General features: G+C 43.2%; 21 protein-coding genes, 2 long non-coding RNA genes, 5 other non-coding genes and 2 pseudogenes across 113 annotated transcripts; 17 read left to right on the top strand and 13 right to left on the bottom strand.

The window, feature by feature from the left end:
- The first annotated feature begins 83,619 nt into the window (after window positions 1-83,619).
- Window positions 83,620-423,216, top strand: FRMD5 (FERM domain containing 5). 5 transcript variants are annotated; one of them, XM_054532727.1, is made up of 16 exons: window positions 83,620-85,148; window positions 369,603-369,707; window positions 374,094-374,136; window positions 374,366-374,444; window positions 383,898-383,995; window positions 387,907-388,030; window positions 391,614-391,701; window positions 401,830-401,918; window positions 405,026-405,089; window positions 405,632-405,723; window positions 408,142-408,216; window positions 409,112-409,180; window positions 410,100-410,206; window positions 419,497-419,840; window positions 420,743-420,794; window positions 421,142-423,216. In XM_054532727.1, exons 1-16 carry the CDS (start codon window positions 85,047-85,049, stop codon window positions 421,153-421,155), a joined length of 1,545 nt encoding a protein of 514 aa, XP_054388702.1. In that variant the 5' UTR covers window positions 83,620-85,046; the 3' UTR covers window positions 421,156-423,216. The 5 variants fall into 5 exon arrangements, with proteins under 5 accessions (XP_054388702.1, XP_054388701.1, XP_024088386.1 ...); XM_054532726.1 differs by having other exon boundaries at window positions 420,743-423,216; XM_024232618.2 differs by lacking the exon at window positions 421,142-423,216 and having other exon boundaries at window positions 420,020-420,794.
- Window positions 188,558-248,243, top strand: LOC129050481 (uncharacterized). Its single transcript, XR_008514119.2, has 3 exons — window positions 188,558-203,240; window positions 238,949-239,074; window positions 242,606-248,243. It is a non-coding gene; the product is annotated as an uncharacterized LOC129050481 (long non-coding RNA).
- Window positions 291,080-295,617, bottom strand: LOC129050482 (uncharacterized). The gene is made up of 4 exons (XR_008514120.2): window positions 295,499-295,617; window positions 293,315-293,462; window positions 292,912-293,026; window positions 291,080-291,428 (listed from the first exon to the last, which is right to left on the bottom strand). It is a non-coding gene; the product is annotated as an uncharacterized LOC129050482 (long non-coding RNA).
- On the top strand, window positions 297,579-304,058 carry LOC129050480 (actin, cytoplasmic 1-like; annotated as a pseudogene).
- On the top strand, window positions 417,742-418,156 carry LOC112129068 (peptidyl-prolyl cis-trans isomerase NIMA-interacting 4-like). The gene has a single exon (XM_054532735.1). The coding sequence runs from the start codon at window positions 417,742-417,744 to the stop codon at window positions 418,135-418,137; it is 396 nt and encodes a 131-aa protein (XP_054388710.1). The 3' UTR covers window positions 418,138-418,156.
- Window positions 423,217-426,961: 3,745 nt separating the features above from the next.
- WDR76 (WD repeat domain 76) lies at window positions 426,962-469,113 on the bottom strand. Of its 3 annotated transcripts, none has more exons than XM_024232939.3 (13): window positions 468,938-469,113; window positions 467,678-468,079; window positions 458,619-458,711; window positions 457,549-457,604; window positions 454,034-454,157; window positions 451,252-451,353; window positions 451,099-451,142; window positions 449,758-449,911; window positions 442,538-442,696; window positions 436,632-436,849; window positions 434,965-435,117; window positions 432,390-432,443; window positions 426,962-427,837 (listed from the first exon to the last, which is right to left on the bottom strand). In XM_024232939.3, the coding sequence occupies exons 1-13, from the start codon at window positions 468,995-468,997 to the stop codon at window positions 427,573-427,575; spliced, it is 1,884 nt and encodes a 627-aa protein (XP_024088707.1). In that variant the 5' UTR covers window positions 468,998-469,113; the 3' UTR covers window positions 426,962-427,572. The 3 variants fall into 3 exon arrangements, with proteins under 3 accessions (XP_024088707.1, XP_024088708.1, XP_054388700.1); XM_024232940.3 differs by having other exon boundaries at window positions 467,678-467,969; window positions 468,938-469,040; XM_054532725.2 differs by having other exon boundaries at window positions 468,913-469,032.
- Window positions 469,114-471,244: 2,131 nt separating this feature from the next.
- MFAP1 (microfibril associated protein 1) lies at window positions 471,245-491,444 on the top strand. Its single transcript, XM_002825391.6, has 9 exons — window positions 471,245-471,535; window positions 478,561-478,780; window positions 480,910-481,039; window positions 481,296-481,483; window positions 482,620-482,728; window positions 482,844-483,004; window positions 486,103-486,262; window positions 490,559-490,648; window positions 490,748-491,444. The coding sequence occupies exons 1-9, from the start codon at window positions 471,457-471,459 to the stop codon at window positions 490,928-490,930; spliced, it is 1,320 nt and encodes a 439-aa protein (XP_002825437.3). The 5' UTR covers window positions 471,245-471,456; the 3' UTR covers window positions 490,931-491,444.
- Window positions 491,445-494,134: 2,690 nt separating this feature from the next.
- Window positions 494,135-495,426, bottom strand: HYPK (huntingtin interacting protein K). The gene is made up of 4 exons (XM_009249784.4): window positions 495,227-495,426; window positions 494,824-494,879; window positions 494,442-494,493; window positions 494,135-494,303 (listed from the first exon to the last, which is right to left on the bottom strand). Exons 1-4 carry the CDS (start codon window positions 495,410-495,412, stop codon window positions 494,208-494,210), a joined length of 390 nt encoding a protein of 129 aa, XP_009248059.1. The 5' UTR covers window positions 495,413-495,426; the 3' UTR covers window positions 494,135-494,207.
- Window positions 495,427-495,507: 81 nt separating this feature from the next.
- On the top strand, window positions 495,508-501,200 carry SERINC4 (serine incorporator 4). Its single transcript, XM_002825393.6, has 12 exons — window positions 495,508-496,128; window positions 496,525-496,701; window positions 496,876-497,054; window positions 497,519-497,598; window positions 498,018-498,111; window positions 498,667-498,878; window positions 499,083-499,178; window positions 499,279-499,405; window positions 499,798-499,870; window positions 500,287-500,335; window positions 500,482-500,635; window positions 500,811-501,200. Exons 1-12 carry the CDS (start codon window positions 496,027-496,029, stop codon window positions 501,022-501,024), a joined length of 1,557 nt encoding a protein of 518 aa, XP_002825439.1. The 5' UTR covers window positions 495,508-496,026; the 3' UTR covers window positions 501,025-501,200.
- A 774-nt stretch (window positions 501,201-501,974) lies between these two features.
- On the bottom strand, window positions 501,975-518,601 carry SERF2 (small EDRK-rich factor 2). Of its 3 annotated transcripts, none has more exons than XM_063716038.1 (5): window positions 518,511-518,601; window positions 510,492-510,615; window positions 503,642-504,057; window positions 502,939-503,047; window positions 501,976-502,312 (listed from the first exon to the last, which is right to left on the bottom strand). In XM_063716038.1, the coding sequence occupies exons 3-5, from the start codon at window positions 503,646-503,648 to the stop codon at window positions 502,249-502,251; spliced, it is 180 nt and encodes a 59-aa protein (XP_063572108.1). In that variant the 5' UTR covers window positions 503,649-504,057; window positions 510,492-510,615; window positions 518,511-518,601; the 3' UTR covers window positions 501,976-502,248. The 3 variants fall into 3 exon arrangements, with proteins under 3 accessions (NP_001126373.1, XP_063572108.1, XP_009248057.2); XM_009249782.3 differs by having other exon boundaries at window positions 501,976-502,335; window positions 503,642-503,778; NM_001132901.2 differs by lacking the exons at window positions 510,492-510,615; window positions 518,511-518,601 and having other exon boundaries at window positions 501,975-502,312; window positions 503,642-503,698.
- A 413-nt stretch (window positions 518,602-519,014) lies between these two features.
- On the top strand, window positions 519,015-523,382 carry ELL3 (elongation factor for RNA polymerase II 3). The gene is given in 11 exon segments (NM_001132086.1): window positions 519,015-519,254; window positions 519,480-519,508; window positions 519,864-519,976; window positions 520,092-520,293; window positions 520,405-520,490; window positions 520,634-520,709; window positions 521,245-521,422; window positions 521,500-521,542; window positions 521,661-521,832; window positions 522,658-522,702; window positions 522,780-523,382. Coding segments are annotated over 4 exon segments (405 nt in total). The 5' UTR covers window positions 519,015-519,115; the 3' UTR covers window positions 520,216-520,293; window positions 520,405-520,490; window positions 520,634-520,709; window positions 521,245-521,422; window positions 521,500-521,542; window positions 521,661-521,832; window positions 522,658-522,702; window positions 522,780-523,382.
- Window positions 523,383-524,468: 1,086 nt separating this feature from the next.
- On the bottom strand, window positions 524,469-549,545 carry PDIA3 (protein disulfide isomerase family A member 3). The gene is given in 13 exon segments (NM_001133778.1): window positions 524,469-524,909; window positions 525,435-525,492; window positions 525,687-525,766; window positions 526,329-526,457; window positions 527,373-527,481; window positions 529,055-529,237; window positions 529,933-530,058; window positions 530,379-530,495; window positions 532,746-532,875; window positions 534,418-534,525; window positions 539,238-539,355; window positions 542,095-542,173; window positions 549,277-549,545. Coding segments are annotated over 13 exon segments (1,518 nt in total). The 5' UTR covers window positions 549,444-549,545; the 3' UTR covers window positions 524,469-524,795.
- A 941-nt stretch (window positions 549,546-550,486) lies between these two features.
- LOC100440025 (cation channel sperm-associated protein 2-like) lies at window positions 550,487-567,271 on the top strand. The gene is made up of 11 exons (XM_009249783.3): window positions 550,487-550,955; window positions 551,414-551,587; window positions 551,763-551,831; window positions 558,990-559,162; window positions 559,691-559,846; window positions 560,468-560,589; window positions 563,251-563,429; window positions 563,644-563,743; window positions 564,057-564,113; window positions 566,538-566,755; window positions 567,108-567,271. Exons 1-11 carry the CDS (start codon window positions 550,778-550,780, stop codon window positions 567,170-567,172), a joined length of 1,491 nt encoding a protein of 496 aa, XP_009248058.3. The 5' UTR covers window positions 550,487-550,777; the 3' UTR covers window positions 567,173-567,271.
- On the top strand, window positions 561,731-561,845 carry LOC112129137 (U6 spliceosomal RNA; annotated as a pseudogene).
- LOC100434832 (stereocilin-like) lies at window positions 567,084-596,432 on the top strand. Its single transcript, XM_063716632.1, is given in 33 exon segments — window positions 567,084-567,270; window positions 567,907-568,017; window positions 568,716-577,581; window positions 577,694-577,802; window positions 578,094-578,879; window positions 578,968-578,992; window positions 579,744-580,771; window positions 580,774-581,000; window positions 581,957-582,019; window positions 582,121-582,225; window positions 582,368-582,534; window positions 583,189-583,375; window positions 583,513-583,628; window positions 583,911-584,043; window positions 584,397-584,579; window positions 584,884-584,922; window positions 585,106-585,273; window positions 585,425-585,490; window positions 585,971-586,096; window positions 587,079-587,137; window positions 588,207-588,330; window positions 588,435-588,547; window positions 590,978-591,113; window positions 591,527-591,723; window positions 591,922-592,012; window positions 592,221-592,377; window positions 592,931-593,100; window positions 594,470-594,625; window positions 595,001-595,143; window positions 595,330-595,478; window positions 595,721-595,818; window positions 595,907-596,054; window positions 596,254-596,432. Coding segments are annotated over 30 exon segments (5,310 nt in total). The 5' UTR covers window positions 567,084-567,270; window positions 567,907-568,017; window positions 568,716-577,581; window positions 577,694-577,741; the 3' UTR covers window positions 596,343-596,432.
- LOC112129284 (small nucleolar RNA U13) lies at window positions 582,636-582,739 on the bottom strand. Its single transcript, XR_002911691.1, has one exon. It is a non-coding gene; the product is annotated as a small nucleolar RNA U13 (small nucleolar RNA).
- Window positions 593,372-593,477, bottom strand: LOC112129135 (U6 spliceosomal RNA). The gene has a single exon (XR_002911563.1). It is a non-coding gene; the product is annotated as a U6 spliceosomal RNA (small nuclear RNA).
- Window positions 596,263-603,139, bottom strand: LOC100435206 (creatine kinase U-type, mitochondrial). Of its 3 annotated transcripts, XM_054532732.2 has the most exons (10): window positions 602,743-603,139; window positions 601,643-601,827; window positions 600,840-601,038; window positions 600,541-600,636; window positions 599,935-600,156; window positions 599,720-599,805; window positions 599,482-599,605; window positions 597,700-597,834; window positions 597,085-597,210; window positions 596,263-596,878 (listed from the first exon to the last, which is right to left on the bottom strand). In XM_054532732.2, the coding sequence occupies exons 2-10, from the start codon at window positions 601,789-601,791 to the stop codon at window positions 596,762-596,764; spliced, it is 1,254 nt and encodes a 417-aa protein (XP_054388707.1). In that variant the 5' UTR covers window positions 601,792-601,827; window positions 602,743-603,139; the 3' UTR covers window positions 596,263-596,761. The 3 variants fall into 3 exon arrangements, with proteins under 3 accessions (XP_054388707.1, XP_002825430.1, XP_024088639.1); XM_002825384.6 differs by lacking the exon at window positions 602,743-603,139 and having other exon boundaries at window positions 601,643-602,099; XM_024232871.3 differs by lacking the exons at window positions 600,840-601,038; window positions 601,643-601,827; window positions 602,743-603,139 and having other exon boundaries at window positions 599,935-600,112.
- A 7,018-nt stretch (window positions 603,140-610,157) lies between these two features.
- Window positions 610,158-640,324, top strand: LOC100453713 (inositol hexakisphosphate and diphosphoinositol-pentakisphosphate kinase 1-like). Of its 2 annotated transcripts, none has more exons than XM_063716626.1 (25): window positions 610,158-611,192; window positions 611,459-611,633; window positions 612,155-613,122; window positions 613,335-613,420; window positions 613,735-613,889; window positions 614,029-614,130; window positions 614,599-614,760; window positions 614,864-614,985; window positions 616,743-616,844; window positions 617,707-617,793; window positions 617,912-617,987; window positions 618,132-618,241; window positions 618,328-618,410; window positions 618,623-618,754; window positions 618,913-619,034; window positions 619,308-619,490; window positions 621,493-621,634; window positions 621,824-622,047; window positions 622,372-622,499; window positions 622,696-622,822; window positions 622,993-623,100; window positions 624,037-624,153; window positions 624,301-624,465; window positions 627,310-627,399; window positions 640,212-640,324. In XM_063716626.1, exons 3-24 carry the CDS (start codon window positions 612,950-612,952, stop codon window positions 627,382-627,384), a joined length of 2,781 nt encoding a protein of 926 aa, XP_063572696.1. In that variant the 5' UTR covers window positions 610,158-611,192; window positions 611,459-611,633; window positions 612,155-612,949; the 3' UTR covers window positions 627,385-627,399; window positions 640,212-640,324. The 2 variants fall into 2 exon arrangements, with proteins under 2 accessions (XP_063572696.1, XP_063572697.1); XM_063716627.1 differs by lacking the exon at window positions 640,212-640,324 and adding an exon at window positions 630,890-630,993.
- Window positions 640,325-641,225: 901 nt separating this feature from the next.
- On the top strand, window positions 641,226-671,200 carry CATSPER2 (cation channel sperm associated 2). Of its 14 annotated transcripts, none has more exons than XR_008514112.1 (14): window positions 641,227-641,463; window positions 642,031-642,177; window positions 642,631-642,804; window positions 642,982-643,050; window positions 649,567-649,739; window positions 650,269-650,424; window positions 651,042-651,166; window positions 653,809-653,987; window positions 654,202-654,301; window positions 654,622-654,678; window positions 657,103-657,320; window positions 657,674-657,838; window positions 657,973-658,121; window positions 659,286-659,454. XR_008514112.1 is itself a non-coding variant. In XM_024232867.2 (13 exons), the coding sequence occupies exons 2-13, from the start codon at window positions 642,033-642,035 to the stop codon at window positions 659,315-659,317; spliced, it is 1,593 nt and encodes a 530-aa protein (XP_024088635.2). In that variant the 5' UTR covers window positions 641,227-641,463; window positions 642,031-642,032; the 3' UTR covers window positions 659,318-662,217. The 14 variants fall into 14 exon arrangements, 6 of the variants coding, with proteins under 6 accessions (XP_024088635.2, XP_063572698.1, XP_063572699.1 ...); XR_010137462.1 differs by adding an exon at window positions 658,473-658,581 and having other exon boundaries at window positions 641,240-642,177; window positions 659,286-659,335; XR_010137463.1 differs by adding an exon at window positions 658,473-658,581 and having other exon boundaries at window positions 641,240-642,177; window positions 659,291-659,306.
- Window positions 652,312-652,418, top strand: LOC112129315 (U6 spliceosomal RNA). The gene has a single exon (XR_002911717.1). It is a non-coding gene; the product is annotated as a U6 spliceosomal RNA (small nuclear RNA).
- STRC (stereocilin) lies at window positions 671,022-690,370 on the top strand. The gene is made up of 30 exons (XM_054532736.1): window positions 671,022-671,104; window positions 671,217-671,325; window positions 671,617-672,402; window positions 672,491-672,515; window positions 673,265-674,525; window positions 675,482-675,544; window positions 675,646-675,750; window positions 675,895-676,061; window positions 676,718-676,904; window positions 677,042-677,157; window positions 677,440-677,572; window positions 677,926-678,108; window positions 678,413-678,451; window positions 678,635-678,802; window positions 678,946-679,011; window positions 679,492-679,617; window positions 680,606-680,664; window positions 681,722-681,845; window positions 681,950-682,062; window positions 684,509-684,644; window positions 685,058-685,254; window positions 685,453-685,543; window positions 685,752-685,908; window positions 686,493-686,662; window positions 688,377-688,532; window positions 688,908-689,050; window positions 689,237-689,385; window positions 689,628-689,725; window positions 689,814-689,961; window positions 690,161-690,370. The coding sequence occupies exons 2-30, from the start codon at window positions 671,265-671,267 to the stop codon at window positions 690,247-690,249; spliced, it is 5,316 nt and encodes a 1,771-aa protein (XP_054388711.1). The 5' UTR covers window positions 671,022-671,104; window positions 671,217-671,264; the 3' UTR covers window positions 690,250-690,370.
- Window positions 676,163-676,266, bottom strand: LOC112129290 (small nucleolar RNA U13). Its single transcript, XR_002911697.1, has one exon. It is a non-coding gene; the product is annotated as a small nucleolar RNA U13 (small nucleolar RNA).
- LOC112129142 (U6 spliceosomal RNA) lies at window positions 687,267-687,372 on the bottom strand. Its single transcript, XR_002911567.1, has one exon. It is a non-coding gene; the product is annotated as a U6 spliceosomal RNA (small nuclear RNA).
- Window positions 690,371-690,535: 165 nt separating the features above from the next.
- Window positions 690,536-697,067, bottom strand: CKMT1B (creatine kinase, mitochondrial 1B). 5 transcript variants are annotated; one of them, XM_003778437.4, is made up of 10 exons: window positions 696,665-697,067; window positions 695,568-695,890; window positions 694,765-694,963; window positions 694,466-694,561; window positions 693,858-694,079; window positions 693,643-693,728; window positions 693,404-693,527; window positions 691,618-691,752; window positions 690,993-691,118; window positions 690,536-690,785 (listed from the first exon to the last, which is right to left on the bottom strand). In XM_003778437.4, the coding sequence occupies exons 2-10, from the start codon at window positions 695,714-695,716 to the stop codon at window positions 690,669-690,671; spliced, it is 1,254 nt and encodes a 417-aa protein (XP_003778485.1). In that variant the 5' UTR covers window positions 695,717-695,890; window positions 696,665-697,067; the 3' UTR covers window positions 690,536-690,668. The 5 variants fall into 5 exon arrangements, with proteins under 5 accessions (XP_003778485.1, XP_024088633.1, XP_054388708.1 ...); XM_054532733.2 differs by having other exon boundaries at window positions 690,541-690,785; window positions 695,568-695,827; window positions 696,665-697,052; XM_024232866.3 differs by having other exon boundaries at window positions 690,541-690,785; window positions 695,568-695,752; window positions 696,665-697,052.
- Window positions 697,068-699,633: 2,566 nt separating this feature from the next.
- Window positions 699,634-756,870, top strand: PPIP5K1 (diphosphoinositol pentakisphosphate kinase 1). Of its 35 annotated transcripts, XM_054532714.1 has the most exons (33): window positions 699,634-699,733; window positions 704,987-705,080; window positions 705,258-705,521; window positions 706,048-706,160; window positions 706,278-706,473; window positions 706,925-707,015; window positions 707,228-707,313; window positions 707,628-707,782; window positions 707,922-708,023; window positions 708,492-708,653; window positions 708,757-708,878; window positions 710,721-710,822; window positions 711,689-711,775; window positions 711,894-711,969; window positions 712,114-712,223; window positions 712,310-712,392; window positions 712,605-712,736; window positions 712,895-713,016; window positions 713,290-713,472; window positions 715,475-715,616; window positions 715,806-716,029; window positions 716,354-716,481; window positions 716,678-716,804; window positions 716,975-717,082; window positions 718,015-718,131; window positions 718,266-718,430; window positions 721,311-721,401; window positions 724,864-724,989; window positions 725,691-725,753; window positions 730,948-731,085; window positions 750,738-750,851; window positions 754,035-754,154; window positions 754,812-756,870. In XM_054532714.1, the coding sequence occupies exons 5-33, from the start codon at window positions 706,314-706,316 to the stop codon at window positions 755,612-755,614; spliced, it is 4,239 nt and encodes a 1,412-aa protein (XP_054388689.1). In that variant the 5' UTR covers window positions 699,634-699,733; window positions 704,987-705,080; window positions 705,258-705,521; window positions 706,048-706,160; window positions 706,278-706,313; the 3' UTR covers window positions 755,615-756,870. The 35 variants fall into 35 exon arrangements, with proteins under 35 accessions (XP_054388689.1, XP_054388681.1, XP_054388680.1 ...); XM_054532706.2 differs by lacking the exon at window positions 706,048-706,160 and having other exon boundaries at window positions 705,347-705,521; window positions 716,354-716,457; window positions 716,690-716,804; XM_054532705.2 differs by lacking the exon at window positions 706,048-706,160 and having other exon boundaries at window positions 705,347-705,521.
- A 1,867-nt stretch (window positions 756,871-758,737) lies between these two features.
- Window positions 758,738-779,422, bottom strand: MAP1A (microtubule associated protein 1A). 2 transcript variants are annotated; one of them, XM_002825374.6, is made up of 7 exons: window positions 779,099-779,422; window positions 778,034-778,135; window positions 769,626-769,708; window positions 769,231-769,371; window positions 760,841-769,019; window positions 760,479-760,699; window positions 758,738-760,280 (listed from the first exon to the last, which is right to left on the bottom strand). In XM_002825374.6, the coding sequence occupies exons 1-7, from the start codon at window positions 779,334-779,336 to the stop codon at window positions 760,125-760,127; spliced, it is 9,120 nt and encodes a 3,039-aa protein (XP_002825420.4). In that variant the 5' UTR covers window positions 779,337-779,422; the 3' UTR covers window positions 758,738-760,124. The 2 variants fall into 2 exon arrangements, with proteins under 2 accessions (XP_002825420.4, XP_024088302.2); XM_024232534.3 differs by lacking the exons at window positions 778,034-778,135; window positions 779,099-779,422 and adding an exon at window positions 772,635-772,736.
- Window positions 779,423-779,867: 445 nt separating this feature from the next.
- On the top strand, window positions 779,868-879,067 carry TP53BP1 (tumor protein p53 binding protein 1). Of its 18 annotated transcripts, none has more exons than XM_024232798.3 (29): window positions 779,868-779,955; window positions 797,017-797,201; window positions 797,392-797,485; window positions 797,734-797,818; window positions 801,202-801,246; window positions 808,431-808,558; window positions 809,438-809,596; window positions 809,934-810,063; window positions 811,688-811,854; window positions 813,784-813,913; window positions 814,705-814,799; window positions 819,182-819,390; window positions 828,904-830,230; window positions 837,688-837,807; window positions 838,583-838,786; window positions 843,553-843,610; window positions 846,686-846,778; window positions 852,433-852,916; window positions 856,868-857,020; window positions 862,912-863,183; window positions 863,863-864,012; window positions 864,291-864,721; window positions 868,594-868,785; window positions 869,202-869,417; window positions 871,680-871,895; window positions 875,270-875,364; window positions 875,914-876,113; window positions 876,918-877,063; window positions 877,426-877,782. In XM_024232798.3, exons 2-29 carry the CDS (start codon window positions 797,025-797,027, stop codon window positions 877,611-877,613), a joined length of 5,964 nt encoding a protein of 1,987 aa, XP_024088566.2. In that variant the 5' UTR covers window positions 779,868-779,955; window positions 797,017-797,024; the 3' UTR covers window positions 877,614-877,782. The 18 variants fall into 18 exon arrangements, 16 of the variants coding, with proteins under 16 accessions (XP_024088566.2, XP_063572670.1, XP_054388670.1 ...); XM_063716600.1 differs by lacking the exons at window positions 779,868-779,955; window positions 877,426-877,782 and adding exons at window positions 796,242-796,442; window positions 878,944-879,067; XM_054532695.2 differs by lacking the exon at window positions 779,868-779,955 and adding an exon at window positions 796,242-796,442.
- Window positions 875,236-914,484, bottom strand: TUBGCP4 (tubulin gamma complex component 4). 4 transcript variants are annotated; one of them, XM_009249771.4, is made up of 18 exons: window positions 914,148-914,484; window positions 909,352-909,480; window positions 908,920-909,042; window positions 908,478-908,531; window positions 907,631-907,687; window positions 905,369-905,448; window positions 902,041-902,242; window positions 899,635-899,800; window positions 899,261-899,385; window positions 890,562-890,612; window positions 890,031-890,136; window positions 888,401-888,508; window positions 887,537-887,675; window positions 884,740-884,917; window positions 883,140-883,274; window positions 881,198-881,314; window positions 880,443-880,582; window positions 875,236-879,780 (listed from the first exon to the last, which is right to left on the bottom strand). In XM_009249771.4, exons 1-18 carry the CDS (start codon window positions 914,223-914,225, stop codon window positions 879,768-879,770), a joined length of 2,001 nt encoding a protein of 666 aa, XP_009248046.1. In that variant the 5' UTR covers window positions 914,226-914,484; the 3' UTR covers window positions 875,236-879,767. The 4 variants fall into 4 exon arrangements, with proteins under 4 accessions (XP_009248046.1, XP_002825418.1, XP_009248047.1 ...); XM_002825372.6 differs by having other exon boundaries at window positions 887,537-887,678; window positions 914,148-914,473; XM_009249772.4 differs by lacking the exon at window positions 881,198-881,314 and having other exon boundaries at window positions 887,537-887,678; window positions 914,148-914,271.
- A 1,162-nt stretch (window positions 914,485-915,646) lies between these two features.
- ZSCAN29 (zinc finger and SCAN domain containing 29) lies at window positions 915,647-927,060 on the top strand. 3 transcript variants are annotated; one of them, XM_009249769.4, is made up of 5 exons: window positions 915,647-915,972; window positions 916,448-916,652; window positions 918,480-919,144; window positions 920,854-921,321; window positions 923,300-927,060. In XM_009249769.4, exons 1-5 carry the CDS (start codon window positions 915,897-915,899, stop codon window positions 924,166-924,168), a joined length of 2,283 nt encoding a protein of 760 aa, XP_009248044.2. In that variant the 5' UTR covers window positions 915,647-915,896; the 3' UTR covers window positions 924,169-927,060. The 3 variants fall into 3 exon arrangements, with proteins under 3 accessions (XP_009248044.2, XP_002825417.2, XP_009248045.2); XM_002825371.5 differs by having other exon boundaries at window positions 918,446-919,144; XM_009249770.4 differs by lacking the exon at window positions 916,448-916,652 and having other exon boundaries at window positions 918,446-919,144.
- The last annotated feature ends 779 nt before the right edge of the window (window positions 927,061-927,839 follow it).

Genomic DNA, 927,839 nt, shown 5'->3' with positions numbered 1-927,839 from the left:
TGCTAATGATGTGGAAAGAAAAAAACAAAAAGACCATAAGATAGCGATGCCCTAAACATAATGGAGAAAAGCGGGAGAAACCAAGCTTTAGAACTGAAAGGGGTGGTGCCAGTCTTGTTTCCAAGGTTACTGCTTTCACGAACCGAAAGAATTTCAGAATGTGGCGAGCTCCAGTTTTTAAGCGCACTGCTGCTTTTGCCTCAGCTGGACTTCCAAACAGAAAGTCCAGAAGCTGCCCTCGATGAATCGTAACTAATGCACTGTTACTGACAGCGAACATATTTTGGGTTAGAAATAATAGCTCTACCAAATTGTTTTGCGCGCCTAGTCTCATATTATCTTCTCAACAACGCAGTTTTACAGATGAAGAATCCAAGACACATAGATGTTTGGGAACTTTCTCTTGTTTGGTTTTAAATAGGCTTGAATCCAGATCATTGGACTCTAAACACCATTGCTGTCTGCATATAGCATGCTGTTTGTATGTTAAGTGTGAATTTCAGTACTGCAACAACAACAACAAAAAAAACCCGCCTCTTTTGTTTTTTCTGCATAATTCTTTTGTCCGTGCATAGAAAAATAAAAAGGTACTGGCTCTAACCTCTTTAAGGAGAGGATGGGGTTGCCTTATTTTTTAGACCTCAGGTTGAAGAACTTCCATGAGTATAAAACCTCAAGAACGGAAAAACCTTGGTATTTTTTATTCAAATCAGAGTGATATGATTTTGAGGCAGGAAGACTTGTCATCTTTGAATAATTATTCTGTGCTTCCTATCCTCAAAAATTATTTCCCTAAGTCCCGTAGTAGCGTAGAAGAATTATTGCATCTTCAAAGAACAATGATTACTCTCTCAGATGCAGTACAGAAAAACACCACCAAAATTATTAATACTTGGTTCACATCAGAAGTGAGCTCTGGCTTCATAAGATCTAAGAAATCCTCTCCACTCTCAGATGACAAGCAGACTTTGGCAAGAGGAAGCAAAGCAAAAATGGGAAATCATTAACTATAATGAGCCTTTCCATCTCTGCTTTCCTCAACTCATATTGGCCTTGCTCTGCTCAACGAGCAATAGAAAATTATTCTAGGCCGGGCGCGGTGGCTCACGCCTGTGGCCCCAGCTACTCGGGAGGCTGAGGCAGGAGAATCACTTGAATCGGTGAGGCAGAGGTTGCAGTGAGCCAAGATCATGCCATTGCACCCCATCTTGGGCAACAGAGTGAGACTCCGTCTGAAAAGAAAATTATTCTATACAGTGATGTTAACTACTTAAGATTTACTGTTCCCACAAGTGTTTTCATTTTTACATAGGCAAATCTAAAAGTATAAATATTGTACAAAACACATACACATACATTTTCTCAACAGATGTTTAATAGAACTATTGGGTACCATTATTCCATTTTACAGGTGCAGAGGTAACTTGCCGAAAGTCATTTATGTAGTAAATGGCAGAGATGACCAATCCTCTTTCCACTCTTCCCCAGAGGATTTTTTTTTTCCATTTTGATGGTTGTCTCATCAAGCTGTTCCTCCTACTGAATAGAAACCAAATATTAAGACAGTGTTTAAGTGCCCTCCCATATGTAGTTCTGAGTTAGGCATTAAACAAATTAAGGTAAAAGTCAATTCCTTAAACCAGGTAATCAAAGTTAACATCAACAGTGATGTCCTGTTGATAGTATGTATTGGTGATACAATATGATGATTGTAGCACTCTGTGTGGTCTTCTTCACAAAGACTCATAACCCTAGTCTACTCATGAGAAAAACATCAGACAAATCTCAGTTGAAGGACATTCTAAAAAATACTTGACCAGTATTCCTCAAACTTGTCAAGGTCATCAAAAACAAGGAAAATTGGAAAATCTTTCATGGCCAAAAGAAGCTTAAGGAGACGTGATGATTAAATGTATTGTATCCTGGATGGGATCCTGGAACACGAAAAGGACATTAGGTAAAAACTAAGGAAATCTGAATAAAGTATGGATGTTAGTTAATAATATATCAGTACTGATTCATTAATTGTGACAAATGCACCATACTAATGCAGGGGAAACGGTGTGGGATATATGGGAAGTCTACTATTTCCACAATTTTTCTGTAGATCTAAAGCTGCTAAAAAATTATTTTTAAAAAGTCCATTCTTGTCTTTTAGGATCTGTTATCCAGTATAGACATAAATATCATACAACTGTAAAGGCAGTGTAATTATAGATAAATAATGTTTCTTGTGGTTTGTTTGTTTTATTTTGTTTTTTAAAAGATGGGGTCTTGCTCTGTCACCCAGGCTGGAGTGCAGTGGCTCAATCTCGGATCTCAGCTCACTACAGTCTTGATCTCCCCAGCTCAAGTGATCCTCCTGCCTCGATCCCAGAAGTAGCTAGGACTACAGGTGCCTGCCACCACGCCCAGCTAATTTTTGTATTTTTTGTACAGACAGGGTTTTGCCATGTTGCCCAGGCTGCTTTTGAACTCCTGAGTTCAGGTGATCCTGCTGCCTGGGCCTCCCAAAGTGCTGGGATTAAGGCATGAGCCACCATGCCTGGCCAATCATAGACAAATAATGGGTTTTTTTTCCTCTCTTTTTTTTTGTGGGGGGGGGAGACAGAGTCTCACTCTCACCCAGGCTGGAGTGCAGTGGCGTGATCTCACCTCACTGCAACCTCCGCCTCCTGGGTTCAAGCAGTTTTCCTGCCTCAGCCTCCCAGGTAGCTGGGATTACAGGCACATGCCACCATGCCCGGCTAATTTTTTATTTTTTTTGTTTTTTTTTTTAGTAGAGATGGGGGTTTCACCATGCTAGCCAGGTTGGTCTCGAACTCCTGACCTCATGATCCATCTGCCTCGGCCTCCCAAAGTGCTGGGATTATAGGCATGAACCACCGCACCTGGCCAACATATAATGTTTTAAGGTTTAATTGGGAGGCCAGTTGTCCCAGCTACTCAGGAGGATGAGGTGGGAGGATCATTTGAGTCTGGGAGGTGGAGGTTGTGGTGAGCTGTGATCGCACCAGTGCACTCCAGCCTGGGTGATGGAGTGAGACCCTGTCTCAAGAATAAATACATTAATTAAATAATTATACAGATTTAGTTTGGGGATAAGCATCTGTTATAGGGTAGCAGGTGTAGGAATTTTGTGTTTGGATGAAGTCATCTTTAAAGGCAAAAATTGGCCGGGCGCAGTGGCTCACGCCTGTAATCCCAGCACTTTGGGAGGCCGAGGTGGGCGGATCACGAGGTCAAGAGATTGAGACCATCCTGGCCAACATGGTGAAACCCCATATTTACTAAAAATTCAAAAATTAGCTAGGCATAGGGGCATGCACCTGTAGTCCCAGCTACTCAGGAGGCTGAAGCAGGAGAATCACTTGAACCCAGGAGGTGGAGGTTGCAGTGAGCCGAGACCGCACCACTGCACTCCAGCCTGGTGACAAAGCGAGACTCCGTCTCAAAAATAAATAAAGGCAAAAATTATGTCATTTATTTCTCTTACATAATCCTTCTGACCCCCTTTCTTAAGCCCACAACACAATTTCACATATATTGTCTTCGGTATATTTTGACCCATAAAAAGTTTGACATGCTGGACTTGGGCAGAAAAGTGGATTATTTTATAGTTTATTCCTCAATATTTTGGACATTTGGTAGGACTAGGTTAGAGAAGGTGGCAGCTCATAGAAATAAGAAATACACAGATATGTAGGCAAGATTCCTTCTATTGCTAATGAAAAAACCTAACTTAAAACTAGCTTAAGAAAAAAAATTACGGCCGGGTGCGGTGGCTCATGTCTGTATTCCCAGCACTTTGGGAGGCTAAGGCAGGCGGATCACGAGGTCAGGAGCTTGAGACCAGCCTGGCCAACATGGTGAAATGCCATCTCTATTAAAAATACAAAAATTAGCCAGGTGTGGTGGCGTGCGTCTGTAATCCCAGCTACTCGGGAGGCTGAGGCAGGAGAATTGCTTGAACCCAGGAGGTAGAGGTTGCAGTGAGCCAAGATCGCACCACTGCACTCCACCCTGAGTGACAGCGAGACTCCCTCTCAAAAAAGAAAAAGAAAAAAATTATTAGAAGGATACTAGGATAGTTCGCAGTACTACTATTGGTGTAGCAGTAGGAACTGGAGTACCTACAGTAGATTTGATGCTTCCAGGACCTCTAACCCTTTCTGTTTCTCCCCTCTGCTTGGCTTTATTCACTACTTCAGATGGTCCTTTTCCTTGTAGGCAGCAAATATGGCCCCAGCATCCATAGAGTAATATCTTAACATTTCTCTGATCTGAGAAGAAAGGGAGGTTTGTCTTCTAGCTTTCAGTACAAAAATCCTCAGGGAACGATTTTGATTGTCCAAGCCTGGTCATGTGCCCACCCCTTGTACCCATTACTGTGTTCAGGGAGGTAAAATTTTATGATTGGCCCAGCATAGGACGCTCCTCTCTGGCCAGTGGGCAGTATGTTACTATGAAACAGTGTATTGGGTAGACCAAAATAAATAATGTTAATTACAACTGAGTTTTCTTTTTCTTGAGATGTATTAAGTACTTTCCTTCCAATTAGGAACAGTTAATGTGTGAATAAAGCCATGGTGTCGTGGGTTGGGTTATCCAGAAAACAGACTATGAGATGGAGATTAGTAATAGGAAGTTTTTTTAGGGAGTGTTCTTGGGATCACCACCTGCAGAAGGGAAGGGAAAGAAAGAGAGGAAAACAGGATGAGCAGAGGGTGAAGTTGGGCTGCTGGGAAGTTTCAGTGAAAGCTTCGGGCAACTCCACGTAGAACTCTGAAGCTGTGGTGACCCTTCAGAGTTGTCCTGGGTTGGAAGGGCTCGGCCTTTATACTCCCACACCAACCAGGTTTTAGATAATGAAGGGGAAAGGTCAAACTGCAATCCATTAGTAACAATGCCTGGGCTGGGCGTGATGGCTCACGCCTGTAATCCCAACACTTTGGGAGGCTGAAGTGAGTGGATCACAAGGTCAGGAGTTTGAGACCTGCCTTACCAACATGGTGAAACCCGGTCTCTACTATAAATACAAAAATCAGCTGTGCATGGTGGCAGGCGCCTGTTATCCCAGCTACTCAGGAGGCTGAGGCAGGAGAATCGCTTGAACCTGGGAGGCAGAGGTTTCAGTGAACCGAGATAGTGCCACTGCACTCCAACCTGGGCGACAGAGCAAGACTCCGTCTCAGAAACAAGCAAACAAACAAACAATGCCTGGATTGGTGCATTTAAAAAAGATTAGGAAAATATATCCAGACTTATTGATAAAGCAAACTATAGTCGATTTATAGTTCAGCCACAGGCACAGGAAGGGAGTATGATGTCATGCATGGGTAATGGATGCTGTGGTGTGCCACCCAGATCCCTGTCTTCAGGAATGAATGACATATTCCCCCAGCTGCTGGGAGTGCTGTCAGCAGACACCTCTCAGTGATCAGTCAGCCACCTTCAGAATTGCCTCAGCTAAATAGGGGTGCTTCATAAAGGGAATACCCCAGCCCCCAATCCAATACTGGTCAACAGAACACACGTGTTATTGCCCTATGACAAATCCATTTCCTATAGTTGTGTAGCATGAGGCAATATACTGTAAGAGTAAGGTGGGCTCTGGAGTAAGAATTCATAGGCTGAAAGTCATCTCTTCACTTTTACTAATTTTGTAACATCAGGCAAGGTACTTAACCTTAGTTTTCTCGTTTCCAAAATGGCAAATCAGTTAGGATTAAGTTTGGTGCCATGTAACAGGAAAATAAATAAATAAAAATAAACAAGATAGGATTTTCTTCTCTCACACATAAATCCAGAAGCAGGCCATGCAGGACTGACACGACAGGCTCCTTTGAGTTCACTGCTCAATCATCCCTACAGTATTGCCCTCATGTTCACTTCCAGCCATGACATTCTTGATGCAGGAAGCAGAAAGGGCCAGGCATGGTGTCTCATGCTTGGAATCCCAGCACTTTGGGAGGCCGAAGCAGGAGGATTGCTTGAGCTCAGTAGTTTGAGACCAGCCTGGGCAACATAGTAAGACCTTGTCTCTACAAAAAAATTTAAAAAGCAGGGGTGGTGGTACACACCTGTAGTTCAAGTTGTTTGGGAGACTGAGGGAGAAGGACTGCCCAGCCTGTGCCACAGAGCAAGATGCTGTCTCAAAAAACAAAAAAGGGCCAGGCACGGTGGCTTATGCCTGTAATCCCAGCACTTTGGGAGGCCGAGGCGGGCGGATCACAAGGTCAAGAGATGGAGACCATCCTGGCCAGCATGGTGAAACCCTGTCTGTACTAAAAATACAAAAATTGGCTGGGCGTGGTGGCACACGCCTGTAGTCCCAGCTGCTCGGAAGGCTGAGGCAAGAGAATCTCTTGAACCCAGGAGGCAGAGGTTGCAGTGAGCCAAGATCGAGCCACTGCACTCCAGCCTGGCGACAGAGAGAGACTATCTCAAAAAAAAAAAAAAGGAGGAAGGGTCCCCCCCCCAATTTTTAAGAAGACTTCTCCAAATACACATTTCTAGTCATTTTTCATTGACCTGAATTTAGTCTCAGAGTCATCTTAGACATTAAGGAGGCAAGGAAATACAGTGCTACAGCAGAACAGCAGTGTCTCCAGTTGAAAATTCAGATCTTTAGTAAAGGAAAAGAGAAGAAAGGTACAAAGAGACAACCCCAAACCAAAAAACAACTCTGAAATCTATGAGGATAATAATAAAGCCTATCTCACATGGTTGTTTTATTAATTAATAAGTGTACAGTGTTTAGAACTGGCACTTATCAAGTATTCAGTAAATGTTGCTACTGTGGCTGCTATTACAGCTGGTTCTCAATTTGTAGGAGGTCATAAATGTTCACTATATTTTCACTAACTTTTGTCCATGTACAGAAAAATTAATGTCTACGAAATCTCATTACTTTAAAAAGAGTTTGAAATTGTGTTGAATAAAATTTTACTTAACATTGAGCTGGTTATGGTGGCTCATGCCTGTGATAGCAGCATTTTGGTGCACCAAGGCAAGAGGATCACTTGAGGCCAGGAGTTCGAGACTGGTCTGGGCAACATAAGAAGACCCCATCTCTACCAACAAATTTTAAAAATTAGCCAGGTATGGTAGCACATGCCTATAGTCCCAGCTACTTGGGAGGCTGAGGTTGGTGGATCTCTTGAGTCCAGAAGTTCAAGGCTGCAGTAAACCTTGACCACACTACTGCACTCCAGCTTGGGTAACAGGGCAAGATCCTGTCTCAAAATAAATAGCAGGGCGAAGTGGCTCATGCCTGTAATCCCAACACTTTGGGAAGCCGAGTTGGGAGGAGCACTTAAGGCAGGGAGTTGGAGACCAGTCTAAGCAACATAGCAAGACCCCATCACTACAAAACAATTTAAAAATTAGTGGAGTGTGGTGGTGTATGCCTGTACTCCCAGTTACTTGGGAGGCTGAGTTGGGAGGATCCCTTGAGCCCAGGAGTTTGAGGCTGCAGTGAGCCATGATCAAGCCACTGCACTTTAGCATGAGATAGAGCAAGACCCTGTCTCTAAAAAAAAACTAAGTAAAATTACTAGTGAATCCACTTTAACCTTTTTCATTATGTATTTTTAAAATCAGTAGATACTGGCCAGGCGCGATGGCTCATGCCTGTAATCCCAGCACTTTGGAAGGCCTGAGGCAGGTGGACCACCTGAGGTCAAGTGTTCAAGACCAGCCTGGTCAACATGGTGAAACCCCGTCTCTACTAAAATACAAAATTTAGCCGGGTGTGGTGGCGGGCACCTTTAATCCCAGCTACTCGGGAGGCTGAGGCAGGAGAATTGCTTGAACCTGAGAGGCAGAGGTTGCAGTAAGCTGAGATTGTGCCATTGCGCTCCAGCCTGGGCAACAAGAGCAAACTTCGTCTCAAAAAAAAAAAAATCAATATATACTAAACTTATAATTACTATCACATGGTAATCTGTACAGTTTTTGACATTAAAAGAGAAGTTTGAGCTGGGTGCAGTGGCTCACGCCTGTAATCCCAGCACTTTGGGAGGCCGAGGCAGGTGGCTCACAAGGTCAAGAGATCAAGACCATCCTGGCTAACACTGTGAAACCCCGTCTCTACTCAAAATACAAAATTAGTTGGGTGTGGTAGCATGTGCCTGTAGTCCCAGCTACTCAGGAGGCTGAGGCAGGAGAATAGCTTGAACCCAGGAGGCTGAGGTTGCAGTGAGCTGAGATCATGCCACCGCACTCCGGCCTGGAGACAGAGCGAGACTCCATCTCAAAAAAAATAAAAGTTTGTAGAATCAAAAGATTAAGCCCAGAGCATTGTCACTGCCTGTAGTCCCAGCTACTTGGGAGCCCGAGGCAGAAGGATAGCCAGAGCTTAGGAGTTGAACACTGTAGTGCTCTATGATCCTCACTGTGATTAGCCACTGCACTCCAGCCTGGGCAACATAGTAAGACTCATCTCTAAAAAAATAAAAGGTTCCTGGAGGCCGGGTACAGTGACTCGTGTCTGTAATCCCAGTACCTTGGGAGGCCGAGGTGGGCGGATCACCTGAGGTCAGGAGTTCGAGACAAGCCTTAACAACATGGAGAAACCGCGTCTCTACTAAAATACAAAATTAGCGGCTGGGCACAGTGGCTGCTGCCTGTAATCCCAACACTTTGGGAGGCCGAGGTGGGAGGATCACGAGGTCAGGAGATCAAGACCATCCTGGCTAACACGGTGAAACCCGGTCTCTACTAAAAATATTTTAAAAAAATTAGCCGGGCATGGTGGCGGGCGCCTGTAGTCCCAGCTACTCGGGAGGCTGAGGCAGGAGAATGGCGTGAACTGGGAGGCAGAGCTTGTAGTGAGCCGAGATCGCGCCACTGCACTCCAGCCTGGGCGACAGAGCGAGACTCCGTCTCGGAAAAGAAAAACAAAAAAAAAATTAGCCAGGCATGGTGGTGCATGCCTGTAATCCCAGCTACTTGGGAGGCTGAGGCAGGAGAATTGCTTGAACCTGGGAGGCGGAGGTTGCCGTGAGCCGAGATCGCACCACTGCACTCCAGCCTGGGCAACAAGAGCGACACTCTGTCTCAAAAAAAAAAAAAGTTGGTAATCTCTGGCCTATAGGACCACTTTTTTTTTTTTTTTTTGAGACAGAGTCTCGCTCTGTTGCCCAGGCTGGAGTGCAGTGGTGCAGTCTCGGCTCACTGCAAGCCCCTCCTCCCGGGTTCATGCCATTCTCCTGCCTCAGCCTCCCGAGTAGCTGGGACTACAGGCGCCCGCCACCACGCCCGGCTAATTTTTTGTATTTTTAGTAGAGAGAGGGTTTCACCGTGTTAGCCAGGATGGTCTCGATCTTCTGACCTCGTGATCCGCCCGCTTCGGCCTGCAAAGTGCTGGGATTACAGGCGTGAGCCACTGCGCCCAGCCAGTACCACATTTTTTATAAGACTATAACCCCACCTCTACCAGCCTCCATAGCCTTATTTTTTCTTCTATCACTTATGCCCTAGCTCTAGGATAATCCTGTTTCCCAGGATATATTATGTCTCTGGCCCTTTGGAATGCTTCTCTAACTTTCTTCTTTCACTGTCAGTTATTCAAGAATTCACTCTTAATAAAAATGATACAAATTTCTCACATAGGTACACAATCAAAACTATTAATATAATATGAAGTTGTAACAGTAATTTTTTTGTTGGCTTTTTTTGAAACAGGGTCTCACTCTGTCACTCAGGCTGGACTGCAGTGGTGCAGTCATAGCTCACTTCAGCCTCGAACTCTTAGATTCAAGCGATCCTCCTGCCTCAGCCTCCCAAACTAATTAAAAAAAATATTTTTTTGTGAAGACAGGATCTCACTATATTGCCCAAGCTGGTCTTGAACTCCTGGCCGTAAGCAATCCTCCTGTCTCAGCCTACCAAAGGGCTGGGATTACAGATGTGAGCCACTGTGTCCAGCTGAGTAATACTTTTCAGTGAAATTTTTAAAATTTATCATCATGGCATTGTTATTGGAAGCCTGCTTTGTTCAAGGATTTACATCATGGTGCATGCATTAAGTAATTAACAAATTAATTAATTACTCAAATATTTACTGTGTGCCTGCCGTGTGACAATCTATAGTGTTGTAGGTGAGAGGAAGTGCGGGGGATACCGCAGAAACAGAAAGGTCCTCCTGAAGCTTCCAGTCTCTTCCTCCTTTATCAGTGCCCAACCAGGGGAACACTTGTATTCAGTTTCCTCCTTGAAAACATTTTTCAACACCTCCCATGCCCTGCTGCTCCTGTAATGGAAGTGACCACTATCTTACTGAGCCTGCATGATGTCCTCTAGTTTTCTATTGTAGCAGTTTATTTTGCTGACTCTACAGTAAACTTTTGGTAGATTTTTTTTTTTGAGATGGAGTCTCGCTCTGTTGCCCAGGCTGGAATGCAGTGGCACAATCTCGGCTCACTGCAACCTCCGCCTCCTGGGTTCAAGCGATTCTCCTGCCTTAGCCTCCTGAGTAGCTGGGACTACAGATGCGCACCACCACGCCCAACTAATTTTTTGTATTTTTAGTAGAGACGGGGTTTCACCATGTTGGCCATGATAGTCTTGATCTCCCAACCTCGTGATCCACCCGCCTTGGCCTCCCAAAGTTTTGGGATTACAGGCGTGAGCCACCGCACCCAGCTGGTAGATGTTTTACTGCAGGACCGCATTATAAGATAGTATGAGGTAGGCTGTGATTTTGTTTTGACACCACACCATTAGGCTTTTTTTTCCCCTTCTCCAATGTCTGCTCACTTCTTTCTTTTCCATTTATCTGAAACTTTTTTTTGAGACAGTGTCTCACTCTGTCACCCAGGCTGGAGATCAGTGACACAATCATGGCTCACGGCAGCCTCGACCTCCCTGGCTCAAGCAATACTCCCGCTTCAGCCTCCCAAGTAGGTGGGGACTACAGACACACACAACCACACCTGGCTAATTTTTAAATTTTTTGTAGAGACGGTGTCTTTCTATGTTGCCCGGGCTGGTCTAAAACTCCTGGGCTCAAGCAGTCCTCCGGCCTCGGCCTCCCAAAGCATTGGGATTTACAGGCGTGAGCCATCGTGCCCAGCCTAAAACATTTTTAAAATACTCTCTTATTCATTTCATTCTTTTTTTCTTTATATCCTTGAATTATGGAATTTTAGAACAGGAAGGGAATTTAGAGATTACCTAGTCTAAAACTCCTATTTAATAGATGAAGATAAAAATCCAGAGAAGTATTGTGATTTAAAATTATCCTATTTGGCCAGGCGTGGTGGCTCACGCCTGTAATCCCAGCACTTTGCAAGGCTGAGGCAGGTAGATCACGAGGTCAAGAGATCGAGACCATCCTGGCCAACATGGTGAAACCCTGTCTCTACTAAAAATACAAAAATTAGCTGGGCATGGTGGTGCGTGCCTGTAGTCCCACCTACTCGGGAGCCTGAAGCAGGAGAATCGCTTGAACCCAGGAGGCAGAGGTTGCAGTGGGCTGAGATTGTGCCACTGCACTCCAGCCTGGCGACAGAGCAAGACTCGCCAGAGTCTTGCTCAGCCTGGTGACAGAGCAAGAATTATTCTATTCTACCAGTCAAAGGCAGACATAGGATGAGAATACAAGCTTTCTTCAAGACCCAGCATAAATCCTCCCCCTCTGAGAGCTTCTTCCAAATTCCAGCTCAGCTCACATATTTTTCATCTGAATTTTGCAATTATTGTCTACATCATTGCATATATTATCTACATTTATTGTCTGCATCATTTTGGCAATAATCATAGAGTATAATACTGCCTTGCATTGCTACTCAAGTCTCTCACATTGGTTTGACTTGACTCTCCAGTTAGCTGTAAACTCTGGAAAGCACAGATTTGTCATTTTTATTTTCTCTGTTGGCAGTTAATGATATTAAGCAGATATGTATTGAGTGAATTAATGGGCACATAGTAGGGATTCAAATATTTTTTGACTGATTAGTCATCACTTCTCACCTATCTTTTCAAAATATAGTGGTTCTTGTTCCTTAACATTTGCTTCTATTTCCATTGAAATTTTTAAAAACCATACTTAGATTCTTGGCAAGCAATGAAAAGATGGTCATTCCTCTGCACAGTCTGCTGCAATGTATTTTTTCTACACTTGGCAGAAAACCCAAGGTTTCTGCCCTGTTTTTTGTTCTCTGCCCGGCAGTTCATCTAATCTTCTAGCTCATGGTGGCTTCCTGTGCTAGACATTGTTCTGAAGAGTGACCCAATTAAATATGGCCCCATTTGATGCAGTGGGACTTTATGTGTGGCTAGTTTGAGATGATCACCTTGTAATTTTCCGAACCTTTATTTATGTAGTTTTTTTTTTTCATTCCTCAGTACCTGCTGCAGATGCTAGTGTGGCATCACAATAAATCCTCCTGTGCTGACTTTCAGGCAGAAGACGCAGCTGTGAGCAGAGCTGGTCGTGTGTCATCTACTGCTCTTTAAGCAGATCCTCGTGTGTATCCATTGTCTGAGCTTTAAGTAGAAGCTAAAAGCTTTTTTTAACCTACGTAGTTTTTCACTGAATCTGTTAGTTTCAGCATGTTGTTTATGTTGTTTTCAGTAGTGCAATTCCTGATATCTATCAAGTAAACACCATGATGGATTGAGCTCACTTCATGCTCCTGTTCAGGTGCTATGTTTTGATTTGTCGGTATCCCAGAGAAGCAGCCCATTGCATCCAAGGCCAGAACAGAAGCCAGGGATTGCAAAACACCATATTTTGTAGCAGGGCGATGTAGTAACTTTGAAATACTGATCCTTATTAACATATTGGTGTGCACAATGCTTTCTTTTGGCATCTGAGCATTGACGGGATTATTTTAAATCCCTATTAAAAATTACTCCAAAGCAGCCATATTGCTTGAACCCAGGAGACCAGCCTGAGCAACACAGTAAAACTCATCTCTACAAAATACACAAAAATTAGCTGGACATGGTGGCCCATGCCTATGGTCCCAGCTACTTGGAAGGCTGAGGTGGGAGGATCATTTGAGCAAGAGGATGAGGCTGCAGTGAGCCATGATCACACCACTACACTCCAGCTTTGGTGATGGGAGTGAGACCATGTCTCACAAAATGAAAATAAAACAAATTACTGATATTTAACTGGGGACAGTGGTTCATGCCTGTAATGCCAACACTTTGGGAGGTTGAGGCGGGAGGACCACTTGAGGCCAGGAGTTCAAGACTAGCCTGGGCAACACAGTGAGACCCTATCTCTATTAAAAAAATTTTGTTTGGCCGGGCATGGTGGCTCATGCCTGTAATCCCAGCACTTTGGGAGGCCAAGGTGGGAGGATCACGAGTTCAGGAGATCGAGACCGTCTTGGCCAACATGGTGAAACACCATCTCTACTAAAATACAAAAAATTAGCCAGGCGTGTTGGTGTGTGCCTGTAATCCCAGCTACTTGGGAGACTGAGGAAGGGAAATCTCTTGAACCCCGGAGGCAGAGGTTGCAGTGAGCTGAGATGGCGCCACTGCACTCCAGTCTGGGGACAGAGCAAGACTCCATCTCAAAACAAAAACAAAAACAAAAACAAAAAACAACTTTGGGAAGCCAAGGCGGGTGGATCACCTGAGGTCAGGAGTTCAAGACCAGCCTGAACAATATGGTGAAACCCCGTCTCAAAATACAAAAAAAAATTAGCTGGGCGTGGTGGCGGGCGCCTATAATCCCAGCTACTCTGGAGGCTGAGGCAGGAGAATTGCTTGAACCCAGGAGGTGGAGGTTGCAGTGAGCTGAGATCGCACTGTTGCACTCCAGCCTTGGTGACGAGCAAAAAACTCATTACTGGTTTTTAATTAGCCAGGCATGGTGTCATGTGCCTGTAGTCCCAAGTACTCGGGAGGCTGAGGTGGGAGGATCACTTGAGCCCAGGAGGTCAAGGCTGCAGTGAGCTGTGATTACACCACTGCTCTCCAGCCCGGGCGACAGAGCAAGACCCTGTCTCAAAAAAACCCCAACCAAACAAACAAACTACGGATATTTTAAAGAAAATCTGTTAATTTCCATAGCCAGGTAACTTATTTCATATGATATGTAGCTAGACCACACTCAGTACATACTGTGCTATTTCATGCCTCCATGCCTTGAAACACTGTTTCTCTTTGCTAGAATGCACTCCCTTTTCATTCTCCTAAGTCTTTTAAGATACTATTTGAATGTCTCTTACAAAACAATTTCATCTTTGTGCCTCTACTACACCTCATTTACATGTTTGGTATTACACTTACTATAAGTGTATTACTGCTATTTAGTTTATACATATGTCACCTTGTTATAGATTGTGAGATCCCTAAAGATAAGGACTGTGTCCTTATCTTTCCACCATTTAGCACTGTGGCTGACATATATCATGTTTGATAAAGGAACATCATTTATTTCCTCCGGGTGATATTTGACTAATCCTTGGTCTTTCTGTCACATATAAAGAAAATCATAAAATAGATGAATTTTTCATGTTGAATTGTCTGAATTCATATGAATGTATGAATTTGGGGGTGTTTTTTAGAAGTGGAAATAATTTAATGTTTTGTAATGCTTATGAACATGCTCAGAGCAAAAAAATATATATATATCAGATAGTCAGAATGGGAAAACAAACAGTGAAAATCACCAACAGTTTCATCCACCAAAGTAAAACCACAGTTAACATTCTAGCATAGAGCTTTCCAGACTTTTTCCTCTTTCCTTTTTTTTTTTTGAGATAGAGTCTTGCTTTGTCACCCAGGCTGGAGTTCAGTGGCACAATCATAACTCACTGTAACTTCGGACTCCTGGGCTCAAGCCATCCTCAGTCTCCCAAGTAGCTGAGAATACAGGTGCATGCCATCATGCCCAGGTAATTTTTATTTTTGTAGAGATGGGGGTCTCACTATATTACCAAGGCTGATCTTGAACTTCTGGCATCAAGTGATCTTCCCTCTTCAGCCTCCCAAAGCGCTAGGATTACAGGTATGATCCACCACTCCCGGGCCCATCAATGCATTTTTAATGCATATCAAAAGTACCATGTGTATTGTTTTGTGACCTGCTTTTTCACTTAACAATATCTTGCAGACAACTTTCCATGTAATAAATTTATTGCTACATATCCGTTTTTGGTCAATGCATAGAACGATGTACTATATACTTTATTTAATGAATCTCCTATAGGTGATCACTAAGTATTTTAGGTAGCTTCTTATGGTCGCCCAGAACCAAGACATCCCTCAAGACCCTTTATTTTTATTTTATTATTATTATTTTTAGACAGAGTCTTACTCTGTCACCCAGGCTGGAGTGCAGTGGTGCAATCCTGGCTCACTGCAACTTCTACCTCCTGGGTTCAAACGATTTTCATGCTTCAGCCTCCCAAGTAGCTGGGATGCATGCCACAACACCCAGCTAATTTTTGTATTTTCAGTACAGATAGGGTTTCGCCATGTTGGCCAGGCTGGTTTCGAACTCCTGACCTCAGGTGATCCACCCACCTCGGCCTCCTAAAATGCTGGGATTATAGGCGTAAGCCACCATGCCCAGCTGGCAAGATACTTTAAAAATGTAGGAAAGACTCGTTCAGATTTCCTCAAGGAACAAGAGCACACATTAAAGGATGTTCAGTCCATAGATCAAAACTGGAACCAGAAGTCCATCTATCAGGACAAAGCTCTATAAACCAACTACTTTTTCTGACACTTCTTTTTTTTCCAGACTGAGTCTTGCTCTGTTGTCCAGGCTGGAATGCAGTGGTGTGATCTCAGCTCACTGCAACCTTCACCTCCCGGGTTCAAGCCATTTTCCTGCCTCAGCCTCCCCAGTAGCTGGGATTACAGGCACCTGCCACCATGCCCAGCTAATTTTTGTATTTTTAGTAGAGATGGGGTTTCAACACGTTGGTCAGGCTGGTCATGAACTCCTGACTTCAGGTGATCTGCCCGCCTCAGCCTTCCAAAGTGCTGGGATTATAGGCATCAGCCACTGCGCCCAGCCTCTTTCTGACACTTCTGTCTCTCCTCTTGTCTCCATGTCTCCCCAATTTTCTCTTCTTCTTCAGAGTTTTTGCTTCCTCTCAACTTCCACTTGTACAGAGCTTTGACTTGGCTTGCTCTTGTCTCCTATATGTGACATTCTTTTGGTTTCTGTCCCTTATTGTCAGTCAGTAGAAGTTCAGATATTTTTATCCTATACCCAGAGGATGATCTTGTACACTCCACTTGAGATCCCCGGTGTAGAAGTGAAAGAAGTAGCGAGAATGGAGGTGAAGAGATAAGTGGGAGCCAGATCGTAGAGAGCTCATATTAAACAGTCTGGCTTTTTACCCAAGAGTAAGAGAAAACCACTAAAAGGTTTTAGGAATATTTATGATTTAGAAAGACTTTTCTAGCTAAGTGTGATTGTGCCTGCAAGTCTGTAGATGGCAGGAAGGCTAGTTGAGAGACTGTTTCAACAATTCATATGAGAAACATTAGAGTCCAGGAAACATCCCAGAAACAGTTTTTAACTTGGACAGTTGTATCAGTGCTGGGGGCATTCCCTGAAAGAGGAACTCTGGAGAATTGATGAGCTTACAAGTCGTTTCTATAAGGCAGAAGATTTTCTAGTTGAACGAAAAATTACACATTACTTCACTAAGTCCTTGAAGATCTTCATCTGACAACCTCAGACCTTTTCTACTCTCAAATTATATTCAAGAGCTGTTTGGGGTTGTGGTTGTCTTAAGTCTTAAACCATGAAGCTAATTTTTACTCCTCTAGCTTTATCCTTTGTCATAATGAAATAAATTTTCTTGACTGAATAACATGTCATGCCTTTTACCTCCTCCTGCCAATGTATGACGGATATGTAAGAAAAAAATACTAAAACAATTTTTTTGATAATCCATTCACAAAGTGTGATCTTTCCCCGTGTTCCCCCCACCACCCCACTTTTTGTTACACTTTCTCTTTCTCCTCCTCCTCTTCCCTCTGGGAAGTCGTTTTGAAGGAACAGGCATCTGTCTAGACTGCTTTTTATTTCTAGAAAGTATTAGGTGTATGACTGATGCTTCAGAAAGATGGATTCCACAGAAAAAGTTAACAAGATTACTGGGGTTTAGTCAACTAGCTTTGCAACAAGACACAAACAATTCCCTTGGTCTAGTAGTAGAATGGTAGGTATGGGCCTGGAAATGTTCATTCATCATGCCTGATGTTCCTCACATCTGGACCTGCCTTTTATTCCTCAGGAAGAACTTATCCTAGCAAGAATGATGGCCAACTCTCCTCAGCATTCTCGAAGCTGAAGCAGGATACTTCTTTCCACTGTGTTTCCTCCTTTTCCTCTCCCACTCAAAGATAATTTTTGGGTGAGACCAAATTAAGTCTAGGAATTTACTAACTTGAAACATTACTTTTTAAAATATATGTCTTAGCTATAGTATTATTTATTTATAACTTTGGCTAAAGTAATAAGAGCTGATCCATCTCACTTAAATCCATTGAAATGTGTTCCCCCAAAACCCTATCAAAGGATTTACAACTTCTATCTCTTACTTAGGACTCCTTTAACTATAGTTTAGATATCTTAGAGTTTTTCTAAATGGATACATAGAAACACCATTTCCCTGGAACAGAGGCTCATAAAAATGATGGTATAGGCCAGGTGCAGTGGCTTATGCCTGTAATCCCAACAGTTTGGGAGGTCAAGGTAGGTGGATCACTGAGGCCAGGAGTTCAAGACCATTCTGGGCAATACAGCGAGACCCTGTCTCTACAAAAAATGTTTATTTATTTATTTATTTATTTTTATTTTTTTTGAGACAGAGTCTCGCTCTGTCGCCCAGACTAGAGTGCAGTGGCGCAATCTCAGCTCACTGCCAGCTCCGCCTCCCGGGTTCACGCCATTCTCCTGCCTCAGCCTCCCTAGTAACTGGGACTACAGGCACCCGCCAGCATGCCTGGCTAACGTTTTGTATTTTTTTTTTAGTAGACACGGGGTTTCACCGTGTTAGCCAGGATGGTTTCGATCTCCTGACCTTGTGACCCACCTGCCTTGGCCTCCCAAAGTGCTGGATTACAGGCATGAGCCACCACGCCTGGCCAAAAAGAGTTTATTTTTAGTTAGCTGGGCCTGGTGACACATGCCTATAGTCCTAGCTGTTGGGGAGGCAGAGGCAGGAGGATTCCTTGAGCCCAGGAGTTTGAGGCTGCAGTGACCCATGATTGTGCTGATGCACTCCAGCCTGGGCAACAGAGTGAGGACCTGACTCTAAAAAAAAAAAAAGAATTCTTTAATTAATTTTACAAAATTTATGGTATAGGGGAAGTTGGGTCCATCAGCAAATCATTTTGGGAAGCACTTCATTCTCTACTTTCCTCTTGAAGATTCACAAATTACATTAAGATATTAAAGGCTCTGACAAGTTTTGTAATAAAGAAACCTATTAACTTTTTAAACAGCTTTACTGAGGTATAATTTTTTTTTTTTTTTGAGACGGAGTCTCTCTCTGTCGCCCAGGCTAGAGTGCAGTGGCGCAATCTTGGCCACTGCAAGCTCTGCCTCCTGGGTTCAAGCCATTCTCCTGCCTCAGCCTCCGGAGTAGCTGGGACTACAGGAGCCCACCACCACACCCAGCTAATTTTTTTGTATTTTTAGTAGAGACGGGGGTTTCACCTTGTTAGCCAGGATGGTCTTGATCTCCTGACCTCGTGATCCACCCACCTGGCTTCCCAAAGTGCTGGGATTACAGGCGTGAGCCACCGCGCACGGCCACTGAGATATAATTTACATACCATAATGTTCACCCATTTAAAGTGTATAATTCAATGATTTTCGGTATAGTTACAGATCTGTGCAACCATTACTACTATCTAATTCCAGATTATTTCCATTATACCAAAAAGAAATCCATAAGCAGTCACTCTCCATTCTTCCTCCCCCTAGGTCTAGGCCTACTTTTTGACTCTATGGATTTACCGGTTCTGGACATTTCATATAAATGGTATCATACTATATGGGGTTTTTTGTGATCGGATTATTTCACTTAGCATAATGTGTTTGAGCTCCATCTATGTTTTTAGCATGTATCAATACTTCATTACTATTTTTTTTTTTTTTTTTTGAGACAGAGTCTTTCTCTGTCACCCAGGCTGGAGTGCAATGTCGTGATCTTGGCTCACTGCAACCTCCGCTTCCCCAGTTAAAGCAATTCTCCTGCCTCAGCCTCCTGAGTAGTTGGGATTACAGGCGCCCGCCACCACGCCTGGCTAATTCTTTTTTTTTTTTTGTATTTTTAGTAGAGATGGGGTTTCACTGTGTTTGCCAGGATGGTCTCAATCTCCTGACCTCATGATCCGCCAGCCTCGGCCTCCCAAAGTGCTGAGATTACAGACGTGAGCCACCATGCTTGGCCAATGCATGTCTTTTCAAAGAATTTATTACTCTTGACTTGTGCACAAGTCATGGCCTTTATTTTCTAGCTCTGCAAAGTACTGTTGTTAACCCAGCACTTATATACCTGCTTATCACTTTTATTATCCGTTTTAATAATAGAGATCACAGAAAAGTGAAATACAATGCAAAACAAATCCCAGCCCAGTTTGCAAACACCAAGCATGAGCAAGAGGCCAAGTGAGCTGCCAGCCTCTCATTCAACCTTATGTTCCTAGTGCAACAAACAGCAGCAGTTCTGTATCACAGTGATGTTATAGAACCTGTAGCCAGTCTAGGCCCTATAATTCATGTTCCCTACATATCTGATTGTATCTAGTTTGCAATGTGAAAATCCACTGTAGAAGAAATGTCTATAAGTGTAAGTTGCTATGGAAACATGGAGAAAGAAATACTTAATTCCTTCTTGGAGGTACCAGGGGGATTGAAGTTCAGGGAAGGTTGCCCATTTGATCTGAGTTTTGGGTAAGGAGAGAATGTGTTTGTAGGTATACAAGGGGGGACAGGCACATCCATGTGAGCATACATCATGAAGAAACAGGAAACATTGCTGTGGAAGCATTCCATTCTCTAAATGGAAATTTATCTGTTATGGCTGAAACAAGGTTTTTTGAAAGCCAATTTTCAAATAAGTTTTAAAATAATGTAAATGTATATCTATTCTGTTGTGTAGAACTAGTATATCTTATATCCTAAGAACAGGCGTTGCTGTTCCTCAATCACTTCTCAATGACTTATTTAGATAATTTTACTCACATTAATCTGCATTCATTTTCTTCCCATTAGCCATTTTTCTCTAAGAATTAATATAATTTACAAAAGGTACTGGCAGTCTCTGATAAAAATATATATCCGCGTACAGTCATTCACGTGGCTTGGGAGCTGAAAACTGAGCTCTGAGCAGGATATCTAGATGTTGGCATGTCCTTCAAGGAACTCCATGAACCTGGGCAAGTTGCTCAACTTATTTTGACCTCAACATTTTTTATGGGTAAAACAAGATGATCTCTAAGATCCCTTTGACTATAATGATCCTTTCAGATGATGAATTGTGAACTAAGCAGCCTAATGTCCTATCTGGCTAGGAGATTTGCCTTACATGCCTGGAACAAGACAGAAGTTAAAATATTTATGTCCTAAGAAAGAGGCTCCCAGGTAGAGACCCCTAGACAATGATGGGGCAAGGCAAATAACCTCACACTTAAGTAAGTGATAAACTGCTGCCCATGCTAATCTGTCATTAAAGTTTGGTTAAATTAGAATCAGAAGTTTGTAGACATGAGCAGTGTTATTTTGTCGTTGTTGTTGTTTTGAGGCAGGGTCTTCCTCTGTCGCCGAGGCTGGAGTGCAGTGGTGTGATCACAACTCACTGCAGCCTCAATCTCCTGGGCTCAAGTGATCCTCCCACCTCAGCCTCTGAAGTAGGTGGGACTACAGGTGTGCACCACCATGCCCAGTTAATGTTTTTTTAAAAAAAATTTAGAGATAGGGTCTCGGTAAGTTGCCCAGGCTAGTTTTGACCTCTTGGCCTCAAGTGATACTCCTGCCTTGGTCTCCCAAGGTATTGGGATTACAGGTATGAGCCACAATTGGCCACTGTGCTTTTTTAAAAATTGTAGTAAAAGGCCAGGCACGGTGGCTCACGCCTGTAATCCCAGCACTTTGGGATGCCGAGGTGGGCGGATCACTAGGTCAGGAGTTCAAGATCAGCCTGGCCAACATGGTGAAACCCTGCCTTTACTAAAAATACAAAAATTAGCTAGGTGTGGTGGTGTGCACCTGTAATCCCAGCTACTTGGGAGGCTGAGGCAGGAGAATCACTTGAACCCAGGAGGCGGAGGCTGCAGTAAGCCAAGACTGTAACACTGCACCCTAGCCTGGGCAACGGAGTGAGACTCAGTCTCAAAAAAGAAAAAATTGTAGTAAAATACACAGAACATGAAGTTTACCAATTTAACCATTTTTAGGTGTACAATTCAGTTGTATTATGTACATTCACAATATTGTGTAATCATCATCACTAACTATAAATGCTATGCTTTCGTGTTTTGTTTTTCCTCCCTTAGTTTCCTTAGATAATATTTTAAATAAATCTTCTCCCTCAGCTGAATGAAAAGAAAAGAAACTTTTTCGACTGGGCGTGGTGGCTGGCTGACACCTGTATTCCCAGCACTTTGGGAGGCCGAGGTGGGCAGATCACGAGGTCAGGAGATCGAGACCATCCTAACTAACACGGTGAAACCCCGTCTCTACTAAAAATACAAAAAATTAGCTGGGCATGGTGGCGGGCACCTGTAGTTCCAGCTACTTGGGAGGCTGAAGCAGGAGAATGGTGTGAACCCAGGAGGTGGAGCTTGCAGTGAGCCGAGATCGCACCACTGCACTCCAGCCTGGGCGACAGAGTGAGACTCTGTCTCAAAAAAAAAAAAAAAAAAAAAAAAAAAAAGAAAAGAAAAAAATCTTTTTCATATCGCCATTACAGTTTTTCTTTTTCTTTCTTTCTTTCTTTTTTTTTTTTTTAAGAAGCAGGGGTCTCACTATGTTGCTCAAGCTGGATTCAAACTCCTGGACCTACGCAATCCTCCAACCTGAGCCTCCAGAGTAGCTGGGACTATGGCATGTGCCACTGCATCAGGCTACAGTGGTTCTTAACTTGGAGATCCTTTTCCCCCTCAGGGGACATTTGGCAATGTCTGGATACTATTGACATCTAGTGGGTATAGGCTAGCAATGTTGCTAAACATCCTACAGTGTACAAAACAGTTGCCCCCTCGCCCCCTGCACAACAAAGAATTATCTAGTCCCAAATGTCATTAGTGTTGCTTTTGTGAATCCTTGCTCTTTCAGAATCAGTCTGGGGCTCTATGTCTCTCTCTCTCAGCAATGGAGAGGCATGGTGGGAATAAGATTGGAAAAGTTTTGAAACCCAAGGAAATACAGCAAGACCCAGGCAGATAAAGAGAAGAAACCAAATAAGGATGAACTGTGAACATTAACTCCTTTTCTCCTAGTGATCCCCTCATTGCGTTGCTCTCTAATTCTATGTTAGTGGTCATTTTATAACTGTTCCTGTAGTACAATATTTATCAACAGCATGACTACAATGGTAAAAGGACAGGACCAAGATGCAAGAGGCCCGAACAGTGAAAGGCAGTGTTTAATTACTTCTTCCTTTGGAATGAGTTATTTCTAAGAAGCAGTCTCCTCTTGAAATTTGACTTCTGTCGTACCTTGATCATTGGCATCTGACCCTCAATTTCCTGGATATGCTAGTAATATGTCTGGTCCTGATTGTGGATTGTTTGCAATCTTTTTCCAAGAGGAATATTAGTTTGGTTAGTAGTCTCAGTGGAACTCCCTAGCAGAAAAAAATAAGCAGTAATTCCTCTTCTAACTTCACTCTTGGCCAGGTGTGGTGGCTCACACCTGTAATCCCAGGACTTTGGGAGGCCAAGGTGGGAGGATCGCTTGATCTCAGGAGACCAGCCTGGGCAACATGGCAAAATCCTGTCTCTACTAAAAATACAAAAATTAGCTGGGCATGGTGGTGTATGCCTGTGGTCCCAGCTACTTGGGAGGCAGAGGTAGAAGGATCGCTTGAGCCCAGGGTGGAGTTTTTTGTTTGTTTTGGTAGTTTGTTTGTTTTTTAATTTTTATTTATTTATTTACTTTTATACACGTGAGCCACCACACCAGGCCAATTAGACCAGTTTTTAAATTTCAAGACTTTGACTACTCATTTTAAGATTATAAGTCATTTTGACCCAGACCTATGTTAGAAATGAGCTGAATTTTCCTAAGACCTAAATATGGGGAAATGGCCAGGTTGTTAAGTTCCATACTTAAACGTTTTATGAAGTCTCAAATGATTGCTGCTAAGAGAGGATCCTAACTTTTGATCCAATGAGAAATAATTTGCTCATGGAACGAGGAACAGAGATAACAGAGTGGGGAGGTTCCCGGGATGTGGCTTGCCTTTCCTCCCTCCCCGCCCGACAAAAGAACGGAGGTAACTATACCAGCACTTCCCAAATTGTGCTCCATGGGACAATAATGCCTAGAAAGTCAGCAAGTGTTAAGACAAAAATGGGGGGGGTGGGTTAAAACCAGGATGCAAACTAATTATTAGGTTCCCTAAGTGAAAATGTCAGTGCTCCAAGAAGCAGACATCAATTAGAATGCTTTTTCAACATAGTTTCCTTATTTTTCACTCAAGGTAACATTCAGTAATTACTGCATATTTCCTGCACTGGCTTATCAGCCATCTGCTCCTGGTAATCTTGCTCCTAGAATTTTGTCAAAGTTCCAACCAGAAACAGAGATTGACCCTGCCCGTCTCGGTAAGACCTGACCTGATTTCTGCTCCCTGCTCCCCAGGTTATCTGCCTTCTTCTTGTTTAATCAAGAAGATTGATAGGCCAGGCGTGGTGGCTCACACATGTAATCCCAGCACTTTGGGAGGCTGAGGCAGGCGAATTACTTGAGCTCACGAGTGAGACCAGACTGGGCAACGTCTATTAAAAATACAAAAACTTAGCCGGGCGTGGTGGCAGGTGCCTGTAGTCTCACCTACTCAGGTGGCAGAGGTGGGAGGATCACTTGAACCGGGAGGCAGAGGTTGCAGTGAGCTGAGATTGTGCTGCTGCACTGCAGCCTGGGCAACACAGCCAGACCCTATCTCAAAAAAAAAAAAAAAAAAAAAAAAAGATTGGTAGTGAAGACATCCAATTATAACTTTTTCCTTTTCATTTGGAGCACTAAAAGGTAAGCATCTTCTCGTCTCCACTAGAAATATTGTAAGGTGGTAAGCATTTTTGTAATATTGTAGTATATTTGATATGCTCTTTCCTTTCCTCTAATATAATTTATATGCTTTATTTTGTGGAAAAAGAAGAACTTAAGGTTGTTCTTAACCTAATACTTAATACATTATTTTCCCAGTGACTGCTTAGCTCTCCAAATGATGTTCAGGATGTTCACATATTCACAGGCATGTGGCCACAGACTCACGCTGCTATTCGACACCTACAAAGTTAATAGGTTTCCTTATACATGAATATTCATAGCAGCATTATTCGTAATAGCCAAAAGGTGGAAACAAATTAAATGTTTTCTAACTGAATATTTAACAAAACGTGGCATATCTATATACTGGAATATTATTTGGCAATAAAGAGCAGTGTGGTCTGGATTTCATATTATTAAAGTCAATGTTGGCCAGGCGCTCACGCCTGTAATCCCAGCACTTTGGGAGGCCAAGGCAGGTGGATCACAAGGTCAGGAGTTCGAGACCAGCCTGGCCAGCATAGTGAAACCCTGTATCTACTAAAAATACAAAAAAAAAAAAAAAAAAAAAAAATTAGCCAGGCTTGGTGGCAGGCTCTTGTAATCCCAGCTACTTGGGAGGCTGAGGCAGGAGAGTCACTTGAACTCGGGAAGCAGAGGTTGCAGTTAGCCGAGATCATGCCACTGCACTCCAGCCTGGGTGAGAGAGCAAGACTCCATCTCAAAATAAAATAAAATAAAATAAAATAAAATAAAATAAAGTCAATGTTAATAAGATTTTAAAAATTATTTTTTTTGGAATGTAAGCGCTTGGAAAACTTAAAGGCCAGAAATGATAACAGTAATGGGAAAGCTCCAGAGTGTGAAGTTAAAGGGCCATGAGAAGGGTTCAGGCTTGTTTTTGTTCATTTTGATCAACCAATCTGTTATTATTATTATTATCATTATTATTTGAGATGAAGTCTCACTCTGTCTCCCAGGCTGGAGTGCAGTGGTGCAATCTTGGCTCACTGCAACCTCTGCCTCCTGGGTTCAAGCGATTCTCCTACCTCAGCTTCCTGAGTAGCTGGGATTACAGGTGCATGCAACCATGCCCAGCTAATTTTTATATTTTTAGTAGAGATGGGGTTTCATCATCTGGCAAGGCTGGTCTCAAACTCCTGACCTTGTGATCCGCCCTCCTCAGCCTCCCAAAGTGCTGGGATTACAGGCATGACCCACCATGTCTGGCCCCAATCTGTTATTTTTATTATTATTATTTTTTGAGACGGAGTCTCGCTCTGTCACCCAGGCTGGAGTGCAGTGGTGCAATCTCGGCTCACTGCAAGCTCTGCCTCCTGGGTTCACGCCACTCTCCTGCCTCAGCCTCCCGAGTAGCTGGGACTACAGGCGCTTGCCACCACGCCCGGCTAATATTTTGTATTTTTAGTAGAGATGGGGTTTCACCATGTTAGCCAGGATAGTCTCGATCTCCTGATCTCCTGATCCGCCCGCCTCGGCCTCCCAGAGTGCTGGGATTATAGGGATGAGCCACCGTGCCTGGCCCCCAATCTGTTATTTTTAAGCCACAATAACAAAAACGTCTTTATTGCTGCCATTACTGAAAAAAAGAACTCTATTATTTTTTCTTATATCTCAATTCTTCCCGTTGAGACCATCAACTTTTAAATGCAATTTTTAGATAATGTGATTTTTTTTTTTTTTTTTTTGAGACAGAGTCTCACTCTGTCTTGCCCAGGCTGGAGTGCGGTAGTGTGATCTTGGCTCACTGCAACCTCTGCCACCCAAGTTCAAGTGATTCTCCTGCCTCAGCCTCCCTAGTAGCTGGGATTACAGGAGCCTGCTACCGCACCTGGCTAATTTTTGTAGTTTTAGTAGAGATGGGGTTTCACCATCTTGGCCAGGCTGGTCTTGAACTCCTGACCTTGTGATCTACCCACCTCAGCCTCCCAAAGTGCTGGGATTACAGGCATGAGCCACTGCACCCAGCTGATAATGTGATGTTTTAAACCCAAGTTGTGCAAATAACACAACAGTGCCTTTATTTGCTGCTTATTGAATTCTACCTTGTAATACTTCATCTCTCAGATTGTAAGCTTATTGAAGACAGTAATCATACCATTCATCTTTATATTTCATTCCTCCCTTGGTTTCAGAAAAAGACTACCATGCCTAACACATAGGCACTGAATTTCTCAGTGAAATTGAATGGGAATTTTAAAATTATGATCTTTTTTAAACCTTTTTTATTGTGAAATCAGAAAGGCGGAAAAGAACACAGTACAAAAATGTATAGCTCAACAAATTATCCACAAAGCAAACATCCGTGTAGCTATTACTCAGCTCAATAAAAACATTACCAGCAACCCTCTCTCAATCACTATCCCCTTTGTTCTCCCAAAGGTAACTATTATCTTGACTTTTGTAAACACATACTCTTAAACACTGTAGGTTAGTCTGGCCTGGTTTTTAAAACTTACTACAAATGGAATAACACTGAACAGGAAGAGAACACCTTGCAGTATTCAGAGCTGAAAATGATTAAGGTGAGTATTTTTTAGATGCCTGCCCCCCGCCACATTTTCTCTCCCTCCCTACCTGCCCCAGAAAAATGAAAACCTAATTCCTTAGTTCTCTAAACCTGCTTATCCAAGAGGCAGTTACCCTAGAGCGGCCGCCTGCTGGAGCATCCCGCCCAACACGCTGCCGTGTGAGGAGCTCCCCTACTGCTACTGACTCCGGATGACAGGGATCCATCAGGAAACTTCGTCCAAGGACACTAATTGTGCATGTGTTCTTTCGTATCTCAGATTCACCCATAATGAATCCATAATGTTGTAAATAGATTTATACCTAAAATTCATCCATAATCATCCATAATGTTGTATATAGATTTAGCCTGCTCATTTCCATTGCTGTATGTCATTCCATTGTATGAATACATCACACTACATATTTACTAATTCTTTTTTTTTTTTCCAGACGAGGTCTCGCTCTGTCGGCCCAGGCTGCAGTGCAGTGGCGTGATCTCGGCTCACTGCAAGCTTCACCTCCTGGGTTCATGCCATTCTCCTGCCTCAGCCTCTCAAGCTGCTGGGACTACAGGCGCCTGCCACCACACCTGGCTAAGTTTTTGTATTTTTAGTAGAGACGGGGTTTCACGGTGTTAGCCAGGATGGTCTCGATCTCCTGACCTCATGATCCTCCCGCCTCAGCCTCCCAAAGTGCTGGGATTACAGGCGTGAGCCACTGTCCCTGGCCTCATATTTATTCATTGTACTGTCGATGCCATATTTAGGTTATTTCCAGTTTGGAACGATTACAAATAATATCTCTATGAACATTTATATATATGTATCTTGATATATATGTGTTCACTTTTGTACTGGGTACCTGAGGGTGGAATTGCTGGAACTGCTGGATCACTGAGTATGCACCTTCAACCTTAGTAGAGAAAGTCAAGCTGTTGTTGTATCACTCCTGCCAGCAGTGTATGAGAGTTCCCAGTGCTTCACACTCTTGCCAACAGTTATTATTGTCAGTCTGTTTAATTTTAGCTTTTCTGGGGGATATACAGTATTATCCAATTGTGAGTTTTTGTTTGTTTATTTTGTTTTGTTTTTTAGAGACAGAGTCTTGCTCTGTTGCCCAGGCTGGGGTGCAGTAGCAGGATCACAGCTCACTGTAGCTTCAAACTCCTGGGCAGAATTGAGCCTCCGACGTCAGCCTCCCAAGTAACTGGCACTACAGGTACATGCCACCATACCTGGCTAATTTTTTTTTTTTTTTCGTAGAGACAGAGTCTGACTATGTTGCCCAGGCTGGTCTTTTTCTTTTCCTTTAATTTTTATTTATTTATTTATTTATTTTTAGAGATGGGTTTTCACCATGTTGCCCAGGCTGGTCTTGAACTCCTGGGCTGAAGTGACCCTTCAGCCTCGGCCTCCCACAGTGCTGGGATTACAGGCATGAGCCACTATGCTCAGCCCCAATTGTGGTTTTAATTTACATTTTCCTGATCACTAATGAGATTGGGCAATTTTCATATGTTTATTGGCTATTTGATATCCTCTTGTGAAATGCCTGTTCAAGTCTCTTGCCTGATTTCAATTGAGTTGTTCATCTTTTTGTTATTGATTTCCAGTAGTTCTTCATACAGTATACTCTGGATACAAGCCTTTTGTCAGTTGTATATGTCGTAAATTTCCTCTTCTTTTTGTGGCTTGTCTTTTCATTCTCTATATAGTCTTTTGAAGGAGAGAAATTCTTGATTATAACACAGTCAAATTCATCAACTTTTTAATATGTTCCCTGTTTTAGAATGCTTTCCCTACACCAAGATCATAAAGGTATTCTGTACTATCCTCTAGAAATTGTATTTTTTTTCCTTTCAAATTTAGATCTACAATCTACATTGGATTGTCTTTTATATATGATGTGAGTTAAAGGTTGTTTCTTTCTTTCTTCCCAAGATTCTTTTTCAAATATCATAGTGTCATTTATTGAAAAGACTGTTCTTTCTCCACTGCTCTGCAGCACCACCTTTGTTAAGAATCAAATGTTGATCAATGCATGAGCTATTTCATTCTATTTGTCTATCCTTGTACAAACATCACACTATCTTCATTGCTATAGCTTTATACCATGTCTTTATATCCAAGAGAACAAGTGCTACATTCCAGTTCTTCTTCAGTTGGGTCTTGGCTATTTGTTACTTTGCATTTCTGTATAATTTTTAGAATTAACATGTCAAGTGGAACTTTCATTTTTCTCTCCTAGTGCTGACTTTCAGCAGCTAAATTTCTGTGGGACTATAGTTATTTAGAACTTTAATGACAATAGCACTTTGAAAAGACATGATATAGTGGGAAAAACATGGGCCGTGCTATCAGACTTGAGTTTGAATTTATTCCTACCATTCTCTATTAGTGTGGGACATGAGAATGGTACAGGCTTGTTTTTATCTATTTTGATCAATTTTTAGGCCACAATAACAGAAACATCTTTATTACTGAAATTAGGGAAGAAAAATAACTTTGTTATTGCAAATATGAGACTATCTTCTTCCCATTGAGACAATCACTTTTATAAGCACAAGTTAATTAGCTTCCCTAAATTCAGGCTTATCAGTTGTAAAATGGGGATAAAAATAATTACTTTATGAGGAATGAACCTTTGTAAATGTGCTTAGCACAGAAAAGGAACTTGATAATGGTGGTCCTTATATCTGTTCTTTCTTGGCTTGTCTAGCATGTTTTCCTACACCCTTCTCAGTTGACTGGGAGCAATGGCAGATCTGAGATGCTAGAAGTTTTTGCATAATAAGAGCCTAACTTTCAGAAATTCATATTATCTAAACTGGGAGAGATTGGGGTACATTAGATACATATTATCTAAACTGGGAGAGATTGGGGTAAAAATTATGTATGTGAATACATTCTTTATAAATGTTTTATAAATTATGATGCATATTTTAAATTTCACCATTATTCTTCTCTTCCTCCTCCTTTAATATTAGTTATAAATCATACAGAGTATAGGTTTTGTTTCTATAATGCTCAGTGCAATAAAAAGTCAGGCTTTGACTGGATTGTTAAAATTCAGCACTGCACAGGTTTGTTGGCATCATGATAAATATTTCTTAGTCCAGTTCAGAAATGCGTCAAAGCTATCATGACATGTATCAGACATGTCATGATATGACATGACATGCAGCAGACAATGTATCAGTCAGCTGTGGGCATCCTTACCCACTTATCATAACTGTAACTTGTGCCTAATCTTTTTAACTTTAAACATTTGTACTCACCTAGAAACCAATTTAAAATGTTTTTCTTATTGTCTTCTTACCATCCCCCCAGAATATATTTATATATACACACACACATATATATGTATATATATACATATATATATATATTTTTTTTTTGAGACGGAGTTTGGCTCTTGTGGCCCAGGCTGGAGTGCAATGGCGTGATCTCGGCTCACTGCAATCTCCGTCTCCCAGGTTCAAGTGATTCTCCTGTCTCAGCTTCCTGAGTATCTGGGATTACAGGCGCCTGCCACCATGCCTGGCTGATTTTTGGTATTTTTAGTAGAGACAGGGTTGCACCATGTTGGCCAGACTGGTCTCAAACTCCTGACCTCAGGTGATCCGCACGCCTCGGCTTCCCAAAGTGCTGGGATTACAGGCATGAGCCACCAAGCCGGGCCCAGAATATATATTTTTTTAACTCACAAAATGCATATCGTATAATGTAAATCATGAAGTTATAATGAATACCCATGAATCTAACATCTGTCATCCAAACCATGTGCTCTTTCTCTATTCATGCTAACTGGCTTCTTATTTAAGCCTCTTTCAGAACTTGGCCTCTTTAATTTATATTATTGGCTTAATATTCACTTAAAATATCCTCAAATAGTACAGACAGCTGCGTACAGCTTCAATATGTGGTTATTTTGCAGCTCATTAATGCTATGAAATCTGTGAACATGTTTATTTAGTAAAATTGGCAAGCAGGGAGTTTTGTCTCCAATTCTATCTACACCTCTAAGTGTCTGTGTATAATGGTGGCTGCATATGGCCTCTTACACACATTCAGAAATGAATTCTTCTCTATGTATCTCTGTATCTCTTTCTTTCTCATTCTGTCTCTCACACACACACATACATATTCAAACACACACAGAAAGAAAAGGATATAGAAAAAGAAAACATGAAAACAGCTCCCAATCTGATCCATCTACCATCTGTATTTTCCTATCCATCACTCTGCAAACTTGGGCAAAATGCTCTCTTGTATTCATTTTGCTCCCTATTCCCTTATTCATGCTGGTTTGGAGACAAAGTGGGTGTGTAAAAAGGCAGTCCGCTATTTTCTGTGCCACGATTTCCCTTTTCAGTGACTCCATAGCTGCTGTAGAGATGCTCTTTTATGGATACAGGGGAACTCTGATTGAACACTTTGTGGAAGGTGCCCCACAGGGCAAGAGTGAATAGCCTGTCAGCCTATTCACTGTTTCTGCAATCCTGTCACCAGGTGGCAAAGGCAAATGGCCCAAAAGCTTATCAGGGAGGAAAAGAGTCAAGGATTTACAGCATCTGAGCTTACAGAACATACTCATTTAATTCATGAGATGTTTCATTTTTTGTATTTTGCTCTTCAATTTTACTAACACTTATGCCTTTATGGTTGCAATCTTTTGCTTCCCCCATCCTTTCTATAGATGCATATGTATATATCTGTGTGAATATGTATATATATAATATACATCTACATATCATAGTTCAGTTTAATAGGCATTTATTAAGTTATTATGTCCCATGCATCAAGGACACAAAGATGAATAAGATATGGATTCTGCTGGGCATGATGGCTCCTGCCTATAATCCCAGCTACTCAGGAGGCTGAGGTGGGAGAATCACTTGAGGCCAGGAGTTCAAGACCAGCCTAAGCAATAGCGCAAGGTCCCGTATCTGTTTTTAAAAATGTGGATTCTGCTCTTGAGGAGCTTACAGTTTACTGGTATTTATCTTTCCAAAGAGATGATTTTATACATAGGGACCATATTTCAGTTTTACTACACAACATATTAAAACCTAATAGGACTTTCCAGAAGTCACAGGTCAGCCATAGGAAGCAGACTTAATTTGTGTATCATTTACATACAATTTAAATTTGTTATGAATTTTTTTTTTGACAGGGTGTCGCTCTGTCACCCAGACTGGAGTACAGTGGCGCGATCTCAGCTCACTGCAACCTCTGCCTCCTGGGTTCAAGCAATTCTCCTTCTCAGCCTCCCAAGTAGCTGGGATTACAGGTGCCCACTACCATGCCCAGCTAATTTTTTGTATTTTTAGTAGAGATGGGGTTTTGCCATGTTGGCAAGACTGGTCTCGAACTCCTGACCTCAGGTGATCCACCCGCCTCAGCCTCCCAAAGTGCTGGGATTACAGGCGTGAGCCACCGCATCTGGCCGAACTTTTTAATTTCTGAAATAATTTTAGGCTTACAGAAGAGTTGCAAAGATAAAACAAAGAGTTCCCTTATACCCTTTATCTCAGATGTTAACATCTTACCGAACCATAGTACATTTATCAAAACTAGGAAATTAACATTGGTACAATACTATTAACTAAAAAATAGACTTTATTTGAATATCACCAATTTTCACTAACGCTCTTTTTCTGTTCCAGGATCTGATCTAGGATCTCACATTGCATTTAGTTGTCACGTCTCCCTAGTTTCCTTCAATTTCTGATGGTTCTTCGTTCTTTCCTTGTCTTTAACTACCTTGACACTTTTGAATAGTACCAATCAGGAATTTGCTAGAATTTTCCTCAATTTGGGCTGGTCTGGATGTTTTCTCATTATTAGATTAAGGTTATAAATTTGGGAGAAAAAATATCACAGAGGCAACATGCCCTTCTGAATGCATTCTATCAGGAGTACATGCTGTTGACATGTCTAATTACTGGTGTTATTAACTTCAATCATTTGGATAAGTTGGTATCTGCCAGGTTTCCCCACTGTAAGGTTACTATTTTTTCTTTGTAACTAACAAATATTTTTCAGAAGATATTTTGGGGCTATGCAAATATCTGGTTTCTCCTTAAAACTTTACACACTAGTTTTTTTTTATTTTTTAAACCAACTTTTCTTTTTCTTTCTTTTACTTTTTTTTTTTTTTTTTTTGAGATGGAGTCTTGCTCTGTCACCCAGGCTGGAGTGCAGTGGTGCAGTCTCAGCTCACTGCAACCTCTGCCTCCCAGGTTCAAGCGGTTCTCCTGCCTCAGCCTCCCAAGTAGCTGGGACTACAGGCGTATGCCACAACGCCCAGCTAATTTTTGCATTTTTAGTAGAGACAGGGTTTCACCATCTTGGCCAGGATGGTCTCGATTTCTTGACCTCGTGATCTGCACGCCTCAGCCTCCCAAAGTGCTGGGATTACAGGTGTGAGGCACCATGTCCAGCCTTTAAATGATCTTTTCGTTTCTTTTTTCATTGCTTTTCTTTTCTTTCTGTTAGAGACAGGGTCTTGCTATGTTACCCAATCTGGTCTTGAACTCCTGGGCTCAAGTGATTCTCCTGCCTCGGCCTCCCATAGTACTGGGATTACAGGTATGAGCCACCACACCCACCCTAATTAAACTTTTTGTTTGAGAATAGTTTTAGATTTAGAGAAAAGTTGGCCTGGCCTAAATAAACTTTTCATTTTAGAAGGGTTTTACATTTACAGAAAGGTTGCAAAAATAGCACATAGTAGCCATTTTCCCCTATTGTTAATATCTTCTGTGTACATTTGTCACAACTATTAAACCAACATTTATACATTATACTATAAACTCTGTACTTTATTTAGATTTCACTACATCCACTCATTTTAACATTCAATTGATCTTGCCTGTAGCAATTACTGTTGTGGTTTTCTGTTTTTTTTTGAGATGGAGTTTCGCTCTTGTTGCCCAGGCTGGAGTACAATGGTGCAACCTCAGCTCACTGCAACCTTCACCTCCTGGGTTCAAGCAATTCTCCTGTCTCAGCCGCATGAGTAGCTGGGATTACAGGCAGCCACCACCATGCCTGGCTGATTTTTGTATTTTTAGTAGAGATGGGGTTTCACCATTTTGGCCAGGCTGGTCTTGAACTCCTGACCTCAGGTGACCCACCTGCCTTGGCCTCCCAAAATGCTGGGATTACAGGCATTAGCCACTGCACCCAGCCACTATTGTGGTTTTCTAACTGTAATTTTCTGTTTCCCTCATTTTTTCTACACTGTTAACTGGAATTCTTCTGTAAGGAACAATTGTTCTTTTTCTCCTATTTATGTATTTAGTCCTCTATTTATATCTGTGTGGACTCCTGGATATTTATTATATTCTTTGGCTTATAATATAATTCTATCTATCTATCTATCTATCTATCTATCTATCTATCTATCTATCTATCTATCTTACGAAGAGTCTAGCTGTGTTGCCCAGGCTGGAGTGCAGTGGCACAATCTTGGCTTACTGCAACCTCTGCTTCCTGGGTTCAAGTGATTCTCACGTCTCAGCCTCCCGAGTAGCTGGAATTACAGGCATGCGCCACCATGCCTGGCTAATTTTTGTATTTTTTTTTTTCTAGTAGAGATGAGGTTTCTCCATGTTGGCCAGGCTGGTCTCAAACACCTGGCCTCAAGTGATTTGCCCACCTCAACCTCCCAAAGTGCTGGGATTATAGGCGTGAGCTGCCACCATGCCGAGCCCATTATATGGTTTTGTTGATCAAATTATTCCAGCTTTTGCTATTAGGAGCTTGTTCAGGTTAGCTTCTGTGTCCCTTCGACACACTTACATCTCTTTCTTTTCTTTTTAGATCATTTTTATAAATCTACATAGACACTGTCATCTAGGAAGCTGTTTATTAATTAAATTCTTTAAATTAATTAAAATTATAGTTTTATTTAATTTTCTTCCTCAGTTGACATTTTAATTTTTTTTCTTATTCTTATCATCCAAACATTATAATTGTTCCAAATTACACTGAAGGATCAAGGCATGACAAATTAACCAACAAGGGGGAAAGAATGGGACTTAGGTGGACAGGGCTTGTTTTTTGGCACAAGTTACCTGACCTCTCTAAGTCTCAGTTTAGTCATCTGTAAAATGGGTGATAATAGTAATAATAGTTATATCATGGAGTCACAAAGATTAGATGATTAAGGTGTCATAAGATGGAAAAGTACTTTGTTAACTATAAAGTTTTATATAAATATAATAGTGTTATCTTTGTATCATAGCACAAGGGCACTGTATCCTATCCCTTTAATTATTTGATAATGGTTGTTAAGAAAATGTTTTTGTGATTACACAGAGAGGCCTATTTAAGGAATAACAATGAACAATTGAAATTGTACTAGCCAAAACACCAAGCCTGGAACCAGATTAATGTATTTACTCAGATGCAGCCTCATTTCTATAACTCCGTTCATTCAGAAAACCCAAAGATTATACCAGTAATAAGCATGACCCCTCTGTCTTTCAGACATAAAATGAAAGCTTTGTCTCTATTAAAATAAAAATATGCCAGGATCAATTTTTTTTCTCCAAAGCCATGTAATGGTCCCTAAATCGACACAAACTATTATGTAGAAGCAATTCATATTGAAGAGTCTGCTGATTTGCTCAGTGTCATCCTCCTGTTCATCAGTCAGGAGATTCATGGAGTACCCATTACACACAAAGAATACACGCGGCAAGCTCTACCTGGGAAGTAACAGATTTAGTACCTGCTCTTGAGGAGAATGATACCTACCCTATCATTTATGGAACCCAGAGCTAAAGAAAAAAATAGTTTTAAAATGACTTTCTCAGGCTGGGCGCAGTGGCTCACGCCTGTGATCCCAACACTTTAGGAGGCAGAAGATAGAGGATCGCTTGAGCCCGAGGAGTTCAAGACTAGCCTGGGCACAAGGCAAAACCCTGTCTCTACAAAAAATACAAAAATTAGCCAGGCATGGTGCTGTGCACCTGTAGTCCCAATTACTTGGGAGGCTGAGGTGGGAGGATGGCTTGAGCCCAGAGGCGGAAGTTGCAGTAAGCAGAGACCACACTACTGCACTCCAGCCTGGGCAACAGAGTGAGATCCTATCTCAAAAAAAAAAAAAAAAAAAAAAAAGATTTTCTCGGCTGGGCGCGGTGGCTCACACCTGTAATCCCAGCACTTTGGGAGGCCGAGGCAGGTGGATCACAAGGTTAGGAGATGGAGACACAGTGAAACCTTGTCTCTGCTAAAAATACACACAAAAAATTAGCCGGGCTTGGTGGCACCTGCCTGTAGTCCCAGCTACTCGGGAGGCTGAGGCAGGAGAGTCGCTTGAATCCAGGAGGCGGAGGTTGCAGTGAACCAAGATCTCGCCACTGCACTCCAGCCTGGGTGACAGAGCGAGACTCTGTCTCAAAAAAAAAAAAAAGAAAAAAGAAAAAAAAAAAAGACTTTCTCAAATCAAACTGGAATCTAAAATTTAAGTGAGTATAATAATGTTTGGGAGGCCGAGGCGGGCGGATCACGAGGTCAGGAGATCGAGACCATCCTGGCTAACATGGTGAAACCCCGTCTCTACTAAAAATACAAAAAATTAGCCAGGCCTGGTGGCGGGCGCCTGTAGTCCCAGCTACCCGGGAGGCTGAGGCAGGAGAATGGCGTGAACCCGGGAGGTGGAACTTGCAGTGAGCCAAGATTGCACCACTGCACTCCAGCCTGGGCCACAGAGGGAGACTCTGTCTCAAAAAAATAAAAAATAAAAATAAATAAATAAATAATGTGAATACAAGGCTGGGCGTGGTGGCTCACGCCTGTAATCCCAGCACTTTGGGAGGCTGAGGCGAGTGGATCACGAGGTCAGGAGTTCAATACCAACCTGGCCAAGATGGTGAAACCCCGTCTCTACTGAAAACACAAAAAAATTAGCTGGGCATGGTGGCGGGCGCCTATATTCCCAGCTACTTAGGAGGCTGAGGCAGGGAATTGCTTGAACGCACGAGGCGGAGGTTACAGTGAGATAAGATCGCGCCACGGCACTACAGCCTGGGTGACAGAGTGAGACTCCATCTCAAAAAAAAAAAAAAAAAAAAAAGTGAATACAGAGATATTTATGTAGGAGCCAGGAAGGACAGAGTGAATTGAAAACCAAGATCAACAGAGAAGTGGTTTTCCTCTTTTTTGAATGGCCTGTTTCCTTATATCTCTTTCTCTTTTTGAGAGTCTGATGTCTCATTGTGTACTCAAACTTTAGTGTTTGACTTGACCCAATTCTTGATGGATAGAGAACAGCAATGGAGACCAAATGTGTTTTATGGTGCAATGTTTGAAAGAAATTCAACATAGTATATCATTAGTCCTTTAAAAAATGTTTATTAATGACAGACAGGGCCACTTCTATGGTTTAGCAAATTTAAACTAGCCCAATAATTTATCATCAAATTTTTTGTGTATAGTAAACTCAAAATTTGGGCTAACACAATTATACTACTTAAAACCTCCAACTTCTGATTCTAGCCTCTCTCTGGGCCCTCTTCCCTCCTCCATACAGTCTTGCAGTGGCGTTAGGACAGTTGATTTTAAAAGGATCTGTAATACTATCTAGAAAGCAAAGAATACAGAACAGGAACTCAAACTGATTTATCAGAAAGGGCCAGAGCTTCTCCTCTCTCTCTTGACTCAGTTCTGTTCTCATAGGCCTTGCTCCTAGTTTTTATTTTCAGCACAAACACTATAGGATTTGATCTTCAACTTCTCAGATTGTCTGTAATTGTCACATATCTGTCTTAGAAAAGTGACCTGTAGGCTGGGTGTAGTGGCTCATGCCTATAATTCCAGCACTTTGGGAGGCTGAGGTGAGAGGATCTCTTGAGGCCAAGAGTTCAAGATCAGCCTGGGTAACATAGCAAGATTCCATCTCTACAAAAAATACAAAACTTAGCTGGGTGTAGTGACACACGCCTGTAGTCCTATCTACTTGGGAAGCTAAGACGGGAGGATCACTTAAGCCCAGGAGTTCAGGGCTGCCACTGCACTCCAGCCTGGGCAATAGAGTGAGATCCTATCTCTAAAAATAATTTTTAAAAAAGTGACTTATAGTTCACCCTTTCCTTAATTTCTATGGTTATAGAACAGTAACTGGGCTGCACTATGACATTTCAGCACTAAGTGGAGCCAGACGCCCAACTGCCTTAAAATTTACAAATCAGCAGAAGAGTACAGCCTAGTTACCTGGAAAACCTGACTTGGCCATTGTGTTTACAGATGGACAGAGCTGGAGTTCTATGGTACATCACATATATTTGAATGCCCAAGACTCAGGGAATAGATACCATGGAAATAATTATTTTAGCTAATCTCACATGGTTAAAGAAAACATATCAAATAAACACAAACTAACCAAATTGGGTTTTTTTTTGGGGGGGGGGTTGTTTGTTTGTTTGTTTTTGAGACAGAGTCTCTCTCTGTTGTCCAGGCTGGAGTGCAATGATGCAATCTCGGCTCACTGCAACCTCCACCTGTGGGCTCAAGCAATCCTCCCACCTCAGCCTCCGGAGTAGCTGGGACCACAGGTGCACACCACTATACCCAGCTAATTTTTGTATTTTTTGTAGAGACAAGGTTTCACTATGTTACCCAGTCTAGTCTCAAACTCTTGAACTCAAGTGGTCTGCTTGCCTCAGCCTCCTAAAGTGCTGGGATTACAGGTGTGAGCCACTGTGCCTGGCCCCAAATTATTTTATATATCATGATTCCCAACCCCTCTGCCCTTTGTTGCAAGCTTCTATAAGAAAGACATGTAGCCTCTGGTGGTTCGGATTCTGATCTGCAGATGAGAATGAGCCAATTTGGGAAAGAGCCCAGCCTAACAGAGGATTTGTGATAGCATTTGGGTGATGTTTTTGCAAGCAAATATGTGTTTGGCAAAGTGACAGTTTTGCCCCAGGCAGAGTATTGAATTCTGAGAATAGGAGCCAGTTATGGGGTATGTATGTGTAGGAGGCCGATGGAGGGTTAATAGAGTCACAGATCATGGCAGTGGGGTAGAGAATGAGAAATTACTTAATGTTCAGGATCTATACCCTAGGGAAAAATAAAAAGAAATTACTTAATGGGTACAATATACATTATTTGGATGGTGAATACCCTGAAAATCCTGACCATTACAAAGTCTATGCATGTACTGAAATTACACTTATACCCCATAAACTTATATAAATAAATTTTTTCTTTTTTTTTTTTTTTTTTTTTGAGACAGAGTCTCATTCTGTTGCCCAGGCTGGAATGCAGTGGCTTGATCTCGCCTCACTGCAACCTCCACCTCCCAGGTTCAAGCAATTTCCTGCCTCGGCCTCCTGATTAGCCGGGATTACAGGCACCTGCCACCACGCCCGGCTAATTTTTGTATTTTTAGTAGAGACTGGGTTTCACCATCTTGGCCAGGCTGGTCTTGAACTCCTGACCTCGTGATCCACCCACCTCGGCCTCCCAAAGTGCTGGGATTACAGGCATGAGCCACAGCACCTGGCCATAAATAAATAAATTTTTTCAAAACAAACAAACAAAAAAACAACCAAAGAGTCAGATCATTCTTACCTAGAAACTCAGCACAGACTGAGCAAATCATTCAACTCTTGGGAGACCCTGAGATCCTAAGTATAAGAGATGAGCTTCTGGCCACGCGCGGTGGCTCACGCCTGTAATCCCAGCACTTTGGGAGGTCGAGGCGGGCGGATCATGAGGTCAGGAGATCGAGACCATCCTGGCTAACACGGTAAAACCCTGTCTCTACTAAAAATACAAAAATTTAGCCGGGCGTGGTGGCGGGCGCCTGTAGTCCCAACTACTCGGGAGGCTGAGGCAGGAGAATGGCCTGAACCCGGGAGGCGGAGCTTGCAGTGAGCCGAGATCGCGCCACTGCACTCCAGCCGGGGAGAAAAAGCGAGACTCTGTCTCAAAAAAAAAAAAAAAAGAAAAAAAAAGTTAGCCGGGCGTGGTGGCCGGCACCTGTAGTCCCAGCTGCTCGGGAGGCTGAGGCAGGAGAATGGGGTGGACCCAGGAGGCGGAGCTTGCAGTGAGCGGAGATTGCGCCTCTGCATTCCAGCCTGGGCAACAAAGCGAGACTCTGTCTCAAAAAAAAAAAAAAAAAAAGAGAAATGAGCTTCTGGCCCAGCACGGTGGCTCATGCCTGTAATACCAGCACTTTGGGAGGCCGAGGCAGGTGGATCACCTGAGATCAGGAGTTCAAGACCAGCCTGGCCAACATGGTGAAGCCCCGTCTCTACTAAAAGTAGAAACATTAGCCGGGCATGGTGGCATGCGCTTGTACTCCCAGTTACTGACGAGACTTGGGCAGGAGAATTGCTCGAACCGGGGAGACGGAGGTTGCAGTGAGCTGAAATCGCGCCATTGCACTCCAGAATGTGCAAGAGAGCAACTGTGTCTCAAAAAAAAAAAAAAAAAAAAGAGAGATGAGCTTCTTACAATTATTCCACTGCTTTCTGACTTATTTCCTTATCTGTGAAAAGTGATAAAAATGCTAATTTCTACTTCCACTTCTCTTTCACAGGCATATGTTGAAAGGGGGTTACAAAGTTTAAAATCGCTATTTTAAAGACTAACAAAACTTTATCTTACGGGTAAGGAACTTGTTGTGATATGCCACCTTAAAGTCAAGTGCTATTGGAAGCCCAGTTCTGAGCTTGTTCTTATAGGATGACAGATGAACTGAATGGATAAAGTACAGCTTGATGCCTTATAATCCTTTCTTTTATTTACTTCTTTATTCAATAAACATTTACAGGTGCTTACTCTATGTCAGGCACTGTGTTTGGCATTGGGAAGCCAGCAATGAAAGCCCTGCTCTCTTCCCACAAGAGCACGTGGTCCATGTGAGGAAAATGATAAAAATGCTAGCGATTATAGGAGAGTGCAGTAGGTGCTATGATAGGGTGGGAGCGAGGTTTGTGGGGACACAGAGCAGAGTCTCAGACTGGGGCCAGAGAAGGCCTCAAAAGAGGTTGCATTTGAATGGAAACTTGGAGAATATGAAGAGATAAACAAGTGGAAAAGCTCAGACGCATGAAACAGCATACTTGTAGCACTATCTTGTAATAAACTACAACTTGCAACAATACATAAAGAAAGACAGCTGGTGCCGGGCGCAGTAGCTCACACCTGTAATCCCAGCACTTTGGGAGGCCGCAGCAGGCAGATCTCGAGGTCAGGAGTTCAAGACCAGCCTGACCAACATGGTGAAAATCCATCTCTACTAAAAATACAAAAATTTGCCGGGTGTGGTGGCGTGCACCTGTAATCCCAGCTACCCAGGAGGCTGAGGCAGGAGAATCGCTTGAACCCAGGAGGCGGAGGTTGCAGAGCTGAGATCGTGCCATTGCACTCCAGCCTGGGTGATAAAGCAAGACTCCGTCTCAAGAAAAAAAAAAAAAAAGGACAGCTGGACATGGTGGCTCGTGCCTATAATCCCAGTGTTTTGGGAGACTAAGGGAGGAAGATTGCTTGAGGCCAAGAGTTCAAGACCAGCCTGGGCAACATAGTGAGGGCCCATCGCTACAAAAAAAAAAAACAAAAAAAAACAAAAAAAAAACTTAGCTGGGTGTGATGGCACATGTATACTCCCAGCTACTCAGGAGGCTGAGAAGGGAGGATCAGTTGAGCCCAGAAGTTCAAAGCTGCAGTGAGCTGCGATTGCACCACTGCACAACTCCAGCTTCTGTTCATCCACCTAAAAGGAGAGACTTCTCTGGGACCCTGGGGTTCAAATTATGGAGGGAAGGTGTGGAATATCTTTCTATGTCCAAGTCCCTGAGGGCAGGAAGGAGAACTGAGAGACTGGCCTTATTGGACCTTGATGACACTGTTAGCTCACGTCCTTTCTCTCTCTCCTTTCACCGTCAATCTCCTAAAATGTGTGGTTCACACTCACTGTGCCCACATCTTCTCCCATTCTCTTCTTAACATCTTGAGCTTTGACTTCCATCCCTAAGACTGCTCTCTCCAAGATAACCAATATTCTTTCAGTCAGTTTTATTGAGTTCATATTTTCTTCTTAGCAATATTTGTTCTGCTGATGGAAGAATCTCTCTGTAGTGCCTTTTGGTGGCTCACCGCTACATTTCCTTTGCCAACATTTCTTCTCTCTTTTTTTTTTTTGAGACAGGGTTGCCTGGGCAGTAGTGCAGTGGCATGATCTCTGCTCACTGCAACCCCTGCCTCCCAGGTTCAAGCGATTCTCCTGCCTCAGCCTCCCAAGTAGCTGGGATTACACGCATGCATCACCACACCCAGCTAATTTTTGTATTTTTAATAGACACAGGTTTCACCATGTTGGCCAGGCTGGTCTCGAACTCCTGACCTCAGGTGATCTGCCTGCCTCGACCTCCCAAAGTGCTGAGATTACAGGCGTGAGCCACCACACCTGGCCTCTCCCCTCTTTTATACCCAATTGTGTGTGCCCCTAAAGCTGGGTCTTTGGCCTGGCTTTGTCTCATTCATTCTCTTCCTCATTTTAATACCTTCCTATTTCTCTATACATATTCCTCTCCTAAGACTTAACTTTTGGCCGGGCACAGTGGCTCACGCCTGTAGTTCCAGCATTTTGGGAGGCCAAGGTGGGCAGATCTCGAGGTCAGGAAATCGAGACCATCCAGGCTAACACAGTGAAACCCCGTCTCTACTAAAAAAAATACAAAAAATTAGCTGGGCGTGGTGGTGGGTGCCCGTAGTCCCAGCTACTCGGGAGGCTGAGGCAGGAGAATGGCGTGAACCCAGGAGGTGGAGCTTGCAGTGAGCCAAGATTGTGCCACTGTACTCCAGATTAGGGGACAGAGCGAGACTCCATCTCAAAAAAAAAAAAAGGTAAAATGATATACAGCTTAAGAGCATGGATTGTGGTGTCAGAATGCCTAAGTTCAAATCTCGGCTCTGCCACTTAGTAGTACTGTCACCTAATTTCCCCATCTGTAAAATCGGGATAATAATAGTACTTACTTGGTTGGACTGTTGGAGAATTTAATATATTTATGTAAAATGCATGGAATAATGCCTACTACGTGGTAACTCTATGTCAGTATTAACTATTATTTTTATTAGGCTCTAGATTATTTTATTTTATTTTATATTATTTTATTTTATTTATTTATTTATTTTGAGACGGAGTCTCACTCTGTCGCCCAGGCTGGAGTGCAGTGGCATGATCTCAGCTCACTGCAAGCTCCGCCTCCTGGGTTCACGCCATGCTCCTGCCTCAGCCTCCGGAGTAGCTGAGACTACAGGCTCCTGCCACCATGCTTGGCTAATTTTTTGTATTTTTCATAGAGACAGGGTTTCACTGTGTTAGCCAGGATGGTCTCAATCTCCTGACCTCGTGATCCACCCGCCTCTGCCTCCCAAAGTGCTGGGATTACAGGCATGAGCCACCGCGCCCGGCCTAGATTAGTTTTTAAATCTGCTTTTAATATATCTCCACTTGCATGCCCTTTGAATTTATTCCTTACTTTCAATTCCTATAACGTCTCGTACCTTCCTGTATAGAAGCTATTAAAAGTATGGTCTTTTGAGTCAAACCTGGGTTGGTATTTCAGTTCTATTTCTTCCCAACCACATAACTTTGTGTAACACATTTCATCTCTCCAAGCCTTCATCTCCTCTTCTGTATCTATATCATTTGTGAGGATTAAAGGAAGTAAGTATGTGATGAGATGATATAAGCACAAGGTAAACAGTTAAGAAATAGTAGTGATTCCATTGTTGTTACCCCTTATCTTCTATATTCAGCACAAGTACTATATCTTTTATAAAAATTCCTCAGACTGCTCCTACCACAGTGCCTCCTTCCTGAGCTTCTCTTGCACTTGTTATCTGTACCACTCATTTGACAGTAAGCCTGTCACTGTGTATAGTCATTTACCATTTTATTAATATTTCTTCTTTCCCTGGTGTAAATGTCAGCTCTTTGAAGGTAGGGACCTTGTCTTACACCTCCTTGTAGCTTCAGCATCTAGCCTAGTGTTTGACAAATAAATGCTTTCTCCTCAAATATCAAATATACAAATTGGATCTTTCCCCAAGAAGCATACTTCTCAACTCTCTTGGATCTCTCTGTTAAGATGCCACCTTTACTTGGAAGTTAATCTGATGAAGCTATTTCTAATCTCTTTGTTCAGAAATCTTTGACATCTTATGTACTGAGTTCTATCAATTCATGTGCCTGGCTCAGTGCCTAGGACATAACAGTTGCTGAATAAATGTTAAATGAGAAACAAATCAGAATATAAATAACTAGATTCTTATTTTAAAATGTTTCAGATTTGCCTCTTTTCTTTATCCCTATTTCCACCAACATAGTCCAGACGCTCACGGCTTCGTATTTAGAATATTGAAATAGCTTTCTATCTGGCTCCCTCATTTTCTTCTTTCATTTTAATCTATCTTGCCTGTTACTGTTAGACACATATTCTGAAAATTACATTTCAATTCACATATGATATGGTTTGGGTGTGTCCCCACCCAAATCTCTTCTTGAATTCCCACATGTGGGAGGGACCTGGTGGGAGGTAATTGAATCACGGGGGCAGGTCCTTCCCATGCTCTTCTCATGACAGTGAATAAGTCTCATGAGATTTGACAGTTTTGTATGAGGGGTTTCCCTGCACAAACTCTCTGTCTTTGCCTGCTGCCATCCACGTTAAGATGTGACTTGCTCCTCCTTGCCTTCTACCATGATTGTGATGCCTCCCCAGCCATGTGGAACTGTAAGTCCATTAAGCCTCTTTCTCTTGTAAATTGCCCAGTCTTGGGTATGTCTTTATCAGCAGCATGGAAACGGACGAATACAACATAACATGACCCTTTTTAACCCTCACAGCAACTCTATGAGAATTATCTCTCTACTGCTTAAACAATTAGCTAATCTTCTGAGGCTAGTTGTTAAGGTCTTACACAGTTTGGTTTCATTCCATTTACCCAGTATTTCCTCTCGTCAGTACCTCTCACAATTTCCATGCCTACCCAAGGTGGTCCCACTAGTCCTACACATTTTCCTTCACACCCAGTCCTGACATCATCCTAACTCATGCTTTAATCATGTTCTCAATCATGGAGATCTTGCTTTATTTCACTATCTTTATTTCACTTCAAAGTGAAAAGTTCTTAGAGTAGTGTAACCTGCTATTTTCTTTACATAACTTTATGTAATTCCCTTTACATATAAAATCTTTATGGTTCTATTTAGCATGTATTGATTCCAACTTATTATGTCTACTTATTTCACATGGGTTAGTTAGTATAGCCTCTCTCCCTACTTGTATCACAAATCAATTAAGAGATGAGTCTATGATTTATCACTCTTTGTATGCTATTCAGTATCTAAGTGAGCTGAGTCCATAGGAGAAGCTCAGAAATGATTGATTGATGGCCGGGCGCAGTGGCTCACACCTGTAATCCCAGCACTTTGGGAGGCCGAGGCTGGCAGATTACCTGAGGTCAGGAGTTCAAGACTAGCCTGGCCAACATGGTGAAACCCCGTCTCTACTAAAAATACAAAAATTAGCCAGGGATGGTGGCACACAACTGTAATCCCAGCTATTCAGGAGGCCGAGGCAGGAGAATTGCTTGAGCCAGGGAGGTGGAGGTTGCAGAGAGCCGAGATCATGCCACTGCACTCCAGCCTGGCCAACAGAGTGAGACTGTCTCAAAAAAAAAAAAAAAAAAAAAAGAAATGATTGATTGATATAGTGGAAATTACTACGATGAAGGTGATGTTTTGGGAAACAGAGTTTTCTCAAATTTCAATCCAAGATAAGATCTGTGATATTCCAGATAATTTGACTGAATATCATATTATGCTGTCTGTCTTATATTGAATAGAAGGTAAATGTTACTCTACCATTTACTTTAATAAAAACAAAAAGTTTGCCATTGATGAAAGCTAACTCCCAGATTTATCTTTTTTATCTGAATTTGATCCATAAAAACTGTTTCATAAAAAGGAATAAAAATTATGAAAATCAAACCCCATCTAAAGTTTCTGCTTGGGCCAGAATGGCTTACACTTGTAATCCCAACACTTTGGGAGGCCGAGGCAGGTGGATCACCTGAGGTCAGGAGTTCAAGACCAGCCTGAGCAATATGGTGAAACCCCATCGCTACTAAAAATACAAAAATTAGCTGAGCATGGTGGTGCACTCCTGTAATTCCAGCTACTCAGGAGGCTGGGGCAGGAGAATCACTTGAGCCCAGGAGGCGGAGACTGTGGTGAGCCAAGATTGTGCCAAGGTACTCTAGCCTGGGTGACAGAGTGGGACTTTGTCTAAAATAATAATAATAATAATAATAATAATAATAATAGTAATAATACAGTTTCTGTTTGCTCTTAAACGTGAGCTCAACAAGTAAAACTTATTCATTTCAGTCCTTCCAACATTAATACCATGGATAGCTCATAGCTTTCCTGTCACAAGACAATTCCAATTTCTGGACATGCCAAGACCTTAGAATTTAGGGCAATCTGTTGAGTCCAATTGCAGGGCTAGCTGGTTGTAGTTGTTGGAAGCTAAGAAGTACAGTGTGACATGAAAAAAGGGATATAGATATGTTTTCCTTTAAAATACTGCTACGAATATAAGATTCTATGGTGTTCTATTTCACATAGTATGCTACATCTTTTTATTCAGTTCTGCCTCAGGGAAATAGGTATATATATGTGTGTGGAGGCATAGGAAGCTTTAGATGCCATTCTCTTTCAGGCTATCCCCTATTGTCCTTTGGGTATGTGGAAAATTAACTAGACAAGGGCTCCTATGCTTCAGTAATCTTTGTCTTTACTTTCATGGTTTTTGCCAAATATTTTTCTTTAAATTAACTATTTTTATTTGTATACATTTATTTTTAAAAAGTATATTTGTATCACTGTCATAAATTAAAAAAAAATTCTGTTATCATAAGCAGAATGTAACCATGAAATGAAATACAACAAAAATAAAACTTTTTCATCGAATTCCATCTAGATATTCTTGGACTCTCAGCCCAAGGCTGGACTCACTCACTGTTATAAAGGAAGATTGGTAGACGTTAGAAAGATGTTAAGACATATTAGCATTAAAGTGAAACTTTCTTCTTGACATAATCAGTGTTATTAAAAGAAAATTAAAAGGAAAATATTATATTTGTTGCCCAAGTTAATTGATGTTGTGCCTATCACCTAAAATTATTTCCTGTATCTTAGTGGTATGTGTGCCCCACTTTGGGATACAGTAAACCAAGAGAAAAAGGGATTGAATTATTTTTTAAAAACTGAGGGAAAATTCCAAAAAGGAGAAATCTTTATGCCACCAAAGATTATCATACTCTTGTATTTTCATATCTATAAAGCACAATTTTGTTAGTGTTCATTTTCATTCTAAGATCCTTTATTATAAAGGCTCAAGCGGGCCGGGCGTGGTGGCTCACACCTGTAATCCCAGCACTTTGGGAGGCCGAAGCGGGCGGATCACCTTAGGTCAGGAGTTTGAGACCAGCCTGGCCAACACGGTGAAATGCTGTCTGTACTGAAAATACAAAAAATTAGCCAGGCATGGTGGTGTGTGCCTGTAGTCCCAGCTACTTGAGAGGCTGAGGGAGGAGAATCGCTTGAACCTGGGAGGCGGAAGTTGCAGTCAGCCGAGATCGTGCCATTGCACTCCAGCCTGGGTGACAGAGCAACACTCAGTCTCAAATAAATAAATAAATAAATAAATAAATAAATAAATAAAGGCTCAAGCTAATAAAAGAAAGCCTGTCAATGCACCTGTATCACCTTATCTGATGCATTATTTATTCACTCAAATAAAATTCATGGAGACCATCTACCTATTTAGAGCTTAACAAATATAGTTCTAAATAAAATATATGTTTTATAGCATTCAGCTATAAAACAAAAACCTTGGCATATAAATCTGCAATAAACTAAGGCAAACAAGTCAACAGAGGTACAAGGGAAAAACATTTTAGGATTTCAATAGAAAAACTATAAACTTGAAAAAGATAAGAAGGAGAAAAGAGGTACATTAAGAAATCCAGATAGGTTCAAGTAAGTTTTCTACGCTTTTTTGAAAGAAATTTTCAAAGTAGGATGATCAACCATCCTGGTTTTCCTGGGACGGAGGAATTTCCTAGGATACAGAACTTTTTTAACAAATTGAGAAAGTCCTGGCAAAGCAGGGCCAGTTGGTCACCCTAATTCAAAAGCTTCCTTCAGGCCGGGTACAGTGGCTCACCCCTGTAATCCCAGCACTTTGGGAGGCTGAGGCAAGTGGATTACCAGAGGTTAGGAGTTCAAGACCAGCCTGGTCAACATGGTGAAACACTGTCTCTACTAAAAATACAAAAATTAGCCAGGTGTGGTGGCGCACACCTGTAATTCCAGCTACTTGGGAGGCTGAGGCAGGAGAATCACTTGAACCTGGGAGGTGGAGGTTGCAGTAAGCCAAGACTGTGCCATTGCACTTCAGCCTGGGCAACAGAGCAAGACTCAGTCTCAAAAAAAAAAAAAAAAAGTGAAAGAAAGCTGCCTTCAAACATACATATTAAGCAGTACAGAAGTAGAACTTTTCCTCCTGTAGGGTGTTGGAGGGTGTATGAAGTTATGTCTACAGAGCATCTGATAAACTTTGCCATGCCTAGAAATCACTTTGGGGATACTATTAAGTGTCAAAGCTTTTTCCTAAAATTGCAATTAAATTTTATTGACTAATTACCTGAAATGGAATAAGGACAAGCATCAAGCATCTTTTTCCAACATCCCTTCTACTTGCCCTTTTTTTTTTTTTTTTTTTGAGACGGAGTCTTGCTCTGTCACCAGGCTGGAGTGCAGTGGTGCAATCTCAGCTCACTGCAACCTCCGCCTCCCAGGTTCAAGCGATTCCCCTGCCTCAGCCTCCTGAGTAGCTGGGACCACAGACGTGCGCCACCACGCCCAGCTAATTTTTTGTATTTTAGTAGAGATGGGGTTTCACCATGTTGGCCAGGATGGTCTCAATCTCCTGACCTCATGATCTGCCTGCTTCGGCCTCTGAAAGTGCTGGGATTACAGGCATGAGCCACCACGCCCAGCCTCTGCTTGCTATTGACCATCTAAGTGCTCAGTGACACTCACATAGTAATACTTCTAGGGATGCTGGGGCATTATCTGTAAATGGTTGAAGATATTAAGTAACCAAAGGCATTTGAATATGAAAATTCTCCAGTTCAGCATGCCAGTGTTTTTTTTTTATAGGTCATCTACTTGTCTCTTCCATCCCTACCACTTGATTTATAAGATAATATAATTAAATTCAATAATCAGTCTCTGAAATGCCTTCTCTATACAAGACACTTTTTGCTAATTTAATTCTAAGCTCCTCTTACAAATCATGTATAAAATTATACACTTCTAAAATTATATACTTCTACCTTATCGAAAATCAAGATTTGGGATTTTTCCAAACATGCACCTTGAAGATTTCAATTTTCTATAAGGGAAACCATTACTATGAAATGTTTAATTGTGCATATTCCTAGTACTCCTCACTTAAGTCTCTAACAGCACTTTCAAGGTGTAAAATACAACACAGGGCTGGGCGTGGTGGCTCACACCTGTAATCCCAACACTTTGGGAGGCCGAGGCAGGCAGATCACGAGGTCAGGAGTTTGAGACCAGCCTGGCCAACATAGTGAAACCCCGTCTCTACTAAAAATACAAAAATTAGCTGGGCATGGTGGCATGTGCCTGTAGTCCCAGCTACTCGAGAGAGTGAGGCAGGAGAATCACTTGGACCCGGGAGGTGGAGGTTGTGGTGAGCCAAGATCACGCTACTGCACTCCAGCCTGGGCAATAGAGCGAGGCTCAATCTCAAAAATGAAAAAAAAAGAAAAAAATCACAGTACACACAAAAATAAAATAAAATCAACAAAAAAACAAATAAAATAACAAAACCCCCACAGTACTAGTATCTCACAATTTACTATATAGTAACATCATTTATTCTTTTTTTTTTTTTTTTTGAGATGGAGTCTCCCTCTGTCACCCAGGCTAGAGTGCAGTGGTGTTATCTTGGCTCACTGCAACCTCCACTTCCCGGGTTCCAGCAATTCTCCTGCTTCAGCCTCCCAAATAGCTGGGAGCACAGGCACATGCCGCCATGCCTGGCTAATTTTTTGTATTTTAGTAGAGGCAGGGTTTCACCATGTTGCCCAGGCTGGTTGCAAACTCCTGGGCTCAGACAATCCGCCTGCCTAGGCCTCCCAAAGTGCTGGGATTATAGGCATGAGCCACCACTCCCAGCCACATCATTTCTTCTTAATGCATTCTTCTCATTTATGTATTGCATTATTCAAAACAATTATTGTTCCAATTTTAGTATATGTGTTGCCTAAGCAAGCTCTATTCAAAAAATTATTGAGTACTTTCTTTGGACTGCACACTCTGCTAGGAACTGGGGATTCAGGAATAAGACAGACAATGTCCCTACCTACATAGGGCTCACATTCTGGTTGGTGCCTTTGAGACATTTAAAATGAATGTCAAATAGAAAAAAAAGTCTCCAAGGCATGAAGCTCTGACTACTTGGGAGAAAAAGATTAGCTAGCCAAGCAGATCTTGTCTATCTTTAGTTTTCAGACTTTGGGGATCAAATAAAAGGAAAGCAGAATAGTTTAGAACAAGAAATGAGTCATACTGGAATACAACCAGAATAAGAAAAAAACAAAAAGCTATAATCTCTGTTTGTCTTCCTTGGAGCAGAGTTCCGCAAAAGAAATCTTTTGATATAGATGTGGGTTTACTTCCTCCTTTCCCTGAATCCTTATTAAAGCTTTTGGTAAACAGCTTTGGTTAATATAATCCTGTTTCTTTTAATGACATTGGTTCACTCTTTAGCTATTACACACTTTCTGACTTTACTTTCATGGATAAGTTGCCATGCCCATGAAATTCTTCGGAATGCAAAAATTTAGCCCAAGAATCCAACTGGACCAGATTTTTCAAGCAAAATCTTTGTTTGTTTTCTTTCTTTTTTTTTTTGAGACAGAGTCTTACTCTGTCACCCAGGCTGTAGTGCAGTGGCGCGATCTCAGCTCACTGCAACCTCTGTCGCCCAGATTCAAGCAATTCTCCTGCCCCAGGCTTCCAAGTACCTGGGATTACAGGCGCCTGCCATCGTGCCCAGCTAATTTTTGTATTTTTAGTAGAGACGGGGTTTCACCGTGTTAGGCAGGACTCGATGTCCTGACCTTGTGATCCACTGGCCTTGGCCTCCCAAAGTGCTGGGATTACAGGCGTGAGCCACTGTGCCGGGCCCAATCTTTGTTTTCTTTCTATTGGTATAGAGTCCCCTGAATAAAAAAGAAAAGGAAACTATAGGTAATTTTAGAATTCTTTTGGCAAGAAAAGCAATCAATATTATAAACAATACTGCCAGGCTGGGCGGATCTCCTGAGCTCAGGAGTTGGAGATCACCCTGGGCAACATGGTGAAACCCCATCTCTACTAAAATACAAAAAATTAGCTGGGCATGGTGGTGCGCACCTGTAGTTCCAGCTACTTGGGAGGCTGAGCCACAAGAATTGATTGAGCCCCAGAGGGAGAGGCTGCAGTGAGCCAAGATCACACCACTGCACTTCAGCCTGGGCAACAGAGTGAGACTCTGTCTCAAAACAAAACAAAACAAAAACAATACTGCTACTATTAAAATAATAGGCCAGGTGCAGTGGCTCATGCCTGTAATGCCAACACTTTGGGAGGCCGAGGCAGGTGGATTACTTGAGTCCAGGAGTTTGAGACAAGCCTGGACAACATGATAAAATCCTGTTTCTACAAAATCTAAAAATAAGAAAATTATTTGAGCATAGTGGCATTTGCCTGTAGTCCCAGTTACTTGGGAAGCTGAGGTGGGAGAATCACCTGAGCTCATGAGGTCAAGGCTGCAGTGAGCTGTGTCTGGACCACTGCACTCCAGCCTGCGTGACAGAGTAAGACTCTGTCTCAAAAAAAAAAAAAAAAAAAAAAAAAAAAAAAAAAAAAAATTGCAGACATTTATTGAGCATCAGTTAAGTGAAGGAAATTAGAGAATAGATAAGGCCATAGTCCTTGGCCTTAAAAAAAATGATCATTTCATATGTCAGGTGCTAGGTGCTAGCAGAGATGCAAAAGAAGTATTCAAGAGGGTTCTGGGCTGGGCGCGGTGGCTCACACCTGTAATCCCAGCACTTTGAGAGGCTGAGGCGGGCGGATCACTTGAGGTCAGGAGACCAGCCTGGCCAACATGGCGAAACACGATCTCTACAAAAAACTACAAAAATTAGCCAGGCGTGGTGGCAGGCACCTGTAGTCCCAGCTACTGGGGAGGCTGAGGCAGGAGAATCGCTTGAACCTGGGAAGTGGAGGTTGCAGTGAGCCAAGATTGAGCCACTGTACTCCAGCCTGGGTGACAGAGCAAGACTCCATCTCAAAAAAAAACAAAAACAAAAACAAAAACAAAAAAACCCCTCCTTTCCATTGTCATGTAATTGACTTAAGAGACATGTGAACCAATTCTGACCAACAAGTCATAGGAGGTTTGCTGGAAGCCTCTGGGAAAGGAACTTCATTGATCTTGCTGGGTGTTAAGGGGTAGAATGTAGCCTATATAGCCTGATAGTTACTGAGGATCATCTTGAGATTATGGCAGAGGAGGCTTATAATTAAGCCTATATTACAGAAGGCAGAGCAGAGAGATGGAAAAAACTGAGGGTTTTTTTTGTTTTTTGTTTTTGAGAAAAAAGGTATCATTCTGTCACCCAGGCTGGGGTGCAAGTGGTGCAATCACGGCTCAATGCAGCCTTGACTTCCCAGGCTCAGGCAATCCTCCTGCTTCAGCTTCCTGAGTAGCTGTGACTACACATATGTGTCACCACGCTGGGCTCTGAGTTCTTGATCATGTAATTTTTCTTCTGAGTTAACTAACGCTGAAGCTTTTGTGAGTCAATAAACTTTTGATTTAGGACAGTTTGAATCAGTATTGATGTTATTTGCAGAGAGCATCCTACCTGAAGCTAGGTTCCAACTTTCAAAGACACAATCTAGTTGGGGAGGCAGGATCACCATATTTCACTGGCTCTCTGATGTACTTCCTTTTCTCCATATTTTTTTGAAGGGATGGCCTGCCCCTCCACACCTGTGGGTATTTCTAGTCAGGTGGGACAAGAGACTGAGAAAAGAAATAAGACACAGAGACAAAGTATAGAGAAACAACAGTGGGCCCAGGGGACCTGCTGTCAGCATATCAAGGACCTGCACTGGCACCGGTCTCTGAGTTCCCTCAGTTTTTATTGATTATTATCTTCATTATTTCAGCAAAAAGGAATGTAGTAGGAGGGCAGGGTGATAATAAGGAGAAGGTCAGCAACAAACATGTGAGCAATAGAATCTACGTCATAATTAAGTTCAAGGGAAGGTACTATGACTGGACGTGCACGTAAGCCAGATTTATGTTTCTCTCCACCCAAACATCTCAGTGGAGTAAAGAATAACAAGGCAGCATTGCTGTAAACATGTCTTGCTTCCCACCATAGGGCGGTTTTTCTCTTGTCACAGAATTGAACAAATGTACAAATGGGTTTTATACCGAGACATTCAGTTCCCAGGGGCAGGCAGGAGACAGTGGCCTTCCTGTATCTCAACTGCAAGAGGCTTTCCTCTTTTATTAATCCACCTCAGCACAGACCCTTTACAAGTGTCGGGCTGGGGGACGGTCAGGTCTTTCTCGTTCCATGAGGCCATATTTCAGACTATCACATGGGGAGAAACCTTGGACAATACCACACTTTCAAGGGCAGAGGTCCCTGCAGCTTTCCGCAGTGCATTGTGCCCCTGGTTTATTGAGACTAGAGAATGGCGATGACTTTTACCAAGTATACTACTTGTCAACATTTTGTTAACATGTCCTGCACAGCCCCAGATCCCTTAAATCTTTATTTCATACAACACACGTTTTTGTGAGCTCCAGGTTGGGTCAAAGTGGTTGAGGCAAAGCTACAAATTAACAACATCTCAGCAAAGCAATTATTTAAAGTACAGGTCTTTTTCAAAATGGAGTCTCTTATGTCTTTCCTTTCTACATAGACACAGTAACAGTCTGATCTCTCTTTCTTTTCCTACATTTTTTAGCATCTCTGAGATGAGGGTGTGTTTCTGAAATCAGAGTATAAGATCATAAAATTATTCTTACTCCTTACTCAAGCAGCAGCCTTTCTTTTTTTTCTTTCTTTCTTTTTTTTTTTTTTTTTTGGAGATGGAGCCTCACTCTGTCTCCCAGGCCTCAACCTCCCAAGTAGCTGGGATTACAAGCGCCCGACACCACGCCTGGCTAATTTTTGTATGTTTAGTAGAGATGGAGTTTCACCATGTTGGCCAGGCTGGTCTCGAACTCCCGACCTCAGGTGATATGCCTGCCTCGGCCTCCCAAAGTGCCGGGATTACAGGCATGAGCCACCATGTCCCAAGCAGCAGCCTTTTCATAGTTGTCAGTGCCTATGCATGTGTGCATGACCTTGGTCATACTATTCAGTTGATATTGTTTTAAATTATAGGCACTGTTTGAAATACAGGAATTAAGCTTAATCACCATTTAAAATTAATCATGATTGCATCATGATTCAGAATTGAAATGAAAGTTTATTCTGTCTTCAGAAAAGCACAGAACAGCAGCGAAACATACATTGATATAAGTGTAGGAAATATTCATCCTTGGAGGAATTACCACAATTCCATACTTTCTTGCAAATACTTTATGCAGGAACTAGGAAAAGAAGACACCCACAAGTATATGGAACTGTGTTATATTCTGTTACTGAGATGCATGCAGAAGGAATGCCATTCACACACCAAACAATGCACCTGAAAGCAATAAAAAAAATGCCAAATCCCTCAGAATACATGTAAGAAATTTCAAGGTCATGATAGGTTTGTGTTATTGCATCACACAGGACTGTCATTAAAGCATTGTGCCATAGAAAATGGAAACATTATCAGATGCCTTTTGCTTATAGGAAACTAATTGCCAAATTGGTCTTTTAGGTAGATGTGGTCACACCAGTTGTCTATGAGAATTTATTTTCCTGAACTAGAAGAAGAGTTTTAAATAATTTGATCTTATTGATTTTATTTTTGAAGGACAGATCAACTTCTTTTCTTTGAATAATTGAGGCATTTTGCTTTTTTAAAAATTATTATACTCTAAGTTCTAGGGTACATGTGCACAACATGCAGGTTTGATACATAGGTATACATGTGTCATGTTGGTTTGCTGCCCCTATCAACTCATCATTTACATTAGGTATTTCTCCTAATGCTATCCCTCTCCCAGCTCCCCACCCCCCAACAGGCCCCAGTGTGTGATGTTCCCTGCCCTGTGTCCAAGTGATCTCATTGTTCAATTCCCACCTATAAGTGAGAACATGCGGTGTTTGGTTTTCTGTCCTTGTAATAGTTTGCTCAGAATGATGGTTTCCAGCTTCATCCATGTCCCTGCAAAGGACATGAACTCATCCTTTTTTATGGCTGCATAGTATTCCATGGTGTATATGTGCCACATTTTCTTAATCCAGTCTATCATTGATGGACATTTGGGTTGGTTCCAAGTCTTTGCTATTGTGAATAGTGCTGCAATAAACATACGTGTGCATGTGTCTTTATAGTAGCACGATTTATGATCCTTTGAGTATATACCCAGTAATGGGATGGCTGGGTCAAATGGTAATTCTAGTTCTAGATCCTTGAGGAGTCACCACACTGTCTTCCACAATGGTTGAACTAATTTACACTCCCACCAAGAGTGTAAAAGCGTTCCTATTTCTCCACATCCTCTCCAGCATCTGTTGTTTCCTGACTTTTTAATGATTGCCATTCTAACTGGCATGAGATGGTATCTCATTGTGGTTTTGATTTGCATTTCTCTGATGACCAGTGATGAGCATTTTTTCATGTGCCTGTTAGCTGCATAGATGTCTTTTTTAGAGAAGTGTCTGTTCATATCCTTTGCCCACTTTTTGATGGGGTTGTTTGTTTGTTTCTTGTAAATTTGATTGAGTTCTTTGTAGATTCTGGATATTAGCCCTTTGTCAGATGAGTATATTGCAAAAATTTTCTCCCATTCTGTAGGTTGCCCGTTCACTCTGATGGTAGTTTCTTTTGCTGTGCAGAAGCTCTTTAATTTAATTAGATCCCATTTGTCAATTTTGGCTTTTGTTGCCATTGCTTTTGGTGTTTCAGTCATGAAGTCCTTGCCCATGCCTATGTCCTGAACGGTATTGCCTAGGTTTTCTTCTAGGGTTTTTATGGTTTTAGATCTAGCATTTAAGTCTTTAATCCATCTTGAATTAATTTTTGTATAAGGTGTAAGGAAGGGATCCAGGTTCAGCTTTCTACATATGGCCAGCCAGTTTTTCCAGCACCCTTTATTACATAGGGAATCCTTTCCCCATTTCTTGTTTTTGTCAGGTTTGTCAAAGATCAGATGGTTGTAGATGTGTGGTGTTATTTCTGAGGCCTCTGTTCTGTTCCATTTGTCTATATATCTGTTTTGATACCAGTACGATGCTGTTTTGGTTACTGTAGGCTTGTAGTATAGTATGAAGTCAGGTAGCATGATGCCTCCAGCTTTGTTCTTTTGGCTTAGGATTGTCTTGGCAATGTGGGCTCTTTTTTAGTTCCACATGAACTTTAAAGTAGTTTTTTCCAAAGGCATTTTGCTCTTTAAGTGAAATTACCAGCACTGTTATTGGAGATACTATTATTTAGCCCTGGTAAAAACCTGTTTCAAAAAGATAACCACTCCAGCCATGTGTAATGGTGCATACCTGTAATCCCAGCTACTTGGGAGGATAAGACAGGAGGGTTGCTTGAGCCCAGAAGTTTGAGGCTGTAGTACATAATGATAGTGCTTGTGAATAGCCACTGCACTCCAGCTTGGGCAACATAGTGAGATCCCATCTCTCAAACAAAGAAAAAAGAAAGAAGAAAAGGCCTCTAACTTTGGAACTTGCACCTTTGGAATAAACTTAGCTGGATGGATCCTATATTCTTCTGCAATTAGCATCTGTAATATCCATAGCATAATCCACATTTTTTTCTGGAAATTCTTGCATGCAGCAGGATAGAAGTTTCTTAATCTCTTGTGTGTTTTAAATGTTTATAGACATATTTAGAGCATAGAGAGACTGCTGTCTGTAAATAGATCTGCTTCTCTAAATAGTCCCTAAATGATCTCTCTGTCTCTTTCCTTGTCTTCCACTTAATTCTGTACGATGCAAAATGTCCTTTCTAAAGCCTGATTTGGTTCTACTGCCTGAAGAATAGCATGCAGACTCCTCAGTCTGATATTCAGTTTGATAATGTCAGCCTAATTTTATTTTGTACCATCCTCTTTCACATATTCTATACCTCAATCGCATTAGAGGGTTTGCCTTTGCCCAAACCTACTTACAGTCTCTTATCTCCATATCTTTCTTTATGCTAGTTTCTCCTTGTGAAATCCTTTCCCATCATCTATCTCTTCCTTTTGGAGTCCTTCCCATCTTTCGTGGCCCAGCTCAAGTAGTGCTATTTTACATCTCCTTATCGAGGGTTAATGCCTCTCTCTCTTATTTTCCTATTATTTTCATTGCATATTGTGCCACTACTACATTTGGTTTATCTTGTATTCAAATTAAGAGTGATTTATAAATATGTTTGCTCTACTGGACTTGGTCTCCTAAGAGCAGTGACCAAATTTTTCACAATTTTAGTCATTCGATAATGAATGGGGTTAGTCACTGTGTTAAATACTCTCATGAAGCTTGTAGTCAACAAGGAAAGCCAGACATTAACAAATAATTATAAGTGTGTTGAATACGATGACAGAAAGGTAAGTTTTAATAGGAGCATATTAGAAGGGAACATAATTTAGTCTGAGTAGTTGGGGAAAGCTTCCTGGAAAAAGTAACATTTAAACTGAGATTTAAAGGATAGTACCAGCCTGGTGCTTTGGCTCATGCCTGTAATCCCAGCATTTTGGGAGGCTGGGGTGGGAGAACTACCTGAGCTCAGGAGTTCGAGAACAGACTGGGCAACATAGCAAAACCTTGTCTTTACTAAAAAAATTAAAAAATAATAAAAAAATTAGTTGGGCATGGTGGTGTATGCCTATAGTCCCAGCTACCAGGCAGGTTGAGGTGGAAGGATTGCTTGAGCCTGGAAGATGGAGGCTGCAGTGAGCCATTATTGCACCACTGCAGTCCCACCTGGGCTACAGAGCAAGACCCTGTCTCAAAAACAAACACACAAACAAATAAACAAAAAAAAAGTAGGAAACAGCAAGATGAAAATGGGAAGGGAATTGAAAGAGGACAGGAACAGTATCTAAGAAATATAAGACTTTAGAAATAATGACATGTTCTTAGTACTGAAAAAAGTCAAGGTTGTGGGAATTTAATAAATGAGGAGGAAAGTGGCACCATGTGAGCCTGTAGAAGCAGACAGAGGCTGAATCACGCTGTCCTAAGAATTTATGATTTTATCCTAGGGGCAATAGGAAGTAATTGGAGGTTTCAATAAGAGAAATGAGGAGGTCAGAATTATGTTTGTAAAAGCACATGTTGGCTGGGCGCGGTGGCTCCAGCCTGTAATCCCAGCACTTTTGGAGGCCGAGGTGGGTGGATCACGGATCAAGAGATAGAGACCATCCTGGCCAACAGAATAGGCAGGAGAATCACTTGAACCCGGGATGTGAAGGTTGCAGTGAGCTGAGATGGCGCCACTGCACTCCAGCCTGGGCGACAGCGCGAGACTCTGTCTCAAAAAAATAAAAATAAAATTAAAATAAAAAAATAAAAGCACATGTTTGCTGCAATATGAATAGATCTGAGACACAAGAGTTTGTTATTTGTTTGTTTTGGTGGGAGGTGGTTTTATTTGTCATTTGCAATTATTCAGGCAAGAGACAGTGGTCACTTAGACCCTTAGATATTTGCATCCCCTACAAGGTCGAGTACAAGTGTTTGTTTCCAGTTTCATTAATAAATGTTTTTTGAACTGAAGTAAATTAATTGGCTCATTATGTATAAACTCCAAGACACTACAGTCATCAGGAACAAACATTTTTATTTTTATTTTTTGAGGTGGAGTCTTGCTCTGTCACCCAGGCTGGAATGCAGTGGTGTGATCTTAGCTCACTACAAACTCCGCCTCCCGGATTCAAGCGATTCAATCCCGAGTAGCTGGGATTACAGGCACATGCCACCACGCCCGGCTAATTTTTCTTTTCTTTTCTTTTTTTTTTTTTGAGACAGAGTTTCCCTCTTTTGCCCAGGCTGGAGTGCAATGGCGCCATCCCGGCTCACTGCAACCTCCGCCTCCCAGGTTCAAGAGATTCTCCTGCCTCACCCTCACTAGTAGCTGGGATTAGAGGTGTGTGCTACCATGCCCAGCTAATTTTGTATTTTTTTAGTAGGGTTTCTCCATGTTGACCAGGCTGGTTTCGAACTCCCGACCTCAGGTGATCCGCCCACCTTGGCCTCCCAAAGTGCTGGGATTACAGGCGTGAGCCACCGCGCCCGGCCTAATTTTTGTATTTTTAGTAGAGACAGAGTTTTGCCATCTTGGCCAGGCTGGTCTCAAACTCCTGATCTCAGGTTATCCACCCGCCTCAGCCTCCCAAAGTGCTGGGATTACAGGCGTGAGCCACCGTGCCTGGCCATGGATGAAACACTTTTCTTTTTTTGAGACGGAGTCTCGCTCTGTTGCCCAGGCTGGAGTGCAGTGGCGTGATCTCAGCTCACTGCAACCTTCGCCTCCCAGGTTCAAGCGATTCTCCTGCCCCAGCCTCCTGAGTAGCAGGGGGAACAAACACTTTTAAATACCTGGGGATTCTTCTCCAAGTGACCTCAGGTCTGTGATTCCAGGTTTCACTAAGTCCAGAGCAAATAATAATTTCTTCTCTAGTGGTCCCTGAAGATCCTGTATCAGGAAGAAAACACTGTAACTAAAACTACTGCCAGTCTCATTTTACAAGAAACTTCTCTATAAACGTCACTTATTAAGTACTGGTGGAAATGACATTCCTTTCAGTTCAAGAAAGGAAGCTCATTCTTTCTCATTAGTTGCCTCCTGCTTTGGTTGCTAATGTTTCAATGTATGCAAATAAAATCTTTCCCTTAGTTTACTTCATAAAAACAACAGGTTATGCTTTTAATTTTTTGTTAGGTTAGAAAATCAGTCTAGGTGTAATATTTGGTAATCTTGTGTCAGATTATTTTTATGCTTAGTAATTTTTAACATTTTCAGGATAGCCATTTATCATCAAAATAGGAAGTATGTGCGGGTATGAATAAGCACGATTAAAGAAAACAGGCCATGGCCGGGTGCAATGGCTCATGCCTGTAATAGCACTTTGGGAGGCCGAGGTAGGTGGATCACTTGAGGCCAGGATTTCGAGACTAGCCTGGCCAACATGGTGAAACCCTGTATCTACTAAAAAAATATAAAACATTAGCCAGGCATGGTGGCGCATGCTTGTAGTCCCAGCTACTCAGGAGGCTGAGGCAGGAGAATCGCTTGAACCCAGGAGATGGAGGTTGCAGTGAGCCAAGATCGTGCCATTGCACTCCAGCCTGGGCAACAAGAGTAAAACTCCATCTCAAAAAAGAAAAGGAAAGAACAGATGAGCAGATATTTAAGGAAAATAGCTAGTTATGAGGCATAATTATTCAGGACAGCTGTGAGATACACATGTGCGCGCACACACACACACACCTCTTCTTTCAGATACCAAATAGAGACATGATTAAGTTTCTTTTCAGTGTGACAAAGCAAAGTTGATCCCATTTCCTTCAAACCTACTCAGTTTTCTTACCTATAAAATGGAGATAATACTATTTACTTCATGAAGCTGTAAGGATTAAATATATTATATAAAATAAGTAAGTACAGTAAATGTTTAATCAATTAAACAATACATAGAAAAAATTACTAAGATACTCTACATGTCTAGACGCCTTCTCCACACAACCTTAAAGACTTGATATTATTAGGAATGTTTACATTATGAATTGGACTAAGGGACATTTTTAGACAAACTTGAAGTAGTTGCAATTAGTCTTTGGTTCACCTTCCTGCCGCTTTCTGTTCAGGTTCATCCTTTTCTGTATTCACATTCCTGGTGTCCACATGATGGTTTCTAATTTCTTGTTGCTTTCCTTTTTGCAGTCTATTCAGAACTTATTTCTCTGAAAGTATTTCATGATACAGTGTACTCCAAAATGAAGTGTCTTTTTTTCCAACTCTGTTTTTTGTTTTTTTAGGCAGAGTTTTGCTCTTGTTGCCCAGGCTGGAGTGCAATGGCATGACCTTGGCTCACTGCAACCTCCACCTCCCGGGTTCAAGCAATTATCCTTCCTCAGACTCCTCAGTAGCTGGGACTACAGGTGCACATCACCACATCTGGCTAATTTTTTTGTATTTTTGGTAGATACAGGGTTTCACCATGTTGGCCAGGCTTGTCTCAAACTCCTGACCTTAAGTGATTCGCCCACCTTGGCCTCCCAAAGTGCTGGAATTACAGATATGAGCCACCACACTCAGCCATTTCTAACTCTGTTTAAACTTTCAACCTCTTCAAGAGGCTCAACTTAGCTAGGCATTAGGAAGCAAGTGCTCTTACTAAGCTAATTTGAATCAAAGCATTTGGCTAATTTAATCTTTACGCATATTTACAGTTGAGAAAAGGACAGTCATTAACCCAAGTGACAATGATTTTGTAGTGGAATTTTAGGCTCTGTAAAGGAGATGTTTTTTAGGTCAGGCAACAATTTAACTGGCAGTAATTCTCAATCTTAGTTGCACTTTGGAATCATTTGAGAAGCTTCTAAAAGATGCCTATTGCCGAGACCCACCCCCAGAGAGTCTAATATAATTGGTCTGGGGTGAGGATCAGAAAGTGGAATTTTTAAAGCTCCCCAGATGGATTCTAATGTGCAGCTATGTTTAAGAACCATCAGGTTAGAATGACCTTATTTTGATTTAACCTCATTACTAAAAGGTTTTCATTTTTCTATTATGTGAGTTACATACACATTGATTACTATACCTGATAAAAGAATGTTGGGAAAAGTTTAATGGGACAATACAGAGCATTAATTGTAATTTAAGTGTCATCAAATTCACCTCCCACATTTTACTAATGAAGAAAAAAATTCAAATGGTTAAACTTACAGAGATAGTTAGAGGTGGAGCCAGGGCAAACTTTAAATGACTTAAACAATAGAATATTTTTTAGGATATATTAAAATATCCTAGTTTTTTTCACTTTTTGAAATTTAATTTAATTAATTTTCTAATGGGCTAAATTTATTTTAAAATAAGAGTCATTCATGCAAATGGCAAAATTCAAACAATTCAAAAAAGTACAAAGTAGAAAAGCACAGGTTAAGGCCGGGGCGGTGGCTCACGCCTGTAATCCCAGCACTTTGGGAGGCCGACGCGGGTGGATCACCGGAGGTCAGGAGTTCGAGACCAGCCTGGCCAACATGGTGAAACCCCGTCTCTACTAAAAATACAAAAATTAGCTGGGCGTGGTGGCAGTTGCCTGTAATCCTAGCTACTCGGGAGGCTGAGGCAGGAGAATTGCTTGAACCTGGGAGGTAGAGGTTGCAGTGAGTCGAGATAGTGCCATTGCACTCCAGCCTGGGGCACAAGAGCGAGACTGCCTCTCCAAAAAAAAAAAAAAAAAAAAAAAGCAGACGTTACTTTTCTTTGTTTCCATTTCTGCCACAAAGAATATAACTATTGTCTTCCACAAGGCGGCAGTATTGCTTACTCTTCAACAATCTCTCCATGGCCAGACAGTGATTGCCAGAGTCGACTATGAATATTCAAGTCATTCTCCCAGTGACTGAATCAGTCCCTGGTACTGAAATGCCAGGTCAAAGCCAGATTCCTGATTCATGAGAAAAACCAAAAGTGAACAAAGAACTGCACCAGATAGAGCGGTAACTGTGTGGATAAACAGTAGGAAATAGTTTAGGGACGGAGAGAATCAAAGGAAGCACAGGGCAGTGGGTTGCTGCGCAGAAAACTTCTATCAATTTCCTATCTCCATGGAGGAACTGCAACAGCTAGGGTCAGTTTTGAGAAAGCGTGCATCCAATTGTGTCATGCACAGAATCTTCTCTTTACAATAAACCAGACCCAGTCAATTCAAGGATTTCCATAGTATCCCTCATGGCTCCAGAAATCTCTAGGCTACAAGAAAAGACCTGGATCTTTCAATAGTGCCCTTCCCCAAAAAGAGTTGGGGAGATCATGTTTGAGTTTCCCAACCTTGTAGATTTCCAGCAGGAACAGGTGATAAAAAGCACAGATGCTCGTGTTTTGGTCATTAAATTCTAGCGACATATGGTGAGGAGAATGCTTTTTAGACTTTCTATGTGGGATCACATATCTACTGGAATAAAACATTTGTTACTGGTGACATCTTTAGGATCCTGAGAGAATGACCCTTCTCTGTGACATTCAGGAATATGCTTCTCCATGACCTAGGAGAGGACAGAACTGAAGAAAGTAGTAAGTGATGGAAGTGTAGAAAGGAAAACTCTTAGTCTCCTCAAATCCTTGAGATCATTGCAGCAGGGATAGGGGCAGGGGCAGAAGCAGAGGCAAGGAACGGACTATGACAGAAAAGGTTTGTGTGAGGGACAGTTACTAAGAGTGAAGCTTCGTTCCCAAGGTAAACCCAGACAAACCACAGAGAAAGAAGTACGTGGGAAACACATTATGGAATTTGCAAGATACATCTCTAATTATTATGGATCTATTGTGATGTGAGCTACTGTTTGGGGTCCTTCAAAGTAATGGGTATAGAGCCTAGAACACAGGACCAAGGACCAGCTTTTTTTTTTTTTTTTTTTTCTAATCAAGAGACTTTCTAAAAGCTGCCGAGGTCTTAGACCAACTTTGTAGTTTAGACAGTCTTTTGGTAACTAATGGGAATTGTACCTAATTCAACAATTGAGAGAAATATCATATTAAATACTTTGAGTCATAATGTCAATCAGTTTAAGTTAAATCTTTACTTTCCACAAGCATTATTTCTTTTTTTTTGAGATGGAGTCTCGCTCTGTCCCCCAGGCTGGAGTGCAGTGGTGCGATCTCAGCTCACTGCAAGCTCCGCCTTCCGGGTTCACACCATTCTCCTGCCTCAGCCTCCTGAGTAGCTGGGACTACAGGCGCCTGCCACCATGCCCGGCTACTTTTTTGTATTTTTAGTAGAGATGGGGTTTCACCGTGTTAGCCAGGATGGTCTCGATCTCTTGACCTCGTGATTCGCCCGACTCAGCCTCCCAAAGTGCTGGGATTACAAGCGTGAGCCACTGCTCCCGTCCTAGCATTATTTCTCTTAGTGACCCCTGGCTACTTCTAAATGATGTGCCTGATTTCAACTATGAATTTCCACTTTATTTTTCCATGCTGTATCCAAACTTCATTCTAGATTACAGTACTTGGCAATATGTTCAATGATCATGGTTTGTAATGGGAAAAATCCTGACTATTGCCTTCATAAGGCTTAGACATCTTATATAGTCCTGGCAGAACTTTTATTGATAAACAAAAACAACAACAAAAACCCAGGATGTTGACCTGCATTTTCTAGGTTTGAAGCTAAAACAAATTTTGCACAGGCTATATAATTTAGTCAATGGGCACTCCCAAACCTGAGACTGGAAATATGAAACCCAGTTAAAAGCCAATAAAGAAAACCTGATGTGATCCCAGAGATATTTAGGAGACTCTACTAAAAGCATTCTTGTTAATAACGCAAGTGCTGGGCTCATTGTCACAGTGTTAGAAGAACTGTAACTGTGTTCTCTCTCTCTCTCTCTTTTTTTTTTTTTTTTGAGATGGAGTCTGGCTCTGTTGCCCAGGCTGGAGTGCAGTGGTGCGATCTCGGCTCACTGAAAGCTCCGCCTCCCTGGTTCATGCCATTCTCCCGCCTCAGCCTCTCGAGTAGCTGGGACTACAGGTACCCACCACCACGCTCGGCTAATTTTGTTTTTGTATTTTTAATGGAGACAGGGTTTCACCGTGTTAGCCAGGATGGTCTCGATCTCCTGACCTCATGATCTGCCTGCCTCGGCCTCCCAAAGTGCTGGGGTTACAGACATGAGCCACCACACCCAGCCACTGTGTTCTGTTAATTCCATCTCAATTTTAAGTAAAAGATGGGCATAAAAATCAGAAGGAAATAGCATTGCCAGTGCCATGTTATGCCCTACCTTGGTCTGGAGCCAGGTGCACGATAACCAGAAGATCAGCTCTTACTGGCCAATGGGAGTGTTTATGTCTCTTAATCACAGTGGACATGTCTGAGAGACTGCCCCATGTGAGTTGCTTTGGCCATTGAAATATGAGTGGAAGCTCTGGGGGATCCTCTGGCAGAAGTTTTAAGAGCCAGAGCATGCTTTTTCATGGTCTGCTTTTCCTCTGCCACGGTTACCAATAACATTCCAGACAGAAGTTGCTCTGGCAGTCTGGGTGCCAAAGTGAAAACAATGATGGAGAGAGCAGAGCAACTTTGCTGACCTCCAATGCACATGTGGTGCGAATGAGATGTAAGCTTTTGCTTTTTTAAGGTTGTTTGTCACTGTAGCACAGCCCTACATCATACATTCTCAATGGGAGAGGTATCACCCCATGGAAGGCAAAAATTGTTCTTTTTTTTTTTTTGAGACGGAGTTTTGTTCTTGTTGCCCAGACTGGAGTGCAATGGCGTGGTCTTGGCTCACTGCAACCTCCACCTCCTGAGTTCAAGCAATTCTTCTGCCTCAGCCTCCCAAGAAGCTGGGATTACAGGTGCCCGCCACCATGTCAGCTGATTTTTTTTTTTTTTTTTGTATTTTTAGTAGAGATGGGGTTTCACCATGTTGGCCAGGCTGGTCTCGAACTCCTGACCTCAAATGATCCACCCACCTTGGCCTCCCAAAGTGCTGGGATTACAGGCGTGAGCCACCGTGCCTGGCCTTTTTATTTTATTTTTTAATGTTATAAAACTCAGATGTGCTGGGTGTGGTGGCTCATGCAACATAGTGAGCCCTAATCCCTTAACAAAAAAATAAGACAATTAGCCATGTGTAGTGGCCTGCACCTGCAATCCCAGCTACTTGAGAGACTGAGACAGGAGGATTTTTGAGCCCCCAAATAAAAAAAACAAAAACAAAACACACAGATGTTATTGTATATATAGTACACAAATAGATATACTATATATTAAATATTTATAGGGGGATGATTAGGAAAAAAGTCTAAAAAGGCTCCTTGAGAGGTGATAATGAAATAAAGGTTGAGTAACATTGGTCTATAATGGTCAGATTATCTTCATCAAATCTAATTTAGGGGGTTCTCAGCTCTAGTGGCACATTTAAATCTTTTGGAGAGCTTTTTAAAAACACTGATATCCAAGTCTAGTTCCCAGAAATTCTGATTTAATTGGCGGAATTAACATATATATATATATTTTTTTAACAGTTCCCAGGTAATTCTAATTTGCAGACAGGGTTAAGAACCACTGGACCAAACATTCTCAAAGACAAAGCCGCATTGCTTCCCCCAGGGAGAAGTCACACAAATAGCAGAGAAATAGCACAGAGCACAGGAAGTGGCTGGCATGGAGTACAACTCACTCCTGTTTTAGACGGGCTATTCTGGCCTCATACCAGGTAACAAAAAGCCGCATTCATCAAGAAGAGACAGCAATGTCCACTTTCTGTGTTTTATCATTCCCGTTTCATGACACACTATTTGAATGCAGAAAGTCCTTTACGAGTCATTTGGAAAACACAAGAAGGCCAAAAAATGGCTGTGGTTATTCCTGGACTAGTACCCATAATCAGCGTTTTCTGCACAGATGCATTTGGAAATCATCTCTAGCTCAGCTCCTAAAATTCTAAGTTCTTATTGAGTGAGTTAAAAAAGCCATTCAGCATGAGATCTTTATCTCCTATACCTAGGAAACTCTAGATGCCAGAAGGGAACTTTCATATAGCATGTAAAAGTTAAAAATTAAAGAAAATTAAAAACAATTAGGAGGGCACTTTCTCTGTCTTTGCATAGAAAGAGGCTTAGGCTAAATTACAGTGACATGGGATTATCGTGACTGAATTTGGTCATTAGATGGATCACCACTTATTCTTCCCTGAAATGTGACTTGGAATTGACAATGGTGTGGCTATATATATATATATATATATATATATATATATATATATATATATATATATACATATATATGTATTTTTTTTTTTTTTAGATGGAGTTTTGCTCTTGTCGCCTAGGCTGGAGTGCAATGGCACAATCTCGGCTCACTGCAACCTCTGGTTATGGCTATATTTTAATGAAGTGGCTCATTTTCAGGTTGGAAGTCAAAATTATAATGTGTTAATTAATAAGGATATCACCTTGATTTTTCCCTTTACACATTTGCACACTCAGATGGTATTTACATTGGTCTCATTTGTTTGGAGGTTAAAATGAAAAGACGTGGACTGGCTTTCCTGATGTTAATTTTGGTCACTGAGCACCTAGCTCAAGGGAAGGTGGAGATATTTGCAGGCATTACTTGTGAAATTTCTTGAAGCATAAACATAAAATTTCCAGGAAATTCTCCACAAGGAGAGTCAGCATCAGTTGTACAAGTTGACAAATGTTCACAACTATCTTGTCAACACTTGGTTGGTGATTTGGGCAGATACAGAAATAAAAAAAAATCAAGTGTTGCAGTTATTAGTAGAGGCCAGAATGGATTTGAAATGTGAAGATGGACAAAACATGGATCCTAAAGGGCTTAAACACTAAGTATCTGCAATTCATTGTCTCTAACTTTTTAAATTTCTTTTCAATTTTTTAAATTGAGAAAAATGTTATATATCAGCCGAATGTAGAGATAAATGCCTTTAGTCCCACCTACTTGGGAGGCTGAGGTGGGAGGACCTTTGAGTCCAAAAGTTCAAGGTCAGCCTGGGCAACAGAGAGACCCCCATCTCAGAAACAAAACAAAATTATATATAAAATTGTATATAATAAATATATATAATTATATATAAAATATATAAATATATATATTTATTATATACAACATGGTGTTTTGAAATATTATGGAATGGCCCAATTGATCTAATTAACATATGCATTACCTCCTTATCTCTCATTTCAAAGAATGGCAACAATGTGTTGTGAATCCTTTTTAGAATGCTGGCTAACCGCAATTCCTCATGTGGAGAAAGCAACACAGTGACTGTATGATGTTGCTTGTCTACCCACAGCTGATTGAATAAGAGGTAGACACCTGACTTAAGTTAATTACATTCTTTCTCCTGGGAATTTGGAATGGGGATGAAGAGTCTTTGGTTTGTTTATACTGGGCACTGGAACTGTTAGATAATGAAGAGCTGGGGCTGCCATTTTCTACCAAGGAGATGCTGAAGCAGAGAAAGCCAATCTTCGAAGAAAGGAGAGAAGACATTATGGAGCCTAGAGGAGATGAAAATAATGTCTTCAGTTTGTGACTTTCAAGTTCCACGTCAAATCCCTTGTGAAACCTGACTGTCCTAACAGTTTTGGTTTTATAAGTTATGTGTGTATCTTTTCAATAAACATCATCCCCTTGTACTTGAACTAATTTGAGTGGGATTCAGTGCCCTACAATTATTGCTGTCTTAAGAAATATGTCTATGTCTCTATACATAGAATGGCTAAAATCTATGAAGAACATACGCCACATCTACTGCAGGTATTTGGCTTCTGAAAATTTTGCTTAAAATATTAAGATTAGCCTTCCAGTAGATGAACTGGCTGTTTAGTATGACAGATGTGGCAAGCTCTGTGAGCAAATTGGTCACAAAGAAATGCTGACTGGCACGAAATCTTTTGCAGCAATGGGCACATGTTTTACCATACATGTTCTAAACCAAAAAGTATAGATCTAAGCATGCAAAACCTATGGTTAAATTAGCTTTCTTTAACTTAATTAAACCCCGTTAATATAGAGAGACAAAGGAGCTATGCACAGCAATTTAATGTCTCCATTATAAAAGACTTGAAAAGATTCTAAGATGGATGGAATAATAAGCTCTATCAGCTCCATCAATTTCTAGCCCCCTTTTGCCTCTGCTTTAGACCCCCGACGCCAATTATGTAAATTCGACCCCACAGCATCTGATTGCTTTTGCATTATAATTTAAATGTAGGTGTCTTATGAAGACAAAAGGAAATGCATTCTTTTCAGAATTAAGAATTTGAACTGATACACTGATTTTGTTCCTGTTGAATTACCAGGCAGCTGGAGAAACAGCTGGACCAGTTTCTGAAGATCAAAAAAAGAAACCTCAAGTCCGAATTACAACAGGGATTTCATCAGAATTTTATAGTATTGTTTTAAAAATACAAAACAGCTGAGTGCGGTGGCACATGCCTGTAATCCCAGCACTTTGGAAGGCCAAGGTGGACAGATCACCCAAGGTCAGGAGTTCGAGACCAGCCTGGCCAATATGGTGAAACCCCCGTCTCTACTAAAAATACAAAAATCAGCCGGGTGTGGTGGCAGACGCCTGTCATCTCAGCTACTAGGGAGGCTGAGGCAGAAGAATAGTTTGAACCCAGTAGGCAGAGGTTGCAATGAGCTGATCTCATGCCTTTGCACTCCAGCCTGGGTGACAAGAGCAAAACTCCATCTCAAAATAATAATAATAATAATAAATACAAAACACTTTACTGGTAATTGGTTGCTTTCCTGTTTACATTAGCAAATGTATTATGAAGACAGTGCCAAATGCACTAGGAGTTTCGTGATTCACTGAGAGTAATCAGTTTGAACTTTATTTTAAGGACTACAAAATCCAGTTTGAAGGAGGATGTAAAGATCAGAAGCAGTATAGCATAGTAGTCCTCTAGGATTGCTTGGGTTCAACACCCAGTTCTTCTAACTGTATGATCTTTGGTAAATTACTTAAGCTCTCTGTGCTTTAATTTAAGCATTAAAAAAAAATTATTGTTATTATTTTTTCGTCCGGGCCTGGTGGCTCACGCCTGTAATCCCAGTACTTTGGGATGCCAAGGCAGATGGATCACCTGAGGTCAGGAGTTTGAGACCAGCCTGGCCAACATGGTGAAACCTTCTCTGTACTAAAAATATAAAAATTAGCTGAGCATGGTGACAGGCGCCTGTAATCCCAGCTACTGGGGAGGCTGAGACTGGAGAATTGTTTGAGCCCGGGAGGCGGAAGTTGCATTGAGCTGAGTTTGTGCCATTGCATTCCAGCCTAGGCGACAGGGCGAGACTCTGCCTCAAATTTTAAAAGAAAATTGTTATTATTTTTTTAGAGATGAGGCCTCGCTATGTTTCCCAGGCTGGTCTTGAACTCTTGGCCTCAAGTGATCCTCCTGCCTCAGCCTCTCAAAGTCCTAGAACTACAGGCGTGAGCCACCATACCCAGCCTCTGTGCTTCAATTTTCTGATTTGTGAAATGGGGATAATAATAGTACCTACTTCACTGGATAGTTATGAGGATTAAATGAGCTAGTTTATATGAAGCATTTAAAACAGAGCCTAGCTTATAGTAAGTTGCATTAGTCATTATTATACCCCATATGCAAAACCTTGTATTTTCTTGAAATCTCTGCCAAAGGAACTAATTATTTTATTAGTGCAATATCCTTTCAAATCCAGTCAGTGACTCAAAAGTAGGGAAATAGACATATGTCTGGCTTTCCACAAGCAGATATCAATGTGGGTAAGGAACGGTATGGTGTGTATATGGGTTATGTGTATATATGTGTATAAGAGCTATGTATGTACAAGTAGCCTTGATCTCAAAATTCAGACCTCCTACTTCCTTATGAGAATTACATTCTGCCCAGTAGGTTGGTTGAATGACTGTCTGTCTTAGGACAGGGCCAGCATGTTCTCATTAACTATAGGTGGACAAAGTACACTGGGTCAAGACAAGTATAAGATGAAACCAGCTGCAGGTTCTAGAAGGAAGTCCAGCCTCAGTGGTACACATCAGAAGGGAGGGTAGCCTGGGAAGTTGTTGACAAGAAGGAGGAATAACTTGGAGCTAGAGAATTTTTCTAAACTGGATAGCACAATGATGGGTAACCCAGAAGAAAGAATATTCAGAGATCCAGATAAACAGCCTGCTATTTGAGTAAGGGATGTTGCAAATAGCAGCATCTGCAGTGGGAGAGTAGTAGGAGCATATTGGATTCCATCTCTGAGGGACTATGATTTCATGGTGTATTAAGACAAGGGAGCCAATGAAAGGAATCAAAAAGGAGCTCAGAAACTAGAAGTAGGGGCCAGATCTCAGAAATCTGAACTCTGTTGAAACTGTAGCATAAGACCAGAACCAGAGCCGGAATGGCAAGTTTACACTGGGTGTTGGGATAAAGACTGGTCAGGATGGTCCTAGGGATGGGTTGGGTGGAAACTTCAGGTCCAAAGGGCTCAGCTGTATGGATAAGAAGGATAAAAGAGGCTGGGAGGGGGCGGGAGAAAAGAACAACTGGATGTCTATAAAGGACAGTGAGGCAGTTCTTCAAGCATTCTTTTGTCTTTTAAACTTTGATTCACACAAAGTACCATTTAACTAACTCTGGGTACTCTCTCAGTGAAGGAATGGTAGTCCTTAAGAATGCCTCATGGTCCTTAAGAATGCCTCAGCCCAGGCTGGGCTCGGTGGCTCACACCTGTAATCCCAGCACTTTGGGAGGCCGAGGCGGGTGGATCACAAGTTAAGGAGTTCGAGACCAGCCTGGCCAATATCGTGAAACCCCGTTTCTCCTAAAAATACAAAAATTAGCTGGGCATGGTAGCGCACGTCTGTAGTCCTAGCTACTCAGGAGGCTGAGGCAGGAGAATCACTTGAACCCAGGAGGTGGAGGTTGCAGTGAGCCGAGATCGCAGCACTGCACTCCAGCCTGGTGACAGAGCAAGACTCTGCCTCAAAAAAAAAAGAAGAATGCCTCAGCCATGGCTACATCTCTGAGTGATGGGTAGAAAAAACAACAACAGCAACAACAAAAATAACTATATTCTGGCTGGATGTGGTGGCTCACGCTTGTAATCCCAGCACTTTGGGAGGCCGAGGCGAGTGGATCGCTTGAGCCCAGGAGTTTGAGACCAGCGTGGACAACATGGTGAAACCCCGTCTCTATTAAAAATACAAAAATTAGCTGGGCGTGATGGCATGTGCTTGTAATCCTAGCTACTCAGGAGGCTGAAGCAGGAGAATCGCTTGAACCCGGAAGGCGGAGGTTGCAGTGAGCCAAGGTCTCATCACTGCACTCCAGCCTGGGTGACAGAGCAAGACTCAGTCTCGAAACAAACAAACAAAAAAACAAAAAAAAAAAAACTTGCTCCCTAGAATTCAAGGAAGAACCAGGCATATTTAGAATAACATAAAAACTTAATTCAAAAAATAACATTTTGTGATTACCAGATTAGGGAAATGGAATGGTGTTTGGAAGGAGAATTGCACTAGTTATAGAGGAAAATGACCTTCTGTGAGAGTTGGATGCCCTGTGGTTGCTCTTAGATTAATTTGCCTCCTTACTTGTCACTGATCACACCTACTTCTTGTTGCAGAAAAACTGTTCCTTTCCATAGCTATAGTCTTAACCTGTTGTCTAAATAATGTAGCTAAATCAGCTGAGCACATGGGAATCAGAGACTAAAAGAAACACATTAGGCATTCAATAAATATTTGCTGAATGAATGAAATGCTCAGTAAGCATTAAAAGATGATGACAATGACAATGGTTAGGATGAAGAAGGAAAAGGAAAGGAAAAGGGACAGAGGAAGGCACGAATAGCTGTAGCTCTTAGGCAACTGGCTCACCAATTACACTGCTGAAGCGTAACATAACAATCACAGTTTTCAGATACTCAGATGCTGGTTCTCCAGTTTGTGTATCATCTTAGATTTTTGGTTTAGATTTTCCCTTAAACTGACCCCCATTTAGTCCTCCATTTAATGTCTATTAATCCACAGAGAAGATGAAGGAACAAGAGATTAATAGTAGCTAAAACTTTCCAATGTTTTCTTTGTGCAAAGGCTTATCTCATTTTACTCTCACAGTCTCTCATAGAGAGGGAATATTATTATACCTGTTTCACAAATAAGGAAACTGAGCCTTCGCAGCATTCTCAAGGTCACATAGCTGGTATATAGCAGAGCTAGAGTGTAAACTGGGATTATTGGAACCTAGAGCCCATACTCTTATCCATGTTCTCTTGCTTCCATGCTACCGAGTCTTCTAACTTGTTCCTCGTGTTTTAGAGTTAAGTCCTTTCAAACTCTCTCTTCTTTTCCTTTTTCTTCTTCTTTTTTTTCCTGGTGTGTAAATGTGTGTTGTATTGATTTATCAAATTGTTTCTTTTGAATCTCTCAAATTCTTCTTTTCCTTTTTCTTATTCTTTTTTTTCCTGGTGTGTAAATGTGTGTTGTATTGATTTATCAAATTGTTTCTTTTGTATCTTTCAAATTCGTAAGCCTCAAGGTGCCTCTGTGCTGGAATGTTTGTTTGTTTTAATCAAAACTAGGTATGTACATAGTTTAGGAGTCAAATAGCTCTACAAGGCCTATTACAAAAAAAGAAAAAATCAGGGCTGGGCATGGTGGCTCATGCCTATAATCCCAGTTACTTGGGAGGCTGAGGTGGGAAGATCACTTAATTCTGGGAAGCAGAGGTTCCAATGAGCTGGGATTGGGTCACTGCACTCTAGCCTGGGCAACAGAGTGAAACCCTGCCTTAAAACAAAACAAAACAAAACAAAACAAAACAAGACAAAACAAAAAAAATCAATTCCCTAGGCCTCAATTTCTGCCTCCTCTACCCCCACCTCCACCCCCATAATAACTTTTAGCTATTTCAGCTATTTCTTTTGTATTTGTCTCAATACTTCTCAATAATATGCTTTTACTGTTATTTCTCTTTTTTGTTTTTTTTTGAGACAGGGTCTCACTCTGTAGCCCAGGCTGGAGTGTAGAGACATGATCATGGCTCACTGCTGCCTCGACCTCCCAGGCTTAGGTGATTCTCCTACCTCAACCTCCCAGGTACCTGGGACTACAGGTACACACCACCACACCTGTCTAATTTATTTTTATTTTTATTTTTAATAGAGACAAGGTCTTGCTATGTTGCCCAGGCTGGTCTTGAACTCCTGAGCTCAAGCAATCCTTCTGCCTTGGCCTCCCAAAGTGCTGGGATTACAGACATGAGCCATTGTGCCTGGCACATACTGTTATTTCTTGATTTTTTAAAATGTAGGTGTTATCTATGAAAGATGTATTATTTCTTTCAACTACTCCAACCCCCAGCATACCCCAATCACACATACTTTTCTATCCATTATCCCAATATAGTTATGTCAGTTAAATTAGTAATAAGTATATTATTATGATTATATAAATTCTTATACATGTGCTATGATTACTTTTCCTTTCTTATACAACTTTTTGTTTTTCCTAAAGTTAATACAAGCTTTGTTTTTATTTTTCTCTTACTTTGTTTTAATATAATTATCACTAACTTATAACCAAATTCTCCCCTAAAAGTGTATTTTTTCTCATTACTACATAGTCGGGCATATTAGGTAGTCTATCAATTTCGTCTTCTTGGTAACACCTGGGAGCCATCTGATTGTCTCCCTTCTGACCTTGATTATTTTCTAGACTAGCTTCACAACGGTTATTCTGGGATCAAACCTCACAATTATTCTGAGAATTTACATTACCTCTTTCTGTATTAGATCCTGTTTCTAGGATGCTATGTGTATTAGTCAGCTTTTGATACTTTTTTTTTCAGGAATGACTCCAAAATATGAGTAGCTTACAACAAAAAAGATTTATTTCTCAGTTTCATTAGACATCCTCTGTGGGTTGGCTGCGTCGTCTACTCTGTGTTGGCTTCTTCCCAGGACCCAGGAGCAAGCTCCATCTGGGCCATGCCAGTCTTTTGGGAAAGAAAAGGTCAATAATACACATGTTTTCACTTACATTCTATTGTTCAAACCAAATCAGTGGTCAAGTTTAATGTCAGTAGGATAGGTAGAAATAGAGACGACAGTGAATATTTGAAGACATAACACAATCTTTTATTTTATTTTTGTGAGACAGAGTCTCACTCTATCCCCTAGGGTAGAGTACAGTGGCGTGATCTTGGCTCACTGCAGCCTTGAGCTCCCCAGCTCAAGTGATCCTTCCCCTTCAGCCTCCCGAGTAGCTGGGACTACAGGTGTGCACCACACCACACCCAGATAATTTTTGTATTTTTTGTAGAGATGGGTTTTTGCCATATTGCCTCGGCTGGTCTCGAACTCTCGAGCTCAAGTGATCCTCCCACTTTGTCCTCCCAAAGTGTTGGGATTACAGGCGACATAATACATAATCTACCATGTATTCTTTTTTTTTTTTTTTTTTTTTGAGACGGAGTCTCACTGTCGTCCAGGCTGGAGTGCAGTGGCGCGATCTCAGCTCACTGCAAGCTCCACCTCCCGGGTTCACGCCATTCTCCTGCCTCAGCCTCCGGAGTAGCTGGGACTACTCCTGCCACCACGCCTGGCTAATTTTTTGTATTTTTAGTAGAGACGGGGTTTCACAGTGTTAGCCAGGATGGTCTCGATCTCCTGACCTCGTGATCTGCCCGCCTCAGCCTCCCAAAGTGCTGGGATTACAGGCATGAGCCACAGCGCCCGGCTCTTATTTCTTATATCTTTGTTTGCTCTGACATTTTTGGGGAGCCCATCCCTCAAAAGCTTCCTGAAGAAGGGTATGTACGAGTATAAGATATTAGATATTGAGTTCATACATGTCTAAAAGTGTCTTTTTACTCAAGAGTAGTGTATTTGGGTATAGAATTCTATATTGGAAATAATTTTCCTCAGAATCTGTAAATTATTTAGTCTCATTGCCCTGAAAGTTCCTCATCTATAAAATGCGGATGATAACAATAGCACAATCTAACCACACTATTATGAGAATTCAATTAGATAATATATGTAAAGTACTCACCATAGTCTCTGGCATATAGTGAATGCTCCCTTATTACTATAATGGAAAAAGTGAAATGATAAGGTGTAATCATGATTTGCAATTTTAATTAATTGAACTATGTCCAGAGAACCTTTGAAATTAATTCTGCAGACATCTACTGAATAATTAGCATGTGCATTGTGGAATGTTTATTCTTCCTTTCTCTTCTGTTTGAACCTCTTTATGAAAATATCTTTGATTTGCAACTGCTTCAAGCCCAGTTGAGCTCAGCTAAGTAACTTCTGAGTAAGGATAGAAGAATTAGATAAAGTCATAGATTTTTCTGTGCACCAGTAGCTAATGAAATGAACAACAAAAATACATTGATAAAGTTCAAACAGCAGCTACAACAAGGTAAAGGGGAAAACCTTACATATAAGTGAAATGTTAAAAAAAAAAAAAAAAAAGCCAGGGTGGCTCATGCCTGTAATTCCAACACTTTGGGAGGCCTAAGCAGGTAGATTACATGAGGCCATGAGTTCGAGACCAGCCTGGCCAACATGGTGAAACCCTATCTCTATTAAAAATACAAAAAGTAGCTAAGTGTGGTGGCTCATGCCTGTAATCTCAGCTACCAGGGAGGCTGAGGCATGAGACTCGCTTGAGCCCGGGAGGCGGAGGTTGCAGTGAGCCAAGACTGCTACTGTACTCCAGCCTGGATGACGGAGTAAGACTCTGTCTCAACAAAAAAGGTGGGGAGACAATAAAAGAAACAGAATATTCTGGTGCAGTAAGGTATGGCTCCTCACCTTGCCTCTATTCTTTAGAAGCCTGTAGTCCTTGCTACTCGGGAGGCTGAGGTAAGAGGGTTGCTTGAGGCCCAGAGTTCAAGAGCAGCCTGGGTCAACAAAATGAGACCCCCCGCCTCTACCAAAAAAAAAAAAAAATTAAAAAATTAGCTGAGCGTGGTGACATGCACTGTAGTCCCAGCTACTTGGGAGGCTGAGGTGGGAGGATCACTTGAGCCCAGGAGGTTGAGGCTGCAGTGAGCCATGCTTGCACCACTGCACTCCAGCCTGGGCAACAGAACAAGACCCTGTCTCAAAAAACAACAAACAATAGCAGCAACAGCAACAAAAACCCCAAAAAACTATGCGTTGATTTCAAAACTTTCTTGAAAGAAAATAAACTTATAATAACTTTTATAACATGTTGAACAGGATCTAGTTTGAAGCACTAAAAAGGATAAGACATCAGTTTGAAAAAAGCTCCTATCAGAGCAACATTAATTCTGCTAAAATTGAACTAAGAACAAACATCAAACTTATGGCGGAACCTTGAGTGGAGGAATGGTGAAATCACTGATGCTTTATGAAAAGTTTATGGGGAAAATGCCCCAAAGAAATCAGCAATTTGCAAATGGATAACTCATTTTAAGAAGGGACAAGATGATGTTGACAATGGAGCCCACAGAGGCAGGCCATCCACATCAATTTGTGAGGAAAAAAATTAATCTTGTTCATGCCCTAATTGAAGAGGACTAATGATTAACAGCAGAAACAATGGCCAACACCACAAACCTCTCAACTCATTCAGTTTATACAATTCTGACTGAAAAATTAAACTTGAGCAAACTCTCCACTTGAGGGGTCCCAAAACCATTGCATCCAGATCAACTGAAGACAAGAGCAGAGTTTTCAAAGGAAATTTTAAATAAGTGGGATCAAGATCCTGAAGCATTTCTTCAAAGAATTGTATCAGAAGATGAAACATGGCTCTACCAGTTTACCATGGCTTTACCAGATTGTGCTGAAGACAAAAACACAATCAAAGCAATGGCTACCAAGAGGTGGAAACGGTTCAGTCCAGCAAAAGTGGACCAGTCAAGAGCAGAGGTCATGGCAACAGTTTTTTTGGGATTCTCAAGGCATTTTGCTTGTTGATTTTCTGAAGGGCCAAAGAACCATAACATCTACTTGTTATGAGAATGTTTTGAGAAAGTTAGCCAAAGCTTTAGCGAAAAAAAAAAAAAAAAAGCCTGGGAAAGCTTCACCAGAGATTCCTCCTCCACCATGACATATTCCTGCTGCTCATTCCTCTCATCAGACAAGGGCAATTTTGTGAGAGTTTTGATGGGAAATCACTAGGCATCCACCTTACCATCCTTCTAACTTCTTTTTGTTTCCTAATATTAAAAAATCTTTAAAAGGCACACATTTTAATGTAAAAGACTGCATTGATATGGTTAAATTCCCAAGATACTCAGTTCTTTAGGGATGGACTAAATGGCTGATATCATCACTTACAAAAGTGTCTTGAACTCGATGGAGCTTATATTGAGAAAGTTTGTATTTTTATGTTTATCTTTTAATTCCCTTTTGTCATAAATTTTTTGAAGTCCCCTTGTATGACTGACAAAAGCTATAAATTATAAACCCTGACAAAATAGAAATAATAGAAACCACAAGATTGGGAGTTGGAATACGGAGGTAGGAGGAAGTATACGAATACTAAATATCTTATTTCACAGAGCAAGTGGTCAACTGGCACTATTTTCTGTTTTTTTTTCGTTTTTTTTTTGTTTTGTTTTTCAGATGGGGTCTCACTCTCTCACCTATGCTGGAGTGCAGTGGCATGATTTCGGCTCACTGCAACTTCCACCTTCCAGGTTCAAGTGATTCTCCTGCCTCAGCCTCCCAAGTAGCTGGGATTACAGGTGCGCACCATCACGCCTAGCTAATTCTTGTATTTTGAGTAGAGATGGGGTTTTGCTGTGTTGGCCAGGCTCGTCTTGAACTCCTGGTCTCAAGCAGTCCACCGGCCTCAGCCTCCCAAAGTGCTGAGATTACAAGTGTGAGCCATGGCGCCTGGCCAAGAAATATGGGCTATTCTGATTTCTTCTTTATATATTTTCTTTGCTCACATTTTTTTGGGCTATTTCTCATATATTTCCTGCCTTTACCCTTTATATCTTTTTTTAACCAATGTATATTGAATATCAATCTACATAAACTGATGATTTAATAAATGTTGAAGTAATTTTTCCAGTTGCATAAGACTGTAAGTTCTATGAGGATTGGAGATATGTTTTATTCATCTTGGAATTCTGTCAGCACATGGCATAGGGACTTGCACATAGTAGACCACCAATACTTTTTTTGAATAAATGAATTAATTTGCTTTGTTTCATTTATGTTTGTTGCTAGAATAATGGCTGAAAACTAGCTGGGAATATAAGAAAAATGAGCCGTAATTGGAGAATATAATAAAGCCTGTCACCCAAATCTGAGAGACCTGTTATAAATGCTTCTGATGCTTCATTAAAGATATTCTATTGTTTTCAGCATCCATTTTCCCGCAGCAAATAATTTCTTTGTACTCTAATTTAATTCTTTACACTGCTATCAAAATTATCATTTTTAAACACAGATCTGATCTTGTCACTTCTCTATTTAAAAACCTCCAATGACTGCCTATTGACTATGCAACAGAGGTCAAACTCCTAAGCATGGCAATGAAGGTCCTACATGACCTGGCTTCAGTCCATCTCTTTCTGGCCAAGGCACCTTACAGGCTATCCATTCAGGGATACTTGCAGTTTCTAGAGCATGCTATACTCATGCTTATTTGGACCTCTCCGTCTTTGCTTATACAATTTCCTCTACTTAAATGTCACTCCTCATCCCATATCCATCTTTTCTGCCTTCTTCACAATCAAGACCCTACTCTAGTCCTCAAGGCCCAACATAAATACTTTCTCTGTAAGGCTTCACTGTCTCTCCTAATTAAGCCTACATAATTGTACCAATTGTTGTGCTCTTGTAGTACTTTGCTCATGCTCCATGTATTGTATTATAGCTAATTTACATACATCTAACACTCTCTCTTACATTGTGCAGAATTTTTTTCTTTATACACTTCTTGACTTATTTCCTTTTCTCATATCTGGGCTATGTCTTACATATTCTAGAACATTGTCACTGTGCCTAACACATATGCTCAATAAATGTTTGTAGTTTGGAATTTTAAAAACATGTGTACTGCTTATATTTCCATATAAAAAAAAAAACCTCTTCTAAGTGTAATGGGGGCTAACCAAAAATCTAAAAGTTAGGTAGAAAAACTATCTCTTAAACTGTATGTGGTTTTCTGTCTTGATAAATGGGAAAACTAGAACATTTCTTCAAGAGAAGACTACTCTGGGAAAACTACATGAATTGTTTAGTTACTCATATTCAAACAAGTAGACATGTATTACTCTTAGAAAACTATAAAGCAACAATTAACCTGTATATAAATGCTTTAGACTGAGAAGCAGAGTGATTCATTTGAATATGCAAATCTTTGTGTGTGGAGCAGAAGTACTGCTTCTGCAGATATTGATGTAGAAGAGAAGAACAGAAAATCTGTTTCTTTCCTCTGTGCAGATTTAGAGCATATATGTGTCAATGCATTACTATTTCTGTGGAGATGTGAATGTCCTTTTGAGCCCCTGCTCTTTAGAGAGCAGAAGCTGAGACCTAATGAATATAGGAAAGCAAGGACAGGCATGATTTTCAGTGCTCTACTGGAGGAATAATTATGCAAAGGGACAGGACTGGCTTTGACAAGGCTTTACCTTGACCCACGTGTAAAGACTGAATAATTCAACCTTTGTGAGAAACATGCTGATGTTGACTATTGTGTTCTGATATGACAGCCCTGTTGAATCAGAGGTCAAGGTCATACCCTTGGGCATGCAGGGTGGGGTTTCCTCCAGAAGAGTAGATATTTCCATGGTTAGTCATTCTAGAAAGAGGTAGCACCTGGGACAGAAAATGGGACTTGGAAAGTGGACCCTAACCTGGGTAATGAGAGTTGTTTTCTTCACAGTGATTGGGAGTAAATGCCTAAGACATAGTCAGGGGAACTCTTGCTGGAGAGGGGAAGCTATCTTCAGCCACATGAACCAGAATGGAAGCCTGACAGTAAGGCCAGGCCTGTATCTAATCCATAGTCCATGAGGCTTTGAGAGTAGCTATATCATACTTCCAAGTTACACTTTGGATTATTCTTTTTTTTCTAAATATTGTTAGGAGTTACAGCTTGGTCTTAGCTGTGTTGGGGGAAACTTTGATGGGAAGGGCCTGTGTTTGTCATGTCCTGGTGAAGACAGGGCAGTTCTCCTTCCTGCCAAAATCTAAAGCAATGGTGAAGGTTGCATTGGCTAAAGAGAGAGACCAGTGTCCCAGAACAGCAGGGTATAGAATATCTGAAGCAGAGACACGAAATGCTTTGTTTAGTTATTTCAGGCATATGTGGGGGATAGTATCTCCCCCGGGGACTCCCTCATTGTAGAGAAGGAAAAGAAATTCAAAAGAGGGCTGATATTCTGATAATTTGGAAGGTGGGGGTTCAGAGCCATTATAATTTGGATTCTTATTTTTAAATGTGGACTCCTTTATACTTAAAGACACATGAAAGCTATGGCACTCTGGTTCTCAAGGGCAAATAAGGCCTTTTATTAAATAAGCCCTTTCCATTCTGGGCATCCTGGTTAATAGATTTGAGGAAAACAAAGATAAACAAAATATTTCTGTTTGGTTTTACTTTTTATTTTATTTAGAGACAAGGTCTTGCTCTGTTATCCAGGCTGGAGTGCAGTGGTGCAGTCATAGCTCCTGGCTCGATTGATTCTTCTGCCCAGTCTCCCAAAATTCAGTTGGTTTTATATGAGCCCTTCCTTTCTAGTTCTCCTTATGCTTCTTCTCATGAGCTTTGTTGTGGAGGCATACATCTAGATTCTTGCTTTTCTTCCATTATTTTTTCATTCTCTGTATTCCTCACAAAGTGTTTTGTATCAGAGAAGAAGGGAGAGTTTGAAGTTCTCTCTGGATATTACACCTAAGCATGAATGAATATCTAACTGGTCTTTCAGTGAGGTGAGCATCTAAGCAGATGTAATTTTTTTTAATTACTTTTTTTTTTTTTGAGACAGGATCTGGCTCTGTTGCCCAGGCTGGAGTGCAGTGGTGTGATCTTGGCTCACAGCAACCTTCCCCTCCCCCTAGGCTCAAGCAATCCTCCCACCTCAGCCTCCCCAGCAGCTGGGACTACAGGTGTGTGCCACCACACCCAGCTAATCTTTGTATTATTATTATTATTATTATTATTATTATTATTATTGTAGCTATGGGGTTTCACCATGTTGCCTAGGTGGGTCTTGAACTCCTGAGCTCAAGCGATCTGCCTGCCTTGGCTTCCCAAATGTTGGGATTATCGGCATGAGCCACTGCACCCAGCCTCAGACATGATTTTCTCAGACTGAGCAAGGATGCTACTTAACACATTGACATAGGAAATACAATCTTACCTCTGTTGATTGCAACTGTGGCCATACTTCGAAAAAAGACTGCATTCAGTTCCTTAGAGCTTTTCTGGATTCATAGTGCTTTGCCTTTTCATTCTAACCACTGCTTATTTGGATAACCTGTTAAAAACACTTTCCTACCATCACACTAATGGACTTCCTCTAGCTTGGACATTTTTTCTTGCTCTTGTTGATTCTAAAACAGTAACTTTTGCCTTCAACAAAAGCTCTTTCAGTTTGAATTTTTTTTCTTTCTTTTTTTTTTTTTTTTTCAGATGGAGTCTCGCTGTCTCCCAGGCTGGAGTGCAGTGGCCCAATCTCGGCTCACTGCAACCTTCACCTCCCAGGTTCAAGCAAATCTCCTGCCTCAGCCTCCTAAGTAGCTGAGACTACAGACACACGCCACCATGCCCGGCTCATTTTTGTATTTTTAGTAGAGACAGGGTTTCACCATGATGGCCAGGCTGGTCTTGAACTCCTGACCTCGTGATCCACCCACCTCAGCCTCCTAAAGTACTGGGATTACAGGTGTGAGCCACCGCACCCAGCCTGAAATATTTCATTATCTTCTTCCAGCTACATAACAAAGCTGAGCTTTGTAGAATATCACTTTGGCATATTAATAATTTTACTTGTCTCCAAGATCTTCCTGAAATTTTGAGTTTCTTCACAGGTCTTCCTCTGGGATTTAAGTGCTGTAGAATACCTGTCAATTCCATTTACTTCAATTCAACAATTTTTTTTTTTTTAGACCGAGTCTCGCTCTGTCGCCCAGGCTGGAGTGCAGTGGCACAATCTCGGCTCACTGCAATCTCTACCTCCTGGGTTCCAGTGATTCTCCTGCCTCAGCCTCCCCAGTAGCTGGGACTATGGGCGCACACCACCACACCCGGCTAATTTTTGTATTCAGTTCAACACTTATTGAATACCTATTATGTTTCAGGCATCAGACTACCTGCTGAAGCTACAAAGTAGTGGAGCTCATGCCTGGTTTTATGCCTGGAACACTTGACTTACTAGTTCTAGACTCATAACTAACTCCATCTGAGTTGCACTGAAAAGAGAAACCTGCTCCTATGGCTATTAAATGCCACAAAGGAGAATGCAACCAATAAGAGCAGTCCAGGTTACTAAGGTGATAGAGAGAAAGAGGGGGAGGGAGAGGGGGAGGAAGAGATAGAGAGAGAGAGAGAGAGAGAGAGAGAATGAATGAGAATGAATCTCCCCATGCAAAAAAAAAAAAAAAAATTGGGAAAAATATTGGAATCCAAAGACACTAGGGAAGAAGCACACTTTGAAGGCGGGATAGTTCTCTAGGCTAATGTAGAGTTTCATTTTTGTTACACGTTATACCTATAAACAAGAACAGTGTAAATGAAAATAATAGGAAATTATGCCTATTTCATTATTTTAAATTAATATATTTATTACAGCATTAACGTTCTATGTTGACACGATTATTTATTTTTTTGAGACGGAGGCTTGCTCTTGTCCCCCAGGCTGGAGTGCAATGGCCATGATCTTTCAGGAGGCAACTTCTGCCTCCTGGGTTCAAGCGATTCTCCTGCCTCAGCCTCCCGAGTAGCTGGGATTACAGGTGCGTGCTACCATGCCCGGCTAATTTTTTTGTATTTTTAGTAGAGACGGGGTTTCACCATGTTGGTCAGGCTGGTCTCGAACTCCTGACCTCAGGTGATCCGCCCACCTAGGCCTCCCAACGTGCTGGGATTACAGGCGTGAGCCACTGCGCCCAGCCGACATAATTATTTTATAACATTTCCTCCCATCAAAAATCTTTGAGGGAGAATATCTCTTACTGAGGTTTTGGTAAAAAACCTTGAAGTCTGTAAATTTGGGGTGACAAAGAGGAGACAATTCTTTGTGATGTATACCCCCTGACATACTATGTTGTTCTATTGAGAAAGTCTGAAGACATAATTTCCAGTTCTAAAAGTGCAAGGAGAAGATTCATTGCTTCCTCTGCTCCCTACCAGCTGAAGGAGCAATCTCCTTTTGTCTTCTGAAATAAAAAGGAGGCAAAGGGTGTTAGAGTGGAGGGTTTTTTAGGGGATTAAACCCGGGTACTTCAGAACCTCTGAGGTCCCTTTAGCTTTTATTTAAGTAGCTCCTGTTTCTCAAAATAAGAGGGCTGGAGCACAGAGGTCAGACGGGCCAACTTAGGGTACAGCACAGGTCGGGGGCAGTCGCCTGATCTGGATCGAGAGGAACCCGCATTCTGCAGGTGCAGGGACTGTGATCCAGCACCCTGCCGCCTCGCCGCTCCGGCTCCCAAGAGGGCGGGAACCGCGGTGTTGCAGGGTGCGGGGCTTGGCTTCGGAAAGGCAGATCAAGTGTATTTCAGGCGGCAGACATCAATCCAGTTGGGTGCTCACACCTGGCCCGGGGGAGGGGAAACAGCATCCATAGGAACCACGGGGCGGAGAGGAACCCCTAGTTTGGGACGCTAGAGGGCTGCTCCGGCTTGACTAGGTCCGACTGCTTTTCTGTGATTGCTTCTTTATCCCGCCCATCATCCCAGTGCTCTATCTCGATTGGCTTTTCGGTCTGCCACTCGGTTCCGCCGCGCTGACCCCCATTGGCCCCCTCCAGTTGAGGCCCCGCCCCCCGAGCTGGGCACGGGCACTGGGGCGCCGAGGAGACAGAGCCCGGCGCTTGATCTGGGCTGGGGGGAGGCGGTGGCGGCTGAGGGAAGGAGGAGGATAAGGAGGAGGAACGAGGCCAGCAGGAGGCAACGGCAGCGACGGGGCCGGGGTGATGGTGCAGGTGCCTGGGGTCGGTGCGGAGCTGCCAGGCTGAGGGACGCCTGGTCCAGGGTCCGCAGCGCCGCCGCGTCGCTCCGGGGCGGGCGGGCGGGAAGATGCTGAGCAGGTTGATGAGCGGCAGCAGCAGGAGCCTGGAGCGCGAGTACAGCTGCACCGTGCGGCTGCTGGACGACAGCGAGTACACCTGCACCATCCAGGTCAGCGCCGCGCCGCCCCACCCCGCCCGCGGGACCCCCTCGTCCCCCAAGTCTGGTCAACTTGGCCGGCGGCGGCCGCCGCCCAGGGGTCGCCCCAGTCCCAGCGCCGTGCTTTGTCCGTTCCTGGTTGCGGCGGACCGCCCTGGTGCAGGGCGCCTTCACCGGAGCCCCTGCCGGAGCCCTGGCACCCGGTGTGTCACCGCCGCCGCGGGGCGAGTCTCCGCGTCCCACACCCCTAAGTCCTCCCCTGCTCTCCCTGGGTGAGGGCGCCCCGTCCTGGTTCCTCGAGCCCGCCCGGGTAAGGTGCACCTTTCCGGGGCGCCCGGAGGGAGGAGGGTAGGGCGGTAGGCTCCTAGCCCGGCCGCCCCGTCGGGGGCGCAGGCTTTGGCTCTCTGGCCGGGCAAGGACGTATGGCTGGCTTTTCTTATCTCTCTTGGGTTGGAAGGATAATGGTTTATGTCATAATTCCTCCCCCCCTCCCCATTTGTGAGTCAGAGCTTTCAGAAGGTAGAACTGAACGCGCAGCCCATGCGGAGTGGCCTATTGAAGGAAGCCCAGTTCTCTGGGTTTTAGAGATTCAGGCCCCCTCCCGCCTTTCGATCCCCAAATCTTATTGTGTGGGCGGTTCTGGGGGACGTGAGGTAAAGATTTAGCAACAAGTCCTAGCGATTTGGGGCTTGGCAGTGGCCAGGAAGAATCGGCGACTTACGAAAAACGCCAACAATACGGTAATGCTCAACAGCATTTCTTTCAGAACCTGGTATTTTTGAAGGGATTTTTACAACCTCTTGCTCATGTTCCTTCACTACTGCTGTGTGCACGTCAGGAGTAGTAGTCTTTCCCGGGAATGCAGTCACAGCCCTCTCTCCTCCCTCATGAAAAAGTCAGAGATTGAAAACATTGACAATGCTCCCGTGTTTAGTTCATCAGCCAGGAGGATCCTGCGCTCATCGCCGGAAGCTGCTCTTTGTGGAGAAGCAAATTGAGCTGGACCCGGAGGGGTCTCACCTGATCCTTTGCCTTTGCAGCAGGAAAACAGAGGAGGAGGCTTCTGGCTCAGATGTGACAGACAAAAAGTGTCGGCCTGGGTCCTACCCTCAGTGTCTTCTTGTCCCCCGCCTCCTTATTTATTTATTTTTGCTGACAGTGCTCAATAGCGGAAAATAGCGGTGTGTGAGAAAGACACTGGGTAGTGTATGAGAGCAGCTGCTCTCTGCTGACTCCGTGCTCAATTCAGCCTTCTCCTCACTTTCCCTTTTCTCCCTCCCCTCGAAACCAGCTCTGGGCATAAGTGCTGACTGCTGCCAAAGATCCATGAGGGTAGAGAAAGAGTACAAAATCTCTTTTTAAGGCCACTTAAATACAGACTAAGCAGTCATAAAGATGCTAGCCATCAAGTGAAAGGATTTTTGTAGTTGAATATGGTAGAGAGATGCTCTGTATTATTTCCTTGCTGAATGAGTGGAATACTACTTTTTGTTCCTATTGTATCATTGTGCCATGTCCAATTTTTTTTTGTTTTTTGTTTTGTTTTGCTGGGGTATGAGAATACATTGAGTTGATATCTTCACCATTTGAGTATATTGTCTAAAGCTTTTTAAAAGTCTTTATCCTTTTGTTTTAAAATTTAAAGCATTTATCCAATAGCATATCAAGGGGAGTGTGAGATTTAGACTTTATAAGTCCTAAGAATACTTTTGGGGTATGTGAAATAATTTCCGAGGCAGGTCATTAACTTTTGCCAAGGTGTAGAATACAAATAAAACACAATTTACATCACCTTTTCGCTAGAAATGATTGTTAACCTTGTGGTTTTAAAGTATTGCAATGAGGCAAATCGTTATTTTTTTCCCAGTTAGTGGAATCTTTGAGGTTGCTTGATTGGTATTATAATTGTGGGTAGTTTTTATTACCATTTAGAAAAAATATTTTTGAGTTAAATAGGACTTATTGGATTTGTGCTTGCTATATCCTACTATGGCTGTACTTATTTTCCTACTGCTCTCATTTTACATTATTACAATTTAATTTTATAAAATATCTAGGCCACCTAAAAAATTAAACTTTGTTTAATATGGCCACACTGTAGTAAGTGTCCACTGTCTAGACATGTTAATGATTGTGCATTGTTATTTTTGCATGGAATCTAAAAAACACAGGGATTGTTAAGTATATGTAATGTTGTCATTCTTTGGCACCACTTTTGTGAATTGCTTTTGTTTTTACCCATGTGATGAAATGTAGCAAAAGGACAGTATCTTATATGAAATTAACATTTTCTGCATGTAGCTTTTTTGAACATTTAGAAATTGAGCTTTTCTTATCAACTTTTCCCCTCGTACATTTCTGTAGTGAGTGTGTGTGTATATGTGCATGTGCTTATTTGTTAAATACTGGGCATAGGATCTTTTAAATCAGTATGGAAAGGTTCTGTGAACTTCTTATTAGGTTAAGCAATATTCCCAACATTTTAGGCATTGTAGCACTGTGTATTTTAATTTTTATGGTGATAATTTAAACTCATTTTCCTTAAAGTGTTGTATGCCATGTTTTTGTTTAAATAAAGTATCTATTTTAGAATGATTTTACTGCCTTAGCATAATCAGAGACTACTTAGGATATTACAGAATCAGAAATGTATCACTGGGTTGGAGTCATGATAGTTACATTTGGTAAATTTCAGTTGTAGGAAATTCTGTCAAAGTATTTGTCTCTCCTTTCATAATGCAGCATTTATTCTGATCTGGCATTTAGGATGTAATTATTAAGGTAATGAAAATGCCTTATATCTTTTCAATGAAGGTTGCCACCGTTACCAGACTATTCTTTCACTCTTTCTGATATGCAAATGTATTTGTAGACCATGAGAAATGAAAGTATACATAGGAGGGTTGTAGTATAATTGCTCCCCTGTGAAGAACATTGTTAACAGCTCCCTGCCAGTTTTGAAGGTCATTGCCTCGTAAATGCAGATCTGGTCTACTCACCTGTTTTTCACTCATCTGTTTCATTTATGGAGATTTTATATATATATATATATATATATACACACCACATTTATCACCTTACTTTGTTATTTGGAAGAAAATAGGGAAAATTAAAAAATGAAAAGATAACTAATATCTTTGAACTCAGTATACCGAAGGAGTCATTTACATGCTTAGGCATGTAATATCCTAAGGAATAGATTTTTATGTTTTTAAGAAACGGGATCTTGCTATGTTGCCCAAGCTGGACTTGAATTCCTGGGCTGAAGTGATTCTCTCGCCTCAGCCTCCCAAGTAGTTGGGACTACAGAAGTGCACCACCATGCCCTGCTTATAAGGAATAGATTATTTTATTATTATTATTATTATTTTTGAGATGGAGTCTCGCTCTGTTGTCCAGGCTGAAGTGCAATGGTGCAATCTCAGCTCACTGCAACCTCTGCCTCCCGGTTTCAAGCGATTCTCCTGCTTCAGCCTCCCGAGTAGCTGGTATTACAGGCACCCACCACCATGCCTGGCCAATTTTTGTATTTTTAGTAGAGACGAGGTTTCACCATGTTGGCCAGGATGGTCTCTATCTCTTGACCTCATGATCCACCCGCCTTGTCTCCCAAAGTGCTGGGATTACAGGCATGAGCCACTGCACCCGGCCAGGAATAGATTTTTAACTATCTTTCAGCTTATAATAGTTTATAAATTATAAGAATATATATTGCAACATTTCTAGTAGAAATATGTGTTGAAAAAGTACCTATTTTCAAGTCAGAAATGTTAATCAGTTTTTTGTGATTACTGAAATTTGAGCTACTCAAGAAATGAATTTGATTTTACTGAGAGACATATTAAAATAATGGATTAAGCAGCCAGGTTAAATTGTGCACTTGAATAAGATACTACCATAAATAGAATGTGTGTGCAGGGGCATTTCCATAGTATAACCAATATTTGGATTTGATTGTGGCTCAACCACTTAGTAGCTGTGGTAGCTAGGGTGAGAGAGGGAGGGAGAGAACAAATGTATTGAGCCCTGTGCTTGCCAGGCACTCTAGAATTTATAATAGATTAAGAGAAAGCTATAAATCATAAACCCTAAGAATTATCACATCTAGTTCGATGCCTTACATAGTTTTAATTCAATAAATATTTGTTCTAATTTGTTTGTGCTACATGATTGCTATGTTCACTTCAAATTTTCTTATTCCTGAAAACAATAAACAGTTCTAACAACTGTATAACTCTTTATAGTTTTAATCCATTCCATTACAAACCATTTTGCTGTGTGATCCGTCTCCCAGGTGAGAAGTACAGTATGTTAGTGTGGTATTTATGAGGTATTTGAGGTATTTATGAAGTCAATTTCTGCAATTATCCTTTGTTGAATTAGTGGAGTGCCAGTTGGTATAGCTCCTATGACTTTTTGGTTTGTCTTTTAGGATTTCAAAACTTTCAGGTCCCCCTGCCTCCATCTCTGCAAGTTTAGAGGGCTTAGATCAAATGAATACTGTGTGATGCAGTACTTCATGGAGTGTTAGAGTTCTGCCAGAATTAGGATTTTGAGTGTAGGGATCACCATAGCTACAGAAGTTTCCTTCACACTTTTCCCCTTAGTACCCCATAAAAGAGGAGACAGACTCCTCACAGCCTCATTTTCTCACCTCTTGCTCCAAGAAGAAGTGGACTATGCTTCCCATCCTGTTTCTAGTTATATCTATTTTAAGCTGAATTCACCTTTGATAGCCTCATCTATAACATCCTGTCTGACTCTGCAGACCCTGTTTCATGGAGTAGCCTACTGTGAGTTGCTCGTCTCTCAAATGTGTCTAGTTAGGGCTTGTACTAAAGAAGTGAATATCATGAAGGATTGGCAGCAACCTTATAGCTTCTGTTTCTCACTTCTGTAGTGCCCAGGAAGGACAGTGCTGCTTTCCTGGAGGCCAGGTGATGGTTGTTGCCCCTCTGTTTTTGGGGCTTAGGCCAACCACCTCAGTGGTTTTCTTATGCAGCTGGGAAATTTGAAGGGTACTAAAGCATCTCCATTCCCATGTTGCAGGGAGAATGGTGTTTCCCCTAAGACAGCAAATCGCCAATTCATATGTCTATCCTAGCAATTGAAGCAGGTCTTCCATTCCTTTTAAGACCCTAGACCCTGGTGACCAATACAACTCTTTGGACTTTTGGCTAGACATGGTGGCTCATGCCTGTAATCCTGGCAATTTGGTAAGCTGAGGTGGGAGGATCACTTGAGATCAGGAGTTTGAGACCAGCCTGGTCAACATGGTAAAACCCCCGTCTCTACTAAACATACAAAAATTAGCCAGGTGTGTGCTGTTACATGCCTGTAATCCCAGCTGCTCGGGAGGCTGAGGCAGGAGAATTGCTTGAACCCGGGAGGCGGAGCTTGCAGTGAGCCGAGATAGCACCATTGCACTCCAGCCTGGGTGGCAGAGCAAGACTCTGTCCCCCCCCAAAAAAAAAGGTCTCGACTTTTACAAGCACTTTAAATACAGGTAGAGCCAAAGATAAACCAAGGGGAACAGAGGGTCTAAGTTCACATACTCCCAACCTCCAGTTTCTCCATCAGGCTAAAACTGTCTCAGAGAAATTTAAATTATGGACCTTTTGCCTCCAAAGGTCAACATGTGATCTTCATTATTGTTGTCAACATTTTGACCAAGATAGGCCCCTATATTGGTCTTTCAACAGTTGTAATTGTTGTATTATTTCTAAAGATTATGTTTTACTTTTGTGATCTTACCAACTTTCTAGTATCATATCCTAGATTTGGGAGGCAGGAACTTGTAAAGACTCTTAGGTTCAAATTCCCCAGGCTTTTGCCTGCTACCGTTAGACTAAACACAAACTTGTGTGAATCAAGTTCTCTAAAGAGATCCTTCCGTGCCATGCTCATGAAGGCAAAATAATTGGGCCACATGCTTGGCAACCACTGAGTTTGTGTACAATAGCTCCATTCACTTGTCTACAGAAAACACCCCTTTGACAGTGATTATAGCTTTCAACCCCCCACCCTTCCACTTCTGACTCCCTGAATTACCATGACCTCATCTGCTGCTTCGTATTTAGAGGTGCTCTGGACCACTCCAGAAGTGCCTAGAACTCATTCCTGTGTGTTAAAGATCAGTTCAAAGCCTCAGACAACCACTGCCCACCAAGAAAAACCATTCAAAATCAGGACCAAATCTAGCTATTCTTATGCCTCATTTGAATCATTTTACTATGTCACAATTCAGGGGCCCTTTTCCTTCAGTAGAAATTGTGAGGCCTCTCAAAAGCATGGAAAATGAAATAAGGGATTGGATAAAGCAGTGGTTCTCAAAGTATGGCCCCTAGATAGGCATTATCCATATCACCTGGGTACTTGTTAGAAATGCAAATTCTTGACCCCATCCCAGACCTAGTGAATCAAAAACTCTGGGGATGGAGTTCGGCAGTCTGTTTAACAAGTCTTCCAGGTGATTCTTAGGCTTGCTGAGGTTTGAGAATCACTACTACTGGGTTACAGAGATATTTAGTAGGTAAAATGGACAAGTGTTGATTGACTGGATGTAAAATGTGAGGGAGAGGGAGAGGCGAAGAAGGAATCTCACATTTCTAACTTTTGATTTATTCCTGAATTGTCTTAATAGATTCTCTTCCCTTGCAAGGTAAATGCTAGGTTGTCTACAGATATGCATACCTATTTTCAAGTGGGTAGGAGTCTAAAGATTCTGCAGTGCGTCATTATACCAGTTTGATGCTGTTGTATTTATTGGTTAGTATTTTTTGTCTCTCCTGACCTAAAAACAGTAGATTATTGTATGTTTGTATATTGTTTTTTTAAATAAATTTTGTTCACAACTTGACACACTGGGGGAAAGGAAGAGTCAAGGCCCCTGTTGTTGAAAGGCTTACAACTTAGGGATTGCAAACACATACATAACAAACTATAAAGCATCATAGAATTTGGAGCTAAGACAAGGGGATATGTTGTGGCAATGCAAATTTGGGTTGGAGTTTGGGAGATGGGGAGGGATTCCAAAATTAATCATTGTTTTTCAAAGGAGATGAAATTTGAACCAGGTTATGAAAAATTGCCAAAAGCAGGGCCAGGCACTGTGGTTTATGCCTATAATCTCAGTGCTTTGGGGGACCAAGGCAGGAGGATCCCTTGAGGCCAGGAGTTTGAGTCTATCCGGGGCAACATAGCAAGACCTTGTCTCTACAAAAAATTTAAAATTTAGGCTGGCATGTTGGTGTATGCCTGTAGTCGTAGCTACATGAGGAGGCTGAGGTGGGAGGATTTCGTAAGCCCAGGAGTTTGAGGTTACAGTGAGCTATGATTGTGCCATTGTACTCCAGCCTGGGCTACAGATGGAAACCCTGTCTCCTAAAAAAAAAAAAAAAAATTGCCAAAAGCATGAAATGGCATGGGGACACGTAAAGAGCATTCGAGGCTGAGTTAACAGCAGACTACTTCTAAGTGGAAAAGTTAAAAATGTAAAGTCTTCAGTTTTTTTCTTTAGTATGTTTATATGACTTACTCTGGTACAGTTGAGTCAAACAACAGAAATCTGCTTGGGGAAAATTCCTGTCAGTAAATTTCAATCATACTTGACATGCAGAGAGGAATCAATCTAAACTAATAATGCATAAAGCTAGTGTTGAATTAAATCTAATTCTAAAACTGTATAACACAAATTAAGATTCTTCACAAAGCAATGGCATTATGTCAAGAAAAGGTGGATTCAGATTTCAATCTTCATTCTGTGGATGCAGTAACTACATATGAATTTTATTTCCAAGAGGACTCTTCTCTTCAGGATCAGTTTAATCATCTGACAAAAAAGAGGGTATCAAATTGCAACATTTAGCCGATGTTTGAAAATCCTTTGATGAATACAGTGCAGCCCCAATTGTGCATTAACAGTTAAGAAATGTGACCCATGGAGTCCTAAAAGGCACATTTCAGCATCTCTGTTCCTAAACCTAAGCGGCCACCAAAAATAGCTTCTCTTGAGGACCGAGGATTGCGTCTCTGAATTCCCCAGTGAACCCCTGACAGCTTCGAAGTTCCCAGCCCTATACAGGGTGTACTTTTAGCACTCAACACAATGCCAGGCTAGAGCTTTGGGGATGGGAACCTCCAAGAAAGCACTGTTCGGCATTTGGGCAATCAGTGTTCGGCAGAATGCCAATGCTAATAGGTTATTTTGCTCTGGAAAAGGAGAAAAAGAAGGGATAGTCTAAAGACTGATGAATAGGGATGACTGACAATACGGACACTCCACTTTATTGGAGAGATTAAGGGGGCTTGCTGTGAAGTGGTATTGTGGGAGCCAGAAAAATTAGCAAAGGCCCACAGGCCCAAGACCTGAAATAAATAGTGGTACATCAAACCCGCATGCCCTAGGGCACATTCAAATGTCTGGCCACTTTCAGTGAACTTGTAGTAGGAAAAAGCCAAATCATTAGGAACCCTCATAGTCTGGCACTCCATCCAGGCACTCCTTAGTCAGGCAAATTATCCTTCACCTCCAGACAGGTGCAGAGCCTTTTTTCTCTAAACCCTGACTTAACCCAAGGGCCTGTAGTCTGGGCCTCAGTCTAATTTTGAGGGTACTGAGTAGAAAAGTTGGCTTCAGGATTTCCAAAGAATTCCAAATACTCTAGGCAGGAGGTGCCACTAAGATTCTTGTTTTGTTAGACTTGAACCAAGCAGGTAAGAACATTGATCAGAACACAAGAAAGGCTGGGCGCGGTGGCTCACGCCTGTAATCCCAGCACTTTGGGAGGCCAAGGTGGGTGGATCCCCTGAGGTCTGGAGTTTGAGACCAGCCTGACCAACATGGAGAAACCCTGTCTCTACTAAAAATAAAAAATTAGCTGGGTGTGGTGGCGCATGCCTGTAATCCCAGCTACTCTGGAGGCTGAGGCAGGAGAATCGCTTGAACTGGGGAGGCGAAGGTTGCGGGTGAGCCGAAATCACGCCATTGCACTCCAGCCTGGGCAACAAGAGAGAAACTCCGTCTCAAAACAGACAAACAAACAACACAAGAAAGCGGAATTAGTGAATTCACATAAGGATCTCATGTACTTCCAGAGGTAATTTAAGATGGAGAAAGCATCTAGCCTGCCCTCTTTTAGATTTTTTGCCTCTAGAGCATTTTTTTTTTTTTTTTTTAGAAGTCTCACTCTGTAGCCCAAGCTGGAGTTCAGTGGTATGATGTCGGCTCATTGCAACCTCTGCCTCCTGGGTTCAAGCAATTCTTGCGTCTCAGCCTCCTGAGTAGCTGGGATTACAGGCATGCACCACCACGCTCCGCTAATTTTTGTATTTTTAGTACAGAAGGGGTTTCACCACGTTGGCCAGGCTGGTTTCTAAACTCCTGACCTTAAGCAATCCACCCGCCTCAGCCTCACAAAGTGCTAGGATTACAAGTGTGAGCCACCATGCCTGACCTTGCCTCTAGAAGACCCTAAAAGCTCCAAAGTTATTATGGAATTGGAGGTTTGTAGGTCAGAAGGACTCCATGGATTGGCAATGATGCCTGGAATGTTATAAGGCATATTAAGCCTGCAATTTCTCAGTATACACTTATCTGTCTAACAGAATAGACCCTCACCTCTTTGGGAGGCCATTTGGAAGTTATACTATCAAAAGAAATTTGGCTGTTGAGCAGTGAAACTCTGATAAAAACATAAGGAAGTCCCAGTACTGGAATGCAACTTCTTCAAACTATGCCCAGCTTCAGATTCTAGTACATGTGAAATAGGTTTTAAAAAAACTAGGAGAGGAATTTGCTTGGTGTAGCTACAGGACATAAAATACTGAACCAACTAAGCAGCACAGCTAATCTGAAAACTTAATACTTTCTTTGCTTACTTTTAAATTTATCTTACATAATTTAAAAAAGTTTGTTTAAATGAACAGCCACATTACAGACTGTACATCTATGAACTGTTTTCTAATTTTATGGTAAGGAGATATTACCCATATTCTAATTTGTAATATTGGGTATACTAGTCAGTCTGATTATTTTTAAAGAGACAGATATAATGATATACTATCTTACTGCAAATGAGATCTTTCAGTGTGTCATTATAAAATATTGTGGACTATTTTTACTAATGATTTATCTCACATAAGCTACTTTCTGGCTGAAAGACAATGACAAAAGAAGTGGAAGAATTTTACTTTTTCTTCACTTTCTGAATTCCACAATTTTATTTCTTGCCATTTTTCCTGAACAAGATAGCTCTTCTGTTCGTCTCTTAGTCTCCTTTGCTTTATGCTAATTTATACTATTAGCCTCTCATTTAATAGAGTCTTTTATCACCATTTCTAATTGCCATCGCTGCTTAGTTATACCTTTGCTGGTAAGATTCTTTGTGTGATGGTCACACCTTCTCTTGGTAGTGAGAGGTATTAAATAGGTGCATTCATAGTGTATGTAAATGTACACTAAGGCATAATGTGATATGTGTACTTTAAGTTCATTTTTAAACATAAGAGTTTTGTGTATTTAGTTAATTGAGGCAGTACAAACAAATGGAAATCTGTATTGTATAAAATGACATCATGGAACTCCAACCTAAAGATTCCTGAAAGCCTTGGGCTTTAGCTGGATTGGTATTATATGTTAAGAGTTTTCTATTAACTTTTTTTGGTAATAATTTCTTAATGGATTAATAGAACCAATGTGACTCTGTGTCTACTATGTCTTCAGGTCTGGTGCTTCAGGAATGGGTAGACATGATGGCAGGAGGTGGACTTTCCATGGCCAGTAAAGCCTTACTTTAGACAGCCGAAGTTAGAGTGGAGGGAGAATTAACATAATTGACTAAATGGAGAAACAAAATATCAAAACCAGAGAAACAGAGGGGTTGGAGTGAGAGCCTTAAGTGAGAGCTTAAGTGGAGCCTTAAGCAGAAATACCTGGACAGAATCTGGAGAGAGAATCTGGAGAAGCAGGTTGAGGATAATGAAAGAACATTGGAGATCTTTTTTTTTTTTTTTTTTTTTTAAGACGGAGACTTGCTCTGTTGCCCAGGCTGCAGTGGCACAATCTTGACTCACTGCAACCTCCGCATCCTGGGTTCAAGCGATTCTCCTGACTCAGCCTCCCTAGTAGCTGGGACTGTAGGCTCAAGTCACCACACCTGGCTAATTTTTGTATTTTTAGTAGAGACAGGGTTTCGCCATGTTGGCCAGGCTGATCTCGAACTCCTGACCTAAGGTGATCCACCTGCCTCAGCTTCCCAAAGTACTGGGATTACAGGCCTGAGCCACCGCACCGGCTGAGATCTATTTTTTGTTGTTGTAGCTGTGTGTGATGGTAGAGGCTTAATGGTTTAAAGGAGCCCTCTGGGCCTGGCCTCCATGTGGGGGTGACATTAAAATGTTCAACCATCAATGAGTCATAGTGAACACCTCACTGCACAATACTCTGCCACAGTGCACTGGTGCTGGGTATAGAACCCTCTACTGGATGGGCCACTAACTATTTAGTGCTGACCACGTTCTATTCTCTGGCTTCCCATTTGCCCTTGCCAGATGTGGGGACCAAATTGTGTAGGTTTTACCTTTCTGTGGAGTGGTGGGCCCATTCACATCTTTCACATGTTTCCCAAGTGCACCTCTAATTATTTTATCTTTTAAAAATCCTACATGGTTTTCCCATTGCCTACAGGATAACAGGAGCCTTTTAGCATGGCACAGAAGGCCTTCCATAATCTCTCTGCTACCCCCCTTTCCAACATTGTCTTGTCTCATCTTCCGTATGCACCTTTTCTCACTGCATGGATCACCAGCCTTCTTGTTCCAGGGTAGACTCCCTCCCCATTGTTGCTGGGCAGTGCCTTGGGGGACTTACAGCACTTACCATATTGAAATGTGAATATTTTTGCCAGAACAGTGGCCAACACCTGTAATCCTAGCACTTTGGGAGGCCGAGGTGGGCGGATCACGAGGTCAGGAGATTGAGACCATCCTGGCTAACATGGTGAAATCCCGTCTCTACTAAAAAAAAAAACAAAAAGTTTAGCCTGGCGTGGTGGCAGGCGCCTGTAGTCCCAGCTACTGGGGAAACTGAGGCAGGAGAATGACGTGAACCCAGGAGGCGGAACTTGCGGTGAGCCGAGATCATGCCACTGCACTCCAGCCTGGGCGACAGAGCGAGACTCCGTCTCAAAAAATGAAATATAAATATTTTCTCACATGTCTGTCTCTCAGTGTACTGTGAACTGTTTGAAGGGCAGAGGTATCTTTGTACAGCTAGTAACTAAGGTGTCACCGAGGGGCTTAATATATGTTGATTGTAGATGTGTATGAATAAAGGTGTTAGCTCTGAAAAAATGATTATTAAATAATGCAAATGGGTCTGATGCGGTGGCTCACACCTATAATTCCAGCACTTTGGGAGGCCAAGGCGGGTGGATCACGAGGTCAGATCGAGACCATCCTGGCTAACATGATGAAACCCCGTCTCTACTAAAAATACAAAAAATTAGCCGAGCATGGTGGCACGTGCCTGTAGTCCCACCTACTTGGGAGGCTGAGGCAGGAGATTTGCTTGAACCTGTGAGGTGGGAGTTGCAGTGAGCCGAGACCGCACCACTGCACTCCAGCCTGGGCGACAGAGTGAGACTCTGTCTCAAAAAAAAAAAAAAAAAAAAAAAATGCAAATGTAGGGCCAGGTGTGGTGGCTCACGCCTGTAATCCCAGCAGTTTGGGAGGCCAAGGCGGGCAGATCACATGAGGTCAGGCATTCAAGACCAGCCTGGCCAACAAGATGAAACCCTGTCTTTACTAAAAATATAAAATTTAGCCAGGCATGGTGGCGCACGCCTGTAATCCCAGCTACTCGGGAGGCTGAGGCAGGAAAATTGCTTGAACCTGGGAGATGGAGGTTGCAGTGAGCCGAGATCACGCCACTGCACTTCAGCCTGGGCGTCAGAGTGAGACTCCATTTCAAAAAAAAAAAAAAAAGCAAATGTAAAGTTACCTATAGCTTGAGCTAAATAGGTGAAAAGATGAACCCATCATGTTTTCTATTTTTGAGAGTTATGATATGGTGATATTATTTGTTTCATTTTGTTTTGAGACAGGATCTTGCCCTGTTGCTGAGGCTGGAGTGCAGTGGCATGATCTTGGTCCGCTTTACCCTCGAACTCCTGGGCTCAAGCAATCCTCCTGTCTCAGCTTCCCCAGTATCTGGGACTACAGGTGCATGCCACCAAGCCCAGCTAATTTTTAAAATTTTCTTTTGTGGAGACAGAGTCCTGCTATGTTGACCAGGCTGGTTTCAAACTCCTGGACTCAAGTAATCCTCCCACGTCAACATCCCAAAGTGCTGGGATTATGAGTGTGAGCCACTGTGCCCAGTCTATGATGACTTTAAAAGCTGGTTAGTTAGTGATGAGGGTTGCACAACTCTGGGAACATACTAAAAACCACTTAATTGTATACCATAAAATGGTGAATTTTATGGTATGTGAATTAAATTTCAGTGCCAATGTAAATTTCCTGGTTTTGATAACATACTATAGTTATGTAAGATTTTACCACTGGGGGAAGGTGGGTGAAGGGCACATGGGACATCTCCTTACTATTTTTTGCAATTTTGTGTATCTATAACTATTGCATAATAAAAAAATGTAAAAAGGTTAGGATGGGCACAGTAGCTCATGCCTCCAACACTTTGGGAGGCTGAGGCGGGAAGATTGCTTGAGTCCAAGAGTTTGAGACCAGCCTGGGCAACATAGTGAGACTGCTGTCTCTACAAAAAATAATAAAAAAAAAATTAGGCATGGTGGCATGCTGCTGTAGTTCCAGCTACTTGGGAGGCTAAGGTGGAAAAATTGCTCGAGCCCCAGAGTTGGAGGCTGCAGTGAGTTGTCATCAGACCACTGTACTCTAGCCTGGGCAACAGACCAAGATCTGGTCTTAAAAATAAAAAAAGTGATTAAATTAGTTTTTCTAACCAAATGTGTTTATTATTAAGTTTGGGTTTATGGTTTAGAATTGCTATAGAATGTTTTCTCACTTGATTAGAGATCCAGTTACTTTTTAAAATTTTATGTCAATATTTTATTCTCAAGTATCATATGTCAAAACCTATCTACTTATAAATAATCCTATATAATTATCAATTATAATCTAATAAAAAGATAAACATTAAGGATTTAGAAATGGTATCTTGGCAGTATTTTTCTTTTTTTGAGATGGAGTCTCACTCTGTCATCCAGGCTGGAGTGCGGTAGCAGGATCTCAGCTCACTGCAACTTCTGCCTCCCAGGTTCAAGCGATTCTCCTGCCTCAGCCTCCTGAGTAGCTGGGATTACAGGAGCCCACCACCATGCTTGGCTAATTTTTGTATTTTTAGTGGAGACAGGGGTTCACCATGTTGGCCAGGCTGGTCTCGAACTCCTGACCTCAAGTGATCTGCCCGCGTTGGTCTCCCAAAGTGCTGGGAATACAGGTGTGAGCCACCGCGCCTGGCCAGTATTCTTTTTTTACATCCTTTCTCTGTAATTCTTTGTTCCTTTAAAAATAATATTTCTGACATAATTACAATTAAATGAAGGTACTGATAAGTTATGAATATTATGACATGGTGCCATTTTTGTGTCTTAGAGAGTTATTTGCTATAAAGTCCATATTACATATCTTTAATTTGTAATATATGTTAATTGATTCAAAAATTATTGAGTTCTTTGTCCCAGGCTCTGTGCTAAGTGCTTTATATGCATTCTTTCATTTAATCTTATCTATAAGATAAAAAATGATATTGTCTCTAATTACAGATGAGTACAATGAGGCTTAGACAAGTGAAATAACTTAATGTCCCAGGAGTAGTAAGTCGGGGAGCTGGGATTTGAACTTAGGTCTGTGTGACTACAGAGTTGTTTTCTTTTTTTTGCGTTTTTTTTTTTTTTTTTTTAAGAGATGGAGTCTCACTGTCTTGCCCAGGCTGGAATGCAGTGGCTATTCACAGGTGTGGAGCACAGTGCACTGCAGCCTTGAACTCCTGGCCTCAAATGATCCTCCCACTCCAGCTTCCCAAGTGGCTGGGATTATAGGCACACACCACTGTGCCTAGCTACAGTTGTTTTACTTCTCTCTGATGATAACTTGGAGTGAATTGGGAGAACTGTGTTAAATGCCTGGCACTGATTATCTTTGAGACCTTGGTCAGGTAACTTAATCTCTAAAATTGCAATGTAACCCTCTTATCTGCTAAATGAGGAGGCACAAATAGATGATCCCTCCAGCCCCTTTTAGCACAGATGTTCTGTAGTTCAAGAAATTTATCCTTGGCTCTATAAGTTGTTTGTTTAATGTGTGTGTGTTCCCTCTGTGAAGGATATTCTTTATAAATACAGATGTTCCTTTTAAAGAAAGAGATGTCAAAGGAAGAGCTTGGTGACTGCTTCCATCTATGATCTGGTCTTTGATTTTGCGGAACACAAAATACAGCTTTATATGCTCATTCAACTGATTTCAGGTTCTCGGGGATTGATTCATGCTAACTAAAATCGTAAGAGCTTTTGTTTTTCATGTATAATCCAGAATCTTAGTTTGTCAATTATAATGGGATAGTGAATACTGGTTTCTGCCATTGTAGGCACTTCTTTTAGGATCAGAGACTTTGGAAAACCAGATTAGAAACTATTTGGAAGGCAAAGGGAATCAAGTGGGTTTGAGGGATATTTTTCAGGTTCAAAGTCTTATAAATGATCTCTGTTCTGTAGTAGAGTTCTAGTAATTATATATCTACCAGAATCAGTTTTCTTTCTCCTTTAAGTAGTAGTTACTACTGGCTGGTAGTCTTCTCTTTTTCTCCTACTTCATGCAGATTATTGTACCTATGCTAATATGACTTTTTTTCAGATAGGTTAATTTTTCCTTTTCTTATTTTTTTTAAAGGTACATCCCAGTCTACATGATACTGTTTACTTTGATTAGACTTGGGTATTTATTTATTTATTTATTTATTTTGAGACAGAGTTTCACTCTTGTTGCCTAGGCTGGAGTACAGTGGTGCAATCTTGGCTCACTGCAACCTCTGCCTTCTGGGTTCAAGCGATTCTCCTCCCTCAGCCGCCCAAGTAGCTGGGACTATAGGCGCGTGCTACCACACCTGGCTAATTTTGTATTTTTAGTAGAGATAGAGTTTTACCATGTTGGTCAGGCTGGTCTCGAACTCCTGGCCTCAGGTGATCCACCCGCCTTGGCCTCCCAGTGCTGGAATTACAGGTGTGAGCCACCGTGCCCGGCCTAGACTTGGGTATTTCTTAAGACTCAAATCTAAATGTCATTTCTCCTCTGAGTTAGATGACTTGGCCAGACAACTTTAATTTTATGTTGACTTTAACTAGTTCGCCTTTCAGAGGGAGGACTTTTTCTAATATTGATCCCGAATTCCAAGGGGAATTCTGCCATGGTCCATATGTTTTTGACTATATTGTCATTCTGTCATCGGCAATATATAAACTTGATGGTATACGTAGGAGGCATGCTCCTCCTAGTTATAGAACACAGTAAGGGTGAGTTCTGGTATATTTCAAAGGTTTCCACTATTCTTTTGATCTCAAGTTTCCAAATATAGTTTTCTGTATCTCCTCAACTTGCCTTGTAATTTTTTTATTTTATTTATTTTTGAGATGGAGTCTCACCCTGTAACCCAGGCTGGAGTGCAGTGGTGTGATCTCTGCTCACTGCAACTTCCGCCTCCCAGGTTCAAGAGATTCTCCTTGCCTCAGCCTCCCAAGTAGCTGGAATTACAGGCACCCACCACCATGCCTGGCAAATTTTTGTGTGTTTTTAGTAGAGACAGAGTTTCATTATGTTGGCCAGGCTGGTCTCGAGCTCTTGACCTCGTGATCTGCCCGCCTCAGCCTCCCAAAGTGGATTACAGGCATGAGCCACAGTGCCCGGCAAAACTTGCCTTTTATAAGTCAGATTTATTGGGATATAATTTACATAGATTAAAATTAACTTTTTTAGCTGTACAGTTCTATGAATTTTGACAAATATATGCAAGTTGTGTAACTACCTTGTATGGAATATTTTCAGCACCCTGTAAATTTCTCTTATGCCCCTTTATGATCAGTCCTCTCCTCTTTCTCCAGCTTCTGGCAGCCACAAACCTGATTTCTGTCCTTACAGTTTTGCCTTTTCCACAGTGTTATAAATGGAATCATACAATATGTAATCTTTTGAGTCTGGCTTCTTTCACTTAGCATAATGCTTTTTTGAGATAGAATTTACATACCATAAAGTTCATCTGTTTAAGGTGTACATTTCAACAGTTTTTAGTATCTTTTCAGAGTTGTGCAACCATCAAGATATCTAATTTTAAAACATTTTTATCACCCCAAAATAAACGTTGTACTCATTAGCAGTTATTCCCCAATTCTGACTTCCCCCCCCATAGCTCCCTATACTAGGCAAACACCTACTTTTCATCTCTCCAGATTTGCCTATTCTAGATATATTAATTAATGGTATCATACAACGTGGTCTTTTGTAACTTCTTTCACTTAGTATGATGTTTTTTCAGGTTCATTCATGTAGTAACATGAATGAATACTTTATTTCTTTAATTGCCAAGTAATTTCCTGTTGTATAGGTCATAGCTATACCACATTTTGTTTATTCGTCAGTTGATGGGCATTTCAACTTTTTGGCTATTATGAATAATGCTATGAACATTTATGTACAGGTTTTTGTGTGGACATGTTTTCCTTTCTCTTGAATATGTTATGAACATTTTTGTACAAGTTTTTGTGTGGAAGTATGTTTTTATTTCTTTTGGATGGATACCTAAAAGTAGAATTGCTGGATTGTGTGGTAACTCTGTGTTACCACACGAGCCAGCAAACTGCCAAACCCTTTTTCAAACCCTTTTCCACAGTGCTCAAACCCTTTGGAACTGTCAAACCCTTTTCCACAGTGGCTCAAGAGTTCCAGTTTCTCCTGGCCAATCCTCACTATTGTCTGCCTTTTTTTTTTTTTTTTTTTTACATATTTTATTTTATGAACTTTTTTTATTATTATACTTTAAGTTTTAGGGTACATGTGCACAACGTGCAGGTTAGTTACATATGTATACATGTGCCTTTTTTATTACAGCCATTCTAATGGGTGTGAAGGAGTATCTTATTGTGGCTTTGATTTGCATTTACCAAATGACTAAATATGTTGAGCATCTTTTCGTGTGTTTATTGGCCATTTGTGTATCTTTTTGGAAGAAATGTCTATTCAAGTCTTTGGCCATTTAAAAATTGGGTTATTTGTCTTTTTGTTGAGTTATAAGAGTTTATTACATATTCTGGATACAAGTCCTTTATCAGATAGATGATTTACAAGTATTTTCTCCTAGTCTGTGAGTTGTCTTTTCATTTTCTTGATAGTATCTTTTGAAGCACAAAAGGTTTTAATTTTGATGGAGTCCAGTTTAATAATCTTATTTTTTATTGCTTGTGCTTTTGGTGGCATATCTAAGAAATCATTGCCTAACCCAATGTCAAGAAGATTTATACCTGTATTTTCTTCTAGGAGTTGTATAGTGTTAGCTCATACATTTAGGTCTATGATCCACTTTGAGTTAATTTTTGTGTATGGTGTGAGATAGGCGTCCAAAGTTTTGCTATTACGTGTGGATATCCAGTTGTCTAGCGCAATCAGTTGAAAAGGCTATTCTTTTCCTCATTAAATTGTCTTAGCCCTTTTGTTGAAGATGAATAGACCATAAATATATGGGTTTATTTCTGGACTCTAAATTATATTCCATTGATCTACCTATTTACCTTTATTCCACTACCACAGTATCTTGATTAATAGCTTTGTAGTAGGTTTTGAAGTTGGGAAGTATGAGTTCACCAACTTCATTCTTTTTCAAGATTATTTTGGCTATTCTTGGTTTATTGCATTGCCATATGAATTTTAGAATCAGCTTGTCAATTTCTGTAAAAATTCCAGGTGGAATTTTGTTAGGAAGTGTATTGAATCTGTTGATCAATTCAGCAATTCAGGGAGTGTTGCCATCTCAACAGTATTAAGTCTTCTGATTCATGAATGTAGGATGTATTTCCATTTATTTTGATCTTTAATTTTTTAAAAAATGCTTTGTGGTTTTCAGTGTAAGCGTAATGCTTTTGAGATTCATTCATATTAGTGCATATATTAGCAGTTTTTTCATTTCATTGCTGAGTACTATTCTATTTTATGGGTGTATCACAATTTGTTCATCTATTAACCCACCGAGGGACATTGGAGTTTTCATTTTTTGGCAGTTATGAATAAGGCTGCAAAAAGACATTCACATACAGGTTTTTATATAAATATAGGTTTTCATTTTACTTAGGTATATACCTAGAAGTAGAGTTACTAGTTATATATGTGTGTCTGTTTACCTTTATAAGAAACTGCCAAACTGTTTTCCAAAGTGGCTATATCATTTTGCATTCCCACCAGCAATATATGAGAATTTTAGATGCTTTGTGTCCTTACCAGCACTTGGTGTTATTAACATTTTTTTTAAAAGTTATTTTGATAGGTATATAGTGATATTTCATTGAGGTTTTAATTTACATTTCCCTAATGGCTAATGATATGGAGTGTAAAATAATGAAATCCTAGACTTTTAGAGCTGGAAGAGACTTGAAAGAGTTCATTCCTGGTTTTTATATTCTGTTCCTCAGACATATTTCATGGGGTGTCTGAGGTGGGGATTTGGGGACTGAGGAGCATGCTGAGTGCTGAGTGGGTGGGATCTGAGCAACCTGCCCAGAAGGGCTCTACTTTTTATCAGTTTTAAAAATATTGAATTTCCAGGTGATAAATTGTTAGAAAAAAGGTGCCTCTGTTAAACAAAAATGAAAGCTACTGAACTGAATTTTTTTTTAATTTTATTTTACTTTAAGTTCTGGGATACATGTGCAGAATGTGCAGGTTTGTTTCATAGGTATACATGTGCCATGGTGGTTTGCTGCACCTATCAACCTGTCATCTAGGTTTTAAGCCCCGCATGCATTAGGTATTTGTTCTAATGCTCTCCCTCTCCTTCCTCCCAAACCCCCAACAGGCCCCGGTGTGTGATGTTCCCTCCCTGTGTCCATGTGTTCTCATTTGAACTGAATTTTTTTAAAGGGCAAAACTGAGACCCAGAGAGGTAAATTGACTTACCCAAGATTCTGTAGTCTGAAATGGATTCATACAATAGGGCTCTTTATTCTGCAGTGCACTATCTTGTCATAACTTTCAGATTCTACTGTTTGTTGACTCAAGAATTATGATAAAAAATCTACTGACCAAGATTTGTTGAAGTCATAAATATTTTAAAAATTTTCTTTTATATTGAAAAGTAGTATATGGAAACTAAGTCATTTTTCATGAGTTAGCTGTACTGACTAAAAAATGAGGTTATCTTTTCTTCAGGAATCCAATTTCTAGTACAAAACCTTCCAAAATTACTGTGCTTGGTTTCTGTGTAATGTGGGAAATGTGGCACAACTGTCAGAGGTTATAAATGACAATACATTATAGAAATAGGTGAGGGAACAAGCAGGGATTTGCCATTGGGAAACAGACATTATATTTTGTTATCAGTTTTGATGAACACTGACAGCGGTTCATCAATATTGAAAGAGTAAAATTGAATTCATTAGATGCAATCATAATGGTTAGAGTAAGTTTTTTTTTTAATAAGAAAGATTCAGTTCTGAAATCTTTCCTTTATTGAGGTTTTTCTAGAAATTACCAGAGTGTGAAAGCAGTTCTATACAGTGTTGGCAATTCTGAGATTGGCTTTAGGACTGATGAGTGAGCAATGCATGGTTACATTGAGCAGAATTTTATTAGAATGCCTTTGGTGGATTTGAGTAGGAATTTTATTTAATAATGGTATAGTGAAAGGAGTATAGTGTTTGAACTCAGGAAACTTGAGGTCAAACCTTGGCTCTGCTTCATACTACCTATGTGACCTTGAATGAGTCACCTAACTTCTGTGATCAGCCTATTCCCAAGAGTTGTCTGAAGATGAGAAAAAAAAATAGAGAAAATGTATCTGAAAGTACTTTATACATTTTAGTGCTATTTAGCTATAGTTTTATTACTAATAATCGTCTTTGAACTTGCAACATATAGGATTTTAAAAAAATGATTTTTCAGCCAGATGCGGCGGCTCATGCCTGTAATCCCAGCACTTTGGGAGGCCGAGATGGGAGGATCGCTTGAGCTCAGGAGTTCGAGACCAGCCTGGGCAACATGGTGAAACCCTGTCTCTACTACAGATACAAAAAAAATTAGCCAGGCATGGTGGCACATGCCTGTAGTCCCAGCTACTTGGGAGGCTGAAGTGGGAGAATCACTTGAACCTGGAGGTTACAGTGAGCCTAGACTGTGCCACTGCACTCCAGCCTGGGTGACAGAGGGGGACTCTGTTTCAAGAAAAAAAAATATATTTTTTTCTTCCTTATATTTGGCTATAATTTACTTGTATTCTTTTAGCCTCTGTCCTATGTCTTTCATTTTTGGAGTTTTTGGAAACTTTGCTCTGTCCTTAGTCCCCCTCCTCCTCTTTCAAATAGATGACATTTTCTCACTTTTGTCTATTAGGAGAACTAGCTGTATTAGTTTTTTCCTATGGAAAAAAAGAAATAGTTTTTATTTTCTACATATATTTAACCTAACAACCCTGGCTAAAGTATCAAACCTATAAGCTGCATGTAGGTTTTCTTATTTGGCGTTGAATTTCCCTTCCTTGTGGTTAAGTTCCTTGTACTTCTGCCTGCCTTTCCTCTGGGATTTCTGTTTCCTTTAGATGTGTTTGAAACCTAATATGCCTTTACCTTGGTCAAGCCCATTTGTTGGTCTGTAATAGAGTTACAATACTTTATCATGATATATTTTGTAGACATGAACGGTGGGGTCATATATTTCAACTGCTCCAATAATGATGACAAGAGATTTCATGTGTTGATTTGACTCCTCTGTCTTAGATGGAGTTAAAAGTTATTTGCCAGTCCTCAGTAACTGTAGACACAGGAGACAATGCTGGAAATAATGTTGGTGAAATGGAAGTATCTTCCCTTGTGATAGCTGAAGCTGTTAAGGTTGTCAATTTTAGTGTTATTTCCTTTTCTTCCTGGTTAAGAGAAGGAAAACTTTTTCCTGAGGGTTTTTATTTTCAGTGGTTACTATCTAATCAGCTTATTTTTATTTAAATTAACTAAAAAATAAAATTGTATATTTTAAGTAGTTCTGAGATGAATGGGTATTCTGGAGAACAATCACATCTGCATCAAATACTGTTTCATTCTTGAGAGTTTCATATGCTTGCTAGATCTACTTTCATCATTTGGAGTAATATTTTTAAAATAATAGCATGTCCCATTTCTGAAACTAGAGGCTAGTTTTCAAAAAGTCACTGAATTCTAAATTAAATCAAAGGAAATAGCAATACTGATTGATGTGTTTATAATTTGCCTAGAATTACCTCTGGGTTATTTATACTTTGTATTTCAGAAACCACACTCTTAATGTATGTTTTCTGAAATAAAAATGGGCTGGGTATGGTGGCTCACAGCTGAACCCCCAGCACATTGGTTGGGAGGCCAAGGCAGGAGGATGGCTTGAGTCCAGGAGTTTGAGACCAGCCTGGGCAACATGGCAAGACCCTGTCCCTCAGAAATTTAAAATAATTTCTGTCCCTCAGAAATTAAAAAAAAAAAAAAAAGAAAAAAGAAAAAAAGAAAGCCACTACGGTGGTGTACACCTGTGGTCCCAGCTACTCAGGAGGCTGAGGTGGGAAGATCACTTGAGCCCAGGAGGTCGAGGCTGCCATGAGCCATGATTGTGCCACTGCACTCCAGTCTAGGTGACAGAGCAAGGCCCTGCCTCAAAAAAAAAAAAAAAAAAAAAAGTGTAGTGATATTGTGTTAAAAGCCAGCAGAGGCTGGGTATGGTGGCTCATGCCTGTAATCCCAGCACTTTGGGAGGCTGAGGTAGGTGGATCACTTGAGGTCAGGAGTTTGAGACCAGCCTGGCCAACATGGTGAAACCATGTCTCTACTAAAAATATAAAAATTAGCTGGGGCGTGGTGGCGCACACCTGTAGCCCAGCTACTCATGAGACTGAGGCACCAGAATCATTTGAACCCGGGAGACAGTTACAGTGAGCCGAGATCACGCCACTGCGCTCCAGCCTGAGTGACAGAGCGAGACTCTGTCTCAAAAACCAGCAGATACTGACCAAAGGCGTACTCTCTCTAATAATGACATTCTAGGGTCATTTTGTTCACAGCAATCATTCATGGAGGGGTAGAAAGACAGAGGCTGGAATGGGGTAGGTGAAGTATCAATGCCAGTTGAGTTCAATTCCCAACCTCATTGGAAATTCAGAGGTTGTCATATACTTTAATCATTCATATTTTGGGAAAATCATACCTTAACCCAGAAAAAAACAATTTCTAAAGATACTACACGAGCAGCATTCTCAGTGTGTATTATTATATACTTCAAAGTATATTAAAAACAAAACCCCAAACAAAAATACTGGATTCCTTCTACAGCCTTGAAATTATAACTAAAAGCTTGTAGTGTTGAATACTCAGTAGATGAGAAAGACTCATAACTAGCAAATTGGGCAGTTTGAACAAGTTGATCAATGAACTGGCTGGAAATAGAATGACTGCTTTAAAATATCACTTAGACATAGTTATGGTAACAATTATAATTTAGCTTTCATATTTTTAAGCAATATATACATCAAGACATTCTAAAATGGTCACTATTCTGTGATAACTTAGTATATTTTGTATTCAGATACTATGCAAAAAATGTGCACTAACACATACTTTAAGAAAAGCAGGTTCTTTTACTTAAATTTTAGGGTATCTCTGTGGCCTCTTAAGATGACTGCTTATAGGCATATATCTTGTCACCAAGCTATGAATATTTTAGATTTTAATGGTTATGTGTGTGTTTTTAAAAAACATAGCAATATGAAGAGATTACATCAATTAAAGCTTTATGCAGTAGAGCAACATAGGTATATCTTGTCATGGAATGGCTTTCTAAAATATTATAAATGGAAGTATTTTAAAATAAACTGTAAAAATCGATAGTAAGTCTCTTTGTTAAGTGAAAAATCATGTATAAATTAAAGTAATATATAACTCAATTTAGAGTTTTCACTGTTATAGGTGTTGTAGTATAACCAACTGGGTAAGGTAACGCCTTGTGGAGTAGCAGACAAAAGCCAGTGGCTTATCTAAGGGCAAAAACTCCATCAAAAGTGGCTGGCGGGGTTCATAGACTCAGCTTGCTTTCTTTGCAAAAGGCCCTGGGCCTAGGAACACTGTTGGGGCCAAAAAGAGAGTGAGTATAGGATCATAACTCTACAGAATGGGAAAAATTATGGGGAAACGGGGATTTCTTTCCATGTACAAAAAGGTATCTGAAAACATATTTAAAGTGTTGTTGTTGTTGTTGTTGTTTTTTTGATATGGAGTCTTACTCTGTTGCCCAGGCTGGAGAGCAGTGGTGTGATCTCGGCTTACTGCAACTTCCGCCTCCTAGGTTCAAGTGATTCTCTCACCTCAGCTTCCCGTGTAGCTGGGATTAGAGATGCGTGCTACCACGCTCAGCTAACTTTTGTATTTTTAGTAGAGACATGGTTTCACCATGTTGGCCAGGCTGGTCTCGAACTCCCGACCTCAGGTGATCTGCCTGCCTTGGCCTCCCAGTGCTGGTATTACAGGGGTGAGCTACCATGTCTGGCCTAATTAAAGTTTTTTTTTTTTTTTTTTTTTTTTTGAGACGGAATCTCGCTTTGTCACCCAGGCTGGAGTGCAGTGGCGTGATCTCGGCTCACTGCAAGCTCTGCCTCCTGGGTTCATGACATTCTCCTGCCTCAGCCTCCCGAGTAGCTGGGACTACAGGTGCCCGCCACCATGCCTGGCTAATTTTTTGTATTTTTAGTAGAGATGGGATTTCACCGTGTTAGCCAGGATGGTGTTGATCTCCTGACCTCGTTCGTGATCCACCTGCCTCGGCCTCCCAAAGTGCTGGGATTACAGGCGTGAGCCACCATGCCCGGCCTAAAGTATTTTTAATAAGCAACCAGCTGGGCTTGATGGTGTACTCCTGTAGTCCCAGCCACTCGAGAAGATGAGATGGAAGGATCACTTCAGCTCAGGAGTTTGTGGCCAGCCTGGCCAACATAGTGAGACCCTGTCACTTAAAAAAAAAAGCAACCACATGGCAAAAGTAGGTTTTGGGAAATCTGTATTTGAGAAGAAAACTTTAAAAAATAATATTTAAAAATAAGAAGGAGCAATTATTTATTTATTTATTTTTTTTTATTATTATACTTTAGGTTTTAGGGTACATGTGCGCAATGTGCAGGTTAGTTACATATGTATACATGTGCCATGCTGGTGCGCTGCACCCACTAACTCGTCATCTAGCATTAGGTATATCTCCCAATGCTATCCCTCCCCCCTCCCCCCACCCCACAACAGTCTCCAGAGTGTGATGTTCCCCTTCCTGTGTCCATGTGTTCTCATTGTTCAATTCCCACCTATGAGTGAGAACATGCAGTGTTTGGTTTTTTGTCCTTGCGATAGTTTACTGAGAATGATGATTTCCAATTTCATCCATGTCCCTACAAAGGACATGAACTCATCATTTTTTATGGCTGCATAGTATTCCATGGTGTATATGTGCCACATTTTCTTAATCCAGTCTATCGTTGTTGGACATTTGAGTTGGTTCCAAGTCTTTGCTATTGTGAATAATGCCGCAATAAACATACGTGTGCATGTGTCTTTATAGCAGCATGATTTATAGTCCTTTGGGTATATACCCAGTAATGGGATGGCTGGGTCAAATGGAATTTCTAGTTCTAGATCCCTGAGGAATCGCCACACTGACTTCCACAATGGTTGAACTAGTTTACAGTCCCACCAACAGTATAAAAGTGTTCCTATTTCTCCACATCCTCTCCAGCACCTGTTGTTTCCTGACTTTTTAATGATCGCCATTCTAACTGATGTGAGATGGTATCTCATTGTGGTTTTGATTTGCATTTCTCTGATGGCCAGTGATGGTGAGTATTTTTTCATGTGTTTTTTGGCTGCATAAATGTCTTCTTTTGAGAAGTGTCTGTTCATGTCCTTCGCCCACTTTTTGATGGGGTTGTTTGTTTTTTTCTTGTAAATTTGTTTGAGTTCTTTGTAGATTCTGGATATTAGCCCTTTGTCAGATGAGTAGGTTGCGAAAATTTTCTCCCATTTTGTAGGTTGCCTGTTCACTCTGATGGTAGTTTCTTTTGCTGTGCAGAAGCTCTTTAGTATAATTAGATCCCATTTGTCAATTTTGACTTTTGTTGCCATTGCTTTTGGTGTTTTAGACATGAAGTCCTTGCCCATGCCTATGTCCTGAATGGTAATGCCTAGGTTTTCTTCTAGGGTTTTTATGGTTTTAGGTCTAACGTTTAAGTCTTTAATCCATCTTGAATTGATTTTTGTATAAGGTGTAAGGAAGGGATCCAGTTTCAGCTTTCTGGAAACTGGCTAGCCAGTTTTCCCAGCACCATTTATTAAATAGGGAATCCTTTCCCCATTGCTTGTTTTTCTCAGGTTTGTCAAAGATCAGATAGTTGTAGATGTGCGGCATTATTTCTGATGGCTCTGTTCTGTTCCATTGATCTATATCTCTGTTTTGGTACCAGTACCATGCTGTTTTGGTTACTGTAGCCTTGTAGTATAGTTTGAAGTCAGGTAGTGTGATGCCTCCAGCTTTGTTCTTTTGGCTTAGGATTGACTTGGTGATGCAGGCTCTTTTTTGGTTCCATATGAACTTTAAAGTAGTTTTTTCCAATTCTGTGAAGAAAGTCATTGGTAGCTTGATGGGGATGGCATTGATTCTATAAATTACCTTGGGCCGTATGGCCATTTTCACGATATTGATTCTTCCTACCCATGAGCATGGAATGTTCTTCCATTTGTTTGTATCTTCAGCAAAGTCTCAGGATACAAAATCAATGTACAAAAATCACAAGCATTCTTATACACCAATAACAGACAAACAGAGAGCCAAATCATGAGTGAACTCCCATTCACAATTGCTTCAAAGAGAATAAAATACCTAGGAATCCAACTTACAAGGGATGTGAAGGACCTCTTCAAGGAGAACTACAAACCACTGCTCAAGGAAATAAAAGAGAAGGAGCAATTTATATGTTGATACTATCTCTTCTCCAGGAACAAAAGAGTATGTAGTAGTTCCATACACAGGCAATAAGTGAAAGGCTGAATATTATATTCACCTCTGAATATGTTTCAGTAATAATTACATATATTTTTCTATAACACATGGAAAGGAGTTTCAGTAGTATTATACCTAAGTATGGAAATAGTTATAGTTACCATATTTTTAAAAAGTATGTTCAGGTAGTCTAACTGAATTTTATATTCTCAGAAATGATATATAAATAGCTATCATTTGGGGCTAAAAACTTCCTTGTTTTGTTATTGTATCATATTGGAGCTCACATATTTTGATGAGAGGTGATAAAGCAAGGATCCCCAGAAATCTGCTGTTGTCAAGGAAACCCATATAAAACCTGACCCCACATCTTCTGGGATTTCCTGGAAATCCACTGACATTTCCTGGAAAGAGAGATGTGCCTGAATATTTTCAGGATAACTCTGTTCTCATAAGCTTCCTGCCTGTTCTCTCTCCTTTCAACTCTGGTTTCTTAGGAGCTTCACTTCTCTCTACTCCCTTTCCACCTGGTGATCTTAGGTCTCAGAGGTTTTTTTTAAAATAACTATCTTCTCTTAATTTTTTTTTTTATGGAGGGATTCTAATTTCAAAGGAATCATTTGGTTAAAGGTCACCTTCATGTAAGGTCTGGAGGAATGGAGGAGAATCTAGGGGACTGTTTTACATTTTCCTTATGGAAGATAGGGTATAGCATACCCTGAAGAATTACATGCAAGGTGAGAAGAAAAGGCAACAGGAATAATTGGGGAGGTGAATAGAGTAAATCTGAGTATAATACAGAAGCCAAAAGTAGTATCTTATTAGATGCATAATTTTTATATTTACCAGCTTCTACTGAATAAAATTGAAGTTGGTTCATCAGGGCCTGTGACCAATGATTGCACATGAGCACAGGAGAGAATAAATAGAGCAATCTGAAGTAATAAGCGATGGGGAGGAGTAGCCTAGGCGGTCTTGAAATGATATTGATCAAGGAACAACAGGGAGAGAATAAACATTTGAAGTAAAGGAGGCTTGTAGCAGCAGGTGGGTGTTAGGATGAAATAGCGTTTAGTCAGCTTGGCAGAAGAGGAATCTAGCGCGTTAAGATCAGCACCTAGGAGAGAATCAGAAGAGAAAGATTGGGTAGAAATGAAATAAACAAAATCTGGACAATCAAAAATGAAGTACGTTGGGGATATTGGCGAATTATTTGAATTGTCCTAGCCCGTAAATATAGATGTACCTACAGTTTTAACGCTAACATACATTTAAGTTGATTCCTGAACTCTGATTGGACAATAAAGATACGGTTTATTATTTTCACTTTCAGAAAGTGGAGTTGTTAAAAAAAAGTTTTTACATCAAGTAATTGTTCTTGTCATTACTAATATAGTTACAGTTGTGTTCGCCACCCAAAATAACATTGGCTATGATACACAAGAATTAAAGACAGGAATCTTAAAATTCACTTAAATTTGGCACTGAGCAAGTCTATATGCATGATTCTTCCACTAATCCTTATGAGAACTTAATCAAATAGATGATCTATATGTGAAAGGATCCTAAATTCATAAAGGCCCTTAGTCACAGTCTAGTCTGACTTTAAGAGCAATTTTTAAAATGCCAGTATTTACTGCATTATAACATTATTCCCTCTTGCTTGGGAAGTCACTCAAAGATCACGAGACTTGTGTTTAAACAGCTACATAAACTATGCGATGGTCCATTCTGTTTGGTGTATTCACTCTTGCCATAAGAGGTGTGTTTTTTCAATGCAAACAATTTGATTTATTCTAATGGTTGTCCTAACAGTTAAATAAATTATTCCCCCTATTTAATGAAGGATTGGTTATCCATTTATTGATTGACTGGTAATGGAGTTTCTACTCACTTTACCTAGTTTGAAGATCGTTTGTAGTGTTATATTAGTATCAGTGTATCTTAGAACAGAATAAATAGGAGCAATGTTCTGCTTTGTTGAATATGGACTTTGTCTCAGTGACTCTGTAACAAATTTGAAGTTAAATTGTAATGACTGGGCACCGTGGCTCATGCCTGTAATCCCAGCACTCTGGGAGGCCAAGGCGGGTGGATCACATAAGGTCAGGAGTTCGAGACCAGCCTGGCCAACATAGCGAAACCCCGTCCCTACTAAAAAATACAAAAATTAGCCGGGCATCATGGCGCATGCCTGTAATCCCAGCTACTTGGGAGGCTGAGGCCGGAGAATCACTTCAACCTGGGAGGCGGAGGTTGCAGTGAGTCAAGATTGTGCTATTGCACTCCAGCCTGGGCAACAGAGCAAGACTCTGTCTCAAAAAAAAAAAATTGTGATAATGAAATGCCTCACTAAAGTGTTTAGGATGCCTCAGAGAGAGGTCCTTGGATTGGACATCATTTGGTCACTCAAAAGGTAGTAGGCCAAATATAGAAGATAAAGAATAAAGTCCTCCAGGATCCAGGTGTCTAGGGCAGAGAGAGTATTTGTTACTGCGCTCTCCTTCCTGAACCACAATCAGTAATGTTCTCTGCTGAACACTTTTGTTTGTTTGTTTTTTTTTTTGAGACAGGCAGGGTTTCACTCTGTTGCCCAGGCTGGTGTGCAGTGATGCGATCTTGGCTCACTGCAACCTCCACTTCCCAGGCTCACATGATCCTCTCACTTCAGCCTCCTGAGTAGCTGGGACTACAGGGATGTCCTACCATGCTTGGCTAATTTTAAATTTTTTTTATGGAGACGAGGTCGCAGTACATTGCCCAGGCTTGAATATTTTTCTTAATCCAGCGCTCTGGGCAGCCAATACCAACCAGTTGCTTGGAGGTGAAACTGTTGGCTCTTCCATCTAGTGTTATTTTTATATGGAAAAGTCTAATTGGTAGAAATAGAAGTCTTAGAAAAAAATTGCTAATTAAGGAGTTAGTTGAATTGAAAGATGCTAAATCTATTTTCATTTCCTTTAGTTGGAATGATTCAATGATTCACTGACTTTCAGACATACTGACTAGATAAAAACAAACTCAGTAAACTTGATTTCTCACTTTGGATAGACCTTAATAAGCAGTATTCGGAGTTACTGGGAGAAAATAGAAGTGAGTATTTTTTAATCTTTGCACAAGAACTTTCTTCTTCTTCTTCTTTTTTTTTTTTTTTTTTGAGATAGGGTCTCACTTTGTCACCCAGGCTAGAGTGCAGTGGTGTGATCTTGGCTCACTGCAACCTCTACCTCCCGGGTTTAAACCATTCTCCTGCCTCAGCCTCCTGAGTAGTTGGGATTACAGCTGCTCACCACCACGCCCAGCTAATTTTTGTATTTTTAGTAGAGATGGGGTTTTGCCACATTGACCAGGCTGGTCTTGAATTCCTGACCTCAAGTGATCCAGCATCCTCAGCTTTCCAAACTGCTAGGATTACAGGCATGAGCCATCGCACCTGGCGTACATGAGAATTTTCTAAGTGTAAAGATAATGAGAGAAATAAAAAAGAAAAAGATCCAAAGATATACCACATAAAAATTAAAAATTTCTGTGTGTCAGAAACATCAAAGCCAATAGCTAGATAGTGAGTAAAAATTTAGGAGAAAAATTTGCAGCCAATATGCCAAAGGGTTACTATCCTTAATAATAATAATAATCACCACCACCATCATCATCATCCATTATATAAACACTAAAAAGAACTCTAGCTTGATGGAGAGAATGCCACAAAGTGGACAATTAATACAATGAGGAATTACAATTAGCTAATAAACATGTGAAAAATGTTTATTTCAACCTCACTAGTAAGCAAAAACTGTAAATAAGTTCCAAATTTATTATGTAAATTAGCAGGAACTAAAAAATAATGATAAGAATATACTGAGTACAAGTTTAAGTCAGTACAGTCTTTATTAAAAGATGTGCAAGTTAACTCCTAGGAATCTCCCCTAAGGAAATGATTTAAAATACAAGAAAATAATTTTTATACCAAGATGTTCATTAGAAAACTATTTATAATAGTGAAAAAATTTCTTTTACATATTGAAACATGTATGTTAATTATACCTCTTTTAATACTCAGAGGCTGAGTGGGAAATATTAACTTGATAGATTTATTTTATTTTTATTTTTTTGAGACAGGGTCTCACTCTGTCGCCCAGGCTGGAGTACAGTGGCATATGGCTCACTGCAGCCTCAGCCTCCCCAGCTCAAGCGATCCTTTCACCTCGGCCTCCCAAGTACCTGGGACTACAGGCACACGCCACCCACCTGGCTAATTTTTGTATTTTTTGTAGAGATGGGGTTTCACCATGTTGCCCAGGCTGGTTTCAAACTCCTGAGCTCAAGAGATCCGCCCACCTTGGCCTCCCAAAGTGCTGGGACTGCAGGTATGAGCCACCATGCCCAGATGCCAATTTGATAGATTTAGATTAATTTAATATCTGCTACCTGCTAGTTACTGTTTTATTGTGTTGGAGTTCTTAGTTGCAAGCAATAGCAACCAACTTTGGTTGATTTTATTGATTGATTGATTGATTGATTGAGATGGAGTCTCACTCTGTCGCCTAGGCTGGAGTGCAGTGGCATGATCTCAGCTCACTTCAACCTCCACCTCCCAGTTTCAAGCAATCCTCCTGCGTCAGCCTCCCCAGTAGCTGGGGTTACAGGCGTGCGCCACCACCACATCCAGCTAATTTTTGTATTTTTAGTAGAGACAGGGTTTCGCCATGTTGGCCAGGCTGGTCTCGAACTCCTGACCTCAGGTGATCTGCCTGCCTTGGCCTCCCAAAGTGCTGGAATTACAGGTGTGAGATACCACTCCTGGCCGACTTTGGTTGATTTTAACAGAAGGGGACTTTATTGCAAGGACATTGGGTAGCTCAGAAATTTTATAAGCAGGGTGCAGGCAGAAATGGGCTTAGAAAGTGGACAACAAAAAGGGAGGCTAGGGAGCACCCAGGACCCAGAATACTACTGCAGAGCCAGTCTGAGAGGACACTGCTGCCTCCACCTCCAAACATGTATCTGGATGCTCCAGCTTGCTCTACTGTCATCTGGGACACTGAACACTAGGCACCGGTGCCACAGTGCTACCACATCTGCCCCTGTGCACTTCATACTGGTGGTGCAGCTGTCTTAGCTGCTTCTGCTGACCACCAAAATGTATTCTCCATGGTTTCTGCTTCTTCATTGTGACAGTTTCATTGTCAAAGACCAAGGTAGGAGTGTCTGAGGAGCCAAGCCCAAGTCATGTACTCTATCCTAGCTGTAGGAGAGGCTGGGAAAGTAGGTATCTGGTATTTTCAGTTTCTAAAGTGTCTCCCATTAAGACTTGTATAGAAAGTAGTTCACATGTTGAGCAGGAAAAAATCCATTATATTTATGTTATTTCATCAAATTATGAACAAAGTTTTAAAATTTACTGTCTGTTGCCTCTTATCTTGCTAATGAATAGGCTAACATCATTAATTTATGTTATTGTATGGTGCTATTTATGAGTATGTCACAATCTATCTTCTATGTGGTCCCTGATCCTTAGGCTGATTTTAATTTGCAGAATAGTGCATCTGCAAAAAAAAAATGACCAATAATGTGTGCTGTGAACATGGTAAGTAGTCAGTGTTGTTAAGTGAATCCATAAAAATTGGAAATAGTATATTTTTCTTATAATGCAAAAAAAAGTGCTTACAAAAATAGTACACTACTAGAATGTACCATGATCAAGTAGGGGGAATTTCAGGTTAAGCTATCATTAAGTAAGTAAGGGCTTTCAGGGAAACCAAAGAAAACATGACAGGGGATAGACATTGTCTGGAAGGGAGTGGGGCTGCAGAAATGAAAGGTGGGGAGGACAGTGAGAAGCAGGAAAGAACAGATGAGGATTGAAGGAGAGAAGCATTTTGTTTGCATTCTTAGGAACTGGTGCGGAGGTTAAGGAGTAGCATAAAATGGATTTCTGGTTTGAAAGACTTCCCCTTGCTGGAAGCAAGGCAGAGACAGAGAATGTAAAGTTAAAGATGGATGATGATGTCTGTCAACATTTAATTTGGCCTATACAGAATGAAGTGGAGGGACTTGACTAGGCAACATTCAGGGCCTCTAATCAGCTGCACACTCTCCCCATGTAGCAAGAGAAGTGGCCTTATTAAAAATCTTAGAGAGAAGAGAGGGAGATAGCAGTTTTTACCTTTGCCTGAGACCCTGCAGAAGTTGTTATTCATTAGACGTTCACTTTATTCCCTTTTAAGTCTGGTAAAGAATGAATACTTGGACGTTTTGTTTCATGCAGATTTAGTTAGCAAGTCGATTATCAAATGGTAGAATATCTGTATGCACTGAAGCCAAATTCTCAGTAACTCAGCTTTTGTTAGTCATATGAGGATGATGAATAACAGGACTCCAGAGCAGTTAACAAATTGATACAAGTGGTAGGAAAGTTTGATATGAAGTTATCAAAACAATGTAATGAATCTGTTAAAGCTAAAGAAGTGTACCATTACCACATTCATTATTTATCCACTCAATCATTCAAAAAGTATTAGAATGCCCAACCCCTCTATTCCAGGCACTAGTTATGTACACGGGGATACAGCAGAGAAGGCAGACAGACCTATTCTCTGCCCTCGAAGAGTTCACAGTCCACTGAAGAAGTAGACACATTGAGTATAATCAAGAAGTGTTACGAGGATGTTTAACACTTCCTTACAATCCTGAGAGAGTCAAACATAATATAAGCGCTGAAAGATGCGGATTTGGGGGAGACATAGGGTTTTTTTTGTTTTGTTTTGTTTTTTTGAGACGGAGTCTCGCTCTGTCACCCAGGCTGGAGTGCAGTGGCGCAATCTCGGCTCACTGCAAGCTCCGCCTCCCGGGTTCACGCCATTCTGCTGCCTCAGCCTCCCGAGTAGCTGGGACTACAGGCGCCCGCCACCACGCCGACTAATTTTTTTGTATTTTTAGTAGAGATGGGGTTTCACTGTGTTAGCCAGGATGGTCTCGATCTCCTGACCTTGTGATCTGACCGTCTCGGCCTCCCAAAGTGCTGGGATTACAGGCGTGAGCCACCGCGCCCAGCCTTGTTTTTTTTTTTTTTAGACGGAGTTTCGCTCTCGTTGCCCACGCTGGAGTACAATGGCGCGATCTCCGCTCACCGCAACCTCTGCCTCCCAGGTTCAAGCAATTCTCCTGCCTCAGCTTCCCAAGTAGCTGGTATTACAGGTATGCGCCACCACGCCTGGCTAATTTTGTATTTTTAGTAGAGTCGGAGTTTCTCCATGTTGGTCAGGCTGGTCTCAAACTCCTGACCTCAGGTGATCTGTCTGCCTTGGCCTCTCAAAGTGCTGGGATCACAGGCGTGAGTCACCGCGCCCGGCCGACATGGGAGTTTTAAGACAAAGAGAACAATAAATTTTCAGCCTGGAGGCAGGAAAAAACATGACTTTAGAGCCAATAGAAATACAAAATTGGCAAATTATAATGAAAGAAAGATAGCAAAGGGAGGAAATGCAGTGTTAGGCAAAGTAATGTAAATATTAATATAAAGATAAAGAGTTAAATAAGCCAGGTGTGGTGGCATGGACCTGTAATCCCATCCACTGGGGAAACCGATGTGGGATAATTGCTTGAGCTTAGGAGTTTGAGACCAGCCTGGGCAAAATAGTGAGACCTGATCTGTCTTAAAAAAAAAAAAAAAAAAATGGCCTGGCACGGTGGCTCACGCCTGTAATCCCAGCACTTTGGGACGCTGAGGCGAGTAGATCACAAGGTCAGGAGTTTGAAACCAGCCTGACCAACATGGTGAAACCCCATCTGTACTAAAAATACAAAAATTAGCTGAGTGTGGTGACACGCGCCTGTAATCCCAGCTTCTCAGGAGGCTGAGGCAGGAGAATCGCTTGAACCTGGGAGGTGGAGGTTGCAGTGAGCCAAGATTGTGCCGTTGTACTCCAGCCTGGGCAACGGAGCGAGACTCCATCTCAAACAAACAAACAAAAAAAAGGCACTAGGAGAGACAAGGAAAAGACAAGGAAAAGACAAGGAAAAGAAGGAAGTCTGAGGTTCTTATAACCTTTCAAGGAAATACCTCTACCTAAAAATCCCAAGAAGGGATGACAGAACATAAGGCTCATAAAGATGGCAGTTCAGTACAAAAGTAGAGATAAAAGTCTCAGCTGAATTCAATTTCCTGTGAAAATAGTCATTTTAGTGGAGAGTTTGTGGAAGGAGAGGAAGATATGGTATAGTAAGGGGCTGTTTTGGAACTTGGAACATTTAGAAAGATGTAGAACAGAGGTAGATGAGGTCAGCTGCATATCTGTGGGAGGGAGAAGTTGGTCACCATATGCCGTCCCACTACATTCCTGAAAACTACCAATGGTAGTAATTTATACAAATCATGTTTAAATACCATGCATCACAACAATGATTACACATTGAGCATGTGTCAAATTATTGTATTTTATTGGAAAATTATACATAAACTTAATAGTTAAGCATGTTGCCCAGTTGCTTGCAGATATTAATATTACAGGTGAAGAAGGCAGGTAAAACTTTGTGGAACTCTTTGAATCACAGCATTCCTTCTCAGGAATTATTTAATGAAGCTATGAGGTATCCTAAAGAGGCTTATGATTTGGTGGGTGAATATAAAATTACCATTTTAGTAAACTATATTTTATACTCAGAGGTACAGGCAGGACACTTTGGGACCACTTGACTCAAGATGAGCATGGTTAGAGAAGACTTTCTGGAGGAAGCAGCAGTTTAACTTTTTTGAATGATAAGTAGGAGTTGGTTGGGAATAGAAATTGAGGGAGCTGTGGGACATGGGTGGAAAGAACAACATGAGCACAGATGGAGGCACCTCTGTCTACATTTATTGTTAACTCAAGGAGGGACCAATAAGCGTCCATGGGATGGGAAAGGAGATATAAAATAATATGCTGATCCTGCTGACAGAGAGCACATGGTTCACTTATTGGAGATGTATTTACTCTTTTGTGCCACGAGGGTGCTATTTAGTGAATTACCTGCCTCCTCTCTTGTACAATATGGTACACTAGTGGCTTGATAAAATTAATGCATCCCCAACAAGTGAGCAATTTACTTCCTTCTTATGAAAGGGCTAGTAAGTTGCTATGCATTCTTTTAGCTGGTTATATAGGTTTTAAAAATGATCTAAACAAAAATCTAAAGGGAATTTTATAGACAAGGAATCTTCAAATAAAATACTAAGATATTGCTAGATGTCACCATAAAAATGGAATTAAGATTACTTAGAATGATGGGCTTAATTTTTAAAATTAGCTTGAAAAGCTTTCTTCAAACTTAAGCATCCAACAATAGGTGGTTGAATAAATCATGATATATAATCAGATACTATTTAGTTTTAAACATGAAGTTATAGAAGAATGTTATGATACAGGAAGATGCTCACCATATTGTTAATTATGATAAAGCAGTATACAAACAGTATGAACAAGGTTTTGCTTTTGCTAAAATGTTTATAAACTGGTAAGCTGTAGGCTTTAGTAATCTGGAATAATACAAGAGGTTCCATTTGCATTTCAAAATGATTACAACTTATCCGTCCCTCTCCTCCCCACCTTTCAGGTTCTGTTCTATCCTGCAAAACTTTCCCAGTTATTTATTTATTTATTTTTTGAGATGGAGTCTCACTCTGTTGCCCAGGCTGGGTGCAGTGGCGCCATCTCGGCTCACTGCAACCTGTGCTTCCCGGGTTCAAGTGATTCTCCTGCCTCAGCCTCCTGAGTAGCTGGGACTACAGGTGCAAGTGGCACCACCTCCAGCTAATTTTTGTATTTTTAGTAGAGACAGGGTTTCACCATGTTGGCCAGGCTGGCCTCAAACTCCTGACCTCAAGTGATCTGCCCACCTCAGCCTCCCAAAGTGCTGGGATAATGGGTGTGAGCCACTGTGCCTGGCACTTCCCCAGTTATTTCTATGAGAACTAAATGTCAGCAGTGGCTACCATGAAGGGTCAGCCATGCTACTTATTCATCTTTGGCTCACCCTTGATGATAGATGCTGCCCCTTGAGGAGCCTCGCTGAAGGTACTACTGAGAACCTCAGGACCTTGCCAGAGAAGCTACCCCCTGAGCCTGTCAAAGCCCCTGATTGTCTGGGTGATAGTGCTGGATTCTATTTAAAGGTATGAAAAATGGCTTCCTCCTTAAATCTCAGCTGCTATTTGTTGCCTGGGCCTTGAAGCAGCACAAAGTCCACAGATCCACTTGAGAAATGAAGCAACTCCTCTAACTGCTAATCTTTATCCTTTGTCCACAAGCTTTCAAACTTGGCAGATCAAAGCAAAAATTATCAATGCTTCCTGATCCAACCTGATGCTTCTCCTATTTTCATTCTCTAGGTGACTTGGCAGTGTCATCTGCTTGATTGCTCAAGCACAAAACCTGAGAGGCATCTTAAACTCCTCTTGTTCCTTAACTTTAGGCTCCAAGATCCCTTCATTCTTCTTTCTTGCTGTCTTAGAAGTCAATTCATTCTTTTTGTCTCACTGCCTCTCAGAATTTAGACCTTAATTTCTCATCTGGAGATATCAGTAGCCTCCTAATCATTCCTGCCCCTTCCAGTCTTTCTTCCACCCTGGTTTAGCCTCCATAATCCTTTACCATGGAATACAAAGCCCTTTATGGTCTAGCCCTGTTGCATCTCAGTCCTTTCTCTTGCCACTCAGTCTCCTCCACAGATACCTTATGTGGTGTTTCTACCCTCCCAAACATGTGTGTATGGTAAAATACACATAAAATTTATCATTTTAAGTGTGTAATTCAGTGACATTAGGTACACCAATAGAGATTGGTGTAACAAACACCACTCTCTAATTCCAGTAAGTTTTCATCATCCCAAACAGAACATGTGTGTCTTTTTCCTCTGAATAGAATACCCTGTTCCTCTGCTCCCATCCCTTTTCCTCCTAAGGATCTCTCTGGACTTGGTTCTAGTGCTACATTGTCTGAGAAGATTTTCCCAGTCTTTTCAGACTTGAGTTAGGTGCTCATTTTTTTGTCCTCCTATGCCATGCTGGGCATACTCCTGCCATGACACTTGCCCATGATATTGTGATTGTCGGTATGTGTGGCTCTTTCTTCCACTGGACTTTGAGGTCTTTGCATGAAGAGACTGACTGAGTCTTTTATCTCTGCATCCTTAGCTTCTAGCACTATGCCTGCTGTGAATAAATGATTGGACTCAGCTTCCTATCAGCTATGCAAATTAGCTCTTGATCACATGCTAGCATTGAATGGAAATCAGGTAGCAGGTCTAAAAGAAATTTCGTAAATGTAGGCTCTTTCTTCTTTACATTAGGTATTCATGGAAATTTGTTTTTGAGGGCTGCTTTGAGTATGTAATTTCTCAGCAGTTGCACATAGTCTTCTATGTTTATAATTTTAGTAATGGGTTGGGTCATGAGTATACAGTAACTAGGATAAGGTGACAAATATTAGGAAGAGTAAAAATTTTACAAAAAGCTGAAAATATATGTGGTCTTAAATATCCAGAACAGTTTCCAAGACTGTTTTATTTGTCAGGTTATGAGGTACAAAAGAAAGAAGGAAATGGAAGTCTTATTATTTTGGTGCTATTGGATAGAAAATCAGTGAAAAGACATTGGAATGAGTCAAGGTACTAGGCAGGGCTTAAGGTCACAACAATTTTTTTCTCCCTTCTGTTCTATTTTTTCCCCTTTCTTTAGAACAGAAAATAGATGGGAACAATTCTTAAAAGTAGAACTGTTACTAAGTTCTCACAGTAGTAGTTTAATGTTTCACTTCTGGTTATACCTCATCCTGGTGTGAGATGCTGAATTTGTCAAAGAGGGTGAGACAGAGGCTCTAAAATTCCTAGAATTAAAATTAGATTTATGGATCTATTATCCATGGACTTTTATGTCACTTCTTTTGCCTTAAATCAAGTGAAGTAAAATCCTAAGCATACTATTTAAAATCCAGTTCCGCCAGATGCTCAACTAGAAAGGTCAATCTTTATCACTCCATTTACACTGAACAAACATATTTGTGGCAGCAAGAGATTGAATCAAGGGGAAAAAATGTAGTCCAGTAATGTGATTCAATTGTCTCTTCAGGCATATGACTTGAACATAATTTGAAGGGTCCTTGAAGTTTCTTTTTTTTTAAGTTTGAAATCAGAAATTTGCAATTGACACAACATGAGTCATGTAGATCTGATTGAATTTCCTGGATTTTCCTTTTCTTTCAACTCCTGAATTGTACTCTTTCATTTTCTCATTTGGAGTCTAGTGAAGAAAGGAAGTGAGACAAACTTAAAGTGAAATCAGATTGTACAATTGCATACCATAGAGCTAGTGGTATTTTTAATTTACAGTTTATGATATAAATGACTTAGCAGTAGTTGTTTTTCACACAACACATTTAGAAATTTCTGTTTTAGCACATTGAACAATTAATTGCTTGATAGTGTGATTTACCTGCTTAGGACTTTTTAAGTCGTCATTATAAATTATATGAAGCATTATGTGAATACTACTACCTGCAGGATACTACAGTGGTACTAATAATTTAGACATCTATTAGGCTTTTCATATAATCACATGACCCAAAGTTATTTAAAGAGGAGTCTGAAGGCCCAGCTCCTAATGTGAGAGGACCTCACAGGTAGATTACAAATATAGAATATTGCCTGCATTGATACTGATTGATTACTCTTGAACATTTGGACATTGGAGAAAATTTTTGAAGATAAGTGTTCATTGACATAAAGTATGCTTTACTTTTCATGAAGAAAGGAGGCTTCATCTAGAGAAGTAGGAATTAAACATCTGAAGGTGTCTGGATTTTAGCTCTCATAAAATAATACAGGTAAAAATTATTGTATGTATTTAATATGATATGTAGCTTGTAATCATAATGCCTTTTTTATTTGAGAAGGTTGACCTATTTTTAATGACAGAGAGAAAGGATGTAGTATGAAAAATTGATCTTTGTCTCATCCCTGACCTCCAATTCCCAGCTTGCCTGTTCAGAAAAACTACTGTTAACTAGTTTCTTATGTATCTAGAAGGGGCAGTTTATTTTTGTATTTTTATATATATATATTTTGAGACAAAATCTCTCTATGTTGCTCAGGCTGGTCATGAACTCTTGAGCTGGAGCAGTCCTCCTGCCTCAGTTTCCCAAGTAGTTGGTACTAGAGTAGAAGAGACAATTAAAAATATACATTCCTGATGTTTATTACAGCGCCAAACATATAGTGGGTGTAAGTCAAGATGCATATCAAATCCTATTTTCATACTTCCAAATGACAGGGTAGAGATGAGATTTAGGTTCATAAGCAACAGAAGCCTATCTGGGTCTAATAGGTATTCCTCAACTTTCTTAGATCATATATATGTTCCTGGAAACACATAAAAAAGTCAAATGTGTGAACCTCAAACATTGGACTCACATGTTTTAAGGGATGTTTAGAGTACTAAAAGCTACTAAAAAATCCTCAACTTTGCCTTACTTTTTAAAGCACAATCTTTGACCTCTATTTACAGTTAAAATTATTTATACGGGCTGGGCGAGGTGGCTCACACCTGTAATCCCAGCACTTTGGGAGGCCAAGGTGGGTGGATCACTTGAGATCAGGAGTTTGAGGCCAGCCTGGCCAACATGGTGAAACCCCGTCCCTACTAAAAATACAACAATTAGTTGGGCATGGTGGTGCCTGCTTGTAGTCCCAGCTACTAGGGAGGCTGAGGCAGGAGAATCACCTGAACCTGGGAAGCAGAGGTTACAGTGAGCTGAGATCATGCCACTGCACTCCTGTCTGGGTGACAGCGAGACTCTGTGTCAAAAAAATAATTATATGTCATTTTTTATTTTTCACTATTGGGCAAGTAGTTGACTGAGCTCAGTTCACTGAGACTAAATATTAGTCTTTTTCAGTACACTTAAGGCTTTGAACCTTGCCTCAGTGGTTCAACTTTTGTGACACTGTGCTGTTTTTCATGACTATCAGCTCTTTTTTTCCTGCTTTCCTCTGTAGAACTTCTTGCATATTTCATTACATTCCTTATTGCACTTAGTCAGTGGTCACTCAAAAAATATGTTTGGGGAGGAGCCAGGCGTGTTGGCTCACACCTGTAATCCCAGCACTTTGGAAGGCTGAGGCAGGCGGATCACTTGAGGTCAGGAGTTCAAGACCAGCCTGGCCAACACGGTGAAATCCCGTCTCTATTAAAAATACAAAAATTAGACAGGCGGGTGGTGGTGGGTGCCTGTATTCCCAGCTACTCGGGAGGCTGAGGCAGGAGAATCGCTTGAACCTGGGAGACGGAGGTTGCAGTGAGCCGAGATGGTGCCATTGCATTCCAGCCTAGGTGACAGAGCGAGACTTTGTCTCGAAAAAAAATGTATATATATATTTGGGGAGGAATTAAATTAGTGAATAAAAGAATTCAACCCTTTTTTTGATAAAGGAATGGAGTTTCTACATCATACGGTATGCTTATATTCAGCTTTAATAGATACTAACAAATAAGTTTCCAGAGTGACTATACAGCTTTTCTTCTTTTTTGCTTTTTTGAGACAGAGTCTCACTCTGTCACCAGGCTGGAATGCGTGGTGTGATCTCAGCCCACTGCAACCTCTTCCTCCTGGGTTCAAGCGATTCTTGTGCCTCAGCCTCCTGAGTAGCTGGGACTACAGGCACGTGCCACCATGCCCAGCTAATTTTTGTATTTTTAGTAGAGATGGGGTTTCACCATGTTGGCCAGGATGGTCTTGATCTCCCGACCTTGGGATCTGCTCGCCTTGGCCTCCCAAAGTGTTGGGATTACAGTGTGAGCTACTGCGCCTGGCCAGCTTTTCTTTTTATCAACAGTGTATGTATGCTGTACTGTCTCCTCAACAACACATGTTATTATCCATCTTTTATATTTTAGCTGATAGATGTATGATGGTATCTCACTTTGGTGCTAATCTGATGCCTAATGATATTGAGTATCTCTTCATATTTTTATTAGTTTTTTTTAGTGAAGTACCTATTTTTCTTTTTCTTTTAAAAATAACTTTCTTGAGACATAATTCACATATCCTACAATTCACCCATTTAAAGTGTACAATTAAGTGGCTTTTAAGGTATTCAGAGTTGTACATCTATCACCACAATTTTTGGAGAATTTTTATTATACCAAAATGAAACCCTGCACCCCTGAGCTGTCACTATGTAACCTCTTCCTTTCAGCCCTTCCACATGACTAATCTACTTTTTGTGTCTATAGACTTGCCTATTCTGGATATTTTATATAAATGGAATCCTACAACATGAAGTGCTTTGTGACTGTCCAGATATAATGGTTGCAATAAAGGTTTTACACATAAAGTGTTGTCCGCTTTGCAGGGAAAACAGTTCACTAAAGCTTGATTAAAAGTATCTACCAAGCAGTTTCCACTCTAAGCATCTTCTAAGTATGCACTGATTATAAATCATAAATAACTCTTTTATACTGTTGCATAGGATTAAAAACCAAATTAATCCCAAAGTAAAAGCTTTGGTGCCCTCAATAACTAAGTATGTAAGCCAATAAAGAAAGTTAACATGGTGATTAGGAAAAACTAAAAACTTGTGTACTCTATTGGTCTATTTTTTTTTTTAAGTTTTTTCCCAAGGTTTTTTTTCTTTGTTTTTGTTTTTGTTTTTTGCGACTCACTCTCACCCAGGCTGGAATGAAGTGCAATCATGGCTCACTGCAGCCTCAACGCCCCCAGGCTCAATTGATCCTCCCACCTCAGCCTCCTGAATAGCTGAGATGACAAGCATGCACCACCAAACCCAGCTAATTTTTGTATTTTTTATAGAGATGGGGTAATTGCCGTGTTGCCCAGTCTGGACTCCAACTCCTGGGCTTAAGTGATTTGTCGACCTTGGCCTCCGAAAGTGCTAGGACTACGGGTGTGAGCCATTGCACCCGTCAACATTTTTTCCCAAGTTTTAATTGTACTTAAAATTCATATAACGTAAAATTTACCATCTTAGTCATTTTTTTTTTTTTTTAAGACTTGCCCTGTCACCTAGGCTGGAGTGCAGTGGCGCCATCTTGGCTCACTGCAACCTCTACCTCCTGGGTTCAAGCAATTCTCCTGCCTCAGCCTCCTGAGTAGCTGGGATAGCAGGCACCTGCCATCATGCCCGGCTAATTTCTGAATTTTTGTAGAGACAGGGTTTCACCATGTTGGCCAGGCTGGTCTTGAACTCCTGACATCAGGTGATTCACCCGCCTCGGCCTCCCAAAGTGCTGGGATTATGGGCGTGAGCCACCATGCCCGGCTTTAACCATTTTAAAATGTACAGTCTGGTCAAATGAAATACATTCATAATGTGCAACCATTACCACCATCCACCTCCACAGTCTTTTTCAACTGTAAAACTGAAACTCTATACCCTTTAAACAATAACTTCCCATTTCCCTATCCCCTCAACCCCTGGTAACCACCATTCTAGTATTTGTCTATACCTCATATAAATGGAATCATATAGTATTTGTCTTTTTGTGACTGGCTTATTTCACTTAGCATAGTTTTTTCAAGGTTTATTTGTGTTAAAGCTTACGTCCGAGTTTCCTTCCTTTTAAAGTCTGAATAATCCTTCATTATATGTATATACCACATTTTGCTTATTCATTCATCTGTCGATGGACTTTTAGGTTGCCTCTACATTTTAGCTATTGTGAATAATGCTGCTGTGAAAGTGGATATACAAGTATCTCTTTGAGACCTTGTGTTCAGTTATTTTGAGTATATACCCACCCAGAGGTAGAATTGCTGGACCATATGGTAATTATAGTTTGAATTTTTTGAGGAAGTGCCATACTATTTTCTATAGTGGCTGTACCATTTTATAGTCCCACCAATCGTGCATAAGAGTTCCAGTTTCTCCACATCCTGTCCAGCATTTGTCTTCTCTTTTCTTGATGATAGTCATCTTAATGGTGTGAGGAGGTATCTCACTGTGATTTTGATTTGCATTTCCTCAGTGATCAGTGATGTTGAGCATCTTTTCATGTGCTTATTGGCCATTTGTATATCTTTGAAATGTCTATTCAAGATCTTTGCCCATTTACTTTTTTTTTTTTTTTTAGAAAATATTTGCGGTATAGTTTAATAAAGAATTCAGATCCACAATATATAAACAACTCCTGCAAATCAATAAGAAAAAGATAAACAGCCAATTTTAACAGGCAAAATATGTCATCAAGCACTTCACGAAAGAATATCTCCAGAGGGTCAGTAAATGTATGTTCCATTATTGTTCATCAGGGAAATGCAAGTAAAAATTGATGTGCAATATTAGTAGGCATCCACCAGAGTGGTTAAAGTTAAAAAAAATTAAGGCCAAGTGTTAGCAGAGATTAGAGCAACTTAGCTCACAATCAAATCTGGTGGAGCTTTTTCCCATTTCCTGAGGTAACTCAAGAAAGCTGTTTGGTGGTTTCTAATAAAATTAAACATACACCTATTCTGCAAGGCTTGTACGAGAATGTTTGTAGCAACTTTATAATTGTCCCAAACTGGAACAAACCAAATGTTCAGTAGGATTATGAATAAACAAATTATGGCTTATTTATATATTTGCATATTGGAGTAATACTACACAATAAGGTTAAAGAATGAAGTATTGATACGTACAACAACCTAGATTTATCTTTAAAAATTGAGCAAAAGGAGGGAGGCACAAAAGATGTACAATAGTGTTTACTGCTGCAGGTTTTTGACTGGAAAAGGGGAAAATATAATTTTGTTTTGTTTTGTTTTGTTCTTTTGGGACAGTCTCCCTCTATCACCCAGGCTGGAGTACAGTGGCGCAACCTCAGCTCACTGCACCTGTGCCTCCCAGGTTCAAGCAATTCTCATGCCTCAGCCTCCTGAGTAGCTGGGACTACAGGCATGTGCCAGGACGCCTGGCTAATTTTTGTATTTTTAGTAGAGAGGGGATTTTACCATGTTGGCCAGGCTGGTCTCAAACTCCTGACCTCAAGTGACCTGCCCGCCACGGCCTCCCAAAGTGCTGAGATTACAGTCGTGATCCACCACGCCTGGCCTGGCCTTTGCCCATTTACTAATTGGGATTTTTGTTTGTTTGTTTTAGGAGTTTACTGTATATTCCGGACATTAATCCCTTATCAGATATGTGATTTATAAAGTTTTTCTCCCATTCTGTGGGTTACCTTTTTACTCTGTTGATTTTGATGCACAAAATTTTTATAATTTTCATGAAGTCCAAACTTTTTTTTCTTTCCTTGCTTGTGCCTTTAGTCTCATATCCAGAAAATCATTGCCAAATCCAGTGTTGTGAAGCTTCTGCTTGTTCTAAGAGTTTTATAGTTTTAGGTTTTACATCTAGGTCTTTTAGCACTGCTCTTTAATTTCTTTTAGCACTGTTTTGTAGTTTTCATCCAATGAATCTTTTACCTCCTTGGTTAATTCCTATGTATTTTATTCTTTTTGATGCAATTATATATTGAATTGTTTTTGTACTTTTCTTTTTGGATTATTATTTGTTAGTATATAGTACCCACCTGATTTTTGTATGTTAATTCTTTTTTCTTTCTTTCTTTCTTTTTTTTTTGTTTTGAGACGGAGTCTCACTCTGTCACCTAGGCTGGAGTGCAGTGGCACGATCTTGGCTCACTGCAAGCTCTGCCTCCTGGGTTCACACCATTCTCCAGCCTCAGCCTCCCGAGTAGCTGGGACTACAGGCTCCCACCACCATGCTTGGCTAATTTTTTGTATTTTTAGTAGAGACGGGGTTTCATCATGGTAGCCAGGATGGTCTCAATCTCCTGATCTCATGATCCGCCCGCCTTGGCCTCCCAAAGTGCTGGGATTACAGGCATAAGCCACCACGCCCGGCCCTTTTTTTGTTTGTTTGTTTGTTTGTTTTGTTTTTTGAGACAGAGTCGTGCTCTTTCTCCCAGGCAAGAGTACAGTGGTGCCATCTTGGCTCACTGCAGCCTCTGCTTCTCAAGTTGAAGCAATTCTCCTGCCTCAGCCTCCCAAGTAGCTGAGACTACAGGTGCATACCACCAAGCCCGGCTAATTTTTGTATTTTTAGTAGAGATGGGGTTTTGCCATGTTGGCCAGGCTGGTCTCGAACTCCTGATCTCAATTGATCCACCTGCCTTGGCCTCCCAAAATGCTGGGATTATAGACGTGGGCCACGGCACCTGGCCTCTTTATTTATTTATTTTCTGAGACAGGGTCTGCTCTGTTGCCCAGGCTGAAGTACAGTGGTGTGATCATGGCTCACTGCAGCCTTGAGTTCCTGGACTCAAGCAATCCTGCTTCAGCTTCCTGACTAGCTGGGACTACAGGCATATAGCACCACTTCTGGCTAATTGAAAAAAAAAAAAAGAATTTTGTAGAGACAGGGTCTCTCACTGTGTTGCCCAGTGTGGTCTCAAAGTCTTGGGCTTAAACAGTCTTCCTGCTTCGGCCTCTCAAAGCACTGAGATTACAGGAGTGAGCCATCACACCCAGCCTGTGTGTTGACTTTATATCCTGAGACTTTGATGAATTCATTTATTAGTTGTAACAGGTTTGTTTTTTTTTCTTTTTGAGGGGGGTGGAATCTTTGGGATTTTTCTACACATAATATATCGTCGGCAAACAAACAATTTTATATCTTCCCTTCTGACTTCTATGACTTATTTCTTATTCTTGCATAATCTCTTTGCTAAGAACTTCCAATTCTATATTAAATAGCAGTGGTGAGAGTAGGCATCCTTGCCTTGTTCCTGATCTTAAAGGAAAAGCTTTCAGTCTTTCACTATTGAGTATGATGTTTGCTGTGGATTTTTCATATATGACTTTTCTTATATTGGTAATTTCTTCTATTCCTAGTTTGTTGAATGTTTTTATCACGAAAAGCTGTTGATTTTTGTCAAATAGTTTTATGCATCATTTGAAATGATTATTTTTTCCTTCCTCCATTCTGTTAATGTGATATATTGCATTGATTGATTTTCATATGTTGAACCATCCTTGCATTGCAGGAAAAAAATCTAACTTGGTTATGTTGTATAATCCTTTTGCTATGCTGCTGAATTTGGTTAGTATTTTGTTGAGGATTTTTGCATCAATGTTCATATGCGGTATTGTTCTGTAATTTTTTTGTACTGTCTTTGCTTTGCTATTAGGGTAGTGCTGCCCTCCTAGAATGAGAATGAGAACTGTCTCTACCTCTTTTCATTTCTTTCAGTTTTTGCTTTATATATTTTGATGATCTGTTATTAGATGCATAAATGTAATTGTTACATCTTCTTGCTGTATTGAATCTTTAATATATATTGCCCTTTGTCTCTTGTTAACTTTTTTGATTTAAAGTCTGTTTAGTCTGATATTAATATTGCCACTCCTGCTCTCTTATGGAGACTATATATTTTTACATCCTTTCGCTTTCAACCTACTTGTGTCTTTGGATCTAAAGTGAGTCTTCTATAGATAGCATGTAGTTGGATCATGTGTTTTTTATTGATTCTGCTAATCTGTCTTTTGATTGGAGCATTTAACCCATTTATATTTAAAGTAATTATTGATGAGGAAGCACTTTTGTCATTCTGTTGTTTGTTTTCTATATATATAATAGTTTTAAAAATCTCTCATTTCTGTATTACTATCTTCTTTTGTGTTTAGTTGACTTTGTAGTGAATTGTTTACATTCCTTTCTTATTTCCTTTTGTGTGTTTTCTATAGGTATTTTCTCTGTGGTTACCATAGGGATTACATTTAACATTCTAAGGTTATACGCTTTAATTTGAATTTTTACAAGTTCAACTTTAATCACATAAAAACTATGCTTCTTTATGGCTCTGTCCCCATTCCTTCTGGTTGTTGATATAACAAAATTACATCCTTATACATTGTGTGTGCCAAAACATAAACTAATAATTCTTTTTAATACATGAGTCTCTTAAATTATGTAGAAAACAAAATGTGGAGTCACAAACCAAAGTTATAATAATATTAGTTTTTAGACTAATAATTTTTTAAATGTATAAGTCTTTTAAATCATGGAGAAAACAAAAACTGGAGTTACAAATCATTGTTACAATAATACTAGCTTTTATAATTGCCCAGGTATTTACAGGTACACCTTTGAGATATTGTGGATTTGGTTCTAAACCACTGAAATAAAGCAAATATTGGAATAAAGTGAGTGACAATTTTTTTGGTATCCCAGTGCATAAAAGAGTTATGTTTATGCTATACTATAGTTTACTAAGTGTGCGATAGCATTATGTCTTTTAAAATGTACATACTGTAATTAAAATATTTTATTGCTAAAACTGCTTACACAGAGACACAAAGTACAGCTGCTGGAAAAATGGCACTGATGGACTTGCTTGACACAGGGTTGCCACAGACCTTAAATTTGTTTTAAAAAAAATATATATAGGTTGGGCACAGTGGCTCATGCCTGTAATCCCAGCACTTTGGGAGGCCAAGGCGGGCAGATCACGAGGTCAGGAGATAGAGACCATCCTGGCTAACACGGTGAAACCCCGTCTCAACTAAAAATACAAAAAATTAGCCGGGCATTGTGGCGGGCGCCTGTAGTTCCAGCTATTCGGGAGGCTGAGGCAGGCGAATGACGTGAACCCGGGAGGCAGAGATTGCAGTAAGCCGAGATTGCACCACTGCACTCCAACCTGGGGGACAGAGCGAGACTCCGTCTCAAAAAAAAAAAAAAAAAAAAAAAAAAAATCTGTGAAGCACAATAAAGCAAAGCATAGTAAAACAAGGTATGCCTATATCTTCATTTATTTACTTATTTTATTATTTTTACTTTTAATATCTTAGTCTTTATTATCCAACTTCCAAACGGGGAAAAAGAAAAATTAAGGGAGGGAAACAAAAAGGATATGGGCGCATTAAGTACTCTGGAAGTCATTTCAGCTGGTGAAGAAATGCTGGATTAAAGAAATGCTAGATTTTAAGTGGTTAGGTGTTAATGGGAACACTAAATTGATAATGTCATAACAGATATTGTGGTCAGAAGCAGCAATCAGCAGTGAAAGCACAGATCACTGATATTTGGAGGACAAAGTCTTTTTTTGCCCACCCTGGCTCCTGCAAGCTATGTGCAAGCTGCTCCAGGAGTAGGTGCACAGCTGTCTGCCACAGGGCTGGGGGTGGGGAATGGGCAGCTGCTAATGTGCTAACAGCTGAAATTTATTTTTTTATTTTTTTATTTATTTATTTTTTTTTTTTCTTTTCTTTATTATTATTATTATTATTATTATTATACTTTAGGTTTTATGGTACATGTGCGCAATGTGCAGGTAAGTTACATATGTATACATGTGCCATGCTAGTGCGCTGCACCCACCAACTTATCATCTAGCATTAGGTATATCTCTCAATGCTATCCCTCCCCCCTCCCCCCACCCCACAACAGTCCCCGAAGTGTGATGTTCCCCTTCCTGTGTCCATGTGTTCTCATTGTTCAATTCCCACCTATGAGTGAGAATATGCGGTGTTTGGTTTTTTGTTCTTGCGATAGTTTACTGAGAATGATGATTTCCAATTTCATCCATGTCCCTACAAAGGACATGAACTCATCATTTTTTATGGCTGCATAGTATTCCATGGTATATATGTGCCACATTTTCTTAATCCAGTCTATCATTGTTGGACATTTGGGTTGGTTCCAAGTCTTTGCTATTGTGAATAATGCGGCAATAAACATACGTGTGCATGTGTCTTTATAGCAGCATGATTTATAGTCCTTTGGGTATATACCCAGTAATGGGATGGCTGGGTCAAATGGAATTTCTAGTTCTAGATCCCTGAGGAATCGCCACACTGACTTCCACAAGGGTTGAACTAGTTTACAATCCCACCAACAGTATAAAAGTGTTCCTATTTCTCCACATCCTCTCCAGCACCTGTTGTTTCCTGACTTTTTAATGATTGCCATTCTAACTGGTGTGAGATGGTATCTCATTGTGGTTTTGATTTGCATTTCTCTGATGGCCAGTGACGGTGAGCATTTTTTCATGTGTTTTTTGGCTGCATAAATGTCTTCTTTTGAGAAGTGTCTGTTCATGTCCTTCGCCCACTTTTTGATGGGGTTGTTTGTTTTTTTCTTGTAAATTTGTTGGAGTTCATTGTAGATTCTGGATATTAGCCCTTTGTCAGATGAGTAGGTTGCGAAAATTTTCTCCCATTTTGTAGGTTGCCTGTTCACTCTGATGGTAGTTTCTTTTGCTGTGCAGAAGCTCTTGAGTTTAATTAGATCCCATTTGTCAATTTTGGCTTTTGTTGCCATTGCTTTTGGTGTTTTAGACATGAAGTCCTTGCCCATGCCTATGTCCTGAATGGTAATGCCTAGGTTTTCTTCTAGGGTTTTTATGGTTTCAGGTCTAACATTTAAGTCTTTAATCCATCTTGAATTGATTTTTGTATAAGGTGTAAGGAAGGGATCCAGTTTCAGCTTTCTACATATGGCTAGCCAGTTTTCCCAGCACCATTTATTAAATAGGGAATCCTTTCCCCATTTCTTGTTCTTCTCAAGTTTGTCAAAGATCAGATAGTTGTAGATATGTGGCATTATTTCTGACGGCTCTGTTCTGTTCCATTGATCTATATCTCTGTTTTGGTACCAGTACCATGCTGTTTTGGTTACTGTAGCCTTGTAGTATAGTTTGAAGTCAGGTAGTGTGATGCCTCCAGCTTTGTTCTTTTGGCTTAGGATTGACTTGGCGATGCGGGCTCTTTTTTGGTTCCATATGAACTTTAAAGTAGTTTTTTCCAATTCTGTGAAGAAAGTCATTGGTAGCTTGATGGGGATGGCATTGAATCTGTAAATTACCTTGGGAAGGATGGCCATTTTCACGATATTGATTCTTCCTACCCATGAGCATGGAATGTTCTTCCATTTGTTTGTATCCTCTTTTATTTCTTTGAGCAGTGGTTTGTAGTTCTCCTTGAAGAGGTCTTTCACATCCCTTGTAAGTTGGATTCCTAGGTATTTTATTCTCTTTGAAGCAATTGTGAATGGGAGTTCACTCATGATTTGGCTCTCTGTCTGTCTGTTATTGATGTATAAGAATGCTTGTGATTTTTGCACATTGATTTTGTATCCTGAGACTTTGCTGAAGTTGCTTATCAGCTTAAGGAGATTTTGGGCTGAGACAATGGGGTTTTCTAGATATACTATCATGTCATCTGCAAACAGGGACAATTTGACTTCCTCTTTTCCTAATTGAATACCCTTGATTTCCTTCTCCTGCCTAATTGCCCTGGCCAGAACTTCCAACACTATGTTGAATAGAAGTGGTGAGAGAGGGCATCCCTGTCTTGTGCCAGTTTTCAAAGGGAATGCTTCCAGTTTTTGCCCATTCAGTATGATATTGGCTGTGGGTTTGTCATAAATAGCTCTTATTATTTTGAGATACGTCCCATCAATTCCTAATTTATTGAGAGTTTTTAGCATGAAGGGTTGTTGAATTTTGTCAAAGGCCTTTTCTGCGTCTATTGAGATAATCATGTGGTTTTTGTCTTTGGTTCTGTTTATATGCTGGATTACATTTATTGATTTGCGTATATTGAACCAGCCTTGCATCCCAGGGATGAAGCCCACTTGATCATGGTGGATAAGCTTTTTGATGTGCTGCTGGATTCTGTTTGCCAGTATTTTATCGAGGATTTTTGCATCAATGTTCATCAAGGATATTGGTCTAAAATTCTCTTTTTTTGTTGTGTCTCTGCCAGGCTTTGGTATCAGGATGATGCTGGCCTCATAAAATGAGTTAGGGAGGATTCCCTCTTTTTCTATTGATTGGAATAGTTTCAGAAGGAATGGTACCAGCTCCTCCTTGTACCTCTGGTAGAATTCGGCTGTGAACCCATCTGGTCCTGGACTTTTTTTGGTTGGTAAGCTATTGATTATTGCCACAATTTCAGCTCCTGTTATTGGTCTATTCAGAGATTCAACTTCTTCCTGGTTTAGTCTTGGGAGGGTGTATGTGTTGAGGAATTTATCCATTTCTTCTAGATTTTCTAGCTTATTTGCATAGAGGTGTTTGTAATATTCTCTGATGGTAGTTTGTATTTCTGTGGGATCGGTGGTGATATCCCCTTTATCATTTTTTATTGCATCTATTTGATTCTTCTCTCTTTTTTTCTTTATTAATCTTGCTAGCAGTCTATCAATTTTGTTGATCCTTTCAAAAAACCAGCTCCTGGATTCATTGATTTTTTGAAGGGTTTTTTGTGTCTCTATTTCCTTCAGTTCTGCTCTGATTTTAGTTATTTCTTGCCTTCTGCTAGCTTTTGAATGTGTTTGCTCTTGCTTTTCTAGTTCTTTTAATTGTGATGTTAGGGTGTCAATTTTGGATCTTTCCTGCTTTCTTTTGTGGGCATTTAGTGCTATAAATTTCCCTCTACACACTGCTTTGAATGCATCCCAGAGATTCTGGTATGTTGTGTCTTGGTTCTCGTTGGTTTCAAAGAACATCTTTATTTCTGCCTTCATTTCGTTATGTACCCAGTAGTCATTCAGGAGCAGGTTGTTCAGTTTCCACCTAGTTGAGCGGTTTTGAGTGAGATTCTTAATCCTGAGTTCTAGCTTGATTGCACTGTGATCTGAGAGACAGTTTGTTACAATTTCTGTTCTTTTACATTTATTGAGGAGAGCTTTACTTCCAACTATGTGGTCAATTTTGGAATAGGTGTGGTGTGGTGCTGAAAAAAATGTATATTCTGTTGATTTGGGGTGGAGAGTTCTGTAGATGTCTATTAGGTCAGCTTGGTGCAGAGCTGAGTTCAATTCCTGGGTATCTTTGTTGACTTTCTGTCTCGTTGATCTGTCTAATGTTGACAGTGGGGTGTTAAAGTCTCCCATTATTAATGTGTGGGAGTCTAAGTCTCTTTGTAGGTCACTCAGGACTTGCTTTATGAATCTGGGTGCTCCTGTATTGGGTGCATATATATTTAGGATAGTTAGCTGTTCTTGTTGAATTAATCCCTTTACCATTATGTAATGGCCTTCTTTGTCTCTTTTGATCTTTGTTGGTTTAAAGTCTGTTTTATCAGAGACTAGGATTGCAACCCCTGCCTTTTTTTGTTTTCCATTTGCTTGGTAGATCTTCCTCCATCCTTTTATTTTGAGCCTATGTGTGTCTCTGCACGTGAGATGGGTTTCCTGAATACAGCACACTGATGGGTCTTGAGTCTTTATCCAATTTGCCAGTCTGTGTCTTTTAATTGGAGCATTTAGTCCATTTACATTTAAAGTTAATATTGTTATGTGTGAATTTGATCCTGTCATTATGATGTTAGCTGGATATTTTGCTCGTCAGTCGATGCAGTCTCTTCCTAGTCTCGATGGTCTTTACATTTCGGTATGATTTTGCAGTGGCTGGTACCGGTTGTGCCTTTCCATGTTTAGCACTTCCTTCAGGAGCTCTTTTAGGGCAGGCCTGGTGGTGACAAAATCTCTCAGCATTTGCTTGTCCATAAAGTATTTTATTTCTCCTTCACTTATGAAGCTTAGTTTGGCAGGATATGAAATTCTGGGTTGAAAATTCTTTTCTTTAAGAATGTTGAATATTGGCCCCCACTCTCTTCTGGCTTGTAGGGTTTCTGCCGAGAGATCTGCTGTTAGTCTGATGGGCTTCCCTTTGATGGTAACCCGACCTTTCTCTCTGGCTGCCCTTAACATTTTTTCCTTCATTTCAACTTTGGTGAATCTGACAATTATGTGTCTTGGAGTTGCTCTTCTCGAGGAGTATCTTTGTGGCGTTCTCTGTATTTCCTGAATCTGAATGTTGGCCTGCCTTGCTAGATTGGGGAAGTTCTCCTGGATAATATCCTGCAGAGTGTTTTCCAACTTGTTTCCATTCTCCCCGTCACTTTCAGGTACACCAATCAGACGTAGATTTGGTCTTTTCACATAGTCCCACATTTCTTGGAGGCTTTGCTCGTTTCTTTTTATTCTTTTTTCTCTAAACTTCCCTTCTCGCTTCATTTCATTCATTTCATCTTCCAGGGCTGATACCCTTTCTTCCATTTGATCGCATCGGCTCCTGAGGCTTCTGCATTCTTCACGTAGTTCTCGAGCCTTGGTTTTCAGCTCCATCAGCTCCTTTAAGCACTTCTCTGTATTGGTTATTCTAGTTATACATTCTTCTAAATTTTTTTCAAAGTTTTCAACTTCTTTGCCTTTGGTTTGAATATCCTCCCGTAGCTCGGAGTAATTTGATCGTCTGAAGCCTTCTTCTCTCAGCTCGTCAAAGTCATTCTCCGTCCAGCTTTGTTCCATTGCTGGTGAGGAACTGCGTTCCTTTGGAGGAGGAGAGGTACTCTGGTTTTTAGAGTTTCCAGTTTTTCTGCTCTGTTTTTTCCCCATCTTTGTGGTTTTATCTACTTTTGGTCTTTGATGATGGTGATGTACAGATGGGTTTTTGGTGTGGATGTCCTTTCTGTTAGTTTTCCTTCTAACAGACAGGACCCTCAGCTGCAGGTCTGTTGGAGTACCTGGCCGGCCGTGTGAAGTGTCAGTCTGCCCCTGCTGGGGGGTGCCTCCCAGTTAGGCTGCTCGGGGGTCAGGGGTCAGGGACCCACTTGAGGAGGCAGTCTGCCCGTTCTCAGATCTCCAGCTGCGTGCTGGGAGAACCACTGCTCTCCTCACAGCTGTCAGACAGGGACATTTAAGTCTGCAGAGGTTACTGCTGTCTTTTTGTTTGTCTGTGCCCTGCCCCCAGAGGAGGAGCCTACAGAGGCAGGCAGGCCTCCTTGAGCTGTGGTGGGCTCCACCCAGTTCAAGCTTCCAGGCTGCTTTGTTTACCTAAGCGAGCCTGGGCAATGGCGGGCGCCCCTCCCCCAGCCTCGCTGCCGACTTGCTGTTTGATCCAGACTGCTGTGCTAGCAATCAGCGAGACTCCGTGGGCGTAGGACCCTCTGAGCCAGGTGCGGGCTATACTCTCCTGGGGCACCGTTTCCTAAGCCCGTCGGAAAAGCACAGTATTCGGGTGGGAGTGGCCCGATTTTCCAGGTGCCGTCTGTCACCCCTGGAAAGGGAACTCCCTGACCCCTTGCGCTTCCCGAGTGAGGCAATGCCTCGCCCCTGCTTCGGCTGGCGCACGGTGCGCTCATCCACTGACCTGCGCCCACTGTCTGGCACTCCCTAGTGAGATGAACACGGTACCTCAGATGGAAATGCAGAAATCACCCGTCTTCTGCGTCGCTCGCGCTGGGAGCTGTTGACCGGAGCTGTTCCTATTCGGCCATCTTGGCTCCTCCCCCCTGAAATTTATAAAAATTAACCACACTTTACCATCCAAGCCTTCCTCTGGAAGTTGGAAGCCTTCAATAGATTCCAGAGTTCCAAAATAGTTACATCAGACAGATTTGTTGTCTAGGTGGGGCAACAGATTCCTGCTACTTCTTACTCTGCCATCTTACCAAAATCCTTTCCTGTACTCGTCTAACACCTGTTTTCTAAGTCATGTTAAAAGACAAAATGCTTTCAATTTAATGGCCATACTGCCCAAAGTCATTTACAGACTCAATGATATTCCCATTAAACTACCATTGACATTCCTCACAGAATTAGAAAAAACTACTTTAAAATTCATATGAAACCAAAAAAGAGCCCCTATAGCCAAAAACATCCTAAGCAAAAAGAACAAAGCTGGAGGCATCACGCTACCCGACTTCAAACTATACTGCAAGGCATGGTACTGTTATGAAAACAGACATGTATACCAATGGAACAGAATAGAGATCTCAGAAATAAGACTGCACATCATCCACAACCATCTGATCTTTGACAAGCCTGGCAAAAACAAGCAACAGAGAAAAGATTCCCTATTTAATAAATGGTGCTGGGAAAACTGGCTAGCCATATGCAGAAAATCGAAACCGGACCCTGACCTTACACCTTATACAAAAATTAACTCAAGATTAATTAAAGATTTAAATGTAAAACTCAAAACTATAAAAACCCTAGAAGAAAATCTAGGCAATACCATTTAGGACATAAACTCAGGCAAAGATTTCGTGACAAAAATATCAAAAGCAATTGCAACAAAAGCAAAAATTGACAAATGGGATCTAATTAAACTAAAGAGCTTCTGCACAGCAAAAGAAACTATCCATCAGAGTGAATGGGCAACCTACAGAGTGGGAGAAAGTTTTTGCAATCTGACAAAGGTCTAATATCCAGAATCTACAAGGAACTTAAACAAATGTACAAGAAAAATCAAACAACCCCATTAAAATGTGGCCAAAGGACATGAACAGATACTTCTTAAAAGAAGACATTTATGCACCCAACAAACATATGAAAAAAATCTCAACATCACTGATCATTAGAGAAATGCAAATAAAAACCACAATGAGATACCATCTCACACCATTCAGAATGGCAATTATTAAAAGGTCAAGAAACAACAGATGCTGGCAAGGCTGTGGAGAAATAGGAATGCTTTTATACTGTTGGTGGGAATGTAAATTAGTTCAACCATTGTGGAAGACAGTGTGGCGATTCCTCAAAGACCTAGAGCCAGAAATACCATTTGACCCAGCAATCCCATTACTGGGTATATACCCAATGAATATAAATCATTCTGTTATAAAGATATATGCACACATATGTTCACTGCAGCACTAGTCACAATAGCAAAGACATGGAATCAACCCAAATGCCCATCAATGATATACTGAATAAAATGTGGTACATATACATTGTGGAATACTAGGTAGCCATAAAAAGGAATGAGATCATGTCCTTTGCAGGGACCTGGATGGAGCGGGAAACCATTATCCTCAGCAAACTAACACAGGAACAGAAAACCAAACACCACATGTTCTCACTTATAAATGAGAGCCAAACAATGAGAACACATGGACACGGAAGGGGAACAACACACACTGGGGCCTGTTGGGGGATGGCAAGGGAAGGGAGAGCATCAGGATGAACAGCTAATGCACATGGGGCTTAATACCTAGGTGATGGGTTGATGGGTGCAGCAAACCACCATGGCACATGTTTACCTATGTAACAAACCTGCATGTCCTGCACATGTATCCTGGAACTAAAAAGTTTAAAGTGAAAGTTCAATTCCATTCTCACTATGCAAAAATGTAATGTATTAAATTTCTGCATGTTAATACAGCATACAAGTTTAAGTTGCCATTTCCATATGGTAAGCTCCCTTAGTATGATGTGTTTTTCTTCTAATAAGGATGACTAAAATGAAAGACAAAGGGTCAGTTATATTTTATTAGTGGCTGAATAATGCCAACTAAATTACTTGTGTTAAATCTTAAACTTTCATTCAGTTCGGCAGAATTATCCTTGGTAGCCATGTGTTCCTGCTGCTTATCAAACAAAATTGGACTGCTAGTGTGTAATCAGAATTGTAACTGTGAGTAATATGCTAGCAAATTCCAGACTCTGAAAGCAACTTCTAAGATTAGGTTTCTTAGAGTTGGAGTCCTGTTTAAAATGAGTTTTACACCAAAATGGATTTTACTTCCAAATTTTGTGTTTTGAAATGTATGTTTAACCTAAGTTTGCATTTAATTTTTCCTGTCAAACCGTAGTTTAGAACCCCAAATCCTCTTCCTCTAAACTTTCTTAGTGATACCAGCAATTAATCCCTGTCAATTTCACTGGTACAAGAACACTGCGTTTATGAAACAACTGTTCAAATAAATATAATAGTAAAAAGTAATACTTTACTTGAAATAGTGAGTTTTTAAAGAAATGCAGAATTTTAACTGGGTGTGTTAACAGGCACACTAAGTTGATGGTGTCATAAAAGACATTTTCCATTCCCATTTTGGACTGAAATGAGTAGCTGGTGCATTCAGTTCTGTGCAGTTTTGCTATCTGCCAGCTCCCTGATGGCCTGGAGCACTGGGACCTCAGGACAAATGTTTGCAGGAGGCCTTTATAGGTAGGGCTGTCAACCAGCATCAGGAGCAAAAACAGAGAAATAGGCTGCTGTAGTTTATATATCCCCCTGGGATTCTACTTCAGTGTAAAATTTTAATTTTAAATTTTAGTAAACTGAAAAGGATAAGAGCGTTCTGCTTCTAGAACACTTTATCAGGACAAATTCATTAGTAACTCTACGATACTGGGCACTGGCCAGGTTTCAGTCAGGACCCTTTCTTCTCCCATCCTGCATACCAACCCTGCGCTTAGGACCAGCTTTCTTTACAGCCTGCTACAGAAAGGGAACAAGCACAGGTTTCCTCAGTCTTCTCACATTTTAAAATGCTTGGAAGGACTTGACTCACTCTGTTGCAGTTTCCCCCTTCTGGAAGAATTTTGTTTTTGAGAAAATGAATGGAAAGTCTTAAGTATAACAATGACATTTATGAATTATGCAAGTGTTCGAACATCAGTTTATTATGGGAAGATGTGTTTTAAATAGATACAATATTCTAAATGGTGATGAGGTTTTCAAGCTAGTTCACAGAAACCATTTAGCTCAGGGTGCCCCTGGAAAAAGAAGTTGTATATTCTAGGATCCTTTGGGGACCCTGAACCACAAAGTCCTCTGAGCCCAAGACCCTCTATAGCTTAAACTCTTGTATCACATGGAGTCCTGTGAATGAAATAGGTGGAAACTCCTGAGCACACTCCTTTTTCTACTCACTGATTTACTGTGTCCTTGGCTCTACGCACTATCCATGCCTAGCTGTCACCCAGTGGATAAGAGATAAGAGGGAACATTCAGACCACAAGCTGATACAGAATTGGAGGCTGAGTTGGACTTATTTACTTACAAGTTCCTTTTCCAGATGAGCCTTTAACTGAAAAGATGAAGAAATATTTATAAAAATAATACCTACTTTATAGATATCCTCAACTTACAAAGCTTTCGTTTTTAAGCAGAAGCTATGCTAGAAAAAAAGAAGAAAGAGAAGGAAATCCTATAATGAAGTATGAAGAACATTGGGAGATGGAGCAGATAAAATTTAAAAATTACCGAATGCCACTTTTTTGGACACTGAAAGGTTCTCAGGGACTTCATAGTTATGCAGGGTATCTGGCATTGTTTTTAGCTTTTGAGTGTTGTATATTTACGTTTCTCTTTTACAGTCAAGAAATAGAGCTTCAGGGAAAGATAATTTTCTTTTTTTTTCCTTTTTTTTTTTTGTGACAGAGTCTCACTCTGTCGCCCAGGCTGGCGTGCAGTGGCATGATCTTGGCTCACTGCAACCTCCGCCTCCTGAGTTCAAGCGATTTCCTGCCTCAGCCTCCCGAGTAGCTGGGACAACAGGCGCGTGCCACCACGCCCAGCTAATTTTTTGTATTTTTAGTAGAGACGGGGTTTCACTGCATTAGCCACGATGGTCTCAATCTCCTGACCTCGTGATCAGCCTGCCTGGGCCTCCCAAAGTGCTGGGATTACAGGCGTGAGCCATCGCACCCAGCCGAAAGATAATACTTTCTACCATCTAGTAATGCGTTCTGATACCTCTATTATAGTTTGTTGGGAGATGTAAAAGAATGGGTTTTTGCAATTAAATACTCATAATATCTTATTAATGGAACCCTTGGAAAGATGCCTTAAGTAGCAAAATATTTATTCCATATCATAGTTCTTCATGGCCAGTGAAAATTTTTGGCTATATGCCCATCTCCTTATACACAATGTCTTTGTAGATAGCTGGTTTCTTAGTCCCCAAGTGAAAAGTTTGTGTCTGAGGAACACTGAGAGAACCAGATAGAAGTAAGTCTCTTAGGTCCTCATGTGTGAATTCACCAGGAAGATCAAATGAGGAACAGTTTCAAAGCAGGCTACATGAAGGTAGCAGAATATTTTCTACTCTCTAGTTTCAGTGTTCAGGATGTACTGTGTCTGATACATCCTTTGTGATTAGGTGGGGTAGGTGCCCCATGTTTTCTTGGGAGCCAACTTTTATAACTTATCTGGATTTTGAACACGTTTATTCTTTTTCTTTCTTTCTTTTTTCTTTTTTTTTTTGAGACGGAATCTCGCTGTGTCACCCAGGCTGTAGTGCAGTGGCACAGTCTCGACTCACTGCAACCTCTGCCTCACAGGTTCCAGCGATTCTCCTGCCTCAGCCTCCTGAGTAGCTGGGACTGCAGGCCCGTGCCACCACCCCCAGCTAACTTTTGTATATTTTAGTAGAGATGGGGTTTCACCATGTTGGCCAGACTGGTCTCGAACTCCTGACCTCATGATCCACCCGCCTTGGCCTCCCAAAGTGCTGGGATTACAGGTGTGAGCCACTGTGGCCGGCCTACATTTACTCTTCCTTTGTGAGGAAGTACAGCATTTGCCCAGTTGTATACCTGTCTGCCTTCTCTTAATTTAAACTATCAAAGTAATGTTTTTGAACTCTATTATCCTTTTACATTTATCACTCTCCCCATATTCCTCGCCACCCCAAGGGGCTCCATGTCTTAGAGTTATCAGTTCTTTTTCTGTGAATGATAGATTTTAAAGAAATTTTCTGGCCCGCATATTGTGGACATGTTTTTTCAATAGTTATATATTTCCCATAGAGACTATAATAATAATTATGTTATGAATGTGTGGAGTCTCTATAATTTGGTCTCTTCTGTAATTTGTGCTAATTTTTCAGAATTTACTTAAAATTTTTTGAGTGGTTTGTGAGCATCTGAGAGAAGATGTAGAAGTTGTTTGATGCTAGCATGTGTTCACTAAAATCAAGTGATGTCAGACTATCTCACTTCTATCTCACTTCTTTGAAAAGCTTAGTAGATTGGTAGATCATGGAAATGCAACAAGCAAAGCTAAACCAAAACTGAGCAGGACATTTTACCTTGTCTTATAAGTATTTTGATGGCCAGATAGAAAAATATGGACTGATTGCTAATATAATTAAGTGGATTAGTATTAATTAAGAGGAAATTTTCTGTTATGTCTCTAGGGTTCTCTATGTAAAACTTCTTGACCAACATTTTAAATCAGTTCTTTGGATGAAGCTTTCTATAAAAGGCAGGATTATTGATTTTGTGAATGACATAGTGCAGGATGGGATAATGAATACATTTGATGACATAAAGAGATTATGGAAAAGGCCACAGACAAGGACAACAAGCCTAATTTAATGACAGCAATAAGTAGATGTAAGAATAAGGCCTTACACTTGGAGGAGACAAAAAACCCTATACAAATGAGCCCAGGATGTGAGAGGTTAGGTAGCTGTTAACTTAGCTGTTAAATAGATGGCAAGTGCAGTGTTCATCATTCTAATTTTGTAGTGAATAAGTAAAGCTGGTGTGGTCTGAGGTAGGTTGTGTCACCAGAAGTCTAATAACAGCACTTGGAAAGTGATGCTCACACTCTAACTCTGCAGCTTCCGAATTACAAGGAGAATTCAGTTCTGGGTATAGAGTGCCCTTCAGGAGAACAAGTAGGATAGTTTAGAGCCTAGAAATTGTATCAAGTAAGAAAGTCAAAGGAACCACAATGTTATAATTCCTTTGGAATGTCCTGCAGTTTTGCTTTTCACATTTAGGGTTCTTTTCTCTTCCATCACTTTTATTTTGTTATATGGTAGTGATCTAATTTGCCTTGTGCATAGCTAATCCTAGCTCCTTTTATTGAGTGGTCTAATTTCCCCCTTGATTTGTAGTGCCACCATTGTCTAGAACCAAATTTCTGTGTATGTACTTGACTGTTTCTGAATTATCTGTCCTGTCCATTGATCTGTTTGTCTACCCCTGGGCTAGTATCACACTCTTTTAATTATTTTGTCCTTTTCTTTCAAATTGTCTTGGCTATTTATTCTTCTATGTCAACTTTAGAATGAACTTGTCAAATTCTGTAAAATTTCCTTGTAGAATGTTGATTCTTTTATGGCATAATTTGAAGAGAATTGATGTGGTTATTCCATCAGGTATTCATATTTGTGAACATAATATATTTCTCCATTCATGTTATTTTTGGAGGTTTTTAATATAATTGTGTACTTTCATCTGACAGAGTTTTACACATTTTGTAGGATTTTTTCCACAGTTACCCTCTAGTGTTTATTGCTATTGTAATTTTTTTTTTAATTACATTTTCTAAGTTGGTTATTACTGGTATATAAGAGAACACTCTCAGTTTTTACAAGTTGATCTTATATCCAGCAACCTTGCTGAATCCTCTTTATTTTAATTGTAAATTCTTTTGGATTTTTTTTTTTTTTTTTTTTTTTTTTTGAGACAGAGTCTCACTCTGTCACCCAGGCTAGAGTGCAGTGATGTGATCTTGGATCATTGCAGCCTCGACCTCCTGGGCCCAAGCGACCCTCCCACCTCAGCCTCTTGAGTAGCTGGGACCACAGGCACGTGCCACCGTACCCAGCTAAATATTTTTTGTATTTTTTGTAGAGTTGGGGTTTCGCCATGTTGCCCAGACTGGTCTCCAACTCTTGAGCTCAAGTGGTCCACCTGCCTCGGCCTCCTAAAGTGCTGGGATTACAGGAATGAGTCACTGTGCCTGGCCTTTCTTGGATTTTTTATGAGAGCAATGATAGCATGCAAATAATGACATTTTTGATATTTCTTTTTTTAATTCTTGTGCCTTGTATTTTTCTTCTTGCTTTATTGTATTGTCTGGGACCTCCAAAACAATGTTGTTTAGAAGTGGTGATAACGGATATCTTTATTATCTTCTTGACTACCCCTCTTTACACGTTTAGTTGTATTTTTACAAAGTTTTTTATATGGTAATTTCATTGTTGTTCAGTTTTAGTATTTCATAATATCTATTTAGATTTCCTCCCTATGAGTTTTTTTAGTACGTTATTTTCTCTATATATGATTATTTCTGTTTACTTTTTATTATTGATTTCTAATTTGCATTGTGCATAATGTGATTAGTATATTATTCGTAGAAATTAGTTGATACTACCTTTGAGACAATAGTAAAGTTTTATAAATGCCTTACGTGCTTAAAGCCACTGTATATTCTTTTTCTGTTTAGCACAGTTTTATATCTATATGTGTGTATATATATATAAACATATATGTATGTGGATATATACATAGACACAGACATGTATGGCATATGTATATATATTTATGTGTATATATGTATATGTATAAGATCAGACTTACTGTTGTGTTCAGATTTGCTATATCCTTGGGGAATTTTTGTCCATTTAGTCTGTGAGTTTCTGGTAACACAGTATTAAAGTCTCCCATCATGAGTAGTTTTGTCAGTCTCTCCTTATTAATTGTATCTGCCATTGCTTCATATGCATTTGAGAGCTTATATTATTAATTGTATACATTCATTCATTATAGCTTCTTTGAAGAGTATTTGTTTTTATTATTATGTCATCTCTTTTTTTTTTTTTTGTAGAGACTGGGTCTCACTTTATTGCCCAGGCTGGTCTCCAAGTCCTGGGCTTAAGTGATCTTCCCCACTCAGCCTCCCAAAGTGCTGGAATTACAGCATGAGCCACCATGCCTGGCCTGTAATATCTTTTTTTATTCCAAATTTGTTTTTTATCTTAAGTTCTATTTTTTCTGTTAATGTTGTTATACCAGCTTTCTTTTGCACCTTCCTGATATATTTTTCACTGTCTATTTTCAAACTTTCTGCATCATTTTGGCTTAGACATGTCTCATAAGCAGTGTGTAGTTGGATTAAAAAATTATTTTTATGATTTTTTTTCTTTCTCTGTTCTGGCTTCTCAATAAGATTTTTTTTAACCTAGTCTCACAGACTCTGTTAGTAGATGAAAGAAAGTGTGTGTGTGTGTGTGTGTGTGTGTGTGTGTATGTGTATGTGTGTGTGTGTGTAGAGAGAGGGGGAGCTGTAGATGGTGTTTCTGTTCTTGTAATGGTTATTTCTAAGTTTTTAACATTCATAAATAATTATAAAAATTTCTATCAAAATTTAAAAGGATCTTAGTATATTTGAACATCCCCTTTTCCTTTCTAGTTCCACTTTACAACACTTTCGTCCCCCTTAAAAGAAATCCTGTGCTCACCAACAGTGCTGGCCTACTCTCCACTCTCTTCTCTGTTGCCCCAGTCATAGGCAGCCAGTAATCTACTTTCTGTCTCTTTAGATTTGTCTATTCCGAACATTTTATGTAAATGGAATTATATAATGTGTGGTTTTGTTCCTGGATTCTTTCACTTAGCATAATGTTTTCAAGGTTCATCCATGTTGCCGCTTTTCTTTTCATCATAATCACTTTTAATCATAATTTATTTATAATCTGTAATTGGCTGCATTTGATAATAAATTTTATCAATTTCTGTGACCACCAACCTGTCTTGCTTCCTTCTTTGGGCTCTTCTTTCTGAAGTATATTCTATGATATATCAGTTCTTTACTGAGAGTCTGTTAGTGTAACATAGTCATTGTAGGTTTTAAAATGTTTTTATTTTGCCTTCTTTATGATGGCTTAGCTGGGCATGGAATCCTAGCTTGACAGTTCTTTTCTCCTAACATTTTAAACTTATAACTCCATTAGCTTCAAGGCATCCATTATTGCTGATGAAGTGTTTGCTGTCAGTCTAATTGTTGTTTTTTTGGTAGGTGATATTTCTTTATGGCACTTTGATGTTATGCAGTTTCACTATAATATGTCTAGGTGTGATTTATTTATATTTATCCTGATTGATTCTGAGATTGCACTTTGAATCTCTATGTTTTATGGCTGTTTTTCCTTTATATCTTTGAGGATTCTAAATACTTATTTTAAGGTCATTTTCAGATTGTTTTATTATTTTCATTTTGTCTTGAGTGAATTCATCTACCAAATAGTTGATTTTATTGGTAATCGTGGTGTTAATTTTTTTCATGTATTTGGAATTTTGGTTTGAAAGCTTAACTCGAATGACAGTTGTTAACCAATATCATCATATCCTACCCAGCCTATCAGTTTTGTGGTTGCCTCCATCTGGTTCCTGTAGGTAACTCAAATTTCTGATCATTGTGATAATGGTAAATAGTACATATCTAGCCATTGAGCTAGCAAGTGGCTGGCTTAGATTTTGGTGCCTCCTGCCTGTTTTATTGTACAGTATGACATAACTGCTTTTTCCAGTGTCATTTCTGGAGTGCTTCCCACTTCCTGGCTTTAAGCAATGTGCCTGGCCTCAGTCCCCTGCCTTAAGTGAGACACCTTAAATTCTCATTAACCTACAGAAGTTGAACTCCTGACCATCTTTGCTTGCTTTCAGATATGGAACCCATTAGGCTTCACTGACTGCTTTCTGTTTCTGTTCCATTTATAGACCTTGGAAATATTTATTCTAAATAATTACTATCATATAATCATAAATTTATTGTCATTTTGATGGATATGGCATGTATGGTAGATGGACTAATTTAGCATCTGTTTTAACCTCCTTCTGGTATGCCTTCCTGTGCTACAGGGACTGGAAAGTAACAAGTACTAGTTAGGCCTCCTTACATCTAGAGTTCCTGATGTGATTCCGATTCCATTAATCATATTTACTTGCACGAGATTTGAATTCAGAATTGAGTCAGTGGGGAAAGGGTGGTAGGGCACAGAGCATTCATTTTGCTGATGCGGAACCAGTGGTTTGGCATTTACAGTGTTTCTAATCCCCAAATTGCAGCCATGGGCTGTGTTCCTCAGAGCCAACAATTCTGTTGGGAGCTTATTGATCTAACTGAAGCTAAGGCAGTATGTTCTTGGAGACAGCAATCACACTGGTGGCTACCGAATTCCTGGACTGTAGCTAAGGAGGTGTGATCCTGTAGCCAGCACTTGGCACAGGAGTGCCTTGCTTCCTCAGCTTTCCGATGGTGGCAGAGGTGGCAGTCCCTTTGGCAGGCAAGTTCTGTGTGGATTCTGAGTTACATTCCTTAAGGTCTAGCTTATAACCTCCTCCTCCAACTCTTACATTTATTTTATTAGCATCTAAGTGTTAGCACCTAAATATTAAATCTGATCCTGTTTAAAATATTAGAGTTTTTTTTATACCTGCAATTGAACTCTAACTAATATGGCAGCTATAATTTTCCTTTTTTAATAAATTTATTTTTTATTTTTTATCTATTACTGTCGTGTGAAGGGTGCAAGAGTTTGTATGTGTTGGGGTGTGTGACCTCAAAGTATGAACCTACACAACCATTTTAACAAGAATTATCTGTTACTTATATTGTTTTTCAATTTCAAATGATTTCTTTTTGTTCCTTGGTATGTAAAACCATTATTGATTGCAAGGTTGTCTCAACCCTAACATTACAAAACTGAAATATAATGGCATGTATTACCCTAGAAGAGGAGAAAGGAGGCAGTGTTTATTTAGGATTTTAATGCAAGGTGATTGGCCTAAGGACATTTGGAAGACGTAACACATTTTTCTACCACTGCAAGGTAATAAAGTGTTGTGTTCCTTGACTATGATGAATTAATATGATCAAAAGTAGAAAATATCAGCTAGCTACAAATAAATCTTACTCTCCCTCTTTAGTTTCTACTTTTATATTTTATCATAGCCAGTTTGTGACTTATGTGCCTAGAGAAAGTCCTTCTCCAAATTTATAGAATAAAAAATATTAACTCTAGCCATCTTTGTGAAAGGGTTCTGGGATTTCTGACATTCCATTTTTATTAAAATGTTATTCGCACCTGATAAGAAAAGTTTTATTTCAGGCCAGGCACCGTGGCTCATGCCTGTAATCTCAGCACTTTGGGAGGCTGAGGTGGGTGGATTGCTTAAGCCCAGGAGTTTGAGACCACCCTGGGCAACATGGTGAAACCCCGTCTCTACCAAAAAAACAAAACAAAACAAGAAATAGCCAGGTGTGGTGGCGCGCCTCTGTAGTCCCAGCTACTCGGGAGACGGTGGTGGGAAGATTTGGGAGGTGAAGGTTGCAGTGAGCCAAGATGGCACCACTGTACTCCAGCCTGGGTGGCAGAGCCAGACCTTGTCTCAAGAAAAAAGAAAAGAAAAAAAGGGAAATGTTCTATTTTGTAATTTTCCTGGCATTACTTACTGCGACCCAAAACTTAACTGGTGTCAGATTTGTATTTTAAATAATATTATGAATATAGTTCAGGAAATAAGCAAAAATATCCTGAAAATTTTATGCATCTACTAACTTGTCTCCTTGTTGCCTTTGATTTGTAGTGTTTTTTTTTTTTTTTTTGAGACGGAGTCTCACTCTGTCTCCCAGGCTGGAGTCAGTAACGTGATCTTGGCTCACTGCAACCTTTACCTTCCAGGTTCAAGCAATTCTCCTGCCTCAGCCTCCCGAGTAGCTGGGACTACAGGTGTGCACCACCATGCCTGGCTAATTTTTGTACTTTTAGTAGAGATGGGGTTTCACCATTGGGCAGGCTGGTCTGGAATTCCTGACCTTGTGATCCCCCCCGCCTTGGCCTCCCAAAGTGCTGGAATTACAGGCGTGAGCCACCGTGCCTGACCCAATTTGTAGTTATTTAAAAACTGATGTCGGAGTCGCAACACAGAGAAATGTCTGTAATATAGTAAAATCTATAATAATTAGGCAATAAAACGTGTCTATGTTATAACTGTAACTGAAAAATCAGGTATGTGTAGGAATAGGGACTGTAAGGAAATATGAAAAAATTGGAAACAGCTGATGCTTTCTTAGAGGAAATAAAGCCAGTGGGGCTTGTTTTGTTCATAGTAGGCTTGTTTTGACTCCTAGTTTCTGAAATCTGCCTTTCCTTTTCTCCATTTGTGAAAACTTAGAAAAACATTTAACTCCAGGCTTCTGGCACCACTCTTGTTTTTTGTAAGTTGTAAAAAATTATTGAGGGTGGTTGTATGAACCACACATCTTTACATTTTTTCAGTACTTTGAGGTATAGTTTGTATAGATTTGGGGATTCAAACTTTTTTAGAAATGAGAGTTCATTCCTGTCCTGAACTTGTAGCCTCCTAGCAGGTCCGTCTCCTTTCATGCTTATCCCTCAATAGTCTCTTTTCTACAGTAGCCAGAGTAACACTTTCAAAGTATGAGTCAGATCTTTCCACCTATTTCTTGTTGCTCTTTTCTCGTTCCCTCCATTCTAGCCCTAATCTTCTTGCTGTTTCTCACATAGGCATCTTGCCAACTCAGGGCCTTTGCATTTGCTATCGCCTCGGCTTGCAGGGTCTTTCTCCCATGGGTTGCACCCTCATTTAATTCAGGTCTGCATTCAAATGCCACTTTCTCAGAAGGGCTATCACTGACTAGCTAAAGTATACCTCTCGGGGCCGGGCGCGTTGGCTTGTGCCTGTAATCCCAGCACTTTGAGAGGCTGAGGAGGGTGGATCATTTGAGGTCGGGAGTACAAGACCAGCCTGGCCAACATGGTGAAACCCTGTCTGTACTAAAAATACAAAAATTAGCCAGACAGTAGTGGCGCGAGCATGTAATCCCAGCTACTCGGGAGGTTGAGGCAGGAGAATCTCTTGAGCCTGGGAGGCGGAGGTTGCAGTGAGCCGAGATCATGCCACTGCACTCCAGTCTGGGTGACAGAGCGAGACCCTGTCTCAAAAGAATAAAAGTAAAATATACCTCTCCATCCTCTTAACTAGCTTTATTTTTTAAAGAATTACCACACCCTTATTCTCCTTACTTTCTATGCCTCTAAGAAGAGCTGTTACTATTGCCCTCCATATTTTTCATGAGCCTTAGCTCATTTTGGGCCTTCACCTTCCAGATATTCTTTTGTAAGTATTTGTAAAGCTGGACATGGTGGTGCACACCTGTAGTTCTAGCTGTTCAGGAGGCTGAGGCAGGAGGATAGTTTGAGCCCAGGAGTTCCAGCTATGACTGTGCCACTGCACTCTCCAGCCTGGGCAACAGAGTGAGACCCTGTCTCAAAAAAAAAACAAAGAAAGTATTTGCCAGTCTTTTGCATGTTTTGCTTTGGCCATCTGATTATTTTCCATCTATCTTTTGAGCACATCTTTTCAAGTTTGGGTGCTTCAGAGAGTTCCTTGACCATCCATATTGGCTTATTTAGAGTTATCTCCCTTTTATTCCTTTTCTTTTAGTTTTATTTTTTCAGCCTTCTAGGGCTTAAATTATTATTATTATTTACAATCTCTGGACATTGGCTTATATCTGGTTTTTCTGTGAACTTTTGTAATCTGTTATTAAAAACTTTAAAACTCTTGAACTTTAATATGTATGCCTGATATGACCAGTGTTAATTTTTTGTGTGTGATTAAATACTTGAATTTTATATAGGCTTCTTCTTCTTCTTCCTAGATTTTTGTTATCTTTACAACACCAACTTATTCTTTCTGGTTTGTCAGAATTAGGTTCTATTTAGCATCTTTTCTTTCTTTATTTTTTCTTTCTAAATAAGTAGTTTTAAAGATTCCTCACAGAGATAGTAAAGAATTCTATCTTTTTTCAGGTGTTTTTTTTTTTTTTTTTGAGACGGAGTCTCAGTCTGTTGCCCAGGCTTGGAGTGCAGTGGTGCCATCTCAGCTCACTGCAAGCTCTGCCTCCCAGGTTCATGCCATTCTCCTGCCTCAGCCTCCCAAGTAGCTGGGACTACAGGCACCTGCCACCACGCCTGGCTAATTTTTTGTATTTTTAGTAGACACGGGGTTTCACCGTGTTAGCAAGGATGGTCTCTATCTCCTGACCTCGTGATCTGCCTGCCTTGGCCTCCCAAAGTGCTGGGATTACAGGTGTGAGCCACCGTACCTGGCCTTTTCAGTTTTTTATAGTACTAAAATACATATAAAATTTGCCATTTTAATCATTTTTTTGTTTTGTTTTGATTTTTTTTTTGAGACGGAGTCTCGCGGTGTCGCCAGGCTGGAGTGCAGTGGCGCGATCTCAGCTCACTGCAACCTCCGACTACCTGGTTCAAGGGATTCTCCTGCCTAATCATTTTTAAGTGTCATCATTTTTAAGTTCAGTGGTATTAAATACATTCATGTGGCTGGGCATGGTGGCTCATGCCTGTAATCCCAGCACTTTGGGAGGCCAAGGTGGGCAGATCACAAGGTCAGGAGTTTGAGACCATCCCAGCTAACATGGTGAAACCCCATCTCTACAAAAAGTACAAAAATTAGCCGGGCATGGTGGCAGGTGCTTGTAGTCCCAGCTACTCGGGAGGCGAGGCTGAGGCAGGAGAATCGCTTGAACCCGGGAGACGGAGGTTGCAGTGAGCCAAGACTGCGTCACTGTACTCCAGCCTGGGCAACAGGGCGAGACTCTGTCTCAAAAAAAACATATAATAAATAAATAAATAAATAAATAAATACATTCATGATGTCCAGGCATGATGGTTCATGCCTGTAAGTCCAGCACTTTGGGAGGCTGAGGCGGGAGGATCGCTTGAGTCCAGCAGTTCGAGACCAGCCTGGGAAATGTGGCAAAACCCTGTCTCTAAGAAAAATAGAAAAATTAGCTGGTCATGATAGCACATGTCTGTAGTCCCAACTACTTGGGAGACTGAGGTGGGAAGATCACTTGAGTCCAGGAAGTCAAGGATGCAGTGAGCAGAGATCATGCCACTGCACCCCAGCCTGGATGATAGAGTGAGTTTCTTTCTCTAAATAAATACATACATACACACACACACACACACACACATTCATAATGTACTACCATCATCACTATCTGTCTCCAGTAACTCTTCTCATCTTGTAAAACTGAATCTCTATACCCATTACATCAGAGGTCTCCCAACCCACGGGCCATGGACTGGTGCTGATCTATGGCCTGTTAGGAACCAGGCCACACAGCAAGAGGTGAGCGGTGGACGAGCACGTGAAGCTTCATCTGTGTTTACAGCCACTCTCCATCGTTCACATTACCGCCTGAGCTCTGCCTCCTGTCAGATCAGCGGTGGCATTAGATTCTCATAGGAGCGTGAACCCTTTTGTGAACTGCCCATGCAAGGGATCTAGGCTGTGCACTCCTTATGAGAATGTAATGCCTGATGATCTGTCACTGTCTCCCATTACCCCCAGATGGGACCATCTAGTTGTATGAAAACAACCTCAGGGCTCCTACTGCTTCTACATATGGTGAGTTGTGTAATTATTTCATTATATATTACAATGTAATAATAATAGAAATAAAGTGCACAATCAATGTAAAGCACTTGAGTCATCCCAAAACCATCTCCCACCCACCCGTGGAAAAATTGACTTCCATGAAACCAGTCCCTGGTGCCAAAAATGTTGGGGACCGCTGCATTATACAATACTTCTCCATTTTATTCTCCCACCACACTCTGGCAACCACCATTCTACTGTCTGTCTCTATGATTTTAACTACTGTAAGTACCTTATATAGGTGGATTTATTCAGTATTTCTCTTTGTGACTGGCTTATTTAACTTACCCTAATGTTTTCAAGGTTCATCTATATTACAGCATATGTCAGAATTTCCTTCCTTTTAAAGGCTGAATAATATTCCATTGTATGTATATCCCACACTTTGCATATTCATTCATCTGTTGATAGACATGGGTTGCTTTCATGTTTTAGCTGTTGTGTATAATGCTGCTTATGAACATGGGTATACAGATATCTCTCTGAGACCCAGTTGTTTTGAGTATACACCCAGAGTAGAATCTTTGGATCATATAGTAATTATATTTTGATTTTTTAAATTATTATTATACTTTAAGTTTTAGGGTACATGTGCACAATGTGCAGGTTAGTTACATATGTATACATGTGCCATGCTGGTGTGCTGCACCCATTAACTCGCCATTTAGCATTAGGTATATCTCCTAATGCTATCCCTCCCCCCTCCCCCCACCCCACAACAGTCCCCAGAGTGTGATGTTCCCCTTCCTGTGTCCATGTGTTCTCATTGTTCAATTCCCATCTATGAGTGAGAACGTGCGGTGTTTGGTTTTTTGTCCTTGCGATAGTTTACTGAGAATGATGATTTCCAATTTCATTCATGTCCCTACAAAGGACATGAACTCATCATTTTTTATGGCTGCATAGTATTCCATGGTGTATATGTGCCACATTTTCTTAATCCAGTCTATCATTGTTGGACATTTGGGTTGGTTCCAAGTCTTTGCTATTGTGAATAATGCTGCAATAAACATACGAGTGCATGTGTCTTTATAGCAGCATGATTTATAGTCCTTTGGGTATATACCCAGTAATGGGATGGCTGGGTCAAATGGTATTTCTAGTTCTAGATCCCTGAGGAATCGCCACACTGACTTCCACAATGGTTGAACTAGTTTACAGTCCCACCAACAGTGTAAAAGTGTTCCTATTTCTCCACATCCTCTCCAGCACCTGTTGTTTCCTGACTTTTTAATGATCGCCATTCTAACTGGTGTGAGATGGTATCTCATTGTGGTTTTGATTTGCATTTCTCTGATGGCCAGTGATGATGAGCATTTTTTCATGTGTCTTTTGGCTGCATAAATGTCTTCTTTTGAGAAGTGTCTGTTCATATCCTTCACCCACTTTTTGATGGGGTTGTTTGTTTTTTTCTTGTAAATTTGTTGGAGTTCATTGTAGGTTCTGGATATTAGCCCTTTGTCAGATGAGTAGGTTTTTTTTTTTTTTTTAGGAATTTCCGTATTTTCCACAGTGGCTGTATCATTTTACATTCCTACCATTTATAGGGGTTCCATTTTCTCCATATCCTCACCAACACTTGTTATTTTTTGTTTTTTTGATAATAGACATCTTAGTGGGTGTGAGGTAGTATTTCATTGTATTTTTTATTTGCATTTTCCTAATGATTAGTAATGTTGAGCATATTTTCATGTGCTTATTGGCTATTTGTAGATCTTCTTTGGAGAAATGTTTAAAGAATTACTTTTTTGATACTCATTTGAATGAAAGTGGATAGCACTAACCTTGGCAGCACAGTAAGATTTGGAGATTTTATAAATGCAATTGAAGGATTAAAAACTGTTAGCCTAGATAGCCTTTGAGATAAAGTTTGAATAACTATAAGGCTAAATCCTGGCTTGGATTCATCCTTTGGTCAGTAGAGGTCATCTGTGTCAAAGAAAACAAATTATTTATTTATGTATTTATTTTTGCTACTGCTATTACTGTGAAATTACTAGTATATACATAATAATTTCTTTTAATGTAAACACCAACTAGTTTATGCTAAGCTGGTTTCTGCTTGCCAGAGTCAGGGTTGTAAGTAAATCTGTAAATCTATGCATTTTGTGCTTTGAAGTGCTAATGAATGAAAGTTCCACAAGAGATGCTGTGCTTTCTCTCTCTTACTTATTTCCATTTGGTCCATACAACTGTAAACAGGTGCTGCCCTGTAATTTGTAGCTATTCAAGTTTGGAAGAAATATGTACCTTCTGAAGTGCTAAGCATACAAATTCTTTAACAGGTTTTATAGTTCTAGTAGATAATAACATATTATGGAAAGACTTGCTCCAGAGTCATTTTTTAGAACTTTGAAGAAGGTTCACTTTGCCTGGACTGCAATAGATTTATCCTTTTTCTTGTTCATTATTCAGGGTCACCTAAAACTAAGCTTTACTAGTGAGCCAGGTGTCTCACTTGGAAGTTCCCTGGAATAGTAGAACTGAAGTGTAATCTTTGGAAAAAGAGTTGGAAAGGAATGCCATCAGGATCCTGGGGAAGGAATCTAAAACACATTGCCGCTGTGGGGAAAAAGGCCATGAAAGCGAGGCAGAGCTGTCCCAGACTAGTGGGCGAATCCTCTTGCCTCCAAGGATTGGCGGGGATGTCAGTCTCTCATGGTCCTCACCTTGCACAGGGTAATAGATGTGATAATGGTGACGAGTGTTAGCAACCTGCTGAAGCATGATGGGTTTAGAGGGGAGAGGGTGGTTATAGTATTAGTGCAGCCCACCTGGAGGGAGCACCATTGACTACAGGAATCACCAAGCAAGGTGCAAACCATCCCAGCATCTTTTAAGAGAAGGAAGGGGACACTGAGTTAGGGAGAGCTGACGTTGTAAATGTGGACATTGAGGTCCTTGGTTGGCCTTCCCCAAGCTGATGTTCTCTGGGGAACAGTGGTTATAAAAGTTTGCTGACCCATGTGCTTTGCCTGGGGCTCATTTGTTCCTTGCCAGAAGTCAATCATGGGAAGGGTCCTAGTTACTAACCTGAGGAACTGCTGCAAGTGAAAGCATCTAGAATGACTTTTCTGTTGGAAGAAACAAAATGACTCTGAAAATTGGAGAGGAAAAGGCTCTTCCTTCTGTTTTGGGCTCTAGTTAGGTCATTTTTGTGATGCGGACTGCTGTTAGAAGCTTCACTTTAAAAGCTTATCCTACAGTATCTCTTGATGCCCTTGGAAATGACTTTAAGCTGTCTTTCCCGCTTTGGAGTTAATGGGATATTGAAGCAGAAACTGAGTTCTAATATCTGGGGACTGCAGAGAATCTCTAAGGATTACTTTAACTTTTTGTTTATTTTAAATTTAAAAAAAAGTGCCTCTGAGTTATAGATGACAGGATAAAGACATAATCAGAGGAATTGCCGTCACTCCTCACTGGATTCTTCAGAAACAGAACAAAGTTGTTATAGTTCCATAGCCCTGGGATAAAGTCTGTGATTCCTTTGCTTATTACATTTTTGGGACAATGCTTCTTGCAATTCTAGAATCTGACTTATAATCAAAATGGTCAGGTTTCAGGTTTATGAAATGTTTACTAAGTATACAAAAGTTGGGTTTTGGCTTTAGAGACAAAATTATTTTTTACTAGATGGAGTTTCTTGAATTGACTTTAAAAAATAGCATGTAAGCAAGGGATTTTTTTTTTTCATTTTAGATTGGGGAATCATAAGAGCTTTCTGTACATTTTTCCAATATAATTGACATTGATCCTTAAGGGCTATTTGGATTAAGGTTAGCCTGTAGTCTCAGTTTTTGTATTATCTCTTTCAAAGTAGGACTTGCCTGAGATTTTATAATGTGGAAATGTTTTATGCCCAGTGCTGTTGACTGTGTAAAGAGCTTCAGACTTCCACTAATGTTGTACTCCTAGCTGCTGTTTGGTTAACACTGCCTACCTTCTCCAAAAGTAACTCATTATATATGCCTTCTCTCCCCACTCATGCTTAGGGACTTCGTACCACATCATTCTGTGTTGTTTTTTTTTTCTTTTTCTTTTTTTTAGCTCCTTTAATTTCCCTATTTCTATCCTTGTTCAAATCTTAAAAATTCAGTCTTAATTCCATCTGATTCCTATCATCTTCAGTTTAAAGGAAGAATGATGTTGAGGGGATGGTAGAAGAGCTCCTGAAAGTAGTCATATTATTTATTGTATGACTATTTTATTTTTGAATAATGGTACCAGTTTGCTTAGGTAAGCACATATCTAGGAATACCCTAACCTACTCAATGATGAATGCCAATATTGAAATCTTAGTGATTTATGCCTACCATATATCTTAATCAGCTTCATAATACCATTTCTTTCTCAATGATACTACTTTCTGAAACTTAATTTCTTTTTATTTATTTATTTTTTTGAGATGGAATTTTGCTCTTGTCACCCAGGCTGGAGTGCAATGGTATGATCTCGACTCACTGCAACCTCTGCCTCCCAGGTTGAAGTGATTCTGCCTCAGTCTCCCCAGCAGCTGGGATTACAGGCCTGCGCCACCACGCCCAGCTAATTTTTGTATTTTTGGTAGAGACAGGGTTTCGCCATGTTGGCCAGGGTGGTCTTGAACTCCTGACCTCATGTGATCCACCCGCCTCGGCCTCCCAAAGAGCTGAGATTTACAGGCCTGAGCCCCTGCGCCCAGTGAAACTTAATTTCTTAACTCATGAGTGCTAAATAGTATGGATATAAAAATAGTTGCTCTTTTGGGCATTTTTTGAAGATTGCTTTTTTTCTCAGAAGCTTCATTGAAATGTAACTGCCATGATTCTATCTGTACGGTGGGGGCAAAATTTTACCTTCCTCTTTCTTGACATAGCTGCTAAATAAGTTAAATAATTAAAAATGGAAGCATAAGCAAAAAAATGGGAAAATGTGGAAAAGCCAGATTGCTACAGCTGCCTCCTTCACATTACTAAAAGTTTGTTATCTTAGAATGTTATCGACATCTGCTGGGTTATTTATTTATTTATTTTGGAGACAGAGTCTCATTTTATTGCCCAGGTTGGAGTGTGGTGGTGAGATCACAACTCCCTGCAGCCTCAACCTCCCAGGCTCAAGTGGGCCTCCCACCTCAGCCTTCCAAGTAGCTGGGACTACAGGTGTGCCCCATGCCCTGGGGCTAATTTTTGTGTTTGTTTTTGTAGAGATGAGGTTTCACCATGTTGCCCTGGCTGATTTCAAACTCCTGAGCTCAAGTGATCCTCTCGCTTCAGTTTCCCAAAGTGCTGGCATTACAGGTTGTGAGCCACTGCTCCCGGCCTGGTTATTTTTATTAATAAATATCATTGAGGGAAAGGAAAGCCAAGAGCAATGAAGTTGAGATTGTACAGTAGTCATGGAAATGGGGAGTGGTGATGGATAGTCATTGCTTTTCAGTTTCTGAAATGAACACTGAAGACTCCGGATTGAGATCTGGGTATAAGTCTCTTACTACCTTCACAATAAAAAAGCATTTATTAGGCTGGGTGTGGTGGCTTATGCCTGTAATCACAGCACTTTGGGACATCAAGGCGGGCAGATCACTTGAGGTCAGGAGTCTGAGACCAGGCTGGCCAACATGGCGAAACCCTGTCTCCACCAAAAATACAAAAATTAGTCAGCGTGGTGGTGAACGTCTGTAATCTCAGCTGCTTGGGAGGCTGAGGCATGAGAATTGCGTGAACCTCCTTGAGCCTGGGAGGTGGAGGCTGCAGTGAGCCGATATTGCACCACTGCACTGAAGCCTGGGCAACAGAGCGAGACTCCATTTCAAAAGAATGTTTATTAAATGACTATATGAAACATGTTCTGTTCTATAGAATACAGAAAGATTGTTCCTCTCTAGGTGTTTATTATTTAAAGTGACCAATTGCAGAATGAACATTCATTAGGATCAAAGTACTTTAAAAAGTATTTATAGTTCATGAATGTAGCAGTGCCCAGTGATTGGTATGAAGGAAGTACATTAGTTTAATTAACTTAACGTTCTCTTGACTGGACTATTCCCCTTTCTTCTAGTTACTTGGGAAAGTTTTTATGAAGGAGACTAATTTCCAAAGTTATTTAGGCAATGACGGGTTGGAAGGTTGGTCAGCTGAGAGTGGGAGGGACATAACGTATGAGAGCCAAAAGGAAGGGTGGAACAATGGGCTGGTAAAGAGAATGAGGACTAGATAAATTCTAATGAGGGAAGAGTCTAGGGCCTATGTGGGAGAGTATGAAGAGTAGAGGGTCCTTGGAGTGTGGCAATAAGAATGTGAAACTCAGATTGGAATTGGCTCCTGGTAAAGAGGATGGTGTGATGTTTCTGCAAAGGTTTATGGCGGGATCATGTCATTGTGGATGGAAGAGAAACTCAGTGTTTTTTAGATGCTCACATTTTATTAGGAACTGCATGATACTCATAGTCTCTAAAACTGGCATAACACAGATCACGTACAAACTTAGATTATTTTAAAGATTTATTGTATTACTTCATGCATTTTAGCTTTTTCTAAAAATGAAGTTTGATCTAAAGTAATTACTGTGGCAAAGAAGAAGGTTAAATCTGTGGAAAGTAGCACCTGTTATAGGGAAATGCCATTATCTCAAACACTTTGAAGTGCCTGGATTTCAAAGCTGTCAGTTGGAGCCATATTTCTTGAATCTTTTTTTACTCACCGAGCTGGATTGTGTCATTTTAATGTAGTAACATATATAAGAGAAAAGGAGAAAATGATCCTGGTACTGATTATCTCTTGGGAGGAGGTTCAGAGAGGTGAATTTTTAATGAGACTTTGGTGTTTGTCCAGCAGAATCATTACAGTAGCTGACTTCACTTATATTGGTTTTTTTTGATACTATCTCATCATAACTCTGTGAGAATTTCTTCAAGTGAAAGGTAATTTTTAGAATTTACCGATAAGACTACTTACATTTTCAAAAGCTTTTTATTGCTTTTACATAGACTTGGAAAAGGCTAAGATGTCCTGGGCTTCCCTGTTAATGTGCTTCCCTGAAGTCAGTGGTGGCAGGGTAGCAGAGTCAATTCTACATGACAGTAAAAGGAGGACTACTGTGGCAAGATTGGTGATGAGTGCTGTATTCAGTGATCATTGATACATTAAAAATGCCACAAGAGGTCATAAAAATGATGTTGGAATTTGGAAGACCGATGAGAAAAACTGATTTTTATTATCTTCTTAGTCCTCTTTTCTTCTTCAGAAATAAGAGTTTTATTTTGTCTGAATGTCAAATCACAGTAGTTAGTATTCATCAGGCCACCCTTCTCATGTCTAAGAATTTCATGATCTCAGAAATTGTAGCTGAGGCTTTAGCCTCAATTCCATAGGCCCTGAGGTAAAGCAAAGGAATTTTAAAATCAGCTTTAACCTCAGCATTTAGAAAGAAACTGGAATAAATCATCTAACATTTAGCTTGGTATTATGTGTAAGAGCACAAGGTATTATGGTAATCAAAATGACTCTGAAAATCAGTCATGTCAGATCTGTTTCCTGTTCTTCTCTGATAGAATGAAAGACCCATAGATGAGGATGAAATAGTAAATTATTATTATTATTATTAAGAGATGGGGGTCTCACCCTGTTGCCCAGGCTGGAGTGCAGTGGCATGATCCTAGCTCACTACAGTCTCGAATGCCAGGGCTCAAGCAATCTTCCCGCCTCAGTGTCCTGAGTAGCTGGGATTATCGGCATGATCCACAATGCCCAGCTAGTTATTCTTTCCTAATTTTAGGAAGGTTTTGATTTTGACTTGCACAACATTCTTATTGACAACCTAAGAAAACACCCTTTTCATGAACTTAAGTAACTTCAAAGAAAAAAGGACTACAATACAATAAAAAAAAAACTTTATTTACATTTTTTCCAAATTAATTGTTCTTATTTGTCACTGGATTTTTGTTGTTGTTTGAGATGAGATCTCATTATATTGCCCAGGCTGGTCTGGAACTCCTGGGCTCAAGTGATCTCCCCGTCCTCTTCTCAATCCACCATGCCTGGCTTCTGGATATGTTCTTAATTGTTGTTTTGAAGTCTGTCTTATTCGTATATCCTAATTTTTATAACCATTCTCTTTCTGAGGGATACTTGGATGATTTCTAGTTTTTCACTGTTTTAAATGGCATGTCTAAGAACGTCTTTTAAAAATTATTATTATTGTTTTTTTTGAGATGAAGTCTCCCTCTGTCACCCAAGCTGGAGTGCAGTGGGATGATCTCGGCTCACTGCAACCTCTGCCTCCCAGGTTCAAGTGATTCTCCTGCCTCAGCCTCCCAAGTAGCTGGGACTACAGGCACGTGCCACCATGCCTGGCTAATTTTTTGTATTTTTAGTAGAGACAGGGTTTCACCATGTTAGCCAGGATGGTTTTAATCTCCTGTCTTCATGATCCGCCTGCCTTGGCCTCCCAAAGTGCTGGGATTACAGGTGTGAGCCATCGGCCACAAGAACATCTTTATTTTTCTCCTTCCTTCTTCCTTCCTACCTCTTTTTTACCTTCCTTCTTTTATTTTGAGGGTACTGAATATTTCCTTACATTCCTTGTAATACCAGGTGGAATTATTGGGTCAAAAGATATGAACAGCTGGGCATGGTGGCTCACGCTTGTAATCCCAGCACTTTGGGAGGCCGAGGCGGGCAGATCACCTGAGGTCAGGAGTTTGGGAACAGCCTGGCCAACATGGTGAAACTCTGTCTCTACTAAAAACACAAAAAAGAGCCAGGCATGGTGGTGAGTGCTTGCAATCCCAGCTACTTGGGAGGCTGAGGCAGGTGAATTGCTAGAACCCAGGAGGCAGAGGTTGCAGTGAGCCAAGGTCGTGCCACTGCACTCCAGCCTGGGTGACAAGAGCAAAACTCTGTCTCAAAAAACAAAAAAACAAACAAAAGATATGAACAATTTTATAGTACTTATTACATAATCTTGATTATTTTTCAGGAAGAATATATCAAATAATAATGTCACTAAGTAGAAATATAGCCCAGTCAACCTCAGATTTTGCAATTTACATCTTGCTAGTTAAGCGGTAGTACTTTAAAGCTATTTTAATTAGCATTTCTTTAATTTCTAACATTGTATTTTCTCAGATGATTCCCATTTGTATTTTCTTTTTCAAAATTTATCTTTTTCTCTTTTTGACCACTTATGAGTGAATTTTAGGTGTCGCCCTTATATAATTGCATGTTTGTTTTCTTTTACATTTTTGGACAAGAAACTTTTGTCAGTTTTCTCGATGTGTTGCGTTGCTTTTCATAAAAGATGATTTTCTGGTTTCTTTATTTTTTAAAAAATATTTAATCTTACAGATACATAGGTATATGAAGCAAGATATAAATAAATTTTCTGTATTAATAGTTATCCCAACAATTCCCAAGTGGTGATTCCTTTACCCAACGTTGAGTTGCTATTGATTTCCAGCTTGTTTATATACTAAAATAGGACCAAATAAACTTGTCTATCATATTCCTTGAGGGTCACTATTCTTTAACCCTATGCTATATCACTTTTTTTTTTGAGATGGAGTTTCACTCTTGTCACCTGGCTGGAGTGCAATGGCGCGATCTCAGCTCACCGCAACCTGTGCCTCCCGAGTTCAAGTGATCCTCCTGTCTCAGCCTCCAGAGTAGCTGGGATTATTGGTGCCTGCCACCATGCCTGGCTAATTTTTGTATTTTTAGTAGAGATGGGGTTTCACCATGTTGACCAGGCTGGTCTCAAACTCGTGACCTCAGGTGATCCACCCGCCTCGGCTTCCCAAAGTGCTGAGATTACAGACGTGAGCCACCGTGCCCGGCCTGCCATATCATTTTGATTAATGTTCACATTATGATGGCCATAAAATGATTCTTGCCATGTTATTTTCTGTATTTATCAGGCTTGTAATCACTGAAAATATGAAAGGCTTTTAATTGGTATTGAATTAAACTTATTAAATTAGAGGTTTTATCTTTTTTTTTTAATTTTTTTCGAGACAGAGTCTCGCTCTGTTGTCCAGGCTGGAGTGCAGTGGCGTGATCTCAGCTCACTGCAAGCTCTGCCTCCCGGGTTCACGCCATTCTCCCGAGTAGCTGGGACTACAGGTGCCCGCCACCATGCCTGGCTAATTTTGTTTTTGTATTTTTAGTAGAGACGGGGTTTCACCGTGTTAGCCAGGATGATCTCCATCTCCTGACCTCATGATCTGCCCGCCTCAGCCTGGATTCGGCCCCTCGGCCTCCCAAAGTGCTGGAATTACAGGTGTGAGCACCATGCCCAGCCATTATCTTTTGTTTTAGTTTTGTTTTGTTTTGTTTGAGGCAGGGTCTCACTTTGTTGCTCAGGCTGGTGCGGTCTCTGCTTACTGCAACCTCTGCCTCTCAGGCTCAAGCGATCCTCCTGCCTCAGACCGCACAGTACAGCCCAAGTGTGCCTGGGACTATAGGCACGCACCACCATGCCGGCTAATTTTTTTTGTATTTTTCGTAGAGACAAGGTTTTGCCACGTTGCCCAGGCTGGTCTTGAACTCCTGACCTCAAGTGATCTGCCTGCCTCGGCCTCCCAAAGTGCTGGGATTACAGATGTGAGCCACCATGCCCAGCCTATTATCTTTTCAATACTTGGTCTTATCTACTTGAATTATAACTTTTAATTTATTTATGCCTTCTTTTACCATTAACAGTTTGTCTCTTTCCTTAAGTAAATACCTTACATTTGGTTAAAATAATGTCTGAGTATTTCAAGGTTTTTTACATTTTGTTAATGAAATTTTTATTTTTTACTAAAGCTTCTACTTAGATGTCACTATAATTTAGGAATGTGATTTGAATAAATATATTTTATGTGTTACAGTGAAAAGTATACTATTTCTTTTCCTTTTTTTTTTTTTTGAGTCTCCCTTTGTCACCCAGGCTGGAGTGCAGTGGTGCAATCTTGGCTCACTGCAACCTCCACCCCTCAGGTTCAAGCGATTCTCCTGTCTCACCCTCCCAAGTAGCTGGGACTACAGGCACACGCTACCATGCCCGGCTAATTTTTGTATTTTAGTTAGAGACAGGGTTTCGCCACATTGGCCAGGCTGGTCTCGAACTCTTGACCTCACATGATCCATTTGCCTCAGCCTCCCAAAGTGCTGAGATTAAATGTGTGAGCCACTGCCCCGGCCTGAATAGACTATTTCAACTGTCACATAAGGAGTTTTTTTTTTTTTTTTTGTAAGTTTCTCCTTTAAAGCCTGGAGATACCCATGAAAGATCTAGAAAACTAGAGAGAAAGGGTCAAGCTTGAGAGAAACCTCGAGCTTGAGAGATTTGGTGATTAGACTCTGTCTACTCATTGGGGACTACAGATCTTAAATCTTGCTACAGTTAGACCAGTGATCATTGGATTGAAGACTGAAAGCAGATCAAGATTTCAGTGCTAATAAGGCAATATTTTTTTAATAGCCTTTCCCATTTATAAAAATCCTTTAATTCTATTCTCCCTCTTCTCTTCCATAGCCAATCTCCTTGAGGGATATCTTGCTGTTTTCATCTCCTTGGCTTTTATTCCCTTCACATCCACTGAAAGCTGACTCCCCCTCCCACCCCCTGCCCCAAATGTCCTAGTTAATGTCCTTAGTGATACTTCATCAGCCCTTATACTAATTGAGCTTTTTGCAATATTCGACATTGTTAAACACTTCTTTTTGATAGTTTCCTCCAAATCAACATAATTACTACTCTTTTCCCCTTCATTCTTTTCCTGCGTCTTTGAATTCTTTGCAGCTTCTTTTTTCCTTCCTTCAGGGGATTAGACTTGAACTTCTCATTTCTCACTCTGTGTCTTCTTTCTGATTGATTTTACCTGTGGCCTCAATTTCCACTACCACTTAAACACTGATGACTACTAAATTTATAAGTTGACTGAGTTCAGGCTGTGTTCCTAAACACAAGATATGTATACCCAATTTCCTGCTACATGTCTCTACTTGGGTTCAATCCAGCACCTCTAACTCAGCATGTTCATCATCTCATCTTCAAAATCAACTCTTTCCAGCTGTGCACGGTGGCTCACGCCTGTAGTCCCAGCACTTTGGGAGGCCGAGACGGGCGGATCATGAGGTCAGGAGATCAAGACCATCCTGGCTAACACGGTGAAACCCCGTCTCTACTTAAAAAAAAAAAAAAATTAGCTGGGCGTGGTGGCAGGCGCCTGTAGTCCCAGCTACTCAGCAGGCTGAGGCAGGAGAATGGCATGAACCCGGGAGGCGGAGCTTGCAGTGAGCCGAGATTGCACCTCTGCACTCCAGCCTGGGCAACAGAGCGAGACTCCGTCTCAAAAAAAAAAAAAAAAAAAAAAAAAAAATTCCACTCTTCCCAATAATCCCTACTTTTCGGGAATTCTTCCTTATCCTTCTAGTTACCCAAGCCAAATCTAGTACTTATTCTATAATTCTTCTTCTATCCCACCTATACATTAATCTCTTATCATGTTTTGTCAGTTCTGTCTTCGAAATCTCTCTTATATCTGGCCCTTCTCCATTTCCTCTGCCTCTGTCTTATTTCAGGCCCTCATTATTTTTGCCTGAGCTCCAGTGGCCTCTTACCTAATCTTCCTGCCTCTAGACAGTTCTTTCCTATTCGTTCCTGTTTCTGGCAAAGTGATTCCAGAGAGATCTTCCTAAAACTCAGTATGCCCCTGCCATTCTTCTTGGGATCCTTTAATGTTCCATTATTGTCAGCATAAAGCCCAAACTCCTTAGTATGGTTTGTAGGCCCCCCTATGAACTTTCTCCTCTGTACCTGTTCAGAATTATATGTCTTGACATTCCCTGACAGGTGTTCTATGCTCCAGTCATATTGAACTATCTGTACATCTCTGGGACCGTGCTGTTTATTGCTTATTATGCTTTTGCACATTCTGTTCCCTTGAAATATATTCTGTCTTCTTTAGTTGGTTACTTCCTCTGAGATGCTCAGTCATTTATTCAGTAAGTATTTTTTACCACTTACTATATGTTAGGTACTGTTCTAGGTGCTGAAGATAGTAATGAATAAAACAGGCAAAGATCCCTGTGCTCATGGAGCTTTGTGTTCTGGCAGAACCCAGGACTGGGTTAGGTGCTTTTGTCTTCACACAGTGCCTTAAACTTAAAAAAAAAAAAATGAAGTAGACAGTGTCTATGATTTCAGCTTTTCTATCATGTGCCCTTCTGAATCCTTCCTAGGAGATGGAACCATTGCTAATGCATAAACTGCCTTCTCCCCTTTATTATCAGAACCTGCTCTGATGAAAGAATCTGAAATTTATTCATGGGAAATAAAAATAAGGGTTTAAAATATCCCTCCCAGGGATATTTTATTCCAAAAGGCCAGAGAAACTTTAAGCTTGGGGAATTTTAAGCACCAGATTGCCTAAAATAAAGTTTAAACTTTGGAAACAAGAAAGAAAAAAACAACCTAGAATGGAACCAGTGAAGTTATGGTGGGTAGTGTCACTGTACGTCTCGAAGTCAGTAGCCTTGCTTACCTCCCTTTACATGGATCTTGGGAAGATTGGTAAGCCATTTTAGAGGAAAGGTGCTGTTTTCTTATAAATGGTGATAAATTAATGAGTGTGATTTAAAAAATATTCTTAGTGGCCAGGTGCAGTGGCTCACACCTGTAATTCCATTACTTTGGAAGGCCGAGGTGGGAGGATTGCCTGAGCCCAGCAGGAGTTTGACACCAGCTTGGACAGCATGGTAAGACCCTGTCTCTACAAAAAATAAAAAAAATTAACTGGGTGTGGTGGTGCATACCTGTAGTCCCAGCTACTCAGGAGGCTGAGGATTGCTTGAGCCCACGAGGTCGAGGCTGCAGTGATCTGTGATCACGCCATTGCACTCTAGTCTGGGTGACAGAGCAAGACCCTGTCTAAAAAATAAAAGTTAAATTTAATAAAATAAAAAGTTTAAAAAATTTAGCATGGTGGGATGAACCTGTAGTCCCAGTTACTCAGGAGGCTGAGGTGGGTGGATCATTTGAGCACAGGAGGTCGAGGCTGCAGTGAGCAGTGATTGCGCCACTGCACTCCAGCCTGGGTGATAGAGCAAGACCCTGCCTTTAAAAAAAAAAAAAAAAAAAAGGAAAATCTTAGAGAACAGATTCCATACAAAGCTCTGTATTATACCTTTTGAATCCCATCGGGGGATCTGGTTGAATCTGAGATTTTGACTGCCTAGTTTATGAAGATTTCGACTGCCTAGTTTATGAAGATTTCCTGCTTTAGGCTTGAGTTTGAATTGGAATTTTAAAAAGAGAAGTAAATGCTGTGATAAATTGAGGTAATATTCGGTACAGTGAAATGGTAGGATAGGAAATGAAGACAGTTTCATAGAAAAGTGAGTATAGGGGCCAAGAAAGTGATTGAATATAGAGGCAAAATGATGTAGAAGTGGTAAATGGGAAATCTATGCTAAAATAATACAGAGTATTAACTAAAGTTGGCCCTGTAGTGGTCAGAGGAGGAGACCACAAATATGTTCTGGATTTTTAGAGCCCCAGAAAGACCCTTAAAATCTGCCTTAAAATGTGTTTTCCATTTACTAATGAAGGCTGAACATTCTTTTAAAGATGTCTTTGTCCTTGTACAATACAATATACCCAGAAGGGAAAACACTTTATAGCCCTTATGGACTAACTTGGTCTGCTTTGAAATTTGGCTCAGGTAGGCCTTGCCATGGAGTTACCTGGTAGCTATTAAAGAAGTTTAAGTACAGAAGTTTTTGTAATTACTTCCTTAATTTCTTCCTCATAGTTTGATTTTAAATTAGAAGAGAATTACTGGAATACATGTATCCTCCTCAATCACTACCCCTAGCAAGCTTCATTAGTCTTTGAAATGTTTCTCCCTGTAAAGAACAGTGGCAAAAAAAAAAAAAAAAAAAAAAGAAAGAAAGAAATGGAATCCAGATTAACTGACTAGTTTTTAGTCCTTGCTCTAATTCCTCAAAGCAAACCTTTAAAGGCTGTGTGGTTTTGAGAGCGAGGGAAGAAGATTTATTAGTGATTGAAAACTGCTGTTTTATTTAGAAATTCATTTTAATTTTAATTTAGGTTATAAGTATCTTGGACAAAAGAAGTACACCCAGCTACTAGGTGCCCTGATTGTATTTATATCACTTTCCCTTCAACCTCCTCTGGCACCTCTAAGGCCTTAGCCTTCATAAATGCTAAGGCCCAGATGGGCCATCTCTGCAGAATTGCATACAAAGAAGCACAGTCCAGCATCCAGAAGGAATTTAAAAGGAATCTCAGTCTTGATGTGCTTTTCTCAAACATTGTTAAATAACATCTAAGTTGTAACCCATAGCAATGCTTCTCACAATCTTTTTATCCTCCCTCCAATTCTTTCATTGTAGCACTGCTCAGAAACTCCAAAAATGCTCAGCCTGAGGTCTTTCTGCTACCCCAATCTGATTTTTTTCTCTTTCATCTTATCCTCCCCAACTCTTTATTAGATGGGCAGACTTAGTCTTTTTGGCATATTCTCTCATTTTTGTCGATTCCTTGCCCATTACTCAGATTCTCTACAAAGGTGAGTTCAGAAACTGAGCAAGCAGGAATCTTTTCTTTCTTCTCAGCTCTTCAGTCCTGCCTTTGTCTACCACTCATTCTCTTGATTCTGAATCACAGTAAGTCCTGGGAAACTGGACAGTCCAAAGAGAACTTTCATTAGAGGGCAGTGAAGGCAAATTAACTGGGTGAAGACAAAATACATTTTAGCTATCTCTTCCTCCTGGATGGGTGCATTCACGCTTTTTTTTTTTTTTTTTAAGACAAGAGTCTTGTTCTGTCTCTCAGGCTGGAGTGCAGTGGTGCGATCTCAGCTCACTGCAACCTCTGCCTCCCGGGTTCAAGTGATTCTCCTGCCTCAGCCCCCGCCCACCCCTCCCCTCACCCCTTGAGTAGCTGGGATTACAGGCCCACGCCACCATACTCGGTTCATTTTTGTATTTTTAGTAGAGGCAGGGTTTTACCATGTTGCCCAGGCTGGTCTCGAACTCCTGACCTCAGGTAATCTGCCCGCCTCAGCCTCCCTAAGTGCTGGGATTAAAAGTGTGAGCCACTGCACCCAGCCTCTGCATTCACACTTTAATAAATTTTGTAAGGTTACATGAAGTTGCTTTGAGGACCCAAGAATTCTGTTTTCTGAGCCCAAGGGAGGAATGATGCAGACAGAAAAGATTGGTAACCAACGCTGGGGAGGGAGGGGCATAAAGGAGATAGTGCTGACCCTTCTCCCTCTCTCCTAACCCTAACCTGTTGCAGGCAACCGGTTCCTTCTTTAACCCTTTAGCCAGTTAATGAAAGTGTATTATGCTGGCAACAACATGTCTACTTGACATCTTCAGATGCTTTTGTGACAGTTTTCAAAATGTACCCTTTCTCTGGCTGTTGTAGCCCTGTAGTCAGGACACAGGCTCTGCCAGTTGTTAAAGCCAAAGAAATATATTTGGAGCTGGGTGTGGTGGCGTCCTTAGTCCCAGGTGCCCCAGAGGCTGAGGTAGGGGGATCGCTTGAGCCCAGGATTTCAAAGTTACAGTGAGCTATGATTGTATCACTGCCCTCCAGCCTGGGCAAAGAGTAAAACAGCCAGACCCTGTCTCTTTAAACAAAACAAAACAAAACTCTCACACTCTTTCCCTCTCTCCCTCTCTCTCTCTTTCTCTCTCTCTCTCTCTCTATATATAGTTGTATATAGATATATTCTGAAACATTATTCCATCTCTCCTAATAAATCATCTTTCCTCCTCTTCCTTATCGCACTCCTTCCCCTGGTTAGCATTCATCTGAGCAACTGTCATTTTGAGGAAGGCTGGCAATCAAATAGGGGTGACAGGACAGGTCCTGAATTATTAACAAGCAATAGGTTGGACTCCAGTGCTCACATTAGTTGCTTTGATCACTCAGCTGCTTATTAGCATAATCCAGAGAAAGAAAGGACCTGCCTTGTTGTACTCCGGATGCTTTCTTATCCTGATGATTGCCTCAGAATTTGCATCTGCTCCTTATTCAATTGACTCTAAGTTTGCAGCTGCCTGAAACTGCACCTACCTTTGTAGCAGTTTTTTCCTACACATGTTTAGAACTCAGATTTCCTCTGATCTTGTTTCTCTGATCTGATTCCACATGCTTTCTTTCCTCTGAGAAATCCTCAAAATCTGTGATCTGCTCAGCACTCTTCCTTGCTTTCACTGAAATTTTGAATTTATTCTTTTAAGTATTTCATTTTACTGGATTTAGGATGGAAAGGGGTTCAGTTATGTGCATAAAGTCTATCATCTCAACCCAGTCTTAGTTTTTATTATTTTACATATATATGTATCTGTAGTTTCATATAATATCACCCCTATGTATGATTGACTCAAAATGTTATTAAAGATCTGAACATTATTTCTAGTTTTCTTTATTGGAAAGAAACACATTTCCCGCTCAAGTATATTTAAAACTATAGGATATGTTAAGTTTATTTTGCAAGTTGATCCAAGATTAAAAGAATAAAATGCAATGTGACATATATGTTTGAGTAGTGCAGAAAACTACTGTTTTTATGGAGATAAAAGTTGATGTTGATAACAGAATTTATTACTGGCTTATTACATGTGTTACATGTAATGCATGTAGATAGTTTTTATGTATCTGTTTATGAGAAGAGTATGTTGTGTTTATATAATTTGACTTATGTTCCAATATTTCGTGTTTTTATATAACATAAGCATTTTTCAGAGTTGCAGAACAGAATTCAAACTGTTGGACTCCAGGCCAGATCAGGCTATAGAAATGTTTTGTTTGGTCTTCATAATATTAGCTTACTCAGTTTTTTTAAAAAAGTGAATTAATTGCCAATGTTTGAAAGTAAAGCTATTTCAGAAAGAGTTCCTGACTTGTAGCTTCTCTTGAAAAATCAGAAGATTTAACAACTTTGGGTCCACATTCCTCTGTGGCAGTAAATGACCAGTGCTGAGTAGTGGCTGCCCTTGTTAGCTAGTAGTTGGCCACAGTCTTCGTCGTTCTTTATTATCTCTTAAGCCAGTCTACTTTTCTCTTTATTGCTTCTTTCCTGATCCTGTAGGTGTTTGAGTTTGTGACCCCTACTATACAAATCATTATTTTAAAGTATTATGAAATATTCATGGAGTAAGGGTACTACAATTATCAGATTTCTTTCTTTTTTAAAGTGTATATAATTCTGTGATTTTCAACTTTGTAAACATATTCTTTCACGTTGGCATTATAACCTGGAAGCAGAAGTATAGAGTCAAAAAAATGAGAACAGTTAAGTTACATGGCTCTTGATAAATATGCAAAGTGCCTTCACAATAAAAATAACTAATGTTGAAGCTAGAAAGAGGAGTCAATAGAGAAGTCAGAAGAAATGCTGGCCTTCTACCTGCCGAGCCTCATAGTGTCCTTGTGGAGATCATATCAATTTAGGTCTGGTTTTTATTCTTGCTGATCCAGTTAGTAATCAAAAAGTGGCTTGGTGAACACAGACTCAGAATAAAGGAAGCAGTAGTTTTGAAGGAGATTTCATTATACCTTAGTGAGGACTTATGTATTAAGTTTTCTTTATAGTACAAAACATTTGTCTCTCAAAATCATAATGCCTGCTGAGTCAGTATCCATTTTCCTTGGACAGTGTTGGGTGAATACTGCCAAATTCTTCTTGCAACCCCCGCCTTCTTTCTAAAAACTCCATTTATACTACTGTCTTCTGTTAATACATTCTTTATATGAATTTCAGCATCATTAGGTTACATCTTTATATATGTCTTTTTTTTTTCTGAAATACCTAATTACCTTATTGGACTTGGGCTAGAGGAACTCAAATGGTCTTTTTATGGTGGATGACTGTTATAGATAGAGATGCCATCCATTATATGTTTACCCTTTCTAGATTCATGTTTAGTTTTGTCTTCTAAATTCTGAGTATACTTTTGTTCTCATATGTTGATTAATCTGGTGTTTGTTTAATATTTCATAGTTACGCAAATAAAGTTCACATATATCATGTTGTTTTATCCAATTCAGACCCTGTGTCAGTTATCTGCGAGGGTATCATGATTCCCATTTTTAAAAACAAAGAAACTGATGATCAGAGAATATAAGTGACTTATTCAAGGTCAAAAAGCTAGTAAGATGATTACTAGAGGCTGGGAAAGGTAAAAGTGGGGAGGAGGGGAAGCGGGAATGGTTAATGAGCACAAAAAGTTGTTAGAAAGAATGAATAAGACCTAGTATTTGATAGCACAACAGAGTGGCTACAGTCAATAATAATTTAATTGTACATTTAAAAATAACTAAAGGAGTATATAATTGGATTGTTTGTAACACAAAGGATAAATGCCAGAGGGGGTGAATACCCCATTTACCATAATATGATTATTACACATTGCATGCTTGTATCATGTACCTCATGAGAGATATCAAGTGTCTCATATACCCCATAAATATATACACCTACTGTGTACCCACAAAAATTAAAAATTGAAAATAAAGCTAGTAAGTAACAGGGTTGGGAATTAAAGTGAGATTTTCTGACTTCAAAGTCCATGTTTCCAAGATAAGCAGTAGAATCAGGCAGTGGACTTAGTGATGCGAAATGAGAAGGGAGCATAACCCTACAATGCAGATTGTTTCTTTTGAAATTTCTTTTTTTGCTCCTACCGGAAAAGCAGGGTCACCCTATTTGGTATAAGTGGCATTGAGCTTGTCAAGAGGTGTTCTGGGGGATATAGTCATACCCTGTTTGTGAGGGAGAATCCTGCAAGTTTGGTACCTTTTGATCTTCTCTGGCACAGCTGCAGATAGAAGGGCAAAAGTTAAAGAGGTGTTACGTAGAACCATTCCTATAAGACCCCCTTCTCATCTGGCTAAATACAAAGGTATTCACTAATGAAGCTTAACTTATCTCTGAAACATTTTCATTTTAATAGAAGACTTATAAATAGAAATATGAAAGGGAAAAATCAGTGAAGGTGGCCGAGTGCGGCGGCTCATGCCTGTAGTCCCAGCACTTTGGGAGGCCGAGGTGGGTGGATCACAAGGTCAGGAGTTTGAGACCAGCCTGACCAATATGATGAAACCCCATCTCTACTAAAAATACAGGCGAGACGCGGTGGCTCATGCCTGTAATCCTAGCACTTTGGGAAGCTGAGGTGGGTGGATCATGAGGTCTCGATGAGATCGAGACCATCCTGGATAACATGGTGAAACCCCATCTCTACTAAAAATACAAAAAATTAGCAGGGCGTGGTGGCGGGCGCCTGTAGTCCCAGCTACTCAGCAGGCTGAGGCAGGAGAATAGCGTGAACCCGGGAGGCGGAGCTTGCAGTGAGCCGAGATCGTGCCACTGCACTCCAGCCTGGGCAACAGAGTGAGACTCCATCTCAAAAAAAAAAAAAAAAAAAAATCAGTGAAGGTGCAGTAGCAGATAAGGGATTCCCTTTTTATTACATTTTTGTTTCAGTATTTTTTAAAAATTAGAAAGATTGAATTATGAGTTTTAAAATAGTACACAAATAATATAAGGAGTTCTTAACAGTCCCTTCAGGCTTTTATTCTCTTAAAATGATTTCTAAAACCATATAACAGGAATTTTTAAATAGAACTTCTAGTATAAGTTCATTATAATTCCTGTGCACTTAAGCATTATAGCACAACTTTGAAATACAAAAATAAGATATACTTCTATCTCCAGGGACTTCTGACATTTTTATATGAAAAGAGAGAAGTATTTGGCCAGGCGCTGTGGCTCACGCCTGTAATCTCAGCACTTTGGGAGGCCGAGGTGGGCGGATCACAAGGTCAGGAGATCGAGACCATCCTGGCTAACACGGTGAAACCCCGTCTCTACTAAAAATACAAAAAATTAGCCAGATGTGGTGGTGGACACCTGTAGTCCCACCTACTCAGGAGGCTGAGGCAGGAGAATGGCGTGAACCCGGGAGGCGGAGCTTGTCGAGGTGGTGCCACTGCATTCCAGCCTGGGTGACAGCACGAGAATCTGTCTCAGAAAAAAAAAAAAAAGGAAAAGAGAGAAGTATTCAACAAATCAGTTTTGGCGTATGGGTTTCCTCGTGTTGACTTTTGAAATATTGATTGGTGACTATCACCAGCCAATATTCCCTAGCTCCTTCGTGCACCTCAAATGACTAAGAATGGAGAGAGTACTAGCAGTAGCATCTATTTCTTTTGTAGAGATTAGAAACAAGATGCTTCTTGCTCCACTTCTTCAAAGGGTTCCGATTGGGTGATTAAGAACAACTTTAAATATTTTGGAGTTGAGAGAAAGTTATGAGTCCTTTTTCAGCCTGAGACTTACTGTTATGAAGGAATGCATACCCAGTCAGCCTTCCAAGGATACTGCTAGCAGTTGCATTAAAATATTCTTAGGGACGTTGTTTTATAGACAAGTCCCTTGAACCTGATGATCAAGAGAAATAAATTGATCGGGCCCTTGCAGGAGCAGTTTATCACCCTGGAATACTTTTGACAATTGCTGAAAATGCATGCTGGCAGGAAGTTTTTTAATTACCAAAACCATCAGATCATTTGCTTGGTTCTTTCAGAGTCAGTGAAATATATGAGTGAGTAATGGAGTCTGTTCAAGAAAGAATTAGCTAAGCATTGTATCTGGCACTGTCCCTCCTGCAGATGGAAGGCCAGATGTGCAGGAGCAGTCACGAATCATCAGGTTCATATATATAGAAGCACACACATATATGTATGTTACATATATATGTATACATGAGAGTTAAATTAAGAAAGGAAAGATTTTGTAGTTCATAGGAGAACCTCATATTTACAGCAGGTTGAATTTCTGGAAAAGGCATTTTAATTAAATGGAAGTGGTTTTCTTAAGTTTAATTTGGTTTTCCTTTGGAAGTAGCATTATAATAGAGTTATACGCTTAACTGGGGGAGAGATATCCGAGTCTTTATAAAATTGGTTATAAATGTAATATTTAATCAGCTATTAGTGATGGAAAAGGGCAATAATAGGCAAGCACTTTTCAAAGATAATACCTTTTCTCATTTAATTTCTCACACTATTATCTTCATTTTGCAAATGAGGAAACAAGTTTAGGGAGATTCAGGAATCTGAGGAAGATCATAGGGCAAGGAAGTGCTAGAGCATGGCTTCATTAAAGGGATTAGAAAATGCTAACCCTTGAGAGTTTCAGGGTTAGCAGTAGCTAGAACGATGAAAAAATATTGAGCTAGAGATGGATTATAATGGAAAAGTAGAGATGGTCCACACTTTTTCTGTGTTAAGAGAGGTAATGGAAAGTAGTTGCCAGAGGATTGTATCAGTGATTTACTGTGTTGAATGATAGTAAATTGAGGACTGTCTGTACTGCATTTGTGAAATATATGAAGTCCTACAAAAAGTAGACTTCTCAGAAACCTTGCAAGGAGTTTCTTACAAACCTGAAGATACTCCTACTATATAATCTAGCAATCACACTCCTTGGTATTTACCCAAATGAACTGAAAACTTACATCCACACAAAAGCCTGCACGTAGCTGGGCATGGTGATGTGGGCCTGCAGTCCCAGCTACTCAGGAGGCTGAGGCAGAGGGATTGCTTGAGCCCAGGAGTTTGAGGCTGTAGTATGCTATAAATGCCTGTGAATAGCTACTGTGCTCCAGCCTGGGCAACATAGCAAGACCCTGTCTCTAAAAAAACAAAAACTGCATGTGGATGTTTATAACAGCTTTATCCATAATTGTCAAAACTTGGAAGCAACCAAAATGTTCTTCAGAAGAAAGGAGGTTATTTTACAAGAAGGTGAATAAATACAAAAAATTACATACAAAAAATCTACAGTAAATATAAAAAGTTACAAGAAGGTGAATAAATAAATAAACCATGGTACACTTAGCACTAAAAAGAACTGCGTTATCAAGCCATGAAAAGACGTGGAGGAAACTTAAAGGCATTTTACAAAGTGAAAGAAACCAATCAGGTTATATACTATATGATTTCAACTATATGACATTCTGGAAAAGGAAAAACTATTGAGACAGTAATGATCAGTGGTTTCCAGGGGTTAGGAAAGAAGGAGGGAACTTAGGTAGAGCAAAGAGGATTTTTAGGGCAGTAAAACTCTTCTATATCATATGACAGTGATAGATATACGTCATTGTACACTTTTCAAAACCCAGAGAAAGTACACTACCAAGAGTGAACCCTAATGTGAACTATGGACTTTGGGTGATAATGATATGTCAATGTAGGTTCATAATCAATGTATTGATTATAACAAATGTACCACCATAGGGTGGGATGTCAATAGTTGGGGGATAGGTTTCATGTAGGGGGTAGGGGAGTATATGGGAACTCTGTACTTTCTGCTCAATTCTGCTGTGAACCCCAAACTGCTCTTAAAAAAAAACAAAATTTATTAACTAAAAAGAAATAAAAAAGGAAGCAAAGAAAGAAGGAAAGAAGAGAAAGAAACCTTGCAAACCAGAAGATAATAGGTGACATATTTAAATGGGAAAATATTCTGTCAACCCAGAATTCTATAACAAGTGGAAATGTCTTTCAAAAATGAAGGAGAAAAATGGTAAATTTTATGTTATATGTATTTTACCACAGTAAAAGAAAGGAGAGATCAAAGATATATAAGAAAAAGCTGGATGGAAAGAATGCAAAGAGCAAACAGTGGCACTGATACTTCATAGTTAATGTGATGAGACCAATTTTAGAAATTAAAAAATTATTCAAGGAACATAACCATTAATGATAATAGAAGACAGCAATAATATCACAATAGTATCTAACATTTTATTGAGTACATATTATGGGCCGGGCACTAAGCTGAAATGCTTTATATCTGGCAGTGGCAGTGGCAAACTTTTATTTTATTTTATTTTATTTTATTTTTATTTAGAGAGAAGTCTCACTCTGTTGCTCAGGCTGGAGTGCAGTGGTGCCATCATGTTTCACTGTGGCCTTGAATTCCTGGGCTCAAGGGATCCACCCACCTTAGGCTCCCAAGTAGCTGGGACTACAGGCTTGTGCCACCATGCCCGGCTAATTTTTAAATTACTGGTAGAGGTGTCTCATGTGTTGGTCAGGCTGGTCTCCAACCCCTAGCTTCAGAGATCCTCCTGTCTTGGCCACCACCCAAAGTGTTGGGATTACAGGCGTGAGCCACTGTGCCGAGAGGTTTTTTGTTTTTTTGTTTTTTTGTTTTTTGTTGTTGTTATTGTTGTTTTTGAGGCAGAGTTTCGCTCTTGTTGCCCAGGCCGGAGTGCAATGGCGCGATCTCAGCTCACCGCAAACTCTGCCTCCAGAGTTCAAGCGATTCTCCTGCCTCAGCCTCTTGAGTAGTTGGGGTTCCAGGCATGTACCACCACGCTCGGCTAATTTTGTATTTTTAGTAGAGATGGGGTTTCTCTATGTTGGTCAGGCTGGTCTCGAGCTCCAGACCTCAGGTGATCCGCCTGCCTTGGCCTCCCAAAGTGCTGGGATTACAGGCATGACCCACTGCGCCTGGCCTTGTTTTTTTGTTTTTTTTGTTTTTTTTAAAAGAGATCTCAGAGTCTCTGGCTTTGGACTCTGGGGCTCAGGTGATCCTCTGATCCTTCCACCTCAGCCTCTCCAGTAGTTGTGACTACAGGTGTGCACCACTGCACCTGGCAAGGGAGACTGTTAAAAATAAAAGTCCAGACAGTAAGTATTTTCAGTTTAGCAGACTATTTACAATTTCTTTTGTCTATTATTCTTTTTTTATTTTGTTTTGTTTTTATACCTTTTAAAAATGTAAGAAACCATTCTTAGCTGAGGGCTATACAAAAACTGTATGAGGGCTTAGTTTGGTTTAGTCTATAATTCGTTTACCCCTGGTCTAGACTTTAAGCTTTTGACCTCAGTGCACATGACTACTTAACAAAATCCAAACCAATTGCACATCCCTGAAAAGTCTGTAGAAAGGACCAAAGGCATATGGAAATTGAGAATTAATTGTCATATTTCCGTGGCTTTTGTTGCTGTAGGAACAATGATATAACAAAATTAAAGAAGTAATTTAAATCATCTATAATTCTACCACCCTAGCACAATAGCCAAATCCAAATTACTTTCCAATCCTGGCCTTTATGCAGCATATTTTAAGAACAGTAATTTTTAATGTATTTTCAGCATGTAAAAATAACTTCAGCATTTCTAATTTTAAAATCTCATTAACATTTTTTATATTTTAATGGAAGTTAAAAAATTTATCAGTTGAATTCCAATCATGCAGCTTCATGAGAGCTGTTGCTTTCCCCCCTCTAATCATATAACCTTTGAGCAGCATTTTTTGGCTGATAACTACAAATTAAGAAAGAATAGATATCCAAAAGAGGGAGAAGAGGTGTGTAATAAAGAGCATATGAGTATTGAGAAAGATAAAAAGATGGGACTAGTGTGGAATAGAATTGTTAAAGTGGTACATTTCCTACCCAAAAGATCAATTTTTACTTAAGGTTTCGTTCAGACTTTTGTCCTTCTGTGTCATTCCTGTTTTTGGTTTTGTTGGTGTAGAATTACTTTTAGCTTCTTTATTATTTTTCCTAAGACTGGTGATGTTTATACTTTATTACCACTCTTCCTTAGGTTTGCCTCCCTGTCCTCAGCTATTTTCTCTAGCTATGGTTAAGGTTGTATCCCCCTTCTCTTCCTTTATATCTTTTCATTTGCCTGTCAACCTTCTCAAATATTTCGTTTGTGAATGAAAATACATTTTGTAATTTATGAAACAAGCAACCCACAATACCATTGTGCTGGGGCCCTGGGTGGTCCCTGACACCCTTTCAGAGAGTCCTTGGAGTCACAGATATTTTCAAAAAATGCTAAGGGTTATTTATTAACTTTTCTTTTCTTGAATTGCTGCATATTTTAAAAATTTCTCAGTTTAAACTTCTAAAATGGTAAAAATATACCATATATCATCTACATAAACAAAAGCTCATTGATGTTCTCAATCATTTTTAGCAGTGTAAAGGGGTCCTGAGACCAAAAAGTTTAATAATGGCTAATGTATTTCATCAGCAAACTAAAAACATTTATTAAGCAGCTTTGTATTTTCAGTCCCAGTACTAGTGTAGAATCAGTGGCAGAACTTTCCCTCACAGTTTAGAGGTGAAGACATACTTCTCAAAGGATAAGTACAGTTGGAGTCAGTAAGTGCAGAGATCTTACACATCACGGGAGTCCAGAGGGAAGTATACTTAACTTGTGATTATGTTACTGGTGATAGAGGAGGGGTCAGTGAGAGGCTGGAACCACATTTATTAAGCCTTCCTAGAGGAGGTGACCACTGAACCAATTATTTTAAAAATCAGATGAGGCAGGTGAAGGATTGTTGTAGGAGGCCTTCTAGACGAAGCAGCAGGAGCAAAGACAGGGAAGCAAAGAGTGCAGTATGTACAGGCAAACACAAGCAGGCCTCTGTTACTGCATGCAGGGTAGGTTTAAAGAGTAGTGGCGATGAGGCTGGAGATACGGCAGGGAACAGTTCTTAGAGAGCCAATTTTAGCCTTTTAGGAGTTTAGACTCTATCCTTAAAGGGAAACCCCACCTTTATTTATTTATTTATTTTTGAGCACATATGTGGTATTAGTTCGTCTTTCTATACATGAAGAATTTGGCTTATTAAAATAATTTTAATTATTGGGTATCAGACCCATTTGTAAACAGAAAAATACAGTTAAGTGTTTTCTTAGGAAACAGAATGTAACCGTACTTTTTAAAACATCGTACAGCCATGGATTCAACCAACTGTGGATGGAAAATGTTTAGGAAAAAAACAAGAAAAAATAATAAAAAACCAATACAGTTAAACAACCACTTACATACATTTACATTGTATTAGGTATTATAAGTAACCCAGAAAGATAAAGTATATAGGAGGATGTGCTAACTTATATGCAAATACTACTCTATTTTATATAAGCGACTTGAGCATTTGGATTGTGGTATCTGTGGGGTTTCCTGGAGTCAGTCCCCAAGGGACAACTGTAGTAGGCTTAATAAGAAGAAATTGTGTGGTAAATATTCACCATCCATTTAGTTCTAATGGGCAGTAGTAATTATGGGTTTTCTTTTTGAAGCTAATGAAGGTAAAAAATAGGTCCATTTTTTTAAAGACTAAGTTGAGAACTACTAGAGCTAAAAGCAGTACAGGCATGAAAGGAAAAATGACAAGCTACAAATAAATAGTAAAGCGAACTCTAAACCTTTAAATTCTCAACTCAGTATAAATGACAAAACATGTTACCAAATCTGCATCATTTTTATTGCCACCATTTAAATCTAACTGATGGTTTCTTACAACTAGCACACTAAAAAAAAAAGAAAGAAAGAACAGAAATATATTTCCCACAGTCTGGGAAGTTCAAGATCAGTAAGTTAGCGCCTTGGTCACTCTGCTTCTAGGATGGCACCTTGAATAGCACAGGTGTTTTAAAGAAATTTTGCCTTTCACACCTTTGAAATAATTTGAGCTGGGCACAGTGGCTCACACTTGTAATCTCAGCACTTTGGGAGGCTGAGGCAGGTGTATTACTTGAGCCCATGAGTTAGACACCAGCCTAGGCAACATGGCGAAACCCTGTTTCTACAAAAAATACAAAAATTAGCTGGGCGAGGTGTGCGCGCTTGTGGTCCCAGCTACTCAAGAGGCTGAGGTGAGAAGATCACTTGAGCCTGGGACATCGAGGCTGCAGTGAGTTGTAACTGTGCCACTGCACTCCAGCCTGGGTGCGACCCTGTCTCAAAAAAAAAAAAAAAAAAAAAAAGAATTTGAGTGATATAGGCTCTTTACTACTATGTATGGTACTACTATGAAAGTTTTATCAGCATTATTCACAATAGCCAAAAAGTGGAAGTAACCCAAATATCTGTCAGCTGAGAAATGAATAAAGTGTGGTATATCCATATAATGCAATATTGCCAATAAAAAGAAATATATGTTTTCTACATGGATGAGCCTCGAAAACATTATGTGAAATGAAAGAAACCAATCAAGAAGACTACATATTGTATGATTCCAGTTACAGTCATGTGTCATTACTTAACAACAGGGTATGTTCTGAGAAAAGGGTGATTTTGTTGTGTGAACATCATAGAGTGTACACAACCCTAGATGGCATAGCCTACTATATATACTACCCAGGTTGTGTGGTATAGCCTATTGCTCTTAGGCTACAAACCTGTATAGCATGTTACCGTACTGAATGCTATAGGCAGTTGGGACACAATGGTAAGTATTTGAGTATCTAAACATAAAAAAGTACAGTAAAACATCAAACATCTTTAATGTGTGAAACATTAAAAATGGTACACCTATATGGGACACTTACCATGAATAGAGCTTTCAGGACTAGAAGTTGCTCTGGATGAATCAGTGAATGAGTGGTGAATGAATATGAAGGTCTCGGACATTAATGTACACTACTATGGATTTAATAAACACTGTACACTTAAGCTACACTAAATTTACTTAAAAATTTTTTTCTTCAATAACAAATTAAGCTCAGCTTACTGTAACTTCGTGAACTTTTAGAATTTTTAAACTTTTTGATTCTTTTGTAATAACACCTAACTTATAAACACATTGTACAGTTGTACAAAAACATTTAAAAATATTCTATAAGCTTTTTGCTATTTAAAATTTATTTTTACTTTTTAAACTTTGTTAAAAACTAAGGCAAACACACATTAACCTAGGCGTACACAAGGTCAGGATCATCATTATCACTGTCTTCAATCTCCATATCTTTTCCCACTGGAAGGTCTTCAGGGGAAATAACACACATGGTTAATGATAAAAAGTATAGTATAATAATACATAAAACAGTAACAGTCATTACTATTATCAAGTGTTATTTACTGTACATAATTGTATATGCTATGCTTTTATATGACTGGCATTGCAGTAGGTTTGTTTACACCAGCATCATCACAGACATATGAGTAACGCATTACATTATGATGGCTATGACACCACTAGGCAATAGGAATTTTCAGCTTCATTATAGTCTTATGGGCCCACTATCATATATGAGATCCATTGTTGACCAAAATGTTGTATGAACTGCATAACTGCGTAGGCAAATCCATGGAGACAGAAAGTAGATTAATGGTTTTCCAAGACTGGGGAAGAAGGAAGTTGGGGAAATGGGGAATGATTGCTTGCTAATGGATATGGGAGGATTTCTTTTTGGGGTGATGAAAATGTTCTAAAGTTGATTGTGGCAAAGATTGCACAGCCTTATGTATGTACCAAAAACCACTGAATTGTACACTTTAAATAGATGAATTGTATGGCATATGAGTTATTCCTCTATAAAGCTGTTTGATCTATCTGTATTTCAACAGTTAGAGTGATAACTTGAATGTTGAAAAGTCTGAAAATACATGGAAGGTAAAATGCCAAAGACTACATTTTACCAGTATATGTCTAATCAAAACTATTCCATAAAACTCCTTCCTAATTTGAATAGAATGATTTTTTTCCTTTGAAGGTGAAAATCCTCTATATCTTTTACCATTTTATTAATATTTAATTCCTGCTTCTTTCTTTCTGGAGAAACTTTGGATTCTGACAGAGCTCATTCTATATTGACCTGACAAGGTCTCAGAGACTAGTACTGTTGCAGCTAATGAGTCAAGTGGACACTCATGCTGGCTGTGTTCCCAAGACTATTCTTACATTAGGGCAAATGGCATGAGGACAATGCATCCAATGTATCAGGCACAAAGAGGTTTTTCTTCCTAATTGACCATGTGTGTCCTCCTTTCTTTGAATAATAGGAGGAAAATCTCCCAACCATGACTTTTGGAATTCCTTCCTTTCCCTCTCCTAGTACCCAAGGTTATGAGTGTAGGCAAGGCTTTTGTTCCAAAGCTGTCATCTCCTTTTATCAATTTCCCTTTTTCATTCCTGTTAGGTCTCCAAGCCTCAGAGCAGAAGGTTGTGACTAGTGAGCCTTTCTGATTTGTTTACTCATTCAGGCACACACAGTGAACAGCTGGGAGTCCAGCCAGTTTTGTTATATTGTTGCTTGTCTAAGTGATTCCCAAGTGAGTCAGTGAGACCTTAGGTCCAACTCTGACCATCCATTTGGTTAGTGGTTTGGGTAGGCTGTGGACTGGGAGGCTTTTTGAACTCTTACATAGTAGCTTTTGAACCCTTACCCTTTTGTTCTGCAGGGCAGAATGAAAGTCTGCTTGGGAACTCCTGAAAAGCCTCCCATCTTCAAACACTATATTTAATTCCAAGCTAGGACAATTTCTTTCTTTCCTTTTCCTATGGAAGAGTAGTCTGTTTGTGAGATCTTCATTTCCATACCCTGATTTCTCCACAGCCCTGTTTCAACTAGCTTTTATTTCCATTGATTTGTCAGATCCGTTTGCCAGAAGTACATTCTAAGATTGAGGACCTCCTTCATGCCAAAACCTTCTGTCCTCTTTTGACTTAACTTTATGTGATAATATTCTTGACAACTCCTTCCTTCTCAGAACTCAATCTTTCCTTGAGTGGAACTCAACTGATGCTTGTTGGATTTGACTACATTTTTCACAGTGTAGCATCCAGGCTTCTTACCTTTCAGCTGATTCATCTTTGTTTCTTGCATTTAACTGCACATTCCTTACATTCTCCAATCAGAGTATTCTCTGAAGGTTCTACATGCCCATGCATGATCAACTGCATCTGGTTTGCATTTAGACCTTGTGGTCCAGGGGAGTGGATATGTCCAAGAGGTTAAAGGTATGCAAAGAATGGATAATGGTGCCAAGTGGACTGCTTCTGCCATTGAGTGTGATATAGCAATCACCATAAGAATAAATTACATGGCTTTCAACTAGTCAGTAGTCCAAAGCTTTTCAACCCTGCAGTACCTTAAGCCGGAGTTTCTAGACTTTAGAGAGCTCAGAATCACTAAGGGTAGCGGTTTAAAATAGATTTCTGGAACCTCTCCAAATCTGTGATTTAAACTGTCTTAAAGTTGGGCCCAGGAATCTGTGTTTTTGAAAGGCACCCAAGTGTTTCTGATAGAGTTGGTTCATGTATCATTCTCGGAGGAAACAATGTCATAACCACCTTTCCTTTAGTAATAGGCTCCATCCCTAGAGATTTAGAAAGAACTAAGAGTTATTTGCAAAATATAGTATAAGTTGCCTAGGACCTGGAATATATCTACTTGTGAAGTAACAACAATACTCATCATCTTATGTTTGTTCATCCACACCTTGGGAACAAGTACTTTCATTGTCATTTATAGAAAAGATCCAAAAGAGACACATGAAAAAATGCTCATCATCACTGGCCATCAGAGAAATGCAAATCAAAACCACAATGAGATACCATCTCACACCAGTTAGAATGGCGATCATTAAAAAGTCAGGAAACAACAGGTGCTGGAGAGGATGTGGAGAAATAGGAACACTTTTACACTGTTGGTGGGACTGTAAACTAGTTCAACCATTGTGGAAGTCAGTGTGGCGATTCCTCAGGGATCTAGAACTAGAAATACCATTTGACCCAGCCATCCCATTACTGGGTATATACCCAAAGGACTATAAATCATGCTGCTATAGAGACACACGCACTCGTATGTTTATTGTGGCACTATTCACAATAGGAAAGACTTGGAACCAACCCAAATGTCCAACAATGATAGACTGGATTATGAAAATGTGGCACATATACACCATGGAATACTATGCAGCCATAAAAAATGATGAGTTCATGTCCTTTGTAGGGACGTGGATGAAATTGGAAATCATCATTCTCAGTAAACTATCGCAAGGATAAAAAACCAAACACCGCGTGTTCTCACTCATAGATGGGAATTGAACAATGAGAACACATGGACACAGGAAGGGGAACATCACACTCTGGGGACTGTTGTGGGGTGGGGGGAGGGGGGAGGGAGAGCATTAGAAGATATACCTAATACTAAATGACTAGTTAATGGGTGCAGCACACCAGCATGGCACATGTATACATATGTAACTAACCTGCACATTGTGCACATGTACCCTAAAACTTAAAGTATAATAATAATAAAAAATAAAAAATAAAAAAAATTAAAAAAATAATTATTTGATAGAAAAAAATAAATGACTGTTACTGAAAAAAAAAAAAAAAGATCCAAAAGAAGCAGGCATACCAGCTTTCATGATAAGTCTATTTTCACCTTCATAGGAGTTTCAGAATCATCTGTAAGAGGCCTGGAATCCAGAGGCACCCAAGGGAATTAGCAACAAGAAATACATAGTAAGTAGGTTAGTTAATGAGGCTATGGAGTTAGTATTGTTTTACGTTAAGATACTCTACTATGCCTACATTTTGGGAAAAATGTGTATCTTGTGACATTTGTACTTGATTTGGTTTGATTTCATACCCTGCCTGCTGTCCACGAGCTTGCTTTATATTCTTTCTGGGGGAAAGCCCCTCAGAGTCATGTGAATAGCTGCCAGGCCACAAAGCTGACTTCTCCACCTTGGCATCACAGAATGGGAAAGACTCGTTTATTTCCTTCTTTTCTTTTCTTTTTTTTGAGACGGAGTATCACTCAGTTGCCCAGGCTGGAGTGCAGTGGCGCGATCTCAGCTCACTGCAACCTCCGCCTCCTGAATTCAAGGGATTCTCCTGCGTCAGCCTCCCGAGTGGCTAGGACTACAGGCATGCACCACCACACCCGGCTAATTTTTGTATTTTTAGTAGAGACAGGGTTTCACCATGTTGGCCAGGATGGTCTCGATCTCTTGACCTCGTGATCCACCTGCCTTGGCCTCCCAAAGTGCTGGGATTACAGGCGTGAGCCACTGCGCCTGGCCCCAAGACTAGTTTATTTCTAGCTGCAGGAACTAGTTCTCTTGTTTAGGCCATTTAGTCTAATGAGTAAAAAGAATTCAGAAAAACCAGGTTTCTTTCCATAGAGCAACTTCTTTGGGAGGTAAAGAAAAAGAATCTTAGTCTCAGAAGTCAAGCTATCTGTGGTTCACATCTGCCTTGGGAGATAGCACCTCCTTGCACTGTGTCTCATTGATGGTTGTCACTTTCTGTTGTTACAAGAGAGCTTGGGTCCCATGTGAGGTCACTAATATTAATAATGTAGAAGTGGTTTTTAGTTCAGAGGAGCCGCTTGTCAACAGCTTGTATTTTTAAATATTGTACTAGGAGGAAGTATACTGTATTCATAGGGTATGTGCTTCTTTATTAGTAATCTTAATGCATTTATGAGCAGTTTGACATACCCTAATTATTTATAGTGCTGTGGATTCCATTTGCTGCTAGGTGACAATGTGGAGAGTTGGGATGCAAAACTGTGATTAAGAAGCTATTAGTTGGCGCGGCACGATGGCTCACGCCTGTAATCCCAGCACTTCGGGAGGCCAAGGCGGGTGGATCACCTGAGGTCAGGAGTTCGGGACCAGCCTAGACAACATGGTGAAACCCCCTCTCCTTAAAAAAAAAAAAAAAAAGCCGGATGTGGTGGCATATGCTTGTAGTCCCAGCTACTTGAGAGGGTGAGACAGGAGAATCACTTGAACCCGGGAGGTGGAAGCTGCAGTGAGCCGAGATCACGCCACCGCACTCCAGCCTGGGCAAGACAAGAGCGAAACTCCATCTTAAAAAAAAAAAAAGAAACTATTAGATAGAGTCAGGATGACTGGATTTCAGCTTTTGTGTGGCTAGACTCAGAGTGTAGGGGGGCTTTCAGAGTGCTTGTTAAATGCTCTAGGTTAAATCAGGAAGAAGGAAAGCTAGCAAAAATTGCTTAATCAGAATAGTTTGTTTGAACTCATACAAGCTTATCTTTTTAGATATTGTGGAATTCTTTGCAACTCTGTAATTAATTCCAGATTGTTCAGATGTATTTCTAATGCTAGAGATAGTGTTGTGGCTGCCTCCATAGCAAGCCTGAAAGTACCCCAGAGCTGGCCTCTTTATGGTACTTGCAAGTAGAGGATAAAAGATGTATCTTTTTGTATCTTGGATACTGGTGACCCTTGGCAACAAACAATCTCCATCTCTCTTGAGGGAGTCAGGATGCCAAGCAAATTTTGAGGAACAGATAATAGAATAATGATATGAATCAAAATAGGGGCCAAGAATCCCAAATTCGCTTCTTCCATTCTCCAGAACCGAGGATTGCAGTTTCCACATTTTTTTTTTTTTTTAGTTTTAACAGCGTCTCCTTTTTCATAATCATATGATGGGAATTCATGTGTGACAAAGAGATTACTTGGGCGTTACCACCTCCAAGAGAGGCCATGGTAGATGGTCTTACTGTTGAAAATGTGGTCCATGGATCAGCAGAAGCAGCAGCAGCATTACCTGGGAGTTTGTTAGGATTTCATAATCTCAGGCCCCACTCTAGACCTACTGAATCAGAATCTGTATTTTAACAAGATCCTCAGGTGATTTTCATGCATGTTAAAGTTTGAGGTGCATTGGTAGAGGGAACTGTGGCTATTTATTTTATTGGTCATGTGCACACTAATTTCCCGACCTCTCTTGATTATTAAAATGACTGTGAACTTACTAGAACTGCAACATATTGATGTGAGGGAGGTGTTTATATGTGAAGGTGATTGGCTTCCATGCAGAAACGATGTAACACCCAGCCTGAACAGTTTCTGATGAGGTTGCCCTTAACCTAGGAAACTGAAAGATAATGTTGTCGTGTTTTTGATATTTGACTACTGTCCTGCTCAACTTTATAAACATGTCCAGGAGGTGGGGAGCAGTTTACTAGTCTTCATTTGCAAATCAAGTATCTTTATATAAGTAGCAAATAGTTTATTTTAAAAGCTCAAAAGATAATTTTTAAATGAGGATTTGCTTTGCATGAAGTGTGTAGATGTTGGAAAAAGGTGACTTTGTCTAATTATTCTAATATATGAAGTTTAAAGGAATTAAGAGAATGTAAAAAAATGGAGGCAGTAAAACATAGAGTCTTTTTTAAGTCACAACTGTGACAGGGTCTCTTCAAGAGGCATCAGAAGTGTCAAATGACCATTGGTGAGGAAATGGTACATTTGCAGTTCGGGTTCATAGTTTTCTAACTCTGTGGATAAAGAAAGACTGAAGACTCTGACAGAAACTATCTGCTTGTGTCTCTCTTTTGTTTGTTGTTGTTGAGACAGAGTCTTGCTCTGTCGCCAGGCTGGAGTGCAGTGACATGATCTCGGCTCACTGCAATCTCTGCCTTCTGAGTTCAAGTGATTCTCCTGCCTCAGCCTCCCAAGTAGCTGGGACTACAGGCATGCACCACCACACCCAGTTAATTTTTGTATTTTTAGTAGAGACAGGTTTCACCATGTTGGCTAGGATGGTCTCAATCTCTTGACCTCGTGATCTGCCTGCCTTGGCCTCCCAAAGTGCTGGGATTACAGGCGTGAGCCACCGCACCCGGCCTTGTATCCCTTTTTGTAGAGAGTATGCTTCCTGTTCATTGAAGAGTCAGGTGACAGAGAGTAACATAAGCATTGAAGCTTGGACTTTTTATTTAGTTTTTTGTTGTTGTTGTTTAGTTGTTTTTTTGTTTGTTTGTTTGTTTGTTTGTTTGTTTTTGGTCACTCTGAACTTTCGGAAGTATGGCATAACTTTCTGGCTGCTTTAGGCATTTGGCTCTTGCTGATGCACATAATACAGGGTCAGGCCAGGTTCATGCTGCTGCAGGTCCTTTGTCCCAGACTTTAAGAAGATGACATTTTACGTTAGGATGCAGTACACATGTCATTCAAAGGCCATTCTGCAGCTCCTGGAGCACAAAGACTTGCTGAGTTTGCCATGATTACATGCAAATTTTTGAAAAGTCAAATGCATATATAAAACAGTTTGTCAGGCTGCTATTGGAGGAAAACAAGAACAAGTTGAAACCAATTGTTTGGGAAGAATATTTTGGCATGGTTTCTCAGAAGTTGAGTAAACATAATTTGTCCTATGTACCCATCTGGGCACATAGTAGCAGTCCTTCTGCCCATGGAAGGAGTTTGCACACGTTAGACAAGTTACTAGTCTGAATCTCCAAGACACAGATAGACGGTTCTGTGTGTGTATATATTTGTGTTTATACACTGTAACATATTATTCTATATACAGTGTTAAAGGCAGAGCCCTCCCCAAGGTACACTGCTTTCTTCAGAGAGCTTCCCTGTAGTCTGCTCTGGTAGCACCTTCTACTTCTTTTAAGGTTAGTACAGGAGCCCCTCTTCTTGTCTGGTTGACCTGGACACTTTCATAGCCATGTCATTCTAAGGGTTCAAGTCTGACCCAGATAAGCCCTAAGGCCCAGACTGCTTGTCTGAAGTCTCCCAAGAGCACAGTTTTGCAGAGGCAAAATGAGGCTTTGCTAAAGGCACTTCAGAATTTTTCTACAAAGCTTGCTGTTCCTACAGTTGAGGGTAGCTGTTTTTTTCTCCCCTTAGTTTTACTTTACTCTCACTCATCAACTCTGGTAAAGTGGATTTAACCATCAGATGTATTCTTTATTTCTGAGAACAAAGTGGTTTTATTGGACTTCTTGTTCTCTCACTAGCTTTTGTGAAGAAAAAAAAATCCTGCATGTTCCATACTAAAATGATAGCATTATAATTTTGCATCATTACATTATTTGATTAACTGTTATCAGTAAATCTATGAATAAACTCTTCTAGACATCCATTCTCTACTTTTGTCTGTTGATTCATTATCATGCTTTTTGTACTTTCCAAAGCAGACCCCACATTTTTTGTATGAAGCATCAGTAAGGGTGAGATATGGCAAGGGTCACTCACCATCATCCCTGCTTCTCACTGTCTCCTTTCTTGCTCCTGACATTTTTCAGTGAGTAGTACCCCTGTGTGACAGCTGGAATACAGAGTGTTGACTGCACATTGACCTTAAGAACACATTTGTGGTTGTGAAATGGGCTGGCTAAGGACTGCCCTCCTGCAAATTCCCTTCTACAAAATTTATTTTAAAGATACACACTACTAGGCTGGGTGTGGTGACCTCGCTTACAAAGTGCTGTAATCCCAGCACTTTGGGAAGCTGAGGCGGGTGGATCGCTTGAGGTCAGGAGTAAAAGACCAGCCTGGCCAACACGGTGAAACCTCGTCTCTACTAAAAATATAAAAATTAGCTGAGTGTGGTGGCTCGTGCCTATAGTCCCAGCTACCCAGGAGGCTGAGGCAGGAGAATTGCTTGAACCCAGGAGGCGGAGGTTGCAGTGAACCAAGATCACACCATTGTACTCTAGCCTGGGCACCAGAGCAAGACTCTGTCTAAAAAAAAAAAAAAAAAGATACACCGTACTAGATTGATTCTTCAGTAATACAATGGAGCATTTGTTTTAGGTTGTTAAATGAGTGGGCTTATGCTACTACAATTGCTTTAGTGTTTATATAGCAAAAGTGTGGCGTTTGTGATTAAATGGATCACCCTGAGTTGGAATGATGGACAAAATTTAATTTACTCTTTTTTTTTGAGATGGAGTTTCACTCATGTTGCCCAGGCTGGAGTGCAATGGCGTGATATTGGCTCACCACAACCTCTGCCTCCCGGGTTCAAGCGATTCTCCTGCCTCAGCCTCCCGAGTAGCTGAGATTACAGGCATGCACCACCACGCCCGGCTAATTTGTATTTTTAGGAGAGATGAGGTTTCTCCATGTTGGTCAAGCTGGTCTCAATCTCCCGACCTCAAGTGATCCACCCACCTCAGCCTCCCAAAGTATTGGGATTATAGGCGTGAGCCACTGCATCCGGCCAATTTACTCTTATGTAGTAAGAGTAGGTCAGTCTTCCTGGAGTCTGTTTAGGATGGAAGTAGGCTTTCAAGGCCAGGTCATATCCAGTCAGGCATGCCTTTGAGTGCAGCATACAGTTGGAAGCACTAGGGCAAGAATGGGGAGAAGGTATAGGAGCAGTTCCTTTATCTTAGTGGGTTTCCAGTTGGCCATGCCAGGGGGGAATAAAGTAACTGAACTCTGGAAAAGCTACAGAATCCTCCTGCAGGGGGTACATTTGAGGAGAAGCCAGAAAATTAAATGAAGGTAAGAAAATGCAAGAAAGAAGAAGCAACACAGGTGAATCAGAGCTCCTTCAGCAACATCTGACAGGGGCTCCCTTTTGGGCATGAAGCTCAGGGTTCGTTTTTAAAGTCATGCTAAACAGAAACTGTTAATTCAAGCCAGGCGAGTTGGCTCACACCTGTAATCCCATTACTTTGGGAGGCCAAGGTGGGAGGATTGCTGTAACCCAGGAGTTTGAGACCACCCTGGATAACATAGCAAGACCCTAACTCTACAAAAAATTTAAAAAAATTAGCCAAGTGTCATGGTGCATGTCTGTGGTCCCAGCTACTCAGGAGACTGAGGCAGGAGGATTTCTTGAGCCCAGGAGATTGAGGGTGTAGTGAACCACAGTTGTACCACTGCACTCCAGCCTGGGCAACAGAGCAAGACCCTGACTCAAAAAAAAAATTGTGAATCCCCTGGAGGTGCTTGTTAGATGAATGGAGTCCAAGTCCTGTCTCATAGAGACTCTGATCAGGTCTCAGATGGACTCGTGGAATCTGTATGTTTTCAAATGCTCTAGATGAGTCTTATGCTTAGGTAATTTTGAGAAATACTCTGCTTCTAGATTATATTAATCCTGTTGGGTGGGACTCTAGGTTGGCTGGCTCCCTAGGGGTCCAGTGAGTAATGCACCGTGAATCACTGGATCATGGTCATGTTATATCTATGGATATAATAATTTTGTCAAAGCTTTCTAGAGAGGCCATTTCAATGTGTCCCTCAATGAATTTTCCTAAAACTATTTATCAGCACAATTGAAATTTGTGGATGAACTTGGTCTGATTAAAGAGATGAAAAATCGCTTTTGAACTCATTGCCCCTTTATCTCCCAAAGTGTCTTTCAGAATATTGATATTCATATATTAGTAACAGGAATCATAGGCTTTGGGTTTACATTATGACACAAAAGTTTTAAGTGCGTGTGACCTAAAATAATTTGTGCTACAATCAAAAGAAAATGTTAAATAAAATGGAAAATAAAACTCTTAGATTTCTGTACACTGGTGATGAATAACTTGAGCATGGTAGGAGCTTGATAAATACTAGAGGAATTCCAACACACTGTTTAGTGGGAGTTTGGTGGCTCAATAAAACGTTTATGTCCTAGTTAGGTAGGACTAATGGGTTATAGGTGTCTGAGAAGAACTCGAGCTAGCCTTAGCAGAAAGAGGGGTTTATTATAAGGATGTAGAGGTTGCCAGACCTAAGAATGGGAGCAACTGGGCCTCAGAGAGAGACTGGAATTAGGGAACAAATGGAAAGCCAGCTCGGACCTAGAAGGTGGCCATGCTCCCTCTCCCTCTGCTTTTGTTTGCATATCTGCCTCTTATCTATATACAGACAAGATTTCTTTGTTCCACAGTCTACTTGGTAGAAAAATCACCAAGCTGCAGTACCTGAGTAACTCACGAAGACACTACCTTGATTTGTTCTCATGGTTCCAATTCCAAACTCCCAGGAGAAGAAATCTGACTGGCCTGGCTTGAGTCAGTTTGTATCCTGGGTTCATGGTAAGCACATATGCCAGAGTCCATATGTTTCTGGAGATATGGAATGCAATGTGGAGGTATGGTCTTTGAGAAAGAGAGTTCTTGCAAGCTGATTCATTCACCCCAAAAATGCAACTATTATGATATATAATGGTGAAGACTTTTATTATTATTTTTTTCAATGGGGCTGGGTTGTATTGCTCCATTAAGATATTAGGGGCCGGGCATGGTGGCTCACGCCTGTAATCCCAGCACTTTGGGAGGCCGAGACGGGCGGATCACGACGTCAGGAGATCGAGACCATCCTGGCTAACACGGTGAAACCCCGTCTCTACTAAAAATACAAAAAATTAGCCGGGTGTGGTGGAGGGCACCTGTAGTCCCAGCTACTCTGGAGGCTGAGGCAGGAGAATGGTGTGAACCTGGGAGGCGGAGCTTGCAGTGAGCTGAGATGGCGCCACTGCACTCCAGCCTGGGTGACAGAGTGAGACTCCGTCTCAAAAAAAAAAAAAAAAAAAAAGATAGCATGGTTGCAGTGTTTTGTCAACAAAGTATTGTCTCTCATCCATGCTTTTGCATAATCTAATGGATGTAGTCATTTCTACCCTTCTTCACCTGACTAGCCTCATTCAAGTTCAAGTTTCAGATTAAATAACTCTTCAGGAGAAGTGCTCATCAGCCAGTCTTCCTTGTTGCTTCATGCCCTTCCCTTTCCCTACCCCTGATAAGATCAAGTTTTTTTTTTTTTTTTTTTGTCCTGAAGGAAGGAATGGAAGAGAGTTTAGAAAATATGTACATTCCTAAATATACTCCGTATCTAATGTATACAAGTTTCTGTGCCAATTTTTATAAGTAATAAAAAGGGAGTAATGGCCGGGTGCGGTGGCTCATGCCTGTAATACCAGCACTTTGGGAGGTTGAGGCGGGTGGATCACGAGGTTAAGAGATCGAGACCATCCTGACCAACATGGTGAAACCCCGTCTCTACTAAAAACAGAAAAATTAGCTGGGTGTGGTGGTGCACGCCTGTAGTCCCAGCTACTCGGGAAGCTGAGGCAGGAGAATCACTTGAACCTGGGAGGCAGAGATTGCAGTGAGCCGAGATTGTGCCACTGCACTCCAGCCTGGCGACAGAGTGAGACTCCATCTCAAAAAAAAAAAAAAAAAAAAAAAAAAGACAGAGGATAGAACAAATACACAATTACTATAATGCAAAGTAAGATAAAAGTTTCCGAGGACAGTATAGGGAGAGAAACATTAGGATGTGGGGTCAGCGAAAGACTTTATGAAGGACATTTCACTTTAGACAGGCCTTGAAATTTAGATTAAGTTTCTAGAAGCTGATGTGGAGAGAGGAGGGAGAGGATTCTGGGTGCAGAAGTCAGAAAAAAATAGGAGCATGGTTGTAGCAGAATTCTAGATGAGCAAAACCCATTTCACTAGAACAGAGGGCAAGGGTGCAGTAGGAGATAAATCTGGAAAGGATCACTTAGCTCATATCCTATGATGAACACAGTGAGGAAATTACACTTAATTCCATTGGCAGTGGGTTGATGAATTTTGCACAGAGTATATCATTAGAATGTAAGCTTCATGAGATAAAATGACAACAACAACTGTGTGTCTTTTTTTCTGACTCTTTAGAGTCTAGCACAGTGTCTGGCATAGAGAGTGTGTGCTTAAGAAATATTTGTGACTTCGTGAATCACAGCTGTATCTTAGCAACGTTAATTTGGCAGCACCAAATAGAATGAGTTATAGGGGAAGACTGGGAGCTGTGAGACCAATTTGGAGGTGAATATGGTAGCTTGGCTGAGAATTAATGAAAATCTTTGAGCTGAGCTAGAACAGAAAGGATGGAGGCTGACTTGTAGAACATTGTGGAAGTGGAATCTGAAAGACCAGACATACAGGAGAGGGAAGACACCCTTTCAATCAAGGGACTAGATTCCCAAAACAGAGGGACTAGATTCCCAAAAGAGACTGACGACCAAAAGAAAGAAACCTATACATTACTGTTTTATGAGAGAAAAATATGAAGCAGTTATTCCCCTTGCTTTTTAAATTAAAAATTGGGAACATTAAACTTAAATACTTCAAAGTCTGCTTCTCTTGGATCCCATGTCATCATACAGTGAGGTGCTCTGTTTATATTTCATGTAGGATGTCAGGCCTCAGCTCTATCCTAAATTCATACATAGGCACTATGTATTTTTCCTTCCTCTCTTGACTGAGGGGAAGCAGGGAGAGAGGAGAGTAGAGGCTCAGGCATCACACAATTCTAGAGAAAAAGCAAAACCTATCAGTTAAAAAAAAATTCCCATGGGTGGAAGAAAATTAAGATAAGAGTTAGCACTGGCCTAGAGTTTCTTTTCTCAATAAAAAAAAGTTTGTGGAAAAAAGATGAGTATTTAATGAACCAGACACCATATATATAAGGGTATTTCTTATATACCTCCTTCTGGAACTTAGCACTGTAAGATTTATTCAGTTACTGATTCCCATTTTTCCCATCACAAAATCTTGTTCACATTAATGTGCTGTGATTTATCTTCTTCCAAAGTCTCTTGTGCTTAGAAAAGAGAAGCTAAATTTAGTTAGGAAAGCATTCATTAAGGACTGGATCATGGGCATTCCACTAAGCACTGGTGATAAGGAGACTTATAAGTTATGTTTTATGTTCTTAAGGAATTTATTAACCTGGTTGAAGAAACAGGATACATATGTGTGTGTGTGTGTGCGCGCATGTGTGTGTGTGTGCATATATATCTATATATATCAGGCTATATATGTAAAATGTAAATAATATCATAAACATATGCCAAGTGCTAAATAAGCTTGATTTCATAATGTTTGTTTCACAAACAGGTTAAAAACCACCAGTCAGGTATACTGTACCACTTAGGTGGATTTAACATTTTCTTCTCCTGAAGAAAAATACTTAAGTATTTCCTAAAGATTTCATTGAGAGAGAAAATTGTATTTGACAAATTAAATAGAATACCATTATTAATAGCTTACAGTTGCTATAAATTGATCTCAAATGCTTGGTACTTGAATAATGGAACAGGTTCTGTGATTTATAGTGTAACTTCATTGACAGGTGTTTCCATAGTTACAGTGCTCTTTGTGCAGGGTCCCCAAGCTGGTTGTGTTAGGTTGTCTCAAATTGCCCATTTTCTCAGATTGGGTATTTACAGCCTTTAGTAATGGAAAGAATTTAGTTGTCATGGTAAGGATTTATAGTAGTCTTTTAAAAAAATTCAAAACATGGGACGTAGAGTGATTAAAATACAGCACTTTCTTTGGAAATAAGTACTATAAGACTTAATTTAAACATGCACATTGTCAGAAGAAAATTGCAGTTATTCGCCTAGGCACAGTGGCTCACGCCTATAATCCCAGCACTTTGGGAGGGTGAGGCAGGTGGATCACCTGAGGTCAGCAGTTTGAGACCAGCCTGGCCAACATGGTAAAACCCCATCTCTACTAAAAATATAAAAATTAGCCAGGTGTGGTGATGGGCACCTGTAATCCCAGCTAGTCAAAAGGCTGAGGTGGGAGAATCACTTGAACCCAGAAGGTAGAGGTTGTAGTGAGCCGAGATCGCGCCATTGCTCTTCTCCAGCCTGGACAAGAGTAAAACTATCTCAAAAAAAAAAAAAAAAAAAGCAGTTATTCATCTCTTTGGTAATTTAGACAGGGCTTCCATAACATTTTATCTTTAATTTTAAAATATTGAGCTAGCTATTGTGGCTAAATATTGTATACGCTGATATAGTTACAAGTCAAATGGGACATCTAAAGAGAGCAGTACTTACTAGGGATTTTATTTACATCATCTCAGTAATTTTATGGGCAAGCATTCTGAGGATCTAGGAGATTAAATAACTTGCTTATGACCTTGCAGCTTATAAATGGGATCTAAAATTGTACCCTGGTGTGTCTAACATTCACCTATACCACAGATTTTCAGATTCTTGGTCTCAACTTCAGGATAGACAAGTTTAAAATGGGAATTCAAGCAGGAGCTCCCTAAACACAGATTAAGTTCAAGTGAAGTGAGGGATGGAGGTGAGCATGCATGCACGTGTGTGTGCATGCAGGGTGTACACTGCTGAGAGATAGTGTGATGGAGGTCTTTGCTGTGTTCTTTCTTTATGATAAAGAGTGAGAGAGGTGGAAGACAAAATTTCATTAGGCACTTAGGCCTAATCAGCCACTTTCTCTTTGTTCCTGCTTTATAATAGGCACTTCTGATATCTTGACTTACCTGGCTACATGCACTACAGACATCTTCCACTGAAATTCTTTCTATTCTTTATGTCCCAGTTCCTTTGCTTCTGCTTGCTCTGACTGCAGAAAACCACCCAAATAAAATGCCTTCTATTAGGAAGTGACCAACTTTTTTTTTTGATGTAGGATCTGGCTCTGTTGCCCAGACTGGAGTGTAGTGGCACGACTTTGGCTCACTGCAAGCTACGCATCCTGGGCTCAAGTCATCCTCCCACCTCAGCCTCCCAAATACCTGGGACTACAGGTGCATGCCACTATGCCCAGCCACTTTTTGTATCTTTTGTAGAGACAGGGTTTTGCCATGCTAACCAGGCTGGTCTCGAACTCTTGAGCTCAAGTGATTCTCCCATTTGGACTCCAAAGTGCTGGGATTACAGACGGGGACCACCATGCCCAGCCCTGAAAAACTTTTTAAAGGACAAGCAGACATGCCTGTTTATCTCCTGGAAACTCTGGTACTGACAAGGAGTGGTCAGTTCCACATTACACATATACTTAAAACCATTGTTAATAGTTTTATGTGGTATTTCTTTTCTTGTTCTATATATAAAAATGGACTCACAAAGAAAGATTTAAAAGCATGTCTGAGGTTATAAAGTGCATTCATGCTGTAGAATGGGAAAAGGGAGGGCAAACAAATGTGAGAAACATGGATAGATCTGGAGACACAGTCACCATCTTTCTGTCCCCTCCTGTGCTGATAAATTATTTCTATTATATCAGTCTGCTAGCCAACTTTTATTTTCTCTTGAAACCTGAGTTTTTAATATAAATCTGTAAAATACAGAATAAATATGAAAGTTTATCAGCAATATTAAGAATCCATTTATATTATACATTAAGGAGTTCCTTGAAGAATAAGCCACTTTGACTGGGTCAGGAGAAAACCACTACTGAGTGAAAGAGCTTAACAGTTTAGGGGCTTAGGGTCTTATGGCTTTGTAGTCAGACTGAACAGGGTTCAGATCCCATCTCTGGCATCACTGGCTGTATGCCTTTGGGCAAGCTAGTTAACCTTTCTAAACCTCAGCTTCCTCCTTTGTAAAATGAAGATACTAGTAGTTTTTGTCTCCCAGAGTTATTGTGACAATTAAAGGAGGGCTCGTATATAAAGTATATCATAGTGCCTGGCATATGGTATGGAATGAATAACTGATAGCCTCCAGTATTGTTTTCTCTCCTCTTAACTTCAGTCCTGAGTACCTCTCTGGACACCCAAGGTTTTGGGGGAAGGAGGAAGAGAAAACGTGAGGAGGGATAACCTGAAACAGTTGATATCTGTCAGAGGTGCACACATGGAATCAAAACATGTGGAACAAGAATCAGGGCATCATTTCTCTTTTCTAAGTCCTGATATTACTTAAATACTTAAATAAATCTAATTATCGTGGAGTAGTCTTAAAGTTGTTGGATTTTTACCATATATTTATGATTCTGTTTATATTAAATGTTCAGAATAGGCAAATCTATAGAGACACAAAGTAGATTGGGGTTGCTTAGAGCTGGTGGGGAGAGAGTTAATGGAAAGTGAGGAGTGACTGCTAATGGGCACAGAGTTTCTTTTGGGAATGGTGAAAATGCTTTAAAACTGATTGTGATGATGGTTGCATAACTGAATACACTAAAAACCATTGAATTGTATATGTTAAATGGGTGGGATTGTGAATTATATCTCAATAAAGATGTTTAAAATTGGGGGAGTTTTTGCCTATCTCAACTAGAATGTAATTTTCTTGGAGAACAGGACCTATATCTTTCCTCTCTAAACACTCAGCCTAGCATAAAAACTAGCACATGGTAGATGTTCACGAAATGTTGAATAATGAATTACTCCTTGAGTAAGTCTGGGACAGAATTCTCAGACAGTGTGACTCACCATACAGGAATTACTTCAGCTAGAGTAGTTTCACTTCAACTCAGTGTAACTATTGGGCTTTCAATTTTGATTTTATTTGCATTCCCCAAAAAATTTGAACATTGCTGGGCTGGAACACCAAATTTTATTCCTAAATGCAATTTACTCCTTCTTCAATGCCTGGGATGATGATGATGATGATGATGATGATGATAGTAGCTGATATTTACTGAGCACTTTCTATGCTTCAGACACTATTCTAAGCATTTAAAATAAATGAATAAATAAATATGTGTATGTATATCTCATTTAATCCTTACAACAATTTTGGGATGGGTTCTATTATTATTCTCATGTTTCAGGTAAGGACACTGAGGAAAAGTAACTTGCACAGGTTCAGGCAGGTAGTATGTGGTGGAGCCAAAGTTCAATATTGCACCAAAACCGATACTTTAAACTGCTGCACTAGAATGTGCCGTAATGTTTTGGTTCATATATTTCAAAGGAACCTGCCTTGACTACTTTCTCCTCTGAATTCATTGCCTATGTTGACTGCATTACTCTCAAGTTTGTATATTATTACGTGTTATATTGTAGTGCTTTTTGTGAGTCCTACTTACTCTATTTTAAAACTTGGGTGGGCGCGGTTGCTCATGCCTGTAATTCCAACACTTAGGGAGGCTGCGGTGGGGTGGATTACCTGAAGCCATGAGTTTGAGGTCAGCCTGGCCAACATGCTGAAACCCCATTTCTACTAAAAAATACAAAAGTTAGCCAGGTGTGTTACCACACACCTGTAATCCCAGCTACTTGGAAGGCTGAGGCATGAGAATCGCTTGAACCTGGGAGACGAAGGTTGCGGTGAGCCAAGATTCCGCCACTGCACTCTAGCCTGGGTGATAGAATGAACAAACAAAAAAACACTGGTAAGGGCAGAGACTACCTCTTTATCTGTTTCTAACAGATAAAGCCATTGTTGTCCTGTGTTGCCCTTTGTATTATCAAGACCATGAATGATGATGATTTTTACAGTGAACGGAAATCCTCTCCATAGTACTGCTTTATTTTAAGGTCAGTATCCCTTTTATAATACAGATGTTTCATAAAAGCCATGATTATTGCTTTTTAATGACAGACTAATCTTTGTCCCTCACCCCTATCAGTCCTACCCTTTAAATATCTCCGTCCATGGAAGTACTCTATCAATAGGCCAATATTCACCTTTTAAAAATTGTGGTAAATACACATAATATAAAATTTACCAATGTAACTATTTTTAGTGTATCATTCAGTGGCATTAAGTACATTTACAATGTTATGTAACCTCATCACTCACTAGTTCCAGAATACTTTCATCACCCCAAAAGGAAACCCACTTAGCAGTCACTCCTATTTCTCTCCTACCTGCAGCCTCTGGCAACCACTAATCTGCTTTCTGTCTCTGTAGATTTGCCTATTCTGAATGCTTTACATAAATAGAATTATCTAATATGTGGCCTTTGGCATCTTTCACTTAACATACTGCATTTTCAAGGTTCATCCGTGTTGTATCAAGTATTAATACTTTATTCCTTTTTACAACTGAATAATATTTCATTGCATGAATATACCACATTTTGTTTATCCATTCATCTGTTGATGGATGTTTGGGTTGTTTCCATCTTTTGGGTGTTATGAATAGAGCTGCTATAACCATTCATATGTAAGTATTCGAACACCTGCTTTTAATTCTTTTGAGTAGCTTCCTAGAAGTGGAATTGCTATGTCATATGGTAGTTCTATGTTTAGCTTATTGAGGAAACTCTAATATCCCTTGTATAATTTTATAGATATTGTGTAACACATATGGATATTATTGCTTGTATCATTATTAAACGCCTCTCTTTCTTTCATTCCTGGAGTCTTCAGGCCCTCTTGGTTCTACCTTTTAAAATTATCTCCTGAATATGACAGGAGATAATTAAAAAGCTTCCATTTCCATTCAAACCATCAGACTGTTAGTATATTTTACCTAACCAGTTGCTAACTGACTTGGGCAAATTATTTAATGTCTTCAAGTCTCCATTTCATTATTGATAAGATAGAGGATAATGTATATATGGGGTTGTCATAATTGAGATAATATGTATAAAGCTCTTAGCCTTCTGATGGCATAATAGGGCTCGATAAATGTTTGTGATTATTAATAATCTTTTAACCTGTCTCTCTTCCTCAGGTTTGGTTACCTCGAAATTCATTAGCCATACTGCTGGTAGGGTAATTTTTCTAAAATGCAAAATTAACCATTGCTTCCCTATTTTATATTTTCTTACAACTCTCTATGCCTATAAGATAATGCCCAGACTTTTTAGCTTGATTTGAGATACCCCTCTTTGGCTTCTCTTGCCCTATGTGGCTCCTTATCAAGACCAGTGTCTACATCCTAACCACCCACAGGGCTGCCATAGTATCAGGTCATTTGCTTTCTCTTCTGTTTTCTTACTTAATTTTTCTACTTTGACCTCTGAGTCGTTTCCTTATCTTCTTGAAAACTTAGCCATGTATTTAAAAAAAATGTTTGCTATATTTTATTCTGAAGTTTCTTTGAGTTTTGTTGGCGGAGGCTTTTTAGGTTATCTGGTCTACCCTATTGACAGAAATAAGTCTTTTTTATATTTCTTGTCTAATCTCCTGTCTTTCCACTTTGCTTCTCAAATAGGACTTAGGGCTAGAAGTGGGTTCAATGTATCTTTATATTCCTAGGCTCTAGAACATAGTGCTTATATAATATCTATCTAATGAATATTCTCCAAACCACATTGTTTATTTGGAATACCGGTTCACCTTTTAAAATTCACAACAAACTGATTGTTGCAATTGCCAAATAAGAATCTATAGAAATGACAGCTGCTGAGTGAAGTTTGTACGTAGGGGAACATTTCCTGGTAGCCATATTAGATTTCCATAGGTAAATCTCTTGGTGCTCAGATCACAGTCATTTATGTGTAATGATATCTGGATGTGGTTTATACCACATCCCCAGATTGCTTCCCCAGATTGTATATCAAAGTCACGATCTTTTGGCAGAATTATAATTGCCCATGGGGAATGGTGGCCTCTGAGTTTCATAGCTCAGGGATGTATTGTTGGAGCTGCTGTCAGTTTTTCACTAGAGATATAACAATTGAAGTGTCTTACATTTCTATAGTTCTTTTTAAAAAACAAATTTGAGATATAACACGTACCATTTAAAGTGTACAATTTAAATTTAAAGTGTACAATTCAATGGAATAAAAGCTAAAGGATTATTAGCCTGGAGAAGAGAGAAAACTTATAAGAATGTGACAGCTTCCTCCAGTATTAGAAGGTCTATCATGTGGATCATATAGAAAAAAGGTTTAAGTCTGTGCTGTGTTGCCCCAGAGGTAAGAACCAGGAAGTTGCAAGGAGATAGATTTATATCAACATTTATATCTGAATTCATATCAGAAGAATTTCTGACAGTTGGCATTAGTTGAAAATAAAGTGGGCTGCCTCGAGAGTTCATAAAACTCTCCATCAATAATAGTATCCAAACAGGAGCAAGATGACTGGTAGTGGGGAATTCTGTAATGGTGATTCAGGCATCCCGTGGGTTGTATTAGGTGATTTCTGTGGTCTCTTTCTACCATGAGAGATTGATTCTTTGAAGGCTAGAGAAAACAAAGGGAGAAGAAGTTTACAGCTTGCAAAACAGGGGGTATGTGTAATGTAAAGATAGGTGTGTTATCATCTTCTTGAAATTTGGTAGTCCAAACATAAAATTTGAGATTAGCCGCCTCATTTTATAGGCGGGACATTCAGATACAGAGGTTATTAAATGTTGCCCAAGGTCAAATAGCCAGTCAGTGGCAGAGTTGGAACTAGATTCCCTATTGTTTTAAGACAAATAATGGGATTATTCTTTTTAATAATTAAGATAAAAATAATTTACTGGATGGAAAAACTGACAGGTCCAAGACTAGGTTATGACCACATCCTTAATGTATTATTAATGAAAGGTAGGTATGTTCAGGATACCTTTCAAACCTTTTGAGGATAAGATCAAACAGTATGAATGACAAGCTTTACTACAAAACTTACCCTGGTGCTGCTGACAGAAAGAAGATATTGAACTGAATGAACCACTGATTTAACACACAATGGCTTTTGAACTGTGTGTGTCTTTATGTTTTTTCTCTGTTTGCTTTTATCATTGTTTTTCAATGTTTTATTATTTCCGTAGTTTGATCCCATGTATCCTGTTTTATTCCAAGTCCACTTTTATCTCAGCGTCTTGAATGTTTAACACAAACAACAAATGCATTAAACAGCAAGGCATTGTAACTTCTAACATCAATAACAGTAAAAGCAGTAAGAAATTCAAGAACAATGAAATAAAAGCAGTGGGGAAAAAAATCCTGGGTTCAGTTGAAGCTCGGCTAGGAGTATATCAGCCAGTAGTGAAGCTTGAGCAGGATCACTGAGGTTAGAAACAATTGTGCCAGACTATGAATGGACAGCAATTCTGTCCTCCAAATTTAAACACATAGCATTAAAATATTACAATTAGTAACTATGCAAGACTGGCATGAGAAAATGAAATCTAATCCTGATCCTTGTTTTAAATATTTTAAGAGGAGTTTGTCAAATAAATTTTCTTGCTTTAGTGGATGCATTTGGAAGAAATGGGACCATATAGATTTGCCCTGTGAGATTACATGTCTTCGTCTTCTTCCTAGCATACCAAAGAGAGTAGGATATTTGCATATTTCCAGTTCTCTTTCCACTTTTTAAAAATCACATGAAATATCCTGTGATATTTATATATGACCACTGAGGTCCAAAGGTAAAAGAAGGGCATTTTAATCTGTCTTTTAAGGCATATAATCAGAAAGTGTTTGAGAAGCTTGTCATGAATTATGAGCACTTTTAGTGAATCACTTACAGAGTATTTTCAGCACAAAATCCTGTGAAATTTAGGTTCATAATTGCATCACACTCCTTTGGTACCATTGTTGGAGTCAGAATTCACTTGGGAAAACACTGACTTATTTGGCAAACTTTATCTCTTCTTCCTTCAGTACACCAGCAAAGTGCTTATCATAATAGGAATTATGCTTGTTCCAAGGAGAAGCTATCCTTGTGAATTAGCCAATTAGCTAGTGTTTCATATCTTATCTTTCATTCCCAAGCCTATGATTTTTTTCCTTTAAGTACCAACACTTATTTGTGAGCTTGCAAATTGAAATGTATGTATTCCTTTGCTTGACATCTCATCACTGTGTAATATGACCTTCGGCTACGCTTTTAGGAAATGATTATGTATGTCTGAGTTAAAAAAATATCTTCAGACTGTTTGTGGAAACTGATTTTTTAAAACAAATTTTAAAGGAACTTCCTGTCTCATAGAATTTCTTGGCATATAAAACAAGGGAGTCTTCAATAGAAATGAAAGAATACTGAATGCGATTTGTACAAAACAGCATATTTGGCTGTCAATTATGGACAGAATCACCAGAAATCAAACACCTGGTCTCTCCAGGGAGGAGGACTGATTGTCACATAGCAAGAATACTGGCTGAACTAGCATAGTTCAATATATGGGGTGGAGAGTATCTCACCACCAGAAAAGTCATGTGAGAATACATTTAAAAATATATTAGTTTGGTTTTGCCAGTGCAGACTTATTCTCGATTAGCAGATAGAGTGTTTTTGAAGGAGATTTGCTGCAACCTTTAAACTCAACTTTTCCCCTTTGTGTTCCGGTATGAGCTAGTGGCGTATGGGGACCCTTACTTTTGTTTTGTAGAGTTAATGTGAGCAAGAAAGAATTTGTGTGAAATTTTGAACAGTCATAAGAATTTTGATATTTATAAAAATAAAAAAAATTCAATTTATTTTTTAAAATAAATTGTTCTACTGTCTCCAAAGTACCAAGAAAATGAAAGAATTTTTGGGAAAAGCAGGTTTCAGAATAATTTCACAGCCAATTGCCATTTCTTGGATCATGAAAGGCCTTAGGATATTGGTGTTGACGTTTTGGATTCACTTTTCTTCTTCATTGTCCTCTGAGGCTGTCTATATGTAGCAGATGGACCAGATTGTGGCAAGCTGACCTGTTAATTTTCACTATTTCCATTATTAGAAACTTTCACTGGTTATGTCGCAATTTACATTAGCCACAAAAATGGCCAAAATGGATAGATTTTTAAATTACCTTGTAAGCTATTCATTTATGGCCCCAAAACACAGACAAAATGTCAGTTCAGAATTTTATTTGAGGATTATATAAATCAGTTTGAACAATAATTTTAAATACATGTTAATAATTCTTTTTATTAATCCTCTGAGTTCCAAAGCACAGAGAAAGAATCCCATAGGATCTCAGTAAACGTGAAATATAAGTAAACGACTGGACCATAGTTCATTTTTGTGTGTGAAAGAATATAACTTGTGTCTTCCTGGTGTTTATTATTTCTGGCTTGTTACTGGATTCCACCTAAAAGTTTCTGTTTCCTGAAATAGTTGATCCCAGATCTCTTTGTGAATCACAATGCTGATTTGCTTTTCTTTCTGTATATATAACAGAGAACTTTGTGGTAACACATAGACTTTCCCAAGTTCATAGTTGAGGATTTTAAGCAGTCAGTAAATACAGAAAATTAAATTAGAGAAAATCCAGAACAAGCTGTTCAAAACTAATCAGTAGGAAATTATGTAAACTTAATTAACTAGGGCATCAAGGGAAGGGCTATGGAGTGTAATGACATTTTTTTAGAAATGAGGCAAAGCAGCCAAACTAAAATAGGGTTAGTTGAAGTGTTCCCAAAAGGGAAGGAGGGAATATCCTTCCTGCATAAGGAGCCTTGCTTGACCTCCTGCCTTATTTTTGGCTGTGAATCTCTATGCCATGATCCTCATTGGGGTAGGTATACAAGGAGAGTATGGTGCCAAATGAACCAAAAAAAAAAATAGATCTCATTTGTATTATTTATTGAATGTTTCTCATATAGTAAAATGGAGACTGAAATATAGGCATTATGGCCTAGCCACAAACCTCTGACCTTCCATTTGCAAATGAACCAAAATGATTAGCCAAGATTTAGAGGAAATTCATAAATTTCACATCTAGGTAGACCAGCTGGAGAAAGACTTGAGGGTTCTCTGTCTAGGACTCAATTCAGTTCAATTTTTAAAAAATTTATTGAACACCTACCTGTTCTGTAAAAAATGATGTGCTAATGCTGCATGGAACAAATAGCTGAGTGAGGCATTTCATTGCCTTTTAAGAGTGTATAATCTATTATGGAGAAAGAGACAAGTAAACAAACAATAAGCATACCAGGAAGTGGTACAAAATAATACTCCTATGTATGAAGACTCCTAAACGTCTTTTCCTAGTCTCATTTTCTCTTGTAAGCCCCAGATCTGAGTAGTCAACTGCCTTTTGGACCTCTCCCATCAACTTTTGAGTAGAGAAATGTAAACTTTCCATTTCTGATTACTTCAAAGGTAGATTTAGAAATGTAGATACACATACAAAAATGGAGTGTTTTCTCAAAGCTATCATTTATTTGGGTTGCAAATGTAGAATTCAGGTGTTTTAGGCACACATGAGAACTGATAATTGTTATATATACATAATCCCATATACCTACAAACCCTTTATGACAAGGACAGATTGTAAAACACAGTACTGTCAAATTTTGGAAGACAAAGAATGCATATATGAACTCTTAATTTAAAATTGGGTTTGGAAATTCAAACAAAATTAACTAAAGGAGATAAAAAGTTTTATTTTGTTATTCCTTTATAGCCTCAGTCACATGCTTTACATTTTTTTAGTTGTGGTAAAAAATATATATAACATAAGCATTTTAACCATTTTTAGGTATAAAGTACAGTGGCATTAACAACATTCACATTGTTGTGCTAACATCACTGCCATTCATCCCCAGCACTTTTAAATCTTCCCAGACTAAAACTCTGTATCCATTAAATAGTGGCTCCCCATTCTATTTTCTGTCTCTCTGAATTTATTCTAGATACCTCATATAAGTGTAATCATACAATATTTGTCCTTTTGTGTCTGGCTTATTCCACCAAGAATAGTGTTGTCAAGGTCCATCCATCTTATAGCATGAGTTAGAATTGCCTTCCTTTTTAAGACTGAATAATATTCCGTTTCCTTTCAAGGCTGAGCAATATTCCATTTTGTGTATATACCACATTTTGTTTATCCATCCATCCCACTATTTGCCTATTGTGAATAATACTGCTATGAACATGGGTGTACAAATATCCATTGAAGTCCCTGCTTTCAGTTCTTTTGGGTATATACCCAGAAGTGCAATTGCTGGATCATATGGTTATAGTTATCATATGGGTATACTTACCCAGATGGGCTTTGTTTTATTGTTTAAGAGACAAGTTCAATGTTGCCCAGGGTGGCCTTGAACTCCTTGGCTCCAATGGACCATCTTGCTTCAGCCTTCCACTTAGTTGGGACTACAGGCCAGGTAGGCCAGCACCCAGCTCAGTTGCTGGATCATATGATAATTTTATGTTTACTTTTTTGAGGAGCCACTATACTATTTTCCACAGTGGCTGCACCATTTTACATTCCCACGAGGAAAGTGCAGGCATTCTAATTTCTCCATATCCTTGACAACATTTGTTACTTTGTTTTGGGTTTTTTTTTTTTTATAATAGTCATCCAAATAGGTGTGAAGTGGTATCTCATTGTAATTTTGATTTGCATTTTCCTAGTGGATTAGTGATTTTGAATATCTTTTCATGTGCTTATTGGCCATCTGTTTATCTTTGATGGAGAAATATCTATTCAAGTCCTTTACCTATTTTTTAATTGGGATGTTTTTTGTTATTGGGTTATAGGAGTTCTCTATATATCTGAATATCAATTGCTTATTAGATATGTGATTTGCAAATATTTTCTCCCATTCTGTGGATTGCCTTTTACTCTGTTGATTATGTCCTTTGGCACACTTTGATAGTGCCCTTTGTTAATTTTGATGAAGTCCAATTTATCTGTTTTTGCTTTGGTGGTCTAAGAAATTTCCAAATCTAATGGCATGAAATTTTTTCCCTATGTTTTCTTCTAAGAGTTTTATAGTTTGGGCTCCTATATGTAGATCTTTGATGCACTTTGAATTAATTTTTGTACATTGTGTAACATAAGGATCCAAGTTTATTCTTTTGCATGTGGATATCCCAAAGCCATTTGTTGAAAAGACTTCCTTTAACCATTAAATGGTCTTGGCATTCTTGTTGAAAAATAATTTGGCCATTGGCTTATTTCACAAAGCATAATGTTTTATTTCTGGGCTCTATTTTATTCCTTTGGTCTATATGTCTGTTCTTATGCAGTACAGTACACACTATTTTGATTATGGTAGCTTCGTAGTAAGTTTTGAAATCAGGAAATGTGAGACATCAATTTGCTCTTTTATAAGATTGTTTTGACTCTGGGATTCTTGAGATTCTATGTGAATTATAGGACAGTAACATACTTTTACTTGTGGTCTTTGAAGTATTTTATAGGAAGTCCTCTATGACATTTTTATATAAAAACTCCTTTGAAGTAATCCTGTCTAGTTTATCTAAATTTAGGATAAATGGGAGGGTCTGATAATTTAAGCCAGTATAGGGCTACATGGTATTATTTAAACGCTTAGGGGGAGTAAAAGATTACAGGATAAAGGATTTGAAAAGATATTTTCTTTGCAGAGAAAAAGGAGGAAACCACATTTGAAAAAACAGTTATCATGCCTTTTGAATTTTTTAAAAGTTTGATTGGAAAGCATTCAGCTATTCAGCATTTGCCTTTAGCAAAGGTTTTAGATTGACTCCCCTCCCACCCATTCTCAATAATCTTATTTTTTGCTTTGTAAATGAATAAGCTTCGAGGATTTTATTCTGCAATGTATAAGATATGTATGTAATATAGACATAAAAATATACATAGTTTAACCACTTTAACAAGCTGTAAAAATCCAAATCTTCATGGGCTACCTTTTGTTATTTAAGGATGTATAAATCATTATAGCTTTTAGATAAGTCCTTCTCATCTTCATGAGCTTCATGTAATCTAGCACAGTTACTTTCTGTAGCAGATGTTTGATAATTGTTTTTTATTGAAATTTTAATAGGAATTTTATGTCTGTTTTTTCCTGTTCAATAATAGGTAGTATTTGAAGGAACTTTTCTGGCTTAGTTACTTCATACATCCAGTCACTTCGTTTCCTCCCCTATCTGTTTGAAGGAAAGGTGCTTACTAAATTTGTTAGTGATCACATTTTTTTGAATTTTCTAGACTCACTCATTTTTATTAAAAGGTAAAAAGTTAGTATTTTCCCATCAATATTTGTATTTATTTGAATTATCAAATTTCTTTTGCTTTGAACTTAAGCATGCTGCAGTCATTGTTGTCTTCTTTTTTAATTTTGCAGTTATTTATAATTTCTTTTTGTAATCTCTTACAGTTTTGATTTAGTTTTTTGATAATGCAATTGAATATATTCTGCCTGTATTTAAGAACATTTTAAATAAGTGCCCATTTCTTTGTAATGATTTTTCTCAGAAACACAAATCCTCAAGCTACTCTAGTAATATTCCTACTCCAGAGTAGTACACCATAGCTCTTGAGAAGAAAAGGAAAAATAATAGTTTCTGTGTGTTTTAAGTGGAAAGTAGTTTCTTTGATTTACATGAACATTAAGCCATGATAGGTAATGACAGTTTATTCCTAAAATGTATTCAGTTACCCACTGACATGGATATGTCATAACCTGCTATCCTTGACTTATAGATCTCCCCAGGGAAAATGTTCCAAGAGAGTGAGCAAAAGAAATGTTTTCTGGGGAAAGTATCAAGGCGAGAGTGTTGTTATTTCAGACATCACAACATTTCCCTATAGCAGTCTATATCCAAGAATAAATCTGTGCTAGCCAAGCAGATGAATCTGGCATTTCTGAGAATACATGTGATGGTTGAATTGAGATTTTTGGTAACAACTCTGGGTTACTCTAAGATACCCATTTCTGGACATCTCAGACTGAGAGATGACTATAAGAGGTATCATTTTAAGTCTGGAGACCAGAAAGCCTCTATACTTGTTCATAGAACTTTTCATTTATCTGAGTGTTTTCCTCTGCTTGTCGAGACTTGTGCTTTCATGAGCTCCTGCTCCCATATCAGAGGAGTGAATAATTGAATTTGGATAGTTTTTTGGTTTTTGAGTTGGAACACTCCTTTTCCTATGGAACGTCTATAGAAAAAATGAGTCAAACAGAGAACATGCAGGGGAGGCAACTCTGAATGCTTCCATGGCTACATACATATCTGTTTTCTTTGATTTGCTAAACCCTAAGTTAAAAGGAAAGTACTGTCTAAAATAGGGAGAAATTCCCTATATTTATACCATCATCTGAGTATTTACAATGGAGTGTTTTGTATTATCAATGTCAAAAGGTTGAGATAGGACTCACTTAAATTAAGAGGGGAAACTCTTTTTAATGATGGAAATAGGGGCTTAATAAACTAACATCTCCTTAACTCCTTTAATATTTGTAATAAACTATGACTGTTCAAGAGTTGAGCAGTCTCTTGTTTGAAGAAATTTATTCATTTTCCTTCAAAATTGGCACCACTTTAGAATTTCCAGTTGAGATCTATTTGGCTAAGACCTCATTTCCCATTCAATTCATTAAAATTGTTGATGTTCAAGCCAGGGAGAGGATATTTTCTGGGTCTACTTATGATGGCTCTGTATCAAACCAGCCATGTTTAGAAACCCTCCAAGGCCTATGTGATTTTTTAAAAAGAAATTTATTATGTGGAATGAAGAAGCAAACATGTTCTATTTTATACTATTCAGAGCCAAGTAATCAGCCATTTCTCTCAGGAGTCACTTGTGCTAAGAGCTGGCCTGGACAGGGAAAGGCACTGTAATGGCTGCTCATCACCCAGAGCTGCCCAAGCATTAGCTTCACCTTATAGCTCAGAGGGACCCCAATGGTCTTTTCCTTAGTGCTTAGGATATTAGTACTAGACCTCTGAAATGCAGACCTAAGAAATGCCTGGTGATGGCACTAAAGCTGACATCACTACGAAAAGCAGGGAGGAGGTATTGCACCCCTCGTGAGGAAGTTTAAAAGTTTCTTATAGCAACTAACTTCCCCATTAACAAATAAATAGACTTTCCATAGCAGCTAGAAGGTACCTCATCCCCTTTATTGAACTGTGGCCATGGACTCCTCAGTGGTATCCCGGTATCTTTCACCCTAAGACCTAGTGAAAAACCTGGTACAGGAAAAAGTATACAGTAAACATTAGATGAAAGAATAGGCAGGAGAATCACTTGAACCCGGGGGGTGGGGTGCGGAGGTTGCAGTGAGCTGAGATGGTGCCACTGCACTCCAGCCTGGGCGACAGAGCAAGACTCCGTCTCAAGAAAAAAAAAAAAAAAAAATTCAGCTCTGTGATTTCCATTTTTTCTCCTGCCAAAGATCATGTTAATTATTTCTGTTTCTCATGGCCTCCATATTTTGAAATATTTATTATTCTGCATTGATTAAATAATAATTCATTTGTTTCCTAATTTTACTGACCAAAGCCAACTAGGACTTCTGGTCGATATGAGAAAATTACGGTTGGTTAGTACCATAATTTCAGCTCAGGAAAAAAAAAAAAAAGATATTTTATTTGTGTAACAAATAAGCTTTTTGAAATAAAAATAACTTCGAGGCCCAATTATTACTTTTGGGGGGCTTCTATGATTCTGAACATGCAGACTAAACATCAATAATATTGTCTAAACTACTCATTTTATAGATAAACATGATAATGCTTAAGGAGTTAGGTAGAAATGACTTACCTGCAAAGCCAAACTAATTGATTCCCAGTTCCCAGTTCGGAGTCTAATTAGTATGGATATATAGGATAGGGCTTGGAGAGGGTATTCTAGAATGAGGCCTTAAGTTCCTGGCTCCTTTTTAAGAATAGATGGTGTCGGATTATTGTTAACATAAATTTGGACAGAATTTATGGATAGAATCCCATTTAACAAATACTGTATTATATCTAGTTATATATAATGTCATTACATATCCCCGTGATCTAACTCACAGTTCATACCAATGTTTTATTGTTGTAAGCTGCAAAATTCTATTAGATTTAAAAAATTTCATATGAATAGGTGTTGTAGAGGACTTGTTTTTGTCTGGGAAGGATGTGGGAACACCCTCCTTATGGCCCCAGGAGAGGGAATGGCTTGAGAGTGCATGTTATTGAGATCAGGACTAGGCATCCATTAGAGAGTGACCCTTGTGGGCAGTGGGATCAGCCTTTGTGAGGCCTATAAAGAAAACCAAGGATGAAACTATGCAGTCAGGGCAAGGTCAAGGATTTGAAGTGGATCAAGATTCCTATGTCCATGATGTTTTGCATTTCTGCTATTATTGACATGTCAGAATATAATAGGTAGTCAATATAATTTGATTGTTCCAAAAAAAAATTAATTACAAGTCCTTATCCATTTAGCAGGCAGTCTTCAAATTAATATATTAATCCATTTGCTACAGCATTTATGGACAATAATTATATGCAAACACCTCCATCATTATAAATATTAGTAATAAACTTTAAGGTGTTTGGGCTGAATATTAAGTTTGCTCTTATACCCGTATGTTTTTGTGTGCAGAGTGTCTGGAAGGGTCAAGAAAAGGAATTTGAAACTCTGGAACAGGCAAATATACAGGAAATCATGCAATAGGGAGAGGAATACGTAAGATTTACCTGAAATATGGACTTTTACTATTTTTTGTCTTAAAATTTTTAGTTTTGTTTCTTTAGAGACAGTTTTGCTTTGTTACCCAGGCTGGAGTGCAGTGGCATGACCAATAGCTCACTCTGACCTTTAACTCCCAGGCTCTGGCAACCCTCCTGCCTCAGCCTCCCAAGTAGCAGGAACTTCCAGTGTGTGCCACCATGCCCGACTATTAGAAACACTTTTTTTAAATTGAGATGGGGTCTTACTATGTTGCCCAGGTTGGTCTTGAACTCCTGACCTCGAGAAATTCTCTCACCTTGGCTTCCCAAAGTGCTGGCATTATAGGTGTGAGCCACTGTGTCCAGCCTTGATCTTTTATTTTATTCAGGTATAAAACATAGATAATGAAAAACACAGTTGTTGTTTTTTTTTGCTAGCGCAAATTTGGGACAATTTTATCTTTGAAAGGGATAATATCTGCCATCTAGAATCATAATCCAATTAGTTGAATGAGTTTCTTTCAATCTGAACACAGTCTTCATATGAATATTAGTATGACATAAAGGAGTACAGCATGGTATGTTCTGGTGTCCTACAAAAGCAAAAACATCCAGAACTTTCCACTGGAAGGCTTTATAACGGAGGTAAGCAGTAACAGTTCTAAAGCGTTTTAAAGCTGGTTAAATTGTCTGTAACAGCAAATTTTTATAATAATCTTTTTTTTCCACCTTGAGAGGGCAAGGTCGTCTAGCTGTGTTTCAAAATCTCTTACTGTATTAACAAGGGAGAATCATTTACTGTTATAACAAGTAGCAAAAAGGTACAAACATTTATATGGTAGTGTGGAGTGGGTTCTTTTCTATCAGGCAGTCCCAACACACTGAGAGGCATACCCTGTTCCTTATTTTGACTGTTGTATGTCATACTTAGAACTGTTAAGTTTTAGAATCTTTAAAAAAGAACTTACGAGGTCATTAGGTCTAAAGCATGTTTTGTCTGTTTGTACAATCAGAACGCTTAAGAAGATTTTTAAAGTTTTAAGAACTCAGCTGGGTGCGGTGGCTCACACCTGTAATCCCAGCACTTTGGGAGGCCAAGGTGGGTGGATCACGTGAGGTCAAGAGTTCGAGACCAGCCTGGCCAACATGGTGAAACCCCGTCTCTACTAAAAATACAAAAATTAGCCAGGCATAGTGATGGGCTCCTGTAATCCCAGCTATTCAAGAGGCTGAGGCAGGAGAATCACTTGAACCCAGGAGGCAGAGGTTGCAGTGAGCCAAGATTGCACCACTCCACTTCAGCCTGGGTGACAGAGCAAGATTCCGTCTCAGCATCAATAGTAAGGAAACATTTTTTGTATACAAGCACTTGTGTATATAGTGGAATATTAAACGGTTTTAAAAATATCTTAATTATCAAGAATATAGTCAATGTACTTTGACTAATGCAATGAATAACACAAGAGTCCAATGTAGCTTCATAGGCTGAAATGATGGAACAGATGGAAAAGAGTACATTAACCATAAATAAACATAAAATCATGAACTTAGATTCCAAAAATCAACTCTGGACCCATGATAGAGAACACAGCATGTTATGGGAAGAGACCCCAAGTTTATAATTAGCTGTAAGCTCACCATAAAGCAAGGTGGTAAAATGTTAGTCCCAAATGCTTAAACTAAATTGTATTAAGTAGGGAGGAGAGAGTTTTATAGTACACTTGACTATTGTTGCCAGAACTTTAGTTTGTTTTGTTTTGTTTTGTTTAGACAGGGTCTTGCTTTGTCACCCAGGCTGGAGTGCGGTGGCACGATCATGGCTCACTGCATCCTTGACCTCCTGGGATCCGATGATCTTCCTCCTCAGCCTCCCTGAGTGCTGGGATTACAGGTGTGAGAACTTTAGTTTTGTGTTGTATTCTGGGCATCAAATTTTAAGAAAGATGCTAACTAGCTAGGGTGTACTCAGAGGAAGGCACCAAGTGGATGTGGGGACTGAAAACTGACCTGGGAGGATGGATCAGAATAACTGGGCAAAGACATAAGTAAAAGTACAGCTCTTGCTTCTAGGGGAAGAAAGCCTGAGAGTTTATTTGATCTGAAATCCTGACTTTCAAGTTGAGGAAACAGGCTCAGAGAGATGTGTCTTGGGTCACATGATGAGAGAGGAGCAGACTACAGACTAGTTTCCAAACATGCCAGGCAATGGGATAGCAGGTGCCGAACATGTAATATGCTGTGCAGAAGAGGGGCCAGACCTTTTTTGGCAGCTTAAAAAGGCAGAACCAAGACTAACGTTTGAAAGTTACAGAGATGATTTGGGACAAAAATCGAAGGAACAACTTTCTAGCTATTGTAGCTGCCTAACATTGGAATGGATTGCCTTGAAAAGCAATGAATTACCTATCGCTAGCTATGTTCAGGTAAAAGTTGGATAGGATGTTAGGAATGTTGTTGAGTGATTCCTTTCGTGCAGGAAAGGTTGGACTACATAAGTTAATTATTATAGCCCCTTTTGATTATTAATAATAGCAAACATTTATTGAGCTTATGGAGCTACCATGTCAAGTGTGGCGTATATATCATCTCTTTGATTCTTATAATGGTCACACAGTATTGGTGAGGTGAAATTCAAATCCGGAGGTAGTTTTGCTAACTTATGTGCTATAGCTGCAGATCTCTAATTCACATAACTATTAGTAACTCCATTCTTTTGTAATCTGTTCTTTAAGCTTTTGTTCAAGCATTATTTGTTCAAGCATTCTGGAACAGAAGCAGACTCTCAATGAGAGGGCCTAGCTTGCATTAGGGGATCTGCTTTTTTTTTTTTTCTTATTTTTATTTTAGAAATAAGGTTTTGGTCTGTCACCCAGGCTAGCCTTGAACTCCTAGACTCAAGCAGTCTTCCCACCTTGGCCTCCTAAAGAGCTAGGATTACAAGCATGAGCCACTGCACCCAGCCCTGGTTTCCTATGGGTTTCAAGTATCATTAATTTACCCTTTGAGGCACTTATGCCATCACAGTCCCTTGAGAATAAATCCTCTGGAAATGGTTAGCCATTTGTAGTTCCTAAGCCATTTCAATAATGGTAGAAGTAATATTAAATTACCATTTGTCATTAAGAGACCTTGTGTTCCCAAATCTCCTTACTTTGTATACATTTTAAAAATTTCCTTAGTAGTTACTATAATCCTCATATTAGGAATATGAAAACTGCATATCAGATTTTGATTTGTCTTGCCTCCCCCTTAACCTGAGCTATTTTTAAAAAATTAAACTTTTTGAGATAATTGTAGATTTACATGCAGTTGTAAGAAATAATACAAAGAGGAGAGCCTATGTATCTTTTACCCAGTTTTTCCCTGTGGTAACATCTTGCAAAACTGCAGCACAATATCATAGTCAAGATACTGACATTGATGCAGTCAGGATATAGAACATTTCCGTCACCACGAGGATCCCTCCTATTGCCCTTTTATAGATACCTCTCACCCTCCCATCCTTGACACTTGGCAACCACTAATCCTTTCCCCATTTCTATAATTTAGTCATCTCAAGAATGTCATATAAATTGAATCATACCATTTATAACCTTTTGGGATTTTTTTTCACTCCACATAATTTCCTGAAGATTAGTGTAGGTTGTTGAGTGTATCAACAGTTTGTTTCTTTTTATTGCTGAGTAGTAGTCCATGGTATAACAGTTTGTTTAACCTTTACCTGTTAAAGTACATCTGGATTGCTTCCAGTTTTCAGCTATTATGAATAAAGCTGTTATGAACATTTGTGTAAAGGTTTTTGTGTGAGCATAAGTTTTCATTTCTTTGGGATAAATGCATAGGAATGTAATGCTAGGTTATATGGTAGTTTCATGTTTAGATTTATAAGAAACTGCCAAACTGTTTCCCAGAGTGGCTGTACCATTTTACATTCCCACTGACAATGTGTGAATAATTCAGTTTCTTTGCATCCTTGCCAGCATTTGGTGTTGTCACTATTTTTTATTGTAGCCAACCTGATAGGTGTGTAGTGATATTTCATGGTTTTAAGTTGCCTTTCCCTAATGCTAATGTTATTGAACATCTTTTCATGTACTTATTTGCCATCTGTATATCCTCTTTGGTAAAATGTCTGTGTATGTCTTTTGCCTATTTTCTAATTGGATTGTTTGTGTTTTTATTATTGGGTTTTGAAAGAGCCTGGGCTTTATAGATATCAATTTCAGCAATGTGCTGTTCATTCCTTGACTCTGCCTTCCTGCCTTCCCAATACCTTATTCACAGTAACCCTCACATCTGACTTCTATGATGTATTGTAGCCTGAGAAAATCATGATTCCATTCTGAACAGATCTAGAACAAAATACAGGTCATCTAAACTTGCTAGCAATCTTTTCAACAGAAGATTCGCATGTCATAAAATTCACCTGTTTAAAGTATACAAATCAGTGGGTTTTAGTATTCATAAAGTTGTACAAACATCACCAGTATGTAATTTCAGAACATTTTTATCACTGCAAAAAAGGAATCTCATACCCATTAGCAGTCACTCTGCACTCTCCCATTTTCCCATTCCCTCAGCCCCTGGAAACCACTAATCTGCTTTCTTTCTCTATCAAATTGCCTATTCTGGACATTTCATATAAACGGAATTCTGCACTAAGTGGCCTTTTGTGTCTGGCTTCTTTCACTTAGCATAATGTTTTAAAGATTCATCCATACTGTAGCATGTATTAATATTAGTACTTCATTTTTATGTCAAATAATATTCCATTATATGGATATCCCACATTTTGTTTACTCATTCGTCAAGTGATAGACATTTAAGTTGCTTCCACTTTTTGGCTATCATGTATAGTGCTGCTATGAACATTTGTGCGCGAGTTTTTGTGTGGCTATATGTTTTCATTTCTCTTGGGTATATAGGAATGAAATTAATTGCTGGGTTATATGGTAACTCTATATTTAACTGTTTGAGAAACTGCCAAACTGTTTCCCAAAATGGCTGAACCATTTTATATTACCACCAGCAATATGTGAGAGTTCCAGTTTCTTTGCACCCTTAGCAACACTTGTTATTTTTTATTACGTCCATTTGTGTTTTTTACTATGACCATCCTGGTAGGTAAGGAATAGTTCACTGTGGTTTTGATTTGCATTTCTTTAATGATAAATGATGTTGAGCATCTTTACATGTGCTTATTGGCCATTTGTATTTACTTGAAGAAATATCTGTTTCAATTTTTGCCTATTTTTAAATTGCATTATTTGGTTTTTCATTGCTGAGTTTTAAGAGTTCTTTGTGTATTCTGGGTGCCAGATGATTATCAGATATCAAATTTGCAAATATTTTCTCTCATTTTGTGGGTTGTGTTTTCACTTTTTTGGTAGTGTCTGCTATGGTCTGAATGTTGATATTTCCCTCAAATTTATATATTGGAAATAATCCCCAATGCTATAGTATTAAGAGTTGGGGCCTTTAGGGGGTGATTAGGTCATGAGGGCTCCACCATCATGAATGGGATTAGTATGCTTATAAAAGAGGCTCAAGGGGCTTGTCTCTGCCCTCCACCCTCTGAGGATGCAGCAACACGGCATGATCCATGAGGAACAGGCCCTCACCAGACATCAAATCTGCTGGTGCCTTGATCTTAGACTTCTAGCTTCCAGAACTGTAAGCAATAAATTATACTGTTTATAAACTACTCAGTCTGTGGTATTTTGTTATAGCAGCCTAACACTGATTAAGTCAGTGCCCTTTGAAGCACAAAAGTCTTTACATTTTGAATATGACCATTTTAACTATTTTTAATTTGGTTGCATTTACTTCGGTCTAAGCAATATTTTAACCAGTACTTTTTTGCTCATGATTATATCCCTCTCAATGTCTTTTCTAAGTACACCTAATTCATGGCACATACCCAGTCTCTCCCCAGTTCTCCATGCAAATGAGCTTGGCTCCTATTCTCTGAGAAAGTTGAGATTATTTGCCATAAATTCTTCAACTTCCTCTGTCTCAACTTAATAAGTTTCCATGTATTTTAACTCTTTTCCCTTTTATACTCTCTCTCTTTTGAAGTACAGGAATTTTCCTTTTCAAAATGAATGCCTCCACTTGGTCCATTCCATCCCTCTTCTTCTTGGACTTTAATTCAGTGATTGATCTTTTTCTCCCCACTAGCATCAATAATATTTTGTTCTCTACTAATCTTTGTTTTCTGCCTTCATACAGTCTCAGGTCTTTGTTGACCCTTTAAGGAAAAGAACCGAGGGGGAGCTTTGCCCAATTTTATTTTTCTTTTAAGCTACCAACCTCTTTGACTCCTTCCCTTTACTTTTAATCTTGAAAGAGCACTTTCACTTCGTCTAAAATATTGTAGTAACCCTCTCAGTGGCCTCCAACTCCAAAGTCTCCCCTTGGACTCCTCTTACACACTTTCCATCTGATGAATCTTCCCAAAGTAAAGTTCTTATCACCTAACTCTCCTGCCTAAAAACTTTGATGACTCATTTAATATCGAGTTATCTATAGGACTTCCCAGCCTAATATTCAAAGCCCTTCATAACATGTTCTCTGAACTCTGATAGATCTGAACAACTCATTTTTCCCTGAACACCCCCTTGCCACTAGTGTCCTGCGTAATGCCTGTTCCCCAGAATGCCTGTCTTCCTTCAGTTCTTCCTATGGAAATTCTGTGTAAAATTTAAATACCTTGAAGTCTCTGTTGATCATCTCTTCCCCTTCCACCAGAGGGCACTCTCCAATCTTTGAATCCCTATCACATCGTAAACGACTATGTGTCCCTTACTATTTGACCTCGTATTATAGCTTTTGAAAGTAGATTGTGAATTCTGTGAAGGCAGAGACTTACCTATCTGTGGACCTCTCCAGCAGCCATCCAGAGCTGGTAGAGCTTGTAGGTATTTCTTGAATTGATTTATTGAATTGAGTATTTCTTGAATTATTTTGATTTAAATTGAAAACAAGAACCTGGACACCTACATCTGTGGAGAAAAATCTTGAAAAGATAAAGCAGAAGACATGGGGTAGACAGTAGGAGGTGAAACTGAGAAGGTAATTTATGCTTTAGCTTTACAGCAAATCAGAGCACCTGGAGTTCAAAACCTCATTTTTCTGAATGTCAGTTTTGTTTTTGAAAAACAATCAGTGCGTAGCATATTTACTCTTTAATCTCAAAACATTAAGAGTAAAAAAAAAAAAAAAAGTGGAACTGGTTGAGTAAAATGATATAAAGTCACCTTATCTGACAAACTGTATCATCTGTTTTGAATGAAGGCCCTAGAATTGTTTTGAAGGATGTCATGTTCATCTCCCAATTATGGAGATAAAAAGTAATGAGTTGCAGGAACTTTGTAAACTCTAAAGCACTGCATATAAGTTGACTTTTAAAGTTAAAAATATTTCTTACAAAATGTAGGTCAGTCTATATGCTTATTGTCTACTGTTAGCTGGTTGGTAGGTGGTTAGCAGTCTCTCGGCTGGCTCTTTAAGGATGAGTGGGTCATGAAATCAATATCATGACCAAAATCAATAATTCTCCAGGATAAACCCAGTCCCAAACTTTTATATTAAACAGTTTAAGTCAACGTGTGTACTAGATTGTACTCAACCTCCATCATATGCGTAGTGTTATTAACTCTGTTGGGTATTCAAATGACACTAAATCGATTAAATATCTACCTGTTTGAGTTGGGTGACTTAAAGTGATTTTGTTGTATTAACTTTCAGGTCTTAATAGGAAAATGATACTCTTCATTATTTTATCCTTCCTTTTGGGCTCTTTGAATTGATTTCTAAATTGTAAGTTCTTGAAAGCTGAGAAACTGTGCCATATATTTTTGTAAACCCTAGTCCTACCAGGACCTCTTTAGCATTATAATTATTCAGTAGTACCAATAGTGATAAACCTTAATATTTATTGAGTGCTTACTAAGGTATAGACACTATACTAAGTACTGTATATTCATTATTTCGTTTAATTCTCATAGCAACTTTGTGAGTTATTTCAAAGGAAGAAATGAGACTTAAATAATTTGCCCAAGGTCACACATTGCATAGGTGGCTGAGCCAAGATTGGAACCCAGGTGGTCTGACTCCAGAGCCTGTGCTCTTAACCGTTACACCATCTTCTTTAATAAATGTCTATTCTCAGTGATGCTAATTAGAACCAAGCTGTGTGCATGGCATATGTGCAGTGACATCCTGTCTATGTTTTTATTGTGTAATATACCCAGGATACTGTGAGCCTACAGCTGGTGTCCATTAATGATAATGGTGTGGGAATTCAAAAATAATTTCCAGAGCATCTTGAGTACAAGACATTACATAATTTTCATTTTTCAGTGATCTTTAAATTCTGGGGCTTAAAAGGGACTTGTTATTTGGTTACCCAAAATAGTTTTCTTCTTTTTCTGAAAGTTGGATTTGAAATGGAGGTAATATAAGACTACAATGTGCTTTCTGATATTATTTCAGTAGGATTTTTTCACTTTTATTTTTTCTAAGCTTCTCTAAAGGGGGAGGTAGAGGCAACGTGGTTTTTTTGTTGTTGTTTTTTGTTTGTTTGTTTGTTTTTTGTTCTGAGACAGAGTTCGCTCTTGTCACCCAGGCTGGAGTGCAATGGCGAGATCTCGGCTCACCACACCCTCCGCATCCCGAGTTCAAGCGATTCTCCTGCCTCAGCCTCCGGAGTACCTGGATTACAGGCATGCGCCACCACACCCAGCTAATTTTGTATTTTTAGTAGAGACGGGGGTTTCTCCATGTTGGTCAGGCAGGTCTTGAACTCCTGACCTCAACTGATCCACCCACCTCATCTTCCCAAAGTGCTAGAATTACAGGCATGAGTTTTACTGCACCTAGCCTGTTTCACTACCTCCTTGATGTCATTATATTTGGCAAGTTTCTCTAGACAGCAGATCAGATCCATGACTGACACAGTGGTGGTGGGGGACATGGAAGATCATGCCAGTGACCTTCCTGTTCAGCTCAGGGATGACCTTACCCACAGCCTTGTCAGTGCCAGTAGATGCAAGGATGATGTTCTGGAAAATTCCACAGCCATTGTGCCATAGTTTCCCAGAGGGGCCATCCACGGTCTTCTGGGTGTCAGTGATGGCATGGACTGTGGTCATGAATTCTTCCATGATGCCAGAATTGTCATGGATGACCTTGGCTGGGGGAACTAAGCAATTGGTGGTACAGGAGGCATTACTGACAATCTTGAGGCCATTTTTGTACTTCTCATAGTTCACACCCATTACAAACATGGGGATGTCGGCAGAGGGGGCAGAGATAATGACCTTTTTGGCTCCCCCATCTAAATGAGTCCCAGCCTTCTTCGTGGTAGTGAAGACACCAGTGGACTCCACAATGTAATTAGTGCCAGCATCACCCCTTTGATTTTGGTGGGATCTCTCTCTTGGAAGATGGTGATGGGATTTCCATTGATGACAAGTTTCCCATTCTCAGGCTTGATGATGCTGTGGAACTTGCTATGGGTGGAATCATACTAGAACATGTAGACCATGTAGTTGAGGTCAACAAACGGATGATTGATGGCAACAATATCCACTTTGCCAGAGTTAAAAGCAGCCCTGGTGACCAGGTGCCCTGTACAACTAAATTCATTTACCCTGGCCTTCACCTTCACCATGGTGTCCCAGGGGTGCAGCTGGCCCTGCACAAGAAGATTCTGTTGTCAAATGGGAGGAGCAGAAAGCCTAATTTTCAAAATATTTACTTGAAAAATTGTTTTATACATTGGTGGGCTTTAGACTGTTTTATATTAAAATACATAAATACATGAATAAATTTATGCCAATAAATTTGACAACTGAAATGATATTTCTTGAGAGACATAAACAACCAAAGCTCACCCAGGAAGAAAAAGATAACTGGAGTAGCCCTATGTCTTTTAAAGAAATTTAATTAATGGTTTAAAATCTCAAAACCAAAAATAAAACTGTATTCCTAGATAGATTTACTTATACATTTTACTAGTTCTATACAAACTCTTCCTAGCTGGCTTTTTTAAAAAAGAAGCTGACAAACTGAAATCATGTGGAAATGGAAAGAACATAGAATAGCCAAAACAATTTTGAAAAAGAAAAGGCTGGAGATTTCACTCTCATTGATTTTAAATATAAAGCACCAGTAATCAAAATTATATGGTTTAGGCTTAAGGATAGATATACTCATCAGTGAAACAGAATGGAGAGTCCAGAAATGGACCCACATATATACAGTCAATTGATTTTTTTTAACAAAGGTACCAAGGAAAAATTGGATATCCATGTACAATAACCTCAACCTTTGTCATACTCCTTATACAAAAAAAATTACAGTAGTCCCTCTGTATCTGGGGGGGGCTTGGTTCCAGGACCCATTGAGGATACCAAAATCCCTTATATAAATGGTATAGTATGTGCATGTAACCTGTATACATTCTCCCATATACTTTTTTTTTTTTTTTTTTTTTTTTTTTTTTTTTTTTTTTGAGACAAAGTCTCACTCTGTTGCCCAGGCTGGGGTACAGTGGCGTGATCTTAGCTCACTGCAACCTCTGACTCCCAGGTTCAAGCAGTTCTCTGCCTCAGCCTCCCGAGTAGCTGAGATTATAGCACCCACCACCATGCCTTGCCTGGCTAATTTTTGTATTTTTAGTAGAGACGGGGTTTCACCATGTTGGCCAGGCTGGTTTCGAACTCTTGGTCTCAAGTGATCCGCCTGCCTCGGTCTCCCAAAGTGCTGGGATTACAGGCATAAGCCACAGCGCCCAGCCTGTAGCTACTAACTTTTGAAGTAATGCTGATACTTCTTCAGAAAGACCGTGTCTTCTAGTTTTAATATTGGAAGTAACATCTCTGTGGTCCCTATGGTGGATACAGTATTTTGTGTGGTATACATATTCATAATCAACTTACTTGAGAAGGAAATTTGGGACTTAAATTTTTATAAACATGAACTTTTTAAAGTTTATTGCTGCCAAAAATGTTTATTGCAAAGTAAAAAAAGCATCACCAAACAAGAAAATAAAGTCTTTATTTACATCAGGAAAATAAATGACAAAATCACTGTGAAAGAGCATACAGACTACTATCTAAATATGTTGCAGCAAGGCTGTTCAGATTGTATTTCCTGCACTTGTATCTAACCTACGATTTCTCACATTTCCCACTGACCTCACTATCTGGCAGCCTAGCAGCTTTGTACATCTCACAAAAGACATGGTCTGGAAGAATGAACTGTCCCTAGCCACTCGTGTACCTGTACACTTCATTTGTTCAGCAAGCATGTGCATGCCATCTTTGAAAGAGAAGTATTACGTCCGGTATCAGAAAATGGTGGGGGAAAGTGATTGCTGGCCGTATTTCAGATTTAACACCATATGGGAAATGTTAATGCATCTCACCATTAGATAAGACCATGACAAAGCCTGGAAATTTAAAGCAAAGATCCTGCAACATTCATAACCACCCACCCCAGCTTATTTTAATGCAACGAGTAATAATAGTTTTTGAAAAGTTAACATTCTGATTCAAATGTCAAATGTCAAACTTTATGGACTTCCCTGACAGCAGCAGGTAAATTGGACAGGCATGACAGACTGGGATGAGTAGTTACACGTTTATGGCCTATATCAGAAGCTCTAAACAATTCAAAGTATAAAGGGTAATGATAACAGTCCAGCCAAAGGGCCAGACTAATAGCGAGAGACCACTGGCCGCCCTTTACTGCTAAAAAGCAGTAATCTTGGTGAAGCCTGGGAGAACCCCACACTTTTCTTTAGGACTGAGGCTGTGAGAGCATCCATGGACATTACAGTTTGTCTACTTTAAGCCCAGACTGAAACCATAATCTCTCCCAAATGCATTGAGACTTGTCCCTGAAATCTGCCCCTAGATTTTGACTGTGAAGGAGTCAGAGTTAAGTAACTATGATACTGAGAAAAGCTGGAATGTCTAGGTTGTGGGAAGTGAGAGAAAAGAGAATATAATGATAAAATTGCATCTGTAAATCACATGGAGTAGGGAGTCAGGAAGGACATAGGATTTCCCCATTGATGTATCTTTGTGTCAAGAGCTGAAAAATGTAGGAGGGTACTGCCTTACCCTTCTGAGCTAATCAAAAGCAGCAGCAAGTACTAAGTGAAATAAGATTTAGTTGTTAAGTGTCAGGGAAGAGTGTTACAGTTTGAAAGTTTATGTTGTATACTAGACATTATGTCTAAGTACTGTGGAGGATAGAGAGACAAATATGAAACAGTTTTTTCCTGTTCACTGAGCCTATATATTTTTAAGGGATATAAAATGTTTGCACACAGGGGCCTGTCTCAGTTCCTCTCTTAGAGCTCAAGCCCTTAATCCAAGTATTCTCAGATTCAGATGTGAAGAATAAGTTAGTGTGCCAGGGATTTTTTTCCTTTTTCATTATTTTATGTAATTAAGTGGCTTCTCACCTTTTCTTTTTTTAGGCAGTCCTCATAGAATTATCATTTCTGCCCTCTTGTTCCATTATGGAATGAAATTTCTGTTGTCCTAGGTCATCAGTGCCTAAGCCATTTGGGGACTAAAAAAATAAGTGTGCTGTATAGTTGAGGATTTTATTATTTCTGCCCCAAATATTTTGACTTTAATTTTGAAGGGAATATTTCTAAGATGTACCTTTTTAAACAGAGAATGTTTATCTTATTTTAATCTATTCTTGATTCAAGGTCATGTTTAGGAATGTCAGTGTTCTGTGTTGTAGATATATATGGTGCAGGGCATGAAGCTGAATGATTTAATTTGTCACTGTAGAGCTCAGCACTGTCACAGCCCCTTCTCCCCTGGGCCCTTGAACTGCCTTGGTTTTCAGGCTTCTGGGTATCCACCTAGCGTGGATACTAAGGAGCATGTCCTTAGGCACTCTTTGCATGCTGTCTTCCCTCGCTGCCTTCAAGGGCTGCTTATGAGCTGGTAACTCTTTGTCGGATTAGGCTGTAGAATGAGTTTCTTTTCTCCCTCTTTTGTAACTGGCTTTCTTATGTGCCAGTGTCTGCTACTTGCAACCTTGCTGCCTACTCTGTCATCATTTCCAACCTCTGCTTCTGCTTCTAGTCTCTGTTCTGTCTGACAGCTCTCTCCACTTACCTTCTTGTCTTCTTCTGCTTTGTGTCGTAGACATTGTCAGCAAATTGGAAGAAGGCTTTTCCTACAAATAGCCAGTGCAGCTCTTTAGCACTTTTGTCTGTTTTTGTTGCCAGGTGTTCAGGGACTTGATCTGAAACTTAAATACTATTTTTTTAAAGGTGTTTCTGAATTTGAAACCAGGGATTTGTCCAGAAACCTGTCTCTATATAAATGAAGTTTTACTTTACCTCATAAAATATAGTGACCCTAGCTGGATGCAGTTGCTCACGCCTGTAATCCCAGCACTTTGGGAGGCCGAGGCAGGTGGATCACGAGGTCAGGAGATCGAGACCATTCTGGCTAACATTGTGAAACCCTGTCTCTACTAAAAATACAAAAAAAAAAAAAAAAATTAGCTGGGCATGGTGGTGTGCAGCTGTAGTCCCAGCTAGTGAGGATGCTGAGGCAGGAGAATCGTTTGAACCCAGGAGGCAGAGGTTGCAATGAGCCAAGTTCGTGCCACTGCACTCCAGTCTGGGTAAAAGAGCGAGACTCCATCTCAAAAAAGAAACAAAGAAAGAAAGATAGTGACCCATACTAAGACTATCACGTTTTAAATAAGAGTAGAATAATTTAGTTTTCGTATTTATTATCCAGCATATTGGCTTGGTATTCTCAGATGTTTAAGGCCCAGAGAAAATTCCAGTTCTTCTATGAAGGCTTTCTTTACCCTTCTAGAACCTATGCAGACTCTATCACAGCATTTATTCACCTGGCCTTGAAATGTGCATGTTCTCTCCCTTAAAGGCTCTTTGAAATCGAGGAGGGGGTGGGAATCTATTTATATCATCTTTATATTTCCCTCTTTACTACAGATCTTAAGATAATACCTTGTATATCATAGCTTTCTCCAAATTGTTCTGTTGAGTTGAATAATCCGCTCACTCCCAGGTCCCTTCTGTAGTTTGTGATTGATGCTAGTTGAGGGTTCTTCCCACCAAATGTGTCATCTTGCATTTGCTCACATTAAAACTTCTCTGCCAATTGCACAGGTTTCTAAGTTTTTCCTGTTGTTTGTCCCCAAAGATCCTGGCTCTTTGTTGCTTGGGGAAATTTAGTGTCAAACAGAAATAAATAAAGTTACTGTATGCTTCCCCTTCCAGAGCCATTTAAAAGATAAAATCTTTAAAAATGCTCTGTTCTTACAGAAAAATGCCTATTTGTTCCTCACACGTTTTTGCTTCTGAGCCAGTTCATTCCCCACAATAAAACAGCGCTATTTCTTTTTTTTTTTTTGAGACAGAGTCTCGCTCTGTCGCCCAGGCTGGAGTGCAGTGGCGCAATCTCGGCTCACTGCAAGCTCCGCTTCCCGGGTTCACGCCATTCTCCTGCCTCAGCCTCCTGAGTAGCTGGGACTACAGGCGCCCGCCACCACGCCCGGCTAATTTTTTGTATTTTTAGTAGAGACAGGGTTTCACTGTGTTAGCCAGGATGGTCTCGATCTCCTGATGTCGTGATCCGCCCGCCTCGGCCTCCCAAAGCCCATTACTTTTAAAAAGAGCTTTACTGAGATATAATTTACACATCATACAATTTATCTATTTAAAGTACATAATTCAGTGGCTTTAAGTTTATTCACGGAGTTGTGCAAGCATCACCACAATATAATTTTAGAACATTTTCATGACCACCAAAAGAAACCTCATGCCCCTTAGCAGTCACTCCACAGTTTCCCAGCTTCCGGTCTGAGGCAAACCACAAATCTGCTTTCTGTCTCTATAGATTTGCCAATGCTGGACATTTCATATAAACAAAATTATACCTACCATGTGTGGTCTTTTGTGACTGGCTTCCTTCACTTGATACTGCTTGATATTCGGTTTTTTTAAATATTCTTGTATTTATAACTTCTCCTCAGAACAGATGTGGTCTTGTAATTCTCATAAGTCCTTCTGTGGCCTGGTTTTATTGGATTTGTGAGATTTGGTTAAGTTGCAGAATATACTGTTACACATCAAATAACATTGGCTGCTGATGATAATGAAAATGGCCCTGTTTCAGAGCTGAGATTAGGTTATAGATGTATTTCATAAAGCCGATCCAAACTATGGATGTGGTCAAATGAATTGGGATATATAGGACTCCATGGTTTTCACACTGACCCATTTTCTAATGGGTTATTTGAGGCTTTGAGGTTTTTAATTCCTGAGGATCATAAAGCGCTGGAACTGGAAGGGACCCAGCAGTCATGAAGCTTTGTCCCTCTTCTCTAACTCCTATCCCATTTTACAGAATTCAGAATGTTCATTGTTCAAGATCAAATAATTAATAACAGAACCAATTATAGCAAGATTAGAACTAATGTGTGTCGATTCCTAATCCAAGGTTCTTCTTTTTGGATTTTGTTGCTATTGTATCCTGGGTTCTCTAGAAACAAGAGCCTGACTGGAAATTAAGTGAAGCTTTATTTGGTGGTACAATTTCAGAAGAGTAAGAGTGAAGGAAAAGAGATGAGAAGTGAGAAGCTTTGAGAAGCAAAGCAAGGCGATTAGATTACCATGTTAGCAATTGTGTCATGATGATCCTCAAAGAGACACAGCTGGTTATTCAGCAAGTACATATGCTTGACCATGTGCAATATCTCCAGATAGGATAGATAGAACAGTTCAGCCAGGCGTGTAATCCCAGCACTTTGGGAGGCCGAGGCGGGTGGATCACTTGAGGTCAGGAGTTCAAGACCAGCCTGGCCAACATGGTGAAACCCCGTCTCTACTAAAAATACAAAAATTAGCTAGGCGTGGTGGCTACTGGGGAGGCTGAGGCAGGAGAATCGCTTGAACCCGGGAGTCAGAGGTTGCAGTGAGCCGAGATCGTGTCACTGCACTCCAGCCTGGGCAACAGAGTGAGACTCTGTCTCAAAAAAAAAAAAAAAAAAAAAAAGATAGAACAGTTCATAAGAGCAAAGAGGGAGAGGGAATTTATCTGCCCATCTCCTCTCTGGCTGCTGTTTCCCATTATCAAAGGTCAGTCATGGAGAGTGAACTCACAGTTCTGAGTGGTGTCATGCTGCCCTTCCACTTGGAAAGCCAGATTCCACGCCCTGGTGAAGGATTTCATCCAAGTTTGGAAGTGGCAGGAGAATCCAGAAGCTCTGGGTATATAGTTAATTTGTAGTCAATAGGGAGGATTTCCTCCTCCCTCCTACAATGTCCCTGGTTGTCCTCAGGGATGATGAGACAATGGTGTGGAGGGAAACTGAGGAGGTGTTTAAGGGACAGTGAGATAATGGTGTGGAGGAGAACTGAGGAGAGGTGTCTGATACGTTTGCCAAGAGAGTGCCCTTCCTAGCCTAGGTTTCTGAAGTCATCCTTTATGAGCATGATGACCCCTTTAGCTAGAGTATTTGAAGGAATTACTTAAATTGACAGTCATGTTCTTTTTTCTAATGAGACATTTTTTCACACTGCTATGGCTGACACTCTTTAGAGTATTGAAACATGTAACTAAAACTGTCATTAGGAAACTTGTTCTCTTGGCCATCTCTCTTTTCTAGAAAACAGAAAACACCTGGAAAGGCTTTTCAGAATTATAATTGCTTGGTACCTGGGTTTCTGTGTAGGTTGCCTCACATGCAGAGATTTCCTCAGTCAATTCAATTCTTATTCTTCTTTCCAGATGAACTGACTAGCCTATATTGAGATTTCTCCTGCTCTGACTATTTAGAGTTTATTTTCACTATATTTGCCCTACTCTCTTTCATTTAAACATTACTTCAGATTTTTTCTATCCTGGTTTGATTATATGCTAGTTTTCCTCCTGGATATCTTTAATTTTTGGGAATCCCCCCACTACCTTGAATTTTAAATGCTTGTTGACTACCTAAATATAAGCTGGAGTATTTGTTCTAGGCCAAGTTGTCAGAAAGAATTTGGACAGTGGACAAAGAAGTAATTAAAGCTTTAAGTTCTTCAGTGAATAACTGCAAATGAAAATGTTAAAGTTAGTTGCTTGGTTTAATTAGATCCCATTTGTCAATTTTGGCTTTTGTTGCCATTGATGTTGATTAATGAATAAGGGAGGAGGTTATTTCAATTTGGGGACAAATGGGAAGAAATACCAGGATAAGGAGATAAAATGGTGGGTAGAAAATACCTGGTATAGAAAGTGAAGAAGATCACGCAAAGGAAAGGAGATTTATAATCATGACATTTATAGAATTAGAGAATCGTCAGTGCTGGAGGAGGCCTTAGAAATAATTTAGTTTAATCCGGTTAATGTATAGGTGAAGAAACGGAGGCTGAAAGAGGTTAAGTGACTTAAGGTCACACAATAGTTAAGATCAGAGGCCAAGATTTGAACTGAGGCCTTTGGATTGCAGATGGTTGTGCCACATCTACCTTGTACCACAGAGTACCACAGCTACTTTAAGAATATTTCATATTTCCTCTCCTGAAGAATTGTTTTTACTATTCGGTGGCTTTTTCATAGCAATAATTGGTAAAATTTAAAGGACTTGATTTTTAATTTATTTTCAGTGTCTTAAAATGCATTGCATAGTAAAGCTTGTAGTGTGCATAGTGACTTTATGTTGACAGTATAGTGTCAGTTACAGGGCTTCAACAAGCAAATGAGATCCTCTTAGTAGCTGAGGATAGTGCTAATCATTTAATAAAAGCCCTTTAGTAGTTGCTTTTGTCGTAAAAACATAGACCACTATCTAAACCCAAATCAAGTTATAAAAGACTCCAGTGTTTTTCTGGAGTCCAAATAATTGTTCTTGTGATTGCTCCTTCTACAGTGCTTCTACTAGTCTATAAGGTGCCAGAGTCATTAATCCTGGGCCAAGTAAAAAAATAAAATAAGACACAAACAACTTCCACCCCAGCTACCCACCCTAGCTCCTGGTCACAAAGCTTTGTGAGAGAAGCAGGGCTACATTTCAGATCCCATAGCCAGGTGCCTTTGAGCAGTGCACAAACTGTGCAATCTTAGGAAACAGCTCTACTCTTTTTTTTCTTTTTTTTTTTTTTTTTGAGATAGAGTCTTGCTCTGTCACCCAGGCTGGAGTACAATGGTGCCATCTCAGCTCACTGCAACCTCCATATCCAGGGTTCAAGCGATTCTCCTGCCTCAGCCTCCTGAGTAGCTGGGATTACAGGCGTGTGCCACCACACCCAGGTAATTTTTCTATTTTTATTAGAGACGGGATTTCACCATGTTGGTCAGGCTGGTTTTGAACTCCTGACCTCGTGATGTGCCCACCTCGGCCCCGCAAAGTGCTGGGATTACAGGTGTGAGCCACTGCGCCCGGCCAGCTCCACTCTTTTGGAAGCAGATCCTTGTGTACCTTTCATCCTTGTGATTCTGGTATTACCTTTTTGAAAATTGACATATCACTCACAGTTTTATCCTAAAGAGTTTACATATGATTAAAATATGGGTAGAATCTAATTAGAGGATTATTAATATATTCTCCAAAGAATAGAATTAGCTATAATTCTATAGAATTATTATAGCTAGAATAATTCTATTCTTTGGCAGACAACCCCTACGAAAATAGCATTCAGTTGATGATTACAATCTGTTAAACAATTCTTTGTATTAGATGTTTTTGTATTCACTCAAGAGTCAGTTTCTATAATCAAGATGTTATTTGTCGTGGAATTAGTTAATGTGTATTTGAAGAGACTCTAGTAAAATCTGGCAGGTTTGGGATTTTTATGGTTGTAAACAGTTGTTCCAAATGGCTCTGGAGAGCAGACGATTGCGGGGAAGATAATAGGATAGAGGTTGGGATAAAAGCTGCTCCCACACCCCGATGCTTTCTTCCCTCAATGCCTCATTTTCATCTGTGGGCCAATGATTAGGAAAATGAAATAACATTAAAACAACACTTTTTCATGTTATTAGTAGCTGTTAATCCTTTACTATAACTGCCAGAGATTTTGTGTTTTAAAAGACATAAGTGATCATATATACATTACATAAAGCGGTTGAACATGAGAAGGCACACAACCATAGATATATTCCATGGGAGTGTTTTTTATAAAATGCACAATTTTAATGCTTTAAAGGTTGGGTGCTTACAGTTTGCTATTTGCTTTCACACATGTGATGACGTTTAATCCTGACTATAATTCTATGAAATGGAAATTATTCATCTCATTTTGTGAATAACTTGACTTGCTCAGTGCCCCTTCTTTTCATATTCTGAATTCTTTCCTAAACTATCTTATCTGTGCTTATGGCTTCAGTTATCATCTATAAAATTAGTAACTATATCAAATTTATATTTCTCACCCTGAGCTTCAGATTTTTATATCTAATTATCTTTTTAGCCTCTCCATTTAGATATCTCAGAACAAACTGAGCTCGTGGACTTCCCTATCAAACCTGGTTCTCTCCCAGTGTTTTCTTTATTAATGAATGACATCATACATCATCCATCTGATTGTGCAAAACTAGAAACCTAGGTCTTGCCTTAAGCCATCCTTATTCTTGTCTCATATCCAATATGTCACAGAGTCTTCTCAATTTTGCTTCCTACATAACTCAAATCTGTCTGCTTTTCTCCATCTCTACTGCCACCGCTCCCATCCAAGCTCTCTAGCCTCATCTTTTTCTGCTCTTCCAGTAAAAATACTAGTATTTGGGCTTTTCACCCACTCATATTCATTCTCCACATAGCAACCAGAATGATCCTTGCAAAACACTAATTTCAAGATGTCACTACCCATCCCACCCTCCTTAAAACTCTAATGAACTTTACTTCAAGAACTTCCCATTGCTCTTAAAATAAAGACTAAATCTTTACCATGACTGGCAAGGACTACGGTGGTTGCTTTCCTTCCATGTTCATCTTTTGCCAGTATCCCCCTAACTCTCTGAGCTTTTTAATGTACCACATTCTCTCCTGCTACAAACTTTTGCCTTCCCCTTGTTTGAAGTTTTTTTCCTGCTCTAAGCTAGTTACCTCCTATTCCATCTGATTTTAGCTTCCTCTGGGAAGCCTTCCCTGACTCCTAATCCACAACAGATCAAGTCTCCCTGCAGTATTCTCTCATAATATCATCTACCTCTTCTTTGTAACACTTATCACAATTACACTGTTGTAATTATTTGTGTGATATTTTAAAAATAGCATGCATCTCTCTTACCAGACCATGAACTCCCTCATGACAGGGAGTGTGTCTCATTTTGTGTCCTGTTATATCCCCATCACGTAGGATACTACCCAGCACATACTAGACCCTCAATATACATTTGTGAATGAGTGAACAAATGAATTCAATATTCTCTAAGGCCCTTTCTGGCTCTAACATTCTATGATTCTATAAGGGACAGAGAAGTATACCACTGGATAAGTATTAAATGGAGTGTAATTGTTCACTGTGTTTAAGAAATGGTCATGGTGTCTTTTGTTGGGACTAAAACTGATATATTAGAGTGGGGCTTCCTAAAATCAGAGTGAAAGGACTTCTGGTCTCTAATATTGTTCCTAGGCACTATCTCAGGGTATCCTGAGCAATATTTTGATTCTGGAAATGGAAACAAATGTTATGTAAAAAGAAGTGGCTGTGGAAGCAATAGTACCCAACTAGTAACAAGTACACCTTGCACTTGGCTCTTAGATTCGAATACCATTCTCAGGTAAAGGAATGAAGGATCCTTAGAGAAATGGCTGATTCTAGGATGGGGACAGGAAATATACAATATAGGCCTGAAGCATCTTATAGTGCCAGACAGTAAGTGCTCAAAAGAAACACAATGGTTGCGTATGTTAAAGGGACACAGGATCCAACTGAAAGAGCTCCCAATGGTCAATGCTAGAAAAATTTGAGCAACAAAATAAAGTAGTATTGCATTGTAACCCAAAGTATAAAATTGATATGCGTAAGTCCATACTGATATAAATAAAAGTTTGAATAAATTGGAGAGACTAGAAAAAGCTATAATAATTGGGAGAACAGGCAAATCTCCCATGAAGAAAAATTCAAAATAATATATGTAACTACTTTGTTCTCAAGGAGGTGGAGCACAGCTCCTCACTCCTTTAGTATGGGCTGTACATAGTGACTTACTTCCAAAGAATAGAGCACATAAAGAGGAAAAAAAAAAGAGTTAACTTTACAGTGGAAAATTCTGACAGACACTGCCTTAGCCAGGCAATGGAGATCAGCATTAACAGTGATAAATGTTCATAGTATTACCCTTGATATGATGTGATAAAAATGGCACTTTATCTCTGTAGTTCTTCCTCCCTATAAGTTCTTCCTCCTTATAAAAACCTATAAGCTTAGTTAATCATGAGGAAAACATCAGACAAATCCCCACTGAGAGACATTCTACAAAATACTTGAGTAATACTCCTCGAAACTGTCAAGATCATAAAAAAACAAGGAAAATCTAAAAAACAGTAACAGCCAAGAGGAGCCTAAAGAGACATGACTACAGAATATATTGAGATCCTAGAATAGAAAAAGAGCATTAGGTTAGAACTAGAAATGTGAATAAAGTATGGATTTTATTTTAAAATAATAATATTGGTTATTGTGACAGATGTGCTGTACTAATGTAAGATGTTAATAATAGGAAAGGAAACTGGCTATCAGATATATTGGAAGTCTGTACTATGTTTACAACGGTCAGTCTTTAAAACTGTAATATCTTTAAAACTGTTCTTAAGTAAAAATTATTTAAATGTTTTTTAAAAATGTGACTGGGCTGGGTGCTGTGGCTCATGCCTATAATCCTAGCACTTTGGGAGACCAAGGTGAGCAGATCACCTAAGGTCAGGAGTTGAGACCAGCCTGGCCAACATGGCAAAACCCCGTCTCTACTAAAAATACAAAAATTAGCCAGGCGTGGTGGCGGGTGCCTGTAATCCCAGCTACTCGGGAGGCTGAGGCAGGAGAATTGCTTGAATCCAGGAGGCAGAGGCTGCAGTGAGCAGAGATCGCATCACTGCACTCCAGCCTGGGTGACAGAGCAAGACTCTGTCTCAAAAAAAAAAAAAAAAAGTGACTGAATATATACACTAATTAGGAGATGAAAGATGGAAAGAGTTTAACAGGGCTCTAGAATTTCAGGACCAGTGAGAAATAGTCAATTTAGGATTTAATTATTTGCTTTGTAGGTTTATGTATTGCCCATTTGGGGTAGATTTAGGAAAATATTTTCTAAATTCAAGAAAAAAAGGCCAGGCTGGGCACGGTGACTCACGCCTGTAATCTCAGCACTTTGGGAGGCTGAGGCGGGCAGATCGCTTGGGGTCAGGAGTTGGAGACCAGCCTGGCCAGCATGGTGAAACCCCGTCTCTACTAAAAATACAAAAGTTAGCTGAGTGTTGTGGTGCGCACCTGTAATCCCAGCTACCAGGGTGGTGGAGGCTGGAGAATCACTTAAATCTGTGAGGCAGAGGTTGCAGTGAGCTGAGATTATACCACTGCACTCCAGCCTGGGCGACAGAGCGAGACTGTATCTCAAAAAAGAAAAAAAAAGGCCAGTGTGCCTCACACCTGTAATTTGGGAGGCTGAAGCATGAGGATCACTTGAACCCAGGAGTTCAAAACCAGCTGGACAACATAGCAAGACCACATCTCTACCAAAAAAAAAAAAAAAAAAAGGAGCCAGGCATGGTGGCATGTGCCTGCAGTCCCCAGCTACTCGGGAGGCTGAGGTAGGAGGACAGCTTGAGCTCAGGAGGTTGAGGCTGCAGTGAGCCATGGTCACACCACTGCACTCCAGCCTGGCCGGCAGAGTGAGACTCTGTCTCAAAAGAAAAAAGAAAAAGAAAAATACTCTTTAGTTATCAGATACTCCTCAAGTATAACTTCTCTATCATTTTTTTCTTTCTAGTGTTTTGAATTTTATTACTTGAGCTGAAATATTCTAAAGATGTAACCACTCTGTTTTTTGCACGCTGCTTAAGATGAGAAGAAATCATTTACATGGAAACTAGAATAGCTGATATTCCAGACTAAGGTAATAAGCTTCTGCATTAATAATTCATAGATGTAATTTTTATGAAAGATGTGGTTTATATTAATCTTCTGGTGTTCCTAAATTTGATTTTTTTTTAAAGTTTATTCACTAAACTAAAATTTATTGTGGTCATATACAGGGTGATATAGGGGTCAGGAAGGTTACTTGTACACAGATCCTGCCCACAAGAAGATTATTGTTTAGTGCTGGAGACAAGACATGTTTATGAGCAACTAAATCATAAAGTAGAGGGTTATAACTTTCCAATAAAGATGTTGATAAAATACTATCCAAAATCAGTAATGGAAAAGATCATTCCCAATTGGAGAACTCTGGGAAGATTTCATAGAGGAATTAGTAGGTTGACCTAGACTTGAATAATTTCAGATTCCTCTAAGTCAGGAGTTATATATTATTGATATATGTATTTCCAGCACATAGTAGGTATTAAATAACATTTGTTGACTGACTGAAGGATTTTAAATGCAAATGGAGATGACAGAAAGGACAAGGAAAGATATTCTAGTTCTACCTATTGCTTCTAACAATGTTGTATGAAACAAATATCTATTCTATCTTTTTATCTTATTGATTCCTCATTTGATAAATGACTTAATTTGATTATGTCACTTTCCATTTTTACATCTCAACAAATATATTATTTATAAATAAATTGTTTGCAAAGGCTTTTTATAGTGACTTTTTGATGGCTGGAATATGGAATGGAGGAGCAAAGCCAGCCCTTTATTCACTAGGGTTACTCTGTTTTTTAAGGAGCCCACTGTCCAGCTTAAGGTTTATTTGGGTTACTTATACTCTTGTGTACCTTATTTCTTTAAGCTACTTTGAAGCTTTTGGAAGTATCTGTCAGATGGTGGTACAGATTCCAGGAGAAGTAAAACTCAGTCAAATGAGTAGTCTACTTCTTAACAACTCTGGTTAGAGGTCTGGTTTGGGAGCCAACTCTGGTTAGAGGTCTGGTTTGGGAGCTTAAAACTATGTTTGAAATAAAGAATCCATATCATCTGTGGATTTCAGTTGTATGGGCTATCTCCCTCATTTCTATGAATAATTAAGACATGGCTGGTAGCACATCCCAGCCATTTTTAGCAGGGTTTCCCTGTTGGTTGCACTATTGCAATTTGTTTTTAAATTGACCCAACTTGTAAATCTGTAGGCAATAGCAATAATGCATGCTGCCTTTCCCCCAAGAACTACAAAGTGGCTTAGCAGTGGATTTCTAGGTATATGATTACATTCAAAATTAGTATAGGTATGAGATCAAAATCATAATGAGGCTGGGCATGGTGGCTTACGCCTGTAATTCCAGCACTTTGGGAGGCTGAGGCAGCAGATTTCTTGAGCCTAGGAGTTCAAGACCAGCCTGGCTAACATGGCAAAACCCTGTCTCTACTAAAAATACAAAAATCAGCCAGGCATGGTAGTGAGCACCTGTAATCCCAGCTGCTTGGGAGGTTGAGGCACAAGAATCGCTTGAACCTGGGAGATGGAGGTTGCCGTGAGGCGAGATCACACCACTGCACTCCAGCCTGGGCAACAGAATGAAACTCTATCTCAGAAAAAAACCAAAATAGATAAATTGGACTTTATCAAAATAAAAAACTTTGTGCTGCAGATGTCACCAAGAAAGTAAAAAGACAACCCACAAAATGGGGAAAATATTTGCAAATCATGTAACTGATAAGGGACTCATATCCAGAATATATGAAGAACTCTTACAACTCAATAATGAAAAGATAGCCCAATAACAAAAGGGCAAAGGATTTGAAGAGACATTTCTCCAAACAAGACACAAAAATGGCCAATAAGCACATGAAAAGATGCTCCACATCATTAGTCATAGGGAAAATTAAAATCAAAATGACAGTGAAATACCATCTCATGCCCATTAGGATGGCTATAATTAAATGGATAGACAAGCCTTGCTTGTGAGGATGTGGAGAAACTAGAACCCTCCTATACTGCTGGTAGGAATAGAAAATGGTATAGCCACTTTGGAAAACAGTTTGGCAGTTCCTCAATGAGTTAAACTCTTATGTTTATAGAGTTACCATGTGACCCAGCAATACCACTCCTAAGATGACAACCGAGAGAATTGAAAGTCAATGTCCACACAAAAATTTGTTAATGAATGTTCATAGCAACATTTTTCATAATAGTTTAAAAGTGGAAACAACCCAAATGTCTATACACTGAGAAAAGGATAAACAAAATGTGGTATATCCATGTAATAGAATATGATTTTGCAATAAAAAGAAAGTATTGATACATACTACAACGTAGATGAAACTTGAAAAAGTTATGGTAAAACCCAAAGGGCCACAAGTCGTATGATTCCCTTTTTATAAAATGTCCAGAATAGGCAAACCATTACAGACAAAAAATAGATTAGTGGTTGCCAGGTGCTGGTAGGGATTAGGAAAGGTGTTGGCAGGAATGAGAATTAGCTAATGGATACGGGGTTTCTTTTAGGAGGGACAAAAATATTCTAAAATTAGATTGTTGTAAACATATCAAAAATCACTGAATTGTGCGCTTTAAATGGTGAATTTTATGATAGGTAAAGTATATCTCAATAAATCCATTTTTGAAAAAGAATTGTTTCTCATAGATGTTTGTATTATAAAATTTATTGATCTTTATGGTAGGGAAAGGGTCACCCTACCAACACATAACATTTAAAACTTTCCACAGGCCGAGGAACAATAAGCTAAAGGACAAATCAGACAGCAGGCCAGAGGGCACCCATGTCTGGCCTAGTAATTGGCCAGGGGAAGTTTAAACAGTTTTTTCTTTTTCCTTCTCCCCTCCTTTCCCCTCCCCTCCCCTCCCCTCTTTTTTGAGACGGAGTCTTGCTCTGTCACCCAGGCTGGAGTGCAGTGGCGCGATCTCGGCTCACTGCAACCTCTGCCTCCTTGGTTTAAGCGATTCTCCTGCCTCAGCCTCCCGCATAGCTGGGATTACAGGCACCCACCACCATGCCCGATTAATTTTTTTGTATTTTTAGTAAAGACGGGGTTTCACCACGTTGGCCAGAGTGGTTTTGAACTCCTGACTTCAAGTGATCCGCCCGCCTCAGCCTCCCGAAGTGCTAGGATTACAGGCATGAGCCACTGCGCCTGGCCTTAGTTTTTTCATTGACTAATAGTTGGATTATTTCCTAAGACAACGTCCTCACAGTAAAGATGATACTGGCATGCTAGACCTCTATAGCAAAATCTGAATTAATATCTTCTAAGAATGGTTCCAGTTGGTATTTAGCATAGAAAAGTTATAGGGTAATCTTTTCTTAGGCTATGTGGATGTCTAGTTTTTGATATTTTCAGATTAAGGGAAGTTGAACTTGGCTATCCTTATATAACTTCCAAATGTATTACATTATGTACTGTGGTGTTTCCAAGAATTTGCAAACACTAAAATGTGAAAAGGTTAGGAACTGCTTAGAAAAATTATAGTGACCATTGCTATTCTTGGAAAAGTAATTATACCAACATTGTATTTTAATTCCAGAGCCAAAAAAATGTGTGTCAGAGTCAGCTAGCAAACACCAGGAAAGTGGCTATGAAGGAAGATTGGAAATTTAAATTCATATTAGCCTCTTGAGCCAGTATTTTTGTGCATGGCCCGTTGTACTTTTCTGTTTGCCTTGAGTTGGCACTGGACATTGAATAAACCTTAAAGACATAAATGAAAATGTATATGGGTATGGAAATGTGTAAGGATATGGAAGTGTCCTTGGTGCAATAAAGTGCATAATGCATTTTTTGTCATTTGTCATCAAAATTATTTTTTCACTATGTGTGGCTTGTCTACTTCCATTCTTGCTGTGAGGTATTAGCACATTTGTAGCTATTTATTAGCACATTTATAGCTATTTATTAATTCCCCTTTTTATTTTCTCTTGAGTTCTCTCCTACTTATTCCTTATTCAGGGTTAAATTTAAAATGTTCACATCTTTTTCTTTGGGGAATATTTAAGAAAGGAAGACTATGACATCACTCTGTCTTCTTCAATGAAAGGAGAACTTCATTCATTCATTCAGGAATTATTTGCTGAGTATGTACTCTGTCCAGGGTATTATGCTAGGTGTTGGGTGTTTCTAAATTAATCAAGGAGATGACTGCAGAGCTGAGTTCTAAGGTACTATTTAAAGTAACATTTCAGTGCTATGCGTAATGATAGCAGCAAAGAGACTATACAGTTGTAGGTCAGAAGAAACAATAATTCCACTGAACTATCTGTGACAGAGTGACAAATGACAACAGATCTTGTTCAAGCCCTGATCATGAGCTGAAGGAATAACTGCATTTCCTATTAGTCAGATAGTGCTTTGACCTGATATTAAAGTCAACTGCTCTCATATTTAGGGTACAGCATTGTATTCACTTAAAAGAGAATGGGCGACAAATACTACATTTCTCCTTTCTACTCTTCTCCTTCTGCCCCTTTCTTACACTCTGAATGCCCATTCTAACCATTCCTATCATTTTGTTTCTCCTCCTCCTATATTACTGTACTGTCTATTGAAGAATAGTCTTTATTACTAGTTTTATTGTCAACTGATATTTCTTAATAAATCATCTGATCTTCCATGTTGAATTTATACATGCATATACAAGTATGTACATAGGCATAGTAAACTTTTCCACTTTCCCCTGTTTTTGCCTTTTTAAATTGATTATTGTTGATGTGGGTTGATCAGCCTTTTGGTATGAATCATTTAAGTGTAGTCAAGATACTCCAGAGAGGGGAAGTGAATGTCAGAACTTACAGCTATTTCTCTTTCGTTAGAAAAGAGACAGCATAACAGGAAAATGAGTCCTTGCCATAAATGCCATGTTCAAAAATCTAAGGTTAAATTGGAAAATATCTAGGACAAATGATGGAATTTGCTAATTATTTACTTCCTGGACACATCTGACTGTCTGGGTAATTCAAGATAGACTGAAATTGACCTAATTGAATTTTGTAAATTATTGAATAAGACTACACTTTACACTGAACTGAACATTTAGTTATTTTTTTCCCACTAACTCATGAGTGTAGGAAGGAGAGTCAGATTAGTTCTAAATGAAATGAAGAAATTTTATTTTTCTCTCCACATCTGAGTTATAGTGTGAGTTATGTGTCACAGTTTTATTTATGGGGAACTCAGAAGATGTATAGTCTTTAAAGCAGTCTGGGACAGAAAGCTTAGAAAGGAAATGAACATAGAACATGTCATATTAGGGAAACAAAGGGAATGAGAATTTTTTTTTAATACTTTAAGTTCTGGGGCACATATGTAGAACGTGGAGGTTTGTTACATAGGTATACATGTGCCATGGTGGTTTGTTGCACCCATCAACCAGTCATCTACATTAGGTATTTCCCTAATGCTATCTCTCCCCTAGCCCCCCACCCCCTGACAGGCCCCGGTGTGTGATGTTCCCCTCCCTGTGTCCATGTGTTCTCATTGTTCAGCACCCACTTATGAGTGAGAACATGCAGTGTTTGATTTTCTGTTCTTGTGTTAGTTTGCTGAGAATGATGGTTTCCAGCTTTATCCATGTCCCTGCAAAGGACATGAACTCATCCTTTTTATGGCCGCATAGTATTCCATCGTGTATATATGCCACATATTCTTTATCCAGTCTATCATTGATGGGCATCTGGGTTGGTTCCAAGTCTTTGCTATTGTGAATAGTGCCGCAATGAACATACATGTGCATGTGTCTTCGTACTAAAATGATCCTTTGAGTATATACCAGTAATGGGATTGCTGGCTCAAATGGTATTTCTAGTTCTAGATCCCAGAGGAATCATCACACTGTGTTCCACAATGGTTGAACTAATTTACAGTCCCACCAACAGTGTAAAAGTGTTCCTATTTCTCCACATCCTCTCCAGCATCTGTTGTTTCCTGACTTTTTAATGATCGCCATTCTAACTGGCATGAGATGGTATCTCATTGTGGTTTTGATTTGCATTTCTCTAATGACCAGTGATGATGAGCTTTTTTCATGTTTGTTGGCGGCATAAATGTCTTCTTTTGAGAAGTGTCTGTTCATATCCTTCACCCACTTTTTGATGGGGTTGTTTTTTTTATTGTAAATTTGTATAAGTTCCTTGTAGATTCTGGATATTAGCCCTTTGTCAGATGGGTAGATTGCAAAATTTTTCTCCCATTCTGTAGGTCGCCTGTTCACTCTGATGATAGTTTCTTTTGTTGTGCAGCAGCCCTTTAGTTTAATTAGATCCCATTTGTCAATTTTAACTTCTGTTGCCATTGCTTTTGGTGTTTTAATCATGAAGTCTTTGCCCACTCCTATGTCCTGAATGGTATTGCCTGGGTTTTCTTCTAGGGTTTTTATGGTTTTAGGTCTTACATTTAAGTCTTTAATCCATCTTGAGTTAATTTTTATATAAGGTGTAAGGAAGGGATCCAGTTTCAGCTTTCTGCATATGGCTAGCCAGTTTTCCCAACAGCATTTATTAAATAGGGAATCTTTTCCCTGTTGCTTGTTTTTGTCAGGTTTGTCAATGATCAGATGGTTGTGGACATGTGGTGTTATTTCTGAGGCCTCTGTTCTGTTCCATTGGTCTATATATCTGTTTTGGTACCAGTACCATGCTGTTTTTGTTACTGTAGCCTTGTAGTATAGTTTGATGTCAGGTAGCGTGATGCCTCCAGCTTTGTTCTTTTTTCTTAGGATTGTCTTGGCTATGCAGGCTCTTTTTTGGTTCCATATGAAAGTTAAAGTAGTTTTTTCCAATTCTGTGAAGCAAGTCAGTGGTAGCTTCATGTGGATAGCATTCAATCTGTAAATTACTTTGGGCAGTATGGCCATTTTCATGATATTGATTCTTCCTATCCATGAGCATGGAATGTTTTTCCATTTGTTTGTGTCCTCTCTTATTTCCTTGAGCAGTGGTTTGTAGTTCTCCTTGAAGAGGTCCTTCATGTCCCTTGTAAGTTGTATTCCTAGATATTTTATTCTCTTTGTAGCAATAGTGAATGGGAGTTCACTCATGATTTGGCTGGCTGTCTGTTATTGGTGTATAGGAATGGTTGTGATTATTGCACATTGATTTTGTATCCTGAGACTTTGCTGAAGTTGCTTATCAGCTTAAGGAGATTTTGGGCTGAGACGAGGGACGATGGGGTTTTCTAAATATGCAATCATGTCATCTGCAAACAGGGACAATTTGACTTCCTCTTTTCCTGATTGAATACCCCTTATTTCTTTCTCTTGCCTGATTGCCCTGGCCAGAACTTCCAATACTATGTTGAATAGGAATGGTGAGAGAGGCTATCCTTGTCTTGTGCCAGTTTTCAAAGGGAATGCTTCCAGTTTTTGCCCATGCAGTATTATATTGGCTGTGGCCTTGCCAGAAATAGCACTTATTATTTTGAGATATGTTCCATCAGTAGCTAATTTATTGAGAGTTTTTAGCATGAAGGCTGTTGAATTTCATGAAATGCCTTTTCTGCATCTATTGAGATAATCATGTGCTTTTTGTTATTGGTTCTGTTTATGTGATAGATTACGTTTATTGATTTGCGTATGTTGAACCAGCCTTGTATCCGAGGGATGAAGCCGACTTGATCATGGTGGATAAGCTTTTTGATGTGCTGCTGGATTCAGTTTGCCAGTATATTATTGAGGATTTTTGCACTGATGTTCATCAGGGATATTGGCCTAAAATTTTCTTTTTTGATTGTGTCTCTGCCAGGTTTTGGTATCAGGATGATGCTGGCCTCATAAATGAGTTAGGAAGGATTTCCTCTTTTTCTATTGTTTGGAATCATTTCAGAAGGAATGGTACCAGCTCCACTTTGTACCTCTGGTAGAATTTGGGTGTGAATCCACCTGGTCCTGGACTTTTTTTGATTGGTAGGCTATTACTGCCCCAATTTCAGAACTTGTTGTTGGTCTATTCAGGGATTTGACTTCTTCCTGGTTTAGTCTTAGGAGGGTGTATGTGTCCAGGAATTTATCCATTTCTTCTAGATTTTCTAGTTTATTTGCTTAGAGGTGTTTATAGTATCCTCTGATGGTAGTTTGTATTTCTTTGGGATCAGTGGTGATATCCCGTTTATCATTTTTTATTGCATCTATTTGTTTCTTCTCTCTTTTCTTCGTTATTAGTCTGGCTAGCAGTTTATCTACTTTGTTGATCTTTTCAGAAAACCAGCTTCTGGATTCACTGATTTTTTTGAAGGGTTTTTCATGTCTCTATCTCCCTCAGTTCTGCCGTGATCTTAGTTATTTCTTGTCTTCTGCTAGCTTTTGAATTTGTTTGCTCTTGCTTCTCTAGTTCTTTTAATTGTGATGGTAGGGTGTCGATTTTAGATCTTTCCTACTTTCTCTTGTGGGCATCTAGTCCTATAAATTTCCCTCTACACACTGCTTTAAATGTGTCCCAGAGATTCTGGTACGTTGTGTCTTTGTTCTCATTCGTTTCAAAGAACATCTTTATTTCTGCCTTCATTTCATTATGTACCCAGTAGTCATTCAGGAGCAGGTTGTTCAGTTTCCATGTAATTGTGCAATTTTGCATGAGTTTCTTAATCCTGAGTTCTAATTTGATTGCACTGTAGTCTGAGAGACTGTTATGATTTCCGTTCTTTTGCATTTGCTGAGGAGTGTTTTACTTCCAATTATGTGGTCAATTTTAGAATAAGTGTGATGTGGTGCTGAGAAGAATGTATATTCTGTTGATTTGGGGTGGAGAGTTCTGTAGATGTGTATTATGTGGTCAATTTTAGAATAAGCGCGATGTGGTGCTGAGCAGAATATATATTCTGTTGATTTGGGGTGGAGAGTTCTGTAGATGTCTGCTTGGTCCAGAGCTGAGTTCAAGTCCTGGATATCCTTGTTAATTTTCTGTCTCGTTGATCTGTCTGTGTTGACAGTGGGTGTTAAAGTCTCCCAGTATCATTGTGTGGGAGTCTAAGTCTCTTTGTAGGTCTTTAAGAACTTGCTTTATGAACCTGGGTGCTCCTGTATTGGGTACATATATATTTAGGATAGCTAGCTCTTCTTGCTGAATTGATCCCTTTACCCTTATGTAATGCCCTTCTTTGTCACTTTTGGTCTTTGTTGGTTTAAAGTCTGTTTTATCAGAGACTAGAATTGCAACCCCTGCTTTTTTTTTTTTTTTTTTTTTTTTTTTTGCTTTCCATTTCCTTGGTAAATATTCCTCCATCCCTTTATTTTGAGCCTATGTGTGTCTTTGCACATGAGATGGGTCTCCTGAATACAGCACACTGATAGGTCTTGACTCTTTATCCAATTTGCCAGTCTGTGTCTTTTAATTGGGGCATTTAGCCCATTTACATTTAAGGTTAATATTGTTATGTGTGAATTTGATCTTGTCATTATGATGCTAGCTGGTTATTTTGCCCGTTAGTTGATGCAGTTTCTTCATAGTGTCGATGGTCTTTACAATTTGGTATGTTTTTGCAGTGGCTGGTACTGGTTGTTCCTTTCCATGTTTAGTGTTTCCTACAGGAGCTCTTGTAAGGCAGGCCTGGTGGTGACAAAATCTCTCAGCATTTGCTTGTCTGTAAAATATTTTATTTCTCCTTTGCTTATGAAGCTTAATTTGTCTGGATATGAAATTCCGGGTTGAAAATTTTTTTCTTTAACGTTGAATATTGGCCCCCACTCTCTTCTGGCTTGTAGAGTTTCTGTCAAGAGATCTGCTGTTAGTCTGATGGGTTTCCCTTTGTGGGTAACCTGACCTTTCTCTCTGGCCTCCCTTAACATTTTTTCCATCATTTCAACCTTGGTGAATCTGACGATTATGTGTCTTGGGGTTGCTCTTCTCGAGGAGTATCTTTGTGGTGGTCTCTGTATTTCCTGAATTTGAATGTTGGCCTGCCTTGTTAGGTTGGGGAAGTTCTTCTGAATAATATCCTGAAGTGTTTTCCAACTTGGTTCCATTCTCCCTGTCACTTTCAGGTACATCAATCAAATGTAGATTTGGTCTTCTCACATAGTCCCATATTTCTTGGGGGCTTTCTTTTCACTCTTTTTTCTCTAATCTTATCTTTTGCTTTATTTCATTGAGTTCATCTTCAATCTCTGATATCCTTTCTTCTGCTTGATCGATTCAGCTATTGATACTTGTATATGCTTCATGCACTACTTGTGCTGTTTTTCAGCTCCATCAAGTCATTTATGTTCTTCTCTAAAGTGGTTATTCTAGTTAGCAATTCATCTAACCTTTTTTCAAGGTTCTTAGCTTCCTTGCATTGGGTTAGAACATGATCCTTTAGTTCAGAGGAGTTTGTTATTATCCGCCTTCTGAAGCCTCTTCTGTCAGTTCGTCAAACTCATTCTCCGTCCAGTTTTGTTTCCTTGCTGGCGAGGAGTTGTGATCCTCTGGAGGAGAAGAGGCATTCTGGTTTTTGGAATTTTCAGCCTTTTTGCAGTGGTTTCTCCCCATCCTTGTGGATTTATCTACCTTTGGTCTTTGAAGTCGGTGCCCTTCGGATGGGGTCTCTGAGTGGACATCCTTTTTGTTGATGTTGCTACTATTCCTTTCTGTTTGTTAGTTCTCCTTCTAACAGTCAGACCCCTCTTCTGCAGGCCTGCTGGAGTTTGCTGGAGGTCCAGTCCAGACCCTATTTGCCTGAGTATTACCAATGGAGGCTGCAGAACAGCAAAGATTGCTGCCTGTTTTTTCCTCTGGAAGCTTTGTCCCAGAGTGGCACCTGCCAGTTGCCAGCGAGAGCTCTCCTATATGAGGTGTCTTTTGGCCCCTACTGGGAGGTGTCTTCCGGTCAGGATACACAGGGGTCAGGGACCCACTTGAGGAGGCAGCCTGTCCCTTATCAGAGCTCGAATGCTGTGCTGGGAGATCTGCTGCTCTCTTAAGAGCTGTCAGGCAGGGATGTTTAAGTCTGCTAAAGCTGCACCTGCAGCTGCCCCTTCCCCCGGGTGCTCTGTCCCAGGGAGATGGGGGTTTTCTCTGTAAGTTCCTGACTGAGGCTGTTGCCTTTTTTTCAGAGATGCCCTGCCTAGAGAGGCAGTCTGGCCACAGAGGCCTTGCTGAGCTGTGGTGGGCTCTGCCCAGTTCAGACTTATGAGAGGCTTTGTTTACACTGTGAGGGCAAAACCAACTACTCCATCCTTAGCAATGGTGGACACCCCTCCCCCTACAAAGCTTGAGCATTCTAGGTCAACCTCAGACTGCTGTGCTAGCAGCAAGAATTTCAAGCCAGTGGATCTTAACTTGCTGGGCTCTGTGGGGGTGGGACCTGCCGAGCCAGGCACTGGAGGGAATTTCCTGGTCTGCCGGTTATGAAGACCATGGGAAAAGTGCAATATCTGGACCGCAGTGCACTGTTCCTCCCGGTACAGTCTCTCAAGGCTACCCTTGGCTAGGAATGGGAAATCCCTTGACCCCTTGCACTTCCCGGGTGAGGCAACGCCCCACCCTGCTTTGGCTCACCCTCTGTGGGCTGCACCCACTGTCAAACCAGTCCCAATGAGATGAACTGGGTACCTCAGTTGGAAATGCAGAAATCACCTGCCTTCTGCATTGATCTTGCTGGGAGCTGCAGACTGGAGCTGTTCCTATTCAGCCATCTTGACAGCCACTGAGAATTGTTAAAAAAAAAAAAAAAAAAAAAAAGCTCTGGCTAACCATATGCAGAAAGCTGAAACTGGACCCCTTGCTTACCCCTTATACAAAAATTAACCCAAGATGGATTAAAGACTTAAATGTAAGACCTAAAACCATAAAAATCCTAGAAGAAAACCTAGGCAATACCATTCAGGACATAAGCATGAGCAAAGACTTCATGACTAAAACACCAAAAGCAATGGCAACAAAAGCTAAAATTGACAAATGGGATCTAATTAAACTAAAGAGCTTCTGCATAGCAAAAGAAACTATCATCAGAGTGAACAGGCAACCTACAGAATGGGAGAACATTTTTGCAATCTATCCATCTGACAAAGGGCTAATATCCAGAATCTACAAAGAACTTAAATTTACAATTAAAAAAAAAACCATCAAAAAGTGGATGAAGGATGTGAACAGATACTTCTCAAAAGAAGACATTTATGCGGCCAACAAACATATGAAAAAAAGCTCATCATCACTTGTCATTAGAGAAATGCAAATCAAAACCTCAATGAGATACCATCTCACGCCAGTTAGAATGGCGATCACTAAAAAGTCAGGAAACAACAGATGCTGGAGTGGATGTGGAGAAATAGGAATGCTTTTACACTGTTGGTGGGAGTGTAAATTAGTTCAACCATTGTGGAAGACCGTGTGGTGATTCCTCAAGGATCTAGAACCAGAAATACCATTTGACCCACCAATCTCATTACTAGGTATATAACCAAAGGATTATAAATCATTCTACTATAGACACATGTTGCTGGGCACAGTGGCTCACACCTGTAATCCCAACACTTTAGGAGGCCAAAGCAGGTGGATCATGAGGTCAAGAGATCAAGACCATTTCCTGGCCAAAATGGTGAAACCCCAACTCTACTAAAACTATAAAAAAAAAAAAAAATAGCTGGGTGTGGCGGCATGCACCTGTAGTCTCAGCTACTTGGGAGGCTGAGGCAGGAGAATTGCTCGAACCTGGGAGGCAGAGGTTGCAGTGAGCTGAGATTGCACCACTGCACTCCAGCCTGGTGACAGAGTGAGACTCTGTATCAAAAAAAAAAAAAATAGAAAGAAAGAGAAAAGACACATGCATACGTATGTATATTGAGGCACTATTCACAATAGCAAAGACTTGGAACCAACTCAGATGCCCATCAGTGATAGACTGGATAAAGCAAATGTGGCACATATGTACCATGGAATACTAGGCAGCCATAAAAAAGGATAAGTTCATGTCCTTTGCAGGGATATGGATGAAGCTGGAAACCATCATTCTAAGCAAACTATCACAGGAACAGAAAACCAAACACCGTATGTTCTCACTCATAAGTGGGAGGTGGACAATGAGAACACATGAACACAGGGAGGGAAATATCACACACCAGGGTCTGTCGGGGGTTAGGGGACTAGGGGAAGGATAGCATTAGGAGAAATACCTAATGTAGATGACAGGTTGATGGGTACAGCAAACCACCATGGCTGGTGGTAACAAACATGCACATTCTGCACATGTATCCCAGAACTTAAAGTATTAAAAAAAAAAACCTGTAGTTGTAATGTTGAATGCTGCCTAACAGTCAGGCAAAATAATGATTGAAAAGTATCTGTTGGATTTAACAACAAGAATTTCATTAGAGTCCTTTGCCAGAACCTTTTAGTGACCGAGTAGGGAAGAAGACCCAAAAGAAACGGCAGAGTCAGCAATATGATCAGGATGCTCACCAGCACTGCTTCTTTACCACTGTACTGAAAGCCCATGCACAAAACAAAAAAGTATAAGGATTAGAAAGAAACAAAAGTGTCATTACTTATAGATGATATGCTATTTTGTATTAGAAAAATCCAAGAGAATCTACAAGCTAGTGAGTTCAAGAATATGTAAAACTCAGTTTGATTTTTGTTCTAAGTGCTTGACACATAAGATTTTATTTAATCCTCTTAATAACTGTGATCAACTACAGTTTTCAGCCCCATTTTATTGATGAGGAAATTGTGGTGCAGAAGGGTTAAGTAACTTGTGCAGTCACACAGCCATGCGAGTAGCAGTATAAGAATTTGAGCCCAATCGGCTGCAAGGGCCCAGCTGCCGGGGCCTATACTCTCTAAACAACTTCTCTCCTCTATTTTCAAAGACAGAGACAGAAATAGTAATTAGAAGGGACCCAGGAGGGTTTTTTTTTTTTTAAATTTGAAGATAAGAGAATGTTGAGCAGGTGCGTGAGTGAGGGTGAAGAGGGACTAATTGAAGGAACTTAGTTCTAGAAGAGATTGAAAAAAAAAAAAAAAGAACTCGAGAGAAGTTCAGCCTTGGTCAGGAGAAATGTGCCCTTATCCTCTGACACTAGCTTAAGGGTTGTTATGTCTGAAACAAACCACAGAGTTTGGAGTAGGCATTTCTGGTCTTGTTTTGATCCTGTTGACAAGTGCCCTCTCAGTACATATTATAGGCAATGCTGCATTAGGATTTGTTCCTTTAATTTTTGTGACATGTGACGCAGTTTCTCTGGCCAGAGGCTTCTCTTAGGTCAGCATACATTTCTCACTTAGTTCATCCAAGCGGTGCCTTCAGAGAGAGTTTACTACGAGGAAGATCTGTCAGGAGCACATGTATAACATTTTTTAGTCATTCTAGTTAGTTGGCTTTAGGACAAAATAAAAACCTCCCAGCTGATGACTAAAAAGTACGTGATGTCACCTTCTTAAATGCCTCAAAGTAGCATGGGGCTACTTAAGTTTTATGGTACATAAACATAAAATATAAAACATAGATTTTTAAAAATGGGATCAACACTGCTCAGGTGGCAGTTGGTCCAAAGAAAAATAATCAGGTACCAACCTCTAATAAGAAACATTTGCATAATGGCACATCCCTGACAGATCCAAAAGGGTCTCCGAATTTTATTACTTCTGTTTTACCCTAACAACACTCGTAAGTACATCATAACAGGCATTTTTTGGACAAGAAAAATCAAATACTCTTTGGGAGGTAAAACGGATTTTGATGCCTTCGAATGAATGCCGGAGGAATTTGGCAAAAGACATTCTAGCAAATGCCAAAATAGCAGTCATCCAGGATACTGTGTGTTTGACTCACAGCCAGTCAGGCACAGGCAAAGTCTGACGGGTTGCTTCTTTACACCACCAGAGTAACACTGAGGAGAATATTCCAGATGTGTAAATTCTTCAAAACTTGAGCTCAGACCAGACCTAAGTGGTATACAACCTGTTCAAGGTTGATTTAATTGCTAGCAATTGTATATTCCTTAAGGTCTTTATGGCCTTTTGTCAGCATGGCACGGCAAGACAACAAAAATTTTAAAACCACTGGTTATGTAGAGTGTTTTTTGGGTATGGATATCATATCTTGTGACTTAGCCCCAGTAGAGTAACCTGTGACACCATGATTGCAGGCTCTTTGGGGCTTGGACTGAAGTCTGGAAACTGCTGCATATGCTACATCAGAAATTTTAAATATAGTACCAGGTCTTAAGCAAATATGGAAAGTGAAAACAGCAGAATTCTAACAAGAATTAAATGTTCTGATAGGCCAGTGGAAATGGGGAGCAAGCAACATTCGCTGTTTCAGGGAACCAGCTTTAGGGCCTGAGGTATCAAAAAGAAGGGATTAGATATACAAGTGGACAGGGTGGAGAGATCTCTAACCTGGGTAGAGGGAGAATGGTTACAAGCACCCAGTTGTTAGGTTAGGGCTAGACTGAGCCTGATATAGAACTCATCAGTATTTGACTAGGGCTTCTTAACTCCTCTCTTCCCCCTCAGCTCCCAAGTTTCAGACTGCCCAAAGCCTGGAAAAAGAGCTAAATCTAAAATTAGCTGAAGTTGCTGAGGATGCAACTTGGAGGCTGGGGCACAGACTTAGGCAAGCCTTACGTCTTCCTGCGCCAGACGGTGCTAAGTAAGGGGGAAATACTTTCCTAAGATAGATGGGCACATAACCCCATTAACTCCCAAAGGAGTATGAAAGGGAAAATGTGCTTATTTCACAATAATCTTTTATTGCAAAATTTACTGATGCAGAAACAGAAACTAATGCTGGTGGCAAGTGAGACGAATGTAACTTTGTTTCCCAGCATTTAGAAGTCTGTGAACCCAAGTGTAGACCAAGTGAACCTTTAAAGACGACACATGGGTATTACTTGGTCAGGGTAACAGACCATATAGGTAGGTAGTCAAATAATTCTAACTAGAAAACCTGAAAAAATAAATTGCTGAAAAAGGAGGTTGAATGAACAGTAATCATTCCTGTGTGATTAGTAAACTTTTAAGACCCTGCTGTGGTGAATTATATCACTGTACTTTTCAAGTAGACAACATTCAATTAGACACCTGCCTAAGGAGCATATTTTTCATTGACTTTTGATTATCAAAAATTGAGATCTTTCTCATGCCCAGACTGTTGCCAAGGAAACAAGAGTAACAGTTTCCACTCAGCAGCCTGGCTAAATTCCATAACCCCATGTGACCGGGCAGACTCCTGGAGTCTTTCTGATGACCAATATCAGAGATGCCTTGTCTGTGGCCTATTGTGTTTTCCTGTATAAATGCTTCATGGGAAAATTTATACTCTAGATCAAATAAATAAGACTGAATCCTAATCACCTTTTATTGAACACTTAATAAATACCAGACAATGTGCCAAGCCTCAAACATAAATGATCTTATTTAATTCTTACGAATCTTTAGGGACAAACTCTTTTCACCCATGTTATAGAGGAAGCTAGCCTAAAAGAGTTCAAACAACTTACCCCAACTCACCCAGTTACTAAGTTTCAGAACCAGAATTTGAACTCAAGGAGTTTGATGTTTATGCCCATGATTTTAATCATTATATTCTACTGCCTTTTCTCTTCTCATTTTTGAAATTAGCTCAGAACTAAAACCATTTTTGAAATATTAGAATTATTTACTGGTGTAATTCTCTGTACAAAAATCTTACAAAGCAAGTGTAAACAATGGAATAAATGAAAGCTTCAATTGAATATATACAATGAAAATTATATATGAAAATATTAAGTTCATTTATGCTATATCAAAAAAGAGGCTTGAACAAAAACTATTATTTGGGATATTTATTGAAACTCCTCTTAAAAGAGAATTTGCCTCTTATCAATTTGAAAAACTTTCTTTTCTTTTTTTTTTTTAACTTTTAGGTTTGGAGGCACATGTGAAGGTTTTTTACATATGTAAACATGTGTTACAGGGGTTTGTTGTAGATATTATTTCATCACCCAGATATTAAGCCCAGTACGCAATAGTTATCTTTTCTGCTCCTCTCTCTCCTCCCATCCTCCCCCTTCCAGTAGACCCCAGTGTCTGTTATTTCCTTCTTTGTGTTTATAGGTTCTTATAATTTAGTTATAATTAGCGAAATTATATTTTATCATTTAGCTACCACTTATAAGTGAGAACATGTGGTATTTGGTTTTCTGTAACTGTGTTAGTTTTCTAAGAATAATAGCCTCCAGCTCCATCCATGTTCCTGCGAAAGACATGATCTTGTTCTTTTTTATGGCTGCATAGTATTCCATGGTGTATATGTACCATATTTTCTTTATGCAATCTGTCATTGATGGGCATTTAGGTTGATTCCTTGTCTTTGCTGTTGTGAATAATGCTGCAGTAAACATCCACATGCATGTGTCTTTATGGCAAAGTGATTTATCTTCCTCTGGGTATATACTCAGTAATGGGATTGCTGGGTCCAATGGTAATTCTGCCGTTTAGCTCTTTGTAGCAAGGAATTGCCATACTGCTTTCCACAATGGTTGAACTAATTTACACTCCCACTAACAGTGTATAAGTGTTCCTTTTTCTCCACAACCTCACAAGCATCTGTTATATTTTGACTTTTTAATAATAGCCTTTCTGACTGGTGTGAAATGGTATCTCCTTGTGGTTCTGATTTGCATTTCTCTAATGATCAGTGATATTGAGCTTTTTTTCCATATGCTTGTTGGCTGCATGTATGTCTTCTTTTGAGAAGTGTCTGTTTGTTTCCTTTGACCATTTTTTAATGGGGTTGTTTGTTTTTTCTTGTAAATTTAAGTTCCTTATGGAAGCTGGATATTACGCCTTTGTCAGATGCATAGTTTGAAAATATTTTCTCCATGCTGTAGGTTGTCTGTTTGCTCTGTGGACAGTTTCTTTTGCTGTGTCTGCAGAAGTTCTTAAGTTTAATTAGATCCCACTTGTCAATTTTTGCTTTCATAGCAATTGCTTTTGGCATCTTTGTCATGAAATCTTTGCTTGTTCCTATGTCCAGGATGGTATTGCCTAGGTTGTCTTCCAGGGTTTTCATAGTTTTGGGTTTTACAGTTAAGTCTTTATCCATCTTGAGTTGATTTTTATGTATAATGTAAGGAAGAGGTCCAGTTTCTATCTTCTGCATATGGATAGCCAGTTTTCCCACTACCATTTATTGAATAGAGAGCCTTTTCCCCATTGCTTGTTTTTGTCAGCTTTGTTGAAGATCAGATGGTCATAGATGTGCAGCCTTATTCCTGGGCTCTCTATTCTGTTCCATTGGTCTATGTGCCTGTTTTAGTACCAGTACTGTGCTGTTTTGGGTACTGTAGACTTGCATAATTATTTTCTAGCCTGCTTGAATTTTAAAATAGCTCTCAAGGGACCTGATCCATAAAGATTTGCATCTATAATCTGTAGAGTTGGAGCAGAATAATCATTTGATAAAAATGAAAGATGTCCCCATTTTTAGTTTCTTTAATGTTCAAGTAATCTTAAAGTTACGGCAGATGTAAGGATAAGATGATTGGGGAATATCATGAAAATAGCCACCAAATACTGGAGTACATGAAATAGGACCAAAAGAGGTTAACATTGCCATGGACTGAACATGTATGTCCCCTGCAAAATTCATATGTTGAAACCTAATCCCCAGTGTGATGGTATTAGAAGATGGGGCCTTCGGGAGGTGGTTAGGTCATGAGGATAGAGCACTCATGATTGGGATTAATGACCTTATAAGGGGTTGAAGATACCAGATTTCTCTCCTTCCACCATGTGAGGACATATTAAGAAGGCAACATCTATGAACCAACAAGAGGGCCCTTACCAGACACCATGAATGGCTGGCACCTTAATCTTAGATTCTCAGCCTCCAGAACTATGAGAAATAAATTTCTGTTGTTTATAAGCCACCCAGGTTATGGTATTTTGTTATAGAAGCCCAAATGGACTAAGACAAACATTAATTTTGTTTTTATATTTTCATAGAGAAATGATGGGATAACTGTAATATCCAGTTGTGTGTGGCTTTTTTTTCTCCCCTGTGGAAGATGGGCCCTGGGCAAAACTTTATATTCTTGCACTTTTCAAGGACTTTAACCTTCATCTACACCACCTATTCTAATTATTTTTATCACCCAAGCAGGTAGCTGAGTGTGCAGCACCCATCCATCCAGGCAGGTGGGAGCCCAGAGTACTCCTCACTAGGGTTGTAGAGCATGTGAGTGTCTAGTCACTTGGCCAGAACTTTTGACTAGGAGACCCAGTCAGACTGACTGACACTCCTCCTGCATCACTTTAGGGCTTCTTTTTTTTTTTTTTTTCTTTTTCTGGTCTCTTTTGGAAAACCTGCTTTGGCAAATTCTTACTGTTTTAATAGAGAATAGATTTCTTCTGCCTATTTAGTTCAGACCATTATTCTCTCTCCTACCTTTTTCAGACTTTGCACTCTTAAGTGTCTCTCATCCAGCACTTCCCTCTTCCTCCTTTCCATGTAACTTCAAGTGTGAGGGTGACAGAAAGACTGCAGATTTTGTGGAGACAGAGTCAAACCATGCCAAACTTCCATCTTCCTCCTCCTTCACCTTCTCTTTTTTGGGGATTGTAATGGGATCCATGGTATCACTGAGCTTTGCTACAAGGTGGAGTTGCCATTGTTTATAGTGTTTAACTAGGGAGACTCAGAAAGGGAAACATACTTGCTTTTTCCTAGCATAGGGTTTTGTTTCCATTAAGCTTGAGAATGAATGAAGTTTATAGGAAGCTAGAAGTTTCACTGAGTCAATCCCTATTCCCTTTATTCATCCAGGGCTTTGAAGTCATTAACACCTAAAGCAGTGCTGAATTATAAATCTTGTCAGTAACACTAACTATTTTCAGTTGTACATTATACTGTTGCTCAAGGAGAAGTAAATATAAAAATAAACAAACAGTAGAGGGCAGAATCAGGATTTATAAATGGAGTGGCTTTGTGATTCAGCTCTTCATACTCTGACTCAGTATGGGATTTTGATACGTAAGTCTTATTAGAGCACAAATTTCCCCTCCTTCCCCCACCTCTCACCCCAGTTCAACAAAAATTAATTTTGTAAAAAAAAAATCAGTGTTGTAATGATCACACATGTTCATTCTCATTTAGTCTGTCTAAAGTTATGCCAGGAATTCTATTAAGGAAGTACAGATTTACAACATCAGCTGTCAACTTTTTTGTTTCCCATGTTCCAGTCTCTTTGAGAGCATCAGGCTACCAAGGCAGAGAATTCGTGATTTGTTTGTTCACTTATTCATTAATTACAAGAAACATTGGAGGCTAGAGTACAAAAATGAATAAAACATAGTCCATACTCAAAAAATGTATAATCCAAAGAGGCTTTTCATTCATAAGTTCTTTCAGTGTTTACTGATGATGTTCTTCAGGTGTTCTCACTTGCAGACTGCTGTGGCCATGCATCAGAATCACCTGAGACGTTACTAAAAATTAGCATTGTGTATGCTCCACCCCAGACCTACTGAATCGGAATCTCTAAGCATCTGTTCTGTTTTAAAGCCTGACAGGTAATTTTAATGTTACTGCTAGAGTGTTGAGAAACAAATTTACTGTGAAAAGTATGGTGATTGAATATGTCTGCACCTCAATCCTATATAGCCTTGTGTTTTAGTTACCATGTCAGCATACGTCAGCCTGTGTCTCCACCTCAATCCTGTATAACCTTGTATTTTAGTTACCATATTTTCTCTGTACTGTTCCCTGTTATATTCTGTTTACTAATCCTAGCCACTAGAATACCTATAGGTTTAACAGCTTTAACACTGAAATTATCCTGGGGCAGGTAAAATAAAGGTGCTGCTAAACACCAGTTAGTTTATTGGTTCAGACATCACACATTCTGGTTCCTATTGCTGCTTTCTTATTGTGACTGCAAGGTCGAAATCCTGCACAGCTATTCGTGGTTCTGTTTTGTTTTTTTTTTCCTTGAAGCAAAAGAATGCAGCACTGTTATCCAAAGGGCTTTAAACAGTGAACCAAATGTAAGTTAAATATGGTGGCAGGAGCCATTCCATAAAGGTTACATACTTGTTTTAGGAGTGAAGTGGGGACTTTTTTGAGTTGGTGCCAAAATGGAACTGGCATTGTTTTTTCAATTCAGCCTGCCTAGTATTTCTATCATAGCTTTGCTAGTTGATCAGTTTCCTCTCACTATGGCCTCTTATTCCTTCCTGCATTCAGCAAATATTTGTTGAATACCTACTTATGTCAGGCACTGTTAAAGCAGTGGATGTAGTGGTAAATAAAATAGAAGTGGTTTAGTCTATTTCTTTGAGTCTTCCTCAGAGAAAATGTCACTTCTTTGTCAGTGTCTTTACAGCCTTTATCTTGAGCCCAGGAGAGAAAAATTACCTAAATATCCAGTCTGGTTTAAAGCTTAAACTGATCCAATAATTCAGACAGTCCCTTGGGGTAGTGTCATAAATGATGGCCATAGGTGTCTCCTGGTCTCAGGGGCAAGGTCCCTCATCCACTTGAGTGCTGCTTGTTCTGCCATCATTTAGGGCTGAAATATGTGGCTGTAGGCTGCTTGCTCGGAACCCAGTAGCACTCTGGCTACCTGGGCCTCCCCTGACTTCTGGTTGCACCCCCCTGAGCCTCTGGTGTGTCTGCCATCCAGTTCACCCCCTTATAATCTCTCAGTGTCTGTGCCTTGTGGGAACTATGGGAGCTCAGGAAACCTGAACCTCAAACGCTTCTCTACCAGACCTGCTACAACTCTGAGTCACTGTTTCTGTGCACCATGTTGTGGTGGAGGCTGCCTGAGAGTTGATCTTCTCTAGACTCCCAAACATGGAGAAGGAGTGGGCACTTGGCCTTTGGTTTTATCCTCACTTATTTAACAAACTGAATTATCTCCAGGCTGAGGAAGTCAGTGTTGCTTTGCTGCACTTCCATCTCGCATAGTCTGAAAGTCTGGAAGGACTTTTTCCTACATTATATCCTTCTCTTGCCATAGACCTAGCATGGCAGTTATAGTTGGATGGAATATCTTCTCTACACTCCCTTTTGTATGGACATGTTGGTTGATATAGAAAAGGTAGAAAAAGTATTTTGGAAAAATCTTTAAGATGACTTTTTGCTTATAAACTACTGTCTTCCTGCATGTCATAGATTATATTTTTCTCTGCTTGTTCATTCTCCCTTCCTTTTCCATGTGATATGCAACACCTCCTATGAGAGGAGTACACATCCTTGCCCCATTGATGTTAGGCTTTGGCCAATGACATGTGAACAGATATGATATAGACCACATCTGGGCAGAAGTTTTGAAAGTCAGCACAGGGCTGGGCGCGGTGGCTCATGCCTGTAATCCCAGCACTTTGGGAGGCCGAGAAGGGCGGATCATGAGGTCAGGAGATCGAGACCATTCTGGCTAACACGGTGAAACCCTGTCTCTACTAAAAATACGAAAAATTAGCTGGATGTGTTGGCACGCACCCGTAGTCCCAGCTACTCGGGAGGCTGAGGCAAGAGAATCGCTCAGGAGGCAGAGCTTGCAGTGAGCTGAGATGGCACCACTGCACTCCAGCCTGGGCAACAGAGCGAGACTCTGTCTCGAAAAAAAAAAAAAAAAAAAAAAACAACAACTAGAAAACAAAGTCAGCACAGGTTTCCACCAGCCCTCTTACTTTATTCCTTCTGCCGTGAAAGTAGCATGACCAAAGTAAGGGCTGTTGCTTCTGCAAGGGTCACAGAATGAGAGTCATGTAACAGAAACCAAGCTGCCCCTGACCTAAATCCAAACTGCACTGTAGTGAGAAAATTTTGTCCTTATATAAACATGAAGATTTGGGGTTGTTACTGCAGCAAAGCTGACTTAATTCTTTCCAAATATTCCATGTTACATAACAAGAGGAACTAAATATGGAAAATATTCTAACCTCTAGTTTTTTGTTTTTTTTGGTTGTTGTTGTGTTTGTTTTTTGCTCTGAAGAAAGAAGTGACCATCATTATGGAAATAAATGCTATGCATACAGCATATCCAGGTGAAAATTAGTAATTAAAGGATAGAAAGTGTTATTTTAAGATTGTGACATTGTTATAGAAATGTAATATAGAGAAGAAGGCATTAACCCTATTCAGTGACGGGTTAATTCTGGGTTGTGATCCCAGGGTCATGGTCCACAGTTTGTGAACAACCATGAGATCCTTTCTGTCTTTATTTGTGTGGATGCAAGCAATATAGCTCAGATTCCAACAAACACCACAGATTCTTCTTGCTATTTTTTGTTCCATTGTATTTTAGGAATTTGTAAACATGTAAGATTTATTTAGTAGTGAATACACCTGCTGTTTATTTACTTATGCCAGAGGCAAGCAAAAGAACTGGTAGACAATGAAGAAGGAACTGTTGATCCCACAGTGATCATTTTAGCTAATCTGTGCACACATGGTAATCACCATGAGCAGAATAAATTTTGGAAAAAGAAAAACATAGTAGCTTTTTACTTTAGAAATGCTTAGGATTCCTCTGGATATGAGTGGTTGGAATTTCCCTGCTGATATAGTTCATTTCTGGTTTATGTATAGAACTGCCCACCATTTTCTGTTTGAGAAAAATCATTTCGTCACCCTCAAACCTTGGGTTTGCTAAGAAAAAATAATAGTCCTAACTTCGGATACTTTATTGTGATAGACAGGGCTTGCAACTGAATCTGATAACAGATTCGTAGTTCAGTTCTCTTGAGTAAATAAATAATAAGCTGTTAAGAAAAGCAACAATGTAAGGCCAAATCATTTTTAAAGTAATTGTTCATGTGCTATAAATGTGGAAAGGGAAAAAAACTAGATAGAACATGAGAAATACAGTAATAGATAATCTAGTATATTTTAATACAGTCAAATGCTATTTCAAATCGTAGAATAGGTATGACAGAAGCAGGTAATAAGTGGAACTTTTTGCTTAAGACAAAACATACTGAATGAAATTTGTTTCTATCAAGAAAGAGAGAGGCCAGACGTGGGGGGTCATGCCTGCAATCCCAGCACTTTGGGAGGCCAAGGTGGGTGGATCACTTGAGGTCAGGAGTTTGAGACCAGCCTGGCCAACATGGCGAAACCCTGTCTCTACTAAAAATACAAAAACAATGAGCCAGGCTTGGTGGTACGTGCCTGTAGTCCCAGCTACTCAGGAGGCTGAGACACGAGAATCACTTGAACCCAGGAGGCAGAGGTTGCAGAGAGCTGAGATGGAGCCACTGCACTCTAGCCTGGGTGACAGAGTGAGACTCTGCTCCACCCTGCCCCACCAAAAAAAGGAATTAAGGAGGGAGGAAGGAAATTAGGCTGACCATAATTGCCAGAGCCTGTATAAGTAAAGTGAATGAGAAAAGGTGTGATTTTCCTGGATCAGGTTTCAGAACTTATCCTGTTTAACAAAGAAAATCATGTGTTGCTGATTCCCAGAAAGGCAGTAAGTGAGAGCCACTAAGCCTGGCTCTCAAAAGTGGTAGGCTCCTCACCTGTCATTCATTGGACATCCATATCTGTTTGCTTTCTTTATACTAGTCATATTTAATACCCCCTATTTTCTTAACACTCCCAGCTCTAATTCTTCCACAGATCCTACTATACCAAATTTTATTCCAAAGCCAACAGCATTTCACATTTATACTTAGAATACTAATTAAATTATGAGTTACCATTTAATGCATAGAGTACCCTAATAACCTGAAAAATGAAGACTTGCTTCTGATTTTGACTTACTCAGTAGTTCCTATACTTTGGCAGACTGCATAGATGTATAAGATATTAGATATAATACATATAATTACATATATTTGTGTGTGTATATATATATGTGTGTGTGTGTATATTCTCCCATGCATCTCTTTTGTTTGCTAGAATGTCCTTCTTCTCAATATCTAACTTCCTTTAATGTCCATTTAAATGGCATTTCCTCTATGAAGCCTCCATTCACTCTCTCTTAGCCCCTAGCTAGACGTTACCTCTTCTCATGTCTACATTCCAATAGCATTTAATTATTTTTTTCTTAGGGAGTTTTAATGATATTTTGTTCTATATTATAGTTATTTGTATATATGTGTATCCCCCCTAATAATGGTGATGGTGATAGCAGCTACCATCTGTTGAGAACTTTCTGTTGGCCAGCCATTGGACTAAACTCTATTCCTCACAATACCACTGTGAGTTAAGTATTACTACCCCATGTCTACGAATGAGGAAGTTGAGGCTGAAAGAGCTTGAGATGGTGGGCCAAATTCATACAGCTAGTTTGGTAAAGTTGAGATTTAAAAGCAAATCTGTTACTCTCCAGATCTCATACCTATAAACCATTCCCCTATTACTCACTTATGAATTGACTAAGGATGTAGGTTGAGGGCAAATGGAGGAAACTCACTTTTACTGAATGTATAATCTGTGCCTGACACTTGACTAGGAGCTTTCAGGTATTTTATCATATGAAGTAGATGTTTTTATTTACATTTTATGGATGAGAAAACCCATGCTTACTATAAACAAAGATAAAAATAACAGACTTTGAGAAGATATTCGTATTTTATTTTACTGGCAAAGAATTCAGAACCAGAATGTTTTTAAAATTCCACAAATCAATTTTTAAAAAATGAACCAATTCCCCAATTTAAGAAATGATCAAAAGAAATGAACAGGAAGTTTACTTAAGGGTAACCTGTAATAGGAAAAAACATATGAAATGATAACTTTATTAGCAATTAGGGAAATATAAGTTAAAAGATTAGATACCATTTCAAACCTGTAATATTGGCAAAAATTAAAATGCCTGACATCTAGTTTTGGTAAATGAGAATGCACCTAAAATGCACAATGCTAGTTACAAAAGAAAATGGTATGCCACTCTGGAGAACACTCTGGTGATGTGAAGGTTATCATACCCTGTGACTCAGCAATTCTACTTCTTAATATATATCTTACAGAAATTCTCCCAGGAGACATGTTTAGTGCCAATATTATGAGGGGGAGGGACAAATTGTGATATTTTCATACAGTCGAAAATCATAGGGAGTTAAAACAAATGATCTGCCACACATCTGGTGTTTATTTTCTGTACTTTTCTCTATGATTAAAATATTAATAATGTAAAACAAAAGATGAAACAAACCTAGATTCCAACTGTACATTGTAACACTTAACAAATGTTTATTGAATGAAAATTTCATTTATGTTCACAATGATAATAGCAGTCACAATTTACTGAGTGCTTATTTATTGCTAGGTGCTACATATACTTCATATCCTTCACGTCCAACAACCTTGCAAGGCAGGTCTTGTTAGGCCAGCCACTAGATATGGAAAACGAGACCCAGGAAGGTAAAGAAAGTGTATCTTCTTTCTTGATATCATGCTGATTCTCAGAAATTCATAAAGTATTGCCCTTGTGTCCTGAAAGCATTAATGTTCCATAATTTATAATCAGTTAATAACCTGAGCTTTAAAATGATCCATTTTAATATAGTAAAAAGTGACATTCAAATACTGTAAATTTTATATTACTGAAGACTTTCATGTTTGCCAATTCTTGTAATTTTATTTTTAGACTACTGGAGGGATCACTGGTGGGAATGTGTATGGACTGCAGACAAGTCCAATTTACTTTAAAAGAGGCTTTAAAAATATATTCTACAGTTTTTAAGTCTAGACGTTTAAGTTGAGAGGAGCTTATTTCTTTAAAAGAAATAAATGAAAAGGTTTTGTACTAAAACAGGCTCTTTCCCACAAAGAAAGTACCGTATTATAAAGCTCAAGGTGCTTTGTAATGTTCTGCCTGTTGCCACCTCCCTGTTTTCTGTCCACAGCCCCTTGGCTTACTTGTCTGGCCTCTGAGCCTTTGTACATGTCATTTCCTCTGAGTAAAATGTTATTTCAACATTATAGCTTAGGACTCCTATGTCAGGCTATAACTCTCACTGCCTCATTTGCAAGCAATTCCTGTGACAACCTCCAGATGGGGAGATACTGGGGGACCTGGGGAAATTTAGGGGAGATGGGAGTGTCTTCAGGTATCATCTAGATGGTAACTACATTTAGGGGGCAAGAACGTCTCTTGTAGACCCCTGACCTCAACCCAGGAGTGTACATAATTGGTGCGGCCCAAAGACTGGGGCTTTTTGTGTCCCCTTGCCCCTATTTTTGCATAAATGCATATGTAACAGATAAGCTACTGGACCTCTGAGCTCCTCTCACTCCTCTCCCCAACATTTCTTCTCCTTCAAATTTGCCCCATTGCTTTTTTCCAAACCACCATGTTCATGAAGCTTAACCTCCAGGGTCATTTTTCTGATCTCCCTGAAGCCATTCTGTAACAAATGGATATATAACCCAAAACTTTGTAACATTAATCTGATAGTTACTTGACTATATGAAAAATGGTATGCAGCTGTGGAAATAGTGCTAGACCACTCAGATGATCTAGAGTCAGGGCTGGCTCTTCCATTTCACATGTGTCCCTGAGCAAGTCTCTTTCTTCCTCTCCATTAGAAGGAAAGTAAGGTCATTGGAATCCTGGAACCAGCCTATCCTGACCCGCAAAATATGATTGTTAAATTTTTGGCAATCTCATGAGCTTTTTTTCTTTTAAAATTATTCAAGCATAAGAATATTCATGATTACCTGCCCTCTTTTTTTTTTTTTTTTTTTTTTTTTTTTTTTTTTTTTTTTTTGTGGAGTGGGGGAAGAGTCTTCTTCTGTTGCCCAGGCTGGAGTACAGTGGTGCGATCTCAGCTCACTGCAACCTCTGCCTCTGAGGTTCAAGTGATTCTCCTGTCTCAGCCTCCCGAGTAGCTGAGATTACAGGTACATGCCACCATGCCCAACTAATTTTTGTATGTTTTTTTTTAGTAGAGACAGTGTTTCACCATGTTGGCCAGGCTGGTCTCAAACTCCTGGCCTCAAGTGATCCCCCAATCTCATCCTGCCAAAGTGCTGGATTACAGGCATGAGCGACTGCGCCCAGCCGCCTGCCCTCTTTTGTATTATGTTAAAATATACATAACATAAACTTTATAATTTTAGCTATTTTAAAGTACATACACATGGTCATGAAGCCATCACTATTATCCATTTTCAGAGCTTTTTAATCATCCCAAACAGAAACTATTACTCCCGCCTCACAGACCCAAGTAACCACTCTTCTACTTTCTGTCCCTATGAATTTACTGAGTGTACCTCATGTAAGTAGATATTATTCATTATTTTTCCTTTTGTGTCTGGCTTATTTCACTTAGCATAATGTTTTCAAGGTTCATCTATCTTGTAGCATGTACCAGAATTTTATTCCTTTTAAGGCTAAATACTATTCCATTGTATGTACATACTACATTTTGTTTATTTGTTGATGGATATTTGGGTTGTTTCCACCTTTTGGCTATTGTGAAGAATGCTTCTATGAACAGTGGTGTACAAATACCTGTTTGAATCTTGGTTTTCAATTCTTTTGAATATATACCGAGAAGTGGAATTGCTGGATTGTATGGTAATTCCATGTTTAATTTTTGAGGAGCGACCATAACATTTTACATAGCAGCTGTATCATTTTACATATGTAAGAGTTCTAGTTTCTCCACATCTTCAGCAACATTTGTTATTCTTTTTCTTTTTTTAGTAATAGCCATCCTAGTAGATGCAAAGTAGTACTTTATTGTGGTTTTGCTTTGCATTTCCCTAATGATTGGTAATGTTGATCATCTTTTCATGTGCTCACTGGCTGGCAATTTGTATATCTTCTTTGGGAAAATGTTCAAGCCCTTTGCCTATTTTTAAAATAAAATTGTTTGGCTTTTTGGGTTGTTGAGTTGTAGGTGTTCCTTATATGTTATATATATTAATCCCTTATCAGATATATGCATTGCAAATATTTCCTCCCATGCTATGAGTTAGTTACCTTTTATGAACTGGTTTTAAGGCACAGAAATTATTAAAAATTAAACTATATAAACTAAAAACTTATATATATGTATATTTGAGACGGGGTCTTGCCCAGGCTGGTGTGCAGTGTTGTAATCTCAGCTCACTGCAACATCTGCCTCCCAGGCTCAGGCAATCCTCCCATCTCAGCCTCCTGAGTAGATGGGACCACAGATGCGCACCATCACACCTGGCTAATTTTTGTATTTTCTTGTAGAGACTGGGTTTAGCCATGTTGCTCAGGCTGGTCTCAAACTCTTGGACTCAAATGAGTTGCCTGCCTTGGCCTCCTAAAGTGCTGGGATTATAGGTGTGAGCCACTGCACCAGGCCAAGTTATATTAAAAACAAAATAAATACTCAAAGCTAATCATTTTATGGTTATCTGTTCTCTTGAGATATTTGTATCTATTATATCTAAATGATGGAAATATTATGTAATGGTGTATCACTGCATTTCTTCGCCAACTCTGAGTTCAGTGATTTCATGTTGATAGCTTGAAATTAACTGTGATAGAAGTACTTACACCACTGAAATCAACAAACACTACAAATCAGGGCTTGATTTATTGTTTTGTTGATTGTCTAGACTCAAGAAAGTGATGAAGAAAATGTTAGTAATTCATTCTCTATAGCTATTACTTGTGAATAGCATGAAAGATTGAGAAATATTCTTCCAGTATGGGAAAGTTATTCATTGATTTAGCAAAGAAGTCACTCATATGACTGATAAATTAATAAAGCTCTAACGTACAGCTTTTTGCTTTACTTTTGTCTTAGTTGTTAAAAAAAATACTAATTCATACATTCATGGTGACCCACATTTGAGGAGCTAGTTTTTAAAAATTTACAAACACACTACTGAGTAAGCATCCTAGGAGCAGGAACTCTGTCTTGTTCATCACTGTAAATCTGGCACCTAGAAAAGTGCCTAGCTGTTGAACAAATGAAGATATATAACTTCTCAGTGTCTCAATTTCTCTTCTGTAAATTGAGGACAACAGACCTATGCTGCTACAATACTGGGGTGAGGGAAGAGCAAACGTGATAACAACGCTGAAACCACTTTATGAACAAGCAGCATTAAGCAGATGTAAGGTGGTCTTATTAAGATAAATTATGATATGGTGAGCCAAGATTGCACCACTGCACTCCAGCCTGGGCAGCAGAGCAAAACCCTGTCTCAGAAAAAGAAAAAAAAAGATATGATATGATATCATACCATATACTGAATGTATTTACCTCATATGTTGGTTGGTTAAAGGACTCTAACAGAGATAAGGATTCGTATGTAGATAATTTGTTTCATTCAAAGAAAACATATATTTATTTTATTTCTTTATAAATAAATATTTTGCAGTCTCATATGCCTGGTTCAGTGCTAGGTGTTCTGGAAAATACTACAGAAATAGATTTCTTGCACTCAAAATATGCATATCTGCTCATAATGATAACAAATACAACATTTAGAGAACAGAAAAATTAAGTGGGAAATGTTTGGTATTAGACACCGTGCCAAGGATTTTAGTGCTTGTTCTTTTTTCTTTCTTTCTTTTTTCTTTTCTTTTCTTTCTTTTTTTCTTTTTTTTTTTTTTTTTTTTTTTTGAGACAGACTCTTGCTCTCGTTGCCCAGGCTGGAATGCAATGGGTCAATCTCAGCTCACTGCAACCTCCGTTTCCCGGGTTCAGGCAATTGTCCTGCCTCAGCCTCCCAAATAGCTGGGATTACAGGTGCCCACCACCACACCCAGCTAATTTTTTGTATTTTTAGTAGAGATGGGGTTTCACCATGTTGGCCAGGCTGGTCTCAAACTCCTGATAACAGGTGATCCACCAGCCTCAGCCTTGCAAAGTGTTGAGGTTACAGGCGTGAGGCACTGTGCCTGGCCCTTTCTTTTTTTCTTAATAGGATGCCAAAGATATTTTGAATAGCCTTTCTGATTATTAAAAATCCTTCTTTGATATTATTTTCCAGGACATCTTGGATGATGGTGTTAGATCATCATCATTAAGCATTTAATAGATGGTCACTGTATGTACTAGCTGTACTAATAAAAATATAAACTCTAGGATTTACAAAATTGGGTGAAATATGGTCTGTGGAAAACAGATGGGCAATCATAAATGCATTAGAAATATATGCCCACATCAGCCAGGCATGATGGCTCACACCTGTAATCCCAGAACTTTTGGAGGCCGAAGTGGGTGGATCACCGAGGTCAGGAGTTCGAGACCAGTCTGGCTAACATGGCAAAACTTCATCTCTACTAAAAATACAAAAATTAGCCGAGTGTAGTGGTGTATGCCTATAGTCCCAGCTACTTGGGAGGCTAGGGCAGGAGAATCGCTTGAACCCAGGAGGCAGAGGTTTCAGTGAACCGAGATCAGCCACTGCATTCCAGCCTAGGTGACAGAGTGAGACTCCATCTCGAAAAAAAAAAAAAAGAAAAGAAAAGAAATGTATACCCACATCAACTGTTAGTCATCTCTCTCCCTCTTAGCTATTTTAATATGCCAAAAATTATTTCTCTGGAAATAAACTGCCTATGTCAGTAAGACCAAAACATGGAGGACAAGGAGACAGTGCTGGCTTGGGATTTACAGGGCAAAAGTCTCTATTTGACCAGATGATAAAGAAGAATGGAAAAAGAAAGGATTAGGGCTATGGAAGCCAGGGCTTTCTCCTCCTGCCCTGTACACTTTGTCTCACTCCTTGAGTCAGACTAGAATTCTTAGGGGTGCAGCCACAGACCTGTGCCTGTGGACTGAGTATTAAACAAGTGAATAGATTGAGAACTTAGTGACAGGACATTTTTAATGATTATGCCCCCAAAGTGATATTTTTTTCAGTGTTCTATTTGCAAAGGCCTCTATCAGATTTCCTTGCTGAGAATTAATTACTCACATGCCCAAACTTAATCAAATTTTTCTCATCACTTTATGCAGACAGCCATTAAGAGTAGCTCCACACTTTACTAAAGGAGTTACCCCTCCCTTTTTAGAATACCTAAATCCCACTGAGGCATGAAACAAACAGATTGGTGTATACTGCTTAACTCTTCCTTTGAGGAAAAATGATATTTTATGTTTATGTATTCCATTTATATTAACTTTTGTCAAAAGTGCTTTTTGAAGTTTATTTGCATTAAGTCACAGTCTAATCCCTTGATCTAAACCATATTAAATATTTTGATGCCAGCCTGTGCTTTGAACAAATATTTCAAGTAGATAACATTAACTTAAATAATCCTGCTGCCTAACATATTCTCAGATAAAATATTGATTTAAATGCTAATATAGATGTGCAGAGTTCCACTTTCTCTTTCCTTATAAGCAAAAATGGATAAACATTTAGACTTTCCTAGGCAGTGGGACTTAGGCTAATACAAAAAATTAGCTCTTGTGCAGTGGGACTGCAGCAGGGTTTGAAAGCCATGTTTGATCAGGTGCGGTGGCTCACACCTGTAATCCCAGCACTTTGGGAGGATGAGGCGGGCGGATCACGAGATTAGGAGATCGAGACCATCCTGGCTAACATGGTGAAACCCTGTCTCTACTAAAAATACAAAAAAAAATTTAGCTGGGCATGGTGGCGGGCGCCTGTAGTCCCAGCTACTTGGGAGGCTGAGGCAGGAGAATGGCATGAACCCGGGAGACGGAGCTTGCAGTGAGCCGAGATCACGCCACTGCACTCCAGGCTGGGCCACAGAGCCAGTCTCAAAAGAAAAAAAAAAAAAGAAAAAAAGAAATCTTTGGGGATTAATGCTATTAGATCAATGACTTGCCCAAAATCAGCTCAATATATGGCAACTGATTTATCAGTGTACACAGTGTACTGTGTTTAAAATCCATAGTGACTAATGTACTAAATAAATAGTTAAATGTAATCACCATAATAAAAAATAAAATTTGAAAGGCCTTAACCGTTTACAAAATACTGGCAGATACATGATCTCATTTGATCTCAAAAATTCTATCAGATGCCAGGTGCCATGGTTCATGCTTTTTTTTTTTTTTTTTTTTTCTGAAACAGAGTCTTGCTCTTTCGCCCAGGCCGGACTGCAGTGGCGCTATCTTGGCTCACTACAACCTCCACCTCCCGGGTTCACACCATTCTCCTGCCTCAGCCTCCCCAGTAGCTGAGACTACAGGCGCCCACCACCGGGCCCGGCTAATTTTTTGTATTTTTAGTAGAGACGGGGTTTCACCGTGTTAGCCAGGATGGTCTTGATCTCCTAACCTTGGATCCGCCTGCCTCGGCCTCCCAAAGTGCTAGGATTACAGGCGTGAGCCACTGCACCCGGCCGGTTCATGCTTTTAATCTCAGCACTTTGGGAGGCTGAGGTGGGCAGATCACTTGAGCCCAGGAGTTCAAGACAAGCCTGCAACATGGTAGAAACCTGTTTCTACAAAAAATTAGCCCAGTGTGGTGGCAAGCACCTATAGTCCTAGCTACTCGGGAGGCTTATCACTGCATTCCAACCTGCAAAACAGAGTGAGACCCTGTCTCAAAAAGAAAAAAAATTACGTGAACTACAACAGTTATTATTATTATCTCTTATTATCAAAGGCCACTCTATTTATAAAATTGTAGTAGCTAGACTCGAACCCAAGTCTTCACTTTTTTTGTTTTGTTTTTGAGATGGAGTCTCACTATTTTGCCCAGGCTGGAGTGCAGTGGTGTAATCTCGGCTCACTGCAGCCTCCACCTCCTGGGTTCAAGCAATTCTCCTGCCTTGGGCTCCCAAGTAGCTGGGACTACATATGCATGCCAACATGCCTGGCTAATTTTTTGTATTTTTAGTAGAGACAGGGTTTCGCCATGTTGGCCAGGCTGGTCTCGAACTGCTGACCTCAGGTGATCCACCTGCCTTGGCCCCCCAAAGCGCTGGGATTACAGGTGTGAGCCACCGCGCCTGATCTCCAAGTCTTCATTTGCCAGAAACTGTAGTTTCCACAATGCCGTTGCTGCATCCATCCCTATGGCCTGTTTCAGGATATAATGAAGAAATACATTATTTGTATGTACAAATATTAACTACCTTATAAGGATTCTGATGGTTTCTTAGTAAAACACTTCAGTGGTATAATTCCCACTAGATTGCTCAGTTCTCTTGGTCAAATATTATGGGTAGTTTTGGTAGGTTTTTCCCTTTCTGACCAGATCTGCCACATTTTGTCAGCATTCTGGGTTTGCAGATGTTGCTGTTTAATTAGATTGCTCTGTAGAGGATGAGAGAACCAGGAGGTTCATTTGCATAACTGATAAGTGGCTGGGTTTTGAAGCAAGAGATAATCTTCTTTGGGTCCTATGAACTGGTGGGAAGGCAAGGTGTTAGTCTTTTTCTATTAGAGATTATCTGTAAACCGGGAACTTCTCCACATCTAGGCACTCCCTGTATCTGAATATTGTATTCTGAACCTTACTCTGTACTCTAGCAAGATGATAAGTGTAATGCAGATATAAATCAACCTTTCATTTACTTAAAATAATAATTCTGCAGTAAAGGAAAAAACGACAGCTACTCTGATCCTTGAATACTGGGCAAAGGCAAGCCATCTGTAAGTGCATAGTCCTTCAGTATGATGTAACCTTTCTCATTTAATGAACATTTTCCCCTAGTAACTCTTTGTGCTGGCAAACCATGAAAGAAAGCATGTGGACTTGGCAGCCCAACCCTGAAGTTTTTGTCTCAAAAATTATTGCAATTTCTGTACCAAGGGTCCAAATGACATTTGTTTGGACAAAGACTTTTCTGAAATTAAAAAGAATGACCTTATTTCACTTAGTGAAATGAGTTGTACTCTTAAATAGAGTCCATTTTGAGTAGTTTTTCTTAGAGCAACACTGTCAAAAAAGAAGATGTATTTTATATTCTTCTCATTATCAGAAGAAAATACACTATTAAAATACTTTGAGGGCCAGGCACGGTTGCCCACCCCTATAATTCCAGCACTTTGGGAGGCCAAGACAGAAGAGTTACTTGAGACCAGGAGTCTGAGACCCATCTGGGCAACATAATGAGACCCCAGCTCTACAAAAAGCAAAAGGTAAAAATTTAGCCAGGCATGGTGGTGCTTGCCTGTAGTCCTAGCTACTCAAGAAGCTGAGGCAGGAGGATCACTTGAGCCCAGGAATTCAAGGCTGCAGTAAGTTATGATCACACTGTTATACTCCAGCCTAGGCAACAGAGTGAGAGCCTGTCTTGAAAAAAAAAAAAAAAAAAAAAGTTTCAGTAAGGCTTGCTTGGGTCTCATGATACCATTTAAAAATTCCTAGTCCTAAGTGGTGATTTGGCACAAGGTTAGGCATAGTTTTTTTCTTTTCCTTTTGGGGTGAAAAACAGAGATCACATATGATTGAAGATAGTACTATGGTTTTTACTGATATTTAATAAACCATACCCACCTTAATTTCCTCTTGTGCTTTCATCCCTAGGAAACTTGTAGTTTTAAAACTTAACCAAGTTTATAATTGACGTAACATGTAATCAGCAACTTACACATGCCTGATGTGCTCGTTTAGTTAATGCTTATATAGCTTTCAGGGTATCTCAGATACTGTAAATTATTTAATCCTCCTAACAACTCTTGAGGTAGGTATTCTTTTTTTTTCTTTTTTCTTTTTTTTTTTTTTTGAGACGAAGTCTCGCTCTTGTCACCCAGGCTGGAGTGCATTGGTGCAATCTTGGCTCACAGCAACCTCCATCTCCCGGGTTCAAGCGATTCTCCTGCCTCAGCCTCCTGAGTAGCTAGGATTACAGGCGCCTGCCACCACACCCGGCTAATTTTTGTATTTTTAGTTGAGATGGGATTTCACTATGTTGGCCAGGCTGGTCTCGAACTCCTGACCTCAGGCGATCTGCCCGCCTCGGCCTCCCAAAATGTTGGGATTACAGGCGTGAGCCACCGCACCCGGCCGAGGTAGGTATTCTTATTATACCCATTTTAATGGGATATAGAGAGGTTAAGTACCTAGTCTGACATCTCATAGCTAAAAAGTAGGGGGGCTGAGACTTGAACCCAGAAAGTTTGGCCCGAGTCCTTACACTTAACCTCTCTACTATACTACTTTTGTTTGGATGAATACCAGCCTTAGATAAGCTTGCACAGAAAGACTCCTTTCCTCAGACTGCTTTTCCCCCCATCACAGCTGCAGAGTCTTTTGTGACCTAGACCCCCTCTCATGCCAGTCTCTGTCCTCACCTTGTTCCAGTTAGGCTAATGTTGAACAAGTGATGACAGGATTGGTTCAACCAGCCATGATGAGTGTCTGCGTTGAAAGTATCTCCAGAGATCGAGATCAGCCTGGCTAACACAGTGAAACCCCATCTCTACTAAAAATACAAAAAATTAGCCAGGAGTGGTGGCAGGCACCTGTAGTCCCAGCTACTCAGGAGGCTGAGGCAGGAGCATGGAGTGAACCCAGGAGGTGGAGCTTGCAGTGAGCTGAGATCGCAGCAGTACACTCCAGCCTGGGCGACAGAGTGAGACTCCGTCTCAAAAAAAAAAAAAAAAAAAAAAAGAAGATGTCTCCAGATACTTGCATCACTCCTCCTCATCATCATGTATTTCCTTTCATTCCTCTAGCTTTCCTTATAGGGCCTCCCCAATGGAAGTAAGAAAATGTCGAGGGTAACTGAAACTTAATATGAAATTAATGTCATAGCTGGGAAAGAAGTCCTCATTCAACCACCAAAATTAGAGAATGAACCATAGGAGAGATTGTTCTTTACAACCAAGCTGGAATTCAGAACATATTTTTCAAAGGAAACATTTTTATATTCATAGTTTGTATTACTTTCAGAATAGTATAGGCCTACCCTTTATTCATTGACTCATTCAATCATTTGTTCAGCAACTTTTTAGAACACCACGTGCAAGGTATTATACCAGTCTCTAGGGATACAAATCACCACCATGGTTAAGTCCATGGTTTGACCTAACCATTATTAATATCATTGAATCAGTGAGAAAATACTCATGAATTTCTAAGTACCTAAGTTACTGAAGAACTTTGGAAATATTTCTTTTTTGTAACTTAGGAACTTAACCTCAAACTCCTGGGCTCAAGTGAGCCTCTCACCTTAGCCTCCCATGTAGCTGAGATGACAGGGGCATGCCACCACACCCAGCTAATTTTTTCAAAATGTTTTTGTAGAGATAGGGTCTTGCTGTGTTGCCCAGGCTGGTCTTAAACTCCTCGCCTCAAGCAGTCATCCTGCCTCAGCTTCTCAAAGTAATGGGACAAAATAATTGACTTTTAGAAATCAATGTGTGCTTTTCATAATGAGAATCTACTTTTTAAGGTACAATAGGCAGGAGGCAATGGCTCACACCTGTAATCCCAGCACTTTGGGAGGCCGAGGAGGGCGGATCACCTGAGGTCAGGAGTTCGAGACCAGCCTGACCAACATGGTGAAACCCCACCTCTACTAAAAATACAAAATTAGCTGGGCATGGTGGCGCATGCCTGTAATCCCAGCTACTTGGGAGGCTGAGGCAGGAGAATCACTTGAACCGGGGAGGCAGAGGTTGCAGTGAGCCGAGATTGTGCCATTGCACTCCAGCCTGGGCAACAAGAGCGAAACTCCATCTCAAAAAAAAACAAAAAACAAAAAACATACAATAACTTGCCAGTAACCAATAATGTTTTAGGTGAACCCAAAAGATTATGTTAAACCCAGATTATACTTATGTACCGTGCAAGTGTACCCCCGTTAATTGAGATTGGTGCATAACATTAGTAGTCATATCCTGTACTTTTGTGCCACCCACAACACTTCTCAATATCTATCTGTTCGGTGAAGATGTTTGGGAAGTTAGTGACCGGTTTTGAAAGAGGCATACCAAAATTTGTTATGTTTTTCTTTCATCTATGAATAGAACAGTTACCCTTATTTAATTTGGTAGGGGAACTTTATCATTTAATGCCTTATTCTACTATAGACTTGAAATGGCTAAATAAACTTAAGTTCTAAGAAAGCTTCTTACTAAATGTGATTAGGTATATAGTTTTGCAAAGCCTAGAGGTGTCAAAAGAATATCTGCAGAGTGTTTAGAAAAGTTTAGAGTCTCCGTGATAGTCAGGAAGACTTTGGAAGTGTCATTTATTCAGTGGTGCACTTACAGTCAGCCCTCTCTATCCGCAGGCCATTTCACTTGTCTTTGGGATATCTTTGCTTGGGAAACAAAATGTGAACAAGCAGTGACCCTTTTAGGGATCTAGGATTTCTTAGAGAGATTTATTAAGTCAATATTTGTCAGTATCTGTTGAATCCTTAAAATGAAGAGTCTTTAGAAATTTGCACATAGCAGTGAAAGTGAACAGATGGTGAGTTCAGAAAGGAAAAAGAAGAGTCAAGCAGTAAAGACAGATGGACACCAACAAATATGAATTGAATAGCCCATTTGTTCCCTCTTTAACCGTTGCACTTGAAACCTCTGATTTCTGATCCCACCAAAAGTCTAGTGAAAAATGCTCCTCGATGTCTCGCTGGCATTTTTCTCAAGCCCCATCCTTTTTGACCTCTGGGTAGCGTTTTCTATTGTTACCTCCTGCACCCTCTTGAGCCTCTTTCTTGCTTTGTGACAGTCTGCTGATTCTCAGATTACTGCTCTGATGATTCCTTCTTTGGTAGCGTCATCAGGGTCTTTTTCTTATCCTAAATGCAAGTATTCCCTAAGGTTCTGCCCTTTACCCTTCTCTTTCCTCCTCCTTTGCTGTCTCCCTTGATGATCTCATCCACTTTCATGGCATCAGCTCATTTTGTATGCAGAATAGTCTCACATCTATAGCTTCAGCAATCCAGACCTCTCCTCAGGGCTTCAGTCACACATTTCCAACAGCCTGTCAGGTGGCTTCACTAACACTTCAGTGTGTCCAGAACCACACATCATCTGTCCGACCTTCTTCTATTTATCTCCTGGGCACCTGTTCTTGAATGACATCAGCATTCTCCAAGTCACCTTTGACTCTTCCCTCTTAGTGATCCCCACAACAGTTAGTTGCCTGGACCTGTTGATTTATATCCTAAACATCTGTTGGCTCTGTCTCTCAATTCCCATTGCTACAAACTTCACTACTACTGTATTAATTTCTCCAGAGAGCAGTTCTTATCATCTTCAGTTCTCTACTTAAAACTTTTAAGGATGTAAAGTATTAGGAAGGAAGAAAGGGAGGGAGGGAGGAAGAAAAGAAGGAAGGGAAAATTAAAGAAAAAGAAAAGAAGCCTACTTAGCTGAGCATCCAAGGCCCTAACCTTCTTTCCTTAATCCATCAAGCAGAAGCAACAAGACCCCACTGCCACTAGCCAAATGTTCTGTCTCTTCTAAATTATCTGTATCTCTTTTTCACCTGCATTCCAGTTATTAGTGTTCATATTTTATCTCTAGTATTAGAGATCATGGACTCTTCTCATCTTGTTCACCCTAGTTCTCTCATCGTGCCCAGCGCTATGCTTTAACACATGGTAGGTACCCACTGAAGCATTTTTTTTAACGTTGAGTAATGAAGTTTGAACAACTTCTGCCCACAGTTAGAGCTCTTTTGTCCAGCATAAAAGCTATATGGAAGAGTTCCCTGTTGTATTCATGTTTGTTTAACTTCCCTTCTGTTTTCTGTGCTTCAAATAATCCATTCCATTGTCAAGAATATCATTTGTAGGTCTGGTTTAGAGAAGAGGTTCTTGAGGCCAGGCATGGTAGCTCACACCTATAATCCCAGCACTTTGGGAGGCCAAGACAGCTGGATCACTTGAGGTCAGGAGTTTGATACCAGCCTGGCCAACATGGTGAAACCCTGTCTCTACTAAAAATACAAAAATTAGCCAGTTATTAATTAGCCAGCTACTCAGGAGGCTGAGGCAGGAAAATGGCTTGAACTCAGGAGATGGTGATTGCAGTTAGCTGAGATCATGCCACTGCACTCCAGCTTGGGTGATAGAGCGAGACTCTGTCTAAAAAAAAAAAAGAAAGAAAAGGGAAAAAAAATTGAGAAGAGGTTCTTGGAAGGCTTCATCTCTGAGGTTAGTCATCACTGTAATCCTAGAGTCTTTCTGGTAACTGATTGTTTCTGGGTAACTCACTGTATTCCATAACCACTTGGGTTTTCTGCTGTGTGTAAAGCAGAGACAGAAGGCAACTTGCTGTCCTCTTGAGTATTTCTGGTAATTCATTGCCAAGCCATCCATGGCAGAAAGTTCCCTCAGCAGAATAGATGCAGCCATTCCAGAGATGGAATCTGTCCTCAACAATAGCCTGATCAATCTTAGTGGATAATTCCCTTATAAATAGAAATGATTCTTTATGGCCAGCGTAATGCAGAAATTGGATAATAAAAATTTTTAAATCCCTTTGAAGGTCAGGGTATGATGTTAGGGAAGAGTAGCCTCTGTGCTCTGTCTAATATACTCAGGTTCCAAAAAGATGCAGTGGAGATCCACAGTGTTTACTCCTGGGCAGAATTCTTATTTGAATTTCTGTCTCCATTCTTACTTTTATAAGCTGAGTTGGACAGCCAAACAGGGAACTTTAAGGGTAATAAATACTACCTTCTCCCCTTAAGCCTGGGACCTGGAGCAAGCTCTTAGCAGCTTGTACTCTGGGCCTTTCCTCTTAGTACCTAGAAGTACACAGCACCCCAAATCCCCCAGGAAACCTATGCCTCAAAAAACTCTATAAAAGTGGATTTTTTTTTTTTTTCAAACACAGTCTCACTCTGTCACTTAGGCTAGAGGGCAGTGGCACAATCACGGCTCACCGCAGCCTGGACTTCCCAGGCTCAAGCAATTCTCTCACCTCAGCCAGCTGAGTAGCTGGGACTACAGGTGTGTGCCACCATGCCTAGCTAATTTTTTGTATTTTGAAGAGGCAGAGTCTCTCCATGTTGCCCATGCTGGTCTCAAACTCCTGGGATCAAGCAATCCTCCTGCCTCAGCCTCCCAAAGTGCTGGGATTAGAGGCATGAGCCACCGCACCCAGCCACATGTTACTTTTAAAATGTACAGAAAGACAAATGTCTTTTGCATCTTTAAGATTTCTTTTTCACTCCTACAAAGGTTCCCTCCAGCCAAGTTTAGTGATAACTGCATTGAGCAAGTCTTATTCCCTCTCTGACTCATTATCAGTCATATGAGCTACTGTGACCCAACCCTTAGAAAGCTGGGCAAAGAAGAGATAGTGTGAGCTGAGGCAGTAAATTAGTGATTTGTTCACCTATTCTTTATTCATTTCCTTGTTTTTATTTGTTCAACATTTATTATTTACTACTTGGTAGGAACTAAGATTTGATGATGGGACAGACATGGTTCCTGTCCTCGGGAAGCTAATTTTTTTTGTTGTTGTTTTGTTGTTGACGGAGTCTCCTCTGTTGCCCAGGCTAGAGTGCAGTGGTGCGATCTCGGCTCACTGCAAGCTCCGCCTCCCGGGTTCACGCCATTCTCCTGCCTCAGCCTCCCCAGTCGCTGAGACTATAGGCACCTGCCACCACGCCTGGCATATTTTTTGTATTTTTAGTAGAGACAGGGTTTCACCGTGTTAGCCAGGATGGTGTCGATCTCCTGACCTCGTGATCTGCCTGCCTCAGCCTCCGAAAGTGCTGGGATTACAGGCATGAGCCACCGCGCCTGGCCTGGGAAGCTAATTTTTAATGGAGGAACTCTACAAGTTTAATGCTGTGATTCTTAACTTATTTTAGGTCAGAGACTCCTTTGAAAATCTGATGCAAGTATTAGCTTCCACAGTGAAAATACATTTATACAAAATTCTACATACAAAAATCTTTGGTGCACCACATGTTAAAAATATCAAGCCTGTGGCCGGGCACGGTGGTTCATGCCTGTAATCCCAGCACTTTGAGATGCTGAGGCAGGCAGATCACTTGAGGTCAGGAGTTCAAGACCAGCCTGGCCATCATGAGGAAACCACGTCTCTACTAAAAATACAAAAAAAATTAGCCAGGTGTGATGGCTCACGACTATAGTCCCAGCTACTTGGGAGGCTGAGGCACAAGAATCTCCTGAACCCAGGAGGCAGAGATTGCAGTGAGCTGAGATGGTGCCACTATACCCCAGCCTGGGCGACAGAGCAAGACTCTGTCTCAAAAAAATAATAAAATAAAGCCTTCCAAATAAAATTAAGGCTTCCAGAAATAAAGCCTTACAGGCTCATGCCTGTAATCCCAGCACTTCAGAAAAATGAGGCAGGAGTGTCGCCTGAGTCCAGGAGTTTGAGACCAGCCTGGGCAACATAGGGAGACCTCATCTCTACAAAAAAAAAAAAAAAAAAAAAAAATTGGCCGATTGTCCCCAGCTACTCAGTAGACTGAAGTGAGAGAATCACTAGAGCCCAGGATGTCAAGGCTGCAGTGAGCCATGATCATCCCACTGCACTCTAGCCAGAGCAACAGAGCAAGACCCCATCTCTTTAAAAAAAATTAGCAGCTAGGCGCAGTGGCTCACACCTGTAATCCCAGTACTTTGGGAGGCCAAGGCGGGTGGATCACCTGAGGTCAGGAGTTCAAGACCAGCCTGACCAACATGGAGAAACCCTGTCTCTACTAAAAATACAAAATTAGCCGGGGTGGTGGCACATGCCTATAATCCCAGCTACTTGGGAGGCTGAGGCAGGAGAATCGCTTGAACCCAGGAGATGGAGGTTGCGATGAGCCAAGATCACGCCATTGCACTCCAGCCTGGGCAACAAGAGCGAAATTCTGCCTCAAAAAAAAAAATTAATTAATTTAAAAAATTAGATTTTAAAAATTCAAAAAATTAAAAGATAAAAATATCTGGCCTTGTAGATACTAGGAAAATGCAAAGTATGTTAGGATGTTAATGTCCATTTTGATCAGCAGAGAACTTGAGGGCTTAAAAACATTGTTCTCAAAACAGTCAAGTTTGTCAAATATGTACATTAACTCCAAATGAAATTCTAGGCCCTCACAGTATCATTAAAAGCAGAAGTTTATATATATATAGGCACACCTTGGAGATATTGCAGAATCAGTTCCAGACCACTGCAATAAAGTGGATAGTGCAATAAAGCAAGTCACAGATTTTTTGGTTTCCCAGTGCGTATAAAAGTTATGTTTCACTATACTGTAGTCTGTTAAGTGTGCAATAGAATTATGTCTGGAAAAAAACATTCATATATTTTAATTTAAAAATGCTTTTTTGCTAAAAAATGCTAACAATTACCTGAGCCTTCAGCAAGTTAAAATCTTTTGGCTGGTGGAAGGTCCTGCCTTGATGTTGACAGCTGCTGACTGGTCAGGGTGGTGGCTGCTGAAGGTGGCTATGACAATTTCTTATAATAATATAACCATGAAGTTTGTCACATCAATGGACTCTTCCTTTTATGAAAGATTTCTCTGTAGCATGCAATGCTGTTTAACTGCATTTTACCCACAGTAGAACTTCTTTCAAAATTGGAGTCAATCTTCTCCAATCCTGCCACTGTTTTATCAACTAAGTTTATGGGATATTCTAAATCTTTTGTTGTCATTTCAACAATGTTCACAGCATCTTCACCAGGAGTAGTTTCCATCTCAAGAAACCACTTTCTCTGCTCATCCATAAGAAGCAACTTCACATCCCTTCAAGTTTGATCTTGAGATTGCGGCAATTCAGTCACATCTTCAGGTTCAACTTCTAATTCTAGTTTTCTTGCTATTTCTACCACATCTACAGTTACTTCCTCCACTGACACCTTGAAATCATAAGGGTTGGAATCAACTTTTTCCAAACTCCTGTTAATGTTGATAATTTGACTTCCCCCCATGAGCCACAGATGTTCTTAATGGCATCTAGAATGATGGCATTCAGTTTTTCAATTTACTTTGCCTAGATCCATCAGAGGAATCACTATTCATGCAGCTATAGTCTTATGAAATGTATTTCTTAAAATAACACTTGAAAGTCCAAATTACTCCTTGATCCATGGGCTACCAACTGGATGTTAGCAAGTGTGAAAACAACATTAATCTCCTGTACATCTCCATCAGATCTCTTTGGCAATCAGGTAGATTGTCAGTGAGCAGTAATATTTTGAAAGAAATTTTTTTTTCTTTTTGAGCAGCAGGTCTCAACAATGAACTGAAAATATTTTGTAAACCATGCCGTAAACAGATGTACTATCGCCCATGCTTTGTTGTTTCATTTATAGAGCACAGGCACAATATATTTAGCATAATTCTTAAAGATCCTGGGATTTTCAGAATGGTAAATGAGCATTGGGCCTCAATTTAAAGTCACCAGCTGCATTATCCTTTAATCTGAGTCAGCCTATCCTTTGAAGCTTTGAAGCCAGACGTTGACTTTACTCCATCTATGAAAGTCCTAGATGGCATCTTCTTCCAGTGGAAGGCTGTTTAATCTACAATGAAAATCTGTTGTTGTAGCCACCTTCATAAGTGATCTCAGTTAGATCTTCTGGGTAACTTGCTGCAGCTTCTGTATCAGCACTTACTACTTCATCTTGCACTTTTATGTTATGGAGATGTTGATATGGTTTGAATCTGTGTCCCTGCCCAGATCTCCTGTTGAAAGATAATCCCCAATGCTGGAGGTAGGGCCTGGTGGGAGGTGATTGGACATGGGGGTGGCTTCTCATGAATGGTTTAGCATCATCCCCTTAGTGCTGTTCTTGTGGTAGAGTTATCACGAGATCTGTTTTTTTTTTTTATTATACTTTAAGTTTTAGGGTACATGTGCACAATGTGCAGGTTAGTTACATATGTATACATGTGCCATGCTGGTGTGCTGCACCCATTAACTCGTCATTTAGCATTAGGTGTATCTCCTAATGCTATCCCTCCCCCCTCCCCCCACCCCACAACAGTCCCCAGAGTGTGATGTTCCCCTTCCTGTGTCCATGTGTTCTCATTGTTCAATTCCCATCTATGAGTGAGGACATGCAGTGTTTGGTTTTTTGTCCTTGCGATAGTTTACTGAGAATGATGATTTCCAATTTCATCCATGTCCCTACAAAGGACATGAACTCATCATTTTTTATGGCTGCATAGTATTCCATGGTAGATATGTGCCACATTTTCTTAATCCAGTCTATCATTGTTGGACATTTGGGTTGGTTCCAAGTCTTCGCTATTGTGAATAGTGCCGCAATAAACATACATGTGCATGTGTCTTTATAGCAGCATGATTTATAGTCCTTTGGGTATATACCCAGTAATGGGATGGCTGGGTCAAATGGTATTTCTAGTTCTAGATCCCTGAGGAATCGCCACACTGACTTCCACAATGGTTGAACTAGTTTACAGTCCCACCAACAGTGTAAAAGTGTTCCTATTTCTCCACATCCTCTCCAGCACCTGTTGTTTCCTGACTTTTTAATGATTGTCATTCTAACTGGTGTGAGATGGTATCTCATTGTGGTTTTGATTTGCATTTCTCTGATGACCAGTGATGATGAGCATTTTTTCATGTGTCTTTTGGCTGCATAAATGTCTTCTTTTGAGAAGTGTCTGTTCATATCCTTCACCCACTTTTTGATGGGGTTGTTTGCTTTTTTCTTGTAAATTTGTTTGAGTTCATTGTAGATTCTGGATATTAGCCCTTTGTCAGATGAGTAGGTTGCGAAAATTTTCTCCCATTTTGTAGGTTGCCTGTTCACTCTGATGGTAGTTTCTTTTGCTGTGCAGAAGCTCTTTAGTTTAATTCGATCCCATTTGTCAATTTTGGCTTTTGTTGCCATTGCTTTTGGTGTTTTAGACATGAAGTCCTTGCCCATGCCTATGTCCTGAGTGGTAATGCCTAGGTTATAAAAACCCTAGAAGAGATCTGGTTGTTTAAAAGTGTGTAGCACCTTCCCCTCACTTTTTTCCTCCTGCTCCGGCCATGTGAGATGCCTTGCTTCCCGTTTGCCTTCCACCATGATTGTAAGTTTCCTGAGGCCTCCCAAGAAATAGAAGCCGCTATATTTCCTTTATAGCCTGCAGAACTGTGAGTCAATTAAACCTCTTTTCTTTGTAAATTACCCAGTCTCAGATATTTCTTTTTTCTTTTTCTTTTCTTTCTTTTTTTTTTTCTTTTTCTTTTTCTTTTCTTTTTTTTTTTCTTTTTCTTTTTCTTTTCTTTTTTTTTTTTTTTTTTTTTTGAGATGGAGTTTCACTCTTTTTGCCCAGGCTGGAGTGCAATGGTGCGATCTCAGCTCACTGCAACCTCCACCTACCGGGTTCAAGTGATTCTCCTGCCTCAGCATCCCGAGTAGCTGGGATTACAGGCACACACCACCATGCCTGGCTGATTTTGTATTTTTAGTAGAGACGGGGTTTCACCATGTTGGCCAGGCTGGTCTCAAACTCCTGACTTCAGATGATCTGCCTGCCTTGGCCTCGCAAAGTGCTGGATTACAGGCATGAGCCACCACACCCAGCCTCAGGTATTTCTTTATAGCAGTATGAGAGTGGACTTAATACAGATGGCTTCTTTCCTTAAACCTCATGAACCAACCTCTGCCAGCTTCAGACTTGTCTTGTGCAGCTTTCTTATCTCTCTCAGCCTTCACAGAATTGAGGAGAGGTAAGGCCTTGCTCTGGATTTGGCTTTGATTAAAGGGAATGCTGTGTCTTGTGTGATCTTCTATCCAGACCACTAAAACTTTCTGCGTATCAGCATGAAGACTGTTTTACTTTCCTGTTATTCATGTGATCACTGGAGTAGCACTTTAAATTTCCTTCAAGAACTCTTCCTTTGCATTTACAAATTTGGCTCACTATTTGGCTCAAGAAGCCTAGCTTTCAGCCTATCTCAGCTTTCAACCTGCTTTTCTCACTAAGCATAATCATTTTTAGCTTTTGATTTAAAGTTAAAGACATGTGACTTTTCCTCTTACTTGAACACTTACAGGCCATTGAAAGGTTATTAATTGGCTAATTTCAATATTGTTGTGTCTCAGGGTATAGGGAGGCCCAAAGAGAGGGACTGAGTTGGGGGAACAGCTGGTTGATGGAGCTGTGAGGACACATAAAACATTTGTTAAGTTCGCCATCTTCTATGGGCATGGCTTATGGTGCCCCAAAGCGAGTATAGTAGTAACATTAAGGATCACAGATCACCATAAGAAAAAATAATAATAATAGAAAACTTTGAAATATTGCAAGATTTAACAAAATGTGACACAGAGACATGAAGTGTGCATGTGCTATTAGAAAAATGGTGCTAGTAGACTTGCTGGATGCCAGGTTGCCACAAACCTTCAATTTATTTAAAAAAAAAAACAACAACAAAAAAATAGTATCTGTGAGTCACAATAAAGTGAAGCACAATAAAATGAGATATGCTTGTACTGATATGTACACACATAGGTATACATACATGTTAAATAAAAACTATGGCATTTTCTCTGGAAGTTTGATTTAACATTCATTTGAAGTACCTTGGCTCACTGGTGTGGGTGTGTTACTAAATTTCTTGTAAGGACAGATTCCTCTTTGAGAGAATGCTGGTTTGAAAAATAAATATGAGAGCTATTGGTCCAAATTGCTATTATAGATTAAAAATCAAATTGTTTTACAGAAAATTTTTAGTCAAACCATGCTGCCAAAATAGGGGGTGAAACAATTCATAATGCTGGGTTCCTAATAATTTATTCATTCAACATCAGCAAATATTTGTTGAGTGTCTACAGCTTGCTGGACACTGTTCTAGGCCCCTTTGTTCTTCAGTGAACAAAAGAGACAAAAATTCATGTCCTCATAAATTTTAGCAGTGATGCAGGGGTGGAGAATAAGCAATGAATAATAAACATAAAAAATCAGTAAATGATATAATATATGGTATATTAGAAAGTGATAAGTGCTGTAGAATACAAAAACATAGGGTAGGGTAAGGAAAATGGGGACTGCTATAGTTGGGAGGGTGGTTGTAATATCGAGTATACATATCAAATACAGTAGTCAGTGTGGGCCTTGTTGAAGTAAGATTGAACACTTGAAGGAAGTAAAATAATCGTTTCTGGCAAAGGAATCATAGCCAAGGGCATAAATAAGATTATAGCTGTAGAGTGTGACAAATAGCTAGAAGGCTATTGTGTTTGGAGTAAAGTAGGATGATGAAGGGAGTAATAGGAGGTGAGGCCAGAAAGTTATAGGGACATTTTTAGGACTCTGGGTTTTACTCTTGAGTGAAATAGGGAACCATTGCAGGGTTTTAACAACGTACATCTGAGTCTTTTGTGATCATTGGAATGTTAAGAGGAGTGATTGAAAGTGACTTACATTTTTAAAAGCACTACCCTGATGTTGATGACAGACTGATTAAGGGGCAAGGGTAGAGGCAGGAAGACTAGCTGGGTGCAATCTAGGCCCAAGACGATGGTGGTGGCTTGGACCAGGGTGATTGATAGCGGTGGAGGTGGTAAGATGTGGTTAGATTCTGAAGACATTTTGAAGGTAGAACTGATAGGATTTTCTGACAGATTAGATAGATGTGTAGTATGAAAGAAAGAGTAAAGACTCCAGGATGATGCCAGGGTTTTTTATCTGAGCAACTAGAAGGATGGAGTTGCCATCAACTGAAATGGGAAAGGCTGTGGGTGGACCCCATTTGGAACAAAAGATCAAGAGTTCAGTCTTCTGCTGTGGTATGACTTGGGAATTCTGAAACTACTTTCCTTGTATCCTGGGACTGAGCACATAAGTAAAGTGAGGATAATAGGAGGTAGGTCTCTCATTGTTAGAAAACGGAGTTACAAGTATGGAAAGGGGGGAGACTAGAATTAAGGGAAGAGACCACCCCTCATATTGTCTTATGCCCAATTTCTGCCTCCAAAGAAAGAAGAAGTAAAAACGAGAAGGCAAAAATGAAATCCACAGGCAGACAGCCCAGCGCCGCACCCTGGGCCTGGTAGTTAAAGATCGACCCCTGACCTAACCGGTTATGTTATCTATAGATTCCAGACATAGTATAAAAAAGCACTGTGAAAATCCCTGTCCTGTTCTGTTCCATTCCAATTACCGGTGCATGCAGCCCCCAGTCACATACCCCCTGCTTGCTCAATCGATTGTGAGCCTCTCACACGGACCCCCTTAGAGTTGTAAGACCTTAAAAGGGACAAGAATTACTCACTCAGGGAGATTGGTTTTTGGAGACGTGAGTCCGCCAATGCTCCCAGCTGAGTAAAGCCCTTTCTTTCCACAACTCAGTGTCTGAGGGGTTCTTGTCTGCGGCTCATCCTGCTACAGAATGAACCCTTTGAAATTGGAATAGAATTAGAGATATTAGTGTAAACCCATGGTTTTTAACATTGAGATACAGAAATGGATATAAATATACACCCTCAAACATACTTTCTTAACTTCATTACTGAGAAGGCCTGCGACGAATGACCCTCCAATAACAGTGATCACACAACACCCAGATGTAAGTTTTTAAATGCCACTCTCCACTAAAAAAATCAGGTGCCTTTGAGAACTAGCTGATTCTGGGCCAGGGCAGAGAAAGGGTAAGATGAGCCTGGGACATCTTATTGTGCTAGAAACTTTAAAAGTGCTCAAGTAATGATGACATGTCAAAAGGACAGGAAACAACTTGAAGGGGCTCACTGTGGCCAAACCTAGGAGTCTTTTGGCATCAAAATAAAGAATGAACTGGGTGCAGTGGCTTGCCAGGCATGGTGGCTTATGCCTGTAATCCCAGCACTTTGGGAGGCTGAGGCAGGTGGATCACTTGAGGCCAGGAATTTGAGATCAGCCTGGCCAACATGGTGAAACCCCGTGTCTACTAAAATTACAAAAATTATCCGGGTGCTAATTAGCCAGCTACTCAGGAGGCTGAGGCAGGAGGATCCCTTGAGCTCAGGGGTTCAAGACAACGTTTTGAAACCCCATTTTTACAAAAAATACAAAAAAATTAGCTGGGCGTGGTGACATGTGCCTGTAGTCCCAGCTACTTGGGGGGCTGAGGCAGGAGGATCACTTGAGTGTGGGAAGCGGAGGCTGCAGTGAGCTGTGTTCATGCCACAGGACTCCAGCCTGAATGACAAAGTGATTTTTGTCTCAAAAAAAAAATAAATAAATAAAATTGGATCTTTGTCTTATGCCATATACAAAAATAAACTCAAAATGGATTAAAGATTTAAACATAAGACCTGAAACCATAAAAATCCTAGAAGAAAATATAGGGGGAAAGCTCCATGACATCAGTCTTGGCAATACTTTTTTAAATATGACACTAAAAACACAGGCAACAAAAGCAAAAACAACAAGCAGGGCTACATCAAATTAAAAAGTTCCTGCACAGCAGAGGGAACCATCAACAAAATGAAAAAGTGTCCCACAGAATGGGAGAAAATATTTATAATCCATATGTCTGTCTAATAAGGGATTAAATCCAAAATATATGAAACTCATACAACTCAATGACAGAAAAACAAATAACCTGATTTAAAAATGGGCATAGGAGCTGAATAGACGTTTTTCCAAGGAAGATATAAAAATGGTCAACAAGTATATGAAAAGGTGTTCAACATCACTGATCATTAGGGAAATACAAATCAAAACCACAATGAGATAGCACTTCAAACACGTTAGAATGACTATTATAAGAAAGACAAAAGATAACAAGTATTGGTGAGAATACTTGTTATTGGTGAGAAAAGGGAACCCTTGTACACTATTAATGGGAATGTAAATTAGTGTAGCCATTTTGAGGCTGGGCATGGTGGCTCGCACCTATGGTTCCAGCTACTTGGGTGGCTGAGGTGGGAGGATTGCTTGAGCCCAGGAGGTTGAGGCTGAACTGAGCTGTGTTCACACCACTTCACTCCAGCCTGGGCAACAGAGCGAGACCCTATCTCCAAATACTAAAAAAGTATAGCCATTTGGAAAATCAGTATGGAGGTTCCTCAAAAATTTTAAAATAGAACTACCACAGGGTACAGTGGGTCACACCTGTAATCCCAGCACTTTGGGAGGCCAAGGTGGGTGGATCACCCGAGATCAGGAGTTCAAGAACAGCTTGGCCAACATGGCAAAACCCCGTCTCTACTAAAAATACAAAAATTAGCTGGGTGTGGTGGCGCTTGCCTATAATCCCAGCTACTTGGGAGGCTGAAGCATGAGAATCGCTTGAACCCGGGAGGCAGAGGTTGCAGTGAGCCGAGATTGTGACACTGCGCTCCAGCCTGGGGGATACAGTGAGACTCTGTCTCAAGAAAAAAAAAAATAGAACTACCATGTGATCCAGCAATCCCACTTCTGGGCATATATCCAAAGGAAATGAGTTGAAGAGATTTCTGCACTCTCATGTTCATTGCAGCGTTATTCACAATAGCCAAGAAATGGAAACAATCTTTTAAGTGTTCATTCACAAAAGAATGGACAAAGAAATTGTGGTAGGGCGAAGTGCAGTGGCTCACACCTGTAATCTCAGCATTTTGGGAGACTGAGCAGGAGGATAACTTGAGCTCAGGAATTCAAGACCACCCTGGGCAATATAGTAAGACCCTGTCTCTACAAAAAAATAAAAAATAGCTGGGCATGGGGCATGCCTATAGTCCTAGCTACTAGGGAAGCTGAGGCAGGAGCATGGCTTGAGCCCAAGGAGTTTGGGGCTGCAATGAGCACTCCAGCCAGGGTGGCAGAGTGAAATGCTGTCTCCAAAAAAACAAAAATAAATCATGGCATATGTATATATATACACACACACACAAATATAAAATGGTATATCATGTATGTGTGTGTATCTGTATATCACACATATATCTGTGATATAGATATTCCATTGTATATGTGTGTGTATATTCACATATATAGATACACACACATGCGTATACAATGAAATACTACCCAGCCTGTAAAAAGGTGGAAGTCTTGCCATTTGTGACAACATGAATGCAACTGGAGGGCATTATTCTGAGTGAAATAAGTCAGAGACAAATACTGCATGATCTCACATATGTGGAATCTAAGAAAGTCAAACTCATAAAAAGAGTAAAAAAGTAGTTACCAGGAGTCAGGTGTGGGGGTAGGGAAATGGGAAGATGTTGGTAAGAGGGAACAAACTTGCAGTCATAAGTAAATTGTGGAGACCTGATGTACAGCATGGTGACTATAATAATAATGAATTGCATACTAGGAAAAAAGTTTTTAAATGAGTGTAGAGTTTTAATTTTGCTAGATGAAGAGTTCTGGAGATTGGTCGCACAACAGTGTGAATGTACTTGACACAACTGAACTGCACACTTATAATTAAAGGCTGGGTGCGGTGGCTCATGCCTGTAATCCTAGCACTTTAGAAGGCCAAGGCAGGCAGATCACTTGAGGTCAGGAGTTCGAGACCAGCCTGGCCAGTATGTCAAAACCTTGTCTCTACTAAAATTACAAAAATTAGCCAGGCGTGGTGGCACACACCTGTAATCCCAGCTACTCAGGAAGCTGAGGCAGGAGAATCGCTTGAACCTGGGAGGTGGAGGTTGCAGTGAGCCGAGATCACACCACCGCACTCCAGCCTAAGCAATAGATGGAGACTCCGTCTGAAAAAAAAATAAAAATGAAAGCAACTTGTGAAGAGAGAAGAAACAGTGTTAACAGCTGAGGAATGAAATTATCATCTGTTTGTTTCCTATCCCTAGCATTTGATGATTACAGCTTATTTTCTTTTTTCAGAAGTTTTGGTGCTTGCTTGCCAGCAGGTTGTTCCCAGAGATTGTCTGTGTTCTAGAAAGTGATGTCATTTTGCATGGTAGAGAGCAGCTGGATAGAAATAGGCCTGCCTATCTCATGGCAGGGCGGAGTCTTGGAATGCAGAGTCTTTCATTCAAATCATACTGAACTTCCTGATGTGAAATCAGCCATCATCTCACAAGCTCATCTCATCAATTTCCTGGTAGAAGCAGCTGTGCTGCCAGGGATAGAATCCTCTGGCCAGCCATTATTAGATCTGAAAAAGCACCCCTTGTTTTCCCTTTAGTGCTCAAGCCTTAGTGTCTGCCAGTTTGAATGGCAGTGGAGTTTAGGGATTTGTATGTACTTAAACTGAATGAGGTAGAGAGCCTAATGGTCATGACAGAATTGACAGACACCCTCTCCATGGAGTGTTGGATCACATATGCATTGCCTCTGATCAGTCTGCTTGTTTGAAACTAATGTCAAAGGCAATGTCTAGTGTTGCCTCTTACCTTTAATAGGAAACTAGAAATAGAACCCTTGTTCACCTGTGCAGAGATTTGCCATCAGAGAACTTCATCTGTCCTTTAATACTTTTGCTGTGTCCTGGAAATGATTTCTTTACTTGTCTTCCAGGATATGTCACTCATTCCTACCAACTAATAATAAGCATATCTAAATCTTGTAGACCACTTTGCAATTTACAAAGTTATGTATCTATTATCTCATTTAATCTTGATAGCAGAACTAAAAAGGCGATAGTCTTATTCCCATTTTGTGGAGAAGGAATCATAGCTCCAGATCATATACCACCTGTAAACAGCTATGATCGTTATATCCCTGATGACAATACCTTAGTTCCACATTGAACCAGTTGAAGAAATGTAGCTTTGTTAATTATATTATCTAACAAAGTCTCTTTAGTGTGATGTAGGAAATGCCTCACACAAAGGACCATTTTACTATATATAGTATAACATCATGTTATATACCTTAAATATATATAATAACATTTTTTTAAGACAGGAAAAAGAGGCCTTTAAGAGGCTTACTGGAAGTAGATGGGAGATCTCAATGTCGTGAATGTTGAAGAACATATCTTTTTGTTTTCATTATGGTTTTGTCGTGGTTGTTTGGAAACAACACAAGTCATATGGACTGAAACTGTTGTTTCTTGTGGCGTGCATGATCATTCTGATTTTTCTATAAAGAGTAGAGATAGATAGACATGTTTCCTTTTCATCATTTGCAAGCATTGTCTAGATTATGGGGAGGCAACTGCCACTGTTAGATTTCAATAATATAAAAACTTAACAACAGAAATCAGGCCCAGGGGAAAAATCCACTCACTTTGGCAGCAGAACTATATCAAGAAAGCTCAGGGGCAAGGAGACAGTTTCTCCTATGGAGACACACTAGGTTCTATCAGCAATTCTGGTATCCTGTGTCGTTGCCAGCAGGCACCCTGAAGGGAATGAGATGAACCACAAGAGAATGTGTTGGTAAGAACATATCCTTTGCAACCTTACTGCAGAATGGGGAATTTCTTTTGAGCTTGATCCATTTTTGTTCCCTAGAGTCAAAAATTATGTTTTCTTGAGGAATCTCAAGAGTAGAATCTTTGGGTGTGGATTGGGGAGAGGAGTGGGCAGAGAACAGGACAACAATGAAGGCTGGTTTTAAAGAGGTAGAGCAAAGATGCCGTAAACAAGCATAGCAGTTAGAGTATTGTGAAATGAAATTTGGGAGTTACCCTTCAGGCCTTTATCATCGTAAGAGTCATTTTCTTTCTGGTGCTAGCAGCATTCTTCTGTTAAGGTAGGTCCCCTGTGTCTCTCTTCTTGAAAGTAGGAGTTCAAACTTTCTCTCTTTTCCTTCTTCTCATCATGACTAGAGTATACCTGAGCAGATATTTGTGTTTGTACATTCTAGTTCAGTGATATTCATGTTTTAATCATTGGAAAGCTTTAAAGAAATATCAATGCATGTATCATTTTTTTAAAAGCCCCCCACATGATTCTAATATATAGCCAAGGTTGACACTGTTCAAGAGCAGTGTTTATCAAACTTTAATTTGTAAATGAATCATCTGGGGATCTCTTTAAAAGATGGTTTCTGCTTTCAGTAGATCCAGGATAGAGCCTAAAATTCTGCATTTTCAACATGAAAAACACTTTGAGCAGCAAATTCCAGAACAATGGTTCTCAAACTGGTATACAAAAAAAAAAAAAAAAATCAGCTGAGGAGCTTAAAAAAAAAGGCAGTCCCTACTCAGATCAGTTCAGTAAGAATCTATAGGAGAGAAACTGAGGGTTTGAACATCAGCTAGATGGTGAAATTGAACTTTATAGCGCTCATCACCTCACAGAAATATCAATGTAAACAACTATCCATGCCTGAAAATACCTTCACAAGAAATAGGGAAATCAGATGAGAGATTATAGCAATGAGGTATCATGTAGAAATAAGAAAAGATACATTGAAGAGGGCAGGAAAGACAGTTTTACGTTACCCTCGTCACACTTACCCAAACCTCAGATAGCACAGCATGGAGAAAGATACCCTCTGTGTGAGGGAAGGAGAGTGAGTACCGGACATTGCCTCATTCCTCAACACTGGGCCTGTCCCAGTAAAACCCATCACTGGGTAGGCCCCCATGGTCCCTGACTCCAGGCCCGTACCTACAGACTAGGCTTCCAAGTCCACCACAGTGCCAAGCTAGATCCTGCAGCCCCAGGCTCCAGGCCTGCTCAGTGGACCCTGCCTCCAGGCCAGCCCCTGCAGACCTAGTCTCCAGGCCCACCCCAGGTTCCAGAACAGCCCAGAGGCAGGTCAGCCCACACAACCCCAGGCTTTAAGCCTGCCCCAGTGCCAAGGCAGCACCCTAGGCCTCAGACACCAAGCCATCACCTTCAGACACGGGCTCCAGGCCAGGCTGATCCTCGTGACCCCACCCTATAGGGGAGCCTCTGCAGCCCTACACTCCAGCAGCTCCGGGGTTCAGCCCTGTTCTAGCAGATCCAGGGTCCAGGCTCATCCCAGTAGACCCCAGCACTGGGCTGGAAACCATGGACACAGGCTCTAGGAACATCCATGTCGACCCAGGTTCCAGGCTGGCTCTCATGGCTCCAGGACCTACGTTAGCCCTCAAAAACCTAGCCTCCAGACCTAACCTCCAGGCACATCCCCATGGACCCAGTCTTCAGGCCAGTCCCCAGGGTTCCAGGTACCATGCCAGTACCCATGATCCCAGGCTCCAGACTAGCCCCTATAGATCCAAGCTTCATTCCTGCCCTAACACCAGGCTGGCCCCAGGCTCCAGGCCAGTCCCCATAGACCCAACCTCCAGTGGACCCAGAATCCAAACCTGCTCCAGCAGACCCAGGGTCCAGACCTACCCCTGTAGACACCAGTGCCAGGACAGTCTCCATGAACCATGTCTCCAGGACCACTCCTGGTGACCCATGCTCCAGGCCAGCTCCTGTGGACCCAGGACCCAGCCTGCCCCCACAAACTCAGGCTCCAGGCACACCCCAGCACCAGGCCAGCCTCTTTGAAATCAGGCTTCAGCCCTTTGTAGCTGCAGGGTCTTCATCCATGGATTTAACCAATCACGGATCACAAATGTAGTTAAGCCTACATTGGTTACATCTGTACTAAACAGGTGCAGACTTTTTTCTTGTCATTATTCCCTGAACAATACAGTATAACAGCTATTTACATAGCATTTACTTTGTATTAGGTACTACTAGTAATCTAGATATTTAAAATGTGTGGGAGGATATGCATATGTTGTTATATGCAAATACTGCATTGTTTTATATAAGGGACTTGAGCATCTGTGGATTTTGGTATTCTCAAAGGGTCCTGGAACCAATTCCCCACAGATGCTGAGGGATGACTATATTCAAAGTGCTAAAGGAGAAAACAAGAATACCTGGAAGCTGTCCTTCAGAAATGGAGAGAGAAAGGCTTTCTCAGATAAGCAAAAGCTGAGGGAGTTCATCACCACCAAACTTGTCTTATGAAAAAGGCTGAACGGAGTTCTTCAAGCTGAAAGAAGAGGATGCTAATTAGTAAACATTAAAACATATAAACTCACTGGTAAAAGTAAGTACACAGTCAAATTCAGAATAATACTGTAATGGCGGTGTGTAAGTTACTTATATCTTTAGCATGAAGGTTAGGCAAAACTATTTAAAAATACTAATAGTGCTGGGTGCAGTGGCTCACACCTGTAATCCTAGCACTTTGGAAGGCTGAGGTTGGTAGATCACTTGAGGTCAGGAGTTCGAGACCAGCCTGGCCAACATGGTAAAACCCCATCTCTACCAAAAAATAAAAAAATTAGCTGGGTGTGGTGGCATGTGCCTGTAGTCCCAGCTACGCAGGAGGCTGAGGTAGGAGAATCACTTGAACCTGGGAGGCCAGTATTGCGCCATTGAACTCCAGGCTGGGCAACAGAATGAGACCTTCTCTCAGAAAAATAAAATAAAATAAAAATAATAATAGCTATAATAATTGCTTAATGAATACACAATATAAAAAGATGTAAATGTTGATAGTAAAAGCATAAAATATGAGGGGCAGGTAGAGTAAAAGTATTGAGTTTTTTTATGCACTCAAAGTTGTTATCAGTTTAAAATGGCCTGTTATAACTATAAGATGTTCTGTGTAAGCCTCATGGTAACCACAAAGCAAAAGCCTATAGTAGAGTCACAAAAAATAAAAAGTAAGGAATCAAAGCCTAACACTAGAGAAAATAAATCACAAAGGAAGATAGCAAGAGAAGAAGGAAAAAAGGATCCACAAAACAATCAGAAAACAACTAATAAAATGGCAGTAGTAAGTCCCTACCTATCAATGATTACTTTGAATGGAAATGGATTAAATTCTCTAATCAGAAGGCATAGAATGGTTGAATGAATTTAAAAAACAAGACCCAACTATATATATGCTGCCTACAAGACACTCATTTCACCATTAAGGACACACATAGATTGAAAGTAAAAGGATGGCAAAACATATTCCATGCAAATAGAAATCAAAAGAAAGCAGGGGTAACTATTCTTATGTCAGATAAAATAGACTTTAAGTCAAAAGCTGTAAAATGAGACAAGGTCATTATATAAAGATAAGGAGGTCAGTTCATCAAGAGACTATAACAATTATACATATAGATGCACCAACAATGGAGCACCTAAGTATATTAAACAAATATTAAAGGACCTGAAGGGAGAGACAGATTGCAACACAATAATAGTAGGGGACTTTGATACCCAACTTTAAGCAATGGACGTTTCATCCAGACAAAAAAAATCAATAAGGAAGCATTGGACTTAAACTGTATTTTACATCAAATGGACCTAACAGACATATACAGAACATTGCATCCAGCAGCAACATCATATACATTCTTCTCTAGCACACATGAAACATTCTCCAGGGTAAATCATATGTTAGGGCCAGATGCAGTGGCTCACGCCTGTAATTCCAGCACTTTGGGAGGCCAAGGCAGGAGGATCACGAGGTCAAGAGATCAAGACCAACCTGGCCAACAAGGTGAAACCTTGTCTCTACTAAAAATACAAAAAAATTAGCCGAGCGTGGTGGCACGCACCTGTAGTCCCAGCTACTCGGGAGGCTGAGGCAGGAGAATTGCTTGAACCTGGGAGTTGGAGGTTGCAGTGAGCCGAGATCGTGCCACTGCATTCCAGCCTGGCAACAGAATGAGACTCCATCATAATAATAATAAAAGAAAAAAAAAATAAATAAATAAATAAATAAATAAATAAATGTTTGGTAGATTCCACCAAAAAAAAAAAAAAAAAAAAAAAAAAAAAAAAAATAAAAATAAAGTGTTTCCCCATTGTTTTATTCTAGTAGTTTCATAGTTTCAGGTGTTATATTTAAGTTTTTAATCCATTTGTATTTGACTTTTGTATATGATAAGAGAGAGGGATCTAGTTTTATTCTTCCTCATATGGGTACCCCAGCACAATTCATTAAAGAGACTTTTTCCCAAAAAAAAAAAAAAAAAAAAAAAAAAAAAAAAAAAAAAAAAAAAAAAAAAAAAAAAGAGAAAAAAAAAAAACCCATTATGTTAGAGCACAAAACAAGTCTAAACAAATTTAAATGAGTTTAAGATTGAAATCATATCAAATATATTTTTGCTCACCAAAGTGTGAAACTAGAAGTTAAGAACTGGAGGAATTTTAGAAAATTTCCAAATATATGGAAATTAAACAACATGCTTCTAAACAACAAATAGGTCAAGAAGTTAAAAGGGAACTTTTAAAATATCTTGAGACAAAAATAGAATACAACATACCAAAACTTATGGAATGCACCAAAAGCAGTGCTAAGGGGTGAGTTTGTAGCAATAAACATCCATCAAAAAAAGAAAAAGGGCCCATTGTCTCATGCCTGTAATCCCAGTGCTTTGGGAGGCTGAGACAGGAGGACCACTTGAGCCTGAGTTTGAAGTTACAATGAGTTATGATCATGCCATTGTACTCCAGCCTGGGCAGAGGAATACCCCATCTCTAAAAATAAAATAAGAATTGGAGACTGATTTGAGTAATAATAAAACTCCAGTCCAGCCGGGTGCAGCGGCTCACACTTGTAATCCCAGTGTTTTGGGCGGCCAAGGCAGGTGGATCACCTGAGATCAGGAGTTTGAGACCAGCCTGGCCAATGTGGTGAAACCCTGTCTCTACTAAAAATACAAAAATTAGCTGGGCATAGTTGCATGCACCTGTAGTCCCAGCTACTCAGGAGGCTGAGGCAGGAGAATTGTTTGAACCCAGAGGCAGAGGTTGCAGTGAGCTGATATCGCACCACTGCTCTCCAGCCTGGGCAACAGAGTAAGACTCCATCTCAAAATAAATAAATAAATAAATAATAAAACTCCAGTCCCTTGCAAAAAAAAAAAAAAAAAGAATTTACAACCTTCTCATCAGTAAATATTTGGACATATTCAGGAATGCCCAACCACCAACCAATACTGGACATTTTTGCTGTAGAGACAATTCTCAAGTCTAAAACTCCACGTCAGATTAAAACAAAACAAAAACAAACTCAGAACGATCTCCAACTGGAAATTTGATTAAAGAACAAATTTCATTTCTGCTGTGAGACTCATTAGTGGAGAATATTTGTAGTCCCTATTTCTAAAGCCAACTTTATTATTTTCAAAGCCAGAATTATAGTAGAAAGCAAATATTCCTAGTAGTATTTTTTTAATAGAAGATACCTTATCCTCAAATAACTTATAGTTTAAAGAGTTTCTGTTTCTCTCATACTTCATCTTGTTGGGAGCTATCAGCATTCAGGGTTTGGATTTTTTCTGACACATGGTTTCCTTCTGGAAAGCTACTAATTAGAAAAAGGATGCAGGGCTAGAACACTGCGCTGTGTTAGAGATTTTATTATTGAGCCATCTCCAAAGAATGTTGGACCAAGATTCAAGTTTAGCAGAGCTAATACATAAATGGAGTTGAGAAAACAGGAGAATGGAGAATACATCAGTGCCCTCTTTGAAAACATCAATCCCTTACCTGGTAGGCCTGATGATTTTTAATGGAGACGAGATTGTGGATTTTTTGTGGCAAGAACCGTCTAGTTTAATGTTCAAGAATTATCAGCACCGAAGACAGATCAAAAGGTCAATATTTGTCCTCCCTGTAAATGCCTTGTCCTGGGAGGGTGTTAATATGCCCAATTTGGCAATGAATTTATGGATTTTTATAATGAATATCCATATTTCAAACCCAGGCAGGTGCTCTGGAGCAGTACTGTCTGAGGGCACAGAATGCAGCAGCAGCAGTAGCAGCAGCAGCAAAGACCTGTCCCAGGCATTCAGGGCTCATTTGTATGGATGCACCGATGCTGTGGGAGCTGCATACATCAAAGCCACTGCAGTCCCCATCACAGAGCCTCACTGAAAAAAGGATTGTTCTGCAGCTTTCCTTTCCCATCAGAGTTCCACTCCGTAATCTAATGCCCTTTAGCTGGAGAGGATCTGGGAGAAAGGGAGCTGAATGTGCAAAGCAAAGAACAATTTAAGTAGAGGGCTCAAAAATAATTGGCAGCTTTGGGTAAAATAAAGTTCTACAATGATAAAAATCACAGCATCTTAACTCTGGCAGAGACCTGTACAGGTCATACAGTCCATCTTCCCTTGCCTGTTTTCAAAACTTAAACCATTCCAATTGGATAAGAACTAATTTTTCATTTTAGGACTTGCAGAAAGAAAATTACAGAGCTCTCTTTGAAATCTGTTCTAATATATAGTACCTCTTTCACTGTAAGTTCATTTTTAAGTCAACCCAAATCCATCATGTTCCAGTTAAAATTGGTTTTTGTTTGTTCAGTCATCTATAGAGATGTATAATGACTAGTCAGTATCCCTTATGTAAAAGTCATTGAAGATCAGCCATAGTTAAATTACCACTTCAACTGTCTTCTCAGTGGCTAAAATCTATCAAGTTCCTTAAACAGTTTTTCTATGGCCAGTTTTTTTAGTCTCTTACCTGTTATTATTATCTTCTCTTCATTTTCCATGCCAATCTTTGGTTGTAAAGCTTAAACTGGACCCAGTTGCTGTAGAAATATCTGATGATGAGTACTCAGTACAATGAAAAACTCACCTCGTGTTTCCTAAATACTTGTAGTTTTTGCTTTGCACACTAATGTGAGAACAAAACTTACCATGCTGGCTGACTCTATATGATCTTAATAATCAATGAGAAAATTTATGATACATAAATGTGTCAAAACATTTGAAACTCTATTTCTATTGGTTATAAATGTATAGAGAAATGAAAAAACATAGTGAAACTAATGTTAGTAAGCTGTAATTTAAAACATTATAAATAATGAGAAAAGAAATTTTATTTATAGGCATACCGCAGAGATATTGCAGGTTTGATTCCAGACCATTGCAAAAAGCAAATATCACAAAAAAGCAAAGTCAGACAAATATTTTGGTTTCCCAGTGCATATAAAACTTATGTTTCTGCTGAGACCGTGTCCACCCTGCAAGCACAGAGCCTTGCCCTCGCCTCTCTGCCACCCATCCACACCCGCCGCCAGCTCACCATGGATGATGATATCACCATGCTTGTCGTCGACAATGGCTCCGGCATATGCAAGGCCAGCTTTGCGGGTGACAATGCCCACCCCGGGCCATCTTCTCCTTCATTGTGGGGCGCCCCAGGCACCAGGGCATGACAGTGGGCATGAGTCAGAAGGACTCCTATGTGGGCGACAAGGCCCAGAGCAAGAGAGGCATCCTGACCCTGAAGTACCGCATCGAGCAAGACATTGTCACCACCTGGGACGACATGGGGAAGATCTGGCACCACACCTTCTACAACGAGCTGTGTGTGGCTGCCAAGGAGCACCCCATGCTGCTGACCAAGGTCCCCCTGAGCCCCAAGGCCAACCACAAGATTACCCAGATCATGTTTGAGATCTTCGACAGGCCAGCCATGTACGTGGCCATCCAGGCCGTGCTGCCCTGTACATCTCTGGCCGTACCACTGGCATCGTGATGGACTACGGTGACGGAGTCACCCACACTGTGCCCATCTGTGAGGAGTATGCCCTCCCCCACACCATCCTGCATGTGGACCTGGCTGGTCAGGACCTGACTGACTACCTCATGAAGATCCTCACCTAGTGCAGCTACATCTTCACCGCCACAGCCAAGCAGGAAATTGTACATGACATCAAGGAGAAGCTGTGCTATGTCACCCTGGACTTGGAGCAGGAGATAGCCATGGTGGCCTCCAGCTCCTCCCTGGAGATAGCTACAAGCTGCCCGACAGCCAGATCATCACCATCAGCAAAAGCAGTTCTGCTGCCCTGAGGCGCTCTTCCAGCCTTCCTTCCTGGGCATGGAATCCTGCGGCATCCATGAAACTACCTTCAACTCCATCATGAAGTGTGATGTGGACATCCTCAAAGACCTGTATGCCAACACAGCGCTGTCTGGCGGCACCACCACGTACCCTGGCATCGCCAATAGGATGCAGAAGATCACCACCCTGGCACCCAGCACAATGAAGATCAAGATCATTGCTCCTACCAAGCGCAAGTACTCCATGTGGATCGGCAGCTCCATCCTGGCCCGGCTGTCCACTGTCCAGCAGATGTGGATCAGCAAGCAGGAGTATGATGAGTCAGGCACCTCCATCATCCACCGCAGATGCTTCTAGGCAGACTGTGACTTAGTTGCGTTACACCCTTTCTTGACAAAACCTAACTTGCACAGAAAACAAGATGAGACTGGCATGACTTTGTTTTTTTATTTTGTTTTGTTTTGTTTGGCTTGACTCAGGATTTAAAAACTAGAATGGTGAAGGTGACAGCAGTTGGTTGGAGTGAGCATCCCCCAAAGTTCTACAGTGTGGCGAGGGACTTTGATTGTACATTGTTCTTTTTTTAATAGTCATTCCAAATATCGTGAGATGCGTTGTTACAGGAAGTCCCTTGCCCTCCTAAAAGCTACCCCACTTCTCTCTAAGGAGAATGGCCCAGTCCTCTCCTGTGTCCACACAGGGGACGTGATAGCGTTGCTTTCATGTAAGTTATGTAATGCAACTTTTTTTTAATCTTTGCCTTAATACTTCTTTATTTTGTTTTATTTTGAATGATCAGCTTTCGTGGCCCCCCTTTTTTGTCCCCCAACTTGAGATGTATGAAGGCTTTTGGTCTCCCTGGGAGTGGGTGGAGGTAGCCAGGGCATACCCGTACACTGACTTCAGACCAGTTGAATAAAAGTGCATGCCTTATAGAAAAAACACTTGTGTTTCCACTGTATTGTAGTCTAGTCATTGTGCAGTAGCATATGTCTAAAAAAACAATGCACATACCTTCCTTAAAAAACACTTCGTTGCTAAAAAAAAAAAAAAAAGCTAATGACCATCTGAGCCTTCAGTGAGTAGTAATCTTTTTGCTGCAAAAGGGTCTTGCCTCAATGCTGGGGGACCTTGCTCTGTATTAGGTTTTGGCTTAAGGGAATGTTGTGGCTAGTTCGATCTTCTGTCCAGGGTCCTCAACCCCCAGGCCACAGACCAGGCCACACAGCAGGAGGTGAGTGGTGGGGGGGCAAGAGAAGCTTCATCTGTATTTACAGCTGCTCCCCATCACTTGTATTACTATCTGAATTCTGCCTCCTGTCAGATCAGCAGCAGCATTAGATTCTCATAGGAGTGCGAACCCCATTGTGAACTGTGCATGTGAGGGATCTAGATTGCATGCTCCTTATGAGAATCTAATTCTTGATGATCTGTCACTGTCTCCCATGACCCCCAGATGGGACTATGTAATTGCAGGAAAACAAGCTCAGGGCTCCCACTGATTCTACATTATGGTGAATTTATAATTATTTCATTATATATTACAATGTAATAATAGGTTGGGCATGGTGGTTCACACCTGTAATCCCAGCACGTTGGGAGGCCGAGGCAGGTGGGATTGCTTGAGGTCAGGAGTTTGAAACTAGCCTTGCCAACATAGTGAAACCCCGTCTCTACTAAAAATACAAAAATTAGCCGGGCATGGTGGTGCATGCCTATAGTCCCAGCTACTTGGGAGGGTGAGGCAGGAGAATTGCTTGAAACCGGGAGGCTGGGGTTACAGTGAGCCGAGATCGCACCACTGCACTCTAGCTTGGGCAACAGAGCAAGACTCCGTCTCAAAAAAAAAAAAAAAAAAAAAAAGTAATAATAGAAATAAAGTGCCCAATAACTGTAATGCGCTGGAATCATCCTGAAACCCCCTGAAACCCCCTGCAACCTGGTCCGTGGAAAAGTTGTCCTCCACAAAACTGGTCCCTGGTGCCAAAAAGGTTGAGGACTGCTGTTCTATGTAGACCATTAAAACTTTCTCCATATCAGCAAGAAGGCTCTTTCACTTTACCATTCATGTGTTCACTGGAGTAGCACTTTGAATATCCATCAAGATCTTTTTCTTTGCATTCACAACTTGGCTAACTGGCACAAGATGCCTAGCTTTTGGCCTTTCAACATGTTTTTCTCATTAAGCTTAATCATTTCTAGGTTTTGATTTAGAGACATGTGACTCTTCCTTTCACTTGAACACTTAGAGGCCATTGTAGGGTTATTAATTGGCTTAATTTCCTCATATTGTGGTGTCTGGGGGAATAGGAAAGCCTGAAGAGAGGGAGGAAAATGGAGGAATACCCTGTCAATGGAGCAGTTAGGACACACACATTTATTGGTTATGTTCACTGTCTTCTATGCGTGTGGTTCATGGCACCCCAAAATAATTGCAATAGTAACATCAAAGATCACTGATCACAGATTAACATAACAGATATAATAATGAAAAAGTTTGAAATATTGCGAGAATTAACAAAATGCAACAGAGACACAAAATGAGTACATGCTGTTGGAAAAATGGTGCTGAAAGACTTGCTCAATGCAGGCTTGCTACAAACCTTCAGTTTATTAAAAAAAAAAAAAACCCACAATATTTACAAAGCACAATAAAGTGAAGCACAATAAAACCAGCTATGTCAGTATTTATTAAAAAAATCCCAAGTACTTTAACAGTACTTGCCTCCTTTTTGTCATATAGTTTATGATACTGAGAAAACATTTTTTCTGTGCCTTGGTGAATTGTCATCATACTCCCTCCTAAGTTTGGATGAGCTTCCAATATTTTACACTTTGTGCTTTCAGTGTCATGAAATATCTGCAAGAGTTTCTTTAATGTGAAGTTTTTGCCAGCATCACTTCCTCTGGGACATCTTCATACTTTTTGTCACAACCACTTTCCTCATTTACATTGATTAGTTTGCCTTCACTAAGTTCCTCTGGTGCATATCTAGAGTCCCTTAAATAGCATCAATGTTAATAATCTCACAGTTAGCTATTTCTTCTATAACCCTATTACATTCCTGTTACCACTTTTTGTTACTTTGCTGCATTTTCATCTTCGTTAGCCAGTTCCCTCTTTCAGTTATCGTTTTTGGGTTTCATCATTGGAAGACAAGGAGGCAACCCCACTGCACACTTTGTTGTTTGTGCATTAACTGAATAACAGATGCACAGTGACTAGTCACCGACAGACTGTGAAAGAAGTGATGTGATTTGTCACTGATCGTGATACACATCTGTTATTTATGTTGTGAAATGAAGAGCTAGCAATCAAGTTTGTACTTCATGTAATTACTCACAGTTAATAAACCATGGCAACTGAAATTTCAACCCTGTTGTTTGGGGACTGACGTTCTTTCATCTAAGAACCATGCAAAGTGAGGACAACCTCAGTCAATTCCTACATTCCTTCAGGCCAACTGCTAATTTTCTGATTCCTGGTCAGTTATCTACTCTGACATTCAGATCTTTTTTTGATATATATGCCTTACTAACTTCATCTTAGTGAAGTTTCTCTTTCTTCTCCAGGGGCAATACATTTGATCTTTCCTCTCTGACATTTATGCTCTTGGCTTCTGACCATTCCTTCAATCTCTAAGTTTGTTTGAAATACTGATTTGCCCCGCTAGCTTGTGATCATTTGCAAATTAAATAGACATTTCTCCATTCATTAATGTGAATACTTATTCCCACAGAATGTCAGTTCCTGAATACCAGCACAGGTTCACCCAGCCAGCTCATCCTTATCCTTTGGTCATACGGTCCAGTCAGTTGTGTAAGGGACTCTGTAAAGGTCCTGGGTGGGGCCTCAGAATCTATATATTTAAATGTTCTCCATATTATAGCTAAGTTTGATTTATAATATAAACCACGCTTTCCTGGCTCTTAGTAATCTTACTATAGACTAGTAGAAGTTTAGATCTGACAGATATACTAGAGATTGTCTTGTCAAACCTACTCATTTTATAAGTGAGAGAACTAAGGTCCAGAGTTGCCAGATGACTTGCCCATGGCTTCCCAGTTACAAGCAGAGTAGGAACTAGAACTGATGGTTCCAAACGCCCAATCTTTCTTTTTTTTTGAGATGGAGTCTCACTCTGTCGCCCAGGCTGAAATGCAGTGGCCCAATCTCGGCTCACTGCAAGCTCCGCCTCCCAGGTTCACGCCATTCTTCTGCCTCAGCCTCCCGAGTAGCTGGGACTACAGGCACCTGCCACCACACCAGGATAATTTTTTGTATTTTTAATAGAGATGGGGTTTCACCATGTTAGCCGGGATGGTCTCGATCTCCTGACCTCGTGATCCGCCTGCCTCGGCCTCCCAAAGTGCTGAGATTACAGGCGTGAGCCACCGTGCCCGGACTTTTTTTTTTCTAGACAGAGTTGCTCTGTCACCCAGTTTGGGGTGCAATGGCGCAATCTCGGCTCACTGCAACCTCCGTCTCCCAGGTTCAAGCGATTCTCCCACCTCAGCCTCCTGAGTAGCTGGGATTACAGGTGTATGCCACCACGCCCGGCTAATTTTTGTATTTTTGGTAGAGACAAGATTTCACCATGTTGGTCGGGCTAGTCTTGAACTCCTGACCTCAAGTGATCCACCCACCTTAGCCTCCCAAGGCGTTGGGATTACAGGCGTGAGTCACTGCGCCCACCCCAAACTCCCAGTCTTTCAACCTAATTTCCATCCTGTGGGATACAGTGAAAGTCGTTCATCATCATCTTTTTCAAACTCTCCTGTGGTGATTTTCTTTTTCTATGTGAATCTGTGGAATAATATCTGAAGAGAGATGCTCAAGTAAGTGTCTCTGTAGTGAATGGGAACGCAGTTGTGGCAAGGATTGTTGAGGTAGTAGGAGCTATGGAGGCCTGGAGCAGCTCTGGAGGCCTTAATCCAGTCCTGCTCCAGTGCTTACCCTCTGCCTGCTCTGTGCCTGCCCACTGGTGCCTAAGCTGCTGTCCACTGGGGGCTTAGGTATCTGTTTGACTTGTGCACACAGTGCTTGTTTCCGGAGGCAGTGTGTAGAGGAGAAGATGGGGATGCGGGATTGGGTAGAGGTTGAATATTCTGTAAAGCTTTTTCTATTTCCATAAGATATTCTCACAACTGAAGACTCTGGCCTTCAGGTTTGCTGACAGAGTGAAATGAGTCTGTCTGTAATTCTCAGAGACGCACTAAGGAGTAGAGCATCATCCCTTTGATATGTTGTGTAAGTTCATGAAAAATGAATGGGGAATGTTGAATAGTATGTATAATAGCAACGTTAATGCTTACATATCCATTCTGGCTTGAAGAAAAACAAAAACAGAATTTTGCTACTTCCTAATCTCCCTGAGTTCACCTGTCACAGGCAACAGCAGTGTTTGAAATGCTAATGTGTCTTGTAGCCATTTTAAAGACTGAAGAGCTGCATAGTTCAGGGAAACTGAGATCAAGGGACTTCTTTATAAATTGTCCTTACCTTTTCTCTAGCACTTGCTGCCTGGGACCCTGGCCTCTCACTAGGCCCCGGAAGATGAAAGATAGCATTTCACAGCAACATGACATTTTAGAGCCAGAGGTGGAGATGGTGGATGGGGGGAGGACCTTAGTACTCTTCTGCTTCGATTCCGATTCCAAAATTTTTGTTTTCTCTACTGAGACCCCAAGTGGTCAACGAACTTAGCTACAGTTGCACAGTTTGTTTAGGGCTAGATTTAGACTAAAGCTCAGGTTTCCTGATTCCCAGGTAAATGTGGTTTTGGCTGTATCATATTGTGCATAAAAACATTGTCAGACTTCTTAAATGAAATACAAAATCCTGGGTGATTTGGCAGTTGTGAATCTTGCTGGCTATAACAGACTTTTGGAGGAGATAGGACTGTATTTTTATAGCTGAGGAAACCAGATCAAGGAAACTAGTGTAAATAATGGTCCAAGGGCTGAAAAAAAAAATCCTCACAGCCTCCCCATTATAACTTTTCAACTTAGGGTGCCAGAAAAGTCTCCATTAATGATTTAAGTTAAGGTTTACATCGAAGGCTGGGACAAAAATGTATATAAAGCACCTAGTTTGCTTATGTATAGATACATTAGATCTCAGAGTAAAGAGAAGGGAAAGAGTATCTTTAAAAATTAGAAGACTGGGGCCAGGCATGGTGGCTGACACCTGTAATCCCAATACTTTGGGAAGCTGAGGCTGGTGGATCACTTGAGGTCAGGAGTTTGAGACCAGTCTGACGAACACAGTGAAACCCTATCTCTACTAAAAATACAAAAATTAGCCAGGTGTGGTGGCACATGCCTGTAATCCCAGCTACTTAGGAGGCTGAGGCAGGAGAATCACTTGACCCCGGGAAGTGGAGGTTGCAGTGAGCGGAGATCACACCACTGCACTCCAGCCTGGGTGACAGAGTGAGATTCCATCGCAAAAAAAGATTGGAAAAAAGATACCTGGGGAAATTTAGTTTGCAAGTGACTACCTAGTTTTTTCTTTCCAACTGAAGGTTCACATTAGCATCAATAAATGTTTTACAGCAAGTCTCATACCCTGATTTAAAAAAAAATACCTTTTGTTCTTTGGAAACCATATCAGAGGTCTATTTTTAGGTAATTATTTTCATTTTCTATCTTCAGAAAAAAACTTTAAAAATACAGTTTATGAAGACCCAATATGTTCTTTAAAAACTCCTTCGTAGGACTGCTAAAGTTCCATTTCTCCCCTAATGAAGTATAAAAATTGAATTCTTAATGCAGATGAAAGTGTCCTATTCTGGGGGGAAAAATGCCACAAAGGACACTTCTTAGTAAGGAAGTGAGCACCAAGATTTAAGGCAGGAAAGGATAAGCTAACTCTACTGTTTTGTACAAATGCAGTTGAGTTTATGATCAGGACTGCCTTTATCTGTATAGCTGCTAACCCTCAAGCGTTAAAGTGAAAAAAAACACCAGCTGCCAGGCTTTGGGTTGTACAAAAAGAGGACCTGGACAACAAGAATCCTTTTACTGGATTGATTCCATTGATGTTTTGTCCTTGATGTCAAGAAGCACCTTGCTAGTAAAGGACTGCCTTTTAAAGTTCTTCTGATATCAGACAATGCCCCTGGCCACCCAGAACCCCATGAGTTCAACATCAAAGACATCGAAGTGGTTACTTGCCCCGAAACACAACATCTCTAATTCAGCCTCTAGGTCAGGGAATCATAAGGACCTTTAAGGCTCATTTCACACAGAACTGTATGGAAGGATGTCAACCCTATGGACGAGAACCCCAATAGAGAGAACATCAAGAAAGTCTGGAAGGATTACAGCATTGGAGATGCCATCATTATAGAAAAAGTCAGGAGAGCCATCAAGCTCAAAATAATAAATTCCTGCTGGAGAAAACTGTATCCAGATGTTGTACATGACTTCATAGGATTTATGACAGAGCTAATCAAATAAATCATGAAAGAGATTGTAGATATGGCAGAAAAGTGGGGGAGAGGGGAGAGGTTTAAAGGTTTAAAATATGGATCCTGGAGAACTGCAAGAGTTAACAGACACCACACCTGAGAAATTCACAGAAGACAACTCGATGGAGATGAGTGCTTCTGAATCAGTGCTAGACAATGAGGAAGAAGATGTAGAAGAAGCAGTGCCAGAAAGCAAATTGACATAAGACCATCTAGCAGAAGGTTTCTAATTATTCAAGAGTGCTTTTGACTTCTTTTATGACATGGATCCTTCTATGATATGGGCACTGAAACTAAAGCAAAAGGTGGAAGAAGAATTGGTACCATATAGAAACATTTTTAGAGAAATGAAAAAGCAAAAAAATCAGAAATTACAATGTATTTCCATAAAGTTACACCAAGTGTGTTGGCTTCTCCTGCCTCTCCTTCCACCTCCTCTACCTCTTCCACCTCTGCTACTCCCAAGACAGTAAGACCAACCCCTTTTCCTCCTCCTCTTCAGCCTACTCAACATGAAGACAAGGATGAAGACCTTTATGATAATCCACTTACACTAAATGAATAGTAAATATATTTCCTCTTCCTTGTGGTTTTCTTAATTTTTTTTCTGTAATTTATTGTAAGAATACAGGATGTCACACATATAACATACAAAATATGTGTTAAGGTGAGGTGGTTCACACCTGTAATCCCAGCACTTTGGGAGGCCAAGGTGGATGGATCACTTGAGGCCAGGAGGTTGAGACCAGCTTGGCTAACATGGTGAAAACCCAGCTACTTGGGAGGCTGAGGCATGAAGATCACTTGAACCCGGGAGACAGAGGCTGCAGTGAGTGACGATCACATCACTGCACTCCAGCCTGGGCAACAGAGTGAAATTCTGTCTCAAAATGTGTATGTGTGTGTGTTTGTGTGTGTGTGTTAAATTGACTATGTTATCAGTAAGCCTTCTGGTCCACAGTAAGCTGTTAGTAGTTAAGTTTTAGGGGAGTCACAATTTTATAGGTAGATTTTTTACTGTACCTGGTGGGAGGGGGTCAGTACCCTAACTCCTGCATTGTTCAAGGGTCAATTGTATAATGAATACACGAAAATGAGCAGCACCCACAACCCACTGTGTCTGGCCAAAATAAGCCCAGCTTTAACTTTACTGAAATAGTCTCATTCATTAAATAACATGTATTTTTGGTCTCCTAGGCTACCTCCAACTGGGACCAGCTTTAAGATAAAAAAAATCAGATTTCAGATGTGTGGTTTGGGTGTTTACATTTTCAGTGATACTCAGTTTCATATCTTTCAATTGAGGGAAAATTGTCAAGAGACAAGAATGGTGTCAAGAGTAGAAAGATCTAGCACCACAAGCCAGGGAGTATTGAAAGAGAACCAGGGGCCAGCTTCTCATTAAAATCAGAGGCAAGAAAGCATCTAAAGATCAAATGACTTAAATGGTAGCAGAAAAGACTTTAGGAGGTAAATAAGGAAATGTTTGTTTGAAGGCTTAATGGGGGATATTGTGTTAGAAATGCTGAGTTATTTTCCCTAGTACTAATTTTATAATAGCAATGATGTTAAGGATATCTCCCACACCCCACCAGCATTCTCAGTTACTGAAGGACTTCTGCAGGAGTGGGACAGTCCCCTATTAGAAAAGCTGGCATAGTTGAGGTTCTACCTATATTTAAGCAGAGGTAGATTTCACTAGAGAAGCACTTAAGTGTAGCTTTTGATTTTTTTGGAAGCATACTTTATAGGGCCTGAATACCTTATTAAAAGCAACACAATACTACATTAAATGAGTAAACAAGCATCTAGGGAAATCACACTTACAATCAATTAGATTTATAGACTAGTATTTCAAAGCAAAAACAGGAGGAATTCAAATGGAACATCTAGGATTGTGAGCAGCACATTGGTCTTGGAATTCAGCTACAATCTAATATGTCTTGGTTCCTTTACCCTAAATACTCTGTTCTCCAATTAGAGTTGGTTTTGTTCTTCAAGTCTTTATTTTCGCAGCATTGCCCAACTTCTATGTTGCTTCTTCTTTAATTTTTTTTTTTAAGTAAGAAACATTCTGCTTTATCTCATTATTTAACCATTCTGGGACACTTCCCAGGCTTTTCTATCATTTGTGAAGAACAGTGGGTAAAAGTAAAGTACAATCACTCTGGAAATTCTTTATGAGACAGAAAATATATAAAAATATTCAGAGTATCTTCACTAATGCCTGATGACACTTCATTTGGACTTTTGAACTGGAGAGAAAGAAATCATCCGATAGTTTTGTGTATTGCTATCTATGTTTCTTTTTGGTCAGTAATGTATGTGTTATTTCCAAATGGCCTTCCTCCACGACCCTCATCTAATTCATAAGGAATAACATATTTTGAATCTCAGAAAAGACTGCCACTTTTAAGCCTTATAAGACCGAGTTCAACTCCCAGTCCCTTGCCTCAACAATGGACTCTAGTGGCCTTTCCTTGCATCTGAATAACCATGGATCAATATCTGCCTATAAGAGTGTGGAGGTATAGGAGCTGGACGAACATGCTGTGGGAAGCAAATTGAACCCTATTTTTTTTTTTTTTTTGAGACAGAGTTTCACTCTTATAGCCCAGGCTGGAGTGCAATGGCGTGATCTCAGCTCACTGTAACCTCCACCTCCCAGGTTCAAGCAATTCTCCTGCCTCAGCCTCCCGAGTAGCTAGGATACAGGCACCTGCCATGACGCTTGGCTAATTTTGTATTTTTTTAGTAGAGACAGGGTTTTGCCATGTTGGCCAGGCTGGTCTTGAACTGCTGACCTCAGGTGATCTGCCCGCCTCGGCCTCCCAAAGTGCTGGGATTAAAGGCGTGAGCCACTGTGCCCAGCCACAAATTGAACCCTTTCTATAAGCATTTCCTACATTGCCAAAAATAGTGTTGTCCTCAAAAATACAAGCTTACTTACTGGAGATTTAGGAGACAGTATTTTGCCAGTAGAATTCCATCTTCCTTTAAGCAAACTTAACATGCAAAAATCTATATTTATCCAACCGAGTAAAGGCTAAAGAACTTTTTGTTTTAAAAGAAAACTTGGCCGGGTGTGATGGTTCATGTCTGTCATCCCAGCACTTTGGGAGGCCAAGGTGGGTGGATCACCTGAGGTCAGGAGTTCGAGACCAGCCTGGCCAACATGGTGAAACCCCATCTCTACTAAAAATACAAAAACTAGCTGGATGTGGTGGTGGGTACCTGTAATCCCAGCTACTTGGGAGGCTGAGGCAGGAGAATCACTTGAACCCGGGAGGTGAAGGTTGCAGTGAGCCAATATTGCGCCACTGCACTCCAGCCTGGGTGAACCTTTTTGATTACAAAAACACATGGAGATTCAGAAAATCATGTTAACCAAACGTACGTCTTAATCATTATAAAGTGAACATCACCTCAATCATGAAATAGAATGTTGCCACCTACTCTAGAAGCCCTGCCCATGTACCCCAACTCAATCGCAGTCCCTTCTTTCCCTGATTAGTAACCATTATTATGATGTTTACATTCTCACCAGCAACGTATGAGAGTTCTAGTACCTGCACATATGCTTGCCAACACTTGGTAGGGTCATTTTCATTTTAGCCATTCCAGTAGCTGTATCTCTTTTGTGTTTGTAATGGTATGTATTTGTGGTGGTATCTCATTTGTATTTTGCTAATGACTAATGATATTGAGCTGCTTCTCATCTGCTTATTTGCCATCTGTTAGGAAGATTTTTTAAAGGAAGGAAGTGAGAGAGAAGGCAACTCAACGGCCAAACAGGTTTATTTACAAGAATAAGCCTGCAAGCGGTCCCAGTCAGGAATCTGGCTGAGACCCTGATCGCTTATAAGCTGAGGTTTTTATAATAAAGTTTCTATAGGGAGGGATTGGGAATGTGCTGGCAGGTTGGAACTGTAGGGGGCAGGGGAAGGATGTGGTAAAGGCCAGTCAGTCTTTGTTGTAGTCAGGGTTGTTACTGTCTGTTAAAGGTATGGGCGAGGTTGACGTTTGCTGACCAGATAAACTCCCTAGCAACAGTTAGTACTCCAAAATCGCAGGGGACTAGGTATCCTCACTGTAGAAATGGGAGGCCTATGTCTCTTCCTGCAAGAAAATGCTGTTTCTTTACAAATAAATCTAGATTGGTAAAAGAAGGAATATCCAAACAGAAAAATTGCGGAACGCCTGCCCAAACAACCTGCTGACTTTTTCAGTTCTTTCCTCCATTGGGCACTCCCTTTAATTGGTCCTTTCATTGTCATCTGCTTAATATTAATGTTTTTACCCTGCTTGATGAAATTGTTTTCAAAAGTTTATTTTAGAAAGAGTAACCTCAGTTGCTCAGACCACCATAACAGAACACATCAAGGAGGCATTCCTGCTACAGCAACAATGAATTGACCTCATCACCAGAGGAAGGCCACCTCCCCCATGCACCACCCCCAGTGAGCAGGAAGTAGTCAAAGAGAACCTGCATCCCTATTCCTAAATAATAATAATACAAAGAGGTGGGAATGTGAGAATTAACAATAGTGATGCCATTTTTCCACCTTGGTGACTGTGTTTCCTACCTTGGTGACAGTGTTTACAAAAACAAAGCAAAGGTCAACCTCACCCATACCTTAACAGAGAGTAACAACCCTGACCACAACAAAGCCTGGCCCTTACCACATCCTTCCCCAGCCCCCTGCAGTTCCAACCTGCTAGTACTTCCCCAACCCCTCCCCTATACAAACTTTAGTATAAGGCCGGGCACAGTGGCTCACGCCTGTAATCCCAGCACTTTGGGAGGCCGAGGCAGCGCATAGCCTGAGGTCAGGAGTTCAAGACCAGACTGGCTAACATGGTGAAACCCTGTTTCTACTAAAAATACAAAAAAAATTAGCTGGGTGTGGTGGCGTGCACCTGTAATCCCAGCTACTCAGGAGGCTGAGGCAGGAGAATCACTTGAACCCAGGAGGCAGAGATTGCAGTGAGCTGAGATCACACTACTGCACTCCAGCCTGGCGACAGAGCAAGATTCTGTCTCAAAAGAAAAAAAAAAGTTGGTCATGGTGGTACACGCCTGTAATCCCAGCTACTCGGGAGGCTGAGGCAGGAGAATCACTTGACCCAGAAGCCAGAGGTTGCAGTGAGCCAAGATCGCACCATTGCACTCCAACTTGGGCGACAAGAGCAAAACTCCGTCTCAAAAATAAAAAAAACAAACTTTAGTATAAAAATGTCAGCTTGTAAGCAATCACGGTCTCAGCCAGATTCCTGACTGGGACCCCTCACAGGTTTATTCTTGTAAATAAAACCTGTGAGTTTGGCCGTTGAGTTGCCTTCTGTCTCACTTTCTTCCTTTTAAAACTCTTCCTAACACCATCCATATATATCTTTGGTAAAGTGTCTCTTCAAATCTTTTGCCTTTTTAAAAAAAATTGCATTGCTTGTTTTTTTATGGAATTTTAAGGGTTCTTTTTATTCTACATGCAAGTCCTTCATCAGATAAATGCCTTGCAAAGATCCTCTCCTAGTTCTTGGCATGTCATGTCGTTCTCTCAACAGTTTCTTTTGAAAAGCAGTTTTAAATTTTGATAAAGACCAATATATCCATTTATTTTATGAGTACATTTATTTGTTTTTTATGGGTTGTGTTTTTGGTGTTATATTTAAGAAGTATTTGCCTAATCCAAGGTTACCAATGTTTTCTTCTATAAATTTTATTGTTTTATGTTGTGCATTTTGGTATATGATCCACTTTAAGTTTTTTTTTTTTTTTAATATATGGAACAAGGTATGAATTGAAGTCTCCCTCTCCCTTTTTTTTTTTTTTTAGCACATAGATATCCCGCTGTTCCAGCATCACTTCTTTAAAAGGCTTTTCTTTCTCTACTGAATTCCCTTTTACACCTTGTTGAAAATGAACATGTGTGGGTCTATTTATAGGCTCTTTATTCTGTTCCGTTGATCTATTTGTCTTTCTTTGTGTCAGTACCACACTGTCTTGGTTATTGTAGCTTTATAATATCTTGAATCTAGATCATATTAGTCCTCCAAATTTGTTCTTCTTTTGCAAAGTTGTTTTGCATATTCTGGATCCTTTTATTGCCACATGAATTTTAGAATTCATTTGCTAGTTCCTACAAAAAAGCCTCCTGAGATTTTAGTTGAGATTGCATTGACTCTGTAGACCAATTTGGGGAGAATTGACATGTTAACAATTTTGAATCTTGAAACCTATAAACATGATATATCCCTCTGTTTGTTTAGGTTTCCTTTCATTTCTCTCAGCAACTTCTTATGTTTTCCTTGAGTTGTTAGAGTTTTAAACATTTGCTAATTACTTGTGTGTAAAGTGGTGTCTCATTGTGGTTTCACTGCTGACGACCAGTGAAATCCAGCATCTTTCAAGTGTTTATTAGCCCTTCAGGTTTCCTCTTCTCTATTGCTTTTATATTGGCCCGGCATTTTATTTGCCAAGAATATCTCTGCTGGGTGATCTTATGGTCTCTTGTTTTTCATCTATTTTGTGTTTGTTTGTTTTATTGATAGTGGAGATGTTTCTCTTTTTTGGCTCTTGAATTCTGAAATAGTAATTTAGATATTGGGGCAAATACCTCTTTACATCTTTCATTCCTTGTTAGTTTTATCTCTCCTACTTTCTGCCAGTAGGAAGCTCTGGTATTCCCTGGCATATTCTAGCTTAGATGACTTTTGAGAACTCTGATTTCAGAGCAAAGCATGAGGTCACCTCACTTGTCAGTGTCCCTTGGGAGATGCCTAGTTTATCTTTTTGCTAAGCTAATCTGCTCTCATTCCTCATGGTTCACTGCTCTGGACATTCTGCAATTTTGTTCCAGCTGAGCACATTAGAAGAGAGAGACAATTCTGCATCACTGGGCAGAGCTTAGGTAGCCTGGGGTTCTCACCTTTGGGCCAGCAGGCAACTTGGCAGATTGCTCAACAACTCTGGGAGCTGATTGTCAGAAGGCACAAGAGCCCCAGTCATTGTTCTGTGAACTTGCTTTGAACAATTAAAAGGATCTGCATGTAACAAATTCTCAAAAAATTTTTGTTTCATTTTTGTTAAAAAGGAAGCCTTTGATTTCTGTTGGCTACAAAGTAGGCTTCCTGTGATGTCTAAGTCAGAGAGCTACATGAATCTGGTTGTATCTTGCGGAATATTGTTTATGCATATTAGAATTTGTGAATAGTTATTTTGCTTTTCAACACTTTAAACATTTGTCAAATACCTATGGTGTGCCAAGCACTGTGTCAGGAACCAGAATCACCAAAATGGGTAAGGCATGGCCCTCTCTTAGAAAAGCTTACAGAAGCCAGAGTATAGGTAGGAGTTAACTAACTCCAATGCTTTCTCAAAGAAAGAAAAGGGAAGGTAGATGCAGGAATGGGACCATCCTAAGGCATAAAAAGCAAGCAGCCTTAACCTATAGAAACTTGTCCAGGAAGAGTATAAGTAGAAAATTAAATGAGAACCTGCAGCATATAATTTCTGGACAACTGGATAGGAGTCCAAAAAGGGAAAGACACTAAAAGATGATGGCATTCAGAGATTTCTGTAATCCCAAATCTTTGCTCATGCTGTTCTCCTCCTAGATTGCTTTCCGTGACCCTTTTCATTTGGCAAACTCTCATTCACCCTTAAGAAGTCACCTGAGATTTTTATTCTCATGGGAAAGTTTTCTTCCTTGCCTCTCACTTTCACTAGAGGACCATCGTATGTGCTTTCATAGCACCCTACTGCTGATTCCAACTGTTCCACTTAGTACTCTGCATTGAAAGTGCCTCTTTGTCTCCACCCAGTAGAGTAACTTCAAGATGAAGCTGATCCCTGTTGGAGTAACCTCAAAAAAAAAAAAAAAAAAAGAAGTTAATTTAATATGTTCAGTGTGATCCTAACATACTGAAACAGTGGGCTAAAGTCAACAAGAAGAAATTTACTAGGCCTAAATCCTGCATCTAGTTCCATCAGTTAAACTGTACAAGTAGAAGATTGAGGAGGCCTGACTTAGTAGGAGAATGTTTGAAATGGGGTTCTAGATATCCACAAATTGGATATAAGCCAATGGTATATAAGTTTCTCTGAAACCAAATAGAGGTTTGGGTTATATTAAGGAAAATATAGCATTTAGATTAAGATTTAATAGCTGTATTATATTATAATGCTACAGTATATTTGGAGTATCATGCTCAATATGATCTTCTGACTTAAAGAACATTAGCGACCAGGCGTGGTGGCTCACACCTGTAATCCCAACACTTTGGGAGGCCAAGGCGGGTGGATCACCTGAGGTCAGGAGTTCGAGACCAGCCTTACCAACATGGTGAAACCCCATCTCTACTAAAAAATACAAAACTTAGCCGGGCATGGTGGTGGGCACCTGTAATCCCAGCTACTCAGGAGCCTGAAGCAGGAGAATCACTTGAACCTGGGAGGCGGAGGTTCCAGTGAGCCAAGATATCGTGCCGTTGCACTCCAGCCTGTGAGATAGAGCAAGACTCTGTCTCAAAAAAAAAAAAAAAAAGAACATTAGCATTAGCAAACAAGAGAATAACATAGGATATTAACCAAAATCGGCCAGGCACAGTGGCTCACACCTGTAATCCCAGCACTTTGGGAGGCCAAGGCAGGCGGATCACAAGGTCAGGAGATCGAGACCATCCTGGCTAACACTGTGAAACCCCGTCTCTACTAAAAAAACAAAAAATTAGCCAGGCGTGGTGGCGGGCATCTGTAGTCCCAGCTACTCGGGAGGCTGAGGCAGGAGAATGGCGTGAACCCGGGAGGCAGCGCTTGCCGTGAGCCGAGATCATGCCACTGCACTCCAGCCTGGAGGACAGAGTGAGACTCTGTCTCCAAAAAAAAAAAAAAAAAAAAAAAAAAGGATATTAACTAAAATCTATAAAGAAGTCATATGATGATCCAGTCGTAAGAATTAGATATTCGGCCTGGGGAAGGGAAGACTTGGAAGACATGGGATAGGATAGTATCAAATATCTGAAAAGCAATCATGTAGAAGCCTGGGTGGAGTTGATCTCTTATCCTTTGGAAAGCAGAGCTAGAGTCAGTGGGTAGAAGTTGCACACTGGAAGTTACCTAGAAGACCTTTCTTATTATTAAGAACTTGCCACAAAACTGTTCAAAGGTGAATGGGACTACCTGTATGAGGTGGTGAGCTCTCTGTCATGCACGTGGAGGCTGGAAAACCATAGCCCTGAGATTAGGACTGTACAGTTGTATAGGTTAGTTATTGTACAAGGGCACCTGGCCAAGGGGGCAACTAGGGCTGAAATCCAGCCAGTGCTGCAGTAACTACATCATGTATCCTGGCATTGGTTACCCAGAGGAAGAGGTACCTTTTTATAGTTCACCCAAAGATGCCCCAGGTCTACTAGATATAGAAAGGTTTTCTTATCAGATGAGAGATCAGATTAGTAACCGCTAACCCCCTGCCACATCTTATTGTCCATTAGTCTATGGTCACAGCTATATTTAATTAAACTCAGTAAAGTAAGGTGAAGAAAATCCAAGCAAACAAATTCCATTTAACCCAAAGGAGAATAACTTATATATGCTTTTTAATATATTGATGCATTTAAAGGCCTCCCTAACCCCATCCCACATGATGTTGTGTGATGTGCTGCAGGAGGGGATGAGAGAGAGATGGAGTTGGTTGGTCTTCCATGCTCTATGAACTCTCTTAATAACAAGGTGTGAGCTCTGCTACATCTGAGGCATATTCAGTGCCTGTCATATCTTTCTTTGGAGATTAAGCATCATTAAAATGTTTTCTACTGAAAATCTTTATATGTATATATATATATATATATATATATATATATATATTTTTTTTTTTTTTTTTTTTAATAGAGATGAGGTCTTGCTATGTTGGCCAGGATGGTCTCAAACTCCTGACCTCAGGCAAAGTGCTGGGATTATAGGCATGATCCACCATGCCTGGACTGAAAAATCCTTATATTTAAATGTGAAGTTTTAAACCCTGTCTCTACTAAAAATACAAAAAATTAGCCAGGCGTGGTGGCGGATGCCTGTAATCCCAGCTACTCAGGAGGCTGAGGCAGGAGAATCACTTGAACCTGGGATACAGAGGTTGCAGTGAGTTGAGGTTGTGCCATTGCACTCCAGCCTGGGCAACAAGAGTGAAACTCAAAAAAAGAAGAAAAAATGAAGTTTTAAAAACAGTATATAAAATTATGCATATAATGTCATTTCAACCCTATTGCATAGAAACTTTTTTTTTTTTTTTAGATGGAGTCTTGCTCTGTCACCCAGGCTGGAGTGCAGTGGCATGATCTCAGCTCAGTGCAACCTCCACCTCCTGGGTTCAAGTGATTCTCCTGCATCAGCCTCCTGAGTAGCTGGGATTACAGATGCGTGTCACCATGCCTGGCTAATTTTTGTATTTTTAGTAGAGACGGGATTTCACCATGTTGGTCAGGCTGGTCTTGAACTCCTCACCTCGTGATCCGCCTGTTCGGCCTCTCAAAATGCTGGGATTACAGGCGTGAGCCACCGTACCTGGCAGAAATTTTTTTGAACAAAAGAAAAAATAGTAACAGATGTACTCTCTGAGGGGCAGGTTTATGGATAGTGTTACTTTTATAACAGAAAACAAATATTTTAAAGTGATCTTCTCTTCACCTTGAAAATTTTGTTTGTTTGTTTGTTTGTTTTTGAGGTGGAGTCACACTCTGTCACCAGGCTGGAGTGCAGTGGCGTGATCTCAGCTCACTTCAACCTCCACCTCCCGGGTTCAAGTGATTCTCCTGCCTCAGCCTGCCGAGTAGCTGGGTTTACAGTCCTGCCACCACGCCCAGGTTTTTTTTTTTTTGTTTTTTTTTTTGTTTTTTTTTTAAGTAGAGACGAGGTTTCACCATGTTGGCCAGGCTGGTCTCAAACTCCTGACCTCAGGTGATTCGCCCGCCTCGGCCTCCCAAAGCGTTGGGATTACAGGTGTGAACCACCACACCCGGCAAGAATTCAGATTTCTAAAGGGCCTGAATTTTATCCTCCCACCTTGTCATCAGCTTACTCACCAATGAAATTTTCATCTTTTACATTCTCATTTCTTTTATCATATTACTATAATATGCTACCCAAACAGAGTGCAATTAAAATCTGCTGGGGAAAAAGACACCTCATTTACCTAAGAAATGCTCTTGGAAATGAACTTCAGAAATAGATGGGGTATGGCGGGTATGGTGGCTCATGCCTATAATCCCGGCACTTTGGGAGGCCAAGGCATATCACTCGAGGCCAGGACTTTGAGACCAGCCTGGCCAACATGGCAAAACCCTGCCTCTACTAAAAATACAAAAGAATTAGCGAAGTGTGGTGTCTGTCACACACCTGTAATCCCAGCTCCTCAGGAGGCTGAGGCAGGAGGCAGAGGTTGCAGTGAGCCAAGATCGTATCACTGCACTCCAGCCTGGGTGACAGAGCGAGACTCTGTCTCAACAACGACAACAACAACAAAGAAATAGTGGGGTAAAATGCTACATCCAAGAAGAGTATGTTACCCTAGATACCATATATGTTGAAGCGAGAGAGGGCATAAGCTAAAAAACATTTGATGCAGTGCTTTCAACTTCTAAGCCTTTTCTGCCTCCAATCCAAAGAATGCTGGGAGAGGAATATTTCAAAGACAAAGAATAGAAGCACAGAGCAGTTAACAAGAGTAAATTGTCAAGAAATGCTGGCAGTAGCTAGGCCATGAGTGTCAGGCCAGCAGCCTGGGTTGTCTTCTGATGTTTCTGAGAATAGAGATTTATCTTAAAAGAAATTTCCACCTGGTTCTAGTTTTAATTTTAGAACTCTATCTAGTTCATCAATCACATTACAATATAGTAGTCGCAGAAAATTAAGCACAAAATCCAATTCCCACTTTTTCTTCTATCCTCCCTTTTGTGATTTGCATTTTGTCAAATGCAGTTTGTGTCTCAGCCAGGACACTCTCGTGGCTGACTTTCTGTGTGGCCAGTTGGCAGGTTTCATAATGAAAGGCAGGGTGCTGAGGGAAGAGGATGCTTATATTAGAACACAGAAGAAATAAAATTCTGTAACTCCAATAAAAGTATATTTATAACCAGTATAGTTCTTACCTCCAGAAAATCTTAGGACAGAGGAATAGTATCATTCATCTCTTCTTAACAAGGAAACTATCCAGTTAACTAGTATAGGCCCTCAAAGGCATATGTTCTATCTGGCAAGTCTTATGGATTTGGTTATAGGAAATGTACAGTCCTCTCAGGGCTGTTATTTATTGGCTAAGATGTTTAAAAGGAGTCCTTTATAAGAACTTCCAGTCTTTTTGAGTGTATGTGACAATTTTTGGGAACCAAAAGATGGCAATATTTATATATAGAAATTCCACTAATTTATATGAAGAAGTTCCACCCATGGGAGAGGGACCATATCTCTCTTATTTATTATTATATCCTCAGAAGCACACATAGAACTGGGCATGGTAGGTGTTGAGTAAATATTTGTTAAATAAATGACCGAATGAATGAATGAATGTGCATGGCTGTAAAATTCTCAATGATTGAAGAATAAAGGCGGCTGGACCATAGTGGCTCATGCCTGTAATCCCAGCAAAACTTTGGGAGGCTGAGGTGGGGGGATCGCTTGAGCCCAGGAGTGTGAGACAAGCTGGGGCCACATAGTAAGACCCCATCCCTACAAAAAATTTAAAAATTAGATGGATGTGGCGGTATACGCCTGTAGTCCCAGCTACTTGGGAGATTGAGGCAGGAGTTGAGCCCAGGAGTTGGAGGCTGCAGTGAGCCATGATTGTGCCACTGCATTCCAGCCTGGATGACAGAGCAAGATCCTGTCTCAAAAAAAAAAAAAAAAAAAAAAAGAATGAAGGCAATTTAAACCTTGTTTTGGGATGCCAGTAACAAACTATTTTCTTACCTCTAAATCAGTATTAAGGCCTCTAGATATAATCAGTCTACACTCACCCACAGTCCTGTCTAACTCTAGGAAACATATTCTATGAATTAGGCAGAAATTCAGAATAAAATAACAACATAGGATTTTTGTGAAAATAAAGATTTTTTTCAGTGTCTTTCCGTTACTAACTTTAAAATTCTAGGTATATATTTTTTCCTAAGCAATGTGAGAATAAATGATTGTGAAATGATAGTGTCCTTAGCAAAAGCAGTCATTTTGCAATGAAGGAAAAGCTTGTTAAACATAGGAATGTGTTTTGCCTTCAAATTACAGAAAGAAAAACAATTTCCTTTAGACTAGCCAATAAAACACCTGGCATATATTCCATGCACGTTCATACGTAGTAGAATAAAGTAGGTAGATACAAGGCATTCTATTTAAACCACCTTTAGGAAAGCTACAAGCACCTTATGTACAATTAATGACTGTCATCTTTCCAGCTTGGAAAAAAGAAACACAGAATAGGAGTCAGGAGAACAAAAGAAATATATTTCACTTTTCATTTCAGAGGTAGCTTGAAAAAAATGAAATTCCCAGGAAATTCTTCTGAGAAAAAGGGTCAATTATTTTGCTCCTCACCTTCTCACATCTTGGTAAGAATAGGAATGCTCTGCAGGACAGCATACATCTACCTCAGCTTTTCCATTGAAGCTAAAGATAGGAAATACTCCATTGGCAAGGAATACAAATGATTTTGAATTATTCTTAAAAATATCACCTAGGCCTTCTGTTTAAAAGGATTATGACATGATTTAGGGGATTTGCATCAAGTAATTGGGGGTGGTTGGGGTACAGATGAGGTAAAGATAAGATTGGTTGTGAGTTTATCATTGTTGAAGCTGGATGATAGGTGTGTGGGAGTTCATACACTTTTGTGTATGTTTAAAATATTCCATGAAAAAAACTAAAAATGATGATTTCCTAAAATGGAAAAAAATCTTCCTTTTTTTGTTTTTTTTTTTTAAGATTAGTGTGGTAAATAGGAAATGTATTGTTCTCACTCATAAGTGGGAGATGAACAATGAGAACACATGGACACAGGGAGGGGAACATCACACACCAGGGCCTGTTGAGGGGTTGGGGGCAAGAGGAGGGAGAGCATTAAGACAAATACCTAATACATGTGGGGCTTAAAATCTAGATGACGGGTTGATAGGTGCAGCAAACCACCATGACACATGTATACCTATATAACCTGCACATTCTGCACATGTATTCCGGAACTTAAAGTAAAATTAAAAAAAAAAATTAAAGATATTACTCAGACCAAAAAAAAAAAATAGGAAATAGGAAACGCATGAAATGTAGAATCAGAAGCCCATTATATACAGGTCTCAATCTTAAAATGTACTAACAGTGCAGCCTCGTGTTAGTTACCACAGGTCTTTAAACCTCAGTTTCAACATTTGAAAAACGGAAATAATGCCAAACTTTACCTTATAGGATGTTATGCAGATAAATGAATTAATATTTCTAAAAGTGGGCTGGTTGCAGTGGCTCACGCCTATAATCCCAGCACTTTGGGAGGTCGAGGTGGGCAGATCACGAGATCAGGATTTCGAGACCAGCCTGGCCAGTCTGGTGAAACCCTGTCTTTACTAAAAATACAAAAATTAGCCGGGCATGGTGGCACATGCCTGTAGTCCCAGCTACTCGGGAGGCTGAGGCAGAAGAATTGCTTGAACCCAGGAGGTGGAGGTTGTAGCGAGCTGAGATCGTGCCACTGTACTCCAGCCTGGGAGACAGAGCGCAGCTCCATCTCAAATATATCTATCTATCTATCTATCTATATATCTATATATCTATATCTGAAAGTGCTGTATAATCTGTAAAATGACACAAAACTATAAATCCAAATAATTTTTAATTGAACTATGCATCTATCCAAAGTTATTTGTGCTTTATTTTCCAAATTTACATTTAATTAAACCAGCTCCAGCCAGAAGCAAGTCCATGTCTTTCTAAATCTATAGCATCAGAATGAAACTGAAATATCTTCCTTTTCTTTCTCTCTGCTTCTGTTTCTCTGTTTTTGGGATGCTCCTATAGGCAACTCCTAACTGTTCTTCCTGCCCTTCTGCAAACTTTCTGCAACCTACTGCTGGAGAAATCATCCTAGAACACCACTTGGATCATGTGACTCCCTTGCTCAGAAACATTTCTGAATCACCATTGCCCATGGAATTAAATCTAATTTACTTAACCTACCCTTCAAAGTCTCCAGTGCTTGGTCTCTAACTTGCCTTTCCAGCTACCTCACAACCACTCATGTTCTAAACCTTTGGCTCTAAGCAAAAGGCTTTCTTTCTGGTGTTTTTGTTCCCCATTTCTCCTCTTGGAATCCAGTACTACTTTTCTCGCTGTCTAGATTCTATCGATCCCTGAAAATCAGCCTCATCCCTCCTCCTCTATGGAGTCTTCCTAAACCCTTCCAGACCATGTAATCTCTCCCTTTTCTTAGTCTTAAATATGATTGGTTTGGCAATTAATCATGTATTCCTTTGTGATATTATGTTTATTCTTGTTTTAAGCAGTTAATTATCCCTATTGTTACTTTTTTCCTATCCTGCCCAGTTAGATGATAAACTTTGTTTGTTTGCTTTGTTTTTTTAGAGACAGGGTCTCACTCTGTCTCCCACGCTGGAGTGCAATGGCATGAGATCTCCGCTCACTGCAACCTTCGCCTCCCGGGTTCAAGTGATTCTCCCACCTCAGCCTCCCAAGTAGCTGGGACTATAGGCACCTGCCACCACGCCAAGCTAATTTTTCTATTTTTAGTAGAGACGGGGTTTCACCATGTTGGCCAGGCTGGTCTCAAACTCCTGACAAGTGATCTGCCCACCTCGGCCTCCCAAAGTGCTGGGGTGACAGGCGTGAGTCACCGCACCCAGCTCAGATGATAAACTCTTAAAAGGCAAGAACTGTGACTTTTATATCTTCCTGCCTCAAGGCCCAGTGCTTTGCATGCAGCAGGCACTTTCATTAACATTTGTGGAAAAATATTACCTAAACTGAGCTGGGATTATATAGTTCCTGATAGCCATACTTAGCATATTGATACTACCCTCATTTGTGCTTCTTTGGATCTTTTTTTTTCCTCTTTTTATTTATTTTTTTTTAAATTTAATTTTATTTATTTTTTATTATTATTATACTTTAAGTTTTAGGGTACATGTGCACAATGTGCAGGTTAGTTACATATGTATACATGTGCCATGGTGGTGTGCTGCACCCATTAACTCGCCATTTAACATTAGGTATATCTCCTAATGCTATCCCTCCCCCCTCCCCCCACCCCACAACAGTCCCCAGAGTGTGATGTTCCCCTTCCTGTGTCCATGTGTTCTCATTGTTCAATTCCCATCTATGAGTGAGAACATGTGGTGTTTGGTTTTTTGTCCTTGCGATAGTTTGCTGAGAATGATGGTTTCCAGCTTCATCCATGTCCCTACAAAGGACATGAACTTAAATGACTTTTAGTTTAAAATGACTTTTTAGGCCAGGTGCAGTGGCTCACGCCTGTAATCCCAGCACTTTGGGAGGCCAAGGTGGGCGGATCACCTGAGGTCAGGAGTTCGAGACCAGCCTGACAACATGGAGAAAACTCGTCTCTACTAAAAATACAAAATTAGCTGGGTGTGGTGGTGCATGCCTGTAATCCCAGCTACTCGGGAGGCCGAGGCAGGAGAATCACTTGAACCTGGGAGGCAGAGGTTGTGGTGAGCCGAGATTGTGCCATTGCACTCCAGCCTGGGCAACAAGAGTGAAACTCTGTCTCCAAAAAAAAAAAAAAAAAAAAAAGACTTTTTAAAAAATTTATTTTGCATGGCATCTTTTAGAGGGGGGCATGGTGGGAAATTAGGTGCAGTCTTATTTGTTACACATACCTGGATTCAAATCCCAACCTAGACACATTAGCTATGTGAAATCCTGGTAATTTACTTGACCTCTTTATTTCTTAGCTTCTTCAATCATAAACTGGAAATACAGTAATAAGACTTGTTTTGCACAATTAGGCTCAGTGTATGTACAGTCCCTGACATGTCATCAGTAAAAGGCAGATACCATTATCATAGTGCACATCAGATGGTTTTGACAGGTCATCAAAGTGAATGATCATGGTTGTTTTTAACTCTCAGGAGATAGAATGCAGTAAATATAGAGAAGAATCAGGAAAAGTCTCTGCCTATTCCTCCAAGCCCTGCCTCTGTACTCTGTATTTGCTTTTGTGCATCTTTCATCAATAAGGGTTATAAGCTAAATATAGCTGGAATCTCTGTCAATTTAAAAAGTACTGAGTCCCCAGGCCATGCTCTATCCGTTTCCATACTAGGTGAGTTCCCTCAGTATACTTTTTTGGAGACTTCCCCTCCATCCAAACCATAGCTCAGTCATATCCTCTTTCTTTGCTTGCCCTTTATTTCACAGCAACCCTAATTGTACTTAGTTCTCCTGCAGGCTTCTGCCTACAGTCATGGTAAGTTTGCCAGCTCTGAGTCTTCTGAATTGTGGGCTATAAGTCATTGTGTTTTCATTTATTCAGTAATCCAAGGTTGCCTCTTCTAGACAAGACCCAAAGCAATGGTATAGAAGGACTTCAGTCATAAAGCACAATGTTGTCAATACTTGAGAATATAAGACTAGGCAGAATGCAAGGTCACAAGAAAATTGTCATCATCTGGAATTGGCTTTTAGGTAATATCTTTTCTCCATTGAGGGCAGGATTCTGAATATGTGCTTGCTTACACATAAGAAAAAGCATTAGCATGTGAAAGAAGCCAAAATCTAATATGCCAAAATTAAAAAAAAAAAAACCTTGTTATATCAGGACTCTGTCATTATGAGCACTCATTTATCTTTTTCTTTTTTTTTGTTTGTTTTTTTGAAACAGGGTCTCACTCTGTTGCCCAGGCTGGAGTGTAGTGGCACAATCATGTTGCTCAAAGGGCTGGGATTACAGGCATGACCCACTGTGCCTGGCCTCACTTATTTCAATATTTAATGCTATGTTGTTTTCATGCTTGAAAAAAGAAAAAAAGTTCTGGAAAATAGCCACAAAAGGATTAGTTATCACAGAAATGAACATGGAAAAAGGAATCACTGGATTATTGTATTTATAAGGACTTTTGATTGAGTCTGACCCACTAGTGTGCCATTTCTTAGATCCCTTGTGATTGATCTTTTTAAAATTGATCTACACCCAGTGAATCATCACCTTAATCTATGATTATAACAAAAGTTGCATTCACAAATGCTTTTATTTTATTTTATTTTATTTCTAGTGATATTCTTTTTATTATTATTATTATTATACTTTAAGTTTTAGGGTACGTGTGCAGAACGTGCAGGTTTTTTACATATGTATATATGTGCCATGTTGGTGTGCTGCACCCATTAACTCGTCATTTAGCATTAGGTATATCACCTAATGCTATCCCTCCCCCCTCCCCCCACCCCACAACAGTCCCCATTGTGTGATGTTCCCCTTCCTGTGTCCATGTGTTCTCATTGTTCAGTTCCCACCTGTGAGTGAGAACATGTGGTGTTTGGTTTTTTGTCCTTGCGATAGTTTGCTGAGAATGATGGTTTCCAGCTTCATCCATGTCCCTACAAAAGATATGAACTCATCATTTTTTATGGCTGCATAGTATTCCATGGTGTATATGTGCCACATTTTCTTAATCCAGTCTATCATTGTTGGACATTTGGGTTGGTTCTGAGTCTTTGCTATTGTGAATAGTGCCACAATAAACATACGTGTGCATGTGTCTTTATAGCAGCATGATTTATAATCCTTTGGGTATATACCCAGTAATGGGATGGCTGGGTCAAATGGTATTTCTAGTTCTAGATCCCTGAGGAATCGCCACACTGACTTCCACAATGGTTGAACTAGTTTACAGTCCCACCAACAGTGTAAAAGTGTTCCTATTTCTCCACATCCTCTCCAGCACCTGTTGTTTCCTGACTTTTTAATGATTGCCATTCTAACTGGTGTGAGATGGTATCTCATTGTGGTTTTGATTTGCATTTCTCTGATGACCAGTGATGATGAGCATTTTTTCATGTGTTTTTTGGCTGCATAAATGTCTTCTTTTGAGAAGTGTCTGTTCATATCCTTTGCCCACTTTTTGATGGGGTTGTTTGTTTTTTTTCTTTTAAATTTGTTTGAGTTCATTGTAGATTCTGGATATTAGCCCTTTGTCAGATGAGTAGGTTGCAAAAATTTTCTCCCATTCTGTAGATTGCCTGTTGACTCTGATGGTGGTTTCTTTTGCTGTGCAGAAGCTCTTTAGTTTAATTCGATCCCATTTGTCAATTTTGGCTTTTGTTGCCATTGCTTTTGGTGTTTTAGACATGAAGTCCTTGCCCATGCCTGTGTCCTGAATGGTATTGCCTAGGTTTTCTTCTAGGGTTTTTATGGTTTTAGGTCTAACATGTAAGTCTTTAATCCATCTTAAATTAATTTTTGTATAAGGTGTAAGGAAGGGATCCAGTTTCAGCTTTCTGCATATGGCTAGCCAGTTTTCCCAGCACCATTTATTAAATAGGGAATCCTTTCCCCACTGCTTGTTTTTGTCAGGTTTGTCAAAGATCAGATAGTTGTAGACATGCGACATTATTTCTGAGGGCTCTGTTCTGTTCCATTGGTCTATATCTCTGTATTGGTACCAGTACCATGCTGTTTTTGTTACTGTAGCCTTGTAATATAGTTTGAAGTCAGGTAGCGTGATGCCTCCAACTTTGTTCTTTTGGCTTAGGATTGACTTGGCAATGCGGGCTCTTTTTTGGTTCCATATGAACTTTAAAGTAGTTTTTTCTAATTCTGTGAAGAAAGTCATTGGTAGCTTGATGGGGATGGCATTGAATCTATAAATTACTTTGGGCAGTATGGCCATTTTCACGATATTGATTCTTCCTACCCATGAGCATGGAATGTTCTTCCATTTGTTTGTGTCCTCTTTTATTTCATTGAGCAGTGGTTTGTAGTTCTCCTTGAAGAGGCCCTTCACATCCCTTGTAAGTTGGATTCCTAGGTATTTTATTCTCTTTGAAGCAATTGTGAATGGGAGTTCACTCATGATTTGGCTCTCTGTTTGTCTCTTATTGGTGTATAAGAATGCTTGTGATTTTTGCACATTGATTTTGTATCCTGAGACTTTGCTGAAGTTGCTTCTCAGCTTAAGGAGATTTTGGGCTGAGACGATGGGGTTTTCTAGATATACAAACATGTCATCTGCAAACAGGGACAATTTGACTTCCTCTTTTCCTAACTGAATGCTCTTTATTTCCTTCTGCTGCCTGACTGCCCTGGCCAGAACTTCCAACACTATGTTAAATAGGAGTGGTAAGAGAGGGCATCCCTGTCTTGTGCCAGTTTTCAAAGGGAATGCTTCCAGTTTTTGTCCATTCAGTATGATATTGGCTGTGGGTTTGTCATAGATAGCTCTTATTATTTTGAGATACATCCCATCAATACCTACTTTATTGAGAGTTTTTAGCATGAAGGGTTGTTGAATTTTGTCAAAGGCCTTTTCTGCCTCTATTGAGATAATCATGTGGTTTTTGTCTTTGGTTCTGTTTATATGCTGGATTACGTTTATTGATTTTCATATGTTGAACCAGCCTTGCATCCCAGGGATGAAGCCCACTTGATCATGGTGGATAAGCTTTTTGCTGTGCTGCTGGATTTGGTTTGCCAGTATTTTATTGAGGATTTTTGCATCAATGTTCATCAAGATTATTGGTCTAAAATTCTCTTTTTTTGTTGTGTCTCTGCCAGGCTTTGGTATCAGGGTGATGCTGGCCTCATAAAATGAGTTAGGGAGGATTCCCTCTTTTTCTATTGATTGGAATAGTTTCAGAAGGAATGGTACCAGCTCTTCCTTGTACCTCTGGTAGAATTCGGCTGTGAATCCATCTGGTCCTGGACTTTTTTTGGTTGGTAAGCTATTGATTATTGCCTCAATTTCAGAGCCTGTTATTGGTCTATTCAGAGATTCAACTTCTTCCTGGTTTATAGTCTTAGGAGGGTGTATGTGTCGAGGAATTTATCCATTTCTTCTAGATTTTCTAGTTTATTTGCGTAGAGGTGTTTATAGTATTCTCTGATGGTAGTTTGTATTTCTGTGGGATCGGTGGTGATATCCCCTTTGTCATTTTTTATTGTGTCTGTTTGATTCTTCTCTCTTCTTTATTAGTCTTGCCAGCGGTCTATCAATTTTGTTGATCATTTCAAAAAACCACCGCCTGGATTCATTGATTTTTTGAAGGGTTTTTTGTGTCTCTATCTCCCTTAGTTCTGCTCTGATCTTAGTTATTTCTTGCCTTCTGCTAGCTTTTGAATTTGTTTGCTCTTGCTTCTCTAGTTCTTTTAATTGTGATGTTAGGGTGTCAGTTTTAGATCTTTCCTGCTTTCTCTTCACAAATGCTTTTAAAGCCACAATTCTATGTAGTTTAGGTTTTTTTCAAATACAAGATTAGACTTCAATTTGTCTGCTTTTGCTACTCAGCTTTAAGCCATAAAATGGGACTCAGATTTTAAATTACATTTGTTTTTCTACTGCTCATTATTGCTGAGCTATTTCTTATTTATCTTTTACTGTTTGCAAAACAGACCTAAGGAGAAATGTTGGTTTTCATTATATGGATCTCATTTTTAAAAAATAATTATTTTAGACCAGGCGTGGTGGCTCACGCCTATAATCCCAGCACTTTGGGAGGCTGAGGCGGGCGGATCACCTGAGGTCGGGAGTTTGAGAACAGCCTGACCAACATGGAGAAACCCTGTCTCTACTGAAAACACAAAATTAGGCCAGGCACTGTGTCTCACGCCTGTAATCCCAGCACTTTGGGAGGCCGAGGCGGGCAGATCATGAGGTCGGGAGATCGAGACCATCCTGACTAACACAGTGAAACCCCGTCTCTACTAAATATACAGAAAATTAGCCTGGCGTGGTGGCAGGCACCTGTAGTCCCAGCTACTCGGGAGGCTGAGGCAGGAGAATGGCGTGAACCCGGGAGGCAGAGCTTGCAGTGAGCTGAGATCGCGCCACTGCACTCCCGCCTGGGCAACAGAGTGAGACTTAAATAAATAAAAAATAAATTAGCCGGGCGTGGTGGCGGGCGCCTGTAGTCCCAGCTACTCGAGAGGCTGAGGCAGGAGAATCGCTTGAACCCAGGAGGTGGAGGTTGCGTTGAGCCGAGATCGCGCCATTGCACTCCAGCCTGGGCAGCAAGAGCGAAACTCCGCCTCAAAAAATTATCATCATCATCATCATTTTACTGAGAAAATTTAGTGTGTGGATGCAAATAACTTGCCCTTTCAGTAGTATCAATGAGCAATAGGCCCGTTAAAAGGGAAAAGAAATATTGACTAAATTCACTCATTGAATTTGCTAGTCTTTTAACAAGCAAAAATGTCTAGGAAAAAAAAATCTCAGATGTCAGTAATCTTAACACAAAAAATATTGTCAGTGGAGTCCTCTTTGAATCCAAAAGGTAGGCATGTGTCTAAATCATATATTCACAGAGTGATGGAGTATTAGCCCTGGAAGGGACTTTGGTAATCATCTGGTCTGGGGACATAAAGTAGTTGGTGTCCCAGCTAGAGTCAGAGTTCTTGTGTCTCATCTCCCAGTCAGTTCATTGTGCTCACCTGACTTCTATAGTTGCAGCTATTAAAATCTAAATCAACTATTAAAATATTCATATCAACTATTAAAATCTAAATTATGATTATTTTCAGGCTCATAATGTCAGCTTTGCTAACACTACCTCAGATCCATTTGATTTCTTGGGAACTACCAGGACTGTATTTGGTTTATTTTTAAAGCCAAGCAGCTTTATAAACCTTAAAATATTTCGTTTTCGAAACCTAAAAGGCTCTTTATTTAGTCCATGATGAATATTTGAGTAGTGTTAAATTTATCATTCTGGCAGTACTCACATTGTACTTGTCATTAATTGTGACTCATCAAAGAATGTTTTGATGTTGAGTCCTTGGCTAACAGATGGCTCTGTTTAGAGGAATTGAGGCAGTGAGCTATGAGGTCCAAGGAGAGAGACTTCTTAAATAATTATTCACTAGAGGTTGTTTGAATTTGTAAGAAAGCACAGTAATCTGTGGGGGAGGGAAGGTTAGCCTTTCTGTTAAGGCTTGAGAAGGCTTTTTTTCAGCTCCCTTCAGAGGATGCATAAGAGAGTTGATGTCAGTGTTGTTTGTATGCCAGGTGTGAGCTGGAATGACACAAATGGCCAGCAGAGACGCACACAGTTGAATACTTGTTCGTTTCTGTTTCTAAGGAGTCTGCCACCATCTTAGTGACATAGCCATAGATACCACCACACAGGAAAGAACAGGAGCTCAAGCAATAGGAGTACTAGTAAGAACTCGAATATAGAATGTAAAGCAATGAATCTTACTTTTAAAAAGCATTTACCAGCTGGGCAGGGTGGCTCACGCCTGTAACCCCAGGACTTTGAGAGGCCAAGGTCTCCCAGAGGAGGTGAGCAGATCGCTTGAGTCCAGGAGTTCAAGACCAACTTGAACAACATGGCAAAACCCTGTCTCGAAAAAAATTACAAAAAATTAGCCAGACATGGTGACACACACCTGTAGTCCCAGTTACTCAGGAGGCTGAGGTGGGCAGATCACCTGAGCCCCAGAGGTAGAGGCTGCATTGAGCCATGATCGTGATTGTGATGTCGCCACTGCACTCCTGGGCGACAGAGTGAGACCTTGTTTCAAAAACAAAAAAACAAAAATTTACTTCAGAGGCTACAGAACCATCTCCCCCTTCTTTCTCCTCTGTCTTTTGCCTTTTTCATATTTTTTTCTTTCTAGATTGTTTTTTCTTATATTTTCAGTCCATCAATGGTACTCTAAGGCATGGTCCTCAAAGGCATGAGCAGCTCTCAGTACATTATTCAGCACCTGTGTGCTGACCACTGTGTTAGCCATGAAACTACATGGGCAGCTTATCTTATATTCTGGGTCCTAGTGTATGCACAAATGAGTCATTATTTGGAATGACATTTAGTGCTTCTTTAATTAAGGAAAGGGGAATATACACTGTATCATAAATAAGACCAAGAAAAACCTGAAAGACAAAATTCAGATTCTCTTAGATATATTCAAAAAAATAATAGGTTACACACACTTGACCTTTCTGAGCCTCGGGTTGTTCATTTGCAAAATAGGTTAATGATAAATGCCTTGTGGAGTTATGTGAAAATGAAATAAGCATAGTGTCTCACCCACAGTAAAGACTCAGTAAGTGGTCTCTGTGTTAAGGAGGAAGAGTAAATTAAGTAAGTATGCAAGGATGCTGACTTGCTTGCTAGCAACAAGGAAACACAGGAAAAAGGATTAAGAATAAAAGCAGACTGGTAGTTGAATTAATAATCAATGAAAGAGGCTCTTTTAAAAGACTGTCAAAAGCACAACATTCAAAATAAAAGTGATAATGCTTTCACTGCACATTACTGGAGTGTTACTTTAGTTTGGGGCTGCATGGCTTAAAAGCACTGAGAAAAACTAAATCAAGTAATACAAATGACTGAATACCTTCTGAGAGGCTAATAAAGAACAGTGGAGAGAACCAAAGATTAGAAATTGAAAGCCTGGGCTTGAGCCCCTGGCTCAACATTTTCTAGCCATCTAACTAACTAGAAATTATAAGAGGCTGCGCTTGGTGGCTCACACCCATAATCCCAGCACTTTGGGAGACCAAAAGCAAGTGGATCACTTGAGGTCAGGAGTTCGACACCAGCCTGGCCAACATGGTGAAATCCTGTCTCTACTAAAAATACAAAAAATAAAATACAAGAAAAAAAACCAAAAAATAAAAATACAAAAAATTAGCCAGGCGTGGTGGTGGGCACCTGTAATCCCAGTTACTCGGGAGGCTAAGGCAGGAGAATTGTTTGAATTTGGGAGGTAGAGGTTGCAAGGAGCCAAGATCTCACCACCGTACTCCAGCCTGGGTGACAGAGCCAGACTCCAACTCAAAAAGAAAAAGAAAGAAAGAAAGAAATTATCACAAATATTTTAATAGGTGACACATGACCTCACTCAGTTCTCACATCTGTAAACAAGGTTAAGAATAATTTTTAAATTTCTGAGGATTTTCGTGAATATGTACTTTGCAAATTATAAAACGTTATATAAATCAGTTTTTTAAAGGAATGATAGGGGAAGATACTCCCTTTAAAAAGGCTGACTTAACTGCCTGTAGATATTATCTATAAAAGAATAAATAAAAGGTAGATGATGGTAAATCTTCATTTTCATAGATGATAGAATTGGAAGAAATGGGATTGCAGTACAGTCAACTTTGTAGAGACAAATGAGAAAAGGCCCAATCATTAAGTTGTCTAAACAATGGCCAGTTATTAATGAACATCAGTAATCCCCTCCTTGCTTTACTTCTTCTGAAATTCATGAACTCATCATTTCCAGCCTTTCTGGATGGACACACGTACATATGAGCAGCTTTAACAAGTAAAATGATTTTAAAATTCATTTTGTTTAATGCCTTGGAGTGTTGCAAAGTTGATTAAGAAACACTAATATAGGCAATTACATTTTAGAGATGCTTTAGTTAACCCGTGACCCAAGAGCAGGGTCATAGACTGAATGACTTTTTGAGATTTCTCCATTCAATCTATTTTTCTTAATTGAGCAGATGTTTCTAATTAAGATGCTGAACACTAGAGCAAAAAAAAAGTCATCTCACATCATGTGTATTTTAATCAATTTGATTTTATTTATTTTTATATCTTCCCTCAAAGTAGTTGAATTTAAAAGAACTAAATGGGGAAGAAAATTCCGATTATTTCCCTTCTGAAGAGCTGTTTGTATGAGAGCTGATTTAGTACCTTCAATACTTGAGGAGACTTAGGGAAAAAAAGCTGTGTCTGGATTAAAACATTAAAAATAGAAACATAATTCCAAGATTAAGTTCCTTGACTTACTTGACATTTGAAGTAATTTCCGCAAAGTAATTTCTTTTGTAAAGGTTTATAAATTTATGAGAGAAAATACCTTATCCTGCCTAAAGATTATTGTGTCAATTAAGAATAAACAAGATTAGAGAAAACCAAGCATTAGGCTGGAAATGAATCTACTCTAAGTGTGATGGAATCATATTCAAATTATTAGTTGAAATAGTGAGTATGAGCCTTCACTTTTTATCCAGGGCTTGAATAAGTACAGCTATGAGTGATTTTATAAGTGGTCCTTGTTTGCATGTACTAGTTACTTAGCCTTATGTTTTTGTCTTACCTGTGGTAAACTTCCACCAAAAAACCAGAACCCCAAATGGATCCTCAATTATCATCTGAAACTCTGAAAACATGTTGATTCTCTTGTATAGCCAAGGACCATGCCCTAAAAAAAAAAAAAAAAATCTCTGAAGTTGGTGCCTTTTACTTGATTATAACCAGAATAGAGACAGTTCATTGGAAAACATGGAACATATAGAAGAATAATTTGTTCCTTTATTGGAGGCTAATGTTCTTCACTCACAGGTTGATTGATTATGAAATGTATTAAGAAATTGTGTGCTTAACAAAAACAAACTTATTCAGGTTTGATGGTTTGCTGATCTACACACACACACACACACACACACACACACACAAAATGGCCCTTTTCACAAAGCAGTTGCCTTTCATCAACTTCTCCATAATGCCATACATGCATACAAATCACACTTTCAGTTATTCACTGTAGAAATCTCATCAATAAGAAATCCCTCATGATAACTGGGCCTTCATTGGCTTTCTTTTATTGGCCAAATGCTGAGTATTTTTGGATTGAAATGATAACTTTATTTTAAGCCTGAGAGAGCAGTTGACTTGCCCTTGGTCTAATGATACTAAGCAGCTGCCACAGCCTGTTTCACATCCACTGGAGAAGACTGTCCCTGGAGAGGGAGCACATAACTGTGCATGTCTCTTTCAAGATGTCTCTTTGGGTACCATGTTGGGAAGTGACTTTCCGAGGGTGTGGAGTGCCCTGTGTTTAGCTTTTTGATTACATCCCTGCGCACAAAGGAGAGACAGTGTTAAAGAGTTGAGACTTTGAGAAAATTCTTGTTAATTTATATGCATTTACGGTGTACCTAAGGCTGAAGACAAATTTTGTTTTAGCAAGATACATCAAAGGCAAATAAATTTACTCGCATAAACAGTAAAATGACATTTTTTTCTCCTGTGTTCCACAATCAAAAGGAGCTTGATTTGCAATGGGAGCATGTAGGAACAGGAGGCATACTCCCTTTAGATAATAATTATTATAATAGCTTCTATTTTCTGATTATTTGCTATGTAAAATGCTCAGCATATCATCTAGCACATACAAGAAATAGCTGTTAAATGAAGAGTGCTAGGTGCTGTACTAAGCACTGTAGAACTTTATATCACTTATCTCATGTAAGGTAGATTTCATCTGAGGCTTTGCAGGATGATAGGGACAGTCTTATTAAAGGGCATGGATTATTCCCTCTGATGAAGAAACTGAAACTTAGAAAGATTAAATAACTTGTTTAATGTCACACAGCTAGTAACCATGGCAGACAAGATTCCATACTAATTTAATTCCAATGTCTATATTTAATATATCACTTCCACCCCCCCACCCAACACACACACACACACACACACACAGAGTTTCTTTGAGTTCACTATCTCTTCAGATTGTCATTTGTTTTAGACTGTCTCATTGCCCTTACTGGACTGTCCTTGCTCTTCTTGTCAGATTTACTCAACAATATATCCATTTGATTTCATTTCAAGACATTTCCTAAACCTAACCTTATAACAGAGATACCGTACTTTATCTAGGAAGTGTTCTTCCCACTATTCATAGAGCATCTTAAATCAAATCATGCCCAGAAAGCCTCCTCGGAATATTTGGTATTTTCCTGGGGCCTACAATATACCCAACTCCCTTTTCATTTTTTTTCATTATTTCGGTATTTATTATTTTCCCTCCAAATTTACTAACTTCTTATTTTCATTTAGTCAAAAATTTAGAATTAGAGTTGTAGAACTAGAAGAAACCTCAGCAATCTGACCTCCCAGCCAGTTTGTCCAACTTTCCTTATACCACATCCCTGAGAGATGAAGGCTGTACCTCTCCATCAAGATGGGCACACACTGTGATCAAGACTTCCTAGAATAATACTGGGGAGTACTGCGAAAGCCCCTGACCCAGGGTGTAGGAAGAAAATAACTCATGTCTGATTAACTAGTATTTATGGAGCACTCACTACAGTGAGGACATTATTGCCAGGGATTGGGGTGGGTAAACAATGAGTGAGACACAGTCCCTGCTCCCAAGGAACAAAATCTAAAAGGCTGTGAGGGATTGGGTAGACTGCGCAAATGTACAAAAAACAACACAAGTGTAGATATGAATTCTTGGGACATTTAAAGGAAGGAAATATCATAGCTAGTTGGAAGGAATCAGAAAATACTTCATGAAGAATGGTAGATTTCATCTGAGGCTTTGCAGGATGATAGGGACAGTCTTATTAAAGGGCATGGATTGCCCTCTGATCCCCTGTTAAACAAGGGTATTTCATCAGGCCAAGAGAAGGTGGATGTGGCAAGTGCCAAGCTCTGTAGAAAGAGATGCTATGAAAATGCTAAGTAAAATGTCATAGTTGTTGTTCAGATATGGCAAACCAGGATGAGTCAACCCCTTTCCCCTCGCACACATTATCACCTACACATTTTGGGATGGTGTTGGGTGAGAGTCATCCTTATGCCTGCCCTTCACTATTACTCATCTTACTTTGGCCACCCAGCTCTCACTTTGTCCTGTCACTCATCCCCTGCATTTGAAGTAGGGAAGCATATACAGGCAACTGAATAATTTGGGGTCTGTAAATATAACCTTTGAGTCACTATCACATGGTGCCCTTGTGGGCCAGGACAGTACCCAGTGCAGTGATGAGCTTGCCCATCTGCTTTGGGTCTCAGCCCTCCAGCAGGCCTTTGTCTCTTGGGTAAGCAAACAGGCAGAAGCATCTCTGGCCCAGAAGAACGTCCTGAATCACAGTCTGTGCAGTTCTGTGCCAGCCCCCAGGGACAGCGTGAGAGCAGAAGAGATGAGAAGTGCACAAACTGAATAGCCCTTTCCTGATGATATTTAATTGAATCTGGGCATCGACAGGGCTTGGCCAAGTATCTTGCTTTCCCTCGCGTGCAGCTCAGCTCTGCCAGATTTCTCTTGTAATGATCATTCTACCCAGGTAGCACAGAACTTTTTCATAGAATGAGGACTTGGGTAAGGATCAAGAAACCTGGGAACCAGTTTAAACTGTGCCATAAATTTTAGGCAAGTCATTTAACATCTGCGAGTTATTTTTTCTTCATTTATAAAGTAGGAAGAATACCCATCCTACTGGTCTCCATGAATTTTGTGTCTAAGGCTGTAAAGTCACATCATAGCTGAGAATACCTTTTGAAGGTTATTTTTATTACTAGAGTCTTAACTATTAACACAATTAAGTGCAAATAATACCACCCATGGAGGTAACAGATGACAAGTACCTTGTGGAAACCTGTTATCACTCTTTCTGTCGGCACAGGAGTGTAAATTATAGCTAAGGTGTGAGGTTTTTATTGTTGTGAGGGAAGTGGTTGTGAGGGATAGCTGTGATAAAGATCAAAGAGGGATCTACCGTAGTTCTCCTAGTTCTGCAACAAGGCTTAGTGAGCAATATGGTCTGACTGTAAAGAACTATGTCTACAATGTAGACCATAAGAGTAGTGATTCTTCATTTATGTTTTCCTGTTGCTATCTGACCAAGCCTTCTTCTCATTGCTGATTTTCTTTTGGTTGTGGAGTAGGAGTGATGCTTCCTTCCTAATTCTGCTCCCTCTCCCACCCATCTCCACCACCAAGGATTGAGCCATGCTTGAGGGATGGGGATGCTACCAGAGAAAATCCCAGAAAGCAGCCAGCAAGGACTTTGTGATGCAGTGGTCCTGTCCTTCCTCCATGTTCTACCTTGCAGAATCTGTGCAGTTTTGCTCCCCTGGGAAAGCCCTGAGAACTCTTTAGCAGATACCAAGACTGTGCTGCTAAGTCCTCCTGATTGAATTCCTTCACTGGACATTGGGGTAGTGGGGAAGTCCCTGTGCTGTGCTCTTGGATTTCATAGCCCCTGGGGCAGCTCCAGGCTCCTCTCACATCTAAAGCAGAATTGCCAGTAGAGAAAAAGTCATTCTTAGGACCACAGGACAAAGCCTTAGTGGAACTGCTCGAGGTCTAGCCCCTGGCTTCTGGGGTTCTTCAGCAGTGGATGGCAGAGGCTATCTTCGTAATTTAGATAATTTCTCAGGACCAGATTAGCCTCTTTCTCAGCTGCACTTTTTTTCTTAATTCTGCTTTCTGCTGACTTACAGTTTTCCTCAAGGAGCCAAACAAATAATTTTTCATCTCCATCTGCCTCTTCTCCTATTCACTTCCCTTCCTGGGTGGATTATTCCAGAGTTCCAGCAAAGCTGCCTTCAGCAGCCTCTGACAAAAGCTGCATGCTGACCGCATGGCTGCATACTGGCCACACATGCCCCTTTGACCATCCCAGTTGAAGAGGACCCAGCTCAGAAGCTGCAGGCTCGCTTTCTTTTCATATGTTTTCTTGGGAAATCTCAAGAAAGTGCAGTGTTCATTCCTGGAAGCGAGTCTGCAGTGCTGAAGCCTTGGTCACCCAAGTGTTCCCTCTGCATGATGGCTGTGCTCCCAGACTATCCAAAATGCAGCAGCGCATGGAAAGAGACAGGCTGCTGAGGTGTTATTGGTTTGCAATACCCTGATAAGGAGATTTCATTCCCTCCTAGCTGGCAGAGTTATATAGAGTAATTACATAAGTACTGCTGTGACACTGGGCGGAATCTCATTAAAAACTGTATAAAGAACAATTGGGTTGTGCTAGAGAATATTCATTTTATTTCAGTTGAGTATAATCCATATAATAGAACATTAGCCTGAGCATAAATACTGGTGTTGCTCCAGCTCCCTGATAGAATGTATTTGGGATGTATATTTAGTGCAGCATTTGCTTATGTGGGGCATGACAGAAAGTCATTATGAGGCAGGTCCAGATTTTCCCACCTGGTGAGGAAGTTGCTCGCTGTGCTGAGCAGATTGTTGTTTGTTTTTTACCCCTCCTGGGAGAGCTACTTGTTCAGCTTGGATGGGACACTCTATGGCAGTTTGACCACATGGCAACTCTGAAACATACACACACACACACGCATGCACGCACGCACGCACACACACACACACACGCACATACAGACTCAGGCCCAAAAGAATGTGTCCCCTTAGCAGGTTTAGCCTTCCACCCAAGATGTAAGAGAGGCCTGGTCAGGGGAGAATTTGTCCTGTGTTGTTGTTCCTTTATTTTCAGAAAAGTAGCGGGCAAGTCCTTGTTTAATATAAGGATGTTTTTGGTTGATGGCATGTGAATTGTCCCTTCAGCCTTACTGAGCATCACTCATCACAACAAACAAGAGCTATCCTAAGTAGTTTGCTAATACAGCAGTTTAAGGCTCAAAAGCATTAAAGGACAATAACATCTAATACAGTTATACCACTGTACTGTGCATGACTTACTTTCACACATATTATCTGGTGTGTGGGGAATTCAGTAATCCATTCTTAATTATCCAGAGCATTATCTGTTTGGTATTTGAAGTCTAAGAGCACCATGAATTATTTTCTTTATAAAATATTTTTCATTATAGTTCTAGTGTTCTATAGCATTATAGGGCAACTACCATCAACAGCAATTTATTATATATTTTCTTTTTTTTTTTTTTTTTTTGAGATGGAGTCTCACTCTGTCACCCAGGCTGGAGTGCAGTGGCACGATCTTGGCTTACTGCAAGCACCGCCTCCTGGGTTCACGCCACTCTCCTGCCTCGGCCTCCCGAGTAGCTGGGACTACAGGCGCCCACCACCATGCCTGGGTAATTTTTTTTGTATTTTCAGTAGAGACAGGGTTTCACCGTGTTAGCCAGAATGGTCTCGATCTCCTGACCTTGTGATCTGCCCACCTTGGCCTCCCAAAGTGCTGGGATTACAGGTGTGAGCCACCACACCCGGCGCTATTTATTGTATATTTTCTAATGGTAGAAGAACAGATTTTATGTTCTCAAAACAAAGAAATGATAAATGTCTGAGGTGATGCATATGCTGATTACCTGATTTGATCATTTCCTCTGTGGATCTTCTGACTGGCCTACCTGAATTTTGTTATCTGGTCTCACACCAGATAACAAAATGTGAGGATGAATGTGGTCCTCACATTTTGAGGAAAGAAAACAAGATTAATCATCCTCCATTGATATAGGGGGCATTATATTGAAGACTATATATCCCTGTTGTTAAAAGTCAGTGTCACTTTGCCTGTAATCAAAGTACCAAAATGATGGCAAGGGAAGCATTCAACTGTTAAACAGCCAGCCTCTCCGGTTATTAAAATAGCGCTGAGCAAGGCAGCTGGAGTAAACCATTTTAGAATCTGGGGTTTGCTGTTGCTGGTAAGGATGTCCCAGCTGTGCCTTATTGTCAAAATTCTCTTCATCATCTCAGGATGCCAGGTCCCAAGCTGAGCTCACTCTGGGGACTCAGATCCATTGAATGGGAATGCTTGGCCTCTGCCCATGTTATTTAGGAGCTGCAAGTGTAACTGAGGTTAAGAGAGGCTCAGTCGGTGTCTCTCTTAATGCATCCCTGCCCACAGGAATGGGTGTGAATGCAAATGTATTTCCAAGTATGCCTGAGGTAGCTGAAGAGAGACTATAGAATCATCATCCCCAAGGACTTGTCATCAGCTTTCAGTCTATCGTAGTTTAAGCATGGCTGTTTGTCTATGTCAATGCGTGTTTTAAAGCATGAAGCCAATTTTCCTCCCCAGACAATGGCCTGCTCCCCTTTTTATTGAGGAAAATAGGATTGAATTTAGGATCTCATTAAAGGAGGCACATGTCCCTCCTTGGTCACACCCTACTCCTTCCTTCACCCATCCACCTTCCCGATTGTACAGAAGCACATCTAATACACATGGCCTCTAGGGCAGAGATCTGAATGGGTTTCTTCAGAGGCTGCACCATTCCACCAGTACCTCAGCTAGGAGGGCTGAGACCACTGAGCCAATGGGCTTGAATTTGTAACCAGAGCCTGCCTAGATGCAGTGTAGGACAACCCCTAGCTTTCCTGCACACCAAGAAGGAAGAAGGAAGCAGTTCAAGAAACTGAGGCATAATTATGATGACCAATGCAAGTTCCAGAGCTCCTGGCTGCCTGACACATGTGCCCTTCCCAAGCCATGGAATCTCCATGCAGCATGCAAATGTCTTCTTCTTTCATCCTTTTTTTTTTAAGTTAGCAGAACTCCCTGAAGTGCACTTACTCTCCAAATATGTACGCAGCACAACTTGAGAGATCACTTCTCTCTGTAATGGATGCCTTGTGTCCAGAGTATTTTCCTGGGTATTGTGTTACTCAATTTAGGACTCCTAATGCATGATTAATGTGTATTTGAACAGTCATTGCCTAATCGGACTGCTTCACCTGTAGGACACTGGGGAGTACACAAAGCCGACTTAGAAAAAACACCATTGGCTATGTGGAATGATGCAACAACTCTAGTGTCATACAAGGAATGAACATTTTGAGGCTCATATGGTGCCCATCTCATCCTATAGTTTCTACCAAGCAGGACTTTCAGAGACTGGCTTCTAGGACCATTTGTTTAGTTCAGTGTTTTTTTGAGCATCTATCAGGCAAGACTCCATGAGTTCCAGAAAGGGGAACTGGATGTAGGTTCTACCTGAAGGGAGCTTACAGTTTAGTAGGAAGTAGAATATGTTTGTGAATAATTATATCACTGGGTGGAAAGTTATGAGGCCCCTAAGACAGATTTTTAAAAGGGATGGAAAGCCCATCCCATTGTGAAGGGGAACCCATGTGGACAGTGAGCATAGATGGTAGTGGATGGGACTGAGGGGAAGGGAAGGAGTAAGAAGCTCACAGTTACTGCTAGGGATATCAGGGAACCTTGCGGGGGCTTTGCAGGGCCTTTCCCAGTCATCCACACAGGCCACCAAAGTGGTAAGTTTGGGTGCCTGAGGTGTCCCCATTGGTGACCCTTGCTGAGCTCTTTCCCTGCAGGCTTTGCCTAGTAACCATGGAGCCCTGCAGCCTGCTTAGTGCTTCTTTTGGCCTGTATGTCTGTGAAGCAGGAGAAGTGTCCCATGAAGAGGTCCCCAAATTCTAGATTCTTACTCATAAAAATATGATTTGAACTTAATGAGCTGTGGACAGATGGCAAATAGGAAAGAGAAACTAAGGTGGTTGACTCTGAACATTTTGGTCACTTTCATTTTCATCTCATTTGCAACCCATCAAGGTTCTTAGAAGATTTGCATGTGACTCATCACAGAATCTGAACCCTCAAAGTGGGTCATGCCTGAAAAATGGATGAGGCGTTTTCCTCTGACAGATGTTAGTTAGGGGACAGTACAGGCCTGTCCTTTTCAGAGAATTCTTAGAACTGGTTGCATATAAATAGAACCTGAAAAATGGGAACTTGGCTTTAAGGTATCTTATATAGAGTGAGGTAGTATTGGTATGTGTGTGTATTTATACATACTTTGGAAAAAAATATGCCCTCCTTATGGAAACTGTTTCATAAGTTAGGCTTGTAATTGCTACATGATTCAACCACCGAATTACCGAAATGTTCCCCACAAGCAGGATTTGACATTTAATAGAAATTTTAATATAATGGAACGAATATGGCAAAAATCCAAACAGATTTTTAATTCTTTAACTTATTCAAATTTGAATTTAGAAGAAAGGATGGTTTCAGGTAGGTTTTTTTCTTCCCCCTTGCTTACAAGTAAGGGTGGGTGGCAGAAATGTACACTGAAGAGGACTCTGGACTTCTACCACTATATCCTAACAGTTTCCCAGGCAGCAGCCATATATTAGAGTACAATACACTTTCAATCCCTCTTATCCTGTCAACTTGGTTATTTTTTGTTATTTTGGAAAATGCCATATGGCACAATGATTATATATTCAGGTTCTATAATTAAACTGCTTGGGTTCAATTCCCAGCTCAGTCACTTACTAAGCAAGTTTGCCTGCTTTCTCTGTACTTTGATTTTCCCTTTTTTAAGTGGGCGGGATTGTGGTACCTACCTCATAAGGTTGTTGTGATGATTAAAGAATACATGCACAATGCTTAACACAGAACCTGACACAGAGTTAGCACTCAGCCAACATCAGCTTTCTTTATCCTTCTCTCCTTACCCCTCTTATTCAGGATCTACACCTGTGGGAGAATAAGCCCAAGGATAGTTACTAAAAATTGCCAGCTTGGCTAATTGTTAGCTTTTACTAACATCTGGGATAAAAGGTTTAAGTACTGGAGGGGTTTGAAATGTAGTAGGGTTTGAGTTACCAGTTAATCTTCCTGTATCCCAGCTGCCTCTGCTTCAGCAATAAGGGAGATTGAATTTATGAAACTAAAGCTTTCCCAGGCCTCTACACACTCTGTCTGATATAAAGTGCACCTGTGCTGTCTCCCTGGGTGTGGCATTCCTCCCTGCCTTTCTGATGGTCGTCACCTCGGTCCATGATGCAACCATTCATTCCCTTGCCCTCTCCATCTTTCTTTCTTTCTTCATTCTTTTTGTTTCTCATGTCTTTCCATTCCTTAAAACCAGGGATTATAAAAACCATCATTTTGAAATTAAATTTAGAATTTCAAATGGATTTTCTTTTGTAAATTGCTTTTTATAAAGCCATACCCAAACACTATAGGAAGATAGTTTTAACTGTCAACTTTTGCCAAACTCAAAGTTATCAGAATGAAATTGAGAGATGATAGCTTTTAAATATATGGAGTTTGGAAAACAGAATAAATGGAAATTGTATAGCCATGCACAGCTTTTTGTAATCTACCGAGAAGTCTATTTCCTAGCTAATATTCTTCACATATACTCTCACACTCAAGGTAAATATCTAGCAGCCACCGCTGTGTAATGCTGGCTAAAAGTGAACCATCCAAGACATTTATGCCAGGAAATTTAGATTTTAAAGGATATTATACAATGAAACAGAAGTTGCTTAAGCACCAGTATTCATAAAATTCTACTCAAGTGATAACTTTAAAAGTAGACATTTCTATAGGTTCCTTTTTCTTTTGAACCAGTTCACTTCAAATTGACAAGGTGTATGGGAATTTAAAAGCTTGTACTTTTCCAGCTTATGAGTAAACTGAGAGAAGTAGTTTAATGCTAGAAATGGTGTTACCTCGTGTTCTGAAGACTGAAATTGCCTACCAGACTTCCAAAGTATCTGCTTTAACTAACACTAGCAAATAAATTAACCAGGTCATCATTCAGAATGTGTCTGTCTTTTAAAATGAGCTTGAAGTGTTTGAGGAGCACAGAGGAGGCCATGTGACCACCATGTAGGGAGCAGGGGGACGGAAGAGGGCAAAGTGAAGGTGGAAACCCCCTTCCATCCCGGGAACCCACTGCCCCATCTAGCAGAACTCTTTCATTAAACTTCTTCCCTCAACCACCCAGATCCCAAACCTCTCCTGAACACAAGACAACCCAATCCTCTACTTCCTTTCCCTCCCCTAAGACTCCCAGACATATCTTTCATGTTTTCTAATGCATTTTACATTATTATGTTAGAGATACCCCAGAGGCTGTGTGTTGGAGTGGAAAGAGAATGAACAGTAGCTCTGAGGCTGAATTTTCTCATCTGAAAAATAAAATTAGAAATAATGTGTGTAAATAAAGTGCATGGCACATAGTTAGTGCTCAGACTCTGCCAGCCTGAATGACATCCCTTTCCGGCCTATGTTATTTCCTCATGTACATGCATATTTAAATATAACAGGAGAAAACTATTAACTTATAAGTATTTACAGTCATGCTATACACGCACACACATACACACTGAGGAAGAAGAATCCTGTAGTTGCATAGCTAACCATGCTGCCTTTGCTGTGATAAGCAGAGAAATAGATACAGCTGCAGATTTAGAACAGTCAAGAACTTTGCCTTTAAAAGAAGAGAGAGATAAGAGAGCAAGGTACCTGGATAGGACTGGAAGAGGGAAGCCAAGAGGAGGAGAGATTTGGGTGCTGTCAGAGGAAGTGAGACTTTGGGGAATTTTTTTTTTTTTTTTTTTTTTTGAGACAGAGTCTCGCTCTGTTGCCCAGGCTGGAGTGCAATGGTGTGATCTCGGCTCACTACAACCTCCGCCTCCCGGGTTTAAGCAGTTCTCTGTCTCAGCCTCCCAAGTAGCTGGGATTACAGGCACGTGCCACCATGCCCAGCTAATTCTTGTATTTTTAGTAGAGACAGGGTTTCACCACCTTGGACAGGCTGGCCTTGAACTCCTGACCTCGTGATCCACCTGCCTTGGCCTCCCAAAGTGCTGGGATTACAGGTGAGCCACCGCCTGGGGAAGATATTTTTAAAAGATCTAGGGGGCAGGGGGCAGAGTTTTGCTTTCTATGGTGCAATGTGCCCTCCCGTCCATATGCCTAAGAAATCTTCACAAAGGTTATATTTCACTTCAGTACATTTACAGTGGGATGCATGCAGTTGTGTGTCCAAGTTCCATGTGGTGTTTTTGTATGAGTGTCCTATGTTGGCATAGGATGAGGGCATGGCAATCATATAAAAGGCTCAGGTACCCAGGACCCACTTCATTCATAATGATATTCCACTGTAACAAGTAAAAGTAATTTCATATTTAAAAAAAATAAATTGAAATGTCCTCAGTAGTAATTTAAATCAGTTCTCCTCTGTCTACAACTGACCATGACTTTGGCTTTTTTTTAGTATTCTTTCTAGTTCTTTGGGTTCAGGAAAATTTTTTATTTAAAAAAAATGACATTTTAAATGAAGGGAGTCTTTACTTCCTATAATGACCAAGCACTCCCTATTGAACCAACTCTCCCACAGATAAGTGTAAATGTTGAATAAAATATAAAAAGCAACCACCTAATGCCACTGGAGTATAATAAAAAGTAGGCAGGGTAGTGTAGGGCCTACCCTTGGAAGAAGGAAATGGCAGTGGGTAAGTTTCTCATTTTTTAATGGCTTTTAGATTAAGGGGATGTCCTATCTGGTGTCATATAAACGCATAGAAACCTGCTGGGCGCTATGGCACCTGCCTGTAATCCCAGCACTTTGGAAGGCCAAGGTGGGCGGATCACTCGAACTCAGGAGGAGACCAGCCTGGGCAGCATGGTGAAACCCCTCCTCTATCAAAAAAAAAAGATAAGTAAATAAATAAACTTATAGAAACCCACAGTTTCTATCAAACCTACAGAGGCCACTGCTTGGGATAACCACAGCATCTGGAAAATGAGGAGGAAAATTCCAGAAAGGAGAGAGGCAAATGGGAAGCCCCAAATTCTGTGCATAAATCCTGCCCAAATATCTGGCTGACCCTTTAACTGTGTATGCGTGGGACAGACTCCAAGGAACCCAGCCAAGCCTAAAAGAACCGTGACTTCTGAATAGCAGTTCTTTTTTTTTCCTTTTTCTTTTTTCTTTTTTTTATTAAGACACAGAGCCTTACTCTGTTGCCCAGGATGGAGTACAGTGGTGCAATTGTACTTCACCGTAAACTTGAACTCCTAAGCTCAAGCGACCTTCCTACCTCAGACTCCTGAGCAGCTGGAACTACAGGTATGTCCCAGCACACCTGGCTAATTTTTTTTTTATTTTGTAGAGACAAGGTCTCACTATGTTGTCCAGGCTGGTCGGGAACTCCTGGCCTACAGGCAAGAACCGCTGCTCCTGGCTGCATCTCATTTTTTAAATGATGAAAATTAATTTTTGGTTTATTGAGCATTTAGTTTGGAAAAATATTATTTTCGTAAGTACCTGGGACTTTAGAATTTGTCAGCCAAGAGCCCTCAAGAACTCCAATCTTTGAGGGTACCATTTCAGAGCTAGTTTGTTGAATGACTTCTTGGTGCCCAGCTGTGTATGCTGGGGAATTTAAATATCTTTAGGAGGTTAACACATACACATATGAAATTAAATAACACAGTGTCAAAAGACCTCTATACATTGTTCATGCGATAGGAATTAAGAAAAATCAGCTGTATGCTTGTGGACTACTAAGATATATAAGATAGCCCTTGTGCTTAAGGAGTTTGTGGAGCCTAGTTTATATAGCAACACAGTAACAGAATATTATGAATGATGAAATAATACACAAATAAAGGAAAAATTACTTCTGGTGGAAAATAGAAGACTTTTTCAAGGACTCAGTACCATGTGGTCTAAGTGTGGAAGGCTGGCTAGAATTTTGACAGATAGAGACAAAAGAGAATATTTTAAGCAGAGGAAACAGCATGACCAAAGGCACAGAGGTGGGAAATAAAGAGATTGGTTGGGGAATCTTATGTAGCCAGATTTGCCCAAAACAGTGAGTGTGTGGCAGCTTGGAAATGGGGAGGTAAGTTATATGTTTGAATATTTGTCCCCTCCAAAACTCATGTTGAAATTTAGTACTGAGCCAGATGTGGTGGCTCATGCCTATAATCCCAGCACTTTGGGAGGCTGAGGCAGGAGGATCACTTGAGCCCAGGAGTTCAAGATCAGCCTGGGCGACACAGCAAGACGCAACTCTACAAAAAATTTAAAAATTAGCTAGGTGTGGTGGCACAACCCTGTAATCCCAGCTACTTAGGAAACGGAAGCTGGAAGCTCTCTTGAGCCCAGGAGCTCGAGGCTACAATGAGCTGTGATCACACCACTGCAACTCTAGCTTGGGTTACAGAGCGAGACCCTCTCTTTAAAAAAAAAAAAAAAATTTCAATGTAGTCCCAAATGCGGCATTATTGAGAGGTGGCAGCTGGGCATGGTGGCCGAGATGGGAGACACTTTGGGAGGATGGGATGGGAGGATCGCTTGAGCCCAGGAGTTTGAGACCAGCCTGAGCAACATAGTGAGAACTTGTCTCTACTAACAATAAAAATATATAGTTAAAAAAGAGGTGAGGTGGGCGCAGTGGTTCACACCTGTAACCCCAGCACTTTAGGAGGCCAAGGTGGGTGGATCACCTGAGGTCAGGAGTTCGAGACCAGCCTGACCAACATGGTGAAACTTTGTCTCTACCAAAAATACAAAACTTAGCCAGGCGTGGTAGCGGGTGCCTGTAGTCCCAGCTACTTGGGAGGCTGAGGCAGGAGAATCGCTTCAACCCAGGAGGTGGAAGTTGCAGTGAGCCGAGATCATGCTACCGCACTCCAGCCTAGGCAACACAGTGAGACTCCATCTCGAAAAAAAAATTAGCTGGTCGTGGTGGCTCACACCTGTAATCTCAGCTACTCAGGAAGCTGAGGCAAGAGAATCACTTGAACCTGGGAGGCGGAGGTTGCAGTGAGCAGAGATTGCGCCACTGCACTCAGCCTGGGCAACAAGAGCGAAAACTCCGTCTCAAAAAAAAAAGAAGTTGGGCCTTTTAAGTGGTGATGGGATTTGTAAGGGCTCTGCCCTCCTGAATGGCTTAATGCATTAATAGATTAAAGGGTTAATGGATTAATGGGTTATCATGGGAATGGAACTGGTGGCTTTCTTAGAAGAGGAAGACAGATCTGAGCCGAGCACATTAGCACACTGCCCCATGATCATGTGATGCCCTGTGGCACTTCAGGACTCTATAGAGTCCCCACCAGCAAGAAGGCTCTTGCCAGATGCAGTGCCTTAACCTTGGACTTCTCAGCCTCCATAACTGTAAGAAATAAATTTCCTTTCTTTATAAATTACCCAGTTTCAGGTATTCTGTTATAAGCAACAGAAAAGGACTAAGGCAGTGGCCGATGGGATACGGCACTGAAAAGATAAGTAAATGATCAATCATGGAGAGCCCCAAGTGCAAAATAAAGTCTGTGCTTTGCTGTAAGTAGAAAGAGGGGTCACAATGGCCAGATTTGGTAAGGAAAGACTTCATGGACAGTGTGGAACTTTTGCCCTGAAGGAGAGGTTGTATTCATTTTCTAGGGCTGCCATAGCAATCACAAACTGGCTTGAAACAACAAATTTATTCTGTCACAGTTCTGGAAACTAGAAGTTTGAAATCAAAGTGTCAGCAGAGACATTCTCCCTCTGGAGACTCTAGGGAAGAATTCTTCCTTGCTTCTTCCCAGCTGCTAGTGGTTGCTGGCAATCCTTGCCATTCCTTGCTTGTTACTACATCATTCTGACCTCTGCCTCTGTCTTCCCTCTGTGTGTGTCTATGTCTCTTCATGGTCTTCTTATAGGGAACCAATAATTGGATTTAGGTCTACCCTAATCCAGTATGGCCTCATCTTAACTAATTACATCTGCAAAGACTTTATTTCCAAATAAGGTCACATTCTAAGGTTCTGTGTGAACATGAATTTTGGGGGACACTATTCTACCCGGTACAGAGGTGAGTTAAAAGTATCATGAAATATCCAAGGTCTTACAGTTCTGGGCCTACTTAATCCTTAATATTAAAGTACTCTCTTACGGCCAGGAGCAATGGCTCTTGCCCGTAATCCCAACACTTTAGGAGACCAAGGCAGGAGGATCACTTGAGTCTGGGAGTTTGAGACCAGTCTGGGCAACATGGCAAAACCCTGTCTCTTTTTTCTTTTCTTTTTTTTGAGATACAGTTTCACTGTTGTTGCCCAGGCTGGAGTGCAATGGCGCAATCTCAGCTCACTGCAACCACCACCTCCCGGGTTCAAGCAATTCTCTCTGCCTCAGCCTCCGGAGTAGCTGGGATTACAGGTGTGCGCCACTACACCCAGCTAATTTTGTATTTTTGGTAGAGACAGAGTTTCTTCATATTGGTCAGGCTGGTCTTGAACTCCCGACCTCAGGTGATTTGCCCACCTCGGCCTCCCAAAGTGCTGGGATTACAGGATTGAGCCACCGCGCCCAGCCGGCAAAACCCCATCTCTACAAAAAATACAATAATTAGCTGGGCCTGGTGGCACACGCCTGAAGTCCCAGTTACTTGGGGGGCTGAGATAGGAGGCTCTCTTGAGCCCGGGAGGTGGAGATTGCAGTGAGCCAAGGTGGTACCACTGCACTGCAGCCTAGGTGACAGAGCGAGACCCTGTCTCAAAAAAAAATATTCTCTTTTATGGAACATTAGTATTCATGACAGTATATTATGTGTTATGATTAATACCTAATTATTCATGACTCATTTATATTTTGACTCTTATATGTTGTCATTGGTAGTAACAAGAATTTCATTTCACTGTAAACATTTAAAATTATCACTAAATACTAATCCCAGCCTTCTCCCTGTCTTTTGCTCCCTTCCATTGTTCCAGATGAGTAAGGTTAAATGCATTTTTTGGGAGAAGAGGGTTATAAAACCCTCCACAAAATCTGTTTTCTAAAGCAAAGCCATTCCATTAAGCAAACCTAAGTTTGGATTGTCAAAGTCCCATAGACTCTGAAAAGCAAGTTGTTAAAACTATAATGAGTTTTGGTGTTGCTGCATTTGGAAATGCTTGCATCTCAGCAGCAGCCCTTGTACTAGACTGCTGGAGGAGAGGGAGGGGGCAGATGTCTGAGGGACTCTTGTCTTTGAGGCCATCATTTCAGACATTAGTTGAAATTCCATATTCTTGACCTTCATACATTCTTTAATTATGAATTCCTAGCAGTCATAATTTGTAAAAAGCATATGGACAAATCCCCTAATGACAGATCAGAGATGATTAACTTAAAATATTTAATTCAACTCAGAAGAACCAAAGATGAAATATCTTCTTCCTTCCTCTCCCTCTACCCCTATACCAGCAAGCCTGGCTTTTTCTAACAATATCCTTAAGTTAGAGAAAATGCAAATGAAGCTTTGGGGATTCAACTTAAAATGAAAATATTTTGCAGCTGTTATGGCTAATTTGACAATAAATATGAACATCAGTAATTATCTTAATATATTTCTTGAATAAGAATCTTAGAGGTAAGAAAATATTGCCTCCAAAGGCTCCTGCTGATGGGCTACGTCTTCAGGTGTATTTCATGTCTGGAATTGACCCACTTTCTTATGAAAATGATCACCAGTATACAACTCGAAGTTAGTGTTTAGGTGCAGCTGAGCTCCCTGGAGCACCCCCCCGCCACTTAGTTTTCTGTGCAGAATTAGTTTCAGTTCTGCTGGCCAGTCTGAAAAAAGCACTTAGAATGGTATTTGTTAGACATAATTTACTACTTTTATTTTTACAGCTTTTATGCTGTCAAGATTTATTTTTTAAGTGCCCGCCATATTTCAAGAAGTGGGCATACTAGAAGGAGTAAGACAAAGTCCCTATTCCACCCACCCAGCTCTCCATGACAACTTATAGATAATTACAACATATTGAGAAGCAGATACAACATATTGACAGGGTTATGTCCAGAATGCTATGGAAGCTCAGAAAAGAGCATCTAAAACTTGCTTTAAAGAAATGTACAAGTAGCCAGGAATGGTGGCACACACCCACCTGTAGTGCTAGCTACTCAAGAGGCTGAGTGGCAGGATCACATGAACCCAGGAGTTTGTGGCTGCAGTAAGCTATGATCAGTCACTACACCCCAACGTGGGCAACACAGCGATCCTCCCACCTCAGCCTCCTGGGTAGCTGGGACTACAGGCACACGTTACCACACCTGGCTAATTTTTTGTATTTTTTATAGAGATGGGGTTTCACCGTGTTGCTCAGGCTGGTCTCCAACTGCTGGGCTCAAGCATCCACTTCTTGGCCTCCCAAAGTGCTGAGATTACAGGTGTGAGCCACTCTGCCTGGCCCAAACATGATTTCTATGCTTTGATAATTGACTTCAACCTTGGTACCTACAAGAAGATAATGTATTCTAGCAAACATTTTTTTAAAACATAGGGTTTGCCAAAACAGTGTGCTCTAAAAAGAAATCAATGCAATGGCTGATCTAAGAAATCTTAATTATTTCCTTAATTAATTCAGTAGTCAGAGCCCTGAAAGAATTAATGACCCATTCACCGAAGTCATTGTGATAATACTCGATTTAAAGATAGCTTTTCAACCTGTTCTCCCAGCCTCCTTGCTGAACGGAAATTGTCCTCCATTCCTAATTCTCATTCATGCCCCTCTTCAAATTGTTCACTTAAATACTATTTATTCTGCCACCTAAATATTGATTTAATTTTTATCCTCACTGCCCTTATCTTATTGCCTGTTATAGCTCACCTGTATTGTTACAGTGATTTCCCGGCTAGTTCTTAGCATGGTATACACAGCCCTTCACCATCTGGCCTTTGTTTACCTCTCCATATTGATCTGCAACCGACGTCCTTGTACCAGGGCAGTTACTTGAAATTCCTAGAACATGCTCTAGACATGATGGTCTCACTCCCACCAAACTACCCCTGTACCTTGTACATACCTCTGTTATAACAGCTATCATCCCATTGTAATTTGGGAGATAATCTCCCCTTCCCAAAAATAAGGTTCACTTTCTAATTAATGGATAGTCAAGGGAATCATTCTATCATTTCTCACCTCTAGAGTCTCCCTGGGCGGGAAGAATGGGTACAAGAAATAGGGCCCCATTACTTTCTTGGAGTGCAGGGATGACTTTGAATGCACTGAGGAGGCTGCCCCAGAAACTGTTCATTGACTGCATCTTGCAGTCTGATGCCACGCGCTTTTTTAAGCATCTTTTTTTGTTGTTGTTTTTTGCACTCTGGAGTGCAGTGGCTCGATCTGGGCTCACCGCAACCTCCGCCTCCCAGGTTCAAGCGATTGTCCTGCCGCAGCCCCACGGGTGGCTGGGATTACAGGCACCCGCTACCACACCTGGCTAATTTTTGTATTTTTAGTAGACACAGGGTTTCACCCTGTTGGCCAGGCTGGTCTCAAACTCCTGACCTAAGGTGATCCACCTGTCTTGCCTCCCAAAGTGCTGGGAGCACGTGAACCACCGCACCTGGTGCTTTTCTAAGCATCTTTGACAAATGAAAAAGAGCACCCCAGCCTGGCACAGTGGCTCACACCTGTAATCCCAGCACTTTGGGAGGCTGAGGTAAGTGGATCACTTGCACCCAGGAGTTTGAGACCAGCCTAGGCAACATGCTGAAAACCCGTCTCTACGAAAAAACAAACCAACATTAGCTGGGCCTGGTGGCACATACCTGTAGTCACAGCTACCCAGGGGGCTGAGGTAGGAGGATCAATTGAGCTCAGGAGTTCAACGCTACAGGGAGCCATGATTGTGCCACCACACTCCAGCCTGGGTGACAGAGTGAGAACCTATCTCAAAAAGATAAAAATAAATATATACATTAATTAATAAAAAAGAGCACCCCAGAGAACAACTATAAGACACTCTACCTGGGGAGAAAATCCCACAGAGCCAAATGAACTTGTCAATGGTGCATCTTTTTACTGAGGCAGCAGCTTTTCTTGTCTTGAACTGATGACTTCTTTTGGCACATGCATGTCATGCTGAAGATTAGGGAGATCTGGAGTGTGGAAAGGAAGAACAAGATTAATAACAGCCTTTGGGGAATATAGAGAGGGTGTATATAACCTTTCATGTTATCCCTGGCACCTGCCTCATCAGCTCCCCCATCTGGGGGATTTGGGATTGGTTATCCACTGATATTTAATCTCCAGGATATAGAAATTCAGAAATGTTCTGATCAAAAACTAAATCTATTGGCTGGGCGCAGTGGCTCACACACCTGTAATCCTAGCACTTTGGGAGGCCGAGGCAGGCGGATCACCTGAGGTCAGGGGTTTGAGACCTGCCAGGCCAACATGGGGAAACTCCGTCTCTACTAAAAATACAAAAAAAAAAAAAAAATTCGCCAGATGTGGTGGTGCATGCTTGTAATCCCAGCTACTCGGGAGGCTGAGGTTGGAGAATTCCTTCAACCTAGGAGGCGGAGGTTGCACTGAGTCAAGATCGTGCTACTGCACTCCAGCCTGGGTGACAGGGTGAGACTCTTCTCCAAAAATAAAATAAATTAATTAATCTATTAAGGATGAGTGTGGTGTCATTAAGAAAAAAAAAATCTAAAAAGAAATCTGGCTTTAAATGCTGCTCATTTTTTGCTTCATAATCTTCAAATATTGTTGGCTAAGTTACTAGTTTCTGTTAAATTTTGAGGCTTTCCCTCTTTGTGTACCTTCTTGGAGAAGCCCAGCCTCTATACTGTTTTCAACAGGAGTGGTGTTCTGGTTGAAGCAGGCCAATAGTGCCCAGGTCTAAGGAATCCAAAGAGTTCAGAAAAGAATTCAAGCAATGGGCTGTATATATGTGCATAGCTACCAATTTATAAATATAGTCAGAGGACTATAAAGGTAACCCAAAGCTGCATAGAAGGATGGAGCTGTAGGTTGCTTCTGCAGCAGCTATATGAGAAAATAAAAAAAGAGTCTAGCGTTTGGAAAGAATGTGAGCTTTGGAGCAAGGCAGCATGGATTTGAGTCCCATGTACTAGTTGTGTTGTCTTAGGCATGTCATTTAACCTCACTAAGCCTTTGTTTCTCTTTATAAAATGGGGTTAATAGAAACTTAACTTGTGAGATTGTTGTTAGCATTAGAGATAATGTTTGTAGAATGCTTTGCACATGGTAGGCTTTTTTTTTTTTTTTTTTTTGAGATGGAGTCTCACTCTTTCGCCCAGGCCAGACTGCCAGTGGCGCTATCTTGGCTCACTGCAAGCTCTGCCTCCTGGGTTCACGCCATTCTCCTGCCTCAGCCTCCCGAGTTGCTGGGACTACAGGCACCCACCACCGCACCTGGCTAATTTTTTGTATTTTTAGTGGAGACAGAGTTTCACGTGTTAGCCAGGATGGCCTCCCAAACTGCTGGGATTACAGGTGTGAGCCACCATGCCCAGCCTGCACATGGTAGTCTCTTAAGAAATGGTAGTTATGATTTGGAGTTTCTGTCAAGAGTGGTGTGATGGATGCTAATACTCCACCCAGGTCCCCACTAGGGGTCCTGTTGGCAGTGGTCAACATTCAGTTACTGCTTGAGACAAGCTTATAAAAGACTTGGCTATCTTGGCTTAACTTGAAACAACTCTAAAGGGCCGTTCTGGCTCCAGATCTCCCCATGGTCCAACCAAGTCAACACTAGGCCCACATGGCAGCTTAGCTTCTCCCTCTGCTCACTCCAGCTTTCTCCTCCTCTTTTCCATGGATGTTGTTCCCAAGAGCACTTTTTTTTTTTTTTTTTTTTGTGACAGTGTCTCACTCCGTCACCCAGGCTGGAGTGCAGAGTGCAGTGGCGCGATCTTGGCTCACTGCAACCTCAGCCTCCCAAGTTCAAGCGATTCTTCTTCCTCAGCCTCCCTAGTAGCTGGAATTACAGGCACATGCCATCACGCCCAGCTAATTTTTGTATTTTTAGTAGAGACAGGGTTTTGCCATGTTGGCCAGGCTGGTCTTGAACTCCTGGCTTTAAGTGATCCACCTCCCAAAGTGCTGGGATTACAGGCATGAGCCTCCATGCCTGGCCGAAGAGCACTTCTTAATAAACATCCTTCATGCTAAACTCTGTCCCAGAGTTTATTTCCTAAGGAATCTGACCTGTGACAAATGATAAGGCCGGTAGCCAATTCTATGTTATCATTTATCACCCATTGATCTGAAGCCCAATGATCCTATGCCATCTTGGCTAGGTGTCAGGATGTATTTTAGAAAGACAGGCAAAACATCAGAAAAACTGTAAAGAGAAAAATCTTAGAAATGTAGCACTTTCCTATAGAAAGGCATTTGATAATTTCCAAAAGTTAAAAACATCGTAAATCCTGCTCCACATGACCCCAAGAGCATGGAAGTATTTTTTAGCATCAATTTCCTAAAAATAACTTGGCTATGAGGTTCACATCAATATAATTAAGCAAATGTAATTATTAGTTTTTTCCAGTGTTGAGCTTTTAATTCCCTTTCCAATGGCAAGGACCCAGTTAGCAATCATCCTGGAAGCAAAGCCATTTTACTGCCCGTGACTGTGTTGGTTGTATAAGAAGTTACTTTAGAACCAGGCTGTATTGTCGGCATCTTTCTGGAGTTGAGGCTGGGAGCCCCTTGTCTCACTCAGCTTCTTCCCCTTCCCTCCCTTCCCAAGTACAGCCTATGTAGTTAGAATCAGCAAACTAGATAAAAGGCAGTACCCAGCAGACCAATTCTGAAGTGAATGTCTAGAGTTAAGCTAGACTCGGATTTGGACAGGGATACCCTTACCCCAATTTGATCCTCTGTTCTTTCCTACACTGATCTCACTGGGTATTAAGAGTTGAAGACTCAGGAAGGAGGAGCTCATCAGGTAATTAGCCTGGTCATAGTCATTTAGTAATTAATCAGCAAATACTTCTTGCCCAGGCGTGGTGGCTCATGGCTGTAATCCCAGCACATTGGGAGGCCAAGGCAGAAGGACCCCTTGAGCCCAGGAGTTCAAGACCAGCCTGGGCAACATAGGGAGACCACCCCCCTTCAGAAACTTTAAAAATTAACTGGGTGTGGTGGCGCATGCCTGTGGTTCCAGCTATTCAGAGGCTGAGGTAGGAGGATCGCTTGAGCCCAGGAGGCCAAGGCTACAGTGAGCAGTGATTGTGCCACTGTACTCCAGCCTGAGCCTCAGCAACAGAGCAAGACCCTGTCTCAAAACAGAAACAAAAACCCACAAATACTTCTTGAGGATCATGTACAGGGCACTGGGCTGTGAACCATGAATGCAAACACTGGACACCATGCTTCTGTGTTTCCCAGTAATGGAGAGGAGAGTGGACTTAAACATGGGAAGGTTAGCATTAGGACAGCTAAGCGGTACAGGCAGTGAATACCATGAGATCAGAGAAAAGATGGCTTTTCCCAAGTCACTTTTTCAGGTATCTCTAAACCGCGTGTCTTTGCAGCCTTGAGATAGCTCAGGTAGTGCCTTGCTCAGATTAGACCCTCAGTAGATACACATTGAATTGAGTGTTTTTCCCAATGGTTTTCCATCCACTTTTTGGCCTTCGAATAACACAATATTCAGTTGGCAGCAGATGTTAAGATTTTTTTCAGCAGTAATATCCCAACCAGTGTTGCTGTGCAGCCCTCAGCAGACTCTAGGTCTCATGTTTGTAACCTTGCTGTGCAGAGGCACAGAAGATGACAGGGATGCGCCAGAGGCCTCAGGGAGCCGCTGGGCTCAAGGTTCCTGCCTCCCCTCCACTCACTCCTACTCTTCTTGACCAAAAACTGAAGAAGGAGCAGTCACACACTTCCAGAAAACTTGCCTCCTCTGTTTGCTCTCTCCATCACACTGCAAAGCCTGGACCATGGTTCTTCCTGATGCTCTGGGGACCTGGTCATTCCCACCCTACCCCCAGTGCACATTAAGACATACATTTCCAAGCCCAAGAATTATTTATTTGTTTATTATTTATTTGAGACAGAGTTTCGCTCTTGCTGCCCAGGCTGCAGTTGCAGTGGCACGATCTCGGCTCACTGCAACCTCTGCCTCTTGGGTTCAAGCAGTTCTCCTGCCTCAGCCTCCCAAGTAGCTGGGATCACAGGCACCCACCACCACACCCGGCTAATTTGTTTTTGTATTTTTAGTAGAGATGGGGTTTCACCATTTTGGCCAGGCTAGTCTCAAACTCCTGACCACAGATAATCCGCTCTCCTTGGCCCCCAAAAGGGCTGGGATTACAGGCGGGAGCCACCACGCCTGGCCCCAAGAATTATTTATAGACCAAAAGACATCTGTTGCTGCTCAGCCACTGAAATACCACATCTGGGAGAACCTTCAGGAAACTAACAAGTTGAGGGACCCAATGGTAGTTGTCTCAAAGCACATCCACAGCTTCTGCCTCAGCCAAGTTTCAGAGGCTCTGCCTCTGGTTAAGTGAGATGAGGTTGCAAGGGACACTTTATCAGCCCCTTTCCACCTCTGTCAGTTCCTATCCCTTCTTTATCTGGACAGTTGAAGAGTTCTCAATCTTATATACAAGATCATACGAATAAATCTTTATTCCCCACCCTCACCCCAGCCAGACTGTCACCCCTAAAGCCCTCGCATATAGAAATCCAGCAGCCCCACTGCTGCCTGGGTTATAGTCCAGGAAATAGTGGGCCTGGGAAGGACAGAGGCTGGTATTAGCCTGAGGATCCACTCTGAGAAGATCTTGCAACGATCATCATTTTATGAGGCTGGAGGCGTGCATTAGATGATCTAATGGGACTTTTCCATCGCTCACAGTGGAATGTAAAATGACCAGACTCGTAGCAGGATAATAGTTTCACATAATGGTGTTCACTGTGTCAGGCCTGCTAGAGGCACTTTCTAAAACTGAATGGATTCTGTTTAGTTACTCTTTCCATTTACTTTGAGCAATGGCCCTGAGTTTTTTAGATTAATTACACTAGCGATAAACGTCTACCTTGTTAAAGCTACCCGATTACCCTTTTTAAAGAAAAAAAAAAAACTTTTTAAAATCCTTGTTTAGGAGAAGATGGACCTGGGATGTTATTACTTTGATTGACTAATAACAGAATCAGAGGATTTTGAGCACATAAGGGGACATGAGATTATTTGCGGATACAGAAACTGAGGCACAGAAAGGGAAAATGACCTGCCCAAGAGATCACAATCAGAATGTGCCTTTTCTTACTCCCATCGCTTCCCTCCTGCATGGGGAACATGGAGGACTTGCCTCCTTGGCATGGAACTACAAGCTCAGAGCATATTTCCTATACCCGCCCCAACCCTCCATGGAGGGGCAGCTGGATCCTCTCTCAGGAAAAGGAGAGAAAGGAGAAGGCTGGTCTTGACAGCCAAGACAGAATTCTGACTAAGGAGCCTTGAGGAGCGTAGATGTAGGGAGGGGACAGCAGATTGAGGTACTGGGGCACCTTCCAGCCCCACCTCCTAGACAAGAGAGCCCAAAGGCCAGGATAGGACATGTTCTGGAACAGACTCCCTGTCACTGACAGCAGATCTGGGGTGAGAAGGGGAGTTCTTTCCCTGGATTGAGTTTGATGATAACTACTGGCTTTATTTTCTGATGATCTAGTTCATAGCAAAAGTGCAGTGAGTTTTGAGCTAGTTAGCCATTGAAAATAAATGCTAATTGGAGACTCGAACTTGCAAGCCAGAGTTGGGTAGCTGCCCACTGTCATGAAAGGCAGAATTTAAAAACCTGGCAGGAAAGAGCAGTGTTTCTCTGTAATATTTAACTCACAGCCTAATGCTCTGAAGTTGGTACTCTTGGTATTTGAAAACGTGGAAGGTTAATGAAAGTGGGGTTTGTGCTAACAGAGTTGGATTGTGACAGAAGTCAAATATCTGCTTCTTTTTCCCTTATCCCTGTAGTCTTGGCTTCAAGAGCTGCAAGACCATCAGATGCCAGTAATCCCCAGACCAGCAACAGTAGCATCACCTGGGAACTTGTTAGAAATGCAAATTCCCAGGCCCCACAGCAGACCTATGAACTAGAAACCCAAGGGGCGGGGCCCAGCAATCTGTATTTTAACAAGCCCTCCAGGTGATTCTGAGGTGGACTCAGGTGTGAGAACCAATGGTCCGGAATATGGTATGCTTCCTAATTTGCTGTTTATTAAGGAAAGTCAGCCTTCTGAGTGAGCTAGCTGTCTGCCTCCTATCTTGCCTCCTTCTCCTCTTCTCCTCCACCACTGGGACAACCACTATTGGAAGATTTGGGGTTTGTCCTACGGCTTTCCTAGGCCTCAGTATTTGTACAGGAAACTGTCTCTCCACCCATCTGTCTGGCTCCAGGCCCCAGCTGTCTCACTCCTCTCCTGGGACTCTCACTGTTGTTCCAGTGAGGTTGTTTCTACTTAGTGCTGGGAAGGGAGGCATAAACCTGGCTTTTGTTCCTCTAGTGGGACCACAGATCAAGGCAGACCATGGAACTCTTCTTCAGAGTTCTGCTTGCTGTGACAAGGGGCTTTCAAGGGAGGCCCTGGCTGTCCTTCTCAGGAGAAGCAGTGAAAATGACTTGTCTGGTCCTGGGATAGGATGCCAGCAGCTGTGTGTGACCGGGCATGCTCTGGGGAAGTTGGGGCTTCAGACAGAGAGCTGTGGGCCCTACTTGCCCATCCCTCTTTCATTTATCTGTCAATATCCTGTTGTGCAGTGCCCTGGGGAATCCCAGGGGGAAGAGTCGAATGCTGCCGGTAGCTCCCATAGGTTTAACTACAGAGGGAACCTGTTCTGTTTTTTGAGGGAGATCAGGGCACTGGGTTAATTTCTTGAAATGTATTTTGCCAAATGCTTTTTTTCTTTTTATTCTAATTAAAGCTAAGGCATTAAAAGGTATAGTGTCTATTGGAATTGTGTCATATCTTATTCCCCTTACTCAGCTCCTCCTTTCTAGGGAGCATGTCAGGAGCCTGTCACAGAAGCTCTGCCTTTGTCTCTGTGGCACTGACTAGAAGCTGCCAGGCTTCTGAGGGGATTTGGTTTGATTACATATATTTGATATTTTCTACTCTTCTGATCTGATCAGGAAAAAAATAGCCTTGGGTAAGAAGACGACGAAGATTTGTACTTTAAGAGCCACTTCGGGCATATTTCCAAAATGGTAGCCACTCCCAGATCTTGGGACACTACAAGGTGGACATGTAGCCAAGATCTGTTCATGCATTCTTGTCCAGGGAGGACAGGCTTCTGTTCTTGAGTGCATTGACTCATTGCTGAGGCCTTGTGCATTCAAGTCCATCCATCCTGGAGGAAGAAGAGGTCATAAGAGGCTGAGGAAGTTGGCACGAAAACTCACAGGGTTTTTATGTATATTTTGTGTCTTGATTTGAGCCCCACAGTCATCCTTAGATGTAAGATTAACTCTGTTTTATAGATAAGGAAGTACTTGAAGCTCGAGTACATTAAGGGATGGGTCTGAGATCACAAGCTGAGAAGTGGCAGACCAGGGCCTTGACTCTAAGTCTACTTAGTGCTCGTTCTCAAAGCCTTTGCCTTCCCAGAGCTCTTCCCCTTTCTGCTCCCTGTGCCTCAACTTCTAAGGCACATGAGTAACCTGATAGGAGAGTTGAAAAGGAAACTGCACCCAGACTGCATTCAGGTCTCAAAGATCCTGACCTGTTTACTAATGAAATGTGTCTACCTCAGGATCTATCACATATGTTGGCACTAGCCAGTAAACAATTTTTTTGTGAAGAGGAGGGAAATAATCAAAGAGTTATGAGGACCAGTGAGTTTATCATATTTCTCCTGACCTTGGCCACCCAGGATACTCCCTAAAACCCCAGAAATTCCCAATTTTGCCAAACATGCATTTGTCCTTTGGAAAAAAAAAAAAAAAAGAAAAAAAGAAAAAAGCAGCAATAAAATGAGTTGTCAAACTGTCCTTAGGGTTGGAGCAAGGGGAAGTCAATCTTTCCCCAAATTCTAGATTTTCTCTACAAGTTATTTGAAGCAGCGTTGTATGAGAAGTGCAGCTGTATTAGAGAATGTGTGTGTGTGTTGGGGGTGGGGAGCGGGGGGTGTAAGTGTGAGAGATAGAGAAAGAGAAGAGAGAGAGAGACAGAGAATAGAGAAAGAGAATATGAGCTTCACAAATACAAAGGAATGAGTTTTTTCCTAACAAGCCTGGCTGAGTTTCCAGTAGTTCTGCAGCTGTGACATGACTAGTCCACTGAGATATTCAGCACTGGTTGGAAAAATACAACTAAAATTTATTCAATCAATAGCAAGATGCAGTGATGCTTTTAAGAGTCACCTTACTTGTAAAAGTGGCTTCACCAAAGATAGGAAAGATGAACGAGTTGTCTGCTTTTCTTCAGACCTGGCTCTGTTTTTCTTTTTCTTTCTAGACACTTCACAGAGTACAAAGATTTCATGTAGAAATGAAACACCTTGTCTCTTGAAGCATCACCATTGATATCTCAATAAGACTAGCCCTCTTCTTAGCCCTGCTCTTACAAGCTGTACAACAGCAGGTTTGAAGTTCTGCTCAGAGGGTCTTAATTGCCCTTGTTGAGTCTGCTTTGGGCCATCTGTGCCGACAGAACACTTAGTCCTCCCTCCCATGACATTTCCTTGCGCACGGTGACCTCCATGTTCCAGACTGAATGTGATTTCCCCGCCCCACGTGCATGTCCTGCGTGTCACACCATGTGGCAATGAGCAAAGCCAGTTCTCTGACCCAAGTGAGGACTGCCAACAGGGCTCCCTGCAGCACTGCACCTGGCATCTGAACCTAGAGATATCTGTGTGGCTTGAAAATCCACAATCATGAAATCACCCCAACTCTCAATTTGCATGTAGAAGGGGGTTGTTGGGGCAAAGAAGTTGCTGTATTTAAGGATTTGAAAATCCTTAAATAAAAGAAGTTGCTGTATTTAAGGATTTGGTGAGAACAGTGGCTAAGAAGCACTGATCCTCTCTCCTTCTGAGCTCTGATTTCCCTCCACTTTGGGGCCTCGCCACTCCTCCAGGAGCCACATGGTTACCTGGCCCCACAGCAGCCTCCTGGCACTGTAGTCTAGATACCAAGAGCCTGCTTGGGCCCCATTCTTCCCAGTCTGATGGCTGAGTTCTGACAGTAGGAAACAGAAGGGAGTACCTGGGTAGGAGTGAGCTATGGCCCTGCCACATTTGTGGTGACCTGCTACTCAAGAGAGTATTGCTTGCAGATGGACGTCTCTGCATTTCCCCCTGGAATGAGCTTCTTAATCTTCTCCCAGAGTGAGCTGGCTGCTCTTCTAGCTGCAGCCTTAGCAGTTCCTGGACAGATTTCGTTGGTTTACGACTAAGCAGGAAAAGTGAGCTCCTGGGCCAAGAGCTCAGCAGGGGTTCCCTTCCTTCAAAGAAAGTGTAAAGAAGGTGCTGAAGTTAGGGAATCTGGGGCTCTGCTGTTAGCACTTGTGCCCCACACCCTCCCTCTGCCTCAGAAAGCTGGGCTGGGTGTAGCATGTGACCACAGAGGCAGCGACTGCACCCCAAAAATTAATTCACACTTTTCTGCTCAGCTCACTAATGCCATGGCCCTGAGAAGATGACCTACTGTGGCTGTTCCTCTGTAACATTAAAGTGCTTTTACACAGCATCTGCTCTGGAACCTGGCAGACATCGGCATGCCACTCATGCCCTCACACCACTGATAAGGAAAGCAAGGAAGTCTTTGGCCTACAAGAAATTTAAATATAAAGTTAAGCTAGAATGCAGGCTGAGATGCCATCCCATCCCTGGTGCCTGTTTCTTCCCTGGCAGGCCTCCAAGGACAACTCGTTCGACTGTTGCCCTTCCTCCAGGGTGCCTAGTCTCAGTGTGGCTTTCTTCCACCTCTGGACTCTTGTACTTTGGGCTACAGGTGCTCACTTTCTGTAATCCCTCCATTTTACCTCTGCCTTCTCTAAGGGCCCGTGAAACCAAGACCAGCTACCCTTTAACAGATTGTGAACCAAGATCATAGCATGTAGCCAGGAGGAAGTTGGAATCACTCTTACCCTCTGCTAGACTCAACTTCGTTTGCACTTGCTTGTGAGGTGCTTATGTGCCTCACAAGTAAGCAGGATTGAATAAAGTGGAGCCTAATGAGTGGGGCTTTCTGCATCTTGGCTTCTCTCATCAGGGTGCTGCATGCCAGAGAGCCTGGGATTAACCTCATCCATGATGGGTTAAAATAAAGCTCCTCTCCTGCCCATGGATATCGACGATGAGACAGAAAATGCAATTAACCTTGAATAGTTTAGGTCACTGGCCCAAGCTTGCTTACTGCTTGCTGCCTCAGTCCCTTCCCTAAAGAATAGGCAAACCATAGAGAACCAGAACCAGGCGTTCCAGGGAGGAGCAAAAATAGGAATTATCTCACCCTCAGAGCTGCACAGTGATTCCAAGAGGCTCGTGAATCATTCTGTGCACCATATAGAGAGAATAAATGGGTTGTACCTATATGCACTAGTATTTTCAAGTATGTATAGGCACTGTTGTGGTTCATAAAATATAAATTTATTTTTTAAACGAGTGCTTAATAAGTTATTTTGATCCAATAATGTCTTTGGGAAGAGAATAACCTCAGAAGTAGCTGCAGGGTGAGGATTTGGGTGCTGTGCCTCAGCTCACTTGTCCTGAAGATAAATGTCCTCAGGCTTGGAGCTCTGACTTTGTGACTAAACAGTAATCACCTGTCAGCGCAAGTGCCTGTTTCTCCAGTATAATCAATGGCACAGCATTCAACGCACAGTTTAGCCACAGTGCCAGGGCACCTGCAGGCAAAGGGAAGGGAAGACGGCTTTGCCATCTCATCAAAAGAAAAGACTGTCACAGAATATTCCAGAAAACCCTGGACTTAGGACTGGGAGACCATGGAGAGGGTATCCCAGGACACAGCTGGCATCAGAAAGTGCAAGGGGCCCCACAAGCCCAGGAAGTTGTAAAATTCCTAAAATCTTGCCCCTGCCATTGGCTTGTAGGGAGCCCATCATGATGGTTCAGCTGCATGTGATTTCACCCAGTGCTGCCTCAGGCCACTCCACCAGCCACAGGTGTGAGTACCTCAAAGGAAGGGCTTTGTCGCAACCCTCTGTGAAAGGTGCCTCTGCAGCAGAGCTCTAAGTTGATTCTACCTTTGCATACCTGCTGGGGATTTAAATTTCATGGAATTCTGTGTCTACCTCTTTCCTCATTCCCCTCACCCCCACCCCAGCCTTGGAGAAAGAGCAAAGGAAGATGCTTCTCTTCATTAGTCTATGCAAGAGCCCTGCAGCTCAAAACAATGTATCTAACACTGGTAACTGGTAAATGGGAACTTGAGGGAACTATGTCTTCACGGCGGGGGAGCAGGGGGATTCACCAGGTGCCGAAAAGTAACCAGAAAAAGGTCTTTTTTATGTAGCTCTAGGGAATGGGTAATGGGATATGTCCTTATTTCCTAACTACTCCAAGAGAAAAGCCATGCTTCCTTTTTCTTCCTGTGAAGTGGAAGAAATCTGAAGTTGGATCTACTAAGTTCAGGGTTCTTACCAGCTAAGAGCCTTACAAGTGCATCTGAGCTCGCAGCCCATGAGAATGAGTTGTTTTATGGAAGGCAGGATTCTTATTAAAAGTCCATATGATTTCCATCACAGAAGCATGTTTTCCCTATAGCTATCTCTATCCCATTGCTAATCTGGTTGTTGTATGTACGGAAGCAAACTTCCTCAGCCCGTAAAACTCACATCATACTGTAGTAGTGTTTGTGAAAAATTTTTTCATAAAAAAAAAAAAAAAAAAAAAAACCAGCTGATCACAGTGTAATAGCCAGCTTGGTGCAAAGTAAAATTTGTAGAGAAAAACAATGAAAATATGCTACTGTCTCTCACTGTTCCATTTCAGTTGCTCTGAGAGAGATAATAGTATAGGATATGCTGCATGGGATAGAGTTGAACATGTTTCCTGTGCTCCCAGAGAACCTGAAATACCTCTTTAAGCTCTTCTCACTCTCCTGGCATCAGTGAAGAAGTAGTTAATAGGCCCTGCACAAAGAAAGTTCTGACGGAGTCCTTTGAAAGACCTGGTTTGTGGCCCACCATCCAGAAGTCCCAGCATGATTCATAATGAGTCTCTGTCCTGAGAGTCACTCCTTCCTGTGGGGAACCAAAGACAGGGGGAATAGTGCATGCGAGTTCAGGCTTATGTTGTGAAAGGGAGTGTGAGGCTAGCAGAAGTGATACCGGTGGGCTGGGGGAGGTCCCCAAATGCCAGTGAGACCTCCACCCCAGCTGGTGTCCAGGCTCTTGACACCATTGAGAAGATAAGAATTCTTTCAAGGAATTCGGGGAAGAGTCAGAAAATAGTAAAAGTACAGAGATTTATTGAGATTTATTGCAAAGGGCAAAGTACACATTCAAGAAAAGGGAGCGCGTAGGCGTCCTTGAGAGAGTCGCTCAGTGGGGTTTGGGGTTTCTGTCTTTATGGGTTTCTTTAACCAAGGGTTGCAATATTAATGAAAATTCTTGGGAAAAGGTAGAGATTTCTCATAATTGCAGTGGCACCTATTTTTACAGCAAATATGGGTGGTCTTGGAACAGTCCTGGCGCTGGTAGGTATGTGATCTAGTATGTTAATGAGTTTATAGTGAGGTCCTAGGAGAAACCTAGGTCAAATCCAGCCACACATTGGGTTCAGTGGGTCTTCGCTAGCTTGGTCCATGCCCTGTTTTTCAGGGTCTTATCAGCCCATAGCCTCTAGTCATGTGAAACTGCTGTCTGGAATTTTTATTCTCCTGTGACCACCCTGTATTATTCCTGTCTCAGAAGAGGAGGGGTGTTGCCCACATGTTGCCTCCTTCTGTAGTTGAGCTGTCTACTCTCCTATTCTTCCAGCTCCTGCAAGGACAAACTTCTTAACATAACTGCCTCGAGATTAGCATCCTGCCCTAGTTCTCCTTGGATAGTATGGGGTGAGCTAGCAGAAGGGGAAGAGGTGAGGTGTAAACCTTTTGTGAAGGTCTTAAAAATATGCTCATTCTTGGGGCAGGGCCAGGCCCTTCTGTAATTACCCATGGCCTTGGGCCTTGGCACAGGAGAGATCTTTGGATCTTATCTTACAACCTCAATTTGTGAGGCAAACGTGATAACCACTACACTACAGAAATTCCTCATACAACCTCAATTTGCATGCAAAATTAGACATAGACCCGCCAGAGATGATCATCTGAACTGAGCTGCAGAGACCACTGGGGACAGGCCAGCGATGGATGCTGTGCAGGCTCCAGATGTTTTGACAGTTTCCTGCAAGTCATTCTCCTCCCACTTCACCCCGGCATCCGGGCAGGTCTCTGAAGTAGAAGGTTGTGGGTTATAAACAGCCTAGCTTTTCACCGTTTTGTGAAATCTTTTAGCCAACCTTTTCCCTTCTATTCATTCGGTAATTTATTCAACAAATAATTATTGAGGACCTGCCTGCCATGCATCAGGCCCTGTGCTAAGTTCTGGGGGAAGGCTTCTGACCTCATGAAAATTACAGTCTAGAAAGGAAGCAGATAGTAAATTAATAACTAAACAAATCAACAAGATAATTACAGATGGGTATAAGTGCTATGAAGGACATAAATGGCAAAATGAGATGGAAAGTAACTGGGAAGGGCTATACTATAGGGAAAGGCCTCTCTGAAGAGGGGACATTAGAGCTGAGTCCCCAAAAAATAGGAGTGGCTGCAGAGAGCAGCAGGAAGAACATTCCCGGCAGAGGGAACGCAAAGACAGTGGCAGAAAAGCCCTGGGGAGTTCAAAACGGAAAGGCCATGGCTGAAGTATAATGAGAAAAATGATTTTGGGTGAGTGCAGAGAGAAGTCAGGAGCCAGGCTATATAGGGCCTGGGACGCCATGATCAGAGTTTTCATTTTATTCTGAGAGCAAAAAGTATTAAGAAAAGTGAGTAACATAAAGATCATTGTATGTTCACTGCCACATTGTTTGTAATAGCAAATTAGAAACAAATGTCATCAATATGGAACTGGGTAAATAATTTTAGATTCATTGCAGTGATATGCAGCAGTTAAAAACTGTGAGGCATATCTATATATATTGCCATAGAAGGATTTGCAAGATACCCTAAGTGGGAGAAAAGAGCTTAAAAATATGTTACAAAATGTATTTTTAAAAGAGGAGATGTATATGTATGTAGGTTTGCCTGTGTATAAAACATCACACAAAGGATATACAAGAGGGCTGGGCATGGTGGCTCACACCTATAATCCTAGCACTTTGGGAGGCCGAGGCAGGCAGATCACCTAAGGTCAGAAGTTAGAGACCAGTCTGACCAACATGGTGAAACTCCTTGTCTACTAAAAATACAAAAATTAGCTGGACGTGGTGGCACATGCCTGTAATCCCAGCTACTTGGGAGGCTGAGACAGGAGAATCGCTTGAACCTAGGAAGCAGAGGTTGCAGTGAGCCGAAACTGCACCACTGCACTCCAGGCTGGGAGACAGAATGAGACTCCATCTCAAAAAAAAAAAAAAGGATATACAAGAAGCTGATAACAGTTGCTTCTGGGGAGAGGAACTGGGGCACAGGGTGGCCAGGATGGAAGGGAGACTTACTGTTCCTTTTGTATGTTTAAATATCCTACAATGTGCCTGATCACTTATTCAGCAAGAAAGAGGTGATGTCTAAATTGTGGACACCCTCATTGCTGTACGGAGAATGGACTGAAGAGGGCAAGAGCAAAGGCAGAAGATCAGTTAGAAGGCTCTGGCAGTGGTCCTGTTGAGGGATGGTGGTGGCTTGACCTATGGTGTTGGTAACAGAGAGGAAGAGAAGTGAATGGATTCAAGATTTACTTTAAAGGCTCAGTCAGCTGGGCCTGGTGTAATTATTGCTGTATTCCACACTGACATTCCCTACACCCACAGTTTAAGAAAGCTCTCTGCATTTGAGATGGGAACTGGGCTTACCTGACTCTATCCTGACTTCTCTGACATCTTTGTGGTGGGAAGGGTTCTTGGGCTCCTTCCAGGTGCTAAAAGCCTCTGGATTCCAGACAGTGAGTGATGTATCACAATGTGGAGGACATAGTTATGGACACTCACCCCTTTCATAGACACGTGCAACAGTTACAAACAACTTTTAATGGCTGTAAAAAAAAAACAAAGTTATACTGAAGAAGCCCACTCATTTCTCAATGGAGCTTTCTTTCTTTGCAGAGAGATGCCAAAGGCCAGTACCTGTTTGACCTTCTTTGCCACCATCTGAACCTACTTGAGAAAGACTATTTTGGTATCCGCTTTGTAGACCCAGATAAGCAGCGGGTAAGTCAATATTCAAAGCACAAAAGGAGGAAAGGGCTAGTCAATAAGCCTGAGGTTTTGAACTGTCATTCATATTCAAAGTCAAGCTTCAGGAATCAGGGACCAACCAGACCCTGCAATTGGATGTCATCTCTTCAAATCATACCATTAGACCTGGAAGGCACCTTGGCTAGAGCTCACCTGGAGAAGCTTGTCATTTTACAGTTGCTGAAATGGCAGGCTAGGGAGCTTAAATGATTTGCACAAAGTTGGAGGCAGAGCAGCTGGGCTGGAGTTGTGGTCTCGGAGCCCAGGTCACAGGGTGAGCCTGTCCTGCCCACTTTCTAGTAAGCGGGCTGAAGCACATTGTACTGGTTAGGAAAGGCCTCACCAAAGGTGCCATACCAACCCAATCTAGACGGTACAGAGACAGAGCTAAACCAGCGCGGGCCTTTCAGCACCTTGCAGATCTTGCAGTTCGTGTTCTGCTCTACACAGCGTAGGCAGCTCTGCAGACACAGGGCATTCTGATAGACAAGGGTGCTGATATTCCAGACAGATTCAGGAACAAGTCCATTATCTCAGGCCCCTGCCTATTTCTCCAGCTTCATCTCTCCAACCTGCTGTGGTCCCGCCAGACAGTAATATTTTTGCTCTCCAGATACATCATACCTTCTTTCTTTACAGAACCTTCACCTATAGAGTTCTCCTGCCTAGAATCTTCTTTTCCTCACCATTCCACACTCCACACCCTTCTTCCAGCTAACTCCTTTTCACACTTAAGGTCTTAGCTTAGACTTTTACTTCCTCTGGGAAGTCTCCCCTAACCCCACTCTGTATTAGGGATCCTCCTGTGGGTCCCCATGTGCCCTCTGCTACCCTATTATAGCACTTATCACATCATTCTGTGATTACCTGTGTTCCCTGCAAAAATGTAAGTTCCATGAGGGCCTGGACTTTGTCTCATTCATCACTATCTCCCATCTAGCTAGCACAGGCCTACAATGTAGTTGGTGTTCAATAAATATTTTCTGAAGAAATGAATGCATGAGTGAGTTAATGACTTATAGTGTTATATTTCTTACATCCATTTGCCCAGCCTCCCAGCTTGCAGACACCTGCAGTTTCTATAACTTCCCTTCATCTACCCTTTGCTCTTTGTGGAGATGTACTCTCTGGCATCCCCACTAAAGTAGAGAGGTAATGATGGTGTTTCTTTGTTTGGTCCAAACTTTTATCCTTAAAAAGGAAGGCTGGCTATGTGCACTGGCTCATGCCTGTAATCCCAGCACTTTGGGAGGCTAAGGCAGGCGGATTGTTTCAGCCCAGGAGTTCATGACCAGCCTGGGCAACATGGCAAAACCCCGTCTCCACTAAAAATACAAAAATTAGCAGAAATCGTGGCATGTGCCTGTAGTCCCAGCTACTTGGGAGGCTGAGACATGAGAATCACTCGAACCCGGGAGGTGGAGGTTGCAGTGAGCCAAGATCACACCACTGCACTCCAGCCTGGGAGACAGAGCAAGACTCTTGTCTTAAAAAAAAAAAGGAGGGCCGGTTACTCCAAGATCTCTTCATCCCCTAGAGTGGTGGTATATGAAGAAAAAAAGGCAAATTGTATCCTGTTCATTGGTTTTTTAGTTAGGTCAGAATGTGCTTGAGGAGAATAAGAGAATATGTGGATGTGGTCAAGGTTAAAATGAGAAGGAGCTAGAGAGAGATAAGAACATGGGAAAGAGGAAAAGTAAACATTTATGGAGTTCCTACTACCTGCCAGGCTCTGCGCTGCACACAAACCTCATTCTTCCAGCTGATGTATACTGCTCACTGAGTCGTGCCAGGCACTAAGCTAAGAGCTTCACGTATGTTATTCCATCTCATCCTTAACAAAATGAGATGAGTATCCCTAATGATAATATCTGTTATCCAGATGAGTAAATAAAGTCTCAGACAAGTTAAGTAACTTGCCCCAGGTCAGTGGCAAAGCCAGCCTCGAGCTCAGACCTGTTTGATTCCAGGGCCAGTGTGGTTTCTGAGATTCCATGCTGAATGTATAACTGATAGCCTCTGAAAGTTGTGTAAATCTGTGCCTTGCGGGAGGGGTTAAGGAGAGCAGAGAGGCTTGAGAGAGTATCTGAGGATTGTAGGGAAATGGGGACCTGTAAAGAGTTGTCATTAGTCCACTGATTCATGGTAGGGATGGAGGAGCTGAGCTCCCCTGCTCCCTCAGGGCGTAAGGGCCTAAAATAAACCTCCTTCCCTGGGTCTCAAGACAGTCTAAACCCAGCACTCACATCCATCCGATGTCAGTGATTGCTCTGCAGGAGCCTCCATGCATCTGGAAGCTCTCCTGGTCTCTCCTGGAGGAGCTGCCCTCACTCTCCTTCCCCAGGATGCCTGACTCAGGCCCAGGGCCTCCACCTTCTCTTGGCCTCTGCTTTGTACCCTTTCAAGCCCCTAGAGTCTGAAGATTGTGCCACATTGGCCCATTCACTCAGATAGAGGAGGAAACCCTCCTCTCTGAATCTTCTTTTCCTCTTCTTTTAATCCCTCCTCCCTAAGCTAAGCCCATGTTGTCTGTTTGCTAGTGAATCTGGGACCGATTTGGTCAGGCATTTGCAAAAAGCCACTCTGGCCATCACCATATTCTTGGGTTCCTCTCAAGATTTCTCTGCCAGACTCCAAATCCCATGGACCAGCTGTGACAGCTTTCCAGTCCCTTCTCACGCCTTGCTACTTTCCTCCAGCCTCAGTCCTTTCTTGAGCTCTCACTACAATAAAACTAAAATCTTCTTTCTAGCTATTGTCAAGGGGAATAGCCTTTTGTCATTCAGCTTTATCTGCCCTCTGCTGATAATGCATCTCACAGTCATTAATTTCTACCTTCCTTTATTTCTTTTAATCTATCAGTCTAATGTCTAGAAGTATTGGTGTTCTGTGTACTGAGTCCTTGGCACTGACTATGTTCTCCTCACTGTCCACAATTCCAGTGTGCTCTGAACAGATAGGCCTCCTCCGTCTTCACAGGCATACCCTGGAACCCCAGTTGTTTCTGAGCAATTTCATCTCTTGCCTTTGCCTCCCTGTGAAGCTGAGCCGTGGTGGGCCGTGTAATGTGAGAAGGGCCTCATAACCACATTGAGTGGCTATAATGAGTTGCCAGCCTCGTGGGAACTCAGATCAGTGGAAGCAGGAGAGCAGAATGTCAGTCCAGATTATCCATGTGGAGCTGACGGAAGAACTGGCTCTTAGTGGCTCCATTAACTGCATGACCCATGGCCCAGCCCAGAAGGTGATCACTGGGAATTAAGGGAGGCCAGGATGCTGACTGCAGCACCCTGGCTGCTCTCCTGCCAGAGGGAGGACTCTGCCAAGACATTACACTAAATGGAAGTAGCCAGAAAAGAAGGAAGTATGGGCCCAGTCCCTTTGCCATTCAGCAGCTACCTATTGAACACTGTGCTAGGCACTGGTGATACAGTGGTAAACAAGACTGACAGTTCTGGGCCTTCATGGAGCTTACATCTGGCAATGTTAAGCTACCTCTGGATAATCAAACCCCAATTAATAGCAGTCCTACCTAATCCTGATGAGCAAAAAGCAACAAATATCAATAATAAAATTTATAAAGGACCCATGTAGAATTAAGAAACACATATAGAATGGTTTCATTGCTTCCCCCAAACGTAAGTACCATGGGAAAATGTATTTTGCCTCTATGTCCTGCCTCCTTGAAAATCCAAGGGGAAGAGGGTACTATCCTACACGTTGGTTGTGGTTAGTTATCATTTGAGATTTAGATTTTAAAACATCGCTGGATGCCAAGGAATCCTGAGTATGTTTTCTAACACAAGGGTTGGCAATTTATGTTACTCAAAGAAAGATGGAATATATACCAGCCATCCCTGACTTAGGAAATTTCCACTTCTCACTACTTTCTAGAGTTGCTACCAGTATCTTCTATCCCCACTCCCCTGCCAAAAAAAAGAAGAAAAAAAAAAAGCTGGTGCATAACAGAAACACACACCACCCATTAAAGTCAGTATTTCCCAACTCAACCCAGGTGGGGCTCTGTCCCCGCCACACATACATGCAGTCGCTTGTGCCTTAATCGCATGCCAAAAACATTGCTCAGAACTTTGGCACCCTGCTTTAGAAGACAGCATTTCCAGGGAAGCCCAGAAATGGCATCTGAAGCTGGAACTATTTCCCCCTTCACAGCTGGCTCCATGGGAGCTCATTTCAGAAAATCATATCACTCTTTACTCTCCAAACTTATCTTTCATAAGCTTTTGGGCTGCTTTCACCCTAGGCTACAATCTGTCTAGATTCTTAAGCTGGAGAAAACAAGTTATATTTTACAGCCCTTCTCATTAGGGTTTTCATGTTCTGTGTTCTCTGTTTCAGCATTGGCTGGAATTTACAAAGTCTGTGGTGAAACAATTGAGATGTAAGTATTCTCCATGAAAAGACTCAAGCCACACCCCGGGGAGGGTGGGATGAAACCTCCCACTTATCGCCAAGTTTTGATATACAGATATAATTTTCCACTGTTCTGAGTATAAGTTGGCCCTAAATATATGAGGGTTCTCTTCTGATGCTTCATGCTAGTGGGCAATAGAGCTCTGTCCTCTTCTGGGTGAGGGTCTTCCCTGATGAGCACCTCTTTTTCTCTGCAGCCCAGCCTCCATTCACCATGTGCTTCCGTGTGAAGTTTTATCCTGCAGACCCTGCTGCTCTGAAAGAAGAAATAACCAGGTGAGGTGAACATGCTTCCCACAGCCATTAGGACCTGTTGGAGAGCATAGGAAAGGGGGATGGTGACCTCTTAGAGCCTCTCATTTGGAGGCTAACTCTTAGAGGCAAGGAACTCTTCCTAAATATAATGACTTCTGTATTTCATTTCTACATGCTTTCTTTGCATAACCCTCAGTGCAGTCACAACAGAGTGGACTTCTTTCCTTTAAGAAGTGTGAATACTACCTCTTGAACTGGTCAGTCTCAAAGGGCTCTGGAGTAACTAATCAGAAGCATCTTTTCTTTTACCTATGATGTGGCCACTGTGGACATTTTTGGAGAGAGCTATATTGCTGCTTATTTTGGGGGTTGAAAATAGATTCCAGTGGTCTAACGGATATACTTGGAAAATGCCAAAGGCATGACACTGAAAGATAAGCTGGGAGATACTGAAGATTTAAAATCAAAATGGATAAACTCCGGTGTGCTGTTGGATCAGGTTCGTGATAAACTACTGTGGGGATCATGTTCTGTGGCAGGCAGACAGCTGCATGGAATGCATCCTGTCTCATCCAGCGCCACTTGAGGATGAGAAAGAACTTCTGTGCCCACAGCCATCCTAAAAGAGGGTCAGTGAGTGAGAGCTTCAAAGCTTCCCCAGGATTTTGTGTATCTGAGCCAAATTTACTCTGAAAGTCTCACCTCAGAGATTCAAGAACTCTACAACAGGGATGCCTAATTTTTATATTAGAAAGACCTAATTTTGACATAAGCAAAACCTTGATGTTACTTTGTAGAAGGCAGGACCATAGGTGAGGATGTGATGCCAGGGAATCCTAGAGCTGAGGAAGAGATAGCACTGTCAGCTCTAACCCCTTCCCTAAGACCTTGGAGACAGCAAAGGTGGGAATGACGATATTGCCAGCCATATAGACGGTTTATCCTGTAAGGCTTTGAGAGCCACTCCTAGATCCTTAACTGCTTGGGAAAATTCCAAAGACAGAAAAGGAGGAGGGAAGAAGGAGGAAAGAATATGGAATTCTTTTCTTATTTGAGACGGAGTTTCGCTCTTGTTGCCCAGGCTGGAGTGCAGTGGCGCGATCTCAGCTCACTGCAACCTTCGCCTTCTGGTTTCAAGCGATTCTCCTGCCTCAGCCTCCTGACTAACTAGGATTACAGGCGCCTGCCACCACGGCTGGCTAATTTTTGTATTTTTAGTAGAGACGGGGTTTCACCGTGTTAACCAGGCTGGTCTCGAACTCCTGATCTCGTGACCCGCCTGCCTCGGCCTCCCAAAGTGCTGGGATTACAGGCATGAGCCACCGCGCCCGGCCAGAATTATTTTCATTTCCTGATCTAAAGAGCACGCCAGGTGAAAGGAGCAAAAGTTTCTCTAAAAGGGGAAATCAGGAAATGGGGAGAGGAGGGGGCAAGCAGCAGGAATTAGTAGTACAAAGGCAACAAGGAAGTGGGACAGGGGAGAAAAGTGGCTTCTTCGCATGGGCCCTTCACATGGGAGTTGAGGGAAATCCTCTTCAGGAAGGCTTGTTTCCTGCAGATGCATAGGGCAGCGTGTGCCCACCTACTCTGAAGCACTGAAGACAGTGAAGAGTGTAGCTAGAACCAAGTCTCATGTCTCTTACTAGGCATAGAAGCTCCAGGCTCTGCTCATCTATGTGGAAGTGGAGGTGGCTCTTGCTTTGCTTCAGAAAACCAAATCCATCCAAATCATAGACACCCTAAGGCTTTAGGTAGGTGAGTAAGGGTAGAACCACTATGTTTAAAATTTCAGGCCAGGTGTGGTGGCTCACACCTGTAATCCCAGAACTTTGGGAGGCTGAGGCGGGCGGATCGCCTGAAGTCAGGAGTTCGAGACCAGTGTCGCCAACTTGGTGAAGCCCCATCTCTACTAAAAATACAAAAATTAGCTGGGCCATCACGTCTGTAATCCCAGCTACTCGGGAGGCTGAGGCAGGAGAATCACTTGAACCCGTGAGGTGGAGGTTGCAGTGAGCCAAGATCGTGGCATTGCACTCCAGCCTGGGTGACACAGCGAGACTCTGTCTCAAAAAAAAAATTTTCAGGAGTTTTGTTAAAATATCACTAGCCTGCCCCACTTATGATCTCCAGAGTGTTTGCCTTAGCTCTGAACTTCTCTCTGTCTCTGCTAAAAGAGGTACTGGTGCCAGGGCAGACCCCAAAGTTTGTACTCCTGTCTACATATTGGAGCAAACCTAACACGTCTTTGTTGTCCACCTCACTGGACCAACAGTGGGGATGAGAAGGAGCAGCCAGTGAGAGCACCACAGACACATGGCTTTCCAGTTTGATTAAAGGACTGGAAATGTATGGTTATGTTGGCCCTTAGGAAGAGCTCTTAATAATACAATTTTCCACCAGGCGCTGTGGCTCACGCCTGTAATCCCAGCACTTTTGGAGGGCGAGGTGGGTGGATCATCTGAGGTCAGGAGTTTGAGACTAGCCTGACCAACATGGTGAAACCCCGTCTCTACTAAAAAGACAAAAAATTAGCCAGGTGTGGTGGCGCATACCTTTAATCCCTGCTTCTCGGGAAGCTGAGACAGGAGAATCGCTGGAACCCAGGAGGTGGAGGTTGCAGTGAGCCAAGATCATGCCATTGCACTGCAGCCTGGGCAACAAGGGTGAAACTCTGTCTCAAAAAAAAAAAAAAAAAAAAAAAAATTTTCTAAATCCAGTGTCACTATCTTATATGAGTGGACAGACCTTCCTACCTAAGAAGCAGCATAGACCTGGGAGCTCAGATCTTACTTATGTCACTTGTTGGCTGTATACAGCCAAATAAGATACTTAACTTGGAAATAAGATACTTAACCTCTCTAACCTTAGATTACTCATCTATAAAATGGGGATAGTAATATCTACCTCATAGAATTGTTGGGAGATTAACCACTATCCCGGCCTCTTACACTTCTTAATACACCCACAGTGAGCCTTGCACTGAGCAAAGGCTCAATATTTCGTTGCCAGATTCATTACACAGTCCGTAGGCCCCAGGGGCTCTGCATCATGCACAAGTACAGTTAGTACTGGCTTTTCTCCCTTGTTTATGTGAAAGGTACTTCTTTTCTAATAATCTCCACTCCTCCTCTGTCCCCTTTCCCTACCAGCTAGAATCCTAAAACTTAAGCAGCTAACTTCTGTGTCCTGAGAGAGAAAGCTATCCCAGGTAATCATCCAAGTCCTGGTAAGCACAGCATTAGGACCATGGCCAGGCCTCTCACCAAGTCAGCAGACTTCAAGGACACTGGCAAGAGAATGAGCTCCTCTCCATCTGCATGCATTTGTGCTAACCATCTTGGGCAATTTTCCCCTCTCTCTCAACCTCACCAGCGTTCTTTACCTAGTATGCAGTTTTCCAGCATTGTCAGGAGTGTGAACCACCGGTGCCTGGGCCTGATTTGCAGTCTTTGTGCCTCCCTCTCCCTGGGGCATTCTGTGAGGCTGTGGAATTAGGTGCATTTTTCTCTCATTCACATCCCTGCTGATCTTAAGAGAGGAGATACTGGGCCCAGCCTCACTCAACATCCGTAATTCATCCCTGGCTTAGAGCCCTCCATCCCACCTTGGTGCCAAACTAATTTAGCTGTCAGTGTGTTTTTTCCAGGCAATATTGGTCCTAAATTTCACTGCTGTCTCAGCCATTCCCATAAAGCCAGGCTGAGAGAAGGGGATGAAGTAGGGAGTACAGAACTTGCTTCAGTTTATCTCTTGGCTTCTTCCCAGATGATAAATTTAGTTGCCAGATCCTGATTAGTTTCTTTTGTCATTTGTAAAGTAATATACAGATTTTCTTGTCTAGGCTAGAGACAAGGCAAAGAGAATGGGAAATTCAGGTACCAGATTTGGCTTTTAACATGGATTGCAGGTGTGTGAACTCTTTGGAAAGATCAAGTAAGAGAAGGAAACTGACTGCAAATGGGGCCCCACCGTCCAGGGAAGCAAAATGTCTGACACACAACAGGTGCTCCAAAAAATGTTAATAGAATGAATCAATACATACATGAATGAATGGAGTCATCAGGTCACTTATGCCTTCAATGAACATCACTTGAGCCTAGCTTAGGCTAACATGGATTGGCAAACTTTTTCTGTAAAGGGCCAAATAGTAAGTATTTTTGGCTTGTCGGGCCATATGGTCTCTGTCGCAACTACTCAATTCTGTCATTGTAGTGTGAAAGCAGCCATAGACGATACATAAATGAATGAGCAAGGCTATGTTCCAGTAAAATTTTATTTCATTGGAAACTATGGCAGTGGGCTGTAGTTTGCCAACCCCTGGGCTAAGAAATCAGAAAGAACTGGCTTCAAATCCCAGGTTGTTCTTTAACTAGCTCTGTGACAAGACAAGAACAGTATCTTTAAGCACTCAGTCTCTTCATCCATTAAACAAGGATTAAAATGGTAGTCACAGGCTGGGCACAGTGGCTCACGCCTGTAATCCCAGCACTTTGGGAGGCCGAGGTGGGTGGATCACCTGAGGTCAGGAGTTTGAGACCAGCCTGGCCAACATGGTGAAACCCTGTCTCTACTAAAACTATAAAAAATTGGCCGGGCGTGGTGGCACGTGCCTGTAATCCCTGCTACTCAGGAAGCTGAGGCAGGAGAATCACTTGAACCCGGGAGGTGGAGGTTGTGGTGAGCCGAGATTGCACTACTGCATTCCAGCCTGGCAACACAGCAAGACTCAGTCTCAAAAAAAAAAAAAAAAAAATGGTAGTCACCTCATAGAGTTGCTGGGAGGACCGAATGAAACAGGGCACACAGCACACACTCAGTAAATGTGAGTCTTTATTGTTATTTTGTTTGTTATTATTTTGTCATCTCCCCCATTGGAATGTAAGCTCCATTAACAGGACTCCAGGTTGTTCCCTACTGCATTCCCAGCACCTGTGACAGTGCCTGGCACATATAGTAAGTGTCAGAACTGGATGGACGGATGATGGATGGATGGATAAGCTAGGCACAGGATGTTTAGGCTCTGTAGAAGAATATTAAAAGTAAATAAAACATAGTCTCTGACTTCAAGGAGGTTACAGTCTAGTATTGGGGAGGAAAATGTACTAAACATAATTATAGTCAGGAAAAAGGAAATAGTAAATAGAGGAAGCCAGTGGCAAAGAATCTATTTGAAGGGAAGGTAAGGCCAAAGGATCTTCTGGAAAAAACTCTCCAGGAGCCTCCAGTGCTTTCCAGAGTTCACAGCCTTAAACTCTGGAAATGCCTGTGGACTCATCCCCACCCTCTGATATCAGAAAGCATTATGCCAAATCCAATACCCTGGAGAGAAGTTCGCATTACACAAAAGCTCAGGTTTTCCCTGGCATCTTTCAGGCTCTTGCTCATTGTGTCCTGATTCACACTCCAATCAATGTAGGACAACACTAGCATTCAAACAAAAATTGAGGTGAGGTAAAGCCCCTTTGAGGCCAGAAAGAGATCAGCAGAGTTTAAAAAACAAAAAACCAGTTTCCTCAGAAGCAAGCGTGTTCTCCTAAATCCGGTCTAGAGCTCATTTCTCCTTTGGTCTCAGTAAGAATATCTCTCTGATAACAAAGGGTTCTCCTGACTTGGATTAGGACTAACCTGATAACTAAGTGAATTACCATGGGCCGAGTCAGAAGGCCTGGATTCTGATTGCTGTGTTACCTCCGATAAGTCACTCTCCATCTCTGGACTTCTATTTCCTTGGCTATGAAATGTTCTGAGGTTCAGAGATTCAGGAGGGTTGCACTAGGCCAGTCCCAGAAGACTGATCCCTTGCCTGGCAACACACAGTGGCCCTGGAGATAGTGCTTCAGGCAACAAGATAGTCTTAGGCCCTTGTGTGGCAGGGGAGAACATGCCAGGGTCTCTTGTGAATAGGTCTAAGGATGCTATGAGTCATGTGGAATATATTTCCACCAACAACACTGAGTCACTGGTTATCTCCTTAAATGAACCAAACACAAAGCTCGATGGAAGCCACTGTGGCAGAAAGGGGAGGAGGAGCCCTGGTGCAGCTCGTTATCTCTCTTGAAGCTGTCAGTTGATTCTTTCATGAGCTCATCTCCTCTTGTCCTCAATTATGGTTTGTTTCTTTAGGATACTGGTGTACCCTTTTCCCTCTTCCCATCTAGTTCTATAACATTGCCTGAGAATGCCCTGTGGCCTTGCCTTTAACCTCCCTGCAGCTGTTTTATCACCAGAAATCAAAAGGAACCCTGCCCAGCAGTAGAAAGCCTTGTTTCCATTCCAGTTCACCTGAGGCCATTACCTGCCATCAATAATGATGCCTTGGAAATACAGTGGTTCTCAGTGTGAGCACGATCATGTTCCCTTGGGTGGGAGGAGAAGGGGAGCAAATCAGAAACTTTAAAGGGGCCTTTTCTTTTTTTCTTTTTTTTTTTTTTTTTTGAGATGGAGTTTTGCTCTTGTCAGCCAGGCTGAAGGGCAGAGGCGCGATCTCGGCGCACTGCCACCTCTGCCTCCCGGGTTCAAGCGATTCTCCTGCCTCAGCCTCTCCCAAGTAATTGGGATTACAGGCCTACATCACCATGCCTGGCTAATTTTTTTTTTTTTTTTGTATTTTTAGTAGAGATGGGGTTTCACCATGTTGGCCACGGTGGTCTCGAACTCTTGACCTCAGGTGATCCACCCACCTCGACCTCCCAAAGTGCTGGGATTACAGGCGTGAGCCACCGCGCCCAGCCCAAAGGGGCCTTTTCAAACCACAGGAGCACCCCCGACATACGGATTCTGATGGGCTCCCCCTGGAAAATGTTCCCCTCTTTGCCACATTGAGAATCACTGCCCTGAGCCATGTTATCCCTTTGCAATATCTCCTTTAGTCCAATATGTACAGTCCCTGAATTTTGGACACAAACAAGCAGAGAAACATGGAAGACGTGATGCATGAATCCAGGCCCAGGGAGTGATCAGTGAGTAAGGGGCAAAAGGTTTGCATCCACATCCTGCTGAAGCCTGTGGAAGGTGGGAGTTGGAACAGTGAGAGGCAGAGAAGTGCTCACTCACTCTCTCCCACACACCGTGTGGCATTTCGCTGTGGGAAGCAGAGTGAAGACGAGCTTGATTTGGTAGATCCATCTTAATTATTCACTCGACATGATGTCTTTTTTCCTTTTGCTTTTCTTGGCAAACATTTGGGCAGAGTAGGGTTGGTGGGAGTGAGGGGATGGGTTCTTATTAACTTCCAGAATAAGACTCACCTTCCCTTTGGTCTGAGGAAGGCAGTCCATCCTGCTGTGGTTAGAAGATGGCTTTTGAATTTTCTTAGGACAGCTTCTTAAATTTTTATCTATACACAAATCACCTGGGGATCTTGTTAAAAGGTGTAGGTGAAAGTGTAGGATGGGCCTATATTCTTTATCTCCAATAAGCTCTCAAGTGATGCTGATACCCCTGATATGTGGGCTACACTTTGAGTAGCAAGCGCTGAGGAGAGAAGAAGGCTTGGTTGCTCCCTCATTTCTGTTTGTTAATTGCTTGAATCTTCAAGCCCAAGCCTCTCAGAGTTACCTGCTAGGACCCTTCCCTACCACCTCCTAGAAGTTGCACTGTCAACAGCCCTCTTCCTCTTGAGCATTTTTACCTGATCAAGTGAACATGGAATCCTCTGTTTTATTCTTCAGCCTGAAAACAGAAACAATGGAAACCTCTAACTGTCCAGGGAGGGGTCAATTTCTTTTTGGTTCAGACTGTTAGAATTTAAAGGAATTTTACTACATTTTCATTACTCCCCTAGGGATGCTGCACCATAAAAGTTAACTTAAAATAACAAGCGTTTAATTGTCTCAGAGTGTCTATGGGTCAGGAATTCAAGAGCAGCTTAGCTGGGTGGTTCTGGCTCAGGGTCAATCACGAGGTTGCAGTCAGGAGGTTGGCTGGGGATGCAGTGATCCACAGGCTTGACTGGAGGTGGGGACTTCATTTCCATGACGGGTCATTCAAATGGCTGTTGGCCGAAAGCCTCAATTCCTTGCTGGCTGTTGGCAAAGGCCCCAGTTCCTCACCACATGGACCTTTCTATAGGACTGCTGAAGCAACCTCAAGAAGAATGAGTGATCCAAGGGCAAGAGAACAAGGAGGAAGCTGCAATGACTTTATGACCTCCGAAGTCAGACACTCACTCATGCTTTATTCTATTGATAGAAGTGAGTCACCAAGTCTAAGCCATACTCAGAGAAGGAATTAAGCTCTACCTCATGAAATTAGGGGTATCAAAGAATCTGTGGAAATATTTTTAAATCACCAGAGATGCTCCCTGGCCAAGGAGCCACCATGGTAGGTGACCCACTCAAGGGACTGATGCTCCTCATAATCTTACAGGTCTTCTAAGAAGAGCAATAAAGACCACACTCCTTGTGACGACATTTCAAAATGGAAAGTCATCAATTCCATTCCACGGTGACAGGGTCCATCCAACTAGTGAAACTGCAATGCATTTATAGTGCAAGGAGGACAGAATATCATAGTGATGAAGAGCCAAATTCAGGGGTCTCTCAGTGCTGAAGTTGAATCCTGGCTCTTCCACTTAGTTGTATGTCCATGAGAAAATTACTAAAGCCTCAGCTTCTCTATCTGGAATAATGGGGATAATAACAGTACCTATCTCAAAGTGTTATGTGAGAATTAAATAAGATATTGCAGGTAAAGTGTGTAACACCTAGACTGGCAGATAGTAAGTGCTCAATACATGTCAGCTACTATTTGCTCTTGTTTTTGATATCCTGCTTCCACCTGAGGCAACAGCTTTCTGTATTTAAAGAGGTGCTGGCCCCAGGTTTCTGCGTCATTTGTGTGCTTCTTTCACCAGTGCCTCTTGTTGCATTTTTTTTTTTTTTGAGACAGGGTATCTCTCTGATTGCCCAGGCTAGAGTGTAGTAGCACAATCTCGGCTCACTCTTCTTACACTTTATTCCATTTCAAAGGTCTGGTTGACCTCGGTAACTGCAGGCTGTTTCCACATATGGACAGATTCTCTTGGCAAGTTGAGGCTGAACTCTTCCTGGGCTAGTTCCTTCACCCACCATTCTACTTAAGAAGGAACATCAGCCGGCATCCAAGGCGGAGAGAAGCCCAGTTTGCCAGTCTCTGATGGCATAGTTTTCTTTTTCGGCACCAGATTGACTGGGGCTGGCTCCTTCCACAGCCCAGCACTATGGGGTGATGCTTTTACCAGGAAACAGCCATTTCCAACTTGAGCTACAGGAGGAAACTGACATATTTTGAACTGAACCTCAAGTCAGTTCAGGGCAAAGTACCTGAAAGAGTTTCCAGGGAAATGGAGAACGTATTTGTTCTACATTATGTCTTAAGATTTTTTTTAATGTAGTAAGTGTCCTGACAAAGATTTTGATAGGCTTACATTACATATTTCTATCTTTAAAGCAATCAAAGAAATCCTTTATAGTTCATTCTCTGTTTTCTCTCCAGGTATTTAGTCTTCCTACAGATCAAAAGGGATCTCTACCATGGCCGACTCCTCTGTAAAACATCGGATGCTGCCTTGTTAGCAGCTTACATCCTTCAAGGTAATGACTTTTGACAGGATAAGTTTGCTTTTCATGCCAAGTACTGATTACATTATTTTCAGTTACCGCTGATGACTCCTTCTTGAATCTAAACATTATCTAGGCCAGGTGCTGTGGCTCACGCTTGTAGTCCTAGCACTTTGGGAGGCCGAGGTGGGCAGATCACCTGAGGTTAGGAGTTCGAGACCAGCCTGGCCAACATGGTGAAACCCCGTCTCTACTAAAAATATGAAAGTTAGCCGGTGTGGTGGCACACACCTGTAGCCCCGGCTACTCAGGAGACCGCGGTGCAAGAATTGCTTGAACCCAGGAGGTGGCAGTTGCAGTGAGCCAAGATCGCACCACTGCACTCTAGCCTGGGCAACAGACCAAGACTCCATCTCCAAATAAATAAATACATAAACAAACAAACAAACAGTATCTAACTTGAAGCAGAGTTCAAGTTAGAGAGTTTTTTTTTTTTGGAGACGGAGTCTTGCTCTGTTGCCTAGTCTGGAGTGCAGTGGAGCGATCTCGGCTTACTGCAACCTCTGCCCCCCAGGTTCAAGCTATTCTCCTGTCTCAGCCTCCTGAGTAGCTGGGACTGCAGGCGCCCGCCACCATGCCCGGCTAAATTTTTTTGTGTGTTTTTAGTAGAGATGGAGTTTCACCATGTTGGCCAGGCTGGTCTCGAACCCCTGACCTCAGGTGATCCACCTGCCTCAGCCTCCCGAAGTGCTGGTATTACAGGTGTGAGCCACCATACCCAGCCAAGTTAGAGGATTTTGCTTGGATTTCCTAGAGCCAGAAAACACTGAACACTCAACCCTAAACTGTGCCTAAGATCTTACTACCAGCCCCTTAAAGTCATTCTGACTCTTTTAGGGATTTGCCCTGGGCCCCTGGTTAATAAAGTCCCTGAGACTCTGGAGCGTAATCAGACTTGATTTTTTTCCCCATCCTCTCAGGCAAATCTCCAAGATATGAAGCATCTTAGAATTCTAGTATCTGTTTCAGAGACCTTTTAGTTCAGTGTGCTCAAAGTTGAAAGTGTTTCCAAGTAACAAGCACATTTCCTAACAGGCTAATAAGTAAGAGTTGAGGCTTACCCAGCTGAGGCCCAGATTGGCTTTTTTTGCAAAACAGTGGGAGAGATATGCACTCTTCACACACGTCCCCTTCTCCTGAGATGCAGAGACACTTAAGTGCCGCTTCCTAGATTCCTCTTAGTCCCTAGGCCTGAAACTGCCATTACTACTGGATCATTTTGGACCACAGCACTAAAATCATGAAGTTTCCCCAAAAGAATTTGAACTCTTAGTTGGAAATCCTGGAAGCAACTTTGTGAAGTGAACCTGGAAACTGCTTGCCAATAAGAAACTAAAGTCCTTCTGGCAATAGAAATACCACGGCTGGCTGCCTGTGTTAAGAATGTAAAATTCAGCCCATTGCCACTTTGACTTCTGAGACTCCTGTTTTTAAAATCACCTACATGGGGAGTCCATGGGGAGATACCCAAAGATGCCCCTTTGATTTTTTTTTTTTTTTTTTTTTTTTTTGAGGCAGGATCTGGCTCTGTCCGCTAGGCCAGAGTGCAGTGGTGTGATCTCGGCTCACTGCAACCTCCACCTCCTGGGTTCAAGTGATCCTCCCACCTCAGCCTCCCAAGTAGCTGGAACCACAAGTGTGCACCATCACACCCAACTAAATTTTTTATTTTTTTGTAGAGATGGGGTTTCGCCACATTGCCCAGGCTGATCTCGAACTCCTGAGTGCCTCTTTTATTTTTAAAGAGAAAGCCTGGCCTGACCTAAGTCGAGTCTTAAACTCTAGTCTTTTCTACGGTTTTACCTAATCATTCATTTTCCTTCAAAAAAGTACTTGACGTCCAACATTGATGTTTTCCATTTGGAACTTTCTAAATAAAATCAATATAAATGACTGGGCCAGGCACAGTGGCTCACAACTGTTATCCCAGCACTTTGGAAGGCCAAGGTGGGAAGATCACTTGAGCCCAGGAGTTTGAGACCAGCCTGGGCAACAGAGTGAAACCCCATCTCTACAAAAAATTTAAAAATTAGGCCTGGCACAGTGGCTCGCGCCGGTAACCCCGGAACTTTGGGAGGCCGAGGCAGGCAGGTCATGAGGTCAAGAGATCAAAACCATCCTGGCCAACATGGTGAAACCCCATCTCTCCTAAAAATACAAAAATTAGCTGGGCATGGCGGCACATGCCTGTAGTCCCAGCTACTCGGGAAGCTTCAACCTGGGAGGCGGAGTTTGCAGTGAGCTGAGATCGCGCTACTGCACTCCAGCCTGGTGACAGAGGGAGACTCTGTCTCAAAAAAAAAAAAAAAGCTAGACCTGGGGTGTGCACCTGTAGTCTCAGCTATAGGCTGAGGTGGGTGGATCACTTCAGCCCAGGAGGTTGAGGCTGCAGTGAGCTATGATCATGCCACTGCACTCCAGCCTGGATGACAGTGAGACCCTGTCTCAAAAGAAAAAAGACTGCAAGGCTCAAGGTCACCCCAGACTTCAGACTTGGGTCTCTTGCTAACAGTAGAAGTTCCCAAGTAATTTGGAAGACACAGTGAGTAGGTTTGTAGTGAAAAAGTACAAGCCCCAAGTACAATATTCGGCCATGGGAGGAGGGCACGTTTTCCTCTTAATATTTCTCCTCCCTCAAGACTTCACATCTGAAGTGGTTGTGGCTCTCACCTGGGAAGGAAAAAGGGCACCCACAGAGTAGCTGGCCCCTCCTCTTTCTTTTGTCATACCCACCATCCTCCCTGTGGAGAGCTTCACATGGAAAAAGCTGGATTCTGACCTGGGTGTGGAAAGTACTGTGGGTCTTCTGCCCTCCTAAAGTTTACTGCTCTGAGATCTTACCAGGTTTAGAGATAAACTCTCTCTGTGAATAGCTGGAGGAGAAAGGCTCACACCTGGCAGGGACTTGAGAAATGAGCCTTAGAACTTGATGCTTCTGGGCCGGGCGCGGTGGCTCACACCTGTAATCCCAGCACTTTGGGAGGCGGAGGTGGGCGGATCACGAGGTCAGGAGATCAAGACCATACTGGCTAACATGGTGAAACCCCATCTCTACTAAAAATACAAAAAATTAGCCAGGCGTGGTGGTGGGCGCCTGTAGTCCCAGCTACTCGGGAGGCTGAGGCAGGAGAATGGCGTGAACCCAGGAGGCAGAGCTTGCAGTGAGCCAAGATTGCACCACTGCACTCCAGCCTGGGCTACAGAGTGAGACTGTCTAAAAACAAACAAATGAAAAAAAGAACTTGATGCTTCTGAACTCAACGATACTTTCTGGTTACAGCCAGGCTTCCCACTCTGTGGGCCTCTCAAAGGAACCTGGCACCTGGTCAGCCCTTAATGAATATTTATTCAAATTTATTAATTTGATTTGATTTGAACTGAGGGTTGAGTTCTGAATTTGGATCGCAGCTCATTCATCAATTTACTGTGTCCCTGCTAACATCCTCAAACTAGGATTTAGACTTCTGATCTGGCTGAGGCCCAAGAGGATCTCCCTTTCTGATCAAGCTCACCACTTCCTGTGCTGCCACAAAGACCATTGCTCCCAGACCATCTTCTCATGGCGGAATGGATGAGGACCATAGTGCAGGCCTCTGCTCTTTCATTGTAAATTTACTTGTGGTGACCTCAGAACACAAGGTCAGCTCTCTGTCTCTCTGCATAGACTTGAATGCCAACCTAATGTGTGCACCTGGAAAAACAAAGGTGGACATGCTCCTGAAGGGCCTGCCCTCTGCCCAGCCCACAGCCGTGCTCAGAATCCACTGTTTCTTATAAATCTGATGTGTATTTTGGCTTTTGCTCTGTGTGCTAATCTCTTGTTGCTTTGTCAATGATGATTTACCTGTCTCCACAATTGTTTTCTTCCACCTTCCTTTTGAAAGCGGAGATTGGGGATTATGACTCAGGGAAACACCCTGAAGGCTACAGCTCCAAGTTCCAGTTTTTCCCTAAACATTCAGAGAAGCTGGAAAGGAAAATTGCCGAGATTCACAAGACAGAACTCAGGTACGTGGCACTTAGTCAGGCCCAGAACACTGTGGGTTCTCCACAGCCTGAGCACGCAGGCTCCATGCCGTGTCCTCTGTTCTCGCAGACTGTTTACTGACACAGAGTGACGCTCCCCAGCCTTCCTGACCGCAGATGTACCATTGTCAGTGATAAACTGACAGCACAAGTCACAGCCACAAGCCCTGTAGGCTCCCTCTCCAAGAAGAGCGATTTAGCCTGAAGCTTAAAGACAAGGGAGAAATTATGTTATAGGGGAAACAGAGAGGGATTGGCCTTTGAAAGGCATCTGCCTCACTATGATATTTAATGAAGATACAGAGGAAAGCATAAACTGGGGAAAAGGAAAAGATAAACACAAAGGAAATTGCATAAGATAAGATGAAAGAAAAAGGCCAGGCGCGGTGGCTCATGGCTGTAATCCCAGCACTTTGGGAGGTCGAGGCAGGTGGATCACCTGAGGCCAGGAGTTCAAGATCAGCCTGGCCAACATGGTGAAAACCCATCTCTACTAAAAATACAAAAATTAGCCAGGCATGATGGCAGGTGCCTGTAATCCCAACTACTCTGGAGGCTGAGGCGGGAGAATCGCTTGAACCCGGGAGGCAGAGGTTGCAGTGAGCTGAGGTTGCACCATTGCACTCTAGCCTGGGTGACAGAGCGAGACTCCATCTCAAAAAAAAGAAGAAAAAAAAAAAGAAAAAGGAGAGGTTGAGTGAGGATGTAAAAAAGGGCAGGCCTCTGCTCTTAGTCTGTGACAGTGTGACAGGTGGCTTCTCAGTGGAGGATGGAGTGCGCAGGGCTGATTCATAAATGCTGAGGGTGCCTTGGGAGCACTCTGGTTCAGAAGTATGTCCTCAGCCCCGCCTAACTCAGGCCCCCCATACCCTACCTGGAGTCCCCGACTTTGCACAGAGGGAAGTGGAGGAGACGTGGCTTCAAGTGTGGAGCCTCATCTTTCTCAGCTTCTCTCACTTTGCCCAGAATAAGCTGAATAGCATAAAACAGCATTAATGCAGCCTTTCACCCACATGAAGTAGGATTTTCTACAAAGCCTGATTTTAAAAAGCAACAATAGGGTGTTTGGGCTCCATTTAGTTACAGCACAGATTCCCCAAGCTGACAAACTATGAGGAAAAAAGGATATAGAATGCAGTGTTGGCCAAGCACAGTGGCTCACACCTGTAATTCCAGCACTTTGGGAGGCAGAGGAGGGCAGATCACCTGAGGCCAGAAGTTTGAGACCAGCCTGGGCAACATGGCGAAAACCCTGTCTCTACTAAAAATGAAAGTAAATAAATAAAAAAGCCAGATGTGGTGGCATGCGCTTGTAATCCCAGCTACTCAGGAGTCTGAGGCATGAGAATCACTTGAACCCGGGAGGTAGAGGTTGCAGTGAGCTGGAATTGCACCACTGTATGCCAGCCTGGGCCACAGAGCGAGACCCTGTCTCAAAAAAATAAAAATAAAAAAATGTTATGTTGTCATTATAATGCATTACAGCTTTAAAAAAATATTTTAAAAGGTTTGTGTATCTACTGTTCCGAGGAAAGACTATGCCTGGCTACAGGGAGAAGAGCCGGATATTTCTAATGCTAATACTAAGCTTCAACTTGTTCATTCCCCGACCACAGGCCCCCAGAAACCCTTCACTCAATGATTTTACCAACAAATATAACCCAAAGCCTCCTTAGCCTTTGTAAACAGACCCCTCTGCCCATGCTTTGTGGCAGGAGGGGTTCCTGACCCTCCCAGCGGAATGGCGATGCCGAACAAATGGAATCTTGGATGCTTCCCGCCTCTCTCTCCCTGGGTGTGCCTTCCCAGATGCAGGACCCCATGGCTCCTCGAGTCACTCTGTTAGGGAATAGCGACCCCTTGTGGTAAAAATCAGAGTAAACACGGGCCTGTGGTGTTGGGGGCAGGGTCCTCATGGTTCCTTCAAAGAGATCAGGGATGTGCTGGAACTGCCTAGAGGGCTTTAGGAGACATCAGAATAGTAGGGACAGCCCTCCAGAAACCTAGTTCAAAGCAGGGGATCCCCCAGGAAATGATGCCCGCTTTGAGGACCCTGGAGGTTTGGGCCAACTCCAAGGGTAAATGGAGCCCAAAGGGCCCACTCCCCCTGCAGACAGAGGACAGTCCCTGGAAAGGGAAGCTCTGCTCTAGCCAGCCCTTTGCTTGCCACACAAATATTTTCCTAACTTACCTTCCCTGTGCCTCAGGTACACTAGTGGATGTAGAAGTCTTTATTCACAGTAATACTCCCTTCCACAGGTACTTTTTCCACAGGTCCTGCCTCGTCTTCATAATGTAAAAATACGTCCATGCTTCCTTTATGCAACTGTGATATGGGCTCTTGAGAGCACAGACTGTATAGTGTTTCTTCATATATTTTCCAGCAAGTAGCACAGAGGCTGGCACATAAAGGTGCTGCCTGACTAATGCCTTTCCAGAGGGACACTAGCAGGAATCTGGCCTGGGGTCAGCTTATCTTCCTGCCTGGCCATATCACCTGAGGCAAATGATAAGCTTAGAAATGAGCAACGTGCAGTCCTGTCCACCAGCCATCAGAGATGTTGACTTCACAAGCTGCCCACCCCTCCTCACTGAAGCCAACCCTGTATCTGTAGAAGTATATCTGCTTTGCAGGTCTCTGGACCCAGGCAAGAGCCTGATGGTTATTCTGCCACTGGGTCTGCAATGAGCCCATCAACACACCTGCTAAAGAGGCAGTGGGAAGGGGTGATGCCAAAGGCCCCTTCAGATGGCCTGGAGCCGGAGCTGATCTCTGCCTTTTTCAGCATCTTTCCTTTTCATGGTCATCACCCTAGGGACAGACAGCTGTTGTGGAGCATGGGAGCTCAGCACTGTCTCCTGCCTCTCCTCACCCTAATTTTCTGTTTCCTTTTGGCAAAGGAAGAGGGCTGGGTGGCACCAGCCAGCTATATGAGCCCCTTCTTTATATTTCAGTCTAGAACAGATCACATATGAGAAGCCTATGACCTGCCTCCAGCCTATAGATGTATTTTGTTTTACCCCATAGTATTTTAAATTGTGAAATACCACATAAAAATCAGTATCTCTGACTTTTCTTTTAAAATCACAATATCTAGCTGAGCCTTGCATTCTTTTTTTTTTTTTTTTTTTTTTTTAAGACAGGGTCTCATTCTGTCACTCAGGGTGAAGTGTAGGGCTGTGACCATAGTTCACTGAAACCTTGCACTCCTGGGCTCAAGCAATCCTCCCACCTCCCACCTCAGCCTCCCAAGTATTGGGCCCTGCATTCTCAGTGATGGGAATCTCAGAGCTAAGGTGGCGCTGCCACAGTCCCCACCACTCCCCATTGTTTACACTCAGCCCAAGTAATTCATTATGTAGCCTGCCTCACTCTGAAAACGTTTGAAGACAGTCAGAGACTCTAGCAGGAGTCTCTGAAGTTGGTCCTAGAACCAAGGAGGGAGCACACCCTAGACAAACTGAGATGTGTGGCTCACCCTGAGCACGTCTTCATAGAGAGTTTACCTCAGGGGAACCTGTGGGAACAAGACACCTTGAAATCATCTCATTTTCTTTATTCCAGTGGTCAAACACCAGCAACATCAGAGCTGAACTTCTTAAGAAAAGCACAGACATTGGAAACATATGGAGTGGATCCTCACCCATGTAAGGTAAGACCCCCTGGTTGGAGACTGCATGACCTTTCCTCCTCTAGAAGGCGTCAGGAGCAAGCGCCCCCATGCCTGCGCTCAGAGGTCCCCTTCAACGTTTACATGGCCGGCACTTTCAGTGAGATATCAGAGAAAATGCCTCCTTTGAAAACTCCTCTGGATCCCATGCTGCATAATTTCGTGGTACCACATCAATGTCAGAGGAACCGAGTCAAAGTCAATCTAAATAACAAATCCAAAGCTAGGGCCTCGCAGTGGGTAATTTGGTAGAAATGAAGAGAGGAGGGATGTGGAAGGCCCCCCCACAGGGAACGATCAGAGGCGGCTCAGCGACTGCCCACCCTTTCCTGACCTGTAATCTAGTTTCTTTCCGAGAGTGGGTTTTATTGACTGCAGTGGCATAAGTCACTGCACGGAACTGCAGTGGAGTCACATTTAATTCCATTATGCGCCTGTGAGGGATAGATGAGAACCAGCCGGGGAGGCTGCCCAGAGAAAACCTCTAATTACTCACGCACATCTGGCATTTTGGAGATGAGCGGGGGCAGCCAGTCACTGCCGAGGCCTGTGCAGACCCATGGCCCTTTCCGGTCTCTCTCTGCGGCTGTGGCCCTTCACGTCGCCTCCTGTCCCTGTTGCTTTGACACTGCTGGTCTCTACCTCAGTTTCTCCACATTTCTGCCTCTCTCTTTCCATTACTGGAGAGGGTCCAGTATCACCAGTAAAACCAACTGTCAAGCTGATCTGAAGGAAACAGTATCAGCCAGGAACAGGAAGACATCAACCTTTTCTTCCTGAGAGGGGATACTAAGCTTCAGGCAAAAATTAAAAGAATAGTATATTAGTTTCTAGGGTTTCTGTAACAAGTATCACAGACTGGGTGGCTTAAAGAACAGAAGTTTATTGTCTCGCAGTTCTGGAGGCTGGAGATCTGAGATAAGGTGTCAGCAGGGTTGGTTCCTCCTGTGGGCTTTGAGAGAAGGATCCTTTCCAGGCCCCTCTCCTTGGCCTGTGGATGTTTGTCATCTGCCTGTGTCTTCACGCTTTCTTCCCCTCTGTACACGTCGCTGTCCAGATTTCTCCAAAGACACCAGTCATATTGGATTAGGGCCCATCCTAATGACCTCAGTTTAACTTAATTACCTCTGTAAAGATCCTGTCTTCAAAGAAGGTCACATTCTGAGGTACTGGGGGTTACGATGTCAACATATGAATTTTTGAGGACACAGTGTATAGCTCATAACAAATAGGAATGCTGGGCGCAGTGGCTCACACCTGTAATCCCAGCACTTTGGGAGGCCAAGGTGGGCGGATCACAAGGTCAGGAGTTCAAGACCAGCCTGGACAACATGGTGAAACCCTGTCTCTACTAAAAATATAAAAAGGTAGCCAGGCATGGTGACACATGACTGTAATCCCACCTACTCAAGAGGCTGAGGCAGGAGAATCGCATGAACTCAGGAAGTGGAGGTTGCAGTGAGCTGAGATCACGCCATTGCACTCCAGCCTGGGTGACAGAGCGAGACTCTGTCTCAAAAAAAAAAAAAAAAAAAAAACAACAACAACAACAAAAAAAAACAGGAATGCATGAGCACAGTGACATAGGGGCAAATCAGTGTCCTTTGGTCCCTTGGTGAGAAGATGGTGATTTATTCTTGCCTAGGAGTTATGAACCTTGAGGACATCCTGACATTCAGAAACCCTGGTCATCTTCCCTACCCCACAGGTCCCTATCCACTAGTATAGCCTGCTGCAAAGTAACCCCTGTGTTCTTGGGGCCACACTGTCAGAAAACACATTGATGCCTGTTATACCAGAGAATAGACATTTGGATATTTACACATTAGCAAAACTTCCTAAACAGTGCCCTCTGTGTAACAGATGCAGTTTAAACCCCTCCATAAATTGCTCCAATACTGTTAGCAGGGCACCCACACAGGAGTGAAGAGAGCTTTGGATAAGCTGGCCCTGGGCTCTGGTTCCCATCCCCTGTTTACTGGAGCCTTTGGGAGCTTCTCTGAACCTCACTTGAAAGTACACAGTCTGTGTTCAATAACTGCTCCCTGAACTGCTGAGTCACTCTAGGATCTTAAAGACGGCTGCCTGAAGATATGTTCATCAGAAGGGGCCAGGTTACCTCTGCATTTGACCCCAAACCTGCCCAGTCCCCTTGAGGCCACACATAGCACCCATCTCTTCAGAGACGGGTCCCTGAGCAGAGTTGAAAAGACACAGAGATGGGCAGACAGCGAGCCCGAGCACTACACTGACTAGAGCGGGGAAAGGGATTCTCCACCGTTGCCCACGGGAGTCTGGAAGCTATAGTGGCAGCCAGCCTGGTTTCCAACCCAAATACACATGCACCCCAGGACTGTGAGGCTCCTGTCTCACCCTTGTCTTTGGTGAGTTTGTCCATCATTGGATGCAGAGAGGCTGAAGAGGCTGCGGGGAGGAACCAGCATTCATACCAGGCACTGTTGCGGCCCCGTCACTTATGTCATGCCATCTCAATCCCATAGCATCAACTCCTGGAAGGAAAGAGGGAGGGAGGGAAGAAGAGATGTTTGTGGTATGCCTCCCATGGTGGCCTCAGTGGAGTCTTTTCACATTATGTTCTCATTTAATCCTCACACCAGCCCTGGGAGGTAGATGTTATTCTCCCTGTTTTATAGATAAGAAGACTGGCTTTCCAGGAGGCCAAAGTTCACAAGCCCTGAGCGGTAGAGCAAGAATTTGAACTCAAGTCACTACCCATTGTTATGTACCCTATGGAAGAACAGAAACCCCCCAGGAGACTTCTGTTGGGGGAGTGCTCAGGTCCCTTGTTCCTGAGCCCTGTGCCTCTTCCTCACCCAGGGCCATGTCAGGGCCCTATTGCAGACCCCACACATAGCCCCTCAGCTCCTCTCATTACGCTCTGGCCATGATTCCTCAGCTCTCCCAGCAAAGAGAACAGTTTAGGGGACTTTACTCTTGTTATTAAGTAGAGTCACTTTAGTGATATGCTATCAAGTGCTCGCCTTAATGCTGCTACAAGAAGAGCTGAAATAAGCTGGCACACTTGGTGTAATAAATACTGATGATTTCTATTAACAGAGAGGCAATTACTGGGCCCAGGGAATCTGGGGCATGCAGCCCTAGGGAGGACAGAAGAGGAATCATTTTGATAATTAAATGAGAGCAGAACAACTCTCTAGCTTAGGCTCTGTCCCCTGGACTGATTAAGAAGCTGCTGTTCTTCCTATGCACACTGATGGTTTCTTTCTGCCCAGAATGTCCTTGTCTAGCCCTGGGACCAGGAAGAGGAGATTCTACAAATGCTGGATGGGACAGCCAGAGAGCTCTATTAGCTAATACCCAAATTCCAAAAGTGCAGGACAAGGCTGTCCTCCATTCTCTGCCTTGACCCTCAGCCCTCAACTCCTGGCAAGAGCCCCAGCAGCCCAAGCCTACAGCTGCTGGAGGAGGAGAATGAAGCAAACCACTGGCAGGCCATTGCTACATCTGTTCCCTGGCCCTGACAGCACTCCAACTTCAGGAGCCACCATCTTGCTCCATCCAGGTAGCCCTGAGACTGGTGGTTTGGCCTGGGTCTCCTGCAGCACTGTACTTTGGCCTCCTGGGCCCAACTTATGGAGATGTCCTGTTACAGTTCATGGAGTAGTTAGGCCTGTTACAGATACCCAGCCTTGTTGTTAAAGAGTCTTGAAGGTACCATTTATTGAGAGTCTGTCTGTGCCAGGCTTGTACATTATCTCATTGAATCTTTACAACATCACTGCTAAGAAGATATTTTTGTCCTCATTTTAAGATAAGAATATTGAGCCTCTGAAGATGCAGACAAGAAGGGATATGAGGGAGATAAGTCCCCTCTAAGGAACCAACTAACATGCCCAAAGGTACTGGGTAACACAGTAATGCACAAAGGTACTGGGTAACACAGTAATGCCCAAAGGTACTGTGGCTCGAACCCAGGGTTATCTGAGTCTCAGTGCTGTGCTTTTTCAATTATTATTCATGGTCCTCCTTCTGGAGAGATGGAATTTAGGAACTAAGCACAACTCATTGCCAATTCTGACACAGAAAGGACACTGACCTACAAGATTATTGATATCATCTGTCTTAGTCCGTTTTCACACTGCTATAAAGAACTACCTGAGACTGAGTAATTCATAAAGAAAAGAGGTTTAATTGACTCATAGTTCTGCATGGCTAGGGAGGCCTCAGGAAACTTATAATCATAGTGGAAGGAGAAGCAAGGCATGTCTTACATGGCAGCAGGAAAGAGAGAACGAGGGGGGAGATGCCACACTTTTAAACCATCAGATCTTGTGAGAACTCCCTCACTATCATGAGAACAGCATGGGGAAACTGCCCCCATGGTCCAATCACCTCCCACCAGGTCCCTCCCCTGTCACGTGGGGATTAAAATTCCACATCAGATTTGGGTGGGGACACAGAGCCAAACCATATCATCATCCCACAAAAATTTAATGTAAGTTCACCAGTGTCTTTATGTCTGCTTTGTATAGACCAGGATAAAATTGATTTCAACAGGATCTAGGTTAGATCAACCACAAAAATAAAATTATACTGTCCCTCTGCCCTTAAAATGGAATCATTACGTTCATAATCCAGCCACCTAGCCAGCTCTCTAAAGAAGAACCCCTTCCCCCATCTTGACGAGTTATCCCTCACTTTTTTTTTTTTTTTTTTTGAGATGGAGTGTCACTCTTGTTGCCCAGACTGGAGTGCAATGGTGTAATCTCGGCTCACTGCAACCTCTGCCTCCCGGGTTCAAGTGATTCTTCTGCCTCAGCCTCCGAAGTAGCTGAGATTACAGGTGCACGCTACCACACCCAGCTAATTTTGTATTTTTAGTAGAGATGGGATTTCACCATGTTGGTCAGGCTTGTCTCAAACTCCTGACCTCAGGTGATCTGCCTGCCTCGGCCTCCCAAAGTGCTGGGATTACAGGTGTGAGCCACCATGCCCAGCACTCCTCAATTCTGAGAAACAGAAAAAGAAGGATCACTGATGGCTCTCCCACCCTTGGGTGGGCCCCTCTTGGCTGTGTGGCAGGTAGGGTGTTAGATTTACTGCTGAAATGAAGAACTTCACCAAAGCCACCTGGTGCAGTTTCCACCAGGAATTCCTTTCTGAGCTGTCATGGAGTAATACCAAATGTCTTACAGGGTACCTCCTCCTCCTTCTCCTCTTCATTTCCATTCTAGTTTATTGTGGCCAAGTTTAAGTGTAGTATATTCAGACTGGGTGATTTTCATGACTGACTTCAGCGTCCCAACTGTGAACTCTTTCAGAAATGGGTGTAAGTATCTGGTACAGCATGTGGAATCATCTTCCAAAGGGTTTTATAAGAAATAGTGGCTTCATTCATCAAAATTGAATTAATTTGAGGCATGCCCCAGAGAGGGGACAGGATGACCCTAGAGGCCTAACAACCAAGAATGCTGTGTTGCCTACTCAGTCACACCCAGTGTGTCCTCTAGGGTGGCAGGAGACAGAAGGCTACTTTGAATCTGGAAGTGGAACTGGTGGGGACTAGAAATGGTGGCCAGATGTTCCTGCTTCTGAACCAGTCTGTGCTTTGATTTCCAAGAATCCTTTCCTGGGCAGAGTGATCATCTTAGGGTGAACTTTGCTGGTGTTGACTGACACAGGTCAAGTTTGATGGCAAGGGCCATGTAAACACATGAATGACAAGGAATGCATGTTCATCCCCTCTCCAAGGAGAATACCGTTGGCCACGTCCTAGCAGTAAGATATTTGGTCTATCTCCGTAAAATCAGATGGAAGTAGTATTTCTCCAGGTATATATTATTGTCCTCATTTAGCAAATGAGGAAACCGAGTTTTGGAGACGTGAAGTCACAGAGGAAAGGAGGAGGAGAGCTGGGGTCCTAAACTGAGACAGAAGCTCTTTTCACAAGGATGAGAAATTGAAAACAATTTTTTAACCTCACAACTGAAGAAGTGAACTAGATTATTTCGACTGTTACCTGCTGCAGAGTATAGCTGGCGATATCCACGGCATAGCTATCAGGACCCTAGTTTGTATTCCACCTCCCGGCTCAGTCCTGTGGGCACTGATTTCATAAGGATGGGAAGGGGACAGAGAAGAAAGAGAGTCCAGCTTGATAAAATGGGAGATCTGAAGAACAGGCGACTGTTGACTCTTCACTTCTCACCTTGTCCTCATTCCCCCCTCTTATTGTCATGCAACTTGTTATTTTGCACACAAACTCCAACGGCATGCTCACAACAAGAATGACAAGTCAGATAGAAGAAACTGGAGAAGTTCCAGGAAAGATGTCAGTGTGGCTGCCTGCTTGTATTTTCATGCCAGTACAGATGTGAGATTTCTCACTGTAATTCGAGTCCCTTCCACACTGATTGCTGAGCCTCATGTGCCAGAGGCAAGTTGCAAATATCTCAGCTGTCACCTGCCCCTGCGGACACCGGGTGTCAGGGTCTTACGGTGACCTTCATCTGCATCTATTGCATTTGAAGCAGTTTGGAGAACTGCTGTCTTCATATGAGATTGGGAACAATTGGGATTGTTCAAGGTGCTATTACTGCTTATGAAATGATGTGGCATCTCATTGTCATTGGGGTTTATTCCCAGCTCTCTGCTCTAAAGCAGCCAGTCTGGTTAGGAGAGGCTGTGCTCCTCTAACTCTAACACCTGCCTTCACTCAGAGGCCAGCTCTGAGGTATCTGCAGGATGCAGGGCAACCTGGCCAGCACCACCCATCTTGTGGGACCACGTATTCCCTTTGCTCTGCAGAGGGACACAGGTCACTGAGAGGACTCTGGCAGATCTCTGATTGTGTCATGGCCTCTGTTCCCTTCCCATTCTCACTTCAGATTCATGGATCACCCCACTCCTCCATGGTCCCCTAACAGTGAATTACTTCTCCTTTTTTCATTCTAACTTCCCACATTTTCGTTTCCTAACTAGCAAAATTTAAATCTGTCAACATCAGGAAAAATAGTAAAATGTTAAATTTCTTTTAAAAAAGGATTTGTATTAAGTTCAACAAACTCAGCTAACTAGTAGCAGCTATAATAATATTAATAACAAACACAGGCCGGGCGTGGTGGCTCATGTCTGTAATGCCAGCACTTTGGGAGGCTGAAGTGGGTAGATCACTTGAGCCCAGGAGTTCAAGACCCACCTTGGCCACACAGTGAGGCCTTGTCTCTAAAACAAACAAAAAACATGGCCACTAGCATTTGTGGGGTGCCTCCTAAACATAACCTATGAGGTAGGTAATACGATCAACCCTCGTTCTAAGACAAGGAGTCTGACCATGGAGAAATTAGGGACCTGGCCACCGCCACACAGTGAGTGGCAGAGCTGGACCTGGACCCGAGCGGTTTGACCCAGAGCCCGCACCACTGTGGTTCTAGTGGGGGTGCTCTTCTGCCTGTCACTGCCCATATGAGCCAGAGTGGAAGAAGCAGAGGGGGGCCCTCCGCTGCCTCCCTCCCCTGCCTTCCCTCCCACCTCACTTCCCTACTTCTTTCCCTGTTATTTCAAGCTGTCCAGTAGCCTCCTGCAGGCCCAAGGCTTCATTTCCATCCCTCCACCTCTCCTTCCTAGGCCTTTCCTTTAGCTCAGCGAGCATTATGACCCCTTCCATGCCTCTGCCCCACCTCTGCGTCCCCTCTCATTTTTACGCACATTCGGACGTTCCCCACTGCAGCCAGACTGGCCCCTCTGACCCACCCCACTGTCTTACACCTTCATCTGCTCAACATTTTCTGCAGACCCTTTCTACACCACCATTCACACAATAAGGTCTCCACTCCCAGTCTCTCTCTTTCTAAGCCTGCAGTTGTAGGACTTCCCCGGGTCCTGCTTGCACAGTGAGCAGAAGAGGCAGAACAGGCAGGCTGCTTTCCTCCCCCACCTCTCCCAGTCATTCTTCCCTCAAGGCCACCCTTCCCTGACCCATACCTCTGCCACGCCTGCCAGGTTAGCCCTGGTGCCTCCTGGCAGGAACAGTGTTTGTGTGCAGTGCCTGGTACTCAGATATTAATAACCACCACCACGCACTGATGACAAGCAGGAGGAAATCCAGCCCTGTGGCTTCATAGTGTCTGCATTCCAGTTATTTTTAAACAGCTTTTTGTTGTGCCCATGACATTGTGCTTGTAGCCAAGTGTCTGGATCATGAAATACCCTGAGGAAAGGATAATTAACAACAATACATTAATTGCAAATGTTTGCCAAACATACACTTAGTTTATTCCCTGGACCCAGATGCTCATACTTGTAACCCTGACTCTGAGAGATAGTTTTAAGGCAAAACTGGACTGCTTCTTGAGGCAGGACTCATGAGGCCCTGAAGAGGCCCCACTGTTCTTGGGATGAATCAGGCTGAGAATCTGTGCCAGGGAGGTGAGCCCTGAAAGCGGAGAGGCCAGGAGAGCCAAACCTCAGGCCGACCTGGCCCGGCAGCCTCAGCCCCCACACCCATGCCTCACACCCGGTATCTGGCCCTAACTCCATGGCACCACCTGAGCTGTGGCCCAGAAGACTCTCCTGCAGGCATATTTGACCAGCATCACAGCATAAGTTTCTGGTCACCTCAACACACTTACACCCTCTCCATCACCATTCATGCAGCCTGACGGTGCCAAATCTCACCTGACGCCCCTGTCACAAAGGAAGCCCCTCTGGGAGGGCAAAATCCTCCACCCAGCCTAGTCCTCACGGAGCTCACTTTCCCACGTGAGGAAGCGAGACCTGCAGCTTCTGCTCCGCCCGCTCCCCACTATGTTCAACAGAGCCTCTAGCCTGGTGTTTACTGACTGATGGTGCCAGTGGCCAGGAGGCCCTCTCTGTTGGTTCAGGCACCTCAGGGCTGATGGCAACTGTTCTATTTTGCCAGTTGCTTCTTGTTTTTTTCTTCAGCTAAACTTTCCTGAGGGGCCCAGTGTTATAGGACTATTATGAAAGTGGATAACGACTCCCCCACTCTTTAATAACAGCCTTTTAAGATATAATTCACATATCATAAAACGTTTCTGTTTTTTGTTTTTTCGTTTGTTTGTTTTGTTTTTTTGAGATGGAGTCTCACTCTGTCACCCAGGCTGGAGTGTGGTGGTACAATCTTGGCTCACTGCAACCTCTACCTCCTGGGTTCAAGCAATTCTCCTGTCTCAGCCTCCTGAGTAGCTGGGATTACAGGCACGCACCACCACGCCTGGCTAATTTTTGTCTTTTTAGTAGAGATGCGGTTTCACCATGTTGGCCAGGCTGGTCTCGAACTCCTGAGCTCAGATGATCCACCTGCCTCGGCCTCCCAAAGTGCTGGGATTATAGGCATGAGCCACTGCTCCCAGCCAAATGTGCTCTTTTAAAGTGTACAATTCAGTGGTTTTTAGTGTATTCAGAGTTAAAAGATCACAACCTGATTTTTTGTGACTGGTTTCTTTCACTTGGCATAATGTTTTCAAGGTTCGCCAGTGTTGTAGCGTCTATCAGTCCTTCATTCCTTTTTACTGGTGAATAAGATTCTACTGTATCATGATATACTACTTGTTTATTCATTTATCAGTTAATGGAAACTTTACACTGGAAAATGGATTGGGTTGTTTCTACTGTTTAGCTCTTAACACATACTGCTGCTATTAACATACATGTACCAGTTTCTGTGTGGACATGCATTTTTAAATCTCTGAGCACACACTGAGGAGTGGAATTGCTGGGTCATATGGTAACTCTATTTTTAACCATTTAAATGACTTTCAAACTCTTTCTCAAAGTGACTGTACCATTTTACAACCCCATCAGCAATGCATGAGGTGTTGCCATTCTCTTTGGATGTTCACAGCAACCTTCTAAGGTTGGTATCATTATAACCTACAACTTACAGATCAGGACACTGAGGCTCAGCAAGTAACTTGCCTGTAGTCATGCGGTTGGCAAGTGGCAAGGCTGAGACTCACACTATGGTCTTGTGATTCCAGATGACATGCTTTTCCCTCTGTGACCTACTGCCAAGTATTAACCCTGCATCACCTATGAACAGCTGTGTTTCTTACCCTTTCACCTCTGTGCCTGCATCACCCGATGAGAAGTCTTTCTGTGTTGCAGGACGTGTCAGGAAATGCTGCATTTCTGGCCTTCACTCCTTTTGGGTTTGTTGTTCTTCAAGGAAACAAGAGGGTCCACTTCATTAAATGGTGAGCATCTTCATTTCCAAAATAGGCTGTTTATATCTCACCAACTGGGGAGGGGCGACGGTTCCCATGTCCTTTGTCTGTGATTGGGCAGTTCTGGTTCAGAGCCCTCTCCAAAGCCTTGCGTTGATAGTGGTAACTGACAAAGGGAGTGGTCTCTTCCTAGGGATCCTGTTCTTCTAAAGGGGTGTCCCTGAGAGCCGACAGCCTCTCCAGAAAGGAAAAGGGATACAGAGGTTTGATTTCTGGGGAGGGTGAGAGGCCTGGGGCTGGAGCCAGTGTTAGCGGAGCAAAGTTCCTGTGAGAACTGAATCCTTGGGGCCGTCACCCACTGAGGGTCATAGTCAGCCCTGTTGAGCCGGCTGTTCTGGAGCATCTGTGTGGATGGCTTAGTGCCCTTACCTGCTCTACTAACAAGGGAGGGGCTCACAGACAGTGACCTCTGGGGCAGATATAAGTCCCCTGTTACTTTGGCAAAACACCCTCCTCAGACCAGCCCTCACTGTGGGCATCGTGTCTGCAAAAGCTCAGTTGCTGCTGTCTCACTCCTATCCCTCTTGGGCATTTAAGTGTCCTCAGCCTCCAGGAGTCACATTCCCACTCTTTCTTCCTTCCCTCCCCTCTCCACTCCCATCTAACAGGAAAGAGCCACTGCCTCAGCTGCAGCTACTCTGAGCTGCTTCCTCTCCTGCCCCTCTCTGTTTTATTTGGGGTCTGTTCTGCTGCATGCCTCTGGGCAGACTCTGGTTTGTTGATTGACATTTGGCTCTCCTGGAGACCCTTTAGCTGGCCAGCCCATACAAACATCTGTCAGCGTCATCAAAACATTTTGCATATTCTACTAAGCTCTTGTGATTTCTGTGCCTTCCTGGGCCTCAGACTGCCAAGTCTAAGCTGGCTAGCCCCTCCTGGGGGCTTAGATAAGTGGCTTCCCTTGGTCCAGCAGAGCTCAGTGGGGGGAAGTCTGTTTGGTTTTTGTCTTCTCCAGGAGAGCTCATGAGGAATCTTGAGTACAGTTGCTTCCCAGTCAGCGTTCTGCTGGGGACACTGCAGGCCATCTATCCCGCTGTGCCCTCTTCAGCTCCCCCACTGAGTTTGAGCTTGAGGACAGATACCGCCTTTCCAGCCCACCTTGATTTTGTGAAGGAGGGCATTACAATCGTCAGCCAGAGTGCTGGTGAAACTGCTCCTCACACATGCAGGGGGGCCTTGACTCCCCAGGACAACAGCCATGCCACAAGGCAGCTGCTGCCCTGGAGTTACCAGAATACACTCCAACATACCTGTTTCCTAGGCATCCTGAAGTCAGCCCACTTCACTGTGCTGTCTGGGTGAAGATGTGAGGATTTGCCATCTCCTGTCCAACAAAATGCTTTTCAGAAAAAGACAATGAGCAGGATCAGGCCTCAGCCCTCCTAGTGTGGGGTCTCTGCTGCCTGGATACCTCTGGGCTATTTGATGTTCCTTAGAGGGCCCAGATCCACATTCCAACCAGAGTAGCTGTTGGGTGAGGTCCCTGTCAGGGGGAATGTTTGGCTAGAAACAAGTAGGACACACCTGTCACAGACACCTGCAGTCCTTAAATTATCCCCACCCCTCCAGAAACCACAATGGCTCTTGGTTCTTACAGACGCTTTTCTTTCCATGGCTTCTCTCATGCACCACTTCTTCTGGAAGTCTCCTCTTCACCATGTGTCAACTCTGTAATAATAGATGTAAACCCAATCTCACTCTCAAAATAAAACTCCTTAGTTTCCTAGCTTGCTTGTTGGAACCTAGGTGATCTGTGTGCTTGTCTATATATTAACCAATTGGCATTATTGTATTGTGTGTGTATGAGATTGATGGTTGATTGAGAGGGAGTTTGAGAGGGAATCAAACAGGGAAGGAATACCATGTGACTTGTGTTAGCTCAGAACTGGTGGTCAGAAGTTGTGAAATCTCATCCTGACCCAGCCATGATTTTCAGAAGCATGGAGAACAAGTGATTTTCCTGTCCCCTGAACTTCTTCCAGCAGTAAGTTGGGTACATGATTCTCACTACCTTTCTACTATTTCCTAGGAGATGAAGGAAATCTCCTTAGAAATTACAAAAAAGCAGCAGCCAAGTGGAGGTGAATGTGCATGACAAGACTGCCTTGGGGGTTCCAGTTGGGTAGAAAAATGGGGCCTCCAGTGACATGGAGAGGGCTGAGAGGCTCCAGAGGGCAGCTATGTTGGGCAGATAGAAGGGAAGTGAGGAGCAACCAGTGCTGAAGCCTAGTTCCATGGCTCTCAGGGACATTCACCTAAGACCCAGTAGTTTTTCCATTTTGCAAATGTAACCAAGGCTGAGAGCAGGAGGTGGATGTGGAGGTGAGGTCTAGGCCGTGCCATGTACAGTAACCATGTCACTTCTTCTGATTTGTGTCTGTCCCACGGGTGATGTACCCCAGTATCCTGTTTGCCTCTTTTACTGCAGCCATTCACTGGGCTGGTGGCTTCAAGGATTTTTCTACAATAACCCCTAAGCCCCTTTCCTGGTCAGTACGCTGCATGACTGTTCCATGTAATCTGTTCTCTCTCTTTGGTATGTTGCCCTGCCCCGCTCCCTGAGATTGTTTGATATTTGTCTGCATTAAACTGCATTTTCCATCCAGTGGCACAGTCACCTGAAAGACTCAACTCCCTCAGAACCTGGTTGCATTGTTTCTCATTATTTGCTGTATCTTGAACTTTGGCCTCATCAGCTACCTGTGGCATCTTACGTTTGACAGTCCCATCCAGATAATGCACCTGTGTTATGAACCCAATCCTGAAATGACCCCAGATACTCTACCTAGACTCACTTTCCATGCAAATGTTTCCCTTTTACAGCCACTGTTGATAAGCCCGAAATCCTCCTGTCACCCTATTACTATAGTGTGATTGACCAGAAAACTGTGGATTGAACTGTTTCAACAACATTCTCTAAGGCCACTGCGCTGCTGTCTTGTTTCAGTTCTGATTTTGGCTAAAATTGTGTCTGTGCCTGGAGCCCCTTCCAGTTGGGGTGGGCTGTGCATCTACAAGATTTAGCTGTGAACAAGCAGCCCACAATGAGGTGACAGGCACTATCTTTGTGCTTCTAGGAATGAGGTGACCAAGCTGAAATTTGAAGGAAAGACTTTCTATTTATACGTAAGTCAGAAAGAGGTGAGTGCTGGCTTCCTTCTCTTCAGGGAGGGCTGGGGTGATGGGATGCTTCCTGGTGGCCAGAGCCAAGCTTGAGGGACCCCAGTAGAGCCAAGCCACCCACATGCTAAGCCAAGACCAAGGTCAGGACCTGGAGGTACAATATGAAGGAGCGGGAAGGCCCTGGAGCACAGAACTTCCTCAGGGATGCTATTGACACCCAGAGCTTCCACTCAAGAGATCTTTACCTCCAGGAAATGCAATGGAAGGCTCTTTTTCTTTCATGTATATGGGAATTCCAGAGGCAAGGGCCACTTTCTCACCAAGAGCTCTCCTGGTTCAATTTGTGCCACTTTTGTGCCAGCTGAGACTTACCCTGATTGGACTTGCCAAGCATGATGTGATGCACTGAACTGAGCTCTGCCTCAGTGGGTCCCATGGGCCCTCCCCTCTAACTAGCCAGCTGCCAGGGCCTTTAACAGCTCTGGGGTCAGGGTCCTCGCCTACTTCAACCTTTGCTTCTCCATCCACACTCAGCCATATCAATGTGGAATTTTTTGCAGGAAAAGAAAATTATTCTTACATATTTTGCTCCAACTCCTGAAGCGTGTAAGCACCTCTGGAAATGTGGAATCGAGAACCAAGCCTTCTACAAGTGAGTGGACACATGTGATGGGGACTGTCTTTCTTAGAGCCAGAGTCACAGAGAGTCGGTGACAGGAGGCCAAGTGCCCAGGAACCTGGGGCGGGGTAGCTGGAAGTGGGCAAGAGCTTGACAGTTACTGAGAAGCCAGGTTGAGGCCAAAGGCAAGAGCTTTCCTACCAAAGGGATTTTTTAAAGAATGTGGGGCTTTTGTGTTGTTTTCTTTGATTAAGAAAGTGGTTATAAAAGCATTAGGTAGTGAAGAAATGGCCCATTGAGGGGGTGATGCCAGGTAAAATATGTCTCACTAAACCCCTTGGTCTTGTTTTAAAAATATACCGTAATGATTTATGCTTTACTAAGATGTATCTGAATGAGATCAAGGCAAGACAGAGTGTGGTATATTCTACCTGGGGTGAGCCCTGCTATCACCAAATGCCCTTGATTGGCCAGTTCCCAGTTCCAGTAACCTGAAGGATCCTGGAGAGATGAGAACTGCTCTGGGATGAGTGGCACCATACTCCTCTCCAGGGAAGATTCTCCTGCCTGCTGGCTGCTATGGGATGCTGGCTGGCAGAACTGGGTCCTCCCAGTTGCCAGGGCCACAGCCCCAGAGGCTGTTTCTTAGACAGGCATTCTGAATTACTTAATTCCCATTATGTGTTTATACCAGAATCAAGGATTCACCGAATCGGCAGCCTTTCTTCTGAATACACTCAGGGGAGACTTTGGCATGGTCACACTTCCCTCCTGTTCAGTCCCTACTGTCCATAGAAAGTCAAGAAAACATTTATTTTCTTTTGCTACCACCCTCCCTTTGCCTGTGAGGATGAATCCAGGTTTGGCCAGTTACCTGAACCTAGAGAGAAGCAACTTGAGATGTAAGCTCCTGCTTGTGGGACTGAGGAGCAGCCCAGGAAGAACTGGGGTCCCACGGGTCTCCGCAGCAGAGACAAGAAGGCACTAGCAGACAGGGGCCTGCTCCACACTGAACTATCCCTGCCCTGGGAATGGCATATGTGGAAACTTTCCCTTTCTCTCTGCCAAAGGGTCTAATGCAAACAAGCAATCTCCTTGCCTCTTGTCTTTTCATGCCTTCAGCACCATTTCTTAAGGGCTTGGTTTTCCCATCTGTGTCATGGAAACAGAAGTGTGCTTCTGAACCTGTGACCACACTCAGTTTCTGAGTCTTCCCACGAGTAGATCTCCATACCCACCCAGCCATGCCTGCACCCACACTGGAAACAGAGGTCATTTTTCAGTTTTCCATTGCCTCCTTAATGTTCTCGTCAAATGGTAAAAGCCTGGGTGAGATCCCCAGGTATGTCAAGTCTCTGGCAGCAGCGCTTTGGCCTTGCCCTCAGTGTCTCTCACATACAGATCCCTAGTCCTGCTTTTGGCCTAGTGCCATGGCAGGAGCCCCGTCAGATGCAAGAACATGCCCAGGCTCCAGTAAGCAGCTCGGATGTCCTGGAGCCCTGAGACGGGCAGGGATGCTGTCTCCCAAGAGCTGTTCATGGATTGTGGAAACAGCTCCTACTCACTGCTCATAGCACAGGTTTCAGACCCACATAGGTTCCTGGTTGGATCAGTACCATAGGCACCTGGGCGAGTTACAGGTGGATCCCATCTTAGGAGGCTTCTCTCTGAGCTGCTGTGCCCAAGCTGAGAGAGCTAATGGGCTCAGTGAAGTCACCCAGGAGAAAGTATTACAGAGCTCCATATCAGCTGTCTGCAGCTTCAAACGAGGTATTAAATAGACATCCTGGGGGAGGGAGAAAGTCTCCAAATTCAAATACACGACGGAACTTTTATTAAAGTTAAGCTAGTTTCTTCATCGCAGGATTTCTCAGTCTTTACTGTGGTCATGTATTTTAGGACCCTCCAAAAGGGAGATGGAACAGGAAAGACAGCCACCACCCTCTTCTCTACCCACAATTACCCAGACATACACACAAAATCAAATACTGGGACTGGAAAGGAGACCCCTAAGGTCCAGTAGTCCCAGCTCTATCATTTTATAAAAAGGGTGAGGCTAAGAGAGAAGGAAATTTGCCCGAGGTCACACTGCTAATAAGTGACATGGCTGAGATTAGATGGGCATTCTATTATTCCCCGACACTATCCACCCGAGCATGTATTCTCTCAGTTCCCCTGATAAAACCTACGAAGCATTTTGGGGGAGCCTTCACTCTCCTGACACTAAAATGGGTTTCCATGTGACAGTCCTGGGCACTGAGGCAGGAGGGCAGCTAGCTGTGAGCACAGCCCCCAGATCCTAAATGAGAGTCAGAGACAAGTGTGGACTATGAAGGACTTTTTTCCTGAAGTTTCAAGTAGCCTTTGGAAGAAGCTGGGGATGTGCTGCCTTAACCTGTGTGAGGCAGTTCAGGCTGTCTGTCTATCACACTGGACTTTGCCTTGCTACAGGCTGGAGAAGTCAAGCCAAGTCCGCACAGTGTCCAGCAGCAATTTATTCTTTAAAGGGAGCCGGTTCCGATACAGGTAAATAGTGACAGTAAGTAACCATTATGGATCTATTTTCAGACCCTTCTCTGGAGAACACTCAGTGGTCCTTATCCTTTAGAACAGAGAAACCAGGGAGGACTCAGAAAAGTCTGAGGTCTCCATCTAATTCTCCCGTCTTATGACCCTTGTACTATTTCCTTCCTTCCGTACAGCAGTTTGTCTGTAGGGTTTTAAATGTATATTGGCCAGCCATAGTGGCTCACGCCTATAATCCCAGCACTCTGGGAGGCTGAGGCAGGTGGATCACTTGAGGCCAGGAGTTTGAAATGAGCCTGGGCAACATGATGAAACTCCATCTCTACTAAAAATTAAAAAAAAAATTAGCTGGGTGTGGTGGCACACACCTGTAGTCCCAGCTACTTGGGAGGCTGAGGTGAGAGAATTGCTTGAGCTCAGGAGGTCGAGGCTGCAGTAAGCCATGATTGCACCACTGCACTCCAGCCCAGGAGACAGAGCAAGACCCTGTCTCCAAGAAAATGAAAAATAAATGTGTATCTTCTCTTTCCCTTACAATAGCAGCAAAATAAGAACGATAACAGTGATTCTTTTCATGTCTCACTGTCTAAAGGTTGTTCTTATGTGTTTTTTTGTGATGTAATTGGAACATGCTGGAAAATGAGGAATTATTCCTAAATGAGAATGGAAGATCCTAAAGACTCTAGAGATGGAGAGAGTTCTCTCAGATAGGCTGTCATGACACTTTAGAACTCTCTACCCCACCAAGCAAGCCTTTCTCCGTGACCAAAACATCGGGGAAAGGGTGAGCCACAGATGCCATTTCCTGATTCAGGGAAAGCACCTGAGATCTTGGAGAGGAGCTGTCCTAGAACACAGTCTCATTTCTTGCTGCTTGTTTTTATTATACTTACAGTGGCCGAGTTGCAAAGGAAGTCATGGAGTCAAGTGCTAAGATCAAACGGGAGCCACCGGAAATACACAGGTAGGCTGCCAGGGGCTTCCCCTCAAAACAGTTCTAGCTCAGATCCCAGAATCTCAATCCAGCAGTTTGAGTACTGTGAAGCCCCTGGCTCCAGTGGCTACCAAAAAGTCCAAAATGGAGCAGAAGGCTGAAGAAACTCTCAGAAGGGATGGGGAGAAGTCTTTGACCCTTAATAAGAGAGCGGGGGAGGGAGGAAGGGCTACTGCAGATAGTACATCAGATCCAGGTGCCACTTCACTTGGCAATTCTCTTCTGCCCTCCCAAGTCTTGACATTGATCATGGATGTGTCACACAATTTCAGTGGTTCTGGAACCAGTCGATCATATGAAGCCAAGGATAGTCCCACAGCCCTGCCACACTGGCTCTAAAATAATTTCAGGATCCATGCTTCATGTAGATCCACAAATTGTGTTTCCAGAAGCCTATCTCCTAGAATCTAAGATCCAGAAAGAATATGACTGACCAAGAAGGGTAGGATTTGCCAACCAGCCTTTGCCTCTGGGAAGGGGAGCATTACTGCCTGCCCCTTCACATGGAGCCCCGTCATCAGCAGCCTCTATTGGAAGTCAGGGGAGGCTGCCAGTATGGGTCCAGGCATATTTTCAGGAGTACTGCTCATCCTGGGACTCTACTCTCTGACAGTCTTGCCCCCACCCCTGAGACCAATGGCACTGCTGCCACACTAAAAAAAAAGGTTCAGATGAGTCTAGGGTTACAAGGAGGTGGAGGAGTTTGAAGCACTATCTCTGACTGGAATCCAGAGACCAAAGGCAAAGAGAAGGTATTAAAGATTTTTAAAAAGAGAGAGGCCAAAACTTAATACAGCCAGGCAATTCTAGTAGCCAGTACTCAATTCTTAAGTGCCTACCAAATGTGTCCATGCACTGAATTAACAAGGTTCTTTTTCTTTAACCTCAGAGCAGGGATGGCTCCCAGCCGGAGCTGTCCCTCCATAACCCATGGCCCAAGGCTGAGCAGCGTCCCCAGGACCCGCAGAAGAGCTGTTCACATCTCCATCATGGAAGGTGAGCATGAGCTTCTTGAGGTGACCACTGGGGTCCTCCAAGTTGTGATCTGGGACCTTGAAAAGAGGCTAATTTGCATTAGTGACAGCAGCATGTGTCTTGGGGAAAATGGCCTCCAGTGGCAAGTAGGAGGTTTTATCCAGTGGATGGGAATACTAGCTGGGTACAGGGTGAAGGGGTGTGGGTATCTAGGCAGGCGGGTTGTGGATTTGAGGGTGCTGGGTTAGCCCTTTGGGGGACTTGCATATCTGGGATCTTTAGATTCCCTGCAGTTCTGAAATTGCTTTCCATCAAGAGGCTTTTCACACCCGGCATGGTGGCTCACACCTGTAATCTCAATACTTTGGGAGGCCTAGATGGGTGGATCACTTGAGGTCAGGAGTTCAAGACCAGCCCGGCCAAAATGGTGAAACCCTGTCTCTACTAAAAATAAAAAAACTAGCTGGGCGTGGTGGCACAAGACTGTAATCCCAGCTACTTGGGGGGCTGAGGTAGGAGACTCGCTTGAGCCTGGGACGCAGAGGTTGCAGTGAGCTGAGTTCGCGCCACTGCTCTCCAGCCTGGGTAAAGGAGACTGTCCAAAGAAAAAAAAAAATTTTTTTTTTAAAAAGGGGCTGGTGCAGTGGCTCACGCCTGTAATCCCAGCACTTTGGGAGGCTCACTTCAGGTCAGGAGTTTGAGAGCAGCCTGGCCAACATGGTGAAACCTCTTCTCTACTAAAAATACAAAAAATTAGCAGGGCATGGTGGTGGGAGCCTGTAATCCCACCTACTAGAGAGGCTGAGGTGGGAGAATTGCTTGAACCCGGAAGGCAGAGGTGGAGGCTGCAGTGAGCCCGGATTGCACCACTACACTCCAGCCTGGGTGACAGAGACTACATCTCAAGAAAAAAAAAGAGGGTTTCACTTGTTTGCTAAATCTGACCAATCTCCCCAGCTTAAATGGGTGACAGAGACTACATCTCAAGAAAAAAAAAGAGGGTTTCACTTGTTTGCTAAATCTGACCAATCTCCCCAGCTTAAATTATCAGGATGGCTGATACTGTTAACCAAGAAGTGAAAATTCTTGGTTCTGAAGCATTTCTAGTAGCTGCCACCATGTTTTGCTTCAGCTATAGAAATCTGTCCTGTTGGCTGGGCACAGTGGCTCACGCCTGTAGTCCCAGCACTCTGGGAGGCTGAGGTGGGTGGATCACCTAAGGTCAGTAGTTTGAGACCAGCCTGGCCAACATGGTGAAACCCCATCTCTACTAAAAATACAAAAATTAGCCAGGTGTGGTGATGCACGCCTGTAATCCCAGCTACTTGGGAGGTTGAGGCAAGAGGACTGCTTGAACCCAGGAGGCGGAGGTTGCAGTGAGCTGAGATCGTGCCACTGCACTCCAGCCTGGGCAACAGAGTGACTCCGTCTCAAAAAAAAAAAAAAAAAAAAAAATTTGTCCTGTTGTTATCTGCATATCTTACCACTGTCTCAGGAAATTCAGTATGACCCATGTCCCTCCATACTCTCTTCCTTTGGAGCAGGCCGAGGTGGGAAGAGAGAGAAATTCTACGTATCTCCACTGAACTAGATACCCCAATAGCTGAGGCCAACAATCTATTCTCTGGGTAGTTAATGCTGTTAGGAGGCGCTCTTGGAATACTGCCTTCTAGCTGTTGTCACTGGCCCAGGTCACCTGCAGGCTGGATACAGGTGTAAAGTTGAGTGCTTTCATTCCCGAAGATGGTGTTTTTTTAGGACCTCAGAAGATCTCACACAGCAGGAGACAGCAGAATTGGTTCATACCTGTCTCTCTCCTGGGATTAATGGTGTGGAAGCTGGCAGGGACAGCCCTTTGTCCTTTCTGTAAGAATGCTGCTTGGGAATGAAAATGAATTGCTCAGGTTAGGAAGGATATCACTCTGCTGTTTCCCTGAGATCTAATTTGTATTTAGGATTTTAGGATGTGTCACTGTGAGTGTGAGATTCCATGTTACCTAAGTCTGGTATGTAACTCCCTGTGCTCTAGAGGTTGAGAACCCCAGCTAGACAAATACCATCAAGTTACTTGAGTATCTTCATTACTCCATTTGTAAAACAGGGACATCTTCCTTGCCAACCCCATTGGTTGCAGGGAAGCTAATGTGTGCAGAAGTGCTTTCAAGAGACTGAAGCATTTACAGGCCGGCAGCAAGCACAGTGCAGAGTTCTGATCCGGAAGCCAACGTCTGACTAGGAGCTCTGCCATGCACTTTCTGGAACAGGTTGTTTTATCTCTGAGCCTAGTTCCCCCACTGCAGAACAGAGCTGGGTGTGGGAGAGTGCCTGTGGACTACCAAGTAGAATCGTTATGCAAAGAACGGAATTATGGATATATGACCATCATGAGACACAGCCTCCTGGTGTTTCCTCCCATCTTAGGCTGACCCGGAGAATTGAGCTTGGCTCTCACTGTCCCTCTTTTGGGGTGTCTATCTCAGGAAGTAGAATGAACTTCTCTGAAGAAACATAACTTTCTCCCCTCTGTGGCCTTTCTTTCCATCCGTCTGAGGCTGAAGCTAGAGGGTCCATCCCCATCTTCCACAGAGAGCTGGGACAGCTGTCCTCTCAAACAAAAGGCTCACCTAGGGAAGCTAGCACCATGCAGGATGTAAAATAGGAGAGGAGCCTTGTGCATGCCTACTTCCCAGAACAGGGAAGAATGTCCAGGAAACCAGCATTCCCAAAAGAGGGAGGGCTGAGGCTCTCTTGTGTAGAGACAAAACTCACTGAGAGTTGCTGCCAAGTAGGGTGGGTTAGCAGAACAACTCAGAGGCGGGGAAAACAGTCCTTGTGATCCTGAGACATGCTGAGGCTGACTCAGGTCCCCATTCAGCTCTGGCTTTACCTCCAGCCTCCTCCTCCCATTGCAGCAGCAGGTTCCTTGTCCAAACTATTCCCCCTTGCTGCCAAATGCAGAGAGGTACAGTGGGGAGAGGCTGCTGAGGAGTATAGGCCCCCTAGGGCCGGGGCACTTCCTCAAAACCGGCCTCATAGAATAGCACACTTGGTAGGTTATAGCTCAGCAGACTTCCAGGTGCTTCTCACACCCTGTGCCCAAGGCTGCAAGTGGACAAACACAGCCTGTGGCCCTGGTCATGGCCCCCAGCCCAGGACCCATTAGATGCAGGACAGGGCAGGTAAAACTGACCTGGCCCAAATGAACCTCACAGGCTCAGGGTGAGGAGAGGGAGATGGACATCAGGTTTGGATGTGGAAATAAATAAAAGATTGTAGCAATTAAATGGCTTTATCAGTACAGGGGCTACCAAGCCTGTGGAAGTAAAAAATGGATTAGTTTCCAGGAGGTGAGAGTTCAGGTGCAACATCTTTCAAGAGGAGGGCTTGCCTTTAAAGGTCCTGACAGGCACGGCTGACCCTAACTGCCCACCCCAACCAGGGAGGGAGGGGCTGCGAGGGATGCGATGAGGGCCTCAGAAGAAGGGCACAACCAACAAAAACCCCAAGGAATTTAGGGGCATTTGAAATTGGTTCATGCTCCACCAAAGACTGTCTTTTCTATAGTCCATTCGGCCCATTTAGTATCAGAGACCACCTCCTCCCACTTCAGAGCCACCCAGCCCCAAAGCTAGGCTGACCATGCAACTTGGCTGGCACCAGGGCAGGCCTGGACTATATATGGCCTGGATAAAGGCCAATGGCGTTGTAACTTTACATCCTGGATTTTCTGGGACAGTCTTGATTCCCCTTACCCTCTAGAATTGTTCTCTGCCCCCTCTGTCCCTTGCCCTCTGAGAGGTTGGAGCCCTTATCCAGGCCTCAGGGAAAGAGCTGCAGGCCAAGGAAGCATTACTTTTTATGGCTCTAAGTGCTTCTGACTAAATCCAGTCCCCTGATAACGGTGGCCTCTCAGAGCTGCTCCTTCCCTGCAGTTCAGCCTGATGTGAAGCTTGGGGAGGTGACCTTCTCCCTGCAACACACGAGGCACTGCTAAGGGGCTGCTATGATATGGGATCTGTAGAAATCCTTTGTTCCTAGTTGGCTTTCCATCTTTTCCTCTCTGTATCTTTCCCTGCCTGGCTGGTTTCTCTGAAGAGATCAGCTGGTTTCCACTGAAGAAGTATTTGCCTTCCTGGGCCACCATGGGGAAGAGTCTGATTAAGATTCACACCAGAGTCCGGGTCCAGCTCCGGCTGACTAATCACTGCTTTCGGCCCCTAAGTGTGCGCATCCTGAGGATGGGGCCCCGGCTCCAGGGTAGGGTCCTGACTGCTGTGACCCCCGGGCAAGGGAATCAGCTGGAGTACTTCCAAGGTAAAAAAGACTCTCCTGTTTTGCTGTGCCACTTAGCGCAGATCCTTCCCACGGCACCCATCCCATCTATCCCAAAATAACAGATTCGATGAAATGGCAGGACAGGTGGTGGCTTTTACAGCAGTGAAAACAGTTTGTAATATAGGACTAACCTGATGTGGGAGGGTCACCTTACAGGTGAGATCTTCTATTAAGGGAGGAGACCGACTGATATTTACTGAGCAACTGTATTTGTCAGGCATTCTACTAGAAATGCATATCTAATTGGATGTGGTGGCTCATGCCTGTAATCCCAGCACTTTCGGAGGCTGAGGTGGGCAGATCACTTGAGGTCAGGAGATCAGACCAGCCTGGCCAACATGGCGAAACCCCATCTCTACTAAAAATACAAAAATTAGCCGGGCATGGTGGCGGGTGCCTGTAATCCCAGCTACTCACAGGGCTGAGGTGGGAGAATCACTTGAACCCGGGGGTCGGAGGCTGCAGTGAGCTGAGATTGCACCATTGCACTCCAGCTGGGCAGTGGAGTGAGATTCCATCTCAAAAAAAAAAAAGAAATGCCTATCTATCCATTATCTTGTTTACTGAGAGCACCAACAGCTCCCAGTATGATGTGGCTCCAGGTGGTCCTCTGACTTTTTCTCTTCTGATGTCACAGCATCTGCCTCTCCTTCCCCACAAGCTGAGGGGTGTAATCGTAGGTTAAGCTAAGCTTTTCATACTTTGAAAGATCCTGCAGTCAGAGCTGTCCTCGTGAAGGGGCAGGCCTTTGAAAGGGTGGCAGGTGCCCTGTGCAATGGGGCTGAGGACTGCCTGGGAAAGGAGCCAAGCAAGCAATATGCTGCAACCAGGGCCTTAAGGTTTCTGCTTTATCAGTGACCCATAACCTGTTCCAAGGTACATATTCCTCAAGCTGCATGTGCAAATGGGGACATCAGGGAGAAATACTGGGTAAGAGAAAGATCAGAGGAACAGCAAGAGCTCTAGAACAAGGGACAGAGGCTGTTAATTTCAGGTTATTTCAAAACACTTTCTCGGGCAATTAAGACCTAAATCTAAGGTAGATGCTGGCTGTTGATTTAATCCGTCCTGGCTCATGGTTCCATTCCATGGAATCCGACTACAGTTAAGTCGTCACTTAGCATTGACAGGGTCTTAGAAACTGCAACTTTAAGCAAAACGATGTACAATTAAACTTTTTTTTTTTCTCATCAACATTATAACAAAATGGGGCTTGGCGTGGTGGCTCACATCTGTAATCCCAGCACAAAAACCTGTCTCTACAAAAAATACAAAAATTAGCTAGGCGTGGTGGCACACGCCTGTAGTCCCAGCTACTCAGGAGGCTGAGGTGGGAAGATCACCTGAGCCTGGGAGGTCGAGGCTGCAGTGAGCCGTGATTGTACCACTGCACTCCAGTCTAGGCAATGGAGTAAGACTGTCTCAAAAAACTAAAAAACTTTTTAAAAATTATAACAAAATGATGCTGAAGAAAACATTGGAGGACCTGCTGTAACATCATTTGGCTTAAAGTCATGGTTTCCAGGAACCTGTTGACAACGTGAGGACTTAATAGATATGATCAGCAGGATCATGAACTAGAAAGCGGCTTGGATTCTATGCTTGGTTTTGCCATTAACTACCAACCACATGACTTCAGATAACCTCTTGCCCTCACTACCTTGTGGAGTTACTGAAAGATAAAATGAAAGTGCTTTAAAAAGTTGAAAGCATTATACAAATTTAAGATTTTAGCACAGGGACAAAAAATACAGCTAAGACTATGAGGAGCTTCTGAAAGCAGAGATTGAGAGCTGTGGCAAATGTATGAGCCGTGAGGCAATGGGGAGTGTAACTAGATGGCAGGTGCCCTGCCTTTGCCCCCACCCTCTCTCCCCATTGTCCTACTCATTCATAACCCAGATTCCAGGGCTCATTCCTCTGGAGAATCCTTAACTGTGCCTGTGCCAAGATAGGCTCCACCAGGCTGGTCAGGCAGGCTGCCTGGGTGCAAATGGCCAAGCCATGAAGGAGCCAAGGAAGATGGGACACACTGCTTCTGAAAGGTTACTAACACCTTTTTAAGAGACACCTTTGGACTGCTTCATGTCCTGGGAGAAGGGGAAAAAAGAGACCCTTTGGGCTTCTGGAGCTAGCCCTGAACCAAAAAACTCCCTAATCAACCTGACTTAGGTAAAACCTTTACTGAGCTGGGAATCTGGTTCAGTCTGGGATTGTCAGGGGCTATTTCAGGGCAACAGAAGGGGACTGGCTTTTCTTGTCATAGGTCACAAAGGCAGAGAGAACCACACCAGCATCACCAAGATGGCCAGGAGTGGAAAATGCAGACATTGAGCCTAAAACAAGAAGCCATTTCCTTGGGAGCACTGTGATGTGGGCCATGCTCACTCACTATATGCCCAAAGCCTCTGGCCTGGCTGGCTGCTGTTCAGTTGAGGGTGTAACCAGCTCCTGTTTTCCCTGCCAGGGCTTGAGTCCTGTGAGAACCTTGGAAAGAGAGAAGAGATAATGGGTAGTTTTAGGGGATAGAATACCCCTTTCTCCTACCAAATGTAAGAGACATCCACCCCCCTACCCCCCACCGACCCAACAAGATCTTCTCAAACTGTTTTGTGCTCTGAAGTATCTAAAGATAGGGGAGCTTTTCAGCCTATTCTAGACCCAGCTCCTTCTCAGGGGAAAAGAGAGGGAGCTGGCCAGGGACGACTCCCATGCCCCCTCAAGAAAAGCAGAGAGAGTTTCTACCCCATCATTCCACAAGGTCAGAACAGCTAGAACGGAGGCTGAAGAGACTGAGAGCAGCTGCAGAAATCCAAAAATATTGACCTTATAGGCTCAAGATGCTGTATGCTGGGTTTTTACAAGGATACTCGGTATTTGATGAAACCCAGTTAGGCAAGACATGCTCTCCTTCTCCCCATTCCTACCTCTCTTTTATTAAAAATTTTATAGTTACAGTGTCTCACTATGTTGCCCAGCCTGGTCTTGAACCCTTTGGCTCAAGTGATCCACCCGCCTTGGCCTCCCAAAGTGCTGGGATTACAGATGGGAGCCATCACGTCTGGCCTATTCCTGCCTCTCAAAGCCCTCCACCCAACAGGCAGACTTGAGACTCAAACCATGGTCCCAGCTCTGCATCAGGGGTAGTTTGGAATTCAGATTCTTTCAAACTGGGGTAAAAACCAGGCCCAGAGTTCAGAGTTCAACAACAAGCTTCCAAGATGCCGCCCAAAGGAAAAAGTGGTTCTGGAAAAGCGGGGAAAGAGGGAACAGCCTCTGGGAGTGACAGTGCTGACAAGAAGGCTCAAGGTCCCAAAGGTGGTGGCAATGCAGTAAAGGTCAGACACATTCTATGTGAAAAACATGGCAAAATCATGGAAGCCATGGAAAAGTTAAAGTCTGGGATGAGATTCAATGAAGTGGCCACACAGTATAGTGAATATAAAGCCAGGCAAGGGGGCGACTTGGGTTGGATGACCAGAGGGTCCATGGTGGGACCATTTCAAGAAGCAGCATTTACCTTGCCTATAAGTGGGATGGATAAGCCTGTGTTTACAGACCCACCAGTTAAGACAAAATTTGGATATCATATTATTATGGTTGAAGGAAGAAAATAAAATCATATAAAGACTGAAAAAAAAAAAAAAAAAAAACAGGCCCAGGACACCAAAGGCAAGAAAGGCAGAATCTTTAACAAGGGGCTGGGTGCAGTGGCTCACGCCTATAATCCCAGCACTTTGGGAGGCCAGGAGTTCTAGACCAGCCTGGCCAAAATGGCAAAACCCCGTCTCTACTCAAAATAAAAAAAACCAGCCGGGTGTGGTGGCAGACACCTGTATTCCCAGCTACTCAGAAGGCTGAGACACAAGAATCGCTGGAACCCGGGAAGCAGAGGTTGTAGTGAGTTGAGATTGCACCACTGCATTCCAACCTGGGCGACAGAGTAAGACTCCATCTCAGAACACACACAAATTACGCCAAAACCATAAGCAAAAAGCAAAGAAAAACTCTTCTAAAATGGCCACTGTGATTTCTGTGGCTTCTCTTGTTTCATATATATATATATATTTTTTTTTTTTTTTTTTTTTGAGATAGTCTTGCTCTATTGCTCAGGCTGGAATGCAGTGGTGTGATCTTGGTTTACTGCAGCTTTGACCTCCCAGGCTCAAGCAATCTGCCCACCTACAAAGTAGCTGGGACAACAGGCATGCACTACCACACCTGGCTTCCTCCTCGCCCCGAGGCAGAGTCTTGCTCTGTCACCCAAGCTGGAGTGCAGTGGTGAGATCTCTGCTCACTGCAACCTCCGTCTCCCAAGTTCAAGCAGTTCTCCTGCCTCAGCCTCCTGAGTAGCTGGGATTACAGGCGCCCGCCACCACACGCAGCTAATTTTTGTATTTTTAGTACAGACGGGGTTTCACCACATTGGCCAGGCTGGTCTCGAACTCCTTACCTCATGATCCGCCCGCCTTGGCCTCCCAAAGTGCTGGGATTACAGGCCTGAGCCACCGCGCCCAGCCTTTTTTTTTTTTTTTAAGATGGAATCTCACTCACTCTGTTGCCGAGGATGGAGTGTAATAGTGCGATCTCAGCTCACTGCAACCTCCGCCTCCCGGGTTCCAGCGATTCCCCTGCCTCAGCCCCCCAAGTAGCTAGGATTACAGGCATGTGCCACCAGGCCCGGCTAATTTTTGTATTTTTAGTTGAGATGGGGTTTCACCACGTTGGCCAGGCTGGTCTGGAACTCCTGACCTCAAGCGATCCACCCATCTCGGCCTCTCAAAGTGCTGAGATTACAGGTGTAAGCCACCACGCCCGGCCTGTTGTCTTCTCAATATATCAAAATAGAGTGCAGTGGCTACTGCTGCTGGTCATGTGGATGTGTAAAATGGTACCTAATAAAACACAATGGGTGCTACTGGAAAGCAAAGGGTGCATTGGGACACAGCCTACTCATGTTCCTTTTGCCTTTCTAGGCCTAGAGTCCCTACGGGACAGTGCCCATTCCACGCCAGTGCGTTCCACTTCCCATGGGGACACCTTCCTGCCTCACGTGAGAAGCAGCCGGACAGATAGCAATGAGCGAGTAGCTGTGATTGCAGACGAGGCCTACAGCCCTGCAGACAGCGTGCTGCCCACCCCTGTGGCTGAGCACAGCCTGGAGCTGATGTTGCTTTCCCGGCAGATCAATGGAGCCACCTGCAGCATTGAGGAGGAGAAGGAATCTGAAGCCAGCACCCCAACTGCTACAGAGGTGGAGGCCCTTGGGGGAGAGCTGAGGGCCCTGTGTCAGGGGCACAGCGGGCCCGAGGAGGAACAGGTGAATAAGTTTGTTCTAAGTGTCCTCCGTTTGCTCCTTGTGACCATGGGACTCCTCTTTGTTTTGCTTCTCCTCCTGATCATCCTTACCGAGTCTGACCTTGACATTGCCTTTTTCCGCGATATCCGCCAGACCCCTGAGTTTGAACAATTCCACTATCAATACTTTTGTCCCCTCAGGCGATGGTTTGCCTGCAAAATCCGCTCAGTGGTGAGCCTGCTCATTGACACCTGAGAAGGCATGACTCCTCCCAAAAACTAGCCAGGTGGACCGAGGAGCCCGGCTACTCATTCCCAGCAATGGGACCCATCGTGGAACCATCTGCACATATACCAAGTCCTCCTCTCATGACTCAAAGTCCACTGCAGCCTAGGAGGGTGTTTCCCAGAAGAAGAAAGGGATAGGCTCACGCCCTGTCTAAACAAACTGGGAAAACTCATTTTCTTCAGAAGTTATTTCAAGAAAGGCTCAGCGACTCTGTTTCTCATCTTTCTAATTTGCAGGATAATTTTTGGTTTTGAATTTTGATTTTTCATAGATGTGTATTATTTTGAAGTATCAAATAAAAATAATTTATTTTACTATTACTGATTATTGCAGTAGTGTCACCTAGCAGAGGGGACACTAGCTGAAAACTAGAGAGCTGCTGTCCTCTATTCTGCAGGAGCTTTTCCTGCTGGTGCCACTGGGTTCCAGTAGACTTATCACTGCAGCCTCAGCAGGGCAGGCCAGGGATCTGGACAATGGGGACTGTTTGTTTAGTTTTTTTTTTTTTTTTTTTTTTTGCCAGCCAGGACTTTTAAAAAAGTAAACATCCATGTAGAATGATTAAATGGAAAGTTGCTTCTTATGATGGTCTGAGTTGGATTTTCTTTTCCTTTTGTTTTTTCAAATCTGAGCAGAGTGGGCATCTGAAGGGACCACCGCTACAGCAGCAGCAGCAGCAGGGGTGGGGTAAGTCTGTCCCCTTAGTCTAGAGCCTAGTGGGCATCACCATAGTTTTGTATAATGAAACTAGACTTAACGTGATTTTTTTTTTTCTGAAGAACCTCAAGACTTTTATAGTGATCCAGGGGCGTTAAACGAATTCAGCGGTACCAGAGATAGTTCTGTCAGAAATGTTGGACAAAGTGTAGTTAAGACAAAGCAGAGTTAAGTTACCTGAAAGACTGTTGAGATTTGGAGAGCAGTGCTTATTTTATATACACCCCCTTGACCCAAAGACTATTTCAATTTATATTTTAACAACAAAATGTTATTTTCTTAACAATTCATATTTTGTTTTTACTTTATGGATTAAGAAAATAGAGCCTGATGAACTAAAAGATGCAAGAAAGAAACTGACCCTGAGAATGAAAAGCTTCAGAAAATAGAATTCCAAGATCAACAGCCTTAGAAGGGACCAGGAAAAGAATCTTTTAAAATAGATTTCTAAGAGATGCCCACAAAACACAGAATGTGACCGTGGCAGAGACCAACACTTTTAGATATAGAAATGCTGCCCCCTAGGGTCATCCTCTGCATAAGTTCTAGGAAAGCATCACCATCCTTGCAGAGGGAAGTCCTGGAAGCACGTGGAAGCACACAGAAGCACAGGCATATGAAGGGCGAGTGTGGGGTCCTAGGCCCAAGCTCTTCAACTCTAAAACCAATCACACACAAGATCCTGTTTTCATCTCAGGGAGAGATTTCTAAGTCATCTGGGGCTTGAGGGCTTATTTAAGGGTGGTCAATGGACATATTCCTGGACCCACACAAAAGTAGAGTAGCTGCTGATACCCTAATTGGACAGCCCCAAACACAGAACAGAACGAGTCACTTGTAGACTTGACCTCCCCTATTTTGTCCCCTGAGATGGTAGAACCATGTCCATGTTTACAATATGACAACTGTGGAATAATTGGGGTTGTTAGGGAGAGATTTGCATAATTTTAAAGACATCCTTTCATCTGGACCAGAGGTCAATAAACTTATGTAAAGTGCTACACAGTAAATATTTTGGTTTAGCACGCCATACTCTGTCACAACTGCTCAATTCTGCCATCACAGCACAAAAACAGCCATAGATAATTTGTAAATGAAGGAACATGGCTGCGTTCCAATAAAACTTTATGAAAACAGTGAGCTGAATTTGGCCTACAGGCCATAATACACCAATCCTGCTCTAGACAATAAAACTGATCCTACCAGTATGTTAGCAGAAGAGGGTCAGTCAGCTCTGTTTCCATGCCTGACATGTATCAAAGATCTGGGACCTCTTCCCAGTGGAGGCACCAGGGTTGCTTGTTTAAAGGGTGCTTGAACAACTAACCAGCAAAGAGATGTCTGATGCCAAATGGGCAAGATCAAATACTGGAATGCTAAAACACAGCTGGAATATAAGAAGAGAAGAGGGCTTCTCTGACCATTTTCATACCAGCAACAATTTAGGCAGAATTATAAACATCTATTTATCGAGTGACAATACAAACCGAAGGAGATCCTAGTAGAGATTAGGGGTCAGTTAAAATCAACTAGCCACTGCCATTTGTCATCTACATAGCAAAGGCTTTATTTAGCACAGGACTAACGTGAAAAGTAGACCCAGAGATGAAAAGGCTGTCAGGAGACAGGGGGCTGGTGTCCACCTGGATATCTACTGTCTTATGCAACATAGAAGATTACCTTTTAGTGTAGTGCTCCTACCTCAGTTTGTAGAATCTGGTGTTTCTATGCAGTGAGTGATAGCCTCAACTCTGACCTTTCATATTCACATTAGAGACAGATGCAGTATTCCATATCCTAGTATGTTCCTTGTGTCTAGAGTTCTAACAGTACAGTAGTCTATGCCATTTCTAACAGCTAAATTTTGCTCTCTAAACAGAAACTTTAGGGTTGTTTTTTTCCAGGGCTCATCCCAGAAAAATATGGATAGAGAAGTTTCCTTCAGTTTGCTTTTCAAATAGTGCTTGAATAATAAACCTCCTTTGATTGGTGACTAGTCTTTTTTGGTATATCTCCACCATTAAAAATTGTTCAAGTTTTTAACCTGGTTATATTGTGTTCTAACATGTCTCTCATTTTCTCTCAAAATTATTTTATCTCATTGTAGAAAAAGCAATGGTTTTCATAGCTTCATCTATCAGAGGAAATAAAACTCTTACTAAAGAATAGCATACTGCATCTTTAAGCAGTAGAGGGTAAACTACCTGCAAATGTGAATTTCTTAGATTCATTTAAAAATATATAGTTGTTAACCTTCTGTGTGCCAAAAACTCTTAAGTTACATTTTCCTTCAAAGCAATGTACTTTTTTCTACATATGCATTATGTAGTTAGCATAAAATCATTGGTGCCATGAAGATTATTTTTAAACTTAAATAAATATTTAAATATCATGGAAGAGTGGGCTCTTTCTTTAATAATAGCCTGTCTTACTTTTCCTCCCTTAAAGTTACTAACACATAGATAAAAGGATACCGGTGGGATTTACACAGCTGACTACTATTCACTTGGATCATATAACATAATTAGTTTGCTTGTATGTACCTATTATCCTGTCCTTACCCCCAAATAAATACTGTTAGAAACTGAGAAGCGGCCAGGCGCAGTGGCTCACGCCTGTAATCCCAGCATTTTGGGAGGCCAAGTTGGGAGGATCATGAGGTCAGGAGTTCAAGACCAGCCTGACCAACGTGGTGAAACCCGTCTCTACTAAAAATACAAAAATTAGCCAGGTGTGGTGGCGGGCGCCTGTAATCCCAGCTACTCAGGAGGCTGAGGCAGGAGAATCGCTTGAACCTGGGAGGCAGAGGTTGCAGTGAGCTGAGATCACACCACTACACTCCAGCCTGGGTGACAGAGCAAGACTCCATCTCAAAAAAAAAAAAAAAAAAAACTGAGAAGCTATAAATGTAATAATTTTAAAGTGAATTGGACATTTTTCTGATGAGGAAAACCAAGAAAGCTAAGTGAGTTTCCCAAGATTACATAGTGGTAGAGTCCAAACTAGAACCCAGATGGTCCACCTTCTGGTCTGGTGTTCTTACTCAAGCCTGGAGTAAGTGGGAGCACAGAAAATACTTTCTAAGAAGGAACTACAATGATACCACCACCACATATTTACAAAATATGTCCCTATAGCATTATCTCATCTGATTATGTAACCATCACTCTGTGGCTACAGAATTGGAAATGGTCTTCTAAATTCCATGAGGATAAGAGGTGACAATGGGGGCTTGGTCCACTGTGCTAGCTTTTTACCTAATCTTTGTCTTCTCAATTCTGCCTGCCCTCCACTCTCCCATTTCTGTTGCCAGATCATCTTCCTAAACACCAATCAGGCTATGTTACCTCCAAATTTCAGAGGTACCCACTACCTATAAAATGCTATCCAGCACCCTATCCCCAGCGGAAGTTTTTGTATGTTTTTATGACATAAGATTTTGCTTGAAGTGATCCAAAGAGTAAAAAGCACAAGAAACACTGGACCTGGGTGGCTTCCCATGGCCCTGCCGATTCACAGCAGCCTCCCTTCTGCTGACAGCTTATCAAGAACTGCCTGTGCACACACCCCTGTAGGACTCTAGTCCCTACTCCCTCTGCTTTGGGTTCCTCTAGCACAATCTAGCTCCTCTGCACCTGAACACACTTTTGGTTTTAGCTCATGAACAGGTTTCCTCTTCAGACCCCTACGACCTGCTGATGGAATTGAAGTAAAACAAGCAAAGCACACTTTTAATAAATTTCCTCTTGCCCAGTTTCCATTTTGGGGAAAATGTATCATAAAATGTTTTGTTCTTCAGCCCTGTGTAATTGTACTAAATGTTATCTTCCTCATAAATTCTACCTTTTCATTTGAAAATCCAAATATTTACAGCCAAATGAGTCAAAATACAATCTGCTGTCTTGGTATTTCTAGCCATCAACACCCTACTAAAAAGCAGGGGGAAATGTACTAAGTCAGAAAGGACCGCCCAATAGGACATCGAAGTTTTTGGAATCTGAAGTTAGAGGGCATGTATTTCCTCTTCTCAGATTGATTCAGAAGGCATGTGTGTCTTCTCCCCCACTCTACCCCATGTACTGTACATTGGCTGAAAGGATTTATATCCTTGTATCCATAGCCCTAAGGCTCCCTGTTTTCCTGGAGAACTCCCCTTGCAAAATCTTGGTGGAAAGGAAGCTCAAAGACCAGAATACTAAAATAGGACTTAAGCAACTCAGATTCTATTAATTCCTAATCATTTGTGGTCTCTCCTAGTCTGACCAAGTCTCTGACAACCGAAAATGAGAATTGTCTGCTCCTTCCTTAAAAGTTACATAGCAAAAGGCTGGGTATCTTTAAAAAAAAAAAAAAAAAACTCAAACGGAATTCAGAGCTTAAGAGATATCATAAAGGCCAAACTTAGAGAAAAGGCTTATCCCGAAGGAGGCAATCATAATACACACATAATTACAGAAGCCACACAGCTGTAGGCAAGTCTATGGGAGAAGTACCTTTCACTACAGATTACAGTGTAAGAATGTCCCAAGGGAGACAATTTTCTTTTATGTGCTGTCTAGATTTAAACAATTACTCCATTAGAAAGCTTATCACCAACAACAACAACAACAAAAGTCCCTACTCATTCTCCTTCCTTCCTGCATTGCCTGAAGATATAACTCTATTAAGTGTAATTGAATATAAATAGCACTGTTTATGAAGCTACAATGGCAAAAGAAACCACAAAAGTGAGAAACATCAAGAATTTGCTAACATTTATTGAAGAGCCCAGACAATTACTGCCAAGTATTCAAAGCTTAAATGATGGTACTAATTTGATTGAGAGTAGTTTTCAGCATCTTTAAAAACAAAAACAAAAACAATTCCCATAGAACTAACCACTCTAGAACCCATGAGATTAATTGGTATAGAAATGAAAAAGGGAGCCTAAGCCTTTACAATGTTTCCTGAACAGTTTAATTATAACTCAACCTCACCTAGCTTTTCTTTCCCTTTATAAATTAACATTTCCATCTCACTTGTCAATTCTTCTACTTATATCAACTAGAAAATAGAGAACTATTGCTTATAAACACCTAAACCTATTTAAAAACTAAACCTTTTTACACTTAGATTACAGAGAAGAAAATTATTTAGAAATTGGTTTTCAAGGAAATTGTGTATCACTGTATTTCTCTGATGTACAATTATGGGAAAATAATCCTCTTAGAATTCAAACATATAGCCAAAGCCATTTTACAAGTCTTTCAGTATTTGGCAATGAAGAATAATGAAAAAAGTTGGATAGATGTCACACAGTAATATGAGTAACTGATTTGGCAGCTCCCCTCCCAACAACAAACACATTGAAATTACCATAACTTCTGAAAAGAAAACATTTTGATAAGATACCAAAAGTGGTGAGTATTTCATAGTATTCCCCCAAATTTGAGTAAGAATGAAGGTATTCACTTAACAGGCTATTGAATTTCCTTTGGACAGTTTAAAGATCGGGACAGGTAAGCCTAGGGCCTTCTTCATTCTAAGGAGTAGCTTTAACTTCTTTATCCATTACCCATGCTACTACAGTAATAAAATGTATATATATATTTTACATCAGAATATAAATAAACATATATACCTACAAATATATATGCATATGTAACTAAGTTTTACCAAACAATACTTACTCAGATATATTTTCTGTTCTTTACAAATTCTTTCCTTTTCATTTTTTTCAACACCAGTCATTGTCATTCAACTGATTTCATGTGAAGAGCAAAAACCCAGTCTGAAAAACACAGGTCTGAGGCAATCTTATACTGGAATGCCGGGACCAGGACAGATCCCAACCCTGTGCTTGGGAGTCCTGCCTGTGTCTCAGGAGCCATCTAGAGGAAAGGGAAAATACAGACAGACCCAGACCCAGACCCCACCCTGGGTAAACCAAAGCTGTTCAGCAATTATCTTGGCATTTCACATAAGACTTAACCTACAGGCAGGGGGCAAAAAAAGTTCTCAGTTAAAAAAATCAAGTTTCAAAATCACTGAGTTAGATTACCTTTCCGGGTCCCCTTCCAGTGTGTGAGTCTAGAAATAAGTATTCATTCCAAACTATAAAATAAGCCACAAATCACTATAGAATCAAAACTGTATCATTAGATCACAAAAACTTTAATAGTCAAAGCTTTGTAATTTATAATGTTAGAATTTCTCAACATACTGTCTTGATTACAAGTTCTGATGGCCAGGCACGGTGGCTCACGCCTGTAATTCCAGCACTTTTGGAGGCTGAGGCGGGCAGATCACCTGAGGTCAGGAGTTCGAGACCAGCCTGGCCAACATGGTGAAACTCCATCTCTACTAAAAATACAAAAAATAGCCATGCGTGGTGGCAGATGCCTGTAATCCCAGCTACTTAGGAGTCTGAGGCAGGAGAATCGCTTGAACCTGGGAGGCGGAGGTTGCGGCGAGCCAAGATCGCGCTATTGCACTCCAGCCTGGGCAACAAGAGCAAAACTCCATCTCAAAAAAAAAAGTCCTGAAGGCACCTCAGCCTCCCCCTCAAATTCCCTCCCCGTCCTGCAGAAGCAACCCTCCAAGACTTCTCCCTTACTAAAAGTACACTCTTCTTATAGTCTTATTAATAAAACAATGTTATATTTGCTAAAGGTAACACATTACCAAATAAACACACTAAGGCACGCCAATTACTAGGCTCCTTAGACAATGGTCAATTTGAACAAATTGATGTTCCTAAACCAAAAACTCAGCAGCTTTTTTCATTCATAAAAACATGTATCTTCCCGCTGGAATTACCTCCAGCCAAAATATACCGAGTTGGGTGCATGGCATTGATGGAACACACAGAGACAAGGCATTCTCCACCAAACGAATGCACCCTCTTTCCTGTCTCATGGAAGATTTCTACCCGTCGTGGATGGGCCATGCTGCCAACTACGACACAGTCTTCTTGTTTAGGATCCCACATGGCTTGGAACCTGGTCAGCCATCGCCCAGTGAAAGTGTTGTGCCTAGTGAGAAAAACAATATATTTTTTAAATGAAGTAAGGTTAAATAAGGTAGCATTGGGCAGAGTGTAAAGACGGCATTGCTTTTCTCTGCCAAGTTTCTTCTCATTAAGTTACTGAGTTACCACCAACCTTATCTCATCCTTACAGGACTGAACCTTTGGACAGAGACGATATCCTCCTCATCTAAAAATCTCCCAAAATAAAACATATGGAGCCCTTTATAGTTCCCAAAAGCAAAAACAGAAGTACTTCCCTTTTAGTCTTTTTGCCTTAATATCACTAACAATCCTTTTTCATTAAAGTATGGACTATGGAGAAACACATTTCCCACTGCCACTTAAATGACCCTATCGTTAATGAAAATTCTTACCCCCTAGAATAGTCACCCTACATACATTTTTTAAAAATATACATAATATGGCCGGGCACAGTGGCCCAAGCCTGTCATCCCAGCACATTGGGAGGCCAAGGCAGGTGGATCACCTGAGGTCAGGAGTTCGAGACCAGCCTGTCCAACACGGTGAAACCCAGTCTACTAAAAACACAAAAATTGGCCAGGTACAGTGGCTCACACCTGTAATCTCAGCACTTTGGGAGGCCAAGAGGGTGGATCATTCAAGGTCAGGAGTTCGAGACAGTCTGGCCAACATGGTGAAACCCCATCTCTACTAAAAATAGGAAAATTAGCTGGCCATGGTGGTGGGTGCCTGTAATCCCAGCTCCTAGGGAGGCTGAGGCCGGAGAATCACTTGAACCCAGGAGATGGAAGCTACAGTGAGCCGAGATTGCACCACTGCATTCCAACCTGGGCAACAGAGTGAGACTCTGTCTCAAAAAAAAATAAAAAATAAAAATACAAAAATTAGCCAGGCATGGTGGCGCTTGCCTGTAATCCCAGCTACTGGGGAGGCTGAGGCAGAAGAATTGCTTGAACCCGGGAGGTGGAGGTTGCAGCAAGCTGAGATCGCACCACTGCACTCCAGCCTCGGTGTCAGAGGGAGACTCCATTTCAAAAAATAAAAATTAAAAATTAAAAAATTAAATAAATATACATAATACTGGCTGGGCGCAGTGGCTCACGCCTATAATCCCAGCACTTTGCAGGGCTGAGGCAGGTGGATCATCTGAGGTCAGGAGTTCGAGACCAGCCTGACCACATAGTGAAATCCCATCTCCACTAAAAACAGGAAAGTTAGCCAGGCATTGTGGCTCATGCCTGTAATCCAGCTACTCAGGAGGCTGAGGCACGAGAACTGCTTGCACCCAGGAGGCGGAGGTTGCAGTGAGCCCAGATCATGCCACTGCACTCCAGCTTGGGCAACAAGAGCAAGACTCCGTTTAAAAAAAAAAGAAAACAAATAATTTAAAAATGGGCAAAGGATCTGAATACACACTTCTCAAAAGACGACAAATGGCCAATTATATGAAAATACGTTCAATATCACTAATCATCAGTGAAATGCAAGTTAAAACCACAATGAGATATCATCTTACATCTAGTAGAATGGCCATTATGAAAACAACGAAAGACAGCAAGTATTGGTAAAGATGTGGAGACGAAGGACCCCTTGTACATTGTTGGTGGAAATGTAAATTGGTGCACCCATAATGGAAAACAGTATAGAGGTTCCTCAAAAAAGTAACAATGGAACTACCATATGATCCAGCAATCCCACTACTGGGAATATATCCAAAGGAAATGAACTATGAGATACCTGTACTCCCACATTCACTGTCACATCTAAGATATGGAATCAACCAATCAATGGATAAATGAATAAAGAAAACGTAGTATATACACATAACGGAATACTATTCCACTTAAAACAAGAAAATCCTGTCATGGATGAACCTGGAGACATTATGTTAAGTAAAATAAGCCAGGTAGAGAAAGACAAATACCACATGACCTCACTCATATGGGGAATATTAAAAAGCTGAGGCTGGTTCGAAGGTAGTGACTTATCTTAATTGATTGTTCACAGTCAGTTACAGATAAAACTCTCTGTTCTACTCTTTCCCACCTTCTCACTACTACACTTGACTAGTCTAAAAAATAATAATAAATAAAAAATAACAAAGTTGTAAGGCCGGGCACGATGGCTCATGCCTATAATGCCAACACTTCGGGAGGCCCACATGGGAGGATCAGTTGAGGCCAGGAGTTCCAGACCAGCTTGGGCAACAGCAAGTCCTCATCTCTACAAATAATTTTTTTAACTAGCGGGGCATGGTTCTGTGTGTCTGAAGTCCCATCTACTTGGGAGGCTGAGGCAAGAGGACTGCTCAAGTCCAGGAGATTGAGGCTGAAGTGAGCCATGATCATGCCACCACACTCCATACTGGGCAAGAAAGCGAGACCCTGTTTCTTTTAAAAAAAAAAAAAAAAAGAGAGAGAGTAGTTAAACTGCTGGGCAGAGAGGGAAAGGGTTGGGGAGATGTTGGTCAAAAACTATGAAATTTCAGTTAATAGGAGAAATACATTCAAGAGGTCTATTGTACATCAGGATGACTGGATGACTATAGTCAATATATTATACTCTTGAAGATTGCTGACAGATTTTAAGTGTTCTCACCACAAAAAAATGGTAAGTACATGAGGTAATACATATGTTAATTAGCTTGATTTAGCCATTCCACAATGTATATATTTCAAAACATGTTGTACATGATAAATACATACAATTTTATTAGTCAATTAAAAAATAAGACTGGATGCAGTGGCTCATGCCTGTAATCTCAGCACTTTAGGAGGCCAAGGCAGGCGGATCACTTGAGGCCAGAAGTTCAAAACCAGCCTGGCCAACATGGGAAACCCTGTCTCTACTAAAAAAAATACAAAAATTAGCTGGGCATAGTGGTGCATGCCTGTAGTCCCAGCTACTCAAGAGGTTGAGGCAGGAGAATCGCCTGAACCCAGGAGGCAGAGGCTGCAGTGAGCTGAGATCATGCCAATGCACTCCAGCCTGGGCAACAGAGCGAGACTCTGTCTCTAAATAAAATAAAATATAAAATAAAATAGGCTGGGCACAGTGGCTCACACTTGTAATCCCAGCACTTTGGGAGGCCAAGGTGGGTGGCCGCTTGAGGTCAAAAGTTAGAGACCAGCCTAACCAACGTGGAGAAACCTCATCTCTATTAAAAATACAGAAATTAGGCTGGGTGTGGTGGCTCACGCCTGTAATCCCAGCACTTTGGGAGGCCGAGGCAGGCGGGTCACGAGGTCAGGAGATGGAGACCATCCTGGCTAACACAGTGAAACCCCGTCTCTACTAAAAATACAAAAAATTCGCCAGGCATGGTGGCAGGCGCCTGTAGTCCCAGCTACTCGGGAGGCTGAGGCAGGAGAATGGCGTGAACCAGGGAGGTGGAGCTTGTAGTGAGCCGAGATCGTGAGCCTGCACTCCAGCCTGGACAACAGAGTGAGACTCTGTCTCAAAAAAAAAAAAAAAACAGAAATTAGCCAGGCAGGGTGGCATGCACCTGTAATCCCAGCTTCTTGGGAGGCTGAGGCAGGAGAATTGCTTGAACCCAGGAGGCGGAGGCTGCAGTGAGCCAAGATCATGCCATTGCACACCAGCCTGGGCTACAAAGTGAGACTCTATCTTTAAAAAAATTTTTTTAAAAATAAAAATTGTGGACCTGAAAAAAAAAAAAAAGAAACTGATAAAATGGAACAAAATGTATGAAGCAACAATCAATATATATGACACACTCTATTCCCAACTTCATAAATACTGACAAAGAGGAATATCAAGGAGAAGGTATTGAGTAAAGTTTGATGTAAAATACACACATACAAGGCCAGGAGCCGTGGCTTACGCCTGTAATCCCAACACTTTGGGAGGCCGAGGTGGGTGGATCACAAGGTCAGGAGTTCGAGACCAGCCTGACCAACATGATGAAACCCTGTCGCTACTGAAAACACAAAAAATTTGCTGGGCATAGTGGTGCATGCCTGTAATCCCAGCTACTCAGGAGGCTGAGGCAGGAGAATAGCTTGAACCTAAGAGGTGAAGATCGCAGTGAGCAGAGATCACGCCACTGCACTCCAGCCTAGGCAACAGAGTGACACTCCGTCTCAAAAAAAAAAAAAAAAAAAAAAAAACACAAATACATTCAAAGTGGTTGATGCAAGAGTATAATCAAAGAAATGAAGTGGGAAGATGAGGAAGCCCTCTAGGCCCAGAATAAACAGACGTAAATAAACAGACCTTCAGACAGCCTCATCAGCAAGTGAGTAGTTACAGTCTTCTTTAATAAGATAATGTGAGTAATTCAGTTCAGAATAAAGTCATTAACCTTAACCAAAAATAACCTCCCACCTGCAGAGAACAGCTACTGACTACAAGAGACTGAACCTCTACAGACACAGGGAACCTGGAAGCAAGAACCCTTCTGGATAGGAACTAGCAAACTGGGACACTTATAATTTTTGTATTCAAAAATCAGGACTATTACATCTCTTTGACAATCAGATGTCTAATGTATGCACTGCAACAAATAGTTCATAGTAATCCACATCTACATTATTTGGCATATAGAAGCCTACCTGATGGTGGTGAGGAGCGGAATCTTAGAAGATATACAGCTGCTGTCAAAAATTCTGCAAAATAAAGAGAGTAAGACATTCTTTTGTTACTTAAAAACTTTCTGAAATAAATATCAGTGTATTTAACAAGCTTCTTATTAATTCATGGTATGAAATATATAACTGTCACTTAAAAATATGTAGGATCAGGCCGGGTTTAGAGGCCCATGCCTGTAATCCACAGGAGGATCATCTGAGGCCAAGAGTTTGAGACCAGCCTGGGCAATACAGTGAGACCCATCTGTACAAAAAATTTAAAAATTAGCTGGGCGTGGAGCACATGCCTGTAGTCCGAGCTACTCAGGAGGCTGAGGTGAGAAGATGACTTGAGCCCAGGAGTTTGAGATTACACTAAGCTATGATTACACTACTGCACTCCAGCCTGAGCAATAGAGCGAGAACCTTGTCTACAAAAAAAAAAAAAAAAAAAAAAAAAAAAAGAGTAAGATCAGGTGCTAACAAATCTTGGCCAAGATACTAAACAAAAGTTACAAGACATTTTATAAAATAAGTTAGTGCTTATAGTTTAGCGTAGAAATCATTTGGCTGGGTGTTGTGGCTCATGCCTGTAATCTCAGCACTTTGAGGCCAAGGTGGGAGGATCACTTGAAGCCAGGAGTTTGAGACCAGCCTGGGCAATATATTGAGACCCTATATCAACAAAAAATAAAAAATAAAAAAATAAAAATAGCTAGGTATGGTGGCACATGCCTCTAGTCCCAGCTACTTGGGAAGCTGAGGCAGTAAGGTTGCTAGAGCCCGTAAGTTGGCTGGAGCCCAGCACGTCAGGGTTGTAGTGAGCCATGATCATGCCACTGCACTCCAGCCTGGGCAACAAAGAGATCCTGTCTCTAAAAACAAAATTAATAACGATAAATGAATAGAAATAAAACACCCATTCTAAAGTGATCATCTGAACTGTAAAACTATACTCAAAATTCACAAAAATATGGGACATAAAGGATGTGGCCTGAAAATGTACAAATCACCTAAAAGTACATCTGTGTATCAAGAGCAGTTTCCCTGAGACTCATCAGTTGAAGGCCTGATAGTGCCATTTCCAGACTAAGACCAACCAGCAACCAAGGAGAGGAGTTGTGTTTTGGTTTTTCAAGAGACAAGGTCTCATTCTGATGCCCAGGCTGAAGTGCAACGGCACTGTCACGGCTCACTGAAGCCTCAACCTCCTAGGCTCAAGTGATCCTCCCGCCTCAGCCTCACAAGTAACTGGGACTATAAGCACACACTACCATGTCTGGCTAATTTTTTCTGTAGAGACAGGGTCTCTCCTTGTTGCCCAGGCTGGTCTCGAACTCCTGGGCTCAAGTGATCCTCCCACCTCAGCCTCCCGAAATGCTGGGATCATAGGCATAAGCCACTGCACCTGGCCAAAGAGAGGAGTTTTTATACAGCAGTTGGAGAGGAGTCTAGAAGCCTCCACTGAGCACTTCAGCAGAAGGAAACTAACAGCATCACCACCTCCTTCTCTTCTCCTTGTGCCTAGCTTTTCTGGTGTGGTTTGTTGGCACTAGAGTTTATTGCCTAAATAGATTAGTAGAAAGCCAAACCACTAATAGTTAATTTAACAAGAGTAAACTGCAGTGTAAATGAACAGAAACAGAACAAGTAGCTTTTGAGACAAAGGAAACTGCATGAGTGGAAATGGGATCCTGGCCTACCATTCCCTGGTGACTCTCTTCCTACACCACCTGGTTAGTACTCACAGACTTTGCTAGAAACTAAGTGGACACCTGTCACACACTGCAGACCACGCTCTTCCCATCAGGTGGGTTGAAACAGAAACTGGGTGCCATTCTGGAGCCTGGTGAACAGTATACATTCAACTGAATAATATATGAATTCCAAAATCACTTAAGGTAAAACTCTCAGAAACTGAAAACTGCTTGCAATTTTAAGCAAAATCAGGGATTCTAAAAGAGAACAAAATAATTTTCCTTTGTGATTACACTAATGTTCCCGACATCTTTACTGACACTGTTTTCTGTTTTTTGTTCGATTGGTTTATATTACACTTTAAATCAATTTTTAGGAAGTAGCTACAGAAAGGTACTAAAGCTAAAACCCTAGAACTATAAAACCATATCCAATAGCTTGTATAGAATCCCAGTTTTTGCCCTTTTCTGTCTGCCCATGGTCTGGGGCTCTGCAATTTCCATTCAGCACTTCACTTGCAGAATAGATCCCACTGACCCCAAAGTATGCTAAAATTATCTCCTTTTCAGGATACTACACAGCCTGGTTTCTGGGATTCTTCAGTGCTTAAAGGGAAGCCAGACCATAAACCCCCCAGGATAGCTACAGACCTTTGCCAGTCTCAAGGAAATTTCCAGGACCCAAAAACCGCTGAAAAGCCATTAAATACAGGTCACCAGTCTTTGGGAACCTAGATATGACTACTAAACAATAACACTAGCAATTTAATAGGGAACGGCAGTAAACAAAGCTTTTGGTTTACTGACACAGTAGCTATAGGCTCTTTAGATTCCTTAAAAACATTTCTGCCTTCCCAATTTACCTCAGATTACAATCGGCACATGTAGTCACCACTCTGTTACCAGTAAGAGGTGAAAAATAGGCAGAAGCAATGCTCTTTGTATGTTCAGTCAAAGAAATCAAAGGCTGACTTCTCCTGGAATTCAATCGCCTTGCATCATAAATATGAGTATCCCTGTAATGGGAGAAACAAAGATCAATGTTGCCATAGTACATGTAATGAACCTCTACAACAGGGCTAAACATAAGTTAGACACTCACATATTTGCTATACTGAGGAATATTTAAGATAGAACTCTCAGCCAGGTGCGGTGGCTCAAGTCTGTAATCCCAGCACTTTGGGAGGCCGAGGCAGGTGGATCATCTGAGGTCAGGAGTTCGAAACCAGCCTCAACATGGAGAAACCCCATCTCTACTAAAAATACAAAATTAATGTGGTGGTGCATGCCTGTAATCCCAGCTACTCGGGAGGCTGAGGCAGGAGAATTGCTTGAACCCGGGAGGCGGAGGTTGCAGTGAGCCGAGATCGCGCCATTGCACTCCAGCCTGGGCAACAAGAGCAAAACTCCGTCTCAAAAAAAAAAAAAAGACAGAACTCTCTAAGGCCAGGCGCGGTGGCTCACGCCTGTAATCCCAGCACTTTGGGAGGCCAAGGCAGGTGGATCATAGGGTCAGGAGTTCAAGACCAGCCTGGCCAAGATGGTAAGACCCTGTCTCTACTAAAAATACAAACATTAGCTGCATTGGTAGTGCACGCCTATAATCCCAGGTACTCAGGAGGCTGAGGCAGAAGAATCGCTTGAACCTGGGAGGCGGAGGTTGCAGTGAGCTGAGATCACGCCACTGCACTCCAACCTGGGTGAAAGAGCAAGACTCCATCTCAAAAAAAAAAAAAGACAGAACCCTCTAATACTCTATTAATTTTCCCAAAACTGGTATAGATAACAAGTACAATAGTAGACACATCTCAAAACTATAGCAGATACATGGATCCAGTGTGTACAGAAAGACTTTTTTTTTTTTTTTTTTAGACAGAGTCTCGCTCTGTCATCCAGGCTGGAGTGCAGTGGTGCAGTCTTGGCTCACTGCAACTTCCGCCTCCTGTGTTCAAGTGATTCTCCTGCCTCAGCCTCCCAAGTACGTGGGATTACAGGTGCATGCCACCACACCTGGCTAGTTTTTGTATTTTTAGTAGAGACAGGGTCTCACCATATTGGCCAGGCTGGTCTTGAACTCCTGACCTCAAGTGATCTGCCTGCCTCAGCCTCCCAAAGTGCTGGAATTACAGGCATGAGCCACCACGCCCAGCTGTCAAGTTTCTAGTTGGTTTTTCAATCCTTCCAAGAAAAAAGGTAACACAGACCAACAAGTTATAGGTCACATATAACTTTTTTTTCTGTGAAATTTAAATTTTCTTCTCATAACATTAGAGGCGAATGCATATAATGCCAAGGAAAACAAAAAATTCTTTCAGCTTTTTCACTATTTATTAAATCTAAAAGAATTTCTCATTTTCAAAAAAAATCACTCAAGTCTCAATCAGTATAGAAAGGAAAATTACTTGGCCTTTGGGTATTACAAAAGTAATACCTTTTGTAATATTGTATTACAATATCTTTGACAACCAAACTAAACCATGTAATTGTGACATTAAAAGGTCTAAGTCACAAAGTCTTATAAAGATCATACCTCAATCCGGCAGTGATAAAATACTGTCTATGCACTGGGTGGACATGAACAGTTCTTATTTTTCCCATAGAAGAACTGGTAAGTTTCTCATAAGAAGTTCCAGGTGTCCGTCTATCCACCAGTGACATATTTCCATCCCAGTGTCCTACTATTAAAGTGGAGGCATCTTCTGCCAAGAAGTCAAAGGAGGAAAAGCTACTTCTTTCATTTCTATACACCTAAGAATATAAGTAACAATCAGCTTATATCACACTCTTCTTGTAAAGAAAGCCAAAGCATAAATTCTTTGGTAAAAGGGTTATAAAACACTTTACCCAAATAACCTCATTTATCCTCTCATCATCCCCATCAGATGCACAGGACATAATGGAAACATAGTCAGGGTATTTGGGGTGTCCATTACCTTCAATATTCATCATTTCTATGTGCTGGGAACATTTCAAGTCCTCTCTTCTGGCTATTTTAAAATATACAATACACTGTTGTTAACTATAGTTACCCTATTCTGCTACTGAACATTAGAACTTATTCCTTCTAACTGAAAATTTAAAAAAAAAGAAAGAAACAAAGGCACTGATCAGCTGTGTCTACAATTAAATGGCCCATCTACCCATGTCAGGGCTACATCCCAAATCTCTCAATCCAATAAACCTCAGTTTCAGATCTACCCTGTGAAACATAACAGAAAAGAACTGAATCTGAATTCTACCCAATTGAAATTATATTTTAATATGCAAAGTAACTTTGCCAACCAAGTCCAAGACACACAGCTGAATGCTCACCTACTCTCAGTAGAAGAGTAAATATATACATTTTTTGACAGTTAATCAGGCTACATCTATCAAAATGTTTAATGCTTATACTTTTTGACCCAGTAATTTCACTAAGAGATCTATAACAATGTCTGCTGCAAGATTGCTTATAATAGCAATAAGAAGCAACATAAATATCCACCAAGAGAGATCTGGTTAAATAAATGATGGTCCACCTCTACTTTGAAATACCATGCCATGCTAAAAAGAATAAGGCAGTTTTATAGTATTAACTGTCCAAGATATACTATTAAGTGAAAAGAGTTGCAAAAGGCTATGTATATTAGTATGAAGCCATTAGTATAAAGAAGAGGCGAAAAAAATGTATAACTATATGCTTGTAAGCATAGATGTACTTTGTGGAAGCATACTCAAGATATGCAACAACGGTTACTTGTGGATAATGGGAATGAAGAACAGGCAGATTTACTTTCATATCTGATTTACTGTAAATATTTTATCATCAGCGTGTTGTTTTATTTTTTGTTTTTTTTTTTTGAGACAGAGTCTCACTCTGTTGCCCAGGCTGGAGTACAGTGGCACAATCTCGGCTCAATGCAATCTCTGCCTCCTGGCTTCAAGTGATTCTCCTGCCTCAGCCTCCCAAGTAGCTAAGATTACAGGTGCGCGCCACCACGCCCAGCTGTATCATGAGCATGTTATTAAGTTTTTAATCACATGTAATCTACAATGCAATCAATTTGGGTTTAGGACTCATGCACATAAAGAATAAAAAATAAATCTTCCTGTCAACTAAGAGGGGATGACCACAATTCTTATTGTTGAATCATGAACTGCTGATTTTTAGTTTGAAGAACAAGTATTATAAGCTAAGAATAAATTAATATGCTAAAGGCTTCACAACCTTCATACCCCACAAAAAGACCAATATATACAAATGAAAACTTGGCATACTCAATATATTTAAATGGTTAAGAGCAGGGGCTTTGGAGTCACACAAATTCTGGTGTAAATTCTTGTTCTGCCATCTATGTCCTTGAGCAACCTCATAAACCTCTCTGCCTCAGTTTTTTCACCTGTTAAATGCAATAACATTACTCATTTTCTAGGGTGTTATAAGGCTTAATGATGTATATAAAGCACACTCAAGATAGTGCCTAGTATAAGGTACCTGTTTAGTCAGTAGTATCTGAAACAAATTACGAATATATGCAATAGCATGAATGAATCTTAAAAGTGTTACTCTAGGTAAAAGCCAGAAACAAAAGGCTACAAATCATATAATTCCAACTGCTTGACATTCAGGAAAAGGCAAAATTATAGGGACAGTAATCACATCAGTAGTTGCCAGGGATTGCAGGCAGTGGGAGGAGAAAGACTACAAAAGGTCATGACGTAATTTTGAAGGAAATGGAAAATTTCTATCTTTTTTTTTTGAGATGGAGTCTCACTCTGTCACACAGACTGGAGTACAATGGCGCAATCTTGGCTCACTGCAACCTCCGCCTCCTGGGTTCAAGCGATTCTCCCTGGCCTAGCCTCCTGAGTAGCTGGGATTACATGCGTGAGCCACCATGCCCGTCTAATTTTTTGTGTTTTTAGTAGAGATGGGGTTTCACTATGTTGGCCAGGCTGGTCTCGAACTCCTCACCTCAAGTGATCCACCTGCCTCGGCCTCCCAAAGTGCTGGGATTACAGGCGTGAGCCACTGCGCCCAGCTCTATATCTTGATTATGATAGTTACACATGTGTACACAATTCACCAAAACTCACAGAATTATACACCTAAAGTGGTAAATTGTACCATATGTAACTTTTTTTTTTTTTTTTTTTTGGAGAGTCTCCCTCTGTCACCCAGACTGGAGCGCAGTGATGCAATCTCAGCTTACTGCAGCCTTAGCCTCCCAGGTTCAAGTGATTCTCATGCCTCAGGCCTCCCGAGTAGCTGGGACCACAGGTGCACGCTACCACGCCCAGCTAATTTTTGTATTCTTAGTAGAGGTGCGGTTTCACTATGTTGGCCAGGCTGGTCTTGAACTCCTGAGCTCAAGTGATCCGGCCTCCGTAAATGCTGAGATTATAGGTGTGAGCTACCGTGCCCGGCCTATTCTTTGTATTATTGCAAATAATGCTGGTATGAACATTCCTGTACAAGTTTTTGTGTGGACATGTGCTTTCATTTCTCTTGGGTGTATACCTAGGAGGGATATTGCTAGGTCATGTGGTAACTCTGTTTAACATTTAAGGAACTGTCAAACTTTCCCCAACCAACTTTACCATTTCACATACCAATTCTCAAAATATGAGGGTTTCAATTTTTCCACATCATTGCCAACACTTTTTATTACTGGCAAGTATAGTTATCCTAGTGAGTGTAAAGTGGTATCTCATTGTGATTTGCATTTCCCTAATGAAAAATGATGCTTAGAATCTTTTCATGTGCTTATCTGCCATTTGTGGTTTTTTTTTTTTTTTTTGAGACAGAGTCTCGCTCTGTCGCCCAGGCTGGAGTGCAGTGGTGCGATCTCAGCTCACTGCAAACTCCACCTCCCGGGTTCAAGCGATTCTCCTGCCTCAGCCTCCCAAGTAGCTGGGACTACAGGTGCCTGCCACCACGGCTGGCTAATTTTTGTATTTTTAGTAGAGATGGGGTTTCACCATGTTGGCCAGGCTGGTCTCAAACTCCTGACCTCAGGTGATCCACCCGCCTCAGCCTCCCAAAGTGCTGGGATTACAGGGGTGAGCCACCGCACCCAGTGCCATTTGTGTTTCTTTAAAGAAATGTTTATTCAGATCCTTTGCCCATTTTTTAATTGGGTTAGCTTTTTTAATTAAGCTATAGGAGTTCTCCACCTATTGTTTTAAAGTCAGGCTTATTGAAATATAAGTTACAGCCGGGTACGGTGGCTCATGCCTGTAATACCAGCACTTTGGAAGGCCAAGGTGGGCAGATCACTTGAGCTCAGGAGTTTGAGACCAGCCTGGGCAACATGGCAAAACACCGTCTCTACTAAAAATACAAAAATTAGCCAAGCATGGTGACACATGCCTAAAGTTCCAGCTACTCAGGAGGCTTAGGTGGGAGGATCACTTGAGCCCAGGAGGCAGAGGCTGCAGTGAGCCGAGATCAAGCCACTTCACTCCAGCTGGAGTGACAGAGTGAGACCCCCATCTCAAAAAATAAAAATAAGTAAGGCCAGGCACGGTGGCTCACACCTGTAATCCCAAGACTTTGGGAGGCCAAGGTGGTTGGAACACCTGAGGTCAGGAGTTCAAGACCAGCCTGGCCAACATGGTGAAACCCTGTCTCTACTAAAAATACAAAAATTAGCCAGGCGTGGTGGCACATGCCTGTAATCCCAGCTACTCAGGAGGATGAGGCAGGAGAATTGCTTGAACCCGGGAGGTGGAGGTTGCAGTGAGCCGAGATTGCACTGCTGCATGGCAGCCTGGGCAACAAGAGCGAGACTCTGTTTCAAAAATAAATATATAAAGAAAGAATAGAAACACAAATGTTCATCAACCGATGAATAGATGAATAAAATGTGGAATACCCATACAATGGCATATTATGCAGCCATAAAAAGGAATGAAGTACTGATACATGGCTACAACATGGATGAACTTTGAATACATTTTGTTAAAGAAACCAGTCACAAAAGACCACAAATTGTATGATTTCATTTATATGAAATGTCCAGAATAAGCAAATCTGACCACGCACGGTGGCTCACGCTGTAATCCCAGCACTTTGGGAGGCTGAGGCAGGTGGATTACAAGGTCAGGAGTTCAAGACCAGCCTGGCCAACATGGTGAAACCCCATCTCTACTAAAAACACAAAAATTAGCTTGGCGTGGTGGCTTGCGCCTGTAATCCCAGCTACTCAGGAGGCTGAGGCAGGAGAATTGCTTGAACCTGGGAGGCGGAGGTTGCAGTGAGCCAAGATCGCGCCACCGCATTCCAGCCTGGGCGACAGAGTGAGACTCCATCTCTACAAAAACAACAACAACAACAACAAATTACTCGGGCGTGGTGATGGGTGCCTGTAATCCCTGCTACTCAGGAGGCTGAGGCAGAAGAATTGCTTAAACCGGGGAGGCAGAAGTTGCAGTGAGCCGAGATCGCGCCACTGCACTCCAGCCTGGGTGACGAGAGTGAAACTCCATCTCAAAAAAAATAAAATAAAAAAGTTCAACTTATAAGACTTATCTTATTGAGGCAATCTGATACAGTTAAGCAAATCTGAAAGTTCATCTCAAATGATATGTTTGTTTTAAACATTAAGTAGAAGATGTCTTATTTTGAGAGAGGGTCTCACTCTGTCGCCCAGGCTGAAGTGCAATGATGTATGTGATTGATCACGGCTTTACTACAGCCTCAATCTCCTGGGCTCAAGCAATCCTCACACCTCAGCCTCCTGAGTAGCTGTGACCATAGGCACATGCCACCACACCAAGCTAATTTTTTTTGAGACAAGGTCTTACTACGTTGCCCAGGCTGATCCTGAACTCCTGGGCTCAAGTGATCCTCCCACCTCAGCCTCCTGAGTAGCTGAGACTACAGGCACACACCACCAAGCTCAGCTAATATTTTTTATTTTTTGTAGAGACAAGGTCTCGCCATGTTGCCCAGGCTGGTCTGGAACTCCTGGCCTAAAGTGAGCCTCCCACCTTGGCTTCCCAAAGTGCTGAGATTACAAGCATGAGCCACCACACCCAGCTAAATACAAGTCTTATGCCTAAAAATAGAACAGTAAGTTATTTTATTTAAAAGCTTTGGGAGAGAAAAAAAAAAAAAGAAATTTAACAAGCGCAAACACATACTATGTGCCAGGCTCTGTTATAAGTATTTTATCTGCATAAACTCATTAAATTCTCATGACAACCCTGTAAGGTCAGTCCTGTTAAATCCCATTTCACAGCTAAGGAAAGTGAGGCACAACAAGGTTAAGCAACTTGTCAAGGTCACACAACTAGTAACAGATGATCTGGGATTTGAACTTAGGCAGCATAGTTCTCAAAGTCCTTCTGCTATACTACTTCTCCCAATTGGTATAATAATTATTCATGTGGCATTTCATAAAGAATCTAGAATATCATCTGAAGTCAGCATGTAAACACATTAACATTTACCTCTTCAAAAATAGCCCTGGAAAAATCCCCACAGCGTAACGTGCCATCATAGCTCAGTGACAGTATGTGGGCCGGATTGGCGGGTGAGAAGTAAAGACAGCTAACTGGCTGACTATGGGGATGAAAAACATAAACTCCATCTTCTTTAGGTTGCTGGGTCTGGAAGAGAGTTGGGGGTGAGGGGAGAGAAAAAAAAACTAGTGAAAAGTAGTGATTTTTGCTATGCTATTATGTCATTAAAGAATTTACACTGGATTATATTCAGTCTTTTCTTAGTCTATAATTGTAACCACTCTCCCCGTCACAAAGTCAGAACGAGAAACTTTATCTTGTCATTAACTTTTTCCTAGTTTTCAATCCAACAATACCAAGTCACATTAATTTTAACAGTGACCAGCTTTCTGTAACTAACAAAATAGTTTATATATTACTGTCAGTTTATAAAATCCTCAGGAAATGAGAAATCTACTCTATTTCACACATGGTATAATTACTAACTAAAACAGTATCAGTACCTTACCACTTTGCTTCTGCAGCAGGCTTCTTCTGTATAATATTAACTTACTCATTTTCAGCGTAATTTTCATAAGGTATTTGGTCCTGGGACAAAGATAATAGTTTTAAACATACTTTGTCCTCTAAATGCACCATAAAAATGGCCGGGCACAGCGGCTCACGCCTGTAATCCTAGCACTTTGGGAGGCCAAGGCAGGCGAATCACGAGGTCAGGAGATCGAGACCATCCTGGCTAACATGGTGAAACTCCATCTCTACTAAAAATACAAAAAATTAGCTGGGCGTGGTGGCTGGCACCTGTAGTCCCAGCTACTCGGGAGGCTGAGGCAGGAGAATGGCGTGAACCCGGGAGGTGGAGCTTGCAATGAGCCGACATCTCACCACTGCACTCCAGCCTGGGTGACAGAGTGAGACTCCGTCTCAAAAAAAATAAATAAATTAAATAAAATAAAAAAATAACACCATAAAAATGCATGTATTTGAATTTCCATATTAATATACCTACTCCTAAGAACTATCCTTTCCACAACTGGATTGCCAACTCCTGAGAAGTCACTTTTCAGAACAAGTTATGTTTCTATGCCATATGGCATATTATGAACCAGACAAAGAATCACCTCTAAATCTGGCTTACTCTACTCTGAAATGGTCAAGCATTTTTGTTTTCTTTTTAATTTTAAATTTTAAAATGGAGAGAAGTATTCTTTAAAAGAAAGAGAAAAAATTATAATCACACATCCTCTTCCTGTTACCAGAGTTAGAAACTACTGACATATTTGTTTATAGCATTTGTTTTCTAGAAAAATAAAATTTTCTCTTGTTATAAAGAGTTCAAACAATGCAGAAATGTACAAAGATGAAAGTTTTAAAAAAATCACTCCAGGCCAGGCATGGTGGCTCACCTGTAATCCCAGCACTTTGGGAGGCTGAGGTGGGTGGATCATGAGGTCAGGAATTCAAGACCAGCCTGGCCAAGATGGTGAAACCCCGTCTCTACTAAAAATATAAAAATTAGCCGGGCGTGGTGGCAGACGCCTGTAATTCCAGCTACTCAGGAAGCTGAGGCAGAGAACTGCTTGAACCAGGGAGGCAGAGGTTGCAGTGAGCCAAGATCGCACCACTGAACTCCAGCCTGGACGACAAAGTGAGACTCCGTCTCAAAAAAAAAAAAAAAAAAAAAAAAAAAAATTCCAAATCTAAAATTAACCAAAATTATCATTGAAATACTGAGATTATAGACATCTTTATAGTTAAATTTAATGTGATTTAAAACAGCATATACAGCATGGTCCTTTTTTAAAATTTCTTCTCTATCATTCTATCTGTATAGGTACACATAAATCTGTCAAAATAATATAAGAAAATGAAGCTAAAGGAATTTTTGAATTTCAAGTATTTACAGAGACATTATCTTCTACAATGGCAAAAGTATAAAACAAAAAGCAATTGTAGTCATTATGCTTTTTATTTTTTAAACTGTTAATTTTAGATAATTTATATTGATTTGAGAATATTATTCTAACCCTTCCTCCAACAGTCTTTTTTTTTTTTTTTTTTTTTTTTTTGAGATGGAGTCTCACTCTGTCACCCAGGCTTGAGTGCAGCGGCAAGATCTCAGCTCACTGTAACCTCCACCTGCCAGGTTCAAGCGATTCTCCTGTCTCAGCCTCCTGAGTTGCTGGGATTACAGGCACCCACCACCATGCTTGGCTAATTTTTGTATTTTTAGCGGAGACGGGATTTCACCATGTTGAGACAGCAGGTAATCTGAAATGCAGTTTTTTTGTCTCAAAAAAACAAACAAACAAACAAGAAAACAGTCTCAACTCTGTCGCCCAGGCTAGAGACAGGCTAGAGTGCAGTGGTGCAATGCCGGCTCACTGCAACCTTTGCCTCCCGGGTTCAAGCAATTCTCCTGCCTTAGTTTCCCAAGTGGCTGGGATTACAGGTGTGCATCACCATACCCAGCTAATTTTGTATTTTTAGTACAGACAGGGTTTCACCATGTTAGTTAGCCAGGCTGATCTTGAACTCCTGACCTCAGGTGATTCACCTGCCTCAGGGTCCCAAAGTGTTGGGCGCGTGAGCCACTGCGCCTGGCCTTGTTCATTATTTTATACCAGGATTCATACCACCTACTTGTATGGCGGTGGAGGGTCTTACCACTCCCGTGGGCCAAGAAAACTTCCTTTGAAGACAATCAGTTCTACTATTCACTGTCCCTACTTCTTCTATTTTTCCTGATTTTCCCCCAGCAACCACTTCCCCATTCCTCATTCAAAAGAGGGAAAATCGGAATACCCAATGTGCTTCTCTCTACTTTTGATAATACAGAAAATTCTCAGGATTTGGTCAATTTACCAGTATAGATTCTGCACACAGGGCAGGGCAGAAGCTAAATTATGCTGTCTCCTAGCTCTGCTACAGGATTTGTTTTTCTCCTTGGTAGCTAGTTTTTAAAGTATACTACATTAGGTTCTGCTTCTTTCTTATTGCAGTAAGTGAATTTTTTTTTCTTTTTTTGAGATAGGGTCTCACTCTGTCAATCCAGCCTGGAGTACAGTGGCACAATCATGGCTCACTGCAGCCTCAACCTCCTTGGGCTCAGGTGATCTTCCCAGCTCAACTTCCTGAGTAGCTGGGACTAATGGCACACACCACTACATCCAGCCTTTTTTTTTTTTTTTTTTTTTTTTAAGAGACAGGCATCTCACTATGTCACCTAGGCAGGTCTCGAATTAGTGGGCTTAAGCGATCCTCCTGCCTCGACTTCCCAAAGTGCTGGAATTACAGGCATGAGCCACTGCACCCAGCCAGCATGAGGGATCTTACAGGGATGATGAAAATGTTCTAAAACCAGACTATGATAATTAAACAACTGAGTAAACTTATTAAAAACCACTGAGGCCAGGCACAGTGGCTCACGCCTGTAATCCCAGCTCTGGGAGGCCGAGGCAGGTGAATCACTTGAGGTCAGGAGTTCCAGATCAGCCTGGCCAACATGGAGAAGCCTCATCTCTACAAAAAATACAAAAATTAGGCTGGGCACGGTGACTCATGCCTGTAAACCCAGCACTTTGGGAGGCCGAGGCGGGTGGATTACAAGGTCAGGAGTTCAAGACCAGCCTGGCCAAGATGGTGAAACCCCATCTCTACTAAAAAAACAAAAAAATTAGCCGGGCGTGGTAGTGGATGCCTGTAATCCCAGCCACTTGGGAGGCTGAGGCAGAGAACTGCTTGAACCCAGGAGGCGGAGGTTGCAGTGAGCTGAGATCACGCCACTGCACGCCAGCCTGGGCGACAGAGCAAGACTCATCTCAAAAAAAAAAAAAAAAAATTAGCCAGGTGTGGCAGCGAGCGCCTGTAATCCCAGCTACTCAGGAGGCTGAGGCACGAGAATCACCTGAACCCAGGAGGCAGAGATTGCAGTGAGCCGGGATCACACCACGGCATTCCAGCCTGGGTGACAGAGCAAGACTCCCATCTCAAAAAAAAAAGAAAAAAAAAAAAGCATTGAATTTTACATTTTTTAAATAGGATTTTATGATACGTAAATTATTACCTCAATGAAGCCATTTTTTAAAAAAACTGAGGAAACTGTGAGCACAGGATAGACAAGATAATATTGCTTTTAGACTTGCTAAATCTGTTAATGAGATTGCCAAATATCCTGGAAAATTAGGTTGATGGAGATACTGGACTACAGAGACCTAGTAATATAGATTTTTTTTTTTTTTTTGAGGTGGCGTTTTGCTCGTTTCCCAGGCTGGAGTGCAATGGCGCCATCTCGGCTCACTGCAACCTCCGTCTCCTGTGTTCAAGCAAATCTCCTGCCTCAGCCTCCCAAGTAGCTGGGATTACAGGCACGTGCCACCGTGCCCGGCTAATTTTGTATCTTTAGTAGAGATGGGATTTCATCATGTTGGTCAGGCTGGTCTCGAACTCCAGACCTCAGGCGATCTGCCAAACCTTGGCATCCCAAAGTGCTGGGATTACAGGGGTGAGCCACCACGTCCAGCCGTAATACAGATTTTTGGAGTCATCAGGAAAGATATGAAAAAAGGATTTTTATGTATGTCTTAAATTATATACAGATCAACCCATCCAAAAAAATCTTCATTTAATCATGCTAATTTTCAATTTTTCCTTTCCAAAATTCTTCAAAAAGTAGTCTCAGATGGGTGTGGTGGCTCACACCTGTAATCCCAGCACTTTGGGAGCCTGAAGCAGGTGTAGTGCTTGAGCTCAGGGGTTTGCGATGAGCCTAGGCAACATAGTGAGACCCCTGTCTCTACAAAAAATAAAAAACTTAGCCAGGTGTGGTGGCACATGACCATAGTCCCAGCTACTCAGGAAGCTGAGGTGGAGAATTGCTTGAGCCTGGGAAGTTGAGGCTGCAGTGAGCTATGATCATGCCACTGCACTCCAGCCTGGGCAACAGAGTGGGACCGTATCTCAGGGGCAGGAAAAAAAAAAAAAAAAAAGTAGTCTCTATCCAATGCTTCTCCAGTTCTTTCATTACCCCTATACTTCCTTAATCTCCTAAAGCCTTTGTTCCTTACTTACCTCATTGTCAAAGCTATTCTCTCAACTCACTAATGGTACCCTATTTTCAAAATCAATGGCCTTTTCTCCATTCTTTTAACTTCTGTGCAAAAGGCTCTGCCAACCTCCCATCCTTGAAACTCATCTCTTGGCTTCTAAAACATACTATTCTGATCTTCTTCCCACTTTTTTGCTTCAGTTTTCTTTGCTAAATCCTATCACCTCCTATCCCCACTCACATCTTATCAAAATAAGGGAGAATCTATGATCCCAAAATAAGAACTTGGTTTCTGTCTTCAGACTTGCAAATTTTGTTTATAAACCCCAACCAACTTCAAGTCACCACTATTTCTTCATCTTCATTAATTGTCCTTATGGCATTTTTCATGTCTTTGGTCTTCTTCCCCAATAAGAAAATAAATTCAGAGAACATTAACTTGACTTTTCTCAATTTTGTAACAACAGACAGCATTTCATGCAGAATTATATGCACAATGAATGGAATTCAGTATCTATTTCTGACTCATCAAAGATGACTAAAATCATTCCAAAGCAGGTCCCTGGGAAGATATTTTGATACAGCTTAGAAACTGTTTCTTAGTCCATTTGGGATGCTAAAACAACATACCATAAACTGAGTGGCTTATCAACAGCAGCATTTCTCACAGTCCTGGCGACTAGGAAGACCAAGATCAAGGTTCCAGTTCATTCAGTGTCTGGTAAGGGCCTACTTTCTGGTTCATAGTTGGTGCCTTCTAGCTGTGTCCTCACATGGTAGAAGGGACAGTGGTCTCTCTTGGGTTTCTTTTATAAGGGCACTAATCTTATTCATGACCTAATCACCTCCCAAAGGTCCTACCTCCTAATACCATAGGGATTAGCATTTCAACATATGAATTTTGGGGGAGACAAAAACATTCAGACCATAGCAGACCACATTTTAAACACAACTAGAAAACTAAACTTCGGGCTGGGTGCGGTGGCTCACGCCTGTAATCCCAGCACTTTGGGAGGCCAAGGCAGGCAGATCACGAGGTCAGGAGATCAAGACCATGGTGAAACCCCATCTCTACTAAAAATAGAAAAAATTAGCTGGGCGTGGTGGCAGGCGCCTGTAGTCCCAGCTACTCGGGAGGTCGAGGCACGAGAATGGCATGAACCCGGGAGGCAGAGCTTGCAGTGAGCCGAGATCACACCACTGCACTCCAGCCTGGGCGACAGAGCAAGACTCCCTCTCCAAAAAAAAGAAAACTAAACTTTGATCTTTTTTTTTTTTTTCTACAGAGTCTCGCTCTGTCACCCAGGCTGGAGTGTAGTGGCACGATCTTGGCTCACTGCAAGCTCCCCCTCCCAGGTTCATGCCATTCTCCTGCCTCAGCCTCCCGAGTAGCTGGGACTACAGGAGCCTGCCACCACGCCCGGCTAATTTTTTGTATTTTTAGTAGAGACGGGGTTTTTCAGTAGAGACAGGGTTTCACTGTGTTAGCCAGGATGGTCTCGATCTCCTGACCTCGTGATCCACCCGCCTCGGCCTCCCAAAGTGCTGGGATTACAGGCGTGAGCCACCACTCCCAGCCCTTTCTTTTTTTTTTTTTTTTTTTGAGACGAAGTCTTACTCTATCACCCAGGCTGGATGGCACAGTGTCGACTCACTCCTATCTCCGTCTCCTGGGTTCAGGCAATTCTCCTGCCTCAGCCTGCTGAGTAGCTGGGATTACAGGCACCTACCACCACGCCCAGCTAATTTTTGTATTTTTTAGTAGAGACGGGGTTTCACCATGTTGGCCAGGCTGGTCTCGAACTCCTGACCTCAGGTGATCTGACTGCCTCAGCCTCCCAAAGTGCTGGCATTACAGGCGTGACCCACTGCGCCCGGCCACTTTAAATGTGTATGTGAAAAGATCACACAAAGTGTAACAAAGTTTTCTGGCAGTTAATTTATGACCAGATGGTTAATGATATTCAAGCTAAAAATATTAAAGTTCTATAAAGCAAATTTAAATTCCTCCAGATTTCTAAAATTTGGAATCATAAAGCATCATAAAGCCCAAAACTGTAAGTCTCACGCAACATTTATAAACACATGGCTCTAGCCTATTCTCTTCCACACTATTTGCTTTAGTCAAACTATAATATATTCAAGAAATTTAATAACTTACCAAATCACAAAGTCCAACTTGCCCAAATTTGGCCCCAACTGCTACCAAAGTTCTAGTTTCTGATGGGTGGAGAGCCATAGAGAATATTGGGCCTGTGGTAACTTTGTAAACAGTATCTTCACTAATGACCATGCCATTTAAATTGGCTTTGTAGCTAAGAAAATTACAAAGTTAAATTTTGTAAGTAAAACCAATCTCAATAGTCAAAATAAGTAAAAGATTATTCAAAAAGAAAAATCACAATTAGCAAATAAATATGGGAACTATTCAATCTCCTGGTAACCAACGAAATCAAATTAAGCAATACTCTTTCACTTTTTAAATTACCCTTGATAATTTTAATAACACCAAAAACTGGTAGGCTGCAGTTAAATACACATACTCACACATATTGCTAATGGAAGAGTAAGTTCATATAAAATGTTCAGAAGAAAAAAAAAGACCTTTGAGCAACAATTCGGCAATGTGTACTAAAAGCCATAAAAATGTTCACAATATTTGACGCATTAATCTCACTTCTGGAAATCTAACCTAAAGAAATAATCCATATACTTCAACAAACACATACACAAACACACAAAGCTAAATAGAAAACAACCACAAATACCAACCAGATAGGAGGAGAAGTGAACTCCTTCTACTCAATGGAATATTTTATAATTATTCAATAATTTTAAAGACTCTAGTAACATGCAACCACAAATGAAAAAAACAACGCAGGCCAGACACACTGGCTCACACCTGTAATCCCAGCACTTTGGGAGTCCAAGGCAGACAGCTCACTTGAGCCCAGGTGTTCAAGACCAACCTGGGCAACACAGCAAAATCTCATCTCTACAAATACAAAAATTAGTGAGATGTGATGGTGCACGCCTGTAGTCCAACCTACTTGGGAGGCTGAGGTGGGAGGATCATTTGAGCCCAGGAAGCGGAGGTTGCAGTGAGCCAAGATAGTGCCACTGCACTGCAGCCTAAGTGATAGAGGGAGACTTTGTCTCAAAAAACAAAAAAAAAAAAAGAAAAAGAAAAAAGTGTAATGCAAAATTGTATATACATTACAACATATAGTAAAAATGTATGTGGATTCACTCATTTATTCAACATTGAACATATATTATGTGCCAGGCACTGTTCTGGTTATTGAAATAGAATTCTTGCCCTCATGAAGCTTATATCCTAGTGGTATTGTATATGGCAACACTTGAGAGGAAATACACAAAAACAACAGTTGTTAGGGTGGAAACATTTCATCTCACTTTCAAAATTCCCTAAAATGGTGTATAGTCTTTAAACTCAAACATCTCAAAAAATATAAAAGAAACACAAGGAATTTCAACTTACCTTTTAATGCTAGATAATCCCTTCTCAGTGTTCTTACTACTTGGCTGAAACATTAGGAGAGATCAAAGAACTAAGTTAATATGTATATATTTTTACATATATATATTTCCTTAACAGATGATTCTAAAGGCTATTAGCCTTCCCAAGTGATACCTTGCTCATTCCTGCCCATGTCTGCAGAAATCCTTTAAATCGTTCACTGCTGTCTTCTTGATTTTCAGAAGTCATTTCTAAAGGCCCAGGAGGTAACAAAGGCTGTTATAAAAAATAAAAAGTTATTTGTTGGGCTCCCTGCCCTAGAATGTAAACACAAAGAGGGCAAGGGTATTTGTCTGTTTTCCCCACAACTTCACTTTCAACATCAACAGTAATTGTGGCATATCATGGACATTCAAAATAATTGTTCAATAAATGAATGCCAGGTACCCTATAAAGTAATAATAACATGTATTATCTCATTTAATCCTCTCAACAACCTAGCAAATGAGGTATCACATTTTAAAGACAGTGGATTGAAACTTAGAGACTGTAATCCCAGCACTTTGGCAGGCCGAGGCAGGTGGATCATGAGGTCAGGAGTTCGAGACCAGCCTGGCCAATATGGTGAAATCCCATCTCTACTAAAAATACAAAAATTTGCTGGGCGTGGTGGCAGGCACCTGTAATCCCAGCAACTCAGGAGGCTGAGGCAGGAGAATCGTGTGAACCCAGGTGGTGGAGGTTGCAGTGAGCCGAGATTGTGCTATTGCACTCCAGCCTGGGCAACAGGGCGAGACTCCATCTCAAAAAAAACAAAAAAAAAAAAACCAGAAACTTAAGAGGAGTTAACTTGCCCAAAGTCACACAGCCAATAACTGGAGAAGCTGAGAATTGACTCAGATTATCTTAACTCATTACTCAGTATTATACCTACATTAGTATTTTTTTAAACAGTTTGTAACCAATTAATGGGTGAGAAATCATGTTAATATGTCACAACTAGCAATTTGTTTTAGCGAATGAGAACAAAATAGAAATACCAGGCCAGGTACATGGCTCACACCTGTGATCCCAGCACTTTGGGAGGCCGAGGCAGGCAAATAGCTTGAGGCCAGAAGTTCTAGACCAGCCTGGCCAACATGGCGAAACCCCATTTCTACTAAAAATACAAAAATTAGCCATGCATGGGCCAGGCGCGGTGGCTCACGCCTGTAATCCTAGCACTTTGGGAGGCCGAGGCGGGTGGATCATGAGGTCAGATCAAGACCATCCTGGCTAACGCGGTGAAACCCCGTCTCTACTAAAAATACAAAAAAATTAGCCAGGCGCGGTGACAGGTGCCTATAGTCCCAGCTACTCGGGAGGCTGAGCCAGGAGAATGGCATGAACCTGGGATGCAGAGCTTGCAGTGAGCCGAGATGACGCCACCGCACTCCAGCCTGGGCAACAGAGCAAGACTCTGTCTCAAAAAAAAAAAAAAAAAATTAGCCAGGCGTGGTGGCACACAACTATAGTCCCAGCTACTCTGGAGGCTGAGGCATGAGAATCACTTGAACCCGGGAGGCGGAGGTTGCAGTGAACTGAGATTGTGCCACTGCACTCCAGGCTGGGTGACAGAGGGAGACTGTCTCAAAAAGAAAAAAAAAAAGAAATACCAAAGTGCACCACACGTAGTAAGTGTCATTTGACAAACTGTGGTTTCAGTTGCATATATGTGTGATGCTTACAATGTAAATATATATATATATATTTTTTTTTTTAATTAATGTCTCAAGTGATGCTCCCACCTCAGCCTCCTGAGGAGCTGGGACTACAGGCACATGCGACCACACCCAGCTAATTTTTGTATTTTTTTTGTAAGAACAGGGTTTCTTGATGTTGCCTGGGCTGGTCTCAAACTTCTAGGTTCAAGCGATCCTCCTGCCTCAGCCTCCCAAAGTGCTGGGATTACAGGCATGGACCACTACACCTGGCCATAAATATATTTCTTGTGGGCTGAGGCTTCAAAAATATTTGAAGATATTCTTGTATGCTGCTTCCCATAACACCTAGATTTGCAATTTGCTCCCAAAGCACCAGCCTAATTAGTGCTATCTTCCTATTTACAATTAAACACTTACATATAAAGTATTAAAAATAGGTGTTCTTGAATAAAAAATATTTAGAAAATGTTTGCTAAATAAAACTCTACTCACTAAAATTAAACTACACATTATCACGTATTATTTATTAACATTAATAACTATATTCTATTGATTACTAAGCCCTTAATATGTGAGAAACTTTATAGATATGATTTCATTTATCTTAACAGTAGCTCTTTGAGGTTTTTTTTTAAACTGACGTAAAATTGTACGTATTTACTGAGGGTTCTATTATTGCTGACATTTTTTTAATGGGGAAACAATCAGAAAGGTTAATTAACTCACCCACAATCCTACAGCAGGTAAGTCCTGCAGAAATACAGAATCCAATCCAGTCTTTACGACTTCAAAATCTTACTCATTAAACCATACAAACGGGCCGGGCACAGTGGCTCACACCTGTAATCCCAGCACTTTGGGAGGCCGAGGCAGGCAGACCACTTCAGGTCAGGAGTTCAAGACCAGCCTGGCCAGCATGGTGAAACCCCATCTCTACCAAAAATATAAAAAATCAGCCAGGTATGGTGGCATGTGCCTGTAATACCAGCTATTCAGGAGGCTGAGGCAGGAGAATCACTTGAACACGGGAGGAAGGGGTTGCAGTGAGGCAAGATCATGCCACTGCACTCCAGCCTGGGCGACAGAGTGAGACTCCATCTCAAGAAAACAAAACAAAACAAAACCATACAACATTCAAGTATTAATGAAATATAAAATTAAACATAATTTAATGAACTTTTAGTCTAGTTTCAACACTTCAAATTTTTCAGTATTTTATTACATTAAAATATTATATTTGCACATTTTCTTACAGTTTCATCTGCTACTAATGTCGGCGGTGTTGGAGCTGCTGGTAATGAAACTCCCGAAGGATCAACTTTTAGTAATCTCATTGACCTTCTACATCCAATCCCATTTTCTCTCTTAGGCTTCTTTCTAAAGGAGTGGGGAAAAACTCATGTTACACTCACAAAACAATAAAATGTATTTACTAATATTAAAGAGATAACTTCTAGGAATATATCCCACAGATATATTTATAAATTACATAGATATATATATACATGGCCACAATTATTTTAATAAGAAGTATGGAAAAAACAAACCTAAATGTTCATCAAAAGGAGATGAGGTCTGTTAAATTATGGTATACATAGTTAATAGAATAATATGCAGCCATAAAAAGAATGATATAGATCTTTATGCACTGCTGAAAGGAACCCTCGGTTATAAAAAGCAAAAACAAAGACCAGTACGTGTTTAAAAAAAGGTTACATATACACATACATTTGTACATGCTGAGGTTACCTATGGAGGAATACACATAAAACTACTACTTCTAGGGAAAAGGCCTGGAAAACTAAGGTCTAAAATAGGAAGGAAACTTAAAACATTTCACTGCATTCCCTTCCATACACTGTAGTTTACTTTTTAAATAATATACATTCTCTATTTTTTTATGCACTATTTTTTCATTTTAAAAAAAGTAATTCATTTTAAAATGTTGGGGAAAGAGAAGCCTCTGAAATTATTTCCAAAAATTCACATAAAAAATTATCAGTTATAGTCCACATTACTTCGAGAATTAGTAAAACCTATTATTGATTGAAAGTACACTATATACTAAAAACTGTAGTCAACATTCCATCTCATATTTAATCCTCAAAAAAGACACCTGAGTATATGGAATATGGGCTGTCACACAATCCTAGAAATCTACTCCTAGAGAAACTCCCATACATAGGCACTAAGAGACTTAAGAATGTTTAGAGCAGCACTTTTCATAATAAAAATAACAACTCAATTGTTCATCAACAGTGGAATAAAATGTAGTACATTCATACAGTGGAATATCATATAGCAGAAAAAAATAATGAAATAAAGCTGTGCATATCAACATGGGTAAATTGAAAAGCATAAATATGTAAAGATGAGCAAAATAAGAAAATCTCAGAATATAAAAAAGGCATATTGTATGTGAACACCAAAAAAAGACAAAGCTAAACAATATAGTGTTTAAGGATACACTCATTGGTAGTAAAACTATAAATCAATAGCCAGGCACAGTGGCTCACACCTGTAATCCCAGCACTTTGGGAGGCTGAGGTGGGTGGATCACTTGAGGTCCAGAGTTCCAGACCAGCCTTGCCAACATGGCGAAACCCCGTATCTACTAAAAATACAAAATTTAGCCAAGCATGGTCATGAGCACCTGTAATCCCAGCTACTCAGAAGGCTGAGGCATGAGAATTGCTTGAACCTGGGAGGCAGAGGCTGCAGTGAGCCAAGATCATACCACTGTACTCCAGCCTGGGCAACAGAGCGAGACTGTCTCAAAAAAATAAATAAATAAAAATGAAACTATAGGCTGGGCACGGTGGCTCACGCCTGTAATCCCAGCATTTTGGGAGGCCGGGGCAGGCGGATGACGAGGTCAGGAGATCGAGACCATCCTGGCTAACACGGTGAAACCCCGCCTCTACTAAAAATCCAAAAAATTAGCCGGGCGTGGTGGTGGACGCCTATAGTCCCAGTTACTCGGAAGGCTGAGGCAGGAGAATGGCATGAACCTGGGAGGTGGAGGTTGCAGTGAGCCGAGATTGCGCCACTGCACTCCAGACTGGGCAACAGAGCAAGACTCCATCTCAAAAAAAAAAAAAAAAAAGCAATAAATAAATGCAAGGAAATATTACCACAAAATTCAGCAAAGTGGTTGTATCAGGAGGGACGGGTATATATGGGCCTTCAGGGGTACTCGAAATTTCTATTAACCTGGATGGCAGGTACATGGATGGGACCTGTATAATTTTTCAGCTACACAAATACATTATATGTACCTTTTTATATGTATATTTAATAATTTTCAAAAAATTTAAATCCTTCTAGATTAGCATAATGCCAGCTTTACAGAAAAGGAAAGAAAAAGTATATAAAGTATCCAAGGTTACTATCATAGCTGTAAGTGACTGAATCAAAACTTGAACCCAAATTTGCTAAATCTCAAAGGCTACACTCTCTCCTGTACATTATACAGCTTCCATGCTATCAACTTGCTACTACCTATACAACTATTAAGGGCTAGAATTTTGTGATTTAGGAAGAAATCACCAATCTTGGCTAATAAAAAACATGCAAATGTAAAGCTACTAATCAGCTGGCAACAGGACCAGTGCTACTGTTTTTCCAGTGTTAATGATGTTCCTCTTATAGTAACTTTTCACACTTGAAAATACTGGGCCATGATTAAAGGTCTAGCTTTTCTCAAGCTAATTGTCCTGTAACAGAATCAAACCAAGTAAATGAAGCTACATTTCATTAGGAACTGGCACTAAACAAATGAGCTAATGATACCAAGATTTTAGTTTCTTCATTTATATGTAAGCACTGCTAAAATGCAATGGAGATAATTCAAAATTTAAAAACCCTGGAGTTCAAATCCTAAAGCTATCACTTATAAGCTGTTTTGACTTTCAGCAAATAGTTGTTTTGTTTTTTTTTTTGAGATGGAGTCTCACTCTTATTGCCCAGGCTGGAGTGCAATGGTGCAATCTTGGCTCACCATGACCTCCGCCTCCCGGGTTCAAGCGATTCTCCTGCCTTAGCCTCTTGAGTAGCTGGGATTCAGACATGTGCCACCATACCCAGCTAATTTTTAATTTTTTTTTTTTTTAGTAGCAATGGGGTTTCTCCATGTTGGTCAGGCCAGTCTTGAACTCCCGACCTTAGGTGATCCCCCTGCCTCAACCTCCCAAAGTGCTGGGATTATAGGCATGAGCCACCGCACCCAGCCAACAATTTTATCTTTTGAGCCTGATTTCTAACTCACAAAATGAATATATTACCTACCACATACAGTGGTTGTCAGAGTTAAATGAGATAATATAGGACAAAATTGCTAGATCACTGCAGTATGTTTCATAGATATTCAATAAATGTTAACTCCTTTCCTTTATTCTAGGACTAAGAAAACAAAAACAAATTGAGATGCAAAAAGATAGCTAGAAAAATTAAAAGTAAGTAGAAGAATCTTTAAGAATAATAGTTTTCTAAGTGACAATTTAGTGGAAATAAAGATTTCCCTCCATTAGTAGCAACAATAAATATAAACAAAATTCAGCTCTCAATTTCATTTGCTTCATATTCCTTTGATGAAGATGAGAATTGTAAAGTTATTAAAGGGTAGCATTCCCTCAGAGATCCTAGAGGGACTGAGATTAAATAGCACTTTATGATCTGTTAAGCTTACTATGCCAAACCATTTTTTTTCAAATTATAAAACAGTTGAGCAATGTATCATGGTTCAGGCATTGCAAACTAGATATTTTACCTTTTGGATTTAGGAGGCTGTCTCTTCTCTATCATTTCACGGAGTCTTGCAGCAGACTGTTAAGTATAAAAATCATGTAAAAATGTTATAACTACATATCTTACCTTTTAAAATATTAAGCATCTGCTACTATACCCACACTAAACTAACGTCTATTCAGGAACTAAAGATCCTTAAGATAGGCCATGAGTCAGGATCAGCACCACTGTACTCCAGCCTGGGCAACGCAGCGAGACCCTGTCTCAAAAAAAAGACAGGCCGGGCATGGTGGATCACAACTGTAATCCCAGCACTTTGGGAGGCCAAGGCAAGTAGATCACCCGAGGTCAGCAGTTCGAGACCAGCCTTACCAACATGGTGAAACCCCATCCCTACTAAAAATACAAAAATTACAGGCGTGGTAGCGGGCGCCTGTAATCCCAGCTACTCAGGAAGGTAAGGCAGGAGAATCACTTGAACCCGGGAGGCAGAGGCAGAGGTTGCAGTGAGCCAAGATCGTGCCATTGCACTCCAGCCTGGGCGACAAGAGCAAAACTCAGTCTCAAAAAAAAAAAAAAAAAAAAAAGACAAAAAAATAATGGCTTAGAATCAACGGAATACAGTAACCTCTTCCTATTAAGCACAAAACCTGCTCCTATTTTACCCTCCCTCATCTGACACTATGAAACCTGGTATGTTATTGATCTGGGGGGAGTTATGACATCTTGGGTTTTATGGCTCTTGTTGTTGCTGTTTTGAGACAGGGTCTTGCTCTGTTGCCCAAGCTGGAATGCAGTGGCACGATCATAGTTCATGGCAGCCTTGACTTTCCAAACTCAAGCCATCCTTCCACTTCAGCCACCCCAGTAGCTAGGACTCCAGGCATGCATCACTATGCTCAACTAATTTACTTTTTATAGAGATTGGCGGGGGCGGGGGTGCGGCGGGTCTCCATATGTTACCCAGGCTGATATCAAACTCCTGGCCTCAAGCGATTCTCCCACCTCAGCCTCCCAAAGTGACAGGATTACAGGCGCTACCCACTGTTCCCGGCCCTGCGTCTTGGTTTTAAATACAGACTCCACACAAACCTCAGACAACTGAAGAGAAGCAAAAAAGTCTGCGTTTTCTGATATGTTCTTCAGTCTCTTCCTTTCGTAGGGTGACAATCCTGAAAAATCATCCTATAAAATTACACCAAAAAGATTCCATTACTTTATATAATCTATAGGAAAAGCACTTCACAAAACTACGTTTCATTTTGTACATGAATACTTTACTTCAAATTGTACTTCTCTATTCATTTCATGCCATCTTACAAAAACAGACATTTGCTGGATTGGATATTGCAGTAAGTCTGGATTTGGGATATCCCCAGAATATCTGTATGGCTTGCCAGTTAAGAAGTGATCTGATATTAGAAATCAAGTAGTATAATCTAGTAGCAAATTATTTCCTAGTGGCAGTTAATTGTACTATGACACAAAAGTTATTTTTGGCCAGGGGCGGTGGCTCACGCCTGTAATCCCATCAATTTGGGAGGCTGAAGTAGATGGATCACCTGAAGTCAGGAGTTCAAGACCAACCTGGCCAAAATGGTGAAACCCCATCTCTACTAAAAATATAAAAATTGGTCAGACGTGGTGGCTCACACCTGTAATCCCAGCACTTTGGGAGGCCGAAGTGGGCAGATCACCTGAAGTCAGGAGTTCGAGACCAGCCTGGCCAACATGGTGAAATCCTGTCTCTACTAAAAACACACACACAAAAAAAAAAAAAAAATTAGCTGGGTATAGCGGCAGGCACCTGTAATCCCAGCTACTCGGGAGGCAGGTGCAGGAGAATCGCTTGAACCTGGGAGGTGGGGGTTGCAGCAAGCCGAGATCGCACCACTGCACTCTAGCCTGGACAACAAGAGCGAAACTCCGTCTCAAAAAGAAAAAAAAAAAAAAAGTTATTTTTTTCCAACAAAAAAAGTCCTTTAAATGCAGTAGAGTGAATAAGTACATGTCTCTACTTTCTCCTAAAAAGCCACTAATGTAACAGTAAGCTAATTTTTTAAAACCCTGAGATACAAGACAGTATATTCAGGAAATAGCAAAATACTGTAAGAAAATTCAAAAAATAATAACTCGCCCCTCCTCCTCTCCCTCTCCCTCTCCCTCCTTCGGTCTCCCTCTCCTTCTTTTTTCGGTCTCCCTCTGTTGCGGAAGCTGGACTGTACTGCGGTGATCTCGGCTGGCTGCAACCTCCCTGCCTCGGGCTCCTGTGATTCTCCTGCCTCGGCCTGCCGAGTGCCTGGGATTGCAGGCGCGCGCCGCCACGCCTGACTGGTTTTTGTGTTTTTGGTGGAGACGGGGTTTCGCCCTGTTGACCTGGCTGGTCTCCAGCTCCTGGCCTCGAGTGATCTGCCCGCCTCGGCCTCCCGAGGTGCTGGGATTGCAGACGGAGTCTGGCTCACTCAGTGCTCAATGTTGCTCAGGCTGGAGGGCAGTGGCGTGATCTCGGCTCGCTACAACCTCCACCTCCCAACCGCCTGCCTTGGCCTCCTAAAGTGCTAAGATTACAGCCTCTGCCCGGCCATCCCGTATAGGAAGTGAGGAGCATCTCCGCTGGGCCGCCCCCGTCTGGGAAGTGAGGAGCGCCTCTGCCTGGTCGCTCCGTCTGGGAGGCGAGGAGCACCTCTGCCCAGCCACCCCGTCTGGGAGGAAGTGTGGAGCGCTTCTGCCCGGCCGCCACCGCATCTGGGAGGAAGTGAGGAGCGCCTCTGCCCGGCAGCCCCCTCTGGGAAGTGAGGAGCGCCTCTGCCCGGCCGCCCCCTCTGGGAAGTGAGGAGCGCCTCTACCTGGCCGCCCCGTCTGGAAAGTGAGGAGCGCCTCTGCCCGGCCGCCCCGTCTGGGAGATGAGGAGCGCCTCTGCCCGGCCGCCCGGTCTGGGAGATGAGGAGCGCCTCTGCCCGGCCGCCCAACGTCTGGAAAGTGAGGAGCGCCTCTGCCCGGCCGCCCTGTCTGGGAGGTGAGGAGTGCCTCTGCCCGGCCGCCACCCTGTCTGGGAGGAAGTGAGGAGCGCCTCTGCCTGGCCGCCCCCTCTGGGAGATGAGGAGCACCTCTGCCCCGCCGCCCCGTCTGGGAGGTGAGGAGCGCCTCTGCCTGGCCGCCACCCCATCTGGGAGGAAGTGAGGAGCGCCTCTGCCCGGCCGCCCCGTCTGCGAAGTGAGGAGCGCCTCTACCTGGCAGCCCCGTCTGGGAGGTGAGGAGCGCCTCTGCCCGGCCGCCACCCCGTCTGGGAAGCGAGGAGCGCCTCTGCCCGGCTGTCCCGTCTGGGAAGTGAGGAGCGCCTCTGCCCAGCCGCCCTGTCTGGGAGGTGAGGAGCACCTCTGCCCGGCCGCCCCGTCTGGGAGGTGAGGAGCGCCTCTACCCGGCCGCCCCGTCTGGGAAGTGAGGAGCGCCTCTACCCGGCTGCCCCCTCTGGGAAGTGAGGAGTGTCTCTGCCCGGCCACCCCGTCTGGGAAGTGAGGAGCGCCTCTGCCTGGCCGCCCATCGTCTGGGAGGTGAGGAGCGCCTCTGCCCGGCTGCCACCCCATCTGGGAGGAAGTGAGGAGCGCCTCTGCCCGGCCGCCCCGTCTGGGAGGTGAGGAGCGCCTCTGCCCGGCCGCCCCATCTGGGAAGTGAGGAGCGCCTCTGCCCGGCCGCCCCGTCTGGGAAGTGAGGAGCACCTCTGCCCGGCCGCCCCGTCTGGAAGATGAGGAGCGCCTCTACCCGGCCGCCCATTGTCTGGGATGTGAGGAGCGCCTCTGCCCGCCCGCCCCATCTGGGAAGTGAGGAGCGCCTCTGCCCAGCCGCCCTGTCTGGGAGGTGAGGAGCGCCTCTGCCCGGCTGCCCTGTCTGGGAGGTGTACCCAACAGCTCCGAAGAGACAGCGACCATCGGGAGTGGGCCATGAGGATGATGGCGGTTTTGTTGAAAAGAAGGGGGGGAAGTGTGGGAAAAAGAAAGGAGAGATCAGATTGTTGCTGTGTCTGTGCAGAAAGAGGTGGGCATAGGAGACTCCATTTTGTTCTGACTAGGATAAATTCTTCTGCCTTGGGATGCTGTTGATCTATGGCCTTTCCCCCAGCCCTGTGCTCTCTGAAACTCAGGGTGAAATGGATTAAGGGCGGTGCAAGATGTGCTTTGTTAAACAGATGCTTGAAGGCAGCATGCTCTTTAAGAGTCATCACCACTCCCTAATCTCAAGTACCCAGGGACACAAACACTGCAGAAGGCCGCAGGGACCTCTGCCTAGGAAAACCAGAGACCTTTGTTCATGTGTTCATCTCTCCACTATCATCCTATGACCCTGCCATATCCCCCTCTCTGAGAAACACCCAAGAATGATCAATAAATACTTAATAAAAAAAAAAAAGAACTCAATAACTAGTTTTTAAATCCATTAAAAGGCTTAAATTTAGAAAGTAGAACAAAAAGATAAACACACGGACAGAAAAGACAAAAAAATAGAGACTCAGTCTTAGAGGTCCAATATCCAATTCATTGTTCGAGAAACTGCAGAGAAATTGGAAGAGAATCAATTATTAAAAAATAATATAAATGGGAGGCCGGGTGTGGTGGCTCACGCTTGTAATCCTAGCACTTTGAGAGGCCGAGGTGGGCAGATCACCAGGTCAGGAGATCAGGACCATCCTGGCCAGCATGGCAAAACCCCGTCTCTACTACAAATACAAAAATTAGCCGGGCGTGATGACACGAACCTGTAGTCCCAGCTACTTGGGAGGCTGAGGACTCCCGAGAGAATTAACAGGAGAATTGCTTGAACCCGGGAGATGGAGGTTGCAGCGAACCCAGATCATGCCACTGCACTCCATCCAGCCTGGGCCACAGAGCAAGACTCCGTCTCAAAAAACAAACAAACAAACAAAAAAAGAAAAGAAAAGAAAAGAAAGGGCTGGGAACGGTGGCTCACGCCTGTAATCCCAGCACTTTGGGAGGCAGAGGCGGGCAAATCACAAGGTCAGGAGATCAAGACCATCCTAGCTAACACAGTGAAAGCCCATCTCTACTAAAGAATACAAAAAATTAGCCGGGCATGGTGGTAGGCGCCTGTAGTCCCAGCTACACAGGAGGCTGAGGCAGTAGAATGGCATGAACCCGGGAGGCGGAGCTTGCAGTGAGCGGAGATGGCGCCACTGCACTCCACCCTGGGCAACAGAGCCAGACTCCATCTCAAAAAAAAAAAAGAAAAGAAAAGAAAAGAAAGAAAAATAACGTTAAGTGGGAGACCGAAGCAGGAGGATCACTGGAGCCCAGAAGTTCAAGGTTGTAGTAAGCTATGATGACACCACTGTGTTCTAGCCTGGGCAACAGAGTGAGACCCCATCTCTAAAAAATAATAGTTTGAAAACAAATATTATTTTAAAGTTTCTCAAAACTAAAGACATGAGCTTCCAGATTAAAAAGGCCCAATGAGTATGCAGCACAATGAATGAAAAAGGACCCAGGCAAGCAAGCACAGTGGCTCATGCATGTAATCCCAGCACTTTGGGAGGCCAGCAGGCAGATCACTAGAGGCCAGGAACTTGAGACCAGCCTGGCCAACGTGGCGAAACCCCATCTCTACTAAAAATACAAAAAAACTAGCTGGGCGTGGTAGTGCACACCTGTAACCCCAGCTACTTGGGAGGCTGAGGCACGAGAGTTGCTTGAACCTGGGAGGCAGTGGTTCAGTGAGCCGAGATCACACCATTGCATTCTAGCTGCCAGGGCAAGAGCAAGACTGTCTCAAAAAAAAAAAAAAAAGCAGGCCGGGTGCGATGGCTCATGCCTGTAATCCCAGCACTTTGGGTGGGCGGATCACCTGAGATCAGGAGCTCCAGACCAGCCTAGCCACCATGGTGAAACCTAATCTCTACTAAAAATACAAAAATTAGCCGGGCATGGTGGCGCGTGCCTGTAGTCCTAGCTACTCAGGAAGCTGAGACAGGAGAATCGCTTGAACCTAGAAGGCAGAGGCTGCAGTGAGGCAAGACTGCCACTGCACTCCAGCCTGGGCGACAGGGTAAGACCCCATCTCAAGAAAACAAAAAAACAAAAAAACAAAGACGAACCCAGGCCTCAGCATGTTATCACAATTTTTTTTTTAAAGAGATAGCGCCTCACTCTGTCACCCAGGCTGAAGTGCATTGGCTTGATTATAACTTACTGCAGCCTTGAACTCCTGGGCTCCAGCCTTAGCCTCCCAAGTAGCTGAAACTACAGGCCTGCCTTACCACACCCAGCCAGAAAAGATCTTAAAAGCATGCATCGGGAAAAAAAAGATCATAAAGAATCCAGAATCAGAATGGCACAAACTTTCAACATTGAAGGAAGCTGGAAGACAATGGAACAATGCATTAAAAATTCTAAGGAAAGATTAAATTATTTTCAACTTACAATTCTAAATCCAATTAGGTCATCAATCAAATATAAAGCTAAAGACTTTTTCCAGGCCAGGTGCAGTGGCTCACGCCTATAATCCTAGCACTTTGGGAAACTGAAGCGGGCAGATCACGAGGTCAGGAGTTCGAGACCAGCCTGGCCAATATGGTGAAACCCCATTTCTATTAAAAAAAACAAAAAGTTACAGTGACCTGAGATCGCACCAATACATTCCAGCCTGGGCGACAGCGTGAGACTCCGTCTCAAAAAAAAAAAAAAAAAGACTTTTTCTGATATGCAAAGTATTGGCCTCGTATACACTTTTTCTCAGAAAGCTGTACTTCACCAAAATGAAAGAATAAACCAAGAAAGAAAGACATGGCATGCGCGGTGGCTCACGCCTGTAATCCCAGCACTGTGAGAGGCTGAGGCAGGCAGATCACTTGAGGTCAGGAGTTCAAAACCAGCCTGGCCAACATGGAGAAACCCCTTCTCCACTAAAAATACAAAAAATTAGCCAGGCATGGTGGCACACGCCTGTAATCCCAGCTACTCAGGACGCTGAGATGGGAGAATCGCTTGAACCTGGGAGGTGAAGGTTGCAGTGAGCTGAGATCGTGCCTCTGCACTCCATCCTGGGTGACAGAGTGAGACCCTGTCTCAAAAAAAAAAGTATCTTGGCTGGGCTCAGTGGCTCACACCTGTAATCCCAGCACTTTGGGAGGCAGAGGTGGGCAGCCTGCTTGAGCCCAGGAGTTTTAGACTAGCCTGGGCAATAAACATGGCACACCCACATCTCTACAAAATAAAAAGTCAAAATTAGCCGGGCAAGGTGGCACATGCCTGTAGTCCCAGCTATTTGGGAGGCTTTATTATTTACTTTTTTAAAACAAGAGTCTTGCTCTGTCACCCAGGCTGGAGTGCAGTGGCCTGATCTCGGCCCACTGTAAACTCCACCACCTAGGTTCAAGCGATTCTCCCATCTCAGCCTCCCGAGTAGCTCAGATTACAGGTACCTGCCACGATGCCTGGATAATTTTTATATTCTCTTTTTTTTTGGTGGGGGAAGTGGGGACAGAGTCTCGCTCTGTCGCCCAGGCTGGAGTGCAGTGGCGTGATCTCGGCTCACTGAAACCTCCACCTCCTCAGTTCAAGCAATTATCCTGACTCAGCCTCCTGAGTAGCTGGGACTACAGGTGCCCACCACCATGCCTGGCTAATATTTGTTATATTTAGGAGAGACGGGGTTTCACCATGTTGGCCAGGCTGGTCTCCAACTCCTGACCTCAAGTGATCCACCCACCTCGGCCTCCCAAAGTGCCAGGAGTACAGGCATGAACCACCATGCCCGGCCTAATTTTTGTATTTTTAGTAGAAATGGGGTTTCACCATTTGGGGCAGGCTGGTCTGGAACTCCTGATCTCAGGTGATCTGTCCACCTCTTTTTTTTTATTTTTATTTTTTCTTTAGGAGCAACTCTATTAACGGACCTATTTCATTACATCAAACTAAAATCTGCTTTATATTTACCCCGTATTCTTCAGAATCTTTTTTTTTTTTTTTTTTTTTTGAGACGGAGTTTCACTCTTGTTGCCCAGGCTGAAGTGCAATGGCACGATCTCGGCTCACCGCAACCTCCACCTCCCAGGTTCAAGCGATTCTTCTGCCTCAGCCTCCCTAGTAGCTGGGATTACAGGCCTGTGCCACCACACCCGGCTAATTTTGTATTTTCAGTAGAGACGGGGTTTCTCCATGTTGGTCAGGCTGGTCTCCAACTCCCCACCTCAGGTGATCCGCTTGCTTCAGCCTCCCAAAGTGCTGGGATTACAGGCGTGAGCCACTGATCCCGGCTTCTTCAGAATCTTACAGTCTAAGAGGCCAAAGGGATAACCTAATCCAGTGGTTCTCAAAGTGCAGTCCTCGACTAACAACATCAGCGTCTCTAGGAAACTGTTAAATATGAAAATTGGGCTGGGTGTGGTGGCTCAAGCCTATAATCCTAGCACTTTGGGAGTCTGAGGTGGGAGGACTGGTTGAGCTCAGGAACTCAAGACCAGCCTGGGCAACACCTCCCACCCTCCACCCCACCAACATCCCAACATCTCCATTAAAAAAAAAAAAAAAAGAAAGAAAAAGAAAAAAGATATGCAAATTGTATGCCCCAACTTCTGAATCAGAAACTGTTGGTGGGGCCCTGCAATGGAGTTTTAACAAACTCTCCAGGTAATTTTGATATAGCCTAAAGTTTGAGAACCACAGATTTTATCCAATCCCCTAAGGTGATTTGCTTAAAGGAACAAGGTTTCTTAGAAGTGGCCGTGCTAGGCCAGGCGCGGTGCTCATGCCTGTAATTCCAGCACTTTAGGAGGCCGAAGCGGGCAGATCACGAGGTCAGGAAATCGAGACCACCCTGGCGAACACGGCGGAACCCTGTCTCTACTGAAAATATAAAAAATTAGCCGGGCATGGTGGCGGGCGCCTGTAATCCCAGCTACTCAGGAGGCTGAGGCAGGAGAATGGTGTGAACCCAGGAGGAGGAGCTTGCAGTAAGCCGAGATCATGCCACTGCGCTCCATCCTGGGCGACATAACAAGACTCCGTCTCAAAAAAAAAAGAAGTGGCCGTGCTAGGCTCTCAACCCCAAATCCAATTCATTTACCCCATGCTGTCCCACTATGAGTCCTGGTTCTTAACTCTGGGATGAGAAAGCATAAAGCAAACTTCTATTTCATAACAATAAGCCTTCAATTATAGTATCTCCCTTTCCCTACTATCATTTTCTGTTCTATGAGTTCCAGCAACATTGTGTCATGTGCTATGTATGTTTTATCTTGTCCAGTTAAAATTTGTCACTTTGAATGGAGCACAGCCCTCCTGGTAGGCAGTAGAAGCCAAAAGAATTACAGACCAGGCTGGGCACAGTGGCTCACCCCTGTAATCCCAGCACTTTGGGAGGCTGAGGCGGGTGGATCACAAGGTCAGGAGTTAGAGACCAGCCTGACAAACATGGTGAAATCCCATCTCTACTAAAAACACAAAATTAGCCAGGTGTGGTGGCACGCGCCTGTAATCCCAGCTACTCAGGAGGCTGAAGCAGGAGAATCTATTAAACCCGGGAGGCCGAGGTTGCAGTGAGCCGAGATAGCGTCACTGCACTTTAGCCTGGGCGACAGAGCGAGACTCCGTCTCCAAAAAAAAAAAAAAAAAATTACACACCAAATTCCTTAAATTGATTGGAATTACATAGAACAAATGTGTTTCTCATGTATCTTATCTACTCTGTCATTTGTCTCCTTTTGCATTTAAAGGAAATATTATTCAACACATCCATAGAATCAATTTGTTTCCCTACCCTGATTATCAAAGGTCAGTCAATACCATGTCCCACAAACTGATGACTTCTGATATGCTGTACATAAACATGTAAAAGTGAGCAAGACACCATAAAGTATGACTAAACCCAAAAATATATGCAGTTAGTTTAGAGAAAGAAAAAGGGAAGCAGAGTAAACATTAAGTCAATCCTTTCATTGACACATCAATAGCAAGAGCAAAAATAACCCAAGGAAGTTATTTGTTAAACCTTAAAAATAATAAAAATTTATTATTACATTTATACTTACATTAGATGATGAAATAATTTGTTTGTACCAGAGAGATCCTTGAAAAACTTCGATTTATCAGAACTTCAAATTTCAAAAAAGAGAAACTAGAACAAGCTACTAATTAAGTGCTTACCAGGCCTGGTGTGGTATCTTCATCACTGTCTCCATCCTGACTACTTTCCACATCAACACTGAGATTCATCGCATCTGCCGTTCTCTTGGGTTGTAACTTGTTACTTTCAGTATGAACAGCTGAGGATGAATTTTGCAGCGTGGATTCTGCCTTGGAAGATGTGTTTTTCATCTTTGGAGGTATAATCCTTCTGCAAGTTTTCTTTATTTTAGTCTTCTTACATGCCACTTCATTGTTAGAATTCTCTTCTGATAGGGATTTGGGGCACGTAAGCTGGTCTAGCTGGTAATTACTGAGTGAAAAGGGGGCAAGATAGACCTTAGCTGTTTTTATTAAAACTGTAGTCTGTACTGGTCTCAGAGACACATAAGCGATGTTTTGATTTTCTTTATATTCATTTACCTATTCAGATCAACAAAAGAAAACAGAATATTAGAATTCCAAGTCCTGTGCCTTTTCTTACAGGATCCCCAACAGATCTAATAATTCCCATTTCCCAATGACAATATAAATCCAAATTGAGGCCAGGTGCAGTGGCTCACGCCTGTAATCCCAGCACTTTGGGAGGCCCAGTCGGGCGGATCACGAGGTCAGGAGATCGAGACCATCCTGGCTAACATGATGAAACTCCCGTCTCTGCTAAAAATACAAAACTTAGCTGGGCATAGTGGCACACGCCTGTAGTCCCAGCTACTCAGGAGGCTGAGGCAGAAGAATCGCTTGAACCCGGGAGACGGAGGTTGAAGTGAGCCGAGATCACACCACTGCCCTCCAGCCTGGGAAACAGAGTGAGGCTTAGGCTCAAAAAAATAAATCCGAATTGACACCCTGTAAGAAAACTTATTTTCCCCTCCAAAATCTAGATATATAATTCACTAACCTTAACCTCAATAGAATTCACTTAGTGGGCACATTTGTCCATAAGAGTTTTCCAGACCAATAATGATAATGACTAGCATTTGTGACTGGGGCAAATACCCCAACTGTCAGCTGCGGATTGTCTGGAATTATTTAGAGTGTGATCATAACTGTGGCAGAAGAAAACGAAGAAGGTTGAAGAAAGGGAATCCCAGATGTGACTCTCCCACTATTTCTAGGGTTATTGATAAGAACCTTTCATCAAAGCTGAAGGCCTCAGGGCAGGGATTCCCCCGCCTACCCCCGGTGCCAGGTGCCCTCGACCTCCCGGGCCTGTGTCCCGCATAACCCTCACAAAAACCGAGGCAGGAGCACACCTGGAAGCACCAGTCCGTTTCTCACCTTCATCTGGGGTCGCTGTCTGGAGTCCGCCTTCTCAGCCGCCGCGCCCGACCTGGACATCTTTCGGCTTCTTAGCGGCCGGCGCCTTCCCGCCAAGATTGCGGCGGGGAGGCCGGGAGGGGCGGGGCCGAGGCGAGGCGGAGCCCACTCAGATCCCCAGCGGCCGCAGCGCCAGAGCGGGAAGTTGGGGTTTTAGGCGCGCTTCTTAAGAAGGCCGCCTTGGCCGGGCGCGGTGGCTCCCGCCAGTAATCCCAAGCACTTTGGGAGGCTGAGGCGGGCGGATCACCTGAGGTCAGGAGTTTGAGACCAGCCTTGCCAACATGACGAAACCCCGTCTCTACTAAAATTACAAAAATTAGCCAGGCGTGGTGGCGCGTGTCTGTAATCCCAGTTACTCAGGAGGCTGAAGCAGAATTGCTTGAACCCAGGGGGCAGAGGTTGCCTGTGATCGCGCCATTGCACTCCAGTCTGGGCAACAAGAGTGAGACTCCGTCTCAAAAAAAAAAAAAAAAAATGCTGTCTTAAAGCCCTAGACTCAAATTCTTTAGGGATATCCTGGGGCTGAACTGACATTTTTACGTTTGACTGGTGATTTTGATTCTGGTGGTACTGGGATGTCGCTTTGAAAAACACTAGCAGGCCGGGAGCGGTGGCTAACGCCTGTAATCCCAACACTTTGAGAGGCCAAGAGGAGTGGATCACGTGGGCCCAAGAGTTCCAAACCAGCCTGGGCAACATAGTGAGACCCCATCTCTACAAAAAATACAAAATTTAGCCCGGCGTGGTGTTGTACGTCTGTAGTCCCAGCTACTCGGAAGGCAGGGGTGGGAAAATGGTTTGAACCTAGAAGGATGAGGCCACAGTGAGCCGTGATTGCGCGGAACTCCAGCCTGAGCGACAGAGCAAGACCCTCTTTTATAAATAATAAGATTCTGGCTATTCTCTTTAAGGTTCCTTCTAGCCCAAAACTGTTTCCTTGGTTGCTTAGTTGGGTCCCACACTGTTCCTTGCCTGAGATTTGTCCAGTTTCATTTCTTCTCCCACTCAAGGCCCAATTGTAGAACACAGGTGAAGTAATTTGGGTTAATCATATTAACAGCAACTTCAAGGCCCCTCATGACTCAAAAATTACTGATAAAACCAAACTTTTCATGGTGTCCTGTATAAAACATACTGTTTGTAGACTTCAAGACTTTGTTCCTACTGTCCCTTGTCTCCCCCGCAGTTATAAAGTCCTTTCTACTGTGAAATGTGTCCTGACTTTCCAATTAGCCAATGTATATATATATATTTTTTAACACGACTCAGCTTGTAAACTGGAGCTGCTTCTGTTATTACCCTGTAAGTCCTTAAAGGGTTCTTAAATAGGCCGGGTGCGGTGGCTCACATCTGTAATCCCAGCACTTTGGGGAGGCCAAGGTAGGTGGATCATCTGAGGTCAGGAGTTCAAGACCAGCCTGGGCAACATGGCGAAACCCTGCCTCTATTAAAAATACAAAAATTAGCCGGGAGTGGTGGCGCACGCCAACATTCAGCACTGTGGGAGGCCGGAGTGGGCGGATCCCTTAAGCCTGGCCAACACGGTGAAACCTCGTCTCTACTAAAAATACAAAAATCAGCAGGGTGTGGTGGCAGGCGCCTGTAATCCCAGCTAATCAGAAGGCTGAGGCACGAGAATTGCTTAAACCCGGGAGGTGGAGACTGCAGTGAGCTGAGATCGAGCCACTGCACTCCAGCCTGGGTGACAGAAGAAGACCGTCTCAAAAGAATAATAATTACTTAGATATTTAAATACAAACATTTTCCAGCCAGGAATGTATTTTAATAGTTAGTTTCCAGAAACTGGAAAAACCTGAAAGCCTAAAAAAGTGGAGTTTTGGGATTTCAGGCAGGCAATGTCCCAGGCTCCTCGGGAGATTTTTCTTTTTTTTTTTTGGTCACTGGCCTAAATCAGCACCACCTGCCCTGTGACACCAAATACCGCACCACAGCCCACCCTGGCCTTACGAACTAAGCTAATCGGATACTACTGGCAAGATTTTTATTCCATCAAACTCTACTTATTCTGAGCCTTTAACAACCCAAACAGTAACTCACTGTCGCCTGAGTTTCTTATTCACTACACCGTTCTTGGCTTCAAACCAAGCTAACACGTAAAATCTTTCATTCGAACCTTCCTCACCGCAGGGTCCTAACAGCAAAGCCCAAAGGAAGCAAAATTTCCCGCCAAAAGCGGCTTCCAAATTTTGCGACGTAGAAGACATGCGGGCAGCCAATGAGCATGCGCAGAAACCGACTCAACTTCCTAGCTGTGGTCGCCTAAACGTCCTCCACCATCCCACAATCCTCTCGTTACGTATTTCCGGTTTATCTAGTTCAGCCGTAAGTAGTTTCTCTTATCAGTCGCACAGCTGTGTTCGTGGACTTAAGTGGAAGGAATTTCTTCTCTTCGTTGACGTTGTTGGTGTTCACTGTTTGGAATTAGTCAAGTTTCGGGAATCACCGTCGCTGCCATCAACATGTCGGTCCCAAGCGCTCTCATGAAGCAACCGCCCATTCAGTCTACGGCTGGGGCCGTCCCGGTTCGCAATGAGAAAGGTACGCTGCTAACACCCTCTTCCCAGTCGAATTTTAACTCCTTCCGGTCCCAGCAACCTCCAGACCTCTCCCGGACAGACCACTCCAACCCCGCCAGCTCTTGAGAGCTGGCTGCCAGATTCTTCGATCTTTCCACCCCCACCCACTTGCATCCGATCTTGTTCCTGTGGCCTGCTCTAGTATTCAGCAAGCACCTCTCTTCTGTTAGCCTCCACAGATTCCTTAGACTAATGTTACATATGTATGATATATATTACATATATAAAAATATTAGTTACTTAGGAACTTAAGTATATATCAGAATATATATGTCTAATACATATATGCTAGAATATATGTATTAGTTTAATATATATTATGATTAGAATATCACTAATTACATATAATTACTAGAATTTATTATTAGTGAATTACTTAGGAACTTAAGTATATTATTAATCTAATAATTAGGACTTAAGTATATATCAATATGTATATAATATCAGGCTAGATAGATAGATAGATAGAGAATGCCTGTTGGCAGGGCATTGTGCGGGATACAGTCCCTCTTTTGTTGTCCATAGAAGTCTGCTTATGCTGCCCAGGCTGGACTCGAACTCCTGGGGCTCAGACTGTCCTCCTGCCTCAGCCTCCCAAGTAGATGCCGCCGTGTCTAGTCTCAACATGGCTTTTGAGAATTATCTTTGGCTCCCTATACATCTAATTCATTCATCTTAACAGCTTATGAATTCCATTGTATAAAATAAACTGTAATCCACCGTTTATTCCCTACTGAGAGGCAGGTGGTTGTCCCGTTGTTTAAAAAAGTACTGCGGCCAGGCACGGTGTCTCATGCCCATAAACCCAGCACTTGGGGAGGCTGAGGCGGGCTGAACACCTGAGGTCAGGAGTTCGAGACAGCCTGACCAACATGGCGAAACCCCGTCTCTACTAAAAATACAAAAAATTAGCCACGCATGGTGGTGGGTGCCTGTAGTCCCAGCTACTTGGGAATCTGAGGCAGAATTGCTTGAACCCGGGAGGTGGAGGTCGCAGTGAGCAGAGATCGCACCATTGCACTCCAGCCTGGGCCACAGTGTGAGATTCTCTCAAAAAAAGAAAAAAAAGAAAGTTCTGCAATTGTCATTCTGTAGCCAATACTAGCTTTATTTAGTACCTGTTGCCAATTGCTCCCCAAAGTAAGTTGTAAGAACATAAGAATTTGTGGAGCACAGTGGCTCACACCTGTAATCTCAGCACTTCGGGAGGCTGAGGCAGGAGGATCGCTTGAGGCCAGGAGTTCAAGACCAGTTTGGGCAACATAGCGAGACCCCCCCCATCTCTGCAAAAATAAAAATAAAAATTAGGGCCCAGTGCGGTGGCTCATGCCTGTAATCCCAGCACTTTGGGAGGCCGAGGCGGGTGGATCACCTGAGGTCAAGAGTTCGAGGCCAACCTGGCCAACATGGTGAAACTGTCTCTACTAAAAATACAAAAATTAGCCAGGCGTGGTGGCAGGCGCCTGTAGTCCCAGCTACTCGGTAGGCTGAGGCAGGAGAATCACTTGAACTCGGGGGGCGGAGGTTGCAATGAGCCGAGATCGCACCATTGCACTCCAGCCTGGGGGACAAGAGTAAGACTTCGTCTCAAAAATAATAATAATAATAATTAAGAATTAGCGGGATGTAGTGATGTGCTCCTGCTACTTGGGGCAAGCCAAAGCAGGAGGATCACTTATGCTCGAAAGTTCAAAGCTGCAATGAGGTATGACTGTGCCATTACACTCCAGCCTGAGCAACAGATCAAGACCCTGTCTCTTAAAAGAAAGGCTGGGCACGATGCCTCCGGCCTGTAATCCCAGCACTTTGGGAGGCCGAGATGGGTGGATCACCTGAGGTCAGGAGTTCGAGACCAGCCTGGCCAACATGGTGAAACCCCGTCTCTACTAAAAATACAAAAATTAGCCGGATGTGATGGTGCACGCCTGTAATCCCAGCTGTTTGGAAGGCTGAGGCAGGAGAATCGCTTGAACCCAGGAGCAGAGGTTTCGTGGAACCAAGATCACGCCACTGCACTCCAGCCTGGCCAACAGAGCAAGACTCCATCTCAAAAAAAAAAAAGAAAACAAACTTCAAGAACCTAAGAGCTTTATTTCCCATATATTCATCATCTACACACTTGGTTGTATCAGATTTTTACATTTTTTGCCCAATCTAACAGGTGTGAAATGGTATTTCATTATTCTAATTTGCATTCCCCTGATTACTAGTGATGCTGGGCTTTTTTTTTTTTTTTTTTTTTTTTTTTTTTTTGAGAAAGAGTTTCACTCTTGTTGCCCAAGCTGGAGTGCAATGGCTCCATCTCGGCTCACCGTAGAGCTACTGCGTCCAGCCGATGCTGGGCATCTTGTTCATGTGTCTCATAAGCTCTCTAGGTTTTCTTTTCCGTGAATTACCTGTTTCTGTCAGTTACCCACTTTCTGTTTGCTTTGTTTTTATATATTCCAAATCTATAGTATACTTTTCCCCATTTTTTGGCTTGTCTTTTAATTATGGAGTCTTCTCTTACACAGATATTTCTAGTTTTAGTGTTATCAGATTTATCAACTTTATCTTTTATGGTTTTAGCTTTTTTTTGTATATCGTTTAAGAAATAATCCTTCCCTGCACTGAGATCACAGATACTCATATTGTAAAGGTTTTCTATCTTCTGAGTGTTTGTATATATTAAATTGAGTTGAATACACACTTATACCAGACAGATTATAAGTTAGAGAGCTTACAGTCCAGTAGGGAAGGTAAATATTTAAGATAAGTTTTTCATAGTTGGGTCTTTAATCCATCTGGAATTTTTGTGTCTGTGGTGGAAGTTAGAGGTCTAATTTTACTATATGGTTGGCCAATTGTCCCTTCTCACCCCATCCATTCTCTACTGATTTTTAATGCCATCCCTATAATATACTCAAGTTCTCATATAAGTTTGTTTTTCATCTCTCTGTTCCATTGATCTCTGTGTACTTCCTGGGTCACTGACATATCTGGTAAACTATGCCCCACCCCTTCTTCCCCACCCCCGTCAGCTTTATTCTTCTTCAGCATTGTCTTGGCATTTTGGGGCCTCCTATTCTTCCATATGATTTTGGAATAAGCCTGGAGACAACTTTTAATGGAATTGCATTAAAATGATAGATTATACATTTATAGGTTAATTCAGGTGCAGTTGCCATCTTCTCATCCTTGAACATGAAATATTTCTCTGTTTATTTACATCTTTTTTATCTTTCAATAAAATTATATATTTTTCCTCCTAAAAGCCTTGTACATTGTTTGTTGGATTTATTCCACAGTATCTTATAGATTACTTGTGACCGTTAGTGGTATTTTAAAACTGTATTTTCTCCAGCCTAGGCAACATAGCGAGACCCCAAAAAATACAATGCTCTACAAAAAAATAAAATTACCTGGGCGGTACCTGTCTGTAGTCCCAGCTACTGAGAGGCTGAAGAGGGAGGCTCACTTAAGCCCAGGAGGTTGAGACTGCAGTGAGCTGTGATCATACCAATGCACACCAGCCTGGGTAACAGAGTGAGACCCATTCTCAAAAAGTAGAAAATATGCCGGGCATGGTGGCTCACGCCTGTAATCCCAGCACTTTGGGAGGCCCTAGGCAAGAGGATCACTTGAGTCCAGGAGTTCAAGACCAGCCTGGGCAGCATAGTGAGACCTTGTCTGTACAAAAAAATTTTAAAAATTAAACCGGCATGGTGTTGCACACCTGTAGTCCCAGCTACTTGGGAGGCTGAGGCAGGAGAATGGTTTGAGCCTAGGAGGTTGAGGCTGCGGTGAGCCATGATTGCGCCACCGCACTCCACCCTAGGCAACAGAGTGAGACCCTCTCTCAAGAAAATAAATAAATAAAAATAAAATTGTACTTTCTAATTATATGTAGCTAATGTACAGGTATGCTTATTTTTGTTTTTTATCTAGCATTTTTTCTGAACTCTTTTATCTATTATCTTGTGTTTTCTACAGACAACCATATAATCTGCAAATTATGGCAGTTTCTTCCTTTTAAATCCTTATAACTTTTCCTTATTGCCCAAATTAGAACCGTAATACAGTGTTGACTAGAAGGTGTGATAGGGACAACATTAGGATGCCCACTGGTTTTTTTGTTGTTGTTGTTGTTTGTTTTTTTTTTGAGATGGAGTCTCGCCCTGTCGCCCAGGCTGGAGTGCAGTAGCGCGATCTCGGCTGACTGCAAACTCCGCCCCCGGGTTCACACCATTCTCCTGCCTCAGCCTCCTGAGTAGCTGGGACTACAGGTGCATGCCACCACACCCGGCTAATTTTTTGGTTTTTTGTTTTTTTGAGACGGAGTCTTGCTCTGTTGCCCAGGCTGGAGTGCAGTGGCGCTATCTCGCTCACTGCAAGCTCCGCGTCCCAAGTTCACGCCATTCTCCTGCCTCAGCCTCTCAAGTAGCTGGGACTACAGGCACTCGCCACCATGCCTGGCTAATTTTTTTGTATTTTTAGTGGAGATGGGGTTTCACTGTGTTAGCCAGGATGTTCTCGATTTCCTGACCTTATGATCCCTCGGCCTTGGCCTCCCAGAGTGCTGGGATTACAGGCGTGAGTCACCATGCCTGGCTGGATGCCCACTGATTTTTAAAGAGAATGCTTCTGGCCAGTCACGGTGGCTCACACCTGTAATCCCAGCACTTTATGATACTGAGGCCGGCGGATCACCTGAGGCCAGGAGTTCAAGACCAGCCTGGCCTACATGGTGAAACCCTGTCTTTACTAAAAAATACACAAATTAGCCAGGCATGGTTGTGGGCACCTGTAATCCCAGCTACTCAGGAGCCTGAGGCAGGGAGAATTGCTTGAACCCAGGGGACAGACGTTGCAGTGAGCCGAGATCATGCCACTGCACTGCAGCCTGGGCAACAGAGCGAGACTCCATCTCAAATAAATAAATAAATAAATAAATAGATGGTTCTATTGTTTTATCATTAAGTATAAAGTCTGCTGTTATCTATTATTTTTTAAAAATGTGACTTTAAAAAATAGTAGGCTAGGAGAGATGGCTCACACTTGTAATCCTAGCAGTTTGGGAGACTGAGGCTGGAGTATCACTTGAGGCCAGGAGTCCAAGGCCAGCTTGGGCAACACAGCAAGACCCTTTCTCTACCTTTTAAAAAATAACAAAAATAAAATTTAAAAAAGTAAAAATAGTATATTGCTTCCCTCCCATTGTTTATCTATCTATCTACATACATTTTTTTTTGGAATTTTGTTTTGTTTTGTTTTTAAAGACAGAGTCTTACTGTGTTGCCCAGGCTGGAGTGCAGTAGCACGATCTCAGCTCACTGCAACCTCCACCTTCCAGGTTCAAGTGATTCTCCTGCCTCAGCCACCTGAGTAGCTCGGATTAACAAGTCTGTGCCACCACACCTGGCTAATTTTTGTATTTTTAGTAGAGACGGGGTTTTGCCATGTTGGCCAGGCTGGTCTCGAACTCCTAGCCTCAACTGATCTGCCCACCTTGGCTTTCCAAAGTGCTGGGATTACAGACATGAGCCACTGTGCCCAGCTATATATATTTTTGTGTTTGACATAGGGTCTCACTCTATCACTCAGGCTGAAGTGAGTGCCTTGGTGTGGTCATGGCTTGCCACAGCCTCAACCTCCTGGGCTCCAGTGATTCTCCCACCTCAGCCTCCCATGTAGCTTGGGACCACAGGCATATACCACCATGCCCGGGTAATTTTTTTTATTTTTAGTAGAGATAAGGTCTAAACCCAGGCTGGTCTCGAACTCCTGGGTTTAAGCAATCCTCCTGCCGCAACCTTCCAAGATGCTGGGATTACAGGCTTCAGCCACCACACCTGGCCCCCTCATTAATTTTCTAAGGTCAAACTATCCTTCTAGTCTTGGGCTAAATTCTGATAAGTTGTGCTGGCTTAGGGGTTTTTTTTTTTCGGTAGTTTTTATATTGCTGGGATAAATTTGCTCTTACGTTATTTAGTATTTTTGTATTTGTGTGTGTAAGTGAAATCCACCTAAAGTTTTCCTTTGAACTGTCCAATTTGGTTATCAAGGTTATACTCATAAAATAAGTTGGTTAGTTTTCACTGTCTCTCTTTGTTCACTAGAATTGTTTGTATTTGTAGGCTGGGTGCTGTGGCTTACGCCTGTAATCCCAGCACTTTGGGAGGCCAAGGTGGGCGGATCATGAGGTCAGGAGATCAAGACCATCATGGCTAATACGGTGAAACCCCATCTCTACTAAAAATACAAAAAATTAGCTGGGCGTGGTGGCACGCGTTGGTAGTCCCAGCTACTCAGGAGGCTGAGGCAGAAGAATCACTTGAACCCGGAGGCGGAGGTTGCAGTGAGCCGAGATCACGCCACTGCACTCCAGCCTGGGCGACAGAGTGAGACTCCGTCTCAAAAAAAAAAAAAAAAAAAGGTATTTGTAAGAGATTACATACTCTTGCATGTTTGATAACACATAAGGTAAAGGAAAAGAAGGTAGAAATAGGTAAGATTAGAATATTGAGTCATGTGGCAATATGTTATAAAGGCTGCCATAGAAATTCCAGAGGGAACTACAAGAATGCCTGAGCAGCATTTTAGTTTTATGTTCCTGCAGAAATTACCCTTACTATGTGCTGGGCAGTGTTACAAATAATTTGTTTAAGGGTATAGTTGAGGTGGGATACCATGAATTTGTGATGGATGCAGTCTGCCTTTTTGGGGGGGACTTTTTTCTACTGTTTCACTGCCTACCTTCCTCTACTTCATTGTACTCAAGGTAAGCCTCATTATCATCAGTGTTGGCTTTCACAAGGATGCAGTCTCATGACTTGGCCTTTGTAGGAAAACACCATTAGATGAATAGATGGTTGGGTAGCGGCTCTCTTCTTCTCCTGCTTAGACTCTTGTCTACTATGAATAAAGGGCTCTATTTGCAAAGGCCATGATGGGTTGAAGCACATTGAGAAAGAGGCTACTGAAACATAAGTTACCTTTCTCGCCCAGGTGAGATTTCAATGGAAAAAGTGAAGGTAAAGCGTTATGTGTCCGGAAAAAGGCCAGACTATGCCCCTATGGAGTCCTCAGATGAGGAGGATGAAGAATTTCAGTTCATTAAGAAAGCCAAAGAACAAGAAGCAGAGCCTGAGGAACAGGAGGAGGATTCATCCAGTGACCCCCGGCTACGGCGTTTACAGAACCGTATTAGTGAAGATGTGGAAGAGAGGTAATGTCTATGATTGTGTTTTTACTTGAACATGAACCTCTACAGCTTAATAATAATAATAATAGCTAATATTTGAATAGTACTATCAAGTAGATTACATTTGCTAATTCTTGTAATCCATACAATAACTTTATGAAATAGGTGCTATTATCCCCATTTCACAAAAGGAGGAAACTAGGAGCACAAACGGGCTAAGAAAGTTACATGACCAAAGTTACAAAGGTGGCAGCTTCAGACAACAGCAGGTTACTTCTGGCCTAAAGGACCTACTCAACTCCTTATGGGAATAGAAAACACAGACCATTTGTTGGCTGTTGAGGGGAGTCTTTTTAGCACAAAGATGTTTTATAAACTTTGGTAAATTGATTTTATACATCTACTTACTCTAAATGCTAATAAGGGGAAATGACACTGAAGTAGGAGAAAAGACCTCATAAAGGTCTCATGGTAGAAAGAGAGCCTCCCAGTGAGGGATTTTGTATGTTATATATTGATTGAGACATTGCTTTATAGAGTAGGCCAGGGGTCCTGAACTTTCACTGTTCATAATTATCCCAGGAGTTTTTTCACAGAGCTCCTGGGCCAAAACAGTTCTGTTTATTTTAGTTATTAAGTAGTTAGAGCCAAGTAACTTAGTAAGTATTTATGTCCTAATAACTTTGCCACTTGAAAATTACAGTGCCCATGGCCAGGCATGGTGGCTCACGCCTGTAATCCTAGCCCTTTGGGAGGCCGAGGCGGGTGGATCACGAGGTCAGGAGTTCAAGACCAGCCTGGCCAACTTGGTAAAACCCCATCTCTACTAAAAATACAAAAAAATTAGCCAGGCATGGTGGCGGGCACCTGTAATCCCAGCTACTTGGGAGGCTGAGGCAGAGAATTGCTTGAACCTGGAAGGCGGAGACTGCAGTGAGCCGAGATCATGCCACTGCACTCCAGCCTGGGTGACAGAGCGAGACTCCATCTCAAAAAAAAAAAGAAAATTACAGTGCCCATGGGGAAAAAAACACTTTTATTCATTCTCACATAACCATAGTTACTAGTGGAATTTGTTTGCCTGTTGGACACTGACAGCCTTTTAAACCTTGGAATCAGCACTGTCACTTTTTCATGTCTTGTTTTATATTGATTTTCACACTATACTTTCTTTTACCTTTTATCACAGCAGCCACCAAAACCCAGTTTCACAAAGATACGATATTCTCGAAAGGAGTGTAGTGTGACTTAATGTTGAAACTGAATTATCTTGAGCTATTAAAAATATCCCAGTGCAGGCCGGGCTCGGTGACTCACGCCTGTAATCCCAGCACTTTGGGAGGCCTAGGCAGGCGGATCACCTGAGGTCAGGAGTTCAAGACTAGCCTGGCCAACATGCCGAAACCCCATCTCTACTAAAAATAAAAAAATTAGCTGAGTGTGATGGCGCCGTGCCTGTAATCCCAGCTACTCAGGAGGCTGAGGCAGGGATTATCACTTGAACCTGAGAGACGGAGGTTGTGGTGAACCAAGATCATGCCATTGCACTTCAGCCTGGGTGACAGAGTGAGATTCTGTCTCAAAAAAATCCCAATGCATCCCTATGAGTTTGCTGGCTTGCTGTGGTGCCCCAGGATGCCTCAGCATACGTTTAGTATTTCAGGCCCAACTTGACTATTCGCTCTGACATCCCAGTTTAGTTTCTTTAATCTGCACCTCAGTTTCCCCCCACCTCAATACTTTAATACTGGATGGACATGGTGGCTCACACCTGTAATCCCAGCACTTTGAGAGGCTGAGGCAGGCAGATTGCCTAAGTCCAGGAGTTCAAGACCAGCCTGGGCAACATGGTAAAACCCCATCTCTACAAAAAATACAAATATTAGCCAGGTGTGGTGGCATGCCTATAGTCCCAGCTACTCAGGAGGCTGAGGTGGGAGGATCACGTGAGTCTGGGAGGCAGAGGTGGCAGTGAGCCAAGATCGCACCACTGCACTGCTGCCTGGGTGACAGAGCAAGACCCTGCCTCAAAAAAAAAAAAAACTTAAGTATTAATGAAGGCAAACATAATGTGCTCTGTGGCTATGGAAATGCGGTTGATGCTACTTCATTTTTATGACATTGGTGTTAAATTTGGAGATACTGTTTTTCAGATTGGCTCGACATCGAAAAATAGTGGAACCTGAAGTGGTAGGAGAGAGTGACTCAGAAGTAGAAGGAGATGCTTGGCGCATGGAACGAGAAGACAGCAGTGAAGAAGAGGAGGAGGAAATTGATGATGAGGTATGATAAAGGAACATGGGAAGTTTTTTTCTGGATATAAGAAAAAGTTGATGCCAGTGCTCATTTGTTGAAGCCTTAAATACATGAGATCACTGCTTTGGCAGGACTCTGATTATGTTCCTTGTTTGTGGGGATAGGATTAAAAATAGAATGATACTAAGTTTTATTTTTTTACATTTGAATTTGTTGTGTTTGATGAGACGAACAAAAAGCCATAGGCCATTTGACTGACTGGCTTATATATATGACTTGATAGGAAATAGAGCGGCGGCGTGGCATGATGCGTCAGCGAGCACAGGAGAGGAAAAATGAAGAGATGGAAGTCATGGAAGTGGAAGATGAGGGTCGGTCTGGAGAGGAGTCAGAATCAGAGTCTGAGTATGAAGAGTACACAGACAGTGAAGATGAGATGGAGCCTCGCCTTAAGCCAGTCTTCATTCGAAAGTAAGTATCTAACAAGCCAGATCTGAATCCACTTAATTACCACTTTCCAGGCGTGGAGACAAAAGTCTGCTTTCTGTCGTGCTATTCTGAAATCTAAACACTGAGTGAAAGTGCTTTTGCTAGTGCTCTACCCTTGGCAGACTAGCTGCTGAGGAATATCTTGGTGTTAGCAGAGAACCTGAGTTTGTTTTCACATCTCTTTTTTCAGTTATAGAGCATATATCTGTCAAGGCCTTTTTTTGTTTGTTTGAGACAGAGTTTTGCTCTTGTTGCCCAGGCTGGAGTGCAATGGCATGATCTCGGCTCACCACAACCTCCACCTCCCGGTTTCAAGCAATTCTCCTGCCTCTGTCTCCCAAGTAGCTGGGATTACAGGCATGCGCCACCACGCCTGGCTAATTTTGCATTTTTAGTAGAGAGGGGGTTTTTCCATGTTGGTCAGGCTGGTCTCGAACTCCCGACCTCAGGTGATCCGTCCTCCTCAGCCTCCCAAAGTGCTGGGATTACAGGCAGGAGCCACCGCGCCAAGCCAAGGCCATATATTTTTAAGCACAAAATTAAACTCAACGAGCAAATTCCTATTCCTTTCCTGATGGCTAGAAATCCTACTACTTACAGGCCAACAGGTTCTTTGCTGTCCAGGCAGTTCTCAAAGAAACATGATTTTAGTCCTCTAAAGACCTGGGATGATGGCTGGGCACGGTGGCTCACGCCTGTAATCCCAGCACTTTCGGAGGCTGAGGCAGGTGGATCAGGAGGTCAAGAGTTCAAGACCAGCCTGGCCAAGATGGTGAAACCCCATCTCTACTAAAAATACAAAGAAATTAACCAGGTGTGGTGGCAGACTCCTGTAATCCCAGCTACTCGGGAGGCTGAGGCAGAGAATTACTTGAACCCAGGAGGCGGAGGTTGCAGTGAGCCGAGATCACACCACTGCACTGCAGCCTAGGCGACAAGTGAGACTCCGTCTCAAAAAAAAAAAAAAGACCTGGGATGACTCAATGTTTTTTGCTCTTTGAAAATAACAGAGCCAAAGATTATTTGGTTTTTACCTGATTTGGATGGGACTAGGTCTAGGGGAACAAAGCACTCCACTCTAAGGACTTTGGGCAATTAACAGGATCTCTGTGATGCAGGAAGGACCGAGTGACAGTTCAAGAACGTGAAGCCGAAGCATTGAAACAGAAGGAGCTGGAGCAGGAAGCAAAACGCATGGCTGAGGAAAGGCGCAAGTACACACTCAAGGTACTGGGGAGTGGTTGCAAGGATGGAGTACAAGAAATAGTGTAATCAGGTTTGTCTGAGGAGAGTAAGGAAGTCCAAGCTGAATTGTTCAAGCTGAATTGTTCTCCCTATCCAGATTGTCGAAGAGGAAACCAAAAAAGAGCTGGAAGAGAACAAGCGATCCCTGGCTGCATTGGATGCACTCAATACTGATGATGAAAATGATGAGGAGGAATATGAGGCATGGAAAGTTCGAGAGCTAAAAAGAATCAAAAGGGACAGAGAAGATCGAGAAGCGTGAGTAAAAAGATGAGCCTAGAGTTAATGCTGCTGATGGAACAGGTTTCTAGCAGGATAGTTCTGAGACTCATTACCTACTGTGAGTTCCATTCTAGCCACCTGCAGAGTTCTTGCTGCTGGGTGAGTTTCCTATAATTGGAATATGAGTTTCACTTGTTACAGTGAAATTAGGGAAGAGAAACACACTTTGTCGATGTGTGTCCATAATAGAGTGCCAGCCAGTGCTCCCTTTAGTTTCCTAGTAGACACAAAAATTAGTAACTGTTAGTAGTTATCTCTTCTTGTGTACAACCCAACCCACAATTGAGTGACTTGAAACAACAATTTATTACTTTTCACAATTTTGGAGGTTGGCCGAACAGTTCCTCTACTGATTTTACCTGGGCTTACTTATGTAGTTGCATCCAGCTGGAAGGTTGACTGGGCTAGAAACTTAAAAGGGCTTCACTCACATGTCTAGTAAGTAGTAGGTGGTGGCTATCAGTTAGGATGCCTCACTTATCCTTCACTGGATTAGACTGGCTTCCTTACATGGCAGCCTCAGGGCACCATTCTAAGAGGGTGAGGTCTTCTGACACATCGGTTCCAGAACTCATACATCGATCTTGCCACATATTGGTCAAAGCAAGTCACAAGGCCAACCTAACTTTAAGCAGGTGGAGAAACAGACTCCACCTTTGGAGAGGAGGAGGAGCAAAGTCATACTTTTTGAAAAGGGGCATACATACTGTGAGGGGAAAAATTTGTGGCACTTAAATAATCTACACTATGTTAGAGCACAATCTTTTTTTTTTTTTTTTTTTTTTTGACATGAAGTTTCACTTTTCACCCAGGCTGGAGTGAAGTGTCACAATCTCAGCTCACTGCAGCCTCCGCCTACCAGGTTCAAGTGATTTTCCTGCCTCAGCCTCCCAAGTAGCTGGGATTACAGGCATGCGCCACCATGCCTGGCTAATTTTTGTATTTTTAGTACAGACAGGGTTTCATCATATTGGTCAGGCTGGTCTCGAACTCATGACCTCAGGTTATCCATCCACCTCGGCCTCCCAAAGTGCTGGGATTATGGCGTGAGCCATCACGCCTGACCCCAGCAGAATCATTTCTGAGCTGCATCACTCATTCCTGTAAATTACTAGGTATGCGAGGGTAATCCCAGATTACAAAGGAAACCATCAATAGATAACTCTAGGCTGGGTGTAGTGGCTCACACCCATAATCCCAGCACTTTGGGTGGCTGAGGCAGGTGAATCACTTCAGGTTGGAGTTCAAGACCAGCTTGGCCAACGTGATGAAAACCTATCTCTACTAAAATACAAAAATTAGCTGGGTGTGGTGGTGTGTGCCTGTTATTCCCAGCTACTCGGGAGGCGGAGGCAAGAGAATTGCTTGAACCCGGGAGGCAGAGGTTGCCATGAGCTGAGATCATGCCACTGCACTCCAGCCTAGGTGACAGAGTGAGACTCTATCTGGAAAAAGAAAAAAAGAAAACTTGCCTGAATATGAACTACACACAATAGATAACTTCATCCTCAGCCTGTAGTTTTTTGGTTTGGGGGTTTTTTTTTTGTTTTTTTGTGGTTTTTTTTGAGATGCAATCTCACTCTGTCGCCCAGGCTGGAGTGCAGTGGCGCAATCTTGGCTCACTACAACCTCCACCCCCTGGGAGTCAAGCAGTTCTGCCTCAGCCTCCTGAGTAGCTGGGACTACAGGCATATGCCACCACGCCCAGCTAATTTTTGTATTTTTAGTAGAGGTAGGTTTTCACCATGTCGGCCAGGCTGGCCTTGAACCCCTGACCTCAGGTGATCCACCCACCTCGGCCTCCCAAAGTACTGGGATTACAGGCATGAGCCACCATGCCTGGCCCTCAGCCTGTAGTTTCTAAGATTTTTATCCTGGACCTGAAGGAGTAGGAGTCTAAGTGCCCTTTAAAATTGTACACAAGGCCGGGCGTGGTGGCTCACGCCTGTAATCCCAACAATTTGGGAAGCGGAGGTGGGCGGATCACAAGGTCAGGAGTTTGACACTAGCGTGTCCAACATGGTGAAACCCTGTCTGTACTAAAAATACAAAAATTAGTCAGGCATGGTGGCACACACCTGTAATCCCAGCTACTCAGGAGGCTGAAGCAGGAGAATAGCTTGAACCTGGGAGGCAAAGGTTGCAGTGAGCCAAGATCGCGCCACTGCACTCCAGCCTGGGCAACAGAGTGAGATTCCATCTCAAAAAAATAAAATAAAATTGTACACAAAATTGTGTGTATATATGCATTTTTTTTTTTTGAGAAAAGGGATATCACCTCCTCTTTCCCCAACACTGGCTAAAAAGTTACTGCAATCTGGCCAGGCGCAGTGGCTCAGGCCTGTAATCCCAGCACTTTGGAAGGCCGAGGCAGGCGGATCACGAGGTCAGGAGATTGAGACCATCCTGGCTAACACAGTGAAACCCCGTCTCTACTAAAAATACAAAAAGATTAGCCGGGCATGGTGGCGGGCACCTGTAGTCCCAGCTAATCGGGAGGCTGAGGCAGGAGAATGGCATGAGCCCAGGAGGCAGAGCTTGCAGCGAGCCAAGATTGCACCACTGCACTCCAGTCTGGGCGACAGAGCAAGACTCCGTCTCGCAAAAAAAAAAAAAAAAAAAAAAAGTTACTACAATCTAATTAATGATGGTAATCTTTGGTTTATGGCATGCAAGCACCTATATGATTATGATACACTTACATAAAGGAATACCAGCAAAGCCTCAGACAGTTATTTTAAATTCACTGATTTTTTTTTTTTTTTTTTAAAGCTAAGAAGACCTTTTAGGGAAAGAGAATTTGTAATGTTGCAAAACCCAGCAGTAATAGTATGTCTGAACGTCAGAAGGGCTAGAATCAACTTTTGGAAGTTGGCAATACCTAGTCTAGCAAACATAATGAAGACTAACTCACCCGTTTGTTTATTGAGCTCCTGATCTTGATTCCTAATAGGCAATGACTAGAATTAAAGAAGGTGACTAATACTTGAAATGACATGGGACTGTTATTTTCAGATAATTTGGTCTTTCTGAAGCTGTAACAGTACCAATAAATTGTTTTGCTCCCTGGACAGGCTTGAGAAGGAGAAAGCAGAAATTGAACGCATGCGAAACCTGACTGAGGAGGAGAGGAGAGCTGAACTTCGGGCAAATGGCAAAGTCATTACCAACAAAGCTGTTAAGGGCAAATACAAGTTCTTACAGAAGTATTATCACCGGGGTGCCTTCTTCATGGTAAGAAGTGAAAAGAGAGTCAGAAAATTGGGCAGTAGGAATAACTCAGAAACTTTGAATTATTTTTCTCTTCAGGAATATTCTGGAATGTTATTTCCACTTGCCAGTGGTCAGCTTTCTCATTTGCTTTTTCCTTCTGAACAATATAAACTCAGAGAACAGCATCAGCAATTGGATTATAGAAGTAGCATCAACTGTTCTCTCTTTTGGCCCCAACTCTCAAAAAGAGGAAATGATGTAATAGACTTTTTTTTTTTTTTTTTTTTAAGAGACGGAGTCTCGCTGTCACCCAGGCTGGGGTACAGTGGTGCGATTATAGTTCACTGCAGCCTTGACCTCCTGGGCTTAAGGGATACACCTGCTTCAGCCTCCAGAGTAGCTGGGACTACAGGCATGCAACAACCATGCCTGGCTTTTTTTTTTTAATTTTTCATAAAGGTCAGGTTTCACTATGTTGCCCAGGCTGGTGTTGACCTTCTGGCCTCAAGCAATCCTCCCACCTCAGCCTCCAAAAGTATTAGGAATACAGGCATGAGCCATCGTCCCCAGCCTTAGATAAACTGAGGAAATGAAATACAGAAGTGATCTAGATAGTGGACTAATTAGGTCCTCCACATAACATAGTTGTCATTTTTTCATATCTGAATGAGAAGTTTTGGTTATGTGAAAGCCAAACTCTGCAGATAGCTTTACATTAATTCACTTTTGGGTGGCAGAAAGTTAGTTCACTTCATTCTGAACTGACAGTACCCAAGAGTAACTAACCAAAAGAATGGTTTATTACCTAACCATTAGATGGAGTGCCATCATCTTTGTTATTCATATAAAGACTAAGATCAAAATAGCAATCTGTTAACCCTGTATGGTTTATTTCCTAATGTTAAAGCAGTTTGCACCAAAAACTAGACTAGTTTTTTCAAGTGCCGTGTGGCAAATTCTAAATATCCCCACTGCAACTAAATTCCTGCCTTTCACTGCAGATGCTATTAAAACTTCAGTGGCGGCTTCCCTGCCACCCTCCAAAATCAGTTTCAGGTCTATCTGATTAGCAGGAAGTGTGTACTTAGGTAGTTTTCCAGCAGATGTAGCTTACTATTCAGTGGAGATTATGAATTACTTGTACTGCTTCTGTCATAAAGTTTCTTTGCTTAAGCAGTTCACAGCTTTAATAATCAAGCTTCTTAGAGAAGCAGTGCATTGCTAGTTAAGATACATAAGAAAAGTGTATGTGAAAGTCCTTTGGTGGGCCGGGTACATTGGCTAATGCCTGTAATCTTAACATTTTGGGAGGCCAAGGCCAGCAGATCACTTGAGCCCAGGAGTTCAGCCTGGGCAACATGGTAAAACCCCATCTCTACAAAAAATACAAAAATTAGGTGTGGCGGTCCATGCCTGTAGTGTCACCTATCAAGGGGCTGAGGTGGAAGGATTGCTTCAGCCCAGGAGGTTGAGGCTGCAGTCAGCCGTGATCGTGCCACTGCACTGCAGCCTGGGTGGCTGACCAAGACTCTCTCAAAATAAGTTTTTTTTTAAAAAGTCCTTCTTAAACAAGATAGTGCTGTTTTTTATTCCATCAGCATATGTGTTTATAAATCTGTATCACAGCATTGTAATATTACTGTCACTCAGGCTAGAGTGCAGTGGTGCAATCATGGCTCACTGCTGCCTCATTCTCCTGGGCGCAAGCAATCCTGCCTCAGCCTCCTGAGTAGTTGGGACTACAGGTGTGTGCCACCACACCTAATTTTTATTTTGTAAAGATGGGTTTTGCTATGTAGCCCAGGCTGGTCTCAAACTCCTGGGCTCAAACTCTCCTCCCACCTTGGCCTCCCAAAGTGCTAGGATTACAGGCAAGCGCAACTGCATCCAGCCTTACTAATGTTGTTTATTTCATTGAGTAAGTAACCTTTAGTGCATGTACTATGCAAAGGTCACTGTTTAGCACTGTTAGCGAGAATACATAATCACTATAACATAAGTAAGAGTAAAGTACTGTAGGGGTTCTGACGGGAGAGATGTTATATTTGGTAGAAGATTGAAAGGGTTGACAAAAAGGTTGTAACATTTAAGCATTTAAGATGTATAATTTTGGGCCAGGCGCGGTGGCTCACGCCTGTAATCCCAGCACTTTGGGAGGCCAAGGCAGGCAGATCATGAGGTCAGGAGATCGAGACCATCCTGGCTAACATGGTGAAACCCCGTCTCTACTAAAAATACAAAAAAATTAGCTAGGCGTGGTGGTGGGCGCCTGTAGTCCCAGCTACTCGGGAAGCTGAGGCAGGAGAATGTCGTGAACTTGGGAGGCGGAGCTTGCAGTGAGCTGAGATCATACCACTGCACTCTAACCTGGGCGACAGAGCGAGACTCTGTATCAAAAAATAAATAAATAAAAAATATATAATTTTTTTTTTTTTTGTCGCCTAGGCTTGAGTGCAGTGGCGCAATCTTGGCTCTCTGCAACCTCCGCCTCCCGGGTTCAAGCAATTCTCTTGCCTCAGTCCCCCAAGTAGCTGGGAATACAGGCATGTACCACCATGCCCAGCTAGTTTTTGTATTTTTAGTAGAGACGGGGTTTCTCCATGTTGGCCAGGCTGATCTTGAACTCCTGACCTTAGGCGATGTGCCCACCTCAGTATCCCAAAGTGCTGGGATTACAGGCGTGAGCTACTGTGCCCGGCCAAGATATATAGACTTTTTGACATTGAGTGGTGGGAAGACATTCCAGGTGGAGACCAGCAGGAGTGGAGGCAGAAAGCATCAGCTGTGAAGGGAAGTGGCAAAGAGAACTGAAAAGGTGGATTAAGGCTGTATAATATTTGGCCTTGATTACTACACAGAGGAGTTGTATTCATTTATTTATTTATTTATTTATTTATTTATTTTTGAGATGGAATCTCGCTCTGTCGCCCAGGCTGGAGTGCAGTGGTACGATCTCAGCTCACTGCAACCTCCACCTCCCGGGTTCAAGCGATTCTCCTGCGTTGGCCTCCTGTGTAGCTGAGATTACAGGTGCGCGCCACCAGGCCTAGTGTTTTTTGTATTTTTAGTAGAGACAGAGTTTCACCATGTTGGTCAGGCTGGTCTTGAACTCGTGACCTCGTGATCTGCCCGCCTTGGCCTCCCAAAGTGCTGGGATTACAGGCATGAGCCACTGCGCCCAGCCTAGGTGTTGTATTCATTTAATAGAGAACCATTGAAGTTTTTGAGCAAGGCAAAGATTATAATGAGTTACAGTCTAGAAACATCAATGCAATGACAGTATGTAAGACTGATAGTAGAGGAAAACTAATAACCCAGGTGGTAACAGTTTGTAAGATGTGGCAACTGATTGAATGCACACAGAGGTTACTCAGTTTTGAATCTAGGTAATCGAAGAGTATGCTGGTCCTACTAACAGAAAAGTTAAAGGGAAGAGGTTGATATGGAAAGGTTAGGTATTAATAAATGGTTTTCACTTTAGACGTGAGTTTCAAGTCCCAATAAAATATCCAACTTATGATATATGAAAGCCAGTAAAAAATCCAGGATTGGAGATTTGAGAGGCCTATGCAGAGTTGAAGTCACGTGAGTAAACAAACACATTGAGTGCAGAGAGAATAAGCCAACCTTCAAGACACGTCTACACTCAAGGAGAAAATTAGGCATAGTTGCATACACCTGTAGTCCCAGCTGTAGTCCTACCTCAGGAGGCTGAGGTGAGAGCATTGCTTGATCCTGGGAGATCAAGGCTGCAGTGAGCAGTAATGACCCCACTGCACTCCAGCCTGGACATCAGGACATCAGAATAAGACCCTGTCTCAGGCGGAAAAAAAAAAAGGAGAAATACAACAAAGGAAAAAGAATATCATCTCGGCCGGGCGCAGTGGTTCAAACCTGTAATCCCAGCACTTTGGGAGGCCAAGGTGGGCAGATTGCAAGGTCGGGATATTGAGACCATCTGGGCTAACACAGTGAAACTCCGTCTCTACTAAAAATACAAAAAATTAGCTGAGTGTGGTGGCATGCGCCTGTAGCCTCAGCTACTCGGGAGGCTGAGGCAGGAGAATTGCTTGAACCCGGGAGGCAGAGGTTGCAGTGAGCCAAGATCGCGCCAGTGCACTCCAGCCTGGGCAACAGAGCGAGATTCCGTCTCAGAAAAAAAAAAAAGAATGTCATCTCTTCAACTAGATGTAAGCTCTTGAAGAAAGACTCAATACCCTCTGCTTTCTCTGTATCCCTCATTGTAGAGTTTAATAAATTTGTGGTTTGAATATATAGGAAATAAAGCCACAAGATTGATAAGATTTTTTAATACAGGATGAGGATGAAGAAGTATACAAGAGAGATTTCAGCGCTCCTACCCTGGAGGATCATTTCAATAAAACCATTCTTCCTAAAGTCATGCAGGTATGGGGAACCTTAATAACATGACAGAGAAAAGTGATGTATTGATAGCTGAGGCATGGTTTCTTTGGTGGTATAACTCATCATCCATCCTTCCCTCAGGTCAAGAACTTTGGACGCTCAGGTCGCACCAAATACACTCACCTTGTGGATCAAGATACCACCTCCTTTGACTCAGCTTGGGGCCAAGAGAGTGCCCAGAACACAAAGTTCTTCAAACAAAAGGCAGCTGGGGTACGAGACGTATTTGAGCGGCCATCTGCCAAGAAGCGGAAAACTACCTAGGGTCCAACTGCTTATTCTTCCAACTGTGGAACACAAGGGGAAGTCTCATCATGTGGTCCTTGATTTGGTTTTTTCATTGTTTCCTTGGCCCCTGTATCCAGCTATTGGACCTACTGCTATACTTGTGATACTGGGTAGCCCAAACTTTGAAGGTGCTTTGTGAGGTTTGGACTCATGCTGAGAAACCCACAGGAAAGCACTGTCCAGGTAGGATTAGAGGCTTCCCACTTAAAACTATTTCTGAGAAATCTTAGGTTTTATCACTGCTATGGTTTCCCATATTTACTTGGGACTGTTCTGAGTTTCTTTTTCCAGCCCTTAGCTTGGGTTAGAAAAGTGGGCATGTAAGTGAACAATGCATTACTTCTACCTTAGGTTTAGGAGTAATATACCAGGAAATCTAAGCTCATGGAAACATGTTTTCCATTTTTGCTTGGAGTCCATTTTTCTAGTTGTACATACTTTTTGATCCATATATGTGTGCATGTCAAGAAATAAAAGAATCACACAACAAGGAGATTTTTAGCATGATACTGGAAATAAAATGTCCAGGCTGACAAGTATTAATTGCCTATTAAAGATAACAGAATTGTCAGGCAGAAGGTGTTTCACATTTTGATAATTCCCTTTGATCTCAGAAACAAGCTCAGGTACCAGCTTGGCTTTAGGTAGCATCTGGATTTATTCGATGAGCAAATACAGATGTGTTTGAGAAGACCAAGGTCTTCTCACATCCTTTAAATGTCCCACTGGAAGAATCAAATAGTTTAGTGTCATACGATAAAAATGAATGCAAATAATTACTATGAGGTGGTAAATACATAAAGATGAACATAGGTACAAGTCACTGTTGTGTGGGATACAATCTAAGAATTATCCTAGAGTCAGAATGAGGGTAAGGCCTTGAAACTCTTGGAGAAATGTCTGTAACTGCCATTTGAGTGTCCATACAGCAGACTCAGGCCGTTGCAGGGTTATTTTTGTTTTTATTTAAGAGATGGCTCTGTCGCCCAGGCTAGAGTGCTTCAGCCTCCTGAGTAGCTGGGACTACAGGCGCCTGCCACCACACCTGGCTAATTTTTGTATTTTTAGTAGAGACGGGGGTTTCACCGTGTTAGCCAGGATGGTCTTGATCTCTTGACTTCGTGATCCGCCCACCTCGGCCTCCCAAAGTGCTGAGATTACAGGCGTTGAGCCACCGTGGCTGGCCCGGGCCGTCACAGTTTTATAGTTGAGGAAACTAGTTCAACAAGTGTGACTTGGTCCAAGCTGATTAACTTTTTTTTTTTTTTTTTGAGGTGGAGTTTCACTCTTGTTGCCCAGTCTGGAGTGCAGTGGCGCAATCTCTGCTCACTGCAACCTCCTGGGTTCAAGAGATTCTCCTGCCGCAGCCTCCTGAGCAGCTGGAATTACAGGCGTCCACCACCACACCCGGCTAATTTTTTTTTTGTATTTTTAGTAGAGATGGGGTTTTACCGTTTTGGCCAGGCTGGTCTCAAACTCCTGACCTCAGGTGATCCACCCGCCTTGGCCTCCCAGAGTGCTGGGATTATAGGCGCGTGCCACCACGCCCGGCCCTGATTAACCTTTAAAGTAAAATTATCTTCTCTCTAGGATAGGAAATAGCATGTAGAATGTATTATGGCTTAGAATTTGAATACCAATCAAAACCTTTCATAGGTTTTTTTTTTTGTTTTGAGACAGTCTTGCTCTGTCGCCAAGGCTGGAGTGCAGCAGCACAATCTCAGCTCACTGCAGCCTCAACCTCCCAGGCTCAAGCGAATCCATCTCAGCCTCCAGAGTATCTGGGACCATAGGCGGGCACATGCCACCATGCCTGGCTTTTTTTTTTTGTAATTTTAGTAGAGACAAGGTCATGCTGTGTTGCCCAGGCTGGCCTGGAAATCCTGACCTCACACAGTCCTCCCAGCCCAGCCTCCCCAAAGTGCTGGGGTTATAGGCATGAGTCACCACACCTGGCCCAACCTTTGATATCTAGTCTTACCATGTTCTAACCCTCAGGTACCTAAATTCTTTTTCTGGTGGAGAGTGGGGGAACGCGGTAGAGACAAAATCTCACTGTGTTGCCCAAGCTGGTCTCAAACTGCTGGGCTCAAGTGATGTCTTGCCTCAGCTTCCCAAGGTGTTGGGATTACAGGCATGAGCCACCATGCCTGGCCCCTAAATTCTTTTTTGTTGTTTTTGAGACTGAGTCTCACTGCCACCCAGGCTGGAGTACAGTGGCACAATCTTGGCTCACTGCAACCTCTGCCTCCCTGGTTCAAGCAATTCTTCTGCTTCACCCTCCTGAGTAGCTGGGAATACAGGCATGTACCCCCACGCCTGGCTTTTTTTTTTTTTTTTTTTTTTGTATTTTTAGTAGAGACAGGGTTTCACCATGTTGGCCTAGCTTGTCTTCAACTCCTGACCTCATGATCCGCCTGCCTCGGCCTCCCAAAATGCTGGGATTATAGGTGTGAGCCACCGCACCCGAATTTTTTTTTTTTTTTTTTTTTTGAGATGGAGTTTCACTCTTTCCTCCAGGCTGGAGTACAGTAGTACAGTAGTGTGATCTCAGCTCACTGCAACCTCTGCTTTCTGGTTTCAAGCGATTCCTGCCTCAGCCTCCAGAGTAGCTGGGATTACAGGCGCCCACCACCATGCCCAGCTAATTTTTCTATTTTTAGTAGAGACGGGGTTTCACATGTGGCCAGGCTGGTCTTGAATTCCTGACCTCGTGATCTACCCGCCTCGACCTCCCAAAGTGCTGGGATTAGAGGCGTGAGCCACGGCGCCCAAATTATTTTTTTTTAATCACTCAAAATCAAGCATGTTGTAGGTAACAAAATTCTAACTCAAGGTGGCCTGTGAACTGGGTTCATAACTTACATCTATCTATATATATATAGTGGCTCCTAGGCAGGGAGCTGGCCTTTTAGATATTCATAAGCTGTCTTGGAGACACATGCCATTTGAGTACAGTAACTCTGCTGAGCCTCCAGATGTACATTGAATCCTGTTGAGAGCTAGTCAGATGAATGAGACTGGCCTGCCACCTAGCATCTGCACATGAGGTATTCTTCTACACTGATTTTTGATACAGGTGTGCTAGATTTTAATGGGTCACTTAAATTCAGTTATTCTCCAACATATAAATTCCCCACAACATAGAATATAGTATATATTCTACTTGACCCAAGATGATAAAACTGAAAAAGACAAAAAAAAATTTTATTGCCATAAATTAATCCAGTAGGTATATTTGAGAAAGCACGCATCAGTTGGTTAGGGCAATAAGCGCCTCTACCACGTTGCCCATGTGTTCCCGCAAACTGCGTTCTGCTGCTGCTCGAGATATCTCCATCTCGGTCATCTGCAGAAAAAAATGTTACATAGGTTCCCAGGCATTAATGAGCCACCAAATATACTGACTCCGCTTGTTTCAGGAAACAACCCAAATTAAGCAGAATAGCCTCCCCCCCGCATACACTAGTTAGGCACTACCACTCACTATCAGCTCCAGATCTTCCTTCTTGATAGTGACTTTTGCCAGTTCTTTCTCCCTGCAAAAATATTTAAATAAATATGTTAGTCCTCATTCTCAACCAACACCATAAACTCCCAGGAAGGGTCATTCCCAGATGTGCCCTGTAAATAAATCTTGATAAACCCTTGACTGAAAATAAAGACTCCCACTAATACTCCTTTCCCCTGGAGTCTTAGCAGCAGGTGTTGCCAGGAGGCCTTCTGCTAACAAGAGTAAAGTTGTGGCGCCTGGATCTGCAGGATTGGTGATAAAGCTGAAGAACTGTATAAAGGCTTAATAATGGTTTTTATTTTTGTCTGGGGACCGGGGAAGGAAGAATTAAAGTTGGCTGCCCCTGAAGACTTACCGCTCCTGTTTGGCTTTCTGCTCCCGGGACCTTCTGTCTCCAATCACAGACATGGCCTATGGTAAAGGCAGGTCTAGTTACTGCACCGCTACCCACAATTCCCAATAATCTAAAAGGCCAACAAAACAAGCGGTTCATGTATGGATTCACGATGACAAGTGTTACCAGGTAGCAAGGACTATGTTTAATTCCATTCTATGCACCTGAGGTCCCCTTAAGCCCACTATCAAGCTCCTTTAGGCAAGCGGCGCGCTCCGGTGACCGCTGTTTCGCCCGGCTCTACCCTATTGCCTCCTCCTGCCATCGGGATCAGAACCCCGTCTTGGAGCGCTGGCTTCCAGCTACAGCCTCAGAGCCCCCCTCTGCTCTCAGCCCGCCCCGACATGCTCTTGGCCAACCTTACCGTCTCCAGATTGGAACTCTGGATCTCCTTCTCCTCTGCATAGTCGGTGACCCGCTCCAAGTCCGCCGCACCGCTGTCATGTTTCCGTGGCTTCTCGGGAGGCCGCTCTGGTCCACTGGTCTCAGTCTCTAACTCTAGCTCCACATCCCCCTCAGTCGCCATATCTGTTTCACCACGCCGCCGCATAAGCCCCACCTCACGCCGACTTCCGGCAACTGACACACAGCTTCCGCCCGGGGAGGAGGCGGGGCTGGCCCTGGGCCACACCCTCTTTCTGCTCCAGTTCTAGAAGCTTCAGCGAGGAAGGCGGTTCGTGTCTCAGACTTCCTTTCGGGTTTGTACAGTGTTTTGTGCGAAGCCTTCTCTCAGACCTAACCCGTCACCGCTCCAGCCCACCCCACCGACATCCTTTATTTACCACCTCATAAACTAGGAATAGTCCCCTCAACACATAGACACGCACCCACCTCAGGGAACTCCGTTCAACCTGAATGACGTCTAATCCTAAACCAATAAAGAATGCTAATCCACAGGGGGCCAGATAGACAAACTGCCCCCTAATCTGGAGAGAACAGCCTGAGTGGCCGCAGTGTTGAGGCCCTGAAGACAAACCTCCTTCACAGGGCATTTGCATTTACCACAACCTGGAGGTCAGTGTTCTCTTCCGGACGTCCCCATTCTGCCCGGGACAGGGTGCTCAGCCCCAACACAGTGGCAGTCCAATGGGCTGAGGACAGAAGCAACTGCTGCTCTCATCTGCCTTCCATCTGGTGGACCTAACCCTAATCCCTGGGACAAGGATGGTGGGTGCCAAGGCCGGCCCCAGCCCCGGCACCTCCCTGGGCCTGGCACAACAGCACAGCGGAGGCAGCAGTGTCCTAGTGAAAAGTCCCTTCCGTCAGGTGAGAGGGTGCGAAGGGGAGAGTGGCTGAAGCTGGGGAGGAAGACGTGCAGAAGCCAATAAAAACGACAGGCCTCTTTTCTCCTCTAATGTCGTTATGGTTCGTTGCCCCCGGTAATCTGTAAATCTCTCCCGCCATGTTTCCAGCCCCAGGTGTTTAGGTCTAGAGAAAGGTCAGATATCTCAAGCTTGCTTATAATGAAAGCCCTACTAAGTTGTCAGTGGAAGGCAATCCCAAATGGCTGGAATCAGCTTGAAACAGAACCTGAGTAAAAGGAAGAAAGGGGAAGGGGAAATTTTGGAATTCAACCTCCTGGGTTAACCTCACACATACATTAAGGTATGCCTTTCCTCAGCAAGTCTCCACCTCGCTGCCTTGCATCTGCTCTACTCCCAGGTGTGCTGCTGTGGGCCTGCTCCTTGTGCCAGCTGCTGCCACTCTAGGTGGCCCTCTCTCACCGCATCCACTTGCAGCCGCCTGTTCTACATCCTCCTCCATGTGGGGGCCTCAGCAATCTGCTGCCTCCTGCTGTCAAGGACAGTAGTGGAAAGGGTGTGGGGCAAGACACACAGGGTAAGTGAGAGGGGGTCAGGTTGTCAGGTGGGAAAAAATAAAAGGAAAAACCCTAAGATAGAAAAGAGATTTCGGTTGGGGGCAGGAGACAAATGAGTGGTCATACCCATGACAAGTAGGTACCTTTCCATGCATTATGACTTGTCCTGCCATTTCTCACACATACACTCCCAGATCCAGATGCCCTCGGGATTGTGTGCCCACCTGTTTGGCCTCTCTGACTGTCCAGTGCTCAGTGGCTCTGGGGCTGTGTACCGAGTATGTGCAGGAACCGCCACCTTCCACCTGCTGCAGGCTGTGTTGCTGGTCCACCTCCACTCCCCCACCAGCCCACGGGCACAGCTGCATAATAGGTTTGTGTGTACTTTCTGGGTGGGGAAGGAACAGAGGAGGGAAAGTAGACACAAGCTGGGTAAAGGAAATTCCGGGATGAAGTAATAGCACTGTAAAAAGACAGAAAACAGGTTTAAGTCCCTGCTTCTCGTGTACTTGCTGTGTAACCTTGAGCCAGACACTTATCCTCTTTGTGCTTCTAGCATCTACAATGGAGATAACAGTGGGGTTATCTTGGTAACATAATCCTTTATAAACTGTAAAACATTGCCCAGATGCTATTATTTAAGTATCTTTGAGTTAGAATTTGGAATAAGGTGCAGTAGGCCTGTCCCAACCCTCTCTCATTTGGGATTGGTTCCTCCTTAGTTGTCTTGTCTGTCCTCTTTCCTATATTTTTGGTTTCTCTTTTGGCTTTCCCCATAGGCACTCTTCACTGTCCTTTTTTCTCCTGAGTCTGTTTTTCTTTCTCCCTCCTAACCAGCTTCTGGCTCCTCAAGCTGCTGTTCCTGTTAGGTCTCTATGCTCTTGCCTTCTGCATTCCTGATGAGCATCTCTTCCCAGGTACTCTCCCTCCCACACTCTTGGCAGGAGTAGGCTAAGTTTTCTAAGATAACAAGTGGGTAAGAAGAGGAGTAACGGCCGGGTGCGGTGGCTCACGCCTGTAATCCCAGCACTTTGGGAGGCTGAGGCGGGCGGATCATGAGGTCAGGAGATCAAGACAATCCTGGCTAACATAGTGAAACCCCATCTCTACTAAAAATACAAAATATTAGCCGGGCGTGGTGGTACGCGCCTGTAATCCCAGCTACTTGGGAGGTGGAGGCAGGAGAATCACTTGAACCCAGGAGGCAGAGGTTGCAGTGAGCTGAGATCACACCACTGCACTCTAGCCTGGGTGACAGAGCAAGACTCCGTCACAAAAAAAAAAAAAAAAAAAGTAACAATTTGACCACATTTTTCCACTGGTGCCCATCTTGCAGCATGGCATTACATTGGCATCTGTGGAGGCTTTGCATTCATCCTACTGCAGTTGGTGCTTATTACAGCTTTTGCCCATTCCTGGAACAAGAACTGGTAAGGGGCACATAACCCTAAAGGCTTTTCCTGGGGAGGTTTCCTACATGGAAAGGGCTGGGCAAAAGGCACGGCAGAGCACTGGTCCCACAGCTTCCAACTGAGCAGTATCAAAAAAGCTTACGAATGTGATGACTGCTTGGGCCAAGTAGGATGGATAGTCACACCAGTCTTCTGAAAGCAGGGGAGTAGTTGGTAATGGGTAAAAGAGTTGGAGCTCCAGCTGGGCACAGTGGCTCATGCCTGTAATCCCAGCACTTTGGGAGGCTGAGGTGGGTGGATCATGAGGTCAGGAGTTTGAGACCAGCCTGGCCAACATGGTGAAACCCATCTCTAGTAAAAATATATAAGTTAGCTGGACATGGTGATAGGTGCCTGTAATCCAAGCTACTCAGGAGGCTGAGGTAGGAGAATCACTTGAACCCAGGAGGCGGAGGTTGCAGTGAGCTGAGACCACACCATTGCACTCCAGCCTGGGCGACAGAGCAAGACTCCCATCTCAAAAAAAAAAAAAAATGCTGGAGCTCCAAGCCACTGCCCACTTTCCACCCTTAGGCAGACAGGTGCAGCTCAAGACTGCAGCTGGTTCCTGGCTGTCCTGCTGGCCACCCTAGGATTCTACAGCATGGCAGGTGTGGGAGCTGTGCTCCTATTCCGCTACTATACACACCCAGCTGGCTGCCTGCTTAACAAGATGCTCCTCAGTCTGCACCTTTGCTTCTGTGGCCTCATCTCCTTCCTCTCCATCGCTCCTTGCATCCGCCTCAGTGGGTACATGCCCTACAACGTTCCAGGTTTTGGGGGCCTTAAAAGCATAGCAAGTTTCATTACCTCCCTAATCTCAATTATTTGATTAAAAAATCTCTGCTTCCCTACCCCCACCAAAGGATGGGGAGACAGAAGTACAAGTGGGGGTAGAAATGGAGGAAATTACCAGCCTGTAGACTAAAGCAATGATACTCACTCCCCAGAGCAACCCCGCTCTGGCCTTCTACAAGCTTCTGTCATCAGCTGCTATATCATGTATCTGACTTTCTCTGCGCTGTCCAGCCGTCCTCCAGAGAGAGGTAAGGGACAGGACCTGGATTCTCCATGCTAAGACCTTTTTTTGCCCATCAAATACCTAGCTAATTGTTAATACCCGTCTCTTCTGTTGTCCCTTCCCAGTAATCCTTCAAGGACAGAATCACACCCTGTGCCTGCCTGGCCTGAGTAAAATGGAACCCCAAACACCAGATCTCTCTCTAGCAATGCTGAGTGCTAGCATCATGTATGCTTGTGTGCTTTTTGCTTGGTGCGTAAAGGTGTCAAGGGTGGAGGTATGAAAGGAGGGTGCCCAAGACAGGGAAGGATGGTCAGGACAATGTCTGGGACCATAGTTTATTTAAAGTTTAGAGCAAGACTAGAGTGAGAAAAGCTCCCCACAAATAGGGAAGAATTCTAAGAATAGTACTTTGTCAGATGATCTGTATGAGATGAAGGGGGTGGGGGGAATGATTTGAGAATTTAAAATATGTCCAAAGATCTTAGGGCTCTCACATGAATAGAATTCTAAATCTTTGGTGGAAAAGGGCACAGGGAGTGTGGTACCCTTTTGAGGATTACCAATATGGACCAATTGGTAGCAAATGCCCCCAGATAATCCCTATTTAACTAAACCAGCTTAAGAACTCTATTCTTTCTCAGCAATGAGGCCTCCTACCTGGCTGAGGTATTTGGACCCTTGTGGATTGTCAAGGTTTACAGCTATGAGTTTCAGGTGAGGATAAAGAGCTCAATATCCCCAACACCCTCCCTCCCCCACACAAAGACACACACACATCCTACCAACCTGTACCCAGAATGCTCAGATTATAGCTGCTATTGCCTTTTATTGAGTACCCACAATGTGCTAGGCAACTGTGCTAGATACTTTTACATAATCTCATTTAATTTAACCCTCACAACAACCCTGTGAGGTAGGTATTTGCTCCATTTTACAAATGGAGAAATCGAGGCACAAAAGATTAAACATCTTACCAAAGTCCGCACAGCCAGTTATATGCTGGAGCTAGAATTTGAACCCAGGTGTGCCTCCACTTTTTAATACTAGACCAATCTTTTCACAGGGTAAGTTTCCTAGATTAACACCCTCACATCTTTTAAGACCATTCCAAAACCTGTGTTGTTTTGCAGAAGCCCTCACTGTGTTTCTGCTGCCCTGCAACAGTGGAGGCAGACGAAGGTGAGTGCCAAGTGAGGAACCATAAGAAGTGGTAGATCTCTGTGGAGTGCCATAAGAACCCTCAAGAGCCTTAACAAAGGTAGTTGGGGGAGAGGGGAAGAGGTGTTTCAGCAGCACTGCTCCCAGCAGCCATTTCATCTCTCCAGGGCAACGGGGTGGGGCTGCTAGGCCAGCTGACCAAGAGACCCCTCCAGCTCCTCCAGTCCAAGTCCAGCATCTTTCCTACAACTATTCTGCCTTCCACTTCGTCTTCTTCCTTGCCTCACTCTATGTCATGGTTACCCTTACCAACTGGTTCAGGTAAGATGGAGGTGGGCCTTAGATACTCTCCTGAAGAGCTAGCTATTTTAAGGAAAGAGCAATTCAAGGCCATTCCAGACACACATGGGTCTGCCATTGTATTTAGTGAGGAGGTAGAACAGGTCTAAAAGCTAAGGCCCTTCATATTCTCTAACCAGAGCCTTTGGTTACACAGCTATGAGGGAGCAGAACTGGAAAAGACCTTCATCAAGGGTAGCTGGGCCACCTTCTGGGTCAAGGTTGCCTCATGCTGGGCCTGCGTACTCCTCTATCTGGGGCTGTTACTGGCACCACTCTGTCGGCCCCCCACCCAGAAACCCCAGCCCCTTATCTTGAGGCGCCGCCGCCACCGCATCATATCCCCAGATAACAAATATCCTCCAGTCTAAGTCCTTTTCACAAACTGGGGTTCCCCTGACATTGTACTCCTAGAGTTGGCTCAAGGGGAGCTGTCCAGCCCAGCTCAATACCTCAAGGACACATGGGGAGTTATCTCCATTTGGGCTGAAGTCAATACTATGAACTGGATGAAGTGGTTAAACACAGTCTAATGCGCTGGGCAGAGTGTCTGACTCACTGGAGCTACTGTTACATCTGCCTCCCAGCTCAAGAGCCTAACACCCAAATCAGCAGCTCAAGAACCACCGCTGATCCCAGCAGACAGTGTGGCACCAGCCCTTTCCTGGCTCTTGGGCTGAAAGTGGGGGTGGGGAAAGACCAACAGGGACTGAAGACTCGGCTCTGCCCTTGGAGAAAGGAAAATAAGCAGTTCAGCCCTGGGCACACGGATATAAGAAGCCCAGAACCACAGAACAAACCAGGGCATAGAAGAAAGGAGTACAGAGGCTACCCCAGGTTTTAATCCTGATCTTGAGGTCAAGGGAAGCGGGAAGACAAAACCACCCTCATTCCATGAAGAATGACAGAAGAGAATGTGAACACTTGACAGCAGCTGACCACGGGAAGTCGGTGAGCAGCAGGATTTTTTGGCCAACTTTCAAGCAGACGAACAAACTGAGGAAGAATGAGGAAAAGAGGCATAAACACAGATCTTGCAGCATTCACTCTTGGGCCAACTCCATCCTAGAGATGGTGTTCAAGGGTGGGGAACAAAAATCACAGAAAAGAAGTCTCTATGGTTCTTAGAGGATTCCTCTACCGCATATCCGGAGTACTTGTTTGGTTGTCATGGTATAATAAAGGCTGCTTCTGTGATGTTTCACTTATTAAGTCTACATATCCACAATCTGAATCTAAAGAGTTCTCCCTTTTTGGTGGGAAAGGGCAGTCATTCCTCCAACCCCATCCCCCCAAGTCCCCAGTCAAACCAGGCGCTCAAGGAATTACAAAGCTACTTTTAATACTTTGGGGTGAGCCCCACAGGAATAAAAAACACTGGGAAGGGGTAACCCCCTCACCCCCGGGAGTGGCCCAGGGGGAGAGAGGCTACCTGAGGGGAAGGAAGCACAAAAGGGACCCGCTGCAGACTCAGGGCAAAGGGAATGCCATCGGTGCTGGGACCTGTGAGCACTACAGGAGGAAACGCGAGCGTGGTGGGACTGGCTCCAGGCACACAGGCGAAGGGCAAGAGGGTTGGACACGAAGCCACAAAGCTACTTGGGTTCCTCCTTCTTCTCGTTTGCCTTTTTCTGCTTCTGCTGCATGATCTCCGAGTCCCTAGGGGTAGAGATGATGGGGCACTGGGAGGTACCAGAGGGCAAAAAGGACAAGATGCAGGGGGATGAGGGGCACAAAGGATAAGATGGAAGTGGATGGGACTAAGTTCAGCGTTTGGCTGCTGTACTCCCACCCTAGGAGAACAAGAGGAAGAGAGCTGAGGCTCAAAAGGCGACCAGTCTCCATCTGGCTGTTGCCCAAGGGGTCAGAAGTCTGGCGACACAGGCCCAAGGCTCTCTATTCTGTGTTGAGTACCACACCCAGCAACACCAGTGAGGAGGTTGGGAGAAGGGAGGAGAACCGAACAGCAAGGAGGGCCAAAAGTACTGGGCTGCCATAACCACAACTGTATTTGAAATGTGAAGCTCCCTGCCCTTGCCCTTAAGGTCAGACCCAGGGACGCTCAGAAATCAGACTGAGGGCAGGCGCCCGCCCCCGTCCTTTCCTGTAAAGCTGTGAGCTAACAATTTGGAGGGTGGGGAGGAAATAAAACCCTAGAGGAAGCAATGCACTCTCCTCCTCACGACTAGTCCACATTCAAGCCCTGAGGTAGCTCTCTTTCCTGCTATAACCCTTGGTCTAACCCAGGTCTCCACCGTCCCTTTCCCTCCCCTCCCTGGGGCTACCTCTGCTTGCGGGCGGCAGCAGAAAGCCCGTCATCTCGGCGCTTTCCCTTAACCGAGTCGCTCTGCTTTTTCATATTTTTCTGGCGGGCGAGCTCACGCTGGTTACCGCCTAAGGAAAGAAGATTAAAGATGAGACGCGGGGGCCGCTCTGCCCACACACCGGCGACCCTTCCACCCCAGCGCGGCCAGCAGCAGGATCCAATACCACTTCAATCCCCGGGACCCGACAACGGCCCACTTCGAGGCCCAGGCTGCTTGGGGTAGGGGGGAGTGGCGAATCTGCCATGGGCCAGGTCAAAATACGGACTGGAGAAGGGAAGTCCCAAGGGGCCAGATGGAGGCGTGTTTTGGGGCGGCGTGGGGCCCAAACAGCTGGCGGGGTGTGTGTGGACGGTTTGGGTCTCCGTGGGGGATGGGCTGGCTTGTGGAGTAGGGGGCTCTGGGCCTATCACAGGGGCGCTGGCCTTCTCCTCACACCGCGGAAGAGCCGGGAGGGCCTATGCCTAACGCGGGAGGGTGGTCCCGTGAAGTAGCCGCGGGCAAAGGGCTCGATTTCCGGGCACCGAGTGTGAGTGTGGCTACAGAGCGCGCCCAGAGAAACGCCTCGCTCGGGAAGCTACGGAAGGTCAAAGCCGGCGCCTCGCCGGTGGTGTTGAGGGTGAACGGAAATAAAAGGGCAAGGAGAAGGGGGCTCGGTGCTCACGGGTCATGGCGACGGCAGCGGCTCCGACCTGCCTCCGTTACGTCCCCTCGTTCTGTCGGACGTTGCAGGTCCCGCCCCTTCTCGCAACGTAGAGCAGTCGTTCCTTTCTTCCCCGCCCCTTCGCGCCCGGGAGCCGGCTCCCATTGGACAAGAAAAAGCACGTGGGTCCACGGGTCGTGCTTGAGCCGGGGTGGGTAAGTGGCGGAGGGTCGCAGGCGGAGCGCTCAGCGTGGGGCGGGGCTTTCCGAGTGAGACGTAGGGACGGGCCTGGAGAAACTAGGCCGGGTCACGTGGGCAGGGTGGGGGTGGAGGGGTGGAGGGGTGCGGCTGGCGATGTGGCGCTCCCGCGGGCTCGAGCACGTGACCGTGCAGAGTGACCTCATGCGGGGACAGTTTGGGGTACTGACAAAGTCACCCTGAAAGAACGCCCGGAGACGGAGGGCGGGGTTTCAGCCAGTTCTGTATTACGAGTACTCTGAGACTAAACTTGTTCGTTCTTAGGACCACCTCTCAGCCACTTATTTGGACACGAGTTGTTCACAGCTCGCTTAAAATCAAGTACAAACACAACTTCAGAAACCCGCTTCTACTCCCATTGTCCCCTTCCATGGCCCTTCACTGTAGAAAATCGCAGCAACATCTGGTATTTCCTAAAACTCTACCCTGTTCGTTTTCCCCCAGAAATTTTAAATGTGAAGATGCAGCTTGGAAGTATTGGAGGACTCCGAAAGTCACAGACTATGGAGTTGGATCAGTGGCTGAGATTAGATAATGCACATATTCGCTTTTCCCCTCTGGAGCTTTCCTTACTGTACCATCGCCACCAGCCACACCCGGTTTTGTATTAAGACCCTGGAGGGCCGGGCGCGGTGGCTCAAGCCTGTAATCCCAGCACTGTGGGAGGCCGAGGCGGGCAGATCAGGAGGTCAGGAGTTCGAGACCAGCAGCCTGACCAACAATGGTGAAACCCCGTCTCTACTAAAAATACAAAAAATTAGCCGGGCGTGGTGGCGCGCCTGTAATCCCAGCTACTTGGGAGGCTGAGGCAGGAGAACCCGGGAGGCGGAGGTTGCAGTGAGCCGAGATCGCGCCATTGCACTCCAGCCCAGGCAACAGTGCGAGATCCCGTCTAAAAAAAAAAGAGTTAAAAAGAATTAGCCGGGCGTGGTGGCGGGCGCCTGTAGTCCCAGCTACTCAGGAGGCTGAGGCAGGAGAATGGCGTGAACCCGGGAGATGGAGCTTGCAGTGAGCCGAGATCGCACCACTGCACTCTAGCCTGGGCAACAGAGCGAGACTGTGTCTCAAAAAAAAAAGAGTTAATAAGAAAGGCTGGGCAAGGTGGCTCACGCCTGTAATCCCAGCACTTTGGGAGTCAGAGGCGGGAGGATCACGAGGTCAGGACATGAGACTATCCTGGCTAACACGGTGAAACCCCGTCTCTACTAAAAATACAAAAAAAAAAAAAAAAAAAAAAAAAGCTGGGTGTGGTGGCGGGCACCTGTAGTCCCAGCTACTTGAGAGGCTGAGGCCGGAGAACCGTGTGAACCCAGAAGGAGGAGCTTGCAGTGAACCGAGATCACGCCACTGCACTCCAGCCTGGGCGACAGAGCCAGACTCCATCTCAAAAAAGAAAAAAAAAAGTTAATAAGAGACACCCAAGCTGGAGTGCAATGGCGTGATCTCGGCTCACTGCAACCTCTGCTTCCTGTGTTCAAGCTATTCTCCCACCTCAGCCTCCCGAGTAGCTGCAATTACAGGCACCCGCCATCATGCCCGGCTAATTTTTGTATTTTTGTTTTTCTGGAGATGGGGTTCCATCATGTTGGCTAGGCTGGTCTGGAACTCCTGACCTCAGGTGATCCACCCGCCTCGGCCTCCCAAAGTGCTAGGACTACAGGTGTGAGCCACGGTGCACAGCCAGCATTGGGTATATCTTGATGAGCAGAGCATAGTCCTATAATCATGAAAGATACAAAGAGAAAAAAACTCACACTTTCTCTCCCTCTCCCTGTCTGCCTCTCTCTCTCTAATATCCATATATGTATTTATATATCTGTGTGTCTATATATATGAATTTTTGTTTTTTTTTTTGAGACAGAGTCTTACTCTGTCACCCAGGCTGGAGTGCAGTGGCATGCTCTCGGCTCACTGCAACCTCCACCCTCTTGGATTCAAGTGATTCTCCTTTCTCAGCCTCCCGAGTAGCTGGGATTACAGGCACCCCCCACCACGCCCGGATAATTTTTTTTTTTGACATGGAGTCTCGCTCTGTCGCCCAGGTTGGAGTACAGTGGCGCGATTTCGGCTCACTGCAACCTCCACCTCCCAGATTCAAGTAATTCTCCTGCCTCAGCTTCCTGAGTAGCTGGGCCTACAGGTGCGTGCCACCACGCCCGGCTGATTTTTGTATTTTTTAGTAGAGACGGGCTTTCACCATGTTGGTCAGGCTGGTCTCAAACTCCTGACCTCAGGTGATCCACCTGCCTCGGCCTCCCACAGTGCTGGGATAACAGGCGCAAGCCACTGTGCCTGGACTGTATTTTTTTTTAGTAGAGACAGGGTTTCACCATGTTGGCCAGGCTGGTCTCGAACTCCTGACCTCAAGTGATCCACCCACCCTAGCCTCCCAAAGTGCTGGGATTACAGGCTTGAGCCACCACGCCCAGCCTATATATGAAAACTAATTATGATAATAGCTTTAAAGGAAAATAACAGATTCCACGCAAGGATGATATTCAAAATGTTTCGCAGTGCACACAGCTTAAGCACTGACCCATAAAAACAGATGTCAGTGTAATTTGAATGAAGACTGTGAACAATTCCACCTGGTATGAAGTAACTAAATAGTACTGCTGGTGCTATGAAGGGAGTACACCTGTGGACTCTGCAGACTTTAATTTTGATTAGGGAGGTGAAGTAAGTGATATTTGAGCTAAAGCAAAAAGATGAGAAATCAGCCAAGCCCAGGAGGGAAGGGTAGGGAGAACACTTCAGGAGGGAACAGCACGTGTGAAGGCCCTAAGGCCCTCCTCCCTCAGGTCATCCCATCAAGAGCCACAGGATTATTGTGTAGGTAAAGGGCAAGTCACTAATGCCTAATGAGCAGGGTGGTGTGAAACTAGGTCAGATAGGGAGGTAGGGTTGTGACAAGATCCAAGTTACTACTGCTAATATAACTACTAGCTAACATCAGATGGGTTTTTATTTGGTACATTTAGTGTACTTTTCTTTGTTTTTTTTAGACGGAGTCTCACTCTGTCACCCAGGCTGGAGTGCAGTGGCGCCATCTCGGCTCACTGCAAGCTCTGCCTCCCGGGTTCACGCCATTCTCCTGCCTCAGCCTCCCAAGTAGCTGTGACTACAGGCGCCCACCACCACGCCCGGCTAATTTTTTGTATTTTTAGTAGAGACAGGGTTTCACCGTGTTAGCCAGGATGGTCTGGATCTCCTGACCTCGTGATCTGCCTACCTTGGCCTCCCAAAGTGCTGGGATTACAGGTGTGAGCCACCGCGCCCGGCCCTACTTTTCCTATTTGATCCTTATGATGACCTTTTGAAGTGTCATTATCCCCCTCCTACCGATTTAGAAACATCGGCCCTGGCAGGTTAAATAACTTTCTCAACGAAACAGAGATAATAAGGGGTGGAGCTGAGAGTCTAACCCAGCCTGTGCTCTTCATTAGCAGAGTGTAAGTTTTGAAAAGATCACTTTACCAGTAGAGAATGGATTACAGCAGATGAATAGAAATGAGGAGACCAGTCAGGAGACTATCACAGGCAACAGGCTCTAGGTCTCAGTTTAAATGTTACCTCATGGAGGGTGCAGTGAGCTATGATCACGCCACTGCACTCCAGCCTGGGTGACAGAATGAGACCCTGTCTCAAAAAACAAACAAATAAATAAATATTACCTCAGAAGTGGTTCTCTACAAGCAAGGCACTAAAAAGCTGGTTGAAGGCTGGGCGCAGTGGCTCATGCCTGTAATCCCAGCACTTTGGGAGGCCGAGGTGGGCGGATCACGAGGTTAGGAGATCAAGACCATCCTGGATAACCCAGTGAAACCCTGTCTCCAGGTCGGGCACGGTGGCTCATGCCTGTAATCTCGGCACTTTGGGAAACCGACGGGGAGGATCCCTTGAGGCCAAGAGTCTGAGACAAGCTTGGGCAATATAGTGAGACTCTGTCTCTACAAAAAATTTAAAAATTAGGCTGAACTTGGTGGCTTATGCCTGTAATCCCAGCACTTTGGGAGGCCTAGGCAGGCAGATCACTTGAGGTCAGAAGTTCAAGACCAGCCTGGCCAATATGGTGAAAACCCATCTCTACTAAAAATACAAAAATTAGCCAGGCATGGTGCACATACCTGTAATCCCAGCTACTCGAGAGGCTGAGGCTAGAGAATTGCTTGCACCTGGGAGGAGGAGGTTGTAGTGAGCCACAATTGCACCACTGCACTCCAGCCTGGGTGATAGAGTGAGATACCATCTCAAAAAAAAAAAAAAACAAAACACTAAAAATCTAGCCAGGTGTGGTGGTGTGTGCCTATAGTCCTAGCTACTCGAGGATGTGAGGTGGGAGGATGGCTTGAGCTCAGGAGGTTGACGCTGCAGTGAGCTGTCATCATACCACCGCACTCCAGCCTGGGCAACAGAGCAAGACCCTGTCTCAAAAAAAAAAAAAATTCTGGCTGGGCAAGGTGGCTCATGCCTGTAATCTCAGCATTTTGGGAGGCCGAGGTGGGCAGACCACCTGAGGTCAGGGGTTCAAGACCAGCCTGACCAACATGGTAAAACCCCTGTCTCTACTAAAAATACAAAATTAGCCGGGCATGGTGGCACATGCCCGTAATCCCAGCTACTCGGGAGTCTGAGGCAGGAGAATCACTTGAACCCGGGAGGCAGAGGTTGCAGTGAGCGGAGATCGTGCCATGGCATTCCAGCCTGGGCAGCAAGAGTGAAACTCTGTCTCAAAAAAAAAAGAAGACATTCTTCCCCTCCAGCCTATACTCCAAGGGTGGTACTGAATGGCTAAGTCAATCAAAGTAATCCCTTTTAATATTGATTGGTTTAAGAACCCAGGCCTGGCCGGGCGTGGTGGCTCACGCCTGTAATCCCAGCACTTTGGGAGGCCGAGGCGGGCTGATCATGAGGTCAGGAGATCAAGACCATGCTGGCTAACACGGTGAAACCCCGTCTCTACTAAAAATACAAAAAATTAGCCAAGTGTGGTGGCGGGCGCCTGTAGACCCAGCTACTTGGGAGGCTGAGGCAGGAGAATGACATGAACCCAGGAGGCAGAGGTTGCAGTAAGCCGAGTGGAGTGCCACTGCACTCCAGCCTGGGCCACAGAGCAGACTCCGTCTCAAAAAAAAAAAAAGAACCCAGGCCTAAGCAGAGTATTTTGTGGTATTCACCTGGTAACAGTTATTGGTTCAGGAGTGAGCATGTGGCCTAAATTAGCCTGATCAGACCAAAGAGAAGGACTATTTTTCCGTTGCTAGGGTGGTGACAATGCTGTTTCCCGTTGACATGAATGAGGAAACACATAGCCCATACTGCTTCTAGCAACTCTAGTCTATCACCTAGAAGAGAGCCAGCCTTAGGTTAAAGCAAATGAGTAGCAGAAAGAATCTTGGTACTTGGTCATGCTGTTGGACCACTGGATACCTCAACTGTAACATTTGTTCTACATTGAGTTTCCTGGTGTGGGAACTACCATATTGTTTTGTTGGTTTAAGCTACCTTGAGTCAGATTTGTGTTACTTCAGCCAAATACTTTTAATCAAACACAGACAAGAGAAACAGCGTATACCAAGGCCCTGAGAGGGGGATAAGCTTGGATAATTAGATGAACTTAGGCCTTACGTAATGAAATGGTCCAGTCAGATTACCTTAAAGTGCAGCCAGCTCTTTCCATGCGTACCAAACGTCAACCAGCTTTTTTTTTTTTTTTTTTTTGAGACAGAGTTTCGCTCTGTGGTCCAGGCTGGAGTGCAGTGGCATAATCTCAGCTCATTGCAAGCTCCGCCTCCTGAGCTCATGCCATTCTCCTCCCTCAGCCTCCCGAGTAGCTGGGACTACAGGTGCCCGCCACCATGCCTGGCTAATTTTTTGTATTTTTAGTAGAGACGGGGTTTCACCGTGTTAGTCAGGATGGTCTCGACCTCCTCACCTCATGATCTGCCTGCCTTGGCCTCCCAAAGTGCTGGGATTACAGGCGTGAGCCACTGTGCCCAGCCTTCAACCAGCTTTTTAGTGCCTTGCTTGTAGAGATGAATATAGAGCCAAGGATCACCAAGCATTGGAGAAAACAGTCCTAACATAAAAATAGACCCCAAAAAAACACAAGCAGAAAATTCAGTCTCATGGCTGGGCATGGTGGCTCATGCCTGTAATACCAGCACTTTGGGAGGCCGAGACGGGCAGATCACTTGAGGTCAGGAGTACAAGACCAGCCTGGCCAACATGGTGAAACCCAGTCCCTACTAAAAATACAAAAATTAGTGGGGCGTGGTGGTGTGCACCTGTAATTCCAGCTACTTGGGAGGCTGAGGCGCAAGAATTGCTTGAACCCAGGAGGTGGAGGTTGCAGTGAGCTGAGATCAAGCCACTGAACTCCAGCCTGGGTGACAGAGCAAGAATCTGTCTCAAAAAAAAAAAAAAAAAAAAGAAAAGAAAGAAAAAGAAAATTCAGTCCCAGAGGATACAGAAACAATTCAGTTGCAAGACCACAAGAAAATCGGAGACACAGGACTATAAATAGTATTCTTTGAGAGAGAGGGTATTGAACAACAATAGGGAGTTTATAAAAACAGATATTCAAAAAACAGCCAGGAGTGGTGGTACGCACCTGTAGTCCTAGCTACTCAGGAGGCTGAGATGGGAGGATTGCTTCAACCCAGGAATTCAAAGTTGCAGTGAGTCGTGATCTCCCCACCTTACTCCAGCATGGGTAACAGAGCAAGACTATGTCTCTAAAAAAAAGGGAAAAATGAAAGAAAGAAACATTCAGGCGGGGCGCAGTGGATCACGCCTGTAATCCCAGCACTTTGGGAGGCCTAGGTGGGTGGATCATTTGAGGCCAGGAGTTGGCGACCCACCTGGCCAACATGGTGAAACCTCATCTCTGCTAAAAATACAAAAATTAGCCGGGTGTGGTGGCAGGCACCTGTAATCCCAACTACTTGGGAGGCTGAGGCAGGAGAATAGCTTGAACCTAGGAGACGGAGGTTTCAGTGAGCCGAGATTGCTCCACTGCACTCCAGCCTGGGCAGCAGAGTGAGACTCTGTCTCAAAAAAAAATAATAATAATAATAATAATAAATAAATAAACAAGGGCTGAGCACGGTGGCTCACGCCTGTAATCCCAGCACTTTAGGAGGCTGATGTGGGCGGATCACCTGAGGTCATGAGTTCAAGACCAGCCTGGCCAACATGGCAAAACCTTGTCTCTACTAAAAATACAAAAATTAGCCAAGCGTGATGGTGCGCGCCTATAGTCCCAGCTACTTGGGAGGCTGAGGCGGGAGAATCACTTGAACCTGGTAGGTGGAGGTTGCAGTGAGCCAAGATCGCGTCATTGCACTCCAACTTGGGCGACAGAGTGAGACTCCATCTCAAAAAAATTAATTAGGGCCGGGCACGGTGGCTTACGCCTATAATCCCAGCACTTTGGGAGGCTGAGGCGGGCAGATCACGAGGTCAGGAGATCGAGACCATGGTGAAACCCTGTCTCTACTAAAAATACAAAAAATTAGCTGGGCGCAGTGACGGGCGCCTGTAGTCCCAGCTATTCGGGAGGCTGAGGCAGGAGAATGGCGTGAACCCAGAAGGCGGAGCTTGCAGTGAGCCGAGATGGTGCCACTGCACTCCAGCCTGGGCGACAGAGTGAGACTCCGTCTCAAAAACAAACAAACAAACAAACAAATTAATTAATTAAAAAAAAAAAACAAAAATGGAGGTCACAGAGTTCCCAGCCCAAGAAATGAGAAAAGCTCTACATCACCACACATCAGAGTATCAGAATTAAAAAGATCCTAATGGCTTCTGAGATACAAAATAGTTCATATACAAAGGATGAAGAATCAGAATGGCTACAGACTTGTCAGCAGCAGCACTGGAAACGAGAAGACAATGGGGCAATGTTATCAAATACCTGAAGAAATAATTGACCTAGAATTTTTCACTCAGCCAAGCTATCAATTAAGTATGAGAATAGGCTGGACTCAGTTGTTTATGCCTGAAATCCTAACACTTTGAGAGGCCAAGTCAAGAGAATCACTTGAGACCAAGACTTTGAGACCAGCTTGGGCAACATAGGGAGACCTATCTCTACAAAACTTTTAAAAATTAGCCAGATGTGGCCAGGGGCGGTGGCTCACACCTGTAATCGCAGCACTTTGGGAGGCCGAGGTGGGCGGATCACAAGGTCAGGAATTTGAGACCAGCCTGGCCAACATGATGAAACCTCGTCTCTACTAAAAAAAAAAAAAAAAAAAAAAAAAAAAAAAAAATAGCTGGGCATGGTGGCACGCGCTTATAGTCCCAGCTACTCCAGAAGGCTGAGGCAGGAGAATCACGTGAACCTAGGAGGTGGAGGTTTCAGTGAGCCAAGATCACGTCACCACACTCCAGCCTGGGTGACAGAGGAAGATTCCATTTCAAAAAAAAAAAAAATTAGCCAGATGTGGTGGTGTGTGCCTATAGTCCCAGCTACTTGGGAGGCTGAGGTGGGAGGATTGCTTGAGCCAAGGAGGTTGAGGCTGCAGTGAGCTATGATTGTGTCACTGCACTCCAGCCTGGGTAACAGGGCAAAATTCTGTCTCTTAAAAAAAATTATGAAGCCAGGCATGGTGGCTCATGCCTGTAATCCCAGCACTTTGGGAGGCCAAGGCCAGTGGATCACTTGAGGCCAGGAGTTCGAGACCACCCTAGCCAACATAATGAAGCCCCATCTCTACTAAAAGAATATACAAAAATTAGCCAGGAATGGTGGCACATGCCTGTAGTCCCAGCTACTCAAGAGGCTGAGGTAGAAGAATTGCTTGAACCCAGAAGGCAGAGGTTGCAGTGAGCCAAGATCGTGCCACTGCACTCCAGCCTGGGCAACAGAGTGAGACTGTCTCAAAAAAAAAAAAAAAAAAAAAAAAAGTTGGCCGGGTGTGGTGGCTCATGCCTGTAATCCCAGCACTTTGGGATGCCAAGGTGGGTGGATCATGAGGTCAGGAGATTGAGACCATCCTGGCCAACGTGGTGAAACCCTGTCTCTACTAAAAATACAAAAATTGGCTGAGTGTGGTGGCATGTGCCTGTAATCCCAGCTACTCGGGAAGCTGAGGCAGGAGAGTGGCTTGAACCCGGGAGGCGGAGATTGCAGTGAGCTGAAATTGTGCCACTGCACTACAGCCTGGTGACAGAGTGAGACTACGTCTCAAAAAAAAAAAAAAAAAAAAAAAAAAAAAAACAAAAGCCAGGTGTGGTGGTACGTGCCTGTAATCCCAGCTACTCAGGAGGCTGAGGCACGAGAATTGCTTGAACCCAGGAGGCAGAGGTTGCAGTGAGCCGAGATCACGCCACTGCACTCCAGCCTGGTGACAGAGCGAAGACTCCATCTCAAAAAAAAAGAAAAAAAAAGTTATGAGAATAAAATAAAGATATGCAAAGTCTCAAAGGATTTGTCCAAACGCTTCCTGAAAAGAATGCATGGTGGATAAATCCTTTGAGGCTTTGCACCAAAATGAGGGAGTAAGCCAAGAAAAAAGTTACAGGATCCAGGAAAAAGTGTATCTGACACAGGAGGTAAGTGAAGAAAATCCTCCAGCTGAGATTGAAGAGAGATCCCAGGATAATAGCTTTGCAGCCGACCTAGAGAACAATCATTTCAAATTGGAGCAGGAGTATGGAGGGCTCTGGAGCCATATATCTAAGAAAAAATGGAAACTGATAAAATTGATAAATTATCTGATTGTATTTGGTTATACTAAGAGGAGAGTTATACTCCTAGAAGAGGGTATAAGAATGAATTGGTAATAAGTACATAGGTAACTAAGCAAACAAAAATGCATAATTATTAATTGGTGTAGAGGAACATACAAGAAAGAAAATGTGAGCATAATACGATAAGTGTCACAGCTTGCAAATAACATTTACATACTCCTGATAATAGAAACATTCAATATTGATATAACAAAAATAACATTACTACATTAGGAGGATGGAGAGAGAAAGTACATGCATATTTTGGGGGCAGATGAGAGTTAAATCCTCATTTTAAAAATAGAAGTAGGGCCAGGCGTGGTGGCTCACGCTTGTAATCCTAGCACTATGGGAGGCTGAGGCGGACGGATCGCCTGAGGTCAGGAGTTCAAGACCAGCCTGGACAACTTGGTGAAACCCCGTCTCTACTAAAAATACAAAAATTCGCAGGGCACAGTGGCGTGTGCCTGTAATCCCAGGTACTCGGTTGGCTGAGGCACCAGAATTGCTTGAACCCGGGAGGCAGAGGTTGCAGTGAGCTGAGATCGCACCACTGCACTCCAGCCTGGGTGACAAAGCAAACTGTGTCTCAAAAAAAAAAAAAAAAAAGAAGAAGTAGGACCAGGTGCGGTGGCTCACGCCTGTAATCACAGCACTTGGAGAGGCCGAGGCAGGTGGATCACTTGAGTCCAGGAGTTCGAGACCAGCCTGGGCAACATGGCGAAACCTCATCTCTATTGAAAATACAAAAATCAGCCAGGCATGGTGGCATGCCTGTAGTCCCAGGAGGCTGAGGCAGGAGAATCGCTTGAACTCAGTAGGCAGAGGTTTCAGTGAGCCGGGATTGTACCACTGCACTCCAGCTTGGGTAACATAGTGAGACCTTGTCTCAAAAAAAAAAAAAGGAAAAATGCAGACATAAACAATAAGTTTTTCTTTTGTTGTTTGTTTGTTTTTTGTTTTTGAGACAGAACCTTGCTCGATCTCGGCTCACTGAAACCTCTGCCTCCTGGGTTGAAGTGATTCTCCTGTCTCATCCTCCCGAGTAGCTGGGACTAAAATTAGTCATGGCACCCGGCTAATTTTTGTGTTTTTAGTAGACATGGGATTTCACTATGTTGGCCAGGCTGGTCTCGAACTCCTGACCTCAAATGATGCACCTGCCTCGGCCTCCCAAAGTGCTGGGATCACAGGCGTGAGCCACCGTGGCTGGCCAACAACTCAGGAGCTTTTAAATTGAGTGCTGTTCTGAATAGTGTGATAAAATCTTGTGTCCTCCCTCTCCATCCCACCCAGGATGGCAATCATCCCTTTGTCCAGTGTATCCACACTGTAGGCAACACCCACCCACTAATCACTTAGTAGCCATCTCAGTTATCAGAGCGTATCACAGTGTTTATATGCAAGCAACCCTTATTTTACTTAATAATGAGCCCAAAATGCAAGAGTAGTGGTGCTGCCAATTTGGCTTTGCCAAAGAGAAGCCATCAAGTGCTTCCTTTAAGTGAAAAGGTGGAAGTTCTCAATAACGAAAAAAAGATCTTATGCTGAGGTTGCTAAGATTTAAGGTAAGAACAAATCTCCCCTATTCGTGAAGTTGTGAAAAAAAGAGAAAAAAACTTATGCCAGTTTTGCTGTTGCACCTCAAACTGCAAAAGTTATGGCCACAGTGCATCATAAGTGCTTAATTAAGACAGAAAAGGCATTACATTTGTGGATGGGAGACATGAACAGAAACATGTTCTGATTGTCAGCATTCGGGTTCAGTATTATCTGCAGTTTCAGGCATCCACTGAGGGCCTTGGAACTTCCCTGAAGATAAGGGTAGACTACTGTATGAGGTATCTACAGTAGTCAAATTCACAGAAACAGAAGGCAGAAGGGTGGTTGTTGCTAGGGGCTGGGAGGAGGGGGAAATGGGGAATTGTTAAATGGATATAGAGTTTCAATTTTCCACGATAAAAAGCTCTGGAGATTGGCTGTAGGGCGATAGGAATGTACTTAACACTACTGAACCATACACTTAAAAACAGTTAAGATCGCAGGGCGCGGTGGCTGACGCCTGTAATCCCAGCACTTTGGGAGGCCAAGGTGGGCAGATCACGAGGTCAGGATATTGAGACCATCCTGGCTAACACGGCGAAAACCCGTCTCTACTAAAAAAAATACAAAAAATTAGCCGGGCGTGGTGGCGGGCGCCTGTAGTCTCAGCTACTCGGGAGGCTGAGGCAGGAGAATGGCATGAACCTGGGAGGCTGAGGCAGGAGAATGGCATGAACCTGGGAGGCAGAGCTTGCAGTGAGCCAAGATCGCACCGTTGCACTCCAGCATGGTTGACAAGAGCCAAACTCTGGCCTCCAAAAAAAGAAAATAAATAAACATTTTTTAAATTTTCAAAAATCACATGGGTTCATAAAGAAAAACTATCAATTATAATTACAAAGTGTGCTGAATGCAAACAATATTTAGATGTATCTTCAACACTTGTAATGTAAAATGAAAATATCTGTTATTTCTATTAGTAAGAACATTGCAATTACTGCCAGTACCAGTGATTTGTTGCCTACATTCATAATTAAAGGAGATGCTAAATTTCTGTTAAAAGTTAGTGAAAATACAGATGTAATTTTGGCTAAGCATGGTGACTCATGCCTGTAAATCTCAGCACTTTGGGAGGCTGAGGTGGGAGGATCACTTGAGGCCAGGAGTTTGAGACCAGCCTGGGCAACATGGCAAGATCCTGTCTCTACAAAAAATTTTAAAAATTGCTAGGTATGGTGGCATGCTCCTGTAGTTACAGCTATGAAGGAGGCTGAGGTGGGTGGACTGCTTGACCCCAGGAGTTCAAGGCTGCAGTGAACTATGATTGTGCCACTGCACTCCAGCCTGGGCAACAGAGGGACACCTGCCTCAAAAATAAATAAATAAATAAATAAATATGTAATTTTTTTTCCCTTCCAAGTTCACAGATTCCCTGAATTGTATGATCTGTAGGCCCAGGTTTAGAATCTCTGCTTCTCTAAGCCTCAGATTTATCATCAGTCCTTAGTGTTTGACACATTCCTAACTTATTCACTCTCTCACACTTACAGGCAACTGTTTCACACTATTTTCACGCCTCAACCCCAATCACTCCTCCCTCATCCTATCTCTCAGTTGCTTCCTACTTCACTGAGAAAAATGGAAGCAATCAGAAAAAAATTTTCAGACTCCCACCACATCTACCTAACCTCTACACTTACACCCACCTTCTCTGCCTGTGGCCTGTTACCATAAACGAACTGCCAAACTCCTACCTTTAGGCTTTAGCCAATCCTGAATAGATCTTATGACCTCAAACCTATTCAAGGGCACTACTGAAGTAAATCTCCTACACCATCAAAATTTTGGAGATGTTCTAAAAATTATTTCTGTCAACATGGAACATGCTATTTCTCCCATCTTAAAACTTTTTCTTGATCCTATTTCCTCCACCATGACTCCTATTTCTCTGTCCCCATATTGAGCAAAACTCAGGTTTCTTTTTTTTTTTTTTTTTTTTTGAGATGGAGTCTCACTCCAGCCTAAGCTGGAGTGGAGTGGCGTGATCTCAGCTCACTGCAACATTCGCCTCTGGGGCTCAAGCGATTCTCCTGCCTCAGCCTCTCAAGTAGCTGGAACTACAGGTGTGCACCACCACACCCGGTTAATTTTTTTGTAATTTTAGTAGAGACAGGGTTTCACCATGTTGCCCTGGGTGGTCTCGAACTCCTGAGCTCAGGTAATCCACTTGCCTCGGCCTCCCAAAATGCTGGGATTACAGGCATGAGCCACCACACCCAGCCTCTTTTTTTTTTTTTTTTTTTTTTTCTTTTTTTGAGACAGGGTCTCTCTCTGTCGCTCAGGCTGAAGTGGAGTGGTGAAAACATGGCTCACTGCAGCCTGATTCATGGATTCAAGCTATCCTCCTGCTTCAGCCTCCTGAGTAGCTGGGACTACAGGCATGCACTGCCATGTCCAGCTAAGAGAACAGCTTTATCCATTACCACAACTGTTTATCCAATTAGGATATTGCCACAGAGAAACAGAAATAGCACAGATTTTAAAGATCAACTTTATTGAAGTATAATTTACATACAAATTTTATGTGTATTAGCCGGGCGCGGTGGCTCACGCCTGTAATCCCAGCACTTTGGGAGGCCGAGGCGGGTGGATCACGAGGTCAGGAGATCAAAACCATCCTGGCTAACACGGTGAAACACCCGTCTCTGCTAAAAATACAAAACATTAGCCAGGCGTGGTGGTGGGTGCCCGTAGTCCCAGCTACTAGGGAGGCTGAGGCAGGAGAATGGCGTGAACCCAGGAGGCGGAGCTTGCAGTGAGCCGAGATCGTGCCACTGCACTCCAGCCTGGGCGACAGAGCGAGACTTCGTCTCAAAAAAAAAAAAAAAAAAAATGTATTTTTTTAATGAGTTTTGACAAATGTATAGGTTATTTTATTTGTAGTAGAGGACATTAAGGTTCCCGGGGATTGTGCAGGTCCAGGGATTTAACAGAGGGATCCTGTTTAGGAAACAGGACAACATCAGGGCTCTTGGGAAACATAATCAAACAGGAACAAGTGGAGACACCAAGGGCTGGCCAGAGGTTGGTGCTGGGGTCTCAGTGCACCAGGATCTGGCCCTCTGGAATGCCTGGCGACTTCATGGCAGCTCCTGGCCCTCCTCAGGGAGCGGTCTCACCACTCTGACGCGTGTTTAGGCCACGAGGTGAGACCTAGGACTGGGTTCTGGCTCTCTGCCCTGCAACTTTCCTGCCACTACCCGCGCCCGTATCCCTGCCCACCAACTGGGGGCGCTCCAGTCGGTGACAGCCAACTTTCACTGCTGCCACTACAACCGCACGGCCCAATTACCTCTCTGTTAGAAATCGGTTTCAGAGCAGTGGAACCGCGGGCGGGAAAAAGCCCAGGTGCTGTCTCGGGTGCCCCTTCGGGTCAGCCATCCTCTGGTCTCTCGGGTCTCCGAAGCTCGAGGCTAACTGGGCGCGAACCGCTGAGCCCGCCTACCAACCAGGCCCTTTCTCCCGCCCCTCTGCGGCTGAAACCCTCAAGGGGTTGCAGGTTCAGCTTTCACTTAGAGACAGCAACTCCAAATTCAGGGTCGCTGGGGAGACTGAGGCAGGACTGGGAACTCTGAGTGAGAGGTCAGACGCTGGTCGCGGACTCTTTCTCCCGAGAACTGGGGATAGCTCTTGCGATAGCCCAAAGCGATTCATGCCGATCCTAGAAGAAAGCGCCGAGGTCCGGGTGGTTGGCCTGGGAGAGCGAAGCGCCGCCCACGCGGCTGGGAAACCTTGGGGTGGCGCTGGCGGGAGGTGGGGCCGGGGGCGGGTTCCTTCCTGGCGGAGGGTGGAGCAGACGTGGGTTACCGGGTGTGCCAACCAAACCCTGAACAGGGGAGGTGGCGGTGGTGGCCCTCGCCTGTGGCCCCCGTGCAACTTGCACTCGAACTCGTCGCCATGGAGGAGCTCCAGGAGCCCCTGAGAGGACAGCTCCGGCTCTGCTTCACGCCAGCTGCCCGGACTAGCCTCTTACTGCTCAGGCTCAACGACGCTGCGCTGCGGGCGCTGCAAGAGTGTCAGCGGCAACAGGTACGGCCGGCCCCCTTCTTCCCTAGTCCCTGCCCCTAGGGACCCTGGGCCTCAGCCGGCGACCCTGGAGAAGGTGCAGGGGAGAGGGAGCGGCTTCCGCAAGCTCTGGCCTCCCCACCTCTCCAAGTGAAGCCCGCTAGGCAGGTGATCCCGGGCTCCGGACGCCGGATCCAGGGGACACCGCTTCACCTGCGCTCAACGGTCACATCTTCGCTCTCCCCGCAGGTACGGCCGGTGATTGCTTTCCAAGGCCACCGAGGGGTAAGTGCGAGCTCAGGGTGTGTGAGCGAGGTGAGGGCGAGGGAGCATAAACGTGGGCTGGAGGTGGAAGATGCGGTCGGGGCCGGAGGCTGCGAATGGTCACGGTCTGAGGTAGTTCCGAGAACTGAACTCCAAGTGGGGCGAGGAGGCTGCTGGGGTTGTCCCAGGGGGCTGTGGTTTGAGGGGACTGTGCTGTTTCAGCCTCCTGGGGAACTCAGGCCCAGCTGCACCTGGTGTGCTAACGAGCCCTGTGGGACGCGTCTTAGTCTTACTTAGACTGGCTCCCGGACGAGTGGCGGCGGTAGGAGGGGGAGGGGCTGACTTCATGGGGCTTACCGTATCCTTCCACCCCCAGTATCTGAGACTCCCAGGCCCTGGTTGGTCCTGCCTCTTCTCCTTCATAGTGTCCCAGTGTTGCCAGGAGGGCGCTGGTGGTAGCTTGGACCTTGTGTGCCAACACTTCCTCAGGTAAGGGGGAACAGGTAGCAGGCAAGAAAGGGTTTGTGGAAAGTGGGGGAGGGAAATGTGGAGAGGTGCTTAAGAGCTCTCCACCTTCCTATTTTTTTCCACCATCCCTTTCCAGGTCTGGGCCTAACCGCCTCCACTGCCTGGGCTCACTCAGGGAGCGCCTCATTATTTGGGCAGCCATGGATTCTATCCCAGCCCCATCATCAGTTCAGGGACACAACCTGACTGAAGATGCCAGACATCCTGAGAGTTGGCAGAACACAGGAGACTATTCTGAAGGAGATGCAGTATCACAGCCACAGATGGCACTAGAGGAGGTGGGTGAGGCCAGAAACTGCAGGGAGTTGTGATAAGGTGGGGCAAACCCTGAAGTCCAAAGTATCCCAGTACTCCAGGGAACCAAGTGCTCCTGCCACTTTCCCCACCAGGTGTCAGTGTCAGATCCACTGGCAAGCGACCAAGGACAGTCACTCCCAGGATCCTCAAGGGAGCACATGGCACAGTGGGAAGTGAGGTACTTTGGATGGGGTGGGACTAACATGGGAAGCTTTGGCATTGTCTTCCTTTCTAATCTCCACTCTTAAATGTTGTAATAAAAGATCCAGTTCCACCTCCTACCCTGGTCTTCATCTGTCCCATTCCCTTAAAATATCCTAGAAACCAGACCCATGTTCCAAACAGAGAACCTGTTCAGGCACTGCCTTCCTCTGCCAGCCGGAAACGTCTGGACAAGGTAAGTTAGAATGGCAAGGGCTTTTTTTTTTGTAACATTAATATAATTAAACAGTGGCAAAGACTATTTTGAAAAGCACTTTTAGTCAAGCTAAAATTTAGAAATTGGAAGCTCGTTATATGGGAGGAATTTTTTTAGAGACAAGGTCTCTCTGTTCCCCAGGCTGGAGACTCCTCGGCTCAAGCCATCCTTTTTTTTTTTCTTCTTATTCTCACTCAGTCACCCAGGCTGGAGTGTTGTGGTATGATCACAGCTCACCACAGCCTTGAACTCCTGGGCTCGATTCTCCCTCCTCAGCTGGTGTGTGCCACTGCACCAGGCTCATTTTATGATTTTTTTGTAGAGATAGGGTCTCACTATGTTACCCAGACTAGTCTTGAAATCTTGGGCTCAAGCGATCCCCCCACCTGAGCCTCTGAAACGGTCGGGATTACAGGTATGAGCCACTGTGCCCAGCCTAGGAGGAATTCTTGAGAGAAGAACATATTTAGGAAGCTCTTGGCTGTTTATGTCACACAGATATTTTCCTCAACAGAAACGTTCAGTGCCTGTAGCCACTGTAGAACGAGAAGAAAAGAGGTTCAGAACTCTGCCTTTAGCGCCAAGCCCCCTACAAGGCCTGACCAATCAGGATTTACAAGAGGGAGAAGATTGGGAGCAAGACGATGAGGACATGGACCCCAGATTAGAACACAGTTCCTCAGTTCAAGAAGGTGAGTTAATGAGAGGAGGGTAAAAATGCCAGTGGAAAAGACGTATAATCACTTGTGTTTTCTTGCTTCCTTCCTAGATTCTGAATCCCCAAATCCTGAAGATGTACCAGACTACATCCTGTGAGTTCCCTTTTTCCAATTTCATCAAGCCTTGTGCATATATTAAGATACACTTCCTGGAAGCTGGGGGCTTCTCAGGGCAATGAAATTGAAGGTGACAACTCTCTGCTCCTGGCAGGCAATACAGGGCCATCCACAGTGCAGAACAGCAACATGCCTATGAGCAGGACTTTGAGACAGATTATGCTGAATACCGCATCCTGCATGCCCGTGTTGGGACTGCAAGCCAAAGGTTCATAGAGCTGGGAGCAGAGATTAAAAGAGTTCAGCAAGGAACTCCGGAATACAAGGTAAGGACAGGACCCAGCCTGGCTTTCCAGCTCTACTGGCCATTAAACCCCTGCTAACCATCCATACGCCTGTGTTTATAAAGTGACTAAGCAAAGGGACAAAGAAACCTGTTTGAAGGGAAAAGTTAGTCTGTATCATTGTATCATTTGGTAGAATGAGAAGGGAAGTTACTTCCCTTCTTTTTTTTTTGAGACAGTCTAGCTCTGTCTCTCAAGCTGGAGTGCAGTGGCGCAATCCTGGCTCACTGCAACCTCCACCTCTTAGGCTAAAGCGATTCTCATGCCTCAGCTTTCCGAATAGCTGGGATTATAGGTATGTGCCACCATGCCCAGCTAATTTTTGTATTTTTAGGAGACAGGGTTTTACCATGTTGGCCAGGCTGGTCTTGAACTCCTGACTTCAAGTGATTCACCCACCTTCAGCCTGCCAAAGTGCTGGGATTACAGGTGTGAGCCACTGTGCCTGGCCCCTCTCTCTTTTTTTTCTTTTTGAGACAGTCTCACTCGGTTGCCCAGGCTGGAGTGCAGTAGCGTGATCTCGGCTCACTGCGAGCTCCGCTTCCCGGGTTCACACCATTCTCATGCCTCGGCCTCCCGAGCAGTTGAGACTACAAGTGCCTGCCACCATGCCCAGCTAATTTTTTTGTATTTTTTTAGTAGAGACGGGTTTCACTGTGTTAGCCAGGATGGTCTCAATCTCCTGACCTCGTGATCTGCCTGCCTCAGCCGCCCAAAGTGCTGGGATTACAGGCATGAGCTACCGTGCCTGGCCGCCCCTCTCTTATTTCTTAATGTTGAACTCAGTGCTAGTATTTTCTGTTTCAGGTGCTGGAAGACAAGATAGTCCAGGAATATAAAAAGTTCAGGAAGGTAAGACAAGGTCTGAGAACGGAAGCAAGGTAGAATGAGAATTTTAACTTTTTGACATGGATGCTTTTTCTCTGCAGCGGTACCCAGGTTACAGAGAAGAAAAGCGTCGCTGTGAGTACCTTCACCAGAAATTGTCCCACATTAAAGGTCTCATCCTGGAGTTTGAGGAAAAGAACAGAGGCAGCTGAAGTTATCAAGGGAGTTCTTGAGCCTCTGCTTAGTGAAACACAAAGGAACAAAGCAGCTATAAACTAAATAGAATGCAACTATCTGCTTTTCTTCTGCTGACCACTGGAGTCCATGGTGGCAAGTAGAGAGTTGCTCTAGGTTCTTGAGGTTTGGTTTTCATTGTTAATTTTTAGGGTATGGGCACTGTACAAAGACTCCATAGCTGTGCCTAGGAGTCTAGGAAAAGTGACAGAGGCTTGGCTTTTTTACCTTTAGTTCAGCCAAGTCATTTTCAAGTCCTGAGAAACGACATCATCTTCAGGATAAGATAATGAGGACATTAGACAAACCAAACTAAGTGAATTTTAGCCTGGTAGCCTCCCTAAGGAAACAGTAATAATAACTTCTGATAAGAGTTAAAAGAAATTGTAGCATACCTGGATATAATGGGAAAGGGCCTGGGTGTTACCCATGTACTGAAAATGAACTTTTACCAACATGGCTAAAAAATTAAAACTGCTTCTGTGTCCTTTGTACAAGTTTATATGTTTTCCTTAAATCTTCCAAGGCAGGTGGTTCTTAACCCTGGCTTTACATCTGAGCCACTTTTGGGGCTCTCTAAACAATTAGATCCCTGGGCCCCAGCCCAGATGTTATGAGTTAGAATCTTCAAGATTATGGTTTAGACATCTTTTACTTTTTCCAAGCTTTGTGTGTGACCAAGATACATACTTTGCTATAAGGCTCTACCAAATTCATCTTAAAATTGACAGCTAAATACTGTAACTATATAGTAGGAAGAAAATTCTTTTCTGAACATAGGAGTTCCTAGGATCACCTAAAGTAGGGCTCCTACCTGGAATTATCCAGTGACTGAAAACTATAACTGGGCAGGATTTGAATTTACCTACAAAAGGAGATAAATGGTTTAGTTGGACAAAAGATCACGCTTCAGTCCTATCCTTTCTGTTCCTCATTGTTACAAAAGAAAGTGGATGCTTCACTCGTAACTAGGAATGATACTGCCTTTCCCAGTTCTACTGGAGGGGAAGTTAAAGGGCCACACTCTAGGCTTTGGGGGATAGAACTGCACCCAGCAGTGTCAGCAATTCCTGAAACAACCTGGATGAAACCGTGTGATGCCGCACCCTTGACAGGGCATTTCTGGGCAGAGAACAGTCCTTGGGAGGTATAAACATGCAGTAAGCTCAGCTGCGTGGCAAGGATAAACAGGAACCCATCCTTAAGGCATGGACAGCCTAACAAGAAAGGCCCTTCAGCTGTTCTAATCACCAGGGTAGGCCTGGGCAATAAACATGTAAGGAGAGAAAGAGATAATAAATTTTGAAAGAATTTTGAGGTGATGAACTATGGACCCAGTCAGTCAGTCTACAGCTGCAGTGACCAGTATGGTAGCAACTGTATGGCTATTTAAATTAATGAAAACTAAAAATGTAGTTTCTAGCCATATTTCAGATGCTCCATAGCCACCTGTACTGAACAGTGTAGATTACAGAGCATTTCCATTACTGAAGAAAGCTCTATTGAACAATGATAGTGTGTAGAGAACATCTGGTTCTCAATCTTGTGGAAAATAAGACAGTTTAAAGGGGTCTCATTTATTGTCACTGTTCCAAATGTACAAAAAAAATTAGAAAATACCCCCAACTCAACCCCACCCCCACGACATTTCCCCCAACACAAATAATTTTTCCCAAAACCACAAACATAAACTGGTCCTGGTATTTCCATAAACAGTGCAGCTAAGAAACAGTTTAGAGAAAATTTAACAGGATTCAGATTATATCCATTCTGTCCTCTCGGCCCTGAGAGGTAATAATTCCCATATGGGTCCTAGTCCTCCCCAATGGTTTTCCCATCTCTGGTGGAAGAGTCCTTTTACAAAGTGGTGTTTGGCTACTGCTTTAGAGATCCTCCTGTGCCTTCTTCTTCTTCTTGGGTTTTTCTTCTTGAATTACAGGGGGGTTTGTAGCTTCTCGTTGTAGATAGCTAATAAAATCACTTAATTCACGGCCACCCTGAAAACAGAAAGATTACCTTAAACATGTAACTTTTTAAAGAACCCTGATCTGCCCCACCCAAACAGGAAGACTTCTGAATTTGTAAAAGCATATTAGCAGCCACATATACTGCCCATGAGAGTTTAAAGAGTTTTTAGTTAAATAAACCCAATTAGCCTGGCACGGTGGCTCACGCCTGTAATCCCAGCACTTTGGGAGGCCAAGGCAGGCGGATCACCTGAGGTCAGGAGTTCAAGACCAGCCTGACCAACATGGAGAAACCCCATCTCTACTAAAAATACAAAATTAGCTGGGGTGGTGGCGCATGCCTGTAATCCCAGCTACTCGGGAGGCTGAGGCAGGAGAATCACTTGAACGGTGAGCCGAGATCACGCCACTGCACTCCAGCCCAGGCAACAAGAGTGAAACTCCGTCTCAAAAAAATAAATAAATAAATAAATAAACCCAATTAAAGAACTATGTTTAAGGGTGTGTATTTATGTCTGTGTATATATTTGTGGGGATATGGGACAATTCACTTACTTCATATTTCTTTGGATTTAGCTTCTTGTTGGCTGGAGAGAAGTATATGGTAGGAAAACTGGGGAAAGAAACATTTATTAATTTTAAGCAGTTATGTGGGCCCATGCTGCAGAACTCTTAAGCCAAGAAGGAATCAGTGGTTCTGCCTTCAACTGGAATATGAAAACTATGTCTAGTAATGATTTCCTGGTGGTTACAAGCTTTATTCCTATCTATTGCCTAGACACTTTTGTTAATTTTTAACCCACTTACCCTCTGACTTCATATGGAGAAGGCACATCATTGGCTGTGGCATCCATCTTGGCTATGACGATATTTGGGTCTTTGCTGAGCTGTTAATAAAACAGGTTAAATGTTTACATTTCAAGTTTTCAGTGACAGAGGGACACTTAGTCAATTGAAGACTTAAAACAATCTCATTCTTCAAACACTAAAAATACAAAAATTAGCCGGGTGTGGTGGTGCGCACCTGTAATTCCAGCAAATAAACTGCTGTTCAGGTGGGAAGAGTGGTTTGCAGATGGTAGTACCTCACTTTCCACAAGCTTCCCTTTTTTCTCTTGTATTAAGACTCTACATATTGCCACCTTCAAATTTAACTGGTCTAAATAAGACATTACAGGGGCTAAGCCAAATGTTATAAGACGAAGGACCATATGGATTCATGTAAGCCATTACCAAAATTCAGAAGTCCTTAGATATTTTTAACCATTATCTAGATTGAGCACAGGCTGGAGCACTAGGGGGCAGTCAAGAGAAAGTGAGTAAACAGCAAGTAATTGGGAAAAAAATCTATCAGTACTTAGGAACCAAGCAAATTAGCCAATGCTGAATACATACATAAACTTACTGCTCCCGCTCAAATGTTATCCTCAGAATAGGGTTCACACTTACCTTCTCGCCAAGTTCTTTATACTTGGGCTCCAGGTTCTTACAGTGACCACACCAAGGGGCATAAAATTCAATCAGCACATCTTTATTTTCATTATTCACTATTTCATCAAAATTCTCTGCTACCACTACCTGGAAAACACAGAAGAATCTCTAGTTGGTAACATAAAAAAATAAATTCACAACTGTATTTGTTCCTAGACCCAATCCCTCTCTAATTTGATGTGTTACCACGGAAAATAAGTCATGGAAACCCAAATCACATTTACAGATTGTATTAAAGATGTTGTCATTCACTAGATACCAACTTGTTCCTATGTCTGTCACCTGTGAAACTATGTTCAGGAAGTTACAGGACACAGAAGTGCTACCCAACCGTTCCTTAAAATAATTTCAAGCCAAGCTTGGTGGCACATGCCTACAGTCCAAGCTACTTAGAAGACTGAGGCAACAGAGTAAGACCACATCTCTGTAAAAAAATTCAAAGCAACACACTGTTCTTAGGGGTTGCTTTATCCTCAAGAGTAGCTTAGCCCAATATAAATTTCATCAGAAAATTCTACGCAGGCTTTATACTCTTGCCCCTACCAAGCATTATGAGCCCTGCCAACGCTTTTTGTTTTTGAGATGGAGTTTCGCTCTTGTCGCCCAGGCTGGAGTGCAGTGGCATAATCTTGACTCACTGCAACCTCTGCTTCCTGGGTTCAAGCGATTCTCCTGCCTCAGCCTCCCGAGTAACTGGGCTTACAGGCGCCCGCCACCATGCCCAGCTGATTTTTTTGTATTTTTAGTAGATACGGGGTTTCATCATGTTGGGCAGGCTGGTCTCAAACTCTTGACCTTGTGATGTGCCTGCCTTTGCCTCATGCTGGGATTACAGGCATGAGCTACCGCTCGGCCTGCCAATGCTTATTTTATGACTCGGGAGTAAGGAAGAAAAAAAAAAAGAGATGGCCAACAAAGTCTTCATTTAGACCCCACAGTTTTGGAACAAAGAAATGAGGAGAGGCAACTGCTCATAGCTTGATGAGGCTGTGAGCACCTCACCTTCACAGGCCCATCATTGCTCTCTGGGATAGGTTCAGACTTCAGGTATCTCTTCAGATTGCCATCAAAGTAATCCTGCAGGAACCTCTCCAGAGCCTTCCCATCACGCCTACAATTGGAAAACAAGGGTAAGGCTTGTTAATCTATTCCCACCACTGAGAAAATTACAGCAATTTCTTTGAAGAGTTACTACGTATTTTAGCTTTTCAAGGCTAAAAAAGGGGGACTCTTATCTCTCAATATGCAGAACTACTGACTGAAGAAACAAACCGTTCCTTTTATTTCTAGTGTGTTCTTTGTGGATTAGAAAGTTCAGAGAAAGGAGAATCATTGGTCTTCTGGAGATTCATTTTTGTAAAAGAACCAGGTCTTATTGCTCTGGAGCATAGTGTGTGTTTACAGTATTTTGTTTTATTGACTGGCTCACAAGGAAGATTTTCTCTTGTCTCAATCTCCCAAAATCTCAGAAAGTGAGGGTAAAAATTGTTTCTGGGGTCTTCAGATCTTCCCGATTCTGAGTTTACTTTAGACCCATATGGTATTTCAAAAAGAAAATACATTCTGTAGGGATGAGGGGGGGAATGGTTTGGTTTGAAATTACATCAGTATCAAGGAGACTGTTCAATCTTTTTTTGGATTTTTAAATTTTTTGGAGACGGGGTCTTGCTATGTTGCCCAGGCTGGCTTCAAACTCATGGGCTCAAATGATCTTCCTGCCTCAGCCTCCCAAAGTGCTGGGATTATAGGTGTGAGCCACCACATCTGGCCCAAAGGAGGCTGTCCAATCTTATCTCTTTTTTTTTTTTTTTTTTTTTTGAGACAGAGTCTTGCTCTGTCACCCAGGCTGGAGAACAGTGGCATGATCTCGGCTCACGGCAACCTCTGCCTCCCGGGTTCAAGTGATTCTGGTGCCTCAGCCTCCCCAGTAGCTGGAATTACAGATGTGCACCGTCATACCCGGCTAATTTTTGTATTTTTAGCAGAGACAGGGTTTCACTATGTGGGCCAGCTGGTCTTTAACTCCTGCCTTCAAGTGATCCACATGCCTTGGCCTCCCAAAGTGCTGGGATTACAAGTGTGAGCCACTGCGCTCAGCCTTTATCTGCTATTTCTAATGACCAAGTGGAATCATGTAAGAATTCCAACCTGCCATCCTTTCATTAGTTTTCGGAATTCATTAAGGATCATAATCCTTAAAGTACCTATATGTATTTATTTATTTTTATTTATTTATTTTTTTGAGACAGAGTTTCACTCTTGTTGTACAGGCCGGAGTGCAATGGCGCGATCTTGGCTCACCGCAACCTCTGCCTCCCAGGTTCAAGCGATTCTCCTGCCTCAGCCTCCTGAGTAGCTGGGATTACAGGCATGCACCACCGTGCCTGGCTAATTTTTTTGCATTTTTAGTAGAGACAGGGTTTCTCTATGTTGGTCAGGCTGGTCTCGAACTCCCAACCTTAGGCGATCCACCTGCCTTGGGCTCCCAAAGTGCTGGGATTACAGGCGTGAGCCACCACGCCTGGCCTAAAATACCTATATTTAAATTGAGAAAAATGACAGTCATAGGTCTTGATTAAAAGACCTATCTTCACATTCCAGGGTTATTGTTCTTTAGAAATCCTTTGTAGTATAAAAGGCTTTAATAATTGCCTTGGAGAATCAAAGCCCAACTAGCAACTCACGAGAACTCCTCCTGCATGACAAACTTCTCTCCTTTAGCAGTTCTGATAGCAACAACAGGAATCTCTCCAGCAGTGCTCTCCAAGCCAAAATCAGAAAGTTCATGGCTAAAGGTTTTGCGGCTAGCTACAGCAAAGTTGAGTTTGTGCCCAGCATCCAGGAATTTCTTTGCCACCATCATTACCCTGTGGGAAACAAGAGACATTTGTGCCAAGACTATACAGGGTGGTCAAGCACTTTTGAAACTAAGAAGCAAGTGATTAGAAAGCAAAGACTAAGTTCTATAGTTCTAGCCTTCTGAAATCAGTCTGAACAGTCTGAGCTCTTGGGCACTGACACACAGGGTTATGATATACTTCAATGCCTTACTGAACTTCACTGGCAAATTGGTGATACCCAATCAACTGGTGCATTCCTGCTAAATCTTGCTGTAATATATAACTGAAATCTATTATAGGCATAATGACTGATCTGAAAAGAAAATCTGTAAGGGTAAAATGCACTGAGAGTCTCAATGTGCAAGTAAGCACAATGTTTTAAGTGCATTTTATATCAAATTTCCACCTTCTACTTGGAGTCACTGTGTCACAAAGCAAAGGAACACCTACGAAATACACGCCCAACAGATTGTGAAAACAGTTTATTTGTCCTTATGGCTTCAAATGTAGTATTTGGAAGCCAAATGTTCCCATTCTTTCCTGCTCTTATACCACACATGGTAACAGGATAGTTACTTTAATTTTTTTTTTTTTTTTTTTACATCTTCTTAAGGAACCATTTATTGTTTTACAGATTCTTAAGGAACCAACAAGATAGTTAGAAGGGACTGTTTATACATTGGGTAAACTTGTTCATGAGGGAAAAACATAATTCTTATTACCTGTTTCTCCAGTAGTTGGAACCTTTAGCATTCTTTTCATAGTCCACATCATAGTAAGCAATAAGTAAGTCCTTGCCCTGTATCAAATCTTTATTGTCTTCTGTCATGTGAGGGCAGATACCAAAACTGAAATGAAATAATCTATTATCAACTGGCTTGGCAAGTTTTTAGCTATATCATAAAGTTGCCACAAAATAACTGATAGCATTCATGAAGGAAAGAGATTTTAAACATTTAGGACAAGTACTGAGCAATATATACCTTACAGGATGACAATAGGAGTTCTGACACCCATACATTACTGCTTTAATATAAACTCAAACTATTATTATTACAATCCCCCCGAATAGACTGTTTAAACCAAAATATAGCTCTGCTTAATAACTGAGGTAAACAAACTAAAATCAAGCAAATAAATCCCAGACAAGATACAAAGAAGTACTCACATGTTTTCCTGGATAAACTTTTTAATTTTGCCACTGGTCATTTTTTGCTCTGTATATACCACAGTCTTGTCCTCAAACTTGTTAGTGAGATGTGAAGGACGAAATAAGATGATACCCCTTAAAAAAAAGAGAAAAGTCTCAGTAGGCAGATAGCAGAAGAACTGTCTCCCATCTTTTTTTTTTTTTTTTTTTTTTTTTGAGATAGGATTTCACTCTGTTGCTCAGGCTGGAGTGCAGTGGTGTGATCACAGTTCACTGTAGCCTTGAACTCCTAGGCTCAAGTGATCCTCCTGCCTTAGCTGCCCAAATAGCTGAGAACACAGGTGTGCACCACCATGCACAACTAATTTATTTTTTAAATTTTTGTAGAGATGGGGGTCTCACCATGTTCCCAAGGGTGGTCTTGAACTCCCAGGCTCAAATGATCCATCTCAGCCTCCAAAAATGCTGGGATTACAGGTGGAGCTCCCATGTTTCATGTAAAGCTCAGACTATCTACTTTTGCTGCCACTTTTAACTAGCAACATCTAAGCACATAAGGACTCTTTTCTAGTACCACAGACTCAGCAACATGACCTTCTCATTAACACTAAGATGCTAACCACCTTAATCTTAAGTGCAATAATTGGGTATAGGGTTTACTAAATGTTGGGTTAGAAAATTAAGAGAACGTGGTTCTAATCATAGTTCCCCCAACTAATTCCAAACACGTTGGACCAGGTCTCAATTTAATCCTTCTGGGCTTCAGCTTTTTCATTATCTCAAAAGGGGGTTAGAGTAGATTTTCAAACCTTTAGAAACAATAGCAGGCCGGGTGTGGTGGCTCACACCTGTAATCCCAACACTTTGGAAGCCCGAGGCAGACAGATCACCTCAGGTCAGGAGTTTGAGACCAGACTGGCCAATATGATGAAACCCTGTCTCTACAAAAAATACAAAAAACTAGCCAGGTGTGGTGGTGCACACCTGTAATCCTAGCTACTCAGGAGGCTGAGGCAGGAGAATCACTTGAACCCAGGAGGCGGAGGTTGTCGTGAGCTGAGATCGCGCCACTGCACTCCAGCCTGGGCAACAAGGGCCAGACTCTGTCTGAAAAAAATTTTAAAAAACCTCAAACTTACTCTGATTCTTCTTTTCACACACGGTTAGTGACTATTGTTTACATTTTTTATACTCACCCCTTCCTATCCATTGCCACTAATGCTGTTGACCGAGTTTAGACTCTCACATGTCATCCTCAGTTTAGATTCTCCTTATAATCCTTAGAATTCTCCTTTGAATCCTTAGAATGCCTTGCACCACTCCCCCTTCAAACCATTATCATGTGGTTGACAGTGACTTATTCACAAATTTAACCCATTTACGCGGGAGGCTGCAAATTGTTTTTGTGAAAGATCAGACCTTGGCAATGACCTTGAGTAGGAGGATATAAATAACTCCCACAAGCTTAGTATTCCAGTAATGGAACACTAGGCATTACTCCCCAGCCCAAAGTCTTTCAATGGCTCTCAAATGTCTAAAAGATAAAATCAAAGCTCTTTTGTATGGCACTTAAAATTTATAATTTGGTCTCTGCTTAATACTCCAATCTTGTCTTTCATTATGATCTCAATCACAAACAATACTCCAGCAGTACTATGGGCCCCAACATGCCTAGGCTATCTTACATCTCAAGGCCTTCACTCCTGGTGCTCTATCTGGAATAATTTTTATTTCAAAGGCCATAACCTTCCAGAGAAAACTGATCCTTCAAGAGTCACCCCCTCTATGAATTTTTCTGATATTACCCCCCACCCCAAAAGAAGAAAAAAACACTCCCTCTTTTGTACTTCCAACCACTCTGTATATAGTTCTACATACACTTACACTTTCATTTTTATATATGTTCATGCATACAATCTCCCTCTACTAGATAGAGGGATGTTCCTTGAAGGCAGCAATAGTTTCTGGGCATGTAGCATAATGCCTTGAAAGTACTCAATAAACGCTTGGGAAAAATTAGGTATAAAAATGACCAATTCAGCTGGGTGCGGTGGCTCATGCCTGTAATCTCAGCACTTTGGGAGGCCAAGGTGGGTGGAACACTTGAGGCCAGGAATTTGAGACCAGCCTGGGCAACATGGTGAAACCCTGTCTCTACTAAAAATACAAAAATTAGCAGGGTGTGGTGGCGCATGCCTGTACTCCCAGCTACTCAAGAGGTTGAGGCGCGAGAATCGTTTGAACCTGGGAGGCGGAGGTTGCAGTGAGCAGAGATCGCACCACTGCACTCCAGCCTGGGTGACAGAGTGAAACCTTGTCCCAATCAATCAGTATCACCAGTTCACACAATAATACTTGGTCAGGAGATTCAACTCAGTCACTTACTCTCCATTATCATCATACTCGTTCACCAGAGACTCAACATTCGTATGTGCAAATCGGTAGTTATCTCTCAAGTTGCTGGCTGCTTTTAGGAACTCGGAGTGAGCTTCACTGAATGAATCATCGAAAAAACCTATACAGAAAATATTAAACACAAGGAAGAAGCAATAAGTGCTGACAGATAGACATTCCAAACCATAAACGTCTATTTTTTAAGGGTTTCATTCTATTTTGAGGACTGGGTCTGCTTTGCCATGACTACCTCAGACAGGCACAATATTTAGGATGAGAATTTTCCCTCTACCCTTTACAGAAACATTTCTTGAGAGAACCAGGGAGAAAATTTGTTCAGTGTTCAAGTCTTCATTCTACTTTCTCATAATTGAACAAATTTGGGCAAATTGCTTAACTTAGGAGTTTCAGGGACTATTTCAGGTATCAGAAGGATTAAATTAAGATGATATGTCAAAATAAACTGTAAACCACTTCACGCAATTTTTTTCCTTCTATTTGTCTTCAGAACTACTCATTTAGAAAAGTGACTAAAACATAAATGTTTAATAAATACATGCTAACTCCTTGTAAAATATAAAGAATCAGTAAAATCTAGATGATAAAAAGTGGCTTTTAGCCAAATTTAAACAGTAAACCATATTCTGCTGCCAGAAAGTCACTTTTTTTTTTTTTTTTTGCGACAGAGTTTTGTTATTGTTGCCCAGGCTGGAGTACAATGGCACGATCTTAGCTCACCCCAACCTCTGCCTCCCGGGTTCAAGCGTTTCTCCTGCCTCAGCCTTCCAAGTAGCTGAGATTACAGGCATGTGCCACCATGCTCAGCTAATTTTGTATTTTTAGTAGAGACGGGGTTTCTCCATGTTGGTCAGGTTGGTCTCAAACTCCCGACCTCAGGTGATCCGCCTGCTTCAGCCTCCCAAAGTGCTGGGATTACAGGCGTGAGCCACTGAGCCAGGCGAAAGTCAGTTTTATTACAGTAATTAGGCGACTAAGAGAAGCACAAACATAGCTTTTATGTTTAAATTTATTTTTTAGTCAAATTTATCATATATCACATTTAAAAAACAAAACAATGAACATCTAAGATGCAGAAAGTGTTTAACTGGCTCATGTCATTTAAAAATGAGATACTACAACACATGAGAAAGCAATGAATGCTGCAAAAACAAGACAAATCCTAGCGATCTGATTTTAAATTTTAAGTTCCCTAATTTTTGTGAAAATAGCAGAGGTTTATTATTTACTTGTATCTTCCTACCTTAAAACCTTATTTTCAGTCATAACTACCCTATTGTGAGTCAAATCTCAGAGTTTAAGAAGCATTAGAAAATGCTGAAGATATTCCTACCCTAGTCCTTTATTTTTTTCCCCCACACCCACCCCTCCTAGTCCTTTAATTGAAATTAAACCTTTATATCTATGAGAACACAAACCCACTCAAATAAAACACCAATTGCCCCCCACATTATAATTACATTATATAGTAATTATATAATGTACTATAGTACATTATAGTAATTGCTGACCCAATTCTGTCAGTTGCCTTTTCAACTGCCCCAAGGTTTCCTTAACTGCTTTAATTCTGTGGCTTTCCCAGACATGGAGGGTTTTGGAAACCAAACTGACAATTCTGTGGCACGGTTTAATATTTGCTACTTACCTACTATAGAGGCATCTTTATCACTAATGAATTTCTTAAATTCTTCCTCAGTCCTGAGAGGCACTGAAGCTGGTCCTGCCTGCTTCTTCAGGTGGCTGACAATTCCATCTTAGAAGTCAAAATAAAAGTTATAACAACACAACTTATTTATAATTTTTGAGAAGGCAATTATTCATGACTCACAATTCAGAAGGTACAAAACAGTGTAAGATGAAATCTTCTTGCCACCCTTGTCCCTAGTCACCCAGTTTTCTCCTTAAAAGATTTCAGTTTTTTTTTGTTTTTTTTTTGTTTTTGAGACAGAGTCTTGCTCTGTCACCCAGGCTGGAGTGCAGTGGCACAATCTCAGCTCACTGCAAGCTCTGCCTCCCGTGTTCACGCCATTCTCCTACCTCAGCCTCCCAAGTAGCTGGGACTACAGGTGCCCGCCACCATGCCCAGCTACTTTTTTTTATATTTTTTTAGTAGAGACGGGGTTTCACTGTGTTAGACAGGATGGTCTCGATCTCCTGACCTCGTGATCCACCTACCTTGGCCTCCCAAAGTGCTGGGATTACAGGTGTGAGCCACCACACCCAGCCAAGATTTCAGTTTCTTGTATATCCTTCCAGACATTTTCTGCATAAACAGGCAATTATATATACATAGCTACCTCAACCTTTTATTACAGTGGCATAGCGTTTTTTATTATTATTGTTTTAAAAAGTTTTTTCGGCCGGGCACGGTGGCTCACGCCTGTAATCACAGCACTTTGGGAGGCCGAGGCGGGCAGATCACAAGGTCAGGAGATTGAGACCATCCTGGCTAACACGGTGAAACCCGTCTCCACTAAAAATAACAAAAAAATTAGCCGGGCATGGTGGCGGGTGCCTGTGGTCCCCAGCTACTCGGGAGGCTGAGGCAGGAGAGTGGCGTGAACCCGGGAGGCAGAGCTTGCAGTGAGCTGAGGTCGTGCCACTGCACTCCAGCCTGGGTGACAGTGCGAGACTCCGTCTCAAAAAAAAAAAAAAGTTTTTTTTTTTTAACAGAAACATTGTTTACAATGCATAGTGTTTCACTATAAATGTGCCATAGTTTATTTAACCAGACACAATTGCAAAACTGATGGACATTTGTTTCCAATCTTTTTTTTTTGAGACAGGGTCTCCTTCTGTCACCCAGGCTGGAGTCCAGTGGCATGATCATTGCTCACTGCAGCCTTAACCTCCCAGTGTCAATCAGACCTCTCGCCTCAGTCTCCTGAGTAGCTGGGTCTACAGGCATGCACCATCCCGCCTGGCTAGTTTTTTGTATTTTTATAAAGACGGGGTCTCACTATGTTGCCCAGGATGGCCTCCAACTCCTAGGCTCAAGCAAACCACCTGCCTCAACTTCCCAAAGTGCTGGGATTTCAGGCCATGAGCCTTGTTAAACCATTTTTTTGTTTGATTGTTTGAGATGGAGTTTCACTCTTGTCACCCAGGCTGGAGTGCAATGGCGTGATTGCAACATTGGCTCACTGCAACATCCACCTCCTGGGTTCAAGCAATTCTCCTGCCTCAGCCTCCCGAGTAGCTGGAATTACAGGCTCCTGCCACCATGCCCGGCTTATTTTTTGTATTTTTAGTACAGATGGGGTTTCACTATGTTGGCTGGCCAGGCTGGTCTTGAACTCCTGACCTCATGATCTGCCCACCTTGACCTCCCAAAGTGCTGGGATTACAGGCGTGAGCCACCATGCCCGGCCCTTGTTAACCATTTTTAAACATACAATTTTGTATACTATTTGTGCTACCTCATGTAAGTGGAATCATATAGCAGCATGTAGTCAGAATTTTCTTCTTTAAGGCTGAATAATCTTCCACTGGATGCATATACCATATTTTGTTTACTATTCATTCACTGATAGATACTTGGGTTACTTCTACCTTTTGGCTACTATGAATAATGCTGCTGTGGATGTAGGTGTACAACTATCTTCTTTTGGGTATACAATAAGTCCTCACTTAATATTATTCATATGTTCTCAGAGGCTGCAACTTCAAGAGAAAGAATGCATAGCAAGTCCTAGAATAACACTGTTTCCTATAACATTGATGAGGAAAAAAAAAAAAAACAAGTTTTGTTATAGGTTGTTTCACTTAAAAGTCACAGCTTCCAAGAATCTATAGACAACATTAAGTGAGAATTTAATGTATATTCAGAAGTGGGTATACAGAAGCTGGATCATATATATGGTAAATTTTATTTATTTATTTATTTATTTATTTACTTACTTATTTTTGAGACAGAGTCTCGCTCTTTCGCCCAGGCCAGACTGCAGTGGCGCTATCTCGGCTTACTGCAAGCTCCGCCTCCCGGGTTCACGCCATTCTCCTGCCTCAGCCTCCCGAGTAGCTGGAACTACAGGCAGCCGCCACTGCACCCGGCTAATTTTTTGTATTTTTAGTAGAGACGGGGTTTCAATGTGTTAGCCAGGATGGTCTCGCTCTCCTGACCTTGCGATCCGCCCGCCTCAGCCTCCCAAAGTGCTGGGATTACAGACGTGAGCCACCGTACCTGGCCTGGTAATTTTATTTTCATTTTTATTTTTTTTTGAGACAGGGTCTCACTCTGTCACCCAGGCTGGAGTGCAGTGGTGTAATCTCAGCTCACTGCAACCTCCACCTTCCAGGTTCAAGCGATTCTCCTGCCTTAGCCTCTCAAGTAGCTAGGACTACACGTGTGCACCACGCCCAGCTAATTTTTGTATTTTTTGGTGGAGACAGGGTTTCACCATGTTGGCCAGGCTGGTCTCGAACTCCTGACCTCAAGTGATCTACCTACCTTGGCCTCCCAAAGAGCTGGGATTACAGTCATGAGCTACCATGCCTGGCCTTCCAATTTTTTTTATCTTTTTTTTTTTTTTTTTTTTTTTTGAGACAGAGTCTTGCTTTGTTCCCCAGGCTGGAGTGCAGTGGCCCGATCTCGACTCACTACAACCTCCGCCTCCCGGGCTCAAGCTATCCTCCTGCCTCAGCCTCCCAGGTAGCTGGGATTACAGGTATGCGCCATCATACCCAGCTAATTTTTGTATTTTTAGTAGAGAGAGGGTTTCACCATGTTGTCCCAGCTGGCCTCAAACTCCTGATCTCAAATGATCCGCCTGCCTTGGCCTCCCAAAGTGCTGGGATTATAGGCATGAGCCACCAGGCCCAGCCCTATTTTTAATTTTTAAAGGAACCACCATACTGTGTTTTCCATAGTGGTTGTCTCATTTTACATCCCTAATAGTGCACAAAGTTTCCAATTTCTCTACATCCACGCTAACATTGGCTATTTTGTTGTTGTTGTTGTTTTGAGACGGAGTTTCCTTCTTGTTGCCCAGGCTGGAGTACAATGGCACGATCTTGGCTCACCGCAACCCCGCCTCCCAGGTTCAAGCGATTCTCCTGCCTCAGCCTCCCGAGTAGCTGGGATTACAGGCATGCACCATCACTCCTGGCTAATTTTGTGTTTTTAGTAGTGACAGGGTTTTCCCATGTTGGTCAAGCTGGTCTCGAACTCCCGACCTCAGGTGATCTGCCAGCCTCAGCCTCCCAAAGTGCTAGGATTACAGGCGTGAGCCACCGCGCCCGGCCTATTTTGTTTTTTTTTTTTTTAAATAGTAGCCATCCTAATGGGTATGAGATGGTTATCCACATATACAGGAGATAACACACATACCTTTTTTTTTTTTTTTTTTTTTTTTTTTTGTGGAGATGGAGTCTCGCTCTGTCGCTCAGGCTGGAGTGCTGTGACACAATCTTGGCTCACTGCAACCTCCGCCTCCTGGGTTCAAGCGATTCTCCTGCCTCAGCCTTCTGAGTAGCTGGGATTACAGGCATGTGCCACCACGCCCAGTGCTAATTTTTTCTATTTTTAGTAGAAATGGGGTTTCACAATGCTGGCCAGGCTGGTCTCAAATTCCTGACCTCGTGATCTGCCCACCTCAGCTTCCCAAAGTGCTGGGATTATAGATGTGAGCCACTGTGCCCGGACCACACTTTTTTTTTTTTTTTTTTTGAGACGTAGTCTCGCTCTGTCACCCATGCTGGAGTGCAGTGGCGTGATCTCGGCTCACTGCAAGCTCCGCCTCCCGGGTTCACCCCATTCTCCTGCCTCAGCCTCCCAAGCAGCTAGGACTACAGGCGCCCGCCACCATGCCCGGCTAATTTTTTGTATTTTTAGTAGAGATGGGGTTTTGCTGTGTTAGCCAGGACGGTCTCGATCTCCTGACCTCGTGATCCACCTGCCTCGGCCTCCCAAAGTGCTGGGATTACAGGCGTGAGCCACCGATCCCGGCCCCGGCCCCGGCCCAAACTTTTTATTGGAGATGGGGACTAACTTATATTGCCCAGGCTGCGCTCAAGAGAGTCTCTCACCTCAGCCTCTCGAATAGCTAAAACTATAGGTACGTGCCACTGCACCCAGCTCATCTATATTTTTAAAACTTGTTTGTTGCCTTCTCCCCCTCATCCCCCAGAATGTTAGCTTCACAAGAGTAGGGACCTTGTCTGTTTTATCAATAAATGCCAACGACCTAGTATATTTAGAATATCTGGCACACAGTAATTACTCAATAAATATTTGTAAAATGAAAAAATGTCGAGCTGACCTTATAAATCAAGTTTGTGTATTTTCTATATTACTTATATAATCTGTTCATTTAGAGAGGTCTTTTGTTACCACTGAACTGACCTCTTAGATGAGGAATTTTTAAGACTGAAAGTATACTGTGTAGAAAAACACATTTTTATATTTCCACTACAAAGAATAAGGTACTTAACATCAGTTTCCAGAATGTAGTTCAGGATCCTTACCAGCAGTCCTAGGTCCATCATAAGCACCTGCTTCTTCACCATCTCTAAATATCTTCAGGGTTGGATATCCACTGACTCCATATTTATTACAGGTGTTAGTGTTGGCAGTGCAATCAACCTAAAGATCAAAATACACAAACTATTTTCTTATCCAAGTTTCTGCTGCAGATTCTTCCTATAGTCTCAAAATACTAGGATTGGTCAAATCCTAAGGGGATCAAGGAATTCTTGGCATACATGCCACAGAACATTAGATTTTAAAGGCAGACTGGAGCTTGCCTAACTACATCAGAACTGCCTAAGGAATTCTTTAAAATTGAGATTCCTAGGCCTCACATAAAATGCCAAGTTACTGTTTAAATTCTGCCCTTGTAGTCTCTATTAGCTAAAGCAGTGGTCTTCGTCTTTTTTCTGCCTCAGAACACATGAGGGATAAATCACTTAAATTATTAACAGTGGCTTACTTTGATTACAACTATCACCAAGGGGATATATCCATGGGGGTACATATCCTTTAGGTGGAATGTAATTTGATTTTGCAAATCATCTAGAGCAATTATCAAAGGTACCAATACTTGTACACGTACCCTGAGCTAGTTTAAATCTGGGCTATACCATAACATAACCGATCTAGTGAGACCTATCAGGAAGAAGGAAAATAATTTCCTGGAACTAGCCACTTACTCCAACCCAGGCACAAGTACTTTGCATATATTATCTCATTTAATCTCCACAAGATTATGAAGTATGATCCTTATGCTCTAAGATGGGTAAACTAAGATCCAGAAAATTAATGTGTCTATAGTCACACAGGTAGGAATTGTGATTGAATTTTCTTCTTTTTTTTTTGAGACGGAGTTTCACTCTTGTTGCCCAGGCTGGAGTGCAATGGCGTGAATTCGGCTCACTGCAACCTCCACCCCATGGGTTCAAGCCATTCTCCTGCCTTAGCCTCCCGAGTAGCTGGGATTACAGGCACCGGCCACCATGCTTGACTAATTTTTGTATTTTTAGTAGAGACGGGGTTTCACCATGTTGGCCAGGCTGGTCTTGAACTCCAGACCTCAGGAGATCCACCCACCTTGGCCTTCCAAAGTGCTGGGATTACAGGTGTGAGCCACAGCGCCTGGCTGTGATTGAATTTTTTTTCCTATGGCAAGCTGCTTGATAGGATTAAAAGTAATTTCCAAAAATAGCCTTATATATGAACTATTTGTGGCTGGCAGAGGTATGAGCTTTTAGACTAGAACAACTACGGGTTTACTACAGAATGGCAAAATTCTGGAAGCATTACTTTAATTGTAAAAACAAATACCAAGTTTACAGTTGACCATTTTCATCAATATCCTCATATCATTTTCGTATTCCCATCATTGTGATTATCATATGGCAGTTTAGGGAACTCATTTACTCATAGATTATTATTATTTTTTGAGATGGAGTCTTGCTCTGTCGCCCAGGCTGGAGTACAGTGGCATGATCTCAGCTCACTGCAACCTCCGCCCCCCTGGGTTCAAGTGATTGTCCTGTCTCAGCCTTCCAAGTAGCTGGGATTACAGGCACCTGCCACCACACATGGCTAATTTTTATATTTTTTAGTAGAGACGGGGTTTCACCATGTTGGCCAGGCGGGTCTCGAACTCCTGACCTCAGGTGATCCGCCCTCCTCAGCCTGTCAAAGTGCTGGGATTACAGGCGTGAGCCACCGTGCCCAGCCGCAATGATTATTTTAACCTTTATAGCTGTACTTCTGCTTTCCATCTTTAATTCTTATTTACCATATACTTTACTACTTTTTTTTTTTTGAGATAGGGTTTCGCTCTATTGCCCAGGCTAGAGTGCAATGGCTCAATCACAGCTCACTGCAGCCTCAACCTCTCTGGCTTAAGCAATCCTTCCACCTCAGCCTCTGAGTAGCTGGGACTATGGAAGCCCGCCTGTATCTTTAGTAGAGATGGAATTTTGCCATGTTGCCCAGGCTGGTCTCAAGTGATCTACTTGCCTTGGCTTCCCAAAGTACTGGGATTACACTTTTTTTTTTTTTTTTTTTAAGAGACAGGGTCTTACTCTGTCACCTAGGCTGGAGTCTAGTAATGTGGTCATAGTTCACTGCAGCCTCAAGCAATCCTCCTGCTTCAGCCTTTTGAGAAGCTGGGACTACAGGTGTGAGCCAACACACCCAGCTTTTTAAATTTTTTGTAGAGATGAGGTCTTACTTTGTTGCCCAGGCAACAAACTCCTGGCCTCAAGTGATCATCCCAAAGTGCTGGAATTACAGCTGTGAGGCACCATACCTGGTCTATTTTACTTCTTATGCCAGTAATTTCCTTAGTCTCACTACTTTAAAATTTTTTGTTTGTTTGTTTTTGAGACGGAGTCTCGCTCTGTCACCAGGCTGGAGTGCAGTGGCCCGATCTTGGCTCACTGCAACCTTCATCTCCTGGGTTCAAGCAATTCTCCTGCCTCAGTCTCCTGAGTAGCTGGGACTACAGGCACGTGCCATCACACCCAGCTAATTTTTCTATTTTTAGTTGAGACAGGGTTTCACCATGTTGGCTAGGATGGTCTCAATCTCTTGACTTCGTGATCCACCCACCTCGGCCTCCCAAAGTGTTGGGATAACAGGCATGAGCCATCGTGCCCAGCCACTACTTTTAATCTTTTGAAACTATAAGTCAGTTGTGTATTTGCCCAGAAACTAGTATTCACTCTTCTTAGCAGAATAAGAGTAGAGAAAATGAATGTTAATCCTACAAACTATTTATTACTGTTTTTTTTTCCATGTAACAAAGCTGAGACAACAAATTACTTTTTAAAATACTTCATGTCCTTTAGTGAAGAATCCACCTGTACTTACCTTTGCTAATGGGACTATTCCTTTTAATCTGGTAGCTGCAGCTTCATACTCAGGAGCAAGTCTCTTGCAGTGTCCACACCTATATACATATTAAAAAAGCCAAATTCTCAGTTTAATCCTATGAATTTGTTAACGTTGTCTCACTAGGAAGAATCTCAAACTATAATACTACTTTTGAGCTAGTAGACACTTCCAAAAGCAAAATCATCACATGAACAACATTCATTATTGTTAAAGTAAACCAGAACTCTGAGAAGGCAAAGGTCCTACCCCTAGACTGAGGTTGACTCCATAATACTGGCTCAGCACAGGGCAGCTCTATTTTCTCAATACAAAGTATAACTAAGTTGTGAAAGCTGTAGTCAAAAGTGTATGCCACATTATTAAAGAGGGTTGAATGGGTTAATGCCCTTTTGACCAATTAATGAGGCTGAAGGAAGGACAAAATAGAAATAATCCCATTTCTGATAGAATTCCCCAGAGGAAAATACAATTCCCCAGGGAAACCAGCATTGTGGTTGTTAAAAATTGTGACTGAAGCTCACACCTGTAATCCCAGCACTTTGGGAGGCCAAGGCGAGTAGATCACTTGAGGTCAGGAGTTCAAGACCAGCCTGGCCAACATAGTGAAACCCCATCTCTACTAACAATACAAAAATTACCCAGGCGTGGTAGTGGGCACCTGTAAACCCAGCTAATCGGGAGGCTGAGGCAGGAGAATTGCTTGAACCCGGGAGGTGGAGGTTGCAGTGAGCTGACATCATGCCACTGCACTCCAGCCTGGGTGACAGAGCAAGGCTCTGTCTCGGGGGGGGAGGGGGGACACAAAATTGTGACTGAAACCCTGTAATGTCTCAAGTATGATATTAAGTCTTTTAGATGGCAGGCCTGATTTTTACAGCTACACAGTTCACCTGGCCATGAGAAGTGATAACAAAACATGTAAACTAGAATACCTTTCCCAGAGGGCCACCAGAAGCACTGGCTTCTCTGCCCAGAAAGTCCTAATCAGTGTATATACAGCTAGCACCAGCTGTCATCACCTCTTCAAAAGCCAATGGGTTGCAGAGGGATCACGTTGAGAAGGTGAGTTCTGTAACCTCCCCGTAGACAGCAAAAATAGAAATATAATATAATAGAGAAGAAACTTGAGCAGATGTATTTCAATAGTCAATGGTGTAATTTTATTAAGTGATGGATAACTTGGAAATATTGTACACCTAAAACTTGTTTAAAATAAAGGATTATAACAGCTTATTGTCCAAGGTCTTCAGGGGGCCTATTAAAGTATAAAAGAACCAAATGATAAATACCAAATTCAGGATAAAGGAGTGTATAAGATGGTAAAGGGGCACATAGGGGACTTCAAATGTACTGGCTATGTTTTTCAGACTGAGTGCAAACCAATGGTATTCCTTATGCTGTATTTCACAGATTCATTGTTTTTTCCTGAAATTAAGATGTATTTTGCAGTCATGTTATAGTTTCAATGGTAGTATTTCTTTCTCAGTGAGACACAAGATAGTTCCTCTCACAATCAGTGATATCTTATGTGTATGAAATAGGGTCTTATTCATTATATCCTCTGTATTCCTTTAATACTGCATAGTAAATGGATTTTAAAGGGAGTAACAATTGAATCTGCGTCTTTAAGGATTTAACGCTTCAGAGAGAAGAGGGCAGGGTATTTAAGATGAGGGAGATAGGAGAGCAAACGTAAAAGAATACCAGTAAGCATGATGCATTCAGAGAACTGTAAAGGGCTTTTTTGAGATAATAAATGTGCGTGCACATGTACTAAGACTACATCAATCAGCAATGTCAAAGACTGACAGAAAGGGAGAAAACAGAGAAAAGAGTAAAGCCATCTAGAAGATAATATATTTCACATGGCAGACAATAAAAGCTTGGACCAGAATGGCAGCAATGAGAATAAAGAAGAGACAAACGAGAGATTTCTGTTGAATATATAGTAGTTGTCAAGGCTGAGGCAACAGATTTATGAGTTAATCGTTTCAACTATCTTCAAACATTTTAAGAGAAAAAAATCACATACAATAGTTACTAGGTCAAGCCAGTAGGTGTCAACTCTAGATGCTTATCAAAAATACCCAGGAGCATTAAAACAAAAAAAGTATGCATGGCTTACTGAATGACAATCTCCAGAAATCTGGGGAGCAACGAGGTGTGTGTGTAAGCTGCAAGGCTGGGACTAAAATCCAATGCCTTAAACTTTGGCAATATCCATAAGGTCATCAAATCCACAAAAAGAGTTTCAATGAGGCTAGAGGAGACTCTCCTCTTCAAATCCACCAGGAATGGAACTCAGGTGGTATTTAAGGGAAATCAGGGTCAGTTAACATAGATCTTCAAGATTAACCACTACTTCTTTCACCCACCCCTAGAAAATATTAAAACACAATTAATTCTATCTATCCTCAGGGATGGCACCTGACAGTTGATAATGAATTCCAACATATATTCACCCAATAATCATCACTTCATCATGTGTGCCATGCGTCAAGTGCTTTTTGATAAGTGCCTTATCAAGTGTCTTTGATAAGAAAATTGATATAGTCCTTTCCTTATAGGAACACCAGTATGGCAGGGGTGACAGAGTATTATTAGATGCCAATAGAGAGGCAGGATCAACCAGTTAGTTGTCCAGGGAAGGAAAAAAAATTTGAGCTAAACGTTGATGTTGAAAAGATCAACTCGGGGTGGGGATTACAAGTAAAGAAATTAGCACATATATTATTATTATTTTTTTTTTCGAGATGGAGTCTTGCTCTGTCACTCAGGCTGGAGTCCAGTGGCATGATCTCAGCTCACTGCAACCTGCACCTCCCAGGTTCAAGCAATTCTCCTGCCTCAGCCTCCTGAGTAGCTGGGATTACAGGGTCCTGCCACCGTGCCTGGCCAATTTTTGTATTTTTAGTAGAGACAAGGTTTCCCCATGTTGGCCAGGCTGGTCTCGAACTCCTGAACCTCGTGATCTGCCCACCTCGGCCTCCCAAAGTGCTGGGATTACAGGCGTGAGCCTTCGCACCCAGCCATTATTTATTACTACTGCCCTAGAGGGTAGCATACACATCTATAGCATAAATAGATGTTGAGGACTTTTTTTTTTTTTGAGAAGGAGTCTCACTGTCGCCCAGGCTGGAGTGCAGTAGCGTGATCTTGGCTTACTGCAAGCTCCGCCTCCCGGGTTCACACCACTCTCCTGCCTCAGCCTCCCGAGTAGCTGGGACTACAGGCACCTGCTACCATGCCCGGCTAACTTTTTGTATTTTTAGTAGAGACGGGGTTTCACCATGTTGGCCAGGATGGTCTCCATCTCTTGACATCGTGATCCACCCGCCTCAGCCTCCCAAAGTGCTGGGATTACAGGTGTGAGCCACCGCGCCCGGCCAAGGACTTAATATTAAATATTAACACTAATCAATAAATTTTCGGACATTTCCAAACATTTAAATAGTGTTATTTCCCCAGAGAAATTCAGATACTCTTATCCTTAAAAATATATAGCAGATTAACTCCATAATGGAAATATTAGTCTACAAAATCAACTGCAAAGAAAGCTTTCACTAGGCCAGGCACGGTGGCTCACGCCTGAAATCCCAGCACTTTGGGAGTCCGACACAGGTGATTCAGGTGAAGCCAGGAGTTCAAGACCAGCCTGGCCAACATGGTGAAACCTGGTCTCTACTTAAAAAAAAAAAAAAAAAAAAAAATTAGCCAGACAGGGGAGGCGGAGATTGCAGAGCCGAGATCTCGCCACTGCACTCCAGCCTGGGCAACAGAGAGAGGCTGTCTCAAAAAAATAAGCAAGCAAGCAAGCTTTCACCTTTCACTTTCACTTGAAACATGAAAGCAGAAATAGAATTTGCTTAAATAGGTTTATTTTGTGATGAGAATAAGGTAAAAAAAAAAAAAAAAAGTCCATTTTACTTTCTTTTTTGACACGGTCTCACACTGTCGTTTAGGCTGGAGTGCAGTGGTGCAATCTCAGCTTCCTGCAACCTCCACCTCCCAGGCTCAAGTGATCTTCTCCTCCCACCTCAGCCTCCTGAGTAGCGAGGACTACAGGCGTGTGCTACCATGCCCGGTTAATTTTTGTCCTTTTTTGGTAGAGATGGGGTCTGGCCATGCTGCCCAGGCTGGTCTCTTACCTCGCCACTGCCTCCCGGGTTCAAGTGATTTTCCCGACTCAGCCTCCCAAGTAGCTGGGATTACAGATGTGCGCCACCACGCCCAGCTAATTTTTGTATTTTTAGTAGAGATGGGGTTTCGCCATGTTGGCCAGGCTGGTCTGAATTCCTGATCTCAAGTGATCTGCCTGCCTTGGCCTCTCAAACTGCTGGGATTACAGGAATGCACAACAGGACCAAATCCCATTTTACTCTTACTAAGGATTCTTTAACTGTTTCTTGTAAGATAATACTACTGAACTGTACAAAGGAATATAGCAGTCAGAAAACATTTCCAGCTGAAATGTTAATAAATAAAAATACAGAGGCCAGGCTAGGTAGCGCACGCCTGTAATCCCAGCACTTTGGGAGGCCAAGGAGGGTGGATCTCCTGAGGTCAGGAGTTCACCACCAGGCTAACATGGTGAAACCCCGTCTCTACTAAAATACAAAAATTAGCCAGGCTTGGTGGTGCGTGCCTGTAATCCCAGCTACTCAGGAGGCTGAGGCAGGAGAATCACTTGAACACGGGAGGCGGAGGTTGCAGTGAGCCCAGATCATGCCACTGCACTCCAGCCTGGGTAACAGAGCGAGACTCTGTCTCAAAAAAAAAAAAAAAAAAAAAAAAGGCTGGGCTGGGCGCAGTGGCTCACACCTGTAATCCCAGCATTTTGGGAGGCCGAGGTGGGCAGATCACCTGAACTCAGGAGTTCGAGACCAGCCTGGCCAACATGGTGAAACCCCATCTCTATTAAAAATACAAAAAAATTAGCTGGGCATTGTGGCAGGCACCTGTAATTCCAGCTACTCGGGAGGCTGAGGCAGGAGAATTACTTGAATCCAAGAGGCAGAGGTTGCAGCGAGTCGAGATAGTGCCATGGCACCCTAACCTGGGCAACAAAGCGAGACTCCATCTCAAAAAAAAACAAAAAACAAAAAACAAAAAAAAAAACTGTAGTGGAATGTGAAGAAATAAAGACATCAACAGGAGACTTCTTTAACTCCAAATTGCTCATTCAGAAAACTCATCTTCCTTGCTGACATTGTGGAGGATGACTTTTTCTTTTAAACCAATTAAAAGCAGACACCACAGCAGAGATCCACCCAATTCTTGGGACAGTCAGTGCCTGATGGGATATGTAGTTTTTAGGGTGGCACGTGTAATAACTTAAAGTAGGAAACAGCCCCTTCAATTCAAATAAAAAATTCTGTTTTTTTTTTGAGACGGAGTTTCGCTCTTGTTGCCCAGGCTGGAGTGCAATGGCAGGATCGTGGCTCACTGCAGCCTCTGCTTCCTGGGTTCAAGCTATTCTCCTGCCTCAGCTTCCTGAGTAACTGGGATTACAGGCATGTGCCACTATGCCCGGCTAATTTTGTATTTTTAGTAGAGACGGGGTTTCTCCATGATGGTCAGACTGGTCTTGAACTCCCTACCTCAGGTGATCCGCCCACCTCGGCCTCCCAAAGTGCTGGGATTACAGGCGGGAGCCACCACGCCCAGCCCCAAAATTCCTTTTTTAAACTAATATTCTAGTGGTCCACTATTCTCCAACAATTCATACTTTAAATTGTTGCATGACCCCTGTAGTAAAAAGCATCACTCAGATCTCACAAACTTAGTGACACCCCCAGTTTTTACAAATTATTGACACTCCCTCAAAGCTAACAGCATGATTATATAATTGGGAAGAGTTGTTCCTAAGAGAGAACATGAGTTCCAGAGATGTATAAGAACTATCTATATGTGTAATCTGTACTGCCAGTTAGCCCCAGAAATGCCCTGGACACAAAATCTGTCCAAGCTGAAAACAAAATTTGCCATCTCTAGCACATCATTCTGATTCAGGTGGTCTTTACTACAGGACATTTTTCGTGTAACCCTTAACAAGTTGGTTGAGGCTAAGAAGTGAAGACCTGAGTCTGAAGCAAATAAAAGTTATATACAACTTTTACTGACATTTTTGAACACGGATAGTTTTAAACCAAGGGTCACTGTGCCAGGAGGGGAAAAATTAAGTACTGTAATTATATATATTGAATTATATATACAGAGCTATCCCCAGGATAAAGGAATCACTGTTTACTCTGGTAATGATCTGGAGGTTTAAAAAAAAAAACACACACAAATAAAAAAAAAACAAGTTGACTGGGCCAGAAGTCTTATTTGCTCTTCCTTCTCCCCAACAGTTTTTTATTTCGAGTTAGTTCTATCTAAGGAATTTACACCCTTGATCACTTAAGTCACCCTAAAGTGGAGTATTTACTCAATATTGGTTATTTTCTCATTGGAGTCTTTTTTGACATTTTAAAGAAATGCTATTTAAAACGGACAATATGGACACATTCCGATGGAATTATTCTTGTTCACGTACTCTTTTCGTTTGGACAGAGCTATCTGCCGGTACTGAGATGTAAGTGATCAGCAGAAGGGAGAAACTGTACACCATGTGACGGACAAATTACCTGCCTCAAGAAAGCGCTTACGACCATTCTGCAGCCACTCAGTGACCTTGGCTAGAAACCAATGGCTGTGCGGCGTGAGGTAAGATGAAAGGAAATACCCTAGGGATCCAGGACTTCTGTATTTGGTGAAACGCCCGCTTCCACTACAAGGCTTTGGGATGCCTAGTCTGTAGACTGGAGGAACATTAATACTGACTCACGCAGAAAGGATATAGCTACATATTGAACTGGGGGAAGGGGTGGCAAAACCCTCTGCAAATAGGAAGTGCCGCAAGAGCACCGAGATAAGGATGAGGCCCTGCGTGAGCGCAGCCTTCGGGTTTTCGTTGGGCCGATCAGCACCGACTCCCCGGCTCTCGGCGAGGCGCCTCCAGCTCCCGGGAATGAGAAATGTGCCCGCCGCAGCAGGGGCCCACAGGAATGAAGGGCGCCGGCGCCGCGTAGGCCCAACAGTTCCCCGCGCTCTCGCCCCCGGCCCAGCCCGGCCCAACCCGGCCTTTCTTCCCCCGCCTCGGCAGAGTGGACTCACCAGGGGGCGAAGAACTCGACGAGCATAAGGCCCGCAGAGCCCGTGTCGGAGATGCGACTCTCGAAGTTGTCGTCTGTGAGTTCTAGCACGTCGGAGGCAGCCGCGAGGCGGGCCGCAGCGAGAAGCAGCGCCACGCCCGGGAACAGCGCTAGGCGGCGGAGGCGCATGGCGGCGAGGTGGGGTGGGGACGGCCGGTAGGGTCGCGGCTCGGCTGGGACTGCGGAGGTCGGGCGCGCGACCACAAACCGGCTGCCTGCGCTCGCGGGTCTGGCCCAGGCGGACCTGCAGCCGGAGGTCCCAACCCCCAAGCCCGGCTCGGGCCGCTGTGTGGCAGCCGCTGATTGGCTGCGCGGCGCCTTCGTCGGGCGGGCGGGACCAGCTGGTTACCGCCGAGTGGCCGGAGCGCGGGGCGGGGCCGAGGCGGCGAGTGGCTGGGCGAGCGTGGCTGGGCGAGCGTGGCTGGGCCCAGTCCTGGGCTGGGGGCAAGGGCTAGGGCCGGGTCCCGGGGTGAGCCGAAATCTGGGGGTCAGGCGGGGCGGGGAATGGGGCGCAGTGAGGCTGGGAGCCGGCCCTGAGCTCGTCCTGCGTAGGGGTAGCCGGGCTCAGGGGGCCCCTGAGCTGGAGGCGGAAGCGTGAAGTCAGGACTGAGTGGGCGAAGAGAACCTGGGCTGAGGTGAGGCCCAGAAGCGAGAATGGAGGAGAGAAGGAGCTAGCCTCCGAAGGAGTGTTGGAGTGGACACACTTGGGACGGGACCCATTTTCAAAATGTCAGGCTTAGGCATTTTGTCCAATTTCTCTTCACTCGGTTTCTCTTTCGTGGGCAGGCCAAGCCCCAACTCCACCTCATTGCCCGATTCTCTCAGGCCCAGGTGGGACCCAGGTTCTTCTTTGTCCAGCCCCGGGCCCCTGCCCTTGTGGCTGCTCCTTTTTTATTGAGTTTTTTGTTTTGTTTTGTTTTGTTTGAGATGGTGTCTTGGTCTGTCGCCCACGCTGGAGTGCAGTGGCGCGATCTCCGCTCACTGCAAGCTCTGTCTCCCGGGTTCATGCCATTCTCCTGCCTCAGCCTCCCGAGTAGCTGGGCGTACAGGCACCCGCCACCACGCCCGGCTAATTTTTTGTAGTTTTAGTAGAGACGGGGTTTCACCGTGTTAGCCAGGATGGTCTCGATCTCCTGACCTCGTGATCCGCCCGCCTCGGCCTTCCAAAGTGCTGGAATTACAAGCGTGAGCCACCACGCCCGGACTTTTTTTTTTTTTTAATGAGCTTTTAATTAGTAGTGCCGTCACAAAGTGAAGCTGCCTGGCCACTTGGTCGACTGCGCAATGTCTTTACCACTCTTAGCCCCTTTTGTTTCAGAAAACCCTGAGTCTTAGTACAATGTTTGTTCTTCCCAACTGCTCCTAGTTCGCAGATGTGGGTACATTAAGGAATCTTAAGGGCAAAGAGGGTGGGGAGGAGGGGACAGAAAACCTGTAATCCTTGGTGCAGCTCCAAGAATGAAATGACACTTGATGCTTACATTTTCTTAGCAGACATGGCCGCTTACCACCAAGAAGGGCAGATGCAGCTGCCCCGAGCTGATGCCATTCGTTCACGTCTCATCGATACTTTCTCTCTCATCGAGCATTTGCAAGGCTTGAGCCAAGCTGTGCCGCAGCACACTATCAGGGAGTTACTTGGTCAGCAGCCTATTTCTTCACTAATTTAAATTTAAGACTCCTATCCACATCCTCTACATTTAAGAGTGGAAAATTTTGGGGAGGTTGGTTTAGTTGCTGGTTTACCAAACCTGATAAATCAAGGGCTTGTAAATAAAACTGAAGAGATAGAATCCACGTCTTTCACTTTTAGGCCTAGGATAGCCACTAGCCATGGATGATTAGGAAGAGTTTCTGTCAAAGACTCTTAAAACTTTGGGAGTGAACGTGCTGCTTTTGTGGGAATGGACAGTGTTGGTCATAAGCAATACATTTGCTCTCACTCCAAAGAGAATTCTTAGTTGCTGTGAGAAGAGAAGGACAGGACCAGCAGTAAGGCATTAGGGGGACCCATTATCTGACCAGTATCCCTGCCCTCAACCCTACCTGCTCTATTTTCTTTGTATTTATCCACTATCCCTTTTTAATTTTTGTTGTAGATCCTTCCCGCCAGAAGAAACTTATATTGAGGGATCAACACCAGCTAGTGCGTTTCTCTATAAAGCCTCAACGTATAGGACAGATTTCACATGCCGAGAGGCTGTTAAGCAGGCTTCATGTGCGCTGCAGTCAGAGGCCACCCCTTTCTTTGTGGGCCGAATGGGTCCTTGAGTGTATCCTTTCATGTCACTCATTTTTATCCTGGCTGTTGATCATCTGACTAATGACTTATTTTTTGCTCCCCATACTCCATTGTCGCATTTTCACTGCTTATGTTATTGCTCTTATTATTTCAGCTGCATAAATCAGAAAGAACTCCACTCTGTACGTTTCCTTAAGAGACAACAGGTCCTCTCTTCAAAAACTTCATCATCTTCCTGGTCTTTTTGAATACGATCGTATTGATGGTTGAAATAGGTGAGAACTGACATTGTATGAAAGAGGAAGTGAGGCCGGGGGCGCCGGCTCACACGTGTAATCCCAGCACTTTGGGAGGCCGGGGCGGGCGGATTGCCAGAGCTCAGGAGTTCAAGACCAGCCTGGGCAACATGGTGAAACCCCGTCTCTACTAAAAAATACAAAAAATTAGCCAGGCGTGGTGGCATGGCCTGTAGTCCCAGCTACTTGGGAGGCTGAGGCAGGAGAATCGCTTGAACCCAGGAGGCATAGGTTTCAGTGAGCTGAGATTGTGCCACTGCATTTCAGCCTGGGCGACAGAGTACAACTCTGTCTCAAAAAAAAAAAAAAAAAAAAGAAAAGAAAAATAAAAATAAAAAAAGAGGAAGTGGGTAGGAGTAATTTTTTTTTTCTAAATTGATCATTTTACATTTTTGAATGTCATTTGAATTGTGACATTTATATTAAGGACAATTATATTAAGCCTCCTGGAGTAGGATTTATGCAACTGCTAAAATCTAGAAATATTGGCTGGGAATGGTAGCTCATGCCTGTAATCTCAGCACTTTGGGAGGCCGAGGTGGTTGGATCACTTGAGGTCAGGAGTTCAAGAGCAGCCTAGCCAACATGGCGAAACCCCATCTCTACTAAAAATACAAAAAATTAGCTGCGCGTGGTGGTGGGCACCTGTAATCCCAGCTACTCAGGAGGCTGTGGCAGAAGAAGGCTGTGGCTTGATCCTGGGAGGCGGAGGTTGCAGTGAGCTGAAATCACGCCACTGCACCTGATCTCAAAAAAAAAAAGAAATATTAATATTTGGAGGGCTCTCAAGAGTATACTAGATACAGAACATCTAGACACATAAAACTAAGTGTAATATGTAGCAGTGTAACAAATCCACAAGGAATTGAACTTGGGAAGACCAGTTTTATTTCTGTTGTCAGCTTAGCCTGACAATTGTTTGCATTAACCTTTTCTGTTAAAGATATTGGTGCCTATCAGTGAACGATCTAACATTTACATTTTTTTTTTTTTTTTTTTTGAGATGGAGTTTCACTCTGTTGCCCAGGCTGGAGTGCAGTGGCACGATCTCGGCTCACCACAAGCTCAGCCTCCTAGGTTCACGCCATTCTCCTGCCTCAGCCTCCGGAGTAGCTGGGACTACAGGCGCCTGCCACCACGCCCAGCTAATTTTTTGTATTTTTTAGTAGAGACGGGGTTTCACCGTGTTAGCCAGGATGGTCTCAATCTCCTGACCTCGTGATCCATCCGCCTCGGCCTCCCAGAGTGCTGGGATTACAGGGGTGATCCACTGCACCCAGCCTAACATTTACATTTTTACAATTATATTTAGAAATATTATTCAAGTACAAACAAGAAAGTTCCCAAGTATGGAAAGGTAGGTACCACTAAGATATTAGCTGAGCCAAAAAAATTACTTAAAAGGAAATGATTCTTAAACCAATAATAAATTATATGAAACATATTCAAAACATAAGGATGTCTGCAAAATCAGTGAGCTCATTTGTTGATAATCTCAAACTACTCAGAAATGATGAAAGGACAGTAGAACTACTCACTTGTTTCATTCTCACTGTTGTATGGAAGTCTCCCACTTTATTTTTTAGCGACAGAGTCTCACTTTGTTACTTAGGTTGGAGTACAGTGGTGTGATCATGGCTCATTGCAGCCTCAACCTCCAGGGCTCTATTGATCCTCCCACCTCAGCCTCCTGAGTAGCTTGGACTACAGGTGCATGCCACTATACCCAGCTAATTATGTTGATTTTGTTTTTGTAGAGACAGGGTCTCACTATGTTGTCCAGGCTGGTCTTGAACTCCTGGGCTCAAGTGATCCTCATGCCTCAGCCTCCCAAAGTGCTGGGATTACATGCATGAGTTACCACGTCCAGCCTAGGAGGAATTTTTAAGAGAAGGGCATAGTTATGAAGCTCTTGGCTGTTTATGTCACACAGATACTTTCCTCAACAGAAATGTCCAGTGCCTGTAGCCAGTTCAGGACTCTGCCTCTAGCTCCAAGTCCCCTGCAAGCTTATCTCTGGGGGCCAGGCATGGTGGCTCATGCCTGTAATCCCAGCACTTTGGGAGGCTGAGGCGGGAGGATCGCTTGAGCTCAGGAGTTTGAGACCAGCCTGGCCAATGTGGAGAAACCTCATCTCTACAAAAAATACAAAAATTAGCTAGGTGTGGTGGCACATGGCTGTAGTCCCAGCTACTCAGCAGGCTGAGGTGGGAGGATCGCTTGAGCCTGGGAGGTGGAGGTTGCAGTGAGCCATCGTGCAACTGAACTCCAGCCTAGGTGACAAAGTGAGACCCTGTCTAAAAAAAAATAGTCCTTTAGTGCAGTCAGGTCAAATATATTTAAATATACAACAATAATTGATGTCATGGACCCACTACAGTATACTATATACTTTGAGGTGTTTTATGTCCTCCTCGTAATGGTGAAGATTTTGAACTAAGTTACTTATAATTCCCTTTTATTGTATGATTGCTGCCATGTATTTGCCTTGCATGGCTAGGATTATAGTCCTAAGCCTTGGAATGAAGTAAATAATAGTAACTATACAGGATTTCCTAGATCAGTGGTCCCCAGCCTTTTTGGCATCAGGGACTGGTTTCTTGGAAGACAGTTTTTCCATGGGTGGGGTACGAAGGAGGTTTCAGGATGAAGCTGTTCCACCTCAGATCATCAGGCATTAGATTCTCCTAAGGGTCACGCACACGCAGTTCACAATAGGGCTCGCCCACCTATGAGAGTCTAATGCCGCAGCTGATCTGACAGGAGGTGGAGCTCAGGCGGTAATGCTCACTCACCCACCACTCACTTCCTGCTGCATGGCCGGGCTCCTAACAGATCATGGACTGGTACCAGTCCATAGCCTGGGACTTGGGACTCCTGCCCTAGATCTAATAGACAAATCAAAATAGAATAGCACTAACTATTCTATTTGGTAAAACAGTTAACTGAATATGAAACATGATCACTGTGCCAGAGGATAAGTAGATTGCCAGACTAGAAATTATTTGGCAAGCTCATGGAAATTTTGTCTTATTAAGCTTATTCTTGTGGTAGAAAGGGAGGAGGGATTTTGCAAAGGGAAATTATTTGTGATTAACAGATTTCTTTGAACAGACTAATTCATATGATAAACATTAAGAATTTTTTTAGGCTTAAAATTTTTTTTCCAGATCACAAAGCGATCTAAACTGTTAGGGCTTTAAAAAATCTACTTCCACAACTGGATATTGGTAATTCTGTTTTGCACTTTATTTTTATTATTTTATTATTTTATTTTTTTGAGACGGGGTCTTGCTCTGTCGCCTAGGCTGGAGTGCAGTGGCACCATCTCAGGTCACTGCAAGCTCCGCCTCCCAGGTTCATGCCATTCTCCTGCCTCAGCCTCCCAAGTAGCTGGAACTACAGGCCCCTGCCATCACACCTGGCTAATTTTTTGTATTTTTAGTAGTGACGGGGTTTCACTGTGTTAGCCAGGATGGTCTCGATCTCCTGACCTCGTGATCCGCCCACCTCGGCATCCCAAAATGCTGGGATTACAGGCATGAGCCACTACGCCTGGCCTCTGTTTTGCACTTTAAACATCAATTGGCTTATTTTAAAAATCTCATATTTTGTTTCTAAATAATGAGAAAGAAAAAATGATTTGACTCATTTGCAAGCCTTTGTCAGAAAATAACACATTGCAAGTGTAGACAATCCTTACTTAAAATTAAAAACTGAGTATATTGGGAGGCTGAGGTGGGAGGATCACTTGAGCCCAGGGGATTGAGGCAGTAGTGAGCTATGATCTCACCAGTGCACTGTCTCAAAAATAAAATAAAACCTAAGTATAATATCATTACAATTTTTTCCCAAAGGTGGGCATATTCCTGAAGATTACAATTTTTTACATTGACTTTTAAAGTCCTAGGGAGGGTTTGATGTGCTATATAAAGTTTTTGGTCAAATGAATGGAATTTATAGAATCTGATGAAGATCATCTTGAGATTAAACTTGCAGAATTATCTTTTTTTTTTTTTTTTGAGACAGAGTCTTGCTCTGTCTCCCAGGCTGGAGTGCAGTGACGCGATATCGGCTCACTGCAAGCTCCACCCCCCCGGGTTCACGCCATTTTCCTGCCTCAGCCTCCCGAGTAGCTAGGACTACAGGCGCCCGCCACCACGCCTGGCTAATTTCTTGTATTTTTAGTAGAGACGGGGTTTCACTATGTTAGCCAGGATCGTCTCGAACTTCTGACATCATGATCCGCCCGCCTCGGCCTCCCAAAGTGCTGGAATTACAGGCATGAGCCACGGTGCCCAGCCAGAATTATCACTCTTAATGCTCTTCATGAAATTGTATTTCTGGCTGGGCATGTGGCTCACGCCTGTAATCCCAGCAATTTGGGAGGCCTAGTCCTGCGGATCACTTGAGGTCAGGAGTTCAAGACCAACCTGGCCAACATGGTGAAACCCCGTCTCTACTAAAAATACAAGAATCAATGGGTATGGTGATGTGCACCTATCATTCCAGTTTCTCAGGAGGCTGAGGCAGAAGAATCGCTTGAACCCGGGAGGCGGAGTTTGTAGTGAGCTGAGATGGCAGCTGGGCAACAGAGTGAGTGAGAATCCATTTCAAAAAAAAAAAGAAAGAAATTATGTTTCAACATCAGTGTTCCTTGGTTCATGATGGATATAACTAGCCAAAACATTACTAAAAATATTAAAACTGTGTAAATGTGAAAATCTACATATCAGTTTATTGTTACAGTGTACTATTCTCCTCACCTATAGTATTGGACTCCTTGAAACCAATGTGAATTTACCTGGTATTCTGTGAGGTGACCTACTGTTGTTTTTCTAGAATAAGGAGTAGCAATAGATGACTGTTCATGGTGAACTCTACCTTGTAAAACAGAATTACATATTTGCCTGACTTGCTTGATCAAATGGCTCTTGTCTGTCACCCTGAGAAAAATATTGAAGCATAGATGTTCACTGTTACTTCACTTCACTGGCTAAGATTCCTGGGTAGACTTCACTGGGCTCCTGGTCTCTATTTCCATTAAGACTCCTTTGCCTTGCTATAGCAGCCTGAAAAATTCCAAGAATTTTAAAAAGTTATTTTTCATCTTCAGAGAGGACACATTACTTGATGTAGAGTGGAGGCAGTCACTTTTGCACATTCCGTGCTGCTGAGGCAATTTCTGCTATTCGTTCCTCTGAACTTCCTTGGGTTTGTTTAGCTTCTATAAAATTATTCTTTTTTCCAGAGAGTAAAAGTGCTACTGCTTCTGTAATTTGGACTTCCCTACTTAAACTATTTTAAACTACTCAAAACTATATTCTGCTTTACAAGAGCCTTATTTTACTTCATTGTTCTCTTTGGGTTCCTGTTTTGCAAGGGCAAAAACTGAATAAAAATGATAGCATTCTATTTTCCAGCCACAAATGTGGTCCTCAGCTCTTTCTAATTATATAATCGCATGCTCCTGAGAGCTAGAATTTGTTAAGTGAAAAAATTTTGTATTTTATTGAATCTAAGCTGTCATCAATGGTGAAATTCACTGTTTACCAATAAGTAATAAAAATCATGCTCAATTAAACTGGGACACATCGCTGATTGTAAAATGCATCCTCACTTTGGGAGGCCGAGGTGGGCAGATCACGAGGTCTAGAGATGGAGACCATCCTGGCCAACATGGTGAAACCCCGTCTCTACCAAAAATACAAAAATTAGCTAGGCATGGTGGCGCACACCTGTAGTCCCAGCTACTTGGGAGGCTGAGGCAGGAGAATTGCTTGAACTTGGGAGGCAGAGGTTGCAGTAAGCTGAGATTGCACTACTGCACTCCAGCTTGGCAACAGAGCGAGATACCATCTCAAAAAATAAAAAAAAAAAAGCATCCTAATTTCATGGATGTTAAAATGTGAAATATTGTCCATCTTAGAGAAATGTGTATGAAAGAAAAACTTACAGAAGAAGTACAGAGCCTAAATAAGCATAGCAGTGCTGGGTGCAGTGGCTCATGCCTATAACCCCAGCACTTTGGGAGACCAAGGCGGGAGGATCGCTTCAGCCCAGGAGTTTAAGGCCAACCTGGGCAGCATAGGGAGACCCCATCTCTACAAGTAATTTAAAGAAAAAATTAGCTGGGCATGGTGACATGTGCCTGTGGTCCCAGTTACCCAGAGGCTCTTGAGCCCGGAAGATCCAGGCTTCCGTGAACCATGATTATGCCACTGCACTCCTCCAGCCTGGGTGACTGAGTGAGACTCTGTCTCAAAACAAGCATAGGAATAAGTATAGCGTAACTCCATTGGTTTTTAGAAGGGGCCAACCTCTGTAAAATTCTAGGGATGATTGAAGTATGGTTCTGTTCTTTTTGTCGGGATCCAGTTCAGCATCAGGATGAATTTAAAGCCAGAGCACCACAATGTTGATTTCTATTTAGCTCTTAAGCCATTTTAATTTCCGTGTTTTTTTTTTCTAGAGCATGACATACATCCACTAATTGTATGAAAGAGATGAAGAAGGTTGAAAGAGAAAGGCAATTAATTAAGGAATAGCAATTAGTAAATAATAAGGTTCTAGAGAGGAAGTATGCATTCAATTTGCTTTGCAGAACAAAACCAATTTTAGGCAAAGAAGAAAGGAAAAGTTTTAAAAGAAAGCTAACAGAACCAAGTGATTTATTGTTATAATTCGATATATCCTAATGATTCTGGCTTGTTTCTACATTCGTTATAAAGTACTTCAGATATCATGGCCTTATATTTTCATTCTGTTCTCAAGACCCATTGCTTTCTTGTGAACTTTGGGACTGAGATAACAGTACAGTAGATGGGGGTGGGGGGTTGGAGGTAGGGGTAATTAAAGAGAGTAGTCTCTTAGTAGCTGTGTGACCCCCAGAGTGGATCGCAAGTGACTTGTAGCTGAGCAGACATAACTATATCAACAGATTGGTTGTGGCTATGTTTTATGGTCAATTGTGTCCTTCCCTGTATTTCACAGGTTGAAGCAAGAGTATTAAGAAGAGAAACTCAAAGAAAAATGGAACAGTACTGGGCAAAACTGTGGTTTATAAGTGTGTTCATTCTCCATCATTCAGTTTCCAGCTTCCTTAACTTTTATTCCTCCTTTGCTCTATCCTCACAGAATTGCTGGAATCCACAAATACCAAACTATGGCCATTGAAGCTGACCTTGGAGGTGGCAGCTTGGTTTATCTTGCTTATTTTCATCCTGGAGATCCTCCTTAAGTGGCTATCCAACTTTTCCATTTTCTGGAAGAGTGCCTGGAATGTCTTTGACTTTGTTGTTACCATGTTGGTAAGGATAGAGATCCTGAGGGTTCGTTTAGTGGGATGAAGAATGTGCCTAGGTGAATCGAAAGAACAAGACAAGTTAACATGATAATAGGAAGAAACAAAAATTTACTTAACTTCCTTCTTTTGATTTTTTTTCCTAAAACTAAACATCAGTCACTGAGGAGTTGTTGGTACTAGGAGCAAGGTAGACTAACTACAACATCAACGCCAACAAGAGCATCTGCCGGTTACTGAGCACTTACTAAGTGCCAAGCACTATTTTAAGTGTTTTCGTTACATTATCTCATTTATGCTCCACAAAAACCCAATTAAATAACCATGAATTTTATCCCCTTTTTTATATCTAAACTAGTTGAAGTACAGTGTTTAAGCAACTTAATATAGAAAGGCTGAATAGTAAGCAATTCTCAGAGAATGCTATTCAAGGGATAATGCCCAGGGAACAATGAAGAGGATGAGATGAAGAAGGTACAACTCTGCCTGGGTGCCTTGGGGTGTATTTTACTTATAATCTGTGTGTTTTCCACAGTCCCTGCTTCCCGAGGTTGTGGTATTGGTAGGAGTAACAGGCCAATCGGAGTGGCTTCAGCTTCTAAGGATCTGCCGGGTGCTGAGGTCTCTCAAACTCCTTGCACAATTCCATCAAATTCGAGTTATTATTTTGGTCCTGGTCAGGGCCCTCAAGGTGATTTGACTGTTGCAAGCTAAAGCAGGGGGCAAGGTAGATAAATATGAGGGCTTAACATAGAATATGAAACAAATCGGCCGGGCGTGGTGGCTGACGCCTGTAATCCCAGCACTTTGGGAGGCCGAGGCGGGCGGATCACGAGGTCAGGAGTTCGAGACCAGCCTGACCAACATGGTGAAACCCCGTCTCTACTAAAAATAAAAAAAAATAATAAATAATTAAAAAAATTAGCCAGATGTGGTGGTGTGTGCCTGTAATCCCAGCTACTCAGGAGGCTGAGGCAGGAGAATCACTTGAACCTGGGAGGCGGAAGTTGCAGTGAGCCAAGACTGCACCACTGAACTCCAGCCTAGGCGACAGTGAGACTCCGTCTCAAAAAGAAAAAAAAAAAAAAAAAAGAATATGAAACAAATCTGGGTGGGTCAAAGAAGGCAATGAAACGTCCTGTGAAATGTTATTGGATGAGAAGGGGCTGGGGACAGGTGCCATGGTTCAGAGATGACTGGGTTCAGCAGTGCAAGAGAGGGTTTGGTTAGGGATTGCCAGGTGGGCTTGACTGGGCTGTTGGTGGAGATCAGCCTAGTCTGGCCCATGCCTGACTTGAGGTATGGCCTCTAGAGCATGACCTTCCTCTTGATGTTGCTGTTCATCTTCTACATTTTTGTTGTGACTGGTGTCTACATCTTCTCAGAGTACACCCATTCACCTCATCAGGACCTGGAGTACCATGTGTTCTTCTCGTAAGCAGAGCTGGGGAACAGCTGAGTGAGGGGAGAAAATTTGGCTAAGAGACCAGGAAGCTTGTCCAAAGTATAGTAATATAAAAAGTATAGTCTATTCCAAGAAACTGAAATAGAACACAATAGGGAGAGGGAAAGAGAAAGCAAAAGAACAGTGAATGGTATTAGCTCTGATCTTGAGGTTAGGGCAGCTAGTTCCATGTTTATTCTGGGTTTTGCAAATTCAAACCACACTGTCATCAGGCATCTTTAAATAGCAGTACACTCCAGTGGTTAAGCTTGGTTTCTGTGTCTCCGTTACCTCTTTTGAAAAATTGGGGCCAGGCGCAGTGGCTCACCCCTGAAGTCCCAGCACTTTGGGAGGCCGAGGCAGGTGGATCATGAGGTCAAGGGATTCAGACCATCATGGCCAACATGGTGAAAACCCGTCTCTACCAAAAATACAAAAATTAGCCAGGCGTGGTGGCATGCACCTGTAGTCCCAGCTACTCGGGAGGCTGAGGCAGGTGAATTGCTTGAATCCGGGAGGCAAAGATTGCAGTGAGCCGAGTTCATGCCACTGCACTCCAGCCTGGCAACAGAGTGAGACTCCATCTCAAAAAAAAAGAAAAGAAAAGAAAAGAAAAATGGGAATAAGCTGGGCATGGTGGCTCACGCCTGTAATCCCAGCACTTTGAGAAGCCAAGGTGGGTGGATCACCTGAGGTCAGGAGTTCGAGACCAGCCTGGCCAACATGGTGAAACCCTGTCTCTACTAAAAATACAAAATTAGCCAGGCATGGTGGTGGGTGCCTGTAATCCCAGCTACTCGGGAGGCTGAGACAGGAGAATTGCTTGAACTTGGGAGGTGGAGATTGCAGTGAGCTGAGATTGAGCCACTGCACTCCAGCCTGGGCCACAAAGAGTGAAATTCTGTCTCAAAAAAAAAAGAAAGGTGGGGGGAATAATAGCAGTGCTACTTCATAAGAGTGTGGGGTTAAAGGTGGTAATGCATTTAAGCACTTAGCACAGTATGTAACACATTATAAGTGATCAATGAATGTTACTATGATTCTCAAATATGATCACTGGTTTTATCCCAATCTCTACATATTACACATGCACACGCCTATTCCTAATCTCTGTCTAGAAAACGCTAATCAGTGCTCACTTCGGCAGCACATGTACTAAAATTCTCTATATCTAACAATATAGAGAAGATTAGCATCGCCCTTGTGCAAGGATGAAATACAAATTTATGAAGTGTTACATATTTTTTAAATATTAACAAAACTGCACTAATCAGTGTTTTCTAGAAGAAAATCAGCTTGAATTTAGAGTAGATAATCCTGTTTATGAATTATAATTCAATCTCGTCAGCGCCTCTCAGGACTCTGTTAGACCCTAACAGATAGTTTTGTAAAAGTATTGAGTTAGGAAAGTCCCAGAATTTATCCTATACAAGCTCTGATGTTTTCAATAAATTATGTATGGGGAACTGAAAAGAAAGGTAGGAAAATTTAGATACCTTCCTGGAAACTTTTTACTTTTTTAGTAATTTTTAAATATTAATTTTATAATTTGTATATGTTCATTATTTAGGATCACATATGTTTATGTAACATACCCATTTACTTGCATATCATTTCATACCAGCAAACTAATAGGAATAATTTTCTGAATGATCTTCTATTTTGCTAAATTTGCTAATTTTGCTAAATTTTGCTAAATTTGCGAGTGATCTTCTATTAAGTGGAGTCCGTAGAGCAGTAGAGAATAAATTTAGAAAAAACAGCCAGGCATGGTGGCTCACACCTGTAATCCCAGCACTTTAGGAGGCTGAGGCAGGCAGATCACTTGAGGTCAGGAGTTCAAGACCAGCCTGGCCAACATGGTGAAACCCTGTCTGTACTAAAAATATGAAAATTAGCTGGGCATGGTGGCGCAGGCCTGTAATCCCAACTACTCGGGAGGCTGAGGCGAGAGAATTGCTTGAGCCTGGAGGGCAGAGGTTGAAGTGAGCTGAGATCACTGAACTCCAGCCTGGATGATAGAGTGAGACTCTGTCTCAAAAAAGGAAAAACTATCTAGTTGGTGATTCATTCATCTTTTAAAAATTCAGTCAATACCTATTTATTATTTATTATACCCAAGGACTAATGGAATAGTGAGAGTTAGTCATAGATTATTCATGATAAAGGAAAATTTAGGCTGGGTGCGGTGGCTCACACCTGTAATCCTAGCACTTTGGGAGGCTGAGATGGGCAGATCACCTTAGGTCAGGAGTTCGAGACCAGCCTGGCCAACATGGCAAAACCCCATCTCTACTAAAAATACACAAATTAGCTGGGCGTGGTAGTCCATGCCTATAATCCCAGCTACTCGGGAGGCTGAGGCAGGAGAATCTCTTGAACCCAGGAGGTGGAGGTTGCAGTGAGCCTAGATCGTGCCACTGTACTCCAGCCTGGGCAACAGAGTGAGACTCCATCTAATAAAAACAACAACAACAAGAAAAAACTTCAAACTGTAGAATGATTAGCTAAAAACTGAGTGTGGTAGAAAAGGAGCCAAAATCAGAACAAACTACAAAGAAATGCTTTATGTTTCTTTAAAAGTAAGAATGGTACCATTTTTGAAAGGTTTAGGTCTCTGCTTCTGTCTATTCACATGCCTTTTTCTTTAGGGACCTCCCGAATTCCCTGGTAACAGTGTTCATTCTCTTCACCTTGGATCATTGGTATGTGCTTCTTCAGGACATCTGGAAGGTGCCTGAAGTCAGTAGCATCTTCAGCAGCATCTATTTCATCCTTTGGTTGTTGCTTGGCTCCATTATCTTTCGAAGTATCATAGTAGCCATGATGGGTAAGCATAGAGGAGGTGAAACTTGTTTGGGAAGAGTGGTTGGGAAAAACTTAGTCTGAAAGCTGGGATTGGTGGCTTATGGGTATAAAGAACCTAGTGTAGCAGAAAGGCTTGGGTTCTGGATTGGATATTTCACTTGGATTCTCTCCACCCAAGCCCTCTTCCCAGGTGTAGTCATTACCATCTCCCAACTCCTAATGGCCCTTTGGGGCAGTTACTAACTTTCAGAATATCAGGAAAGAGCTGAATGAGGAGATGGCACGTCGGGAGGTTCAGCTCAAAGCTGACATGTTCAAGCGGCAGATCATCCGGAGGTCTGCTTCTCCCTTTTCAACCCCAACTTTCCTTCTCAAGGGTTTCCTGAGCTCATTTCTTGTTTCTACTCCTTGACCCCACTTTTCCCTTTGTGACAGTAGATTTGCCCCCAAGGATAAGAATTCTCTAGCTCTAGAATACTGCCTGATTCTTCATCCACTGTGGGGAGTCCTCCATTTTTTTTTCACTCCTTGACTACAATTTGTTCTCCCCAATTAGTTTTCTTCACTTTCTGATATGAACTCTTTTTTCTTACCACACTTTTGCTTGAATATAACTGTCTTCGCTCTTTTTTTTTTTTTTGCTCTGCAGGAGAAAAAACGTGTCACGTGAAGCACTGACGTCAAGCCATAGCAAAATAGATGACAGGTTAGGAGTATGTATGTGAACTGGGATAGAAACACATGAAGGAGGAGAGGGTGGAAAACTGAAGATGAAGATTAGCTTTGAGAGATAATTCATTCATTTAATAACTGCATATTGTAGTAGGTTGACTAGTGGCACCCGAAATAATATGTTCATGTTCTTACTCCCTGGAACCTGTGAATGTGACCTTATTTGGAAAAAAAAAGATCCTAAGTTAAGGATCTTGAGATGAGATCATCCTAGATTATGCTGATAGGTCCTAAATCCAATGGCAAGCATACTTATAAGAGATGAAAGAAGAGAAGACACAGAGAATAGGAGAAGGCGATGTAAAGACAGAGATAGAGGTTGGGGCTAATGCCGCCACAAGCCAGGGGAAGCTGAGAAATGCCAGGCAGCTGCCAGAAGGTAGAAGAGGCAAGGAACTTCTCCCCTAAAGCCTCCAGAGGGAATATGGCCCTGCCAACACCTTCATTTCAGACTCTAGCCTCTAGAATTGTGACGGAATATATTTCTGTCATTTTAAGCTACCAAGTTGATAGTAATTTGTTATGACAGCCACAGGACACTAATACAAATACCTTCAATGAAACAGATATGATTCTAGACCCCAAGTGTTTATCAGTGAACAAAAAAAGCAGAAGCAGAAGTAAACTCATTCACTCATTAACAAATAATTACTGGCTAGATGTGGTGGCTTATACTTGTAATCCCAACACTTTGAGAGGTCAAGGCAAGAGGATTGCTTGAAGTTCAAGCCAGAAGTTCAAGGCTGCATTGAGACTTGACTGCACCACTGTTCTCCAGCCTGGGCAACAGAGCAAGATCCCATCTCAGAAATTTAGCGGGGTGGGTATGGTGACTCATGCCTGTAATACCAGCATTTTGGAAAACAGGTGGGCAGATGACTTGAGCTCAGGAGTTCAAGACTAAACTAGGCAATATGGCAAAATCCTGTCTCTACGAACAAAAATTAGCTGGATGTGGTGGTGTGCTCCTGTGGTCCCAGCTACTTAGGAGGCTGAGGTGGGAGGATTGCTTGAGCTGGGAGGTTGAGGCTGTGGTGCGCCATGATTGTGCCACTGCTCTGCAGCCTGGGTGACAGAGTAGGACCCTGTCTCAAAAAAACAAAAAACAATAAAGAACAAAGAATTATTGAATACTTAGTAGGTGCTTGGGATGTATCAGTGAACAAAATAGACAATAATGCCTGCTTCATGGAACTTACGTATTAGTAGTGGTAAAGAGATAATAAGCAGTGAATACATTAAGTAAATTAATCTGTTAAAATATGATAAGCATTATGGGAAAATTAAAAGTAGAACAGGTTAAGGGAGATTGGGAGTAGAAGGTGGAATTGCAGATGGGTTGTAGTTTTGTTTTTTGTTTTTTTTTTTTTTTTGAGGCACAGTCTCGCTCTATCGCCAGGCTGGAGTGCAGTGGCATGATATCGCTCACTACAACCTCCGCCTCCTGGGTTCAAGCGATTCTCCTGCCTCAGCCTCCCAAGTAGCTGGGACTACAGGTGCCCGCCACCATGCCTGGCTAATTTATTTATTTATTTTTTTGTATTTTAGTAGAGACGAGGTTTCACCATGTTGCCCAGGCTGGTCTCAAACTCCTGAGCTCAGGCACTCCATCCGCCTCAGCCTCCCAAAGTGTTAGGATTACAGGCGTGAGCCATCGTGCCCAGCCGCAGATGGGCTGTAGTTTTAAACAGGGTAGTCACGGTGACCTCATTGAAAAGGTAATGTGAGCAAAGACTTGAAGGAGGTAAGGGGATCACCATGTGGATATCTGTAAGAAGAGTGTTAATAGGCAGATGAAACAGCTAGTGCAAAGGTCCTAAGCTGGAAGCATGCTTGGTGTGTTTGAGAAACAGCAAAGAGGCCATTGTGACTGTAGTAGAGTGAGCAAGGGGAAGAGTGCTGGGAAATGAAGTCAGAGAGATAATGGTGACCTGATCCTGTAGCGTTATGGGTGCCATTGTAGGGACTTTGAAATGGCAAGCAGAACAGAGGAGTGACATGAAATGACTTACATTTAAGAAGGATTACTCTGGTTGCTGTGTCGATAGAAGAACAAGGGAAGGAGCAGAGAGATCAGTTGGGAGGCTATGCTGCTGCCCAGGCAAGAAATGATGACAGCTTAGGCCGGAGTGGTGGCAGTGAGTTAGTGAGAAAGATATATTTTGAAGGTAGAGTCAGCAGGATTTCTTGATGGACTGGATATGGGAGGGAAGAGAAGAGTTAAGGATGACACATGAATGATTGAAGTTGGAAGTGCCTGAGTTTAGAGTTTGGGAGTAATTTGGCCCTCATTGTCTTATGCCCCAGCTTTAGGGGGTGGCCAGGGGCAGAACCAGAATAATGAGTGGACTAGTCATATGTTGTAAATGTTTGTGAAGCCATAAATTTCTTCTTTCAGTTCAAGAGGAGCTAGTCAACAAAGGGAAAGTTTGGAGTTATCAGAAGTGTCTGAAATAGAGTCTAATTATGGTGCCACTGAAGAGGATTTCATAACATCTGCATCAGAAACAGAAGAGACCTTGTCAAAAAAGAGAGAGTACCAGTCTTCCTCCTGTGTCTCCTCCACATCCTCTTCCTATTCTTCCTCTTCTGAATCCAGATTTTCTGAATCTGTTGGTGAGCCGAAGAACTATACTAATGAGTTTTTTCCATTTGAATTCAGACTCCTCTATAAGACATCTTAGTCTTAACAGGAGCTCTCCTACTATATCTCCTTTCCAATTTTCTGGTCTTAATTACTTTCTTTTTGCTTCTTAATTTCCCCTGTACTACTTCTTCACTTTGGGTAAGTGTGGCCGTGGCCTCTTTGCTCATTTTAAAAAGTGGTTTCTTGCTGATGAACCCTTTCCCCCCTTGCTTTCTGTTACCTCTTTCAACTCCACCTTTCCACCCACACCATAGGATTTACCAGCTCTTACCCAACTTTTACAAGTCTAGACATGCTTTTCTGAAGCATTCCTCCCTACAGTTCACTTGGACTGGGAAACTTGTGCACGAAAATCTGCCCGGGCTAATGGAATTGGATCAGGATGACTGTGTTTCGCCCAGAGACTCACTCTTCTGATATTTTGAGTTGCTAGAAAAGCTTCAGTATAACCTAGAGGAGCGTAAGAAGTTACAGGAGTTTGCAGGTATGGAGTTAGGGCAGTCATGGGGACAATGGGAATATATATATATAGCGTTTATAGCTGTCCACTATTCTGGCATCTCAGCTTCTCAATTTCTGCCTACACCTAAAATAGGCAAATTCTTGGTTTGGTATGTCACATTCTGGGAATGTGTCCCAGTTTTCTCTAACTGAGAGAGAACCTAGAAACTCTGCTTCTGTAGCAGGGGATGCCCAAATCCTATGAGGTATGAGAGCTTATTTCCCAAGAAGAGAAAGTCGAATCCCAGTTGTTGGGAATTAGGACAAGGTAGGCTCTTGCTTGATTTGGGCAGCCCACCAGTTTCTGCACGTTTGTTCTCTCTGAAGATTACATTTCAGACTTGAGCAGCAGGGCCTAAGCCTCAAGCTGGAGAGCTATGGGGGATCAGACAATGAGCAGGAGGCCCACAGGTGTTCACTGTCCTAACTCCCTAAAGAGGTTTATGAATTCTAAACTTCTGTTTGTATCTGCCCCTTCTAGTGTCAGCCTCTATAAAGATAAATATGTGATTTAAATAGTAGAGTTTGATGTAAACTGAGAACTATCTATTCAAAGTTATTTTTCCTAAATTTCATTACTCTATGACTAATTTGGATTAATACAATTTCCCTCTAAAAGGAAAAAAAAAAAGGCTGGGCATGGTGGCTGACGCCTGTAATCCCAGCACTTTGGGAGGCCGAGGCGGGCAGATCACGAGGTCAGAAGATCAGGATCATCCTGGCCAACATGGTGAGACCCTGTCTCTACTAAAATACAAAAAATCAGCCGGGCGTGGTGGCACATGCCTGTAGTCCCAGCTACTCGGGAGGCTGAGGCAGGAGAATTGCTTGAACCTGGGAGGCAGAGGTTGCAGTTAGCGGAGATCACGCCACTGAACTCCAGCCTCGCAACAGAACAAGACTCCGTCTCAAAACAAAGCAAAAACAGAAAAGTTAAGGGCAGATTTTTACAATTTAATATGTGTTATCTGGGGTTTCCCCCTCATATCTAGTTGAAATCAACTCAGTTTGAAAATAAGAAATTAGAGAGGAGGACTGTGTATTTGTGTGTGGTGGGCACAGGTGGGCAACAAGAGGAATTTATAACATTGGAACACAGAATTTAGGGCAAGATGTGAAAGACAGGCTTCGCTTACTTCACAATGTTGCCTAAATTTAATCCTATTCCTTCTAGTCATTCTTAGCCCTGCCTTCCCACTTATTCTCTAGGGAGGACAGGGTGAAAAGGAGGAAAATGCAGCAAGGTAGTTTCTTTAATCCTGATAAACTTGTCTATGGCAAAGAGTACACAGAATCATAAAGCTTAATTAAAAGATTAATAAAGACTTTTGTGGAAACCTAGAACACAGAAAAGCAAGGTCTTCACCAAACATTTATATATGTAGAATATTCTTAGCTCTCCAGCCTCACAATCTGTTTCCTTTGCAGTGCAGGCACTGATGAACTTGGAAGACAAGTAAAGCAATGGATGGCTTCAATATCCTTGGGCCCAGCAAAAGATAATGAAGGGAATTGTTGGAAATAGAGAATTGAAAATATAAATGTCTGTTCAGATAGAACAATGTCTATTCATTAAAATTAAAAAGTATAAGTGTCTAGGCCGGGCGCGGTGGTTCACGCCTGGCCGCACTTTGGCACACCGAGGCAGATAGATCACCTGAGGTCGGGAGTTCAAGACCAGCCTGGCTAACATGGTGAAAGCCTGTCTCTACTAAAAAATACAAAAAAAAAAAAAAAAAATTTAGCTGGGTGTGGTGGCAGATGCCTATAATCCCAGCTACTCGGGAGCCTGAGGCGGAAGAATCACTTGAACCTGGGAGGCAGAGGTTGCAGTGAGCCAAGATCGCGCCACTGCACTCCAGCCTAGGCAACAGAGTGAGACTCTGTCTCAAAAAAAAATATATATATATGTGTGTGTGTGTGTGTGTGTGTGTGTCTAATAGATACTCCTAGTAGCTGCTCAGTAGTCTGCCTCTGAGATAAGGGATATTGAAAGGGATAATGTCAAGCAAAAGAGTTAGTTCAAGCTGAGTGTGGTGATGTATGCCTCTAGTCCCAGCTATGAGCTGAGGCAGGATTGTTTGAGGCAGGGAGTTCGAGGCTGCAGCAAGCTAGGATCATACCACTGCATTCCAGCCTGGGCAACATAGCAAGACCCTATCTCTAAAAAAGAACAAAACAAGTTAGCTCAGATGCCAGTGGAGTCTGTGCTCCTTAGCTTTCTACCCTTTCCACAGCTCCTGAATCTGACTCATTTCTTGACTTTATCATTATAGCTTCCACCCTTCCTGCAACCTCTACTGCCTGATTAGAGTCCTAATTTTACCCTCTCCCTCCATGATGCATAGGTAAAGGCCTCTCTGTGGAGTAAGGAGATCTTCAGAGCTGTTAGTGTAACTAATTGAGAAGTATTGTTTCCATTGCGTGTTCTACTCATATTGCTTCTCTTGTGAACCATTAACTTTAATTGGATATTATTTTTACCTGTTTCTGGACCGAAAGTCTCTTTATTTCATTTTGCCATTGCTCAGGGCAGTGTTCAAATCAGTAAGTGTTGTACAGGTTTTTAGTGTTAGAAGGGATTTCAGAGTTAATCTATCTCCCATCAAAGCAGGAACACCTTTTAGAACATCACTGAAAGGAGGATTATCCAGGTAATGCTTAATGTTTCTAGTTATTTGGGATTTATTATCTAGAAGGGATCCCATTCCATCATTAGAAGACTTAAGTCTTTAGACATGTTTATTATTAAAAATTATATCACTTATTGAGTGTTTAACATATATGAGGATATTTATATATTTAGTATATATATACTGTATATAGAGTATGCATATTTCATAAAATAATCATATATGGAAGATAACTTCACATTTTTAGAGATCAGAAAACTAAGGCCTAAAGAAATTAAGTAAGTTAAGTAGCTTGCCCAAGAGCATATACCAAGTAAGAGGTAGAGCTAAGGTTCTAACTCGGGTTAAAAATTCTGAGTTGAGAAACAAATCAGTTGAAGCCATTTAAACAATAAAATAGCTTACTGGAGACTGGAAAGTTCAAAGGTAGTATAGCTTCAGGATTGATTTAATGTAAAAATTCACTGTTGTTAGATCTGTGGTTTTGTTTCTCTGGAATTTTCCTATCTGCACTCTCCTCCACGTGTTCTTGTTATTCTCAGACTGGCTTCACTTGGGTAGCCAGATAATTTTCTGAAGCGCCTAGGCTTGCATACCTATTTACCCATATGCAGGGGAAGAGAGCCAGTGACTCCTTTCTCAGTCAATGAACAAAATTTTTGAGCTTTGGGTCACAGTAATGGTTATTCTTGGAGTGAAGGTACTGATGGGGAGGAAGCATGAAGCATCTGGAGTGCTATAGATATGTTCCATATCTTGATCTGCATGGTGGTTACACAGGTATATATAGATGTAAAAATTCAACGACATGTTCACTTAAAATTTGGGCATTAACTGTATGTGAGTCAACCTCCATTCCTCTAAAGATATCCTGACCACCACTCTGATTGGACCAAGAAGTTAGGTCATATGCTTACGTCTGAACAAATTGTTGAGGTAAGGTGGTGGATGTGATGAAATCACTAATTAAGGCTTTCTCCTGAACTGGAGGTAAGGTCAGTAACACCCAACCTTAAGTAAGGGCTGCTACCCAAATGGGGCAGAGATGAAAGGGGGCGATAAGGTGGTAATTATAAAGTCCTCACCTAAGAGTATGTCTGGCAAAAAGGCCAAGATGGGGAAAAGGCAAATGAATTGAATGTCCAGAATAAACAAATCTATGAAGACAGAAAGTAGATTAGTGGTTTCTTGGGGGTTGGGGCGGGAGGAATTGAGACTGACAGATGATAGGTATAGGGTTTCTTTGGCAGGTGATGGAAATGTTCTGGAATTAGATAGCCTTGAATAGTTCAACAATATAATATATTTAATAACACTGAATTGGGCCAGGTGTGGTGACTCATGCTTGTAATCCCAGCAGTTTGGGAGACCGAGGCGGGCGGATCACCTTAGGTCAGGAGTTCGAGACCAGCCTGGCCAACATGGTGAAACCCCATCTCTACTAAAAATACAAAATTAGCTGGGTGTGGGGGAGCGGGTGCCTGTAATCCCAGCTCCTTGGGAGGCTGAGGCAGGAGAATTGCTTGAACCCGGGAGGTGGAGGTTGCAGTGAGCCGAGAGTGCACCACTGCACTCCAGCCTGGTCAATAAGAGTGAAACTCCGTCTCAAAAAAAAAAAAAAAAAAAAAAAAGAGCTGGACTGGAGCATCATCCATTGAACTTGTCAATCAGAATACAATAAACATCATAAAACAGAATAAGGAAGCATTATTTCGTAAATCTTACATATATTATCCACAAAGGAGATGCTCTTGAATAGTTTTGCTCAAAGTGTGGCCTGAAGATGAGCAGAATTGGTTTCATCTGGTCATTTGTTAGAAGTGTAGAATCTCTCACTAGCACAAGACTAAAAAATAATTTAAAAAATAAGTATAGAGGCCGGGCGTGGTGGCTCACGCCTGTAATCCCAGCAGTTTGGGAGGCAGAGGTGGGTGGATCACGAGGTCAGGAGTTCCAGACCAGCCTGACCAACATGGTGAAACCCTGTCTCTACTAAAAATACAAAAATCAGCCGGGCGTGGTGGCACACACCTGTAATCCCAGCTACTCAGGAGGCTGAGGCAGGAGTATCGCTTGAACCCGGGAGGTGGAGGTTGCAGTGAGCTGAGATCACACCACTGCATTCCAACCAAAAAAAAGGAAAAAGAATCTCAGGCCCCATCCCCCAGGCCTATTGAATCAGGTGATGTAGCTGCACATAAAAGATTCAGAATGGCCAGGTGTGGTGGCTCACGCCTGTAATCCCAGCACTTTGGGAGGCCGAGGCAGATGAATCATGAGGTCAGGAGTTCAAGACCAGCCTGGCCAACATGGTCAAACCCTGTCTCTAGTAAAACTACAAAAATTAGCTGGGGGCGGTGTAAGGCGCCTATAATCCCAGCTACTCAGGAGGCTGAGGCAGGAAAATAGCTTGAACCTGGCTGGCAGAGGTTGCAAAAAAAAAAAAAAGATTCATAAGGCACTGCTTCATAGGTATTTGATGAATATTCCCTCCTTCCCTTTTTCCCCCCAACACTACACAGATATACGCTCTTGACTTTCTTTTTCTTTTCTTCCCTTTTTTTCTTTTCTTCCTTTTTTCCCTCCCTCCCTCCCTTCCTTCCTTCCTTCCTTCTTTCCTTCCTTCCTTCCTTCCTTCCTTCCTTCCTTCCTTCCTTCCTTCCTTCCTTCCTCCCTTCCTTCCTTCCCTCTCCCTCTCTTCCCTGCCCCTTCTCTCTTTCTTTCTTTTTCCCACACAGAGCTGGCTGTGCAGGAGACCGGAGTTTTACTATTATTACTCAAATTAGTCTCTTCTGACATTTTTGAGATGGAGTATCACTCTGTCACCCAAGTTGCAGTGCAGTGGCACAATCTCTGCTCATTGCAACCTCCACCTCCTGGGTTTAAGTGATTCTCGTGCCTCAGCCTCCCAAGTAACTGGGACTACAGTCTCATGCCACCACACCTGGCTAATTTTTGTATTTTTAATAGAGATGGGTTTTTTGCCATGTTGGCCAGGCTGGTCTTAAACTCCTGGCCTCAAGTAATCCGCCCCTCCTTTGCCTCCCGAAGTGCTGTGATTACAGGCGTGAGCCACTGCGCCTGGCCTGAATGAAGTTTTCTAGCATACATTTTCTCTATAAGGCACATTACAACCTTCTTGCTCTTAAGAACACCACACAACTCTTTGGCATTAAGCTTAAGAGCCATTTTAAACGGTGAAATCACCAACAAACAGCCCCAAAACACAAAAAGTGTATCACTAGATAGACCTCAAAAAAGACACTGGCCAGGCACGGTGGCTCACGCCTGTAATCCCAGCACTTTGGGAGGCCGAGGCGGGCGGATCACGAGGTCAGGAGATTGAGACCATCCTGGCCAACATGGTAAAACCCCGTCTCTACTAAAAATACAAAAAATAGCGGGGGGTGGTGGCACATGCCTGTAATCCCAGCTACTCGGTAGGCTGAGGGAGGAGAATCACTTGAACCAGGGGGTCGGAGGTTGCAGTGAGCTGAGATCGCCACTGCACTCCAGTCTGGTGACACAGCAAGACTCCGTCTCAAAAAAAAAAAAAAAAAAGACACTAATATTTACACCATGAGAGCTGCAACAAGAAGGCAGAGCACTGCCTTGTTCCACCTCAGCTGGGAACGTGTTTATCAGGTGACTCCAACTTGTCAGCTCTCAATATAAGTCTGTGAATGACCATTTCAATAGCACTGTAAGTATTGATTTTGGGTTACAAACATTTAGTGACTAGGCAAATCCACAAATACAGAACTCACAAATGACAAAGACTGACTGTAAATGCTGTGGTAATTTGGAGCCTCAGGCTATTTTGACCTTGTGACACTGCCATCTCAACATGTAGTTTCTAGGTTGCCTCAACAGGGAAGAGATTGTTGGAGGCTCATTTGCTAGCTCTTAAATTATTTGATCAACCACAGTCCATTGAACAGAACTAATCACCTGAGCCCAGCTAACTGCAAGAGATCTGGGAAATGTGAGAAACACCTAGATATCTAGTAAGCAATAAATATTTCAGTTACCAAAACCAAACCAAAAAAAGAGAAAAATAATTGTACTTTACAAAGGGAGGCATCTGGCTGGGCATGGTGGCTCACGCCTGTAATCCTAGCACTTGGGAGGCCGAAGTAAGTGAATTGCCTGAGCCCAGGAGTTTGAGACCAGCCTGGGCAACATGGCGAAACCCTGTCTCTACGAAAAATACAAAAAATCAGCTGGGCGTGGTGGCGCACACCTATAATCCCAGCTACTCAGGAGGCTGAAGCATGAGAATTGCTTGAACCCAGGAGGTGGAGGTTGCAGTGAGCTGAGATCACACCACTGCACTGCAGCCTGGGCGACAGAGTGAGACTCAGTTTCAAAAAAAAAAAGGAGGCATCTGTTCTTTTTTGTTTGTTTTTTTTGAGATAGAGTTTCACTCCTGTTGCCCAGGCTGGAGTGCAGTGGTGCAATCTCGGCTCAGTGCAACCTCTGCCTTCCGGTTTCAAGCGATTCTTCTGCCTCAGCCTCCTGAGTAGCTGGGACTACAGGCACATGCCACCACGCCCAGCTAATTTTTTGTATTTTTTAGTAGAGACAGGGTTTCACCATGTTGGCCAGGATGGTCTCAATCTCTTGACCTCATGATCTGCCCGCCTCAGCCTCCCAAAGTGCTGGGATTAGAGACATGAGCCACCGCGACTGCCTAGGGAGGTATCTGTTCTTGTCAGGCAGAGAGTGTCCTGTGGGAGTTTTGGGGAGTCAGGATGTTTCCCAGTTCTCAACTCCTGTGGCTCTTCCCAGGTATACTCATTCTAACTGGCAGATCACAGAGTGTTCCAGTTATCACCAGTCTTATCCATTTCATTTTAGCAGGACATATGATTAATTTCTTGTTCTGGAGCTTTGTAATTTAAATTTGCTGGTTGTTCTGTTTGCATTTGGTCATCTGTAGGTTGGAACTTGTCTCACTCTTGTTGAACTTTATCAAATTATAAGCAATAACCAATACACTCAAATAGCCTGGTATATGTGCCATAAACCCTAAGCACTTCGCCCTCAGTTTGCACATAGTCTGAATCCTTAGCAGCAAGAGAATTGCTTAATCAATGGCTTACAACAGCAGAACGTGGACTGCCAGGAAAATTTCCATCCTGAGTTAAGGGAATCCTCATTGTTTCCCTCTCTGGTTGACTCAACTAGTTCCATATCTGTTCTGAAGGTCTTTCACTCAAGATACAACTTCCAGGTAATCATTTATGTATTCATTAGAACTCCTTTAGTTTCGAGTAGAGAAAATCATCTTGAGCTATTCTAATAATAGTAATAGTAACATTGAGTGAATGTTTATTCTGTACCAGTGTCTGGGCCATAATAAGTGTTTAATCTTTGTTGAATGAATGCTAGACATTGCACTAAGTACTTTAAATGCATTATCTAATTCTCACAAAAACTCTACACTGGGATTTTTGCTTTTTACAGTAAAAACAACAACAGCAACAACAACCACAACAACAAAAAACCAAAAACAGATTTAGAAACTGCCCCAGGACACACAGCTAGTAAATGTTGGAACCAGGGTTTGAACCTAGAGCGTCTCATTTTTTGCTACCCTATGAGGAAAGAAGGATAATTTATTATAAGAGGGTTGTTACAGAATGAAGGGCAGAAATTCGGAAGGATTACAGGATGGGCTGGAACCACAAAGCTGTTGGGAACTCAGGTCGTATTCTCCCTTGGATTCATCTGTCTGCTTTTTAGACTAGATGTGGTATCCTTGATGGGCAAAGGGAATATTGGTAAAATTACACAACAGATCATTTCACTGATCTCAACTTTTGATTTGCCTTGGAAAATCTCATCATTGCTCCCAGCTGTCTTTGTGACCTGGGTTGAGTCATTCCATTTCTTTGGGCTTCAATTCCCCTGTCTATAAAATGAGAAGTTCTTACCAGAGGCTTTCTCAGGTCTCTTCTGTGATCCTGGGAGGCCGAGGCAGGAGGATTGCTTGAGTCCAGGAGTTCGAGGGTGCAGTGAGCTAGGATCATACCACAGTATTCCAGCCTGGGCCACGGACCAAGACCCTGTCTCTAAGTAAATAAATACACAAAAATAAAACTCTGTGATCCTAAGTGAATCTTCTAGGTCAGAAGCACATTAATAATGAAGTTCCATGTGTGGATTTGAGGGAGAGAATGGGGAAGGGTTCTAGGGAAAGAAGGACAGAATACAAGTTTGGGTATAGCTTCAGTGTTGAATTGCTATTTAGAGTTGGTGTAAAGTGAAGGCCTTTGGGGAGATATAGATGGAGCATGGAAAAGACTTCTAACCCTGGCCTGGGGTGGTGGCTCAAGCCTGTAATGTCAGCACTTTGGGAGGCAGAGGTGGATGAATCACTTGAGGTCAGGAGTTCAAGACCAGCATGGGCAACATGGTGAAACCCCATCTCCACAAAAAATACAAAAATCAGCCGTGCGTGGTGGTGCATGCCTGTAGTCCTCAGCTACTTGGGAGGCTGAAGCAGGATAATCGCTTGAACCAAGGAGGCAGAAATTGCAGTGAGCCAAGATAGTGCCAGTGCACTCCAGCCTGCGTAACAGAGTGAGACTCCATCTCAAAAAAAAAAAAAAAAAAAAAAACGCGCAGTGGCTCACGCCTGTAACCCCAGCACTTTGGGAGGCTGAGGTGAGTAGATCACTTGAGGTCAGGAGTTCAAGACCAGCCTAGCCAACATGGTGAAACCCCATCTCTACCAAAAATACAAAAATTAGCCAGGTGTGGTGGCACGTGCCTGTAATCCCAGCTACTTGGGAGGCGGAGGCAGGAAAATTGCTTGAACCCCGAAGGCAGAGGTTGTGGTGGTGAGCTAGCCCCACTGCACTCCAGCCTGGGTGACAGAGAGAGATTCCGTCTCAAAACCTCCCCCCCAAAAAACAAAAAACAAAAACAACAACAAAAACGACTTCTAACCCTGACCCAGACCAGATTATTTTGAATGACATCTCTTTCTCTCTCTGTTCCATGAGCAGTTCTGTGTGTAGGGAGATCAGTCCCTGTGCATAGTGATTTAATCTGGTTTCTGTCTTCTCAGCTCAGAGTTTTTGATAGGGCTTTCACCTACTAGGCCACAGAGAAAGAACCAAATGATAGGGGATCCCAGTGGGGAAGGAAAGACCCAAACATTTGAATGGCCTAATGAGCAAATCACATTTCTCTGGGTCTGTTTCCTTATCTATAAGTGAAAAAGTTTGGTGTATGTGATCTCTGGGGTACTGCTCAGCTCTTGACACTCTGTGGTTCTGGGTAGTAGTCGAAAGCAGCTCTCCTCTGCCTGAATTCTCCATCCTTGGACTGGGCCTCTCATCTGTTTATACCTTGCTGCCCAGTTTCTTTCTCCTGGGCATCCTTTCTTCCTCAATTTCCTCAACTCCTACTTGCTTCTTAGCTCCTTCATATCCTCTTTGTTTTCTATGTTTCTGCAGAACCCCAGACTACACCCCTGATCTCCAGTTCTCCATCTCCATGTCTGCCTATTCCTTTCTGCATCACTGGCTCCTAACTCAAGCAATCTCCTTGGGTTCCTCTGAGGGGCCCCTGGGATCCCCTATCATTGGTCCCTCTCACAGAAGTGTACCCTTCTCCAGAGCCAAAGGATCAGATATTCAGCGGCTCAGGTAACAAACCTGCTGTCAGGTTACAGATTGTTTCCTGAAAGACCACACTACAGTGTCAGTGGAGCCTCAGGCTTCCTGCAGTGCCCTGCCCTCACCTGGCTATCCCACACAGGTGAGAATAACCAGAACTCACCTCCGATACCAGTGTTCACCTGGAAACATGGCTCTGAGCCTCTGGCCCCTGCTGCTGCTGCTGCTGCTGCTGTCGCTGTCCTTTGCAGGTGAGAAGAACAGTGAGCAGAACTGGGGATGAGGAGGAGGGTGGCTGGAAAAAGACTTTAAGAATGTGGAGGTGAACCTGTTAGATAGAAGGACAAAGGAGAGAGGCAGAGACTTGTGCAAAAGGAAAAAATGAGGGTTAAGAAAAGCAGGCCCAGACTTACTGTAGGGGTTCAGCTTACTATCCCCTCATCTCATCTTTAGATCCAGGTAGGGAACTGTGCTCAGGGGCAGGGTTGAGTTTGGGTTCTGTGTTCCTCTCCTTCAGTGACCTTTGGTTTCTTTCCTTACAGTGACTGTGGCCCCTACTGGGCCTCATTCCCTGGACCCTGGTCTCTCCTTCCTGAAGTCATTGCTCTCCACTCTGGACCAGGCTCCGCAGGGCTCCCTGAGCCGCTCACGGTTCTCTACATTCCTGGCCAACATTTCTTCTTCCTTTGAGCCTGGGAGAATGGGGGAAGGACCAGTAGGAGAGCCCCCACCTCTCCAGCCGCCTGCTCTCCGGCTCCATGATTTTCTAGTGACACTGAGAGGCAGCCCCGACTGGGAGCCAATGCTAGGCCTGCTAGGGGATATGCTGGCACTGCTGGGACAGGAGCAGACTCCCCGAGATTTCCTGGTGCACCAGGCAGGGGTGCTGGGTGGACTTGTGGAGGTGCTGCTGGGCGCCTTAGTTCCTGGGGGCCCCCCTACCCCAACTCGGCCCCCGTGCACCCGTGATGGGCCCTCTGACTGTGTCCTGGCTGCTGACTGGTTGCCTTCTCTGCTGCTGTTGTTAGAGGGCACACGCTGGCAAGCTCTGGTGCAGGTGCAGCCCAGTGTGGACCCCACCAATGCCACAGGCCTCGATGGGAGGGAGGCAGCTCCTCACTTTTTGCAGGGTCTGTTGGGTTTGCTTACCCCAACAGGGGAGCTAGGCTCCGAGGAGGCTCTTTGGGGCGGTCTGCTACGCACAGTGGGGGCCCCCCTCTATGCTGCCTTTCAGGAGAGGCTGCGCCGTGTCACTCACTCCCTGCAGGATGAGGTCTTTTCCATTCTGGGGCAGCCAGAGCCTGATGCCAATGGGCAGTGCCGGGGAGGTGAGTGTGGCCAGGGCTGGGACTGGGATGTGGCAGGGCAAGGAAAGTGAAATTGGGGTAGTTTTCGTCCTTACTCTTTCCCTCCTAGGTAACCTTCAACAGCTGCTCTTATGGTAAGTAATAGGAGACCAGTTCTGAGGGATTGGGCCTGGAAAATCTGGAGGTGGAGAGCTGAAGACCTCAGCCTCTAGAGAGGAAAACTGATGGGAGGAGTGTAGTTTAGTGGTTTTGGGGTGTGACTGTCTGGGTTGGTGTCCCAGCTCCACCTCTTCCTAGCCGTATGACCTTGAGCAGGTTACATAGTCTTTCTATACCTCAGTTTCCCCATTTATAAAATGAGAATGATAATATTAGTTACCACAGAGTTGTTGCACCCTATTAAATGAGTTGATACTGTGTATGCAAACGACTTAAAACAGTGCTGGCACATAGTGCTTAATAATGTTAGCTAGTAAAGATGAGATTTGGAAAATAAGGACACAGCTGGATTCCTCTACCCCCTTACTACTTCAGTACAACAATGCCAGATGATAGTTAGCCATATTGAGTTGCTGAGCAGATTTCCTAACATGAGGCCCGCTGAGGGTTGTGTTTAAGCTATCTAAAAGCATACGAAGAAAGGAGACAGAAGGGGGCCAGGTGGACAGAAGGAATTCCAACTGGGGCTTCTCCTATAGGTGATTTTGGACCTTGGCAGGGCAGCTCTCTCTTTTTTGCCCCGTTGCAGCATTTCAACCAGTAACGCCTAAACTCTCAGGGACCTTGCTTGTAGAAAAGCCTATGCTTGCCATGCCCCTTGAGGGCTCTGGGTCAGGGTCAAATGTGAACTGACCAGATCCTGCCTGCTCCTCCCTCTGCACCCAGGGGCGTCCGGCACAACCTTTCCTGGGATGTCCAGGCGCTGGGCTTTCTGTCTGGATCACCACCCCCACCCCCTGCCCTCCTTCACTGCCTGAGCACGGGCGTGCCTCTGCCCAGAGCTTCTCAGCCCTCAGCCCACATCAGCCCACGCCAACGGCGAGCCATCACTATGGAGGCCCTCTGTGAGAACCACTCAGGCCCAGCACCACCCTACAGCATTTCCAACTTCTCCATCCACTTGCTCTGCCAGCACACCAAGCCTGCCACTCCACAGCCCCCTCCCAGCACCACTGCCATCTGCCAGACAGCTGTGTGGTATGCAGTGTCCTGGGCACCAGGTGCCCAAGGCTGGCTACAGGCCTGCCATGACCAGTTTCCTGATGAGTTTTTGGATGCGATCTGCAGTAACCTCTCCTTTTCAGCCCTGTCTGGCTCCAACCGCCGCCTGGTGAAGCGGCTCTGTGCTGGCCTGCTCCCACCCCCTACCAGCTGCCCTGAAGGCCTGCCCCCTGTTCCCGTCACCCCAGGCATCTTTTGGGGCTGCTTCTTGGAGAATGAGACTCTGTGGGCTGAGCGACTGTGTGGGGAGGCAAGTCTACAGGCTGTGCCCCCCAGCAACCAGACTTGGGTCCAGCATGTGTGCCAGGGTCCCACCCCAGATGTCACTGCCTCCCCACCGTGCCACATTGGACTCTGTGGGGAACGCTGCCCAGATGGGAACAGCTTCCTGGTGATGGTCTGTGCCAATGACACCATGTATGAGGTCCTGGTGCCCTTCTGGCCTTGGCTAGCAGGCCAATGCAGGATAAGTCATGGGGGCAATGACACTTGCTTCCTAGAAGGGCTGCTGGGCCCCCTTCTGCCGTCTCTGCCACCACTGGAACCATCCCCACTCTGTCTGACCCCTGGCCCCTTCCTCCTTGGCATGCTATCCCAGTTGCCACGCTGTTGGTCCTCTGTCCCAGCGCTTGCTCACCACACACGCCTACACTATCTCCTCCATCTGCTGACCTTCCTCTTGGGTCCAGGGGCTGGGGCGCTGAGGCCCAGGGGATGCTGGGTCGGGCCCTACTGCTCTCCAGTCTCCCAGACAACTGCTCCTTCTGGGATGCCTTTCGCCCAGAGGGCCGGCACAGTGTGCTACGCACGATTGGGGAATACCTGGAACAAGAGGAGGAGCAGCCAACCCCATCAGGCTTTGAACCCACTGTCAACCCCAGCTCTGGTATAAGCAAGATGGAGCTGCTGGCCTGCTTTAGTGTGAGTGCTCTGCCAGAGGGAAGGCTCCTAGAACAGTGAGAAGGCCCTCCAGGGGAATTCCTCGAATACTCAGAGGCAGTAGTGTGGGGTAGTAGTTGAAGCACACAGCTCTAGAGTCAGACAGGCTTGGATTCATATCTTGGTTCTGTGACCGGCCTTGAATGAGTTATTTAACTTCTCTGAGCAATATTTTTCTCGTCTCATTTATAAACTAGGGATGATAATGGTATATGAGATAATACATGCTGTGGGCTTTGCACAGTGCATGATACACAAACGTGCAATAAATATTACCTTGTTATTCTTTTGGGCTCTTTGACTCTCTCGCTTTCTGCACCAGAAAGAAAAAGGATCAAGTTAGAGGACTCTTAATTTTTCCCCTAGAGAGTGAGAATTGGAGGCTGGCAGAATACAGGAAGATAAGGCAGGAATGAGAAAGCTTCAGGGACACTACCAATCAGAAGACTTTGGTTCTGGGTTCAACTGTGCCACAAATTAGTGTGATCTTAGGCAAGCAATTTCATTTAGTTTTTCTGTGCTTCAGTTTTTAGTCTGTAGAATGGAGGGGTGAGAATATGTTAAACACCATAATTAATTCACTGAGTGCCTATTATATGCAAGGCACTTTGCTAGGTCCTGTAGGATATATAAAGATTCCTTACTCCATGTTGGGGCCACCTTTTTCAAGCCCTGAGCCCAGTAAAATGGAATTAGATAGTCTCATAATATTTGGTTCAGGTCTACAAGTATTAATTGAGCCATCTATGGACCTGGCATGGGAGAGGGTACAGGAGAAATTAGAGATATGATCCCGGACCTAAAAGAGCTTAATATCTGAAGAATCACACTTGAGATGATGGACAAGCATCCCAGCAAGTGGAGTTGGAATGCCTGGGGGAGCTGCAGAAGAGACAGAGAAGACAGCTCTGTTGGCATATTGTCTTTCTTCCCACCAGCCTGTGCTGTGGGATCTGCTCCAGAGGGAGAAGAGTATTTGGGCCCTGTAGATTCTAGTGCAGGTAACAGGTGGAGGGCACATAGGTGGGCTTGGTGACAGCCATGGCTGGAGGTCCCTGCCCCGTGAGGTGAGGCCATACCCACCATGACCTCCTATTCGCAGGCGTACCTGCATATGCCCCCAGAAAACCTCCAGCAGCTGGTGCTTTCAGCAGAGAGGGAGGCTGCACAGGGCTTCCTGACACTTATGCTGCAGGGTAAGCTGCAGGTGAGCATATAGAAAGGGGAGCGAGGGCACTTGGAGCCTAGTGTTCAGAGGGCTTGCTTTAGTGGGAGCAGGAACTCCAGAGAGGAAATGGCAGGGATACTGAGCATCTCCAGAGGCAGAATCCATTCATGTGCCCCCACAGGTACCACCATCCGAGGAGCAGACCCTGGGTCGCCTGACAGCCCTGCTGCTCCAGCGGTACCCACACCTCACCTCCCAGCTCTTCATTGACCTGTCATCACTCATCCCTTTCTTGGCTGTCTCTTACCTGATGTGCTTCCCACCATCCCTGATAGCCATCGACAGTGTGTAAGGTTCTTGCCCTACTCCTCCTGCTCCTGTCACGGTCAGGCCAACCCCATCCACCTGGAGCAGCCCCTTCTGGAGCTCCTCTCTGTTTTTTTCTTTCATGCCAGATAGGTAATGTGCCATCATCGTAACAAGGTTTGAGAGAGGCACATCTCACACCTAAGTGTGAAAACCCAATCATCATGCTAATGAACTACAAAAGGATCAGAGAGTTCCTCTCTATTAAAACCAGGGAGAGGCCGGGCGTGGTGGCTCACGCCTGTAATCCCAGCACTGTGGGAGCCCGAGGCAGGTGGATCACAAGGTCAGGAGTTCGAGAACAGCCTGGCCAATATGGTGAACCCCGTCTCTACTAAAATACAAAAATTAGCCAGGCATGGTGGTGGGTGCCTGTAGTCCCAACTACTTGGGGACTAAGGCAGGAGGATAGCTTGAATCTGGGAGGCAGAGGTTGCAGTGAGCCAAGATTGCGCCACTGTACTCCAGCCTGGGCGATGGTGCAACACTCTGTCTCAAAAAAAAAAAAAAAAAAACACACACACAGAACCAAAAAACAGGGAGAGTCTCCTTCCTATCTAGACAGCAGGGCTACAGAGGGTCAGGGAAAAACATTTTGGAAGAAGACAAGGTGTTAAGACCCATGACTCCTCGCAGCCTGGCTGCCATCCGGGATTACAGCCCAGGAATGAGGCCTGAACAGAAGGAAGCTCTGGCAAAGTGACTGCTGGCCCCCGAACTGTTTGGGGAAGTTCCTGCCTGACCCCAGGAGCTGCTGTGGGCAGTGCTGCCCCTGCTTCCCCACCTCCCTCTGGAGAACTTTCTGCAGCTCAGCCCTCACCGGGTATGAGAATCACCTTCTTTACTTGACTGGCCCATCTTCTGCTAGTGGGGATGAGAGTCAACGGCATGTCTCTCAGTGGCCCCTCCCTGCAAGAACCCTACAGTGACCCCAGTGCGAGCTAACCTTCCCCATCTCAGATCCAGGCCCTGGAGGATAGCTGGCCAGCAGCAGGTCCGGGGCCAGGGCATGTCTGCCATGTGCTGCGCAGCCTGGCAAACCAGAGTGTCCAGGATGGTGAGGAGCAGGTACGCAGGTGAGTTGTTGTGGGATCAGTAACCAAGGCAAGAGTGGAAGAGGTAGAGAGAGGAAGGTACAACTGTCATGCTGGGTCGGTGTTCTAGGAAGGAAGGGGCAAGAGAGTGGGCAGTGGCCCCAGGCAGCATAGAGTTCCACGAGAGTGGTCTATAGATGGTGCCCCTGTGTAGTGGTGTAGTGGTCAGAGTGCCCAGTGTATGTACCCATGCCGTCTGCCGCCAGGCCTGCCTTAGTGTGAGTCTCAGGGACCACACAAAGGTCAGCTTCATGCCCTCCTCAGTCTTGGCCCCCTCGCCTGTTTCCTGAGCCCTGAGGAGCTGCAGAGCCTAGTGCGCCTGAGTGATCCAACGGAGCCGGTAGAACGGGAGTTGCTGGAATGTGCAGCCAACGGGACCCTCAGCCCAGAAGGACGGGTGAGCCCCTCAGCACAAGCCTACAAGACTCTAGGCTTCCCCTGGGTCTGTGTGGATGGCTTTCCCATTGTGTCAACTTGAGCACAGTGGTGCCAGCCTCCCATCCCACTTTTGCAACCTCCATTCCTTACTCCATGGCCATTCTTACCTGTTACCACCTCTTCTTGGCCCTTCTCTATCTGGTCTGTGGCACCCCAAACATACCCTTTGCCATTTTGAACCTAATCTACTCCAGCCCAATTCCTAGTTCCAAACCCTAGCCCAGGCCCTGGGAAATTCAGATGTGGGATTAGAGAGGAAGTTCAAGGTTCATCTGTCTTTTCTCTCCAGTCCTAAACCTTCTTTGGTTACAGGTGGCATATGAACTTCTGGGTGTGTTGTGCTCATCTGGAGGAGTAGTGCTGAGCCCCCGGGAGCTGCGGGTCTGGGCCCCTCTCTTCCCTCAGCTGGGCCTCCACTTCCTGCAGGAGCTGTCAGAGCCCCAGCTTAGAGCCATGCTTCCTGTCCTGCAGGGAACTAGTGTTACACCTGCTCAGGTTTACCTGTCTCACTCCCTGGCATGTACCCTCCATCTCCGCTTGAGCCCCAGTCAAGAGAATCCCATTTAGGGCTAAAACCAGCCCCTCCTTTCCCTGGGTGAACAGTAGAGGTAAACTCTGTCTGCAGGAGGACGCCTTCATTCCCTTTCCTCAGATCAAGAAGGGACCTGAGTCACTGAGGATGGTTACTGGGGATGGTTAAGAGGGAGCAGGAAGTTTTGAAGGGTTTGCCTTAGGAACCCACTTAGGACCTGGCTGCTGGGTCCTAAGAGCTGTTGTTTTCGGTCCCATCCCAACTCAGGCCGTCCTACTGCTTAGAAGCCTCCTTCCTAGGCACGATGTGAGTAGCAGCAACTTCTCAGTCTCCCGCCAGAGGTCTCTATCCTCTTTTAACCTGGCTCCTGCATCTGCCCCTCCTCTCTCTCTGCTCCCCTCATACTTACTGCCTTGCTGCATTGTGATTGTTGTCTTCCCCACCACCCTTCCCTTCTTCTTCAGGCCTCTTGTCTCTCTTGCTTTTTAGCTATCCCTGGAGGAACTCTGCTCCTTGCACCTTCTGCTACCAGGCCTCAGCCCCCAGACACTCCAGGCCATCCCTAGGCGAGTCCTGGTCGGGGCTTGTTCCTGCCTGGCCCCTGAACTGTCACGCCTCTCAGCCTGCCAGACCGCAGCACTGCTGCAGACCTTTCGGGTATGAGAGTGGCAAGGAGGATGAGATAATCAGGGATACCGGCTCTTTCTGGTTGGGAGGAAGGCATCTTCCCTGAGGCCAGGGAAGGCCTTTCATACCTCCCCACTTACACACACACACACACACACACACACAACCAATTCTCATGCAGGTTAAAGATGGTGTTAAAAATATGGATACAACAGGTGCTGGTCCAGCTGTGTGTATCCCTGGTCAGGTAAGTGTGAGATCTCCCAACTGAGCTCCTCTCCCCATTCTGGGCAGTTTCATATGGCTGGTCCTAACTCCCACACTACCCTGCAGTGGCCCTGAGAGTTCTGGTTAGCTCTGTGCCTATTAGCAGCCCTCCCCAGTGCCAGATACAGGACAGCATGATCCACTCACATTGTCCTAGACTAATGTCAAAGCTGGAAGGGCCTGAGAAATCTTCCAGGCCACCCACCCTGCTTTCAGATGAAAAGACCAAGGCTGAGAGAAGCTAAGGGACTTTGTTTGCCTGGTGCCTAACTAGCAGCAACACTTGACCACAGCAGCCTGCAGTGTGAGGCTTTTAGGCGTTTATTGCTACAATGGCAAATGCCATTCCACTTCTGTCCTAGCTTTGGTCCCTTTCCACCCCCATGATTCCTTTTCTCTGAGTGCTAAATCCAGACTCTCTCACCTATCACTACACTGCTATACCCATCGCCGCCAGCAGCCTATTCCCACCACCTGGCCAGACTGCCTGCTTCCCCTGCTCCCATTAAAGCTGTTACAACTGGATTCCTCGGCTCTTCTGGCAAATCGAAGACGCTACTGGGAGCTGCCCTGGTCTGAGCAGCAGGTAATCCTCCCCACTTAATTTCAGAACTTCCTCCCTCAATGTAGTCTACCTTCTTTACCTATCCCTCAGCCCTATTTGGCCAGCTTATCCCTAGTATCCTTTATTTGATTGACTGAGATAGAGTCTCACACTGTTGCCCAGGCTGGAGTGCAGTGGCATGATCAGAGTTTGCTGTAACCTCAAACTCCTGAGTTCAGGCAATCTTTCTGCCTCAGCCTCCTGAATAGCTAGGACTACAGGTGGTCACCACCATGCCTGGCTAATTTTTAAATTTTTTTTTTTTGTTTTTTGAGATGAAGTCTTGCTCTGTTGCCCAGGCTGGAGTACAGTGGCACAATCTTGGCTCACTGCAACCTCCATCTCCCGAGTTCAAGCGATTCTCCTGCCTCAGCCTCCTGAGTAGCTGGGACTACAGGCACCCCCCACCATGCCCGGCTAATTTTTTTTTTTTTTTTTAGTAGAGATAGGGTTTCACCATATTGGCCAGGCTGGTCTTGAACTGCTGACCTTGTGATCTGTCTGCCTCTGCCGCCCAAAGTGCTGGGATTACATGTGTGAGCCACCACGCCTGGCCAATTTTTAAAATTTTTGTAGAGACAGACAATACAAAAGTGTGGACACTATATGGAGACAATATGTTGAGGTACTATGCTGTCCAGATTGGTCTTGAACTCCTGGCCTCAAGCATTCCTCCTGCCTTGGCCTCCCAAAGTGCTGGGATTACAGGCCTGAGTCACTGCACCCAGCACCCTAGTATCCCTTATAATGTGACTTGCTTTTCTTTTTCTTTCTCCTTCCCTTTTCTTTCATTTCTTTCTCACTCTCTGAGAGAAGAGTGGGCATCTGGGAGAGTGGGAGGCTGGTGAGTCCCACAGAGTGAAGAGGCAGGACTGGGTCCAAGGCAGTCCTGCCTCTCCACTCTAGGGGTTATCCTTGGACAGTGTCTCTTCTGGGAAGTGGCTCGTCTTTCTTTCTCTTGTAGGCACAGTTTCTCTGGAAGAAGATGCAAGTACCCACCAACCTGACCCTCAGGAATCTGCAGTAAGTAACTTGAGTTGAGCAGTGCTCTGAATTCGACCAACATTTTTTTGAGTGCTTACTATGTGCCAGGCACCATGTGATATGGAATAGGGGATATAGGGATGAATGATGTATAGTCCCTGCCTCGTGGACGTTCTCCTAGCACCTCCCTTTTCCCTCCTGTCCTTCCACAGTGCCATGCCTATCCTGACTAGAGCCAAAGGACTCAGAAAACCTGGATTCAGGTTCCAGTCCTGTCATCTACTTGTCCTCTTGGGCAAGTCATTTAACCTCCGTGTGTCAGTTTTCCCTTCTTTAAATGAGAATTACAATGGCACCAGCCTCATAGGTAGTTATTGTGAAGATTAAATGAGGTAAGTCATGTAAGATATTTAACACAGTGCTTAGTCCATTGTAAAGTCCCAGTAGTCATTTGCTACTATTAGTTTACTTCAGGGTGACTTCAGAGGCACTGGCCAAGCAAGAATAAATAGGAATAAGAAGGTATCACTTTACTTACACCCACAGTAAAAGAACAACGGGCTTCAGAATCTTTTTTTTTTTTTCGAGACAGGGTCTTGCTCTGTTGCCCAGGCTGGAGTGCAGTGGCGCAATTTTGGCTCACTGCAACCTCTGCCTCCCAGGTTCAAGTGATTCTCCTGTCTCAGCCTCTGGAGTAGCTGGGATTACAGGGGTGTGCCACCATACCCAGCTAATTTTTGTATTTTTAGTAGAGATGGGGTTTCACCATATTGGCCAGGCTGGTCTCAAACTCCTGACCTCAGGTGATCCACCCACCTCAGCCTCCCAAGGGCTTCAGAATCTAAGACATGGCTCTAGTTTCAGTTTACCACATTTCTAGTAGGATGATGTTGGGAATGTCATCTGACCTCCATAAATCCTTATTTTCTTCTCTGATAAACAGCAGTGATGTTATGGGGAGCTGATGAGAATATCTATGTAAAGACATTTCTCAAACCGTAAATTGCCATGAATGAACATCTGTACTTGTGTTGAGAGTACTGATATCAAGGAGCAAACAGGCTGTTGTATGTGTTGAATGAGCATCTCCCCAGGCACACACCCAAAGGGCTCTGGGCACCCTGGCAGGAGGCATGTCCTGTGAGTTTCTGCAGCAGATCAACTCCATGGTAGACTTCCTTGAAGTGGTGCACATGATCTATCAACTGCCCACCAGAGTTCGAGGGAGCCTGGTGAGAGGGGGTGCCTGGACATTAGCGGGAGCAGGGAGGCTGGGACCCTAGGTGTAGAAACCAGCTCCTGTGTTCTGCTCTGGCCTCACCCTGCTTCCCTACAGAGGGCCTGTATCTGGGCAGAGCTACAGCGGAGGATGGCAATGCCAGAACCAGAATGGACAACTCTAGGGCCAGAACTGAATGGGCTGGATAGCAAGCTACTCCTGGACTTACCGTAAGTACTGCAGCTAGAGATATTGGCTCCTCAGAAAGCTCAATCTGGGGTGAAGATCTGCCCTTAGGGAATGCCCTAGAGGAAGCGGTTTTTCTGTCTGGTAGTTCCCTGACATCACTTATAGCCCAAAGCAGAGGATTTTATTCAAAGTTGCTCTATGTATTGACTGGTTCCCAGAATATGCTCCAGCATGGGGCAGCTGAGGGTGGCAACACTGTATTGAAGCCTGCCAAGTAATCTTACAATAACCTAGTCCACATTAATTGAGATTGAGATAGAGTGTCTGAAGTGAGGGAGGCAATGCTCCAATTCTGCCCCAGAGGATTGTAGTTTGCTCAGGGCACTGTGTTCTTGGTGTGTTCAGAGGAGTAGATCGAGAGAAAAATACATGAAAAATGTGATAAATGCCTTCAAATACCTGAGGGGCTATCAAGTAGAAATTAGACTGTCATATTTATGAGTGGCCCCATTAGGCAAGACTAAGAGTAGTTAACGGAGATCAGATTTTTACATAGTATAAGAAAAACTAAGGTAGTGAGTTCCTGGTCCTTGGAGCTGTTCGAGCCTAAGCCAGATGGCCCCATGGCAGGAATGTTGTAGAGCACGTTCATATACAGGTTGTGGGAAGAAAAGGCTATAGGAACCCAAGGCTCCTCCCTTACCCGTAGAGAAATTTATTAGTATCTTACTCATATGCTGCTTTTCTCATTTTACCCCTACCACCACCCCATTGCCATCTGTACTGTAAGTCAGAATAGGAAAATGCTGGTGTTACAGTCTTCCTGGGGAATATGGAGCTGAAGTGGAGTAAAAGCAGTTGACTTCGTTCTTACTTTTTTCTTTTTCTTTTTTGAGACAGAGTTTCGCTGTGTCACCAAGGCTGGAGTGCAGTGACGTCATCTCGGCTCACTGCAACCTCCATCTTCCAGGTTCAAGCAATTCTCCTGCCTCAGTCTCCTGAGTAGCTGGGACTGTAGATGTGCACCACCACGCCAGACTAATTTTTGTATTTTTTGTAGGGACGAGCTTTCACCATGTTGGCCAGGCTGGTCTTGAACTCCTGGCTTCAAGTGATCTGCCCACCTCGGCTTCGCAACATTCTTACATTTTTATAGGCCTTTCCACAGATTTCAGCTCTTGTATGACTTAGCCCAGTTCCAGAACTGGTAATCCTAGGTAGGGTACAGGTTATCACCTCTGATTTCTGGGCAAAAGGGATTTATTTATTTATTTATATTTTTGAGACAGAGTCTCGCTCTGTCACCCAGGCTGGAGTGCAATGGTGCCATCTTGGCTCACTGCAACCTCCACCTCCGGGGTTCAAGCAATTCTCCTGCCTCAGCCTCCTGAGTAGCTGGGATTACAGGCGCGTGCCACCACGCCTGGCTAATTTTTGCATTTTTAGTAGAGACAGGGTTTCACCATGTTGCTTAGGCTGGTCTGGAATTTCTGACCTCGTGATCTGCTTGCCTCGGCCTCCCAAAGTGCTGGGATTACAGGCATGAGCCACTGCATCCGGCCAGTTTTTACTTTTTTTAATGTCATTCAGATCTGTTTAAATATGTGGGTTCTGTGAGATAATTTAGAATCCCAAGGTTACAGATGAGGTGAAAGATCCTAGACCATGCATCAAAAACTTGAGTTCCTCATTTGTGAAAGAAGGATAAGAGAAACACCTATTTTGTCTGGGTGCAGTGGCTCACACCTATAATCCCAGCATTTTGGGAGGCCAAAGTGGGTGGATCACGGAGGTCAGGGGTTCAAGACCAGACTGGCCAACATGGCAAAACACCATCTCTACTAAAAATACAAAAGTTGGCTGGGCGTGGTGGCGCGTAATTCCAGCTATTCAGGAGACTGAGGCACGAGAATTGCTTGAACCTGGGAGGTGCAGGTTGCAGTGAGCTGAGATCACAGCACCACTGTGCTCCGGCCTGAGTGATGGAGTGAGGCCAGGTCTTGTTGTAGGATCAAATGAAATAACACCTGAAAGAACTTTGTAAATTTTATAGCACATACAAACAAGAAGGGACCTCTTCACAAGCAGAGGAAGGGTGGTCCTGTAGAAAAAAACGGGAATTGGGAGTGAGAGACCTCAACATTTGATCTCTGTGAACCTCAGTTTTTTAATCTATAAAATGGGGAAGTGTGAATGGTACTTAATATTTGGAGCTTTTGAGTCCATCAGATCAGGTAGGATTGTTTGTTATTTTTTTTTAGGAAGACTAGAAATATGTTGCTCCCTTTTTCTCCCCCATTCAAGCTTGATGGTGGGAATTGGCCCTGGAGCTGTTTACTATCAGTTCCTGTCGAGCTTCACTAAGTTCGGTCTGGGGTCACATCTTAGCTGGTGACTGTGGGGTTCTGTGGTCCCTTCTCAACTTGGCCCAGTTCCACCTGAATGCTATTGTTGTCACATTGCTATAATAGAATCCAGTTGATGGACAGACTATCCAATGAATCCATTATGTTGGTGGTGGAGCTGGTGCACAGAGCTCCAGAGCAGCTGCTGGCACTGACCCCACTCCACCAGGCAGCCCTGGCAGAGAGGGCACTACAAAACCTGGTAAGAGTCCACCCTACCAGACTCAGATTTGCTGCCCTGGGCAATTCTTGCTCCTCAGACTATGCTCTCTGTCCCCCAACCCTCTACTTCTTGCTTTCTTGCTGCCAAACAGGTTCCTGTCTACAAGGCCTGGCCCCTGTTTTGCCTCTGGGTTCTGTTCCTTGATAATATGCTTCATGTTACTTGTCCATACCTCTTAGAGTCTGAGAAATCTCTTGGAGTCCACCTCTCAGTCTTTCTGCCTGCTCCTATGTGGGCTAATTGCTTAAGAAAGAGAACAAAGGTAGTGAGCATCATAGGGTGCTGAGTTGGGAGCAGGAGGGAGGGAAGGTCAAAGGGCTTGGTGTCTTGATCAAGGTGTCTGGTATTCTGAGTCAGAAGTGCATTGTCCAAGTTCTGATGCTCTTCTCCAGGCTCCAAAGGAGACTCCAGTCTCAGGGGAAGTGCTGGAGACCTTAGGCCCTTTGGTTGGATTCCTGGGGATAGAGAGCACACGACAGATCCCCCTACAGATCCTGCTGTCCCATCTCAGTCAGCTGCAAGGCTTCTGCCTAGGAGAGACATTTGCCACAGAGCTGGGGTGGCTGCTATTGTAGGAGTCTGTTCTTGGGTATGGACCTTCAAGAACCTCAGATTCTAACTCATTCTATACCCAGTCCCTCAACCACCATCATCAGTGGCAGTCTGTTCCATATTCCTAAGGGCCCTTGGAGCCCTGTGTCCGAAATCCTAGCATGTCCTCTTTTCCCCTTCCTTTTCCTCACAGTTCCCTCAGCTCCCCAGCCCCCGATTTTCTTCCTGTCCCCAGGAAACCAGAGTTGTGGAGCCAGGATGAAGTAGAGCAAGCTGGACGCCTAGTATTCACTCTGTCTACTGAGGCAATTTCCTTGATCCCCAGGGTGAGATGAAGGAAGAAGGGAAGGGAGTAAATGCATAGAGGGGACTGGTGAGTTGGTTATGGGGACCTGTGGCCAAAGAGGGCAAAGGATATGAAGCCTATATCTGGAGGGAGACTGCAAAACAGAGACAGGACTTTGGACTTATAGCTATAGCAGCAGGCCCTGATCTGTCCAGATCTCCCCACTCTCCTTCTGCCTTCTCATGCAGGAGGCCTTGGGTCCAGAGACCCTGGAGCGGCTTCTAGAAAAGCAGCAGAGCTGGGAGCAGAGCAGAGTTGGACAGCTGTGTAGGGGGCCACAGCTTGCTGCCAAGAAAGCAGCCCTGGTAGCAGGGGTGGTGCGACCAGCTGCTGAGGATCTTCCAGGTGAAACTACCCAAATACTTACATGTCCAGCAGGATGTACAGGAAGTATCAAACGGTCTGGGTTCTACATATGCTCTTCTCTGGAGCTGGGTTTTCTAATTTATAAAGCAAAGAGTTTAGAGGGATGATCTTCAAGTCTCTTCTAGTTCTAGAATTCTATAGCTCTGGGAGTGTGTAAACTATTAAGTTTTCTTTTATCCCAGAACTTCCATTTTCCTGCTGTCTTGTCTCTTTAAACAGCTGACTCAGCTCTAGCTCAGCTAAGTGTGGAGCTCTCTGCTGGGGAGAGCCCTAGAAGGAGACATTGTGAGGCTAGAGAACTGGTTTCAAATTCAGCTCTGCCATGAAACCCCTGACCAACATCCTTAGTCTTGTATCTATAAAACGAGGGACTTGGCATCTCCAATCACTTCTTGTTCTATTAACTTCTAAGCCCTATACATCTTACCCTGTAATACTCCCTCGATCCCTACTTCCCACAGTGCTCCATGCTCCAAAGGTTGGAAAGTCATTCCATCTACAGATACCTCCTGGCCCTGCCTTCCCCCTTCAGAACCTGTGCCAAGTTGTGCAGATGTATGAGGGACATTCCCAGCAGCCTGGTCTGCAACCCAGATTGCAGAGATGGAGCTCTCAGACTTTGAGGACTGTCTGACACTATTTGCAGGAGACCCAGGACTGGGGCCTGAGGAACTGCGGGCAGCCATGGGCAAAGCAAAACAGGTTAGGGATGGAGAGCCAACTGGGGTTGGCCATGAGGAAGCTGTTTGGGTGTGATGTAGGACACGAAGAGAATGGAGAGTTGGATGAGAGGTGGGGGAAGCAGGAGATAAAAGAGTTAGAAGATTTGGGTCACAAGTAGAAGGTGAGGAGAGATAAATATTGAGGAAAGAGAGCTAGTATAATGAATAGAGGGACTAAAGCAGTGGTTACCAAATTTTAATGCATATCACAATCATCAAGGGAACAGATTTTTTTCTTTTTTCTTTCTTAAAAAATAATGGCATACTTCATGAATTTGTGTGTTATCCTTGCACAGGCGCCATGCTAATCTCTGTATCATTCCAATTTTTTTGTATATGTGCTGCTGAACCGAGCACGGGAACAGTGCCAATGCCAGATTACCATGCTAGACTGACTTAATAAAACCTTTTGCGGAAGCTGCACGCAGTGGCTCGTGCTTGTAATCACAACACTTTGGGAGGCAGAGGCAGGTGGATTGCTTGAGCCCAGGAGTTTGAGACCAGACTGGGCAACATGGTGAAACCCTGTCTCTACTAAAAATAGAAAAAAAATTAGCTGGGTGTGGCGGCGCATGCCTGTAATCCCAGCTACTCGGGAGGCTGGGGTAGGAGAATCCCCTGAGTGCAGGAGGTGGAGGGTGCAATGAGCCAAGATCGCACCACTGCACTCCAGCCTGGGAGTCAGAGCAAGACCCTGTCTCATAAATTAAAAAATAAGCCTCTGGGAGAAAGAGTCCAGACATCTGCATCTGCTTTTTTTTTTTTTTTGAGACAGAGTCTCACTCTGTCACCCAGCATCCAGGCTAGAGTGCAGTGGTGTGATCTTGGCTCACTGTAACCTCTACATCCTGGGCTCAAATGATCCTCCTGCCTCAGCCTCTTGAGAAGCTGGGACTACACGTGCACGCCACCACACCTGGCTAATTTTTGTATCTTTGGTAGAGATGAGGTTTCGCTGTGTTGCCTAGGATGGTCTTGAACTCCTAGGCTCAAGCATTCCTCCCACCTCAGCCTCCCAAAGTGCTGGGATGACAGCTGTGAGCCACTGTGCTAGGCCCCAGGCATCTGCGTTTTAATAAGTGTCTGTGTGTCTGATGCACATAAAAGTGTGGAACTCATGGACTAGAGTTAGTTTTCTCTTCTTTTCCACTGACCGTAATGTCTTTCAAAACACCTTAGTCAGAGGAACTGTAAGGCAACGGTTTCATTTTATAGTGGAGGAAACTAAAGAAAAGGCAAGTGACTTGCCTAGAGTTATACAGCTAAGGGCAGGGGCAAGACTTAAAACCCAGCAGTCTGACTCCCAATCCACTGCTTTTCCACTCACATTGTTCCTGTCTTTCTCCTAGTTGTGGGGTCCCCCCCGGGGATTTCGTCTTGAGCAGATCCTGCAGCTCGGTAGGCTCTTAATAGGTCTAGGAGATCGGGAACTACAGGAGCTGATCCTAGTGGACTGGGGAGTGCTGAGCACCCTGGGGCAGATAGATGGCTGGAGCTCCACTCAGGTAACACTTTTCCTCCTCCCTACCGCTTCCCAAACACCCATCCCACAGACCCAGCCCTATAGATCATCTAAAGCCCAAGGAATTTTTTCCTGTGACCGTACCTGGTCATTCTTTCTATCTTTTGTTAATACCCCATACTAGTGACCTTCAGGACTCCGATTTATTCACTCTGAGGCCCTGGACACATAATACTGTCTCCTACCTCTTTTCCTGGAGGCTTCCTCTTTTTCTATCCTTTTCTGAGTCCTCAGCCTTCCGCATGACTCCTTAGGTCTTAATAGTAACAGAATATAACCCAGTAACACCTATCACTTCCCTGTCCATTAATTCTCCATAACTTTTCTCCTTCCCCTGTGCTCCCAACCCCCACCCCAGCTCCGCATTGTGGTCTCCAGTTTCCTACGGCAGAGTGGTCGGCATGTGAGCCACCTGGACTTCATTCATCTGACAGCGCTGGGTTATACTCTCTGTGGACTGCGGCCAGAGGAGCTCCAACACATCAGCAGTTGGGAGTTTAGGTCACTTGTGAAGGGGCTGAGGGTGGTGGTGCTGAGGTAAAGGTGGACTTACTGGGGAAAGAAGGATCATGAAGGTCTGGTCCCATGGAGGAAGGGAACTCTTTTGAAACCATCTCTTCCTTTGTCTCATGACCACAGCCCCTTTCGCTGAAGCTGAATTCTTCCTTTCTTCCCACTGTTCTACAGCCAAGCAGCTCTCTTCCTGGGCACCCTGCATCTCCAGTGCTCTGAGGAACAACTGGAGGTTCTGGCCCACCTCCTTGTACTGCCTGGTGGGTTTGGCCCAGTCAGTAACTGGGGGCCTGAGATCTTCACTGAAATTGGCACCATAGCAGGTGGGGAGCTGGGCCACTGCTGGTGCAAGTTGGTTTGGTTTCTATACCATGGGTGGACTGGATGGAAGACTGCCCAGCAATTCTTAAGGTGGGGGCCTGAGAGGGTGTTTAAATAAGGGGCTAGAGATATATTGGGGAAGGTCTATGATAGGGCACTTTGGGAGTAGTTAGAGAAGGTCTATGGGTTTGAAGAGAAGGAAGGTCAGTCTAAGACAATGTTTGGATGCCACTTGCTTCAACAGCTGGGATCCCAGACCTGGCTCTTTCAGCACTGCTGCAGGGACAGATCCAGGATGTTACTCCTCTTGCCATTTCTGTCATCCCTCCTCCTAATTTTGCTGTAAGTATTAATGGACTGGGGTGACCACAGGAGAGCCAAGGCCCAACGGGGACTACATGCATGCACTGATTCCTACCCCCGCCCCCAGGTGGTGTTTAGTCCCACCCAACTATCTAGTCTCACCAATGCTCAGGCTGTGGCTGTCACTCCTGAGCAAATGGCCTTTCTGAGTCCTGAGCAGCGACGAGCAGTTGCATGGGCCCAACATGAGGGGAAGGAGAGCCCAGAACAGCAAGGTGAGTTCCCAGCTGCACAGCTTGATCCTCCATCTCCTGACCCAGAATCAAACCCCTAATTTGGTGCTGTCTGGCTCTTAGAGTGCACCCAGGGAGATCCCTGGAGTGAAGGAGTCTACAGGCAGAGCGCTAATTTCCAAGTATCAATGTTCCTGGAGAGCTGAGTTGTGATATTACTCCAATTCCCTGTCTATTATAGGTCGAAGTACAGCCTGGGGCCTCCAGGACTGGTCACGACCTTCCTGGTCCCTGGTATTGACTATCAGCTTCCTTGGCCACCTGCTATGAGCCTGTCTCTACAGTAGAAGGAGATTGTGGGGAGAGAAATCTTAAGTCATAATGAATCAAGTGCAAACAGAAGTGCATAATGAATAAAGTGCAAACAGAAGTGATTATTTTCAGAAGCTGATGAGGAATATGGGTAAAATGTTAATGCTTTCCACCCACCTGAGAATCAGTGTTCCCGGGATGCCATATCTGGAGTCTCTTTCCATCATAAATAATACCACTGCCTCTTTTCATTTCCTGAAGGCTGCTCCCTCCTCACCCCACTATTAGAAATAACACAGACAGCTGCAGCATAGCAAGGAGTCTTTACTAGGATGGAGGCAAGGGATGCGGGGGCAGGTCCAGAGCAAGTAGAATGGGCCATCATTAGAATGAGCAGAACTCCTGGGACTCTTGAGTCATCAGCTGGCGATGGGGAGTTAATGCTTGGTGTGGATGACAGGTGTGGGGATGCGGATATCCTGGCCTCTCTCCAGACGCCGTTCACAATCAATCAAATAGTTTACTCCATCGATGACCAGTTGCACCAGCTCCACCTGAAGGACAGTAATCTTTGATCTCTGCTTCCTATAATCTGAGTTTTTCTTTAGTACTGACTGACTTGCCTGCTCATTTCCAATTGCCTCCCCACTCAACCTGAATTTCATTTCAGATTATGTTACATCCCGGAGGCTCACTCACTGCCATATTTCAGCCCCTGCAGACCTATACCTCTCCTCATCCTAATCCCTTAGGATCTCACCTCTGATTTGCCTAGTCGGTCCAAATTAGAAATATCAAAGATACCGCCTGTGGCAGCAGTGTCCACTCCTCCAGTACCACGCTTTTGGAGTCTTAGGTTCTCCAGGATCTTTGGGAAGCGGCTATCCTAGGGAGGAGATAGGGATTGGGAGCAGGGTCAATAGAGGCAGAGACTAGTCCTACCTGAAAGAGCCCTGAACCTGCTCAGAGCTCTGTCTCCTGAGCTTTCTTTTTTCTTTTTTCTTTTTTTTTTTTTAGACAGGGTCTCTCTCTGTCACCCAGGCTGGAGTGATCACAGCTCACTGAAGCCTCGACTTCCCAGGCTTAAGTGATCCTCTCACCTCACCCTCCACTACACCCAGCTAACTTTTGTATTTGTAGTAGAGATGGGGTTTTGCCAGGTTGCCCAGGCTGGTCTTGAACTCCTGGGCTCAAGTAATCTGCCTGCCTTGGCCTCCCAAGTGTTGGGATTAGAGGCATGAGCCACTGCGACTGGCCTGTCTCCTGACCCTTTAGCCACAACATGTTTGGCTCCTTTCCAAAGGGTCCACTCCCTCCCCATCCACAACCCACCCTTCCTTACTCACACCCCTCTGTAACCCCACAACTCCTTTACTTTGCTTAGCAGGGGCAGTTTGATGTGAACTCCTGCCCGAAGTCCAGTGCCCAGGTTAGATGGACAGGTCAAGATGTATCCCAAACGCTCATTCCACATGAACTCCCAGCCACGTTCTTGGATAAGTCTCTCCACCTGAGTCCACAAAGGTTTTGTTAATGAAAAATCAGGGATATTTCATTAACCCTGGACCCTCCCTTAGCTAGACCCACAAGAACACTAGAAATATGTCTAGAACAGAAACTTGGCTGTGAATGAATGACATTGATCTTTTTTTAAATGAAAAAGGTTTGTTATTGTTTTCATGCATGCATGATGCAAAATTATGATGTGCATAATAATGAGATTGTGAAAAAATATCTCATGTGGAAGAAGAAAACTTGAAGGAGTGGTGTATTAAGGATGATCTAGGGAAATGAACAGAGGTGGTAAACTGAACTAAGAGAGGACTGATTATTCAATGAGTTCTGCATGCATCGATTATCTTTGCTTTGCTAATGAGCCTAGAGCTTGGAAGGGTCCTTTCAGACAGAAGATGAAGGTGTAAACTTTGCCAGGAAGAGGTGAGATAACGTTCTGTTAGCTGTGAACGGAGCACCTGTTTGAATGCAGAGAAAGAGGAAAACAGAGCAGGAAAGCCAGATTCATAGGAATAGGGGGTGGAGGGAAGGCTTTTTGCTTCCATTAACCATGTAGTCATGAAGATGACTATTAGAGTTCAAGAGACAAGGGATCTACCAGAGTGATGGTTACAAAGACCACTACCCAACATGAGTAAAGGGATCCTGTTTATAGTTCAGAAGGAACCATGGCATAGGGGATATCTTACATGCTGAACATGGGGGGAAACCCTTCCATCTAGAATAATAATGCAGCTAACACTTTAACACTTATTAAGCACTTACTGTGGACCAAGTACTTTACCTGTATTTCACTTAATCCCCACAACAACCTAAAATGTAGAAAATCTCATTATCCCAATTTTACAGATGAAGAAACTGAGGCATATAATTTAAAGGTACTTCCCTACCCACTCATAGTCAGCATATGTTATCTATTACCTGCCAAAAATAGTAGAAACTTCTCAGAATCTAAAAGAGGAGCTCTTTTTCTTTGCAAACCTAAAATAGAACTGTATGTTTGAGAACATACAGTAAGAATTGAATTGAGTTTGTGGGGATTTCTAATGTAGACTTGAATACGGAGACCCAATCCATGTAAGATTGATGATTCAGTTCAACCTCTCATCTAGAGCCACATATTCTAGAACTCGAACCATTCTATCCTCCACCTTCCCCAGTCTCCCTCCGAACCCTCAACTTAAAGCCTAGACCCGATACTTTAACAAGAATGATAGAATCCAGAGTCAAGGCCTACCCTGGCTCACAACTGGGTGGTTATATTAGAGTCATGAATACAGCAACCTCTCCCCACCAACATCAATCTAAGCTCGAATGTTTTCCTTATCTACACACCTCACCATCCCACTGCACACATCCCAGGCACTGACGTGCCATCTCAGTTATTCCATCTTTGCATTACCTGCCTTATTCACTTCCTAAGGTTCCTGACACTCTTTTCCTTATCTTAGGGTGACCACATGTCCTGGTTTTCCCAGTATGGTCCCAGCTGGTTTATACCTTTAGTCCTAGAGTCCTAGATAGTCCTTTTTACTATCAGACATGTCTTGGGTTGGTTGATAAATTACATAAATCTATTTATGCTAGTCTTTGGTTTTCCTTATGTCCTCCCACCTAGCTCCCCTACACAATATTCTCTAACCTCTTTGAGGCCTCGGCAGAATCTTTCAAACACTCTCTTCATGTTGCCACCCTTCTCCATGGAGATCACCCGTGTATGATCCTCCTCATTCACCCAGATCAGGAAGCTCTTCTCATTGTTGTGCCTGAGGGCCGGAGAGGGACAGTGATCAAGAGGCAAGGCAAGAATTGGGAGAGATGGAGGGAAAAAAACATTTTTGAGGGCATGAAGACAAAAGAGGTAAGGAGCAGCTTCATACCAAATTCCACGAGCATCTGGCCAGTCTCGAGCCATTCCTGCTGCAGTCAGCAATGGGGACACAGGCTTATCAAACAGAAAGTGGTCCTGGGAAGAGTAATGGGACTTGGGTTAAGAATCTTCATGGTGGCCCCTGGGCCTCTCAGAGCCCAAGTCTCATCTGGCCCAGCCTTCCCCATCTGCTCCCACCAACCAGCGCCCTCTTAAGGCCCTCACATCAATAAGCTGCTGCTGTTCAGCCTCTGTCATCTCACTGAGCCTATAGTAACGTCCAGCCAGGTCACCCTTCAGGCCACTCAGTGCATCCACCACAACACGTTCCACCTCTCGTCGCTCTGCTCGAGTGCAAGCTGGAGGCAGACTGAGTCCTCGGATGCTTCGGCCAGTTCTGACTCTAGAGGACAATACATACCTCTCATCAAAGTAGCCAGAACGGATCTGGGAGATAAGGGAAATGAATATAAGTCACAGAAACATGGTGGGAACTGAGGGCCCCTGGGAAAGGAGAGACCTTCCTTAGGCATTAAAGGACTCTGTGCATTCTTCCTGCGTGCATTGGAAGAAGAGGCCCTTTGGGAAAGCACTTGAATTGAAGGGGGCATTGCAGACCCTTCCCCAAACCACCCACCTTGGGCCATGGTCATTCTTATCTATCCTTCCATCTCCATATATGCTGCCCCTTAAGATATGATTCTTTCCTTACATTAAGGTTAAAAGCTCAGTAGTATAATGACCATGAGTCAGGAAATAAGGTGAAGGGGTTGGAGATACAGAGTGTTGTACACAGGCAGTGTAAATCAGAAGTGGGATATTTGAACTCACTTTACTGGCATCCAGATCTGTGGTGTGCTTCATTGTCCGGGGGTCATATCCATTGTGTCGCTCTTGGATCACAGGGTCAAACAGGTCAGCAAATACCTAAGGGGAGTTAAGAGGGAGAGATGGTTAAGGAGAGGGAATCCCTCCCTAGACTTCAATTGTGCATTGATTTCACCGGGTCAGAAAACTTAAATATGGGGGGCTCAGAGTCTTGGGGAAAAGTGAGAGGTCTTTAGGGGAAAGGAGCTGGGATTACTGGGAAGATGAGTTGGATCATCAGGGAGACTCTGGGGACCCCCTACCTCATAGGTCTCCTCATCTCCAGCCACCATGCCCACAGTCTTGATGAAGGGGTGGCCAGGGTTGTCCACGCCAGTCTGGATACACTGATCTAGCGTCCAACCAGTGGGTGTGGTCTTGTCGCAGAGCCGTGCATAGACTGCTGGGGTCAGGTGACTGGCCATGCAGTTGTTGTGCTTTCGGAGGTCTGGGTACTCAGCGCTGGGGAGGGGGTACCCAGTAACCATGGAGGGAGGGCACAGACGCCTAGACCTAGTGCAGTTACCTGGGAGCTGTCCAGTTGGCCATGTCTGGCTTTGCTCCGTGGGAGGAGGGGGAATTAGAAAGAGGCTAAACCTTGGTAATCTCTTTAGGGACTTTCAGAGTCTATGCTTTCCCAATAGTTCTAGTTGTCTCTGGCTGGCCAGCTCAGTTTCTTCAGATCTGCTCAGTTCTTTCCTCCCATGACACACCACTAGGGATGGAGGAGGGGAAAAGCCCAAGGAGAGGAATTGAGGAAATGAGGGAAGGAGATGGAGGGGAGCGAAAAGGATAGTTCCTGGCTTTACAATTAGGGATTTGGGCAGCGAGTGCAGCTAGAACTCGTAGGGCCAGAGCTGGTCTTGGCAGGTCCCCAGGAATGTTCTTGCTTTATGGTTTTGGCCCCCACCCCCACCCCACTGAGGTCTGCAGACTGCACAGCCCTCCAGCTCCAGGGCCTTCGTGATTATAGCCCTTCTCTGTTGCTCGGATTCTCATTTCTACCCGCACCTTCGTTCCCATCACCACCTGCCCCCGCCTCCTCCCGCGCCTTAGGCACTGTTACCTCGGGGGATACAGCCTCCGTCGTTCACTGGCCGCTCGTACAGGTTCCGGTCGGAGCACAAACCCAGCGGCTAGAGACCCCGCTCCGGCCAAAGCCAGGAGCCTGAGTCCTGGGCGGGCGGACAACAGACGGGAGAAGGGACCAGCCATGGCTTGAGGTCTGGCTACGGGATCCTGGAGTAGGCGCTGGCGCAAGATAAGATCCAGAACAGGGAGGGAGGATGCAACCGGATAGACCGAGGGCCGGAGCTAGGTCCGAGGCTGCAGCCGAAATGGGGGTCGGATTGGAGGCTGGAGCCGGAATGGGAGCCGGTGCCAACCAGACTGCAGGAGAGGCGCAATGAGCTAGTGGCAGGCGGGCGGGCGGAGGAGAGGGAGGCCCCAGCTGCAGTCTCAGGGGGGAGGGGGGCTCCCCCAGGCCCCGCCTTCCCGCCTGCCACCGCGCTAGGTGCGCTGGGGCAGGGGTGGGCAGCACCCGCCAGGTAATTAGCGGGACTTGAGACTCGCGCGTCTAAAGCCGGGGATGTAGCCCCCACCCGCCCCCGGGATGTGGCCGCCCAGATTTCAGCACCAAGTGGAGGACAGCACCCACGTGGACTAGCTGAACCCCAACACCCTTCCCCCAAACCCCTCGGTTTAAGCCAAAACTCGATCCGTCTACTCTGTGGGTGTGCAAGGGTGACATTGCCCAACCTTTCCTCTGCTTTCGGCCTGCCCCAGCCACCTCTTCCATCTCCCGGGGGCGGCTGCGGGGAAACCGCGGAATAAACACAGATCCCGGAGGAGGATATGGAGAAAGCACAGGGTTAGAGGCAGGCACTGGGAAAGACACCCACCGGCTCAAGGTCACCTTTTCCTTAGAACCAGGAAGAGGAGCAAGGTGCTTCCTTGCCACCTCTGTGCACGCCTTACAAGGTTGAGAAAGGACTCCCTGGGAGGAACCAGGGAAATATTAATTCTTACACCATCTGTGCTGTGTCCTCCACCTCCACTCTGCACCCAAGTCTGAAGCCCTGTTATTTCCTGCCTCTGCTTCTTATGATCCCCCACTTTTTGTTTTCCTTTTGTCTCTCCCACTTTCCTCCCCGTCCCCTACCTCACCTTTGATCTTTTACTTCTCTGCGTCTTTTCCAGGCTCAGATGTGTTTGCTGCTCACAGGATGCCCTCTGCGTTTTCTCGGCAAGCTTGCCCACCTGTTGGTGGTGCTGGGTGTGGGGCTGGGGTTGGGCAGGGAATCGTTAGTTTCCTCTTCCTCCTCTCCCTTGGCTTCTCTCTCCGTAGTTCCTAGTTCCTGTGCTGGAGGAGAAGGTAAAGTGAGGTGAAGGGTGTGGTGAGATGACTGGGTGTGGGATTGGAACAGGCAGGCACAGGTCTCCAGACACCACATGTGTTTCCTCTCTTGGCTCCAGAGAGTAAAGGCGAGTGGTGTACAAGGGCATGAGGTCGTCAGGGAATCTCTGCCTTCCTCGTGGTCCCCTCTCCTGCTCTCTCTCCTCGTAAAATGCATATTCAGATTTGAGAGGGCTTTGTTTCCCAGCTCCAGGTATGACTTGACCTTTGTCCTTGTAGCAAGGAGAATGAATGCTAGAGTTGGAATAGAGATGAGGGGCTTCAGCATGGAGGGTCAGTTAAGGTGGAGTAGCACGGTGGCATTAGTCCCTTCCCTCTGCTATCCTGGTGTACCCACAAGACAGATACTTGGAAATCTTAAGAGAGAATATTTGGGAAAGAGAATTCCCTTCACATCGAGAATTCCCCCATACTACTCTCATTCCCTTAATTCTCCTTAGGCCTTCCTTGTGTCCTTTTATTCTACCTTCCTCATTTGTGGGTATTCTTAGAAGCATCCACCTCTCTCTTGGGTCCATCCCTTCTTCTTCTGGTAAGACATCAATTATTAGAGAACAGAGTTATGCAGCTGCAGTGTGGAAAATGTTATCTGTGCTGTGGGGCCTCTTCACCTAGGTTAAAAAGTAGCCATGAGTAAATAAATATAATTTCTTAGAATAGTGTGTATTTATCCAGATAAATAGGGAGATAATCTTCCAGAGCAGTAGGGTTGCTATTTGATTGAGAGGATATTACTAAGATTAAGGAATAGGGAGTGGGAAGAGATAATTACCGAAGGAGAAATAAGACAGCCAGAGGAGTAATTACCCAAGTTTAGAGAGTAGCTTCCCAAATGTGAACAATAATTCCACTGAGAAAACACATGTACTTGTGCGCTTTTCTTTTCTTTTTCTTTTTCTTTTTTTGAGACAGAGTCTCGCTCTGTTGCTTAGGCTGGAGTGCAGTGGCGCGATCTGGGCTCACTGCAAGCTCTGCCTCCCAGATTCACGCCATTCTCTTGCCTCAGCCTCCCGAGTAGCTGGCACTACAGGCACCCGTCACCATGCCCGGCTAATTGTTTTTCATATTTTTAGTAGAAATGGAGTTTCACCGTGTTAGCCAGGATGGTCTCAATCTCCTGACCTCATGATCTGCCCACCTTGGCCTCCCAAAGTGCTGGGATTACAGGTGTGAGCCACCGCGCCTGGTCACTTGTACACTTTTCTTATCCCTCACGTGCCTTTGAGAGGCAGAGAATATATTAATGTTCATTTAAATCATTATTTTACTGCCTATGGAAGTAATATATGATGTTGATATATGGTATTTCATTTATTTAATAAGAATTATTGTTGTAAATAGTATTTAATATTTTTAAAGCACTTTACAATTACAAGGAACTTTTATATGTATTATTTCATTGAGTTGAATTGGATTGTTCCAATGATGACTAGGGACAGAGTCTACATTTTCATGGGGATAGTAAGGGGAGTTAAATACCTGGAAGATGCTGTAATAGCTAGTTTGAAGGTCTAGAGTGGTGGAGGGGGTATGAGCCTGAGCATGAACTAGGGAGGCATCTATTCCTCTTAGAATAACCTATTCAGGCCCTTACAATCATTTCTATGTCCATTCAGGAGGCCTTGTAGGGTCAGTACAATGAGGCACGACTGGAAAAGTGGTAAGACCCCTAATGTTGCAGAGAAGAAAGAGGGAACAACTGTCTTGACCAAGGAAACCCAAGTGAGGATGCAAGGATAATAAGAGCAATAACATATACAATACAAAATTCTTTCATATTATCAGTACTCTTTAAGTGAGGTGTTTTGTTGTTGTTGTTTTTTGAGACAGGGTCTCGCTCTGTCACCAAGGTTGGAATGTAGTGAGGTGACCTTGGCTCACTGCAAACTCCATCTCCCAGGCTCAAGTGATCCTCCCACCTCAGCCTCATAAGAAGCTGGGAGCACAGGCATACACCACCACACCTGGCTAGCTTTTGCATTTCTTGTAGAGACAGGGTTTCATCATGTTGACCAGGCTGGTCTTGAACTCCTTGCACTCCAGCAATCTGCCCGCCTCGCCTTCCCAACATACTGGGATGGTAGGGCTGAGCCACCACAATCGGCCTTAATTAGGTGTTTTTTTTTTTTTTTTGATACGGAGTCTGGATTTCTCGCCAGGCTGGGGTGTAGTGGCACCATTTCAGCTCACTGCAATCTCCACCTCCTGGGTTCAAACGATTTTCCTGCCTCAGCCTCCCGAGTAGCTGGGATTACAGGTGCGCACCACCACATCCGGCTAATTTCTGTATTTTTAGTACAGACGGGGTTTCGCCATGTTGGCCAGGATGGTCTCAACCTCCTGACTTCCTTATCAGCCCGACTCGGCCTCCCAAAGAGCTGGGATTACAGGCGTAAGCCACCGAGCCCAGCCCTAGGTTTTTAATCCCATTTTTATGGATGAGAAAAATAAAGGCTCAGAGAAGTTAAGTGAGTCGCTCAAGGCTGCACAGCTATTAAGGGTAAGGCCAGGATTCAAACCCAGCTTTGTCTGAAGCGTGGAGAAAAAGCAGGCTGTGGAGATAGGAATCAATTTGTCTGGAGTTCCAGGTCCATCCATTTTCTTGCCTCCTCTGTAAATGTCTCTCTGTTCCTTCCCTCAACTTTCTTATCTGCTTCTCTCTTTGTCTCTTTTTTGTCTCCAGTCTCCCTGTCACTCCTCTTTATATCTGTTAATATTTTCAACCTTTATTTATTGGATCTATACATATATGAGACCCCGTTTTGTCTCATAAGACAAACAGAAGACCTGGTTTTGCTCTGAAGGAGCAGCAATGGCACAAATTCTGCCTCTTCCTCTTTCTCAGCATCAGGCTTCCCACCCACCCCGTCGTCTCATGGAACGTCTCTGTCTAGACCACGCATCTGGACTTTGGCGACACAGTAAGAAATCAAAGGAAGGGAGCATCAAATTGCATTCCCTCCCAGAGCCACTAGGGGTCACGCTTCTCCGCGCAGAAGCGCCGGCCAACGCAGCCGTGCCTGTGCGCGCCCTTCGCTGATTGGTCGTACCGCAAAGAAGTCGCACTTTGATTGGGCCGCTGTCGGGTGTCGCTGCCGGCAGGTTCGGCGGCGCGAGCGGAGGGAGGCGGGTGAGTGAAGGCCGGTGGCGGTGGGGGAGTGGCTGGGGCTGGGGGCGGTATCGGAGGGGGTGGGCGCGGTAGAGTGGGCTTGGTGGGTTCCCAGGGCTGGGGTTCTTTCCGGGTGGGCTCCGCTTTGGGAAGGGGCCCAGCGGAGGGGCCTTAGTGTCAGCGTAGGGAGAGTGAGGCGGCGAAGGCGGGGGCGGGCAAAGGCTAGTGGAGTCGAGATGGGGAGGGCTGTATTCGTGACCCGGAGCTGTGCGAGGAGAGTACCGAGGAGGGGGTCGGCGGGAGAGGAGATTGGTATGTGGGGGTCTGCGTGAGGAACAGGGGGTCCTGTGGGAGGATGGAGGAGCGGAGTCGTACAGAGGAGAGGATCAAGGTGGAAGGGATCTGCGCTAGGAGGGGTGGGGCTGGAGTCCAGGGGGAAGGGGGTAGCTTGAGGAATGGGTTGTGGCGGAGAGAAGACAGCCTGGAGGGAGGGGTGGTGTGAGGAAAGAATGGATGGCAGGCCTTCATTGTGAGAGGTCACTGAGGGGTCAATATAAAGATGTTACCAAGTATGGTGACTCGTGCGAGGGGGTGAAGGAGTTTAATACTGGGGAATCAGTGAGTGCGAGGATTAGTTGGATTAATGGAATTAGTTGACCAATGATGCGGGGCGGGATGGGGAGGCTGCAGTCAGTATTGGGGCAAGAGTCGTAGCAAGTTGGGGAAAGAAGGCGGAACGAAGCAGCTGATACTGAGAACAGGGAGAGGAGCACAGTTGATCAGAGTCGGAATGAGGAGTGTGTCTGAAGAATTAAAAATTGCATTAAGAAGGAAGTGAGGCGTCCACTGTTCAAGGTGGGCAGAAAATAGTGTTGGTGGCCTGAGGAGTTTTTCTGTGTTGGAAGTATTCCTGCCTGGAATTTGTATTGATATTTCCTCTTCACTACCAATGGAGTCCACCATCAAGTGCATAGTGATTTAGGAAATTAGATGACTATGCAAGGAGCCCTAAATTCTAAGGGATAAAGAAGTTACACCGTTTACCCTCCCTTCTACCCCTTCTCCAGATCTGATTTAACATAGGTGTTCCTGAGAAGATTGCCTGCCTGCCCCTCCCTCGTTACCTCACTCGCCTATCTCCTTGCTTCTTTCCTTCCATTCACATTGATTCCTGTCAGAGTAAGACTGCCCTTCAGCCCAGTGTGGAGTGTGAAGTTTTCTTTTCTTTCGCAACAAAGTTTGGGGGAGAGGCGGATGGGGAGAAGAGCACGGAAAACGGAAGCGGCTCTGGGAACACCACATTAAAGCCCAGCTTCTCCCAGAGGTGCATCTAAATAAATCCTGGCTTATTTCATAGCTATTTCTGTCAGGCTTCTATTTTTGCTTTGTTAACTGGGAATTTAGACCTTTCGTCTCTCTTCAGCCACATATTTGTAAACAGTCTCGTCCCTATCCTATTACTTACCACGCCCCGTTATGTAGTTGCAGTAGAATTTCAAGAACATGAGTGTACATTCAGTAGAAAACGAGGAAGGACTCAATGGAAGAAAGGGCAAAGGGTTAGGAATCTTAGACTTGAGAGAAAGTCCCTGCTTCAGAGCGAGGATAAAGAATGCAACAAAATTCTACTTGCTCAAACTATACAGGGACCTTGGGAATGTCCCAAGTCAGGGAAATTGGGTCAGGTCACTGAAAAGGAATTCAAAAAATAGCGTTTTTATCACAGGGAAGAGTGTGTGTATGAGACCTGCAGTGCACAACTAGAAATACTAAGCCTAAGGAGAATGTCGCATCCCCGTGGCAGTTGAGAAGTAAAGACAGCAGATGATGAAAACTGGAAAGGTCGAGAGGTCGAGGTCTATATAAAGGTCCGCTAGAACTTTCTTTCTTTTTATTTATTTATTTTTTTTTTGAGACAGGATTTTCTCTCTTGTCGCCCAGGCTGGAATGCAGTGGCATGATCTCGGCTCATTGCAACCTCCGCCTCCTGGGTTCAAGCGATTCTCCAGCTCCAGCCTCCTGAGTACCTGGAATTACAGGCGTGCGCCACCCCACCCGGCTAATTTTTTGTGTTTTTAGTAGAGGCGGGGTTTCACCATGTTGGCCAGGCTGTTCTTGAACTCCTGACCTCAGGTGATCTGCCTGCCTTGGCCTCCCAAAGTGCTGAGATTACAGGTGTGAGCCACCGTGCCCGGTGGTCAGCTAGAACTTTCTAAATTGCAAAATTGCAAACCCCACTTGTAATGAAAGAGTTTAAAATAAAGATAGAGAAAATAATTATTCAAGACTATTTTCAAAATCTATGAGACTAATTACATATATAAGATATTATTTCTGTAAGACAAGTTCATTTACTTAAGGAGTTTGTGGCTTTCACTAGAGTCATTGGTCAGTATTTCTGAGAACTTTTGGAGACCACGGAAAATTGCTGATGTGTGACTCAATTTTTATTTTTGGAAAATAATAACAGATACTCATATCCTTACAATTCTTAGGAACAAATGTTAACCTTTTGTGTATTTGCTTCAGATCTTTTTTACAATTGAAATAAACATTGTAGATAAGGTTGTGGAGTACCATTTGAATCCTCAGTTCCATTCTTCCTTCTCCTCAAAGGTAACCATTATCATGAATTTGATATCTTTCTTTCCAGTCCCTGTTTTTATACTTCTACTAATTATATATGCAGTCATAAACCATATGTAACATTTGTATTTATACAATAGCGTTGTGCTGCAGGTATATTTCTGCAGTTTGGAAACTGTCCATTTATTACATATAGCTTTTATTTTTACATTGCTATTAGTCTATCATTTCTATATATGACATTATATTTATGGATTCTACTTGTAATCTCTGAACGGTTTTCAGTTTTTCTCATTACCAGCAGAGAGATGAAGAAGATTAAGAAGTTCCTCACAAAAGTCTTACGTAGGAGAATTTCTCTACAGCAGGGTTTCTCCACCTCAGCACTACTGAGATTTAAGGCTGGATAATTCTTGGTTGTGAGGAGATATCTTATGCATTTTAGAATGTTTAGCAGTATCCCTGGCCTCCACTCACTAGACGCCAATAGTACCTTTCTAATTGTGACAACCAAAAATGTCTCCTGCCAAACGTCCCCTGTGCAGCAAAATCACAGCTGATTGAGAACAACTACATTACTTGTGTGTACACAGAAGTGGAACTGCTGGTTCAAGTTAAAGTCTTAAGATATTCTTACTGGTACAGTTTTAGGCAGGATTTTTTTTTTTTTCACTACAGCTCCTGGTGTGAGGGACCTTGGCCTAGACTAGCACTGGTTCTATAGTACCAGGGGACATTAGAGAGAACATTGAGATTTCAGTTTGAGAATGGGTTGGAGACTGCTGTATGGATGCCTGTATTCTCAACCTCCCAACCACACTAGACCTCTTTCCCTGAACAGATTTTCTGAACTTGGGCATTTGTCTTCTATTATTATTATTATTATTATTATTATTATTATTATCATCATCATTATTTGAGGCAGGGTCTTGCTCTCACCCAGGCTGGAGTGCAGTGGCACGATCACAGCTCACTGCAGCCTTGACCTCTTGGGCTTAAACAGTCCTTCCACCTCAGTCTATTGAGTACCTGGGACCACAGGCTTGTACCACTCACTATGCCTGGCTAATTTTTAAAAACTTTTTGGCCGGGTATGGTGGTTCCCACCTGTAATCCCAGCACTTTGGGAGCTGAGGCAGGTGGATCATGAGTTCAGGAGTTCGAGACCAGCCTGGACAGCATGGTGAAACCCCATCTCTACTAAAAAAAAAATACAAAAATTGGCCAGGCATGGTGGGATGTGCCTGTGGTCTCAGCTACTCGGGAGGCTGAGGCAGAATTGCTTGAACCCGGGAGGTAGAGGTCGCAGTGAGCTGAGGTCACGCCACTGCACTCCAGCCTGGGCGACAGAGCGAGACTCCGTCTCAAGAAAAGAAAAAAATTTTTTTTTCTTTTGAAACAGGGTATTTTTGTGTCACCCAGGCTGGAGTGCAGTGGTACAATCACGGCTCACTGCAGTCCCGACCTCTTGGGCTTAAACAATCCTCCCAGCTTAGCCTCCCAAGTAACTGGGACCACAGGCTCGTGCCACCATGCATGGCTAATTTAAGAAAAAGCTGTTGTAAAGTCCAGGTCTCCCTATATTGCCCAGGCTGGTCTCGAACTCTGAGGCTCAGGCAGTCATCCTGGTTCAGCCTCTGAAAGTGCTGGGATTACAGGCATGAACCACTGCACCCAGCCTTAAAATTTTTTTGTAGAGATGAGGTCTTGCTATGTTGCCCTGGCTGGTCTCAAACCCCTAAGCCCAAACGATCCTCTTGCCTCAGCCTCCCAAAATGCTGGAATTATAGGGATGAACCATGGTATCTGGCTGTGCAACTGTCTTTTAAGGTGGAGTAGATGAAGGAGAGAGAGAGCATGGGGGTTTTATTATTTTTTTAATTTTTGGTTTGAGAGAGGGTCTCACTCTGTCACCCAGGCTGGAGTGCAATGGCGTGATCTCAGCTCACTACAACGTCCGCATCCAGGGCTCAAATGATCCTCTTGCCTCAGCCTCCCAAGTAGCTGGGACTACAGATATGCACCACCATGCCTGCCTAATTTTTGTATGTTTTTGTAGAAACTGGGTTTCGACATGTTGCCCTGGCTGGTCTCGATCTCCTGGACTCAAGTGATCCACCCTCCTCAGCCTCCCAAAGTGCTGAGATTATAGGTGTAAGCCAGTGTGCCTGGCCTTAATATTCTGATATAATGCTTAGAATGTAGGGTGCCCTCAATAAATATTTTTTGATTTAATCTTTGGGAAGAATGAAGATGATGTTTAAGGGGAAAGGCAGATGAGCTCTCTTATTCCTCTGCCTTTGCATTAAATTACTGAATTAAACACTACTGTGAGGAGGTGGAAAAGGGCTAGGAACATTGTGAAATGAGTCCAAAGTTTGAAATGTCACTCTAACCTTCTCTTCTGGTAGGACTCAACAGTAGCCTTCCTTGAGGACCTGCGTTTCCCATTTGCTGCCTGAAGTTAATGTTTCTTGCTGGCCAAATCAGGGACATGCCGGCATTGTAAGGGCTGATTATCTGATCCTCTTACTAATTTATTGGTTGGGGTGGGGTGAGCAGGGAGGAAAAGGGATACCTTGCTTTTCTTTTATGGCTCTTTTAGCATCTCAAGTCATAGCCCATATGCCTCCTTTCTTGTTGATCCTTCTTCCTATAGCTTTGTTTTGTTTCCCCTTATAGTTCCCTCTTATGCTTTTCATCTCCATCCCCATCCCCACCCACTACCAGGGGGCTTGGGTTCTGAGCGGATGGGGTACCCCCCTCTGCAGAGCGGGATGAGTGGGTGTTCCGGCAGGGATGTGGTCATTGACGGCCAGTGAAGGCGAGAGTACCACGGCCCACTTCTTCCTTGGAGCTTGAGATGAGGGGCTGGGCACCCGAGGAATAGGCATGAGGCCAGAAGAGAGTGACAGCGAGCTCCTTGAGGATGAGGAGGATGAAGTGGTAAAAATGGGGAAAATGATGTAACTTGGGGTTGAAGCCTCTGTCCTAAAGAGTTAAGATTCTATTGGTTAGAGATACCTCTCTGTTCTTTCTGAATGCCTAGACTCCCTGTCATAAACAGGCCCTATCCTGGTTTAGGGGAGGGGCAGTAGAGATTGGTTAGATTGCCTCTCTTACAAACCCCTGCACTGGCCGGGCGTGGGTAATCCCAGCACTTTGGGAGGCCAAGGCAGCTGGATCATTTGAGGTCAGGAGTTCGAAACTAGCCTGTCCAACATGGTGAAACCCTATCTCTACTAAAAATACAAAAATTAGCTGGGTATGGTGGGCGCCTGTAATCCCAGCTACTCAGGAGGCCTAGGCAGGAGAATCGCTTGAGCCCAGGAGTTGGAGGTTGCAGTGAGCAGAAATCATGCCACTGCACTCCAGCCTAGGCGACAGAGGGAGACTCCATTTCCAAAAAAAAAAGAAACCCCTGCCCTTAGGATCTTCCTGTTGTCTCATGGTTGTTGGTTCTCTAGGTCTCCTGCTTGAGCACATATTTCCTACTGTGGAAAGGCTCCTATTCTGTAGGCAGTTGGAATCCCTAGCTGTGCCCCAACCTCGATCAAAGTTAGGAGGCACCCTTTATCCCATAGGTCCAGAGTCCTGGCAAGAAACTCTGTGCCATAAGAAGATAAGACAGTATTCTCAGAAGGGGGTGATATTGGTGGGAAGTTCTTGAGTTTCTGATAGCACTTCCTCTTTGTAGCCTCCTGAACCTCAGATCATTGTTGGCATCTGTGCCATGACCAAGAAATCCAAATCCAAGCCCATGACTCAAATCCTAGAGCGACTCTGCAGATTTGACTACCTGATTGTTATCATTCTGGGAGAAGATGTAATCCTTAATGAACCCGTGGAAAACTGGCCATCCTGCCACTGCCTCATCTCTTTCCACTCCAAAGGCTGGGGCCTGTGAAGGAAAATGGGAAGGAATGGTGGTGGGGATACTGGTTTGGGAAATGAGGTTCTTATTGTCTTATTTCCTTAGTAAAGAGCCATCAGCTACTTGTGACACACTAGAGAATGGTGCCAAGGAGTTTGCTTTCCCTACATCTTGGAAGAGTTGCCGGGGGTTTAAAGCCTATAGTCTAACCTCAGGACAACTCTAAGTCTCTTAGGATCAATGAAAGAATTGGGTCTCTGGAAGGACTGTAAAAATAATTTCTGTTTTACTTTTTCTTGATAAATATCCTAGACTTGGGGAGCTGGGCAGAAGAATAAGTGATGGGTTGAATGGGTAGAGGAGCTCAGTGGCAGCTAATAGCTTTAATATGTATTTGTATCTCTCTTGCTCTTTTCTCGTTCTCTTTCTCTCCCTTCCTTTGGTCTCTTTATTTCCTGTCTCCATTCCAGGCTTTCCTCTGGACAAAGCTGTGGCTTACTCCAAGCTTCGAAACCCCTTTCTTATCAATGATCTGGCCATGCAGTATTACATCCAAGATAGGTATAACTTCCTGTTGACCAGTGAGATGGGTGGCTTTGGGATCATGCATGTTCAGGGAACCCACTCTGAGAGGGGCAGAGTCAAACCAACATGCCTAATTTTTGTACCATAATTTTGTGCCCTGGTGTCTTTTAATCCTGTGCAGATGAAATCCCCAGCCCCTGCCCTTAGTTACTCCCACCTCTCCCAGCTATTTTATTTGGGGGTGACAGGAGGGAGGTGTACCGGATCCTGCAGGAAGAGGGTATTGATCTGCCTCGATATGCTGTGCTCAACCGTGATCCTGCCCGGCCTGAGGGTGAGTACCTGGCCTGAGGGAGAGTTAGTCCTGCTTTTCTTTGCTTTCTGTGACTTAGCCACGTTTCCATCTTCTAGACATCTCCTATATACCACCTATCTGTGTGGGGTTTTGGTTATTGGATTATGGGTGGGGTTAGAGCCATGAGTCTTCGGACAGAGGCTTGGACCTGTTATATAGAGATTTTACCTCATCTATTACAAAGATATAGTCATAAAAATTTGAGGGTTATAGAGATGAAAACCTGGGGAAATGAGAATTAGTAATATTCCACAACCTTAGGCCATAGGAATGACTACACATCCACCTTTCAGAATGCAACCTGATAGAAGGTGAAGACCAAGTAGAGGTCAATGGAGCTGTCTTTCCCAAGCCCTTTGTGGAAAAGCCAGTGAGTGCAGAAGACCACAATGTTTACATCTACTACCCCAGCTCAGCTGGAGGAGGAAGCCAGCGTCTCTTTCGTAAGGTAGGGGGGATATTTGAGCATCTGGGGAGTCAGAGAGGTAAAAGGGCAAGATGAGGTTGTGGGGAAGGAAGATGGAGCATTTGGGGACAGAACAGAGAGTTGAGGCAACATTGTTTTTTCTTCTTTTTTTCTCTTGAAGATTGGCAGCCGAAGCAGTGTTTACTCTCCTGAGAGCAGCGTCCGAAAGACGGGGTCGTACATCTATGAGGAGTTTATGCCAACAGATGGCACAGATGTCAAGGTTATGGTGGATATAGGGATTTAAGAGGTTACAAATGTGTGGGTGGGGATGGGGTACTTGGGAAGCAGGTGGAAGTATATGGGGAGGAGGTCCTAGAAAATAACATGATGTGAATGTGATTGGCTTTCATATTCAGGTGAAGATAATGAGTGGAGGATACAGACATTCACATTTTCACTATCAGAGCAAAGGCAAGGCTGACTTAGAAAAATGGTATAATGTTGGTAAATTATTTTTTAATAAAGGCTACCTGAGAGTAGTGGAGTCCTGAGGAGAAATTCATAATGATACTTCAGTAGGGCTCAGTAGGAAAAATGTTGGTCAGTCTCCTTAATGCTCAAGATTTGTTTGTTTTGTTTTTGTTGTTGTTGTTTTACTCTGAAACTAGTCTACAGACCTAGTGCTCATATTGTCTTCTCATATACAGGGTGAGCTGTGGGCATACTCAGTGATGCTATGTACCTGCAGGTGTATACAGTGGGGCCAGATTATGCCCATGCTGAAGCTAGAAAATCTCCAGCTTTGGATGGGAAGGTTGAACGAGACAGTGAGGGGAAAGAGATTCGATATCCAGTCATGCTGACTGCCATGGAAAAGCTGGTGGCCAGGAAAGTCTGCGTAGCTTTCAAGGTAGAGGAGGGCCCAGGGAGGTTGTGAAATGAGGGAGAAAGGAAGGAACAGGGGTCCGGGAAGGGTAACTGTCTTGTTCTCATCTTTCTTGTTTTCCTTGCAGCAAACAGTTTGTGGATTTGACCTTCTTCGTGCCAATGGTCATTCCTTTGTGTGTGATGTCAATGGCTTTAGTTTTGTCAAGAACTCGATGAAATACTACGATGACTGTGCCAAGATTCTGGGGTACGAGACATAGTGGTCTGTGCTGGGGAGAATGGGCTTACAGAAGAATATTTGAAAGTTTTTTCTTTATTTTAAATATCATAAATATGATTTAAAAGTGAAAAAGCAGGCCAGGCGCGGTGGCTCATGCCTATAAACTCAGCACTTTGAGAGGCTGAGGCGGGTGGGTCACCTGAGGTCAGGAGTTAGAGACCAGCCTGGCCAACATGGTGAAACCGTGTTTCTACTAAAGATACAACATTAGCCAGGCATGGTGGCGCATGCCTGTAATCCCAGCTACTAGGGAGGCTGCGGCAGGAGAATCGCTTGAACGCAGGAGGTGAAGGTTGCAGTGAGCTGAGATCGTGCCATTGCACTCCAGCCTGGGTGACAAGAGCGAAACTCCATCCCAATCAATCAATCAATCAATCAATCAATTAAATTAAAAAAATAAAAAGAAAGAAAGGGCTCCTCAGGCTCCTTGCCTTTCTAACACTGCCCCTCCCAGAGACCATTGTTGTTAACAGTTTTAGACATAACAATTTATCTTTTTCTACCATATCCAAACTGTATTTATTTTACTAAATGTGGTCATACTATAATACTGCTCTGCAGCTTGACTTTCCAAGAAATTTGTCACGTAATGTATAAACCATTCAGAAATATATGAGGAATGATGACCATAGTGAGCATCTATGTATTCACCACCCAGCTTAAGAAATAAAATATTAGGAATATAGGTCGGGTGTGGTGGCTCATGCATGTAATCCTGGCACTTTGGGAGGCCGAGGCGGGTAGATCACCTGAGGTCACGAGTTTGAGACCAGCCTGACCAACATGGTAAAACCTTGTTTCTACTACAAATACAAAAAATTGGCCAGGCTCGGTGGCTTCCGCCTGTAATCCCAGCACTTTGGGAGGCCGGGGTGCATGGATCACCTGAGGTCAGGACTTCGAGACCAGCCTGGCCAACATGGTGAAACCCCATCTCTACTAAAAATACAAAAAAAAAAAAATGAGCCAGGCATATTGGTGGGCGCCTGTAATCCCAGCTACTTGGAAGGCTGAGACAGGAGAATCACTTGAACCTGGGAGGCGGAGATTGCAGTGAGCCGAGATCATGCCACTGTACTCCATCCTGGGTGACAAGAGTGAGACTGCATCTCAAAAAAAAAAAAAACCAAAAAACCAAAAAAAACCAAAAAATTAGTCAACCGTAGTGGTGGGCCCCTATAATCTCAGCTGCTCAGGAGGCTGAGGCAGTAGAATCACTTGATCCCAGGAGGTGGAGGTTTCAGTGAGCTGAGATCATGCCATTGTACTCCAGCCTGGGCAACAAGAGCAAAACTCTATCTCAAAAAAAAAAAAAAAAAAGAAAAATATATATATACACACACACACATATATGTACACATATATGTATATATGTGTATATATGCATACATGTGTGTATATACACAAACTATGTGTACACATACGTGTGTGTACACATGCATGTGTGTGTGTGTGTATATATATAATTGAAGCCCCTATGTACTCCTCCTTAGTAACATCCCCTCCCCATCCCCAGAGGGAACCACAATCCATAATTTGGTGTTTGTCATTCCCGTGTATTTATTTATATTTTTACTATATATATATGGGTATTTGTTTGTATGTTTTTAGACTTTATATTAATGTATTCTTCTGCCTGCAGCCTGCTTGTTTTTGTGAGCTTCATTCCTCTGAGTAGTTCTGGTTTATTCATTTTTACATAGCTTCTTTGTTTCTCTTTCTAGGAACACCATAATGCGGGAGCTTGCCCCACAGTTCCAGATTCCATGGTCCATCCCCACGGAGGCTGAGGACATTCCCATTGTTCCCACCACATCTGGCACTATGTAAGCAAAAGCAAAAAATCTGGAGTAACCTACTTAAGACCCATGGGATTCCTTAAGCCAGACTAATGGTTACTTCCTGACCCCACACTACCTGACTAACGGAGCCTAGGCCTCTTATACATAGTCTTCTTAACTCCACTTATACTCCACCGCCGTTTTTTTGTTTTTTTGTTTTTTTTTTTTGACACAGAGTCTAGCCCTCTTGCCCAGGCTGGAGTGCAGTGACACGATCTCGGCCCACAGCAACCTCCACCTCCTGGGTTCAGGTGAGCACATCTGGCTAATTTTTGTGTTTTTAGTAGAGACGGGGTTTCACCATGTGACCAGGCTGATCTTGAACTCCTGACCTCAAGTGATCCACCCGCCTCGGCCTGCCAAAGAGCTGGGATTACAGGCATGAGCCACCATGCCCAGCCTCCATTTATATTCCTAATCTCAGTTCTGTTTTCTTTTTCTTTCTTTCTTTCTTTTTTTTTTTTTTTTTGCGACAGGATCTGGCTCTGTCTCCCAAGCTGGAGTGCAGTGGTGCACTCATGGTTCACTGCAGCCTCTACCTCCTGGGATCAAGTGATCCTCCCACCTCAGCCTCCCAAATAGCTGGGACCACAGGCATGTGGCACCATGGCTGGATAATTTTTTTTCTTTTAACTTTTTTTATAGAGACAGACTCACCCTATGTTGCTCATGCTCACCCTATGTTTCTCCTGGGCCTAAGTGATCCTCCCACCTCAGCCTCCCGAAGTGCTGAGATCACAGGCCTAAGACCTGCTCAGCCCTTCTGTTTTTTGACATGTCAAGTAATGTGATGACAGCAGGTGGGATGGGGATGTGGGAGAGGCTCTGATAACATTTATGATCTTAGGATGGAACTTCGTTGTGTCATTGCAATTATTCGTCATGGGGATCGTACTCCCAAGCAGAAGATGAAGATGGAAGTGAAACACCCAAGGTCGGAAGAGTGTCCTAATTTACACAAATAGGTTTTCGTGAGGAAGACTGCATGGGGGGCAAGTCCTGGAGGCTTTGACTGTCTCATCCCACACTGAAGCTTCTCATTACTTCTTCAGGTTTTTTGCTCTGTTTGAAAAACATGGTGGCTACAAGACAGGGAAATTAAAACTCAAGCGACCTGAGCAGCTCCAGGTAAGGTAGTGAATCTGGCCAGGAGGAGCAGTGCTGTGAGAGAGTTAGAGGATGTGGCATTGGGAGTCTTGATAAAAGACTGGGATGGAAAGGTAACTGTCTAGGACTTGGCCTTCTGCATGGATACCTTATTATTTCCTCTAGGAGGTGCTGGATATCACAAGGCTGTTGTTGGCTGAACTGGAGAAAGAACCAGGTGGTGAGATCGAGGAGAAGACTGGAAAACTAGAGCAGCTGAAGTCTGTATTGGAGATGTGAGAAAGGGGATAGCAAAAGGGAGCCAATAACAGTGAGAATTGGGGTGCTGGAACAGAAAATAAACTGTGACTTTATCCTGCAGGTATGGTCACTTCTCAGGTATAAACCAGAAGGTACAATTGACTTACTACCCTCATGGAGTAAAAGCTTCTAATGAGGGGCAAGGTAAGATGTAGTCCTCCTTACCACTACCTCTCAGATCTTGTGTTCTTTTTATTTTTTTGTCCATCTTCTTTCCCCACCAGATCTCTTTTACTTGAGCCTATAGATGACCTTTACCCCAAATTACCTCTCTGGTCTCCTCAGAAGACCTAACATTTAGATGTTCCCACTATTTTTCTTAGATCTAGACCATTCACTGCCCCTTATTCCTTCAGATCCACAGAGGGAAACTCTGGCCCCATCTCTGTTGCTGGTACTGAAGTGGGGTGGAGAACTGACTCCTGCTGGCCGTGTTCAGGCTGAGGAGCTGGGGCGAGCTTTTCGCTGCATGTACCCTGGAGGACAGGGTGAATGTTTTGGGGAGTGAACACATAGCAGAGCCAGGATAAAATGATTAGAGAGTAAGTTGGGGAAAATGAAGGGACAGAGACAGTGGGGAAATGAATATTTTTTCTTCCATGAGTATTTATAGCAGTCCATTCCTGGTCCCCCCCTTTGTCCCCAGGTGACTATGCTGGCTTCCCTGGTTGTGGGCTGCTTCGTCTCCATAGCACTTTCCGCCACGATCTCAAGATCTATGCCTCTGATGAGGGTCGTGTTCAGATGACTGCTGCTGCCTTCGCCAAGGTGCATACTACAGTTCTGTAGTCCCAGTTTCCATTAGGTAGAGAAGCAGAGAGTTTGGAGAACCAGTTGGAGCATCTCAGGGTGCTTGTAGGCCAACTCAGAGAAGTTTCTGCATGTATCGGACCCATTCTGTACTACCGAGAATGAGCTGAGAATAATTAGTGAGGGTAGGCCCCATCTCTTCAACCAGCTCCCATTCGATCCCTGGGACCATCTAGGCCTAGGGATGCTAACCTGCAAGGGAAACAAATAGACCTTGTGCTTTCTCTTTAGGGCCTTCTGGCTCTAGAAGGGGAGCTGACACCCATTTTGGTGCAAATGGTGAAGAGTGCCAACATGAATGGGCTACTGGACAGCGATGGGGATTCCTTGAGCAGCTGCCAGCACCGGGTGAAGGCTCGGCTGCACCATATTCTACAGCAGGATGCGCCCTTTGGCCCTGAGGACTACGATGAGGTCAGGCTCTAAAATAGCCTGGATCCCCAATTCCTAGAATTGTAAATAGTAGGGATCAATAATAACAGTATTTACTGCATGCCAGGCACTGTTTTAGTTGTTTTACACATATATTATTTAATCCTTACAGCGACCCTTTGAGATAAGTACAGGTCCACAATCTCTTATGCATAATTTTGAAAATTAAAAAGATTTTTTTCTTGACATTGAGATTCATTTGGCAGCTAAACCTGACACGAACTGTCATTAAGACTTTTATAATCCTTAGTTTTCCCACTTAGTGTAAATAGTCATGCATTTTGTGGCAGAAATATTAATGTGTTTGGTTATGCCATGGGCCCTGATGGAGGTATTATATACATATGGCATATGTGCTGTATTAACTTCTAAAGTCCCACAGATTCTCAATTCCTAAGCACAGCTCTGATCCCAAGGATCCTGAACAAAAGAACGTTTCAGTTATCCATTGTTGCATCATAAACTACCCCAAAACGTAGTAACCTAAAACAACAATCATTTTATTATCTCTCACAGTTCTGGGCTCATCTGATCTTGCTTGGAGTCTCTCCTGAAATTGCAGTCAGATATTGACTGGAGCTGGAACCATCTGGAAGTTCAGCTGGGATTGTGGGATGGCTGGCTCTCTCCCTCTTCATGCTCTCCCTGTAATCTCAGTGCCTCTTTTCTCCACATGGTTCTTCATATGGTTTCTGTAGTGTGATAGCTGGACGTATTAAATGGTAGCTTTAGGGATATTCAAAAGCAGAAGCTTAGAGGCTTTCTTAAAGTGTAGGCCCAGAATTAGCACAACATAACTTTGTTATTTTTTATTGGTTAAACAGTTACAGGACCAGCCAGATTTAAGGGAAGGGAAGGAAGACAAAGAATTGATGGTCATCTTTAAAGCACTGCAAGGACTGCAGACCACAAGGACTTTCCTCCCATTTTACACATGAGGAAACCTAGGCTCAGAAGAATCTAAGCAATTTTCCTCATGTCATCCAGCTAATACAAACCCAAAGGGTCTAACTCCAACACCCAGGCTGTTACATTGCTTTATAGTATTAATCCCACTATATGCCATTACCCAATATGGTCATTGTTTTTCCTGCATATCTAGGCCACAATTGACCAGGCAGTGGTTTTCTACTCTTCCCACTCCTCATTTCTGATATGTTCTTTTAAAAAACTGTTTAAAACTTTAAAATTATGGTACCATTTTAACCATTTTGAAGTTTACAGTTCAGTAGCATTACATGTATTTACATTGTTGTGTAACATTTCTGATTGGTTCTTAAATGAGTTAAGTAGCTAAGCACTTTGCTATGAGCCCATAGGATTTTCTGTGTTCTCTGAGTAGGACTTGATAAGGAACAGGAACTTGCTCCTTTATTTCCTAATCCATTGCTCACTGTGAAACTCAAAAAAGCTAAGGCAGCTTTCCTTTTCTGCCTTGCCTTCTTTTGCGAGCAAGAATGAAACTTGTGAGGACCTAAATAGAATTGTGCGTTTTCAGCCAGAATCTTGATTCCCCCTCCCCATTTTTCATTGACTGTTACTGTCCTACAAGCCTGAGTCGGAACCCAGTTTTGAGGCAGCATTTCTACTCTAGGCTCAGGCTAGCATCTTGTTTAGAGGAAGAAGATAATGTTATCTGTAATCTCTACTCATGAAAACATTCTGTGGAGATTTTGAGGGATTTTGGTTTAATCTTTATTCTCCAGTATTTTCCATGTGTATTCTAGAGCCCTCAAGAAAAGAACTTAGGTCTTTTATTTTCTCTGGACTCTTAAAATCAATCCCTCTCAGATGACTATATGCTAGAGCAGTGCCCTTACCTGAAGGCCTAGAACTGCTAGTATGCCCAGTAACCTAAGAATGCTCACTGGAGTGAACCAACATACAGATCTGTATTGTGGGTAGTCTCTGTGTAATAAACTCACAGGAATCTGGGCAATTAGTGCTGAGCCTATCTTGCTTTTCTTCTCTCTATTCTTCATAGCTGGCTCCCACCAGAAGTACTTCCCTGCTCAACTCCATGACTGTCATCCAGAATCCTGTGAAGGTCTGTGATCAGGTATTTGCCCTGATCGAAAACCTCACCCACCAGATCCGGGAACGAATGCAGGACCCCAGGTCTGTAGGTGGGTATGAATACTACTATCTTCCCTTCAAGGTCTCAGGTATGGATGGGTTTCTCAGGCATTCTGGTGTCATCTCCTAAATGTCAGAGACCAGGCCTCCTCCTCCCTCTGGCTGTACTTCAGAGTCGTCGGGGTCTTTTGTTGGAGGTAAAATCTTTGATTCTTATCTGATTTCTGCCTTTCTTCCAGACCTGCAGCTCTACCACAGTGAGACACTAGAGCTAATGCTACAGCGTTGGAGCAAGCTGGAGCGTGACTTTCGACAGAAGAGTGGGCGCTATGATATCAGTAAGATCCCTGACATCTATGACTGTGTCAAGTATGATGTGCAGCACAATGGGAGTCTGGGACTTCAAGGCACAGCAGAGTTGCTCCGTCTCTCTAAGGCACTGGCTGATGTGGTCATTCCCCAGGTGTGTCTTGTATAAGGGACCTAGCCTGGGGAGGAGGGTGTTGGGAAGGAAAGAGAGAAAAGGTGGAAAGGAAGGGTGATTTGGGACTAGAGGAAAGCAACTTAGAGAAGGAATAAGTTGAGTTGCTACATTTCTCAGGGTCCACTCTGGCTCTTGGTAAGTACAGGAGGCTAATTCAGGAGACACCTGGAAGAGGGGGAATGTAGTGGATATGAAAGAAGCCCTAGACGTGAGGTGAAGACAGGCATGATCTTGGTCCTGGGAATATGAGGCATGAGAAAACAAGATTTATTGAGGTATTTATTCCTGGCCTGTGGCCCCTAGGAGTACGGGATCAGTCGGGAGGAGAAACTGGAAATTGCTGTGGGCTTCTGTCTTCCACTGTTGCGGAAGATACTACTTGACCTGCAGAGAACCCACGAGGATGAGTCTGTCAACAAGCTGCATCCCCTGTGAGGGAGGGCTGGGAGGGGTGTTGGATGGAGGGAGGGGCATGTCAGGGAGCCTTGGGGGAATCAAAGCTGGGACAGCCTGGGGAACCAAGAATAAACAAGATTTTGGGATGGAAAGGAGAGAAGTCTTTGAGGTGGGAGGAGGGAGTTTGCAGAAGGGTGGGAACAGGGTTAACTGATTGTGTGAGTGATTTAGCTGTTATCTCAGGTACTCCCGAGGCGTGCTCTCCCCAGGTCGCCACGTTCGAACGCGTCTCTATTTCACCAGTGAAAGCCACGTCCACTCCCTGCTCAGTGTCTTCCGTTATGGAGGACTTCTTGATGTAAGGATTTCTCTTTCTTCTTTAGCCTGTGAACAGCTTTTTCCCAGCATTCTTTTACTCTTCTCCTCATGCTTTTTAAATGAAAGCTTTCTCCATTCTCATTGGCTCCCTGCTCATTCTCTGACTCCTGTTTCCTTAAGCAATGGCTTACCTCTTTTTGCATTTGGTAGGAGACCCAGGATGCACAATGGCAGCGAGCTTTGGATTATCTTAGTGCCATCTCAGAGCTTAACTACATGACCCAGATTGTCATCATGCTTTATGAGGACAACACACAGGTGAGGAACTAGCAGGTGGGGGATGAGAGGAAGGCCCCTTCTTTTGACTTCTATTAAAAAAAAAACAAACTTGCTTATCCTTATAATTTGGAGAATCCAGCCAGGTGTGGCACTTAGGCACAGCATGACACAGAGCATCCAGGAGGTTCCTACTGGAACGGAAAACATGTTCTGGGATGTTGTTGAGCCAGAGAGATAACCTAGAACACAGCTCTGGCATTAGGAAGAGTATGGAATTTGGGACAATGTTATGAGTCTTATTTCCTCAAACATGGTTATACATATACCTTCTGCATACGGCTCCACAATTATACTTTTTTTTTTTTTTTTTTTGAGACAAGGTCTCACTCTGTCACCCAGGCTGGAGTGCGGTGCTACAATCTGAGCTCACTGAAGCCTCGCAACCTCTGCCTCCTGGGCTCAAGTGATCCTCTCACATCAGCCTCCAGAGTAGCTGGGATGACAGACATGTGCCACCATGCCCGGCTAATTTTTTGTATTTTTTTGTAGAGATAGGGTCTCAACATGTTGCCCAGGCTGGTCTTGAACTCCTAGACTCAAGTTACCTGCCTACCCCAGCCTCCCAAAGTGCTAGGATTACAGGTGTGAGCCACTGCTCCCGGCCCACAAGATATCTTTAAATGTTCTGCTATGTGCACCATAGCCAAGCTGAGTTATTGTGGAAGGTGATGGGAAGGGTTGTAAAGCTGGAAGTTCAAAAGTCATGTGCAATGGTGAAATCACAAATGGTAGAGATGAGGGAATGAGGATCCTGTAAGAGACAATATATAGTTGAAAGGAAGCTATAACAGGTCAGCCCCGGAGTGGGACAAGACCCTGAATTCCTGGGAGGATGAATCCTCTCCAGTTCCTCTCTACTTCCACCACAATATCCAGCTTCTGCCAACTTCCCCCTCTTGTGGTTATGCTCCATAGGATCCCTTATCCGAGGAACGGTTCCATGTGGAGCTACACTTCAGCCCTGGAGTGAAAGGTGTTGAGGAAGAAGGCAGTGCCCCAGCTGGCTGTGGATTCCGTCCAGCCTCTTCTGAGGTGGGTCAGAGTGCTGGGATTTGGGACTGAAGGACTTAGGAACCAAGTGGTGGGAAATAGTACAGGGAGAAGTAAAAGGGCTGGGTAGTCTGGGATTAGGATTTTGGAGGCCATTAACACCTCTCTTATCTGCCTTTTATTGTATAGAATGAGGAGATGAAAACCAGCGAAAGCAGTATGGAGAACCTGTGTCCAGGAAAGGCATCAGATGAGCCAGACCGGGCATTGCAGACTTCACCCCAGCCTCTTGAGGGCCCTGGCCTCCCGAGGAGATCACCCCTCATTCGTAACCGAAAAGCTGGTTCCACGGAGGTAATGAGAGGGCCTTGGGAAAAAAATGAAGGGGTGGCAGTGCTCATAGGACTATATCCACAGATCCACTAGATCCCCTTGGGGGGTCTCTTGGGACTTGAAGCAGAGTCCTCCTGCTCTGATTGATATGTTTTACTTAATCTCTCTTTCACAGCTGGTCTCCCAATACAGCTTCTTTAACCTGGTTGCTACTTCTCAGATTAAAGAGTTGCCATTGAGGGATGCCTGAGAGATAAGGGTTTAAAGGGATAAGATTAAGGAGGAGGCCTCTGTATGAATTTGAAAAGGTAGTTCTTTAAAAGGAAATCTAGTAGAAACAGCTTGAACTCTGGGCCAAAATCCCAGTCTAATACTTGGAAGCTGTGTGACTTTGGCTGGGTAACTTCTCTACATTTCTCTGGCCTTAACTTCTCTAAGCCTCAATTTTTTTTTCACCTCTAAAATGTGAGTAGTATCCACTTTATAGATGCTCAACAAGCAGTAATATAATAACAATACAATTGATATTAAAGGTCTAGCCCTCTCTAGCTCTTGGTCACCTTGGGTAAAAATTATAGCTCAGATAGGAGCAAATATCTGGCACTTTATCTGTACTGTCGTTCCAGAAAGTGGGTCAGTCAAGAGCTCTGTCTGTCTTCCTCTTGTTCTGATGAGGATCTTTATCAGCATGGGCCTATATTCTGCTATTCTTGGAGTTTGTCTCTAGTTCTGGTTCTAGCTCTCTAGTCTAAAGGCAGTAAGTGTTATTAATCTCATATTGTGTCCAGCTAACCATCTGAGGTTTTTGTTTTGGTTTTTTCCTGGAAAAACTGTTTCTGTCTTTGGCCCAATTATATCCTTTTTTTTTTTCTCTCCTATCTAGCTCCTTCTGTATCACTTACATTCATTTTGACGCCACAATTTATCCCTGTCTCAGAGACTTTGACTGTCTGATTTAGATTCTGCTCTGTCCTAATGACTCTGTTCACCCTGGCTCAGTGCCAGGTCTCTATCTTAGAGGAATTGGTTTTTCCATTTTAGAAGATGGAAGATGGATTCTTCTCCATATCGGAAGAATCTATAACGAGCTGACCTAGGTTCAGCAAAAGGTGTGCAATTCAGATTTTGGAGAAAGCTGAGAAGACGAACTGCAGTCTCTTCTTTTGATTCATCCTTTACTTCCTGATTATTTTAAGGTGAAATTGACACTGGTAATATGCAGAGTTTCTTTAGGTAGGATATACATTATTTTCTCTTTGAAGTGTAAGTGTAGGTTGGTATCCGTAGTACTCTATTACCCTTTATACTCACATGCAATCGATTACATGGATAGAATGATACATAATCTTCCATCAATAAACTGCTCCTCCAAATGTCTTTCCTATTCACATGGTCTGCTAGTCTCTCCTGGTGCTGTTCTGCTTGAACTGTGCCCCCCACCCCCCCACCATTTTTTTCAGGTTTATGCAGTCATAACACCTGTAATCCCAACACTTTGGGAGGCCTAAGTGGGAGAATCATTTGAGGCCAGGAGTTCAAAACCAGCCTGGGCAACATGGCAAGATCCTGTCTCTACAAAAAATTTTTAAAAATTAAAAACCTAAAAAAAACAAGGCACAGGCAAAGGAAAGCTCTCTGTATACCATCTCTCAGACTTGATAAGATTGACTTCTTTCTTTCAGGCCTATATTAAGCTTCCTATTGTGATCACATTCCTTCTTTTCAATTACTAGTGCTGCTTAGACCCTGGCTTATCCAGGGTGATGGTTGTCCAGGTTATTTTCCTCAGTTTTGCGAGAAAATCATCTCTCTGCTCCTTCGTCACAAAGCCCTATAATACTAATATTAATGTTTATCTTCCTTGCTCTATAAATATAGGCATACAACTTATCCTTCCCTCCATCCCTTCTTCTCCTCTTGTCATCTCATACTTTTTAACTATTTTAGATTATAAAACTTATGACCTTTATAGCAGCTCCGCCCTAGCTGGTCATCCTCTCTAGCCCTGTAACTAGCTCTGCCCTGTGGGCACTGGGGCTTTTAGAAGCCTGGGGTTTAAAGGAGCCATGACCGGCTTTCCACCCGGTCTGATTGCAGGTCATGAACATGCAGTGCACAGGGAACCTGGACCTCATCCCCTTGCGGGGACGGCGCCGCAGGAGGTCGGGAGACCTCCCCCGGCATTCCCTAGCCACCGACCTACAGCCCCGGGCTGTGTCCACCACTCACCTGGCATCCTGCACACAGGTGTCCCTCCCTACCTCACCTTCCTGTTTCGCCTTCTGTCTTTGCTTTTTGGGATCTAGGGGCTCAGACACTATCTGGGTGGGATGGGTTGTGTGATTGGGCCCTTGCGGGCATTGTAAGAATTCTGTTTCATGTTTCTAGGGGTGAGACAGTTGGAGGGGAGGGCTTCTTGGTTCAAACAAGAAATGTAGTATGGTTGCAGTAGCCACAGCTCTCCCATGGAAAGAAGAGAGGGTGGCCAGACTCTTATTTGTGGCTGAGCCATTGTGATTGGCTTTCTGAGTCTGGTGGGGGGATAGACACAATTAGGAAACTGCTCTGCTGAGAACTAGGAATGGGTTGAATAATGATTTCTCAAACTCAGATTGGGAATGGGAGGGCTGTGGGGAAAGGCATCTTGAAAATAGAAGTGCCTTCTAGTATAAAAAATGCCCCGGACAGTTCCCTCCATAAAGTACATTCTCTGTTCCCTTTTCATCCCTCTTCCCCTATAAATCCTTTGGTTCTTCCAAACTTTCTAACATTGCTTGGCTTTGTGGGGACAGGAATCCAGGACCTGGGTTTTATACTTTTGGGTTGAGGTGGCAAAATGATTAATATAGAGTCCTTTTTCTGCAGGTACTTTCTGAGACTTCATCCTCGAGGCCTGGTGGCACCGGCTCTTTTCGTCTTCACGGCCACCCACAGAAATGAAGCAGAGTGGCCTAGGTATGGTTTTGCCAGCATTTCTCACCTATTGTTGGAAAAGTTGTCTGTCTGTTCTCCAGAGTTTTATTGTGGGAAACCTTAGTCATGGGATTTGGGACCGTCCAATCAGTGGAATATCATCAGGTGGAGATAGGGAAGATGAAGTGGGAGAAGCCATAGTTAGATGTGAACTTGGATCTCAGATGATTTTTCCATCCCAGGAAGGTGTTTATCTCTTGGTTTTCTATACCAACCACATTTCCCTGGCCAAAGGGCGTTTTTCTGGCTTTCCCTCTCGTTCTTTATCTGTCCCTCCAGTCTAGCCCAGACGTTAAGGGGCCATGGAGACTCTGAACCTTCAGAGTTATCAGAGACAGAGCTATAAATAGAGGTACTTACAACCCTCATAAATGTCGTATTCCTCATTGAAGAAATGTGCCATGTCTTCCCCTGAAACCTGTGTTTTTCACATCCCCGCTCTTGCCCTTCCTACCACCTTGCCCTTTCCTCCATCATCTCCTAATCCTGTAACTTTTTCCCCTTCCTTCTGGAAAATTGACAAGTCTGAGACTGGTGTAGTGGCAGAGGCATCTCTCAGGACTTTGAGGAAATGTCTCTTGATTTTTGGATCCCTGGAAAGGTGTAAAGAACATCATTCAGCTTTTTCTAAGAGCACAGACGGCAGGAAGGACCAAGCCTCAGAGAGTATTGTATTCTTTGGGTGTGGGGCAGTCCTTGGGAGGAACTATCTCTGAGCACAGTGCCCTGTGAGCCAGTAATTAGAACTGGAGGTCAAACATGATTGTGTGGGGTCTGGACTTGGTCCCCTGGCTGTTTCTATCTTGTCCTATTATTTTTCTCTATTTAGCGCCTCTAATTTTTCTGTTGCCTTTGTCCTTGGTACCTATTTTCTTGGCCCCAAAATGGTCAGCTTTTGGACCAGCAAGGGGGAGAAAGGTTTTGGTAACTTTCCAGGCTAATTTTATAAGAATAAGTTGCCTTCTAGATTCCTGAAATGAGGAAGATGGTATGGGGCATGAGAAATAAATGACAAGTGTGTAGATCTGGCCAGGTGCAGTGGCTCATGCCTATAATCCCAGCACTTTGGGAGGCTGAGGAAGACAGAACACTTGAGGTCAAGAGTTCTGAGACTAGCCTGGCCAACATAGTGAAACCCCATCTCTAATAAAAATACAAAAATTAGCTGAGCATGGTGACGCATGCCTGTAATCCCAGCTACTTGGGAGGTTGAGACACGAGAATTGCTTGAACCCAGAAGATGGAGGTTGCAGTGAGCTGAGACTGCATCACTGTACTCCAACCTGGGTGACAGAGTGAGACTTCGTCTCAAAACAACAACAACAACAACAACAAAAACAACAAAAAAACCCCGAAACAACAATAGTGTAGATCTAAGACATGGACCTTTCTTCCCAGAAGTCCCAGTAAAGAATAGGTTTCAGACAGACTAGAAAAGAGGATAGGTGTGTCTGTCCCAGTTAAGTGGGCCATGGGAATGGTTTCAAGAGCAACGCAGAAGTATGGACGTGGAACTGGTTGGCAGATGGTGGTGGTAAGGTAGAGACCACCCTCTGAGATGATCTGAGGACTGGGCAGAGCAGAGTTGGCCTGACTGCACCAGAAAAGTATTCAGTGGAGGAAGTGTATGTAGGACAAAGCTTGGGGTGGTCTGGGAAAGAGCCAGCTAGTTTTAGCTTCTCTGAAGAAAAGCAGTCATATTTAGCAACTGTTATTACTCTCTGGAATCTCATTCCAGAGCCTGTTTGAACATGAAAGGTGGAGGAAGTTGCTGTATAGGGGAGAGGTCCTGAATTCCAGGGTGGGAATCATCAGGCATCTGAACTTCCTGATTGCTCTGGTGACCCCAAAATCCTGGGACCCCTGAAACCATGATCCCTTCTTGGTGGCCTCAAGGAAATTGAACTCCTTTCCACTCCATCCATTTGCCCTGTGAATGTTAAGTCCCAAGCCAAACCCAGGGTCTTGGCTAAGATGGTTTTGGAAGTAGAGAGGCAAATCCTGAGAACTTGGGTGTCAGTCTTGTTTCCTCTTGACCACTCTGTCCTTATAGGCTATAGTAGGAGAAGGGACCGTGGAGGCCTAACCCTCCTCTAGATCAGCTGTTGGGGACAGTGACTGGTCTGATTTATTTCACACTTTAGAGATTATTCAAATTTTATTTAATCCTCTCATTGGCAATGGAGTTCTCTTTGCTTTCTTTGAATTTATATGTGTGGGCAACTGGCTTTGAGCATAGGCTTACAAGATAATACACTTCTGAGAGCAGAAAAAACATGTCTTTTTGTTGTTATTTCCTGTATTCCTTCTTAGTAGGGTGCTCCTCACATAATAGGCATGCTCTACATATAATCAACTGATTCTTCACATGCCCTTCAATTTGTGTCCATCTTGACTGCAGAAACTGTGCTGGTTCCTAAAAAATAGTTATTTATTTTCTAACAATACAGTTGGTCCTCAGAGTCAGGAGACCTGGATTCTAGTCCAGCTTAGCTTCTAAAAAAGTATGTGACCTTGAGCAAAGGAGGTCCCTTTTGGATCTCAGTTTCTTCATCTCTAAAATAAGAAAGTTGGACTGGATGATCCCTGAGTCCCTTCTAGCTTAAAAAGTTCAATGAGGCAGGGGGCTGTGGCTCACACCTATAATCCCAGCACTATGGGAGGCTAAGGTGGGAGGATCACCTGAGCTCAGCAGTTAGAGACCAACCTGGGCAACATAGTGAGACCCCGTTTCTACTAAAAATAAAAAAATTGTCCAGGCATGATGGTATGTGCTTGCAATCCCAGCTACTTGGGAAGCTAAGATGGGAGGATCACTTGAGCTTGGGAGACCAAGGCTGCAGTGAGCTATGATTGTGCCACTGCACTGCAGCCTGGGCAACAGAGTGAGACCCTGTCTTAAAAAAAAAATTGTGAACCTCATACTTTCATTCTTGGGAAAGGTCAAAAGGCCTGAAGGGAGGGGATGTTGGATGAAAAACTTAGGAAGGATTGGTAGGGTGCCAGCTGAGTGTTCAGAATACAGTCTCTAGCTTCAGTCAAAGCCTTTTCCTTTCAAATATACAAGGACTAGATTTCTGGGTTTCTCAAGCTATATATCCAGGGTAAGGGGTGCTGAATTAAATCTGGGGGGCATCTAGAGGGACCTACCTGTTATTTGAGCATTTCTGAGAGCCACCTGAAGAGCACAGTCTATCCCTTTCAGTAGCTTTGAATCCCCTAATATGACTAACCCTGCATGTGTAGTGGCGTGTTGTCTCTGCCATGTAGCTCTTCAGAAGAATCCCCCTTTTGCTTGCTCACTGTGACTATGGAGAAGTGTAAAGCCATTTGTGGTTATGTGGAATGGCCACGTGGTGGTGGCTCTGAATGGCTGTGTGTGTGTGTCTTGATGTTATCATGTGAAGTTGTGTATAGTTCTGTGTGACAGCTGTGGCTTTACGTGGCTACTAACGCACTCCCGGCCTTGCAGGCTCACAGTGCACAGGGCTGTTCAGCACCACAGTGCTGGGTGGCTCCTCCAGTGCCCCGAATCTTCAGGACCTTGCCCGCCGCCATGGTAAAAAGCTACCACCTGCCAGTCTGAAGCACCGAGATGGTATGTGGGTGGGTTTTGGGGGATAACTCCTTTTTTCACTTGTCTCTCAGCAAGGACATAGCTCAAGAACTATTCATGCTTAAGATGACACTGGCCTGCCGGGTGCAGTGGCTCACGCCTGTAATCCCAGCACTTTGGGAGGCCAAGGCGGGCAGATCACTAGGTCAGGAGTTTAAGACCAGCCTGGCCAACATGGTGAAACCCCGTCTCTACTAAAAATACAAAAATTAGCTGGGCATGCTGGTGTGCACCTGTAATCCCAGCTACTTGGGAGGCTGAGGCTGCAGAATCGCTGAATCGCTTGAACCCAGGAGGCAGAGGCTGCAGTGAGCTGAGATTGTGCCACTGCACTGTCCAGCCTGGGTGACAGAGCAAGACTCAGTCTCAAAAAAAAAAAAAAAAAAAAAAAGAAGGATGACACTGGCCTTATAACAAGTTTTCTTCATCAGTAATAGATGGGAGAAGGAACTAGGCCCCCTTTCACCCCTCCATTTGCATTCCCTCTTGCCATAAAAATACTATGTATTTATGCTTATCCCTTCATAATCTCCCACATACAGTCCTGCTGCATCAGTTTGTACTTTTTCCTGGATTCTGGCCTGTAGGGGTAAGGACCAAGGAGGATGATGCATGGTTAGGAAGAATGTAGTGGAACCTCAATTAAAATCCAGCAAATTGGGTTTAGGGAAGAGAATGTTACTTAGCTAAGGCAGAAAAGATAATATGGAAAGAGACTGGGGGAAGGGATGAATATTTCTGTGAAGATTTTATTTCCAAATGACCAGACAGAGGACATAGTGGTAAAATTAGAGTTGTTTGTAGGGGTGCATTGTGGTAGAGATGACACATTGATTCCTAAGAGATTTACCAAAGGAAAAGAGATCCACATGTTAGTTAGAAATCCAAGGGATGCGGAGGAGAGCAGGTCAGATAACTAACTTTAAAGAACAGAATATCTGGCCAGGCGCGGTGGCTGACGCCTGTAATCCCAGCACTTTGGTAGGCCAAGGTGGACGAATCACAAGGTCAGGAGATCGACACCATTCTGGCTAACACGGTGAAACCCCGTCTCTACTAAAACCACAAAAAATTAGCCAGGCGTGGTGGCGGGCACCTGTAGTCCCAGCTCCTCGGGAGGCTTAGGCAGGAGAATGGTGTGAACCCGGGAGGTGGAGCTTGCAGTCCGTGAACCCGGGAGGTGGAGCTTGCAGTGAGCTGAGATCGTGCCACTGCACTCCAGCCTGGGCGACAGAGCGACACTCTGTCTCAAAAAAAAATTAAATAAATAAATAAAAAATAAAAGAACAGACTATCTTGTAGGCAAACTCCAGAGCACAGGGTGGGGACAAGGGTGGGTATAATCCCCATGATGTCTTTTCTCCCCAGAGCTCGTGTTTGTCCCGGCCGTAAAATGATTTTCTGTGTCATTTGCAAAGCATCCAACTAACGGTACGTTTGCTTCTGACTCAATGTCATTCCTTCTCACCATGTCACCTCTAGACACTTAACTCTGAGTTTCGACACTGACTTTTCCTCTCCTTCCACTGTGTTGACACCCTGCTGTCTCTGAATGAGCCACTCACTAAGTGTCCCTCCTGGGATGGTTTCCTTGTGACAGCCTTAATCTTGGCTGCAGCCTGGCTGCCCCATCCCTGTGGCAACTCAGGGTCTTACTTCTATAATCACCATCATCACCATTATGTCACTTTTGTCAGCATCACCACCAAAACATTGATTAAACCTCTCCCTTTCCTATCACATGACTGCCAGGCTGTGTACAGATATGATGGTTCCCCTTCTTACGATGGGAATAGTGTTTCCTAGATTGATTCCATTTCTTCTCTTCCCCCATACCCCCAATTCCTCAGCTTATATAACTTTGATCTTTCTGTGTTTACTCCAACTCTTTTGTTGGGGTGGATGTGGATGACTAGTTTGTTCCTCTTTCGGAGCAATGCTGCAGTTCCCAGCTCCTAAGCTTACTTATATGGGTGTTAGTCTTGAGTATATAGTTTCCCATCTCCATATTTCTTTCTCCTGCCACTATGTGTATTTTATGTGGCTCTTGTGCTCCTGACATTTGCTTTATGTTACTACTAACCTAGTGCCTGGGCCTAGAAAACAAGAGCCCAGGTTGCTTTGGGATAAAAATTAAGAGAAAGGAGTAGGAGGTAGTAGGTAAAAGAAAAAGGACCGTACCTTGAGTTTTTAAGTGTAGTTTCCATGTGGCACCAGCCTACCTATGGTAAAGCTATTGCAGAGAAGTTTGAAGAGTGGAGATGTCTGCTGGGGATTCTGGGGGAGCTTAGGAAGGAATAATATTTTAAGAACATTGAAGAACCAGGTCTGCCCACACTAAGGTGGGAGAGCTTGGAGATCTCTGTAAACCATAAATTGAAGGGTATGGTCTCTTTGTAGGGTATAGCAGGAGAACCCAGGCTCACTCTCTTTCAAAGTTTTATCCTTGGTATCCTTATTTGTCTCTCTGTATTATATTTTGTCTTCAAGGTAAATCTAGGCTTTTTAGGTATGATTTTCTTCTATTCAAGAGTTAAGACTCTCTGAGGGAAATAAAACTACGCTGGCTTCCTGACTAGGAAACCTCTACGTGCTAATCTCCTATTGCCTAGCAAGTGACAGCTGCTAGATTTTAGCCCAGTCAGGTTGTACATCTTCACAAGGCACTGCTGAAATCTTTCCCTAGGTTGACCAGCCTATGCTGGCTCAGTTTATCCCTGCCCCCAGGCTCCCAGTTGTGCCTGTGGCAGGAGTTCCCATTCAGAGCCTTATGGGTGTGCCCGCTCATTTAGCTTCAAGCTCTTCTGGCCTTCATGTGCCACAGCCATCTCCAGAATAGAACCTGATGCATCAATAGCATAGCCTGGGACTTGGACTTAGGGTCCACAATATAGTACAAGGAACATGGACTCCTGAAATCAGAGCTAAATCTCATATCTCCTAGTTCTTAAGTGCCAAGCCCATGAAACAGACCCTCAGACCTATGTACCTCCAGTTCCCCGAAGCCCTGTTTAGCAGCCTCACCCGTTGAAGAAGATTTAATTCTGCTAAAAGGAGTTGAGGAAAAAAGAGCTGGAAAATGCAGGTGTTGTGCAGGAAAACAAATTTAAGATCTCCAGTACCCTGCATACTTCCTCAGGGGTCTTGTGGCCTCCTTTGTTTTTCTTGTGCTGGAGCTTGGAGGCTAACATGCTTAAGAAGCCAGAATCTGGGTTCTACCTGTTGACAATAGGAGAAATTTGGAGCTGTATGTCACTTGCTGAGGAAGATTATCTAGATTCAATTTGACCCTCAAGAAATATGAAGTCTCTTCTCCATGGCCAAGATCTTGCTTGACTGACCAGCAATTACAAAGTGGATGTTTTGTCTGTAGTTGCAGGTAAGTCACAGCAGCTCTGTCATCACCATCTCCTTGCCATGATATCTGGCTTTGAAATAGCAGCTGGAAATACTGGACCTGGCTTTGGAAAAGAGGCAAGGCAGTGTGTCTTTATACTTTGATGGGAGAGCAGCCCTCAGCCTATCCCTGCCTCTGTTCCTAATAAGCTGCTCTTATATCCTGTAACTATATCCAGCACACAAGTATAGCTTGTTACTAAGCTGCACACTGAATTCACCAAAGTAAATTAATAAAGTGGGAAAGACTGTGGCTCACGCTCATCCTGAATGTCAGGGTGTGACCACTGGATTTGTCAAGCCCGTTATCTTCTAGGGACCCATATAACTATGTGACCATTGGTATATACAGTTATTGCTCACAAGACTAGTCTAGGTAGGGCTGAAATCTGTCCTGACATCCAAGCTAAGGTCTCTGAAGACCACAGTCTCATGGAATCACCTTGTGGAGCCAGTTCTGGTCTGGGAGTTTTGAGCAGTCATCCTCAGCTGCCTTGTTTCTACCTTCTCTATACCAACATCCTGTACTCAAGTTCTTGTCCATCCTCACATCAAGTCTTAAGATCCCATACCTTTTCTCTAAGATCTTTTCACTATTGTTCCTCTTACACCCCTCTCCACATGCCTTTGACTGCCTTCAACCTTTTGTAGCTGAATTACATCATCCACAAAGTTTGCCAAGTAGCGAAAATGAGGGGTTCAGAATCAAAGCTTTTCCACTCACCGGCTGAAAAAAGTGCAGTTAGACTCACCAGCAGTGGGAAGAAAATATAAAATTATCTAACTTTCAGCTTGTGTAATGGATACAGTATCTCTAAGTCCTGAGTTTTAGTGTACTTTTTTTTTTAACTGATTGTTTAAACAACAGTAAGGTAAAGGATGGTTAGTCAATATTGGTATTTTCACATACTGATTCCATTTTCCACACATACCGTTTTAAAGGAGTTCTACACCTGGTTTCCTGCCAGTCTCCTGTGCCAGCTGCCTAATACCATCCCTGTCTTCGGCTATCTTAGAGTGTGGTCCAGAAGGCCTGCCCTAAAAAAGAGCCTTTTTAGCTTGACTGTCTTGATACCCAATACCATCACTTTTTCATTTTTATCCCTACTTCATAAATCCATTCACCTGAGAATGCAGGCCCTAAGTAGGGTTCATCCAATGATGAGGGATCCTGAAGCTGTAGTCAAGACTCCCAGCCACAAAACTGCCAGCTCACCCCTGTTCACAATGATGTGACTGCTGTCTACAAGCACTGACTGAATTACGCTCAAGGAGAAAGGGGAGGGCATTGCTGTATGATGAGGTCTCACTTATCCCTTCTTTCAGACTCATTGTATGATGACACCACTGTTCTTCCCTGCAAGAGATGCCCAGTGGCTCTGACCATCTCTGCTTCTCTCTTAGCTCACCTTGGATCTGAGTGCCCCCATCTCCCAGTAATGCTTGTGCTAGACAGTGCCCCCACCTCCCAGTAATGCTTGTGCTAGACAGTGCCCCCACCTCCCAGTAATGCTTGTGCTAGACAGTGCCCCCACCTCCCAGTAATGCTTGTGCTAGTCAGTGCCCCCCTCATTGTCTCTCCCTCTTCTCTTTCTCTATCTTTGTGCTTCCTGCCGTGGTCCCCTCACCCCCTCCAGAGCTGCTGGATGACCAGCACCCTGTGGTCCGGTTGCTGCGCAGTTTTTCCTCTGACTGTACAGGGGGCCGGCCAGTCTCCTTGGATGCCACGCTGGCGCATCACCTGCACCAGTGCTCCTACCACCTGCGCCTCTTCCGGAACTGGCTGCGCTCAGGCCAGGATGACCCCGAGTGCCTCTACGGTACCCCCTGCCACCAAGCTGGCTGCTGCCATTACCCTGGCTGGGACTGACTGCTTTGCTTATTGCACTTCTGGCAGGAGAGCCCACCTATTTGTTTCTCCTATTTGCCCTAAGGTTATGTAACTTGCATTTAGTAGCTTGGATGGGACTGGGGCCAGACTGCCTGGTAGCTGTAGCATTGGCTGCTCATCCCTTTCCTATTCTCCTTTCTCACCGCCCCCTAATGTTACTCATTCCCCAGTTCTGTTCAATACAGGAGTAATCTCTTGCCTTGGAATCTGTTCTTATCACTCTAACCCTCTACTACCACCATCTTCAAATCCAAATGTTTTTCTAGCCACTCTGAGGAGCTAGAGACAGTAACTTTCCTGCCCTCCTGCCACTAGATCACGGGGGAAATTGAGGCACAGAAGCCTCAATTGTATCCTTGGGGCAAACAAAGTCCAGAGCTTCGAAGATGGTCAGGTTATAATCCTTTTGAGTTATGGGCTTTAGTCACTGGTGAGCAGGAAGCTGTCTTGCATAGACTTTGTTGTCCCGTGTATCCTTAGTCCCTTTAAAGAGATGTTGAGGAGGCATAGGAAAGATTGGGGACTGAGATAGTGGTTTGGATGTGTTTTTCTTGATCCTCCAATGGGGACATTTTTTCCATCACCAGTCCCTAGTATTTGGGTTACATGTTTATGTTTACCCTTGACCCTACCCAGACTGATAGACCTACATTGGAATTCTTGGGTTTAGAGCAGAGAATCAGTACTTTTTCTTTTTTCTAGGGCATTTGCCTCATTTTTCTGATGAAGTAGAAAGATCCTAGCAAGTCTGGGGTTTTCCAGTAGATCAGAAGGGTGATGCTTTTATGTGATGGAAATTACCAAGAAAGAACTTCCATCCCCATCCTGATCATGCATGTGGTTTTCCTGGGCTGAGCTTCATGTGTATTGCATGCCCTCCACTTTGCATCGGAGTATTCTAGCCTTTCTACTGATATCCTAAATTTGCATGAACCCCTTCTCAGATTCCATGTTCTTCTTAATCTGGTTCTCTTATTCATGATACCCGAAATCTGCTGTTTCTTCCCAGCTCCCTGACCTCCCTATCTCATGTTAGATCTGCAGTTTCACCCCTTACCTCTGGATCCTTGTTTTATTCCCCTAGAAAGTGAGAGCAACGTTGGTGCTTACTCTACTGGGATTCTGTTTATTTTTCCATGGGACATTGCAAGCTCTCCATAGGTAGCATGAGAGGTGATTTGATTTACCTTGAGGCCTTAGCAGGTAGATGTTTTAGGAAATCTGAAGGTGAGAAAAACAGACTTCCTAGGGGCTCTAAAGAGTTCCCTCTCCTAAGAGTCTTGGATACCCCACACTCCAAAAGCCACGGACTCTCCTGATGGCTCTCAGGGACTCTCCATGCTTCCTTGGCCAGTTGGGGTATATCTGGCAGGAATAACATTGACTTTGCCCATCTCCTTGCATGCATCACAGGGCCAGACCCCATTTTACTGTGTTTTTTTGTTTTTTGAGATGGAGTCTCACTCTGTTGCCCAGGCTGGAGTGCAGTGGCCCGATCTTGGCTCACTGCTCTTGGCTCACTGCAACTCTGCCTCCTGGGTTCACGCCATTCTCCTGCCTCAGCCTCCCGCGTAGCTGGGACTATAGGCGCCCGCCACCACACCCAACTAATTTTTTATATTTTTAGTAGAGACAGGGTTTCACTGTGTTAGCCAGGATGGTCTCGATCTCCTGACCTCGTGATCCACCCGACTCGGCCTCCCAAAGTGTTGGGATTACAGGTGTGAGCCACTGAGCCCAGCCCATTTTACTCTTACTAAGGATTCTTTAACTGTTTCTTGTAAGATAGTACTCCTGAACTGTACAAAGGAATACAGCAGTCAGAAAACATTTCCAGCTGAAATGTTAATAAATAAAAATACCGAGGCCGGGCTAGGTGGCGCACGCCTGTAATCCCAGCACTTTGGGAGGCCGAGGAGGGTGGATCACCTGAGGTCAGGGGTTCGCCACCAGCCTAACATGGTGAAACCCCGTCTCTACTAAAATGCAAAAATTAGCCGGGCTTGGTGGTGTGTGCCTGTAATCCCAGCTACTCAGGAGGCTGAGGTAGGAGAATCGCTTGAACCTGGGAGGCGGAGGTTGCAGTGAGCCCAGATCATGCCACTGCACTCCAGCCTGGGTAACAGAGCGAGACTCTGTCTTAAACAAAATTTAAAAAAATAGGCTGGGCGTGGTGGCTCACGCCTGTAATCCCAGCACTTTGGGAGGACAAGGTGGGTGGATTACCTGAGGTCAGGAGTTCAAGACAAGCCTGGCCCAAATGGTGAAACCCATCTCTACTAAAAATACAAAAAAATTAGCTGGGCATTTTGGCGGGCCTGTAATCTCAGCTACTTGGGAGGCTGAGGCAGGAGAATCACTTGAACCCAAGAGGCAGAGGTTGTAGTGGGTCGAGATCGTGCCATTGCACTCTAGCCTGGGCAACAAAGCAAGACTCCATCTCAAAAAAAAAAAAAAAAAAAAACTGTAGTGGAATGTGAAGAAATAAAGACATCAACAGGAGACTTCTTTAACTCCAAATTGCTCATTCAGAAAACTCATCTTGCTGACATTGTGGAGGGTGACCTTTTTCTTTTAAACAAATTCAAAGCAGACACACAGCAGAGATCCACCCAATTGTTGGGATAGTCAGTGCCTGATGGGATATGTAGTTGTTAGGGTAGCACGTGTAACAACTTAAAGTAGGAAAGACCCCCTTCAATTCAAACAAAAAATTCTTTTTTTTTTTTTTGACAGAATTTCGCTCTTATTGCCTAGGCTGGCGTGCAATGGTATGATCTTGGCTCACTGCAGCCTCTGCTTCCTGGGTTCAAGCTATTCTCCTGTCTCAGCCTCCTGAGTAGCTGAGATTACAGGCATGTGCCACTATGCCCAGCTAATTTTATATTTTTAGTAGAGACGGGGTTTCTCCATCATGGTCAGGCAGATCTCGAACTCCCAACCTCAGGTGATCCACCCACCTCGGCCTCCCAAAGTGCTGGGATTACAGGTGGGAGCCACCGCGCCTGGCCCCAAAATTCCTTTTTTAAACCAATATTCTAGTGGCCCACTATTCTCCAACAATTCCTACATTAAATTGTTGCATGACCCCTGTAGTAAAAACCATCACTCAGATCTAACAACTCAGTGACACCCCCAGTTTTTACAAATTTAGTGACACCCCCTCAAAGCTAACACCATGATTATATAATTGGGAAGAGTTGTTCCTAAGAGATAATATGAGTTGCAAAGATGTATAAGAACTATCTATATGTGTAATCTGTACTGCCAGTTAGCCCCAGAAATGCCCTGGACACAAAATCTGTCCAAGCTGAAAACAAAATTTGCCATCTCTAGCACATCATTCTGATTCAGGTGGTCTTTACTACAGGACTTTTTTCGTGTAACCCTTAGCAAGTTGGTTGAGGCTAAGAAGTGAAGACCTGAGTCTGAAGCAAATAAAAGTTATATACAACTTTTACTGACATTTTTGAACACGGATAGTATTAAACCAAGGGTCACTGTGCCAGGAGGGGAAAAATTAAGTACTGTAATTATATATATTGAATATATTGAGCTATCCCAAGGATAAAGGAATCACTGTTTACTATGATAATGATCTGGAGGTTTAAAAAACAAAAAACAGAAACACAAAACAAAGAAAACCACGCAAATTGACTGGGCCAGAAATCTTATTTGCTTTTCCTTCTCCCCAACAGATTATTTCGTTAGTTCTATCTAAGGAATTTACAACCTTGTTCATTTAAGTCACCCTAAAGTGGAGTATTTACTGAATATTGGTTATTTTCTCATTGGAGTATTGACATTTTAAAGAAATCCTAATTAAAACGGACAATATGGACACATTCCGATGGAATTATTCTTGTTCACGTACTCTTTTCGTTTGGACAGAGCTATCTGCCGGTACTGAGATGTAAGTGATCAGCAGAAGGGAGAAACTGTACACCATGTGACGGACAAATTACCTGCCTCAAGAAAGCGCTTACGACCATTCTGCAGCCACTCAGTGACCTTGGCTAGAAACCAATGGCTGTGCGGCGTGAGGTAAGATGAAAGGAAATACCCTAGGGATCCAGGACTTCTGTATTTGGTGAAACGCCCGCTTCCACTACAAGGCTTTGGGATGCCTAGTCTGTAGACTGGAGGAACATTAATACTGACTCACGCAGAAAGGATATAGCTACATATTGAACTGGGGGAAGGGGTGGCAAAACCCTCTGCAAATAGGAAGTGCCGCAAGAGCACCGAGATAAGGATGAGGCCCTGCGTGAGCGCAGCCTTCGGGTTTTCGTTGGGCCGATCAGCACCGACTCCCCGGCTCTCGGCGAGGCGCCTCCAGCTCCCGGGAATGAGAAATGTGCCCGCCGCAGCAGGGGCCCACAGGAATGAAGGGCGCCGGCGCTGCGTAGGCCCAACAGTTCCCCGCGCTCTCGCCCCCGGCCCAGCCCGGCCCTTCTTCCCCCGCCTTGGCAGAGTGGCGTCATCAGGGGGCGAGGAACTCGACGAGCATGAGGCCCGCAGAGCCCGTGTCGGAGATGCGACTCTCGAAGTTGTCGTCTGTGAGTTCTAGCACGTCGGAGGCAGCCGCGAGGCGGGCCGCAGCGAGAAGCAGCGCCACGCCCGGGAACAGCGCTAGGCGGCGGAGGCGCATGGCGGCGAGGTGGGGTGGCGACGGCCGGTAGGGTCGCGGCTTGGCTGGGGCTGCGGAGGTCGGGCGCGCGACCACAAACCGGCTGCCTGCGCTCGCGGGTCTGGCCCAGGCGGACCTGCAGCCGGAGGTCCCAACCCCCAAGCCCGGCTCGGGCCGCTGTGTGGCAGCCGCTGATTGGCTGCGCGGCGCCTTCGTCGGGCGGGCGGGACCAGCTGGTTACCGCCGAGTGGCCGGAGCGCGGGGCGGGGCCGAGGCGGCGAGTGGCTGGGCGAGCGTGGCTGGGCTCGGTCCTGGGCTGGGGGCAGGGGTTAGGGCCGGGTACCTGGGTGAGCCGAAACCGGGGGGTCGGGCGGGGCGGGGAATGGGGCGCAGTGAGGTTGGGAACCGGCCCTGAACTCGTCCTGCGTAGGGGTAGCCGGGCTCAGGGGGCGCCTGAGCTGGAGGCGGAAGCGTGAAGTCAGGACTGAGTGAGCGAAGAGAACCTGGGCTGAGGTGAGGCCCAGAAGCGAGAATGGAGGAGAGAAGGAGCTAGCCTCCGAAGGAGTGTTGGAGTGGACACACTTGGGACGGGACCCATTTTCAAAATGTCAGGCTTTGGCATTTTGTCCAATTTCTCTTCACTTGGTTTCTCTTTCGTGGGCAGGCCAAGCCCTCCCCCAGCTCCACCTCATTGCCTGATTCTCTCAGGCCCAGGTGGGACCCAGATTCTTTGTCCAGCCCCGGGCCCCTGCCCTTGTGGCTGCTCCTTTTTCTTGAGGTGTTTTTGTTTGTTTTGTTTTGTTTTTAATGAGTTTTAATTAGTAGTGCCGTCACAAAGTGAAGATGCCTGGCCACTTGGTCGACTGCGCAATGTCTTTACCACTCTTAGCCCCTTTTGTTTCAAAAAACCCTGAGTCTTAGTACAATGTTTGTTCTTCCCAACTGCTCCTAGTTCGCAGATGTGGGTACATTAAGGAATCTTAAGGGCAAAGAGGGTGGGGAGGAGGGGACAGAAAACCTGTAATCCTTGGTGCAGCTCCAAGAATGAAATGACACTTGATGCTTACATTTTCTTAGCAGACATGGCCGCTTACCACCAAGAAGGGCAGATGCAGCTGCCCCGAGCTGATGCCATTCGTTCACGTCTCATCGATACTTTCTCTCTCATCGAGCATTTGCAAGGCTTGAGCCAAGCTGTGCCGCGGCACACTATCAGGGAGTTACTTGGTCAGCAGCCTATTTCTTCACTAATTTAAATTTAAGACTCCTATCCACATCCTCTACATTTAAGAGTGGAAAATTTTGGGGAGGTTGGTTTAGTTGCTGGTTTACCAAACTTGATAAATCAAGGGCTTGTAAATAAAACTGAAGAGATAGAATCCACGTCTTTCACTTTTAGGCCTAGGATAGCCACTAGCCATGGATGATTGGGAAGAGTTTCTGTCAAAGACTCTTAAAACTTTGGGAGTGAACGTGCTGCTTTTGTGGGAATGGACAGTGTTGGTCATAAGCAATACATTTGCTGTCACTCCAAACAGAATTCTTAGTTGCTGTGAGAAGAGAAGGACCAGCAGTAAGGCATTAGGGGGACCCATTATCTGACCAGTATCCCTGCCCCCAACCCTACTTGCTCTATTTTCTTTGTATTTATCCACTATCCCTTTTTAATTTTCGTTGTAGATCCTTCCCGCCAGAAGAAACTTATATTGGGGGATCAACAACAGCTAGTGCGTTTCTCTATAAAGCCTCAACGTATAGGACAGATTTCACATGCCGAGAGGCTGTTGAGCAGGCTTCATGTGCGCTGCAGTCAGAGGCCACCTCTTTCTTTGTGGGCCGGATGGGTCCTTGAGTGTATCCTTTCATGTCACTCATTTTTATCCTGGCTGTTGATCATCTGACTAATGACTTATTTTTTGCTCCCCATACTCCATTGTCGCATTTTCCCTGCTTATGTTATTGCTCTTATTATTTCAGCTGCATAAATTGAAATATGCACTCCACTGTGTACGTTTCCTTAAGAGACAACAGGTCCTCTCTTCAAAAACTTCATCATCTTCCTGGTCTTTTTGAATACGATCGTATTGATGGTTGAAATAGGTGAGAACTGACATTGTATGAAAGAGGAAGTGAGGCCGGGCGCGCCAGCTCACACGTGTAATCCTAGCACTTTGGGAGGCCGGGGCGGGCGGATTGCCAGAGCTCAGGAGTTGGAGACCAGCCTGGGCAACATGGTGAAACCCCGTCTCTACTAAAAAATACAAAAAATTAGCCAGGTGTGGTAGCACGCGCTTGTAGTCCCAGCTACTTGGGAGGCTGAGGCAGGAGAATCGCTTAAACCCAGGAGGCGTAGGTTTCAGTGAGCTGAGATTGTGCCACTGCATTTCAGCCTGGGTGACAGAGTACAACTCTGTCTCAAAAAAAAAAATAAAAAAATAAATTGGGTAGGAGTAATTTTTTTTTCTAAATTGATCAGTTTACATTTTTGAATGTCATTTGAATTGTGATAGGGACAATTATGTTAAGCCTCCTGGAGTAGGATTTATGCAACTGCTAAAATCTAGAAATATTGGCTGGGAATGGTAGCTCATGCCTGTAATCTCAGCACTTTGGGAGGCCGAGGTGGTTGGATCACTTGAGGTCAGGAGTTCAAGACCAGCCTGGCCAACATGTTGAAACCCCATCTCTACTAAAAATAGAAAAAATTAGCTGCTCGTGGTGGCGGGCACCTGTAATCCCAGCTACTTAGTAGGCTGAGGCAGGAGGACGCTTCATCGTGGGAAGCGGAGGTTGCAGTGAGCTGAAATCACGCCACTGCACCCCATTTCAAAAAAAAAAGAAATATTAATATTTGGAGGACTCTCAAGAGTATACTAGATACAGAGCATCTAGACACATAAAACTAGGTGTAATATGTAGCAATATAACAAATCCACAAGGAACTGAACTTGGGAAGACCAGTTTTATTTCTGTTGTCAGTTTAGCCTGACATTTGTTTGAATTAACCTTTTCTGTTAAAGATATTGGTGCCTATCAGTGAACGATCTAACATTTACATTTTTACAAGTATATTTAGAAAGATTAAGTATAAATAAGAAAGCTCACAAAGTATGGAAAGGTAGGTACAACTAAGATATTAGCTGAGCCAAAAAAATTACTCAAAAAGGAAATGATTCTGAAACCAGTAATAAATTATATGAAATATATTCAAAACATAAGGATGTCTGCAAAATCAGTGAGCTCATTTGTTGATAATCTCAAACTTCTCAGAAATGATGAAAGGACAGTAGAACTACTCACTTGTTTCATTCTCACTGTTGTGGGGATGTCTCCCACTTTATTTTTTAGAGACAGAGTCTCACTTTGTTGCTTAGGTTGGAGTGCAGTGGTGTGATCATGGCTCGTTGCAGCCTCGACGTCCAGGGCTCAATTGATCCTCCCACCTCGGCCTTCTGAGTAGCTTGGACTACAGGTGCATGCCACTACACCAGGCTAATTATGTTGATTTTTTTTTTTTTTTTTTTGTAGAGACAGGGTCTCACTATGTTGCCCAGGCTAGTCTTGAACTCCTGGGCTCAAAAGATCATCATGCCTCAGCCTCCCAAAGTGCTGGGATTACAGGCATGAGCCACCACATCCAGTCTAGGAGGAATTTTTAAGAGAAGGGCATAGTTATGAAGCTCTTGGCTGTTTATGTCACACAGATATTTTCCTCAACAGAAATGTCCAGTGCCTGTAGCCAGTTCAGGACTCTGTCTCTAGTTCCAAGTCCCCTACAAGCTTATCTCTGGGGCCCAGGCATGGTGGCTCATGCCTGTAATCCCAGCACTTTGGGAGGCTGAGGCGGGAGGATCGCTTGCGCTCAGGAGTTTGAGACCAGCCTGGCCAATGTGGAGAAACCTCATCTCTACAAAAAATACAAAAATTAGCTAGGCGTGGTGGCACATGCCTGTAGTCCCAGCTAAGCAGGCCGAGGTGGGAGGATCGCTTGAAGCCTGCGAGGTGGAGGTTGCAGTGAGCCATTGTGCAACTGAACTCCAGCCTAGGTGACAAAGTGAGACCCTGTCTAAAAAAAAATAGTCCTTTAGTGCAGTCAGGTCAAAGATATTTAAATATACAACAATAATTGATGTCACTGACCCACTACAGTATACTATATACTTCGAGGTGTTTTATTTCCTCCTCGTAATGGTGAAGATTTTGAACTAAGTTACTTATAATTCCCTTTTATTGTATGATTGCTGCCCTGTATTTGCCTTGTATGGCTAGAATTATAGTCCTAAGCCTTGGAATGAAGTAAATAATAGTAACTATACAGGATTTCCTAGATCAGTGGTCCCCAGCCTTTTTGGCATCAGGGACTAGTTTCTTGGAAGACAGTTTTTCCATGGATGGGGTAGGAGGGAGGTTTCAGGATGAAGCTGTTCCACCTCAGATCATCAGGCATTAGATTCTCCTAAGGGTCACGCACATGCAGTTCACCATAGGGCTCGCCCTCCTATGAGAATCTAATGCCGCAGCTGATCTGACAGGAGGTGGAGCTCAGGCAGTAATGCTCACTCACCCACCACTCACTTCCTGCTGCATGGCCGGGTTCCTAACAGACCATGGACTGGTACCAGTCCAAGGCTGGGGCTTGGGACCCCTGCCCTAGATCTAATAGACAAATCAAAATAGAATAGCACTAACTATTCTATTTGGTAAAACAGTTAACTGAATATGAAACATGATCACTGTGCCAGAGGATAAGTAGATTGCCAGACTAGAAATTACCTGGCAAGCTCATGGAAATTTTATCTTATTAAGCTTATTCTTGTGGTAGAAAGGGAGGAGGGATTTTACAAAGGGAAATTATTTGTGATTAACAGATTTCTTTGAACAGACTAATTCATATGATAAACATTAAGACTTTTTTTAGGCTTAAAAATTTTTTTTTTCCAATCACAAAGTGATCTAAACTGTTAGAGCTTTAAAAAATCTGCTTCCACAACTGGATATGGGTAATTCTCTTTTGCACTTTAAACATCAATTGGCTTCTTTTTAAAATCTCATATTTTGTTTCTAAATAATGAGAAAGAAAAAAAGATTTGACTCATTTGCAAGCATTTGTCAGAAAATAATGCAATGCAAGTGTAGATAATCCTTAAAATTAAAAACAGTATATTGGGAGGCTGAAGTGGCGGGATCACTTGAGGCCAGGAGATTGAGGCTGCAGTGAGCTGTGATCTCAGCAGTGCACTGCAGCCTGGGTGACAGAGCAAGACCCTGTCTCAAAAATAAAATAAAATAAAACCTAAGTATAATATCATTACAATTTTTTCCTGAAGGTGGGCATATTCCTGAAGATTACAATTTTTTACATTGACTTTTAAAGTCCTAGAGAGGGTTTGATGTGCTATATAAAGTTTTTGGTCAAATGAATGGAATTTATAGAATCTGATGAAGATCATCTTGAGATTATACTTGCAGAATTATTCTTAATGCTCTTCATGAAATTGTATTTTTGGCTGGGCATGTGGCTCACGCCTGTAATCCCAGCAATTTGGGAGGCCTAGTCCTGCGGATCACTTGAGGTCAGGAGTTCAAGACCAACCTGGCCAACATGGTGAAACCCTGTCTCTACTAAAAATACAAGAATCAGTGGGTATGGTGATGCGCATCTATGGTCCCAGTTTCTCAGGAGGCTGAGGCAGGAGAATTGCTTGAACCCGAGAGGCGGAGTTTGTAGTGAGCCAAGATGGCAGCTGGGCGACAGAGTGAGTGGGAATCCATCTCAAAAAAAAAAGAAAGAAATTATGTTTCAACATCAGTGTTCCTTGTTTCATGATGGATATAACTAGCCAAAACATTACTAAAAATATTAAAACTGTGTAAATGTGAAAATCTACATATCAGTTTATTGTTACAGTGTTCTATTCTCCTCACCTATAATATTGGGCTCCTTGAAACCAATGTGAATTTACCTGGTATTCTGTGAGGTGACCTACTGTTGTTTTTCTAGAATAGGGAGTAGCAATAGATGACTGTTCATGGTGAACTCTACCCTGTAAAACAGAATTATATATTTGCCTGACTTGCTTGATCAAATGGCTGTTGTCAGTCACCCTGAGAAGAATATTGAAGCATAGATGTTCACTGCTACTTCACTTCACTGGCTAAGATTCCTGGGTAGACTTCACTGGGCTCCTGGTCTCTATTTCCATTAAGACTCTTTTGCCTTGCTATAGCAGCCTGAAAAATTCCAAGAATTTTAAAAAGTTATTTTTCATCTTCAGAGAGGACACATTACTTGATGTAGAGTGGAGGCAGTCACTTTTGCACATTCCGTGCTGCTGAGGCAATTTCTGCTATTCGTTCCTCTGAACTTCCTTGGGTTTGTTTAGCTTCTGTAAAATTATTCATTTTTCCAGAGAGTAAAAGTGCTACTGCTTCTATAATTTGGACTTCCCTACTTAAACTATTTTAAACTACTCAAAACTATATTCTGCTTTACAAGAGCCTTATTTTACTTCATTGCTCTCTTTGGGTTCCTGTTTTGCAAGGGCAAAAACTGAATAAAAATGATAGCATTCTATTTTCCAGCCACAAATGTGGTCCTCAGCTCTTTCTAATTATATAATCCCATGCTCCTGAGAGCTAGAATTTATCGTTAAGTGAAAAAAGTTTGTATTTTATTGAATCTAAGCTGTCATCAATGGTGAAATTCACTATTTACCAATAAGAAATAAAAATGCTCAGTTAAACTGGGACACATCGCTGATTGTAAAATGCATCCTCACTTTGGGAGGCCGAGGTGGACAGATCACGAGGTCCAGAGATGCAGACCATCCTGGCCAACATGGTGAAACCCCGTCTCTACCAAAAATACAAAAATTAGCTGGGCATGGTGGCGCACGTCTGTAGTCCCAGCTACTTGGAGGCTGAGGCAGGAGAATCACTTCAACCCAGGAGGCGGAGGTTGCAGTGAGCTGAGATTGGGCCACTGCACTCCAGCTTGGCAACAGAGCGAGACTCCGTCTCAAAGAAAAAAAGAAAAAGCATCCTAATTTCATGGATGTTAAAATGTGAAAAATTGTCCGTCTTAGAGAAACGTGCGTGAAAGAAAAACTTACAGAAGTACAGAGCCTAAATAAGCATAGGAGTGCTGGGTGCAGTGGCTCATGCCTATAACCCCAGCACTTTGGGAGACCAAGGCGGGAGGATCGCTTCAGCCCAGGAATTTAAGGCCAACCTGGGCAGCATAGGGAGACCCCATCTCTACAAGTAATTTAAAGAAAAAATTAGCTGGGCATGGTGACATGTGCCTGTGGTCCCAGTTACCCAGAGGCTCTTGAGCCCGGAAGATCCAGGCTTCCGCGAACCATGATTATGCCACTGCACTCCTCCAGCCTGGGTGACAGAGTGAGACTCTGTCTCAAAACAAGCATAGGAGTGAGTATAGCATAACTCCATTGGTTTTTAGAAGGGGCCAACCTCTGCAAAATTCTAGGGATGATTGAAGTATGGTTCTGTTCTTTTTGTCTGGATTCAGTTCAGCATCAGGATGACTTTAAAGCCAGAGCACCACAATGTTGATTTCTGTTTAGCTCTTAAGGCTATTATAATCTGAGTGTTTTTTTCCCCAAGAGTATGGCATACATCCATTCATTGTGTAAAAGAGATGAAGAAGGTTGAAAGAGAAAGGCAATGAATTAAGGAATAGCAATTAGTAAATAATAGGTTTCGGCCGGGCACGGTGGCTCACGCCTGTAATCCCAGCACTTTGGCAGGCTGAGGCGGGCGGATCACCTGAGGTCAGGAGTTCGAGACCGGCCTCAACATGGAGAAAGCCCGTTTCTACTAAAAATACAAAATTAGCCGGGTGTGGTGGTGCATGCCTGTAATCCCAGCTACTCGGGGAGCTGAGGCAGGAGAATTGCTTGAACCCAGGAGGCGGAGGTTGCGGTAAGACGAGATTGCACCATTGCACTCTAGCCTGGGCAACAAGAGCGAAACTCCATCTCAAAAAAAAACAAAAAACAAAACAAAACAAAAGTAAATAATAGGTATCTAGAGACGAAGTGCACATTCAATTTGCTTTGCAGAGCAAAACCAATTTTAGGCAGGGAAGAAAGGAAAAGTTTTAAAAGAAAGCTAACAGAACCAAGTGATTTATTGTTATAAATCGATATACCCTAATGATTCTGGCTTGTTTCTACATTCGTTATAAAGTACTTCAGATATCATGGCCCTATATTTTCATTCTGTTGTGAAGACCCATTGCTTTCTTGTGAACTTTGGGACTGAGATAACAGTACAGTAGATGGGGGTGGGGGATTGGAGGTAGGGGTAATTAAAGAGAGTAGTCTCTTAGTAGCTGTGTGACCCCAGATTGGATCGCAAGTGACTTGTAGCTGGGCAGACATAACTATATCAACAGATTGGTTGTGGCTATGTTTTATGGTCAATTGTGTCCTTCCCTGTATTTCACAGGTTGAAGCAACAGTGTTAAGAAGAGAAACTCAAAGAAAAATGGAACAGTACTGGGCAAAACTGTGGTTTATAAGTGTGTTCATTCTCCATCATTCAGTTTCCAGCTTCCTTAACTTTTATTCCTCCTTTGCTCTATCCTCACAGAATTGCTGGAATCCACAAATACCAAACTATGGCCATTGAAGCTGACCTTGGAGGTGGCAGCTTGGTTTATCTTGCTTATTTTCATCCTGGAGATCCTTCTTAAGTGGCTATCCAACTTTTCCATTTTCTGGAAGAGTGCCTGGAATGTCTTTGACTTTGTTGTTACCATGTTGGTAAGGATAGAGATCCTGAGGGTTCGTTTAGTGGGATGAAGGATGTGCCTAGGTGAATCAAAAGAACAAGACAAGTTAACATGATAATAGGAAGAAACAAAAATTTACTTAACTTCCTTCTTTTGATTTTTTTTCCTAAAACTAAACATCAGTCATTGCAGGAGTTGTTAGTATTAGGAGCAAGGTAGGCTAACTACAACATCAACACCAACAAGAGCATCTGCCGGTTACTGAGCACTTACTAAGTGCCAAGCACTATTTTAAGTGTTTTCCTTGCATTATCTCATTTATGCTCCACAACAACCCAATTAAATAACCACGAATTTTATCCCCCTTTTTATATGTGAGCAAGTTGAAGTACAATGTTTAAGCAACTTAATATAGAAAGGCTGAATAGTAAGTAATTCTCAGAGAATGCTATTCAAGGAATAATGCCCAGGGAACAATGAAGAGGATGAGATGAAGAAGGTGCAACTCTGCCTGGGTGCCTTGGGGTATATTTTACTTATAATCTTTGTGTTTTCCACAGTCCCTGCTTCCCGAAGTTGTGGTATTGGTAGGGGTAACAGGCCAATCAGTGTGGCTTCAGCTTCTGAGGATCTGCCGGGTACTGAGGTCTCTCAAACTCCTTGCACAATTCCGTCAAATTCGAGTTATTATTTTGGTCCTGGTCAGGGCCCTCAAGGTGATTTGACTGTTGCAAGCTAAAGCAGGGGGCAAGGTAGATAAATGTGAGGGCTTAACATAGAATATGAAACAAATTTGCCAGGTGCGGTGGCTCACGCCTGTAATCCCAGCACTTTGGGAGGCCGAGGGGGACGGGTCTTGAGGTCAGGAATTCGAGACCAGCCTGACCAACATGATGAAACCCTGTCTCTACTAAAAATACCAAAAAAAAATAATAATAATAATTAAAAAAAAGCCAGGCTTGGTGGTGTGTGCCTGTAATCCCAGCTACTCAGATGGCTGAGGCAGAAGAATCATTTGAACCCAGGAGGCGGAAGTTGCAGTGAGCCGAGACCGCGCCACTGCACTCCAGCCTAGGCGATAGAGTGAAACTCCATCTGAAAAAAAAAAAAGAATATGAAACAAATCTGGGTGGGTCAAAGAAGGCAATGAAACGTCCTGTGAAATGTTATTGGATAAGAAGGGGCTGGGGACAGGTGCCATGGTTCAGAGATGACTGGGTTCAGCAGTGCAAGAGAGGGTTTGGTGGGAGATTGCCAGGTGGGCTTGACTGGGCTGTTGGTGGAGATCAGCCTAGTTTGGCCTACGTCTGACATGAGAGTTAATGGTCTCTAGAGCATGACCTTCCTCTTGATGTTGCTGCTCATCTTCTTCTACATTTTTGCTGTGACTGGTGTCTACGTCTTCTCAGAGTACACCCGTTCACCTCGTCAGGACCTGGAGTACCATGTTTTCTTCTCGTAAGCAGAGCTGGGGACAGCTGGGTGAGGGGAGAAAATTTGGCTAAGAGACCGGGAAGCTTGTCCAAAGTATAGTAATATAAAAAATACAGTCTATTCCAAGAAACTGAAATAGAACACAATAGGGAGAGGGAAAGAGAAAGCAAAAGAATAGTGAATGGTATTAGCTCTGATGTTGAGGGTAGGGCAGCTAGTTCCATGTTTATTCTGGGTTTTGCAAATTCAAACCACACTGTCGTCAGGCATCTTTAAATAGCAGTATACTCCAGTGGTTAAGCTTGGTTTCTGTGACTCAGTTACCTCTTTTGAAAAATGGGGGCGGGGCGCGGTGGCTCACCCCTGAAATCCCAGCACTTTGGGAGGCCAAGGTGGGTGGATCATGAGGTCAAGAGATCGAGACCATCCTAGCCAACATGGTGAAACCCTTTCTCTACCAAAAATACAAAAATTAGCCAGCCGTGGTGGCAGGCGCCTGTAGTCCCAGCTACTCAGGAGGCTGAGGCAGGAGAATTGCTTGAATCTGGGAGGCAGAGATTGCAGTGAGCCGAGATAGTGCCACTGCACTCCAGCCTGGCAACAGAGCAAGACTCCATCTCAAAAAGAAAAAAAAAAGAAAGAAAAAGAAAAGAAAAATGGGAATAGGCTGGGCACGGTGGCTCACGCCTGTAATCCCAGCAGTTTCAGAAGCCAAGACAGGTGGATCACCTGAGGTCAGGAGTTTGAGACCAGCCTGCCCAACATGGTGAAACGCTGTCTCTACTAAAAATACAAAAATTAGCCAGGTGTGGTGGGCGCCTGTAATCCCAGCTACTCCGGAGGCTGAGACAGGAGAATCACTTGAACTTGGGAGGCAGAGATTGCAGTGAGCTGAGATTGAGCCACTGCACTCCAGCCTGGGCAACAAAGAGTGAAACTCCATCTCCATCTCAAAAAACAAAAAAAAAGAATAATAGCAGTGCTACTTCATAAGAGTGTGGGGTTAAATGTGGTAATGCATTTAAGCACTTAGCACAGTATGTGACACATTATAAGTGATCAATGAATGTTACTATGATTCTCAAATATGATCACTGGTTTTATCCCAATCTCTACATATTACACATGCACACGCCTATTCCTGATCTCTGTCTAGAAAACACTAATCAGTGCTCACTTCGGCAGCACATGTACTAAAATTGGAACGATATAGAGAAGATTAGCATGGCCCTTGTGCAAGGATGAAACACAAATTTGTGAAGTGTTACATATTTTTTTAAATATTAAACCACTAATCAGTGTTTTCTAGAACAAAATCAACTTGAATATCGAGTAGATAATCCTGTTTATGAATTAGAATTCAATCTTGTCAGCACCTCTCAGGACTCTGTTAGACTCTAACAGATAGTTTTGTAAGAATATTGAGTTAGGAAAGTCCCAGATTTTATCCTATACAAGCTCTGATGTTTTCAACAAATTGTATATGGGGGACTAAAAAGAAAGGTAGGAAAATTTAGATACCTTCCTGGAAACTTTTTACTTTTTTAGTAATTTTTAAATATTAATTTTATAATTTGTATATGTTCATTATTTAGGATCACAGATGTTTATGTAACATACCCATTTACTTGTATATCATTTCATACCAGCAAACTAATAGGAATAATTTTGTGAATGATCTTCTATTTTGCTAAATTTGCTAATTTTGCTAAATTTGCGAGTGATCTTCTATTAAGTGGAGTCCGTAGAGCAGTAGAGAATAAAATTAGAAAAAACGGCCAGGCATGGTGGCTCACACCTGTAATCCCAGCACTTTAGGAGGCTGAGGCAGGCAGATCACTTGAGGTCAGGAGTTCAAGACCAGCCTGGCCAACATGGTGAAACCCTGTCTCTACTAAAAATATGAAAATTAGCTGGGCATGGTGGCGCAGGCCTGTAATCCCAACTACTTGGGAGGCTGAGGCGAGAGAATTGCTTGAGCCTGGAGGGCAGAGGTTGAAGTGAGCTGAGATCACTGAACTCCAGCCTGGATGATAGAGTGAGACTCTGTCTCAAAAAAGGAAAAACTATCTAGTTGGTGATTCATTCATCTTTTAAAAATTCAGTCAATACCTATTTATTATTTATTATACCCAAGGACTAATGGAATAGTGAGAGTTAGTCATAGATTATTCATGATAAAGGAAAATTTAGGCTGGGTGCGGTGGCTCACACCTGTAATCCTAGCACTTTGGGAGGCTGAGATGGGCAGATCACCTTAGGTCAGGAGTTCGAGACCAGCCTGGCCAACATGGCAAAACCCCATCTCTACTAAAAATACACAAATTAGCTGGGCGTGGTAGTGCATGCCTATAATCCCAGCTACTCGGGAGGCTGAGGCAGGAGAATCTCTTGAACCCAGGAGGTGGAGGTTGCAGTGAGCCTAGATCGTGCCACTGTACTCCAGCCTGGGCAACAGAGTGAGACTCCATCTAATAAAAACAACAACAACAAGAAAAAACTTCAAACTGTAGAATGATTAGCTAAAAACTGAGTATGGTAGAAAAGGAGCCAAAATCAGAACAAACTACAAAGAAATGCTTTATGTTTCTTTAAAAGTAAGAATGGTACCATTTTTGAAAGGTTTAGGTCTCTGCTTCTGTCTATTCACATGCCTTTTTCTTTAGGGACCTCCCGAATTCCCTGGTAACAGTGTTCATTCTCTTCACCTTGGATCATTGGTATGCACTGCTTCAGGACATCTGGAAGGTGCCTGAAGTCAGTCGCATCTTCAGCAGCATCTATTTCATCCTTTGGTTGTTGCTTGGCTCCATTATCTTTCGAAGTATCATAGTAGCCATGATGGGTAAGCATAGAGGAGGTGAAACTTGTTTGGGAAGAGTGGTTGGGAAAAAATTAGTCTGAAAGCTGGGATTGGTGGCTTATGGGTATAAAGAACCTAGTGTAGCAGAAAGGCTTGGGTTCTGGATTGGATATTTCACTTGGATTCTCCCCACCCAAGCCCTCTTCCCAGGTGTAGTCATTACCATCTCCCAACTCCTAATGGCCCTTTGGGGCAGTTACTAACTTTCAGAATATCAGGAAAGAGCTGAATGAGGAGATGGCACGTCGGGAGGTTCAGCTCAAAGCTGACATGTTCAAGCGGCAGATCATCCGGAGGTCTGCTTCTCCCTTTTCAACCCCAACTTTCCTTCTCAAGGGTTTCCTGAGCTCATTTCTTGTTTCTACTCCTTGACCCCACTTTTCCCTTTGTGACAGTAGATTTGCCTCCAAGGATAAGAATTCTCTAGCTCTAGAATATTGCCTGATTCTTCATCCACTGTGGGAGTCCTCCATTTTTTTTCACTCCTTGACTACAATTTGTTCTCCCCAATTAGTTTTCTTCACTTTCTGATATGAACTCTTTTTTCTTACCACACTTTTGCTTGAATATAACTGTCTTCGCTCTTTTTTTTTTTTTTTTTTTTTTTGCTCTGCAGGAGAAAAAACGTGTCACGTGAAGCGCTGACGTCAAGCCATAGCAAAATAGATGACAGGTTAGGAGTATGTATGTGAACTGGGATAGAAACACATGAAGGAGGAGAGGGTGGAAAACTAAAGATGAAGATTAGCTTTGAGAGATAATTCATTCATTTAATAACTGCATATTGTAGTAGGTTGACTAGTGGCACCCGAAATAATATGTTCATGTTCTTACTCCCTGGAACCTGTGAATGTGACCTTATTTGGAAAAAAAAAGATCCTAAGTTAAGGATCTTGAGATGAGATCATCCTAGATTATGCTGATAGGTCCTAAATCCAATGGCAAGCATACTTATAAGAGATGAAAGAGGAGAAGACACAGAGAATAGGAGAAGGCGATGTAAAGACAGAGACAGAGGTTGGGGCTAATGCCGCCACAAGCCAGGGGAAGCTGAGAAATGCCAGGCAGCTGCCAGAAGGTAGAAGAGGCAAGGAACTTCTCCCCTAAAGCCTCCAGAGGGAATATGGCCCTGCCAACACCTTCATTTCAGACTCTAGCCTCTAGAATTGTGACGGAATATATTTCTGTCATTTTAAGCTACCAAGTTGATAGTAATTTGTTATGACAGCCACAGGACACTAATACAAATACCTACAATGAAACAGATATGATTCTAGACCCCAAGTGTTTATCAGTGAACAAAAAAAGCAGAAGCAGAAGTAAACTCATTCACTCATTAACAAATAATTACTGGCTAGATGTGGTGGCTTATACTTGTAATCCCAACACTTTGAGAGGTCAAGGCAAGAGGATTGCTTGAAGTTCAAGCCAGAAGTTCAAGGCTGCATTGAGACGTGACTTCACCACTGTTCTCCAGCCTGGGCAACAGAGCAAGATCCCATCTCAGAAATTTAGCGGGGTGGGTATGGTGACTCATGCCTGTAATACCAGCATTTTGGAAAACAGGTGGGCAGATGACTTGAGCTCAGGAGTTCAAGACTAAACTAGGCAATATGGCAAAATCCTGTCTCTACGAACAAAAATTAGCTGGGTGTGGTGGTGTGCTCCTGTGGTCCCAGCTACTTAGGAGGCTGAGGTGGGAGGATTGCTTGAGCTGGGAGGTTGAGGCTGTGGTGCGCCGTGATTGTGCCACTGCTCTGCAGCCTGGGTGACAGAGTAGGACCCTGTCTCAAAAAAACAAAAAACAATAAAGAACAAAGAATTATTGAATACTTAGTAGGTGCTTGGGATGTATCAGTGAACAAAATAGACAATAATGCCTGCTTCATGGAACTTACGTATTAGTAGTGGTAAAGAGATAATAAGCAGTGAATATATTAAGTAAATTAATCTGTTAAAATATGATAAGCATTATGGGAAAATTAAAAGTAGAACAGGTTAAGGGAGATTGGGAGTAGAAGGTGGGATTGCAGATGGGTTGTAGTTGTTTTTTTTTTTTTTTTTTTTTTTTTGAGGCAGAGTCTCGCTCTGTCACCAGGCTGGAGTGCAGTGGCATGATATCGCTCACTACAACCTCCGCCTCCTGGGTTCAAGCGATTCTTCTGCCTCAGCCTCCCAAGTAGCTGGGACTACAGGTGCCCGCCACCATGCCTGGCTAATTTGTTTATTTTTCTTTTGTATTTTAGTAGAGACGAGGTTTCACCATGTTGCCCAGGCTGGTCTCAAACTCCTGAGCTCAGGCACTCCACCCGCCTCAGCCTCCCAAAGTGTTAGGATTACAGGCGTGAGCCATCGTGCCCAGCCGCAGATGGGCTATAGTTTTAAACAGGGTAGTCACGGTGACCTCATTGAAAAGGTAATGTGAGCAAAGACTTGAAGGAGGTAAGGGGATCACCATGTGGATATCTGTAAGAAGAGTGTTAATAGGCAGATGAAACAGCTAGTGCAAAGGTCCTAAGCTGGAAGCATGCTTGGTGTGTTTGAGAAACAGCAAAGAGGCCATTGTGACTGTAGTAGAGTGAGCAGGGGGAAGAGTGCTGGGAAATGAAGTCAGAGAGATAATGGTGACCTGATCCTGTAGCGTTATGGGTGCCATTGTAGGGACTTTGAAATGGCAAGCAGAACAGAGGAGTGACATGAAGTGACTTACATTTAAGAAGGATTACTCTGGTTGCTGTGTCGATGGAAGAACAAGGGAAGGAGCAGAGAGATCAGTTGGGAGGCTATGCTGCTGCCCAGGCAAGAAATGATGACAGCTTAGGCCAGAGTGGTGGCAGTGAGTTAGTGAGAAAAGATATATTTCGAAGGTAGAGTCAGCAGGATTTCTTGATGGACTGGATATGGGAGGGAAGAGAAGAGTTAAGGATGACACATGAATGATTGAGGTTGGAAGTGCCTGAGTTTAGAGTTTGGGAGTAATTTGGCCCTCATTGTCTTATGCCCCAGCTTTAGGGGGTGGCCAGGGGCAGAACCAGAATAATGAGTGGACTAGTCATATGTTGTAAATGTTTGTGAAGCCATAAATTTCTTCTTTCAGTTCAAGAGGAGCTAGTCAACAAAGGGAAAGTTTGGACTTATCAGAAGTGTCTGAAGTAGAGTCTAATTATGGTGTCACTGAAGAGGATTTAATGACATCTGCATCAAAAACAGAAGAGACCTTGTCAAAAAAGAGAGAGTACCAGTCTTCCTCCTGTGTCTCCTCCACATCCTCTTCCTATTCTTCCTCTTCTGAATCCAGATTTTCTGAATCTATTGGTGAGCCGAAGAACTATACTAATGAGTTTTTTCCATTTGAATTCAGACTCCTCTTTAAGACATCTTAGTCTTAACAGGAGCTCTCCTACTATATCTCCTTTCCAATTTTCTGGTCTTAATTACTTTCTTTTTGCTTCTTAATTTCCCCTGTACTACTTCTTCACTTTGGGTAAGTGTGGCTGTGGCCCTCTTTGCTCATTGTAAAAAGTTGTTTCTTACTGATGAACCCTTTCCCTCCTTGCTTCCTGTTACCTCTTTCCACCCCACCTTTCCACCCACACCATAGGATTTACCAGCTCTTACCCAACTTTTACAAATCTAGACGTGCTTTTCTGAAGCATTCCTCCCTGCAGGTCGTTTGGACTGGGAGACTCTTGTGCACGAAAATCTGCCCGGGCTAATGGAAATGGATCAGGATGACCGTGTTTGGCCCAGAGATTCACTCTTCCGATATTTTGAGTTGCTAGAAAAGCTTCAGTATAACCTAGAGGAGCGTAAGAAGTTACAAGAGTTTGCAGGTATGGAGTTAGGGCAGTCATGGGGACCATGGGAATATATATATAGCGTTTATAGCTGTCCACTATTCTGGCATCTCAGCTTCTCAATTTCTGCCTACAACTAAAATAGGCAAATTCTTGGTTTTGTATGTCAGATTCTGGGAATGTGTCCCACTTTTCCCTAACTGAGAGAGAACCTAGAAACTCTGCTTCTGTAGCAGGGGACGCCTGAATCCTATGAGGTATGAGAGCTTATTTCCCAAGAAGAGAAAGTCGAATCCCAGTTGTTGGGAATTAGGACAAGGTAGGCTCTTGCTTGATTTGGGCAGCCCACCAGTTTCTGCACGTTTGTTCCCTCTGAAGATTGCATTTCAGACTTGAGCAGCAGGGCCTAAGCCTCAAGCTGGAGAGCTATGGGGGATCAGACAATGAGCAGGAGGCCCACAAGTGCTCACTGTCCTAACTCCCTAAAGAGGTTTATGAATTCTAAACTTCTGTTTGTATCTGCCCCTTCTAGTGTCAGCCTCTATAAAGATAAATATGTGATTTAAATAGTAGAGTTTGATGTAAACTGAGAACTATCTATTCAAAGTTATTTTTCCTAAATTTCATTACTTCATGACTCATTTGGATTAATACAATTTCCCTCTAAAAGGAAAAAAAAAGGCCGGGCACGGTGGCTCACGCCTGTAATCCCAGCACTTTGGGAGGCCGAGGAGGGCGGATCATGAGGTCAGGAGATCAGGATCATCCTGGCCAACATGGTGAGACCCCATCTCTACTAAAATACAAAAAATCAGCCGGGCGTGGTGGCACATGCCTGTAGTCCCAGCTACTCGGGAGGCGGAGGCTGAGGCATGAGAATTGCTTGAACCTGGAAGGCAGAGGTTGCAGTTAGCGGAGATCACGCCACTGAACTCCAGCCTGGCAAAAGAACGATGCTCCGTCTCAAAACAAAGCAAAAACAGAAGAGTTACGGGCGGATTTTTATAATTTAATATGTGTTATCTGGGTTTTTCCCCTCATACCTAGTTGAAATCAACTCAGTTTGAATATAAGAAATTAGAGAGGAGGACTGTGTATTTGTGTGTGGTGGGCACAGGTGGGAAACGAGGAATTTATAACATTGGAACATGGAATTTAGGGCAAGATGTGAAAGACAGGCTTTGCTTACTTCACAATTGTTGCCTAAATTTAATCCTATTCCTTCTAGTCATTCTTAGCCCTGCCTTCCCACTTATTCTCTAGGGAGGACAGGGTGAAAAGGAGGAAAATGCAGGAAGGTAGTTTCTTTAATCTTGATAAAACTTGTCTATGGCAAAGAGTACACAGAATCATATGGCTTAATTTAAAGATTAGTAAAGACTAGTGAGGGAGCCTAGAACCCAGAAAAGCAAGGTCTTCACCAAACATTTATATATGTAGAATATTCTTAGCTCTCCAGCCTCACAATCTGTTTCCTTTGCAGTGCAGGCACTGATGAACTTGGAAGACAAGTAAAGCAATGGATGGCTTCAATATACCTTGGGCCCAGCAAAAGATGATGAAGGGAATTGTTGGAAATAGAGAATTGAAAATATAAATGTCTGTTCAGATAGAACAATGTCTGTTCATTAAAATTAAAAAGTATAAGTGTCTAGGCCAGGCGCAGTGAAATCCCGTCTCTACTAAAAACACAAAAAAATTAGCTGGGTGTGGTGGCAGATGCCTGTAATCCCAGCTACTCGGGAGCCTGAGGCAGAAGAATCACTTGAACCTGGGAGGCAGAGGTTGCAGTGAGCCAAGATCGCTCACTGCACTCCAGCCTGGGCAACAGAGTGAGACTCCATCTCAAAAAACAAACAAACAAACAAACAAAAAAAAGTATGTGTCTAATAAATACTCTTGATAGCTGCTCAGTAGTCTGACTCTGAGATAAGGTATATTGAAAGGCATAATGTCAAGCAAAAGAGTTAGTTCAAGCTGAGTGTGGTGGTGTATGCCTCTAGTCCCAGCTATGAGCTGAGGCAGGATTGTTTGAGGCAGGGAGTTCGAGGCTGCAGCAAGCTAGGATCATACCACTGCATTCCAGCCTGGGCAACATAGCAAGACCCTATCTCTAAAAAAGAACAAAACAAGTTAGCTCAGATGCCAGTGGAGTCTGTGCTCCTTAGCTTTCTACCCTTTCCACAGCTCCTGAATCTGACTCATTTCTTGACTTTATCATTATAGCTTCCACCCTTCCTGCAACCTCTACTGCCTGATTAGAGTCCTAATTTTACCCTCTCCCTCCATGATGCATAGGTAAAGGCCTCTCTGTGGAGTAAGGAGATCTTCAGAGCTGTTAGTGTAACTAATTGAGAAGTATTGTTTCCATTGCGTGTTCTACTCATATTGCTTCTCTTGTGAACCATTAACTTTAATTGGATATTATTTTTACCTGTTTCTGGACCGAAAGTCTCTTTATTTCATTTTGCCATTGCTCAGGGCAGTGTTCAAATCAGTAAGTGTTGTACAGGTTTTTAGTGTTAGAAGGGATTTCAGAGTTAATCTATCTCCCATCGAAGCAGGAACACCTTTTAGAACATCACTGAAAGGAGGATTATCCAGGTAATGCTTAATGTTTCTAGTTATTTGGGATTTATTGTCTAGAAGGGATCCCATTCCATCATTAGAAGACTTAAGTCTTTAGACATGTTTATTATTAAAAATTATATCACTTATTGAGTGTTTAACATGTATGAGGATATTTATATATTTAGTATATATATATACTGTATATAGAGTATGCATATTTCATAAAATAATCATATATGGAAGATAGCTTCACATTTTTAGAGATCAGAAAACTAAGGCCTAAAGAAATTAAGTAAGTTAAGTAGCTTGCCCAAGAGCATATACCAAGTAAGAGATAGAGCTAAGGTTCTAACTCGGGTTAAAAATTCTGAGTTGAGAAACAAATCAGTTGAAGCCATTTAAACAATAAAATAGCTTACTGGAGACTGGAAAGTTCAAAGGTAGTATAGCTTCAGGATTGATTTAATGTAAAAATTCACTGTTGTTAGATCTGTGGTTTTGTTTCTCTGGAATTTTCCTATCTGCGCTCTCCTCCATGTGTTCTTGTTATTCTCAGACTGGCTTCACTTGGGTAGCCAGATAATTTTCTGAAGCGCCTAGGCTTGCATACCTATTTACCCATATGCAGGGGAAGAGAGCCAGTGACTCCTTTCTCAGTCAATGAACAAAATTTTTGAGCTTTGGGTCACAATAATGGTTATTCTTGGAGTGAAGATACTGATGGGGAGGAAGCATGAAGCATCTGGAGTGCTGTAGATATGTTCCATATCTTGATCTGCATGGTGGTTACACAGGTATGTATAGATGTAAAAATTCAACAAAATGTACACTTAAAATTTGGGCATTAACTGTATGTGAGTCAACCTCCATTCCTCTAAAGACATCCTGACCACCACTCTGATTGGACCAAGAAGTTAGGTCATATGCTTACGTCTGAACAAATTGTTGAGGTAAGGTGGTGGATGTGATGGAATCACTAATTAAGGCTTTCTCCTGAACTGGAGGTAAGGTCAGTAACACCCAACCTTAAGTAAGGGCTGCTACCCAAATGGGGAAGAGATGAAAGGGGGCGATAAGGTGGCAATTATAAAGTCCTCACCTTAGAGTATGTCTGGCAAAAAGGCCAAGATGGGGAAAAGGCAAATGAATTGAATGTCCAGAATAAACAAATCTATGAAGACAAAGTAGATTAGTGGTTTCTTGGGGGTTGGGGAGGGAGGAATTGAGACTGACAGATGATAGGTATAGGGTTTCTTTGGCAGGTGATGGAAATGTTCTGGAATTGGGTAGTCTTGAATAGTTCAACAATATAATATATTTAAAAACACTGAATTGGGCCATGTGCGGTGGCTCACTCTTGTAATCCCAGAGTTTGGGAGGCCGAGGTGGGCGGATCACCTTAGGTCAGGAGTTCAAGACCAGCCTGGCCAACATGGTGAAACCCCATCTCTACTAAAAATACAAAATTAGCTGGGTGTGGGGGGGCGGGTGCCTGTAATCCCAGCTACTTTGGAGGCTGAGGCAGGAGAATTGCTTGAACCCGGGAGATAGAGTTTGCAGTGAGCCAGGACTGCGCCATTGCACTCCAGCCTGGGCAACAACAGCGAAACTCCATCTCAAAATTAAATAAATGAAATAAAAACACTGAATTGTACACATTAAAATTGTGAATTTGGCTGGGTGCAGTGGCTCATACCTGTAATCACAGCACTTTGGGAAGCCAGGGTGGGTGAATCACTTGAGCTCAGGAGTTTGAGACCAGTCTGGGCAACATGGTAAAATCCCATCTCTACAAAAAAAAAAAAAAAAAGAAAGCAAAAAATTAGCCAGGTGTGGAGAACACCTGTAGTCCCAGCTACCTGGTAGGCTGATCTTAGGAGGTGGAGGTCGCAGTGAGGCAAGATCATGCCACTCTACTCCAGCCTGGGTGGCAACAGCGAGACCCTGTCTCAAAACACACACACACACACGCACACAAAATGGTGAATTTCATATGAATTATATCTGAATTTTAAAAATGAAGTAAAGATTATCTAAAACCAAGAATCAATATTAACATTTCAATGAAAATCATTTCAGTCATTCCTCATAAAATGAGGAAGAAAACAAAAATGTTTTAAAAATAAACTGCAATATATAACATTGATTAGAAATCCTCATAAGAAATATGGCATAAATATTTGGAAATAACTAAAAATGTGATATTTAGACATGATTTTATATCTAGAAATTTCAGAGGAATCAACTAGAATTAGAGATAACAATGGTCAGATGTAACATTTAATACTATTACGGCCAGATGCAGTGGCTCACACCTGTAATCCCAACATTTTGGAAGGCTGAGGCAAGAGGATCACTTAAGGCCAGGTGTTCAAGACCACCCTGGGCAAACATAGTGAGCTATGTCTCTACAAAACAATTTTTTTTTAAAGGCTGGATGTGGTGGCCTCATGCCTGTGATTCCAGCTCCTCAGGAGGCTGAGGCAGGAGGATTGCTGGAGCCCAGGAGTTCAAGATCAGCCTGGGCAACATAGTGAGACCCCATCACTACCAAAAAAAAAAAAAAAGGAATATTAGCTGGGTGTGGTGGCATGTGTCTGTGGTCCCAGCTACTCAGGAGGCTGAGGTGGGAGGATGGCTTGAACCTGGAAAGTCAAGGCTGCAGTGAGCTGTGAATGAGCTACCACACTCCAGCCTCCTAATAATCCAAACAAATTATTAGAAGAAAAGAAGGCTGGAGACAGAAACCTGAGAAACAGAAACGTTTAAAGGATAGAAAGAGAAGGCCGGGCGTTGTGGCTCACGCTTGTAATCCCAGCACTTTTGGGAGGCCAAGGTGGGCGGATCACGAGGTCGGGAGATCCAGACCACGGTGAAACCCCATCTCTACTAAAAACACAAAAAAATTAGCCGGGTGTGGTGGCGGGTGCCTGCCAGATACTCGGAGAGGCTGAGGTAGGAGAATGGCGTGAACCCGGGAGGCGGAGCTTTCAGTGAGCCAAGATCGCGCCACTGCACTCCAGCCTGGGTGACAGAGAGAGACTCCGTCTCAAAAAAAATAAATAAAAATAAGTATAGAGGCCAGGCGCAGTGGCTCATGCGTGCAATTCCAGCACTTTGGGAGGCTGAGGTGGGCAGATCACGAGGTCAGGAGTTCGAGACCAGCCTGACCAACATGGTGAAACCCCGTCTCTACTAAAAATACAAAAATCAGCTGGGCATGGTGGCACACACCTGTAATCCCAGCTACGCAGGAGGCTGAGGCAGGAGAATTGCTTGAACCCGGGAGACGGAGTTTGCAGTGAGCCAAGATCGTGCCACTGCACTCCAGCCTGGGCGACAGAGTGAGACTCCGTCTCAAAAAAAATATATATAATCTCAGGCCCCATCACCCAGGCTTATTGAATCAGGTGATGTAGCTGCACATAAAAGATTCAGAAGTGGCCGGGCGTGGTGGCTCACGCCTGTAATCCCAGCACTTTGGGAGGCCGAGGCAGGTGAATCATGAGGCCAGGAGTTCAAGAGATGGTGAAACCCTGTCTAATAAAACTTAAAAAATTAGCTGGGCGTGGTGGCAGACACCTGTAATCCCAGCTACTCAGGAGGCTGAGGCAGGAGAATCGCTTGAACCTGGGTGGCAGAGGTTGCAAAAAAAAAAAAAAAAAAAGATTCAAAGGCACTGCTTTATAGGTATTTGATGAATATTCCCTCTTTCCCCTTTTTTCCCCCAACACTACACAGATGTGCCCTTCTGACTTTCTTTTGTTTTGTTTTCTTCCCTTTTTCCCTCCCTACCTCCCTTCCTTTCTCTCTCTCTCTCCCTCTCTCCCCTGCCCCCCCTTTTTTTCTTTCTTTTTCCCACACAGAGCTGGCTGTGCAGGAAACTGGAGTTTTCTTATTATTACTCAAATTAGTCTGTTCTGACATTTTCGAGATGGAGTATCACTCTGTCGCCCAAGCTGGAGTGCAGTGGCACAATCTCTGCTCATTGCAACCTCCGCCTCCTGGGTTTAAGCGATTCTCGTGCCTCAGCCTCCCAAGTAACTGGGACTACAGTCACACGCCACCACGCCTGGCTAATTTTTGTATTTTTAGTAGAGACGGGTTTTTGCCATGTTGGCCAGGCTGGTCTTGAACTCCTGGCCTCAAGTAATCTGCCCCTCCTTAGCCTCCCAAAGTGCTGGGATTACAGGTGTGAGCTACTGTGCCTGGCCCCCTCCTGACTTTCTGTGGCTGTTCTGTGGTCTGTGCATTCTGCATTTTATTCTTTAACTCTTTCCTCAGTGAAAACAATCTGGCTTTAATTCTACAGGAATGGAAGTTTATTCAACAAATTTGTTGAGTCTGTATGTTCCGAACATTGTTCTAGACACTTGGGATATATCTGTGAATGAACAAAACAGAAATCCCTGTGCATCCTAACTAGTTCCTCATATGATCAAATAGTAAAACTTCCATGAAGATAGTAATTTTATCTCCTCCCCTGTTTTGTGGTTGTTGTTTGTTTGGTTTGGTTTGGTTTCTGAGACAGGGTCTTGCTCTTTCACCCAGGCTGGAGTGCAGTGGTGCAATCATAGCTCACTGCAGCTTTGATCTTCCGGGCTCAAGTGACCCTCCTGCCTCAGGCTCTCAAGTAGTTGGGACTACAGGTGCATACCACCACACCTGGCTAAATTTTTAAATTTTTTGTAGAGTCAGGGGTCTCACTGTGTTGTAATATGTCCAAAACTGAACTTATTACCACTTCTTCAAACCTGTTCTTCCTATTCTAATCTCAAGAACTGCCAAACAATTTCTATGGGCTGGGGGAGTCCTCAAAGATCTCCTTGCTGCTTAACTTTTTCTGTATTTTGTCTGAAGGTCTTTCACTTAAGATGCTATTTCTTGTACCAATTTTTGTATTAAGATTCTTTAAGTTGGCAAGGCGCAGTGGCTCACACCTGTAATCCCAGGACTTTGGGAGGCCAAGGTGGGCAGATCACCTGAGGTCAGGAGTTTGAGAGCAGTCTGGCCAACATGGCGAAACCCGGTCTCTACTGAAAAGTACAAAAAACATCTGAGCATGGTGGCCTGCACCTGTAATCCCAGCTACTGAGGCTGAGGCAGGAGAATCACTTGAACCTGGGAGGCGGAGGTTGCAGTGAGCCGAGATTGTGCCATTGCACTCCAGCCTGGGCATCAACAGCGAAACTCCATCTCTAAGAAAAGATTCTTTTTTTTTTTTTGAGTTGGAGTCTTGCTCTATCTCCCAGGCTGGAGTGCAGTGGCACAATCTCGGCTCACTGCAAGCTTCTCCTCCTGGGTTCATGCCATTCTTCTGCCTCAGCCTCACAAGTAGCTGGGACTATAGGCGCCCACCACCGCGACCAGCTAATTTTTTGTATTTTTAGTAGAGATGGGGTTTCACCATGTTAGCCAGGATGGTCTCTATCTCCTGACCTCGTGACCTGCCCGCCTCGGCCTCCCAAAGTGCTGGGATTACAGGCGTGAGCCACTCACCCGGCCAAAAAGATTGGGTTGCAGAAGAAGAATTCATCCTGAGCTAGTCTAATCATAGCGGTGGTAAGATTTAGTGGATCTGTTCCAGTACCTGGCACATCAAGACACTTTATAATACAAGTGAATGAGCAAAATTGGATGAGTGAGTAATAGTATCTCCATTTTACAGATGAGTGAATTATAGAAACTTCTTGGGGTCACCAGACTAATAAATATGGAATGAAGACCTAGAATTCAGAGATCTGATATCAAAATGCAAACATAATTTAACTTTCTTAATCAGAAGAGTCAAAGGCTCTGCTGCAAGAATAAATTAACCCCTAAATCTCAGTGGTTTAGTATGAGAAAGACATATTACTCACTCATGAAGATTTCAATACTGGTTGGGTAACTGTTCAAGGCAGCCACATTAAATTTTTATTATTTGTGATAATTATGTTTTATAAAGGTGCAGCAAACAACTGAGTTAGTGACTACTGAACCACTGCTCCCAGGGGAAATACAGGGTTAGGTTCCTGTGGGCCTCTGGTGACATTTTCATCAACTGATCAAATATATAACCTTGGTTTTCTTTGTGTTTCTGTTTATAGACACCTTATTTAATATATGTTGTTGATTGATTAACATTGAACTCATGGCCAACAGCACTGTGACTCATGCTTGAATGAAGCTTATCTTTTTTGTTTTTTTTGAGACAGAGTCTCGCTCTGTCACCTAGGCTGGAGTGCAATGGCACGATCTCGGCTCACTGCAACATCTGCCTCCCGGGTTCAAGTGATTCTCCTGCCTCAGCCTCCTGAGTAGCTGGGATTACAGGTGCCTGCTACCACGCCCAGCTAATTTTTGTGTTTTTAGTAGAGACAGAGTTTCACCAGGTTGGCCAGGCTGGTCTCGAACTCCTGACCTCAGGTGATCCACCTGCCTCAGCCTCCCAAAGTGCTGGGATTACAGGCATGAGCCACGGCGCCCAGCAGTGAATGAAGCTTTTCTAGCATAATTTTCTCTATAAGGCACATTATAGCCTTCTTGCTCTTAAGAACACCACACAACACTTTGGCATTAAGCTTAAGGGCCATTTTAAACAGTGAAATCACCAACAAATAGCCCCAAAATGCAAAAAGTGCATCACTAAATAGAACACAAAAAAGACACTTACTGGCTGGTGTGGTGGTCATGGCTGTAATCCCAGCACTTTGGGAGGCCGAGGCGGGCGGATCACGAGGTCAGGAGATCGAGACCATCCTGGCCGACATGGTGAAACCCCATCTCTACTAAAAATACAAAAAATAGCTGGGGGTGGTGGCAAGTGCCTGTAATCCCAGCTACTCGGGAGGCTGAGGGAGGAGAATCACTTGAACCAGGGGGTCGGAGGTTGCGCTGAGCTGAGATCGCCACTGCACTCCAGTCTGGTGACACAGCAAGACTCCGTCTCAAAAAAAAAAAGACACTAATATTTACACCATGAGAGCTGCAACAAGAAGGCAGAGCACTGCCTTGTTCCACCTCAGCTGGGAACGTGTGTATCAGGTGACTCCAACTTGTCACCTCTCAATACAAGTCTGTGAATGACCTCAATAGCACTGTAAGTATTGATTTTGGGTTACAAACATTTAGTGACTAGGCAAATCCACAAATACAGAACTCACAAATGACAAAGACTGACTGTAAATGCTGTGGTAATTTGGAGCCTTGGGCTATTTTGACCTTGTGACACTGCCATCTCAACATGTAGTTTCTAGGTTGCCTCAACAGGGAAGAGATTGTTGGAGGCTCATTTGCTAGCTCTTAAATTATTTGGTCAACTACAGTCCATTGAACAGAACTAATCACCTGAGCCCAGCTAACTGCAAGAGATCTGGGAAATGTGAGAAACACCTAGATATCTAGTAAGCAATAAATATTTCAGTTACCAAAGCCAAACCAAAAAAAGAGAAAAATAATTGTACTTTACAAAGGGAGGCATCTGGCTGAGCATGGTGGCTCACGCCTGTAATCCTAGCACTTGGGAGGCCGAGGCAGGCGAATTACCTGAGCTCAGGAGTTTGAGACCAGCCTGGGCAACATGGCAAAACCCTGTCTCTAAGAAAAATACAAAAAATCAGCTGGGCATGGTGGCGCACACCTATAATCCCAGCTACTCAGGAGGCTGAAGCATGAGAATTGCTTGAACCCAGGAGGTGGAGGTTGCAGTGAGCTGAGATCACACCACTGCACTGTAGCCTGGGCGACAGAGTGAGACTGAGTTTCAATTTTAAAAAAAAGGGAGGCATCTCTTCTTGTCTGTCAGGCAGAGAGTGTCCTGTGGGAGTTTTGGGGAGTCAGGATGTTTCAGAGTTCTCAACTCTGGTGACTCTTCCCAGGTATATCCATTCTAACTGGCCAATCACAGAGTGTTTCGGTTATCACCAGTCTTATCCATTTCATTTTAGCAGGACATATGATTAATTTCTTGTTCTGGAGCTTTGTAATTTAAATTTGCTGGTTGTTCTCTGTTTCCATTTGGTCATCTGTAGGTTGGAACTTGTCTCGCTCTTGTTGAACTTTATCAAATTATAAGCAATAACCAATACACTCAAATAGCCTGGTATATGTGTCATAAACCCTAAGCACTTCGCCCTCAGTTTGCACATAGTCTGAATCCTTAGCAGCAAAAGAATTGCTTAATCAACGGCTTACAACAGCAGAACGTGGACTGCCAGGAAAATTTCCATCCTGAGTTAAGGGAATCCTCATTGTTTCCCTCTCTGGTTGACTCAACTAGTTCCATATTTGTTCTGAAGGTCTTTCACTCAAGATACAAATTCCAGATAATCATTTATGTATTTATTAGAACTCCTTTAGTTTCAAGTAGAAAAATTCATCTTGAGCTATTCTAATAATAGTAATAGTAACATTGAGTGAATGTTTATTCTGTACCAGTGTCTGGCCCATAATAAGTGCTTAATCTTTGTTGAATGAATGCTAGACATTGCACTAAGTACTTTAAATGCATTATCTAATTCTCACAAAAACTCTACACTGGGATTTTTTCCTTTTTACAGTAAAAATAACAACAGCAACAACAACCACAACAACAAAAAACCAAAAACAGATTTAGAAACTGCCCCAGGACACACAGCTAGTAAATGTTGGAACCAGGGTTTGAACCTAGAGCGTCTCATTTTTTGCTACCCTATGAGGAAAGAAGGATAATTTATTATAAGAGGGTTGTTACAGAATGAAGGGCAGAAATTCGGAAGGATTACAGGATGGGCTGGAACCACAAAGCTGTTGGGAACTCAGGTCGTATTCTCCCTTGGATCCATCTGTCTGTTTTTTAGACTAGATGTGGTATCCTTGATGGGCAAAGGGAATATTGGTAAAATTACACAACAGATCATTTCACTGATCTCAACTTTTGATTTGCCTTGGAAAATCTCATCATTGCTCCCAGCTGTCTTTGTGACCTGGGTTAAGTCATTCCATTTCTTTGGGCTTCAATTCCCCTGTCTATAAAATGAGAAGTTCTTACCAGAGGATTCCTCAGGTCTATTCTGTGATCCTGGGAGGCCGAGGCAGGAGGATTGCTTGAGTCCACGAGTTTGAGGGTGCAGTGAGCTAGGATCATACCACAGTATTCCAGCCTGGGCCACAGACCAAGACCCTGTCTCTAAGTAAATAAATACACAAAAATAAAACTGTGATCCTAAGTGAATCTTCTAGGTCAGAAGCATATTAATAATGAAGTTCCATGTGTGGATTTGAGGAAGAGAATGGGGAAGGGTTCTAGGGAAAGAAGGACAGAATAAAAGTTTGGGTATAGCTTCAGTGTTGCATTACTATTTAGAGTTGGTGTAAAGTGAAGGCCTTTGGGGAGATATAGATGGAGAATGCAAAAGACTTCTAATCCTGGCCTGGGGCAGTGGCTCAAGCCTGTAATCTCAGCACTTTAGGAGACTGAGGTGGATAAATCACTTGAGGTCAGGAGTTCAAGACCAGCTTGGGCAACATAGTGAAACCCCATCTCCACCAAAAAATAGAAAAATTAGCCGTGCGTGGTGGTGCATGCCTGTAGTCCTCAGCTACTTGGGAGGCTGAGGCAAGATAATTGCTTGAACCAAGGAGGCAGAAATTGCAGTGAGCCAAGATAGTGCCAGTGCACTCCAGCCTGCGTAACAGAGTGAGACTCCATCTCAAAAAAAAAAAAAAAAAAAAAAACGCGCAGTGGTTCACGCCTGTAACCCCAGCACTTTGGGAGGCTGAGGTGGGTAGATCACTTGAGGTCAGGAGTTCAAGACCAGCCTAGCCAACATGGTGAAACCCCATCTCTACTAAAAATACGAAAATTAGCCAGGTGTGGTGGCACGTGCCTGTAATCCCAGCTACTTGGGAGGCGGAGGCAGGAAAATTGCTTGAACCCGGAAGGCAGAGGTTGTGGTGGTGAGCTAGCCCCACTGCACTCCAGCCTGGGCGACAGAGAGAGATTCTGTCTCAAAACCTCCCCCCCAAAAAACAAAAAACAAAAACAACAACAAAAACGACTTCTAACCCTGACCCAGACCAGATTATTTTGAATGACATCTCTTTCTCTCTCTGTTCCATGAGCAGTTCTGTGTGTAGGGAGATCAGTCCCTGTGCATAGTGATTTAATCTGGTTTCTGTCTTCTCAGCTCAGAGTTTTTGATAGGGCTTTCACCTACTAGGCCACAGAGAAAGAACCAAATGATAGGGGATCCCAGTGGGGAAGGAAAGACCCAAACATTTGAATGGCCTAATGAGCAAATCACATTTCTCTGGGTCTGTTTCCTTATCTATAAGTGAAAAAGTTTGGTGTATGTGATCTCTGGGGTACTGCTCAGCTCTTGACACTCTGTGGTTCTGGGTAGTAGTCGAAAGCAGCTCTCCTCTGCCTGAATTCTCCATCCTTGGACTGGGCCTCTCATCTGTTTATACCTTGCTGCCCAGTTTCTTTCTCCTGGGCATCCTTTCTTCCTCAATTTCCTCAACTCCTACTTGCTTCTTAGCTCCTTCATATCCTCTTTGTTTTCTATGTTTCTGCAGAACCCCAGATTACACCCCTGATCTCCAGTTCTCCATCTCCATGTCTGCCTATTCCTTTCTGCATCACTGGCTCCTAACTCAAGCAATCTCCTTGGGTTCCTCTGAGGGGCCCCTGGGATCCCCTATCATTGGTCCCTCTCACAGAAGTGTACCCTTCTCCAGAGCCAAAGGATCAGATATTCAGCGGCTCAGGTAACAAACCTGCTGTCAGGTTACAGATTGTTTCCTGAAAGACCACACTACAGTGTCAGTGGAGCCTCAGGCTTCCTGCAGTGCCCTGCCCTCACCTGGCTATCCCACACAGGTGAGAATAACCAGAACTCACCTCCGATACCAGTGTTCACCTGGAAACATGGCTCTGAGCCTCTGGCCCCTGCTGCTGCTGCTGCTGCTGCTGTCGCTGTCCTTTGCAGGTGAGAAGAACAGTGAGCAGAACTGGGGATGAGGAGGAGGGTGGCTGGAAAAAGACTTTAAGAATGTGGAGGTGAACCTGTTAGATAGAAGGACAAAGGAGAGAGGCAGAGACTTGTGCAAAAGGAAAAAATGAGGGTTAAGAAAAGCAGGCCAAGACTTACTGTAGGGGTTCAGCTTACCATCCCCTCATCTCATCTTTAGATCCAGGTAGGGAACTGTGCTCAGGGGCAGGGTTGAGTTTGGGCTCTGTGTTCCTCTCCTTCAGTGACCTTTGGTTTCTTTCCTTACAGTGACTGTGGCCCCTACTGGGCCTCATTCCCTGGACCCTGGTCTCTCCTTCCTGAAGTCATTGCTCTCCACTCTGGACCAGGCTCCGCAGGGCTCCCTGAGCCGCTCACGGTTCTCTACATTCCTGGCCAACATTTCTTCTTCCTTTGAGCCTGGGAGAATGGGGGAAGGACCAGTAGGAGAGCCCCCACCTCTCCAGCCGCCTGCTCTCCGGCTCCATGATTTTCTAGTGACACTGAGAGGCAGCCCCGACTGGGAGCCAATGCTAGGCCTGCTAGGGGATATGCTGGCACTGCTGGGACAGGAGCAGACTCCCCGAGATTTCCTGGTGCACCAGGCAGGGGTGCTGGGTGGACTTGTGGAGGTGCTGCTGGGCGCCTTAGTTCCTGGGGGCCCCCCTACCCCAACTCGGCCCCCGTGCACCCGTGATGGGCCCTCTGACTGTGTCCTGGCTGCTGACTGGTTGCCTTCTCTGCTGCTGTTGTTAGAGGGCACACGCTGGCAAGCTCTGGTGCAGGTGCAGCCCAGTGTGGACCCCACCAATGCCACAGGCCTCGATGGGAGGGAGGCAGCTCCTCACTTTTTGCAGGGTCTGTTGGGTTTGCTTACCCCAACAGGGGAGCTAGGCTCCGAGGAGGCTCTTTGGGGCGGTCTGCTACGCACAGTGGGGGCCCCCCTCTATGCTGCCTTTCAGGAGAGGCTGCGCCGTGTCACTCACTCCCTGCAGGATGAGGTCTTTTCCGTTCTGGGGCAGCCAGAGCCTGATGCCAATGGGCAGTGCCAGGGAGGTGAGTGTGGCCAGGGCTGGGACTGGGATGTGGCAGGGCAAAGAAAGTGAAATTGGGGTAGTTTTCGTCCTTACTCTTTCCCTCCTAGGTAACCTTCAACAGCTGCTCTTATGGTAAGTAATAGGAGACCAGTTCTGAGGGATTGGGCCTGGAAAATCTGGAGGTGGAGAGCTGAAGACCTCAGCCTCTAGAGAGGAAAACTGATGGGAGGAGTGTAGTTTAGTGGTTTTGGGGTGTGACTGTCTGGGTTGGTGTCCCAGCTCCACCTCTTCCTAGCCGTATGACCTTGAGTAGGTTACATAGTCTTTCTATACCTCAGTTTCCCCATTTATAAAATGAGAATGATAATATTAGTTACCACAGAGTTGTTGCACCCTATTAAATGAGTTGATACTGTGTATGCAAACGACTTAAAACAGTGCTGGCACATAGTGCTTAATAATGTTAGCTAGTAAAGATGGGATTTGGAAAATAAGGACACAGCTGGATTCCTCTACCCCCTTACTACTTCAGTACAACAATGCCAGACGATAGTTAGCCATATTGAGTTGCTGAGCAGATTTCCTAACATGAGGCCCGCTGAGGGTTGTGTTTAAGCTATCTAAAAGCATACGAAGAAAGGAGACAGAAGGGGGCCAGGTGGACAGAAGGAATTCCAACTGGGGCTTCTCCTAGGTGATTTTGGACCTTGGCAGGGCAGCTCTCTCTTTTTTGCCCCGTTGCAGCATTTCAACCAGTAATGCCTAAACTCTCAGGGACCTTGCTTGTAGAAAAGCCTATGCTTGCCATGCCCCTTGAGGGCTCTGGGTCAGGGTCAAATGTGAACTGACCAGATCCTGCCTGCTCCTCCCTCTGCACCCAGGGGCGTCCGGCACAACCTTTCCTGGGATGTCCAGGCGCTGGGCTTTCTGTCTGGATCACCACCCCCACCCCCTGCCCTCCTTCACTGCCTGAGCACGGGTGTGCCTCTGCCCAGAGCTTCTCAGCCCTCAGCCCACATCAGCCCACGCCAACGGCGAGCCATCACTGTGGAGGCCCTCTGTGAGAACCACTCAGGCCCAGCACCACCCTACAGCATTTCCAACTTCTCCATCCACTTGCTCTGCCAGCACACCAAGCCTGCCACTCCACAGCCCCCTCCCAGCACCACTGCCATCTGCCAGACAGCTGTGTGGTATGCAGTGTCCTGGGCACCAGGTGCCCAAGGCTGGCTACAGGCCTGCCATGACCAGTTTCCTGATGAGTTTTTGGATGCGATCTGCAGTAACCTCTCCTTTTCAGCCCTGTCTGGCTCCAACCACCGCCTGGTGAAGCGGCTCTGTGCTGGCCTGCTCCCACCCCCTACCAGCTGCCCTGAAGGCCTGCCCCCTGTTCCCGTCACCCCAGACATCTTTTGGGGCTGCTTCTTGGAGAATGAGACTCTGTGGACTGAGCGACTGTGTGGGGAGGCAAGTCTACAGGCTGTGCCCCCCAGCAACCAGGCTTGGGTCCAGCATGTGTGCCAGGGTCCCACCCCAGATGTCACTGCCTCCCCACCGTGCCACATTGGACCCTGTGGGGAACGCTGCCCAGATGGGGGCAGTTTCCTGGTGATGGTCTGTGCCAATGACACCATGTATGAGGTCCTGGTGCCCTTCTGGCCTTGGCTAGCAGGCCAATGCAGGATAAGTCGTGGGGGCAATGACACTTGCTTCCTAGAAGGGCTGCTGGGCCCCCTTCTGCCCTCTCTGCCACCACTGGAACCATCCCCACTCTGTCTGACCCCTGGCCCCTTCCTCCTTGGCATGCTATCCCAGTTGCCACGCTGTCGGTCCTCTGTCCCAGCGCTTGCTCACCACACACGCCTACACTATCTCCTCCGCCTGCTGACCTTCCTCTTGGGTCCAGGGGCTGGGGGCGCTGAGGCCCAGGGGATGCTGGGTCGGGCCCTACTGCTCTCCAGTCTCCCAGACAACTGCTCCTTCTGGGATGCCTTTCGCCCGGAGGGCCGGCGCAGTGTGCTACGCACGATTGGGGAATACCTGCAGCAAGAGGAGGAGCAGCCAACCCCATCAGGCTTTGAACCCACTGTCAACCCCAGCTCTGGTATTATAAGCAAGATGGAGCTGCTGGCCTGCTTTAGTGTGAGTGCTCTGCCAGAGGGAAGGCTCCTAGAACAGTGAGAAGGCCCTCCAGGGGAATTCCTCGAATACTCAGAGGCAGTAGTGTGGGGTAGTAGTTGAAGCACACAGCTCTAGAGTCAGACAGGCTTGGATTCATATCTTGGTTCTGTGACCAGCCTTGAATGAGTTATTTAACTTCTCTGAGCAATATTTTTCTCGTCTCACTTATAAACTAGGGATGATAATGGTATATGAGATAATACATGCTGTGGGCTTTGCACAGTGCATGATACACAAACGTGCAATAAATATTACCTTGTTATTCTTTTGGGCTCTTTGACTCTCTCGCTTTCTGCACCAGAAAGAAAAAGGATCAAGTTAGAGGACTCTTAATTTTTCCCCTAGAGAGTGAGAATTGGAGGCTGGCAGAATACAGGAAGATAAGGCAGGAATGAGAAAGCTTCAGGGACACTACCAATCAGAAGACTTTGGTTCTGGGTTCAACTGTGCCACAAATTAGTGTGATCTTAGGCAAGCAATTTCATTTAGTTTTTCTGTGCTTCAGTTTTTAGTCTGTAGAATGGAGGGGTGAGAATATGTTAAACACCATAATTAATTCACTGAGTGCCTATTATATGCAAGGCACTTTGCTAGGTTCTGTAGGATATATAAAGATTCCTTACTCCATGTTGGGGCCACCGTTTTCAAACCTGGGGCCCAGTAAAATGGAATTAGATAGTCTCATAGTATTTGGTTCAGGTCTACAAGTATTAATTGAGCCATCTATGGACCTGGCATGGGAGAGGGTACAAGAGAAATTAGAGATATGATCCCGGACCTAAAAGAGCTTAATATCTGAAGAATCGCACTTGAGATGAAGGACAAGCATCCCAGCAAGTGGAGTTGGAATGCCTGGGGGAGCTGCAGAAGAGACAGAGAAGACAGCTCTGTTGACATATTGTCTTTCTTCCCACCAGCCTGTGCTGTGGGATCTGCTCCAGAGGGAAAAGAGTATTTGGGCCCTGCAGATTCTAGTGCAGGTAACAGGTGGAGGGCACATAGGTGGGCTTGGTGACAGCCATGGCTGGAGGTCCCTGCCCCGTGAGGTGAGGCCATACCCACCATGACCTCCTATTCGCAGGCATACCTGCATATGCCCCCAGAAAACCTCCAGCAGCTGGTGCTTTCAGCAGAGAGGGAGGCTGCACAGGGCTTCCTGACACTCATGCTGCAGGGTAAGCTGCAGGTAAGCATAGAGAAAGAAGGGAGCGAGGGCACCTGGAGCCTAGTGTTCAGAGGGCTTCCCTTAGTGGGAGGAGGAACTCCAGAGAGGAAATGGCAGGGATACTGAGCATCTCCGGAGGCAGAATCCATTCTTGTGACCCCACAGGTACCACCATCCGAGGAGCAGGCCCTGGGTCGCCTGACAGCCCTGCTGCTCCAGCGGTACCCACACCTCACCTCCCAGCTCTTCATTGACCTGTCGCCACTCATCCCTTTCTTGGCTGTCTCTGACTTGATGCGCTTCCCACCATCCCTGTTAGCCAACGACAGTGTGTAAGGTTCTTGCACTACTCCTCCTGCTCCTGTCACGGTCAGGCCAACCCCATCCACCTGGAGCAGCCCCTTCCGGAGCTCCTCTCTGTTTTTTTCTTTCATGCCAGATAGGTAATGTGCCAACATCGTAACAAGGTTTGAGAGAGGTACATCTCATGCCTGAGTGTGAAAACCCAATCATCATGCTAATGAACTACAAAAGGACCAGAGAGCTCTTCTCTATTAAAACCAGGGAGAGACTGGGCGCGGTAGCTCACGCCTGTAATCCCAGCACTTTGGGAGCCCGAGGCAGGCGGATCACTAGGTCAGGAGTTTGAGACCAGCCTGGCCAATATGGTGAAACCCCATCTCTGTTAAACTACAAAAATTAGCCAGGCATGGTGGTGGGCGCCTGTAGTCTCAATTACTCCAGAGGCTGAGGCAGGAGGATAGCTTGAACCTGGGAGGCAGAGGTTGCAGTGAGCCAAGATCGTGCCACTGCACTCCAGCCTGGGTGACAGAGCGAGACTCCGTCTTAAAAAAAAAAACAAAAAACAAAACAAAACAAAACAAAAAACAGTGAGAGTCTCCTTCCTATGTAGACAGCAGGGCTACAGAGGGTCTGGGGAAAACAGTTTGGAGGAAGACAAAGGGTTAAGACCCATGACTCCTCGCAGCCTGGCTGCCATCCGGGATTACAGCCCAGGAATGAGGCCTGAACAGAAGGAGGCTCTGGCAAAGCGACTGCTGGCCCCTGAACTGTTTGGGGAAGTGCCTGCCTGGCCCCAGGAGCTGCTGTGGGCAGTGCTGCCCCTGCTCCCCCACCTCCCTCTGGAGAACTTTCTGCAGCTCAGCCCTCACCAGGTATGAGAATCATCTTCTTTACTTGACTGGCCCATCTTCTGCTAGTGGGGATGAGAGTCAATGGCATGTCTCTCAGTGGCCCCTCCCTGCAAGAACCCTACAGTGACCCCAGTGCGAGCTAACCTTCCCCATCTCAGATCCAGGCCCTGGAGGATAGCTGGCCAGCAGTAGGTCTGGGGCCAGGGCATGCCCGCCATGTGCTGCGCAGCCTGGTAAACCAGAGTGTCCAGGATGGTGAGGAGCAGGTACGCAGGTGAGTTGTTGTGGGATCAGTAACCGAGGCAAGAGTGGAAGAGGTAGAGAGAGGAAGGTACAACTGTCATGCTGGGTCGGTGTTCTAGGAAGGAAGGGGCAAGAGAGTGGGCAGTGGCCCCAGGCAGCATAGAGTTCCACGAGAGTAGTCTATAGATTGTGCCCCTGTGTAGTGGTGTAGTGGTCAGAGTGCCCAGTGTATGTACCCATGCCATCTGCTGCCAGGCCTGCCTTAGTGCTAGTCTTGGGGACCACACAAAGGTCAGCCTCATGCCCTCCTCAGGCTTGGGCCCCTCGCCTGTTTCCTGAGCCCTGAGGAGCTGCAGAGCCTAGTGCCCCTGAGTGATCCAACGGGGCCGGTAGAACGGGGGTTGCTGGAATGTGCAGCCAACGGGACCCTCAGCCCAGAAGGACGGGTGAGCCCCTCAGCACAAGCCTACAAGACTCTAGGCTTCCCCTGGGTCTGTGTGGATGGCTTTCCCATTGTGTCAACTTGAGCACAGTGGTGCCAGCCTCCCATCCCACTTTTGCAACCTCCATTCCTTACTCCATGGCCATTCTTACCTGTTACCACCTCTTCTTGGCCCTTCTCTATCTGGTCTGTGGCACCCCAAACATACCCTTTGCCATTTTGAACCTAATCTACTCCAGCCCAATTCCTAGTTCCAAACCCTAGCCCAGGCCCTGGGAAATTCAGATGTGGGATTAGAGAGGAAGTTCAAGGTTCGTCTGTCTTTTCTCTCCAGTCCTAAACCTTCTTTGGTTACAGGTGGCATATGAACTTCTGGGTGTGTTGCGCTCATCTGGAGGAGCAGTGCTGAGCCCCCGGGAGCTGCGGGTCTGGGCCCCTCTCTTCCCTCAGCTGGGCCTCCACTTCCTGCAGGAGCTGTCAGAGCCCCAGCTTAGAGCCATGCTTCCTGTCCTGCAGGGAACTAGTGTTACACCTGCTCAGGTTTGCGTGTCTCCCTCCCTGGCATGTACCCTCCATCCCCGCTTGAGCCCCAGTCAAGAGAATCCCATTCAGGGCTAAAACCAGCCCCTCCTTTCCCTGGGTGAACAGTAGAGGTAAACTCTGTCTGCAGGAGGACGCCTTCATTCCCTTTCCTCAGATCGAGAAGGGACCTGAGTCACTGAGGATGGTTACTGGGGATGGTTAAGAGGGAGCGGGAAGTTTTGGAGGGTTTGCCTTAGGAACCCACTTAGGACCTGGCTGCTGGGTCCTGAGAGCTGTTGTTTTCGGTCCCATCCCAACACAGGCTGTCCTGCTGCTTGGACGGCTCCTTCCTAGGCACGATGTGAGTAGCAGCAACTTCTCAGCCTCCCGCCAGAGGTCTCTATCCCCTTTTTCCCTGACTCCTGCATCTGCCCCTCCTCTCTCTCTGCTCCCCTGGTCCTTACTGCCTTGCTGCATTGTGATTGTTGTCTTCCCCACCACCCTTCCCTTCTTCTTCAGGCCTCTTGTCTCTCTTGCTCTTTAGCTATCCCTGGAGGAACTCTGCTCCTTGCACCTTCTGCTACCAGGCCTCAGCCCCCAGACACTCCAGGCCATCCCTAGGCGAGTCCTGGTCGGGGCTTGTTCCTGCCTGGCCCCTGAACTGTCACGCCTCTCAGCCTGCCAGACCGCAGCACTGCTGCAGACCTTTCGGGTATGAGAGTGGCAAGGAGGATGAGATAATCAGGGATACCGGCTCTTTCTGGTTGGGAGGAGGGCATCTTCCCTGAGGCCAGGGAAGGCCTTTCATACCTCCCCACTTACACACACACACACACACAACCAATTTTCATGCAGGTTAAAGATGGTGTTAAAAATATGGGTACAACAGGTGCTGGTCCAGCTGTGTGTATCCCTGGTCAGGTAAGTGTGAGATCTCCCAACTGAGCTCCTCTCCCCATTCTGGGCAGTTTCATATGGCTGGTGCTAACTCCCACACTACCCTGCAGTGGCCCTGAGAGTTCCGGTTAGCTCTGTGCCTATTAGCAGCCCTCCCCAGTGCCAGATACAGGACAGCATGATCCACTCACATTGTCCTAAACTAATGTCAAAGCTGGAAGGGCCTGAGAAATCTTCCAGGCCACCCACCCTGCTTTCAGATGAAAAGACCAAGGCTGAGAGAAGCTAAGGGACTTTGTTCGCCTGGTGCCTAACTAGCAGCAACACTTGACCACAGCAGCCTGCAGTGTGAGGCTTTTAGGCGTTTATTGCTACAGTGGCAAATGCCATTCCACTTCTGTCCTAGCTTTGGTCCCTTTCCACCCCCATGATTCCTTTTCTCTGAGTGCTAAGTCCAGACTCTTTCACCTATCACTACACTGCTATACCCATCGCCGCCAGCAGCCTATTCCCACCACCTGGCCAGACTGCCTGCTTCCCCTGCTCCCATTAAAGCTGTTACAACTGGATTCCTCGGCTCTTCTGGCAAATCGAAGACGCTACTGGGAGCTGCCCTGGTCTGAGCAGCAGGTAATCCTCCCCACTTAATTTCAGAACTTCCTCCCTCAATGTAGTCTACCTTCTTTACCTATCCCTCAGCCCTATTTGGCCAGCTTATCCCTAGTATCCTTTATTTGATTGATTGAGATAGAGTCTCACACTGTTGCCCAGGCTGGAGTGCAGTGGCATGATCAGAATTTGTTGTAACCTCAAACTCCTGAGTTCAGGCAATCTTTCTGCCTCAGCCTCCTGAATAGCTAGGACTACAGGTGGTTACCACCATGCCTGGCTAATTTTTAATTTTTTTTTTTTTGTTTTTTGAGATGAAGTCTTGCTCTGTCGCCCAGGCTAGAGTACAGTGGCGCGATCTTGGCTCACTGCAACCTCCATCTCCCGGGTTCAAGCGATTCTCCTGCCTCAGCCTCCTGAGTAGCTGGGACTACAGGCACCCCCCACAATGCCGGGCTAATTTTTTTTTTTTTTTTTTTTTTTAGTAGAGATGGGGTTTCACCATATTGGCCAGGCTGGTCTCAAACTCCTGACCTTGTGATCTGCCTGCCTCTTCCTCTCAAAGTGCTGGGATTACATGTGTGAGCCACCACGCCTGGCCAATTTTTAAGTTTTTTGTAGAGACAGACAACACAAAAATGTGGACACTATGTGGAGACACTATGTTGAGGTACTATGCTGTCCAGATTGGTCTTGAACTCCTGGCCTCAAGCAATCCTCCTGCCTTGGCCTCCCAAAGTGATGGGATTACAGGCCTGAGTCACTGCACCCAGCACCCTAGTATCCCTTATAATGTGACTTGCTTTTCTTTTTCTTTCTCCTTCCCTTTTCTTTCATTTCTTTCTCACGCTCTGAGAGAAGAGTGGGCATCTAGGAGAGTGGGAGGCTGCTGGGTCCCACAGAGTGAAGAGGCAGGACTGGGTCCAAGGCAGTCCTGCCTCTCCACTCTAGGGGGTATCCTTGGACAGTGTCTCTTCTGGGAAGTGGCTCGTCTTTCTTTCTCTTGTAGGCACAGTTTCTCTGGAAGAAGATGCAAGTACCCACCAACCTGACCCTCAGGAATCTGCAGTAAGTAACTTGAGTTGAGCAGTGCTCTGAATTCGACCAACATTTTTTTGAGTGCTTACTATGTGCCAGGCACCATGTGATATGGAATGGGGGATATAGGGATGAATGATGTATAGTCCCTGCCTCGTGGACGTTCTCCTAGCACCTCCCTTTTCCCTCCTGTCCTTCCACAGTGCCATGCCTATCCTGACTAGAGCCAAAGGACTCAGAAAACCTGGATTCAGGTTCCAGTCCTGTCACCTACTTGTCCTCTTGGGCAAGTCATTTAACCTCCCTGTGTCAGTTTTCCCTTCTTTAAATGAGAATTACAATGGCACCAGCCTCATAGGTAGTTATTATGAAGATTAAATGAGGTAAGTCATGTAAGATATTTAACACAGTGCTTAGTCCATTGTAAAGTCCCAGTAGTCATTTGCTACTATTAGTTTACTTCAGGGTGACTTCAGAGGCACTGGCCAAGCAAGAATAAATAGGAATAAGAAGGTATCACTTTACTTACACCCACATTAAAAGAACAACGGGCTTCAGAATCTTTTTTTTTTTTTTTTTCGAGACAGGGTCTTGCTCTGTTGCCCAGGCTGGAGTGCAGTGGCGCAATTTTGGTTCATTGCAACCTCTGCCTCCCAGGTTCAAGCGATTCTCCTGTCTCAGCCTCTGGAGTAGCTGGGATTACAGGCCTGTGCCACCATACCCAGCTAATTTTTGTATTTTCAGTAGAGATGGGGTTTCACCATTTTGGCCAGGCTGGTCTCAAACTCCTGACCTCAGGTGATCCACCCACCTCAGCCTCCCAAGGGCTTCAGAATCTAAGACATGGCTCTAGTTTCAGTAGGATGATGTTGGGAATGTCACCTGATCTCCATAAATCCTTATTTTCTTCTCTGATAAACAGCAGTGATGTTATGGGGAGCTGATGAGAATATCTATGTAAAAACATTTCTCAAACCATAAATTGCCGTGAATGAACATCTGTACTTGTGTTGAGAGTACTGATATCAAGGAGCAAACAGGCTGTTGTATGTGTTGAATGAGCATCTCCCCACTCACACACCCGCAGGGCTCTGGGCACCCTGGCAGGAGGCATGTCCTGTGAGTTTCTGCAGCAGATCAACTCCATGGTAGACTTCCTTGAAGTGGTGCACATGATCTATCAACTGCCCACCAGAGTTCGAGGGAGCCTGGTGAGAGGGGGTGCCTGGACATTAGCGGGAGCAGGGAGGCTGGGACCCTAGGTGTAGAAACCAGCTCCTGTGTTCTGCTCTGGCCTTACCCTGCTTCCCTACAGAGGGCCTGTATCTGGGCAGAGCTACAGCGTAGGATGGCAATGCCAGAACCAGAATGGACAACTCTAGGGCCAGAACTGAATGGGCTGGATAGCAAGCTACTCCTGGACTTACCGTAAGTACTGCAGCTAGAGATACTGGCCCCTTAGAAAGCTCAATCTGGGGTGAAGATCTGCCCTTAGGGAATGCCCTAGAGGAAGCGGTTTTTCTGTCTGGTAGTTCCCTGACATCATTTATAGCCCAAAGCAGAGGATTTTATTCAAAGTTGCTCTATGTATTGACTGGTTCCCAGAATATCCTCCAGCATGGGGCAGCTGAGGGTGGCAACACTGTATTGAAGCCTGCCAAGTAATCCTACAATAACCTAGTCCACATTAATTGAGATTGAGATAGAGTGTCTGAAGTGAGGGAGGCAATGCTCCAATTCTGCCCCAGAGGATTGTAGTTTGCTCAGGGCACTGTGTTCTTGGTGTGTTCAAAGGAGTAGATCGAGAGAAAAATACATGAAAAATGTGATAAATGCCTTGAAATACCTGAGGACCTATCAAGTAGAAATTAGATTGTCATATTTATGAGTGGCCCCATTAGGCAAGACTAAGAGTAGTTAACGGAGATCAGATTTTTACATAGTATAAGAAAAACTAAGGTAGTGAGTTCCTGGTCCTTGGAGCTGTTCGAGCCTAAGCCAGATGGCCCCATGGCAGGAATGTTGTAGAGCACGTTCATATACAGGTTGTGGGAAGAAAAGGCTATAGGAACCCAGGACTCCTCCCTACCCATAGAGAAATTTATTAGTATCTTACTCATATGCTGCTTTTCTCATTTTACCCGTACCACCACCCTATTGCCATCTGCACTGTAAGTCAGAATAGGAAAATGCTGGTGTTACAGTCTTCCTGGGGAATATGGAGATGAAATGGAGTAAAAGCAGTTGACTTCATTCTTACTTTTTTTTTTTTTTTTTGAGACAGAGTTTCGCTGTGTCACCAAGGCTGGAGTGCAGTGACGTGATCTCGGCTCACTGCAACCTCCATCTTCCAGGTTCAAGCAATTCTCCTGCCTCAGTCTCCCGAGTAGCTGGGACTGTAGGTGTGCACCACCACGCCAGGCTAATTTTTGTATTTTTTGTAGGGACGAGCTTTCACCATGTTGGCCAGGCTGGTCTTGAACTCCTGGCTTCAAGTGATCTGCCTACCTCGGCTTCCCAACATTCTTACGTTTTTATAGGCCTTTCCACAGATTTCAGCTCTTGTATGATTTAGCCCAGTTCCAGAACTGGTAATCCTAGGTAGGGTACAGGTTATCACCTCTGATTTCTGGGCAAAAGGGATTGATTGATTGATTGATTGATTGATTGATTGATATTTTTGAGACGGAGTCTCGCCCTGTCACCCAGGCTGGAGTGCAATGGTGCCATCTCGGCTCACTGCAACCTCCACCTCCAGGGTTCAAGCAATTCTCCTGCCTCAGCCTCCTGAGTAGCTGGGATTACAGGCGAATGCCACCACACCCGGCTAATTTTTGCATTTTTAGTAAAGATGGGGTTTCACCATGTTGCTCAGGCTGATCTCGAATTTCTGACCTTGTGATTTGCCTGTCTTGGCCTCCCAAAGTGCTGGGATTACAGGCATGAGCCACCGCTTCCGGCCTGTTTTTATTTTTTTTAATGCCATTCAGATCTGTTTAAATATATGGGTTCTGTGAGATAATTTAGAATCCCAAGGTTACAGATGAGGTGAAAGATCCTAGACCATGCATCAAAAAACTTGAGTTCCTCATTTGTGAAAGAAGGATAAGAGAAACGCCTATTTTGTTTGGGTGCAGTGGCTTACACCTATAATCCCAGCATTTTGGGAGGCCAAGGTGGGTGGATCACTGAGGTCAGGGGTTCAAGACCAGACTGGCCAACATGGCAAAACACCATCTCTACTAAAAATACAAAAGTTAGCTGGGCGTGATGGCGCGTAATTCCAGCTATTCAGGAGGCTGAGGCACGAGAATTGCTTGAACCTGGGAGGTGCAGGTTGCAGTGAGCTGAGATCACAGCACCACTGTGCTCCGGCCTGAGTGATGGAGTGAGGCCAGGTCTTGTTGTAGGATCAAATGAAATAACACCTGAAAGAACTTTGTAAATTGTATAGCACGTACAAACAAGAAGGGACCTCTTCACAAGCAGAGGAAGGGTGGTCCTGTGGGAAAAAAACGGGAATTGGGAGTGAGAGACCTCAACATTTGATCTCTCTGAACCTCAGTTTTTTAATCTATAAAATGGGGAAATGTGAATGGTACTTAATATTTGGAGCTTTTGAATCCATTAGATCAGGTAGGATTGTTTGTTATTTTTTTTTTAGGAAGACTAGAAATATGTTGCTCCCTTTTTCTCCCCCATTCAAGCTTGATGGTTGGAATTGGCCCTGGAGCTGTTTACTATCAGTTCCTGTCGAGCTTCACTAAGTTTGTTCTGGGGTCACATCTTAGCTGGGGACTGTGGAGTTCTGTGGTCCCTTCTCGACTTGGCCCAGCTCCACCTGAACACTGTTGTTGTCAAATTGCTGTAATAGGATCCAGTTGATGGACAGACTATCCAATGAATCCATTATGTTGGTGGTGGAGCTGGTGCACAGAGCTCCAGAGCAGCTGCTGGCACTGACCCCACTCCACCAGGCAGCCCTGGCAGAGAGGGCACTACAAAACCTGGTAAGAGTCCACCCTACTAGACTCAGATTTGCTGCCCTGGGCAATTCTTGCTCCTCAGACTATGCTCTCTGTCCCCCAATCCTCTACTTCTTGCTTTCTTGCTGCCAAACAGGTTCCTGTCTACAAGGCCTGGCCCCTGTTTTGCCTCTGGGTTCTGTTCCTTGATAATATGCTTCATGTTACTTGTCCATACCTCTCGGAGTCCGAGAAATCTCTTGGAGTCCACCTCTCAGTCTTTCTGCCTGCTCCTATGTGGGCTAATTGCTTAAGAAAGTGAACAAAGGTAGTGAGCATCATAGGGTGCTGAGTTGGGAGCAGGAGGGAGGGAAGGTCAAAGGGCTTGGTGTCTTGATCAAGGTGTCTGGTATTCTGAGTCAGAAGTGCATTGTCCAAGTTCTGATGCTCTTCTCCAGGCTCCAAAGGAGACTCCAGTCTCAGGGGAAGTGCTGGAGACCTTAGGCCCTTTGGTTGGATTCCTGGGGATAGAGAGCACACGACAGATCCCCCTACAGATCCTGCTGTCCCATCTCAGTCAGCTGCAAGGCTTCTGCCTAGGAGAGACATTTACCACAGAGCTGGGATGGCTGCTATTGCAGGAGTCTGTTCTTGGGTATGGACCTTCAAGAACTTCAGATTCTAACTCATTCTATACCCAGTCCCTCAACCACCATCATCAGTGGCAGCCTGTTCCATATTCTTAAGGTCCTCTGGAGCCCTGTGTCTGAAATCCTAGCATGTCCTCTTTTCCCCTTCCTTTTCCTCACAGTTCCCTCAGCTCCCCAGCCCCTGATTTTCTTCCTGTCCCCAGGAAACCAGAGTTGTGGAGCCAGGATGAAGTAGAGCAAGCTGGACGCCTAGTATTCACTCTGTCTACTGAGGCAATTTCCTTGATCCCCAGGGTGAGATGAAGGAAGAAGGGAAGGGAGTAAATGCATAGACGGGACTGGTGAGCTGGTTATGGGGACCCGTGGCCAAAGAGGGCAAAGGATATGAAGCCTAGATCTGGAGGGAGACTGCAAAACAGAGACAGGACTTTGGACTTATAGCTATAGCAGTAGGCCCTGATCTGTCCAGATCTCCCCACTCTCCTTCTACCTTCTCATGCAGGAGGCCTTGGGTCCAGAGACCCTGGAGCGGCTTCTAGAAAAGCAGCAGAGCTGGGAGCAGAGCAGAGTTGGACAGCTGTGTAGGGGGCCACAGCTTGCTGCCAAGAAAGCAGCCCTGGTAGCAGGGGTGGTGCGACCAGCTGCTGAGGATCTTCCAGGTGAAACTACCCAAATACTTACATGTCCAGCAGGATGTACAGGGAGTATCAAACGGTCTGGTTTCTACATGTGCTCTTCTCTGGGACTGGGTTTTCTAATTTATAAAGCAAAGAGTTTAGAGGGATGATCTTCAAGTCTCTTCTAGTTCTAGAATTCTGTAGCTCTGGGAGTGTGTAAACTATTGAGTTTTCTTTTAGCCCAGAACTTCTATTTTTCTGCCCTCTTGTGTCTGCTCTAGACTCAGCTCTAGCTCGGCTAAGTGTGGAGCTCTCTGCTGGGGAGATCCCTAGAAGCTTTGAAGGAGACATTGTGAGGCTAGAGAACTGGGTTCAAATTCAGCTCTACCATTAAATCCCTGACCAACATCCTCAGTCTTCCATCTATAAAAGTCTTGGCATCTCCAATCACTTCTTGTTCTATTATCTTCTAAGCCCTATACATCTTACCCTGTAATACTCCTTTGATCCCTGTTTCTCACAGTGCTGCATCCTCCAAAGATTGGAAGAGTCGTACTATCTACAGATATCTCTCTGGGCATATTTTATCACTACACTGACCTCCTGGCCCTGCCTTCCCCCTTCAGAACCTGTACCAAATTGTGCAGATGTACGAGGGACATTCCCAGCAGCCTGGTCTGCAACCCAGATTGCAGAGATGGAGCTCTCAGACTTTGAGGACTGCCTGACATTATTTGCAGGAGACCCAGGACTCGGGCCTGAGGAACTGCGGGCAGCCATGGGCAAAGCAAAACAGGTTAGGGATGGAGAGCCAACTGGGGTTGGCCATGAGGAAGCTGTTTGGGTGTGATGTAGGACACGAAGAGAATGGAGAGTTGGATGAGAGGTGGGGGAAGCAGGAGATAGAAGAGTTAGAAGATTTGGGTCACAAGTAGGAGGTGAGGGGAGATAAATATTGAGGAAAGAGAGCTAGTATAATGAATAGAGGGACTAAAGCAGTGTTTACCAAATTTTAATGCATATCACAATCATCAAGGGAACAGATTTTTTTTCTTTATTCTTTTTTTTCTTTCTTAAAAAAATAATGGCACGCTTCAGCTGGGCGCAGTGGCTCACGCCTGTAATCCCAGAACTTTGGTAGGCCGAGGCAGGCAGATCACAAGGTCAGGAGATCAATACCATCCTGTCTAATACGGTGAAACACGGTCTCTACTAAAAATGCAAAAAAGTTAGCCGGGCGTGGTGGTGCGCGCCTGTTGTCCCAGCTACTTGGGAGGCTGAGGCAGGAGAATGGCGTGAACCTGGGAAGCGGAGCTTGCAGTGAGCCGAGGTCAAGCCAATGCACTCCATCCTGGGCAACAGAGCGAGACTCCATCTCAAAAAAAAAAAAAAAAAAAAAAAAAAAAAAACCATGCTTCATGAATTTGCATGTTATCCTTGCGCAGGCGCCATGCAAATCTCTGTATCATTCCAATTTTTTTGGGTATGTGCTGCTGAACTGAGCACGGGAACAGTGCCAGTGCCAGATTATCATGCTTCACTGACTTAATAAAAACTTTTGGGGAGGCTGGGCGCAGTGACTCATGCCTGTAATCACAGCACTTTGGGACGCGGAGGCAGGTGGATTGCTTGAGCCCAGGAGTTTGAGACCAGACTGGGCAACATGGTGAAACCCTGTCTCTACTAAAAATAGAAAAAACATTAGCTGGGTGTGGCGGCGCATGCCTGTAATCCCAGCTACTCGGGAGGCTGGGGTAGGAGAATTCCCTGAGCGCAGGAGGTGGAGGGTGCAATGAGCCGAGATTGCTCCACTGCACTCCAGCCTGGGAGTCAGAGCAAGACCCTGTCTCATAAATTAAAAAATAAGCCTCTGGGAGAAAGAGTCCAGACATCTGCATCTGCTTTTTTTTTTTTTTTTTTTTTTTTTTTGAGACAGAGTCTCACTCTGTCACCCAGCATCCAGGCTGGAGTGCAGTGGTGTGATCTTGGCTCACTGTAACCTCTACATCCTGGGCTCAAATGATCCTCCTGCCTCAGCCTCTTGAGAAGCTGGGACTACACGTGCACGCCACCACACCTGGCTAATTTTTGTATCTTTGGTAGAGATGAGGTTTCGCTGTGTTGCCTAGGATGGTCTTGAACTCCTAGGCTCAAGCATTCCTCCCACCTCAGCCTCCCAAAGTGCTGGGATGACAGCTGTGAGCCACTGTGCTAGGCCCCAGGCATCTGCGTTTTAATAAGTGTCTGTGTGTCTGATGCACATAAAAGTGTGGAACTCATGGACTAGAGTTAGTTTTCTCTTCTTTTCCACTGACCGTAATGTCTTTCAAAACACCTTAGTCAGAGGAACTGTGAGGTAACGGTTTCATTTTATAGTGGAGGAAACTAAAGAAAAGGCAAGTGACTTGCCTAGAGTTATACAGCTAAGGGCAGGGGCAAGACTTAAAACCCAGCAGTCTGACTCCCAATCCACTGCTTTTCCACTCACATTGTTCCTGTCTTTCTCCTAGTTGTGGGGTCCCCCCCGGGGATTTCGTCTTGAGCAGATCCTGCAGCTCGGTAGGCTCTTAATAGGTCTAGGAGATCGGGAACTACAGGAGCTGATCCTAGTGGACTGGGGAGTGCTGAGCACCCTGGGGCAGATAGATGGCTGGAGCTCCACTCAGGTAACACTTTTCCTCCTCCCTACCGCTTCCCAAACACCCATCCCACAGACCCAGCCCTATAGATCATCTAAAGCCCAAGGAATTTTTTCCTGTGACCGTACCTGGTCATTCTTTCTATCTTTTGTTAATACCCCATACTAGTGACCTTCAGGACTCCGATTTATTCACTCTGAGGCCCTGGACACATAATACTGTCTCCTACCTCTTTTCCTGGAGGCTTCCTCTTTTTCTATCCTTTTCTGAGTCCTCAGCCTTCCGCATGACTCCTTAGGTCTTAATAGTAACAGAATATAACCCAGTAACACCTATCACTTCCCTGTCCATTAATTCTCCATAACTTTTCTCCTTCCCCTGTGCTCCCAACCCCCACCCCAGCTCCGCATTGTGGTCTCCAGTTTCCTACGGCAGAGTGGTCGGCATGTGAGCCACCTGGACTTCATTCATCTGACAGCGCTGGGTTATACTCTCTGTGGACTGCGGCCAGAGGAGCTCCAACACATCAGCAGTTGGGAGTTTAGGTCACTTGTGAAGGGGCTGAGGGTGGTGGTGCTGAGGTAAAGGTGGACTTACTGGGGAAAGAAGGATCATGAAGGTCTGGTCCCATGGAGGAAGGGAACTCTTTTGAAACCATCTCTTCCTTTGTCTCATGACCACAGCCCCTTTCGCTGAAGCTGAATTCTTCCTTTCTTCCCACTGTTCTACAGCCAAGCAGCTCTCTTCCTGGGCACCCTGCATCTCCAGTGCTCTGAGGAACAACTGGAGGTTCTGGCCCACCTCCTTGTACTGCCTGGTGGGTTTGGCCCAGTCAGTAACTGGGGGCCTGAGATCTTCACTGAAATTGGCACCATAGCAGGTGGGGAGCTGGGCCACTGCTGGTGCAAGTTGGTTTGGTTTCTATACCATGGGTGGACTGGATGGAAGACTGCCCAGCAATTCTTAAGGTGGGGGCCTGAGAGGGTGTTTAAATAAGGGGCTAGAGACATATTGGGGAAGGTCTATGATAGGGCACTTTGGGAGTAGTTAGAGAAGGTCTATAGGTTTGAAGAGAAGGAAGGTCAGTCTAAGACAATGTTTGGATGCCACTTGCTTCAACAGCTGGGATCCCAGACCTGGCTCTTTCAGCACTGCTGCGGGGACAGATCCAGGGCATTACTCCTCTTGCCATTTCTGTCATCCCTCCTCCTAAATTTGCTGTAAGTATTAATGGACTGGGGTGACCACAGGAGAGCCAGGGCCCAACGGGGACTACATGCATGCACTGATTCCTACCCCCGCCCCCAGGTGGTGTTTAGTCCCACCCAACTATCTAGTCTCACCAGTGCTCAGGCTGTGGCTGTCACTCCTGAGCAAATGGCCTTTCTGAGTCCTGAGCAGCGACGAGCAGTTGCATGGGCCCAACATGAGGGGAAGGAGAGCCCAGAACAGCAAGGTGAGTTCCCAGCTGCACAGCTTGATCCTCCATCTCCTGACCCAGAATCAAACCCCTAATTTGGTGCTGTCTGGCTCTTAGAGTGCACCCAGGGAGATCCCTGGAGTGAAGGAGTCTACAGGCAGAGCGCTAATTTCCAAGTATCAATGTTCCTGGAGAGCTGAGTTGTGATATTACTCCCACTCCCTGTCTATTATAGGTCGAAGTACAGCCTGGGGCCTCCAGGACTGGTCACGACCTTCCTGGTCCCTGGTATTGACTATCAGCTTCCTTGGCCACCTGCTATGAGCCTGTCTCTACAGTAGAAGGAGATTGTGGGGAGAGAAATCTTAAGTCATAATGAATCAAGTGCAAACAGAAGTGCATAATGAATAAAGTGCAAACAGAAGTGATTATTTTCAGAAGCTGATGAGGAATATGGGTAAAATGTTAATGCTTTCCACCCACCTGAGAATCAGTGTTCCCGGGATGCCATATCTGGAGTCTCTTTCCATCATAAATAATACCACTGCCTCTTTTCATTTCCTGAAGGCTGCTCCCTCCTCACCCCACCATTAGAAATAACACAGACAGCTGCAGCATAGCAAGGAGTCTTTACTAGGATGGAGGCAGGGGATGCGGGGGCAGGTCCAGAGCAAGTAGAATGGGCCATCATTAGAATGAGCAGAACTCCTGGGAATCTTGAGTCATCAGCTGGCGATGGGGAGTTAATGCTTGGTGTGGATGACAGGTGTGGGGATGCGGATATCCTGGCCTCTCTCCAGACGCCGTTCACAATCAATCAAATAGTTTACTCCATCGATGACCAGTTGCACCAGCTCCACCTGAAGGACAGTAATCTTTGATCTCTGCTTCCTATAATCTGAGTTTTTCTTTAGTACTGACTGACTTGCCTGCTCATTTCCAATTGCCTCCCCACTCAAACCTGAATTTCATTTCAGATTATGTTACATCCCGGAGGCTCACTCACTGCCATATTTCAGCCCCCGCAGACCTATACCTCTCCTCATCCTAATCCCTTAGGATCTCACCTCTGATTTGCCTAGTCGGTCCAAATTAGAAATATCAAAGACACCGCCTGTGGCAGCAGTGTCCACTCCTCCAGTACCACGCTTTTGGAGTCTTAGGTTCTCCAGGATCTTTGGGAAGCGGCTATCCTAGGGAGGAGATAGGGATTGGGAGCAGGGTCAATAGAGGCAGAGACTAGTCCTACCTGAAAGAGCCCTGAACTTGCTCAGAGCTCTGTCTCCTGAGCTTTCTTTTTTCTTTTTTTTTCTTTCTTTTTTTTTTTTTTTTAGACAGGGTCTCTCTCTGTCACCCAGGCTGGAGTGATCACAGCTCACTGAAGCCTCGACTTCCCAGGCTTAAGTGATCCTCTCACCTCAGCCTCCACTACACCCAGCTAACTTTTGTATTTGTAGTAGAGATGGGGTTTCGCCAGGTTGCCCAGGCTGGTCTTGAACTCCTGGGCTCAAGTAATCTGCCTGCCTTGGCCTCCCAAGTGTTGGGATTAGAGGCATGAGCCACTGCGCCTGGCCTGTCTCCTGACCCTTTAGCCACAACATGTTTGGCTCCTTTCCAAAGGGTCCACTCCCTCCCCATCCACAACCCACCCTTCCTTACTCACACCCCTCTGTAACCCCACAACTCCTTTACTTTGCTTAGCAGGGGCAGTTTGATGTGCACTCCTGCCCGAAGTCCAGTGCCCAGGTTAGATGGACAGGTCAAGATGTATCCCAAACGCTCATTCCACATGAACTCCCAGCCACGTTCTTGGATAAGTCTCTCCACCTGAGTCCACAAAGGTTTTGTTAATGAAAAATCAGGGATATTTCATTAACCCTGGACCCTCCCTTAGCTAGACCCACAAGAACACTAGAAATATGTCTAGAACAGAAACTTGGCTGTGAATGAATGACATTGATCTTTTTTTAAATGAAAAAGGTTTGTTATTGTTTTCATGCATGCATGATGCAAAATTATGATGTGCATAATAATGAGATTGTGAAAAAATATCTCATGTGGAAGAAGAAAACTTGAAGGAGTGGTGTATTAAGGATGATCTAGGGAAATGAACAGAGGTGGTAAACTGAACTGAGAGAGGACTGATTATTCAATGAGTTCTGCATGCATCGATTATCTTTGCTTTGCTAATGAGCCTAGAGCTTGGAAGGGTCCTTTCAGACAGAAGATGAAGGTGTAAGCTTTGCCAGGAAGAGGTGAGATAACGTTCTGTTAGCTGTGAACGGAGCACCTGCATGAATGCAGAGAAAGAGGAAAACAGAGCAGGAAAGCCAGATTCATAGGAATAGGGGGCGAGGGGAAGGCGTTTTGCTTCCATTAACCATGTAGTCATGAAGATGACTATTAGAGTTCAAGAGACAAGGGATCTACCAGAGTGATGGTCACAAAGACCACTACCCAACATGAGTAAAGGGATCCTGTTTATAGTTCAGAAGGAACCATGGCATAGGGGATATCTTACATGCTGAACATGGGGGGAAACCCTTCCATCTAGAATAATAATGCAGCTAACACTTTAACACTTATTAAGCACTTACTGTGGACCAAGTACTTTACCTGTATTTCACTTAATCCCCACAACAACCTAAAATGTAGAAAATCTCATTATCCCAATTTTACAGATGAAGAAACTGAGGCATATAATTTAAAGGTACTTCCCTACCCACTCATAGTCAGCATATGTTATCTATTACTTGCCAAAAATAGTAGAAACTTCTCAGAATCTAAAAGAGGAGCTCTTTTTCTTTGCAAACCTAAAATAGAACTGTATGTTTGAGAACATACAGTAAGAATTGAATTGAGTTTGTGGGGATTTCTAATGTAGACTTGAATACGGAGACCCAATCCATGTAGGATTGATGATTCAGTTCAACCTCTCATCTAGAGCCACATATTCTAGAACTCGAACCATTCTATCCTCCACCTTCCCCAGTCTCCCTCCGAACCCTCAACTTAAAGCCTAGACCCGATACTTTAACAAGAATGATAGAATCCAGAGTCAAGGCCTACCTTGGCTCACAACTGGGTGGTTATATTAGAGTCATGAATACAGCAACCTCTCCCCGCCAACATCAATCTAAGCTCGAATGTTTTCCTTATCTACACACCTCACCATCCCACTGCACACATCCCAGGCACTGACGTGCCATCTCAGTTATTCCGTCTTTGCATTACCTGCCTTATTCACTTCCTAAGGTTCCTGACACTCTTTTCCTCATCTTAGGGTGACCACATGTCCTGGTTTTCCCAGTATGGTCCCAGCTGGTTTATACCTTTAGTCCTAGAGTGAGTCCTAGATAGTCCTTTTTACTATCAGACATGTCTTGGGTTGGTTGATAAATTACATAAATCTATTTATGCTAGTCTTTGGTTTTCCTTATGTCCTCCCACCTAGCTCCCCTACACAATATTCTCTAACCTCTTTAAGGCCTCGGCAGAATCTTTCAAACACTCTCTTCATGTTGCCACCCTTCTCCATGGAGATCACCCGTGTATGATCCTCCTCATTCACCCAGATCAGGAAGCTCTTCTCATTGTTGTGCCTGAGGGCCGGAGAGGGACAGTGATCAAGAGGCAAGGCAAGAATTAGGAGAGATGGAGGTAAAAAAGGCATTTATGTGGCCATGAAGACAAAAGAGATAAGGAGCAGCTTCATACCAAATTCCACGAGCATCTGGCCAGTCTCGAGCCATTCCTGCTGCAGTCAGCAATGGGGACACAGGCTTATCAAACAGAAAGTGGTCCTGGGAAGAGTAATGGGACTTGGGTTAAGAATCTTCATGGTGGCCCCTGGGCCTCTCAGAGCCCAAGTCTCATCTGGCCCAGCCTTCCCCATCTGCTCCCACCAACCAGCGCCCTCTTAAGGCCCTCACATCAATAAGCTGCTGCTGTTCAGCCTCTGTCATCTCACTGAGCCTATAGTAACGTCCAGCCAGGTCACCCTTCAGGCCACTCAGTGCATCCACCACAACACGTTCCACCTCTCGTCGCTCTGCTCGAGTGCAAGCTGGAGGCAGACTGAGTCCTCGGATGCTTCGGCCAGTTCTGACTCTAGAGGACAATACATACCTCTCATCAAAGTAGCCAGAACGGATCTGGGAGATAAGGGAAATGAATATAAGTCACAGAAACACGGTGGGAACTGAGGGACCCTGGGAAAAGAGAGACCTCCCTTAGGCATTAGAGGAATCTTTGTGCATTCTTCCTGCGTGCATTGGAAGAAGAGGCCCTTTGGGAAAGCACTTGAATTGAAGGGGGCATTGCAGACCCTTCCCCAAACCACCCACCTTGGGCCATGGTCATTCTTTTCTATCCTTCCATCTCCATATATGCTGCCCCTTAAGATATGAGTCTTTCCTTACATTAAGGTTAAAAGCTCAGTAGTATAATGACCATGAGTCAGGAAATAAGGTGAAGGGGTTGGAGATACAGAGTGTTGTACACAGGCAGTGTAAATCAGAAGTGGGATATTTGAACTCACTTTACTGGCATCCAGATCCGTGGTGTGCTTCATTGTCCGGGGGTCATATCCATTGTGTCGCTCTTGGATCACAGGGTCAAACAGGTCAGCAAATACCTAAGGGGAGTTAAGAGGGAGAGATGGTTAAGGAGAGGGAATCCCTCCCCAGACTTCAATTGTGCATTGATTTCACCGGGTCAGAAAACTTAAGTATAGGGGTCTCAGAGTCTTGGGGGAAAGTGAGAGGTCTTTAGGGGAAAGGAGCTGGGATTACTGGGAAGATGAGTTGGATCATCAGGGAGACTCTGGGGACCCCCTACCTCATAGGTCTCCTCATCTCCAGCCACCATGCCCACAGTCTTGATGAAGGGGTGGCCAGGGTTGTCCACGCCAGTCTGGATACACTGATCTAGCGTCCAACCAGTGGGTGTGGTCTTGTCGCAGAGCCGTGCATAGACTGCTGGGGTCAGGTGACTGGCCATGCAGTTGTTGTGCTTTCGGAGGTCTGGGTACTCAGCGCTGGGGAGGGGGTACCCAGTAACCATGGAGGGAGGGCACAGACGCCTAGACCTAGTGCAGTTACCTGGGAGCTGTCCAGTTGGCCATGTCTGGCTTTGCTCCGTGGGAGGAGGGGGAATTAGAAAGAGGCTAAACCTCGGTAATCTCTTTAGGGACTTTCAGAGTCTATGCTTTCCCAATAGTTCTAGTTGCCTCTGGCTGGCCAGCTCAGTTTCTTCAGATCTGCTCAGTTCTTTCCTCCCATGACACAACACTAGGGATGGAGGAGGGGAAAAGCCCAAGGAGAGGAATTGAGGAAATGAGGGAAGGAGATGGAGGGGAGCGAAAAGGATAGTTCCTGGCTTTACAATTAGGGATTTGGGCAGCGAGTGCAGCTAGAACTCGTAGGGCCAGAGCTGGTCTTGGCAGGTCCCCAGGAATGTTCTTGCTTTATGGTTTTGGCCCCCACCCCCACCCCACTGAGGTCTGCAGACTGCACAGCCCTCCAGCTCCAGGGCCTTTGTGATTATAGCCCTTCTCTGTTGCTCGGATTCTCATTTCTACCTGCACCTTCGTTCCCATCACCACCTGCCCCCGCCTCCTCCCGCACCTCAGGCACTGTTACCTCGGGGGATACAGCCTCCGTCGTTCACTGGCCGCTCGTACAGGTTCCGGTCGGAGCACAAACCCAGCGGCTAGAGACCCCGCTCCGGCCAAAGCCAGGAGCCTGAGTCCCGGGCCGGCGGACAACAGACGGGAGAAGGGACCAGCCATGGCTTGAGGTCTGGCTACGGGATCCTGGAGTAGGCGCTGGCGCAAGATAAGATCCAGAACAGGGAGGGAGGATGCAACCGGATAGACCGAGGGCCGGAGCTAGGTCCGAGGCTGCAGCCGAAATGGGGGTCGGATTGGAGGCTGGAGCCGGAATGGGAGCCGGTGCCAACCAGACTGCAGGAGAGGCGCAATGAGCTAGTGGCAGGCGGGCGGGCGGAGGAGAGGGAGGCCCCAGCCGCAGTCTCCAGGGGTGGGGCTCCCCCAGGCCCCGCCTTCCCGCCTGCCACCGCGCTAGGTGCGCTGGGGCAGGGGTGGGCAGCACCCGCCAGGTAATTAGCGGGACTTGAGACTCGCGCGTCTAAAGCCGGGGATGTAGCCCCCACCCGCCCCCGGGATGTGGCCGCCCAGATTTCAGCACTAAGTGGAGGACAGCACCCACGTGGACTAGCTAAACCCCAACACCCTTCCCCCAAACCCCTCGGTTTAAGCCGAAACTCGATCCGTCTACCCTGTGGGTGTGCAAGGGTGACATTGCCCAACCTTTCCTCTGCTTTCGGCCTGCCCCAGCCACCTCTTCCATCTCCTGGGGGCAGCCGCGGGGAAACCGCGGAATAAACACAGGTACCGGAGGAGGATATGGAGAAAGCACAGGGTTAGAGGCAGGCACTGGGAAAGACACCCACCGGCTCAAGGTCACCTTTTCCTTAGAACCAGGAAGAGGAGCAAGGTGCTTCCTTGCCACCTCTGTGCACGCCTTACAAGGTTGAGAAAGGACTCCCTGGGAGGAACCAGGGAAATATTAATTCTTACACCATCTGTGCTGTGTCCTCCACCTCCACTCTGCACCCAAGTCTGAAGCCCTGTTATTTCCTGCCTCTGCTTCTCATGATCCCCCACTTTTTGTTTTCCTTTTGTCTCTCCCACTTTCCTCCCCGTCCCCTACCTCACCTTTGATCTTTTACTTCTCTGCGTCTTTTCCAGGCTCAGATGTGTTTGCTGCTCACAGGATGCCCTCTGCGTTTTCTCGGCAAGCTTGCCCACCTGTTGGTGGTGCTGGGTGTGGGGCTGGGGTTGGGCAGGGAATCGTTAGTTTCCTCTTCCTCCTCTCCCTTGGCTTCTCTCTCCGTAGTTCCTAGTTCCTGTGCTGGAGGAGAAGGTAAAGTGAGGTGAAGGGTGTGGTGAGATGACTGGGTGTGGGATTGGAACAGGCAGGCACAGGTCTCCAGACACCACATGTGTTTCCTCTCTTGGCTCCAGAGAGTAAAGGCGAGTGGTGTACAAGGGCATGAGGTCGTCAGGGAATCTCTGCCTTCCTCGTGGTCCCCTCTCCTGCTCTCTCTCCTCGTAAAATGCATATTCAGATTTGAGAGGGCTTTGTTTCCCAGCTCCAGGTATGACTTGACCTTTGTCCTGGCAGCAAGGAGAATGAATGCTAGAGTTGGAATAGAGATGAGGGGCTTCAGCATGGAGGGTCAGTTAAGGTGGAGTAGCACGGTGGCATTAGTCCCTTCTCTCTGCTATCCTGGTGTACCCACAAGACAGATACTTGGAAATCTTAAGAGAGAGTATTTGGGAAAGAGAATTCCCTTCACATCGAGAATTCCCCCATACTACTCTAATTCCCTTAATTCTCCTTAGGCCTTCCTTGTGTCCTTTTATTCTGCCTTCCTCATTTGTGGGTATTCTTAGAAGTGTCCACCTCTCTCTTGGGTCCATCCCTTCTTCTTCTGGTAAGACATCAATTATTAGAGAACAGAGTTATGCAGCTGCAGTGTGGAAAATGTTATCTGTGCTGTGGGGCCTCTTCACCTAGGTTAAAAAGTAGCCATGAGTAAATAAATATAATTTCTTAGAATAGTGTGTATTTATCCAGATAAATAGGGAGATAATCTTCCAGAGCAGTAGGGTTGCTATTTGATTGGGAGAGTGTTACTAAGATTAAGGAATAGGAAGTGGGAAGAGATAGTTACTGAAGGAGAAATAAGACAGCCAGAGGAGTAGAGGAATTACCCAAGTTTAGAGAGTAGCTTCCCAAATGTGAACAATAATTCCACTGAGAAAACACATGTACTTGTGCACTTTTCTTATCTGTCGTGTGCCTTTGACAGGCACATAATATATTAATGCTCATTTAAAGAATTATTTTACAGCATATGGAAGTAATCAATATATGGTATTGATATATGGTATTTCATTTATTTAATAAGAATTATTGTTGTCAATAGTATTTAATATTTTTAAAGCACTTTACAATTACATGGAACTTTTATACGTATTATTTCATTGAGTTGAATTGGATTGTTCCAATGATGACTAGGGACAGAGTCTACATTTTCATGGGGATAGTAAGGGGAGTTAAATACCTGGAAGATGCTGTAATAGCTTGTTTGAAGGGCTAGAGTGGTGGAGGGGGTATGAGCCTGAGCATGAACTAGGGAGGCATCCATTCCTCTTAGAATAATCTATTCAAGCCCTTAGAATCAATTCTATGTCCATTCAGGAGGGCTTGTAGGGTCAGTACAATGAGGCACGACTGGAAAAGTGGTAAGACCCCTAATATTGCAGAGAAGAAAGAGGGAACAACTGTCTTGACCAGGGAAACCCAAGTGAAGATGCGAGGATAAGAGCAATAACATATACAATACAAAATGCTTTCATATTATCAGTACCCTTTAAGTGAGGTGTTTTGTTGTTGTTGTTTTTTGAGACAGGGTCTCGCTCTGTCACCAAGGTTGGAATGTAGTGAGGTGATCTTGGCTCACTGCAAACTCCATCTCCCAGGCTCAAGTGATCCTCCCACCTCAGCCTCATAAGTAGCTGGGAGCACAGGCATACGCCACCACACCTGGCTAGCTTTTGCATTTCTTGTAGAGACAGGGTTTCATCATGTTGACCAGGCTGGTCTTGAACTCCTTGCACTCCAGCAATCTGCCCGCCTCGGCCTCCCAACGTACTGGGACTGTAGGTGTGAGCCACTACAATTGGCCTTAATTAGGTTTTTCTTTTTTTTTTTTCTTTTGAGACGGAGTCTGGCTTTCTCACCACGCTGGGGTGCAATGGCGCCATTTCGGCTCACTGCAATCTCCACCTCCCAGGTTCAAACGATTCTCCTGCCTTAGCCTCCCGAGTAGCTGGGATTACAGGTGCGCACCACCACGCTAATTTCTGTATATTCAGTAGAGACGGGGTTTCACCATGTTGGCCAGGATGGTCTCGACCTCCTGACCTAGTGATCCGCCTGACTTGGCCTCCGAAAGTGCTGGGATTACAGGTGCGAGCCACTGAGCCTGGCCCTAGGTTTTTAATCCCATTTTTATGGATGAGAAAAATAAAGGCTCAGAGAAGTTAAGTGAGTCGGTCAAGGCGGCACAGCTATTAAAGGTAAGGCCAGGATTCAAATCCAGGTTTGTCTGGAGCATAGAGAAAAAGCAGGCTGTGGAGATAGGAAAGAATTTGTCTAGAGTTCCAGGTCCATCCATTTTCTTGCCTCCTCTGTAAATGTCTCTCTGTTCCTTCCCTCAACTTTCTTATCTGCTTCTCTCCTTGTCTCTTTTTTGTCTCCAGTCTCCCTATCACTCCTCTTTACATCTGTTAATATTTTCAACTTTATTTATTGGATCTATACATATGTGAGACCCCGTTTTGTCTCATAAGACAAACGGAAGACCTGGTTTTGCTCTGAAGGAACAGCAATGGCACAAACTCTGCCTCTTCCTCTTTCTCAGCATCAGGCTTCCCACCCACCCCGTCGTCTCATGGAACGTCTCTGTCTAGACCACGCATCTGGACTTTGGCGACACAGTAAGAAATCAAAGGAAGGGAGCATCAAATTGCATTCCCTCCCAGAGCCACTAGGGGTCACGCTTCTCCGCGCAGAAGCGCCGGCCAACGCAGCCTGACTCTGTGCCGGTGCGCGCCCTTCGCTGATTGGTGGCACCGCAAAGAAGTCGCGCTTTGATTGGGCCGCTGTCAGGTGTCGCTGCCGGCAGGTTCGGCTGCGCGAGCCGAGGGAGGCGGGTGAGTGAAGGCCGGTGGCGGTGGGGGAGTGGCTGGGGCTGGGGCTGGGGGCGGTATCGGAGGGGGTGGGCGCGGTAGAGTGGGCTTGGTGGGTTCCCAGGGCTGGGGTTCTTTCCGGGTGGGCTCCGCTTTGGGAAGAGGCCCAGCGGAGGGGCCTTAGTGTCAGCGTAGGGAGAGTGAGGCGGCGAAGGCGGGGGCGGGCAAAGGCTAGTGGAGTCGGGATGCGAGGGCGGTATTCGTGACCCGGAGCTGTGCGAGGAGAGTACCGAGGAGGGGGTCGGCGGGAGAGGAGATTGGTATGTGGGGGTCTGCGTGAGGAACAGGGGGTCCTGTGGGAGGATGGAGGAGCGGAGTCGTACAGAGGAGAGGATCAAGGTGGAAGGGATCTGCGCTAGGAGGGGTGGGGCTGGAGTCCAGGGGGAAGGGGGTAGCTTGAGGAATGGGTTGTGGCGGAGAGAAGACAGCCTGGAGGGAGGAGTGGTGTGAGGAAAGAACGGATGGCAGGCCGTCTTTGTGGGGGGGGAGGGTGTCACTGAGGGGTCAATATACAGATGTTACCAAGTATGGTGACTCGTGCGAGGGGGTGAAGGAGTTTAATACTGGGGAATCAGTGAGTGCGAGGATTAGTTGGATTAATGGAATTAGCTGACCAATGATGCGGGGCGGGATGGGGAGGTTGCAGTCAGTATTGGGGCAAGAGTCGTAGCAAGTTGGGGAAAGAAGGCGGAACGAAGCAGCTGATACTGAGAACAGGGAGAGGAGCACAGTTGATCAGAGTCGGAATGAGGAGTGTGTCTGAAGAATTAAAAATTGCATTAAGAAGGAAGTGAGGCGTCCACTGTTCAAGGTGGGCAGAAAATAGTGTTGGTGGCCTGAGGAGTTTTTCTGTGTTGGAAGTATTCCTGCCTGGAATTTGTATTGATATTTCCTCTTCACTACCAATGGAGTCCACCATCAAGTGCATAGTGATTTAGGAAATTAGATGACTATGCAAGGAGCCCTAAATTCTAAGGGATAAAGAAGTTACACCGTTTACCCTCCCTTCTACCCCTTCTCCAGATCTGATTTAACATAGGTGTTCCTGAGAAGATTGCCTGCCTGCCCCTCCCTCGTTACCTCACTCGCCTATCTCCTTGCTTCTTTCCTTCCATTCACATTGATTCCTGTCAGAGTAAGACTGCCCTTCAGCCCAGTGTGGAGTGTGAAGTTTTCTTTTCTTTCGCAACAAAGTTTGGGGGAGAGGCGGATGGGGAGAAGAGCATGGAAAACAGGGAAGCGGCTCTGGGAACACCACATTAAAGCCCAGCTTCTCCCAGAGGTGCATCTAAATAAATCCTGGCTTATTTCATAGCTATTTCTGTCAGGCTTCTATTTTTGCTTTGTTAACTGGGAATTTAGACCTTTCGTCTCTCTTCAGCCACATATTTGTAAACAGTCTCGTCCCTATCCTATTACTTACAACGCCCCGTTATGTAGTTGCAGTAGAATTTCAAGAACATGAGTGTACATTCAGTAGAAAACGAGGAAGGACTCAATGGAAGAAAGGGCAAAGGGTTAGGAATCTTAGACTTGAGAGAAAGTCCCTGCTTCAGAGCGAGGATAAAGAATGCAACAAAATTCTACTTGCTCAAACTATACAGGGACCTTGGGAATGTCCCAAGTCAGGGAAATTGGGTCAGGTCACTGAAAAGGAATTCAAAAAAATAGCGTTTTTATCACAGGGAAGAGTGTGTGTATGAGACCTGCAGTGCACAATTAGAAATATTAAGCCTAAGGAGAATGTCGCATCCCCGTGGCAGTTGAGAAGTAAAGACAGCAGATGATGAAAACTGGAAAGGTCGAGAGGTCGAGGTCTATATAAAGGTCCGCTAGAACTTTCTTTTTATTTTTTATTTTTGAGACAGGATTTTCACTCTTGTCGCCCAGGCTGGAGTGCAGTGGCATGATCTCGGCTCATTGCAACCTCCGCCTCCTGGGTTCAAGCGTTTCTCCAGCCCCAGCCTCCTGAGTAGCTGGAATTACAGGCGTGCGCCACCCCACCTGGCTAATTTTTTGTGTTTTTAGTAGAGGCGGGGTTTCGCCATGTTGGCCAGGCTGTTCTTGAACTCCTGACCTCAGGTGATCTGCCTGCCTTGGCCTCCCAAAGTGCTGAGATTACAGGTGTGAGCCACCATGCCTGGTGGTCAGCTAGAACTTTCTGGTCAAAATTGCAAACCCCAGTTGTAAGAAAGAGTTTAAAATAAAGATAGAGAAAATAATTATTCAAGACTGTTTTCAAAATCTGTGAGACTAATTACATATGTAAGATATTATTTCTGTAAGACAAGTTCATTTACTTAAGGAGTTTGTGGCTTTCACTAGAGTCATTGGTCAGTATTTCTGAGAACTTTTGGAGACCACGGAAAATTGCTGATGTGTGACTCAATTTTTATTTTTGGAAAATAATAACATATTCATATCCTTACAATTCATAGGAACAAATGTTAACCTTTTGTGTATTTGCTTCAGATCTTTTTTACAATTGAAATAAACATTGTAGATAAGGTTGTGGAGTACCATTTGAATCCTCAGTTCCATTCTTCCTTCTCCTCAAAGGTAACCATTATCATGAATTTGATATCTTTCTTTCCAGTCCCTGTTTTTATACTTCTACTAATTATATATGCAGTCATAAACCATATGTAACATTTGTATTTATACAATAGCGTTGTGCTGCAGGTATATTTCTGCAGTTTGGAAACTGTCCATTTATTACATATAGCTTTTATTTTTACATTGCTATTAGTCTATCATTTCTATATATGACATTATATTTATGGATTCTACTTGTAACCTCTGAACTGTTTTCAGTTTTTCTCATTACCAGCAGAGAGATGAAGAAGATTAAGAAGTTCCTCACAAAAGTCTTACGTAGGAGAATTTCTCTACAGCAGGGTTTCTCCACCTCAGCACTACTGAGATTTAAGGCTGGATAATTCTTGGTTGTGAGGAGATATCTTATGCATTTTAGAATGTTTAGCAGTATCCCTGGCCTCCACTCACTAGACGCCAATAGTACCTTTCTAATTGTGACAACCAAAAATGTCTCCTGCCAAACGTCCCCGTGCAGCAAAATCACAGCTGGTTGAGAACAACTACATTACTTGTGTGTACACAGAAGTGGAACTGCTGGTTCAAGTTAAAGTCTAAAGATATTCTTACTGGTACAGTTTTAGGCAGGATTTTTTTTTTTTCACTGCAGCTCCTGGTGTGAGGGACCTTGGCCTAGACTAGCACTGGTTCTATAGTACCAGGGGACATTAGAGAGAACATTGAGATTTCAGTTTGAGAATGGGTTGGAGACTGCTGTATGGATGCCTGTATTCTCAACCTCCCAACCACACTAGACCTCTTTCCCTGAACAGATTTTCTGAACTTGGGCACTTGTCTTCTATTATTATTATTATCATTATTTGAGGCAGGGTCTTGCTCTCACCCAGGCTGGAGTGCAGTGGCACGATCACAGCTCACTGCAGCCTTGACCTCTTGGGCTTAAACAGTCCTTCCACTTCAGTCTATTGAGTACCTGGGACCACAGGCTTGTACCACTCACTATGCCTGGCTAATTTTTAAAAACTTTTTGGCCGGGTATGGTGGTTCATGCCTGTAATCTCAGCACTTTGGGAGGCCGGGGCAGGCGGATCACGAGGTCCGGAGTTCGAGACCAGCCTGGTCAGCATGGTGAAACCTCGTCTCTACTAAAAAAAAAATACAAAAAATTGTCCGGGCATGGTGGGGTGTACCTGTGGTCCCAGCTACTCGGGAGGCTGAGGCAGAATTGCTTGAACCCGGAGGTGGAGGTTGCAGTGAGCTGAGGTCACGCCACCGCACTCCAGCCTGGGCGAGAGAGCGAGACTCCGTTTCAAGAAAAAAAAAATTTTTTTTTTCTTTTGAAACGATATTTTTTTTTTTTTTTTGAGATGGAGTCTCACTCTTTCGCCCAGGCTGGAGTGCAGTGGCGCGATCTCTGCTTACTGCAAGCTCCGCCTCTCGGGTTCACTCCATTCTCCTGCCTCAGCCTCTGGAGTTGCTGGGAATACAGGCGCCTGTGACCACGCCCAGCTAATTTGTTTTTGTATTTTTAGTAGAGACGGGGTTTCACCATGTTAGCCAGGATGGTCTCGATCTCCTGACCTCGTGATCCACCCGCCTCGGCCTCCCAAAGTGCTGGGATTACAGGCGTGAGCCACCGTGCCCGGCCGAAACGGTATTTTTGTGCACCCAGGAAGGAGTGCAGTGGTACAATCACAGCTCACTGCAGTCCCGACCTCTTGGGCTTAAACAATCCTCCCAGCTTAGCCTCCCAAGTAGCTGGGACCACAGGCTCGTTCCACCATGCATGGCTAATTTAAGAAAAAGCTGTTGTAAAGGCCAGGTCTCCCTATATTGCTCAGGCTGGTCTCGAACTCTGAGGCTCAAGCAGTCATCCTGGTTCAGCCTCCGAAAGTGGTGGAATTACAGGCATGAACCACTGCACCCAGCCTTAAAATTTTTTTGTAGAGATGAGGTCTTGCTATGTTGCCCTGGGTGGTCTCAAACCCCTAAACCCAAGCGATCCTCTTGCCTCAGCCTCCCAAAATGCTGGTATTATAGGGATGAACCATGGTATCTGGCTGTGCAACTGTTTTTTAAGGTGGAGTAGATGAAGGAGAGAGAGAGCATGGGGGTTTTATTATGTTTTTAATTTTTGGTTTGAGAGAGGGTCTCACTCTGTCACCCAGGCTGGAGTGCAATGGCATGATCTCGGCTCACTACAACGTCCACATCCTGGGCTCAAATGATCCTCTTGCCTCAGCCTCCCAAGTAGCTGGGACTACAGGCATGCACCACCATGCCTGCCTAATTTTTGTATGTTTTTGTAGAAACTGGGTTTCGACATGTTGCCCTGGCTGGTCTCGATCTCCTGGACTCAAGTGATCCACCCTCCTCAGCCTCCCAAAGTGCTGAGATTATAGGTGTAAGCCAGTGTGCCTGGCCTTAATGTTCTGATATAATGCTTAGAATGTAGGGTGCCCTCAATAAATATTTTTTGATTTAATCTTTGGGAAGAATGAAGATGAGGTTTAAGGGGAAAGGCAGATGAGCTCTCTCATTCCTCTGCCTTTGAATTAAGTTACTGAATTAAACACTACTGTGAGGAGGTGGAAAAGGGCTAGGAACATTGTGAAATGAGTCCAAAGTTTGAAATGTCACTCTAACCTTCTCTTCTGGTAGGACTCAACAGTAGCCTTCCTTGAGGACCTGCGTTTCCCATTTGCTGCCTGAAGTTAATGTTTCTTGCTGGCCAAATCAGGGACATGCCGGCATTGTAAGGGCTGATTATCTGATCCTCTTACTAATTTATTGGTTGGGGTGGGGTGAGCAGGGAGGAAAAGGGATACCTTGCTTTTCTTTTATGGCTCTTTTAGCATCTCAAGTCATAGCCCATATGCCTCCTTTCTTGTTGATCCTTCTTCCTATAGCTTTGTTTTGTTTCCCCTTATAGTTCCCTCTTATGCTTTTCATCTCCATCCCCATCCCCACCCACTACCAGGGGGCTTGGGTTCTGAGCTGATGGGGTACCCCCCTCTGCAGAGCGGGATGAGTGGGTGTTCCGGCAGGGATGTGGTCATTGACGGCCAGTGAAGGTGAGAGTACCACGGCCCACTTCTTCCTTGGAGCTGGAGATGAGGGGCTGGGCACCCGTGGAATAGGCATGAGGCCAGAAGAGAGTGACAGCGAGCTCCTTGAGGATGAGGAGGATGAAGTGGTAAGAATGGGGAAAATGATGTAACTTGGGGTTGGCGCCTTTGTCCTAGAGAGTTAAGATTCTATTGGTTAGAGATACCTCTCTGTTCTTTCTGAATGCATAGACTCCCTGTCATAAACAGGCCCTATCCTGGTTTAGGGGAGGGGCAGTAGAGATTGGTTAGGTTGCCTCTCTTAGAAATCCCTGCCCTGGCCAGGTGTGGGTAGTCCCAGCACTTTGGGAGGCCAAGGCGGCCAGATCATTTGAGGTCAGGAGTTCAAAACCAGCCTGTCCAACATGGGGAAACCCTGTCTCTACTAAAAATACAAAAATTAGCTGGGTGTGGTGGTGGGCGCCTGTAATCCCAGCTACTCGGGAGGCCTAGGCAGGAGAATCGCTTGAGCCCAGGAGTTGGAGGTTGCAGTGAGCAGAAATCGTGCCACTGCACTCCAGCCTGGGTGACAGAGGGAGACTCCATCTCCAAAAAAAAAAAAGAAACCCCTGCCCTTAGGATCTTCCTGTTGTCTCATGGTTGTTGGTTCTCTAGGTCTCCTGCTTGAGCACATATTTCCTACTGTGGAAAGGCTCCTATTCTGTAGGCAGTTGGAATCCCTAGCTGTGCCCCAACCTCGATCAAAGTTAGGAGGCACCCTTTATCCCGTAAGTCCAGAGTCCTGGCAAGAAACTCTGTGCCATAAGTAGATAAGACAGTGTTCCCAGAAGGGGATGATATTGGTGGGAAGTTCTTGAGTTTCTGATAGCACTTCCTCTCTGTAGCCTCCTGAACCTCAGATCATTGTTGGCATCTGTGCCATGACCAAGAAATCCAAGTCCAAGCCAATGACTCAAATCCTAGAGCGACTCTGCAGATTTGACTACCTGACTGTTATCATTCTGGGAGAAGATGTAATCCTTAATGAACCCGTGGAAAACTGGCCATCCTGCCACTGCCTCATCTCTTTCCACTCCAAAGGTTGGGGCCTGTGAAGGAAAATGGGAAGGAATGGTGGTGGGGATACTGGTTTGGGAAATGAGGTTCTTATTGTCTTATTTCCTTAGTAAAGAGCCATCAGCTACTTGTGACACACTAGAGAATGGTGCCAAGGAGTTTGCTTTCCCTACATCTTGGAGGAGTTGCCGGGGGTTTAAAGCCTATAGTCTAACCTCAGGACAACTCTAAGTCTCTTAGGATCAATGAAAGAATTGGGTCTCTGGAAGGACTGTAAAAATAATTTCTGTTTTACTTTTTCTTGATAAATATCCTAGACTTGGGGAGCTGGGCAGAAGAATAAGTGATGGGTTGAATGGGTAGAGGAGCTCAGTGGCAGCTAATAGCTTTAATATGTCTTTGTATCTCTCTCGCTCTTTTCTCGTTCTCTTTCTCTCCCTTCCTTTGGTCTCTTTATTTCCTGTCTCCATTCCAGGCTTTCCTCTGGACAAAGCTGTGGCTTACTCCAAGCTTCGAAACCCCTTTCTTATCAATGATCTGGCCATGCAGTATTACATCCAAGATAGGTATAACTTCCTGTTGACCAGTGAGATGGGTGGCTTTGGGATCATGCATGTTCAGGGAACCCACTCTGAGAGGGGCAGAGTCAAACCAACATGCCTAATTTTTGTACCATAATTTTGTGCCCTGGTGTCTTTTAATCCTGTGCAAATGAAATCCCCAGCCCCTGCCCTTAGTTACTCCCACCTCTCCCAGCTATTTTATTTGGGGGTGACAGGAGGGAGGTGTACCGGATCCTGCAGGAAGAGGGTATTGATCTGCCTCGATATGCTGTGCTCAACCGTGATCCTGCCCGGCCTGAGGGTGAGTACCTGGCCTGAGGGAGGGTTAGTCCTGCTTTTCTTTGCTTTCTGTGACTTAGCCACGTTTCCATCTTCTAGACATCTCCTATATACCACCTATCTGTGTGGGGTTTTGGTTATTGGATTATGGGTGGGGTTAGAGCCATGAGTCTTCGGACAGAGGCTTGGACCTGTTATATAGAGATTTTACCTCATCTATTACAAAGATATAGTCATAAAAATTTGAGGGTTATAGAGATGAAAACCTGGGGAAATGAGAATTAGTAATATTCCACAACCTTAGGCCATAGGAATGACTACACATCCACCTTTCAGAATGCAACCTGATAGAAGGTGAAGACCAAGTAGAGGTCAATGGAGCTGTCTTTCCCAAGCCCTTTGTGGAAAAGCCAGTGAGTGCAGAAGACCACAATGTTTACATCTACTACCCCAGCTCAGCTGGAGGAGGAAGCCAGCGTCTCTTTCGTAAGGTAGGGGGGATATTTGAGCATCTGGGGAGTCAGAGAGGTAAAAGGGCAAGATGAGGTTGTGGGGAAGGAAGATGGAGCATTTGGGGACAGAACAGAGAGTTGAGGCAACATTGTTTTTTCTTCTTTTTTTCTCTTGAAGATTGGCAGCCGAAGCAGTGTTTACTCTCCTGAGAGCAGTGTCCGAAAGACGGGGTCGTACATCTATGAGGAGTTTATGCCAACAGATGGCACAGATGTCAAGGTTATGGTGGATATAGGGATATAAGAGGTTACAAATGTGTGGGTGGGGATGGGGTACTTGGGAAGCAGGTGGAAGTATATGGGGAGGAGGTCCTAGAAAATAACATGATGTGAATGTGATTGGCTTTCATATTCAGGTGAAGATAATGAGTGGAGGATACAGACATTCACATTTTCACTATCAGAGCAAAGGCAAGGCTGACTTAGAAAAATGGTATAATGTTGGTAAATTATTTTTTAATAAGGACTACCTGAGAGTAGTGGAGTCCTGAGGAGAAATTCATAATGATACTTCAGTAGGGCTCAGTCGGAAAAATGTTGGTCAGTCTCCTTAATGCTCAGGATTTGTTTGTTTTGTTTTTGTTGTTGTTGTTTTACTCTGAAACTAGTCTACAGACCTAGTGCTCATATTGTCTTCTCATATACAGGGTGAGCTGTGGGCATACTCAGTGATGCTATGTACCTGCAGGTGTATACAGTGGGGCCAGATTATGCCCATGCTGAAGCTAGAAAATCTCCAGCTTTGGATGGGAAGGTTGAACGAGACAGTGAGGGGAAAGAGATTCGATATCCAGTCATGCTGACTGCCATGGAAAAGCTGGTGGCCAGGAAAGTCTGCGTAGCTTTCAAGGTAGAGGAGGGCCCAGGGAGGTTGTGAAATGAGGGAGAAAGGAAGGAACAGGGGTCCGGGAAGGGTAACTGTCTTGTTCTCATCTTTCTTGTTTTCCTTGCAGCAAACAGTTTGTGGATTTGACCTTCTTCGTGCCAATGGTCATTCCTTTGTGTGTGATGTCAATGGCTTTAGTTTTGTCAAGAACTCGATGAAATACTACGATGACTGTGCCAAGATTCTGGGGTACGAGACATAGTGGTCTGTGCTGGGGAGAATGGGCTTACAGAAGAATATTTGAAAGTTTTTTCTTTATTTTAAATATCATAAATGTGATTTAAAAGTGAAAAAGCAGGCCAGGCGCGGTGGCTCATGCCTATAAACTCAGCACTTTGAGAGGCTGAGGCGGGTGGGTCACCTGAGGTCAGGAGTTAGAGACCAGCCTGGCCAACATGGTGAAACCGTGTTTCTACTAAAGATACAACATTAGCCAGGCATGGTGGCGCATGCCTGTAATCCCAGCTACTAGGGAGGCTGCGGCAGGAGAATCGCTTGAACGCAGGAGGTGAAGGTTGCAGTGAGCTGAGATCGTGCCATTGCACTCCAGCCTGGGTGACAAGAGCGAAACTCCATCCCAATCAATCAATCAATCAATCAATTAAATTAAAAAAATAAAAATAAGAAAGAAAGGGCTCCTCAGGCTCCTTGCCTTTCTAACACTGCCCCTCCCAGAGACCATTGTTGTTAACAGTTTTAGACATAGCAATTTATCTTTTTCTACCATATCCAAACTGTATTTATTTTACTAAATGTGGTCATACTATAATACTGCTCTGCAGCTTGACTTTCCAAGAAATTTGTCACGTAATGTATAAACCATTCAGAAATATATGAGGAATGATGACCATAGTGAGCATCTATGTATTCACCACCCAGCTTAAGAAATAAAATATTAGGAATATAGGTCGGGTGTGGTGGCTCATGCATGTAATCCTGGCACTTTGGGAGGCCGAGGCGGGTAGATCACCTGAGGTCACGAGTTTGAGACCAGCCTGACCAACATGGTAAAACTTTGTTTCTACTACAAATACAAAAAATTGGCCAGGCTCGGTGGCTTCCGCCTGTAATCCCAGCACTTTGGGAGGCCGGGGTGCATGGATCACCTGAGGTCAGGACTTCGAGACCAGCCTGGCCAACATGGTGAAACCCCATCTCTACTAAAAATACAAAAAAAAAAAAAAAATGAGCCAGGCATATTGGTGGGCGCCTGTAATCCCAGCTACTTGGAAGGCTGAGACAGGAGAATCACTTGAACCTGGGAGGCGGAGATTGCAGTGAGCCGAGATCATGCCACTGTACTCCATCCTGGGTGACAAGAGTGAGACTGCATCTCAAAAAAAAAAAAACCAAAAAACCAAAAAAAAACAAAAAATTAGTCAACCGTAGTGGTGGGCCCCTATAATCTCAGCTGCTCAGGAGGCTGAGGCAGTAGAATCACTTGATCCCAGGAGGTGGAGGTTTCAGTGAGCTGAGATCATGCCATTGTACTCCAGCCTGGGCAACAAGAGCGAAACTCTATCTCAAAAAATAATATATATATTTTATACACACACACACACACACACACACACATACATATATACACACACACATATATGTACACATATACGTATATATGTGTATATATGTACGTATATATGTACATATACACATACATATGTGTATCTATATACGCATATGTGTATCTATATACGCATACATATGTGTATATACACAAACTGTACACATGTGTGTGTGTGTGTGTGTGTGTGCAAATATATATATATATAATCGAAGCCCCTATGTACTCCTCCCTAGTAACATCCCCTCCCCATCCCTAGAGGGAACCACAATCCATAATTTGGTGTTTGTCATTCCCGTGTATTTATTTATATTTTTACTACATATTTATGGGTATTTGTTTGTATGTTTTTAGACTTTTTATTAATGTATTCTTCTGCCTGCAGCCTGCTTGTTTTTGTGAGCTTCATTCCTCTGAGTAGTTCTGGTTTATTCATTTTTACATAGCTTCTTTGTTTCTCTTTCTAGGAACACCATAATGCGGGAGCTTGCCCCACAGTTCCAGATTCCATGGTCCATCCCCACGGAGGCTGAGGACATTCCCATTGTTCCCACCACATCTGGCACTATGTAAGCAAAAGCAAAAAATCTGGAGTAACCTACTTAAGACCCATGGGATTCCTTAAGCCAGACTAATGGTTACTTCCTGACCCCACACTATCTGACTAACGGAGCCCAGGCCTCTTATACACAGTCTACTTAACTCCACTTATACTTCACCGCCATTTTTTTGTTTGTTTGTTTGTTTTTGAGACAGAGTCTAGCTCTGTTGCCCAGGCTGGAGTGCAGTGACACGATCTCGGCCCACAGCAACCTCCACCTCCTGGGTTCAGGTGAGCACATCTGGCTAATTTTTGTGTTTTTAGTAGAGACGGGGTTTCACCATGTGACCAGGCTGATCTTGAACTCCTGACCTCAAGTGATCCACCCGCCTCGGCCTGCCAAAGAGCTGGGATTACAGGCATGAGCCACCATGCCCAGCCTCCATTTATATTCCTAATCTCAGTTCTGTTTTCTTTTTCTTTCTTTCTTTTTTTTTTTTTTTTTTTTTTTTTTTTGCGACAGGATCTGGCTCTGTCTCCCAAGCTGGAGTGCAGTGGTGCACTCATGGTTCACTGCAGCCTCTACCTCCTGGGATCAAGTGATCCTCCCACCTCAGCCTCCCAAATAGCTGGGACCACAGGTGTGTGGCACCATGGCTGGATAATTTTTTTTCTTTTAACTTTTTTTATAGAGACAGACTCACCCTATATTGCTCATGCTCACCCTATGTTTCTCCTGGGCCTAAGTGATCCTCCCACCTCAGCCTCCCGAAGTGCTGAGATCACAGGCCTGAGCCCTGCTCAGCCCCTCTGTTTTTTGACATGTCAAGTAATGTGATGACAGCAGGTGGGATGGGGATGTGGGAGAGGCTCTGATAACATTTATGATCTTAGGATGGAACTTCGTTGTGTCATTGCAATTATTCGTCATGGGGATCGTACTCCCAAGCAGAAGATGAAGATGGAAGTGAAACACCCAAGGTCGGAAGAGTGTCCTAATTTACACAAATAGGTTTTCGTGAGGAAGACTGCATGGGGGGCAAGTCCTGGAGGCTTTGACTGTCTCATCCCACACTGAAGCTTCTCATTACTTCTTCAGGTTTTTTGCTCTGTTTGAAAAACATGGTGGCTACAAGACAGGGAAATTAAAACTCAAGCGACCTGAGCAGCTCCAGGTAAGGTAGTGAATCTGGCCAGGAGGAGCAGTGCTGTGAGAGAGTTAGAGGATATGGCATTGGGAGTCTTGATAAAAGACTGGGATGGAAAGGTAACTGTCTAGGACTTGGCCTTCTGCATGGATACCTTATTATTTCCTCTAGGAGGTGCTGGATATCACAAGGCTGTTGTTGGCTGAACTGGAGAAAGAACCAGGTGGTGAGATCGAGGAGAAGACTGGAAAACTAGAGCAGCTGAAGTCTGTATTGGAGATGTGAGAAAGGGGATAGCAAAAGGGAGCCAATAACAGTGAGAATTGGGGTGCTGGAACAGAAAATAAACTGTGACTTTATCCTGCAGGTATGGTCACTTCTCAGGTATAAACCGGAAGGTACAATTGACTTACTACCCTCATGGAGTAAAAGCTTCTAATGAGGGGCAAGGTAAGATGTAGTCCTCCTTACCACTACCTCTCAGATCTTGTGTTCTTTTTATTTTTTTGTCCATCTTCTTTCCCCACCAGATCTCTTTTACTTGAGCCTATAGATGACCTTTACCCCAAATTACCTCTCTGGTCTCCTCAGAAGACCTAACATTTAGATGTTCCCACTATTTTTCTTAGATCTAGACCATTCACTGCCCCTTATTCCTTCAGATCCACAGAGGGAAACTCTGGCCCCATCTCTGTTGCTGGTACTGAAGTGGGGTGGAGAACTGACTCCTGCTGGCCGTGTTCAGGCTGAGGAGCTGGGGCGAGCTTTTCGCTGCATGTACCCTGGAGGACAGGGTGAGTGTTTTGGGGAGTGAACACATAGCAGAGCCAGGATAAAATGATTAGAGAGTAAGTTGGGGAAAATGAAGGGACAGAGACAGTGGGGAAATGAATATTTTTTCTTCCATGAGTATTTATAGCAGTCCATTCCTGGTCCCCCCCTTTGTCCCCAGGTGACTATGCTGGCTTCCCTGGTTGTGGGCTGCTTCGTCTCCATAGCACTTTCCGCCACGATCTCAAGATCTATGCCTCTGATGAGGGTCGTGTTCAGATGACTGCTGCTGCCTTCGCCAAGGTGCATACTACAGTTCTGTAGTCCCAGTTTCCATTAGGTAGAGAAGCAGAGAGTTTGGAGAACCAGTTGGAGCATCTCAGGGTGCTTGTAGGCCAACTCAGAGAAGTTTCTGCATGTATCGGACCCATTCTGTACTACCGAGAATGAGCTGAGAATAATTAGTGAGGGTAGGCCCCATCTCTTCAACCAGCTCCCATTCGATCCCTGGGACCATCTAGGCCTAGGGATGCTAACCTGCAAGGGAAACAAATAGACCTTGTGCTTTCTCTTTAGGGCCTTCTGGCTCTAGAAGGGGAGCTGACACCCATTTTGGTGCAAATGGTGAAGAGTGCCAACATGAATGGGCTACTGGACAGCGATGGGGATTCCTTGAGCAGCTGCCAGCACCGGGTGAAGGCTCGGCTGCACCATATTCTACAGCAGGATGCGCCCTTTGGCCCTGAGGACTACGATGAGGTCAGGCTCTAAAATAGCCTGGATCCCCAATTCCTAGAATTGTAAATAGTAGGGATCAATAATAACAGTATTTACTGCATGCCAGGCACTGTTTTAGTTGTTTTACACATATATTATTTAATCCTTACAGCGACCCTTTGAGATAAGTACAGGTCCACAATCTCTTATGCATAATTTTGAAAATTAAAAAGATTTTTTTCTTGACATTGAGATTCGTTTGGCAGCTAAACCTGACACGAACTGTCATTAAGACTTTTATAATCCTTAGTTTTCCCACTTAGTGTAAATAGTCATGCATTTTGTGGCAGAAATATTAATGTGTTTGGTTATGCCATGGGCCCTGATGGAGGTATTATATACATATGGCATATGTGCTGTATTAACTTCTAAAGTCCCACAGATTCTCAATTCCTAAGCACAGCTCTGATCCCAAGGATCCTGAACAAAAGAACGTTTCAGTTATCCATTGTTGCATCATAAACTACCCCAAAACGTAGTAACCTAAAACAACAATCATTTTATTATCTCTCACAGTTCTGGGCTCATCTGATCTTGCTTGGAGTCTCTCCTGAAATTGCAGTCAGATATTGACTGGAGCTGGAACCATCTGGAAGTTCAGCTGGGATTGTGGGATGGCTGGCTCTCTCCCTGTTCATGCTCTCCCTGTAATCTCAGTGCCTCTTTTCTCCACATGGTTCTTCATATGGTTTCTGTAGTGTGATAGCTGGATGTATTAAATGGTAGCTTTAGGGATATTCAAAAGCAGAAGCTTAGAGGCTTTCTTAAAGTGTAGGCCCAGAATTAGCACAACATAACTTTGTTATTTTTTATTGGTTAAACAGTTACAGGACCAGCCAGATTTAAGGGAAGGGAAGGAAGACAAAGAATTGATGGTCATCTTTAAAGCACTGCAAGGACTGCAGACCACAAGGACTTTCCTCCCATTTTACAGATGAGGAAACCTAGGCTCAGAAGAATCTAAGCAATTTTCCTCATGTCATCCAGCTAATACAAACCCAAAGGGTCTAACTCCAACACCCAGGCTGTTACATTGCTTTATAGTATTAATCCCACTATATGCCATTACCCAATATGGTCATTGTTTTTCCTGCATATCTAGGCCACAATTGACCAGGCAGTGGTTTTCTACTCTTCCCACTCCTCATTTCTGATATGTTCTTTTAAAAAACTGTTTAAAACTTTAAAATTGTGGTACCATTTTAACCATTTTGAAGTTTACAGTTCAGTAGCATTACATGTATTTACATTGTTGTGTAACATTTCTGATTGGTTCTTAAATGAGTTAAGTAGCTAAGCACTTTGCTATGAGCCCATAGGATTTTCTGTGTTCTCTGAGTAGGACTTGATAAGGAACAGGAACTTGCTCCTTTATTTCCTAATCCATTGCTCACTGTGAAACTCAAAAAAGCTAAGGCAGCTTTCCTTTTCTGCCTTGCCTTCTTTTGCGAGCAAGAATGAAACTTGTGAGGACCTAAATAGAATTGTGCGTTTTCAGCCAGAATCTTGATTCCCCCTCCCCATTTTTCATTGACTGTTACTGTCCTACAAGCCTGAGTCGGAACCCAGTTTTGAGGCAGCATTTCTACTCTAGGCTCAGGCTAGCATCTTGTTTAGAGGAAGAAGATAATGTTATCTGTAATCTCTACTCATGAAAACATTCTGTGGAGATTTTGAGGGATTTTGGTTTAATCTTTATTCTCCAGTATTTTCCATGTGTATTCTAGAGCCCTCAAGAAAAGAACTTAGGTCTTTTATTTTCTCTGGACTCTTAAAATCAATCCCTCTCAGATGACTATATGCTAGAGCAGTGCCCTTACCTGAAGGCCTAGAACTGCTAGTATGCCCAGTAACCTAAGAATGCTCACTGGAGTGAACCAACATACAGATCTGTATTGTGGGTAGTCTCTGTGTAATAAACTCACAGGAATCTGGGCAATTAGTGCTGAGCCTATCTTGCTTTTCTTCTCTCTATTCTTCATAGCTGGCTCCCACCAGAAGTACTTCCCTGCTCAACTCCATGACTGTCATCCAGAATCCTGTGAAGGTCTGTGATCAGGTATTTGCCCTGATCGAAAACCTCACCCACCAGATCCGGGAACGAATGCAGGACCCCAGGTCTGTAGGTGGGTATGAATACTACTATCTTCCCTTCAAGGTCTCAGGTATGGATGGGTTTCTCAGGCATTCTGGTGTCATCTCCTAAATGTCAGAGACCAGGCCTCCTCCTCCCTCTGGCTGTACTTCAGAGTCGTCGGGGTCTTTTGTTGGAGGTAAAATCTTTGATTCTTATCTGATTTCTGCCTTTCTTCCAGACCTGCAGCTCTACCACAGTGAGACACTAGAGCTAATGCTACAGCGTTGGAGCAAGCTGGAGCGTGACTTTCGACAGAAGAGTGGGCGCTATGATATCAGTAAGATCCCTGACATCTATGACTGTGTCAAGTATGATGTGCAGCACAATGGGAGTCTGGGACTTCAAGGCACAGCAGAGTTGCTCCGTCTCTCTAAGGCACTGGCTGATGTGGTCATTCCCCAGGTGTGTCTTGTATAAGGGACCTAGCCTGGGGAGGAGGGTGTTGGGAAGGAAAGAGAGAAAAGGTGGAAAGGAAGGGTGATTTGGGACTAGAGGAAAGCAACTTAGAGAAGGAATAAGTTGAGTTGCTACATTTCTCAGGGTCCACTCTGGCTCTTGGTAAGTACAGGAGGCTAATTCAGGAGACACCTGGAAGAGGGGGAATGTAGTGGATATGAAAGAAGCCCTAGACGTGAGGTGAAGACAGGCATGATCTTGGTCCTGGGAATATGAGGCATGAGAAAACAAGATTTATTGAGGTATTTATTCCTGGCCTGTGGCCCCTAGGAGTACGGGATCAGTCGGGAGGAGAAACTGGAAATTGCTGTGGGCTTCTGTCTTCCACTGTTGCGGAAGATACTACTTGACCTGCAGAGAACCCACGAGGATGAGTCTGTCAACAAGCTGCATCCCCTGTGAGGGAGGGCTGGGAGGGGTGTTGGATGGAGGGAGGGGCATGTCAGGGAGCCTTGGGGGAATCAAAGCTGGGACAGCCTGGGGAACCAAGAATAAACAAGATTTTGGGATGGAAAGGAGAGAAGTCTTTGAGGTGGGAGGAGGGAGTTTGCAGAAGGGTGGGAACAGGGTTAACTGATTGTGTGAGTGATTTAGCTGTTATCTCAGGTACTCCCGAGGCGTGCTCTCCCCAGGTCGCCACGTTCGAACGCGTCTCTATTTCACCAGTGAAAGCCACGTCCACTCCCTGCTCAGTGTCTTCCGTTATGGAGGACTTCTTGATGTAAGGATTTCTCCTTCTTCTTTAGCCTGTGAACAGCTTTTTCCCAGCATTCTTTTACTCTTCTCCTCATGCTTTTTAAATGAAAGCTTTCTCCATTCTCATTGGCTCCCTGCTCATTCTCTGACTCCTGTTTCCTTAAGCAATGGCTTACCTCTTTTTGCATTTGGTAGGAGACCCAGGATGCACAATGGCAGCGAGCTTTGGATTATCTTAGTGCCATCTCAGAGCTTAACTACATGACCCAGATTGTCATCATGCTTTATGAGGACAACACGCAGGTGAGGAACTAGCAGGTGGGGGATGAGAGGAAGGCCCCTTCTTTTGACTTCTATTAAAAAAAAACAAACTTGCTTATCCTTATAATTTGGAGAATCCAGCTAGGTGTGGCACTTAGGCACAGCATGACACAGAGTATCCAGGAGGTTCCTACTGGAATGGAAAACGTGTTCTGGGATGTTGTTGAGCCAGAGAGGTAACCTAGAACACAGCTCTGGCATTAGGAAGAGTATGGAATTTGGGACAAAGTTATAAGTCTTATTTCCTCAAACATGGTTATACATATACCTTCTGCATACGGCTCCACAATTACACTTTTTTTTTTTTTTTTTTTTTTTTTTGAGACAAGCTCTCACTCTGTCACCCAGGCTGGAGTGCAGTGCTACAATCTGAGCTCACTGAAGCCTCGCGACCTCTGCCTCCTGGGCTCAAGTGATCCTCTCACGTCAGCCTCCTGAGTAGCTGGGATGACAGACATGTGCCACCATGCCCGGCTAATTGTTTGTAGAGATAGGGTCTCAACATGTTGCCCAGGGTGGTGTCGAACTCCTGGACTCAAGTGATCTGCCTGCCCCAGCCTCCCAAGGTGCTAGGATTACAGGTGTGAGCCACTGCTCCTGGCCCACAAGATATCTTTAAATGTTCTGCTATGTGCACCATAGCCAAGCTGAGTTATTGTGGAAGGTGATGGGAAGGGTTGTAAAGCTGGAAGTTCAAAAGTCATGTGCAATGGTGAAATCACAAATGGTAGAGATGAGGGAATGAGGATCCTGTAAGAGATAATATATAGTTGAAAGGAAGCTATAACAGGTCAGCCCCGGAGTGGGACAAAACCCTGAATTCCTGGGAGGATGAATCCTCTCCAGTTCCTCTCTACTTCCACCACAATATCCAGCTTCTCCCAACTTCCCCCTCTTGTGGTTATGCTCCGTAGGATCCCTTATCAGAGGAACGGTTCCATGTGGAGCTACACTTCAGCCCTGGAGTGAAAGGTGTTGAGGAAGAAGGCAGTGCCCCAGCTGGCTGTGGATTCCGTCCAGCCTCTTCTGAGGTGGGTCAGAGTGCTGGGATTTGGGACTGAAGGACTTAGGAACCAAGTGGTGGGAAACAGTACAGGGAGAAGTAAAAGGGCTAGGATTTTGGAGGCCATTAAAAGGCCTCCCTTATCTGCCTTTCATTGTATAGAATGAGGAGATGAAAACCAACGAAGGCAGTATGGAGAACCTGTGTCCAGGAAAGGCATCAGATGAGCCAGACCGGGCCTTGCAGACTTCACCCCAGCCTCCTGAGGGCCCTGGCCTCCCGAGGAGATCACCCCTCATTCGTAACCGAAAAGCTGGTTCCATGGAGGTAATGAGAGGGCCTTGGGAAAAAAATGAAGGGGTGGCAGTGCTCATAGGACTATATCCACAGATCCACTAGATCCCTTTGGGGGGTCTCTTGGGACTTGAAGCAGAGTCCTTCTGCTCTGATTGATATGTTTTACTTAATCTCTCTTTCACAGCTGGTCTCCCAATAGAGCTTCTTTAACCTTGTTGCTACTTCTCAGATTAAAGAGTTGCCATTGAGGGATGCCTGAGAGATAAGGGTTTAAAGAGATAAGATTAAGGAGGAGGCCTCTGTATGAATTTGAAAAGGTAGTTCTTTAAAAGGAAATCTAGTAGAAACAGCTTGAACTCTGGGCCAAAATCCCAGTCTAATACTTGGAAGCTGTGTGACTTTGGCTGGGTAACTTCTCTACATTTCTCTGGCCTTAACTTCTCTAAGCCTCAATTTTTTTTTTCACCTCTAAAATGTGAGTAGTATCCACTTTATAGATGCTCAACAAGCAGTAATATAATAACAATACAATTGATATTAAAGGTCTAGCCCTCTCTAGCTCTTGGTCACCTTGGGTAAAAATTATAGCTCAGATAGGAGCAAATATCTGGCACTTTATCTGTACTGTCGTTCCAGAAAGTGGGTCAGTCAAGAGCTCTGTCTGTCTTCCTCTTGTTCTGATGAGGATCTTTATCAGCATGGGCCTATATTCTGCTGTTCTTGGAGTTTGTCTCTAGTTCTGGTTCTAGCTCTCTAGTCTAAAGGCAGTAAGTGTTATTAATTTTATATTGTGTCCAGCTAACCATCTGAGGTTTTTGTTTTGGTTTTTTCCTGGAAAAACTGTTTCTGTCTTTGGCCCAATTATATCCTTTTTTTTTTTTTTTCTCTCCTATCTAGCTCCTTCTGTATCACTTACATTCATTTTGACGCCACAGTTTATCCCTGTCTCAGAGACTTTGACTGTCTGATTTAGATTCTGCTCTGTCCTAATGACTCTGTTCACCCTGGCTCAGTGCCAGGTCTCTATCTTAGAGGAATTGGTTTTTCCATTTTAGAAGATGGAAGATGGATTCTTCTCCATATCGGAAGAATCTATAACGAGCTGACCTAGGTTCAGCAAAAGGTTTGCAATTCAGATTTTGGAGAAAGCTGAGAAGACGAACTGCAGTCTCTTCTTTTGATTCATCCTTTACTTCCTGATTATTTTAAGGTGAAATTGACATTGGTAATATGCAGAGTTTCTTTAGGTAGGATATACATTATTTTCTCTTTGAGATGTAGGTGTAGGTTGGTATCCGTAGTACTCTATTACCCTTTATACTCACATGCAATAGATCACATGGATAGAATGATACATAATCTTCCGTCAATAAACTGCTCCTCCAAATGTCTTTCCTATTCACATGGTCTGCTAGTCTCTCCTGGTGCTGCTGTGCTTGAACCACGTCCGCCACCCCCAACCATTTTTTTCTGGTTTATGCATTCATAAGACATAGGCAGCTGGGTGTGGTGGATCACTCCTGTAATCCAAACACTTTGGGAGGCCTAAGTGGGAGAATCATTTGAGGCCAGGAGTTCAAAACCAGCCTGGGCAACATGGCAAGATCCTGTCTCTACAAAAAATTTTAAAAATTAAAACATTAAAAAAAACAAGGCACAGGTAAAGGAAAGCTCTCTGTGTATCATCTCTATCCTCTCTCAGACTTAATAAGATTGACTTCTTTCAGGCCTATATTAAGCTTCCTATTGTAGTCACAGTCCTTCTTTTCAATTACTAGTGCTGCGTAGACCCTGGCTTATCCAGGGTGATGGTTGTCCAGGATATTTTCCTCAGCTTTGCAAGAAAATCATCTCTCTGCTCCTTGGTCGCAAAGCCTTATGATACTAATGTTAATGTTTATCTTCCTTGCTCTATAAATATAGGCATACAACTTATCCTTCCCTCCATCCCTTCTTCTCCTCTTGTCATCTCATACTTTCTAACTATTTTAGATTATAAAACTTATGACCTTTATAGCAGCTATGCCCTAGCTGGTCATCCTCTCTAACCCTGGAACTAGCTCTGCCCTGTGGGCACTGGGGCTTTTGGGAGCCTGGGGTTTAAAGGAGCCATGACCGGCTTTCTACCCGGTCTGATTGCAGGTCATGAACATGCAGTGCACAGGGAACCTGGACCTCATCCCCTTGCGGGGACGGCGCCGCAGGAGGTCGGGAGACCTCCCCCGGCCTTCCCTAGCCATCAACCTACAGCCCCGGGCTGTGTCCACCACTCACCTGGCATCCTGCACACAGGTGTCCCTCCCTACCTCACCTTCCTGTTTCGCCTTCTGTCTTTGCTTTTTGGGATCTAGGGGCTCAGACACTATCTGGGTGGGATGGGTTGTGTGATTGGGCCCTTGCGGGCATTGTAAGAATTCTGTTTCATGTTTCTAGGGGTGAGACAGTTGGAGAGGAGGGCTTCTTGGTTCAAACAAGAAATGTAGTATGGTTGCAGTAGCCACAGCTCTCGCATGGAAAGAAGAGAGGGTGGCCAGACTCTTATTTGTGGCTGAGCCATTGTGATTGGCTTTCTGAGTCTGGTGGGGGCATAGACACAATTAGGAAACTGCTCTGCTGAGAACTAGGAATGGGTTGAATAATGATTTCTCAAACTCAGATTGGGAATGGGAGGGCTGTGGGGAAAGGCATCTTGAAAATAGAAGTGCCTTCTAGTATAAAAAATGCCCCGGACAGTTCCCTCCATAAAGTACATTCTCTGTTCCCTTTTCATCCCTCTTCCCCTATAAATCCTTTGGTTCTTCCAAACTTTCTAACATTGCTTGGCTTTGTACGGACAGGCATCCAGGACCTGGGTTTTATACTTTTGGGTTGAGGTGGCAAAATGATTAATATAGAGTCCTTTTTCTGCAGGTACTTTCTGAGACTTCATCCTCAAGGCCTGGTGGCTACCGGCTCTTTTCATCTTCACGGCCACCCACAGAAATGAAGCAGAGTGGCCTAGGTATGGTTTTGCCAACATTTCTCACCCATTGTTGGAAAAGTTGTCTGTCTGTTCTCCAGAGTTTTATTGTGGGAAACCTTAGTCATGGGATTTGGGACCATCCAATCAGTGGAATATCATCAGGTGGAGATAGGGAGGATGAAGTGGGAGAAGCCATAGTTAGATGTGAACTTGGATCTCAGATGATTTTTCCATCCCAGGAAGGTGTTTATCTCTTGGTTTTCTATACCAACCACATTTCCCTGGCCAAAGGGCGTTTTTCTGGCTTTCCCTCTCATTCCTTATCTGTCCCTCCAGTCTAGCCCAGACGTTAAGGGGCCATGGAGACTCTGAACCTTCAGAGTTATCAGAGACAGAGCTATAAATAGAGGTACTTGCAGCCCTCATAAATGTCATATTCCTCATTTGAAGAAATGTGCCATGTCTTCCCCTGAAACCTGTGTTTTTCACATCCCCGCTCTTGCCCTTCCTACCACCTTGCCCTTTCCTCCATCATCTCCTAATCCTGTAACTTTTTCCCCTTCCTTCTGGAAAATTGACAAGTCTGAGACTGGTGTAGTGGCAGAGGCATCTCTCAGGACTTTGAGGAAATGTCTCTTGATTTTTGGATCCCTGGAAAGGTGTAAAGAACATCATTCAGCTTTTTCTAAGAGCACAGACGGCAGGAAGGACCAAGCCTCAGAGAGTATTGTATTCTTTGGGTGTGGGGCAGTCCTTGGGAGGAACTATCTCTGAGCACAGTGCCCTGTGAGCCAGTAATTAGAACTGGAGGTCAAACATGATTGTGTGGGGTCTGGACTTGGTCCCCTGGCTGTTTCTATCTTGTCCTATTATTCTCTCTATTTAGCACCTCTAATTTTTCTGTTGCCTTTGTCCTTGGTACCTATTTTCTTGGCTCCAAAATGGTCAGCTTTTGGACCAGCAAAGGGGAGAAAGGTTTCGGTAACTTTCCAGGCTAATTTTATAAGAATAAGTTGCCTTCTAGATTCCTGAAATGAGGAAGATGGTTTGGGGCATGAGAAATAAATGACAAGTGTGTAGATCTGGCCAGGCGCAGTGGCTCATGCTTATAATCCCAGCACTTTGGGAGGCCAAGGAAGTCAGATCACTTGAGGTCAGGAGTTCCGAGACTAGCCTGGCCAACATAGTGAAACCCCATCTCTAATAAAAATACAAAAATTAGCTGAGCATGGTGACGCATGCCTGTAATCCCAGCTACTTGGGAGGTTGAGACACGAGAATTGCTTGAACCCAGAAGATGGAGGTTGTAGTGAGCTGAGATTGCACCACTATACTCCAGCCTGGGTGACAGAGTGAGACTCCAACTAAAAAAAAAAAAAAACAAACTGAAACAACAATAGTGTAGATCTAAGACATGGACCTCTCTTTCCAGAAGTCCCGGTAAAGAATAGGTTTCAGACAGACTAGAAAAGAGGATAGGTGTGTCTGTCCCAGTTAAGTGGGCCATGGGAATGCCTTCAAGAGCAAGGCAGAAGTATGGACGTGGAACTGGTTGGCAGATGGTGGTGATAAGGTAGAGACCACCCTCTGAGATGATCTGAGGACTGGGCAGAACAGAGTTGGCATGACTGCACCAGAAAAGTATTCAGTGGAGGAAGTATATGTAGGACAAAGCTTGGGGTGGTCTGGGAAAGAGCCAGCTAGTTTTAGCTTCTCTGAAGAAAAGCAGTCATATTTAGCAACTGTTATTACTCTCTGGAATCTCATTCCAGAGCCTGTTTGAACATGAAAGGTGGAGGAAGTTGCTGTATAGGGGAGAGGTCCTGAATTCCAGGGTGGGAATCATCAGGCATCTGAACTTCCTGATTGCTCTGGTGACCCCAAAATCCTGGGACCCCTGAAACCATGGTCCCTTCTTGGTGGCCTCAAGGAAATTGAACTCCTTTCCACTCCATCCATTTGCCCTGTGAATGTTAAGTCCCAAGCCAAACCCAGGGTCTTGGCTAAGATGGTTTTGGAAGTAGAGAGGCAAATCCTGAGAACTTGGGTGTCAGTCTTGTTTCCTCTTGACCACTCTGTCCTTATAGGCTATAGTAGGAGAAGGGACCGTGGAGGCCTAACCCTCCTCTAGATCAGCTGTTGGGGACAGTGACTGGTCTGATTTATTTCACACTTTAGAGATTATTCAAATTTTATTTAATCCTCTCATTGGCAATGGAGTTCTCTTTGCTTTCTTTGAATTTATATGTGTGGGCAACTGGCTTTGAGCATAGGCTTACAAGATAATACACTTCTGAGAGCAGAAAAAACATGTCTTTTTGTTGTTATTTCCTGTATTCCTTCTTAGTAGGGTGCTCCTCACATAATAGGCATGCTCTACATATAATCAACTGATTCTTCACATGCCCTTCAATTTGTGTCCATCTTGACTGCAGAAACTGTGCTGGTTCCTAAAAAATAGTTATTTATTTTCTAACAATACAGTTGGTCCTCAGAGTCAGGAGACCTGGATTCTAGTCCAGCTTAGCTTCTAAAAAAGTATGTGACCTTGAGCAAAGGAGGTCCCTTTTGGATCTCAGTTTCTTCATCTCTAAAATAAGAAAGTTGGACTGGATGATCCCTGAGTCCCTTCTAGCTTAAAAAGTTCAATAAGGCAGGGGGCTGTGGCTCACACCTATAATCCCAGCACTATGGGAGGCTAAGGTGGGAGGATCACCTGAGCTCAGCAGTTAGAGACCAACCTGGGCAACATAGTGAGACCTCGTTTCTACTAAAAATAAAAAAATTGTCCAGGCATGATGGTGTGTGCTTGCAATCCCAGCTACTTGGGAAGCTAAGATGGGAGGATCACTTGAGCCTGGGAAACCAAGGCTACAGTGAGCTATGATTGTGCCACTGCACTGCAGCCTGGGCAACAGAGTGAGACCCTGTCTTAAAAAGTATGTGAACCTCATACTTTCATTCTTCGGAAAGGTCAAAAGGCCTGAAGGGAGGGGATGTTGGATGAAAAACTTAGGAAGGATTGGAAGGGTGCCAGCTGAGTGTTCAGAATATAGTCTCTAGCTTCAGTCAAAGCCTTTTCTTTTCAAATATACAAGGACTAGATTTCTGGGTTTCTCAAGCTATATATCCAGGGTAAGGGGTGCCGAACTAAATCTGGGGGTAATCTAGAGGGACTTACCTGTTATTTGAGCATTTCTGAGAGCCACCTGAAGAGCACAGTCTATCCCTTTCAGTAGCTTTGAATCCCCTAATATGACTAACCCTGCATTTGTAGTGGCCCGTTGTCTCTGCCATGTAGCTCTTCAGAAGAATCCCCCTTTTGCTTGCCTGCTGTGACTATGGAGAAGTGTAAAGCCATTTGTGGTTATGTGGAATGGCCACGTGGTGGTGGCTCTGAATGGCTGTGTGTGTGTCTTGATGTTATCATGTGAAGTTGTGTATAGTTCTGTGTGATAGCTGTGGCTTTACGTGGCTACTAACGCACTCCCGGCCTTGCAGGCTCACAGTGCACAGGGCTGTTCAGCACAACAGTGCTGGGTGGCTCCTCCAGCGCCCCGAATCTTCAGGACTACGCCCGCAGCCATGGCAAAAAGCTACCACCTGCCAGTCTGAAGCACCGAGATGGTATGTGGGTGGGTTTTGGGGGATAACTCCTTTTTTCACTTGTCTCTCAGCAAGGACATAGCTCAAGAACTATTCATGCTTAAGATGACACTGGCCTTATAACAAGTTTTCTTCATCAGTAATAGATGGGAGAAGGAACCAGGACCCCTTTCACCCCTCCATTTGCATTCCCTCTTGCCATAAAAATACTACTTATTTATGCTTATCCCTTCATAATCTCCCACATACAGTCCTGCTGCATCAGTTTGTACTCTTTCCTGGATTCTGGCCTGTAGGGGTAAGGACCAAGGAGGATGATGCATGGTTGGGAAGAATGTGGTGGAACCTCGATTAAAATCCAGCAAATTTGGTTTAGGGAAGAGAATGTTACTCAGCTAAGGCAGAAAAGATAATATGGAAAGAAACTAGGGGAAGGGATGAATATTTCTGTGAAGATTTTATTTCCAAATGACCAGAAAGAAGACACAGTGGTAAAATTAGGGTTGTTTGTAGGGGTGTATTGTGGTAGAGATGACACATTGATTCCTAAGAGATTTACCAAAGGAAAAGAGATTGACGTGTGTTCGTTAGAAATCCAAGGGATGGGGAGGGGAGCAGGTCAGATAACTAACTTTAAAGAACAGACTATCTTGCGGGCAAACTCCAGAGCACAGGGTGGGGACAAGGATGGGTATAATCCCCATGATGTCTTTTCTCCCCAGAGCTCTTGTTTGTCCCGGCCGTAAAACGATTTTCTGTGTCGTTTGCAAAGCATCCGACTAACGGTACGTTTGCTTCTGACTCAATGTCATTCCTCCTCACCATGTCACCTCTAGACACTTAACTCTGAGTTTCAACACTGACTTTGCCTCTCCTTCCACTGTGTTGACACCCTGCTGTCTCTGAATGAGCCACTCACTAAGTGTCCCTCCTGGGATGGTTTCCTTGTGACAGCCTTAGTCTTGGCTGCAGCCTGGCTGCCCCATCCCTGTAGCAACTCAAGGTCTTACTTCCATAATCATCATCATCACCATTATGTCACTTTGTCAGCATCACCACCAAAACACTGATTAAACCTCTCCCTTTCCTATCACATGACTGCCAGGCTGTGTACAGATATGATGGTTCCCCTTCTTAGGATGGGAATAGTGTTTCCTAGATTGATTCTATTTCTTCTCTTCCCCCATACCCCCAATTCCTCAGCTTATATAACTTTGATCTTTCTGTGTTTTCTCCAACTCTTTTGTTGGGGTGGATGTGGATGACTAGTTTGTTTCTCTTTCAGAGCAATGCTGCAGTTCCCACCTCCTAAGCTTACTTATATGGGTGTTAGTCTTGAGTATATAGTTTCCCATCTCCATATTTCTTTCTCCTGCCATTATGTGTATTTTGTGTGGCTCTTGTGCTCCTGACATTTGCTTTATGTTACTACTAACCTAGTGCCTGGGCCTAGAAAACAAGAGCCCAGGTTGCTTTGGGATAAAAATTAAAAGAAAGGAGTAGGAGGTAGTAGGTAAAAGAAAAAGGACCGTACCTTGAGTTTTTAAGTGTAGTTTCCATGTGGCACCAGCCTACCTATGGTAAAGCTATTGCAGAGAAGTTTGAAGAGTGGAGATGTCTGCTGGGGATTCTGGGAGAGCTTAGGAAGGAATAATATTTTAAGAACATTGAAGAACTGGGTCTGCCCACACTAAGGTGGGAGAGCTTGGAGATCTCTGTAAACCATAAATTGAAGGGTATGGTCTCTTTGTAGGGTATAGCAGGAGAACCCAGGCTCACTCTCTTTCAAAGTTTTATCCTTGGTATCCTTATTTGTCTCTCTGTATTATATTTTGTCTTCAAGGTAAATCTAGGCTTTTTAGGTATGATTTTCTTCTATTCAAGAGTTAAGACTCTCTGAGGGAAATAAAACTACGCTGGCTTCCTGACTAGAAAACCTCTACGTGCTAATCTCCTATTGCCTAGCAAGTGACAGCTGCTAGATTTTAGCCCAGTCAGGTTGTACATCTTCACAAGGCACTGCTGAAATCTCTCCCTAGGTTGACCAGCTTATGCTGGCTCAGTTTATCCCTGCCCCCAGGCTCCCAGTTGTGCCTGTGGCAGGAGTTCCCATTCAGAGCCTCATGGGTGTGCCCGCTCATTTAGCTTCAAGCTCTTCTGGCCTTCATGTGCCACAGCCATCTCCAGAATAGAACCTGATACATCAATAGCACAGCCTGGGACTTGGACTTAGGGTCCACAATATAGTACAAGGAACATGGGCTCCTGAAATCAGAGCTAAATCACATATCTCCTAGTTCTTAGGTGCCATAAGAAAAGACCCAAGTCCATGAAACAGACCCTCAGACCTATGTACCTCCAGTTCCCCGAAGTACTGTTCAGCAGCCTCACCCGTTGAAGAAGATTTAATTCTGCCAAAAAGAGGTGAGGAAAAAAGAGCTGGAAAATGCAGGTGTTGTGCAGGAAAACAAATTTAAGATCTCCAATACCCTGCATACTTCCTCAGGGGTCTTGTGGCCTCCTTTGTTTTTCTTGTGCTGGAGTTTGGAGGCTAACATGCTTAAGAAGCCAGAATCTGGGCTCTACCTGTTGACAACAGGAGAAATTTGGAGCTGTATGTCACTTGCTGAGGAAGATTATCTAGATTCAATTTGACCCTCAAGAAATATGAAGGCTCTTCTCCATGGCCAAGATCTTGCTTGACTGACCTGCAATTACAAAGTGGATGTTTTGTCTGTAGTTGCAGATAAGTCACAGCAGCTCCGTCATCACCATCTCTTTGCCATGATATCTGGCTTTGAAATAGCAGCTGGAAATACTGGACCTGGCTTTGGAAAAGAGGCAAGGCAGTGTGTCTTCACACTTTGATGGGAGAGCAGCCCTCAGCCTTTCTCTGCCTCTGTTCCTAATAAGCTGCTCTTATATCCTGTAACTATATCCAGCACACAAGTATAGCCTGTTACTAAGCTGCACACTGAATTCACCAAAGTAAATTAATAAAGTGGGAAAGACTATGGCTCATGCTTAACCAGAATGTCAGGGTGTGACCACTGGATTTGTCAAGCCCGTTATCTTCTAGGGACCCATATAACTATGTGACCATTGGTACATAGTGCTCACAAGACTAGCCTAGGTAGAGCTGAAATCTGTCCTGACATCCAAGCTAAGGTCTCTGAAGACCACAGTCTCATGGGATCACCTTGTGGAGCCAGTTCTGGTCTGCTAGTTTTGAGCAGTCATCCTCAGCTGCCTTGTTTCTACCTTCTCTATACCAACATCCTGTACTCAAGTTCTTGTCCATCCTCACATCATGTCTTAAGATCCCATACCTTTTCTCTAAGATCTTTTCACTATTGTTCCTCTTACACCCCTCTCCACATGCCTTTGACTGCCTTCAACCTTTTGTAGCTGAATTACATCATCCACAAAGTTTGCCAAGTAGCGAAAATGAGGGGTTCAGAATCAAAGCTTTTCCACTCATCAGCTGAAAAAAATGCAGTTAGACTCACCAGCAGTGGGAAGAAAATATAAAATTATCCAACTTTCAGCTTGTGTAATGGATACAGTATCTCTAAGTCCTGAGTTTTAGTGTACTTTTTTTTTTAACTGATTGTTTAAATAACAGTAAGGTAAAGGATGGTTAGTCAATACTGGTATTTTCACATACTGATTCCATTTTCCACACATACCATTTTAAAGGAGTTCTACACCTGGTTTCCTGCCAGTCTCCTGTGCCAGCTGCCTAATACCGTCCCTGTCTTTGGCTATCTTCAAGTGTGGTCCAGAAGTCCTGCCCTAAAAAAGAGCCTTTTTAGCTTGACTATCTTGATACCCAGTACCATCCTTGACACTCTGAGTGACTTTGAACTTTTCAATTTTTATCTCTACTTCATAAATCCATTCACCTGAGAATGCAGGCCCTAAGTAGGGTTCATCCAATGATGAGGGATCCTGAAGCTGTAGTCAAGACTCCCAGCCACAAAACTGCCAGCTCACCCCTGTTCACAATGATGTGACTGCTGTCTACAAGCACTGACTGAATTATGCTCAAGGAGAAAGGGAAAGGCATTGCTGTATGACGAGGGCTCACTTATCCCTTTTTTGAGACTCATTGTATGATGACACCACTGTTCTTCCCTGCAAGAGATGCCCAGTGGCTCTGACCATCTCTGCTTCTCTCTTAGCTCACCTTGGATCTGAGTGCCCCCACCTCCCAGTAATGCTTGTGCTAGTCAGTGCCCCCCTCATTGTCTCTCCCTCTTCTCTTTCTCTATCTTTGTGCTTCCTGCCGTGGTCCCCTCACCCCCTCCAGAGCTGCTGGATGACCAGCACCCTGTGGTCCGGTTGCTGCGCAGTTTTTCCTCTGACTGTACAGGGGGCCGGCCAGTCTCCTTGGATGCCACGCTGGCGCATCACCTGCACCAGTGCTCCTACCACCTGCGCCTCTTCCGGAACTGGCTGCGCTCAGGCCAGGATGACCCCGAGTGCCTCTACGGTACCCCCTGCCACCAAGCTGGCTGCTGCCACTACCCTGGCTGGGACTGACTGCTTTGCTTATTGCACTTCTGGCAGGAGAGCCCACCTATTTGTTTCTCCTATTTGCCCTAAGGTTATGTAACTTGCATTTAGTCGCTTGGATGGGATTGGGGCCAGACTGCCTGGTAGCTGTAGCATTGGCTGCTCATCCCTTTCCTATTCTCCTTTCTCACCGCCCCCTAATGTTACTCATTCCCCAGTTCTGTTCAATACAGGAGTAATCTCTTGCCTTGGAATCTGTTCTTATCACTCTAACCCTCTACTACCACCATCTTCAAATCCAAATGTTTTTCTAGCCACTCTGAGGAGCTAGAGACAGTAACTTTCCTGCCCTCCTGCCACTAGATCACGGGGGAAATTGAGGCACAGAAGCCTCAATTGTATCCTTGGGGCAAACAAAGTCCAGAGCTTCGAAGATGGTCAGGTTATAATCCTTTTGAGTTATGGGCTTTAGTCACTGGTGAGCAGGAAGCTGTCTTGCATAGACTTTGTTGTCCCGTGTATCCTTAGTCCCTTTAAAGAGATGTTGAGGAGGCATAGGAAAGATTGGGGACTGAGATAGTGGTTTGGATGTGTTTTTCTTGATCCTCCAATGGGGACATTTTTTCCATCACCAGTCCCTAGTATTTGGGTTACATGTTTATGTTTACCATTGACCCTACCCAGACTGATAGACCTACATTGGAATTCTTGGGTTTAGAGCAGAGAATCAGTACTTTTTCTTTTTTCTAGGGCATTTGCCTCATTTTTCTGATGAAGTAGAAAGATCCTAGCAAGTCTGGGGTTTTCCAGTAGATCAGAAGGGTGAAGCTTTGATGTGATGGAAATTACCAAGAAAGAACTTCCATCCCCATCCTGTTCATGCATGTGATTTTCCTGGGCTGAGCTTCATGTGTATTGCATGCCCTCCAGTTTGCATCCAAGTATTCTAGCCTTTCTGCCGACATCCTAAATTTGCATGAACCCCTTCTCAGATTCCATGTCCTTCTCCTTAATCTGGTTCTCTTATTCATGATACCCGAAATCTGCTGTTTCTTCCCAGCTCCCTGACCTCCCTATCTCATGTTAGATCTGCAGTTTCACCCCTTACCTCTGGATCCTTGTTTTATTCCCCTAGAAAGTGTGAGAGCAACGTTGGTGCTTACCCTACTGGGATTCTGTTTATTTTTCCATGAGACATTGCAAGCTCTCCACAGGTAGCATGAGAGGTGATTTGATTCACCTTGAGGCCTTAGCAGGTAGATGTTTTAGGAAATCTGAAGGTGAGAAAAACAGACTCCCTAGGGGCTCCAAAGAGTTCCCTCTCCTAAGAGTCTTGGATACCCCACACTCCAAAAGCCACGGACTCTCCTGATGGCTCTCAGGGACTCTCCATGCTTCCTTGGCCAGTTGAGGTGTATCTGGCAGGAGTAACATTGACTTTGCCCATCTCTTTTCAAACAGGGTTTGAAGGGTGTTCCATGGTGCCTACCATCTACCCTCTGGAAACACTGCATAATGCCCTTTCCCTACATCAAGTGAGTGAATTCTTGAGTAGAGTCTGCCAGCGCCACACTGATGCCCAGGCACAGGCATCTGCAGGTATGGATACTCTTATTTTTTTAGCCTTCCCTCTGCCCCCATGCCCATGCTTCCTAGAATATAAGAAAGTAGTAAATTAGAAAGCTAGTTAGGCAATCCACAAAGACACAAAAGTACACTTAAAAATGTATAATTGCTGGCTGGGCGCAGTGGTTCACGTCTGTTATCCCAGCACTTTGGGAGGCTGAGGCAGGTGGATCACCTGAGGTCAGGAGTTTGAAACAAGCCTGGCCAAGATGGCGATACCTGTCTCTACTGAAAAAAAAAATAAGGCCGGGCGCGGTGGCTCATGCCTGTAATCCCAGCACTTTGGGAGGGCTAGGCGGGTGGATCACGAGGTCAAGTGATGGAGACCATCCTGGCCAACATGGTGAAACCCTGCCTCTACTAAAAATACCAAAATTAGCTGGGCGCCGTGGTGTGTGCCTGCAGTCCCAGCTACCCAGGAGGCTGAGGCAGGAGAATCGCTTGAACCCGGGAGGCAGAGGTTGCAGGGAGCTGAGATCACACCACTACACTCCAGCCTGGCAACAGAGTGAGACTCCATCTCAAAAAAAAAAAAATAATACAAACATTAGCTGAGCATGGTGGTGTGTGCCTGTAGTCCCAGCTACTTGGGAGGCTAAGGCTGGAGAATTGCTTGAACCCAGGAGGCGGAGGTTGCTACGAGCCAAGATTGCACCACTGCAGTCCAGCCTGGGTGACAGAGTGAGACTCCATCTAAAAAAAATAAAAAGTATAATTGCATAGGCCAACTAAACATCATAGAAATATCACTCCTGAATTCTGAAGTTTTCATTGAAAAATAAGCAAGAACAGTGAAGAATGAGCGGGGTGCAGTGGCTCACGTTTGTAATCCCAGCAACTCTAGAGGCTGAGGCAGGAGGATTGTTGAGGCCAGGAGTTCAAGACTAGCCTGTGCAACATAGTGAGACCCCCATCTCTCCAGAAAAAAAAAAAAAAAAAAAAAAGCTATGCATGGTAGTGTGTGCCTGTAGTCTCATCTACTTGGGATGTTGAAACGGGAGGATCACTTGAACCCAGGAGTTCAAGGCTGCAGTGAGCTATGATCACGCCACTGCACCTCAGCCTGGGTGGACAAAGCAAGATTCTACCACAAAAGAGAGAGAGAAAGAGAGAGAGAGAGAAAGAGAAGAGAGAGAGAAAACCCTGAAAAGAAGAGCAGTGAGCAAATACTAGCCCTACCACATTTTAAATCATTCTATAAAATGTCATTTTAGTTTTGATTTTTGTAATCGCAGCTCACTGCAGCCTAGAACTCCTGGGCTCAAATGATCCTCCTGCCTTGGCCTCTCAAAGCACTGGCATTACAGGTGTGACAGAAAGACTTTTTTTGAGACAGAGTCTCACTCTGTCACCCAGGCTGGAGTGCAGTGGCAGGATCTCAGCTGACTGCAACCTCCGTCTCCTGGGTTCAAGCAGTTCTCCCTGCCTCAGCCTCCTGAGTAGCTGGGATTACAGGCACAAGACACCATGCCTGGCTAATTTTTGTATTTTTAGTAGAGATGGGGTTTTGCCATGTTGCCCAGGCTGGTCTTGAACTCCTGACCTCAGGTGATCCACCCCCCTCGGCCTCCCACAGTGCTGGGATTACAGGTGTGAGCCACCACACCCAGCCAGAAAGACTTTTCAGTAAATAGACAGGGGGGTAATTGAATAGCCGTTTGACAAAAATTGAAATTGAACCGACACTCTATACCAGGATAAACTCCATATAGATCGGAAATCTAAACGTAAAAATTAAATCATGTGTTAGGTAGGTAGCTCCAAGGGCTTGTTCATCCACAGAAACACCAAAAAGTAAGAAAAAACTGCTAGAACCAACATTGTGAGAACTCTGGAGAATAGTAAAAGATTTGCAGTAACCAGGAAAATGCTGAATCCAGAAAGAGGCAACCTAAAAATGGCAGAAAAGCTTTGCAGCATTTTTACTCACTCTTGCCCCACCCCGCCTCCCTGGCTTGGTTGTGCTCTTGAAGATGACAGCCCATGTTCTCAATGTAGGACCCTGGTTCCTGGTTCCAGAGGGAGCAGAGATGACCTTATTCTCAAAGAATTTTGTCTGTTCTAATTTGTTGGTTGGCTACTTGAAAGATTGACACAAAGTGCCTACCTTTGTTTTGCCTAACTCTAACTTACTCAGGGCAGAAAAGTGGCTGTGCAGAGAGCATTCCTTAAAAACATTGTAAGGCAAATGAACAACCTGTGCCTGGCCTCAGAATGCACTTTTTTTTTTTTTTTTTGGGGGTGGAGTTTCACTCTGTTACCCAGGCTGGAGTGCCACCATGCCCGGCTAATTTTTGAATTTTTAGTAGAGACAGGATTTCGCCATGTTGGCCAGGCTGGTCTCGGACTCCTGACCTCAGGTGATCCACCCACCTCGGCCTCCCAAAGGTGCTAGGGTTACAGGTGTGAGCCACAACACCTGGCCAGAATGCACTTTTTTTTTTTCTTTTTTTCTGTTTTTTGAGATGGAGTCTCACTCTGTTGCCAGGCTGGAGTGCAGTGGCACGATTTTGGCTTACTGCAACCTCTGCCTCCCAGGTTTAAGTGATTCTTCTGCCTCAGCCTCCCGAATAGCTGGGACTACAGGTGTGCACCACCACACACAGCTAATTTTTGTATTTTTTTAGTAGAGACAGAGTTTCACCACGTTGGCCAGGATGGTCTTACTCTCTTGACCTCGTGATCTGCCTGACTTGGCCTCCCAAAGTGCTGGGATTACAGGCATGAGTCACCGCACCCGGCCCAGAATGCATTTTTTAAAGTGTCCACAAGAGACTCTATTTATTTATTTAACGTTGAATTGGTTTATTTTCTAATTTGCAGTTCTTAAATATTTTTATAGAAAATGGAATATTACTTACAGTAAAAATTTTAAGGCCAGGCACAGTGGCTCACGCCTGTAATCCTAACACTTTGAGAGGCCAAGGAGGGTGGATTGCCCGAGCTCAGAAGTTCGAGACCAGCCTGGGTGATACGGTGAAACCTTGTCTCTACTAAAATACAAAAAATTAGCCGGGCATGGTGGCATGCACCTGTAGTCCCAGCTACTTGGGAGGCTGAGGCAGGAGAATTGCTAGAACTGGGGAGGCAGAAGTTGCAGTGAGCTGAGATCGTGCCACTGTACTCCAGCCTGGGCAACGCAGCGAGACTCCATCTCTAAAAAATAATAATAATAAAAACAAACAAACAAAAATTCAGCCAGGCATGGTGGCTCACACCTGTAATCCCAGCTCTTTGGGAGGCTGAGGCTGGCTGATCACTTGAGTTCAAGAGTTCAAGATCAGCCTGGGCAACATGGCAAAACCATATCTCTACAAAAATAAAATAAAATAAAATTAGCCAGGTGTGGTGGCATGCACCTGGGGTCCCAGGTATTTGGGAGGTTGAGGTGGGAGGATCACCTGAACCTGGGAGGTGAAGGTTGCAGTGAGCCGAGATTGTGCCACCGCACTCCAGCCTGGGTGATAGACTGAGACCGTGTCTCAAAAAAAAAAAAAATAAATAAAAATAGAAAACTCCAACAGTTTTCTAATTGAAAGACTATTATAATAAGGTGAGCAGAAGAAAAGCAATCAAGATTTAGGAAAATATAATAGTGTTTTGTGTTTTTAATTTATTAATTTATAGTTTATACTTTTAACGCCCAGGCATGGTGGCTCACGCCTATAATCCCAGCACTTTGGGAGGCCGAGGAGGGTGGACCACTTGAGGTCAGGAGTTCAAGACCAGCCTGGCCAACATGGTGAAACCTTGTCTCTACTAAAAAATACACAAATCAGCCAGGCATGGTGGTGGGCACCTATAATCCCAGCTACTCAGGAGGCTGAGTCAGGAGAATCGCTTGAACTTGGGAGGCGGAGGTTGTAGTGAGCCAAGATCGCGCTACTGGTCTCCAGCCTAGATGGCAAGAGCAAAACTCCATCTCAAAAAAAAAAAATTATTATTTACTCTAATAATGTCAATATTTAATTATAATTATAATATCAATTATAATTATAAACAAATGAAAAGTCTAATAAGACAGACTTCCAACTTATACCTTTAACTGTAATTTTAGTAATATTCTCTCATGTTGTTTTGTTTTCTAACAGATTCCACCTTTCCTTGTGCGTGCCTGCGTGTGTGTGTGTGTGTGTGTGCGTGTGTGTGTATGCCAGGTGTCTTATATTTGAGAAGAGTCTCACATTAGGTCCAAAGACACAAATAGGTTGAAAGTAAAAGGATAGAAAAATTTATTTTATGCAAATAGTAACCAAAAGAGAGCTGAAGTAGCTATACCAGTATTAGACAAAATAGTCTTTAAGTAAAAAAATTGTTACAAGAGGAGCTGGGTCCAGAGGTGCATACCTGCAGTCTTAGTTACTTGGGAGGCTGAAGTGGGAGGATTGCTTGAGCCCAGGAGTACTCCAACTGGGAACATAGCAAGACTCTGTCTCTTTAAAAAAAGTTGTTACAAGTAAGAGAAAGTCATATATTGATAAAGAGGTCAATTTATTGGAAGATAAAACAATTATAAACACATACCAAATAACGGAGCCCCAAAATACATGACACGAACATTGACAGAATTGAAGGAAGAATTCTACAATAGTAGTTGGCGACTTCAATACCTACTTTTATTTATTTTATTTTTAGAGACAGAGTCTTGCTCTGTTGCCCAGGCTGGAGTGGTGTGATCATAGTTCACTGCAGCCTTGACCTCCTAGATTTAAGTGATCCTCCTGCCTCAGCCAAAACGCTGTTGTTGCAGGCATAAGCCACTGTGCCCAGCCAATACTCACTTTTAATAAGTGAGTATTATTACTCACTTATTAGTGAGAATATTAGTAAGGATATTGTCAGAATATTAGTCAGGAAATGACCGGGCGAGGTGGCTCACACCTGTAATCTCAGCACTTTGGGAGGCCGAGGCAGGTGGATCACAAGGTCAGGAGATTGAGACCATCCTGGCTAACATGGTGAAACCCCATCTCTACTAAAAATACAAAAAAATTAGCCGGGCGTGGTGGCGGGCGCCTGTAGTCCCAGCTACTCGGGAGGCTGAGGCAGGAGAATGGCGTGAACCCGGGAGGTGGAGCTTGCAATAAGCCGAGATCGTGCCACTGCACTCAAGCCTGGACAACAGAGCGAGACTCTGTCTAAAAAAAAAAAAAAAAAAAAAAAAAACACACACACACAGAAAATTAGTAAGAAAATCCCAGCACTTTGGGAGGACAAGAAAGGATAAGCAGGAGTGTCGCTTAAGCCCAGGAATCTGAGACCAGCCTGGGTAACATAGTGAGACCCTGTCTCTACAAAAAATTAAAAAATTAATTGGGCATGGTGGCACATGCCTGTAGTCCCAGCTCTCCGAGGGGCTAAGGTGAGAGGACTCCTTGAGCCCAGGAAGTCAAGGCTATTGTAGTGTGTTGTGATTGTGCCACTGTACTCCAGCCTGGGTGACAGAGTGAGATCCTGTCTCTATTAAAAAAAAAAAAAGAGAACAAAATTAGTAAGGAAATAGAACATTACAAACCAACTCGACCTAACAGACATATATAGACCATTCCATCCAACAACTGCAGAATGCAGATGCTTCTCACATGTACGTGAAATATCCTCCAGGACAGACCATATTTTAGGCCATAAAACAAGTCTCCATAAATTTTAAAAAGTTGAAGTCATACAAAAGATCTTCTCCAACCACAATGGAATGATGCTGGAATTAATAACAGAAGAGAAAACTGGAAAATTCACAAATAGAGAAATTAAACAACATATTCTTTTTCTTTTTTATTTTTTTGAAACAGATTCTCACTCTGTCATCCAGGCTGGAGTGCAGTGGCATGATCTCAGCTCACTGCAACCTCCTGCATTCAAGTGATTCTCCCACCTCAGCCTCCTGAGTAGCTGGGACTACAGGCACATGCCACCATGCCCAACTAATTTTTGTATTTTTAGTAGCGACGAGGTTTCACCATGTTGGTCAGGCTGGTCTCAAACTCCTGACCTCAGGTGATCCACCTGCCTTGGCCTCCCAAAGTTCTAGGATTATAGGTGTGAGCCACCATGCCTGACCTCCTTTTTTATTTTTAATTTTTGTGGGTGAAACAACATACTTTTGTTTGTTTGTTTGTTTGTTTGTTTGAGACAGGGTCTCACTCTGTCACCCAGGCTAGAGTGCAGTGGTATGATCATGGCTCCGTGCAACCTCGACCTCCAGCTACTCACCCCCTGAGTAGTTGGACTACAGGCACACACCACCACACCCAGCTAATTTTTGCTTTTTTTTTTTTTTTTTTGGTAGAGACAGAGTTTCACCATGTTGCCCAGGCTGAGCTCAAGAGATCTGCTGGCCTCGGTCTCCCAAAGTGCTAGGATTACAGGCATGAGCCACTGCGCCCAGCCAACAACATACTCTTAAATGACGAATGAGTCGAAGAAGAAATCACAAGGGAAATTAGATTATACTTTGAGATGAATGAAAATGAAAACATGCCAGATGGTATGGGGTGCAGCAAAATTAGTGCTCAGAGAGAACTTTATAGCTGTAAATATTTAAATTAAAAAAAAGAAGGGTCAGGTGTAGTGGCTCACATTTGTAATCCCAACACTTTGGGGAGGCCAAAGTGGGAGGATCGCTTGAGCCCAAGAGTTCAATACCAGTCTGGGCAATATAGTGAGACTTCATCTCTACAGAAAAACTCTAAAATTAGCCAAGTGTGGTGGTGCAGACCTGTAATCCCAGGTGCTTGGGAGGCTGAGGTGGGAGGAGAGCTTATGCCTGAAAGGGAGAGGTTGCAGTGAGCTGAGATTGTACCATTGCATTCCAGCCTGTCTCAAAAAAAAAAAAAAAAATGTGAAATCAATAATCTGATTTATACCTTATGGCACTAGAAAAAGAAGAGTAAACTAAACTCAAAAAGCAAATGGAGCCGGGCGTGGTGGCTCACGCCTGTAATCCCAGCACTTTGGGAGGTCGAGACGGGCGGATCATGAGGTCAGGAGTTCGAGACCAGCCTGGCCAACATGGTGAAACTCCGTCTCTGCTAAAGATACAAAAAAAAAAAAAAAAAAAAAAAAATTAGCCTGGCGTGGTGGCATGAGCCTGTAGTCCCAGCTACTCAGGAGGCTGAGGCAGGAGAATTGCTTGAACCTGGGAGGCGGAAGTTGCAGTGAGCCGATATCACACCATCGCACTGCAGCCTGGGTGACAGAGAGAGACTCCGTCTCAAAAAAAAAAAAAAAAAGAAAATAAAGGAAGGATATAAAGATTAGAGTGAAGATAAAGAAAAAGAAAAGAAAAACAATAGAAGAATCAATGAAACTAAAAGTTGGTTTTTTGAAAAGATCAACAAAATTGTCAAAACGTTAGCTAGATTGAGAAGAAGAGAGAGAAGACTCAAATAACTAAAATCAGGGATAAAAGTGGGGACATTGCTATTGATTTTAAAGACATAAAAAGGATTATAAGAGAGTACCATGAACAATTGTATGCCAACAAATTGGATAACCTAGTTGAAATGGATGAATTCCTAGAAACACGCAAAGCTACAAAAACTGAATCAAGAAGTAGAAAGTCTAAACGTACCTATAACAAGGAAAAAATTAAATTATTATTATTGTGGGTTTTTTTTTTTTTGAGACAGAGTCTTGCTCTGTTGCCTAGGCTGGAGTGCAATGGCATCATCTCAGCTCACTGCAATCTCTGCCTCCTACATTCAAACGATTCTCCTGCCTCAGCCTCCCAAGTAGCTGGGATTACAGGCACCGGCCACCACACCCAGCTAATTTTTGTATTTTTAGTAGAGACGGAGTTTCGCCATGTTGGTCAGGCTAGTCTTGAACTCCTGGCCTCAAGTGATTCACCCGCCTTGGCCTCCCAAAGTGCTGGGATTACAGGTGTGAGCCACTGCGTCCAGCCAAAAAAGATTAGTAACAAAAACCTCCAAAAAACAAAAAGTCTAAAACCAGGTGGCTTCACTGGTGAACTCTACCACATATTTAAAGAATTAACTCAGTCTACTCACGCTCTTCCAAAAAAATTGAAGAGAAGGAAACATTTTCTTGAGGTCAGATAACACATTTCAGATGACACCATAGGAGGAGAAACCAATATCCCTTAATTAAAGAGGCAAAAGTCCTGAACAAAATGCTAGCAAACCAAATCCTACAGCACAATAAAAGAATTATACACCAGGGCTAGTGAGATTTATCTCAGGAATGCAAGAGTGATTCAATACAAGAAAACTGGTCATTGTAATACACTACATTATTAGAAAGAGAGAAAAAAACACAATTATCTAAGTTGACACAGAAAAACATTTGACAAAATCCAACACCCTTTCATGATAAAAAAACACTCAGCAAACTAGGAATAGAAGGGAACTTAATGAACATGATAAAGGGCATTTAAGAAAGCCAAAGCACACATCATACTCAGTAGTGTAACACTGAAGACTTTCCCTCTAAGATTTGGAACAAGACAAGGATGCCGGCTTCAACCACTGCTATTCAACATTCGTACCAGGAGTTTTAGGCGAGGAAAAAAAAATATCCAAATTGGAAAAGAAGAAATAAAAGTATTTCTGTTCACAGAGGACATGGTCCCAAATATAAAATCACAGAGAAGTCTCAAAAGAAAACAACAATAACAAAGCAGCTATTAAAGCTAACGAACAAATTTAGCAGAGTTGCAGGTTACAGGATGAACTCAGACTGGGCGCCGTGGCTCACGCCTATGTTCCCAGCATTTTGGGAAGCTGAGGTGGCAGGATCACTTGAGCCCTGGAGTTTGAGACAAGCCTGGACAACATAGGGAGATACTCTCTCTACAAAAAAAAAAAAAAAAAAAATTAAAAAATTAGCCAGGCATGTTGGTGAGCACCTGTAGTCCCAGCTAATTGGGAGGCTGAGGGAGGAGGATGGCTTGAGCATAGGAGCTCAAGGTTGCAGTGACTGGTGATCGCATCACTGTACTTTAGCCTGGGTGATAGAGCAACACCCTGTCTTAAAAAAAAAAAAAGAAAGAAAAAAGAAAGATCAGCTCACAAAAATCTTGCGGGCCGGGCTCAGTGGCTTCTACCTGTAATCCTGGCACTTTGAGAGGCTAAGGCAGGAGGATCACTTGAGGCCAGGAGTTCGAGACCAGTGTGGTCAACATAGCAAGACCTCGTCTCTATAAAGTAATTTTTTGCTGAGATAGGGTCTTATTCTGTCACCCAGGCTTGAGTGCAGTTGTGCCATCATGGCTCACTGCAGCCTTGACCTCCTGTGCTGGAGCAATCCTTCCACCGCAGCCTCCCAAGTAGCTGGGGCTATAGGCATATACCACCACATCCAGCTAATTTTTGTATTTTTTGTAGAGATGGGGTTTTGCCATGTTGCCCAGGCTGGTCTCGAATTCCTGGGCTCAAGTGATCCTCCCACCTCAGCCTCCCAAAGTGCTGGGGTTATAGGCATGAGCCACTGTGCCCAGGCTTATAAAATAAATTTTTAAAAATTTGTATAAAGATTTTTTTTTAAGACAGGTTGTTGCTCTGTTGCCCAGGCTGGAGTGCACTGGCATGATCTCAGCTCACTGAAACCTCTGCCTCCCAGGCTCAAGTGATCCTCCCACCTGAGCCTCCCAAGTAGGTAGGACCACAGGCATGTGCCACTACGCCTGGCTAATTTTTTGTAGAGATGTGGTATGGCCATATTGCCTAGCCTGTTCTTGAACTCCTGGCTTCAAGTGATCCTGCCACCTCGGCTTCCAAAGTGCTGGGATTACAGGCATGAGCCACGGTATCTGGCCCAATTGTGTTTATATACACCAGCAATGAACAACTGAAAAAGGAAATAATAAAAACAATTCTATTTTCCATAGCATTCAAAAGAATAAAATGCCTGGAAACAAATTTAACCAAGAAGTTGAAAGATTTGTACACCAAAAACTACAAAACATTGCTGAAAGAAATTAAGGAAGGCCAGGTGCAGTGGTTCATGCCTGTAATTCCAGCACTTTGAGAGGCCGAGGCAGAAGGATTGCTTGAGCCAAGAAGTTCAAGACCAGCCTAGGCAACATAGGGCCCTGTCTCTACAAATTAGATAGATAGATAGATAGATAGATAGATTTTTTTTTTTTTTGAGATGGAGTCTCACTCTGTCACCCAGGCTGGGGTGCAGTGGCACAGTCTCCACTCACTGGAACCTCTGCCTTCCAGGTTCAAGCAATTCTCCTGCCTCATCCTCCCGAGTAGCTGGGATTACAGGTGCTTGCCATCATGCCCAGCTAATTTTTTTCTAATTTTAGTAGAGACAGTGTTTCACCATGTTGGCCAGGCTTCTCTCGAACTCTTGACCTCAGGTGATCCACCGCCTTGGCATCCCAAAGTGTTGGGATTACAGGCGTGAGCCACCGCACCCGGGGTCTACAAATAATTTTTAAGAAAACTTAACTGGGTGTGGTCGCATGCGCCTCTTATTCCTAGCTACTTGGGAGGCTGAGGCAGGAGGATCACCTGAACCTGGAAGGTCAAGACTACAGTGAGCAATGATTGCATCACTGTACTCCAGCCTGGGCAACAGAGTGAAACCCTGTCTTGCTTAAAAAAAACAAAAAAACAAAACAAAAAAACAAGGCAGGGTGCGGTGGCTCACACCTGTAATCCCAACACTTCAGGAGGCCGAGGCAGGCAGATTGCTTAAGCTCACGAGTTCAAGACCAGCCATCAGCATGGAGAAACCCTGTCTCTACAAAAAATTAAAAGAAAAAAAAAAAGGCTGGGTGTGGTGGCTCACGCCTGTAATCCCAACACTTTGGGAGGCTGAAGCAGGCAGATCATAAGGTCAGGAGTTCGAGACCAGCTTGGCCAACACGATGAAACCCTGTCTCTACTAAAAAATAATAATAATAAAAAAATAGCCAGGCACAGTGGCGGGTGCCTGTAGTCCCAGCTACTCGGGAGGCTGAGGCAGGAGAATTGCTTAAACCCGGGAGGCGGAGGTTGCAGTGAGCCGAGATTGCGCCAGTGCACTCCAGCCTGGGTGACAGAGCAAGACTTCATCTTGAAAAAAAAATTAGCTGGGTGTGGTGATGCGTGCCTGTAGCCCAGCTACCAGCACTCTAGCCTGGGTGACAAAGTGAGACCCTATCTCAAAAAAGAAAAAATTAAAGAGGACCTATATAAATGGAAAGGCATTTCATGTTCATGTTGAAGACATGATATTGTTAAGATGGCAGTATTCCCCAAAGTGATCTATGGATTTAATGCAATCCCTATCAGAATTTTAATGGCTTTTCTTCAGAAATGGAAAAGCTGACCCCTCTAATTCATAGGGAACTGTAAGAGGGCCTGAACAGCCAAAAGAATCTTGAAAAAGCAAAACAAAACTGGAGGATTCAAACTTACTAATTTCCAAATGTATTGCAAAGCTATAGTAATCAAAACAGTGTGGTATTGCTGTAAGTATAAATATATAGACCACTAGAATAGAATCAAGAGTCCAGAATTAAACATCTATGGCCAGTTGATTTTCAACAAGGATGTCAAAACTATTCAATGGAGAAAGAATAGTCTCTTCAATAAGCGGTGCTGAAACCACTAGGTATTCACATTGCAAAAGAACCCATTCATCCCTACCTCATACCATATGAAAATATTAACTCAAAATGGATCAGTGACCTAAGTATAAGAGTTAAAATTATAAATCTCTTAGAAGAAGTCATAGAGTAAATCTTAATGACCTTAAATTTGGCAGTGGATTTGTAGAACAAAAGCATAAGCAACAAAATAAAAAATAATTAGACTTCACCAAAACTAAAAATATTTGTGCATCAAAGGATATTATCAAAAAGTAAAATAACAACTACAGAAAGGGAGAAAATATTTACAAATGATATATCTAATGAGTACAGATGATAACAACAACAAAAAGACAACACAGTTTAAAAAGGAGCAAAGGACTTGAATTGACATTCTCCAAAGAAGACATGTAAATAGCTAGGAAGCACATGAAAAGATGCTAACTCTCATTAGTTTAGGGATATAGAAATCTAAACCACGGTGAGATACCACTTCACACCCACCAGATAGCCATTAAAAAATAAAGAAAAAGTGTTAGTTAGGATGTGGACAAACTGGAACTCTCATACAGTGCTAATGGAAGTATAAAATAGTACAGCTACTGTGGAAAACAGTTTGTTCCTCAAAAAATTAAACATAGGCTGGGCACAGTGGCTCACACCTGTAATCCCAGCTCTTTGGGAGGCCAAGGTGGGTGGATCACTTGAGCCCAGGAGTGAAACCTTACGCAACATGGTGAAACCTTGTCTCCACAAAAAAATACAGAAAATTACCTGGGCATGGTGGTGCACACCTGTAGTCCCAGCTACTCAGGAGACTGAGGTGGAAGAATCACCTGAGCCCCAGAGGTTGAGACTGTAATAAGCCAAGTTCATGCCACTGCACTCCAGCCTGGGTGTCAGAATGAGACCCTGTCTCAAAAAAAAAAAAAAAAAAAAAAAAAAAAAAAAAAATTGAAAACAGGTACTCAAACAAATACACACAGATGTTCATGGCAACACTATTCACAATAATCAAAGCTGAGGGTGATGGCTCACACCTGTAATCCCAGCTCTTTGTTAGGCCAAGGCAGGAGGATTGCTTAAGACCAGGAGTTCAAGACCAGCCTGGACAACATATCTCTACAAAATAGGAAATAAAAAAATTAGCCAGTCACGGTGGTGTGCACCTGTAGTCTTAGCTACTCTGGAGGCTGAGGCAGGAGGATTACTTGAACCCAGGAATTCAAGGTTACAGTGAGCTATGATCACACCACTGCACTTCAGCCTTGATGACAGAGCAAGACCCTTTCTCAAAAAGTCAAAAGGTAGAAACAACTGAAATGTCAATGAATAGATAAAATATAGTATGTACATACAATGGAATATTACTGAGCTATAAAAAGGAATGAAGTACCAATACATATTAAAATGTGGATGAACCTTAAAAACATTATGCCAAATGAAAGAAACCAAACACAAAAAGTCACATATTGTATGATTTTATTTATATGAAATATCCAGAATAAGTAAATCCATAGAGACGGAAAGCAGATTGGTGGTTTCCAGGGTTTGGGAGTAGTATAGAATGGGGATTGACTTCTTTTTTTTTTTTTCCCATAAAGTGAAAGCAAGTTTATTAAGAAAGTAAAGGAATAAAAGAATGGCTACTCCATAGGCAGAGCAGCCAGGATTGACTTCTTAATGGATATGGGGTTTCTTCTGGGGTGACGAAAATGTCTTGGAACTAGATAGAGGTGGGGGTTGCACAACACTGTGGGTGTACTAAATGCCACAGAATTATACAATTTAAGATGGCTAACTTTTATGTTATGTGGATTTCACCTCAATAAAAAAAAAATTAAACCATGCAAGTACTAAAAGTAAGCAGGGTGTTAGTGGTAAATTCCTTTATCATCTGAAAGTAAGGAAAGCCTAATTCTGACTCAAAGTCAAACTTGTGAAGCAAAAAAAAGATTGATAAGTTAGGCCAGGTGCAGTGACTCATGCTTATAATAGCAGCACTTTGGGAGGCCGAGGCAGAAGGATCTCTGGAGCCCAGGAGTTCGAGGATGGAGTGAGCTATGATTGTGCTACTACACAATCAGCTACTACTACCTGAACAACCCCATCACTAAAAGAAAAAAAAAAGAAGTGTACAGAGAAAGAAATGCAGATAGCCATTGTACATATGAAATTATGCTTAACCTTCTATAAGAGGTATGCAAATTAAAACTACACTGAGATATTATTTCTCACCTGTTATATTGGAAGAAATCCAAAAGTTTGACAATACATTCTCTTGGCAAGTCTGGTGAAACTAGAAATCCTGTGCATTGTTGGTGGGGGTACAAAATGGTACAATCTCTATGGAGGTACATTTTGTAGTATCTCACAATTATAGTTAACCTCTGATCCAATAATCCCCTTTTTTTTTTTTTTTTTCTTTTTGTGAGACGGAGTCTTGCTCTGTCGCCCAGGCTAGAGTGCAGTAGTGCCATCTTGGCTCACAGTAAACTCTGCCTCCCAGGTTCACATCATTCTCCTGCCTCAGCCTCCCGAGTAGCTGGGACTACAGGCGCCCACCACTACACCCGGCTAATTATTTGTATTTTTAGTAGGGACGGGGTTTCACTGTGTTAGCCACGATGGTCTCGATCTCCTGACCTCGTGATCTGCCTGCCTCTGCCTCCCAAAGTGCTGGAATTACAGGTGTGAGCCACCACGCCCGGCCCCAATAATCCACTTTTAAGAATCTATTCTGAAGCCATTTCTATGCAAAGTTGAAATAACATTTGCTTATTTATGTATTTTTTTAGAGACAGGGTCTTTCTCTGTCACCTAGGCTGGAGTACTGTGATATGATCATGCCTGGAGAACAGTGGCATGATCACTGAAGGCTGGAATCCTATGTTCAAGTGATCCTCCTGCCTCAGCCTCCCAAATAGCTGGGACTACAGGCATGTGCCACCATGCCCAGCTAATTTTTAAAATTTTTGTAGAGACAGAGTCTCACTTTATTGCCCAGGCTGGTCTTGAACTCCTGGCCTCAATGACTCTCCCACTTAAGCCTCCCAAAGTGCTGGGATTATAGATGTAAGCCACTGCTCCCAGCCTGAAATAACATTTATATACAGTTATTCATTGTGACATTATTTAAAGTGGCAAAATATTGGAAATGACTCAAGTTCTTTAGTGCAAGAGTGGTTGAAAAAGCTGCGATATGTCCACTCAATTGAATACTATGCATCTGTTAAAACTAATGAGGAAGCTCTATATGATCTAATATGAAATAATCACCAGGATATATTATTAAGTGAAAAAAACAAGATGTAGAACAGTATTAATAGTATGTTACCTATATTGTAAGTAGAGAGGGGAAATAAAGAAAAAATACATATGTATTTACAAAAAATACTTACTAGAAGTATAAACCAGAAACAAAATTTATTACCTCAGATTTAACAATAGGGAGTGGGGCTGAAGGGCATGAAGGAAACGCAGTTTCTCTGAGTGTGCCTTTTTGTATAGCTTTGACTTGTGAGCCTGTACATGTTTTTCAAAATATAAAGTTAAAAAAGAAAAGAAACAAAACCTAAAATTGCAAAAAAAGAAAGAAATGACCCTAACTGTATATCAAAATAGTAACATAACCACACAGGTAAAATAATTTTTCAAATAACTTTAGAATACTTTATCAGTTCTTTGGTGGGACAAAAAGAACTATAATTGTAATCCTTATTCAGTAGTTTAATTGTTAATAGTGGTATTGATACTACAGTGATATTGATACTATGTATATAGTGTGTGAATATATATTATATAAGTGTGTGTATATATATATATATATATATATATATATATATATATATGCATTATAGAGTAGCAAATAAGGAATTATGTTCCTGTTATTAGGAACCAGGATTTTCAAAGTAAGATAAATTAGATAGAAGTATAAATTCAAAAGACTTTTAAAATATTGTAATGATAAATATGAATTGGAAATACGAATATGAATTCTGGTTTTTAAGTGCTTTTTCTAGTACTATGCATTGGCAAATGTAGCATGAGCTCCTTTAGCAACTAGATTTTGGTCTCTATGTACCATTATCCACTAAAAGTAACCAGGATTCCATGGGGAAATAACTTGATTTTTGGTCTAGAGCAGGGTTTTTTTAAAGCTTTGTAGAAATTACTCTCCATCCCAGGAGTTTTTTTTTATTTATTTATTTTATTTTATTTTATTATTATTATACTTTAAGTTTTAGGGTACATGTGCACAACATGCAAGTTTGTTACATATGTATACATGTGCCATGTTGGTGTGCTGCACCCATTAACTCGTCATTTAGCATTAGGTATATCTCCTAATGCTATCCCTCCCCCCTCCCCCCACCCAACCAGGAGTTTTTTTTAGAATTTTTTTCCCTAATTACCTCCTACCACATGTAATTTTAACACCACAGATATATCATGTATCTGTTTATGTGTTGTGGCCATTTGGTGGACCATAAGCCATTGGAATAGCTAAGATTTTGTTACCCCCACCAAGAACCAATTTTGTTTAGAATGCATGGTTGAGGGCAAAGAAAGCCCAGGATGATCTTGCAGCATGTTGTAAAGGAAAGCAAGGAAGCAATCAAGCCCAAAGAGGCTCCCAGTGACAAAAATTGGGACAATTTTAGCATTAAAAAGAATAATTATGTAGTTGATTGAAGTACACTGAATGTAGCTACTCAGGAGGCTGAAGTGGGAGTATCGCTTGAGCCTAGGAATTTAGACCAGCCTGGGCAACATAGCTAGATCTTATCTCTAAGAAAATTAAAAAATTAGCCAGGCATGGTGGCATACATCTATAGTCCTAGTTACTCAGTGGGCTGATGTTGGAGGATTGCTTGAGCCCAGGAGTTTGAGGCTGCAGTGAACTATGCTAGCATCACTGCATTCCAGCCACTGACAGAGTAAGACCCTGTCTCTAAACACACACACACACACACACACACACACACACACACACACACACACACACACACACACACACACACACACTGAATATATATAATAAAAATCCACAAGCTCATAATGAATGAAAACAAGAGCTGGGTGCTGGGTGAGGTAGCTCATGCACCTGTAATCCCAGCACTTTGGAAGGCCGAGGCAGGGGAATCACTTGAGTTCAGGAGTTCGAGACTAGCCCGGGCAACATGGTGAAACCCCATCTCTACAAAAATACAGAAATGAGCTAGGCATTGTGCTATGCGCCTGTAGTCCGAGCTACTCAGGAAGCTGAGGTTGGAGGATTGCTTGAACCTGGGAGTTTGAGGCTGCAGTGAGCTGTGATCGTACCACAGCACTCTAGCATGGGTGACAGAGAAAGACTCTGTCCCCCCCCCAAAATTAAGTAAATAACACAAATTAATACTCATCCACCGCTATTGGAGAATATTTTTCACTAACTCTCTACTCTGAAAACCAATTAAAGGGAAATAAACATTCTGCCTTTTCAGTGAGAACTGTAGTTCAGTATAATCAAATAGTCCCATTTGCAGAAAGAAAGCTCTTCTTTACAGAAAATATGCCAGTTGATGGTGGAGAACTAGACATTCCTCAAAGGATCACCCCTAATCAGAAGGGGAAAGCTTCACAATGAGATCTTGTTGGTGCCACCTTAACCTAGTCAGTAAACTTAGCCTTACTTATAATGGGACAATGAGACAATATGCCTCCAGTATGATGCAATATACAGTACATGGGATCACCTCTTAAAGTATTCTTAACAAAATTATTTAACATAAATCAGTTAAGTTAGATCAATTTCCAGTTAATAGGAAATACAAGGGATAGTGAAATAAGTTAAATGATTCTATGTGGAAACAATCAGACAAGTCCAGAATGTGGGACATGACCTTCTGCAAAAACAACTGGCCTGTTCTTTTCTCTTTTCTCTCTCTTTTTTTTTTTTTTTTGAGATGGAGTCTTGCTTTGTTGCCCAGGCTGGAGTGCAGTGGCATGATCTTGGCTCACTGCAACCTCTGCCTCCCGGGTTCAAGGTTCAAGTGATTCTCCTGCTTCAGCCTCCCAAGTAGCTGAGATTACAGGCGCCCACCACCACGCCTGGCTAATTTTTGTATTTTTTGTAGAAATGGGGTTTCTCCATATTGGCCAGGCTGGTCTTGAATTCCTGACCTCAGGTGATCTACCTGCCTCGGCCTCCCAAAGTGCTGGGATTACAGGCATGAGCCACCGTGCCTGACCTTCTTTTCAAAAAGTTACTATGGGCTGGGGATGGTGGCTCACGCCTGTAATCCTAACACTTTGGAAGGCTGAGGCAGGCAGATTACTTGAGCCCAGGAGTTCAAGATCAGCCTAGGCAACATGGTAAAAGCCCATCTCTACTAAAATACAAAAAATTAGCCAGGAGTGGTGATATGTGCCTGTAGTCCCAGCTACTCAAGGGGCTGAGGTGTGATGATCGCTTGAGCTAGGAGGTCAAGACTGCAGTGAGCTGTGATCACACCACTGCACTCCAGCCTGGGTGACAGCGAGACCCTGTCTCAAAAAAGTTACTATGAAAAAAGGAGAGGCTGCACTATTCTAGATTAAAAGACGCTTCAAAGACATAACAAGATGCAGTGCATGGTTCATGTTTGGATGCTTTTATAAAAGACATTTGGGGGAATAATTGGGAAAATTTGAATATGGACTGGGTATTGAATGATACTAGGCAACAATTTTTAATTTTGTTTAGCTTGTTAATGGTGTTTGGCTATGTTGGAAAAATTTCTTTATATATATCTTTTCTCTTCTTTTTATTTTTTTGAGACAGAGTCTCTCTCTGTCGCCCATGGTAGAGTGCAGTGGCACAATCTCTGCTCACTGTGCAACCTCTGCCTCCTGAGCTCAAGTGATTCTCATGCCTCAGCCTCCCAAATAGCTGGGATTACAGTCATGTACCACCACACCCAGCTAATTTTTTTTTTTTTTTTTGAGACAGAATCTTGCTCTATTGCCCAGGCGGGAGTGCAGTGGTGCGATCTCGGCTCACTGCAACCTCTGCTTCCCGGGTTCAAGCAATTCTCCTGCCTCAGCCTCCTAAATAGCTGGAATTACAGGCATGTGCCACCACACCCGGCTAATTTTTGTATTTTTAGTAGAGACGGGGTTTCACCATGTTGGTCAGCCTGGTCTTGAACTCCTGACCTTGTGATCTGCCTGCCCCGGCCTCCTAAAGTGCTGGGATTACAGACGTGAGCCACTGTGCCCGGCCTTAATTTTTACATTTTTAGTAGAGACGGGGTTTCTCCATGTTGACCGGGCTTGTCTTGAACTCCTGGCCTCAAGTGATCCACCCACCTTGGCCTCCCAAAGTACTGGTTTACAGGCATGAGCCACCACATCCAGCCGGAAAAATTTCTTGTATTTTATTATTATTATTGAGACAGAGTTTCACTCTGCCGCCAGGCTGGAGTGCAGTGGTGCGATCTCAGCTCACTGCAACCTCTGCCTCCCAAGTTGAAGCGATTCTCAAGCCCCAGCCTTCCGAATAGCTGGGATTACAGGCATGTGCCACCATGCTGGCTTATTTTTGTATTTTTAGTAGAAATGGGGTTTTGCTGTGTTGGCCAGGCTGGTCTTGAACTCCTGGCCTCAAGTATCCACCTGCCTCGACCTCCTAAAGTGTTAGGATTACCGGCATGAGCCACTGCACCCAGCCATTTCTTATATTTTATAGATGCATATTGAAGTATTTAGAGGTGACATGTTTCATAATGTCTGTCATTTATTTTAAAACACTTTAGCATGCAGAAATAGATGAAACAAGTATGGCAAAAATGTCAATGTGTTAAATCTAGGAGACGGGTATATGGGCATTGACTGCACCAGTCTTTCAACTACTTTTTAAAAATATATGTTTGAAAATGTCCATAATATAAAGTTTAAAAAATTGAAAATGGTTTGGTTGAAGGGTCCCCAGGAAATACTACTTCTCAGCCAAGGAAGGGTAAGTTGGCTTTGACTTATGTTGAGAACCTGTGGCTCCTGGATTCTTCCTCATATGTCTTTTTTTCTTCCCTCTCCCTTCACCCTACCTCCTTTCCAGCCCTCTTTGATTCCATGCACAGCAGCCAGGCCTCAGATAATCCATTTTCTCCACCACGTACTCTTCATTCACCTCCCCTGCAACTCCAGCAGCGCTCTGAGAAGCCTCCTTGGTGTAAGTAATCCTTTTGGAACTGCCTAGACAAAAGTCACGAAGACTGGAGTAATTGGTGAATGAGGGGCCTGTTGCATGAGGTCAAAGAAGGTGAGGGTTGAAAGACCAGGAATATCCATTCTGGGAAGCAGTCTCATCTGCCATTTCTAAGGTGAAAGGAGAATCTGTTTATTCTCTCTCTTTACCTCTTTACCTCTGTTCTCCATGTTCCTTCTATTTCATTGGAGAGAAGCTTTTCTGCAGTATTAGAAATATATATATATATTTTTTGAGAGACAGAATTTCGCTCTTGTTGCCCAGGCACGATCTTGGCTCACTGCAACCTCTGCCTCCCGGGTTCAAGCGATTCTCCTGCCTCAGCCTCCCAAGTAGCTGGGATTACAGGCATGTACCACCACACCCAGCTAAATTTTGTATGTTTAGTAGAGACGGGGTTTCTCCATATTAGTCAGGCTGGTCTCAAACTCCCGACCTCAGGTGACCCACCTGCCTCAGAGGAATAATTTTTAATTTGGAGAGAAGTTCTTCCTCAAAGGGCTCTTTGGGGAAGAAAGAATGGAGACTTGATTCTCCTTTGATCCCTATTTATCTCTACAGTTTTCTCCAGTAAAGATGACTAGCAGACAACCTAGATATTTAGAAAAGCTGGGAGCAGGAGGCCGAGCGCGATGGCTCACGCCTGTAATCCCAGCACTTTGGGAGGCCGAGGCGGGCAGATCACGAGGTCAGGAGATCGAGACCATCCTGGCTAACACGGTGAAACCCCCGTCTCTACTAAAAATACAAAAAATTAGCCAGGCGTGGTGGCGGGTGCCTGTAGTCCCAGCTACTCGGAAGGCTGAGGCAGGAGAATGGCAGAGCTTGCAGTGAGCCGAGATGGCACCACTGCACTCCAGCCTGGGCGACAGAGTGAGACTCCGTCTCAAAAACAAACAAACAAAAAAAGCTGGGAGCAGGAGGGACTAGAATCTGCTACTTATTTTTACATGACCCTCTCTCTGTTGTCTGTTTTCAGTTTTCAGTTTAAGTTGAGGTGCTGCTTTTTCCCATCTCGTTTATCATCTCTAATCTATCACTAGTTATTTTTGGTAACAATGTGAACAGTGGAGCCACACAGAGTTGTTAGAGTGACTATAGAAAGGAGGAGCTACTGGTGGTAATTGGAGGTGGGGATATGGGCCAGAGGCACTGGTGAAGTATCATCCTGCCTCCGGGGAATAACTGAAATCAAATATGCCTTTCATTATTTTATTTGGATAGGACCAAAGTAAAGATTCTTACTTCATTCAGCATTGGACTTAACAGTTGTAGAATTTTGCCCTTTTTCTGGCATCCTGTTTGAGGAAGAAACTTTCCTCTCTGATACCAAGAATTCCTCCCCTGAATTTCAGATTATCCTACATTCTTTATAGGGCCATTGCCCTTTTTACCTGTTTCCTGGAGTGTTTATGATTTCTGTGCCCCTGGAAATCTTACCCTTCTCCCTCTTCTGTTTCTGTTTGACCTTTTTGATTTGCCTGAATCAGACCACTAGCAGGATATTAAGGCTACTTCTTTACTTGGGTAAAGCTCAGCTTACATCTTTTCTTTTTCTTTTTTTCCATCTAGTATCAGATTTTTGACTCAGTATCAGGTGTGTAGCATCACTGGTAAACATCTTCTTTAGGGTCTGTATGTCTGCATCAGAAATAGGCTCCACATTTCTTAAAGCCTTGTTGGTTCAAAACCATGATCTTCTCTCTCTCTCTTTTTTTTTTTTTTTTTTTGAGACGGAGTCTTGCTCCGTCACCCAGTCACCCAGGCTGGAGTACAGTAGCGCAATCTCGGCTCACTGCAACCTCCACATCCCAGGCTCAAGCGATTCTCCTACCTCAGCCTCCCAAGTAACTGGGATTACAGGCACGTGCCACCACACCTGGCTAATTTTTGTATTTTTAGTAGAGACGGGGTTTTGCCATGTTAGCCAGGCTGGTTTTGAACTCCTGATCTCAAGTGATCCACCCACCTCGGCCTCCCAAAGTGTTGGGATTACAGGCATGAGCCACTGTGTCTGGCTTCTTTTTCTGCTTGAAGCATGCCTCCTTTGATTCTTTTTTTTTTTTTTTGAGATGGAGTCTTGCTCTGTCATCCAGGCTGGAGTGCAATGGTGCGATCTCGGCTCACTGCAACCTCCGCCTCCTGGGTTCAAGTGATTCTTCTGCCTCAGCCTCCTGAGTAGCTGGGATTACAGGCATGCGCCACCATGCCCGGCTAATTTTTTTTTTTATTTTTAGTAGAGAAGGAGTTTCACTATGTTGGTCAGGCTGGTCTCGAACTCCTGACCTTGTGATCTGCCCACCTCGGCCTCCCAAAGTGCTGGGATTACAGGTATGAGCCACCGCGCCCGGCCCCTCCTTTGATTCTTTACAGAAGAGAGATAACTAGCATACCTTCAACTCAATGATGGATTGAGCCTTCGTAGGCTCAGGTTTACCAACTTTTCAAGGTTTTCTTCAATGGCAATATGTTCTGATGTTCCCTTTTCCCAGAATCTGTCATTACTGATACCATAGTGCTTTAATATATCGTTATAATATTATCAACAAAAATGATATTTACCAAGGGAAAAGTAGGTTAGTCCCGTACTAGAGGTCAGTGAAACAGTAGAGGATGGAGTAGGAATCATCCCACAGTGTAATTGAAGACTCTGAGGTCTTTATTACACTACTGTCAGGATGTAGGAAATCAGTTTTTTAATGTTTTCTGTGCATATAATATGCACAAGCCTGTAACACTGTATGTCCCAAGACTTACAAGCGTCTTAACTCTGGATCCATAGATGTGGTTTCAGGGTAGAGTCTATGAGCTTCAGGAATCACATGTAAAGATTAGTGTGAATATTCTTATATACATTTTTCCTGGAAGATATGACTTAGTACCTCAAAGGGGCCACTGACCCCTAGAAAGGTTAAGAACTGCCATGTAGAAATTCCATGGCCATCTTCCATTTTTGGGTAAACCATTTTCTTTTTTTTTTCCTGAGACGGAGTCTTGCTTTGTTCCCCAGGCTGGAGTACAGTGGCATGATTTCGGCTCACTGCAACCTCCACCTCTGGGGTTCAAGTGATTCACCTGCCTCAGCCTCCTGAGTAGCTGGGATTACAGACAGCCGCCACTATGCCTGGCTAATTTTTGTATTTTTAGTAGAGACAAGGTTTCGTCATGTTGGCCAGGCTGGTTTAGAGTTCCTGACCTCAAGTGATCTGCCTGCCTCAGCCTCCCAAAGTGCTGGGATTACAGGCGTGAGCCACCACACCCAGCCAGGTAAACCATTTTCTTTCCTATTGTTCTGATTTACATGGTTTTTCTACATTCTTCTGCCAACTTATCACTTGGGCTATAAATAATGATTACCTCTGCCCCAGAAATACATTGGTTGCTTTAAAGAATGATTCTTAACAGAAGGTGTACATCAGATTCAATTGGGAGTGTTCCAACAAAATTATATTGCCTTCTTCCTCCTCCCTCCTCCAAGCTACACCTTTACACTAAACCTATAGAATTAGAATCTCTGGAGTTGAAAACTGGAAATTAGTATTTAAAAAATTTTTTTTCATGATTTATTTATGAACCACTGGGCTAAAGTCTTCATATGCTTCCAAAGTAGGAATGAGAGGCCTTGGAACTTGGAATTGGGATGGGAGTGTATTTGTGAAAGAACCAGATGAAGTGGGTCTTAGCACTCTCTCCTGAAGTCTTAGATGTACCTTATTGTTACTCTCAAAGTATACATTAGGCCAGGGTGACAATTCTTGAGGTAAGCAAACTTAGGAGTCTCTGCTTAACTTAGGAAGAATTCAGACACTCTTCCCTCAAGACATAAGTAGCATAGGCCAACAATTCTAGCATTTGAACTATCTGCACAGGGTAGAGCCTACTCTTCCAGCTTCTCTGACTTGATCTCTTGACTTTGCTTTACAGACAGCAGTGGCCCTTCTAGCACTGTGTCCAGTGCTGGTCCTTCTTCCCCTACTACAGTAGATGGTAACTCCCAATTTGGCTTCAGTGATCAACCCTCCCTAAATTCACACGTGGCTGAAGAACATCAAGGCCTTGGGCTGCTCCTGGAGACCCCTGGGAGTGGAGCACAAGAGCTCTCCATAGAAGGGGAGCAAGAGCTTTTTGAACCAAATCAGTCCCCACAGGTGCCACCTGTGGAAACCAGCCAGCCATACGAGGAGGTCAGCCAGCCATGTCAGGAGGTCCCTGACATCAGCCAGCCATGCCAGGACATTTCTGAGGCGCTCAGCCAGCCATGTCAGGAGGTCCCTGACATCAGCCAGCAATGCCAGGAGAACCATGACAATGGTAACCACACATGCCAGGAGGTCCCTCACATCAGCCAGCCATGCCAGAAGTCCAGCCAACTGTGCCAGAAAGTCTCTGAGGAAGTTTGCCAGCTATGTCTGGAGAACTCCGAGGAGGTCAGCCAGCCATGCCAGGGGGTCTCTGTGGAGGTTGGCAAGCTGGTCCATAAGTTCCATGTAGGGGTTGGTAGCTTGGTCCAGGAAACCCTTGTAGAAGTTGGCAGCCCAGCTGAAGAGATCCCTGAGGAGGTCATCCAGCCATACCAGGGGTTCTCTGTGGAGGTTGGCAGGCTGGCCCAGGAGGCTTCTGCGATCAATCTGTTATCTCAGGGCATCCCTGAGATTGATAAACCATCCCAAGAGTTCCCTGAGGAGATTGATCTGCAGGCCCAGGAGGTCCCTGAGGAGATAAATTAGAAGTCCTGGGTGGTCCCTGAAGTGATTGATCAGCTGCCTGGAGAGGGTATTCCTCAAGCCCAGCATCCATCTGGTGATCCAAACCCTCAGAGCCAGTCTCTAGCCCATGACCAGCACTCACCCCTTCCACCAGCAACATGTGATTAATTTTCTCATTAGTGGTATCACACTATACCAGCCATTTGAGCCAGCAACCTTTTCTGTTGGCTAACTCACTGGCCAGCTCTCACCAGCAGTGTCTGGGGAAGTAGTTCTCTTGGTATGAGGCATACCTGTGCCAGAGCTGTGCTTGAGGAGGAGCCAGTTTTAGGTTCAAAGAAGCCATTGGCTCCTCACTTAGCCATTAGACTTGAATAGGATTTCCTTGGGGTGGGTTGGTCTGTCGTTACCCAGCCTTCTCTGAGCATCCTAGGAAATCACAGATTGTTAAAGGAAATGCCGCTTCACTGCTGAAAACACCATCTGGGGACAGCAAATGCAAAAGAGGGGACTCTAGGGTCTTCACTTTTCTGGGGAAATATTCACGACTTCTCAAGGTACGCTTAGACCATATGTGCATTCAGAGGACTCTTGTCTTTGCCAGCACTCCTCAGGTGAGCCCGGGATGGCTATCTGAAATGTCTGGAAAATAGAGTCCCCTCCCCAAACATCTGACATGGCCACTAAATCTTTAGACTTGCCTTATAGATCCTTCCATATCATCCCCAAGTGCCCCTTCTGCCTCAGTCCTGTTCCTCCGGGCAATAGCTCTAGGGAAAAGTAGGTATTAGACTGCTGTGCAAAATTCAGAGCAACTACTTAAAATGCTCTAGAGGATTCTTAGCCAGTCTGTGAAAGTGGGCCTCCCTCTGTGGTGGGGCTGTTTGGCTTAGGAGATGCTGTAGTAGTAGAGATAATCAGGTTCTATTTTAAGCAATCAGCAGAGATCAATATTGTACAGATACAAGCAAAGGTTTAATAAATAAATATAAATATGTATATACACATACATATGTGTGTGTGTGTGTGTGTGTGTGTATATATATATATTTATTTATTTCTGTAGTTGTGCCAGGGACAGACTGGCCAAAGACCAAACACTGCAGGATCCCCAAGAAATTTGTCCTTATATCATTGTGTCTGAGGGCCAGATATGATTATGAAGCTTTTTCCAAAGATCCAGGGATGGGAATGGGAGTGGGTAGGAGGGGTAATGCTGTCATTGGAGTTGGGGGCCGGAACATTATAAGTGCTCAATAAATATAAACTAATGAGAATGGTGGTGATGGATGATGGTGATGTCCTTGTGAATTCAAGAATGAATATGGGCTGGGCATGGTGGCTTACACCTGTAATCCCAGCACTTTGGGAGGCCAAGGCGGGCAGATCATTTGAGGTCAGGAGTTGGAGACCAACCTGGCCAACATGGTGAAACCTTGTCTCTACTAAAAACACAAAAATTAGCCAGGCATGGTGGTGGACACCTGTAATCCCAGCTATTCAGGAGGCTGAGGCAGGAGAATCACTTTAACCCTGGAGGCGGAGGTTGCAGTGAGCCAAAATCATGCCACTGCACTCCAGCCTGGGCAAAAAAGCAAAACTGTCTCAAAAAAAAAAAAAAAAAAAGGAATACGACTGTGAATCAATTGTGTCTGTAACTGATTAATCTGAATCAGTCAAAAGCCATTATAGTTGAGCAGGAATGGGCTGTAAAAATACAGAGATCAGGTATCCAAAAATAGACTATAAAAATATAGAGATCAGCTGGGCGTGGTGGCTCATGTCTGTAATCCTAGCACTTTGGGAGGCCGAGGTGGGTGGATCACGAGGTCAAGAGATTGAGACTATCCTGGCCAACATGGTGAAACCCCGTCTCTACTAAAAATATAAAAATTAGCTGGGCATGGTGGCACATGCCTGTAATCCCAGCTACTCGGGAGGCTGAAGCAGGAGAATTGCTTGAATCCAGGAGTTGGAGGTTGCAGTGAGCCAAGACTGTGCTACTGCACTCCAGCCTGGTGACAGAGTGAGACTCTGTCTCAAAAAAAAAAAAAAAAAAAAAAAAAGTAGAGATCAGGCATCCCAAGAGGAGCCTATAGCAGTTAACCCACTATCTCAAAAGGTATTTATTTATTTATTTAGAGACAGAGTCTCGCTCTGTCACCCAGGCTAGAGTGCAGTGGCGCGATCTCAGCTCACTGCAACTGCCGCCTCCTGGGTTCAAGCGATTCTCCTGCCTTAGCCTCCTGAGTAGCTGGGATTACAGATGCCCGTCACCACACCCAGCTAATTTTTTTGTATTTTTAGTAGAGACGGGGTTTCGCCATGTTGGCCAGGCTGGTCTCGAACTCCTGACCTCAGGTGATCTGCCCGCCTTGGCCTCCCAAAGTGCTGGGGTTACAGGTGTGAGCCACCACGCCCGGTCCCCAAAAGGTCTTTATTGAGTAAGTAGAGTGTTGGATGAGGGACTGGAAAGAGGTTCCCTCTCTGTGAAGCACCAGAGGGTACATGCCTTCTCACCAAGTTCTTGGAATCATCCTGTTAATTTTTCACTCTGATTGAGTGTCAGGAGGAGCTTATATAAAGGGGCTATGCCCTTTCTCTGCTCCCTTGACATCTTTACCATGAGAGAGCCCAGAACAGTGGGAGGGCTAGGATATGCCCCTCCCCAAATATACACATTCATAACCTGGCCACTTCTGACATACTTAGGACTATAAAGGGTTTCCATGGAGGAGGAAAGTCGACCGTTTTACTCCATGGAAATCCTGACTGCACAAGGAGAGTTGTTTCCAACCTCATTAGGCTCTGGATCTCTTAGGGTCCTTCAGCTTTTTACCTCTTTAGCCCAAGAGGCTGTCCAGGGTATCTGATCCTGGTTATTTGGTCCTCAACTCTTGACCCCACGGAATGCATATCCCCTCCCCAGGAGGCCCCCTGCCCCTCTTCCTTCCCCCAGACCAGACGTATGTATCCACCCTAGGTTCCTATTCTTCATACTCAGGCACAAGTGTTTCCAGTAATCAAAAGCATTGGAGTCTTCCAAGATAAATTCAATACTGGTTGAAGCAGAGAGGTAGAAGCCAGGGCCCAGTAACTAAGCATGTATGGAGTCAGAAAAAGCCTAAACAGCACTACACCATCTGCAATGAACTTGGTTTATTGTTAGAGTTGGAGGTGGCTCCGTTACAGCAGCTGGGAACTTTAGCAGGGAAGTGTGGGGAGGAGCAGAGCACAGCAGCACGGGGAGGGTGGAGCTAGGAAGAACACAAGGTGGGCTCATTTTGATTTCCCAATCGTTTGGCAGAGAAGGCAAGCCTACATGACTACCAGCTTCTGGGTTTCTCAGTTTGGCAGTAGTCTGGCAGGGCTGCTCACTGGCTTGCTGGGGCGAGGTCCTCTCCTGGGGTGGTATTTTCAGCCCGTTTTCATTTCACTCTGTAGGAGTTAAGCTATGGCTCAGCTTCTCCCTTTTTCCTTCCTCCATCTCATTTTCCCCAAGTCCTCTGGCCTGGCCTCCACCTCCCAGATCCTCTGTCCAAGAGCAGGTTTGGAGAGGCAGCCAGTGTTCCCATTTCAGCTGCAGGATGGCACAGTGGAATGTTGGGGGAGTCACACATTGCTGGGGTGTCAAATGTTGGGATGTCAGGCAGCGGCTTATTTTTAACCCATTACACACCAGGCCACAGCAGATGACCACATGCAGAGAAGCCAAGCAGGGAATGAGAAGGGATCAGGATAATTGAAATGGGGTGAGTAAAAACTTCAAAGAGTCAGGGAGTTTGGAAGAATTCTGGCATTGGGGCTTGGGCTCTCCTTGCCCTTTTGTGCTGTCTGGACACAGCCCTGGGATGTGAATGGTATAAAGCAGGGTCTGGGGGATAAGCTCCTTTCTCCTCTCACCAGTCTGTTGGTCTAAAGAGCTTCAAGTTTTAAATTGAGACATTCAGATACTGAGGGAAGCAGTAGAACAGTGTAGCAGTGGGATACCCCCAGGCCCCTGCTAGAACTCAGACCCTGGTGTTTGAGGAGATGGGGGATGGGAAATGGAGGAACAGGTGCAGCTCTGGGCACCTCACTGACAGTATCCTGCCCCCAGGTCACATAAATTACTATTGGAAATCCTTCCCGGGATGCCAAATAAATAGATTGAGATAAAGAGGTCCCTGGAGTTGGGGATATAATCTCCCTCTACGAGGGAGGAGGTTGCTCTCTGAGACCCATCCTCAGTCCCCATTCAATACCAGCATTTAACAGTGCTAGGAGAGGGTTCTCAGGCATCAGATGCTATCCTATTCTAATTTGTCCCCTCCCGCATCCTCTCCCTGTTAACTTTGGTTTGAGACCCCTCACAGGAATGGATGATGGGGAAGGACAACCCCTCCCATTTAGCCCAGCCCAAGTCTCCACAACAAGACATCTCCCTCCCCTCCCCCAAGCTCCCATCTCCCTCAACCCCAAAGGACTCAGCAGTAGCCATTCTCTAAAGGAGCTGGGGGAGTGGATCCTTGGGGAAGGGAGGGCGGCTCTTTCAGAACTCAATCTTGCAGGCAGGGAAGGACTCATCCTGCATGACGACGGTGCTGCTGCTAGCCAGGACCAGGACGTTCAGTTGCTGCTGCTGCTCATGAGTTTGTTGGTACCACTCACGAGTCACCTCCGTGTCATGAGTAGGGATCAGAGTCACCTAGAAGGGAGATAAGATATGTCTAATGTGAGAACATGAAGGGAAGGTAGGTGAGGGGGAAGGGGCACCTCATGGTCTCAGAAGCAGCTCTGCTGCCCTTAGAAAAGGCCCATCCTTTAATAAATAGAGACTGTGTTCCACTACTGCCTCTGAGTGAGCGTTGACCAGACTACTTCCTTGGTGTCCTTTGCTACTCACCTGAAGATTCTCCCCCCACTGGGCCTTGCCCTCCAGCAGGGCATCCAGCACAGCCCGGCTTGGCTCGCCATTGGCAGGGTCATTCCCACTGACCACATAGTAGGATGCACGCACTCGACGGAAGAAGTCAAGGTCAGCAGTCTTGCCACTGCAATGATTCGGGATGTAGGCGAGATCCACATATACAGGGGCACCAGAGCTGCCCTTGGAACTCAAGGCCACTGTAGAGACAAGCCAGGATTCATTGTAGAGGAAAAGTAGAACCCTTTTGGCAACCTTCCCCTCTGTCCCACTCCTGGAGTCTGACCAGCCCACACCCAGCCCTAACCCACACTCTCTGCCAGGTTTCATGATATACTTACTCGGTCCTGCCTTGAGTCCATTGACTAGGCCTTTGGACATAGGGCTATGTCCATCCTTTTCCTCTGCTGGGGTGACCTGGCTTGTAGTGCTGCGTGGTCGAGGTGGGGCCCGGGATGCTCGATCTGCAGGCCCTTTACCAGGGGTGGGTGAGCGTTTTCCCCGAAGATCCAGACGCCGTGCAGGGGACGCTGGCTTGGCCTTGCCTGGGGCCCTGCGCCCTACTCGCCCCTGAACCTTCTCCTTCTCCCGTAGCCTCTCTACTCTCCCAGACTCTGAGCTGAGCCCCTCGGGGTCAGCCATGCACACATCAGGGCGGGGAGGGGATGGGCGGGGGTCTGGCTGTGGGAGAGGGGGTGGGTCGTGGCCAGGCCTGGGGTGGTGAGTACCACTGACACCCCCAGCTTTGTCCACAGGCAGGAAGTCTCCATCTTCATCTGAGTCGAGGGCTGCCTCAGCTGTGATGGACGGACACTCCTCAGTTTCTGGCGGGACATCAGAATCTGACTGTGAGGAGCCTGAGTCACTGGCTGATGTAGGGGGTGTCTCATCAGTCCCAGGGCATGGGCCCCCAGTGGTCCCTGGCCCCCCTGCTCGGCGCCGCCCCCCTCTTTCTACTAGCTGAACTTCCTCAGTTGAGAGGTCGCTATCATCTGTGGATGGGGGCAGAGGTGGGTTCAGGAAGGATGGGGAGAGCTCCCCACGATGGGGCCGAGGCTCAGTGGCACATCCCTGGGGCCCAGCTTCGACCTCAGGAGAGGCACTGCTGGGTGGGCCCCCGGAGCCCCCTGCAGGACACACTGGCTGCTCAGGGGAGAGCGATGTGTCAGGCCGGGAGCTCCTCTCAGCTCCTTCAGGCCAGGCCCCACGTTCCCAGGCAGGACAAGCCGCGGCCTCTTCATTTTCAGCCTTGGCTGGGGCAGGGCCTGGGGGGTTAGGGCTGGTTTCAGTTGGGCCATTGGCTGCACAATCCTCAGAGGGACCCTGGAAGGGGCTTGGCTTCTCCGTGGCTGCCTCTGAGCACTCCAGGTGGCACGGCAGGATGCCATCACCCATGTCTCCAGGCAGGCTTGGAGCCGGAGCTAGGGCCAAGTCCAGTGAAGCTGGGGGTGCTGGGCTCAGAGGAGTGAGGTCCCAGAGGCTGTGGGCAGCTGGTTCCATTCCTGGGTCCAGCTCTCCAGACTCCTGTTCTGTAGCCTCAAGGCCTGGAGAGAAGCGCTCTGCCACACTTGAAATCACAGGTGTGGTAGCCTCAGAGGAGGAGCCGTCAGACAGGGCTGGTGAGGCAGGTCGTGGCAGATTGGAGAGGAGAGGGGCCCCAGGAGAGCTGGGTGATGGGAGCTGGGGCAGTGAGGAATCCAGGCTGGGGGCCTTGGTCACTTCCAGGTATTCATCATGCCGGGTTCTGGTGGGGGGTCCTGGAGCCAGAGCCAGAGCTCGATCCCCAGAGAAGGCAAGGGAGCCACAGGGTGCTGAGCGGGGTTCAGCTGGAGAGGGCAGCTGTGGGGGAGCTGGCTGCAATGAGGAGAAGCCAAAGGCTGAAGCAGGGAAGTCCAGACTGGGTCGGGCAGGCCCCAGGTGTGAGTCCAAGGGAAGGCTAACATGTGCCTCAGTTTCTGGCCATAATGTGGGGGACCCCATAGGAATGGGGTGAGGAGGACTTGGGGATTGGGCTTTTTCTGGCTGTTCCCGAGCCCCCTTCTCCAGTTCTGAGTCACTAGTGCTGTCATCCCAGTGACTCCGGCCTGATTCCTTGGGGGATGGGGACCTCCTATCTGGGCTGCAGCTCAGGATGTTACCATTAAGAGGGGGGCTTGGGCCTTTGCTCAGGATAGGAGCACGGGGGGGAACTGCAGGTGGGGTGAGGCTGGGCTCCACACTTGGCCCTGGCTCTGGCCTTGGGGGTTCAGTGGGTCCTGCCAGGGCTGCATAGCTGAAGGTTGGAGTGTCAGATTGGAGGCTCTTGGGTGAGATAGGAGATGAAAGCTCCTTCTCTGCAGATGTGTTTCGGCCGGCAGCCTCCTCCTTGGTTGAGAGGCATGGGGGCCAATCCCCAGCTGCTCCAAGTGGAGGCTCTCTAGTGGGGCATGCAGGGCCAAGCCCAGTAAGCATCATCTGCTCATAGATGTCTGCATACTGAAAGCTTCTCTCGTCAGGATAGGGTGTGGGCTCTCTCTGCTCCGGCTCAGTCTGCTCAGGCTCCGTGGTGGCATGGGTTTTGCTGGCCTCTGGTACCTTTGAGCTGTGTGAGCTTTTGTCAGGAGCCTCAGCCCTACCTTCTTCTTCCCTTTCCCCTTCAGCCTTGCGGTAGTCCTTCCCCAGGGGGGAGTATGGCCCACCTTCCAACTCAGCTGCCCCCTCCTGCACTGCAGCCACCACACTGTCATACTCGACTGTGCCCCAAGAGAAGGGTGCAGGAGTATGGGATTCTGGGGCAGGTGTGGGGGGACCAGGAGCTGGGGAGAGGGGTGCAGGGGGGAGGGGTCTGTCCTTGGGCACCCAGGGTGGGATATCAGCCAGCCATGAGGGGGTAGTGGGTTCATTCTTCATGGGTGGCATGAGCTTAGGGTCTGGGATAGGACTGTCTTGTCCTGGGGCTGAAGGAACCCTTTGTCCAACCATCTCAGGTGGGGAAGCCGGAGGGGAGATGATCTCAAAGGGAGAGCGGGTCAGTTTGTCCTCTTCCTCTGGTGGCAACCCAACTGGTGATTCAGCAAGCCAGCGCTCCACCTCCAGCCCCTTCTGTGGTGAGGATTCCTGGAAATCCTTGAAGTCTGAGGCCCAGGGGCTCCGGGTTGCATGTTCCCGCGGGGGCACTTCTTGCTCATCATCTGGGCCCTCATCTAGGAAAGTGCTTTCCCGTTCCTCAGTGTAGCGTGGGCGGGCCCCCTGGCCATCCAGCTCGTGAGGGAACCAGACCTTCCGCTCACAGCTTAGCTCCCTCCAGTATGTGTCCTGTTCCAAGGCCACATCCTCTCTGCCCCTCCAATACCTACTGTCCTGCTCAGGAGATGTGTCTTCCCATGCCGGGGCAAGCTCTTTCTGTTCTCCAGCCGGCTCCTCTCTGGTAGATGTTTCTTGCCACTCCTGGACCACCTCCTGCCCCCTCCAGTACTTCTCTTCCTGCTCTCTGGCCTTGCCCTCCTGCACTAGGCTCTCTTCCAGGCCCAGAGCTTTGGTCTTCTCCAGAAGAGCTTCTAACTTCTCTTCCATGGCCTTGACCTTTTCTGGGGATTTTTCCTCTAGCATCTTTGGTTTCCTGGTTTTATCCTCCTGCACTAGGCTCTCCTGCTCCTGAGTTTGGTCGTTCTCTTCCAGAGCCTGAATGTTTTGTTCCAGGGCTTCATCCTTCTGTCCCAAAGCCCAGTATTTTTGTTCTAAGGCCTGATCCTTCTTTTCTGAGACTTTATCCTTTTGTTCCTGGGCCTGGTGTTTCTGTTCAGGGGCTTTGTCTGTCTGTTCTAGGTCTCTGCCCTTCATTTCAGCGACCGTGTCCTCCGCAGCCTTATGTTCAACACTTCTGACTTTTTGATCTAAGGCTTTGTCTTTCTCTTCTGGGATCTTATCCTTCTGTTCCAGGACCCTGTCCTTTTGTTCTAAGTCTTTATCTTTTGGTTCCAGGGCCTTGTCCTTCTGTTCCAAGGCTGTATCCTTTTGTTCTAAGGCTTTGTCTTTCTCTTCTGGGATCTTATCCTTCTGTTCCAGGGCCTTGTCTTTTTCTTCTAAGTCTTTGTCTTTTGGTTCCAGGGCCTTGTCCTTCTGTTCTAGGGCTGTGTCTTTTTGCTCTAAGTCTCTGCTCTTTTGTTCTAAAGCCTTATCCTGCTGTTTCACAGCCTCGTTCTTTACATCCGGAGCCTCATCTTTCTGATAGATGGCTGTATCCTTCGGCTCTACCACCTCCTTGTGCTCCAGAGTTTTGTCTTTCTGCTGTAAAACTTCATCCTTTGGCTCAGGTTCCTTCTTCTGTTCTGAGGTTCTGTCTTTCAACCCTGGAACTTTATCTTCCCACTCTATGGCAATGTCCTCCAAGGCAGGGCCTGGCAAAGACTCAGGACTCTTGGAGAAGGAGCTATCAGGTGTCAGAATGTGTTCATCAGGGCTTGTGATCGCCCCAGGTAAGTACTTCCCATTTCCTGAAGGTGTAGAGTGAGAGAATGAGCTGGCAGGTGATTTCCTGTCAAGGCTCTCATCTGTGATGTCTGTCTGTGCAGAGTATCGAGTCGTCCCATCTGTGGGAGATGATGCTGTGGCTGCATGGGGCTCTGGAACAGACATGGGAGCTACGTGGTAAGAGGTGTCCTCGGCCTGCATCAGATGCCCCATTTCTTCCTTCCCAAGGTTTAGTTCCCCAAACTGGAGGGTGCCAAGGCTTTCTGGAGAGAGCTGCTTAGAAGAGACATCCAGGGAGGTCTCCTTGCTGGGACTCTCTTCTGACAGAGAAAGTGACTGGGTGTCTTCTGGAGATACCTCTGGCCAACGGTCTTTGTGTAGGTACTGCTCTGTCAGGCCACAGGGAGACTTGGGGGTAGGCTCTTGGTTGGCAGTGTCTGGGGAGGCCACGCTGAGGACAGAGAGGGATTCTGCATCTTCAGGAGAGAGGCTTCGGTCAGGATATCTGAGCACCTCATCTTTCTGAGGTTTGCCAGGTTCTTGGGGTAAAGTCCTCAAACCTCCGGGAAGGGCTTCTGCTCCCAGAATTGGGCCTGTGGGCTCTCCTGCCTCCATAGTCTCAAAGACTATTGCTTTATCCTGCTCTGGCAACAGCTGAATGGTACAGCCTGTAAGTACCTCATCAATGCTGACAGGTGTTTCCTGGGCCTGGGGGCTCCTGGGAGGAGGAATTTTCTCTTCCTTCTCTAGTGTGCCCTCTTCAGGCCCTGGCTTGACCGTCTCCTCAGCAGCATCTTCTTTGCCCACACCTGGTGTGCGCTTAGTGTCTCCCCAGGAGTCTGCCTCCTGAAAGTCTTGGGGCTCAGACTTTTCTTCCACTGGGGACTGATGAAAGGGTGTGTGGGTGGCACTGGGTGGGCCAGATGGTGGAGGAGAAGCCATCTTCACTGTGCTGTCATCTGGGCTAAGGCACCGCTCCTCTGCTTCTCCAAGGGCTGGTTCTCCTGGATGTAGGGCATGCCCAGGGGCACTAAACACTGGAGTTCCATATTGACTGTAAAGTTTCTCAGACATCTCTACGTTCGCTGTCTCCTCCTCTTCCTCTTCCACAGCTCTCTCTCCAGACAAGCCTTTCCCTATGACCTCTCCTCTCTTCTCTGACTCCCCAGTCACAGAGAAGTCCTCACAGGGTGGTGATTTGAAGCCCTTGTCTTCTTCCAGTGAGGAGGTGGGTGAGATGGTACCAGCCGATGGCACATAGTCCAATCCCTGCGTAGCTTCAGTACGGGAGGAAGGGATGCTTGTGACTGTGTCAAGCAGCAGGGAGCTCTTGCCTGTCTCCTCTGTCTGGGGAGCTGTAAGTGAGGCCACAGATTGGTCCTCAGCCACTGATGTGGCAAAGGAAGAAAGTTTGTCACACTCAGTGATTGAAGTGGCCGAGGACACATGTTCCTCTTCAGCTAAAGGGGCAGCCACTATGTTAGTGGGGTAGGTGAGTTCAGTCTCTGGCGTTCCATAGACTTTGCCAGAGGTTGCAGGAACAGCACTATCGGCAGGTTGGCTGGCTTCGAATGGGCCAGTACCTTCAGGCCCGGGCAGGTCATATGTACTTGTATGAAATCTGGGTGGAGCTGGGCGCTCCTCCGGCTCATCATGGATCTCCTCATCTGAGATGGTCTGCTCAGTCTCTGAGTAGCCAGGGATTGTCTCATCCTGGATGTAAGAGACATGCTCAGTGGCTCCTGCAGGTGTGGTCAGGCTGCTTAGGAATGACGAGGTCTCCTTCTCAGGGGCCTTGCCCTGGAGTCCCAATTCCCGACCCCCAAAAGCCTCCTGGCTCCTTGGAGTTACCTTCAAGGCTTCCTGCATATGTTTTTGGTAAAAACCCTCAGCTTTTGTCGCGTCCTCTTCCTCCTCATCTGAAGGGTGTACCTCCTCCATTTCTTCTAACTCAGCCTTTTCTATCACATCCTCCTTTACTTCAGATTCACTTTCCTCTCTGGCTTCTGTTCTGTCTGGGAGCCTCTCTGCTTCCCTCTGCTTCTTTTCCTCCCAGGTATCTTTCTCTTCCTCTGTTTCAGCCCCAGAGTCTAGGCCTCTGTCCTTGCTGCCTTGTTCCTCAGGGACCTCTGGGACAACCTCTTTCTCCTTCATCACATGTTCTTCTTGTCCCAGCCCTGGAACAGAGGGTGGTGTTCCCTGGATAGCTGTACTTGGGGGTCCCTCCTCTGCAGTGTCTAGAGGGAACGGCTTATCTCCTAGTCCCATGTCCCTTTGTTCAGCCAGCAAAGCCCTCTCCTCACGCTTCATCTCCTCAAAGTCCTGTGTGAGGTCCTCTGGTGAGGATAGGACCAGCTCCCTGTGCCCACTGATGGTTGGGAGTGGTACAGCTCCCTTCTGGGCTGGGGGTGTCTGGGGCTCAGAAGACAGCTCCTTCTCCCCACGGACAGCACGGCTCCTGTCTATTTTGACTCTTCCAGGGCCCTTGGCTTTATAGAGGGTCTTACGTACCTCAGGAGTAAAGGGCTTTAGGTCTGGCTTGGAAATCTTCTTGAGCTCAGGTTTGGTATCTTTCCTCTTCTCCTCCTTCTTGGCATCCTTCTTCTCCTCCTTCCTTCCTTCATCCTTCTTGAGCTCTTTCCTCTCCTTTTTGATCTCTTTTTTCTCCTTGTCTTTTTTTTCTTCCAGCTTTGATATCTTTTCTTTAAGGTGCTTTTTCCCTACCTTGTCTTTGATCAGCTTTCGCTTCTCTGCCTTCAGTGCCTCACTTGACTCTGTCTTCACCCTCTCAGGCTTGGCAGGCTTCTCTGGGGGCTTCTCAGATGACTCTTTTGCCTTCTTCTCTGTCTTGGCTAACTCCTTGGCCAGCTCTGAGCGTGCCTCCTTGGCTCCCTCTTCCACCACCTCTTCCCGTTTGGCCAACTTGCTCACGGCCGTCTTGGTAGTGGCTTTGAGGCTCTCCTTGCTATCAGCCCGCTGTTTGATTTTGCTGGGCTTGAGGTTGGTAGTCACAGCCCCAGAAGCCAGGTCCTTCTGCGTGGCCACAGGGTAACGCAGGAAGTCCAGATGCCGAAGCTTTTCCAGGCCCTCCAAGATCTTGTTTTGGGGAGCATTTCCTGGAAAAAGCACACGCACAATCTTCTCAGTGGGATTGGCTGGTAGCCAGACCACCAGAGCAGTGATAGAGGTAAGGTAGGGCACGGAGATCTCAGCCTCCTTCCCATTGGGCAGCACGATGCCTGTCTTGGCTTTACTATTGCCTGCCCACTTTTGCATGAGGAACTGCATCTCCTTGCTGTCCTTGACAGGGTTGAGGACATACATGTCCAGCCGGCCCACACCCATTTTGTGGAAGAGGGTCAGTGGCTCAATGGTATTGCTGACCACACGATATAGAGGCTCAGCCTGGATGCCCAGGCGGTTTAAGTGCTGCAGAGTGAGGCAGGCCTCCTCAATGCTGCGCTTGGCTTTCCGGGAGGCATCAGGAAGCCGCAGCTTCTCAGGCACATTGAAAAAGACAACTCCAAGCTCAGGAGAGATAAGGTTCTTCACCCAGTCGCTGTAACTGCTAGAGCCCTGGGACTGCTCCTCCTCTAGCTCTGCCACTTTGCGCTGCAGTAGTCCATTGATGCCTGGCAGGTTGTCTGCCCCAATGTGTGTGAGTAGCACCGAGTCAATGCGGTCCAGGTGCCGTACCAGCTTCCAAAAGCAGGACTTGCGATCAGAGCCACCATCCACCAGGATGTTGAAACCATTAACAGCAAAGAGGGCAGAGTCCCCACGACCACCTGGGAAGATGTAGCAACAAGGCTTGGAGAGCTTGAGGAAGCCCCCTGAGGTGGGGGGCTCTAGTAGATCAAATGGGGATGGCACGTCCACAGTCTCAGAGACATACTCGGAGAACTCAGCCACGCCGTCCATGGTGGGCAGTGTGGGCTCAGGGTTTAGCCGGAGGTGCAGGGTCTCTTGGGAACTGGATAATCCCAGGTGGCTCCAATCACCTTCCCCTAAGCAGGACACGGTAAGGAAGGCCTGGATCCCAGGGTCTCTATTGCTGAGCAATTGGGAAATCTAGAAGAATAGGAGATAGAAACCTGATCAGGTCACTAGAGTTGTTTTGGTCTGACTTAGATTCAGTACCCTAATCTTCACCTCTCTCCAAGGTGAACTCTTACCTTTCTGCCAGGGCCCCCCATGGTCAAGCAATATGAGACTTTCCCTTAGATCCTTCCCACAGCTCTAGTGCTACCCTTTCTCCCAGACACTCTGGCATGGAACTTACCTCGGGGTTGTGAAGGACCTGGGCAAAGTTTTCATACGAGTAGGTGCCACTCTGTAGGATGAGGTCTCCCCCAGGCTCTAAACTTTGCCCACTCAAGATTAGTAGTTTATGAGCTGATGAGCTGCTAAGAAGATGGTGAACCTGGAATGGAAGAAGGGGAGTGGTCACAGATATGGGAAAGGCAATGAATGGCCCCTCAGTACCTCGGCCCCTCAGTACCTCAAGAACATGCTCCCAACTTGTGTCCCTCATAACACCTCCAGAGTGGGCTGGAGACAATACATCAGCTTAGATGGCAGAGAGAGGAATTCTTGGCCTAATAGTGGTAGCACTGGCAAGGGTGGGTATAGCACTTGCACCAGGCCTGCTTGCCAAGGCACAGGCCCTGGCCTTACCTCAGAGCTGATGCTGTCTGCACTGGGATTTACCAGGATGATGGTCTCTAGGATCTCACTCTGGTGGCAAAGGGTCCTCTGGCCTGAGGAAGAGATGTAGGAATTTATATTGAGAATAGGTATAGAAATTGTGGTGCAGGAGAGGAAAGAATGTGGGGCTTAGACGAAAGAGAAGGTATCCTTAGGCCCTGCCACCTTGGATACTGCTGAGTAAGGTCTAGGAACTGGCTCATCCAGCCCTTCCCTTAGAGGGTTTCCACCTCCCCTCTCCCACACTGGCTGTCCTCTCCTTCCCTTCATCTACCACACCCTCTGCTGCCTGTGCCCCCACCCCTCTGCCTGGAACTATAGCCTCAGACTGCCCTATTGACAAGAAGCTTTTGTCCTTCTCGAGCACTAAGCTCCTGGTGCTGCCTGGGGATGGGGGGCTCAGCTGGAGAGAGGGCCCCTGGGATGATGGTCCTCACTTCCTTTTCTCTTTCCTGGCTTGCCTGTGCCCTGGGCTTTCCTGCCCGCAGAGTGTCTAGAAATAAGAAAATAGGAGCTTCTGTGTGGTACAGACTCCCCACCCTTCTTGCCATCCAAGGCCAGAATTCCTGTTCCAGAAGACCCGGAGAAGCCTGTGCTATCTAAATTTTGGGGTTTTATGATTTAAAGAATGGACATAGGACTATAACTTCCTTTTCTGTCCTCTGGTTCCTCAGAGGCCAAGCCTGCACTAATATACATGCACATAATCATATTGTTCCCGCTCGGAAGTTTTCACAGCACCCTCTCCTACCTGATCTTCATGTCCCAAAGTTTCAGAGAGGCCAGATTCACTATCCCACAACCTATTCCTTGTGAACAGTTTCTTCTATCATCTTTGCCCCCCTCCTAGGGGCCTCTACCATGGACATGGGGAGTGAAAGGTTCTTGAACAGGAAACACATTAATAAGGAAGGAGAGATTCAGGGTGTTCCCCAGGCCATGGAGAAAGATAAGGCATCCCCAAATCCCCTATTTCCCTTCTCCAGCCTCACATGAAACACCAAACAATTCAGCAAAGAAAGAAAGTGGCAAATCAGACAGAAGATGCTGAAGAAGAATGCTGCCATCCCCTGTACCCGCCCTTCCTCACCCAATCCCCTTTCCAATTGCAGTACATAGTGGCATTAACCTCACAGCCCATCCAACAGATGGCAGTGGGCTGTCTGGAGGATACTGGTGGGAGAGTCCATAATTTGTCCCTTAGACCCTCTTCTGTGACCCAGCTCTCTCTTCTTTCTGGTGCTTGGACAAGAGAAGCCTGGGGCCAGGGCCTTTGTTAAGAGGCAGAGCCATGGTGCCAGGATCAGGCAGATCTGGCAGCACAGGGCTGCAGATGCAGCTGTGGGGGAAATGAACGATGGTGTCAGAAGACCAAACCCCATACAGGGTGGGTTGGGCCGAAGGGGAATTCACAGGTTCCCTTCTATTCACTTGACAATTGAGGGAACATTTGAGATAAATTCAGAGGACAAGAGCCACCTCAGACGTAGGCAAGGGCAGGGCTTGGGGCAGGTGAGGGATATCAAGGTTCGGGAAGCTGCCAGCCTTAAGTAGTTCAGATTTAGAAAGACAAGAGCTCCCTCCACACAAATAAGGTCATAAATTTGAGGTAGGAGGGTCAGAAAGACAAATATCTATAGCACACCCTGATTCGCTTTCTATCTACCCCTCCCTGCCCCCAACCATTCCTCACGGTCCCCATTTATCACCACAAGACTTCTATGATCCCAGTTCCTGTCCTGGCATAAGGTCCTGTTCCTCACTCTATCCCTGGGAGTGGTTCTGACTTGAAATTGCATGGTTTATATCCTGTGCCTCTCTTTTTCAGGCCTGGGAGAAAGCCGTTTCTTCTGCTCCCCTGGCTCTCTCACTGAAGGGAACTGACTCGTTTTTTCCTTTTTCTTTAGAGAGGACCATCTTGTGAGGCAGGGACACACAGTGCTCAGCCAGTGCTGGAGTGGGGGGTGGGCTGCGGTGCGGAGGCTGAGCAGGCAGGAGGGCAGGTGTCTCCGCAGTGAGGCAGAAGGGGAGGGGGGCCGTTTGGGCAGCTGCAGTTTGCCGCAGTGTGTGAGTGTGCGCGCTGAGCTCTGGCTCCAGCTCCGCCCCCACCCCCCACCCCAGCATGACAAGTCATTTTCTTGGCTGCTTCTGCATGGGGGGTGGGGATGGGGGGGGATGCAGAGAGAGAGAAGAAACTGGCTCCTCTGTTCAAGAGCCCCCATCTTGGGAAGAGAAGCAGAGATGAGGTGGGGGTAGGGCTGAGACTGGGAACCTGTGGGGTTGACACGACTGGAAATGCAGGGCAGCCGCTGGGGAGAGAGTTCTCCGTCTCCAGAGTGGCCTCAGCAGGGCCAGAAAGGGGGGTTTAGAGTCCCATTCTAAAGCTAGCCGCAGGGAATAGGGTAAGGGGAGCCCATTGCAAACCGGTTGGTCTGTAAGGAGGCGCGTGCCACGTCTTAGTGACCCTTTCCTCCCTTCTTTTCCATAGTGTCCCCCACCTTCCCTTACTTGGCAAAAACTCACTGCCCTGCTCACCCCCAGCATAGGAGCAGCTGAGCAATCCAGCAGCTGACACCCAGGGGCCCTCCCATTAGGCACATTCCCATAACATCCCCCTTTCTCTCAGATTCTTCTGCCTCTGACCAGAAACATAGCCCCCCCCAAACTCCTCCAGCACCCTGGGCTGCCAGGCAGAGCCAGTGGCACCACCCTCTGCTGCTGTCCCAGGCTGATGTCTCCCACCCCCGCCCAGCTGAAGAGGTGGACTGTCACAGCCCCTGGTGGCCTCTGGTTCTGGGTCCAGGCTGGGCCCACAGCCAGTAACGTTCATCTTCTCTCTCCATTTCCCCAGCCTGCCTACTGCCACTGGGCTAGTTCTAGAGGCACCAGATTAGGTACCAGCACCCTTTCCATGACCCCCATCCCACCTCCCTATCACAGTGTACCCCCACATGCCAAGCCCTTTGGTTCAGTTCTTACCCTGGGGTGTAGGAGGAAGCCTCTCATGGAGGCGGCAGCTCCGGCCTCAGCCGGCAGCTTCAGGGAAGAGTCTGCAGCACTTGGGGTGGGAGTGGGGCGGGCGGTGGGGGGGAGGGGGGTGCTTGATGAGGAGGGCGGCGCCAGGGCGGGGAAGAGGGGCTGGTCTGTGACGAGGCACTGGAGACTTAACTGTTTCTTTGCCTTCACGACGTCTGAGCTCCAGTGCTTTTGCTTGGCTCCGTGGAACTGAGGGATTGTCTAGCAGCTCAAGGAGCCTCTGCAATGTCCTATGGCCCATAGGACCTTTCTCTCCCAACCCTGCTTAGTTAGGAAATACTCTTTTAGCATCAGCCAAAAGACCAAAGCCCCATGCTAGGGCACAGAGCGAGGCTATAGGAGGCATGGGCTGCGTGGGCTCTCCCCCTTCTCTTAGAAACCATCTGCTGCCTCTCTCCTCAGATGGATCCAGGGAGTGACCTTCAGTCCCTGGAGGAGCAGGAGACAAAGGCTGGGGGCCCAAAAGCATGGGGTAGGGGTGGGGAACTGCTTAAGAGAAAGGTTGGGGAAGCGGAGATGTGCTGCCTTCTTCTGAACCTCAGCACTACAAAAACCAAGGAGGGCAGAAATAAGTCTTATTTTAGGGTTAGAGGGTAGTTTGAAATTCCGGAGTGGACTAGCCTGTTGGGGTGGGGCACAGGGACCCTGAGAGCTACATGAAGTTCCATGGGAATGCAGCATAACACAGTAACCACACAGGCACTGATCTTGGGATTCTTGAGTCATTGGATATGAAGAGACAAGTCCCTGAAGGGACAGGGAGCTTTCTGCCTTACAGTGAAGGAGTTAACAAGGACCAAGAAGGATCACCAGGGCCTCCGGCCCAAGCAAGGTTGTAGGCCAATTATTAAATGTAACAGAAGTACTCTTTAGATTAAAAAAACCCTATAATGACTTTGTAGGGTGGTTGGGTTCCTGCTCTCTCTTTGTCTCTTTGCTGTTTCTATATTATATTATTTGGATCTTTCTAATGTTGATCCTGTTTCCCTTAGTCTTTACCTCCATCTCAGATTTAGTAAAGCACTCTAGGACTCAAAGGAAGGATCTGGCGAGTGGTAGCACTTCCTTCCAACCCGAGGATGCTCATGCTCTTACATAGTCCTTCCCTGCCCTCTTCCCATCCACCCTCCCCAGTCTGGCCAGCTCCTAAGGCCTTCCTCACAATCACAGCCACCCACTCACACCCCAACACTAGCCCCACCCTTGCCCCAGGCTGCCAAGAGCTACTTTTGAAGGTCAGAGAAGCCAAAATAGTCTGTGCTCTCAGCATCCCCCATCCCCCCTTAATTGCGGCCAGAGGAGAGGAGGAGCTGAGTCACTAGTACTCTTGGGGGTTGAGGGGACAAAAGGGGAGCAATCCTTTCTCAGATCCGGGGATGCAAATCCGCAAACAGGCAACAACCCTGTTTGGGTAGAAGTGGCCATCTGCAGAGATACACAAGGAAAACCAGGCTGAGTTCCGAGCATCACAAAAGGGAAATACCCCTCTTCTGCAACTCCATCATTCTTATTTCCTCCCACCTCAAGCCTTCTATCTCCTCCCTGCTTTCTAGGGCTTTCTGGAGTGTGTTAGGAGGGAAACTTGAGTAGACATTTAGTTTACGAACAAAATAACATTTCCCAGACCAATACAGAGCCCACCCATATTCTCAGCTGCCACCCCCAAGGGCCACACCCTGGGCATGGTGCCAACTCACAGTGGAGTTTTCCTTCAGCCTTCACCCTCTGAACAGCTACCCACCACAACCAACTCTCCACCTGCTGTATTCCTAGGCTCTGCTGCAATGAAATGGTGAGATGCCAAAGAAGAAAGAGAGGCTTGAGCTGAGATACAAAGATATGAAACCCTGGATTTGAGACTTGATCCACCATTTTACTAATCATGCTGCTAAACAAGAGACTTAACCTCTCTCAGAGCCTGCTTCATAAACTATGAAATGAGTATAATATTATTACCATCCTCCGATAATGCTGTGAGGTTTGAATTGTATAAAAGATGAAAAAAATGATTCTTCATTCCTAGACTTCCAAATCTGCAATGTACAAATGCCACTAGAAGTCTTTCTCCTATTGTGGAAGATTTCTGAGAGGTCATCTAGGTGATCAAGGAAATCGTAAATCAGGATCTCAGACCAGATCAGCTCTGGAGTACTCTTAGCTCCCAGGTAAACCCAGAACTAAAGATGCCTGCAGTATAAGATTTGAAGTCCTATTCATGTCCTTGCTTTCCCATTTCAGACAGCAAGGCAGACCCCGGTTCCAGGGGTTAATGAGCTGCTGTATTAATTCAGGATAACTGTTGTATTGCTAGAAGTAATAGAGCTATCACTTTCTAAGTCCGTCAGTAGAAATGGAGAGTCAGACCGAAGGCCTCCAGACTGGTCCCTCAGCCTGTATTTTTATTTATTTATTTATTGAGACGCAGTCTAGCTCTGTCGCCCAGGCTGGAGTGCAATGTCATGATCTCGGCTCACTGCAACCTCTGTCTCCTGGGTTCAAGCAATTCTCTTGCCTCCCGAGTAGCTGGGATTACAGGTGTGCACCACCACCCTCGGCTAATTTTTGTATTTTTAGTAGAAGAGGGTTTCAACATGTTGGCCAGGCTGGTCTCAAACTCCTAACCTCAAGTGATCCACCCACCTCAGCCTCCCAAAGTGCTGGGATTACAGGCATAAGCCACCATGCCCGGCCCTGTGTTTTTTAGAGTCTTAGAATATTAGTTATGAATTATGAGACCCCTTATATTTCCTATAGGTATCCAATGGTAAAAGAATCAGAGAGTTATTGAAAGTCAGTTTTCCACTGTCCTAATTGTTTCTGAATTTGTATTAGAATGCTCGGAAGATCCAGATTTTTTGTAGGGGTTAGAAAGTCACCACTGGAGAGACTACCTGGTGCAAAAATCACCTTTGAAAGCTTTTACCAGACTTGACCACTAGAAGGAGCTGGGCCACTGACTCTTTATCAGAGGGTCCCTTCTTTTCTATGTGTGGGTATGTCAATGTGGAGGGGGCAGTGCCTAGGAACAATTGCACTCTCCTTGTCACTGTAGGATATATTTTTGTCTGTTTTCCCAGCATTTTGGCCCAGGGCTTGAGGATAGGTGATAGGAATGGTGGCCCAGCCTGTGGGGTAGTCAAGCCATAAGGCACTAGCATATCCCCTTGAGCTCATCCCAGCTGCCTGGTCCCCTTTGCGTCCTTACTAACAGAAGGCTGGAGGGAGGGGCAGTGTCTGCAGCTGCTCTGGGCTGACTGTTGTTTGTGGGGACAGCTGAAAGAGGAGCCAGCAGGGGTGGGGCTGTGGCTGTCTTGAGCTGTGTGGGTTTTTCCAGGAAATTCTCTACTGTTCTCCTGTGACATAGACAGACCATGATAAAAATGTCCAAACGTAAAAATATGCAGTATGCCAAAGTGAGCTCTGATCTAGGGTACATGGCCCTAAGCTCCTTGAGGACACCACAGACAAACTCTTTGATGGAAAGGGCCTAGTAGGTGTTTATATATCAGTGCCCGTTTCTAAGAAGTGCCTGAGAATAACTATGTATCTCCCTGTAAGTGTCTTCCCAAGTATCCCTGCATCTTAATCTGAAGAATGGCTAAGTACTTTGGTTTAACTTCTTTTCATTTCTTACATTATTCCAGAAAGCAGCCTACTCTCAAGTCTCTGTAGCCAAAAGGACAAGGTTAGAGCATTCAGTGTGAATTATTAACATCAGCAGATAATCCCCAAACTTCTGTTCAGTCATTAATTTCATCCTCTGTCATCCCTGTATCTGGCCTTGCACCAAAGCTCCTAGGAGTACTAAGTGGTAAAACTGCCGATTTTCATCATCAGGGATAAATGGAGGAAGCCATGACATGAGTAATTCTAAACAGAAACATTCTAAAAAGAGTGAGTAGCCTGCTTTACAGGAAGCCAGTCACATCAGGAAGATGTCAGCCTCACATATATTAATATAAAATTGCTGTATATATTCCTAAGCTAATGGCGCTTTAGTCATATTAGCCTTATTTTCTCCAACTTCCTAGCAGCATCTATAAGCATCAGTGATCAGGAAGTGATCAAAGATTTGGCAGTTAGGAGCAGTGGAAAAGGAGGAGAGATAATTAAGGAAAGGTGACTACTATACTGAGTAATTGAGAATTATCTGTATAAGATATGAATTCAATCATTCAGTTGCAGTGGCTGTTGACCTGGATGGATTTTATATTCCATTAAGCTGCATGGATTGGTGTGTCAACATTTTCCAATAACATGACTAGATGCCTAGCTCCTTTTTTTTTTTTTTTTTTCCTGAGATGGAGTTTCACTCTTGTTGCCCAGGCTGGAGTGTAATGGCACGATCTTGGCTCACTGCAACCTTTGCCTCCTGGGTTCAAGCAATTCTCCTGCCTCAGCCTCCTGAGTAGCTGGGATTACAGGCATGCACCACCACACCCAGCTAATTTTCTATTTTTTAGTAGAGGCGGGGTTTCTCCATTGGTCAGGCTGGCCTCGAACTCCTGACCTCAGGTGATCCCCCCGCCTCAGCCTCCCAAAGTGTTGGGATTATAGGCGTGAGCACTGCGCCCGGCCTTAGTTCTTTTATAATAGCATGTAGAGCTTTCCATAGTCACCTCACAGACATCTGTCATGGAATGGTAGTTCCTAACATCTTATTTTCTCAAATCTCTAACCCACCGATTGCTCCCACCCAGCAGAATGGGAAACTGCATTATGTGAGCTTTGATCTGGGCCAAATCTCAGAGTACAACTTGATCTTGTAGCAGTAAATTCAGGAGGCCCTCCTTCCACTCTGGATTTGATGGTGCCCGTCATCATGTAAGTACCAAGATTCTGCCCTGCCCTGGAGATCTGTTGGCTAAGCCAAAGCAGGAACCAGAAACCCTGAAACCTGTGCAGCCTAAATAAAAATGCTAAACAAGGGTCAAGGAAGATGAATGGGGGATTCTGGGGTGTCTGTAAACGGAAGCAGGGAGACCCGGGGTATGCAGAAAGGGGAACACAAATGAAGAGAGTGAATTTTTGCGTGAGAGATGATTGATCCCTAAGAGGAGTCCCTCATTTCTTCAGTGCATGTCAACAGCTATCCACAAACAACCCTCTTCTCAAGGAGAAGTTATGTTCTCCAGTCTCCCTCCACTATCAAACCATGTCTGCAAAGTATATTTGGTATGTGGGGACAGCTATGGAATTCCATGACTTTCCTCCTCTATAAAGTTCCTCCCTTCTCCTCCACTCAAACCTCCTGCAAGGCCACTTCTCCCAGGGAGACTGGACCTCTGCTCTTCTGTGACCAGCTCTTACCCAAAGGACTGAAATAAAACATTAGTCCTAACCTTTGACCTCCGAGGAGAAGTGAGCTAGATGCCGGGTAATGAAGAGTCTCAACTGTTGGTTCAAGTCAAAGGATGACAGGTCAATGTTCCAGGAGAGAATGCCTGTGGGAGAAAAACAAAGAAGGTTCTGCATAAGGTTGCAGGTTGTAGGGTGGCGAGACTGCAGGAACACTTTCAAGTTCACAGAACAGGTAAGGAGAGGGAGGGTATATGGATAGCTGCCATGATCAGCCTCAGTGATGTCTCAAAGAAAGGTGGCTAGTAGTGGTATCTTTCTCCCAGTTTACAGCTTTTCTAGGCTTTGCCTGAGCCAGAGGGTGAAGGACAGAGTTTAGACTAAACTCGGTCATTAATGAGTTTATAGGTAGGAATTTTCTTGTAAGGTTCCCCAGTTGTGGTGGAAGTGACACCTAAGGGCCTATTCCCAGATACTGAGGGCTACCTTCCCCACATTTACAGCTAAGTAGGATTTTAGGTTCGCCTTCTGTGCTCCCTTCCTTGTCTCCAGTCCTCCACAGCTTGCTTCCACCCGCAGGTGGCTCCGCAGCACTGCACCACAGCCACAGGCACAGCACTGGGGAAGGAGGTGAGGACTTAGGAGCTGGTAGCCACGAAGGTCACTTCGTGGTTGGCTGCTGGCATTCAGAGACTTGAGATTTGTACGGGGCGTTCAGAAAGCTCCCGTGCTGGTTCAGGGACCATAAAGAAGATACAGCAAGATAAGGACGTGGATTCTCCAGGGGATGGTGAGGAGTTTCAGGACACCTGGTCCAAAACACTGCGGTGGAGGGTGTGACCAGAGGGGCCCCAGGGGCTGCATAGAGCTCCGCTGCCTCAGGGAGACTGCGGAACGCCACGGAGTGTGCAGGAAGGATGGGCAAGCGAGATGTTAGTAGAGCGAGAGGATGCGGACACATGGCATGGAAGATGCAGGTGACAAGGGCGCAGATCTCAGGAAGTGCACACTAGGGATGGAGATGCAGACGTATGCATTGGGAGTTGAATGCAGAAGGCGGAGAAGCACAGGGCAGAGATGCCTGAAGCACAGCCAGAACAGTGGCTCACCTTGTTCAAGGTGGGCCCGCACGGCCCTCAGCTGACTCTCTGTACCGACATCGCCGATCACAATTAGCAAAGAGTGCTTCTGCAGGTCCCAGCGTGCAGCCGCCACCGCGGCTCCGGCCTCGCACAGCGGCTCCGCGGGGTTCTGAGCCAGCGGTGCGCCGGGACTTCCGAGCCCCAGCCCCGGAGTTGTCTCCACGGCAACGTCATGAGGCCGCGCAGGCTCGGCCTCGGTCTCCATGGAAACACCCGCGTAGTGTTAGGCCGGCAGCGTCCGCTGCAGGCAGAGTGCGCGCGGCTCTTAAAGCCCGGCGACAGGTGCAGCTCATTGGCTGCTGCCTGTCAGGGGGCGGGGCACAGGCGCCGCAGGGGCGGGTCGGAGCTGGAAGCTCGTGCTCTGCGGTCTCGCCACGCTAGAGGGTGGTGGCCGCCCCCCTCCCTCCCACCACGCCCTCACCAGTACCAGCGGGAGCTTCCACTTAGACTTGAGCGGGGGTGGGGTCTTTGGGGGACCCATTGGTGGGGCGAGGCGGTTGCCTCCGCGCCGGAAGAAGCTTCTAGTTAAGATGTATATCCCTGATAAGTACTGTCTGGCAATTCCGTAGCCTCCCCCAAACTGAGGGGAGCCATCTTGTCCCTCTCTGCCTCCGAGTTTGTATCGTTGCCTCCATCTGTGTCTGTGTGTCTGTATTATCGTTGTTTGGCGGTTTTTATTGTTTTTTTTTTTGTCACTGCCTGCCTGGGTCCTGCCCGAGGTCTCCATCCTCGGTTTCCCTGTCCTTGCCCCAGGCCCTGGGAGTGCTCTGGAAGGCTGCGCAGTATTGGAGGGGACAGAATGACCTTCCGGCCTTGAGTCCCTGGTGAGTTGTTATTCTGAAGATAGCAGTTGGCTGGCTAGTTTCCATCTCTGCTGAGTGCAGGACTCGAGTGCAATGAGCTCAGACTGCAGCAAGGGGGATTTGAGTAAAACCTAGGAAAGACCTTCCCATCTTCAAGTGATGTGACAGTGAGATGGGTCTCCCTCAGGAGACTGTTGTATTACTTCCCCCCTCCCCACCCCTGGGAGTTCTTAAAACAGAAGGAGCAGTGTTTGCACCAAAGAAGGGGTTGACAGTTCTAAGATCAAAACCAGAGGTTGGGAAAGGACTGAGGAGGCCTTGCACTGTTTTATGACTGACTGGAATATATTTGTAAAAAAGTGCTGTTAGTCTAGCCTCCCCCATTCCTCAGTGTCTCTCCACCTACTCCACACTCCAGAGTCGTCTTTTACCCAGGATACGGAATCATTCTGTACATGTATGTATGGGAGCGCCTATCTTTCACCCTAGGGCTCCAGCAGCACTTGTTTTTTTGTTTTTTTGTTTTGTTTTGTTTTTTGGGTTTTTTTTTTTTTTTGTCCCATTTGCCTTCGCTTTGGAGATAGTACAGGAAAGGAAGGAACACAGTACCAGATTCAGCAAGGCTGCCTGTGAGCCACATTCTGATTGGGCAGTGTCTGCATGTTAAATACTTCACAGCGGCCGGGCACAGTGGCCCACGCCTGTAATCCCAGCAGTTTGGGAGGCCAAAGTGGGCGTTTCACTTGAGATCAGGAGTTCAAGACCAGCCTGCCCAACATGGGGAAACGCCGCCTCTATTAAAAATACAAAAATTAGCTGGGCGTGGTGTTGGGCGCCTATAATCTCAGCTACTCGGGAGGCTGAGGCAGGAAAACCACTTGAACCCCGGAGGCAAAGGTTGCAGTAAGCCAGGATTGCACCACTGCACTCCAGCCTGGGTGACAGAGTGAGACTCTGTTTCAAAACAAAACAAAACAAAAAACTTTACAGCAATCCTGGCCCCTACCATGGAGCATGTGTTACAGGAAAACAGCCAGTCCACTCTGCAACCAATTTGGACATGGCCCTGAAAATCCTTTTTGCACAGAAAGGGGAAAATAAGAGTACTGGCAGAATGTCAGATGGTGGGGATGCCTCACCCTCTAGTCTCATGACTATGACACATGAGACGGTGTTCCGCTGTACCTCTGCCCCCCCTCCCTACTGTTTGTGGATCTGAATCTGGAAAAGAGCTTGGAGAGATTTACAGGCCTCCTCTTCTGCAATCAGTAAAAGAGTACCATGTGGAGGCAGAGAGCCAGAATAGGTTGTGGGGAGAAAGGGACAGTTTCCATAGCAACTGTAGAGATGAGGCCGCTAACTAGCACAGGGTCTAAGTATAAAGGTCAGCAGTAGTTAACCAAAGATTCTGCTTTCATCAGGTCTCACAAAGAGACTAGACAATAGATCTGAATGGTATAGGGAAGGATCACACACTGATTAGATGGTAGGGGCAGAAACTCAGCCTTGTGATCTCAGGCCCTGCTAAAATTGTGTTTTATTAATTACAGTGCAAATGTAGATTATGATAGTACTAAAATTGCTTATGTGTGCTAGATGAGTATTTTGCAGGCTCATTGCCAAAGGCTGACAATGTCACAAAAAGATTGGCTAGAGGTGTCTGTTAATTATTCTCCTCTTTCCTTGGTTAGCAGTATTCTAGCCATTCCACTGGGTGATGATTCCAGTATGATTATATTGTCAAAATATATGTATATATATTTAGAGACAGAGTCTTGCTGTGTCAGCAAGGCTGGTATACAGTGGCATGATTGTAGCTCACTGTAACCTCAAACTCTGGGCTCAAGTGATCCTTGCACCTCAGCCTCTGGAGTAGCTAGGACTATTTGTAGAGACAGGGTCTTTGTGTGTTGCACACGTTGGTCCCAAACTCCTGGCCTCAAGCAATCCTCTTGCCTTGGCCTCCCAAAGGACTAGGATTACAAGTGTGAGCCACTGTGCCCAGCCCAGAATTTTTTGTTTTGTTTTGGGACGGAGTCTTGCTCTCTTGCCCAGGTTGGAGTGCAGTGGCGCGATCTCGGTTCACTGCAACCTCTGCCTCCTGGGTTCAAGCGATTCTTCTGCCTTAGCCTCCTGAGTAGCTGGGACTACAGGCACGTGCCACCACGCCCAGCTAATTTTTGTAGTTTTAGTAGAGACGGGGTTTCACCATGTTGGCCAGGCTGGTCTCGAACTCCTGACCTCGTGATCCACCCACCTCGGCCTCCCAAAGTGCTGAAATTACAGGCATGGGCTACCGTGCCCGGCCCAGAAAATATTTTTAAGTGTTAAATTGCACATAGCACTGTCCAAAGTGCTCTATAAAGAAAACTGTGGCCAGGAGTGATGGCTCACATCTGTAATCCCAGCTGTTTGGGAGACTGAGGCGGGTGGATCGCTTGAGCCCAGAAGTTCAAGACCAGCCTGGGGTACATAATGGAACCCCATCTTTACAAAAAATACAAAAATTAGCTGGGTGTGGTGGTGTGTGCCTGTAGTCCCAGCTACTCAGGAGGCTGAGATGGGAGGATCAATTGAGCCCAGGAGGCAGTGAGCCGAGTCTCGCCACTGCACTCTAGCCTGGGCAACAGAGCAAGCCTCTTATCTCAAACAGAGAAAAAAAAAAAAAAGAAAAAAGAAAACTGTGGAGCATTAGCATCTGTGTCCCATAATTTTATAAGCAAAGACAGAAAATGCTCTGATACATATGTATAAGACATAGAAAGCTAAATAAAAAATTAAATACATATATGAATTATAAAGTATTTAAAAATCTATTTTGAATTTAGGAAGTGTGCTATGGCAGAAGCCTAGTAGTAAAACGATGCAATTCAAAGGCCCTTCCAAGGGTGTTGCCAGTGGAGGGTCTTCACTACGAGTTGTCCAGGTTCTTGGCATATTAAACAAAGAATTGGACTAGCCGGGTGCAGTGGCTCACGCCTGTAATCCCAACACTTTGGGAGGCTGAGGTGGGTGGATCACCTGAGGTCAGGAGTCTGAGACCAGCCTGGCCAACATGGTGAAACCCCATCTCTGCAAAAAATACAAAAATTAGCTGGGTGTGTTGGTGGGCGCCTGTAATCCCAGCTACTCGGGAGGCTGAGGCAGGAGAATTGCTTGAACCCAGGAAGTGGAGGTTGCAGTGAGTGGAGATCGTGCCACTGTACTCCAGCCTGGGTGACAGAGTGAGACTCCATCTCAAAAAAAAAAAAAAAAAAAAAAAAGAATTGGGCAAAACGCACAAACAAACCAATGGAAGATGAAAGCATAGATTTATTGAAGTGAAAGTACATTCCACAGAGTGGGAGTGGGCTCAAGTAAGTGGCTCAAGGGCCCCAGTTGCACAAATCTTCTTGGGTTTAAGTACCCTTTAGAGGTTTCCTATTAATTACATCCTATGTAAATGAAGACTGGGCCTGCGACCTATTGGAGGCTGAAGTGGTGGCTTGGCCCGTGACCAGTTAGAGGCTGAAGTGAAGTTACACCCTATGCAAATGAAGACTTGGCTCCCACCAATCAGAGGCTGAAGTGAAGGCTCCCTGTCTCCAGACACTATTCTCCTGCCTCAAGGGGATTATTAGGGACCTGTGATATGCATGATTGTCAGACACAGGTAGTTGTGTTTTATGGCTATGGAGCCTCCTGTTTTGTTTCATTTAACTATTGACCCCCTGGAATGACCAAGTATGATCTTTTGGGAGCTCTCCAATTCTGTAGCTTCTTCTACAGTCTTGTCAAGCAAAATGGCAGATATAGTGGCACACCAATGCTTTTGAACTGTTTGTGATGAAGGACCCTTGAATTGTCGAAGGTGTCTAAGGATCCGCCACTGAAAGAGGAGGTTAGAAGAGGTGAAAGAGGAAGGCACTATTATAGGCTCTTTCCTTGGTTATGCACTGGAGTGGGCACAAGGCAAAAGATAGTATAAATCTCAAATGGTTTGGAAAGTATTGGCTAAGTTTAAACCAGTTAGGGAATTCTTAACCCCCAGGCCTTCATAATGTATAGTGATAAATTATCCAATAGGTAAATTAAGCACACTCTTAACAAAGTGGGAAGGGCATCTCTAAGTTTTTCTGGAAATAATTTCATATTTGGCTTTTAAAATAAAGTATCAAAGTTGTCCTCATGAAAAATCAGAGCTTTACTTGCAATCAGTTAAACTCATCTTGAATTAGGTGTTCATAGGAGAGAAGAACATCATAATTCTTTCAGTGCCTAAAGTCTCCATAAGATTTAAGGCAGCTCTGACAATTCATAAAGAAAAGATGCTGGGCCTTCTCTTCTAGCCTGATGAATGTCATTAGTTTTTCTGGGGGTCTGAGCTCATTTGGCAGAACTCCAGCCCTGCTCTGCTGGATTGCATGGTTTTATCCACCAAAATATCCAAAGGGAGCTGCATACAGCTCAGATTCCCTCCCTGCACTCAGTTCTGCCTGTAAAGCATTCTTACACAGAGAGAGGCGTGTTGGAATACAGAAATGCTGTGTCAGAGGCTTATCCTTGGCTTTTGGGGGAAATACTATGATCATAATGCATACCAGCAGCCATAGGGTCATCTCAGCCTGAACAGCTGGTTTGTCTGCAAAGGCATGGAGTAAAATAACCTTTAAAAAGGCACTGAGTAAAATAAAAAGGTTGAGATGGGGAAGAAGTCTGCATTTATTACTATGTCTGGGCCACAAAGGAGGCCCACAATAAATATTTTTCTAATTATTATTTGTTCACAGTAAGTAAATGGGCAGAGCAATGGGACTGGGTTTACCTTCCCCCTGCGGAGCATTGCAAAGGACAATGAAGAAATTTCCCCTTTTTCTTCCCTCACTTCCCACATTCTTTTATTTAAGAAAGTGATTCCCAAAAGCGAAAAAAATAATTTATCAATACCATCTTCCCTTATCCATTTCATTAGCCTGTGAGATGGAAGGTAGTGTTTGGCTGTGACCTCTGATACCATCTTTTCTTTTAATCTGAGCAAAGCTACCTCTTACTGCAGGGATCTCTAAGGATTTTCTTTGTGGTGGTAGAGATGATGGTGGTAAAGAGGATTCAAACCTAACTATATAACTTAGTTTTCAGGCTATACCTGTGTGTGAATTATATTTTGCATCTTTTTTTTCCCCAAGTATTCATAGAATGGAGTTATTTTCTTTCAAGGAATGCTTGGGTTGAAGAAATATTATTCCCTTTACAATATCACAAAATCACAAATACTTTATCTCTTTCTTCTCATCAGTTCCTTCTTGAAGATCCTTCGTAATATGCCCTAACTTCCCTTTCCAACATTACCTCCTGCAAATATCCTGTTTTAATTTTATTTTTATTTTTAAAATTTTATTTATTTTTTGAAATGGAGTCTCGCTCTGTCATCCAGACTGGAGTGCAGTGGCATGATCTCGGCTCACTGCAACCTCCACCTGCCAGGTTCAAGCAATTCTCTTGCCTCACCTTCCCGAGTAGCTGGGATTGCAGGTGTGCACCAACATACCTGGCTAATTTTTTATATTTTTGGTAGAGACAGGGTTTCACCATTTGGCCAGGCTGGTCTTGAACTCCTGACCTCAGGTGATCTCTCCGCCTCGGCCTCCCAAAGTACTGGGATTACAGAAGTGAGACACCGTGCCTGGCTGCAAATATCCTGTATTAACCTTTTTATTCAGTCAGTCTGAACCACTTGCCTTTTTCTCATTCTTGTATTTTTTGTTTAGGCTGTTCATTTTTCCTTGAATACTCTGTTTTCCTTTATTCTTATCTAAGGATTTATTTATTTACCTTTACCTTATTTGTGGAGTAAAGATTCATCTCATTCCACAAAAGATTTAAGGGATATGACCAAACTCAAACCCAACTACTTCTGCAAAACTGACTTTCTTACTTACCAACTATGTGAACTTTGGCAACTTGCTTATCTTCTCTGTGCTTCAGTTTCCTCGTCTGTAAAATTAAAATAATAGCACCCCACCTTATAGGGATTATTTTGAGAATTAAGTGGAACAACTTTTTAAATATGCTTAGCACAATGCCTGGAATTCATTCATTCATTCAATATATTTATGGCCAGGCACGGTGGGTCACACTTATAATCCCAGCACTTTGGGAGGCTAAAGCAGGAGGATCACTTGAGGTTGCAGTGAGCTGTGATCGTGCCAGTGCACTCCAGCTTGGGCAACAGAGCAAGACTCTGTCTCAAAAAATTTTTGTTTTAATTTATTGATTGATTTGTAGAGATGAGGGGGGTCTTGCTGTTTTGCACAGGCTGGTCTCGAACTCCTAGCCTTAAGCAATCCTCCCATCTTGGTCTCCCAAAGCTATGGGATTACAGGCTTTAGCCACCATTCCTGGCCCTCCCGTATGCATTAAATTGTCTCTTGATTACCTATAATAACTAATACAACGTAAATGCTATGTAAATAGGTGTATTGTTTGGCAAATAATTACAAGAAAAAAAGTCTGTGAATGTTCAGTACGGATGCAACCACCCTTTTTTTCTGAATATTTTCAATTCATGGTTGGTTGAATCCACAGATGCAGAATCCACATGTAAGGAAGGCTGACTATATTTTAAAACACTGCAAAGAAGAATCAGGAGAAGGCAGGGTGAGACTTCAGACTAAGATGTAAGCCTGACATCTGTGGAAGGAGAGAGGGAAGGAAGGAGGATTGGAAAGGAAGAATCTTTTTTTTTGAGATGGAGTCTTGCTCTGTTGCCCAGGCTGGAGTATAGTGGTGTGATCTCTGCTTACTGCAACCTCCACCTCCCGGGTTCAAGCAATTCTCCCGCCTCAGCCTCCTGAGTAGCTGGAATTGCAGGCGCCAGCCACCATGCCCGGCTAATTTTTTGTATTTTTAGTAGAAACAAGAGTTTTGCCACGTTGGCCGGGCTGGTCTTGAAATCCTGACCTCAGGTAATCCACCTGCCTCGGGCTCTTGAAGTGTTGGGATTATAGGTGTGAGCCACTGTGCCCGGCCCAGTGGTACATTTTCATGGTTGCCACAGTACATACTGCATGAATAAGTTTATCTGAAATTCTAGAATGGGCAAAACTAATCTACAGTGACAGAAAGCAAATAAATGATTGCCCAGGGCTGGGAATTGATTGCAAAGGGCACAGGGAACTTTTTGGGTGATTGATATGTTCTATATTTGATTGGGGTCGTAGCTACACACACCCGCGCATGTGCGCACACACACACGCACACACACACACACACACACACGCATTTATTGAACTCATCAAACTCTACACTTAAAATGGGCCCAATTTTAATTGTACATAAATGATATATAAAGTTCACTAAAAAACACAAGATAGGCCGGGCAAGGTGGCTCACACATGTAATCCCAGCACTTTTGGAGGCCAAGGCAGGTGGATCACCTGAGGCCAGGAGTTGAAGACCAGCCTGGCCAACATGGCAAAACCCCGTCTCTACTAAAAATACAAAAATTAGCTGGGGGTGGTGGTGTGCGCCTGTAATCCCAGCTACTTGGGAGGTTGAGGTACAAGAATCGCTTGAACCCGGGAGACAGAGGTTGCAGTGAGCTGAGATCATGCCATCACACTCCAGCTGGGGTAACAAAGTGAGACTCTGCCTCAAGATAAAAAACAAATGGCAGGGCACGGTGGCTCACGCGTGTAATCCCAACACTTTAGGAGGCCAAGGTGGGCAGATCACGAGGACAGGAGATCACGAGGACATGGCTAACATGGTGAAACTCCGTCTCTACTAAAAAATACAAAAAAAAAAAAAAAAAAAATAGGCCGTGGTGGCGGGCGCCTGTAGTCCCAGCTGCTCCGGAGGCTGAGGCAGGAGAATGGTGTGAACCCGGGAGGCGGAGTTTGCAGTGAGCCAAGATCGTGCCACTGCACTCCAGCCTGGGTGACAGAGTGAGACTCCGTCTCAAAAAAAATAAGAAAACAAACATGAGGTATCACTTCACACTGACAAACCGAATGTTAGTGAGAATGTGGAGCACCTGAAACTAATATGTTGTTAGTGGAAGTATAAAATTATACAATCATTTTATTTATTTATTTTTAATTTTTTTTAGAGACGTAGTCTCTGTTGCCCAGGCTGGAGTGCAAGTGGTGCGATCATAGCTCACTGCAACCTTGAACTCCTGGGCTCAATTGATCTTCCCACCTCAGCCTCCCTAGTAGCTGGTACTACAGGCTGGTGCCACCATGTTTGACTAATTTTTAAAACATTTTTTTGTAGAGATAAGGCCTCCCTGTATTGCCCAGGCTGGTCTTGAACTTCTGGCTCAAGCGAGCCTCTCACCTCAGCCTCCCAAAATGTTGGGATTACAGGCATGAGCCACTGCAGTGGCCTACAGTCATTTTCAAAAACTGTTTTTGGCAGTTTCTTATAAAGTGAAAGGAGCACACATCCTATGACCCAGCAGTTCCACTTCTGGTTATCTACCCAAGATAAATAAAAGCAAATGTTCACAAAATGAATTGTTTATAAATGTTCATAGCAACTTTATTTATAATAGTCTGAACCTAAATATGCAGTAATAGGAGAATTAATAAAACAAGTTGTGGTGCATACAACTGAATGTTGCTGAGCAATGAAAAAGAATGAAGTACTGATGCATGCAGCAGCATGCAAAATGTTGAGCAAAAGAAGCTGGACACAAAAGACCACGTACTGTGTGATTCCATTTGTATAAAATAGTATTACAGGTAAAATTAATCTATGGTCATAGAAGTTACAATATGACTGCCTTGTGGAATGGGGATTGACTGCAAGGGACCATGAATGACTCTCTGGAGTGATGACAATGTTCTATATATTGATTGATATGTAGGTTTCATGGCTGTATACATTTGTCAAAGCTCATCAAATTACTGGCCAAGCACAGTGGCCCATGCCTGTGTTCCCAGCATTTTGGGAGGTCGAGGTGGGAGGGTTGCTTGAGCCCAGGAGTTCGAGACCCGCCTGAGCAACATAGTGAAACCCCATCTCTACAAAAGAAAGAAAAATTAGCCAGGTGTGTGTGGTAGTGCATACCTGTAGTCCCAGCCCTGAGGAGACTGAGCTGGGAGGATCGCTTGAGCCCAGGAGCTGAGCCCAGGAGTTCAAGGCTGTGGTGAGCTATGATCAAGCCATTGCACTCTAGCCTGGGCCACAGAGCAAGACCCTGTCTCTTAAAAAAAAATTTACACAATTAAGAGCTATAGAGTTCACTGTATTTAAATTTTACCTCAATAAAAAAATCAGTCACTAAAAATAAAAAACAAAATGAAAGAAACAAGCCTAACTATTGAATTGGTAGTATTGTTTTAAGTGATTTTAAAATACAGTAATTTAACTTTATATGTTTTTTAGACAGACTGTCACTGTCACCCAGGCTGGTGTGCAGTGGCATGATCACTGCTCACTGCAACCTGCGCCTCCCAGGTTCAAGTGATTCTCCTGCCTCAGCCTTCCAAGTAGCTGGGACTACAGGTGCTCGCCACCATGCCCAGCTAATTTTTGTATTTTTAATAGAGACAGGGTTTCACCATGTTGGCCAGGCTGGTCTTAAACTCCTGACCTCAGGTGGTCCACCCACCTCAGCCTCCCAAAGTGCAGGGATTATAAGTGTGAGCCACCAAGTCTGGCCTAAAATATTCTCTATATTTTAGACACAGAAGTATTTTGGATAAAATTATATGATGTCTGGGATTTGTTTAGAAATCAGTTTGGGGGAAGTGGGTAGATATAGATGAAATAAGATTGAGCATTTGTTTGAAAAAAATTTCAACAAAAGAAGATTGAGCATTTGTTGATAATTGTTGAAGGTGGATTATATAAGTACATAGCTTTTAAAATTTTTTCTGTTAATAAAAAGATAATATCTTCAAGCTTTTTGTTATAAGCAACCAAAAGGGTGAAGTTGCCATCAACTGAGGTGGGAAAGGCTGCAGGTGGAGTAGACTTGGTAGAAGAGATGAGTTCAATTTTAAGCATGTTGAATCTGAGATGTCACTTGGACATCAAAATGAAGATATTGAATAGGCAGTTGGGTATATAAATTGGTAATTTGAGAGAGAGGTGTGGGTCAAAGATATAGTTAGGAGTCATTGGCATATAGATTGTATTTATAGCAATGTGACTGGATAAAATCAAGGAGTGAGAGTAAATAGAACTTAGAACATAGTAAGTGCTCACGAAGTATTCATTATAACCACGTGACTAAAATTCTTTTGATTTCTGTCTCACAATTCCTACAGAACTTTTATTGTATCTTGTACTATCATTATTTCTATGTCTTATCTCCTTCCTAGATTGTAAATTCTTTGAAGCTAGAAACTAGGTATTACTTATCCTTATACACTGCTCTCTCTCCACCACCACCACAGAGCCAAAATGGTACCTTGCATTTAAGTGCATTGAAATTAATAAATGAATCTGAGTTTGTGAAGAAATTTTTGGTCAGTTTTATGGGTTTTCTGACTTGCTCTGGCTTTGGGTTCTTGAGACTCTGTGTGATGTGCTTATATGTGAGTAGAGCCAAGATGCATTACTGTTATTCTTGCCACTAGTTAGTTAGCACACTAGCTCTGTACAGCCCAGATCAGCCTTTGAGACCTAGCTCTACTCAAGACACTACAGAAGGGATATGCTCAGAGTAGAGTGGGAAAGGGTAATAATGACACAGGAAGTAGGATCCAAGAGTAGGCACTGTGTTCATGCTATGTTACTTTTACTTTATTATTTATTATTATTTTTTAAATTTTATTTTAGGTTCAGGGGTACATGTGCAGGTTTGTTAAATAGGTAAGTTGCATTATCACGGGGTTTGGTGTACAGATTATTTTGGTACCCAGGTAACAAGCATAGTAACTGATAGTTTTTGATTCTCACCCTCCTCCCCCTCTCCACCCTTAAGTAGGCCCCAGAGTCTGTTGTTCCCTTCTTTGTACGTAGACGTTACTTTATGTACACACACTACCTCAGAATATGAGTAACTATTTCACAGCTTAGCCACTAGGACACAGTGGTGTCCTTGTCCACTGAAGTCTTCTCTTATATTCTTTTTAGATTTCTCAGCCCCAGGACATAAAAACTCCCTTCTTCCCATTGAAACATAAGAGTTTAGGAGTAACTGTTTTTTTTTTTTTTTTTTTTTTTGTTGTTTTTAATTTGCAAAATGAACTTTTCTCACCTTCTACCATCCTGGGTCTGATTTCTGGCAGTTTCCATAGTCTCTGAGTATATTCCTTCTCTTGTCCTCATGCTGTTCCTATGTCAGGTGCAGGTTAACTTTTCTTTAGTTTTGCTTAGTACCAAACTGCCCAGCTCCAATCTTGGATAATTTGGTACCATTCTCTTTCTTTATTTTTTATTTAATAACCAGAGTATAATTATCAAGATCAGGAAAATAATATTGATTCGTTACTAATCTACAGACCTTATTCAGATATCAACAGTGCTCCCATTAGAATTATTTATAGAAGAAGGGAAACCAAGTTCTTGTGCAGGATTCAGTTCTGGATCATCTGTTACATTTAATGGTTTTGTCTTTGTAGTCTTCTCAAATCTAGAACATTTCTTGAGACTTTCATTGTCATTCTTGACCTTGGCAGCACTTCTTTCTCCCTCTCTTTCTCTTTGGAGAATATGGGCTGTTTATCTGTAAAGCACCCCTTAATGTGGGTTTATCTGATTTTTTCTCATGATCAGATTCAGGTTATACATTTTTGGCAAGAATACAATTAAAGTGTGATATATCCTCAGTGTATTATATCAAGTGACACAGATGGCTTTTTGTTCCCTTACTGGTATATTAACTGAGATCACTTGGTTGAGTTGGTGAATACCAGGTTTCTTCACTGCAAATTTACCACTTTTCTCTTTGTAATAATTCAGTAATTTTTAGAGAGATACTTTGAGATCATGTATATACCCTCTTTCACCATATTATGAGTTTTAGCATTAATGATATTTATTTTGAATCATCTTTATTGTGAAACATAGCACACATAAAGTGAATAAAATATAAATGTACAAATTTATGAATTATAAATAGTATACCTGTGTAATGCCTCTGATAATAAAAAATAGAACATTTCCAAGCACCTCACATGCCTCTTAGTGAATTACAACCCCACTGTACCCTATAAAATTAAGCATACATTCTTTTATTGCAATCCTATTATTAAAATTTTTTATGATCTAAGTACACATCTTTAAATATTAAAGTTTAGTCTCATTGAAAACTTTTGTTACTATAGTAAAATACACATAACATAGATGTACCATTATAACCATTTTTAAGTGTATGGTTCAGTGGCATTAAGTACATTTACATTGTTGTGCAACCATCACCACCATCCATCTCCAGAACGTTTTCATCTTCCCAAACTGAAGCTCTGTAAATCATTAAACAATAAATTCCCTTTCCTCCCTCCTCCTAGCTCCTAGCAACCACCATTCTACTTTCTGTCTTTCTGAATTTGCCTACTCTAGGTACCTCATATAAGTGGAATCACACAATATTTGTTCTTTTGTGTCTGGCTTATTTCAGTTAGCATAATGTTTTCAAGGTTCATCTGTGTTGAGCATGTTCATATCACTCTCGATTTTTATTCTATAGTACTGGCTTCCAGGAAGTTAGGAATTGGAAAGAAAGCTGAGGTGGTGGAGGAGAGCCAGGATTTATCGAGTCACAGGATGAGAATTTTGAGGAGGGAATGGCAACAGCATCAGACACTACAGACGTCAAAGATAATGAGGTAATTTGTTGTTGTTTTTTGAGACAGAGTCTCACTCTGTAGCCCAGGCTGGAGTGCAGTGGCGCGATCTCAGCTCACTGCAACCTCTGCCTCCCAGGTAAGCGGAGATTGCACCATTGCACTCCAGCCTGGGCAAAAAGAGTGAAACTCCATCTCAAAAAAAAAAAAAAAAGGAATATATGATTGTTTTCCTATCATTAAATTTGGCACTTGTCAATTCTCCTCAGTAGAGTACTCTGCCACTGAGCTCCAAAACTATGAGTTTCCATAAGATCGTGAAGCAACTTTAAAGGTTGGTGGAATACCTGTGAGGGAAGAATAAGCTGGCTAGGGTTCTTTTGCTTAGAGAAGTCTTTGAGGAGGCTTCAGAAAAATACTCACAAACTAAGTCATACAGCATTTAGATTTGTTGTTTGATGGTTTGAAATTTATTATATAATTATAGGACTAAATGAGATGATCCCAACTTAATGACATCTATCTAGGTTTTAAAGATAGCAGTTAAAGACAATATGAGAGGAAATGGCTTTAAATTCTATAATAAAGGATTTAGGTTAGAAGATTAGAAGATTAGTATTAGAAGAAAAATTTCTGACAATGAGGTTTGTTAAACTTTAAAGCAAGTTAACCTAAGATCTGATGAGTCTTCTCTGGGAGGGCTTTAGAGGTAAGTTAGATTTCTCTGTCTAAGGTGGTTTAGGAAAAGATGTTACCTGTAGACAGGAAGATGTGCTGTTGGTCCTTTGCAGTCTAGGAGTCAATAAAGGCCTTTGGCTCATCTAGCTGCAACCATTCTGCTTGTAGTTTCTGTTTTTCTGGATAATTTAATGATTAATTTAATTGCCACACTGCCTAACAAGGAATTAATAGTTTTTCTTAACAGTTTTTTTTAAAGACTCTTGTTTAGTAATGCAAATGGCTCACTCATTTATTTATCTATTTTTAGTCAGGTTGAGGTTTTTAGGCTTTTTTTTTTTTGAGACGGGGTCTCACTCTGTCACCCAGGCTGGAGTGCAGTGGTGCGATCTCCGCTGACTGCAAGCTCCGCCTCCCGGGTTCACGCCATTCTCCTGCCTCAGCCTCCCAAGTAGCTGGGACTACAGGCGCCTGCCACCGCGCCCAGCTAATTTTTTGTATTTTTAGAAGAGACGGGGTTTCACCGTGTTAGCCAGGATGGTCTCGATCTCCTGACCTCGTGATCCGCCCGACTCGGCCTCCCAAAGTGCTGGGATTACAGGTGTGAGCTACTGCACCTGGCTTTTTTTTTTTTTTTTTTTTTTTTGAGACGGAGTCTCACTCTGTTGCCCAGGCTGGAGTGCAGTGGCATGATCTCAGCTCACTGTAACCTACGCCTCCAGGGTTCAAGCAATTCTCCTGCCTCAGCCTCCTGAGTAGCTGGGACTACAGGCGCCCACCACCATGCCCAGCTGATTTTTTGTATTTTAGTAGAGGCGGGGTTTCACCATGTTAGCCAGGGTGGTCTCCATCTCCTGACCTCATGATCCGCCCGCCTCGTCCTCCCAAAGTGCTGGGATTACAGGTGTGAGCCACTGCGCCTGGCGGTTTTTAGGTTTTTATTGTTGTTGTTTGTTTCAGACAGGGTCTCACTCTCTTGCCCAGGCTGGAGCGCAGTGTTGCAATCTTGGCTCATTGCAACCTCTGCCTCCTGGTTCGGGAGATGCTCTCACCTCAGCCTCCTGAGTAGCTGGGACTACAGGCACATGCCATCACACCCAGCTAATTTTTTTTTCGTATATTATTTAGAGATGGGGTTTTGCCATGTTGCCCAGGCTGGTCCCAAATTCCTGGGCTCAAGTAATCCACCTGCCTCTGCCTCCCAAAGTGCTGGGATTACAGGTGTAAGCCACTGTGCCCAGCCATTTTATGTTTTGACAAACACACTTGTCAAGTAATCAAACAGATCTGTTTATTTGTGCCTCACTTGGGGAGGAAGCAGAAGCAGGCTGGAGAAGAAAAGCAAAAAAATGGTAACTTTTGGGGGATTTTTATGGGACTCGAGGTCATGATTTACTCATAACAGGACCTGGTTGGTTGTGCCCTCTCAAATAGAGCAGATGGACTCACTTTGTCCACCTAGTGTAGTTAGTATTGATCTAACCTGGTCTTTAAGTATTAGATTTGTTTAGTCACTGGTGTTCTACAGCTTTAGGAGTGGAGTATGAAAAGAGTCAATTATAAATGATTTTAAGATTAAGAAGTGAGATGCGTCTCTGTGTGGTCCATTTCATTTTAGCTCCACTAATAAAACATTCTGGGGACCATAATTATATTCCAGTTATAGCAGTAATAGATTCTAGATTTTTCAGGACAGTTTCAAGGAGTCAGTCCTTTTGTTCCCATAAGTAACATGTATTCAGACAACATGCCTTGATTTTGGTTTGGAAAATATGATCACTGTAATTTATAGCAGCAGTGAGAAGATTGGTAGGAAGCTCCACTTCAGCTTTGCCTATATCAAGTGCTGAATTGGGCATTTACAGAAATGGAGAATCATGGTTGGGCTGTGCCGAAATAAATCTGAGCCTGGGGTAGAAAGCGAAAACTGCCTTCTATTGAATGCCTACTATGTATATGTTTGGCACTGTGCTAGCTGCTTTCCCTATTGACAGCTGCTCTGGCTAGAATTCTACCCTGGATCCAACTGCCACTTAAATAATATACCCCCACCCCTCAACAACAACAACAACAGAACAAACACATATGCCTCGTGGGGCTTAGTTCATTAAGACTCGTCACAGCTGCCACACCCTCTTTAAGACCCTGGCACCATAATTAGGATAATAGAATCTCTGGGTTTGGAAGTATCTTTGAGGTCATCTAGTTAGAAGGGGTAGCAGCTGTTCTCTTTACCATGGAGTTTGAGAATGACTGCTCAATTCTCGATGGGAGGCGCAAAATATGTCTGGGGCTGTGGTCTCTGTAGGCAATCCCATAAAAGATAAGGCAACGATAAACAAGTGTGAAGCTTGAAATACGTCCTAGGCTGAAAAGGGCAATGGGAAGAAATATGGCTTACTGGAGTCCTTATACAATGTAAAAACAAACAAACAAATACTAAAAACGCCCTGGCAGAGATGTAATGTCAGGCCATTGGATTCAGGGTAGAGGCCCACAAAAGGGATCCTGATTGACACAGGTTAACCCTGTGTCAAAGAAGAAAGAGTCTCTTCTCTTGGGTTCACCAGCTCTGAAGTACTAGCCATCCTCAAGCCACTTATTCTTTGCCCTGTTATGAGAAAGCTGGGAAACTCCTTTTCCAGGAAAGAGGGTGAGGGACGGGGATTAAGGGACATGAACGAGAAAAAGCAGGTAGAGGTTCTGAAATGTCTGAGTAGTGGTAAATGCAATCGTACTGGAAGCAGGGGAAGGTATTTCACGCCCTCTCAAGGTCCCTTCGGTTCAAGGATACCGTCATTCTCCGGCTCTACTAAAGGGGAGGGCCTGCAACGTCCATGCTGCCATGGAAACGCGCCGCCGTGTTCCTTTTTCTTACGTGGGGCGGGGCACTGTGCCGCAGCTACCTATCATCCACGGGATTTCTTGAGTGGCGGGCAGCGGCAGCGAATGGACGATCCGATATTGTGTGACGCGACGGGAAAGGGGGAGTTCGCGGCCGGTGGCGGCGGTGGCGACAGCGGCGACCTAGGGATCGATCTGGAGGGACTTGGGGAGCGTGCAGAGACCTCTAGCTCGAGCGCGAGGGACCTCCCGCCGGGATGCCTGGTACTGTTTGGAGAGAAATGGGAGCGCAGTGGGCTCTGAAGGCCTGGATTTCGGGTCTGAAGGGATGGCTGACCGGAGGGGGCGGGGTGGCAAGCATGGCGGCGGTGACGGGGAAGGGGTTGGAGGGCCCTAAGGAGGGGGTGGGGAAACGGTAGCTAAGAAGGCTTGGTGGTCGTGAGGAAAGCTGAAAGGCTGTGGGGCCTTTGGCGAACAGATTTTAGAAAACATTCTTTTGGGGGGCGGTAGAGGCGCCAGAAGGACGTGGGGGGGGGGGGATGGAAAAAGGGGCGGGGAGAGAAGAGGTTAGGAAGGAGGGGAAAGGGTGTCTACGAGAAGGTGATGAAAAATAGAGAGGGAGGGATAGGCAGGCTTATTGTAAATAACGAGGAATGGGGACTTGGTAGGCATGATAGGAAAGTGCTTGCAGCAGTTATAAATATAATATTCTAATTGGAGGAGTCCTGAACTGGTCCCGTTTCCCAGCTTTTGTACTTCCGCCCCATTATTTAGGTTTAGACTGCGTGAGCAAGGCTAGTAGGTTACACGGAACTGATCTTTTGTTATTCCATTCCAGGGGAGCAGATGGACCCTACTGGAAGTCAGTTGGATTCAGATTTCTCTCAGCAAGATACTCCTTGCCTGATAATTGAAGATTCTCAGCCTGAAAGCCAGGTTCTAGAAGATGATTCTGGTTCTCACTTCAGTATGCTATCTCGACACCTTCCTAATCTCCAGACGCACAAAGAAAATCCTGTGTTGGTGAGTGATACCTTGTTTGAAAAAGATTGAGTAGATTTTTTTTTTAAACCGAAAACAACCAGCAAACGTAAGTATTTAGAAGATGATTGTCTTCTCAATAAAGTTGATTGGAAAAATTGTTTACAAATAGTAGGTTTCATTTTGAACTATTTCATATATAATGGGGATATTTTGTATGTGTATTTTCTAGGATGTTGTGTCCAACCCTGAACAAACAGCTGGAGAAGAACGAGGAGACAGTAATAGTGGGTTCAATGAACATTTGAAAGAAAACAAGGTTGCAGGTGAGGTGTTTAAAGCTATCGATCCCCTTTGCATTTTTTGGGTGCTCTTGTTGGAGCTGGGTGGATTTAAACTTTATGTGGTTGTGTCGAATGTATGTAAGGAAGCCTACTGTGGTATCTGCATAGTAGTCACTCAAAAGTTGATGTGCTAGTGTCACTGATTAGATTGGTATTGTCTGTATTCCTGATTTTGTATTAAAGTTTGGTGGTAAATGTCTTTTGTGCTAATATCCAGTTATTTTTTTCAGACCCTATGGATTCTTCTAACTTGGACACATGTGGTTCCATCAGTCAGGTCATTGAGCAGTTACCCCAGCCAAACAGGACAAGCAGGTATACATTGTTTGAAAGGGTTTATTTAAATGTATTATCGGATTTGTTCTTTTATCTGTACCTGTTGCCTCATCCCAAGGATAAAAGGAGTAATCTCTTTCTTGTGGATTAGGAAATGGGACTTGAGGGTTGTATTAGATAGTATTGTAATAGTACTGATAGCTAGAAACTGTTCTGTGAAGGTAATAATTTTTATACCTACATTATTCAAATCATGATCTGTCTTGTGCATGTGAAACAAAATAAGCATTCCTCCTAGTAGAAAAAAAATTATTAAAAAGTATTTAGGGCCAGGCATGGTGGCTCATGCCTGTAATCCCAGCACTTTGAGAGGCCGAGGCGGATGGATCACTTGAGGTCAGGAGTTTGAGACCAGCCTGGCCAACATGGTGAAACCCCATCTCTACTAAAAACACAAAAATTAGCTGGACCTGGTGGCGCATGCCTGTAATCCCAGCTATTCAGGAGGCTGAGGCAGGAGAATTGCTTGAACCTGGGAGGTGGAGGTTGCAGTGAGCTGAGATTGTACCACTGTACTCTAGCCTGAGTGACAGAGCGAGACTCCGTCTCAGGAAAAAAAAAAAAAATTTTAGGAGTATTATCAGAACTATTAGGCATGTTTTCCATCTATCAACCGAAGTATCCCACCAGTTTTAGATCTAGAATGTTTAATTCATACCCTAAACAAGATTCAATTTTTACCATGTCTTATGCATATCTTTATAATATCGATTTTTTGAGTTCATGCTCTGTGTTAGGTCCTGTATTGGACGTTTGGCATATAGTATAATGTTATTTAATCCTATTCTTAAAGCAGCTGTACAATGAAGACATTACATTACTTCCATTGTATAGAGGGGAAAATTGATGGACAAAGAAATTAGATAACTTGCTTTAGAGTACATTGCTAGTAAGTGGCAGAGCTGGCTTTGAACCTGGTCCTAATGACTCTAATGCCTCCTCTTTCATTCTAACTCGTCAGTGCTTCTCAGTCTTCTGCCCCAATATTTCTAAGGTCCAAGGAGAATGTAGAGAACTTCAGGAGTTTTGGGGTGGTAGAAATCGGAGGTGGTTAGAGAGGAGAATGTTAGCTTGAGATGGTTAAAGACTATTGTTTTTTCTTAAATGGTTTTTGGCTGGGCGCAGTGGCTCGTGCCTGTAATCCCAGCACTTTAGGAGGCTCAGGCAAGAGGATCACTTGAGCCCAGGAGTTAGAGATCAGCCTGGGCAACCTAGTGAGACCCTGTCTCTACAAAAAAAAAAAAGGACTGGGTGCAGTAGCTCACACCTGTAATCCCAGCACTTCGGGAGGCTGAGGTGGGTGGATCACCTAAGGTCAGGAGTTTGATACCAGTCTGGACAACATGGTGAAACCTGGTCTCTTAAAAATACAAAAATTAGCCAGGTGTGGTGGCGGGTACCTATAATACCAGCCACTCAGGAGGCTGAGGCAGGAGAATCACTTGAACCTGGGAAGCAGAGGTTGCAGTGAGCCGAGATCGTGCCACTGCACTCCAGCCTGGGTGACAGAGTAAGACTCCATCTCAAAATAAAATAAAATAATAAAAAAAAAAATAGCAGGGCATGGTGGTCTGTGCCTGTAGCCCCAGCTATTCAGGAGGCTGAGATAGAAGGATCACTTGAGCCTGGAAGATTGAGGCTGCAGTGAGCCATGATTGTGCTGCTGCACTCCAGCCTGGTTGATAGAGTGAGACCCTGTCTCAAAAAGAAAAGCTTTTTTGGAGGTGTGTTTTATTTCACACTCTGTGTTTGTATGTAATTTTTTTTTTTCTCAGAAGTCATCAAGTAAAATAAATGCTTTAGAACAAGCTGCAAACCGATGGGCTCATTGTGGCCTGCAGAAGTGTTTTATTTGGCCTACATAGGTGGTAAAATGTTAATATATTTGAATTAATTGACAGAATTTTAGAATGGGGAAATTTCTCATAAAACTTAGACTTCCAGCTTCTGGCATTTCTTGTTTCTATTGGCAACAGTTGGCTGGAGTTATGAGTGGCAGTCACCCTCTTCTTAGATGGAGCATTAGTGCTATGATTTGCCATAGTCACTACAGTTCACTATTGTACTTGGACACTGAGGCCAGATGTTCTTTTGTCATTTATCATAGTGCTTGTGCTTTTGTTCTGACACCCAGCTGCTTCACTCATCTATGTTATCTTGCTTTGATTTCTGTGGGCATTTAAGTTTATGGTACCTCTTTAAGAACATGTGCCAGGCTTATCTATGTTTTTGTGGCCCAGCATCCTGGTTTGAGCCAGTGGGGACGGGAAGTATGCATGTCCCTCATTGTGAATGAAGCAATGCTATTTGAGAAGTTTCATGCTACTTCTTTTCATGTTAAATAAATGTGCAGGCACTGTGGCATGTGCTTTAAAGGGGCTTTTGCCATTGTGGAGCTTATAATTTAATAGGAGAGACAGATGTTAAATGAGTCATTACATCAATAGCTATTCCATTACAACTGTGATCATTGCAAAGAGGAGAAAAAATACATATAACGTAATCTGAAGGATAAGGGAACACCTCTTTGTGGAATACAATCTAAACAATAAATATGAATTTGTTAGGCATAGTTGAAGGGCTTGGGAGGGCATAGTTGAAGGGCTGCACATTTCTATGTGCAGTATGCAAGGAGGAGCTGTCCAGACAGAATGAACTGTGTGTGCATAGGCCATGAAGCTGGAAAGAATTTGGAGTTGATTCTAAAATAATGAAATCTCTTCAAAACACTTTTTTTTTTTTTTTTGAGATGGAGTCCCACTCTTGTTCCCCAGGCTGGAGTGCAGTGGTGTGATCTTAGCTCACTGCAACCTCTGCCTCCCGGGTTCAAGTGATTCTCTTGCCTCAGCCTCCTAAGTAGCTGGGATTACAGCTGCCCACCACCACTGCTGGCTAATGTTTGTATTTTTAGTAGAGATGGGGTTTCCCCATGTTGGCCAGGCTGGTCTTAAACTCTTGACCTCAAGTGATCCACTTGCCTCAGTCTCCCAAAGTGCTGGGATTACAGGTGTGAGCCACTTTGCCTGGCCAAATCCACCACATTTATTCACATTTCCTGTTTTACTTCTTTTTATGTGTTGTGTGTGCGTGTGTGTATTAAGTTTTACATAGTTTTATCACCTGCGTAGGTTTGTGTCTGCACCACAACAGTCAAGATACAGTTCTAACACCACAAGGATGCTTATTGTTGCCCTTTTATAGCCACACCTACCTCTGTCTTTTGCACCCAAACCCCTGGCAACCATTAGTGCATCCATTCTTCATGTGTAAAATGTCATTTCAAAATATTACATAAAATGGGATCATACAGTCTGTAACCTTTAGTGATTGGCTTTTTTTTTTTTTTTTTTTTTTTGAGACAGGGCCTCACTGTGTTGCTCAGGCTGGAGTGCAGTGGCAAGGTCATGGTTAGTGCAGCCTCTACCTCGTGGGCTCAAGCAATCCTCCCATCTCAGCCTCGCAAGTAGCTGAGACGACAGGCACATGCCACCACACCCAACTAATTTTTTAACTTTTTGTAGAGGTGGGGTTTTGCTGTATTGCCCAGGCTGGTCTCCAATGCCTGGGCTCAAGCAATCCTCCTGTCTCATCCTCCCAGAATGCAGGGATTACAGGCGTGAGCCACCATGTCCATCCTTGGGATTGGCTTTTTCAATCAGCATAACTTCTGGAGCTCCATCCATGTTTTTGCATGTATCAATAGTTCATTTTTATTGCTGAGTAGTCTTCCATACTGTGGATGTACCACAGTTTGTTTAACCATTCATCTGTTGAAGGACATCTGAGTTTTTTTTTTCTTGTTTTTGACTACTATGAAGAAGCTGTTATAAACATTTATGAACAGGTTTTTCTTTTCTTTTTTTTTTTGAGATGGAGTCTTGCTCTGTCGCCCAGGCTGGAATGCAATCTCAGCTCACTGCAACCTCCACTCCAGGGTTTAAGTGATTCTTCAGCCTCAGCATCCCGAGTAGCTGGGACTACAGCCGTGCACCACCACGCCTGGCTAATTTTTGTATTTTTAGTAGAGGCGGGATTTCACCATGTTGACCAGACTGGTTTTGAACTCCTGACCTCAGGTGATCTGTCTGCCTCGGCCTCCCAAAGTGCTGGGATTATAGGCGTGAGTCACTGCGCCTGGTCATATGTACAGGATTTTCTGTGAACATAGGTCTTCATTTCTCTAGGATAAATGCCCAGATTTGCAATTGCTGGGTCATGGTAGTTGCATGTTTGTTTTTTTAAGAAACTGCCAAACTTTTCTAGAGTGGCCGTACTGTTTTATAGTCCCACCAGCAATGTATGAGTGATCTAATTTTTTCATCCTCACTGGCATTTGGTGTTTTCACTATGTTTTATTTTAGCCATTACAAGTCTGTAGTGATACCTCATTGTTGTTTCAATTTGCATTTCCCTAATGGCTAATGATGGTGAGGATCTTTTCATGTGCTTACTTGCTGCCTGTCATTTTCTTCAGGGAAATGTCTGTTCATATCTTTTGCCCATTTTCTAATTGGATTGTCTTTTTACTATTGTGTTTTGAGAGTTCTTTATATATTCCAGATACTAGTCTTTTGTAGAATATGTATTTTGCAAATATTTTCTCCCACTCTATCCTTTCTTTCTCTTCATAGGGTTTTTCACGGAGCAATTTTTAATTTTGGTGAGAGCTGTTAAATATTTTTAACAGAATAATATAAGTCATTTACTTTAAAAAGGGCTTATAGGCCAGGTGCAGTGGCTCAGGCCTATAATTTCAGCACTTTGGGAGGCCAAGGCGGGTAGATCACTTGAGCTCAGGAGTTTGAGACCATCCTGGGCATTATGGTGAAACCCCATCTTTACCAAAAATACAAAAAAATTAGCTGGGCATGGTGGCACACATCTGTGGTTCCAGCTACTCAGGAGGCTTAGGTGGGAGGATCGCTTAAGCCTGGGAAGCAGAGGTTGCAGTGAGCCGTGATTGCACCACTGCACTCTAGCCTGGGTGGCAGAGTGAGACCTTGCCTCAAAAATAAATAAATAAGTATAGTAAAAAGGGCTTATAATGAAAAGCAGAGAGTCCTTCCTCACCCTTGCTCCGTTTTCACAAAGGCAACTCTCTTTAACTGTTTATAGTTTTACTTCTTTGGGAGGTTATCTTCCTACCTCTAATGCTATTGTAAAACTATAAATGTGTTTTATATGTAAAGCAATACAATTGAGTTCTGATAATGAAAGATGGGATAACTCAGCAACACCCTCCCAATTTTTGTTTGTTTGTTTTGTTTTGAGACTGAGTTTTGCTCTTGTTGCCCAGGCAGGAGTGCAATGGCATGATCTTGGCTCACGGCAACCTCCGCCTCCCGGGTTCAAGCGATTCTCTTGCCTCAGCCTCCCAAGTAGCTGGGATTACAGGCATGCGCCACCATGCCCGGCTAATTTTGTATTTTTAGTAGAGATGGGGTTTCTCCATGTTCGTCAGGCTGGTCTTGAACTCCTGACCTCAGGTGATCCACCCGCCTCAGCCTCCCAAAGTGCTGGGATTACAGGCATGAGGCACCGCAGCAGTCCTCCCAATTTTTTTGTTTGTTTGTTTTCACCCTCTCAATTTTTGATGATAATTATTTTAATTCTACTGACTCCGTTTACACCTCTAAATATATTTAAACCTTTGTTTTCTCTTTCCATCAACTTTAGACAGTGGAGAAAAGTTTAACTTCAGTACTGTTTTTTGTCTGTAATCTGAATTATTTCATGCTTTTTCTGATTCGTCTAATCATTCTACAAATTTTTTTTGAGTATTTTCTTTTTTATTTTTTGAGATGGAGTCTTGCTTTGTTGCCCAGGCTGGAGCGCAGTGGCACCATCTTGGCTCACTGCAACCTCCACCTCCTGGGTTCAAGCGATCCTTGTCCCTCAGCCTCCTGAGTAGCTGGGATTACAGGCAAGTGCCACCATGCCTGGCTAATTTTTGTATTTTTAGTAGAGACGGGGTTTCACCATGTTGGCCAGGCTGGTCTTGAACTCCTGACCTCAAGTGATCTGCCCATCTCGGCCTCCCAAAGTACTTCCTTTTTTTTTTTGATATGGAGTCTCGCTCTGTTGCCCAGGCTGGAGTGCAGTGGCGTGATCTCGGCTCACTGCAAGCTCCGCCTCCTGGGTTCGCGTCATTCTCCTGCCTCAGCCTCCCGAGTAGCTGGGACTACAGGCACCCGCTACCACGCCCGGCTAATTTTTTGTATTTTTAGTGGAGATGGGGTTTCACCATGTTAGCCAGGATGGTCTCGATCTCCTGACCTCGTGATCCGCCTGCCTCGGCCTCCCAAAGTGCTGGAATTACAAGCATGCGCCACTGCGCCTGGCCAAAGTACTTTCTATTGAGTATTTTCTGTGTGCCAGGTGTTCTTGGATTTTGGGGATACAAAGTGATCAGAAGAAATAAAAATCCTAGACTTTAATGTAGCTTACATTCTTGTGTAGGGTATAGCAATATATGATAAATAAGTAAAATATGCAGTACGTTAGATGCTGATAAGGGCTGAAGAGATAAATATAGCAGGGAAGGGGAGAGGAAGCAACAAAGGAGTTGCAAGTTTATATGGGGTGTCTAGGGAGTGCTTCATTGATAGGACATTTGATTAAAAATCTAAGTGAAGCCAAGGCAGGAGGATCTCTTGAGCCCAGGAGTTTGAGAGCAGCCTGGACAACATAGTGAGACCCTGTCTCTACAAAAAATACACAGTAAGCCAGGCATGGTAGTGTGCGCCTGTGATCCCACCTACATGGGAGGCTGAGGTGGGAGGATCACTTGAGCCTGGGAAGTTGAGACTGCAGTGAGCCATGATTGCTTCACTGCACTCTAGCAGTGCAGTGACAGAGTGAGACCATATCTTAAAAAAAAAAAAAAAAAGTAAGTGTATTTGCTGTTATCTGGGATAAGTGCAATCCATGCATGGAGAATGGCAAGTGCAAAGACCCTGAGGCATGAGTGTCCCTGGAATATTTGAGAAATAGCAAGGAGGTTAGTGTGGCTGTAGTGGAGTGACCAAGAGAAGTGAGAGAAGAGGTCAGAGAAGTCAGAAGGGAGCCAGATTATGTAAGGCATTGTGAGGAATTTGGCTCTTATTTTTAGTGAGATAGGAAGACATTTAAGGGTTTTGAGGAGGGGAAGGACATGATCTGATTTAGATTTTTAACAGTCACTCTGGCTGCTTGATTAAGAATAGACTGAAAGCAGGACAAGGCTAGAGGCAGGAAGACCAACCAGGAAACTATTGACATAATTTAGCAAAATGTGATAGTGGCTGGACCAGGATTGAAGCAGATGGAAGAATGGTGAGATTCTGAGTATTTGAAAAGGGGATTCAAAGATAAATCAGATGTGGAGTGTGAGAGACAAGAAGGAAGTAATAATTATTCCAGGTTTGTTTTGCTTCGAGTAGCTGGGACTACAGATGTATGCCACCGTACCTGGCAGATTCCAAGTTTTTGATTTGAGCAACTAGAGTAATGGAATGACAATTAAGATAGAGAAGACTGCAGGAGGGGAAGTTCAGTTTTAAACATATGAAACATTGTGCTGTCTTTTCAACAACCAGTTGGATGTGTTGAGGAGGTAATTGGACAAGGAGGCCTGGAGCTCCGAGGGAAAAGTCTAGGCCAGAGATTTAAATTGCAGACTCATAAGCAGATAGGTACTATTCTAAACCATGAGTCTGGATGAGGTCATTAAGTGGGTGAATGTAGCTGGAAAAGAGGTCCAAGGACTCACGGAGCCTACCAGCATTTAGAGATCAGGGACATGAGGTAAAAACACCAAAAGAAACTTAAGAAGAACTCAAAGTGTGTTGTTTTGTGCTGTTGTCCTTCATTGCTTCTTTTCTACCATTTGCAATATTTGCTCTTGAACTTTCTTTCCCTCTGTTTCCCAAGGTCATTTATCTGGTCCTTCCAGTTATATAGATAATGTTCTATTTTGTTTTTGTAAAAAATCTTTACTTAGTCTTCTTTCACTTGCTTGGGTCATGGTTCCCAACTTTGCAAATTTATATTTTCACCTCTTTTATGTTTATTAAAGTTAGGCTTAATGCTCTTTTTATGAAATGTTAATTGTGTAGAAAGTTGCAAGGAAGCAAAGTTGTCATCTGTAATCCTGCCACCCAGAGGCTAATTGCTGTAAACATTTTGGCATCTTTTCTCTCTTTTTTTGTTCATTTGATTTATATGGTTGACATCATGTGGAAAGTAAAAGTGTATGTTTGCTGATGTTTTGCTTAAAAACATGAAAATTTTTCCCATGACAATTAAAACTTAACATATTCCCCAAGTTTTTTATTTTAAAAGTTTAAGCCCACAGAAGAAATGAAAGAGTACACATTTGTTCTGTGTGTGTGTGTGTGTGTGTGTGTGTGTGTGTTGTACTTTTTTGGGGGGGATGAATTGTTTAAAACTATGTTGCAGACATCAGATTTCTGCTTAATATAGATGTCCCCTTAAATACTTCAGCATTTATCACCTAAGAATAAGTACATTATTCTATATAATCATAGTACCGTTATCACACTTAAGAAAGTAATAATTCCATAATATCTAAGTATACAGTTCAGATTTTCCCAGTTGTCTCAAAGATGTCTTTTATCTTGTTTTATTGATTGGTTGGTTGATTGGATCTAAGATCCAATTCAGGTTCACATTTTGTATTTGATTGTTTCACACTTTTCTTTTTTTGGAGACAGACTCATTTTCTGTTGCCCAGGCTGGAGTGCAGTGGGACAGTCTCGGCTTACTGCAGCCTCCACCTCCTGGGTTCAAGCGATTCTCCTGCTTCAGCCTCCCAAGTAGCTGGGACTACAGGCACATGCCACCACACTGGTTAATTTTTTTTTTTTCTGAGATGGAGTCTCGCCCTGTCTCCCAGGCTGGAGTGCAGTAGCGTGATCTTGGCTCACTGCAACCTCCGATTCCCAGGTTCAAGTGATTCTCCTGCCTCAGCCTCCCCAGTAGCTGGGACTAATTTTTTGTATTTTTAGTAGAGACAGGGTTTCACCTTGTTAGCTGGGTTGGTCTTGATCTCCTGACCTTGTGATCTGCCTGCTTCGGCCTCCCAAAGTGCTGGGATTACAGGCGTGAGCCACCGCGCCCAGCCTAATTTTCGTATTTTTAATAGAGACGGGGTTGCACCATGTTGGCCATGCTGGTTTTGAACTCCTAACCTTAAATGATCCACTCACTTTGGCCTCCCGAAGTGCTGTGATTACAGGGATAAGCCACCGTGCCTGGCCTTGTTTCAAACAGTTTTAATGGTGATATAATATTTTATTAACAGATTATGAAATTATTTAATCATTTCCTTAATGCTGAACTTATAGGTTGTTTCTTTTTTTTTTTTTTTTTGAGGTGGAGTCTCACTCTGTTGCCCAGGTTGGAGTGCAGTGGCGGGATCTCGGCTCACTGCAAGCTCTGCCTCCCGGGTTCACGCCATTCTCCTTCCTCAGCCTCCTGAGTAGCTGGGACTACAGGAGCCTGCCACCACGCCCAGCTAATTTTTTTGTATTTTTTAGTGGAGACGGGGTTTCACCATGTTAGCCAGGATGGTCTCGATCTCCTGATCTTGTGATCTGCCCTCCTTGGCCTCCCAAAGTGCTGGGATTACGGGCGTGAGCCACCGTGCGTGGTCGATGTTAACTTATTTTAAAAATATATGGAGTTTGCTTGTGTCCAGTAGTTCAAAGCTGCAGTAAGCTATGATCGTGCCACTGCACTTTAGCCTGGGAGACAGACTCTGTCTCTCTCTTTTTTTTTTTTTGAGACAGATTCTCGCTCTGTCACCAGGCTGGAGTGCAGTGGCACAATCTCGGCTCACTGCAACCTCCGCCTCCTGGGTTCAAGCAATTTTCCTGCCTCAGCCTCCTGAGTAGATGGGACTACAGGTGCGTGCCACCACACCCAGCTAATTTTTGTATTTTTAGTAGAGACGGGGTTTCACCATGTTAGCTAGGATGGTCTCGATCTCTTGACCTCGTGACCTGCCCGCCTCTGCCTCCCAAAGTGCTGGGATTACAGGTGTGAGCCACTGTGCCCGGCCCAGACTCTGTCTCTTAAAAAAAAAAAAAGTAAAAAATAAAAAGTGTGTGTGTGTGTGTGTGTGTGTGTGTGTGTGTGTGTGTGTGTATGTATTTATATACATATATAAGCTCCTTACCTGAATTTTGTTTGGACTCTGTGGTTCTATATATGTATTTTAAGATTTTTTACTAAAATACTTCTGTGAACTTTTAAAAAGTTTTTTGAGCCCCTTTTCTGCTCATCCAATGTATATCTTCTCTTGTCACTTGTCAGTAATTCTTCTGAATGCAAGATTTTTCTACCTCTTCTCAAAAATATAAAATTTGAGTATGTTGGTGCCTTATTTTTTCTTTACTTAATTCTGTATAGGATGTTGAATTGTTAATCTTTTAGGTGTTTTTTGTAGAAAGAAGCACTATAAAGGTGAGGTATTTTACTTTTTCAGGTTTGGCTAAGAGATGGTTGGTATGTGTCGGGGGTCAGAGTGCTTTGATTAAAGTGTCCCAAACTATCTGGGAACACATGATTATATCCTTCTGCTGTGTAGTGTTCTGGGAATGTCAGTGGAATCTGCTCCTGCTGTGGAGGAAGAGAAGGGAGAAGAGTTGGAACAGAAGGAGAAAGAGAAGGAAGAAGATACTTCGGGCAATACTACACATTCCCTTGGTGCTGAAGGTAGCCTTGTGCCTTTTTCAGAATAATAGACTGCTCTAACTTCCTTTAATGTGATTGTGCAGATGTCTAAATTTCTCCTTTTTATTGGGTTGCAGATTTCTCATAATTAAATTGAGAGTCATTAAGAAATTTGCTAGTAATGTAAAATGTTCCACCTGATTTGGTGTTCAGGAATTTGTAGTTAATTGGTTAGCCCCCTGTCTGCATATTGAGTTTTCTTCCTGTTGTATTCATTTGTTTTTCAAATATTTTTGGAATGTGTACTTTGTGGGGTGGAAGTACAGTCTGAATTGCTGTGACTGTGGGTGTAGTTTATGATGTACCTTTAGAAAGCAGACGTAGTCTACTTATAAGATTTTATAGTATGAAGTATTTTTACTTTATTACACATTTTCCCCCTTCATCTTTAATGCACTAATTTATTTTTTTATGTTTTATTTATTTTTTTGAGATGGAGTCTTGCTCTGTTGCCCAGGTTAGAGTGCAGTGGCGCAATCTTGGCTCACTGCAAGCTCCGCCTCCTGGGTTCAAGCCATTCTCGTGCTTCAGCCTCCCAAGTAGCCAGGATTACAGGTGTGTGCCACCACACCTGACTAATTTTTGTATTTTTAGTAGAGGTGGGGTTTCACCATGTTGGCCAGGCTGGTCTTGACCCCCCTGACCTCAAGTGATTCACCCACTTTGGCCTCCCAAATGCCGGGATTACAGGTGTGAGCCACCGTGCTCGGCCACATTTATTTTTTATTTTTGAAAAATATGGGGGGTGCACAGGGCTTTGATGTGAAGGACTTAACAGGACCCTCCTTTGCTGAGGACAGCAGCTTGTACACTGCATAATGTTGGGGGATGATACCTAATTTCTTGGCATTTTGTTCCTAGATACTGCCTCATCACAGTTGGGCTTTGGGGTTCTGGAACTCTCCCAGAGCCAGGATGTTGAGGAAAATACTGTGCCATATGAAGTGGACAAAGAGCAGCTACAATCAGTAACCACCAATTCTGGTTATACCAGGCTATCTGATGTGGATGCTAATACTGGTATGAAACATGTTTTCTGGCATTTGGAGTTGTTGTGTTTTCTTCCATATTAGAGGTAGTTATTTTTTCCTTGATAAGTTTTGCAGCTATCCAAATTAATATAATCTAAGTAATTTAGTAAGGTTGAAGAGTTTTCTGGTAAATACTTGTCAATTGTTGGTTTGTGGGCTGAGATTTTCTTTAAGTTATTGGTTACTTTCCTTTATAGACTGATGCCTGTATATATTTGTAAATTGGACTTCTGTTAAAATCTTTGCTTTTTAAAAAACATCTGGGACTGTATCTAGTATTTTGAAAACTTAATTATCTCCATCCTGTCATTTTATAAAACTCTCAGCAATTAAGCACGAAGAACAGTCCAATGAAGATATCCCCATAGCAGAACAGCCCAGCAAGGACATCCCTGGGACAGCACAGCCCAGTAAGGATGTACGTGTTGTAAAAGAGCAAAATCCACCACCTTCAAGGTAAGTCAAACTTTCTAAAAAGGATTTATGGGTTTTGCTGTAGGGTTATACTAATTTCATTTTACCAGATGAAAACATTTTTAGAAATTGTTGGTTTTTAAATTATTTTCCCCTTGTACTGGGCATACTTGTGGTCCATTAGAAACGTTGATTATGAAGTCTCAAGAATCGTTTTTTGTCTGTCTGTCTGTTTGAAACAAAGTCTCACTATGTTGCCCTGGGCTCATGTTATTCTCTGCCCCAGCCTCCCAAGTACTTGGGCCACACTTGACTACTAATCTTATCTTTAGGCATTCTACAAAGACCTTTTTTTATTGATTAAAAAAAAATTTTTGTTGTAGAAATGGAGTCTCACTATGTTGCTCAAGCTCTCGAACTCCTGGGCTCAAGTAATCCTCCTGCCTCAGCTTCCCGAAGTGCTGGGATTATAGGCGTGAGCCACTCTGCCTGGCCTACAATGATGTTTTAAGGCTGCTCTAACTATAAGCATGACTCCGTAATCTTTGGTTGCCACTCCTCCTTTGTGATCTTTGTCTCCAGAGACACTACTTGTCTGTGGGAGGTCTTCTTAGCCTCTCTGGTGTTATGAAGAGTAACATGAATATTATATTTGAAAGCCTGCTGTTTCTATACTTGAGGAGCACCCAGATTGCTTTGGGTTCTTAGGTATCCTGCATCTGGTATTTTATGGTATCGATAGATGTAGGGATTTTCTCAGTTTCTTTAGGCTCTTAACTTGGTAGGAATTGGGGAATATGCCTCTGCTTCATCTCTAGTGAGTTTTATAACCAAAGCTTCGTTACCTCTGGCCAGTAGGTGAAGTTTGAATATGGCAGAAGAAAACTGGGATGCTTCCAGTTTGGGATAGGGGATAAATAAACATTCAGTATTGTTTTGTTATTTCCTTCAATGGAAAGAGTGGGGAGGGAGTGTCCTAAGCAAAGTTGAATATCAAGAGAAATTGTCTTTCTAATGTAAAACACTCAGCATAACAGTGACTTTTTAGGCTTTTCTTTTAGATGCTGCCTTCCATCTAGTTATGCTATTCTGTTTACCCTGGGGAGTGGTAGAACAGATGAATCTCGTAAGTCTCTGGAAAGGGGCCAGGGATGAATGTCTTACACGTGTTAGTATTGGTCTGAAGGAGAATTGGTTTGGGGTTTGGGTACATCAAATGGAAAAGGTCAGCAGAAGATGTGTGTGGCACTAGTAAGGAGGATAATTCACATCAGATGCTTTCCATGGAATGTCATAGTTTGGACTGTTCTCCTTACTGGCATCATTGGGGTCTGGATCAGAATTCTTTATACAGGTCTAGATAACATTATATGTAACAAAAATTCCCCAAGTCACTCATCAGAAATCTTAGAAAGCATGAAGCACAGTATTGAGCAGAGTTGAAGAACGTATTGGCTGTGTGAGAGAGTGAGACAGGTTTTAAAATGGGCTGAGGACTTTTATCACTATAAAGAGTAGTTTATTTCCTTTTTAATAGATAATTATGTAAATTAGAGCTACTGGAATTTTTGAAATTATAAAGAAAAACACACAAAACAGGAAAAGCTTTTTATTTAAAAGCATTTGAACTTAGGAACTTTTTTTCCTGGTGATATGAATTTCCTAGGTCAGAGGACATGCCTTTTAGCCCCAAAGCGTCTCTTGCTGCTATGGAAGCAAAAGAACAGTTGTCTGCACAAGAACTTAGGGAAAGTGGACTGCAGATTCAGAAGTCACCGGAGCCTGAGGTTTTGTCAACTCAGGAAGACTTGTTTGACCAGAGCAATAAAACAGGTACCAAGAGTGATTTGTCGTTACGGCTCTTCTCCAAAAATCTAAACTTTTACTTTAGTTCTGAGGCTACTGGTTAAGTTACAAAGCATTTTATAGGTTTGCAGACTTGTTTGTGATATGGAAGGAAAATGTGTTTCTAGTAATTAGTGAGAAGGGCTTTTTGGGAATAATTTCCATTTAATATTTTGACATAATTTTCTCTCTTTTGGAAATGAGATAGTGAAGAATAGCTAATACAGTAAATTTAGTATTATGGATACTAGCCATTTTCTTTTTTTCTTTTTTTTTTTTTTTTTTTGAGATGGAGTCTCACTCTGTCACCCAGGCTGGAGTGCAGTGGCGCAATCTCAGCTCACTGCAAGCTCTGCCTCCCGGGAACATGCCATTCTCCTGCCTTAGCCTCCCTAGTAGCTGGGACTACAGGCACCCGCCACCATGCTTGGCTAATTTTTTGTATCTTTAGTAGAGATGGGGTTCCACTGTGTTAGCCATGATGATCTCGATCTCCTGACCTTGTGATCTGCCCGCCTTGGCCTCCCAAAGTGCTGGGCTTACAGGCGTGAGCCACCACACCTGGCTGCCATTTTCTGTTACATGGCTACTATGTCTTCATATCTTCAATATAATATTAAGCTTAGGTTTTTCATATTCATCTGGGTAACAGTTTACTAACTTAATCTGTTTATTAGTTAATCTGACACAGATAGGAATTTAAAATCTAGCAGAAAGGACATAAAACTTAAAAGAATATAACTTGTTTCACGCCTCTTTAACCTCCACCAGTCTTTCATTCCACAGCATCAGAGAGCTAGAAAGCTTGAGTTAATTACCAGCAAAACATATTATGTTGGTTGTAAGGAGGGAAGGGAAGAAGGCTATATTCCTTTGCTATGCTGTGATACAGGTTGCTGTGCAAGACATTCAGAGGGTCACCGAGGAAACTTTGTTGGTCTCTTACTAAAGTTGTAAGGTTTTATTTAAGAAATTCTTTTACACTGGGATTAATATAGTTGATACTCCATCTATTGCTAAGGGGAAGGGACCAACAAGAGACTCTTCATAGTATAAAACAGTAATGGCTGCTCATAAATCCTTTTACTAATGCATTAGTCTTTCGTATCTCCTTTGAGCAGGCCCAAATCTTGAAAACTGCTGCATTTATAACATCAGGTGTCATGTGCATTTTTTTGATTTCTCCCATCTGTATCATGGCATGAGCTTGACTTCACCTAAGGTAGACGTTGGAATAAAAGGCTCACTTGCTGTTTTTTAATAGAAGCATCACAAGAAAGAAGAGCAGCTAAGCAGAAGTATAAGGATTCTGGCTTTTATTTTATTTATTTATTTATTTATTTGAGACAGAGTCTCCCTCTGTCGCCCAGGCTGGAGTGCAGTGGCGCGATCTCAGCTCACTGCAACCTCTGCCTGCCAGGTTCAAGTGATTCTCCTGCCTTAGCCTCCCAAGTAGCTGGGATTACAGGCGCACACCACCACGCCCAGCTAATTTTTGTATTTTTAGTAGAGATGAGGTTTCACCATGTTGGTCCGGCTAGTCTTGAACTCCTGACCTCAGGTGATCCGCCTGCCTCAGCCTCCCAAAGTGCTGGGATTACAGGTGTGAGCCACTGCGCCCATCCAGGATTCTGGCTTTTAATCTCCAAGCTTAGATCATGACAGAAAGGACTAAGGAACTCTTCATCAGTTCTTTATTCAAGAAGCCCATTGCGGGGGTGGTTAATGTTCACTCAAGATTTGTGCTGTTGTGGTAGTCCATTCGTTGTACTATAATTAGAAAACAATTTCTGCCCTTTTGGAAATATGGAAGTATGTTGGAAATATGGATATTACTCTTTGCAGTACTGAATGGTTTTTGGCAGCTCAGTACTGTCAATCTGAGAAGTAAGTGCAACTGGAATTTCTTTTTTTCAGTATCTTCTGATGGTTGCTCTACTCCTTCAAGGGAGGAAGGTGGGTGTTCTTTGGCTTCCACCCCTGCCACCACTCTGCATCTCCTGCAGCTCTCTGGTCAGAGGTCCCTTGTTCAGGAGAGTCTTTCCACGTAAGTAAGCCTAAAATAGCTTATGCCAAGGCAGTATGTGCCTGAGAGTCTTAGGCTAAGGCTGAAAGAGGCTAAACTTGCCTGCTAGTCTAGAATTCTTTTTGAAACCAAATGGTAGAACCTATGCGTTAGGGCTTTGGGGATGAAGAACTGTTGAAGGCAGATAAATCTGTTTTCCCATTTGAAAATTTTATAATAGTAGCCCGAAGGTTTCACTAAGAAAGAAAAGGCGCAGTTATTTAGAAAATGTTATACATCCAAAACAAGCATTGTCCTCCTCTGTTTTACTTGCAATTCTTCTCATTTAATAGCAGAGGGTGGAGAATAGGTTGTTGACAGTAGTTGGATTTCTTTATGTTAGGGCAAAGAGGTTCGCTTGTTGGTTTTTTTTGTTTAGTTTTGTTTTCTGATGAAAATGTTCATGGTCTGACTATTATTAGGCAAAAAAATGGAATAATTTTTTTTATGTCTCAAATCTGCAAATGAATTTATTTCCTAGCACTGCTCATTTTGCTTTTAAATCATGATGTCCTTGTGTCTGATTATTCACTTTGCCCTTACTCTCTTTTTGAAAAAGTTCTTATTTTGCAACAGAAATGTCTGGTGTGGGAAATAGTTATTGAAGTATTTTTGGTTCTTCCACCAGCCTCAGGTTGCTGTTTGGGAAAAGTGCTGATAAGTATTTATCTGAATGCCTTAGATATTTTTTCCTGTTAAAAAGTAAAAACAAATACAGAAATGCAAAACTGTGGCTATGGTAAAATAACCTGTGATTCTCTCTTTATATAAAGGAATTCCTCAGATCTTGTTGCTCCTTCTCCTGATGCTTTCCGATCTACTCCTTTTATCGTTCCTAGCAGTCCCACAGAGCAAGAAGGGAGACAAGGTGAGCTCTCTTGATCTGTCTGTTGATCTCAGATTAGAAGAGGAGCAACACTTCTTCTGCCTTGCAAAATATACTACTTTGTACTTTAGAATGCTTGTGACCTACACAATTCGGTAGGACTCATGTTTGTCTAACCTTTAGGGATGTGACCTACTGTAAAGTGCTGTCCTCCTCAGTTCTTTGCTTTTCCTTCCTTCTTTTTTTTTTTTTTTGTCTAACCCATTGAGAGGTGACAGCGTGCTGGCAGTCCTCACAGCCCTCGCTGGCTCTCGGCACCTCCTCTGCCTGGGCTCCCACTTGGCAGCACTTGAGGAGCCCCTTTCTGGTCTGGCCAAGGCTGGAGCCCGCTCCCTTAGCTTGCAGGGAGGTGTGGAAGGAGAGGCGCGAGCGGGAACCGGGGCTGCGCACGGTGCTTGCGGGCCAGCTGGAGTTCCGGGTGGGCGTGGGCTTGGCGGGTCCTGTACTCGGAGCAGCCGGCCGGCCCTGCCGGCCCCGGGCAATGAGGGGCTTAGCACCCGGGCCAGCGGCTGCGAAGGGTGTACTGGGTCCCCCAGCAGTGCCGGCCCATCGGCACTGCGCTAGATTTCTCGCCGGGCCTTAGCTGCCTTCCCGTGGGGCAGTACTCGGGACCAGCAACCCGCCATGCCTGAGCCTCCCACCCCCTCCGTGGGCTCCTGTGCGGCTGAGCCTCCCTGATGAGCGCTGCCGCCTGCTCCACGGCACCCAGTCCCATCGACCACCCAAGGCCTGAGGAGTGCAGGTGCACATCGCGGGACTGGCAGGTAGCTCCACCTGCAGCCCCGGTGCGGGATCCACTGGGTGAAGCCAGCTGGGCTCCTGAGTCTGGTGGGAACGTGGAGAACCTTTATGTCTAGCTCAGGGATTGTAAATACGCAAATCGGCACTCTGTATCTAGCTCAAGGTTTGTAAACACACCAATCAGTACCCTGTGTCTAGCTCAGGGTTTGTGAATGCACCAATCGACACTGTATCTAGCTACTTTGGTGGGGCCTTGGAGAACCTTCGTGTCCACAGTCTGTATCTAGCTAATCTAGTGGGGACGTGGAGAACATTTGTGTCTAGCTCAGGGATTGTAAACGCACCAATCAGCGACCTGTCAAAACAGACCACTGGGCTCTACCAATCAGCAGGATGTGGGTGGGGCCACATAAGAGAATAAAAGCAGGCTGCCTGAGCCAGCAGTGGCAACCCGCTCGGGTCCCCTTCCACACTGTGGAAGCTTTGTTCTTCAGCTCTTTGCAATAAATCTTGCTACTGCTCACTCTTTGGGTCCACGCTGCTTTTATGAGCTGTAACACTCACTGCGAAGGTCTGCAGCTTCACTCCTGAAGCCAGTGAGACCACGAGCCCACCGGGAGGAACGAACAACTCCAGAGGCGCTGCCTTAAGAGCTGTAACACTCACCGCGAAGGTCTGCAGCTTCACTCCTGAGCCAGCGAGACCACGAACCCACCAGAAGAAAGAAACTCCGAACACATCCGAACATCAGAAAGAACAAACTCCAGACGCGCCACCTTAAGAGCTGTAACACTCACGGCGAGGGTCTCCGGCTTCATTCTCAATGAAGTCAGTGAGACCAAGAACCCACTAATTCCGGACACACCATCCCCCATTCTTTGCTTTTCTAGCACTAATTCTATTGAGATTTCTGTATTGTTGGCTCAATTTTTTAAAAGGCTCTGAAGGAAAAATTTTTGTTTTTAAAGTTGAACTTAAATGAATTAGTATGGGGAAGAACTGGGCTTATTAATAATGGCCTACTTGTTTCTAGCAACATGTGAACACATCTCTGGTGAGAAGGAACCAGCAATTGTTTCTGGTGGTCCTTATAGGTTATTTTTGCTGTTATTAAAATAGTTTTAGCATAAGAGTGGTTAAGAGTAGGTGGTAAAAATTTTAACTTCATTCATTTACTCCTTTGACGACTTACAGATTTTATATTACTTTATTCACAAGAAAGCTTTCCTTTTCACTTAACTAATTTATCTCATTATTTAAGCTTCTTTTGCTCTGACCTAGTCTCCTATCCAGTCATTCAGATGTTTCTAAATTCCTACGATTTCTACAAAGCTTTTTCTAATAAATTCTATGATTTTCATCTTTTCACTGTTTCATATACCAGTAATGGTATAATAGTTTTATTTATTGAGCACTTAGTATAGGCAAGGCATTGTTGTTCTAAGGGCATTTCTGTGGTTTTTCTCATTGAATCCTCACAGACATCCTAAGAAGGAGGTGTTATTTTTATCCCCATTTTACAGATGAGGAAATGGAGGCATACAGAGATTTTGCAACTAATGAGATGTAGAAGCAGAATTTGAACTCAGGCAGCTGCCTCCAGAGCCTGTGCCCTTATGCGTCATGTATATGCCTCCTATTATATCCTTTCTCTGCTCTTGAGTAATATAAAACATAGACATTTAACAGTTTTTCAAATGTAATTTATCAGTGACAGAATTTGGTCTTAGGCTTTCTTCTGCTACAAAGTTTGTCTCCGGCTGTTTCTCTTAAAATCAGTTGTAGGTATCCAAATTGACTAATATCAATCTAAGCATAACATGATTAGGTGAATTCTACAAAAACCCAGGTAATACAAGTTAAGTTTGGTTAATTCTTAGTTTCTTTTATCTTTTATCTATAGTGTGAACATTGAAAAAATATAAAAATAATTGTATTAAATATACTTTCTCAGGCTGGGCACGGTGGCTTACGCCTGTAATCCCAATACTTTGGGAGGCCAAGGTGGGCAGACCACCTGAGGTCAGGAGTTTGAGACCAGCCTGGCCACCATGGTGAAACCCTGTCTCTACTAAAAATATAAAAAATTAGCTGGATGTGGTGGTGGGTGCCTGTAATCCCAGCTACTCAGGAGGCTGAGGCAGGAGAATCACTTGAACCTGGGAGGCGGAGGTTGCAGTGAGCCAAGGCACCACTGCATCCCAGCCTGGACAACAGAGCGAGACCCTGTCTCAAAAAAAAAAAAGTGCTTTCTCCCTGATTGTAAACAGTCAATATTTATTGTAGAAAGTTTGTTAAGTATATAGGAAATTAATGAAAATAAAAATCACCTGTGATACTACACTCCAGCTATAGTTACAACTAGTATATGTGGATATATTTCAGTTTTCAATGCATAAAGTATTTTTACATAATTGGCATCATGTTGCGTATATAACTCAGTTTTCTTTTTTTTATGTAACAGTGTGTTTTCCGTTGTCAGTTATATTTTAGATTTAATGCATTTGCTTAATATGTACATCAGTGTTTGTGAAACTATATGTGCTTTTTGTATTTATTTGTTTTTTTGCTTTTCTCTTAGATTATTAACCTAAAGCCTTTTTTATATGTAGTGCCTATAACAGCAGGTTTTTAATGTGCTTTGTCATGGCAAGAAAGTTCAAAAGGTGCAACAAAAATACTTAGCACAGCTATGGTAGTATACTAAAGGCCTGTAGCACTGGGTCCCAAATTAGGTGTAGACTGGTAAGGTTGAGACTAAGCTAAGCAGCAAGGCTGGATATTGAGGTTGCGGTTTGGGTAGCTGGTAGCATGAATGTGAATTATGGGGAAAAGGTAAATGTTGTTAGTAGTTTGCAAGTGGTCTAGAGGAAGCCTGGTTGGGGTCAAGTTGTAAGATAGGGGATAAAAATGATGAATCAAATACTTAGCTAGCTAGGCTGACTCCAAGCACAAGGTCCTGATAGCGTACAGGTGGGTAGTATACTATGGGAAAGCAGTGTTTTGTGTTTTGTGTGTGTGTGTTCCCTCCTAATTTGTGTCAGGATTAGTGTCTTCTCTTTCTTAGTTCTTTGATAAATCAGTGCTGATTGGCATTGATAGATTTTTTTTTTCTTCACCTGTATTTGTACAGGCATCCGTCTCTCTGCAGTTAGCAATTGTTAATGCAAATATAATGAGTTCGTAAATATGAATTATAGATACTGTATTTACCTAAAGTGGTGACAAGTTCACTGTCTTTCAAGGCCTGTGGTAGAATATATGATGGTTAAATTAGGTACCAGTAGTTTGAGCTTTTCTACAGGAAATGTGAAAAACTGAGCTATAAAATCAGGAAAGGAGCCAAGTTAATTTAACATTTCTTATGAATGGGTGGGTAGCCCCAGATGCATCCAGTTTTGATCTATACCTAAAAACAGGAGCTTGGACTGCTCCGCCAACCAAAGGAAGTATTGGTAGATTGCTAGGACCCAATCTCCTATTATTCTGTCAGCTTTTTTGGAAAATTACATCACTTTTTTTAGAGTGAAAATGTCTGTAATGTAATTGTTCTTAGTGGTTTCGGAACATGAGTAATATTGATGAGTGATATTTCTCAATTTGTTTTTCCTGTTTTAAACCAGATAAGCCAATGGACATGTCAGTGTTATCTGAAGAAGGAGGAGAGCCTTTTCAGAAGAAACGTCAAAGTGATGAACCAGTGGAGTTAGAAAACCCCCCTCTCCTGCCTGAGTCCACTGTATCACCACAAGCCTCAACACCAATATCTCAGAGCACACCAGTCTTCACTCCTGGGTCACTTCCTATCCCATCCCAGCCTCAGTTTTCTCATGTGAGTATTGTAAAAAGAGTTGTTTCTCCTAACATATTTTTTAAAAGCAGCATTATTGGGGTATAATTTACATACCATAAAATCCACATGTTTTAAATGTACAATTTTGTGATATCTTGGTAAATTTACAGAGTTGTGAAGCTGTCATCACAAAGCAGTTTTAGAACAGTTCCAAAGTCACCTAACATCTTGATTTTTTTTTATGTTTAAACTTTTTACATGTCTTTAAACTTTTTGAAAATGTTACTGCAAAATTGCGAAGGGACATAAATCATTATTCTACCTTAACACAACTGTTACTGTAATTTTTGTCTTTCCACATGCTTCTGGTTTTTTTTAATAAATTTTTTTGCCCATGACACAGCCTCAGGAGGTCCTGACGATATGTGCCCCCACATGCTTATGTTTTTTAAAAAAGGTGTTTATATAGCACAACTTTAATTTTCTTTTTCGAGTTAACGTTGTGTCGTAATAATTCTCAATATTATATTGTCTTCACTTATCCTTTCAAAAGTCGTGTATTATTTCTCTAAGTAGATGTGATCTCAGTACAGGATCATCCTATACTTAGGGTATCAAGATGGTTTTTAGTTTTCCAATGTGTATTTTCTTCTAAAACGAGGGAAAACTATTAATTTGTATAATTTTAAATTTAAATATTTAAAGAAATGAAATTCAGGTTTCATAGTGACTTGAAAATCCTTAAATCTAAATGACTGTATTATATATTCAATCTAAATACCTATTCTTATAAGACCTTAAGTGGGGGAATTATTGTAGTTTTATTGAGAGAACTTATTTTATCCCTTTCAGTTTGCAGGTGTTATAACAAGAGTTTGTATTTAAAAGTAAAATTTGAAAATGAATAGTAATGAACTGTAAACTTAGTGAGGAGGGGACAGTAGGAAGAAAGAAATTGATTTGTTTTCTGGAGTTTTAAAACTTGTTTTGTTAAAGGATTTCATTTTATGCAGTTCATTAGAATTTGGTGGAGTTATTAAAAATGAGGACACTAGAGTCAGAACTTCCTGGACTCGCTCCTGGCTCTGTCATTACTACCTTTGTGACCAATTGAAATTGAATCTTAGTTTGCTCATCAGTCAAATGGTGGGAATATTGATACTGTCTACCTCATAGGATGTTTATGAAAGGTTGAGTTAATATATTTAAAATGCCTAGATTAGTGCCTTGCACTTGGTAAATACTGCATATAAGGGTAGCTGTTGCTGGCAGTGAAAGGGTTAAAAACAAGGTTACCTAGAGGTGAAGTGGGTGTTCAAACCATACATCATTTTCTTTAGCTTTTTTTTTTTTTTTTGAGACAGGATCTTGGTCTGTTGCCCAGGCTGGAGTGCAGTGGTGCGACCATGGCTCACTGCAGCCTTGACTTCCCAGTCTCAAGTGATCCTCCCACCTCAGCCTCCCAAGTAGCTGGAACTACTGGCACGTGGCACCATGCCCAACTAATTTCTTAATTTTTCTTATAGAGACGGGCTATCAGTATGTTGCCAGGGCTATTCTTAAACTCTTGGGCTCAAGCAGTCCTTCTGTCTCAGCCTCCCAGTGTGTTGAGATTACAGGTGTGGGCCAACCGTGCCTGGCCTTCTTTAGCTTTTATTTTTCTAAGTTATATGTGAACATAGCTGGGTGTGGTGGGGCATGCCTGTAATCTCAGCTGCTCAGGAGATTGAGGTGGGAGGAGCATTTGAACCTAGGGAGTTTGAGAACAGCTTGGGAAAAATAGGACCCTGTCTCAAAAAAAAAAAAGTTATAAATCTGGCCAGGCATGGTGGCTTATGCCTGTAATCCCAGCACTTTGGGAGGCCGAGGCAGGCGGATCACTTGAGACCAGGAGTTCAAGACCAGCATGGCCAGCACAGTGAAACCCAGTCTCTACCAAAAAATACAAAAATTAGCCGGGCATGGTGGCACGCACCTGTAGTCCCAGCTATTTGGAAGGCTGAAGCAGGAGAATCGCTTGAACCTAGGAGGTGGAGGTTGCAGTGAGCTGAGATCGTGCCACTGCACTGCAGCCTGGGCAACAGTGAGACCCTGTCTTAAAAAAAAAAAAAAAGAGTTTAAGAATGAGCTATAAGCACTGACACAGAGCACTGAGAAGATTTTTCCAACACTGATTTAAAGAAAATGGTTACAGATGTTTATCAGTGACCAAACGAGACTTTTATGGTCTTTGGAAAGGTATTCCTACTGGTTGAGGGGGTGGAGATAATGCCTGGCCACAAAGGGAGAATGGATGTTTTGAAAAACAAGGCACTGTTGAAGGAATTGCTCTATTTTCAACATTTACCAAAGACCTTCAGAATTAGCTAAAAAATCAGCAATGAAAATTTGAGACAAATGAGTGATTCCGAACACAGTTCAGAGATTCTTAGAACCTAAGATGACTCTAATCAGGTTTCTTTGAACTCGTATTTTATAAGATGCCTTAGCCAGTGCAGTCCATGCCTCCTGAAAAGTCTCTCAAGAATACCTTTAGTAGGCCGGGCGCAGTGGCCCACACCTATAATCCCAGCACTTTGGGAGGCCGAGGTGGGAGGATCATGGGAGGCCGAGGTGGGAGGATCACGTGAGCCCAGGAGTTTGAGAACAGCCTGGGCAACATAGTGAGACCCCATCTCTACAAATGGTCAAAAATAGCCGGGAGTGGTGGTGTGTGCCTGTAGTCCCAGCTGCTCAGGAGGCTGAGGCAGGAGAATTGCCTGGAGAATTGCTTGAATCTGGGAAGTTGAGGCTGCAGTGAGCCATGATCATGCCACAGCACTCAACTTGAGCAACAGAGTGAGACCTTGTCTCAAAAAAAAAAAAAAAAAAAAGAATACCTTTACAACATAGCTTTTAAGTTAAAGATTTGATTTTACTTAATAAGCATTTGTAAAACCCCCAAAATAAGTCAGATAGTTAAAACAAGGCCTCTCCCTCTTCCTATCCAAAGATAACCACTTTTCGTTCTTTGTGCTTTTTCTTTTGGTATTTACCTCCATAATTCTACATAGCATGATTATATTTTCTTTTTCTTAGGCACGGAGTCTTGACCTGTTGCTCAGGCTAGAGTGCAGTGGAGCAATCATAGCTCACTGTAACCTCGAACTTCTGTACTCAGGCCATCCTCCCACCTCGGCCTCCTGAGTAGCTAGGACTGCTGGCACGCACTATCACACCTGGCTAATTAAAAATTTTTTTGTAGAGATGGGACCTCACTATGTTGCCCAGGCTGGTCTTGAACTACTGGGCTCAAGCAGACCGCCTACCTTGGCCTCCCAAAATGCTGGGATTACAGATGTGAGCTACCGTCCCCAGCCTATTTTCGTAAAAACATTTTAGCCATTTTCCAAGTATAGTTACATCGTAATTTTGTTTAGATTATTACTGAGTTTACATTATAACTATGTAAACAATTCACAGCAGAGCCTATGACATATTATTATTTTTTCATGTTTCTGTAATTTGTTTTCTCCGAAATTGTAATTGTCTTTTTTTATTTGTTTAGTTTTCTTTGACTCTCATTAAATCAACCCTAGATTCTCCACCAATTGTCAGAAACTCCTTTCAGGATGTTGAGGAGCCTTAGACTTCCTGTTTAATCTTTTTGGAGAAACCTCTTTTGGACCCTCCTGATTTCTAATCTGTACTGTTGCCCTCTATGCCTGGTGCATAACTGTTAACCTCCATTCACTGTCATCCGTGGAGATTCTCCTTACCTGTCTGTGTTGGATACTTCTTGGGTTTCATATCTTCTTGCTTGGTTTACTCCCTCATTTTGGTGGGGGCATTGTTTAGTAGCCTTTATTCTGCTATCACACTTGATTTGTAGTTTGCAGGAGTATAGAGTTCTAGATTGGAAATAATTTTCCTTTAAAGATTTTGAAGGCATTGCTGTTTTGTCTTCTAACTTCCACTGCTGCTGTTAAGTGTGAGGGCCAGGTCAGCCATGGTGGCTCATGCCTGTAATCTTAGCACTTTGGGAGGCTAAGGTGGGAGGATCACTTGAAGCCAGGAGTTTGAGACCAGCCTGGGCAACATGGCCAGATGCTGTCTCTACCAAAAACAAAAGAAAACAAAACAAAACAACAACAACAAAAAAACAAAACAGTGTGAAGGCGGTCTGATCTTGACTTTTAATAGGTGATCTGGTTTTTCTTTACCCTGTAGGATTTTCTCTTCGTTCCCAGTGTTCTGAAATTTCCAGACCTTTGGGATAGGTCTATTTTCATTCATTGTATTGGGTACTTGGCAGGCCCTCTCAATTTAGAAACTCAGGTCCTTCAGTTCAAAGAAATTTATTTCTTTAATTTCTTCCCCTTTGTTTTCTCTGTTCTTTTTTTAATGGACTATCTGTTGTTTGGATGTTGAAACTCCTAGAATAGTCTTCTAATTTTATTTTGTCTCCTACTTTTGATCATCTCTGTCTCTTTTAGTTCAACTTTCTGGGTGATTTCTTCAATCATTAAAAAAACAGTGGCTATATTGAGATGTAATTCACATACCATTCAGTTTACCCATTTAAAGTGCACAATCCAGTGGTTTTTAGTGTTTTCATAGAGTTGTGCAACCATCACCATGATCTAATTTCAGAATAGTTTCATCACCTCCCCAAAACCCATGCCCTTTAACACTCACTCAACATTTCTTCTACCCTCGGCCCTTAGAGACCACTAGTCTACTTTCTGTCTCTATAGATTTGCCTATTCTGGACATTTCATATAAATGGAATTATAAAATATATAGCCTTTGTGAATGGCTTCTTTCATTTAGCATAATGTTTTCAGGATTCACCTATGTTGTAGCATGTATCAGATTTTCAGTCCTTTTTGTTGATCTATCCTTGTCTATAAAAAATATAAAGGAAAAAAGAATTTCATTCCTTCTTATTTTTATTTATTTATTTATTTTTCTTTTTGAGGTCAGTAGTTTGAGACCAGCCTGGCCAACACAGTGAAACCCCATCTCTACTAAAAAGTACAAAAATTAGCCAGGCGTGGTGGCGGGTGCCTGTAATCCCAGTTACTCTGGAGGCTGAGGCAGGAAAATCACTTGAACCTGGGAGGTGGAGGTTGCAGTGAGCGGAGATGGTGCCATTGCACTTCAGCCTGGGTGAAAGAACAAGACTCTGTCTCAAAAAAAAAAAAAAAAAAAGACTGTAATGTATATCCACATAATTTTTTACTAAAATAGAAACTTCTTTCTATAGCCCAAATGTTTTTTGATCTTTTAGTATTCTTCTACTGTATACTTCTATGTAGACCACAAAACATTCTGTCATGTGATAGATCACAATTTAAAAATTATTATCTTGGCCGGACGAGGTAGCTCATGCCCGTAATCCCAGCACTCTGGGAGTTCGAGGTGGGCAGATTGCTTGAACCTAGGAGTTCAGGATCAGCCTGGGCAACATGGCAAAATCTCGTCTCTACAAAAAATGCTAAAACATTAGGTGTGGTGGTGTGTGCCTGTACTCCCAGCTACTCGGGAGGCTGAGGTAAGAGAATCACTTGAGCGTAGGGGGTCAAGACTGCAGTGAGCCATGATCGCACTACTGCACTCCAGCCTGGGCAACAGAACAAGACCTGTCTCAAAAATAAATAAGTAAAATTCCTATTTGTAACAATTTAAGGTATTTCATATTGTTTCCTATTCTAAATAATAATATAGCAGTGAACCATTTTGTAGCTAAATATTAGTATGCTTTCATTGATTAATTTCCCAGAAATGGAATTATTGGATTATGGGGTATAGAATTTCAGGGCTGTTGTGTTTTGCTAAATTGCCATTTAGAAATGTTGAACCATATTTTTTTCCTTTTGAGATAGGGTCTTACTCTGTTGTACAGGCTGGAGTGCAGTGGCACAATCACTGCTCACTGCAGCCTTAACCATCCAGGCTCCCAAGTAGCTGTGACCACAGACGTGTGCCACCACACTCAGCTAATGTTTTTTTTTTTTGGTAGAGACAGGGTCTCACTTTCTTGCGCAGGCTGATCTCAAACTCCTGGGTTCAAGTAATCCTTCTGCCTCGGCCTTCCAAAGTGTTGGGATTATAAGTTACAGCCACTGCACCTGGCTTGAACCAGTTTATACTCAGTCATGTCTGAGAGTATATGAACAGATTCAAACTTATGGTCATTGTTACAATCTGATAGGATAAACAATAATACCAGACATTGAAATACCAGAAGTTATGGAATGTACAGAATGCTTTACTACCCATTTGATTCCTCATTCCCTTAAAAATCATAGGAAAAAAAGCCTGGGCGTGGTGGCTCATGCCTGTAATCCTAGCAGTTTGGGAGGCTAAGGTGGGCAGATTGCTCAAGCCCAGGATTTTGAAACAAGCCTGGGCAACAAAATGAGACTCTCTCTACAAAAAATACAAAAATTACCTGGCTCTGGTGGTGCGCACCTGTAGTTCCAGCTACTCGGGAGACTGAGGTGGGAGGATCAGTTGAGTCCAAGACATTAAGGCTGCAATGAGCCGTGATTAAGCCACTGCACTCCAGCCTGGGTGGCAGAGCAAGACCTTGTCTCAAAACAAAACATAGGAAATGAATGCCTTACCATCTATGTTGGGAGTTTTACATCATTTACATTAGGCAAAATAACACACTAAATGTAAAATCTCTTATAAAAACAGCTAAGTTTTGTATTCATTTCTTTTTAAAAATATTGAAGTATTGATTACATAAAATAAAATTGTCATTTTACGTGTATGTTTTGATGAATTTTGGCAAATGTATACAGCTGTGTAACCATCACCACCATCAAAGTAGAGAGCAGTTCCCTCACCCTAAAAAGTTTCCTTATAACCTTTTTGTGGTTGAGCTCCCTGCTGCCCAATATACTCCCTTCTCCCGCCGTAGGCAATCATACATCAGCTTTCTGTCAGTATAGTTTTGGTATTTCAGTAGTTTCAAGTCTGGGCAATATAGCAAGATCCCATTTCTAAAAGACATTTTAAAAATTACCTGGGTGTTGTGGTGCCCACCTGTATTCCCAGCTACTTGGGAGGCTGAGGTGAGAGATTGCTTGAGCCCAGGAAATTGAGGCTGCAGTGAGCTATGATCTCACCACTGCACTCCAGAGCCTAGGTGACAGAGTGGAGTGAAGCCTTGTCTTTAAAAAAAAAAAAAAAAAAAAAGAATTTCATGTAATTGGAATCAGGAAGTGTGTATGGTCTTTTATTTTTGAGCTCTTTTACTTGGCATATTTTTGAGATTTGCTTGTATTATACATATTCATATTTTATTCCATTTATTGTTGGATAGTGTTCCATAATATGTGTATCCACAATTTGTTTGTTCATTCACCAATTGATAGGACATTTGGTTCTAGTTTTTGGTTATTTTGAATAATCTATTCAATTATAATTAATATATGACCATTATATGAGTGAATATATGAATAATTTCCCATGAATTTATGAATAATAATCCTATGATCATTTGCACATCTATTTTTGGAGACAGAAGCTCACTCTGTCACTGAGGCTGGAGTGCAGTGGTGTGATTTTGCCTCACTGCAACCTCTGCCTCCTGGGTTCAAGCGATTCTCGTGCCTCAACCTCTGGGTAGCTGGGGTCACAGGTGTGCACCACCATGCCCAGCTAATTTTTGTATTTTTAGTAGGGGCGAGATTTCACCATGTTGGCCAGGCTGGCCTCGAACTCCTGGCCTCAAGAGATCTGCCTGTCTTGGCCTCCCAAAGTGCTGAGAATACAAATGTGAGCCACTGTGCCTGGCCAGCATGCACATCTTATGAATAATAATTCTGTGATCATTTGGATGCACCTCTTTCTGTGGCCACATATTTTTATTTTTCTTAGGTAAATGCCTGCAAACAGAATGCCTAGGTTATATAGTAATGAATGTTTAACTTTATAAGATACTGCCATACTGTTTTTCCAAAGTGGGTGTAACATTTTGCATACCCAGCAGCAATGTACGAGAGTTGCAGTTGTTCGACATCGTTGCTAATCCTGGGTTTTGTGAGCCTTTTTTTTTTCTCTTTTTTTGGGACAGAGTCTTTCTCTGTCACCCAGGCTAGTGTACAGTGAGTGGTACAATCATAGCTCACCACAGCCTTGAACTCTTGTGGCTCAAGTGATCCTGCTGCCTCAGCCTCCCGAGTAGCTGGGACTGTAGGGACACAATACCATGCCTGGCTAATTTTTAAAGTTTCTGTAGACATAGGGTCTAGCCATGTTGCCCAGGCTGGTCTTGAACTCCTGGGCTCAAGCAGTTTTCCTACCTCAGCCTCCCAAAGTGCTGGGATTATAGGCGTGAGCCACCACGCCTGGCTGAGCCACGATGCCTGGCTGTTTTGTTTTGTGAACTATTTTAACATTAGTTGGCTTTTTTTTTTTTTTTTTTGGAGATATAGTCTCGCTTGTCGCCCAGGCTGGAGTACAATGTCACGATCTCAGCTCACTGCAACCTCTGCCTCCTGGGTTCAAGTGATTCTCCTGCCTCAGCCTTGTGAGTAGCTGGGACTACAGGTGCATGCCACCATGCCTGGCTAATTTTTGTATTTTTAGTAGAGTTGGAATTTCACCATGTTGGCCAGGTTGGTCTCGAACTCCTGACGTCAGGTGATCCAGCTGCCATGGCCTTCCAAAGTGCTGGGATTACAGGTGTGAGCCATCACGCCCGGCCTATGTTAGTTGCTTTTGTTGCGTGTAGTGGCATTTCATTGTGATTTTAATTTGTATTTCTCTGTTGACTATTGATATTGTAAGCTTTGGATTTTATTTATTATTATTATAATTACTATTTTTTGAGATGGAGTGTTGCTCTGTCATCCAGACTGGAGTGCAATGACACGATCTTGGCTCACTGCAACCTCTGCCTCCCCAGTTCAAGCCATTCTTCTGCGTCAGTTTCTTGAGTAGCTGGGATTACAGCCACGCACCACCCCACCCGGCTAATTCTTGTATTTTTGGTAGAGACAGGGTTTCGCCATGTTGGCCAGACTGGTCTCGAACTCCTGACCTCAGGTGATATACCTGCCTCAGCCTCCCAAAATGCTGGGATAATAGGCATGAGCTACCGTGCCTGGCCACTGGATTTTAATACCTGTGTTGTGAATGCTAGCTGGAGTGCAGTGGTGCAATCTCGGCTTACTGCAACCTCCGCCTCCTGGGTTCAAGTGATTCTCCTGCCTCAGCCTCCCAAGTAGCTGGGATTACAGGTGCCCGCCACCACGCCTGGCTGATTTTTTGTATTTTTAGTAGAGACAGGGTTTCACTGTGTTGAATGCTAGCACATTTTGAAATCGTGAAGTAAAATGAGTATGTATCCCCACTTTGTGAGAACTGAAATGGGCTGGAGCGTGTGCCACTGCTCCTGGCTGTACTAGAGTTCTTTAATTCTTAAATTTGATTTAGAAATTTTATATGAATTTAAAAATTTGATTTAGAAATTTTATATGAAACCAAGGATTTGATATAAAAGATATATGATCATGTACAAATTACGATTTGTCTCTTTCTATTCTTCCTTAGGACATTTTTATTCCTTCCCCAAGTCTGGAAGAACAATCAAATGATGGGAAGAAAGATGGAGATTTGCATAGTTCATCTTTGACAGTTGAGTGTTCTAAAACTTCAGAGATTCAACCAAAGAATTCCCCTGAGGATCTTGGGCTATCTTTGACAGGGGATTCGTGCAAGTTGATGCTTTCTACAAGTGAATATAGTCAGTCCCCAAAGATGGAGAGCTTGAGTTCTCACACAATTGATGAAGATGGAGAAAACACACAGATTGAGGATACGGAACCCATGTCTCCAGTTCTCAATTCTAAATTTGTTCCTGCTGAAAATGATAGTATCCTGATGAATCCAGCACAGGATGGTGAAGTTCAACTGAGTCAGAATGATGACAAAACAAAGGGAGATGATACAGACACCAGGGATGACATTAGTATTTTAGCCACTGGTTGCAAGGGCAGAGAAGAAACGGTAGCAGAAGATGTTTGTATTGATCTCACTTGTGATTCGGGGAGTCAGGCAGTTCCGTCACCAGCTACTCGATCTGAGGCACTTTCTAGTGTGTTAGATCAGGAGGAAGCTATGGAAATTAAAGAACACCATCCAGAGGAGGGGTCTTCAGGGTCTGAGGTGGAAGAAATCCCTGAGACACCTTGTGAAAGTCAAGGAGAGGAACTCAAAGAAGAAAATATGGAGAGTGTTCCGTTGCACCTTTCTCTGACTGAAACTCAGTCCCAAGGGTTGTGTCTTCAAAAGGAAATCCCAAAAAAAGAATGCTCAGAAGCTATGGAAGTTGAAACCAGTGTGATTAGTATTGATTCCCCTCAAAAGTTGGCAATACTTGACCAAGAATTGGAACATAAGGATCAGGAAGCTTGGGAAGAAGCTACTTCAGAGGACTCCAGTGTTGTCATTGTAGATGTGAAAGAGCCATCTCCCAGAGTTGATGTTTCTTGTGAACCTTTGGAGGGAGTGGAGAAGTGCTCAGATTCCCAGTCATGGGAGGATGTTGCTCCAGAAATAGAACCATGTGCTGAGAATAGATTAGACACCAAGGAAGAAAAGAGTGTAGAATATGAAGGAGATCTGAAATCAGGGACTGCAGAAACAGAACCTGTAGAGGAAGACTCTTCACAGCCTTCCTTACCTTTAGTGAGAGCAGATGATCCTCTAAGACTTGACCAGGAGTTGCAGCAGCCCCAAACTCAGGAGAAAACAAATAATTCATTAACAGAAGACTCAAAAATGGCTAATGCAAAGCAGCTAAGCTCAGATGCAGAGGCCCAGAAGCTGGGGAAGCCCTCTGCCCATGCCTCACAAAGCTTCTGTGAAAGTTCTAGTGGTGAGTGTGATTGTAGATTATTCTGTCTCCACCTAAATTATAATTTGGAATGGAAAGTTGGCGAAAACTGCATGCTTATGTCAGGAGTGAACACTATGTTTGGTTTATGTTTATGAACAACCAATAATAATTGGGAAATTAAATTTTTTGGATTGCCTTTTTTTTTTTTTTTTTTTGAGGCAGAGTCCCGCTCTGTTGCCCAGGCTAGAGTACAGTGGTGCAGTCTCAGCTCCCTGCAACCTCCACCTCCCGGGTTCAAGTGATTTCTCGTGCTTCAGCCTCCCAAGTAGCTGGGACTATAGGCTTATGCCACTATCTGGCTAATTTTTGTGTATTTTTAGTAGAGATGGGGTTTCACCATGTTAGCCAGGCTAGTCTCGAACTCCTGACTCAAGTGATCCACCTGCCTTGGGCTTCCAAAGTGCTGGGATTACAGGGATGAGTCACTACGCCCAGCCTGGATTGCATTTTTTTAATAGCTATAATTATTTGTGCAATTAAAGATATTTGAGGTTTATCAGCTTTATAACTCAGGACTAGTTGGTAAAAAATATTTAGAAATTGTACCAATCTGTTTTTTTCTACTTAGATTGTATCATTGGTCTGTGTGTATAGATTTTGACAGTTGCCTTGAAGTAGAAGGATCTTTTTTGGTTAACTCTGTGTGGTAAAATCACATTCAGAACTGTTGATGAGTATCCTATTAATTAGTTATTTCCTTTTTGTGGGCATTAAGTAAAGTTTCTAAACTTGGTTCAAAAAATACATGTCTTTTAAACCTGAAACTGGAAAATGTATTAGTTCTTATTCTTTATTTTATGAAATTCGGCATGAAAACATAGATTACTTTCTAAAGTATTTGTACAGGCTGGGTGCAGTGGCTCACGCTTGTAATCCTAACACTTTGGGAGGTCAAGGTGGGTGGATTGCCTGAGCTCAGGAGTTTGAGACCAGCCTGGCTAACATGGTGAAACCCATCTCTCCTAAAATACAAAAAATTAGCCAGGTGTGGTGTCGTGTGTACCAGTAGTTCCAGCTACTCAAGAGGCTGAGGCATGAGGATCGCTTGAACCTGAGAGGCAGAGGTTGCAGTGAGCCGAGATCACGCCACTGCATTGCAGCCTGGGCGACAGAGTGAGACTCTGTTTCCCAAAAATAAAATAAAATAATTTGTAGAGTATGACATTAGCTGAAAATAATTCAATCTTTCTGAATCCTTAGAGTTAGTATAATGTAGGCGAGGCATGGTGGCTCACACCTGTAATCCCAGCACTTTGGGAGGCCGAGGCCGGCAGATCACCTGAGGTTGGAAGTTTGAGACTAGCCTGACCAACATGGAGAAACCCTGTCTTTACCAAAAACACAAAATTAGCCAGGAGTGCTGGCAGGTGTCTATAATCCCAGGTACTCGGGAGGCTGAGACAGGAGAATCACTTGAACCCGGGAGGTGGAGGTTGCGATGAGCCGAGATTGCGCCATTGCACTACAGCCTAGGCAACAAGAGTGAAACTCTGTCTCAAAAAAAAAGAGTTATTATAATGTAAAATCAAGCTCCAAAAACAAAATAAGAACAAGACACAAACTTAAGAAAACAAGTTTCTAGGATGAAATGAAAAAACAGTATTTGGCAAGTTTATATATGATAGTATGAGTGACTATATTTTTTGGTTTGTGTAGAACAGTCTCTTTTTTTTTTGAGACGCGGAGCCTTGCTCTGTTGCTGGGCTGGAGTGCAGTGGCGCAATCTCAGCTCACTGCAACCTCTGCCTCCCAGGTTCAAGCGATTCTCCTGCCTCAGCCTCCCGAGTAGCTGGGACTACAGGTGCATGCCACCATGCCCAGCTAGTTTTTGTATTTTTAGTAGAGACAGGGTTTCACCATGTTGGCCAGGATGGTTTCGATCTCCTGACCTCGTGATCTGCCTGCCTCGGCCTCCAAAGTGCTGGGATTACAAGCGTGAGCCGCTGCGCCCAGCCTAGAACAGTCCCATTTTATACCCATTGTCTAGGTGTGATTATTAATAGTACTTTTTTTTTAGTTTTTAAATTGTCCCTATTGGCCGGGTGCGGTGGCTCACGCCTGTAATCCCAGCACTTTGAGAAGCCAAGGTGGGTGGGTCACCTGAGATCAGGAGTTCGAGACCAGCCTTGCCAACATGATGAAACCTCATCTCTACTAAAAGTACAAAAATTAGCCTGGAATGGTGACAGGTGCCTGTAGTCCCAGCTACTCTGGAGGCTGAGGCACGAGAAGCCGAGATTGTATCACTGCACTCCAGCCTAGGTGACAGAGCGAGACTCCGCCTCAAAAAAAAAAGTCCCTATTTATTAGCTTTTATATTTAGCACTTTTTTTTAATCTTAAGAATAAGAAATGTTAGAGCTAAAAAGGAAGTGAGGGGTTATTGGATTTAGTCTCTTCTTCTTAACGTCTTTTGGCTAGTTAATGATAGAGGAGGGACTAGAACCTAGGTCTCCTGATCCCAGCTGTGCTTTTTCTTCCTGTAAAACTGCTTAATACAGTTTATTTGATTCTGAAGAGCTGTAGTGAAGAACAATGTGAATAACCTAAAATTCTGTAGTAGAGTATTTTTCTAATTGTATTATGTTTAAATACTGCTAATGACCTGTGCCAACAAAATATCAGGTCTCATTGATTGTTTTAATATAGTTATTTTGGAGTACTTTTAAATTAAATGCAAAAGAAGCTTCTAAAACTTTGAGATATTCTATTATTTTAATAGTATTCTTCATGAATTCTTGTTTACATTGTTAATTGGCAGAGTCAGCTTTTTTTGCCATAGTAAAACTTATTATTTTATTAATATTAATATCCAGATTATTGAAAATGCTAGTGATTTTGTGTTTATTTCATGATTTTAGTTCTTGGGTAAACAACAAAAAGCAATGAAGACAGTGGTTGGAAAATAGTATTTATGAGGAGAAGTTAAATAAAAATAATTTTAACTACAAATTAGAACATGAAGGGAGAATAATAGCTTTTTGTCTTTTTTTTGTTTGTTTTTGAGCCAGGGTCTCACTCTGTCGCCCAGGCTGGAGTGCAGTGGCACCATCAATGTTCACTGCAGCCTTGACCTCCCGGGCTCAGGTGATCCTCCCGCTTCAGCCCCCCACCGAGAAGCTGGGACTATAGGCGTGTACCAGCATGTTTGGCTAATTTCTTGTAGAGACAGGGTTTTGCCATGTTGCCCAGGCTGATCTCGAACTCCTGGATTCAGGCAGTCCACCCACCTTGGCCTCCCAGAGGGCCAGGATTATAGGTATGAGCCACCGTGTTCAGCTGAGAATAATAGTTTTTAACCTAGAGAATTGTATAAAATAAATCATTCAGAAGAGCATTGCGAAAAGAACAGAAAAATATTATTTTGTACTTAAAAATATAGTTGTTTAGTTGCTAAATGTTGAGAGACTAACTTTATTTTTATTTTTTTGGAACAGAGTCTTGCCCTGTCGCCCAGGCTGAAGTGCAGTGACATGATCTTGGCTCACTGCAACCTCCGCCTCCCAGGTTCAAGTGATTCTTGTGCCTCAGCCTGCTGAGTAGCTGGAATTACAGGCACATGCCACCATGCCTGGCTAATTTTTGTATTTTTAGTAGAGACAGGGTTTTGCCACGTTGGCCAGGCTGGTCTCGAACTCCTGGCCTCAAGTAATCCACCTGCCTTGGCCTCCCAAAGTGCCAGGATTACAGGTATGAGCCACTGGGCCTGGCCAAATTTAAATAATAGTAATCTAAAAAGTAATGGTTCTTCAGTCTGAAAAGACAGAACGAAAGGTATGAATTGGGTAAGTTTTGCATTTGTTCATCTACTAAAGTTAGAACAGCACTTTTTTGTTGTTAATAGATTTATTGATTTTAAAAAAAGATACATGCTTGGCCAGGCATGGTGGCGTGCATGCATAATTCCAGTTACTTAGGAGGCTGAGGCTTGAGAATCACTTGAACCTGGGAGGCGGAGGTTGCAGTAAGCTGAGATTGCACCACTGCACTTTAGCCTGCGTGACAGAGAGAGACCCCGTCTCAAATAAATAAGTAAATAAATAATGCATGCTTAATTTTGAAAAACATTCAAACAATACAAAGTAGAGATTCTGAGTGGGGAGGGTGTGGGGAGAGAGGGAGTTGGAAGGAAAAGAGAGAGTGAGTACAGAGAGGGAGAGAGAGAATTACTTTAAATGTCTCCATTTATAGATAACTTATCACTGTTAACAGTTTGGAGACCTCTTCAAGTATCTGTCTATGGAGAGCTCCTGTTAAACCTGTAAAAAAGCAAGATGGTACTTGGAAGCCCAATCTTGTTCAACACAGAACAAATATTTGGTGGGTTGATGATGTGAAAAACTGTAAGGAGTTCAGTAAGTCTTTAAATCCATAAGTAATAGTCTGTAATAGTTAATAATGATCAGGGGATCTAGATGTGTTTTAGGCTCTAGCTATAACCTTTATTTGCTTACTTGATAGAATGTCATCTTAATTGGCTATTAATGTCAGAGGCAGACTTTTGGGGTAGACTGTTCATGCATGGTATCGCCTGATATATAAATTCTTACATTTTTAATTAGATGGCTTTTAATAAATTCTTAGGGGTAACCAGTTCTTTTAAGAACAAAGAAGAAAAATGGGTTTAAAACTATAACAGAAAGTAAGGAGAGACCTTCTTAACATTTAGAGTCTTAAATATTGCTTTGGAGTTATTCTCTAAAGTCCTTAAAGGACACATAGTCCCACTTAGGTGGTTTCAAAATTAGTATTGAGTTTCCTTTTGTTTCCTCATTCATATCCTTCGTCATTGTTTGGTATGCTGACCTACAACATGATAGCCCATGATTATCTGGAAAAACAAGAAGGGATTTTATAATTTAAAGAATGTAGGAGTGCTAAATGTTAGAGAAATAATGGAATATGTGGAAAATTCCGTAAGTTTAAAAGGATAAAATATGCCAGCAAATGTATTTTTAAGGATTTGGCAATAATTTGAGTAGATGCGTGGTGTTTTCCAGATGAGGGAACAAAAGCATAGAAATGGGAAACATTTGGAGGACATTGAATAGAAGCTTTATGAACGTGAATAATTAAAGAAAAACTGGAGATATAGGCTGCTACTAGTTAGTTGAATGCTGACTATAGAGTTGGGAATTTGTCTTCTAGTGAGAACCTTGAAGTTTTTTGACCAGGAGCTAACAAAGCCATGTTTTCTAGGAAGGCTGCAGAAAGTGTGCAGAAAGAATGGGGGTTAGGGAGAGTGGGAGACTTTAGCAGAAGAAGTGATTGATAGGCTATGGGAATAATCCAGGAATGAGGCATTGGAGACCTTAGGAGAGTAGTGGCAGTGCTGTCCCTAGGGCCTGTAAAAGTCTCAATTTTCCATTAGGTTATAGTAATGCAGTTAGATAAATGGTGCTAAAATTGCTTTCCATAAGTTTTGTGTAATACTGTGCAAAGGAAACCTTGTTACAGGGGATATATTTTCAGCGATTAATGCTTGCATATTGTATTTGCATGATATAATATGTCACATAGAAAGGTCTGCTTAAAGATTTCATGCACATTTTCAGAAGTCTGGAATGTATGAGGCTTTGCAAGGTGTTTTTTAAGTTTCTATATCTCTTCTAAGTTCTTTATTAGAACAACTTGCTTTATAAGGGGCTACCACAGAATGAATGCTTATCTACCTGACGCATTTCTCTTTTCTGTGACTATGGCGGATGTCTTTGTCAGTTAGATGTAATGTTGAGATGCTTCATCCATACTGTTTACAGGTTTGTTTTTGTTTTGTTTTGTTTTTTTGAGGCACGGTCTCACTCTGTCATCCAGGCTGTAGTGCAGTGGCACCATCTTGGCTTACTGCAACCTCTGTCTCCCAGGTTCAAGCGATTCTCCTGCCTCAGCCTCCTGAGTAGCTGGGATTACAGGCACCTGCCACTACGCCCAGCTAATTTTTGTATTTTTAGTGGAGACGGGGTTTCATTATTTTGGCCAGGCTGGTCTCGAACTTCTGACCTCAAGTGATCCATCCGCCTTGGCCTCCCAAAGTGTTGGGATTACAGGCGTGAGCCATGGTACCTGACCCCTCTTTACAGTTTCTTTAGCTGAGCATATGTACTTGCATCCTTTATTTCTAAAGACTATTTCTTTTTCTCTTTTTATCTCCTCAGATTACTAATTCATTTTCTCTTGAAACCCCATCTCTACTAAAAATACAAAAAATTAGCTGGGCGTGGTGGAGGGCGCCTGTAGTCCCAGCTACTTGGGAGGCTGAGGCAGGAGAATGGCATGAACCCAGGAGGCGGAGCTGGCAGTGAGCCGAGATGGCGCCACTGCACTCCAGCCTGGGCGACAGAGCCAGACTCCGTCTCAAAAAAAAAAAAAAAAGAGATTTTTTTTTGTTTGTTTTGTTTTAAAGGAAAAAATTATCACGGTGCTTGCTATTAAAGATAGGAGTGGAAAAAGATGAAAGAAGCAAACTACTTTCATAAGTAGTAGTGTCCGAGTATGCCAGGTTATAGTTATTTTGAGCCATCCCAGGGAAGAAGAAATTTTCATATATTAGTTTTAAGAGGGCACTCTGGCGCAATTCTTATTTTCTCCCAAATGTATCATTTTATTAGAAGAGATAAATTAGGAAGTTAGAAAATGTGATTTTTTGACAGTTTTCTAGTTCTGATTAGCAAAAATTTGGGACTGAGACCTAGGTAGAAAGTAGCTTTATGTCTTGACAAATATTTTCTATTTATAATAATTTAATTAAAATTTGTACACTGGTGATGCTTATATATGAGGGATTTACTGTTGTGCAGAGATTTAGATATGAACATTACACTTAGGCCTAGAGTGAATGCTGGTCAGTACTGCTGAACCATGAAACCCTTGGATTTCTATGCTAGAACCAGTCAGTATCTTGAAGTCCTTTAACCCGTGAGATCCTCTGTCATCTCTTTGATTAGATTGTACATTAAAAGTATTAACTTCAGACTTTGCTTTGGAGAATCCTACAGACTATTAAGGCTTATAAACAAACTCCTTAGGTTAGCATTGCACTAAATTATGTTGTTCTGATTTGAAACTGTCCAAATTTGTATTGCTAAATATCCCCTGATGTACTGTCTTGGAGATCAAATGTTTGTGTTCCATTTGACTCCAGGTTCTTCAGGTCTTGCAGACTTTGGGCTTTCTCTGTTTGACTGTCCTCTGGTTGTCTACTTTGTGTCAGTACTATAGTTGTTGGCTGTGAAGAGAGCAGAGACAATAGAAGGGAGTTAGTCAGGAGGCCTGGTGAGGGTGGTGGGAATGAGACAGAATTTGGGAGCAAAGGAAAAGAGTAATTGAAATATTTCTTGCAGTTCTCATTATTTTTGCTTATTTTATACTTCTGGGTTTTTTTTAAATCATTTTTTCTTTCTTTCTTTTTTCTTTTCTTTCTTTTTTTTTTTTTTCCAGAAACCCCATTTCATTTCACTTTGCCTAAAGAAGGTGATATCATCCCACCATTGACTGGTGCAACCCCACCTCTTATTGGGCACCTAAAATTGGAGCCCAAGAGACACAGTACTCCTATTGGTGAGTGAATAAAAAGTAATGATATTTAAGGCAGAATTTCTGAGATATCATTCTCTACACAAGTGATATTTTAGATCTGAGGAGTTGGGTCTGGCTGGTAAGGTGGATTTTTGTTTTAGAGAGAATAGGGTTATGAAGTCTGATTCTGTGATTTTACTACTAGGAGATGAGGGGTAAAGAGAGGAAGGAAAGAAAGGGTGGAGGGAAGTAAGAAAGAAAGAGAATACTTAAAAGAATTTTATCTTATTACTTGCAAGGCAGTAGAATCTGAGTGCTAAGTAGTGATATAGAGCTGTTTTATAAGGAAGGAACAGGAAGTGGGGTAGAAGTACTATTTATTCAGTACCTTGGCTAATTAATCAGTCTGCTGCTTGACAGGGCAAGAAAACTTAGATCCTCCTTCCCTGAAGCAGCCAGTAGTCTTCTACATTAACCTATTTGTTTTCTCTAGTCAGTGCTGGGAGGTAACAATCATGCCGTCTGGAGTCTCCTGCTACCTATGCCTGATGCTGGCAGATGTGGGTTGGCTGAGGGCTCATGCAGCATCCTTTGTCCAGATGCAGAAGTGGAACTGAATCCTGTTGCTCCTCTTAAGACCAGGTGTCAATACTAGTTCGTAGTTGTTGATACTTATGACAGGGATCTATCCTAGGAACCTCCTTCAATCCTGCAGAGCTGTGGAGCCAAACAGGCAAATTGATGACCTTGAATTGCTGTTTTTTGTGTTTGTATTTTAGTGTTCTTTTTTTCTTCCTCCCTGCCTCACTTCTTTCAGGTATTAGCAACTATCCAGAAAGCACCATAGCAACCAGTGATGTCATGTCTGAAAGCATGGTGGAGACCCATGATCCCATACTTGGGAGTGGAAAAGGGGATTCTGGGGCTGCCCCAGACATGGATGATAAATTATGTCTAAGAATGAAACTGGTTAGTCCTGAGACTGAGGCGAGTGAAGAGTCTTTGCAGTTCAACCTGGAAAGTAAGTTTTATGTTAATCTTGGGTAATTAGTAGCTGCAGATCATCCGGGGAGTGTATTGATTATAATCTAGTTATAATAATTGATACTTCTATATTTATAAATGTATTTGTAAAGTCTTACACTCATAGATTTAATTCTTTGCTTTTGGCCAGCCTGTCATGTTACTAAAGATACTCTGTTTTATAATCTCCATGTTATAGCTTGTTTCTATTAAGTCTGTTGCTATGTAATTGGTTTCCCTATTCAGAAAGACTTCAGAATAGGGTAGAAAACTTTAGGACTGTGGATTCACATTGCAAATTAATGTTGATTCTTTCTCACATGAATTAGAAGTTGTTTGGTAGGGCTAGAATAAAGAGAAGATACAAGGGAGGGATGCAAAGTAGGGACCAGATGCTGAAAGGCTTTTTACATCATGCTGAGAAGCCGAAGAATTTTAGGCAAGGGAGTAATATGATCAGATTTGCCTTTAAAAAAAAGCATCAGCTGAGTCTTTCAAAACCTTGTGCCTTTGTGCATGATGGTTCCTTTCCTTGCATTTCCCGTATTCTGTTCTCCTGCCTGGTAGATTCTACCCAGTTTTTAACCAGAAAGTGAGGTCATTGGTAGTGGGGCTGGAGATGAGGGATGAATTTGAGGAGTGAGTAGGCAGAACGATGGTGCCAGGTGAATATGGAAGTAAGGGGGAGGAAAAAAAGAGAGAATGACTCTTCACATATACTGTATCATCTCATTTCCATAATAGTACTCCCAAGTAGGTATCTGCATTTTCATTTTATTGATGAGAAAACAGAGTAAGAGAGGTTTTTAAGTTACATGTCTAAGGTCACAATAATTGGTGCTAGGTGGAGTTGGAATTTGAGTCAGACCTAACTCTGAAGCTTATAATTTTTTCATTTCAGGTAATTTGTAAAAGCTGTTTAAGGGGGATTAGAAGAGGAAGAAATCTCATAAAAGAGATTATAAAGGAACGTTCAGAGAGAAGGAGAACTAGGAGGGTATATGAAGCCATGGAAGCCTATGGGGAGGAGAGTTACAAGAAGATCATGTCAGGCACAGGAGCAAGTTTAGTAAGATGTGTCTGGAAATATACTTTGACTTTGGCAATTAGGATCCATTTGGTGACTCTAGCAAGAGCCATTTCAGTGCAGCAGTTGAGGTGGGAGCTATACTGAAAGTAATTGAGGAAGGATGAGGAAGAGGAGATGAGGCTGCAAATGTACTCTCTACTTTTGAGAAGTTTATGTGAGAGAAGAAGAGAAAATATGGTGAGTTAGAGGGAAATACAGGGTTGAGAGAGGATTTGTTATTTTTAGGCTGGGAGAGGCCTGAGCAAGTTTATAGATTTTAACCCATTTATGCTTAGTGTTCCACTATTGGAACGCTAAGCTTGTGGGAGTTATTTATATCCTACTGCTCAAGGTCATCACCAAGGTCTGATTTTTCACAAAAAAAAATTTGCAGCCTCCAGCATAAATGGGTTAAGGAAGGATCCAAAAGAGGGAGGCATAGATTAAAGATGAGGGAATTGGAGGAAACAGTTGATGAATTAAGGCCCTGAAGAAGTTGGGAGGGGAAGCTATTGAAGACTACACAGAATAGGTTGGATAAGCAGGACTTCTTCCCTGAGACCAGAGAAAAGTAATTTTAGCTAGTACATTTTTAGCTCTTACTGTATGCCAGGTACTTCACATGTATAGCTCATTAAATCTCATAAGAAGCCTATGAACTAGATCCTATTATTATCCTCCTTTTACAGATGAGGAAACTGAGGCACAGGAAGGTTGAGCACCTTCCCTAAACATAGCTAGTAAATGGAGTAGCCTGGACACAAATCCAGGAAGTCTGGTTGCAAATCTTTAATGCTGTGGTACTTACTGATTTGAATCTTAGCAACTCAGTAGACTGAGTGAAAGTATTACATGGTTCCATCCTTACTAACATCTTCTCTGGAATAAATAAGGGCTTATTGCCAGGCATAGTGGTTGGTGTGCTCCTGTAATCCCAGCAATGCCAGAGGTTGAGGTGGGAGGTGTGCTTAAACCCAGAAGTACAAGACCAGCCTGGGCAACATAGTGAGATCTCATCTCAAAAATAAAAATTTTAAAAAGGGTTTGTCAAGAGAGAGAGTATGTGATAGCCTTAAATCTTACTTTACCTTTGGATCTGAAATTACAACTAGCTAAGTGTTAAGGATGATTATATCAGTAAATTTTACTGCCTTTCCTAATACCAGGAGCATAGTATCAAGGACTGTATTCAGTGTTACTTACATCATTTCATCCTCACAACAAACTTTTGAGGTTTGTTGTGTTTTTATCTTACAGAGGAGGACACTGAGACTCAAAATGACAAAGTAGTTTACTCCTAGGTTGGACTATTAAGTGCAATAGCCAGGGTGTGAGCCAGGTTTCTATTTCAGAGCCAGGGCTGCAACTGAATTTCAGCTGCCTCCCTGATGGACTGTTTAGATTATGTTGGGTCACGAATATTTTAGAAATAATTAAAAAACATTTAAGGGTTGTTTTCTCTAAGGCTGGTATAAATTGTAAATGAACAAATTTTAATCCCTTGAAATTAGTGACGTTGTGAGAATATGGGATTTTTTTCAGTATGACCTTTAATTTGTTGCTGCATGTTCTTGAAAATGTCCTTTTTTTTTTTCTTTTTTTTTTTTGAGACAGGGCTTCTCTCTGTCACCCAGGCTGGAGTGCAGTGGGGTGAACTCGGCTCACTGCAGCCTCCATCTCCCAGGCTCAAGCGATCCTCCCATCTTAGCCCCCTGAGTAGCTGGGACTACAGGCATGCCACCATCCATGCCTGGTTAATTTTTGTATTTATTATAGAGATGGGGTTTCGCCATGTTAGCCAGGCTGGTGTTGAACTCCTAGGCTCAAGCGATCCTCCTGCCTTGGCCTCTCAAAGTATTGGGATTACATGCATGAGCCACTGTGCCTGGCTACCCTTTATGTTTGAAGTGTCTGTCCTAAAGCACTTTGGGAAGAACTTGGGTACCTTCTATTTGTGGGTGCTCTAAAAACTATTTAAAATTGCCTAAAATATTTTCTACATATTTTATTAAGTTCTTTCATTTTTAATTTGTTTTTAATATGATATAAATTTAAAAATTTTTTTGGTTTTTAATTTTGTATTATTACGTACTTTTTTAACTTCTTATATGGGCAGAGATGAATTGGGATTCAGAAGTTTAATTTTCATTTAAGAATGTTACTGCTGGCCGGGTGTGGTGGCTCATGCCTGTAATCCCAGCACTTTGGGAGGCTGAGGCGGGTGGATCACCTGAGGTCAGGAGTTCGAGACCAGCCTGGCCAAGATGATGAAACCCCATCTCTACTAAAAATATAAAAATTAGCCGGGCATGGTGGCAGGCACCTGTAATCCCAGCTACTTGGGAGGCTAAGGCAGCAGAATCTCTTGAACCCGAGAGGTGGAGGTTGCAGTGAGCTGAGATCATGCCACTGCACTCCAGCCTGAGCGACAGAGTGAGACTCTGTCTCAAAAAAAAAAAAAAAAAAGAATATTACTGCTAAGGGCTAGGTGTCGTAGCTCGTATGTGTAATCCCAGCACTTTGGGAACCTGAGGCAGGTGAATCACCTGAGGTTGGAAGTTTGAGACCAGCCTGGCCAACATGGTGAAACCCCATCTCTACTAAAAATACAAAAATTAGCTGGGTGTGGTGGTACACACCTGTAATCCCAGCTACTCGGGAGGGTGAGGCATGCGAATCACTTGAACCCAGGAGACACAGGTTGCAGCAAGTCGAGATTATGCTGCTGCACTCTAGCCTGGGCAACAGAGTAAGACTCTGTCTCCAAAAAAAAAAAAAAAAAGTTATTCATTGTATTGTTTCTTGCCAATCTTATTAGTCTTTTATAGGAAGTTTGAAAGAAAATTGATTGGTAGAAGTGAGAAAAACTTGTACCATTAAATTACAAGAAATAGCCGGCCGGGCGCAGTGGCTCTTGCCTGTGATCCCAGCACTTTGGGAGACCGAGGCGGGCGGATCACGAGGTCAGGAGATTGAGACCATCCTGGCTAACACGGTGAAACCCCGTCTCTACTAAAAATACAAAAAAATTAGCTGGGCGTGGTGGCGGGCGCCTGTAGTTTCAGCTGCTGGGGAGGCTGAGGCAGGAGAATGGCGTGAACCCGGGAGGCGGAGCTTGCAATGAGCCGAGATTGCGCCAGTACACTCCAGCCTGGGCGACAGAGTGAGACTGCATCTCAAAAAAAAAAAAAAAATTAAAACAAATCTGGCCTGCACTGCAGCCTGGATGACAGAGCGAGACTCCATCTCAAAACAAACAAAAAAAACCAAGAAATCTGGCAGATCACTTGATTTCAGGAGTTTGAGACCAGCTTGGGAAACATGGCCAAAACCCTGTCTTTGCTAAAAAATACGAAAAATTAGCTGGACGTGGTGGTGCATGCCTGTAGTCCCAGCTACTCAGGAGGCTGAGGCACGAGAATCGCTTGAACCCGGGAGGCGGAGGTTGCAGTGAGCTGAGATCATGCCACTGCCCTCCAGCTTGGGCGATAGAGTGAGACTGTCTCAAAATAAATAAATAAATAAATAAAATTACAAGAAATGTTTGTATGTTTATTCTTATTAGCTTTACTTATTTTTATTTCTTTTTGTTATTTGTTGCAAGTACTAGTAGAGCAGAGTGAAGGTTTTTTGGTGTGATACTAACTAAATTCTGTTTCTCTTTCCTTTCTCTCATTGGTTTTGTTTTTATTCAGAGCCTGCAACTGGTGAAAGAAAAAATGGATCTACTGCTGTTGCTGAGTCTGTTGCCAGGTAACCAAAGCTGGATGCTATTTAGAGTTTAATACGCAGCTACTGGTAATGAGGGTAGATGGTTTATCAACAAAGGAAAAAAGTTAAAATGAGACTCTTTCATAAAGGATTTAGCAATGTTTTGAATGAATCATAGACTTTTTAGTTAATACTTTTTTAAGTGTAGTGAAGCTTTTTTCTACACCTAGAACTAAGATAATTGAAATGTCTTTTCTTTTGTTCATGTGAGAGTTCCCTTCCCCCCTTTTTTCTGTTGCTGATACAAGAGTCTCCACAATCTCAGGATAGTTGATCCAATTGATGAGAAAAAGAAGGATTAATAAGAGATAGCTACAGATCTTGTTCCTTCTGCAATTGCATACTCAGCTGCAGCCTCAGGTCGTTTTCTCTTCTGCCTGCCAAATTAACTACTATGTTGAGCTGTTATTTTTGCTTTGTCATGGATGTTGTAATGCTTTGAGGATGAGTATGACCCCATACTGAGGTTTTGGTTGGTAAGCTTTGCCATCTGGTGGCTGTGAGAGTACAATTGTTTCAGGCATGAGTCATCCAGCATGAAAACACTAATAGCAGTTGGTGAAATATAGGCAAGAATTCTTTTTTTATTTTATTTTTTATTTTTTGAGACAGAATCTTGCTCTGTTGCCCAGGCTGGAGTGCAGTGGTGAGATCATGGCTCACTGCAACCTCAACATCCTGACCTCCAGCGATCCTCCTGCCTCAGCCACCTGAGTAGCTGGGGCTACAGGCATGTACCACCTCATCTGGCTAATTTTTGTATTTTTTGTAGAGATGAGGATCTTACTATGTTGCCCAGGCTGGCCTTGAACTCCTGGGCTCAAGTGATCCGCCTGCCTTGACTTCCCAAAGTGCTGGGATTACAGATGTGAGCTACCATGCCCCACCAAGAATTCTTAAATTAGAGGCTAGGCAGGTACTGTAAATAACTAAAGTGGCTAGGTACAAGACAGAGTGTTTTGTTTTTTTTTTTTTTTTTGAGACAGAGTCTCACTCTGTCACCCAGGCTGGAGTGCAGTGGCACGATCTCGGCTCACTGCAAGCTCCGCCTTCCAGGTCCACGCCATTCTCCTGCCTCAGCCTCCTGAGTAGCTGGGACTACAGGCGCCTGCCACACGCCTGGCTAATTTTTTTTTTTGTATTTTTAGTGGAGACGGGGTTTCACTGTGTTAGCCAGGATGGTCTCTATCTCCTGACCTCGTGATCCGCCCGCAAGACAGAGTGTTGAGGACAATGGCAAACTGAATGTATGGTCCATGTGAAAGGGTGTGCCCCACTCAACTCCAGCCAGTAGTTGTCATGCGAGACTGCAAACTTATTGTTGCCACAACTTTGTTTTTAAAAAGAAATTTGGATTTTTAAAAATAAAATATCAAATAAAAGAGGCCTGTGGACTAAATGTGACCTCACTTGTGAGTTTCTGACCTTTTTCAAAGTCTTTTGATCTGTTCTTTGCTATGTCTTAGAGAGATTAGTTCCTCTCTGGGCTATTGTATATTTAATCTGAAAGATAAGTACCTTAGAGTCCTTTTTCATTTGAAGATCCCTTAATGATATGTAGTCTTAGAAGTTGAAGAAAATGGAGTGTGTATCTGGTCCGTTTGGCTTTAATAGAATTTTTGGCCAGGAATAAGTTGTTATTAGTCTGTACATGTGCATATTCAGACGGAACAGAGTATGTTGCTGAAGCTTCTAGAACTCTTAGGGTAGAAAGTAGAGAGGAGAAAATAAGGAAAAACTTTGAGCAGAGGGTTGGAATGGTGGATCATAGAATGAGATGAAATTTTTGATGTTGTGAAGAAAATTTTCTATATAAGAATCTAAATTAAAAAAATTTGACTTGTTTGCTGTTGGGTTCACTCTAATAAATCATCTAAAGTAAGCTCTGTCACAATATTGGAAGTGGTTCTTGGTTCATCTGCATTTAGGTGGAGATTTTTTGTTTGTTTGTTTGTTTGAGACAGGGTCTCACTTTGTCAACCAGGCTGCAGTGCAGTGGTGCAATCACAGTTGACTGCAGCCTTGACCTCCCAGGCTCAAGCGATCCTCCTGCCTCAACCCCACAAGGAGCTGGGACTACAGGAACTTACCACCAGGGGCTAATTTTTGTATTTTTAGTAGAGATGGGGTTTCGTCATGTTGCCCAGGCTAGTCTCTAACTCCTGAAGCTCAAGTGATCCGCCTAGCTTGGCCTCCCAGAGTGGTAGGATTACAGGTATAAGCCACCGTGCCCAGCCTACATGAAACTTTTAAGTGTTGTTTGTAACTGTCCTCTGTTCAAATTACTTGCTGTCACCTTATTTCTCAATCATTTTACTATAGAAAGTTTCAAGCATATACGAAAGTAGAGAGAGTAGTATAATGGACTGCCATGTATTCATCACCCAGTTCCAAAAATTTCTTATGGCCAGTCTTGATTCATTTATATTTCCAGCACTCCTCTCCCTGCTGAATTATTTTGAAGATAATTTCAGCATTATATAATTTTATCTGAAATACTTCAGGGCTGTCTCCAAAAGATAAGGATTCTTATTTTAAACTTAACCATATTACTATTATCATACTTTAAAAAATTGACAATGGTTCCTTAGTATCATAAAATATTCAATGTTCAGATTTCTCTGATTGTCTCATAAATGGTGTTTTACAGTTTGACTCAAGATCTAAATAAGGTCCACATATTGCATTTGATTATGTCTCTTTAAGTCTTTTAAAATACAGAGTACCCCTCCAGTCTTTTTTTTTGCCTCTTGCTTACAAATTATTTGTTGAAGGTACAGATTGTTGTATGGTTTTCTACATTCTGGATTTTGCCGATTGCATCTTTATGGTATTTAATACAGTCCTCTGTCCACCTTATTTCCAGTGAATCTTCCTTGAGAATTTTAAATTATGCTAATTCAAAACAAGTATGGAGAATTTGCATTTTGGTGTAAGGTGGTTTGGAGTTTGATATGCAGAGAAAGCATTTTATATCCTCTGTGCATAAAAGGATAATCTCCAAAAGTACTTTTCTTTTCAAAGTTAACAATATATTGCTTTAATATATTGTCTTAGTCCCCAGAAGACCATGTCTGTGTTTAGCTGTATCTGTGAAGCCAGGCAAGAGAATGAGGCTCGAAGTGAGGATCCCCCCACTGCACCCATCAGGTAAGCATTATTTTTATAGAATCTTTTGGGCTCCATTGGTTCACAAAATGGTTGGTGCCCAAATCCTAATATGTACTGTACTATGGTTTGAATGTGGCATGTGTTGGAAACTTAACCCCCAGTGCAACAGTGTTGAGAGGTAATTAGTGGTATTGGTATAAAGCTACAGAAGTTGACCACACATACACAAAAAAGAGGTAATTAGGTCATGGGGGCACTGCCCATATGTATACATTAAGGCTGTTACAGTGAGCATGGGTTAATTATAAAAGGCTGAAGGGGTAGTTTGGCCCCCTTTCCACCTTCTTGAATGCACCCTCACCATGTGATGCCTTCCACCGTGTTACGATGCAGCTAGAAGGCCCTCACCAGCTGGCCATCTAGATGCTAGCGCCATGTCCTTGGACATTTCAGCATTCAGAACCATGAGCCAAATCCTGTAAATCTCTTTTCTTTGTAAATTTCCCAGTCTGGTGGGAATTCTGTTATAGCAGCAGAAAACAGACTAAGATGTACTGCTATTTTGTGAGCTTGAGCTTACCATTTTTTTTTTAAACCTTGAGGGACTATAATGTATTCTGCATGGATTTATGAGCTGTCATGAGAAATTTTGTTAAATATTTTATAGATACACATTTTTGTCTTTATCTGCCAGTTGTATCAATTTGAAATGACTGACTTCATAAATGTATTTATTAATTTATTTTGAGATAGGGTCTCACTCTGTCACCCAGGCTGGAGTGAAGTGGCGTGAACATGGCTCACTGAAGCCTTTACCTCCTGGGCTTCAGCCTCCCAAGTAGCTAGGGCCACAAGCATGTGCCACCATACAGGCTAATTTTTCTATTCTTTGTAGAGATGGCTTCTCACTGTGTTGTCCAGTCTGGTTTCAAACTCCTGGGATCAAGCAGTCCTCCCACCTTGGCATCCAGAAGTGTTAGGAATACAAGTGTGAGCCACTGTGCCCTGCCTATGAAAATAATTTTTATAATTCCTCATTTCTCAGATTAGTTTTTCTTATTTTGGAAACTATGTTTACTTTTAACAGACTTTTTATTTCTCCTTAGTTTCCCACAGAGCAAAATATGAGATGTTTAACATCCCAAATTTAAAGTTTTTCAGACTTAATGGAATTAATTTTTCCGTAATTTCTTTTTCTTTTTAGAGACAGGGTCTCACTCTGTCACCCAGGCTGAGGTGCAGTGGTGCAGTAGTAGCTCACGGCAGCCCCAAATTCCTAGGCTCAAGCAATCCTCGTGCCTGAACCCCCTGAGTGGCTAGGACTACAGGCATGTGCTGCCGTGTCTGGCTAATTTTTTTTTTTTTTTAACTTTTTGTAGAGACAGGGTCTCCCTCTGTTGCCCAGGCTGGTCTCAAACTCCTGGGCTCAAGTGATCTTCCTGCCTCGTCTTCCCAACATGCTAGAATTACAGATATGAGCAACTGTGCTTAGCCCCATAATTTCTTTACTCCATAATCTCTTACAACAGTTGTGAGGCAGGAAAAAAGTTTTGAGTTACAGGCCTTTATCTCTATTCAAATAATTAAGGAGGCGGCTGGCCACGGTGGCTCACGTCTGTAATCCCAGCACTTGGAGGCCAAAGCATGAGGATTACTTGAGGCCAGGAGTTTGAGATGATCCTGGGTGACATAGTGAGACCCTATTTCTACCAAGAAAAAAGAGAAAAAAAAAAAAAGCCGGATGTAGTGGCATGCGCTTGTGGTCGCAGCTACTTGGAAGACTGAAGTGGGGTGATCGGTTGAACCTGGGAGGTCGAGGCTGCAGGGAGCTGTGGTCTCGCCACTGCACTTTTAGCCTGGGGAACAGAGTGAGACCGTGTCTTAAAAATAAATAAATAAATAAATAAAAAGAGTATCTTGTATGGAATATATGATACTTATATTTAGTGTAGAGAAATAAGTAATGGCAGTGGAAAAGGACCAGTATTTTCATTATGAAGTGAGTATCTTTCACCTCTAAAATTCAGTGATTTTGTAATTAGACAATGTGATAATGTTTTGTCAGTAGGTGTATCACTAATAGTGATATAAGTAGCATGATTTAGCCAGGCATGGTGGCACTTTGGTAGACTGAGGTGGGTGGATGGCCTGAGCTCCGGAGTTGGAGACCAGCCTGGGCATCATGGTGAAACTTCGTCTCTACAAAAAGTACAAAATTAGCCAGGTATGGTGGTGCATCCCTGTAGTCCTAGCTACTTGGGATGCTGAGGTGGGAGGATGACTTGAGCCCAGGAGGTGGAGGTTATAGTGAGCCGAGATTGTGCCACTGCACTCCAGCCTGGGCGACAAAGCCAGACTCTGTCTTTAAAAAAAAAAAAAAAAGCTGGATGGGGTGCCTCACACCTATAATCCCAGCACTTTGGGAGGCTGAGGAGGGGTGACCACTTGAGGCTAGGAGTTAGTGACCAGCCTGGCCAACATGGTAAAACCCTGTCTCTACTAAAAATACAAAAAGTAGCCAGGCAGGGTGGTCCACGCTTGTAGTCTCAGCTACTCTGGAGGCTAAGGCATGAGAATCACTTGAACCCTGGAGGTGGAGGTTGCAGTGAGCCAAGATGGTGCCACTGCACTACAGCCTGGTCAAGAGAGTGAGAGTTATGTCTTATCCATTAAAAAAAAAAAAAAAGTAATAGGTAGCATAATTTCTAAACTTCTATGTTCATTATTGAAAGAAATATTTAAAATAAATATGTCAGTGCATTAAATGGGCATTCTGAATAAGTGTGAGCTTGTTGATATTCTTGGGAATCAGATGATCCTGAAATCATGTGATTTTAAAAATGGTGTAGTAATGACCCAGCTGTTACTAAATTTATTGATGTCACTGTATTGCCTTGCTTTTTTATTAAAGCGTTTTAAAATAGAGGTGCCAAGATGTTGGTTATATTGTTTAACCTTGGTGGAGCAAAGATCTGGGAATCTAGCTGGATTTGGTTCCAGATGCCTCATAAACAGAGCTACACTCAGAATAGAATAGTTAGACATTTGTTAAATATGGAGATGTATTCTTCCCTATTTCAATTTGGATTAATTTTTTTTTTTTTTTTTTGAGATGGAGTCTTGGTCTGTCACCTAGGCTGGAAGTGCAGTAGGGTGATCTTGGCTCACTGCAACCTCCACCTCCCAGGTTCGAGGGATTCTCCTGCCTCAGCCTCCCAAGTAGCTGGGACTACAGGTGTATGCCACCACACATGGCAAATTTTTTTGTATTTTTAGTAGAGACGGGGTTTTGCCGTGTTGGCCAGGCAGGTCTCGAACTCCTCACCTCAGGTGATCCACCCGTCTTGGCTTCCCAAAGTGCTGGGATTACTGGCGTGAGCCGCTGTGCCCAGCCTAAAATTTACTTTCTTAGCATCAGTTTCTAAGTCTGGCATATAGTGACCAGAGTAGAATTGCATAGCTGGAACTAATGGAGAGGGAGAGAGGTATGGCACTTCTTACAATTTATTGGATTGCTGTAGAAGTAAAATTCCATTCAGGTATTCTAACCTGAATAAACAGCTTCTGAGGTGTCTTAGTCTCTTTGGGCTGCTACAACAAACTGCCATAGGCTAGATAGCTTATAAACAAAAGAATTTATTTCTCTCATTTCTGGAGGCTGAGAAGTTCTAGATCAAAGCACTGGCAGATTTGGTGTCTGGTGAGGGCCTGCTTCCTGTTTTGTAGACAGCTGTTCTCACATGGGAGTTGGGGGCAAGAGAGCTCTCCGAGGTCTCTTTTATAAGGGAACTAACCCTATTCATGAGGGCTCTGCCTCTTAATACCATCACCTTGGGGGTTAGGATTTAATACATCAGTCTTGGGGTGAAGGGGACATAGACATTTAGTCTGTAGCATGAGATAAAATTTATAAGCTTGTTTAGGATAGGAAACAACAATAATTGAATTCCTAAAATCGAGTCCTGGCTCTTCTGGCTTTTGAATCCTTTCCTTCTTGCTCAGCCATTGGTATGTTAGATGTCTTAAAGATTTAAATATGAATATTTAGTTGATATTGAAGGTGAACTGAGTCTCTTTAATTGCATTGTCTTAGCATCTAATATTGATTGAGCATCTGCTATGCTCAATATTTTAATATATGAACATTTATAAACCTCATAAGAGGTAAGTGCTACTCATGGTAGGTGTCTCCTGGTGGTCTTGTTCTTTCTTCTTCTTCATTGGACCATATATTCTCATTCAGTTGAGGTTCCTGAGAGATAGGACACAAACTATAACAACTCTATTCCAAATTCTTGGCTAGAACTCTATTCCAAATCCCTCTTTGAGCTCCTGTTCTGGTAGGCTGAGCTAAACAATATAGAGACCTCAGAAACTTCTTTTTTCCTTTTCCTTCAAGATCTAGAGCAGAGCAATCCCTGAAGAGCACTTCCTGCTTCCTTTACCCTGTCTACCTAGGAAAGCTGAGATCCTAAGGATAAGAGCTTCTGTCAAATAGGAGACAGCCCTAACTCTGTCTTTTTCTGGCCACATACTTAAATCAACATATGACATAGTTTCTAGGCCCCTTATCGTCCTTCATGTTACCTTCTGGGTTTATCTACAGTTTATGCCTTGTAAACTGTCATGCCCAGAACTGCAACACATATTCCAGATGTGGTCTTAGCATGGTCAGTTCAGAATGGATTCCTTTTATCTTTATTCTGGCTATTGTACATGTAATGGAGCCTAAAACTGCATTATGTTGATTTAATCTGAGTAGATTTTGCAATTAATTGATTCATAGAACATTCAGTCTTCTGTTCAAAGTACATGTATTAAGCATCTATTTTATATTAAGCTGTGAGTTAGGTGTTTTAAGTATAAAGATGGATAAGACATGAATGTCAAATTTCTGTTGACTTGGAGTTAGCCTGGACGTTTTTATTCTGGAGAATTGTTAGGGATATTTAAGAAAGCTCCTAGTCACTTCGGAAATCGTGGTATGTGGTTTGTAGGAGACATTCAACAAATGCTTGTGGAATAAAGGAACAAATCACTGATACCCAAATGGGATGACTTATGAAAAAAATGGGCTATATCTTGAGAACTGTCTTTGAGAAACCAATTCATTCTGAAATGTTTAGTCGTAGATATATCAGTATAGCTGACAAAACTAGAAACTACCTACAGCTTTATCCTTTATAAGTCAGATTTTTTTTTCCTAAAAATATTGGTCAGGTGGGGATAAACAGTATCTAGAATGCTAGGAATCAGTTAAGGAATGTTAGAACCATTCATAAGGCCAGATGAGACATCTTGACTTAATTGATCTTTTTTCAAAATAGATCCCTAAGTTGCCCTTCATTGTCTGTGACTTCAGTAGTGGGTTTACATCTTTTTGTTTACTTCATTTTCCTGCATCAAGTTTCAGAGTTCAAAGCTACTGATGGGAAGAAATTTTATGACTCTTTATCATCATGGTGGAATTGTTCTATCTACCATTATTTTTTTTACAGGAGTGAAATTATAATGAGGACTCCCAAGGTGATAATGCTTGACTACCTGACTTTCTCCCTTCCTTACATTTCTCAAATTGTCAAAATATGGCTCCCCCCTTGCCACTACTACACATACACATGCACGTGCACACACACACATTCACACATACACTTGCTTAATTGACATGGCTTCTTTATATGTTGCATTTTCAGGGGGAACTTGCTCCACTTTCCAAGTTCTCAAGGAGAAGAGGAGAAAGAAAAATTGGAGGGTGACCATACAATCAGGCAGAGTCAACAGCCTGTGAAGCCCATTAGTCCTGTCAAGGACCCTGTTTCTCCTGCTTCCCAGAAGATGGTCATACAAGGGCCATCCAGTCCTCAAGGAGAGGCAATGGTGACAGATGTGCTAGAAGACCAGAAAGAAGGACGGAATACTAATCAGGAAAATCCTAGTAAGGCCTTGATTGAAAGGCCCAGCCAAAATAACATAGGAATCCAAACCATGGAGTGTTCCTTGAGGGTCCCAGAAACTGTTTCAGCAGCAACCCAGACTATAAAGAATGTGTGTGAGCAGGGGACCAGTACAGTGGACCAGAACTTTGGAAAGCAAGATGCCACAGTTCAGACTGAGAGGGGGAGTGGTGAGAAACCAGTCAGTGCTCCTGGGGATGATACAGAGTCGCTCCATAGCCAGGTGAGAGAACATACTAGGGTGCATCAGAGGCCTTGTTTTTGACTTTCAGGATTCTCAGAGAATTCAAGTTGTGGCATGTCTACCTAATGACAATTCTTGACAGTTTTGTACAGAACAGTGGTTAAAAGACAAAAACAACTTTTCTAAGATACAGATATGGTAGTGAAATTGTGGGTAGCTATAGCCATTAGATAGTCTTTTAGGGAAAATGTAGTATTGCTGCAGTTTTTTAGGTAGGTCTTTACTGGAGAAGAAAGCCAGAGATTCAGCCTGGGTCCTGTAATACTCTTCTACATTCACTCTTTTCCTTCTCCATAATTTTTTATCTTCCCTTCTAACCATCAGATCTAATTTTCTCTCCCTTAAGTCTGTTTCATCATGGTTCTCAGGAATTCAGAGAGTAGAAGGTAAGGGGGAAAGAAGCAGCATGAAGAATAGTGTATTTCAGCATATGAAACAGAAAGAATGGTAACAGGAATAGAGAGAGAGTTGGGGAAAAGTCCCCAGGTGACCAGGAACTGCAGAAGAGAGGCTAGACTAGAAGCTAATGTGAGGAAAAGGATTGGGGCTGATGAAAGTGAGGCTGGAGGAGTATCAGGTTCCAGGGAATAGAGTAGGGAAGTGTCGGTACTAGTAAAAATTAAGTAGGTGGCTATGCCTGGTGGCACATGCCTGAAATCCCAGCACTTTTGGAGGCTCAGGTGGGAGGATTACTTGAGCCCAGGAGTTTGAGACTAGACTGGGCAACATAGTGAGACCTTGTCTCTTAAAAAAAAAATTGAGTAGATAAAAAGAAGTAGTAGAAATGTATGTGTTAACAAATACATAGAAGTTCACAACATTTCATTGAGTGGCAGAGTGGGATCCATGGCAGAGAAAATTTGGTAGTTACTAGTAAACAGTAGTCTCTGCTTATCAGTGGTTTCTTTTTCTTGGTGGTTTTAGTTGACCATGGTCAGCTGCAGTTCAAAAATACTAAATGGAAAATTCTAGAAATACTAAGGTTTAAATTGTGTGCTGTTTTGAGTAATGTGATAAAATCAAGTGCTGTCCCTCTTAGTCCTGGCTAGGATATGAATCCTCCCTTTTTCTAGCATATCCATATGCTATATATGCTCCCTGCCTATTAATGACTTAGTAGCCGTCTTGGTTATCAGATCAACTATCATGGTATTGCAGTGCTTGCATTCAAGTAACTCTTGTTTTACTCTCACCCCAAAGTTTGAGAGTAATGATGCCGACAATCTGAATATGCCAGAGAAGTAAGTCATAAAGTGCTTCCTCTTAAGTGAAAAGGTAAAAGGTCTTAATAAGGAAAGAAAAAAAATCATATGCTGAAGTTACTAAAATCTATGGTAAGAACAAATCTATCCATGAACTTGTGAACAGTATATTGTTATAGTTTATCTTATTATTAGTTATTAATCTCTTTCTGTGCCTGATTTATAAACATTATAGGTCTGTATGTATAGGAAGAAACATAGTGTATAGAGTTTGATATTATCTCCAGTTTCAGGCATCCACTGGGGGTCTTGGCACATATCTCCCTCAGATAAAGGAGATATTGTAGTGGTCAAATTGCCTTTTCAGTTGCTGTGGTAGATTATCTTCATTTGGGATCTACTTAGGAAATCTTCGTTATTGATGTACCTCTCATTCTGATTGTCCAAGTTGTTTGTTTTGTAAAAATAAAATACAGTTCTTATTTATTGAACACCTATGGCACATATGGGATATGAGCATTGTGTTCAAGACAATGATATATTTTATATTATGCAGATTTTACCATTCTAAAAATATATAGATGGTGTATAGAATAACAGAAATTGAAATTGGTGTGCCATCTTTTGAAGAGAGGTTAGCAAATGAGAAAGGCTGTATGCAAGTTTTCCAGGTGTCAGTGCTTTTTAAAAATCCCCTTCAGTGTAGATAGGACATAGGCTAGTGCTGGTGGAAAAGCATAGGCAGCCTACTTTGACACTCCTGAAATTTTCATTTATATGTCAAAAAGGATGCGGAACCAGGTGGAAGGGAAAGTGTGGTTTTATTTTCATTTTGTTTCCTTCCCTTAATGGTGGTAAGATCATCAATTTATTTATTTTACAGACACCTCTTTTCAGAAGAGTATTTGAAGTGAGTAAGCATAGTTTTCTTTTTATCTGCCCTCTTTACCTTTTCTCCTTATTCTCTCAGACACGCTTAAGTGTCTGTCTTGAAGTGATCATTCGTATGGCTGTTGTAATTGGAAGAATACAGGGAAGCTTCTTGGCTGCATTTCAGGAATATGTAAAGCACTGAAATCTTTTAGACTGACTTTCTCTTTAGTGGGGAATAGTCTGATTGTGTGTGCAGGCAGGAAGTTCAGGCTGTCATAGTTCTCATGCATGGGTACCCTGATGATTGAGGTAGGACAGACCTGTGCTTTAACCATTAATGAGACAGAGTTGTGGCTGTGTAGAAGTATGTAGAAGTATTTTAAATAATTGGATGAGTAGCGTTTCATGCCTTCGATATTATTTATAACTATTCACATAATTTACATATTTCCATTTTAGTAAATATTTCACCTCTGCCAGTTTCCAAGTTGGAATTGGAGTGGGGATTATTCGGATAAATTACTGAAAGCTTTTGGTAAATTACTACCACATGTCAGGAAAAAAATGCAGAATTACCATTATTGCATTTGTATATGTAATTCTTTTTAAAGACTTGGCTACTTTGATACTGAATGCTGAAAGTAAAATCAGCCTACCATGGGGAGACAAGGTGAGAGACAAAAGTGTGCATTTTCTTTTCAGAATTATGGAGCCAGTGGGGTGTAGGAGGGAGGATAAAGATGTGAAAAAATGTGATATAGTTGTTATTAGAAAACATGCATTTTTTCAGAAATACAGGACTGAAATTCTAGCACATTTTATTAGCCACAGGCAGGTCCTAGGTAATAAAGGCCAAAAGTCTTTAACTAATGATTAGAGGTGGTAAATAGGGCTTTAAGATCTAATTTGCTAAGAAGTTATCTTTTAAAAATTATCCAGATCTGAGTAAAGTATGAACTTGGGCTGTCTGTAAATAGAAAATTATGAGCAAGAAATAATGAAGCTGGATGCTATATTAGTTAACTCAGTTATTCTTTTGAATAGCATCCTGAATTTTCCAGCAGTTATTTGTCTAGTATAGTACCTGGCACTCTTAAGTTATTCGATAAATATTTGCTTAATGTTTTTTGAATGAAAGAAGCTCAATCCCCGTAAGTAATATTATTTAATAGTTATCATAAAAAGTAGGGTCTTATTTAGCCCTACATTATTCTTGTAGTAGAACTAGATATAAAATCTTAATTTGCTAATTTTTCCATTTCTGGACACTAGCTCAACTCTTTAGTCATAATCTGTTCTTTGGAATAGATGAAATATTTTATATTTAATTCTAGGAGAGATCAATGTATATTGTTTTAGGTAATAAACTGTGGTTTTCACTTTAATACAGGAAAAACAGATAAACTGAGATTAACAGATACATCATTCTGGTTTTATATAAAGAACTAAAGAGTGCCTTCCTTTTATCTAAAGAGCTATTGCAAATGTAAACTTGTTTACTAATTTGCAAGATAGCATCAGAATTAGAAGAAATACGGTTTGAAAATAATAAACTTTTAGGGGTCAAAGGTTCACCTAAATGTCCGTAAATATAAGTACTAGATGTAATGATTTTGATTTAGACAAGAATAGGTCATTTTATTAGGTCATGCTCATACAAACTTCTCTTAGCCTCTGGCTATACAACTGATCCATCCCTGGTCTTACCTATAGGTGGATAAAACAAAACAGTTGGAAGATTCTGTCACACTAGATTCATGGAACCTCTAAATAGTTCTCATCATGAAGCATAAGTTTTGTGATTTTGACAGCTTGCAGTGAGACCTGTGCTTGTGTTCTGTATCTTCTGTCACAGGGAGAAGAAGAGTTTGATATGCCTCAGCCTCCACATGGCCATGTCTTACATCGTCACATGAGAACAATCCGGGAAGTACGCACACTTGTCACTCGTGTCATTACAGATGTGTATTATGTGGATGGAACAGAAGTAGAAAGAAAAGTAACTGAGGTAATACATACTCTGAGTCTGTGTGGCAAATTTCTTTTTTTTTTTCTCGAGACAGGGTCTTACTTTGTTACCTAGGCTGGAATGCAGTGGTGTGATTTTGTTTCACTGCAGCCTCTGCTTCCCAGGCTCAAGTGATCCTTCTGCCTCAGCCTCCCTTGTAGTTGGTTCTACAGGCATGAACCACCAAGCCTGGCTAATTTTGTTTATTTTTTGGAGGGACAAGGTCCCACTGTGTTGCTCAGGCTGATCTTGAACTCCTAGGCTTAAGTGATCCTTCTGCTTTGGCCTCCCAAAGTGCTGGGATTACAGGCATGAGCCATTGTCCCCAACCCCACATTTCTTTCTATAGAAAAATTCTCTTTACTCTCTACCCCATCCCCCTTTCCGGTGCAACACTTTGTTTTTCTTCATCTTTTTATTACCAGAGATAGAAGAACAGGGTTAGAAATTAGACTTCCTGCTTTCTAAAGCTTTCCCCAACCATAGGGTTGCTGTTTGACCATTGGTTAGTTATTTAATGAATCTCATCATGCTTTCCTTTTCTGTAAAGAACAGATTGATAAATCTCTCTCATGTATAAAGATTGTATGTATTATTTTAAATCCTTAGAAACTCAAATGAAGTTTAGAACACTCTGTTTCAAAGTACCTGTGTTTTCTCACATATTTTCATGTCTACTCATTCTGTTCTTTATTTGTCACTATCTGTGTGTGATCATAGACCTGTTGGTAAGAAATGCACCTTTATTTTTTAGTGGGATTCGTTATAGACTCATTACAAATGTCAACTCAGTATTGGCATTTAGTGACTATTTGTTATCTTGAATGGCATAATATGCTGACTTTGTTTACATCTAATAATGAGAGAGATTAGACAGATTTTCTAGAATTAAAGATCTGGGACCTTTGTTGGTATATGTTAAGATCTGGGAACCATTTTATTGGTTGGTAAGAGGCACAGCTATTTTCTTTCTTTTTTTTTTTTTTTGAGATGGAGTCTTGCTCTGTTGCCCAGGCTAGAGTGCAGTGGCGCGATCTCAGCTCACTGCAACCTCCACCTTCTGGGTTCAAGCAATTTTCCTGGCTCAGCCTCCCAAGTCGCTGGGATTGCAGGCACCCGCCACCGCGCCTGGCTAATTTTTTTTTTTTTTGTATTTTTAGTAGAGACGGGGTTTCACCATCTTGGCCAGGCTGGTCTTGAACTCCTGACCTTGTGCTGTATCTGCCTCGGCCTCCCAAAGTGCTGGGATCGGAGGCGTGAGCCACTGCGCCCGGCAAGGCACAACTATTTTCTTCCTTTACCCAGATACTTTCCTTTAATTCTATCTGCTGGCCATGTAGGAGGTTGTACTCAGGGAGAGTTAAACTCTAGTATATAGTTTTATTAAATAGAACATATTATTGCTATTGTTCAGTGGGCTATTGTGGCCCTCATGTCAGATAACATTTGATGTTAGTTTGAGGAATTGTTGTTTGTTTGTTTTACTATCCACAGATTATTCAGATTTCATTGGTTTTACAGGCACTCATTGAGAAATTGTTTTTTATTCCTTTTTTTTTTGACACAGTCTCACTCTGTTGCCCAGGTTGGAGTGCAGTGGCCCGATCTTGGCCTTCTGGAACCTCTGTCTCCTGGGTTCAAGTGATTCTCCTGCCTCAGCCTCCTGAGTAGCTGGGATTATAGGTGTGTGCCACCATGCCCAGCTAATTTTTGTATTTGTAGTAGAGATGGGATTTCACCATGTTGGCCAGGCTGGTCTCGAACTCCTGATCTCAAGTGATCTGCCTTGGCCTCCCAAAGTGCTGGGATTACAGGCGTGAACCACCGCGCCCGGCCTGTTTTTTATTCTTTGTGTATACCAAATACCAGAAATAATTCTTTTAAAATACTGCTTTATCTTCATTTTAAAAATGTTTTGTTTTGTTTTTTGAGATGGAGTCTCGCTCTTTGGCCCAGGCCGGAGTGCAGTGGCGCTACCTCGGCTCACTGCAAGCTCCACCTCCTGGGTTCACGCCATTCTCCTGCCTCAGCCTCCCGAGTAGCTGGGACTACAGGTGCCCGCCACCGCGCCCGGCTAATTTTTTGTATTTTTAGTAGAGACGGGGTTTCACCGTGTTAGCCAGGATGGTCTTAATCTCCTGACCTCGTGATCCGCCCGCCCCAGCCTCCCGATTAAAAATGTTTTAAAAAGATTTTTGTTCGTGGAACTTCTTTCATGTTACTACTATTTTGGAGAAATCATGAAAAGCAGTTTGCTGTCATGAAAATTTTTGTAACTGTTGTAGTCCATATTAAACTCTGTGCCTAGTACACTACATTAAGTGTTAAACACATTACTTCATTTCTTAAAATATATTTTTTATTTTTATGTTTGGAGACAGGGTCTCGCTCTTGTGCCCAGGCTGGAGTGCAGTGGTACGATCACGGCTCACTGCAGCCTTGACCTCCTGGCTCAAGGGAGCCTCCCACCTCGGCCTCCTGAGTAGCTGGGACCATAGGCACACACCACCACACCTGCTAATTTTTGTATCTTTTGTAGAGATGGGGTTTCACTGTGTTGCCCAGACTGGTCTTGAGCTCTGTTCTCAAGCGATCTTCCTGCCTTGGCCTCCCAAGGCAATTGGATTACAGGCATGAGCTACTGTGCTGCTAGGCCCATTTAGTATTTTATATGGTGCTTTCTAAAGTGTATTTCTGGAAACAGCAGGCCTCTTAGACAGTTTGATGGAGGGAAAAGGTTCCATGGTCCTGAGAAACATGAAACGCTCTCTTAGTCTGTTTTCTGTTGCTATATTTAAACACCTGAGACTGGATAATTTATAAATAAAAGAAATTTATTTCTTAGTCTAGGAGGCTGGGAAGTCCAAGGTCAAGGGGCTACATCTGGTGAGGGCCTTCTTGCTGGAGGGGACTCTGAAGAGTCCTAAGGCAACACGGGGTATCACATTGCCAGGGGCCTTACAAAAGAGAACCAAATTAGTTTTTATAACAGACCCACTCTCGTGATAACTAACCCACTCCTGTGATAACTCATTAATCCGTTAGCTCGTAATTCTGTTAATCCATGAATGGACTAATCCATTCATGAGGGCAGAGCCCTTATGACTCAATCACCTCTTAAAGGTCTTACTTCTTGATACTGTTACATTGGGTATTAAATTTCAACATGTGTTTTGGAGGGGCAGACGTTCAAACCATAGCATGCCATTAATCCCTGTCCCCACTAACATGAAAATTCACATATTACCATATTAAAAGTTCTAAGAAGTCCTCTAGTAAGGATACCTATTTTATTCTGTTTAATCCAGCACTTCCCAAACTTATTTGACCATTAGCATTTTTTAAAGTAATACCTGTTTTTTCCCTATGGAAGATAGTTTGGGAAGCACTACCATACTTAAATAATGATAGTGACTAGCATTTATTGAGCACATACTATGTGCCAGGCATTATTCTATGCACTTTAGTGAATTATTTAATTCTTACAACTATTCTGTGATAGATCCAGTTATTATTCTCATTTTGCAGGTGTGGAAACAGAAGTGTATCAAGTTAAAATAGGCCACTGAGAATGATGACAGAAGTAGGGATGGGGAAGGTAGAGAGGCTATGAAGCTAAGGTCTTCATGCATGAGAGAGGGTGATTTGGAGAATGTTAGTGGATAACAACTAGGGAAGGGGTGAAGATAGTTTTAAGAAAATGGCAAATAGTGGTTTTGAAGGAGAGGAGGTGGGGAAATAGAAATGGTCTGTAAATGACAATGGGGAGCAAGGAGGTATCTCATCTCAAAATTCTTGAATGGAGGTTTGGCTGAAAGACACCAGTCTCTGCTAGAAAGAGCTGTAGGACATGTGAGATGCACTGGGGATATCTAGGATTCATTCATTGAAGGCAGAGAAATGGAGGGAAGATCACAGATTGTTTTGGATCTGTTGAATTTCAGGTGTTTGTGGTAAATCCAAGGGGAAGACTAGTAGAAATTTGTATAAGCTGAGTCATCATTGTATTCTTGGTAGATAGGTAAGGATGAGTGTGGTGAGACTGACCAGGGAAAGCATGTGAGAGTGAGAAAAGAAATAAAAACAGAGTCCTGGGAAATACCGATTTTAAAGGAACACACAGAGAAAGAGGAACCCGAAGAAGCATAAATAGAAGTAGCCAAAAAGGTAGACTGAAAGAAAAAGTACTTTTATGGATTTTAAAGGAGGAGAGATTTTCAAAAAAGGAGGGATCAGAGATAATTATTTAATCATTTTATAGTATTATCTAAATGTATATGTATGTGTGTCATTATATACTATCTCCCCATGGGGATTTTTTTTTTTTTTTTTGAGGTGGAGTCTCACTCTGTTGTCCAGGCTGGAGTGCAGTGGCACAATCTTAGCTCACTGCAAGCTCCATCTCCCAGGTTCACAAGTGATTCTCCTGCCTCAGCTTTTTGAGTACCTGGGAGTACAGGAGTGCGCCACCATGCCCGGCTATTTTTTTTGTATTGTGTTAGTAGAGACAGGGTTTCACCATGATGGCCAGACTGGTCTTGAACTCCTGACCTCAAGTGATCCACCTGCCTCTGCCTCCCAAAGTGCTGGGATTACAGGCGTGAGCCACCATGCCTGGCCTCCTAAAAGGAATTCTAAACTCTTTGAGGGAAGGATCTATCTTATACATTTCCATATCCTCTCTGGCAATTAACATAATATTGCGTGAACATTCTAGACTATGAAGGTAGATGTGTCATACTCATGCTATAATTTCTCTATGCTGTGCCCATAGTGAACGTTGCTGATTGGTCTTAGAATCTTTTCCCACTAAGTCTGGGATTTAGCCTCCGGAAGCCTTCTTAAAACTGAGCACCAGGCAACTACTACCAGTTTATCAAAGTAGGCATCCGAGATAAAGCCAGTTTGACTTTCTTGTAGTCTATAGATACTTAAAACCTTTTTGTCCTTCATTTTTCCAAATGGTAATACTATTTTAGCCTTTTGTTGTTGTTGTTGTTGTTGTTGTTGTTGTTGTTGAGAACAGGGTCTCATGCTATCGCCTAGGCTGGAGTACAGTGGCATGATCCCGGCTCACTGCAGCCTTGACTTCCAAGCTCAAGTGATCCTCCCACCTCAGCCTCCCAAGTAGCTGGGACTACAGGTGTGCACTCCCACGCCTGGCTAATAGTTTTATTTTCATATGGAGAGCTCTTCTCACTATGTTGCCTAGGGTGGTCTCAAGCTCCTGGACTCAAGCAATACTTCTGCCTTGGCCTCCCAAAGTGCTGGGATTACAGGCGTGAGCCACCACACCTGACCCCTTTTAGCCTATTTTTGCATATACTTTTCTATTGCCTTGATCAGTTATTGAAAGGTAATGTAAAATAACTAATGTCAAAACATGTAATGCTGTCCACTGTTAATGAAGTACCTAGAAGGGCTCCTGACCACTCATTTTCTCCTCTCACCTGCCTACCTCCTTCCCTGTCTTCTCTCAGATAAGAATTTACCTCTGTCTTCTGGGTTAGAATCTTTGCTGGTAGCCAGAGGTTGTGAACTTATCCAATAAAAAGATAAACTCTTTCTTACCAATATAGTACCATCTTTATTTTATATTTTATTGAGATACAATATAGTCCCATTAGAATGAACAATTCTTCTCAGAATCACCTGGGGGAGAAAAAAAAAAAAGAACAGATCCTAAATGTTCAGTTCAGTGGCTTTTGAAAATTTTATGTAACCACTACTCAAAACAGATACAGAACATTCCCATTATTCCAGAAAGTCTCCTGATTCTCACCTTTTTGAATTAAATTTTGTGCCATCTGTAGGTTTTTCCAACCATCATATTAGTTAGCATTGTGTTATTATGGCATCTTTTATCTTCTGTATCTATTTTTTCCTTGCAGGAGACTGAAGAGCCAATTGTAGAGTGTCAGGAGTGTGAAACTGAAGTTTCCCCTTCACAGACTGGGGGCTCCTCAGGTGACCTGGGGGATATCAGCTCCTTCTCCTCCAAGGCATCCAGCTTACACCGCACATCAAGTGGGACAAGTCTCTCAGCTATGCACAGCAGTGGAAGCTCAGGGAAAGGAGCCGGACCACTCAAAGGGAAAACCAGCGGGACAGAACCCGCAGATTTTGCCTTACCCAGCTCCCGAGGAGGCCCAGGAAAACTGAGGTGCAGACAGGGTCTCCAGAGAGAGAGAGCCACAGCAGGGGCAGGGTTGCTGACATTTTAATATCACAGGAAAAGGGGAGTAATGGGAAATCCCCCATCCTCCATTAAAGATAAATCAACTTCCCCTCCTCACTATTTGCCCTCTTCCTGTTTTGGGTTTGCATGGGAAGTAGGGTGGAGCCCTGTGGCAGGTAGACTTCATTGGCAAAGCAGCCCCTGAGAAAATGTAGGTAACGGGAGGGGACTTTCGGGAATTTATCATCTGGTGGGCACATGCTTCTACCACAGCCTTTATATGATTTAGTTGGGAGTACAGGAAGTTTAGGATAGTAGCCCCAACTTAATGCATCCCCTAGCTTTTTGTTATTCTTTGCAGGCGTCCAGAGCCTAAAGTAGAGGAGAAGGCATAGCAGAAATGGGGTGTGCTGTTTTTGCAGCAGCAGTAGGAAGCTTTGTCAGAGGGAATAGACTTACATGAAGGAGAATGTCCTTTACTTGTTATCCCACGCTCCCCACTCCCTGCATGAGATTTTGGTGGTGGGTGTGTGAACCAGCTTCCTGCTGCCCCAAAGGCTCAGCACATGTAGGCCTGTCATGTAGTCTGAGGGCCAAGGGGAGACTTTGTGAAGAAAAGATTCAGTAGCAGGTGCTATCAGACTAACTTGTCTTCATTCTCTAGCCCTAGAAAAGGGGTCAGTCAGACAGGGACGCCAGTGTGTGAGGAGGATGGTGATGCAGGCCTTGGCATCAGACAGGGAGGGAAGGCTCCAGTCACGCCTCGTGGGCGCGGGCGAAGGGGCCGCCCACCTTCTCGGACCACTGGAACCAGGTACCTGGGTAGTGTAAGATATACTTAGTCTGTTGTTCAGAAAACAAGGGAATGGAAGAGAGGGGAGTAGAGAGTTTATGGGGAGAAGAGGGGCCATACTGACTGGGGCGTGGGCGGGGATCAGAGTGAGGCCACAGAGAGACCAGGCTCATGCCTGTGATGGGGTTTTCAAAGAATGGGCTGAGGAGACCCGTGGACAAAGGAGTGGAAAAATTGGTAGATATGTACTTCTGTGTTCTTGTTCTCACCGGCTTCTCCTATCCCTTATCTCTCTTTAGAGAAGCAGCTGTGCCTGGCCCCTTGGGCATAGAGGACATTTCACCTAACTTGTCACCAGATGATAAATCCTTCAGCCGTGTCGTGCCCCGAGTGCCAGACTCCACCAGACGAACAGATGTGGGTGCTGGTGCTTTGCGTCGTAGTGACTCTCCAGAAATTCCTTTCCAGGCTGCTGCTGGCCCTTCTGATGGCTTAGATGCCTCCTCTCCAGGAAATAGCTTTGTAGGGCTCCGTGTTGTAGCCAAGTGGTCATCCAATGGCTACTTTTACTCTGGGAAAATCACACGAGATGTCGGAGCTGGGAAGTATAAATTGCTCTTTGATGATGGGTACGAATGTGATGTGTTGGGCAAAGACATTCTGTTATGTGACCCCATCCCGCTGGACACTGAAGTGACGGCCCTCTCGGAGGATGAGTATTTCAGTGCAGGTAATGAAAGAAGCAGAGTTTGTAGAGATTTTTTTGTGCCTTGGGGCAATAATACTCTGTTATGTTAGTAATTACCAAGACATTACTTGGTACTTTTCCAGTATCTCTAAAGTCAGAAATTTCATTCCTACAAAATTGGTTACTCTTGCCACTGACTTTTCTGTTTGTTCATTTGTTTTTGAATAAACTTATTTTGGAATATTTTAGATGATTTACAGAAAATTTGCGAAGTACAGAGTACTGCTAGTACAGAGAGTTCCTGTATACCCCTTATCCAGCTTTCCCTATTGTTGACATCTGGTGTTAACATGGGACGTTTGTCAAAACTAAAAATCCAACCTTTGTGTGTTACTATTCACAAAACTTTAGACTTTATTTGGATTTCACTAGCTTTTCCATCATGTCCTTTTTCTCTTCCAGCATCCAACATTGCATTTAGTCATCACATACCCTTTGGTCTGCTCTGATTTGCGGCAATTTCTCAGTCTTTTGTTTTTCATGACTTTGACAGTTTTGGGGAGTCCTGGTCAGGTATTTTGTAGAATGTCCCTCAATTCGGATTTGTCTAATATTTTCTCATTAGACTGGAGTTATGGGATGTTTTAAAAATAATGCCACATAGATGGCTGGGTGTGGTAGCTCATGCCTGTAATTCCAGCACTTTGGGAGGCCAAAGCAGGGGGATCACTTGAGGTCAGGAGTTTGAGACCAGCCTGAAACATAGTGAGACCCTGTCTCTCAAAAAAAAAAAACAAAACAAAAAAGGAACATAAATTAGCTGGGCATAGGGGCACATGCTTGTTGTCGTAGCTATTCAGGAGGATAAGGCAGGTGGATTGCTTAAGCTCAGGAGTTTGAGTCCGCAGTGAGCTATGATCATGACACTGCACTCCAGCCTGGGAAACAGAGTGAGACCCTGTCTCTTAAAAAAAATATGCCACAGAGGTGAAATGCCCTTCTCATGTTATCATATAAGGACCTGGGAAGGTTTGTGATGTATCCACATGACATCACTGATGCAGGATGTTAATCTTCATCACTGGTTAAGGTTGTATTTGCCAGATTTCTTCACTTTTTTTTGAGACAGTCTCACTCACTCTGTTCCCAGGCTAGAGTGCAGTGGCGCAATCTAGGCTCACTGCAACCTCTAGCTTCCGGGTACAAGTGATTCTCCTGCCTCAGTCTCCCGAGTAGCTAGGATTACAGGTGTGCCCCACCACACCTGGCTAATTTTTGTATTTTTAGTGGAGACGGCATTTCGCCATATTGGCCAGCTTGGTCTCAAACTCCTGAGCTCAGGTGATCTACCTGCCTTGGCCTCCCAAAATGCTGGGTTTGCAGGCATGAGCCACTGCGAGAGAGGGCCAGGCGGCCTTCTCCACTTTAAAGTTAGTGTTTTTCCCTTTCCATACTCTCTTCTTTTTTAAAGCTTAACTACCTACTTTGATTGGAACCCAGTAGGTGATATTGAGATATTTTTGCTTAGGGAGAAGTTTTTAGTGCTGTGTCTGTATGACTGCACATCTACCACTTATTCTCTGGTTTGAAGAACAGTGCCTTTTTATTTTTGAAGTAGGTAATATTGGTGATAGAGGTTTATGCTTGTGGTTATGCTTGTTGTTATTGTTTCATGTGCTAGTTCTTTGAATATATTGTCTCCTTTCTATGGAAATAATTTGAAGATACCTATTTGTGTTGAGTTTGTCATTTAAAAACATCTTTCTGAGGACTTTTTGAACATGGATTGGGATATAATGGGGAAAAATGGCTTTCTTTCTTTTTTTCTTTTTTTTTTTGAGACACAGTTTCACTCTGCCTCCTAGGCTGGAGTGCAGTGAGTGGCGTGATCTCGGCTCACTGCAACCTCTGCCTCCTGGGTTCAAGTGATTCTCGTGCCTCAGCCTCCCGAGTAGCTGGGATTACAGGCACGCACCACCACACCTGGCTAATTTTTTTGTGTGTTTTTCGTAGAGACGGGGTTTCGCCACATTGGCCAGGCTGGTCTCGAACTCCCAACCTCAACTTATCTGCCTGCCTCAGCCTCCCAAAGTGCTGGGATTACAGACGTGAGCCACCATGCCCAGCCAAAAAGTGAATTTTTTTTTTTTTTTTAAACAGAGCCTTGCTCTGTTGCCCAGGCTGGAGTGCAGTGGCACGATCTTGGCTCACTGCAACCTCCACCTCTGGTGTTCAAATGATTCTCCTGCCTCAGCCTCCCAAGTAGCTGGGATTACAGGTGCCTGCCACAACACCTGGTTAATCTTTGTATTTTTAGTAGAGACAGGGTTTTACCATCTTGGTCAGGCTGGTCTTGAATTCCTGACCTCAAGCCGTCCACCCGCCTCAGCCTCCCAAAGTGCTGGGATTACAGTAGTGAGCCACTGCTCCCAGCCGGAAAAATGGCTTTCTATTGGAGTCCATCCAGGCTTCTCTTGTATTTGGAATCCTCTGAGTAGTTGTTGTTTGCCCTTTGTTCATTATTAAATGGGCCACTTCACCTTCTAGTTCTGGATAACATTGTTAGCTATATATGGGATCAGTTGGGAATAGCACATGGATTGGGGTCTTTTATTGTGACTCATAGTTTGTATGTATCAAATGCATTCGTTCTTCTTTCAGGTGTAAAGCTACTCTTAGGGGTTCATATTTGGCCTTTTAAAGACAGAGTTCTGTAACGAGTGAACCGTGGCATCAAGGTGTGGGGATTCTGTGTCCCATTTCTTGAGGCTGTTTGCTCATGTCAACACTAGATTACTTCTAGTTCTAGTAGCTCTTCATTAGTGTGAAGTATATTGTTGGCCTTGGGCTTCTTTGTGTTTTTGAGGGAGTCTTTTTGACTTAGTTTGGGGATAGAGATTTAAGCTAGGAGATGAACAAGTAAGGGAAAAGGGAGTGATTCCACAGGATAGAGAACCAAGGCTTGCTTTCTCTGTATTATTTTCCTTGGGTGGGGTAGGCTCTGGGTTTCTTTTAGCTCTTCATTCAAGCATAGGCTAATGGGTGAGAAGAAATTGGACCCTTCTGTTTATAGGAATGAAAAAATATTCATAGTAATGCCTTGTTTTTGTATTGTATATGTGTGTGGGGGTGGGGGGGTATGTGTGTATCTATAGCTATAGTATGTGTGTGTGTTGTAAATTGTTTATTCATTGATAGGAAGAAGTGTTCTTTTTCACAGGCTTAGTAATGGGTCCTGCCTAAGATCACACAGCTTGGTGGCAGCAGAATTAGGCCTAGGCTCAGGTCTCCTGAATTCTAGCTTAGTTTCCTTTTACATCCCACATTTTGTTCCTTCTAACATAAAAGCCTTATCAGGTTTTGAATCAGAGCAGGAAAGTATATAATAGAGAGGAAGATTAGGTAGGAGAGGCAGGATCTGTTTTTTCCTTTCTTTGCTCTCTAATTTTGCTACACACACAGAGAGAAAACACACACATGCTGTCTCTCTTAGAATGATATCATTTTTCACCTACAGCTTAACTCAAGACTTACTACTCAGCCTCCCAGGGAACCAAGAAGGACAGGTTTAGAAGTTATAATGGAATTGTTAGGAAACCACATGCCATTTCACTTCATGGAAATCATTTGAACCACCAGCAATCCATAATGGCTGTCTTTGGGAAGCTTTATTTTATAACTAAAGGCTACCTTCTGTCAAGAAACTTTCCTTGTCCTAATCCCAGTGTAGTAGCTACATATATCCTAAGTGTTACTGTTTGGGATTGACAACTGGAATTTTGTTGAGTCCTAACTTCAGTCCACTGTTGGATCTCTAAATTCCCTAACTCAGGCCTGCTTTGCAGAGCCCTTGTGAGAGGGTGCTAAGGAGCCTAAGACAACAGCAAGCTGCTTTTATGCTTTCCGCCCCCCAGGAGTGGTGAAAGGACATAGGAAGGAGTCTGGGGAACTGTACTACAGCATTGAAAAAGAAGGCCAAAGAAAGTGGTATAAGCGAATGGCTGTCATCCTGTCCTTGGAGCAAGGAAACAGACTGAGAGAGCAGTATGGGCTTGGCCCCTATGAGGCAGTAACACCTCTCACAAAGGCAGCAGATATCAGCTTAGGTAAGACTTGCTTCCTGAACAGCTGCTTTTGGGCTCCTGTTCTGCTTACAGTGGGAGGAGGAGATTCTGGACCTGTCAATAATGTTTCCCTAACTTTTATTATTCCTATGTGTGGCTTCTCAGATGGTGATGAGCTGTCATTTTCTAGAGCTGCTGCCTTATCTGTTTCCTTCTTAGTACCAAACAGAAAGTCCTTAGGGTTTTTCTGGCCTCCTCAGTTCTATAGGGGACTAAACACATTTCAGTCATGGCAAAGACTAGATCAAAAAATATGGCCTTAAAAAGAAGCTGCTTGGCCTCATGGAAAGTGGGGGAAGGAACACTGTGGTATCTGAATCAGGGTCTGCCCAGCTTCTTGGAGTTCAGGGCCTCATACCATAGAGTTTGACCAACCTGTTTGGCTTATCCTGCCATAGACAATTTGGTGGAAGGGAAGCGGAAACGGCGCAGTAACGTCAGCTCCCCAGCCACCCCTGCTGCCTCCAGTAGCAGCAGCACAACCCCTACCCGAAAGATCACAGAAAGTCCTCGTGCCTCCATGGGAGTTCTCTCAGGCAAAAGAAAACTTATCACTTCTGAAGAGGAACGGTCCCCTGCCAAGCGAGGTCGCAAGTCTGCCACAGTAAAACCTGGTAAGTGCTCCTTTTTGCATCATTCTTCCTTCAGACCATGGCAGAATGCAGGGTCAGCTGCTGGATAAATGGAGCTTAATATGTGACAGTGGCCCTTCTGTCCTGCTATAAAGTCGGGGTCCTGCCCAAGCCCACAGGTGATATTCAGGGACAGCTCACTGTATCCCTCCTCCCCCATCCCCTACAGACTCTGTGCAGGTAGATAGCAAGGCCAGAATTAGCCAAGTGTGGTGGCGGGCACCTGTAATCCCAGCTACTGGGGAGGCTGAGGTGGGAGAATCGCTTGAACCCAGGAAGGCGGAGGTTGCAGTGAGCCGAAATTGCACCATTGCACTCCAGCCTGGGCAACAAGAGTGAAACTTGGTCTCCAGAAAAAAAAAAAGAAGGCCAGGACTTGATCACACCATTCTTTGACTACTATGTGGGTTCTAGGAGGGAAAGGAGAAGTATTTAAATGTAAGCAGATTCAAAATAGGTGTAATTTCTCTTTGCCTGTACCATCTTCTTCCTGGAAATTCTGCTCCCCTCTCTCTTGTGCTTGGGCCCTCTAGCTTTCTCAGACTTCCTATTGAAACATGGCTGGGCGTGGTGGCTCATGCCTGTAGTCCCAGCACTTTGGGAGGCCGAGGTTGGGGGATCACTTGAGGTCAGGAGTTCAAGACCAGCCTGGCCAATCTGGCAAAACCCCATCTCTACTAAAAATACAAAAAAATTAGCTATGAGTGGTGGCACATGCCTGTAGTCTCAGCTTCTTGGGAGGCTGAGGCAGTAGAATCACTTAAACCTGGGAGGCGGAGGTTGCAGTGAGCCGAGATGACGCCACGGCACTCCATCCTGGGTGACAGAGTGAGACTCCATCAAAAAAAAAAAAAAAGGTCATATTTCAGTGTGCTCTTCCCTCTCCCCATTATCCCCAAAACAACCCCTTTCCAGTCCCTAGCGTTCAATAATTGAGAAAGGAGTTCATTCCATCTGTTGTTCATTGAGTCCCTACTGTGACCCAGGTCCAGCTGCTATGGGTTCAGGAGATTACAGAGGTAAAATCAGTCTATTCCCTTTTGGAACTTTCTCAGGCTAGCAAACTGATGAAACTCCATTGATTGTTACATTGTCCTGGCACCAGAGCTCCTTTTGTTTCCTATGTATTTGAATTGTGTCATCTCCTTAGCTACCCAACTGCGGCTGTGTTTCAGGGTATTTAAAAACACTAGTTAATCTTTATTGAATATTTACTGTATGAGGCATAGCACTCAGTACTTCACACATAATACTTCACATATAATCCCTATGAAGTATAGGTGCTAGAATGAGTTTTCCAGTTGAAGACTTTGAGGCACAGAAAAGTTGGCTAACTTTCCCAAGATGACAAAGTAAGCCAGGATTCAAACTTTGGTGGTCTTCACTTCTAATTCCAGCCTCGTTCATATAACGTCATATTGCCTCTGAGACTGTTTTCTTGCTCCTGGTTTTATTTTAGGGAGGCATGCATGACCTGTCTGTCATCTTAGCCTCCTAATGAACCTACGATTCAGCTTCTCCAGGTCAGGTATCTGTTTTTTTTCTCAAGGACTTATTGGGGCACTCTTGGCATGGGTGTTCTGGCTGGCTGGTTCACTTACTTACCCAGGTGTTGAAAACTAATTCAGTTGAGGCAGGCTATTTTGATGTGGCACCATCTATGTGTAAAAAACACTTTATTACCAAGTATTCTCTGCACCATTCTGGTGAAGGTCAGTGATGGGGTGGGAGGATCTATCTACAAGGGGCATTTCTTGATAAGAAAAAAGTGTTGGGGTTTTTTTTTTTGTTTCCAAAGGCTGCTTCAAAATATCTCATACCCTGGGGGAAATCAGAGCACGGGACAGAGAAAGTGGGCTGAAGATTTCCAAACATTTTTCACTCTCACCTACTATTTCTTTGTATTAGAACCACCTCTTTCTTCAGATGACCTCAGAAGTATTTGGTGTGGCTATATGAAAACAATACTTCGTTAATTTTCATTTATGAAAACACTGTATACATTATCATGACTGTGTAAAATTTAAATATGTAAATTTCTCTTTGTTGTAAATTTTATCCTAGGCTGTCGGCCATTTAGAATGGTTGGCCATTGGAATGGTCTTTGGTTTCTGGCTCAGATAAGTTCATCAGGACAGTGCCTGCCCATCAGGTCATGCTTGGTGCTGGGGCCTTTTGGTGTTAAGGCTTTTGCTGAGGCAATGGTGTGTATCCCTCTGGTAACTGTGCCCCTGTCCTTCCCAGGTGCAGTGGGGGCAGGAGAGTTTGTGAGCCCCTGTGAGAGTGGAGACAACACCAGTGAACCCTCTGCCCTGGAAGAGCAGAGAGGGCCTTTGCCTCTCAACAAGACCTTGTTTCTGGGCTATGCATTCCTCCTTACCATGGCCACAACCAGTGACAAGTTGGCCAGCCGCTCCAAACTGCCAGATGGTCCTACAGGAAGCAGTGAGGAAGAGGAGGGTAAGGCCTTAGGAAGCCCTGGGAGCTCTGACACATAGGCACTTCTTTCTTTTCCAGTCACTTACGAGCTGGTGGTCCCCCTGTTGTATGTAGAGGAGGCAAGGCAAGTAGCAACTGGGATCTTGGTCATAGAAATTACTCTGTATCCTGCTTTTTAACAGTTTCTAGACTGTTTTCACAAAATTCCTCTCAGTGAGTGGTTCCTGAAAACAATCCTGTGAGGTAGATGGGAGATAGATCTTATCTATTTTATGGATGAGGAAACAAGTTTGGAGAGGTTAAAGGTTAAATAATTGTTTGTTTTTTTGTCCACAATAATGACAAACCTGGGACTAGAGCTCTGTCATTTTAGCCTACTGCAACCATCCAAGTCAATCAGGTCTGAATGCCCTGGCCATCTTCCCCATTTGTGTTCTATGGGCATCTGCTAGAGCAAACCCACGTGGAGGGTAAGGTTCATTCTCCTGAGGTCTAAGACTGGGACTGTGGGGTGCCTGGTTCCTCAGGGTGATTGCAAAGAAACAGCTTCTAGGCCTTTTCAACTCTTGTACCTCTCTTTAACCTTAAATTAAATCTGTACATTGCATTTATTTCTGTATTGTCTGTTAGTTTTTGAATGAAGGCTGCAGTGAGGAGAGGTCTGAAAAATGTGATCTAGGAGAGGGAATGAGCAGATATAAATGTATACACTGTAAATAAGTGACTGACAGCAGTATCTAAATGTGTCTGTAAAGGCTAAAGGTCCAGATGGAATGATGTTATACAAGTTAGAGTTCTGACTAATGTCTTGGAAGAGGGAATTGAATTAGGCAACATGGTTGTCATAATTTGCACCACTGGACATCAGTGAGGGTTGGCATTTCAGGTGTGTGGATGACTCTTTCCTAATTAACCAAAACTGTATCTCACCGACTGCAGCCATGTGTAGATATGTACAAGGACATGGAAGGGATGATCAGGGACAGGCTTTGGTTTGGGAGAGTTGGGCTGTGGGAGTGAGTAGATGTGGTGTGGTGGGATTTCAGGGTTAAATGTTTGCAGCACCTAGCTTGTCAAACAATCAGGTAGGCACAGTGGGAATAAGGTATTTGAAGAGTTTCCTGAACAGGAAAATTGGGAGTCTTTTGAGGATTCTGCATAGAGGCGTGTCATGGCATCGAAACAGTGGTCACGGTCATGGGTTTTTTTTCCCCTTTTACAATATTGCTGGACTCGAAACCAGGACTTCACAAGGCAGCTCTATAGATGTTTCGTTTGTTGCTTGGTTCAGCATAGTCAAGAAAGCTGACTGGTATGAGATGCAGGCTGTCCAGTTTCATTAAAATCCGTGTGCCTGTGTGAGATGTAATAAACTCTACTCATAAAAATAAAATGAGGCATTTGGACAGTGTTTTTGAAGGGATCTCCAGGTTTCTGATAGAAAGTGTGGTTATGGTGAATGTGTCTTTATGTTGGTGCCTTCATCCTTGGGCACAGCCCAACAGTACCAGAATCCTTGATATTTTCAGTGTATGAGAATGCTTGGGGGTTTCTCAATCTCAAGAAGGCGGAAGACATCTAATACTAAAACAGTCCTCTGCGGAATTATAGTTTTTAAGAAGCTGTTTGGTAGATGTTACAGATAAATAGGAATTCTTAGACACCAACTTATAACAGGAGCTCAGTAAAATATTTAAATCCATCTTATGAGATATATTTATTAATAAGTTTGATACCTAATCTTGTTGGGTGGCACACCATCAGAGATCCTTCAGACACAGGGATTGACCCTGGAGTTGGGTTTATTTAGTACCTTCATACTTGATTTAGATGGCAGGATTAACAACCTATTCATTTTAGCATCTGGCTGGGCAGGGCACTCATACCTCAAAAATGAAGAAATTGGAACCCAGACTATTTGAGAAAAATTAGAGAAACACACTGCCTAGACAGGGTAATACTTCATTAGACAAATTAAGGAAATATAATTAGGGATTAAAATCTAAATAGACCAGTCCTGGATTAAGCAGACATAAAGTAGAAGTCTTGAGAAAAATACAGGACTGTAAGGGGTGTCGGCAGTGACTCAGCAGTAGAATCTTGGTGCTGAAGATTGTGACATGCTATATTGAGATAGCGAAAGGGTGCTATGACAAAGCTGAGAAATAGCCCTGCTGTATTCTGAGTTTCTTATAACCATTTAGAGTTTCTGTTTTGGGATTTCAATTTGAGAAGAATGTGGAGAATGCTGAATCAAGAAAAGAGCAATAAAAGTGAATAGGTTGGCTAGTCAGAACTAAGTGGAGATGGAGACCCCTGACCTGGGGCCTCAGCACTGCCTGAGCTGCTCCAGCAGGCAACGAGGGCACTGAAGGGGGAGCCGTCACAAGGGATCTGCTCTAAGTTTTACTACTGGGTGTGAAGGGGAAGGGGAGTGGTACTGGCATTGAACCTTATGCATTGGATTGGGTTGGGTTTTAAAATTTGTGATAAAAATTTCAGTTAATTAGAACTTAATTTCCCAAAACTCCTAATTAACTAAAATCTCTAATGTCTTGCTTTTTTTTTTTTTTTTTAAATGTGTTATTTGTATATGAGAGGAGCAGATGACAAGAAAACAAGCTCAAATTAGATATTTGGTCAAAAGGAGCAATTTCTAATTGCCTAGGGTCATTACAGCTTCAGCCTCATCTCTCATATCTTCTACTTCACCCTCAAGACTAGAGCAGTCATTGGTGTTCAGTGTCCTGAGGTACTTCAAGATCATCAAAGGTAGATAGTTTTCAATAAAAAGGTTGAAACAGGATTTTCTAACCTTCACTTAATCAGTTAAAATTTTAAAACCATATTTCATTGAGCATTCTGGTTTATTAAAGTTTTAGTGTACAAGGGGGTAAAAAGGCTGATGCAGTGGGAATATGAAGAGTTTATTATAAACCCTTCATATATAAAGTGTTCATCAGCTATTCATCTCCACAGAAGGCAGAACTAGAGGAAATGGGGTTTAGTTTTCAACAGGAAAGATTTAGGATAGACACAAAGGGAACTTCCTGATGGTAAGGGTTATTCAAGTTGGAATATGTCACTGTGGGAAATGATTGTGTTCCCATCCCTATCAACAGTCCGGTGCAGGAACCTTTGATGTTTTTAGGTCTAGGACCTACCTCCAGTCCTCATCTTCCCATTCCCTCCTACTCTTGTCCCTTCTTTTGGCAGCATATTAAAGGCCTCAAGACAGATCTCTTTCTGACCCATGGGGAAGCCCTTGGCCTGTCTTTGGGGACACACTGCTGTGGATAGCTGGGGAGTGGAAAAGGGGGCAGTTAAGAAGGAGGCATAAGGTAGCAAATAAGAAAACCACTCAGTAATTATTATCTATATTTTTTTTAATACAGAATTTTTAGAAATTCCTCCTTTCAACAAGCAGTATACAGAATCCCAGCTTCGAGCAGGAGCTGGCTATATCCTTGAAGATTTCAATGAAGCCCAGGTGAGGAGTTTCTTTGTGTAACCTAATATAGTGGCAATGATAAGAGCCAACTTGCTGTGTGAGAAGAGGCCTGGGAGGGGTTGGGGAACCTGGATAAAGTAGCCAGAGATTTCAGGAACTGAGAAACTGCCAGAATGTTTTTGCATGAAATAGAATTTTTGTTGTGTATAGGGAAGAGAAGGTAGGACCTTGGGTTAGTTAATGGCTATGGTTCTGTTGCTGGGACAAAAGATTGATATTTATGTTTAGTAGTAGAAACCCCTATTAGGGTTGCTGATTTTTAGCCTCAAAGGCTGAGTTCATAGGTCTTGGTTGTCCGTTGAGGATTTAGGTCCTCAGTATGCTGCAGGTGAGGCAGAGAGAACATCTATGGAAATCACTTGGGCCTTCCAGTGAGAAGAGTGGCCTTGGGCAGAAGGATAGACTAAATCACATTTTGGGTAGTAGTTGGGAGTCTTCAGATCTGTTCTTCATGGCTCATTATGGCTGCTGCTTAGGAGCTTTCCACAGAAGTCACCAAACCCATTGGCTCTGCTTCTTTTCTTCCAGTGTAACACCGCTTACCAGTGTCTTCTAATTGCGGATCAGCATTGTCGAACCCGGAAGTACTTCCTGTGCCTTGCCAGTGGGATTCCTTGTGTGTCTCATGTCTGGGTCCATGATAGTTGCCATGCCAACCAGCTCCAGAACTACCGTAATTATCTGTTGCCAGCTGGGTACAGCCTTGAGGAACAGAGAATTCTGGACTGGTAAGTATTTGAAGCCCATCCAGAATTGTATAGACAGGAAGACAGCAAGCTTTGGAGGGAAGAGAATCTAGGTGAGAGAGTAAAGCTTTCTAGAAATTGGAATGTCTGTAGGATAAATTTGAGTGGGTTTGAAATGACTTCAGGAGTTTTTCTTGTTTATTTCCATAGGTTACATTGGCTAGGAACCTTTTGCAAATGTGTGAAGATTTGTATATAGGTTCAATATTCTCAACCTGTAAAGTTAGAGAACTAAGTTTTAAGCAAGCATTAAAAATATATAGGCTCAGGAGCATGATTTGGATTATTCTCAGCCCCAGAACAAACATGGAAATCAGAAAGCCAGGAATGCAAGGAATACAGGTCATTCATAGAAAGAAGAGAAGGGGGACCCTAATATAGGGCTAGTTTTTTGAGATGAAGTCTTGCTCTGTCACCTAGGCTGGAGTACAGTAGCACAGTGACGACTTACTGCAGCCTCAACCTCCCAGGCTGAAGTGATCCTCCTACCTCAGCCTCCCAAGGTGCTGGGACTACAGGCACTTGCCCCTATACCCAGCTAATTTTTTTGTTATTTTTTGTAGAGATGGGGGTCTCACCATATTGCCCAGGCTGGTCTCGAACTCCCGGGCCCAAGAGATCCAACCACGACAGCCTCCCAAAGTGCTGGGATTACAGGCTTGAGACACTATGCCTGATGGGGCACTTATTTTTGAAAGCATTCAGATGTACATGAGTCCCTTTGCAGAAAGGCAGTTTGTTGGATATTACTTGTCCTGCTAAGGTCCTTTCCTGTCTCCTTCATAGGCAACCACGTGAAAATCCTTTCCAGAATCTGAAGGTACTCTTGGTATCAGACCAACAGCAGAACTTCCTGGAGCTCTGGTCTGAGATCCTCATGACTGGTGGGGCAGCCTCTGTGAAGCAGCACCATTCAAGTGCCCATAACAAAGGTACCTGAAAGAGTGTGTGTGTATCTTTGTTCCAGGGATCTCCTTAGACCTGTAGGTGTTAGGCCTTGTGGTCCAAGGCTCAGGCCTAATAGGTTGACCGTATCCATGTTTCTTAGAGAAGACTCACCTTCAAGAGGTGAGTCAACATAAGTGAAGCACTGGACGTATATTTGTTAAATATTTCTATAAGGTCAGCACATAGTGATTATAACTCTGCTTTTGGTCATGATCAGTAGCAGTGTGTTTGACATAATAGGGCTTTGGTTTGTGCAGAGTGGGATGTATTGGTTAGAATCAAATCTTTGTAATGGAAGGCTAAGTTGAGTGTCCTTTCCTTCTTCACTTTCCCTTGCTCCTTGCAGATATTGCTTTAGGGGTATTTGATGTGGTGGTGACGGACCCCTCGTGCCCAGCCTCGGTGCTGAAGTGTGCTGAAGCATTGCAGCTGCCTGTGGTGTCACAAGAGTGGGTGATCCAGTGCCTCATTGTTGGGGAGAGAATTGGATTCAAGCAGCATCCAAAATATAAACATGATTATGTTTCTCACTAAAGATACTTGGTCTTACTGGTTTTATTCCCTGCTATCGTGGAGATTGTGTTTTAACCAGGTTTTAAATGTGTCTTGTGTGTAACTGGATTCCTTGCATGGATCTTGTATATAGTTTTATTTGCTGAACTTTTATGATAAAATAAATGTTGAATCTCTTTGGTTGTAGTAACTGGGATTTCTTCATCTGTTTCTTTGAGCTTAATCTCAGAACAAATGACAAGACATAGTACTTTCTCTTGAGTCTTTCAACAGGCTTATTCACTTTCAGAGGACAGCTAGCCAAGGAAATTGAAAAGTTAAGAGTGAACTTTATTCTGTGGCACCACCCAGGGTGTCTAAAATGCTATGCTTGCAGACACTCAGTTTAAAGTAGGTAAAGGCCCAGATTAACAGTTGTGCCAAAAGTTGAGTGGAACTGGGCACAGCTCTGTTTCCTGACAGTTAGTTAAAGACCTCATGCTCTCTCTCTGAGCTGAGATCACAGCTGACCTGTGGGTATTCCCCCACTCTTAGAACTAAAGGGAGACGAAAGGACCAACTGCCATGAAGGGACAGTGACCATAAGCTTGATGGAATGACCTTCCGTAAGATAAACATGAGAAGCACAAGTGAGAACACCTGGAAATGTTACATGTTCTAGTCAAAGACCCAATATTATTATTATTATTGTCACAATGGCTGGAAGCAGTTCCTTCCCTTCGTCTGGCATCACTGATCCCTGCATGGCTTCTCATTCTCTAAAGCAGGGGTCAACAAGTTTTTTTTTCTGTAAAGGGCCAAAGAGTAAATATTTCAGGCTTTGTGGGCCATTTGATCCATCACAACTACTCACCTTTGCTGTGAGGGCATGAAAGCAACCATAGACAATGAGTAAACAAATGGGCATGGCTATGTTTCAGTAAAACTGTATTTACAAAAACAGCAGACAGCAGGCCATAGTTTGCCAGCTCCTGCTCTAGAGACAGCAGTGGAAAGGTGATCTTCAGTTGATAATAGCAGGGAATAAGGTTGTCAGAGCTTCCCAGTGTGTGTAGAAGATGTAGTGATGAAGACCAGATTTAGTGACTATAACCTGATGCCAGAACACTGCATTCTTTTTCAGTTTGGAGGGCGTTGTTCAATGAATATTTCTTTTTACTCACACTGACATGAATATTGATTACCAGTGATGGCTGGGCCATATTAAGGTAACTTCAACCCCTATGGTTTGTGTAAGATGGGTAATTGGGCCTGCAGTCTTCAGTATTTAAAAATCTAACAACTTGATCTCAATTTTTTCTTAAGGACCTTTTTCTTGGAGAATAATACTTTTTTTTTTTTTTTTTTTGAGATGGAATTTCGCTCTTGTTGCCCAGGCTGGAATGCAATGGCAATGGCACGATCTCAGCTCACCGCAACGTCTGCTTCCCAGGTTCAAGCAATTCTCCTGTCTCAGCCTCCTGAGTAGCTGGGATTACAGGCACCCACCACCACACCTGGCTACTTTTTGTATTTTTAGTAGATTCGGGGTTTCATCATGTTGGTCAGGCTGGCCTCAAACTCTTGACTTCAGGTGATCCGCCCGCCTCGGCCTCCCAAAGTGCTGGGATTACAGGTGTGAGCCACCATGCACGGCCTAAGAAATACTTTAAGTATATTTTCATTAGCTAGAATTGCCCAATCTGTGTAGGTATAAATTACTTGGTATAGGGAGAGAGAAAGCCTATCTTACCTGTTGCTTTCTTACTTGGTGGTAACATCCAGCAGTTAGCCTATTTATAAACATAATTACTTTTTCACATATGAACCATAAGATATTTAACTTTCTGCTCTATATTGTTTACTGCTGTATCTCCCACAGCTTGAACAGTACCAAGGCACGTAGTAGGTGCTCAATAAATGACTATTGACTAAATGAACATATCCAACAAATGTTCTCAATGTAAAGGATCAGAGATGGCACATGTTCTCCTTGATGGGACAGACCCTTCCACATGGGAATGATGGGAAGGAATTGTACTCCTGGATGTTCAGTAACTGCTTCTAGGAGAAAAGGTAGAGTCCTATCACTAAGCCGCAGATACTTATTTGTGTGTGGCTAGAATGGGATGTTTTGAATCTTCTGTTACAACCTTGGGAACGTGGCTGTTATTTCACTTTATGAGCCAGAAATTTTCACATCCCGAAACTACAAAAGAGAAAAAAGAGCCTTATTAAGTATCATGCTTTCCCAAGACTACCTTCAAAGAAATATGAATCAGGACAACCTGTGATCTAAATAATGTCATCTTAAAACTGAAGAGTTTCTTTTGACTCTTCTGCCACAATAGCTTAGAAAAAAATCTGCTTGCAGATATTTTAGAGAGAAAGGACAATAAAGTGATTTTCTGAATGGGAATGACAGACCTCTGAGAAGCCAGCTACCACTGAATCTTATTATCAGTTTTTTTTAAAGTTTAGAGTTAGAAGGGGTGGTCCCCTCCTTTCATAGATGCGGAAGCTAGGGAACAGCAAGGTGGGGTGCCCACAGCTGCACAGCTAGTTCATATCAGAATTGGGAGTGGAAGGCACACTGCCTCCCAGCATAGCAATACATAACCTAGCAAAGGACTTAACACCTATCTCACTGTCAGGTTTTTTAGTATTTTATGATGATGATGACTTCTACTAGAAAATAACCTTCATTACAATTATTAAAGATGGTCACACCTCTGTCTCTAAGCCTTACTTATAAAATGAGGGTATTTGGACTATATGATGGCTAAAGTCTTCTTCCAGTTCTAGAATTCTACAACTCATTAAAAAGCCACCTAAAAAGAGTCTACTGAGTTACCCAAGGGTTGCTCCTACCTGCCCAGAGTTCCACCAGCCTGGGTATAGTATTTGTTATAATCTAGTCGTAACAGTAGTTGAGCCAAATCTGAGTTGATCTGATGATTCCGAACACTGGAGAGAATCTTGAATAGGAGGGAAGACTGGCGGCTAAAGCCCTGCAGAGAGAAGGACTCAGCTGTCATTCCACTTCAGCTCACCAACTCTCCATATGGAGGATGGGGGCGGAGGGAGGAGTTTCTTGGAAAAGCCTTGTTCAAAATTCTACAGAACCACCTGGCCTTCCCACATTCCTATTTCTGTTAGTTCCTAAAATGACTTGTACCAAATCCATACATGCATGACTTCCTAAGAAAGTACTCTTTCATCAGTAGGAATTTAGTAGCTGGTTTCCAGTTAATGTATTTTGTCAAGTACTGGGGTTGGGGAGAACCCATTTTGATTACAAGCAGATAATTATCTCAGTGAGATGGGGGGTTAGTCCAAGGAAGTAAGGAGGGGTAGGATGTGAGGAAGTTAGAACAAAGCCAATGCTTATTTGATGGGCTGAATAAACTGTTCAGGACTGAACTATTTCTGAGCACTGTGAGGTGGCACAGTAATTACCTGCTTCAAAATCAACTGATACCAACATTTTTATCTTTGTATCTTATTTCTGTACATGTGTGTATTGAGGAAATGCTTTACTGACTCAGAGGAAAGACCATGAATTCTCCATTGGCAAAACCACCTCTGTCCTTTCGGCAAGGCTGCATACTTCCAGGCAAACGCACCTTCACAAGAATGCTCAGCTGGGCGGCTCCACGCTCATCCAGTGGGCCTAGGTTCTGACTGACCAGCGAACAAAAACTGTGACAGAGATCTAGGATTTCATTCAGGCAGTGAAACACCTACCCGGGAAACAGAGTTGGCATTAGGAAAGGAAGGAAGGTACGTCCATGAAATTAAAGTTTTGGGAGAACAGTCTAATTAATAGCTGATCTAATAGCTGACCTCCCAAATCTGAGAGGATAGACACTGCCACTTGCAAGGCCTGCCAGCCCCTCAGACATACAAAATGTGTAAAACAAATGCATCCTTTCCTGGCTAAGCGAGTATTACTCTCTTAGCCCTGCACCAAACCTCCAATCTAGCCACATTTAACTCTTCATTTCTTAGACCCGCAGAGTGTGCTCCTGCCTCTGAGCTGTGAGTGTTGTTCCCTTTGCCCGGGATGCTCTTGTTTTTAATACCAGTTCAAGTCCCACTCTCTCAGTGAAGCACTCCCTTCCCCACTATAGCCTTTAGTGAACCCTCGTTTCTTGCTTATTATCTGTACTGTTGTCCACTTGGCAATTGTTCAGGCCTCTGTGTTGTTACTGATTTTTGTATGTATATATATATATGTCTTGTTTTTCCAACTAGATTGTGAGCTCCTTAAGGGCAGAGCCATGAATTATACCTCTTTGTATCCCCAGTGCCTTGCATACAGTAAGCACTCAATAAATATTTAATGATGATGACCTGCTCTGATATTCTGCTTTTCCCTATGGATACATCTATGCCACATAAGGACAACATCTACCCATCACAGTAGTTCTTGGCTGTTTTCAACCAGCCCTCTGGAGTGGCATCTATTAATATATATCTTACTCTTCCTGGTACAGCAGAAATAGCCCTAAACACCAGAACATTTTTAAAAAGTCTGTAACAGCTGTGCTGTAGCACACTGAGGAATAACAACCAGCTCATGTCAGAGAGGAAGCATAACCATTCCATTAGAAACTACCAGAGATCATTTCAATCTTCCTGTTCTTTATCCTGGAATTGGAACTAGCTTGTGAGCTTTAAAAAAAATTAGTACCTGGGTCCCACTATTACAGGGATTCTAATTTAAGTGCTCTGTCACCTAGAGTTTTTTTAAAGAGTCCCGATGATTCCAACGTGCAGCCAAAGTTGAGAATAACTGCCACGAAGGAGACATATATGTACTTACAGAAACACATACATACATCGAGAGAGAAACACTACTCTAGTTGTCTATGAAAAGAACTTTCAAATGACTGATCCATCCTGGTCCAAAAGATTTCTAAGAAGGTGAACTCTATATGCTTTTCATTGGTTTTTCTGTATTGTCAGCAAGGATTTTGAGTTTCTTTAACTCCTGAGGGTTTAAGCACATAATTCTTTCATCTGTAGCTGCTCACCACACCCTGTATTTCAGAAATTCAAAGACATCTTAGGTCCCATTTAACATGCCTTTTTAGTTTTGCTTTACACATTCTTTTTTTTTATCCGCTCCCCCAAGACAGAATCTTGCTCTGTTGCCCAGGCTGGAGTGCAGTGGAATCATCTTGGCTCACTGCAACCTCTGCCTCCTGGGTCCAAGCAATTCTCCGGCCTCAGCCTCCCAAGTAGCTGGGATTACAGGAGCGAGCCACCACACCTGGCTATTTTTTTTTTTTCCGCTGTATTTTTAGTAGAGACAGCGTTTCGCCATGTTGGCCAGGCTGGTCTTGAACTCCTGACCTTGTGATCCGCCCACTTTGGCCTCCCAAAGTGCTGGGATTACAGGCATGAGCCACCATGCCCCACCGCTTTATACATTCTTAAAAAATGTTTTAAAATGGACTTGAATAATTGCTTAATGATGGTTTCATAGCCTGTCAACTCAAAGTGCCTAAGGGAATGGTCAGTGCTAGAAGCAGTCTGAGGAAACCAATGAGCCTTACTTACAGGTTTCAATAGGATAAAGGATTGAGCCAGCAAATTGCTCAGGAAGTGGTCATGAGCCAATCGGATGCTTTCAAAGTCTCGGGTAGAATTGATTTGATGAAGCAGCTGGGAGAACTGAGACTCCAACACATCTACCTGATAGACATTACACAAAAATTTTAGCACCTTGCATATTCTAAGCATTCGAAGACATTAAGATGCCTGACAGATTGAAATGAAAATGCTTTGCCCCCACTCATCTTCCTTCTAACCAAGTCACATTAAGGCTGACCAAAGACACCCTTGTAGGAAGTTATTTGCATAATTCTGAACCCCCTCCCTCCAACGTCCTGGCTGACCACTCTCCCCTGCCCCATCCTTTTCTCTTTTTCTTTTTTTTTGAGATGGAGTCTTGCTCTGCCGCCCAAGCTGGAGTGCAGTGGTGCAATCCTGGCTCACTGCAACCTCCACATCCCAGGGTTCAAGCAATTCTCCTGCCTCAGCCTCCTGAGTAGCTAGGATTACAGGTGCCCACTACCACGCGTGGCTAATTTTTGTATTTTTAGTAGAGAGGGGGTTTCACCATGTTGGCCAGGTTGGTCTCGAACTCCTGACCTCAGGCGATCTGTTTGGCTCAGCCTCCCAAAGTGCTGGGATTACAGGCGTGAGCCACTGCGCCTGGCCTCCCCTGCCCCATCCTAATCCACTCATGCCACATTCCCTCTACTGACTGACTTGGTCACCTATAGGATTCCAGAAGTTACAGCAAACAATAAAAATAAGGGGCAAGTCAACAATAAATAACAGATTGTTGATGAGGATTCTTTAAAATGCCTTTAAGAGGCTGGTGTGGTGCCGGTTCATGCCTATAATCCCAGCACTTTGGGAGGCAAAGGCAGGAGGATCACTTGAAGCCTGGAGTTTTTTTTTCTTTTTTTGGAGATGGAGTCTCACTCTGTTGCCCAGGCTGGAGCGCAATGGCATGATCTTGGCTCACTGCAACCTCCACCTCCCAGGTTCAGGTGATTCTCCTACCTCAGCCTCCCAGGTAGCTGGGACTACAGGCAGGCGCCACCACGATCGGCTAATTTTTTTGTATTTTTAGTAGAGATGGTGTTTCACCATGTTGGCCAGGCTGGTCTCGAACTCCTGACCTCAAGTGATCCGCCCACCTCAGCCTCCCAAAGTGCTGAGATTACAGACGTGAGCCACCACACCTGGCTGAAGCCAGGAGTTTGAGACCAGCCTGGGCAACAAAGTGAGAATCCATCTCTACAAAAAGTAAAAAGAAACCAGCTGGGTGTGGCGGCATGTATCTGTAGTCACAGCTACTTGAGAGGCTGAGGCAGGGGGATCCAGGAGCTTGAGGCGTCAGTGAGCTATGACTGCACCACTGCATTCCAGCCTGGGAAACAGAGAAAGACCCTGTCTCTAAAAAATAATAAAATAAAATAAAATGCTTTTTTTATTTTAAGAAACATGCTTGGTGATATAACTCCTCAATTTTCCCAAACCCCACCATTTTATCAAATACAAACTTGTAGTCCCTATTCAATACTCCCTGCCAACCTCCTAGATGTTTTTCCATACCCCTTCCTTCTACTCATCTCTTAGCACAGACCTGGAGATAGTACTGAAGATTATCCACCAAAAATGCCATGTGATTTCTTAGGCGCCACTTGATCGCATCAGTCTGGTTGGACTTGAGGTGCTTGCGCTGCATTTGTAGGGCCCAGCAGTGCTGCAGCTCAGCTTGCACCCGGCGCACGCTCAGTAAGTACTTAAAAACAACATTGTACCTAGGACAGAAATGACAGGATATTCAAGACAAAAATTTCATCCCCTGCACTTCCCCCACATGACAGACTCTAGGACTTTGTGCCACCCACTCCTCTCACAAACAGGCAGTAAGGAAAGAGTGACTAGAGATGTAGACAAATAAATTATAATTTATTTATACAATGGAATATTATATAGCAGTCAAATGAATGAACTCCAGCTATACAACAAGATGAGACCCCATCTCTGCATTTTTTAGATAACTTGGGAAATTTCAATGTGGACTGGATATTAGATTATAAGGGACTGCTGTTAATTTTACTGGCTGTGATAATGGCATTATAGTTCTGCTGAAATATGCCTTTTTGAATGGTTGACTCGTGTTGCTTCTCATATTCAAAAATACGATTTTTGAATGAAAAAGGTAAATCACAAAAGATTACATATAGCCTTTTCTATAATGTGTTGGCTCATGCCTGTAATCCCGGCACTTTGGGAGGCCAAGGCAGGAGAATTACTTAAGCCCAGGGGTTCAAGACCAGCCTGAGCAACATAGTGAGATGCCATCTCTGCTAAAAATTAAAAAAATTAGCCAGATGTGGTGGTTCCCACCTATAGTCCCAGCTACTTCGGAGATTGAGGCAGGAGGATTGCTTGAACCCAGGGATCAAGGCTGCAGTGTGCTGCCTGGGCAACAGAGCAAGACCCTGTCTCAAAAAAAATAGTGTGTTATGAATCAAGGATTATGATGAATCTGATTCTCTGTCCCTGAGAGCTGAAAGTAAAATAGCTTCCCTCTGAGACAGACTCCTACTCCTGCCTCCCTGCAAGTTCAGGTGGTAACTGCTTAATGTTGAGACTCCATACTGGAAAGACACACGGCAAGAACAGCTGATTCCTGGTAGAATAGGATTTATTTACCTGTTTGTAGGAAGGCTTGCAGAAGACAGCCCCATTCTGTTTGGTTTTTAAAATTATCTATTTCTAAAGGAACAAACATAATGAAATGATAGACCTTGTTTGGAAACTGATTTGAACAAACCCAAACATAAAGATAATTTCCAGATAACTGGAGAAATTTCAATGTAGACTGGATATTATTATAAAGGATTATAAGGGACTACTGTTAATTTTACTGGATGTGATAATGGCATTGTAGTTCTGTTGAAATATGCCTTTTTCAATTGTTTATTGGCAGAATGAAATGACTGTGATTTGGTTTATACAGCTCTAGCAAAAAAGTGGGGGAGGGACAGATAAAAGTAGTATAATGTTGATGGTTACTGAAGGTGAATAATGAGGACACAGGATTTTGTTATGGTCTATACTTTTGTTTATATTTAGAAATTTTTATAATGAAAATGAAAAAATACTTCTCAACTTGATTTCTTGAAGGGTGTTGAGAGCATATCAAGTTAGGAGGTAAGTGGACTGTGGGCCTATAGGATTCTGGGAGCTAAGGATCTTTGGAAGCTCTTTGTACAGGGTCCACGCCACTTGCTTAGCTGGGCCGTGGGCTCTGAATTTGCCATAGAAGCTTCTCCCTGAACCAGTCTCATCTTTTCTAGTTTATGCCCAGTCTATTCTACCCTAAGCTTCTCTACCTCAGAAAAGCAGAGAGGGCTAGGAAGAAGAACAGGAAGGATTAAGAGTGGTGGCTGGAAGAAGAGATGGCCTTTTTGTTTCCCTTTTCTTCATTCCTCTGGCTTCACAGAGTATGACAGCTTCAATCCTCCATCCAGGCCAGGGGCCAGTTCTCTGACCAGTAATTGGGTTTGGGAAGTTCCTAGATACGGCGTGAGGATAGATTTCAAAAGCCACCACCAGTCACATTTGCTTCTCTTACCTCTTTTCTGTAGCTCTCTGGTTTGGGGACATTAGGTCCTGACCAAGCCAAGCAACAGCACTTGGCAAGCTCTCATGATAAAGAACAAGGCTGACCTGACAGAAGGAGACTCCAGCTTGGTCAGCTCCTTTATTCCACCTCCAAGCTTGGCTGCCCCTGTTGTCTCTCCCTGGGGATAAGGAGGCAGTCTTCTCCCCAGTGGCTAACACCCATAGCGAACATGCAGGCTGGAAGACTTTCCCAAGTAAATCAACAAAAAATATTACAAAAGTGAGGGAGAGACCTTGTCAGATGTGATGGAATCATCAAGGGCCATTATCTCGACATGGTGCCTGAGACCTTATTTTCCAGAGCTCACAAACTGGCGGCCTACAAACTGCTTATTATTTGGCAATTTTAAAAAAAGATGGTTTGAAGTAGATATGCCCTCCCACTGATTCCAACTCTGTGTCTCATATCTGTGGCTTCACTTATTAATGTGATCAGTCTAGCCCCTGAAGGCATAAGGGTTTACAACTTTTGATTTACAGATTGTTAAAAACTAGTTGGGTGGCTCTCTTGCTCCCGTTAATTTTTTTTTTTTTTTTTTACGAGATGGGGGTCTCACTATGTTGCCCAGGATGGATTTGAAATCCTGGGCTTAAGGGATCCTCCTGCCTCAGGCTCTGGACTAGCTGGGATTACAGGTGTGTGCCACCACACCTTGCTCTCCCACTAATTCTGTTCCTGCTAGTTTCTTCCCTTACAAGTAAGGTGGGTCATATTTACCTGTGAGAAACTCAGAAATACTCACTTTTCTAGGACAGCTGGGGTGAAGAGAATATGTAGTGGCCACTGTACTTTGTAGGAAAGACCTAGGGCTGCCCAGCCAGATGCAGGGGCTTCCCGGGGAGAAGTTTCCCGAGAAGGCCCTTCTCTTGCCTGAGTACCATCTGCTGTGATAAAGAAAAGAAAAAAAGAAAAGAAAAGATAACAACTTGGTTAATCTAGAACTAGAGACTCAACAAGTGAATAACATTAATGAAACTAGAGCTCACAGGAGTTCAAGACCAGCCTGGGCAATACAGTGAAACTCCGTCTCTACTAAAAATACATAAATTAGCTGGGCGTGGTGGCACGCACTTGTAGTCCCAGCTACTCAGGGGGGCTGAGGCATGAGAATTGTTTGAACCTGGAAGGCGGAGGTTGTAGTGAGCCAAGATTGTGCCACTGCACTCCAGCCTGGGCAACAGAGTGACACTCTGTCTCCAAAAGAAAAGCAACAGAGCTTATTGGAGTCTGCGATGTCAGAAGCTTACAGGGGACACAAAGAAGGGGGCAAGGAAACTTCTATGTGAGGTTCTCTTGGGAGGTCTTCTAGAGATTCTTTCCTCAGCCTTAAAATCTGGGGGCTGGAAATAAATAAACAGGGACCATTCCAGCAGCATGACCAAAAAAAAAAAAACAACTCAACTCCCCCAAAACATGGCCTGGGCATCTCACTTAGCCTCTCTGGACTTCTGGACTTTCCTTTTCTTCTCTATAGAATTATAGTACTATACTAGCTGATTTCTAAGATCCAAAATTATATGGTTTCTGTGGCGGGGGATGGAAGCAGAGATGGGAAAATGGATGATGACCAGTAGGAACTCTAAGGTGGCAGGGAAGAATGGCAAACCTTTGTGCTCCTTTCCGTGATACTCAATTGTCAAGTGCAACAGAGGGAGAAGGTTGTCATCATCTAGCAATACCTTGTGTGCTGACTGTTGAAAGGCCACATTCACATCTGCAAGGAAGAACACGCAGGCTGATAGGGACGCCTGGCTACATAACAAACCCAGACTCCTCCAGCTTTCCACTTCTCCCCCAGCATGCCCAATGCTAACAGCAGGACACAGTGGACGTCTGTTGCATTTGTCTAACATCCATGCATCCTTCTCTTCTTGCTGACAAACTGCCTCCTGATTTTCCTTGGAGAATCATCCCTATTCAGTACAGTTCACATATTTCCAGTGGGTTAGTGCTAGACAACACCCGATTCTAAGGGTAGCTGGGTGATGTAGGCATGATCAAATGGAATGTAATACTCTACTTTGTTATGCTATATTGTTTAGGGATATTAACATGACCAAGCCAGGCCAATCCAGAGGCTCTATTCAGACTTTAAAAGAGTCCAGCTCTTTTTTCAAGATAAACAGGGGCTTAGTAGGATGTAAACTTGGCTAGAGACTATCTTGCTACCACACAGAGCAGGCCTGTCTGAGAAGAAAGAGGTAAAAGACGGAAAGAGACCAAGTCCTAAAGGTGCCACACCCGTCACTGGATCAAACTTAGCTGAAAACCATCATACGTCTGAGTTTTTCAGTTATGATCATCAATATATTATTTCTTTCCTTTCACTTTGCTTAAGTGAGTTTGAATTGGATTTTCTGATATTTGCAACCACAAGTACTTATATTTGTACTATATAAATACAGTGGACATCTATGGTTTTACTGAGTTAGAAAAATGATCAGCCTGTGTGTATGTATTTTCTTTCTCATAGTTTTTTTTTTGGATCCTTTCCCAACTCTACTCATGCAGTATGAATGGGAATGGACATCAGCTGGTCAAGGGGTAGACTCTTCACTGAACTAGGCATAGCCTAGTGTCTGACCTCTTTGACTGATACAGGGATAGGGATGTGATGTGGGCTGGGCCAATCAAAACCTAGATAATTCCCTAGAATTCTCTAACTTGCAACAAGAGGGACTAGGTTCAGTTCCTTCCATAGAGGACACTGTGAGGCATATTCCTGGGAGCTGCTGTGATCATGTTTCCAGAAGGTCATCAAAGCGTTCACAAGAGACACAGACAAGATATGGTGAATGAGACAGAGAGAGAGAGAGAATGAATCCAAGTTGTCCAACTGGGGTTTTAGATACAATAGCAAATCCATTTTCCTTTCCTAACTAGGCTAGCTGGGGTGAGTTTCCATCATTCACACCTAAAGAATTCTACTACAGAACTACAAGCAGCACTAAGTCCCAATATGGCCCATAAAGTATATATGGCTATAATCCAATGAGAAAAAATACCTGGTGTGAAGGCCTGAACCAACTCTTCCAGGAAGGGTCATAGGCCAAGACACTGTTCCCAATGACCCCAGCATGAAGCCTACCTGCAAGGGCCTTCCATCTCTGGAAGCCACTGCTCTGTAACTCATCAGCCTGCTCTTATGTGGAGCAGGCCTTAAAAGGGTCAGCAGCAGCCAAGAAATACCCTACAATGTCAATCAGTTGATCATTCTCAGGGCCACTGACAATTACCATGCTCAGTTACTGCAGTGGGCGGTGTTTTTAACATGTGTTGAGCTGTGTCAATGAAGGCCTGAAACAGTTCTCCACGTCCCAGAAGGTAAAAGTCTTTAATGATCTGAGGAAAGAATTTCAATTTACAATTCAGTAAAGCAAGGCAGGAGCTCCTCACTGTCCTAAGGAATTACACATATACAGTAATTTCTAATTTCATCAATTTGAGCCCAAGCTACAGAAGATATAGGCATTTGGGATTTCAAAGAGGCATACTTAGTTCCACATAGCAGGATAACTGGTATGTATTTGGCATTATTTTTTCAATAGTAACATAATTATATATATATGCCAGAAAAAAGTACACTCCCAAATCTTTGTATTATAGTAGATTTGTGGCATTAGGTATAGTTTGCTCACTTGGATAAGAACAAATGAGTTGACTCTGGAAGTCTGGGTATAGGCAACCAGTGCTCTCAGGAAACGTCAGAGAATGCAAGTCACTGCCTACCAGCATCGCCGTAAGAATTACAACAGCTAAGCCATTACCTTCAGCTGACCCAGTAAATCGGATTCTTCTACCATCAACTTCCAGAGATGCTATGAAAACAACCAACAAAACAGGGACAAATTTCATTACAGTGAGAACTCCTGCAAAGAATGGTTCCATACAAATCCAGCAATGTATTAAAAGAAGACTATAGCTTGCCCCACATAGAAAAATTTACTCAAAACGATCAGTGTATTATTCCGTTCTCGCACTGCTGTAAAGAATACCTTAGACTGGGTAATTATGAAGAAAAGAGGTTGAGTTGCTCACAGTTCTGCAGGCTGTACAGGAAGCATGGTGGCTTCAGCTTGGCTTCTAGGGAGGCCTCAGGAAACTTACAATCATGGCAGAAGGCAAAGGCGTCTCACATGGCAGGAGTAGGAGCAAGAGAGAGCAAGGGGGAGGTGCTGCACACATTTAAACAACCAGATCTCACAAGAACTTACTATTGTGAGGACAGTACCAAGGGGAGTGGTGCCATTCATGAGAAACTGCCCCATGAACCAATCATCTCCCACCACGCCCCTACAACTCAAGAAATTTTGGCGGGGACACAGGTCCAAGCATATCAATCATAGACCTGGGTATAAAACTGAAAACTATAAAATTTCTGGAAGAAAACAGAAGAGAAAATCTTAGTATCCTTGAGTTAGGCAGAGTTCTTAGACATAACACCAAAAACATGATCCATAAAAGAAAAAAAAAAGGTAAACTAGATTTCATCAAAATTAACAACTTCTGGGACAAGTCATAAATTGTGAGAAAATAGGCCAGGCGCGGTGGCTCATGCCTGTAAATCCCAGCACTTAAGGAGGCTGAGGTGGGCGGATCACAAGGTTAGGAGTTCCAGACCATCCTGCCTAACACGGTGAAACCCCATCTCTACTAAAAGTACAAAAATTAGCCGGGCATGGTGGCAGGCGCCTGTAGTCCCAGCTACTTGGGAGGCAGAGGAAGAAGAATTGCTTGAACCCAGGAGGCAGAGCTTGCAGTGAGCCAAGATTGCGCCACCGCACTCCAGCCTGGGCAACAAGGCAAGACTCTGTCTCAAAAAAAAAAAAAAAATTGTAAGAAAATATTTGTAAGTCACATATCTGTTAAAGAACTTAAATTCAGAATACATAAAGGACTCTCAAAATTCAACAACAAGAAAACAAAAACCCAATACAAAATAGGCAAAGAGGCACATGAAAAAATGTTCAACCTCTTAGTCATTACAGGCATGCAAATAAAAGACAGTGGGGAATCCCAGCACTTTGGGAGGCCAAGGTGGGCAGAGCACGAGGTCAAGAGATCGAAATCACATTTTCTAAATCATAAATGTGGCACATATACACTATGGAATACTATGCAGCCATAAAAAATGATGAGTTCATGTCCTTTGTGGGGACATGGATGAAACTGGAAACCATCATTCTCAGCAAACTATCGCAAGGACAAAAAACCAAACACCGCATGTTCTCACTCACAGGTGGGAATTGAACAATGAGAACACATGGACACAGGAAGGGGAACATCACACACCGAGGACTGTTGTGGGGTGGGGGGAGGGGGGAGGGATAGCATTAGGAGATATAACTAATGCTAAATGATGAGTTAATGGGTGCAGCACACCAGCATGGCACATGTATACATATGTAACAAACCTGCACGTTGTGCACATGTACCCTAAAACTTAAAGTATAATAATAATAAAATTAAAAACTGGCCAACATGGTGAAACCCCATCTCTACTAAAAATACAAAAAATTGGCTGGGCGTGGTGGCGGGTGCCTGTAATCCCAGCTGCTCGGGAGGCTGAGGCAGGGGAATCGCTTGAACCCGCGAGACGGAGGTTGCAGTAAGCAGAGATTGCGCCACTGCACTCCAACCTGGCGACAGAGTGAGACTCCGTCTTAAAAAAAAAAAAGACACTGGGAAGCCACCCAAATATCTATCAAGGATGAATGGATAAACACACTGATATAAACGATAGAATACTAGTAAGCAATATAAAGGAATAAACCACTGATAAATGCAACATGGGTTCATCTCAAAATAATTATGCTGAGTAAAAGAAGCCTGGTCTCCTCCTCCAAAAGAGTGCATACTGTATGATTTCATTTTTATCAACTCTTAGAAAGTGCAAACTAACCTAGAGTGACAGGGAGTAGATCAGATCAGTGGCTGCTTGGGGACTAGCAGGGTAGGAAGAGTGGGATGAAAGCACACAGAAAGGTTGCAAATAAAGGATGGAAGAGTGTATCAGGTAAATATGATTTGAAAGGAAGCTGGATAGTGATCTTAGTAACTAACAAAATAGAATCTAAGTAAAGACTATATTAGGCCAGGTGTGGTGGCTCACGCCTGTAATCCCAGCACTTTGGAAGGCTGAGGCGGGCGGATCACTTGAGCTCAGGAGTTCGGGATCAGCCAGCGCAACATGGCGAAACCCCATCTCTACTAAAAATACAAAAATTAGCCAGGCATAGTGGCACATGCCTGTAACCCCAGCTACTCAGGAGGCTGAGGCAGGAGAATCACTTGAACCCGGGAGGCAGAGGTTGCAGTGAGCCGAGATCACGCCACTGCACTCCAGCCTGGGTGACAGAGCAAAACTCCGTCTCAAAACAAAACAAAACAAAACAAACAAACAAACAAAAACCAGACCCTGTATTAGTCCATAAAGAAACCTGCAATAGATTCCAAAGAAACAATATAATTCAGACTATGTTCTCCAACTATAATGCAATAAAATTAAAACAAATTCCTTGGTTAAAAAATCATAAACAAAATTAATTAGAATTATATAGAATATAATGAAAACACTACATGCCAAAAACTTGTAAGACACAGTCAAAACAATATGTAAAGTTTTATATATATTTCTCAGAAAACACAGGTTAAAAATAAAGGAGTCAAGCTTTCAACCTGGGAAAGAGTAAAAAAAAAAAACATGAAGGAAGAAACTAATAAAGAAAAAGGCAGATATCAATGAAACACAGAATTCAAACAAACAAAAAATATATATATATGTGTGTGTGTGTGTGTGTGTGTGTGTGTGTGTGTCTCTATTTTATTTTATTTTGAGACGGAGTCTTACTCTATTACCCAGGCTGGAATGCAGTGGCGCCATCTCAGCTTGCTGCAACCTCTGCCTCCGAGGTTCAAGCAATTCTCCTGCTTCAGCCTCCCGAGTAGCTGGGACTATAGGCACGCACCACTGCACCTGGCTAATTTTTGTAGTTTATTTTAGTAGAGACAGGGTTTCGCCATGTTGGCCAGGCTGGTCTCAAACTCCTGACATCAAGTGATCCGCCTGCCTTGGCCTCCCAAAGTGCTGGAATTACAGGCATTAGCCACTGCGCCTGACCCCAAAATATATATTTAAAAAATAAAATTAAAAAAAGAAAAAGCCTGGTGGGCGCAGTGGCGCATGCCTACAGGCCCAGTTACTCGGGAGGCTGGGACAGAAGTTTCACTTGAGTCTAGGAATTCTGGGCTGTAGTGTGCTACACCAATCAGGTGTCCACAATAAATTCGGCATCAATACGGTGACCACCTGGGAGTGGGGGACCACCACGTTGCCTAAGGATGGGTGAATTGGCCCAGGTCAGAAATGAAGCAGGTCAAAACTGCAGTGCTGAGGTGTGGTGGCTCACATCTGTAATCCCAGCACTTTGGGAGGCTGAGATGGGATGACTGCTTGAAGCCAAGAGTTCTAGACCGGCCTGGGCAACATACTGAGACTCTGTCTCTACAAAAGAGTTTAAAAATTAGCAGGGCATGATGATTTTCACCTGTAACACTAGCTACTCAGGAGGCTGAGGCAGGAGGATTGCTTTACCCTAAGAGTTCAAGATTACGGTGAGCTATAATGACATCACTGCACTCCAGCCTGGGAGATAGAACAAGACCCTGTCTCTGGGGAAAAAAAGAAAAAAGAAAATGAAAGGCCAGGAGCTGAGGCTCATGCCTATAATCCCTGTACTGTGGGAGGCTGAGGCAGAAGGGAAGATTGCTTGAGCCCAGGAATTGAAGGCTGCAGTGAACTAGGATTACACTACTGTACTCTAGCCTGGGCGACAGAGTAAGAAGAGTAAGAAGAGTAAGACTGTGTCTCAAAAAAAAAAAAAAAAAAAAAAAAAAAAAAGAATTACCTGGGCATGGTGGCATGCACCTCTAGTCCCAGCTACTTGGGAGGCTGTGATGGGAAAATCGATTGAGACTGGAGATCGCGCTGCAGTGACTCATCATTGCACCACTGCTCTCCAGCTTGGGTGACAGAGCGAGAAGCTGTTTCTACAAATTTTTTTTAAATTAAAGAAAAAGCCAGGCCCAGTGGCTCACACCTATAATCCCAGCACTTTGAGAAGCCGAGGCAGGTGGATCACTTGAGGTCAGGAGTTCGAGACCAGCCTGGCCAACATGGTGAAACCCCATCTTTACTAAATACAAAAATTAGCTGGGCGTTGTGCACGCCTGTAATCCCAGCTACTCAGGAGCTGAGGTGGGAGAATCCCTTGAACCTGGGAGGTGGAGGCTGCAGTGAGACTCTGTCTCAAAAAAAAAAAAAAAGAAAAAAGATTAAAAACAAAAGCTTGTTCTTTGAAAAGACTAATAAGACAATAAACAATAAAGAGAAATTTTAAATAAATAAAACATAAATGACTACAGATTTTTTAAATTAAATCTACATGAAATAGGTAAATTCCTAGAAAATACCAAAATTAATACAAGAAATACCTGTTTTATGTCAATAGGTTTTAAATACACTGAACTAGTTAAGTTTTCCCTCCTAAAAATATCTAGCTTAGATTATTTTTCAGGTAAATTCAAACTTTCAGTAAGAATTCCTGTCTTATATAAACTGTTCTAAAAAATAGAAAAAGAACAAAACCTAACTAGCCCATTTTATGAGGACTGTAGAATCGTTATTCCAAAACCACATAAGCAAAATACAGGAAAAGAAGGGTATAGTCTTATTTCATAGTGACATGATTCGGCTGTGTCCCCACCCAAACCTCATCTTGAATTGTAGCTTCCATAACTCCCACGTGTTGTGGGAGGAACCCGGTGGGAGGTGATTGAATCATGGGGGTGGTCTTTCTCATGGTGTTCTTCTGAGAGGGAATAAATCACTCTCATAAAGGGGTGATTTACTTTATAATAAATTATATATTTTATATATTTGTATAGTATTTTATAAAGGGGAGTCCCCCTACAGAAGCTCTCTTGCCTGCTGCCATGTAAGACCTGACTATGCTCCTCATTCGCCTTCAGCCATGACTGTGAGGCCTCCCCAGCCATGTGGAACTGTGAGTTCATTAAACCACTTTCCTTTATAAATTACCCAGTCTTGGTTATGTCTTTATTAGCAGCATGAGAACAGACTAATACAACTAGTGAACACAGATGTAAAACATCCAGTCAAGTAGTGTTTATCTCAGGAAGAATCAGTACCTCAAAATCTAACCAGAAATTTATCATATAAATAGACTAAAGGAGAAAAATAACCCAGAGCAAGAAACTGAACCTTAATTGATACAGAAAGAGCAGTTGATAAAATTCAACATCTACTTATGATAAAAAAAAAACTCTGGACTGGGTATGGTGGCTCACAGAAGGACCACCTGAGCCGAGGAGTTGAAGACCAGCCTGGGTAACACAGCAAGACCCCATCTCAAAAAATAAAAATAGAAGGAAAGTTCTCTCATTTGCAGATGGTATGATCATCTACTTAGAACAACTGATAGAATCAGACTATTACAACAAAAAGAGTTCAACACGTTGCAAGTTATAAGATTAACCTACAAAAAGTAATACCACCATTTCTCTATGTAAGCAGTAAAAACTAAAGACATAATTAAAATAAAAACTATTAAGTACCTCAGAATTTTTAAAACCTTTTGTTGAAGTACTAAAATACATACAGAAAAGTACAAGTCATAAGTTCACAGCTTGAAGATTTTTACAAATTGAACACCTGTATTACCAGCACCCAGATCAAGAAATGGAACGAACTGAGTGCTGCCAGCACCCTAGAAGCCCCACTCATGCCCCTCCCATTGACTCAAAGGCAAATACAGTCCTGACCTCTAGCGCCAGATTCACTCTGCCTGTTTTTGAACTTTACAGAAATAGATTTACATAGTATACACACTTTAAAGAAAAAAATTTTTAAAGGAAAGAACCCCAAAAGGGATAAATATAACACATATTTACAAAACACTCCCCCCATTTCCTTCAGGGCACACCTTTTCATTGCTGTAGGCTGTTACTGTTGCAATAACGCCTTCCAAAGTCTATTAGCTACAATTCTAAGAAACTTCAAAGAGTCTGTGCTTCAGTTTGCTTATCATTTTTACAAATTGGAAATATAATTTCTGGCAAACTTTCACAAGAAAAAAACAATTTTTCCTATTGTTTATAATTCACTCAATACAATTTTACTTTCTTCCATTAATTATACTTTCCAAAGATTTATAATAAAAATGATAAAGCAACAGAACTAGATTCAATTTTCAAAAATGAAAGGAACTGATAACAACCCCTCTAGACTAGAAACTGCCTTGGCCTACAGATGGGGGTGAGGCAATGTCTTAAAATTTTGAAAGGACAGGAACATGGGTCATTTAGATATTTACCTGCCCAGAAAGAATCAAATCAAATGATACTTCACAGCCATTTTAAGATCAAACATTCTGTGTCTATATCACAGCTCTACCTCTGATGACCAGGAGTTTTTGAGACAGTGACTAGAAAGGGAAACCATATTTATAATAGATTACTGTGCTTCTAACCCATGGAGATTTGATGCTCTTAGCAGTTCCAGACACTGAGCGAAGTGCACTGCTTTTTAGTCCTGTCTGTTTCAAAAACCCCTGTAGAGGTTTGTCTTTGGTGGGTGGGCTGGCTTGCTTAAATAGAAGTACTTGCCGGGCATGGTGGCTCACACCTGTAATCTTAGCACTTTGGGAGGCCAAGGCAGGAGGATCACTTGAACCCAAACATTCAAGACCAGCCTGGCCAACATGGTGAAACCCCCATCTCTATTAAAATACAAAAAAGTTTGCCAGGCATGCTGGTGCAGGCCTGCAGTCCCAGCTACTCAGGAGGCTGAGGCACGTGAATTGCTTCAACCCGGGAGGCGGAGGTTGTAGTGAGCCGCGATTGCTCCACTGCACTTCAGCCTGGGAGACAAAGCAAGACCCTGTCTCAAAACTAAACTAAACTAAAATAAAGGTACCTACCCTCTCCTGACCTACGAATCAGAAGCTCTGGAAGTAAGGACTTGGTGCAAGTGCAGGTTTTAAAATTTCCTCATGCGGGCCGGGCGCAGTGGCTCACATCTGTAATCCCAGGACTTTGGGAGGCTGAGGTTGGGAGGATCACTTGAGCTCACGAGTTTGAGACCAGCCTGGCCAACATGGTGAAACCCCATCTCTACTAAAAATGCAAAAATTAGGTGGGCATGGTAATGTGTGCCTGTAATCCCAGCTACTTGGGAGGCTGAGGCAGGAGAATCGCTTGAACCCGGGAGGCAGAGGTTGCAGTGAGCCGAGATCACACCATTGCACTCCAACCTGGGTGACAGAGAGAGACTCCATAAAAAAATAAAAAATAAAAAATAAAATTTTCTCATGCGATTCTATGCTTAGCCAACGTTGAAAGCCATGAATATAGTTAACAACACAGCTGACTAAATGTCTCATTTCGTGTTATCACATATCCATGAGACAAATGTTAATATAAGCCACAGAACATATATGCTCCTTTGAAAAATTACTGGTCACAATTTAAGTCGGTGGCACCAGCACAATTCAAAATGAAGAAGACTGCACACCATGAGTCGGAGGCCTGGCACTGACCTTACTATGGCTACTCACTGTGCCACACCAGACAAGCCAGACAAGTCAGCTTGCTGAGTGTTTGCTTCATTTATAAGAATGAGAAAATAATATTTGTTCTGCTTTCCTCATAAGATGATTGTGTATAGAAATGAAAGTACAAGTTATAAGCCATACTAAACTACAAGAAAGACATGAAATTTAGTCAGAATTAGTTGATTCCTAGGAGTTATTGCAAACGATAGAGACAGATCCAAAATGCTGATTTTCAGAATTTAAACCAAGACCTCCCCTTTATTCAACTAACCAACCAACTAAAAACCACCTGTCTTTTAGTTAGATAGGAAAACGGGAAGGCAGTTCTGCCTCTGTTAATGAAAACAGAGGCTTTTTTTTTCTACTTCCTGCCTTCAACTCTCTGCAACAGCTCTTTCTAAGCTCGGTTCTTACCACATCAAGAAAAAAACAAAAGTCAAGTAACTCAATGTCTTTTTTTTTTTTTCGAGACAGAGTCTTGCTCTGTCGCCCAGGCTGGAGTGCAATGGTGTGATCTCGGCTGACTGCAACCTCCGCCTCCCAGGTTCAAGTGATTCTCCTGCCTCAGCCTCGTAAGTAGCTGGGACTACAGGTGCACACCACCACACCCGACTCATTTTTGTATTTTTAGTAGAGACGAGGTTTCACCATGTTGGCTGGGCTGGTCTTGAACTCCTGATCTCAAGTGATCCACCTGCCTTGGCCTCCCAAAGTGTTGAGACTGCAGGCGTGAGCCACTGTGCCCGACCAAGTAACTCAATTTCTAGGAAACTAGTCCAATTTTTCCTAAAAAAAAAAAATATATATATATATATATATGATGAAACACAAACCTCAGCCACAGTGCTGCGAATGCGATCCACCACCTGTTCAAAGTCCACCAAGCTGAAGAGTGGCTGTTGCTTGAGACGGTGCAGCTCTGCAGCAAAAGTGTCCTCCTGGTTTTTCAAAATGGATCCTGCAAAATAGGAAGGCAACGTCAAAGGAGGACGGAGAATACCCAGGACAGTTAGGGTTTTCTGGGGAGGGCTAATCTCGGTGGGGCAGCAACTTCACCTGCTTCTCAGACAAATGTCATGATTCTGCTACAATCTCAGGATAGGAATATTATCAACCACTTGCTCTGACCAGGCATGCTGTGGGGCCACATAGTATTAAGGAAGAAGAGCTTTTGAGGGTGCGGTACACTGGACAAGGAGATTTCTACCTTTTCTAGTCAGGTTCACATTTTGATTCTCAAACATCTGGACAGATTCTCCAACAAATAGGATTTTTTCAGCAACCCTCACTGGAATGTAGGATGGCAAAATCTCCACTCGTAGGGAAAACTGCTTCAGAGATGGTGCCAGCATGTTCTCTTCCTCAATCAGGCGCTAGTCAAGGAAAGAGTACACATTGAGACGCAGTGTGAAGCAAGAAAAGGAAAACAAGAAAATACCTGGTAACTCTCCCAACCCATGATTTAAAGTAAAGACGCAGGGACTTCAAATCTGGTGTTGCACAGTTCTCAAACCACCCATTTTGGAGAGATGTACTTCATCTTCAGGCAGTAGAGTGGCATGGTGGAAATAAGAGTGGCTTTTTAAATACTGGGATTTGGGCCCTAACTCTGCCTTTACTACTGAGTAAAAACTTGCAAAGTCGACCAGCTTCCTTATTTATACAATGAAATAGGTGGTCTTTTTTGTTTTCCAGGTCTCTCTATGTCTTCTCTGCTGGTGCTCCTCAGGGCACTGTCCCAGACTGTCTTTTCCTCTCAGCCTACACTTCTTATACAATCACATCGTCTTCTATGACTGATCAGTGTAACAGATAGTTTTAATTTTTAGGTCACAGACCTCTCTGTAATCATAAAAGCTATGGACCTTCCAGACAAATGTACAGACATATAACATTTCATGAACCTCCTGAAGCCACCCAAGGGCCCCAGATTAAAAACCTCCAAGCCCCATGCTGATGATTCCATATGTAGATTTAGAGCAAGCTGGAATGCTCTCATGAGCCCCAGGCTCAGCCCACTGAACATTTCCCACAAGTTCCTCAAACTCAACATGCCCCCCATTAGACCCATCTTCTTCCCCGCATACCAGCACTATACACTGCTATCGTCACTACTTGCCCAGCTGCTGAAGGCAGAAACCTGGGTATCATCAATGATTCTTCCCTCTTGACTCATTTCCAAGCACTCACTAAGCCTATTGATTCCACCCTCTAAACATCTCTCACACCTCTTTGCTCTTTTTTCATATTCAATGTTAGTATCTTTGGTTTAGGGGACTATTATTTTCACCTAAGTCTCCCCAACACTCTCTTAACTGATGGACCTGCCTCTAATCTTGATTTTTAAAAAATGATTCCCCACACAGCATCCAGAGTGATTTATCATGAAGTCTGACTGTGGTACCCACTTGCTTAAAATTCAATAGCCCCAACTCTTTTCAGGTTCAAGTACAAATTCATTTCCACTGTTTACATGCACCTTTGTGATCCTGCCTCTGCTTAACTCAAGTTTCATCAAGTACCAACTTAACAGTTTCAAGTACCACCTCTCCCTCACACCATCTCTTATAACATTTTACTTCAGCCTTTACTTGACCATTTCAATTGAATTACTACTGTTTCCCCAAATGAACCATGTCCTTAATGGCCCCTGTACCTTTACACATATCATTCCTTCTGCCTGGATATCTCTTGATGGCTCCTCCCAAACTCTTTGCAATTTAGACATACCTTCCACTGAAAAGCCTTCTCTAGTCACTCCAAGACCCTATCCCATGACCATGTTCCAAGAATATTCATATTTAGTCTTTTCAGAGCCCTTAGCACACTGTAATGTAACTGTTTACTTTTCTATATCTCTTCCCCTAAACTATAAGCTCCTTAGGGACAGACACTACTACTTTTTATTTGTAGCACCTAGAACAATGCCTGGCACATAACAGGCATTCAATGAAATATTGCCACAGGATAAATGAATGAATGGATGAATAGGGACAATGTAGAACTTTGAGGAGTCTAATCAAAACACCAAACTGGCCGGGTACGGTGGCTCACCTGAGGTCAGGCGTTCGAGACCAGCCTGGCCAACATGACAAAACCCTGTCTCTACTAAAAATATGAAAATAAAAAATACGAAAATTAGCCAGGCGTGGTGGCACATGCCTGGTTCCAGGTACTTGGGAGGCTGAGGCAGGATAATTGCTTGAACCTGGGAGGCAGTGGCTGCAGTGAGCCAAGACTGCGCCATTGCACTCCAGCCTGGGCAATGGGTGAGAATCCGTCTTTAAAACAAACAAACAAACAAACAAACAAAAACTCCAAACTGTATTTAAAATCTAAAATGTAGCTAGCTGCTCCATTAGAGTAGCTATATAAGTAAGACTTATAATCTCTCAAATGCATATATTGGGAAAGAGGAAACAAAAAGAATCCCACAAACATATTTTCTATTTTATAGTCTCACACTAGTTAAGACAAAGCCGAATGTTTACATCCAAAGAATTGATGGAAGGTGCTCAGCTATGAGCTAAGAAGGGATCACCAGAAGATCATTTGTGTGCATGCTTTTCTGACTCCTGGCAGGAGGGTGCTAGGCTGCTTTTTGGGCTCTCACCAAGTCCTGGAGTTCTCTCAGTTGTTTTCCTGTCAGTCCCCCAATGCCCAGATCCTCCTCGTCCTCTTCTGGCTGAGCACTGACATTACCAGAAGATGGACCCTGTTTGATAAAGAATTCTTCATGCTGGTCCAAGAGGAGTCCATGGAGCATCCAGGCTGAGAGCTGTTTATACATGACCCCATGACAAACGGCCAGGATTCTGGGCAGAGTAGAAAGTAAGAGGCTCAGAAGTCACGCTTTAAACTGTTACAGGATAAACAGAGGCCTGAGAATTTGATGAGTCATGAGGGAAATAACCAATTAAGTTAAAAATAATTGTGCTATTTTAATTTAAATGTGGGTGAACTAACTCACTGAATTTCCATATTTGCAGCCTACACAATGAAATCTAAAATGTTCAGTATATGTGCTGATATTTTAGGGAAGACATTTTTTTCCCTTCTTTTATGTAATTTTCAAAACTGATGGGTCCTAAATATGTACAACTGTTTTATAGCAATAAAAAATAAAAATAATTAAAAATTTTTAAAAATCGACTTAATGGAGTCTCTTTTTGGCTAACACAGTATTAAATTTGTTTTATTTTTGTTGGAATCACATAGGGAGAGAATATTCAATACGTGAGTGCCAGGTATACTTGAAAAACTATTATCTAGCAAAATTCAGAAACTAAAACAAAATGCAGAATGGTTGTTGGGGAATAGGATATTCAGATGGTCTCAAAGGATCACCCACCAGAGAGCATATTAATTAAAAAGGGGAAAATGTACCTCTATAATGGAGCAGCACGTGATGAACTAAGCCAAGTGATCCAACTTCATAACATCCATGATGGGATAAACTTACTTTCTGTGCCTTCTAATATGATGTAATGGGAAATAATATCACCTACATAGTATTCTTGCCAAAAATGTTTAATCCAAAACTAATCATAGGGAAACAATAAATCCAGATTGTGGAACATTATACAGGACGGCTGGTCAGGACTCTTAAAATGTCAGCATCATCCAAAACACCAAGAACAACAAAAGGCAAGGGGACGGTTCTAAATTAAAGGAGACTAAAAAGACATGAGAACAAAATGTAGTATGTGAACACTGATCGGATCCTGGATTGCAAAAAAAGAACAGCTATGAAGGAATTCTGGGGGACAACTAGAAAAATTTGGATATAGTATTACTGAATTAATGTTAACTTTCTTGGGTGTAATATGGAATTGACGTTCTATAAGAGAATCCCTTTTTCTTTTTCTTTTTTTTTTTTTTTTTCCAGACAGGGTCTCACTCTGTTGCCCAGGCTGGAGTGCAGTAGCACGATCATGGCTCACTGCAGTTTCGACCTCCTGGATTCAAGACACCCTCCCACCTCAGCCTCCTAAGTAGCTGGGCCCACAGGTGCACACAGCATGCCTACTTTTTTTGTATTTGTTGAGACGGGGTCTCAATATGTTGCCTGGGCTGGTCTCCTAGGCTCAAGCTATCCACCCACCTTAGCCTCTCAAAGTGCTAGGAATATAGGTGTGTGCCACCATGCCCAGCCAAGAATGCCTTTTTTCTAAAGTGATACAAGCTGACGTATTTAGGGGTTAAGTGTTAGGGTATCTGTGACTACTTTCAAATGATTCTGCAAAAAAAGTTTGTGCATTTCACATATACGTATAGAAGGAGAAAAAGATAAATCAAACGTGGCAAATGTTAACAAATGGTGAAACTAAAGGATATACTAGCATTTGGTTGGTTTTTTTGTTTTTTGTTTTGAGACAGGGTCTCATTCTGTCATCCAGGCTGGATTACAGTGGTGAGATCTCAGCTCACTGCAGCATCAACTTCCTGGGCTAAAGCAATCCTTCTGCCTCAGCTTCCCATAGCTGGGACTACAGGCAGGCACCACACCTGGCTAATTTTTTTATTTTTGGTACAGACAGGGTCTTGCTATGTTGCCCAGGCTGGTCTTGAACTCCTGGGCTTAAGCAATCCCTCTCCTCAGCATTCCAAAGTGCTGGGATTACAAGCGTGAGCCACTGAGCCCGGCCTACAAGTGTTTTATCTTTCAACTTTTTTGTAGGTTTAAAATTTTTCAAAATAAAAGGTTGGGAGAAAAAGAAATTACAAGAACTTGACTGTGTTGTTTGTAGTATGCTAACTGAATGGAATCTCTCTTTAAAAATATCAAATGTGAAGCTATTTACATTTATGCATTTCTGAGTATGTGGTCTGTAAAGTTTGGTCCCTGCAAACACAGAACAAACATGTACATATAGTATCATCTACATAAGATTTTATATTCTATACACAAAAGTATAATAGAGAATTAAGTCCCTAAGGAATGTTCTGGAGGGTTTACTCATGCAGTGGTTAGAGTGGAGATTAAGAGTTGTGAGTGGCCGGGGCAGTGGCTCACACCTATAATCCCAACACTTTGGGAGGCCAAGATGGGAAGATCGGTTGAGCCTAGGAGTTCGAGACCAGCCTGGGCAAAATAGCAAAGCCTTCTCTCCACAAAAAATTAAAATAAAATAAGAAAACAAGAACAAAACAGAGTTGTGAGTGGCCTCAGGGACCACCTATTACAATTTTTCAATGAATGTCACAATTTTTTTAAAATAAGGAAAATGGATAAACGGAAAGATCAAACAGGCAGTCTTTGATTATACTCTACATATGTTTTCATATAGTTGTAATCACAAGATAAATACAATTTTGTATCATTTGTCAGTACATATTTATATAAAATATTTTACATGTTATAGTACCTACACTTTTAGTGGCTTTATAGTCTATCAAGTGAATATATCATCATTTAAATTTTCTTCTACTGTTGGTAATTTTCTAATTTCCTGATATAGTAGACAACATTGCAATGAACAAGTTTGTACATATAGCTATTTTCTTCTACTAAATAGTTTTGTTAGGATAAAATTCCTAAGAGTGGCATTATGGGATTATAAAGCATAAACATTTTTAAGGACCTTCAATTTGAAAATACCAGCTACTCAAATACACATGTTTAGACATAGCAAGCAACATCTGGCACATGTAATGGAATTCCTGCAAGGATAACAGGATCTAAACATTTAAAAAGATTGTCTCAAGGTCATCCAGGCACCTAAATCCTGGCTTTGACACTCAACACTCTATAGCCCTTTTTGCAAGGCCTGAGCCATAATAAAGGTTACATGGGCTCCTCTGCTCATGGAGCTTTTTCTATCCTGGTCATAAACTTCCCAAGAGGGAAACCTGAAATGACCTGAAAATAAAACATGTGAGAAGTCAAATAATTTGACCACCCACCTCCACCACCAATTCCCAGTTAAGCCATGACTTACTTTTCCAGTGCACTTCGAACAGGAGGCAACCCCCCACAGCTGTGTTTGTAGACTGTTTCCAGGATTTGACAACCATGAATCTGTGGAAAATTGGCCTTGTCAAACTGGATTCCATTCTAAGAGTTCATGCGAGACACATTCTTATTCCATATTCAACCAAGAGGGCACAATCTAGGAGAGACTGGGGATAAACTTTCTCCTAAGATTTACACATAGTGGTTCTCAAAGAGGGACCTCTCTCCCATCAGCAGCATGACCTGGAGACTCATCAGACATGCAAACTCTTGGTTAGAACCCAGCACTCAGTGTTTCCACAAGCCCTCCAGGTGATTCTAATGCACAGTAAAGTGTGAGAACCACTGCACTTAAAGCAACCAGAATCATTTAGAGTTGGAACACCAAAGCCAAGGAAAGCTTTTTATTTCAAGTTAAGGCCCAATTCAGTCTACTTCTAAGGTATATACTTTTTCAAAAATCCTCTGCCTCTATGTTCTTCAGACTTTTTTTTTTTTTTTTTTTTTTGAGATGGAGTCTTGCTCTGTCGCCCAGGCTGGAGTGCAGTGGGGCAATCTTGGCTCACTGCAAGCTCTGCCTCCCGGGTTCACACCATTCTCCTCCCTCAGCCTCCCGAGTAGTGCGACTACAGGTGCCCGCTACCATGCCTGGCTAATTTTTTTTGTATTTTTAGTAGACACAGGGTTTCACTGTGTTAGCCAGGATGGTCTCGATCTCCTGACCTCGTGGTACGCCTGCCTTGGCCTCCCAAAGTGCTGGGATTACAGGCGTGAGCCACCATGCCCGGTCCCCAGACTTTTATTTTTACCACTTTGAGGTATAATTTACAATGAAATTCACCCATTTTAAGCATACTAATAAACAATTTTTAGTAAATTTCAAACACTGGGCAACCATTACCACAATCCAGTTTTATAACATTTCCACTACTCCAAAAAGCGCCTTTGTGCCTGTTTGCAATCAATCTCCATTCTCAACCCAAACCTAGAATCTTGACTGCCTGATTTTTAAAAACTCTAAAGAGCCTTGGTACACTAGTTTCTCTACCACCATCCTGGCAGGAAGGAAGATTCAGCCATCTGCAATCCCCCTATTTTCCACTCTCCTTCCTACAGCCAGCGGAAGTTGAAGGCCAACTGAGACGTGCAGCTAGGCCTGGCTCCCTAATACTGTCCTCGTTAACTCTATTTGCCTAGAATGTCTCCTTTTATTTTGGGAGAAAGTTTAATCTAGTGGTTAAGAGCACACTCTTTGGAGCCAGATAGAGCTGGGATATAAACCCATTTACTACTATCTGTGTGACGCTGGGCACACCCCTTAATCAACTTAGCCCTTTAGTGGATTGTGTGTGATAATGTATTTAAAGCACTTAGCACAGTGCCTAGTACACAGCAAGTGACAGTGAAAGCTGGATGCTGTTATTTGATGAGGACAATCAGCTTTGAAGGGCCAATGAGCACCCACCACTGGCTTTGCTGGCACAGCACGAACATAGCAGAGCACTTGTTTCTACACTTACACAGTTAAAAATGATGCAGCAATGTGGCAGATTAACTGGTTTACTAGTTATATTAATGAAAATGAACACCCCTAATAAGCTAAGGCACAAATAAAGAGCTTAAAAAAAATGACAACTTGAGCTAAAGATGTTTAATCCATTTGTCCACTTGGTCCAATTGTGGACCAATTCAATAGGACAGCAGATTCTTCTAATATGAAATCTCAAAGCATTTATTCCTCAGAATTATTAACTCTGCCCAGAAAGACATTCTCCTAACTTCTCAATACACCTGATAAAAACTTGTGATAAGAATAGGCATATTTATTAAACATCTGGCTTTCACTCACTGATCTCAAAATTCTCAGAAAACTGCCAGCACACTAACCATAAATCTATTACCTTCCTCCTAAGAATTAACTTTCTGCATCACACCCAACAGTTCTAAACCCTTACTGCAGGTTCCTCTCACCTGCAAACATCCACAGCACTTTTTTTCTTACCCCAACAACATTCTTGGGCACATCTATGAACATTTCCTCTACCTTCTGGACCAGGAGGTGTTTAAAGACAGGGTCATACTTTTGCATTCCTGACACTTAACATGATAACCAAGCAGATATTGTTAAATGAATGAATAAATAAAAACTACTAAAAACTAGGGTCTTCGAAAAATAATGTAAAGCAAAATTAATTAGTAATATTCCCTCAGTGCTTAGCAAAGCAAAAGGAATAAGGAAAGCTCTCACCTTTTGACTTTTAATTTGTTCTACTACAACCATCACAGAGGGAAAAAGAAGCTGGAACTGCAAAGTAGAGAATAATTAGAAGGGTATGTAATCAAATGTAAGGGAAAAAAAATCAACTCGGGAAATGCTTTTGTTTCTAAATAGTTCAACTTAAGATAAAATGGCAATACCACAGAACAGTCAAGATCCAGTATCCTAAGGCAATTTGATGTGGAGGTTCGCTGCAGATAGGAAGAGGATAGCAGAGAGAGGCAGTTTCTTTTTTTTCTTCTTTTTTTTTTTTTTTTTTTTGAGACAGGGTCTCACTCTGTCACCCAGGCTGGAGTATAGTGTGGTAGGATCCCAGCTCACTGCAACCTCCACCCCTGGATTCAGGAGATTCTCATGCATTAGCCTCCCGAGTAGCTGGGACTACAGGTGCACGCCACCACAACTGACTAATTTTTGTATGTTTAGTAGAGACAGGGTTTCACCATTTGGGCCAGGCTGGTCTCCAACTCCTGATCTCAAGTGATCCAATCGCCTCGGCCTCCCAAAGTGCTGGGATTAGAGGTGTGTACCACCATGCCCAGTCGGGAAGCAGTGTCTATTTCTGAGGCTGGCATACTTGTTAATAGTGATGTCCATATAGAGCAGTAACATTAGCGTTAATATCAGACATTAAGTTTTAACTATATTTGGAAATCTTTAAACAGTTTTGATCTAGTAAAGCATACAAAATGCACAAAATATAAAATGTTAGGCTCTGAATCCAGAAGAAAAAAAGTTCTCAAAAATAGTATCATAAATTAGATTATTCTAACACTATCAACAGATTGCAAGGCATTTGGTTATTTGGGCAGCATACCTGGTCTAGGGAGTAGTTGACATGTGATATGGAGAGATGGGGATCACCCAGGAACTGCAATAAAAAACTTTGTGATTAGAGCTCCACACAAAATATCTCAAATCTATTTCATCTATGAAAATGAGAAGAGAATCTCATGATGGGCTTAAGTGTTAATTTTAGGCTATCCAGAACTGATAATTTAATCAGGTTATTAATCTTGATTTTCAGGCCATAAAGAAACCAAGCTAGGGGTCTTATAAACTCACTAAAGAGTCTTTGCCATGATCTGTATGCCACTCTGATCACAGGTTGGGCAATCATTGAGAGAACACTGTACCTTCCAGCCACGCAGGCACCTGCTCACTCTTAACTACCTGATCTTATCAAAGGGCATTTCAGATTCAAGAACACGCCCTAATCTACTGTCCCAGAGGTGTTTCCTATATCTCCTCCTTCTTACCTCTTGTTCCAAATCAAGCAGTGCTTGGCGATAAGGCTGCAAAACAGAATCCAGCCCTGTGCAGAAGGCCCTCAGGTAGATTCCATGTAACCCACCTTGGCCCTGTTGAGATGGATGGTGATCCTGAAATCAAACAAACAGAAGCCAACTTCTCAGCTCAGGCCCTGAAACCTTAGAAAGACATTATCAGGCTTGTTTCTTTTAAAAGTTATATAAATAAACCAATTAGAGGCCTTGCCTTCACTTGAATATTTCTAGTGATGAGAAATCCATAACTTATTTCACATGAATTACCGATAAATTCACTGAAAGCTTGACATAGCTCCTGCCCTCTAGAGGTGAAAGCTTGACATAGCTCCTGCCCTCTAGAGGTGAAAGCTTGACATAGCTCCTGCCCTCTAGAGGTGTACACCCACAGAGAACAGGACTCACCTGTTGTTGCACATGGCCCGTGTACTGTTCAATGAACTCAGTGAAGCGAATATAGTCTGTGCCGAGCCGGCAGAGTCGATTCAGGACACTGGTCTCACTGGGGTGGAGGAAAGGGAAGTCCTGCGATACCTGCAGGAAGAGGAACACTGACGAAAACACCGCCAGTCACTGCCCCAACTTTCAGGCGCTTCAAACGCTTCATACTACACATTTATCGTTTTCTTTCTCAAGATGGCCACTTAAGGTGTTAAGTTCTGGATAACAATGTATTTCCAAAGCACTTCAAAGGGGTTCCCTATCCCTGACCCAATTATTTGCTTCTTAAAATAGCTAACACATGCTAAATAATTTAAACAATACAAAATGGTGTACATTAAAAATAAGTCAAGCACCCCAGAAGCAGCCGCTATTACCTGCTTCTTAAGCAATCTTCTAGGGATGGTCTATAAGGATATGGGGGTTTTGACCTGGTTGCAACAAAGTCTCTTTAGCAATATTGCTCAAATGGGGGTCTGCAGACTCGGTGGGTTTCTCAGACATATTCTTAGGATTTACAAATTCCCTATAGAAGTTTTCATTCCAGTAAAAATCTAAAATTAAGCATACCTATTATCTGTAAATGCACCTTATAACTAGCCATATATATTTAGTGTCCATATTTACATTTGTATTTTTAATTTAAATGAAAGCCAAATGATAGCCTAATATGCTATATACAAAGGTTTCACAGCAGTTCAGGTGGAAAAAAGTAGTGGGAAAATATATTCCTTCAACCAACTTTTTAAAAATACTGTGGTAAAATACATATAACAAAATCTACCATTTTAGCTATTTTAAGTATATAGTTCAGTGGTATGAAGAACATTCACACTGTTGTGCAACCAGCACCACCATCCATCTCCAGAACTTTTTTGTTTGCCCCAAATGAAACTCCGTATTCAGCCCCTGCCAAACACCACTGTACTGCCTCTGACTTTGACTACTCTAGCTACCTCATATAAGTGGAATCACTCAGGTTGGGTACAATCACTCACGCCTGTAATCCCAGCATTTCAGGAGGCCGAGGCAGGTGGATCACCTGAGGTCAGGAGTTCAAGACCAGCCTGGCCAACATGGTGAAACCCTGTCTCTACTAAAAATACGAAAATTAGCCAGGCGTGGTGGTGGGCGCCTGTAATGCCAGCTACTTGGGAGGCTGAGGCATGAGAATTGCTTAAACCCAGGAGGCAGAGGTTGCAGCGAGCCGAGATCGTGCCACTGCACTCCAGCCTGGGCAACAGAGTGAGACTCCGTCTCAAAAAAAGTGGAATCATTATTTGTCCTTTTGTGACTGCCTTATTTCACCTCATCCATGTTGTAGCATGTGCCAGAATTTCCTTCCTTTTTAAGCCTGAACAATATTCCCTTGTATGTATATACCACATCTCAATTACCTATTCGTCCCTGCGTTGACACTTGCTTCCACCTCTCAGCTATTGTGAATAATGCTTGGTGAACACGGGTGTACAAATACCTATTGGGTCCCTTTCACTTCTTTTGGGATATACCCTGAAGTGGAACCGCTAGATTGTATGGGAATTTTATATTTAATTTTTTTTTTAGAGACAAGGTTTCACTCTGTCACCCAGACTGGAATACAGTGGTGGGTTCATAGCTCACTGTAACCTTGAACCCCTAGGTTCAACCAATTCTCCCACCTCAGCCTCCAGCGTAGCTAGGACTACAGGCATGTGTCACCATGCCCAGCTAATTAAAAAAATTTTTTTTGTAGAGACGGAGTCTTGCTCTGTTGCGCAGGCTAGCCTCAAACTCCTGGTGTTAACTGATCCTCCAGCCTCACCCATCCAAAGTGCTGAGATCACAAGTGTGAGCCGCTGTGCCTGGCCTTTATTTAATTTTTTGAAGAACTGCCATACCATTTTCCACAATGGCTGTACCATTTTACATTTCCATTACCATATCCCAGGTACTGTGCTAATACTTTGAGATAAAAGAGTGAACAAAATCAGATACAATTACTGCTCCAAAGGAACTTAGCATATTATATGGACAGATATATAATATGGATTATATGTGGATGCCATCTTTATGTGACAGTAAATGAGGTAACAAATAAGTGAAGAAGAATTTTTCTGTTACCGAGTCCATAGAAAATTGATTAGGAATCCAATTAATGTAGATTTTAATGACACAATGCTAATCACATCTTCAAGTTAGTAACTTAAGAGGTTACACAATACGGTGCTTAAGAACCTGGTCTCTTGCCGGGCGCAGTGGCTCACGCCTGTAATCCCAGCACTTTGGGAGGCCGAGGTGGGCGGATCACGAGGTCAGGAGATCGAGACCATCCTGGCTAACACGGTGAAACACCATCTTTACTAAAAAAAAAAATACAAAAAAATTAGCCGGGTGTGGCGGCAGGCACCTATAGTCCCAGCTGCTCGGGAGGCTGAGGCAGGAGAATGGCGTGAACCCAGGAGGTGGAGCTTCCAGTGAGCCGAGATTGCACCATTGCACTCCAGCCTGGGCGACAGAGCGAGACTCCATCTCAAAAAAAAAAAAAAAAAAAAAGAACCTGGTCTCTGGAGCCTGACTGCCTGAGTTTGAATCCTGAGTTGCCTCTTACTTGCTTGAAAGCTTAGGCAAGTTACTACACCTGTCTGTGCCTGTTTTCATACATATAAACTGAAGAAAATAATTGTGAGGATTAAATAAGTTAATACATGTGTAAAGCACACATCCCAACCACATAGCCAGTGCTCAATACACATAAGCAATTTTATATTATTAACAAGACAGCTCTACCAGTTATCAAGTGATACTACTATTAAAATTGGCATTTGAGCGTTTCTTGTTGGCAGAGTTTTCGAAAAGTTCAATATCTAATTATTCTGAAACAGCAAATAATATCTTGAAGTTACTGATACCATTCTATATAACACTGTTATAGGAACAGGCTGAGAAATCCTGCATTAGAATAATGGTCATTTGAACTTATTGATTTGGTAGTTTTGTTTACTTTTAATTTATAAAAATATTTGATTTTATAGTTGTTTAGGAGCATTATGCTTGAGTTTATACCTAGCTTATGTATATACATATTCAATATAATAAAATAATTTTCATTAACACTTGGCACTCATGACAACTTTTCCCTTTACTCAAATGTAAAAGACACTGCTCTGCAAAAAGTATGTAATATTTGCCGTCTTTGTCTTCTTTTCTTCCATCAATACCTAAACACCTGCTATGTGGCAGAAACTGTGCTAGGTGCTCTGGGTAGATGAATGAAGACCACTGGTCTTCGCTCCCAGGGGCAATCTATGCGGGAGAAAGGCTAAAAACAGGTAACAACAATACATTATGAATTGTGACAAATCCTACAAGGGAAATAAACAAGTTGATGGAGAATAATTGGCATCAGGGGAGGATGCTTAAAGATGTGCTCAGAAAAAGTTTTTCTGACAAAGTGACTTTAAAGCTGAGACCTTAAGGATGAAAAGGTAGAAATACCTGATTGATAATTTTTCATAAGAAAGAAAGGAAGTGAAAAGATGAATTACTTGTGGCTGTCTCCCCCACCCCCTCCCTAGCTATCTTTCCTGTACTGTGTTATCTCTTTTTATTTTGGACCATCAGGCACCCACATACTTCCTGAATACTGTCCTCCTATATGCCTGGCATTGTACTAAGTTCTATGGAGAAAAGTGAAACATCGAATTAGTCTTCAAAGACCTACAGGTGAAAGATAACAATTCAAACTCCACCACACAAATCTTCCCCTATTTTTTTCAAAAATCACCTAAACTCCCAAATTCCAAATACACATTCATAAATAATAACGAAAGGAAACTGTTTGATTTATAGGTTTTACAAACTAAGAATGTACTTTTTCTGCTCTTCCACAGTCTATATTGCCAGTTCTCCTAAGAATAGGCATGTCTTGGTGATCAGACGGATCTAGATTTCAATCTTGCCACTACCAGGACTGGCCAGCATAAAGTTTTCTGAGCTTCAGTTTGCTCATTTGTTAACTGGTAGAAACAATACCTAAGTGGACTAAATTATTGAGAGCATTAGATAACATTACTGGAAGCAGAAGCAGGTAAGAGTAGTTCAAATACTGAAGCCAGACAGACCTGGCTTCAAAACTAAGCTCTGTTAATTACTAGCTATGTGACCCCGATAGTTATTTAACTATTCTAAACCTAGCTTAATCTGTAAAATGGATATAGGTGGTTGTGAGGATTAAATAAGATAATGCATACGGAACATCATACATTCTTGGTTACACAAAGGCCCCCTACCAAGTGCTTTACCTAGTGCAGAAATTTTCGGGTAAAGGAGTAATGAAGGAAACACCACACGCTCTCGATTTCATTTATTTCATTCAACAAATTTTACTGAGCGCTTACCATGTGTTTGGGAGCTGTGTATTTGGCCCAGTACTTCAAAACTCAAACAATGCACGTGTGAAAATAAATAGGAGAAAGTGCCTCCCACACTTCTATATCATTCCCCAGCAACTGTCAGACACCTGGACCTCAGGCCCTTTCCTCGCCCCGCCACAGGTGGGGCTCTTCGAGGTCTGCCCTCCGTTTTCTAGCCTAGGCCCGGCCTCTCTAGGTGTCGCATCAGCCTTGATCCTAAGGGGCTGCCCTCCAGTCACCTGTCCAGGGACACGCCCTCAGCCCTGGAAGCCGTGCCCGCTAGGTCCCTCAGCCTACTCCCCTAGGCGCTGGCTCAGGTCCCCGCTCCTGCCCTCCCTGGTTCCCGCGCTCTGCGCCGGACAGTACCTGCAGGCCACTCCGCTTATTCCAGGTGAAAATGGACCCAGGGTACCCGCTCAGAGCCAAGAGTAGTTCGTGGATCATTCCCACGGCGGACCTCGAGTCCCTGGTTATGACACCCCCTCCTCCAGCGCACCTCCAGGCGACCACGAGGGGAGTGCTTCCCCTTCCACACGCGCGCCGGCCCCTGGGTCGGGCGGTTTGTGCCGAATCAACCCACCGAGACAATCGCTGCGGCGGAGCGGACGGGAAGCTGGGAAGGGGTCGCGGGGGAGTCCCGGAAGTTCGGCGGCTCCACGGGGTCCACCCGCTACTCCCGCCCGGGCTCCGCGGAGACTGAGTCGCGGTCGCTGCCCTCGCGCATGCGCCCTCGGTGCCCCGAGCCGGCCGCTCGGACTTCCGGTTTGGGAGCTGTACTTGGGAGGCTGGAGAGCCGGGGCCAGAGCCGGGGCCGGGGTCGGATCCCGAGTGGGTGAGGCTGGCCCGGAGGCAAGGATGCGAGGGGGTTGAGGGGCAGCTTGAGAGGTAGACTCTCCCAGGGGTGGGCTGGAGGGCGCCCTCAGGGCTCCTTAGCCGGGTCAGAGGCCTCTGGAGGGACTGCACGACAGCTCCGGGTTACCCGGCCGCAGGGAGCGGAGACAAAAGAGGCCAGAATCCCGCAGCCGCCGCTCCTTGAGCTGAGAGCTCTGCGTCCGCGAACCAGCAGCACCTGGAGCCTCTGGCCGACACCCGAGCCAGTCCTCAGGAAGCTCGTTACTACTGCCCCTCGGACTCCGTCTCTCCAGCGCAATGTGACTCTCCCCAAGCCCCCTCGGTCCTCGCTTTGGAGCCAAAACCAGCTTCTCTCCTTGCGCGAGGTTTTCCGACAGGTAGCTCCCTAATCCTTGCTGAGCGGCTACTACTACGCGGGGAAAACAAAGACCCGAGATTCTGGACGTGATTTTTGCCTGGGGTAGGCTTTGGGAGTTGTGCAGCCCGAAGGGGCGGGGCGGACGCAGAAGGCCTCGGGAAGGACTGCGCAGATACTGGGGGAGATCAGCTGCGACCAGCTGGACAGAGGCTTTTTGTTGCCTTCAAGCAGGATGGTGACTTGTCTTTAGATCCTCTCGAACTCCAGCTCTTCTATATGGTTCGGACTCACTGTGCAACATTGGCCAGGGAAGTTAAATGGGATCGGATTTAGAGGAGGTGGGAGAGGGGCAGACAGTACTTTTATTCTCTGCTGCTTCCTGGGGCTGCCCTGGAAGTCAATCAGAAAAGCAGCTTTTGCAAAATCTATTTACTGAAGATTGTGCTACCTCAGAAGGCCACTCGGAGCACATGGGAACGCAGGCCAGCTCTGGCAAGACTTTAGACATATGAATGTATTCCTTCCGATAGTGCCATCTTTCTCTGCCCTAGGAAGAAACTCCTCTTACAGCCATCTGCAGGGGATTCTCCAAGGACATGGGAAGACAGATGTAAGCCCTGGAACCCAGACTCTTAAGCGAAGGGAAGCTGCTTTCTGCTGTTAATGATGGCCAAATCCGCTCTAAGAGAGAATGGCACTAACTCTGAAACCTTCCGACAGCGTTTCAGGAGATTCCATTACCAGGAGGTGGCTGGGCCGCGGGAGGCTTTCAGCCAACTCTGGGAACTTTGCTGTCGGTGGCTAAGGCCGGAGGTGCGCACCAAGGAGCAGATTGTAGAACTGTTGGTGCTAGAGCAGTTCCTGACCGTCTTACCTGGGGAGATCCAGAATTGGGTACAGGAACAATGTCCAGAAAATGGAGAGGAGGCAGTGACTCTCGTGGAAGATTTAGAAAGAGAGCCTGGAAGACCTGGATCTTCGGTGAGAAGGGAGGGGGAATTCAAATTCAAAAGTGTGATATTGGGTGGAGGGCTAAATTAAGATATAGACAGGCTTAAAGAGGGACACAGTCTCCCTTGGTGAGGCTTATACTTCTGGTCTGGTATAGGTAACTTTTTCAGATAGTGCTTGTCTGGAGATGCTTCCTTGGGTGTACCTTCACCTACCCTGTCATAATGAGTTTTTCCTAGTTTTATAGTTTCTTAATAGGGAAGAAAGGGGATTTTTTTTTTTCAGCCTGAAGGTGGGTTTACTATTTTGATCGTTTCCTTCTGGAGTTTCAACTGCTTTAAGCTAATGGCAATGGAATAAGACCCTTGTTCACGTTAACCTCCCTCACCCCTACAACCCTGGCCATGGCCCTGAAAGATGATCTCTTTTAGGGTATTAAATAATCTCCTCTGGGAATGCCCCTCATTATGATCTTGCAGTGACAATTAACGGGGGTTGTTTCTAGGTCACAGTCTCTGTGAAGGGGCAGGAAGTGCGCTTGGAGAAGATGACACCCCCGAAATCATCACAAGAGTTATTAAGTGTTCGGCAGGAGTCAGTGGAACCCCAGCCCAGGGGTGTACCCAAGAAAGAGAGGGCAAGAAGCCCAGACCTGGGACCACAGGAGCAGATGAACCCAAAGGAGAAGCTCAAACCTTTTCAAAGGAGCGGTGAGGAGTAGATTCATATGGGAAGATAGACTGCCATTTCAAGTTGGGAAGTAGGGTTGGGAATAGTGAGTGGGAAAGCGATTTCAGGAGTAAGTGGAAATTGCAGAATATGTGGTTGTTGACATGTAGTTTAGCCCTCTGGTATTCTTATATTACCTCTTGATAAGTCCACCAGAGAATGGCTCCCTGGTTTTTATCAGAACTTGGAATTATTTTATTTCCTTTTGGTAATGATGATAGTAGGTCATTATTTTCTAGATAAAAATTCTTTTCTATACTTGAAGGCACATCTTCCTTTTGGTTGTTTTCCATCTTCAAATTAAACTATATTTGTTACCTTAAGCTTTCCCCCAGAAGATCCATTCTTTAAACCTAAGTTTCTGTTGCTCTCTATTGGAACCTTTAAGTTCTCCAAATATCATGTTAATTGTGGGGAACTAAATTATGTTTATTATTTTCCTGAAAGTCTGTTAGAAGCTAAGTAAGAATTTTACTTCAGAATCTTGCAATGTCTTGTATCAGTATAGCCCAACCTGTTATATTTTTTTGTTCACCTGGTAACTTCCAGGACTCTGATAGCTTTCCCCAATACCTTTATACTTAGTTGATTATTCTTGTACTTGATTTTTCTAGAACTTGTTTTTCTTCTTTGTAGTCTATTGATCTCCATGTTGTATGCTTTTTTCCTGTTACCATTTCACTTAAAATTTGTTGAGGTTGTTTTGAATTCTGATCTTATCATCCAAGACAATGGCCTTCTCAGCCAGTTTGGTAATGGTCTGTTTAGTCACCCAGATGAAATCCCTGAATCTCACACACAGACTTGCAGAGTTCATCAGTTTCTGGACACCTGTCAAGGTGCTCAACACCTTGCAGGGTACTCTGCAATAAGAAAATGTGCCTGTCCTCAAAGAACTTAAAAACATGATTGAGAACACTATAGCTAACTCTTAAGTATGTGCCGAATATGAACTGTACTGAAACAGTGCCAGACAATGACTTGCCCAATTGTGTGAGTACCGTATGGGTTTGTCAGAGTGCGAGATGAGGGAGGGCTGTCGGTAAGGCTTCTTGAGGGCACTGGCAAATACAGCCTCTTGAAAGATGGGCTGAAATTGGATAGGAGGAATTAAAAGTAAAGGCACAGAGTGGTGAACAACAGTGTGCTGTGTTCTGGAGGGAAGAGTCTGACAGGAATGGGTATGGTAGGCACTAAGGTTAAGGTTCACCAGGGTAGCATGTGCACTGAGGAAGCAAGCAAGAGCCTGCGGTTAGGTAGAACAGTGACTGCTGCAATTATCTGGGTGTGAGAGGATAAGTAGTCTGGACTTGGATGGTGGCAGTGGGAATAGAGAGGAAAGACTACTAAGGTAAACATCTTTAGAACTTGGTGACTGACTGAAGGAAATGGATAAGGTAAAGACAGTCTTCTCTCGCTTCCCCCTTGAAATCATGCCATGTTTAATTCTGTAGCCCCAAGTGAAGAACAATTATTCCCAGCAGTACTAGGACCTGCCTACAAATAGGAGAGCTTGGAATAGAATTATCTGCTCTGAACACACAACAGAATCCTTTCCTCTCTTGTCACCCTGCTCTGGAAAATAAAACATTTCTCATCCTTTAGGGTTTCCTGTATTTTCCCCACCTTTTTCAGCCCACTGAACTTTCTGAAAACATTTCCCTAGACACTTTGTTTATAATCCTCTTGGATGAAAAAGGTATGACTGAATTTCAAGATTTTTGTGATAATCAGTCCAAACTGTGACAACTTTTGTTTGTTTCCCTGCAAGCAGGATTTCCATTTCCTAAATCCAGTGTGGTCTCCAGGTTGGAGCAAGGAGAGCCATGGATCCCAGATCTGCTGGGCTCCAAGGAGAAAGAACTTCCAAGTGGCAGCCACACAGGAGACAGACGAGTGCATGCTGATCTGTTACCATCCAAGAAAGATAGAAGAAGCTGGGTGGAACAGGATCACTGGAGCTTTGAAGATGAGAAGGTGGCAGGTGTGCACTGGGGCTATGAAGAGACCAGAACGCTCCTCGCAATTCTCAGCCAGACTGAGTTTTATGAGGCTCTCAGAAACTGTCATAGGAACAGCCAAGTGTATGGGGCTGTGGCTGAGCGGCTCAGGGAATATGGCTTCCTCCGGACCCTGGAACAGTGTCGGACCAAGTTCAAAGGTCTCCAGAAGAGCTATCGGAAAGTCAAGAGCGGCCACCCACCTGAGACCTGCCCCTTCTTTGAAGAGATGGAAGCCCTGATGAGTGCTCAGGTCATTGCTCTGCCCAATAATGGCCTGGAAGCAGCAGCTTCTCACTCTGGCCTGGTAGGCAGCGATGCTGAGACTGAGGAGCCAGGGCAGAGGGGCTGGCAGCATGAGGAGGGAGCAGAAGAGGCTGTGGCTCAGGAGTCTGACAGTGATGACATGGATCTAGAGGCGACCCCCCAGGACCCCAACTCAACTGCACCTGTTCTGTTCAGAAGCCCAGGTGGTAAGAAGCTTTTCTTCTTGGAGTTTTGGAATTAGACTTGGGGAACGAAGAGACTGCACGTGGGGTCAGAAGGCTTAATGTCACATGCCAGCTTTGCCACTTAGGGAACTCAATTCTTTGTGTGTATTTCATTCTCTTTTATGGGAAAATCAGTGAGATAATTGGGAATAATTTAGATTTTTAAAAGAAATACACTCAGAAAATTCAGTCCTGAGAAGGAGTATCATTCCTTCCATTTCTTTACTAAACTATTTTTTTCCCTGATTTTAAAATCATTGCAGGCTCACTGAGAAAAATGTGGCACAATATTATCTTTAAGTAGAACCAGTGTTGATTGAGTATGTCATATGAACTTGATGTTTTACATATTTTATCTTTTACTTCCCCAAAGCTCAAAGTCAGTTTATTATATTCGTTTTTACTTAGAATAGTACAGTGAAGAATTGTCCAAAGTTGGGGAAACATTTTTTTCTTTAAAAATTTTAAAATATATTTAAAACAGAGACAGGGTCTTGCTGTGTTGCCCAGGCTGATCTCACTGGGTTCAAGCAGTCCTCCCACCTCAGTCTTCTGAGTAGTTAGGACTACAGGTGTGAGCCACCACACTGAGCTGGGAAACATCAAAGTTTCCTCTGAGGTTCATAGTATACATTGGCATCTTAACAGGATTGAGAAGTCCTACAGTGAGAAAGCTTGTTTAACACTCTATTTAAATATTCTTGCCTATGGAATCCTTTTTAAAGTATCATTTACTACCATTAATGTAATTGGTACAACTATGCTGTTATGGAAAGAGCACCAAGGTATGACTCAAGAGGCTTAGATTCTAATCCTGATGACCACTAATCAACTGGGCGACCTTGAGCAGTTATCTAACCATTCTAAGCTTCCATTTCCTCAAGTGTAAAATGGGGCAAAGCAGGAGGACTACATTGCTAAAGTTGCAGATCCTTTGTGAGCAGTGGTCTTTTCCTTCTATTTTTTGTGACATGCATGATCTTATTTTAGTTCTGTTCTAGCTTTCTGGTCTTTGTGTCTTCTGCTTTTTCATTTCTCTTTATTTTTCTTCTTGTTTTCTTCATTCTCTTATTCCTTTTTTGTTGCAGACACAAATATATGTAGGTTAATTAAACGTGACACATGTGCTAAATGTTATTTTCATTATCTTTGTTCTTTCACTTTTTTTTTTTTTTTTTTTTGAGACAGAGTCGCTTTGTTGTCCAGGCTGGAGTGCAGTGGTGTGATCTCATCTCACTGCAACCTCCACCTCCCCAGTTCAAGCGATTCTCGATTCTCATGCCTCAGCCTCCCAAGTAGCTGGGACTATAGGTGCACACCACCACGCCTGGCTAATTTTTCTGTGTTTTTAGTAGAGACGGGCTTTCACCATGTTGTCCAGGCTGGTCTCAAACTCCTGGCCCCAAGTGATCCACAGGGATTACAGGCATAAGCCACTGTGCCTGGCCAGCTTCTTTTTTATATGGCTAAACAGAATTTGTAAATAAAGGTCTCTGTGAAATTGCTAAAGGATATAAAGAAGCAAAACATTCTATACTGAGTTTGTGGATTTTGGAAACATGAAGTATTTTTACTTTTTCATCTAGGAGCCTGAGCTTAGGTGAATTCTCATGATGCAGATGATAGGACTGAGGAATTCAGGCTCTAAAGCTCTGGATTAAGTGGTGCTGAAATTTCTCTTCTGGTGGCAGGTGTACACTGGGGCTATGAAGAGACCAAGACTTACCTTGCAATTCTTAGTGAGACCCAGTTTTATGAAGCCCTCCGGAACTGTCACCGCAACAGCCAGCTGTATGGAGCAGTGGCTGAGAGGTTATGGGAATATGGCTTTCTTAGGACCCCGGAGCAGTGTCGGACCAAGTTTAAAAGCCTGCAAACCAGCTATCGGAAAGTTAAGAATGGCCAGGCACCAGAGACCTGTCCCTTCTTTGAAGAGATGGATGCTTTGGTGAGTGTCCGGGTTGCTGCCCCACCCAACGATGGCCAGGAAGAGACTGCTTCTTGCCCCTTCCAGGGGACCAGTGAGGCTGAAGCTCAGAAGCAAGTCGAGGAGGCAGACGAGGCCACAGAGGAAGATTCTGATGATGATGAAGAGGATACTGAGATACCCCCAGGGGCTGTCATAGCCCGTGCTCCAGTGTTATTCCAAAGCCCCCGTGGTAAGATTCTTTCAGTATTATGGTATAAATAACAAAGGGAAGATAATGGGACTTAGGAAAAATATCATCTGATTGAGAACTGGCCTCTACACCCAGCTTTCATGGATTCTTCTTGTGACCACCCATATTTCTTGTCTATTAAAGCAGCTCACTGAGGGGATATAAATTATTTATGTGACTTGCCTCCCCACACTAGAGCATCAATCTGAGATAGCTGCACATTGTGAATCTGCTGTGATTTATTCATGAACCACTAGGTTTCCAACCAGTTTACTAAGCAGGGAATCTGAAAGCTCACATTTCTCAAGTAGCATGTCATGTACCCACAGTAGGATGAAGTTGATTTTAAAAGTTCATTCTCTTTTATATAATGTTTTCTTCTAGTTTCAGCTCATATACCAGCTGTATGTCTGCTTTATTCACATTTATGAAAACCTGATAACTGTTGTTCACTTTTACGAATCTGAGGTTCCTGAGAGAACTGACCCTTTGAATCTTAGCTGCTAGATAAGAAAAAAATACTTCACAAGGGCTTCCCTCCTTGTGAGAAGAGTTCTGATTTTAGAGTCATATATGTGTACGTATGTGAATCTGGGCTCTGTTGTTTACTAGTTAAGTGACTTAGAGAAAGTTACTTAAGGCTGGGCATGGTGGCACATGCCTGTAATCCCAGCATTTTGGGAGGCCGAGACGGGCGGATCACCTGAGGTCAGGAGTTGGAGAACAGCCTGACCAACACGGTGAAACCCCATCTCTATTAAAAATACAAAAAATTAGCCAAGTGTGGTAGCGTGTGCCTGTAATCCCAGCTACTCGGGAGGCTGAGGCAGGAGAATCGCTTGAACCTGGGAGGCAGAGGTTGCAGTGAGCTGAGATTGTGCCATTGCACTCCTGCCTGGGCAACGAGTGAAAAAAAAAGTAACTTAACCCCCAAGTTTGCTTATATATTAAGACCTACCTCATGGGGTTGATGTAAATGAGGTACTGTGCACAGTGCCTGGCACATAGTAGCCATTTAATAAATAATAGTTTTCATTTTCATAAGTCTTTAAGATCAGCATTCTTTAATGGTGTTCCCTGGAATATCAATTCCATGGGGTATTAATATATTCTACTAAAAAATAACTTATAGGTTTGGGAAGATGGTAAATACCCCTCTTGGAGGCTCACAATACATATTCACATATTTAACGTTCTAAGATTTATTTAATCTAGTGAATATTTCATGAAATATCTCATAAGACTAGGCTTCTGGGTAGAAATACTGTCTCAGGAGGTACAAACATGGGCTGATACTCAACATGCTTTTACTCCCAGATTTAGTCTAGGGAATATGGGATTCAGAGTTTACCTGAAATATCTGAATAAATGCAAATTTGCATAGCCTAGGCCCAAAAAAGCCAGGCATTTGGTTCTTAAGGCCTTTTGGTTCTTTTAAAGACTACATATTTTTCTATCCTGTTTTTACTTCCAATGTATATTGGAATGTGAGGGGAAGGGGACTCATGAAGCGCCTCTGGATATAAAAGTTTCCAAAAATGTTTTCCTGAGCATGTCCTTCTAAACCTTTTAGTTACTGGTGAAGAACATGAATAAGAATACTATGACAGACCCGAGATGTGGCAAAAATACGTATTAGAAAGTGTCTTTCCTGTAGAAACATGGAAATTATTTTACCTAAAACCTGGTGGTTTTCCATGCTGTACTGAGAGGATTTTCCAAAGATCCTAGGTGACCAAGAGGAGTTAAAATATATATTATTCAGGCCCTATGTAGATAAGAAGCACATGATAGGTTAACAAGTAGAGAAGTAAAACATTGGGATTTTAATAAGATAATGGTAGTTATTTGAGATCTAGGGCTCCCTAAATTTTATCTTTAATCATGTGGTGTAATGCTTGTTTTTCCCAAGTTTTACATTCCTGTGACACATATGATTAAGAAAATAGATAACTTCTAAAATTCTGTTTTACATCAGGTTTTGAAGCTGGATTTGAGAATGAAGATAATTCAAAACGGGATATTTCTGAGGAAGTACAACTGCATAGGACATTACTTGCAAGATCTGAAAGGAAAATTCCCCGGTATCTTCATCAGGGTAAAGGCAATGAGAGTGAGTGTAGATCAGGAAGACAGTGGGCAAAGACCTCAGGGGAGAAAAGAGGAAAACTGACACTCCCAGAGAAGAGCTTAAGTGAAGTCCTAAGTCAACAGAGACCTTGCTTGGGAGAGAGACCCTATAAATATCTCAAATACAGCAAAAGCTTTGGTCCAAATTCCCTTCTCATGCATCAGGTATCCCACCAGGTGGAAAATCCATATAAATGTGCTGATTGTGGGAAAAGCTTCAGTCGGAGTGCACGACTCATTAGACACCAGAGAATCCACACTGGAGAAAAACCTTATAAATGTCTTGACTGTGGAAAAAGTTTCCGTGACAGTTCAAATTTCATCACCCATAGGAGAATCCACACAGGAGAGAAACCTTATCAATGTGGTGAGTGTGGGAAATGCTTCAATCAGAGCTCAAGCCTTATCATTCACCAGAGAACCCACACAGGAGAAAAGCCCTATCAATGTGAAGAGTGTGGAAAAAGCTTCAATAACAGTTCTCATTTTAGTGCACATCGGAGGATACACACAGGAGAGAGACCCCATGTGTGTCCTGACTGTGGAAAGAGTTTCAGTAAGAGTTCTGACTTACGTGCACATCATAGAACCCACACAGGAGAGAAACCCTATGGGTGTCATGACTGTGGCAAGTGCTTCAGTAAAAGCTCTGCCCTTAATAAGCACCGAGAAATCCATGCACGGGAAAAGCTTCTGTCACAGTCAGCTCCTAAGTAAGCCCCTGAGGATATATAAAGGAAAGAGGCTCAATAAATGTATTGTTTAGAAAGTCTTCCAATAGTGAGATCCATCTACTATTCTATGTCCAGTTAGCTTAGGAAATTCACTTTAGGATTTATGCCACTGTTTGTTCCTTGTTTTTCCTGATCTAGAGTCAAATCCCCAAGGCAGTCTAAAGAATGAAAGGAAGATTTCAGTCCCTCTCCTTGCCTGCATCTGAACTGATGGATAACATCTTTTACCTCTCAGTGTCTATGGTGTTCCCTTAATATAAGCAGAGAGGACATGGTAATAGATCCTATGAATTTGATAAGCATCCTTCTTTACTCATTCTGTCATTCAGCTGCATTTTGACAGGAAAAACCCATTACATTTCAAGAAGAAGTTATGAGACTTTGCCCATTAGATGGGTCTAGCTCTTTTTTTTTTGGAGATGGAGTTTTGCTCTTGTTGCCCAGGCTGGAGTGCAATGGCACGATCTCAGCTCACTGCAACCTCTGCTTCCTGGGTTCAAGTGATTCTCCTACCTCAGCCTCCCAAGTGGCTGGAATTACAAGCATGCGCCACCATGCCCAGCTAATTTTGTATTTTTAGTAGAGACGGGGTTTCTCCATGTTGGGCAGGCTGGTCTCAAACTCCCGACCTCAGGTGATCTGCCTGTCTCGGCCTCCCAAAGTGCTGGGATTACAGGCATGAGCCACTGCGCTGGGCTTTTTTTTTCGAGATGGAGTCTCACTCTGTCGCCCAGGCTGGAGTACAGTGGCATGATCTCAGCTCACTGCAATCTCTGCCTTCTGGGTTCAAACAGTTTTCCTGCCTCAGCCTCCTGAGTAGCTGGGATTACAGCCACCTGCCACCACACCCGGCTAAATTTTGTATTTTTAGTAGAGATGGGGTTTCACCATGTTGGCCAGGCTGGTTTTGAACTGACCTTGTGATCTGCCTGCCTAGGTCTCCCAAAGTGCTGGGATTACAGGTGTGAGCCAATGCACCCGGCTTAGCTATTCTTTATACAATAATGGAAATGCTAAAATGAATGACTCTTCCTGCTCACTTAAACCTGTGCTCAAAATGACATATTTGTCAGGCACCCTCTTCATTTACCTTAAAGAAGGAGAGTTTAATGTCCATCTTGGTTCTGCCCTATGAATCATCTTGTCAAGAACAGGTGTTCTTATGCAGAAACAATGAAAACCTTATACTGAAGTGTGAACCCTGGATTTCTTAGTTTCTTCTGAGTCCTAGAAGAAGGGTTGGAATAGAATAATACATTTACAGGATTTAGGTTGGTTTTCTTTCTGCCCAGTCTCATCTGAATTTCATCTGTCCCTTGTGGTCCAGAAGTTCCACAGAGCAAGGCAGCTGCATGTGGTGACAGGTAGAGCAGTTAAAGCTGCAAACAGGGACTCGTCCATATTCCACACACCTAGTATAGTGTTATGCCCTCATGGGCACTTACCTGCAATAAGCAGAAGCCACTGCCACATTCCCACGTATTAGGAAAATGGACTACTGTGTGCGAACAGGCCCTTTACCCTAATGGCAGGGAAGATGGATTATCTTTGGCCAGTGGAGCTGCCAATCTAGACATACACATTCAGCTGAATACAATTAAAAGCAGTTCTTTAAATGCAAATATAATTACTCATCTTTATAATACAATAGTATTAACTGCCCATATGCTCATAGTATGATGAGCCCTGTATAGCACAAGATCAACAAGTCCTCTCCTTGTCCTTACAATCTAAAGCAGATGACACTGACATGGACAACCAAGTGCACATGCATAGTTGCAGCAGTTTTAGAGAAATCTAGAAAGCTAGGTAGCAACACTATGCATAAATGTTGTGGTCCAATGCATTAGTTTGCTGTAACAAAAATCTGGGAGATATTTTTTCTCTTTATTCAGGAAGGCTTCATGAAGCAGGAAGTGTTCAAAGGAGGGAAGGTTACTGGTTAAATTATGATAGGAAGAACTTCCCATAACTAGTTGCAAAATTGAGTGCTGGGTGGGTTGAGGAACGGGAAAATAGGGGAGCAAGGTGTTTTGTGTAGATGGAACAAAGGGCAAAGGATAGACTGTAAGGAAGGCCAGATAAAGCTTGGAGTAGTATGAGAACTTGAGGAATAGTATGATATGGGCTGTGCAGCAGGCAGAGAGAATCACCTTAGCTGAAACATGGGTGTTAGGAGCAGACCATGAGGTGGTAGAACCATCATCTATAGTAAATCAGATACTGTGCTATAACTACCGATAAGGAAACAGCTGACTGGCACTGAAAGAATAAGCAGTTTTAGGGGACTAGCTCCTATGGGAGATAAAGGTCAGAAATCATAATATCTGATGAAGATATTTTGATGAGCAGGTGAGAAGAAAGATAAACATGGCCAGATGGCCAAGGACTGGGATAAGTAGCCGTTTCACATTCAATTAGAATTCTATGGCTAGAATAAGATCAGGGGGAGCAGTAGGAAGATATAGCATTCTATAATTCATAGCTTGTTGTGTTACAGATTAATTAGGATTCTGCTGTTGAATCTTGGTACAAAATAATATTTATTAGGAATTAAGGGAAGATGGTACTTCTGTTATGTTGCCTAAGCAGACAGGAAGCTACAAGAAACACCAGTCTGAAGTAGTGCCTCAGGATCTGAGATGATTTAGGAAGTGTGCTGTAATGTCAAAAAAAAAAAAAAAATTATTGTCTTTAGTATATCTATGTATAGTCTCGTGGGAAAAGCATTGGTTGGGATATCAACAGATACTCTGGTTCCAGATGTCTTGTAAGTTAACCTGCCTCCATTTCCCTTTCTGTAAAGCAAAATAATGTTTACACCTAATCTGTTTCTCAGGGATACCATATTAATAAAAATTATGTCTATAAAGTGCCTGGTGTTTCTTCAAGTGTTTATGTGTGTGTGTATATATATATACACAAATTACGATCAAGTTGTGGAGGGTAGGAAAAGACCAATCATTCTTTTTTTTAACTCCTTGTGTGGGTTTACTAGAAGTATGCTTATCTGAATCTTTATATTCTAGAAAGAGGAATAAGTCAGATTGTGGTAAAAGGGAAATTAGAATGCAAATCCTTCCTTTGTACCTCTATCCATATCCACAATAAATTAGGACCCAAGATAACTGGCATGCAGAGCCTTATTTTTTAAGTTTTTATTTGTTTTTTAGAGATAGGATCTCACTCTGTTGCCCAGGCTGGAGTGCAGTGGTGCCATCATAGGTCACTGCAGCTTCAAATTCCTGGGCTCAAGTGATCCCCAGCCTCCCCAATAGATGGGACTACAGGCATGAGCCACCACACTCAGCTAATTTTTTAAAGTTTTGTATTGATGAGGGGTCTCTCTATGTTGTCCAGGCTGGTCTTGAACTTCCGGCTTCAAGTGATCCTCCTGCCTCAGCCCTCCAAAGTGCTGGGATTACAGGCATGAGCCACAGTGACCAACTCAGCTACTTTAAAAGACCCAGAACCGGCTGGGTGCAGTGGCTTATGCCTGTAATCCCAGCACTTTGGGAGGCCAAGGCGGGTGGATCATGAGGTCAGGAGTTCAAGACCAGCCTGGCCAAGATGGTGAAACCTCATCTCTTCTAAAAAGTACAAAAATTAGCCAGGCACAGTGGCAAGCACCTGTAATCCCTGCTACTCGGGAGG

This window comes from Pongo abelii, chromosome 16 (assembly GCF_028885655.2).
Source record: "Pongo abelii isolate AG06213 chromosome 16, NHGRI_mPonAbe1-v2.0_pri, whole genome shotgun sequence".
NCBI classification, from domain to species: Eukaryota; Metazoa; Chordata; class Mammalia; order Primates; family Hominidae; genus Pongo; species Pongo abelii.
The sequence above is the reverse complement of the archived record's forward strand: the minus strand, read 5'-3'. Positions and strand labels throughout refer to the sequence as shown.

Coding starts and splice junctions, on each gene's coding strand:
- LOC112129068 (XM_054532735.1), top strand. CDS start 417,742: ATGCCGCCCAAAGGAAAAAGTGGTTCTGGAAAAGCGGGGAAAGAGGGA.
- ZSCAN29 (XM_002825371.5), top strand. CDS start 915,655: ATGATGGCCAAATCCGCTCTAAGAGAGAATGGCACTAACTCTGAAACC. Junction 919,145..920,853: donor TCTGTTCAGAAGCCCAGGTG/GTAAGAAGCTTT, acceptor TTCTGGTGGCAG/GTGTACACTGGGGCTATGAA. Junction 921,322..923,299: donor GTTATTCCAAAGCCCCCGTG/GTAAGATTCTTT, acceptor GTTTTACATCAG/GTTTTGAAGCTGGATTTGAG.
- STRC (XM_054532736.1), top strand. CDS start 671,265: ATGGCTCTGAGCCTCTGGCCCCTGCTGCTGCTGCTGCTGCTGCTGTCG. Junction 675,751..675,894: donor TGCTGCAGGGTAAGCTGCAG/GTAAGCATAGAG, acceptor GTGACCCCACAG/GTACCACCATCCGAGGAGCA. Junction 678,452..678,634: donor GGCTCCTTCCTAGGCACGAT/GTGAGTAGCAGC, acceptor CTTGCTCTTTAG/CTATCCCTGGAGGAACTCTG.
- TUBGCP4 (XM_002825372.6), bottom strand. CDS start 914,225: ATGATCCACGAACTACTCTTGGCTCTGAGCGGGTACCCTGGGTCCATT. Junction 907,688..908,477: donor TCAACTACTCCCTAGACCAG/GTATGCTGCCCA, acceptor TCTACTTTGCAG/TTCCAGCTTCTTTTTCCCTC. Junction 883,275..884,739: donor ATCTTCAGTACTATCTCCAG/GTCTGTGCTAAG, acceptor AATGTCTATCAG/GTAGATGTGTTGGAGTCTCA.
- TP53BP1 (XM_054532693.2), top strand. CDS start 796,436: ATGCCTGGTACTGTTTGGAGAGAAATGGGAGCGCAGTGGGCTCTGAAG. Junction 837,808..838,582: donor GAGACACAGTACTCCTATTG/GTGAGTGAATAA, acceptor CACTTCTTTCAG/GTATTAGCAACTATCCAGAA. Junction 864,013..864,290: donor TCTCGGACCACTGGAACCAG/GTACCTGGGTAG, acceptor ATCTCTCTTTAG/AGAAGCAGCTGTGCCTGGCC.
- WDR76 (XM_024232939.3), bottom strand. CDS start 468,997: ATGTCCAGGTCGGGCGCGGCGGCTGAGAAGGCGGACTCCAGACAGCGA. Junction 458,712..467,677: donor AAGATACCACACCAGGCCTG/GTAAGCACTTAA, acceptor GTAATTTTATAG/GATGATTTTTCAGGATTGTC. Junction 442,697..449,757: donor AAGTTGGACTTTGTGATTTG/GTAAGTTATTAA, acceptor ACTCTCTTCCAG/ACCCAGCAACCTAAAGAAGA.
- MFAP1 (XM_002825391.6), top strand. CDS start 471,457: ATGTCGGTCCCAAGCGCTCTCATGAAGCAACCGCCCATTCAGTCTACG. Junction 471,536..478,560: donor CCCGGTTCGCAATGAGAAAG/GTACGCTGCTAA, acceptor TTTCTCGCCCAG/GTGAGATTTCAATGGAAAAA. Junction 490,649..490,747: donor TTCTTCCTAAAGTCATGCAG/GTATGGGGAACC, acceptor TCCTTCCCTCAG/GTCAAGAACTTTGGACGCTC.
- CATSPER2 (XM_063716628.1), top strand. CDS start 642,000: ATGACACTTGATGCTTACATTTTCTTAGCAGACATGGCCGCTTACCAC. Junction 642,178..642,630: donor CACTATCAGGGAGTTACTTG/GTCAGCAGCCTA, acceptor TTTTCGTTGTAG/ATCCTTCCCGCCAGAAGAAA. Junction 654,679..657,102: donor CATAGCAAAATAGATGACAG/GTTAGGAGTATG, acceptor TTCTTCTTTCAG/TTCAAGAGGAGCTAGTCAAC.
- LOC100440025 (XM_009249783.3), top strand. CDS start 550,778: ATGACACTTGATGCTTACATTTTCTTAGCAGACATGGCCGCTTACCAC. Junction 559,163..559,690: donor ACTTTGTTGTTACCATGTTG/GTAAGGATAGAG, acceptor TGTTTTCCACAG/TCCCTGCTTCCCGAGGTTGT. Junction 564,114..566,537: donor CATAGCAAAATAGATGACAG/GTTAGGAGTATG, acceptor TTCTTCTTTCAG/TTCAAGAGGAGCTAGTCAAC.
- PPIP5K1 (XM_054532723.2), top strand. CDS start 705,375: ATGTGGTCATTGACGGCCAGTGAAGGTGAGAGTACCACGGCCCACTTC. Junction 718,132..718,265: donor TCCGTCCAGCCTCTTCTGAG/GTGGGTCAGAGT, acceptor TTCATTGTATAG/AATGAGGAGATGAAAACCAA. Junction 729,464..730,947: donor TGACCCCGAGTGCCTCTACG/GTACCCCCTGCC, acceptor CTTTTCAAACAG/GGTTTGAAGGGTGTTCCATG.
- LOC100435206 (XM_054532732.2), bottom strand. CDS start 601,791: ATGGCTGGTCCCTTCTCCCGTCTGTTGTCCGCCCGCCCAGGACTCAGG. Junction 600,637..600,839: donor GAGATGAGGAGACCTATGAG/GTAGGGGGTCCC, acceptor AACTCCCCTTAG/GTATTTGCTGACCTGTTTGA. Junction 599,806..599,934: donor AACAGCAGCAGCTTATTGAT/GTGAGGGCCTTA, acceptor TACTCTTCCCAG/GACCACTTTCTGTTTGATAA.
- HYPK (XM_009249784.4), bottom strand. CDS start 495,412: ATGCGGCGGCGTGGTGAAACAGATATGGCGACTGAGGGGGATGTGGAG. Junction 494,494..494,823: donor CAGAAAGCCAAACAGGAGCG/GTAAGTCTTCAG, acceptor ATATTTTTGCAG/GGAGAAAGAACTGGCAAAAG. Junction 494,304..494,441: donor AGGAAGATCTGGAGCTGATA/GTGAGTGGTAGT, acceptor TTTTTTCTGCAG/ATGACCGAGATGGAGATATC.
- MAP1A (XM_002825374.6), bottom strand. CDS start 779,336: ATGGAGACCGAGGCCGAGCCTGCGCGGCCTCATGACGTTGCCGTGGAG. Junction 769,372..769,625: donor CAGACAGCATCAGCTCTGAG/GTAAGGCCAGGG, acceptor CTTCCATTCCAG/GTTCACCATCTTCTTAGCAG. Junction 760,281..760,478: donor AGTGGGGGGAGAATCTTCAG/GTGAGTAGCAAA, acceptor TCTCCCTTCTAG/GTGACTCTGATCCCTACTCA.
- CKMT1B (XM_003778437.4), bottom strand. CDS start 695,716: ATGGCTGGTCCCTTCTCCCGTCTGTTGTCCGCCGGCCCGGGACTCAGG. Junction 693,729..693,857: donor AACAGCAGCAGCTTATTGAT/GTGAGGGCCTTA, acceptor TACTCTTCCCAG/GACCACTTTCTGTTTGATAA. Junction 691,753..693,403: donor TCTGCCGAGGCCTTAAAGAG/GTTAGAGAATAT, acceptor TTGTGGACTCAG/GTGGAGAGACTTATCCAAGA.
- FRMD5 (XM_024232617.2), top strand. CDS start 85,047: ATGCTGAGCAGGTTGATGAGCGGCAGCAGCAGGAGCCTGGAGCGCGAG. Junction 391,702..401,829: donor TGGATCCTCACCCATGTAAG/GTAAGACCCCCT, acceptor TCTGTGTTGCAG/GACGTGTCAGGAAATGCTGC. Junction 405,724..408,141: donor GAGAACCAAGCCTTCTACAA/GTGAGTGGACAC, acceptor GCCTTGCTACAG/GCTGGAGAAGTCAAGCCAAG.
- SERF2 (XM_009249782.3), bottom strand. Junction 502,336..502,938: donor GCTGCCGCCCGCAAGCAGAG/GTAGCCCCAGGG, acceptor GGTACCTCCCAG/TGCCCCATCATCTCTACCCC.
- SERINC4 (XM_002825393.6), top strand. CDS start 496,027: ATGGTGGGTGCCAAGGCCGGCCCCAGCCCCGGCACCTCCCTGGGCCTG. Junction 499,406..499,797: donor GCTTGTGTGCTTTTTGCTTG/GTGCGTAAAGGT, acceptor ATTCTTTCTCAG/CAATGAGGCCTCCTACCTGG. Junction 500,636..500,810: donor ACCCTTACCAACTGGTTCAG/GTAAGATGGAGG, acceptor TTGGTTACACAG/CTATGAGGGAGCAGAACTGG.
- LOC100453713 (XM_063716626.1), top strand. CDS start 612,950: ATGTATTTGTATCTCTCTTGCTCTTTTCTCGTTCTCTTTCTCTCCCTT. Junction 614,131..614,598: donor CAGATGGCACAGATGTCAAG/GTTATGGTGGAT, acceptor ATGTACCTGCAG/GTGTATACAGTGGGGCCAGA. Junction 619,035..619,307: donor CTGCTGCTGCCTTCGCCAAG/GTGCATACTACA, acceptor CTTTCTCTTTAG/GGCCTTCTGGCTCTAGAAGG.